The sequence below is a fragment of the Megascapheus bottae genome, chromosome 12 (assembly GCF_031878675.1).
Source record: "Megascapheus bottae isolate mThoBot1 chromosome 12, mThoBot2.hap1, whole genome shotgun sequence".
NCBI lineage: Eukaryota > Metazoa > Chordata > Mammalia > Rodentia > Geomyidae > Megascapheus > Megascapheus bottae.
The window spans coordinates 51,857,381-53,010,813 of record NC_143520.1 but is presented as its reverse complement, the minus strand read 5'-3'; the positions used below and the strand labels follow the sequence as shown (position 1 = coordinate 53,010,813).

Sequence of the window (1,153,433 nt, the reverse complement as noted above, 5' to 3'; positions counted from 1 at the left end):
GTTAACACTTTTCAACTACTCCATTTCTCTTCTTCCATTTAAGTACAGTTTTCAACTAAACAATGTGCACAACTATTCTTTCCAGTTCTACCTCTTTCATGAACCCATTTTAGTCTAAATTTAGTCTTCAGACTGCATTCAAATCATTTCCATTGAAGGGATCATGGCTTCCAAATGGCTAAGTGTCCCACAAACTTCTATCAGCTCTATTTAACAATATCCATCATTGTCTGTACCCATCAAACATTTGCTTTTTCCTGAATTTCCACGATGTCATGATGAGCTACCAATTACCACAAAGCTTTGGTAAGAATTTGATTTCTAAGAGACAGTAATGTACTGATTCCACTGCCTCATTCTCTGGAATGGACTACATTTCTGCGACATCTTCATCACATCTAATTATTAATTCAATGTTCATTCTTATATCAATTTTAATTTAATTTTATTGTCTTGGTGATGTACAGAAGAGATAGAGTTACATATGCAAGGTAGTATGTACAATTTCTTTTTGGCAGTCCTGTGCCTTCAACTCAGGGCCTGGGCACTGTCCTTGGGATTTCTCAAGGCTAGAACTCTACCACTGGAGCCATAGCACGATTTGTGGCTTTTTTCTATGTATGTGGTACCAAGGAATGGAACTCTGGTGTTCATGCACTAGGCTACCACTAGGCTAAACTTCTGGCCCATTAAGTAATTTTTTTTTGTCAAACATTCTTACCCCTGCCTTTTTTCTCCCAATTTTCCTACCCTCAGCTCCCATCCCCAGGTTGTAAAGTCCATTTTCAACAAACTGTCTTTTGAGTATTGCTGTTTCATTGGTTCACTCTTTGTTCTTTGTCTCACCATTTTGTTTCCCCCTTCCTTCCCCAATTCAGATAAATGTATATACAATACACAGGGTAACAAAATCAAATGCAGTGACAATAGGTAATGAAACATAAAGAACAATAACAAAATATACATAGGAAAGAAATAACTTCACATAGTATATTTAAAACTATCTCAAAGTAAAACGTCTTGCTTCCATATCTTGGAATTCATTTCATAAAATATCATCATATATGTACATATGTACATAACTATTGAGTTATTTGATGCTATTCTAGGAAATTTCTGATGAAAGCATAGAATTTCACCATATATATATATATATATATATATATATATATAACATTTTTCTGGTCTTTCTTCTCATCTATTCATTTACATAGTATGGCTATGCTTCTGTGTGTAGATTATCTCCATTTCAGAATTTTCCTTAATTTCTATGCATAATATCCCAATGTTTACTATCATATAAACTTAGCATACTTAAAATGGTAATTTCAAAATGCTCACCTCCAAGTCTGTTCCTCCTGAAATCTTTAAAAAAAATTTATTGTAATATATAGAGGTGTTACAATTATATTTGCCAGATAGGGGGTACATTACTTCTCACACATTGATACCTCTTCTCATGTTTTTGTCCCCATTTTCCCCCTACCCACTCCCATCATCTTGTTTTCCTCTCTTCTCTTTCCTATTTTAAATAAACAAATAAATATATATATAATATGTCAGGTAACAAAGTCACATACAGTAACAATATGAGATTAACCAAAGGGAATTATGAGATTAACAAAAGAGAAGAGAAGTAACAGTATGTTAAGAACAAGAATCACATAACATAAGCTCTTATTTCTGTATTCTAGAGATTCTTTCATTTAACCTCATTCTGTATGGACTTATGTATCTATGTTTTGAGCTATTGTAATCCTCTGCTATTGCAAAGCAGTTCTCACCATCTAAACCTGTCTCAATTCCATTTACTCTCACATTCCACCTCCAACCTGTCAATGAATTCTATCTGGATATCTCTAAAATACTTTTGCTCTGTAATGACTTCTCATCCTTTCCACTGCTAATTATGGATTTAAATTTCTGCTACCCCTCTTAATAAGCATGCATTTCCTGATCTCTAATCTTCGATTTATACCCTTCTCTGTTTATTTCTTAGGGTCCTCTAGATATGGTTCATTAAAATACAAAGCAGGCATTTTGCTTTTTCCCTTTTGTTAAGTTCTTTTTTTCCTCTTTTTTATATGTATTTTATTTTAATTAATAGAAGGGTTACATTATATTCACCAGATAGATGGTTCATTACTTCACAATCATTGATACCATTTCGCATGTTTTGGACCCATTTCCTGACTCTTGGAATCAAAGTACACACCCCAGTGAAAACAGCTCTGCATTTGTTATGTGTTCTGTCCATTTCAGTACATTGCTTCAGTTAATCTATGTAGTCTCTTTCCTCATTCCATATATCATTGCTCTTCATGAGATTACTGCTACTTTACCTTGAGGCACAGATCCTCTTTGAATTTTTATTGGTTAAATTGAAGATCAAGGTCTCACAAACTTTTCTGTGTTGGCCAGGTTCCAGCCATTATCCTCAAATTTCAGCCCATGAATATCTCAAATTATAGGAGTTAGCCATCTGTGCCTGTCAATCTTTAATTTTTATATGAGGGAAAACTCATCCCTTCTTTTCTTTTCTTTTTTATTGTTGGGCTAATGTATAGAGGGATTAGAGTTACATTCACCAGGTGCATTACTTCTCATACACTGATGCCAATTCTCATGATTTTGTTCTCATTTCACTCCCCCCCCAATCAACTTGTTTCACCTCTTCCCTTTCCTATTTCAAATAAACAAATAAATATATATACAATATACCAGGTAACAAAGTCAATACAGTAACAGTATGAGATTGACCAAAGGGCAACAAAAGAGAAAAGAAATAAGATAATGCATTAAGAACAACAATCACACAAGATAAAGCTCTTGTTTCCATATCCTAGAGATCCTTTCATTTAGTCTCATCCTATATGACCTTATATACCTAAGTTTTGAGCTATTGTAAACCTCTGCTAGGAGAGTCCTAGATGTGTACTAATGATTACAAATGAGGGAAACCATTGAACCTATGTTCCTTTGGGTTTGGCTTCCTTCACTTAATATGATTTTTTCCAAGTCTTTTCATTTCCTTACAAATGGGGCATTGTCGTTCTTTCTGATGCAGCATAGAATTCCATTGTGAATAAATACCACATCTTCGTGTTACACTCCTCTACTGAGGCACATTTGGATTGGTTCTATATATTTGCTATGATAAATAATTATGCAATGAACATTGTTGTGCTAGTGGCTTTAATATGTCCTTGTTTCTGGACATGTGGGTAAATGTCCAGGAGTGGGATTGCTGGGTCATAGGGGAGTTGTTCTACATGTATTCTTTTGAAGAATAGCCATACTATTTTCCAGAGTGGGTGAACAAGTTTACATTGCCACCAATAGTTTAGTAGTGATCCCTCCTGGCCACATCCCCACCAGCATCTGTTGTTATTAGATTTCTTGATCCTGGCCATTCTAACTGGAGTGAGATGGAATCTCAAAGTTGTTTTGATTTGCATTCCTTTTAGTATGGCCAGAGATGTCAAGCATTTCTTCATGTGTCTATTGGCCATTCTATTTTCTCTCAGAGAGGCCTCTCTTTAAGTCTCTAGCCCATCTCCTAATGGGATGGCTGTTTCTTTAGGTTTTGTTTTGGAGAGAGTCAATTTCATTAGCTGTAGATATATATTTAGATATGAGACCTTTGTCTCTTATATGGTTAGTGAAGATCTTCTCCCACTCTGTGTGCTTTCTATTTAACTTGCTAGCTACATCCTTTGCCATACAGAAGCTTTGCAGTTTAATGCAGTCCTTTTTATTTAAACTTTCTTTAATTCATTAGGTTTCTGGGTCTTTTAAAGCAATTTTTGACCTGTGCCAGGGAGACCAAGTGTATCTCCTATTCCTTCTTGTAAAGTTTTCAGAGTATTTGCTTTTACTTCCAGGTCTTTGATCCATCTGGAATTAATTCTGGTGCAGGGTTACATAGAATGATCCAACTTTGGTTTTCTGCAGGTGTTTAACCAGTTCTGTCCGCACCACTTGTTGAAGAGGCTGTCTTTCTTCCATTCTATATTTTTTTGCTCCCTTATCAAAGATTGGGTGGTCATTTGTCTGTTGGTTGTTTTCTGCATCTTCAGTTCTATTCCATTGGTCCTCAGGCCTGTTCTTGTGCCAGTACCAAGCTGCTTTGGTTACTATAACTTTGTTGTAGAGTCTAAATTTTGGTAATGATATTCCTCCAGCGCTGTTCTTTCTTCTAAGAATAGTTTTTGCTATTTGAAAATCCACCTCTTTTTGAGTATGAAACCTACATGGGAAAATTTTACCATACATAATTGCAGAGTAATAATTTTGTGTGTATGTCTGTGTTTCAATCATAGGGCTTGATTTCAAGACTTGAGTTCTCTCCATGAGCTTTTTTCTTCAATGCCAGCTTTCTATATTATGGTATTTTTGTTTTTCTTTTCTTCTCTTCTCTTCTTTTTTCTTTTCTTTTTGTAGTTAATTGGAGAGAAGAGTCTCATATACTTTCCTTCCCAGGCTGGCATCTCAGCCTGTGGAATAGGCAGGATTACAGATCTGACCCACCAATATCCAGCATGAATTTTATTTCTATATTGTCAATATAAATTTGTTTGCTATTCACGGAAGGTAGAATGAATTATCTAAGAAAACATCACTAATATAGTTGTACAACTAGAACTTGACCATTTTAGGCCATATAATCTGTGACACTTTTTTGTGTGTGTGCCAGTTGTGGGGCTTGAATTCAGGGCCTGAGCACTGTCCTTGGACTTTCTTTTTCCTCAAGGCTAGGGCTCTACCCTTGAGCCACAGCACCACTTCTAGCTTTTTTCTATGTATGTGGTGCCAAGGAATCGAACCCAGATTTTTGTGCATGCTAGGCAAGAACTTTACCACTAAGCCAAACTCCTGGCCCATAGGCCTTATAATCTGAAGGTGAATAATATCTAACAATTTAATGTATAAACATTTTAAGGAAATCCTTCTGTTTAATCATTTAGCAAAAGGTTTACTGTAAATTTGTGAAACTATACTTAACATAGTTTAAAGTTTATATTAATGATATGTGTGATAAAAGAAATATAGGTAGATAGGTAGATAGAAGATGGGTAGGTAGATTGATAGAGTGATTGATATATACTGATGAAAGTGTATTAAGTTTTGCTTTTCAGTTAATTTGTTTGCTCAAGGCTCCCAAATGTTCCTCTAGATATAGAAATCATCCCCTTGAGAGACATCAATGAATATTAAGAATTGATCATAATTCTTTCATGTACCCCCTTTTGGAATCATGAGCCATGCAGACAACACCAATAAAATGTATGTAATTTAAATTTATATTACACAAAATCAATAGTTCAGTTAAAATCAGAATTTGAATTTTTATGCATTACATCTTTAAGGATTGATTTGATTTTCCACCTATATATTGGAATACATTGAAAATACATAACATAAAGATATGGTTGAATAAATTCTTGTTGGGAAATCCCTATTGGAGTTAGATGAAACATGATTGTATACTAAAGAAAATGAATGTGCATGTTTAGACACTTTGGGCAGAAAAAGTAGGATTGATTATCCTTTGATGCCAAAATTTAAAGAAATCCATGCTGAGTGGTTGATGGCAGTCCTTATTTTGGAATTGAGTTTCATTTTGGTAACTACATTCAGCAATAATGCCAGCAATGAAGATTATTTGAAAGTGTTGTGATTTGCCTATTATCTATCTTTTCTAGTATATTTACTAATTTATCTTCAAGTTGTATTCTTATATTTGTAAGTCCAAGCTATATTATCATTAATATTATTATTTTGTTGGTGGTGGTGTTTGTAATGCTTGAATTCTGGGCCTGGATTCAAGGCTAGTGCTCTGCCACCAAGCTACTTCTAGTTTTCTGGTGCCTAATTGGACATAAGAATTTCACAGACGTTTGTGCCAAGGCTGGCATTGAACTGTCATCCACATATCTCAGCCTCCTAACTAGCTAGGTGTAAAAGCGTAAGCCCCGGTGCCCTGATAAGGTATATATACCCTTTGGTATATCTCTGAACATATTACAAATTATATACATATATATATACATATATATATGTATGTCTCTGTATATATGAACTTTCTTGTTTTGCCAGACCTAGGTCTTGGACTCAGGGACTGGGCACTGTCCTTGAGCTTTGTCAATGCTAGTATTCTTACCACTTGAGCCACAGCACCACCTTTGGCTTTTGTGTGTGTGTGTAGTATATATATATATATATATATATATATATATATATATATATATATATATATATCTCGAACCCAGAGCTTTAGGCCAGAACTCTACCATTAAGCTACACTCTTGGTCTGTCTGTATGAATTTTGTATGTATTTCTGTATGAATTTATTATAAACTTCATGTGTAAACTGAATTACCTTGAGCAAATTGGAAGTTACATTTCCTATACTGACATTTTGGAAATCTTCATTTTTCAATTTAAACACAATTTCATCCTCTCACTCCAGGTAGGGATCTAACATTGCATTTAATCTGTCATTTCTTTTATTTGCTTATTTGTTTGACTATTCTGTTTTGAGAAACCCCTAGGAGGAGTCAAGGATACAGCCACAATTACTGTCTCCCTTAGGAACATCAGGGTGCCAATACTACTTCATAATATTAATATATATATTTGCTCTCTACATTTTTCTTTGATTGCAGAGAATAAATTTATTTCTGTCTCATTGCTTTCAGACCTGATCTGGTACCTGTCAATAATTTTGGAATCATATTTTTGGTGTGAAAATTTTTTTGATTAGCCATATTTTAAGAAAAATGTTGCATTTATAGAAATCAAAGAAAAAATAGCCACTCAATAAGTAATTATTATCATTACATTTGAAGTACCCTTTATAATTTTCTAGTTCTTGTTATTTCATATTAAAAGCCCATCAATTATTTAGCCAGTGATCATTAAATAAGCTTAAGCAATTGCAAGACTTTGATTAACACAGAGAAGCATGGTGTGGGGAAACAAAAAACAACAATAACAAAAAAAACAATTCTAGATTTATTGACTATAGCTAGTTTCCCAAATGTTCTGCTGTGAATGAGCCAATTTCTGTTTAAATTGATAATGTTTTCTCTCATCCAGCAAGAGAATTCATTTGGCCATGATAGAAACAAGATGAGTAAAGATGCGTTGGCTCTCCTGCCTCAGGACATTTGCACTGGGAGTAGATAATGAGAAGAAATATGGACAGTACTCTCCTGTTTTTCCTCCATGGGCTACAATCAATATCATTACCAACTAACAGGATTTACATGTGAATGGTCTCCTCTTTGATTATGCTCTAAACTAAGCCCGAGGACAGCATCAGCTGCTCATCTTTGGATGTGGAATCATAAGGCTGACATTTGGGGTTTTCATCAACACTTTTGGCATTAAATATGAAAACACCACAGACCTTTTCTGAGCTTTGCAAATGAATGTTTTCTCACAATGTCTTTTCATAGTGTACTGATTGGGATTTTGAGGGGTTTTTTTGTCTTCAACTTTCAATTGGTATCCTTACATTCTTACCGTATATTGTCTGACTTCACATTTTCCTTAATTGTGCTTTGGGTGTAGTGGCAGGAAGATTCTTGGTATTTTTCTTTTTGTTAGTGTTTTCTTCCTCCACTAATTTAACCTAGTCCTAGGTCCAAGTGAAAGCAATTTCTCATCTTTTAATGCTGAGCAACATTAAATGATGAGCAAATTTTAAATACTTTCAAATAGTTAATGACCAACACTTTCACTTTTATTATCTAAGAAAGGACAAGCATAATGGCATAAATAAAATTGAAACTACCCTCCCGGGTGATTGAGTCATATAAATTACAAGCCATAATGATAATAAATATAATAAATATGGAATCCAATATGATTGGCACAGTCATTATTTTAAATTGGTGATAATGGATATATTTATGAGTATAATGTGGTATTTCAATTTGTTTGTACACCATTCTCTTCTCTTTTCTTTTCTTCTTGTTTCTTTTCTTTTCTTTTGATGGGTCATGGAGCTTGAACTCTTGACATGGGCACTCTCCATGAGCTCTTCAGCTCAAACCTGCTGCCCTACCATTGGGCCTGGGCATTGTACCTGAGCTCTTCAGCTCAAGGTGACAACCCTACTAGTGGAGCCACAGTGCCACTTCCTCTGTTCTAGTGATTTATTGGAGATAAGGGTCTGTGGTGTCCCAGCTAGCTTTGAACTGAGATCCTCAGATGTCAACCTCCTAAGTAGCTAGGATTACAGGCCTGAGCAACCATGCTTCACCACCATTCATTTTCTAATTAGGGAAATGAGCATAATCATCATCACCTGAAAGGTTTTTTTTTTTATTTCTTTTTGGTGAAAGTATCTGAAATCCTCTCTTCTCCCCATTTTGAAGTACATAATACATTATTGATCAGTGGTAACTATTAAACTTCCTTTTATGACATGGGATATCATGACTTCTAGCTCCTTTCTAGATGGTAGATTGTACTCTAGTGACCACCTTTTCCTTCTTTTCTTATTTCCTTCTTTTCATATTTGAGTGAACTCCTATGGAACTTGGTTTTCTTTGGTTTATTTCACTTAGCATAGTAACCTACAGGTATATTCATGCTCCTTCAAATGATAAGATTTCATCCATTTTAAATAGATGTTAATCCCTTAGCCAAGAAAAAAAATCAATGTTTAATATGTGCAATATAATATTTAAAGATGGACAGCATTGTAAATATCTCTAGATATAAAGGATACAAAATTTTACTTTTGTAAACTAACAAAATACTCCATGATTATAAATCAAATTGAGACTATATCCTGGAATCATTGAGATCACTAATTGAAAACCAAAATGATTACAAGTATGATAAAAAAATAAGTTGTTTGTATTCACATAAACTGTTTACAATAGCCAAGATATAGAATTGAAGTAAATATCAACCAACAGACAAATTGATTTAGAAATCTGGCACAAATATTTAGCCACATATTTTAGACCCCATTTTATAAACAATAAAATTTGATCCTAGTAATCACTAATATATTTAATATTCTTTTCTGTTTTATACCTCTCAATGCCCACATATCCTCACCCTATGTAACTTTCACAATCACCTGCCTTCTGCTTTGTGGAGGGGAAGTGGAAGCACAGAAATAATGGGTCAAAGGGTGAAATAATTCAGCAGTTATATTAATTATTCACTACGTTGAAAGGGGTCAGGAAGAGAAAAACTGGGAGAAAAAGAAGAGGTGACACTGTTCAAAAGGAAATATACTCATGACCTGACTTAGGTAATTGTAACCCTTCTGCATGTCACCTTTAAATAAAAAATATTAAAAGAAAAAAATCACTGGCCAATATACCTTTGATAAATTTTGCAGATTTATATCCCTGTGTCAAGATGTTGTTTTGTAAATTTGTTGCTTGCCTCTGCTCACCTTAGCCCCCTTAAATCAATCGCTACATAGGTTCAGGTCTCAGTCTGTTTTGTATTTTCTTCAGTTACTGTTTGTTCAGCACATTGTTCAACACATCCTTAAAGGATGTTCATATTATAGTAACCACTGATTGCCTTGTGTGATATAACAAAGTTTAAATAATTATTCATATCTAATAAGGCAAAAATCATAATGGTTAATGGGCTAAAACAAAATGTTTATCACCCCCTGAATACACTCACATTCTTTTATTTAAATTCAAAAGGAAATGGTTTAGAAGTGTGAGAAAGTGATTTTACCCCAGGTGAGCTATTATCACTTTAGGTCACTAGGGACAGGATGATGCTTATTCTGATTAGCTCATGCACTTCTTTTTTCTCATCATTTTTCTGCCAATGAATATTTAATTAAAAAGCAACCAATTTAGATTATTGATCTGTGGTATCTGTCTTCACGAGGGTCTCCTGGATTCTCCCAGATCTCAAGCTTCTCAACAAAATGGGTAAATCATTTCTCTAGTCTTCCACACAGTACCAATAGCAGGTGTAGTGCCCAGAATTACTGTAGTCATTTTACTTTCCTGAAGCTATCTTATTAGCACATATGAGCAGAGCAAAAAGGAAGTTCCTTATCATGTTATGCATACAACATACACCCAGAGCTACAACCCTGTAACTCTCTTTATTTGCTCTAATCACTTAGAATACATTTCGTAAGATGTCATTATTGCATTTCCTATATGTTTTAGAAGTACTTTGGTCATATTGAGTTTCACATTGGCTCTCTCATTGATATTTTGTCACCAATAAAGCATATTCTACTTTCCTGCCATATAATTTTTTTCATACTTTTAGTGTATATTAATCACACAAATACATTTCACCATGGTATTTTGTTGCTCTCCAGCAACACTGGTATGAAAGGGACACCCAGGGCCAGCCTGAAGTCCCACAGAGCCGAGTAAGATAGCAAGTATCGATAACCCAGCTCTCCCCCAATTACCAGAGAAAAAACACTGAGCTAGGAGCTGTGTCAGCCATGAAAGCGCAGCAGATCTCCCTTTTATTGCATTGGGCACTTAGTTATATCTGTAGGGAAAAGAGGAGGTAGGAAAGGGAAAGGAACCAATAGAAAATGACCAAGGTGCTATCACCAAAGGTCAGGACAAACTTTCAGGTTTTGAAATACTGGGAGGGACCTGTGCAGGAAAGCACGCTCAGGCTGAGGATCTGCACTAGGAGTTTCAGTTGAGTAATGTACACAGAAATACCTCAAGAGAGGTATGCGAGGAATGACTAGCCAAAGCCCTTTAATGGCCTTTGGGCTGGAATGGTGAGTAGACCCCAGAGACAGCGACCAGGCCCCAACAACTCCCCCTTTCTGTTTGTTAAACCAGAGAGGACAAGCATGCAAAGCCCCTGTCTTAGGTTGTCCCCTTCAGGGGATCTTACCTGCCATTGAATACTCTGTGGCCTTCTGTCCCACAGTACTAATCATCCCAGGGGCTGTCTTAGATTGTCTCTGCTCCAGAGATCTTACCTGTCATTGGCCCTTGGGGAGACATTTAAGGGGATTCGAGGGATCCTTCTCGTCATAGGGTTCTCATTGGTCATAGGGGTCATTGGCATCGGCAGCAAGTCTCTAATAATTTACCTGTACTTTCATCAACTGAATGGATTCTATCCTGCTTTGAATGAATTGTATGGCCTACTGATAACACAGGGCCCAAAAGTTAAAAGTAAGAGCAAGAGGAGTATAGGACCAAGAAAAAGAAGGACATATGGTAGCCATCTGTACAGTCCGGTCAAGAGGAAGTTGGGTTGTAGCTCTTTCCTGTGTCTTTCAAGATCTTCTTGGAGCTGTTTAACCTTGTCTTGGACTATTTCTGATCGATTAGCATTCCTCCTGTAAGAAAAAGCATAACCCTGCCTTTTCAGTGGTTAAGAGGTCGAGTCCTCCATGATTTTGTAGAACTACTGCAGCCAGGGAGTCCAGTTGTTTCTGGAGATCTAAAAGAGTACTAGCAACAGTTTGTAAATCATTAATCATCTGTTGAGATAAAGCTTTATAAAAATGTAAGGAGGTTCCCAGCCCTGCTGCCCCAGTAGCAGCCCCAGTGGCCACTCTGAGGCCTATAGTGATAAGAATAATTTGAATTGCTCTTTTAGCTCTCCCTCCAATATGCTCAAATGTGGGAATAGGAAGACTTTGATTATTTGGGACCACATCAACATCAGGGAGCACAATAGTAGGAGCACAGAGCCCAGTCCGGTCAGTTAGAAACTGAGTGCATCCCCTCCACAAATAAAGACCGTTCTGTTAGGAGGTCAGAGGAAGGTGCCATTAATGATAATATTGTTTTGAGAAAATGAATGATGACTATGCCCGACATCTATATTACTAGAATTGTCGGGGAATGGGTCAGATTTGAAACATGAGCTCTTGGGAGAAAAGGTATGCAAGGAAACTTCAGATCTTGGTGGCAAAAGGAAGCACTGGGTATTATGCTGAGAGGAGTTAATAAGAATAGCATTGACCTGTAATGGCCCAAGCTTCATACAGAGCTAGCAGTCCCCTGCTAAGTTTGGATTTGTAATGTTAAGCAAAATAAAGGCAGCTTGCAGGATAGATTGTGTCTCCAGGTCGAGAAACAGCTTGCCTGTTATTTCAGGCAAGTGGATGATAGACCGGTGGCGTCTGGTTCTCAGTAATTTTTTAAAATATTTTTTTCATATATTTTTATTGTAATTAATAGAAGGGTTACATGATATTTGCCAGATAGATGGTGCATTAATTCCCATACATTGATACCCTTTCTCCTGACTTGGTCCCCATTTCCCTCCCCCCGACCCCTACCCCTCATCTTGTTTTCCCCCATTACCAATCCAATTTCAAATAACCAAATACAAATATATCTGATATATCAGGCAACAAAGTGAGATACTGTAACAATATGAGATAGCCAAGGGACAGCAAAAGAGATGAGAGATAACATAGTACATTAAGGACAACAATCATTCATTATATGGCTTATGTTTCTATATCCTAGAGATCCTTTCATTCAGCATCCTACTATATGGCTTTTTGTATCAAGGTTTTGTTCTATTGCAAATCTCTGCTAGGAGAGCCAAAGTTTCTACTGATTATGACAAATGAGGGAAACCAATGAGCCCAAGTTCCTTTAGGTCTGGCTTACTTCACTTGATATGATCTTTTCTAAGTCTTTCCATTTCCTAACAAATGGGGCAATGTCATTCTTTCTGACTGCAGCATAGAATTCCATTGTGTACAAATACCACATCTTGTTGATCCACTCATCAACTGAGGGACATCTAGGTTGGTTCCATATCTTTGCTATGGTAAATAGTGCTGCAATGAACATTGTTGTGCTGGTGGATTTAGTATGTCCTTGTTTCTGGATGATTGAGTAAATGCCAAGAAGTGGAATTGCTGGGTCATAGGGGAGCTCTATGTTTAGTCTTTTGAGGAACTGCCATACTGCTTTCCATAGTGGTTGAACGAGTTTGCACTCCCACCAACAGTGTAGTAGTGATCCCTCCTGGCCACATCCCCTCCAGCATCTGTTGTTACTAGTTTTCTTGATCCTGGCCATTCTAACTGGAGTGAGGTGGAATCTTAGAGTTGTTTTGATTTGCATTTCTTTTATGACCAGAGATGTTGAGCATTTCTTCATGTGTCTATAGGCCATTTTTGTTTCTTCTTCAGAGAAGACTCTCTTTAAGTCTTTGGCCCATCTTTTAATGGGATGGTTGTTACTTTGGAGATTAGTTTTAGATTGATTCAATTTTTTGGGTGGTTGGTATATTTTAGATATGAGGACTTTGTCCATTGTATGGTTGATGAAGATCTTCTCCCACTCTGTAGGCTTCCTAATTAATTTACTAGCTATGTCCTTTGCTATACAAAAGCTCTGCAGTTTAATGCAGTCCCACTTATCCAGCCTTTCTCTGATTTGTTGTGATTCTTGGTCCTTATTAAGAAAGTTTTGACCTGTGTCAAGGATGCCTACTGTATCTCCTATTCCTTCTTGTAAAGTTTTCACAGTGTCAGCTTTTACCTCGAGGTCTTTGATCCATTTGGAGTTAATTCTAGTGCAGGGTGACAACGAAGGATCCAACTTTAGTTTTCTGCATGTGCTTTACCAGTTCTGCCAGCACCACTTGTTGAAGAGGCTGTCTTTCTTCCATTCTATTGTTTTGGCTCCTCATCAAAGATTAGGTAGCCATAGGTCTGTGGTTTAATATCTGGGTCTTCAGTTCTATTCCACTGGTCTTCAGGCCTGTTCTTGTACCAGTACCAAGCTGTTCTGATAATTATAGCTCTGTAATAGAATGTAAAGTTTGGTATTGAAATTCCTCCTGCACTGTTCTTTCTGCTAAGAAGTGTTTTTGCTATATGGTGGTCTTTTATTATTCCATATGAAATTTTGGATTGCCTCTTCTATTTATTTAAAGAATGACATTGGGATATTTATGGGTATTGCGTTGAAATTTTAGATAGCCCTTGGCAAGATTGTCATTTTCACGATATTGATTCTTCCAATCCAGGAGCATGGGAGGTTTTTCCATTTCCTCAATTCTGCTTTAATTTCCTTTTTCAGGGTTTTAAAGTTTTCATCAAAAAGGTCCTTTACATTCTTAGTTAAGGTAATTCCTACGTACTTTTTTTCTTTGAGGCTATTGCAAAAGGAGTTGCTTTCTTGCTTCCTCTCACTGTTGGAGTAGAGGAAGGCAGTTGATTTTTGAGGGTTAATTTTATAACCTTCTACACTTCCAAAGTTTTTTTTTTGCCAGTCCTGGGCTTGGGCTCAGGGACTGAGCACTGTCCTTGGACTTTCTCAAGGCTAGCACTCTACCACTTGAGCCTCAGCACCACTTCTGGCGTTTTCCTATGTATGTGGTACCAAGGAATCGAACCAGGGTCTTCGTGCATGCTAGGCAAGCACTGTACCACTAGGCCAAACTCCCAGCCCCACCAAAGTTTTGAATCAGCTCAAGGAGCTTGGGAGTAGAGTCTATAGGATTCTATAAATACAGAATCATGCCTTCTGCAAAGAGGGAAAGTTTTACTTCCTCTTTCCCTATTTGGATCCCCTTTATGCTTGCTTCTTGCCTTATTGCACTGACTAGGAATTCTAGAACTATGTTAAAGAGGAGTGGAGAGAGTGGGCATCCTTGTCTGGTTCCTGATTTAAGAGGGAATGGCTTTAGCCATTCGCCATTAAGTATAATACTAGCTGTGGGTTTGTCATACACAGACTTCATTATATTGAGGAATGTTCCATGGATTCCTAGTTTCTCCAGAGCTTTTAACATAAAGGGGTTTTGGATCTTGTAAAATACCTTTTCTACATCTATTGAGACAATCTTGTGATTTTTGTCCCTGCTCCTGTTGATGTGTTGAATTATATTAATTGATTTGTGTATGTTGAACCAGCTTTCCCTCCCTGTGATGAAACCTGTTTGATCATAGTGTATAATTTTTTTGATGAGTTGCTGTAGATGGTTGGCCAGTATTTTGTTGAGAAGTTTTGCATCGATGTTCATCAAAGAAATAGGTCTGTAGTTCTCTTTCTTTGATGAATGTCTGTCTAGTTTGGGGATGAGGGTTATACTGGCTTCATAGAATGAGTTTGGTAAGAACCTTCATTTTCAATTTTGTTGAAAAGCTTGAGGAGTATTGGTGTGAGCTCTATGCTTTGAAGACCTTATAGAATTCAGCTGTGAATCCAACTGGCCCTGGGCTTTTCTTAGGTGGGATGTCTCTTATTGCCATTTCTACTTCAGTGCTTGAAATAGGCCTGTTTAGTTGAGTTAGTTCTTCTTGGTTAAGTGTGGGTATGTTAATATTGGCTAGGAATTCATTCATTTCTTCTAGATTCTCAAATTTGTTGGCGTAAAGGTTTGAGAAGTATTCCCTCATGATACTCTGGATCTTAGTAATTTCTGTCGTGATTTTGTTTATTTCGGTATGCTCTCTTCTTTTTTTGGTAAGGTTTGCTAAGGGTTTGTCAATTTTGTTAATTGTTTCGAAGAACCAACTCCTTGTTTTCTTGATACTTTCTATAGTTTTTTTGGATTCCAATTAATTTAATTCTGCTTTGATCTTAATAACTTGCTTCCGTCTAGTGGGATTAGGACTGGTTTGTTGCTCTTTTGTCAGGAGCTTAAAGTGACACATTAAATTGTTGGTTTGTGATTTTTCCAATTTGTTATTATAAGCACTCAGGAGCTATAAATTTTCCTCTGAGTACTGCCTTTGCCATGTCCCAAAGGAGGTGGTATTTTTTGTGCTCCTTTTTGTTAAATTTCATAAACTGTTGGATTTCTGTTCTGATCTCTTTGATGACCCATTGGTGATTCAACAATGTGTTGTTCAATCTCCATGAGTTACAGGGTTTTCGTTGGTGGAGTTGTGTGTTCAGTTCCAATTTGATTCCCTTGTGGTCTGAGAGAGTGCAGGGAATAATTTCAGTTTTTCTGAATCTGTCCAGGTTTGTTTTATGGCCTAAAATGTGGTCTATTTTGGAAAATGTGCTGCTGAGAAAAACGTATATTGTGTTGTTGCTGGGTGGAATAATCTGCACATGTCTGATAGACCTAGTTGGTCTATATACTTGTTCAATTCCAAGTTTTCTCCGTTGAGGTTTTGTCTTGTTGATCTGTCCAAAGGTGAGAGTGGTGTGTTAAAGTCACCAACACTCACTGTGTTTCTATTGATGCATGTTTTCAATGAAAGTAAATTTTGCTTGATGAAGTTTGGAACTCCCAGATTCGGTGTGAAGATATTTAGGATGGTTATGTCCTCCTGGAGGAAAGATCCATTTAGTAGTATGTAGTAACCTTCTTTGTCTTTTCTTACTAATTTTAGTTTGAAGTCTATTTTACCTGATATGAGGATGGCAACTCCAGCCTGTTTATGGGGGCTGTTAGCTTGATAGAGTTTATTCCTACCTCTCATTTTCAAAAGGTGTTTGTGTTTTTGGGTAAGATGTGTCTCTTGAAGACAGCAGAATGATGGATCTTGTTTTTTGATCCAACTAGATAATGTCTGCCATTTAATTGGAGAGTTAAGTCCATTGAAATTGAGAGTCAGGATTGAGAAATATTTATTAGTTCCTGACATTTTCAAAAGCTTTCATTAGGGCCTGAGTCTTGATAGTTTGTGATACTTATATCTTGTGAGTTTTAGGTGCCATGTCTTTCTCTGTATTACATTTGTGTTGGTTTTCTATGTGTAGAAGATCTTTGAGAATTTTCTGTAGTGTGGGTTTTGTTGCTACATAATGTTGAAGGTTTTCCTTGGAATGGAATATTTTTTATTGTTCCCTCAGTTATGAATGTGAGCTTAGCTGGGTACAGTATTCTTGGTTGGTAGTTATTTGACTTCAGGGCATGGTATATATCATTCCAATCTCTTCTTGCTTGCATGGTCTCTACTGAGAAATCGGGTTATTCTTATTGGTTTGCCTTTATAGGTGATTGCTCCCTTCTCCATGACTGCTTTTAGAATCCTGTGTTTTGCCTCTGTTGATCCAGTTCGGATTATAATGTGGCAGTGGGATGTCCTTTTCTGGTCAGATCTGTTTGGGGTTCTAAAAGCTTCTTGTATCTGGATAGGCCTGCCCTTCTGGATATTTGGGAAGTTCTCTGAGATGATTCCCTGAAGTATATTCCCAATACCATTGATCTCTTTCTCTAGACCCTCCTCAATAACAATGAGCCTTAAATTAGGCTTCCTGATTGTATCTTGGACCTCCTGTAGTGTTATCTCATATTTCCTAGATTTGAATTGACTCATTTTCTGTTCTTTTTCTATAACAACTAAATTATCTTCAACCCCGGAAATTCTCTCTTATGCATTGTCTAATGTGTTATCAAAGCTATCTTCTTTATTCTTTATCTCCCTTGCTTCTAATTTGCCCGGGCCAGCCGGCAGCAAACCAGGGTTCGCGGATTGGGATTCCTGAAATAGGGGCAAGGACTAGGAAAAAATAGAAGAGGGACAAACAGATGGAGTTCGGGAAGACTACAGCCCAAGTCAGCAGTCCAAGAAGACTGTGAGCTCCAGACTGCCGCCTAATACTGACCTGTTTATTTTAAGTTCTGACCTTAAATACTCTTCTTAAAACTAGGGAACTGCCAGAGGCTACATTCATACAAAATAGTAAACAAATCACATATAGGATAAATGAGAAAGGATTAACATTGCTTAAAGTCATCATGATAAGAACTGATTGACATTGCTTAAAGTCATCCTGATAAGAACTGATTGACATTGCTTAAAGTCATCCTGATAAGAGTTACTTCCTTGTGTATACAGTTGTGTAGGTCCAAGGTCAGGTCCAAGGTCATTGACCCCACAGTCGGTCCCCAACACTAATTGCTCATTTTTGATGCCTTGCAGCTTTTCTTTTAGATCATGTCTGGATTTCTTTAGCTCCTTGATTTCCATTTGAGTGGTTAGCTCAGCAGTTTTATTCTCTTTGGACGTTTGTTGTAGTTCAGTCACCTTTTTGTTTGTGGTTTCTATAGGATTTTTCTTTGAAAAACCTTTATTTTGGCCTCCTTTATGGCTTCCCCTTTATCACATATCACCTTGTTTATTGTTCCCTCTTGTTTAGCTGTGGCTTCCTCCCTTATCTCTTTCTTTATGTTTTCACATTTTTCATTAATGATGTTTATCAATTGCATTTATATAGCACTTGCAAGGCTCTCCTCTAGATTTGCCACTGACTGCTCCATTGCCTGTTTATGTTGGGTGGGAGATGCTACTCCTTGATTTGCCATTTTTCTTGAGTTTCTTGTTCTGCCCATTTGAGGATGGGAGCAAGATTAATACTAAACAAGATTATAATTTTTTAGATATAACCAAACTCGACCTTTTTAGTTGGCTGACAATAGATATTAGCTCTTTTAGATTGGTAATAACACTCTCTCTTTCTTTTTGTACACTTACATACAAATCTAATACAATCACAGATGACCAATTTATGACCAAAACAATAAGCCCCTCAATCTATTCTCTATTGTATTTAAGTCCTTCCGGACCTAGAGTATAATTGAACACCTAGATACCCAGCATTGCTCAACAATCATCAAATGTAGATCCATGCATTATGAGATGTGAAGGATGAACAGAGGAACAGAGATAGAAAAATAATATGAAAGATGACAAGGGAGGTAGGAAAAGAATAATACAGGAGTGTAAGAATGTTATAGTAATGAAGAAAGGGTATCGTGTAAGGATAACTGACCTAAGGGGATAGACAGGTAGAGTATTTGTGTAGAAAGTTTAGATGAACTTAGATAAAACTTATCAAAATAAGAAGAGTAATATGAAGAATATCTAGAGAAAAGAGGTTGATATAGGAGATTTCAATGATACCAATTTAAGAAAGAAAAAAAAGAAAAAAGAAACAAAATAGCACCAAAAAAAGAAAACAGAACACAAACACACATACACACACAAAATAAAAACAAAAAACAAAAACAAACAAACAAACAAAGGTGGGGGGAGATTCCTCACTGTTCTGAGTTCTTACCCAAGAGATACTAGGATTGAGAACCCCGAGTTTAAAAAGCAGGTGACTGTATCAATATGGATATCATTTTTATTCAAACTGTACCCAGAGCTGTCATTGTGTTTCGAGGCACGACCCCAGTGACAGCAGGATTGTGGGAAAAGAGAGGAGAAAAAAAGAAAAAAAGAAAAAAAATGAATGAATCATAACATTAGAAAAAAAGGTATAGGTTAAATGGCAAAGAGAAAAATAAGAACATTCATTTAAAAATGCAAATGAAATGGGGTAAAAAATTAAAAAAAGGGTATTCTTCAATTTTTTTGTTTTGTTTTGTTTTTTGGTGGGGGGAGAGGTTAGGAAACTTGTGTCTCCACTAAATTCGGGATCTAAACACTTCACAAAGTCTTTTCTCTTGTCATTTGGCTTTGTGGTTTTTTGGATGAGATTGCTTGTTTGGTAAAACAAAGCTGAAAGATCTGGGGTGGCTTTGTTTGCCAGATCTGCGGGCTGTGCAAGGGGACATACTTCAGCAGCGCTGGGGCTGGATTTTTGGCTGAGGGGTCTCTGGGAAATCCTGTGCCCTATAGGTTGGTGTTGCTGTCAACAACACCTCTCAGTCTGCAATTGCTTTGGCCTGGGTCATTGCCAGCAGTCAAGATGGCGCTGCTCTCAGCTGGAGGGGGAGGGGCTCCCTCCCAATGCCGTTCCGGAGCAGAAGTGGAAACTTCTCCTCAGAGCTACTCACAAATTGCTGTATTGACTGGTTCCGTGAAGCTGGCAGGTCCATGCATGGCCGGGTGTCAGGCTCTGTCTGCAGCCAGCGGGACTGTGCTGCTGTGAAGCGCTTTCTCTGCTCTGATTCTGAAGAGCCTTTGTCTCCCTGGCCACTCCGCGGTGGAGCTCCATGCTCTCTTTTTGCGCTGGTATTCTTCCTTTTTTTCCTTTTTTTTCTCTCTGCCTGAGTTCTCTGTGGTCCTAAAGCTTACTTAGGATCAATTTCTGTTAGAGGACTGTCTCCTGCACTGCCAGTACATGAATTTTGGCAGGAGCTCAGTATGTCTCACCCTGAACCGCAGCCATCTTCTGCCGATTCCTTGGTTCTCAATAATTTTATCTACTACCTTTTTAATGAAATGTTTTTGAGGTTGATCTTGTATCCTGCCCCCATCGGATATACCGACCAGGGTAAGGGGAGGCCAGCACACATGAGTGCCCCTGCTTTGTTTACAATCAGCATACTCTAGCTTACCCTTAGTGAGTTGGGCATACTAGTAGGTTTTGTTACCAGACATACATGAAATGGCTTCCTGGTAATAGAGTGAACGGTGGACTGAAACTCAGTGCAAGGGCAAAGGAGTCGGGGCTGGCCAGATGTCTGAGGTTTGATCTTGGGGCCAGACTAGCATATATGAGAAAGGACGGGCCCAGGGCAGCTGGCTTCTCTTCCCTGTATTAGAGTGGATGCCTTATTACCATTAGATCAGGATTTGGTGGTGTGATAGCAAATCTCAGGAAAGGGGGGAGGTACCATGTGCACAAGCACTGCATGGCTCCCCAATGGTCTTTTGTAGTAAAACGCTGGCCTGGCTGGGGTCACCAAACCCCTTACTGATGATGGGTATCTTGACTCTAAGAAAAAAAAGGATCAGCATTGTGGTCTATTATTTATTCTGAATAAAAAGAGGGAGAGAGAAAAAGAGAGAGAGAGAGAGAGAGAGAGAGAGAGAGAGAGAGCTCTTCAGGAGGAAAAGAGCCTTCTGGGGACAATATTTAAGATCCCTTGCAGGGATCCAAATTAGCTTTGTTTCATCAGTGGGGAAAACACAACCAAATCCTCTTCCAGCTCTAATGAGGGGATTGAGGCCCCTCCATTCCCCATTATGGGGGCCCTTCCACCAGACATAGACAGTTCAATATGGAATAAAGGTTGTCCAGTGTTTCTGGAAGGGTGACAGATGCTCCCCTTTGGAAAGTTTAAAATAATGAGAGTAAACAATGCCATTTTAGCTCATCATGGCCGGGGAAATGTTCCCCCTTTTTGTTGTATTGAGATTTAAGGACATGGTTATATCTCTCTATTATTGTTTTATTAATTGAGATTTAAGTACATGGTTATATCTTTCTATTATTGCCTGTCCTTTGGGATTATGAAGGATACCAGTAGGATGGGTAATTTGCCATTGTTTAAAGAAGTCATCAAAAGACTTGCTTACAAAACACAGACTGTTAAGGTTTTTATTTGGTCTGGCAATCTGAGAGTAGCAAAACATTGAAGAAAATGACTGATAGCATGTTTAGCTCTCTCCCTGGAATGGGCTGTAGCCCAATAGACATGGGAAAAGGTGTCTATTGTTAAAAATACATATTTAAGTTTTCCAAAAACAGGGAAATGTGTAACATCCATTTGCCTAACACCTCAAGGGTTAACACCGCCTGTTTGGAGTGGTGGAACCTGCAAAAAAGGGTGGCATGACTTACAGGTCCTAATCATCTTTTTTAGATCTTTAATGGCAACTTGGGGAAATCAGTGGTGTAGTTCTCTCTAGGTGGCATGTGTGAGCTGATGGAAAGAGGTAGCCTCCTGTAAATAGTAACATTCAGGTGCAGAGGCTAACCGGTCAGCGAGGGCATTGCCTTTGGTCAAAATACCTGGAAGGCTTTGATGTCCCCTCAGATGTTAAATAAACATAGGGCCAATCCTTTGTTTGAGCAAATTTCTTCCTTAATCATCAAGGGTGTGATGGGGTTATTTGTCCAGTTTAATATGAGCTTCTATGAGGTTAAATAACAAATTGACTACATAAAGGCTATCTCAGAATAGGTTAAGAGGACCTCAGATAGCACTAAGTCCACAGCATAAAGTGCCTTAAATTGGGCTAAGCCCTGTATTTCATGAGACAGGGTCACTGGAGGAGAAGAATTGCCTTTACCTGGGGAGAAAATAACAATGGAAGCCCCTTTCTTGCCTCCATCCGTGAATACAGTGGGGAAGGAGGGATTGGCTTCACTTAGAAAAAGTTTTGGGGGTCACCACTCCAGCTGATTAAAAGAGCTCATCCATTTATGGGGACCATAATGACCATCTACTTTACCTGGAAAGCCCTCCATGGCTATTGCTAGTCTAAAATTATTTCTTTATAGCCACTGTCCACTCAAAGCGTAGGTCAGGGCCCTTTATGATTTAATGAAGGGAGAAGGCAAACTTCTCAGTATCTTCTGGGTGGAGAGGAATAGAGAAAAAGCAGTCTTTGATGTCTATGACTATGAGATATTGGTCATTAGGGATGGCAGGTACCCAAGGCATCCCTCTTTGGGGGGTCCCAAAAGGTTCCATTCTTTCATTTATTTTTCTCAAATCTTGGAGTAGTCTCCACTTGCCATTAGGCTTTTTAATCACAAATATTGGGAAGTTCCAAGGGCTCAGGCAGCGTTAGAGGTGTTCCAAGTCGATTTGTTGGTCAACCAAATGATGAAATTGCTCTAATGTTTGGCAAAGTAATGGCCACTGCTCTACTCAGACAGGGGCACGTGGGGTCCAACGTATTTTTAGTGTCCCCGGAGGAGCAGTGGCCATTAGGATTGCGGGTAAGGCTGAGAGTAGGAGAGTGGCTGGTCCTTTCCGAACGTCTCAAGCGTAGGGTCATCCCTATAATTTGGATGGCATCTTTGACCCTCATGATAATATTGATAGTTCTCATCTTCATCCAGGGGATCATCAGAAAAGGCTTTATGGTCAGTGGTAATAAATGCCTCAGCCTCTCCAAATGTACCTTGGCCCAGCAAATTGGAATTAAGAGCGAGGCCACTAGGGGGCAATCTTCTCCAGTGTTGCCATCAGGATCCTCCCAAGTTACCCAACCAGCCTTCTGTTGCAATCCTGTCTGTCCACCAACCCCCAACAGAGGGGGCCCAGCAACCAGCTTCCACTGAGGGAGAATTTCCTCTTTTCTAAGCACTGTCCGATCCGCTCCCATATCAATAAGACACTTGAAGGACTTTCCCCCTATAGTGAACACCATTGTAGGTCTAATGCCAGACACAATAGGCACCGTCCAATGTGCACACCCTGGAGTTTTCCCTTTATTTAACGGGGCTGGGGTACACCACTTTTGGAGTTTAAAGGCCTGCCCTGAATATCAGTCTTGGATTGGCAGTCTTTAGCTCAGTGAAACCCCTTTTGGCACTTAGGACAGGGAGTACAAGGCATGCTGGAGTCCTGTGATTTACCAGGTGGAAGTGGGTGTTGTGTCTTATTGGGGCAGTCTTTTTAAAGTGTCCCTCCTGACCCACACCGAAACAAGTAAGCCCTCTCTTAGGGAGTGCTTGCTGGGGGGCACAAGCAAGGCTGTCGTATCATCTCTATGGGATGCCTGCAACATGGCTGCCATGGTCTGTGTTGTCTGATGGGATTGAGTACTTATGTCCTCGGTGGCCACAATCCATTTCTGAGCAAGCCATTTTGTGCTCATTGTTCATACCCTCCCAAACCATCATCTTAACAAATTGGTCCCTAAGTTCTCCAGGGGGGAACTTTTTTTATGCTCCCCTAAACTCTATCAATAATATTAGACAGATCCTCTCCTGGTCTTTGGTTAATCCCTGCTATATGGGATATAGGACTCATAGGGACCCTCCTCAAGTTTCCTTCAGGCTGCCAGGCCCAGAGCCCTAATCCGCTCCTGATAGGAGGGGGCATGGCTGCCTGATGGACCCCATTGAGTATTGATCAGAGGTCCCTGCAAGCATTCCCATAGTAATGGGAATCACAGGTTGGGCATGATGGTTTCTTTCAGGTTGTTGATGACATTCTTCCTTATACAGGGCGCACCACTTAATAAAAAGGAGTCCCAGAATAACTGCTCAGACCAGAGCTCTCCAGTACACAGTTGATGAACAAGGCCCTGGAGGGTTGTTTCTGTCCAAGGAGCATTAGGGTCATCTTCTAAGACAGCCTTTTTGAATTCCTTAAGGTCACCAGGCTCCCATGGATACCAGGCCACAGGACTGTTACAACCCAGGTTAATGTTAACAGGAAATAGCTGGCAGGACTCCAAACCAGGTTGTGGGTGGAGCCTTGGCCCCATGTGGGTTGGGAAGCCAGCAGGGCAGCCCAGGCCCTTATGTGATAAGACTGCTGAGGCCCCAGGGTCTGGGTATGATGGGGGAGGAGCAGAGGGTGATATAAAATGATTGGAAGAAGATCTGATCTCTAACAAAGAAGGATAAATGTTAGATTTGGATCCCAGAGGCCAAGGAGCAGCATCGAAAGGATCCCAAGGCTCCTTATCTGAATTCTTATGTGGCCCTTTCACATCTCCCTGGGTGGACTCTGGCATTTCTGTTGATAGTGAAGGGTTAGAGTCTCCAAGGGGAGTAAGGGAGGTGTCAGGCGTCTCTTTGTTGCCTGAGCTCTTGGAGGATTCAGCCCTTGGTTTGGAGGGCTGAGGAGGAAAACAGCTCTTCAGAGCAGCTAAGACAGGATAAACTTCTAGGGGAAGAATCTCACCTTGATTAATCTGGGCTTTTCTGATCAGTTGTTCTACTCTATCCCAGGTGTCCCAATCAAACAAGTTGCTACTGGCAGCCATGGGGCAACCTTAACAAAAGTCTCCCAAGTTTTAACTGCCTGTGCTTCAGAAATCTCAAATCCTCAACTCTTAGGAAGAATCTTAAGAGAATCAAGGGAAGGGTCATTCTTAGCAAAATCCTGTCCCATATTTTATGGGAGTATACTTACCCAAAGTCTGATTGGCTCGTCAGTGGCACGAGTTGTTGGTCTCCAGCAACACCGGCATGAGAGGGACACCCAGGGCCAGCCTGAAGTCCCATGGAGCTGAACTAGATGGCAAGTATTGATAACCCAGCCCTCTCCCAATTACCGGGGAGAAAACAACACTGAGCCAGGAGCTGTGTCAGCCATGAAAGGGCAGCAGATCTCCCTTTTATTGCATTTATTACTGACCTGCACTAGGAGGTTCAGTTGAGTCACATACACAGAAATACCTCAAGAGAGGTATGCGAGGAATGCCTAGCCAAAGCCCTTTAATGGCCACTGAGCTGGAATGGTGAACAGGCCCCAGAGATGTTGACCAGGCCCCAACAGTACTTTACAAATGCACATCCTTTGGTCAATGATAAGCCATTTCTTTCCCAGCAAGTGTGATTTTGTCCAGTGCAAGTTTTTTTTTTTTTTAAGTCCTCAATTCTTACTGCTTCTAGATGGTTGTGTTTGTTTTTCAATTGGCCTGATATTGATTCTTACAAGTTATAATAATCCTAATCTTTTGAATTTGGAGTCATGTAGAAATGAGGGTGGCATATTTCTATTCCTTATTCTTGTAAGGTTGCATCATTAAATCTCTCACCCAGTTTTTGAGAACAAGGACTAATAAGCTTTCAGATTTCTAGGTTTCTAAGAAAATATTACACAGAATTAAAAAATAACTTGTAAGATTGTCTAAAAAAACCAAAACAACTTTTTAAAAAGGCATTCTAATACATTTAATGGGCGAAAGCTAAGATGGCAACCTGTATCCTAAAGCAGTTCATTAACAAGTACTCTGCTATGTAAAATAATTGTACCTTTGTACAACACATTTATAGTAGCAATGAAAAATACAAATATTGTAGAATTGTATCCCTATTTTAAATATATCATTAGTAGCTAGCAATTACATTGTAGAGATTATGCACCATATCTCATATGTTATAGTGTGGGCATCCTTCTCAGACGTCTACGAGGGGTAAAATGGTAGAGGAGCCCACGAGTAATCCCAGGAACACAGACTCCAGAGACCAGATTCTTGGTGCAGATCTACCTTTATTTTACAAAAACGTGCTTGCTAGATAACAATCAAGCTGTCGCAGTCATGTCATCAAATAGGGACGACCATCAGACAATGGTGTCCTGAGACATGCCCCACTTGCTCCAAGTGGGTGGGGCCAGGCGCCCTCTGGCTCCAGACTGCTTGTGTCACTGTGTGTGTAAGTGCTGAAGCATAGATAGCAAGCAGCAGGCAACCCCCCATTTCCCCCTTTTTCTTTATTTATGGACACTCATAACAGAATGCAGGATGGGGCCTAAACAGTGCACAAAGCCTGCTGCTGTGGAAATGAGCTTGGTGGGCCAAAGAGGACTAGGGCTAGGTGGGTTTCAGAAATGGGATTGGGATAAACTGGAATCACAGCTCCCATGTCCTCTCCAGCATGCTTTGAGAGAAGATAATTGTTCATAATCATATCACGGTCCCCTGCTTGGAGTCAAGTTTATTACTCCAGGATTCCATAGTTCCTGTTTCTTCTGCTTCCCATGCGGGGGTAGGCATAGAATGAGGTAGCTTTGAGGAGAGTCCGTGGCATCCATATCTGGCAGAGCAGTCATCCAGGGCAGTTTTTCTGGATAGTTTGGTGTCCCAAGCCGTACTGGCAAGGTCACGAAGGTGGAGATAGGACTCAGGTCAGCTGGCTGTAGCTGGCGGTGGTGTCACTGAGAGGCCATTTCGTGGTGGCGGGAATTTGTAGATTGCCTATTCCTGAAACTTGAGCATTAACAGTTATGCAAAGAAAGTGGGTCACGTGCTGTCCAAGAGGGCAGAAGGTTCAGGGCATATCCCAGAAGTGGCCTTCTTTTATGTCACAAACCATAGCCACTACCTCCGATCGAGCAGCAGGCACCATCTCAACCAGGTGCAGTCCCAAGACCAGGAAGTGCATGGGTTTCCATGTCCCTAATGTGACTTGCTCCACATCTCCCCTTATTTATTTCATTAGCAGGTGCTTGCCTTACCCGAGAGAGTGCCTGGCTTAGGTTGTCCCCCTCTGAGGATCTTATACATCACTGACTACCACCCTAGCTCTTCAGGCAATTCTCCTGCAGGGTTGGCAGATCCAAATGGAGATTTTAAGTAGGGGAGATGGCCAACATCCACAAAGGAAATCCTTCTATTCTCTAGTCTGCACCTATACATCCTGGCAAGGGCCGGGGCCAGCCTCATAGGGTTTCCAATCTGCACCTCATAGCACAGCATATTATTGTCAGCTTTAACTGACAGCTTTAACCTGATATCTAAGAAACTGTTCTCTAAGAACACAGGGAACAGAGAAACACAGGGTCCGAATGTGAATAGTAGGACCAGTATTTTGTTTTGGGCTTATAGAACCAGGGCTTTAAAATCCCGCCCCCCACCCCAAGTAATCTAATGGGCTTCTGATCCAGGGCTGTCCTCAAGGTGGGCTTCAGGGATCATCTCCATCAGGCTCATCTTCTGCAGTGCTTGTTCACTGATTACATTTCCCTGGGATGTGTAGGGACGTATATATTGGCCAGGAATCCAGATAGGCTTCTCTGCTCTGTCTGGCAAAACACAATCAAACTCTCGCCCCATTGTTAACAGAGGGGCTGGCTCCTGCCAGGTGTTAGTGATCAGGTCCTTCCATCAGACAAAGGGAAGGGGGGTTGGGCGAGGTAGCATGGTGCCCCAATGCTTATAAGCAGGGGAAAATCCTTTAGAATCGATATTTTAAAAGTTCAAGGTAAATAAAGCATCAATAAGCTTATCTTGAGGCCTTATGCCTTGGATACCTGTATTCCCCTTCTTTGTTTTTTGAGCGTCAGGTGAGCTCGTTCCCCTGTAGGTTAAAGGGGATGCCAGTGACATGCTTAATATGCCATTCTGTGCAAAAGGCAGCAAAGGCAGAACTGGAATAGGCTGGTCCATTGTCAGTCTTTAAAGAAAAGGGGACACCCATTACTAACATGGCCTGTTTTAAGGAGGCTATGGCCATGTTTTCTTTCAGCTGGGCTACTGCAAACATAAAGGAGGAAAAGGTATCCACACAGACATGTACATATTTAAGTTCGCCAAATTCATTAACATGGGTAACATCCACCTGCCATAGAGCAATTAGGTTTCAGCCCTCAGGGATTTATTCCTTGTGGCTGAAGGGAGCCTAGGGGCAAAAGTGGGCTACAAGAGGAACAGGCACGAACCAAGTGTTTGCAAGTGTGTTTAGTTAAGTCAGGAAACGGTGTGGAGGAAAGAGGCAGAGTTGTGGAAACCAGAATGTAAAGATTGTGCCTTTTCCAAAGGGGCTGCAAGGAAGGAGGGCACCAGTCGATCCACTTCCTCATTGCCCTCAGCTAAAGCCCCAGGAAGGTTGGAGTGGGACCTGATATGCTGCAAATATAAAGGTTCCCCTCTAAGCTCCAGCAGCAGCTTTAATTGTTGCCTGGCCAGGTGCAGTGGGCCTTCCACTGGCTTAAAGAAGAAAAGGGGAGAGCTCAAGCAACATTAGTTGAGTATTAGCTATCACTAAAAAGATTTAATGGCCCAGAGTAGTCACGGAGTAGGGCAAGCATAGCTAATAATTCTCGAAGTTGGACTGAGCCGCAAAAAGTCTGTCTAAATAGGCAAGGCTTTTGTGAATCAGCCGGGTGTAAAACGTACCCCAAGGCATTTCGAGAAGAGTCAGTAAAGCCAACTGCAGCTTTAATTAGCGGCTATGTTTTTAAAGGCCTAGAGGGTAAAACAGGCATTAGGGGTAAGATGGAAAACAATTTATTTTTGGGAAAATGATTATCAATGGGCCCCTGATAAATCAATGCAAAAGTCTGAGCAATAGAATGTGCACTAAAGCACCAGGATAATGGATCTTGGGACAAGGGTAAAACTACCCTCTCAATCAAAGAGGGTAAGGCTATTCCTGACCATCTTAAGGGCAAGACAAAACACTCCATTCAAAAAAGGCAAAATCTTTGGGGCATTAGAGTAGGCAAGATGTATCCAGTAAAGAATATGAGGCGGGGGGCTGAAAAAGAGCAGCTGTCAGCAGTCCCTTAGTAGGGAAAACAAGTTCCCATAGTTCTAATGTGGGATTATACCAGAGGAGAAAGGCCCGATGGAGGCTAGAATTGACAAGATGTGGTGACTTCTGTGCCTCCTTAGTAATTTTTAATGTCTCCTCAGGTCTCTTAGACTCCTTCAACAAGTTGAATAAGGGGCTAAGTTGTCCTGATGTTACAGGAAGACTAAGCCTAAACCATGCAATGTTACCAAGGAAGGTTTGCATGGATGCAAGGGTTGGAGGATCAGGGAAGGTAAATTGTAACTTTTGGGGACGAACTGTCTTGTCATCAATTGCATGACCCAGAAACAAGTATGGCTTTTATCTCTGGATCTTCTCAGCTGCAATCTGAAGACCAGCTGCTTTAAAGGCCTTGGAGATATCTTTTAGCTTGTCAGACAAAACAAGGGGATTATGATGGCCAATTAGAATGTCATCCATATAGTGAATGACATACATATCGGTGGAGACTTGCTTAATAGACTCCCATACAAATATTTGGCAGATAGTAAGGCGGGTTTTCATTTCCTGGGGGAGAACCGTCCATTGATACCTCTGACTGGGTTTTTGGTAGTTAATAGAAGGCTCTTTATCCAGTGGATGAAGGGGAACAGAAAAAAAGCAATCCTTTATATCAATAGTAAAAATATACAAGTTATTAGGGATTGATGAAAGATTTGGAAGCCCTGGCTGAGTGGCCCCCATTGGCTGCATAATACTATTTATCACACAGAGATCATGAAGAAACCTGTATCTGCCCGATCGCTTTTTAATAACAAAAATGGGGGAATTCCAAGGACTTGTTGAGGGCTCTATGTGCCCTTGCACTAGTTGTTCCTGTATAAACTTCAATAGTTCCAATTGCTTTTCCCCGCCAATAGGCCACTGCTCCACCCATATGGGCTCATCTGATTTCCAAGTTAATTGTAGGGGGAAGTTGAAACCGTGGGAGACAGTGGCCTCTAGAACTGGGGGGTCGACTTCATGCTGATTTTCTCACTGGAAAGTTGCTGCCATCATAGGATGCCTTGCCATCTGTAGTAACCACAACATCCATGCCTTGTAAAATGTCTCTCCCCCAGAGGTTATTGAGCAGGTCCTCTAAGACCAGCGGCTGAACAGTTCCTTGATTACCATCATTATCTTGTCAGGGCAGAGGACATGCCGTTTGCCAAGAAGCAACGAGGCCACCTACACTCTGGACCTGGGGCCCAGGGCAGAGCTTCCAGGAGCTTCCTGCCTTCTAAGGCAAATTCTTTCAGCTCCAGTATCTATTACTCCTCCAAACACAGTCCTGGCCTGATTCTGTCCTATTGGTATGGTCCACATTATGGGAGAGGTCTCAAATGGACCTTGCAATCTTCCTCCCACTTGAGGGGCTGAGGAGTGCCCACTTCTGGAGTTTAAAGGTTGATCCTCTATGTCCATCTTGTATCAGCAGTCCTTGGCCCAATGAAGGCCCTTTCGGCATTTGGGGCAGTCCGATGGGGGTCTTTTGCCTGTCTCTCTCTTCCTGTTAGGGCACTGCCTGGCTAAGAGACCGAGGCCACCACACTCCCATCATCCTTTCTCTTGTGGCTCCTCTCTGGTCTGAAGGTGAACTGCCAGGACTGTCGCAAGGCCCTGAGCACTGCTGGTGGCTATCCCTATATCCTGGGTGGCCTGTATCCAATCGTCTATCTCCCTACTATGAACAGACACAATGGCTTGACGACCCTCACTGGTAGCACCTTCCCATATTAGTTCTTTGGTCAAGGCCTCTGCAGCCGTGCTATGACTGACCCTGAGACTAACTGCCTGCTGGACACAATGGACAAAGTCCACAAAAGTTTCTGTGGACTTTTGGCGAAGGCCACTGAGGGGAATGGTGGCTCCATCCATTACTTTTCTAACAGCCCTCATGGCGCAGAGGCACACTTGATCAAAATAGTTAGGGGGGTGATGCATCTGCTCAGTGGGAGAGGCAAAGCTTCCCTCACCTTGTAAGGCCTGGGAAGAAATCTGAACTCCATGCGTGGCGTTGGCATTGCCCTTGACCTCAACTTCATCATAATAAGCTGCTTTCCACTGCAAAAACTGTACTCCTGAAAGTACTGGCCACATGATCATTTTCAAATCCTGAGGAGTATTTGAGGTGGTAGACATTTTTTTAAACTTTTGTTCTAAAAGGGGAGAGTGTAGACCATTTTCAGAAACTACCTTCAGATATCTTTGAAGTGTTTCTAGGCTGTGTGGCTACCAGATCTGCAGAGGCAGACTGCTGTCAGCCTGAGGAGTTACAATTACCAGGAATGCTTCAGAAAGGCCAGGTTGAGGGTTCAACCTGGCTTCAAGTAAAGATAGCATAGGAGAGGATAATAGAGGGAGGGCTCCCCATCCCAGGCTGGGGCACCGAAGGGCATGAGGGAACCTCCATGGAGGACCCACCAAGACAAATTTGCTGGCCCGCGCCTTTATCTACAGGACCGGGTTGGCAGGGGTTGGTGGTCGGTCCCTTATCTATGGGCACCACAGCCATCGTGGGTAAGGCTGCGTCTTTAATTACAGGGGCAGCTGGAGCATTTTTCCAATGGGGTCCCACTCTCACCAACCAGCGCCAGAGCTGAGGTGGTTGAACCCTGAAGGCAACTCAGAATGGTGGCCAGGATGGGGAGAAAATAAGCAGGCAAATCACCAATGTGTTGACCCTGCTGAGCTATACTTCTCCACGTGTACTCCTCCCATATCCTGCCTGCAATCCGCCGTGGGCAGAGATAGAGCAGTATCATAAAATTCTTCAAGCATATTATCAGAAATGTAAAGTTGTCTGCTCTTCAAGATCCCCTTAAGAACACGAACCTCCTCTCGCTGAGAGTTTGTGTTCCCCATGGTTGCTTGAAGAGGTCCACTTACACACTAATCATGCCCTGTCTGGGCTCCAGTTGTGGGCGTCCGTCTCAGACATCTATGAGGGGGGTAAAATAGCAGTGGAGCCCATGAGTAATCTCAGGAACACAGACTCCAGAGAACAGACTCTCGTGCAGATCTACCTTTATTTTACAAAAACGTGCTCGCTAAATACAGATCAAGTGGTTGCAGCCAGGTCATCGTCAGCCAATTGTGTCCTGAGACACGCCCCACTTCCTCCAAGTGGGTGGGGACAGGTGCCCTCTGGTTCCTGACTGCTTGTGTCACTAAGTGTGTAAGTGCTGAAGCACAGACAGAAAGCAACAGGCTACCCCCACAATATAGTACTTTTTGAATACCATTTAATAAAAAACTAGTTCTAAAATGCAAGGAAGGTTTATAATAACCGTCAAGCTTAGCCACAAATTCTGTTTTTGTTTGGTTGGATGTTTGTCTGTTTTGCCAGCCCTGGCTTGAACTCGGGGCCTGACCACTGTCTTTGGGCTTTCTCAAGGCTAGAACTCTACCAGTTGAGCCACAGTATCACTTCTGGCTTTTTTTTTCTATGTACACAGAGGAATCGAACCTAGGTCTTCATGCCTGGTAGCAAGCACTCTTACCATTAGGCCTAACTCTCAGCCCCTCAACTTCTGTTTTTGTTTTTGTAAAAATACTTAATATGCTGGACCACCTGTATGTAGTGTTTACCTTTAAAACTTAGTCCCAATGAAGCTCAGGGCTGCTGCGCAGCTATTAAAATGACTGCTAGCTCGGACCACTGAATGCTGGTGAGTGTATTGTGGCAAGTTTGAATCCCACATAACTGACTGGGTTATAGAAGACATTGATTCTAAATATAGTGATACAACAGTTAGCCAAAGTTTGTGATTTGTAAATCTGTTGCTATCATATTCACCTCCCTACCCAAAGAAGGATCTGGGAGAAGAAAGCAACAGAAAAACCATATTGTAGATATACAAAGAATGTCATACTGTATCTTAAAGAAAAACAAAATCAGAAAGCTCACATATTCATAGAGTACAACAAATCACAATCTAGGAAGAAACATCAAGATGTAAAAACACATGCTTTTCATGGTTACATTTTTATAATTAATTATTCTCACTTATTTTAAAATACACAAATTGGGAAATAATGTTGACAGTCTATAAATTCCCCCAATCCTCCATAGACATAAATATAAGTAGGTATATAAATCAATATTCATGAAAAATATTTATAGCAAAGTTAAGTAAAATGGTACTTACAACAGACACACATATTCATGCACACACTCTCTCTCTCACAGACACACAAGATAATTAAGTAGTAAGAAAACATCAATTGCTGCAATGGCTCCTTGATCACTAGGATTATATTGCACTTTGCAGACAGAATCAGTGGGAGTAGTTGGGTAAACCTTGCAACAGGAAAGTACAGATGTACTCAATGAGTTTTCCTCAGAAAGTTTCTCCAGAGCTGTCAGCTGAAGCAGGAAGGTTGAGGCTGCTTCCTGTTGAGTGGGGTCAAGGACTGGCAATGTGATAACAGAGGGCTATAGCGTTTAGTTCATAGAATAGCCCACAGTTGCTATCCAATATATCTCTGATACTTATCATTGCCTTGGAATTGCTTGGAGTCATATCATACACAAATAGGAGAGAGTTAGAAATGATGAAGTGCAGAAGATATTTAGATAAAAGGAAAGAAGGAACAAGAGCCAGGAAATATCTGAAAACAAAACATCAAAGTGCTCAACACTAAATAAAACTTATAGAAACATTAAAAAAAAAAAAAGCTCTGTGAAGTTCAAAAGGCATCTGGAATAAAGTCTCATTCTAGAAGTGCAGTGAAAGCGTTTCTTATAAAACATAAATGGAAAGAATTAAGGCAAACTATTCTACAAATTGTTACATAAAGGACAGGGATAATCAAAGTCATGTTGCTGTGATGAGCTGGGAGCCAATGATTGAAAGATCTGACCTCCACAGAGATAAATTATAATGCACAGTTCAAAGCATGAAGAAGATAGCAGGAAAACAGTTTGATGCAAAAGTCACAAAATTTAGCTAGAATTCTCAGAAATAAAATTTCAAAATTCAAGGAAACAATATATATAAAAGCTTTCTTTAAGAAAACAAAATTCAATGATTATTTGAATGGTCCTTTAAACAGAGCAAATGATGTTTTAAATCAGCAGCACATTAAACTAATAAAAATATAAAATTAAGCCGGGGAATGTTGGCTCGTGCCTATAATCTTAGCTACTCAGGAGGCCGAGATCTGAGGATTGCGGTTCAAAGCCAGCCTGGGTACAAAAGTCCATACAACTCTTTTTTTAATATTTTTTATTGTAATTAATAAAAGGGTTACATGATATTTGCCAGATAGAAGGTGCATTAATTCACATACATTGATACCCTTTCACATGTCTTGCTCCCCATTACCCTCTCCCCACCCCCACCTCTCATCTTGTTTTCCCCCCTTCCCTATCCAATTTCAAATAACCAAATACAAATATATCCAATATATCAGATAACAAAATGAGATACTGTAACAATATGAGATAAGCAAGGGACAGCAAAAGAGATGAGAGATAACATAGTACATTAAGGACAACCATACAACTATTATCTCCAATTGGCCATCAGAAAAAAAAAATACAAAAGTGGTGCTGTGAGGCTCAAGTAGTAGAGTTCTAGCATTGAGCTGAAGTACTCATTCCATGTCCAGAGTTCAAGTCTCATGACCGAGAATATAAAATAAAATGAAAATAACAAAATATATGCATTGGATTTTGGACAAAGTGGCAAATTATGGAAAACATACATTTAAGATCCAAAACATGAATTAAATGCTTTGTGTGAAGTGCAACCTTTAACAATATGAGAAAAATGAATAGTGAATAAATAAAATATTCTTATGCATGCTATTGCTTTTGTTCATGCTATTGCCTTTGTTTAGAATATTCTTTTCCTTCTGAGCCTGCAAATATTTTGTAAGGTTTGGTTAAGAGTTTACCTTTTCTATGGACTGTCTCTATGTTTGGTGAAAAACGAAGAGAATTCTGAGGTAATTTTAAAAGAATGAAAAAAATGCCTTCAATGTATATTAAGATAGAAGATTTTATTTAGTATAGTTTATAATGAAATATGAACATGGGATCACATTGATCAAAATGTTGCTTTGTTGAATGTCATCCCTTTGTAGAAGTATTAAGGATAATAAAAAGGACAAAATGATGTGAATGTATGAATGTGTATCACAGAAAATATGTATTCTTCCTCTTGCTCAGAAATGTTCATACCAAAAGAAAGCTTGGCTTGGAGGAATGTAATCTAAGTGAAAATTTAGAAAAAAAATCCAACACAAAACTGGAACATCTTAACAAACTGAGAGAAAGTGGGGACTGTGTTACAGTCTAAAAATGCAAATTTTACTAGTTTATATCTATTAAAATTGGACAAAAGGACCCAAGCTTCAAAAAATGTAATATTTGCTATGAGACTAAACTTTCAATTATGTTTTAACTCATGAAAGCAGAACTATTTTAATAATAATTATTTCATAGGTTGAAATGGAGCCTTACATACCAGAGAAGCTTACGGTTCTGACTTCCTTTAAATTGACTATGTCACAGGGTAACCAAACAGTATTAAATCATACTCTATACAAATATTTCTGCTAAATGATGGAAAACAATGGTTAGGTAAACATATACCTAGTTCATTATCTGTGATGAATAATACATCCAGCCATGGAGAATGACCAGCTGCAACTTCACAAAGTGAAACAATCAATCAGGCATTGTGTCCTGATAATGAGACACATAACCTATATTCATGCCAATAAAATGAAACCTAAAAGAGCAGATTCTAAAGTCAGGAGAGTAGCTAAATTACACCAGGGCTGTGTAATCATGAAAGCTTGGACTATGCAAACCTACCTTTCAAATGATCTGGGTTTAACAGATGAGATAAGGAAAACTCTGACACTCACAAAATAGAATAAGCAACATTAAATCACTAAGTATATTAGCCCTGAAATTAAAATTGCAAGAAAGGATTTACTCTAGAAATTATGTATGTTTGTTACATGGAATGTAGTAGAGGATCAATATAGGACACTTAGAAGAACTTTGAAGTTATCTATCAATATTTTGTGCCTAAATCTGGAAAGGGAGCTGGAAGAATTATAAGGCCACTTGTCTTGTATCTGTTCATTAAAATATACAATATTTGTATGTATTTCCTTATTTGTCATTTATTTTATAATAAAATTGAAATATAAGAACAGTTTATGAATATTACTTAATTATTTCACTACGTGGAACCAAAATGTCATGTAACATACATCTACATTGAGAATTTTAGCCTTCAGCTATTTTTCCCAAATTTCTATGCTTAGAATGATATTTTGCAACAGTTGCTATGGTTGTTATCATTGTGTTATCATATTTACAAGAAACTGAAAATAACTAATCACTTTTATAACACTTTTTGTTCTTCATGTTCCAGCACAGGGCTAGCTGGTGGATGTACAAATATAAAAATGGTATACATCTTCCTAAAGGTGATCATTATCTGAGGAAGATCAATGAAAATTATAAATCTATATGGAAAATGTATGCCAGAAACAAGCTAGCTCCTCAAACACATTTGCGCACACAAGCTCAATCTTCCCCTACTCCTTCTGTTAGCCTGGTACAATGAATGAGTACTGTGAAATTCAATATGAGCTTAATAGATGGTTCTAGTTCCTCAACTAAACCAAAGGAAGTTCCTCATGCTTTAAGGCCTTTTCCCCTTTACTACATCAATGTGCATTTAATTTTTATCTCTAAAATTAGTGCCACAAATAGACAACTGTATTGTCATTTTCTGTGTTTTTCTTTTGTGGATGCTTTTTTGTTGATCTCATAGGTGATTATTTCCTGGTATCTAAAACAATTTCTCCTGAAGTTGATGAGTCCTAGAGCTCGATCAGACTCAGGGATTGTGCACTGTCTTTGGGCACTTTTTCCTTAAGGCTAGCAATCTGCCACTTGAACTATGGTGCCACTTCTGGCTTTTTCTGTGTATGTGATACCAAGGAATCGAACACAGAACTTTGCGCATACTAGACGAGCACTCTACCACTAGGCTATGCTTCCCAGCCTCAATAAATCATACCTTTTAATAGTTAAATTAATCAACATTTTTAGTGGCTGGAATTTTGTGTATTTTGCTTAAGAAACAGCATTCAACTTAAGAGACAGAAAGTCATTTACACAACTTTTTTAAATTGTTAATGTGGTTTACAGTGAGGCTATGGTTACATATATAAGGTAATGATTATATTACTTATTTTTTATGTTAGTATTTTTAATGCATTACTCTGATTTTTGTATGTGTCCTCATTGGTAATATTTAGTCTACAATATCCCAGTTATTGAAATAATATATCCTTAGGAAATTAACAAACAAATCTACATGGAAAGTAGACTCATTATGGGCAAGTAGAATAAAGAATAAAATAAGTCTACATTATGGAACAGGGAAAAGTTTACTTCCTTCTGCTGACCATGGGACAGCACAGAAAAACAATGTGGACAGAAACTTCAATGGAACAGATGTGGAATGAGGAATGAGGTGTTGACAAACTATTGTGCCTGGAACAGTGCTTAACAGCATAGTTAATCAGTTCTCTGATTTTTTTTTTAATCATCTTAGCTTTCCATTGACCTGCAGTTGCTCTCAAATTTGGCTTTATTTTTTCCTGCCTTTAGAATTAAGCTCATTTCCCCCAGAAGAGATGAGTTAATAATGAATGTTTCATGAAATCATTGAATTATGGAATCAAAATCTTTAATTCTTATTCATACATATCCGTGTGATTGTCAGAATCACATTGGGATATTTTAAATTCAAGGCTACATCCTTTAGAATTTCTGATTAATCAGCTCTGTCACTGGGCCTAAAATATTGTACAGACAATTTTAATAATTTAACAATTTGGGCAACTATCAATCAAATGAAATCATTATTTTACAAGTGAGAACAGTGAAGACCAGAAAAAGATATTCATTTTCACAAGATTACCCTATGTTTTCCAGATACTGTGTCAAAGTACAAGACCATGTGCAAAACTGTGTAGTAGAAATGAGATTCTTTTATATAGAGAGATGCCATAGCAATATATATATACATTGAAGGAAAGGTTTGAACAGGTATTAAGCAAATATGCATCATGTCTTTGAATCTACTTAAAAATAGAGAGAGGCAAAATAAAAGAAATCACTTCAAAAATGAGTATGATGTTACAGTGAAGCAAAAGCAAACACATATTGCTCCAACCAGAACTTGCCACTTGGACTTATCCTGTTTTTGTTGATATTGTATTCCTAGAATCTCCAGCAACTAGATTACTGGATTTACTTTTCTTCAGTATCTATAATAGGCTTGGCCAATTAAATCAGACAATACTAAATGTTTTTAATGAATGAATAAATAAGAAATAAATGATTAAAGAACTAACCACTTAGTTTCCTACCTGAGGAATTTGGGGAGATAAGAAGATAGTTCTGTACTATGTCATATGTTCATGACTGCAAACAGTTCACTTTGCTGGATTTAATGGTTTACTTTACTCATGATCACCTTGGGTTAAGGAATACAAAAACAGGCTACATGTCTTGCCTTTAAAACACCCTTCTCATTCTCAGTACAAATAATTTTGTGTAAACCAAAGTTTACCTTGTAAACCAAGTTTTATAAGTTTAGTGGGTGGATGTAAATTTCAGTTAAGAGGAAAGAAAGGAAGTGAGGGGGAAAAAAGCTCATTCAGCATCATTATTCCTTTTGAACTAGAATGCTAGAATGTGCTCTTTTGCTTAGGTTTGTTCTTGACTGGATGTCAACAGCAAGCACTGGGGTAAGATAACTCCATTTTATTTCTTTTTATTTTTTTAACAAGGCCTGCCATACTCAGGAGTGGTCAAAAGACTTACAGGCTCATTATTATTAGACTAACCGAATGTGTGAAATGTCAGCAATGTGGAGTGCAAAAGGCAGTTGTGCATTTATACTACAAAACCACACACACGCGTACACACAAACACTCTCAAATGCTCACCACACCCTGCTGTTTGACCAGGGCATCAAGCCATAGGAGTGCTGAAAGACATAACATGTTGATGTATCTCACACATAAAAACTGTGCTTAAGTTGCAAAAATAAAGTTTCTTTTCTTAAACATTTTCATCTGAGCTCAAGCAAAGCAAATACTGAACATCAATGATTTTCATAGGATTTTACACACTTTAAAACAATCAACAAGTCAACAGAAAAAGAAAAGAAAAGAAAGTCCTGAAAATATGTAAGTTCTACAAATAATTAACATGTTTCATCGAAAATAAATCTACAGCAGATTTGTTTCACCTGGCTCTCAGGAGTTTCAGAATCATAATTTACATTACGGCAACTGCAAGCCAGAACAAACAGAATTATAAGGTAGAAAATCATGGCTGCAGAGAAGGCTCCTGGGCGCCTCAGATTCTTTAGACAATTTCACTAGTGCAAGAGCATCATTTACCTGAAACAGTAGAGTCACAATTGAAGAGTACTCATACAAAACTAGTGCCTTTTCTCTTTAAAAAGTGCTGCATTCTGTACTTCTCATTTTTAAAAAATACGATGCATGAACTAATGAAAGACTGTCTGTCGCCATCTCTTGTCGATGAGAAAAGGCCAGAGTGACTCTTTGATTCTGATCAGGAAGGGTGTTCGCTGGCCAATGCCCAGGGCCTCCAATTTGGAGCAGGCAAGCCAAGTATTTCTTGGATGCTGTGCACCTATGACAGGGCTGTCAGTGATAGGTGGCCGTGGGGAGGTGGAAGGCATCCGCAATCGCACACGCCATCTCGTACTTCGCATCTGCTCGTTGCCAGACCAGTGGAAAGAGCCCTTTGATGGACGGATCCAGCATCCTCTTCTCCACCAGCTGCCGGCACACGCTGGCCACGTCCTTCACGTGCGTGGGGAACCTCTGCTGCCAGTGGTGTATGTTGGCTGACTTGCTGCTGAACTGCACCTTGTCGAACACCACCGTCACCGCGCTCTCATCCAGCCTCCCCACCACGCCATACAGGACAAGGATTCTCAGCACTGCAGCTCCTAAATTATTTTCCAGTACTGCCTTTTCTCCTTCTAATTTGGTTTTATCATACAAACTTAGGGGCGCTGGCATGTCTTCCTCTGAATAAGGCGGATATGTTCCATTGAACACATAGTCCGAGCTAATGTAGAGAAGAAAAACTCCAATTGTAGCTGCTTCTTTCGCCAGATTCCCAGAGGTATCCACGTTCAGATGGATACAAGTAAAATGAAAGATATTTATTCACTAAGATTGATAAATTGCAGCAGTGGTCATGATGAAGTTGAGGTTTTATGATAGTTGAGCAAAATGCTACTGTTAATGGAAAGATGACAACTTTATCTACATAAGCAACTCAATTCACTTTTTAAACTAAAATTATCAAACATATTACCAAGTTTCGTTTTCACTTAGTAGGACTTCCAACCCCTACAGAATTATCCCAAATCAGAAATCAGTACATAATTTTTATTTGTTTGTTTTTATCAGACCCAGGGCTTGAACTCAGGGACTGGGCACTACACTAGGGCTTTCTCAAGTCTACCACTCTACCACTTGAGACCAGCACTACTTCTGGCTTTTTCTGTGCATGTGGTACAAAGGAAAGGAACCTAGGGCTTTGGTTCATTCTAGCAAACAAGTACCACTAGGCCATGTTCCCAGCCCTATTACTGCTTTGTGTGACTGTCCGAATTTTTACTAGTGAAAATTGGCTTAAAATTAATTATCAAAATAAGTTTAATTGGTTCTAGATTTGTTATACTGTCAGTCTAAAATCTGAAGCATGTCAGCTGCCTATGGCACATGACTGTAATCCTAGCTACCCAGGAGGTTGAAATCTGAGAATCAGGGTTCGAAACTAGCCAGAGCAGAAAAATACATATGCCTCTTATCTCCAAGAAATTACTCAGAGAAAGCCAGCAGTGGTGTTCTGTTTCACACAAAGAGGCTCAGTGACAGTACCCAGGCCCTGGATTCAAGGATTACAGTGGTTGAGCCACCTGTGTCCTGCTAAAATTTAACAGTTTTCAGTTTGAATCAGGTTCCCATGCACATTTTTACAAGTGCTATTAGACCCATGTTTCAAAAAGCATATCTCTTTTCTTGAAGTAAAAAGTATCGGATGGGGGCCAGGAGTTTGGCCTAGTGGTTAAAGTGCTTGCCTAGCATGCATGAAGACCCGGGTTCAATTCCTCGGTACCACATACATAGAAAAAAAGAGGGAAGTGGTGCTGAGGCTCAAGTGGTAGAGCTCTAGCCTTGAGAAAGTCCAAGGACAGTGCTCAGGCCCTGAGCTCAAGCCCAGGACTGGCAAAAAAAAAAAAGTATCGGATGATATCTCCTAGCTAATTGCTATAATCTGAATATCATTAGGTAAGTACCTTTAATTCAAATATCAAAACATTCTATAATTTATAAAGAATACGTCCTCTTTCAAAGGAGATTTAACTCCTGTCTTATAAATAGCCTTTCCTTTAGCTTTATAGTCTTCCCTCAGTGGAAATGAATCCCTTTAGCTTTGTGCAAATAAAATTGTCTTCCAACTTTCTTTCTTGTATCTATTAGGTGTAGAATTATATGGGTGCAGTTGTTTACCTGTTGAGATTCTTTTCATTTTCAAATTCCATGTCTTAACTTCAACTTTTAACTCAATTTCGTCCCATTTCATCTAAGTCCTGTTCAATATGTTTTTATTGCAAATCTTCCCATAATTTTTGCTTGCGACATATTAAGAATTCTCTTTATAACTAATCAGAGCAATTTGATTGTTTTGTTTCTAGCACTAGTTTTCCTTACTTGTGCTTTAATTTTATTGAATTTCATATATATGTGGGCTTATTGTTCTACTTTATTTTATTTATCTAGGGCATGAACTCTACAGCTGGGCCGAACATTGAGCTTCTTTTATTCAATGATAGCACTCTACCACTTGAACCACAGCTCTACTCCTGGATTTTGCTGGTTTAATCTGGAAAAGAGTCTCACAGACATTCCTGCTCAAGCTGGATTTGATCAGCAGTCCTCAGATATCAGCTACGTAAACAGGATTACAGCTGTGAGCCACTGGCATCCAGCCATTTATATATATATATATATATATATATATATATAAACAATTAGGTTATATTTATATATATATATAAACACTTAGGTTATATTCACATTTATTCACTTTCTCTATAAGCCTCTCAATATACACTGCTACCTACTCCCACCTGAAACTGTTCCACTATCCTATCATTTATTTTGTTTTCACTCACATTTGAAAATATTTGGCATTATGAATGTCTTTTGACTTTAGCGTGTAGCTTAATTTACAGTCTAGGCTCCATGTGTGTTTTTGCATGCTATCTCCCTGCTTTTGTTACCAAGTACAATGCTTGGCATATGTTAGGAAAAATTACCTGTGTAAAAATGAATTGACTGCTTGAGGCCTCTCAAAGCAAGCCTATCATAATAATGCCCTTCAGGAATGCGCAGTAGATAAAAATTACAAGTGAAATCACAGTGTGCATTCCAAAGTTAAAGAGTATTCAGTTAATTATGTGTTAGTTTTCTGACTATCTCATTAGTTGAGGTAATTAAGAGGTGTAAATTTAGCAGATTAGATTCTTAAATTGAAGGGAATAGGCTTTCAGGGAGCCTGTCTTTGTAGAAATGAAAAATAAGCTAAACTGCAATGGGTTGACTAGCTCTATGTTACAGCAAATAAATAATTACATTGAGAAAACCTATCAGCAGAATACATGATGACATAAGCTTTTTCAAAAGAATAGGACACAATAGTAGTCACTTCATAATGACCTTTTACACTAAAACGAAGCAAATTTGGTCAAGTTACTTAATCTCCCGAAGTTTATTTCATTTGAAATGCAAATAAATGCATAGCTGTATTACCATGAGGAGTTGTAATAAGGATTAAATGAGAATAGATGGATAAGAACAATTGACAATATAAACCAGGTTTATGTTTCCTGTATATGCATAAAATTGCATCTGGGAAAAGTGTTCTTTTTTATTGTAATTAATAGAAGGGTTACATTATTTTTGCTAGATAGAAGGTGCATTACTTCACAAATATTGTTACCCTTTCTGATGTTTCTGTCCCCATTTTCCTCCTCCTACATCCCCCTCATCTTGTTTCTTACCTTCCCTATTCTATTTCAAATAACCAAATAAACATATATAAATATATCAGATTACAAGGTAAGATAATATAACAATATGAGATAACCAAGGACAGCAAAAGAGATGAGAAATAACATAGTACATTAAGGAAAACAATCACACATCATGTGGCTTTTGTTCCTATATCCTGTAGGTCCTTTCGTTTAGCATCATATTATATGACCTTATGTATCTAGGTTTGCTCTATTGTAAACCTCTGCTAGGAGAGCCCAAGGTTTCTACTGATTATGACAAATGAGGGAAACTATGGAGCCTATGTTCCTTTGAGTCTGGTTTACTTCACTTAATATGATTTTTTCCCAAGACTTTCTATTTCCTTACAAATGGGGTGATGTCGTTCTTTCTGATGGCAGCATAGAATTCCATTGTGTATAAATACCACATCTTGTTGATCCAATTATCAACTGAGGGGCATTTGGGTTGGTTCCATATCTTCACTATTGTAAATAGTGCTGCAATGAACATCACTGTGCTAGTGGATTTAGTATGCCTTTGTTTCTGGACAATTGGGTAAAAGCCAAGTAGTGAGTGGAAATGCTGAGTCAGAGGGAGCTCTATGTTTAGTATTTTGAGGAACTGAAAAGCTTTCTTATCAACTATTACATACAAGCCTCTAAAATGAAAATAAGTAAACAGAACAAGGTCTTACCAATATAATGCAGATAGAAATAATAGAGAGTAATGTACCAGGCCCAGAATCTCTCAGTTTTCTAATCTTCATCTGACAGGCAATTGATCGTGGAAAAGAGCATCTCTGTTGAAACTTTTGTGAGCGACATTTTGAGTGTTGAATCTCTGTGTTTGGTAGATTATATTAAGGTGAGCATTACACTCCACTGAAAGATAAGAAGACATTTCTAATATAGCACCTATCATCTAGTTCAATGCATGATAGAGACATGATAATTATGCTCTAACTAAATGAAGTACTATAGCTTTATACAGGTAATTTACTGTTTTCTATATATAATATATTATTTATATATATAATTTCTATCAATCCAAGAGCTCTATCAGTCTGATGTTATATTTTGTTTTTATCTAAGATATTTTTATTTATTGTGACTTATGATTGACAGTAACTTCATGTACAAAATATGGTGCATCCTTTTCTACTATAAACACAGAAAAGTAGACAAATATGGATATTAAATATGATCAGAAATGACAATTTGCCATAGCTCACATTGTATGTGAATTGTGAACAAAATGTAGAAAGATTGCTGGGAAATATTGCTTGCCTTCTTGTGCTAAATATGAGGTGTTGAATAGTTTCATAGTTTACATAAAATATTTCAGGTGCCTATAAGAAGATCAGAAGTGAGATTTTTAGAACTGACTCAGCTTCATATATTTTAAGGCAAGTGATGAGAATCTAAGATTGAAGATGCTCTTCAGATTATTGTAAGAAAGTGATTAAAAGCTGGGAGTGTGGCCTGGTAGTAGAGTGCTTGCCTAACATGCATGAAACTTTGGGTTTGATTCCTCAGTACCACATAAACAAAAAAGCCAGAAGTGGTGCTGTGGGTGAATTGGTAGAGTGGTAGCTTTTAATGAGCACAAGGACAGTGTCCAGGCCCTGAGTTCAAGCCCCAGGACTGGCAAAACTAAATAAAATAAAATAAATGACGTGGTTAAGATATTGAATCAGTCATGAGGCAGAGACTGGTTACAAAGGAGTATTTATGGACTGATTATCTATACTGAAATATAATTGAAATTCACTAAGATCAACAGTTCTATGAAACATGCGCTGTTAATGAGGCCTAAGGGAATGGAGTTAGTGCTACAACTCCTCAGGTGATACATATTCGAGCTCTAGGCTAAGTGAACAGGATAATATAGAATTTTAAGAGCATGAAGGCTAGGAGAACATTGATGTAGATTGTACTGACCACAAAACTACTGGTATAGCTATTGGCAGCCAATATAGTAAAGAAAAACAAATAAGTTCAATCCTCCAGATCGCCTTGAAAAAGAAAGTGAAATAGTAAACTAGATGTAGATTAAGGATAAGAGAAGAATTGAAGACCTGTAGAATCCTGTTGTTCCATCTCAAAACATAAAAGGATTTAGAAGAAAAGAAACAAAATATTAAAGCTGAACTGGGGTTATTGAGTGCCAAAGTCCTACTCTATGTCAGGCATGTAAATCAAAAGATAAAGCATTTCCGTAAAGGCCAGGCATAGGAGAGAGTCTTTGTGTATAAGCTCCTGTGGTAGGTACATATGAGGCATGGAATTTTGTATTTGTGACTACCTATGGCTATATGGTTCCAACATAGGACCTCACATTATTCTTTACTTAGATGAAGACTTTAGATTTAATAGGTACCAGAAATTCCTTACCTCTTGTCATTGTTCATTTTTAATTCTCAAAGATAAATCAGCGACTGATGTCTGTTTCAGAATGATACTTGGACTACTCATGAACTGTAGATTCTTTAGGTGATGATTTATCAGGAAACAGGATACAAATGAAGTACTTAAAAGATGATCAACCAGAAAAATAATATACTCTGCTTTATCAATAATCCATCAATAAGAAGATCCAGTAGATTATGGATGTGTAAGTGAGTTCTTTATTTTTTTTCTTTTGAGACATGGTTTTATTTATATTTCTGGATGCCCCTCAGCATAATCTTCCCAACTTAACCTTCCAGAGTAGTTGGAATCACAGGTATGAGCTATTACCATGCCTAGCCTTGGATGTTTTGTCTTTTTTTTTCAGTTTTTTTTTATTGTAATTAGTAAAGGGGTTACATGATATTTGCCAGATAGAAGGTGCATTAATTCACATACATTGATACCCTTTCACATGTCTTGGTACCCATTACCCTCCCCCCCACACCCCCCACCCGTCTTGGTTTTCCCCCCGTCTCTATCAAATTTCAAATAACCAAATACAAATAAATTCAATATATCAGATAACAAAGTGAGATACTATAACAATATGAGATAACCAAGGAACAGCAAAGGAGATGAGAGACAACATAGTACATTAAGGACAACAATCCTTCATTATATGGCTTTTGTTTCAATATCCTGGAGGTCCTTTCAATTAGCTTCATACTATACAGCCTTATGTATCAAGATTTTGCTCTATTGCAAATCTCTGCTAGTAGAGCCCAAGGTTTCTACTGATTATGACAAATGAGGGAAACCATTGAGCCTAAGTTCCTTTCAGTCTGGCTTACTTCACTTAATATGATTTTTTCTAAGTCTTTTCATTTCCTAACAAATGGGGCGATGTCATTCTTTCTGACAGCAGCATAGAATTCCATTGTGTACAAATACCACAACTTGTTGATCCACTCATCAACTGAGGGGCATCTAGGTTGGTTCCATATCTTTGCTATGGTGAATAGTGCTGCAATGAACATTGTTGTGCTAGTGGATTTAGTATGCCCTTGTTTCTGGATGGTTGGGTAAATGCCAAGTAGTGGAATTGCTGGGTCATAGGGGAATTCCATGTTTAGCCTTTTGAGGCACTGCCACACTGCTTTCCATAGTGGTTGAACGAGTTTGCACTCCCACCAACAGTGTAGCAGTGATCCCTCCTGGCCACATCCCCTCCAGCATCTGTTATTATTCGTTTTCCTGATCCTGGCCATTCTAACTGGAGTGAGGTGGAATCTTAGAGTTGTTTTGATTTGCATTTCTTTTATGACCAGAGATGTTGAGCATTTCTTCCTGTGTCTATAGGCCATTTTTGTTTCTTCTTCAGAGAAGACTCTCTTTAAGTCTTTGGCCCATCATTTAATGGGATGCTTGTTACTTTGGAGATTAGTTTTGGGGTGATTCAATTTTTTGAGCTGTTGATATATTTTAGATATGAGGCCTTTGTCTGTTGTATGGTTGGTGAAGATCTTCTCCCACTCTGTAGGCTTCCTAATTAATTTACTAGCTATGTCCTTTGCCATAGAAAAGCTCCGCAGTTTAATGCAGTCCCACTTATCCAGTCTTTCTCTGATTTATTGTGATTCTTGGTCCTTATTAAGAAAGTTTTGACCTGTGCCAAGGAGGCCTAGTGTATCTCCTATTCCTTCCTGTAAAGTTTTCAGTGTGTCAGCTTTTAGCTCCAGGTCTTTGATCCATTTGGAGTTAATTCTAGTGCAAGGTGACAAAGAAGCATCCAACTTTAGTTTTCTGCAGGTGCTTAACCAGTTCTGCCAGCACAACTTGTTGAAGAGGCTGTCTTTCTTCCATTCTATTTTTTTCCCTTTCCTTTGTTTTTTTTTGCATTTTTTATTGTAATTAGTAAAAGGGTTACATGATATTTGCCAGATAGAAGGTGCATTAATTCACATACATTGATACCCTTTCACATGTCTTGGTACCCATTTCCCTCCCTCCCCACACCCCCCACCCATCTTGGTTTTCCTCCCTTCCCTATCAAATTTCAAATATCCAAATACAAATAAATTCAATATATCAGATAACAAAGTGAGATACTATAACAATATGAGATAACCAAGGGACAGCAAAGGAGATGAGAGACAATATAGTACATTAAGGACAACAATCATTCATTATCTTCCATTCTAGTTTTTTGGCTCCCTTGTCAAAGATTAGGTGGCCATAGGTCTGTGGTTTAGTATCTGGGTCCTCAGTTCTATTCCATTGGTCTTCAGGCCTGTTCTTGTGCAGTACCAAGCTGTTTTGATAATTATAGCTCTGTAATAGAGTCTAAAGTTTTGTATTGAAATTCCTCCTGCGCTGTTCTTTCTGCTAAGAAGTGTTTTTGCTATACGGGGTCTTTTATTATTCCATATGAAATTTTGAATTGCCTCTTCTGTTTCTTTAAAGAATGCCATTGGGATATTGATGTGTATTGCGTTGAATTTGTAGATAGCCCTTGGCAAGATTGTCATTTTCACAATGTTGATTCTTCCAATCCAGGAGCATGGGAGGTTTTTCCATTTCCTCAGTTCTGCTTTAATTTCCTTTTTTAGGGTTTTAAAGTTCTCATCAAAAAGGTCCTTTACATTCTTAGTTAAGCTAATTCCTAGGTACTTTATTTTCTCCAGTCAGAGGGCTGGGGGTTGAGCCCCTTGGGTGGGTGGGAGTTGGTACAGCCCCGCCTCCCTTGGTGGGGTGCTGGGTCTTAGGTAGCCCTCCTGTCAATCTCCAGTCAATGGCCTGAGGGAGGGGGCTGTTGAGGGAAGGGACAGGATTCTAAATTCCTTGCCCCCCTGCTCCCGCCAGTCTTTCTGGGGCGTGGTGGAGGGGTCTGAGTTAAGTTCTATTGCTTGGCACCTGCTCTGCTTTTTACGATGTGTTTGGGGACGCGCTGTATTACTCACGCCTCTGCGTCCCTCTGTGGGTGTTCCACGGTGGTGGGGAGTCTTTCACTCCCCTCGGGTCTCCGCCGCCACCTGTGTTCTGAGTCTGGGTTCCACTGCTTGCTGTTCTGGTTCTGCGTCTGGGTTCTGCTGCTTCCGCCTTTCACTGGCCCGGTTCTGTGCTGGTTTCTGCAGCAGTTGGGCTCCCGGCCTGGCGCCCTCCACTGCCGCTGCTTTTCATCGAGTTCTTTAGTTTAAATGCAAAATATTCTGTTCCCCCAAGAATTTTTAGCTCATATAATCTGATCATCTTATGATTTTCATTACTTGTGAATGTTTTCTTGTCCTGATGAATTCTTGGGAACATGAGCTCTCACTAAAGCCATATTATATTGAATCTTCAGTGAGAGTGAGATAGAAACTTCTGAGATTTCTATAGACAGGTTGGAAGTTGGAGCACTGGGTAAGCTAGTTCATGATATTGAAAATTCATCAGAATTGGAAGCTTGAAAGTAATAAAATATCCTATGTGTCCTTGACCCAAAGTGTCAATCAAATCAAATGTGTTGAGCGTTGAGTACACACAGCTTTGATAGCTAAGGACTCTGCTCCAAGTTTAGAATCTCATTGTAGAAGGAATTCTTATATAAATCAGTTTGTGAAGAAACAGTCACACTATAGAATTAAATGTTACAGACTAGTCCTGGGAGGAAGTTCTATATTCATGTCATTACTTCGTAATGGATAATTCACAAGTACATTTTATTTGGAAATAATTATTTTTTTCTCCAAATGAAAGAAGTAAGATTGAATTTAAAATGTGAAGTGATGATAGATTTTTTCATTTAAAATTTAATTTAAATATTTGCTATAAAGATGTATATCATATTAATCAGTTACCTGTAAAGAAGACAGCAGGATTTTGAAGCATCATTTATTTGAAGGATGAATTTAAGCAATTGTTGATTTTCCTTGAGCCATTAACTTAGTAACCTAGGAAACTTAATTTTTTTCCCTCATGAAAATGTCTTCAGCTGGACATACATACCTCCACCTTACTACTTGCAAATCATCCACTGGCTGTGTTCTTTTCCTTCCTTCCTAATGCTGCTTTACTAGTAGCCTTTTCCTGCTGCCCTTCTAGGAAGCTGTATTTGCAAAGTCTGAGGAGGAGGATATGCTAGTTTCCTGTGGTTTTGATTTTTATCTCTCTCCTGGTGTGGTTTTGTGACTTTTGAAAGATTTCTGTATCTTCAGCCCAGTGGTATTTGTTGAAATACATGAAGATTCTAGCCTGGTGCAGTGGCTCATACCTATAATCAGGAGGTTGAGATCTGAGGATCCTAATTCAAAGCCAGCCTGAACACTAAAGACCATGAGACACTTTTTGTGAAGGTTTTTTTATTGTAATTAATAGAAAGGTTACAGTTAATTTCATCAGATAGAAGGTGCATTATTTCACATTCATTGATACCCATTCTCCAATTAATCACTAGAAAAGGGGGAGTGGGATTGAGGTTGAAGTGGCAGAATGGCAGCCTTGAGCTGAAGAGTTCAGGGACAACACCCATGCCCAGGTGTAGGTCTTGAACTGAAAAGCTCAGGTACAGTGCCCAGTCCCATAGTTCAAGTCCCATAATTCAAAAAGAAAAAAAATAGTAGACAATTCTAGTTCTGCGGCTCTCACCCAGCTCCTTTACTAATGCTGACGATAAAGAGTGATTTTCTAAACTCTAGATTTCTCTGGGAAAGAGTTAAAATCAGGCCTTAGTGTTGCAAAGTGCAGATAAGCATGTTGATCTCTGAGGGGCCATATATACTGATATCTCTAGGTCTGAATCTGTAAAGTGGATTCATGTGGTAGAGTGCTAGCCTTGAGGAAAAAGCCCAAGAATAGTGTTCAGGCCCTGAGTTCAAGCCCCAGGACTCGCAAAAAAAACAATGAAAAAAAAAAAAACAACAGAAAAACTCAGGGGGCTCTATCTTAAATTGGCAGAACAATTCACATATATAATCGCAACAAGAATCATAAAATAGGCAAATTATGGCAAATCACTTCTTAATCAGAAAGTGAGACTCTGAATTCAGACTGTCCATAGATCAAAGAGATATGAAGTGATTAGTATTTGTAAATATGTAGAAAGATGTTTTGCCAGTCTTATTCTAATCAATATATTATTTCCAATTCTCAAAGTTTTAAAGAAATGATGTTATCACTCATTTACTTGCTTTAAGTTTTTACATTAGATCTAAATTATACTCATATAGGAAAAATGATCATATACACATAGAAAAGATAAAATATCCAAACTATGATAAAGGCCAGGAAAAATTCCACTGACACAATTCCTTTAAATAACTGATTAATAAAAAGCAGGATTATGGAATATGTGTGGTCAGTGGAGGAATTGAAGTAAAGATATTAGATAAATGAAGAAAGGAAGATGAGCAAAGGCTTTCATAATATTCCAGGTACTTATATGAAAATGGAACCAGATAGTGGATGGGAAATGTAGGATTAGGATAAGAAACAGATGAAAGGGTGAAGTTAATTGAAGTGCATTTTAGTCACAAAAAATACTGAATGAAAATGCTTCTATACAAGTACCAAATGTTAATAAAAATGTTCATAGTGACACCTGTTTCATAGCATTCTACACTGAAAATCTATACTTCATTGTTTCATTAATGAAAAAAATTATTTTTACATTTTATTAATGATACCCAAATTTTCCTATGTATTTGCAATACCTTTTCTCAGAATTTGCCAAGTCCCTCTCTCAGGGTTCTGTTGACTATACTATGCTCTTCCAGGGGATTGTCATTTAACTTTTTTTTTTGTCAGTCCTGGGCTTGAGCTCAGGGCCTAAGCATTGTGCTTGGGCTTTCTCAAGGCCAGAGCTCTACCACTTGAATCTCAGACCACTTCTGGCTTTTATCTATGTATGTGGTGCCCAGGAACCAAACCCGGGTCTTCGTGTATGCTAGGGAAGCAATCTACCACTAGGCCAAACTCCCAGCCCCATTTAACTTTTTTAAAATGAACTCTGGGGGCCGGGAGTTTGGCCTAGTGGTTAAAGTGCTTGCCTAGCATGCATGATGACCCGGGTTCGATTCCTCGGTACCACATACATAGATAAAAGCCAGAAGTGGTGCTGAGGCTCAAGTGGTAGAGCTCTAGCCTTGAGAAAGTCCAAGGACAGTGCTCAGGCCCTGAGCTCAAGCCCAGGACTGGCAAAAAAAAAATGAACTCTGGGACTTGGAGCTGTCCCTGAGGTTTCAGCTCAAGGCTAACTTAACACCCTATCCCCTGAGTCACAGCACCACTTCCACTTTTTTGGTGATTAATTGGAAATAATACTTTTACAGTCTTTAGTGTCCAGGCTGGCTTTGATCCTTGATCCTCAGATCTCAGCCTCCAGAGTAGCTAGGATTACAGGTGTGAGCCACAGTGCCTAGCTTTATGACTTTTGATTAAAAAAAATAAAATTTCATGAAGTCTAGTGTATAAATATCATTTTTATAATAGTAGCAATGTTTTCCTATACTTAACCATAGACTTATTTCCTAATCTTTTTTTAAATTTAGAGTATTAATTTCTTTGGATTTTTACTAATGTAGAATTAGTATGTGTTTGTATGTTTATGTTCTAGTTGTAGATGATGTTTGAGTGCATGGAGACATGAATATTCAGTGTTAAAAATGCCTTTCCTCTTAACTCCAAATGGATCAAAGACTTCGAGGTAAAAGTTGACACACTGAAAACTTTACAAGAAGGAATAGGAGATACACTAGGCCTCCTTGGTACAGGTCAAAACTTTCTTAATAAGGACTAAGAATCACAACAAATCAGAGAAAGACTGGATAAGTAGGACTGCATTAAACTACAGAGCTTCTGTATGGCAAAGGACATAGCTAGCAAATTAACTAGAAAGCTACAGAGTGGGAGAAGATCTTCACTAACCAAACAACAGACAAAGGCCTCATATCTAAAATATATCAACAGCTCAAAAAAATGAATCACTCAAAACTAATCTCCAAAAAAACAACAACCTCATTAAAAAATGGGTCAAAGACTTAAAGAGAGTCTTCTCTGAAGAAGAAACAAAAATGGCCTATAGATATATGAAGAAATGCTCAACATCTCTGGCCATAAGAGAAATGCAAATCCAAACAACTCTAAGATTCCACCTCACTCCAGTTAGAATGGCCAGGATCAAGAAAACTAATAACAACAGATGCTGGAGGGAAGTGGCCAGGAGTGATCACTACTACACGCTTGGTGGGAGTGCAAATTCATTCAACTACTATGGAAAGCAGTATGGCAGTTCCTCAAAAGACTAAACATAGAGCTCCCCTATGACCCAGCAATTCCACTACTTGGCATTTACCCAATCATCCAGAAACAAGGACATACTAAATCCACTAGCACAACAATGTTCATTGCAGTACTATTTACCATAGGAAAGATATGGATCCAACCCAGATGCCCCTCAGTTGATGAGTGGATCAACAAGATGTGGTATTTATACACAACGGAATTCTATGCTGTTGTCAGAAGGAATGACATTGCCCCATTCCTGAGGAAATGGAAAGACTTATTAAGTGAAATAAGCCAGACTCAAAGGAACATAGGCTCAATGGTTTCCCTCATTTGTCATAATCAGTAGAAACCTTGGGCTCTCCTAGCAGAGATTTACAATAGAACAAAAGCTAGTTGCATAAGACCATATAGTATGATGTTAAATGAAAGGACTTCCAGGATATAGAAACATCTCTTTTTCTGTCTCTTGGCTATCTCATATTGTTATAGTATTTCACCTGGTTATCTGATATATTGTATATATGCCTATTTGGTTATTTGAAATCAGATAGGGAAGGGGGGGAAAACAAGATGTGGGTATGGGGGGAAGGAAATGGGGACCAAGACATGAGAAAGTGTCTCAATGTATGTGAAGTAATGCACCTTCTATCTGGTGAATATAATGTAACGCTTCTATTACTTAAAATAAAAATATATGAAAAATGCCTTTCCTCTGTGTATAATATTTCTTTCTACACCATAAGACACTGAGTTAAATTTTCCCTGGATAGGAATATGGTATCACTCATGGACTTGAGGATTGCACATAGAGTTATTTTGCTGGCTTATTCTATTCTACTAGACTAATAATCTTTCCTGATTCTAATATCATGTTTAAATTCATGTATATTTATAAAAAAAACTTTTTATGTTACTACAGTGGTAATCTCTGATGTCATTTAAATTCTCTTACTCATTATTCATTTTATTGGTAGCTTCAACTTTGGATTAATATGTGAACTATTTAAATAAAATATTCACTGGGAGCTGGTGGTTCATACCTGTAATCCTAGCTACTCATGATGCTGACATCTGAGGATCATAGTTAAAAACCAGGCAGGAAGTTTCATGAAATTCTTCTCTCCAATTACTCACTAGAAAACCAGAAATGGTGCTGCGGTTCAAGCTAGTAGAGTGTTAGTCATGCGTGAAAAACTCCAGGAAGAGTGCCTAGGCTCTTTGTTCAAGCCCCATAAGTGACAAAATTAAATAGACATATTAATTCAGGATTTTTAAGAAATAGTCAAAATTTTTTGACTGATTTGTTTATAATGGACTTTTTATGGTATTGAAAACACATAATTGCATTCTGTTTATAAATGGACTGACAAAATACTAATATTCTATTATCCTTATATATATTCACATTATTTGGTTGTGCAAGCTATTAACAAGGGTTATTCTTATCGTATGAACCTGAAATGTGAAGTCTCATAATATTTTAAGGAAAACTATGACTGGAAATACAGACTCATGCCTTCTATTGACCTAACTGGCAGATGGTGATGGGGAGAATCATAATTCAAGGAAATCCACAGCCAAAATACAAATAAAAGATAATAATATTTAAAAAAGCAAAGACAGGGCCAGGAGTTTGGCCTAGTGGTAGAGTGCTTGCCTAGCATGCACGAATACCCGGGTTCAATTCCTTGGTACCACATACATAGAAAAAAAAAGCCAGAAGTGGTGCTGAGGCTCAAGTGGTAGAGCTCTAGCCTTGAGAAAGTCCAAAGACAGTGCTCAGGCCCTGAGCCCAAGCCCAAGACTGGCAAAAAAATAAAAGGCAAAAACAGTGAGGAATCATCTTAATGGATACCTGGACATGGTAGAGCATTCTTGTTATGCAAGATATGCAGGAAATATAAATAAGAGGATCATAACCCATTGCAGATCAGATACAAATGTCAGGCTCAATCTTAAATAAATAAAGTAAATCTGGGAATATTACTCAAAGAGCAGACTGCGTTCATAGCAAAGTGAGGCCCTAAATTAAATCCCTACTACTATAAAAATAACAATAATAGTGTTATAGTAAGTAAATAAAGAGAAAGGAAAGAAAGAAATTAAAGAGTAGAAAGAACCCTTCTTGCTGAGATATGAGTAGTTGTAGTGCCTTGATTTTCAGGCATGATATAGTAGTTCACAGCAGGGATTCATCTAGTTATATGAACACATCACTTATTTCCCATTATGAGTGCAACATAAGTGCTATTAAGTGATATCTATATTGCCTATTTGTCAAAAGAACTGGTTGCTTTCATTCTAGTAGTAAAATACTCATACAAAGTATAACATATTATTGTGTATTCAACCTCAGGTTTTCATTAATGTGGTAAGAACGTTTTGGATTATTTAAATTTGTTTCAAAGTCTTTTTTTCTACAAGCATTTTCTAATACAAGAGCATAAATTTATGTTTTGTAAAGAAAAAAGAAGAATAAAATGAGTCATGGATGAGATAAAAAATAATAATTGAAAAGTCGGGAGTGTGGCCCAGTGGCAGAGTGCTTGCTGAGCATGCAGGAAGATCTGGTTCAATTCCTCAGTACCACATACATAGAAAAAGCCAGAAGTGGTGCTGTGGCTCAAATCATAGAGCACTAGCTTGAGAAAGCCTAGACCCTGAGTCCAACCCAGAATTGGCCAAAAAAAAAAATGAATGAATTGCAGCATCATTTATGTATTTGTACATTTTTTTTCAAACAGCAACTTCTTTATTATCCAAACAAATTTGAAATTTTTACAGGGCTTACCAGAGTGGCTTTTTCCTATGGGAAACCAGCTGGGGCTATTTAATCTGGGAATTATGAGAGTCCATATGCAAATAAGTACAGGGAATGTAGTAATAGTTTCATGCAGATCTCAATAAGGTATGGCTCTCTATTTCTCTCTCTCTCTACTTCTCTCTCTCTCTCTCTCTCTCTCTCTCTCTCTCTCTCTCTCTCTCTCTCTCTCTGTCTTTCTTTCTATGTCTCTTTTTCCCTCCTTCTCTCTCTCCCTCCCTCTAATTGTATATATAATATATGTATATTTCTAAGCTTATTCATATGTTTTATTTTGCTATCAGAGTGATATACAGGCATGTTATAGTTACATTTGAAAAACAGTGAGTACATTACTTTATTAGGAGAAATACCTGGGAAGGAGTAACAATGTTCAAGAAGTAATTTACTTAAATGATCTGGCTCTTTTTAATATTTGCTTTTCATGCTCTGCCTGGATTATCTTATTGCATGTTGATTTGTTCTAGAGCAAACAGATTTTTCCTTCATCCATCCAGTACCTCCTTCCTTCCTTTCTCTTTAGCCTTTCTTTCTTTTATCTTACTTCCTTTTTCATTTGCATTTCCTTTATGACCATGGATAATGAACATTTTCACATATGCTTTTCTGCCATTTTAATCTTTTTTTTTTGATAAGTCTCTCTTTCATTCCCTTGCCCATTTGGTGAATGGTTTGTTGGGTTTGAGGGGGATTAATTTCTTCAGTTCCCTGTAGATATTGTATATTAAGCATTTGTCAGATGTATTATTTGTAAATATCTTTTGCCAGTTGTTTGGCTGTCTCTCTACTTTTGTGGCTATACTTTTATCTGTGCAGAAACTTTTTATTTTTAGGTAGTCCCATTTTTCAAGTCTCTCTCCAATATGTTGTGACCCTGGGATTCTGTTCAGGAATCTTTTGCCTGTGCCTATGAGTTCCAGTGTCTTCCCTACTCTATCATGTAGCAGTTTCATGGTTTCCAGTCTGACATTGAGGTCTTTGATCAACTTTGAGTTAATGCTTGTGCATGGTGAAGGGCTAGGGTCAATTTTTACTTTTCTGCATGTGGCTTCCCAGTTTTGCCAGCACCAATAATTAAATAGACTGTGTTTGTTCCACTATATATCTTTAGCTCCTTTGTCAAATACAAGTTGACTATAGGTATGTGGTTCTGTTTCTGAACCTTCTAGTCTGTTCTGTTGATCTTCTCTTCTATTTTTTTTTGCCTAAACCATGCTATTTTTGTTATTATAGCTCTATAGTAGAGTTTGAAGTCTGGTATTGTAATACCCCAGCATTGCTCTTTTTGCCTAGAATTGTTTTGGCTATTGTAGGTCTTTTCTTGTTCCATATGAACCTTTGGATTGCATATTCTATTTCAGTAAAGAATGTCTTTGGGATTTTGATGGGGATTGTATTGAATCTGTTTATCAGTTTTGGCAGTATAGCCATTTTTCACTATGTTGGTTCTCCCTAACCATGAGCATGGGATGTCTTTCAATTTCCTAGTGTCCTCTTTAATTTCTTTTGTTAGGCTTTTATATTTTTCATTAAATAATTCCTTTACATCTTTGGTTAAGTTAATTATTAAGTATTTTATTCTTTTGGGGGCTATTGTGAATGGGATCATTTCAAGTACTTTCAAAATGAATGGCTGTGGTATTTTGTCAAATGCCTTCTCCACATCCAGAGAAATTATCATATGATTTTTATGATTAGCTCTATTGATGTGATAGATTACATTGATTGATTTGAGAATGTTAAATCAGCCTTGCATCTGCGGGATGAAGCCTACTTGATGGTAGTGTATATTTTTTTAAATTTGTTTCTAGATTCTGTTGGCTAGTATTTTATTGAGGAGTTTTGTGTCTCAGTAGAGATATAGGTCTGTAATTTTCTTTTATTGTTGGGTCTTTCCCTGGTTTGGGGATGAGAGTAATATTAGCTTCATAAAATGAGTTTGGTATTCCTCCTTCTGCTTCTATTTCTCAGAAGAGTTTCAAGAATATAGGTGTTACTTCATCTTTTAACGTCTTGTAGAATTCAGCAGTGAAACCATCTGGTCCTAGACTCTTTTTGGTTGGCATTTCCCTGATTGTTTCAGCAATTTCCTTGTATCAGATTGGTTTGTTCAAGTGGATAGCCTATATATATATATATATATATATATATATATATATATATATATGAAATCATCCATTTCTACTTGTTTCTTTGAATATAGGCCCTGGTAGTACTTATTCATAATGGACTGAATTTCTTAGATATAGGTTGTGATTGTTCTTGTGGGGTCTCTAATCTTGTTTATTTGAGTCTCCCTTTCCTTTTTTTGATTAATATTGCCAGTGATCTGTCAATTTTGTTGACTCTACCAAAACCAACTTTTTGATCTATTAATTTTTTGTATAGTAAATCTTATTTCAATCTCTGATATTTCTGATTTTATTTTTGTTATTTCTGTCCTTCTAGTTGTTTTAGAATTAACTTTTTCTTGCTCCTCTAGGTGTTTCAATTTGTTTTTTAGGCTATTTACATGCTCTTCTTCTGTCTTTTTAATATGCTCTCCTAGTGTGATTAACTTGCCCCATAGAACTGCCTTTGCTGTGTCCCATAAGTTCCTTTGTGATGTCTTTTCATTGTTATTACATTCAAGGAAGTTTTGAATTTCTTCTCTGATTTGATCTGTAACTCAAGAGTTATTCAGAAGTGTGTTGTTCAGCTTCCAAGTACAAGTTTTTTACTTTTGCTGCATTGTTCAGAACTAGTCTGACTCCACTGTGATCAGATAGAATGCTTGGGATTATATCGTCCTCTTGTATCTAAGTTTTCTGTATGAATTATTAATATGCTCTATTTTGGAGTGTGTTCCATGTGCTGCTGAGAAAAATGTAAAAAGTTTCGCCGTTGGGTGGAAGACTCTGTGTATATCTGTTAAGCCCAGCTGGGCTATGGTGACGTTTAAGTCGATGGTGTCTTTGTTTAACTTTTGTTGAGTTTACCTGTCATTTGGTGAGAGTGGCGTATTGAAGTCTCCCTCTATGATTGTGTTTGAGTCTATCTTGCTCTGTAATTCTAAGAGAGTTTGTTTGAGGTATTTGAATGCTCCCGTGTTGGTGGAGTAAATGATTATAAATGTAATAATGAGGGTATAGATTGTACCCTTCACTAATCTGTAGTGGCTGTATTTATCTTTATGTACTGATTTTAGTGAGAAGTTAATTTTGTAGAAGATTAAGATTACTACTCCTGTTTTTTGCATGGTGTATTGGACTAGAAAATTCATTTCCATCCTTTCACTTGGAATTTGTTTCTGTCTTTGGCAGTGAGGTGGGTCTTTTGGAGGCAACATATGGATGGGTAATGTTTCTTAATCCAGTCTGCTTCTCTGTCTTTTGATTGGATTGTTCAGCCTGTTCACATTTAGGGAAATTATGGAGAAGTGGTCAGTGCCTATTGTCATTATTTATTTTTACTTCTGAGTTTCTTTTTCTCTTTTTCCCTCTTTTGATTTTAGTGACTTATAGGCAATTGCTTCTTGATGGGGGTTCTTGCTGTTCTGCAATTTGTTCTTGATTATTTAATAATTTTGTAATGCTGGTTTAGTGTGCATGTATACATATAGCTTCTTCTTGGAGTGAAATATTCTTGTTTCACCCTCAAATGTAAATGCTAGTTTTGTTGAATAAATCAGTCTGGTTTGGCAGTTGTTGTTCTTCAGGACATGAATGATGTTTTTCCACGATTTTGTTGCATTTAGGGTTTTCATGGAGAAATCTGCAGTTATTCTAATTTTTTCCCATTGTAGTATAGCTTTTTCTTTGTTTTTGCAGCATTTAAGATCAGCTCCTTGGTATTCAGGTGTAGTGTTTTTGCTATGATGTCTATAGACGAGTTTCTTCTAGGATCTTGCCTGTTTGGAGTCCTGAAACCTTCAATAATGTGAGTATTTTCCCTTTTAAGGTTGGGGAAGTTCTCTGCTATGATTTTGGTGATTAAGTGTTGTAGTCCTTAGTCTTGGTACTCTGCCCCCTCATCAATCCCTGTCATACGAAAATTAGATTTCTTGGCTGTGTCTGCCAGGTCCTGGAGTTCTCTCTGGTGAATTCTGACTGCTTTCTCCAGACTGATGATTCTCTCTTTCAGCTCTTGCATTCTATCTTCCATTCCTGATGTCCTATTCTCCATCTCAGTCAATCTATTGCTTAATGCATCTATTTTTGCTTGAATTGTGGACACTGAGATGCTGATGTCAGCTCAGAGGGTATTAATCTTTTCTTCCATTTCTCTTTTTAATTAGAGGAGCTCCTTGGTAATTTCCTACTTATATTCCTGGAATTGTTTTTCTAACTCTGCTTTAATCTCTTTAGTCATGTCCACAATCATTTCCTTGAATAGAGTCATATTTCATGTCTCTTCAGTTGTCATTTCTTGGGATGGTGACATCTCTCTTATCCCATCACTCTTGTTTCATTTTGGGCTTTGGGTGGGACTTTGATTATTTATATATAAGGTAATTCGTTGTTGTACTTTCCGAGGCATCGAGGACTGTTTTTGTAGGTCTCTCTGTGGTCATTGGTGGTGGTCTTTACTTGGTTTAGACTGGTGGTTTTGGGAATCTGTGTATACATGTGGTTCTCAGCCAAATTAGTTCTGCCTCTGACTAGGTCAGAGTTTGCAGCTTTTACAGGTGTTCAGCCTGTTCTCAGAAGCTGTCTGCCCCTGCATGACTAGCTCTCATCCCAACCATGGGCCCCACAATGGGCTGTAGGATGGAGTTGCGCACTTCAGTATTATATAGCCCAGTAGATGGCTAGTTTTCCTTCCCTGTTCCCAGGGGCTGGGCCCAACTGAGGGCCAGGGGCTTGGGATTTTCTGGTAGGTCTCAGCTAAACCCCTCTGGTTTCTGCCCTGTTCCCAGGGGTGGGCCCACCTGAGGACATGGGCTCAGAGGGAGGAGCAAAGCCTTTCTGGTTCTCAGAGTGTGAGCTCATCCCCTGCTGGTCTGTCCTTTAGTTCCCTGCTGTGTTTCAGCAGCTTTGGTTGAGAGTCTTTCTGTGACTCTGTGGGGGGGCCTCTTGGTGCTGTCTTGCTAGAGTCTCCCAGCAGGCGGATGCCCCACTTAGGTTTGGGTCAGTCAGATGCTGTCTCGCAAATTCATACATTCCCCCACCCACTGTTGGAAGACAGGGTCTCAGTGCCCCTCAGTCTCCAGTTTCAGTGGCATGGGAGAGGAGGCTGTTGGGCAGGTGGGAGCAGGGACACCTCCGCCCCCTTTCATGGGGTGCTGGGTCTTGGCGCCCTCTTGCCTGTCAGTCTCCAGTCAATGGCCTTGGGGAGAGGGCTGTTTGGGGAAGAGACAGAATTCTAAATTCCTTGCCCCCTGCACTTGCCAGTCTTTCTTAGGCAGGGTAGGAGGGGTCTTCGTTAAGTCCTGTAGCTTGCCACCATCTCTGCTTTCCCAATGGGTTTGGGGGAACCTGCTAGACTACTTACTGATGTGATTTGACTGTGATCTGTTCCACAGTGTTGGAGGGTCATTCGCTTCCTCTCTGGTCTTTGCCGCTGTCTGTGATGCCTGTACCAGGTCTGTGTAGGTTCCAGCGTCAGGATCCTGCCGCTTTCTGGCTTTGCTGGAGGTCAGGGCTTCCTGGTCCCAGTGCTCGCTGCCATGGTCTCGGTGCCATCTTCTGACCTAATGGGTCTTAATTTCTTTTTTAAGAGTACCATTTCACCAAGAAAATTTCTGAATTTGTTGCTTCAGGTTTATGGTATTATTTTAAACAAAACAAAAATGGAAACAGCAAACAGCATTTTAGATTTTGTTTATGAAAAGAAAGGTGCTTTGAACCAGAAGAACATTTATTAAGGGTAAATAATTATAATGTATAAGATATTGGTGAAAATATATTAAGGGTTTGTGTACATTTCCTATAAAGTTTTAACTACTTATTCTTCCTGTGTTATGAGTTTATTTGCTTATTCAGTGTTGCTTACAGATTTGTAGGCGAACACTAGCAAGGAAGTCTATAAGGTTTTGATTTCCCTTTGATGTATTTTAAAGGCTGTGTGTTTCTGTAAACTCCTTACCTTCTTAGGTGAAAGTGCTTCTACTGCTCCTCTTTAAAAGTCAGTATTCTCTGTCTGCTAATGGGATTTTAAAAGAATAAAAGAATCAGATCCTTCTTGTAATTTAAGTTGAAAAACCACTTACCTTTTATGCTTAATATGGATATCCTGAGTTTCTGAGAATTTCCCTCAGAATAGCCATTCTGTTTTCATTTTAAATCCAACACAGTATACCATAGCTACTGAAATTGCAACTAGTCAGGTGTTGAATTTCTCACAATGACTAGATTTTAGAAGGAATGGTGTTATGTTTATACCAGTTTCTCCTTATGAAACTGACACCCTGAAAACTTGGAGCCTTACTCTTTGTTTTTGAGTGATATTTAGAAAATTTGCCTTAATTTTCTAACTTTAGGTACAGAAACAATTTCACTCTATAACAGTATGGCTAGCATTACTATTATCATGAGTTTTGTGTGTGTGTTTCTGGTAGGTATACCATAGCATGGATTAGAAATCTTGGGGAGGATGTTTAAAGTCAGTCTAAAAATCAACTACAGCTATCAGATATCAAAATTTGGTGGTATATCTATCAATTTATGCTACAGCAACCTTCATAGACTTAACTTTATGTTTTCTATAAAGATTATAATAAGCAAATCCCCAGCTAACAGAAAATATGGTCTTTATTTACAAAACAAGTTTCAATTATTCTTTAAGATAAGCGTGTATTTGCTCCTGCTTTCTGTTTAAGATCTCTGAAATAAAGCATTATGATTAAACTGATCACCATGAAGAATGAAAAATTATTATTTTGATTTAATATTTAATTTCCTTTTGAAAGTAACAACAGTGCAATTTTGTTGGTGATAAGCGTAGTAGTCATGGGGCTTGAACTCAGAGCCTGAGCTCTGTCATTGAACTGTTTTGCTCAAGGTTAGTTACTGTTCCAATTCCAGTTTTCCTGCCCCGGCTAGCTTTGTACCACAATACTCAGATTTCTGCGTTTTGTATATTTAGAATTACAGGTGTAAACCACCAATGGGTGGCAAAAATTCAATTTTAAAATAGAATTGACTAAAAGAACTGTATTAATAACTCTGGGAAAATAAGAAGGTTTAATGATTGCATAGCATGTTGGCTTTTACTTTTGAAGTAATAAACCTGTTATAGTTTAATTGACTGATTCAATACTTTCAAATTAAAGATAATTTTTTTACTTTGAGTTTTGATAGGAGTGTTAATTATTAACTAGAATCAAATATTTTGTTTCTAAAAATTACATTTAAGAATGATAACTTGGGGATATTATCAGGGTTGGTACACTGATTAACTATGAAAGTAAGGAACGTAATGTAAGGAACTTTATAGGGGATTATTTGGTAATAATAATCAAAATCTAAGAGCTTTAAAGTCAAAATAAAAGCCTAAATAGTAAATATCTTGCAATACATATACAATAGCTATTTTAGAAATTGCTTGCAAATTTCAGGTCTTTTGTAGTTTCTACATATGATTTAACTTTAAAAGATGTTAAGGAAGTGGCACCGTAGCTCAAAGTGGTAGGACACTAGCCTTGAGCAGAAGAGTTCACAGACAGTGCCCAATCTCTGAATTCAATCCCGACGACTGAAAAAAAATCCTTAAAGATGTAAATTTGCATTTTCCCAGCCTCATTTAAAGAGTGATCATCTTTCATGAGATTTGTAAGTTCTTAAAAATTAGTAAATGTTAATTCTATTAGGTATTTTATTTTTTAATTGAAATATTAATGACTAGAAATGGAAAAACAATATTATTCTTTATTTGAAATACTCTTTCCTACAAAAATATATTCATTGATTACACAATTACTCAACTATGTTATTGTACTAGAATACTATTCATCTATGAGAATAGTAGGAGATATCTAACTCTAAAAGGAAAAATTTCACTTTCATTTGAATTGATGAGTAGTTGCTCTATAAATGCACCAATGTGATAGCATTTTCAGGGAAGAAAGCCAATGAGAAATAGCATTGGTTTCGAACACATGGAATAGAATGGGGAGTCCTCAGTAAAATAGGGTCATGGTGAAATTTTTCAAGATTCTTTATACTTATAAATAGACATGATATGATAAAACCCCTATGTACATCTTTTATTTTCAGTATTAAAGTAATTGGTTCTATAATATGCGGATTAAGTAAACCTGAGATCTGCTTACCATTAACAGGTTTACATAAGACTCCACTTCAAATTCTAAAAAAGAACATAAAGTAGATTTATAGTGCTATAATGTAAATTTTGTTCAATCACTCAGGAAAGTGGTATGGTCCTCAAGAAACTAAACATAGAAGTGGCTCTGTGGCTCATGTGGTAGAGCATTAGCTTTGAGCACAGAGGTTCAAGAACAATACCCAGGCCCTGACTTCAAGCCCCAGGACCAGCAATGAAGAAAAAGATAAAGAAACGAAACTTAGAAATGTGACCCAGCAATTACATTCCTGGGTATTTATCCACCAGAGCACCAACAAGGATATACTAAGGCCACCACCACAATCATGCTTATTGAAGCATTATTTATTGTATTCAAGTTATGAAACTAGACCAGATACTAGACCAGATCAATGGATGACTGGATGAAGAAAATGTGGTATATCTACAAAATAAAAATCTAATCAAACTGAAAAAAATCTTAAGAGATTTATGATAGAGGAAGTAAGCCAGACCCAGAGAAACAAAGGTTGCATGATTTCCCTCGTTTGTGGAAACTAGAATGTGCCTATAAATTAAAGTTAGCACACTGAGTATCACTCAATCAAACTAAAGTATAATAAAATCTATGAGGAACATAAATAGAATACTCTTTAGAAAGTATAAGTCAAAGCCTAACAGGAAATAGATACATGCTCTGGGTTGGAGTTGGGATTAAGAGGAAAGATTAGGAGAACGAATGGGTGTATGAGAAGAATGAAGGCAAGAATGCAGTACATATGCCATGGAACTGAGAAAAATATCGAAAGGGGTGGATAGTAGGAGGGTGATGTTGACGGGTTAGTTGAATTGTATAAATGAATGGCCTTGTTAAATAGCAAAACTTCCTTATACAATCTAAAATTATGAGGGAGGGCATACAGTGGGAGTGGTGGACTGAGAATGCTAAAAGGGGTGAAAATGATCAAAAGGCAGTATGCCTGTACACTGCTTTATTAAATGGGAACCCTTGTACTATTCTTTTCATTTTACCAGTACTGGAGCTTGAACTCAGAGCCTAAGCACTGTCCTTGTGCTTTCTCAAGGCTAGAGCTGTACCACCTCAGCCAAAGCACCACTTCTGGATTTTTTCTATGTATGTGGTACCGAGAAATGGAATCGGGGTCTTCGTGCAGGCTAGGCACTCTACCACTAGGGCAAACTCCCATACCTTTGCACTATTCTTAGGGAAATTAAAATATATTAAAATACAAAAATAAAAACAGTAAAAATGTCAGCATTTGGGGGTTAAAAAACTAAGTACTTAATTTTTTTTCATATATTTTGATTGTAATTAATAGAAGGGTTACATGATATTTGCCAGTTAGAAAGTGCATTAATTCACATACATTGATACCCTTTCACATGTCTTGGTCCCCATTTCCCTCCCCCCCATCCCCAACCCTCATCTTGTTTTCCCACCTTCCCTATCCAACTTGAAATAACCAAATACAAATATATCCAATATATCAGATAACAAAGTGAGATACAGTAACAATATGAGATAACCAAGGGACAGCAAAAGAGATGAGAGATAACATACTACCTTAAGGAAAATAATCATTCATTATATGGCTTTTATTTCTATATCCTAGAGGTCCTTTCATTTAGCATCATACTATATGGCCTTATGTATCAAGGTTTTGCTCTATTGCAAATCTCTGCTAGGAGAGCCCAAGGTATCTACTGATTATGGCAAATGAGGGAAACCATTGAGCCTAAGTTCCTTTGAGTCTGGCTTACTTCACTTAATATGATTTTTTTCTAAGTCTTTCCATTTCCTTACAAATGGGGCAATGTCATTCTTTCTGACAGCAACATAGAATTCCATTGTGTACAAATACCACATCTTGTTGATCCATTCATCAACTGAGGGACATCTAGGTTGGTTCCATATTTTGCTATGGTAAAAAGTGCTGCAATGAACATTATTGTGCTAGTGGATTTAGTATGCCCTTGTTTCTGGATGGTTGGGTAAATGCCAAGTAGTGGAATTGCTGGGTCATAGGGGAGCTATATGTTTAGTCTTTTGAGGCACTGCCATACTGCTTTCCATAGTGGTTGAACGAGTTTGCACTCCCACCAACAGTGTAGTAGTGATCCCTCCTGGCCACATCCCCTCCAGCACCTGTTGTTATTAGTTTTCTTGATCCTGGCCATTCTAACTGGAGTGAGGTGGAATCTTAGAGTTGTTTTGATTTGCATTTCTTTTATGACCAGAGATGTTGAGCATTTCTTCATGTGTCTATAGGCCATTTTTGTTTCTTCTTCAGAGAAGACTCTCTTTAAGTCTTTGGCCCATTTTTTAATGGGATGGTTGTTACTTTGGAGATTAGTTTTGGAGTGATTCAATTTTTTGAGCTGTTGATATATTTTAGATATGAGGCCTTTGTCTGTTGTATGGTTGGTGAAGATCTTCTCCCACTCTGTAGGCTTCCTAATTAATTTACTGGTTATGTCCTTTGCCATACAAAAGCTCTGCAGTTTAATGCAGTCCCGCTTATCCAGCCTTTGTCTGATTTGTTGTGATTCTTGGTCCTTATTAAGAAAGTTTCGACCTGTGTCAAAGAGGCCTAGTGTATCTCCTATTTCTTCTAGTAAAGTTTTCAGTGTGTCAGCTTTTACCTCCAGGTCTTTGATCCATTTGGAGTTAATTCTAGTGCAGGGTGACAAAGAAGGATCCAACTTTAGTTTTCTGCAGGTGCTTAACCAGTTCTGTCAGTACCACTTGTTGAAGAGGCTATCTTTCTTCCATTCTATTTTTTTGGCTCCCTTGTCAAAGATTAGGTGGCCATAGGTCTGTGGTTTAATATCTGGGTCTTCATTTCTATTCCATTGGTCTTCAGGCCTGTTCTTGTGCCAGTACCAAGCTGTTTTGATAACCATAGCCCTGTAATAGAGTCTAAAGTTTGGTACTGAAATTCCTCCTGCGCTGTTCTCATAAAGAGGATCCAAATAGGGAAGGAGAAAGTAAAACTTTCCCTCTTTGCAGATGACATGATTCTGTATTTAAAGAATCCTATAGACTCTACTCCCAAGCTCCTTTACCTGATTCAAAACTTTGGAAGGGTAGCAGGGTTTAAAATTAACCCTCAAAAATCAACTGCCTTCCTCTATGCCAACAGTGAGAGGAATGAGGCAATAATCAGGAAAGCAACTCCTTTTGCAATAGCCTCAAAGAAAATAAAGTACCTTTGAATTACCTTAAGAATGTAAAGGACCTTTTTGATGAAAACTTTAAAACCCTGAAAAAGGAAATTAAAGCAGAGCTGAGGAAATGGACAAACTTCCCATGCTCCTGGATTGGAAGAATCAACATCATGAAAATGATAATCTTGCCAAGGATATCTACAAATTCAGCCCAATACCCATCAATATCCCTATGTCATTCTTTGAAGAAATAGAAGAGGCAATCCAAAATTTCATATGGAATAATAAAAGACCCCCATATAGCAAAAACACTTCTTAGCACTAAGTAATTTATTTTGAGATTTGACACTAAAAGTAATGAAACCACATATTGTTTTTCTCCAATCATATTTAACTCCTCTCTATTTAAGAAGTTTGTCATTTTCATTCTGATCAGGTGATCACAGTCATGCTTATGACATTCGAACTTGACCATATTCCTCAGAGACTACTACACATACTGATTAGACTAAACATCCTCTTGAAAAATATTAAATGTGAACATTTTCCCAGTACTCCTTTAAGTCACGTCTTTTTTATCTTCCTGTTTAAGAACAGCACATGCTCATTTAAAGCACTTTTGACACCTATAATAAACTATAGATGCTCTTTGAATAAAGAGGTAATTTAGTAAAAGGAAATTTAGTAATTTGTAAATTTTCTATTACAAAACTTAAAGATACCAAATGTAATATAGGAGTACCTGTACTAAGATTATTTGCTGGAAACTATTAGATTGTATATTAAATAATTATAAGTTAAATGATTATAATTTATTGGCTCAATAACATGAAAGTAAAGGAACAGCATCTAGAAATTTATCTCCTTCAATGATCAGAGATAATAAATTCAACATTCTTTTTCTTTCTGTTCAGATGGATGGATGCCAAGGATTTGGTATAAGCACCTAGACAGATAAACAATAAATGTACTCTGAGAACTGAAAATAGAGACTTAATTTGCTCTGAAATTTTCTACAGAATGGTCAGTATTACATAATGCAAGGGTTCAAGTTTTGATAACAGGAGAAGCATAGTGAGACCAAGAATACTCCAGTCATATCACCCCTTCATGCTCCAGGACCCAATACTGTACAACTGTTCAACTTTTAGAAATAATAATTAAACCAGGGGTAGGCCCATTCCTAGATGAACTGTTTACTTGGACTGTCACCTCATAGTCACCAGCTACCAGTTGCCCTCATGAACTTGGTGAAGTGCTGCTTCTGGAGGGAAATCCACATGCATTTGTAACAAGATGTGCAATCATCATTCGTATCTCCTCAGAGATGGCTCAGCCCCTTCCTGAGGAGGGGGTCATCTTTGCCACATCAATCATACTTCTTGATAAACAAGGGGATAATAATCAAACCTTTCTTTGTTTAATCTGGGAAATCAGACACAATTTTATAGAAGGTAGCAGTTTATTTTAACATTTGGTTTAGGGAATTCCTGATTACAGTTTTAATAAAATATTGTGAAATTCAGTTTTTCTTTGATCTTGATTTGATTGATTTTTATCTCAGTCACCACTATCCATGAACTACATAGAGTTCCTTTAAATTTAAACTAATTAAATTAAGATTAACATGAGATGCGGAGAAGGAATAGTTGGAGAAGAAATGATTCAGGAACAATCTTCAGCATACATTGTTCATGTAAATAGACATTAAATTCATTCCCCCTACAAATATTTAAGATAATAATTAATAATGATAATCTAATAGACTATGCCTGAGCAAGCACAAGATGGGAATAATCTCAAATCTTGGCAGAACTATAGATGTCAAATATGACTTCCCTTTTTGTGAGGGGATCAATGGTTGCTATTTGCTCATCATGTTTAATATGCAGAGAGAATAATCTAGTTAAGTCTTTGTGACTAGGACATCTCTGTACTTGTAAAGTATAAGGAAATGACCCAGGGATTTGCTGTTTTGCTGTATATATTATTGTTTGTCCTTTAAAATGTAATGTTTTATTTAGTTCTATGTGTCAGACATGCTATCATTTATATGTGTAACCATTGTAAATAAGCAAACTTGCTTAGACGTATAGTTTTAATGTGCATATTTTAATAATCTAGAGTCACATATGGTAAGTAGCTATAGTATTAGACAGTGACATTAGACATGCTGTAATTTTACCAGAATAGCTACAGATATTGGTCAAGAAAATTTATCTGGAGTATATATTCTTCACAATGTGTGTGCAGTCATTTGCCTGCTTCTATGGGTTAAAATACTTTATGTGCTAATGAAGAGGTACTACTGCTTCACAATGAAATGTGCCAATAAGCAGCTCACTCTGGTGCTATACTCATGGACTGACAGTGAAACAGAACTGCATAATACAAGGAGAAGGGATATCAATGTGCAAGAAATAATGCACCCACTATCACTCTATACATTACACCCAAGATAAAATTTCAAAAAGAAAGCATGAATAGCAATGCAGCTCCCTGAAATTTACTACAGAAAGAAAAGTATTTTAGTTCAATTGAAACATTTGTCATAAGTCTGAGAAGAGAAAAAAAAACCTACTCTGTCACTGTAATTTACACAGATACTGTGAAACACCGCGATGAATGAGATTTTTTTCTGTCTCATATTCTACTTCACTTTCTGTTCACATTCCCAATGCCTTTGTTACATGCAAAATGCAAAGACATTTCATGCACGTTTTATTTCTGCCTAAAGAATATGATCTCTCCCTTTCATTCTCTTCTCTCTTTCATTCACACACTCACACAAATAAGTTTTATTTTCAATTAAGTTTAGAATTTTAGTAATTTTAATGCATAAATCATAACATTTCTATTGATAAAACTGAGCATGAAATTTTCTCTAATCATGTTTTCGTATTAGTGTTTTCTTTCTCTATAGAGTACTTAAGATTTTTTTTTTAACATGAAAGTTTGCATGACCTTTTAAGAGTCAAGTGACATGAAATAAGGAACATGACATTGGTTAAAATTTGAAACATTCAAATGTGTATGTGTACAAGGTCAATATTCAGATTTTTTTCATTAACATTTAAATGTCCATCAGGGCACATTTCAGTGGTAGGGAGTCATCTCTTGGAATCAGATGACCCACTGAGTACAACCAAGATGGAGAAACACAGCAGTGAATATTCTCCTTTCTGCACTGTAGTTCTCTTACATAAAGCACATGACAACAAAACACTCATTGCCTGAAATTTCATAACAATGTGTGTTTACCCTTTTCATTTTGAAAGGAAACTTTCTATTGTATATAACATTGTAATATCACCTTATTTTGTCTATCTCTCTGCTGGTTTATTATCAGGTGACTTCATATACCTTTGTATCATAATTCAAGAAGACAAAGCTGTTATGCTATTCAACATTTGTTTTGGTGACAAAACTATGTCTTAGTATCTATTCTCTACATTTTACATGATTAAATTTCTAAATATTTTTCTACTTACATGAAGTATGTGATCTTGTTGTGACACATAGGTGTGACATAATTTTTTCTTGTTTTACTTCTAGTAGAAGTCTAAACACTGGAATACATATTTTTTGCTTTGTGTGTGTGTGTGTGTGTGTGTGTGTGTGTGTGTGTGTGTGTGTGCCACGTACCAGCCCTAAGCTTGAACTCAGAGCATGAGCATTGTTCTTTAGGTGTTTTGTTCAAGGATAACACTCTATCACTTGAGCCAAACTCAACTTTCAGCTTTTGGATGGTAAAATGTAAAATACAGTCTAAGGGACTTTTCTGCCCAGGATTTGCTTTAAATTGTGATTTCTCAAATCTCCAGTCTTTTCAGTAGCAATGATTATAAGCATGAAAAACCAGCACCTGACTTTCAATATCCTTTCTGCCATCTTTTCTGCTTAACCCAGAATCTGATCTTACAGGACGTACAGGTAAAAGAAAAATTGCCTCAACACTTCAACATGAGGAAACCACAAATAGTTTACTTCGTAAAACACTGGTGTGCTTTCCGCATCCAAACTCCTAAACTTTCCTCTCCTCATTCTTATCTTTCGAGGCTTCAAGTACATCAATTACTCCATTTAAATAAAATTGCTACAAATCCCAGTATATAAACTACATGAATTAAATGTACTATCATTCAATAGTAATATCATTGCCAACAAAATTTTTGATTCACCATAGAGATTGCGGTTAGTAGTTTTAGGAAAAATATATATATAAATATATTAATACATAAGTATACATTAATGAATACTTTAAGAAGAAAAATATAGATTCAACAGTAAAATATATTCAAATATATAATGATGTCACTTTCTTCAAATAAGTGATAACCTACACAAGAGAAGAGAAGAGGACTCACAGAGTCCCACCCAGGAGGTAAAACACTGAAGTGCAAGAAAAACATATTAGGCGGAAGGGGCCAGAACAACTAATTTAATGATAAAATACATTTTAAAAACCTGGAATCATTGGATCATTCTGTAATTCTAGGTCCTCAGGTAGATGAGATCTGAAGCCTCCCCAGCAAAGACAAATTTAGGAAATCCCTTACTTTGACTAGCTAGGAAGTAGAGATGTGATTTAAATGGCAGTTAACTAGCATTCAATTAGCAAATATTTTTACTCAAGGCAAAAAGGGTATGAAGTTCTTAGTTGAAGCCTCAATGTAAGCACACACATACACACACACACACACACACACACACACACACACACACACACTCCAAAGATTATAAAGAAAACTGGACCTAATTAAATTAAAGTATATGAATGTATATAGAAATTCCCTTCTTGAATATTTGTTAAATATTTGAAATATGTTGTGAAAATCAATGTTAATAAATTCTTTAATAAAAAATAAAAATGTAAAGATGGCTGAACCTGTGACTTAAATAGATTACCAGCCTTGAAAGTAAGGCCAGCCAAAAACCTTGAAGACAAAGTCCAATATGACAAACAAAGAGAGAGGGGGAAGAGAGAGGGGGAGAGAACATAATATATTAATAAATATAACATAAAAGTAAGATGATAGAATGATACTCATCAAAGTATTATAAGTAAACAGTATACCAATTGAAAGTACTGGGTGGGCAGTAATGATAAATATAAGTGAATTTGGATGAAAATGTTGTTTGTAAAGTTAATTTGAATCCATGCACTGAGACATTAATACATAAGGGAATTGTACAGGTGGAAACAGAGCAGGAAAAGCTACCTAGGCAGGAGGAGCTATAAAAATTGAAGAGTATTTACATTCTTTCACTTTCACTTTCAGGAATGAGAAAATCTACCTTAAAAATCATGTACCAGCAATAAATTTCATATTCAAATTAAGGCTAACTTATACTTCATATTTCTTTGCTTCAAAGAAATGTCCACTTCATTTTTTGCGTATTTTCTTATCATGAAATTATTATAGTAAGGTGGAATTTCTGTCCCTGATGCATTGAGTAATAAAGCCCACATATAATTGACAGCTTGAGGAGGTTATGAGACACTTGAAAAATCAGATCCTTCATATCCTGAAGGGAAGAAATAGAGTGATGCACAAGATTGATCCAGGGAATATATTTAAAATACGTTTATTCTTTAATCAAGGATTTTTTGTAAAGAATGAAAGAAACTTATAATTCTAGACTCTTAGCATGATAGCTGGTCTATCAATTTCCATTGTTGCTTAGGGACATTTTTGTCAGAAAGAAAACCTGCCAATCCTCTACTGGTACAGAAACTTCATCTCTGGTGAAATCTTCTGTGTTTATTCATTTATTTGGTACAGGCTACCTGTATTGAAACTGAAAGGAAGATGAAAATCTAGTTCTGACAGGTGTGAAAAAGTTTATCAAAAAATTTAAGACAATTGACATTTCATCTACCTACAAAATCAATTATAATATTCTTATGTGAAAAGAAGAACACTCAAAATTATGCATGCTCAATAAAGTTCAACATAAATTTTTTGAGGAGTTTAAACAAAAGTTCAGTGCTTGAAATAGAAGAAAAATTATAGGGAAAATTAATCTTTCTAATAATATTTTAATGATTGATTTCAAATTCTTTTCTTAGAACAAGTTATTACTGCAGGATTAATTATTTAAAATTTTCAAAGTAATTATACTGGCATTAAAATTTTAAAAGAATTTTATATGACAATTAGAACAGAGAGTTTCTAACAGAATATGCTAAGGAAAGTAATATATTTGACTATGTAAAAACATATGAATTCCAAAAAAGTTTTACAATTAATATTGAAAAAAATTTATGAACTAAAGGAAACATGTAATAGATGTGAAAAGAAATAACTAATTTAAGATTATAAGATGTTAAATTAAGAAAATAAATCAGTAACTCAAAACTCAATTTAGTAAAATCATAGAAACTTATGATGGATATGAAAACATAATAAACAATTAGTATACACTTAGGATTCTCCTAACAGAAGATCATAATAGTTCAAAAGGTATATGTTCATATAGGATATGGCTAAGGGAAATTTACTCCAGGTTACGCGAACCAAAATGTTTATCTTTGTGATCATTGTGCTTATTGTATCATGTGAAGCAATTTATTTTATCTTCTTTTCCTCCTATGTTTTTTTCTCATATTGTTACTGTATCTGACTTTGATACCTGGTATATTGTATACCGGTTCATCTGTTCATTTGAAGAAAGGAAAGGAAGGGTAAAACAAAATGTGTGGGAGGGGTAAGGGGAGGGAAAGTGGGAGAAAACCATGGGAAAGCATAACAATGTTCAAGAAGTAATATACCCGATACCTGATGAATGTAATTGCAACCACTCTCTACATCACCCCAACAATAAAAAAGATTAAAACATTAAAATTGAGGTGAAAATATTTTATCTATGAAATTATTTAAACTATGTATTTAAGATAGATAATTTTGGTGTCTTAGGAAAAAAAGTACCTCCTAGACTACAGAATCGTTGCTACATATTTGAAGTAAAGATTATAAAATTTACTTGCCAAGAGTTTGGGCGCTAATAAACCATTTCCTGAAACTTCTTAGAAATATTTTTATTTGTTCATAAATACTTTATAATGGATTTTTTTTGCCAGTCCTGGGCTTGAGCACAGGCCTTGAGGACAGGGCCTGAGCCTGTCCTTGTACTTTCTCAAGGCTAGAGCCCTACCACTTGAGCCTCAGCACCACTTCTGACTTTCTTCTATGTCTGTGGTACCCAGGAATCAATCCCGAGTCTTCATGCATGCTAGGCAAGCACTCTACCACAAGGCCAAACTCCCTGCCCCTGTAACGGAATTTTTAACAATGACCATTGAAAATCAAAAGAATGTAATTATCTATTTAGAATGTAGCTATGCACAGGAAGTACAGAATTCAAACACAAGGGCATGAAAGTGAGCAATCTGAATATAAAAATAAGAGAAAATATCAGTACCCATTTAGAGTAATTATGATCTTCACATATTGAAAAAGACATTAAATGTGCACGTACGTGCATGTGTTTGTATTTCTTCATGTGTTTACATGTGTGTTTATGTATAAAATGATTTATAGAAAAGTACTCAAAATTGGGGGAGGGGAGTTTGGCGTAGTGGTAGAGTGATTGGCTTCCATTGTCTCTTGTTGGAAAAACTATGAAAAAAATGCTTCCTGTTTTCTCTCTGAAGTTCTATTTTTCTTTTCCTTTTGTCCTTACCTACAGGGAAAGCAAATAATAGATGTGGTTTACTTATTCTATTGACATTTTAGTTTGCAAAGCAGAAAAATGAGTGCTGCACACATGATTAATATTAATAATGATAATATAAGCTCTTAAAAAGGTTCCCCGCTAATCTTGTATTATTTAGGCTCTCTCACATAATGAACCTCTTGAATATTTCATAACTAAGGGAAAGAAAACTCAATTGTAAGAACAACTTGAACTGTCATATATGTCATATGGATGCATGAAAATGTCCTTATTCCATGACAAGAGTGAACAGGATGGATTTGTCAGTGGCAAAATACAACATTTTTACACCTTTAGTCAAATGTCACTCCTTATTGTAAGTGACATCGTAGAACAAAGAACTTTCTATATCATATGAAAACTATAAATCCTTCTTTTCTTGACAAGAATTTACAATGAAAGGACATTATAGTGTGTATGAAATCCTACTAAAGCTGCTTAATATGCTTTCTCTTTTCATTCTATGTCTAACAGGTAGTGGTATAATTAAGAACAGGTTGTCGTTATCATAGGCAGAAATAGAAAATCAAGAGACTGGGGCCTTTATGAGGAGAAATGGCTGAGTGGCTGAAAAAAATAACAGGGAAACAACGAAGTCAATATGCTTAAGGCCTTTATACTTTGTTTGTTGGAACAAAAGTTGTTTCCCTTCTTATTTTTCTTCCTTTATTTCTTCTTTTGTTCGCCAATAAGGCCCCAACACATCCATGGGGCCAAATCATGTTTTGCTCAAGTACATTTATGCGAAATGTACAAGTTTTCTTAACAAAATGAGCATATTCCAATGCAGCTCATCAAAGAAAGATTAGGTTGGTGTATTATATGAATTTTGGTATATTATGAGAATTTCTGTATTTGCATATTCAGCATATTGAAAGTAACACCTGAAAATTAAGAGAATATTTAAAGGGAAGGGAATAGGCCCCCAAGTCTTTGATCTTTATTTGGAGAACAAAGGCACTGCCAATGGAAGTGGGGCCCTTAACCTGTCATATTATAGGGTGAACGATTATAATGCATTTTTTCTTTCATTCATAATCACCTCTTCAAATGAAATTTTATTGTTACATTTTTGCTATTTTTCTTATATGCTTATTCCTACTTCAGAAAACTAGGAGATGGTGAACAACATCTTTTGTCATTGTTCATTCCTATCAATGTCAATGGGGCCTAAGAAGGTAATCTAAAGATGGACACATCCTGAAACTCAATGTTTTTAGAATTTTTCATAAACTAGAATCTGCCACATGTGCCTCTGATCACATACTCACTGGGCCAGCCTTGAGTGTAAATTCTGCTTGGCAGAGGGTTGGGACAAACACAACAACCCCAGAAGTAAGAGAACCTGAGTAATGACAGAAAAATTATGATTTGATTAGTCCATTCTCCTCAGGTCAAGCAAGGATAAAGCCATATTAGTAGCAAGAAGTGGAAATTCATTGTACCAAAAATGTTAAAAACACAAAATAAATGAAAAGCATATTGACTCACAGAAGTTTAAAACTGAATAATACATTTTTGCCATGCCTACAAACTTCATTTTGTAAATGACATGCCTTCAAAAAAATGATAAATGGGGGCCAAAATTTGGCCTAGTGGTAGAATGCTTGAGTAGCATGTATGAAGACCTGGGATCTATTCCTCCATACCACATACATAGAAAAAGCTGAAAGTCGTTCTGTGGCTCAAGTGGTAGAGTACTAGCCTTGAGAAAGCCCAAGGACAGTGCTCAGGCCCTGAGTTGATGATCAGGACTGGCAAAAAGAAAAGAAAAAGCTACATGGAGGGCATAGAAACTGAAGTCTACTTAAATATTAGGATTATAACCCTAGAAACAAAATGGACATAAAAGAAGAATATGGAAGTATTGTAAATATTAGCAAGGAATTGATCTAGGTGTTGGAATGTAAATGGTTTTCCATGCTTTTAAGAAATATATTGGCTAGGGCGGGGAGGGAAACGGGTACCAAGGCATGTGAAAGGGTATTAATGTATGTGAATTAATGCACCTTCTATCTGGCAAATATCATGTAACCCTTTTACTAATTACAATAAAAAAGAAAATAATAAAATAAAAAAATAAAATAAAAATAAAAATAAATGCAACGTAACTTAAAAAAAAAGAAATATATTGGCTAAAATTTCTGAAAATCACATGGATAGATCTTATTATAATTGAAAGCCTAATATAAGGGCAGTACACTACAAAATATTTTTCTTCCATATATGTTTTTACAGTTATTATAAAAGTGATGTATACAGGAAGCTACTGTTATATAGGACATATAAAAAGTATATTTTGCTTTGAATGATGTCACATCATCCCTTTCTAGTTCCCAGTTTTTTCCTCCTAATCCAACCAACAAAGTGAAGGATTCATTTTAAATATAGTGTTGCATACTGCTGCATTTGTTCACTACTTGCCCCTCTGTTTCTTTGCCCCTTTATCCTCCCAAATAAAAATAAAGGAGCAAAGAAGGCAGAAAGAAAGAAAACAAAATAGGCATCAAAGAAATATAAAAACTGCTTATTTCCATTTCCTGTAGATAATTTCAATAAATATTATTTTACATGATCCGATGCATAAATGTTGTGTGATTTCTCTCATTTCTAGTAGCTAGATTGTGCCTGCAAATCCACATGGAAACACAATGGATGATAAAACAAAAGCACTGGTACATGAAAAATGATTAAGTCTCTAGGCACTCACATATAGTCAGAACAAAGGAGGATATTCTTTTTTTCATATATTTTATATTGTAATTAATAGAAAGGTTATATTATATTCACCATATAGAAGGTGCATTACTTCACCAACATTGATACCCTTTCTCATGTCTTGGTCCCCATTTCCCTCCCTCCTCCTCCACCCCTCATCTTGTGTTCCCACCTTCCCTATCTTATTTCAAATAACCAAATAAGCATATTATATATTCTTAGGAGAACAAAAAGATATACTTATAAAATATATTTTTGATAAATTTCCTAGTCCTTAAAGTATTTCATTATCAGGACAAAAATTGTACAAAATCAAGAACTTAAAAGTTCATGGGGGGGCTGGGAGTTTGGCCTAGTGGTTAAAGTGCTTGCCTAGCATGCACAAAGACCCGGGTTCGATTCCTTGGTACCACATACATACAAAAAAAAAAGCCAGAAGTGGTGCTGAGGCTCAAGTGGTAGAGCTCTAGCCTTGAGAAAGTCCAAGGACAGTGCTCAGGCCCTGAGCTCAAGCCCAGGACTGGCAAAAAAAAAAAGTTCATGGGGTATTTATTCTAATTTTTCTTTTCACTTCACTGATTATTAATAAATACAAGCATCCTTTCATATATTTGTGGGATACTCATATTTCCTTCTTGGTAAAATACTTATTCATACTTGCTCTATTTTCAGTAGATTTTTGATATTTGTGATTTGAAATATTTACTTAAATTTAGAAACAAAAATACTTTATTGGATAAACCTAATTCTAATTCAGACATGGCATTGTAAAATTTTTTCTTGTGCTTTTTCTGAATCAGTCCCCTAAGTTTTAATTTTTTCCCTTATGATTTGCATTTCTGTATGATGCCTATGATACAACTCTCTAGAAAAATAGTTTACCATATTCACTTCTAAAAGGGTTGAAGTTGGTCTTTCAAGTTAAGATTTTAATCCACTAGAATTAATTTTGTGTGTAATGTAAGATTATGACCCAATTAACTTTTTATGTGAATAACTAGACATTTAATTGAAGGGCACTTTTTTTCTGTGATTGAACTCTAAAATGTACCAATGCCTGAGTCTCACTTCTTTTTCTTTCTTTTTTAATTAGTGCATCAAAAATCTTCCCATATATATGTAATATAGTAACTGTCATTCCTCTTTTGGATTTTTAATAACCACAGAAATTTTAGAACCAGTTTATCATTTTACCTACAAAAGTAAGACTTCTGATATTGATTAAATGTACAAAATACTATGCACAAATTTTTGGATTTTTAACATATTTTCTATATTGACTTGTTTAAGAATTTAGTAAGTATCTCATTTAATTAGTTTATTTTGAATTGTCTGATACACTTTTGTAATTATCTCTGTATTTTGGCAAGCTTTTTATTTGATCTATTCCTTGACATTTCAAAAAGTTATTCCAATTTCAAGTAATGTCTTATAAATAATCTTTATCTAATTGTACTTAATAGAGTATAAATGCAGTGATCATTAATTGGATTTTCATTTACATTAACCTTGTTGATTCTAATCTTTCTGAAAACTGATATTTTTACATGTAACCAAATGCATCTGCTATAAAAATAAAAAGTTTTGTGTATTTTACTGAAAAAAATTCTAATTGCCAGTTAGCAGATCTAATTTTTGTTTTTGTTTTTCATTTAAAAAGTCATGTTTTGTCAGTTTCTACTTAAAATTGCCATTGCTATTTGCAGGATATATTAAATACTAATTAATGTGTTCATTTACACACAGCAGTTTCAAATAAAAATTTGCTGATATTTCTAATATCAGAGCCAAGGCTCTAAGACCCTGATTATTTTTTATTTAAAATTTTATCTATAATTGGTTTGTCCTTTATATTTGACAATATATTCCTTTTTATTTCCTATTTGTTGTCATTAGGTAGTTATACAAAAGACTTGTTATTCAGCCAAGCAATGTATGAATGTAATGCATCTTTGTCCAATGTCACCTCTTTCATCTGCTCTCACATTTGCTTAATTCTAATCTTCAGGATCTTCAGTAGTGAAATTCATGATTCTGGACACTACAGCAGATCTGAAAATTGGTCAGGACTTCTGATTTGAAAACATATTGGCCTCTTGTGCAGGCCCCCAATATCTAACATAGTCACCAGGCCAGGGTGGTCACTGGCCTGAGGCTCCCTTAGGGTAACTCATTGCTCATCTGAGCACCTATATTTCTACAGAAATTCAAGTCACTATTCTCCGTAACTGTGCACTATTATATCAGGTATTTAGGATACATTTGGTCAAAAGGCCAACAAGGATTTTCCTTCTTTTGAATGCTTGAAAAACAACTTTTTAAATTTGTTTTAGATTTATTAACATTGACTTTTACATCATATTTCAAATGTCATGCTTAATAAACAAGTATTCAGGAAAGGAATCTATATACAATCATTTTCATTTAGATTTTAGAACATAATTAAAATTAAGCCGAGAGTTTATATGCCATAGATACATATTAATCTATGTAATAAAGAATGTCTGTAGAATATATTCCCCTTAATAGAATTTTATGTCTATCTAGTTATGTTTATATCTCCAAGACCATGTCCATAACTTTGGGTACCCAAATATTGAGTCATTGCTCTTGCCATGCACAAGAATGGATCAAAGATCTCAATATCAGGCCTTGTCGGGAGCAAGAGTGGAAACAAACTGTACTTTGATTTGCATCAGATAATTGCTTGATTGTCTTATTGTTTTTTGGCCTTCTCCTGTTCAATTGATCTGAGATTTACCATATGAATGTAACCCTCAACAGCTCCCTGATTAACGATCTGGATGTAACACCTGGGAGGGCCCTGGTCTCGGGAGGGGATAGAAACTTTGTGTTAAGAATAAACGAGGCGGCAGTTTTTGCTTGGGCTGCAGACCTCCTGGACCCGATGTGTTTGTCTCTCTTCTAATTTTTCCAGTCCCTGCCCCTTATTTCAGGAACCCCAATTTGCTGCCGGGAGGCCCCGGCATCTGGCGCCCGAACAGGGACCCTGAAAATCTGGGACGAAGGTGAAGGACCCCTCCCTGTGGTGAGTAACACATCGTAGGACTATTAAGAGAGTATAGTCAGGAGTAATAATTATGGGTCAAGCTAATAGCCATGAGTTATTTCTACCGATCTTAACAGGCCTATTTGAAGCCCACGGAACGTGGGTGGAAGAGGGGGTGCTTCAGAGCTTCCTACAATTTCTCGAGGAGGCATGCCCGAGGTCTGTAGAGGAGGCATTCCAAAAAGCCTGGCAGCGGATAGGAAAAAGAATTCAAGATTATTATGAGGTATATGGCCCCGAAAAGACCCCAATAGAGGCTACTACTGTATGGAATTTAGTAAGTGAATACATAGATCCTCTACATGAAGATGCTGAATTAAATCTTGAATTAAGGGAACTTTATGAGTTAAAGGACCCTTCTGAAGAACCTGAGGCTGAGCCATATGCCGCAGCCCAAGAGAGTCTAAGTGAGATCTTGCAAACGGAACAACAACCAGTAGATATTGAGTATCAGAATTCAGGTTTGAATACCAAGGAGGAAAGTTATGATGAGTCAATGGAGGGCCGAATGGCTATGATGGAGAAGAAGTTAGAAGAAATCCTACATTTTCTATCGAAAATGGGGACAGAGCAGAGAGCCCCCTCAGAAGTAGGAAAGAAATATGACCCTCAGGCCACTATGGTGTCTGATTCTAAACCTTACCCCTCACACCCACCGCCTCCGGCTGCAGCCTTACGGCCTCAATCCCTTTCTCAACCTTTAGGCAAGCCTAAAGGCCCTAGCAACAAGTCCCTTTTAACAGGCACTACAACCAGGCACAGTGCATCGCAATTAAACCTGACTCAGGCTGCTAGAGAGAGGGAAGGTATTTCAGGGCCTCGATGCTTCCCTAGTTTAGTTGATCATGATGAACAAGTATACCATCAACCTGTTCCTGTTAAACTATTACAGGATTTAAAAAATGCCTGCTCCCAATATGGGCCAACTGCCCCTTTTACTCAAGCAATATTGGAGGCCGCGTGTGCTGGTATTGCATGCCCAAATGACTGGAAGCGGCTTGCCAGAGCATGCCTTAGTGCGGGAGAGTACTTATTATGGGAGACAGAGTTCACTGCACAGTGTCGGGCTAAAATTGAAACAAATAGGTCTAAGAACCTGCCTTACACTGTTGATCAGTTGTTAGGAGAGGGAACCTATAAAAACACCAAAGATCAATTGGGTTATGCAAAGGAGGCCTATTTACAAATAAATGCTGCGGCGAGAGAGGCTTGGAAAAAGTTACGCAATTCCAATCGTACAAAAAATCTAGTAGAAGTTAAACAAGGACCAAATGAGCCTTATTTAGAATTTTTGTCTCGATTAATGGAGACTGCAGACCGCCTAGTACAAGATGAGAATGCAAGGGAGATTATAGTTAGACACATAGCCTATGAAAATGCCAACGCCGCCTGTCAGGCAGCTATCAGACCCCATAGGAATAAGGGAGGAATCACGGACTTTATTTCACTGTGTGCTGATATTGGACCCTCCCATGTACAAGGCCTTACTTTAGCCACCGCTCCTCAAGGAAAGACTGTTACTGAGTCTCTAAAATATAGAGGTCAGCGGCATTCTCGGGCTGCTAGACCCCCAGGGCGTTGCTTCTCTTGTGGACAAATAGGACATTGGATGACGCAATGCCCATGCCAGGCCAGGCAAAAGAGAGAAAAATCACCTGGCACATGTCCACGCTGTGGTAAAGGGAAGCACTGGGCTAAAGATTGCAGGTCAAGAACAGATCGCAATGGCCGCCCGCTTTCGGGAAACTGGAGGAGGGGCCAGCCCCTGGCCCCGCAAAACCATGGGGCAGTCCCTCCCTCTTCTCGGCCACAAGTGCATCTTCTAACAACCCCCCAAGATCAGTCTCCGGCCTCCTCCGTGCCACCCCAGGAAGTGCAGGATTGGACCTCTGTTCCTCCACCTGCTCAGTATTGACCCCAGAGATGGGGACACAAGCTCTCCCCACGGGGGTCTTCGGCCCCCTTCCCCCGGGAGTGGCTGGATTGCTGTTAGGGCGAAGTAGCTCAGCCCTTAAAGGGATACAGATTACACCTGGCAAAATTGACCAGGATTTTACTGGAGAAATCAAAGTTATGGCCTCTGCCCCGAAACACGTGGTATCGATCCCAGCCGGTCAAAAATTAGCACAATTAATACTTGTGCCTTTACCTCCCGGGGAGACTGCTAATTCCCCATGTGGACAGAGAGGATTTAGATCTTCTGATATCTATTGGGTACAAAGCATAAAACAAGAGAGGCCTGAGATGACTATATTTATACAAGAAAAGCCCTTTAAAGGAATATTAGACACTGGAGCAGATGTGTCTGTGATATCTAAAAAACATTGGCCAGCCCAATGGCCCCTGACAACCTCTATGACTTCCCTACAGGGGGTTGGGCAAGCAACTGACCCACAGCAGAGCAGTGCGATCCTTGTTTGGAGAGATGAGGAAGGGCACTCTGGTCATTTTCAGCCATTTGTCTTGGATCATCTGCCAATTAATTTATGGGGTCGTGATATCATGGAAAAAATGGGAGTGTATATGTTTAGTCCTAGTGCTGCGGTCACTAAGCAGTTACTTGATCAAGGCCTCCTCCCCTTTAGGGGACTAGGCCGAGCAGCACAGGGGGAGCTAGAGCCACTCCAACCCCAGTCTCACCCTACGAGACCAGGATTGGGGTATCCCTTGACGGGAGCTGTCGTTTGCCCTCCCCCTCATGCTGATCCCATAAATTGGCTCTCTGAACGACCGGTATGGGTTGAACAGTGGCCTCTTTCACTAGAAAAGATCATTGCAGTACAGCAGCTGGTACAGGAGCAGCTGGATTTGGGGCATGTGGCCCCTTCTAACTCTCCATGGAATTCTCCAATTTTTGTTATAAAGAAAAAGTCAGGTAAATGGAGGCTGTTACAGGATTTGAGAAAAATAAATGCCACAATGGAACTGATGGGGGCCCTACAGCCTGGCTTGCCTTCACCCATGGCAATCCCAAAGGATACTTATAAGATTATTATAGATTTGAAGGATTGTTTCTATACTATACCCCTGGCGCCTCAAGACTGTAAGCGCTTTGCCTTCAGTGTCCCCTCTGTTAATTTTAAAGAACCCATGAAGCGATATCACTGGCTTGTGCTCCCACAGGGCATGGCAAATAGCCCAACTTTATGTCAAAGTTTTGTGGCTAGAGCCATTTCTTCCACTCGTGAAAAATTTTCTTCTGTTTATATTGTTCATTATATGGATGACATCTTGTTGGCTTGTTCTGACCCTATCGTCGTACGACAAGCCTTTGGACAACTAAAGCAGGATCTGAGCCTCTTTGGCCTTGTAATAGCAGCTGAAAAGGTTCAGGAACACCCGCCTTTTACATATCTAGGCCATATATTAGGCCCACACTATTTTAAAAGCCAAAAAATACAATTAAAAACTTCACACTTAAGAACTCTTCATGATTTTCAGCAATTCTTAGGAGATATAAATTGGCTTCGGCCTTATCTAAAGCTCTCCACAGGAGAGTTAAAACCCCTCTTTGATCTCTTAAAAGGAGATACCAACCCTACATCCTTGCGCGAATTAAATCCTGACGCCAGGAGGGCCATCCAAATTGTAGAAAAGGCAATTTCCCAGCAACAAATGACCTATTGTGACTATTCTAAACCCTGGGGAGTTTACATTTTAGCTACTTCTCACTCCCCAACTGCTGTATTGTGGCAGGATGGCCCACTTTTATGGCTTTATCTACCATCAACACCCGGCAAAGTGCTGACCCCCTACTACGAATTGGTAGCTAATCTGATACACATGTGCCGAGTGGACTCCCGTAAATATTTAGGTCAGGAACCTCATTTTATCTGTGTCCCATATAATTTACAACAACAAGATTGGCTATTCGCCCATTGCGATTCTTGGGCCATTGCTTGGGCCAATTATACGGGAAAAATTTTGCATCACTACCCGTCTAACAAACTTCTCCAATTTGCTGCGTGTCATACGTTTCTATTTCCTTCCATAGTACAGGCCTCGCCTTTATCTTCTGCCGCTTTGGTATTTACAGATGGATCCTCAAATGGAACGGCTGCTTTGACCATTAATGGGAAAACTCAATCTTGGGTTACAGGTTTTTCCTCCGCCCAAGAGGTGGAGTTAGAGGCTGTTTTACAGGCACTCGTCCTGTTACAAGACGAGCCCTTTAACTTATACTCAGACAGTCAATATGTAATTCGTGCTCTTCAAGTCATAGAAACTGTTCCCTTTATTGGAACTACTAACTCCAATATTCAGACCCAATTTCGCCAAATACAAACTTTGCTTTGTTCTCGCAACCACCCCTGTTTTTTTGGCTTTGTTCGAGCTCACACTAATCTTCCTGGCCCTTTAAGTGAAGGCAATGCGGTCACTGACTCTGCCACCAGAGTTTACTTAACTCAGGTTGAACTTGCTAAGCAGTCACATGCCATCCACCATCAAAACAGTCGAGCCTTGCGCCGACAGTTCAAATTATCCAGGGAAGCAGCGAGGCAAATAGTTAAGACTTGTTCCAACTGTGTCCCTTTTTCACCAGCCCCCCATTTAGGTATAAATCCACGAGGACTGCTTTCTAATCACATTTGGCAGATGGATGTCACGCATGTTCCATCATTTGGCCGATTAAAATATGTTCATGTTACTGTAGATACTTATTCTAATTTTATCTTGGCCACCCCCCTTGCTGGGGAAGCCACTAAACATTGTATTTCTCACTGCATTCGATGCTTTGCTGTGATGGGGATTCCCTCGCAAATAAAAACAGATAATGGCCCTGGCTATGCAAGCCGAGCATTTCAATCCTTCTGCCGTTCCTATAATATCACTCATATTACAGGCATTCCTTACAATCCTCAAGGTCAAGGCATCGTGGAGAGAGCTAATGGATTATTAAAACATCAAATTGCTAAAATACAGAAAGGGGAGTCGTATCCCGCTACCCCTGTGAATATACTTAATCATGCTTTATTTGTTTTAAATTTTTTGAATTTGGATTCAAATAATTTATCTGCTGCTCAGCGATTCTGGGAAAAAAGAGAGCAGCGTGCTTTTGCCTTAGTAAAGTGGAAGGATCCCCTAACTGGTGCTTGGCATGGACCCGATCCTGTTCTAACCTGGGGTCGAGGGCATGTATGTGTTTTTTCACAAGGAGAAAATGACGCCCGCTGGCTGCCTGAACGCTGCGTTCGGATCGTGGAGAGTGACAGTGGCCATCCAAGCAGCGACTCACTGGGCCTACACCCCCAACCCTCCAGTGGTGCATCCTGCGACGTGGAAAGGACCTGAGTTATTTGTGCATGTCTATTGGGACTGCTACTGATCCACTTGTTCCACACATTCATATGAGCTGTGTTTCTCCTCCTTTTACTATTATGTAGGGACCTTTTAACATATTCATTGACTCTACACAATTTAATATGTGACATTATTTTGTCTTTACCATCCCTCTTCTTAATAACCTTTTTTGTAAGAGATGCCCAGGTGAAAAGCAAAGGCCTCCAGAGGTAAGTAGAAGTCGGCCGACCCCCTGTATGTCTGTGTTTTGTTTTATTTTTTTATTCTATTTTATTTTATTTTATTTTTAAAAAAAAAAAAAAGGGGTGCACTGTGGGCCTAAAATAGAGGCCTGGGTGGTCAAGGGACGCCTTGACCCCCCTTCCCCTTCTGAGTTTCTTGTCAATATCAAGGCATACCTGAGAGTCCCACCAGCAAGACATGTCTAAATCTAAAAATAGCTGTTAAGTGTATCTGATTGAGTCCAATTTTCTTGTTATATGTCAATGTCTGATTATTTAAAAGTCTCCGCTTCTCTGTCTTGTTCATGTTACATATTTTTCTTTGTCCAGTTTTTGTCTTTAAAATTGGTACCATTTCTAAGTGTGGGTCCTTATGGTTTTTCTGTGCGTACTCATGCACACATCCTTGTTATTTATTTGAACATTTCTGGGCCTAGCATGGCCGCTCCCCCATGTCTGCAGTTGTAACAAGCCCTGGAAAAATAAATTCCAGCTAAGTTGCCTTGCAAAAAGTTTTGTTTCGAACCTGGTTCTCACCTGTAAGAGTAAAATTGGCAAAACTCTCTTGACACAAACTTCCGGAAATTGAACGGCCGATATTAATTTTGCGCGCTTTATGATCTTTGAGTATGAATGTGTGTGAATGAGTGAGTGAACATGTTCAAGGTTAAATTGTCAGCATGCTGAAAAAAAAAAAAAAAAAAAAAAACAACTGGTAAATATTTTTCTAGATCCTGAAATCTGCATTTTATTGCAGGGCATACAGCTGTTTACATTGTAAACATTGTATCCTGTTCAGCTCAGAGGTATTAGGGAATTTGGGATTTATTACTTTAAGTTAAAGTTTGGAAACATGTATTAGAGATTTAAATGTAAAATTGTTCATTAACGTCAGAAACTTTGCCTGTCCTTTCTTGCAAACTGACACTAGAAATCTGATGGTAAAATGTGGATAATGTGATTAGTATTTTAAAGGAATGTTTAAAAGTTTATCTCTGCAATTGGGTGTATTTTAAAAAAAGGAAGGAAACTAATTCCAGACTTAGACTTTTGGTGCACTGATGTCTATAGTTCTTGCATTAGGGAAAAACTGTTATTTGAGTTTAAACTGTTGTTGGAGTTTTAGACAGTAATCTAAACTGAAAAAAAAAAAAAAAAAAAAAGCCCTTTTCTAAAAGGCAAGAGGAGTGCCTTGAGCCCTAGGGGGCATGAAGGCAGAAGGAGTTCTTTGTGCCCTTAAAGGTTTTTCAATTGCAAATAAAGGCTAAGGTGTTGATTGTTTAAGCCAGTATCAGCAAAAGTTTTTAAGAACATTGGAATTGGGTTTCTAAACAATATTTGAAAGTGAAGTTGTCTTTAATGTTTCTAGAAAGAGAGAAAAGGAAAATCAGGACTACCAAAGTAATTGCTTAATTGCTATTTCAGCTTGCTCTTGTAACTTCCAGCTAGCCCATTGGAGAAGAACAGCAATCCTTATTCAGATGTAACTTTGGCCTTTTCCAGGTTCTAGGTAAGCTCATGCTTAGAGACTATTTCTGTGTCTACCACCTTGTTGCTCTAATTGGAGATACTCGGCCGCTTGTAGGACTCACTGATCTGAAAACTGCAGTTTTGAGCCAACCCCGGGCAAAGCAAAGTCCCTGTGAGATTGTGGTGTCTAATCTGGCAGCAGAGTGCTATTAAGGCAGAGTTGCTTTGGAGCTTGAAGCCGCAGAGTGCTAGCTCTGAGCTGAACAGCTGGGGGACAGCACTCAAGCACCAAGCTCAGGACTCACAGTGGCAGGGTGCTAGCCTTGAGCTGGAGAGCTGAGGGACAGTGCCCAGGCCCTGAGTTCAAGTCCAGCAACCAAGCAAGTGAATTGCCAATGGGACATTTATCCCTGTGTGGGGAAACTCTACTGGGACACGACGCAGAAAGCCTCTGCTTGGATGGCAGAGATGGTGTCAGATCTTAGTCACTTGTGCTTGGCCGATCAAATTAATCAGAGCCGGGAGGTCATAGAATAGTTTGTAAGCATGCCTTACTAATGCCCGTGCCTTTCATAACTGGGCAGGAACTTGTCAATCTTCTGTGATAGTGGATAGTTTAAAGCCCTAATTGAGCAAAATTTTTATTTATTTATTTATTTATTTATTTTTGACACCAGCCACAAATTCAGGAAAAGTTTGTGGATCTGAGACTTGTGTCTCTATTAATCTGTTTAGATCTGACAACTGAAGCATTGTTAAGGTCGCAGAAATTTAGTTCCCCAGACAATCAAGAAAAGGCTTTTGCAAATGGGTGCTATGTAACTACACTATTGTAGCCAAAGATGGTTTGTGCAGTTGTTAAATGTCAAATATGATCTCTAGTTTGGAGTAAATTATTATTCCTGATATCTAATCCTTGCAATCCCTAATAAATAGGCTAGGCTTTTTAAGGTCCCTGGTCAAGCACAGAGACAACGCCCCTGAGTCAGCTTGAAGAAGTCACAGAAGCCGAATCTCCGCCCATTTATCCCCTTTAGATGAAGGGACCAGTCATTTTTGGAAAGTGAGACAGGATAATGAGATATTAGAGATAGTGAAAAGAATAGAAATTGCACTTGTGTTTCTTTTAAAAATAAAGACGGGGGATATGTCGGGAGCAAGAGTGGAAACAAACTGTACTTTGATTTGCATCAGATAATTGCTTGATTGTCTTATTGTTTTTTGGCCTTCTCCTGTTCAATTGATCTGAGATTTACCATATGAATGTAACCCTCAACAGCTCCCTGATTAACGATCTGGATGTAACACCTGGGAGGGCCCTGGTCTCGGGAGGGGATAGAAACTTTGTGTTAAGAATAAACGAGGCGGCAGTTTTTGCTTGGGCTGCAGACCTCCTGGACCCGATGTGTTTGTCTCTCTTCTAATTTTTCCAGTCCCTGCCCCTTATTTCAGGAACCCCAATTTGCTGCCGGGAGGCCCCGGCAGGCCTGAAACCTCAAAACTGTTAAGCAATAGAGTAGGAGAGACAATGGAACTCATAGGCACAATCTTCCTGAACAGAATCCCAGGGTGACAACAGATGGGAGAGAGACTTGACAAATGGGACTATAAAAAAATTTAAAAAAAATTTTTCGGCATAGATAAAAACATAACTACTGGGGCTGGGAGTTTGGCCTAATGGTAGAATGCTTGCGTAGCATCCTTGAAGACCGGGGTTTGATTCCTCAGTACCACACATACATAGAAAAAGCCAGAAATGGTGCTGTGATGCAAGTGGTAGAGCTCTATACTTGAGAAAGTCCAAGGACAGTGCTCATGCCCTGAGTTCAAGGCCTGTTACTGGAAAAAAACAAAACAAAACAAAAAAAAGCATAGCTACTAAAGTAGAAAGACAGCCAACTAACAGGTAAAAGATATTCACCAAAAATACATCAGACAAATGCTTGATATCCAGTAAGACGCTATTCTCTCATTTTTTTTTCCAATTAGGCTCTTCATGCTCTAAGAGATCTTCACCCTGGCCTGGTGACTGACATTGCCAGGTGTCTCATCCAGCTCATCAACACACATCCTAGAAAGTGCCCCACTGCCATGAGAATGCAGATACTCTCTCAGCACCTGAACTGGAGGAGATTCTCTATTATGGTTTCAGATTTTGACATTTTATGAAGACTAAGAAGGATCCTTACTGGAACATTCATCTCAAAGCCTCCAAGTGCCTATCTCCATGGACTCTAGTGCCTCAGTCACAGCCTCCCTGTCATTCAGCATCCAGTCTATCTCCTCAAAATTTCCCAGGTGTTGCTACTAATTGTTGTTTCAATACTGTAGCTAACATGGCTCCTCTTGTTTGCCTGTTGGATTCTTTCTGCCTCTGTGGTCTGCAGTGGGAAGTAAAGACTAAGAGGGGAAAGTGCTATGCACTTATAACTCAACATACCCCTCTCTCTCTCCACTCATCTATTAGTAGGCAGTGGTAATTACCATGTTACCATGACTTTGGGAATATTCCCCTTAAGAGAATAGCAAATCACTTGGAGCTCTTCAGGTATTATTATTCATAATAATGTACATTTTGCACACGTGTTCACTCCTGCATCTAAACTAAATGAGCTGTCTGTTATTATGTCTTCCGCTCTATCTACCCTCCACATCTTTCCATTCCCCTTTCCTTCTTCCCTTTTTCTCCTCCCAATGGCAAGAATGGTTTGTTCTGTACTAGACACCTCTCTTTAGCTACCTTTCCCAACATTGGTTTCATTCTTCCAATGTATTACTTCAATCATGGATTGTACATTTTACAATGGATCTTTATACTCATCACACTATCAATACAAATTACATGCTCTGCCTGATTTAGAACCTTATTATTAATTGCCTATTTTCCATACTGCTCTAGAGTCATTGTGTTACTGAGAAGCTAGTACCAGATTTCATTCTTGTCTGGTTTTGCATTCAATGAATTAATCTGACAGACAAGTATTATTTTGCAAGGTCGCAGAGTTTATTCAAAAGCCAAAGTACACTCTCAGAGGAGATAGCAGGATTAGGATTCAAACCTGAATTTTAGATCAGCCCCCTCTTTTATTCTCCAGAATGTTCTTAGGACATCCCTTATTGGAGCTAGTTAAGCTAATTGGGGTTTGACTGACCAGTTAGGGTTGCTTAACTCATGGTCATACTCCATATGGTGTGAATCCTCATTCCCAGACTTTTTGCCAGATGCCTTAGTTGAAAATAATATTCATCAACTCGCTGTTGAGAAAAAAAAAAACGCATAGAAGGGCACTTGAAGTCAGTGTTAGGCAACACTAGTATCTGTTAAACAGATCTATCAAAGATCTTTAACAGATCGTTAAGATCTGTTAAAAAGTAATCTTATAACATGAAATCACCCAATCATTTGTCCTAGAATTATGAAACTTCTGTGGTGTTTGTAAGTTGTTACTGTTTCCATGTTTTTGTTTGCTCATTTCCAATTACAGATCAATTTGCACTGAATTTTCCTGTATATAAAATGGTACTTCCCTAGGCTTTCACTTATCTGCCTTTAAAAAAATATTGCAAAGGTGATGTACATAGGGGTTACAATTACATAAGAGAAGTAATGATTCCTTTTTATACAGCGTGAGCCCCTCCCTCATTTTCTCTCACTTTTTCTGATCCTAACTCCCTTCCCCATCAAAGTACAAAGTTGATTTCCAACATAGGGCCTAATGAGTATTCCTCTTTATCCCACTGTTTCTGAGATTCTCCTTTCTTTCCCAAATAGATAAACTTGTATATAGGACAAAGTATATGAAAATTAATTTAAAAAACAGTAACAGGGAATAGAGCAAAGAAAAGAGAAATAACTAAAAAAGTACAATATAAAACCTCCTGTTTCCTTTTCTTGGAATTAATTTCAATAGCTTCATCATTTTCTATGGTCATATGCACATAGCTATTGAGCCATTGTGGCCCTCTGCTAAGAATATCCTTAACGGAGTCCATTTATTACAAATGAGGAAAACCATTCAGCCTGTATTTCTTTGGGTCTGGCTTCATTCGCTTAATGTAATTTTTTCCCTGTCTTTCCATTTCCTAATGAATTGGGCATAGAATTGAGAGCACAGAATTCAGTATCTCTGACTATCAAAGAAATGTGAATCCAAACTGCACTGATATTCAGATTCCACCTCAGCCCACTTAGAATGGCCATTATCTATAAATATAGTAACAACAGATGCTGCCATGGATGTGCTCTAATACCTGGAATTCAGAGCCATAGAAAGTCATGGTAACTTTTTATTTAAACTTAGCCTGTGTCTCCATGTACCTTCACAATTTGAGTCAAGCAAAAAAATGATTACTTATTTAGCTGTCTATGTCAGGTTTGGAGATAGTCAGTCTATTCTACTTTCTTTTTAAGCCTTCTCTATGTTGTTACGTTTTCAAAATGAACTTTGCTTTGTACCTCGAAACTGATGTTCTGTGTTTGATGACAGTCCCTTTTCTATGTAAGTCCAATATAATTTATTAATGCCATGAGCCAGCATTACACTGGCTCTAGGAAGCAAGTAAGAGAATCTCTTAGGAATAAGATATAAAAAAATGACTAAAGCTAAAGACTAAAAGTGCTAACGCTGCCTTCTTGGTCCACAGAAGTATTTCTTGCTTATTCATATCGTCTGAGTTCTGTCTTACGTGGTTTGTTGATATTTGAAATGTGCTTTGGTAGATGCTTAAATTATTGACAATCAGACACACACGAACCTCTCGATGCTATTGGGAGTTATATAAAAATATCAAGAGAGTTTTCTCTTTGAAATTCTTAGTATTAAATTATATATAATGATATTGTAGCATAGAAATGTGAATGTATAGACAAATTGCAGTGCAATAAATGTTATGAGGTCTGGATACAGACTGAGTTAAAATGAAACTGCTAATCCAATGTCTTCAAGTTGCTTTTAGACTAAAATAAAAACCAAAATATTATAGAAATTCTACATATGGAGATGGTTAAACACCTCCAATCACTTTGCCTTTCTTAATACCATAAATTTACAATGTTCACCATGGATGCTCATGATGGGGCAAGTTCAGTACTGGAATAAGCATGACTGAATCATTTTGCCCATAATTCCACCTGATTTCTGCTAACAACAAACAGACTTTCACTTTATCCCTTCATTAAACATAAGAAGTTTCATTTCCTTTTTGGATACTATTTGCATTTTTGTAAAGGCACATTTTCACAAAACTTAAGGAAAAACTAAGTAAATTGTGCCATGATATAGACACAATTGATGTTGGTATGGGGCTGACTGAAGGTTTCACAGCTTCATCTGCCTGTGTAATCCACAAATGGGAATTAAGAAAAAAGTATACATTTCTTCTGATTATTAAATACTACACTTGAATATCATTAGCCAAAGCTGGACATAATAAACCCACAAATAATGCAGGCTTACTACAAAGTGGAGACTAGTATATTTGTATTTTAATTCTCTGATGATTCTACTGGTTTTCCAGTTCACTGGGGATGAAACATAGCTTTTGTGCTTTCATACATTAGTTAGATAATGACAATTACAAATGCCTTCACTGGGTGCTTCATATGACTCAAGTTTCAGAAAATGATTACAAAGTGGAAATGAAAATCAAAGCCATGATTTTTATGCTTCTCAGAAGACTAATAACAGTAAAAACCAATAATAACATAGTAAACTGTGGGGAAAAATTGATAATAAAGCATCAGAAATAAAATAACAGTAGATAAAATACATAATTTTAGTTTTATTAAATATCAAAAAATGTTAAAAATTTTTAAGCATAAAATATGTAAATATATTTTTATTAACCAAACTCTTACAAGTAAATATGAATAGTTCTCTAATTTTAAAAATAATCAGAAATATGCCCTAAGACAAATTTAATGTTAAGCTTCATTTATCAGAAAATGCCAATATCACAATGTCCTATTGTTTCAAGATAATCAAAGAAGAAGTAATTTTTCCTAAATATTTTATTGTCTGTATATTATAGTAAACTGACTCAGTGCTATAGTTGCTTGCCAAAATAGAAAGTATAATGATTTCTAAACTTCTACCCGACAAAATCTAGTAATATGTAAAACAATCACATAAAAAGTGTCTAGGGATACAATACTTCTACCACAGTAAGTATTCTGTGTTCTTCAGCACATTAAGAATTAAATGGGGATCATAAAGCTTTCTGAATAAAATGTATAAAATATTTTATCTATTCCAATGTGCATTTATTATAAAGCTCTCAGTGAACCATAAATAGTAGTCATGTCTTTTATATAATAAAAAGAAGTAAAAATGGCCAGTAGACACTTGAAGAAATGTTCAACATCACTGTCCATAAAAGAAATGCAAATCAAAACAACATGTAGATTTCACCTAACCCTGGTTAAATAGACCAATAAAAAAAAAAGTATGGTATGGATGTGGTCAAAGGGGAATTCTATTACATTGGTGGGAATGTAAATGTTTACATCTACTCTGGATTCTCTCTCTAAGTAGTTTTGTCAACAAACCCTATGACCCAGCAATTCCACTCCTGCATATTCCAAATGAGTATCAGGTTCACTTTAAGATTTAACCCATTTCCTAACACTAATACTGCCTGTATATCTAATAGGAAAACTAACTCTAATTATAACCCTAATTCACACAGAATAGAATCAGAATTGTTTTTATACAATTTCACATTTATCTCCTAAATTTTAGTTGAAAACTCAGTTTTACCTTAAGTTTACCCATTCATAAGCCTAACCCCATAATGAACTATATTTTTTTATTAAAGGATTTATTAACATTGATTTTTATATCATATTTCAAATATAATCTTATTTTATTTTTTATTATCCAGGTAATGTATAGAGGGGTTACAGTTATATTTGCCAGGTACTAGGTGCATTACTTCTCACACAGATACCGCTTCTCATGTTTTTGTCCCCATTTCCCTCTGCCCACCTATATACAATATACCAAGTAACAAAGTCAGATACAGTAACAATATGATATTAACCAAAGGGCAACAAAGGAGAAGAGAAATAACATAGTACATTAAAAACAATAATCACTCAAGATAAAGCTCTTGTTCTATATCCTAGAGATTCTTTCATTTAGTCTCAGTATCTATGTATCTAGGTTTTGAGCTATTGTGATCCTCTGCTAGGGGAGTCCCAGATGTGAACTAATTATTAAACATGAGGGAAACCATTGAACCTATGTTCCTTTGAGTCTGGCTTACTTCACTTAATATAACTTTTCCCAAGTCTTACCATCTCTTACAGTGGGGCAATGTCATTCTTTCTGATGGCAGCATAGAATTCCATTGTGCATAAATACCACATCTTGATCTAATATCAACTGAGGGACATTTAGATTGAGTCCATATCTTTGCTATGGTAGATAGTGTTGCAATGAACAATGTTGTTGCTAGTGGCTTGTTTCTGGACATTTGGTTAAATGCCAAGTAGTGGGATTGCTGGGTAATAGGGAAGATCTATGTTTAGTCTTTTGAGGAATCACCATACTATTTTCCATAGTGCTTGAAGAGATTTACACTCCCACCAACACTGTAGTAGTGATCCCTCCTGGCCACATTCCCGCCAGCATCTGTTATTAGATGTTGAGCATTTCGTCATGGGTCTATTGGCCATTCTTATTTCCTCTTCAGGGAAATGTCTCTAAGTCTTTGGCCCATCTTTTAGTGGTATGGTTGTTTCCTTGAAGATTTGTCTTGGAGAGATTCAATTTTTTTAGCTGTATATATATTTTAGAGATGAGTCCTTTGTTGTATGGTTAGTGAAGATCTCTCATTCTGTGAGTTTTCTATTTAACTTGCTAGCTATGTCCTTTGCCATACAGAAGCTCTGAAGTTTAATGCAGTCCCATTTGTCCACCCTTTCTTTAATTTGTTGTGTTTTCTGGGTCTTAAGAGAATTTTGACTTGTGCCTAGGAGACCTAGTGTATCTCATATTTCTTCTTGTAAAGTTTTCAGGGTATCTACTTTTACCTCCATGCCTTTGATCCATTTGGAGTTAATCTGGTGCAGGGTGATATAGAAGAATTCAACTTTAATGAACTATAAATTTAGCCCTAATTATAACACTAATTATTATTAAGACTAAAAGTAACACAAATATTCTTATTTTCTTTTAGTATAATTTGACCCAAATTATAATTGTTTAAAAAATGTGTAGTTTTACCCAATACTTACATTTTTTCTAGTTCTAACCCTGACCCCAACTAGAACACTGAAACTAACCCTAACCCTAATTAGACCCAAACACTAATATTTACAACAATACTGATTTCGACTTTATGGTGACTTTCACTTCGCTTATATTTGTATTTTTTTTCTGTCTGGCCCTCAGTTTTCTATTTTCTTAAGCCTAACTCTAACCACAATTAGAACCTTAATGTTAAATATATTTATAATAATCGCCCAATCACCAAAAATGTTCTTGAGTTTCAATTAATTGTATCTAATGCTCTACTTATGTGGGGATTCAGGGGATAGACGATATTTTGTTTAAATGTATACTGCAGATATATTCTCAAAATACTTTTACAAGTCTAGTGACACTACTAAATATGACAAGGTTCAAATGAGAAAGAGGATAGCCTAGACCTATCTAGAATCTATTAAAAAATTCTAAGCTTATCTGCAACGTTGTACATACCTGTTGCGCAAGCTCCTGTGAAGATGAGGCAATAGAATTGTGATTTTAAGCTCATCTTATGCTACAAAATGAGAACTTGTCTCTATTTACTATGGAAAGTAGTAGCAAAGAAAACATATAGATATGTGAAATATGCTAAAACATTTTTATCAAGTCGACATATGTAAAAAAATCAAGGAGTGGATTTAGCTCAGTGTTTGAAGGCTTACTTAAGATGTATAATTCTTTGCCTGTAATCAATCTCCAACAAGGTGGAGAAAAATTCAATAATAATTAACATACAATTGTTTAAGTGTTCTACATTTAAAGTTGAAAAACAAAATTATTCTTTGGAAACTAAGAACAATAGGGATATTTATCATTATGAAAATAGTACAGATAAGTATATGTAAAAATATTCAGTAGCCATTCTTGTTTGCCTAAATAAAAATAAATGTAATGAAATTCATCTATCATGAATCAACTTACAGATTAAAATAAATCCTAGTAAAATATAAAGTTGGTTGATAGACCACATCCTGTCTTCTCAACATGATGGATGTGGTTTCTGGCTGATACATAAGGTAGCTGTTTTTTATTATAGGACATTTGATATATTCTGGTAATTCCACAATGTATGCTTTTTTTTTCCTTTACAATATGGTGATGAAACCAAAGGCCTTGAGCATGCTATAAGAATACTTTAAGGTTAAAAAGCAGAGACCCATAAATCTGATCCATTTGTTTTGGGTTTTTTAAAATAGGCATTATACATCTTGTGCTAATCACTATCCTTGAAGGTTGAATATTGGCCTCAGCAATTGTTATGGGTGTGATTTAATGAAAAGTATTTTCTTGCATTATCTATCATCATTGTAAATTTTATTTTGTGTATGAAGTATATTTTGATTAAAGGTAAATTTATTACAGTAACACACTAGTGAGAGAGCAAATATTGGGAGGACACATGCTGGTAGAATGGTTGTAATGAGTGCTCCTGGTGAAGATTTTTGTAACATAAACTTGAGAAAGTAGATATTGACATCCAAGTGGTGATCAAGAAAATCTATTGGCTGCAATGCCGAAAACTATGATTCATCTCATTGGATATCCTCTCTTTTACAAAGCAAATGGAAGAAACATTCAAAGATGGTCTATTCAAAATTGTAATAGAGGTCTTCATAAATGAGATTAAAACTAATGAAAATAGTTTTGTGAGCAAATCAGAGGGAAACCAAGAGCTGAGTGGGCAGGGTTAGTCATGTACCTATTGAGTTTTGAAGGATGCCTTATTAAATCAGAGCTGACTGGAAGTCAAAGATGGTTTCCAAGATTATCCATGGCTCAGTTGGGGAAACAGAATGCATGAACAGTGGATATATTCAAACAACCTAGCTCTCCTCCAACAAATGATTGAGTAAAGAAAATGTGATGCAAATATACAATGAAATAGTATTCAGCCACAAAAATGAATGAAATTTTATTATTTGCCACAACACAGTTAACATTAGACAGCATCATAATATGTGAAATAGTGCAGGCACAAATAGACAATAATCTCATGAGATTTTATCTATAGAATATAATATGCTTCATAAAATATGAGATTGAAATGATTGTTATCAGACACTGGAAGGGACTGGAGAACCGAAAAAAAATTGACCAAACGGTTATAAAGTTACAGTTACCAGCCAGAATTTCTTGTACTGTATTGCATCCTAAGATGCAAACTATGTATTTCAAAAGGCTACATGAAAATGTTTTGAATTATTTCATCCATAGAATGTGGTGCACATATGGGGATGGAGATATATTTAACATGATCTAGACAATATGCAATGTATATCTACACCTAAAATATCACAACATATATACTTTATGAATATGACATGTATATTTATCTTTTATTCATTATTTAAAATGAATTTGAATAAAAATTGTACGTTGAAGTGCTCATATTTTGTATTTGAGAAATCCAAACAAGAAAGATTGTCAAATATTCAAAATCACAAACTTTAGTAACTAACATAAAGGTGGGATATCAAATTAGGTCACTCTGACTGTAAAATCTGTTGATTTTTCCCCAGTGTAGCACTTAGAATAGATAAAAAGGACCTTGCTTGGGATAAGAAGCATTCCTATCTTACCATGACTACTCTAGAAAGACAACAGGATTTTCATCTGCTTTTCTGTTTTTAAATGAACCACTAGCGCAAGTCCTGTTAGAGAAAGCAATTAGTCAACATCCAAGAAACTCCATTAGCTCCTTGGAGAAGATTGTATATAAATCTCAGACATTATTATCCAAATAGAATTACAATTTATGAAAAAGAGTAAAGGAACTTTGAAGAAAGACATAGTCCACTATTTGTCATCTAAAAGAACAAAAACAAAAGCAGGATGCTTACTTTTCTTTCTTATCTTATTTATCTTATTATTTCTCCCTTCCCTCTCTGAATTAGTTAATACTCTAGGAAAGGCAAACATATGTTCACTGAAACAGTATTGTTCTTAGTATTGTAATTCAGTGTAATTTGGAGTTAAGGTTAGTCTGAGTGCTCCAGGTGGGATTAGATTTATATTTAAGAAAAAGGTAAATGTTCGGTAAAGTTACAACCAATTTTAACACATACCAATAAATGAAAACTGGTCGACTTGTGTAACTTTTTTTTTTTTGCTAGTCATGGAACTTGAAATCAGAACCTGAGCACTGTCCTTGGGCTTTCTCAAGGCGAGAGCTCTACCACTAGAGCCACAGCACCACTTCCGGCTTTTTCTATGTATGTGGTACCGAGGAATCAAACCCAGGTCTTCATGCATGCTAGGCGAGCACTCTATCACTAGGTCAAACTCCCAGCTATTGTGCAACTTTTTATATTCTCCGATAATTTTGGTTATGTTTAGGCTTAGTTTTCTAATTCTATATGGTTATAGAAGGGTAAAATTTATGATAAAACTGAGTTTTCTAATTACTATAGATAAAATAACTGTTAAATTTCATAGAAACTTTAGAATAGAGTTACATTTAGAATCAGATTTACTGTCAGGTTTAGGCATAGCAATAGAGTGATGAAAAGAGTTAGATTCCACAGGTATCTGAAATTTGCTTTGAGTCTACAAATTCAGGAAAAGTTAGTATCAACGGACAGTAACAATTCATTTTTTTTATGATATCAGAAGATTGGATGGAAGTATTCATGTTAGAGAATTTGTTAGTTTAGGGCTAGGATCTGGAAATCTTTTATGATTTATGGCAAATTTCATCTTATTTCAAGAAGCATCCCAATTTGTATCAGTTAGGATGAATGAAAACTCAGGTATTCTTTGTTATTTATTTTATCTTATTGCTAGATAAGTGATTAAATATTTAAGACAGATTTTTGATTTTTGTGTTTATATATTACTCTGTATTTTAATTCACTTTTACCTTTTTGATATAAAGTTTTACTCTATTGAATATTGCTAGAAAATATGATATTTTCCCCACTGTGTTTTTGACAGGCCTAGCACTCCTGTAATATTTGACAAATTTTATTTTATATTTTATATTTGAGAGTTTAATTAGCTATATGTTATATAGATAATACTGATTAAATAAAATTATCTCTCTGTGTAATATAATGGGTTATTTAAGTTGTTAACATTAATAACATTTTTCTTGTTGTTTTTGTTTTTGTTGTTGTTGTTCTTGCTGTTCTTGGATCTGTACTCAGGGCCTCACTCACTCTGGCTCAGCTGAACTTGAACACTTGAGCTATTCTGTCAGCCTTACTTTTTCTTAGCTATTCTGAAGATGGATTGTAGGAAATTTTCGGCCCAGGCAGGTCTTGAACTGTGAGTCTCAAGATCTTAGCATCCTGATCAGCTAACAGAAGTACAACCAGCCTGGTTCATTTTCCTCATAATGTCTTCTTTGTCTAATATTCTATATCTTACTTTTTAGCATATGCTAATCATAGTATGGACTGCTTTTTCATTTAGTCTTCCTACTTCATTTGATGCATTAAATTGGTCATTTTGTTAAATATTTACAGTTTAAGTACTTGTGGTTGTTGTCATCCTGTTTGTTCTTTGGAAGTCTCTCATTTCGTGTTTTTGGATTTATCTCATCATTAATTTTCTTTATCATTAATTTCTCTATTACTACGAGTCTAATTCACACTTCAGTTAGTTTACCAGCTTCATTAGAAATGTGTAAGTGAGATCTTCAGTTAGAAAAGTTTAATGTTAATGAACCTATCTACTTTACTGATCAAAAATATGGCATCTTAGATTACTCTAATTGCATTGACACCTGTGTGATGATATACTGTTGTATTATAATTCTATTTCAATTGATTTTTAAAGTCAACATTTTATTATCATTGCCTTATATGGTCAGAGTTCACTTAGGCCTCACCACATACATATTTGATTATGTTCATTCTTTCTTGAAACTTTGCCCTTCCTGACATATTCATTTTTTTCTGAACAACAAACATTACAATTTCCCGTCAGGACTATTCTTTAGGCAGCAAAATTTCTGAATTTCAATTGCTTGTTGAATTTTGCTTCTAGTTTCAGTGTTACACAATCTTTTTATTCTGTTTTTGTGATGTTTTTCTCATATTGTAAGGCTTTATTCCTTTTTTATTAATAGTACCATTTATATGACATATGGTTTCCATTATTGATGTTGAGAAGATGGCTGTTCATCTGACCTTCCTTTAGCCTCTTGATCATATAAATACTGAGAGTAGTTGGTTTTCTTTGTTTTTTGCTGATTTAAAAATTATACCTTTAAATGGCTTCACAAATATTTCTGGGATTCTCAGAAATGCATGTGTAATCCCCTATTTTACATCATTCTCATTAGTTTTGCTGACCTTTTCTCGTAGTCACAGTTTTCAATGAGTGTAACTAGGGTGATATATTCAATACATGTGGTAAGAGTATTTAAATCAGTGTCAGGTTTTTTGTATTTTATTCATTGCATCCCCAGTTTCAAGCTTGATTTTATCATCTCAAATACATTAAGCATTTTGTTCACATTTCTAATACCTGGAACACTGATGGGCCTGCCTCTGATGTCCACTGTCCTTGCTGTCACCTGATTATAAAATCTAATGTGTAATTTTTATTTCTGTCTGTATGCACCATATTTAGTGTTCTATTTTAAAATATTAAGAATCTCCTGAAACTATGATAAGCTTCTGTGAGCTACACAGAATATAAGAATTCTAACAAGATTCTACAGGCCAACAGATATTGCTCAAAGGTGATATTCATGTATTTGATATACATTATTGATATACTTAATGTATAGATAATTCAGAATATTCAAATAAGAGGTTTTAAATGCTTAATATAAAATGGATATGCATGTAGCTGAATATATCTGTATATATTCTATATATCATTCATTATATTACATATTTATTACATATCAAAATACATGTAAAGACTCTAGGAAGCACTTACTAAAATGAAATGGTCTATTTTTCATAGGTAGTTGTGGAAGTAAAAGAAAAAGAAAAATAGATTTTTGAGACTTTTATGCATAGAAAAAGAGACCATACAATAGAATTTGGAATGAGAGTAGTTAAAAGTTCTAGGTTTGTAGATCATAGAAGCCTAGCAGTGAAGTTTGGATGAATTCTTCCAACCACACTCTCATTCTGTCCTTGTTTAAATATAAAAATGACCAAGCTTCAGAGCTCAAGAAATAATTTCAACTATACTGAATGTTTTCTACATGTTTGGGGCTGTCAGATAAAATGAAACTCTCCTTTGGAATTAAAACCAAGGATGGTAGGTTAACATAAACTCTTTTATATCGGATATATCTACACTAAAATTATATTACATGATATTGAAATTTAGTTAGCTGTCCTATAGTTTATATTTAATAAATTTTAAACATTATATATACACATTAAATTTAATTAGAATGTCCCCTATTTCTATTACTTTTCATAAATTTAGACAATTTGAAACATATTTACTATGGATTAGACTATGTACACAGTTCATAGAATTGCCGACAAAAGGCAAGGCAGTTTGACAGCTCTGCCTGGCTAGATGGGCTTATGAAATTTCTGTGTTGTAACACCTACTTTGTTTATTATGACATAGATATAGTTCTGGGTAATTGATCAAAACCAACTACTAGGAAATCTAAATGATTTATAAGACATTAGTTCACTAGTTTTATTAGCGTTCATAATTCTTTGGGTCAGTAGTCTCAGAAGGGCTGCATGAAAGTTTCTGCGGTGAAGGCAACTGAAAAAATGTAATGCTTTTCTGCAGAAGTCCAGATCATCTAAAAATAAGCCTTTCTGGGGCCCAGGAGTTTGGCCTAGTGGTAGAGTGTTTGCCTAGCATGCATGAAGACCTGGGATTGATTTCTTGGTACCATACACAAAGCAAATCAAGAAGTAGTGCTGTGGTTCAAGCGGTAGAGCTCTAGCCTTGTGGAAAGCCCATGGACAGTGCACAGTCCCTGAGTTCAGTCCCCAGGACAGGCCAAAAAAAAAAAAAAAAAGCTTTTCTTTCACAAGTGTTGCTTTGATAGTGACAGGCCTCTCTTCCTGTCCACAGGGCTTTTCAGGAAGAAATTTGGCCCTCTCATTAAGTGTTCAGGGTTTGAGACTACAACTGTTATTTGATGACTCATTTGCAAATGTCCAAAGAGACTATTATGTCAGACTATACACATACTGACTTATACACATACGGACTGGCACCAATGGACAGAGTCTGCAATCCTAGCAATTTAGGAGTGTGAGACTTGTGAATAAAACTCAAAGCCAGACTGGAGGAAGAATGTTTATGAGAATTTTATCATCAATTAAATAATTTTTTAAAAGCTAGAAGTTGAGCCATTGGTCAAGTGGTAGAATAGGGCTAGACTTTAGGTACAAAACAAACAAAATATCCTTAAGACAGCATGCAGATCCTGAGTTCACTCCCCAAGATTGGCACATATAGAGACACAGATACAGACAGTCAAACAGACAGAAAGGCAGTCAGACAGGCAGACAGACACACACAAACACACAGACACAGACACACAGACACAGACACAGACAGATACAGACAGACAGACAGACAGACAGACAGACACATACACACACACACACACACGCACACACACACAATATCCTTTAGTAGCTTCCAATGAAAGCTGGGATGTAGTCTTAAAATAGCAAAATGGTATTGCTAAGAGAAAGTAGAGAAGGCTAAAGCCAGATTTTGAGCTAGGCTTTAGTTCATAAAATGAGGGTACTGATGCAGAGGTGCCATGCAAATAAATAACTTTTCAGATAATTTTCTAATACAAATTTAACATGGCTGTCCACAGCTTTCTACAACTCTTTCCTGATAGATTTCTTCTTTCCTAAGTCATCTTTGAGGAAAAGAAAGATGCCATAAGAGTCATGAGGAAATGAGGTATGCATAGAAAACTTGTCCATGTGGTTGGAAGCGTGGCTCAGTTGGGAGAGCACCAGCTAATGATCAAAACTGAGTACCGATCTCACAACAAAAAAGGAAGGAAGAGTTTGTCATCTAAAGATGCTTGAAAAACTTTCTAGTTTTTACTTCTGGTGAGTTCAAATGTTAAAAAGCTAGACAAAATAAAATGTTATATTTCTGGCAAAAATAAAAAAGAAATATTAGGGTGATTTGGTCTTAGAGTTCCTTGGTCTAGAAATAGAGGAATATTGTGTAGAATTATTATAAGAATTGCCTCTATTGTGAAAATGTATTTGTTTTTCCAAAAACATTTTAGTAATGGAAAAGGAGAGAATAGCAAAATCTAAATGCGAAATACGAAAAACAAACTTCTTAGAGATTATGAAATTTGAGTCAAATCAACGTCAAGCAGAGAGAATGATGTTATCAATTAGTCTAGAGTGTGCAGGGTTCTAGGCAGGGTGTCCTGGTTGCTAAGGTACTGTATGCATTGCACTGGACAAACTCTGTAAGCCAGGCAGAGCAAAAACAAACACAATGGGTGTTGGAAAGCATTTGATAATGATTGTTCGTGCTACAGAGATACATGTCTTTGATTATCTTTATTTAAAATAGCCATATACACCTGTTACATAAAATAAATTCTGCAGTTACATAATTATTATTGTGTCATAGAAAATAACTCAAATGGCTGTGTGAGAAATACAATGAAAAAAAGACTTCTCTCAGTAAGCAATGTATTAAGAGGACTTATATGCAGTAAACAACTAAAAAACTAACAAAGCATAAATGAAGACTAAAGAAAAGGTAGGATGGTAAGCCATACAGCTTTGCTACAAATAAAAATGAAGCATAAATTTTCACTGATTAACATAAAGTACTCTTATAACATGGGCAATAAATCATGTGGTATACATGAATCTAATCCTTGACCAGAGATGAGAATGAGAGAGATATTTAGAAATTAAATTGCAGAGAAGACTGACAAAGATATCAGATGGCAAAGAAAAGCCCAAAAGATACAAAAACCAAGTCATTTTTAAAAATCCCTAAAATCCTGACAATTAATTCATTCTAGCAGGAATTTATAAATATTATAAGAAGTGTAAAAAATAAGAAGGGAAAATATTGCAAAGGATTTTGCTCTGATGAGAAGAAATGAATCAATTTAGTAAAATACTTAATACACTGATGAAGATGTAAGGAAATTTTGTATGCTAATAATTGCTAACTCTGTTACCATGATTGAAGACAAGGGTTAAGAAGTGATGGATATAAGGTTTAAGATGAAGTTAGGTTGTTCATATACAGGTGTCAAGATTCCTCAATAAGCTTCCACCATTTGAATGGAAAGAATAATGAAAAGAGTGAACTGAAAATCTGGAGAAAAGCTAGCTTATGATTCTAGGCAGTACAAAGATTTCATGAAAGAGAACTCTTATTTTGTAACTGGAGAATAGGTTAACCTTAGGGTAGGTGGAAATGAAATTAATGATGTGTTTATAACATGTAAAGGGGAATTTGTAAATTATGAGTAGAGATAAAAATCTTACATATGTTTTAAAGGGCTTCCACCTAAATAATGCTACTCAGTATGAATAAGTACACCCAACAAAAATTTGGGGCATCAGTCAAAACATATCTTTCAGACATGGAAATTTGCTTTTTAGCTTAAAAATCAGTCTCTTTCTTTCCTATGTTTACCTAGAGTACAGATGCAGGAGTGACTAATTTAGTCACTAAAATTAGAATTTGTTTGGTGATATGAGTTGGCTTGCGTATGTCACCAAGATATCAAACTGGATTAAAGAGTAAGTCTATCAGAGTGACTAACCATCAAAACAAGAACTGCAAAACCCACTTCAACTCAAGAACAGATAGAATGCAGAAAACATGATAACTATCTTCAAGATATGCTCCCTCATGCTTGCTATCACATTCTTTCTTAATTTCCTACCCTTCTGAATGTTATATGTAGGTGACTATCTGATGATGTGGTAGATAAGTAGAGGATTGTTCTTCCCTTTTTATAAAAATTGTTAACTATCAGGCAGACATGTCAAAGGAAAACTCCCTGGGTAAAAGCAAATCATTCAAGAACAATTGAACCTCATTTGCATGAATAGATTTTAAAATTATATATCAGGAGATTACATTCAAATTTATCTTTTTTCAATTTTGATTCCTCTCATTCACCACAGTGTATGAGTTTCTCACTTTTTGTGGCTTGGAAAGTTTACACAGAAATCTTGATTTTAGACTTGAATCTTTGAATCTATTGGATCTCATGTAGGTCATGTGTGGATAGGACAGATGTGTGTGTGTGTGTGTGTGTGTGTATGTGTGTGTGTTTGTGTGTGTGTCTTATGGCTTTAATACTTAGAAGAAGCAGATTTGAAAAATCAAAAAATAAAGTACTAAATCATTAAGTGCAATTTGTAATTAATTCCCAATTGCAACTTTCATAGTGAAGCTACATAAAGCTAAACTTCATATTAGCATTAATCTATCTACTTAACTCAGCTTATTGTTTGATACAAAGTTAAGTTTGCTTCTATTTTTCTCTTTAAAATAAATAAATAATGACTTTATTAAAAGTTCTGAAAATATTAAAAGTTCTGGAGTCAAATAGCAAGTAGTTTTGTTTTTGTTTTGCTTTATACTTTTCTCCTATTCCAGTTGCTCGCTTCTAAAGATGTACAACAAAATTTGTTAGAGAGCATCTGTAAATGAAGAATTTGCTCAGATTTTCTATACGTTTAAAGAAAGAAAAAAAATTCTGTTGGCCAGACCTCAGCAGTGAATGATACCTTGTAATCTCTCTGGTTTTTATTACTGACACCTATATCTTGAATAAGAATCCTAAAATTTTAATCTACTGGTCAAAGAACATAATATCTTTAAACTGTATACACTGGCATATTGTCTTCAAGACCTGTTGTTTTTTTCCAAAGTAAGGCATTGTTGTATCATCATTTTTCAGTAATATTATATTGTTACACACACGCATGCACAGACACATACACATTCACATACGCATATATTTCAAATTTGTTTCTGAAAAAGTAAGCAAGAAATAAGTTATATCAAAAGCACAATTTAAAGCCAGATGCTAGTGGCTGACATGTGATATCACCTATTGCCACTTAGGATCTAGGATCACAGTTCAAAGCCATACCAGTCAGGAAAGTTTGTGAGATGCCTATATCCAAATAGCATCCAGAAAAACAGAAGTAGTACTGTGGTTCAAAGTTGTTGAGCAGTAAGGAGTCTTGAGCAAAGGAGTTCAAGGACAATGGCCCAGGCCCAGAATTCAATCTGCACAACTGACTATATATGTGTCACACACACACACACACACACACACACACACACACAGACAATTCAATGTATTATTATTACTTTTGTTATATTTTTGTAAATAAAATAAAATCTAACAAATAGAAAATTTTCAACATATAACCAACCTCAAAAGTATGTAATAAAGGATTATAGGACCATACTGTGGTAGTAGTTGAACAAGTGTAATAAAACTAAACCCACATTCCAAGTTAGATCAGACAGAATGCCAGAAATACCTATGGGATCTGGGACTAGTTGGTGTAATTTATATTACGAGCAGCTCACATGTTTAAAAACCTATGTGCTATGTCTGCTTTCCAATGGGGAGAAATACTAATCCAGTCATGGAGCAAATGTCATTACAAGAGAGCTTGATTTCCCCCAAGATGGGGGAATAGGAAATATCCAAACTGCCCAGAGTGAAGCAGAATTGGATATCACAGGCAACAGATATCAATGCATGAATATTTTCAAGTCATCCCTAAATTTTACCAAAATCAAGTTTTATTTTTATAGACTAATGGCATCTTTTTAAATAAAATAAATCGATAATATTTATCCCAGTACCACAAAGTAATATAAAATACCTTTTAAAGTAAATGATTAAGGATGTATGTAGTAACTTTCTTTAAGATTTTAAGAGATGTAGAGATAATTTAAGGTAGCTGTATATAGGCTATATCACATGCTGATAATAATTTTTACTCTGATAATAATTTTAAGAATAATTAAAAACTCAAAAGCATAAATGTGAAGAAAATGAAATGTGAATTTTAAAGAGAACCTTGAGTGGACTCTTTCAAAGCAAGAATAGAAGACACCTAGAAGAGCCTATATTTACACAGCTTTTTACTTGATGCACTCCAAATTCTGTAGAGACAAGTGACTGGTGCTCAAACAGAAAGGAGCTTTGCCTGATCCCAGTAGTTGGCAAAAGATTTTCCCTGAATAATAAAAACTATGTGTCTTGATTGAATCTCTGAGATAAAATGGGAGATTCTGCAAGAAAATCCAGCAGCTGTTTCAGCAGGATGACTGACAAACACAAATATAGAATTCAGCTGATGGCCATGACAAAGGACATAAAATTTGAAGACTGGATTCAGCCAATATCATTTCCACTTCATACCAAAGTGAACAAACTTCAAAAAACGCAAAATATTCCGAGAAATGAAATCTATTCTTCATAAATTTTGTTTGTATGAAACAAAGTATTTTATATTAATATGTATGTTTACATTTACTTACATTGTGTTATATTCATTTGTGTTTATGCATTTATACATTTATATATTTATAGCTGTTGTCATATTAGACCATAAAGTTTTCCTGTATAAAAACATGTGATACTTCTCTATTTTGATTATTTTTCTGTAATTACTTCCAGCAGTTCTTCAAATTTCAGCACAAAGGGTTTTACTCTTTTGGCTAAATATGGCCCTAAATATTTTATTTTCTGTGTTAGCACTGTAATTATATTTTTCTTTAATTTTTAGACTGTTCATCATTTTTTATGGGTCATGCAGGTTGAGCTTGGCCTGGGCACTGTCCCTGAGCTCTTCAGCTCAACGCTACCCTTGAGCCAAGCCCCACTTCCCATTTTCTGGAGGTTAACTGGAGATTAGAATCTCAGGTCCTTTTGTGCCTGGGCTGGCTTTGAAACTTGATCTTCAGACCTCAGCCTCCTGAGTACCTAGGATTACAGGCATGAGCCACCGTGGCTGGCTTACACTGATTATTTTTAATGAAAGGATACTGATGTTTGTTTCATTTTAAAATCTGATTGGTTTTCTACATATAAACAAGACCACCTGTGAAGGAAGTAATCTTAATATGCTTTTATGGTTCTTGGCTAATTGTTCAGAATGGAATCTCAAAAATGCTTTAGGTAGAAATAATAAGGTGATCACTTGTCATTTCACTTCTATTACTGAGCATGAAGCTAGCCACACACACACACACACACACACACACACACACACACACACACACACGATTCATTAAGCCATTTTCTTATGTTTCTAATTCTTTGAGTTTTCATATCATAGCGATAAAAGAATAAGTTACAAAGTGCTACTTTCCCTATAATTTTCTCCATTAAAGAACAATTTGTATTAAACCTTAGTAGATTTCACCTGTCATCTGATCCTCGCTTTTTCCTCCCTTGTAGGCTGATAATAAATGTCTTCCATCTGTTTCCTAGTAAAGGTTTGCTTAAGGTTTATTTTCTACTTGAATCAATATTTGTCTTTTAATTTCTCCATTTAAAAGAATGTGCCCCTGTAATCTAAAATATCGTTTCTGCTCACAGTCCATCTATACATGTATATATACATATACATATATATTACTATTTTGTTAATTTGCAAAAACATGTTATACTGTTTTATATTATTCTTGATACTTTGGTTTCATTGATGCCTTGTATTTTTTATTTAATTTTATTATCAAGTGTACAAGCATAAGATACTGAGTACATTTCTTGTTTATCAATGTTACCCTCTCTGTCATTTTTCTCCCATTTTCTCTCCACAACTCCCTCTGCCTCCAAGTTCTCAAGTTCACTGATAACTCATTCTCATGAGAGTATTACTGTGGCATTGGTTTGCACTTTAACCTTGGCCCCATCATTTTTTTGTTCCTCTCCACTTCTCTAATTCAGATAAATATATATACAATATACAATGTACCAAAATCAAATACATTGACAACAGGGGATAAACCATAGAGTAGGGAAGAACAAAAGAAAGAGGAAATAATATCAATAAAAACATTAAAAACAATAGTTACAAAGGAAAACCTCTTGTTTCCATATCTTAGTTGATTTCACTTAGTATTGTCCTATATAGTTATATATACGTAGCTGTTGAACTATTGTGATCCTCTGCTAGGATTATCCTAGACATACGATAATTATTATGAATGAGGAAAACCATAGAGTTTCTTTGAGTCTGGCTTATTTCCTCATAATTTTAGAATTGTCTTTTTCTTTTTAAAAATTTTGTTGATCCTTGAAATGACCTGGAGGTCCTTTCATTTAGCATTATTTTATTTTTAGCCTTATGTATCTAGGTTTTGTTCTATTGTAAATCTCTGCTAGGAGAGCAAAAGTTTTCTAATGATTACGACAAATGAGGGAAACCATTGAACCTATGTTCTTTTGAGTCTGTCTTACTTCACTTAATATGATTTTTTTCTAACTCTTTTCATTTCCTTACAAATGGGGCGATGTCATTTTTTCTGACAACAGCATAGAATTCCATTGTGTATAAATACCATATCTTGTTGATCCACTCATTAACTGAGGGGCATCTGGGTTGGTTCCATATCTTTGCTATAGTAAATAGTGCTGCAGTGAACATCATTGTGCTAGTGGATTTAGTATGTTCTTGTTTCTGGACGACTGGGTAAATGCCAAGTAGGTCCACTGGTTATTTGCATGTACTAAGTCACATATATTTAAGAACTTAATACAGTTACTCTATTAACATATATTTTAATTGCAATCACAAAAGATAGTATGTTTAATCTCATTGTTTTATTGATAAAGGAGTGTTTGGTGTTCTAGTATTTTGTCTATCCTATGATATTATCTTTGGATAGTGCAAAAAACTTTGTGTTCTAGTGCTGTTGATTGACTGGACTACATATATATATATATATATATATATATATATATATAGACACAGTATAGTTCGTTAACTCTCCCACTACCTTATGAAAGTAACAGGAACCCATCTATACATCATACTGATAATAAAATTAATCAATAAATTAACTCAGTAATAATAAAAAGTGGAAAACTGACTTATTCAGCTATTGTACAAATACATATACAATTGTATTACACTCTTCCCATGTTTTCTATTTATATTTGTGTTTATTCATTATCTATGTATCTATAATCTAATCTAAAACCTATCTGCTAACTTTTGTCATCTATCCATTATTTGTATTTTATCTGACTTTATGTCTGTATCCATCTCCTTGCTAAATTATTTTTCTATGGAAATATAATTCACTTTGTTTCTTCTGCTTTTCTTCTAAAAGTCTAGTTTGTATGAGGCTCTCATAGATTTTCTACTCTATGTTTTTATTTTAATTCTTTCAAACATGTGTCTTTAAAATTAAAGAAGCTGAGAATTGTTGAGTAATTTTTTTTTGCTTTCCTTTTTCCCCAGTCTATGGGCTTGAACACCGGGCCTGAGAACTGTCCTTGGCTTTTCTCAAAGCTAGACCTCTTCCACTTGAGCCACAGCACTATTTCTGGCTTTTCCTATGTACATGGTACCAAGGAATCGAACTTGGATCTTCCTGAATGCTATGCAAGCACTTTACCGATAGGCCAGCCAATGTAATATTTTCTTTAAATCCACCCTGTGAATACAGAATTTTTAATTTAAATCTTAGATAAATTCACTTATATTTAAAGCAATTTTGATTAGGAAAGGTTAAATTTGACTACTTTGTTATCTGTTTTGTGCATAGTAGTTCTTTTGATCTTTCATGTCTCTATCCATGTTTTCCTTTCTCTGACATTTGTAAGGTGATATTTTTAATAATATATTTTAATTCATTACTTCAGTTAGTTGTATTTTGTGCATTTTATATTTTGTGTTTGGCATGAGGGTAGTGTGTGATAGATAAAATAGCCACATGAGGATTTATATGACTAAATTCAAATGTGTTTTTAAACTACATAAAACTTTTTTTTTTGCCAGTCCTGGACCTTAAGCTCAGGGCCTGAGCACTGTCCTTGGGCTTTCTCAAGGCTAGAACTCTACCACTTGAGCCTCAGGACTACTTCTGGCTTTTTTTTTCTATGTATGTAGTACTGAGGAATCAAACCCAGGCCCTCATGAAGACTATGCAAACACTACCACTTGGGCAAACTCCCGGCATCAACTTTCTCTTTTTATGCCACTCATGACACCATATTCCTTTATATCAAGAGTGTGTGGTGTGTGTGTGTGTGTGTGTGTGTGTGTGTGTATGTATGTGTGTGTGTGTGTGTAGTAAAACAGATCTATAGCTATTTGCATTCGTGTTTTTTTAAAGATAACTTTTTTATTGTAATTAATAAAAGGGTTACATAATATTTGCCAGATAGAAGGTGTATTAATTCACATATATTGATACCCTTTCACATGTCTTGGTCCCCATTAACCTCCCCTCCACCCCACCCCACCCGTCTTGGTTTTCCCCCCTTTCCTTCCAATTTCAAATAACCAAATACAAATAAATCCAATATATCAGATAACAAAGTGAGATACTGTAACAATATGAGAAAACCAAGGGACAGCAAAAGAGATGAGAGATAACATAGTACATTAAGGACAACAATCATTCATTGTATGGCTTTTGTGTTTTAAATTTTGCATAAAGTAAAGATGTAGGATTGTAACAGAAATTTGGTAGATTTTGAATTATATTTGCTAAAATTTAGTAACTGAGTAATATATTCCAATATATATTTGGCTTTACTGGAGGTCTTCCTGTTTTTCCAGTTCAAGTTAATATGTAATGCTCTAGTGTCAACCTGAGGTATTGTCAACATAAGTTCTATAAATTCAAAGAGTACTTCTGCTCGATTATTTTCTCTTCTCTTTTTATGATTTCAGTAATTTGGGAACATGGTATCTTTTTATTCTGTGTTCATCTTATTTCACTGTTCCTTTTTATCTCATAATTAGTAACTTATTTTCTTATCTTCTAATTCTCTGAATTGTTATTGTCTTTTCAGAACTGATCCTAAAAAATGTAGTGCATTTTTTCATCTCAGAATTTGTTCTTTCATCAAATTCTTTTTATTTTTAGTAATTATGTACCTTTATTAACATATTTATTTTTTATATATTTCCTGGTGTTTTTCCCGCTGTGAATATAAGATACAATTAAGGTTTACATTTTAAATTTTTTCTCATATGTTTGATATCTAAGGTTCTCAGTGAGTTTCTCTATTTTTATGCCTCTCTGGTAATTTTCACTTTCTTTTCACACATTTTGATTATCTGGCAGAAAATTCAGAATCTGTTTTTTTATAAGGTGAATCAGGTTATTTTTCCCTTCCTCAGAGTTTGTTGTCTTATTATAGAAAAAGAGGATAATAGTTGTTGTATCACCTTTTTTTGAGAGTTTTACAAAAGAAAAGTATATGCTCATTTGACTACTTTGACTACTTTTTATTGAGCATGCTCAAAGAAGCACCAGTTCCTCAGCCTACATAAATTTTACATTTTTATATGGGAAATACATAGACAATTTGAAACATTAAGTAAAAGAAAGAAAATGACAGTGAACAAGTTGAAAGATGGAGGGAAAGTGACACAGAGAGAAAGCAAGAGAAAGCAAGGGGAAAGAAGTGGGAGAGGAAGGGAGAGGAGAAAGTGGAGTGGAGGAAGGAGGAGGAGAGGAAAGAAAGAGAAGAAAATGGAAAAGGAAAGGAAGAGGAAAAGGGAGAAAAATCAGTCATTTCTGATCTTGCCTACTTTCTTCTCCATTGTTCATTTCAATCTACAATCTGTTTCCCCTGTGGGTTTGAAACTCTTTTCTAGAGTTTCTGTGTTGGGCATGCCAATTTTCTTGCCTGAATTTTGAGTTTCCATAAACAGACCGAATCCCCTTCCTGCTCTTTGAAGTTATTATCTACACAGATTAATTATCTCACAGTAAAATTCTTTTTTTTTTTTTTTTGCCAGTCCTGGGCTTGAGCTCAGGGCCTGAGCACTGTCCTTGGTTTTTTTCTCAAGGCTAGAGCTCTACCACTTGAGCCTCAGTACCACTTCCAGCTTTTTTCTATGTATGTGGTACCAAGGAATAGAACCCGGGTCTTCATGCATGCTAGGCAAGCACTTTAACCACTAGGCCAAACTCCCGGCCCCTCACAGTAAAATTCTACAAAGATTCATTGTGCACAATCCAGATGGAGGATATGGATGGACAGAAGACAGAAAGGAGTCTAGAACTTCAGTTGCTTTAAACCAGTTTACTGGGTGAACAGAAATTCGACACAATGCCCTACCCCTTTGGTAATACCATCTTTTTGATCAAGTATCTCTTTTAATACTCTATTCATTGTAGAATCCTTGAGATCATTTAGGGTAATCAGAAATATTGGGTAAGAGAGAAATTGGAACTCCTCACTATATCATTTTACTAATATCTAATTTGAATTCTGATTTAAAAAAAAATCAGCCAGGTGCTGGTGGCTCAGGCCTATAATCTTAGCTACTCAGGAAGCTGAGATCTGAAGATTATGGTTCAAAGTCAGGCACAAAAGTCTGTGAGACTCCTATCTACAACTAACCACCAGAAAACCGGAAGTGGTGCTATGGCTCGAGTGGTAGAGGAATAGTCAGAAAAGGTTTAGGTACCTTGGACATAAGGTTACATTTAAAGCTATTGAAGCAAAATGCAATACAAGCTTGGAAGATCTTGTTGCTCTAGAAAGCTGGGACAAAAAAAAAAACCTTTTGGCAAAGTTAACTGACTGTATTTTATAAAGTAGACTATAAAAATTGATTTGCGTATTATATGTTAGATTGTGAAACAAGTAAAACAAGACCTTTTTTAAATTCAAGATATATCTTAGTTTAAAATTATCAAAATATCATTACCTGGCACTGTTGCCTCATGCCTGTAATCCGAGCTCCTCAGGAGGCTGAGATCTGAGAGAATCACAGTTCTAAGTCATCCCAGACAACATTTGTGAGATTTATATCTTCAATTAACCACCTAAAAATGGGAAGTGGAACTGTGACTCAAATTGGTGGAGCACTATCCTTGAAAAAGGAAGCTCAAGATCAGTACTCAGGCCCTGAATTAAAGCCCTATCGCCTACAGAAAAGAAAAGAAGAGAAAAGAAATGAAAGAAAAGAACACATGATGAAGAAAATGTAGGTAAAGGAACAAAACAATAGATTTCATAGATTTAATATCACAAAACATGGGAAAATCTGTAAATATTTTACACATATATATATGTCTGTGTGTTTATATGCATATATATTTATATATACTTTTATATTTGGTAGTCTAAATATTTCTGTGTCCATGTAATTCAGTTAAAACTAAGTAGCCTGCCAAGTCAACATAATTTCCATCAGTGCTCAGAAAATTTAAAAATGTCTTCAGATGAATAAGTTTTAATAAAGATAACTCATAAACCTTGTTTATGAGATGCAAATGTCCAATTAGTTGGTCATCAATAACTAAAAAAATTAAAAAAACTGATTCTAGAGTACTAAGCATGCACTTTTTAATTAAGATACATTCTTAGCACAAACTTTTATTAAATAGTAGACATGGCATTGTTGATTTCTTTACTGAATTATTATAAACCAGTGAGTAAAATAAAACAGTGGTCTAAATTATCTTCAAGTCACAGCTTCATTATAGAACATACAAGGCCTTAGGCAAATGTCTTCACATCTCAATGCATCTGGCTCTTCACCTGCAGAGGACAGACAAGATAGACATCTGCTTTGTAAGGATCTTGAAAGAAAGGAATTCCAATTAACTTCTGTTACCCATAAGTTACTTAGTGCCAGTCAAGTGCAGTGCACAGCATTCCTCATCAAACTCATCAAATCATTTATATAAAAGCATCTTCAGCTTAGTAAGACATCTTAAATCCACAGGGATCCCTAATACATCAAGAAGCTATGAAGCCACAGCAAAGTAAAATGCATGTCATGGAATATATTCCTATCTAAATATAGACATTAGGCATATATACACATAGTGTGTATGTATTATCAGTATATGTATAGCTATATATAAATATAGTGATAAAAATTAGCAAAATAAATATATACAACTGACATAATAAAAGAACAGTCTTCATCAGGGCTTCTCTTTTTGTCAACTAAAAAATAAAGTGACTTCATTGAAAAAAGTATAAACAATGAAACGGTCTAACTGAAACCAATTCTGGAATATGAAAAGTGACTGAAGCTTTCCACTTCTTTTCTCCCCCTCTGTGCTCATATACCAAAAGATCTGTAGGAAAACTAAAAATGTTTCCAGGCCCCATCAATAGCGATGTTTTCTCAGTTTAATCGCTCTGGCTGGAGAGGAGTAATGGAGAAGGGAAAGAGAGAGTTGAGTTGCAGCTCAACTACTGGCGATATGGCTATTGGTTAATAGAAGGGAAAATTATTTTCTTAATTTTTGCCAGTCTTCAACCTTGAACATCGAGCATGAGCACTGTCCTTGAGCTTTCTCAAGTCTAGCTCTCTATCACTTGAGCCACAGAACCATTTCTGGCTTTTCCTATATATGGGGTATCGAGGAATAAAACCCCAGGCTTCGAGCATGCTAGGCAAGCACTCTACCACTGGGCACACTCCAAGGCCCAGGAAACACTACTTTTAAATAATCAGTGTGCAGACTGCATAATCCTCGGGTAAACTGAACTTTACCCTGATGAATTAGGAAAGACCATATCCATCTTTCAAGAAAATTATCTTGAAGTAGTTATTCAAAAGGGGGTTCAGTGGATGTGATAAGGACATCTGCTCAGCCATGATTATCTGCACTATTCACAATAGCCAAGCAATGGAAACAACCCAGATGCTCTACTGCAGATGAATGGATACAAAAAATGTGAGATATATATATATATATTGGAATTCTACATAGCAAACAGTCAAGATAAAATAATGGCATTCACTTGGAAGTGGATGAAACTAGAGTGAATCATGTTAAGCAAGATAAGTCAAGACCAAAGGAAGAAAATGTGCATGGTATCCTTAATATGTGGATATTAAATCAAAACAGTACAAGAGCGATGACTCAGTATTTGGGTACCCAAAGTTATGGACATGGTCTCGAAAACATAAACATAACTACATAGACATAAAAATCTATGATGGGATATGTACTCTATAGACATAATGTTTATTATATAGATTAATATGCATTTATGACATACAAACCCTCAACTTAATTTTAATTATGTACTAAGATCTATGTGCCAGTGATTTCATACAGAGATTCCCTTCTTGAATGCTTGTTTGTTCAGCATGATATTTGAACTATGATGTAAAAATCAGTGTTAATAAAATCATTTAAAAGGAGTTTGACTTAACACGCTTGTGAATACACTAGATTACCAGTATAATTCATCTTGTTAAGTGTCACTCCTTGTTTCTTTCTCCTCCTTCTCTCTCAATCCCACTCATCCCCTCAATTTCCCCTTTAGAGATGAATTTAGGACAAAAGCTGATTTATTGTTCTCAAAATGTACATATAGACATTGATAATATTTATATTCAAGCTTTCTACAATCCAGTATTTTTTCTGTTTTTTTATTTCTTATATTTAAAATATGTAATTTATCTGGGTGCTGGTGGTTCATGTCTATAATCCTAGCTATTTAGGAGGCTGAGATCTAATGATCTCAGCTCAAAACCAGCCCGGGCAGGAAAGTCTATGAGACATTTATCTATAGTTAATCAGCAAAGCCAGAAGTGGAGATATGGCTCAAGTGGAAAGCTCCAGCCTTTAACACAAAAGATCAGAGACAGCACCCAGGCTCTAAATAAAAGCCCCAGGACCAGCATGATAAAAACATTACCTGAAAAAAACCAAAATCAAATATATATACATACATACACAATATATAAATGTATATATACATGCATATATATATAAATGGTTATATATAATTATATGTTGTATAATTATATATATTAATTATATATTATATATAATTGTAAACATAGTTTAAACATGAGAAACAAATTCATATATTGCTTGTATATATAGAACATATGATATTAAGTTAATGTTGAATTATGACTTATAGGCACATTATCTTATGTCACTTGATATTGCATGTAAGCAATAATTTTATGTTATTTCATTTGAATTGCTTCACAGTATTTTTTCAATGGACTGTTTTTCATGGAAATGATCGCATGTCCTGGATCTTATTTTCTCGACCCTTAATACTTGTTAGTAATTGCTAAAAGTGTCCTTTATTTTCTCAATTCTATGTTGAAACTTTAATATAGTAATTTAGCAATTTGTAACTGACTCTGCTTCCAATTTTTATCACCTCATTCCCATGTATACAAATATATTCTTCTAAATTGTCTTCAAATTCTTGTTTATAGTTTCTTAGGATTATTGACTGAGGTGAAGATTTTACTTTTAAACCTTTCTATAAATAGCTTGATTATTCTGGGGAAGAGTAATTGCATGTTCTTACCAATTATATGTAATCTATGCTGTGAATGTAATTAAAAAACATTCTTTTTTTCCAGTCTATTTGAAATAGAGTGTTTGTTTCATAAATTTAAATTTATTGGCTATGCCAGTACTGCACTGCGTGAATTTTTGTTCAGGTATTCTGGGACTTCCTTTGGCGGTAAGAATTCTCCCACATCAATCCACATGTAAAACTGTTGTAACTGCTGTGTGTGTGTGTGTGTGTGTGTGTGTGTGTGTGTGTGCGTGTGTGTGTGTGTAATTATACTGTGGCTTCCATTCAGGGATTCACTTTTTCACTGTCTTGCTTGCTGACAGATAGCGTGGTACTTCTTAAATCTTACTTAGATTGAGGTACTTTTGGTGGTTATTTGTACATGAAAGTTGTTTTTGTTTTTTGTCTCGGCAGACTTTGTCCTGTAACTGTCTATTCACAGTCTTCAGAACAGTAGGATTACAATTGTGAGCCTTTACTGCCTGACTAATCATGATTATTCTTGTGTATTTAATTTTCATATGAAATACAGGAAAAACATAAAAGTGAATAAAAATTACATTGCAGTATTTAAAAATGTTATATTGGATAATTGTATTTAAGAATTTCTTATTAATGATCACAAAATACAGATTTATTGGGAAGAGAATTACTTTTTAAAGTGCAAATTCTTTTCCAAAATAAATATATAACAAAAATTGTTCATTACTAGAGTGTTAAAAAAAATGCAGCGGCCAGGCAGTATGGCTCATGCCTGTAATGCCTGCCTAGAGTAATCGATATTTGGGAAAAAAAATCAGAAAGTTCATGGTTCAGGTATGAAAAGTTGGGCTTGGTAACCAGTTTAAAAAACACCATTCTAACCAACAAATACAGTAAGAGTTTTTATGATACATGGTTGTTATCCCAACTGTAATGTAAATGCAAATAACATTATCATCATCTAGGTCATTTCAGGCATAAAGGAGATCCCCTGCACATGAAAGAACTAAAGCAAGAGAAGCTGAGGAGATGGCTAAAAAACAATAAAGTCCTGTCTGACACTTACAACAAATAAATAATGAAGTGAGAAAAGAATGAAGTAATGAAACAAGTAATTAAATAGTAAAGTCTCTAACACTCAAGGAAATACTATAAGACTTACCAGGTACTTAGGAAGAAACTAGGATATGGAAGGTTGTGAGTAAGTTCTAAGAATATTATTTCTATTACTTATTGAAAATTCGTGGTCATCAGTAGAGGTTGTTTTCCACAATTTTATTGTGATTTAGGATATTTTTTCTCTACTATATTTCTACTGTTTATGAGCAATGAAGAAAATAACTAATGTTTCTATGCTGACCCATGTATATATTAAATAATTCATTTGTTTATAAAGATAATTTTGTCAACACACTGGCTTATCTCTGTTTTTACTTTTTAATGATAGCACAATTTTATCTCCTTTCCTGCCATTTATACAATTTTTTTTCCAGTCCTGGGCCTTGAACTCAGGGCCTGAGCACTATCCTTGGACTTTCTCAAGGCTAGAGCTATACCACTTGAGCCAGAGCAATACTTCTGGATTTGCTCTGTATGGTCTTCGTGCTTGCTAGGCAAGCACTCTACCACTAGGCCAAGCTCTCGGCCCCTACAAATTGTTTTTTGCTTAATTTCATTGACTAGAACCTTAAATTCAGTATTGAATGTTTAGTAGATGAATCTTCTGAAAAATTTAAGGAATACTGATGGGATTTTAAGAATTTTAAGAATTTTACTGAATAAGCTTGTGTGCATTAGATTAGCAGGTTTGGGTTAATGTGACATGTCTATCTTCATGGAATAAAGATAACACAGTTTTAATTGATTTGGATGTTAAATTTCACAGCAATTAGGAAATTTCTAATATGTTGGAGAGTAGTTAAAACATGGAAATTATTTCATTCTTGAAATTCTAATAGTTAAGTCCTTGTAAAGCTAACAGAAGAGGATTCAATTGTATTAATTGTACTAAACTTTATATTTTTTATAGGTATTCTAATAGCCAAGTTTCTATCTTTTCTTATATATAAGAAAAGTGTACAAATATATTGACTTATGCAAACCATCCATTTATGTAGATTTTTCAAACTTACCTAAAATGATGATACCCCTGTGTATCATCATTAAATGTTTTTATACCTACCTATTTAATTATACCTCTGTTTTTTCTTGCCAGTATGGGAGCTTGAAATCTGGGTCTCACATTTCCTTGTCTATTTGTTAATGTCTGGAAGTCTACCATTTAAGTTGTGCTTTCAGTTTGCATTTTGTTTTTAGTCTTTTTATAGCTATGGAAACAGAGAATTGTGGATTTTGCTATCTGCCTTATCTTCAAACCATCAATCCTCCAGATCTTAGTTTCCTAAATAGTAGGATTATAAGTGTGAGCCAGCAGCTCCCAGTTTAAATTTTATATCTCTAGTTTTTGTAATCATATTTGCTAATTTTTAACCTATGTTTTTAAAATGCATGTTTATATTCTCAATAACTTTTAAAATATTATTTTGTTATTTTAAGTAGTAGTACATTTGACAAAACAGCTTATGACTACCATGCAGTTGATTAGTATCTCCTATTCAACATTCTCACCTCCTTTTCACCCACCCCTTCCCTTACTTTTCTTAATTTTGTGGTTTATGAAATGAATACTTGACTACCTTCTCTCTCCATTCTTTCCTTCATGACTTGTAAAATCAGCATTACTGAGGACATTCATTTATTCTGCCAGAATAAATGACATAATGACATGACACACATTTATCCAAAGTTTACATTCTGAAAAGTTAAAAAAAAAATTGGCACACTTCTTTTTGGTGGGTGGAATCCATAAGAAAATTGCAGTATCTGATCGGCGGAAGATGGTGGCAGTTCAGTGTGAGATTTACTGAGCTCCTGCCAAGATTCACATACTGGCAGTGCAGGAGAAAGTCCTCTAACAGAAATTGATATTAAGTAAACTTTAGGACCACAGAGAACTCAAGCAGAGAGGAAAAAAAGGAAGAATACCAGCGCAAAAAGAGAGCGTGGAGCTTGGCCGCAGAGTGGCCAGGGAGACAAAGGCTCTTAGAAATCAGAGCAGAGAAAGCCCTCCACAGCAGCACAGACCCGATGGCTGCAGACAGAGCCACACAGAGCCTGAGTGAGCCCAGAGCCAACACCCGGCCATGCAGGAACCTGCCAGCTTCACGGAACCGGTCAATCCAGCAATTTGTGAGTAGCTCCAGAGGAGAAGTTTCCACTTCTGCCTTGGGAAAGAGCCCCTCCCCCTCCACCTGAGAGCAGCGCCATCTTGACTGCTGGCAAAGACCCAGCCAAAACAACTGGAGCCTGAGAGGTGTTGCTGACAGCGCCATCTTTCTAACTGGCAAAGGACTTCCCAGAGATCCCTTAGATAGAAATCTGGCCCCAGTGCTGCTGAAGTCTGTCCCCTGCTAAAGAAATCCATACATGATCTAAAAGAAAAGATGCAAGGCATCAAAAATGAGCAATTAGAAGCAAGGGAGATGAAGAATAAAGAAGATAGCTTTGATAGCAGGTTAGACAATGCAGAAGAGAGAATTTCTGGGGTTGAAGATAATTTAGCTGTTATAGAAAAAGAACAGAAAATGAGTCAATTCAAATCTAGGAAATATGAGAAAACGCTACAGGAGGTCCAAGATTCAATTACAAAGTCTAATTTAAGGCTAATTAGTATTGAGGAGGGTCTAGAGAAAGAGGTCAATGGTATTGGAAATGTACTTCAGGAAATCATCTCAGAGAACTTCCCAAATATCCAGAAGGGCAGGCCCATCCAGATACAAGAAGCTTTTAGAACAACAAACAGACCTGACCAGAAAAGGACATCCCACCGCCACCGTATAATAGGAACTGGATCAATAGAGGCCAAAGATAGGATCCTAAAAGCAGTCAGGGAGAAGAGAACAAACACCTATAAAGGCAAACCAATCAGAATAACAACATTTCTCAGCAGAGACCATGCAAGCAAGAAGAGAATGGAATGATATATACCATACCCTGAAGTCAAATAACTACCAACCAAGAATACTGTACCCAGCTAAGCTCTCATTCATAACTGAGGGAACAATAAAAGCATTCCATTCCAAAGAAAAGCTTCAACATTATGTAGCAACAAAACCAACACTACAGAAAATTCTCAAAGATCTTCTACACATGGAAACCAATACAAATGTAATACAGAGAAAGACATGGCACCTAAAACTCACAAGATATAAGTACCACAAAAACTATCAAGACACAGACCCTAATGAAAGCTTGTAAAAATGTCAGGAACTAATAAATATTTCTCAATTCTGACTCTCAATATCAATGGACTTAACTCTCCAATTAAACGTCATAGAGTATCTCGTTAGATCAAAAAGCAATATCCATCGTTCTACTGTCTTCACGAGACACATGTTACCCAAAAAAAACAAACATTTTTTGAAAGTGAGAGGTTGGAATAAACTCCACCAAGCTAACAGCCCCCATAAACAGGCTGGAGTTGCCATCTTCATATCAGATAAAATAGACTTCAAACTAAAATTAGTGAGAAAAGACAAAGAAGGTTACTACATACTACTAAAGGGATCTTTCCTCGAGGAGGACATAACCATCCTAAATATCCAGACACCTGATCTTGGAGCCCCGAAATTCATCAAGCAAATATTACTTTCACTGAAACCATACATAAATCGAAACATAGTGATTGTTGGTGACTTTAACACACCAATCACACCTATGGACAGATCAACAAGGCAAAAACTCAACAGAGAAACCTTAGAATTGAACAACTATATAGACCAACTAGATCTAACAAACATCTGCAGATTATTCCACCCAGCAACAATGAAATATAGTTTTTTTCAGCAGCACATGGAACATTTTCCAAAACAGACCACATTTTAAGCAATAAAACAAACCTGGACAGATTCAGAAACACTGAAATTACTCCCTGCACACTCTCAGACAACAAGGGCATCAAATGAAAACTGAACACACATCTCCACCAACGAAAACCTTGTAATTCATGGAGATGACATGATTCTGTATTTAAAGAATCCTATAGACTCTATTCCCAAGCTCCTTGAGCTGATTCAAAATTTTGGAAGTGTAGCAGGGTATAAAATTAACCCTCAAAAATCAACTGCCTTCCTCTAGGCCAACAGTGAGAGGAATGAGGCAACAGTCAGGAAAGCAACTCCTTTTGCAATAGCCTCAAAGAAAATAAAGTACCTAGCAATTACCTTAACTATGAATGTAAAGGACCTTTTTGATGAAAACATTAAAAGTCTGAAAAAGGAAATTAAAGCATAACTGAGGAAATGGAAAAACCTCCCATGCTCCTGGATTGGAAGAATCAACATCGTGAAAATGACAATCTTGCCAAGGGCTATCTACAAATTCAACGCAATACCCATCAATATCCCAATGTCATTCTTTAAAGAAATAGAAGAGGCAATCCAAAATTTCATATAGAATAATAAAATACCCCGTATAGCAAAAACACTTTTTAGCAGAAAGCACAGGAGGAATTTCAATACCAAACTTTAGACTCTATTACAGAGCTATAATTATCAAAACAGATTGGTTATATCACAAGAACAGGCCTGGAGACCAGTGGAATAGAACTGAAGACCCAGATATTAAATCACAGACCTAATTTTTGACAAGGGATCCAAATAAATAGAATGGAAGAAACATAGCCTCTACAACAAGTGGTGCTGCCAGAAATGGTTAAGCACATGCAGAAAACTAAAGTTGGATCCTTTTTGTCACCCTGCACTAGAATTAACTCCAAATGGATCAAAGACCTGGAGGTAAAAGCTGACACCCTCAAAACTTTACAGGAAGGAATAGGAGATACACTAGACCTCCTTGGCAAAGGTCTAAACTTTCTTAATAAGGACCGAGAATCACGACAAATCAGAGAACGGCTGGATAAGTGGGACTGCATTAAACTGTAGAGCTTTTGTATGGCAAAGGACATAGCTAGTAAATTAATTAGGAAGCGTACAGAGTGGGAGAAGATATTCACCAACCATACAGCAGATAAAGGCCTCCTATCTAACATATATCAACAGCTCAAAAAATTGAATCAATCCAAAGCTAATCTCCAAAGTCACAACCATCCTATTAAAAGATGGGCCAAAAACTTAACGAGAGTCTTCTCTGAAGAAGAAATAAAAATGGCCTATAGACACATGAAGAAATGGTCAACATCTGTGATCATAGAAGAAATGCAACTCAAAACAACTCCGAGATTCCACCTCACTCCAGTTAGAATGGCCAGGATCAAGAAATCTAATAACAACAGATGCTGGAGGGGATGTGGCCAGGAGGGATCACTACTACACTGTTGGTGGGAGTGCAAACTCATTCAACCACTATGGAAAGCAGTATGGCAGTTCCTCAAAAGATTAAACATAGAACTCCCCTATGACTCAGCAATTCCACTACTTGGCATTTACCCAGTCATCCAGAGACAAGGACATACTAAATCCACTAGCACAACAATGTTCATTGCAGCACTATTTACCATAGCAAAGATATGGAACCAACCTAGATATGCCTGAGTTGATTTATTGATCAACAAGATGTGGTATTTGTACATAATGGAATTCTATGCTGCTGTCAGAAAGAATGACATCACCCAATTATTTAGGAAATGGAAAACTTAGAAAAGTTCATATTAAGTGAAGTAAGCCAGACACAAAGGAACTTAGGCTCAATGGTTTCCCTCCTTTGTCATAATCACTAGAAACCTTGGGCTCTCCTAGCAGAGATTTGCAATAGAGCAAAACCTTGATGCATAAGGCCATATAGTATGATGCTAAATGAAAGGATCTCTAGGATATAGAATCATAAGCCATATAATGAATGATTGTTGTCCTTAAGGTACTATATTATCTCTCATCTCTTTAGCTGTTTCTTGGTTATCTCATATTGTTACAGTATCTCACTTTGTTACCTGATACTTTGGTTATATTTGTATTTGGTTATTTGAAATTGGATAGGGAAGGGGGGAAACCAAGATGAGGGTCAGGATGGGGGGAGGGTAATGGGGACAAGGTATGTGGAAGGGTATCAATGTATGTGAATTAATGCACCTTCTATCTGGCAAATATCATGTAACCCCTCTATTAATTACCATGAAAATATTTGAAAAAAAAGATAATTGCAGTATCTAAAAATCATGTGGCTTTTTTTTTTTTGCAGATTGTGGGTTTGAACTCTTGTCCTGTGCGTTGTGCCTGAACTCTTGAGATCAGCTCAAGTCTACCACACTACCACTGTAGCCACAGCCCCACTTCTGGTTTTCTAGTGGTTAATTGGAAATAAGAGTCTCACAGACTTTAGTGCCAGGCCTGTCTTTGATCAGCAGTTCTCAGATCTCATCCTCCTGAGTAGCTAGTATTACAGGCATGACCCTGCCCATGGGTACTGTGCTAGTTTTTATGACATGCTGGAGCAGCAGTGCAGAGTAAGTAACTTGAGAATAAGAATCTCCTGGGGCTTCACCATCGCCTAAGGTGAAAAACTGAAGGACAAGAAATAAAGGTAAAATATTTTCTACTATTACCAGGTCATCTTTAAGTTAATTTGTCTAGTAGAAGCATACAAATAGTCCAGATTATTACAGGGTATTGATGTCTGCAACAATGAGAGAATTTGACTATTACAAAAATTTTGACTACCACAAAACATTATCACATTTTAAAAGGTGGGGATAGTACCAAAACTCATTTCTCAAAATTTTGACACCAAGAAAAATCTAAAACAAAGGGAGCTCTTGATCTTTTCAACTATACTAACTCATCACGGTTGGTAGACAGCTGTAGTCTCTTTGAAAGAAAGAGAGCATGGGCCATTGTAACTGGAGTGAGGTGGAATCTTAGAGTTGTTTTGATTTGCATTTCTTTTATGACCAGAGATGTTGAGAATTTCTTCATGTGTCTATAGGCCATTTTTGTTTCTTCTTCAGAGAAGATTCTCTTTAAGTCTTTGGCCCATTTTTTAATGGGATGGTTGTTACTTTGGAGATTAGTTTGGGAGTGATTCAATTTTTTGAGTTGTTGATATATTTTAGATATGAGGCCTTTGTCCTTTGTTTGGTTGGTGAAGATCTTCTCCCACTCTGTAGGCTTCCTAATTAATTTACTAGCTATGTCCTTTGCCATACAAAAGCTCCGCAGTTTAATGCAGTTCCACATATCCAGCCTTTCTCTGATTTGTTGTGATTCTTGGTCCTTATTAAGAAAGTTTCGACCTGTGCCAAGGAGGCCTAGTGTATCTCCTATTCCTTCCTGTAAAGTTTTCAGTGTGTCAGCTTTTACCTCCAGGTCTTTGATCTACTTGGATCAGGAAAACGAATAATAACAGATGCTGGAGGGGATGTGGCCAGGAGGGATCACTACTACACTGTTGGTGGGAGTGCAAACTCCTTCAACCACTATGGAAAGCAGTGTGTCAGTGCCTCAAAAGGCTAAACATAGAACTCCCCTATGACCCAGCAATTCCACTACTTGGCATTTACCCAACCATCCAGAAACATGGACATACTAAATCCACTAGCACAACAATGTTCATTGCAGCACTATTCACCATAGCAAAGATATGGAACCAACCTAGATGTCCCTCAGTTGATGAGTGGATCAACAAGTTGTGGTATTTGTACACAATGGAATTCTATGCTGCTGTCAGAAAGAATGACATCGCCCAATTTGTTAGGAAATGGAAAGACTTAGAAAAAATCATATTAAGTGAAGTAAGCCAGACTGAAAGGAACTTAGGCTCAATGGTTTCCCTCATTTGTCATAATCAGTAGAAACCTTGGGCTCTACTAGCAGAGATCTGCAATAGAGCAAAATCTTGATACATAAGGCCATATAGTATGAAGCTAATTGAAAGGACCTCCAGGATATCGAAACAAAAGCAATATAATGAATGATTGTTGTCCTTAATGTACCATGTTGTCTCTCATCTCCTTTGCTGTCCCTTGGTTATCTCATATTGTTATAGTATCTCACTTTCTTATCTGATATATTGAATTTATTTGAATTTGGTTATTTGAAATTTGATAGGGAAGAGGGGAAAACCAAGACAGGTGGGGGGTGTGGGGGGGGAGGGAAATGGGTACCAAGACATGTGAAAGGGTATCAATGTACGTGAATTAATGCACCTTCTATCTGGCAAATATCATGTAACCCTTTTACTAATTACAATAAAAAATGCAAAAAAAAAAGAGAGCATGGGAACTAGTAACTGATGTCTGTGTTTGCAATGTCATAAAGGATGGTAAGGAGCATTTTTGGAGTTGCCTGTTACTAGGTTGTGCACAACCAGTGAGATTGTGTGATATTCTGCGTTAAACCTGAAAAATTATATAAAAATATGCTACCTTCTCAAGAACTTTCAATATTCTATTTCCAGTAATTGACATCAGGTAGGAAAGGAACCAATTAGGACACAAATGAGCTGATTTGCCTTTCAAGTATAATATATACCCACAATGTTCACCAAGACACAGTAAATTCTAGGCAATGAGACGCATAACTATTTTTGCAGAATCAAGTTATACAAAATACCATGACAAATTACAATGCAGTTAATTTGTGATGATATAAAAACATAACTTGAAATTCACATTTTCTGGAAATAGGATTTGGAAGGTGATGCACATTTTTATTAATGCTCAATAAATGGTTAAAAGATTTCAAAAATTAAATATATTTTCTGATCTTCATAAAAATAAAAATGCCTATCAGGTCTGGTGATTTACAACTGAAATCGAATTCACTGAGTATGTGGAGAAGACGAGGATCAAAATATGAGCCCAGCACATATGGTGATGTGTATCTGAGACTTGTACTCCTAGACTAGAATTAATAAGATCCTATCTGAAAAATAACTAAAGGAAAACAGCAAAAGAGGTAGACTGATGGGATAAAGCCTTTGCCTAACAAGAAGGAGGTTCTGAATCCAACATCTTATCCACTAAATAATAAAAGTTTAAATTAAATAAATTAAGCCGCATTAAATACACTCTATTAAAATTTGTGTGATTCAGGTTAAAAAAAAACATGTTTGAAAGAGCTTCTGAAAACTAAAATCTAAGCATTCACATTATAGAGAAAAAAATGAACAATTTAAGGCAAAAATAATAATTGGAAGAGAATGAAATAAAAGTCAATGAAACTGAAGCTGCAAAAAATTACGGAAAATCAATAATTTCAGAATCAAATTTTGAAAATATTAATAAAATTCATATTTTTATTTAAAACATTTATTGTCTTAGTAGTTATACAAAAAAGTTATACTTAACAAAGCAGTTTATTATTACCTTTTTTAATCAATGGTCCCTCTTTTAACATTCTGACCCCTCATTATCCCAACCCTTTTCCTCATCTTAATTTTGTAGGATATCCATTAAATTATTGACTGTATTTGGCTCCTCTTCTTCTTGTCCTTTCTCTACTCCTTGAGTCTATTGTATTTTCCAGTTAATATTTCTATACACTTGCATGCCACTCAATGTACAAGTTTCTACACTAAATCACGCTTCCCCATATAAGGGAAAAATATACATCTTTTGTCTCTCTAGGCCTGCATTAACTTCACTTAACATAATATGTTAAAAGTCTATTTCTGTGTGTGTGTGTGTGTGTGTGTGTGTGTATCACATTTTCTTCATCATTCATCCACTGAGGGACATCTGGGGTGATTCCATATATTGTCTATGGAAAATAGTGCTTCAATAAACATGGTTTGCTAGTGGCTTTGCGATATCCTGATTTGTAATCTTTTGATTGGATACCTAGGATTATAATTGCTGGATAATAAGGTAGTTCTATATTTAGTTTCTTGAGCACCTTTACACTGTTTTCCAGACTGGTTGAAGGAGTTTATATTTCTACCAACAATGTGTGTTATTATTTATTTATTCAATTATTTATTTTGAAAGTGGCCATTCTAACTAAGATGAGATGGAATCCCAAGGTTGTTTTGAATTGCCTGAGATGTTTGACATTCCTTCGTGTGTATATTGGCCATTATTAATTGATTGATTGTTGTGGTTTTGTTCAGTAAACCTTTAGTAACCTTTGACTAAAGTGACTACAAGGTAATTTATCACAGAGAAACACTGACAAGTCGAAATCAAGGAAGGCTGACTAGAAGAGATGATAGCTCAGGTGAATCCTGAGGCATGAGCATGAATTAGTTCAGTAATGAAGAGTGAAGAGAAGGTAGGAGCTTAGAAGGGACACTTATAGAACAGAACAAATTACCTTTGCAGCCTATCTCCTCTACAAGTAAATATATGTAAATATACATATATGTGTATACATATACATATATTTATGCATACATATACACATATATAAATAGCACATATACTTAGGTGTACATGTATATATGTATACTGTGGTTTTATAATCACAATGATTCTCTGGCCTTATATTTCTATCTCAAGATGACTATGCCTATTGTGGATCTTTTGCCATTGTATGTGAATTTTAGAATTACCTTTTCTCTATTTTTTCCATGTAAAGGGAGTAATTTCGCATTGAGTATATATACAGAATAACTGAAATCAGAATGTTGACAATATATCTGCAATTCCATACTTGTGGCAGGATTGTTCGTTTTAATAATTTATTTTTAAATTTTTATTTTACTGTCACTATAATGTATAGAGGGGTTATAGTTACATTCATCAGGTAATGGTACATTAATTCTTGAACCTTGATTCCACTTCTCATGTTTTTGTCCCCCTTTTCCTTCCCCTTATTTTTAAAAACTTTCTTTGAATATTCTGAGTATTAGGCCATTGTCTGATGTGTTGCTTGCAAATTTCTTCTCACATTCTGTAGGCTGTGTTTTTAGCTTGTTGGCTATGTCTTTTTGCCATGCAGAAGCTTTTAAGTTGGCTGCACACCCAATTATCAAGTCTTTCTTTGATTTTCAGTGCTTCTAGATATTTATTGAGAAAGGTTCTATCTGTGCTCAAAAGTCCTAATGTTTCCTCTAATCCTTCCTGAAATAGTTTCATAATTTCAAATCTTGCATTGAGTTTGGTCTTAGATCTGTTTTGAGTTGATGTGATACGGTGCTATAAAAGGATCTAATTTCAGTTTTCTGCATGTGAACATCCAGTTTTGCCAGCACCTTTCATTAAAGAGGATGTTTTTCTTCCAACCCATGTTTTTAGCTCCCTTATCAATTATTAAATGGATGTTGGTGTGTGAATTTCCTTCAGGGTCTTAATCCATTGGACTTCAGGCCTCTTTTTGTGCCAAAGCCAAACATTTTTCTTGCTATGGCTCTGTAATAGAGTTTGAAGTTTGGTATTGTTATTTTTCCAATACTATTTTTTCCACTAAATATTGCCTTTGCTATTCATAGGCTTTTGCTGCCTCACATGAATATTGAGAGTGCTTTCTCTATTTCCTTGATGAATGATGTTGAGATTCACATAGGTATAGCACTAAATTTGTAGATTGTTTTGGGTAATAATGCCATTTTCACAATGTAAATCCCTCCAATCTAGGAGTATGGAAGATCTTTACATTTTCTTAATTCTTCCTCAATTTCCTTCCTTAAAAATTTAAAGTTTTCACTATAGAGATCCTTTACATTCTTGGTTAACTTTTAAGTATTTTATATTTGTAAGGTTATTCAAAATGAAATTGCATTCCTGACTTCACACTCGATCTTCTCATAGTTGGCATACAGAAAAACTACTGATTTTAATGGGTTATTTTTTAATATTTTTTATTATAATTAATAAAAGGGTTACATGACATTTGCCAGATAGAAGGTGCATTAATTCACATACATTGATACCCTTTCACATGTCTTGGTACCGCTTACCCACCCCCCATCTTGGTTTTCCCCCCTTCCCTATCAAATTTCAAATAACCAAATACAAATAAATTCAATATATAAGATAACAAAATGAGATACTGTAACAATATGAGATACTCAAGAGACAGCAAAGGAGATGAGAAATAACATACCCTGCTACTTTACCAAAGTTTTGAATCAGATCTAATAGCCTGAATGAGAAGTCTATAGGATTCAGTGTCATCTGCCAAAAGGTATAACATCAATATACTTTGGAAAGGACAAGGAAGTGTTACAAGGTTATTTAGAACAATTAATTTAAATGGATTAAACCTCTCACAGCTTATGATTCCACTTCTCATATGACCCAATTATTATTCTCTAATCCAGGTAGAAAGATACTGTTTACATTGGTAAATGCATACACCTGTTAATAATTTTCTCTGTGCTAATTTCTCCCTTGATTAGAACCAAACATAGTCTTATTCATTCCATGTTTTCAGTGCCAGGACTTGTGTTAAGCACAAGGTAGGTAGTTAACCAATGAACACAGAATGTACTCAGCATTGTAAAACAAACTAGCATAAAGGATTCTATACTCAGTGCTATCTCCTCATTAAGAAATTTTAATTCTTCATTTTCCTTCTGTGAAATTTGAGTGTGAGAAGTTGTGTAATTTTAAAAAGCATGACACAAACCTACTGATAAAGAATACAAAGTAGCAAAGAGATTTATGTCTAGAAAAAAGTGATAAAACGTTAAAGTCTGAGGATTATAGCTCACTAGAACTTCTTATTGAGTTTTGAACTGCAGTGTATTTTTGAGGATCCCAAGAAACGGAGAGCTATGTCGGATTTACTATTATATTACTTGCAAATCCCCACGGCATTTTTTTCACCTCAGATAACCCAAAATACGCTTCAACACTTTTGTGACTACTGTACAATTCACATTCTCCACTTTACACTAAAAGTATACCATTTAATTTGATGAAAGGGTAAATATATTGTATGTCTGTTTAACATTTTAAAAGGTAATATATAATAAAAATGAGCTCTTATCAATTATATTTTATTACTATTTTGAATAAAAATAAATACATATGTCAACTTATAAATTTTCAAGTACTTCAAAATCATGATTTTAAAATGTCACTCAAGTTAGGAAATTCAACTAACTTCCACTTTAACATTGTGTTGCATATATAAGAAGAGAAAGACATTCAAATTATACGAGAAATCAATTAGGGAGATAATGATTATATTATTTTGAGCTCAGTGGACACTGTAGTTAACTAACATGAATGTCACTTTGAAAGTGGCAGTAAGGTCATTTAGGAACATGAATTAAGAAGGTTGCTTGGGAATCTATAGTTGCATTGGACTAAATGTAATACTGTCAATGATTAGTTCAGAAGGAATAATATGACCAAATTGTGGCCAATGAAACATGAAGCAATGTTGTAACAAATTTTGTAGTGATGGAGTAATGGTATTTTTGATTCATTAATGTAAGATTTAATACAAGTTTAGGATATTAAATGAAAACTATTAATCCCTCTTAAAATTAGTATTTTTTAGATTTTTATTCTTAATGTATTGTGTGAAGTTAATTTTTTTTTCTATTCTTCCCCTTACAGTTTATTTAATGTTGTTACTATGTCTGACTTTGTTACCTGTCATATTGTATAACATTTATTTGTTTATTTGAAATAGAGAAGAAAAGGGGAAAAACAAGATGATTGGGAGGGGGGAGAGAAAGGGAGACAAAAACATGAGAAGGGATATCAATGTTCAAGAAGTAATGGACTCATTAACTGACATATGTAACTGTAACACCTCTATGCATTATCCTGACAATCAATAAATATTTATTATTATTATTGGTCCCAGCACTTGGACACAGGGCTGGGATTCTGTCCCTGAGCCTCTCTGTGCTCATGGCTAACACTTTACCACCTGAGCCTCAGTGCCAGTTCTGGCTTTTTCTGTGTAGTTTATTGATGATAAGTCTCATGGACTTTCCAACCCAGACCGGCTTTGAACTAAGATCTTCAGATCTCAGTCTACAGAGTAGCTAGCATAGCAACTGTGACTTACTGTGTCCAGCTAAAATAAGTACTTTATATGAGCAACAAAAACACAACAGCAAAAAAATGATCTCGAAAACAAATTTTAGGTACAGACAACAATTACACTGAATTTCATGTATAAAGAAGATTAAATTGGTTTTCAAATCTATATTAAGTAACTCTATCTCTCTTAAATGCATTAGTAAATTTCTTTTTATGTGTAGAAAGACAGGATCTCTATTTGGTAAGGTGAAACATTTTGGCTATTGAGATAGTTCTGAAAATTAGCACTATTAAAGCTGTTTGATGACATCCACTCATAAGCGATCAGGAGCTTTCTTTATTGACAAGTTCTCATAATTGTAAGTTATCTGGGATCTAGTGGCTAGTTCCTGTAAGACTAGTTAGTTACTCAGGAGTCTCAGACCCGAGAATAGCAGTTCAAAGCCAGCCTAGAAAGGAAAGTCTAAGAAACACTTATCTCCAATTAACCACCAAAAACCTTGAACTAGATCTGTAGTTCTAGTGACAGAGCATTAACCTTGAAGAAAGAAGCTAAGTGACAGGCCTCAGTTCCTGAGTTCAAGCCCCAAAATTCACACACACACACACACACACACACACACACACAAACACACACACACAACATGCACACACACACACACACACACACACACAGCAAGTAATAAAAACTGACTTCCTGCTTACATAGTATTAGTGTGTTTTCTCCCCTCAAAAGACATCTCAGATTTCCTATTCACTACCAAAAAGTGAGAGGATGGAGAAACTGGAAGTCTGATTATACTCTTCCTGCAATTGTTTAGGTAAAAGAGAAGATTAACAGTAGGGCAATATAGGAAGAGCAGTTAAGTGTTAATGTGGGAGACTGCAAGAACATGTAATGAAACAGCTGCTGTCAGGTCCTGTTTCTCCTGTGTGTATGAGACTCAGAATTCAGAATGTCATTCTAGAATATACTCTTAACAAATAATGCATTTATTCAAGGTGCCTTTTTAAGTAAGTGTCCTATATTAGATTGATTCAGTAATGGAAAACAAAACCTCTAACAGAGATCTCTGTCTTTGGATGCCATTCAAATTGACCTAGAGGATTAGTTAATTTATACCCAAGGCATATATACTTTGTACATAACTATTGTGAGCTGAATTTACATGATGACGTCTCTCTAGTTATTTTTACAAAGAAATGTAGAACAAGCCTCTCCCGATTCTCTAGATTTTGTAACTAAGAGGGAGTTTTAGTGCAGTTTCTAACATTGGCATATTTAATGAAGATTGATACTTGAAGTTACTATTAGAAAAATTAATGGTTTTTAAGAAACATAAGTATAAATAAAAATTGTAGTTGAATCAGAAATAGAGTTAAATGTATATTTTTAATGTTTTATTATGCTAGAAAGGCTCTAGTAATAAAATATTCACATAGTGCTCTGGAAAATAATAGTATCATGGGCAAACTAAATGATAATACATTTCTGAAATATTAAAATATACTAGGAGTGAATGTTAAACTAATGAGACTACTACTTATAGGTGGCAAATGCCATATTCTCAATTGAGTTTTCCATGTAATAGACAGTAGATTTGAAAGCAGTATACATTTCAGACCAGTGTTGAGAAGAGTGGCATGAGGCATGTAGATGGAATGTATAATCTGCACAGTGTCAGAGTCATGTCTCCATATAAATCATAAACAATCAGATCTATAGAGACCATTCCTAGAGATAACAAAGCACTAGTACACCCTGATTTTTAGTAAAGTTTTTTCTGCCCTTCTACTTACTAGCAGCAAAGGTTTCATGTGTATTCACAGGGCATACCTGCACTAAACACAGACAGGGCTCCCAGGATACAAGAAAATAACCAGCATGTATGCCCACACAGAGATCAATTAGTAGGCAACAAAATATACCTGCAAAAAATGATTCAGTATTACATAAACAGCCAGAATCAGTGCCTCAGCTAAGAGCCTTGAGCTCTGCTTTCTTGCTCATGGCTGATGCTCAACCATTTTAACCACATCTCAAATCTAGTATTTTGTTATTAATTTGTAGTTGGGGTTTTTTTTTGCCTGAGGTAGCTTTGATCTACAGTCCTCCACATCCCAGCCTACTGAGTAGTTAGAAATAAAATCATGAGCTACTAGCATCTAGCTTCTGAAATTTCAGTAATATTGCTTTCCAATTCTGATACATCATAGAATTATCAATGGAAGCTAACTCACTCAGACATTCACACATACACATACTCAGTCATTTGCAGATTGATTGAACTGATCTAATATGAAAGCTAAGCAATTCTTTGTTAATAATACAAAGGCTTAACAAGGTTCAATTTTAAATTAATTACTTTCTTAATTATGAGAAGTAAATTCAGCTTTAGCTCTATATGTTATTATTCACTCACCATTTTTGTCAGGAATAGTAATATATACTCACCTGGCTACCTCAGTTCATGACCAGATCATAAGAGGGTTCCTTCAGCAAATTGCTGACAGGGCCACACCATGTCGTCATGTGGCCTGGTCAAACGTTATTGTTAGACTTTAATATTCAAATCTCATACATTCTGTACTGTTACAGCTCTGATTTACAAGAATCTTTTTTATCTTTTCTTTCTAATTCTTTTCTTTCAAGTCAAAATATGACCTTCTCGATCAGTTGACACTCTCTATAAAAAATTTACCTTTCATCATTTGGTGACCTATAACTGGAAATCCTCACATTGTTTAGAGCTTGTTGCGTAAGTTCTTATTTTTTAATCTTTATTGTAAAGGTAATGAACAGAGAGCTTACAGTTATAAAAGGAAGATAATGAGTACATTTCTTTTTAAATACTTTTGCCCCCTCTCATTTTCCTGTGCTTACCCCTCTCTGCTTCCTTGCCCCAAGTTCATTTCTAATGTATTGTCTAGTGAGTATCATTGTTGTATTAGTTCATCCTTTCACCTGCTCTTTCTGTGACTCCCTTTCCCTTACCTGGATTGGATATACTTATATACAAGACAAAGGGTACCAAAAACTAAAACAGATAAAAAATAACTGCATACAGGACATATTAAGAACCTCTTATTGCCAATTCTTAGAGTTCATGTTGGTATGCTTCATTATATATGATCCTATGCACTTACCAATTGAACTACTGAAAGCCCCTGTTAAGAGAGACTTATCAGAGGAGGATTAAGAATAGCCAATAGATACATGAATAAATGCTCAGCATCTTTGGTCATAAAGGAAATGCAAATCAAAATAACATTGAGATTCCACATTACCCCAGTTAGAATGGGCATTTCAAGAAATCTAGTAACAATAGATTCTGGTTGGGGATTGACCACTGGGGAACATTATTACATTGCACACTCTAAAGCAGTATTAAGGTTCTTCAAAAGACTAAACATAGAGCTCTCCTATGACCCAGCAATCCCACTCCTTGGCAGTTATCCAATTGACCACAAACAAGGCCATACTAAAGCTATTAGCGCAACAATGTACATTCTGCATTATTTAGCATAGCTAAGATATGGAATCAACCCAGATGTTCCTCAGTAGATGAATGGATCAAGAAAGATGTGAGATATATATATATATATATATATATATATATATATATATGTGCACACACAATGGATGCTTCCATCAGAAAGAATGGCAGTACCCTATTTTTTAAGGAAATGGAAAGACCCTGGGAAAAATTATATTAAGTGAAATAAGCCTGGTCCAGAGAAATCATCTTTACAGGACCAAGATAAGAAATGATCTTTTCCCATGACTTAGGAGATGTACTGAATATTGTTACTCTCTTCATTGTAGAACCAGATTTTATTGCAATTTCTTCCCTTCCATCTTCCTACCATAAGGATAAGTTGGAAGTCTATCTAAAATATGATTTCAGAATAGAAATACGCACCTAGATGAAATGACTTGGAAATAGGAGCAGATGAAACACAAGTGTCAGCTCAGAATACTCAGAAGCTTTGTCTCTTCAGAGACAACTGCTGACATGGCAATCTATGGAGAGAACATAAGACAGACAGAAAAATTATAGAGTGCACCAGATTCTCCATGGAAGATTTCTTATAGACAGGAGAGAGGAAGAAGAAAAGAAAAACAAAAAACCCCCCAGAAAACACAATAAAAGGAAAACATAAATTCCAGAAGGCCAATACCAATTTGAATAATACAGAGATCAAAAAGAATCATGTAAATAAAAGACATAAATCACTCACTGAATAAGACAAGAAACACAAATTGAATGATGTAAATTATAGAAAGGTTTAAAAGTTTGAGATGAGTACTTGTCACTTCCAGAAGAAGAAAAATACAAAAAGAGAATACTGTCCTGAGAGGTAAGAAAACTAAACATTTTCCTTATGAAAATATCATTGATGTCTATAAGAGAAATATGTAAAAGAAAAAATATGGGAAATCAATGTTCAATATTAGAGTTCATGTTTGGGTATACACAGGTCCTTATGGTTAGGAAGACATACAGAAATAAAATCTTTCTACATCAATGAGTTTGAACTGTGCTGACTGATGGCCGCGAGTTTGGCCTAGTGGTAGAGTGCTTGCCTAGCATGCATGAAGACTCTGGTTCGATTCCTTGGTACCAAATACATAGAAAAAAAACAGAAGTGGTGCTGAGGCTCAAGTGGTAGAATACTAACCTTGAGAAAGTCCAAGGACAGTGCTCAGGCCCTGAGACCAAGCCCAGGACTGGCAAAAACAAATGAAGATTGATACAATTGAATATTGACTCTATTTATGTCAGCAATGAAGTCCAAGTTTATACAATTTGCCATGGAACAAAATAATTCTAAATATATCTATAAAATGATAAAAAAAAATGAAGCTTTTTTTGTAAATGTCAAAACCATTAACAAGCCTATTCAAAAGAATCAATAACTCTGTGGTTTATACTAATTATAACCATTTTACCCAGTGTGGAGAAACAGGTGGGCAGGATTAATGAATGATATTCCTTATATGCTTCTTTTTCAGAGTTTTACCACATTTGGGAAGGAGGCCCAAAACTTGTCAGTCAAAAGAGTGAACTGCAAAGACCCCTAAACCAGGTCTAAAAATGTAAAATAGCTAGAAAAGCCTGTTACTGGTTCTGGAACACTACAGTTATTTTAGCTATAGGTCTAAAATATAGCTATTAATATACTGCTCACATTACAAGTATGGCTCCTTGCTCCTGCCTGTCTGTAGCTTTCTGGACTCTATCCTGCTTGTATAGACAGTTAAGTACAGACATTCTCATAGCCATTGGCCTTCACTCATGAGGGGATTGGAGAATTGTCAACCCCTTAAATGATGCTTATTTAACATTCTGTTTTATATCAGGGTTTAAAGGATATTTGTGATAATGTAAGAGAACATAATTCTGTGCTTTTATGTATATCCACCGTCCTTTTTATTATTATATAAACATAGGATTGGATATGTTGTCATGCAATAGGTATTTATAAGTCAGCTTTTTAAATACTGGGCTACAAGGCACAAGAATTTCTCCTTATTCCTGTTGATGGGTTTCATTTCTGCTTCCAGCTCTGATAATTTTAAAACTCTTTTTTTTTGAGTGGGTGTAGTTCTTTTTTCATATATTTTATTGTAATTAATAGAAGGGTAACATATTTATCAGATAGAAGGTGCATTATTTCACAAATATTGATACTCTTTCTCACCTCTTGGTCCCCAATTCCCTCCCCCACTCCTATCCCTCATCTTGTTTTCCCCCCTTCCCTATCTAATTTCAAATAACCAAATAAGCATATATACAATATATCAGATAACAAGTTAAAATACTGTAACAATATGATATAACCAAGAGACAGCAAAAGAGATGAGGATATAGAAACAAAACTCTTAAATGAATGCAGAAGTTGCTAACTTGTTGGAGACTCACTTTCTATTTACACTATTTTCTTCCCAGACAGAAAATTTCACTATCACTTTTCGAAGAAAGTCTGAACTGCCTACTAGAAAGTTTTATCTCATTTCCTTCTATCCTCACATGGCTGACCACAAAATAGTGACTATAGATAGATATATTAGGGCTAACGTGGCAGGAAATCTATGCATGATACTTTGCAATATGGTAGTTCATCAGGTAGGTAAAGAAAATGCAACACGCAGGCTTACACCACAGTAAAGACTCTTTTAAAACGTACTGGACAGGGCTGGGAGTTTAGCCTAGTGGGAGAGTGCTTGCCTAGCATACACAAAGATCCAGGTTCGATTCTTTAGTACCACATACATAGAAAAAAGCTGGAAGTGGTGGTGAGGCTAAGCAATAGAGCTCTAGCCTTCAGAAAAATCCAAGGACAGTGCTCAGGCCCTGATCTCAAGCCTAAGACTGGTGAAAAAAAAAAACTTACTGGACAAATCATCAAGATTAAAGAAGGAAAAAAACCCTTAGAGTAATCAGAGCAACAATCGGGAACCACACCTAACTAAGGTATGGTTAATAATTGGTAAAAATGGCTTTGGATTCTGAAGGAGAATGTGAGGCAAAAGCCTAAGGCACTAACATCCAAAGCGGGCATTTAGAGCTGCATATGAGGACAGATATTTTGACATAAGGAAACAGATGTCATGGAACAGATCCTGATCATTTTAACCATGGACTGTCTTGTTGCAACAGGATTCAAGGAACAGTTCTCAGCCAGGAGAGTCCACTGACTTTGTGATCTAGAAGTCAGTGGAAATCCATTTCTAGGTAGACTTATATGAGCTAGTCTGGATTCCTTTCCCAGAATTGAAAGACACAAAGTCATGACTTAAACAAAAATCTATGACCCTTTCAGATTCCTGGTAACAAGCTGGCATTCAATTTGTCTGTCATTGATCATGTTTTAATTACTTCTGCATACAGGCAGCACTATAAAATGAAGTCAGCCAGATCCGCTTAAGATTATACTTCAACCTAATCATTAAACCACATGACATAAATTTTGTCATTTTCAACCCTTACTCCCCACTCCCTTATTTTATTCATATTTGAAATGTTCATTTTCTTGCATGTATTTTTAACATTTTAGTTTACTTTTATTGGTTACACATATGTATAGATGGATTCTATCCACAGAAATTGCAATAAAAACATTAGAACTCTACTTTCCTCAACAAATTCATTTTTCCCCAATCAAGACATTATTTCATTAATTTTTTGCCAATTCTTTAGCATTTTTAGAGCCATGTACTTATACCCAATGTTGTTAATTTTCATTTATATGAGTTTCTAGGAAAATGCTTTATAAATGTGACCATTTGCATTTCTGTATTTTATCTCTATGAACTTATGTCATCCTCACCTGCCCATTTTCCATCCCACCCATTCTACTGGCACAATTAAATCATAACTCAGTGAAACTTTGGTATTTACATTTCCTCATATGATATACCACAGTAATTTCTATTACTTTGTACAATTTCCTTGGCTTTACTGGAGTTGAGGTTTGTTATATTCTAATTTTCAGGCATCTAGTTTTCTGAAAGCTTAATTAATTAATCACAACCATTTATTATCTCTTAGGCCATTCTTCTATCAATACATTCAGTTATTGTTTGTTATGAATTGCTTTTAACTTTTCAATTGTAGCAAAACTCTATCCTGTTCTACTTTTCTTTTTTTTCATATATTTTTTATTGTAATTAATAGAAGGGTTACATGATATTTGCAAGATAGATGGTGCATTTATTCCCATACATTGACACCCTTTCACATGTCTTTGTCCCCATTTCCTGCCCCCCACCCCCACCCCTCATCTTGTTTTCCCCCTTTCCCTATCCAATTTCAAATGACCAAATACAAATATATCCGATATATCAGGTAACAAAATGAGATACTGGAACTATATGAGATAACCAAGGGATAGCAAAAGAGATGAGAGAGAACATAGTACCTTAAGAACAACAATCATTCATTATATGGCTTATGTTTCTATATCCTAGAGATCCTTTCATTTAGCATCATACTATATGGCCTTTTGTATCAAGGTTTGTTCTACTTTTCGATGGGTATCCTTGAGAGACAAAGTGTAGCAGATATCCTCTGTAGTGTGCTCCAAAAGAATTGAATAGGAAAATAACTATATAAGCTAAAAGTTCTATTAGCTACATTAAAAAAAGCATACATACGGGATGCAATTCCTTATGCCTATAATCCTAGATACTCAGTAGGCTCATATATGAGGATCAAGGTTCAAAGCCAGCACAGACACGTAAAAGGATCAGAGATTTTATCTCCAACTAACCTCTAGAAAATGGGAAGTAGGGCTTGGATCAAGGGTAGGGCAGTAGCCGTGAACTGAAGAGCTCATGCACAATATCCATTTCCATGAGTAGGGCAATAATCTTCAGCTGAAGAGCTCAGGGACAGCACCCAGTTGAAGTTCAAGCACCATGACCACCATTTTTTAACGTACACTATGCCCTGTGAAACCAGTGAATCACAATGTCATTTGAATATAGAATAAAGAAAATTGGTTGAGATTTTGAAATTGTATATGCAGAAGTGGCACTGTAGCTCAAGGGGTAGGTCAGTAGCCTTGAGATGAAGAGCTCAAGGACAATGTACAGTGCCAGAATTCAAGCCCCACAAAACAAAGAAAAAAAACAAACATACTTTGAAATTGTATATGCATATATTATATCATATACTATATAATACATATATTTGACTATTTTCACTACCCACACAATGGACAAAGGCCTCATATCTAAAATATATCAACAGCTCCAAAAATTGAATCACTCCAAAACTAATCTCCAAACAAACAACCATCCCATTAAAAGATGGGCCAAAGACTTAAAGAGAGTCTTCTCTGAAGAAGAAATAAGAATGGCCTATAGACACATGAGGAAATGCTCCACATCTCTGGACATAAAAGAAATGCAAATCAAAACAACTCTAAGATTCCACCTCAGTCCAGTTAGAATGGCCAAGATCAAGAAATTTAATAACAACAGATGCTGGATGGGATGTGGTCAAGAAGGATCACTACTACACTGTTGGTGGGAGTGCAAACTTGTTCAACCACTATGGAAAGCAGTATGGTAGTTGCTCAAAAGACTAAACATAGAACTCCCCTATGACCCAGCAATTCCTCTAGTTGGCATTTACCCAATTGTCCAGAAACAAGGACACTAGCAAAAAGATGTTCATTGCAGCACTATTTACCATAGCAAAGATATGGAACCAAACCAGATGTCCCTCAGTTGATGAGTGGATCAACAAGATGTGGTATTTTTCCAAAATGGAATTCTATGCTGCTGTCAGAAAGACTGACTATCTTTTGGAATGCACAGAGTATTTTTGACTGAGATGAGTGACCAGCAAACCTTCCGGTAAATCCCTCCTGATGCCTGACTTCATAACTATTACAAAATCATGCTCACTTGACACTAGCCCTCCATGCTTCCTATTGCTTCTATGGCAGATAGTTTGGGCTATGAACTGTAAACTCTGTCTTATTTTTCTAGAAAAAAGTTTGCTAAACTTGACTTAGAATATCATTCGTCTATATTGAGACTTGCTGTAAGAGCTCAATACCTTTAAATGACTCAAGGCTGCAGACTGAAAGTCCCGTCTCCATGAATTTGCAGATTTCACTTTTCTCCTTTAATGTATAGCCCATTTTTATTCATTTTCTTTCACTTTTCTTCTTCTCTCCTGTTTTAATAGAGATCATTCTGTAATCTTTTTGATGAAATTTTCATGGAAAATAAGATTTTACAGTATTTCGTGTTTAGTGTGTCCACATAATAATTGATAAGTGTGATATCTATGACTAGTAGACATGTATTACAAGCTTACAATTAGTATAATTTATTTTTCATTCTTCAGAATTAGGAAATCTAAGAATCCTTTCTGCTTTCTATTACTTGGTGTGACATTTTTTTGTTATTGTAATGTATAGAGGGGTCACAGTTAACATTTACCAGACAAGGATACATCACTTCTCAAACATTGACACCTGCTCTTTTGTTTTTGTCCTCATTTCCCTTCTCCACCCCTTCCCAATCATCGTGTTTCCTCCCCTTTCCTTTCCTATTTCAAATAAACAAATATATGTATATACAATATACCAAGTAACAAAGTCAGATATGGTAACAATATGAGATTAACCAAAGGGCAACAAAAGAGAAAAGAAGTAACATAGTACATTAAGAACAATAATCACACATTATGTGGCACTTGTTTCCATATCCTGGAGGGCCTTTCATTTAGCCTCATACTATATAGTCTTATGTATCCAGGTTTTGAGCTATTGTAGTCCTCTGCTAAGAGAGTCCTAGGTTTGTACTAATTATTACAAATGAGGAAGGCAGTTGAGTTTTGAGGGTTAATATTATACCCTGCTACCTTGCCAAACTTTTGAATCAGTTTAAGGAGCTTGGGGGTGGAGTCTATAGGGTTCTTTAAATACAGAATCATGTCATCTGCAAAGAGGGAAAGTTTCACTTCCTCTTTCCCTATTTGGATCTGCTTTATGCTTGCTTCTTGCCTTATTGCTCTGGCTAGGAATTCAAATACTATGTTAAAGAGGAGTGGAGAGAGTGGGTATCCTTGTCTCATTCATGACTTTAGAGGGAATGGCTTTAGCTTTTCGCCATTAAGTATAATACTAGCTGTGGGTTTGTCATACACAGCCTTCATTATATTGAGGAATGTTCCATGGATTCCTAGTTTCTCCAGAGCTTTTAACATAAAGGGATGATGGATCCTGTCAAATGCCTTTTCTTCATCTATTGAGACAATCATGTGATTTTTGTCCTTGCTCCTGTTGATGTGTTGAATTATATTAATTGATTTGCGTATGTTGAACCAGCTTTGCCTCCCTGTGATGAATCTTCTTTGATCATAGCATATGATTTTTTGCTGAGTTGTTGTAGACTGTTGGCCAATATTTTGTTGAGAAGTTTTGCATCAATGTTCATCAAAGAAATAGGTCTATAGTTCTCTTTCTTTGATGAATGTCTGTCTGGGCTTCATAGAATGAGTTTGGTAAAGAGCCTTCATTTTCAATTTCGTTGAAGAGCTTGAGGAGTATTGGTGTGAGCTCTGCTTTGAAGACCTTATAGAATTCAGCTGTGAATCCATCTGGCCCTGGACTTTTCTTAGGTGGAAAGTCTCTTATTGCCATTTCTGTTTCAGATTTTAATTGACTCATTTTCTGTTCTTTCTCTATAACAACTAAATTATCTTCAACCCTGGAAATTCTCTGTTCTGCATTGTCTAACATGCTATCAAACTTTCTACTTTATTCTTCATCTCCCTTGCTTTTAATTGCTCATTTTTGATGCCTTGCATCTCTTGTTTTAGATCACGTATGGATTTCTTTTGCTCCTTGATTTCCATTTGAGTGGTTAGCTCAGCAGCTTTATTCTCTTTGGACATTTGTTGGAGTTCAGTCACCTTTTTGTTTGTGGAGTCTATGAATTCATCCATTTTTCTTTGAAAAACTTTTATTATGGCCTCCTTTAGGGCTTCCCCTTTTTCACATATCACCTTGTTTATGGTTTCCTCTTAACTCATCTCAATTGATGTTATTAACTAATTATATTTGCATGGTCATAAAAGCACAAGATTGTGCTTGATTCATGACAAATGCTTCTGAATTCCTTTAAAATGAGGAATGAAAGCTAATGATTATGTGAGGTAGCAATCCCATTTGCAATTAATATTTGGTGTATACCTGGATTAGAAGTTAATTTTTAATAGTTTTCTCTAGCTTTGGCTTTAGAGCCTTTGTTTTAGCATAATTATGTTCAAGATTATTAAATTCTCAAATCATATTACTTGGGGTTGAAGTGTTTTAAAATTATTTCAGAATTCTAGAATACTCTTCCAAATTTGATTAAAGTTTTGGTCTCCTCATCAGTACTGAAGTAAGTAAACACTGGTATATAAAAATTAAGTGAGCTGCGGGTTAACTCAATGGAGAAGTACTTGCCAAGCAGGTACAACTCTCCAGGATCGATGCGCAGCAGCATTAATAAAAAATAGATATCTGAGATTTTTACTAACTGAATTAATGGAGGTATAAAATTTGAATTAATGTCTATAAGTCTTTTAAAATGGTAAGATTGATCAACAAGACAGACATAATCTCAGCTACTTGGGGGCTTTAAGCAGGAAGCTCATAATCCAAGGTTACTCCAAAGTAAAAAATGATTCATGCACCATTAATTAGCCAAAACAGCAAGAAACGTTTGAACCATATGGCTAGAGCCCCTCACTAAAACATAGCCCTGAGATCAAGTGCCAATAGCACAAATAAAGAAATTAAACATTATTTAAAGATGATTAATGTTATATATGTAACAACAACATGTAGAAATGTACTAGTAGAGTAAAAACAAACGGTCCATTAAAGACAGTAAAGGCATGGCAGAAGAGAAACATTTATCAGATGAAAATATTGTAGCCAACCAAATGTAGAATCTAAAAGTGATTTTAAGGAAAATAAAGCTAAGGAAAGTAGAGCTGAGGAAATTTGCTCACTGTTATAGAGCTTGTGTTCTATGTGTAAGAACTTGGGTTTGATCCTGTTAGTACATTCCCACATCCACAAAATAAACTTAAATTCATTAAGGCTAAGAGATGAAATCAGAAGCACACAAAATTTGAGCACTAATTCATTTATTTAACCAAATTATAACGAGTTGAATTAGGAATTGAAAATATCAGTAAAAAATGAAAAGAACGATAAAGAATCACAGAAATTAATGCTAATAAAATAGCAAACATTACTGAAAGAAGATAAATGATAAATAATATGTAGAGTCAGAGTAAAGAGAATTAATGAGAAATAAACAAGACTTTAAATTATAGAAATGAATGTCCATTCAGAAAAGCAAAGCATTCATAAGTATGAGTACTTCTTTGTATAGTTACATAAGGTATACATACAAAGCATGCACTCATTATATAAATTTTCATTGTATTAAAATTTGTACTTATGGTATAAAATTTCAAATTTGTAAAACTTTGAAGTATAATATCCCATATGAATTGAAAGGGAATACAGTTTATCTAAAGAGGAAAAATAAAAATAATTAACCTAAATTATTTTTGGAAATTAAGGGATAGTTAAAAAGCAACCTGACAGAGAGCCAGGTATCAGTGTCACATGCAGATAATCCTAGTATTAATCCTAGCTATTCAGAAGACTAGGCTATGAGGAATGTGGTTCAAAGATACTCCTATAAGAAAAGTCTATGAGATTCTTTTTTTTTTTTTTTTTGCTAGTCATGGGCTTGAGCTCAGGGCCTGAGCACTGTCCTTGGACTTTCTCAAGGCTAGAGCTCTACCACTTGAGCTTCAGCACCACTTCCGGCTTTTTTCTATGCATGTGGTACCGAGGAATCGAACCCAGGTCTTCATGCATGCTAGGCAAGCACTTTAACCACTAGGCCAAACTCCCGGCGTCTATGAGATTCTTATTTCCAATTATTGACTAAAGTGTCAAAAGTAGAGCTGCAGCTCAGGTAGGAGAGTGCTCTTCTTGAGCAGAGAAGCTCAGAAGGAAGACTCTGCCATGAAGATCAGGCCTCATGATGGGGAAAAAAATGTGTTGGCAAGTATTAAAGTAATAATTCCCAACTCCTTTAAACACATACATGGGAATATATTGGCACAGAGAAAAGCAGAGAGTGCATGACCACTGGAGAGTGAAAGAAAGAGCCCTTAATAGAAGTATATTTTTCCAGATCTATACTCTGTGATATCCAACTTTCAGAACAATGAGATAATAAAATTTCTCTGCCTATATGCTCTCGACTTTGGTATTTTATTATCATGGTCCTTGAAAATTAATACAGGGAGGTTTGAGGCAACATAAACTATAAAGCTATCTATGAAATGAAAAAGAAATCTAAGGCATGTCTTAAATTTCAGTGATTTAAATTTTGAGAAATATCTATTCAATGAATTCCTGCTAAATCCCAAGAGACAGAACAAGTTCAATAATTTTACACAAAGTCAAATTGCTAAAACTCAAATTTTATAGATACATATTTCTGAAGATGTAAGCATTCAAACAAAATATTTTACTAACGTCAAGAAATCCCTATACAATATAATTTTACAGGAACACAGGGTGTCTAATTAGCAATATAATGTCTCACTGTGAGTTTTGAGTTGATTTTTTTACTAAGTCTAAAAACGTGTTAGTGTGATTGATATATATAGACTAGAGTATATATGTTATAGTCTACATTAGCATTGAAATGATATGATCAATAATAAATAGGAAGCATAGAACCCAGGCAGAAGGGGAGTGTTATAAATTTTCCCCAAGTATAAAAACTGTACTGTCAAAATATAATTTAAAAATAGCCAAGACCTGGGCTGGGAGTTTGGAATAGTGATAAAGTGCCTGACTAGCATGCACGAAGACCTGGGTTCAATTCCTCAGTATCACATATACAGAAAAAAGCCAGAAGTGGTGCTGTTGCTCAAGTGGTAGAGTTCTAGCCTTAAGAAAGCACAAGGATAGTGCTCAGGCCCTGTGTTCAAGCCCAAGGCTGGCAAAAAAATAGCCAAGGACTACTAAACAGGGAAAAATAAAATAATTTGAGATATAGTCAGGAAGAAGACAAGCATATCCATAATTCCCATTCTTAAAGAACATCTCAGAGCTATGAGATATGAGAATGATATACAAAAGATTCAAGTCGTACAAAAGAAGTTCTATTATTTCTATTTTCAGATCTGATTATGGAATGAGATTCCACAAAAACACCAACTATGTTTAATAAATGCCTTCAACAATATAATAAGTTATAAAATGAACACATAAAAATCAGTAGCATTTCTTTTTTATTTATTTTATTCTAATGTATAGAATTACATACATCAGATAGTAGGAGCATTACTTCTTACATATTGATACTCATTCTCATGTTTTTATCCCCATTTTTCTCCCCCCATGCCTCCCAATCATCTTCTTGTCCCTCCTTACCTTTCCTATTTCAAATAATCAAATAAATGTATATAAAATAGACCAGGTAACAAACTCAGAAAGCATTTTCTATATACCGACAATGACAAAATTAAGAAAAAAATCAAGACAGCAATTAAGAAAGCAATTTCAGTCATCTCAAAAAAAACACCAATGTATAACTAAACAAGGAATTCATTTCTGTACTGGAAACTATAAAATCTTGAAAAAATTAATTGAAGAGTCAAGAAAAAGGAAAGACCTCCCATGTTCATGGATTGGCAGAACTCATATTATAAGACTATCAATACTATTGCAAATAATCTATATGTTCAATGCAATACACATCAGAAACCTAATATCATTCTTTCCAAAACAGAAAAATAAATCCTAAGATGCACATGAAAGGTAAAGAACTGTAAATAACAAAATAAATCCTAAGCACAAAGAATGCTGAAGGTAACATAGTACTAGAATTCTAATAAAACTACAAAGTAATCATGACTTGGGAAGGAGTGAATTGGAGGGGGTGAGAAAAAACAGCAGGGTGACATAGGAAGAAGGTGTAGATGTATAAGCACAGATGATTAATACAACTTTATGCTACTTTCTTGAACATCCTTGGGAAGGAGTGAATTGGAGGGGGTGAGAAAAAACAGCAGGGTGACATAGGAAGAAGATGTAGATGTATAAGCACAGATGATTAACACAACTTTCTTGAACATCCTGAGGTGTCTTAATTATTCACACCCTTAGCTACTTCCTCGATTTGCTGGCATAGTCTTCACAGAATAATCAACAAAAGCCAAACCGCCAGGCCATGAAAACAACTTTTAAGCAACCAATCCACTTTAATAGAGAAGATGGTGGCTTTTTTTCACAGCAGCTTAATAACTAAAAATCAAATAACATAATACATAAGGCTAATATACTAAATTTTACAAAAAACTCCTCATCTCAATAGAGGAAGAGTAATTGACAAAAGTTCATACCAACTTACAATATAAAAACTCTGAAAGATTCAACCATCTGGAATAAAGATAGTTTAGTTTTCTAAACCACATAATCGATTTTGACTTAAATTTTTGTGTAAGTTTGATATAGTGGCACATGATTATAGTCCCAGCTACTTAGTGAGGCAGAAATGGAAACAATTCTTGAGCTCAGGAGTCATGGGTCAGCCTAGGAAATACAGCAAGAATTCTCCAAAACAAAGATAAAATCAAACAGAAAGACAAAAGTCTACATTTATGCAATGACTAATAGCAGGCCTTTTGATGACAAGAGACCTATACAGACAGCACTGGTCCCTTAAATTATAATGGCATTGAATTATAGTGGTTTTCTGGTGCTATAATAGTCATCACTAGCTGTTTTGGTTAATAACCTGGTATGGTATTTTTGTTACCTCATATTGTTGATAACAATGGAAATTCATTGCGTTATTTCTGTACATGCTGTAATCAACCACTTTAGTGTTGCAGATTTCACCACTATAAAACTGAGAAAAAAAAAGACAGGTAACAATGTTCAACTAGAAATTTACTACTCATTGCCTTCCTTATGTAACTGCACTCCTCTGTACAATGCCTGTACAATACAATTTAAATGAAAAGAAAACCAACAGTATTGGTGACTTTACTGTATTTTGGTTTGTAATCTTTTGGATAAGTGCACCAAAATAAGTCAGGCCCAGAAAGACAAAGGATGCATACTTTTTTCTTTTAAGTGGAAGCTAAGTTTAGATTAGACAAAGTTGTAAGTAAATATGTTGGGTGATATATAGATGAATGTAAATGTATTAACTGAAATCTGCTAGATGCAATTATTCATAACGATAATTATTTTTCCTAAATTATTACTATACAGAAATCCATAGAAACAATTACTCAGATTCAGTCCTTAAATATTGATGGCTGAACTGACTTCATAGTTATCTTTCCTACATGATGACAAACACCTGTATAACTATTTACCATAGCAAAGATACGGAACCAACCCAGATGTCCCTCAGTTGATGAGTGGATCAACAAGATGTGGTATTTATACACAAAGGAATTCTATGCTGCTGTCATTAAAAAAGGGCATGGCCCCATATGTAAGGAAATGGAAAGACCTAGAAAAAAATAATATTAAGAGAAATAAGCCTGACTCAAAGGAACATAGGCCCAATAGTCTCCTTCATTTTACATAATCCGTAGAAACCTTGGGCTCTCCTAGCAGAGATTTACAATAGAACAAAATCCAGAGACATTAGGGCAAATAGTATGACACTAAATGTAAGGACCTCCAGGAGAAGGAAACAAAAGCCATATAATGAGTGGTTGTTCTCCTTAATGTACTGTTATCTCTCATCTCTTTTACTGTGCCTTGGTTATCTCATATTGTTACAATATTTCACCTTGTTATCTGATATGTTTTATATGTGCTTAATTGGTTATTTGAAATTGGATAGGGAAGGGGGGAAATCAAGATAAGCAGGGGGAGGGTGGGAGAGAAATGGGGACCATGTCATGAGAAAGGGTATCAATGTTTGTGAAGTTACGTACCTTCTATTTGGTGAATATTATGTAACCCTTATATTAATCACAATAAAAATAATAAAATAAACACATTTGTGCCAGAAGTATGGCCTAGTGGTACAGTGCTTGGCCTAGCATGCACGAAAACCTGGGTTCAATTTCTGCGGTACCACATACAAAGAAAAAAGCCAGATGTGATGCTGTGGCTCAAGTGGTAGAGCACTAGCCTTGAGAAAGCTTAAGAACAGTGACCAGGTTCTGAGTTCTACCTCAGGATAGGGCTGAGGGAGACATTTAAATAAACACATTTGACTGACATGAATCCCACAAGAACTGGAAATCTAGTTTGTGACTATCTATCTATCTATCTATCTATCTATCTATCTATCTATCTATCTGTCTGTCTATATTTCAGGACATCCTATGGCTAGAATTCAGGGCATGGGCATTGTCATTGGACTTCTCAAAAGTTAGCACTATGTAACTTGAGCCATAGCACCACTTTTGGCTTTACCATGGAACTGAACCCAGGCTTACATGCATGCTAGCCAAGCCCCCTATCACTAGGCCATGCCTCTGGTGTATTATCTATATATTTTAAGGATTATTTTGAATATATACTCACTTTGGGCATATTCATTCTCAATATAACAAATTTTAGTAAATTAAATCATTGAGTGATATTAATTCTTCTTTTTCTTTGTTGTCATTTGTAGGGCTTGAACTCAGGGCTTGGGCACTGTCCCTGAGCCCCTCTGTGCTCAAGGCTAGTGAATCACAGAAATACTTACGGGGTTTGAGTGATTCATTGGATATAAAACTCCCATGGGGACTTTTCTTCCCTGGCTGGATTCAAACTATGATCCTCAGATCTCAAACTCTTGAGTGAATAGAATTACAGGTGTGAGCCACCAGCACCCAGCTCAATTATATTTTTTAAAGAAAAGGAAATTGATTCACAAGCTGTATTTCATATTTTTCCTTGCTACTTCTCGGCTTAAGAATTTGCTTTTTCTGCTAAGGCTGTGTCACTAGCAGTCTTTGCAATACCCTTTTTACGTTTTCTCATTCTGTGCATGTGGTAGGCTTCAAAGAGTGACATGAATTATGAATGGGCCTATACTGGCAGAGCTCCACCCCCTTTAGTCTTCATATCAAGCTGACAAGTTCACAACCAAATATTTTTTCTACTGTACTTGGTTTCCTGTTACTATGCCAATGAGATTGTTTGGAAACTAAACCTTTGACATATCTGCTTTACAAGGAAGCCTTGCAAGGTTGATTGTCTCAATTAATGGCTTTCAGGTATTCTAATAAACACCTGTCATTTTTAGATCAATATAATTTAAAGCACTGTTTATTTTATTTTCTTCCTCTTGATAAATAAAGGTTATAGCACCCCATACTTCCCAATCTGCCCCCTCCTTTCCCCCGCACACACAACTACATATTCTCCTATAAGTGAAGGTATATCCAGCCAGGCTGTTTCATGTCTAATTTGTGTGTCATGATGAGAAATGAGAGAATCTTTGGCAGAGATCATTAATTTTATAGCTTGTGTTTCAAAAAGTAGTTTCTGGGCTATTTACATCTCTTCTTATTAACACCTGAGAAATGAGTCTGCTGAAGATGTAAAATTCAAAAGCAAAGTGGGTTTTCCATACCTGACTTAATATAATTCATGGTTCATAACAGGTCTTTATGAGTTATGATTAAATATTTTCCTGAGGGGTGGATTTGATGTTTGTTGTGATGATTCTGAATACCTTCGGATCTTTAGATTCAGAGGCATTTAGCTTCTAGTAGCATTTTGTTATCCAATGTGAAATTATCGCAAACAATGTTGGCAGGGACAATCATTCGTTGAATTAACTAGTTCAGATTATTATGTGTTGTAAGAAAGATTTCAGGCTAGAAAACATATTACCGATTTGGTGGGAAAAAATCAAAAGTCTATTCTAGGTCTACCTCCAACACCATGCCTAGTATAAAAGTTACTTTTCAAGTATTTATTCTATAATGAAAGAGTTTCTAATTCTTCCTCTTCTCCTATTTTCTCTTTTCCTAATGCATGTTGATTGGCCTACTAGTGAGTCAATGACAATATTTGTGAACAGAAGCTAGATTCCTATTCTAATATGCTAGTAAAGGAGCAGAACTTGAGCAAGTTTAGCAAAGACCTTTCTCCCGAAAGATCATCATCCTATATTTTGGTCCAAAGACCTGTGGGAATGCTTGCTGTCACAAAAATTTTCATAAGATTTTACCTACATATATTACTGTCTGTTCTATATTTGCATGTTCAGAATGAATTATGACAGCTGGACACCAGTGGCTCATGCTTGTAATCCTGGATACTCAGGAGACTGAGATCTGAGAATCATGGTTCAAAGCCAGGCCAGGCATAAAAGTCTGTGAGATGATTATCTCCAGTTAACCACCAGAAACCCAGAAGTAGCACTGTTGCTCAAGTGGTGGAGTATTAGTCTTGAGCTAAATAGCTCAAGTGCAGTGTCCAGGCCCAGTGTTCCAGCCCCACAACCAATCAGAAAAAAATAATTTTGACATCTACAGATGTCATTATATTTTTCTATCATTTTAATCACTCTTGTTCAAGATGCAAATTTATTTGCCATGTGAACATGCCACCTTTTCAAAGTTGTAATTAAATAATAATGACAAATTATAAGGCTTATCAAATGAGAGAGGAGGCATAGGACATTGAAGATTTTGATAACATTGTTGAAGATAAAACCCACATAGAGCCATTCAGCACTTTGTCCCAGAGAAGCTGAAGAGAGGTGAGTTATGAGCCAATTCTCACCGGGGAGAGGTTCTTCATGATATCAGTGGACAGAGATATCATCATGGGCATAGAGCAAAGTTGAGAAGGTATAATTAATCAGAGCTATCAGATTACCTCTCTCCTATTGAACCCCATGCAGAATTACAAGCACAAGACATTTTACCATCTATAGAGAGAATCCCCAATGAGAGGAACCTTGCTGTGAATGGGAGACAGCCAACTCTCCTAGCTTGTACTTAATATAAAGACACAGGGTTTGAATTGCAGAGCGGAAGCATGATAGAGCTGTTGTCATGACTATCTCACTTAAATAAGTGAAATTATTCATGCAATTATATCATCTACATTTACAGGCTCATAGTCAGTTATGCATCCACTTCAAATATGAACTCTGGGGTCAGGTTTGCTTTAGAACAGAGGAAACCTGTAATCTCTTCTTATAGTACTTGATATTACTTATGTCTACAACAATTAATTAATGTCTCTATGAGACCAGCAAGCATTTGAAAAACCAAATGTAACAAACACACCCCCTAAAAAGAAAATTTCCCAAAACAAGGATCATTCACCTAAAACAGTATTTGAGGGAGCAAACAAATAACTTAAGGGTAAAAGTTCTTCTATAAAATTAAATGTATTGGTTGAGTGGTGGTGGCTCATGATTGTAATCCTAGCTACTCAGAAAGCTAAGATCTGAGGAATACTATTCAAAATCAGCCACACCAGGACAGGCCATCAGAATCTTTTCTCCAACTGAACACCAGAAAAGAAGGGACACTGTGGCTCAGGTGGTAAAGTGTTTACCTTGAGTAAAAGATGCTCAGAGACATATCCTAGGCCCAACGTTCAAGCCTTAGGACCAGAAAAAGAAAATAAATTTATTAACTAATAAATATAAGCAAGGTATCTCCCTGAAAGAAAATTTAGCAGTAGAATATTTCCTTGAAAGCAAGACAGATGAGTCCTATAATTTACCCTTATGGTACTTCCATACTGTGTGGGATAATTGACATTAAAGCAATTAGGAAATATATTGATCATAACTGCTCACACCTGCAATTCTAGCTCCGCAGGATGCAGATATAAGATGTTTCAGGTTGATTAGGGCAAAGTTAATTCTAAATCCTCTCTAAGAAATAAACTAAAGGGTATGGCTTACCTTACAATCACAAAGTCTGAGGTCTAATCCTTACAACCACAGAGAATAAAATAAAAAAGAAATTAATTTATATACATAAGCATTACATTAACATATTGTGAACCTTGTATAAATAATTATAAATTATAATAATTAATATATTGTATATCTTGTATAAATAATATATTATGTATCTTGTATGTGTGTGTCTCTCTCTATCTCCCTCTCTCTCTCTCTCTATATATATATATATGTATATATATATTTATATATACATTTGCAGTAAATTCAAAACTAATAAAGCAGGTTATGGTTTAGAGATCTGAGAATTGCAAGGCAATGAGGTTGACTTCCTTTTTTATTAATTTGGCAGAAAATCAATGCATTCATGAACTTTCTAGAAATTCTGAAGACTTGGGCTTTATAAAAAGAATAGAATCAAATCACATGATCTAGGCTAGTGGGTGCTTATTCTGTGACTATTTTGTGTTGTGTATGTTAGGATATGCTTCAGGAAGTCTGTAACAGGTAGTAGGGATCATGTTTACTTACAAATCTCTAAATAAAAATATATGAAGTGGATTCTGTCTCTTCAGTAGAGAGCTCCTCTGATTTAGGAAGTAAGGGCTTGAAGATGCTAATTCACAAAAAATAAAGGACAAAGTAGTAGCACAAAAGAGAAATAGATCAGCCTGTAATTCAAGGTAATGTTTATATTGTCTTCTGTCTGTTTTTCATATATTTTTATTGTAATTAATAGAAGGGTTACATAATATTTGCCAGATAGATAGTGCACTAATTCCCATACATTGATACTCTTTCACCTGTCTTGCCCAATTTCCCTCCCCCACCCCCACACCTCATCTTGTTTTCCCCCCTTCCCTATCCAATTTCAAATGACCAAATACAAATATATCCGATATATCAGGTAACGAAGTGAGATACTATAACAATATGAGATAACCAGGGACAGCAAAAGAGATGAGAGATAACATAGTACCTTAAGAACAGCAATCATTCATTATATGGCTTATGTTTTTATGTCCTAGAGATACTTTCATTTAGTGTCCTACTATATGGCCTTTTGTATCAAGGTTTTGCTCTATTGCAAATCTCTCCTAGGAGAGCCCAGGTTTCTACTGATTACGACAAAGGAGGGAAACCATTGAGCCTAACTTCCTTTGTGTCTGGCTTACTTCACTTAATATGATCTTTCCTCTAAGTCTATCCATTTCCTTACAAATGGGGCAATGTCATTCTTTCTGACATAGAATTCCATTGTATACAAATACCACATCTTGTTGATCCATTCATCAACTGAGGGACATCTAGGTTGGTTCCATATCTTTGCTATGGTAAATAGTGCTGCAATGAACATTGCTGTGCTGGTGGATTTAGTATGTTTTTGTTTCTGGACAATTTGGGTAAATCCCAAGTAGTGGAATTGCTGGGTCATAGGGGAGCTCTATGTTTAGTCTTTTGAGGAACTGCCATAGTTCTTTCCATAGTGGTTGAACGAGTTTGCACTCCCACCAACAGTGTAGTAGTGATCCCTCCTGGCCACATCCCCTCCAGCAGCTGTTGTTATTAGTTTTTTTGATCCTGGCCATTCTAACTGGAGTGAGGTGGAATCTTAGAGTTGTTTTGATTTGCATTTCTTTTATGACCAGAGATGTTGAAAATTTCTTCATGTGTCTATAGGACATTTTTGTTTCTTCTTCAGAGAAGACTCTTTTTAAGTCTTTGGCCCATCTTTTAATAGGATGGTTGTTACTTTGGAGATTAGTTTTGGATTGATTCAATTTTTTGAGCTGTTGATATATGTTAGATAGGAGGCCTTTGTCCATTGTATGGTTGGTGAAGATCTTCTCCCATTCTGTAGGCTTCCTAATTAGTTTACTAGCTATGTCCTTTGCCATACAGAAGCTCTGCAGTTTAATGCAGTCCGACTTATGCAGCCTTTCTCTGATTTGTTGTGATTCTTGGTTCTTTTTAAGAAAGTTTTGACCTGTGCCAAGGAGGTCTAGTGTATCTCCTATTCCTTCTTGTAAAGTTTTCAGAGTGTCAGCTTTAACCTCCAGGTCTTTGATGCATTTGGAGTTAATTCTAGTGCAGGGTGACAAAGAAGGATCCAACTTTAGTTTTCTGCATGTGCTTAACCAGTTCTGCCAGCACCACTTGTTGAAGAGGCTATCTTTCTTCCAGTCTATTGATTTTTCTCCCTTTTCAAAGATTTTTGTGGCCATAGGTCTGTGGTTTAATATCTGGGTGTTCAGTTCTATTCCATTGGTCTTCAGGACTGTTCTTGTGCCAGTACCAAGCTGTTTTGATAATTACAGCTCGGTAATAGAGTCTAAAGTTTGGTATTGAAATTCCTCCTGAGCTGTTCTTTCTGCTAAGAAGTGTTTTTGCTATATGGGGTCTTTTATTATTCCATATGAAATTTTGGATTGCCTCTTCTATTTCTTTAAATAATGACATTGGGATATTGATGGGTATTGCTTTGAATTTGTAGATAGCTCTTCACAAGATTGTCATTTTCACGATATTGATTCTTCCAATCCAGAAGCATGGGGGTTTTTCCATTTCCTCAGTTATGCTTTAATTTCCTTTTTCAGTGTTTTAAAGTTTTCATCAAAAAGTTCCTTTACATTCTCATTTAAGGTAATTTCTAGGTATTTTTTTTTCTTTGAAGCTATTGCAAAAGAAGTTGCTTTACTGACTGTTGCCGCATTCCTCTCACTGTTGGCCTATAGGAAGGCAATGGATTTTTGTGGGTTAATTTTACAGCCTGCTACCCTTCCAAAGTTTGAATCAGCTCAAGGAGCTTGGAAGTAGAGTCTATAGGATTCTTTAAATACAGAATCATGTCATCTGCAAAGAGAGAAAGTTTTACTTCCTCTTTCCATATTTGGATCCCCTTTATGCTTGCTTGTTGCCTTATTGCTCTGGCTAGAAATTCTAATACCATGTTAAAGAGGAGTGGAGAGAGTGGGCATCCCTGTCTCGTGCCTTATTTTAGAGGGAATGGCTTTAGCTTTTTGCCGTTAAGTATAATACTAGCTGTGGGTTTGTCATACACAGCCTTCATTATATTGAGGAATGTTCCTTGGATTCCTAGTTTCTCCAGAGCTTTTAACATAAAGGGGTGTTGGATCTTGTCAAATGCCTTTTCTGCATCTTTTGAGACAATCATGTGATTTTTGTCCCTGGTCCTGTTGATGTGTTGAATTATATTAATTGATTTGCGTATGTTGAACCAGCTTTGCCTCCCTGTAATGAACCTGTTTGATCATAGTGTATAATTTTTTTGCTGAGTTGTTGTAGATGGTTCACCAGTATTTTGTTGAGAAGTTTTGCATTGATGTTCATCAAAGAAATAGGTCTATAGTTCTCTTTCTTTGATGAATCTCTGTCTGGTTTGGGGATGAGGGTTATACTGGCTTCATAGAATGAGTTTGGTAAAGAACCTTCATTTTCAATTTCATTGAAGAGCTTGGGAAGTATTGGTGTGAGCTCTGCTATCTGGCAAATATCATGTAACCCTTCTATTAAATACAATAAAATTATATGAAAACATCCTCTGAAGGAAAAAAGTACTGAGTTTCTTATGTAGCTGGGAAAATCTAGAAAAATAGGAAAGATAACACAATTTGCTCATTTATTTTACGGGCATTTTATTTCACTTCTTGTATTCATTAAAAATGAAACTTGTAGTCTCAGCTACTAATACTACTAAGTAATGATCTAATCAGTGTGGCAAGTCATAATATTTATACATGTAACTGTTATGGCTTTAGAAAAGAAAGGGTGCCACACAGCCACATAAGATAATATATACATATGAACTCAATTTATACATTCTATAGTTCAAGAATGTTTCAAAACCATGTATTGTATGTGATACATACACACATATATATGTATATATATAAACTAAAAAAATAAATTAAGAAAAAATATATGTGGTATAAAAATTAAGAGGACTCGGGAAAGCATGGTGTTTAAATCTTACCATCTCTTTTAATCTAAATCTCCTTTTAATCTAACAAGCAGGACAGGAAATATTTGAGTATTTACTTATTTATAAGTTGTCACAGATGAGTATGTTCATATATTTAAATATTAAAAAAATAAACCAATAATGTAGCATATTGTCACTGACTCCTTATAAAGCTAATGTACTAAAATCATTAATTTGGAGCAGTTGGAACCTAAATTCAACAATCCAAACAGAAAGAGTGAATTAAAGTAGCAAGATTATGCTGTTTGAAGACAGGGAAGCATACAGTGATAAGTCATTTATAGAGACTATAATTAATTATAAATTGGGCATGTTCTGACTGATAATATGTGTGGAGAGAGAGAGAGAGAGAGAGAGAGAGAGAGAGAGAGAGAGAGAGAGAGAGAGAGAGAGAGAGAGAGAGAGAGAGAGGTTCTTATTCTGTTTCTTTTGTTTTCCCACCTCACTCCAGTTATATTGGCCAGGATCAAGAAATTTACTAACAACAGATGCTGGACGGGATGTGGCCAGGAGGGATCACTACTACACTGTTGATGGGAGTGCAAACTCGTTCAACCACTATGGAAAGCACTATGGCAGTTCCTCAAAAGACTAAACATTGAGCTCCCCTATAACCCAGCAATTCCACTACTAGGCATTTACCCAATTGTCTAGAAACAAGGACATACTAAATCCACTAGCACAATGATGTTCATTGCAGCACTATTTACCATAGCAAAGATATGGAACCAACCCAGATGTCCCTCAGATGATGAGTGGATCAATAAGATGTGGTATTTATATACAATGGAATTCTATGCTACTGTCAGAAAGAACAACATTGCCCCATTTGTTAGGAAATGGAAAGACTTAGGAAAAATCATATTATGTGAAGTAAGCCAGACTCAAAGGAACATAGACCCAATAGTCTCTTCATTTGTCATAATTAGTAGAAACCTTTTTCTTCATTACAGAACCTGAACCATACAGAATATAGTGGAGAGTAAAGGTATGGATTCAGATAACGGCAAAGCCAAATTTAGTTTTTTACTTTGGACATCATAAAATTGATGCATGGAATTAATTGGATAATGTGTTACAAATAGGTCTGGAATAAATTTGTTAATTTTGTGAAATCTGCCTTTTGAGAGAAGAACAGGAGGAAATTAGAAAGAGATAAAATTGCCTCATTCCAACTTATCATTCCAGTGTCAAAATGCATTTTGGAACATATATGATGACTCAGTGGATGTAAGTAAAACCTAAGTTTCCTCATCTGTACTATTTCTATCCATCTCAACATGCTGGCCATAGGGGAATTCTGAATATAAGCATTAGGAGACTATTTTTCAGAGGGTTGTGAACTGAGGCCCTGAGCTATAATAGACTTTAGTTGTTGATAATACTGTAATAGATTTCTTAACCAGGCTGTCATGTACATAAACTTCCTATAACTGCTATGACGTGAAACCAGATAAGAATATTCACATAGTCCTGTATCTTCAGACTTCTTCATGAATCAGGACATGTTCTATTGCCCAGCTTTTTCATTTAAGCAAGCTCCTGTTTCAATTACAAGTGAGTTCTAAGTAAATCTATATATTCAACTACCATTTTCTAAGGGGAATATATATCATATACACCTTTTGAAATGCTCAAAAGAAAAGTATATTTTCCTAACTCGAGATGCTGTGCCAATTAAGAATGTAGCTTAACAACCTGTGTTCAAACCTTAATGAAGCAAGGCTACTGTTTCCTTTCTTATCATATTGCTTCTAGGATCCATACTTGTCAACTACAGGGTTTGCTTTTTTTTCATATATTTTTATTGTAATTAATAGGAGGGTTACATGATATTTGCCAGGTAGATGGTGCATTAATTCCCATACATTGATACCCTTTCACATGTCTTGGTCCCCATTTCCCTCCCCCCCACCCCAAAACTACAGAGTTTTCTTATCTTTCCTTTTCATTCTTGTTGCATGTACCTACAATTCAATTTGATCATTGGTTTTAGTTTAAAAAGTAAAAGAGATTTCATAGGAGAATATCATACAAGGTTTACACAAAATTTTCTTTTTTCAGTTAGGCCAATCTGCTCCCTAAATTAACTTTACTTCATTAGCTGTCAACCACTGAACGTGTTATTGTTTAAGAGCAATACAATTCTAGAAGCTGAGATTTAATTGTGAAGCATTTTTCTTAGCTTCACTTAGGACTCTTGTTTCTCCCCTACCTGTCATTTATTCTTTCTCATTTCTTGGACCCACTTCTAGTCTTACTTGGAAGATTTGCTAATTAAAATACTGCTCAAATTTTTCCTAAAAATTTGGTGCTTAAATGAAAAGAATAAATACGTATGAAGTATTTGTGTAACATTGAAACACATCATTAGGTGCTACTTTTATCACAGTAATGAGCCAATGATTTTAGTCTACAAGTTAGATTATAATGCTTCCATGATCCTGAAACAAGAAACAAATCTACCAGAGACAAAACAGGATGCCCCTAGCAAAAACTAGCATTATGTCCTAGCTAACATAAGCAAGAGCTTTAGGGTAATGGGTTGCTTTCTTATTTGCCCCACTGCCAAGCAGAGGGAAGCTTCCCATGAAGTGAGTTCAGTTATAGCTGAGGAGCCTTAGCTTAGGAAATCTAACCTTGAATACTATGTTAAGCAGAGCTAATAGTCTCTTATCATAGGATAAAACAAATTCCTTCCACTGGAGATCCATCTATCCTTTCCTGTACAGTAGGACACCTTCGGACTCTACCATTCAAACATCCTTTACAAGATCATTCAGTGTTTTTGCATCTTCAGTGCCTTGATTGATTGGAAATGTAGAAATATGAGACTTTGGACAGTTGTCTTCCATACCTCTAACCATATATGTGTAATAGGACAAATAAGATGGCAATACAGAGATGAATAAAAAAATGAATTTTTTTAAATGTTCATTTTCATTAATGAAATCCCACCCCTACGTTTGTCAATGAGAGCATCATTCAAAAACCTCTAGAATTTGAGAATCATTATTTTAATTTGGGGTCAGCAAAGCTAGTTGAATCATTCTGGACAATTGACTTTACCTGTCTAAGCCTCAGGTACCAGGTACCTAAGGAAGAGAAAAGGACACTTTGAATCTCTCAGCCTAATGTCACCAATATAGTAGGCACTGCTAAACATGAAATATGGCTATTTCAACAAGTCATATAAAGAACTCCAGGCCTATTTGTTACTCTCTCTTCATTCCTGGCTAAATAATCATAATAAAGAGAAAAAGAATGATATATTCTTTGGGAAAGTAGTTCTAGGGTGAGTAAAAGCAGACATGTTGGGCTGAAAATGTTTTCACAAAATAGTTTAAAGGGCTATTCTATCAGAATCAATCTCAGGCACCAAGTCTAGCCTTTTCATAGGAATACAAGCTATAAGTTCATGTATGCTTTGCATCCAATTCTGGTCCCTAGTTTATAATCTCAGGAAATTCTCAGGATTGATTAGTTTCACCTTTTGATTTTTTTAACAGCCTTTGTATTTACTGGATGGCCAAGTTGTACATATTAAGTAAAAGAACCAAGGTGAAACACTCATCATAAGTGCACTAATGATTTTGCTTCCCTCCCTTTCTTTGTCCCTTTTGTGAGAAAAGTGTCTTTTGTGTCATAGTAGGTTTTCTTTCTGTTATGGGAAGAATTGTTTTCCTGAAGAGTTCTTTCTTTGGCCAGATGGCTTGGCTCTTGTGAATCACATCTTAGTTGCATATATCCTTTTCATGAGCACTTTAATTAAGGTATCATGTTAGAAGCTTCTTGAATTTTAATTCCATCCTATTAATTAAGCCATATTTCTTTGTAAATTTTGAACCTGAGCTCAACCAATGTAAACAGAGGGGCATGGTCTTCTGGGTCATAGTCTGACTGCTCTGTGAGCTGGCTTATCAGATTTTTGCCTCATGGCACACCTTCCTCAAAAATAAAGTTTGCCTTGCTAAGTTTCTTCTGAGTTAAGGTCTTTATTCCTACATGACACCTCAACAACCCGAGCTATTTCTAACATTCTGTTCACTATTTTTAGCACCAAATTATTGTCTCAGTACACAAGGAATTCTTGATAATCTTTAAGAAACCTCTCACTTGATTTCTTTCTTTACAGCTATTATCCTGATGATTTTCTTTTATTGTTTGAATTCTGAGGTGAACAATCCAAGGCCAAATCTCTTTACCATGTTAAGCTTGACCATCCTACTCACCTTGATCCCAAAATAAACGTATCCTAATCCAGTGATAATTACCACCCTGGCCATTTGACTGTTATTTTGAGCAGGTTCCGTAAAATACTGCATGGCAGATTTTATCTTCCAAAAGAGGCCAATCTTTATCCTTCTGTATAAGCTTATCACTCACTGTTAAAGGTAGAATCCATGAACTCCTCTTTGTGAGAACATTGTGATGGCGCTAACTCTTGGAGCAGTCCAAGACAAGCTCTTACAAGTAATATGGTTTTTCCTGGTTCTTTTACTCCTAAAATATTTGTTTTCAGGGGAAATCACCACGATTTATGTGGTAAAAAGTCCAAACCATAAAGCAAGACTCCAGTTCTACTATTCCAAATAATATGAAGTTACTGTGACTTTCAAAAGGAATGGATTTTCTCTCATTTAGAATAATATGAATTTTGTTTCATGATGTGGGCTGATAAAGGTGTATTTTGATACTCTATGAGAATAAGAAAGTCAAACACAAATTGGCTTGACTAAGCCACATACTCAGAGCATTATTGAAAAATTTGCATAAATCATGTACATATTTGCTCACTAGATTTGTTCTAAAATAATATAATATTAATAAAATTAATTGCAATTACAGCTTGGCACTGGTGACCCACAAATAAAATTCTAGTTTTTCATGAGGTTAAGAGCTGAGGATCATGCTTCAAAACCAGATTTTGAAGAAGAGTTGGTGAGACTCTAGTTTCTGGTTAACCATCCAAAAGCCAAAACTAGATGGTGGCTCAAGTGGTTAAGAAAATGCTAATCTTGAGCAAAAATTTCGTGACAATCTCCAGGCCTTGAGTTTGAGGTTCAAGTCCCAGTACCAGAATACACACACACACACACACACACACACACACACACACACACTATAAAAATCTATATATGATGTATGCTTATCTATATAATTATTACAGCCATGTTTTCCTTAATCTTAAAAATATACCTCAATACTCCATGGCTAAAACAATTCTTTTAACAACCAATTTAGAGGCTTGAGCTACGGACAAACCATGTTGAATTTACTAAATATTTTTTGTGCGTTTTTAAAGTACCATGAAGCTTTAAAGCATCATAAAGTGTTAAAGCATCCTGTAATAGAGGCTATGGCTCATACAAACTGTGCCTGTTATCATTAGGCTCTTTAAAGATATATTCAAAAATTTGATGGTACCTTCATGACTTTTAAATCCTCTTATTTTGGTATTATAGTCAAAGCCTCAACTAGGCATCCCTCATCTAAATTAAAGTCTATCTAACTGATTTATGGAAAACTTTACATTGAAAAGAGAGTTTCATTGAGAAAAATCAGTGAAATTATAGAAAACAGTTTTCAAGGAAACTTCAAAACTGAACAATACCTGTCAGAAAAGGCTATTATTTTGATGTATCAAGGAAGAGTAGGTAAATAATTATTTTTCAAAAAGACATTTGAATAACCATTCTTGGTAAGAAATTTTGTTCTTCTTCTTGATATTGGGTATTGGATAAATAATGAGATGATTTCCAAATAAAAATCACAGATAATCCATGGAAACAGATTTAAAATCCATATAATTTTCATGTGTTCAAAATATGAGTGTCCGTTTGATTTTTCCCCCAACTATTTTAACTGTAAAATAAAATAATTCTTTGCCCATAAGCATATAAAACAGAGAGAATATAAGCTGGACAATTCCTGTTTCAGATGCTAGAAATATCCAAAGTCTCAGAAGCAGCCACACTCACCACACTCCATGAGGTTCAGGTAAATGTTCTAGACATGAATGCAACCAGAGTGATTCTCAACTGAGAAGCAGAAACTATCAAAAATAACAAAATGAAAATTTTAAGGCAGAAGAATTCATGTGAAAAAAATCAAGAATTTTATTAATGAAAAAAGAAAGACAGAAAAATAATAATCTTCAAATACTAAGAAAACTCTTTTCTATCAAGTTTATACAATAGGACCAAGAGGTATCCAACAATTCTAAGAGTGATAAATATTAATGATAATACAATTAATAAATGATAAATTATTAATTTACTTTACAATTATGGAGGTGATGTGCAGAGAGATTATAATGTGTAGTATAATCTGAAGGATATTTTGAAGAAACAGGATTTCAAACCTAACCTTCTGATTATTATGTTTATTATTTGTATTTGTGAACTGGGGAAGGAACATGAGAAATGATTGAAAGATAAGTAAATTTGTCATTTCCTTTAGTTACTTTTTATATTTGTGCTATTTTTATTGTCAGTAATATACATTCTAGTCTTGAGTTTGTTGTTGTTGTTGTTGTTGTTATTATTATTATTATTATTATTATTATTATTATTGTCATTGCAATTTGAATTCTGGGATTAAACTAAGCAGGTGCCCTCCTAGAGTTTAAAAAAACATAGATAAGAACGTTCTTTTTTAATTTTTTTAATTGTGATTAATAGAAGGGCTACATTATATTCACCAGATAAAAGGTGCATAACTTCATAAACATAGATACTCTTTCTCATGACAGGGTCCCCATTTCCCTCCCACCCTTCCCCTGCTTATCTTGATTTCCCTCCTTCCATATCCAATTTCAAATAACCAATTGAGCACATATAAAGTACATCAGATAACAAAGTGAAATATTGTAACAATATGAGATAACCAAGGGATGGCAAAAGAGATGAGAAATAACATTACATTAAGAACAACATTCGTTCATTATATGGAATTTGTTTCCTTCTCCTGGAGGTCCTAACATTTAGTGTCATACTATTTGGCCGAATGTCTCTAGATTTTGTTCTATTGCTAGGAGAGGCCAAGGTTTCTACTGATTATGACAAATGAGGGAGACTATTGGGCCTATGTTCCTTTGAGTCTGGCTGACTTCACTTAATATGATTTTTTTCTAAGCCTTTCCATATCCTTACAAATGGGGCGATGTCATTCTTTCTGACAGCAGCATGGAATTCCATTGTGTATAAATACCACATCTTGTTGATCCACTCATCAATTGAGGGACATCTGGATTGGTTCCATATCTTTGCTATGGTAAACAGTGCTGCAATGAACATCATTGTGCTAGTGGATTTAGTATGCCCTTGTTTCTAGACGGTTGGGTAAATGCCAAGTAGTGGAATTTCTGGGTTATAGGGGAGTTCTATATTTAGTCTTTTGAGGAATTGCCATAGTGCTTTCCATAGTGGTTTAATGAGTTTGCACTCCCACCAACAGTGTAGTAGTGATCCCTCCTGGCCACATCCCCTCCAGCAGCTATTGTTATTAATTTTCTTGATCCTAGCCATTCTAACTGGAGTGAGGTGGAATCTTAGAGTTGTTTTGATTTGCATTTCTTTTATGACCAGAGATGTTGAGCATTTCTTCATGTGTCTATAGGCCATTTTTATTTCTTCTTCAGAGAATACTCTCTTTAAGTCTTTGGCCCATGTTTTAATGGAATGGTTGTTACTTTGGAGATCAAAAAACACAACAAATCAGAGAAAGTTTTTTTTTTTTTACGTGGGACTGCTTTATACTGCAGAGCTTCTGTAAGGCAAAGGACATAGCTAGTAAATTAATTAAGAAGCCCACAGAATGAGAAAAGATCTTCACTAAACATACAAAGGACAAAGGCCTCATATCTAAAATATATCAGCAGCTCGAAAATTGAATCACTCCAAAACTAATCTCCCAAGATAAGAGCTTTCTAAGCAGTATGTCAACTCAGAGACAGCAAAGCCTGCAGTGAGGATTTAACCACTGCACTTCTCAATCCACTGCATTTGTGTCTGGAATTTTTTAGTACTGAAGGTTAAAAAAAGATAAAAAAAGAAGTCTATTAAAAATCAGGCACTGTGAATTATTCCTATAATCCTAGTTACCCAACAGGTTGATAACTGGTTTGAGTACATACCAAGCAGAAAGATTCTGCCAGACTCCATCTCAAAACAAATCATAATTCCTTAGAAAAGCTGAGTCCTACTTCAATAAGATCAATAACAGGAATGTGCTCCTCAAATGTCTGAGATGAGAATAAGGAAAAATGAGTATGTACACAAAGACAAGAGAAGGGTAGAATGCAAATTCAATGTGATCCTAAAAATTAAGAAAATTGAGGAAAGGAGAGATCTGGGAGTGGGGAAAATGATGAAAAGGGTGGCATCAATCAAGATACATTGAATTCATGCCTTTTTTAGTGGTATCTCCTTTGAACAACTACTTGACAAAGCAGTTATAATTAAAGAGAAAAGAAAGACTAGGCATGGTGGCTCAGGCCTGTAATTCTAGCTATGCAAGAGGCTGAGATCTGAGGATTTCAGTTCAAAATCAGCCAGGGAATGAAGACTTTGAGACTCTTACCTCCACTTAACCACCAGAAAGTCAGAAGGGCCTCTGTGGCTTAAAGGATAGGTGGTAGTCTTGAGCTGAAGAGCTCAGGGACAGAGCATAGGCCCAGAGTTCGAGTGTTTCTACCAACAACAGCAAAAAAAAAAAAAAGAAAAAGTAAAGAAAAATCATGGCTGAACATGTGGCTCTGCTCCTGTAGCAGAGTGAAGCCAAATAAGTGATGAATGTAATACCCTAAGTATAAACCACCAAAGTAACAAACTGAATTGGAGTTTTTCCCTTCAAGATGTAGATGTAATACCTAACCCATGATATTGTTTTCTAACATATAAGAGCAAATGGATCTGTTAAAAGAATTTTGTGTATTTATAATAGAGAAAATTACTAGATATACTTACTTAGATTTAATCAATTCATTTACTTATATATATTTTATATAATCAATTTGCATACTTATTACATATTATAATTTGTTGTTTCTCACACACAAATTTATTTCAAACGTATTTAAGAACTGTACGTCTACATATAAAACATAACTAGTACTAACAGTATTGAAGCTTATAGTATCGTTAAAACAATTTATGAAGCAGATAAATGAGCAAAGAGTTTGTTGATTTGTTCTATGGATTGAACATAGTACCTTGTTCATATTAGGCATGAGCTTTGCCACTGAACACCATCTCAGTTCTGCCATGATTTCTTATGATTAATATTAAAAGTGGACAAGTCATTGAAAAATCCAAATTATATTACAGTCTCTAAATCTTTTCTGGCTTGGAAAAATATTCATGGATTGAATGACCAAAATGCCTGATCTGAAGTCAGAGGATTAATAGAAGCTTGTTCAGGCCATTCTGGTGAGATGCTCTGAGTGAGTTGGATTGCATTTAATTTGTTTTTGTTATTAATGAGATGGAGAAAGAATAAACAGGAGATAAACAAAGAGAGCAGACAGTAGCATACTGGAGAGAGTTGCATGCCAATGTAATTCAATGAGATCCTGGATGCAGCTAGAAATACATAATATATTCAAGAGATGACAAAGTACAGGTTCACCATAAAACAAGATGCACCTAAAAACAAATACAATATCATTTTTTCAGAGGCTATTGGAGGAAAATAAAAATCATTAGATCAATATACTTAGGAATCCACTGGCTATATTCATGTTATATATGTGATTTTATGTTGTCAAGGAATATTGCTGAATGTTATTCTCCTTTGTTGTACTTAATCAAACATTACATGGGGGTTAATGTTAGCGTTTATTCTTAGCATTTACTTATATGACTGTATATATAGTCAATATATACCAATTTGTGTGTGTGTATCTGTGTGTGAATATAAATAGTGTATATATAGTGCATATATAGAGAGGGAGAGTGCAATTATCTTCAGAAGAAAATGTAAGTCAACAATAAAAAGGCAGAGACTTAGCAAAATGGCATCTTAAGTTGGTTTAAATGGTACTATTAGTTTAAATATTTTTAGTGATAGTTCTATCTTTATGTAATCATGAGTCAATTGTACATTCATATTGTTAAACAAATTTGTAATCTGTGTGTGTGTGTGTGTGTGTGTGTGTGTGGTCATTTCTCACAAACCCACAAGTCTGTGGTGATACAACCCATTTCAGAATTGCCTCCTATGTCATCCTCATTCTTTTTCCACTCTCTGGTTGATAAAATGTTCATGATGTCACACTTAATTTTTTTCTTTGTTTTCCTATATTTTTATTGTAATTAATAGAAGGGTCACATTGTATTTGCCAGATAGAAGGTGCATTAATTCACATACATTGATACCACTTTCTCCTGTCTTGGTCCCCATTTGCCTCCCCACCACCTCCACCCCTCATCTTGTTTTCCCCCGTTCCCCATCCAATTTCAAATAACCAAATACAAATATATCCGATATATCAGGAAACAAAGTGAGATACTATAACAATATGAGATAACCAAGGGATAGCAAAAGAGATGAGAGATAACATAGTACATTAAGGACAACAATCACTCATCATATGGCCTTTGTTTCTATATCCTAGAGGTCCTTTCATTTAGCATCATACTATATGGCCTTATGGATCTAGGTTTTGCTCTATTGCAAATCTCTGCTATGAGAGCCCAAGGTTTCTACTGATTATGACAAATGAGGGAAACCATTGAGGCAAGTTATTTTGAGTCTGTCTCACTTCACTTAAAATGATTTTTCTAAGTCTTTCCATTTCCTTACAAATGGGGCAATGTCATTCTTTCTGACAGCAGCAAAGAATTCCATTGTGTACAAATACAACAGCTTGTTGATCCACTCATCAACTGAGGGACATTTGGGTTGTTTCCATATCTTTGCTATGGTAAATAGTGCTGCAATGAACATTGTTGTGCTAGTGGATTTAGTATGTCCTTGTTTCTGGATGATTGGGTAAATGCCAAGTAGTGGAATTGCTGGGTCATAGGGGAGCTCAATGTTTAGTCTTTTGAGGAACTGCCATACTGCTTTCCATACTGGTTGGTTGCGTTTGCACTCCCACCAACAGTGTAGTAGTGATCCCTTCTGGCCACATCCCCTCCAGCAGCTGTTGTTATTCATTTCCTTGATCCTGGCTATTCTAACTGAAGTGAGGTGGAATCTTAGAGTTGTTTTGATTTGCATTTCTTTTATGACCAGAGATGTTGAGCATTTCTTCATGTGTCTACAGGACATTTTTTTCTTCTTCAGAGAAGACTCTTTTTAAGTCTTTGGCCCATCTTTTAATGGGATGGTTTTTACTGTGGAGATTAGTTTTAGAGTGTCAGTTTTTGGAGCTGTTGATATATTTTAGATAGGTGGCCTTTATCCGTTGTGTGGTTGGTGAAGAGCTTCTCCCATTCTGTAGGCTTCCTAATTAATTTACTAGCTATGTCCTTTGCCATACAAAAGCTCTTCAGTTTAATGCAGTCCCGCTTATCCAGCCTTTCTCTGATTTGTTTTGATTCTTGGTCCTTATTAAGAAAGCTTTGACCTGTGCCAAGGAGGCCTAGTGTGTCTCCTTTTCCTTCTTGTAAAGTTTTCAGTGTGTCACTATGAATTTTAAATGAACAAATAGAATACAAAAACAGAGAGTATATAGAAAAAGAGTGATTTCAGAATGGTGCTTGAACCTCACTGTGGATCAGAGCTGCTTGCTGTCCCTTGGGAACTAGGCTCAGTCTGGAGCCACTAATCCACATAACAGAGCCAGTTTATTGACTCCTACTCTAATATACTTCAGAAAGGTATATCACAAATAACAAAATACTAAAAGTATCAGGAGGCTGCCAAGTTGGTCATAGATTCACCAAATTGTGTTGACTTCAGCTCCGGTAATTGCATTAAAACACTCTTGGAACACATATAGCCAAGTATCAAATCACAGACTGTCAGAATGGAAAGGGAGATTAGGTCACGTATACTATCCCTCACACTAAATGCATAAATTTCAAATAAATAGCCATGTAACCTCTTACTGCACACTTTCAGAGATGGGGAATTCACTGACTCACCAGGTACTTCATTCTATTTCAAGACAGCTTTAATTATTGGAAATTCGTTCTTCCATTAAATCCACATCTAGCATGTAATAATTTTCACTTCGTTCTTGTTTCAAGGGCTACAGAACAATGCAAGAATGAAAGTAAGAGGTAAAATTTCTCTTTAATATAGGCTACTAAATATTTGAAAAGAACAACTTTTCCAACCTATGTCTTGGTCACAGGCTAAGTAATATGCTTTCTTTGTTGTTTTCCAACTCTTCTTTCGGTATGCCCTTAACTTACCCTTTTATCTTGAGATCTCTATCTCCCACTCTGCATTGCCCTTGGGTCTTTCAAGAGTCTTAGTAATCTCTCGCTTCTCAAAATGGAATACAATTATCCCAAAGTAGAGTTGCACTGTCACTCTTGCCAAATACAGGACTAACTTATCAGGAACCGGCTGATGATGTATGCTTAATCAATCGTTGATCACCTACATGGGATATTTTGGGGCTACTTGCCCTTTCAAGCCTCTTGTTTTCTTTTTGAGTTCTTCAATGTCTTAATAATGCTTAGGCTATATCTGTAATTTCTCACGTCACAGTCCCAAGGTGGGAGATACACAGTGATTTAAAATTGATTATGTGAAGGCATGAATCCTTTTATGTCATTTATTGAGTAAGCATAGAGACTAGCAAAGTGACTTATACTATTGGATAGTAAATGGAAGACAAGTAGGGAAATGTAAGCCCAAAGAAATCCACACTGTGTTAACTCATCTATTTTCCTATAATTGTTCCTTAGAAATATGTGATGAGATAACAATGTCACTTTGGAGGCAAACACTCTGGGCTTTGGGACCTTTCTTATCTACCCTCTCAACTTGCAGCAATGGCAAGATTCTAGTTCTCAATTTCTTCCTTCGTAAATGCTAGGAAATTCTAGTATCTCCTTCAATAATTAGCAATGAGTGTTATATGAGTTAATGACTTCACTGATGAGCATAATCATCCAGTAAAGATCTCTATACAGTATTTTCTTTCCTGTCTATCTCTCTCTGTCTTTCTCTCTGTCTCTCTCTGTCTCCCACTCCACCTATATAAAATGATTTAATAACTTGATTATGTTTCATTCAAAACTGTAAAGAGGCATAGTGAAAGGTCTATGAGCAGTGAATTAAAGTTAAATAGTAACTTTTACCTGCTCACATACTTCAACCTACCTACTGCTTCATCATTTCTGTCTTCAGAAATGTCTTCTGTTATCACTGTCTTCATCATTTCTGACATTGTTTTCTAGAAAAAAGCTGTATGAGCAGAAAGTGCTGAGGAAAGGAATAGGAGACAGGCAATAAGGAGATGGTCAGTCAGGCATCATGCAGAGGTCATCTTCTCAAGAATACCTTTGTGTGCTTAGGAAATTGTAGGGCCACTAAGTAAGTGAAACTAGTTGGAAGCAATTATCTTGTCATTTAGGAGGAGTATCCAGACAGATGTGACTATTAATGCACTAGTGTGAACCAGACTCAAGCAAAATCTATGTGACAGGAAGGAAATCTTCAATTCAGCACCAGAGGATTGACATAAAGGCCAGCAGAGATTAATTTTTGAGAAAGAAATAAATAATAATTTCCTGAAAATCAATAATAACTGGCAGGCCACAAGACACCTGCAGGGAATTGGGCAGTTGCTAGAATATGGCAATCAGCTAAGAACCATGAACAGTGAAGTGTGATCAAAGATGAAGATTTGAGAATGAGCAGAAAGGCTTGGACCACTTTTGAAAGACAGTTTACAGTATGAAAGGTCAGGAATTATTGGAAAAACAATAAAGCTATCTACATCAGACCTAGATTCTTAAAATAGGCTAATGCAGGCAATATGTGAGATGTAGTGAGAGTTATGGGCAAGTTTATTAGGAAAGGAATACACTTCCAGAAGACTGGAAGGAGCTTATCTCTAGTGTGAGCATGATAATGATTATTACTCTCATACAAGTTTTTGTGAAAGTGTAGTCATCACAGAGCCTTAAGTCTCCTTCTAGGATTAGATTTTAAGATATTATTCTAAAGCTGGTGAAAGTTTATTGAACTATCGCTAATCTCTTGTGCAAGGCTTACTGGATTGGGTGATGAATTAACAATTAATTTTTTTTTTGCCAGTCTTGGGCTTGGGCTCAGGACCTGAGCACTGTCCTTGAACTTTCTCAAGGATAGAGCTCTACCACTTGAGCCTCAGCACCACTTCCAGCTTTTTTATGTATGTGGTGCCAAGGATTCGAACCCGGGTATTTGTGTACGCTAGGCAAGCACTCTACTACTAGGCCAAACTCCCAGCCCCTATAATTAATTCTTTCAACAACTATTTGTTGACTCACTTCAGGGTGAAATCCATAGTTTGATTAGATGATGTTTTACTCAAAAATATATTTTGAGCTCCATGATTTTGATGGGCTTCCTATGCTGATCACCTTTATGCTGGAAAGCTTATTTATACTTTTTCCTCCAAGACCTTGTGCTCTTTCCTGTTTTAATACTTTTAATTTCTCCATAGCTCAGAGCTATCTGCTACCTATAATGTTCATATAACTCCACTGATTTGTTTTGGGATGTAAGATTTTCCATGAGTGTTAACAAATAGACAACAACAAAAACAAAACTTTTAAATTTCTTCTCATGTTAGTAATGTCCTTAGTGATATACTAAATCAATTTTGTGTCTACTTCTCATGATCAAGAAATGCTGGGCTTGTACCTTTAAGCATAAGTGGGCTAGAAAGCACTACCATAATTATCACAGTCACATTATATACAAATAATTGAGTTACTGGTTAGGTCTGAATATGTAAATCCAGAGAAGGGTGATCTTTCCATTAGTGACTAAAGGAGCCTCAATAGTATGACATACTTTTTTTCTTTTTATATGTTCAGTTCTTTATATTATTGTGAGTCCTCTTTACAAAACTTATTTTATGGAGACTCAGCTTGCTTTTGTGTTTCATTTTGATGTATATATCTTCAAATAGTATTATTGCTTTATTTCCAGGTGTTATTACTATTTGCCTCAAATAAATAAGTTATTTTGGGCTAGGAGTCTGGCCTAATGGTACAGTACTTACCTAGTATGTATGAAGACCCAGATTCAATACCTCGGTATCACATACATGGAAAAAAACAGAAATGATGCTTTGGCTCACTTGATAGAGGTCTAGCCTTGAGAAAGCCCAAGGCCAGTGCTCAGACCCTGAGATCAAACCCCAGGACTGGCAAAAAATATTTATATACTGTTTCATGAATGAGGAGGATTAATAAAAATATTCTTTTAAATATTGACTGTAAAATATCATGTTAATCATAGTTGAATGAATGAATGAGATCCTGTTTTGAAAATGGATTCTTCTGGCACTACATTATGTCATTTAGTACTTTCAAGGTCAGCTGTGAGTTTATGAATTCCTTTCAAGAGCCTTTCCCTTAAATATCTCAGTTGAGATAGCATAATACAATATTTATTTGAGTGAACATATATATATATATACACACACACAGAGAGTTGTATTTGTGTTTGTGTGAGCATATATATATACACAGTTACAGTATACATATATATGTATATATGCACACATATATACACACATCTTTTGCAACAAGCTGAAATAGGATCTTAGCACATCAGTCAGTTTCCTCATAATTCTATTCAAAGCCTCAGAGCTGATTAAGTGTATCATTTGGACAGTTCATGTAACATTTCTGAACCTCAAGTTTCCTGGATTATAAGCCTCCTTGGGTTTATTGTGCCAGTTTAAATAATGCAAGCATTACTACTGGAGTTAATAATCTGATAGTTGGGTGAATTTACCCAACACTTGCCTTTAAAGCATCTTCATAAATAATTTATCATAAAACTGAATAGAAATGTTATTAAAGGGTCAGGAATTTGAACTAGTGATAGAGTGGTTGCCTAGCATGCCCGAAGACCTGGGTTCAATGCCTCCATATCACATCCAAAGACAAAGCTAGAAGTAGTGTTGTGGCTCAAGTGGTAGAACTCTAGTCTTGATAAAACCCAAGGACAGTTCTCAGGACCTGAGTTGAAGCTCCAGTATTGGCAAAAAAAAAAGTGTAATCAAAAAGTGGAGCCTGGGTCCAGGAGCATGGCCTACTGATAGAGTGCTCTCCTAGCATACAAGCATCCCTGGGTTCATTTTCCCCAAAACAAATACACAGAAAATGCAGACGTGACTCTGTGGATCAAGTGGTGGAGTGATAGCCTTGAACAAATATTGTACAAGGACAATGGCCAGGCCTGAGTTCAAGCCCCAGGACTGGCAAAAATTGGATCCTGGTTTTATAGTATTGCTATTTGATTATATAATATAACAGTGAAAATTACATATAATGATCCAAATATAATGGCTACATGAGTTACATGAGGTTAACTACAGGGTTATCACACAAGGAGAGTAGCTTCTGTGTCTCTAGATCAGAACAATGTTTGTAGGACACCTTTGATAACTGGCTGGTGGTTATAGGAATAAAGTTCCCTCTGCAGAATTAAACCCATAGTGTTGCTTAGTTAACCAGAAGCTGCCATGATGTCCTCCAAAACCTACCAGAACCCTAACATCTTATTCTGTAAACTATGCATTCATTCCCAGTTCGATGATACAAATTTGTGCTTATTAATTGAATTAACTTTATGCTAGATAGTTAACTTTAATTTTCAGTAAACTCTTGGCAATTTGCTTTGTTTTCTTTGCCTGACTCTCTTTTTTTTTATTGGTGCAGATTTTATCTAGAACAAACAATGACTTCTGTAAGAGGAAAGAGATGTCTGTGTCACACACCTAGTAAACACAGGTTGATGGGATGCTTGCTGTAGATGCTGCTGTACTGATGGAGAGAGTCTATACATCATGCTGTCAGTGAAGGTCTCAGAGCTGAAAACTACTAAACAAGCTCTTTGCAAAAGCAGACCCTGGAGATTAAAGGAAGGAGATAATGCTATTAAAGAATTTTCACCTGTGCCAAATTCTAAGAATTTGGACTACAATCAAACCTGAATAGATAGTTCTGCCTTAGTTATGGTTCAAGACCATCCTTCCATGAAAAAGTCTTTGGGAGAAACAAACAAAAAATAGAGCTGATAATTTGGGAGATCTTGCGATTTTTTTCAGTATGGTTTGGTAACTGATAAATGTTAGTGTCTACTTTAGACTCTTACTGGGTCAAACACCTGATAGATGAACAAATTCACCCAAGATTTATCTTTAAAGCATACATTATACCCTCTAAGTAGAGGAACAAACAGAAATGTTCCAGAACTATTTGACACAGCTTAAGAAAATCTTATTTTGTGTGCCTTAGATTTAGATAGCCTCAAGCTGTGTACCTGTTGGAATTCAAGCCTAAGTCCTCATCTAAATGAAACATATCACAGATTTTCCTTTGTGTGTGATTTTGTTGTCTCCAGTTCATCACTTTTTTGCCAGACAGCTCTCATACTCTCATATGCTTGATATTTTTAGATAACCTGATATTTGTAAAGAAGAAAAAGCCATGGTTAAAATTAAGTTTTCAAGCTTCTGGTCCTCATGATGGGACTTTGTTTGTATTAATTCTACTGTTATGAAGGAACCTTATATAGATAAGACTCTCATCCCCAATTAATCACCAAAATTCTGGAAGTGGAACTGTGGCTCAAGAGGAAGAGCATTAGCCTTGAGCTAACGAGGCGAAAGATAATGCCCAAGACCTAAGTTCAAAGTTTCTTGAGCTAGCAAAATATAGGAGAAAATATAGGACTGAAACAGAGAGCCTCAAAGTGAGGGAGAATTTTACAGGAAAATTTCATTGTAGTATAACAAAAAAAATGCTTCATACTTGATGTTAGCCATGAACATGTATGTGTACTACACACTAAAAAGGTGTAGACATGAGTATTGCAAATTTGCATATGCATAGCTCTTTCTGAGCTATTTGGTGAAAGAAAATTACTTCTACCTGATTTTACTTTCCTAAAATGGTGGTTAATATTTTACCAAAAATCTTCTAGCACCCAGAGTTTTAAAAAGCAACAGAACATAAAAATAGGTCATCACTTGAAGTATGTAGGTTTTACTGAAGCATTGTTTTATGTGCTTAATTTTCTCTTAGGGTTCTGTGGTGAGCTTGGTACCTCCCTTTACCTTTGGAGGAACTAGAAGACTGATTGCCAAAGAGACCAAACTACTTCTTCTCCCACCAGTGAAGTAGGTTTGCTTTCGGCCATTTTGCTAAATATTTGTCACTGCATGAGTGATCAGAGCTATTCTAGATCCAAAGAGTTGCTCTTAAATTTGATTTGCATTTCCCTAGTGCTTAACAATAACAGTCATTGTTTCATGTACTTATTGTGCATTGAACAGTGTCTTCACAGAAGTTTCCATTCAGATTCTTTGCACTTACAAATTGTGGTTCATTATGTATTTCTTATTGCATTGGAGATTCTTGTAGTATATCAGATATATGGTTTACAGATGTGTTTTGTTCTGTACCTTGTCTTTTTGTATTTGGGGGGAAATTATTTGCAAGGAAAATAGTCTTGCACGTAGGCCTGGGACCTTCTAATGAGTTTTCTTGTAAGATAAGAATCAATGGTCCAATTTTTTAAATGACGAAATATTTCAATTCTATTTGTTGATATTACTATTCTTTCAGACTTGTGAAGTTGTTGATCACTTGATTATAGGTGTGTGATTTTCATTTCTGAACTTCAATTATATTAAATTGAAATATAATTATATATCATATGTCTCTAGATATAATACACTGTGCAGTGTACTATATACATATATAGTACACGTACACACACAAACATAAAATATGTTTGCAGTCTGCCCTTATTCCACAGTCTTTTAGCCAGGCTTTAGTTTGCTTTTAAATGGAAAAGAGTTAGGAATGATTGTTAATAGTAAAGATCTGGTGGATCAGGTAAACACTCCTAAACCCATGAATATTTTAAAATCACTAAATATTGCCTTTGAGACATGTGGATTTTATGGTTTGCAACTTATATGCCAATACAGATGTTTACAAAGAAAAAAAAACATTTCTTAGTAGTGTTAGGTCATATTTAGTTTGATATAAGCATTTGCAGGTAGAGAGATAGAGGCAAAGCACAGAGATTTCAGGCAGAGAAATAGGAATATAAATGTAGAATGTCTTGAGAACACATGAAGAGTTTAGAACTCCAAGAAGTTCATATTATTAAATACTACATAGAGCATTGTGACTGGTCCTTAGGCCAATGAAGAAAACTGTCCACCAAGAATAACGTTCTAAGCAAGGAGTTCAGATTTTGTTGGCTGAAAGAAAAGGATAACAGTGACACCTTTTTGTGTACTTACATAATTTCAAATTTAAAAATACATGGAGTATCAATGTGTGAGAAACAGTGTACCCTCTACCTGGCAAATGTAACTATAACCCTTCTATACATTATCCTGATAAAGAAAAATTTTAAAAAATACATGCATATGCTTATAAAATGTTTGCTAATCATTGACTTTTAAATCTTACAGTGTTCTATAGTAATATAAAATGACATTTATTAGTTACATATATTTACTTATATGCAATGTTATAGTAATTTTAAAAATAATGCTTTATTTTTAAGCATGTATAGGTTATAATATTTTAAGCTATTTGGAAGCAAAATATTATAAAAGCCAGTACAAAATATATGCAATAATTCTCATGTTATATCCAATCCCAAATCACTCAAATTATGTTTTTGCTTGGCAAGTTGCAAAATGAGAAAGAAGGAAAATAGCGAATTTCTATTTTAGTTTGTGTTTGTTTGATTCTTTGCTTCTTTTTCTTTTTTCTATTTTTTTGCGGGGCAGGGGGGAGTCATGGGGCTTGAACAGGGCCTGGGCACTGTCCCTGATCTCTTCAGCCCAATGCTACCACCTTAGCCTCCAGCCACAGCCCCACTTCCCGTTTTCTAGGGGTTAATTGGGGATAAGAGTCTCCAGTCACTTTGTGCCAGGGATGGCTTTGAACCTTGATCCTCAGACTTCAGCCTCCAGAGTAGCTAGCATTACAGGCAAGAGCAGCCACGCCCGGCTGATTCTTTGTTTCTTTGTTCATTCATTTTGTTTGAGAAAGTTTGTCTAATGAAAGATCCTGGGAAAAATTTGGAGAGTAACAAGAAAATCACTCTGGGGGAAGCATGATAAGTCTGAAATATCTCTTAACCATACCACTGTGGAGTAGGGTAAACAAGTAAAAAAAGCCGCATTTTATAAATTCCAGTTCCTATCCCAATCTATCATGTTATTGCAATAGAGACCTTCTAAATACAGAGGCTTTCTTCAGTTGTAGATGAGTAATTGGCCATGTAATAGGGCTTCCTCTATCTGATCATGGGAATACTTAGTTATATTGCTTTAGTTACTTCCTACTTAATTCCTGTGCATTTATTAATTATTTTCTTCTTTCAAAATATTTAGGAGTCTACCACATGTAAGGAGAATTTGAAGCCAGAAGTCTGGAGGAAATTCCCTAAGGTATCCACATAGATCCCAGCCTGTGGCATACCAACATTTAGAAGTTGTATGCGCTGGTGAACTCAGCAAAGAGAAAACCAGCAAATCTCAATTCATTTAGAAAAACAGAAGAAAATAGTGCTCTAGAAGTTAGAGAAAGTGTTTTATTTTAGAAGGAAGAAATGATAAACTTGGTTAGATTTTGCTGAGAATTAAAACAATAAGAAAATCTGTACTGATCATTGTAACTGTGTAAGTCATTAGTAACCTTGATCAAAGCAGGAATATCTCAGTGGCAGAGGCAAAGACAACATGAAGTGGGAAAATTCAGCCCAAGCAAGAGGTGAGGAAGTAAACTCACAATGTGACTCATAATTTTTAGAGAAAGACATGATAAAATTCATACTGATGAGTGATGGGTAGGGAGACAAAGATGTTGTTTTAATAGATGTCACATTCTTTTTTATAAATTTATCATAAACTCATAAAGAGAAAAATGTGAGAGATGAAAGAAAAAACATACTAAAGAAATGTGTGGTTGTAGCGACAAAATTGTTTGTTGGAGATAAATTTAAAAAAGAATGTTTGAACACAGGCTGTCTGTCTTGGGGCAAAAAGAATGATACTGTCTTTTTTGTTTGTTTTTTGCTTTACTCCTTGACAAAGCCTTCTTCACCTGCACATGGAAAGGTCAGTAACCTATGCTGAAATAGGGAGAGTAATCTAAAGGACAGCAACTTTATTTTACCCTTAGAATATCACACGCTTCCAACTCCCTCCAAGATCAAATGCACATCATACAGCTCAGATAGTACAGGGACTGATAGAATGCTAGATGCCAGGGTAGTGGGAGCAGTTCCTGCTCAACCAGAGTCAGACGTCATGCTTATTTTCCATTGGACTCTAAGAATCATTTTTTTCCTGTGCCTATGTTATGAAATGCCTTACTGGAGGAGAAACCATGTGCCTCATAGGACATGAGTTTTTCCATGCCAATAGTTCATATTTTGTGAGGCCATCTAGGAATATGGATTCATTTTTCTCTACCCATTTAAGAGTTACAGGGCAGGAATTGTTAAAGGTAAACAGAATACATGTGTAAGGAAAGCCATTAGACTAAAAAAGCCTTCCACCTAGACTTGAGAATCCTATTGAGAAATCCAATGGAGGTTTCTTAGAGGGTGGATTTCATAGTATAAGATGGTGCGTATTTCTTCTCTTGGGATTTACACTGATTCCTGGATAAGCCTGGCCTGCCCCAGCTCTTTCCATTGGTTGAGCAGGCACCTAATGTGTTATGGAAAGAAGAATTAATTGTGCAAAAGCCCTAGGCATTATATGGGAGCAAGAAGTGCCATGATGGTGCTTAGGTTATCACCTACATGATATGTTTGCCATTTTTTATCCTTATGTTACTAATAGTTCCTCCTCTTTCTCTCACAAGATACGTTGGAATGGAATGACATACTGGATGTTCTAGTGCAATTTCCCAAGGTGCTATGGCTGTCCTCCTCTCACCTGGTTCCTCAAAGGCCAGAAATTGTTGTACTGTGGGGATTCCTAGCTAGTGGCGTAGGAACCCAGGCTGCTTGCTACCTGTGCTTTCATTACTCCATGCTGGAAAGCACGTATGCTCCTGAACACACTCAGTGATGCAAGCAGTCAAGAGCCAGAGGGCACCTGGCCTGCTAACCAGTCAGCATGGGCATTGCTTTTGGTCAAAACACTTGGAAGGCTTTGATGTCCCCTCAGATGTTGAACAAACATAGGGGCAATCCTTTGTTTGAGCAAATTTCTAGCTTGAATCATCAAAGGTGTGATGGGGTTGTTGTCAAGGAGGTCATTATAAAGGCCTTATGGTCAGTGGTGATAAATGCCTCAGCCTCTCCTAGTATATCCTGGCCCAATAGGTTGGCGGTTAATCCCAGAGCCACCAGAGGTTGAACCTCTCCAGTGTTGTCATCTGGATCTTCCCAAGTAATCCAATCTGCTGTCTGTTGGGATCCTGTCTGTCCTCCCACCCCCAACAAGAGGAGGTCAGCAACCAGCTACCACTGGGGGGAGATCTCCTCCTTTCTAAGAACTGTCCAATCAGCCCCTGTATCAATGAGACACCTGAAGGACTTTCCCCCTATAATGAATACCATCTTTGGCCTACCCTAACCACAGGAGGAACTGTCCAATGAGTACGTACTGGGGATTTCCCCTTAATTAACAGGGCTGGGGAATGGCCCTCTTGGAATTTAAAAGTCTGCCCTGAACTGGATCTGCAGTCTTTAGCCTAGTGAAACCCTTTCTGGCACTTAGGACAGGGGATATGAGGCATGTTAGAGGCTTGTGGTTTTTTGGGCTGAAGGGAGTCCAGTGACTTATTGAGGCAGTCCTTTTTAAAATGCCCATCCTGGCCACACCCAAAGCAGGTGTGTTCTTTTCCAGGAAATGCTTGTTGGAGAGCACTCACAAGGGTAGCTATATCATCCTTACGGGAGGCCTGTAACATGGCCGCCATAGCTTATATCTGGTGGGATTGAGTACCTATATCTTTGGAGGCTATGACTCATCTCTCTATAGATCTATCTTTTAATCCTGAGCAAGCCATCTTATGTTCTTTGTTCATACCCTCCCAGACCATCATTTTAACAAAATGGTCTCTAAGCTCCCCTGGTGGGAACTTGCTCTTAATATTCCCTTCTACTCTATTAATAAAACTAGACAGATCTTCCCCAGGTCTTTGGCTAATCCCCACTATTAGAGACTCAGCGGGACCCTCCTCAAGCCTCCTCCAGGCCGCTAGACCTAGAGCTCGAATCTGGTCCTGATAGGGGTTGGGGAATGGCTGCCTGCTGGATCCCCTATGAATATTGCTCAGAAGTTCCTATGAACATCCCCATAGTAATGGAAATCTCAGGTTGTGCATGCTGGTTTCTTTCAGCTTATTGTTGGCATTCCTCCTTATACAGGGTGCAAAATAAAGAAGGCCCAGAAGAATTGCTCAGGCCAAAGCCCTCTAATTGGCCGTAGTATATGGTTGATGAGCAAGGCCCTGGAGGGTTGTTTCCATCTAAGGAGCATTAGGGCCATCTTCTAAGACAGCCTTTTTGAGTTTCTTAAGGTCACTAGGCTGCCACGGATACCAGTTCTGGATATGGTGGGGGAGGAGCAGAGGGTGATACAAAGAAGGGTAAAGGTTATATTTGGATCCCCGGGGCCAAGGAGCAGCATCGAAAGGATCGAGAAGCTCCTTATCTGAATTCTTATGGGGCCCTTTCATATCTCCCTGGGCAGGGTCTGGTGTTTCTGTTGATAGTGAGAGGTTAGAATCCTCATGGGGAATAAGGGAGGCTTCAGGCATCTCCTTGTTGCCTGAGTTTCTGGAAGACTCAGCCTTTGGCTTGGAGGGCTGGAGAGGAAAACAGCTCTTAAGAGCTCCTAAGACAGGGTAAACTCCTAGCAGAAGAATCTCACCCCGATTGATCTGGGCTCTTCTGATGAGTTGTTCTACTCTATCCCAGGTGTCCCAATCAAACCGGTTGCTAGCTGGCAGCCCTGGGGTAACCCTGACTAAGGTTTCCCAAGTTTTAACTGCCTGTGCTTCAGAAATCTCTAATCCCTGATTCTTAAGGATGACCTGAAGAGGCTCGAGGGAAGGGCTGTTTTTATAGGAGGTCTGTCCCATATTTTCGTGAGTACACTTACCCATGGTCCAATTAGCTCCTTGGCAGCAGATAGGATCCTTTCACTGGGCACCAATTGTTGCTCTCCAGCAACACTGGTATGAGAGGGAAACACAGCGCCAGCCTGCAGTCCCAAGGAGCCAAGTGAGAGGGTAAGAGTTGACAGCTCAGACCACCACCCAACGACCGGAAAAAAAAACCACACACTGACCTGGGAGTGTGTCAGCCATGAAAGCACAGCAGATCTCCAGTATATTGCGTCAGACACATAGTATAATACTTTGGGGAAAAGTGGAAGTAGGAAAGAGGAAGAAGAGAGGGCCAATAGAAAATAACCATGACATTGCTACCAAGGACCAAGGCAGGTCAGGTTAAGTCACTGGGTGGGGCCAAGCTGGAAAGCCCACAGGCAGGCTAAAAGTGCGTGCTCAGAAGAACCGAGCTATGCCACGTGAAACAGGACATGAGGCGATCCCAACTAACACCCAATAATGGCCACAAGCCCAAAACAGGTGAAAGGTCCCAACATTAACTAGCTCACTCTTGCCCCTAAGCCCCCTGAAAAAACAAATATAAATGAGGTTCCTAAGGCATGAGGTCTCAAGATTAGCTCATTGATGCTTTATTTACATTGAACTTTTAAAATTTTGATTCTAAAGGATTTTCCCCTGCTTATAAGCATTGGGGCACCATGCTACCTCACCCAACCCCCCCCCCCCCCCCCCCGTCCCCTTGTCTGAACACCTGGTAGGAGCTGGCTCCTATGTTAACTATGGGGCAAGGGTTTGACTCATGTGAGCCATTATAACGATACGTGGACTGGGAACCCTATGAGGCTGGCCCTGACTCTTACCAGGATGTACAGGTGTAGACCAGAGGGTAGAAGGGTTTCCTTTGAGAAGTCTGCTGTCTCCCCTACTTAAAATCTCCATTTAGGTCTGCCAACCCTACAGGTGAATTGCCTGAAGAGCTAGAGTGTTAATCAATGATGGGTAAGATCCCCAGAGGGGGACAACCTAAGACAGGCACACTCTTGAGTAAGGCAAGCACCTGCTAATGAAACAAAAAAGGGGGAGATGTGGAAGACGTCACATCAGGGAAATGGAAACCTATGCTGTAGAAAAGGAGGCCTAAATTGTGGCCCAGTGCTCACCTCCTGGTGTTGGGACCGCACCTGGCTGAGATGGCGCCTGCTGCCTGATCGGAAGGTGTGGCTATGATTTGTGATGTAAAGTAAGGCCACCTCTGGGATAGGCCCCGAACCCTTCCTCCCTCTCGGACAGCACATGATTTCCCTTCTTTCCATAACTGCTAACTTTCAAGTTTCAGGACCAGGCAATCTACAAGTTCCTGCCACCAAAATATGGCCTCTTAGTGATACCGCTGCCAGCCACAGCCAGCTGAGTTCTGCCTTCACCTTTGCGACCTCACCAGTACGTCCTAGGCCCTGAATATCTTCTCTGCTGAATATAGATGCTACAGACACTGCGTCCACCCTCTCCTCAAAGCTACCTCATCCTATGTCTACCCTGGCATGGGAACCAGAAGAAACAGGAACTGTGGGGGCCCACAGTAATAAATTTGACCCCCAAGCATGGGACCGTGATATGATTATGAACAATGCAATCAGGGGAATTGCAACCCTATTATCTTCCCTCGAAGCACCTGGGGAGGACACGGGGGCTGTGCCTTTAACAGGGTGTCATGATTCCCATTTACCTCAATCCTATCTGAAACCTACCAAACCCTAGTCCTCTTTGGCCCACCACACTCATTTCCACATCAGGACCCATGTTTGCTTTAGCTAAGTTGGTTGAGTTTATCCAGGCTTGCTTGGATGCCATCCAGCTAATGTCTTTGCACACCATTTGGGCCCCATCCTACATTCCGTTATGAGTATGTGTATCCAGAAATAAAGAAAAAGGGGGAACTGTGGGGACTCCTAGCTAGTGGTGAAGGAGCCCAGGCTTCTTGCCACCTGTGCTTTCGTTACTCCATGCTGGAAAGCACATATGATCCTGAGCACACTCAGTGATGCAAGCAGTCAAGAGCTAGAGGGCACCTTGCTCCTCCTGAGCAGGAGTTCCTGGACACTCCTAGCAAGTAGGGCGTGTCTCAGGACACGATTGGCTGATGGTCGCATTCAGGGAGGTCCCTATTTCCTGACATGGTGGCCACCCCTGGATCTGTATTTAGTGAGCATGTTTTCTAAAATAAAGTTAGATCTGCACCAAGAATCTGGTCTCTGGAGTCTGTGTTCTCGGGATTATTCGTGGGCTCTGTTGCCATTTTACCCCCCTTGTAGATGTCTGAGAAGGACCCCAACACTATACCATGAAGGAAGACATGAAGGACAGGGAGTCATGCAGAGATAACAATAATGCATGTCTTCAGAAATTATGCAGGGATATTAGGGAGTTGATTTTGAAAGCATTTTCAGATATTTGGGGTGTTTTTCCTGCTTTTGTACAACTCAATTATGTGATGCACAATTATATGATGAACATTTCTCCCTACCATTTTGTTTTCTTTTTGGTAAGTTGTGGGGTTTGAACTCTGGGCCTAGGTATTGGTCCTGAGCTTTTCATTCAAGGCTAACACTCTATCACTTTGAGTCACAGTGCCACTTCCAGTTTTCTTGTGGTTATTGGAGATAAGTATCTCATGGACTTTGCTTCCTGAACTGGCTTTGAACTGTGATCCTCAGATCTCAGTCTTCTGAGTAGTGAGGATTGCAGGTATGCACCTCTAGCACCTGGCCTGTGATGCGTATTTCTATTCAGAGATTCACATCCAGCTCTCTAGATAACTGCAGATGTCATAACTTTATACCTATCATTGCCCTTCAGAGACTTAAAGTCTACTGACAACAATAATACACAGATAATTGTCAGTGAAGAAATAAATTTGGAAAAAAGCTAGTGGGGGATAAAGATTTGCCCCATCAGCCAGGAAGTCTGGTACCCTGCCTTCTCTACTTATTTTTAAGGAGGTAGAAAGTATATGTTCCAGAAATTCTACAAAGATAACAATTCAAAGACTTATAAGATAAAGACTACAAATTTGATTCAATATACACAAGACCATTAATGTAATTTAGCAATATCAGCAGAAGCAAGAACAAAAATCACATGATCAAAAATCATATGATAGAAAAGATTCAATGCCCCTTTATGAAAAAAGCTCTGGAGAAGTAGGAAACCTTGGGGATCTAACTAGGGACAGAAGAAATGAAACTATTCCTCTTTGCAGATGACACCATCCTGTATACAAAGAACTCCATAGATTCATTTCCCAAGTTACCTAAGCTGATCTAAAATTTTGGCAAAGTGGTAGAGTATAAATAAATTAACTAACAAAAAGTTGTAGCTTTTTTGCATGCCAACAATAAGAAAAGGGAGACTGAAATTAGGCAAGCAACTTCATTTTTAATAGACTCAAATGAAATAAAATACCTAGAAATTAACTAAACATATGAAGGACCTCTATGATGAAAACTTTAAAATTCTGATAAAAGAAGTTAAAGCTGATTTAAGGAAACAGGAAAACCTCTTATGTTCCTGGATTTAAAGGATGAATATTATGAAAATGGCAATACTGCCCCAAATTACCAGTTCTATAGTCATCAAAAACACAACAACATTCTTCAATGATAGAGATACCAATCCAAAACTGCAGATGGAATAATAGAAGTCCCTGAATAGCAAAAACAATGCTTAGTTGGAAAAAAAGTGCTAGAGGAATATCAACACCAAACTTCCAAGTCTACTACAATGCTATAACAATAAAAACACCTTGGTACCAACACAGCTTAAAAATGTTACAGGAAGAGTTAGGGGAAGCAATAGGGCTCCTAGCATAGGGTAAAAACTTCCTAAGTAAAAATCTAGAATCACAATATATCAAAGAAAAACTGGATTAATGGGGTTTTAGCCAACTGAATAGTTTCTGCATGGCAAAGTGCATAGGTAGCAAGATAAATAGAAAACTCACAGAATGGGAGATCTTCACTAGCTATGCATTAGACAACAGTCTCAGATCTAAAATATGCTTAGAATGCAAAAATTTAACCTCCCCCCAAAAATCCATCAAAGAAACAACAATCCAATTAATAAGTGGGCTGAAGAGTTAACGAGAGACTTAGAAGAAGAGGTAAATGAAGAAATAATAATCTTCAGTAGACACATGAGCTGTTCAACATCTCTGGTCAATAAAGAAATGCAAATAAAAACAATATTGAGATTCTACCTCATCCCAATTAGAATGGCCATTATCAAGAAAACTAACAATAGCAAATGCTGGTGGGGATGTACCCAAAAGAAAACATTATCACATTGTTGGTGGGAATGAAATCTTGTTCAACCACTCTGGAAAGCAGTATAAAGGTTCCTCAAAAGACAAAACATAGACCTGCCCTATGATCCAGCAATTCCACTCCTAGGCATGTATCCAAATTATCACAAACCATGCCACATTACAGCTTCAGCACAACTATGTTTATTGCAATATTGTTTACCATAGCCAAGGATATGGAATCAACCCAAAAGCCTCTCAGTGAACAAATAGATGAAGAAAACATTCTATACTAAAAATGCAATTGTATACTTCCATTAGAAATAATGATATTTCCCTATTCATAAGGAAATAGAAACTTGTAAAATGATAATAAGAAATTTAAGCCAGACCCAATGAATCCCAGGTTACATGATTTCCTTCATTTTTAGTAAGTAGAATGTGTTTATGCATCTACAAGAAGACACAATGAATGCTAACACCCCCTCCCCCTCACACACACACAAAACTCACTAGGGCATGATAAATTAAACAGGACTGTTAAGGAGGATATTCTTAGAAGATAATAAAAACAAAGTAGCTATGTGCCTATGACCACATAAAATGATCTTTATCAAAATGCAATTCAAGAAATCAAAACGAGAGTTTACTTTTTGTTATTTTTTTGTTTTTCCCCCTTTGTCACAGTTTTTTATTTCTGTACTTTTTTACCTAGTATGTAAGTTTATCTCTTTGCCGGAGGGTAAGGAGAAGCACAAAAATAGTGGGACAAAGGCTGTACTAATTCAGCAGTGATACTAGAAACTATGATGATGAAATACATGATTTGTTGGGGAGGGGATCAGAGGGCAAAAATCTGAAAGAAAAGGAGGAAAGAAGTGACACTGCTCAAAAAGAAATGTACTTGTTACCTAATTTTGTAACTGTAACACCTCTGTATATTAGTTTTGTATTGTAATAAAACTAAATTAAAAGAAACACAACAATACAAAGTAAGGACATATATGTGAAATGGCTACATTTAGGAGAAGAATAAACATTTAAATGTGTATTTCTTTGAAAATGCATTGCACCATAAATTACTCCAGGAGAATTTTTCATTTTTCTATTGTTTAAAGAAGGAAATTTTTGGTGTGAGGTATCTATATCTATCTCTATATCTATCTCAATATCTATATATATCAAGATAGATATATATCGAGATATCTATGTAGATATCGAGATAGATATTGATATGGCAGGAACTGTCTGTGTGAAGGAATCAGGCATCCAGGTAGCTGTGAGGTAGAATGGCCTCCATCAGAGGTTTACCGAACTCCTAAGTCAGCCACTCTGATACATCAGCCCCTCTTCCATCTAAGTGAAGCACTGATATTTTCTTGAAGCATAGGGACAATTTCTTCCAGGGTGGGGTTAGTAGAAACTCCCTCTGGCCCCACCATGACACTCATTTAAAATCAAAAAACGTTCCAAACCAATATGGACATTTGCCATTATGGATATATGAGTGCTTACCACTTCTCTCCTAGCCAATCATAAAGACAAGTTGTTCAAGTCCATTTATGGCAGGGAGGAGTGGGTCCATCTCTTCAATTCTCTGGTGAATATGTCCTTGAGCTCTCGGATGCTTTGTATGTCTCCATCCACAGTGATAACTGAGTACTTCAAGGAAGAAAACTGTGCAGGTCTTTAGGAGCAGCCAGAGGTGAAAGGAATGATTTTTTTTTTTGAATGGCACCTCCTTTGTACAACTATTTAAAGAAAATAAAAAAATATATTTTTTCATAAGGAAGAATTATCCATCTCTGAATTCAACCACATGATAAAAGACATTGACTAGGGTTGTAACTCATTCTGATACATGTAACTTCTGCCAGGGCCAGCCATCAGAGGTTCCATTAGTTTTCTACCTTCTGAGGGAAACTTTAAATGTTTTGGGGTAATTGTTGAGGAAGAGTCTAGTTTCTAAATCTGTATTTTATTTCATTTTCTGTGACTGTAGGGAGATCAGAAAAGAGATAATGTGTCCCTGCCCCTCCCTGCCATCTGTCTGATGTGGGTCTCATATTCATCACCTTTCTATTTTACCCTGTCTACCAATATGGCTATTCTTTTGATTCTAGTACAGTGTCTGAACTATGAACTTCTATTATTGAGCCTCTCTTATCTTATGCCTTTATATTCTTCTTTCTATAGAGTTTGTAGCTAATAGTACTATTAGTTCGAGATATTATATATGTGCCATATGTGTGTTTGCATATGTATTATGTATGCATTTGTGCATGCATTGAGTTTCAATTGGGGATGTTTTTTTATTTATAATATATTAGGTGTGCTTGTGTGTGCACTTCCAGGCATATTCCTCTGTATTTATTTATGTTCATATACGTGTTCATGCATCGGTGTGTATGTGTGTTTATGAGGTCAACATGGAGATCACAACTCTAATGCTTAGTCCACGTTCAAGGATGGTGTCTGGCCATCAACTGTACATCCACATGTGGCAGCCTCACCTCCAGCCCTTAGGCTCTTTAGATTTTGCTTCCACTGTACCTCCTTCCTTGAGATCTTCTTTACTCATGGCTCTCCTACTATTTGGTAGCTGATAGTGAGAAAAATGAGAACACTGAAGTAGAGTCTCCTGCTGTCCAAGATGACACAAATCTATGAACACATTTTGCATTTCCGAGATCACACTAGTCTGGGAATGGTGTGGTGGGAGTGGGGAGGGCATGCATTATGATTCCCTTTGTCCTTCCTAGATCTGGTACCAAGGAATAAATGCAATCCCATGCACATACATAATTTTTATTCCCTGGGAATGCTCAATGTGTGATGAGGAAAAATTGCATGATATCCATATGTTAATTATGTATCTCCAGAGGAAGTTAAGTATTACTATGCAATCTTATTTTCTCTCTCTTATATTTGATTTTGTATATATGAGTAAAACTTATTTTACAATGATGTAAACTCTTGCACCTTTTCTTCCAGGGTATATTGGAATTTCTGTGTGAGTTTTAGGTGACATTATGGACTTAAGGAAATTAGGAACTGAAAAGTGTAGTAGAAAAATGGAGGATAAGATGAAAAATCTGATCCTTCCTTAGGAGCGTGAGCACAAGTCAGGAAAGATCACATGAAGAACAGAGGCTGCCTGTTGCAGGGGAGAAAGAGACTAAAGTCATATTAATCCAGTAGCTTATCCTTGGTAAAAATTCAGCAATTGGTAGCTACTTATTGTTTTCTAATTCTTTCATGATGAGAATTAGATGTGTGAAAGTACTCAGAGAAGACCAGCTTCACCTGCTCTTTATCTGTACCCCGGCCAGATCTCTTTGGCATTCCAACTGCTTAGTCTCAGTAGTTAAACAAGAATAAGTGGATCAATTGCTTATAATTTTCTGCAAGGTTTTTACACAAATGCAAGTCTGAGGAAATTAGGAATGATAATAACAATAATGAGATAATGAGCATAGGAGAATTAGTGATGGTTCATCCCTATAATTGCTGCACAGATCAGAATTGATTCAGGCCATTTCTGAGGAGGCATATGAAGAAACAGAGAAGATGGGTGTGAATATCAAACTGATTTCAGTGGCATTAAGATAAACTCAGAGAAGAGGCTGGGGAAAATATTGAATTTTAAAATAAATAGGCAAGGAATGAAATTCATGAAAAAACCTTGCTGTTTTTATAGATAACTGGGTCTGCCCAAAAATAATGTTCTTGTATTAGTTTACGCGATCTCTCTTCCTTGAAAACACAAAGCAACTTTTTTATTATAGAGTGACTTCTGTAGGTATTGTCAGGAAAGTATCTTCCAGTATCTATTTCTTAGTCATAAGCAGTAGGAGTAGACATTTCTTGGACAACATTTGTCCAAAGCTTTTATTTTAGAAGTGATGACAGAGTTCAAGGGAGATAAATTGACTTCAGGTGACGCAGATAGCAGAACTAGAATAAGCTCAGGTCTGAATTCCAGGCCTCATGCTTTATTATAACCCAAACTGCAGAATATCATTTGATTGCAACCAAGACATGCTTCCACTCATCTGTTACAGATAACATCATTGTCTTAGTTGCAAATAGAGGCATAAAATAATTTAGTTGTATAATGATAAACTGGCCCAGACAGAGTAAGAACAAATCCCAGATTTGTAGCTATGTTGTTACCTATGATACAATTTTCAAAAAAGTGTTCATTATATACATTTGTTATGTTGCAAAATGACATCACTGGACATTCTCAGCATGGATTTCCAGAGTATTAATCTCAGCTTATGATAGTCTTTCACACCTTTTGTCTTCTTGTATTCTTAGCAAGAACCAAGAAAACATTTTTGAAGGCTGTAGCTACTTGAAATTTAAAAAAAAAAAACTGCTGAAAAGAATCTGTGGTAATAACCCTGCAACATGAATCATTTTTTTCTGACATTCTCAATAAACAAATAAAAGGATTGAAAACATTCTACATCTGTAGCTACTAGGGTATAAGTTGGCATGTTAGAAACCCAGTCTCTATTTGAATCTTATGACCTGAGATATGAGAATGTTGTATATTAGTAAAAGCTGAAGACAAATTTCATCATGCAATGAATGAAGAGTTCCTAGTTTTCCCTTTAGTGGATGAGAGAGCCAGAAGTCTGTGTACACAGCTTAGTAGTAACATATGAATAAGAATTCTGTCTACTGGAGGGATCACTACTACACTGTTGGTGGGAGTGCAAACTCATTCAACCACTATGGAAAGCAGTGTGGCAGTGCCTCAAAATGCTAAACATAGAACTCCCCTATGACCCAGCAATTCCACTACTTGGCATTTACCCAACCACCCAGAAACAAGGACATACTAAACCCACTAGCACAACAATGTTCATTGCAGCACTATTCACCATAGCAAAGATATGGAACCAACCTAGATGTCCCTCAGTTGATGAGTGGATCAACAAGTTGTGGTATTTGTACACAATGGAATTCTATGCTGCTGTCAGAAAGAATGACATCGCCCCATTTGTTAGGAAATGGAAAGACTTAGAAAAAATCATATTAAGTGAAGTAAGCCAGACTCAAAGGAACTTAGGCTCAATGGTTTACCTCATTCGTCATAATCAGTAGAAACCTTGGGCTCTACTAGCAGAGATTTGCAATAGAGCAAAATCTTGATACATAAGGACATATAATGTGAAGCTAATTGAAAGGACCTCCAGGATAGTGAAACAAAAGCCATATAATGAATGATTGTTGTCCTTAATGTACTATGTTGTCTCTCATCTCCTTTGCTGTTCCTTGGTTATCTCACATTGTTATAGTATCTCACTTTGTTATCTGATATATTGAATTTATTTGTATTTGGATATTTGAAATTTGATAGGGAAGGAGGGAAAACCAAGACGGGTGGGGGGTGTGGGGGGGGAGGGAAACTTGTACCAAGACATATGAAAGGGTATCAATGTATGTGAACCAATGCACCTTCTATCTGGCAAATATCATGTAACCCTTTTACTAATTACAATAAAAAATAAAATAAAAAAAGAATTCTGTCTACTGATTTCAAGTACTGTGACATATGCTGATCTAAATAGATTTTATTTCCCTAATTAGCACTAGATTTATCTTCAACCCTTTTTCTCTGCCAGAAATCCAAAAACCTAGATTATACTTATTTCTCTATAAGGATCTTATTATGAACTCTGCCTACTGTTACAGATCAAATCTGCCTCCAGCATTCTCTGTTGAGTTCTACTATCAAAATGTTGCATTCCTTCCTTCAAATCTGCATCCTCAGATTTACTCATAAAATATTTATTAAATAGTAACAGAACCTAGAACTCCCAGTGTTCATGGTCCAATGTGAAAGTCAAGATAAAAACAAGGAAAACAAAGAATATAATTATGTATGCAAGCATACAGAGAGGGGGATATGCAGAAGTAACCCTTTGTGATTGACAATAAAATATTTATGCAATAGAGACTGATCGGGATCATGTAGGATATTAAGGAGTTTGCCAGTAAGTTGAAGGAGAGGCATGCAGAAGAATTGATAGTGTCTGCATATAAGCCATATTCTTTCTACTCAGTAATCGGTAAGCTGTCTCCTGTTGATTATGCTCTTTTCCTCCTAAACCAGGGTAGTAGAATCAAGGAATACCTTCATAATACATAAGGAATATTAACTTCTGAATCCTGATTTTTTATTTATAAAATTAAAGTTCCAAGTTCAACCTTTGAATGATTATGAAAAAAAGGTGCAGATTGAATGTCTATACACTAGAAAAAACATGAAATTTCTAAGTCAATAGATTAAAGGAAGAGCTAAAGAGAAGGTCAAACAGGGACCTATGTGATTTATGAGAACCAGCCTGCATCTTCTCTTTCCTATCATACAAAAGCTCTAGGGAGTAAGTTGTCAAAAAGAAATCCTTTAGTGAGTTTGCAGATCTTAGAGGAATGGTAGAGTAATGGTCACATAATAAATTAAGCTGTTAGACAATTAGAGTAAAAGTAAACAACTCTTATTTTTCCTTATTGAAAACAAAGGGGAGCTTTTATGCAGTTCTGTCAAACATGAAAATTTGCATCAGGTAAGTTAGGTAAGACATAAAGAAAGCCATTTGGCCATGTGGAGGTTTGTGTGTGATATATTTGCCCAGATTATAAAATATAAAAATGCAGTTTGTGTTGTATATTTGCTAATAATAACAAAAGGGATTTTGTTTTGAGCAGAAGAATATGCTAAAAAATGATCATGGATGGTAAAGTAATAATTATAAGGAAAGTCATGAGACAGATTTTTCTGATCAGCAGAGTGCTACCAAAGAAAAACAAAACAAAACACCCTGAAAACAACAACAACAACAAAAACCCCAACACATAACAAAGTTAAGACTGGCGATTAACAAACATAAGACTGACAAGCACAGTCTACACAAATGCTGCAAGCAGATATGTCAAAGGGAAAAGAAAGCTTACCAGGTAAATTATATTGAAATTTGTGGTAGGGTTATTGGAGCTGTTTTGAGTATAACTAGGAAATTACAAGGTCCTTTGGCTTGAGATATATTGGGAAAGAGAAAGGCTGAAATGAATTTCCCACTTGATTTTCTTCCAATGGATTAAGGTAGAAGTCACAAATTAGGTCCAGTCAGTGTATTTTTAAAAATGTATGTAGAATATGATTTCATATACATTTGGGTGTAATGCCCCAAGTGCAAAAAAGAAAGTACTGCATCATGAATCAGTGAAAAATTTGTCCAGAAGCATTATGTAAAAGAATGTTAAGATGAGTGACACACTAAATTGCACCAAGAATGAAAGGAGCAAATGAGTTTCTTGCTAAGCTCATTTGTGATTGAATGGATCAGTATCCTTAAGAGAGGTCTTGAATGAATCACTGTATCAGCAGTCTTCAGAAGGAACTGAGAGGTGATTTGAGTCAAGCAAGTTATTCGTGGCTTTAAGGCTGATTTTGTTGTTTATCAAATGATACAATGGGGGTAAGTTAGGTAAGACATAAAGAAAGCCATTTGGTCATGATCTTTGACTGTGGAGGTTTGTGTGTGATACATTTGCCCAGATTATAAAATATAAAAATGCAGTTTGTGTCATGTATTTGCTAAACACGAAGTACTGCAGATGGTTATATTGACTGAGAAAAGTGGTAATTGTAATAATTACTGAAATAAACTTTTTCAATTATGTTTTTATTTGCCAGTCCTGGGGCTTGAATTTATGGCCTAGGAACTGGCCTTGGGACTTCTCAATGCTAGCACTCCATCACTTGACCCACAGCACCAATTCTGTTTTACTGTGTTTATGTGGTACCTAGGAATTGAACACAGGGAATGCTAGGCAAGCACTCTACCACTAGGCTATACTCCTGGCCCTGAAACAAGTTTTTAAGGACAAACACTGCAGGAAATGGAAAGGCTTGTAAAAATTATATTAAACGAAGTAAGTCAGACCCAAAGAAATAGGCTGCATGATCTCCTCATATGTAATGATTAGAATACATCCAGGATATTCTTAGCAGAGGATCACAATAGTTCAATAGCTACGTGCCTCATATGATAATGGTTGGGTTTCCCATCTGGGCCCAGTCCTGATTTTCCTGGTTGATCTGTGCTTATGAAGGGAAACTCCTATCTCCTAAAACTTTGCTGCTTTCATCTCAGACAGCAGCCAGAAGGCTAAAAGTTAATGAGGAGAAAGAGGAGGATCTGAAAGGTTAAGTGATCCAAGAAATTTAAGTCGTTAGTTCAACGATCCCAGGATCTGACAGCTCAAGTGATGCAAAGAATTTCAGTGATCAGTTAAGCAACTACAAGGACTTTGTCAGAAATCCACAGTAAGGGTGTCAGGTCTCCTGGTTCCAAGATACTAGTCAATTCCTGTCATTGCATCTTTAAATAAAAGCTCTGATTTCTTTCTTTGCCTTTCTGTTTTCTTTCTCTTCTTTCTTTTTTTCTTTCTTTCTTTGTTCTCTCTCTCTCTCTCTCTCTCTCTCTCTCTCTCTCTCTCTCTCTCTCTCTCTCTCTCTCTCTCTCTCTCTCTCTCTCTTGTGATTTTATGCCTACAAGGCAACACTGAAGTATCTCTGAATCATATTGTATAAATTTATGAACAAGCAAATGAATGGCTTTTCAAAGTAGCTGTAGGGAGAGTGTTCCACAGTGGGTTGGTTAGCAATAGCAGGAACCCCGAGTGCTTAGCTGTTCCTAATTGCTTCCAACCTTGAAATGCAAGTTCTCATTAGCTCGCAATTTTCAAACTTTCTGAAAGTTCACTCCCATGCTAATGGTGTAGCTAAGTTAAATGGCATTTGCCTGACTTGAAGCATAAGACTCTGAGCTCAGCCCTCCAGCACCAAAAAGATAGTCCATTTCCGTGTTATTACAAACAACAGGTATGAAGGATGGAGGAGTGAGTAAGAAAAGAGGAAAAAAACAAATAATAATTTATTTCTGGGTTATTCATTACTTGTGACAAGTGACAAGTAACAACATGCCTAAGAGACTAAAAGAAATACATTTATTCCCTGGCACCTCCCTCAATAGCCTATGTGAATACAGCATTGATGTACAGGGCAAGTGACAAACTGGTTCCTGTGGACATACACACCTGAGAATCCCCAAATGGGGAGTGAGATGTCATAGAACAGGTCTACTCTAAAGTGTGAGCAGCTAACACCTGAGAGAATCAGTGTAAGACCTGTGTAGAACTAAAGAGGTTGAGCTCAGAGGATATGAAATGATCCCTAAAGGGAAGAAGGCAGCTACTCTTAGCACTACCCAGCCTCATCTTACATTAAGTCTACTTTGTTTCAGAATCTCTATGTTGCTAGCCAACCACACCTCAAGGAAGCCTTCACAGAAATGACAAACAGAAAAAATTTAGAATCCCTACTGTTGCATATCGACCAGAAGATAAATTTTTTGTCATCTTTCTTTTCCATTCCAAATTCTAAAATCCCTGATTTCAGCTTACACTACTTTGCTTTACTGAGAAAATGAACAAGATGTTTGTTTTCTAGAATTTCTAACCCTCTTAGTTGAGACTGAGAAGAGGACTTCTACTCACTAACTTCCTGACCACAGAAAATACCTTGGTGAGCAAGACTGAGAAACATACCATTATATCCACAATATGAAGCCACAATGTTGCACAATTGTCATTGGGTTCAATTGCATTTACAAATCAAGTAATTTACCATTTGCCTTTTGTTCCACTGGCATGAGGAGCCCAAAGATATTCCCAGATTACACACAGCTTCAAATTTTATAGAACAAAAGTATAATGTCTTTTCTACCATGTCACAGGAACCAAATCTGTAGCTACAGAGCTTAGGTTGATTGAGCAAAGGACATTTTTTGCCAGTCCTGGGTCTTAGACTCAGGATCTGGGCACTGTCCTTGGGCTTTCTCAAGGCTAGTACTCTAGCATTTGAGCCACAGTACCACTTCTGGCTTTTTTCTGTGCATGTGGCACCAAGAAATTGAACCTGTGTCTTCATGCATGCTAGGAATGCATTCTACTACTAGGCCACTTACCTGGCCCTGCAAAAGACAACTTTGATAAACACTTTATCATGAATAGTGATGAGAAGGGCATGCTACCCTTTCATCTTGTTTAAATCAAGGCTAACCTTTGGAAACACAATAGCCTACAGTTGCTATTTCTTCAGCTCATCCATTTTGAAGCTACATCCTCTGTACTACTGAAGTGAGAATGCTGAATCTAAGTAACTTTTTATAGCCATATCAATGTCTTTTACTGGGTAGAGTCCACAGATCCAGTCATGGGGCTCAAACTCAGGGCCTGAGCACTGTCCCTGATCTTCTTTTGCTCAAGACTAGCATTCTGCTACTTTAGCCACAGTGCCACTTCTGGTTTAATTTTTTCTGTTTATGTGTTACTGATGAATCAGATCCAGGACTTGATGATTGCTAGGCAAGCACTGTACCACTAAGCCACATTTCCAGCCTCTGTTCCCCCAATCTTGAAAAGCCCAGAGGTGAGAGATGCCAGCGCAAGGAAAGCCCTGCTTCAGAGAAATGCAGATGTCATAAGGTTAGAAAATCTTTACATAGAGAATGCCCTGATTTCCACATGATTGCCTCCATAAATAGCTTGAATCATCTACTCCTATTAAGCCTTTAAGTACACCCTATGGAAAAGCTAAGTCATATCCTCTATGTGGAATTTTGTGGGATACCTTCTCCAGATGGAAAAGTTCTGCTGGTACCTGAGCATGTACTTGAGTATGTCCATGTAAGGTCTACTTTTGTTATGAGCTTGTCTGCCTCCACCGTAAGCACATGGGTTTTGTCTTTAAAAGCTTTGTGTAAGGTCTGTTCTAGGCTGCAGATCTTTGAGACAGGAGTGCATCTGCAGACTACCAGTTCTTTAATAAAGACTCTTAATCCAACCTCCCAAAACATAGCTCCTCTGTTGTCTCACCATATGACACTACAGCCCTCTAGACTGGATCCTTATATTTTATTTGTTTGTTTGCCAGTCCTGGGTTTGAGCTCAGTGCCTGAGTGTTGTCCTTGGACTTTCTCAAGGCTATAACTCTACCACTTGAGCCTCAGCACCACTTCCAGTTTTTTAAAAAATTTTTCTATGCAAGTGGTACCGAGGAATCGAACCTGGGTCTCTGTGCATGCTAGGCAAGCACTCTACAACTAGGCCACACTCCCGGCCCTGGATCCTTATATTTTAATATGCCTTTATTTGTCAGAGAAATAGATCCAACTGTACAGCCACTGACCATCCTCAGGACCTGTATCTAGTATGACCTACATCATGAGAACTTCCTTCCTTCTCTCCTTCCTCCCTCCCTTCCTCATTCTACCTTTCTTCCTCATTCTCTCTTTTTTGTATCTTTGATAAGAAATATCTTCTGTCTTAGATACTATGGTCAAACATGGAACAGCTCAGTCAGCTCCTAAGAAAACCTTTGACAAGACCTCAAGTTGTTGTGGAGTCACCACTCTCTTTCTGGCACATATGCGTCTTTATAAAGTTTTGTTGTTGTTGTTCTTTGGTTGTTTTGTTTGTTTGTTTGCTTTGGATTTTTGCCAGTTATTGTGATTAAACACAGCCTGGGCACTGTCCTTGGGCTTTCTCAAGGCAAGCACGCTACGACTTGAGCCACAGATCCACTTCTGGCTTTTTCTGTGTATGTGGTATGGAGGAATTGAACCCGAGGCTTTAGGCAGGCTAGATGAGCACTCTACTACTAGGCCTCATTCCAGGCCCCTTGCTAAGGTTTTTTTTTTTTCTTGAAATACTTGTTACATTCCTTGAATAACCTCATTAACTTTATATTATCTGTATACCTGATGTGTAGAATAGCCTAGAGATTTTGTAAAGGTGAGTCCCTTAGTATTTTCAAGCTGCTAGAGCAAAATTTTTGCTGATTTATGTCTCATTTGAAACAGCATTTTTGGCCAGTGGTTTAGTCTAGTGGTACAATGCTTGCCTAGCATGCATGAAGACCCAGGTTCAATTCCTCAGTACCACATATATAGAAAAAGGCCAGAAAGATTTGGTAAGGGTCTGTCAATTTTCTTAATTTTTTCAAAGAACCAACCCCTTGTTCTGTTGATTTTTTTCTATAGTTCACAATATAATGTACTCAAAAACTTGACATGCTGAATTTAAAACTCTTTATACTCTTTATAAGTAGTTAAAGGTAATAAAATAAAAAAATAATATCAGTTTTAAAAAAAGGCCAGAAATGGTGCTGTGCCTCAAGTAGTAGAGCTCTAGCCTTGAGCAAGCCCAAGGACAGTGCCCAAGCCCTGAGTTCAAGGCCCAGGACTAGCAAAAAAATGCATTTATTTGAGTTTTAGAAGTTTGAAGTCCAAGATTAAGATACTGGCACACAAAGAGTCTGCTACAGAAATATTTCCGGGCAACATTTGTGAGAGCAGAATCCAAAGACCCCCAATCTCACAATGTGCACATATTGAAAACTAGGTTTCAACATTTAAAGTAAGTGTGGACACACTCACTAAGCATGATCAAGGTCAAGACTGCATAATGACAGAAATGGGATAAGTTACCAGTGCACAGAAACAGTTAATGTGGCTGTCTCCTCCACCTAAATTAAATTATCTTTGTTCATCTTTACTGATAGTTTAATAGTGTACTCATCAGATAAATAACCACAAACCTAAGACCAGAGACTGAGCCAATTTGTTCCAGTGGTAAGTACATACATCAACTATATAACTGTAACTCTCTTGACAGTAGGTCACTGTTATTTTAAAGAGCTATCTTTGTTAGTAGAGGCAATGGTTACTAGTTCTATGCAATTATAATGGTGGGAACAATGTGGCATATTTACTGCTTTTACTGGTTAATGGTGGATTCATCTCTATAGTCTCCACATGTTTCACCATTACTATAATCGCATTACCTCTGTTTCAATTCATAGCAACAGAAACTTAGGGCAATTTTAAGTCATTTGAATGAGGACAGCACATACCACACAGTATTCTAACCAAAGAAGCCAAGTTGACACATTTTGCAATTCATCTTCCATACTCTCGATTACAGTTTTTACCCCAGCTCATTGCTGCATAGAAAGGTGTCAAATGGATTTACAGAGGTGAGATCTGACAGTAATTTATCCCTTCATTTCCTTCCACAGTGCTGCCCTCCTCATCTTTAACATTCCATCTTTCCATCTCTCTTCCTTCCCCTCCTCTCTGCCTTCTTTGGATGTGTTTCACAGCATAGCAATTATATAGTTTATTATTATACACTAACTTGCATGCGTAATGTTTCTTCAGCCAGCCATTAGCTCCAGGAAAACATCCTACTTGGCATACAGCTCTATTGCTAGGGCCAAGAAGGATGCCAGGTGCACAGTAGGCATGTCATACCAATCTAACAACCTATTAAGTCAATTTATGATAAATATATCTTGAAGACATTTAAAAATAGTACTTGACATATGTTAAGAGATCAGGAAATGATAGTGTTACTGTTACTTGCAGTGTGGCCTTGTTAATTTCTTGATCTCTCTATCTGTCTTGATTTGGAAATAGTGAAAAATGTATCCAGAACATGGGGCTGTGGATAAAATGATAGAGTGCTGGCCTTAAGCTGAAGAGCTCGGGGCAGTGCCCAGGCCCAGAGTTCAAGCCCCATGACTGACAGAAAGAAAGAAAAAAAGAAAGAAATGATAGATATATCCAGCTCATATATATAAGATAATATATGGAAGTTAGCCTGCTCATATTGAGAGACCAAGCCATTGCTGGTTTTTGTTTATTATTACTTTGTCAATTTAATAAGAATTAAATTGTGTGTGATAAGTTTATTTAAATTGAGGGAAACATGCTCCATTTAGTTTAATCAGGGATGTGTGAATCTGTCGTTGTATTTTCCTCTCATCATTTTTCTCCTGCATTTGTTAGTTATTATTCATTAAATGAAACCATCATGGGTTAGCAACAAGGTTTTGTTTACAAATGGCATCACACAAAAGCAACCGAATTTCCTAACACATGCACACAGGCATTCCAGAGCCAATAGGGATCATAATGCATGAACAAGGAATCTCAACATTCTTTTTAAAGGTGAAAGCTTCTTGAAACACACTCTTCCTTCTTGTGATTAAAGAATGAGAGAGCTCAGTGCTCCTTTCAGCTCCAAGGCCCCACTTATACACGCCGAACATCTTGGGGCATGGTTTGTGCTATTACTTGTCACAGTGTTCTTTAGCTGAATTGTGTTCAAGTGAAAGAAGTACTTAAACTTGTTTACCTTAAGGAAAACTATTCCAAGAAATAAGCATGACTTCCATTCTTCTCATTACTCAAATTAGAATGTTCTGAAATAACTCCAATTGTGTTCAAATCAAAGCAACAGCTAAATTTTACATAAATTTAGTCAATCCTAATTAAATTCTGCCTCTCATTGTATGTACAGGTGAATTCTCCTCAGCTAGATCCTCAGTTTTCACAACTGTAAGAATGATTACATTTTATAACATCAACATGAAACTAAAAAGAAAAGCATATGGTCTATACTGTAATTCAAGAGATATAATGTCATGCTCCAACATATGCACTGTATTCAAAATAATATTCAATGGCCTCTATGATATGATGTAGTAGGAACCATGCTGAGTCTGTTCCCATTAACTCTTGCCAGTGTCAACACAATTTCAAATATGAGGTGTTCATATAGTTATATTCTATCTGTGGGCCTGCAGAGACAGCACGAAGAAATTATTCAGCCCACGGAGAAACATAATTGGGGTCCTTTTTGAATTCCACATAAGAGAAACTGTAATATCTATCATTTATAGAGAAGCCAAGGAGCACATTTGGAGAGATTCTAGGTTGAAAGGTGCTTGACTTGAAAGTTAGGGAACTTGAGGCCAGTTCAGACTCTGCTAATCTACTGTGCTGTTTGGTTAAGGAGGTTAGAAAACTAAAGGAAGTAAAGTCATACAACTCCTTCTTACAGAGAATTTTTTGGTAACACAATAGTATTTCATGCATAATATGACAAACTATGGCCCACTGACTAGTACTACCTATAACACCGTGAATACAGTGGCCGGATGTTCTCTGCCTCTTGTAGCTATCATACCCTGCTTTTGACAGCATAAGGTCCACATGCAAAACAGAAATAAATAGGGTACTAACTGGTTTATACGTGCTGCTATCACATTAAAAGTAAAGCATGCTGGATTACATCAGTGGCTCATTGATGTAATCATAGCTACTCTGAAGGCAGAGATCAGGATGACTGACGTTTGAGGACAGCATGGGCACAATGTTGAGAGACCACCTCAGTTTGTGGGGCACATCACATCAGGGAAATGGGCTCATTTCCTGGTTTTGGGACCCAACCTGCCCATCACCTGGTTGGAAGGCTTGTCTGTGGTTTGTGATGTAAAGTAAGGCTGCCTCTGGGATTGGCCCCGAACTCTTCTGCCCTCTTGGAAAGCACCTACCTTCCCCTGCCCTGCCCACCTTTATGCTGATAGGCTCCTGCATCCTATACTAGCCCATTGTACTTTCCCAATAAAGGAGTTCTTGCCTTGACAGTCTCCCTGGTGCTTCTGATTGTCCTCCCTATGGCGAGGGAGGGCTAGGTGCAGGCAGCCAGCCGACCCTTTCCTTCCTCTACCTCATCTTAGTCAGGGCGTGTTCTCTCTATTCCTCCTGGTAGTCAGGAGGAATGAAGGACTAAAAACCCCGACATCAGTTAATAAAACCTGCCAAAAACGGTTTGCATCTGTCATCCCAGATGTGTGCAAATCTTAAGTAGGAGGATTTTGGAACAGACCAGACAATACACAAATAGGAGGCGTTATTAAAAAAATAGCTTCAATAGAAAGGATAGGGGTGTGGCTTAGTGGGAGAGTACCTGCCTCACAAAAACAAAGCCTTAAATTCAACCCAAGTACAGCACCCTCAAGGGAGTAATTTGATTTGAAATATACTTCCTTGAAAATGTTTTGAATAATGTATTCTTATTCTTTATGGCAAAAACAGGAGAAAAAATATCGCTGACTAAACACTTTGGAAAAGTCATATTCACAGATTATTTTCTCAAATGTACAGCAATAGGCTTCTGAGAAGTTGATAGGAATGAGAGCATGGTGTTTATACACAGACAAAGGGAGGCGACCTTTGAACATAAGTAATCTTTACTGAACTGTGTTTGTTGTTTTAACTACCTGATAACTCCTTAAAAAATTTATTCATTTTCAGTGTTCATGTTTAAAGTACATAGATCAGGTATTTCTGTGTGTTCTCATATTAGTCTATGTCATTTCAATTTGTTCTCTTGACTATCTTCTCCACCTACCTTGACATTTAAGGCTTGGAATTAATTATTTTTGACTGCCCAAAATTTTACTTACCCCTGAGAATGAGGCAAAGGGTGGCTTAAATTTAATAACTTACAACCATTGAAGGTCAATCAATTCATGTGATAAGAGTGTTAGGAGCCACCCAGTAAAGGGAAAAGGAGACAGATAATGGGAACTATGTTTTTTGGTCTTCAAAACATAATGATTGATTTTAATATTTATTCCTAGTTCTTTCTCCAGCTTCTATAACCAAAAATATTTTGATCCCAGCGTCAGTGGCCTACATCTATAATGTAAATTACATAGGAGGCTGAGATCTAAGAATCTCACTGTAAAGTTTGCACAAGGAAGAAAAGTCCATGTATTCTTTTATCCTCCAAGCAAGCAAAAAGCAGAAGTGGAGGTGTGGTTCCAGTAGTAGAACGCCAAACTTGAATACTTGAATATAAACATAAAGGAGAGTACCTGGCTCCCTGAGTTCAAGTCCAATATGAACACAAGCGCACATACACAAATACACACACACACACACACACGCTCACAAACACAGATTTTTAGAATGGTACTAGGAAAGCTAAGTAAGAATCTTTGCCTAGCATGCATGAGGCTGTAAGTTCATTCATTAGCACCACATAAAAAAGAAATAAAAAGAGATTTTGGGGCATTTTAACATATAATTTGTATTATGAAAGCAATACATGTTTCTTTTCTACATATAAAATCATGGTGAAATGCTAAATATTATATTAAATTTAAGTTCACTCTATGAACTTGTTACTACCATACCACCACATAAACTTTGTCTCTTTTAAAGAATGTTGTTTGAATTCAACTAACTGAGAACAGTTTGGATGTGGTGAATAAAGTCACAAATCCTTATAACCACCCAGACTTAGTAAACACTTATGTAAAAGTCATTTACTGGGTTGGCGTGGGTTAGCTCAGTAGTAGAACACTTTCCTATCATGTAAAAGAACCTATGTTTTATCTTTTATAGGGTTTACACTAAAAAGGATATTAGTTCAATAATATTTTATTGTTCAGTGTGTACTGTAGATTGAAATGCCTGTTTTGGCTGCTGAGATTTTAGATGCATTTCAAGGGAGATACACATGAAGGTGAGAACGCTGAATGTGCTGATTTACTATACTTCATTGTTAGATGTTGCCACTGCTAATACTTTGTCTACAAGAACATTCAGCCAGTGACAATATCTTTAGCTTACTCCACCTTCACTTTGGTTTCAGAGAATAGAAACAGAAGTATCACACTTTTCAGCCCTGAACACACTCATAACATTTCTTCCTCAGGACTAAGAACCTTTCCTGTTCTGAAATTACTTGTTTTATTTTTTTTTGTCCTATAAGCCTATTGATTCATCACCACATAAAACAGTTCTTGACTACTGAAAATGAAAGAATAAAGTGAAGTTTTCTTTTCTATTACAGACACAATTTATTCTTGCTTCACCAATATAAAATATTCCTATCTAATGGTTGATTCACAAAATTTTGATTAGATTTTACTGACTGGATGGTTCTCAGTTATGTTATTTCAAAGGAAGTTGTAGAAGTTAGACAGTGACATTCACATTATTGGAGAGAAAAAAATAAATTCATCTGGTTAAAAAAAGTAACTGGTAGACAAGAACATTTATCCATTCTTCAGTCATGTAACCAACCACTGAGACCTACTCTGTGCCTGAGGAGGCCAAATCCAATGTTGCATTTTGCTTTGTAGATGATTATGACAAATTGAACACAAGTTTCTGCTATTCACTGTTTGGTGAGTGATTCACAATTTAGGCATTAAATGTTTCAGACACTTTTAACTGGGAAAGAATGAAATGTGTAATGTAAAACTAGATATTTTGTAGCTTTTATTATCAAAAAACTTACATTCTTAGGAAAAATGTTAAGAGAAACTACGTACCTTTTGTCTGGCTTTCATTTATGTCTGTCATCCATACAGCAATCGCTGATCACCTGTGGGAGTAGAGATCCATTCCTTTTTGTCATAATGTATCAGAATTATCCCAGCTTTATGTTAATTCTGCCCTTGAAAATTTCCTCCACACAAAAAAGGATCTTATATAACATCTACAGAGTTGAAGATAAATTTCCAGGAATTAGTAACTCTGCCATAAGGGCTAGAAATTGTTCCATAATAACCAAACTTTGTAAGCAAGGAATCCTCTCTGAACTTCCCCAAAAGACCACAGGTGAATAGAAGTCCATTGTGTATATATACCATATTTTCTTGACATTGCCTCATTTTCAAGAAATACAAAGGACTGAAAAAAATGTTATGCTATATTGAGGAAGTCAGGTCCAGATACAAGTGCTGCATGTTTTCTCTCATATATGGAAGCTACAATTAGCTTATGAACACATAAATAAATAAGCTGGGTTGTATGCAAGTACACTAACTAAAAACAGTAAATTCAGGGGAGAGCACAAACAGTAAAATTCTTCAGAAAGGCAGAATCAAAGTTCAACAAAATAAACACCAAGAAATGAGGACTTGAAAAAGAGGAGAAGAGTTGTCAAATGAAGAAAAGAAGTGGGGAAAATGCAGTAAAAAATTCAATGTATAGCCTACAAAATTAAGAAAACTGGGAAAGAACTGGCTTGTCAGGGATGGATGGGAATGTTAAAAGAGATGACATTGATCAAGATGCACTGTATTCATGAACTACTTTGTTGAATAGCAACTCCTTTACACAGCTATTTAAGATACTATTATGTATAGGGTTGGCTTTATATGTCTTAATCTCTGTTATCGCTCCTTAAAGTCTAGATTAGTGTACTTGCAACATTTCCCCCTTTCACTACAGGTAGCTACCTAATCAGAAAGGGTTTTGGGAGAGCTAGAAATTCAAAGTCGACAAAACACATGATGGTTGTTTCTGTCTTTCCCTCTTACCTTTTTTGTTATTCCTGGTTGTAGGCCTTTGGTGAGTGTTAACTCTTTGATATATTTTTATCATCATGGCTTTTCATGGAATGTAATAGACAGTGGTGCTGGTCTTTACATCTACAACTTGGCAGATACTTTATAAGTATTTCTTAAAATGAGTTGTTTCATGAGATTAAAAAATACTTGCCCAATATGATCCTCTTAAGAAGACAGTATTGGGCTCTAGTAGGATTAATTCCATGTTTAGAATTTCTTCAGAGTTTATGGTAGAATATATTTGAACTGTTGATTCAGGTTGAGCACCAGTGGCTCACATCTATAAACCTAACTTCTCAGGAGGTTGAAATCTGGAGCATCTTGTTTGGAGGCCAGTCTGTGGGGACATTTCACTATACTATGTCTGCAAAAGAACCAGCAAAATAAGAGTTAGAGACCTGACTTACATATTACTGTTCCAGCTAATAAGCTTGACACCCTGAGTTCACATCTCAATATCAATAACAACAATAATTCCTATTTGTTTGGAAGACAGAACACTGGAATTTTCTATCTCTTACTTGAGAATATGAAACCTGTTCATATAAGCCCTATCTAAGGACCAAGTCATGATTTCAATCTTTGCTAAATGCGAAGAAGAAAATATTTGTAAAGTAAGCCAGCACAATAATCTAGTGAATGGAGAGGGATGGAGGAGATCAAATTCAAAAGATCCAATAACCAGAAGGACTTAAGTACCATTAGTGGGAACAAAGGAGTAGAATAACAATAACAACAAAATACTTGCAGCTGATGTTTTCTGACTGTGCAGATGACCTGACAGCTGGATCTGTTCCACTGTTCTCATTTATGGTTGGGCAGTTCAAGATCAAATAACCTAAACCACCTTACACAAGGGATCATCAGTCACTAGAAATATCTGAATTCCCAGGAAGTCATACTGGCCTACATGCATGTTGTGATTTGTCTGTGAGTCATCAATATTGTCTACAGCCTCTATTCTCACTACTGTGAGGATTTTCTCCAGGCCTCTAACCTTCTGAATCTTTTATAATCATGGTACAATTCTCTGCACTGCTAACAAAGTGGTTGTTCATTAGTAAAATTAAAATTTTCACTCACAGAGAATAGCTCTTCATAAATCTGCACTAGATCACTTCTTCCAACTCTCCTCCTCCCATCACTTTATCATGCCATTTTTTTTCCACAGCAAGCCCCAACCTTGCTCAACAGAAAGACCCCAGTACCTTATTTCCTTCACTTTTGGAGTTTATGTAGCACCCCAATTTGTGGCACCATTATCTTAGGTACCAGTCATCTATGCCCAGCTTTGTTCATCACTTTTCTCTACCATGCTCAGCACTCTGATTCTCAGGAGGTGCATGGAATTTCCCATTCCTAATCACCCCCACTGGAGCAGCCCACTCTATCCTGATCACAGCAATAGAACCTGCTCCTCCCAGCTCTTCACCTGTATCATCTCTCCATGCCAGTCATCGTCTTTACAATCACGCTAACATCCTTTAAAACCAGTCAGCTAGTCACATTCTGTAAGGAATAAAATTTATATTACAATGAAAATAAAAATTTTAAAGTCGATTACCTTAATGAGTTGCAAGTAGAAAATTGAAAAGCACTTGAAAGGGCATGCCAAGGTGCTGTGTGATGGAAAGTAGACATGAGGTATTTAAATCTGAGAGCAGGGAGGGCAAACGTGACTGAACAACAAGAGCAGAAGAGAGACACCGCTATGTACTGAGTGCATTGTTAGTGAAGTAAGGGGCATATTTATGGGGGAAAAGTAAATGCAGGATGGATACTCAATCATAGCTGGGAGTTTGGAAGCACTGAACCAAAAGATGTAGAAATATGTAGGTGGTTGATATGATTCTCTGATCAGGGCATACTTCTGAACTGCTGATGGGAGGCTCTTGTTGTGGATCCTGAGAAAAGGGGGTCAGAGGGCACAGGGATCAAAGGGCACAGTCTGCTTACAGAGAATGGGAAGAGAATTTCCACTCTTGGCTCCATTTGCTAAGTTTCTTTCTGGAAACAGGCCTAAGTCATAAACAGAACTTCACATGAGGTATTTTCCTTGTTTTTTTTTTGTTTGTTTGCTTGTTTAAAATTGTTATTAGCATATATGAGTTGCACAAAAGAAATTTCATCATGACATTTCCACAGAAGCATACAACTGCACCTTGATCAATCTCCCAGCCTTCATCACTCTCCCTCATTTCCTCCCCCCTTTGATAACAGCTTCAGAAGTTTTCAATATTCTGTTAGGCATTCAAAGTACATCAATATTATTCACCCTTATTTCCCCCTCTCCATTCACCCTCCTCACACCCATGGGTAACCTCCCCACAGAGTCTGTTTTACTTTCCTTTCATGCAATATGTTCTGATGTGTATTAATTTTGCCAATGATTTCCACCTTTATCTCATTTATAAGTGTATTCATTTTGTTGAGGATAGCCTCTCCTATTTCTCTTTCTTTTTTTTTCCCAGTCCTGGGCTTGAGCTCAGAGCCTGAGCACTGTTCTTGGACTTTCTCAAGGCTAGAGCTCTACCACTTGAGCCTCAGCACCACTTCTGGCTTTTTTCTATGTATATGGTACTGAGGAATCGAACCTGGGTCTTCGTGCGTACTAGGCAAGCACTCAACCAAGGCCAAACTCCCAGCACCTCCTATTTCTCTTTCTTTACTCATCTTCTTCCCCTTAATTCCCAAAGATTTTTCTTCGAGATTCTTATGCAGTCAGTGTACTTAGATATTATTTACTTTTTTTCTCTCACAGTTCCTCTTCATTCTCTAAATATTCCCATAGTTATAATGATGTTCTATGCACGTTTGCATATATGCATGTATGAATAAGTATCTGTGTGTGTTTTTAAATTATTTTAGTAAGGTATCTTAGTTTAATTGTGACATTTTTCAAAGACATACAATACACCCAACCAATCTAAGCCCCCTCATCCTTCTAAATTATACAATGTATCATATATATGTATATGTGTTTATATAGTCATACATATATACATATAAGAATATATGTCATGGTTAATATTTTTTGTCACTTGTGGGGCTTAAACTCCCTAAGCTCCTCAGCTCAAGGCATGCACTCTACCACTTTGACCCACAGCACCACTTCTGATTTTCTGATGCTGAATTGGAGATCAGTCTTGAACCAAGATCCACAGGTTTCAGCCTCCTGAATATCTAGGTTTACAGGTATGAGCTATTGGTGCTAGGCCCTGTTAATATTATTTTTGGTGTGCTTTGTTTATTTGGTTTATTTTTGCAGCTTTTGTTGGCTTAGTTTTAAATCAGCAAGATGCCAAATCATTCTATGAACATAGTCAGGGTGATAATAAACGACCCAAAACAATCTTTATTTAATTTACCTTCTATTCTTTCCTAATCAGTGTTACTATTTTAGAGCTTAATCTTTATTTAACCTGAAGCCTAAACTTTAACTTCAGTTTCTTCTAGTACAAGAATTTGGTTAAGATCTATGAGTAGCAAGTCCTACCCATGTATCTAAAGGAAGCACAAAAACATAAAACATATACATATTAATGGGGAATAATTTTGCTTCATAAACACATGACATAATGTGTAAATAAGGCTAAATCTATCTGTATCTGTTCTAAATGTATCTGTTCTTTATGGAGAAAACATTCAAGTTTTTCCTTCTAGTACATTCTGTCTCTTTCCAGGTTTCTTATTCTTGCTTTTTTCATCTCCGTCAATCATTTATTAATTACCATATGTCTAGAGCAACATTCGAAGTTAGGTAATCAAAGGTGAAGAAGAGATCATCTTTGCCGTCATAAAATGAAATTTCAACTATGCCTACAAAGACAAAAGTAACTGGCAACTAAGCTGTTAGAGGGATGAGAGAAACTGAATAGAAAATGAAATAAAGAAGGTGTAATGAATTGTCAGAACTAGAAAAGGGTAAGATAAGAGAGGAAAATTCTAAGAAAACAGATTTAATGCCTATACACACATACACATATAATCATAAAAGAATTTAGGCTTAAAATAATCACAGATAAAATTACTAACATTTGCTGAGTATATTATTACCTGTCAGGTCCTGTCACACGTATATCAGAATTGATAGCATAATTTTTGCAAGCCATCAATCACAAATAAACATTTCTCCTTTTCTATATTTAACCTGTTTTTATTTTATTCAATATCTCATATAATAAGACCAATTTCTATCACTTGCAACTTTATACACAAATTGATAACATCCAAGTCAGTCGCTGAGCTCTACAACAGGAAACATCTATTGATGACATACATGATGATGTCAAATTACAGTAAGATATGTAAATACTCCTTTCAATGTCTGTAATGTTTTGAACCTGCAAACTAGACATGCTCCACAAACAAAACTGCCTAATAGAAATGTGACCTCTGAGTTTTTGCAAGATTCCCTTTCCTGAGGGCCTGGCGCTTTGTGTTGTCAGCTGTATCATATGTGTGACACTCTAATAGCTGATACACAGGGATCTTTTTTTTTCACTTTTCACTTTTCCCTGGACCGTGGCAACAATGCTGCATCTGGCCAAAGATCTTATTCTGAAAAGCCAGAATTAGAATATTTATGTCTCACAAACACTATGAGACACAAGCCCCCTATGCCTCAACTGGAGAGGACCAAGAAGCAAGTGGTTAAGGTTAATATCACTGAAGCGGAAACAGATCTGAAGCTCAAACTCTCAACCACATGCAAAGAAAGGTAAACTTTGAGAACTCGCTAAGTATTCAATACTGCTAAAAAATAAAAAGGATGAGTGAAAGAAAACTGCTTCATTAAAAAAAAAAGGTCCTTTAGTTCTGCTTTAATTTCCTTTTTCAGGGTTTTAAAGTTTTCATCAAAAAGGTCCTTTACATTCTTAGTTAAGGTAATTCCTAGGAACTTTATTTTCTTTGAGGCTATTGCAAAAGGAGTTGCTTTCCTGATTATTGCCTCATTCCTCTCACTGTAGGCATAGAGGAAGGCAGTTGATTTTTGAGGGTTAATTTTATACCCTGCTACACTTCCAAAGTTTTGAATCAGCTCAAGGAGCTTGGGAGTAGAGTCTATAGGATTCTTTAAATACAGAATCATGTCATCTGCAAAAAGGGAAAGTTTTACTTCCTCTCTCCCTATTTGGATTCCCTTTATGCTTGCTTCTTGCCTTATTGTACTGGCTAGGAATTCTAATACTATGTTAAAGAGTAGTGGAGAGAGTGGGCATCCTTGTCTCGTTCCTGATTTTAGAGGGATGGCTTTAGCCATTCTCCATTAAGTATAATACTATCTGTGGGTTTGTCATACACACCCTTTATTATATTGAGGAATGTTCCATGGATTCCTAGTATCTCCAGAGCTTTTAACATAAAGGGGTGTTGGATCTTGTCAAATGCCTTTTCTGCATCCATTGTGACAATCATGTGATTTCTGTCCCTGCTCCTGTTGATGTGTTGAACTACATTAATTGATTTGCATATGTTGAACCAGCTTTGCCTCCCTGTGATGAATCTTCTTTGATCATAGTGTATGATTTTTTGATGAGTTGTTGTAGACTGTTGGCCAATATTTTGCTGAGAAGTTTTGCATTGATGTTCATCAAAGAAATAGGTCTATAGTTCTCTTTCTTTGATGAATCTTTGTCTGGTTTGGGGATGAGGGTTATACTGGCTTCATAGAAGGTTTAAAGAAATAGAAGAGGCAATCCAAAATTTCATATGGAATAATAAAAGACCCTGTATAGCAAAAACACTTCTTAGCAGAAAGAACAGCACAGGAGGAATTTCAATACCAAACTTTAGACTCTATTGCAGAGCTATAATTATCAAAACAGCTTTGTAGTGGCACAAGAACAGGCCTGAAGACCAATGGAATAGAACTGAAGACACAGATATTAAACCAGAGACCTATGGCCACGTAATCTTTGACAAGGGAGCCCAAAAAATAGACTGGAAGAAAGATAGCCTCTTCAACAAGTGGTGCTGGCAGAACTGCTTAAGCACATGCAGAAAACTAAAGTTGGATCCTTCTTTGTCACCCTGCACTAGAATTAACTCCAAATGCATCAAAGACCTGGAGGTAAAAGCTGACACTCTGCAAACTTTACGAGAAGGAATAGGAGATACACTAGGCCTCCTTGGCACAGGTCGAAACTTTCTTAATAAGGACCAAGAATCACAACAAATCAGAGAAAGTCTGGATAAGTGGGACTGCATTAAACTGCAGAGCTTTTGTATGGCAAAGGACAAAGCTAGTAAATTAATTAGGAATCCTAATTAGTAAACTAATTAGGAAGATTGGGAGAATATCTTCATCAACCATACAATGGACAAAGGCCTCCTATCTAACATATATCAACAGCTCAAAAAATTGAATCACTCCAAAACTAATCTCCAAAGTAACAACCATCCCATTAAAAGATGGGCCAAAGACTTAAAGAGAGTCTTCTCTGAAGAAGAAACAAATATGGCCTATAGACACATGAAGAAATGCTCAACATCTCTGGTCATAAAAGAAATGCAAATCAAAATAACTCTAAGATTCCACTTCACTCCAGTTAGAATGGCCAGGATCAAGAAAACTAAAAACAACAGCTGCTGGAGGGGAGGTGGCCAGGAGGGAGCACTACTACACTGTTGGTGGGAGTGCAAACTCCTTCAACCACTATGGAAAGCACTATGGCAGTTCCTCAAAAGACTAAACATAGAGCTCCCCTATGACCCAGCAATTCCACTCATTGGCATCTACCCAATCATCCAGAAACAAGGATATACTAAATCCACCAGCACAACAATGTTCATTGCAGCACTATTTACCATAGCAAAGATATGGAACCAACGTAGATGTCCCTCAGATGATGAATGGATCAATAAGATGTGGTATTTGTACACAATGGAATTCCATGCTGCTGTCAGAAAGAATAACATCGCCCCATTTGTTAGGAAATGGAAAGACTTAGAAAAGATCACATTAAGTGAAGTAAACCAGACTCAAAGGAACTTAGGCTCAATGGTTTCCCTCATTTGTCATAATCATTAGAAACCTTGGGCTCTCATAGCAGAGATTTGCAATAGAGCAAAACCTTGATACATAAAGCCATATAGTATGACGCTAAATGAAAGGACCTCTAGGATATAGAAATATAAGCCATATAATGAATGATTGTTGTCCTTAAGATACTATGTTATCTCTCATCTCTTTTGCTGTCCCTTGGTTATCTCATATTGTTACAGTATCTCACTTTGTTACCTGATATATAGGATATATTTGTATTTGGTTATTTGAAATTGGATAGGAAAGGGGGGAAAACAAGATTAGGGGTGGGGGTGTGGGGGAGACAAATGGGGACCAAGACATGTGAAAGGGCATCAATTTATGTGAATTAATGCACCTTCTATCTGGCAAATATCATGTAACCCTTCTATTAATTACAATAAAAAAATTAATTGCAATGAAATAAAACCAAACGGTCCTTTATCCTTCTGAAGCCATTGTGTGTACATTGCACAATTAAGTGAATTACTGTGAATCCCAGACCCTGCTGAAGATGACATCAAAAGGAATTGTCTTGATAAATTTGATTTCTCATTTGTGACGGCCCAATGGATGGACTTCCCGAGTATTTGTAATCGATCTTGCTAGAGATGTGGGCAGCTTTGACTTTTTTGTTTGTTTTTTTTTGTTTGCTTTTTTTTTTGCCAGTCCTGGGCTTGAGCTCAGGGCCTGAGCACTGTCCTTGGACTTTCTCAAGGCTCGAGCTCTACCACTTGAGCCTCAGCACCACTTACGGCTTTTTTTCCATGTATGTGGTACTGAGGAATCGAACCCGTGTCTTCGTGCACGCTAGGCAAGCACTCTACCATTAGGCCAAACTCCCAGCCCTCGATCTTACTAGAGATGTAAGTGATGATGAAATACTTTTCACAACCCCATTGGCCACAGTCCTGGCCAAAATGATGCAAGCTCATTGAAATGGCTGTGCAGGCTGCTGCCTCAGAACAGGGGCTGGTAAAGTGGGAGCAGTGATATTGGAGGATAGGATCTGGGGTGGCTGATGGTGTAACAGTACTCCTCAGCTGCAAGGTAAGCAAGATCCTTGCATAGCTACAGTGGTAGCATCTGTGGTGGCCTAAATTTGATGGTGTAAGCAACAGTCTCCTGTTCCCACACTACTGGAACATGGGTAGGAGGATGAACTCTAAATATGCTTTTCATTCCTAGATGTTTACAATCCAGGCTGTCCATGCTTCACAGCTGTTCCTTCCCTGGCTGATGGCCTCCCAGTAAATTCCATGCCTGCTCATAGTGGCCCTGGTCAGAATCTGTGACTTGCTTTCATCATCCCATACTGAGACAGAGAGTGAATGCAAAAAAATGACAAAATAAAAACTTGATATTTTTAAGCATCATACAGCTCCCAAAGAGTGAGGTGCTGTGGGTTGGACATGAGAGAAACTATGACTTCCAGAAATATCATAAAAAGTAGAATAAGAATAGGGTTAATTATTCATTTTAAATTAAATGTTAATTACAGAGATTAATAACAATCTTACATTTATGAAAGGCATTTCCTACCTAAAGAACCATCAAGAGCCTATTTGAATTTATAAGCTGAGGTAATATATAAAACATAAAATCATTTATTAAGCCATAAAATTTGTGAAATATATACATCCTTAGCCAGCAAAAAAAAAAAAGGTTTGCAGAATCTTCGTTAGCATCCATCATGAAGAGAATTTCAGAAAGACACTAATGATTTGGGCTGTTCTCTGCTCTGCGTATATGCTTTGGAGATGCACAGTCCTCTCTATCTTTGACTCACTCGCCCCTAAACCTCTGCCTCATTGCTTGTCCACTTTTTATCATTTGTTTATGGTTTATTATGAATCCAAGGTGGCAGGGCTAAAAATGGAAACAAAGAGACACGTTTTCTTTATGACCTTGCCCACCTGTGACTGATTCCCTTCAGACCTTTTTTTTTATTTTCTTTCTTAAAATCAGAAGCACTCTGAGGCAAGCCAAGAGTGACGATAAGACAAGGGTGAGGTCTTCAATGACCTCTTTAAAAATGAAGTTTATTCCAAAGTATCATTTAATTATGTCCAATGGTAATAAAATTCTGGGTATCTATTTGTATATATATATATATATATATATATATATATATATATGAGTAGGGGATTGTGCCTGTGAGGCTTTAATTGTAATAGAAATACCATGGTTAATATCACATTAAATTTAGTCCATATGAAAGCATGGCATGTTTACTGGTAGCTTTGCCCCTTTAAAACTAGTGGGCACAAAGCCCAGAAATTGTAGTTTGGGGAAGTGTATCTTCCCATATCTGCAATAAATACATATTTAAGGGACAGAGATGACAGCCACAGAGACACTGCATTGAAGTGCCACTCAGGAGCTTGCACACACACCTGGTATATTTATTCAAGAATGATTTCTACTTCAAAAATGTTTCTGTGTAGTTGGTGATTTGTTCTTCAGAGTAAGTTAGAAGCAGTGGAAGTGGCTCACTTAAAAAACAACAGAGACCTAAGCCAAAAGCTCCCCACGTGAGCAATGGTAAGCTTGGTGGCCCCTCACCACGTAAAACAAGGGATGTGGAGATGGCCCACTTCCTGTACCAGGGCTTTGCATGTGCCTCTATTTGTTCTAGTCCCCTTGGAGGTAATGTCCTCCAAGACAGCTTGGACAAAGACATCAGTCTTTGTCTGGAGTATCCTGAGTTGTCTTGAGGGACCTCCAAATTGGACACGGTCTACTTTTCTCAACTATTAACATGTAACTATTGCATTTAATTAGTATTGTATAAACTTTCTTCTTCGGGTTTCATTAGCAATGCTTTCTTAACCTTTTTTTCTCATTGTATAAAGAACACACTAGATTGAAAAGTAGTTTAGACAGTCATAAAGTTTGAAATTGGAGGAATTTGGCTTATAAACACAATCTTATACTATTCCTACTTGTCAATTATAGATTTCATTTTCATTTATTCTTTATCTTTACCTCCTTGCCTCCCTCTATCCTTCCCTTCTTCTCTCCCTTCCTTGCCTTCCTCCTTCCATGCTTTCCTCTTTCCTTCTTTTCCTTCCTTCTTTCCCTCCCTTCCTTTCCTTCCTTTCTTCCTTTTCTCTCTTGCTTCTTCTTCCTTCCTTCCTTCTTTCCTTTTCCTTTTAATCATAGGTGGAGGCTAATCCAAGCAGACATGTCTATAAAAATATCCTTTCAAAATTTAACAAAAGCCAGGAATGGGGGTGTTCAAGTATTAGAGAGCCAGCCAAGTTAGCTCAAACCCTGAGTTCAAACCTTAGTATTGCAAAAACTAACCAAACAAAAAACAATATATCATATTTATTTATTTGCCATTATCAAATGTTGATTGTGTTCTAAGTTTTTATAAACAAGGTAATCAAGGAAGTACTCGTCGTCAGATAAAAAGAAGAAACAAGGGATTTCTAAGTTAGAATAGGTAGAAACATTTTGTGAAAGAAAACAAATCTGGTAATGTAACTGAGGCTAGAGAGCTGAAAGGAAGAAAGAATGCAAAGTGAAAGCCAGTGACTATGAATCACCTCATCTACAGGACCTCTGCTCTGGCTCTTCACTGGAATCACAGGAGAAGGTTAAAGATACATCCCTACCATAGCCTCCCTGACCCCAGAGAGTCTGAGTGAACTGATCTGGGTGATGGCTGAGCCCTGGGGTGTTATTTCAGTTCCTATTGGTCCTACTGTGAAGTAACGTCTTCTTAGTGATCACTAAGCATGTCCCATGGTTCTGAAATCTCACTGAGTATACCCTCTTCATTCCCTCACTCCCATTCCCATTCCCTGACTCTCCACACACTTCTTTCCTTTTTTCTTTCTCTTTCATCTTCTTTTGTGTGCTGAGAATCATCCTAAAGATTTCATGTGTTCTCAGACAAGTGTTCTGCCACAAAGCCACTCCTCAGCTTTCTTCACTCTGCTCACTCTTGTGGTCCTCTGATGATTTTCAGAAAGTGTGACTCAGACACCCATGGGGATCAGCATTTCCTTCACTCTTGCTTTATCTTCTTCAGGGGCCACACAGAATCAGATCATGAGTTTGTCTTTCTATGTGAGCCTGTTCTGTTGTTTAGTTAAGACTGCATGACCCTAATGACAGAACCAGCACATGGGCCTTGCAGCAGTTTGAGTGATGAAAGAGCAGAAGTCAAATGTGAATGCAAGAGAATTTAGGGAATGAAACAAGAAATTTTATGTTTATGTAAAATGGCAAAGGCATGCATTCCATGCAAACCAAAGCACTGAGTTGTGTTTGTCATTCTTTCTGCCCTAATCTCTGGCCTTCATTAGATTCAACTCTGTCTTGAAGGAGGTGTTTTCTTTATAAATCAAGTAATATGTTAACTGTCTTTTCTTGTATCCAAACCTTCTCTTAGTACCTAAGAAATAAAATATTGGGTTACTCCTTCAAGGAAAATAGGATTTTTCAATACAGTGAATGCTCAATTAAACTGAGAGACTGTATCGCCTTCTGAGGGTGAAATGTAGTCTGAAGGGACTGGATGGGGGAGCATTCTAATATCCTGTAAGCTAAGTATCATATGCAAACCTACTGAGTAAGGAAAGCATACGCAAACTAAAAGCAAAACTTTAGTGTCAATGGCAGCAGCCTCAGCCGTACCTTAGGACGAACTCAGTTCTTTTTAATACTTAATGAAACATAGTTTCCCATCCCCCTGATGGGAAGCTCTTATTCTATGGCTTGCTAACCTAGAGATCACTGGCTATAGCTACAATATCATCTCCTGTAAAAGTAGAATCACAGAGAGCCAGGAAGAGAGACTGGGGAAGATGGTTCCACTGGAATTACAGCCCCATCCTCTATGCTACTCATTGAATGTCACTTAGTAGATTCTGACTTTACTTGGGGGCAAGGACAAGGGTTCTCTGGTTCTATCACCTACTTCTGCGATGCAATTGGAATGATGGCAGAAAAGATGAACACTTTCTTGTAATAAACACACAGACCATATAAACTTAACAAATGCAAAGGCAGTTTTGAATGTCTCCTTTATGGAAATTAAAAAATCTAACAATCAATTCAAATCCTGGTGATTTTCTTTCAGCCTTTCTATTGACCTCTTCTGTTTGGAATTTTTTACAGGTTGCAGAGCGCGCGCGCGCGCGCGCGCACACACGCGCACACACACACACACACACACACACACACACACACACACACACACACACACATAGAGTTACCTATTTATTAAAAACATTCTTGTATAACTTAAAATCTAAACCAAAGTCTTTAGTGGTTGTTTTGTCCCTCTGGAAAAATAAAATGGTCTATGAGAGAAAGCTGATCTTGACCAGTAGAGAGCATTGATGGAGAATATTGTGGCTTTTAGACAGAATGTGTATCCTTCTGCTGGCCCAGGGCACTAGGTTTCCTTTGGACTAAGCTACTGCAGAGAGATCATAGATAGACACTGATAAACAGTTAAGTGGTAGCTATTAATTTTGTGCTTGTGAGAATGAGTTAGAAGATAGAGGGAATTTAAGAGGAAAGGTTATAAAGGCATGCTATACCTGGGAGCCTATTTTGTTACAGAAGATAATAATAATTAAAGTAGACTCTGTCCACTGCATGTTTTCACCAGGCATGTAGGAAAAAAAAACACCTTCCTTTGCTCTATCTTTCCATCCAGTATATATTATTGGTGTCATGAATGAAAGAGTTTTATGGGATGGATCATTGAGCCCCATTTCTGTAAGAAATTTTCAAACCAATGGAGAATAAAAGAGCCATGAACTATATTGTAACACCCCTTAATTTTCCCTGCCTTCCTTTTGACAAGTGCCTCAACTTAAATCCAAGCCTTATTATTAAATCCAAGATAAGATTGAATTTAATAATATAAATATTACTAATATTCATATATTAATAATCTGTACCTGAAGTGTTACTATAAACATTCAATGAACCATTTTAGACAAATATGCTAGTATTAGGTCTTCCTAAAATAAGTGTACAATATGACTTTCTTAGTAAATACATTGCTATATTTTATCATGTTTATGTTCTACTGCAGTGTATATTACAAAAAAAAAGCAGTCGAATCAAGACTATAATTGACTTGCGAATTGTCACATGTATTTCAGCAAAAAGAAGCCTGAGATCCACATCTGCTCTTCATTTCCTATTGTTTTCACCATCTCACAGAGCCAGGATTTGTGGCTACTTTATGACTTGATTAAAGTCTCATACTTAGTGACCTAGGTCTTTCTCTTTCTATCTGTCAATAAATAGATTACTGAAAGCTTAATGATTCCTAAGGGTTTGACAAAGGGCTGAAAGTCTTCGAAAAGACAATAATTTAATTGGACATAAACAAACATACTATTGTTAAGCAATATATCATCATGGAGCAGTACAATATAATGCTGCATGTATCATACTGAAGAATGTCCTACTTGCAACAAGAAAACCTTAGTTTTTTTTTTTGTCAGTTGTGGGGCTTGAACTCAGGGCGAGGCATTGTGCTTGAGCACTTCAGCTCAAGTCTAGTGCTCTGCCTATGAAATACAGTATCACATCCAGTTTTCTGGAGGTTAATTGAAAATAAGAGTCTCATAGACATTTTGTGTGAGGGCTGTCTTTGAACCATCATCCTCAGATATCAGCTTCTGAGTAGCTATGATTACAGTCTTGATCCACCAGCAGTGACTTCTGCTTAGATATTTTAACACATGCTGATTTTCCAAATTTGGACGGATTTAAACAAGGTAAGAGATCTATCAAGAAATACCTGGGAACCACCTGAAATGAGACATAGAATCATCTTTCTGACAACAAATATTCCCTGCCTAAAATCTGAAAGTAGAAAATTACCCTCCAATTCTCCATTGACAAGACAGTCTATAAGAGAAGCTCATGCTACATATTGAATGTTGAAGAAAAGTAGACAGCAAGGTGAAGCAGTTCTACTTAGAACATCAGCATTCTGTTTTGCTCGAGTAAATATGATGGAGTTTTCTTTATCTTTTTTGTTGTTATTGATTCTTTGTGGTTTACTTTCAGTCCTGGAGGTTGAAGTCTGGGCTGGACAATGTCCTTGGGCTTTTCTCAAGGCTAGCATTCTACCACTTGTGCCACAGCACCAATACTGGCTTTTTCTATGTGTGTAGAACCGAGGAATCCAAGCCAAGGCTTTGCACATGATAGGCAAGCACTAGGACATGCTCTTCACCCTTTATTTTTTCGGTTGTGGGGCTTGAACTCTGGATCTGGGCATGTTCTGAGCACTTCAGCTCAAGGCTACAACCCTACCACTGGGACTGGCACTGTCCCTGAGCTCTTCAGCTCAAGGCTAGTACCCTATCCCTAGATCCACAGCATCACTTCTGGTTTTCAAGTGGTTAATTGGAGATAAGTGTCTCACAGTCCTTAGTGCCTGGGCTGGCTTTGAACCACAATCCTCAGATTTCAGCCTCCCGAGTAGCCAAGATTACAGGTGTGAGCCACGGCGCTCAGCTCCGTTATTTATTTTTTAAACCACAGTTTTTTGCCTTTTCATAACATCAAGAAGATTCTGGTGAGGTCATCTTATATTTTTATAATAAAAACCCAGGATTAATAGTTCTTTATTATATTCTTCTCCAAAAAGGATAACTATGCAGTATTTTTACGTCATTCTGAATGCTTCTCTCCCTCTCTTAGTAGACTAAGGTGAATTAATTTATTTTGAATTCACTGAATTATTCAATGTGAGCATATGGAATGAAAGTATTGGAAATAGAATATTGCCTAGAATAGTCAATATATCAAGAGAAAACTACTTCATAGATATCATTACAAGTGCTCTTAAACTTTATGTCCCCCCACAAATATTGATTTTACTGTAAATAAAAGACCTTTACTGAAATATTGTGCGTTCAACTCCTTAGAAAATTTTTTCTTGCTATAGACACATCAATCTCATATTCCTGGATTCAAAATTCCTTGAGTTTCTTTTGGACTGAACTCAAGTAAATTAGAAATCCTGATAACTGGATTTCACCCTTAGCCCTCTTACATAATTGAGAATAGTTTTTAAACCAGTGATTTAAGTAGTGAATGGAGAAAGGATAAACCTGTAGCAGTTTTAGCACTTGTAACTAATGCATTACATATGAGGAACTTTATCAAAAATAGCACATCCATGAATGAAGAAATGCTACCTAAATTTAAATGCACTTATTGCACAGAAAAATATTTGTGTGAGAACTTGCTTACTCTATGACTCAAGTTTATAACCAGTGAAAATCTATACTGTTTCAAACTGAAGCTCTGATTGCATATGTGCAATCTTTCCCCTCCACACTGTTTCCAAGTCTCCCAGCCAGTATGGATGTAGATTCTTTCTGTTACTGTCCGAAAGAATCTGAAATGGATTAAGGAGCTGCAAACACATGACTCCTGTAAAAGGAGTCTCTACTGGGAGGAAGAAAGAGCGACAGTACCTTAATCCATGCAGTGGCTGTGTGTAACTGGTAGGCTGAGAATAGATTAGTGGAGATAGTCCCACATGGCGGTTTATGGATGGGAAGGGAAAGCCAGCTGTTGGGTTTGCCTTCTGGGTCTCTGGAATTCGACAGACAATATAAAGCTTACCTTATCTTATCACACACCTCAGGACAGTTGTTAATGCTGTATTCATCATCCTTAAAACAATAAGACATAATTTCCCAAAGACTACACACTAAAAAGAAATGAAGCATTTTAGCTTCAGCCAGGGCTGAATGTAGATAAGAGTGCAGGAGTGAGCATGGGGCAGGCATACAGGATGGAATACTCCTCTCGGGAAGCTTATTATTTGAGATTTCCCTCTGTAGAATGCTAACATTTTGGTAATTCAGTTCTGGGGAGTACTGACATTTCCAAAGATTACTAAGGAGTAAAATGGGAATTTCTTAAGATAAAAAAGGGAAAAACAGGGCAGGGAGTTTTGCCTAGTGGTAGAGCCCTTGCCTAGTATGCACAAAGACTCAGGTTTGTTTCCTTGGTATCACATATATCAAAAAAAGAAACAAACTGAAATGGTGCTATGGCTTCAGTGGTATATCTCTAGCCTTGAGAAAGCCCATGGACAGTGCTCTTGCCTTTAGTTCATGGCCTAAGACTGGCAAAAAAAAAAGATAAAAAGGGAAAAACAAAGCACTGCAATATTTTCTGTTTGTCTTTTCCTCATGTGAAGTCTTTATCTGTATAACCTCTTTGTTTCTTCCATTATGAATGGAAGTGTGTTGTTCCCCAAGATTGAAGACTGAAGATACCTTTAGATATCTAACTGACATGGTGAACATAGGTCTGTGGGAAGGTGAGGAGAAAGAGGAAATATCTGAGGGGGTTAGACAGTTGTATTGGTTACATAAGAAATATTCAAGATATGGTATTTTTATTTTTACAAGGAAGGCAAGAAAAAAAAATGCAAAGAGAGGAGCGAGCTGATGAAAGCAAGGAGGACAAAAATGTTTGCAGAGGGATTGACCTGTTCCCCTGGGAAGTAGAACATCTGACTAAGAATTCACCACCAAGTCATCGAGTTAGAACTCATCCTCAGTTTAGGGCTGCCTGTAAGTCACTGGATAAACAATGTCTGCTCTCCATCAAGCTCTCTGCACACTTACTTCTAATCCACCAACATGTTTAGTCTTGGAACAAGTTGCAGCTGACCAGTAAGGAGCCTGACAGGAGAGAGAAGATGGTGCTCAGATGTCACAGGACGTTTTTGATCAGGTCAGGGATGCATGGACTTCCAAAGAGAAAAATGAACATTATATGCCAATATTCTTCCCCTTTCCTGACATTCTTTCTTCTGACTGCATGGACAGCTAATTGTTTTAAAGTTAAATAAAAGAGAAACAAATGATGAGGATTTAGGTATTGATGTACAGAAATACATGTAGGTATAGACATAGAGTATTCCAAATTAGAGCAATGTATTTAATTCAAAATGTATTATGTCCACAAATAATTTAAAGAACTGAAATACTACCTTATAACAGCTCATAAAAAGCCCACATTTTGGGTTATAAAGTCATGGGTCCCTGTAAACAATAAAATACTGTGTTTTTCTACATGCCGGTAATGTATCTAATTGCATGTGCTTAAGGTATTATATGTGTATTTGGTTAGCATAGGCATATGGTTTTAAATTCTGAAATATGTGAGATGTGAGATGTTTTGCTCTGTTTTGTCAGAAGATAAAGTGTGAGCTTAGAAAACCTTATTGGAAACAAAAGATTAAAGTTGAGAGGCCAGATGTTTTAAATGGTGAGTACCTATTACTTGCTTCCTTTCACGTAATTATAAATGAAAATAAGCAATGTAGGCAAATAATTACCTCTAATGGAATTTGGGAAAGAAAAAGGGGGAAGTATTTTCAGCTCCCTAGAGAAATTCTGTATCTATAAATGGGCTCATGGGAAATAAACATATTCTAAGAAACACTTCTCTTTTATGCAAAAATCAGCTTCATATATTTTCCATAAATAAAATGTAAACTACAATATTTAAATTGCAATATATTACAGTCTGCATGTAAAAAGGCAATAGCTTAAATCACTCCATGGTAATAAATGATGACTGTTTTTAGTTAATTTCTCCTCAATTCCAAAACAAGAGTTTGATTCAATCAGTTTCAAATAAAAAGAGGGAAAGTTAAATTAGACCCATATATGTTATTGTCAGTAAAATCTTGGCATCAGACGGAAAGTATAATTCCATCACAGGACTTTACTCAATGACTAAGTCATTATTATTTGCAGGAGAGTGATTAAATAAGGAAAGATCACATTGGGCAACACCGCAAAATTCCCTACAAGGTCACACAAAACATCATCCTGGCATGATGGCATATACCTCCAATCCCCAGCTAGGCAGTGCCAAGGATCACAGATCTGGGGACCCCTGCATGAACTTGGCAAGAACCTACCCCAAAGTAGACCAGGAGGCATGGCTCCAGTAATATGAGTTACATAGTAATATATGAGCTTGATTCATAATCTGGTGATGTGAAACTCATCGATGGGCATTTTAGACATGGAGTCTGCTGTGTGATGATGGCTTGCACCTATAATCCTAGTTACTCAGGAAGCTGAGATATGAGGATCACAGTACAAAGCCAGCCCAGGCAGAAAAGTCCATGACAATCATTTCTCCAATGAACTACTTAGAAATACACCACATGTACTGTTTGTTACTCAAGTGGTAGAGCATTATATAGCACTGAGCACAAAGAAGTTCAGGGATAGTTCATAGGCCCTGAGATCTAGTCCCAGAACTGGCAAAAAAAAAAAAAAAAGACTTGAGGTCCACCGGAAGGTAGCTAATGTGTTTTGGAACTCTGTCCTCAAAATGGTTTTTACATAGGTTCTATGACACTCTGTTTAGTTTACGAAAGAATGCTAATATACAAAATCCAAGCTTTCCCTCCCTGGCTTTTCTGGCTTCCAGGCTTCCTGTGCGACCTCCTCTTCCTGCATATTATAGGCATCCTCGTCCTGCATCTGACACTCGTGGGGTTTATACTCTGATAGCCTGGTTGTCATTCGAGCTGGCACCAAATTCTGGAGGTTTTAGAATTGCAAGCTAAATTGATATCCTTTCTTCATGAGGTTCCCAGCTCCTAGTAATTTGTTATAGCAAAAGAAACAGGCTAATTACCTAACCCTTGTAAAATGAAACTGAAGAAGTTATTAACATGTGAAATAACCTGTAAAAGATCACAACACAAATGTTTACGTGAAATTGCTGGTTACTATCGGTTCTTTCAGGAAGGGGCACTAGAAATTTGTAACTTTATAAGGTGCAGGTAATATTGGTGGATTATTTAATCTGAAATACATGTTCAAGAATTTCCAATAAAAGAACATATTGTGGCCTGGTGTGGTGGTCATGCCTGTAATCCTGGCTACTTAGGAGGCAGTGGTCTGAGGATTGTAGTTCAAAGCCAGCCAGGGAACTAAAGCCCATGAAATTCTTATTTCCAGTTAACCACCAGAAAATCAGAAGTGATGCTGTGGCTCAAGGGGTAGGGTGGTAGTCTTGACCTGAAGAGCTCAGGGATAGCACTCAGGCCCAGAGTTCAAACCACAAGACTTACCAAACAACAACAACAGTAAAAACAACAAAAATGATTCCTTCCTAGGCTACACACACCACTCTGAATTTATGAGGATTTTCCAAGAAACCCTTGGATATTTAAATCCCCGAATGTTTTGTTATGAAATATCATTAGATTTACCTATATTCCAAACCATCTCTACATGATTTGTTACACTTGTTATAGTCAAAATACTGTGGAATCACCAGCTATGTTGCACATAGCTCTGCAACATGTCTGCACCTATTCAGTGCAGGTAAAATTGTTTTTGCAAATATTTTTATCTGAAGTTGACTGAATCTATGAATGTAGCAATTGCTGTTACAGTAGGCTGGCTTCACTAAGGCTTTTGATAGTATTTGATAGCATTAGACATGGATGGCTGAATTTAGTAGATCACCTTTAACTACTGCTGTTAATCATCTTCTCCCCAGGGTGCTGAAATCCAGGCATCAGCCTTGTTCACACAATTGAGTTTAAACGATTGCACTTATCAGGATACATGCTATGTCTCCAGGCTTTTCTGGAATAGGTTTTCTAAGCCCTATTGTAATGATGGTCTGTATAAAGTAAACATTAAATGCCCTTTGATAGAGATTGATAATTGACCAAATGCTTTTGAATTTAGTGCTAGACTTATATCCATGTCTTCCTTTGCAGGCTTGAGTATATTGTTTAGCTTGAAAGCCTCTATTTCTCCTGAGCTATTAATCTTAAAATGCTAAAATGTATAATATTTATTTCTAAATGAATGGTAATGGATTCCTGGTCAAAACATAGGACAGAATATCATTTTTAATGCATGAGAAAAACAAATGGTAATCAAGTGAAGAGATCGTCAGTTTTTTTAATTATTTGAAATGAAGCCGAATGAAATTGAGTCCTAATTGAAACACAATAGAAAATTACAAGGAATGGTTGGTGCAACTATGAGGCTTTTGGCTACATATATGCATATGTATTTTTCTTAAATGTTAAGCAACGAATTTGAGTTTTCAAAATGCCTAGGCATAGGCTTGTGGATCATAATAAAACATCTTACAAGTTGTAGACATTAATGATGAGGAACACACAGGCTGACAAGTGAGTGCATACTGCCTAGTATTCTCATGTTTGTTCAAGTAGTGTGCTTGACAGGAGTCAGAGCTGTACTTAGATGTGGTACAGCTTTCTCATACATTTTTTTTTGCTACTGTGGCACCCAGTTCTGGTTCCAAAGAAATGGTCAGGTTCTAGGACTTTACTGTCACCAAGGGGCAAGATGCAAGAATTTGGGACTTCATATAGTTGGAAGGAAGTACTTTGAATAGAAAACCTTGAGATAGCTGTCTTCTTTGCTGACAGAGTGACTAAAAACACTTCCTGTAAAGCCCCGTGAAAATAAACTTCAAGTAAAAAAATAATACTTTTAATGTGACAGTGAAACCCAAACCCATGGCAACTGAAATTCTACACACCTTTCAGACACCATGTCGTAGTTAAGAATGTCCAAACCAAAACTTTAACATGAGAACCTGCTCTGTGAGCAATGAAAACTTGGGACACAACTGACACACTAAAGAACCCTCTTTAGTTTCAAGAACATTAATGTGTACAGATAATTAAATCTTAAATTTAATGAGCCCACAAGGAAAACTTCAAAACACTCAGGTGATAAAAGAAAATCAAATGAAGAATGTTAACACCCATCAATTAGTACTCCAAAAACATAAGCCTCAAAGTCAAATTGAAAGATATAGATTATAGATAGATAGATCTATGCATATACATGTTTTAAATTTATATAATGAGTAAAAGTGTAAAAATTAAAAGAAAAGAAAAGAATACAGTTAGATGTATAGGTTAGAGCTCTTGTGAATGGAAAAGTGACATTATCCCCAGTAAGGATTTCACAGAAGAATTCAGCCCCAGAGTAAATATGGAAGAATTTAAGGGACACGTGAGAAACCTCTTCAAATATAATACCGAGAGACATGAAAGCAGAAGGATAATATTATAAAGATACATGGAATTCCAAGAAGGACATGGAATAGATCAGGATAAAAAGAGAATGAAGGAATAACACAAAGAAAATGATGGATGAGAATTGCCTACATTCAATGAAAGGCTTAAATTTATGTGTAATAGGAGAATGCCAAGACTTGAATAAACTGAATAAGATTAAATCCATGGCAAGGCATTTATTCTGAAACAATAGTACATTAAACATTGAGCTGAGATGGACAAAGAAAAGAGAGAAAAATACCTTCTTTGTACTAAGCTAAGGGGAACTAACCATAGACATATATATATATATAAATTAATATGTTCTTTAAAAATTAAGGGTCTAGGAGCACAGCCTAGTGGTAGAGTATTTGCCTAGCATGCACAGTAGAGTGTTAGCTTTGAGAAAGCCTAAGGACAGTGTCCAGGCTCTGAGTCCAAGCCCCAGGACTGGCAAAATAAAAATTAAGATAAAATATCACTGCAGTATGTTCCAGTAGTCTTCTAGGAACAAACCCAAAGAACATGATCTTACCACCTCAGAAGTGCTGCTTATTGCAGCACTATTAACAGTAGCCAAAATATGAAAACCATCTAAGCCTCCTGTGGTAAGTCAATGAAGAAATTCTAGTACAAGAGAACAACAGAATATTCTATTATTCAATCCTGAAGAAAGCCAACTCTTGACATTTTCTTCATCATGAAGGAGCCTGAGGGTTACGTTATATGAAATAAAACAAGCATGAGCAGAAAGAGATTGCATAATTTCACTTACTTGTAGACAATGTTTAGTCAAAAGCAATCCTATGATACAGTAAAAAAAATGTGGCCACAAGGGTGCCATTGTCTGAATATGAAATGATTCTCATAGGTTTATTGTTGAAGGCTTGTTCCCCAGTAGAATGTGCTATCCTGGGAACTCAGTTGGAAGAAGTTGAGTGGTCGCTATCTTGTCTTTCCTCTCCTCTGCTTCCTATCCACCATGTCATGATCATCTCCTTCCATCATGGTATTTTACTAATTCACAGGCCCATAGTCAACAGAACCCAAGACTGTGAACAGAAACTTCAGAAATTATGAATGTTGCAGAAAAGGACAAATTCAAAAGTTCAGAAGAATGAAAAGAGAAAAAGATACCAACTCAACAGCTCAGATCAACTTCAATGAGAGTTGAAGAGGGACATTATGCTGAACTGAGGAGGCTCAGGAGATAAGAGGTGTAATGAGGGAGGGGTGGGCGGAATTTAAATAAGGTCATGAGTGGAGAGGCGGCTAGAGGGGCCAAAGAGTTTCATGAGTTTATTTCAGTGAAGACCATTTTCTGCGATCATATGCACATAACTATTAAGACTTTGTGATCCTCTCATAAAAATAACTTCCTTTCGTCTTACTGTGTAAATGTCATAATATCATCTTTTCTGATAAAGTGTAAATTCCTTCATATATATATATATATATCACATTTTCTTGATTCATTCTTCCATAGAGGGGCATCTGCATTAATTCTATATTATGGCAATAGTAAATAATGCTGTAATTGAGCACTGTAAATGAGAAAATTATAGTATATATTAGAGATTTTATTGGTGCTAATTGATTAGAATTTCAATGATTTCTCCAAAAACAAAAGGTGTGTGGGAGATGACAGAAAGTATGGAGAGTATTTATCCCTTTGTGATAAATGTTTTTTTTAAATGTGTCTACTAGAAGTGTAAGGGTGAATTCAGGGTTGCTTTCTTTGTTCCTTGTCGTTTTCTCAATGAAAAGGTGCTTCAAGTTCAAAACTTCTGGAAATGAGTTGAGGAGAATGGATGTGGAAGAAAGAAGAGATGAACACAAGCTATAGTTTTAAGCTGAGACAATGTAAGCATAAATGAGTGATTAGCATTCACCAAAAAACAGAAAGGTAACAAGTTTCAGATGGAAAAATAATGCAGAGCAGAAATAGGAGAAAACAATATACAAATGAAGCTTCATTGAATTTCTAGGTTGTTCTAGAGGGAAGCAGGAAATTTACCTCTAAGGTTACTGTTGATGATTATTATATTTCAGGGTAACGTTAAAATTATTTCAAAAAGAAAACTTCCAATATGAAGAAAGAGGATTAGCTACAATTATAAAAAGTAAGTTGTTTTAAAAATAATATCTCAAGAATAAATCTGCAATAGTAATGTAAACAATACACTATAAAAATATTAATTGGCTCTTTTCAAAGAAATCTTGGATTTGAACTCCAAGACTGGTTCTTCCTACATAAATGCTCTATCACTTATGACAATCTTGGCCCTGTATTTGCCGTTCTAATGATAGAAAATGACAATCTGAATAACATATTAACATCCTTAAATTTTGCTATTAGCTACCTGACAGGTAGGCATCTAAAACATAATGACAGTCACATAAAATAAGAAGAGAATAATTTAACTATTATCACTTCATCTTCCATTACAATTACAAATATTTCTTTTTTCTGGTCTTGGGTCTTGAACTCAGCGCCTACACACTGTCCTTGAGCCTCCTAATGCTCAAAGATAGATAGCCCTTTTCTACTTGAGCCCAAGTACCACTCCCAGCATTTTCTGAGTAGTTTATTGGAGATAAGAGTCTCAGGGAATTTACTGCCAGGCTGGGTTTGAATCATTCAGACCTCAGACTTCTGACTAGCTTGGATTACAGGTGTGAGCCATTGGCGAGCTGCTACAACTATAATTTTGAAGGTCTTAATATCTTGTTAAAGTGGTTTCTTTTGTTATTTTTAAAACTGTATTAGTGGTCTTATTCTCTGCCTTCAGGTAATTGTACCTTCCTCTATTTTTCTTACTCACTTCAGCTAAAAATGTTTGAGTTCTGTACTTTACAAAGCACATGTTTTTAGTAATTATGATTATTATTTTAGTATTCTCTAATTTATTTCAGTTTTAACTTATTATTTCAATTTCTAATAGATTAGGAAAGTTTGCTTTTCCTTTCCTAGTTACTGAATTTGAAAAGTTAGATTAATAACATGTTTTAGTGCAAACACTTACAGCTGTAAATTTCCCATTGCGCCTGTTTTTATTGAATCTTACATACTTTGGAATATTGACTTCTGTCTGTTATTTATAAATTCATTATATCATAGAGCATATAGCATAGAGCATACTTGAAAAGAATATAAGAGTTGCCATCATAGTATGAAGCATTATTTATATATCTGTTAAGACAAAAGAGAATATTTGTGTGTGTGTACATATACGTTTGTGTATATATGTGTGTGTGTTTACAAGAAGTCATACCAGTGTGCTGCACACACATATGTGTATACACATATGTACACTTATGCACACATGAGTATATATGCATCTATATGTGTATATGTTTATACCTATGTACCTACTTCTACACATATATGTTCATATTCATATACTCTATATATACATATGCACATATATTTACAAATATATGTATGACACAAATGCATACATGTATGCAAGTTTTATACATATATGTATATATGTATATTTATATATAAATAATTTTTGGACACACATAGTGTACTTTATGGTGTTGAAATATTTTAACTATCCTATTCAAATTCTAGATGCTGAAGGTATATAAGTATTGTCCTTTGGATTTTTTAAGATCATAATTGAAGTGTTTATTATCATATAGTCTAATTCTTTTTTTTAATCATAGTTCAGTTCTCTTTTTTTATATAGATGTCCTTGTGATTTTCACATTTTTTCCTCCTGTTTACTGCAGTCAGCGTTGTTGTGACTATTTATAATGAAGATGCAAGGGCAGTTCTTCTAAACTCATTTTCCTTTCATGTTAGATTCATCTGTTTTCTATTCAAATGACACTATTTGTCACTTTATGTTTGAGAGACTATATTGTAATTAAAAAGGAAAGGAAAAGTTCAGATAGAATTGTGTTTAGAGATGTTATTCAACTGCGCTCCAGTCTCCACTAGGGTCATTACTGGAGAGTGGTATAACTATTGAAAAGATACCCAGGGAATTCCCATTTTTCCCTGGCCAGTTTAGAGCTCCAGCTCTAAACCAGTTCTCTTTGCAATTCCTTTGTTTTTCCTAATATATGAAGCTTTTGGTTTATCTTTTTATTTCTCTTTTAATCTTTAACTCATGCATGCACCCAAAAAAAAAGCCTGTAAATCTTTCCTGTCTTGCAAAGACATGTAAAGACCCTTAAACTTGAGAAGAAGAAGAAGAAGAAGAAGAAGAAGAAGAAGAAGAAGAAGAAGAAGAAGAAGAAGAAGAAGCAGCAGCAGCAGCAGCAGCAGCAGCAGCAGCAGCTTATTTTTATTTTCTTATTTTTTTTCTTTTTTTTCAATCATGGGGCTTGAACTCTGGGCCTGGTTGTTGTTACTGAGCTCTTCACCTCAAGGCTACCACTCTACCACTTGAGCCACAGCATCATTTCCAGATTTCTGGTGGTTAATTGGAGATAAATGTCTCATGGACTTTCATGTCCAGGCTGGCATTGAATCATGACCTTTGGCATCCTGAGTAGCTAGGATTACAGGCTTGAGCCACCAGAGCCTGACCAGAACTACATTTCAGGAAATTGGATAAATAAATTGGGGAGGGGATTATTACTGCGCAAAAAAAAAAAATGATGGCGATGGCTCCCTTTATTCCAGCCGCAGGAGAAGACACTGAATTTCACAAAAATGTGACAAAGGCTGACTATCCAGATTAAGCCATCTGCATGGACCTTCCACGGAAAGCTCATCACAGAAGCCAGTTGCAGTGGCTCATGCCTGAAATCAATCCTAGCTACTCAGGAGGCTGAGATCTGAGGATCAATGTTCAAAACCAGCCAGACCATAAAAGGACCTGAGATTCTTTTCTCCAATTAACCTCTAGAAAATGGGAAGTGGGGCTTGGCTGAAGGATAGGGTGGTATCCTTGAGCTGAAGAGTTCAAAGACAGCTTCCAGGATGAGTCCAAGTTCCATGACCCCCACACAAAAATAATCATCATCATCACACTAAGGTTTCTATCAGAACCTGTGGCCAGAATAATAAACAACACCCCTGTCACTTCCTAAGTGAATGATAAAGTTGATGATCCCCACCTTCTTATAACAGTTAGTGGGGCACTGCTAGATCATGCCTATATCCCTAACTACTTAGGAATGCCAGCATCTGAAGACTGAAGTTTGATGCCAGGCTCTCTAAACAAATCCATAGGACCCTTTTTACCAAATTGCCCAGAAAAATCAATAGTAGAAAAGGGAAGGAGAAAGTAAGGAATCATAACATTTAATACATACCCAATCAAACTTAGAAAACTGAGGGAAAGTTTAGGTTTGGAGGGATGGGGAAGAATGTTTTAAAAGAGGTGACATAGATCAACTTGGATTGTACTTATTATAAGCAAATTTGCTGAATGATAGCCCATTTGCATAACTACTTCAAGGCAAGAAAACAATGCATATTTTTAAAGCCAGAAGTTGATCTGTGGCTTATGTGGTTTAGCATCAATCTTCATTGAAACAAACAAAAAGAAGAAGGAGAAGAAGAAGAAGAAGAAGAAGAAGAAGAAGAAGAAGAAGGAGGAGGAGGAGGAGGAGGAGGAGGAGGAGGAGGAGGAGGAGGAGGAGGAGGAGAAGGAGAAGAAGAAGAAGAAGAAGAAGAAGAAGAAGAAGAAGAAGAAGAAGAAGAAGAAGAAGAAGAAGAAGAAGAGGAGAAAAGAAAGAAAAAGAAAAGACAAAAGGCCAAGCCAGAGGTTGAGACCTTAAAGTTCAAGTCCTATGATCTGCACAGAGAGAGAGAGACAAGGAGAGACAGACAGAGACAGAGACAGAGAGAGACAGAGAGACAGAGAGACCGAGAGAGTCAGATAGACAGTGAAGACAAAGAGACAGAAACAAGAGAGGCAGAGAGAGAGAGAGACAAAGAAAAGAGAGACAGAGAGAAACAATGTCTTGTTCCACTCTGACTCCTGATCTTTTTTCACTGTATGATGATTCTGGGGTTTAAAATCAGGGCTTAGATAGTATCCTTGAGCTTTTGTGCTCAAAGCAAATGCTCTACCACTTGAGCCACAGCTCCATTTCTGGATTTTTTTTGTTCTTAATTGCTGTGAAATTCTTAAGGACTTTCTTGTCCAGGCTGGCTTCCATCTGAAAACCTCAGATCTCAGCCTTCTGAGTAACTAGGATTATAGGTGTGAGCCTCTTGTACTCAGCTAATTTCTGATTTTTTAACTGCAATTTATAGAAAGATTACAGTTATATTCACCAGATAGTAGGTTCATTACTTCCCACATATTGATACCCTTTCTCATGTTTTTGTCCCCATTTCCCAACCCCCTCCCAATCATCGTGTTTTCCCTCCTCTTTTCTATTTCAAATAAACAAATAAACATATTCCTGATTTTTTAAATATATTTGTATTTGTTATCTTGTTTTGTTTGTTGCTATTCCAGGCTTCTGTTCTTTGGTTTTTACCAATCAGATAATTTTAAATGATAAGCCTTGTCAAAGACTCATTTCACCCCCCCCAAAAAAAACCCCTTGTTTTTAGCCAAAAATTTGGTCTGCTGACAGCCCTTAGCAGAGATGCTCAGCATACAAGGTTCTTCTTTTGAATCATTCTGTGACTAATTCTTTTTTCAGTCATTGTGCAATATATCCTATAACTTCTAAATTTCTCAGCTAATTTTACAATCTGTTTCAATTACCCATCTCATTTTTTGTTTTATTCTCTGAAAGATTTCTGCATTCTCTCATAAGCATTCAATTAGTTCTTTCAATCTTGTATTGAATCCTTTATTTATCCTTATCTCTTCAAAGTTCTTTTGTCCTATGAATATTCATTTTCTTTCCCAGTTCCTTTTCTTGCGTCATAATTGTAAAACCTTTTTATATTTTTCTAAAAGTACTTATTGATAACTATTTATTTGAAGGTTTTATTCTTGACAAACTTGTTCTAATTTGCCAGTTTCTCATCTCAATCTGGTTGGAGGATTTTTAAATAATGGTCTTAGGCTATCTACTTGTAAGTAGCTATAGAAAAATGATCCTTCCTTTTTCTTTTTTTCTTGACTGTCCTGGGGCTTGAACTCAAGGCCTGGACACTGTCCTGGGACACTTTTTGCTCAAGGGTAATGGTCTGCTACTTGAGCCAAAGCCCTAGAATAAAACAGGATATTTTATTCTGAGTATGTAGTATTGAGGAATTGAACCCATTTTCTCGTGCATGCTAGGCTAGCACTCTACTACTAGGCCCCACTCTCAGCCCTACTAATCCTTCTTTGTAGTTACTGAGAATGTGTTGCATGTACTCATCTGATTGGGATCAGAGTGATTTCTCTGTATGGTTGGGCTGCTCAAACTTTCCCCACAATCCAGATGGAAGGCCATGAATGACCAGGAGTGGTCAGTTAATTTGCACTGCATTTTTGCCTCCCAGACTTGACATGCGGGACGTGGCTTTGCACATGCTCTTGGACTGTCATTTCAAAGCCATGTCTCTCTTTCATCTGGTATCCCTTCCTCTGTTTAAATGCATTTTATTTTTTTATTCTTTAAAATACCTAAAATCTGGGAAGTCACTGGATTTATTAGATGGAAACTATAGGAAAGACCTGGATTGTTTACTTGCTTAATTGCTACTTGTTTACTCACACACACATCTACTCCATCATTCTTATTTCAAAGACAGTTTACACCAAGTTCCAAAATTATAAAAGACACAGCAATATACATCATGTTGCTTTAGTTCATGTTATTGTCCCATACACTACAGTGCTTCTCTGAAGTATCTCCTGATAGCTTCCAAAATACTGCCCACATCTTCTCATTATATTTCCCTTCTTTGTATGTATATTATCCAACAGTGAGAAGAAATAAATAATTCTGTAGTACTGCTTAAAGGGATAAAGTCACAAATGTATAGTTTATCATTGATATTTTCCCCAAAACTACCAGGTATGAGCTTCCATTTAATCATTTAATTTAAATTCTTCTCAGTTCACATGATAGTTAACAACGCTAACCGCATGCACAGATAACATAGGCAGATGCAATGTATACATTTTTAGAGAAGGTTTTAAGAACATCAGCTCCTATATGGATGCTGATGGGTTGGAGAATAAGGGAAGGGCCAAAGTTCAGATTAATGCCCAAAGTCAACCTCTGAATGAATTTTTCTTGCTACAAGGATGTCAGTCTCTGCATTATTATATATTTCCACTGATAGAAATGATGAAGATCACTTAAATTATAGTGGCCTGTGACCACCAGTTTAAATGCTGATCTCAACCAACAGAAACATTCATAATAAAGTTTCACCAAACCCCTGGACACCATGATTCAGACATGTTGACCACCATATGTTCACATAGAGGGATGTACCCATGCATGCAAATGTGTATATCTTCACATGTGTGCACATAGTTTTACTGAGAATACTTTTTTATGCAATAGTAGATGAGAACTCAGGTCTTAGGCTCTGAAAGATTAAGATTCAATTTGATATTTGAAGCTTATTTTCTTACTATTCTCTTTATCATCATATTCATACTTCTTCACTTCCTCATCCAGATTTTCCTCACTTCTATTTTCTTCATTGTCTTGCAATGAAAATGATTACAATATTTCATGTTTCTAAGCAGATTTTAACAAATTACCCTTCCTTGGAACTCATTAACTCCTTTCCCTGCTATATCCTTCCTATTACCCTGAGAGAGGTTACCTGTGTATTTGTGGAAATGTATGGCACAATATTAAAAACAATGAGTGAAGAATAAGCAAATTATTGCAATATTATACAGAGCAATTATTACTTCAACGGCTGTGCAGCATTTGAAGCATGCAAAATAGAAGAAAAAGGAAATGGATTTTGAAAAATCTAAATATTTTTCACTTTATTCTATTGTTAAGGAAATGCATTACAAGCCATAGGCAACATAAATATAAATAAAAGAACACATATATATTTGTCAAAGGTGTAATGTTTAGGGTTGACAAAGATTTTTTCATTTCAATAATAAAGATACATAAACAGCCAATAAGCACATGAGAAAAAAGTTACTGTTAAACAACAGAGAAATACCCATGAACTACAGGAAAATACAAATACTTCATCCATAGTTAAAATTAAACAATAATTCCAAATTTAAGAAATAGCAAAAGCCAGGCTTGGTGGCTCATGACTATAATCCTAGCTACTCAGGAGGCTGAGATCTGAGGACTGCTGTTCAAAGCCAGCCTGGGAAGTAAATAACATGAGACTTACCACTAAGTAATCACTAGAAAATGGGAAGTGGCGCTATGACTCAGGGTAGGGTAATAGCCTTGAGCTGAAGAACTCAGGGACAGAGCTCAGGCATAGAGGTCAAGTCCCATGATCCACCATATATACATACATCTATATACAATATTGTATATTATTATATATACATAATATATAAGTATATTATATATGTATTTAGAGAAGGTTTACAACATAAACCCAAAGATGGTGTTAAGGAACAGGGAGTGCAAGGATAGACTGCACATCGAAGAATATGAAGTATTATTCAGCAATAGGTAGAAAAGAACTATAGACAACAGCACAGGTGATCTCTAAAACTATTTTGATAAGTATAGGAATAACACCATGTTGTTATGACTCTATTCATATGAATTCCCATAGTGCACAAACTAATCGCCAAGAGAAAGTTGAGATTACCGATTTTGTAGGTAGTAAATATGGGAAATAACTAGGAAAAGTCAGTCATGTCCAAGCTACCTAAAGTAAACTCAGCTCTTCCTAAGGCTTTGGTTATTCCCATATATGCATTTGTGAACACCACAAGCAAATATGATTCATTTAGTCATCTATTGTAAATATAGTCCTAATGAAGGGAAAACACTTATAAATACTGAAATCTGATCAATTGTACTCAGAGTGGATTTTCTTTTATCATACACATTTAATTTATCATGAACAAATAACAAAGATAAAGTGAATCACTAGAAGATATAGAAGATATAGGATTGACTGATGAAGCAAGTAGAATATAATGTCAATAGTGGAATCTTAAAAGAATTCCCTGTAAAAAAATTCTCCTGATTTTACTGTATGTTTGAGAATTTTTTTTCTAGAGAAAATAAGATTTTTCTGAAGTCAAAGAATATTTAAGTATAAATCATAAGATCTTATAGATTGACAGGAACCTAAATTGTGGTGGTTGTTCTAATTGAAATATTTTGTTTATCTTTGGTTTTCCAAGAAGCTGAGGCAAAAACACTAATGGAATAGATTGTTGTGCCCTTATTGCCTGCCACTGGCTGATTCCTGGCACAGAATACTCAGGGTACAACTCTAAATTCACCTTGCTCTCAGAACTTCACTTTAGCTCAGAATTAATCCATTGAAAACAAGACCATTACCCTTTCCCTGCTTTTAAGAGGTGCAAAAATGTGAATGTTTTTAAAGAATATTTCCTTTAAATGTCAGAAGTGAGAGCTGCATTTTGAGACCACAGATGACATGCTGGGAATCTCCAGTTTCCCACGTAGACTGCCAGAGTCCTTCCTCATGAAATTGTTCTGGAACTATCATGCCCCATGTGGTAAAATCAACACCTAGCATTTGGGTGTTCTATTAGCACCAAATATTTCCATATCTGCTGTTTTCTTGAAGTTGCTTCAAATGCTATTGTACTATAGAGTATGACAAAAGAAAATATTCATTTAAATAAATCTCCTCAAAAATATTGGTGAATCAAATAAGGCAGAGTAGAAAGAATTTAATCATGGCTATGCTTTAAATCTCATCTGTAACACTATTTCTAACCTGAAGTCTTTCTCTGTCAGTGAAGTAATAAATCCAGATGCTCCAGGCTCAGGTAACATTTGCTCTTAATATTTGTTTGCATTATAGTGTATCATTTATCACACTTGGTTGCAATTATTTACAAGAAACTCCCCATTAGTCCCAAAGACCTAGAAGCAAGCCAAAATACTTTAATTTGCTAACAGTTTCAGTCACAAATTAACTGCTTGATAAATGAATGATAAATGAAGAGTGAATATTGTTGGTTAATTTAATTGGAGGGCTTAGAATATTATCATTTGACTATTACCTGTTGCTATGTCACTTAGGACATTCCCATAGCAAATTATCACCAAAACATCCACCCAAACTGGTTAAATAAAGAAAATAAATGGTGAAACAAAGGACAAAGGACAAGTAAATACAACAGCAATACCCAAAAGACAATATGTTAGATATGAACTTTACAACTTGGAGGGTGGGAGGAGGTTGGGAGGGAGGCAAAGTGAGAGAAAAAGAGGGAGAGGGTAAAAACATTCAACAAGAATATTTGGTTATTTGAAATTGGATAGGGAAGAGGGGAAAACAAGATGAGGGGTGGGGGTGGGGGGAGGGAAATGGAGACCAAGACAGGTGAAAGGGTATCAATGTATGGGAATTAATGCACCTTCTGTCTGGAAAATATCATGTAACCCTTCTATTAATTACAATAAAAATATGAAAAAAGAAATGTATTCATTACCTTACATATGTAACTGTAACCCCTGTGTACATCACCTTGAAAATAAAAGTAATTTTTAAAAAACTTAGCTGTATATTTCCTTCCTTAGGTTTTATTGGGGTAAAATTTTATAACTCAGGCCCAGAGAGAAAAAGGATGCATATTCTCCCTTATATGTAAAAGTTGGACTTAGCTTACAAACTCATAAGTAAATTCATTGATTGTAGGCAAATATATAGAAATTTATTAACTGAAATGTGATTGATTCAAAGGAGATCTCAAATAGTATACTTCCACAGAAAGCAAAATTAAAGTTGAGCAAAACAAAGAACCAGGACACAAGAGTGGTGGGTTCAGGTCAAGGGAAAAGAAGTTAATGAATAAAGAAGAGAAGAAAAAGAAAATATAGATCAGTATCAAATGTATATCCTACAAAATTAAGAAGAGTCAGAGAAGGGATGGGGAGAAGAGGGATGGATGAGAATGCCAATAAGAGTGACATTTGATCAAGATGCCTTGTAATTATAAACTGCTTTATTAAAGGGCAACTCCTTTGTGCAACTCCTTTAAATAATAATAAAAAATCAATTAAAATGGCAAAAAGAAATCCAATAGGAAAATTATCTAGTATCAGAAAACATAGTCCAGTTATTATTTGAAGGTGAATTGATTCTCGTTGTTAATAATTCTTTGTCAGGTCCTGGTAATAAAATTATTTGTCATTTTTAATAATTGTTGGGTGAAAGTTGTGAGCCTAAAAGTAAATACTAAAAAGAGGTTATGTTCAAAATGAATGGCTTGAGTCATAGTTTGGTGTGATCTGACATGTGATTATGGTTTACTATTATCCTGATTCTGCAACACGGTTTCAAATATCTTGCCATTCTTGCTCTTCCAAGATAGATACTACATCTGCTCCCTCATAGGTGGTCATTTTCTTTTTGCCAAATGGTGAAAAAACTATGTAGAATAGACATAATGTTCTTTGTATCTTATTTGAAGTTTTAGAGCACAACCAAATATATGAAGTAATATCTTTACCAATTTATCTGAGTGTCTCTTGTAGAGGCTATTAGGAAGATAAAATCATTTCTCAATTTTTCTTGGAAGAAAAAAATAAATAGTAAATTTGATAAAGTATTTTCTCCCTAATTTTATTAACATGTGTCATACTGAGAGTGAAATGGATGTATCCTATATACCTGAGGACTTATTTACTTATCATTTTACTTATGCATTGGAACTATGCTTAACTGCCAAGTCCCAGCTGATTTCAGTAACATGGGATTAGGAATCTTCCTCTCTGAGATATTCTTTGATATACCCCAGAAGTCAAAGACAATGTAAACAGAACACATGTTCAGAGCAATAAAAATAATCATAAACAATCTCCCCACCCAGTGGACTAGATATAGCAATCAGGGACTGAAGCTTGATACATGAACTTTAGTCATGCATTGATCCCTTTTGTTTTGTTCCATTTTTCTCAGCGAGGGCCTCATGCTTTTCCCTGGGATATCATCAGATCATAATCATCCTACTTTTACCTTCTCAAAAACTGAGATTGACAGGTGGGCCACCAATGCCTGCTTACCTTTGAGACAGAGACTTGCTAATATTTACCCAGGTAATCCTTGAACTGTGAACCTTTTGTGTTTGTATGCTAAGTAGCTGAAATTATAGGCAACTACTTTTAACAATGCAAACTGAAACACAGTGATTAAATTTCAAATCTATATAAGTTTTGATTTCAAAGTCTGAAAACTGTTAAGAGTTGACAAAGATATAAGTAAGGAGGCCCTTGCAGACATTGCAGATGTGAAGATAATTTGCTATCATGGTTTTGCTGATTTCTATTAAACAGATTATGCATGTCAATTATAATGTAATGATTACACAGTAGATTATATTAGCATATCTTATCCAAATATGAAAAATCTGCCCTAACAACATCATGCAGAGATCAACACATAGTATGTTAGAAACATTATAATAATCATTGATTTTAATTCAACTTTTACCATATCAGATTGTAAATTAAATATTCAAATGTTAAAATAAGGAGCTTAAGATGTATATCATTACTATCTACTCATCTAATTTGCACATGGAGCATGTGTATGTGTAAGAATAGTTTTATGGCTATACATACTGCTAGAAAATATACAGACCAATGCTCAGAAGAATAGACATTGACCTCAGAACACCAGCTGCCTCTACTGATAGAAATGGGAAGGAAATAGTTGTTAACAACCTAGGTTATAATCTTTTGTGCTTACTCTATTATTATCACTAAAACATTACTACTAATCAAAAAAATCTAAACTAAAAATGAAAAAAAAATCATTACCAACCACTAAATCTAGTTCATGCGTGCTTAAGAACTTGCCATTGTGTTTTGTGCTGAAAACACATTTGAACTATTTTATAAAAAGATTACACTCTTTAGTCTTAGGATCTCTTTCTAATGACCAAGAAAAGGAGCCACTGGCCTAAGTTTCTTTCTGTGGAGCTGTGCTTGGGAAGTGTTGAAGGATGTTGATAGAGCTGACCACTGTTCTTAGAGTTGTAACAAGAAAGTTTTCATAAAGAACTCAAAATGACCATATTGGTTTTCAGGCATGCATCAAGGTAGCAGGAGGGAAGAAAAATCCAATAGAGAGAAATTTCAGGAAAAGTAGCAGGCAGATATAAAGTACCATGCCTAGGACATGGTGCAGGTTGGTAGGCAAGACTGCTCTTTAAAGGTGGCAGAGACTAGATATCTGTCTGAAGCCCTCAGAGCCTAATCCTAAGTTGGGAACCAAGCTGTGCTTTTTGATAACATTATTAAGCTTATTTTATAACCACAAAAGTAATAAGCTATTATTTTAAAAGCGCAACAAAGATTGTTTTAAAGCAACCTTCCCATTGTAAGAAAAAATATTTGCAATTATTAATGAAACTCATACTACTAGTGGCAAAGAAAAGAAACATACCCAGTGAAGTGCTCTTTTAGTGACGATTGTCTATGTAATCATGCCAAAAGCCATAAAAGTGTAAATGAAAGGTGAATACGTGAATATTAGAATATCGCAAAAGCAAAACAATAACCATAAGTTTCTGTTGTAAAAATGTCTATGAATGAGTGAAATTTTATGTATGAGATGAACTTTGTACTTATAAAACAAAAAATGCTAAGCCTCATATTTCTGAAATTTAGTGTTTAATCAAGTGAAAATTCCTGTGAATCACACAAAAAGGAGACTTTCCTCACAGAAATAATATTTGGAAATATAGTTAATGGCTACTATTTATAGTTGACAATAATTTTCTGTATACATGGATTATTGCACTGCCCTTGATGAATATGTACAAGTACAACAATGTTGTAAAGATTATCCAAACAGAAATAAAACCAAAATTAATAGCTGTCTGAACAATACATACATGTGCAGTTTTCAAAATTATTTATCTAAAGTAGAAAATTAAGAAGAAACAGTTATGTCTATTCTTCTACATATTTTAAAAAAATAATTTCAAGTAACTAGTAATAATTTAAAGAAACTAAAGTTCTCTTCAATTTTCCTCACTGAGTGACCACTTCTGTTTCTGCAGGAGTCTGCAGTACTGAAGAGATAACAATGAACAAAAGCTTGAATAATGTGTGCCATCTCAGTTCTTCCTTTCTAAATCAGTGTTTGGGTAAGGCTCAAACTTCATCTTAGAAAAAGTGGCTGTGGGGCGTGGAGTTTGGCCTAGTGGTAGAGTGCTTGCCTAGCATGCACGAAGACCTAGGTTCGATTCCTTGGTACCACATCCATAGAAAAAAGCCGGAAGTGGTGCTGAGGCTCAAGTGGTCAAGTGGTAGAGCTCTAGCCTTGAGAAAGTCCAAGGACAGGGCTCATGCCCTGAGCTCAAGCCCAGGACTGGCAAAAAAAAAAATAAGAAAAAGTGGCTGTGACTGGCAGAAGCAATTCCTTTGAATTGTTCCAGGATACATGGAGACCAACAGCTGGTTGAGGATGGGCTGGTGAAGGGGTCAAGGAAGACTGATTCAGCACTACACTAGATTGGCAAGAAACTACTAAAGAACCTACAGAAACCAAATAACATTGTGTAAGGACATAATGGGTGAAAAGGAGAAACACTACAGTAAATATGAAGGTCCTGATACCATGTATGCTAAATTAATATCTTCTGATGGTCACCATTTTCTTGTAAAAAGAGAGCATGCCCTGGCACCAGGAACAATGCTATGTTGAGTGGCCTAAGTCAGTTTGCTGATAATGAAACCAGCAGGGTCAATTTTAGAGATACTTTCATGTGTGCTATCAAATGTACACATGTATTTTACCTACAAGGTTTGTGACAATAACCACTCCAAGGGAATTCTCCAATTCCCAATTGCACCTCAAATTGCACTGTAACTACAGATGGCTGTGAGCTTCCTTGATTGCTAACTAAAAGAAACTATAACAACCTGCTATTTTTCTCGGTATTTAGTACCTGTAGTTCAGTGAATAATATTTTCACGTTTAAGCATGTTTCCTTGTATACCCTTGAACTATAAAAACATTATTGGAGAAGCAGTATATCTTCTGTTTTTTTGCATAGCAATCAGAGTTGAAATTTATTTGCTGAGGCACAAGTTAAGGATGTTTACACAAATTAAGATATAAACAAATAATGGCAATTCATAGGCAGTTTTGCTTTCCCTTTAGACGTAATTCTTAAAATAGAACAATCATGATATGCAAAATACTGAAAATGTAGGCAGAAATGAACATGTTCTACAGGTGAATAATGTGGCTATGTGTTTTATGCTTTCAGTGTTTTTTTAACCTCTTGATCTTCTAGCATCATTAGAATTATACAAATAATTGCATGAACAACTTGTTTATAAGTTATGCTAAACATGGATTTGTATAACTTATAGAATTAACAGTTGAAATTACGTATATATTTTTTGATAATTTTCAGCACTGTGTTTTGTTTATTGCTACAATTTGAGGGTTTTATTTCACAGCCAATTTGGAAGTCATTGGGAGCAAATTTAGTAATTGACTGAAGCCGCATAGTTACCAAGTGAACTACATTACAAGAGTGGCTGGGTACTGTGTGTATAGACAATCCATAGTACTGTACTGATATTGATCCTAAAGTTCCTTTATTGAGATTACACTTGTTTAAATGTATTCTACAATACTCTATGAGTTTATCTAGACCTTCAGAGTGAGAATTTTCTGAAGCATTCTAGTATTCCTACATTTAATTAGATTATCATAAGGAAAATGTTGAGGGATAGCACAAGTCTTATAGTGAACTCACAATATAGGAATTATCTATGAAAACATGTTTCAATGAATTTATTATAATAAAACAATCATTAATTTTAGTTTCTCCTGTGAAGGACGAGACACTTACCCTCTCTTAATGATATTGGAATCAACCCCTGTTTGAATTTGGGGAGGAGGAATATCAGTTCATGGGGAACAGCCATGCCAACCACTTACCATGGCCTTCACCATGGCCAGCCCTCCAGCAAACAGCAGTCCAGACACTGCTTGAGAAGGGAGATGAGGGGGAACGTGAGCTTAAATCGAGTAATGATATGATAGATAACTAGCCCTGAATTTATTAAATTTTCAAAATGAGATTCTGAATCACATCTAAAGTTGCTTTAGTATTTCTGTTAAGAACCACCAGACAAAAATATTGAGCCAGTCTTTCATTAAGAACAGAAAATGGGCTATCTTCCTTTTCTTCTAAACTGATTATTCTTAAGAAATTGGTGGTTAGAATCACCATACAGGAAGAAGTCTAGCATAGTCTTAAGAAGTTTGTAAATGGTTGATTTGATTATCAGACAACTGAATTAGTCTGCTAGCCCAGGAGAGTCATAACAAAGCCCCAAATTAGATGATCTAAAGACACAATTTCACATAATTTTGCACCATAGAAAGCATACTAGGGTTAGACTAGCCAGGAGAGTTTCTAATGAGGCTTCTCTTCCTGACCTGCGAAAAATTCCTTCCTTCCTTCCTTCCTTCCTTCCTTCCTTCCTTCCTTCCTTCCTTCCTCTTTCTTTCTTTCTTTCTCTTTCTTTCTTTCTTTCTTTCTTTCTTTCTTTCTTTCTTTCTTTCTTTCTTTCTTTCTCTCTTCCTTTCTTTTTTCCTTTGCCAATCCTAAGGCTCAAGTTCAGTGCCTGGGCACTGTCTCTAAATATTCTTGCTCAAGGCTAGCTCCACTTCTAATTTTTGGTGACTGTCTGGGGATAAGTGTTTCATGGACTTCCCTACCCAGATTGAGTTAGGGATCACTTCTTTTTTATATCTATATGAAGACCTTAACTCCAAATTATGTCTTATTGGGAGATATGGCTTCAATTTCTAATTTGGTAGTATTCAATTGATTTCATAAAATAAGCCAAATAGAGAAACGACCAACTGGCAAATATTTTTGAATGTTTGCATTGATTTTAGCAGTGCATGCCAGGAAAGGAAAAGCTGGAAAGATGGGTTGAAGTACAGCTCATCAGCTCCTTGAGAGAACAAAGTGCTTAAACAGGCTCCTGGCAGGGAAGGGAGATGATGATGCCACATTCCCCTCTTTCAGGTCTCATCTACTACAAGCAAGAGTACTGACCTTGCATCACCAATGTATGATCAAACCATATATTTAGGAAGAGTAGCTCTTATGAAATCAATTTTGCATGATTTTTTTAAATCAAAGCTATACATATTTGAGCACCATTATTAAGTTTGCTCAAAGTCTTAATGCTTGGGTCAAGTCATACTTGTCATGTACTTAATTGTATTCAACATGAAGTAAAAAGAAAGAAGGGGAAAAAGCGAGGTGTTATAAGAAAATGTGAAGCTTTTGTGAGAAAGCATTTTTAAATTTTTATGTTAAAAACTGGATACAAAACAAGGAAAATACTCGAAAGTAAAATGTAACAGAAACTATGAGTTCTATTTACAGGCTGAAAATCAGTTTGTTCTGCTAAGACAAAGAAATCTCGAAGAAGAATTTATGGAAGGAGTGGTGGAAGTTTTTCCTGAGTGCATTATTTATCCTGGTGCTTGCAGAGTGCAAAGGGTGGAAAAAACACTCACATCATTTTAGAATTCAGAAGAACAACAAAGATCCTGAAAGACTGATCAGCCATCAATCAGCAGTATTTTCATAAAGAATGCAAAACTGATTTAGTACAAATGTTCTGTCTCTGTAGAGGAGCAATGTCTTCAAAATCTAAGTAGAAATATTTTCAACCTAAAATATAAGGAGCTGCCTCACTCAGCTCCTAAGCACTTAGGAAAATGAAGTAACACTTGTCAGATAAGTGTGATCTAATTTTCCTTTTAGTTTACTGTTACTTGTGTTTTCAGGATGCTTTCCACAAGTAAGGAGAGGAACCAAAGGTCAGAAATTGTTGGGGACTGACTGTGGGGTCAGTGACCAGGACTGTGTGGTCAGTGACCTTGGACCCGCACAATTGAGTACACAAGGAAGTAAGCTCTTATCATGATTTTGGGCTGTGTCAATAGCTTCTCATTTAACCTGTTTGGGACTTGATAGCTTCTCATTCAACCTATTTCAGACTTGATACTGTTTGTCCGAATGTAGCCCCTGGCAGTTCCCTAGTTTAAAGAAGTGTATTTAAGATTGAGAACTGGAAATAAACTGGGCTACGGTCTTGGGCTACAGGCTTCTTAAGCTGTGGCTCCTGATTTGGGCTGTAGCCCTCCTGAACCCCATCTGTTTGTCTCTCTTCTATTTTTTCCTAGTCCTTGCCCCCTATTTCAGGAATCCCAATCTGCGAACCCTGGTTTGCTGCCGGTTGGCCCCGGCAAGAAATCCTTGCTGTCCAGACAAAAAGAAAATGATGCATAATAAAGGAATGTGTATATTCTGGCTGTAAGTGAAGGGAAAACCCAGGAGAATAAGCAACAAGCCTGGAGAGAGGAAGTCTTGACTGGAATTGCAAGATCAAAGGCTCTAGGAGGCAAAGGAGAAATGAAACCGCATACCTGATCTGTTTTAGCATACTGAGAAAAAAAATCACGCTCCAGGAATTTCAATGACATATTTGCAATAGAAATAGAGCCCATCAAACTCAGGAAAATACAAGACAGACTTATCAGAGATCACGTAAAATTATATTTCACTTACTAACTTGTTTATTGACAGTTATCAGAAATATTGATGAATTATGAATTTACAGACATAAACACTATTTGTGTAGGAAGATTTTTGTTTATTGACTTCCAGATGGACAGGAAGGCTATGTAAGAAAGTTCAATCATTATTTTTAACCATAAGAAATCCATATGGATGTTTCAAATTGAAAATCAAAAGTTAACAGCACACACATTATGTTTTTTAAATAGAGATGTCTCAGTTGTCAAAGTGAAAAAGAATAAATAGGATCCTGGAGTACTACTTACCTCTTCGTCTTCTTTTTGTTTGTTTGTTTTTTTGCCAGTCCTGGGACTTGAACTTAGTCTGGGCACTGTTCTTGAGGTTTTTCAAGGCTAGTGCTCTACCACTTGAGCCACAGCACCACTTCCAACTTTTACTGTGTAGGTGGTATGGAGGAATCCAACCCAGTGCTTCATGTATGCTAGGCAAGCACTTTACCACTAGGCCACGCTCCAGGCCCATGCCTCTTCCTTTTGACACAGGGAGCAAAGAGTTTGCCTAGATAGACCATCCTTGCACCACCACCACCACCACCACATAGCCTCCACCCTCACCACAGTCTCTTAGGAAGAGAACTGTATCTTGGGGGGACTAGACTTGATGGAACAACATTCTTTATCTGTTTTTGTCTGATATTTAAAAACCTATTCTTTGATAGGCCCTTCAGCATTAAAGATGATCCAAAGCCAACACTGCTAATTACTTCACACCTCTATTGGCTTCCTTGCTTCTTTTGACTCCCAAATGTTAGCATAGCATCTGACATATCTTTCCATCCCATCCCAATCTTTCCTGTTACCATCTCCAACCTAATAAAACAAGGATAGCGATGGTATTTTGTCCCCATTTCCAGATAGGAAAGTGTTTTTGTTTTTTTTTTTGTTTGTTTTGTTTTGCCAGTCCTGGGCTTGAGCTCAGGGCCTGAGCACTGTCCTTGGACTTTCTCAAGACTAGAGCTCTATCACTTGAGCCTCAGCACCACTTCCAGCTTTTTTCTACATATGTGGTACCGAGGAATCGAACCCGGGTCCTCATGCATGCTAGGCAAGCACTTTAACCACTAGGCCAAACTCCGGCCCCAGGAAAGTGTTTCTTTAAATCAACTTCTCTTCAGCTTGACACAGATTCAGATTTCTGAAACTGACCCTTTGCTATTTTTATCTGAGAAGCATCCATTCTCCCCATTCCTTCTCCTGGGTCCACTTTGCCAGACGATTATCCACCAGTCTTCTTGCTCTTCTCATTCTCTTGTGAGGGTCATTTTCATTTGAATGGCCTCATTCGCATTGAGGAAGTATTTCCTGACTACAGGACAGGAGGAGGCTAGACTAAGCCAGTTAGGTGTCTTTTGAGATATATTTGTGAAGACAGGAGAGACAAAAAAAAAAAATTCAGACAGGAGAAACTGCTTAATGTCACAACTTTGCTCTCAGACTTCCTGACATTTGCAGCTGAGATCTTTTCTTGGGTAAAGGTGGGAGCTAGGGGAGCTGGGTGATGGGGCTGACCCCCACATTGACCTCTAGATGGCGCGCTTCTGTTTCTCTGCTCACTCCAGTTTTACCTGGACTGTCTCAGAGCCCTCCCCACCCATTAGCAGTGTGACCTTGCTTACACCTAAGTTTTGCTTATCTTCAGTTTTGCGGTGTGCAAAGTGGGAGTTAAGCATCTTTAAAATTCATTCTGTGGCAATCTGGAGAAACAGTATTGAATTCCCTGGATAGAGATGCTCAGCACGTGTTCAGGGGAAAATCTGCAGCTGTTGACAGGAAATAAGGAAAACATTCTTCCCAAAAAGATTGGGGTAATAGCCTTCCGAAGGTTGAGTTTAGTAAAATAATTTTAAAAAATTCTTTTCAGGAGAACTCAAAGATAAGTAATAAACCAATTAAATGAATGTTAGCAACTTAACAAACCAATATACTTCAAGATGGTAGAATGGGAATGGGCACCTAAGATATTGTCAACCTTGATATTGGGTCTGTAAGAGATGGATTTTATTTTATACATGCAGATTTTTTTCTGATTAAAATTTTCTCAAAAGTATCTGTTGGAGTCTTCTGTCAAAGATGATCTTGAGCTTGAAAAAGTATACATTGATCAAATGCATGACATAATTGTAGATTTTTAAAGCACTTTTATTTTTTTGCCAGTCCTGGGCTTGAATTCAGGGCCTGAGCACTGTCCTTGGACTTTATCAAGACTGGAGCTCTACCACTTGAAACTCAGCACCACTTCCTGCTATTTTTTTTTTTCATGTATGTGGTATTGAGGAATGGAACCCAGGTCTTTGTGCATGCTAGGCAAGCACTCTACCACTAGGCCAAACTCCCAGCCCAATTTTTAAAGCATTTTTAATGACTTTTCCCCCTATATTTACTAAATATATTAGACTCAATATCATTCACCATTGGCTTGACCTAGATTTACTGTGAAAAATCAGTATGGAAGAAGCTGTGTTCTATTGTGTAGACCTTTATTAGGATTCCATCAACCCTGAGAGCTGGAGAGTCTCTGAGACTCATGAATACTCGTTCTGGTCTCTCCTGAATACTCTTTCTGGTCTTCCATCACAGAAAACTTTTTCTGAGAGTTGAATGTGTGAGGCCAATGCATCATTTGGATAGTACTAAGGCTTTTGAATGCCAGGCCAGTAGAAGGCCTACTTTAGCAGACTGAAAGTTATTAAATGGGTTTTAGAAGAACATAGCACAAACTGAAAAATACTGTATTTGGGATAAGACAAGGTCACCATTATTACAATACCTCTTCTTATTCATTGAACTGCCAGATTTGGAAAATACATTTTATACCTCAACTGTAATCTGTTTATGTGATCCTTCCTTGCTTGTATGGTTACTTACAGTCCATGGAACACCCACAGTTTGTAGAACTCTTGCAGAAAGCAAATGACAGGGCTTACATCTTCAGCACCAGCACCTGCCATTCCTGTATATAAGAACAGAGTAAACTGGCCCAGAAGAGGAGAGAGAGAGAGAGAGAGAGAGAGAGAGAGAGAGAGAGAGAGAGAGAGAGAGAGAGAGAGAGAGAGAGAGAGAGAGAGAGATCCATAAGGGTGAGAGCCCCGACCCTGAATTCCAGCCCAAGTATTAGTTAAGAAAAAATGAAAATAAAGACAAATAAATGAAAATATTGCAAGTTATGTATACAAATAGACCAGTAATAAGTCTTAGTAATCCTAATATGTGTTGCTATAAGAGGAGTTCAAAGGGCAATACCACCACCATAGTATGTAAAATACTAGGCTATAGAGAAAGAAGAGTTTGTTCTTTAATTTTATTCAAATTTAAGTATGGTTGACTCCTGTTCTTTCTGCCCTCGACTAACTCTTTTTTTCTGAATTCATGTGTATTTTTATTAATGGATCTATTATTACATATATTTATTTTTATATTAGTAGATCTGCCAGGTGATGTGTGTTTGGGTAGATGATAGGCATATAATTATTTTAAACTGCAGTTATATTCTGAAATAATTATTGTAAGAATATTTATGGCCCCAGATGAGACTGAAGTACAGATAATCTGTTATTCCCATTCTAAAATATTACACTCAAGTCTGCAGGGTCTTTTCTTATGGAGAAGAATGACTTTTGTGATGGAATTAACCAAAGCTTTCATGATAAGAGGATGGATGGATATTATTGTTTTTGTCATATTCCTGCATTCTGGAACCTTTTCACTGGGAGAAAATAAATCTTTGTATAAAGGCTTTATTTTACCACAGGCTTGTGACTTGCTGCCTTGATGCTTCTTACCCTTTAGGGATACCACAGAGGAGACTTGTAACTTAACCGAGGCTTCTGATTTTGTTGTTGTTTTGTTTTCCTTTCATATAACTTTTCCAAACCTGACTCCTTTTTTCTTTTATTTAAATGTAATTATCAGGGGACTATATAGAGTAGTCGGACTCCTCTTAAGAATAAGCATCTAGGCCTACAACTGGATAGAAAGTTGGACATTTATTTTTATTTTTTCCCACTGTTTTTCCATATATTTTCATTGTAATTAATAGAAGGGTTACATTATATTCACCAGATAGAAGATACATTACTTCACATACATTGATAGATTTTCTCGTGTTTTGGTCCCCATTTCTCTCCCCCTACCCCCACCCCTCATCTTGTTTTCCCCCTTCCCTATTTGATTTCAAATAACTAAATACGCATATATACAATTTATCAGATAACAAGGTGAGATACTGTAACAATATGAGATAACCAAGAGACAGCAAAAGAGATGAGAGATAACATAGTACATTAAGAACAACAATCACTCATTATATGGCTGTTATTTCTATATCCTGGAGGTCCTTTGATTTAGCGTCACACTATATGGCCTGGGACATTTCTTTCTTTTAAACTAAATAGGACCTAATTCTCTTCCTCCCTTCCTTCTTTCCTTCCTTCCTTCCTTCCTTCCTTCCTTCCTTCCTTCCTTCCTCCCTCCCTCCCTCCCTCCCCCTCTCTCTCTCTCCCTTTCTTTCTTTCTTTCTTTCTTTCTTTCTTTCTTTCTTTCTTTCTTTCTTTCTTTCTTTCTTTCTTTCTTTCTTTCTTTCTTTCTTTCCTTCTTTCTTCTTTTCCCAGTCCTGGGCCTTGCAGTCAGGGCCTGAGCACTGTCCTTAGGCTTTCTCAAGTCTAGAGCTCTACACTTGAGCCACAGAACCACTTCCAGTTTTTTTTTTCTATGTATGTGGTATGAGGAATTGAACCTAGATCTTTATTCATGCTAGGCAAGCATTACACTGCTAGGCCAAACTCCTGGCCCTGGTTCTTTCTTATATGTCAATATTTACAAGAAAACTTCAACAAAATTGGTATTTCTTCAACTCAAAATGCCAGGTCAAGGTTTAAAGTAAAAAATAAAAAGTCACATAAACACTGAATTTTTATGGTCCTGTGTTAAGACTTCTCCCCCGCCCCCTCCATCATTCCTATGGCTTGAACTCAGGACCTGGACATCGCCCCTGCACTTTTTATGTCTTGCTCATGGCTAACATTCTAACACTGGAGCCACAGCTCCACTTCCAACATTTGGGTGATTAACTGGAGATGAATTTCATGAACTTTCCTGCCTGGAATGGCTCCAAATCCTGATCTTCAGATCTAGGATTACAGACATTAACCACTCACACCTAGGTAGTAGAGCACAAAACTTTCAGACCAATGGCTTATATGTACTTCGTCTTATTTTCTACTTATTTTTAGCCAGTTGTCATTTTCCTCAGTTCAGCCTTAAAAAACAAACAAACAAACAAACAAACCTTTTTGGTTATTTAGGTTTCTTCTTAGTAGCTTGATTTGTAATTTTTATCACAACTCTGAAATAGTTTTATTAGATTAGAAAATTTGATCTGCCAACCCCAAAATAACACATCAAATCAGACCTGGAGACCTGGGTTCAAGACTACTAGATGAAGTGTTTCCAAACCCTAAGTCTTGCCATTTCTTACTAAGAGTTTTGGGGATCAATTGCTTTCTACATGGAGATTAGTCATGTAAAACAAACATTTATGAATGGTTGTTGTTTTTTTTCTAATTGATGTTTGTATACATTAACATCTAGGCTGAGTAAAACTTTCTCCACATATTATTTTCTAGAAAGTGCTTCCCTTTACATAGTTCTTTGATCATACAATTAAATGCATATTCCACTGAAATCCCTGCAGTTTTTGCATATGTTTGCAAATCCTGGTGTGGATCTCACAAACAACAAAAGCAAGATTTCAACAATGAAGGAGACTTTACTTCTCTCATAACTCAAACATATATGTTCTTTATTCTGTGCCAGTGTTTTCATTTCCATAGCAACCATTTGAGGTAAGCAAGACACTGAGGTGTTGCAGATCATACCTGTCTGTCAGAGTTGTGACTCAAGGGACCCTCCTGCTATAATTTCTTTCCTGCTCAAGAGAAGTCTTGATGTCTTTCATTTCTAAATCTCTCAGAGAGTTAGCTCTCAGGGTTTCTGGCCTCATACTCTAAGGTTGTGTATTTTAATGGTGCTTACTTTTTTATACTAAAACAAAAAAGACAGAGTGACTTTATATATTTACTTCCTGTGTCAAGAAAGACTAGACTTCAAATTCAGTGAATATATTTTTTGTAATCCAGGTGTCAGTAAATTTCAACTTGAAAGTCAAATCAGCAGTTAACTACTTGTTTGTGTAACACCCAGGCTAAGATGTCTGGGTCACATTGTGAAATCACTGAAAAAAAAATAGAAGAGGAATATTTCATAGTACATGAATGCAAAGTGAAACTTAAACTTTAATTTTCATACAGAAAATCCTACTGCTTTATTCCACGTTCAATCGTGTTGTGTCTCTGGCTATTTCCAAACATCAGTGGGATAATTGAGAAGTTTCAACAGGAACAGAATCCTGAAGCCTCATAGACTTACTGGATCCTCATTTACTGAATAGGATTTTCCAATGTCTACTGTAATCAATGACTATTTTCTTTTCCTCCTGGTTTGACGATGTCTATTTTAACTAATATTTGTATTGCCCTGCAGTGTTTTAAAATACCTTGTATTTTTATCTTATGAATTGTACATAACAGCTAGACAGATAAAAATGATTTTATTCTGCTCTTAGCAGTTAGATACCAAAAGTTTAGCACAGGATTTCGTTAATCTGTGATATACAGCATTAAGAAGGAGATGACTATGTCCCCTATATGTTTGCATATGCATTTGTAACTTAGATCTAACTTCCAAGTACATGGAAAATATATGTATTTTTCTAAATGCAAATGTATACAGTGTCATGCATATATGCACAAAGATATTAAATCAAATATGATATATGGAGAAAAGGATTCCAATGGTGTAATTCCTTTGAACAACTAACTTACTCTTTAAAAAAAAATCAGTATTTTGAGGCCGGAACATTTAGTATCGGGTGCAGTATAAGGTCAAGGGGAAGGATGACAGATGAATAGAGAGAGGAGGAGTAGACAAATGCAGTTATAATATTCCATGTAAATATACAAAACTGGGGTAAACTGAGAAGATGGATGATGTTGGGAGATATGGAGAATGATGATGAAAAGGGTGATATTGATCAAGATGCATTGTTTTCACAAACTGACTAGCTAAATTAAAACTGCATTGTAGAACTATTTTCTAATTATGTATGTATGTATGTATGTATGTATGTATGTATGTATGTATGTATGTATCTATCTATCTATCTATCTATCTATCTATCTATCTATCTATCTATCTAATTTGTTTGCCAGACCAAAAACTTGAACGTGGATCTTTGCACTACCCTCAAGCATTTTTGCTCAAGGCTAGCACTCTACCACTTGGGCCTAATGTCCATTTTTGACTTTTGGGTGGTGACTTGGAGATAAATTTTGGTGGACTTAACCCTCCAGGCTGGGTTCGAAGCACAATTGTCAGAACTCAGACTGAGGAGTATAAGGATTACAGTTGTGAGCCACTGGTGGGGAGAACAAAAATAAATAAATACAAAGGAAATGGCTGAGGTAGATAGATTTCCAGTACTAAATCCCAACTGTAGTGGCTAACTGTATGTTTCTGCTTTGCTAGATAGAGGATGAACTAAAAACTGGTGAATAGTAATTTGGGGTAAGCGTTTAAAGCTCTGGTTCCAGAGTAATTGGCTTGTGATTCTGAAAAAAATCTATGTGGAAATAGTTACATCACATGTTAAGTGTCATCATCCATTCATTCAGCTGGATCCCAGACCAAATACCAAAGGCAGAGTGGTTTCTTCTCACAATGCTGGGGTAGATTGTACCTCTCTGCAGTGTGAACTGCTGGAGCCCTTTTGGATTTGCAGTCTATAGACCCTAAGATATCTAGACCAGGAGTCCCTCATCTTCTCTGATCTTCCACTTCAAACTAAAAATGATGCTCTGAGCTTCCCAAAGTCTGAGAACTTTGAACTTGAATTATACCACAACTTGCAGATTGAAGCATTGCCAACCTACAATACCCTGCATTAAAAAAATCTTAGATCCCATAATTGTGTAAGTGGATTCCTCCAGCAAGTGTTTCCTCCTTGATTTGTGTACATTTCTTACTGCTTCTCTCTTTGGAAAACCCTAATATGTCATCTCTTGCTTGCATGGACATGATGTGACCTAAATTGAATGCCATTTCACTTTTACCTGTCGCCTTAGCTTTTCTTATCCCAATGAAGAAACTTTGACGTGAAAGGTCATTCTCACACCTAAGTTGCACGGCTTGTCAATTCTGAATTATAGTTTTCTTATCTTTCTCTAAATTCCACTGAGCTATTTAAAATATCCCCAAATTGTCTCACTGTCTGTCGCCTTCCTTCAAATGTAGTTTCCTCTTTTTTAAGTGTGATTTTGCTACCTAATTGAGAATCGTCCTTTAGGTTTGAGAGCAGATTTGGTTCACATGATAGCTCAAAAATGCTGATTAGAACTCCCCACTGTTTTTTATCACACCTGCTACCTAAGCTTCTTTCTACCTACTGGAATCTTCAGCCAAATAGGAATAGAGTCCTCTTTTTTTCATAGCTTACTATTTTTATGTTTTTTTATTTTTTTCATATATTTTTTTATTGTAATTGATACAAGGGTTACATGATATTGCCAGATAGATGGTGCATTAATTCCCATACATTGATACCCTTTCACATGTCTTGCTCCCCATTTCCCTCCACCCCACCCCCACCCCTCATCTTGTTTTCCCCTGTTCCCTATCCAATTTCAAATAATCAAATACAAATATATCCAATATATCAGGTAACGAAGTGAGATACTGTAACATTATGAGATAACCAAGGGACAGCAAAAGAGATGAGAAGATCTTCACCAACCATACAGCAGACAAAGGCCTCATATCTAAAATATATCAACAGGTCAAAAAATTGATCACTCCAAAACTAATTTCCAAAGTAACAACCATCCCATTAAAAGATGGGCCAAAGACTTAAAGAGAGTCTTCTCTGAAGAAAAACAAAAATGGCCTATAGACACATGAAGAAATGCTCAACATCTCTTGTCATAAAAGAAATGCAAATCCAAACAATGCTAAGATTCCACCTCATTCCAGTTAGAATGGCCAGGATCAAGAAAACTAATAACAACAGTTGGCCTCTTATAAATGAGTGGCATATTGTTTTATGTGATTGTTCCCATTAGTCCATTATCTAATGAAAAGGGATTAGCCAATATTTCTTGAATGGCAAATGAATTACATAGTAAATTAATGATTCTTTTAGGTTATACTAAAGACAGGTGATATTATGTACTACAATACAGCTTAAATGCCTTTATTTGGAGTGATTGGTACAAGTAGTATTACAATTAGTCTTCACATTTAATGTACATGTGCTTAAACAAAATGACATATATTGGAAGGTAGGACCCAAGTGTAAAGATAAAATTCACTCATATTATATATACACTGTATACATATAGTCAGGAGGAAATTTACTTACCACATGTTTTTAATGTTTTTAGCTCAGGTACAATTTGAACATGATCTGTCTCACTAGGTCACTATTTGTGATGTCACTATAGCTCCTCAATTGGTTTTGGTTTTGAAATATGGCAAGTTTTATTTTTTTTGCATTGGAAATGTTCAATGTATATATTTTTTCAAATACTTTTATTGTAATTAATAGAAGGTGCATTAATTCACATACATTGATGCCCTTTCACATGTCTTGGTCCTCATTTCCCTCCCCCCTATCCCCACCCCTAACCTTGTTTTCCCCCCTTTCCTATCCAATTTCAAATCACCAAATACAAATATATCCTATATATCAGGTAAGAAAGTGAGATACTGTAACAATATGAGATAACCAAGGGACAGCAAAAGAGATGAGAGATAACATAGTACCTTAACAACAACAATCATTCGTTATATGGCTTATATTTTTATATCCTAGAGGTCCATTCATTTAGCATCATACTATATGGCTTTATGTATCAAGGTTTTGCTCTACTGCATATCTCTGCTAGGAGAGCCCAAGGTTTCTACTGATTATGACAAAGGAGGGAAACCATTGAGCCTAAGTTCCTTTGAGTCTGGTTTACTTCACTTAATATGATCTTTTCTAAGTCTTTCCATTTCCTAACAAATGGGGAGATGTTGTTCTTTCTGACAGCAGCATAGAATTCCATTGTGTACAAACACCACATTTTATTGATCCATTCATCAACTGAGGGACATCTAGGTTGGTTCCATATCTTTGCTATGGTAAATAGTGCTGCAATGAACATTGTTGTGCTGGTGGATTTAGTATGTCCTTGTTTCTGGATGATTGGGTAAATGCCAAGGAGTGGAATTGCTGGGTCATAGGAGAGCTCTGTGTTTAATCTTTTGAGGAACTGCTATAGTTCTTTCCATAGAGGTTGAACGAGTTTGCACTCCCACCAACAGTGTAGTAGTGATCCCTCCTGGCCACATCCTCTCCAGCAGCTGTTGTTATTAGTTTTCTTGAACCTGGCCATTCTAACTGGAGTGAGGTGGAAGTCTTTGGCCCATCTTTTAATGGGATGGTTGTTACTTTGGAGATTAGTTTTGGAGGGATTCAATTTTTTGAGCTGTTAATATATTTTAGATATGAGGCCTTTATCCATTGTATGGATGGTGAAGATCTTCTCCCATTCTGTGGGCTTCCTAATTAATTTACTAGCTTTGTCCTTTGCCATACAAAAGCTCTGCAGTTTAATGCAGTCCCACTTTTCCAGCTTTTCTCTGATTTGTTGTGATTCTTGGTCCTTATTAAGGAAGTTTCTACCTGTGCCAAGAAGGCCTAGTGTATCTCCTATTCCTTCTTGTAAAGTTTTCAGGGTGTCAGCTTTTACCTCGAGGTCTTTGATCCATTTGGAGTTAATTCTAGTGCAGGGTGACAAGAAGGATCCAACGTCAGTTTTCTGCAGGTGCTTAACCAGTTCTGCCAACACGACTTGTTGAAGAGGCTCTCTTCCATTCTATTTTTATGGCTCCCTTGTAAAAGATTAGGTGGCCATAGGTCTGTGGATGAACATCTGGGTCTTCATTCTATTCCATTGGTCTTCAGGCCTGTTCTTGCGCCAGTACCAAGCTGTTTTGATAATTAGAGCTCTGTAATAGATTCTCAAGTTTGGTATTGAAATTCCTCCTGTACTGTTTCTTCTGCTAAGAAGTGTTTTTGCTATACAGGGTCTTTTATTATTCCATATGAAATTTTGGATTGCCTCTTCTATTTCTTTAAAGAGTGACATTGGGATATTGATGGGTATTGCGTTGAATTTGTAGATAGCCCTTGGCAAGATTGTCATTTTCACGATATTGATTCTTCCAATCCAGGAGCATGGGAGGTTTTTCCATTTCCTCAGTTCTGCTTTAATTTACTTTTTCAGCGTTTTAAAATTTCACGAAAAAGGTCCTTCACATTCTTAGTTAAGCTAATTCCTAGGTACTTTATTGTCTTTGAGGCTATTGTAAATGGAGTTGCTTTCCTGAATGTCGCCTCATTCCTCTAACTGTTGGCATTGAGGAAGGCAGTTGATTTTTGAGGGTTAATTTTTTACCCTGGTACCCTTCCAAAGTTTTGAATCAGGTCAAAGAGCTTGGGAGTAGAGTCTATAGGATTCTTTAAATACAGAATCATGTCATCTGCAAAGAGGGAAATTTTTACTTCCTCTTTCCATATTTGTACCCCCTTTATGCTTGCTTCTTGCCTTATTGCACTGGCTAGGAATTCTAATCCTATGTTAAAGAGGAGTGTTTCTGAATCTGTCCAGGTTTGTTTTATGGCCTAAAATGTGGTCTATTTTGGAAAATGTTCCATGTACTGCTGAATAAAAACACATATTGTGTTGTTGCTGGGTGGAATAATCTGTAGATATCTTTTACATCTAGTTGGTCTATGCAGTTGTTCAATTCTAAGGTTTCTCTGTTGAGTTTATGCCTTGTTGATCTGTCCATAGGTGAGAGCGGTGTCTTAAGTTCATCAACAATCACTGTGTTTTGATCTATGTATTTTTTCAGTGAAAGTACAGTTTGCTTGATGAAGTTCGGAGCTCCGGGGATCGGTGTGTAGTTATTTAGGATGGTCATGTCCTCCTCGAGGAAAGATCCCTTTAGTAGTATGTGGTAACCTTCTTTATCTTTTCTCACTAATTTTAGTTTGAAGTCTATTTTATCTGATATGAGGATGGCAACTCCAGCCTGTTCATGGGGGCAGTTAGCTTGACAGAGTTTATTCCAGCCTCTCACTTTCAAAAAATGTTTGTTTTTTGGGGTAAGATGTGTCTCTTGAAGACAGCAGAATGATGGATCTTGCTTTTTGATCCAACTAGATAATCTATGTCATTTAATAGGAGAGTTAAGTCCATTGATATTGAGAGTCAGGATAGAGAAATATTTATTAGTTCCTGCCCTTTTTACAAGCTTTCATTAGGGCCTGTGTCTTGATAATTTTTGTGGTACTTAGATGTTATGGGTTTTAGGTGCCATGTCTTTCTCTGTATTACATTTGTGTTGGTTTTCTATGTGTAGAACATCTTTGAGAATTTTCTGTAATGTTGGTTTTGTTGCTACATAATGTTGTGACTTTTCCCTGGAATGGAATTTTTTTTATTGTTCCCTCAGTTATGAATGAGAGCTTAGCTGGGTACAGTATTCTTGGTTGGTAGTTATTTGACTTCAAGGCATGCATGCTTGCATGGTCTCTGCTGAGAAATCTGGGGTTATTCTGATTTGTTTGCCATTATAGGTGATTGTTCTCTTCTCCCTGGCTGCTTATAGCATCCTATCTTCAGTCTCTATTGATCCAGTTCAGATTATGATGTGGTGGTGGGATGTCCTTTTCTGGTCAGGTCTGTTTGCGGTTCTAAAAGCTTCTTGTATCTGGATGGGTCTGCCCTTCTGGATATTTGGGAAGTTCTCTGAGATGACTCCCTGAAGTATATTTCCAATACCATTGACCTCTTTCTCCAGACCCTCCTCAATACCAATTAGCCTTAAATTAGACTTTGTAATTGAATCTTGGACCTCCTGTACTGTTTTCTCATATTTCCTAGATTTGAATTGACTCATTTTCTGTTTTTTCTCTATAACAATTCAACCCCAGAAATTCTCTCTTCTGCATTGTCTAACCTGCTATCAAAGCTATCTACTTAAATCTTCATCTCCCTTGCTTCTAATTGCTCACTTTTCATGCCTTGCATTTCTTGTTTTAGATCATGTATGGATTACTTTCACTCCTTGATTTCCATTTGAGTGGTTAGCTCAGCAACTTTATTCTCTTTGGACATTTGTTGGAGTTCAGTCACCTTTTTGTTTGTGGATTCTATGAATCCGTCCCTTTTTCTTTGAAAAACCTTTATTATGGCCTCCTTTATGGCTTCCCCTTTTTCACATATCACAATGTTTTAGGTTTCCTCTTGTTTAGCTTTGGCTTCCACCCTAATCTCTTTCTTTATGTTTTCACATTTTTCATTAATGATGTTTATCAATTGCATTTGTATAGCACTTGGAAGGCTCTCCTCTATATTTGCCACTGACTGCTCCATTGCCTGTTTATGTTGGGTGGGAGATGCTATTCCTTGATTTGACATTTTTCTTGAGTTTCTTGTTCTGCCCGTTTGAAAATGGGAGCAAGATTAATACTAAACAAGAGTGTAATTTTTCAGATATAACCAACCTAGACCTTTTTAGTTGGCTGACAATAGCTGTTTGCTCTTTTAGATTGATAATTTCACTGGCTCTTTCTTTTTGTGCACTTATAAACAAATCTAATACAATCACAGATGACCAATTTATGACCCAAACAATAAGCCCCTCAATCTAATCTCTATTGCATTTAAGTCTCTCTGGACCTAGAGTATAATTGAACATCTAGATACATAGCATTGCTCAACAATCATCAAATATAGATCCATGCATTATAAGAGTTGAAGGATGAACAGAGGACCAGAGATGGAAAAATTATATGAAAGACGACAAGGTAGGTAGGAAACAAATAATACAGGAGTGTAAGAATATTATACTAATGAAGAAAAGATATCGTGTAAGGCTAACTGACCTAAGGTGATAGACAGGTAGAGCATTTGAGTAGAAAGCTTAGATGAACTTAGATAAAACTTATGAAAATAAGAAGAGTAATAAGAAGAATATATAGAGAAAAGAGGGAGGTAGATATAGGAGATTTCAATTGTACAAATTTTAAAAAGAAAAACAAAACAACAACAAAATAAAAGAAAACAGAACACACACACACACACACACACAAACAAAAACAAAAACAACAACAAAAAAGAAAAGGTGGGGGGGAGATTCCTCACTGTTCTGAGTTCTTACCCAAGGGATACTAGGGCTGAGAACCAGGAAATTAAAAAGCAGGTGACTGTATCAATATGGATATTGTTTTAATTCAGACTGTAACCAGAGCTGTCACTGTGTTTCTAGGAACGACCACAGTGACAGAAGGATTGCGGGAAAAGAGAGGAGAAAAAAAAAAGAATGAATCATAACGTTAGAAAAAAAGGTGTAGGTTAAATGGCAAAGAGAAAAATAAGAATATCTAAAATGCAAATGAAATGGGGTAGAAGAAAAAGAAGAAGGTATTCTTCAGGTTTTTTTGTGGGCGGGCAGGATAGGAAACTTGTGTCTCCACTAAATTTGGGATCTAAACACTTCAGAAAGTCTTTTTCTCTTATGATTTGACTTTATGGTTTTTCGGATCAGATTGGTTGATTGGTTAAACAAAGCTGAAAGATCCATGGGTGTCTTTGTTTACCAGGTCTGCTGTGGGAGCAGGGATGAACTTCAGCAGTGCTGGGTCAGATTTCCCGCTACGGGATCTCTGGAAAATCCTTTGCCAGTTAGAAAGATGGCACTGTCAGCAACACCTCTCAGGCTCCAATTGCTTTGGCTGAGTCTTTGCTAGCAGTCAAGATGGCGCTGCTCTCGGCTGGAGGGGGAGGGGCTCACTCTCAATGCTGTTTAGCTAGCAGAAGTGGAAACTTCTTGGAGGTACTCACAAATTGCTGGTAGGTCAGTGCACAGCCAGGTGTCGGCTCTGAGCTAGTGCAGGCTCTATGTGGCTCTGTCTGCAGCTGGCGGGTCTGCACTGCCGAGATGCCCTGTCTCTGCTCTGATTCAGAAGAGCCTTTGTCTCCTAAACATATAGTAACACTACAAAGTCACATCACAAATGTTGAAGAATAAAAAGGTGTATTTTCATGTGACATAAAATTGTGAAAGAACCTGCATACACGTACGCCTTAAGTTTGGTGTGTCTCTTTCTCTTCAGGTTTTTGATGGGATGGAAATCTGCTTGTTAGAATTTTAAGAGAAGAGTCAATGGGAAGCTCGACCTCTAACAGCTAAAATTTCCAAGTTGCAGCCTAATGTCTGGCTGGTAGAATGACCAGATTCTTCCTAGAAGCCCACAGGGCAGGTCCAGATTATTGGGAAATTTTATAATAATGTGTCTTAGGTGAGGTAACCAGCTGTCTCATTATTGTGACTTGATAGCAGACAGACACAGTGATGAGGAAAGATACATTATGGTTCATGGATCATAATTCTGCACTCTGTTGGCTCTGAACTAATAATAAGACAGAACATAAAGGTGAAAAAAGTGTACAACAGAAGCAAGTCACTACATGCCAGACAGAAAGCAGAGAAGGGGCTAAAGCACAAGACAATGCTGAGGGACACTTCAAAATTATCTAATTCCATCAGGTAAGCTTCACCTCCTAGGGTTTCCAGTACCTCTCAAAATAGTGCCACTTATTAAGGACCAAAAATTGTACATGCGGGGAATATTTTGGATTAAAACCAAAAGAATTGAAATTCCTCCAGTGCTGTTCTTTCTGCTAAGAAGTGTTTTTTGCTATACGGGGTCTTTTATTATTCCATATGAAATTTTGAATTGCCTCTTCTATTTCTTTAAAGAATGCCATTGGGATATTGATGGGTATTGCATTGAATTTGTAGATAGCCCTTGGCAAGACTGTCATTTTCACAATGTTGATTCTTCCAATCCAGGAGCATGGGAGGTTTTTCCATTTCCTTAGTTCTGCTTTAATTTCCTTTTTTAGGGTTTTAAAGTTTTCATCAAAAAGGTCCTTTACATTCTTAGTTAAGCTAATTCCTAGGTACTTTATTTTCTTTGAGGCTATTGTGAAAGGAGTTGCGTTCCTGATTATTGCCTCGTTCCTCTCACTGTTGGCGTAAAGGAAGGCAGTTGATTTTTGAGGGTTAATTTTATAGCCTGCTACTCTTCCAAAGTTTTGAATCAGCTCAAGGAGCTTGGGAGTAGAGTCTATAGGATTCTTTAAATACAGAATCATGTCATTTGCAAAGAGGGATAGTTTTATTTCCTCTTTCCCTACTTGGATCCCCTTTATGCTTGTTTCTTGCCTTATTGCACTGGCTAGGAATTCTAGTACTATGTTAAAGAGTAGTGGAGAGAGTGGGCATCCTTGTCTCTTTCCTGATTTTAGAGGGAATGGCTTTAGATTTTCACCATTAAGTGTAATACTAGCAGTGGGTTTCTCATACACAGCCTTTGCACAAGAATAGGCCTGAAGACCAATGGAATAGAACTGAGGACCCAGATATTAAACCACAGACCTATGGCCACCTAATCTTTGGCAAGGGAGCCAAAAAAATAGAATGGAAGAAAGACAGCCTGTTCAACAAGTTGTGCTGGCAGAACTGGTTAAGCACCTGCAGAAAAGTAAAGTTGGATCCTTCTTTGTCACCCTGCACTAGAATTAACTCCAAATTGATCAAAGACCTGGAGGTAAAAGCTGACACACTGAAAACTTTTCAGGAAGGAATAGGAGATACAGTAGGCCTCCTTGGCACAGGTCAAAACTTTCTTAATAAGGACCAAGAATCACAACAAATCACAGAAAGGCTGGATAAGTGGGACTGCATTAAACTGCAGAGCTTTTATATGGCAAAGAACATAGCTAGTAAACTAATCAGGAAGCCTACAGAGTGGGAGAAGATCTTCACCAACCAAACAACGGACAAAGGCCTCATATCTAAAATATATCAACAACTCAAAAAATTGAATCACTCCAAAACTAATCTCCAAATAACAACCATCCCATTAAAAAATGGGCCAAAGACTTAAAGAGAGTCTTCTCTGAAGAAGAAACAAAAAATGTCCTATATACACATGAAGAAATGCTCAGCATCTCTGGTCATAAAAAAAATGCAAATCAAAACAACTCTAAGATTCCACCTCACTCCAGTTAGAATGGCCAGGTTCAGGAAAACGAATTAACAACAGATGCTGGAGGGGATGTGGCCAGGAGGGATCACTACTACACTGTTGGTGGGAGTGCAAACTCCTTCAACCACTATGGAAAGCAGTGTGGCAGTGCCTCAAAAGGCTAAACATAGAACTCCCCTATGACCCAGCAATTCCACTACTTGGCATTTACCCAACCATCCAGAAACAAGGGCATACTAAATTCACTAGCACAACAATGTTCATTGCATCACTATTCACCATAGCAAAGATATGGAACCAACCTAGATGTCCCTCAGTTGATGAATGGATCAACAAGTTGTGGTATTTGTACACAATGGAATTCTATGCTGCTGTTAGAAAGAACGACATCGCCCCATTTGTTAGGAAATGGAAAGACTTAGAAAAGATCATAATAATTGAAGTAATCCAGACTCAAAGGAACTTAGGCTCAATGGTTTCCCTTATTTGTCATAATCACTAGAAACCTTGGGCTCTACTATCAGAGATCTGCAATAGAGCAAAATCTTGATACATAAGGCCATATAGTATGAAGCTAATTGAAAGGACCTCCAGGATATTCAAACAAAAGCCATATAATGAATGATTGTTGTCCTTTATGTACTATGTTATCTCTCATCTCCTTTGCTGTCCCTTGGGTATCTCATATTGTTACAGTATCTCACTTTGTTATCTGATATATTGAATTTATTTGTATTTGGTTATTTGAAATTTGATAGGGAATGGGGGAAAACCAAGACTGGTGGGGGGGGTGGAGGGGAGGGTAATGGGTACCAAGACATGTGAAAGGTTATCAATGTATGTGAATTAATGCACTTTCTATCTGGCAAATATCATATAACCCTTTTATTCATTACAATAAAAATATTTTTAAAAAACTAAAAGAAGTGGTTAATGAACTCTGTGTGTTCATTAGAAGGAGTTTTACTTCTTACCTTACTTCTGAACATTCTATTCTTTTTGCTGCCAGATTTGATTGAACATTATTCCTAAAGAGGAAAATCCATTCTTTAGATATCCACCAAAATACCAGTTACATTTCCTTTCTTGCCAAGAAGGCAGGTCCATCACAGCCATTTTCCAGGGGGTTTCCAGCAATTCCTGAAGGACCCTTCTTTACCCTACAACTGTTTTTATTTCATTGCTGGATTTATGTGACTGGCCTGGGATACTCTATTCATGTTGAAGTCATTCACCTTCATCAACTCTCCTCAATGTATGCTTATCTCCTTACAAGATTTCCTGCCATTTTCACACAGCAGAAAATGTCCAGACCAGAGCAATTGTACCAGAACCCAAATGCCGTATTTCATTTTGTTCTAGCATCATGTTCTGTTCAGCTGCATGTGGGTGAAGGTTGAAGTAGATTAGACTTAGATTCTTCACTGATCAGCCCTGGGATTCTGAAAAATAGGTGTTTGCATTCCTATCTCCAGGTAATAAAGTGAATCACTGATAGAGGGAAAAACTTTGCCCATACCCACATAGATAATAATTTCAAAATTAGATAATAAATCTAAGTGTTTGTGACATCAAAAAATTTCCTAAGGCTACATATCTTTATCTGCTAATTAGAAACAACATTAATTCTCTTATAGTTTTAGTATGAAAATAAGAGATAATAGGTATTGAACACCCACCCAACAGATCTGTGACAGATAGTTCAATTATTATCTTTATTATTATTGCACATCAATGAGAATATTTAACTGCAGTTTCATCATAAGGCCAGAACCTCTTTTTCACAAAATCTTCTTTTATATGTTCACTTTAGAATTAATTATGTAATGCATTTACGTTGTTGTACAATGATCACAATTTATCTCCAGAAGTCTCTGTCTCTTCAAACTATAGCTCTGTAGCCATTAACGACATAGGAACTCTGTGTTGTCTTTCCTCCTAGTCCCAAGACACACCATTCTACTTTATGTCCATATGAGTTTGACAGCTCTAAATATTTCCTATAAGTAGAACCAGTGTTCCTTAAATGATGGCCTCACTATTAGTGATCTGGGAGACAAAGACAGAGTGTCAAAATCTCTAAACCCAGAGTTCAGGAAGAAGGCTGCTTCACTTGCCCTTCCCCAGAGAGTTCTTTAAGCACTGTCTGCTAATGCCATTTCTCTCCACACCCCAGGATTGTGAAAGATATTCTCTAGTAGAGTTTTGAATTTTGCTAGACTCTTTTGAGAAATTGTAGCTCCTTGAAGGATGTTGAAGAACTGGCTTTACCTTTCCAACTAGCCTGCATTGTCATTAGCACTCATGTTTCCTCCCACAGATGAGCTTTGCGAATTCACAGGCTTGGCCCTTTGCAGTCCTGTCTCACTAGTGTCAGACTGAGCTGGGCCCCAGCTCTTTCACATACAAAATACCATACAGCCTGGACTCAAACTCAGATAGGTAAATTACATAACCCAATTTTGATTCAAGGAAATTTCCTTTTGGAGAAATATTGTGGGGGAAAGACTATATTCATATTCATTTTGTGGTGAAGTGAAAGTCCCGGTCCCCTATAAACTCTTATGATGGAATTGTACCTACCAAAATGGCAGTACTAAAGGGTGAGTGATTAGTTTATGAGAATAGAGACGTCAGGAATGATATTGGTGAAGGAAGGCCTTCCCAAATTCTACCCTGCTCTTTCCACTGTGTGAGGGTTCAATGAGAAACCAGTTCCGTATATCTTTATTTTTTGTCTACAAAAAAAAAAAACATGCAAGCACTTTGTTCTTGACTTCCCAGCCTCCCAAACTGTAAAAATAGTTCATTTATAAGCCATTCAGTCAATAGTCATTTGTTATAAACATTTAGAAGTGGTAATATTTTTACATACTAATATGTTTGTTCTAAAATATTTTTTCTCTTTGTTTTTTAACTTAACCAAATAAAAGCCTAAGAAAGTGTATTTGTAACTTGATTTTGTCCTTCACTACCTTTATTTTCTATTATTTTATCTGACTAAAATTGAGACCAATAAAAGAAAGCAAGGACAGAATTTTACTGAGTGTGAGTATTGTTTTCAAATCTTTTGACTGATGAGGAATTATGCCTTAGGAAATGAGATGAGATTTACTTACTGTCTCCCAGCTACTAATTAGAAGAGTTAGAATTTAGCTGTCTGGTCAAAAGCCTGATGGGTCAATTTCTTTAATGTTTCAAATGTTTCCAAATATTTCTTTTAAGATAATTGATTTGTTTCACTGCTTAGAAACATGTCTTCTTTTGAGGAGGATATCTCAAAGACTCTCCATAGATTGTCTGAAGATAATTTATTTAAGTTTACAAAGTCAATTTATGACAGAAAATACTCATGATTCAAAGACAATTTAAAATTTATTCCTCGCAGACTTCACTTACATATAACTATGGAATCCAACTATGGTTTCTTTACATTGCTACTGAATTTAATCTGTGTGATGTGTCATTTGTTCCCTAAAAATTGGAAAGTATTAAGGATGCAAATAATGACAGGTAACCCCACTGAGAACCCTACTGACCAGGTGTTCTGTTAAGTGGTTGGCATGAATTATTCAACTTAAGCCTAGAGATCTGTGAAAGCTCGGTCATTTTTCCCAATTTTCAATTGAAAAACCAAGGATTATTGTGGTTAATTTATTTCAAGTCAGAAAAAAAATTGGAGAATGTGAATGCATAGGATTTGTGCCCTGGTTTATTTGGCTTTAGTGTCCATGCTTCTCTCTCTTCTATGGATCTGAGCCTCATTACATGAAGCCTGTTAGCTTTTCTATCCCTTAAGCAGACTCCAAATCATATTTCCTCTGCTTTCTTTATTAAGGCTTCTTAATTAAAGGTCATCATTGGGTTAAGCTTGACAAAGCTAATGCTATCATCCTCTCCTTGTCTGTTGGTTTTTTTTTTTTCTCCCAATGTTCAATGACTCTCAGCTGTCCCCCGATGAAGCATTTTGTTGGGTCTTCAGGCGATTTCTTTTCCTTAATCCTCAATGACACATTTAAATTCCTTTATCTGACATCTCCTCTGGCAGACATAGTTTATAGCTCTTATGTTCTAGTTACATACATATCCTGAATGATCAGCAAGTCTCTTTTACACACACAAAACCTCTTTCAATCAAACCTAAATTTTCATGCATGCACATAAATAGTCAAATGTATGCATGTCCTTGGATTTTCTCCATCACAACCCATTCCTGATGAGTAAACATGTTTTGCTCCCTGATAGATATCAGATATGTAGCTGGACTCTCAAAATTAAAACCTGAAAACCTCTCTCAATTTATAATTACTTCTCTTCTTCTCCAGATTTAAACAAAACTCTATCCATTACTCAGACAAACCAAACTTCATCCTCTCTGATTCACCCTCTCCTGCCACTCTTCAAGGAAACCACATCAGCTCTAGCAGAACCCAGATGCTTCTATCATCTCTAGCTGTAGTGTCATGTGAGGGCCAAGTACTATTCTCTTTACATTTCTCAAGCTTCTGAATTGACACTAAACTGTTTTTTCTTCCTCTCTTCCAGTTTCCGTCTAGTACATTGATCACTGAGCACTTAAATGACATATGCATCAGGATCACTTCCAATTTAGAGCCCTTGCAAGTTCTTAATTTTTGAATGTGCAATACCTGCCACATACATAGAACAAAACACCATGGAAGGTAGTTTCTATTTCTCAGGAATCTACACCTGGCCTTGGGAACACAATGTCAGCTAAGGTTAAAGATTTGTAGAAGAGGATGTAGAAAAGGTGAGGTGAGAAGAGCAGCTCCTGTTTGGGGGTGGTGATGACCAAGTGAAAGTTTTTCAGTTTCCTGCAGGGACTGAAAACATGATGGCCCCAAAACCCTGAACCTCAAATTGTTACCAAATCAGTGAATTTACCATTGCATACTTTTGTGCCTGACAGACAGTCAACAATTGCTTGACTGAGTCACGAGAGAGCTCAAGACAGCACTTTTAGCTATGTTGAGATCAATAACCCCAAAGAAAAGAAGTTTCATATTTCTCCAGCAACCCAGTAGATCATGTTGACTGGATATTAATGTCCTACGGAACAAGAATGGGAGCTCAAGGAATAATTGTTTGATTTTTCATTAACCCCAAGAACAACAAAGCAAGACACATTTGTATTCCACACAAAATGATACAAAATTCTCTCTTTATTAAATATACATTATTTACAGTTTATTTTTCTTCTGTACAACAATAACCATAGAAAACAAAGAAATCTAAGGCTAACTATTATTTTCCCCATACAGTGTATTAAGACATGTATGTGATCTACAAAACTGACTTAGAATGAGGCAATATCACCTGGGATTTTGTTATCATAATGAAACTCAGAAGGTCCAAAGGAACAGAGAAACTGCAGCTGATCCACAAAGGAGATGACTTGTTTTGCCCCTTTGGTGCTTTTCCCATAATAAAGTTTGTCATACATATACACACATACAAGAATATTATATGATTTTACATTCATTGTTTATTTGTGACAAACAATCTATCACTTCTCTTACTCCTATAAAAGTAGGGTTTTGAAACTCCGTGAGTGAAATATAAATTGTTGCCCATTTTTATAAATAATATTGTTTTGTTGGAAGATGTCCATGTGAATCTATTTATATATGGCCACCATCCTGACACAGGCCAAATGGCCTTGGAAAATGTCTGTTCAAGACAACAAATATTATCAGTAGGCTTTTTGGCTTCTAGATTCAGGGGAAAAATTATTGATTTTGATTCTCACCAAATACAAAGTCCCTCTCACAATGTAACTATGCTACTGTAAGCAACATTTTGTTTTTGTTTATTAGGTTTGATTTTTTTTGCAGGAGTATTTAAGGCAGGACAAGTTTACACTGGTTGATACAGCCATTTAAAGAGAAGAGACTATTTTAATTCTTGTAAAATCTTTGGGATAAGGACTGACTATAATGTAAAAGTATGAGCACTCAGAAGACTTGATACTGATCTGCATATGTGCACTGAAAGTATTGTAATACTTCTCTTGCATACATATTGCCTTCTAATTTTCCTCTAAGATTTATAGCTGGGGTTGGAAACATGAGACAATATGATATGAGTTCTAATACAAATAAATACCAAGCTGTAATCACTAACATAGCTAACATCACCCTTGGACCTGACCCAGAACTAGCCTCCTAATTTAATCCTGCTATCTTGTGAAAGGGTTCTCTGGACTGTGTACTGTCATGAATTATAATTATGACATGTGGAAAGTTGGTAGGAGCAAAGAAAAATGAAGAAATGTCAGTAGACCCACATTCTCAGGACATCCAACCAAGGGAATTTGAGAAAAGACAATGTAGGGAGTTTTCTACTAGTACATTTTTCTTAAAGCTATATCTGCGTGCTCATTCTGGGCAGAGTTAGTAATGGGTGTTTTTAAAGCACTTCGGAAAAATCATGGTAGAATCAAATCTTAAAAAAAATGTCATTGAAGTAGGTCTAAAGAAGGTAAAAAATATCATGCAAAGGTGAGTAGAGAATTTTTCATGCAAATCCTGTGATATTGCCTCTTCCCTAATGTGTAAGACAGTGGTCCAAATGCACTAAAGACACTTTGAGTTTGGAGTCAGGAAAGTGGGAAGAGGAGCCATCGCTGGTACATTGTATAACCTCATCATCTCCAGCAGCAACTGAGGCTGCTGTGAACCCTTCTCTTCCTTCTCAACAGGCTCCCAGCTGTTCTCATGGATAACGCCACAACTTATTTTTGCCTTAAACCTTGCTCATGTTGTCTGCTCAGCCACATTGTAGACAATACACATTACAACAACAACAAAGAAATGGACGCCTAGATTACAAAGTATATATTTCACAATAAAATGTGCTTTTCTGATCTTCCTCAGAGTTCCTTAGTGCAAAATAATAGGGGGAAAATCACTCAAAAATAGCTAGACAGTAAAATATTAAGACCATATATGAAGGATTCAAATAATTCCCAACACAAAGAGATAATGGTTCTCTACCAAACAGATATGTAGGTAGAATTTCTGGAGAATATTTGAGTAGCAGCCCTATGTGTGTGTGTGTGTGTGTGTGTGTGTGTGTGTGTGTGTGTGTGTGTGTTGCACTTTGTCCCCTGTAGATGGTTCAACTATTAGAATTTTGTAAGTACAGAGCCAAGAAGGATGACTAAATTCACCAAACTAGATACCTTAAATAAGATTGTGCTGAAATGATATGAGTTAAGAAAGATTCAAGAAGTATGGAAGTAATTCAATTACCTGGCATGTCTCAAAGAAAATGTTTTCAAACTACACAAGAGACATGAAATAGCACTCAAGTTTTCCTTCAAGTAGTTCTGATGTTGAAACTTGGTTTGCAGCCCATTGCATTGACCTCTTTTCGGATTTACAGAAATAGGAAAACCTGATTACTTATTTATTTGACACAACCTATAGGACAAGTGAGGATTAAGCATCTCCAAAATTTCAACTGAAGGGAGAGCAAATTGTAGAACTATAGTTGTTTCAAAAGTCTCTCCAATGGTTGGGGTGGAAATATAGGATTGATGGATGGTAGCCATGGGGAAATTCAATGGTAGCCAGGTTGGTTAGTAGGCAAGATGCCCAGGCTTTTTCAGACAAGCAATTTGGAGAAGATGCATGCATTGCAACCTTCCTATCTAAGGTAGCTTCTTTAACTGAATCAATGTAGTACAAAAAGAGGGTATGCATGACCTGTTAAAGTTGAGAAAACTTCACCCACACCATAGAATCAGGACCTCATATAGATGCACAACACCATTCAATTATTTGCCTAAGGAAAGATTTCATGTAGTTCTCAGAGATTTTTTCCCTAAGTACAATCCAGTAGTTTCACTGGCAGGAAGAATAGTTGCAATGTGTGCTTGTTCAACACAATGCCACCTTCACGAACATACTGAAGATCAATGTTGTGTAATAACATATATGATGGCAATAAAAGAACTGAGCAAAGAAAGGAGTGGAAGTAAAATACTGTTGCTTTCTACTCTAAGAGAGGTCTTGACTCTTCACTTAGGTCTGCCGACTACCAAGGAACACTTTTGAAATCACCCAAGCCAAAGTCATATAAGAATGCACAGAATTTAGCTTCCTCCAGAGTATGTCAGATTCAGAGTCCATTTATTCTTGTTATCTTGAGAGAGTCAATAAACTTCCTCTACAAAAGTCTATATGCATTGGTGATGCATGCTTTGAAGAGGAGAATCAAAGCAATCCGTTGAAGGTTAAATTAATAAATGAGAAACAAAATTCTATGCTTTGTTCACAAGATTGTTGATTTCTTAAAATCTGTAGCAAGTACTTTACAGAATGACCATGTATTCTTTTCAGTGATCCTTAGTACTTCCCACCTTCACACATACATACCCCAGTTGCAACAACGTGTATTGTCCCAGTTGAGGCTTCAACAAACCCATCCAATGCTAAAAATCAGATATAATTTACACTGTACACAAAATTACTAGCTCAGCTTTTGGAGTAGTGGGATATATATATATGTATATATATACATATATATATACATATATATATATATGATGAGTACAAAAGAAAAGGGAACAATCTATTTTGTTCTGCCATGGTTTCCTGTATGGTATATTGTAGAAGTCAGGTTGTTAGTATCTCTTCTGTTACTATCGAAAACAAAAATTAATACTATCACCACCAGCATGCTGAACATAAATTTCTAAGCAAAATTGTTCATGAAAAATATATCTGTGGAAGTAACAATTTTCTACTTCTCTAGAGGTATTCTGAGAGAAACCACAGCAAATTTGTCTACACACAGTGCAGTTGACGTTAAAAAAAAAGGTCAGCAAGTGTACTGTTGCTTGAATACATATATCCACGTTGACAAAACAATTTCTTCTGAGTGTGAAATCACACAGGTATTTCTAGTTTAGCTGTATCATGATGTTCCTTAAGGTCTTTCTGTAAACCACACTTCCTGAAGTCTCGGTGATGAACTGGAAGAGATTATGGAGGTAGTGGCATCCAAAATACATAGTCAGGAAATTTGAATATTATTACTAATAAAGATAGTTAATAGAAGATTAGAATGCTCTCAAAGTCTAGTTCTAGATTATAAAAAGGGTTCAAAGTTAGAAAAGTGTACAATGGAATAACTATAGAGAATTAAATGGATCTTTGTAGTACTGAGGAAACAGACAGAGTCAGAACTTTCTGCTTGTGTAATGTGTTTTCCTATGTCGGATACAACATGCTTGCTTTTCAGATCTGTCTGTTGAGAGTCATAATGTTTTCTGGCATTATGAATAGTTCAACCCTGTGATAATAATCCTGATTCAGCCCCAAGACTACTTACAGCAGTAATAGGCAGATTGCAATGCCTTGGCATGCAGCCGGTTTGCAGTACCTAGCACAATTACCCACACTCACAGAGAAGATGGCAGCAGAGTCTGGAATGCAAACATGGTAAGAATGGAGCATCACACATTCTGCACTCAACATGGTCAGCTATACCCAGAGATGTGGATGAGAAAGGAAACCCTTTGAGCTGGCTTTTTACTGTCTTCCATTTCTTCATTGGCCCCATGTCAGCCAAATATGGCTCTCATTTCTCATGGACTTGAGGGTTTTGCTTTTGTGTGTGTGTGTGTGTGTGTGTGTGTGTGTGTGTGTGTGTGTGTGTGTATTTCAGGACCTTGACTTGAATTCAGAGTCTACCATTTCACTCACAAACTGATATTTCACCACCAAAGCACACCTTCAGACCCAAGGATTTGAATAAGGAAACACTTCTGCATTGTTATTCACACTTTCTTTCCAATGTCATTACTGGACTTAACATGGGTTCAACCCACTATAATTCACAGTGACCTTTATTTTGTGTAAGAAAGGGTAAGAAAGGGCTCTGTAGTCAAGCAAACCATTGGTTTATACAGTCATTTATAGTAATAGAAAAGTTCAAAAGTGAAAATTAGAGAAAGAGGAAGAAAAGCCAGGGGATAATAATGCTTAAAGATCTTTCATTTTATTAAATGATTATCCATTTTATTAAAGCTAGAAAAATTTAAAAAGTATCCTCATTAGAATCATTTTAAAATAAATTTACTAGCAAAAGGATAATTATATCGTAAATGCTGAAGTTGCTAACTAAGACTCCACAGATAATTTGAAGAAGAGAAAGTGGGTTTAGAATATCTTCAAGTGGAAGAACACAATGATAACATTTTTCCCTTACCTTATGGGCTCTTAAATGGAAAGGAAATCCATAGACTTGAAATGGGTTGACACTAATTCTCATCTGGAGCTTTCTCTTGCAGGAGAAGCAGTTTTAAAAAAATCAGAGGGCAAAGACTTACTGAGAACAAGATGGCTAGTCTGTGGATTGTCAAGGCTGCTCAAGAGAGATGTAATTGTTTTTCAAATCAAATCTGCCTGGTAAAAAGACTCAGCAAGTACCTTCCATCTGTGTGGATCATTTTATTGGCATTTCCTGTAATCTGGAATTGTTTTTCTCTTGTGTTTTTGTTTGTTTGTTTTACCCCAAGGTGGCCCAGGGGTCAAAAATGAAGGCATGTTTCTGAAAGCTTAATCAATAGGATTTTACTATGACCCATGAATATGTTCCAGATGTCTGGTTTAAAGGATGGATATTGTATTTTATTAGCCAAAGTGGCAAAGAGCCTGAGAGTTGTCAGCACTTCAAGTAGCAATATAACTTGACAAAAAGACGCGTGCATAGGTGAGCTTTTGTATTTGTCCTATAGCAGACAATGTGTAGTGAACTAGGGAACCTAAGTGTCTCCCTGAAATCAAGCAGTAGGTCAGATCGAGAGGACCACAATCCCCTCTAAGTCACTTCCTCTCATATCTATTAGAAAACAGATCACTGGACAGAAGAAAGATTATTATATCTGTTTGAAAGTATAAAATCTGCATTTCTTTTCTCCAGCAAATCTTTCAAGAGTGGATATTTCAGTTTGATATTCCTCTTCTTTTATGCAGTTCTTATTTCATAAGTTTCTTGTTCAATTATTGAAAGCTGACTTAAGATGGCTTAAGTTCCGCCCCCTCATGAAGCCAGATACTAATTTAGACTTGTATTTAAATTTCTTTTTGCTGAAGCAAGGTACATATATGTGTTTATATTTCTTTTCTTCAGTATTATAATTCCAGGAATAACCTATCTAAATTGTCTTACAAAATTGGAGGAGTCTGTGTTTGAAGTTATATAATATCTACTTTTTAATCAGTGTCGTCTTTCCCTCCCAGTTTCAAGCTATGCTTTCCCTGCTTCCTCTAGGTTTACACTATTGTGAGTTCTTCTACATTACAGGCCCCAAGAAATTGTAGTAAGACAGGAGCTAAGTAATTTCTCACTACTATCAGCAAGCCTGCTTGGGACGATATTTAAGGGATGAATGTCTCAGCAAAAGGCATTAGGAATCAGAGCAAGGGGTTGTAGGCATTAAGGAAATTAAATGAATATCAGCAGATTCTCTTGCTCCTTATAAAATGCCACCAACATATCCCAGGTCTGTGCTTAGGTTCCCTGGCAGAAATGGGTTTGAGATCAAATAGGATGTCAGGGAAATGCCTGCACTCAACCAAAGGTCATGTTCAAGGTAAGCCTGCAAGACTGGCTACCAAAATGAAGAGTACATTTGAGAAACCAGAACAGAAATGTGAATATGCACAAATGCACATGTGTCTCTTCCTTGTCTAGAATAGTGAAGTTCATGTCTCAAGTGGTCATTTTCACCACAATGCATGTTATCAGAGAGAAAAGCAGTGTCATAGTTGCCTGGTCTCCTGTGATGAGTCAGGGGATTGGTGCTGTGGGGAATTCAGGCATGTTCCAGAAAAGAAATGGCAAACAATTACAATAAAGTGAATGACAGAAATGAAAAGACAGGAGATAGAAGAGAAGGAGAATAAAAAGTTAACAATCAACCACACCTAAACAAAACAAAGCAAAATATAAAAGGAAGCTTGGGGTGACCCTGTGGAGTTTCATATGAAATATTCCCGTTTACACTCGCTCACTGTGTTTTGCAAGTCAATATCATTTCGGAAGGAACTGTCCAAATTATCTGGGTATTCCTTCTCCTTCATCTGATTGGTGCGGTGTGTCTGCTTCTGTTGGTAAAGGAAGCGGGTCATGGTGCCTATGACACAGAAGGTGACAAAAATCACCACAGCAATGACACCTGCGGGCGAGGAAAGAAAGGGAAAACAGAGGAAAGTGTCACAGATCATCACTCCAAAGAGACCATTCAAGTCTAGACAGGAACAATTTGGGGGAAAACACAACAAAACCACAATACATACATGCAGAGTAAAATCTTGCCAGCTACCCATAAAGACCTGTCACAAAACCTGTTGCCTTCTATTGCCACAAAAAACATTTCTTTTTCTTTTGAGGGCCAGCTAAACCATACAAGATTTTGTTGGATTACCTACGAATCTTATTAATTTTGATTTAGAGGAGCAAAGGATATTCTAGAAAATACTTCGGAATATCTACTTTAACACAAGTGTCAGAATCTCCCAGTACAAGCTCTCCTGATGTGAATTTGTTTGGTATTGTTTGTATATTTTTCTGTAAACAAAAGAATCATTGCCAACAAAAGGCTGACCCATAATTCAGGAAATTTCTACAGTGGTATACTGTATTTTGCTACACACAAGCTAACGCAAACCTGAGATGTCTATTTAAAGAATTCAGAGTTGACAGAGATGGCACACTTCTGCTGGTCCTCATATTTTCTCCCTTACTTTGATTGTGAGTGGCTTTACTGAATCTATTTTTCAGGCTGACCTTGTTAATCCTTGAGACTCATCCTGACCATTGTCAGGGAAGCTTTTAGCATGAAAGCCACTAGCAACAAAATTTCAGTGTGAGAAAAATATGGTAGTGAGAGAATGTATCTATAGTTAAATACAACATTTTGGGCATTAAAGCACTTGAATGTATTTTCTTATTTAAAGTTAATGTGATTCCTAGCCGGGCACGGTGGCTCGCACCTGTAATCATAGTTAATCAGGACGCTGAGATCTGAGGATCAAGCTTCAAAGCCAGCCTCGGTGCAAAAAGACCTGAGAATCTTATCTCCAATTAACCTCTAGAAAATGGTAAGTGAGGTTTGGCTCAAGGGTAGAATAGAAGCCTTGAGCTGAACTGCTCAGGGACAGCACCCAGGCCCAGGGGTAAGCTGGTAGCCTTGAGCTAGTTCAAGCCCCATGACCAAAAAAAAAAACCATAATGTTATTCCTGATAAATTATACACTTTGGTATTGTGTTTCTCTACTATAGTTAAACATGTCTCTTTTATATATTTCTAGTTGGATATTTGCTTTTGCATTTTGGTTTACATAAGCATGAACCCAGGACAGAGTTAAATGTACTGATGACATGTCTTCAGTATATTTTTGCAGAACTACAACTGTAATTAAAATCACATGTATTTTGCATGTTCTTGTAAGCCATTATATAACATATTTTCCAACTACTTTTGAACAAGGCAGAATAACACCAAGACAGAGTGGCAGAGTGGTAGTGACGCCCACCATAAACTGCAGCTTGAAACTCCTGAAGAAGAGCCTGCATCCTCCTCCTGCTGCACATAGATTAGCCAGGGTGGGAGGCCATACAAACCTCCAGGAATTTTCCTATGGGGCTCAAAAAACTGTTCAAGTCTCAGAGAGAAATAAGAGCTTGTAAATGAGTGATGAAAAGTCACAAAAGTCTTTTCTCCACTTGTCAAATGAAAAATAACAGGCAGGAAGAGAAGCAGACACAAAATCCTTTCTGACATTTCCTTTCACCAACTAAAGTCAACTTCAACCCTCTTCACTGGAGCAGAAATCCAGCTAAGATATTTTAAGTATGTCCTCTTTAAGTGTGTCCCAAAGGAAAGGTGTTGGCTGTCTTGCCCTGCCATCACACTTCAAGGATGCACCTATTCTCCCATTGTTCTTCCTATCACCTCCCTGGGAAATGTCCTCTCTGATTCCATGACTATTTGTTCATCTCCTTACCAGCCAGGCTGTGAGTTCTAAGAGGGTAGTAGCTATATCTCTCATCCTGTATCTTTACACTTAGCACTGGTCCTGACCTGTAGTTGAGTCTCATTACATGAAAGTTAAGTGAATGGACACAATGACTTTTAAAAAGAGGAAGAATGACTTCCTTCAGACTCTTCAGAAAGCAGAGATGGGGCACCTGCAGATTTACGGTAGAAAGAAATTTCTTCCCCTTAGCATCTTCTATTTGGGAGCCATTTTGTGTTACCAGATCCAAGTGAAAAAAAAAAATCAAGCTATTGCAGGCAGCAGCCTAGCTGATGCGGGATTAAAAATGTAGTGAGGCCACCAGGCAGTGAGAAAGAAAAACACAAGGGAGGGAGGCAGGAGCTGAGCTCACTGGAGAATACACACAATCTGCATCTGTAACCATATGGAAAGCTGCCTTGGAAATTACATTCCTGTGGGCTTCACCCTGTTCATTATATCTAACTCAAATCACTCAGTAGAGAAAACCCCGCCAGGACTGTAGCTTTACCCATCTGTCTATCCCAATGTGGCTTCTTCCCCATATGTAGTTTTATTGAGCTGCTTTGTTCAAGCTCTGGAAAAAGTGACAACTGGATGAGATGAACAGGATGCAGGCTGCCTGTCTGTAAGTAAATGCTCCAGCTGTTGACTCAGTGCTCAGCTGCCTGATGAATGGGAGGCAGGATAGATTTACAGAACTATTGGTGCTTGGGGGAGAGGATGACTTTGATCATGGAACAGGAATAATAATTCATGAGAAGGTTCACCGACTGCCACAAAATGTGTGGTTCTGAGCACTAGATGGCCATATATAAGGGAGGTTTAGGATAATAATTTCCAGAGTAGAAGATCTTGTATCTCTTTTCTGGTTTCAACAACAAAGAATGATTTACCTCCAATGACTGCTGAGTCACTTCGAACTGCGTTGGTGAGTGGTTCCCGCTCATCTGTCTTCCCAAAGGGATCTGAAGAGAGTAAAAGACATGCAAAGTCACTCTGCCCCCAAACACTGAGAGAGACAGTGGAATGCATACCTGGATTTCTCCACCATTTACTCTCAGATGATCAGTTGTTTCTTAACTGGGATTTGAGAAGGAATCATACAAAAACAAAGCACTAAAATGGCCAATTTATACACATGCAGTTAGGAGGAAAGTTAGCTTATAAGTAAAATTGTGCAGTAAAGCTTTGAGCCTGGTACATGAGCCAGGCCTACACGACTATGTCTTTCCTCAAAGTCTGCCTCTGCTTTGCTGGACAGCTCTGATGCACAGCAAAGGCTTTTTACCCTGAGCATATACATGCCTCTCAGCTGGTGGGGTTCCTTCAGCTATGAAAGAATTTGCAGTCTTTCTTTTTCTTTTTCTTTTTGGCAGTCCTGGAGCTGGAACTCAGAACCTGAGCACTGTCCTCGGGCTTTCTCAAGGCTAGAATTCTACCACTTGATCATAGGCACTGTCCTTGAGTTTTCTCAAGGCTGGCATCTGCCACTTGAGCCACAGTACCACTTCCGACTTTTTACAATGTATGTGGTAAAGAGGAATCGAACCCCAGGTTTTGTGCATGCTAGGCAAGCGCTCTAACAATAGGCCAAGCTAACGGCCCTGAATTTGGTGTCTTTTAAGTGGAAGGCATGAGAGTTAAGGAGAAATAACACACCCTGGATCACACATGTTAGACTCATTAGGGAAATTTCAAGCTTCTAAAGAAAAACCTCCATTCTTATACTTCAAGTACACTTCATACACTACAGCACTTGCTACTTGGCTCTATAAAGACAAAGAGGAAAGACGTGTGGGAATTAATTCTTATACAAATGCGAGAGCTGAGTATTAGTATTTAGTTCTTCTCCTAAGATGTATGAAATTGGATCTGAGAACAAGTGAACTGAGGCAATAAAGAGGAAAGATAAAGATAAATGGAAAGGATATGGAAAGGTAAAGAAGACACTGAAATGAAGCAGGAGTCCTGGGTTGATTGCATTGATGGGGTAGATCTGACTTTTTTAATTAAAAAAAACACTTAGGCTATGGAGGTTTGCAATGCTGATAATAGTCTTTGTATACCTAATATTACATGTCCATACATACATGGGTACAATTGAAAACAAAGGAGTGATGGTGGTGGTGTATGAGAGAGAAGGAAGAGAGCAACAGTAACTAATCCATTTAGTTATGCTTGTTACGTTTTCCATATCTTCATGCTTTACACATCACTACCCCAATTGTACTTCTTAGAAATTCTGCATCTTCCTCATCCATATTCAAATGTTAATTTCCACCAGGCTTCAGAATATGGTATTTTTCTTACTTCAATTTCCTATGCTCTTTCCTATATTGAGTTCTTGCACTAGTTTTTTTTATTTTTTTATTTTTTATTGTTGGGTAATGTATAGAGGGGTTACAGTTACATTTGCCAGGTAGTAGGTGCAATACTTCTCACACATTGATACCCTTTCTCATGTGTTTTATAAACCAATGCAGCCTTATTTTAACCTAGATTTCTCCATATCTAGCATATTTTAATGTGGATAGATTAATACCTATTAATTCAGTTTACTAATTTGAACCCCCTGATGCTTCCTTAAGATACAAATAAAACACTTCAGGTCTGATAAGCTGACAGCGTTAGTAACATGATTATCAAAATTAAAAATAAAACATATCCACTGCACTAATATTCATGCTTGATGAACACCTTCAACAATAAAAAACCCTCAGGATAGAGATGCATTTATTTTAAGAGGATGTTTTCTCCTTTCAGTCTACATAAATTGTCTTATGAATTTAGAGACTTATTTCAATCTTAACTCTTCATCTTCCCCAAATGAATGATTTTGCTTAATTATATCTATCAGTCTTCATCTCTATCACCTATCTATCCATTTATCTACTGACTGCATGTCATTTGTCATCTCTTATATCTACATATCATTTATTACTCATCATCATCTATACATCCACTGATCATTGATCATCTATTTTATTGACTTATATATCCTTTTATCTGTTACATGTTTATCCACCTACCTATAATATTACATTGCACATAAAGACAGACAAAGAGACACACATATCTAATCAATTCCAACTATATTCCAGCCATCTGTGTGACTCACTCCTGCCTGGACATTGTTTTCTCAATCCTGAAACATCATACAATTAAATGTGGGAAACGAGACTCCTCATATAGCTCAGACATGGCCAAAATTCTCAGATTATCTAATTCTCAAGTTGCTGAAGATTCCACCTCTTTCCCTACTGATTCACTTCAAATGAATGGCTCACACCTGTAACCCTAGCTACTCAGGAGGCTAGGATCTGAGGATCAAGGTTCAAAGCCAGCCCAGGCACTAAAGAACATGAGACTCTTATCTCCAATTAATCACTAGAAAACTGGAAGTGGGACTATGATTCCAGGGGCGGTAGACTTGAGCTGAACAGCTCAGGGACAATGCCCAGGCCTAGAGTTCAAGCTCCATGATCCCCCACCCCCCAAAAAAGAACCACTGTAAATTTCTAAGTCACACGTAGCCTTAACTCCTGTCTCCTGAGATCATCATTTGAATATTTAATATCTCCCTCTCTCTCTGAAAACTGTAAGTAACTGAGAATCATTCAAATATCATCTCCTCATGTATAATTAAACTATCTCCAGATATATTTCAAGATACCCAGTACAGTAATGACTGAAAGCAGAACTAAAAGGTACTTTAAGGCATATGGATGGTGATGTGGTGTGATTTTTCTGTAGTTAATAACCTTCATTTTTCTAGAGATATGAATAATCATAAGTAGGAATAAAATTTTCATTTGTTACTGGAGCTTGAACGCAAGGCTAAATGCTCTTTTAACTTTTTCACTCTAAGGTAGTGAGTCATGCCCCCACTTCTGGCTTTTCTTCTGACTGGAGATCAGTCTCTCTCATATTTGTATACGCAGGTTGGCTTACAACTGCAATCCTACACTCTTGGTCTCCTAAGTATCTAGATATGTAGGTGTGACCCACCACCTCTTATATTTTTCCCTAACACTTATTTTTTTTTCTTTTGCTGGTTTGGAGGCTTGAACAACAGGCTCTTGTCTCTTAACTTTTTCATCAATTATACCACAGTTTCACTTGCAGGTTTTAGGCATAATTGAAGGTAAGAGACTCATGGAATTTCCTTCCTTGGTTTGCTTCAAACCATGGTTTCAGTTTGCTGCGTAGCTTGGATTACACTCATAAAGCCACTAAGAATCAGCTTATAATACTTTTTATTTTTTTAACTTTTTAGTAATAGCTATCCTAATAAGGAAATTTTTGTTCGACAATTTATATTCATTTCTCTTAAGAAGAATGATGATTTATAACGAATAGACACTTTCGTAAACCTGTTGGAAACATGTCTGTGTTCTTTAGACAAAAATGACTGTTCCGACATTTTGCCAAATTTTATTCAGGTAATATTATTTTTTGTTCTTCAGATGAATGTTCCTTATCTATTGAATATTAATCAATAGAAAAAATGTTTTAAAATATATTAAAAAGGCTGTGTACGACAAACCCACAGCTAGTATTATACTTAATGGCGAAAAGCTAAATCCATTCCCTCTAAAATCAGAAAGAAGACAAGGATGCCCACTCTCTCCATTTCTCTTTAACAGAGTATTAGAATTCCTAGCCAGTGCAATAAGGCAAGAAGCAAGAATAAATCTGATACAAATAGGGAAAGAGGAAGTAAAACTTTCCCTCTTTGCAGATGACATGATTCTGTATTTAAAGAATCCTATAGACTCCACTTCCAAGCTCCCTGAGCTGATTCAAAGCTTTGGAAGGGTAGCAGGGTATAAAATTAACCCTCAAAAATCAACTGCCTTCCTCTATGCCAACAGTGAGAGGAACGAGGCAACAATCAGGAAAGCAAATCCATTTGCAACAGCCTCAAAGAAAATAAAGTACCTAGGAATTAATTTAACTAAGAATGTAAAGGGTCTTTTTGATGAAAAGTTTAAAACCCTGATACAGGAAATTAAAGCAGAATGAAGGAAATGGAAAAACCTCCCATGCTCCAGGATTGGAAGAATCAACATTGTGAAAATGACAATCTTGCCAAGGGCTATCTACAAATTCAATGCAATACCCATCAACATCCCAATGTCATTCTTTAAAGAAATAGAAGAGGCAATTCAAAATTTCATATGGAATAATAAAAGACCCCGTATAGCAAAAACACTTCTTAGCAGAAAGAACAGCGCTGGAGGAATTTCAATTCCAAACTTTAGACTTTATTACAGAGTTATAATTATCAAAACAATTTGGCACTGGCACAAGAATAGGCCTGAAGACCAATGGAATAGAACTGAAGACCCAGATATTAAACCACAGACCTATGGCCACCTAAACTTTGACAAGGAGCCAAAAAATAGAATGGAAGAAAGATAGCCTCTTCAACAAGTGGTGCTGGCAGAACTGGTTAAGCACATGCAGAATAACTAAAGTTGGATCCTTCCTTGTCACCCTGCACTAGAATTAACTCCAAATGGATCAAAGAGCTGGAGATAAAAGCCAACACACTGAAAACTTTACAAGGAGGAATAGGAGATACACTAGGCCTCCTTGGCACAGGTAGAAACTTTCTTAATAAGGACCAAGAATCACAACAAATCAGAGAAAGGCTGGGTAAGTGGGACTGCATTAAACTGCGGAGCTTTTGTATGGCAAAGGACATAGCTAGTAAATTAATTAGGAAGCCTACAGAATGGGAGAAGATCTTCACCAACCAAACAACGGACAAAGGCCTCATATCTAAAATATATTAACAGCTCAAAAAATTGAATCACTCCAAAACTAATCTTCAAAGTAACAACCATCCCATTAAAAAATGGGCCAAAGACTTAAAGAGAGTCTTCTCTGAAAAAGAAACAAAAATGGCCAGTAGACACATGAAGAAATGCTCAACATCTCTGGTCATAAAAGAAATGCAAATCAAAACAACTCTAAGATTCCACCTCATTCCAGTTAGAATGGCCACATTCAAGAAAACTAAAAACAACAGATGCTGGAGGAGATGTGGCCAGGAGGGATCACTACTACACTGTTGGTGGGAGTGCAAACTTGTTCAACCACTATGGAAAGCACTTTGGCAGTTCCTCAAAAGACTAAATATAGAGCTCCCCTCTGACCCTGCAATTCCACTACTTGGCATTTATCCAACCTTCCAGAAACAAGGGCATACTAAATCCACTAGCACAATGATGTTCATTGCAACATTATTTACCATAGCAAAGATATGGAACCAACCTAGATGTCCCTCAGTTGATGAGTGGATTAACAAGATGTGGTATTTATACACAATGGAATTCTATGCTGCTGTTAGAAAGAACGGCATGGCCCCATTTGTAAGGAAATGGAAAGACTTAGAAAAAAATAATATTAAGTGAAGTAAGCCTGACTCAAAGGAACATATGCCCAATAGTCTCCTTCATTTTACATAATCAGTAGAAACCTTGGGCTCTCCTAGCAGAGATTTACAATAGAACAAAATCTAGAGACACTGGGCCAAATAGAAGGACAGTTAATGTAAGGACCTCCAGGATAAGGAAACAAAAGCCAAATAATGAGTGACTGTTGTCCTTAATGCACTGTTATCACTCATCTCTTTTGCCATCCCGTGGTTATCTCATATTGTTACAATATTTCATCTTGTTACCTGATATATTTTCTATGTGCTTAATTGGTCATTTGAAATTGGATAGGGAAGAGGGGAAATCAAGATAATCGGGGGGAAGGTGGAAGAGAAATTGGGACAATGTCATGAGAAATGTTATCAATGTTTGTGAAGTTACACACCTTCTATCTGGTGAATATAATATAACCCTTCTATTAATCACAATAAAAAATAATTAAAAAAAGAATTACCCACAGAATAGCTTATCATGAATTGTAACTCCAATGAACTCATGTTAGGCAAGTAATTGAGTAATAGTATGCCAACTCTTTAGTTGGAAGGTTCTTAGAGTATCTACAAGAAGTAGGTCTCATGCAGGACGCTCCATTGGGAACTATCTGGAGATACCTGATGAGGAGTGCACAGTTGTCACTGCATTCACGTCCGAGTCCACAATGGTGCCACAGCTGGATTCTGTTAAGGTCCCTTGGACAGTCACAGGGGCAATGGCGGCATGGCGTAGGGCTGCCTTCAGTGGTGCTACATGGTTGTATAGAACTGATGAAAGGCATCCAACAAAGCCCTGGGTATATGCTCTAGCAATTTCAGAATCCAATCCAAGGTTTTCTGCAATATAAAAAAAGTAGATTTTCCATCAAAGAAATGCCTTGCATTAGGAGAGACCAAGGTTTCTACTGATTCTGACAAATGAGGGAAACCTTTGAGCCTGTGTTCCTTTGAGTTTGGCTTACTTCACTTAATATGTTTTTTCTAAGTCTATTCATTTCCTTACAAATGAGGCAATGTCGTTCTTTCTGACTGCAGCATGTATAAATATCACATCTTGTTGATGCACTCATCAACTGAGGGTCATCTGGGTTGGTTCCATAATTTTTCTATGGTAAATAGTACTGCAATGAACATCATTGTGCTAGTGGATCTAGTATGTCCTTGTTTCTGGATGATTGGGTAAATGGCAAGTAGTGAATTTGCTGGGTCATAGGGGAGCTCTATGTTTAGATTTTGAGGAACTGCCATACTGCTTTCCATAGTGGTTGAACGAGTTTGCACTCCCACCAACAGTGTAGTAGTGATCACTCCTGGACACATCCCCTCCAGCATCTGTTGTTATGAGATACATAAGGCCATATAGTATGAAACTAAATGGCAGGACATCCAGGATATAGAAACAAAAGCCATATAATGAGTGATTGTTGTCCTTAATGTAGTATGTTATTTCTCATGTCTTTTGCTGTTCCATGGTTATCTCATATTTTTACAGTATTTCACCTTGTTATTTCATATATTGCATGTGTGCATATTTAGTTATTTGAAATCAGAAGGGAAAGGAGGGAAACAAGATGAGGTGTGGGGGTAGGACAAGGGAAATGGGGACCAAAACATTACAAAGCATATCAATGTATATGAAGTAATGCACCTTCTATCTGGTGAATATAATGTAACCCTTCTATTAATTACAATAAAAATATATGGAAAAAAGAAATGCTATGTATTCTCTTAGAGGACTGTGTGAAATAACAGAAATTACATGTTATTTTTAAAATAAGGAAAACTCTTTTTATATAACATTCCTCAATTCTCATCTCATCTTTGCCATTACAACAAGAATCAATGTACCTATCGCATTTCATAGGAAACTGCTAGAAACATCTCTATGTAATGTTTCAAACCTTGAAGTTTTATGAACTGTATAAAAGGCAATAAATATGCTTCATTCTCATGTTAGCTGAGAGAATTTGTCTCATTCTCCATTTAAAAAGTGAATGCAGCAGACTTGATTAATTTCACAGGGCTCATTACAACTTCTCATTCAAAAATGAACAAGCCAAGCTTGGTGCCATTGACTCACATCTTAATCCTATCTACTCAGGAATCAGCGATCTGAGGTTTGTAGTTTGAAGTCAGCCTAGGCAGGAAAGTCTGTGATAATATTAGCTACAATAAACTCAGAAAATGTCAGAAGTTGCTCTGTTGCTCTAGTGGTAGAGCACAAAGAATCTCAGGGACAGTGCTGAGGACCTGAGTTCAGGCCCTAGGGAATACACACACACACACACACACACACACACACACACACACACACACACACACGCACATGCGCACACACACACACACATACACACACACACACACACACACACACACACACACAGGTATCAAGACAACATGATTAGAGGTAGGCAACAGGATCAAAACCAGCTTTAAAATAGCAGTGAAGACTAGATGAAGAGGCAGAAGAAGAAGGAGGAGGAGGAGGAGGAGGAGGAGGAGGAAGAGGAGGAGGAGGAGGAGGAAGAAGGAGGAGGAGGAGGAGGAGGAGGAGGAGGAGGAGGAGGAGGAGAAGGAGAAGGAGAAGGAGAAGGAGAAGGAGAAGAAAAGGAAGGAGAAGGAGAAGAAGAGGAAGAAGAAGAGGAGGGAGGATCTGTTTATTTCTGTCCTGTCTTGATTGGGATGAATGACATTTTAGTATGATGGTATTCAAAATTCCCTTGGTAAGTAATTCTGAATCTTTTGTAGAGGATAAAGAGGCAATCATTTGTGATTTAGAACAAGATTAAATGTCTCATTTTCTATGAGATTGTGGTAATATGCCTCACTATTCTACTTCTTTCTCTTAAAAAAGGGTCATCTGAACAAATTGCTGTAATGAAAACACATAAGACTCCAATGAGTAAGGGACCATTTCTTTCCTATGTTTTAATACCTTGTAACATAACTAGGTGATATAAAAGATTATTTTATATTATGATCACCTTTTTATTTTCTGGAAGGGTAGCAGGGACTTTTCTATCTACCAACACACATCATAATTTTATTTGATTCACACATGATAAAAAAAGCACCAGCATTGATCTCTAAGCCTAGATCATGTTTTCAGAGTGAAGGAAAAGCTAATAGGAGAGTGTGGTAAAATATGAGAAACAGCTATGTATTGATTGTTCTAATTTTTGTCTTCACTTTGTTCTTCCCCTTTGACACCATGCATAATGAACTTCAATAATTTATCCTCTGTATTTGAGGATGTGAAAGAGCAGTAATTACATATATATGAAAGATGAGTAATTACATACATTTTAATTATATGGCTACTGTAATAAAATAGCACAAACATAACATATTAAAAATATTAAAACACAGATATTTAGGCTAGCCACAGTGGCTCATGCTTGTAAGCCCAGCTACTCAAGTGGCAGAAATCAGGAGAATCCTGGATTGAAGCTAGCCTGAGCCAAAGAGTCATTCTGGCAATATATCTGTCTATGAGTCTGTGCTTAAGATTGTTTAACAGATTAGCTCTCTATGCCTGAGAAACTTCCCAGGTTATAATAGTAAAAATCGAGTGAGATGTGCCTCAAATGGGAAAGAACACAGGAAATTTACAACTTCAAAACAGTCAAATAGGTGTCCTGACATCATGATATATATTTCTTATTCAGAAAATAATTACATGCTTATTATGATTAGAAACTTGTAATTATAAACACCGCTTTCCTTATTATAGTCTGCACATTTTTATGCAATAATGTTACAGGTAGTTTGCCAGTGTCTCAAACCTGTAATCCTTGTTATTGGAGAAGCCAGGGTTCAGAAAATGTCAATTTGAACTCAGACCAGGCAGAAAAGTCAGTGAAATACCATCTCCAAACAAAACAAAACAAAATAAAACCAAATAACCAAAACCAAAGCAAAGGTAGAGATCCTTCCACTGAAAGAGTGCTGGCTGAGTGAACACAACAACCTGAGATAAAACACCAGTACCAGAAGAAAAAAAGAGAAGTTTTTCAAATCCAAAAGCCGGAGATTGTACGATTCTGCTAACAAGACAAAACATAGCTCTAATCCAGAAGACACTTTAGTCACAGACTAGTTGCTTAAAAAAAAAAAAGAAAAAGAAAGGAACAATTAGAGATCAAAAGTGTTCAGAACCACAGAAGCACTAGGAGACAAGAGAAGGGCACTACAAACTGGCACAGAGAATTTCCAAAGCAATTAAAAGTACCATGGCACCCCAGCAGAGCCTAAAGGGCTCAATCAGAAGTAGGAGACCTGATTGCTAGAGATCCCTGGCACTGGCACTGGAGGTCTTTGTGGGACATCATTACAGGGGCTATGGTGAAAGTGAGCTCTGTATAGAGAACAGGCATATAGAACAATTGTTCAAGATGCCACAGAATGATATTCTCTCTATAAAGATAGAAATATGTTGAATAAAATCTCTGTGTAGAGAAGTATCTTTATTTAAGATGTATAATAAGAATTGGGCCCTTGATATATTTCTGGAAAGAAACGGGAGACTATAAGGATCTCTGATTTGAAAAAAAATAATACTTTCAGTAGGAGAACTCTGTAAACTCAGTGCTATATTAGAGTCTTACATAAGTGAAAAGGAAAAAAAAGATTGTTTCCAATGAGCTCTTATAATAGCATAAACTAATATAAGGTGAAGAGTAATTACTTGCTAAAAATGAATAAAAAACTGTAAAAGTATTAAGATTTACCACTCGTTGAGTAGCTATTGTACTACTCTATAATAATTTATTTAAAAATATTCTTTCTCAAAAATCTTCCCATCTTTCTGATTTTACTACAAAATTTTATAGCAGAAAAAGAAGCTGAGAATATGAAAGATATACTGGAGATTATGAGACAGAGTTAAGGATTAAATCTATTTTTATAACCTGGAACAATATTTCCCTTATCTAAGTAATCCTGCCTCTCAAAAAATTCAGGAAAATAATCATCAATGTAAAATGAAATAATTTGACATAAATTATGTAAAAAAAATAGATTGCAAAAACTAAGGGAAATGTAAGTTATTTTGGTTGAATGTCTCACAGAATTCATTGAACTCTGAATTATATTAAAGACATAATGTATTTGCCAACCCATTTAATTCAGTTTTTAGGTTATAATTGCATTAGATTCTTAAGGAGTTAGGCATTGGACATATTTTATGTGTTGAAATAGAGCATGAATCTTGGAGAAAAAGTTAACAGTAAATGTGCCTTCCCAGAAGTGTACAGAATGAGAATGCCAATCTCTTGTTGAGGCACAGACCAGTGTTCTCTACCAGGCTTCTATTGAAATTTTCTGCTAAAATTTCATCTCATAGTCTATTCAGCCTTGGAGAGCTGCAAGATTGTTCCCCTTCATCTACTTTGAGAACTCAAAGCCATCTTAACTCAAAGGAAAAAGAAAAGGAAAAGCTAAAATGCTTCCAAATTTTTTGCTTGAAATAGACTTTCTATGCCTATTAGCATACTTTAAACACTATTGCAAAATATATTCTGATATTCCTCATATTCTGTATGTGTGTTCATGCATATGTACATGCATGTGCATGCATAAGTATGTGAGTGTGTGTGTGTGTGTGTGAGAAAGAGAGAGAGAGAGAGAGAGAGAGAGAGAGAGAGAGAGAGAGAGAGAGAGAGAAACAAAGAGACAGAGAGACAGAGACAGAAAGAAACAAAAAGAGACAGAGAGAGACAGAGAGAGAGTCAGACCTGGGGCTTGAACTCAAGGTCTGGATGCTGTCCCTGAGCTTATCAAAATAAAAAAAAAACTGAGGCAAATACTCTACCATTAGATTCAATTAGATTCACAGTATCACTTCTGGCTTTTTTTGGTAGTTAATCGGAGATGAGTCTCATGGACTTTATTACTGAGGCTTTGAGCCACAATCCTCAGATCTCAGCCTCCTAAGTAGCCAGGATTACAAATGTAAGCCTGCAAAATTGATGTAGGAGCTACATACTATATTGAGATGGTGCAAGTAGACAATTATACAGGCTTGAGTTCAGGAATCACTGTCTTGTTTTTACCATTTTTTTCTCTCCATTTTGTTTCCTGTTGGTCTTACTCATTTTCTTCCTTGGACAGGTATGGGGCTTGAATTCAGAACACTGTTGTTTCCCTTAACTTTTGCACACAAAGCATCCTACCATTTGAGCTGCAACATCACTTTTAGCCTTTTCTTGCTACTTATAAGAGTCTTTCAAATTTGTCTAAGTTGTGTTAGAATTTTGATCCTCAGATCTTACTTAGTCTCCTGATGAGCTAGGATTACAGGTAGAAACTACTGGCATCTACCTTTCTTTCCTCTTTCTGAGATTTATCACCTATAAAATAGTGACCATATTACGTGGCACTTAAATAATGATAGAGAAATACTAATGCAGTTCAATTCTTCACTAGGTGCCTATACATGTACTTTGATGTTCCTTTTTGTTGTCTTTTATGTGAATATTTTATGGGAATGACCAATTGAAGCTACTTCACACATGTAATAGCTCACATATTTACCAATTATTTTTGTGGGGAGAACATTGTCTTCGTTCACATTCCGAATGTAGAATCCATTATTTTGAGACACAGACTTGTTATGTTGCGCAGGCTGACCTCAAATTCATAATCTTCCTGCTTATTTGAATTTGGGGATTATAAACTGATGCCATCTGCCCACTAGTCACCATTTTGTACAGAAGATCTATCTTGTATATCACTGAATTTGTGTGTGTTTGTGTTTGTGTGTGTGTGTGTGTGTGTGCGCGCGCGTGTGTGTGCGTGGTGCGTGTTTGACATTCCTGGGGCTTGAACTCAGGAACCGGGCACTGTCCTTGGGCTTTCTGAAGGCTGGCGCCTTACCACTAGAGCCACAACACCACTTCTGGCTTTTTCTGAGTATATGGTACCAAGCAATCAAAACCAGGACTTCGTGCATGCATGCTAGACAAGCAGACAGGCACTCTACCACTAGGCCAAACTCCTGGCCCCTTTTTGTGTGTTTTGACCAACATTTTTCCACAACAGCAACAACAACAACTATTACTGCTAATTGACAAGTACATACTGCTACTACTACTAAATTAGTAATATGTTTATGTTTCTTTTGGTCTTTTATTATTCACCATTACTTTGACTGAATTCAAGGTTGTCCACATCCCAAGACACTAAACTTAAAATAAAGCTCTCCCTAATTTTTCACTCCATATTAACTCAAAATTAACAACACTAATCAAACATTGGATGATGGATTGATTTATATCTTGTATACTAACTTCTTAAGACATTTAAAAATTCCCACATGTTTTCCAGTTAAGCCTGAACTCCTCTATTAAAGCTCAAAGATTAATAGTGCCCAGAAAAAAAAAACACAGAAAGAAATTTTAGCTCCTGAGTATACAATCCTTCCCACCATTGCATATGTTTGACATGAAGGAAAGGTTAGAATAAACTCATGCTAATTTTACATAAGCAGATTTTAGGGGTGGGTTGCATTTTCGAGATAACAAGAAGACAAGAATAATTTGTTTCAAAATCTCTGATATATTTTGAGGATTTAACAAGACATTTTCTACATGTCAAATTTCATTTATAATATTTGAAACTGAAGTGTCATGGAGGAAGTCATGTAAATACATATGACATGGTCTTATAAGAGTAAAATGTTATACCAAGATAAAATATAAATAAGAACTCACGTTAATGAAAAATATGAATCATGTATGTAAGAAAAAAGTTTTTCTCTCCAGAATTCACTGTGGATTTCAAAGAAGTGTCAGGCAGACTGAAACTTAAGTATTAGAAGTTTCCAGGTTCTAAAGAACTAGCTCTGATCTACATCTTTGTTGCTGGTAGAAGAAAATCACAGTGGATAAAGTCTCCACCAAAATGTTATGATGTTATGCTATGTCCATTTATCCAGTGTCCTATGTGGAATAAGAGAATGTGAAATATTTATAGCCAAAATGTGGTTAGAAAGAAAAAGAAACAGTTGGTAAAGAAATCAGCTAAATCAAACCAATCAGTGCATAGCTAGTGTAAACCTGGAATCTAGGTCTCTTGACTCCTGTGCAGTTTTTACTTCTCTACCTCATATTTTAACATGTTTCTATTTTCAAGCCAGAAAGAATAGCTTCTTAGCCTGATTTAAGGTCTAAATAAATAGCTGTTCTCCACACTGTCTGAACTCCTTCCTCTTACACAATATGAGGTTCCTTCTCCCTATCTGTCATTACACAACTGGAACACTTCTGTTCCTCTCCTTTTCTGCAAGTATTCCTCTATTTATTGATTGCCTATGGAAAATGCAGCTCTGTAGCTGAAGATAGACTTCTAATGACTGATAGAATTGTTCCAAACTCTGTGAACATTCAGTCATATTAGAGGATGGAGTTAACACAGAAGCAAAGATTTCAGGTGATAAATCTTTCAATAGCAGGTCATCAGGATGGCTGTGTGAAGACAGATGGGAAGGCTGACAAAATATGGAGCAGCTGATAACATTGATGATGGAAAAGTATTTCTATGGAAATGTATTGAATTGAATACATTGAATTGAATATTCCTCAGTTGGTAATTCTGAAAGGAAAATACACACACATCTGTATTTATTTAAATGTATTATTCTTATGGTATAGAAAGGTTAAACTGAATTAAAAAAGATAGCATTTGAATAAATATATTTCAATAAATATATAATATGATGAATTGAATGAGGTAACTATGTTCCAGGCACAAAGAAAAACCTATACAAGACACCAACGTAGAAAATATATCACAGACACAAAGAGGTTCTATGGTTTTCCTGACGAATGTAACTCTAACCCCCTCTATACAATATCCTGATAATAAAATACAATTTAAAAAAGTATACACTGTATATACACTCATTTGTTTATTTGAAATAGGGAAGGGATGGAAAATGACTGTGATGGATAGAAAAGGAGAGAGAAGGGTACAAAAACACAAGAAGAGGTATCAATTTCAAGAAGTAATGTACCCATTTTCTGACGAATGTAACTGTAACCCCTCTAAATATTATCCTGACAATAAAATGTAATTAAGCAAATGAAAATATATCACATATAAGACAAGTAAAAATCAAACTAACTCTTTCAAAGGAGGCAAGAGATGATAGTGTAGAGATAGGTAGGTGTCACATAGACTTAATGATTTCATTTTCCCTTGACACTTTACCCATGGTATTACACTGATTTCACTGTACGATATCGTGTGTCTTCCTCTTCTTGTCTCAGGATAGCTCTTCATTCTCAGAACTCCCTCCCATGACACTAGAACACTGTACCCAATGCAACATATATTTGTAGTTAATATTAGTAAAGGAAATTAATGAATGACAGTATGAATATTTCTATTATCAACAGTAATGCAGCTTATTTGAGGATATATTCATAGCTATATCTCAGGGTTTGCATTCCTGCAATTAAAAACATAAAAAACATAAAAAAGTAATTTCTTTACCTTGTGCGCATACAAATGCATGGGTACTCGCTTTGTACTCACACTAATGATAAGTTATCCAGAACTTCTCTGTTAAGACAGGCCAAATTCTTTCTCTATGACTTAACTAATCTATTAGCTCTGTCAGGAGTGCACAATAGTTCTATCTATTATCACAACACTTTGAGAACAAAGATAAACGGCAGTTTATATGGAAGCAAAGTGACCAAGAAATGTTTGTTGCTACATGTCACAGTATCTACTTCACACATTTTACAAGTCAGAACTTCTGCATTGATTCATGTGTCTCCAAATGCTCTAATCATGCTCTTCCTTCAGTTTACGGCTGAAAGTTTCTTCTATAGAGATATCTTCTCTTCACCTTTCTAAGGAATTGATACTCCTTTCTACCTCTCTCTAATTTTCTACACTGAATCCACTTGATTTTCCTTCTGTCTTCCTCATACTATAATTACATGTTTACGTATTTCTGCATATTTGTGTGTGATTATTGGTTCATTTATTCTGCCTTACTCTAGACCATAATTTTCATGGAGAAAATAGACAATTTTCCTTACAGGAAACTACTTGTTGACATATATGTACCTCAGGAATAGAAGTTTGCCAAACAAATGTCTGAGACATAGTAAGTCTTTTACAACTCTTCTTTAAGTAAAATTGTAGACCTACAGTTGAGTGCACAGATACAGAGAAAAATACATAGATATTATGCAAGAAACCAAAAGGAGAGAATAAAACAAAACTCAAAGAAAAACTAACCAAGTCAATTCAGTGAATACAATATCTGCTATTTGCGATTCTATCCTTTTTTACTTAACAGTACACTGGCAGGACAAGTTTTCATATGATAATTGCCTACTTGGCAACTTGCATTATTTAAAATCACCTCTGTATGTAAAATACTGACTAATGGATTGTAGAAACCTCAACAGCCTATATAATCTTTCAAAAATTCTAAATATCATACTCTCCAGGGCCACATTACTATTTTCCATGTAAAATTCATCTTCTTTCTTTAAGAAGATTCCTTTGGGACTGAAGGAAACAGAAAGAATTCCTTCAAGGTTGTTCATTATTTATTTGCGGTGAAATCAGAACCAATGTACAGATTGATTCCATTACTGTTTCCTTTGCTAACAGAAGCAAGTAGGTCTAGACTTCCCCTTCTTCCAAGGGAGACTCTTTCTTTTTCATATATATTTTATTGTAATTAATAGAAGGGTTACATTATATTCACCAGATAGAAGGCGCATTAGTTCACATAGATGGATACCCTTTCTCATGTCTTGGTCCCCATTTCCCTACCCCCACTCCCAGCCCCATCTTATTTTCCCCCCTTCCATCTCTGATTTCAAATAACAAAATACTCAAATATGCAATATATCCGTTAACAAGGTGAAATACAGTAACAATATGAGCTAACCAAGGGAGAGCAAATGAGATGAGAGATAACATAGTACATTAAGGACAACAATCACTCATTATATGGCTTTTGTTTCTACATCCTGGAGGTCCTTTCATTTAGTGTCATACTGTATGGCCTTATGTATCTAGGTTTTGTTCTATTGTAATTCTCTGATAGGAGAGCCCAAGGTTTCTACTGATTATAAGAAATGAGGGAAACCATTTTGCCGAGGTTCCTTTGAGTCTGGCTTACTTCACTTAATATAATTTTTTCTAAGTCTTTCCATTTCCTTAAAAAAGAAATGCAAATCAAAACAACTCTAAGATTCCACCTCACTCCAGTTAGAATGGCTATGACTAAGAAATCTAATAACAACAGATGCTGGAGGGGATGCGGCCAGGAGGGATCACTACTACATTGTTTGTTGGAGTGTAAACTCGTTCAACCACTATGGAAAGCAGTATGGTAGTTCTTCAAAAGACTAAATATAGAACTCCTCTATGACCCAGCAATTCCACTACTTGGCATTTACCCAATAGTCCAGAAACAAGGGCGTACTAAATCCACTAGCACAGTGATGTTCATTGCAGCACTATTTATCATAGCAAAGATGTGGAACCAACCCAGATGCCCCTCAGTTGATGAGTGGATCAAAAAGATGTGGTATTTATACAAAATGGAATTCCATGCTGCTGTCAGAAAGATCGACATTGCCCCAAAGGAGAATCTTACAGCCACATTCAAAATAATCTACAGAAATGCCCTACTCTAGTAGCTCAATTGTTGAGTTAAAAACATCCCCAAACAGTGGAAGTTGTACTGGGCACCTTCAGTGATTGAGTGAAACCTTTTGTATCATACTTTTGTCAAATACTTTCTTCAGCAGGTAATGGGATGTTTCACTTAAATAGTTCTAAACAAACAGATTATTTTTCTCATCTTGGGTTTGTCTAGTGGTAAAGAGAACTCTGAATATAGAACATCATGGATCTCTTCTTGAGTGCCACATGTACAAGTGGAAGCAGGGGGATCAGGCAGTCCCAGTCAGTGTATCCACAGGTCACTCTTCAGAAGAAGAATGAAGAATCTGCTGTGTCCTGAGATACTTCCAAAATGCAGAAACCTGCCTCGGATACTTATGTGTTTGGCCACCTTGAAGACTTTCTCTAGCTCTTTAGGTTATATGCCATTTCTATGCCTGATCCAATCATGTACATAAGGCATGGACTGTGAATATTTACTCAGGACACTAGTTTTCAAACTTTTGTTGTCAAGAGAGATTTTTAAACTTTTGAAAATCCTAAAGAGATTTTTATAGGGCTGACTAAATTTTTAATCTCTTGATGCTTATTTTATGTCCATATTTAAACTGAGCCAGCTTTAAAACATCAATGCATGGTCTATATTCTTTTAACTAGCCCAGTGATGAAATAAAAAAAAATAGTAGGCTGGCACTGGTGGTTCATGCCTGTAAGCCTAGCTACTCAGAATTTGAGATCTGAGGGTTACGGGTCAAACCAGCCTGGGTAGGAAAGTCTGTGAGACTCTTACCTCCAACAAACCACCAGAAAAATGAAGGTGGCACTGTCTGTCTGAATGATATAGTGCTAACCTTGAATGAAAAAACTCAGGAACAAAATTGAGACCCTAAGTTCAAGTCCCAGTAAGGAAAAAAATAAGGAAGGAGAGAGAGGGAGAGGGAGAGAGAGAGAGAGAAAGAGAGAGAGAGAGAGAGGGAGAGAGAGAGAGAGAGAGAGAGAGAGAGAGAGAGAGAGAGAGAGAGAGAGAGAGAGAGAGAGAGAGAGAGATCTTGCGCTCTCTCTCTCTATCTATCTATCTATCTATCTATATATATATATATATATATATATATATATATATGAAAATCTGAGAGAAAAAGTCAAACCATGGCTGCTTAGAAAAAAGGGAGATTTGTCCAAATAGATTCCCTGGCAAAACCTTAAGAATCTTCTCTATGATACCACATCAAGTAAGGCAGAAGGCATCCTCAGTGAGTGCAAGTGGAGGCTCTGGAGCAAACTGTGATTTTATGAAAAGCAAGAACATTTGCACAAAAGTGAAATTCTGTTGGGAAAGAAGATAGGAGCTCAGAAAGATACACAGGTAGCTGCATGTGTATACTGAGGTCAGTTCTCACTAATTTTGTCCTGTTATTAGCCTCAAACTCATAATCTCCCTTCCTCTGCCTTCTGAGTAGCTGGCATTACTAATTGCGCTAACACGCCTGGCTTGTATGTTAGATATCTGGCTTCAAAATGGCAGAGGAGTGTTTAGCATTTTACTCACTATGCAAGTGAGGGGATGAAGGTCATAAAGATTTAACAGGAAAGCCAACTTTACCCCAAGACTACCTATTACTATTTTCTTTCATGTGAATTAGACTAGCCCTTTGAATCCATAGACCAGAAATGAACAACTCTGCACCTAAGAGAGCTTATCCAGCATTACAAAACAGCTTGTCTTTTAATCTCAAACAATCAATCAACTTGTTCAATACAGATAAATTGAGGAAGGAAAAAGGGCCATATAAACACACACGTAAAAAAATGTACCCTATCTCCTTAAAGGTGAGCACTTTTCAAATGTTTTAGGACAAAGACCTGCAATGGGTACTAGGAAAAACAGAGATTCTGATACTGATAGCAGAAGCCTAGGCGAAATGAACACTGGGTGCTAATAGCCAAATGTTCTGAGTCAGATTCCCAGAACAGTCTGATGGTCTGGAAACTGATTTTTCTACAGTATTAACTTCCCTGTTTGTAAAGCTCCTCAAGTGGGAAAGAGACATTTTTGTCTTCATATCTTCAAATTCCTATTCCAATAGGTTATTGATGTTTATATGTTCAATACAAAAGCAGACTAAAAAATGTCTCTAATATAGAGCCCATGGCTGAACTTTCTAAGTCTTACTGTTTTGTATGTTAAGGGTAAGCTGATTTTACTAGATGACCCAAATAGTGTTTGAATAGTGCAGACCTGCATTTTAGCATTGAGGTTGGCTTACCTTTTGTTTGTGTTTGAGGGGGATCTAGTTTAAAAGTAACAGACTAATTGATCTCAGAGATGAAATTTCCTGGTACTCCTGAACTCACACTGTGGTAGGGCTTCTTCTTTTAGGATACTTAGAAGGGAAAGACAGAGGGCCGGGAGTTTGGCCTAGTGGTAGAGTGCTTGCCTAGCATGCACGAAGACTCGGGTTTGATTCTTTGGTACCACATACATAGAAAAAAAGCCAGAAATGGTGCTGAGGCTCAAGTGGTAGAGCTCTAGCCTTGAGAAAGTCCAAGGACAGTGCTCAAGTCTTGAGCTCAAGCCCAGGACTGGCAAAAAAAAAGAGAGAAAGACAGAAATAGAGTCTGAAGATTTGGAAAACTTGCAGTCTGACTCAAAAAAGAGGAGGAGGAGGAGGAGGGGCAACAAAAAGAAGCAGCATTTGAACATTAGGGCAAAGAAATAATTCTGAATATAGCCATTATAAGGAATCCAAATACCTTGCCCTGGAACAATAGGAAATCTTGGTAGAAGAAGTGCCAGGAATTAGCAATTTCCGCAGGCAGAGGTGGGTAAGGAAGAGCATTCCTCTAGTACACTCTGCTGGCACTGGTTACCTAGGAAGTTCCCCCACCCTTCTCCACTTCTTTCATCTGGCTTAGGTGGCTCCTACTGCAGCTATGGTCCAAGCTAATGTTCAAGGTGACAGTAGACCTTGTCACCTATGTGACCCTTGTTTTGTTAAGCATAAAACAGTTTCACAATAATGAAGGCCTGCAATAGATTCCAGGGGAGAGTACTGGAAGACAGGCAATGTTAAGGATTAAGTTTCTTGAAGGAAGCCCTGGGAAGGCCTTACAGAAAGCTCTAAGGCTAACCCTGAAGGTATAATGCAGATGCCAGCAAGTTATAAGTCAACTATGCTGGCGCTGAGTAGAGCCAACCCAGAGTAGAGTTCTTGAGATTGGGAATGGCAAAGCCATGGGAGCCAAGACTCTTGTGTCCCTCAGAGAATTGTATTGAAGCACATAAAGGTCTTCTCTTTCTAGATGGTGGTACTGTCCACAAGGCAGGTGCTAGTGGCCTTCACCCAGCTGCTGGCAAGTGTTGTGGTGGAGGTGTCCTTGAAACATGGATTAGGCAGACGAAACCTACAGTGCCCACAAGGCATTTTTAAAATAAAAATATAGTAGGGGTAGTAATAGGATGCCATGATTCTTGAACAACTAGAAACTCTTAGTTTCTACACCACTTGGTTAGAAGTTGATGTCAGCCCACCTTACCTTTGCTATATCTGCTCAATACATATTAATTCGTGTGTAGCCAGCTTATATGAAACCCAGGTCTTCACTCCCTTAGGGATCCACACTTCTTCCTGGCACTAACCTGGTTCAGATCTACAGAATTAATTCCTTTATCCTCTCTAAAATCTGGACTTGGATTGTTGGTGCTGCCATTACATTATCACACCATGTGTGCCAGATAACTGACTGAGTTTTGGTCTTTATGTTGCTTCATCCCAGATTTCTTTGCTCCAATTCCTTCCCTTAGTAATAGGAGTGTTATCTTTTTGTCATTCATTGCATATTGTCATTCATTTTTTAGCTTTATTATTTTTATAAATTTATTTTATATGAGCCAATTTGTAAAACCTTGTCTTGGTTCTTAGGGAAGATATTGAACTTTTGGGCTTTTGGACAATATTAGAATTGCTAAGACTAAAGATTCTTGGAGGTGGAATGTACATATTTTTTAAAATTTTATTGTTTGCATTATGAAATGGAAACATTCCTGCTGAGTGTCAAGGGTATAATACTATTCTGGTATGTGTGTGTGTGTGTGTGTGTGTATGTGTGTGTGTGTGTGTGTGTGTGTGTGTGTGTGTGTGTGTGTGTGTGTGAGAGAGAGAAGTGGAGAGAGTTTGTGCTAGTACTAGGGTTTTAGATATAGACCTAGGTCCTATTCCTTGTCTTTTTAATTAAAGACTGAGCTCTACTTCAGCAATAGCAATAGCTCCACTTTCAGAGTTTTTAGTAGTTGACTGGAGAGAAGAGTTTCATAGACTTTCCTGTCCAGGATGATTTCACACTTTAATTATCAGATTTCAGCCTTCTGAGTAGCTAGGTTTGCAGTTGTGCACTACCCATTCCTGGCTCATTGTTATCATTTTAAGGAGGGGTGTTTGACAAAGAGTGGTCTTTAGATGGTTAATATTAAGGCAGACACCAGTGGCTCAAGCCTGTAACCCTAGTTACTCAGAAGACTGGGATCTGAAGATCCTAGTTCAAAGCCAACCTGGGCACTGAAGTCAGTGAGACACCAGACAACTGGAAATGTCACTGTAGCTCAAGTGGTAGAGTGCTGGCCTTGAGCTGAAGAGCTCATGAGCAATGCCCAGGCCCACAGTTCAAGCCAGAAAACCAACCAAAAATATTTAATATTAATTACTAATTTAACAACTAAGAAATACTTAGAATGTAAGTGTGGCTTTGATGGCTTTTCTTTATAGAATTAGCTAATAAAGGAAGACCTATATTTTCTGTAGCAGCACTATGTGTGTGGGGTATCTGATTAGTCATTCTACCAATTCAAATTCTAATCTTACCCAGAAACACCTCCAAGACAACCCCAAAATAATACTTCACAAAATATCAAATCATCCATGATTCAGTCCAGTTGACACATAAAATTAACTAACACATCTACTTTGTACATAGACAAAAATAATACTTAAAGCAGTTTGTAAAGTCTCCTTTGCTTCCAATTTTCTTTTCTCCACCTTGAGCAAGGGAAATTTTAATGGGATAAATGAGGAAGAGGCAATCACAATGATTTAGACACGTCTAATGGTGCATATGAAACATTTTTGGTCATAGATCTTCTGAATTTGAATTGCTGAGATATTTTAAGAACAAATTTTACCAACAAGCACCATTGTGAATGAATGACAAGTCTTGAAGTCTGGAGTGAGCTCTTTGCATATCTTTCTTCTCCCTTTTGAAGCCCTTGCCAAGGACAACACCTTGAATACCAAATTCCTTCCCATGCCACCTTGAAAGTGAAACTAAGAAGTTGATAAATCACCTCCACAAAGTACAATGAGCTAGTAATTCTTATCCAGAAATATAAATGATTCACAATTATGCTACAAAATGTGTTATAATAGGCAGCATACAATTTGAAGCATATTCTTTGTACTTCATCAAGAAAAAGGTGAAAGCTGTGGAGTGACTCCGAAGACTGCACATAGAAGTAATAACACATGGCAAGTGAAAGCGGGAGCTCATTCACAGTCAACTGACTAGACACATGTTTGCAATAGGGGAAGCCAAGAATATAAATGCTACAGGATCACAGAAAACTTAGGATGGGTAGGCAGAGCCCAGCAATGACAGTAGCCAGTGAGAAAAGAAAGAGAAGCTCAGAATTTCACAGAATACATTTTAAAATAGAACAAAAATATCCATGCTTCGTTTCTTGAGATTATTAAATGTGTGCCAGAGTCTTTATTAGGACTGTCACCAACTTTAATTTCTTTTTCACTAGAAATTGAACAGTAAGTTGTCTTGTAGCTGAGAAATTCATCAATTATGAACAGCAAAGAAGATGTGCAGATTTTTACTTTTTTGTAAAAAAAGGAGTATCAGATAAGAATTTTGATCTGCTGTGTCATTATGATTTGCAAAGTCAAAGTTTATAAAATTTCCATATTTCACAGTATCACAAAATTTTCCAAACTAGAATAAACTTCAAAGACCACCTGGCAGTCTCTGATATTTCAAAGACGATGAATATATTCACAGACAAGCACAGACAAGACTTTTTTTTTAACTTCCCAATGTCACACAGCTCTGAGAGCACAGAGACTTTCCTGCCTCCAATTTTACCACTTATCCCTTATGTGGTAAGCAAACATACCCCTGAGGTCAAGGATGTTTGTGAAAGAAAATAGCAAATAACTTGAGAGGAAACAGCTTAGAAGAAGCACTTATGTGGAGATAAGCCCAACAAACACATATATACCCACATGTTTATAGTCATACAAATACACATCAGACTGTGAACCAACATAGATAGGGACCCATGACCAGAGGGATCATATGAACATATATTACACATAAATATATAATCATGCATATATATATAAACACACATATACATCAAAATGTACATGTATAGTCATAGACAGCTTTCTACACACACACACACACACACACACACGCACGCATGCACACACACACACACACACACACAGCTATGGTTGAAACGTCAACTGTCTCCTCTTAGTGTTTATATGTTAAAGGCTTAGAAGTAAGGATAGTGCTGAAGGAAGATGATGTGGCTCTTTGTGAAGTAGGACCCAGTGCGAAATCTTGCGCTGAAACATTGCTCTTAGAAGGCTATGGAGAGGACTCATGGGAGCTCTTAGCATTCTCAGAAAGTGGTCACAATCTGTTTCTATTGCTTAATTGTAGGAGATGTGGCCCTTCCTCTTTCAGGCACACTGCTATTGCCTATGGAGCCACATTGGAGTGGTCAGAGCAAGCGCCATGCCCTTTGAACTCCTACGCTCCCAAATCATTTGCTGAATAGATCTTTTTTTTCCTACAAAGTTATTCTACTCCATGGAGTTCATTATAATAGCAAATAACTGGTGAAACCCCCATGGACGTACATCTACACTCATATACAGAAAATTAGGCCATTAATAGACTTGCAGTAGCTTAAAAAAAGTTAGTGCCAATTTGAAACCTCATATGAAACCCAAGAATTTAACTTCATGTCCCTGTGAACAAAATCTGCATTCATCTCTTGGGAGAAGCATTCCCAATGCCCCGGTGAGCTGCCTCAGGTCCTGAGAAAACGTAAACTCCCACTGGAATAGATGATCCACACAGGGATTCTAGTTCGGAGACCCTCAGCAGCTAATGTGGCATACACTGGACACCTGGGAGCTGGCGTGGCTCATCTTGAGTAGAAAGGTACCCCACTGTGCCCAAGCTAGGGACACTGTGTCACCTTCACACAGGTGAGCCTGGCCCCCTGTCCAGGATCAGTAAATGATCAGAATTCTGAGGACAGATGGATGTACTTTTTATTTATCCTTCTTCTATGCTCTTATTATATAAATGTTGTGTTTTAAAGATTACATGCTTTAGAGTTAACATTTTGCATAGACAACTATGGTTCTCCACTCACACTAGACTTTCAAGACCAGAAAGCAACAACAACAACAACCAAAAAACCCTCCTTCCTTATGCAATCATCTCAGCATACCCGGGTGCTGTGGCCTATTCGGGCAAAACTTCAGTGTTGTCTAGGCAGTAGACTGGTTGTTTCTCTCTTTTTTACTAGCCTCACAGGAGTTAGTATGCCATGGATTTTCTTGGACAGTAGCAGCTTAATTCCACTATACTGAAAAGCACATTGAATGCTTCTGAGCACTAGTGGTTCATTCCTACAATCATAGCTAATCAAAAGGAGGAAAGTTGAGGATCAAAAGTTAAACTCAGCCCAGGAAGTTAAGACTCTTATCTCCAAATAACCAACAGAAAGTTGGAAGTTGAGGCATCATAGCTCAACTGGTAGAGTACAAGCAGTACCTAGGCCTTTCTTTGTGCCCAGGATATTCTCTCTCTCTCTCTCTCTCTCTCTCTCTCTCTCTCTCTCTCTCTCTCTCTCTCTCTCTCTCTCTCTCTCTCTCTCTCTCACACACACACACACACACTGCTTACCTGGCATTCAAAACAGGCATGCTGGCCTGCCTGACAACATGTAGGCTTCTCAGAGGCTACTTATAACTGTTTGACTATATTGAAAATATTCTATGGCTCACAAATGATGTTATAAGTACCCAACTGCCCATTGAAAGAGAATAAAATATATTCTACTTACTGGAATCCTAGTTACTCTGTGTGGAAGGTGGGTATAAGACCCATAGTACCAACTGGGTGTCACCACTTTAAGAATCCATCTTTCATCATTATAATTCTGAAGAGCAAGCAGTCAATGCAAGGCTACTCACCATGACCAAATGGGTTGCTTCATGAATGGATTAAGAATGTTATCACCAAAGTGGGTTACTTATCAGGGGAATTGGGCATCCTGATGAAAGAGATAGGTTTAGGCCCAATTTTCCCATTTGTGTTTCACTTGTGCTTGGTTTAACTGGTGTCACATTATGCTGGATGCCCTCAGCAGAAATGAGTGGACCAAGATCAGTCACAAATTATAAATTATCAGTCTTTAGCCTTCTGTCATAATCGCAAAGGAGAAAATGAATTATGTGCTCTCTCCTTCTTATGAACAAAGTGTACTCAATTTTCATAGCACTTTTCAAAACTACAGATTATAATTATTAGCAAATGTCATATCTCCAGATATGCATCTGGATTATATAAACTAGAGAGTGATTTCCTTAATAACTAGTACTTATATGATGTTTATATTTGCAAGGGATATTCTTGAGGAACATTTTCAAATAATGAGAAAATAAGTGGAATAGGAGGCACCTATTCAAGCTTTAGGGTGATTAGCAGAGGCAGCAGTTCATTTTAAGGAAATGAACTCATGATAGGAATTTCCTAAGTGGAATGATTTACTTATTTATTCTCTAACTAACAAACTAAATCAATGAGAGACTTTATTGGGAAAAGATAAAAGAATTTTGAGTATTAACCATAAGATCCTAGTTCTGACTCTGACCACTAGAGATCATGATTTATTATATAAAAATAAAATAAAGGGATTCAGAAGTGTCTTCTAGAAGTGTATGAATGAAATACAAGAGCTTCTAAGTGGCAATGAGCTTCATGCCACAATTACTTACCTAACACACAATTATGATCATGAGTGGCATCTTGGAAAGATAACATTTCAATCAAGTAAATGAATGAGAACTGACCACACAACCATCCTTCTGCCTCTGATTCTTATTCTTATCTTTGAAAACATGGAGACTATCCTAACCTGCATTCTCCATCCTTGCTCCTACAGCCTTTGACCAAGGAGGAGCTTCCTTTCTCACCTCACTTGCACAAAGACCTACAAGAATGCCCAGGGAGTTAATTATCTAGATCCTCTCACTTCATTACCCTGGCAGTACTGACATTTATAACACAGGCCCAGACTCTATAGGCAAAGGGCAAACAAGTCAATAGCAGAGCCATTGCAAGGATGAGAATTATCAGCAAAGAAAATCAATACACAGCATGATTGTATGATCCTATTACAACAGCTGTTGTCTTTAAGTACTGGGAGATGCCAAACACTTCATATGCTTTTCTACTAATTTTGTAACAAGTCAATAAGAGCAAGTATTACTATTCTTACACTACAGATAAGGAAACTGAGGTTGAGAGGTCAAGAAAATAGCAACATAAACTAGCAAGAGCCCTTCCTAGATTCGAGCTAAGAGCTATCATGTAGCAAACTCACTCATGTTTTACCTTGTTGCCAAGTACTATCATAAGGAAATATCTTATAGGAATCCAGGAGAGCACATTCAATGGCAGCTATTTGTATGGCATTGGGTCTGTTAATGCATTGTGACCTTGGGTCCTGTTACTGTAATGATGAATTTTCAGTTTCCTTCTCTCTATGTTTATGCATGTGTACACAGGCACACAGAAAGCCATGCACATGCTGTTTTTCTTCCAAGAAGCATAATAAGCATTTTTATAATAATATGTGTCTGTCAAAATTGCAGCTATAGCCAGGAGGCTTAATCTGTAAGTGGAACTCAGGTCTTTTCCTGGGATCTTCTTGAGAGGTAGTGTCTGAAATCCTCAAGTATACTATCAGAGTCCCTGATTTTAAGATCAGCTGACACACAAATACTACAGGATTATAACCTATTTTCACTCTTGAAAAATGTAAATTTAGATAACATCAGGATGGTTTTCCTGTTTTTATGATGACTTTTTTTTGGAAGCGACATTGTTCCTACTCTGCCTCCAATTGTTACTGACTACCAATTAGAATCAGTCCTATAAATTTCCTGATGTATGCATCCTCAGAATATGAGGAAAAGTAGAATTCAAGCTTAATTATGCCAGGAATCAGGCATCACCATCACATCTTATTACTCCTGTAGATAGCATTGAACTCTGAATAGCAACTGAAACCCAGGATTGTTCTCAAAGGATGGGACTGGATAGAGTCTTCATGTGTTATCCTAATCATCATTATTACTGCCACTGCAAACCATTTATTAAATGTTGATTATACATCAGGAATACCATCTGTATTATCACCTAATTTTGCAGATAATAACAGGACTATAATAGTGTATATTTTTATTTAATTGAAAAAACTGAAATTGTGAGATCTAGGAAATTTGTCAATATCACACTAATCAGTGGTGGAATTCTATTAGGAGCCCAAAGCTGATTCTAAGGACTAATTCAGGAGAAATGTGTTGAAGTCTTGCTATGGTTAGTGGCTTCCTCTGTCTTCTTTCAACATACCTGAAGAGATAAGGTTTTGATGCAGAATGACTTGGTAGGAAAATAAAGTATAGATCTCTCCCCCCCCCCCCCTCTCTCTCTCTCTCCCCCCCCCCCACCGCTTGGTCCTAGACCTTAAACTATGGGTCTGGGCACTGTCCCTGAGCTCTTCAGCTTCAGGTTAGCACTCAACCACTTGAGCCACAGCAACACTTCTGGTTTTTCTGTGGGTTTACTGGAAATAAAAGTCTCATGGACTTTAGGGACTAGGCTGGATTGAAACCGCAACCCTCATATTTCAGCCTCTTGAGTAGCTAGAATTACAGTTGTGAGCCACTGTCATCCAACTTTCATGTCATTACTCCAAAAACAACATATGGGCCAAGCACATGCATGTAATCTGAGCTACTCAGGAGGCTGAGATCTGAGGATTAAGGTTCAAAACCAGCCAGGCACTAAAGAATGTGAGACTTATCTCAAATTAATCACTAGAAAATGGGAAGTAGGGCTGTGGCTCAAGGTGTAGGGTGGGAGCCTTGATCTGAAGAGCTTGGGAATAAGGCCCAGGCCTAGGCTAGGGTTTAATCCCCAAGAGAGACCATATATATATATATATATATATATATATATATATATATATATATATATGTGTGTGTGTGTGTGTGTGCGTGTGTGTGTATGTGTGTGTGTGTGTGTGTGTTTGTGTGTACATGGCATAGCTCGCTGGAAGTATAATCAGGCCCATGTTTGTCTGCTTTCAGCTGCCAGCTCCAACATTTCTATGTTTGGACATGGCATAAACTCTGTGACTCAATTTTCCCATTTAGAAATACTGTATTGTTGTATAATAAATGAATTAACATAGGAGACAAACATTTACATGGCAATATATTATTGAACAATAATAGTAGCAATAGCTACCCATTATTTATTTTATTTATTTACTTGTTTATTTATTTTTGAGATCCTCAAATCTCAGCCTCCTGAGTAGCTAGGATTACAGGTGTGAGCCACCTCTCCTGGTACTATGCATTATTTTTATAATATCCTACAAGAATTAAGCTGCTATTTGTTTTATTATCTTATTACCGCAGGGAGATCTATTACTTAGTATAGTCTACAAGAAAGATTTAAATGCCACTTTTATGCTTCAGGGTAGTGTCTCCCACTTGAATCACAGCTGTACTTTTTGGTTTTAGTGGTTAATTGGAGATAAGAACCTTATGGACTTTCCTGCTTCAGTTGGCTTCAAAATGAAATTCTCTGATCTCAGCCACCTAAGCAAATAGGATTTTAGACACCTACTTCTAGGCCTATCATAAACAGAATTCTTAAAGCAGAGATTTCTTTCTTGTTTGCTTTTATCACGTTGATAAAGATATGCTTTTCCCCTAGATTTTGTTTTATTTAATCTTTTATCAGTCACAGTAATTAGCCAAGATTTTAAGTAAGTCACAATGGGTACTAATGCATTCAGGCTACTTTTTGTAAGCCTGGTCTTAGGAGAACTTGCCTCTTAGAAAGAGATTCATAAAGGCTCTGCTCCTACTGTCCTTGGACTTCCTCAAGGTAGAGCTCTACCACTTGAGCCTCAGCACCACTTCCAGCTTTTTTCTATGTACTTGGTACTGAGGAATCAAACCCAGGTCTTTGTGCATGCTAGCCAAGCACTCTACCACTAGGCCAAACTCCCAGGCTATCACAGGAACTTTTACCAAGACCACAGATTACTTAATTTACCTATACTTCTCCTTATACGTGCCATGTTTTAACACTTTCAAGTTAATGAAATATTAAAATAAATATTTTACAACTCAGAACCAATTATATTGAGGCCTGTGTTAAATTTGAACTTAATTTTTATAAAAAACAGTGTTGGCCTGGGTACCACATATATAGAAAAAACTTGGAAGTGGTGCTGAGGCTCAAGTGGTAGAGCACTAGCTTTGAGAAAGTCCAAGGACAGTGCTCAGGCCCTGAGTTCAAGCCCAGTATTGGAAAAAAAAGTTAATTTTTTTTTTAAAAAACAGTATTTTAAAATCAAAAGTTCCCATTACTTTAAAAAATATATATATAATATCTCATGAAATGAAATATATAGGAACTTAGGCATGCTCTAATTTTGGTATGCTTATCTATTTTTGGTATGCTCATTCTGAGTAAAGAAGTTATAAGACATGATTTGGCACACTTATCTAATTGTTGATTTGTAATCAGATTGATGTAATATTAAAAATCTTTTGTCAAGGCTGAACACCTAGTTGACTCACTGAGTAATTTCTGTTTGTGCTTTCCTTCTCTATTTAATTACATCAGCAGGCCAAGCATGTTAATTGATAGGTAAAAATAAATTAATTACTAGATTTGCTTTAAAAGTCAAAGAGTATATAGAACTATTTGAATATGGAATGTTATTGAGCAGAGATGAGTCTGTGTTTTAAATCTCAATATGTTTCAGAAGTAGTCAATGATACACATTTCACTCTCTTCAATTATTTAGGTAAGTTCTATAAATTTGTGGTCATCTTTTAAATTAATATTCAAAATAAGCAGTCCCTATTTTTCCCTCCTGAGAAATAAATGCATATAATTTAATATTTTCCTCTAAGAAAAAAAAGGCTCTGCTCCTTGCTGATAGCAGGCCATATTTGCAAACAATATAACGACACATATGATTAATATCTTTGTTGCTCTCAGGTTTTGCCTACTAGTATGCAGAGCAATGTTAAGTGACCATAGCAGCATATAATGCAATGATGTGCAGTTCCAAGAGAGATTTTTTTGTTTGTTTTAACAAATTTTTACGTTAGTATTCTGGCCTGAATTTAAATCCTCTACACTTAGTTAGCTTTTTTATGCACTGCTGGTACACTACTACTCTTGCTTTTTGCTGGGTACTGATGTTTTGATAACTGAAAAGTCTCACTTTCTGGTTAGGTTCAACTGGTGATTCTCAGATCTCAGATTCTTAAGTATCTAGGATTACAGGTGTGAACTACAAGTACCAGGCCCAAAGATTGGTTTTGCTTTAAAAAAGATATTCACAAGACAATATGCTGGAAATGAACTTTGCAATGAGGGAGGGAATGGGGAGAGGGAAAGTGGGAGAAAAATATGGGAAGGGATATGTTCAAGAAGTAATGTATTCACTAGTGTATGAACATAACTGTAAACTCTCTATAAATAAAACATAAAAAAAGAAAACAAATGATCATAGTAGAGTCAAGAAGAACTCAAATAGTGTAATTTTTAGCAAGGCAAAGACAAATTTCAGTAAAATAAACATCAGAAAATGTGTACATGAAAGGATGTGAGATGGGCTCAAAGGGAATGGAGTAGATGAATGAAGAAAAGACCAGGAGGAGGAAATGTAAATTTCAGTGTATAGTCTACAAAATTAAGAAGAGTAAATGTGTTTAAAGGAGCGATAGTTGAAATGTTGAAAGGGATAACATTATATTCATGAATTGTTTTGTCACCTTGTTAATGTTAATGAAAGAAATACAAAAAACAGTGAGCAAGATGCATCGTACTCATAACCTGACATATGCAATTATATCCTTTTTGTTCAACTAGTTAATGATAAAAAAAACAAATGGACATACTCATCTAAAAAGTTGGCAATGTCACAGAGCAGTGGCATACAGAAGAGGACTGGACTCTCATTATGAAGTAATTCATATGACACAGAAATAAATTGCATCTCAAATCAGAAGATATCACACATTTTTGTAGCTTGAAGAGAAACTAAATCACCTGTTGAGCTTCTCTGTGGGGAAAATGCATTTTATTATTTTTCAAAGAAATAGCAAAGGGGAAAAAAGGCCCTTATAACCGAGGTGTAATTCACAGTTGGTTATCTATGAAGTAGAAAATATAAGGTGATTATTTGGGAAGTTGGGTGATAATAGACATCTCATATTTCAGGATGTTTAAGACATACCATACACTTCTTGGAGCTGGTGGAGGAGACAAAGACACAAAGACTGACAAAATCTGACTGTTGATACTACTTGAGATTCTGCATGCAGCAGAATTGTATACTGCTTTCCAGAGTGGTTGAATATGTTTTCATTCCCTCCAACAGTATAGTAACATTCACTTTTGGCCACATTCCTACCAGCATCTCTTATTATTAGTTTTCTTGATAATGGCCATTCTGTCTATAGTGTGGTGGAATCACAATTCCCTATTCATAAGGAGATGGGAAGACTTGGAAAAAACTGATATTTAGTGAGCCTATTCAAGTAAGAAACCTATTCATTTCAGAAACTATTGTATTTTCTTTTGCCATCATTGTTCATACTGCAGTGAGGTTAGCCTACTCTAGGCTGATAGCTAATTGGTAATAATTTACTTCCAGGTCTTGGTTCTTGATACAGAAATGCTCATTCAGGGGCCAGGAATTTGGCCTAGTGGCACAGTGCTTGCTTAGCATGCACAAAAACCTGGATTCCATTCTTCAGTACCACATATATAGAAAAAATTAAAAAGAAAGAAAGAAATGCTCATTCAGAACATTCATGGCAGGTCCCCTTTTTTCAGGCCTCTATTAACTCATCTTCACAGTCATTTTTCCATACACCTTAAAATGTAGTTCAGTACCCATGCACATGCCTGTAATCCTACCTACTCAGGAGGGCTGAGTTCTACGGATTGCAGTTTGAAACCAGGTTGGTCAGACTTTATATTGGAGGCTCTTATCTTCAATTAACCACCAAAAAGCTGAAAGTTGAGTCATGGCTCAAGGGATAGAGTGCTAGCCTTAAGTAGGACCTTAATGTGCGGGGAGAAAGCCCAGAGTTGAGGAAAACAAATAACAAACAAACCAGAAATTAGCTATTAGACTAAGTGTGGTGGCATAAGCCTGTATAATTCCAGCTACTAAAGAGGTAGATATAGGAGACCATGAGGCCAGTGCAGGTAGGGAGATCCTGCTTTTTCAACAAAATTTAAAAGGTGAGGGTGGTCCTTGAGGCTCAAATGTTAAGGTGCCAGCCTCGCACTTATGGTACCTTAAACTCCATATGCAGTAACATGTACACAGAAGTCATTTCCCATTTAAATTCAACTCCAATCTTTACAAGTCAAAAATAATTTAAAATAACATTTAATGAGCACATAAAAATACTAAATACTTGGGCTGGGAGTTTGGTCTAATGGTTAAAGTGCTTGCCTAGCATGCATGGAGACCCGGGTTCGATTCCTTGGTACGACATATATAGAAAAAAGCCGAAAGTGGTGCTGAGGCTCAAGTGGTAGAGCTCTAGCCTTGAGAAAGTCCAAGGACAGTGCTCAGGCCCTGAGCTCAAGCCCAGGACTGGCCAAAAAAAAATACTAAATACTTTCCTCTAATGACTTATAGAAGCTTTATATAGTTCTGTGAATAATGAAGTGATAGCATTTATATTTTACCAATGAGGAACTACAAGCAAGTTAGATAAATTCTACAAGGTTTCCATAACAGTTATTATTAGGAAAAAGATTCAAGGACAGATCAATTTGCTTATGAAAAGCTAAGCATATTACACTCTATAATTTTTTCTCAGTTGTTATTGACACCACATTTGAATCATAAGAAGAGCCCAACTGTGCACAAAATTTAAAGGAAATAGTATAGAGTTTCTTTAAAAGGAGCACTTCAGGATACATACCTTTAATTTGCAAGCATAAATTTTGCTGTATGCTAAAATGTCAGTAATAACTTCCCTCTACCTCATGAGATGCTTGGAGAATGTTTAACAGGAGAACATTGGGGTGTTTGTTGAGCAATAGTGTGATGCTGGAAGATGTAATTTATTTTAGAAGCATCGTTTTTGGAATTCCAACATCTGTTTTAAAATCCACTTTTGTAACAACACCAAGTTAGACACAGGTTTGACATACGCAGAAGTTACAATCTCTTTTAAATCTAAAGATTTTTCATTTAAATCTTGTGAATTAAGTAAATTTTTTAGCAATACATGATGTTCAATCTCTGACGTCAAAGGCTAGAAGCAAGTAATAAATTCTGCATATCAATAAATGTCAGTAAGCAAAAAAAAAAAACCATTAACCTTGGCAACCTTTACCGTGGCCTTGCTTGTGGTCATTTGATTAAACCCCCAGGAGTACTATTGCTAGTCATAGAGGAACTCTGTTTGGTCTTTGGAGGAACCTCCACACTGCTTTCCAGAGTGGTCAAACAAGTTTACAAGAGCATAGTAGCATTCCCTTTAGGCCGCATCCCTGCCAGAATGGGTAATTAATTTTCTTGATAATGGCTATCTAACTTAGGTGAGGTAGAATCTCAATGCCCCATTTGTAAGGAAATAGAAAGATTCGGAAAGATTTTTCTTTCCAAAGAAACAGGATGTCTGTTTTCTCTTATTTGTATTAAATAGTATATGTCTAAGACAGTTCTAGCAGAGGGTCATAATAACTTAATAGCTATGTGCATATGACCTTATATGAACTAATGTTACTCAAAATGAACTATAAGATATGGAAATAAGAAGTCTTTTTTTCTTACTGTACTTTATGCAATTGTTTCATTTTTCTTTCACATTTGTATTTTTCCTTTGGTTTATCCCCTCTTGTCACTATTTTTGATATCAGTATCTTTTGTATACTAGTTTATCTGATCTGGGAAAATCAGAAATGATGAGATAAAGGACAAAGGCTGGACCAATGCAACAGTAATACTTACGACACATTAAGTTGGAAATGAACTTTATAATATGGTAGAAGGAGTGGGAAGAAGGGATAAGGGGAGGAAATGAGGGAGGGGTAATCATACTTGACATGAATTGTACTCATTTCCTTACTTATGTAACTGTAATCCCTCTGTACATCACCTGTACACACATAAAAGCTTAGCAATCTGTCATGGCTTGTGACTTGAAATAGATAAGACCAAAACATAAAGAAAGCATAGATGGCTGCATGAATTGTGTTGGTGAGTGGTCTGCATCAGGAAAACCTTCAGGAAAGGAGCTGTTTTATTTGAAAGGATTCTAAAGTACCAAGTATTAAATCACTCTCCTCTAAAATAGAGAATTTTTTTCCTCTTGCAAGAAGGAAATGAATAAGCTTGGTTTTGCTTTGCAGTGGACTGCTATTCATAGTCCTGAAGAAATGGAGACAAATTTTTTTACACTTCTTTCCTTCAAATATACTATGAAAAATCTGTAGGAGAACCTACAAAGTAATCTTCTCTAAAATTGTGGAGTAGACTGGCATTTGCCATTAATCTCACTTATCAACTTTTCACTGTTCCTCCCTGTTTCCACCAAATCTGTTGTAAACCCTCATATATCTGACTTTGTTCCTTTGATTTCTAATGGCCCCAGGCCTAATGTATCACATTAACAATGGGACTGATGTTTGTAATACTTCTTTCATATCCAGTTAGAGACCTTTCCTCTTAAATGAATTTTTAAGATATTGTTATTTCTAATTCTCAATCCCCAGTATAAATCTGGATGGATGGAGAGTCCATTTGTTTTTAGGTTCACTGAGATCTTCTACCTTAGAGCAATAAAGACAGTTTACTGAGTTCTTCTTGCTCAATTATTATCCTCTTCATTTTTACAGGAAAATCACAGAATATCAGAAACAAAATGATAGGACTAGCGGTTGCAATCCATACTTATAATCCCAGCTACTTGATAAACAGAGATTGAGATGATTTAGATTAAAGGCACACCTTAAAAATGATGTACCAGTGTGCCAGGAGTTTGGCCTAATGGCAACGTGCTTGCCTAGCAGCATGGAAAGTCGGGTTCCATACAGGTACTGCATAGCAGTACCGGAAGTTGTGCTGTGGCTCAAGTGGTAGAGCTCTAACCTTGAGAAAGCCCAAGGCCAGTGCTCAGGTTCTAAGTTCAAGCCGCAAGATGGAAGAAGTGATATACCATCTCTAGCAAAAAGCTACATGGATATACTGACCATTTCTTTAATCCCAATTTTGCAAGAAACATAGGTAAAATGGCTATGTTGTAATCTGGCCCTGGGAAAAAGAAGTATAAAGTGTGATTTGACCAATAAATAAATAAGCAAATAAATGAAACCTAAAGACAAGAAGAGCAGGGAATGTGCATAACCCAGAAAGTAGAGTTCCTGCCTAGCAATTGTGAGACCCTAGGTTTGAACTTTAGTACCATTAGGAAGAAAAAGACAAAAGAGAAAAAGGAAGCCAGAAAAAAGAGAAAAAAGAAAGGAAAGAAAGAAGAAAATTACAGTGTCAATCCAACACATACTTCCTTGATTTGATTTACATCCTATTTGTCTTATTGTTAGTTTAAACCAAAAGGTTCAAAGGTGCTTTAAGCACAGAGGCAAGATTCCTGAGGGAATAGCAAAGAAGATGACAGTGTTACTAAGTTTCCATTATACAAAGAAAGGTCTCTGCTTCAAATGAAAATGCTTTCATACAATGTCTCCTTCCAAGCTTCAGAATTCAATGACCAAATGGGTGTGTGTGTGTGTGTGTGTGTGTGTGTGTGTGTGTGTGTGTGTGTGTCTGTGTCTGTGTCTGTGTCTGTGTCTCTGTGTATAAATACATGTTTGCAGGAAGGGAGCTTGATACTGGAGTTTGCAAATCAGGGATTCATGCTTGTAAGGGAAGCACTCTATCATTTAGCCATGGCTCCAGCTTTGACCCAAAGTATATTAAAATAGCAAATAAGACAATATTTTTGTAGAATCTAAAATGAAATTCTACTTCATTAAACCTAACAAAAGTCTCCAATGCCTGGATAACATCTTTCCTAAGCAAGGAGATGCCAAATGTTGTGGCTCAGATATGCAGTCCAGGGAGAACATGGGTGGGCCTTAGGAGGATTACCATTCAAGGCCATTGGTTGTGATTCAACCGATGAAAATCTGGGCAAGTGTGATGAGGTACACCTGCAATCTCATCAATGAAGAAAATGGGAATAGGAAAATGAAAGTCCAGACATGGGCAAAAAATATAGCAAATAGAGCGACAAGTATGTGTTACTTGGTAGAATAACTGCCTATCAAGTAAAAAGTCCTGACTCAAAATTCAGTAGCAGTGGAAAAGGAGGTATAATAACAAAGAAGAATCTTAAGCATTTTCAGAAGCTGTTTTTGTTGAAAAAGGGAGGTTTACTTTCTTCACCTATTCAGTAATCCATAAAGCATTATTAGAGTTGCACTGCTGAAAACTAACTGAGCTAATTGGAAGAAGATTGGGAATTTTAAGCTTGAGTTTTCCCACAAGGATGATGTGATGTAGTACCTGAAATTCTCACAGTAAGCTTGAAGGAAATCTGGCTGAAAAAGAAAACTCATCTAATGCAATGGTTAATAAATAGCAACAACAACAACAATAACAACAAAAACAAACCTATCCATATGAGACAAACAGATGATTAACAACCAAAAGAAATCAAAAGAAAAAAATCATAGTCATATATCATCACATTAATATTAATAACATTTCTGTTGTGAGTTCAACAGAGGCTTGATCTCACTGAAGTATGAAGCTTATTTATATTCTTTCTATTTTAAGGGGAAAAAAAGAGTAAAAAGTAAAATTGTCCTTAATTGCACATACCTTCTAGCAATTGGCAGAATGAATGCAAATATTACCTGAGGAGAGTTACTCAAATTTTGATCCTCAAGGATCCAACAGATAAATTGCAACTCAATGTGCATAAGGTATGTGTATATTACTATATTGTATTGTATGTGTTTCTTTTTGGATATAAATCCAAGTTTATTAGCAAGTTACATTTTATTATTCTGTTCAGTTTTATTCACTGAAGTAAATCCATGAGTCTTTCCCATACATAGAAGAAGGAATTACACAAGGGGCACTACTATTTGTCACAAAGATTATTGGTGGCTAACCCAGCAGCTGTCTAACAGTATCTGACAGATCTGGGATGTACGTTCAGGCCTCCAAGATTTCCTCCAGAAATCTACCCAGGGAGGAATCCTGAGTGTGAGTTTGTCATGATTTCAATTTGATGATGAAGCCATTTTTTTCTCCTTCAGCTTTGTTTTGAGGAGAGCACAGTTTAATTTCGACCACATGGAACTTCCTTTACATTTACTTGTCCTTGATATCCTCTTTCCTTTATGTGCCATTTCAATCTTCTCAAAACTTTAGGTCTCAACTATCTCTCCCTCAGCAAATGTCTTTGTTTCCAAGGGCATAAAGAAAATAGATAGTGTCAGTTGTGAACACACATATCTTACATTCTTCTCTCCAACTCTTTGATTTGAAAAGATGGAAAGCGGTTTCTTATTTTCTTCTTCTCTACTACATATTCCTCTTTCTCTCATATCTCTATTACTAAATTATCACTGATACAGAGGGTTTTGAGGAGACTTCAGTATGTAGCCCTCTGTTTTTTCCTTTCAAATGTTGAAAAAATTTAAAACCAAATCAGAATGAAGAAAGAAGCCATACATTGTCAGGGGCTGTGTCTTCTAGGCTGGGTTGACTTAGAATTGGAAAGTCTCAGGCAGTGCTTCCAAGGAGAACAATTACAGTGTGGCAGAGCAGAGGAAAAGACATTCTGGTGGCTCCCCCGGCAAGGATGAATGGCAGCATTAGTGACCTAGGTTGCCATTCCCGTCCAAATCTTACTGATCAAATAAGTCCTTTCATTACTTCATCTCTAAGATATATATGAGTTTCTACAAATGTTTTTATGTGTATGTGTATGTGCATAGAGAACATAGACACAGCATAAAGTTATAGCTAACTTGGGAGTTAAAAAATAGACAGTAATTGATTTGAATCCCACAAGTATCAGATATGGAATTACCAATGACAATAGATTCAATAACTACTAGTAAATTATTTAGAGATATAAAACCACAGAAACAAGAAATGAACAAGAGAATCCCTTAACAGTCATGTGAACAAAATGAATACAATTCCACTTTTAGAAACTGCAGAGCTTCTGTATGGCAAAGGACATAGCTAGTAAATTAATTAGGAAGCCTACAGAATGGGAGAAGATCTTCACTAACAATACAACGGACAAAGGCCTCATATCTAAAATAATCAACAGCTCAAAAAACTGAATCACTCCAAAACTAATTTCCAAAGTAACAACCATCCCATTAAAAGATAAGCCAAAGGGAGTCTTCTCTGAAGAAAAACAAAAATGGCCTATAGACACATGAAGAAATGCTCAACATCTCTGGTCATAAAAGAAACGCAAATCAAAACAACTCTAAGATTCCACCTCATTCCAGTTAGAATGGCCACGTTCAAGAAAACTAATAACAACAGATGCTGGAGGGGATGTGGCCAGGAGGGATCACTACTACACTGTTGGTGGGAGTGCAAACTCGTTCAACCACTATGGAAAGCTGTATGGTAGTTCCTTAGAAGACTAAACATAGATCTCCCTTATGACCCAGCAATTCCACTACTTGGCATTTACCCAACCTTCCAGAAATAAGGGCATACTAAATCCACTAGCACAATGATGTTCATTGCAGCACTATTTATCATAGCAAAGATATGGAACCAACCCAGCTGTCCCTCAGTTGATGAGTGGATCAACAAGATGTGGTATTTGTACACAATGGAATTCTATGCTGCTGTCGGAAAGAATGACATCGCCCCATTTGTAAGGAAATGGAAAGACTTAGAAAAAATCATATTAAGTGAAGTAAGCCAGACTCAAAGGAACATAGGCCCAATAGTCTCCCTCATTTGTCATAATCAGTAGAAACCTTGGGCTCTCCTAGCAGAGATTTACAATAGAACAAAATCTAGAGACATTAGGCCAAATAGAAGGACAGTAAATGTAAGGACCTCCAGGATAAGGAAACAAAAGCCATATAATGAGTGACTGTTGTCCTTAATGTACTATGTTATCGCTCATCTCTTTTGCCATCCCTTGGTTATCTCATATTGTTATAAATTTTCACCTTGTTATCTGGTATATTGTATATGTGCTTAATTGGTTATTTGAAATTGGATAGGGAAGGGGGAAATCAAGATAAGAGGGGGGGTAAAGGGGGAGGGAAATGGGCACCATGTCATGAGAAAGGTTATCATTGTTTGTGAAGTTATGCACCTTCTATCTGGTGAATATAATGTAACCCTTGTATTAATCACAATAAAAATTATTTAAAAATATTATGAGACCAATTAAAAAATGCAAGGATTATAATAACCAAAGGGTAAGTCAATGAAGAATAATATTCAACATCTCTGACCATAAAGCAAACCCAAGTCAAAACACTAGGATTCCAACTCAATGCAGTTAGAATGGCCATTAATCAAGAAAACTAACAGTAACAAATGCTGAAAAGGATAGAACTAAAAGGAAACTTAGTTGCATTGTCAGTAGATTTAAACTTGTTCAAGACTCAGGAAATCAGTATAGAGGTTTCTCAAAAAATTAAACATAGAACCACCCTGTGGCTCTGCAATTCCACTCCTGTATACAATGAAGCTAAATGAAAGGATCTCTCCGTAGTAGCAAGAGTTTTATATCGTGTGAATGTTGTTCTTAATGTACTATGTTATTTCTCTTCTCTTTTGTAGCCCTTCGGTTAATCTCATATTGTCACTGTTTCTGACTTTGTTACCTGGTATATTGTATACACATTAATTTGTTTATTTGAAATAGGAAGGGGAATGGAGGAAAACAAAATGATTGGGAGGGGGTGAGGGGAGGGAAATGGAGACAGAAACCATGAGAAGGGGTATCTATGTGTGAAAAGTAATTGCACCTACTACCTGGCGAATATAACTGTAAACCCTTTATACATTACAATAAAAACTAAATGGCAGGCGTGGGGGAGAGAAGTGGGGACCAAGACATGAGAAAAATATCAATGTATGTGAAGTGATGCACCATCTGTTTGGTGAATATAATGTAACACTTCTATTAATTACAATAAAATATATGGAGAAAATAAATGATCACTTACTTGATTTAAAAAAAAATCCACTCCTGGGTTTTTATCCGATTGAGCATAAAGAAGACTGCAATAGTGCTATCAGAACAACCATGTTCATTGCAGTATTATTTACTAGATTTGGAATCAGCTTTTTTTTTTTAAAAAAAAAGTAAATATAAATCCTAAAAAGGTAAGAAAAATTAGGGAAGAGCTGCATTGGAAGAGATGGGTGAGAATGTCGGAAAGGTAACACTGCTCAAGAAAAGCTGTATTTGTAAACTGCTTTGATTTTATCTTGAAGACAAGATCAAATCAATTGCTCAGATACAAATTAATGTCTTATAAATTGTGGAAAGAAATACATGTATTTTAGAAGTTGAAGAATTATCTAATTCAAATCTGAATGAAGATAATGTATAGAAAGTCATATCTGATATGATGAGAATGTTTGAGAACTAATGAATACAGATGAATAATGCCTATAAACAATATATTTGCATAGAAATCTTAATACTTTACAATCTTAATGCTAAAAGATACTTTACAAAGTCTACAATAAGACAGGGTAATAACTGAAACAGCTCACAGAAAATGAGAAGACTGTCAATATAGTTGTGGATGTTGTGGAAAGGACTTGCCACAGAACTAACTCTTAATTGGAAACATTGTAAGGGACCATCATAACACTCCTGACTGCAGAGTTGTTCTTAGCAACCAGTGCTAATGGGCCCTTCATAGCCCTGAATACTTTGGTCACACTTGAGGGAAAATGCCATTTGATATTGAACCAAAAGACCCTCAGGCAGAAAAAAACATAGTATCAAAAGGATTTGGTTCAGTGAGAGGAAATCAACCCCAGAAGAAAGTAAAAACATTTAAGGTACAGGAAGCAATGGAAAACAAAAACGTTGGCTATGTTATTAGTCAATAAAGTATATATATATATACAGAGATAAATAAGTACTGGTTATGAGTAAGAGATGGGATTAGAAATAAGGAGAAATTACCCTTTAACCTACTCCTTCCCTTAATTTCCTCATTTCTGTGGTGCATATAATGAAATCTTCCTTGTATTCTTGCTTCATTCTTTCACTTCATTTAGAGAGGGGATGAAAAAAATGTTGAATGGATATATAGGCCAAGAAGTATTGTATTACATATGTACACATATACATATATTTAAGAATATATGTAAATAAATTGCTTAATTAAATGACAAATTAGGCAGGAAAAAAATAAGAAAAAGTGAAGGGAATGGTGGGTAGGGTGTGCGTGTGTGTGAATGTTGGAAAAGGGGCATTGACACTGTACTCATAAACTGCTTTGTTGAATGGCAACTCCTTTGTGTAACTACTTAAAGATTTAAAAATAAAAACAGAAGAAAATAAAAGAATTACCTAACACATAGAAAGGATTTGGATAAATACATTTGTACCCTCAAAAAAAAATCAACCCAGAAATTGTTACTATCAACTGGTTCATTTAACTGTCATTTGGGAGACTGAAGTTGATATTTTATACTGAGTATAGTTATTTTACTGAACTCACGTTCTGTTCAGTCTTGGCAGCATGAAACAATCTCAGCAGCCATTTTTTAGTGGCCTCGTCTCACCTCTTATAATTTGGCATTCTGTCTATACTGGGACCATGGTGGCTTGGTCTCTTGTTTGCCATCAGTAGTTAATCAATATTTCCCATGGATTTGGCCAGAATTTCTGGTGAGTTAGCCATGAAACTCTTAACAGGAGTCCTCACTTGGTACTACAACAATTCCGTAAGGAACTAGTGTCAATTCTTGCTTGGAATCCCCTATGTTGCCACTTTTTTTTTCTTTTTTTTTTTTTTTTTGCCACTCAGCACTGTCAGCACTGGGGCTGATAGAGTAACAGGATCTTGTTTGGTTTAGAGGAAAATCAGATCTATAAGAAACCAGACAGAAATAAGGGACTCATACCTGACAAATTGAAAAACAGAGATGAACAGATTAGATATGAAAACATCATTCAGCTGTGCTTCATCAAATTATATAGAAGGCTTAAAAAATGGAATTGAAATGATGAGGAAAGAATAGACCAGCCAAATTCTAACCAAAGCAAAATTTTCATCTCTGTTATTAATAAGAGCTCAAAAATACAATATTATATAATAATACAAGCTCAGATATTAAAAGAGGTAATATAATTGTGATAAAATGTTCAGAATATCAAGAGGATATGCAAACTTCAGTCTTGCATCAACCTAGTAAATATCATCTTATAGAAATTGAAAATTCAAAACAATTTTCAGTAGAAAAAGAAAACTGTTATAAAATACTACACTTTTTTTCATTCCTGGGGCTTGAACTTGGGGCCTGGGTACTGTTTCTGAGCTTATTTTGCTCAAGGCTAGTGTTCTACCCCTAGTGCCACAGCACCACTTTCAGTGGTTTTGGCAATTTATTAGGATAGAGTATCTCAGATTGTCCTGCCTGAGTTGATTTTGAACTATAATCAGCCTCCTGAGTAGCTAAGATTATAGGGTGAGCCACTGGCGGCTCTTTCAATTATTCAGTTTCTCTACTTGAATTTAATAAAAGTTAAGTAAATTAAGTAAAATGTAAGTTATCTAAAAACAGTTCACGTAAATTTTAAATTACAATATTTTAGATAATTACTCCAGTATTTTATCTTTCTTAAATTAATAATAAAAGCCAGTTTATAGAGTTGCTATACAGATTTTAACATATCCTGCTAACACATCTTAGTTCTAAATTGAGGATCTCATGAGAGCATGATCTGAATCATTAAAGATCCCAAAGAAAATGATTTACTTATTAATTTTAAAGAAGTGCACCAGAAAGGTATAGGATAGAATGAACCGACCTGTGATTTTGCCCAGGGTGAGTGATCGTACTGTCCTGAATTCCACTTCAGAGGAGAAATTGTAACTGAGCCGAAGTTGCTGATCCATCTATGAGAAGACAGAAAACAAAGGCACATCAGTAAGGAAAGCTTCTGCTGGGAAACAGCCTGAAAATGCCCATGGAGTAAGCTCTCTCCTAGATTATCTCTTAAGAGAGGTCAAAAATTACCCTGCCTCCCACTTCTTTGTTCATTGCGAAATGTATACTTTTACAGGTATCTTTCCCTAGGAAAAAAAAATCATCTGTAGCTTTTGACAGGTACTTTACACCCCACTCAGATTTTTCTCACCAATCTTTACTGAATAAACAAAAAAAATTACTCAGAATTTGCTGAGCAGGATTTATATTAAAGAGGAACTCATTCCCTGTTCTTCCTTGTTTCTCTCTGCTTTCTTGGATCCTTCCTGCTTCTCACCTTGTAATTTTTAGGGCCACCACTGTTCTCCCCTTAACATTGACACCTGGATTTACTCTTTTGTAGACTGAGGGTCCCTAGTGACTCACACTCAGGAGACTGAGATCTGAGGATCATGGTTCAGAGACAAGTTAACAGGAAGAATGTCTGTAAGATTTTTATCTCTAATTATCTTATCTCAAAAGAAGAGGAGAAGGAGGAAGAGAAAGAGGAGGAAGAGGAAGAGGAGGAGGAAGAGGAGGAAGGTATTATTAAAAGTGGAGCTATATTAGGTGATAGAGCACTAGCCTTGAGTACAAAAGCTCCCAGACAGTGTCCATACCATCCAGGACCACCATAAAAAAAGAATAATAAAATTTCATCTTGGTAGATTTGGTTGTAGAGTGGAGAGGTTATGTGAGAAATTTCCACTGACAGCCCTTTGGTCAGCAGACCTTGGAGGGTGAGTGAAACCACTGCTAGAATATGTCAGGATTTCTAGGGCTGACCCTTCTTGATCCTTCTTTTCCTCCTCCACTGCCAATTCCAGCTCCAAATATTTGTTGGAGCAAGATTCCCCATCCCTCTCATCTTGATTTTACCAATTGGTCTCCCTCAAGCACTCCTCTAAATATTCATGTCATTGTCACCCTTTGAAAGGTTCCTAGATCTCTTGCATTGCTTAAGCAGCAGAAAACCTACTTCTCCCATCCCTTTTCCCCACAACATTTTCTCCACCTGCCACTTCATTGTGAATGTCCTAGCCTTTTGGTAGTTTCTGCAACAACAGAAGTCACACATTGTAACCTATGAAACTTGATTAAAGGCCATATTACTCTTTTTGACTTATATTACATTGTAATATTGACAATCCCATGTGTGGGACATGACCCTAATGCATATTTCTAAGTCTATTTTTCTCTAGAATACTATGAAATAGGTAAGATATTCCAAAGATACAGATGGACTGTTTGATAATAGATGTCATGGAGATAATAATATAAAATAATCCCCAGCCAAAAACAATCACAAGAACAGTGTCCCATTGTCAACAGGCTCATTTGTCACAGGACATCTTCTCTGTTGGTTATACCTCTTTATAACAAGTGAATATTTTGTTGAAAAACATGGTATCATTTTCTTTCTACATTTTTGAAGAGTACACCTTAAATAACTGAGCTTCCAATGTGTGCCACTCTTTCCAGGATTCCCTGACTCCACCTCTGCAATTGATAGCTTTGTCAGGTGTGCTTGCCTTCTCCATTCTAGTTAGAACTCAGTTATCTTTAAGCTTACATTTTAAATACTACATTATAATATTGATAATTATATATAATTATATATATAATTATGTAATATTGGTCATTATAATATTGTCTGACTCTCTCTCCTCTCTTCCCTACCCCCTTTCCCTCTTCCATTACTTTACTAAATATTGGTTACTTGAAGGTCTAGATCACATAAAGCCACATATTTGCAATAAGCCCCATGAGAAAAACAGCCAATTTTGCTGCATAAATAAATATCTTAAACTTGTTCTCCTCTTATTTAGAGGACTGTGAAGACAGTCTACCACCAGGATGCCATCTGGGTCTTTGGCACCCTGGGTCCAGTCATCATCTCCTCATAGATCCAAGCTCCATCCTTGTCTGTAAGGTTCTTTTTCTGTCCCTAACTTGGCTCCTATTTCTTTGAAAGTGACCTTTCCAGTAGGGTCAGGATACCTCCCATGATGCTTTGTTGCCCAGGCTCCTGGAAGCAGAACTAACACTAACAGGGATTTCTTCCAAAGTAAAGACCAGCTGCAGGATTTTTAGTAGTAGAGATTGAGTGGAGCCTGCTTTAGTTTCTGGCCCTCACCTCCTCCCAGACTGCAGAGGATGAGAAATTCACTGGACTCTGACACACATCTGTTCACAAGCCACACACAGGATTGATAATTGCTCCTGTATGTGACACATTTCTCTTTGTGGAAACTTACTAGTGTTTACAACATAAACCAGATGATTAATGAAGGAGACCAAGCATTAAATGAACTCAGTCAAAGAGGCTTTTAGCAGAATTCCTCGTTCCCAGTATTACAAGAGGGAGGTAGAATGACTCAAAGGATTCTCGAAGCAACTGATGAATGGTTCAGGAGATGGTTTCCAGCTAGTGAAAAATGCAGAGTTTTGTCACACTTCTTTATCCCTATTTTCTTACCACTTCTAAGCTGTAATAGGTGAGGCAGTAAGGACTAAAACACTGTAGATATTTATACTCTTTGGATGACTGAAGCTTGCTCACTGGCCTAGACAAGCTTCACTGGCCTCAGAACCTAAATAATTTTTGCAATCTCAGTGACATTGACAGGGGCAAAGGAATAAGATACACATACATAGAGAGAAATACTCGTCTTTGGGTTTGATCTTTAGTTATGGTCATTTATAATATCTTTATAAGAACTGATTTATACTAGTATAATCATCCTTGGGTATATATGTATACATGTATATATACATATGTAAATGTCTATGCATCATTATATATGTATGCTTATCTGTATGCACACATAAATATGTCACACATATGTATGAATAAACACATGTGTAAATAGGGATTCAGATACTGAATTTCCCCCCAGCACACCAGGGCTTTGAGGAAGACAACTTGTAAGCCTTAAAATTCCCCAGCTAAATTCTGAAGTTTTTTGCTCTCAGAGGGAGGTTTGGATTCCATACTCTCCAGACTTCCATGGCTATATACGTGGAGGTGAAAGGAGAAATAACATGGGGTTGAGTTATCAGAGAATATATTGTTAACAAAGATATTGACTGGCTGAATAGATAAGCACTGGCCCTCTATCTAACAGGTGTGGGTAGTCCCCAAGGTATTCTGAAGCTCTAGGGTAGAGCTGCTTTTTTGCCTTTCTTTCTTTCTGGTTGTGCTGAGCAGCTTTGTCCTTGGGTGGAGAAAGGAGCAATCCAGATTGGGTCAAAGGCTGGCAGTGGCAGGGAGACAAATGTGCTATATTTCCCTGCCAATAAATGTGATCAAAGCTAAAATACAAAAGGTTTCTACCTTTACTTCTTTCTGCTCTCTCAGCACTTTCCAAATAGGATGCTCTCACCTCATAGGTCTGCATATCACAGACTGTAAATTGATTGAGTGAAAATATTTAGATGGAAAAGGGAAAGAAATCCATCTTAGTGCACTCTCAGTGTGCTGTTGGTAGTTTTTACTTGTGGAAAAGAAGACAGGAAATATATAAAAAAAGAGGAAATAGGAGTCATTTGTACAAAAACTCACTAGATTTTCCCCATGTTTCCTACCTGAAACTCAATCATAACATATGGATAAGACAGTAACTTTTCTTGCAGTTTTCCCCAAGCAAGACTTCTTCAAAAGGCTTCCCTCTACCCAATGGTTCAGTGATTATTTGTGTCATATATGTGATAACGATTCCCTCACTTCCATCCTGTTGGAATATTCTTTCCCACATCCAAGGATCACCCCATGTTATCAATGCTAAGTCTATGGCTTCTCTCAATGGCTTCACCCCATTGCCTTTTCTGGGCTACTCTGTCTTGTGACACTTCACTTCCAAATATAGCTTTTGATTAAGTGATCACAGGGATCCTTGAAGAAAGTAACAATCTAATCTTGCTACTTGCATGTCTGAAAATCCAGTGGTATTTCTTCCTGTTTCTTCTCAAGGTCACTTCACTTTTCTTCACATAATATTTTGAAACCTGTGAAACTCTCCATTTCCTTGGCAAATGTTCACTGAATATCTATTGTATGTTAGAGGCTAGGCCCCAACAATTTCTTGGTAAAATGTAAGTTTTTTTAAACAATGAAAGCAGACAAGGTCCTCAATGATACATAACTTATATTCTTAAGAGACTGAACTGAAAGTGAATAAAACAGAAGACAACCTGTCAGAATTGAACTGCACTTAGTTAAATACTAGGATTGATTCGTCACTTAAAATATAAGATTAAATGAGATGGAGTGAGTATAACTACAAAACAGAAGGAACCCATTGGAGTCCTTGTGTGCTGCCATGGGTAGACCTTGGTGAGATCAAAGACAAGCCATGTAGATACAAATGAACAACTAACAGAGGCTGATGTAGTCGGAATCCCGCAAACAACCAAGATTAGCATCAAATCCCAAGTGCAGAGCAATTGCTGTACCAATTGACACTGAGCCAAGTAAGGATAAAGCTAAGATAACACCATGGAGTTCTGCAAAAGGCCATCTGCAGCAACAAAAGTAGTATTTTGGTACAACACAAGGGAAAATGTTATTAGTGGAGGTTTAAAGATAAAGGGAGTAATTTGGATACCTAGCATATGAGCAATATTTCTAACAATTAGGACAATGTAATGAGAATGGGAATCAGAGGCTGATGTCTAAAGAGAGATTTCTTCCCTTGATCCTGAAAGACATTCATGTTTTATTTTCCTTATCATAATGTATTTAATAATAATTTGTGTTGTGCTGAGGAGCATCTAGTAAATTTGTACAAATAATAAAAAGTGGCAAGGCAGGAGCTGGAGTGATACTTGTGATGACATGAGTTCTGATACATTGCTCATGGGGGGGAGGGGAGAGAAAGAGAGAGAGAGAGAGAGAGAGAGAGAGAGAGAGAGAGAGAGAGAGAGAGAGAGAGAGAGAGAGAGAGAGAGAGAGAGAGAAAGAGAGAGAGGGCTCACAGTTATGTGGAGACCTTGGACAATTTTCACCAAAAGGAAAAAAAAAGGAATCTGTGAGGAATACTGATGTGATTACAATTTTGGCTGACATGGAGACAGGGGTGGAGTTTCAACGTGGTGATGCGAGGAGAACAGAGAATGAATGAAACAATACTCTGCTAGGCAGATGGGAATCTTCAGGTCTAAACAAGATAGTGAGAGTCCATCTCAACTCCTGTCTTTATCAGCTGTCTTCTCTTTATGCAAGATCCATGATACTCGTGCTTTCTGACCCAGTCCACCTCTATTCACATTGACCCTTTTCCTGAGCTCCTCCCCCCCACTCTCTCTTTCTGTCTAGTGGATTTTTACTCACCTTCAAGACCTACAATATTCCTCCCTGAAGAAAACACTGATATTCAATATGACCAGCATCCTCCTTCTCACATAACCTACTTCCTTTTCATGCCTTGCTACATTATATTGTGTATTTGATTTCCTTTTTACCTAGCTCCCCTTCTCACCAAAAATCATGAGGTTTTCACACTTCAGCAGCTATTAAAATATCTGGCTACTTCCTTCTGTCTGTTTCTGGTTAAACAGATCATATATGTGGCACAAGAATTTATATTCTTAGCTGGACATGGGTGGCTCATATCTATAAGCATAGCTATTTAGGAGGCAAAGGTCTAAGAATTAGATTGGCCAGGGAGGGTAGACAAATCTGCACGACTATTACCTCCAATGGAAAAGCAAAAAAGCCCAAACTGTAGGCAAAGCTCTGGTGATAGGGTAGTAGTACTCAATAGGAAAAAGAATTTCTATCTCTAACAAGGTACCAGTTGATGATGATGCTAGTGGGAGAGCACATTCTATTAAATCCACCATTTTTGTTGGCTCAATGATTGGGTACTACAAGTGGCAAGGGCCAAAATCTCAGAGCTGAGTCTCATGGAGGAACTACATTTGCTGTGAAAAGATTGGATTGCATAGCCAGGCATGGTGGCTCACACCTGTCATCCTAGCTACACAGGAGGTTGAGGATCAAGGTTCAAAGCCAGCCCAGGCACAAAAGGACCTGAGACTCTTATTTCCAATTAACCTCTAGAAAATGGGAAGTGGGGCTTGGCTCAAGGGTAGGCCACTAACCTTGAGCTAAAGAGCTCAGAGATATTGCTCAAGCCCAAGGGTAAGGTGGTAACCTTCAGCTGAAGAGCTCAGGGACAGTGCCCAAGCCGAGTTCATGCCCCATCGCGCGTACACACAAACACACACACACACACACACACACACACACACACACACACACAATTGGATTGCATACCTGAATCTTCAGTTCTCTGGCCTCTCGACTGATCTTCACATGGTGCATCCTTCGATTGGCAAAATTCTCGGTGTCAATGGTGAAGACATGGGATGCTTCCTTGCGTAGCTGATAGCGAACCTGTAAACTTCCTTGAAGAAAAAAGTTAAAAATTAGAATTAAGAATAGTGGTTATAATATGCAAACTTAGGTGTAGATTGTCCTTCAATTAGACACTTCAGTTTTCTAGGGACTCATGTCTCTACTCATTAATTATTGAATATTTTTAAGTGTTCATTTGGATCTAAATAGAAAATCTTGAATGTAGGAGAAAAATTAAAGCAGGAAGAAAAGAGTGAGAGACACAATGAGGTCAAAGGAAGATAATCTTTGCAGAGGAACTCATACACCTATGTACCTCTCCTCATGTAAAATAATACTTATCAAAATGACCTGCAGAAAATATAAACAAGAGGTTTATACTTTATTGTTGTTTTCTCTTATTTTTGTCTTGTTTATCAGTCTTTGCGAGGGCAAGAGGGGCTATAGAAATGGAGGGACAAAAAGACAAAGGCAGTTGTGGTATTTAAGGGACACTATCAAAAAATGAACTCTACAACTTGTAAGAGGGGAGAAGAGGCCAAAAGTTGGAGAGTGTGAGGGAAAGGGTGACATTATCCAAAAAGAAATGTACTTTCTACATGTCACCTCTCTGTATATTTTCTTTATATAACAATTTAAATAAAGAGAAAAAAAGAGGGTGAGAGAGAAAGAAAGGAGAATGATATGTAAAGTGTGGAATTCCTGTTGAAAACGGAAACAAACATAACTTATTTTGTATTTGGATTGTGAGAGATTGAATAAGACAAAGGCCATTTCTCTCCTATCAATTCCTATGGTGTCTTTCCCAACACCATGGTTTTCTTCTTTTTAGACAAAGAAGAGCAGGAGACATTTCTAGCCTAATATAGAAAGGCAAAGCCTCTGGTTTGAGTCTGGGGTAGTGAAGGCACAATGATCCACTTAACATTTAACTCTTCGTGGCCCACTGGGACATTCATATTTCACTGAGAGAGTATTTCTCAAATAGCTTTTCACTCTCCATTGAGGGTCAATTTACAAATCAATTTACTGGGTCTCAATCAGCAATTTTTACAAAATGAAACAGGATTGAAAGGGAAATAAGAGAGTCCATAGAGACATATTAAGGACAAGGAGTAGATCTGTGTTTAGACTGTAGAGAGAGATGGAAGAAGGGCAGAAGTGAGGGAGAGAAAGAAAATATTACATCACAATTTAGAGTGATTGCTATGGACTGACTTTTTAATTGAAAGTCATTTTATATGAGAAAATAGGTACAAAGAACCACCAAATACTGAGTGACTTTTTTATCTTGGGCATGCCTTCACAGTTAACCCTTTCCCTTATACAGCTGGCTGGCATATTGAGCTAAATAGACCAAAGGTTTACTGCATGTCACAGATGACTCTGTGAGGTCATTTGATCTGAAATCACTAGGGTCCCTGCACAGAGATTCCAAAAGTTCCTTCCATGGACACACACACACACACACACACACACACACACACAAATCCCTCTCTCTCTCTCTCTCTCTCTCTCTCTCTCTCTCTCTCTCTCTCTCTCTCTCTCTCTCTCCTCTGTCTCCCTCTCTCTCTCTCTGTGTCTCTCTGTCTCTCTCACTCCATCTCTCTCTCTCTCTATATATATAGAGAGAAAGAGACATATAGATATAGTATCTATATATCTATAGATATAGATGGATAGATAGATGATAGATAGATAGATAGATAGATAGATAGATAAATAGATAGAACATTGTAGACAATGAATAATGTGGTATACTAATGGACATTTGTATAAAAATGCATTTACTCAATTTTTGGAAAAAGTGCATCTACTCAATTTGTGGCCAAGAAGCATGAGGGTGATTCTGTCTTATCTCCTCAAAATTTATTATGCTTCAGAAATGCCTCCCTAACTTTTCTCACCCCAGAGTTTCCTAAGCTGAAAATAACAGAAAGACCTCAGTCTATGGGAAAACTACGTGCCCATGGCACGCATTCCTTATACACACTCAAGACCTTGATTTTTCTTTCTTTTCTTTTTGTTTTGTTTGCTTGTATGAAACTTAAAAGAAAAAAGAATGGCTTTTCATGGAATCTCAGAATATATACATGAGAAATAAGATTTCCAAGAAGGAGGGTAGAGGAGAAAAGACAGTCAAAACTTTAATATATACTTTAGAAAATTAGAGTGAAAGAAGGGGTGGGTAGGGGGAGAATGAATGAGAATGTTGAAAGGGATAACATCAAGATACTTTGCATTTACAAATTCCTTTGTTAAATGGTGACCCCTTTATTACAACAACTTAACGATTATCACTTTTAAAAATATTGCAAAGCAAGGGCTGAAATGTAGCCTAGTGGTAGCATGCTTCCCTAGAATGCACAAAGCCCTGGGTTGGATTCCCCAATTCCACATATACAGAAAAAGCCAGAAGTAGTGCTGTGGCTCAAGTGGCAGATCATTGACTTAAGCAAACACTGTTCATGGACAGTGACCAGGCCCTGAGTTCAAACCTCAGGACTGACAATATATATATATACATATATATACATATATATACACATATATATGTATATATATATATATCAAAACAATCTCAGAATAAGCAGAAAAGAAGTTTTGACCTATAGAACAAACTTTGTACAACTAATCCTAATTTTCCTGACTACTCAATTATTTAAATTGGGTGTTTTAATGTTTAATTTACCTCAATAAAGGAAATCAGCACATGATCATTATGTGCTAAGCATGATGTATGGGTGCCATCCCTAAAAGTTTGGACTCTTGTACTCTCCTACTGCTTGGATGATTCATACTCATTTATATATTATTTGCATGATTTTCCATATTAGATCTTGTTCCCATTTTATCCACTCTTGCTAATATAGAAAACCTATCTCTTAGATACTAATAAACTGTATGGAATTTATTGTCAAAGTGTTCTGATGCTTCCTCTTTCTTGGTAGAAATAATTCAACTAGTTCTTCAGAAGTCATACTGCTATTTTTTACTATTTTAGTGAGGCAGGTTAACTATAAGTAAAAGAATGCTGAAGGCAACCCTTTCTCCTTCTCATGCCCTAGGAGGTGACCTTGAGTTCTATCTTCCCTTCAGTACCTCCTATGGCCAGCCTCCTTAGGGGTAATGAGTGGTTAGTTTATGATTAGCCCTTCTCCTCAGGGGTAGAGAAACTCCAGACCAGATCTATCCAAGTGACACACAAGTGCAGTGAAGTCTCTTGTGTCCTTAGCTTGACATTTGTGCAGTTAACTCCTACTTAATGTTCATGCCTATAGATTGCATCTCACACATATACACAGAAAACTTGTGCATGCATCAATCCCTTTGATCTCTAAGGTCAGCCATAACTGGGAGCATCTCCCCTTTCTCTGAGCCTTGGAAATCTTTTTTTTATTGTAATTAGTAAAAGGGTTACATGATATTTGCCAGATAGAAGGTGCATTAATTCACATACATTGATACCCTTTCACATCTCTTCTAGACCACATGTTTACTTTTGAGCTACCTAGCAGAGACCTCCATTTATTATTTACTTTATTTTATTCATTTTTCATCCTCATGGACTTGAACTCTGGGCCTAGTCATTGTCCCTGAGGTCTTCAGCTGAAAGCTATTGCTCTACCACTTGAGCCACGGGACCACTTCTAGTTCTTTTCCTTTTTTTTTAATTGCATTTTATTGGCTGGTTCATGTATAGAGGAGATACACTTACATTTGTCAGGTACTGGGTACATTACTTCTTGAACACTGATACAACTTCTTACATTTTTCTCCCATTTTCACTCCCTCCAGTACCATTTCTGTAGCCTTTGTGATGCATTTCCTTTTCGCCATCAATTGTTTTTTTGTTAGTATAGGTTGACATCAAAGTATTATGGAAGGTATATATCGCCTTGTGTGCATGTAGGTAGAGACAAAATGGAAGTTGGAACTAAAACTGATTAGAGCCCAAGTTGTGCTTCTGGAATCAACACACTTAGAATTAAAGGTCCTTTCATCACCAGCAAATACCCTATAAAATTTTTAAAGAGTCCTCCCGTGTCAGTACACTCAATACTCAAGTTATATTTAGAACATTTTTCTTTTTCAAAAACAAACATTTCTAGGCAAAAATCCACAGCATTTCTCTTTGTTATAAATAAATGCTAGGGAAGCAGCATGCTTTTTAAAAAGGACTCAAACATCATAATAAAGAATTTTCTCCTACATCAAATTAGGCACATCTCAATATTCTCTTTGGTCACTTTAGTGACAGTACACTGCTTGAGTTTAATACAAAATTTATAGTGTGATTGAGCTTATGCTGAACATTCTACTTTCATCTGGAAGATTTTGTTTTTATTTCCTTTATATTTCAGGTTGCAAGACACTAAAAGCATTGAGAAGCAAATGATTGGTCCATATGCTTAGTTACTGATGGTTTCAGACTTAGAAACTGAACTGATTTCAAAGACCAGAGTTTTCTTCTAAAAATCAACAGTCAATCTCAAGCAATCCACCCAGAATGGCATCCATGATAACCTTTCTTTCTACCTAAATTTATTCTGGCCTGCCCCTCAGAATTAAGCATAACAATATATGTCCCAGGGAGCTTTCTGTGTCTTTACTTGACTAAACTGTTTTCATGAGCTTTGCAGTGGCCTTTATCCCAACACGGAATCTGTTGAGCTGTTTACTTACTGATCTATTATTCCTCACATAAATCTGTAAACTCTTGAGAGGGAGGAGATAACTTGGCCATCCTTGAATGACTTATGTTAGTCAATAATTAAGGAAGAAAGGAAAAAAGTGGGGGAGGAGGATAAGATAGGAAGAGAAGGAAAGAGGAACAGAATAAGCTCAGTGGAATATAGAAATATTTCACATCTACATCATTATGTTCTGTAGAATAGCACACAACTCTAGGTGGTACTCATTTTAATTAAGTATATATACAAGTTGTTCTTGGGTACTGTTGTCCTAGTATTTATTGGTCTGGATTTTCTTGCTTCTATTTCCTGGTTACCTTTCCTGAAGATAAGCACCTCCTACATTGATGTACCCTCCTTCTCACTCCTGCATGAGATTGTGATAATACAGGGAGTATGTTTAGACATGAGTCCTGACCAAATCAACTGAGCCTCTTGCTGCTTTGTAGCTGTTTATAGTTTCATTTCTTCAACAACCATTGGATTTGATCAGTGTTTGGAGATAGGACATGGCTAAATATTCTTGTCCTTTAGTTTTTTAAAACTGTAATTTTTGTCTTCTCTCATTTTTCACCACCTAGTGTTCTACATGAGCCTGACTTCTACTTTGTGATTAATATGAGAATTATTACATAGATTTGGCCATGTGGTTCTATTGCCTCATATATTATATATATTATTGTTACTGTAAAAGTGATATAAAGAGGAGTTACATTTACATAGGTCAGATAATGAGTACATTTCTTTTTGAATTGTGTCACTTCTTCCCCATTTTCTCCCAGTTTTACCCCTCTTGACCTTCCTTTCTCAGAAGCTGTATAGTTTATTTTCAACAGCTTTCAGATTTTCTAAGGTTTTCCAATTCTCCATGTTAAAGAATAACTACTTACTCCAATATTCCTGGTCCTGTCTGTCATTTCAACTTCATCATATATACTATTCATGTCATAATTAAACCTGAACTATCAATATTCTCCTAATTGGGGGAGGAGGTTGGGGGAAGGAAATGGGGACAAAAAGGGGAAAGGGGATACCAATGTGTGAGAAGTAATGCACCTACTAACTGATGAATGTAACTGTAACTCCTCTATACATTATTCCAACAATAAAAAATAAAGTGCAAAGTATAAAGGAAATAAAAAAAGAAACAAGCTATATAGTGACAAAACTATGGAGTGGGCTTGGAGAAATTGAGTCAAATGTGATTAAAATGAAAAAAAAAACAAGTAAAAAAATGTTCTCCTAATTGGGAGATTCCCAAAGAGGATGCTCCTCTTTGTCTCTGTACATTAGCATAAGATATTTCCCCCTTTATTGCTCAAGAACTGCCTTTTTACATGTCTGGTAAATTCCTCTTCATTATTTAAGAAGCAGCTCATGTAGTCCATGTCACTGCTTGCCTTTAAGCCCAAAGGAGACTTTCATATCAATGTGCTGTCACTATGTCATCCTTAATATCAATTTCAACTTATCAGGACTTTGTCTCCTTTTTCTTCTGGGATTGACACTTTCCTCAAAGACATGGTTGCTTTCTCACCTGTGTGCCTACATGGAATATCATATGATTTATTGTCTTAGCATCTAGAAGATAAAATAGCCACTATGGAGAATGTGATCCTCATTTTTGCTCTGTAAAAAATACTGGAAAAACAAATACCACAATGATTTAGTTATTTCATTAGCATAAAACATATAATCTACTAAGTAGAGAACAAAGCAACAGTTCTAGTTGATACTGTGATGTGTTTACCATATATAAACCAAAAAAAAACTTGGGGACAGTTAAGTCATGTAGCTCTGCTTTACCCACACAGGCTGTTCTAACCCTTCAGCACATATCACCATACCCTTCTAACACATTTGCACTAGTCTCACAGATATCAGTCTTACATCCTAATTCCTCCATATATTCTTTCAATTTATTTCTATTTAGCACCTAAAGTGAGACCTAGACTCTGTATCAGGTATCATTGCTGAAAATGGATGTTTCAATGGCTCTCCAATGTACTTAGAATAAAACCCACTCTTATACATGGTTAGATGATTCTATAGGTGCTATTATGAATTTATTTCATTATGCATTTCACCTTATCCATCAATCTCCAACTACTCTTCATCTGTTTTCCGTTCTTCCTGAATGTGTTCATACCACAAATGTCTTATAGTTTATACCTGCTCTACTACACTCCAGCTAGAATTTTCACATTTTGAGGGAAAGCTCCTCCTCCAGCCTACTTTGGTCCAAAGTGACATAAACAGGGATGTTTTCCATAAGCATACATTCTCTATAACTCTTCTTCAGACTATGACTGATTACCATGAAATCACTATTAGATTTTGGTACTTTTACGACTAGTTATAGCTTCTAAATTACCTCAGTTACAAGTATACTCTCTTTCTTTCTGTGCTACCATTCTGCCCTAACTATTCATGTAAAGTAAAGCTTGACACCTAGCAATTTTCAACCCTTTCCCAGGCTTTTCTCATTTCTTCTACCAGGCTCAGAATTCCTGGTTTATTACCATAAGCATCCATTACACACAGTTTCACATCCCTTGATTCATTATAGATTTATTGAATGTGGATATTCCTTTGGCAAAACCATAAACACTTACTCTATTCCTGTGTGGTTTAGCTCTTAGAAGAAAACACAAATCAGGCAGACCATTTAGTAGACACTTAAAATTCATAACCACCAACTTCCAGTGAGGCTTGCCAAATCCCTTTCAATCTCAGGGTATTTAATATGCCATCTCGCCTATTGATTCAGATTACATTCAATAATGTCTCCTTTCTGAGGCTTCCAGGTTTGTCTTATCCTCCTCTTTTTTGACTAGTATGTATGTCTCCTACTTCTCTAAGAAAACTGAATCAACAGAAAAGAACTTCTATAAACGCATGACATCATATGCCATAATGACCAAATTGTACTGTCACTTTCTGAACACAAAAACTCTTTTTTCTTTCTATTAGTTCAGTCACACCATTTGTGCTCAAGCTAAGCTACTTTGTGTGATACTTCTCTTCTCTTCTACTCAAAGATATCATTCAAACATAAATCACCAGACAATTTCCTTTACAATTTATGCTTATTTAACAAAGTTTCACTTGTAATGCTTTTCTAAAGAAGATAGCAAATGACTAATGAGATAACAATGGTACTGAACATCAGAGAAATAAAAATCAAAACCATTGTAACATATTGTTGTCTTCCATCTTTTAAAATGGCTACAACCACAGACAACAATTAGCAAAAATGTAAAGGAAAAGGAGCTCTTGTCCACTACCCAGAAAAATGTAGTTGTTATGGAACACAGGGTACATGCTTATAAAATATTAAAATGGAACTAGTAGAAGATTAGCAATCCTACTCTGGAAATATACTCCAAAGTGACAGTATGTGAGTAAAAATCATGGACATAGAAGAAGACAAGAAAACTTATAAACCCTCACTTGTACATGTATTCTAAGCTATAAAGTTAACGGAATCAGGATTATTAGGGAATGAGGAGTGACTGGTCAACTCCATAAATTCAAATTATCAGGTCAACAGGTTTTGACAGTATAATGCATTACACAGCTAGTAATAGAACTGTTCATGTACTTGTGGCTGTAATATTACATCTTGCATACTCATATGTTGTCATTATACACAGTTAACATATCCAAACATTATCAAAACGTCTAATAAAATACAAAGTACAAAAATAGACAATAAAAAGTTAGATAAAAAATTAAATGTATGAAACGAGTCCAAAATGTTGGTCAATATCTAAATATTAAAGCTAAGCAACCCTCCCTCCACATTTTATGCTTAAAAATGGCAAACTCGATGAACACTGTAGTTATTTTATGTAGCAAAAATAAGCAGTTAGATTATTCTTATCCAAACCTCCTATCTTCAGCAAGATAGGGCAGAAAATAATCAGCTATCCTAGGGAGCACATTGTTGGCTATTTGAGAATTTTTCATGAATCAGTAATGGCAATGCATTGTGCATTCCCAGATCCACTCAGCTGTGCTGGCTTTCTAGAACTCAATTCATTCTTTCTTCAAAAACAACCTTGATAACTCTCAGAGGAAGTAATAAACAGGTACCCAATCTTCCAGCTTATCTGGCTGTTGATGGGTTATGGTTTACCTTCTTCAGTCTGTTCTAAACATTAATAGGAACAATTATCTATTTCTATTTTAATACTTCTATTTATGTTAGCACAAAATATCCCGCAAACTGCCTTACCTGTAACTTCAGAGGCATTTGCAAAATAAAAGAGCCCCACTCCTATGAGTGAACAGAAAACAATTACCGGTCTCCCATGGTATCTTCCTTTGACACAATTCCCTTGTGCGATTTGTGAAATTGCAGTCTTTTTCAATGAAAGAAAAGTACAAGAACTTATAGAATGCAATTAATTAATTCTATTGAAAATTCTTTAATTTTTATTTTTCAATTTGTGTGTTGAAATGAATTCAAACCATCTGCCCTGCTCAGGACTATGTCCATGCTTGCGGCTCAGGAATTGCTTTAGGATGCAGACTGTGCGAGAGTGGCTGATAGTTTTTGTGCTAAGAGATTTCACTGAGCTACTAAAGATCTCTTTTTCTTTCTTCAGAGACCCAATTAGACTTCACTTACATTTTAAAAATACCTTGCTTGCATTTGTATATGATTTATTGAGTATTAAGGCATTACTCATTAGGACTCAATGTAGTAATTAATCTTCAAAATATTCAGGATAAAGCAGTTTGAAAATTTCATGTTCATTTTTGATGATCCAGTTGTTGATAAATATAGGCATTTTTAAAATCACAATACTTCAGACTAAAATTTTTGGTACTAATGCACGTGCATGTGTGTGTGTGTGTGTGTGTGTGTGTGTGTGTGTGTGTGTGTGTTTGAACATTTTTTTTATTACCATAGATACTGACACTGTAATGTACTACAAATTTATGGAAGTATTGGGTGGCAAATTATGGTTATCTAGGTGCCTGTAATGCGACTGGGAGGCCCTATTTCAATCTCCCAACAACTTTATGTGCATTCTTTTTTCATATATTTTATTGTAATTAATAGAAGGGTTACATTATATTTGCCAGATAGAAGGTGCATTAATTCACATACATTGATACCCTTTCTCCTGTCTTGGTCCCCATGTGCATTCTTTTTCTATTGTTCACTGTTTAGGGCTCATTCAAAGCAGGTCCTCTGTCAACATTTAGAAGATAGGTCAATCAATACCTTTCTCACTCCAGCAACGATGTTCTGAGCACTGACCAAGAAAGTAAGACACATGCTTTTTCTCCAAAAAAAAAAGCCCAAGGTCTAGCAAGCAACTCAAAGCAATAAATAGACTATATTACAAGACAGAAAAATAGACAAAAAATGCTGGGAGAAAAAATGTATTTATTCAGGTAGAAGAACTTGAAGTTAGTGAAGATTTGCCAAAGGAGATAAACCCTGAGTTTGGGTCTGAAAGGGCACATAAAAATTAGCCTTGAGGACAAGATGAAAACAGAGCATTTTTACCACAGAAAGAGCCTTGTCAAGGCACAGAGATAAAGTAGAGAATGGAGTGATGGTGTTTCTCGTTGGTGCAGGATTTGGGTTTTAGAAGGTAGAAAACAGTCCCTGATGAAAGGTTTGGAATCACAAACAATGCTCAATACTTAAGGAAGCTATTAGTGATACCCAGTTGTGATTTTTCATTTTATTAGCTTTGAATATGACTTATGAAGATGATGTTAAAAAAGCACTATTTTGAATGGCAGACCTAGAACATTTTCCAAAAACCCACCATTGCAGTGGCGATGGGAGTGGGGAATGTGATTGGCAGCAGAAGTAAATTGACATAAAAATAAGCAGAGCTCTACAGAATGCCAAAACACTCTCTAAGTCTTGTCCTCAACACTAAATATTGTATGATACACTTACTAAGCATTCAAAAATTAGCCTTTTCATCAGAGTGATGATTTATTCAGTCACGTGATGTGCAAAGGATATTTAGATCAGAATGAAATCTATACTATTGTGCTGTGTGTTTTCCCAGTGGTTGTCAGCCCAAGCAGTCTGTCAGGTGTGAAGATAGCAGCTCAGAAACTACTCTAAGTGAAAAACACACCTGATACCCAGAGATAGTTTGCAAAACCACTGTCTAAATGCATTAGCAAACATAATCACTACCTCTTGGAACTGAGGTTTCAAACTCTGGGCCTAGCACCAACAGTGCTAGAATCATGCAGATATGCCACTTTTTCCACCTAGATTTTCAGGACTGATCTTTCTAGGACAGGGACTTCATCCTGCCGATCATACACCTGAGCCACAATACATGTACTTTGGGTTTCCTCTCTTATGAGAGATAAACTCAGGCCACCAAGTCATAGCTGATTCTTCTGTATTTTCAGACCATCCTGTGCTCCCAGAAGAGATTCATATCCTCACAGCTCTCTCATTTTTCCTGAATTATTCCTTGTACAGTTAGTGTCACCTAGACAACTAGCAAATAAATGAATGCATTTCAGAAAGGCTGTACAAATTACTGTCACTTTCTTACTACATCAAATATATTTGTTCCTGTATGGTAACATTGAAAAAGAGAAAATATGCTTTTCTTGAAGGGAAAAAATAAAATGATTCTATTTGTATTTTCCTAGTATATTTAGCAAAGATGTTGAGATCACTCCAAGCAGAATTGCATAAATGACAAGGCTTTGTAATTCAGAGAAAAGTTGATAATACCAGAAACGTTTTACAACAAGTTAATTTGTCATACATATCTACATCTATATCTATCTATCTATCTATCTATCTATCTATCTATCTATCTATCTATCTGTGTGTGTATTGGTTCAGACACAGGAACGCTTTTCATACTGGTAGGGAACTTGGATCTAAATACAGGAGTTTGACTGGTTAGCAAAGGTTCAAATGGAGATGGTAGTCTAACATGTATTTTAAGTAGAACCTCAGGGCTCTGTGAAAGACATATGAATAGGTATGAGAACCATCAAAGTAGCTACAGGATTATCGGTAGACTTCAAGCCAGATCACCTCGAAGAGAACAGCTCATTTTGATGAATTTGATGGCAGCTGGTATGCATGACGACAAAGAACAGAACAATAACCTCAGGGAGTCAGGTTTAGAGTTTCTGGCTAGACACTGCCTGCATCACTTCCTCTCATTTACCCTGGCCAATTAGACCTTCCTCTAGTCTCATCAGCCTCTCTGACTGGACCACTGTCCTGCTGTTCTCTGTATGGAAGCCAGCTGTTACTGCCTCCCTCTACCAGCTCATCCTCAATTCTGAGCTTATATGTCTGTCCCCCAGGGAAGTACTTCTTTTACCTGTCTCTTACTTTGATATGAGTGCACACGCTATTCTGAAAGTAATAAAGTGTCCTGTGTTCTCTCAAATGAAACTTGTCACTGTTGCTAATTCTATTCCTACTAGTTTGGATGTTTTATTAATATGCAACCCCATGCTCTACGAGGACCAAGATTCTGTTTCCTTCAACGCTACATCTTAAGTACTTATCATAGGTATTTGTCACATAGTAGTTAATAACTGAACCTAATGAGGGAAGGAAGGAATCAGTGAATAGCTTTGACTAAGACAATGTAGAAAAAATAAACAGGTTTTGCAACAGGATAGAAAGAAAGCTTAAGCTATTAATTTGGACTTGAATCTTGTTAGTTAAGGATGGCTAACAAGGAAGAATCACAGTGGGCCTAGAATTTTGAAATGGTAGAAACCAAAAAAAATGTTGGTCTAAGTCAGATCCATGTATAGAGGTAGTGTACACATCTGTTTAATTTATTCTAACCCATAGGCAATACCACATTGTCTTATGAAAAATTGGCAATGCTACTTTCAGGTTCTTCCCAGATCTTCAATCAAAAGGTTAATTATAATATGTCTTCTTTCATAACATTCTGCAAACCCTTTTCACTGACAGACTCACTGTAGAGTTCCTAACATGGAAGTTTACTTCAAATCCTGTTTGTAATGAGGTTTGAACTCCAGCCCTGGATTCTATCTCCTATCTTTCACTCAAGGCCATACCTCCACTTAAGCCCATCTGGTTTTTGACTGGATTGTTTGAGGTAAGAGTCTGTTCCAGGTGTCTGTGATACATGCTCAGCTCTCAGCCTCTTGAGTAGGAAGTAGTACAATTACAAGCATGAGCCACCAACTCCCAACAACTTCAAATCTGAAACTTATGAGCTCACTATTATGTTTCTCCCCAAAGGTAAGAAAGAGTAGCATCCTCAAAAGAATCTGGCTCTGCTTCAATGTATTTCTATCCTGGGAGAGACCTTGTGTGATACAAACAAGCTCTCAATGTGCTATCTTCTTTGTACAAAATGGATGCATTCAATATCTACTTCATAGTAGATGAAACTGCATTAAGTACTTCAAGTGTATCTGGAATATGACACTGATAGATGTTAAGTATTGTATTGAATATGATCATTATTCATTGTCTCAGAAGCTACCTTTGCAGGAATTCCATTCAGAAATGGGATAAATCAAATAGCAGCAGCAGCTCGAACAACTAGTTGTCTTGAGCTTTTTGTGTGTCATCATTTCTGACACTGTTAAAATGATTCTGAAAAGAGCTCTGTTAATGTTGTATCATATTTAAGAGCTTCATTTGCCCAACAGGGAATTGGAAACCACTGCCTGGAGAGCAAGTTTCATTACCAATTGGTATCAATTGAGTATGTGCAATTTGCTGGGTAGGAAGTCTCCTAGAAAAAGTCTCTTCAAAGAACAATTCCTCATCTCAACTTCAAATTTCTGTGCAGAAAAAGAAGAATTTGGAAAGAGATTAATTCCTGGGAACAGCAGGTTTGTGCAGTAAAGAACCAATATTTTGTACTCACTGTAATTGTAAGCAATATTATGCCTAAAATGTATTTTTAAAATATCATCTCAGTCATAATTGAACTCTGGAGAAAAGCATTTGGTCCAGGTGACTTCCTGCTCCTTACCCTAGTTGAAGATGTTACGGAGAGCACAGCATATACTTCAATTAGATAAAACTCTATACTGTGAAATTCAGGAATTGTTAAACAAGTACTTCAAAGAATTAACTCTGAACTAATTTTAAATATGTTGCCCTCTTTTTGTCTTCATTATTGATCAATGAAACTTATGAATGGTTCAATGTTAGTACAAACCTATGGTTTTACTTTTAAAAGTGACTTATGTATCTGGCTATAAAAACCCCAAGTATACATTCATTTCCTCACTATTTCAGATTCTACTTTGGTAAAAAAAAAATCTAGCCCGATAAATAGTTCAGAATCCCTTTGAGGTGAAAGTTGCTTACTCTTGCCCTTGTGTGATTGGAACTTTTCCTTTATTAGAATGCTGAGAGAGGCATAAACTTAAGTCCTTGGAGATAAGCACCTTAGAAATCAAAGGTGCTATTTATTGCTTGCAATTTGTATTTGCAAAGTGCTTTGAGCTCCCTGGGGAAAGCTGTAATTCAAATACAATGTATGTATATAATTAATAACACTTCAGTGGGGATTATGGTCTTTGCAAGTAAGAGTATATTCATATGCTGACACTAAGATAGTTAAATGATTTCCAAAAAACCCATGCACATTTCCCCTAGATTCAGGGAGAATTCATTTGTAGAACATGATTGTGTATGGATGGAAGCAATAAGAGACATTGCATATTGCAATCCACCCTTATCCCTGGAGACCCCATGTTCATATTGAGCTGGAGGTAATTCTACTGTGCTTATCTGAGGACAAGAAGGAAGGTTCATGGTAGTTATTACAGCTAAGTGTGCCAAGAAGGCTTTCCTATAGATTCACAAAGCACAGTAGCCCAGATCTCCATCTCCAATTCTTCCCTCTAAACAAGTCCATAATTTGATTCAATTACTTGGACAGATAGATACAATGAGAATCTATGGAAAGGTGAATTTTATTTTAGATGACATTATGATTTTAATATCTGTCCCCCGATATTAGCTTTTGTTGAATTCTAAAACATTAGAAACTTTTCCATGTAGCTAGAGATTTACTTACATCCATTGAATCTAGAATCTTTCATGAGACTTCTAAGATGAATAACTTTCCATTTTTTGTCATTTTGCATTCCTATAGTAATCTCTATCTATCTATTTATATACTCATGTAGACATACAGAGTTATGGAAAATGGTATCTTTTCACCACTGTCTCATCTTTCTCCCTCTTAATTTGCATATAATAAATCCTGTTCTGGTTCCTCACAAAACACAAAACAAAGGTGAAATTTCTTGACACCAGTAAAATTGTCATAAATTTCTGATTTTTCCTCTGCCTTCAATAATCTACTAGAATCAGTAACATATTTGCTACGGCATTGTGTCTGTCCCTCTATTGATGTGTGCTTTCAGGTACTGGGATTAACAGCACAGGGCCTTGCACTAATTAAACTCACACTCTACCATTTGAGCCATGCTTCCAGACCTTCTTTTTGTTGGTTGTTTTAGAGATGGTGTCGAGCAAATTTTTCTGCCAAAGCTGGCCCTGAAGGTCAGCTGTCATTGAATATTAGTTATTCACATCTCAGTTCCCAAGTATCTATGATTATAAGTTGAGCCATGAGAGACTATCTTCAGGATATTTCTTTTTGCTGTGTTAATTCATCCAAGCCATCTAACTCAGTTTCCTAGCACAAATAGGGCTATTAGTCTGCAGCACAGGTAGGTATTTTGTTAGATTCTACAAAAAAATTCTCTAATTCCCCAGATTTGTCCAGTACATATTATATGTTCAGCCAAATAAGCCTAATAATAGAGTAATTCTAAATACAATGTCATGTTGGACAGTATGTTCCAGACACTATAATCTCTGGCATGGGTCTAGCCATAGCTACACAACAGGCCATTTACCTCTAAGGAACTTTTTTACATTCCAGGGGCTCAGCAAACGGATGTTACCGATGACCCTTACCAAGGTCTATGTCTGAGGCCACAAAAGGTGTGCAGAAGCTTATATCCAGCAATGCCACATCAGGATCTGATCTAAAGTTATATCAGAAGGCTGAAAACTTCTGTAGTAATAAATTAGGACATTTAAATAAAATCAACATCATGTCCAACATGAATATAAATAAAGTCTAAATCCAGTAAAAATTAACTTTTAAAATATCAAATTCCTGGTCTTCAGACATAGTTCAAGTAGTAGAGTGCTTACCAAATAAGTTCAAGGCTATACTGGAAAGTAACATTGTGTCCAAAACATTGTTTTGTTTACCCCTCTTTCAGGCTTGAATTAAGGGCCTTGAGCACTCCCTTGATCTTTTTTTCCTCTCATGACTAGTACTCAACTTTCTTGCAGATTTGACCATATAAGCTGGCTCTGAGCCATGATTCTCAGATCACGAGTGGCTAGCATTCTAATCCTACTATACACAATAATGTAATCCTATACATACATAAGCTACCCAAAACTGATCACAATATAATATTAACTGAAGTCAATGCACGTAATGTGATCACATTTACATTTAGAAGCCATGGGTACCTAGATGAATGTGTCCACCTATCATGATCCTTGGGTTAGGCACTTGTTTGTCTTATTTAATTCCAATAACAACTTGAGAGTAGGTTTTATTATTTCTGTTTATCAGTAAAACAAGAACAACAAACACACACGCATACACAAAGCAAAGGTCAAGAAGATTTACAAGTGGAGGAAACACTGATCACAGCTCAATATTCTGCCCTCAACTCTGATAACAACTAACTCTTAGTGATGTCATGAGAATGATTTGTCCTTTCTTCTTTCTGTACACACACACACACACACACACACACACACCACTCTTATATTCTGTTGTCACTGTATTTGATTTTGATACTCTTGTATATACATTTATCTGATTTGGGGATGGAAAGGGGAAAAAATGATGAGACAAAGGACAAAGGGTAACCCATGCAATGATGATACTCCCAAGACATTATGTTGGAAATGAACTTTACAACTTGCAAGGGGTGAGGAAAGGAAGGAAAGTGGTAGACAAACTAGGGAGAGTAACAAGGCTCAACATGAAATGTACTTAATGCTTTTATATGTAAATGTAAACCCTCTGTACATCACCTTCACAATAAAATAAAATGATTTTTTTACTTTTTCTCATTGAGTGTGTATTAATACACACATAAGCTGTGTGTATTGCTTCTACATTAGCAAGACATATGAAGACACATACCCTAGACAGGTAAGTAGTGCCATTTGGGCTGAAGTATGCTGGAGTCTATGGCTAAGACTTTAACCCAGTTCCCATGAGATGATTTAGGGCAGCACATCATCCTGTTGCTTACCAATAAGGACACACCAGCTCCAGCTTCCATCACTATTCAAGAAGATGCGGCTCAGTTGGGCTGGTCCTGCAGAACCTCCTTTATAGCCTGGATATTTAAACATGAACTACCTTTCTGTGTATGAAACAGCCAGCTAGGAAGACTATGCCTTAATCAGTCATTTCTCCTTGGGGATTTGTGCTCAATAAATTCACTATTCTGAGAAATTAAAGCTGGTAGGATGGAAAAGCAGGGTCAATTTTCCAAAAATACATTTGGAAGGGAAACATCATTTGTAAATGTGTAGAGGCATGTGTATGTATATACCTGCATGCATACAGGAGAGGTGATCGTTGATATTAAAAACAGTATGGAGTGGAACAAAGTGACACATACCTATAATCGAGCTTCTACTTGTAGGATCATGAGTTCAAGACTGGCCCAGGTAAAGTTATCATGGCCCTATCTCAGGAACAAAACACAAGCAAGGGAACTATGGGTGTGCCTTAAGATGAAGCTCCTACCTAAAATATGTGAACCTAGTACTGAAAACAAAACCAGAAACACCAAAGAAACAAAAAATAAAATGAACTCGACTAGAGTCAGGCTCTACCCTGATGCTTTTAAATTTGACGATTCATGTAAATCCACTTCAACTCACTTTCATGACTAGTGATTTCAGATGATCCTAGTAGAATCCACCTTGTAACATTTATACCTATTGCCTGACATATAGAGATCATCTAATTGTTTCTTTATATTTATCTATGGGATTGATGTTCACAGCAAGTCCTCTGTAAACAATTTTTAACAAATACACATACTTTACAGAGGCCAATTCTCTGTCAAATTCAAATACTCAAACATAGCTAAGAGAGAGCTAGGGACCTTGCCTTTTTAGGTTGATTTTTAACTGTTATATAAACAGGGGAAAAAAAGTATATGCATAGTTTGCCATGTGATGTTTAAATACATTTATCATGGTGTGTTGTTTAAATGAGGGTAAACAATTTCCTTCTCAAATATTTTTCCTTTCGTGTGGTGAAAAGGTTTATTTTTCTGCTAGATAGTTGGCATCTATAGCCAATTATTCTTATCTGTAGTCACCACGGTTTGCGACAGCAGAAATGACCATCTTGCATTCATCTAATTTAGTCCCTATTGACTACTCTAACCTTTATGAGATCAATCTTTTTTTCTGTTTGCATTTTTTTCTTTTTATGGTCAGTTCTACAGTTTGAACTCAGGGCTTGGTATCTGTCCTTGAGCCTCTTTGTAGTCAAAGAGAACACTCTACCACTTGACCCATATGACCACTCCCAGCTTTTGCTGGATAATTTACTGGAGATCAGAGTCTCATGGACTTTCCTAACATGGTTTTCTTTAAACTATAATCTTCATATCTCAGCTTCCAGAGTAGCTTGGATTACAGATATGGGCCACTGGACTCAGCAGAATAATATTTTTTTAAATTTTGCATATAGCAGAGATCATAAGTACTTGTCTATCTATGCTTATTTGTCTATCTGTGGCTTATTTAACTGAGAATACAAATAGAAGATAGAGCTTCAGATATTCCATATGATTTTCCTATGCATACCAGATAGCAGATTTAAGTATGTATAGACATTACTAGCAATTTTATGGTCATGGTCTGCAAAATAGTAGTAGCTGTTAAGGTTATGACCATGGTGGGCTTAGACATTAAAATGAAGACAGTGTTCATCACTGACATCCCAACCCATGTTTACTCTATATCACAGGAAAAGCAAGTTGGAGCTGACTTGGAGAGTATTTGCTCCAGCAAGTCACACAGGAAAGCCACACTCCCAGTCAACAAGTAAAACAGCTCTCTGCTCATGAACAGCCATTAATTAAGGAGAAGAAACCTGACAGTAAGAATAGCTGGAGAAAAATACAGAACAGACCTGAGAACCGAACTGCCCTCAGAATGACTCTACAAACTAAAATAGATAGTTTCAGTTTGAGCACAATGTCAGGCCACTCATCCATAAAAGGGATCATCACACAGCACAAATACTTACATAGTGGTATTTTACATAAAATCAACTAAGAAGTGAAGGAAGTTTAGTTCTTAACTCACTCATTCTCAAACATTGCTCTATCCATAAGATGTCCAGGGGCAATGCTTCAATATCTGGTCCATTAACAGATATGTGGTTTATGTCTCAACAACAATAACAAACCAGGATTAGGTAAAGCCTGAGGGGAGGAGAGCTCAAGTCTTGAAGGTGTCATGAGTTTTTATAAATAACTTTTTCTGCGAAGTCACTGGGGGGAGGGTACATTGGCTAATCAAAAATGACCAATCCAGACAACATAACTGTCTGAATGCCATCTGTAAGAGTTATGGGAGGGGGTGCTGAAAAACCCCATGGTTCTCAGTACCATTCTGAGACACAGAGACTAAGTTAGTGGGTCCAAAGTATATAAGTAATAAAATTCCTCAGGATATATATATATACATATATATATACATATATTTAACAATTGAGAGTCTTGAAACCTAGTCATAGTCATACTGAATCAGAATCTTCAGGAAGAGAGGTTTGAGAAGGCATGTTTGTAGCGACTGATTAGATGAGGTCTCTCTCAATAAGTTTCTGGAATATGGTCTTGTTACCTTCATGAATTGAAGCAGTGTCACAGATCCTCAACTGCTTGTATATTCTCCACCCCTGGATTTCCAATTCAGCAGTCTGAAATGGAGTGGGGAATGTGTGCTGGACTCCAGTTCCTACGTGAAGCTGGTATTGTTGATCTGGAGACAGGATTTTCAGAGTCTGTATAGTAACAGAAGTTGTCTAGCCCTAGAGCTAGACAGGTAACAAAGAAGAAAGAAAAAGAAGAGAAGAGGAAAAGATTCCTTCATTCAGAATGAAGGGGTCAGTGTCACCCAGCAGGGAAAGGACGTGGATCTGGATATGGCTTGCACTGTTTAAGCCTGCTATCTCCTCTCCCTGGATCCTGTTGTCCAGGTCCTAGGGATTCCAGTTCCAAGCCGAATCTATCCACCATTTGTGGAGCAAAAAGTGACTGTGAGGGGAAGCTGTGCAACTAATCTTACTTTCACAGAAACACAAAATATGAGAATTAAAACCACAAGATAAACACTTTAGAAAGGTGGCAAGTAGAATAAAAATACAGTCATCAAATTCCTTATATTAAGATACCTCTTTCAGTTACCTCTTTAAGGTATTTAATATTTAGGCAATCATTTTCTGGGTTATATTTTAAAATCCAAATAAATTCAAAAATTAAATATAATATTGCTTGTACTTAATGTATGAATTACAATAATTTAATCTATGTTTAATCTGGGTAGGTTACAAAGGAGGAGAATGGGGCCAGGAGTTTGGAGTGGTAGAGTGCTTGCCTAGCCTGCACGAAGTCCTGTGTTCAATTCCTCAGTACCATACATACATAGGAAAAAGCCAGAAACGGTGCTGTGGCTAAGTGGTAGAGCACTAGTCTTGAGAAAGCCCAAGGCATTCCGTGCTCAGGCCAAGGAATTCAAGGCCCAGGACTGGCAAAAAAAGAAAAAGAAGAAAGAAGAAAGGAGGAGAATGCCAAAATAAAGACTGAAAACAGATATTGACATTCCTAAATTTATTTTTACTAAGAAAGAATTCAGAGCTTGCCTACATTTCTAATAAAATGTATAGATTCTAAGAGGTTGGTGAAGTGGCATGCATGATAGAGTACCTGCCTTGAAAGCAGGTTCACACTCAAGTATTGACAAAAAGAAGAAAGAAGAAAAAGGAGGAAGAAGGGGAAGAAAGACAGGAAGGTTATAGATCTCATCCACAGAAAATTCTCACAGATGCCAAATGTGGGGCAAAGAAAGAGGAAGAGAAGGAGAAAGAGAATAGAGAGAAAGGAGTTATAGATCTTGTCCACAGAACATTCCCACCGATGCCAAGTGTGTGGCTTTTTTTCCAGGGTTCCTACATGCTGTGTTCTGGTTCAGGATTCTCTCCTTCTGGAGATATAATCATTTCCTTACATTTGCACATCCTCTGCAAGAAGGACATTTCCTCTGCTCCTCCCTTAGCTCAGGATAAAAGGAGATCTAGGAACAGGAACTTTAGCCATGACAGGGTCTGAAAAAACTAATTTCCCCCAAAGGCTTCCCACCTTAAGAGCTTTTCTGATTAGCAAGGGGTTCAGAACAGAGCAAGAATGAGCTTGAAAGCATGACAGCAGGCTTGTTTTTTGCCACTTCTCTGAGGCCTATCCAATAAAGGTCAGATTTCTAAGGTAGTTTTTGTAGCTTTTGGCCTGTTACCTATAGCACCTTTCTAGGACAGAGGCTGTCCAATGAACTTAGATGTTAAACAATTCCTAAAGAAAACAAGATGATTAGATAAAGGACAAAGGCTAAACCAGTGTACCAGTGATATTCAAAATAGAATATGTTGGAAATGAACTCTACAATTTGGGAGGAGATGGAGGGAGAGAAAGTGGGAGAAAAACATGGGAAGGGGTAACAATGTTCAAGAAATAATGTATGTACTACCTTAGGAACTGTAATACCTCTATACATCACTCTGATCCAAAATAAAACTAAAAATATTCTCAGTGCTAACATTCCTATCTCTTGAAACAAGCATGCTTTATAAATAAGAAAAATACATTTCAGCTTTTCTTTTTGTTGTTTGTTTGTGTTGCTGTTGGTTTTAATCTGTATGTACTTCAGTTTGAGCTCCAGAGTCTAACATTTGCTTGATTCGATTCTTGCTCTGCCAGTGCCCCCTGCACCATGCCTCCAGGCTAGCCTTTTGCTATTTATTGAACTCTTCTGCCCCAACTGGCTTCAAACTACTGATAATCCAGATCATCTTACTGAGCAGTATTGTAGGCATGAGCTACTAGTGACAACTATTTTTAGGAAATTACATTTACCCAAGCCAGGCATGGTAACACATGCCTGATGTCCCAGCCATTTAGGAAACAGCATTCAAGCAGTGTTAATGCCCAGACTTTATCTGAGAAACAAGCTATACACCAGAAGGCTGTAGTGTGGCTTAAATGGAGTTCCTTATCATGCATGAGTCCCAAACTTCAATCCCTAATACTACAGTGAATAAATAAATTAATACATTTTCTATATACATTAATTATTGGATTAATTACATTGGGTGAAACAAACAATGAAGATAATAAGTACTTCTTAGCAAAACATGTAGTTGTCTACCAAGAACTCTCAATAAATATGGGGTAATAATTACTATTTATTTCATAATCCTCCAATTCTGCCATTGTCTCCTGCATTGGTTATTTTGCCATTTGTTTATATACTTAAATATATGAATGGCTCAAATATTTGTAAACTGACCAGAAGCATAGGCAAGAAGGCAAGCATCACACAAATTTAAATTCAGTTTTTTATTTGTTTATGAATCTGAATAACTATATGAAATCTAGTGGTAACGACAACTATAGGAAAATTAATAAGTTGATAGAAAAACGGAGAGATCTTTTGCCTTGTGTACATGCAGTCAAGTTAGGTTTGCGCTAGTGGTTGGGTAAATGAGGCCTGTCCTTTCACCCTTACCATCCTAGACAGGTGTGCTAAGCATGCCCTTTTCCTATCCATAGCCAGTGTGGTCTCAGAATGGGAGCTGTCATGCCTGGATAAGTTTTCTCAACTGAAGCATTCACAGGCCATTAGCCTATGAGTACTCTGTCATTATTCTGCCTTGGGCCCCTTCAGAGTAGGATTCTAACTAATGTCAGATACACCATTCCAGCAAACTGTGTCATCACAGAGTTTTGTTTATTTCTCTCAGTCAAACAGCCTGCACCTGCCAGCAAACTCGATACTTCCTGTTTGTAAATGCAGCAGGGGAATGAGCAACAAACTGTTTCTGGCATTTTCGCAAGAAAATTGAAAATAACACAAAGTTGGCAAAAAGGAATGATGGCTCCCAGATGGCTCTGGGAAAGGGCATGGTCATTTGTCTAAAAGAACATTAGAACTGTCACTCACATCTGGCCCACATGAGAATTATTTCTGTACGTAAGTAACAAGAATAACACTAAATTCTTATCAGGTACAGAGTATTACTCTGCAGTAAGAACTCAATACCCCACATGCACATTTGTCAATCTTCAGGGCAATTGTAACTGCCCTCCTTGGTTTTGTTGCTTCTACACATGAGGATCTTGTGGTTGGGAAGTGTTCAAGGTCTTGCTAAGGTTATTCAGCTAGTGTCAGACTGAGTCAGTGCTAGGTTCTCCTATACCACTCTCTCGACTGATGGGGGCGCCAAAAAACAATGTGATCATGAACACTGCTGATTTCTCCTTTCAGGGGTTTGAAGAAAGTCATAGCTTTGCAGAAAGTTGCATAACTAGATTATAATAAGTCAGGAGTAAAGTGAATTCTTCTAAAGCTTCCTCTGTAACTTTTTGTTGTAAATATTTGGTCTGTGAAACCTGGGATTGGTGTAGTAACGCAGAATGTTTGAGTGGTGAATCAAGCCGCCTAAACATTTGATCATCAGTCAGCCTGAGAAAGAAATCCCAACACCCAAGACAACAGTTCATAAATATATAATGAGTGGCCTCTGAAGATCAATAGGACAAGGAAGCATATTAGTCCTTTAGAACTAGATCTGTTGTCTTTTGTAGCTTTCCCAGAATCATCCCCCAAAGAGACATTGGTTCTAAGCCTCTCCTCACCTGCACTATAATTCTTAGCTAGTGTGCCTAGACAATCAATGTGCCAGGAAAAGCCTTAAATTATAAGTGTTGTAGGATAAGAGTATAATAATCACTTCCTGGAAACTCAGATGATTTCCTGCTTTGATATTAAATTATTGGTCGACCTGATCATGACCTTTATGACCAAATGTATTTTATTTGTGTTCTTTTTATTCAGTAAGAGGATATTCTTTTGGAAAAGCTTTTGTGTATTACCATTTCTCTAAATTTCCTCACAATTATTGATAACACCGAGATGCAGTTGGAGACTGATAAATATTGTCTTCTTCTGAAATGTCATCTTACTGATATTTGCTCTGAGATGCTTCTACTTCTCTTTCTGAGATGTAATTTCCTTATTTAAAATTTTTGTCAGCTGGCAAAACATACACAGCCAAACAAAATATCCCACAACAGTTTCTTTCTGTAAGCCAAGGTTTTTAGCAAATGCTTGTAGTGAGTCAGCAAATAACTGCATTGCTTCATAACCATCACAGATTTGCAGTGAAATGATTCCAAGTTGGCCTGGAACTTATTTCAGATGTTGATCTATTTCTTCCACTTTATTGGCAGCAGACTTGTATTTTGTTGTTGTTATTATTATTGGTTTTTTCAATTTTTTACTTTTGTGGGTCACGTGACTTGAAGTCTGCCTGGGCACTATCCCTGAGCTCTTCAGCTCAAGGCTACTGCCCTACCCCTGTGCCTGGGCGTTGTCCCAGACCTCTACAGCTCAAGGCTACCGCCCTACCCTTGAACTAAACCTGACTTCCAGTTTTCTAGAGGTTAATTGGAGTCTCAGGTCCTTTTGTGCCCGGGCTGGTTTTGAATTTCGAACCTCAGATCTCAGCCTCCTGAATAGCTAGGATTACAGGTGTGAGCCACCATGCCAGGCCCTCGTTTTTGACTGTACTTTGAGAAAAGATAAAATGTTAAAGGCAATCACTATAGCATCCCAGAAAACAAAAAAGGTTCTGGAAGCTATAACTGGACTAGAGTTATGAGATCCCTTTTTAATGGTGTTTGACAGCAAAACCTCAAGGCTACAAAAGGTCATCCAGGGATGAAGCCTTAAATGAAACCAAGTCTAGAGTTGGTTCTACCAGTTGGAATAAATGAATGAGTCATGACAGGCACTAAGTATGAAAAAGGGTCAAGAAGTCACTCCTACAGTTACTGCCATTGATACATTGACTCTCTTCATTGAGCAAGTAAGTTGCCAGTCCTGGGAAGATACTCAGATCTAGATGCAAAAATGTATGAAAATTGATCTTTGGTTGTGAAATATTAAAGCACTGAGTTAAGAAGTAGAGTCCTTTGTGAAATACCTTCCTTGAGTCTAACTAATGCCTTGATTTTAGCCATTGACCCTCTCATCCAGGACCCAGTTAAATTCTGTTTAGAAACATATTGTGTAACATTGCTCTGTTCCTGAAAAAAGGATTTGTCAGTGCAGAAATAGGATCCGGGAATTCATTTCTCTGGTTTGATGGCATTGTTTGTATTCATTTATGTTACTAAAGGTAAAGCAAGTACTCTATACAGAATTCTATATTTGTTCTCAGTAATCTATTCCTGACAATCACCAACTTGGTAAATATAGATGATGTCAATCATGAGTTCTAGTTTTATCATTTTACATTCCACAGTGGATCCTTAACTTTTCAAGGTCATTTATACCCATATAGAAGCCATAGAAGCCAGAGCATGAAGTTGAGGTTGAGCATCTTGGAACAATTTCCTGGGAAGAACGAAAGAAAATGAGAACATCAGAAAAGGCAGTAGGGAAGGGAGAGGGGGTGGAAGGATGTTGGTGGTGGTACATTTTCATGATGCTATTTCCAGCATGTATTTCCCATCGACACATCTTAAGCACTTTGGATCAGTGCCAACGAGGGTGCAATGTGGTTGTAAGTCAATATCCTTACAGCATGGGCACTTAACAAGAGGACATGCCTGATGCACTGCACCTGCTGGCACAAGAAGAAAGCTTGCTCACTCTGGGGAAATAAGTTTCCAATAGCCCGTTTCTATTCCTTTTCACTTTGTCCTTGATTTATTGCCTTTGCCTGACTTCAGTATAACAAAAGCTTCAGCTTTCAGCACAAAATGATATTCCAGACTCACTAAATATATTTGTAAGACAAGGGCAGCCAACAAAATTAAACTGCCGGCACAAAGACTGGCTGTTATTTAAAGCTGGAGAGAGATTACAGAGGATTATTACTTTATCAAAAACATTTCAGCTACGAAACCAGTGCTTATTTCTCCACTACCTTTGGCTATGTGCTAATTTATCTTCCGCATTGCGCAGATTTAGTCTTTCATTGCCAATTTATTGAAAAGCCTCACAAATGTTGGTGGCCTGTGTTATAGGACACCCAAGCTTACTTGCTTATTGCTACAGAGAGCTGGGATGCCAGCCCTCAAAGGGGAGTTATGTATACTGCTTCTATGCTTTTCATTGCTGTGCTTTCATTTGAGAGAACTCTCAGCCACTTTCTCTTTAATCTCATTTGCCTTTTTAGAGGTCACACTTAAGGCAACGTAGGCATCCCCAAGCCAACAAAATTATCGTTAGGGAACTAGTTATCTGCTTCCAGTATCTATCTTCTTTTTGTATCTCTTTTCAAAGGCAATATTTTTATCTCATTTAAATTACCCCTTTTGTGAGGTAGGCACTAGGATTGAACTCAGGGCATGACACTGTTTCTTAGCTTTTTCACTCACATCTGGCACTGTACAACTTAAGATATAACTCCATTTCTGACTTTTTGTTGTTAAATTGCGGATAAGATTCTCACAGTTTTTCCTTCCACTTTGAACCACAGTCCTCAGATCTCAACCTTATGGGTAGCTACGATTACAGATGTGAGCCATGATCACCCAAATAAACTTCTTATGACATTGTTTTCCTCAGATCTTTAAGATACACTGAAAGGACAAATGACTATCAAAATTATCAATAACAAAGTGACAGAAATACTGCAATTGTAGCCTTTACACTGTAAATACAACACACGATCTTGAGTGAGGCTGAGACCTGAAGCCCACTTTTAACAAACAGCAAAGAGCTGTCTCTTAGCTTTTAAGCTCAAATAAAACAATTGCTAGGGGTTTTTCTCATATTTTTTAAGCTTTATCGGCTGGGTGATATACAGAGGGGTTACAGTTACATATGAAATCTACATATGAAATCAGAATTATTTCTCCTTTCCATGTTTTATTCCATTCTCTCCCCTCCTTCCAAGCTGTAAAGTTCATATGGAGCACATTGTCTTGTGAATATTTTTGTTACACTGGTTCACTCATACATTCATAAGGTAGCTTACCTACATAATGCACTTTAAGATGCCACAAAGACATGGTAGTGAATACTTCTAAAGGATGAAATACTAGAATATGCTAATAAGAAGGTTCATTCGCTTGAAAATATTATATCTTGCTAATAAAGCTCAAGAAATTGCAAGAGGAAAAGTTGCTACAATTGTGAGCAGGTATCATGTGAAAAACTATAACCCACTTGATGCTCAGGTCCTAGTCCTACAATTAGTGTCATGTAAGTGAGTCTCAGTTAGCGGTGATCATAACCACTTTTTTTTTTTGCCAGTCCTGGACTTGAGCTCAGAGGCTGAGCACTGTCCTTGGATTTTCTCAAGGCTAAAACTCTACCACTTGAGCCTCAGCACCACTTCCAGCTTTTTTCTATGTATGTGGCATCAAGGAATCAAACCAAGGTCTTCATGCGTGCTAGGCAAGCACTCTACCACTAGGTCAAACTCCCGGCCCCTCATTACCACCTTCTAATGTCTCCTTCTGAAGGTAGTAATGCAATACTTTGGATATCTCAAGAATGTTCTTCATCTGTTTCAACCAAAACTTGGAGAAAAAAGGGTTTATAACAAGGAAGTAAGTAAGATACACTAGAGCATTTCAGACAAAAGGGAGTAAGTGTGAAAAGATCCAGAAGAAGAACAGAACTGATACATTTAAATATAGCAATACAGCTCAGTTAGGTAGATGGTACAGGTAAGTGTGAGAATAGTAAGTTAAACTTCATAGGAAAGCAAGGATCTGGGGAGTGAGAAGAGTTTGAAAATGAGCCTGAGGGTAGTGGAGAGCTATGCAAAACAGTGACATGAATGAATTCAAAATTTAAAAAGATCACCTTGGTCAGAACAGAGAATGAATCACAAAGTTTCATGAATAAAGGTTGGGGAAATGTATGGACAGGATGGCAATAACTCAGTTCTACAAGTGAGGTGAGTTGAATAAATATGAGAGGAAGATGGTTGGACTGAATAAATATAAAAGAGGAATCTCTCTCAATATCTCTCTCTCTCTCTCTCTCTCTCTCTCTCTCTCTCTCTCTCTCTCTCTCTCTCTCTCTCTCTCTCTCTCTCTCTCCTCTCTCTCTCCCTCTCCCCCTTTGCGTTTGAACTTAGGACCTGAGCACTGTCTTAGTTCTTTTGCTCAAAGCTGATGCTCTTGAGCCCCAGTTTCACTTATATTGTTTGGCTTGTAGGAGATATGGGTCTCATGGACTTTCTTACTTGGGCTAGCCTTGCTCTCTATCCTCAGATCTCAGGCTCCCTAGTAGCAAGGATTATTGATGTGTGCCACCAGTCCCTGTTGAGAAAGTATTTCTCAACATAGTATAATATAGATTCAATACAATTAGGAGACGGATGGATTTGGACATTTGGCTGAATGTAGAACATTTTTTGTTGTTGTTGTTCTTTTTTTCTTTTTTCTTATTGTAATTAATAAAAGGGTTACATGATATTTGCCAGATAGAAGGTGCATTAATTCACATATATTGATACAGTTTCACATGTCTTGGTCCCCATTACCCTCCCCTCCACCCCCTCCCCACCTCTGTCTTGGTTTTCCCTCCTTCCCTATCCAATTTCAAATAACCAAATACAAATATATCCAATATATCAAATAACAAAATGAGATACTGTAACAATATGAGATAACCAAGGGACAGCAAAAGAGATAAGAGATAACATAGTACATTAAGGACAACAATCACTCATTATATGGCTTTTGTTTCTATATCCTACAGGTCCTTTCATTTAGTGTCATACTATATGGCCTTATGTATTTAGGTTTTGCTCTATTGCAAATCTCTGCTAGGAGAGCCCAAGGTTTCTACTGATTATGACAAATGAGGGGACCCATTGAGCCTAATTTCCTTTGAGTCTGGCTTACTTCACTTAATATGATTTTTTCTAAGTCTTTCCATGTCCTAACAAATGGGGCGATGTAGTTTTTTCTGACAGCAGCATAGAATTCCATTGTGTACAAATATCACAACTTGTTGATCCACTCTTCAACTGAGGGACATCTAGGTTGGTTCCATATTTTTGCTATGGTGAAAAATGCTGCAATGAACATTGTTGTGCTAGTGGATTTAGTATGCCCTAGTTTCTGGATGGTGGGTAAATTCCAAGTAGTGGAATTGCTGGGTCATAGGGGAGTTCTATGTTTAGCCTTTTGAGGCACTGCCATACCGCTTTCCATAGTGGTTGAATGAGTTTGCACTCCCACCAACAGTGTAGTAGGGATGTAGAACATTCTTAAAAAGGCAAAACTAACACAGAGCACATCTCACTAGGGTGGGGCCTGTTTCAGAATCTCAGATCATCTGGGGATATGCTGGGTTCGGGGACTCTGTTACAGACTAGGAAGGCTGGGACACATTTCCTAAGTTCAGATGAGTCCACTCACTTAAGTATGTGGATCCACAAATAATCAGCTGCTGAAGACATGGCAGTCTGTGACTTGTCATGACCCAATATAGAGATATCTCACATCCAAAAAAGCCAGAACTGTCGAAGTAAGTTCCAGGGTTAGAAGCTCAGCATATGAAACTGAGGAGTAGCTATGTGCTTGTGGGGAAAGGAGCTTGGTTACTCACTTTAGGAAGTACATAAAAATTAAGAACTGAAGGAGATCTAGTTAACAGACCCTCTTGGTTGTCTCCACTTGGCTTACTTAATGGAAAGATGTTTAACTGTTAAGGATGAGTTTTTCCTATTGTTTTCCACTGATTTATTCTTGTATTCACTAGCACAACAATGTTCATTGCAGCATTATTAACCATAGCAAAGATATGGAACCAACCTTGATGTCCCTCAGTTGTTGAATGGATCAACAAGATGTGGTATTTGTACACAATGGAATTCTATGCTGCTGTCAGAAAGAATGACATCGCCCCATTTGATAGGAAATGGAAAGACTTAAAAAAAATCATATTAAGTGAAGTAAACCAGACTCAAAGGAACTTAGGCTCAATGGTTTCCCTCATTTGTCATAATCAGTAGAAACCTTCGGCTCTTCTAGCAGAGATTTGCAATAGAGCAAAACCTTGATACATAAGGCCATATAGTATGAAGCTAATTGAAAGGACCTCTAGGATATTGAAACAAAAGTCATATAATGAATGATTGTCATCATTAATGTACTATGTTATCTCTCATCTCTTTTGCTGTCCCTTGGTTATCTCATATTGTTACAGTATCTCATTTTGTTATTTGATATATTGGATATATTTGTATTTGGTTATTTGAAATTGGATAGGGAAGGAGGGAAAACCAAGGTGGGGGAAGGTAATGGGGACCAAGACATGTGTAAGTGTATCAATGTATGTGAATTAATGCACCTTTTATCTGGCAAATATCATGTAACCCTTTTATTAATTACAATAAAAATGTTTTTTAAAAAAGAAAAATAAATATTTTAAATGAAAGCAATGCATTTTGAGTGTTAATAGATTAGAAAGACTTAATGGCAAAGAAACCTTGCCTCATCCATAGGCTCCCCCCTCACAGACCCAATCTAAAAGTTGTATTTGATTCATTTTATTATTTCTTTCTTTCTTTTAATTTCTACTTCAGTTTACAAAATACACCGCTGTTTATTGAATTAGCAATTTGATTTTATTTTTTACCCGACCACAATATTAAGATTACCTATCCTGCTGTAATGGTAAAATTCATATCTTGGATTTGGTCACACATGGGCCTCTCTTGGTGCCTCAACTACATGTATACTAATATTTTTGATACATTGTTTTTCTTTTTTTTTTTTTGCCAGTCCTGGGCCTGAACACAGTCCTTTGGCTTTCTCAAGGCTAGAGTTCTACCACTTGAGCCTCAGCACCACCTCCAGCTTTTTTCTATGTATGTGGTACCGAGGAATTGAACCTGGGTCTTTGTGCATGCTAGCCAAGCACTCTACCACTAGGCCAAACTCCCAGCCCCAATACATTGGTTTTTAAAGTTCTTTATGCTTGTCTGATGTAAATACAATGCTGAGATCGACCTCAGTTTAAAGACTAGATCTGATTTTCCAACTTGAAAATCACCAACATTATAAGGCAGATATTGTTTTGTAATGAAGGGTGTCTTTGAATTTTAAGAGGTCTCACAGCATGACTTGGTTTTAGCCACCTCAGGCTCTTAGCATTCACCAAATTGACAATTAAAAGAATCTCAAGAGGGTCTCAAATAGACTGTACAGGAAAGCTAGTAGGGCTTGAAAAACTGTCTGGTTGACAAACCATACAATCAATGTGAAAATGGTACTAGATAGATTGAGGAGAGGAGTGGTAGGGAGAAGTGAGGAAGAAGTATGAAAGAGGTGATATTAATTAAAATACAATATTGTGCTCCCAAACTGACATATTGAATTTAAGTACCTTTACACAATGAAATAGGGATAACAAAAATGTATATAAATAAGTAAAACCCCCGAAAAAGTGAAACAAGAAAAGTAAATCATAGTTTTCTCACATTGTACTATTATTTCTACAGGACTTGAACACAGTCACTTTCCTGAAATAATCTAGTTTTTTTATGCGATTATGTCCTGTATTTTTCTTTTCTGTATATTTCTTTAGATAATAAGGCACCCCGTGACAGGAAATCTCTATAGTGTACTGCCAAAATCTCTTCCCGTTGGTATTTAGACCCTGGTATGGAGTGATTTCTTCCATCCTACATGGAACCAGGTGTCTCCTCTGTGTTTAGACTTTTAAAAGTCTTCCATTTCTGTCTTCATGCTCTCCTTTCTCTTTATGCCCTTCTCTTCTTTCTTGCCCTTCTCCTCCTATTTCTCTGGGGGTGAAGCCAGCTGACAAGTTGTCTGTGCAGTCTTATCAAAAAGCCAAGGACCTGAAAGCTCCTGCCAGCAGCCACAGGAGGGAGCTTGGAGGCAGATCATGGAGCCCTTCAGCTTGCTGCAGCTCAGGACAAGAGTCTAACCTCCTGGGAAATCTTAGTTAGAAGCATCCAGCATAGGTAATCTCAGATGCTTGACCTCTTCTACAACTGTGTGCATTCTAAATATTTACTGTTTTAAGGAAGTGAATCTGAAGGTATTTTTAAGCTCAGCATTTGATAACAAACACATGAATATCAAACACCATCCTAATACAGGCTGTCCAAATGTATTAAACCATGATACTGACATGTAAGTGAATGATCCTTTACCACAATGGAATTCTGGTCTGAAAGCTATGCTTCCTTGGAACTCTGAAGTATCTACTCTGTGGAAATTTCCAGTGTTTGTATTAAGTTGTAGAATAATCAGAATAATCCTCTGTCTTTAAGTGATTTAAAATCTGGGCTTGCCCTGCTTACTGTGCTGGGTGAAGACACAAACTTTATATCCATTTTATTTTATTTCTTATAGGGTATGTTCTATATTTGAAAATAATAAAATCTACATTTAGTCTCACTCATGCTTTTTCTACAAATCTGTTTAAATATTAGACATCATATTGTATGCTTTTATTTCATGAATTTATGTTTTCTCCTCTCTCTCTGAAGATGAGTTTTCGTGGATTTCTGCATCCTACACTATCCTTGTTTTCCTCAAGCATCTGGGCTTATTTGTTTACTTTGATTTCAAAGTTTATCCTGCAGGCTTTGTGGAATTCCAAGGAGCTCTCCATTCTTTATTCTCCCTGGCAGTTTATGCTCTGTAAATTAAATTAAAGCCTAACAATGAAGAATCTGGGCTTGGCAATGGGTGGGCTTCATTGTCAAGTGTTTTTTTTGTGTGTGTGTTTTGTTTTTTTTTTAATAAGATGTTCTGCGGGGCCTCTCTAGAATTCTAAACATCCTATATTTTCTTCACAGCTCTGTCCAGTTTTCTCATGGAAGAACGTTCTCATGTTTTCAATGGAGGGAAAGGGAGTCTCACAGAGCTCTAGAAAAGTCAGAAACATAAGAGTGGAAGGCTACAGCTCATTGTCTGGAGGAAGCATCTGTGTTCATATAGTACCGTATCTATACATTGTCAGCAGCTTTGGAGGCTCTCCAGTTCCATCACTATATGTTGAAGAATGAGCCTGAAGTGTAGGTGAAAAGGAGCATGTATCTGCCACAGAAAATTGAGACTGGAATTAGACATCTCCCTCCACAGACATCATCTAATTTATTCCTGTGTGAATTCCCAGCCAGTCCTGTAAGATGTGCAGAACAGCCCAAGCTGAGCCAGTTGCAGAAGGTCAGAAGGCAGCTCACCTTCAGCAGACCTTGGGAGCAAGCAGTTCACCTTTTACTCACCGGTGTCCCACAATGATCCTTATTTCTTACCCACCTTAAAGTCTTACTTTTCCTCTCTATCTTTTTGAGTTCCAACATTTTCAAAACTTTAAGTTGCTTCCTATCATTTTGCAAGAATATGAAATAGAGGCATGTTAAATTTATAGATTCATCAACTGTGTTTAAATAAGAACATGTATTTTTAAATGTATTTGTTTGAACCATAAAGGAAATGAAAGTTTCTGCTGAGAGCTAGTGGCTCATTCCTGTGACATTAGTTACTCGGAACCTCAGATGTGAGCAAGGCAGCTCCAAGACATCCTGCACCGAATCCAAGAGACTCTTACCTCAAATTAACCAATAAAAAGCCAGAAGTCAGGGAATAGCACAAATGCTACAACACCACCATTTAACAAAAGAGCCAGGCAACAATGTAAAGACTTGTGAGTAACTAAAATATACTTACAAGTAAAAAAATCCCTCTCAAAATAACAACAACCCAATTTTAATAAACAGGGTAAGGACTTAACGAGAGACTTCTCAGAATTAAAAATGGCCATTAGACACACAAAGAAGTATTCAAAAATCTCAAGCCATTAAGAAAATGCAAATCAAAACAGCACTGAGAGTCCACCTCACCACTTTTAGATCGGCCACTGTCAAGAAAATAAATAATAACAAATGCCTGTGAGGATCCCACAAAAGGTAATTCTAATCCACTGATACTAGGAAGATAAGCTCATTCAACTACTCTGGAAAGCATTGTGGAGATTATTCAAAAAACTAAACATAGTTCCAACAATTCCATTCCTGGGCTTCTATCTAATAGTACACACAAACAAGGCCACAGTAAAACCACCAGCACAATCATGTTAATAACAACAGTATTCACCATAGTTAAAATATAGAATCAGCCCAGATGCCCCTTGAGGAACAAATAGGTAAAGAAAATGTAGTATGTATGCACACATGAAATTTTACTCACCCACTAGAAAGCATGATATTGTAGCATTTGAAAGGAAATATAAAGATTTGGAAAGAATTATATTGAGTGAAGTAAGCCAAGTCAGAGAAAGAAAGGTTGCTTTCTTTCTCTCATTATTGGTAGACAGAATGTACCTGTCTATATAAAACATGCTGGGTGAAATGCAAATAGTTCCAAACAAATTAACTGAATTATGAAAGATACTATGCAGAGCTTAAACAGTACAATATTCTAGGAAGCATATGTCACAGCCCCACAAAACAAAGGTACTTGTAGGGGATGGGGCTAAGGGAGATAAGTAGACAGTAAAGGGGGAAGGGAGGAGAAGGCATTCAAGATTCATTGCATATGGCAAAAAGTCGAGAAATGTAAGGGAAAGGGTGTCAAATGGACTTGCAAGTGTTGAAGGGATTGACACAGATCAAAATGCATTATACTTATGTATCGCTTGGTCAAAGGACACCTTTATACAACTCCTTAAAGATTAAAACAAATAAAGAGTATAAGATCCTAAGTTCAAGCCCCGATATCAGCATACACATAATAAAGAAAGCAAAACAAAAGCCAAACTAAAGCGCAAAATGTTAAAGAAAAAAAGATTCCCTCCACTAAACTTTATTAATGTTGAAAGATATTCTCTACTTGTTTTTCAGTTAGCAATAACTGTCAGATAAAGTACAGTTATATGTGCCTTTGTGGTAGGCATACATTCTAAGAAGGACAATTCTCAAGGGAGAACTCAAATAGTATAATTTCTTACAAAGGCAAAGTCAAATTTCAGCAAAATGAAACACTAGATGTGGGTATTTGAGAAAGGTGGGGTAGGGTAAAAGGGAAATGAGTGAACAAATGAAAAGAAGAAGAGAGGTAGAATACAATCAACAATATACTATATACTCTGCGAAATTAAGAAGCATTAGATGAGGTGTAGGGAGAATAAGGATGGGTAAGAATGTTAAAAGTGGTGACATTGATCAAGATACATTGTATTCATTATCTGCTTTGTAAATGACAACTGCTTTGTATGTCTACTTAAAGATATAAAGCAAATAAAAAATAATTCATGGTTAGACAATTTTTTTCATAGATTATAGAGCCTAGCGTGCATCTAGTTTTACAGTCTAATCTCTGGCACCTAGGATGTATATGTAGATAGCATGTTACTGAACTGAATACTGTAGGCAAAACTGAGCCAGTGACAAGGTTTTTTGACTCCATTGAACATAGAAACATGGAAGAAATCCAACAAAATCCTGTGTGATAAGGATTTGTCAGCTCCATTGTAATCTTAACTACGGTTATTGCTTATTAGAACTATCATAAACCAAAGGCTTGCTGTGGTTGGCTATAAAACTGTTTTAGCACCAATGATGCATTCAGTTGCTGAGACACCAAATGGCTGAAGAGGAGAAGGGGCAGGAATGGAAACCTGATAATTAAGGTTGAAGAGGGCTCACAATCTATCTCAGCACCATAGCCTTAGAGAAAAAGTGACCTGGCTTTCAGAACTCTCATTTCTAAGCATCAAGGAGTCAAACTACTTATTAAAGAGGAAGGACATCTATAGTAATTTTGAATTAAGAAAAATAATGTTCCTCTAAGACCTTCTTGTTGCACAAAAGGAATTTAACATCAGAGCATTGACTAAGTCAGGGACTTGAGACTGTTAAATTTGCTTCCCATCTGGAAATGTAAGTATTTACAAGTCAAGTGCTCTAAGGAGAACACAAACAGGTCTTTTCTCTGAGAAAAGGTTTCCTCACACAGACTCCAACCTTTTCCTTAATCCTTAAACCTTTAATTACATTTGCCGTTGAAAAACTAAATAGTCAATCCCCCAATCTCACTTACCTAGCTTTAAACTAAATAAATACAGGTGGCTCACTAACCAGACAGGTCTTCCATGCTAGGTAATAACCCTGCTTTGTATTTATTCCACAACTTCCATCTGATTTCTCCAGACAAGATCTCATTATGCCCCCAGATTCCTTCTGTGAAACCTTTGACCAACACAATTATCTCAAATTTACAGATGAAGAAACCAAAGTATCTGAAGTATGCTTTAATTAAAAAAAAATAAACAGTAAATCATCACAGGGGCAGAGACTAAAGACTCTGATTCATCCTTTTGTGTGTGTGTGTCAGTCATGGGGCTTGAACTTTGGGCCTGGCCATTGTCTCTGAGTTCTTCAACTCAATGTTACCGCCCTACCCCTTGAGCCACAGCACCACTTTTGGCTTTCTTGTGGTTAATTATAGATGAGTCTCATGGACTTTAGTGCCTGGGATGGCTTTGAACCTCAGACTCCTGAGTAGATAGGATTACAGGCGTGAGTCACCATGCTTGGCCTCATTCATTCTTTTACTCCAGTTATTAGCAGGCAGCTTTGTTGCAAAGTCAATCCAGTTCTTGGACATTTGCTTGAGAGCTGTTTAAACCAGGAAATTACAAGTGAAAAGACCCAGGAGGCTTTCAAAAATAAAATTGCAGCTTCACAGACAACTTCTCCAAAAACACTGTTTTTCACAAATATGTCACAAGTGGCCAGGAAGATGTGTGAAAAACCTTGCAGTCATATAACTGAGGCACCTACCCAAGTTTATTGAGAAGTCCTTGGTGACCAGGATATTACTGGCTTCCTAATATAACTATGCCACACCCTGTGAAACTGGTAACTCTGCAACAGGCAGATACTTCTGAGGACCAGCACCTGCTTTTGTAGAGAAGAAAAAAACATGCTGATCCTTTCAATGGTTGTTCTTGTATCTTCAAAGGGGTGTGTGTGTGTGTGTGTGTGTGTGTGTGTGTGTGTGTGTGTGTGTTTGATGATGCTGTTTCCTACAAGGAAACTTACAAAGGAACCAGCCACAATCCTTCTGTCATTCTCATTCATACTTTTTAGGTGAACTCTGATAAACCTTACTCATTATAATACACTGTCCATTGGTTTAGATTCTGCCATTTTTGAGGGGGTGGTACCAGCGCTTAAACTTATGGCTTCATGTTCTTGCCTGCCTTTCTTGCTCTCTGTTGGTGTTATACTTCTTGAACCAGTACTGCCCTCGGTGGATTATTTCAGAGATGTACATTTTTTTTTCTGCCTGGGCTGGCCTTAAATCTTGATCCTCTGATCTCAGCATCCAGAATAGGTAGGAGTAGAGATGTAAGCTACTGGCAGCAAACATCAGGATCAAAACTGCTAATTCTTTGAACATGTGACTTGGGCATCTTACCTAAGCATGCTGTGTGTGTGAGGATGAGCTGTTCCTGTACCAAAATAAAAGGCGTTTACTCTCTGTGTCCAGGAAGAACACTGGCTTGAACATTGTCTTAATTCTGCACATGGTAAACTTTTCTTTACTCTTTTATATTCTGGTTATGTTTATTGGCTCTGAGATCACTCAGAGGCAATTCCATTCCATTTCTCTACAGAACCTGGTCCTGGACTCTGTAGGAGTATTCCCACAGGTGCTAGATATATGCCTTCTTCTGCTACTAGATTCAAAATACATCGTTCAACTCAACAGTTCTCTGTGTGGTAAGGTATTCTGAGAGATACTGACTTTGTAGAAATGAATCACATATTCCTAACCTCAAGATTGTCCATGAAAACAATGAAGCCATATTCAGGCTCCTGTTTTACTACATGGAACAGCTTGTAAAACATGGTGAATGCTTTCAACTGAATCTACCTCTTTCTCCCAAATTCACATATGGATCACTAGTCCCCAGTATTCTGCATATTTTGTATGTGAATATGGGTCCTCTAAGAAAGTAATTCTGTTTAATGAAGTCACAAGTGTGAGATCCTGACCTATAAGATACCTATAGGTGTCTTCATAAAGAAAGACACTGGAGAGCCATGAGTTTGACCTAGTGGTAGAATGTTTGCCTAGCTTGCATGTAGACCCTGGGTTTGATTCCTCGGGTACCACATATATAGAAAAAAAAAGCTGGAAGTGGTGCTCAAGTGGTAGAGCTCTAGCCTTGAGACAGCCCAAGGACAGTGGTTAGGCCCTGAGCTAAAGACCCAGGACTGGCAAAAAAAAAAATGAGACACTGGAAAATACTTTCCCCTCTCCCCTTCCTTACCTCTGTCCCTCTGTGCTTCCCTCCTTCCCTCTCTCTATGTTTCTCTTTTCCTGTGTCTCCCTATTTCCTTTCCTCCTACCTCTCTTTTCATCTTTTCATCCTTCTGTCCATCTCTCTCTTTCTCTTTATCTGTCTCTCTCTTTATCTTCCTATCTTCCTCTCACTGTCCCCCCACCCCTCCCTGCTTGCTATGTGAACATTCAGAGAAAATGTGGCCACCCCAAACACAGAGCCCTCTGAAGACATTAAATCCACCAGCATTTTGAGTCTGATCATCCTGGCCCCTAAAATGTGAGAAAATGAGCTTTATTTATGCCACCCAACCTGTGATATTTTCTTACAGAAGTCCAAACAGATTACAATAGCTAAAACAAAGGCCTGCACCTCCGAATAGATAGTTGCATTCTGATATTTTTGTTAGGTTATTTCCATATGAACCCTTGACTAATGTTATTTGCCTGGTAGATCTAGGACTGATTTAGTGGCTACCGCCTCCATGACCTTCAATAGCCTTAGTTCTGGTACACACTACCAGTTAGCTCGACATACAGGCAGCTGGCATTAAGGTGAGGAACAAGTCTTCTCAGAGATTTCCTGCTAACATGGCCTTGCAGTGGGCAGCATTTTTCATTTGTCTGCAGATATACTGTTTCCCAGCTTTTAAAACTTTTGGTCTCTTTCCCTCTCTTAGAAACACCAAACCAGTTCCCTGAAGATCTTCATTAGAAGGCATTTGAGAAATTCATTTCTATTTTATTGTATTTGTCCTTACTATTTATTTTATGATTTTGTATCATTTTATTTTTTATTTTATTACTGTTTATTGTATAAATGGACATTTATAGATGGACATATTGTATACACGGACATTTGCTTGAGAGTTGTTGAAATCAGGAAACTATAAACAGCCTATATGTGGTGAGAGCCAGATACTGGGCAGAGAGAGCTTCCACTGCCGAACATTTCTTTCCTCTGAGAATGTCCCACTATGAGATATTTGGCTTCTAGATACTGGGAAATTTCCATTTCTTCTTAAAGTCTTGGCTTTTGTATCCTATCATCATCATTATTGAAAAGAAAATGAACTGCTTTGTAGATTGAAGTGTACAATACACACTGATTTTCACCATTTTACTTGGTCTTTACCTTTGTTCACTCAGTTGGTTAAACATTCAGACAATATGAACTTATTTTTTCACAATTCTGAAATACACCAACTGAATTAGTTTCTCCTTTCAGAATGAGCTCTTTTCCTACTTTTCAAGTGCTACCTTCTCACGCCATTTTTCTCATTCTAGAATTATATGACTTGAGAAAAATAGTTAGAGGTAGAAATGGGTAGATGTAGAGGGCAGACTTAGAGAGAGGGAGAGAGAGAAAGAGAGAGAGAGGGGGGCAGAGATGAGAGAGAGAGAGAGAGAGAGAGAGAGAGAGAGAGAGAGGGGCATAGAGAGAGAAGGTGAGAGAGAGAGAGAGAGAGAGAGAGAGGCATAGAGAGAGAAGGTGAGAGAGAGTGAGAGACTTCTATTGTCTCTTGCTATAAAGACATTATCCCTTTTGAATCAGGCTTTGATCTTATGATGGCATATGACTGAATTATTCCCTTATACTAAATATAGCTAATATAGATAAACTGGGAAATTATGATTTCAGCATATGAATTGAGAAATGAGGACCAAAATACAAAGTAATTTTCAAGCTGACAAAACTACATTCTTTGGAAAAAAAAAAGTGGAATAAGGTTCCTCAGAACCAATTCTATTTTCTGTCTCCATTCTGACACAGTGCTATATATTAGTGCTAATTAACTGATATCGATATGCTCATTGTTCCTGTCCCTGCCATTTGTCCTTCTTCTAAGATGCAGGGGTGGGTAGGAATACTTCTGACAGTCCCAGGGAAGTCTGAGTATCAGAGCTATATTATTGTGAAACAAACAATGAAAAGATAACAGATAATTGAACAACATACATCTATAGACAATGAAACAACCACATTGAATCTGGAAGGTATGGATTAAGGGACAGTTCAACATCAAAGATAGCCTAGGGTTGTATGATGCACATCCTGAAACTGAAGAGATCAAGGCATAATAAGATCACAAAAAGAGACTTCTGGAACAAGCCTTTCCAAATCTATTAGAATTCTGCTGCTTCAAGGAATTCAAATGCATGTTAGAACAAACTGACAGGGCACGATGTTAATCTCTAAAAGACTTCCTGAGGAAGCAGAAAGGACCAGTGTATCCTAAGGTCATCTCAGCTTTGCTTGCAGGGGTTGAGTTTTGTATATTGAAGATACCCCCTCTCTTCTTCATGCCTGGATCTGTTGCATTTATCTGTTCAAAATAGAAAAGTGTTTGGGTTTATCATTAGTCTCTTCTAGGTGTGTGCAATCAGAATGCGGACAAGTGCATCTTCAGAAGGTATATCCTTAAAAAAGTTAGGAAGCCGGAAATGATAAAGAAAAAGGTAGAAGCCACTGGTGCTAGGGGTAGCTGGCCGTCCAGGCACCATGGAAAATGCTCATCCTGGTGTAGTACACCAAAGATTTCACCAAAGACTAGTGATCTTAGGAGCAGGAAATTACAAAGGGTAAGAAAATCAATTCACTATAATCCATGTATTTTATGTAAAAATTAACTATGTAACATGAAAGTAGTGTAGGAGGGAGAACAATAGAGGAGAAGAATGGAACAGGTGACATTGATCAAGATGTGCTCTATTTATAAGCTGATGTAAGAAATTGTAACCTTTTAGTCCAACTACTTAATAATAAAATTTTTATAAAGGAGTTGGTAATGTGTGTGTGTGCGTGTGTACACGTGTATGCACACATGCACGTATGTACTGCAATGAACTGAGAATGCAATGATGAAATGAGGAACACAAAAGCATTTTCATTAAAAATTATATCTGCCTAAAGAATATTGCAGTGTCTTTCATAACATCTCTTATACTAGAAGGAATTGATAGTCTTTGTTTCTGTCCACTTGGATGAAGCAATCCACTTGTACCTAGTTAGTATGTACTTATTTAATCTAACACGTAGCTGCCCCTATTGAAGGCCGGACAGAATCTTTTCTGTCTGTCTCTCCAGTGTATTTTATAGTACCTGGAACTTGTGAGGTGTTGTTAGAGTGTTTAAGTGACAGGTTTTGCAGTAGAACTTCTTCGTACTATGGAACAGGCAGAACCATCACTCTGTAGGTCAAATGTGCCTTTATAAACCTCTAATCAGATTCCCTAGATTCTCCCTTGCATTAAAAGCCCCTCCTTTTCCAATTGTGGAGACTGTGAGATGCTCTAGTGTAAATTCCCAGCTGTGGAAACATGCCAACCCTGTCTCCCAAGGACTCCCTGACCTCCAAATGCCTCTCATCCACCTCTGTATCTCATCCCAAGTAATATGCCTTTCTGCATTTAGGAAGAATTTCTCAATTGAAAATGAAGCCAAAGATAAATCCTTTGGAGTCTACAGTTGGAGAACTTTTCAAGAATAAAACTAAGCAGCAAACAAGATTCCAAATGGGTCTGAAGCTCCCGACAAGAAAAGACTTGTACACATGACCTTGAATTACAATTTTCTGTATTCTTTTTTGTATATTTTTGTGTATTCTCTTCCTTGGGCTAGAATTCAGGGCCTGGGAACTAGTCCAGTGTTTTTTTGCTCAAGACTAGTGCTTTGAATTTTGAATCACATTTGATTTTCTCTTCTCTAGTCTGGTTAGCTTTGCCAGCTGAAAATTGTATTCTTTGTTTACTTGACGGATAATGTAACTCTCCATTCTGCTTCTTTCTCCAGAATGTTAGAATTAGGGCCATTTGGTAAGGCCGGTTGTGAGCATTTTTTTCCTCTCAGGAGACCAAGTAGGGCTCCTTTTAAGAGTGACCCTCTCATAATGCTCTGGCTATTTTCTCAAAGGTGTTTTAAATCACCCAAAGGTCAAGAAGCCTATACTCACACCAGACTCTTAATTCCGCTGCAGAAAGTTGTGAGTCAGTGTTATTATAAAAACACTCTCAGATAAAGATCTTTCCCAGTTAACCTTTGATTGTCTTCACCCTCATTATATTCTTTCTACTTGTAAGACTTCCTGACTTCAAAAGGTAGACTCAGAAGGTATTTCTTGCTGTGGTGTACTGAAATCATGTTACATATATTCCTTTATTTTTTTTTGCCAGCCTTGGGGCTTGAACTCAGGACCTGGGCACTGTCCTTGGAAACATTTTGCTCAAGACTCTCACCCTACCACTTGAGCCATAGCATGACTTCCAGCTTTCCCTGAGAATGTGGTACCGAGGAATTGAACCCAGGGCTTAGTGTATGCTACGTGAGCACTCTACCACTAGGCCTATATTTCTTGTTCATGATAAATCAATGTCTCATTCAAAATATAATCACATAGTGATTTAATAAGCCATTAAAAAGTCAGATGTTATGAATCAAGTGATCAAGCATCAGTCTGGAACAAGCAAATCAAGTAGATGTGAAGCTCTGAGTTCAAACCTCAGTACAACAAACAGTTTAAAAAAATCACAAAATCTGTGTAAATTTTGATTGGGTTTCTTTCTCACCAATTCCTAGAATTATTATGATTTCTTCAACAAATAATCATTAGTTATTATCTCAACATCACTAACGAGAAGGATCTTATGATTACATGATTTTTTTTTTTTGCCAGTCCTGGGGCTTGAACTCAGGGCCTGATCACTGTCCTTGGGCTTTTTACTGAAGGCTAACATTCTACCTCTTAAGCCACAGCACCACATCCAGGTTTTCTATGTATGTGGACCAAGGAATTGAACACGGGTCTTTGTACATGCTAGGCAAGCACACTACTAAAGCCAAACTCCTCACCCCTTTACTCCCATTTTTATAAAAATCCCAGGAGTCTTAGATTTATCCTTAAAGTGGGTCAAAATTTTCCTTTGTGTTAGATTGCCTTAAAAATCTGGGTTCTCAAAAATTTGAAGGCACTGTCTGAGTGTGTCCTTTTCCTTTTCCTCTGTAGACAGCCCACTGTGTCTTGCTTATCTTACTCATGTCTTTCAGTCTTTCACACTACGCAGCTGGACTAGAGATTGCCCAGATTCAATGACACAAAGTAATGAGCAGAACTCAGTTGTCTCTCTAAGGTATAAGGAAATGATAGAAGGTGCACAGGATTCCATACCTCTAAGTCCTTCTCCAAAGTCCAGGGCAGAAGGAGTCACTGGGCTGCTAAAGTGTGGAGGGGTACATTGTCACTGCCTGCTTGGGTGAATGAGTCTGAGATGCAAGGAGCCAAATTTGTGCTTCTATGACTTCCTTAAGAAGTTTTTTAAATATCAGTATCTTCTTAATTCCTGTATATGATTAGGGAGGGTCAGACATAACTTCTGTTTAAAAGACTTCTGTTATATAACAAGATAGAAATTGAGCATAATTCCAGAATATCTTTCCAGTCAGGCTCCAGTAGCTCATGCCTATGATCCTAGCTACTCAGGACGCTGAGCTCTGAGGATTGTGGTTCAAAGGAAGCCTAGGCATGAAAGTATGTGAGACTCTCATCTCCAAATACCCACTAGACAACCACCTGGTTTTGTGGCTTAACATGATAGAATACTAGCTCCCAGCACAAGAGCTCAGGGGCAATGGCCAGGTCCTGTGTTCCCGCCCCATGACTGACCAAAACTGATCTTTCCTATTAAATTAATTTCAGTTATTGAAAACTATTTTTTTAAAAAAAGAATTTCAGTTTAGCCCTTACAGTTAGAACCTATAGCTAGACTTGGTGGAACACACATGTAATCTCAGCATAGGATAGAGGATTTAGTTTGAAACCAGGTTTGGCTGTATACTAAGCCTCTGTCTTTAAAAAAGAAAAGAATGAATACAGAATATATCACCAGATTGCAAAAGGAGGTTCAGTACTGTGAGAGTTTAAACTAGTTATTTAATGTCAGTGTGCCTCAGTTTTTAATAGTAGAGTATATGACATGACCAAAGGCTCAGTGTTGGTATGGAATCAGCTGTAGTGTAAATTTATTAAAATAATTTGGTCTCTCTATTACTGCATATGGTATCTGTATTCATGCCAGTTGAATTTCTATAAGCATGGCATAACTACTGTAGGTATGTTCATAAAAGCATACCCAGCACATACCTTACAGGGATCCTGTATCTTAACTTCTATACCTTAATTTTTTTATGAGCCATCATACTATAATCCAACCATATCATGAAAGAATAATCTGCTTCAGCAGGAATATACTTTTAGCTCTGCTCATCAAGAGATAGTGGTTATGATTACAGTAGTGTCAAAAATTAGCTGCTGGTTGAGTATTTCAACCTACTCCACCTCTCCATGCCTCCAGGTGCTCAGCCAGCCTGCCAATCTCAAGAGACAAAGCTTAACATCTGATATGTTAATAATATTTTTGTGGTTATTTTTCAACTAAACAGGAGATTTAACAACACAAAGAATTTCATTTCTTTTTTGTGCAGTAATCAAAGCCAAATGGGCTCAGAATGACAAGTCAGCTCCTCATCCTGGTTTTCTTTATCTCTGATTTTTCCCCTTCTGTCTCTCTTTCTCTTCCTGTCTTCTTATTGCTCTCAGAATGAGACCCATTGTATCTTGTGAGTCATTATTATGTTTGAACTTCAGTCACTGACTTGACACACAGATTGATCGGACTTTTAATATAAAATATATTGCTCCTTATTTTCCACATTATACATGCTCACAAAACAAGGCAAAGCAAAGAAAAACAGAGTGAAAGAAAACGGAGAAAAAGAAGTACAACAACAAAATAATGTGGAGCTTCATCCTAAGATTTAAAAAGAACTCTGAATGTGCATTGCATTTCTTGTCTTTCATCTGCTGGCACTTTGCCATGTAGATGGAGCAAAACTGATTAAAAAAAAAAACTCAGACTCCATGTTGTGATGTAAGCAGATTCTGGAGAAGGGGACAGCCCAGTGTTTTGTGGGTTGACAAGACAGAGACATCCATGATGCCATGGTATGGAAAGAAAGCTTTATCTTACCTGAAAGCTATCATATTGGTGACCTGTCATATTTCCTGTGTGATAAAGCCTTGCCCTTCTATTGCTCTAAAATGAGTACCTTCCATTTTGTTTCCACTCTTTTTGACATCATGCCTTGTTTTTACCTCTTAAGGTAATAATGGACAATTTCATCATCAGAGCCTAAGGTCTGTAAATTGTGACATATCTTCAAAAACTGTTTCATGGAGGATATCATTTCACAGAAGCATAAAGAATAATTTACTAGAGCTTTCAAAAGTAATTGAGTCTATGCATGTATTTTAGGGGAAATTTCCTATAAAATTTTTTCAAGTTTTATCTAGTTGTAATAATTATAAAAAGGAAATGAATTTTAATTAATGAAGCAATAATATTCTTTGTCAAAAATACCCAGATTGATACCAGTCTGTACTATCCATCATTAGGTAAAAAAAGGAAAGTTAAAGCTTTCCCAAAGACATTCTCTTCTCAGAAGCAAGGTCCTTGTTCCATCAAACGATAACTCATGTAGACTATTGTGTGAGTCCTTGACAGTCAACTGCTACTAATACAGCCTGCAGTTTTGCTTGGTGTTTCACAACCCTCAGTAAAGACGTCTGAGCAGGGATGAGAGAATATATGCGGCAAGTATCCTTCTGAAATTCAGACAGAATTATGATATTCTCCTTTACCCTTAATAGACTCCAGCCTGGAATAAATAATCTAGAATTACTGTGACACAGTTGACAAATTAAAGCCGATACATTTGAGACATTAGCTGGTGAATTGTTACTGGCCCTGAATATTAATTGCAACCCAGAAAGGTAAAGTATAATCAACAGTTTGGCTGGAAGTTTGGAAATAAGCTGCCCAGCTAGGACTTGCTTAAGGTTGAAAGTATGCAGAAAGTCTTCAGGGCATCCACTGTCCCTCTAGGCCAGGCTGACATTGCACCTGGCTGCCTGCCATGAGCACTTACCATTCTTGCAGATATAAACAGCCAGGAATTCCTGAGAAGAGGAATTGACAAAGAGCAAAAGGCTGGGTGCCTGGGCAGTCACAAAGCTGAGTGCAATGGTCTCCTTGGATGGAGTTGCCTCTGTGTAAATAGGTGAAGATGGAAGGCTCACGTTCTTGGTCACAGGGTAGGGTTCCTGAAACATGTAAGTAATGGACGTGCTGGCCTCAAACATGGCAGAAACCTCTGCAAAAGAGTAAAAGAAGAAAGCACACAATGAAGTGTTTCATCAAGATAACCATAGTTTTTCAGGGTTCTATCTCCTCTGTGGGTTTGTGTGTGGTGGGGGTTACACATCTCATAATATGAGTTCCTCAGAATAGTTTTCAGGTGGTGATAATCCACTACTCTTGGTTACAAATGAGAAACTTGAGGCTCATAAAAGTTCAGCACTTGGAACAGGTTTACATTGCCAGGAGGAAATGCCAAAGATCACCTCCTGATGTTTATGTCGACTACAAAATGCATTTGTTTGCATAGGGGCTACTGCACACTGAGTGAATTTTGGGAACAGTAAAATCAAATCCCCCTGCCTGCAGCATAACTCATACAGAAATTTTACTGGGGCCATTTTACTGTCCAAACTGAGATCTTGAGCCAGATTTGGTGGTGCATGCCTATGATCCCACACTGTCAGGGCAGAGGCAGGAGGAGAATGGGTTTGGGGCCAGCTTGGATTACACAGGGAAGTCTTATCTCAGAAAATCACACAAAAAAACAAAAATGAGATTCCAGCAGTTCTGGCTGGTGCTTACCAGGCATTTTAGGAGGTGATTGGGCTTTGAATTACTGAGTTGCAACTTGGGATGTACAGGATAGATCCAAAGTGTGAGGACCAGGGGATGAGTACAGAGCATTTCTTAAAAAATAGAGAAGCTGGAGTCCAACTCTGGGACAATAGCATCTTGGAGAGAGGCCTGCCATAACTGTGATTAATGTGCCCTTTGGCAAGTAAAGAAATTCAATTAACTGAATCCTATATAGTTATCCTATTCAGAAATATAATACCATGAATAGAAAGCAACCAGCCATTCTGGTGGAATGGTCTTTCGGTTTCCTTTTAGTTCAAGGGAATTACAGCTAAACTAAACATGAGCAGGGTCTTCCTTATTTCCATGTAGGCTGAGTGGACCCAGAAAACACAGTGAACCCTACAGGGGCTGTGAATGGGATTTAGCACCTTATCACTGGTCCCAAGTTATTAGAGGAGATGGGATTTGGGAGCACAAAACAGCATTGTCTAAAGGTTTCACAAGGATCCTCTTCTTAGGCAAAATTTAACTTTAACTCATCCCTGGAACCATCATGCAACAAAACGCTTTTATTGCCTGATCATCCATGGAAATACTATCATAGGTTTGTTCTGTCTGGGTCAATGTTTTACTAGAGTTGCTTAACATTTCATACCTTTACTATCTCAGGTTGAGAATGAAAGTTTCCTTTGTATATCAAATCATCTTGGACTGGGTACCATACCTCCTCCATATAAAATGGCAGCCTACACTGACATGGTGAATACATGTTCATTCCAAGTGTCATGTAGAATTTTCAGGAATTCCTCGTGCAATTCTCTAAGTTTATAGCTTCTAGATCATAATCAATTCTGTTTTTTTCTTTCTCATTCTATTACAAATTTGTTCTACCTTGTGAAAAGTTTATATTTTCCTGCCCCCATCAAAAAATAATGTTGCCTATTCATGCATGTAGCCAAATGGACCCGGAATACTAAAGGTTTAGAGAAGTGTTTTGCATTTCTCATGCAAGTTTTGATACTGGTACTCCTGATTATAAAACATGCAGTAGACACTTTAGACTGTGAAGATTTTGGTTAATCATCTGCTAGATGCAATCATTTTCCTAGAGTGATTTCCCTCCCCACCCCAGAGAAATGCGGATTGAATTTTAAGCTGTATGCCCCAGTATCAAAATAGAAAGCATGTATTTGATATGTGTTTATATATTCATACATATGTCTAACTCAAAGTATTCTTTTAGAAATATCATATTAGGTATGACATACCTATTGCTCCTTCCTTTTATATTGAGAACAAGATACTAAAAAATGAATATTTTTATAATTTTATATGTCAAAGCAAATTGATCTCATTATTTTTCCCCCAGTTCTTGATAAATTAATTTTAATTTTGAAGTGCTGTCTACTTGAGGATAAAGCCAGATCCGACAATGTACCTAGACTATAGTAGTTACTATACTATACTTTCTTATTACTGTATGTGTACATATATGTGTGATGTTGTGTGAACAGGTGTATATTAAGGGGGGTTGCTGGTACTGGTGTTGGAACCTAGGTCTTTATACTCTTACTTGGCTCTTTAGCCAAGTAAGGCAGCCTAGCTGCACTTATGCTTCCAGACTTTAGGTGAGTGTTTTTTTTTTTTTTGCCAGACCTGGGCTAGAACTCAGGGGTTGACATTGTCCATGGGTTGTCTCAAGTTTAGCACTCTACCACTTGAGCCACAGCACCACTTCCAGATTTTTACTGTGTATGTGGAACCAAGGAATCGAACCCAGGGCTTTGTGAATGCTAGGCAAGCACTCAACCACTAGGACACGCTCCTGGCCCTTAGGTGACTATTTTAAGAGAAGCTTCTCATGGACTTTTCTGCCAAGGCTGGCCTTCAAGCAGAATATTTAGATCTCAGCCTTCCGAGTAACTATAATAACAGCCACCACCACATGGCTAGTTTCATATTTTATAAGATAAGATTAAGCTAACTGAGTTTTCTGCTGTTAAAATGGAAGAACTGTTGAAAGTAGAAATGACTAGCATGCATTTTCATAGTACTCTAGACCAAAATGTCAATATTAATTACATTCCCTGGGCACCAGTGGCCTCATGCCAGTAATCTTAGCTATTCAGGTGACTAAGATCTAAGGATGGTAGTTTGAAGCCTACCAGGGTAAGAAAGTCCATGAAACTCTTATCTCCAATTAAGCACAAAAACATCCATAAGTGGCTTTTTGGCTGAAGTGGTAGAGTACTAACGTTGAGCAAAAGGAGTTCAGGGATAGCACCTAGGCCTAGAGTTCAAGCCCTGGGATTGACAATATAAACAAACACTCATTAACTACATTCCTGAACTCCCACCTGTGCATGGAATATGTTACTTAGGTTCTCAGACATTAGGATATACATTTGAATGGATAAATGCCCCTATGAATTAAAAAATCAGTTTGTGTCAAAATTCGCCTGTTATACATACACTTCCATGGTCTAAAGACAATTAAAACACAGGGAACTCCGTTCCTTCTCCTCCTTTAAAAACAGATCATACATTTACAAAGACAAAATGCTTTCTACTCTCATCCCTGCTTGTGTGAAGTAAAAAGATGTAAACCTCACTTGCTTACAAGCTCAGAAGCCAGGGAGACCTGTGAGCTCTCAAGTCATACATTTATTTGCCTTTCCATAACTGTCTCACCTCTGAGGCCCCGGGGCTGCTTTTCCTGTCATTTTCCTGTCTAAAATATACTGCTGAATGCTGAATTGCTATTTAAGGTAGAGCCTTAAGCAATTGCTGTGAGTAACTGTTTCCTGTATGAGGTCCACCTCACACATTAGTGACCCTGGTTTTCTCTTGTTAATGAGTTCTTACATGAGTTTTGCCCCAACTTACAAAAGTTAAGGAAAAAATAATAATTTCTTCCCTTTTAAAAATTAGTCTAGAGGTTTATATATGAGAGGTTTATACATGAGAGGTTTATATATGAGAGTCTTAAACATCCCTAAAGAAAATGACACCATAGGTAGACTCCAATATGAACCCAATATGGACCTTTGAGGACGTGAACTACCTGAAGGAACTAGGAGAGAGGATAACATAGCAAGGAAGTTGAAAAATCTGGGGCTGGAACTATACCTGTCTATCCCAGGTTTCTCAAATGGTTTGAATGGAAGTATCAGAAAGACCAATACATAAATATAAGCTAACAAACAGCAGCTGGTGTTAAACATAGTAATGAAATTAGGTTTAAATTATTACATGAAGACAAGTCCTGGGTAATGAGTAGTCTAGCAGATACTGAGGAATGATATAGGCTGCAATTAATTTAGGATTATGTATCAAGTGCCAGACACAGATGCCTCAAGCCTATAATAGTAACTAGTCAGAAAACAGACCTGGAGAATTGTGGTTAGAAGATAGCCTAGGAAATGTTTGTGAAACTCTGTCTCCAAAATAATCAGCAACATGCTAGACTTGGAGGCATGGCTCAAGTGGGGTCTTCCTATGGTGCAATTTTCTTTTTTTCTTTTTTTATTGTGATTAATAGAAGAGTTACATTATATTCACCAGATAAAAGGTGCATAACTTCACAAACATTGATACTCTTTCTCATGACATGGTCCATTTCTTTAGGGATGTGTACATTTAAGAACCATCATCTCTGAATCTTGTACATAAAACTCTAGCCTGAGGTGGCCAAAGCTGTAATATGTAATTGTTATATTTTATAATATAAGATTAAGCTAACTGAGTTTAGCTAACTGGGAGAATGTGAACATGGGGAGTGCTTACGAGTGACTCCACTATTACTCTGAGCCCCAGTGCTATGGGAATGGAGTGGATGAAGAAGGGAGGTTGCACCACACAGAAAATAGTACAGTGGGAAAATTGATGTGCAAATTATGAATGATATATATGAAATGAAATAAAGAAAAATAAGGAATACGTGTAATAGAGCATAAATTTGGCACCATAATTTGTTACAGTAAATTCAAGGGAAGGACTAGAAAGAATATATATATACATATATATATATATATATATTTGTAAGTACTGGGGTTGACCTCTAGTCTCCTGATTAATAGACAAGTGCTATACCACTGAAGCCACTATGCAGTCCTCTTTGTTTTAGTTTATTTTTCAGATAGGATTTTTTTTTTTGGCCTGGGACTGGCTTTGAATGTCAGTCCTTCTGCCTTTCTCTTACAGCTGGTATTAAAGGCAGAAGCTACCATGTACAACTTATTGAAACAATGTGTGTGTGTGTGTTTGTGTGTGTGTGTGTGTGTTGTGTGTGTGTGTGTGTGTGTAGATTAGGGCTTCAACTCAGTACCTGGTATCTGTTTCACAGCTGTGTTAAGGCTGACATTGTACAATTTGAGCCGTACTATACTTCTAGCTTTTTGGTGGTGAATTGGATAGAAGAGTCTCATGGACTCTCTTGTCAAGTATGTCTTTCATCCACAACCCTCATATACCATGAGTAGCTTGGATTTTAGGTATGACTCAATGGTTCCATTTTAGGAAATACATCTTAGTGAGTATCATGATTATCTCTGAGTAAGTAGACTGGCTTTGATTTTCAAAACAATTTCCAAATTTGTTATTTAACATTCGAGTTTAATTTGTATGTGTGTGTGTGTGTGTGTGTGTGTGTGTGTGTGTGTGTGTGTGTTCATGTTTGTGTGAATGTGTGCACCAGTATTTGGGCTTGAATTCAAGGCCTGAGTTCTGTCTCTTAGTTCTTTTGCTCAAGGCTTGTAGACTACCACTTAAGCAATAGCTCCATTTCTGGCTTTTTATTGATTAGCTAGAGATTGGAATCTCATGGACCTTCCAGTCTGACTTAAAACCATAATCTTCAGCTGCTAGCTTCCTAAGGAGCTAGGATCACAGGCACAAGCCACTGTTGCCCACCACCTAACAATTTTATTTAGGAAAAAATATTAAATATTAGTGCCATTATAGGTACACAAGATTATTCAATTAGTGGTGATGAAATGAGTTACGAACAAAGGCATCAATAAATACTGTTGGATTAAGTGGATGTAATATACAAAACCATCCAGAAACTAGGGCATACTAAATTCACTAGCACAACAATGTTGATGGCAGCACTATTCACCATAGCAAAGATATGGAACCAACCTAGATGTCCCTCAGTTGATGAGTGGATCAACAAGATGTGGTATTTGTACACAATGGAATTCTATGCTGCTGTCAAAAAAAACTACATCGCCCCATTTGTTAGGAAATGGAAAGACTTAGAAAAATCATATTAAGTGAAGTAAGCCAGACTCAAAGGAACTTAGGCTCAATGGTTTCCCTCATAATCAGTAGAAGTCTTGGGCTCTACTAGCAGAGATCTGCAGTAGAGCAAAACCTTGATACATAAGGCCATATAGTATGAAGCTAATTGAAAGGACCTCTAGGATATTGAAACAAAAGCCATATAATGAATGATTGTCATCCTTAATGTACTATGTTATCTCTCATCTCTTTTGCTGTCCCTTGGTTATCTCATATTGTTACAGTATCTCATTTTGTTATCTGATATATTGGATATATTTGTATTTGGTTATTTGAAATTGGATAGGGAAGGGGGGAAAACAAGATGGGGCCTTGGGGGGAGGGCAATGGGGACCAAGACATGTGAAAGGGTATCAATGTTTGTGAATTAATGCACCTTCTCTCTGGCAAATATCATGTAACCCTTTTATTAATTACAATAAAATTATAAAAAAAAGTATCATGTTGGCTCCCTAATGTAAAACAAATGGGAAATGTTAACTCTAAATGAGCCAATATCTTAAACTCAAGAGCTAAAACATAGAATATAACAAAGTGGTGAAACAATTGACAAAGAGTGAGCCAATGTAACAGCTATCCTCACAATATATTGGTTGGAAATGAACTTTACAACTTAGGGGAAAGGTGTGGTTGGGGAAGAAAAGTGCGAGAAGATGAAGTAGGGGTAACAATCTTTGTCAAGAAATGTACTCATTATCTTATTGTATAACTGTGACCCCTCTGTACATCACCTTTAAAATAAAATAAAATAAACCTTAAAAAATAGGCATAAATTTCCATTTTTATATTACATTTTTATTTCTAAGTATGAAGGCAAATATGTAAGCAAAAAAATTAGTTAAAAATATTTGTATTTCAGAAGATACAGTAGGCCAGGTATGACGGTATATCATCCTAGCTACTCAGAATGCAGAGACCAAGAAGATCTTAGTCCTAAATCTTCTTGGGCAGAAAGTTAATGGAACTACCATTTGAACAAATAATCAAGACATAGTAGTTCATACCAGTAGTACCTGTTTCATGGAAGCCATAAGTTGAAAGATGTTATTCTGAGAGAGTCTTTAGTCATGAAGATCAAGGCCATAACTGTAAAGTAATAAAGCCAAAACTGGCTGGAGCCATTGCTGAAGTGGTAGTGCACTGAAGCCCTGATTTTAAAGGCAGCAATAGAAAAATAAAAAGTATACTATATAGAACTGAAGAAGAAATCCTACAAAACCAGTAAATACTTTTAAATTGCATGTTTAATAAGGGGAATATATAAAAATAAGTATTATTATAATTCAATAGTAAAACAATAAAAATCTGCAAAAGAGGAGAGGTATAGAAAATAAAAACACAGAATGATATTTAAAAGTCATTAGTAAATGCATGTCAGAATCACGGTATCATTTCCCATCCAGCAGGATATCTATGAGGAAAAATCATACAATAACAAGTGCAGGCAAGAATGCAAAAAAATGGAACTCTCATACCACACATTGCTGGTGAGAATGTAAATTTCCAGGAACCATGTTAAAAAAATTCAGCATTTCCCCCAAAGTTCAAACTATATGACCCAGCAATTTTTTTTCTAGATATGTACTCCAGACACTAGAAAACAAACTCCATGTGAAAATGTGCCCATGAATATTAACAGTATTATTCATAATAAAGAAATAGAGGCCTTCCAAGGTCCATCTACTGCGAATCACATAAACACAACATTCTGTTTACACACTTGGGAAAATTCTGTAATTTAAAAAAAAAGTAAAAGTAAAAAGAAAAAGAAAATGCTAAAAAATTCTCTTGCAAAAGAAAACCTTGACAATATTATGAGAAGAGGGAGAAAAGAAGACACAAAGAAACCACAGACTGAATGCTTTTGTATATGGTTCTGAATCTGCAGCCAAATCCATCGAGACAAAAGCAGCTGCAGGTCATTTGGGAGAGGAGAACACAAAAATAATCAGAAATTAGGTAGTGATGGTATCATCCTTTCCCACTGCAAAAGTACTGAAAACAATCATACTCCAGAGCTTTATAATATGGAGTTCTAGATAAATAACTGATATAAATGAGAGACTAACAAAGAAAAGCCATGTTTCTGGAGAGATAGAAATCTATTACGATATTTCCAATGAAGAATGGAATTGGGATCATAAATGAGAAAAGGAAATGGCCCTTCAGGTCTGACAGTTATTAACATGTCACTAAACCTCCTCTGATAGTCTGGATCTTAAATGTGCCCCACAGATTCATACACCAAAGGTCATCGGCCATTCTCACTACTGAAAGGTATTGGAGCTAGTGGGAAGCAGAGGTTAATGAAAGGAAATTTGGTCATTGAGATGTCGGTCCCTTCTTCTCTCTCCTTTCCTCTAGAAGAGCCCTAAGATGGACAGTTTTTCTCCAGTACAAATTCTCATCAGGTTCAAAGATGTTAGGACCAAGAAACCATGACCCCAAAACATGAGCCAAAATAAGACATTGCTCCTTTCAAGTTCATTTAGTTAGCAATGTTATCACAGTGATGGAGAGAAGATAAAGGGAATGATCATTTGAATGCAGAAGGGAAAGTTTGAGAATGATGAAAGGTGAAGTACCCTAAAGATGTTCATCACAAATTTCTTTATTTGCCAGTGGGTCAAGATAAAATAATGGGTTGGTAAACAGAGACTCTGTCAACATATGCAAGCAAGAGCTAGAGTGGAACAGACAGAAGAATTAATAGAAATGGTTTTTAGCAAAAGAAACCTACATAAATAGGTTAAATTTATACAAAATGATTTATGAGATGTTTGAATAATCTCCCTAAACAAAGAAAGTCTACTGCTTAGTTACATTTTTTCAAATTGTGGAATTGAATATAATATGCTGTGAACTACTTTTGTATACATTAGTGAGAAGTCAGTGGTATTTAGTGGCTTCTTTTAATGAATGGGACCATTTTTAAGTTGGCTTCAAACTTTTGGGGTCTGTGGTTCAGAGCCTCCCACTTCCTATGTGAAATCCCAGGATATTTTGTATATTTCTGCTTATATTAGAGCCTTCTGGGATAGAAGTTGTTTTAGTGCAAGCTGCTAGGTAGAAACACCACTAAATTGTTGGCCTCAAAACAAGTAACCATTCATCTTATTCTCAGGCAGAATAAAATGCTTGTCAGCAATAATCAAGTAATTACAACTAACTGAAGAAGGACAGAATGAATGTGTGAAGAAGTTGCCTGATGGGATTCTGTGAGGAAAGCACTGAGTGTTTTTGTTATTGTTGTTCCTTTTGTCTTTAAGTTCCAAATCAAATTGGGCTCAACGAAACATTGTTTCGTAGAGCAAAGCTGGCTGAAAAATGTGATTTAGTAATTTATTAGAATTGTTTATAGTTTCTACCATTGTGATCGAAATATTTTATTTTATTATTGATGGACTGATTATCAGTATTGGATCTGATGGTTACTATTTACTTTATTTTTATTTATTTTTGTTATTGTTCAGAGACTTAGGCTTGCTAGGCAGGTGCTGAAGCTTTAGAGCCACATCTCTAGTATTTTTTGTTTCTTCATTTCTGCATTTGTTAATTTTGATGTAGTAACCTCACTTTTTGCTGAACCGTGAGCCTCCTATTTGTGATATTCCAAGGCAATGAAGACTGTAAACACCCGCCACCGCATCCAGCCATATCCTCCTCATAGCTAGGATAATAGACAGATACAAAGTTGTAGGACTTTCAATGTTTGGGCTTATTATTAATGAAAATATCCCAGACTCTGCCCCCCAAGTAGCTAGGATTACAAATGAGCCACTGTACCTAATGAAAATATTTTATATTAATGGCTGAAAGATTAAAGTATTTCATATTGATCAGAAAACTTTTTGTCACCAACAATACAAACCTTAAAAAACTTCCAAAAATGATCCTTCCTGTGTTTAAAATAGTAATATTCTGAAAAATGACATTCTACAGTTTCTAGAATTATGTAGAATTTATGTAGCATAGACATAATATAAACATTGTTGTTTAAAAAAAAAGAAAATGGCAGAAGGGCTGTAAGGCTCCTCTAGGGCAAGATTCTAGGATCCTCTGATTCCCCCTGTGAACTGGGGAATTATACTGGGAATGCTGGTGTGTGGCTATCAACCTGGTTAACACAACTGGTATCAACATCTACCTCCTTAGTCTTCAGTGGGGTCCTTAGATATGTAGAAGAGGAGCAGTGCCTGGGATTACACTGGAGTGCCAGATCAAGTCTCCCAACAGAAGGAAAGAGTGTAAGAGCAGGTGGTGAGGGCATGGTTGCCCTGCTATCTGACCCTGATGGCAAAGAGTATTAGCCTTGCACCAGGCATCAGTGTGGATGCTCGGCATACCTTTCTGACAGAAGGGCCCTTCATATGGGGAGTTGGTGCAGTCACAGGAGTAGCCACTGTGTTTCTCTACACACTTGCCCCCATTGTGGCAGTTGCTGCCATAGCTGCTGCAGTGACCTGGGCAGCCTGGCCTGACTCCAGATGTGACTTTCGCTCTCTCCTCCAAGTCCAGTTTCTGCCCATTCAAATGCAAGGAGCGGATGCACCCAACAAAGCCTTTCTGTCTCGATGAAGTACCCCCTGGAGAAGAAAAAAGAAGACACAATAGATATAAGACATCATTGAACTCTGTTTTTTGTTTTTTTGTTTTGTTTTGTTTTTTTTTAGTTTTACTATCTTTGCTGATAATGGCTGGTTTAATTATTGTTATGTTGTCAGTTGACATTTGCAGTGAGAGTTAGGAATTTAAAGAGCCTGGAAATAATGGCTTGTCATTGGGAGGGAACAATGAGAGAGACAGAAAGAGAAAGAGAGAGACAGAGATAGAGAGGAAGAGTCAGAGAGACAAAGACAGAGACAGTTAGACAAAGAGAAGAGAGGGAGGAGCGATATTCTGGGAGATTCCAGTGTAAGCAGATATTCAACTTGCCTTGAAATAACTAAGTTTTATTTCAATCTCTTGGGTTAGGAGACATAAACAAGTGAATAGGAAACACACAGGTCTGTGCAATCTAGTAATTGTTCTAACAGAAGATGGAAAAACACTACAGGCAGGGGTTCTTATCATTTATTTTCTACATCCAGATCCTATCCTGCAGTGGTCTCATTCACTTCTAGCCCTTCATGCTATAATTTTAATAAATTGTGGTCTATATGGTGGCTAGATGGGAATATGGCCCCATAAAAGTGGATCAGATGGGGATTTCAAATGTGTTATTTCAGATAGGAATTATAAATATTAACAAAAAAAGGGGCATCTGTCTATTGCTTATAACATACCAGGTCAGCAGATCAGTAAATACATTTATAAAATTTACTGCTTGTATCCAAAGATGAGGCAAAACATTCCAAAGGGATACATCTATTTTCTTACTCCAAGATAATGATAAAACTCCACGATCTTTCTAATTCGGATAAGTGATACCCAGGCAGGCCAGGAGGACAAACCCAAATAGCATTTTCTTGTCTGTCTCAATTTAGGTGAGTAAATGTCCTTTTAGCCACAAGATAAATAAATTATATACGCAAGCAGATCATAGCAGAAGGTTCATTATTTCTTTCTGGGAGATTGTGTGGAATAAGGAAGGAGGATTTATGCAGTCAAATATTTTGTTCTGTTTCCCTTATTTTATAGTCACTCCCTGCAGTGGATTTGAATAACTCCTCATATATTTGTTAGTGTCATTTTCCTCCCAGCAGAGGTGGAGCATGCAAGATCTATTGCATAGCCTCTTGAAGAAAGGGGTCCTGTCACTTCTGGATGCCGACAGGACACAATTGTGCGTGAGACGCTGTGTAATTCTCAGAAGAAATAAACTTTTACATGGTTCTTTTATTCTTTTCAAAGAAGACAAATATGATTAATTTTTATTGAATAATTTTTAAGACAATTCTGTTCGCCATGAAAATCCACACGCACTCACCCACAGAACCAGAATATTTGTTGTTCCTCTGAGTTCTTTGAGGATGTTGTCTATTACTGTAGGTAATGTGATGAAATGGAATCATGATTTTCCTTCTTGCTCTTCACTCACAGCATAGATTTATTTCCTTTACGGACACCTCTAAATCCCTGTTGTTCTTTCTGTGAAAAACACCTATATTCTTGATACAATCATCCTGACTCTGATCTTCATCTCCCACTGAATCTTGCCATCCATTCTCCAGGTGGCAGTTAGACTTGATGCAAATCTGAAATGTTGATTCTGCCATTCTAGTTGTCACCTTACTAGTCACTGTTCCAAAGACCAAAGTAAAATTGCTTAGCCTAACTCCTCATGGCTATTTGTGAATCACAGTCAATATAAATGGCACTTATTTTCATATGTTTTACTTTCGTGGTAATCATCTTCTTGTCTTACTGGCTTAGCATATTTTACCTGTGCAATCACAAACATACATTCCTGCACTTATATGATCTTTCCATAGTTACTTATAGTTAGCTCAGTCAACATTTGATTACTTGCTATTACTTTCCTATTCTTATTTGCTGGTGTTGAGACTTGAATTTGACTACTGCTCCTTTGTACTTTTAACTTAAGGCTACAATTGTACCAGTTGAGTCACAATTCCACCTTGGACATTTTAGTTAACTGGAGAGAGAAATATCACCTTCTTTTATTCTAGGCTGACGCCTAGGCTCACGCCTGTAATCCTAGCTACACAGGAGGCTGAGATCTGAAGATCAATGTTCAAAGCCTGCCCCGGAAAAAAGAACCTGAGAGCCTTATCTCCAATTAACCTCTAGAAAATGGGAAGTGTAGCTTGGCTTAGGGTAGGGAAGAATCCCTGTGCTGAAGATCTCAAGGACAGCACCCAGGCCAAGTTCAAGCAATGTAAATCTTCCCCTAATAATTCAGGGGCAGTGCCTCTGCTTTACAGCAATGCACCATGTTATGTCAATACTCGTATTTTATGCATTGCACCTCCTTTCCTCATGGTAAACCTCAGCTGCAGCTGCTCTGGGATCAGCTCCCTGGGGATGGTCGCACATTTTCCTCTTGGCCCTGAGCCCCACTCTGCCTCTTCATTTATTCATGTTGCCTCATGGCAGTTGCATGTATTTAAATTTTCACACCCTATTCTAACCAATTTTTCTCTTTCCTTGTTTGCATCAGTTCATCATATATTTAGAAGAACAAGATGCATCTTTATTATCCATAGAACAGCATATAATCTTTCCATCATAGACACAGCCTTTAACTGCAAGAAGTTTGAGAATAACACCAGTGCCATTAATTCAAAAATGCATGTAATTCCAACCTACAAGTTAGATGCCAAAGACTTTACACTAAATTCATCAATTTCTGAATCAAAATGAATATGTTATTCACAGTGCACAGTTGGGAAAACTAAGCCTCAGGGGGTATTGCATTGCCCAGAGACAAGAGTGGGTTTTATTTTTTTCCTTTTGTGGCAGAGCCAAAAGTAAAACAAAATCTGGAGACAGCTGATGCTCTCACATAGAGCCCCATAACTGGAAATCATGAAATGAATAGTATATGTGATAATTGTGTCAATATTTCAACTGAGTTTCCCTTCTCTCTGATCTCTTACCTTGTTTTTCCAAGTAAAATACACAAATGCATTTATCCTCTTGTCTTCTGCATCATTCTTCTTGACAACCTAGACCATTAGTTGGCTGGCTTAGCTAGAAGCAATTTTGGATGAAACCCTTCTGCTGGCTCTTGGTATCAGGTGGGTTCATTAGGATGGTATTTCCTTGGACAGGGTATGAATCAATTTCCCAAACCTTTGCTGTCATCATTCTAAGCTTGTCTTAGAAAACTTCCTGTTGTCAGCTCAACAAATGTTCATTGTTTTCAGAGAAGCAACTCAATGGCTTTCTTCTACTTGAGCACTGAAAATCTGTTTTATTACATGATCCTAATCTTTCCTGCACATGACCAATTAAACTTTCATGAAGAATTTGTTTCTTGAAAAAGACTGAATGGGCCAGATCAGGCTCCAATTTCATTAAAAAATAGTTCAGCATTGCTTTATGTTTTCTTTTCTTGTTCTTTCTTCTGTTCTTCCTCCTTCCTTCTTCACATTTTTCTTTCTATCTTTCATTCTTTCTGTTATATTTTCTCTATCATTCTCTTCTTTTCTTAATTATAACTCTTTTTATTCCATTTCATTCTCTTTCCCTCTTGCCCCCTTTCCTTTTCCATTTCTTTTTTTCTCCATTGCAAACATGGAGCCAATTGCTTTTATTTGAACTACCTTGCCTAGAATCAAGAAATGAATTATGGGAGTTTATAGAGGGCATCAGCATTGATCATTAGAAAGGATTAAATCAAGTATATAAAAAAGGAGCCTTTCTCTGAAGATATCTAATCAGATAAACATGTCATTTTCAGGTTGTGCTACTTTTTTCATTCCACTGAGGCAGAGGTAGAGATCTCTTTCCATTTGAAATGGCCTGTGCTTGCACTCTTCTTTATGACCCCTCATGGCAGATCCCAAGCAAAAGAGAGAAATGTCTATTTCTACATTCAATGTTTGAAACTGACTGATCGCAGAGAGCAGATGAAATAACTGAGACTCAGAAACCTGATGCCTGGCCTGCCTGGTCAGATACCACAGCCCTAGTAGTAGAATGGCCAACATATGAACATTGAGTTCTATAACCTTTATGAAATCTTATATAGTGAATCCATGCTAAATGTGTCAGTGAACATGAACTATCCACAGAGGATGTAGAGATAAATTAGCTGGACCATTACAGGGGATAGAGTCAATAATCAGGTCATTATTAGGACGTGTGATGAATGAGTTCATGAGCTCTGTGTGTGTGTGTGTGTGTGTGTGTGTGTGTGTGTGTGTGTGTGTATGAGAATAGGCTCATTTGAAAGAAAGAGCTCAACTGAATCATGAAAAATTATTTAATTTGAGGAATGGGACCTTCAGAAGGTAATAAGATAAAGTATTGTAAACTTACCATAAAAATCCTTCATATTTAAAAATATTTTGCCAAAACAGGTGGAGAAATTATTTTATAGAAAGTTGTTGAATATGAAAAATAAATTTCACTTAAAAACGAATGCTATTGCTAGGCATGTTGGGTCACGCCTGTAATTCCAGCTACTCAGGAGGCTGAGATCTGAGGATCGAGGTTCAAAGACAGCCCAGACACTAAAGACCTTGAGACTCTTATCTTCAGTTAATCACTAGAAAACAAGAAGTGGTGTTGTGGCTCGAGGGGTATGAAAATAGCCTTGAGCTGAAGAGCTCAGGGATAATGCCCAGGTTGAGAGTTCAAGCTCCATGACCAACAAAATAACAAAGAAAAAAGCAAAATGAATATTATTGGGCTGGAAATGTGGCTTAGTGCTTGCCTAACCTGCATGAAGCCCTGGGTTTTAATCCTTATACCACATAAATTGGAATGGCCACAAGTTGTGCTGTGGTTTAAGTGGTAGAACTTAACCTTGAGGAAAAGAAGCTCAGGGACTGTTCCCAGGCACTGAGTTTAAATACCAACACTGGCAAAAAAAATCAGTATTGCTAAACCAGACATCAATAGCACACACTGGTAATTCTAGTTATTCTCTAGAATTAGATTTTAGGATTGGGATTGTAGGCTAGCATGGCAAGTAAATCCATGAAACATTTATCTCCAAGTAACCACCAAAAAGCCATAAGTGAATCTGTAACTCAAGTGGCAGAACACCAGCTTTGAGCAAAAAAGCTCAGGGCCAGTGCAAAAGCCCTGAGTTAAAATCCTATCACATGTGCATGAGTGTGCATGTGCATGTGTGCACGTGAGCACACACACACACACACACACACGCACACACACACACGCACACGCACACACACACACAAATAGAATGATCATTTTAGAGTTTGTGTGTTTACACTGCACCCAAATCTGACTCTTTCTTAAGATGATTTTCTATTGAATAATCTCTGACATGAAGTTAAGGAACTAAGATTTCTTGTCTGGCATAACTGGGGTTCAAAGGCCGGTTCTTGTGCTTTATGCTCTACAGCTTGAGCCATCCTTCCAGGCTTTCTGCTTTAGCTTACTTTTCTAAAGGAGGTCTCAGGACATAATCTTCCTACCTCTTAATTCCTACCTCACTGGGATTACACATCCATATAACCAGAGTTAGCTTAAATGTAAAAATTTTATTTTATTTTTTTATAGAGGTGATATAGACAGGGGTTAGGTACATACATAGGGTAAGTTTTGGAGGTAGAATCTTACTAACTTTAGCCTTAGGCTGGCCTTGAACAATGCATTTTATTGCCATTTCCTATGTAGGTAATGGTACAGGAATGCACCAGCTCACATGATCCAAGAAGCAGAAATAATGCTTAACTAGTATCCTGTGATCAATACCTGTGAGAGGCAGAGGATGTCATTGTTGGGCAGAGAGAGAGAAGTGATTACTGCTGCACAGGTTTGACAGCAGCCTAACCTATCCTATTGGGAGCACTGGAGTGAGGATAACCCCTGAGGGATCCATTGATTTTTGGACCATCATGGAGGGCTTATCTATCCTGGCTTCAGCTGGTGCCCAGATGTGGAGAAGCTCAGAAGGACCTGGCTTTGATTAAGAGTGCCTCTGCAGCTTAGTCACTCCTGAAATGGAAGACAAAGGGAAATTATCCATGCACAATTCTTCCAGCACTGGTTCCACAGGCTGTTCCTTGATACATCACTGAGTACAATGTCTTCGGATCTATCTCATGTAGCTGAGCTTCTACCCATAATGATCAAGACCTGAATTGTGGTTATTTATTATTTATTTATTTATTTATTTATTTTCTTTTTAGTAATGAGTCCTGCACAATGAACCCAGAAGCTAGATTAAAACATGGATCTTCTTCCACTCCTGCCAAAGCATATTTCCTGCTGTGGCAGCTTTGAGTCCCAGTTCTCCTTCTGCCAGGATCAAAAATGAAATTTGCCAACAATACTGCATCTTTGGAAACAGGCTCAGCAAGCTCCAGGCAATTGTGTGGCAACATTGTGCCCAGCTAGGTTTACTCTCTGTCAGCCTGGAGTTGTGAGGCATGACCTACCATGTTACCTCAATGGCCTTTGGCTTTACAAAGGGAAAAATCTCTTTTCACTTCTTTATTGGACTTCATACTGGGTCCCTGATTATATAATGGAGGGGTATTTTTATTTTTCCAGAAATAAATCTGATTTCAGCTTCGTTTTTTACAGTTAGAACGTATCTTACCTCACCACAAATGGTGGCATTCTAATGTTTTCTTTTTTTTGAGTTATAAATGTGGACAATTGTATATGCTAGAAGAGCAGTATTATTCTTTCTAACTTTGAGTTTCAGTCATATAACTCACAGATTCTTCCTCGTCTATATGAAAAAAAAATAAAGTCATACCATACTTTTTCTTTACAAAAGTAGCTAGGATTTCTAATGCTCTTTTTGGTCAAAAATAAAATTCCAACTGAGGAAGAAAAAAGATCTCTATTCTATTGGGAAAGAGACAGGTATATGACAAAGTGACTTTCAATGAGAGGAGATTTTGTAAAAAAAACATTTTAGAAAAGGCATCTTGAATAAAAGGGACAGAAAATATGGAAATATGCTATTAGATTGGATTAAACATATCTATCCCCCACCTTCTTTGGAAAGAAATAAATTTATAAACATTCGCATCTCTGAATGTAAAAACAGGATCAATCACAAAATTTTTAAGCTATAGAAATCTATTGGGGCTCAATTGTACCTGGTGAGAAAAATTAATAAAGAACCAGTCAATTCAGTATCATTTTAACACAACAATTACTTTTAAATGTTTTAATTAATGCACAAGAATCTATTGTTTTTTCTCACACATACACCCATGTAAGGGAACAATGTCATTTCATGTGTGCATACATGTATAGTGATCAGTGTCATTAGTGTTAAGCTAAAAATGGAAATATTATTTCTTTATGTTGAAACAAGTAAATTTATCTTTTCTAGCTACTTTGCAAACATGTAATACACTATTGTAAAAATGGTCATCTTATTATGCTATAGAACAGTAGAACTCACAGTCCTATTCACTATAATCTTTGTCCCTGTTACCCATCCTCTCTGCATCCTGCTCACTACTCATCTTTCCAGACTGCCACCACTACACTATCATTAGCATACATGACACCAACATTGTAGCTGCCTGGTTAAGAGGGAGAAGCATTTATTGAGTGACTGCTGTGTGGCTTTACAGTGAGCAACCAGCCAAGGCTCTCAAGTGTCCTGCTTGTTAACACTTGGAGGTCTCTTCCTATCTTCTTAAAATCCACTTAGCAATTTCCCTTATGCATTAAGTCATATAGTAGTATTTATTTTCAGGAGAAATGAGTCAACACATACTTCAGTTTGAATTGATAAGTTTTGGGCAAATCAGCTGATACATAAAGATTAGGAACAACAAATATTTCTCTCCAGGGCCGGGAGTTTGGCCTAGTGGTCAAAGTGCTTGCCTAGCATGCATGAAGACCCGGGTTCGATTCCTTGGTACCACATACATAGAAAAAAGCCGGAAGTGGTGCTGAGGCTCAAGTGGTAGAGGTCTAGCCTTGAGAAAGTCCAAGGACATTGCTCAGCCCTGAGCTCAAGTCCAGGACTGGCAAAAAAATATTTCTTTACTTTTGATTTACAGTTGCCATAAATAATAGTATCGTATTCCATAGCTATGGATTAACCATTATGATGAAAGATGATCTTCCAATTGTGTGTGTGCGAGTATATGCACATGTGTGTGCCACTCAGTGTTGGTACAGGGGCTTGGAGTAACACAGGTTCAATACTTGGGCACTATTCTTTAGCTTTTTGCTTGAAGCTGATAATCTACCACTAGAGCTACATCTCCTCTTCTATCTTTTGCTGGTCATAGTCATTCCTGTCGGAGTAAGCTTCAATCTGTGATTCTCAGAACTCCGACTTGTGGGTACCTGCGATTACAGCATGAGCCACAAGTGCCAAGCAATATTTATTTATTTATTTATTTATTTATACCAGTCCTGGGCTTAAATTCAGAATTGAGTTTCTTTTCCTTAGCTTTTCACACACGTATCTGACACTTGACGTCTTTATTTCTGCCTTTTTTTGGTAGTTAATTGGAGATAAAAGTCTCATTGACTTTTTCTGAGCTTCTTGAATAGCTAGGATTACAGGTATGAGCCAGCAGCACCCAGTCTTTTAATAATATTATGATAATGATGATGATGATGAAGATGATGATGATGATGTAATGAAAATAGTATGTATCTCCTTCTGTGCACTGAGACACAGTGATTCTTCTTAAATGAAAATCCCTTGTGGTCTGTGTCAGGACAGCCTTCTTTAGGAGATGTTCACAAATGTCAAAAAAAATTAAAAGAAACCAAAACGATAAAGTCCTCAGGAGACAATGACATCTCTCATTTTGTGTCTAACTCACACTCCAGATCATGAATTTATGAAAAGCCTCAGTGCAAAATCAATATGTATACAAAGCTCAGCTGGCCTCACCATTGACATCTCTAAGTTTCACAGGTCTCCCCCTAAAATAGAAATAATAATTTTTCATTAACCCAAGAACTAAACCAGCATGTTGAGTACATCTTCAAATTTTATAATTTACCAAGTTGATACATAATTCTCCTTGGAATTTTAAGTTCAGAATATCTTAGTTTCATTGTGACACAAAGTATAATTCAGCTAGAGGGGAAAATGGGTTTATAGATAGAAGAGAATAGGTCATAAAATGAAATAGACATTTTTCATAAATGTCTACTGTATAATTATATCATATTTGGAAAAAAATGCATGTCCAATTTGGAAAGATGGAGAAATGTTCCTTGTTGTTAGGTACATGGGCTTGAGGTGAATTAGAGTTGTCATTCCAAATATTAACCCACAGGTGCCAGATCTTCAAGCCTTGGAAAATCAGTTTCCACACTTCTTTTTCATTCTGGAACTCTGGCTTATTGTCTACTAGAGTCTCATCTTCAAGGCAGATTTAGGTCCCTCCTTTGAAGTTCCAGTAATGGCTAGCAGACTTTTCGATTTGTTCTGCCTAACCTCTATATTGATGAACACATGGATAGTAGATAGCACGTCAGAAATTATGACACTCACAACAAGGCCAGTGATGGAAATACCATACACACTGAGCACACATTTGAAAAGATGTATTTTGTCCAGTCTCCCTTGCTCTGTTAAATAAAATACAAGGAGCAAAATGATATGGTTACAAACATCCCTAACTCTACTGGTGATAAAGCAGTCTGGAGATTCAATATTGATTCTGGGAATGCAGCATGTAATGACTCAGATATGAGCATTTCAATCTGTGGCATTGCAATGACAAGGGCGGTGCCAACATGTACATTTGGGTTTGTAAAATTCAGCCTGTGTTTGATACTCAGAATGCTCTCATAACCACAGCAGTGGGCTAGTGATTGTAAGAGTGAAGCATATGCTACCTTGATTGAGAGGTTCTTCAGTGTCCAAAGATAGACAGACATATCCAAATTGATTTTAAGCAATGCCACACTCAATCTATTCCAGTCAAAAAATGATACTTTCTCCTTTCTACCAAACACGAATATCTACTGTCTCTAAATCCCTAAATAATACAGAATGCAATTCTTCATTTCAGATGTTGTAACAAAGCAGAATTGCTTTTATTTATTGCATTATGCAAAATGGAAATGTTGCGACTTTGGTGTTTTGGCTAGCTGACATTTCTGAATTGCATATATCTGAAAACTCACCAGGAAAACTGAAACAGGCAAACAAAAATGACATGTAACAACAATGTGTTTTCTTCTTCAGGGGAATTAAGAGTGATTTTTTAAAAAAGCCTAGCTAACCCCTGATATTGGAAATAAGTATTTTTAGCTCAGCTCAAGTAATATATCACCTCCAGATCTATTGGTCTACTCTTGTAGCTTACTGAATTTGTAACCAACTTAACTGAAATGTCTGAAGATAAAAAATGTCAAAACACATCCACCTCTTAGACTTCATCAAATATTTGATCCATATGATAATTAGATAGCTAAGTGAAATTTGGAGGGGAGGGTAAAAAATTCCATCACTATACATTCATTTCCTCCAGAAATATTCATAAATTCTGTCTGAGGATAAATTAGATGTTGGCATGAAATATAATTTATGAAAATTGCACAATAATTGAATTGATTTTGCCAGAACAAGATATTAAATCATCATGACCAGCAAACTTCCTCAGAGAAAGAAAATGCAATGTTTAAATAAAATTAAAAGAGTAACATAAAATTTAAAATGTATTTCAGTAGTAGATCATGGGCGTGTGTGGATTGTTCATTTAGAAAATATCTGTAATAATGAAAATGTTTTAATAACATAACTTAGCTTCTGCTGATGCTGTAAACATACCAGAGGATGACAGGCTATGTCCATGAGGAGATGGAAGGATATATCTTTGCATTCTCTGACTTCTTTTTTTTTTCAGCTGATATAGTTTTAAAGACTTCTCAAATTTGAAAGTTGCAAAGGCCAAAATTTAAAGGAAGCCAATAAAAAATGGCCATTGAGACATTACGTCATTCATAAGGAAATAGAAAGACATAGAAAAAAATGATATTAAACGAAGTAAGCCAGACCCAAATAAACAGGCTACATGGCTTTCATCACTGGTAATAACTAAAATATATTAGTATATTCTTAGGACAGGACCACAATGGCTCAATAGCTGTGTCCACACAATCATAAAAATGATACTTAAGGAAATGAATTCTATGAAATGGAAATAAGAGGTTATTTTTTAATTGTATTGTTTGTAGTTATTTTTTTTTCTTTTGGTTTATTCACTGATATCATTGGTTTTGATTTCCGCACTCTTTATCTTTTATATGTTTGTCTGATTTGGGGAAGGGGAGGGGAAACTCAGAAATGATGGACAAAGTGTGGAGCAATTTAACAGAGATACTACTATGTTGGAAATGAATTTTACAACTTCTGGGGGACTAGCAGTGGCTCAGGAGGGGAAAAAGTGAGAGAAAATGAGGGAGGGGTAAAACTGGCTGTACTGGAAAAATACCATCACTTATGTATATCCCTATTCTAAGCATTTGAACTTAAGTTTCACGTTGGAGAATAAGAGAAATATAATAATCTTTTATGGCTAAGGCCAATGAAGCTAGGAAGGAGCAAGTTATAGAACAAAATGCGTTATGATAACTAATGGCAGATTTTAATTATTTTCCGTTTCTAAAACAATGTGTAAATAATGTAAAGATTCTGTCACAAAATGATGTTGTATGATGCTTAGCCGAAGGGTGCTTAATGGTGTCCCCTACCTACGAACAACTGGCTGTTCAGCTGCAGTCGAAAGTGGCCTTCCTCTGCCATCTGCCTGGTGCTCCTCGGAAGGCTGTCAACCTGCAGTGAGGTTTCCTTGAGATTCCTTTCAGCACGAACATAGTGCCATTGGTTGTCATTAAGGAGAGAAGGAGACTGGACGATAAGTTCTACAGGACCATTCCCAACATCTATGGCAAACATGATCTCAGAAGGAGCTGAAATCAAACAGAAAACGAGAAGATGTTTCAAAGATGTGTGACAGGTACAAGAAAGTCTTAAGTGAATCCAGGAGAAAGGATTGTAACTACAATCTACAAAATACTGAACCCCATTTCTACTGACATTCTGAAGTACTGAAATCATCATTAACAGGGATGACCATCAAGACAGGCATGTAGTAAATGTTAGAAGTAGAAAGATTCTGAGTTTTAAGCCAGTCTAAAAGTCAAGATTTTGTATCAAAATAACAAGCAGTAATAACTAACACATGAAATCCAAGTATATTCTCTCCTGTCTTCTAACTCCATTCTAGATATGTTCCATGTATTTCGGCCTGCTTAAAAGGTGTGTTGCATGAAAGTCTAGGAAGAGCCACAGCAGTGATGAAGAAGAAAAACTGAAATGGTAATGAATGATGATAAAATAATTGAATGACAGTTGTGACGATGGTGATGATGGTGGTGATGATTGTTGTAGGGAGGATGATGAGAGCTGTAGAGGTGGTTGTCTTGATGATGGTGTTAATGGTGGTAGTGATGGTGAGGGTAGCAAGGACGATGGTAGTGGTAGTAACCATGGCACTGATAGTTATTGTAATAGTTATGTGATGTCGTAGTGACGGTGATGGTGATGGTAGCGGTAGTAACTGGGATGGTGATAATGGTGGTGATGATGGTGGTGTTGTAGGTAGTGGTGATGGAAGTGAGGGGGTAATTATACAGTGCTTAGAGGATAATCTCTGGTGAATAAATGAAATTAACAGATGTCAGACTTGCCCTGCCTATTCAGCACCTTGTGATTATCCTGTATTTTCGGTGCCTTGAAGAGGAAATGGGCATTTGCTTTGACCATGTAATCACCTATGATAGACACCTTGATCCCAAAGGAAAAACCTACCCTTAACCATTGTACCCTCCAGCACTTAAGGCTGGCTCAAACACTACCCTTAGCATAAGTAACTCACAATGCAGAAGTTCAAGTAATTTAAGATCTTGAATCACTTCACTGTCTAGCATGTGCTGACCTCAGAGAAGCAGTAAGTTGGAAGCTGAATTTAGATTTGAGTGTATAGACTCTTCAATCTGCCTTTCCTAAACCAAGCTTAATACCTCAGCATGAATCAACGTTTCCAGCTGCAAACTGGGATATTGATCAGTACCTAATCATCTGGTTGGTTGTTTTGTTTTGTTTTCTTTTGCTTTTGCTTTTTGGTCTCTTTTAGCTGGTCCTTGGGCTTAAACTCTGGACCTATCTCTCCGCTTCTTTGTGCTCAGGGTTGGTTCTGTTTCTCTTGAGCCACAGCACCACTTTTGGCTTTTTCTTGAGCTTTGTATTGGAGATAAGGGCCTCACAGACATCCCAGCGTGGGCTATCTTCAAATCCTGATCCTCAGATCTCTGGCTCCTGAGTAGTTAAGATTACAGGTGTGAACCAATGGCAACTGGTTGTTTGTGTGTGAATTAGGAGAAGTTTGTAGAATTGTGCCTGGTACATAGTAGGGCTGGTAAGTGCTGACTGTTGTCTTTATTTCTGAATCACAATTTGCCATTCTGGATATCTTGGTTTTAGCTTACAAAGCCATGCACTGAAACAAATAGAATTGAAAGGAATAGACTGGGCTTTGACTTAGTCCACGTATAACCAATTATACTATTTGAGTTCTCCATAGAGTATATTACACTTCAATTATTTCATTTGTAACCCATTGCTTACCACCCAGTGTGCTTACCTGTAGATTTATAGGCACATTTTGGCTTATGCAAATAAAGGAAAACACATAGCCTATGTTTGTCCGGGTCTGGCTTGCTTTGCTTAATATAATTTTTTCCAAGTCTTTGCATTTCCTTAGGAATGGTACAATAGCATTCTTTCTGATGGATGAATAAAATTCCATTGTGTATGTATACTACATTTTCTCAATGCATTTATTCATTGAGGAGCATTTGGGCTGATTACATATCTGAACTATGGTAATTAATGCTGCAATGAACATGGTTGTGCTAATAGATTTAGCATGCCCTTTGTTTGTGCTCTGTTGAATAATTGCCCAGGAAGAGAATTGCTGGATTGTAGCTCAAGTCAAAGCCCAAGAAAATAAAAGTAGGAAATGAATACTTGAAAGAGGGTAGGGTGAGATCAAGAGTAGAAAGGTAAAACAAAGAAGGGAGTAAGCGGGAGAGAATGCAGGAAAGAAAGAGTGGGCTGAATAGGGGGTGAAGACATTGGTCTAGGTGCATTGTACACATAAACTGCTTTTATAAATGGCAAAAATTCAATGCATTATGCAAAACTAAGATACTTAAGGGAAGGAGTAGGGAGGCATGGGTCAAGTTGTCAAAGGGATAATGCTGATCAAGAGGTATTAAATTCATAAAACTGCTTTGGTGAATGGCAACTCCTTTGAACAACTACTTAAAGATAATAAAATCATTTTAAAATAAATATTTTAAAAATAAAGGAACAGATTGTATGATAATTAAAGACAGACTAAAATGAAGGTTGACCTCAAGGAGATAGTACTACCTGCTAGCCCTATCCATTTTCAAATTCATTAATCACTGAGCAATGACTGAGCTCTGTATTTATTGCTCTCTACAGAGCACAGAGTATTTGGGAACAGGATGTTAAAGTTTTGCCAAAGCTTTCCTGAAAAGCTAATCTTCCACATATTAAATTCAACCCAGACAGCACTTTTTCCCCTGGAAGTCTGCTTCTCTGCTAGGTCAGTCTACTCCACCTCCAATATTGGCTTCCTATTTATGGCTAGCTCTACTACATTATGTATCTCCCTGTTCAGTAACAATTTGCTTACTAGCTGTCTCCCCAAGAAGTATGCAAACAGTAGATCTGTAATCATTTATTATAGACCCAGCACCCAGCCCAATGCTTAAATACAGAAAGCTCTTACCAAACTAAAATGTTCTTAATGAAAACATTGTTATTCTGTATAGATGAGATATAATTTTTAAATTTTCCTTTGTTGTTTTATAATTTAATTCAAAGGTATGAGTTTCATTTGAAAATATTTAAAAAATTTATTATTATTAATATTGGGATGTAGCTTAGTGGCAAAATGTAATATCCTATATTCGATCATCAGTATCACAAAAGAGAAGACAAATGTAAATAGTAAAAATAATATTTTCTTCATTCAAATAATTAACAACCTACCCTTCCTCTTAGAAATGAAGGAGAACCAGTAAAACACAATATTCTCTTTTAGCATTTATCATGAGCTAAAGAGTTGACCAAGTATGTTTCCTGATTTTATTGATTGAGTCTCATCACATCAAGTGATAAGGATTATTTTAAAGTAACTGAGGTGTATGTTACTAAGTAACTTATGCTTGTGAGGAAGGAAGATAGAATTTGAATTTGGAAAATGTGTCTCCAGAACTAATTTTTAGCCTAGTCTTCTAAAGACAACGCATCTGATTTTGAAGCCTGATGAATATCCCAAGCTGGCAAAATTATAATATGTTATATAGATGCTTTTAATATCTGAATGAAAAATGCATTAATGAATAAATTATGTACCCATTGTGTGGGGTTTGGTCTTGAGGCAAATATACTCCAAATCTCAGTGGGGGGATAAACAAGTCCATGCGATGCAGAGATGCTGTTCAGATAGCATGAAGTTTGCCTTTTATCTAGGACTGGCACCTTTTCTCATGATCTACATTTTACGGTTCCAGAAAAATCAAGACATACCTTAACATTGTATAGGTTTTTGTTTTGTTTAGTTTGTTTGTTTATTTGTTTTGCCTGGCCCCATGTTAAACATTGAGGATTCAGACAACTCACTTTTGAGATGACTCATGATGGGCTGTATAATGTCCTAATCAGACATTTATAGATGCCAGAAGGAGAGAGATAACATTTCCTGTATGATGTTCTTCCTGACTGGCATGGTTTTGACAGATTCCACTTAGCACCTACACAACACTGCTCCTCCAGGTTCTCATTCTTCAGCATCAAAAAGCTGGAGCCATACTTCATTGCTATATCCTCAACTCATACCCAAATCAGGCATAAGAGCATTCTCTTGTAGTCAATTAACCTCTCTAACCTCCCACATTTTTGTCTGTGAAATGAGAATTATGAACTGGATAAAATGCTAAATTATTTTCGATTCCCAGAATCTGATGGTGACTGATTCTTTTTTCATTAAAGAGCTTTACACAAAAGGATAGTGACTTTCTTAATGTGCTAAACTTCTGGCATGGGGAGAAATAAATCTGTTTTCTCATCTACTATTCTTGATACCTGAGGCAGCTTTCATTGTAGTGTAAAAAGCTGCTCAAAGAACAGAGATGTAAGGTAGAATCCTGTATTCAGACTATTTATGGGCCCAAGGGCTTAGTATAAAACCTTTCTAGGCAGCAAGTTAAGAAATGAGGATCACAGCACAAATGAGTGATAGTTATAGATAGGATTGTTTGAAAACAGAACAGGTGAGCATAAAAAATTTTCTTTGTATCTAGTGAAAATAATCACTCAACAATTTCGTGAAAATTAATGGTAGTATTAATTTTTTACTAGGTTTTGAGATTTTGACACTTTTATCTTCATAGTAACAACACATTTAGTACTATTCTTATCATAATCTGAAATACATAATGTAAGTATATCTAAATATATGTTCACATTTGCATATTATTTTTCCCACTGAGAAACTAAGCAAAATTTTAATAAATTCTAGGATGGATTTCAGAGCCCATTTGAAATACTATGATTAGAGGGAAGCCAGGGTTATGAATAAAAATGAGAAAAAATTAAAACCTAATTATTTCTAGAAAATGATTTAAATTTAGTCTACATTGGGTCAAAAATCACTGGTATTACTGGGACATGATTAAAGAACTATATATGCATCTTATGTGTTACCAAGCACTTTGTATAGGCTACATATTTCAATACTGACAGGTGCTTCAGAAGATTCACAATTGATAATATGCTATTGCCATTTTTCCAATGATACCCTTGAGAAATAACTTGTTCTGTATTCTTCCATTCCACTGAGGCAGAGCCAGACCCCTTCTCAGGTTTATGGACAGCCCTAGTATAAACCGTCTGCATTTTTTTTCCTTTCCTGGCCACAAAAGAATTACTACTGAGGAAGCTGGGAAAGAAGGGTTTACATTCTGTTGAGGTATATGTACATTTAGAAAGAACAGAGAATATTCAAAAGTCAGGAGAGAGAGAGAGAGAGAGAGAGAGAGAGAGAGAGAGAGAGAGAGAGAGAGAGAGAGACAGAGACAGAGAGAGACAGAGAGAGAGGGAGGGAGACAGACAGACAGACAGACAGACAGACAGACAGACAGACAGAGACAGAGAGCTCACAGATTATTCTTTAACCAGAAGTGAAGGCAAACCTCACTCTCCTGCACAAACTCATGACCCTCACTACCAGAGAAATTCCCTATTTCTCTCTGACAGCTCAGGTTGCTGACTTTTTAAAAACTGAAGCTAATTACATAAGCATGTTTCTGTGTATCACTAACCCTGTGATGGATATATGGATTGTACATTTATAATGTAGATCATTAATGTATTTGGAGGAGCAGAAATTGGAATACCCCATATTTTATACTACACAATCTAGGTTCATTTTCTAATGTCAGACATCATCTCCACCTCTCGTACTCCTTGTCATCTGTTTCTACCTGAAATTATTGTCACAAAAGGTAATCATTTTCAAAAGTATTTTTTGGCATTACATTCACTAAAACTTGAGAACAGAATGAAATGTCTTCCTTTTCACCCTGAATCCCAAAGTGACAAGATTCAAATGCTGTGATTGAAAGTGTGCCTAAAAAATGGAGGTTTTCTCTGTCCAGCAATATAAGTGCATCAATCTCAGAGCCTCTGTTTGAATAGTCATAGAGAAACACCCTCTCTTCTTTGGGGATGAGCAGCAAATCTATTCTGAGGCACTTTATCTGTTACAAGGCCCTTTCCTTTCCAAGCTAGCTTCTCTGTAGGGGTTTCTTGCTCTGATCTCTTCAGAGTAAAAATCCCACCTGTCTTTAATACATAGTGTGACATTTGCTGTAAATGTCCATTTGGGCATTTCCCCTTATAAATAAGGATAATAATTAGTGGAATAACTAATACAGTTAGACTGTTAGACTGTTAGACTGACTACCTACTTTTTTACACATTTGTTTACATATTTTGGAGTTGCTGTGATTAAATCTAGGACTTTGGCCATGGATGTATGGTTTTTCTTCTACTGAGCTATATTCTCACACTATCCTCTTGAACATTTTAATATTTTTATGTAAAATCTTGTTTAGAAAAGCAATATTGACAACTCTAATATATGCCAAACGGTTACATCTACAGTTTTTTATGTAGTGTTAAATCAATCTTCATATTTAAACACATTTTTTCATGAGCCAAAGGGTAAACTACAGTAACACAGAGTATAAACAAATTGGACATTGATATGTAATTAACATTAAATTATCATTCATTATCTTGTGATAATATGCCTTGGCATTTGCCACTGCTTTAATGAGTTAAAAGGACGCAGGGCCTGCTCTTTAGTCAATTTGCATTGAGGTTATTCTACCTGTATTCTGAAAGGTTTGGCACTCAAATCTTCATTGTTATATCCTGATCAAGTTAGCTATAATAATTTTATTTCATACGCTAGGAAATGAGCTTATTGCCATCAGTTTAAATAATTAGAGTTAATGGAGGTTAGAACACCAAGTGGAGAAATTCTTCTCTTTCCCTCTCTGTGTTCTATCATGGCTGCAAAATAATCTCTAAACTTTTTGTTGTTCTGGAGACTTATAAAAATATCTTCTTCAGCCAATACACTTGATTCTTTTCTGTGGCTCTCAAATTCACAACTCTGGGCAGGGTCCAGACTTTTATGTCTGTAATCCTAGCTATCCAGGAGTCTGAGATTTGAGAATCTTAGTTAAAAATCAATCAGGCCAGTAGTTTGTCCCATTGATAAAGTGCTTGCCTAGCATACATGAAGATCTGGGTTTGATTCCTCGGTACCACATACATAGAAAAGGCCAGAGTGATGCTGTGGCTCAAGTGGTGGAGTTCTAGCCTTGAGAAATCCCAAGGACAGTACTCAGCCCTGAGTTCAAGCCCAGTGACTGGCAAAAATAAATAAATTAAAAAAAATCAGCCTGGGCAGTAAACTGGTATGACTTTTATCTCCAATTAGGTATCTAATCACTAGAAGTAAAGCTGTGGCTCAAGTGGTAGAACACTAGCCTTAGGCATAAAAGCCTCTACATTGAGTTCAAGCCACAGGACTAACACAAACACACACACACACACACACACACACACACACACACACACACACCCACTCCCAACTGTGTTATGGATATATTGCCTGAGCCTTCTGGTATATTTAACAAAAGCACACCAGTGTTGTAAAGCGGTCCGTTTCCTCATTCAAACTGTAGAATAATATCCATCTATACAAAGACAGGTGTACCACAGAATAGGAGTCCTCACAGTCAAGTACACAAACACAGCAGGGTGGGGGTAGAATCCAACCTTCTTATAAGCAATAGGGGGTTCTCTAAGTGCAGAGAACCAAAAAAAAAAAAAAAAAAAAAAAGCAAAAGTCTCAAAATGTGTGTGTGTGTGGTGTGTGTAAGAAGACTCATGCTCTACCACTGGAACCACCTCTCTACTTCCAGCTTTTTTGGTTAATTGGACGTAAGAGTCTCTTGGACTTTCCTCCCCAGCTGACTTCAAATCGCAGTCCATTAAATCTCATCTTCCTGAGTAGTTAGGGTTACAGACATAAGCCACTAACATGCCTGTATTTTTGTGATCATCACTAATAAGTAATTGTAAGCATTGTGAAAGACAAAACATTTGTCAATCAAGAAAACTTGTTGGTCTATATCTAAACAGATGCTAAAATTGCTGTTAACTTTCAATAATGTATACATTGACTCCAAATTACTATATTGTATGACTTGACACTTAATAAATATAATTTTTATGTACCGAGTTTAATTCAGATAACTCCAGGCAACCAAAGGACTGCTGAATATGTATGATGTAATACACATTTGCTTTCAAGAGTAAGAATTCAGCTCTGACTTTCCATCCATGTAATTTCTTTATTATCATGGTTCAAACTTAAAACTATCACTGAACACGTGACTATAGGACAAGGGATTGAAGACACAAATTGAACCCTAAGAGAGCTTATGCAAGTCCAAATTTTGGAAACTTTCTTTGGCTTTAAACTAATAGAAGAGAAATCTATGATGAATTTTGTGGTAAAAGATATTCTGCTGGCCAGGCACCGGTGGCTCATGCCTGTAATCCTAACTACTCAGGAAGTTATGATCTGAGTATCAGGGTTCAAAGCCAGCCTGGGCATGAATATCCATGAGACTCTCACCTCCAATTAACCTCAAGGAAATCAGATGTGATGCTGTGGCTCAAGTGGTGGGGTGATAGCCTTAAGCTGAACAGTTCAGAGACAGCGCCCAGGCCCAGAGTTCAAGCCCCACAACCAGAAAAAAATAAATATTCTGTTGGAATTATTTTCATTACAAAGATAGTCAAAGCTACTAGAATTGACCCTGAAAAAATCAGAATATTAGTATAAAATACAATTCTAGGAAAATAAATTCTTGAATTTATTTTATTTTATTTGTGGGTCATGAGGCTTGAATTTGGCCTGGGCACTGTCCCTGAGCTCTTCAACTCAAGGCTATTGCCCTACCCTTGAGCCAAGCCGCACTTCCCATTTTGTAGAGGTTAATTATAGATAAGAGTCTCAGGAGCCGGGAGTTTGGCCTAGTGGTAGAGTGCTTGCCTAGCATGCACGGAGGCCGGGGTTCGATTCCTCAGTACCATATACATAGAAAAAAGCTGGAAGTGGTGCTAAAGCTCAAGTGGTAGAGCTCTAGCCTTGAGAAAGTCCAAGGACAGTGCTCAGGCCCTGAGCTCAAGCCCAGGACTGGCACCAAAAAAAAAAAAGAAAAAAAAAAAAAAAAGAGTCTCAGATCCTTTTGTGCTCAGGATTGGCTATGAGCTTTGATCCTCAGATCTCAGCCTCCAGAGATTACAGGTGTGAACCACCGCCTTTATACTAAATTCTTGAATTTATTATAAAATAGATTCTTATGTATGTGTACCAAAGATATTCTTATGTTTAGAATATTTCTTAAATATTTGCATATCAATGACTTTATATGTAGAAACAAATTTAATTTAAAGTGAATAAAATGTATTGTCTGTTCAATATTCAAAAGGATAGATCAGCAAACATGAGTTAGAGTCTCTTTTGAACATAAAAGTGTATAGGAAATCAATTTTGATGACTTCACTGACATATTTGCAGAAATAGAAATTGAAGAGCAGAAATTTTAATGTCATTATTGCAGAATTACAGCAATATGTTTGTGTCCTTTCTCATAAATAAATTAATTAAGTACTGTATTTTGTTTTCTTTTCTGGTGCTTTTAAAATATATTTCTATTAGCATAATTATTTTCAAAATGTTCAATTGCAGAACATTTCCCCACTTATGTTTCTATTACTTTCATTTCAAATCCTGTGTACTGCTGGATATAAGTCATACACAGGAATGAGGTTTATCCTAAAAGGTAGGTATTCTGGTATTTAATTATGTAGCTAATATTCTGCTGGTTGTGGGGAAGAAGTAGTAGATACAGTGGAATTGTTATTGCAAGCATACTATTTTGGTAGTGGGAGATAAGTCAGGAAATTACTTTGGAAATACAGCTACAACAAAATGTGGTACAAAATATGAATGGAATCATAATAGTCATTTTTGCTCTCCATATGATATATTATTCTAGAGTATGGAAGCTTCAAGTAATAAGTATAATAGTGTTAGTGTTCCAAACAAGGATCCTTACAAGTTTCCATGGATGTTTTTGCAATGCATATTTTGGGGTTTTGACAATGTTGGAGTGCCAACTGAAGACTTTACACTAGATAAGTATGCTTGCTCAGCAAGTACTCCTCTACTACTTCTTCATCTTCTGTGCTGCATTAATTTTGGAGATGGAAGCATTCCATGAACTTTTCTTCTAGTTCAGACTTCCTTGTGATTAGATAGGATTACAGACATGAGCTAACTGTGCTATGCATGTGTTCTGATGAGAGAATGCAAAGAAATTGATAGGATAGAATAAATTATAAAAAATAAGAAAATGGAAAGTATTACTATTTTACTAGTGTTCAGTGAAATGGACTTAATTGTACATATATTTATTACTGCTTCACAGTCAAGTTAAAGCAAACATTTGTTCTCTTGACCAGAAACATCTACTTCATAAGTGGGACACTTACAGCTCATTTCAAGTCGGATAAAATCTTTCATGCCAAGGTTTTCTAGAAAAACTCCCGATAAAGCAGTGGTTTTAAAAAAGAAGGAAATATCAGCACTGAACTCTCCATGGAAGGTAGGAAAGTGGAGATAAGAGGCTTCGGTGTAAAATGAGACAGCATTCCAGAAGTGTCCTGCAAATGAGAAAAATCCTTCAGCATGTTTAGCTGTTTTTAGTGGGATATGGAAAACACTGGGTAGGTGGATAATTGTTAGGACATATTGCAGGGAAAGGGATGAGAGAATGAATGCATCTTATGTTGGTGGAATGCAGAGAAAAAGCTTCTTTCAGTTTCATACTCACGGTCACCATAGCAACGTAAGGGACCAATTCTCCAAGCAGCTTCTGAGTTTGATCTGTTTGTATCAGTGATGACAATCTGAGTGACAGGCAAGTGGTCTTTGAATGATAGAAATCCAGTATCACTTGTCCTGCAAAAACATAATTTTTTTAAAGTACAAAGCATGGATAATCTATACACTCAATGCAGAGACTTCTCTTCTTTAAAGTGATTTGGGTTGGTTGCCTCCAGGCAGGTGTGGACAGGAACATTTTTCATTTCATGAGTGTAGATAAGAGGCTGGTATGCCAATTACAAAACCCATGCATGTCTTCCAAACACCATTAGATTTTACATCTTCCCCAACTGTGCTTACAGACGACTAGATGGTTCACAGATATTTTCTCTGCTTATCAGGCCTAGGAGAATCCCACCTGCCCAGTGTAGTGCTAGTGGAATTTTAAACATCATCTCATGTTCCCTTGAAAAATGGCTATCTCAGTAACTAACATGAAAGAGATATCACAAGTCCCTCTTACCAACAACTCAGGGGCTGTTTCAGCAACCTGCCAACAAGTTTTAATCCGTTCTGTGTGTTTCTTATCAGTTTTTACCTCATGCAATTACAAGTCTTTGTAGTGTGTCTAGTTGCTTTTGTAATTTGGTCTTTGTAAAATTCTTGGTTGTTAATGATTCTGACTTTATACTTGTTAATTATGCAAATAAGAAATTGAATGATTACCTTTTGATAAAGAAGTTTAAAAAGAATATAGCTAAACAATGATTTTTTCTATCTTTTAAAGTTCTTTTTTTCTGCATTTTTGTTTTCATAGTAAAGCTAAATCTTTGTTAAAGCAAAATTCAGAAAAAAGAAACTAGTATTGAATATTCAAGAATTTTGAGTCATAAACAAGGTAGAGATATATTTTTCTGTAAAATACTCCTGTTCACTAGGTACCACCAATAGACTTGGTGATAAAATGTAGTTTGACTATTTAAAATCCAAAGGTGAAAGAATTAAGTTGTAGTTTTAGTACTCATCTACATCTTTTCTCAGATACCAACAATTACATGAGTTTGTGCAGATAATTTCATTTCTGAGATTTTTCAGTGTGCTTATTTTTTTATGTTGTTGCTATTGTTTTGTCTTGTTTTGTATTTTGGGACAGAGTTTCACTATATAACCTAAGCTGGCCAAGAACTCACTATAATAGCCGTCATGAGGGCTTGGAGCAATAGCATGCACTATCATTCCCAGCCAGTGAGTTCAATTTTTAAATGTAGCCACATATGCATAACAGTACCTCTAGGATTAAATGAGGTCAGCGTGTCTTGGATCATATTACTTAGTCTAAATTAAATATACAGAAATGATGAAGGTGACACAGAATACCTCGAGTTTGTTCCTGAACTACTCTGGGCCCTAAGGCAAAGTAACTTACATTTTTATGCATCAATGATTCTATATTGGTGAGCTCTTGGTACACAGCACATGAGGAAAATTAAATTTTAAGATTCAGTATTGAACTCGTGAGATTTGGAGAAAAACACTTATTAATTTATCTTTGTTATAAATAAATCAAATATTCACCTACACACTCTCTTCTGCAGGTCTATTAGCCAAATAATATGGAGAAATGCATTATACAATATCTGTCATTTGAGCATCATAATTGGAATCTATTCAAGCGGTCTAGAATAATGAAAGTATATCTATAAATGTGGCATAAACACAGAAGAAATTTCCCTTTAAATTCAAGTTGCTTTTCAAGAAGAGATTTTAAAGCAGATTTCAAATACTGAAAGTGGAATGACGGATAAATCTCAATGTTTTGCTGAAGAAACTCTTCAGTGCTGGAAGATGCTACTTCTTTCTATTTTTATTCTCAGGATGAAAATGGTGGATTCTGAAATTATCTGACCATGGTGATATTTGTCTCTTTTACACACTAAGACATATTTGTCTACACCAATTTACTCCCCTTGGGTCAAGTTGTGGACATCTATCAGTAGCACTCCAAGAATAAAATTCTCTTCCAAATGACAGAAGAAAAAAATAGCATTTAGTCTGAAATGCAGCACACATCACCAAGAACACTTTTTACAGGAAAATTTAAAAACAAAACTCAAGTTGCTCTTCAAATTTGTTTCATATATCAGACATAGACCAGGTGAGGTGGCTCACACCTATAATCCTAGCTACTCAAGAGGCTGAAATCTGAAAATCGTTGTTTAAAGTCAGTCAAGGCACTAAAGACCCCGCGATTCTTATCTCCAATTAACCACTAGAAAACCAGAAGTGGCTCTGTGGGTCAAGGGTTAAGGTAGCCTTGAGCTGAAGAGCTCAGGGACAATGCCCAGGCCCAGAGTCTGAGCCCCAGGACTGAAAAACACCCAAACAAAACAAAAAAAAATGAACATCAGAAATAGTACAACCACTGTAGAGGACAGGGAAGTAGAAAAAAAAAGAACAAACCTAGGCTTATATTAGATATAATATGTATAGATAGAAACATCACAAAGTAATCCTGTTCTTTGTACAAATTATATAGTCTAATAAAATTTCCATAATAAAAAATAATCAAAGCAACAACTAAATAGAAGCTGTCGTCCATTGTCAACGTCAGGGTCGGATTGTAAAATACGAACTGGTAAAAAATGTTTTTGTGTTTTTTTTCCTTTTAGGTAGGACTGTGATATCTACTTGTAACAGATAATCAGGCAAAGTATTAACATAAGTCCAATGGATCAGATTGGGAACCTCTTGAAGGACCAATTGAACCAGAAGGAACTGCATATCCTTTCTTGGTTGGTGAGTGCCTCAGTCTTGAAGCAGGGGACCCTTCTGCCTGGACAAACTTGGAAGCAGTTGATCCCATCTCCATCCTCTGTAGAACAGGATGCACGGACTTTCTCTATGTCTTGCAATGCAGCCCACCAGGAGCAGGGTACACACAAGGTGGTCCTTTACAATACAAAGAAATTAAAGAGGGCTAGAGCCCTCCTGGCCATTAGCACCATCAAGGCAACACCTCACAAAGCTAGCTAGAACTCAGGCAGCCAATCAACCAGAGAAGTTAAAGCCTATGGCCTACTGATCCTTTTGCTCATATAGTTGGGGAAATACACTGGTTTAATCGAGGTCTCTAAGCGGACAAACAAAGGTTCTGCAAACTCATTTTTATAAAAACTAGGCAACAGAAAAAATGTATTTTTCTTTTCCTCACTAGAATATGAGGTGAGATCTTATAAAAATATTTAAAAATCTTCACAAAAGATTTTTAATTGTTTTTTTAAATACTACATACTAATTTCATGTAGGTTAAAACTCATGATAGCTCAGTGTTTAAGTTTTAGGCAGTTGAGCTGCCAGAGGAAAATGGTATAATTCTTTTTTTACATGATGTTAACGAAACACCGAGTATATAGTTAGATTTCATTCTAATTATGCATAATTAACATACATACAAAACAATAAGTAGGTGAACGACAAGTGGCTCACATCTCTAATTTTTACTACTCAGGAGACTGAGATCTAAGGATCTCAGTTCAAAGCCAGGCTAGCAAAAAACAAAAACCAACACAACTCATCTCAACCACCAAAAGTCTGGAAGTGGAGATGTGGCTCTGGTAAAGCACTAGCCTTAAGCAAAGAAAGAAAGGAAGGACGGAGGGAAGGAAGGAAGGAAGGAAGGAAGGAAGGAAGGAAGAAAAAAAGAAAAGTTCAGTGAATGCAAGGCTAGACTTCAAGCCCCATACTGACACAAAGAGAAAAGAAGAAGAAGAAGACAACAAAGAAGAAGAAGAGGAGGAGGAGGAGGAAGAAGAAGAAGAAAGAGAAAAAGAAAGGCAGACAGACAGACAGACAGACAGACAGACAGACAGAAAGAAAGAAAGAAAGAAAAGAAAAGAAGAAGAAGAAGAAGAAGAAGAAGAAGAAGAAGAAGAAGAAGAAGAAGAAGAAGAAGAAGATAATGACTACTCCTCCTCACTGGGTAAGACCCTGAACCATGCATGGCCTAATGAAGGATCATAGTTCCAACCAATAATGTACACAGTATTTCTAATAACAGCACAGTTTTACTCAACAGGTACTCCTCATGGTTTAGGTATCTAAATTTTGTGGTTTTCATGAAGTTCTGTGGGACACAACTGAAATGGAACCTATTGATTTCCTAGAAGTAACTTGGACCAAATTATTGTGAAATGCCACATGTTGCTGATAATTTTAATCTTCTGATATTTTTGCCCTGTAAATTCTCTTACTATATTTCATAATGCAATGGCCATACTGTAAGATGATCACCTTTAACAATACTAAACTCATACAGAGGGATAAGGTGTCTTTCCTTGAACAAATAAAATGTTGCACATATTCCAGACAGTTTGAGAAAGTTACAAGAGGAATTCAAGACCTCAGCCTCATTCATTGTGTGCATCTGAGTGAATTTATCTCCAGAGACCCCTTATGACATTTCTTTGAGCTGGAACCATGATGCTCTCCACTTCCCGTATTAGAGAAAGAGAAATAGCTAGTGGGACATCTATAAACCACATTGCAAATCAGAAATGTTGTACTGCTGCTTGCCAGTTTTTTTTCTTGGCTTTTAGTTCAGCTGACAAGTATAGCTTTCATTTTCTTCTTTGTTCTTCTTTCTCAGGATTTGGAGGGGAAAATGACCCACAGGCTTAGTTGACAAGAAGCTCAGAGTGAGCTAGTAGGTCACTTGGCTGCCAAGAAAAGCAACTGCAAAAGTAGGCTGTAGTCACCCACACTAGAAACAAGCCTCACTCCTACTCACTCTGCTCACTACCTAGAAATCCATATCTAGAATCTGTGTTCAGTTCCATCATAAGAAAACATGGAGAAAAAAAAGATGATTTTGTATGAAGCATTTTTCTCTATATATATTAGAAATTTGAAACCATAGATACCGTATATATCAACATGAATAAACAAAATCATGTCTTCATAATGAATACAACGAATAGTTACCTAATAGTATTTTTATTATTAGCAAATTTTAAAAGTCTGTTAGATTTATAGGCATAAAATTGATTAAAATACAATCACCAGTGAAAAAATTTGGACATTATTATCTGACCATGCTTATGATATGAAGATAGAAACCATCATTAATGCCTTTCTAAACTTTGATCACTCCTTATCAGGAAGCAAAAAGATTAAGTCAGAATTTTCAGATTCTAGACCATACACTTGTGAATTCAACATTTCTTAGATACCTAGGGTCCACAATACATCTTTTGTATTCTGTGGGATCAATAATTGTTTCCTATTTCTCTTTAAAAAAAGATCATTATCAAAATATTTCTCCTTATCAAAAATATCCTCAGATATTCCTTTCTTCTTCATCTTAATCTTGGGTTTTGTATAAAATGAATTAAGATTTTCATTAATAAATTGGTTTATCTATGTATTTCGTTTACATCCTCTAAAAAATGGGTGAACATTATATAGGAAAGTGAATTCCATCTTATTTTTAGGTTATCTGAAAGTTAGACTCACATTTGTGATTATAGCTACTGAGGAGGCTCATAGTTCAGGGTTTCAACTTGAAGCCAGGTCTTGCAGAAGAGTCCATGAGAATTTTATTTCCCATTAACCACCAAAAAGCCACAATTGGAGTTGTGGTTCACTCCATAGAACATCATCCTTGAACAAAACAAGTTTGAGACAGTTCCCAGGCCATGAATTCAAGCCCCAGGTCCAGAAAAGAAAAAGGCAAACTAGTACGAGATTCTGATTTTGCATTATTTGCAAAAGGAGAGATGAGGATGTGAACTTTGAACATTAAAGCATTTTCTTAAGCAAGGTGCTTAGCTGTGATCAGCCTACAGAACTGCTCTCTCTCCCCAGCGCAGGTGTCTATGTACAGTGCCTGCAGACTCCAAGTCCTTCAGCTGCCCTCAATTTGCCCTGGCCTGGCCATTCCTATTCTTTCCACACAGCCTTTCTCCACACTAGATACAATTCAATTGATTAGGTTTCAGTTTACTAATTTGCAATCATGTTCCAGGCCTGCACTCTCTGAGATTATACCTGTGTCACCTTGACAGGAGTTCTCAGTATCCACAAACTCATTCTAGAGAAATCTCTTGCTTTATTTCTACTCAACCAGTCCATCCACCACAAGGTGATAACCACCTGTAACCTTTCTTTTACTTTTTTGGACAGGGTGAGAGTCTGGATTGGAGTTTGTTAATCAGTGCTAGTGCTTCTAAGAAGAGTGCTCTACCACTTGAGCTCTGTGTGCTCTGTCCACTTTTAGAATGGTACTGAAATATTTTTCTCATAATTTCCCAGGTCCGGGACCTTGATATTTCTGTCTTTTGCCTTCCATGTAGCTTGGACCAAAAGATGTGCACTGCAATGTCAGGATGAATTGTAAACTTCACTACAGAGCATTGTTTGTGAAAGAGTGTTCCTTGATGATTTTCTTCCCTTCCTACAATCAGACTCTGAGAGCTGAAGAGAGCTGCCTGTGTTGGAAGAACATTACATCTTTTATGTTATTCTTTTTATTGCATATCTACATACGTTTGGTTCTTAGGCATTAGTTTAATGTCAAAAATATTGTTTCTGTATACAATGTAAAAAATAGAAGAAATCATTATAAAAATATGACATGGATTTTTAACATCTACATGCCAGGTGTATAGTGTAACCAGATTAGTGCTAACAGCCATTTCTTCGTAGAGATAGGTACCCTTCCTATTTTTCTTTTTAATTATAAAATAGATTATGAATCTCCAAGGAGCTAAGTGACTAAGGTTCTATAGTTAATAACTGACAAATCTGGTATTTAGTGGTTCCATTAAATAACGAACTATTATTTAGAGGTTTATTAGTTTTTACATCCAGAAAATGCCAATGCTACCAACAGCAGCAACAACAGCACTTTCAACTGTGTTTTACTTCAATTAGATGTTGAAGGTATATTATATCATCTACCCACCATAGTTTTATAAGGTACATAAAAGAACAATGTGCAAGACAAAAAAAAAGAACAATGTGCAAAGGACAGAGTCATTTCTTCTTGTACATGGGGAAGCTTCAGAAATATGCAGACTGTGATATAATAGTAGTCAGTTAAGTATATTCATATTTAGACAAATATGCCTCACATCTTTGAATATTTTACTCCAAGAATACATTACATTCTTTTGTAATGACAAACTCCTAACATTTAAAAAGAAATCAAGAAACAAATATTATAAAGATGACTAATGAGAACTGAGAATGGTCATCAAACTTGTAGAGGAAATAGATTTAACAAAAGCAGATCTAAGGTGAGGAAACTCATTTAACTGCTTTGGATCTTAGCAAGTGCTTCTATTAGTGAGCAAAGACATAAAAATGGGATAAATAGGTGAATGAAATAGAGACTAAAATGTCAATGGGTTTTTATATAAAATTATAATAATTTTGTTATCAGTAACAAAATCAGAGTGTTATATAAAGTAGTTTATACAAACAAAAGTTTGAATATTGATGTAGGATTAGGGTTCTAGTTGTAATAAAAATTTAAACTGTTCAAATATAAGACTTCATAATTTTATGTATTTCTACAGCTTGACAAATAAAAGACGTCATAGAAATCTTAGTCCACATCTTTGTCTGTTGTCAGCTTAAAGAGGAGAATTTCATAGCTAGGCTTCATTTTTCATAATACATGGGTCCAAAATGATGGTGAGATTGTGCATTATTCACTAAAAATTTTCAAAGTCTCCTTAACATTATCCTTGGAAAAATATTAGATATTTTCTTCTTTCTTAAATTTTCAAGAAAACATGGTATAATATTTTAGTTTTAATTTTTAAAACTCAAAGCCTTGTCACAGGGGCATTAGTACAAGCAAGCCAGTGACAAGTTAACTTCAGAATATATGCTCAAAGGAACAATTCAATCACTGTAACCGGCAGGGAAAGCTGAGAGTATAGTTCAATTGTAGAAACCCTAGGTTTATCCTCAGTAAAACAAAAGAGCAAAGCAGCAGACAAATATCTAGATGGTAAAGAGAAGACTTGCCTAGAAAAGATAAGAAAAAGAGCTAACTCACCACCCACTCCCCCCTCTCGGCCCATCCATTCATTTCTATTCACTTACTCAATGAGTAGTCAATGCATGGAGAAACTATTATGTGCTAATCCTACACTAACTTCTGGCCCTGATTATATTGCTAGATGTATGCAGAAATTTAGAGATGGATGTATAAATAAGCCAATTAGCCTGAACAAAATTCCTGTCTCACTGGAGCTGGGGAAATATTTTCAAAACTAAGGAAGGAGGAGGCCTTGCAAACAGACTTTCAAGTGATCAAATTGGAGGAGTAAAGAGTATACAATGTTAGTTTTTACATAAAGGGCAGAACCTTTGAGTGCCCTGGGGTGATGCTGGTTGTCTGTCTTTCCAAGATTAGGGATCCTAGTGAAGCCTAGAAGATGACCTGGTAGCAGGATAATCCTAGAGATTCTGAGAAAATTATAGGATTGAGAAAATTGAAAGAATTGTCTAGGCAAAAAAATAAATACATACATAAAAAGATAGAGACCAAGAGATTTAGACATAACTAGTCAAGTCATAGGAATGAAGAGCCAGACCATATGAAGGGCAAAGCCTTGGGATTCAGTTAGACCTAGGAGACAAATATATAAAAAGTTTAAGATTGGAGCAAGGTGACCATTAATTACTTCTATATGCCTTTTTCAAAAAATTGATCACTTATAAACACTTTTTTTTGCCAGTCCTTGGGCTTGTACTCCAGGCCTGAGTACTGTCCTTGGACTTTCTCAAAGCTAGAGCTCTACCACTTTAGCCCCAGCACCACTTCCAGCTTTTCCTGTGTATGTGGTACCAAGGACTTGAATCCAAGTTTCTGTGCATGCTAGGCAAGCACTACAACAGTAGGACAAATTCCCAGGGACCAAACAATTTTTTGAGTATAGACATTCTTATTTTCCTGTCCACAAAATAGAGAAAGCAATCTATTATTAATCTGAAATGACCAACTTGTATGTTTACAGTATACACTTTTTTTTTGCTCTAACAATAGAGCCACAGATCCACTTCCATCATTTTCTGTGTATGTGGTAGTGAGGAATTGAATCCAGGCTTTGTGAACCCAGGCACTAGCCCACGCTCTCAGCCCACTTCCAAACACTTCTAAAAAATAGCTGATTTTTCACGTTGGCAGAACTTGTGATTTGAACTAGTAATTGACTGTTTTGAGGTAGGTTCTTGCTTTCTTCCTTCTTTACCCTGGTCTGTAATCATCCTAGGTGTATTTATCTATGTCCCTGGGACTGACAGGCAAGTGTCACTGTACCCGTCTACTTTGTTTCTCCACAGATGGAATAACAGGTGAGTGTTACCAAGCCCAGTCATTTGTTGAGCTGGAGTCTCATGAATTTTTATGGCAGACTGACCAGGAATAAGATCCTCCAATCCCTGGCTCCCAATGGATGGCACCGCTGGGTCATGTGCCCTGCTGTGATTCATTTTTTAGTTGACAATAAAAATGTATATATTCATACTATCCAAGATATTTTTCTTAATATATGTAAAGAATTGGTGAAAGGACACCATTGCAACTGCAATAGTCACAAGACAATATGGTGGAAATGAACTTTACAATTTGCAGGGAGGGGATGGGGAGGAAGGAAAGTAGGAGAAAAACAAGGGAGGGGGTAACAATGTTCCATAAGAAATGTACTCACTACCATATGCATGTAATGGTAACACTTCTGTACATCACCTTGACAATAAGATTAAGCTAAAAAAAGACTATGACTAACAGAAATTAAGTAACATATTTAGTAAATCCCAGGAAAACAACCTGCCACATATCAACAGGCAAATTGATAAAGGAAATTTGCTGTATATTAATAATGGACATTATTCAGCCTTAAAAGATAAGTAAATTCTTTCATGTGTGATCTAGATAGCACAAAGTTAAGTAAAATAATCCAGGTTCTGAAAGACAAATAAGTACTTCTGAAAGAGGCAAATTAGCTTGTGTTAAAAAATCAACAAAAACAAAAATTATTTTTATCTTGGTAAATATTAATTTTTATGATTATTTTAGGAGTAAAGCTAACAAAGATGTCAATATCTGTCCATCCAAAACTGGTGGTGCCCTGACCTGCTAAGAGACACAGGTAAAAATAAAGCTTTACTCATCGCTCATTCATGTCTTCAGCAACATGCCCTAAATAGACTGTATGTATCAGAGAAATAGCTACAAGGGCTACAAAATGCCTTGAAGCTCTGAGAATCAAAATTCTAAAAGCTACACTCTAAAAATACTGTCTTCTTTAAGAAAAAGGAATAATAGCTTTCCTTTTTTTTTCAATGAACAGAGGACTAGAATTTAAACCTAACACCGTTTTCTCTTCCTATTTCTATCATCACTTTCCAATGAGGGCAAACAGCAAAGAGTAGGGAACAAAAAGAAAAAAAATGGAAAGAAAAGGAAAGAAAAAGAGAAGAAAAAGAATAGAAAAAATTCCAAGTAAAGATTCTTTTTTTTAAATAAAAAAGAATACTTCTAGAGCCTGGAGCATGGCCTAGGGATAGGATGCTTGCCTACCATGTGCAAAAACCGGGGTTGGATTTCTAAATGCCACATACACAGCAAAAGCCAGAAGTGGTGCTGTGGCACAAGTGGTTGGGCACTAGCCTTGAGAAAGCTGAAGAACAGTGCCCAGGCCTTGAGTTCAACACCCAGGACTGTAAAAGAAAAATACTTTATTAAAAATGAGAGCTGTATCCATTCATGAAAGTACTAGAGAAAATAGAAACAGGAGATACATTCTTTAAAATAATTAAAGCCATATATGACAAGTCTATAGCCAGTGTTCTACTAAATGGTGAAAGACTGGAACCATTTACCTTAAAACCAAGAACTAGACAGGGATGCCCACTCTCTACACCCCTTTTCAATATAGTGCTGGAACTCTTGGCCAGAGCAATAAGGCAAGAGAAGACATCAATGCGATCCACACAGGGAAAGAGGAAATTAAACGTTTCCTATTGGCAGATTATATGATCCTATACCTGAATGAGCCAATAAACTCCGCTCCCAAACTCTTAGAACTAATAAACCACTTTAGCAAAGTGGCAGGATACAAAATCAACCTTCAAAAGTCAGTAGCTAACAATACACAAACAGAAGGAGAAACCAAGAAAATTATCCCGTTTGCAATAGCCTCCAAAAGAATAAAATATTTAGGAATTAACCTAACCAAGGATGTGAGGGAATTATTTAATGAAAACTATATATAAAAAAAACCTAGAGAAAGGATTCAAATAGGATACCAGGAAATGGAAAGACAACCCATGCTCATGGACAGGCAGAATTCACAAACTGAAAATGGCCAGAGTGTCAAAATTCATACACAATTTCAATGCAATCCCCATCAAAACCCCAAGGACATTCTTCAGTGGAAAAGAGGGTGAAATCCAAAGGTTCTTATGGAACAACAAAAATCCTAGAATAGTCAAAGAAATTCTAGGCAAAAATAACAATACAGGTGGTATTACTACACCAGATTTCAAACTCTATTATAGAGTCATAAAAACAAAAGCAGCTTGGAACTGCCACAAAAATAGACCAGAAGGTCAATGGAACAGAATAGAAGACCCATAAATAAAACCACATACCTATAGTCAACTTGTATTCAACAAAGGAGTCAGAGATATACAGTGGAATAAACAAAGCCTCCTCAACTATTGATGCTGGGAAAATTGGACAGCCACATGTAGAAAACTGAAAATTGATCCCAGCCTGTCACCATGTGCAAACATTAACTCAAAATGGATCAAAGACCTAAATATCAGAACTGTAACTCTGAAACTGCTATATGACAGAGTAGGAGAGACATTGGAACTCATAGGCATAGGCAAAAACTTTTGAACATTGTCCCAGGGTCGCAACAGATTGGAGAGAGACTTGACAAATGGAACTACCTAAAAATATAAAGTTTCATCACAGACAAAGACATAGCTACTAAAGTAGCAAGACAGCCAACCAATTGGGAAAATATATTTACCAATAATACATCAGACAAATGCTTAATGCCCAATATCTACAGGGAACTCAAGAAACTATCCCCCCAGGCCCCTGAAACCTAACAAATCCTATTGCACTGCTGATGGGAATGTAAACAAGTGCAGCCAATCTGGAAAGCATTTTGGAGATTCCTCAACACGCTAAACATAGACCTTCCCTACAACCCAGCCATTCCACTCCTGAGCATCTACCCTGAGCATCATAACCCAGGATATAATAAGGACACCTGCACAGCCATGTTCATCACTGCACTATTCACAATAGCCAAGGGAAAGAACCCAGATGACCCACTACAGATGAATGGATACAAGAATTGGTACATAGATGTAATGGAAATCTGCATAGTCACTAGACAAGATAAAAAAATAGTATCCACTGGGAAGTGGATGGAACTAGAGCAAATCGTGTTGAGTGAGATAACTCAAGACCAAAGGAACAAAAGGCACATGATCTCCTTGGCATGTGGATATTAGATCCAAACAATACAATAGAGATGACTCAATATTCAGGTACTCAAGGTCACTGACATGATCTTGGAGACAAATAAATTATATAGACAAAAATGTTTGATGGAATATATACTCTATAGGCAAAATGATCCATGTGTTTGATGACACACACTCTCAGCTTAATTTTAATTTTCTTCTTAAATTTATGTGCCAGTGATTGCATATTGAGATTCCATTTTTGAATACTTGTTTCTTAAACTTGACATTTGAAATATGATGTAAACAAATCAATGTTAATATAATCATTTGTTTTTGTTTTTCCTTTTCTAGTCCTGGGCCTTGAACTCAGGGTCTGAGCATCGTCCTTGGGCTTTCTCAGCACTAGTGCTCAACCTCTTGAGCCACAGGACCAATTCCGGCTTTTTTTATGTATGTGGTATGGAGGAATCAAACCTGGGTCTTTGTGCATGCTGGACAAGCACTCTACTACTAGGCCATGCTCCTGGCCCCATAAAATGTTTAATTAAAACGAAATGAGAGCTGTGCCTCATGTTTAGCAGAGACACTAATGATTCTGTCTGTGGGCCTTCACATTTTACAGGACCACTTTCTTTTCTCCAACATGATTCACAGCCATCTTTCTTGAACAGCATCTCATATGAATTCTGTCTCCCAACCCAGCACATGTATTAGCTCAATACTTTCTTTTGCTAGATTCAGGGCACAAATTGTGACCCCAGAGATCTTTTCCTTCCTCTCCATATTCCATTAGCTAGGGTAGCTGCTACAGGAAAACTCATAGCTGAGTTAAATCCTAAATCTTGGTTGACTAATTGGAAAGAAATTCTTTGCAGTCATTATTTGTGACTTATGATTGTACTTCTTACTTGCTATTTATAGTATTCTCTATTTTGTTCTTTCTTGGCTTTATTTTGTTTCAGCACGGTATTTGGAAATAAAATATTTTAGTAAAAAAATTCTTTCATTTTTTGTTTCCCCATTTCCATGGCCTTCAACTGATCAAGAGCATTTGTTGAGATTTCTTATGTCATTTCCACAATTGCAACATATCTCAGAATTATTTGCCTTCTTTCCTTTCCCTCTCCCATTCTTTATTTGCAGAAATATACACATGTATATACACATAGGTATATAGCTATGTATGTATATGCATATATATGTATATATGCATATGCACACATGTATTTATATACCTATGTGTATGCACAGAAATATATACATAGGCAAATATACATATCCATGAATATGCACATATTTTAGGTTTTTGTCCACATATGAGCAAAGGTATATAGTATTTGTCCTAATGTAATTGGCATTTATCTTTTGAGAAAGTCTTGTTAAAATATTTTAAGAAAATGTGTTGATGCTGAACAAGTATACAATCATCTTCAACGTTGACTTTTTGCTAATATTCAAATAGTACAGTAAAATAGCTGCGATATAGTAATTTAGTGAAGATTTAAAGTGAATTGGGAAGGTAGCCGGGCACTGGTGCCTCACACATGTAATTCTAGTTACTTAGTTGGCTAAGATCTAAAGTTCAAGTTTTGAAGCTAACCAGCAGAGGAAAGTCCCTGAGACATTTATCCCTAATTAACCACCAAAAATTTCTAGAATTAGAGCTGTTGTTAGAGCTCTGGCTTTGAGCAAAATTGCTCAAGGACAGCCCCCAGGTCCTGAGTTCAAGACCCAGAACAGGCACACAAGTAATAAATAAATAAATAAATAAAATAGATGAGTATAGGTTCTATGAAAATACTGTACAGTTTATTCAAGAAATTTGAACATCTGTAAATGTGGTGTGAGTATTAGATACCAGAGCCAGACTTCAAAGAAATGAATATCCATCTGACCTAACAATGTCCTTCAGAATTTGTTTTGCTCTAAAACAAAAATTCTCATCTTCATAAAGGAAATATACTTATATAATGGTTCATTAAATGCCCCTAGCCCCACTTCCATTTATTGAACTCCCTTTCCTATATTTATCCTTAGGAGGCACGCTCATTTTCCTTATTTTCTTATGTCTTATTGTAAGCAAACTATCAGAAATAGGTTTCTTTTTTTTTTTCAATTGTGGCACTTTAACTCTGGGACTAGACATTGTCTCTGAGCTTTTCAGCTCAAGGCTACCTCCCTACCCCTTGGGCCACAGTGTCATTTCCACAAATAGGTTTCTTAAAAACGAAAGGAAGATTAATGGGGGCTGGGAGTTTGGCTTAGTGGTAGAGTACTTGCCTAGCATTCAAGAAAATCCAGGTTCAATTGCTTGGCACCACATATGTAGAAAAAAATGCCAGAAATGGTGCCGTGGCCCAAGTGGTAGAGATCAAGCCTTGAGAAAGCCCAAGGGTTCTCAGGCCCTGAGTTCAAGCCGCAGTTCTCATAAAAAAAAATTTAAAGAAACTAAGGAAAGAAAGAATAATGAGTCATCATAGCCTTAGTTGTTGCTCAAGACTCCCTGTGCAGCTGATTCCACATAAAGAAAGGTGCACATTGTGGAAATGTGATTTGAGAGATCCTGGGAGAATTCTCTCCAGCATCCCCACCAGATGGGTGGCTATGATTGAACAATTACAGCATTAGCATCTTCTTTGATGAGGTCAATAAGAGAATCCTCTGATTCAGCTCAAATAACAACTTTGCTCTCTTAGTTAAGTAACATTAATCAAGCCACTAATCATTTCTGAGCCTTAATTTCTCCTACTAGAAAAAGGAAATAATAAACTAACATCTAGGTATATGATAGTGTGAATAACACAGCAACACATACAACACTAAGAATGATGTACTTTCAAATAATGTTTTAAAGATTTCTAATGTATTAAACAGCTACCCATTGAGTGCTACATCAACCACAGTCTGTTTTCGAATTGACTTTACCTAAGAGCAGTAAGTTGAGTAACTTTTCCAGCATAAACTTCTTTGAACTTTACCATGTTCACATAGAACATTTAGGATGAAAATTAATTGTGTGCTACCAGATACTAATGGCTCCCACTAGTAATCCTTGCTGCAGAGGAGGCTGAGCTCTAAAGATTGTGGTTCAAAGGGATCTCAGGGAAGAAATTCCATGAGTCTCTTGTCTCTGGTTAGCCATCAAAAAGTCAGAAATGGAAATGTGTCTCAAGTGACAGAGTGATAGCCTTGAGCACAAAAGCTCATAGGCAGTACCCAGGCCCTGGATTGAAGCCTCTCTCTCTCACCCTCCCTCTCCTCCTCCTCCTCCTCCTCCTCCTCCTCCTCCTCCTCCTCCTCCTCCTCCTCCTCCTCCTCCTCCTCCTTCTTCTTCTTCTTCTTCTTCTTCTTCTTCTTCTTCTCTCTCTCTCTCTCTCTCTCTCTCTCTCTCTCTGTCTCTCTGTCTCTCTCCCTCTCTCTCTCTCCCTCCCTCCCTCTCCCTCCCTCCCTCCCTCCCTCTCTCTCTCTCTCTCTCTCTCTCTCTCTCTCTCTCTCTCTCTCTCTCTCTCTCTCTCTCTCTCTCTCTCTCTCTCTCGCTCTCACTCTCTTGTCCTCATTTATCACTTCCCCTTTCTCTCATGTGGTATAATCTAAAACAAAACTTTGAAGTATGTGGAAAGTCAGTGTGACCAAAATTTGGCAAACAATGAAATTACAAGGATGTTGAGTCTGATGATTAACTATGTCACCACCATGGTAGCTTTTATATTTTTCCTTTTTCCAGTAAATATTATACTTGAATCAATAATGAATGCACTCTTACAAGGTTTCCTCAGGTCTTGTGAATAAATATGTATTGCATGTCTATGATGTGCACAAAGACAGATGTGCCAGAAATATGTCATTTGGATTTAACCATATTTTTCATTCATTTTCATCTCTCACATATTTCCTACCTGAAAACTATGTAACAATTATCTCAGTGCAATTATGCTTTAGGAAAATAATGATACTTTCATTGCATTAATTTCTTGTTGATGTCCCCTATCACACTGATCCATTTATTACAAACTAAAAAGTATTATCTTTTTTTCCCATAACCTGTGAGTTTCTCAAGGACTGGGGCTAGAATGTCCTTCAATTTTTCTGCCCAAAGAATACTGGCTGGCTGGCACATAGTAGCATTCAGTAAATATGCTATAAATGAGCAAAGCTACTTTACAGAAAACATACATTTAGTTTTGCAACAAATTTGGTTTCAGATTCATTTCACTCAGAATGAAATCAATTTTGAGGATGATGGGATGAATTTCTTGATCTCTGCTCAACTAGACTTTACCCTGAAGGGTTTAATAAGGATATTCTTGGGTAAAGCAGGCCTGCTGACAAAGAAAAGTACAATATCTTTCTCTTGACTCTGGAAGATTAGTTGTTGAACAAGGCCAGAGTTTAATAATACGTTCTGATATCATAATATCAGAGAGAAAGTCCAAGTACTGTTCTCAGGCCCTGAGTTTAAGCCCAGGACTGGCCAAAAAAGAAAAAGAAAATAGAAAGTGCTATGAAATGTGTAATAACCCCTGTGGTTATAGATGTGTTGGCCCAAGAGGTGGAAAAGGGGATGGTGTGATGAGTCCCTTTAAGTGAATCCAATAGGATAAAAGTTGAATCTCTGTTTGAAGGAGCTCATAGTGAGTGTGTTCATGATGGTTAATGTGTTAATGTGTTCATGAGTAGGTGCACGGGAGAGGCTCCCATTTGAATGAAAGAAATGATCAATTGAAGGTCTGGAGAAAAATATGCAGAAGCACAGAAATACAATTAAGTGACATTGAGTTAAGCCTTACCTACTTGTTCCCTAAAAAGGAAAATATCATTAAAAATAGGAAATACTTTTCTTTGAAAAAGCTTTCACTTTGTATATTACCTATATCAACGTCTGAAATTATGCATCATGAAGTCGATGTGTTTCCTCTTGAACCTACAAATGTGCAAACAGTTCTGGATACCATGCAATGTGAAGGTGAACTTATGAAGCAAGGAACACAACTTTTTATATGTGTTCTAAGAAATCTCACACATGGCTCGCAAGCTTGATCATGGCACTTTTTGGTGCTCTAGTCTCTCCAAGAATATCCATACTTATCTGTTCAACTCATTGCTAGCAAATGTTTATTAAATAAGGAACAGACTTCATTGGGTAATTTCTTAACAGATGTTTGGGCTCTACCCAGAACACAAATTATACTGGGTTTGCAGGCTGCCCAGGAGCTCACACTGCAATTTGCTACAGGATCAAGTGAGAGTCTAAAGAAGTCAGAGATTTATTCATCCAGTTTACCAATATGAAAAATCCGGAGTGAGAATAAGGTACGAGTTAAGCTACCTTGGTTCACACAATCCTGTGCTATTGTGAAGCTTTGATCCACAAATTATAGAACGTTGTAGATATAGATGCTTGGGCCTTCTGTGGCTAAACAGAAGTTTGTCCAAGGCATTACATTTTATTAAACACATGCGCTTCTGGCAATAATTAGAAAAATAACCAAAAACACTGTACTAAAAAGAATGAATTGGGCTGAGAGCAGTTTGACATAGGTATCTTTAATTATAATTGAGCATAATTTGAGGTTGTAGTAAAATTGCATGAGTCAGAACCTAAGACTGACAAAGAATGTGTGGATATGTTTGGTGCAGATTTTCATCATAAATACAGTGAACAGACAATTTAACCAGGAGAAAAAATACTCTCTCTCTCTCTGTAAATATATGTATATATATATATATGTGTGTGTGTGTGTGTGTGTGTGTGTATAATATATATATATATATATATATATATATATATATATATATATATATACCTTTATACAGTGAGCATGGCAAAACTAAACTTCACATACCAGGCCACTTAAAACTGGGTTAAAATAGTGTTAAGAGACTTACTGCACATAATTTGAAATTCTAATTATAGATTTGATCATAGATCTGTCATTTGATAGATATGTGTATCTCCTGGAAATTTTTTGACTCATCTGTAATTGACATTTCTCAACCACAAGATAAAATGTGAGAAAAGTCATATGAAATGTTCAGATTGATATGAGGACTAATTAGACAGTCAATAAATATAAATTTCCTTGATGGTCTTTATTGCAGCTGAAGGAGACAAAACATGCCTGGAAGAGAGGAGAAATGATCTCTACAATTACATACCCTTATCACCCTCACTCCGTTCTCTAAAACCTCTATGCCAAATGTAAGGTTGTAAGAAAAATCAACAAAAATCACCGAGCTCAATATTGAATTGGCTTTCTTGTTTGAAATAGAGGGTTCACAATACAAGAAATGGTGGTGTAATCATGTGCTTTTATGGTTCAAACTTCAATAACATCCCCAAAATATGAAAGCCAGACTTTTCTCATTGAAGCCGTCATTCAGATTGAATTTCTCATCTCCCTTTAGGGAAATTTCACGCATCAATTAATTTCTTTCCTCCCAAACTGATGAAGGATCACAGTTCTCATTACCATTCATCCTTGTCTGCATCACAATTGCAAAAGTGTTGAATGTCCAGGCAGCTCTCCTCCAGGCCGCATTCACACTGCTGGACCCCAGGAAGAGAACCTCCCCAGTAAGGGTGTCTTTCATTGGACCTTCCAATCCACCAGGTAAATGGAGTTCCATCTGAAAGATAAGAGGTTGTACGAGTCAGGATGTAAGCCCAAAAGAGTACAAAGGACATTACAGAAAGACAGGTGTACTTGTCTCCAAAAAATATACGCCCATTTTTAGAGGTCCTTGGCTAATGTCAATTATCGTAGCTACTACATAGACTGAGATGTGAGGATCACAGTTCAAAGCTAGCCCAGGAAGAAAATTCTGTAAGAATCTTCTCTCCAGTGAACCACCAAAAAATAAAACAAAACAAATCAACAATGCCAAAAGTGAAAGTGGAGCTGGGACTCAGGTGTTAAAGAGCAAGCTAACATGATGAAAAATGCTAGGCACAAAGTTCAAGCCTCAAGACCATTAATAAATAGTCTATATAATATATAGTATATTATATTGTATATAGTTACATTTTTTATTTTTGCCATATAGTTATATATATAATCTGCCTTTATTTCTTCACTATTTTTCTTCCTTCCTTTATCCTTTCCCTTTCCTTTTCTTTCTTTTTTCCTCCCTTTATTCCCTCCCTTTCGTTTCATCCCGTTCTCCTTCCATATACCTGCTCTTTATTTTCTCTTTCTTCCTTTTACCTCTCACCGTTTTTCTTCTTTCTTTGCCCTTCCATCCATCACTATTTCTTTTTTTGTTTCCTTTCGCATTTTTTCTCTTTGCTCTTTTAAGTTTATGGAAATAGATATACAGAAAACAAACATTCTGTGTATATCTCAATATATGCATATATATGCAAATGTAAACAATAGTTGACAAAAGCATTTATGAGATGTTTAATGGTAAGCTACAAACTCAGATTCTTATCAGATTGGGCAGGTATCAAAATTGAGTAAATTGGTACAGTTTTGAAAAAACAAAAATATGGATAAATTACAATTTATTTTAATAACTTTTGAAGACAAAAGCAATATGCTATACCCATAATCAGTTTTTGTGCTCAGTTTCTAGAAACATTGTTTTCCCACATGATCAGACTAATCCTAAGATAGACTAATGTTCTGAACTTTTTTATACATCTTTTATGAAATTTCAGATTTGGGGATTGAGAGAAAAATTAAAACATTGTGTTATCCATTCAGATATAGTGCAAATACAGTCTTCTGAAAGCTATATTTAGCCCATCTAGAGCTGGAATGTCATCTATAATTTACTTTATAGGGTCAGCAAAAGATTGATTTTAGTTTTGTCATTTTTATATTTCTTTAAAAATTAACATAATAAGATATGTTTTATTTTCTTTAGTGACTGAGAATATCAGATTTCTGATTATTCAGAAAATAATACAATATCCAAAATAACAGGCATAGAGGATACACAAACGAGGGCATTAATAACCTACTAGCCTGGGTTCCACTAAGAACTGCTGTGTTCTTTTCATTTGGCTTATACAAAGTTCTTAAAATGTGCTTATTTTTAAGCTTTGCAATATCTGTATCTGTTAGAAAAGTATATGAGATTTCATCTCAATCTAGTCAGAATAGAAATTATAAAAAAATCAGAAACAACTAATATTGACAAGGATGCCCATTGATAAAATCTAAGTTAGTGCATCCACTATGGAAATCAGAATAAAATCAATTAGCTATCATATGATTCAGTCATATGACTCCCAGTTATATATACCAACAATCAAAATCAGATTACTATAGAGAGAGACAGCACAGCTGCATACCACTTTTTATCACTTCACCACCCAAGTAACTAAGCTATTGAATCAGCCTAGGTCCACACAAGTAGATGATCTAATAAATAAAATTTGGTACATACATATATATGTGTGTATATACATATATATACATATAACAATATATTATTCAGCCATAAGGAGTTAAATTATCTCATTAGTGAGAAAGTGGATGGATCATTCATTATGTTAAACAAAATAAACGAAGATACATCACTAGAAAACAAGTTATAACATGATTTTGTGTAGAATTTGAAGAAACTTCCCTAAAAAAAAAAAAAAAAAAAAAACTGGTGTATTAGTCAAGAAAACCGAATGAAGGGTGGAGGGATGGGAGAAATATTGGGTGGATTGAATAGCATAAGCCTACATTACATGCAGCCATAAAAATGTAACGAAACTACAACTGTGCACAAATAATATACACATTTTTAAAGAGTTTAAACTGTGAGGTGTTACCTAGACTGCTTTAATCGTTATGCACTGAATGTATGCACTGAATTGTGGCATTGTATCCATAAATTGATACAGTTAAAATGAACAAATAGCAATTTAAATTGGAAGAACTAGTGATTAGAGTTTGGTTTCCAATGACCATTTTAGAGTAGATGAAGAGTATTTATCTGAGGAATGTATTAGCCTGTAATTCTGCCTAACTATGCTTTACTATACATGTGTATCTTTTATTAAAAATAATCCCTACAAATTACATAAAATTTCTCAGAATTTCCCCTTGCTCGTTCCTTGGAGAAGTGACTCAGGCAAGCAGGAATTGTGGAGAACTGGGGACTCAGTGATCTGGAGATCATGAGAAAAACACAAGGGTAATCCACAGAAAGCATGATTCTTTTAGAGGAACTGTTTCACAGAGCAGATAATCCTTGAAGTCTCTGCTTAATGGGCCCTGTTTTCTTCCTACAATAGAGAGTACCCTTTTTTTATAGTATAAAACATCATTTCCCACAGTTTTAAATGGTTGTAAATGATCACTGCTTGCCTAAATATATTGCTTTGCTCCTAAATCCACTCTCAGATCAACATCACTCAGTGTTTCAAAGGTTACATGGAACATGCAAATGATCAATACACGAAGTAATAAACCCAGTGTGTGACATCAAATGATAGAAAGGGAAAACACCTTGTATCCATAGACAATACAATCAGTTTTGACCTTGGTCCACAGAATGAGAACAAAATCCATGAATCTCTCTCTTCTGAGTACTGTCCACTTTTCCCCTTTACAGATTGAGAGCCATGATTACAAAATTAAATTCAAAGTCATCACATATTCTTTGCATTTTTTATAATCTACTCCAGAACTGGGAGCATGTTAGTAGCACCATTATTAATATATAAGTTTTCTAAAGCTAAATCAGAAACAAACTTCAGTGGACATGATGTTTCTGAAGTTAGTTCATATTTGGTTTCATAGCTCCATAAAAGTTCTATTAAAAGCCTAAGACTCTTGCGTTTTTTTTCATATATTTTTATTGTAATTAATAGAAGGGTTACATTATATTCACCAGATAGAATGTGCATTACTTCACATACATTGATACCCTTTCTCATGTCTTGGTCCCCAGGTCAAATTTCATTCCCCGACCTCAACCCCTCATCTTGTTTTCCCCCGTTCCCTACCCAATTTCAAATAACCAAATACAAACATATCCAATATATCAGATAACAAAGTGAGATACTGTAACAATATGATACAACCAAGGGACAGCAAAAGAGATGAGAGATAACATAGTACCTTAAGAACAACAATCATTCATTATATGGCTTATATTTCTATATCATAGAGGACCTTTCAATTAGTTTCATACTATATGGCCTTATGTATCAAGGTTTTGCTCTATTGCAAATCTCTGCTAGGAGAGCCCAAGGTTTCTACTGATTATGACAAATTAGGAAAACCATTGAGCCTATGTTCCTTTGAGTCTGGCTTACTTCACTTAATATGATTTTTTCTAAGTCTTTCCATTTCCTAACAAATGGGGTGATGTCATTCTTCTGACAGCAGCATAGAATTCCATTGTGTATAAATACCACATCTTGTTGAACCACTCATCATCTGAGGGACATCTGGGTTGGTTCCATATCTTTGCTATGGTGAATAATGCTGCAATGAACATCATGGTGGTAGTAGATTCAGTATGTCCTTGTTTCTGGACAATTGGGTAAATGCCTAGTAGTAGAATTTCTGGGTCATAGGGGAGCTCTGTATTTAGTCTTTTGAGGAACTGCCATACTGCTTTCCATAGTGGTTGAATGAGTTTGCACTCCCAACAACACCATCTGTTGTTATTCGTTTTCTTGATCCTGGCCATTCTAACTGGAGTGAGGTGGAATCTTAGAGTTGTTTTGATTTGCATTTCTTTTATGACCAGAGATGTTGAGCATTTCTTCATGTGTCTATAGGCCATTTTTATTTCTTCTTCAGGAGAAGACTCTCTTTAAGTCTTTGGCCCATCTTTTAATGGGATGGTTTTTTCTTTGAAGATTACTTTTGGAGTGATTCAATTTTGTGAGCTGTTGATATATTTTAGATATGAGGATTTTGTCCGTTGTATGGTTGGGGAAGTTCTCCCATTCTGTAGGTTTCCTAATTAATTTACTAGCTATGTCCTTTGCCATACAAAAGCTCTGCAGTTTAATGCAGTCCCACTTATCCAGCCTTTCTCTGATTTGTTGTGTTTCTTGGTCCTTATTTAGAAAGTTTCAAACTGTGCCAAGGAGGCCTACTGTATCTCCTATTCCTTCTTGTAAAGTTTTCAGTGTGTCAACTTTTACCTCCAGGTCTTTGATCCATTTGGATTTAATTCTAGTGCAGGGTGACAAAGAAGGATCCAACTTTAGTTTTCTGCAGGTGCTTAACCAGTTCTGCCAGCACCACTTGTTGAAGAGGCCGTCTTACTTCCATTCAATTTTTTTGGCTCCCCTGTCACAGATTACTGGCCACAGGTCTGTGGTTTAATATCTGGGTTCTCAGTTCTATGCCATTGATCTTCAGGCCTATTCTTGTGCCAGTAACAAGCTGTCTTGATTATTATAGCTCTGTAATAGAGTCTAAAGTTTGGCATTGAAATTCCTCCTGCTCTGTTCTTTCTGCTAAGAAGTGTTTTTGCTATACGGGGTCTTTTATTATTACATATGAAGTTTTGGATTGCCTCTTCTATTTCATTAAAGAATGACATTGGGATATTAATGGGTATTGCATTGAATTTGTAGATAGGCCTTGGCAAGATTGTCATTTTCACAATGTTGATTCTTTCAATCCAGGAATATGGGAGGTTTTTCCATTCCTCAGTTCTGCTTTGATTTCCTTTTTCAGGGTTTTAAAATTTTCATCCAAAAGGTCCTTTACATTCTTAGTTAAGGTAATTCTTAGGTACTTTATTTTCTTTGAGGCTATTGCAAATGGATTGCTTTCCTGATTGTTGCCTCATTCCTCTCACTGTTGGCATAGAGGAAGGCAGTTGATTTTTGAGGGTTAATTTGATTCCCTGTTACCTTTCCAAAGTTTTGAATCAGCTCAAGGAACTTGGGAGTGGAGCCTATAGGATTCTTTAAATACAGAATCATGTCATCTGCAAAGAGGGAAAGTTTTACTTTCTCTTTCCCTACCTGGATCCCCTTTATGCTTGCTTCTTGCCTTACTGCTCTGGCTAGGAATTCTAATACTGTGTTAAAGAGGAGTGGAGAGACTGGGCCTCCTTGTCTCATTTCTGATTTTAGAGGGAATGGCTTTAGCTTTTCCCCGTTAAGTATAATACTAGCTGTGGATTTGTCACACACAGCCTTTATTATACTGAGGAATGTTCCATGGATTCCTAGTTTCTCCAGAGCTTTTAACACAAAGGAGTATTTGATCTTGTCCAATGCCTTTTCTTCATCTATTGAGACAATCATGTGATTTTTGTCCTTGGTCCTGTTGATGTGGTGAATTATATTAATTGATTTGCATATGTTGAACCAGCTTTGCCTCCCTGTGATTAATCCTGTTTGATCATACTGTATAATTTTTTTTTCATGAGTTGTTGTAGATGGTTGGCCAGTATTTTGTTGAAATGTTTTGCAACGATTTTCATCAAGGAAATGGGGCTATAGTTCTCTTTCTTTGATGAATCTCTGTCTGGTTTGGGGATGAGGTTTATACTGGTTTCATAGAATGAGTTTGGTAAAGAACCTTCATTTTCAATTTCGTTGAAGAGCTTGAGGAGTATTGGTATGAGCTTTGCTTTGAAGACCTTATAGAATTCAGCTGTGAATCCATCTGGCCCTGGACTTTTCTTAGGTGGAAGGTCTCTTATTGCCATTTCTATTTCAGTGCTTGAAATAGGCCTGTTTAGTTGCGTTAGTTCTTCTTGGTTAAAGTGGGTATATTAATATTGGCTAGAAATTCATCCATTTCTTCTAGATTCTCAAATTTGTTGGCGTAATGGTTTGAGAAGTATTCCCTCATGAGGCTCTGGATATTGGTAATCTCTGTCGGGATATTACCATTTTTGTCTGTGGTTTTGTGTATTTCGGTATGTTCCTTCTTTTTTGGGTAAGAATTGCTAAGGGTCTGTCAATTTTGTTAATTCTGTCAAAGAACCAACCCATTGTTTTGTTGATTCTTTCTATAGTTTTTTTGGACTCCAATTCATTTAATTCTACTTTGATTTTAATAACTGGCTTCCTTCTATTGGGATTAGGGTTGGTTTGTTGCTCTTTTTCCAGGAGCTTAAGGTGACACACCAAATTGTTGGTTTGTGATTTTTTTCAATTTGTAATTGTAGGCACTCAGAGCTATATATTTTCTTCTGAGTACTGCCTTTGCTGTGTCCCAAAGTAGCTGGTATTTTGTGTGCTCCTTTTTCTTAAATTTCATAAACTGTTGGATTTCTGTTCTGATCTCTTCGATGACCTATTGGTGATGTGTTGTTCAATCTCAATGAGTTACAGTGTTTTCGTTGTTGGAGATGGGTGTTCAGTTCCAATTTGATGCCCTTGTGGTTTGAGAGAGTGCAGGGAATAATTTCAGTGTTTCTGAATCTGCCCAGGTTTGTTTTATGACCAAAACGTGGTCTATTTTTTTTATTTTTTATTGTAATTAGTAAAAGGGTTACATGATATTTGCCAGATACAAGGTGCATTAATTCACATACATTGTTACCCTTTCACATGTCTTGGTCCCCATTTCCCTCCCCCCCACCCCCACTCCTCATCTTGTTTTCCCCCCTTCCCTATCAAATTTCAAATATCCAAATACAAATAAATTCAGTATATCAGATAACAAAGTGAGATACTATAACAATATGAGATAACCAAGGGACAGCAAAGGAAATGAGATACAACATAGTACATTAAGGACAACAATCATTCATTATATGGCTTTTGTTTCAATATCCTGGAGGTCCTTTCAATTAGCTTCACATTATACGGCCTTATGTATCAAGATTTTGCTCTATTGCAGATCTCTGCTAGTAGAGCCCAAGGTTTCTACTGATTATGACGAATGAGAGATACCATTGAGCCTAAGTTCCCTTGAATCTGGCTTACTTCACTTAATATGATTTTTTCTAACTCTTTCCATTTTCTAAGAAATGGGGCGATGTCATTCTTTCTGACAGCAGCATAGAATTCTCTTGTGTACAAATACCACAACTTGATGATCCACTAATCAACTGAGGGACATCTAGGTTGGTTCCATGTCTTTGCTATGGTGAATAGTGCTGCAATGAACATTGTTGTGCTAGTGGGTTTAGTATGTCCTTGTTTCTGGATGGTTGGGTAAATGTCAAGTAGTGGAATTGCTGGGTCATAGGGGAGTTCTATGTTTAGCCTTTTGAGGCACTGCCACACTGCTTTCCATAGTGGTTGAACGAGTTTGCACTCCCACCAACAGTGTAGTAGTGACCCCTCCTGGCCACATCGCCTCCAGCATCTGTTGTTATTCGTTTTCCTGATCCTGGCCATTCTAACTGGAGTGAGGTGGAATCTTAGAGTTGTTTTGATTTGCATTTTTTTTATGACCAGAGATGTTGAGCATTTCTTCATGTGTCTATAGGCCATTTCTGTTTCTTCTTCAGAGAAGACTCTCTTTAAATCTTTGGCCCATTTTTTAATGGGATGGTTGTTACTTTGGAGGTTAGTTTTGGAGTGATTCAATTTTTTGAGTTGTTGATATATTTTAGATATGAGGCCTTTGTCCGTTGTTTGGTTGGTGAAGATTTTCTCCCACTCTGTAGGCTTCCTAATTTCTAGCTATGTCCTTTGCCATACAAAAGCTCTGCAGTTTAATGCAGCCCCACTTATCCAGCCTTTCTCTGATTTGTTGTGATTCTTGGTCCTTATTAAGAAAGTTTCGACCTGTGCCAAGGAGGCCTAGTGTACCTCCTATTCCTTCCTGTAAAGTTTTCAGTGTGTCAGCTTTTACCTCCAGGTCTTTGATCCATTTGGAGTTAATTCTAGTGCAAGGTGACAAAGAAGGATCCAACTTTAGTTTTCTGCAGGTGCTTAACCAGTTCTGCCAGCACAACTTGTTAAAGAGGTCGTCTTTCTTCCATTCTATTTTTTTGGCACCCTTGTCAAAGATTAGGTGGCCATAGGTCTGTGGTTTAATATCTGGGTCCTCAGTTCTAATCCATTGGTCTTCAGGCCTGTTCCTGTGCCAGTACCAAGCTGTTTTGAGAATTATAGCTCTGTAATAGAGTCTAAAGTTTGGAATTGAAATTCCTCCAGCGCTGTTCTTTCTGCTAAGAAGTGTTTTTGCTATACGGGGTCTTTTATTATTCCATATGAAGTTTTGGATTGCCTCTTCTATTTCCTTAAAGAATGACATTGGGATGTTGATGGGTATTGCATTGAATTTGTAGATAGCTCTTGGCAAGATTGTCATTTTCACAATGTTGATTCTTCCAATCCAGGAGCATGGGAGGTTTTTCCATTTCCTTAGTTCTGCTTTAATTTCCTTTTTTAGGGTTTTAAAGTTTTCGTCAAAAAGGTCCTTTACATTCTTAGTTAAGCTAATTCCTAGGTACTTTATTTTCTTTGAGGCTATTGTGAAAGGAGTTGCTTTCCTGATTATTGCCTCGTTCCTCTCACTGTTGGCGTAAAGGAAGGCAGTTGAGGGTTTATTTTATAGCCTGCTACACTTCCAAAGTTTTGAATCAGCTCAAGGAGCTTGGGAGTAGAGTCTATAGGATTCTTTAAATACAGAATCATGTCATCTGCAAAGAGGGATAGTTTTATTTCCTCTTTCCCTACTTGGATCCCCTTTATGCTTGCTTCTTGCCTTATTGCACTGGCTAGGAATTCTAGTACTATGTTAAAGCGGAGTGGAGAGAGTGGGCATCCTTGTCTCGTTCCTGATTTTAGAGGGAATGGCTTTAGATTTTCACCATTAAGTGTAATAGTAGCTGTGGGTTTCTCATATACAGCCTTTATTATATTGAGGAATGTTCCATGGATTCCTAGTTTCTCCAGAGCTTTTAACATAAAGGGGTGTTGGATCTTGTCAAATGCCTTTTCCGCGTCTATTGAGACAATCATGTGATTTTTGTCCTTGCTCCTGTTGATGTGTTGAATTATATTAATTGATTTGCGTATGTTGAACCAGCTTTGCCTCCCTGTGATGAATCCAGTTTGATCATAGTGTATAATTTTTTTTGATGAGTTGCTGTAGATGATTGGCCAGTAATTTGTTGAGAAGTTTTGCATCGATGTTCATCAAAGATATAGGTCTATAGTTCTCTTTCTTTGATGAATCTCTGTCTGGTTTGGGGATGAGGGTTATACCGGCTTCATAGAATGAGTTTGGTAAGGAACCTTCATTTTCAATTTCGTTGAAGTGCTTGAGGAGTATTGGTGTGAGCTCTGCTTTGAAGACCTTATAGAATTCAGCTGTGAATCCATCTGGCCCTGGGCTTTTTGAAAATGTGGTCCATTTTTGAAAATGTTCCATGTGCTGCTGAAAAAAATGTGTATTGTGTTGTTGCTGGGTGGAATAATCTGCAGATGTCTGTTAGATCTAGTTGGTCTATACAGTTATTCAAATCTCAGTTTTCTCTGTTGAGTTTTTGCCTGATTGATCTGTCCATAGGTGAGAGTGGTGTGTTAAAGTCACGAACAATCACTTTGTTTCGATCTATGTATGGTTTCAGTGAAAGTAAAATTTGCTTGATAAAGTTTGGAGCTCCGCGATTACGTGTGTAGATATTTAGGATGGTTATGTCCTCCTGGAGGAAAGATCCCTTTAGTAGTATGTAGTAACCTCCTTTGTCTTTTCTCATTAATTTTAGTTTGAAGTCTATTTTATGTGATATGAGGATGGCAACTCCAGCCTGTTTATGGGGCCATTAGCTTGATAAACTTTCTTCCAACCTCTCACTTTCCCTTAGCAGGATTTCCCGCTAAGAGATCTCTCTGAAATCCTTTGCCAGTTAGAATGATGCTCTTGCCAGCACCACCTCTCTATCCCCAATTGCTTTGGCGGGATCTTTGTCAGCAGTCAATATGGCGCTGCTCTCAGCTTGTGGGGGAGGGGTTTCCTTCCCAGTGCCGTTCAGCAAGAAGAAGTGGAAACTTCTCCTCAGAGGTAATCACAAATTGCTTGATTCTCCGGTTCGGTGGAGCTGGCAGGTCCATGCACAGTGTCGGCCCTGGGCTCGTGCAGGCTCTGTGTGGCTCCGTCTGCAGCTTGCACGTCTGAGTCGCCAAGAAGCGCTGTCTGCTCCGCGGCTGGTGGGGCTTTATGCTGTCTTCTCGCGCTGGTATTCTGGCTTTTTCCTCTCTGACTGAGAACTCTGTAGCACTAATGCTTACTTAGGATCAATTTTTGGTAAAGAACTGTCCCCTACGTTGCCAGAACTTGTATCTTGGCAGGAGCTCAGAACAACTCACAATGAACCGCCACCATCTTCTGCTGATTCTCTAAACTCTTGTATTAAATGTTTTCTACGCTCTCACCTAACACTTCACAATTAATGTTAAACTTGAAAATTACTTTTGAAAGATTCAGTGAAGAAGAATAAAGAAGTGGAATTAAAAGCCATATATATGTATATATGTGTAGTTATATCAAACACACATACATTTATGAAAGGAGAATTATTGATACTGTTGCTGTGCTTTCTTGCTCATTATCCATCTTTATTTCTTCTAATGGATTTGAGAAAATACAAAAATGAGCAAACTGAGGGTAATGTAGGATTTGCTCTCATAGCCCTAATAACTAAATTAGTCAAATAATGTACACTTTCTCTGAAATTTTTGGCCATTGAATAAATTGATATTTCACATAATAGAAATTTTTTCACAAATGAAAGAATAAAGCATATTTGTAAGAATTCCTTTTTCAGTTAAATGCTCATTTATTTGACAAGTTATTTCTGGGGGCTTTTCTCATGTTAATTCTATACTCCTCAGCTAAATCACAAAACAAAGGAATGAGAAACATAAATATGTCCTCAGAGTCTACATTATAATAAAAAGGGGGTATGGAAGATTAATAAATGTAGGAAAATATAGCAAGGTAAATTGCAGAGTGAAGGGAAGCATTTTTGCAACATTTAATCAAACTGATCAGGCAAAACTAACAACAGTAAGATATATTTTGCAAAACCTTGAGGACAGGGAACAAGTCATGTGTGGCTCACTGAAGAGCAGCAGAAAGACCAACGAAATGAGCCAGGGGAACGATTTAGAGGAAATCAGTGCATTTTCTGAGATGTATGGCCAAATTTTTAATTACAATTTTCAAAATGTAGAGGAAGCTTTATCAAGATCGAAAAAATAAAAGGAATGGGAGAAAACACAGAACTTGCAGTCACCAAATTCTTGAATAGAACAAGAAAAAAAAAATCTCTCCGAAGGCTTGTAAGCAAAAGGTGTTTATTAGGAAGATACTTGGCTTTCACAGACTAAGAAAGATGGAAGAAATAGGTTTCAGATTCAGCTATGCCATCATAGAATTTATTCAGTGCAAGGACCCTACCTGGCTGTCTGGCCAGGAATATCAAACGCAAAGAGACAGACTTAGCTGAACCTGCTGTGCTGTTGGCACTAAGGCCACTTTCCTCTGAAGACCTCAGAATAGGAAGGTGTGTCTGTGGACAGCCTCAACACATCATAAGCTCCCCAGTGAGGTGCTCCAGGTGCTGTCTGGCAGTTTCAGATCTACATTGGTATGAGGCATAGGAAAGTGTGCCCTAGAATCAGAGGGGAGATTGGAAATGTGCATTTGACTTCACTGTGGAACCAGAACTTGCAACATCAAGTTTCTCCATCACACAACAGCATTGAAATAAATATATTGCATCCACACATTAATCGGAGGAGCATCCATTATAGAAGCAAGTCAAAAAGTGGTATGGATGAATGTGTCAGGGCATTTCACCTCTGAATTATCAGGTTCCCCTGTAAAACTGGGATTGTTGTTCAAATATTTACTGCTTTAGATATTTCTCATTAAACAAAACCATATGAGGTATGGGGAGGGAACATGGGCAGCACTTTTGCTTTAACCATCAGGAAGCCATGAAGCCATTGTGTTTCGATAGGAAAGGAGAATCAAGAAAAACGTATTCACCCTGAGCTGTCTACTTAGGAAGAATGATGCTTCTTGCTCATGGCCTCTGAGGGCTGGATCCAGGACTAGGAAGCTGTGTTTACATACAAAGTTCTGTTAGCATGCATCACAAGAGTTCCATCAGACAGATCAGAAAAGAGCAGGCTCAGCCCCAAAATCTGGGACCTCCCAGCAGCTGCCTTGAAGTCTTGGGTGGATGGTAAGGTACTCAGTGCATAGAATAAGAAAGACATTTCAGCTATTGTATTCATTTACATTGCTTTTATACATTTGGAATTATTGGTATTACAACTTATTTTCTAAAAACTAAGTCTGGGAAAACTCAAATTACATAGAAAATCTTAAAAATTAGTGTGAGCTCTGCTTTGAAGACTTTATAGAATTCAAATGTGAATCCATCTGGCCGTGGGCTTTTCTTAGGTGGAAGGTCTCTTATTGCCATTTCTATTTCAGTGCTTAAAATAGGCCTGTTTAGTTGGGTTAGTTCTTCTTGGTTCAGTGTAGGTGTGTTAATATTGGCTAGGAATTCATCCATTTCTTCTAGATTCTCAAATTTGTTGGCGTAAAGTTTTCAGAAGTATTCCCTCATGATATTCTGGATCTTGGTAATTTCTGTAGTGATATTACCATTTTCTTCTTCGATTTTGTTTATTTCGGTATGCTCTCTTCTTTTTGTGGTAAGATTTGCTAAGGGTTTGTCAATTTTGTTAATTCTTTCAAAGAACCAACTGCTTGTTTTGTTGATTTTTTCTATAGTTTTTATAGAATGAAAGAAAGACAGCCTCTTCAACAAGTTGTGCTGGCAGAACTGGTTAAGCACCTGCAGAAAACTAAAGTTGGATCCTACTTTGTCACCCTGCACTAGAATTAATTCCAAATGGATCAAAGACCTGGAGGTAAAAGCCAACACACTGAAAACTTTACAAGAAGGAATAGGAGGTACACTAGGCCTCCTTAGCACAGGTCGAAACTTTCTTAATAAGGACCAAGAAACACATCAAATCAGAGAAAGGCTGGATAAGTGGGACTGCATTAAACTGCAGAGCTTTTGTATGGCAAAGGACATAGCTAGTAAATTAATTAGGAAGCCTACAGAGTAGGAGAAGATCTTCACCAACCATACAGCGGACAAAGGCCTTATCTCTAAAATATATCAACAGCTCAAAAAATTGAATCAATCCAAAACTAATCTCCAAAGTAACAACCATCCCATTAAAAAAATGGGCCAAAGACTTAAAGAGAGTCTTCTCCTGAAGAAGAAACAAAAATGGCCTACAGACACATGAAAAAATGCTCAACATCTCTGGTCATAAAAAAAATGCAAATCAAAACAACTCTAAGATTCCACCTCACTCCAGTTAGAATGGCCAGGATCAAGAAAATGAATAACAATAGATGCTGGAAGGGATGTGGCCAGGAGGGATCCCTACTACACTGTTGGTGGGAGTGCAAACTCATTCAACCATTATGGAAAGCAGTATGGCAGTGCCTCAAAAGGCTAAACATAGAGCTCCCCTATGACCCAGCAATTCCACTACTTGGCATTTACCCAACCAGAAACTAGGGCATACTAAATCCACTATCACAACAATGTTCATTGCAGCACTATTTACCATAGCAAAGATATGGAACCAACCTAGATGTCCCTCAGTTGATGAATGGATCAACAAGATGTGGTATTTGTACACAATGGAATTCTATGCTGCTGTCAGAGAAAAGGACATTGCCCCATTTGTTAGGAAATGGAAAGACTTAGAAAAATTCATATTAAGTGAAGTAAGCCAGACTCAAAGGAAAATAGGCTCAATGGTTTCTCTCATTTGTCATAATCAGTAGAAACCTTGGGCTCTCATAGCAGAGATTTGCAAGAGAGCAAAACCTTGATACATAAGGCCATATAGTAAGAAGCTAATTGAAAGGACCTCTAGGATATTGAAACAAAAGCTATATAATGAACGATTGTCCTTAATGTACTTTGTTATCTCTCATCTCTTTTGCTGTCCCTTGGTTATCTCATATTGTTACATTATCTCACTTTGTTATCTGATATATTGGATATATTTGTATTTGGTTATTTGAAATTGTATAGAGAGAGGGGAAAACCAAGATGTGGGGGTGGGGGGGAAGGGTAATGGGGACCAAGACATGTGAAAGGGTATCAATATATGTGAATTAATGCACCTTCTATCTGGCAAATATCATGTAACCCTTTTATTAATTACAATAAAAATATTAAAAAAGAGAAAAATCTTAAAAATTAAAAAAAATTCTACTGAGAATATTCCTTAGCACATTTATAATTAGCTACCATAGAAAGTGATCATTTCCCTTTATATATACCAAATAAAATATCATTGAAATAAAGATCAATCCTACTAGCCTTGTGCCTCATAAAAGTAAAAATAGAAAATATTGTTTAAAAATTTGGGGACCTGAGTACAATCTTCTATTATTGCACCCCACCACCCAATGTAATATTAGCAAGTATGTTCTAGGTCTCTGGCTTGCAGGCAGTGTTCTGAAATGATTCACAAATGTATACACACACACACACACACACACAATTGCCAGAGAACCATAAGGAAGTATATAATTACCCCTCATTTCATATCATAGTCAGATAGCTTCCTAGAGGCTGTAGATCTTGGAAGGTCAGAAAGGATTTTGTTGTAAGCATTTTTGTTCAGGAGTTTACCAAATACCTTCTTTTCAACAACAAACTTTGATTAAAGGATAAAATAAGGTATTGAAATGTTATACAAGATATATGACAGCATATTAAAAGTTATAAGGAATAATTGAAGTAATTATAATGTATTCACTAGAATAAAAATAGCATAACAAATAAATATCCCCAATCTATTGCACCATATTTATCTAAGAAAGAGTGTTGCCTCTGTCGCTTCCTTCTTTTCAAATACTCCCTAGTTCCAGACATTTTGCTGAAAAAAATGAAAGTTCATTCTTTTTTGCAGCTTAATAATATTTCATTGTGTACCTATGCAACATTTTCTTTCTTCACAGGCCTTTATGCTAACCTAACAGCTTACTTATTGTGTATAGTGCTGCAACCAACACAGGGATGGTAGTATGCTAATTTCATTTTTTTGGATACACTTTCCAAAGTGGAGCACACAGATAATGTGATAGGTCAACACATTTTTTAAAAGCAAAATAATCCTGAAATTGAGAGAAAATTACTCTCTAGTTCTCTCTTAAATGGGAAAATAAAAACAAAACAAATTAAGTAAACATGGAATAACATTTGCTCAAGATTTAGAAGGATAAGAGTGCAGGAGTTTATAAAGGAGGTTTCATTTGATCAGAATTCACTGGATCCATGTACGAATATATCTCACTGTATTCCAATAACATGAACAATTAATATATGCTAACCAAAAAGTTATTTTTTGCCCATCCTGAGCTTGAGATCAGGACGTTAGCACTGTCCTTGGGCTTTCTCAAGCCGAGTGCCCTACCACTTGAACCACAGTACCACTTTTGGATTTTTCTATGTATATGGTACTGAGGAATCAAAACCATGTCTTCATGTATGGTAGACAACCCATAGCCCAAACTCCTGGCCCTAAATCAAAACATTAAAAAAAATCTGGATGTGTAGTAATACACACCTGTATGCATAATACTCAGTGGCCTGTGTCTGGAGGACCATAAGATCTAGGTCAGCAAGGTTGCAGAGTAATATCTTGTCTCAAAAACAAAAAATCAAGCGTTACTACTTCTGAAAATATGATATGTATAACTTCTAGTTCAAAAAAAGTAACACACTTCTCACCAACCCAGATGCCCCTCAGTGGATGAATGGATTGAGAAAATATGGTACTTATACACATTGGAATTCTATCCTGCCATCAGAAAGAATAACATCACTCCATTCATAAGAAAATGGTAAGACTTGGAAAAAATCATGTTTTCCCTCATTCGTAATAATTAGTACACATCTAGGACTCTCCTAGGAGAGGATCACAGTGGCTCAAAGGCTATGTACATATGGTTATACAGGGTGAGAGCAAATGAACTCTAGGTTATGGAAACCAGAGGTTTACCTCCGTGACTATTGTTCTTAATGTACTATGTTATTTCTTTTCTCTTTTTTCCCCTTTTGGTTAATCTCATGTTGTTACTGTATCTATCTGACTTTGTTACCTGGCATATTGTATATATGTTTATTTGTTTATTTGAAATAGGCAAGAGAAGAGGGGAAAAAAACATGATTGGGAAGAATTGGGGGGTGGGAAACTGGGACAAAAATATGAGAAGAGGTATCAATGTGCAAGAAGTAATGCACCCAGTAACTGACGAATGTAATTGTAGCCCTCTGTACATTATCCTGACAATAAAAAGGTAACACAGAAAAACAAAAATCAAATAAATAGGTATATTAATGAATGGTTAATAGGTAAACATATGGGTTTGAGACCAGCCTAGACAAGACAAGACTATACCATACCATTAAATACTCTCAAAATGTTTTCTGAGAGTTTACTCAAAATTTGTTTTTATGTCATTTGTTTGAACCTGAATTTTCACCTCAGTCTTAAATTGGCTAAGAAATCTGACAAGTACATTTAAATAGAAAGATTCAACATACATGGCAAAGCTACTGCATGCGGGAAAAGACTCAAGATTGTCAATAATATCTTGTTTCCAGAGAGTTATCTTTTCCACACCTGGAGTCTTATTCCCTCCTAATCAGCACAAGGTTGAACTTGAGGCGGTTGTCTTCTGTCCATCTCTGTTTGTACTTAGAACCCTGGGCTAACTGTTGCCCTTGACCTCAGTAAAACTATGAAATGTAGAGTCAGAAAACAACTTCCAAAAATGGGCAAGAAGAAATGAGACACAAAAAGATTATATTGAATATTGAAAATATTATATAAATGGAATTTGAGTTTGGGGAAGTTGTGTATGGGTGTGAGAGAAAAAAGAAAGAGGAGGAGGATAGGAAGGAATAAGATCAGGAGAAGAAGTAGAAGTAGAAGGAGGAAGAGAAACAGGAGGAGGAGGAAAAAAAAGAAGGAGCAGGAGAATATGACAAGGATGAGAAAGAAGAGGTACGTTTTATCCTTGCTTCCTAATCCATACATTTAAGCCCATATCTATTTCCTCATGAACTATTCCACAAAAATGCTCTGTCTTATTTTAAGATACATAAGGTCAGTTCACAACGTTCTGGAAATGAGTACATTAGCTTACCACCTGCCCCGGAAGGTTGCTCAAGTGAAAAAATTATAAACTATTTATAGAGAAATGGCTTAAGAAGAGAAAAAAATAAAATATAATACCCTTTATAGAAGATATAAGTACAAGCCCAGTTTGTACATGTTTAGTTCAAATTACCATTTTCCCCATAAGAAATGCAGAAGAATTTGTGAGGCAGATTAATTTGTATAATTGTATTGCATAATCACTAGGGGCTGTTGAACAGAATTCAAATCGGAGATCCCTCTTGAATATTGTGATTGTTAAATTAAAGTCTTGACAACCTGGTAAACAATAAACACAACAGCCTCTCCATGCGCACTACAACCACAGCCAAGAGAAGTTGGCTCTCAGTACTGCTAGAAAGAGTTCAAGCAGAGTTCCAGACACTGGCAACCTCTGTAAATGCACAGCCTGTATCATTCTGTAGAGATGTGGCTGTCATTGCTGCTGTTTGCTTAGTTTAGTTATAGCTTTAAAAGAAAGTTTATTCTTTGTATGTCCATAGGAAGAAATGTAATACTCTTACAACCTCAAGTATGTCTACATTAATCATCTCATGCAGAGTGGATAGTCTTGCCACATCCACTTGATTTTGTTGCATGCTTCATCCTGCATTAAATGTTTGCACACCAAACAGCAGGTCAAGTGCACTTTAGATTTGTCTGTCAGGAAGCTGCTCTGATAAAACCATGGCAAAGGGCTGGGAGTTTGGCCTAGTCGTAGAGTGCTTGCCTAGCGTACCACATACGTAGAAAAAGCCACAAGTGATGCTGTGGCTCAAGTAGTAGAACTCTAGCCTTGAGAAAGCCCAAGGATAGTGCTCCGGCCCTGAGTTTAAGCCCTAGGACTGGTAAAACAACAACAACAGCAAAAACATGACAATATGTTTAGCTAGTTTGACTTCCCCAGATTGAGCCTTAAAAGTTGCTACAGGAAGAAAACATCTGTAAGTTTCGGAAAGAAATACAATGATATAAGGCTAAATTAAAGGACCTCCAAGATATAGAAACAAGAGCCATATAAGGTGTGACTGTTGTTCTTGACGTACTATGTTATTTCTCATCTCTTTTGTAGTCCCTTGGTTATCTCATATTGTTACATCTTATCTTGTTATCTGATATATTATATATATATGTTTATTTGTTTATTTGAAATAGGATAGCGAAGGGGAAAACAAGATGAGGGGAGGGGATGGGGAGGAAATGGGGACAAAAACATGAGAAGGGGTAGCAATGATTGTTAAGGAATGCATCTTCTATCTGGCGAATATATTGTAACCCTTCTATTAATTACAATAAAAATTTAAAAAAAGAAATACAATGACAAATACCATATCTCTACATTCAAGGGGTTTGACATTTGGTTAGGATATAAATACAAAAGCCCATATGAGAATGAAGGAAACTGAAGAGTCTTAACTGATTGTTATTCCCACCCAGAACTCTGACTACCTGAGAAACTAAGCAATTCTCTTTATGCTCTAGCAATCCCTATGTCACCCCTGGCTCCTTCTTTAACTGTCCCTTATCCCTCACAGCCCTCCCACATGAGCTCGAGCTGATGTCCTATTCAGTCCTCCATCTCTGCTAGTGTGAACCTCACAAGTATGCTCAGCTGTCCTTCCACAAAAGCTCTGTGATTTTCTGTAATATACATAGTCATTTGACAATGCTCTCACCTTTGGCTCTAAATCTCAATGGTTCCCAGATTTACCTCAAAACATTATAGGACTTTTGGAAGGATTTTTGTTGCTAGTCATTTAACTGTCACCTTGTCAAGCTAGAGCTTGTACCCTTGTAACTGCTTCCCACATGTTGAAGGAAAAATGGATATGTAGATTAGATAGATAGATAGATAGATAGATAGATAGATAGATAGATAGATACATACATACATACATACATACATACATACACACATATATACAAGAATAAATGTCTTATAGAATAATAGATTGATCTAAAGCGTACATACATATAATTCCCATATTTAATTGATTTTTTAGTTCTAGACTATATAAAACTCATGATGTGATAGATGCTTGTTACATTTTAATAGACTATTTTTTCCTGGAGAAACCATAATATATAGGATAGGAAGGTCATGTGCACAACAAGGAGTTAGATTCTATGAGTGAGATAATTATTCATGCATAGCCATCCATCAAATGTGAACAGGGCTCAGTGGAAGAATTTGACCTTATTTCAGGAGACCTGGGGAAGTTCTCAGGGCAGTGTTGGCATGTGAATGGAGGGTACATGGTAAGGACAACAGCAAACTGTGCTGTGGAAGAAGCACTGGTATGAATAAGTATTACAAGAGAGAAGATGGGGCATTCACCATAGCATCTTTACGGAGCAGCTCTTTGGAATAATGATATTTCTTCACCTACTAAGTATTTTGTATTTATTGACTCTTCTCAGAGCTGAGGATGAAAAAAATAATAATGGAGGATTAGGCAACCAAAAATCAAAGGGTAAATAATCGCAGGTGATTACAATAGAATGTTTTGGTGTATTAACAAAATGCAAATCATCAGAAAACAGGCTCATAAAACAGATTCTGTCAAGCAAAAGAAATTTCATATACTCTTTTCCTCTAAGTAGAATATCATTTCTGAGAAACACTTAGTTTGAAAGAAAACAATCTCATCCATATCTGAAAATAATGGCTGACATTCATCAAAGTCAGACTTGGTATTACTGCTTTTCTGGTCAGGATCATTAAATCAGAGCATATGTTTAATATTGTGATTAAGAGCTACTCAGTATCATTAGGAATTAACATTTTTATAATGTTGTTCTTGTTCCCCTCTCCTGCCTATTTAATCAAAGCAAGCCCAGTGGTGGGGGAGGGGCAGGAAAGATAAATGATATTGCATCTCAAAACAAATGATGAGAATATCTTTGAAGAACTCATTCAGAGCTGCACTAGACAAAGCTCTCTAGGACTCACTGCAGAAATATTTTATGATTAGAGAAAAAGGTGGTCAAAGTTTAACTTCAACTATTCTATTTGCATTACTTATTCCTGTGTGAGCATATAATGCTTTGTACTTTTATATTATTTTTTCCTAATAAATGGTAAGGGTTTAAGGATGTAGTAGCTCAGAGTTTCTCACCTACTTCATTCCAGTCAGGAAGGAGAGAAACAAGTAGCAAGAATATTAAGGAGAGGATATGGTCATCAAAAGTGCAACTCCATTGATGCTCTTCCTCTAACTGGGCCTCATATTCTAATTTCAATAACCTCTCAATTATGTTGACAAAATTATGAATGTATCAATGGATTGGAGCATGGATTAGGTCAAGATTTATTCACCTGTTAAAAACATGATCCACTAGCTGGGGAACAAGATTTTAACCTGTGACACTTTGGGGCTATACATTCTTCATAGCTTTCCATGGTTTAATTCATGACATGCAGGCAGACATATGATTAAGATGTCTCCAGTTGTGTTTCAGGGGCAGTTCCATGGTGCATAATGACTTTTGATTGTTACCTGGTATGTTGTATTTATGTTTGTTTACTTGAAATAGGGAAGGAAATGAGGAAAACAAGATGACTGGGAGGGGTTGGGGGAGGGAAAGGGGCCAAAAACATGAGAAGGGGTATCAAAGTTTGAGAAATAATATACCCATTACTTGATGAATGTATATCCTCTATACATTATCCCAACAATAAAATACAATTAAAAGTAGACTGTATATGCTTCAATGATTCTAATAGATTATGTTACCTAGTGACTTTTTAACAACTATACTTTGTACAAATATACCCTTATCAATTTCATTTAATAACAAAACTACCCGATGACACTAAAATATCTAAAGTGGACAAGCCCAATGTTTTGTTATAAGTAGAATAAAAGCAAATAAGAGCCCTACATTAAGATATGACAAATGGATTATGAGAAGAATATTGAACATTAGTTCTAATGTAAGTCAGAAGGCCATAAATTGGAGGTAGAATTCAAGTACTGTGTGGAAAATCAAAGGAGAAAAATGACTAGTGCTTAAAGGAAAGTATAGTACTAGGGTACAAATCGGATGGAATTCCTATTAGTAATGCACCAACCATTTCTGTTTTCCAACCCTTGAAATAAATTAGAGTTCCATACTCTTAAGTATTCCAGGAAAGCTCCCTTATCTTATCTGTCAAGATCTCTATGGAGATTTTCATTTACATTTTACAGATAAAGAAGTAGGAGCCAACAAAAGATTAGCCAATTCCCTAAGATCAGGTAGAAAGGAAGAATTTTTATGACTTTCAAACTTATAAAACTTTTTACTGTGTCATATGAAAGCAGACCTATTATAAATATCAATAAAAGAATATAATAAATCTTTAGATACATTGTTTCTGAGTCATTAACAATGTACATCAAGTAATCATTTATTATAATAACCAGAATATTATTGACTTTGTATCCCCAAACTTTGAGTATTGTAAGGTTAATCACTCAAGAAGGAACTTACTGAGATTTTCTGTGTACAATGTTTTTTCAAAGTGCAGCTTCTAACCATTTGATTTAAAATGATCTAAAGACTTATAGAATACTGGCCATGAAGCCTTATCAAATAATTAGAGAGTGAAAAAAATCAATTTTTATACAAAATAATCAACATTTTTAAAGTAATTAGATTCTAAGTTTAAATTTTATTTTTAAAATTAGCTTCTTTACCTCCAGAGACTTATTATCTATTTTGGTTGTCTTTTATGATATCAGTACAAGTTGCTGAGAGCTAAGGAGTTACTAGCTTTAGATTTAATTCAGTTAAGAAAACGTGGTTTCAGCTAAAGAGAAGGGATATAATGAAGAGAAGTTTAAATACAATGATAAAGTTTAATTTGTAGCTAAAATTAATAATAACTTTTCTTTTATAGCCATACAGTCACTCTTATTCTCACTTGGTCCAGAATGAATCCGTTAGTGTAAAGATGTTGCTTCTTTATTCTCCTTTGAAGATATAGACAATTCTGTTCCACAGTTATTCATTCTTTAGTATCCGCAGTTTCTTGTTGTCCATTATTTTCTTCAGGAAACTGTGTTTTATACTTTGAAGAATTTATAAGAATTCAATTCAAGTTCTCCTTCTCTCCTACTCCTCCTCATGGTCCTTCACCTCCTCCAATTTCTTCTCTTCTTTCTCATTCTTCTTTCTCTCTTCCTTCTCCATTCCAACTCCTTCTCCCTCTCTTCTGACTCCTCCACTCCCTTCACTACTTTGCCTTGGTCCTATCTTGAAGTCTTGTCCAAGCTAGCTCTTCACTTATTTCAACAGGAAGTTGTAAATGTGCTTCCCACATCCATTCCACCCTGCTTAGTTATCAGCCCATCCATTCATGCATTCCCTCAGCAGCAGGTACCAGTCTTTATCCCATCTCACAACTCACTAGCTATCCTGTTCCGTAGAGATGTGGAATTCATTTTTGGTCAATTTTCCCATGAGTTCCATTTCTTTCTTTTACATAAATCCTTTAAAGATTGGGTCCACTAGCCCTGCATTCTTTCTGAGCTATTTGATATTCCTCTCCACTTAACTATTCCATTATTACTTCAAAAACAACTTTGTGTGTCCGTCTACCTCCTATATCTTTCTTTTCTGTCTATGCTCACAAACTGAGTACAATAATCCATAAAGCTTTCTTGACCAACGAAGGATAACAATATTCCAGTATTTTTTGAGAAATCTCCATGTCACTCAATCTTTTCTCCTGGACTCTCTGGCACAATGGCATCACATCCTGGTGCAGATCAGTGCAGACTGCCCTGCACAGATGCACTCACTAGTCTTCCACTGCTAATGATTCATTAGGGTGATTTCTGGCAACAAAATACTGTAATAGCATCTCAGTTCCAAATGAATTTGTAAAACCAAATGTTTGCCATGTGAAGTACAAAGTCTCCTCCCTGGCCTCCAAGCTAATTTTTCCAATATGTCTTTTCTCCTACACATATGTTAGTCTTCCTTCAAACAGACAGATTCCTTATTTTGAAGAAAAAAAATCTTGCTTTCTTTTATTTGGTTCCTTGATGACAGAATTCTTCCTTCTAGCCACAGTCGATGTTCACCCTTCCACATTTTGATATATGCAAATTATCTCTGTTTCAAAGTCTTTCTTACCATTTGTTTTCCTCTAAAAAAAAACATGCCTGGCAATTTTATTTGAAGGCATTCCCCCTTCATGGAATTGATATAGGAATTAATTGAATGCATCCTGTTTTATGCTGGCCTGTTTCTCTTATTTTAAGGAAAAAAAAGAAAGGTCTCTCTTTCCTATTGAGTTGTAAGTTTTCTTTCTGAAAGCAATATGTTAAACTGTACATAGTGAAGCGTTTCTTTATGACATTTCCATACACACATACAATATATTGATCATATTCACTTTTCTTATCCCTACTTTTTCTATCTCTCTCTCTTTTCTCTCTCATTTCCTCTCTCTTCTACCTACCCACTAGCCAGCCACTTATTTTTATGACTTTGGTGGTATTGTGTTGTTTGTTTTTATTTGCACTAGTGTCCACAAACAACAAGAGACATATTTGTCTTAACAGCTTATTTCACAGTTCCATCCTTTTTCCAGCAAAACTGCATAGTACTGTTCTTAATGGCACAGTAAAACTCTATTATGTATATCTGCCACAATTTGTATCCATTTATCTTTTGATAGGCCACTAAGTTGATGGATCAATGCAGTTATACAGAGATCTAGTGTAGTCTCATATCATTACCCAAAGGTGGTAGGGTTGGGAATTCCCTTCCTTTAATTTTTTGAGGAATATTCTGATCTCTATAGTGAATGGAGTCACTTATATTCCCACCAATAGAGACTATTAATTACTTTTCATACATATCGTTCCCATCATTCATCATGATTAATTTTCTTAATAATGGCTTATATGACTAGTAAGGTAAAATCTCATTCTGATTTCTTTTCTCTTCTGGCTAAGGACATTAAAGATGTTTTGAGATATTTATTGACCACACGTAAGTTTTTTTTCCCCCAAAAGTATTGGTTCAAGTCATTTGTCAGCTTAGTGCATTATCTGCAATTTTGATGATTAAGGTTTGATTTTTTTGTATTCTAGATATTAATTCCTTATCAGATGAATACCTGGGAAAGATTTTCTTTCATTCTGCAGGCTGCCTCTTCTTTCATTTTTTAATTAGAAGAATCTGTTTAACACAATCTCACTAATCAATTTATGTTCCTATTTCCTGAGGCACAAAATCTTAGCTTATACCCATATTTTGAAGATTTTTCCTTAAGATTTTCTCTAGTGGTTTCAATATTTCAGATCATACATTAAGATTTTTCATCCATTTGAGATGAATTTTATCTAGTGTGAGTGCTAGAAGTCTGGTTCCAGTCTTCTTTGTGTGAATACTTGTTTCTCCAAAAGCAGTTGATAATGTGGCTGTCTTCTTTCCAATGTATTTTTTTTTTTGCTTCTTATAAGTCAAATGACTGAGGCTATGTACCTTTGTTTGTGGGTCTTCTATTCCACTGATCTATGTGTCTGTTTCTGTGTCAGTAGCTTGGTGTTCTTATTAGGCTCTGTAGTAGTTTTGTTGTTGTTGTTGCTGTTGTTGAACCCAAGGCTTCATTTATGCTAGGCAAGAATTCTGTCACTAAGCCTCATTCCCACCCGCTGTAGTCTAGATTTTTTTCCTTGTTGCTTTTTGTTTGTTTTTTTTTGCCAGTCCTGGGGCTTGAACTCAGGGACTGAACACTGTCCTTGGGCTTTCTCAAGGTTAGCGCTCTGCCACTTGAGCCACTGTACCACTTCTGGATTTTTTCTATATGTGTACCAAGGAATTGAACCTGGATCTTCATGCAAGTTAGGCAAACCACTAGGTCAAACTCTTGGACTGTGTAGTATAGTTTTAACTCAGGAATTATAATATGTGCAGCATTGCTAATTTGGCTCAAGACACCTCTGACTATTCAGGAACTTTTGTATTTCCCTACAATTTTTGATATTATTTTGGTTTCTGCAAAGGATGTCATTAAAATTTTGATGGAAATGGTAGTTTGGTAGTGTGTTCGTTTTTATATTGTTCTGCCATTCGTTCCACAAACAAGGAAGTTCTTATTTTTAGTGTCTTCTACAGTTTCTTTATTTAGTGCATTTGATTATAGATATATTTAATATCTCTGGTTAGGTTCATGTGTAGGTATTTCAGTAGCTATTGTTTTTTATTGTAATGTATAAAGGTGTTACAGTTATATTTACTAGATAGTAGGTGCATTTTTTTCTCACATATTGATACCCCTTCTCATGTTTTTGTTCCTATTTCCCTTCTTCCACCCCTCCCATTCATCTTGTTTTCCCATTTCCCTTTCCTATTTCAAAAAAACATGTAAACATATATACAATAACCTAAGTTGATTTTATATACTGGTATTTTGCTGAGCGTATAAAAATCTATAAATTATTAAATAATATCAAATTAATTATTATTAATTTTTCTCACAAAGTCTAAAGAATATTGCCTACATATACATATATATTTACAACACAAACACTCACACAAACACATACACACTAATACACACAGGTATGTACATACAAAGCTATGATTACATGTGTGAATCTCAACAGGGTGAAGGTTTATTTTTAAACAAAATTCTCAACAAAGCAATAATTGTGTGCTAAATAAATGAAAAGGGATTCATTGCCTCCTTGCTAATTAAAATGTCATTGCTATCTTTCTATTATTAGTAGGCCTACCTAAAATAATTTTAACTATTTACCAAGAGAGACTGCAATTTAAGATGATTTGGATTATGGCTTTTTCAAAGTCAGTATATTATATGACATTTAGGGTTTGACTAAAATGTAAAAAATATGAGAATGCATATGTATGGCAATTAATATTTCCTAATTTGATCTCCTAATATGTATTTTAAAAAACTGAAAAAAATTTAAAATAAATATTTGAGAGATGAAAATAATAAATTTAGCTCACTTTCATTAGAAAAAAATGGACGTCTAGGCCAAGAGTATACTTTAATAGTAGAGTGCTTGCCAAGTATGCATAAAGCCCTCAGTACCACATACACAGAAAAACCCAGAAGTTGTGCTGTGACTCAAATGAGTGCTAGCCTTGAGAAAGCTCAAATGCAGTGCTCAGTCTCTGATTTCAAGTCCTAGGACAGGCAAAAAAGAAAGAAAAATTCAGGTGTGTCTTAATCCATTCAGGCTCCTAATATCACAAAAGTTGAAAGCTTATAAGCAACAGAAAATTGTTTTGCATAGTTCTGGAGGCTGGGAAGTAATTCAGGTAGAGTCAGTGTTTGCTGAGTGTCTGCAATCAGCTCTATCAGCTGAGTTGTGTTGAGATCAGTCTTTTGGCCCTTTCTCATGGGAATTCCTGTGGATTTGATATTATATGTCCTCAAACATCTATGTCTTTTAAGATGTGGTTCCTAGCATAATGCTATGAGGACCTACAGAAGATAGAACCTAGTGGAAAGTTATTTGGAGTGTGACCATGAAAATTGCTTTAGGATTCCTCTTTTTCTTCTTATGATGTTCAGAGCTTGCTTTGTCTCATTCAATCTACCATTGCCACCCACCCCCCCAAAGACCAAAGTGACAGATTCATCTAATATTGGACTGGAATCTCCAAAACCATGAACCAATATACAACTTTTCTTTGACTAATTTAACTGTCTGTGTTATTTTATAACACTATCAAAAACTGGATTCACATGTTCCCAGAGATCTGTCTCCATTTTAGGAGATGGGGCTCTGAAAGCTCCATCTCCTAATGGCTTCACACTGGCAATTCGGGTTAGAATATGAATCCAATAGTGTAAAAATTCAGACCAAAACAATATGATATAATTTTTTAAAGCTGTGAATGTTTTCTAAGTGAATCATTGAAGTTGCTGAAGAGAGATGAAAAGTGTGACTATAAGTAAGTTCAACAACCAACATTTAATTACTTATGGTGCTTTCAAATCTCTCTATAACCTTTATTGACATTTTATCTTGTGTTAACCCATAATAACAAAAAAGAATCACATTTCCACCAAGCACCCAAGAATATTACAATACTGATTGCCGACAGGCTGCTATTTGCTTTATAATACACTTTATTTATCTGTCTGTTTTAAGTAAAATATGCTAAGATGAACAACTAAATGTTTTCAGAGTAAAGAATGTATTTTCACCCTGACAATGCACAATGAAACCTATGGGAGTGAGTGTATGTTATATTTACACACACACACTTAAGAATTGCTTTCACCTCAACATATATACAGTATCTCAACACACACACACACACACACACACACACACACACACACACACACCTATGCCATGCATTGTCCCTGAATTTGTCTAGTTGCCTTTTTCCTGTTTTTATTTCTTCTGTCCCCTCTCTGTAATTCTCCTTTTCTGAATGTTGCTCTGTCCTTCCCTCATCCCTTCCTTTATGTCCCTCTTTCTGTCTCTCACTCAGGTTCTCCCTTCTTCTTTTTCTTGGTGTGTGTGTGTGTGTGTGTGTGTGTGTGTGTGTGTGTGTGTGCCAACACTGAACTCAGAGGCTAGGCACTGTCCCTGGTGTGTGTGTGTGTGTGTGTGTGTGTGTGTGTGTGTGTGTGTGTGTGTGTGTGTGTGTGTGCCAACACTGAACTCAGAGGCTAGGCACTGTCCCTGAAATGTTTTTGTTCAAGGCTAACTTCCAACCTCTTAAACTGGAGCTCTATTTACACTTTTGGTGGTTAATTGGAGATAAGAATTTCATGGACTCTCCTTCCTAGACTGTTTTGAAATGTGATCCTCAGATCTCAGCCTCCTGAGTAGCTTCGATTAGAGGCATGAGCCATTGCCACCCAGCTCAAATTGCTTTTGTCTCTCTTTCCCCTTCATTCATTTCTTTGACCCACTTAGAACAGTAATTCATTTTTTTTCTGTTTTTCTTTTTACTATTATCTTTATGTGGGTGTACTAAGGAGTGGCCATTTAACAAAGCAGTTTGTGAATACAATATATCTTGATCACTGTCACCCCTTCCAACGTTCTCATCATTAATTATCTTCTATAGTTAACACATAAAAACAATCATGAACACAAGAAAAATCCTAATTCTAATCTACAGTATTCTGCTCTTGAGAGATAACAGGTAATTTCTGGTTACAGTAAAGAAAGAAATAAGAAAACCTGTTAGGAAGAACCCTTGATGTGAATAACTACGTGAACCAAACCTCCCTTCAAATTACTTCTAATGGGTAGGTCAATACATGAAAGAGAAGGAGAGGGAGATGAAGTGTGTTTGTTCTTTACAGTGCTAATAGGCAAACAAAACCCTCTATTCATTTATGTCTGTGCTTGAAGCATGATTGATGGCAGCAGGTGCCTCATCTTCAGTTGAAGCCTGAAATAAGCACAGGGAGAAAACTGACAGAGCTACCGATCATGCCCATTAAACAATAAGTGTTGAATACAGCCCAGGCAGCAATGTAAGAATTGGCCAGGATGAGCTCTTCTAATGAATAAAATATGAACACACTGCAATCACACAGACCAGAGAGAAGTGGCCAGAGGACCATCAGCATAATGACAGTAATAAAAATAGGATTTCATGCCTGTGTCTTTGGCTTCACAGTCCCAAATCTGAATAATATTTGTTAACCACTCTCCTATTTATAAGTAGTTTCAGGGTACATAATAAGAACAATAAAGCTAGTCTATGGATTTACTTGTTTGGAGGATTTTCTGTTGCATTTGATTATTGTGAAATTTGTTCTAAAATCACAAAATACATGAGAGCAGTTATTTTCATGTGTAGACAGAAGTGCTGCATTTAAGACTAGTATACGCTGAAAGTTTTTTACATTAAATATTCAATAGAGGTAAGTAATCATTTTGCATATTTATACAAAATAATCAGAATTAAACATCTGAAACACTGGCTTGTGTTTACATGGACTGGTAATGCTCTAATTGCTCTATATCCAAACTAGTGAAGGTAGAGCCAAAGAAGGAGTCATTTCTAGGTACTGGAGGTCCATACCTGCATTCCCAGTCACTCAGGAGGATTACATCTGAGAGTCTTGGTGCATAGCCAGCCTAGACAGAAAAGTACGTGAGACTCTCCTCTCAACCTCCACAAAGCCAGAAGTGAAGATGTGGCTCAAAGTAGAGGACTAGACTTGAGCATAAAGGCTAAGGACAGCTGTCAGGTCCTGCACACATATAAAGGAAATGAGAAAGGGGGAAATAAATGCAATTTTTGGAGGATGGTTTAAGGAAAAGGTTGATTAGTAATCATTATGCATCCAGCATAATTATAGAAAAATATAAATACATATGGAAATATATCTTCACACAAACACACACACACACACACACACACACACACACACACACACCTAGAACAAAACACAGAACTTTGCTCTTTTGAAAAGATACAGTGACACAACATTCTAATGATAACTCCAATGCAGTTCCCTGAAAGATGAATGATTGTAACTCAGATTTAAGACAGGATTATTACCAAAATACTTTCAGCTATATTGCTCACAGCCAGGCACATATTTCCTCAGATAACATGGGGCAGGACTTCATTCTTCAACAAGCCACTTTGCAGCTATCCTTGGTATGGGCTAAGTGATTGGAAGAGAACATGATCTATTGCATTAGCACTCAATGCTGAGGCTGGCCCACCCTTTCCTAGTCTGCTGTCAAGATGCACCATTAATAGACACTGCATTCTAGGGTCCCAGTCAACAGGAATCAATCAATTAGAGACTTCTAGTTAATAGAAGCAACTAGTGCAGTTCTGGATGCGCTGTCTGTGAACTCTAGAATCAAGTTAGAGAAATAGGCACATTACAAGAAAATTTGAAACAAAGAAAAGCTGTCAGTGTTGGTAGGTTATATATATATATATATATATATATATATATATATATATATATATACTCTTAGGCTATACACACCAAGATATAAGAACTATTGTTTCATTAATTTAGGAAACAGATATTTTGAATCTAACACATAATTTTTTTTTTGCCAGTCCTGGGCTTGAGCTCAGGGCCTGGGCACTGTCCTTGGACTTTCTCAAGGCTAGAGCTCTACCACTTGAGCCTCAGCACCACTTCTGGCTTTTTTCTAGGTATGTGGTACCGAGGAATCGAACCCGGGTCTTCATGCATGCTAGGCAAGCACTTTAACCACTAGGCCAAACTCCTGGCCCCTCTAACACATAATTTTAAAAAGCATTCTTTGTACACCTTATGGATAGTAAGGAATTAAGCTTTCTTAAACATGTCCTTTCTGGATAGTTATAGGAGATGACTTTGTCATTTTAAGTATTCTATTTTTTATTTCAATAACATATACAGAGAGCTTCATGATAACAATTTTACTATTGGAAACAACTAAATTTCAAGGAAATTGAGCAGTAAACTCAATGCACAGATTGAGTGTCTCTCACCCAAGATGTTTGGGACTGTTTTAGATTTCTGACTTTTTACAATGTGGGTTATCTTAAGGTTGGCTTCCACAAAATTTATTTCTGTGCCCCATGTACTTTACACATAGAAATTGAAGGTAACTTCATACCCTATTCTCACTGTGACTGCATTTTAATGACAACTGTGTCACCTGAGATCAGATGTGGAATTATCCTTTTCTGGTTTTATTATGGCACCTAAAATGTTTTACATAATGGAGGGTTTGGGATGTCCAATTTTTAGACTATAGATGTCTAACTTTGTACGGAAAAGAAATTCATCTTCACCCTGGCCTTGTCAGCTTTGCCTGCCATTGCAGGACCTACCTGATTGGTTTTCTTGAAGTGTATCATTGACCTGTCTTTTGAAAGTCCCTGGTTTGACCATTCTTGGATTTATGTCATTCCCTTTAAACACCAGGTTCATGCCACACTCTTTCTACAGCAATGTCTAGCAAATTCACTGATGCTGCCTCTAGGGAAATATTGCATGGAACCCAACATACACTATAGGAATACCAAGTAGAGCATACATAACATATGGAAGGCTTAAATATTGAGTATAATTGTTGGTTTTTCAATAAATGGCCATTTATTGCACTCCTAGCTTCCCTGTCCCACTTGGACTTCTTATCCTATGGTACACCATGGCACAGTTAGACAAAACAGAAATAGGAATGCTGAAGCCAGTGTTACTCATTGACAGTGATCGTTATGGGGGATTTTCTGGACTGACTTTCATCATTTTCTAGGTGGGAAAAAGGATATGTGAAGTGATTTTTTTATTACAAAATCTGCAGGATAGCTTCCTAGACACAGAGGTGCTGATAAGAGAGAATCATACCTCATCTTTATTTTCTTATGTTGCCATGTGTGATATTTAACTTTGTAAGAATGTTGCAGGGTTGGGACATAATGAAGCAATGGTCCTATTTGCATTTGTCAATCTTCCAGTTTACTTTGTATGAGGACAGGAAACAGCTGGAATATGGTGTGATACCATCTTCTCATTAGTGCTATGACACCCTCACGGCTAAATACTCAAACTTCAATATGGTTTTAAGCATTCATTGAGCAGTTGAAATTTTATACATTCTAAGACATGAATTGAATGCATCATTTATTATGACTCTGTTTGACTTTACTGACTTTTTTTACAATTTCATTTCCAAAGAAATATAGCCTTCTTGGTTTCCCTCATTTGTAATAATTAGTATACATCCAGGATTCTCCTAGTAGAGGATCACAGTACCTCAAAATCTATGTAAATATGGCCATATAGGATATGGCTAAGCGAAATGAACTCCTGGATATGGAAACAAGAGGTGATTGTTGTTCTTAATATAGTATGTGAAGTGTTTTTTTTTTCTCTTGTTTCTCTTTATGGTTTATCTCATATTGTTACTGTATCTGAGTTTGGTGCTTGGTATATTGCATATATGTTAATTTGTTTATTTGAATAAGGAAGGGAAGTGGAAAAACATGATGATTGGGAGGGGATGGGGAAAGGGAAAGGGGGATAAAAAATGGAAAGGGGTATCAATGTTCAAGAAGTAATGTATCCACTACCTGATAAATGTCACTATAACACCTCTACATATCACCCTGACAATAAAATACAATGAAAAAAAGAACTTTATTAAATTCTTTAAAATGTGTGAGTATATCTACATTAGTGTGTGTTTAAAATTGTGGTTAAAATATGCATTGGTGTTTTTTTAAAAAATGAATTAAAAGAGAATAGAATAAAACATCCCCACTGAAGGCAATCTGTTAAAATCCCAACTTCACAACCCTTTAAGTTTCATAATTCATTCATATATTGTTGTTGTCAGATCTTCTCATATTTAGTAAACCTGGCACCCAGGTTCAAGTTGTAGCAGACTCCTGCAAGAGGCATCTTTCCATCCTTTATGCTGCACAGCCCAGTCCCTTAAATCTCATGGACTACAGCAGAGATTCTATTGCTGACTCTTAGGAGATCACTTCTTCACTAGGTCCTTGATGATCATAGACACAAGTGAGGTTTGAGATTGTAGCTTTTACATGCATTTCAGTCTGTTTAATCCAATGCCTATCGACTGCCTCTGGGCAAGTGCTACTGTTTCAAATACTATAGTGCAAACACTCCACAAGCATTCCCTGAATATTAGGCTAACACAAATTCCAGAGTTTCATTCTGAAATGAAAACATTTCACAGGGCAGAAGTTCCTCCACTTGGACAGCAAGCCTGATCTTCATTACGGCACCACCCCGAGTACCTACCCACTTGGACTCCATCCCCATGGAAATACCATCAAAAAGCAAAGCAAATTGGATTTTAATCATTTTCATTTTCTGCCCTCCTCTGGAAATGGCATCATTTGCTATTGTGGCTAAAGGAGATGGTGTATCTGATTAAAATAATTATATTTTAGGAATGCTTCCAAATGAAAATAAAATGTGAGGGATGCTCACCACAAGAAGAAAGACTGTGTTCAAGGAATGGTGTCCACAGGATATTAAGGCAAAGGGGATGAATATGAGGAACAGGAAAGAATTAGGTGAAGGAAGACTGGCACTGAATACTACAGTTTTTCCAGCCCTGCTCTATTTTGAAGCAAGACAACAGACAAAAATTTATCTACAGTTTGTTGGACCCAATAAAAGAAGTCCAATTTTATTTTCTCTCATCCTGAGTATGTACTAGGATGTAAAAACCTATCACCTAATCACTATTTGTTTATATTTAATCTCGTTTGCCTATTCTTTAAAAAAGATATATCTTTGGATTTTATCCATGAATTCTGAAAGGTTCTTCACACATAGTGGGTGTTTGGGTATTATACAAATATTAAAGGATTACAAAGAAATCTAAGGTTTACAATGCTAAGTTGTTTATAGTTTGGTTTAATTAAAAATATGCTGATAATATTATGTTCATGATATTTAATTATCAGACAGAAGTGGCAACTTAGCTAATATATATGTACAACCCAACATTTTCAGAAATTCAGAGGCTTGCATTCTATAAATGAGTCTCTCAAGCAAAAAGTGTGGATTTTTTATCACATATTTTTAAGAAAAAAATACTCCATTGGAAATTTCAACTATTCAGAAACATTACTAGAAACAAAAAGTGTCTGTACCAATAAACAGTTTAGAAATTATTATACACTCCAATTTTGCTTTGTTTTCCTTTTTTATATTTTTTTCATATATTTTTATTGGGTTACATGATATTTGCCAGATAGATGGTGCATTAATTCCCATACATTGATACCCTTTCACATGTCTTGGTCCCCATTTCCCTCCGAGTTGTTTTCATTTAGGTAGTGGTTATGTATTACTTCTGTGAACAGAAGTTAATAATAGAGAGTGGTCAAATGGGACAAAAAATGAGGGGAGAATAAATACAAAAGTATAAGTGGTTTCTTTTCAGTATAACCTTTAAAAATAAATAAATAAATGAGAACAAAATCAAAAGACAAATAAGCTTGGAGCTGCAACTGCACATTGATTTATCCATGAACATCTAGGTAGCATTTTTTAGAGGTTTTTTTAAATTAAAAAATATATTAACATTGATTTTTAGAATTCATGAGATTTTCTGAAGAAAAAAACATTCATTTGAAAATATATCTTGATGAATGGACCTCTAGGATATTGAAACAAAAGCCATATAACGAATGATTGCTGTCCTTAAAGTGCTATGTTATCTCTCATCTCTTTTGCTGTTTCTTTGTTATCTCATATTGTCACAATAGCTCACTTCGTTATCTGATATAATGGATACATTTGTATTTGGTTACTTGAAATTGGACAGGGAAGGGGGGAAAACCAAGAGACAGGGTGGGGGGGAGGGTAATGGGGACCAAGACATGTGGAAGGGTATCAATGTATGTGAATTAATGCACCTTCTATCTGGCAAATATCATGTAACCCTTTTATTAAATACAATAAAAATATTTTAAAAAAAGAATCTATCCTCTTAACAGGCTGAAACACAAGTTCAGATGAGACTTGGGTAGAATTTGGGCAGTTTAGGGGAACCTCAGAATTCTGCCCATCACCAATACCTAAAACTGAATCTAAAATTTCACAATTGAAACTACTACTTTTCTTTTTATTTAATAGAATAAAATGCTATTTAGCCATAAAAAAAAGAAAATATATCTCCATAGATAAGGGATTTAATCACACTGCATCTGGATTCTGGATTTTTGTTGAGAGATATAGTGTCTTTATATGTACTATTACCAAAGCATAGATTTCATGATAAACATATAGTTGGGCAATATATTTGTGTATATATACATAAACATATAAAATGTATCATATCTAAAATTATTACATTATGTTTAATAGAGGGTTTATTATACAAATCTCATATCAAACATGATTCTATTGATACACTGATACATAATATATCATATATTGCTATGATTTTCATAAATTCTGTTGGCTTTCTACCTGTTCTCATGAACTAATGTAATAAGAAAACCTTTATCACATACCAGTGCCTTGATCTTAGACTTCACAGACTCTCGAATTTCAATGATATAAAGTTATTCTTTATCAGTTGACTGGTTTCAAGTATTCTGTTTTGGCAGCACAATGCAGACTGAAACATATTTCATAAGTACAGTGAATTCCAGTTCTCTAAACAGATGACAACTGTGAACTCACTTCTGAGAGATTAGAATTTTTGTTACATATTAATAAAGATACTTACATAACCACTGAAATAATACTATGAATAACATAGAGCTCTTTGGAAGCCTACTGCAATACCCAAAACTTCTTTATTGTGGCTAACAGATAGGTACACACATGACACTCAGGTTTAAAGGAAGTACATTTTTTTCACATGAAGTGAGGATGATAGTGATCTACTATGTACAGTTGTTCTGTAGGTACACTGCCCAAGTGTACCTGTTAGTACCATTTGCTAGTCATACTACTCCATTACCATTACCATTTGGATAATGTACCTACATATATGTGCCCTGTTAATCCCAGAAGATAAGCAAAGGGTAACTGGTTTAAACTCATCAGTGTGCTTAAATATCATTTATAGAGAGGGTTTTAGACAGAGGCCTATTATATAATTCTAGCTATGAAGTAGTATCAAGTCAGACATTTAAGATAAACTCCATTCAGAGGATGTCTTTCTGCTAATGGATAGTAAAAAAGGAAGACTCAGATAATGGAAATTTACATATATCTGGCCATTATAAGGATGGACATTGAGGAAAATATAGCAAAACTACATAGAAATATGTAGTCATATAATATATAAAAATAAAGAAAATACAGAGAAATATATGAAAAATTAGAAACAGCCCATTTGTGATGGGATACTGAATTCCATAGTCCTGAACCATCCTAATACAAAACATTTTGTTAATTAAATAATAAATGTTCCCATTTTTAAGTCATTTACCGCTCCTCCCTTTTCCTTGTGGCAAAAAGCTTCTCGATTATTCCAAATAATACAAAATAAAAGAGCCTGACTTAAAGCAGAGGCATATATGCAAAAGGAGGGAGATTTGAGAATGGTAAAGTTATGCACTTCAACAGACACATGGGACCATTGGGTATTAGAGAAAGGAGACTCTCTCTGAAGAGTTTTAAAGAAGGAAGCATGTGACCTATGAGATGATAAACTCAAAGGGTTTGGCAAAAGAATAAAAAGAATGGCAAGGGGAAACACAGAAAGGATTATTTTTCTAGATGCCAAAAGAAAGACTAAAATGAAAAACAAAATCAGCACTAACATTAAAGACACAGAAATATCACACTGGGTAATAACTGAGAAATGTCTCCTGCAGTTAACAGTGAGATGGTTCCCAGATTGTTTATTAAAGAGCAGTTCAGAAATCATCCAATGTGGGGAGTTACTCTACAGTTTACTCAGGAAGGATCCAGCTAGAGTAGAGAGTTGGAGTTAGGAAGTCCTGATAGCAAAAGGTCTGTTAGTGAGAACCATGCCATTTACATTCATCTGTGTTCAGTGAGTAGTATTTGCTGACTAGATGGATGACATAAATGCACAGATGATGAATGCTGAGTCTTCTTTTGGGGCTAAGAATAATTAGTTTAGATTCAAGGACCCAAACTTATATAAGGCAAAGTCACTTATTTTCTGTCAAAGGTTATCTGATAAAGAACCCAATAACTCAGACATCTTCACCCAAAACTCACATAAGTTGCATTTAATTTAAGGAAGTAGTTGTAAGATGAAAATACTCTGACAAGGGAAATCATGAAATTCTATTTCTAGGGTATTTTTTAACTCTTTGAATTAAGCGCCCAACAGTCAAAACAATCAAAATATTCAGCACAAAATCTAGATTTCTGGTCCCTGTTGGGAAATCAGTAGACTAGAAATATAAAACCCTTTGTGACTCAACCTTACTCAATGCTTCCTGGAATGTAGATTTGGGCTCCACCATACCTGTGCACTCACACATCCCACATCATCTCAGAGTCTGAGCTCAGCGTCTGCTACCATCTATGCATTTACCATGAGCTTCTTATTTATTTTCTGTATGACTGAAAAGGGAAGTAATTATTTTATATTTAAATTTATCAAAGTTCAGAAACCTAAGAAAAAGGATCGATCCTAAGAAAATTAGAAGACAACATCTGTCGTACTTAAGGAAAGTTATGTGAACCTGGTACATGAAAAACACTTTTTCAATGTGATATTGAAACTGTTTAATAAGCCCATTCAGTATTTAATTTAATTATCAAACAGATCACTTGATTATCCTGGGAATTAATTATTTCATTAGGGGATTTATCTTTGTTTGATGTTCTCTTCACTGTTGATTGAGACCACAACACCTGTTAACTTGTGGATTTTGTGGTGGAAATAAAAATAATTTGTAACTCTATACATGATAGTTTATTGTCTAGGAGATTAATCATTTTTTCTGTTGGGTTGGTGGAATTGAACAAATAAATTGCCATGTGATTTTGAAGTATAAATATCTGTTGTTCAAGTGTCCCTTGAACTGACTTGACTATCCTGCTGGCTATCTCATTAGTGAGTTAAAAAATTTTGAACCTGAGTTTATTTTACATTTAATGGAGCCACAGTTTTAACTACATGAAAATTGTAATCTGGTGTCTCCAAGAAAGGCAAAATTTTCCTAGGTATCTGTTCCTTCAAAAATATGTCTTTATAGAAAAAGTCTATACTTATGCTATCTAGACACTAAGCACAAACGGTGATAATGCATCCCCTCTACCAGAAGCTGGAAGTGTGTCCTGAAGCTATCCCTTCAACTTATTTCCCCAGGTAAGAGTTTTGATTGTAGGAGGCATTTCCCAAATTATCAATATTCTTAGAAGGGAATGAGGAAGAAAACAATTAAATGAGTGTCAAAATATAAAAATACAAAGAAAATGATGACTGCTCACTCTCCAGTTTTGCCCCAGAGAGGTTCTGCTACAAACTTTGTTGATCTGGGCAAAAAGTCCATGGCTCTGGTTCAGCCACTGAATTCTTCCAGCTGGCCTTTCTACTCAGGATGAAAAGGAGAAAGACCCTTTTCTGAGGCTAGTCTGTAATCAGGTAAGACCATATTAAAGAGAAACTGTACATAACTAATTGCTGATTCAACATAGTCATTAATTGCTTGGCAATTGTGGCTTACAGAACTGTATAATTAATGTCAATAGTTAATGATCACTAAGTGATAGTCTGGGATTCCTCTGCCACCATAAATAGTTACTCTAGCTGCAAGCTTAGGTTATGCTTCCTGTTTATGCAGGTTTCTTCACTTTGCCTGTTGGTATTTCCAAATTAGCCACACATTCGTAGCAGTTACTTCCTTAAAGCCTCTTCATTTTGATAGAATCTAGTTTACCCACTAATAAATGTAAAAGAAAACTCTATTTGAGCTTTACATTTATCAATGATAAAAGAAAAGAACTCTAAATTCAATGGAAAATATTTAGAAAACAATAAAATCAAGACACCATCTATCTTCAAGTACATATTTGACTTTTTAATTCCCATTTACCCATTAAACACTATATTATTGCCTTAGCAATTTCTTTTGAATTTTACTATTTCACACAAAGTAGTCCATCCTCATTCACTCTAAGATATTTATATTGGAAATTCAGTTTTCTATAAATTTGATTGCATGCAATAGGCTCATGAAACTGAGTTTTTTTGGTTAATCAGCTGTTTGTCAAATAGCTAATAACTTACAAAGAAATAAAATTATTGCTCCAAAATTTTAAGAGTTTCAGCCATAATCTTGTTATTCTGGGCCTGTGATAAGGCAGTACATTCAAAAACAGGTGTGTTGCAAATCAGTCATTCACCTCATAGCCAGAGGGATAAGGAGAGTGAGGGAAAAAGAAAGATAGATCCTCTAAGGATATAACCCCATTGGCAATACGATCTCCCTCTACCACTGGTGGCATTACTGCCTAGCAGAGGATATAAATATGTGTCATACTTTGAGGGCCAAAGAAATCTATATGACAAACATGCACAGAACTAAGAAACATAGGTTTGGGAGAAAGTTTTCACACTGTCAATTTTTCACAACAATGTAAGTTTTCAAAAATAAAATTGTCCTAATATTAATCATTGACATCGTGTTAGAGCTCTGGCTAAAATGAACAAAAGACTAGACACCATTTTTTCCTTTTATTTTTTTTTAAACAAATGAGCATTGACTCCAACCCATATAAAACAAGTAATTTTCATAAATTTGCCAAGAAAACGTTTGTCTTTTTTGGTAATTCTTGTTGCCACGAATAATGAGTCTCACAACATAGAGCAGCAAACTAGAATCTGATAATTCTTTGTTTCAAGGACAAACCCACAAATACTCATTATTGTCTGCTGGTCCAACATCTGGGATTAGATTTTCCATTTGCCAGAGAAGATCAATGGCCTGGAGGAAAAGAGCCACATTAAAATTCCTTGGGATTATTAGACAATAGCTGATAAATGTGGCTGAAAAAAACATGCCTCATTAATTACTCTATCAGACCATTACTGAGTATTTGGAATTCTCAAGACTTTATTCATATTTTTTGTTACTTATATCCACACTACTTTTTAAGGATTATTTATTTTATTTTTCTGAGTTATAACACTCACTTCTTACTATGAATTATCTGTCATGTCAACCTGATTCAATCAGTACCAATTTAGAGAATTCCTGAATCTGCTGTTCTAAACAGGATATGGACTGCTAGATTAAATAGAACTATTTAACTCCCTCTCATATTCCACAACTCATATGCCAGAATAAAGTTTCTCTTTCTCTGTTTTACTCTCATATATACATAATAACTAGACAATCTATTATTTATGTGTGTGTTTATAAATAGCATAATTATATTGAAATAACAATGTTTTTGTTATTAGAGGACCCACAATTAAGGATTCACAATTCACAGTTGTCTTATAAGATCTCATAGTTTATTGATATCCCTGTTTTAATCCATATACATATATATGCACATGAATAATAAACAGAGTATATGCAAATAGTCACACCTTTGCATCTGCTGAGAAATGTGATCTAAAACACACCAGAATATCAAAATCCATGATGCCCAAATTCCTTATAGAAAATGGCATATAACCTATATATATAGAATTTTTATCATATATTTTTAGATGACTTACAAAATATGTGGGGCATTATTGCTAATATAGGTTACTCCTCATCTTATTAATACAATGTAAACTCTAGGGAAGTAGTTATAATTCTGCAGTTTTAAAGGAATAATGACAAGAGAAAAAGACTGCCTCTGTTAAGTACAAACAAAGTTTTATTTTTGAATATTTTTTGACTCAGGTTTGGTTGACTTTTTAAATATGAAGCCAGATATAAAAGGCTAACTATGCATAAAACTAAGCTTGTGTACATAATCCAAATATAACATATACAGCTAAAGGGAAAGTACTTAGAACAGGAAACATAATGGTCCAGGGCATCAAAGAAATGACGTTTTTCTATGAAGGTTATCTAAGGTAGTACTAGAGGTGGGCTACAAGCAATCCAGTAAAATACGATGCATGTATGCAGGAGATGTTTTCAAAAGTAGTACCAGCTAATACAAAGATACTTAGTGGGTAGATGGAGAAATAGGAAGAGGAAATCACTGAGAGATGGAGGAATCATAGACATTGACAAAGGAGAGAGGAGAAAACCACCAGATTGTGGAGTGATTAGTAGGCCATTATGAAGAGCACAGTAATGAGGAAATGACTACAAACATTATGGTATTTTTTTCTGAGCTCTTTTTATCTGTTTAGACACAAACCAAGGTTTAAAATGAGTTGACACAGAATTAAGCATTTTGGAAAGTATCCTGTCTTACCAATTAATGATATTCTACAATCACTTCCACATAGTGCAACACATTGCGCATACACGTATTTAATGACTGCATAATATTCTATTTTTTTCTTCCAACAGATGAGAATAGATAAGAAAATGGATGTAGTTCCTGGCACATTCCTTAAATAATACTGTAATGAGTTTCACACTTTATGCTCAGATACTCTGTAATTATATTTGTTTAATCTTTCTGAGGAAAGCAAGAAAAAACATCTTCTCTTCCTCATTAGTGATCTTTTCAAGTCTGATCTCACTCTGAAGGTAGAGGAATCCTTTAGACAGTCACTGAGAAAGCCCCAAATTGTAATACAAAAGGAAAGTGTGAGGCCACCAGCCCTGACTCTAAAGGTCTAGACATACCAAGATCAAGCCCAGCAATGGAGTAAAGAATTCTGTCCTATAGGATGTTATTTCAATAAGGAATAGGGAAGTAAAGCCACCTTATACAAGAAATCCTTGTTCTACTTCCTGTACCACTGCAGGGAGTAGAAGAACATCTTGACAGGGAGTAATGTGCAAATGTTGACAGCTTTCAGGATTCAGGGACATTTGCCTACAGGGTGGCAACCAAGAGGAGACTTTAAAACTTAATCTGAATCTGTGATGAAATCTCTAAACTCCATTTTATCCTGGATAGAAAGATGTGTGCCATGCATTAGGTAACAGAGAATTTTGCTCCAAGAAATCCCCTTTTTAATAAAGGGAAGGAAGAAAGGAGGGAGAGAGGGAAGAAAAGGGAAGGAAGTAAACAAGCAAAATGGAAGAAACAAAGGAAAACGAGCAAAGGAAAGGAATGCTGTGGAAAGGGAAGGAGTGGAGGGTGTGAGGGTGTGCTGGCTTTTGCCTGTTTGATCTCTAGGGTTGATTGAGCTGATCTGGCTCACTGGACAGGTGTCACTTTCCTCCCACACCAGTCCATGTAAGACCCTCCCGAAGCTGCCCTTGCTCACTCTGAAAGGATGACTATCTCCACGGAGGAGGACTGTCCTTTGGTCAAAGGTGTAAAAGTAACTGCACTCCTCTGCTAGAAGCTCCAAACAAGCCCTCAATAAAGAGGAGGAGAGAGAGGAGGAAGGGGAAAAGGAAAGAAGGGAGGAAGGATGAAGGGAAGAAGACAGGCCAATTGTATTCATATGCATGCATGTGAACAAAGAATTTTAAAAGCTTTTTTTACTTTTAAATAAAATGCATAGATGCTTATTCTAACATGAAAACAGCTGGCACATTTAACATTATAATGTAAACATCTGTTCACATTCGTGTTGAAATAAGCACTTCAGATGTTAATGTTCCAAAAATTCAGATTGGTTTAAAGATAGGGCTTTGTGATAGCCTGCACAATAAATGGTAAATTCTGGTGGAGAGAATGGGGTAAAGGGCAAATAAAGTCTTTTACTATACCCACAACTCTCTTTAAAGCTGTATTTCATTCCTATGCCAATCATCTTAAATTCAGTTGCATCTTCTTAAAAGCTGCTTTTACATAATGGGAAATTTTGTTTCAATTCTCTTTTCCCAGGGCTGTGCAAAATTGATATAGGGCAAGCGTTGCTTGACATGCAATTCTCCAGCCCCTTCTGAAATTTTGCTGAACTTTCTCTTTAGAGAAAATAAAGCAGGTAAACTCAACAGCCATGGAATTGGCACTATTAAACCCAGGGATATAAAATAAGCAGTAAAGGAGGTAACTTCTCACTCACGAAGTCTTTTCTTAAAAAAGTTCCCATCCCTAGGCAATTATTAAAGTTGTTGGAGTGCATGCAAATTCCAGGATGGCATTCAACACCCTTGTGAATTGAAAAGTCTATCATCAGCTAAAGGAAGGACAGAGGCTAGGGATGTAATTTTGAGATGGAAAACACAGGTAATATGCCCATGTTTTGATCCTAAGGGTTTGGTTTTCAGTAACCCTGTCTTCTCAGGGGTACTGAAAAAGGAGGAATTGTTATTGATGCCAGAAAATATTATTATTTCCATATAATTTGCAGATTACAAAAGCATTCCAGCTAAATGTAATTCTTAGAACAAATGAAGGTCCATGTTCAAATACTCAACACAAACATCTTCACTTTAATATTTTGATTGCGTTGTTCTTTTCCAACTAGTTCTGCATTAGTCAATTTCTCGGTGGTGTTGAGCAAAAGTATTAACGTTTATGAAAGTAGATGGACACCAGTAACTCACATCTGTAATCCTTGCTACTCTAGAAGCTGAGATCTGATGATCATGGTTCAAAGCCAGTCTAGGCAGAAGAGTCCATGAAATGTTTATCTCCAGTTATCCACCACAAAGCCAGAGTGAAGGTGAGTCTCATTTGGTAGAGTGCCACCTTGAATGGAAAAAGCCAAGGGAAAGTGCCCAGACCATGAGTTCATGTCCCAGTACTAGTGTACACGTGCATGAGTGTGCACGTACACGTGTACACTCACGTATACACACACACACACACACACACACACACAAAGAGGTAGATAAGGGTTGCTCTAGAAATCCAGAAACACTGAAAAAGTGAAAATAACATCCACAGAGATGTAGATAGTTGATCACAGAAAGAACAAATTATTATTGTAGTATTTGAGGTACAGATTACACTGTGACTTTTAAATTTTTATTTTTTCTATGAGTGCATATATTGAAATGTTCACACTGTTGGTTAAAAGAAGGATCAGGAATTGTTGTGATTGAATCACAGAGAAGAATGAGAGTATTACAAAATACTAAAATGATTTCAGTAAATATTTATGCAGACAACGTAGAAATAGTCATTAGGCACATGGAAAGATGCACAACACCATTAACTGTAAGAAAAATGAACATCAAAACTATTCTGAGATCCCTCTTCATGTTTGCTCGATGACGTCATCAAAAAGTTTAAAGACAACAAGTACTGACCAAGCAAAAAATGCATTACAATATTTAGGAATGTAGAATTATGAAAAAATTATAGACAAGAGCACAAACTTTTATGAGGAAATTAAAAATAGAAATAGTTATGATCCAGCAACCCCTCTTCTCAGCACATACACAAAGAAAATAAAATAATTCTCAAAAAGATATGCTTACTCTCATGTTTACTGCAACATTATAAGCAATAAGAACCAAGTAAATTGAAACCCAAATGTTCATAATGGATGAATGAATAAAGAAACTTTGGAACACTTATACAATAGAATATTATTCAACTTTAAATATAAGATCTACCCATTCTCCATAAAATAGGTGAGTTGGAAATCATAATCCTAAATTAAATAAGCTAGACACTAAAGAAAACCCATATTGTATAAGTTCCTTCCTGTATGGAATGTAAGAATCATGAAATATGCATATGATATAGATTATAAATCTCAATTACCAGGGACAGAAGAAGTTGGTGTGGAGATACAGATAAAAAAATACAAAGAAAATAATTAACATTAGTAAGTTTACTGATCTAATGTACAATGTAAGAAGGTAATATAGTTGACAATATTCTCCTGCCAATGGATTCATTCTAAATGAGCAGATTCCAGGCACTCATTCTTGCCACAAAACAATAACCCCAAATTAATTAATTGTGTGATTATGAATATATTCATTCTCTTTGTTGAAATCACTCTTTACAAGTATCTGACAATTTCATGCTCTATTTCTTAAATATACAGAATAAGATGTTTTTAAATAACGGAAATTAAAACCACAAAAGTAGAGGTCATAGTTTGCTTAAATATTACTTCAGCTATATACCAGACAAGGATCTAGTATGCAGAATATATGAATAACACTTCCAACTGAAAAATGCCCAGTTTTGTGAAATGATAAATCTTTTACCATGTAAAATGAGTTAAACAACATCAGTCATTGGAAAAATGAAAGGCATACTACTTCATACTCACTAGGATGACTAGAATCATGGTAAGCTGGCCAATGGACACACACCTGTAATCCCAACTGTTTGGAAAGCTAGTGAAGAACAATTGTTAATTGGAAGTGAGTATGAGCAGCAAAGTATGATACTGTCTCAACAATAAACCAACAAAAAAGACAAAAACAAGTGCGGGCAAGGAAATAGAGAAATTTAAATCTTTAAATATTAATAATGCAAATGCAAAACATGGCCGGGAGTTTGGCCTAATGATAGAGTGCTTGCCTAGCTTGCATGAAGACCCAAGTTTGATTTCTTAGTACCACAAACATAGAAAAAGCTAGAAGTGGTGCTGTGGCTCAAGTAGTAGAACTCTCAAGTAGTAGAAAATGCAGGCAGTGTTCAGGCCTTGAGTTCAAGCCCAGTCCTGCGTGGAAAATTCCTTAGATATTTAAACATAGAAGTAAGCATCAAGCTGGGCATGGTCGTTTATACCTGGAATCATAGCTTTACTTATACAAAAAATATTTGTAGGGACACAAAGTTGATTAATGTTTATATAGGTCCTAAGATGACAAGAACAGGGCAAATCTGCTAACAAGCATGCAGTTCCATTTGGGGTCCATAAAAATGTTTTACTATCATGTAGTGATGATAATTTTGTAAACCTTTTGAATAAAATAACAACCAATGAAATGAATACTTGAAAATGATGAGTTTATAATATGTTAAAGATGTCTCAAAAGGAGAGAGAGACAGACAGACAGACAGAGAAAGACAGAGACAGAGACAGAGACAGAGACAGAGACAGAGACAAAGGAGTACTGGTAGGCCTGTTTCACCAGGCCCTTGCAGGAGTTATCAAAGGACCATGAGAATGCTGTCCGTTCCATAATAAATACCAGTTTCGCAGCCCTTCCTCGGTAATGGGGTGGATGATGTCTGAACTTTGCTCATATCTTACTCCTGGGAAGGATTAGCAAATTGTCACTAAGATGTCTTTTTCTCATAGGCAAGATGATTTTCATTGGATATCTTGTTTAATAACATTTATGAAAAATAACACTGAACACTATGAAACAACTAGCCAATGCTAATTTATGATGACTGCAATGACACATGATCATATACCCCAATACTTGTCTGTCAAAAGGTATGTAGAAATATATGTACTAATATATGAAAGTAAAATGTACTTAATGTGTAATATTTGATATTATATATATACACACATTTGATATATACATACATGTGTGTGTGTCTCCCTTAGCATATGAAAATGTGTATGTCTTCCTGTGGTGACTCCCAGACTCTATAAAGGCAAAAGTACCTAACACCTTCTGAGGGATAGAAATGTCCTGTCTCTGCTGCACTTCAAGCCATCTCTCCTAGATAACTTTTTTCCTTGCCCCACCCTGGCCCAACCCCTGGAAACACAGCTGGGAAACCGAACAAGCCACTCCTTTACATAACCTCTCGTAATTGTCTTTCTTCCCTCAGAAACAAATCTGCAGCCTTCACATGGCCTAAATATTCTCCAGGGTATTTGCCATTCCCTCCTCTTTAAGATATGAGGGGTTATTTTTATTTTTTAATGTCTGTACAAGTTTATCTGGACTCTCATCTAGGCCTGAGGGTATATTGCATCCTAATAACTGCCCTTTTTCCTTTAGTTTCATAAGTGTATCATAAAATTCACTAATACAAGTACATAGAAGGGTGTCTAGTACTTAATAGCAGATTGAAAACAAAACAAAAGAAATCAAAAACTAAGAATAATGTACAGGTTTTCAGGCCTGGGCAGTTAGCAGATCATGTGTGGTCCCTGGTCAAAGAGCCCGAGAGGGCATTTCGAGAGGAAAGACTGCTTTGTAGAATGTACAGGCCCAATGCCAGGCTTCAAGAGGAGAATATTTTTGTATTTAATTAAGAGTGGAAGGCAGTTTGGTCTATCCATCAAATTACTCACTAGCATTGCTCACTTAGATAGACTTTATTGGTGGGGGGAAAAGGGCAGCACTGAACAGAAGGAGATAACATTGGATTAAAAATAAAGAATTCATTATATCAAACACCTGCCACTACTTCTCAAAATTATCAAGGTTATCAGAAACAAGGAAAGTCTGAAAGTTTGTCATAGCTAAGAGTAATGGAAGGGTCCGAGACACAAGACAAATAAATGTAATATGGTATCTGAAGATCTAGAAGGGCCAAAGCCATTAAAGGAAAAAAATAACTAAGAAAATCTACATCAATCTGCAGCAAATTTACCCCAATAAACATAATTTCTTAATGTAAGAAATGAGTATTATCTCTATGCTTTCTGTAGTCCATGACCATTCTAAAAAAGTGCAGGATTGAAGGCAGGGCATGTGAGAAATAGAAATAAACTGACTTTTGAGCACTACCAAGCATGGTTCCATAGTTTAGCTCACCTTCTTTAACCTTTCTGAGTTCAAAATTAATTTTAAAATGAAATGGAGAGAAAAATGTACGTGTGTGTGTGTGTGTGTGTTGTGTGTGTGTGTGTGTGTGTGTGTGTGTGTGTGTGTGTGTGTGTGTGTGTGAAAACTGAGGCTGGAACCATGGATGGCTTATGTGTTATTCTTGACTTTTTCCTGCTAAAGGGTGCCACTCTACCAATTGAGCCACAGCTCTACTTCCTGCTCTTTGGTGGCTAATTGGAGATAAGACTTACAGTCTTTCCTACCCATTCTGATTTTGAACCTTGTTCCTTAAGATCTCATAATTTCATGTTTTTTTCAATGTCTTAGGCATTTGTTTCAACAGGTTTTGATCCTTATTAAACTGTTCTGAGTAAATGGTGCTACTCTTGGTATTTTTAAATTTCAAATATTGAACAAAATTATCTCTAAGCAGATGTCTTTAATATTGAACAAGATTATATCTAAGCATGGAAAGATTACCTTTTCATTATGAAAAGCACAAGAGAACATTCACCTGCAAGCTGTTCCCCTGCTTTCCATATTTTATAGAAAAGTGATAGGTAAATAACCTACTGAATCTAGTCTTTTTTTTCTAATCAGCAGTGAATTATGAAACAAAGATTTGAACCTGTATCTCTGTGGCAGAAGATATCCTCATTGTCGTTAGTATTTTAAGCCATCTATAAAGTTTGTCTGTAGTGAATTTCAGGATTCACACGAGAAGATTTATGGAGCATGAGAAAAATATATCTAATTTCAAAAGAACAGATGGATGTCTCCTTTGGGGGATCATGAGAAAGGGCTGAAAGTGAGTAAAAGAAGCTAAACACAGAGAGGACCTATTCATCAGGCAGGACATTCCCTGAAGACCAGCACAGCTGCCCTCCCCAACTCTACACAGTTATTCTTGGATTTTATTTGACAATAGCAGTAAAGAAAGCCTAAATCAACTCTGATCCCATCACCTGCATGTTGGTAGAGATTATTTATTACTTTCCTTACTCTAAAAAAATGAGAAGGGATAAATAATACCAGAAAAGTATGAATAAATTTTTGTTTACAACAACCAATACATATCAGCTTCTCAATAACCTTTTTATAGTTTACCCTAAAGTTAGGACCTTTTGAGTTAGGATTTTTGGATTTGATGATTATATAAAGGCAATTCTCACTCAGTAATTTATTACGTAACTTGCCCTAAGATAATAGTATATGCAAAAGGTTCTAGAAATTCATGATCTTATTGAAGAAGAGTGGGACAACTGATTACCAATATTTATTGAATTATTTTTTTCTCTCCAGGCTAGTGATTTGCTTCTTTATCACTTTTATAGTAAAGTGTTCCCAGACAGGCATGGTTTTGAGGGTAAGTAACAATTTGCATTGAGCTGTGTTACTAAGGTAGGCCGTGTTGATAGGTTAGGAAGAGGCAATAGGTTTGCAACTTATGTTTTCAAATTATGAAAAGTTTATCATGAGGAAGCCCCCACACAACCGAGGAAAGTCAGCATCTGGCATCATATTCTCATCGTTTGTAACACCTTTCTCTCCTTTGGTCCACCTCATCAGCTCAGATTTGCTGGCAGGTGTTTCAGTGTGCTTTTGAGAATGAATTGACTACTTTATACTTAGTACCTTAAAATAGGACCAATAAACTTGGGACCCATAGAATTTATCTTACACTGAAAAAAGCCATAGTGTCTCAGGCACTAGTTCTCAATTTCCCCTGTTTACAGAAAAGCAGCAATATGTACGTAGGCATTATTGTGTTCCTAGAACTACATTGAAAGGACACTTTGAGTCACATGAAGCATCATTCTTCTGAACACCAGGTTGGATGTGACTCTTCATCTTTCTCGACACCTACTGGGCTGTTTTTCTCTCTCTATGACATTGGCTGTGACCATATTCCTCTGGGAGGGGGGTTGACACGAAAACTCCCAAATGCTTTCATGTACATGTCGGCAACTTTGACAAGAACAACTGACCTCTTCCTTGTTCTTTCTTTCTCCATATGATCTCTTATCCACCAGTCCCCTATCGTATGCTTTGTCGTATGACTGAGTTCCCAAGGGAAGAGAAGTTATAGCTGTTCTCCTAAGACTTCCACAGAGAACGAGCAGAGGGCTATATGGCCAAAGTCAGATTGAAAAGGGGCCTAGATTCATGAGATAGAGAAGTAAACACTATTTCTCTATGACAGAGCTGCATGAATGTCTTAGAGTGGAAATGACTTTCGGTGGTCAAGGTTTTAAGGCAACCTACCATGGCATGGTATCAGTAGATCATGCAAATTTATGGTCTAATTGCAAACCACAATAAAAACAACCAAAACAGGTAGGACTATCGAGTATCAGAAAAGAATAATTTATTCATTATGCATTCCTTAAGCTTTATGAAAGCTTGCCAAAATGGCAAGGTAGGCACATATATGTCTATGACAAATACTCTGGAAATATGATGAAGGCTAGAAGAGCTTGGCTGGGACAAGAAATGATAGATACTAGCAGGAAATAGGCTGGAGCATTAGCAGGTAACTAGTCGAGCTTTGGGTGGTAGTTGAGGATATATGGCATATTTATCTGGTAGCCTAAAGTGATCTGACCAAGGATTTCAAAAGTTAACAATAACAGAGAGCAAAAATGGGTGGAAGCATGGGAGAATAAATTATAGACAAATATTTGATAGGCTTTTACAGTATTTTAGACAAAAATGGATGACAATTTGGAAGAACAGACAAAATTTAACATTTTCCTTTTATTCATGCTGTTTTGTGAAGGGAAAACCTGGCTCTGAGAATTTGTTGTTTTTCTTTTTTTTGATGAACGGATAAAACTGAGAATGTGCAAAGAAATAACTAATGCTAGCATCCCAAGGTGCAATAGCTCTGTTGAAATAAACTGTGTTCTGAATGGCTCTAAAGGATTAACTTGACCTTCAAGAATTAAATGGCTTTAAGTTTCTGTAATAGATCTCATATTGAAACTTTCTACATTCTTGAGGGATTCCAATGATTTCTATTTATTTTTCATGTTATTCTTTCACTTTTTCACTTCAAACAGGAGTCTATAGATGCTGAAAGGAAGGTTTTTAAACCCACAAGATTTCTGGTTTGTTCTTAAGTTATGGAAGTAACAGATGTACATCAGAGAAAAAAATGTTCCAGTGAGTGAAGATGAAGGCTGAGAGAGAACAGCTTCCTCTTTCAGCCTGACTTACACTGCTCTCCTTTACCTTCCTTCTACAAAATACAATAGTTCACTTTCCAGTGGTATACAAGTAATCAAGACAAATAAATAATGCTTTCTGTACAAATGTCTCTAGTTTATCTAAGTGCTTGAGGCTCACACCTGTAATCCTATCTACTCAAGGTGGAAACCTGGGAAATGGGTAGGACAATCAGTGAGAATATTACCACTGATTAATCACCAGAAACCTGTAAGTGGGAGCTGTAGCTGAAGTAGTAGGGTGTTAGCATTCAGGGCAAAGCTCAAGTACAGTACTCAGACCCTAATTTCAAACCCCAGGACCAGTAAAAGCAACAACAACAAAAAGTCCCTAAAGACTCAGAATAAAACTCAATGAACTAAGACTAAATTGAGATTGTAGTGTTATCAGTTGCACTCCAGAAAGTTTGTCACCTTGCCTCTCCTTACTCACTCACATATATCACATTCCACATATATATACCTGTGTGCATGTACATTTACACAGAAACAGACATACATACATGTAATTGTATTATCTCAGCCTCATGTGTCACATTTTTGGACTCATTTACATACATATTAGCACATGTGTGCACACATTTAGACGCAGGTTTATATATATTCCTGAAAAGACATGTATGCATGTACATGTAAGCACACTCATTCCTATATGCATAATGCTTTCACTTGTTGTAGCGTCTTTGCTGTGGCCTGAATTTGAGCCCATTTTCCTACTACTTTTTGTTTCCTTTCTTTGGGATTTATTTGTTTTGTTTTGTTTTGTTTTGTTTTGTTGGCGGAGGGGTTTGTTTGAGAAAGGGTACCCTCAATCTTGAAATCTTACAATCCAGATTCCCAATGTAAGGATTACAGTGTAGGGTTCAATGTTCACATGCAACATCATTTTAGTTTAATTTCAGATTATCCTCCAACCCTTGGCCAGAACTGATCTCATTCAAAAGCCAATTATATCTGCACTATTTCCTCTAAATAAGCTGATCTCAATAAGGTTATTTCCTTCAAAATTATTTATTTATTATTTATCTTTATTGTTGAATTGTGAGTTCTTGATGAATGTTGCTTGGGTTTAACTCACCAGTATATCACTAATAATTATAAAATCAGGTAATTAGTATATGCTTGATAAATGGCCACTGAGCTGGGAAAAAGCATGGCGGGATGGCCATGCTCACTTAGGAACATCAACATAATGAGAAATTCTTCTATGCATGACATTACCCTCTTAATGAGATTCCTGCTGCCATCTAAGTGCATTTCCACTGGAGTCCATGTTTTCCTTACCTTTTGCCTTTAACATGCTTTCTAGCTAATGTTTACCAGTGAAGCAGTCATAATATATTTTGAATGAGCATAAGATAATTGACCTTGTTTGCAGGGGACCTCATAACCTCACCTTGTAGTCATTAACTCACAGACATGAGCCATTAACAGGAATTACTTTGCATCCATTTGACAACACAGAATGGTTTCACATGTCTATGTAATTCTTCCATTTTTTATGTGCCAGTCTTAGGGCTTGTTTTGCTGAAGGCTAGTGCATTACTACTTTTCACTGCAGCTTCCTTCCAGATTTTTACTGATTAATCAAAGAGTCTCCTGAATTTTCCTATACGGACTAGCTTCAAACCCGCAATCCTCAGATCTCAGCCTCTTGAGTAACTAGCATTACAGGCAATCAATACAACTTCCTCTTGTAATTTTCCCATTAAGATCTAACACTTGAAGGCTAACTGCAAGTCCTGGACTGAAATAAGGGTCTTTCTATATAGGGTATAAATTTCTTCCTCTCTGAACAAATTGCCTCAACATTTGGTTCTTTTATGTATATGTATATATATGTACATATATACGTATATATACATACCTACATATTCATATTATTTTAAGTAGTTGTACAAAAGGATTACAATTCATTGTGTCAGTTTATAAGTACAACGTATCTTTACCAATACTACCCAAATTTATTATTTTCTCTAATATCTACTTCTCCCTTAAACTCAACATTACACAGTCCATCTTAGAATTTCAGCTCATTCTGCCTGCTTTGTGATTTTCACTTCCTCTTTCTTAGACACCAAATTTTCCTGACTTTTGTTCTGAAATTTCTCTTCTTCTTGTTTATTACTGTCATTGATGGTGTCAGATTCAGTGTCTCTGACTTAGAAGTAGGCGCTGGGCTCCTCACCCATTATCTATCTTCAGCTTCTTTCAGACAATCCTTGTGCTCACTCTGGCTGTCAAAGCTGGATTTTCAGAATGGGAGTGAAATGGTGTCCCTTCACTACTCACCAAAAACAAGATCTTAAAAATACACACAGAATTCCACTAGTTAACAGAAAGTACTTACAATATAATCCAAAATGTGTTACTGTCAAAAAGCTCTGTTAGAGGGGATGGGAGTTTGGCCTCATGGTACAGTGCTTGCCTACCACACACAAAGACCCAGGTTGGACTCCTTGATACCACATACATAGAGAAAAAGCTGGAAGTGGTGCTGTGGCTCAAGTGTTAGAGCTCCAGCCTTGAGAAAGCCCAAGGACAGTGCCCAGGCCTGGATTCAGTCCTAGGGACTGGCAAAAAAAAAAAGGCTCTGTTAGAGTACCATTTCAAAAAAGAACAACTTCCAAAATGAGGAGTGGCAGCAATTGTATGCAATCCCAGCAACTCTCAGACTCAGTCAAGATGAGTGTTTGTACCTACAAATTCAAGACTGGACCACACAACAGAATACAATCCCATCTCAAAATAAACAAAAAATGTAAATTCCAGTTAAAGACTCTTGTAGTTGGTGATGATAACAACTGATTTAAAACTTACTCATGGTAAGAGATTGGGATAGAAATCAATAAAAAAAATCTTCCCAAAAGGTCTTATATAGAAAGATTATTACTAAAGAAAAGATCATAAAGGGTCTTAGGGATAGTAATGTTTCTTCCAATACATGCAAAACCTAGAACTAAATCTAGAGACGAAGTGTAACAGCTTCACAAATTTGGACCATATCTGTTCAGAATTATTGACACAAAATATATTTCAATTATTTTAAATGATTTTTTTCTAAATAAGTGTCTGCCTCATTAGCAAACAGGACAAATGGGAACGTTTTATCGACTAAGGAGATATAGTTGTGTCCCAACGTTTGCCTATTGTAATTAATTGTATGTACAGTTATGAAAGTAGCTACTAGTAACTACAAATTATTGTCCTACAAATATTATAGCTAGGGGAGCTTCAGAATAGAATGCCTGCATCAAATAAAAGTTAGCCATTTTTCACTACAGAGTGTATCTCAATCGGATCTTCCTGCCTCCTACTTATAGGTTTTCTCTGTAGTTTCTTTATATAGGAAATGCAAACATTTCTGAATATAGAAATTGCTTCCTGCAATTACCAACCACCTTTTACATCAATATTCTCGGAGCACTCAAGAGAGGAACTTAAGGAAAATGTAATTCTGGGTGAAAAGGAAACCCATGCACCGTAATGAAACTTCCAGAGCTGTGCCTTTTCAGCTTTTAAAATAAAAAATAGAATATTCAAAGGGTCCTGGTTAATGTTAAAGAACATTGAAGGTAAGTAACGAAATGTTTAATAACTGTGAGGAAACCTGTTGACATAGTCTGCAGTCCTACGAATTAACTGAGTGATCATGAAATGAAGAACCTTAGGTTGGCACAGTATCTTTGGACCACATAGGTCAGGATCCTTTGTATGGGATAGGATCCCAGCCCATTAGTAATAGAGTTGTGGTGGGACATACTTAACAAGCCCCTCATGATACATACTGGTATGTGAAGAAAAGAGGGACAGGCAGTGTTAGTCATAATTCTCCCATTATTCCTGATTTCTACCTTAGCACATCCCATCCATCTAAGGACGTGCTTGCTTGGAAGGAATATGGTTTCCACTCATCCAGTCCCCAGACCAATAACTACAATTTCGGACTGAAAAATAATGTTTTGTTCACTACTCAACTGACCTGCTCTGAGTTTTAGAAGGGTTATCTAACATTATCCATACATGGGTAATTACTTTTAAATTTGAATTAATTATAATGGAATAGAATTGGGACCAGGAGTGTGGCCTAGTGATAGAGTGCTTGCCTATCATGTATGAAGACTGGGGTTCGATTCCTTGGTACCACATACACAAAAAAAGGCAGAAGTGGTTATGGATCAAGTGGTAGAGTGCTAGCCTTGAGAAAGCTCAAGGACAGTGCTCAGGTCCTGGGTTCAAGTCTCTGGACTGGCAAAAAGAAGGAAGGAAGGAAGGAAGGAAGGAAGGAAGGAAGGAAGGAAGGAAGGAAGGAAGGGAAAAAGAAAAGAGAACTATCTGGCACTGGTTGCTCATACCTATAATCCTACCTACTCAGAAGACTGATATCTGAGTAACATGGTTCATAGTCATCCCAGGCCAGAAAGTTCATAAGATTCTTATGTTCAATTAACCGCTGAAGATAAATAAATAAAAAAACTGGAAATGGAGCTGTGCCTCAAAGTGATGGAGCACTAATCTGGAGGATGACAGGTCAGGGAGAAGACTCAAATCCTGTGTTTAATCCCATAACCAACACACACACACAGTGAAAATTCAATTCCTCATTTACAGTAACTACATTTCAATTCCCCTAAAAACATAGAGCTGCCACATTGAAACACAGAATCTTGTACCTATTGAATATTTCCACCATTGCAATTTTACTGTTGTAGAGGACTTATCTGTGACTTCAAATAGCCCACTTAAATCAATAATTGTCATTTGATTTCTCATAATTGCAGATGTTTATAATGTCTATGTATTTATACAGAATTCAGGAAAGCTTCCAAGCTCCATTGTATACTGCTGTGAATGGGATTTATCAATCAAAACAGCGTAGCTTTAAAGAACTACTTTATGGCTTCTCAACATGCTGCAGGTTGACTGGGTGCCAACTGAGTTGCTTTTTTCTATTCACATTTAGAGCTTGTCAGATTTATGTATCATCTGACAGGTGGGCTTAAAAAGCTTAAGATGACTGCATTTCCATTTCTGACAGGTTGTAATGAACTGTTACAGGCTTGGGTCAGATTCTAGAGCACAGGAGCCACTCTCAATCTCTTTTTCTCTGTTTCTTATTCTTGCTCTTTCTGCCTTCCTTTGTGATTTGGTTCTCTGTCCTCTTTCTCTCTTCAGGATACCCATCTTTTGTGAATATTTTACCACCTCCATTAAATCAAACTCTTCTACAAACTGTTCATTCACCTCAATTCACAGTTTTGTAAATTTCCTCAGTATTAATTTTCTTCTAGTGTTCCAATGTTAATGTGTTAGATTGTCTTTAACACTCCTTTTTCACCCCATACCTTCAAAATATAATGTTTCTCACTGAAGGGAACTATTCCCTGAATACAGATGATTCTCAATTTAAGATTGATTCTAATAAACCAGTGGTGACTTGAAACCCTCTGAAATAGAAAATGTGTTTAATCTTTTCTTTTTTTTTTTTGTGGGTCATGGGGCTTGAACTCGGCCTGGGTGCTGTCCTTGAACTCTTCAGCTCAAGACTACCACCCTACCCCTGGGTCTGGGCATTATCCCTGAGCTCTTCAGCCCAAGGTTACCACCCTACCCTTGAGCCAAGCCCCACTTCCTGTTTTCTAGAGGTTAATTGGAGATAAGAGTCTCAAGTTGTTTTGTGCCCAGACTGGTTTTGAACCTTGATCCTCAGATCTCAGCCTCCTAAGTAGCTAGGATTACAAGCTTGAGCCACCACACCTGGCTGCATTTAATCTTTCTAATATACCAGATACCCTAACTCACAGCAATGTAGCTGGCTAAAGAGTGTTAACTGTTAGCTCACCATTGTGGCTGCCTGCTTGACTGGAAGCTAAATCTATGCCACTGCCCAGCATCCAAAGAGAGTATCTGACTGCATATTGGTCACTGTTGAGTAGATCTGAATTCAAAATTATAGATACAGATTCAACTGAATATTTACTCCTATTACATAATCACAAAGTGAAACTACCATTTTGGGTGCATTGTATCTAACATCTGTGTGCTTCTCCCAGTTTGTAACATTTAGCTGAGTATCATATACAAATTAAGTAACTAATAATAAAAGATTGAAAGAAATTCATCCCACATTATAAAGTGGAAAAATATCTTCTAATTTTTATGGAAGGTATTAAATAGTAACCAAAGTACTTTTGCTATTGTTGTTGTCATTATTATTATTACTTTTAATAGTGGTTTCACTCAACATGCCATTTTATGGGTCAATGCATCTTGATCAAAGTGATCCCATTCTTCCATCTCCCCAATCCATCAGTAGAGTGAACTTTGTCATTCACTGGAAAAAGTCCCTTATCCAAGGCTCTATTGTGTCATATTACTTCAAAAAACACTCATGAAAGTTTCATCATGAAATTATGGAGTTGGTTGTAATTTGTGATAAGTTAACTAAAGTATAATTTAAGAAATTATTAGGCAGATGAGCAAACTGTGAAGTCCTTCAGAATTATAGCATGAAGCCTCTGAAGCTTGTCTTACTTAGAAAAACAGAATTTTAATTTCTATGCTGCTTCCTCTTATCCAAAGGAACACTCCACAACACATGCGTACAGACCCATTCCACATATCTACACGCACAATCATATAAACAGAGATACATGCACACACACACACACACACACACACACACACACACACACCCCTCTTAAATGCTGTCTGTCTCTAGGTTCTTTAAAAGCATTAACTATATAGACAAAGTTGCCAGGGATGACTGCCTAGATAATAAATTGCACTAGTTTTGAAAAACCTCAGTTGTAACCAGTACAATTTGCTCCACTGAAATCCAGATTTTAGTGATTCAGGATTGAACACCATAAAAATTCTTTTGTTGGCAGTAAAAATATTTTCACTACCTGAAGTCATCACAAACACCAAGTGCAACTATTTTTCTTTCAGTGCAGAGATGCTAGGATAGTCAGACTCATAACCTACAAGGAAAAAATTTTATCAGCTGCCTTAGCCTTTGACACAAATATTTCTATAGGTGATTGAGATGATCTATGTGGATACTAAGAAATAAAGTGTAAGCAGAAATGAACCATTTTACAGTATTTATTCTGCACAGCTTCCAAAATAGTGGAGAAGGTAAGATCTGAGAGAAGAAAATGGAAATAATGTGTCCTCTTTAATTTATAGGAGAGGCAAAAGGGAAATAAACCCCCTGTACTTTGGCAGTTGGAATTAACAGAAATATCTAAGGGGAATTTCATCCAGGAGCATCTGGGCTTGCAAGTCATTTACATTTTGAAGATCAAGAGGCTTTATTAACCAATTTGAAAAGTGCGTACCTCTGAGGTTAGCCAGAAAAGTTCTCAAAGATCCATATAGCACATATGAGAGTTGGAAATGGGAATAAGAGCCAAGAAAGAGCTAGTGACGTTAGCCCTCACCTCGAATCCTTATTACTCTGGAATCTGAGACTCAGGGGATTGTGTCTCAATGCCAGCCTAGCAGAAAAGTTTTTGAGAGTCCATCTCCAAATAATCAGAACAAAACTGGGCTGGAGGCAGGCATGGATCATGTGGTATGAGTGCTAGTTATGAGCAACCAAGATCAGCCAAGAACACTAGGCCCTAACTCGGAGGCCTGGTAGCATACCAGCAATAATAATAGTAGTAGTAGTAATAATAATGATAATAATAGAGCCCTAATAATTGTAGTAATAATTATGATAATAATAGAGCCAAAGAGGGAGGCAGATTTCTGCTGAGGGGTTCTACAAATGATGTAATGCCTAGTAATTAACAGTCAGGACTATAGGCTATGTGTCAAGGATCTGAGTGCCACCATCACCCACCATCTCAGTGACAGTGAGCAAAAACAACCTCTCCAAAGTCACCTTTCCCAAACGTAAGACAAGGATGATACTAGTTCCCGCCTTTCAGGTTGTGACAGTTAAATGATGCAATGTATTTTAATCTTGGCTCAACTCCTAGCATATATTAAGCATTCATTAAGAGTGATCTGTGATTCCCCTATTTCTCATCTATCTTCACCATGAGAATCTCCCCACAATGTGGTATTGCTTTACTTTGCATTTAAAGAAATGAAGCCTTGCAAACGTCCCAAGATCACACACTATGGCATATTTTATTTCCAAGTACATGTTTTCTGCTTGTGTGCCCAATAGTCGGTCTTTTAGCTACAAAAGGCAGGTGCTATTCGTTTACACCAGGGAACTCTTCAAATGGAGACCTCCAGCCACAGAAAATCGGTGTAGAGTAAAAGCTCTTAATACTTCAATACCACAAGTGTCCAATAGAAAGGTCGGGATAGAGGAAGTGTTGGTTAGTAGAAAGGAGTGCTGCCATTCTGCTGCAACAGAGTATGTGTGGACTTAGTAGCTAAGATGGCTGGCTTGGTCATAAAGTCCATGAGTATACCCACAGCAACTGTGGGTTCAGACACTACATGCTAACAGCACTTTGCTGGCTCTGTTTGAGCGGCCACAACTCTGCACCACAGACTGATACTTCCTGTCATTTCAGGACTTCTGTTTACACGTTCAGCGGTGGCTTCCTTCCCGAAACCAGATTCTAAATGATGACGGTGGGTCTAATGGGCTGTTGCACTTTGCTAATTTACCTATTAATTTTGTAAATGGTCTGTTTCACGGAAGATAAAGCTTATCCTTTGGAAACATGACATTTTGCAGTGCAACCTGTCTCAAAGGATACCCAGGCCTTTTGCAGAGAAAGAAAATGAATTGTTTAAGGTGGCATTTCATAACCTCCTCCCTGCCTGGTGGGATTATGTGGACAGAAAGATGAGTTAGTCACCAGAGCTAGGTGACCAGGCAGTCCATGAGCACAGCTTCCATATCTTGCAAGACAGATTAGGAAACACTTTCTTTTCCTGTCATGAAAATAAAATATTAAAAATAAAACCTACTAGATACAGACATCAGTGGGAGGCAGAATTGAATATGCTCAAGACCACAAATAGCCCCTTGCTTCTGGTGTTGAATCAAACACAAAAAATAAACATCAATGAAATCACTGGGAAGTGCCTCTCAGGTTTCATTGTTTAAAAAGCCAGCAGTGGACCACGTCAGTAGCCAGAATACAAAATATAGACAATGTATGGGAAAGAGGGTACAAATTGGCCTCCTCAGTAGTTAACATTCACTATAGGAAATATCCATGCTATTCCTACTACTTTCTGAAAATAGTGTACTTTACTCAATAAAGTGTTATCAGATTAAAGCAAAGATTCCAGCTGATCATCAGTGGCTCATGTGGGAAATCCTACGTACTCAGGAGGTTGAATTTTAGCTCTAGGATCGCATTTCTAAGCCTGTGCAGGCAGGAAAATCCATGAGACTTAGCTCCAGTCAACCACCAAAAGACCAGAAATGACGCTGTGGCTCAAGACATAGAGTGCTAGCCTTGAGTAAAACAGCTTAGCCACTGAGTTTAAGTCTAGACCTGATATGAGGTTTGAAAAAAAAAAGAAAGAAAAGAAAATCAATCAAGCAAGCAAATAACTGTCCCAAACATTCCCCACACATCACCTCAATCACTTGCAACAACAAAAGACTTTCAAATCCTTCTAGAGGGATGTCACAGTTGATGGTAATCACTGTAGTCATTTGCAAGTAAGTAAACATTTGGAGTGATTAAGATACACTATTTTGTTAAGCCCATAGATGTTTGTACCCTATTTTACATAACAATTTAATTATCCTTTTCTATAGCTTGTAAGAAAGTACAATTTATCCCCATATCCTCTGTATTCCTACACATAAAGACATAAACTACAGAATTAGGGGCTAAGAGTATAATTCTGGAGGAGAGATCTCCAGCATCACAAAATAAAACACAAATAAGTAAATGTGTGTATAAAGAAAAGTCAGGCCATCCTGGTGGCAAATGCCTCTATTACCAGCTAGTCTAGCACCAGCTAAGGAAGGAGGATTGCTTGAAGCCAGAGATACAAGGCCAGATTGGGTAATATAGGGTAGCCCTTTCTCTAAAAAGAAAGGAAGTATAAAAGGAAAGAAGAGAGGAGCTCAAACTACAATATTAAGTAAATTATTTTAAAAAAAGCAGCACCTCTTCTGAGAGGTCTATTTGACCTACTTGTAAAACTACAAAAATACAGGCAAAGAACTGTAATCATTTTATCATGTTAAAATTCTGGGAAGTTACCTGTGATGGATATTCAAGTCAGGTAAACCTAATGAGAAACTCAGAAAGACAGTGGGTGTGTGATTTCTCATTTGTTCCCTCCACCCACACCAGTTCTGTGGTCCTAGCCAAAATTCCGTAGTATTGCAGACAATGAGAGTGTGTGTAGACTATTGACTCCATTAACTACATCATCTTGAAAGCACAGTCAACATTTTGTCCAAACTCACATTTCCCTGGGCAAATCTCTAGACTCACAGTGTGATGACTATTTAATGTTTCTCAGTGCTTGGTGGGGCTGGGAAGCAGGAGGGACTGACTCCAGGGTATTACGAAAATGATAGCCAAATATTAGCAACATCTCACCTGCTGCAAAGCTGTGATTTCAATTGGATAAAAAAAGTGTTTGGCTGGTAAATCAATATGAAATCCTGAAAGGTTGGCTATGGACACTTTGAAAGTTCTGACACATTCCCAGTGATCTCCAAGCTATAGTCAATCATTTGAAAGAGTATGTGTCTTGGAAATAAGAATGACAGAAGTAGTCACTCAATTCTGGTTGATCTTAAAGCCTGGAACATGAGAGCAAAAGCTAATGGTATTTTTAATAAGATACCTGATATGCAAAGGTATATCTTTCCCCATAGGTCCCCCAGCAAAGGCTGGTCTTCTACCTATTGGTAGAAGATCAAATTATTATTGAGCTAGATCTAACCCCCTAGAAATGCAGGTTTAGTATGAAGATAAACTTATGAAACAAAATGAAAGCTGGCAGAAGACTCCGAATGGCAGGGGATTCAGAAAATGCACAATTCAGCAAAGTTATTAAATGAACAAACAGCAACAAGAAAGTCAACAAATTGGCAACAACAATAAGCTTTGGAATGTGGAGACAACTGATGAATTATAACAATATAGTAACCAAAATGTTTTCTAGTTTTCAGTAAAAAATATGACAGAAGAAACTCTCCAACTTTGTTCTCATACAAGGGACAAATAAGTAACCACTAGCAAATACCCACAAAGGGATCCAGATTTTTAACTTAGCAACCTTGAGTTTGTAGGCCTTCAGGAGTCCTAGCTAAAGCAGCTTTTGTACAGGTTATGTCTGGTGACTACAATAATTATTCTATCATCAGGCAAATGCTCCTTAGTTTTTATGACAAGCTAGATATTGCAAGGCCCAAATATATTGTTGGCTATAATATAATATAATATAATGTTCCTAAATTTCCTAGAGAGTAGACTCCTATAGGTAATTAAGAACTAAATGGAGTCAGTAAAAACATTGTTACAAGGAGTGGCTACAGAGGGAGATATTAATAATTTTGAAAAACAACAAGGATGTGCAAGCTGAGAAAGGAAGTCCCTACCTTATTATGGGAGGGGTATGTTCAAAGAAGATGTCCTAAGGTTATGATCATCTACCCTAAATCTAAGAAACCAAGGATTCTGGATGGCTTTCATCTAAAGGAGACATTTCAACAAGAATCTTTGAAGAAATCTGATAAGCTGATTAAGACACAAACAAACAAAAACAAACATGGTGGGCCACAAGTTTGGCCTTGTCATAGAATGCTTGCCTGGCATGCAGGAAGACCTGGGTTTCATACCTTGGTAACACATACATAGAAAAAGCTGAACGCGGTACTGGGGCTCAAAAGGCAGGGTTCTAGACTTGGGAAATCCCAAGGACAGTGCGCAGGCCCTGAGTTCAAGCCCCATGACTGAAAAAAATTGTGGCTTCTTTTGCTGGATATTCACTTGACAATCACTCTACCAAAGTGTCAGAATTAGATATTATTAAAACCAGTAACTCTTGGGTAAAAAGTAGGTAGGGAGAGAGAAAGTCAAATTCAGAGATTGATTGACACTGAATCACCCAAGAACATCAATAGGCATGTAGCCAAAGGAATTAGCAAAAACATGCATTTTGCTTTGGTGATAAATAGCAGTAAGAAATGGCACCTTAATCCACAAATCGGAGTTTCACATCAACTCTGTCTTTTATGATTCATGATGTAGGGAAATCTTAAACTTCTGTTTTCTGAAATGAGATTGAAGAATGAGTGCCCAGAGATTCTCCCAGGACTGCTTTGAGTATTACCATATGTGTTTGCTTGAGGAATTTGAGGGGCTTTAGAATAATAATAATAATAATAATAATAATAATAATAATAATAATAGATGAGATGATGATGGCCTTAGTATTTATTTTCAATAACAATTGAAACTGAGGAGGAGGTCTGGGAAGCTATTCTCACTAAGAAAGAATAGGAGCCCTGGGTTTCAAGCATCATTTTCCCAAGATGAGCCTCAGAAGGCTTTACTAATGCTTAGAGTATCTCTGCTCCTTGTGGACATCACTAGAGTTTTGCTTATCTCCCTTGCCAAGAGCTGCCTCCCAACACAGAAAGTGTGGCTCACTCTGGGTCTAGGTATAGGTTACTGGCTTTGCCTCTGGCTATTCATACTTCCAGTAAAGAAGTTGTGGTTAAGACTCTTCCTTTAGGAATAGGCTTGTGGTAGAGATTTTAGCATGCCTGCCCATAATGTTTTCGATATTACATTGAATGATAATACATTTAACAGAGTACAATAGTACACCAAGTAGTATACTAAAATACAAAAATAAAAGTCATTTTATAATTTCCTTCTCTCTCTTCCTCTCTTTCTGTCTCTCTCTCTGTCTCTCTCTGTCTCTCTCTGTTTCTCTCTGTGTCTCTCTCTTTCTCTTTTTCTCTCTGTCTCTCTCTCTGTCTCTGTCTCTCTCTCTTTCTCTCTCTCTCTCTGTCTCTCTCTCTCTTTCTCTCTCTCTCTCTCTCTCTCTCTCTCTCTCTCTCTCTCTCTCTCTCTCTCTCTCTCTCTCTCTCTGTCTCTCTCTCTCTCTCTCTCTCTCTCCCTCTCATTCTATCTCTCTCAAATTGAAGCCAGATCAAGTAGGCTGTATGCTAGGCATAAACTCCAGGATTTCTAAATGCTATTTATACCTATTCACCAAGTCAAAAGACATGGTAAAGAGAAAGGAGATTTATTCTTTTAGCCACAGAACATTGTTATTCCATCTATTGTTAACCAATCTGGAGTATATTCATGAACTTTAGGCTTTATAGATAAAAGAACTGAATGAAAGGAGAGGGAAAGAGAGAGATCCAGATTAGTCTCAAGCTCAGTTGAGGCCAAGTTGACCACGGTGTTTGTCTTCAAAAGAATTTTGGAGAAGTTGTTACCATTTCACGCTAGAAAGGAATTAAGTAACAAGTCAAAATCCCTAGATGGGCAAATGGTCTACCTAGCAGGTGGTCTGCCTTGAAATAGTAGCTGTTGTTGAAAATGTTGGGACATTTTCATCTTTTAGCACAAGAGGAGAAGAAGGCATCATTTATTTAAAGGACCCTGTGACTTGTATGATAAAATACATATTGTTCAAGGTGATTGCAACATGACTACAAGAGAGAATAGCTCAAATCAATGGTCACAGATACAAAATAGGGGCTGGCTGCCCAGATTTTATCCTTCTCCTAGGTAAGAACCAAGAAAGGAGTCAGCATTTCTTAAGAACAACTGAAGAAAGTAATTTGGAAGCACGTCTTAGGGAGATGTTTATATTCTGGTGAAGATGTTAGGGAAGCAACAGTTTAAAATGTGCTGAACGTTCTAGTGGGGTAAAGGCCAGCATGGACATAAAAGAAACCTAGAAATGTAAATCCACAATTTGAGAACAAAAACAAAGGCTAGGATCGAAATAAGTATATTCACTTTCCAGCCTATTCTTTATCTAGCAAAAGGTACAAAAATAAATGATCACTTCTCCCTTTGCCTTCTAAGATCAGAAGAACTTGATAAGAAACTCACCTCCCAATCTAGAAATTGACATTGAGCACAGAGTTCCACAATAAATCCAAAGCAACCCCTCCTATTCTGAATGGGAGAAGGATCTCCAAAACCCTGCAGAGGCGTAAGGAATGTGTAAATTATCCAAAAGACAAAAACCTTCTCTCCCAAAATTCGGGAAAATAATCAACAGCTTGTAGCTTTCCACAAGCATTTGTTTAAGAAAAAGATCTGAGGTTTTGTTGTTATTGTTTGTCTGTTTTTGGTACTACTATGCTTGCTCTTACACATAGCCCCTCCCGCTCAACTCCAAGTAAGCATTGAAAAGTGGTATCAGTATAGTATCCTAAGAGCCATTCAAGGGAACAAATGAGTTTGCTGTTCATTCTGAAATAATCCACTGGAGAATTTTTAATGTCTGATTTTTTTCAAAGCCCCTTGGAAAAGTTGAGTCTCAGAATCTGTGTCCATGTGTCTGGACTTGGAGCTCCCTGCTAGGGAACACTCCTATTCTCAGAGCTTTGTAAGTAATGTAGCTGCAGGAATCAGCGATGCCAAGGGGGACTAATGAGACAATGACTTAAATGTGGAAAAATTGGGAAAAAATATGAACGTATTCAGGGCTGTAAACATGCTCAGAAAAAAAAAGTGAACACACATCTACATGCCTTAAAGCTTTGCAGTTAAACGATATGAAGTTTAAGACACAAGTATAAATTTGTTACTCCAAGCAACACCTACCATACTCTCAGAGCCCTACAGAAGAGCCTAGATTACTTCTTGGCATGCATACTCACTGATTTGGGACACATAACAAAACTTATCCAATGCTTATTCTTATATTAGCCAATTTAAGTAGAAATATGAGAAAAGAGGTTCAGATGTTCTAAAGATAAGTAAAATTCCCTCTGGGGGGAAAAAAAAACAATTATTAGCAAGAACAATAAATGATAATAGCAAAGTTAGGTACCTGTGGCTCCCTCCTGTTATCTCAACTAATCAGGAGGCTGAGAACTATAAGAATATAATTCAAGGCCAACTTGAAATATAGTAGAAAAGTCTATGACATGGCGTGTTCAAACTAACCAGCGCAAACCTGGAACGGAGGTATAGGCAAAGTGGTAGAGCAACAAACAAGGAAGTATGAAGTAATGAATTCAATCCCCAGTACCTAAGATTTTTTTTTCAGGTCATGGGACTTTAACTCAGCCTGGGAGCTGTCCCTGAGCTCCTCAGCTCATAACTAGAGCCCTACTTGTGGGCCTGGGCATTGTCCCTGAGCCCTTCAGCTCAAGGCTATCACACTACACTTGAGCCAAGCCCCACTTCCCATTTTCTAGAGGTTAATTGGAGATAAGAGTCTCAGGTCATTTGGAGCCCTGGCTGGCATTGAACACTAATCCTCAGATCTCAGCTTCCTGAGTAGCTCAGATTAGAGGCGTGAGCCACTGTGCACTGCCCTAAGATAAATTTTTAAGGAGTAAGAATTTCAGAGCTAATTTATAATAGTATCTAACATTTCTAATAAAATTTATAAATTTTGGCCCATAGAGACGAAATCTCAATAAGAAATTCCTGCCAATGACAAAGATTAAAGAAAGCCTTTACATTGCCTTAGTAAATGTGTGCAAAGAGATAGAGAAAAATGTCTGCAGAATTAAAGAAAAGCATAACAATAGTATGACAACATGTAAACAAATAGAAAACAACTGTTTAAAGCACTGAATATAAAACTGTTTTGTTGATATAAACAAGAAGGTTTAATCTACGTTTTACTGAAACTATCAAGGAGAAGAGAGGAAAGCAAAGTCTGTTGTAAAAAAAAAATGATACAGTATTGAAATTAGGATAGTAACAGTCCAGACGAGATGGTTTTATGTGGGATTTTATTTCCTTTCAAAATAGGCTAAATCTTTATAACCCACACTGTTTTTGAATTTGTTATATAACCCAGTCTGGCCTTAAACTTCAGATCTTCTGCTTCAGACACCTATGTGCTGAAATTAAAGTCTTACATCAATACACCTGGCTATATCTAGTCAGATTAAATTGCGAGTTGTATTTTCACTATAAGTACTAATAAAATAAAATATAGTCATGTAGTAACATAAGTAAACTATTTTAAAAGCTATACTACAAAATAGCAGTTCAGCAGAAACAATAAAAAGACAAGAATCAGTAGTGGTGTGTGGAAGATATAAAATATACAGAAACAAATAGGATCCAGGACTAGTGATCCTTTGAGCTACTTACAAGGCAGAGAGGAGGAGGTTTGCAAGCTCTAGGCAAGCCTGGGAAAAGTTAGTAAGATCATAGTATAAAACCAAAATACAAACATAAAACTGGAATTGCTCAAGTAGTAAAGTCTTCATCAGCATTTGAGAGGTTCTGGGCATTATTCCCAAAACTGAGAAAGTAAGAGAAGGAAGCAGAGAGAGAAAGAGATAGAAGAAGAGATAGAAAGAAAGACAGACACAGACAGACAATCAGACAGAAAAAGAAAAAAGAGACACAGAAAGACAAAAAAAAACAGAAATATGACATTTGAAAATACTACAAATACTTACACTAACCCAATCCATAAACTAAACCAATACATTAAAAAAGAAGAGAATAAATTTAAACATAAAATATGTATAGATATATTCTGTCTGTAATACATATCATAGTTTTTAAAATATGTATTAAACACTTAATGGTAGAATCTTTTTTTTTGGGTGGGGGGGTCATAGGGCTTGAACTCTGGTCTGGGCTCTGTCTCTGAGCTCTTCAGCTGAAGGCTATCTCCCTTGAGCCATAGCCCACTTCCAGTTTTCTAGTGATTAATTGGAGATAAGTGTCTCACAGCTTTGTATTGCCCAGGCTGGCTTTGAACCATGATCCTCAGATCTCAGCCTCCTGAGTAGTTAGGATTACAGGCATGAGCCAGCATAACCAGCAAATGGTAGAAACTTTATCAAAGCTTTGTTTGGTAAAGAAAATCTGAAAGAGCTACACTAATATCAGAATAAAACAAACTTTAAGAAATTATTACCAAAGATAAAAATTATTTTATAATGATGGATGAATCATACAGGAGATATAAAATGATAAATATGTATGCAGATATTTATGTATGTATATAAAAATACATGTGTAGCCCACACATATATGTAATAATAAAACCATAAAATCATGAGGCAAAAGTAGACAATACTGAAGAGAAAGTCAAATTAACAGTAGTAGTTGGAGAATCATATATCTTAGTATGAATAACAACTTGAACTAGGAAAGAAAACATAGCATAGAGGACTTAAACAACGCTATTCATCAACTAGATTTACACACATCTATAAGACACTGAAAATAACAGGTGCATAATATTCTTCTATATGTAGAATGTTCACAAGGGAAAAGAAAACTGACTATAAGATTTAATCAAATGGCAAACTGGCAAACATTTAGCTAGACTAAGCAAGAAAGAAGAAGACAACTTACTAAATCAGGACTTAAAGAAGCTAAAATAATACTGGGATAGGGAGTCTTGTGGGAGATGGAGCATAATGGCAACAAGAATGAGTAATGAATTGGTAATATGTATGAGGTACTGTTTTGGGGTGCTGAAAGATTTTTAAAGCCAGATTCTGATGTTTTCAACACTGTAAAATGCAAAACAAAACAAAACCAGAATGATGCATTTTCCTTTACCTAGATTATGAAAATAATTTCTAACAGTAGCTTGAAATCTTATATTTTCTCATATTTTCTGTACCTTGAATATGTCTTTATAAAATCAGAAAAATAGTACAATGATAAGTTCTTTAATTCCTACAATAACCAGCCTGATATTCTAGCACAGGGTAGAATTGAACAGATAAATATTGTTTTGGTTATTCTAGAAGGTACTTGAAAACAGGTCCCAAGAAATAAACATGTCTCTATTTGAGAAATAAATAGGTACTTTTACATTTGAGGTCTTCCAACAAACCCATAAATTAAGTGAAATATTTAGGAAATTAGGCTGAGAATAAGGAAAAATATAATTAATTATACCCTGATTTTGGTTGTAACCTTACAGTCCTATTGCCTTGTCAAGGATTGAGGGCTATTCAGTATTTTCTCATTGAATAATCACATTTCATTATCTCTGCTATACTTGTCAAATTAAATCCATTAAGGGAGTATATTCTAACATCATATTATTTTTTTTCAAAAAATGCACTAATGTTTTCAAATTTACTTTTCTTGTCAAAGTGATGTACAGAGGGATTACAAGTAATGAGTATACTTCTGCCTCATGTTTCTCCAAGATACAGAAATGAGAGGTTTTTTTAGTTGTGAAGTTATTCTTTTTTAGTTCATATTTTTCCTTGGTTTATCCCCTGCTGCCACTGTACTCGCATTTGGTATCCTGGGTCTTGTATATACAAGAGAAAAATATACTAATTTTAATAAGATAATAGTGTATTTACAACAGTATTCTGACAGTGAGACATTGTTTTCTCTACTGACCTTAATGTTGCAAACCTCAGTGACCATTCATGGGACTCTATGTTGGCCTTAAAAGTAAATTTAATTAAGCTCAGATTTCAGTATACTCTAAGAGTGGTTTCCTCTATTCCTCACAATTTTGTTCCGTGATGAGGAAACTTTGGTTGAGAGTATCCTTGATATTGAGACAAGGTCACTCAGTTCCCTAAGTAATGAAGCAGCTTCTTATGTCCATGTTACTTAAGACAACAATTTGATTACATTGTTTTATAAACTCATCTTTAAATCAAGAATGTTCTGGAAACTCCCAGAGAATGATTCTAGAGCTATACTTAGATCCACAAGTTGACAGAAGCTTTCTGAATATTACTCATAGTGATGAACTGTGCTGATAATTACATCAATAATGAACATGAAAGTGAAGTCAAGGATGGTTTAGGAAAAGCACATAGAGTTACTAATTCACAGGAAGAAGCACGCTCCTGCTCAGGTGCTTTTCACAATTCCTTTGCCTCCACACTGATGCAGAAAGGGTGAATAAACTCAATACCTTAATAGGCTCAAGAATTTCCAAGTCTAGGGACAAGTAACAAGTAATGATATTATACAAAAATAAGCGCTGATGAATAAATGGAACAGAGAGGGTATCGGTGGCTCATGCATGCAATTCTTGCTACTCAGGAAGCTGAGATTTGGTCACTGATATTCAATGCCAGCCCAAGCAGATAAATCTCTGAGACTCATCTCCAATCAATCAGCAACAAATCAGTATGAGTCAAGGGTGGAAAAAATTGAAGGAGAACGTGAGACATTAAGTACAACCCCAGTTCTGAAACAAGAAGAATAAAGAGAGACAACAAAAGGAAGAAAGGCAGAGAGAAAAGGGCAGAAGGAGGAAAGAAAGAAGGAAGGAAGGAAGGAAGGAAGGAAGGAAGGAAGGAAGGAAGGAAGGATTGCAATTTTAGATAGGAATAATGTTGAATGATAGATTTTTAATGAAAGTTATGGTAAACTAAAGCTGAGAGTTTTCAGGCAGGGGAAAATGTACAAAAGTTCTAAGGAGGATTTTTGATTTGACATTAAAAACGCAAAGAACAAAATATTAGGTAGGTTGGAGTTCATCCGAATTAAATACCGCATATCAAATTTTAATAATAGTACAGTTAAAAGATAACATTTAGAACAGGAGAGAATATTTTAATCATGTATGGGAAAATCTAAAATCAATAATATTTAAAGAATTCCTACAGCAAAAAGACAAACTACTCAATTTTTGCAAAGACCAAAGGACTTTAGCAAAACCTTATCAAAAACTTCCTAACAAGAATTCATTGGAAGATGGCGGCGGTTCAGGGTGAAACATACTGAGCTCCTGCCAAGATTCATGTACTGGCAGTGCAGGAGACAGTCCTCTAGCAGAAATTGATCCTAAGTAAGCTTTAGGACCACAGAGAACTCAGGCAGAGAGGAAAAAAAGGAAAAAAAGGAAGAATACCAGCGCGAAAAGAGAGCATGGAGCTCCACCACGGAGCAGCCGGGAAGACAAAGACTTCTGAATCAGAGCAGACACAGCGCTGTCTCCACAGCAGCACAGACCCTCCGGATGCAGACAGAGCCACACAGAACCTGCATGAGCCCATAGTGGACACCCGGGCATGCTTGGACTGGCCAGCTTCACAGAACCGGAGAATCCAGCAATTTGTGAGTAGCTCTGAGAAGTTTCCACTTCTGCTCCAGGAACAGCATTGGGAAGGAGCCCCTCCCCCTCCAGCTGAGAGCAGTGCCATCTTGACTGCTGGCAACAACCCAGGCCAAAGCAATTGGAGCCAGAGAGGTGTTGCTGACAGCGCCACCTAATTGGCAAAGGATTTCCCAGAGATCCCTTACCCAGAAATCCGGCCCCAGCATGCTGAAGTTCATTCCCCTGGAAGGCCCACAGACCTGTAAACAAAGTCGCTTGCTGATCTTTCAGCTTTGTTTTACCAATCTCATCTGAAAAACCGCAAAGCCAAATCACAAGAGAAAAAGACTTTGTGAAGTGTTTAGATCCTGAATTTAGTGGAGACACAAGTTTCCTAACCTCTCCCTCAACCAAAAAAAACAAAACAAAACAAAACTAAAGAATACCCTTTGTTTAATCTTTTTTATTTACCCCATTTCATTTGCATTTTTAAATGTTCTTATTTATCTCTTTGCCATTTAACCTACACCTTTTTTTTTCTAATGTTATGATTCATTCCTTCTTTTTTTTTTCTTTTTTTCTCCTGTCTTTTCCCGCAATCCTGCTGTCACTGTGGTGGTTCCTAGAAAAACAGTGACAGCTCTGGGTACAATCTGAACAAAAACGATATCCATATGGATACAGTCACCTGCTTTTTAAACTCCGGGTTCTCAACCCTAGTATCTCTTGGGTAAGAACTCAGAACAGTGAGGAATCTTTCCCCACCTTTTTCCTTTCTTTCTTTTTTTTTGCTTTTGTTTTCGTTTTGTGTGTGTGTGTGTGTGTGTGTGTGTTTTGTTTTATTTTGTTGCTGTTTTGTTTCTTTTTTTCTTTTCTTTCTTAAATTGGTATCATTGAAATCTCCTATATCAACCTCTCTCTTTTCTCTATATATTCTTCTCATTACTCTTCTTATTTTGATAAGTTTTATCTAAGTTCATCTAAACTTTCTACACAAATACTCTACATGTCTATCACCTTAGGTCAGTTATTCTTACACGATACCCTTTCTTCATTACTATAATATTCTTACACTCCTGTATTATTCTTATCCTACCTCCCTTGACATCTTTCATATTATTTTTCTATCTCTGGTCCTCTGTTCATCCTTCAACTCTTATAATTCATGGATCTACATTTGATGGTTGTTGAGCAATGCTGTGTATCTAGGCGTTCAATTATACTCTAGGTGCAGAGGGACTTAAATACAATAGACACTGGATTGAGAGGCTTATTGTTTTGGTCATAAATTGGTCAGCTGTGGTTGTATTAGATTTGCATGTAAGTGTACAAAAAGAAAGAGAGAGTGTTATTACCAATCTAAAAGAGCAAAGATCTATTGTCAGCCAACTAAAAAGGTCTAGGTTGGTTATATCTGAAAAATTATATTCTTGTTTAGTATTAATTTTACTCCCATCCTCAAATGGGCAGAACAAGAAACTCAAGAAAAATGTGAAATCAAGGAATAGCATCTCCTACCCAACATAAACAGGTAATGGAGCAGTCAATAGCCAATCTAGAGGAGAGAATGCCAAGTGCTATACAAATGCAATTGATTAACAACATTAATGAAAAATGTGAAAACATAAAGAGATAAAGGAGGAAGCCACAGCTAAACAAGAGGAAACCATAAACAAAGTGATATGTGAAAAAAGGGGAAGCCATAAAGGAGGCCATAATAAAGGTTTTTCAAAGAAAAATGGTTGAATTCAAAGAATCCACAAACAAAAAGGTGACTGAACTCCAACAAATGTCCAAAGAGAATAAAGCTGCTGAGCTAAACACTCAAATGGAAATCAAGGAGCTAAAGAAATCCATACATGATCTAAAACAAGAGATGCAAGGCATCAAAAATGAACAATTAGAAGCAAAGGAGATGAAGAATAAAGTAGATAGCTTTGATAGCACGTTACACAATGCAGAAGACAGAATTTCCGGGGGTGAAGATAATTTAGTTGTTATAGAAAAAGAACAGAAAACGAGTCAATCCAAATCAAGGAAATATGAGAGAGAGCTTCAGGAGCTGCAAGATACAATTAGGAAGCCTAATTTAAGGCAAATTGGTATTGAGGAGGGTCTAGAGAAAGAGGTCAATGGTATTGGAAATATACATCAGGGAATCATCTCAGAGAACATCCCAAATATCCAGAAGGGCAGACCCATCCAGATACAAGAAGCTTTTAGATCCCCAAACAGACCTGACCAGAAAAGGACATCCCACCGCCACATTATAATAGGAACTGGATCAATAGAGGCCAAAGACAGGATCCTGAAAGCAGTCAGGAAGAAGAGAACAATCACCTATAAAGGCAAACCAATCAGAATAACCCCAGATTTCTCAGCAGAGACTATGCAAGCAAGAAGAGATTGGAATTATCTATACCATGCCCTGAAGTCAAATAACTACCAACCAAGAATACTCTACCCATCTAAGCTCTCATTCATAACTGAGGGAACAATAAAAACATTCCATTCCAAGGAAAAGCTTCAACATTATGTAGCAACAAAACCAACACTACAGAAAATTCTCAAAGATGTTCTACACATGGAAAACCAACACAAAGACATGGCACCTAAAACTCATAACATCTAAGTACCACAAAAACTACCAAGACACGGGCCCTAATGAAAGCTTGTAAAAATGGCAGGAACTAATGAATATTTCTCAATTCTGACTCTCAATATCAATGGACTTAACTCTCCAATTAAATGGCATAGATAATCTAGTTGGATCAAAAAACAGGATCCATCATTCTGCTGATTTCAAGAGACACATCTTACCCCCAAAACAAACACCTTTTGAAAATGAGAGGTTGGAATGAACTCTATCAAGCTAACGGCCCCCATAAACAGGCTGGAGTTGCCATCCTCATATCAGATAAAATAGATTTCAAACTAAAATTAGTGAGAAAAGAAAAAGAAGGTTACTACATACTACTAAAGGGATCTTTCCTCCAGGAAGACATAACCATCCTAAATATCTACACACCGAATCTCGGAGCTCCGAACTTCATCCAGCAAATTTTACTTTCACTGAAACCATACATAGATCGAAACACAATGATTGTTGGTTACTTTAACACACCACTCTCACCTTTGGACAGATCAACAAGGCAAAAATTCAACAGAGAAACCCTAGAATTGAACAACTATACAGACCAACTAGATCTAACAGACATCTGCAGATTATTCCACCCAGCAACAACACAACACACGTTTTTCTCAGCAGCACATGGAACATTTTCCAAAATAGACCACATTTCATACCATAAAACAAACCTGGACAGATTCAGAAACACTGAAATTATTCCCTGCACTCTCTCAGACCACAAGGGCATTACATTGGAATTGAAAACACAACTCCACCAATGAAAACCCTGTAACTCACGGAGATTGAACAACACATTGTTGAATCACCAATGGGTCATCAAAGAGATCAGAACAGAAATCCTACAGTTTATGAAATTTAACAAAAAGGAGCACACAAAATACCAGCTCCTTTGGGACACGACAAAGGCAGTACTCAGAGGAAAATTTATAGCTCTGAGAGCCTACAATAACAAATTAGAAAAATCAGAAAACAAACAAGTTAATGTCTCACCTTAAGCTCCTGGAAAAGAGCAACAAACCAACCCTAATCCCACTAGAAGTAAGCAAATTATTAAAATCAAAACAGAATTAAATGATTTGGAATCCATAAAACTATAGAAAGAATCAACAAAACAAAGAGTTGCTTCTTTGAAAGAATTAACTAAATTGACAAACCCTGAGCAAATCTTACCAAAAAAAGAGAGCATATTGAAATAAACAAAATCACAGATGAAAATGGTAATACCACAACAGAAATTACCAGGTCCAGAGTATCATGAGGGAATACTTCTCAAACCTTTATGCCAACAAATTTGAGAATCAACAAGAAATGGACAAATTCCTAGCCAATATAAACATACACACACTGAACCAAGAAGAACTAACCCAACTAAACAGGCCTATTTCAAGCACTGAAAGAGAAATGGCAATAAGAGAACTTCCACATAAGAAAAACCCAGGCCAGATGATTTCACAGCTGAATTCTATAATGTCTTCAAAGTAGAGCTCACACCAATACTCCTCAAGCTATTCAAAAAATTGAAAATGAAGGTTTTTTACCAAACTCATTCTATGAAGCCAGTATAACCCTCATCCCCAAACCAGACAGAGATTCATCAAAGAAAGAGAACTATAGACCTATTTCTTTGATGAACATCGATGCAAAACTTCTCAACAAAATACTGGCCAACCATCTACAACTCATCAAAAAAATTATACACTATTATCAAACAGGATTCATCTTAGGGAGGCAAAGCTGGCTCAACATACGCAAATAATTAATATAATTTAACACATCAACAGGAGCAGGGACAAAAATCACATAATTGTCTCAATAGATGCAGAAAGGCATTTGACAAGATCCAACACCCCTTTATGTTAAAAGCTCTGGAGAAACTAGGAATCCATGGAACATTCCTCAGTATAATAAAGGCTGTGTATGAAAAACCCACAGCTAGTATTATATTTAACGGAGAAAAACTAAAGCCATTCCCTCTAAAATCAGGAATGAGACAAGGTTGCCCACTCTCTCCACCCCTCTTTAACATAGTATTAGAATTCCTAAGGTTTCTCTGTTGAGTTTTTGCCTTGTTGATCTGTCCATAGGTGAGAGTGGTGTGTTAAAGTCACCGACAATCACTGTATTTCGATCTATGTATGGTTTCAGTGTAAGTAAAGTTTGCTTGATGAAGTTCGGAGCTCCGGGATTGGGTGTGTAAACATTTAGGATCGTTATGTCTTCCTGGAGGAAAGATCCCTTTAGTAGTATGTAGTAACCTTCTTTGTCTTTTCTTACTAATTTTGGTTTGAAGTCTACTTTATCTGATATGAGGATGGCCGTTTTTGGGGGCCGTTAGCTTGATAGAGTTTATTCCAACCTCTCATTTTCAAAAGATGATTGTTTTTTTTTGGGTAAGATGTGTCTCTTGAAGACAGCAGAACGATGGCTCTTGCTTTTTGATCCAACTAGACAGCCTATGCCATTTAATTGGAGAATTTTAAGTCCATTGATATTGCGAGTTAGGATTGAGAGATATTTATTAGTTCCTACCATTTTTAAAAGCTTTTATTAGGGCCTGTGTCTTGACAGTTCTTGTGGTCCTTAGATGGTATGCTGTTTAGGTGCCATTTCTTTCCCTATATTGCATTTATTTTGGTTTTCTATGTATAGAACGTCTTTGAGAATTCTCTGTAGTGTTGCTTTTGTTGCGACATATTGTTGCAGCTTTTCCCTGGAATGGAATGTTTTTATTGTTCCCTCAGTTATGAATGAGAGCTTAGCTGGGTTCAGTATTCTTGGTTGGTAGTTATTTGACTTAAGGGCATGACATATATGCTTCCAGTCACTTCTTGCTTGCATGGTCTCTGCTGAGAAATCTGGGGTGATTCTGATTGGTTTTCCTTTAGAGGTTACTGAACCCTTTTCCCTGGCTGCCTTTAGGATCCTTTTTTTGGTTTCTATTGATCCAGTTCGGATTACGATGTGACGGTGGGATGTCCTTTTCTGGTCAGGTCTGTTTGGGGTTCTAAAAGCTTCTTGTATCTGGATGGGCCTGTCCTTCTGGATATTTGGGAAATTCTCTGAGATGATTCCCTGAAGTATATTTCCAATACCATTGACCTCTTTCTCTAGACCCTCCTCAATACCAATTAGCCTTAAATTAGGCTTCCTAATTGTATCTTGGACCTCCTGAAGTGCTCTCTCATTTTTCCTAGATTTGGATTGACTCATTTTCTGTTCTTTCTCTATAATAACTAAATTATCTTCAGCCCCAGAAATTCTCTCCTCTGCATTGTCTAACCTGCTATCAAAGCTATCTACTTTATTTTTCATCTCCCTTGCTTGTAATTGCTCATTTTTGATGACTTGCATTTCATATTAAGTGAAGTAAGCCAGACTCAAAGGAACTTAGGCTCAATGGTTTCCCTCATTCGTCAGAATCAGTAGAAACCTTGGGCTCTACTAGCAGAGATCTGCAATAGAGCAAAATCTTGATACATAAGGCCATATAGTATGAAGCTACTTGAAAGGACCTCCAGGATTTTGAAACAAAAGCCATATAATGAATGATTGTTGTCCTTAATGTCCTATGTTGTCTCTCATCTCCTTTGCTTTCCCTTGGTTATCTCATATTGTTATAGTATCTTACTTTGTTATCTGATATATTGAATTTATTAGTATTTGGTTATTTGAAATTTGATGGGGAATGGGGGAAAACCAAGACGGGTAGGGGGTGTGGGGGGGGAGGGAAACGGGTAAAAGACAAGTGAAAGGGTATCAATGTACGTGAATTAATGCACCTTCTATCTGGCAAATATCATGTAACCCTTTTACTAATTACAATAAAAAAAGAATTCCTAACCAGTGCAATAAGGCAAGAAGCAAGCATAAAGGGGATCCAAATAGGGAAGGAGGAAGTAAAACTTTCCCTCTTTGCAGATGACATGATTTTGTATTTAAAGAATCCTATAGACTCTACTCCCAAGCTCCTTGAGCTGATTCAAAACTTTGGAAGGGTAGTAGGGTATAAAATTAACCCTCAAAAATCAACTGCCTTCCTCTACACCAATAGTGAGAGGAATGAGGCAACAATCAGGAAAGCAACTCCTTTTGCGATAGCCTCAAAGAAAATAAAGTACCTAGGAATTACCTTAACTAAGAATGTAAAGGACCTTTTTGATGAAAACTTTAAAACCCTGATACAGGAAATTAAAGCAGAACTGAGGAAATGGAAAAACCTCCAATGCTCCTAGATTGGAAGAATCAATATCGTGAAAATGATGATCTTTCCAAGGGCTATATACAAATTCAACACAATGCTCATCAATATCCCAATGTCATTCTTTAAAGAAATAGAAGAGGCAATTCAAAATTTCATATGGAATAATAAAAGACCCCAGATAGCAAAAACACTTCTTACCAGAAAGATCAGCCCAGAAGGAATTTCAATACCAAACTTTAGACTGTATTACAGAGCTATAATGTTCAGAGCAGCTTGGTACTGCCAAAAGAACAGGCCTGAAGACCAATGGAATATAACTGAAGATCCAGAAATTAAACCACAGACCTATGGCCACCTAATCTTTGACAAGGGAGCCAAAATACAATGGAAGAAAGATAGCCTCTTCAACAAGTGGTGCTGGGAGAACTGGTTAAGCACCTGCAGAAAACTAAAGTTGGATCCTTCTTTGTCACCCTGCACTTGAATTAACTCCAAATAGATCAAAGACCTCGAGGTAAAAGCTGACACTCTGAAAACTTTACAAGAAGGAATAGGAGATACACTAGGCCTCCTTGGCACAAGTCGAATCTTTCTTAATAAGGACCAAGAATCACATGAAATCATAGAATGGCTGGATAACTGGGACTGCATTAAACTGCAGAGCTTTGCTATGATAAAGGACATAGCTAGTAAACTAATTAAGAAGCCTACAGAGTGGAAGAAGATCTTCACCAACCATACAACAGACAAAGGCCTCATATCTAAAATATATCAACAGCTCAAAAAATTGAATCACTCCCAAATTAATCTCCAAAGTAACAACCATCCCATTAAAAGATGGGCCAAAGACGTAAAGAGAGTCTTCTCTGAAGAAGAAACAAAAATGTCCTATAGACACATGAAGAAATGCTCAACATCTCTGGTCATAAAAGAAATGCAAGATTCCACCTCACTCCAGTTAGAATGGCCAGGATCAAGAAAACTAATAACAACAAATGCTGGAGGGGATATGGCCAGGCGGGATCACTACTACACTGTTGGTGGGAGTGCAAACTCATTCAACCACTGTGGAAAGCAGTATGGCAGTGCCTCAAAAGACTAAACATAGAGCTCCCTTATGACCGAGGAATTCCACTACTTGGCATTTACCCAATCATCCAGAAACTAGGGCATACTAAATCCACTAGCACAACAAGGTTCATTGCAGCATTGTTCACCAGAGCAAAGATATGGAACCAACCTAGATGTCCCTCAGTTGATGAGTGGATCAACAAGATGTGGCATTTGTACACAATGGAATTCTATGCTGCTGTCAGAATGAATGACATTGCCCCATTTGTTAGGAAATGGAAAGACTTAGAAAAAATTATATTAAGTAAAGTAAGCCAGACTCAAAGGAACTTAGGCTCAGTGGTTTCCCTCATTTGTCATAATCAGTAGAAACCTTGGCCTTTCCTAGTAGAGATTTGCAATAGAGCAAAACCTTGATACAAAAGGCCATATAGTAGGATATGAAATGATCTCTAGGATATAGAAACATACACCATATAATGAATGATTGTTGTTCTTAAGGTACTATGTTATCTCTCATCTGTTTTGCTATCCCTTGGTTATCTCATATTGTTACAGTATCTCACTTTGTTATCTGATATATTGGATATATTTGTATTTGGTTATTTGAAATTGGATAGGGAACGGGGGAAAACAAGATGAGGGGTGGAGTTGGGGGGGAGAGAAATGGGGACCAAGACATGTGAAAGGGTATCAATGTATCGGAATCAATGCACCATCTATCTGGCAAATATCATGTAACCTTTCTATTAATTACATAAAAATATATGAAAAAAAACAACTTTCTAATAATTTTGTTTGAAGTTTGAGAGAACAGAGAATTATGGGCAGAGAGGAAGAAAATAAGCATGTGTACTTTTGATTATATAACTTTTCTAGTATTTGTCAACCACTTTGGTAGAGATAGCCTACATCAGAGTTACATTCTTCTCTGTGTTTCTCCTCCTTGATTATATTGGTATGATGTGCATGAATTCACAAATGGAATAGAAACTGTTGAATTTGCTGTTTGAGGATTTTCATTGTATTGGTAGGAGAAAAACATATGTAAAAATATAAATGGCCTAGTTCTTGATTCTCATGTGCGTTACATGCTCTCGTAGGCATTAAATATTGCTATCATTACAAAAATAAAACACATATCTGGCTCACATCAGAAGAAAATTTTACTTATTATTACTAGAAATTGTTACGTAATAGAAAATGCAAAGTAAATCAGCAAGAAGTGAATTAAAAGAGGTTTTGCTGGACTCATCAAATTAACTGAATGTCCCCCAACTTTGTATCTGTGCTCTTTGATCTGAGGTATTCTCTGCTAGGTCACTTTATTACCTTGGGCTCAGTAAATACAAAATTCTCTGATAAGCATTTTAAGTGAAAGGCAAACTGCTCCTTTAACAGGCAGTAGCTTATTATCATCTTAAGGAAAATGCCAAAACCTCAGGATATCAGCTACATGGCAATATGTCCCAATGGAAAAGTAATAAATTCTCTAGAACCCTGCCAAAAGACGAAGTAAAAAACCAAGCTAAGAATCAGTCAAGCTGTATTCGTGATTTGGCATTGTTCTATCCTCATGCTAACCTTTAACGCCCTCTTCTCACCAATACTCCTCATTCAACCCAAAGCCAATGTGTGTATTTGGGAAGATGCCTGACAATGTATTGAAGTGCTTCTCCCTTGCTGACATGTAATAAATCACCCTTCTCTTCTCTTGATCATGTCTCTTTATTTGGTTCATGGGGGCCGCTAGCCAGACCTAACTGAGGACTCCTGGAATTTGAGCCTGGGGTCTAAAATCCATGTTTTAAAACCATATTGAGGTATCATTTCACACCCCCTCAGGTGACTCTATCAAGGATTTATTTTATTTTGTTGTTGGAGTGATGTACAGAGGGATTACATTTAACATTCATCAGGTACTTTCCTTCTTGAACATTGTTACCCATTCCCATGTTTCTCTCCCACTCTCTGTCCCTCCACTTGTGTTTCCCTTACCTTCTCTTTTTCAAATAAACAAATACACATATATACCATACACCAGATACCAAAGTCAGATACAGTAACAGCATGAGTCTAACAACAATTTTAAAAAGAAGAGAGCAAGCATGACTAGGATACAGAAATTCATACAGGCTGGCAACCTAAGAGGTCACTGGGCTTACCTGGAGTGAAAGAGAAGCCCGCATGCTGACTTAGGTGTTGAGAACAAGTGAAAGGGTTTCAGAGGGAGAAGAAAGGCAGTATCTTTTAGGATAATCTTAAAATGATAATAGATGTAACATGTTTGGTCTGGGGAAGGGCCAAGGCCATGGTGAAACAAAATGCTTTCTGGAAAAGAATGGATGTGGGAGTAAGAATGCAACCAAGGATAATTCCAAGTTCTTTTTTGAAAACCAGAAGAGGAACAGCTTCAGGAGAAGAGGATCAGAAAACTACTCTGCTCTCTTAAAGTTAGCATAAATTAAATTACACAAAGAGGTTTCATTGTGACACCTACATACATACATAACCCATGTAATACCTTTTTATAATATCTTACCTCGTCTTTCTCCTATCAACATTTTTAGTAGGTTTCATTATGCTATTTTCAAATATGTACATATAAGGTACTTGTATATTACTCAACCCTCCCTCTGCCCTCCCCTATTTTTTGATGCACCAATGCTAAATAGTCCTCTTTTCATAATCATGACATACTATTACTATTGTTAGTTCTATTTTTATATGGGCAGTATTTGAATGACATTCCCATAAGAGAAGGCATAATTGAAGGAAGAGGCCATGGCCTGACTGAAGTCTGCTCCTGGTTTTAAGCTGAGGAAGGAAGGAAGGAAGGAAGGAAGGAAGGAAGGAAGGAAGGAAGGAAGGAAGGAAGGAAGGAAGGGAGGGAAGGAGGAAAGGACAGAGGGAGGGAAGGAGGGAGGGGGAGAGGGAAGAAAGGAAAAAAAAAGAAAGGGAGAGAGAGAGAGAGAGAGAGAGAGAGAGAGAGAGAGAGAGAGAGAGAGAGAGAGAGAGAGATCTCAGTAGTATTTAGGGAAGCACTAGTTGGGAAGTACGGGTGTTGCTGCTCAAAACAGCAAGTGATGAACAAACATTACTGGTCAAATATTGCTACATCATGAGATGATCTCCCAGACTCATAAAAGTATTTGGCAACTTTGGAGTTCATTGGTTACTTTGAAAGGCAAATTCCTAGAAGAAGATAATGTGTAAAGCTATGTCAGTATCTTGTCAATATAACTGTGAATAAGGATTATTTAGTAAGTAATACAGCTTACATGCCCGAGCTAGGCCTGCAATTGATTACAACTGGGGGAATAATGCACTGAGAATCTGACCTGGGGAAAAGGAGGGCAGGGAACAGAGACACAGAATGGGTTTGTGTGGGTGAGAGGGGCCTTTTCAGGAAAAGCTGAGATGAGAGTAAGTAGCACTGTTGAAGCGCCATTAAAAGAGGCTATGGCAGGTAAGGGGTACAGCATCCAGAGGAGGCATTGTCCATCTACTGCCATCACCACCATTTCTCTGTCTGTCTGTCTGTCTGTATCTATCTCTGTTTAATTAACCTTAAATTTACTAACCTCTTGTTAACTTTCACTACTCTTTTAGAAACAGAAGATTTAATCCATGGATAGATTGTGCTATTTACGTATTTATTTGCTAAATAAAATAAAAAGAGAAATGACATTATTTTTCTATGATTGGACTAAGCCCAGGGCCTTGTGCCTGGTACTTAAGCATTCTATCATTAAGCTACACCCCAGTACAAGATGATTTTTAAAAATTCCATCTACACAGCACATAAACGCTTCCTTGGGATGTATATCTTGGTAGTGTCTGAGCTAAACTGCAGACTATGAAGAATTGCCAAGGAAAGTAAGACTGAAAAAAAGTAAGCTATAACCTGCAAAGTGTTAGTAAATAATGAATTTATAAAAGCCTTATTCTCTACCACTCAGGATAACTTCTACTTTTCTAGTCATGATTCAATGTAAACACAATTTGCTCTGTGTTCTTCAATACTGTATTTCTGAATCACATGTCTTGCAAAAGAGCTGTTTCCTAAAACTCTCAATTAGTTAAATTCTCAGCTACTAAAGAACTTGCCACACCTCCAAGTCAAGAGGAAAATGTGTAATTAATGCAGTGGAACTTCTGGTGTGATGCCCTGTGGAAACCCTTGAAGCCACAGAATTTCCGAGGTAAATGCAGGACAAAGATGCACTTTAACTGTTATGTGAGAGGCTTCTAGCAATGCTGAATACATTGAGAAGTCCAAGAGAACCTGATGCCAGATAGTGTTGCAAGAGCAAGGATTTTCCCAATCCATCACCAGCAGTCACTTACATTTAACCTTTATAAAATTCACTCTACTGTAATGACCTTTCAATTTCAGGATGAAAGGAAAGTTCACATGTTATCTTTTGATGAACAAGTTCCATCTTATTTGGTCATAACAGAAATTTCTTGACACGTCCCCATCCTTTAAGCCTTCTCTCTCAAGGACAGACTTTGATGAGCAAGGCAGTCCTGTCCCAATGACACTGTCCCAATGACACTGCTTTACACATCCCTTAGTGTAGAAAATACAAAGAGATGGGTAGAAACAATGACCACATTTTTTTTCTCTTTCATGAGCACAGGTGGATTGGCTGCCATTCGATTTTCATTAAGTGATCCTAGAAGAAAAAATGGCAAAGGAAGAATAGACATGAAAATGGCTACTGCTTAAACAAATGAAACCATGGGGAGTGCTTTCCATGCACTATTAATGTTAATGTAGTGGAATTCCTCCATCCTCTTAATTAGTCTCATAATTCTTAACCTTTAGGTAAACTGTGTATTCAGGCATAGCTGAGGAATGAGAAATGAAATTAGCATTGGCCCAAAGCAAGAAAATATATGTACCCACCACGGTCCAGTATGTACTGAGGAAGAGGCACTGTGATTATTTTGACCAAAATAAAACAACTCGGGGCAGATGCTACCCAGCATGCTTACATACACGAACACTGCAGGTCAGCCACAAAGATGCTCTTGCATTCCCACTGTTAAGTGCATGCTCTCTCTAAGATACCAGGGGCCCGAGCAGTTGAGTAAAGGATACAGAAATCTGTGGCATAAACAGCACATAGGGATAGATTAGTGAATTCTCCAAGACAGCACAGAACAGCCATCCTCTGTTCAGCAGGAGAGAGGGTATTTTCCCGGTGCCAAGCCCTCAGCCCTAGAGTGTTCTCAGCAAACACTATGGAATTGCATTCAAATTGCCTGCCTCCCCAGGCCAGCTCTTTTAATTTCTTCCTTGGTTAATGTTGCCCAGTTGCCAAGATACTGAAACCTTTTCATACTGTCAAAAGACTTCTTACCTTACTTTCAGTTATTTTAAAGATTTTTCCCATCTATTTATTTTAAGCAACCAAACTCGAGTTGATGTGAAATTCAGTAATCACCCCTTACCCTCATTTTCTGATGTTTCAGTTGACCTCCAACCAAGTTTCCAAATATGTTCAATAGATTATTCCAGAAACAAACAATTTATGAATTGTAACGTGTTCTCTTCTGGGTGACCTGATGAAATCTCCCTTCTTCAGGGTTGGCATATGAACTTTTCCTACATGGCTTTTTCCTACATGGCTACTAACCTTTAATGAATCTGCAGGTAGTCATTGCTATGGTCAACTCAGCTGTGGAAGCAACAATATTTCATAAAGCTGTTCTGTTATTAGTTGTTATTAATCTCTTACTGCATCTATTTTATCATCAGTATATACATATATATATATGAATATATGCATCTATATCTATATTCACAGGGACAGACTTGCATATATATGATTGGATTCTATTTAAGTTTCCATTACTGTTTGTGGAATGGGACTTGAAAATGATCCTTGTGGATAAGGTGGAACTTCTTGTACTATAATATCCAGAGTAATCATTGCTCTTCCTCTTGTTTCTGTGGTTCAGCTACCATCTTGAGCACCTTGGAAAGTCTTGAGGCATCACTAACTACTCTGTAGCAGCATCTCACCATGTACAGGCAGAGGCATTGTGAAGCAGCAGAAGGGAAGCTGTGGGAGGGTTGTACAGACTGCAGCTATGTAATGTGGGAAATTCAGAGCTGTGTTCATGGCCATGGGCTTTTGCAATATGGTGGGACAAGCTTGGCTGGCCAAGGCTATTCAGCACTGTCTGCTTTGTTAAGCTTCCTGTGCCAAAGGATAGGGCAGCTTTGAAAGCAGAAGGAAAAATGTATGAACAGTGCTCACTGGCGGACAGTTTCATAGGGATAAACAAATATGCACACATATGGACAATATTCACAGATGACGAGTTTATAAGAGCAGCACTGAATGGAATTATGTGTGAATTAAAGTGGAATGTAATTTTTTGCTACATATCAATGCATGCACATAAAGTAGTTAAGTAACTATATGTTTGAGCCTTGCAACTAATTATAAAAACAATTTTGAAAGTTTGCTTTGCTTTTCTAAATAAAGGAAATAAAATAATACTGTCCAAATATTAACTTTCTATCTATAGTTGACTGGTAGCATGAATTATTACAAAACTTTTATTATCTACACAAAAGAAGCTAACATTGAAACAAATATTTGATCTTTAGCTAAACTAAAATCTAGGCTATACATAGTAATGCTGACATGAGGCTCTACAAATAGTCTCATGGGTTGAAAAATACATCATAGTATTCTGTAGATCTGATGCATTTTTTGTTGGCATGGATTACACTGAAAATGATATAATCAGGAGCTGGTGGCTCACTTGTGCTACACTAGCTATTTAGAAATTTGACAGTGGAAGAACTAGGGTTTGAGGTCAGCTGAGTAGAAAAGCTCATGGAATCCTATCTAAAAAGATAATAATTATTAGAAAACAGGGCTAGAGATGTAGCTCAGTAGTAAAGCATGAGCATAGTGGGCATGAGGCTCTCAGATTAAGCAGATTAAAGCTGAGTACTGCTAAATTAATTAATCAATCAAATAAAGTATAACTTTATTGGAGATGTAGTGTTTACCTGGCACTCTCAAGTTCAAATGCTCACACACATACCACACACACATGTATATACACAAACACACACAAGCATGCACATACACATGTGGACATGCATGCATGTATGCACATGCACATATGCATATGAATACACATAACATACACAGCATGCACATATATACACATGCACATACACATGCACGTACACATACATGACTATACAATATGCAAAGAGAAACATAATATTGTAAACAACTATTTTTATATTAGAAAGAAGAGATTTTCCTCTATTTTGGTGTTTGTTCATTTATTTTTGCCATATGAGAATGGGCTTTGGGATTATGTACCAATTATTTCCATCTTTGAACTTTCTGAGCATGTGGTACAATTATTTTTCCTGGTCCTCTGGGGGTTGCATGTCTTCCATTATGTGAACTGGGATATGTACAGAAATGACAGTTGTCACCTCCACGCAGTGGCATGTTTCAGAAATTCTGGAGTCCACTTTTTCTTTGTCTAAGTGACTAGTAATGCTCAAAAGAGAACTTCAGTGTATCCCTCTAGTTCTTATAGGGACCTAATTAAGGGACCTACTGCTTGTCATTATAAGCCATTGAGATGTTCTATAATTTTATTTTCTTGTTGACATGCCAGCATGTCATAATATGTCTGCTATAAGTGAGTTCTAATACTGTTTTCCAAACTGGTTTTCACCAGAGTCTTCAAAGGTATGGCTTTAAACCCAAAGAAACATAGGCTTCTATCATTTGTAGTCATTAGAATTATATCTATAAACCTATAAGCAAGCACAATGGGTGGTAAAAGACAAAAAATTACCCCTGATAAGTCAAAGGGGACTGTCAATATTCATACAGTGAGACGAAAGGGAGGATATTCTTAGGAGAGTATCACAAGCTGTTTGCATATAATCATATAAGGATGCCTATCAAAATGGACTCCAAGAAACGAAACAAGAGAGTTTTTTTATTTTACTCTTTGTGATTCTTTTGTTCTGTTTGTTTCCCCCATTTTCTCACTGCTTCTGATTTCTGTACTTTTTGTCCTATGTGTCAGTTTATCTATTTTGGGGAGGAAAAGGAGAAGCACAGAAATATCCTGAACTCATTCAGCAGTGATACTCATTAGACACTATGTTCAAAATGAATTATACAATGTGGGGATGATGTGGGCTCATAGGGGATAAAAAACAAGGGAATAGGTGACACTGTTTAATAAGTAATGCATTCATTACCTGATGTTGTAACTGCAACCACTCTATAATCACCTTTACAATAAAAACAAGAGTATGGCTTGTCGATGTAATTACTATTATTACATTCTATTTCTTTAATAGTTATACAAAGGGATTACAATTCATCATGTCAGTTTATGAGTGAAATGCAATATCACTCCTATCATTATTTTACCCCAGCCCTCCCAACCACATCATCCCCTCAATTTTCCTAGTCTCATAGGATATACATTGAATATTATAATTTTATTTTCCCATATTTCTCTTTTTATTTTTCCACCCACCTTCATTTATAGCCTTCTCTCCACCTTAAGCACCTGCTTCTGAGATTCAGCTTTTTAGATTGTAAGTTATTTGGAATTATACTATTTGAACACTCCTCCGACTACACCATACTTCAGTTAATACATTTGTGTGCAGGTGCACAAAACCTTTTATATGATTATATACATATTTAAAAATTAGATATAATCATTTTGTTACTTCTTTTTCTTTTTTTTAAATTTTACTCTCGGGATAATGTACATTTACATTAGTCAGGTAATGGGTACCTTATATCTCAAATCTTGATCCCCCTTCTCATGTTTTTGTTCCCCTTTCCTTTCTCCCACCCTCTCTCAATCATCTTGTTTTTCCTCTTCCCTTCAATACTTCAGATAAACAAGTAAGTGTATATGCAATATACCAGCTATGAAATTCACACACAGTAACCACATGATATTAACCATAAGTGGAAAAAAGAGAAAAGAAATAACTTCACATAGTATATTAATAACAGAAATAACAAACACAAACCTCTTATTTCCATATCCTAGAGTTCATTTCATTTAGTCTCATCCTGTATGACTACATGGACATAGCTTTTGAACTATTGTGATCCTCTGTTAGGAGAGTCCTAGATGTGTACTTATTTTTACAAGTGAGGGAAACCATTGAGCCTATGTACTTTTAGGTCTGGCTTACTTCACTTAATATGATTTTTTTCCCAAATCTTTCCATGTCCTTATGAATGGGGCAATGTCATTCTTTCTGATGGCAGCATAGAATTTCATTGTGTATAAGTACCACATATTCTTGATCCATTCATCTACTGAGGGGCATCTGGGTTGGTTCCATATCTTAGCTATGGTAAATTATGCTGCAATGAACATTGTTGTGCAATGGCTGTTTTTGAAGGACTGAGAAACTTATAAAAGTCAGACTTGAAAAAAGAATTTGCATTTCAGTTTTACTTTCAACAAAATCATTGCCACTTGTGGCTCTTAGCTGGTGCCTAGAGATCGGCAACTCTTGAATTCCTAATGCCCATGCCCCTCATTCATTATGGGTCACTGTCACCTGGGGTACATCTGCCCGCTGCCAGGGACCCTTGACAATCAGTGTTGTAACTCTAGAACCATCAGATAATGACGCAAAATAATCAATCTAAGAGCATGCCTCCACACCAAGAATCTGCATGGTTATGCTCAAGATGAACAATGAGGTAAAATATAGAGCCCTAACTCAGAGACAATTTTTCAACAGGGTTTTTCTCTTTGTTTCTGTCCCTTTATCCCCTGCTTCTTTGTTTCCTTCCTTTTGCCCTTCCTCCACTCTTCCCTCTCTCGCATATATCTGCTTTGTCTCTCCTTTTGCTTCTTCTCTGTCTCTGCCACTTTGCCCCCTCCCCCTCTCTTTTCATCATCAAAAGAGAATATTTTGCCACTGCCTCCCTATTCTGATATTTTATCTTTTCTAAATCTCAATCCGAATATTCTGCCAAGTAAACAGATGGATTGTAATAGCGTCAGGAACTTCATTTCTGTCATTCTCCTTATCAACTTTCTTTTCCCTGTGAGAGATATAGTCCCGTATTATATTTTCTATTCCTGATTGATTTTGAGTCAAATTTAACTGTCCAAGCTTACCCAGTTCAGAAAATTGTACTGCTGGAGCCTATGGGGCTAGTCTCCTAGGCACTCAAGCAAGGAATGCTCCTGCTGGCTGTGAAAGTGGATTTAATCACACAGTGATAGACAAGGTCAGATGGCCCTGGGTTTACTTAACCTCTTTGCAGCTCAGTTTGCTCTTTGATAATAACCAATACCTCCTGGGACTGTGGGGAGTAATTGAGATGGTTGTATAATTTATCTGTATAAAGTACTGAAAATGTTTGTCATAAAATCCAGCACACATTGCTGTTATGAGTTAGAATGCTAGGCTAATATGATCGAGTTTCTTCTCCATTTCCTTATATAAGGTGCCTTTTTTGGTAAGAATTGCTTAGGAACCAATTCAAATCTATATTTTTATAAATACATATATATGTATGTATATATATCATGGAGACATATGTTACTAAGAGCTTGTTTTACATATGTATGTAAACAAAACATATATGCCACATATAATAATACATGTTCTTCTTAGAAAACATCTCATTTCTTTTGGTAGAAAACCAAAATTATAATAAGGTATTTGGATTCAGGAAGCTGATCATAATCTTGATATTCTTCCTTCTCTGCTTTTGAAGTCAGATCTACCTGTAATGTTATCCTTCCAATCAGACCTAAGCAAGTTAATTTACCTCTAAGTCTCTACGTATACCTTCATAGAACTGGACTGTCAAGACTGAACTCAATAATTGAAAAAATATAACATGTGTAACTAATATGCATATACTCATATACAATAGATGAATACTCAATTCTTTCTTTAGCTAGTTACATTGACATTCTCTTGATACCTGGTCCTCTGTCTTCTGTTTTTGGAAGCTCTAGCTTATGCTGTGTGGTTACACCCACCTTTCCTAATTTTAACCTCTTCCTGAGCCTCCTGCCTCATCCTTCTCAGAATGTTTGCTCATTTCACCCACTGAAGCCACGTGTGCCCAGACACTGAATCCCAGGGCTCTATCTTAGCCTCATCTCTTTTAGAGTGATTCCCTCCTTGAGAGTAAATGCTGTGATTCTGACAAGACTTTTTCTACTACCTTTCTTAATCCAGAACAATTTCTACCCACTCTGTTAGAAAATAAGCAATATTTTTTCATGGAAAATTCTGGGAATTCACTAACCAAAGTTCTTTAAGCTTTCCATACATCTCCAAAATACAAGCAATATATGTGTTATATTTTTTAATTGTACACATAATATGCACACAGGTATATCTGATCATCTGTACAGGAAACATTTATTTATATGTATGCACTCATTTACATACACATACACATATACGCATATTATATGTACATGTTTATAGATATATGTAAAATATAGGTGCATATATAAAGCTTATTTATATGTGTATAATTTTTTGAAGCAAGTTATTGTTATAGAATCCATATGTATCTCACACTCACATTCTTTATACTTCATTTACCACCATGCCTGGCCTGTAATAGGTACATACACATGGCCCATACTTATTTACATATAGATGTATAGTTTATATTCCTTAGGATGTCAGGCTCCTGAAGTAAGAGTGAACCCTATAGCCTGCCTCTGTGTGCATCGGTAATCCCTGACAAAGCCTGGCAGTTTGATTTCCATGTTCTTTGCTTTGCAGAGAGAAAATGATGCAGTCTTGGCTTATATGCTGACAATGGCTACTCAGCAGATAAGTGGCAGCGTGGGAAAATTCAGTTATTTTTATGCTTCAGAGACTCAATCATTTCCACTTTACTGTACTGAAATTATGTTTTAACAATCTCCAGAAGTTGAATAGGTGAATATTTCTTTGCAAAATTAGTATCACTCTATGGAAAGTACACAGTTTGATATGTCTCTTCAGATAGATATAAGCACATGCCATTGTTAAACACACACACACACACACACACACACACACACCAATACACTGGAATGCACAATCACATACCCAAATATATACATGCATTAATCCATAACACATGTACTAGTACAATTAACCATTGCATATTTGATGTAATTTAAATTCCCATATCTATCCCATAACACACCAGATAGATTAATAATGTAAATGTCATAACAGACCAAAACATTGGATAAGAAATTAATTTTTCTGCTAGTTGTGTGTGTATATTTGTGTTGTATGTGTATCTGTAAGTGTGTGAGTGTTACTAAAGGTCAAATTGGGCCCTCATCTGTACTAGGCAAATACTGTACCTGTAAACCTCATCTCAGGCCTGTTTTCCTTGCTCACCTTGGTTTATAATCACAGTGAATTTTTTTATATTAATAAAGTGCTTTAATAATTTAAATGTTTTTAAAAAGTGAATAGAAATGCTTTATCATATGATCATTTACCTACATTACAACATAGCTGGGCACCAGGGCTCAAGCCTGTAATCTTGGCTACTCAGGATGCTGAGATCTTAGGATCACTGTTCAACATCAGCTTGAGCAGGAAAGTTATATGATTAACCTCCAAAAGGCCAGCAGTAAAGCTGCAGCTCAAGTTGTAGAACACTATTGTTGAGCACAGAAAACTCCAGGATAGCACCCAGGCCAAGGTTAAAACCCCAGGACTTTCACAGCAAAACAAAAACAAAAACAAAAAACCTTAAAACATAGTAAAATACTAAGTTAGTCAAGTTTCTAGTCTCATTGTCAGACTCATTGATATTTTGGTTGAATTCATGAGAAGAATTTTCAATTGGTGCAATTTTGTGTGATTTTAACCTCAGTATACTTTCAATATACTTTCTGTTCTGACATCAAAGCAGCCAGAGTAAGGAAAAGAACTCAGGGTTGTTTTTTTCCTTAGAAGGTAAAACTCTTTTCTGGTATTGCTGAAATTGCTTTCTTGAAGCTTATACTAAGTTTCTAGATGCCTGGGATACAGGGAATTTACAGGAAAGACTACAAACACAGATATAAAGCCTCAGGTATAGATTTATTGGAACGGTCATGCCAGGTTCATGTTTATGAAAATGTATGTCCTTAGCTAGCAAGTTAAATAGAAAGCCCACAGAGTGGGAGAAGATCTTCACTAGCTATACAACAGACAAGGACCTCGTATCTAAAATACACCTACAGCTCAAAATCAAATCCTCAAAGAAACAACCATCCCATTTAAAGGTGGGCTAAAGACTTAAAGAGAGACTGCTCTGAAGAGGAAATAAGAATGGCCAGTAGACACATGAAGAAATTTCGCCATCTCTGGCCATAAAAGAAATGCAAATCTAAACAATTTTGAGATTCCATCTCACTCCAGTTAGAATGGCCATTATCAAGAAATCTAAGAACAGGAAGTGATGCTCTGGCTTCAAGGGGTAGATCGGTAGTCCTGGGCTGACTAGCTTAGGGCCAATGCCCTAAGAGTTCAAGTCCCACAAGTGACAAAAAAAAAAAAAGAAGTCTAAGAACAGCAGATGTTGGCAGTGATGAGGCCAGAGGGAATGCTATTACACTGTTTCTGGGAATGCAAACTTGTTCAAACATTTTTGAAGGCAGCATGGCCATTCCTCAAAAGCCTAACACAGAGCTTTTCTTCCACTTCCCCCCAACCCCCTCCCAAATATTTTGGTTTTCCCCTTCCCTTCCCTATTTCAAATAAACAAATAATTGTATATGCAAAATACCAGGTAACAAAGTCAGATACAATGACTACATGAGATTAACCATAAGTGGAAAAAAAGAGAAAAGAAATAGCTTCACATAGTATATTATGAACAACAATAGCAAGGATAAATCTCTTGTTTCCATATCCTAGAGTTCATTTTGCTTAGCCTCATCCTATATGACCATATATGCATAGGTTTTCAGCTATTGTGATCCTTGGCTAGGAGAGTCCTAGATGTGTACCAATTATTACAAGTGAGGGAAACTATGGAGCCTATATGTCTTTGGGTCTGGCTTACTTCACTAAATATGATTTTTTTCCAAGTCTTTCCATTTCCTTACAAATGGGGCAATGTCATTACTTCTGATGGCAGCATATAATTCTATTGTGTACAAATATCACGTCTTCTTGATCCATTCATCTACTGAGGGTCATGTTGGTTCCATATCTTTGCTATGGTAAATAATGCTGCAGTGAACATGGTTGTGCTAGTAGATTTAGTATGTCCTTGTTTCTGGACATATGGTAGAAGTGGGATTGATGGATCACAGTGAATTTTTTTTAATTTGCTAATCCATCAGTAGTACCACACAGAATATTCTGAGGAGAGGAGGTATAAGAGGATGTCAAAGCATCACCTACCTGCTACAGCAAGCATTGGCATGGAATTGGCTGGACAATCTCACAAAGCTATTTGTTTCTTTGCTTTGTGTGTTTCACCAAACTTTCTAGTTCCTTACTGTGACAAGGAATAATAAACTGTGACATGTGTTTTCACTCACTTTAGTTGGCTAGTCCAGAGCCATGCCATGCTAGGGTGGAGAGAGGACACTTGGGGAACATTAAATGGAACCTCTAGTACTAAGCAGGAGAAACATGAGGCCCATAAAATGTAAGTAACTTGCTCAAGGTCACAGAGAGTCAATGGCAGAGCCAGGAGTGAGACAGCAGCTCCCAGCTCCCAGGCCAGCAGATTCCAGTCTGGGAAGCTGTTCTCTGCCTACAAGTAACAGGTTCAGCCAAATACACTTACTTTAATCACTGGTGTTTTCATAGAATATGTGGATAAAGTAAGTGATACTTACTATTACTTGAAAAGGAAACATATCAATCAACAACTACTTAGTAAACCTTTCCAATATACTAGTATCTATTGAGACATTTGGGGGGGCTAGAGAGTAAGACAAATGAGGCCCTTCATTTCTAAGGTTTACATTCCATTGATTTGAATATATAGCAAACCAGGAAGGAACTGACAGGTGGCAATGATCCCTACACAAAATATGAAAATAGAGCAGAGTGTAAAGAGAAAAGGAATGAGTAATCTAATTGCCTGCAATATTGGTAAGGAATGGAAAAGGGAAGGTGGCCATGTTTGGCAGGATCCTGGGAAAACTGATCTGCCTAGAGCTCCATCTAGCTGACTTCTGCAGGCCACAGGAGTGAAGCTGGGCTCTAGTTCCAGGATGATAGAAAGAGTAGAAGCTAGTTTATGTAATAGTGCTTTGAAAGGTACATGTAGGATATAGATTGATATAAGAGACAAAGCAAGGATTACCACACTGTTTCAGCATGGGGAAAAGGGTGGTATGTGTTGAAATTAGGGAGAAGTAATGCTATTTGAGAAGATCCTAGAAACTCTGAACATTGTTCATATATTGAATGGGATGGAAATGGAGAGGTGAAATTAGTTCCTAAATTTTGGCTTCAGGAATCTCAGCATATAAAGTTACTACGTACTCTAATCAGACGGGAAAGTGGATAATGACTGTGGTTAGATGGTAGAAGTTGGTGAAAGCCAACTTCATGTTCATTCCACACTTACAAATCAGTAAACTGAAGATGAGAAAGCAAGTGTACCCATAAGCCTGCCTAGGCAATCTTCAAACTGAACTGACCTGGTGGCTCACATCTGTAATCCTAGCTACCCAGGAGACAGAGGTATAAATGATTTCAGTTCAAATCTAACCTGGGCAGGGAAGTCAGAGAGACTCTTAATCTGCAATTTAACCAGCAAAAAGCCAGAAGTGGAGGTGCAGTTTAAGGGATAGGCACCAGCCTAGAGCTACAAAACTGAGGGACAGTACCCAAGCCCTGAATTCATGTAAGAACACACACAAAAATATTGGCAAAAGACAGTAGTATCTCAAACAAAGACAGTAGTATCTCTACTCTTTATGAGGTACAAGATACCACATCTGCATAATTAACTATAACAGACAAAAATATCAATGCTCAGAAATAATTTGCAATTGTTCATGATCCTAAATTCTTTTACCTGTCACTAACCAAGTGGTACATGTAAGGCTTTGAAAATAGGGTGTCTCCCCAGAAACATATCATTGAGACACAGTAAGTGGACATAATCTTCCATGACTGTGTGAAAACACAAACTTTCACCTGTGTACAATTTGCATGTTGATTCTTGGGAAATCTTTCTTTTCTTTTCTTTCTTTTTTTTTTTTTGTTGGGGGTTCCGTCATGGGGCTTGAACTCTGGCTGGAGGTTATCCCTGAGTTCTTTAGTTCAAAGCTACTATTCTAACCCTTGAACCACAGTGAGACTTCTAGTTTTCGGGTAGTTAGTTGGAGATAAGTGACTCATGGACTTCATACCCAGGCTGGCTTTGAAACATGATCTCAGCCTACTGAGTAGATAAGATCACAGGCGTAAGACTGCCCACCTGAGACCTATATCCCACAGCCAGGGGACACTGATGGCCTTATAAGTAAAGGAAGGCTTGGATAAGCTAGCCACAGTCTCACAGACTTCCCAGATGAAAATAAAGTGGATTTGCCAAACTGTACCCCTGCTATTGCTGTTTGAAACCAGAGTTGTTACATAAAGTAGACATCAGGAAAGAAGAACCTTTCCTTTGGATACAGAGCCTCTTTGTATCTATTTCCTTCTGTGTGTGACACTTGTGTTCTTTTACTGTTTATTACTTTGGGAATGCAGATCAAATTTAATATCAGAACATCTATACAAACCTGGATCTGAGCATATAGTAGGGCAATCCACTTACTTCTCAGATTATCCTCTTCCATCAGTAGGATACAAATAATGATTATTTTATAAGACCATTAACAAGATTAAGTAAAATAATGTATGAAATGCTAGATTAGGGAACAGGTTCTCAGTCCCTGAGAGACACGAACCTTATTGGCATTTGTAACATTATATGTAGAAAAATGTTATAAGGGCCGGTAGTTTGGCCTAGTGCTAGAGTGCTTGCCTAGCATGCATGAACACCCGGGTTAGATTCCTCGGTACGACATACATAGAAAAAAGCTGGAAGTGGTGCTGAGGCTCAAGTGGTAGAGTTCTAGCCTTGAGAAAGTCGAAGGACAGTGCTCAGGCTCTGAGCTCAAGGCCAGGACTGGCAAAAAAGAAAAATGTTATGATAATTGTTAATTTCTATATATTTTCTTGTTGCACATGAGAAATAATACCTTGGTAATAGATGTCTTCCCCTGAAATTGTATCTTGCTTAGTCTAGTCTGATAGATAGATAGATAGATAGATAGATAGATAGATAGATAGACAGATAATGGTGACAGTGATGATTTGCAGACAGATAGCTGAGACTGACATATTATGGGTGATACATACATTTGTGCATGTTTAGGAAGAAAGGATTATAAGAGGAAATGAATTATGAGTTACTTGAAGTGGCCAGGGTTTCCTCTGGCTTGGACTTCTAAGATTTGGGTGCTTTGCATTGGTGAAGTATATAAGGAACCATCAGTTCATTTTAATTGTGTATAAAAATTGTCAGCTGCACTTCCCATAGTCAAAGATGGCCTTAGTGGGCTCTAAACCTTCACAAAGAGCCTGGAGCTAGACTTTCAGGATGCAAAATGGCCTAAGTCACATTTCTGCCTTCTGAAAGCTCAAAGCTATTTTGAGTTCATCAGGCAGGGCCAGTAACCTAAAAATAAATAAATAAACATATCCATGTGCTTAGCATACTATGTATGCACACTTAGTATAGCCTAATTTATATCAATCAGCATCTACTTTTAGATTTGAAATGTGAATATTCATAATCTCATGTTTAAAATTATCTGGTAACTTCCCCATACAATCAGAAAAAAACTGTCACCCTAGGCCTTTCATGGTCTCTGGATATCATGTCACTTCCTATCCCTACAAGCCTTGCCCTTCCTTGTCTTTTGCAGCCACACTGGCTCACAGCCACACTCTGTTCCCTGTTCTCTGCTGCAGAGTCCCAGTCCCAGCTCCAGCTCCAGATTTCCCTTCCCTAGTACCCATCTCAAGTGCAGATCCATACCTGCACACTCTCCAATAACCTTAGTCTTCGAGGGCTTTCTGCCTCACTGTTTATACAAACAGAGAAAAGTGTGTGTGTGTGTGTGTGTGTGTGTGTGTGTGTGTTTCTATTTGTGATTCTTCAACAATGTTCAATTTCTGTTGCCCAGAATAGTGTCTGACATTCAATAATGAATACTCAATAAATACTTAGTGCATGAATGAAAGTATAAATTCCATTAATTAGTTTTGTTTGGTGCACATACTGAGGACCAAGCATCTTGTTTAGTAAACTCTTCAGGGCCTGATGTGCTGTTGCCATTTCTATAACATAATTAGGCTTTTTTGCCTCACAATTCCTTACTTCCAGTTGTAAACTTGATCATTAGTTTTGCAAATGTGGAGGCTAAATGGTACAAATAGATATGGTGGTTTATACACAACTTTAAGATTTAATTGGATGCACAAAGGGTAAATTATGAGTATATCAAGACATTGCTTTAGATAGATAAATGGTAAGATAGATAGATAGATAGATAGATAGATAGACAGACAGACAGACAGATAGAAGGATGTGTATGACATAGAACACATTAAATAGTGCAAAACTTACATAAAGTCACCCTTACAATCCCTTGCAGATTGCTTTGAGCATCATGAGAACTTATGATGCTCTAATCCCTTATAGCAAATGGCACCTAGTTTTGTGTAGCCTACTCACTTCCTCCCATGAATCACTACTAAATTACTTACAATACAGGACACAATGTGAACACTATATGTAAATAGCGGTTATATTACATTGCTTAAGAGGTAATAATAAAAATTTCTATACAAATGTAATTCATATTTTTTAAGTCTGTAAGTGGAAAAGATTTTATTTTGATAAATACTTTCAAAAATAGTTTCAAGGAAGGGAAAAAATAAGGTTGGGAGTGGGTTGGGGAGGGAAAGTGGGACAAAAACATGAGAAGAAATATCAATATTCAAGAAGTAATGTACCCACTATCTGATGAATATAACTGTAACCCCTCTATATGATACGCCGACAATAAAATACAATTAAAAACACTTCAAAAAAAGGGCCGGGAGTTTGGCCTAGTGGTAGAGTGTTTGCCCAGCAGGCACAAAGACTGGGGTTCAATTCCTCGGTACCACAAACATAGAAAAAAGCCAGAAGTGGTGCTGAGGTTCAAGTGGTAGAGCTCTAGCCTTGAGAAAGTCCAAGGACAGTGCTCAGGCCCTGAACTCAAGCCCAGGACTGGCAAAAAAAATTCAAGCTAAAATCTACATATCTAGGCACAAAGATTAAAGGTCATAATTTAAGGCCAGCGCAGGAATAAAAACAAGTGAAACTCTATCTCAACCAATGTCCGGGCACGAATAGAAAGACTACAGTTCATACCAGCCAGGAAATGATACAAGATTCTAACTCAAAAACCAGTTATCATCCAAAAAAAGGCTGGCCAAGTAGCCTCAGTGGTAGACTGTCTGCTTCATAAGCAGAAGGGACTGAATTAATACCATATTGCTGCAAAAAATAAAATAACATAAACATATTTTGAGAATAAGATATAATTTGGGTGGGAATTTAAGGAAAAAGCTAAGGAATAAAAAATATATTTGTAATATTTTAAATCAGATTTTACACATGTTGGCAAAGAATGTCCTTAGCTCTCTCCTGAGTTACTCACAATTATTTCTCACATAGACTGACCAGCACAGATGGAAAGAATGCCTCAGATTGTGAAGTACAGAAGCAGTTATCAGTTTGTTAAGTCTCCACTCAGGTAAGCAACTGAAAGATAAAGAGGCATTGTTGTATGGAGAACAGTATGTTTTTAATTTTCATAGATGGGAAATTACCAACCAAAAGAATGTCATAGTCCATTGGTGGTCTTCCCATCTTTCTCAGACATTGTTAACCTTCAGGTGGTTGAATCTGAGGATATAGATTAGCATACAATACAACACATACTATACTTGTACACATATACTTTATAATTTTAGAGTTTAAATTATTTATTATATGTCGCATACATATCCAGTTAGCCGATGCTCACAAATATATCAAATAATTAATACATAAAATTACAACCAACATGTTAGAATACTTGCAAAATAATTGGGCTTTGTCCCCTTTAAATTACACTGGAAGCACTGTCCTCCTGCACAATTGAATGGATGTGGTTGTAGGGGTCACCTCTTAACCAATAAGTAAATAGAGGTACTTAACTGCTGGAAGATACTTAGCCCTATGGAAAAATTCAAACAATTGTCATTGTAATTATGTTTGCTTGACTGATTTGCTCTGCAAATGCTTTCTGTTCAGAAAAACCAAAGTAAACTCCAGCTCAGGCTGTTTTCCCCGCTATTAGATTTCCAAGTAATGGAGTCTGAATCTGCGAGGTCTTCTTCATATTGTTGTGTTAGCCAGCTTTCCTTCACTACAACAAGTACCTGAGATAGTCAACTCACAAAGAGGTGAGGAAAAAGCCAGCCATCATGCAACCTGTCCATAATCCCAACACATGAAAGTCTGAGTCTGGAGTACTATGAGGTTCAAGCTGGGATACTTTGAATTCCCTGACAAGAAGGAAAGAAAGGAAAGGAGGAAAGAAGGAAGGAAGGAAGGAAGGAAGGAAAGAAGGATGGAAGGAAGGAAGGAAGGAAGGAAGGAAGGAAGGAAGGAAGGAAGGAAGGAAGGAATACTGGGAGTGAGGGAGGGAGGGAGGGAGGAAGTGAGAAAGAGAGGAAGGGAGGAAGAGAAGAAGGGAGGAAGGAAAAAAGGAGGGAAGGAAGAAAGGAGGGAGGGAGGGAAGGTAGAAGGGAGGAAAGAAGGAAAGGAATAAAGGAAGGAAGGAAAGAAGGAGGGAAGGAAGGAAAAAAGGAATCTGGTTCTATTTTGCCTGGTGTAGCAAGAATGCATGGGGGAACAAAATCTCTCATCTCATGGGCATAAAGGTTCTGAAGGACTCAAGGACACTATATCTCAGCACTATATCTTGTTTACGTACCTGCCTTCTACTCTACAAATTCTTTATGGTGAGAAAAACAAAATGGTGTGCGCTCTCTCTCTCTCTCTCTCTCTCTCTCTCTCTCTCTCTCTCTCTCTCTCTCTCTCTCTCTCTTTTCTTCGAACAAGAGAATTTTAAATCAAGGTCCAAACACCCCCTTGAAGTCAACTACTAAATGACCTTAACGCTCCTTACAAAGCTTCACCTCTTACAGATTCTGCCAATTCCCTATAGAGTTAGTCTGAAGAGAAGATGAAAACCATAGCACCCAGACTTCAGTACAAATTTCTTACCTCTGCCTTACAGTGCCCTTAGCTTTATTGAAGAAGGTATCTTCACACAGACCTCCATGTAAGAATGGGAAATAAGGCAGCATGGGTAAATCACGTGTGTACACCCTTGATGCAATTCAACATACGAAGCAAATCTACAGATATACAAAATGGCCACGGCGAGGTGTCTCCTGGGCTGTGGAACAAGGCTTCCTTGTGGATGTTTCTCAACTCCTGCTCAACATCTCTTGATGGAAAAATGGATATTTTAAAGCTGGCTAACCATAAGCCAAGTGTGGAGACTGTGGCCTGTGTATTTATTTTTCTGTCTTTTGTGAAGATGTTTCTTGAGCTGGGACCTGTTGCATTCCAGGAGCTTATCTCCCGCCTTAAGCAGAATTGTGGCCTCAGGCAAAAGTTTTGAATGAGAAAAGTGAAAAAGGCTAGAACTTAGCCAGGACAACCCCTCTCTGGGGAGAAGTAGCTGCTCAAGGAAATTTCAAGGAAATTTGAGTACAGTCAGGTTGGCAATTGTTTTGCCTTATGTAAGAGCTTCTGTATAGTGCCAATCTTCACCCGTGCATGAATCTTAGGGAAGGAAAAGGGAATAGTAATGTATTCCCACAGATGTATGGGAATAAGAGATACATTTCCAATGAACTCTAATATCTTGGTATTCCATTTCTTCCAAGAGTTTCTAATATAAAAATTCAGTGAAAGAAATGGATGACACAGTCCACTGGGAGGGTAGGGGATGGGAATCTGTCAGAAAATAACAATGTCATAGTTCAATACCAGATGGAATGGAAAAGACATTGCCAAGAGCCCTATATGAACTTATTTTGCCTATCTCCTTTCTGTTTCTGTTTTGTCTGTGTTGAGAGAGAAGTGTGCTCTAAAGAAGTCTGCATTAAAGGGTATTCAATCTCTGGAACTGCTGCATTTAGGCAAGTTCAGTGTAAACTTTTAATGTTGCCCAGAAATTTGGTCAAAGGAGGACAGACTGTCTACTAGATAGCCTTAGCTGAGACAGCTCTAATTGTTTTCTCTTTTGGTTCTACTTTCCTACACGATAGGACAATTTATATAAAAGCATGTTTCCTCTGGATATCTGGTTCCTATCATATTTTTGTCTCCTTGGGGCTTCGAGTGTTATGAAAAATGCAAAATTACGGTATGCCTTGAGCAAAAATGAGATCTGGCCTTCCCCATGCCAGTCACACTAACTGAGCATCTTCTCTTTCCTTAACTTTTTCATTCCAAAATATCAGATAGGAATAAAAGCCCTACTTGTGCAGACCCATTGTTTGCATTTGAGAGAATCTTGTGCCACCCCTCCCCCCCACAGACCCAAGAAAGAAACTTCTGCCACTGGAAGCTATCTGTATGTTGCATTATTTGTTTCTTCTCTTGACTTCCTGATTTCCTTCCTTGGTTGTGTTTTATGCATAGTATAAAGGAGGCTCTACAGAAAGGTGTCTTCCACATCCTCTTTGTATTGATTTAAATCTACTTGTAGCCATACTTCACAGTATTTCATAGCTTCTAACCCAGCTATTACTGAGTAGTAACTGATAAGTTATGAGATAGAGCCTATGCTCTTTTTAAAGCAATAGTAATAATTATTTATAATTGTGTTTACTGGCATTTTAAATTCATCAGATTATCAAAGCAGACTAAAATGATAGTATCCATGCCTGGGAAGTAGCCATTCTGCCTATTGTGTTGTTGAGATTGGTTCTGTCCTGATGCACTGCAGAAAAAAAAATCCATGTGGCAAAAACCATGAAAAAAATGAAGACTTTCTGCCCTTCAATAGTACCTCAAGGGATTTATCCTGTGTATATAATCAGTTATATTCACAAAGATTTACATGAGAAAATGTTTTTTGTCATATTATTTATATTAGGAGGGTAATGACAATGATCCTCTTGTCAAAAGAAGAGATTTGTTCATTCAAGTTCATCTATGCAAGGGAATGACTGGCTGTGGATTTAAAAAAAGTGATGTTCTAAAGTCATAGTTATTGATATAGGAAGATCTTTGTTCATTATTGTGGATGTGTGTATACACAACAAATACAAGTAGTGAAAAATCTCATCTCTGGGGCTGGAATATCTTTCCTGAATCTGTTCTGGGTTTAGATGAGAAAACTACAAAGTTACCAAATGCTTCAAGACTCGCAAGCAGGTGAGAGAATGATGTCTCTATTCTTTACAACTCCTTTCTTGATCTTTCCCACGGAGATACTAGTGGAGAGTTGAGTAGTGAAGGAGACAAGACATACCCTACTGGTACACACCTTTGGTGCTGGCTTTCAGATCTAAGTGCTCTATGTTGAACATGGTTCTCTCCATTCCTATGAACACAGCCTAAGTAGCTTCTCTCTGTGCACTGAGGGTAGGAGAGTATGGCCACACTCTGCATTAGTATCTGAGGGCCAGGGGGATTCAGGCTGTATTTCCAGGATATCTCCATGGGAGAAAATAAATACTGAATGTTTATGTTCTTCATTTATCTGGCTTTTTTATTATCCATGAGGGAAAGGATAATGGTTGAGAATCTTCAAGTTCAAATATATAGCAAATGTATTCTTATAATAATTTGGTGAATATCCACTTTTAAAATTACCTAGAAAGGTTCACAAGGGAATGTCCCATTGGTCATAGACAGATGCCAAGTAATCGTACATATATGAGCTTTCTAATCAATTATTTTGTAGCATAATTACCATAAACATTCACAGAGTGAAAGTGGAAATGAGCAAGCTCTACCTTCGGCTATTTTCTTTTGTGGAAAGTCCTTCCTCTGCTGTGGTGACAGCTTGGGTCAAAACACAGAGTTTACTGTTTACAGAATATCTAGGATGTGTCATACCAGTGCTAAGATTTCTGATTTTTTTTCTTAACTTGGTCCTATCCCTTCCTCCATGGGTCTTATGAGTTTAGGAGTTTCATGTGAATTTATCAGGTCATAGATTTGCCTTCTTAAAATGGAATAACCTGTCATCCCTCTGTATATTAGCTCAACAATAATTAATAGTAATAATAATAATGACTAGGAGCATGGACTAGTGGTAGAATACTTGCCTAGCAACCATGAATACTGGGGTTTGATTCCACAGTACCACATATGTAGTAAAAAGCCAGAAGTGGTGCTGTGGCTCAAGTAGTAGAGCTCTAGCCTTCAGAGAACTCAAGGACAGTGCTCCCGCCCTGAGCTCCAGTCCAAGACTAGCAACAACAAAAAAAAAAAAAAAAGAAAAAGAAAAGAAAAAAAAACAAGAAAGAAAAAAAAACTGAGCAACTTGTATAAGGGTATTGTTGAGACAGCCAAACTGTCATTCCCAAATCCTAATGTAGCCTTTCCCAAACGATACCTCTCCTGTTCGAAAGTACAAAGAGAATATAGGATAGTTGAGTTAGGAAAGGTGCTCTTAATACAAAGATAATTGTGTAGCAAAACTGACACCATAGAATGCATGTTCTAAAAGATGCATATGAATATCCTATGATTCTAAATCCCCAAAACTCCCTACAACGCAAAGGAAAGTAGGTAGAGTCATTTCTGGAGACAGGAACTGCTGCCAGTGACTCCTGTAGCCTTGACAGCCATGGAAGATCAACATGAGGAAATACATCCATTGCCTCTTGCAGGAAACTCTGTCTAAGGATGCTGTGAAACAGGATATGACTGAGGCCTGTGATCTAATCAGCCCTGCAAGTAGAGCTGAATCCATGGAGAATACCATAATTGATTTTCACAATGGTAATCCTGAGTCATCAGGAAAAGGTTACATTCGATGTTCAGAATTCTGTTTAAGGAGGCAAAGAAGCATGTAATCCATTTGAGAAAGATTTTCATTTCAAATAGTTAAAAAATTATTTGTAAAGATCCGTGATGCTTAAAAAGATAAGTGACAGTTATCTGGAAAATTCATTGAAATGGAACGATGCCTTCCCTGAAGATTCTAGATCAGCCCGGCAGTTTGTTCTATTTAGTTAGTCTTCTCTCATTTCACATTTGTTGACATTTCTGTATCTATTTTTCCCCAGCCTTTTGAAATTCCTTGCCTCTATGCCGTAGATTTTAAGATCCTAGAAAATAAGACTCCCTTTTATGGATGCTTAAGACCCTGGAAGGCTTTTATTATCATTAAAGACTTGATGCGTTGGTTTTCAGGACTGATTGGGATTGAATGCCAGAGGTTGCATCCATAAACTTTGACTAGTCTTTCCTGATACGTTGCAAGTCTTTCAGCATTTGTTTAGTTAGTAATCCTAGAAAATTTCTTTTTCTTTCCTTTATTTTTCTTTTTTTCATATATTTTTATTGTAGTTAATAGAAGGGTTACATTATATTCACCAGACAGAAGGTGCATTACTTCACATACATTGATACCCTTTCTCATGTCTTGATCCCCATTTCCCTCCCCCTACCCCAGCCACTTATCTTGTTTTCCTCCCTTCCCTATCTGATTTCAAATAACCTAATAAACATATATACAATATATCAGATAACCAAATGAAATACTTTTAACAATATGAAATAACCAAGGGACAGTAAAAAAGATGAGAGGTAACATAGTACATTAATGACAACAATCACTCATTATATGGCTTTTGTTTCTTTATCCTGGAGGTCCTTTCATTTAGAGTCATTCAATATGGTCTTATGAATCTTGGTTTTGTTCTATTGTAAGTCTCTACTAGGAGAGCCCAAGGTGTCTACAGATAATGACAAATGTTCCCTTTATTTTTCTTACTATCTTTTGCACACACATTAACAACTAAATCAATTATTACAGCCATTTATGCTAAAAATAATAAAAAGGAAAGCTAATCAGAAGGTGTAGCTTACTGTTTTTTATTTGTACAATGAAACCTTAGTTTTAATAGCAGTCATTTCCATTAAAAACTTCCATTTGTAGTGGACTTGACCTGACTGACTCCATACGTGAGCCTAAAAATGAACTAAAAGCAGGACAAAACATAAGCAATACAACCTCTGTTCTCCATTATATTAAATTTGTTTTCTGTCCCAAAGTCACTTTGCATCCATCTTGGAATCCAGAAAATAGAGGAAACCAAAACACACTGTCAACAACGCCACTTGTGGTAACAAGGCCCATCTGACCAACCTGAGGCAACCAGCAACCAGACCACCTAAGACCACCACCTGAGACCACAACAACACTGAGAACACACTCCTTCTAGTTATACCTAAAGCAAAATGTTCCAGAAGACGGCTGAGATAATATTTTTCTTCCTTCATTCCTGGCCTCCCATGTGTGGGTGCTATAGTAATTCAATGTCCTTTCTCTGCCCTCCACTACCTGTCTCTATTCAATATGTAAGGATCAGGTTAGTCTGGGCTAAGTTAAACTCAGGTGTTTATCCTGGAGCATAAAACTCTTATATACTTCAGGTAACATGCATGCATGTCAGAGTGGTCCCATATATGTGACTGGCTTCTTTACTCCCTGCCCAACTCAAATGCTCTCTTGCTCTTTAAGTGTTGCATTGTTTAGGAAGCTCTCCTTGCACAAAATGTTGAAGATGGCATGCAAGAATTCTTGAAGATGATGGGAGAAACTTGAGAAACTGTAGAATTAATGCACCTCATATCAAGGCCAAGATTCATACAACTGTAACCTCAGCCTCCTTATAACAAGACACCCCTAGCCTGATATCCTCTGGAGGGGAACTCATTTGTTCCATTGTTGCTCCCCTCTGGGATGCAGCATATTAGGCACCAAATGAGCCTTACCTGGTGTGTTGAGTAAGCGGGATCTTCTGCAATGGTAGGCAACCTCCTGTTCACAGTGCTCAGAGCCATCAATCAGGGCTTCAAGCTGCTCCATGCTGCCACCATAGTCCAAGGCCATGGCATAGGGCTTCTCAGGGTTGGAGCCTTGCACACGAGTCAACTCTGTGTTATTGTGTTGCACTGACATCCATATCTTGTCCTCTGCCCAAACAACCCAAAGGAAAAGAAATTAGAAGGGAGGTCAGAAGAAGAGCACTTGGTCATTACCTCAGTGCTATACTTTTGTAGAGAGTATGACAAGTGTTGTTTGCTCCATAGAGAAGGACTAAACCATTTGATCCTTATGTAGCTCCACCCATAGTTAGTATATGGGTTAAGTAAATACTCTCGGGAGCTATATTCATAAAGGCCCTATCTTATAGGCTTTATATTAGCAGTTAATTCTCATGATTTCATTTAGAATGAACAACAATACAAGGGAGACTGGTTCCATGTCCCACTAAGGTTACAAAAGTTACAAAAAGGTTACAAAAAGATGCTTTAATTTCTTATATAACATGGCATATAGTTTGCATATGAATATTTTCAGATATTCTTTCATATCTTCACCTATATTCTGTATGCTTGAAACCATGTCTTACAATAGCTAGCAAATGTAAATGCTATGTAAATAATTTTGTTTAGGGAATTACAGTAATAATTTGTTTAGGGAATTATCTTGCTATCTATCTGTCTATCTATCTATCTATCTATCTGTCTATCTATTCAATACAGATATTTTCCACTATTGTACAAACTTTCTCCTAAAAGAAATACTATCATAGATAATTTTTATAGAGCCATAGATATTGAAAATAAGACCTAAACTTAATGTCAACTATAAGTTGAAATGATGTGATCTATACTAAAATGAATTTAATTGACATTTTTAGTTACCTTTTCCATACTTTCTAACTGCACAACAAAAGAATTTTGAATGAGGAAATGTTTGTGGTATAAGGAAACACAGGGATAAGAACTTATAAACTATAACAAAAAGACAAGAGAGCCAAGAAAGGAAGAGGAATTTGGAATTTAGAGGTTGAGAAATCTGCATTTGAACCTATTTATGTTAAGTCCAAACTTGGATGAGTCACTTTGCTTTTCTACAGCTCAGTGTTAGAATTATGTAAAAGAAAATTGGCAAGAAAATGCAGAAGAGCTATGCCAGTAATGCTGCAAGACAGACAGCAGGGCTAAGCAGAAGAGCAACCAAAATATAAAGTTGCAAAGCACTACTGGGAGTGCATCAGACACTCTGTTACAATAACCTGAGCCAAAACATTTACTGCAATTGGACATGCAATTTAATTCTGAACATCCTCACAAATAAAGCAGAGGAGGAAATAGGAAGACTTGAAATGCTTTTGTCATCTGAGCATCTTGCCCACATAATTGCATCATTACTCATCATAGATTCTCGGAGCTGAAGAAGAACCTGGCACAGACATTGTGTGGTTTCATTCCTCTTTCAACCTCTTCCTTTTACAAATGGGGAAACTAAGGTCCATAAAGTGAAGAAATAACTCAAGGCTTTTTTATTTGACAGTAATGATCATCAGATCTTCCTGGAGTAGCTGCTGTTAGATAGCACTACTAAGGAATAGGGCTGGGGCAGTTGGCATGATTTAGCTGATAAAGATCTGACTATGTAGAAGCTCTGTGTCAGTTCTTCCAGTACTACAGATTCTGTGTATGACTTGGACACAGTCACTTCATCTCCTATAGCTCCATTTCAACAGATTAGAAGAAGAAAGAAGCAACATGTGTTTTCCAATTTGGAAAAACAAAAAATACTTCTTGCATCACATAGTGATTATGGTCAAGCATTCTGACTCATGTTAAACTGATCACCCCAAACAGTTCCACTGATAACCTGCCTGAACCCCCAAAATACTGTTCCTGGTTCTTTAAGAAAGGCTTACATTTTTGTAAAAGATTTTTATTCAAAATCAACATGACTGGATTTTTGCTTGAAAATAAAAGTAAGACTTGACTCATAGTGCCGAAGAGGATAATAATACAAAAAGTATGATTCTTTAGAATCATACTAACATTGTGATTGCAATTGATACCAGAATAGACAAATCTTGAAAATATAATCAGCAGAGGTATCACTCAATAATAAATTACCACAGAGAGATAAAATGGAAAGCTTTCAAATGGCCAGTATTTTTAACCTGCTATATTGTATATATGTTACTCTAAATTTGAAATAGGGAAGGAAAGGGGAAAAAACAAGATGATTGGGAAGGGGGAGGGGGAGGGAAAGTGTGAGAAATAACATGAGAAGGAATACCAATGTTTGTGAAGTAATGTACCCAGTACCTGACTGTAACCTTTCTATACATTACCCCCAAAATAAAATACAATAATAAATATAATTATAAAGAAACATAAGGAAAATACTATCAAAGCTACAAAAATAGAAACTATGTTAATACTCTACAAAAATAGACCACTACTGCCTATATTGCCTATTCATTTAACAGACAACACAAAGCTCAGCTTCTTCAAACATGTTATGAAGAACAAGAGAAGTGATTTTTGAGACATAGAGCCTGTGGTCTCACTTTTACATGTTTTTAAATTAAAAGATGACGAAAAAGGGGTTATAGTTTGGATTTTACTTTAAAGGTAGACAAGATAAAAACCAAGAGTTTTATCTATCATCTAGCTATTGTTCTATCTACCGATTATGTACTAATTAGTATCTAGCAAGGTAGCTAAATAAACATATCTCCATTTATCTTTACCCTGATACTAAAAGTAGTCTAGAGAAAATCACATTAAACATTTTGCCACATACTGTCTTCTAAGTGTTTGTAGATTTTTGTAGCCAACTATTCATTTATGTGATTTTTCATAATTTATTTTCCTATTCATACTCATTGATCAATGTTATAAGTCACATTGTTTGTCATAAAATGACAAAGGAGAGAAACTAAAATAAAGAAGCATCAGAATCATGTTTATTTTGTGTTTTTTTTCTTATTTTCTATCTCCTCCCACCCTCTACAGTTAAAGATACAAAACTTTGCTAAATATTAGAAAGTCAACAGTGTAAATTTTTGGTTCTGGTCCTGATGTCTGGTCATGAATGGGGAAAGGTGATTGAAACTGGAGAAAGTCAACATAATGTTCAGCTACGAGGGAATTTTTAAGCAAGCAAGATGCACATTAAAGAGTTCCTTTCACAGACAAGAGTGGTGAGCTTCACCTGTTAGTAGGCTCATTTGTAGACTACAGGGAACTTTAACCGAGACTGGAACTTTCAGTAAATATTCAAGATGGTAAGGGAAGTCAGATTCAACTTGAGCTCTTCAGCCAGACAATCTTGGTTTGTATGCCAACCAAATACTTACTGGCTAAGCTACGCTGGTCTCATTATTATATCTCTAAAACCAACTTCCTTTATTAGCACTTTTAAAAACCTTCCTGGAGAAGAAGTTTTGCCTTTAGTAAAAAGCTATTTAGGATATCAGATGTGACCCAAGTGGTATAAAACCTGCCTATCAAGCAGAGTGCCTGAGCTCAAACCCCAGTAAAAAGAAAGAAAAGTCTATCTGATCTGAAGTTTATGCTTTGTTATTTCTTTTTCATCTTTTGCTGTACCTTGTTTACCTCATATTGTTACAGTATTTCACCTTGTTATCTGATATCTCATATACATGCTTATTTGGTTATTTGAAATAGGATAGGGAAGGAGGGAAAACAAGATGAGGGGTAGGGGTGTGGGAGGGAAATGGGGACCAAGACATGAGAAAGGGTATCAATGTTTGTAAAGTAATGCACCTTCTCTCTGGTGAATATAATGTAACCCTTCAATTAATTGCAATAAAAATATATGAAAAACAGTTTGGAAAAGTTCTATAATGCCATTGAAAAACTTTTTTCACAAAATTATTTTATAATAATTCATAATAGTGTAATAATGATTTTTGTGTCATATCTTACAGGGATAAATAACAGGACGGCACTCCAGAGATTTTGTGAATCTATACAATAGAGCTTTTCTATTTAAGATACTGGAGAAAAGACCTGAACATCATTTCTTAGAGTTGGGAACAGGCAGCTCTTCCGCAAATGAGGTTAACTTGCAGATGGACTACAATTTCCTGTGGCATCGCTGCTACTGAACATAAATTATCACCACCTTGCTTAGCTCTCACTTCACAGTGGAATTTCCCTGTGTACCTCCCTGTTTATTACTGTTACTGCATTTCCTGAATTTTCTTCTTCTTTTTCATTTTTTTTGTCAGTTGTGGTACTGACCTCTGGTCCTGGGCATTGTCCCTGAGCTCTTAGGCTACCACCCTACCGCTTGAGCCACAGCAGCACTTCCGATTTTCTGGTAGTTTATTGGAGATAAGAGTCACAGGGACGATAGTGCCCAGGCTGGATTTGAATGGCAATCCTCGGATCTCAGCCTCCTGTGTAGCTAGGATTACAGGTGTGAGCCACTGTGTCCAACTATTTCCTGAAATTTCTTCAGCAGCATTTGCTTTTAAATAGACATACCTCTAGAGACATTTAAAACATCTTGACCTCTCTTGAGGGCAATATGCCCTTTGTGGCTCAGTTCAGTTTGTCCCATTCCTTCTACTGCCTGCTATGGCACATTCCTATGTTTGGACTCATGGCATCACCCCTCTAAGTGCTTCTGAGACTGGCTAAGAAGGAGATGCCTATCCACCTTTATTTTAGTAGGGAATTAAGGACACTTCACTACAGTTCCTACATATATCTGAAAGCCATTATTATATATCTGAAAAATAGCATTCAGACCAATGAATTGGTATGAATGTGAATAATCTCAGGGCTTATACCCACAATGCCATTTTTATACATAAAAGCCACCAAAAAAGCAAACGTGAATTTCAAAAGCATTATTTTTTAGACCTAAACACATTGTGCTATGTAAATCACAGAAGTATTCCTCAAATTGAATCATGCTCTCTCCATAGCGCTTTGAGGTCTTTCAGCATAGATGATGTGCCACACTCATTCTTGCAATCAGTGTATGCCTAGTTACTGCATAGGCAGAGGACACCAAGGATGAAAATGTACTGCCTAACACTTTCCAGAGGTTGCCATCATTTGGAGAGAGAAAAAAATATGTGCATAATAATGATAAATGTCTGTTGCAAGCCCCTTGAAAATTACAAGAAAGAGGGGCTGCCTGGAGTCCAAGGAAGACAGGTCTGGGACAGTGGAATACTAGCAAAGCCTTTGTCAGAGGACACTGCTCCATTTTCCTCAAGTGCAAATTTATGAAGTAGTGACTCTCACCTACAATGTATCAGAAGCCGGCCTTGCACTGAGTGCCTTCATATTTGGAACACATCTCTGTGACATGAAGAGATCAGGTCATCAAGGTCATTTGTATATCCATCTCCAAAGCAGCTTTTATGTATGCATTTGGGGAGTGTCTCATTTTGTGTAACTGTCTTGAGTTATAAGACCAAACTGCACACATAAAAATAGCAAAAGCAACATAAAAGAAATTGCCCAAAGAGATGCTAGAGTAGTAATGATGTGACATTCAGAAATATTCAATATTATCATCTCTGAGATGGAATCTTTCCAGGTCATTCTTCTGGAAATGCCCCCTCCTGTGCCTCTCCCCTTCTGGGTCTCTGTGTGACCTACCTTGTTCCTCTGGCTCTCATTTAAGGAACTATACACAGTTTCATTATAAAACCACCACTTGATTCTCTTTCATACTTTGTTTCTCCACATTCTATTTGATTGGTATCATTATTGTGATCATTATTATTAATAATAGTAATTACAGATGCAGTACACTGTTCCTATCTGTTGCCAGGGGGATCACCACTCAGAACAGAGAACCAACAAAAGGAGCATTATCAAAAGGAGGGAGAGAAAAGATATAATTCTGATTAATGAAACTGGATTCTGCACACATATCTGTCTCTTTGCAGAGCTAGAAGGGAAAAAAAACTGCAATTTTTGTATCACAATGCTTGGAAGGAGGGAAGTCTACAGATTGTCAATACCCAGCTTAATTGAACTGAAATCACTGTGGGGAGTTGCTTATATTCCTTTTAACTGTGTGCCAATTCACTTATACTCCTATTGTAATAAAACAAGTCTATATTAAGGTCCCGGGGGTCACTTCTAGTGCAGTTATCAATGTTGACAAAGTGAACTTCCTGTGCCAAGAGTAAAGACAGTTTAAATAATACTCAAAGTGCTTTGTGTATCAGTCACCTGCCATCTACCCTTATAAAGTCTTGTGATTTCTCTTGTTCTGTATTGATAGTTGTTTAATTTTTCATATGTTTATACCTTGTCTCTCCATTTCGATCATAGGCAATGACTGCTTAAGTCAATAGACGCTTGGAATGGGCCTCCAGGGTTTGCAGGGGCAGATGTGATGAAGCACAGAGTTTGCCATCTAGTCTCCCTCCCCCCTCCAGAATCCTGGAGATATTACATCTCCTTATGCCTCAGTCTTCTCATCTGTGAACTAGACACTCGGCTGGGCAGTGTTGCTGAGAGCAGTGAATGACAACACATGGATTTTTAGCAGAGTGTGGTTCTGGCTCAGGTAGGTAAATGCTTTCCTTCCTAGTGCTATCATAAGCCTTGGTGGGGAAGCAGCTCTCCAGGGAGTATCTGGAGAGGTCATTTTGTTACTAGAAACATGGAGGAGTCAGGGTGAGGCAAAGGGAAAAGCAGACTCATGGTGAGAAGCCATTTGTAACCCATTTATAAGCCTCACAATTCCCAGAAGAGCTTTTAAGGTTAATCCTCTTGGAGGAGCTGCCCAGCCTCCCAGGCAAGAATCTATCCCAGTCTAGCTAACAAGCACAGCAGACACAGCTGTTTCTGGTGTCTGTTGACTGAAGCATGTGTATCTCAGGTTCAAGGCTGCGTGTGGTGCACAGTGACTTAGCAGCAATGTGGACCCCAGAGCAGGTCGAGGCTTTCCATCCATTAGTGTGCTTCCACTGCCTGAGCCGCCACACTTTACAACTTCCAGAAAACATACTTTACTGTGATTTATCCTCCAGCTTCCTGCAAGCCTTTACTTCTTAGGTACCTTTGGGATGAGGGGGTTATTTTTCTTTCTTTCTTTTATTCCCCCTGTTTTAAACTAGGCATCATGATCAAAGAGCTCTGGGAAATCTGTCTTACAGTATCTATTTTATGGTATCTCTATCTAACAGTAGAGGTTTGCTACTTTATTCCAGGTCAAAAATGATAGCCATTTGGTATGTGCAGAGTGCTATATAAGAAACCAGGTCAGAATGGCAGAAGTGGAAGAGGACAGCATAACACTGTGGATCTTAAGACTAATGAGTTTATGACCAATGGAAGAAAGCCAGCACTAAATATGTGATGGAAGCAAATTGGATGCAGGATGGGATAGGCATGTGAGGAGGTGAGCTAGCTTGCCTCTTCAGCTGGGGTAGGTGCCTTGGGGGCATGGAACAGGACAGAAAAAGTTCTAGACTGAAGCTGGGGGTAGAAGAACAGCAACTGCAATTACATTTTTTTTGGTTTTTCTTGTATGTGCTGGCACTCAGACTTGAACTCAGGGTTTGAGCATTATCCCTTAGCCTTTTCATTCAAAGCTGCTGCTGTGCCACTTGAACTACATCTCTGGATTTTTGGCGTTGAATTGGAGAGCCTTACAGACTTACCTGCTCTGGTTGCATTTGAAATGTGATCCTCAGATCTCAGCCTCCTGATTAGCTAGGGTTATGGGGATGAGTCACTCACAACTAGCCATTAAAAGTTTTCACAGTGTTTTTAAGAAAATCTTTGTGGCAGATTTTATTTTAGTGCCTTTCAGGTGAAATGTGCACAAACAGAAATCTAACTACAATTTCCAGATGTGTCACTCTTACTAGCTGAGTGATTGTAGCCATGTGCCTCAACTTTCTACCACTTCTGATTTCTCCAGATGCAGACAAGAAATGATTCCTTTATACTTAGGAATTAACTAAGAATGTAAAAGAATTTTATAATGAAAACTTAAAAAATCTGAAAAAGAAAATTAAATCAAAATTGAGGAAGGAGAAAAAAATCTCCCATGCTCCTGGATTGGAAGAATTAATATCATGAAAATGTCAATCTTGCCAAGGGCTATCTACAAATTCATGCAATACCCATCAATATCCCAATGTCATTCTTTAATGAAATAGAAGAAGTAATCCAAAATTTCATATGGAATAATAAAACACTTGTATAGCTAAAACAATCCTTAGCAGAATGAACAGCATTGGAGGAATATCAATACCAATCTTTAGACTCTATTACAGAGCTATAGTAATCAAAACAGCTTGGTAATGGCAGGCACAAGAATTGGCCCTGAGTACCAAGGGAATTGAACTGAAAATCCAGAAATCAACCCGCAAACCTATGGTCCTGTGGTCACCTAATCTTTGATAGTATGAAACAAAAAAAGCCTCTTCAATGAATGGTGCTGGCAGAATTAGTTAAGCACTTGCAGAAAACTAAAGTTGGATCCTGCTATGTCTCCCTGCACCAGGATTAATTCCTAGTGGATCAATGACCTTGAGGTAAAAGCAGATACATTGAAAACTTTACAAGAAGAAATAGGAGATACATTACGTCTTCTTGGCACAGGTAGAAACTTTCTTAATAAAGACCCAGAAACACAACAAATTAAAGGAAGTTTGGACAAATGGAACTGCATTAAACTGCAGATATTTTGCATGGCAAAGGACATAGCTAGCAAGTTAAATAGGATGCGCACACAGTGGGAGAAGAATGCTAGCCAAACAACATACAAGGGCCTCATATCGAAATATGCCTATAGCTAAAAATATTGAAGCTCTCCAAAATAAATCTTGAAAGAAACAATCATCTCGTTAACAGGTGGGCTAAAGACTTAAAGAGAGGATTCTCTGGAGAGGAATAAGAATGGCCTATGGACACATGAAGAAATGCTCGACATCACTGGCCATAAAAGAAATGCAAATCAGGGGCCGGGAGTTTGGCCTAGCAGTTAAAGTGCTTGCCTAGCATGCATGAAGACCCGGGTTCGATTCCTCGGTACCACATAGATAGAAAAAAACCGTAAGTGGTGCTGAGGCTAAAGTGGTAGAGCTCTAGCCTTGAGAAAGTCCAAGGACAGTGCTCAGGCCCTGAGCTCAAGCCCAGGACTGGCAAAAAAAAAAAAAAAAGAAATGCAAATCAAAACAACTTTAAGATTCTACTTCACTCCAGTTAGAATGGCTATGATCAAGATTTCTAGCAACAGATGCTGGTGGGGATGTGGCCAGGAGGGATCACTACTACTCTGCTGGGAATGCAAACTCGTTCAACCACTATGGAAAGCAGTATGGCAATTCCTCCAAAGACTAAACATAGAGGTCCCCTATGACTTAGCATTTCCACACCATGCCATTTACCCAATCATCCAGAAACAAGGACATACCAAAGCCACTAGCACAACTATGTTCACAGCAATGTTATTTACTATAGCAAAGATATGGAACCAACCCAGATACTTCTCAGTAGATGAATGGATCAAGAAGATGTGGTACTTATACACAATGGAATTCTATATTGTAATCATAAAGAATGACATCATCCCATTTGTAAAAAAAATGGAAAGACTTGGAAAAAATATATTAAGTGAAGTAAACCAGACCCAAAGGAACATAGGCTCAATTGTGTCCCTCATTTGTAATAATTAGCAAACGTCTAGGATTCTCCTAGCAAAGGATTACAATAGCTCAAAACCTAGGTACATAAGGTCATATAGGACGAGACTAAATGAAATGAACTGTAGGATATGGAAACAAGAGTTTTATTTTGTGTGATTGTTGTTCTTAATGTACTATGTTATTTCTCTTCTTTTTTTTCCCCTTTGATTAATTTCATATTGTTACTGTATCTGACTTTCTTATCTGGTATATTGTTAATTATTTATTTGAAATGAGAGAGGGAAAAGGGAAAGCAAGATGATTGTTAGGGGGTTGGGGGAGGCATATGGGGACAAAAACCATGAGAAGGGGTATCAATGTGTGAGAAGTAATGCACCTACTATCTGGGGTATATAACTGTTGGCAGTCTATACATTATCCCAACAATAAAACAGTAAAATAAATTTAAAAAGAAATGATCCCTTTATTAATCTTCATCATGTGGATTAAAGTTTATTAACTGTAGGAATTATATGGAGGGAAGTAGACACAGAACATAATAAATAGTAATAGCTGTTATTTCTTTGTTTAGAAGACCTAAAGTAGTCGGTAGTGAACCCAGAGGCTCTCTTGAGATTGGGCATAATGCAAAATGCCTGTCTTAATCCAGAACTAGGTGTGCCATATTTTTCTAGGCCAAGTAAGAAGGCAGGCCATTTCTAAGTGTGAGGCTACCTATTTACTATGTTCTCCTAGATCTTATATTTTTGTCCTGGGGAAAACTGACCAAAAGAAAGCTCAAAGTGTTGATGAAAATTAATCACTTTGCTGCTGACCTTTCTCCTCCTGCACCATCACAATGTAAATGACATTGCCACGGGCAGGTTCTAGATGGGTAGGCTTTCTTAATGCTATCAGCTACTTTGCTGTTCTCATTCACAATCTGTGACAACAATCCCTTTACTCGGTCTTCTCTATTCAAACACAATTGCTGTAAATACCAATGCCTGGACCACAATAGGTATTCATTAGAGCCAACTGAATTTTCAACAGATTATTAGAATTTTAGCTCACTTTCATAGCAGTTCATAAAACTATCAGAAATATGTTACTTGGTGAGAAAAGATGTTTAAATAGATCCTTGAAATTCTGCCAAGCAGCCAACATTATTTATTGCAAACAACAACATATAGAAAAAAATTAAATGCCAATCAATAGGTGTCTGATGGAATACAGTGTAGTTAGCTGACCAAGGGAAATAGCTTGTAGTCATCCAAATATATTTACACATATCATCTCTAAGTTGATCGACAGGGATTTTCATTGTAGATTGTCAAGTGGCAAAAGGAACGTATCATAGCTCAAACATGTATGCTACCTGTTTTGTTAGAATAATAAAGACAAAAATGAAAAGAGATAGTCAAGACTGGGGTGAAGACAACAGGAAAGCAAACTGTCACTTAGTTAATCACTGTGTGTGCATGCATGTGCATGTGTACATGTGTTTCTATTTTTATTAGTTTACACTAACAATGCCGAGAGGAATTTCACTGTTACATTTCCACACACACCATGTTCACAATATATACCAATCAATAATATATACCTTGCATCATTCCTCCTTGCAAGATTTAAAAACAATTTCAACATCTTTCCTTGTATGACATTCAGCCTCTTTCACAATGTATCCCAAAATTATTAAAACTCTCTCTTCCTTATTGATCTCCCCTATTCATGTGTGTGCATTTGAAATTTAAAACATGAAAATACTGAAAATATTAAATATTCAAAATGTAAAATCAAATTAAAAGGATGAAAAACTGAATAGTACACAGGAAGAAAAAAAGCCCATGCCTTATAAAATTGATAAAATGTCCAGAAAAAAGAGGGGGAAATTAATTCAAGGAACTTTTGAAGACAGTCTTCTCATTGTAAAATCAAGAACAAAAACTGAAGTTCATATTAATCTTAGACCTTAGGAGTAGCAAAACGAGGAGGTACTTTGAGGTCACTGGACAAGTTCTAGAACAAAGACAGACATATGCAAAAGAAACCATAATGAAATAATCTGGAAATAATCTTTTAAATTCTAAGCACATATAAACATACACACACACATATATACAAACACACACATATGCACACACACACATATATACAAATACTTATCCACTGAAAGGATCTAGAAATAATTAGTAACTCTAACTCCTGAATTTGAATTTCAAAACACCACTCCCTCTAACAGAAAAATAACTGAGTCTGTGTCTAGGGCAGTAAAAGTTCAAGAAGACAACATAGAATATCTTGTGTTTATAAGAAAAAAGATATCGTAAGAGGGTTATTTTAAAAAGACATAGAAGCTGAATTAAATGAATATAATTAAAAAGTTATGGAAACATATTAGCAACAAAAGCCCAATATGGTGATGCACTAATGTATCCCAGCACTCAGAAGGCTGAGGATGAATAATCCACAGTTCAAGACCACCCTGGGCTACATTATGAGAATACTGCAAAGTCATCATTTTTACCAACTTCAGGGCAATAACTTGTACGTGCCAAGATAATTCACACACAGATACTTGGTATATTATATATACATTTATTTGTTCATTTGAAATAGGAGGAAGGGGAAAATAAGATGACTAGGAGAGGATAGGGGGAGAGAATTGGCGACAAAAACATGATAAGGGGTATCAATGTGTGAGAAGTAATGCACCTACTATCTGGCAAATGTAACTGTAACCCCTCTATACATTACCCCAACAGTAAAAATGAAATAAAAGGAAAGAAAAAGAAAATTCTGTAAAATAGGAACTACCCCAGATAACTGTCTGGTGAAAAAATTCCCTTCCTTAATACCAAGACCTGACAGATCCTTCAGCAAAATGATGGACCTGGGAATCCCCAGTGATGACAGAGACAGGAGGCATTGATAGCCCAGACTAGGATTTCTCCTATCAGACTGTCCTCACTCAGGGTAAATAACCAGAAAATAAAATCCACAATAGGTACCTTCCAAAATGACTCATGGTCTTCAATAAGTTCCAGTCCATGGAAACCAATTACAATAGTTCATACTGTCAAATTACTTGAATAGAGAAGCATCTAGATTAGTAAAACACACCTCTCATGTGAGAACTGTTAGATTTTCCCTGGAGAACAGCCTTCTTCCACTGCTCTTCCTCTTTCTGAAGGATAGCACAAAGCCTTACCAGAAAGCTCCTGCCCTAAATTGGTCATCACCGGTACCTGTTAATCTACACCTGCCTGGGAATCTGCAAAGCACCCCAGGCGCTGAGGTCACTTCGGCATCCTCTGTGGCCACACAACCTCTTCCCACTTCCCTATATAATCTCTCTCCTAACATCAGTTAGGCTGTTGCAGGATTCTTGCTATATATACTACACCCTGTTCTCCAGCCCAGCTCATCACCCCTCGCTGCACACCTATATCTGGTGTAGGCCAGCAGTTTGGTTTTCCCAGTGAACTCTCTCTTCCTGGACCGTGGTAATCTCTTTTTGGAAATCTTTCCCAAAGACTGTGGGCGCAGATCCCACAGTTTGTGGGACAAACCTCTCTATCATCTTTCTGGTTTCAATTGTGTGAATTACTCTGCTCTGAAAAGCCTTTCCCATTCTAGGGTAAAAACTCTCATATTGGAAATTAAAATGAAATATTCTTTTCTTTAAGTTTTTCCTCTCTTCTGTTTTTGATTCAACAACAACTTTCATACCAAATATTCCCAAAATAAAATAAAAAAAGCCAAAGAACAAAAGAAGGAGTTAGGGAAAGAGATTACTAGAGTAATAGCAAGTAATGGGCCATGACAATCAATTCCAAAGAATGGATATTGTATGACTCTTGTATAAAACTTTCAAAGGTTGAATTTGATGGTGGATGCTTATAATCCCAGAACTCTGGAAGTAGAAGCAGAAAGTTGTCAGGGTTAAGGTCAACCTGAATTATATAGTAGGGTTCTGTCTCAAAAAATATGCATTAGCCGGAAGTTTGGTCGAGTGGTAGAGTGCTTGCCTAGCATGCACAAAAACCTGGGTTTGATTCCTTGGTACCACATACATAGAAAAAAGCTGGAAGTGGTGCTGAGGCTCAAGTGGTTGAATTCTAGTCTTTAGAAAATCCAAGGACAATGCTCAGGCCTTGAGCTCAAGCCCAGGACTGGCAAAAAAAAAATGCATCTATCTATCTATCTATCTATCTATCTATCTATCTATCTATCTATGTATCTATCTATCTATCTATCATCTGTCTATCTATTGAAACACTATAAATGGAATGTTTTACATGTATGTAAATAAGTATTAAATTAATTTTTACTTATCTATACATGATTAATAATGCAGTTATATAGAAGAATGCATTCTTAGGAATTTGGAGGCTTACATTTTTAGATTGTCTATCATTTGTATTTGAATGATTTGAAAAAAGTCATCTCATGAAGGAAGAGATAATTTGGGAGGAGTGGATGAGAATGTCAAAATGCCTGATATTGATCAAGATGCACTGTATTCGTAAACTGCTTTGGCAAATGGCAACTCCTTGCAAAACTACTTAAAGGTAATAAAAATTAATAATCCAAAAATCATTTCATAGAAAATTTAGGGAAAAAAGAGAAAGATGGACATACTAAAATATGCAAATTTGGCTATTTTTAATATTTGGAGAATTTATAGGAAGGCTTTATGATGATTAATCTTGATTGTCCATTAGATAGTATCAAGAAACACCTAGAGATCAGTAAAGAAAGCCTCTGGGTATGATTGCATTTATAAGAAGGGAAAAGCTTCCTTGAATGTAAGTATCACCATACTATAGACAAGGGACCCACATAGAAAAAAAATAATAGGAGAAAAAGGAAACAGCCATTGAGCAAAGATATCCTTCTCCTCTGCTTTGGTAATGAGGAGAGCAGCCTCTGCCACCAGGTGCCACCCTGAAGTTCTGCCTTATTGGGGACCCAGAATCACTGACGCCTGGATCTTGGATGGACATCCCTTCACACCTTGAAATCAAATAAAGCAGCTGCTCTTAAACTTTTTTTGGTCGCTCCTGGGACTTGAACTCAGGGGCTGAGCTCTGTCTTTGAGCTTTCTCAAGGCTAGTGCCCTACCACTTGAGCCACAGCACCAGTTCTGGCTTTGTCTGTGTATGTGATACCCAGGAATCAAACCCTGGGCATTGTGTAAACACTCTATCACTACACCAGGATCCCAGCCCCTGCCATGTATTTTGTCATGGCAAAATCTGCACCCTGAGACTCAAATCACCAAGATCAGAAAGCCAGAGGTTGCCACAGTGTTTTAACATACATAAAGTGAATGCTCAAACTTTCCAGCTGTGCTCTAACAAATTCACATGCATTTGCTATCATACCAACACCAACACACACATGCATGCAAATGCACATGGTCAAGTATTTATTAAATAGCAATAATGATTTTATCCAACAGTTTACTTCACAGCTAGCTCATTTAGTTTCAATGTGAAATGTATTGAAAGTATTTTTGTAATGGTACTTACACCGTTTCTTCTGACACAAAGTTAAGTAACATCAGGGAGAAAGCCACTTTTTTCTCATCAGTTCCTTTACTATCACTTCAGATTTCAAGAAAGACAGTCGGTTGATAAAACTCTTTATTAAAGGGACCAGGACTAAGGAACTAAGGGACAACCTAGTCTTAAAGGACAGATAATTTCCAAATGGGAATAGCTGTCAATAATGATTAGATTGTACCTTGATGCAGGGGAACCATGTCTCAGCAAAGAACTTGGTCCTTCCAAGTGATTAGGATAATAACAATTGCTCATGAACCCCTGAAAACCAGAACTAAGATAATTACCAGAGAGACAACTTATAACTGAGATATGTAAACTCTGTATAACTTTGCCAGTAATTATTCCTCTATTTAAACATAGAATTCATCTATACCCCACACATTGCTGAGGTATAGAGAAATGTCATATTCTGTGACATCTGCTGCATTTATTTTGTAATAATACTGCCTTTCACCTTCACACTGTTTTATGTTTTGCTTGAGTTTTTCCATGACTAGACACAAGAATGGACTTAATTCATTGCATTGACTTTCAAGTAACAAAAGGAATATTCAATGAATTTTTTTGACATTGGTGGTGGTGATTGTGGGGCTTGAACCCTGGATCTGGGCACTGTCCCTGAGCTCTTTAGCTCAAGGCTATTGTTCCATTATTTGAGCCACAGTGCCACTTCTGATTTTCTGGTGGTTAATTAGAAATAAGATTCTCATGACCTTTCATGCCTGGGCTGGTATTGAACCATCATCCTCAGATCTCAGCCTCCTAAGTAGCTAGGATTACAGGTGTGAGTCACCAGTGCCAGACTCAATGAATATTTGTTGTAGCAAAGGAAGTAAGAAATATTTTCTGAGTAGAAGTGGAGGCAAGGTCTGAGGGCTGGGAGGGTTCTGTGGCATGATCACAGAACATAGAAAACACTTACGGGATTGATGCTAAAACCATCTACCAGCTGATGCTTCCTATCAGCTTTCCTTTGACCATGGACACAAATATATCGTGATTGTATTGCTTGTGCACCAGGAATACAGAGCTAGTTGGTAATCCTGTATCACGGTTATATGCCAAAGGTTCCCCAGTGCAACTGCACTGAGAGGCACTGGAACCTTCAAGAGAGTGAATTTGGTAAATACAACTAGACTTTTAAGAGGTGCTAATGCTTTTCTCCTAAAAAAAAAATATGTTCTCTCTCTGGCTGGAGAGGATTGGCTATCAGGAGGGATTTTGTTTCCACAATATATTCTCATACCTTATCCTATTTCTTATGATATCATACCTTTTATAATACCTTACAATACTCTCATCTGGAAACACCAAGTGTCATGAAGAGGCCAGAAGGCCATCAATATAATTCAACCAAATGGGACCAGCACATTTAGATGTTCAACATTCCAAAGTGCATTATATAAACCTCTTTTCCTTGCAAAATAGCAAAGCTCAGGTATCTTATTCCACCAACAGAAAACAGGATCAATATAAAAAAAAAGTTCTTGGTGAAGGGTGCCCTTGCTTCTCTATGGCACAGAATGTGAGGTCCTAGGATGCCGGTACAATAGGCATTTAATTGTGGTGGAATATCTAAATTGACTTTGATTCATCATCTCTCCATGGAATCCAACATTCAGAGAAAAAGTTAGTAAGAACAAGCAAGTTTTCTGTGAAGCCTCTGTGATTTCCAAATGTTAATTCTCTTTTCTAAACAGAAACAAAAGACCTTCCAGCCATACTGAATCATTGTATTAGATCAGCTTGAGTGTTCAACCTGAGTCCTCAAACAGTCCAGAGGGCTCTTGAATATCTGCTGATTGTATCTCTGCCCTCATAATCCTGCTGATGCCAACAGGCTGATTTCCTCTCTTTGCCTGATCCAGGGACACATGTCCTTCAAAATAAAATTCAAACCCAACACCTCCCATAAAGTCTTTCATAACCAATTCTCTCTCTCACGTTCTTTCCCACCTAGATGTTTTTAAGGTAATAGTAATGAGGGTTGATCATTTCTACTTTGGAAACTCTTAGAGAATGCTAGACATTGAACTGAGTATGTCTGATTCATTTGCTCATTTAATGTTATTAAAGCTGCACTCAAATCATTGAGGTAAGAATAACTGATCACTTCTATTATCCAAATGAGGAAATTGAGCCTTATAGAAGTTAAGTTACTTGGCCAGGATTCCAGAGCTATCAAGTATCTATAAGATAATTGTATGAGTTAAATAGAATGTCCTGCATGAAATTGGCTTAAGAGCTGAATTACTTTATTATATATATGAGACAAGTGTATGAGATCTTTGTGCATTAGGGCCTACAGTTTACAGGGTAGATTTCAGCACCTCAATTAATCTTCGTTGGTTAACCTGCTTTCTGGTCTCTGGAACAAGAAGCCTCTCAAGTAACTTCCATAAAAGGGGCTATGTAGATGCAGCAGAAAGCAATGAGGATATGGGAGTTTAAGTAGAGAGGAAATGGATAGGCAAGGGATTTATTAAGTGTTAGCCCTTTGAAGACAGACGTATTGATAGGTCACAGGGCCTGATATGGTGAAGTGTTTGTTAAATGTTGTCTTTCTAATCATTTATCCATACCAACTGAATAAGAACTTTATGAAATAAACTTGAAAAGGGGCTTTTAAACATTCAGCCCAGTTCACCCTTCAGATGAGTAAATGTGGAGAATCTCTTCTTTATGTATCTTTCCTTTACCACTCAGAAAATTTTGGAGGCTGGGCATGATTATGTCCATTTTCTACATGAGGAATAGTGATTGTGGGGAGCAAGGAGGGCTTACATTATCTTTTCTCCAGGATCGTTTCCCAACAGGACTTTGCCCCATGGCAACAGAGGTGACTGATGAACTGGGACAGTTCAGGGCCGAGGGAGATTCAGCGTAGGGCATTCACCTGCCATAGAAGCCCTCTGTCTCCAGGCTTGAGAGTCACAGCCTCACAACTTCAGTCTTAGCCTCTATTCTTCATAAGTTTCTTGGGATTTCTGTGATTTATTCTGCTAAATAGTTAAATGTAGTATTTTTTCCTCACTAAGTGGCCAGAGAAATAGAGTGCTAACATCAGAGTGAAGTAACTAATATAGTACCCTAAGCCAATGGCTATGCAATAAATGTCAGCTAATAAAAACATTCATCTCAGGGGAAAGCATTTGAAAATATATCTTGTCTAAATATGCATAAGTAACTGAACGCATAAATAATAAGTAAACCAATAAGAGAATCAACAAGCAGATAAATAAATGAGATATAAATAATTGAAGGAATGAGTTAGGGAGTTAGTAAAGGGGAGATGCATGAAAGAATCCAGAGGTAAAGGAATGAAAATCACATTATCAGAGCCTCCAAATCTCACCCATCCTCATCCCCATAGTTTGAAGCCAACCAGATCTCTTAAGTGCTTGCTAAAATTCTTGGGAATTTAAAGATGACAGTGATTTCAATTTTAAGGTAATCCTCAGCTGTATATCTTAGAAGTTTTATTTAATGATCCTATTTAGAGGGAGCTTCTCCCATCTGTTGTTACTCCAGAGAGACCACTTTAAATCTCGGGCCTTCCATACATTCAGGTCCTCTCCAGAGGTTCACCTATCTAAGAGACTGTCTTGTGTGGTCAGGGTGTTTTCACTGAGAGCATACTATATTAAATGGAGGGAGAGGGAACTTTTGGACAGCTTCCTTCTCAACTGCTGACTTACTAGTCTTCAGCCTAACAGATTCCTTTGGAAAACACTTCATTTGCAGAAAGCAAAGTGTCCCTCTAAAAATAAAATGGTATCGTTAGTGAGCCACAGCACATGTCACCCATGAGGGACTCTCCAACAGAAAATGACATGTGATTAGAGGATCACAACATTTGAGATGCCCTCTAATACGAGCTGATCCTTCTGCCCATAAAGACACTGAATATGTGTCTAAAGGCAAGGGGAAGACCACGAGGAAGAAGGCCTAGACTTTCTGTGCACTCTGTTTTCTTGGAAGAAGGCCTAGGCTTTCTGTACACTCTGTTTTCTAACAGTATCTATACCTTGTTGCTATGTTAACTCATCTAACTGACTCCCTGACAAACGCCATTGTTCTCTATTTACCTGGAGAATGTAGGGGAGTCACAGCCAGGGTCTTGCTCATATTCCTTCAGAGAATGATTATATAATGGACAGATTATCCTAATTCATGAGATGTCATAAGTACACACTGTTCTAAGTGTTTTAATTAGTGCTTTAATGAACTCTATGTTTCACAATAATTCCCTTTAAAAATGACTATCAATGGATAGTAGCTACAAATTTATGCAGGTAGAGAAGGGAGAGGGTAAGGAGACGTGACCAGACCTGCATTTTGAAAAGATCATTTTGACTTTGTGTGAATTATGAGAAAGCATAGGAAAATTTGAAGGCCTGGATGACTTCTTCTTATTACATGAGATAATAAAGTCTTGGAACTCTGGAGACTGTATCTTAGTATCTCTCAATTTAGGGGTCATTAGTGCCTGGCCAGAGCAGTCAACCAACCAATGAAGATTGTCCTAACAGGTCTTACTACTCCGGCAAGAAGTATTAGCTATAAAATAAATGCTTCAAGTGAAGATAATTATAATTGGTATCTTGCTTCTCCAACTCACTAGCTTCATTAATGTATTTGTTAGAGGCAAGATTATTTCAGCTAGAATTTTGAAGTAGCTTGAGTTCCAGTAGATACTTAGCATTATTTTGCTCAGTGCCTTGCTGTCCACACCTCTGCAGAGCTAAGAACTACCATCCAAACAAACAAAAAAAACAAACAAGCCTGAGAACCTGAGTCTAGCATGTTCTTGTCCTTGTGTAAGCCTTTGGTAAGATCAATAAAGCTCCTGAAGTAAAGGGGCAAAGAATAAACAAATGCAGCAAGGATATTCAATAGACACAATATAAGAAAATGTTCAATATATTTGTGCATGGGATGGGAGGAAGAAACGAGAGAGCAAGGGAAGGAGTGATAGAATCGAGAAAAGGAAATGTGTCTTTGCCCAACTTATATAAGTTAAAAATAAATGAGTAAGTAAATAGATAGCATTTTGGTTTTTCCCTTATGTGTGTTTTAGAAGTAAAATACGTGCAATAGAAATTCAGCAAGATAGAATCACACATTTTATTACAAAGGCACAAGGCACACACACTATATAATAATTGTCAATGTTTAATCTTTTTAGGAACCTCCATACTATTTTCCAGAGTAGTTGAAGAAGTTTACACTGCCACCAACAGTGTAGTAGTGATCTCTTCTGACCACATTCCAACATCATTTGTTGTTATTTGATTTCTTGATAATGGTCATTCTAACTGATGTGAGGTAGAATTTAAAAGTTGTTTTGATTAGTATATGTCTAGGATTTTCCTAGCAGAGGACCATAATTGCTCAATAGCTATATACATATGACCATGAAAGATGAAGCTAAGTGAAGTGAACTCCAAGATATAGACACAAGAGGTTTTCCTTTGTGGTTGTTGTTTTCAGTGTACTATGCGAAGTTATTTCTTTTGTCTTTTCCCTTATGGTTTATTCCTGTTGTCATTGTATCTGATTTGAATATAGGGTCTATTGTATATACTTTTATTTAAATTAGTTAAGGAAAGGGGAACAAAATAGTGAGACAAAGGACAAAGGATGAACTAATGTAACAGCCATACACACAAGAAAACATGTTGGAAATGATCTCTATAACTTGGGATGTGGGGGAAGGAAAGTGAGAGGAAAACATGGGAGGGGTAACAATGTCTAACAAGGAGCGTACTCACCACCTTACATGTGTGACTGTAAACCCTCTCTACATCACTTTGACAATAAAATAAAATTTACAAAAGAAAATAAATACTTGTCAAAAGTTGGCAGCATTCAGAAAAATGTAGTGAGAAATAAATTCCCCTTAAGTGATGCATCCTATGGCGTAGGCACTTTCTAGGAACTTCCTTCCTTCCTGACCTTTCTTTCCACAGCACTGACAGACTTATATGTAATGCAGAGGTGAGTCACCAACACTGTTCTAACTGTAGGAAATCAGGCTAACAATTTAGGCCTAAACATGTGGACACATTTTTTTTTTTATTTTTCCCTGTCAGTGGCTCAGATGATAATCTATTACCTGCAATCACACTGCACAATTATATGTGGGAATATTGGAGAGACCTCAATAGCTACTTCTCTACCTACTCCATTATGCATGCTTTGATGAGTTTTAATGAAAAGAGAGGCTGCTGCCAAAGCAGTGGAAATGGAACACCATCATAAGTGCCAGGGTGATAAGATAGCAGGCTGGCAAGAGGGGTTGAAAATGGATTAGGAGCTGCTAAAGAATGGAAAATGAATTTTATGAGAGAGATTTGCCTAAATGTTCTATACAAATGTCTTAGAATGCCTGATATGATTCCCCTCTGGGTTCATCGACATGAAATTTTCATTGTATCTATCAATATAAGGAATTGATGTGTTTTGCTAGTGGACCTTGACAGATATTTTGTGTATAAATATGAGAAGAGGGGAAAAAAACGTATAGCCAGGAAATCAATATGTGTGAGCATGTTGATATGGTGTCCTGCTAGCATTGAAAAGGGCACAATGGGAACTGATTGGAGTGAGATTAAATGCCAAGCTCCAAGGAAAATCTCATCAGAGGTCCTTACCCTTCTAATTCTGTTGTATTCATATTTGAGAATTTCCTTTCAAACTGTCCCCTCCCAGGTCCTAAAACCTGGAGAATATCATGACACTTGTAGAAGGGGTAAAGATTTTATTTATGGAGAAAGGGTGTTACTGCCTTGCCTTTACGATTAGGATAGATGAGTTATTATCTATTTTAGGATGTAATGAATGAGATACTGAAGTAATAATCATAATCACTATTTTAAACTGTTAACACCATGCTAAAATATGTTAACTGTTTCATGCCTGCCTACTGGTGTGTGTGTGTGTGTGTGTGTGTGTGTGTGTGTGTGTGATTACTGGGGATTGCAGTCAGGGTCTTCTCCTTCCTTTTGGTTCATGAGGTTGCACTTGCATTTCCAACGTTTTCCTGATTAACTGGAGATTACGGTTTCCCAGATTTATCTGAAATGGCTGGTTTCTAGCCACAATCCTCAGATTTCAGTCTTCTAAGTAGCTAGGAATATAGGCATGAGCTCTTTGCATATGTCCTGTTGGTAAAAATTCAGTATATATATACTCTGATCCTTTTTTTTTGCCAGTCATAGGACTTGAACTCAGGACCTGAGTCCTTGGACTTTTTCTCAAGGCTAGAGCTGTAACACTTGAGACATAGCACCGATTTCAGCTTTTTTTTCCCCTATATATGTGAAGAATTGAATCTGGGTCTTTGTGCATGCTAGAATAGCACTCTACCACTAGGCCAAACTCTCGGCCCTATATTCTGATTCTTTTTTTTATGTGATGTCAATATTTCTTTTTTTCCCATATAATTTTTATTGTAATTAATAGAAGGGTTACATTACATTCGCCAGATGGAAGGTACATTACTTCACATACATTGATCTTCTGATTCTTATACACCTCAAAAGGCAGCCTCTTCATTTTACTGATAGGGAAACATTACCTGACTTGTGTGAGAACACATGACTAGAAGGTGGCACCACTCAAATTTGAACCAGGATAATTGCAAATATGTCTCTCTCAACTTGAAGGAGAGAAGACATTTGGAGGGGCCTGGCAGCATGAAAGACAGAAAGAAATGGGAGCTCAGGGGCAGGTTGCCAATAGAAAGAATGACTTGAACCCAGTTAATATTGAAAGCTGACAAGAGATACATAATGTGTGATTGTTGTTCTGAATGTACTGTTATTTCTCATCTCTTTTGTTGTCCCTTGATTATTCTCATTGATTATTCTCATATTGTCACAGTATCTTACTTTGTTATCTGGTATGGCATATATATATATATATATATATATATATACATATGTTTATTTGTTTATTTGAAATAGGAAAGGGGAGTGGGGGAAGGGAAATGGATTAAAAAAAACAGAAAAAGAGGTATCAATGTATGTGAGGTAATACACCTTCGATCTGGGGAATATAATTATAACCTATTAATTATAATAAAAATATATGGGAAAGAAAAGATTCAATGCTGACGTGCTCTCCACAGTGCCAACTTTATTGACTTAATGGGGAAGGGCCTGAGTCTAGGATAAATTGGGGAAAGTAGAACGGGAAAAATGACTCTTTAATTTGGTAGCAATTTCACTGAGTTCAACTTACTGTGGACTCATTAGATTATGTGTAAAAGCACATCCAAGAATTCATCACACCTTGTATTAGTCTATTTTCCATTGTTACAACACAATACCCCAGGCTGGGCAGTGATTAAGAGAAGAGATTTATTTAACTCAGAAAATTTAACAGCATGGTAATGCTCTGCAAAGGCCTCTGGCTGATGGCAACAGATGGCCTTGCAAGGGTTAGAAAGCATGTACTGATACAGAAGACTAGAACGACTGGGGAAGGTTGCTCTTGCTTTTTAATAAGCTTTCAACTGTGAGAAGTTACCAAGGCTACAGGATTACTGCCTTTATCCCTTTCAAGGGCTCAACATGGCTTCAAATTCTGTCACTTCTCCTATTGCCATATTGGGGCCCAAAACCTCCAATTCAACCACAAGCAGTATCCAAACCATAGAAACACCCTATGCTTCATTTTAAAATAAGAAACTCACAACTCTTAGCACTGAAAAGTCACTGACAGGCTGCAATTGCAATGCAATATGATCTCACACTGAAAATCTACAGTGGAGGAGAGAGCACTCATCCTACTACAGGTCACCAGGAGAGGAGGCAGAGGAGAGGATGAAGTGAGGGCTTAGAGAATTTATTTAGGAATTATATTATGGAGGATTAATGAGGCCAAATCTGCAGATTAGGGTGACAGAACGGAGGATTAGGAAAGGGTAGCAGTTAAATCCAATCGTATTTTTTGTCAGAATTACTTATTGTTCAGAAGAGGTCAGGGCTTAGGCCTATTGCTGTAACCTTCAGCTGATTGCACAAGGGCTATCTAAATTATGAAGAGTGGAATGTATTTTTCAGAGTTCTTTGATTTCAATTATCTTCAATAAAATAAACCGTCAGAGAAAATATCCAGGATAATGTTTGACTAAATATTTTTGTACTGGGTCACACCTGTGTGAACAATCCCTAATTTGAGGTGATTGTTACACAAAACAAAGCCGTCAAGACAGGACAATCAGTGATAAAGTCTGTGTGTATTTATGTATGCATATATGGGTTATATATACATGCATATATAAAGTACATATGTAATATATACAAAGATTATGTATGTGTGTATATGTGGGTACATACATGTGTATGCACACATACACACACACACATACACACACACACACACATATGTCAAGAGCCACCTATAATAAGAACATTTCTCTTTTTATAGCCTCCTGAATTGAGATAGCAGACTTCAAGATTAGGATATACTAGTACAAATTATGGAACTTTTACTGCTTTGTCTTATTTCTGCTTATGTTGCTTTGACTCTTTCATCTTTTTTGTTGCCTTTCTACTGTTTCATACTATGAGTAATGTAATGCTCTAACTTACTGGGCTTGGTAACTCAGGGACATGTGTAGCCAATATTCATGACATTTCTTGTAGCAGACTTTAAATATGTCTGTGTCATCTACAGGATGTGTATGTGTGTGTGTGTGTGTGTGTGTGTGTGTGTGTGTGTGTGTGTGTGTAGGAGACAGAAAAGATTTTGCTACAGGTTGAAATTTGTTCATCAGTGTGGTATGTTGAATTTCTAATCTTGAGTGCCTAGGAATGTAATTTATTTGGAAAAAGGTTTGTGAATGAAGTCAACTTACTCTGAGGTCACACTCCACTAAGGTGGACTCAGCCCAATGCAAAGAGGTTTCTTTAGGGGAATATAAAAACTGCAAACTCAATAGGAGAGAAAGTCTATGTCAGTGCCACTTGGAGGCAGTGTAATCATCTCAGAAGCTGAAGTGGTGGTGTTGAACCTGTTTTTCAGTAACAGAGCACATCTCTTCATTCCAGGAGTGGTAAAGACATAAGAGGAGATTCACATCTTCAGTGTCCACAATAACTTGGCTTCTTTAAGCCACTCTTTTTGTGGTTCTATGTTACAGTTTCCTAGGGAAACTAATGCAGACATACTCCACCCTTAGCAACTTTGCCAGTACTATTAGTGTGCAAATTCATATTGAATGATGTTATATGTATCTCAACTGATTATATATCTTTTATAATGCCATCAAAAGTAAGTTATGGGTAGACTATAGTGAAAACTCTTTATTTTCCTCATCTAGCACTTCATACCATCCTCCATTCCACAAATAGGCTCTCATCCTCCTACCCACTAACTGTTTGGTGAAACAACATTTAGAACATGTTTAGAACCTGTCAAAAGCATGTAGAGGTCTAGCATTCCTCTATTTTGCCAATACACTGAATTGTCCTCCTAAACTGCTGTAATACTTTGGCCTGTTTTCCACCAAGGGTCAGGTTACTTTGTATCAAGTAGGTGTTGCTGAGCCCTTGAGCTCTCACCTGCCCATTAGGTGAGCCTGGGAATAGATGTGAGGCAACAAGTCGAGTCTCCAAGTACAGGAGGCACCTTCCTGCCTACGGCTATGTGGAGGAGGGGTGACATTCTACCCCGGTGTAGCAGGAAAAACATTATATACATTTGCTGCCTTCCACAACTAAAACCTGTCCAGTTTTAGCTTCATGGTTTCTATTTGCAAATATGTACTGCTTTCTTAGGAGAACTCCCTGCCCCCCCCCCAAAAAAATACAAGTCAAGTACAGAATTTTAAATGAAGCTGGATGGCAAGACGATCTGGCCCCAGACTTGTATTTTTTTATTTTTTAGTGTTTAACTGGAGCTGTGCACCACTTCATACCTGTAATCTTAGCTATTTAGAAGGCTGAGATCTGAGGACTGTGCTTTGAAGAGAATCTACTCCCTGAGAATATACCTCCAATTAATCATCAACAAGGTGAATGTGAAACTGTTGCTTCACTAGTAGATTACCAGTCTTGAGCAAAAAGGCGAAGGGACAGTGCCCTGGCCCTGAGTTCAAGCCCTAGTACCAGCAAATTTTTATTTATAAAAAAGTGATACAGAACTGGGTCTCAAAAACACAGCTGCCTGGTATAAAAGGCATAGAATAAACACCCAAGCAGGAGGAGGGGGGAGGGGAATGGGAACCATCACATGAGAAAGGGTATCAATATTTGTGAAGAAATGCACCTTCTATCTGGTGAATATAAGGTAACCCTTATATTAATTACAAAAAATTATAAATGAAAAAAAGAAGAACCCCCCAGATTGTCTACTACTCTGTATTACTTCCCATCTTTACATTGTTGAAACCACCTCAGGAAAGGTGGAATAAACCTCCTAAAGACCCATTCTTGATTTCAATGGGCATCAAGCATCCTCAAAATTAGTAGCTACAGAATATATTTTGGGGGCTCCTGTGAACTTTGTCACATATAAGACTTCGGATGTGTTCCTCTGGATCGTAAAAATTGTCAGATTTTTTTTTTTTTTTTTTTTTTTTAGGAGCTTGCAGGCCTTTCTGTCCAACCTCCAACTTGGTTGAAAAGAAACACGGGACCACATGAAAGTGTCAGCTGGGTGGCCAGAATACTACCCTTTGAGCTTCCTTGGGATACCCCAAGCTGAAGACACCAGTTTCTGACATGGTGCTGTCAGGTTTGATTAAGTCATAACATGAATGCATATAGCATTTGGTTACATCACTTTTCCTTGTTGCCCTATCTTTGTCTTTCTTTAGTGTGCCCTCCTAAATTATTCTTTGAAAATCACTCAGGCCTATGCTGGGGAAGGCAAACTTGAGTTTCTTTTGTATTTAATTACACTTTTCAAAGTACCAAAAGTCATTTATATTTAAGTACATGGAAGATTTAAGATTTCCAATCACTATTACTTTTATGTGTTAGAAAACTGCTTATTGTTGCTAATTCAACTTACAGACAGCTTTGTTTTTTATTTCTGTAGATAATTTAAGAAATGTCCTGAAACAGACAACAACAACAACAACAACAACAACAAAATAAATCTATCCATTTTGCAATTGCATATGGCCAAAACAGTCTTATTAAAAAGAAATTTCCAGAGAGGGAAGATGGCGCCTAAACAATAGGGATGCCGCCTAGCTCTCTCTCACAAAAAGAGAGAAACAGAGAGTCCCAGGAGCCAATTACCTTAAGAAATGCACAACAACAAACTCAAAAAGCAACGGAGAAGAACTCAAATAGGAAAAGAAATCCAGATAAAGCTGACATCCCACTTTCTCAAAGAATTCAGAACGAGAGGACCCCTCCCCCACCGCTTGCCACAGGCTCTGAGCCAGGAAAAGCCACAGAGGAGAGCGCCAGGCCGGGCAGCCCTGACCGCTGCAGAAACCAGCATAGGACTGGGCCAGCAAGCCGCAGAAGCAACGGAACCCAGACACGGAACCAGAACAGCAAGCAGCAGAACCCAGACGTGGAACACAGGCGGCAGAGATCCTAGGGGAGCAAAAGACTCCCCAACACCATGGAGCAACCACAGCCAAATGCAGAGGCATGAGTAGCGCAGCAGGTTCCCAAACCCGTCGGGAAAGCAGAGCTGGTGCCAAGCAATAGAACTTAACTCAGACCCCTCCACCCCGACCAAGAAAGACTGGCAGGAGTAGGGGGACAAGGAATTTAGAATCCTGTCCCTTCCCTCAACAGCCCCCTCCCTCAGGCCATTGACTGGTGACTGACAGGCGGGTGAAGCTAAGACCCAGCACCCCACCAAGGGAGGCGGGGGTGTCCCAGGCCCCACCCGCACAACAGCTCCTCTCCCAGGCCTCTGACTGGAGACTGACAGGTGGGCAGATGCTAACACTCAGCAACCCACCAGGGGAGGCTGAGGTGTCCCAGCTCCCACCCGCCCAACAGGTTCCTCTCCCAGGCCACTGGGTCTGGAGAGTGGGGGGCGCTGAGACCTTGCCTTACAACAGTTGGTGGGGTGTGTCGGAAAATAGGAGCCAGCATCTGTCCCCCTCAAATATTGAGACGAGCATCCCCCAGCTGGGAATCCTGAGCAAGACAGCACCGAATTCACAGAATCCTGGCCAAAGCGGCAGAAACACAGCAGGGAACTGAAGGGCCGACCAGGAGCCAGGCTAGCCTTCTGAGAATCAGAAAGGTGTGGCTCCTTGGAGCCCACATCCTCTGCTGGGCCCTGCCCCTGGGAACATAGCAGACACCTGCTGGTCCTGCTGAGAGCCCCTGGAAACTCCCAAACCCAGACCATTGGCCGGGGGCCTGCCTGTGGAAGCAGCACAGGAAAACCAATGGTCTGCCCAGCATGCTCAGACTAAAGCTAGCAGATGCATCCCACAGCCCACTGCAGGAACACATAAGTTTTATCTAATACTTTCCAAACTTTGTACTCAAATACGCTACCTTCTTACCAACTTAGGTCAGTTATCCTTACGCTATATCTTTTTTTCATTACTATAATAATCTTACACTCCTTCGTTATTCCTCTGGTACCTCTCTATCTCTGGTCCTCTGTTCATCTTTCAAACCTTATAATGCATGGATCTACACTTGATGGCTGTTGAGCAATACTGTATATCTAGGTGTTCAATTATACTCTAGGTCTAGAGGGACATAAATACAATAGAGATTGGATTGAGAGGCTTATTGTTTTGGTCATAAATCGCTTATCAGTGGTTGTATTACACTGGTCTGTAAGTGCACAAAAAGAAAGAGTGATAATACCAATCAAAAATTGTGAACATCTAGTTTCTGCCAGCTAAAGAGGTCTATCTAGGTTGGTTATACCTGAAAAACTATAATCGTGTTTAGTATTAATCTTGCTCCCATTTTCAAATGGGCAGAACAAGAAACTCAAGAAAAATGTCAAATCAAGGAATAACATCCCCCACAATGGAACAGTCACTGGCAAACCTAGAGAAGAGTCTTCCAAGTGCTATACCAATGCAATTGATAAACATCATTAATGAAAAATGTGAAAATATAAAGAAAGAGATAAGGGAGGAAGCCATAGCTAAACAAGAGGAAGCCATAAACAAAGTGATAAGTGAAAAGGTGGAAGCCATAAAGGAGGCCATAATAAAGGTTTTTCAAAGAAAAATGGACGAATTCATAGAATCCACAAACAAAAAGGTGACTGAACTCCAGCAAGTGTCCAAAGAAAATAAAGCTACTGAGTTAACCACTCAAATGAAAATAAAGGAGATAAAGTAATCCATACATGATCTAAAAGAAGAGATGCAAGGCATCAAAAATGAGCAACTAGAAGCAAGGTAGGTGAAGAATTAAGTAGATAGCTTTGATAGCACGTTAGACAATGCAGAAGAGAGAATTTCCGGGACTGAAGATAATTTAGTTGGTATAGAGAAAGAACAGAAAATGAGTCAATCCAAATCTAGGAAATATGAGAGAGAGCTTCAGGAGGTCAAAGATACAATTAAGAAGCCTAATTTAAGGCTAATTGGTATTGAGGAGGGTCTGGAGAAAGAAGTCAATGGAAATATACTTCAGGGAATCATCTCAGAGAATTTCCCATATATCCAGAAGGGCAGGCCCATCCAGATACAAGAAGCTTTTAGAACCCCAAACAGACCTGACCAGAAAAGGACATCCCACCGCCACATTATAATAGGAACTGGATGAATAGAGACCAAAGAAAGGATCCTAAAGGCAGCCAGGGAGAAGGGATCAATCACCTATAAAGGCAAACCAATCAGAAAAACCCCAGACTTCTCAGCAGAGACCATGCAAGCAAGAAGTGACTGGAAGCATATATGTCATGCCCTTAAGTCAAATAACTACCAACCAAGAATACTGTACCCAGCTAAGCTCTCATTCATAACTGAGGGAACAATAAAAACATTCCATTCCAGGGAAAAGATGCAACATTATGTAGCAACAAAACCAACATTACAGTGAATTCTCAAAGATGTTCTATACATAGAAAACCAAAATAAATGCAATATAGGGAAAGAAATGGCACCTAAACATCATACCATCTAAGTACCACAAGAACTGTCAAGACACAGGCCCTAATAAAAGCTTTTAAAATGGTAGGAACTAATAAATACCTCTCAATCCTGACTCAATATCAATGGACTTTATTTCCCAATTAAACAGCATAGTCTGTCTAGTTGGATCATAAAGCAGGATCCATCGTTCTGCTGTCTTCAAGAGACACATCTTACCCAAAAAAACAAAATTTTTTTGAAAGTGAGAGGTTGGAATAAACTCTATCAAGCTAACAGCCCCCATAAATAGGCTGGAGTTGCCATCCTCATATCAGAAAATAGACTTCAAACTAAAATTAGTGAGAAAACATAAGGAAGGTTACTATATACTACTAAAGGGATCTTTACTCCACGATAACATAATGATCCTAAATATCTACACACCCAACCCTGGAGCTCCAAACTTCATCAAGCAAACTTTACTTTCACTGAAACCATACATAGATTAAAACACAGTGATTGTTGGTGACTTTAACACACCACTCTCACCAATGGACAGATCAACAAGGCAAAAACTCAACAGAGAAACCTTAGAACTGAACAACTATATAGACCAACTATATCTAACAGACATCTGAAACCCAGACACCCAGACACCCAGAAACAACACAATATATATTTTTTTTTTCAGCAGCACATGAAACATTTTCCAAAATAGACCACATCTTAGGCCATAAAACAAATCTGGACAGATTCAGAAAAACTGAAATTATTCCCTGCACGTTCCCAGACCACAAAGGCATCAAATTGGAACTGAACACACATCACGACCAATGAAAACCCTGTAACTCATGAAGATTGAAGAACACATTGTTGAATCACCAATGGGTCATCGAAGAGATCAGAACAGAAATCCAACACTTTATGAAATTTAACAAAAAGGAGCACACAAAATACCAGCTCCTTTGGGACACGGCAAAGGCAGTACTCAGAGGAAAATTTATAGCTCTGAGTGCCTATAAAAACAAGATGGAAAAATCACAAACCAACAAGTTAATGTGCCACCTTAAGCTCCTAGAAAAAAAGCAACAAACCAACCCTAATCCCAGTAGAAGGAAGCAAATTATTAAAATCAAAGCAGAATTAAATGATTTGGAATCCAAAAAAACTATAGAAAGAATCAACAAAAGAAGGAGTTGGTTCTTTGAAAGAATTAACAAAATTGACAAGCCCTTAGCAAATCTTACCAAAAAAAAGAATTGAGCATATCGAAATAAACAAAATTGCAGATGAAAATGGTAATATCACGACAGAAATTACCAAGATCCAGAATATCATGAGGGAATAATTCTCAAACCTTTATGCCAACAAATTTGAAATCTAGAGAAACAGATGAATTCCTAGCCAATATTAACATACCCACACTGAACCAAGAAGAACTAACCCACCTAAACAGGCTTATTTCAAGCACTGAAATAGAAATAGCAATAAGAGAATTTCCACCTAAGAAAAGCCCAGGGCCAGATTGATTCACAGCTGAATTCTATAAGGTCTTCAAAGCAGAGCTCACACCAATATTCCTCAAGCTCTTCAACAAAATTGAAAATGAAGGTTCTTCACCAAACTCATTCTATGAAGCCAGTATAACCCTCATCCCCAAACCAGACAGAGATTCATCAAAGAAAGAGAACTATAGACCTATTTCTTTGATGAACATCAATGCAAAACTTCTCAACAAAATACTGGCCAACCATCTACAACAACTTATCAAAAAATTATACACTGTCATCAAATAGGATTCATCACAGAGAGGCAAAGCTGGTTCAACATATGCAAATCAATTAATATAATTCAACACATCAACAGGAGCAGGGACAAAAATCACATGATTGTCTCAATAGATACAGAAAAGGCATTTGACAAGATCCAATACCCTTTTATGTTAAAAGCTCTGGAGAAACTAGGAATCCATGGAACATTCCTCAATATAATAAAGGCTGTGTATGACAAACCCACAGATAGTATTATACTTAATGGCGAAAGGTAAAGCCATTCCCTGTAAAATCAGTAATGAGACAAGGATGCCCACTCTCTCCACTCCTCTTTAACATAGTATTAGAATTCCTAGCCAGTGCCATAAGGCAAGAAGCAAGCATAAAGGGGATCCAAGTAGGGAAAGAGGAAGTAAAACTGTCCCTCTTTGCAGATGACATGATCCTGTATTTAAAGAATCCTAGAGACTCTACTCCCAAGTTGCTTTAGCTGATTCAAACTTTGGATGTGTAGCAGGCTATAAAATCAACCCTCAAAAATCAACTGCCTTCCTCTACAACAACAGTGAGAGGAACAAGGCAATAATCAGTAAAGCAACTCCTTTTGCAATAGCCTTAAAGAAAATAAAGTACCCAGGAATTACCTTAACTAAGAATGTAAAGGACCTTTTTGATGAAAACTTTAAAACCCTGATACAGGAAATTAAAGCAGAACTGAGGAAATGGAAAAACCTCCAATGCTCTTGGATTGGAAGAATGAATATCATGAAAATGACGACCTTTCCAAGGGCTATCTACAAATTCAACGCAATACCCATCAATTTCCCAATGTCATTCTTTAAAGAAATAGAAGAGGCAATCCAAAACTTCATATGGAATAATAAAAGACCCCATATAGCAAAAACACTTCTTACCAGAAAGAACAGCGAACGAGGAATTTCAATACCAAACTTTAGACACTATTACAGAGCTATAATGATCAAAACAGCTTGGTACTGTCACAAGAACAGGCTTTAAGACCAATGGAATAGAACTGAGGACCCAGATATTAAACCACAGACCTATGGCCACCTAATCTTCGACAAGCGATCAAAAAAAAATAGAATGGAAGAAAGACAGCCTCTTCAACAAGTTGTGCTGGCAGAACTGGTTAAGCACCTGCAGAAAACTAAAGTTGGATCCTTTTTTGTCACCCTGTACTAGAATTAACTGCAAATGGATCAAAGACCTGGAGGTAAAAGCTGACACACTGAAAACTTTACAAGAAGGAATAGGAGATACACTAGGCCTCCTTGGCACAGGTCGAAACTTTCTTAATAAGGACCAAGAATTACAGCAAATAAGAAAAAGGCTGGATAAGTGAGACTGCATTAAACTGCAGAGCTTTTGTGTGGCAAAGGACATAGCTAGTAAATTAATTAGGAAGCCTACAGAGTGGGAGAAGATCTTTACCAAACATACAGTGGACAAAGGCCTCATATCTAATATATATCAAGAGCTCAAAAATTGAATCACTCCAAAACTAATCTCCAAAGTAACAACCATCCCATTAAAAAATGGGCCAAAGACTTAAAGAGAGTCTTCTCTGAAGAAGAAACAAAAATGGCCTATAGACACATGAAGAAATGCTCAACATCTCTGGTCATAAAAGAAATGCAAATCAAAACAACTCTAAGATTCCACCTCACTCCAGTTAGAAAGGCCAGAATCAGGAAAACTAATAACAGATGCTGGAGGGGATGTGGCCAGGAGGGATCACTACTACACTGTTGGTGGGAGTGCAAACTCATTCAACCACTATGGAAAGCAGTATGGCAGTGGCTCAAAAGGCTAAACATAGAGCTCCCGTATGACCCAGCAGTTCCACTACTTAGCATTTACCCAACCATCCAGAAACTAGGGCATACTAAATCCACTACCACAACAACGTTCATTGCAGCATTATTCACCATAGCAAAGATATGGAACCAACCTAGATGTCCCTCAGTTGATGAGTGGATCAACGAGATGTGGTATTTGTACACAATGGAATTCTTTGCTGCTGTCAGAAAGAATGGTATCGACTCATTTGTTAGGAAATGGAAAGACTTAGAAAAAATCATATTAAGTGAAGTAAGCCAGAATCAAAGGAACTTAGGCTCAATGGTTTCCCTCATTTGTTATAATCAGTAGAGACCTTGGGCTTTCATAGCAGACATTTGCAATATAGCAAAACCTTGATATATAAAGCCATATAGTATGAAGCTAACTGGAAGGACCTCTAGGATTTTGAAACAAAAACCATATAATGAATGATTGCTGTTCTTAATGTATTATGTTATCTCTCATCTCTTTTGCTGTCCCTTGGGTATCTCATATTGTTACAGTATCTCACTTTCTTATCTGATATATTGGATATATTTGTATTTGGTTATTTGAAATTGGATAGGGAAGGGGGGAAAACCAACATGAGTGGTGGGGAGGAGGGTAATGGGGACCAAGACATATGAAAGGGTATCAATGTATGTGAATTAATGCACCTTCTATCTGGCAAATATCATGTAAGCCTTTTATTAATTACAATAAAAATATTAAAAAAAAGAAATTCCCAGCTATACAATTCAATACACAATTAGAAACTACTATCCATGCACAATATAACCAAAACAGCAAACTTTGAATATCTCATCACATTCTCTTTTACCCAAACTTGAGCAAAATAATCAGGCATAAACTTTCGGTGAAATTTAATTGTATAAATTTTCTCATGACATATTTTATTCTTCTCATATGTAGTTTTGGAAAATGAAATGCTTTTAATGTAATAAAGAAAAGTCTACATTTGCTCATTAATATTTGATTTGAATCATTGATAGGTATGTGATCAAAATTCTATGAATGTTCATACCTATAAGCTGATATGTAAAGTATAACTCCTTTGCTCAATATCTTTTAAACAATAAAAATACAACTTAAAAATTCTAAGAATGTAAGAACAATGTCAGTCTTTGGGTGGTAGTTTATACCTGCTATATTTTCCCTTATTGTCAAATTTTTTCACAACCAAACATAATTTCTTTTATTATAAAAGCATCTCAAAACATTTATAGCAAAACATATGCAATCCGAAGTATCTATCTAATATTTCAATAACGTGGATTATGCCATCTCAAAGGTCTCTACTTTCCTGAGCAGTCATGGAATTATCATATACTGTTGCTTTCCATGTAAGAGGAAGATTTAAAAAAAATGTCTATTGGACCCAGAGTGTGGCCTCGTGGTAGAGTGCTTGCATAGCATGCACCAAGATCTGGGTTTGATTCTCCCATACCACATACAGCAAAAAAGCTGGAAATGCTAGCCTTGATAAAGCCCAATGACAGTGCTCAGGACCTGAGTTCTAGCTCCAGGACTGGCAAAAAAGAAAAAAAAAAGCCCATTGCAACCAAGTCCTGGTGACTCATGCCTGTAATCCTAGTTACTCAGGAGACTGAGATCTGAGGATCATGGTTCAAAGCCAGCCCAGGCAGTAAAGACCTTGAGACTCTTATCTCCAATTAACCCCCAGAAAACTGAAGGGGCACTGTGACTCAAGAGGTAGAGCTCTCGCCTTGAACTGAAGAGCTCAGGGACACTGCCAAGGCTCAGAGTTCAAGCCCTAACATAGACCAAAAAACAAAAATCTGTTGCTTTATTTGAGCTTTAATATCTGTAATATCTGTAAATTTCCAGTTTTATTTCTCAAGTTATTTAGTGCTCAATAACTGGCAGCCATGGACACCACTTTTATTATTGCAACTCATACTGATCACTTTATTATAAACGTTCATGTCCTTTGCGTCATTCTGCAGCCAAATTATTACATTTTTAGATGGTAAACCCTGGACCAGCGACAACTGGAATTTTAACTTCTTGGAAAATTTAGGAAAAATAAATTAAAATTTCTAATATTTATATATATACATTTACACATATACATGTATATATGTACATATTATATACACATATATACAAAGATATCTATCTTACTTAGTTTTTGTTTCCCAATCCTGGGGCTTGAACTCAGGGCCTGAGCACTGTTCTTGGGCTTTCTCAAGGCTAGCACTCTACCACTTGGGCCAGAGAACCACTTTCAGGTTTTTCCATGTATGTGGTACCAAGGAATGGAACCCAGGTCTTCATGAATGCTAGGCAAACACTCTTACCTCTTCATAAAAATCACAGCCCTATTTTACTTAGTTTTGCAAATAATCAAGTTCCAGCCAGACTCAGTGGCTCTCACCTGTAATCCTAGCTACTCAGGAGGCTGAGATCTGAGGATCGAAGTTCAAAGCCAGCCCAGGAACTAAAGACTGTGAGACTCTTGTATCCAATTAACCACTAGAAAACTAGCAGTGGTGCTGTGGCTCAAGCAGTGGGGTCATAGCCTTGAACTGAAGAGCTCAAGGACAATGCCCAGGACCAGAGTCCAAGCCCCAAGACCAACAACAACAACAACAATAAAAAGTAAAAGTAAAAAAAAGAAAAGAACCAAGTTACATTGAGAATCCCAAGCTTTGATCAGGTTGTTCAACATGTTAATGTTGAACGTAAAAAGAAACAAACGTACTATTTCTGATTATCAAGAGGGAGTACCACAGAAAGAAGTGGAAGCTACATCCACATCCACTTACAGTTCACTAGCATTTTCTGCAGAGAAAAAAAACTCTCTTTTTTATATGTAGTTGAGTGAATTGCTAAATTACATTAATCAGAATTTCTTATGATGATTGCTTGTGTTTCTGCCAGCGGCATTGCATGGCAGAGTTCTCAATGCTATTGCCTCATGAAAAATAGCCACAGTGTCTTATTTCTCTGGATATACTCAGCATCTAAGCCAGTGTCTGGTTCACAAAAAATCCCTATAATTGCATCAACTTGTAACAGAGAAGCCTGGGGCAGGAGTACTCAATAAGTCTTTGCAAGGCATTACCTTGCTTACATGCTGCAGCTGGCATCTCTGAAGATTAGTGCATGAAACATATTGATGAAAATATGAATGTGCCAAGTAATGACACTCGAAATGGTAGGAGAGGTGGCATAGCTGAATGCTTAAATACCTATTACATCAATGCTCAGCACCATGGAATTGCATTTTAGAGTAAATTATTGATCTGATACCATTTCTAAACTCATGAGATAATTGCCTCATTCTGTGTCCCACACCTTAGGAAGAAGTAACCAGTTATAATGAGATTTCCAGGATAAACAAAAAACAGCTCATTTTTCTTTTCTAGACATCTACTGGATAACCAGGATGATAACTGCCTCAGTACACACAATTGCTTTTAATCCTCCCCATTTTAAGATGTGGGATCTGTCACTCCCCTTTCACCACTGAACAACTGAAGCTCAGAGAGAATGGAAGGCTCACATGAATGCAGTATCTTCAGAATCAGACACCAAGGAAGCCCTCCTTTCTGCATTAGGACTTCCCACTGGTTCCTCTGCTTTGAATTTTTGTTTGTTTCTTCTGCCTTCCAATTTTGGAGTTTTCATTGAAAAAAAAAATATGTCCTTCACAGGCCCTCCAGAAGATGGTTGGTAATTTGTTCATGGTCCAAGTAAAATATTGTCCGGATAATTAATAAATTTCTTCATTTTCTCTCCAGAAAATAACCTAGTAGAAAAATGTTACGCCATGCTCACTCTAGCATTAGATCCACTGGATTTTGATTCCCTTCCAGGGACTTTCCTTTATAATAACATACCATGAAGCAGTCAAGGTAAACACAAGTGAAGAGAGTGAACCTTACCAGTGCTATTGCAGTATACTTGGAGAGGTCCCAGGGGCCCACTGCCATCAGAGTCTATGTAGAAGAAGCCAGCTGTGTGCCCTCGGTGCCTGTACACCTCACAGGATTGCTCATAGATGGCTGGGAAGACACAAAGGCAGCAAAGGGGAATCTTCATTTGATTCTACATATACCTCTGTACAAGTTGTTTTTTCTATTTAGGTTTATTTCTCTTGATTTCTTCTTTCTCTTCTTTTATAGACACAGCTTTACCCCTAGCCATTACAAATGAGGTCTCCAGTGCTTGAAAGTGTTACATATTTCATTGATTAATTCATTAAATCTTCTACACTCAGATCAGGGGATATACTTGCCCAAGGGTCACTACCTCTTATATGTCTATCCTCTTCGCTGATTTACATGTATTTTCTCTAAGCCCCACAGACTACCAAGCTAATTTCCTGGGTTCATTAGTGCATCCAAGAATATAACAGACTTTCACATTTGCATTATGGGTCCAACAAATATTTGATTAGAGATTTTTAAAAGGCACACATGCAGTTACTTCTTTTTACTAGTAATGTACAAATTCATTCTCTTCCTCCTGTGTATCCAAGCTCAGAAGAATAAACAACATACAACTGATATACATTCAAATTCAGTCCATTTTCACATAAGCATTTATTATTTTTTAATACTTTCCTTAACATATATACCTTTCCCCAAGTGGAACCAACCGTGGGTTCTGAAAGGTCAAGGCCACCTGGCAGCCAGAGCAACCAATCTGGCTCTGAAAATACAGGCAAAAGTGCCCTTAAACTGGGAATTTCGTCCAAGCTGAGGGTTTGAGAAATAGACAGATTTCATTAAATGAACATGAGTGAATTTGTAGAAAGAGGCATCTGCTACTTCATGCATAGAAGAAATAAAATGTCTGATATTTCCGACAAAATACTGTAGCTCTGGGTATCAGGTATTCATCCAATCATGTCACCTAGCCATGCTTAAAACACTTCAGTGGTTCCCAACAGCCTTCAAGATATAGTACAAGCTCCTCACCTTAGCTGGCTCCTGCCCCTGTGACTAATGCCCCATCCCAGGAATATGAAGCTGCAGTTTGTCATGATCAAGTGTAGGGGGTACATCAAATAATTCATTACCAGTAAAGTGCTAAAGCCTGAAAGAGCATGACTTTTTATAAATTAGAGTGAATTCAAGGTTATACTTGTACTCATGGAATTTTCTCTTGCATATTTTCTGAAGCAAAAGCTAAACGAGAATGTCTCAGTTTGCTTCATTTATTTGGAGCACAGCATACAGAATATAAATGCAAAACATATGTATATATACATACATGTATGTATATATACACCTACACTTCGCTGTGGATACTACCTGTGAAGTTCAACTCAAATTATACATATGGATCTTTCAAAAATACTCCTACAATGAAATTCTTCCTCATTGTAGCTGTTCTGTGAAAAGTAAACACCACCTACTAGGTGGTCAGAGATGGAGAACATGGACCCCAAAATCAAACTGAGTACTTCCTCAGGGTAGAGCTATAACTTATTACCTACCTACAGTAACTTGGACATCTGTTCACCTGTGCTGGAAATTCTCAACTAGTTGATATGTGTGAGTCACTTTCTGCTGTTCTGCTGTTCATAAATGTATCTTTTCTTCCCAAGTAACAAGGATTTATGGACAAATACAAGGTAGAACTGAGTTTAATTAGATTACTTAAAAACAGAGCCCTTTTTGGTAGCTCCGACATTTCTTTACATGGTAGAATTTACAAGTGAGCCATGTTGGAAGTGCTCCTCATGGAGAGGCACAGCTGGGTGAGCCTGAGAACTTCCACAGAGTCAATCTTCAATCAGATTCCCACAGCCAAACTTCAAATTATCACAGTCCTGTTATCAGCTTCATTGCTGATTTGGGACCAGGGACTGCCCCAAAATTTTCAAACACCCAGATAAATCTAGGAGATAATAAGGGTACTATTCTTATATGTTAAATTTTGCAGTGACACAATGCAATAAGCAGCTAATCAGCTCTCAAATCATATGTTTATTTTATTATTTTTAAAAATATCTTTTCCGGCTACATATCTAGAATGAACCTGCCTGGTACAGTCTGAGTAAGGATTGAAAGTGACAATGTGCGTGAAGCAACTAGAAATTACTTTTTACAAATGTGAACAATTATTACTATCACATCATTTTGCCACATGCTCCTTCTTTTGATCAGTTCTTTTCCTATTTCTCACAATTTTCCTCATGATTCATAAACCTTGTTATTAAAAAGTACGTACTTCCACATAGAGCTGGTAATTTTGAATTCTTAGTTCTGAAATTTTTAATCTTCTTGGTAGTGACAATATATCTTTAAATGACATATGAATATTTCTATGTCTTGGTCTTTTATTCTTATGCATTTCCACTTCCTTACAAATAAGAAGAAATGAGATCTTAGCTTTCTTATACATTATCCCTCAAATATTAGCAATTTTCCATTCTCAATTCATTCCAATAGAATTATAATATAACTGATAACTATCATTTGTTCTCATATAGAAACTATTGTGTCTATAACTGTCTAAAATTCATCCTAAAATGTTCAAATAAAGGTAATAGAAATGGCACTCTTTCAAGAGAAAATGAAAGAAATCAGATAATGGTTGCTAATGTGTATAATCTTAGCTACTCAGGAGGCTGAGATAAAAGGATCTAAGGTTCAAAGCTAGCTCCAGGCAGAAGAGTCCAAGAGACTCTTATCTCCAACTAATTAGCAAAAACACTGGAATATAGGCAGGAATTAAGTGAAGAGCTCTGAGTTAAAACTCCAATAATCCACCCCTCCAACTCCATATACATAAAAGGAAGAAAGGAAAGATGGAAGGGAAGGAGGGAAGAAGGGAGGGAGATGTGATACTACTAAAAGCTACACATTTCTAGATGTGTTAATATATTTTAACTTTGAAATCATGTAAAATTTAACATAATTAAAAGCAAGGTTTTATATAAGAAAATGAGCGATCTAAAATTGAAAGGGAATAAAAGTAAATTAACTAGAAATTCAAGCAATTTGCGATTCATAATTTTTGTATTTTATTATAGAACATTTCAAATGTGTGTAAAGTTCACCATGCAGAATAAAGTGAAACTGACTTCCTTATTATCAGCTTCAATCTTTCTCAGTATTTGATTTGCCTTTTACTGTCTGTAATCACAGTGTTTCAATTATTCATCATTTCTTAAAAGCAAATCACAAATTAATCAATCCAAATGAAACTTAAAACAGTCATTTTACTAGCTTTACTATTGCCTTGTTTCTGGACATTTGGGTAAATGCCAAGGAGTGGGATTGCTGGGTCATAGGGGAGCTCTATGCTTAGTCTTTTGAGGAATCACCATACTGCCTTCCAGATTGGTTGAATGAGGCCAAAACCGCTAGCACAATGATGTCCAATGCAGCATTATTTACCATAGCTAAGAAATGGAACCAAGCCAGACGGCCCCTCAGTAGACGAATGGATCAAGAAGATGTGGTACTTATACATAACTGAATTCTATACTACCATCAGAAAGAATGACATCACCCTATTTGTAGGAAATGGAAAGACTTGGAAAAAATCATATTAAGTGAAGTAAGCCAGACCCAAAGGAGCATAGGCTCCATGGCATCCCTCATATGTAATAATTAGTACACATTTAGGATTTTCCTAGTAGAGGATCACAATAGCTCAAAACCTATGTACATATGGTCATACAGGATGAGACTAAATGAAATGAAGATTATGAAAGCAAGAATTTTATCTTTGTAATTGCTGTTCTTAATGTACTATGTGAAGTTATTTCTTTCGTCCTTTTTACCACTTATGGTTAATCTCATATGGTTACTGTTTCTGACTTTGTTACCTGGTATATTGCATATAAATTTATTTGTTTATTTGAAATAAAGAAGGGAAGGGAGAAAACAAGATGATTGAGAAGGGGTGGGAGAAGGAAAAAGGGGACAAAGACATGAGGAGAATCAAAGTTTTAGAACTAATATACCTATTACTTGACAAATGTAACTATAATGCCTCTAAACATTATAATGACAATAAAATAAAATTTTGAAAAAGATATTAAAATAAAAATTAAATTAAAAAAACAGCCATTCTATGATTATACCAGTCAAAAATTTAGACTGAGTTCAGCTGGGCAGTTCTTGGCCAGGCTCAGTGACTTGAGAGGACTACCCAAGAGTCTGCAGTCATCTTTAGGTCAGTGGTACACCCCATTAGCCAACTATCTTTATCTGAGTGGTCTCTCACCACATTGTCTGTTTGCATGGTACACGCTTCTAGAACAACAGGAGAGCAACTGTATTGCCAGTGTTTGATAATGCTCCATCACAAAATGTAAGCCATAAGCCACACCAAATCCAAACAGCAGATCCCAATGACCTAAGAGGAAATTAACCCACACAACAGAGCTGGACTTCATATTTCACTTCATTGAACAGGACCAAACTACCCTTCATTGTAATTATATTTATATTACCATATAGGGATTTGGGTATCAGTTATCGCTTTAGTTTACTATTTACAATAAACATATTCTCTAAACTTTGTCTCAGTTACTAAAAATATTCAAGTAATAGTCACTTCTACATGTGGACATTAAGTTAGCTCACAAATTTTGTAGAAGGACAAAGCAAAAGATAAGTCATAACTTGATTACCCCCAAAGATCCATAGTTAAAAGGCTCAGTACCCAAAATGGTAATATTGGGAGATGATGGACTCTGCGGACAGTAAAAACTACTGGGAAGCCGTCAGGTTATTGGCAGTAGTCCCTAAAAGGGGCCTGGCATCTTCCTTTCTTACTTGCTCTCTGGCTGGGATGAGTGGTTTTCAGAGTAACTTGTTTACTGCCCTTGCCATGATAGACTGTCTTGCCCCAGGCCAAAACAAAGAAGCCAGCTTGTCCTGGACTGAAACCTCCAGAACTATAATCCAGAATAATGTTCCTCTAAGGTATTTTGTTTTAGTGACAGAAAGCTTCTTTTATGATCTTGTCCTGAGAATACTTGCCAACCCTGAAGCATCTCTCAACTATTTGATTTCTCTAAATTGTATGATTACACAGAAAAAGCAAGATAAATATCTGACCCTGTTTTATGAATTAATTAGTTTCTTCTTTTGGTTTTCTTCTCTTGTTTTTTTTTCTCCCTTGGCAGTCCTGTGGCTTAAACTCTGTCCTTGAGCTTCTTTTGCTTAAGGCTAGTATTCCACCACTACCACTTCAGCCACATCATTTCTGACATTTTCTGAGTAATTTATTGGAGATAAAAAATACCATGGAATTTCCTGCTCAGGCTGGCTTCAAACCTTCGATCTCAGCCTCCTGAGTAACTAGGATTAGATATGAGCCATCAGTTCCTAGCTAAAGAGGTAGCGCAAGCTGGCTTGGAAGTCTTGATCCTTCTGCTTCCTCTTCCTTATTGATTAGCATTGTGACACATGGCCAGCTCAAAATAGTAACTGTTTCTCTTCCTATTACTACTGTCATCACAATGGCTTTAGTATTTTTGTGATCTAAGAGATTTAGCAAAAATAATAGGGTTGGGAGTGTGGCCTAGTGGTATGGTGCTTGCCTAGCATGCATGAAGCCCTGGGTTCAATTCCTAGTTATCACATACACAGACAAAGCTGGAAGTATTGCCTTGACTGAAGTGTCAGAGTACAAGAGTTGATCAAATAAAGTCCAAAGAGCTGGGCTCAGTGGCTCACACTTGTAATCTTACTTACTCAGAAACTTGAGATCTGAGGATCAAAGTTCAAAGCCAGCCTGAGTACTAAAGTCCTTGAGAGACATATCTCCAATTAACCACACACACAAAAAAAAAAAAAAACCTGAAATTGTCCCTGTGGCTCCAGGGGTAGAGCAATAGCTTTGAACTGAAGAACTCAGAGACAATGCCCAGGCCCAGAGTATAAGCCCCATGACTGACCAAAAAAAAAAAAAAAAAAAACAGAAAGCAAGCTCAGAGACTGCCAGGCCCTGACTTCAAGCCCCAACATTGGCAAATAAATAGGTATAGGATCTCAGAACATTAAAATAATACTAATACTTAAAAATGGTAATTTGGCAAGTAGAGTGAAGTAGGATGTGTTTCTCAGGAAAACAAAATAAGTCACAAATAAGCATTTAGAAATTTTAGGTTTTGTTTGCCAGTTCTGGGGCCTGACCTTAGGGCCTGCACACTGTTCTTGAGCTAGCTTTCTCAAGGCTAGCACTCTGCCACTTGAGGCACAGTACCATTTCTGGCTTTTTCTGTGTATGTGGTTCTGAGGAACTGAACCCAGGGCTTTGTGTATGCTAGGCAGGCACTCTACCACTAGGCCAAACTCTTGTCCCCTAGAAGTATCATACATGAATTGAATAGCTGTTTTTAATATTGCTATTTTATTATGAAATTATTATACAGAGCAAAGAAGTTAATATACAATAAGTTTATTCCTAAGTTTTTACCATAAAGAACAAAATTGAAGGTACATAATTATATAAAATACTTCAATCTCATATTACTTTGTGATATCAGTGTAAACCACCCTTATGATCTTCTACTATTTCATTGTTTGATCACTGAAAGTGTTAGATGGAGTCTAACAATGGTCTCTAAATTCAATTTCTCATAGGAAGGAAACAAAGTTATACAGAGTCCCTGTTTTGAGCTGGAAAAATACATGTTGAAATTAGAGCACATCTGGTTTTATATCAGACACAATATAATATAAAAAATGGAATCAGGTCAAAATGGCACAGGAACAATCTCATTATAATTGGGCCAACAAAAGTTAGATACTGAAGCTACTAAAGTATGGATCTACTAAGATGTATCTGAATATCTCCCTATTTCATGTGCATATCAAAATCCACTGGCCACCTTTAGAAGTTGCCAGTGATTAACTCATGTCATTAAAAATTGCAAAGAACATAGTTCTTATGTTAATTTTCATATATTATTCATGGGTAAGAGAAAGCAAACAGTTCAAGGAAAAGAAATCAATCTTTGGAAAATATCAAAAGCTGTACAGTACAAAAGGAATACAGTGCTATTCACACCACTTTATCTGCAGAGCATGCTGAGATTCTCAATAAATGCCTTAGATGATGGATTATTCTCTGAGGCCCAGATGCATTGTCTTATAATACGTTTGCCTCTCAATGAAAAGTTTAACTTACAAATTAGGCAGCACATGATATTTATAAAGATAACAAAATGTAAAGAGATAATCATATATTTTCATAAAAGTCAAGTGAATATGACTGACCCATTATCCCTTATCTCATTCTTTCAAATTATCTCCTTTTGACTGTCCTGTACTTTTGGATACCTGTGGCAAACACCAGTAACTGCCACTATAGAAGTTTTAATCACTGATAAAGTAGGAATTAGTTGAATAGAATTCCCAAAGCATCTTTTGTTAACACCTGAAATGGGATAAAAGGATAGAAATCATTGAAGCATGATACATTAACTGCATGAATTTCTAGTGGATATTTTATTGGTGGATTTAGCTAGAAACATATGGATCCATCTTGACATTCCTCAGGGTCATACAGGGGAAGCTCCAACTTGTTTCAAGACAACGCACATAGCCACATCTACAACATGCTCTTCCAAGAATCGAATCACTATTTACTTGATGCCTTGTGAAGACAATGCAGGCAATGAGAACAGACTGCAGGTCACACATCTTATTGCCTATTTCATGACCTTTGTGGTTAGTTTTGGACAGTCTAGTTGCTGCCATGCAAGCCACTGGCCAGATGTGTCCTAAAATCTGTCAAGAACTGTCTCTAATTAATTTGATGATGATATGTGGTAAGATATTTCTCTGATCAGCCATAAGCAGACACATTAAAAATCATTTACTATCATTTATGCTTGAGTTCAGAGGGAGTTGAAGGCATGAAGCAAAGAATAACCTTTTGTGTGTGGAATTCTTCTCACATAGGTTATCTAGAACATTACTCAGGTTGATAGGAAGATTTAATAGACAAAAAAGTAACAACCCAAACAGGCAAGAAAAAATATGACTGCTTAGTAAATGATATTAAGAATAGGGTAAGCCATTAGAAAAAGATACCACTCATTGTACTTTAGACTATGCTCAAACTACAACTTACTTGAAGATGTAGAAAACCTCAATTAAACTTTCCCAATCACAAGTGGCTAATAGTGCAGTGACTTCATAACTAATACAAGAAAACCCAGATAAATGTGTTTCTGATTAAAAAGAATGAAGAAAACTTAAAATTAAATTAAATTTTGAATTACAAATGAAAAAAAACTTACATCTCAAGATACTAACATTGCTAATATAGTTATGGTGTCTATTTGAACTCAAGACATGAGAACTGTGTATGCATATATATGTGTGTATAAGTACATATATTATATATTACACATTATGTATACACCATATGTATATATATCTATAAAGAGAGAGAGAGAGAGAGAGAGAAGAGAGAGAGAGAGAGAGAGAGAGAGAGAGAGAGAGAGAGAGAGAGACCTGACCACTGCCAAATCATAAGTTCCTTTAAACGTGTAATTCAGGAATATCTATTAAAAGCACTTATGTATTTATAATTTAACCCAGAAATTCTGTGTCTTTTGATCTAGTTCAAGAATGCAATAAAATCAAAGTCAAATTGTAACATACTCATAAGGTTTCTCTTAAAATTATCATTTCTACTGGCAAAAAAAGGCAGGGTTGGGGAGGAAATCATTGCAATATCCACTAAATGAAAATGAATGGAATCGTCCTGTGATCAATGCAATTCAATGGAGTCCAGCTTTTTGAAGATCACTGGGCCATGACTGCACTAAGGAACACAAGGTAAACCCTTGAATATACAATATGGGCAAGGGGAATGTGGGAAATCCAGTGGAGGCAAGTAGCCAAACAAGATGGTTGGGAGGGTGTGGGAGGTCAGAAAAGGGGACAGAAACATGAGAAAGGATATCAAGGTTGAAGTAGTAATGCCCCCTTACCTGAAAAATGTAACTGTAACCTCCCTATGCATTATCCCAACAATAAGATACAATGAAAAGAAAACTATAGCTGGGTAAAAAAAATATATAAGTTAATGTCCATTAAAGAAAGGATTTCCTTTTTTTCTGTAGTTAAGTATTGCCTTGAAAACATAAGATTAACTTCTTTTTTAATCAAATGAAGATTACAAAAAAAAGACAGAAAGGGTAGGAAGGACAATACTATAAGCAAAATTTATTTGAATAGGCCTCATTTTACTAGCTTTACCTAGGAACTATGTAAATATTTCACCTGATTACAAGGTTATAGTGTTAAAAGATTCCATACATCTCATCGACTTGAAGTTCAGCTTTGAACTACAATGATTACATTGTAGCTGTAGGGTGGGCCTTGCATATCATAGCATGGCATAAGCATAAAGTTTCCCCATGGTAACATGGTAGGATGCTTTGTAATATGTATGGTCTTCAGCTAAATTCTAGGTTTCTACTTCTATATCCTGAAGTGAACTTCCTCTCTGTGTCCATTTCTCTCTGGAAAATAATCTTTGAATTCATCCTTTTTTTTTTGGTTGTTGTTGTTAGACTTTCAATTCCTAGAAGCACAGATACTTTTTCCCTCAATCTAAAAAGGTTTGCATTTAATGAATGCTTGTTGAATGTTCTCATTATTATTAAAAGCAGAATTGATTGATGGCAAGTGATCCAATGTCCATTTCTTTGTTCCTGGCAATGTTTTGCAGAATTTAGGAGTAAAGCTAGTCCCAGTGACGTGACCTGAAATATCTTCTACAATTTCTTGATTGGCCTTGGAGGTTATGTACAAGAGCAACAACCCATATTCTACTGCGAAGAGGATATGAGGATGAATGGAAACGAGAAAATATCTGTTGAATCTACTGACAGGGGCAGGGTCATGTTGCTCATACCTGTAAACCTAACTATTCATGCTCACATCTGAGGACCTAGGTTCAGTGGATGCTCAGGAAAGTCTGTGATATTCTTACCTTCACTGAACCAAATACACAACAGAAATGGAAATGTATCTCCATCATTGAGGAAAAAGGACTAAGCGATAGTGCCCAGGATTTGAGTTAAAGCCCAAGTCATTAAAGGCACAAAACTAAGCTAAACCAAACAAACCACCAAGCTGCAAATCCATCGTTGCATGATAAGGTCTAATAACCTAATACTTGAAGTGCATGTAAAGCTATGTGCTATTCAAGGAAGGACAAAAAGATGGACATAGTAACATACTTTCTAATAGATTTTATATTAACAGGAACAGATGCATAATATAGTTAGACAGAGCAAATGTATCAGTGTTTTCATATTTGAGGAAAATAGTTGGAGTGTAGATCTGGCAGCTAATTTATTGCCTAAGAGACAATTTGAAATGTCCTTGTGATGCTCAAATGCTCATTAAAGATAATGATAGTATTCAGACAGCAAAATAGTTTTATTTAGACTTCACCTTTTCAAGTACCAAGGTCAGAACTGTAGTTTTTCTACTTCACCATTTATATTTCTAGTGTTAGACTATAAAAAAAAAGATAAGAAACTTACCCTGTATATATTTTAAGGCCTTAAAAATGTTTCAGTCCTAGTTCTTTTTCTTGCTCCCTATGTCCTCAGCAATATAATATCTACCCCATGGTTGCAATTAGTTACAGATCTACATACACAGCCTTCAGAAATAAATAAGATCAAATTAATTCTTATAATGAAGTAAATGCGTGAGAAACATTCTGCATTTAGCAGCCACTTATTTAATTAAGTTTATCAAACCCCTTGTGCAGGAAGTTTGTGGGTCTTTGCTTTGGCCTTGTTTCAAGGAAGAAAAGAAAAAAGGAATATTTTAAGATTAATGGAACTTCTGAAATTAGTTCAGAAAATGTGTCAGGGGATTAAATTAGGAAAAAATAGATCTTTGATGTCCCAGCCTGCACAGAGTTGGCACAATCTGAAAATTATTCTGTACAGATTACAGGTTTTGTAACATTTTTATTCTTTACAAGAAAGTAAAAGGAAAGAGAACTAGAATTAGTGGCTGTTAGAAGATTGGAAGGAAGATAGTTGGCCATGGCTATACAAGTAGCATGAGGAATTCTTATGAGACTACTGAAGGCCTTGGCTGTGATGTGGAAGACACAAATCCATGCATGGGGTAGATTATATAGAGTGTGCACACACACACACACACACACACACACACACACACACACACACACTCCAATCTGATTCAGATCATATCACTATCAACTTTTATTTTGCTATTGTACTACATACATGCAAACTGATACCATTGAAAAACTGGGTAAGAGGTTTACAGGGATTCCCACTGATTAATTTTATTTGCAACTATGAAGTATTTCTAAGTAAATTATTAAAAAGAAATGTGTTCTGGCAGTATTACTGGTATATATATACCAAAAAGAAATAAAATGTGCTCTCATATAAAACCTATATATGAGTATGCATTTACAGCATTATTCATAATGTGCAAAAAGTGGAAAACATCCATTTTATTGACTGATTACCATATTTGGAATATCCATATAGGGGAATATTATTAACAATGAAAAAGTGTGGACTACTTAAACATACAATAACATGAATGAAATCTGATATCATTTTGATAAATAAAATAAATTAGTCACAAATTCCTATTTGACTGAAATGTCCAAATTAAGCAAGTCCTAACACCTCCAATTGATTAGTGACTTGTAGGGTATGGAGATGAGTTTAATAAGTAGTGGTAGCTAATGTGAGGTTAGGGTTGGAGATGGCATCCTGAAATGTTATAAAAGTAAAAAGCAGACCTCTTTATCTGACTGTGCAAACATACTAAAGCCATTAAATTGCATGATTTAAGTAGGTAATCTGTGTATTCTATAATTTATACTTCAATAAACCTCGGAAACTGTCGATGGGTGGTTATGTCAGAGCATAGGGTAGGGTTCAGAGGTGCTTTTACTTCCCCAAATGACCTGAACCCTAATCTCTACTACGTTTTTCTCTCCCTTATCTGGCTAGGGAAACATGGCAACCAGATGGTCCCTGGCATTGAGAAAGATAAAGAATTGTGCCATCCTGCAGCTTCACACCCACCCAAACCTGTCTCTCCACTAAATTTCCTAGTTAGGAATTATAATACATTTCACTAACAGAAGTCTGCAGTAATAGTTGCTAAATGCAAATGGAAGGACTCAGCTCTAATATTCCAGGTTCACATCATAATATCATGGCTTTCTGTGATACAACTTGCACTGAGTATACCTAAAATTTACACATTCTTAAAAATATGTTTAGAGGCCGGGAACATTGCCTAGTAGTAAATGCTTCCCTAGTATGCATGAAGACTTGGGTTTAATTCCTTGGTACCACATACACAGAAAAACCTGGAAGTGGTGCTGTGGCTCAAGTGCTAGAGTTCTAGCCTTGAGAAAGCCCAAGGACAGTGCTCAGACCCTGAGTTCAAGACCCAGAATTGGAAAACAAAACACCTGTTTATCATGATGCATTTAAAATATGGATATGTAAGTATAAAATAGAAAACTTTCAACAATTCATACATCAATTCAAGCTAGCCATGAGGTATATGGAAGCAAAATCATTTGGAATGATGAGGTAGGGGCTGAAATGAACAGAAATGGCCACAGATCTATCATATTTGGCATCTCCCTGAGCTACTCTTAGATCTTAAAGTTGTGGCTCTCCCATCCTGACCTAACAGATCATAGTCTCTAAGGATCATGCTCTGGAACATCTGATTTACAATAACTGCAGTTGGAGACTAGTACCTTGTGGCATAGAATTTGAGATTTTTTTTTATTTTGTTTTATGTGCATTTAGCCTGTCCTAGGCAGAATAATGTCAAATTTTCTGAGTGTACATTTCTCCATTTACATTCTCTTCACCTGGATTTTAAACTTCTTCCTAGATGTGATACCCATCTCATAAGGGTGTAGAAAATACTTTCTATTAAATGGCACTGCTTCTGGTGACACTTTAACACACGATATAGTTGTAGAAATGATCATTGGAGAATGATAATTCTGAGCTATGACCTTCTAAGAGATGTTTTTAGAAGTCAGAGGAGAATGACACAGGACGGTGAAGGGAATCAGAATATGCTTCTTTGATATAAATGTTCCTGAATGAAGGTTATTATGAAGAATCATATGAAGAATATGGACCTGGAGTTTGGCCTAATGATAGAGTGCTTGCCAGCATGCATGAAGACCCAGGTTTGATTTCTCAGTACCACATACATAGAAACCATCAGAAGTGGTGCTCAGGCTCAAGTGGTAGAGCTCTAGCCTTGAGAAAGACCAAAGACAGTACTCAGGCCCTGAGTTCAAGCACCAAGACTGACAAAAAAAAAAGAATCATGGGAAGAATAGCTATCTTCTACATACGAATTGAACTAAAATTAGGATTCACATTGGTAAAGGAGCCATATTCCACTCTCTACAAAATGCATACTGTCTAGTATCACCTGTAGCTAGCTTTGCAAATACCAATTTTCTTCACCTTGGTAATTCTCCAGGTCTTTGCCAAGAATCAATGTGAAGGATCAATTCATCACATGGACTAGGTTATACAGAAAGTGCCTACATTATTTTAACAGTTATCTCCTTCTGTTTAATTTCATTTTAGTTGACAGATGCACATATATGGAGTACAGTGTAAGCTTTCAATATTGTGATCATTGTAATATATTAACTTTATTCTGTATAGTATCTACATATTAGATAAATTATTTTTGCATATGCTTGGCACATTAATTTGAACATATCATTTTACCTATTCCTAGGACATATCAGAAAAAAGGAAAGATTCTAAACTACTATATATATATAACATTATATATAGAATCTATATTCTATAGAATCTATATATATTATATATAGAATATTATATATACTATATATATATTCTTTTCCTAGGTGGCATATGGCTCATGTGTATAGTCCTAGCTACTGAGGAGGCCAAAATCTAATGAATTCCAGTTGGAAGCCAGTTCAGCAGAAAAGTCCAAGAAACTGCAATCTCTGAAATAACTGCAAATGTCCAGGCCTGACACATGACTCGAGTGCTAGAATGTTAGTTAAGAGTCAACTTGTGACTCCTGTGTTCAATCTAATTAGCAGCAAAGAACAAAAAAATGAAATAGTGGAAAAGAAAAAATAGCATAGTTTTATTTTTGCCCCACCTTGTACATACAAAAGGAAATGGTTAAAAACAAGTAAACTTATAGCTCTGAGTGATAGACTCATTTCACTCAGGCCAGTATATGCCATCGACTGGGCTGGGGCTTTTCTCTGCATAAGCTCCTCAGGACTCAGTGACCACAGTTCATATTATTCTTTACTACTGGAGATGTTTATTCGATGGAAGATGGCACATCTGATAATAAGGACATATTGTTCATTGATTCATATAGCTTAAAAATAACCTCTAGCAATAAAACAATGATTTCTTAGTGATCCATGTCCATCATATTAAAATCAACATGACTGAGGATGTCCAACTCCAACTCCTTTTGCCAGACGTGAGAATCACTGATAACTTCTCCTACTCAGGCCTGCATAGCATTTTTCAGACTGCCTGCTAGTCCTCAAATGTGTATAGTCCTTGGTCAGAAACTAACACCACCTGACTTTGCTTTCATAGATCTCATCTTTGATTCATAGATCAACCTTCACTTCACAGTTAAATATTGATGGTCTTGACAGCAGAATCTATGGGTATAGTACAAAACATAAAGCTATTTAAGCTGAGGAAAGTATAATAGTATAGAGGCCGGGAACATTGCCTAGTGGTAAATGCTTCCCTAGCATGCATGAAGACTTGGGTTCAATTCCTTGGCACCACATACATAGAAAAAGCTGGAAGTGGTGCTGTGGATTTTGTTGTGGTGTCTGAATTTGTTGTCTTTTAGAGAAGGGTATTTTTACATATACCAGGCTAGCCTCAAACTCACAATCCTCTTGCTTTAGCATCCCTCTTTCTAGTAATATAGATTCAGGCCAGCAGTCCTAACTAAGATGAGGAACTTTGAGTTTGAATCCTGGAATTGCTAGTTAGGAGATTTAGGATCTGGTTTTATTGTTGATCTACATTTGACTTGGCTTATAAAAGGATGCCAGGGAAATTAATTCTGAAGGTCGTAGTGCATTCCAAGTTTGACGTGTTTTCAAAAAAATGCCAGTTGTCATCCAATTTTGGTCCTTGTTTATGGACACATTTACTCATATATGACAGTGAAGACTATCTCAGCTTAGAACATAGGCGTTCAGTATCTTTGTGATTCAGATACTCATACCCATTAATGTTGTGATCATCTGGACATCCCTTTGAATTAAAAAATGTTCTCTAATGCTATAAAACTATGTGCTGCATATCACTCCTGTTCTGTAATTACAAGTAGTACTAGTAACTACATCATTTTCTAGGGATGTTATAATGAACAACAACAATTTCTGATCTAAACTAGAACAGAAGAGATGGGTACATAAGCACTTACAATTAAATATGGAGTGGTGTATAATAAGGACATGGACAAAGTCTAGAGACCTTTGATACAAAATGATCAAATGAAGCTGGGTATATAAAAGAGTTTCACTTGATAGATATCCTTGGGCTGAGATAGTAAGGTGGAATGGGAGTATTCACAGCATATAAGCAAGCTTGTCACTTGACAGAGGTGACATCACAACAGAAGGATCGAAGCTAGAATACAGTATGTGAGAGTTGCTAAAAGGTGTTGCATGCTGACCAGCAGAAATGGGCCACAAACATGAACCACTTCCAGTCCTTAGAAAGTTCACATATGGGATTCTCTGTCTTCCTTGTCTAAATGCTCAATGGAGTCTCCAGGGACCTGGAAGGAAATGATGTGTTAAGATTTGTAGTTACTGTTCACCTTCCAGGATCAACTACAGGCAAATAGAACAAAGCCCAATATATTATCTCACTCCCCTAACACTGGCTTTTTCATGTTAGTTCAATTTCTGATAATTTCAGATGGAAAGGCCAATCATTCCTATTAATAGATTATGAAAATACTCTGGTACAATATAAGAACTTTGCTTTAGAATGCCCAGATGTTGGTGATTACACCGATGAATCTGATGTTGACTCTCTTACTCTAGATTCCTGGTTCTCTCCTCTAAATGTTGAAAACAAACAAAAACTCATAAAATAGCTAATATTGTAGTCATAACTTTCCAAAACTGGTCTGAGCTAGACAGAGTTATGAAGGCAATTCTAGTGAAAGTTCTTTGAAGACATTCTTGGAACTAATCACATGATAAATATCTCTCTATATTTTACCATCCTGTTACTGAGTCCAGATTCCTCTCTGTAGAGGAAGTGTTCAATAAATATTTTTGCATTTGCATACCTTAAAGAATTTATCTTCCAACATGAATTAGTGAATGCCCCTTTAAAGGTATGAGAAAAATTATTTTACAATAAAAAACACAAGTCTTTTTACTATGTACAATTCTTACATTATTTTCCACAGGATTTTAAAATGAGGTGCTCTGAACAAACTTAGAGAATATCTTTTTTTTTTTTTTTACCAATCCTGGGGTTTGAGCTCAGGGCCTGAGCAATGTCCTTGGACTTTCTCAAGGCTAGAGCTCTACCACTTGAGCCTCAGCACCACTAGCTTTTTTTTCTATGTATGTGGTACCGAGAAATCGAACCCGGGTCTTCGTGCATGCTAGGCAAACACTTTAACCACTAGGCCAAACTCCTGGCCCCAACATCCAATTTTTTAATAGTATTACTGTCTTGCAATAACATAACCAACAAGTGGTTAAGCCAGGTCTGTACTGCTGGTCTAGGAGTGATTTGTTTTCAAGATAATGAAGCTGCAATTTCAGGATTCTCTTGCTAAATTGTATCCTAGAAGTATATGAGGCTATATCCTTTTGTGAACTCTGTTTATTGGTGGACATGCCTTCAGAGATGCAGTCAGTAAGGGGCTTTGGTTTGATGTGACTGTGGCATTGGTGAAGTGCTCTCTGTAAGGCTATCTTTGCATCACATGTTGGGAACTGAAAAGCACAGTGGAGAAGAGAACAGTGGACATGAGTTAAAGAGAAGGCAGGACAGGCAAGAGGCGGCAGCACACATTGCAATCCTTGATCTTCACTATTGTGACCTCAGTGGGGTGAATATCCTTCAAAAGCTGAGGGCCTTTGTCACATAGCCAAACATGTAGACCTGGCCTTGGAAGAAGAACAGGTGAAATGGGAAAGGGAGATAAGTGGAATAATTTCAGATCCATCCTATGCCTTGCACCAGTGAGATAAAACACCCAATTTATAATAGTAAGTGCACACTGCAGAAAGCTTGCTGTATTCTCTCTCCTTTTTCAAGTGCCTGCCAGTTACTCTGTTTTAGTTCTCCTAAACCAGAAATGTACAAGAAAGAAAATTCTGGGGAATATATTTTAGCCAGACCCTGTCAGCATATCATATCCAATACCACACTTGAAAAAGAAAGTAAGTTGTTGTAATTGCAATTGATTGAAATAAGATGCTAACTATGCCTGCATAATATGCCTGTCTTTTGACTCTGATCTCCTGGTCACTTCTATGACCGATAGTACTGAAGAAAGCCACTGAAGCTTTTGAGACCAATTTAGAAAAATTATGTTATGAGTTACAGACTTAGTGCTGTGTAACTGACTCCATAGGCTGTAATAGGCAAAGTTACCATTGGCTATCAGATTTTGCATGGCTCCTCCCATTAGGCTTACTTCTTCTCATGCATCTTAACATCATCTTAACATACAGTCTGTTGTAGCAAAGTGCACCAGAGTATGTAGGATGTGAGGGAGAAAAGCAAGGTGTGAAATGTACAGAGCCAAAAGGATCTGTGGAATTTCTGCACTTGTATCTACTTCATGAAATTTGATAGGGTTACTTCCAGTTTTACCACAGCTGTAAATTCATATGGAATATTACCAGTGGTAAGATCAGGGGCTCAAAATCTTTGCAAAGACATGTAAGAAAAAATGGTCAGATAAAAAACATAACTGAATTACATATTTATTTTGAAATATTTATCTTATAAAATTGTTTTATAAACTATTATAAATTCTATTTTATAAGAATTATAAGAAATTACCAGAGTAGACAGACTATGTAAGAAATAATTTCCCTAAAATATATCAGAAAATTAACAAAAATGTCATCATTTTTTTAAATTTGGAAACTGATGGTTCTTATCGATTTTTAAAGAAATTAGTAACTTTTAGTGATTTGCTTTATCCTTCTAAAAACAATTTCAGAGGAAAGATGAATAAGAACATTGAAAAGGTGACACTGCCGAAGATATATTTATTCAAAAATTTGCTTTGTGAAATGGTAACTCCTTTATGCAGCTACTTAAAGATAATTTAAAAAATAAAAATGTATGAAAAATAAAACACACACACAATTTCATAATGTCATGTTCTAAAATTTTAGCTCGTATGCATGCTGGAGCTGAAAGTTTCCCAGGCTATCATGGAGAACATAGGAAGTTTCCATTTCATTAAATAAAGGAACAAATAGAAATGAAGGTACCCAGTGCGGTGGCTCATGCCTGTAATCCTAGTTACTCAGGAGGCTGAGAGCTGAGGATCAAGGTTCAGAGTCAGCCACTCATTAAAGGACCTGAGACTCTTATCTCCAGTTAACATCTAGAAATCAGGAAGTGGCGCTCGGCTCAAGAGTAGGGCACTAGCCTTGAGCTGAAGAGCTCAGGGACAATGCCCAGGCCCAGGCCAAGTAGGGTGGAAGCCTTCACTTATGCACTTATGGATCACTTGGTGCCCACTGCTAAGTATTTTGCCTTTTGGCTTCCAGATTACTCACCATTTTTTTTTTCTTTTCCCTTTTGTAACAGAAACCTTTAGGTAATGCTTTCCTTTTTTTTTTTTAATCTGCTCATGGAACATTTATATTTTTGCAAGTCCTGGAGCTTGAACTCAGGGCCTATACACTGTTCTTGGGCTTTCTCAAGGGTAGCACTCTACCACTTGAGCCACAGCACCACTTCCAGCTTTCTCTGTTTATGTGGTAGCAGAGGAATTGAACCCAGGGCATTGTGCATGCTAGTCAAGCACTCTATTACGAGGCCATGCTAGTATGGAACATTTTTAATGTAAATTGTTTTCAGTTATTTTATACATACAGTATTGTATGGCACAGGTTCATATATATTATAAACAGAGGAGTTAGTTATGTATGTAAGGTAATGGTTACATTTCATTTTGAACAGTTACCCCTTCCCTCATTTTTTTTAGGAATTTTGCCTTCCCATTCACCTCCTCTACCAAGTTGAAAGTTCATTTGCAACATAGTGTCTATTGAGTATCATTGTTGCATTGTTTATCCTTTGTCCTGCTCTTTCTGTGATTCCTTTACTTGTTTCTGTGATTTCTTTACCCTTCCCTAGATCAGATAAATATATATGACAGAACTATACATGACAGAAAGGTAAAGAAAACTAAAACAAACAAACAAAAGAAATAACTGGAAAAGAACATAAGAATCTCTAGTTTCTGAATCTTGGAGTTCACTTCCCTATATCTGGTTCTATGCACTTAGCAATTGGTCTGTTGTGGATCCCCTGCTAAGAATGTCATAGACCTAGACTAGTTATCATAAAATGGGCTAAAGATTTAAAGAGAAGATTCTCTAAAGAGGAAATAAGAATGTCCAATAGACACACAAAGAAATGCTCAGCATCTCTGTCCATAAAATAAATACAAGTGAAAACATTGAGATTCCACGTCACACAAGCTAGAATAGCCATTATCAAGAAATGTAATAACAACACATGTTGTGGGGATGTGTCTAAAAGAGAATGCTCCTACACCATTGGTGGGAGTGTAAATCTGTTCACCGATACTGAAAAGAAGTATGGAGGTTCCTCAAAAGACAAAATACAGAGCTCCCTCATGACTCAGGAACCTTACTCTTGGGCATTTACCAAATAAGCACAAACAAGGCCACAGTAAAGCGATCCATACAACCATGTTCATTTTAGCATTATTTACCATAGCTAAGATATGGAACCAACCTAGATGCCTTTCAGTAGATGAATAGTTAAGAAAATGTGATATTTAAATACAGTGGAGTCCTGTGCCTCCTTCAGAAGGAGAGACATTGCCCCATTGGTAAGGAATGAAAAGCTTTACTTATGAAGTGAGTATTTAGTCTTTTAGTGTCAGATGCAAGTACATAGAACAGAGCATGAAAATCAGTGATACTTTCCCTGGAGACTCTTCTGACAGCCTATTTTATGCATAATCATATCCTAGCAAACTCACAGTCAAGACTTCTAACTCAAAGAAACAAGCTCATGCTAGATGGGAAGGAGTTCTTTGACCCTGAAAAGGTCACAATAATTATAAAGAAAGTTCAGTTTCATACCTTTTCTGATGGCTCAAATCTCAGTTTTTCCAGATTCATTTAACATAGGTGTAAAACACCTGTTTAAATCCATCTGTTTTGAAAAGTAATTTTAAATCCTTCTCTACCTCTACTTTCTTGTGGGGGGGGGAGCTCTGAATGAAAACTTTTCTTTCTCATACTAGAGAATTGGTTTCCTCTAGTACTATGAATTCTACAATGTACAATTGTACCCTTTGGGGATGTTGGTTTCTGGTGCAAAGGATGGAAGATGTTTTTCTCTTCCTGAGTATCCATTGTGTGCATATGTAACAAGTGATTCCTTTCCTGGCCCATTTCTGACCTCACTGGCTGGTCTCTTCTTCACATTCCTTCCCATTAAGCTTGCTTTTCTGAGCATTGCTTTTCTTTCTGCACCTGTACTCTCCAGGTTGGAGGGAATCTCTTGACTGATCATCACCTGCTTGCTTTCTCTTCCTAGCCCCTTTCAGCTTCTCAAAGTTACCAGACACTCTCAAGCATTCTTTCTCAGTCACTGCTGCCTGAACTCTGCCTAACCTTTGCCAATATTCGAAAGAGTCCTTAATGAGATTGTTTTATGTTGTCATGCTAGAAAATTGAAAATTAAAGAGCTTTGATTTCTTAGTAGAAGAATCACATAAGGGAATCTGTGCACTCACTTTTATTCTTTATCTTCTAATTAGAGGATTGGACTTTTTAAGCAGGAAAAATGAGGAGACTGGAGACTATTATCACAAAGATATTTCACTATTCATTTTTTCCCTCTTCTTCTAAATTCCTACCTTACCCTGATTTTAATTTATAATTAAGAAACTTGAAATGGTTTTTACTAGTAGAAAAAAAATCAGAAGATTGATGTTGTCCAGGGAGTTTGAAAATTGAGAAAGGCATAAGAGGAAATTTCTGTTTCCATTTGCTAGTGGCTATCAGCAAGGTTGCCCACTGTCTCGCAAGAAGATAATTCACTACAGTCCATGCAGCTTAGGGGTTGACCTGATCTCCTCATGGTCACTGCTATCTCTTCACAGTCCTCCTGTCATCACATCAATATCATTATCCTCTTACTGAGAGTTTGTGTGGGCTAGGCATTTTCTCTCCTTCCAGTGTCCTGTTCACAGTGTCCTCTCCACACTAGTAGATGCCCACATCATGTAAGGTATTGCTTCTCACTTATTTTATGAAGATGCCTAAGTGTAGGATTCCCACACTATTTTGAACATTCAATCAAGACTACTGTACCCCCACACATACAATCACACATGCATTGTATAGTGTATTATGTTTTGGTGAATTCTGTTATATGATGCTAGTCACATATGATTATAATGGAGTTAAAAATTCCTTTTGTCTAGTATTTTATACAGAACCTGACTAGATTTAGAAATATCAATGCTATGGTGGCAGAATTGCCTACATAATTCTGCATAGTAATATGGTCTATACATTGCTTGGAAAAATAGGCTTTATCATATAGCCCAGCACAGTAGTAAGCCTAACGTATTAGGGTTAAGTGAATATGCAATATAGTGTTCACACAAGAATAAAATAAGGGGCAGCCAAGCAGAATTCTAGAAGGTGGAAAAAGGAAGAGAGTGTTTTGGGACTTTGGGACCAGAAGAGAGAACACAGAAACCTTTACTTTCTAATGGATCTAAGAAAGTGACATAAGATCAGCATTTCTTGTCCTTAGCCACTGAAGTGGGATCTTCTGTCCAGGCTCCTGTCTTTGTTACCACCCATGAATGACATACTATCAACGAGGGGCCTCTGGGGGTCCCACTAACAGGAGTGACCGGGTTAAATAACCCACAACCTGGATTGCTTAAGGACCTGGAAATGCTGACACTTCCAGGATACTCCAGTGAAACGCACAGAAATTGAAGAATAGATGCTGCTAGAGAGGCAAGCAGCCTGACAGAGGAGTCTGAGGATGCATTGTTCTGATATGTTCCTTGATACATACCAGAGAATGACATTTAGACACAGAAGACAACCACTTGGATTAACTCTCAGGAAATTATGCTGAGTGGAAAAAAGTCAAGTCTACACATTCACTCTATCCCTGTTCACAGAGTGTTACCTTCTTTATTTTGAAGAGAATCCTTAAGAGAAATCTCATATTTGACTAACAATTAGGTAGAATATTGATGTTGTATTAGTCAACTTTCTGTCACAACAACAAAACGCCTGGGGTAGTTGACTTAGAAGATGAACAGGTATATACAGGCTTATATAGACTTCAGAGGTTCTAGTCCATGATCTGGAAAACTTATTGTTTTTAGTCCTGTAGTAAGGAGAAAAATGGCTTAACTTTTCTAATGTAGAGAGAAAAAAAGGAGAAGGGCCAGAAGTATCCCACTCCATTCCATGACATGGCCTGCAAAATTGAAGTACTGTGCCTTATTTTGTTTCTAATACCTCGTGATGATGCCAGGTGAAACCCAACCTTTAATGTGTAGGCATTTGCTGTAACAGATGCATGTACTAAGTCAGGTCTTTTCAATTCTTGCATTTAACTTATTTTGCAATACAGAGAAATCATAAGATCCTCAATTGAAGGTTACATGATGACCAGTGTTATTATTACATGATTTCACATAATTAAATGATGTCAGCTATAAACAGAAGCATCACATCATGTTAACTCAATGAATGCCATGCTGGCCAAAGGCATATTTAAATATAATTAAAGGAGATAAAATAGACATTAACCTGACAAATGGGTAGAATTTGAAGGTAAGTTTCATACATCAACTTAACTAATCCACAGAACCCAATTATCTACTCCAGCATTAAAATATGTTTTTTTTCCTGTAAGGGTCTCATGTAGATGTAATAAAGACCAAAATAAGTTGAATAAAATGAGATTAACCACAAAACACTGGTGGCCTTGTTTTGTCATTGGGAAAACTTTAAGAACAGAGTGGTTTCTATCAGAAACAACAAAATATTACACCTACAAACAATAGTTCATGCCTCATAATATTCAGACTCTCCTTCCAGACTACTTATCCTTTGGAATTCGGACTTGATTAAATATTTCCCAAAACTGTGTAATGCAACTTACTCTAATAAACTCCTTTACCTATTTTTCTACTGGCTTTTTTCCTCTGCTTGAAATCTCAATGAAAATACATTTGCTAATCACCATTATTCCTTACTACTTTAAAGAACACTTAGTGTGTTAAGTCAGTTTCCTTAATTATCACAACTCCATCAATGTTAATGTCCTCTGAACTCTTATTCCTCTCTCACATTCTTGGCTTTTCAATTTAGCTCTAGTGCAGAATTACCCTGAATGCCCTCACTTATATCTTATATCTTCCTCCTTGTCAGAGGCCCATATTTGACCATTCCTTTTATGCAATTTGGATATTGATCATGTACTATTTTGTATTAGGTTTTTGCCAGTCCTGGGGCTTGAACTCAGGGCCTGAGTGCTGTCCTTAGGCTTTCTCAAGGCAAGGGCTCTACTTCTTAAGCCACAGCACCATTTCTGACTTTTTCTATGTTTGTGGTACTAGGGAAATGAACCCAGCTGTTAGGGCATGGTAGGCAAGCACTTTACCACTCGGTTATACTCCTGGGACCTTGTATTATTTTTAGTGTATTTTATAATGCCTCTCTCCACGGGCCTGTTTTATAAAGATGCTGACCTAATAAATCAGCTCTTCAAAATTTAAATGTCACCTATCACGGCAGGACTATTATTAGATGCAGGGGAAATATTTTTGTAGATGTATGAAATAACTGTACATCTTATGGGTAGTTTACCTGAAAATGAAAAACATTTACAGAGATTGGTACTGAGTGAAAATGATTATCAGTGAAAGACTAACATAATTGCAGATGAAGTAAATTATGAATAAACTATGTTCACTAATTTGGGGATCCATTTTAGTTGTTCTTATGGGATTGCAATAAGCATAATCTGTGGTCATTAATATACATAAAATAAATTTAGTGTGTGTGTGTGTGTGTGTGTGTGTGTGTGTGTGTGTGTGTGTGTGTGAATATTAGAACTTATAACTTAGGGGATCTAACTCCTACTCAACCTTTTAGCTCACAGTTCTCACTCTACCACTTCAGCCAAAATTTACTTTTATCTTTTTTCCTGGCTAATTGACAATAAGAATGCCAATGTTTTGCCTGCTTAGGTTGTTTTTAAATCTTGCCCCTCTGATCTCTGCAACCTAAGTAGCTAAGATGATAGGTGTGAGCCACCAGCTCCATCCATCAGCTATTCCTCGTTCTGATGAATACTTCTGAAGGCCTTTCTGAATTCACTAATGTCAAGAACTATGGTCTCTACCAATGTAACACTTCATATCAGACACAGAATTATGTTAGTGATAGATAAAACTGTTGGCAAGTCCTCTTTTAAAAGAGGCTTAAATGACAGTTTCTCAATAGTAGAATGATTGAAGACCCAAATATAATTACCTAGAGAAAGCTAGAAGCTAAATTTTTGCTTCCTACAAGAAACAAATCTTCAGGCTGCCAAAGAAACAGTGATAGCAGGAGATATTGACTAACCTAGTTCCAAAATATCAGCTTGGGGAAGGAATAGACAGTTCTCAAAAGAATAAATACAAATGGCTAATAAATGCACGAAGACATTCTCAACTTCCTTATCCATAACAGAAATGCAAATGAAATTGAAATTGAGATTTCATTTCATACTTATCAAAATGACCATCATATAGGAAAAAAAATAACAATGTTTGGTCAGGATATGGGAGAAAAGGAACCCTCTGATCCCATTAGTGGGAATTTAAATGAGTACAGACACTAAAATCAGTATGGAGATTCCTCAAATAATTAAGAATAGATCTATTTTATGACCCTGACATACCACCTCTTAGCTATATATAAAGGAAAATTACATTAAAATACTAGAGATATGCTCATACCCTCATGTTTACTGCAGCACTACTCACAATAGCTATGTGAGAGAAAAAGCTCTTATGTCTTATGGCTGATAAATGAATTAAGAAAGCATGCTACCTACTTACAATGGTATGGTATTCATCCATAAAGGAGAAAGAAATTATGCTGTTTGCAGATAAAAAATGAATGGAATTAGAACTCACCATATTAAGTATGACAGATTGATAGACAAAAATGAAATGTTTCCTTTTGTATATATAATATATAAATATATCATCTAAGTGACTATATATACAAATATATATGTACAAAATGTTTTTAATAAAGGACTATTGAGGAGATTGGAGAGAGTGAAGAAAAAGAAAATGATAGAGGTTGAATATTATCATAACACACTGCATCTATGTCTGGGCAAACATTTTCATGACACACATCTAAGACACTCACTACAAGCTATCAAGTAAGGTAGGTAGATGTGGAATGGAGAAAGGGAGTAAGTAATAGAGAAGGCAAATTTCATTAAAGAATAAAACACATATATGTAATACACCATGGCAAAACACTTCTGAACCATTAGTGCACCCTATAAAGATGAATGACAAGAATGTGAACAGGTTCAGCCTGAGGATGGGTGCTGGTGGGAGTGGAGATGGCAAATAAAGTGTGTAATTGTGATAATAGTATACATTCACATAGGAAAATGGAACAATGAAGCTCATTGTTTTAACAAGTAATGGAAGGGGAGATAAGGGAGAGTGATTGAAGATGTGAACCTAATTGAGATATATTGTGAATATATATGAAAATATTACAACCAATACATCCAATATATGCCAATAAAACTGCTTAAATTAAAAGGGTCTCAAAACATATCACATAAAAGGAAAGAAAACACACATTTAAAGGTCTTTTCCAAACACAGACAGCAATATTTCTTACTTATCCATGGAAGATCATGGGTAGTATAGGTAATTAATGAAACAGAGAGAGTTGACTTCATTGAGTGTCTACAGAGTAGGCATTATGTTCAGTGCTATAAGTTTTTAGTTACCAAGGAATCCTGAGACATAGCCAGTACTGTTCCTATGTAGATAAGATAGCCAAGGTTCAATGTTGGATAACTTTTCATGCTACTCAGGAATTTCCTAGAACCTGAAACCAATTCCAAGACAACTGAATTTTTCAAAACAATTCACTTTTCATGCCACACATTCATACAAACTGAAACAGAACTGTTTTATTTTCAGTGTCCTTGGAATACTTCCTAATGATGTCAGTAAACAATAAGTTTCTGTGAAGCAGAAACCAAGAAGTGTGAGTCCTGCCTCTGCTGGTCTCAGAGCTTGGGGCTTCCCTTCCCTGAATGTGTCACACCACAGTGATGGCACTAAATATCCATTTGGGCAACACAGGGTAACGAAACCCATCATTAGCAGAGGGAACACTCATTTCCTATTCCAGCATAATGGCCATGCCATTAGGGAGGCAGGAGCCAGGAAATGATTGAGAAGGTCTCCATCATCACACTAGCTGCTGGCAGGAAATCAGTGCCTCTAATAAGTGACATTGACAACTCCTCTGCTGACATACTAATGAACTCAGTTGCTCTTCCTGCTAAGGCAATGGGCACTTCAATTTCTCTTTTATACATATATTTCTGTTATGTTAATGTCTTAATTTTTTTAAATTAAATAAATTTATTTTTTATGGAAACAAAAGCAAGTAACTGTCAAACAGAGGCTGAATATATTAGCTAATTAAATAATTCGTTTTATATATTTAAGGATATGTAAACCATTTTTTCACACTATGTATTCATGAGATAAATTTCACAGTGATAATCTTAATTATAATAATGTTTAGAAGATGCATACTAGCACTGTGATTTCTAATTTAGGATGTTTATTTCAAAATTGTGCAGTATATCCACGGAAACAAACTGCAGGATGATTGACAAGTGGGTTCGAGAACTATAATGGAACTGAGCTGAGGGTCTTCAAGAAATATGCTTCAAATAAAATTCTAAAGTCTCAGATCTTTCATCCAGACAAAATTGGGGAATTTCTCTGCATGATGGCTAAGAAAAAGCATACTAGGTACTGCTTGCTTTCATGGAGTGTTGCCTTTATCTTTTCGCAACAGAAATGACCATTCAGGAAATTCGAACAAGTAAAAATTAGAAATCTACTATTAACTCGACATTCATTTGGCTTGACCAGTATTCTAAACCTCTTGTTACCAGAAAAGACAAAGTATCTGGCCTCTCCAAGTGAGAAAAAACATCAAAGTTAATTAGTGTAAGCAATTGTGTATGCACAGGTCGTATGAGAGCAGGGTTGTTTAGAATAGACTGAACTGGAAGACAATCAGAAAGTATATTCCAGGTAAAGTAACTGTAAGGTCAACAGACAGATGTGTTTGAAAGGATCTAGCACAGCAGATAACAAACTGTAGAACAGAACTGCTATCATAGGTATATGCCAGGGTCCAAGTTATGAAAGGCAGCATCACTTCTCAGGTAAAACAGAGGATTTTGTTTATTAAGATAATGGAGGAAACTAGTCGAGGACTTAAAACAGGGCAATGATGATAGCAAAGTTACTTTTCAAAAGCAAATAGGAAGTACTACATATAAACTGTGATCCTGTCACTTTAGCGACAGTAATGGTTCTTGCCTAGAGCATGATATGGGTCAAGAATTGTGTGGGTGTTGTTGCTGAATGTCCTTGAGCTCTCCATTCTAAATCACTCTGAGTCTGATGACTATCTTCTGAATATTTGGGGGAAAAATATTGGCTTTGTCTCTCATCAAGGTTGTTTTGGGAACACAGTAATATAAAAATGCAAGAACCATAAGAAAGGATTGTGATCACTTTTGTCAGTCAGATTTTACACTCACTGATTCATCTCAGTTGCCAAAGGGGGAGGATTGTATTATTTTCCCCTTCACTACAGCACAAGTAAAGTTCAAATTGGTGGAATAACTTGCTGCAGGTCACAGTGCTATTGCATTATGGAACTTTAATGTACAGAATGATAATATCTGAATTTTGTTTCTAAACCACATGGTCAAATTATGTTTGTCTTGTTGAACCTGAATACACTGGGAAATTATTTTATGATGATGTTTGTCAATAAAACCAGTCATTTTAAAAGAAATTGGCAAATTATACTGAGAGAAATCATAGTCTCTCATTGTTTATTACCCTTATTACTCTTTTAATTATTACAGTCCAAAATGAAAATCCCAGGGATTTATCACTATCCACCAAACACTTCAAGGGAGATATGAAATAACTTTGAGTAGCTATACCCTTAAAAACACCCTTCTGATTTGACCAATTTTATACTTAAAATGTTATTGATGTAATAGAATGAGTGAATTCTTGATATTGTCTTTTCCACAGGGAACAGAGAGGCTGTGTAATATTTGTATATATTTTCAGGGGCTGAAACTTTAGAAAATGGTCAGCAGATAGGAAGTATATCATGTTATTACAGTACACTGTATACATTCTCACTCATATTATAAGAGGTAGTCAAAGATCTTTGGTAAAAAATCATTCTTGTGTACATTGGCTTCTTAAGAATCACAGCTAGAAATAGATGAAGTGACTAGCCTTAGATCATTTGAGGAAGAGAAAATCTGAATTGTGCTTCCTGCCCCACAGTGGGATTTTTTTTTAATGACAGTGTAAAATGTCTAGCAGGTTTTCTCCAATGATGACACGGTACCAAACTCTCCCCTCTGCTTGGTAATTTGCAGTGCAAAAGTATCTCTGAGAGCTAGGAGTGTAGTATAGGATTTGAGGGAGTAGGAATGCAAGTCATCATGTTATCTCTTCCATGAAGAGTATTCATAAACTTTCTTGAAACTAATCTTAACATGTAAGAGATAATTAAACACTAAAGTGTTAAATTCTAATGTGTGAGTGTTTTTTTTCTGCTGCACATTCAAGCCTCACAATTGTATAAATGTGTTGCTATTATTTTAAAACTAAGCAATTGAGACCCAAACGTAAGTTCTTTGTACAATAACATTGATCTGTCAGTATCCAAAGTGTAGTACAGATAGAAAATATCTTTTTATACTGAGTTAAATTTGTATGCACAGTCAGAATTGTCTCTCACTAGTGGGACAAAGTAGAGCTTTGTGTTTCTCTAGCAATTAGTCTTCTGTTGATTGAAACACATTGGAAGCAAGTACTCACTGTTCTTGCTTAATGTTCAAAGTAAATATCAATGGTTCTCTAAAGAGAGGCAACATCAACAATTAAATTATCTTCAATTAATGATCTTCTCTTATATTTTTGGCATTTTTGCTGCTTCCAAACGTTTAAATTAATCCAAATTTGTGGTTGCATTTCATATATGTTGTCATTTCAATGTAATTATTTGAAGATCACTTTACTGTAGCTTCAATTAGCTAGGGGCTATGGTCGGAGAGATACAGAGAAAGAGGAAGGAAAGAACAAAGTAGAACAAATTAGAGATGATTGTGGGGAACTCTTAAGTGACTGAGATGTCTTCAAAGGGAAGCAAATCGATCCAAGGTAAATACATATCATTTACCTTCCCCCTCTCAGAAAAGAAGTTTGTATGAGTTTGGTTTCTAAACCCTGCTGTGTTCAATCAAATATTTAATAGTGTTTTTCCTTCCACTTAGAGATATAGAATGTAAAAAGGAAGTGCATTCAGGCCATCTAGAGCTGAGTTCAAGTCCCAGTTCCACCAGTCCTGCGGCTTGAGGCATTTAGGCCATAAAAGAATGTTTGCATTTATTGATTGTCTAGTGTGGTGGAGGAAGTTCTAGGTGAGAGGCCTTTGAAGGAGCAGAGAGAACATCTCCGAAAATAAAGTCTGAGCAGACCTCTTGTAGAGATTGGCAGTGGTTTCTAAACAAAGGAACAATGAAGACATTTGAATGCATGGAACCAAACTATTGGAAAAATGGACATAATCTAATCTTTTCAGGTATTACAAAAGGGGGATCAGTTCAGAATATGAGAGGATAGGTAGCTGTCCTTCCTTGCCTGTAGTTTTGGTTTGTAAGGCTTCAGCTACTCATAGTTAATAGCATTCCAAAAATATTCAATGGAAATAACCAGTTAAAAATATTGTTAATTACATTAGAATAAATGACTATAATTGTGTCACTTTATTATTACTGTGGCCAATTTCTTGCTATATTGATATATAAACTAATATTTATTATAGGTATAGATGTACAGATACAAGCCTGCTACGTAAGCTTTCTATTGACATTATCTGTGATTATAACAACCACAGGAAGGCTTGGAACACAGACTGCTGATGAGGAAAAATAGCTATGCTGCTCATAAAGCATGAAAGAGCACCAGAGCACTAATATTCATCCCTTCATCCACAGACTTACAACTCAAATTACACCACACATATTCTGTGCACAGTTATCTCACATACTTCTTTTGATGTTTACTCTTAGAAATGGCTACCAAAGAAATTTCTGCCTACTCAAGTCTAGCCTTGTGAGCCAGTCAGCTCAGTGACTCCCTTAAGTCTTTCATGTCTATTTCACTTATCTGGTCTCTTTCACTGTGTATAGAATAGCCAGATCCTTACCATCTAGTCTTGGGGAGATGTCTACTACAAAGAATTTGAAAAAAACTTCTTGTGAGGGGCTGAGTGTTAGACTTAGTGTAGAGTGCTTGCCTAGCAGGCATGAACACCTGAGTTTGATTCCTAGGTACCATAAAGCAGGAAGTGGTGCTGTGACTCAAGTGGCAAGGCTCCAACCTTGAGAAAACCCATGGACAGTGCTCGAGCCCTGAGTTTAAACTCTAGGACTGGCAAAACAAACAAACACCTCTTGTAGGTTAATCTTTGTGATTGCTGTTCTTATTGTACTATGTAAAGTTATTACTTTTCTCTCTCTTTCCTCTTCCCATTTGTGGTTAATCTCATGAGATTACTGTATCTGAATTTGTATACAGGTATACTTTGTACACATTTATTGGTTTATTTGAAATAGGAAAGGGAAGAGGGAAAACAAGATGACTGGGACGGGGAGAAGGGAGGAAAATGGGGACAAAAATATGAGAAGGGGTATCACCTTTTGAGAAATAATGTACTCACCATTTGACCAATGTAACTGTAAGCCCTCAATACATTATCCCTACAATAAGATACAATTAAAAAAAAAACTCTTGTGAGGTCTGAGAAGGAAGATCAGGAAATGTATGGCATTTTTCAAGGTGTATAATAAAATACTGTTTCTTCCTTTAGGCCTTTAAAATCTCAGTGGTGGACTTTTATAGGGCAGAAGTAAAACTAATACAAAAGACTATAGTTAATATCATTGATTAAAAAAATAGGAAACAATAGGAAGCCAGGTGATCATTTCTGTAATCGTAGATACTGAGAAGGAGGATGGAATATTGTTCAAATCCATCCTGAGAAAAAATGTCCAAGAGTCTACAACTCCAAAATAACTACCAAATAGCCAGGTTAGAAGTATGATTTATATGGTAGAGCACAGCCACAAGCAAGCAAACCAAGTAAGCATGAGGTCCTGAGTTTAAAACTCATATACCCACAGAAAAAAAAAACCTTTGCTTATATAAAAAAAACTCTTTCATTTTCTTCTGTTCCTCCTTCCCCTCCATTTTCTCCATCTTTTCCTCCTCCTTCTTAATCTTCCTCTATTCCTTCTGCCTAGATGAAGGTTGAGAACAATTTGTTGATGATAGTCCTAAGAATAAACTTTAAATTTTTCTATATTTTGATAGGAGCTTCATGGAAATATTAAGATAATTATTGGCTCAAGCTAAAAAGTATACAATCACAAGCTCCTACCCTCTCTATCATTTTATCCCAATTCTCCAAATGCCATCCACATAGTCAGAGGATGATTTAGCAATAGCAAAACTAAGGAAGGGTGATTGTTCTGTGATGGCTACTGTAGACTGTGTAGCAAGACAACTTGAGATGCCTTTAATCAATACCTGCCTATCGGCTGCCCAAAGTGAAAAGCACTCTATCCAACAGGGGAGAGGAAGAAAGCTGACATTCTCTTGTAAAGATGAAAAATGAGCTGAGAGGTATTGTTAGGATGTCAGAAGCTATATACACTGTGAAAAAGGATTAACAATGCCTGAGACATGAGGAGACCCTAGACATGGCTTCTGTGATTGTCATCAGACATAGATATAAAAAAAAAATCAAGGGCAGTTTCACTCAATAAGGCTACGCAGAGCTGATAAGCAAGTGCTCCTATCAGTTAGCGAGTGAATCAATGAATAAAATGGGTGACAACACTGTAGTCTGTGTAATGTCAGAAAATGAAGCAGGAGGTGAATCAACAGTCTCTTTCTTGCCTTTCTTATGTTCTCCTTCCTCCTCCTTTTTTTTTCTTATGTCAATAGGATGGCATCAGGCCTGTGTACTCTCCCTTATCTTCTTCATTCAAGGCTGGCAGTCTACCATTTGAGCCATTGCTCTACATCTGGGTTATTGCTGGTAAGTTGAAGATAAGAGTCTCAAGAACTTTCCTACCAAGGCTCACTTAGAACATCTTCAGATCTCAGTCTCCTGTATAGCTAGCATTGTATGCATGAGCTGTCAGTGACAAGATAATATCCCCCTCCTCCTCCTCCCCCACCTCCTCCTCCTCCTCCATAATTATTGAAAGTACACATTATTGCCTTATACTTCAATCTTCTAACACACAAAAGTCAAAAAGACAGAAGTCAACTCTATTTGTCCTATTAACAATTAACTCACCCTTCCTAGAAAGTATTAACAACAAAAACATCAAAACAAGTCCTGAAGACCCATAAACTCCAAAAGAAAATCAGGATATTATCTTCTTAATATTAAAAATATCACGAACATTTCATTTTCCATTTTGGACAACTCCTTCAACAAAGTGTGCCTCAGCATAACAAAGATATTGTCATTTCCATAGGAATAAATCTTTTAAGACTGTTCCATTTTGATTTTTAATTATAATTATTTTTTAATTATAATTAATTTTTTCTTTGTAAGTTTTAATTACAAAAAAGTTGTCATTTTATGGGGGCCAGGATTTTGGCCTGGTGGTGGAGTGCTTGCCTAGCAAGCACAAAGTCCTGGCTTCAATTCCGAGTGCCACATACACAGAAAAAAAATGGAAGTGGTGCTGTGGCTCAAGTGGCTAGAGGTCTAGCCTTGAGAAAGCCCAAGGAGAGTGCCAAGGCCCTGACTGGTGCCAGGATGAGCACAAAAGTAAAATTTATGAATAGAATATATCTGATCATTACCCTTTTATAAATTACACATTACATTCTATGACTGAATTTAATTATGGGAGATCTTCTAGCAGTATAAAAATATTCCATAGTGGGTCCAAAGGAACCTATATAAGCCATTGTTTTTTTAGAAAAAGGAGATTCAAACACCAGAGGAACTTTTTAATAAATTTTTGTTAAAATTACTAAACTTTACTTTAATCCATTCAATGTCATGTGAATGAATTGGTGTGACTGTATGCTACTAAACGTTTCTATGTAGCCAAGTATTGTGGCATATGACTTTAACCTTAGTACTGGAGGATCAGGCAGAGAAGAGTTTCTTGAATTCCAAGTAATTCTGGGCTATATAACTTCGGTTTCCTTGCCGGTCTACTCTTTGAAACTGTCTCAAAATCAGATCAACAATTAAAAAAAAAAAGAAAAAAAAACAAACCATGCTCACCAAATGTGGTGAATCAGAAGGTAAAGTCTAGCATTGAAAATGTTTTCTATCAGTGCTATCAGCTTGACAATTATTACTCAGCACATTTGCTTTGTAACATGTTAGGAAATATATGTAGTAAAAATAAGTCATGGCAAGAAGAGTTCAAGAAAATGAAGCATTATCTTCTCGAATTGTACAGGATGTGGTAACATCTTATGATCAGGCAATTGGGATCAGATGTACATCATCTCAATGTCCCCACCCTGGCTGTGCTGAAAGAAGAGATCCAACAGTCAGGTGACCCCTACCCATCATCTTTCTACCTGATTCTGAAATTAAATATCTGTCAGGATTAACTTTGTGACCAGCATACAGCTCAACTAACCAGCCCTAGCAAGTGACATCGTCACTCTTAGGACATCTCTGGCTTCTGAAGGCTCATTTCATGGGAGCACAATTCCTAAATCCTGAAGGATACACAAACCACTCCCTTTAGAAAATGACTCTGAAGAAGTGGTCTTCACTCAAAATGGCCAAGGGAATGATTAGAGAGTGGACATATTCCTTAATTGAATAGGCAATACAGCTCTGGAACACAATAATTTTACACAAAGAACAAAACAGAAAGAAAGAAGGAAAGAAAGAAAGAAAGAAACAAAGAAAGAAAGAAAGAAAGAAAGAAAGAAAGAAAGAAAGAAAGAAAGAAAGAAATGGGAGAGTGTTCAAAATAAGAAGGTATAATAATAATTATTTCATCTAGGCTCTGTCTGTTGAGTCTCAAGGCCATATAGTATGATGCTAGATGAAAGGTCCTTCTTATCAGCTTTGACAATGTTTCTTTAAAAATCAGCACTTCATTGCATCGATTTTCAAGTTCACACTGTTTTAGACCTAAAAATATGTTATTTTTAGCTTGATGGATGAAGTAAATTAAAGGAGAACAGCATCTGTGAAGATGAACTCCTCAAAACAAATTGTTAAATTACTTTTGGAGAGGGTGAGAAGAAAAAGCTTTAAAAGTCAAAGGAATGCTGTAATGTGATTTGGCTTATCCTTGGGTTTTGTTGACTTAAATCTTCAAGATACTTTCTATTAGCTACATGATCATTTTTGTTTCTCCTGAGCATCTTATAATAGCACTTGCACACAATCTAGGCAGTCCTGTGTATTTTCTGCTCTATTTTGTACAAGTACATTTTAGTCTTGGTTACTCAAACATAATATCCTTGGAGACAGTTTTGAAAATTTAGATTGATATTTAATGTGTATTTTATTTAGATGTGCCAACAAATCCAAGAGTTTTTCCTCATAGGATCTTTAAACATTGTCCTCAATAGATAAAATTATGTACTTACTATCTAATAACCATGCACATTTGAAATCCAGTTTTCACTAATTCCACTGTTCTCTTTTCTATGTCATGCTTTTAAACTGAGAATTTTAAATAGAGTATTTTATTAGACAAACAACAGTTCCCCCACACCTCGCTCTCTCCAGGCAACTAACAGCATGCATCCCTATCACATGATAACAGTGGACTATTTCTGATTTTATCAGTTATGCCTATGGGCATCATTGATGAATGCCACACTCTGAGGCAGAGGAGAGACAGTAAGTAACATAGTGGAGAGTCCTCACACTGAGAACATCATTATGTCTCATGTTACATCAGAGTCAGTGTAAAGGACCCAGCCAAACCTTGAGTCCTGGAAAGGGTTAAGGAATTGATGATAATTATAACTTCAAAAATCGACTGATGTCCAAGTCTCTGCATATACCTGTAGTCACTGTCCCTGTACTGAACTAAATATATAAGCTTGTTAAGAGGAGCTTTGGTTTCAGAAGCCTAGGAGCTCTGGACCCCTTAGTGCCCTCTTTCTTACCCCAGTTTCTGGTCCCAGTCAGCCACAAGTCAGATTTCAGGTCAGCCCAGTCCCTTCTGTATCCTGAGTACCAGCCAACAAACAGTAGCAGAAACTAATAAAAAATATGTTAATAGTCCATTATCTTCAAAACAGTAATGAGCCTTTGTTTGCTTGGCTTCTCTGTCTTCCTAGAAGAGACTTCCTATTCCTCATCCTTATTTCATATTTTCCATGACAGATGCTACAATTACAGCCAGCACTTTCAGGTATATCCTACTCAATCATTCTTATACTCCATCTCTCAAGTTCACATGCAGTTCATTAGATAGCAACCTCTTTCTGCTTTGTTGTGTATTTTTGCTTGATGGTCTCAAAGAGAATATTACAGGAATTGAGGTTTATGTTATCTTGTTATGCTTTTATTCCTTACTTCCTATTTTATATACTCTATCCTATGTATCCTCTGCTTCCTCTCTCACTGCTGCCTTATTATGAGTACCTCATAGCCATGTGGAGCTACTTGGCATTCAGATATTCCACAGAAGTCTCTATGCTTTAATACATATCCACAAGTCCCTTTTCCCAGAGTGTTCCCTTCTTTCTGTGTTTCTACCCCATCATAGCAATTGCAACATCAGGCCAGCCTTCCACATTGAAGGCACCATAACACCCAGGATCCACAGGCAGTTATCAGTCTTTATCACTAATGCTCAGGTTCTTCTGTGTCATATCTCTTGGTAAGAAAGTACTTCATATTCTATTCAGTATATCACTGAGAAGTTAATCTGGCCAATGAGATGCAAGCAGAAATCGTATTTAAAACTGTCATGGAGAAGTTAGGAATCTCCCCTTTTCTTCTTCAAGCTCCCAACACTGGTAATGTTAGAGATAATTAAATTTCTACTACCATAAAGAAGATAATTGGTAAGACTGGCTTCTACCAATGTGTAATGGACATGTAACATTATCATGACATCATCAGTTGTTACCTGGGCTAGTGATATATCAATTGTTTGTTCACTATACCTGTTTTTTCCTCTGTGTTTGAGTATATTTCCACCTGGTTTACATTATGTCACTTCCTGTCTGTTTTGTGGGTAGTTCACCAAACCTATGAGGATATGTTTACTGTTTAGGTGTTCTCCTATCCACTACAGGGTTAGGCATATAAAATTCCCTCAAATAGCACAAGCTGTATGAAAAATATTTTGATAGTAACATTGGTATTCCTGGGGTCCACCCAAGCCCCTGAGGACAGACTAGGGATCTACTCACAGTCATGGCAAGTGCCTCCAGTGTAACCCGTGTCAGTGCAGTTGCAGTAGAAGGTAGTCCAGGACTGGGAGCAGCGCCCTCCATGTTCACAGTAGTTGGGTAAGCACCTAACAGGAAATAATGTGAAAATAAACACAAGAAACCAAGTCAGTTGATATCAAGGGGGAAAAAAAACACCACCTCATTTCCAATTGCATGAATTGATATTGGAAACTAATCCTCTGTATTGCTATATAAGCAGACTTATATGGCATGAGACAAATACAAGTGTTTTGACACAAGCACGACTTGGTAATGGGAGACTCAGGAGATGAATTAGGCTTGTGATTTGATAATCCTAGCTTTGGGATAAATATTTGTTTCATATAGAGTTAAAATGAAGAGGTTAGAATCTACAGAGTGTTTTAGCATCGAAGAAATTAATAGTTTATAATTTTTAAATGAAAGAGAAAGTGTATATATTTGAGATTATGTACAGTATGTATGTCTCTGTTTGGGTAATGGTCAGGAATCTACATTAAGCTGCACCAACACAGATGTTATATTTAACATCTGAACAGATGAAGCCTACTCACTCTACATGCAAAGGTATATTTTCAGTTTTAAAGTAACAGTGTCATCCTTTAAACAAGACCATTTGTTTAATCTGGTTGAAACCAAATTGGTATCCAGAAAAAATACTTTTACCACACAGTAAAAATCCTGCAAATTTCATACAATTTGACATCTACATTGTTTGATTTTAGAATGTTGTTTAAAATACACAAAGAAATAACAGTTACTACTATTTCCATTACTGTTATTTATGGCGGGAATTTGAGGCATGTTGTGGAATGCTGTTGTGGAATGGATACATGCTGTGTAGAAATTGAATATAGATAATGTGAAGGAAAAACATCAGAACAGGAGGAGACTAGGTTAACTGATAATTTGAAGAACTAAGCATATTTCAAATATACTGAGTAAATATAGATCAGAAATTACTTGGGCTCACAGTTGTGAAGTCATTTCTTCTAGGTAGAAGTTGTGGAATTTATAATGCAGTCATAAAAGTCAATGCATATCCTATAAAATCAATAACATTGAGGAAAGAGGCTGTTTTGAGAGAGATGGAGGAGAATGATGATGACATTGATCAAGATGTAATCATAAACTGCTTTCTTGAATGGCAGCTTCTCTGTGCAACTACTTAAAGGTAGGAACAATAATAATAAAAACGGGTACCAAGACATGTGAAAGGGTATCAATGTATGTGAATTAATGCACCTTCTATCTGGCAAATATCATGTAACCCTTTTACTAATTACAATAAAAAAAGAAAAAAAAAGAATAACAATAATAATAAATTTTAGACTTTAGCCACATCTACATCTGGCTTAAATCCCAGCTGAGACAACATAGATAGTAAGATACTATAAATAGCAATATAGTATGCACCTACTATATTCATTGTTCAAAATTAATAGCAAGCCATCAATAAATGCATATAAAAATAAATAAGTTAAATGAATGATAAATACTGGAATTGCTGAAAAGAAATCTTTACAATGAATCTGAAGTAGCAAAAAGAAAGTACTTTCACTAATTTATAAAGGGAAAGGTGCAAGTAATGAAGTTACCAGAGTGGTATATCACAATAAATGGGTTCATTGTGGAGCCACAAAGAGTCTGAGGCCAGCAAAAACTAAGATGATTTACTCTAAATGTCCTCAGTAGGTAGGAAGCCCTCCAGCAATGATTGGTTCACAGCCCAGAAAAGTAATATTTCTGCATATGTTCACAAGTATTATTAGAAATTTTCTGCTCAGCACAGCAAACATATAATTGTGCTGACAGAGCTTATGTTTGGGAAAAGCTTGTTGATAAGTTCATGATACCTAACCATGGCTTAAAGTGCAAGGAAAAGGAAAAGAGAAACTGGGATGTTTATTATGTAAATGGTTCACCGAAATCAACTAAGGAATAAATTCAATAAATAATAGCAGATTCTTTTTTTGTTGTTGATGATGTTACAAATTCTACCTTTCTCTTGAGTCCCGTCCACCCCCTGGATCTCAGTGAAGAAAAAAGTAAGCAGGTTTGTCACTGTATGACCTGGAGTCTTTGCCCCAAACAAACTGTTCTGTGAGTAAAGTTATATAAACTTGGAAACCATCCTCAGTTCCTTTGCATCTGGGCACTGAATGCTTCTGAATATCATGTGTACTGCATACTTTCCCCTATTTTCTCTTTCTAACATGGCCAAAACCTTTTCAATCCTATCTAGCTTCCTTTTTATTCCAAACATCTCTTTTTCTATCATTCTGTCACAACAATGATGCTCCATAAGCCAATTATGGAATTGGTATTCCTGGGTTCCCACAAAATATTCATTTCAGAATAGAGAGCTAGAGAAGCACTGGTGGCTGACACTTGCAAGCCTAGGTACCCCGAAAGCTGAGAATAGAGAACTAAAATTTGAAGCAGCCTGGGCAAGAAAGTCTTAAATATCTCATCTCTAATCAGTAATCAGAAAGAATAACATCACCCCATTTGTAAGGATATGGAAAGACTTGAAAAAATCATATTAGGTGAAGTAAGCCAGACCCAAAGAATATAGGCTCCATGGTTTCCCTCATTTGTAATAATTAGTACACATCTAGGACTCTCCTTAGCAGAGGATTACAATAGCTTAAAATCTAGATACATAAGGTCATATTGGATGAGACTAAATGAAAGGGCCTCTCAGATATGGAAACAAGAGATTTACCTTGTGTGATTGTCATTCTTAATGTACTTCGTTATTTCTCTTCTTTTTTGTAGCCCTTGGTTAATACCATATTATTACTGTATCTGACTTTTTTAACCTGGTATATTATATATACATTTATTTGTTTATTTGAAATAGGAAAGGGAAGGGGGAAAGCAAGAGGATTGGGAGAGGGTGGGGGGAGAGAAATTGGGACAAAACCATGAGAAGGAATATCAATGTGTGACAAGTAATGTACCTACTACCTGGTGAATGTAACTGTAACCCCTCTGTACATTACCCGACAATAATAAAAAAAAGCCAGGATGGGGGCTTGGCTCATATGGTAGAGTACCAGCTGTGAGCAAGTAAACCAAGAGAGTGTAAGATTGTGAGTTCCAGCTCTGCTAGCATCACCCAAAAAAGAATAAAAAGCTATGTAAGATAGATGCTTATTGTACAATCATGTATGTGTATATACACACATTTTTAAAGTTAGCTTTGTTTTAGTGACTGACATTGTTACAAACAAACAAAAAAGAACATTACAACATGCCACTATCATCACCATCTCATTTCTAGGCATGGGAAAGGCATTTGTTTACAATTTAAACAAAAAAAAAATAAAGGACAGAAACCAACTTCTGTCTTTCAACATGGGGAAGAAGTGACAGGTAAAAACAGTCCTGTTGCTGGTTGCATGTTTAGTTCGTGCTGTTCTCAGATCTCATTGCACTCCTAACACTTCCAAAAGCTGGTTGCTCCGGTCTGCCTTGGATTCTGTGAAATAGGCCAGGCCATTTTCAAGATTGTCCTCATTTCACTCAGGTTGGCTGAGCTGGGATTTTGGTAACATTTCACTAACACAACTTTGAACTTTTGTAAGACAGCATCCTAACATTACACAATGCAATGAAGTCACATTTTTTCCTTAGACTACACACATGAAAATCTTTAAAACTCAAGATTATTCAATCTAGTTGGGCACATAGGGAGAGGGGCTTGGGAAGAACTGAACATATCTCTAACAAGCCCCACACAAACTTTGTGTTACAATGCTAACAAATTCAATTTACCACTGAAAATATAAATAAAAATGTATTTGTCTTTGGTCACTGAAAGAACCAATGATGCATTTCTGGAAGAGAAATTACATGGGTAAGGGAAAAATAATATTCCTAGACTAAGGAAATGAGTGAGAAACTTTGTAGGCCTGCCTTGGAGCTGGGTTCAGCACACACTTTAATGAGCAAAACTAGTCTGTAAAGTAGGCATTGGAATTAAAAGATTCATAAATCAGGTGCACTTATTTTAACAGGGAAATTTTATGGGTGCAATTTGCAGATTCTTTTACCAGTTTGTTTTAATTGATGTTTGTTTATTTCTTCTCTCTACATGGCATAATCTGCACTCTTAAAACACAAACTCAAGGGAAGAATGGCAGAGTGCTAAAGAGAGCAAAATATGAAGTATGTCACAATCTTAGACATTGGCTCCTTAATTCAAATTTCAAGGCGATCACTCTGAATTCTTTCTAGTAATGTCTGGGTAGTTTGCCATCCTCTAGAATGCAATATTTTAACATGAATATTGTTAGTAGTTTTACATTGTTCAAGAACTTTGGGTTCAAGAACTTTAAGGGAACACAGTGATAGATCACAATATGAACTGCGAAAACATGACAGACAGATCACCAGCTGTTTGGCCTCTCTATAAACACAAAGTATGGGAAAATTTAAGACAGATGACAAGAAGAGTTGAAGGAAAGCCATAGAGGATGGAAAAAAGTGATTTTTTAAAATAATTATATGAGGACTTATAATTTTCCTCCAAGTGAAAAAAATTAATTCTTCCAAAGAAAAAAAATCATTGGTAAATGGAATTGTGGAAAGTTTCATGCACTTACAGCATAAGTTCAACATAATTCAGCATAAGATGCTATGGTTTTAATAGTGTGGTTGTTTTATTGGTATAGTTGGTGGTTCATAAAATATTAAAAAGAAAAGAATTTTGTTTAATGGCTGATGCACAGCAAAGAAGACCTACCAAAGGCTTCGTTAAACACAGTAAAGGTTTTTGTAGGATCTGGGCAGACTAGAAGCAGAAACTTCTGAGAATGGAAGTCAGAATCCCATTTTAAGCATATCGACAAGCAGACTTAAAGCACAATACACAGTGTCTTCTGTGTCATCAGGAAGAACAAATAGATCCCCACAATTAGGTTTTAATTTGGGAAGATTCACAGCAGAAGCATGAATTTTTGGCTCCTCTGAAAATCCAGGTAACAAGTAACCAAGATTCATACTTATAAGGTACACATTTATATGATGAATAGAGTCCCTTCTTCTGAATTTCAGACTTTTTACAGCTGCATACCGGACAGCAATACATATGGGTATAGTAAATAACACAACTTTGTGTATCTAATGCTCCTACTGATCTCTATGTCAAAGTACTCTCCATAATCTTCACTATCAAAGCTGATACCACCTTTACCAATGTTCAAGCCTCCAAAAATGAGGGTGCTTCTCTTCTTTCACAGCCTAGATTGGAGGTGAAAACAAGCATTGACAACTCTGCTTTTACAATCTGCCCACATCCAGATTACTTTTCATCTTCGCTGATATGGTGCTGGTTATGAATCACCAGCAACTTGCAGATGAAGAACTGAAATTATCAGCTCACTTATCCCTTAGCCTCGAACTTTGACCTCTCCTGTCAGCTCTCACTCAAGAACAGGAAGGGTGCTACATAAACTAAAAGAAAAAGAAGCGTTCTTCACTGTCCTCTCCAATGGCTTCGTGTTTTTTCTCAGGACAAGAGCAAAAAACTTAGAAAATTTACCATTTTCTACTGATACATACTCTGTCCTTTTAACTTGCTAACCTCATCTCTGTCTTTTGCCCTATCTCTTCCAGCCATATTGACTTCTCTACTATCCCCAAAGTCTAGTTTGAATGTTTGTCAGTACTCAGAAAGCTTTTCCCCAGAGTGGCATTACTAAGTATATGATGGAATCTATTAGGTAAGTCTGGGGCAGAAGGGCCTTAGGTCACTGGGATGTGCTCCCAGAGTGTATTTCTCATGGATACCCCTGAGTTCTCACCACTGTGTTGTTACAACTGAAGGAACTTTACAAATATGGGTTTAATTAATCCCTTTACTGCATTTGGTGTGTGTGTGTGTGTGTGTGTGTGTGTGTGTGTGTGTGTGTGTGTGTGTGTTATTTCATTGTGCTCATAAAAAGCTGATTAATTCATTCATGGACATACTCAAATGAGCAAACAGGGCAGTCACTCAATAAATGGTTGTCAATGGAAAGATTAAATGAACTTCCTGGGGAATGACAGTCAGCTGTGCTCCTTTTAGCTAAGCCTTGTCCATTATCCACAGTCCAGCCAGCTTCCACTTGGCTACTGCCATCTTAGCAGCCCCTGAGAACACTAAGTGCCTGTTGAGACGGAGGAAAGTCTGGTCTTTTTCTGAGGAGATGGTGATGCAACGAAAGAGATGGTTTAAGTGCTGTTTGTATAGCTGTGACCAGAATACACAGGAGAAGAACTGAGTGGAAGGAGGGTTTATTTTGGCTCATGGTTTCAGAGGATTCAGTCCATGGTTGTTGGTCCTATACATTTTTTTATCAGAATTTCATGGGAGTGATGAGGGGGAGGAGTCTGTGTTCTCTCAGTAAAAGAAGGGACAAGAGATCAGATTTAATATTCAATGGTACAACCCCTAGTAACTTGTTTGTAGCTGCCAAAGAGTTCACACAACCCCATGTTGTACCACCAACTGAAGACTACTCAATTTATTAGTTTGTTGGAGACAGAATTTTATATTTATAGCAGACCCTTGTGTGCAGCCATAAGCATTGAGTTATTTAAAATAGATAAGGGAAATCTGAGTGGATAAATCAATGGGTACCATGAACTGTTTCATTTTTTGTGACTGGGTGGAGATAAGAATGAAGGCTGAAGAAGTGGCACTGTGGCTCAAGTGGTAGAGTGCTAGCCTTGAGATGGAGAGCTCAGAGATAGCACACAGGTCCAGAGTTCAAGTCCCATGACCACAAAAACAAAAACAAAGCAAAAATAAAGAATGAAGGCTATAATTCTTTATGATTAGTCTGGCTGTGGGGCAGGACTGATGAGCTCTAGCAACTGGATTACCTAAGGGATTAGAAAGATAATTGTCCCCAAAGTAATTCAGAAGCAGAACACTCTCACACACTTCAATTTAGAATCTGTTGTATATACATAATATAAATGTCATTCTTGGGGAAATATTTCCATAATTTTGATAGATTTCTTTTGTATGTGTTCTAGTCCTGGGGCTTGAACTCAGGGCCTGGGTGTTGTACCTGAGCTTCTTTGGCTTCAAGCATAGTACTCTACCTCTTGAGCAACAGCACCACTTCCAGCTTTTACTCAGTAGTTTATCACGGATAGGAGTCTGACATACATTTCTATACAGGCAAACTTTGAAATGTGAGCCTCAGATCTCAGACTCCGAATAGCTAGGATTATAAGCATGAGTCCCTGGGGCCTGCCTTTGAGAGGTATTTGAATACCTAAAAAGCCCAGTGGGGAATTAATTAACCTTATCCGTGTTAATTGTTTTGGTATTTTCTATCTTTACCTAGGTGTTCAGAGATTAGATAAGGATGTCATCATTCTAGCCATTTTAAGCAACTATTCATTTTCTATCTTGCCTCCCACATAGATGTGAATCAAGACACTGTTTGATCTTGGCTTTCTTGGAGGACTGCTTTGTCAATAAATTTGATAAGGAAACTTTTAAGATGGTGAAAATCATATCTGAGTAGTGTGACTATAACAGCGAATGAAATTTTATGAGGATTAATAACATGCCCAAATAGGAAACCAAGAAAGGGAGTTATGCTACACATGTGTAACAGCTGTACTCTCAAACTCTTCAAGCTATCTCCTCTGCCAATGCCAGAATTCTTAATCATATTTCTGGTAGATCTCAGTAGTATAGTAAAGCTCAATGGCTTAGAAGGAATCTTATTTTATGCCATTTTCAGTCTTGAGCAATCAAATTAAGGAGCCTAATCATCATTAATATACAGTTCACAAAGAATATTGCATTGTTTGTTTCTGGAAAAAAAAGTCCACTATAAGGAATCAATTTTTGTATTGTGTTGCCATGAATTTTCTTCACTAAAGAAGAAATATAAGAGACTTTAAACATACATTTAAAGGTAAAGGATAGCACCCAAGCCCCAAGTTAAGGTCCCCGATACTGACATTTTTTAAAAGAAGAGTGAAAGAGAAAAATTTAGAAAATAAAATGGACATGACTTGATAGTTAGAGAGATAAAGAAGGACATATCAAAGATAATCCCATGTCAGGAACCCCAGTTCCAGCTCAGATAAATAGCCAGATGTGGGGTTTCCTAGCTACTTAACCATTGGATGGTTTACCATGAAGGCAAGGAAATTAAAAAAAAAACAATTTTGATACTTACTTTGTGCTTATAATATTTAGACAATTTGCACAAGTCATTATTACTAATGAAAAAAATGGTGCAACTGTTCTCAACTTTAAAAACCATCCAAAACTATAATTAATTTCACTGAAGTTTAATGCTCTTTTCAGACATATGAATTTTGTAAGTGCTTGCAACATTTTGTTAATTAATGCAGAAGGCTGATGTGTTTGGAAGGTAAATACATGACATGTGGTTTTATTTGCACATCTCTATCTCCTTTTATTAGTAGACAGCCACAGAGAGAAACTCAACCTGTATAGAAAGTGATTCTAAAAAGCCGGTCTTGGCTGTGCAGTGGATGGATCAGGAGGTCAAAGGAAGAAGTCCAGTTAAATGGGGAAGGAAAGGTTACCTAGTGAAGTACACTCTGGGATTGAATGACAGTAGACCTGGAATGCTCCAGCCTATCAGGACATTGGCAGGACCCAGTTCCCATAGTAACAGTGGAGCACAAAGTGAAAGTTCTCTTTATACATAAAGCTCCCCAGACTCAGTGAGTTTCCAGAGCTCCAGCAAGAACACAGTATGGATTGAAATCAACTCCCTCACCAAACTCTAGAAATTACATTACATAGATGAAGCCTCTGCTTCTTTAGAACAAATCCCATCTGAAAATTCACTCCTAATGATCACCCTTCATTAGAATCCTCTATTGATCTGTGTAAAGTTTAAAATCCCTTGAAAAAAAAGAAAACTAAAAGGAAAGGGCTTTCCATCTAAGGAAACAGAGGCATGATCAGTGTGCATGAATATTATCCTTCTATTCTAGTTTAGATTTTAAAATTCTTATAACATAAATACCCCCCAAAAAACTTCAACTTAAACATATTTAGAGGGAGTAGTTTGTTAAAATATATATGAACATAAAATACAGTCAAAGCCGGTGGCTCATGCTTGTAATTCTAGCTACTCAGGAGGCTGAGATCTGAGGATCCTGGTTCAAAGCCAGCCTGGGCACTAAAGACCATGAGACTCTTATCTGCAATTAATCACTAGAAAATGGGAAGTGGGGGTGTAGTTCAAGGGGTAGGGCAGTAGCCCTGAGCTAAAGCACTCAAGGACAGTGCCCAGGCCCAGAGTTAAAGCGCTAAGACCCCCTGCCAAAAAAAAAAGTCAATATAGCATGGTGTTGTTGGCACACACTGATAATTTAGCTTTTTGGGTTTGAAACCAGCCAGGGTAAAAGACTTCCTAAGACTCTTGTTTTTGCCTGTCCTGGGGTTTGAACTCAGAGCTTGGGCACTGCCCTTAGGTTTCCTCAAGATTAACACTCTACCCTTGAGCTAGAGCACTGCTTCCAGCATTTTCTGAGGATTTGGTACCAAGGTAGTGAACCAGGGCTTCATTCATGTGAGTCGAGCACTCTACCACTAGGCCACACTCCTGGCCCCTAAGACTCTTATCTCCAACTAACCACTCAGAAGCTGGGGTATGGCTCAAGTGGAAGATGATCAACTTTGAATAAAATAGCTAATCAAAATGGGAAGGTCTTAACTTCAAGCCCCAGTGTAGGCCTACACACACACACACACACACACACACACACACACACACACACACACACAAACACTTGGTGTTCTTACACGAAGATATAAGAAAATAGTTTTTCCTTGATGTTAAATTTCCCTCTTGTCCACTTCTCCCATTTCCCATAACAGACTAATGTGAAAGAGAACTCCTGTGGGTATGCCTCTGAATTTCCCAAATGTTCAGAAAAAATGACTCTCTGTAAATGGACCTGAATGCAGTTTTGTTCTATGCTTCTTTTTTAGAATTCCCATCCCTTCTTCATGCATCTGAAGGTCAGTTTCAATTTCTGTACACTTCCCTTGGAGACAAAAGAATAAAACATTTCAACAGTCCTCAAAATGCAAGCTGACTAATGTAAGCTGTTTAATAATGCTCATACATTAAAAATCAGCTAGGTTGCCTTTCTTTGTCTGTTTGCTTTAATTAGCAGCTGACCACATTGATCTTGTTTTGGTCAGATAGTTTTTCTGAAAGCTTTAGAAACCTATTTCTATGCCTCTCCAGCCTAACAATTACCATAATCCCATTTTACCCCCATGGTTGGATCTTCATTGTAATTGAAATTTGTTGTAATTACAGCAGATGCAGACATTAAGGAATTAAGTGAATAAAAAGAAAAGTGTCAAAAGTCCTATTACTAAAATTTTCATGGTCTAGTTCACTGCAGGGAGCCAATTGTGGGATTGGTGATGAGAAGATCCTCAGATAATGCACAAGCAGTGGTGGGCAATAAACTTGCAGCTCACATCAGTGATCTCATACACAGTGCTAGGTCTCAGGAAGATGTGCACAGCAGCATGCATGCCTGGCCTTTTGCTGGCTATTGATACTCACTGAATAACAAATGGCAAATATCTTCCCTTCACTCCACTGTACATGGTTAAAGTTTTTTCCATATATTTTTATTGTAATTAATAGAAGGGTTACATTATATTCACCAGATAGAAGATGCATTACTTCACAAACATTGATACCCTTTCTCATGTTTTGGTCTCCATTACCCTCCACCCGCTCCCACCCCTCATCTTGTTTACCCCCTTCCCTATCCAATTTCAAATAACCAATATGCATATATCTAATATATCAGATAACAAGGGGAAATAATGTAACAATATGAGATAACCAAGGGACAGCCAAAGAGATGAGAGAAAACATAGTACATTGAGGACAGCAATCACTCATTATATGGCTTTTGTTTCTATGTCTCATACTATATGGCCTTATGTATCTAGGATTTGTTCTATTGTAAATCTTTGTTAGGAGAGCACAAGGTTTCTACTGATTATGACAAATGAGGGAAACCATTGAGCTTATGTTCCTTTCAGTCTGGCTCACTTCACTTAATATGATTTTTCCTAAGTCTTTCCATTTCCTTACAAATGGGGCCATGTCATTCTTTCTGACAGCAGCATAGAATTCCACTGTGTATATATACCACATCTTGTTGATCCACTCATCAACTGAGGGTCATCTGGGTTGGTTCCATATCTTTGCTATGGTAAATAGTGCTGCAATGAACATTGTTGTGCTAGTGGTTTTAGTTTGCTCTTGTTTCTGGATGATTGGGTAAATACCAAGTAGTGGAATTGCTGGGTCATAGGGGAGTTCTATGTTTAGTCTTTTGAGGAACCGACATACTGCTTTCCCTAGTGGTTAAACAAGTTTGCACTCCCACCAACAGTGTAGTAGTGATCCCTCCTGGCCACATCCCCACCAGCACCTCTTATTATTAGATTTCTTGACTATGTCTATTCTAACTGGAGTGAGGTGGAATCTTAGAGTTGTTTTGATTTGCATTTCTTGTATGGCCAGAGATGCCAAGAATTTCTTCATGTGCCTATAGGCTACACAAGTCAATTTATATAATTCAACACATCAAAAGGAGCAAGGACAAAAATCACATGATTGTTTAAATACATGCAGAAAAGGCATTTCACAAGATTCAACACCCCTTTGTGCTAAGAGCTCTGGAAAAATTAGGAATCCCTGGAACTTTCCTCAGTATTATAACAACTGTATATGACAAACTCACAGCTGACATTATACTTAATGGCAAAAAGCTAAAGCCATTTCCTCTAAAATCAGGGATGAGAGAAGGATACCCCCTCTCCCACTCCTCTTTAACACAGTATTGTAATTCCTAGCCAGAGCAATAAGGTAAGAAGCAAGCATAAAGGGAATGCAAATAGGGAAACAGGAAGTGAAACTTTCCCTCTTTGCAGATGACATGATTCTGTATTTAAAGAACCCTATATTCAGTGGAATACCCATCAATATCCCAACATCATTCTTAAAAAAATAGAAGAGTCAACCCAAAATTTCATATGGAATAATAAAAGACACCTTATAGCAAAAATTCTTAGCAGAAAAAAACAGCGCAGGAGGAATTTCAATACCAAACTTTAGACTCTATTACAGAGCTATAGTGACCAAAACAGCTTGGTACTGGCACAAGAACAGGCCTGAAGACCAATGGAATAGTACTGAGGACCCAGATATTAACCCACAGACCTATGGCCACCTAATCTTTGATAAGGGAGCCAAAAACATAGAATAGAAGAAAGACAGCCTCTTCAACAAGTGGTGCTGGCAGAATTGGTTAAGCACCTGCAGAAAACTAAAATTGGATCCTTCTTTTTCACCTTGCACCAGGATTAACTCCAAATGCATCAAAGATCTTGAGGTAAAAGGAGATACACTGAAAACTTTACAAGAAGGAATCAGAGATACACTAGGCCTCCTTGGCACAGGTTGAAACTTTCTTAATAAGGACGAAGAAACACAACAAATCAGAGAAAATCCAAATAAGTGGGACTGCATTAAACTGCAGAGCTTCTTTATGGCAAAGGACATAGCTAGCAAACTAACTAGAAAGCCTACAGAGTGAGTAGGAGAAGATCTTCACTAACCATACAACAGACAAAAGCCTGGTATCTAAAATATACCAGCAGCTCAAAAAATTGAATCACTCCAAAACTAATCTCCAAAGAAGCAACCATCCCATTAAAAGACAGGTCAAAAACGTAGAGATTCTTCTCTCATGGTTAAGTTTATAACCAGTACAGTGCTTTGGGCTTTTTACAGGTCAATTCTTTAACACCACAAACACTCAGAATGAAGAGTTGATCGGTTTCATCCATTCTAATATTCCCACATCATTCTTAAAAGAAGCAACCTTACAAGCAAGGGAAAAGGCACTTTAACTTCAAATAATAAAATTATACTTACCAAAAAATTCACAAAGAAGCTAAACTATATTAGTCCATTGTCGAGCATGCTGACTGAAGAGGACTGAACTAATCTAATCTGTCAATTTATCTAAGTGACCTAGAAATGTTCCATCAGAATAGAAATACACCACATGTTTTGCAGAGGGCCCTGGATTTTATGAGAAATTTAATCCAGTGGCTTCATTTCACATCTCACAGAATAAGGGTATATATTTCATGGAAGAGGATTATTTCACTTAACAAATTAAGATGGCACCTCAGTTTGGATACTGCGGCTAAACAGGAAATGAAAAAATACTAGAGATTGCCAGATTACGAGGATAATTTTGTCATTGATTTTATTTTCTTTTGCTTTGTTGGTATAATTGGGATTAGAATTCATATTATGCTGGCTCGTTTTACTTTCTCTAACAACTTGAGTTATGTCTCTATCCCAGCCTTTTCTGGTTATTGTGGTGCTGGGTTTTCTTGGACTTTTCAGCCATGGCTGACTTTGAATTTTGATTCTTTGGATCTCAATGTCTTGAATAGCTAGAGTTACAGACAGGAATCACAAGTGTTTGGCTACTAGGCTGATTTTATTTACAAATTTTAAAAAATTATTTGGGTCGCATTATGAATGGGAATATTTTTTCTTTTTAGTGCTTTCCACATTATTGTTAAAATGATTATTCTGGCAAAGTAAATCTGAGCTACAAGGTAAGCTGAGGCTCTGGGTTTATATGCTCCCAGGTGAAGTTTCTAGAAAGAACCAATTTAGTTGTCCCTTGAATAAATGAAATATCAAAGATCCAGATTCCAGGGAGAATCAGCCCATGGAGCTGGTTCAGAGTTTTCAATCATTTTCTCCTTTTCTTGTTTTTGGTCCTTTTATGCAATCATTCTCTAAATTTTAAATTTAAATGATACCCTTTCAAATGTGTTTGTATCAGATTTTCAAACCACATGTTGAATGTGAACTCTGAAGACCTGGATGGCAATTTAAATTCCCAGGAACTTCTGATAGTTATTGATGGAAAAGGAGGTTATAAGATAGGCCTCAGCAGGTCTGATAGGTCCCCATGCAGTTGGAATGGCTGAAGAAGAGATCTACTCCACAACTTCAGCCACTTATACCCAGACAAGCTGGCGAACATTTCTGAAGGCCAGTTGTCATAGCCAGTGCACAATAACAAAGCAAGAAGATGCAAAAAAGTGAGCACGAAATCAGCATAATACCAAATGGTGGGAAATGTGTGTTAATACACTAATCTAAATTTCACATCTGTGAAGTCTGCACACAGTCCTCCAATCTAAAGGAAAGAAAAGCTATTAAATCTTCTTTTGAAGGCTTCATGGCAAGACTCGCTAAATCTATCTGCTATTGTAAGGAGTGATGTCCAGAGGGTTGTCTTTTTTTTTTTTAAATAATGAGCAGCTACTTATATGTGAACCACTATATAGCAATGAAAACAGAGTACACAGATAAAATTCTGGGGCTAATTTTTAACAATAGTATGGGAAAATCTCAAAATCTCAGACATCCTGACATAAAAACCCTCCATTGCTTTCTCAGACCAAGGTTACAAATAATTTCACATAGACCTCAAATTTTATTTAGAAAAAACAAAAGGGTTTCAGTTCATTAAAAAAAGAAAAGAAAAAATTAGCCATTCACATACTTGAAGCTCAGAGGATATGGTTTACACTGCAGTATCGAAGTCTTTCTTTGAGTTTTCCTTTCCAAATTTGTTTAGATTTTATTCCCTAGGGGAAACTAGGACTCTCAATCTGGGCCATATGGTGGTGACCACTGTCACAGCCTCTGGAATCCCCAGACAGGGTGAGCTGATGCCCCTAGAAAGTTGGAAGTACCCAGGATGCCAATCTGTCCAGTGAATTAAAAAAAATCTTAGTTCTTTAAATTTCACATCAAAGATTATGTGATAGTACTAAAATTGTTTGAATGTAAGATTGTCAAGGAGAAGATGTGGTGATGCAGTTCAAGGTGAGCTGAGATTGTCCTGTGTTTCAACTGGGGGGTAAACTGAGCTCTGATATAGGGATGAGATGGAACAGTCACACATTCCAGACATCAGATGAAGAAATCAAGTTCAAATCCAAATTTTGCTAGTTTCTAGTAGTATAAAATTTGCAATTATCCAAATGTATTCAAACTTCAGTCTCTTTTTTTAAAATTTGTGCCATGACCAGAAGCAATATCCGGATTACTGTGAGCCTTGAAGAGGATCTTGCAGAATGTGACAACCTAGGAACTCATTACTACCATTTATACTTGGACATGTTTGATGTTGTAAGATTTGGAATATAAGATTTTCTTTTTCTAACTGGCATCTTTGTGGAGATGGGGAAAGAGGGATGGAAGGAAGGAGGGGGAAAAAGAAGAGAGTAAAGAAGATTGCTATGCTCAGTTACTTATCATAATTCTATTTCATGTTGCTAACCACATGAGCTTCTAAGAAAAGTCCAAACTCATCCTTGCTCACCCAAGTTTCACCTATGTCCTCTCCAGATACAGTAACTCAAGTTTCCTGGGATGGACTGAGCAGTCACTTCTGTTTGGTTCAGAAGGATCCAGGAATACAAAAATAAGAACAGAGACTTGAGCTGCACACGGTGGTTGCTCATGGTCCTAACATCTTAATCAATTTCTTACTTTGTGTCTCTTCTCAGAATTTTGATTCTGTTAGCTAAAATTGGTGTCTTATGTGCACTTAAATGACAAATAATGTAAGGAAACTATCATTGGGTTCTTTTTCATTTTATTATATTTCTTTTTCTCATTCTAGGAAGTGGTGTTCTCTCAGTAGGTTACTCGTAACAAAAAGAATAAAGCCATTTTTTTTGCTTTGGTTTTCACAACATTTTTAAGTAGTTTATACCCTCAGCTTTGAAAAGTAAAAACAAAAAGGTATGGTCACATAAATCAGAAGTGCCCACCCTTGATTTTAAAGCATTTGGGGAAAAAGATGACATTTCGGAATTCAAACAAAGGCTGAATTATCTCAACACCAGGAGAACAAGATGCAGTTGAGCCTCTGAAAATGCTGAGCCTGGAGAATTGAACCTGGAGTCTTGGCTTTTCACAGTATTCCCCAGCTAGTCAATATGGCTGTCCACTGCTGAGTTTGACCACCTGACACATCCAATTGCAAAAAGTTGTTTTATTTTGTGGTCATGGTGACAGGAAACCTATAGGAGATCTGCCATCTACACTATATACATGGGCAAAAAACATGAAGCCATATTTAGAAAAAGAAGCAAAACTTTAAAAAGGGAGTTTGGGGACATGGCACAAGTAGTAGAGAACTTGCCTAACAGTACCTTTAAAAAAAAAAAAAGAAAAGAAAAGAGGGGGAAAAACAAAAAAGAAAAATGGAGAAGAAAACACAAGCTTTATAAATTTCAATTATGGGACTCCTTGGAAGAAGCTCTTTTGATCTCGTTTAGATAGACTGATCTATTTTAGCCAACGTGAGAAATTATGTAAAAGACAAAATTCCCAATAGAAGAGCTAGCATCATATCTTTTTTTTCCCCCTCCTATCCCCCCGCACACACACCTTGTGTAATTCAGTTATATAGTAAAACATACTTTTGGAAAGCTTTACTCTATTCTGATTAGGTTCTGATAAGAAAAGTTATTCAGGGCTGAATTTGGTCCTAGCTTGCAGGAGGACCTGGGTTTGATTCTTCAGTACCACATGCAGAGAAAAAAAACAGAAGTAGTGCTGTGGTTTAAGTGGTAGAGCTCTAGCCTTGAGAAAGCTCAAGGCCAATGTTCAGGCCCTCAGTTCAAGCCCCAAGTCTGGCAAAAAAAAAAACAGAAAAGTTATTCATTGTAGCAATTGTTTCCAAGGGCCTATTGTTAAGAAGTATAAGTTTGTTTTTTAGTAGGCTTTCAAACAATTAGAGCTGGTGGAAGAAAGGCATGGGGCTAAAATATCCATGTTTTGTTTTCTTATTATTTGGATACTCATTAGCTTTTTGCTTAGGCTGGCCTCAGACTTTGACCCCCCTGAACTTTGCTCCCAAGTAGTAGAGATTACAGGCATTTACTATAACACTCAGGCCTAGGAATACAATGATGCAACCCTTTTACATCCTTATCTTTCTCTGAGAACATTATATGTCAAATATTTATTACTATCATCTTTGAGATCTTTTCACTGTGGTTGCAAATGTCCATTTGAGTTTAAAAGACAGGCCAATTTTTTTCGATTTCTACTCAAGATATTGTGTGTGTGTGTGTGTGTGTGTGTGTGTGTGTGTGTGTGTGTAAACTTTAGAAAAATAAAGCTGAGCTTAAATTTCAAATCATTCTCTGCTCATCTATTTCTGTTAAGAGCATCTGTAATGGTCCCATCATTTAGTGCTAACATTTTTAATACTATAGAGGCTAGTGTTGTTTAGAAACATGATTCACAATATTCCCAATCATGTTGTCATTCAAGTGTAATATTTACAATGCTCCTGAGACCACTGCTGTGTGCTTGTGTTTTTGCAATCCTACTGATACTATTTACTTGACTTCCAGGCTTCCCACAACCATTGGTTGCAGCGCCCTTTTGCTGACAGAATTAATAATGACTTGATGGTACCATTATTTTCTCACCTAGCATCATATCTTAAACACATATTCCTAGCTGTTTGGGGACTGTGGTTTGAATCCAGTCTGAGATTACATTTGAACCAAGAGCTCAATGCAGAGGTGGGTGCTTATTATTCCAGCCACAGAAAAAGCACAATATCTGGGTGCAATAGCATGTACTTATCATCCTCTGTGACCAGGAAATCACAGAGAGGAAGATCACAGTCCAGGCTTGTCCATTCATAAAGTAACACCCTATCTCAAAAATAATGCCAAATGTCTATAGGTATAGCTCAAATGGTAGAGCACCTGTCTAGAAAGCACAGGCCTTGAATATATTCCTTAATACTTCCAAAAGGTAAAAGCAAAGGAATAATCAAAACACTGCCACCACCACCAGCAAAACTCCTACTTGTGAATTATATGATCATGGTGGTAGTTAGAAATCAACCCAGAGATATGAGACAGACAAATGTCTTCTAAATGGTTCTGTAGACATTTCCATTATAACACATGCATGTTCGAACTACCTGACATCTTTTCTCGCCTTTGCATAAAAATCCTCTATGCTATTTTTGGTATAACAGAATATAAATTCTCAAAAGCAACAATCTCATTCTTTGCCTGCACTTATATTGTGTTATATCACACATCATATTGTTTATATTTATATTGAACATGCAGGTGATAACTAGTTCTTAAATAGTGGAGCGTATCTCTCGGTTTGCTTTTAATTTTTCCTGGTAGGGGCTAAGGAAAAATGGTGGAACTCATCCTTCTTGTTACCTGAGTGATAGATGCCTCAATCATGTATGTCAGTTTTTGGAAGTCTCTCTCTACCGAGGCCAAAATCTTTCTGGAATCGGTGTCTTGTGTGATACCACTATTGGTAGAATCACCCCAGAAGCCTCCTAACATATTTTCTATGTCCAGGGTCTTTAGAAGATGAGGGAGAATAGACTTTTTTCTCTCCTTTTTTGCATCATTCTTCCTAAATGCATATGTAAAATGCATTCACTGTTTCTAACAAATCTTTAATATTAGAATTAGGGTAGTATCCTCAAGGTAAGGCCATGATAATAATTATTTAAACAGATCAATAAAGCAACCTGTTAAGACAGTTTTGAAAGGAAAAAGAAGTTGATATCTAGGCATCCTCCTTTTGGTGTTTAAGAGTTTTAGCAGTTAAAAAAATTGGCTATAAGTAGAGTATGAACAAATGAAAAAGTAAGTCCCACATAGCAGATGTAAAAACAGGCACAAAAAAGATGATGAAAGACCAGTTTTTATTGTTTAGAGCCAAGAAAGTCAAGAGTAATGCTGCTTAATTCTCTTCATTTGTCTTTGGTGCTATTTCTACAAGCCACTTTCTCCATACTACCAATAATCCTTTAAGTTGGCCATGTGGCCATCAGTGAACCACACAGAAGTTCCTGGTGTTCTATATGATTATTAATTCTAGATTTGAGTGTTCAAAAGCATGTTATATTCATGAATTGTCCTGAATAGAGAAGAGTTTTATAGCCTCATGCTGATGGCTTGCATCTATAATTCTAACTACTTAGGAGCTGAGACCTGAGGACAGTAGTTTAAGGTCAGCCCTGGAACTGTAGCCCAACTGGTATAGTCAGCTTTGAATGAAAAGCTAAGGGACCTGTTTCAGGCCCTGAGTGCAAGTCCCAGTACTGACATTATAAAACATAACTTAAAAATAAAATAAAATAAAATAAACAGTTATGTGAGCACATGCAATTGTAAAATTTCAAAGTGCTCACAACCAATTGATACATGCATGTGTGCACACAAATGTGTGTATACAGCCACTGTGCAATTCTGCAGAAAAGACACATTTAGCTTTCTTACTCTAGCATTTCTCATCTTACTTGCACAATACCATTAACATTAGTTTAGCTCCCTGCAGTGAAGGAAAAATTTGGATGACACTATAATGTGATGAACTCATAAAGAAATATCTATTGAATCTGCTGAGTCAATATTTCCAAAAGACTGATCCATAGATAGCCTAGTGTGTTTGATATAATGTAGATTCTAAGTTACCAGTCCACATGGAGTTAATTAGAATCTGTAAGCTTATAGAGTATAAAAATATGCATGTAAAAGAGATTTCCAAATGATTTCCTTTTTCACAGTCCAAAATATGAACTTGCTAGCCAATAGTATGGAGGCTACATTTTAATATTCCTGTAACCCACGGGGCTCTCAGGTGGTGCCTCTCACCTGTAATCCTACCTACTCAGAAGGCTGAGATCTGAGGAACAAGGTTAAAGCCAGCCCAGGCACAAAAGAACCTGAGACTCTCATCTCCAATTAACCTCTAGAAAATGGGAAGTGGGGCTTGGCTCAAGGGTATGGCACTAGCCTTGAGCTGAACAGCCCAGGGACAGTGCCCAGGCCCAGAGTTCAAGCCCCATGACCCACAAAAAATAATTTAAAAATGGTTAACATTATAGATTCTTTCATTTCCTGCATTTGTGTTAGTAAAAAGACACAAATGACTTCACCTAGGTAGTGATAGAATCTTTATAAGGCAGTCTTTTACATTAAAATCATCTCATCCCAATATGTCAGTTCTCTCATATTCACGGGGCCATTAGTCAATAGGATTATGAGCTATGTGAACAAATATTGCAAAAGACTGATATATGGAATTTGATTCACCATTCACATATTTACATGGACAGCTTTCCAACAGCCCAGTATTTTCAAAAGTGATGAATTAAAAAATTACCTCATGTATTTCTTAACCACTTTATTTTAAATAAGGGAATTTTAGACTCACTTGGCAAAAAATGGAAGTACCTCTCAAAGTTAGAAGATGCTAGAGAGTCTGACAATGACAAATGAATAATAACATTGCTGTATAAAAATCTTTTAGGTATTTGAGGAAAACTATAGTGGCACAGAATAGATGGTATGTGATTCTAATGTTGCTTTGAGTGCTAATGTGAAACCTGTGGTCTTCAGTAACTTCACGTTTAAATAAGTAGCTGACATGGATGCAGACACATTGACACTATTCAATGACATTTTTCATTTTGTCCTACTTATACGAAACAAAAAAACTTTACAGACTTTCTCACATCAGCCTCCAGGAGCTTCTCTGAGGCACTCTGAATCCAAGGGTACTCTCTGCTTATCTTATCACCAGGAGACTGCTCACAGCCTTTAATGATTGCCAAAGGTATTTTGTCTTGTTCTCCAGAGCTGCATTCTCTTCAGACTTGGCTTGCTTTTCAGAACTGTCCCATTTTTTTTTCTTAAAGCACAAGATTGTAATAAGGATAATGTGCTTCTTTGCCTCCTTGTACTGTATTATTTATAGACTAAACTGCTCAAATACATTGCTACGGTTTGCTTGTCTAATTTTATGATGGCCTTGCTAAACAAAAATACTCTTGCTAGCTAGTGCTTACAGAAGGAGCACTTAACACCACGTGAAGGATGACAGCTGGCATCAGTGTTGCTTTTATGAGACACTCTTGCTGTTCAAATAGAGAAACATTTGGCCCAAACTACACTGAAAAGTTTACAAGATCAGAAAGAGGCAAATGGATTTAATTCTAAATCTTGGACAGAGTCTTTTGTATTTGGTTTTAAAACTATTAAAGACTTGCTCCAAATTTCAAGGAAGTATTATATGAAACAACAAGAGACGTTGTTGGATTGCATAAGCCTCCCAGACAGTTTACCCCCTACTTTAAGCAAATATTGATAAAGTTTGAAATGTTCAATGTGTTTAGCATGCCATCACAAAGCACCTGTTCTCACCTGAATGCACCACTAAAATCAAGAACCTTCTTATGGGAGTGAAAATACAAGTACTGATTATGATTGTGTGTTAAATGACATTTACAAGGAAACTACAAGAGACATTTCAATAAGGAAAATAAGGATAGATTTGAACAGGAATTGGAAAATTGGCTGGATATGGTTAAAGGAACTGGTAAAGGATATCCAGAGAAATGAAATGACAGCAAGCACTTGAGGGCTGCTGTGACTTCCATCTGTGTTTGCATCCATGTGAAATGCACACATGAGCCTGATGCTCATCTAGAATGGTAGAATTGAAAGTTCTTGGGGAAATCGGAGAATAGGACAACGCAAATTGTGTGGAAGAAAATCAGTGGTTCTGCATGTAGGATAATTTCATCAGGACATGATGTGTTGTAAATTCCATATAGAAGTTATAGAGAAGTAGTTGCCTATGAGAATTTTAGTGTAGGAGCTTATCTTTGGGGTTTCTTCCTATGAATCTCCACATTGTTAGGTCAAATGAAGATTAGAAAAAAAGAAAATATCCTTCCTGGAGCCTGGCTTAGTGTTACGGCACCTGCCTGCCTAGCAAGTGGAATTTCTTTCTTTTCTTTCTTTTATTTTTCTTTTGGTGGGCCATGGGGCTAGAACTCAGCCTGGGTGCTGTCCCTGAGCTCTTCAGCTCAATGCTACTGCCCTACCCTTGAGACAAGCCCCATTTCACATTTTTCTAGAGGTTTAACTGGACATAAGAGTCTCAGGTCTTTTGTGAGTGGGTTGGGTTTGAACCATGAGCCTCAGATCTCAGCCTCCTGAGTACCTAGGATTACAGGACCTGAGCCACCAGACGCAGGTACAATTTCTTAAGTTCAAATCCCTATATTGACATAAAGAAGAAAAAGATGCAGGAGAAGGAAGAAAATAGGGAGGAGGAAGAGGAGGAGAAGGAAAAGAAGGAAGAGTTGGAGGAGGAGGAGGAGGAGGAGAAGGAAAAAGAGAAGGAGTTGGAGGAGGAGGAGGAAAAATAAGAGGAAGGGGGTCAAGTCAATAAGGATTTAGATGTGCAAATTCTTCTTAGATGTAGAAGAATTATTTAATAACAATGCCAATGACAGCATTTGTAATTTTCTCTTTATTTGTCCAAGTACCTGACAAAAACAATTTCTCCTCATCCCTCCCACAGTGCGTGGGTCTTCTCACATCAATTCCTGAATTGCAACTGAACTTGACTAAGCATGGTAATTGGGATGACCTTTAAAATGTGTATTCCTCCTGTCACTTTCAGATTCTTGGGATTTACCAAATTGTCAGTTGAAATATCACCACCACCACTACCACCACCACCACGATCACCACCACCACCACCCCACTTCACATTAGTGTTTAGCTGTATAGACAAGTAGGGTTTTTTTTCTCCTGCGTGTTTGCTAAATGTAGATGTAGCCTATGTGATATTAGGGATAAATTACTGTAAAGTAAAGTCTTTGCCAGGGAAGGGGTGAGGATGAGGCAGAAGGGTAAAGTAAGGGTCTACTTGACAAAGGAAATCCCAGCATACCTGTGTAAGAGGAAACAAGGGGAATTTGCTTTAAGCTAAAAGCTCAATTAGAATGTCTCTTCTCACTTACAAAAGCAGAATGTTGTGTTTATGAATTCCAGTTTCCCACAGCATAGATTACAACACTGGAGACAGAAGCAACATGCTGAGCACAAAACCGTCAGCCAGGAGTAGTTAGAAAGCACTGGCGAAGTTTTCTCTGAATAAGAAATAAAAATGTCCTATAGACACATGAAGAAATGCTCAACATCTCTGGTCATAAAAGAAATGCAAGATTCCACCTCACTCCAGTTAGAATGGCCAGGATCAAGAAAACTAATTAACAACAGATGGTGGAGGGAATGGGGCCAGGAGGGATCACTACTACACTGTTGGTGGGAGTGCAAACTCATTCAACCACTATGGAAAGCAGTATGGCAGTTCCTCAAAAGACTAAACATAGAATTCCCCTATGACACAGCAATTCCACTACTTGGCATTTACCCAATTGTCCAGAAAAAAGAACATATTAAATCCACTAGCACAATGATGTTCATTCATTGCAGCACTATTTACCATAACAAAGATATGGAACCAACCCAGATGTCCCCCAGTTGATGAGTGGATCAACAAGATGTGGTATTTATACACAATGGAATTCTATGCCGCTGTCAGAAAGAATGACATCACCCCATTTGTTAGGAAATGGAAAGACTTAGAAAAAATCATATAAAGTGAAGTAAGCCAGACTCAAAGGAACATAGGCCCAAGAATCTCCATTATTTGTCAAAATCAGTAGAAACCTTGGGCTCTCCTAGCAGAGATTTACAATAGAACAAAATCTAGAGACATAAGGCCAAATAGTATGACACTAAATGAATGTAAGGACCTCCAGGATAAAGAAACAAAAGCCATATAATGAATGATTGCTGTCCTTAATGTATATGTTATCTCTTATTGCTTTTGCTATCCCGTGGTTATATCATATTGTTACAATATTTCACCTTGTTTTCTGATATATTTTATGTGTGCTTAATTGGTTATTTGAAATTGGATAGGGAAGGGGGGAAATCAAAATGAGCTGGGGCAGGGGTGGGAAATGGGGACCATGTCATGTGAAAGGGTATCGATGTTTGTGAAGTAATGCACCTTCTATCTGGTGAATATAATGTAACCCTTCTATTAATTACAATTAAAAAAAAAGAAAGCACTGGCAAGTGCAAACCCCTAAGAAACACACAGATATAGATTTGGTGTTTTCTCAGCAGTTGTTTCCAGTGTTTAAGAGAACTATGTCCTATTTTCTGGGCAAGTTCCCTGCAACAAACCAGCTTTCCTCTTAGCTCCTCTTCTACCTTTATATCTTGCCACTCATTATTCTCAGCCACAAACACCATACTCCTATGATTACAGGGTTACAACTAGAGCTTTCTGAAGTCAATGACCAACTATTGTCTTCCACAAACATCTATGTCCTCAAATTTTACCAACCACCTGGCCCAGATGAAATATGACAAACACAAGCAATAAATGAAAGACAAATTCTGACTCCCTATCTAGGGGAAAAAGAAAGACCAGAGTTTGGGGAAAACATATACATATTTTCTGTTTATATTGTTACCTAATTTATCCCAGGATTTCTAAAACTTTTGCTTGGAGTATAAATAGGCATTAAGGCATGATTTATCAAGCAAATGACTGGATTATGGAGGAATATTAAATGAGAAAGAATAATCTTCTCACCAAAGGGAACTGGGAATATATGTCACACCAGGTATTGTCACTGTGAGTGAGTCATAGTCATTTTGCTACACGCACATGGAATATGTAAAGGTGATACATATAATACTCTTTTATAAGGTTATTTGGTCAAATCCTTGGACCTATATCTTCAACATCTTTGTCAATCTTTGATAAACAAATTAGAGACAGCTTCTTTCTTAAGTATGTTAGTCAAAACTCTATTTTTAGGACACAGGAAAACAGTTGGCAAGATTGCATCATAATCAAACTAATGGTGTTTTGTTTGTTTTAGAAATCACAATAGTTTGGTGGAAAAAAATCATACAGCAGTGTGTATTCTCTCCAGTAACTATCTGCTATAGGTTTGGGTATTTTCCTCTGAATTTTTCAGGTGTTGAGATGTCTTCTTGGTTTACAGAATATTCCAATGTTAAGAGAGAAGGCTTTGCAGTGAGCCTCATATATCATATCAGAACAATTTTATGATGACACTACATCTCTAGGAAAGATTTCAAACCTGTGACTTGATTCAAGTGAAAACAGTAATCACCTGTCCACAAAATAAAATAGGTTATGTATGTAGGTAAATTATTCAAAGAAGTGTCACCCTTTTCTACTTGTGTATGGGCTTTTTTTTAATCTAGCTTGCTGACATACACAGAGACCCATCCATTTCTCTCTGTCTTGCTTTGTACCGAAAGAACTTTGCTCCATATATTCCAGTCAAAACTCATCAACTCTCCAAGAAAGATGAGGGAATAAAGTTACCTGGTTTTTGTCCAACACCTAACAATTATAAATCATACACAATATCCCATTGACAGCTGAGAGTGCTTATACAGAAAGAGGTCAATTGCTAGTTGCACCCAAAGTTGTAGAATCAAAATTTAGAGCTTGATTCGCTTTGAGGCAGGTTACTCAATTTGGGACAATCTGTTTCCTTATCTGCCAACCATGTTGAAGAATACTTGCTTTAGTTATTCTGAGAGTAAATCCAGCCTGGTGTTCAGAGAGTTCATGTCACAGTAAAACCCATGTGCAATGCTTAATTTGTATTTGAGTTTGTATTTGGTAGCAACAGGTAAGGACCTTTTATTGTAGCTCAGATCTCATGTTCTACCAATTCAAAATGTTAAGCTTCTGCTGGGTACCAGTGACTCACATCTGTAATCCTAGCTACTCAGGAGCTGAGATTTGAGGATCATAGGTTAATGTCAGATCAGGTAGGAAAGTTCATGAGACACGTATCTCCAAGAAGTTATAGGAGTAGCTCTGACTCAAGTGATAGAACACTTAGCCTTGAGCATACATGCTGAGGGACAGTGCACAGGCCCTGAGTTCAAGCACCAGGACCACCATTAAAACAAACAATAAGCTCCTTTCTTCACCCAATTATGTTTACACATGTTATTCAGAACAAGCCACCAATGCTTCTTTCTGACTGTGGTAAAATAGTCAAAGGACACATTCTTTGCCTCAAAGGCCCACTGAGTATACATCAACTATAGATAAGGGAAAATGACTATGACATTATCATTGCAGAAGAGAGCCTCTTTAGAAAATTTGAAAAGCAGAAGGAAGGCATTTATCTTGGTGTTAGATGAAGACTTATTGGACTATTGATCCCATCTTGTGAAGTGATCAATAATAAGGAGAATCTCTTCCTTCTAATTATTAATTTGGAAATGTTCTCTGCTTCACAGATGTGACATGAGAATTTAACGTAGTATTTTACTCTTGTTTCCATAAAGGATTAAGAGTTCTCTGGCTTCCGTGTAGTGTGAAATCTTACTTCCTGAGTAGCATTTCTCAGGACAGATGATCCTGGGAGATGTACATTTTCACAGACATATCCTCTTGATTTCCTGTGTATGCATATCGCCCTGTTTCCAAACAATAGCTCTTGAAACAAATCTTCATGATAATTTACTAGCTCCTTATTGTGCCTTTGTTTCCAATATCATGATTTCAGAATCCTAGCTGTTTGGGGAAGATTCTCCCCACTGTCTGAAGGGCCAGAATGAGGAATCATCTCCAATATATCTGGCATTCTGACTTTTATGACTCAAAAGCTCTTTTGCCCAGGTAGAGAAGTATCATTTCATGGTTCACTTATTGGCCCATTTTCCTCATGAAAGCATGATTGAATAACTGAAACTGATCACTAAATTCTTACATTCACTTAAGGTACTGAGTCCAATCAAATATACATGTTTTTATTTTTTTCTCCAATTCAGCATCCCTTCCTTCCGACAAGGAAAAAGGAATGAGGAGTGGGAAGAATCCCATTTTCAGAGGCAGATGGATGAATGAGTACATTTTCTAGGGAGTTCCAGATGGAATGCCTATGCCAAAGTTGCTTAAAATCTTCCTCCACAAAACAGCCAGTCATTTCAGGCCAATTCTAAACCTCATCTCTTTCTAGTGAAACCTCAGAATTAGATAAAGTTGAATCCCCTGGTGGTATCTTTAGTTCTGAAACTTTCTAGATATATTCTTCTCAATGCTGCCACCATGACCTTTAATTGTGGTGACCCCTGCTTTAACTCAGCCCCTTGGTGATTTCCACGCAGGATGAAAACATACTTTGACTTCACAATCCTGTTAGAGTATCGGATTCCAGGGCATTGTTGATTTTTTATCGGACAAGACAGGCCAAATCTCTCCAGACAGAGTTTTCGAATTTGGGGTACATCTTGCCACATACTGGGTGGGTGATTTCGGGCCAGTTACTTACTGCTCCTGTGTCTCAAATGTATTATGTGAAAATGGAGGTAATGGAATTGCCTACTTGAGAATATTGTTATCAGGAGAAAGGCATACACATGCAGTGTTCATAGTAAGTATAATGCAAGGATGAGCTATTAATATAGCCTCTCACTCAGATTTCAGACTGCTTTGTGTGCTGGCAGCTCTTGCTGACTTGCATTCTCTGTTATTCATGGGTTCTCTCTACCCCAGTCAAACATGTATCCAGCAACTAACCCACCCTCAGACTAAACTTATGCTGCCATTCCCAGCAGAGCTTCTGGAATGAATACCCAATCAGATTTTCTGAAATCCCTTTCCAGTTTATGCCTGAAACCTGACTTCTACAGCAGTACTTCCTTTTGCCTGCCCTAGCCACTTTTCTCCTAGCCATGGAATTTTGGCAGTAGACCTTCCCCATTTATACAGATCCAGGTATCAGGAAACTGGATCACAAGCCTTTTGGTTTTTTTATTCGGGAAAGCTTATCCCTCATAAGAGGCTATTATTGCTGGGAAAATAAAAGCCTTTGCATCTCTAGTTCCAAATGGAGGAAAATAAGACCGATAGATATACATCATCTTTTCTAGGTCACATAGGTATGCACTTGTAATTGAGTTCAACATTGCTAGTGTTTTTTCTTCTGTACAATATGCCAAACATGTAGAGACCTGGAAATGTCAGTCACTGTGAGTCTTTGACTTTATCCTTTTCTCAACCAGGTAAGTTTTTCAAGAGTTTGCACTGTATCAAATTCTTTGCAAATCTATATGCCCAGTATGGCTCCATTGAAAAGATAAAGAAGGAATCAAAACGATTTACATGTGTCAATCAGAGTCTGAGTAGAGCAAGACAGTCAGGTCCAGAGGTATCATTTAAGACTCAGTATCCATATGAAAGACTTCCTTGATTCCAGAAAGCTTGTCTGTCTCATAGTTTAAGTGCAGAGAGAGACAGATACCAAATTTTGTCCAAGAATTTAAATAGAAGATCAGATCCAAGGTGTGAAATCACCATAGAGGGAGGAAAACTACAATTTATCTGTGGTAGGATGAAGTTAATGTAATATCTAGAGAAAAATATAAGTTCCAATATAGGTGACCACAGGCAAAACTAGAGTACCCACACATCTTCTCCTACTTAGCATCTTGTCTCAAGACAAATGTTCTTCTATTTTTTGCCAAATGTTTTCCATTTTCACGGCACTCTACTTGAGTTATGAAGCATGTAAGAGGAAAGGGTCACATGGGAAGGTGCAGAGCTGATGCACAGGAGATTCTCAGAAACTGTTCCCAGTTCATATCCCTAAGTCACAAAGTTGACAACCACTCCAACTTCTCTGTGGAGAGAACAGATTTGGGCATCCCTCTGACACCCCTAAGATCCAAAGAATTTCCAGTAATTTTTGGAATGGTCCCTATAAAAGTTCCTTCCATGTGCCTCCAAAAAGTCCCCCAGACTTATTTTCTCTAGTTCAGAGGACCTGCGATTCCAAGTCCTGCCCATTAAGAAATCATCCATGAATTTGAATATCGAGATTGTGGTCTTCAGATCTCCTCAAGAACTCTTGGGTAGGCCGGGAGTTTGGCCTAGTGATTAAAGTGCTTGCCTAGCATGCACGAAGACCCGGGTTCGATTCCTTGGTACCACATACGTACAAAAAAGCCAGAATTGGTGCTGAGGCTCAAGTAGTAGAGCTCTAGCCTTGAGAAAGTCCAAGGACAGCGCTCAGGCCCTGAGCTCAAGCCCAGGACTGGCAAAAAAAAAAAAAAAAAAAAAAAAGAACTCATGGGTAGGACAAAGATGAGCCCAGAAAGTTAAATTTAAGGAGGATCTTACTTCTCAGTTCATGCATGTCCTCACCTCTGTATTTCTTTCCTTTTTTGCCTTTTCTTCTTTCACCCTCTCCCTCCTTCCCACCTTCCCTCATTCCCTTCTTACCTCCCTCGCATCCTCCCTCCCTTCCCCTTTTTTTCTCTCTCCTCCTTTTCTTTCTAGGTAATAGATGCAAGATACAAGGTTTCATGCTCACTCAGATTGTTTCTTGCTTGGTGCTCCACACTTTCAGCTAAGCCTCCATTCCTACTTTTTACTTATTATTTTGGAGATGGCCTCTTATAGAGTTTTGCCCAGGCTGGCATGAAATTATTATCCTTCATATCTTGACCCCCTTAGTAGCTAGATTATGTGTAAGCCCTTGGGTTCTTGATAATTATTTGCATTCTTATTGGATTTTTTATTGATGTTTTATTCTTATTTGTGGATTTCAATGACTATACTTCGAGAAACACTATTCAAATCTCTAATCCTGGAGAAGACAGGATTGCTTGCATTCAACCAAAGTAAAGTAGAAGTCTCAGATGAGTGGCTTCCATCCCAACTAATCTGTGATTAGGTTTGCTCCTGGCTAATCTCATGGGGGTCTTCAAAAATATTCAAGAAAGTTTCCCCAGTGTACTTCCCACAGGACTTTGAGTTTACTCCAAGAGAATCTGTTTCGACTTAAGGCCTCCTTGCCTCCCAACACAAACAAAACTTTCATGGCTATAAATGAAACAAGCAGATTTACATATGCTAGCATAATGGAGAAGTTTGGTGGGAGGAAAACATGGTCTTAGAACTGGCAACATCATATATATATACATATATATGTATATGTATATATATAAAATATCAATAGATTTCTGGTGTCACTGAACACAATTCGATTGTTTTTCTTTTGGAAAACCGTAACAGCTTATAGGTTATAGAGGTACGATTATAGTGAGAATGCCATATCACACACAAATTACAGTTGACAGACGCTGGAAGATTGACAGGCACTGATTATCTGGCTTTCAATATGGTCCCTACCTAATATCTGAAAGATAATAGACAAATGTCCTATTCCCAGTGAATTTCTATTCCCAGTGAAATTCTCCCATCTAGAGATGCTATTGAGGAAATCCATGAAGATTATTACTGCACAAGCAGAAATGAAAATCACAGAGAGGGTAGCATAGCCAGGCAGAATCATGGTTATCTACCCCATTTTCTTTTTTCCTCTAAGGAATCCTTTTCAGACTAATCCTTTGGAAAGGTTAACAACCGACTTTTTTTCCAGACGATGGATCACACATGGAATAGTGCATTCACTTTCCTACAGCCAAACAAGTTATGAAATGTAATTTCTCCCTCCAGAGTCACTTTTTCCCTCACCCCAACCTTCCCTTCCAGTTTTCTTGAAAGCATCAGCTAGCTCTCTGGTCAGGAGTAACATTCTTGTCTCAGTGTTCGGCGAGCTTTGAAAGCATTGCACTGGATAACTTCCTATAAACAGACTCTTGCTAAAATCCCACCATACCCATGGGAATGTGTTAAAAACAGTGGTTAATATAAAAAAAGTTTAATTGCAGGGTAACACATATGTTTTAGTTCTTCTCTAAAATTGAAAGCCTTGGTTTTGGTGCCAGAATGCTATCACCAGGCCGACGCCCACACAATTTAAGCTCCACATTCTAAAGTGCGAAATGTTGCAATATGGTGTTCCCCTTTCATGCACAGGAACTGGCCAGAATCAAAATAAGATCACTTTTTCTTTTCTATTTATCCTTTTTATACTGGAAAAGGAAATGATATACTTGATGCAATTGTTATTGGGCAAACATTTAACTATCTTCAATTTTGTAAAACCTACGAACTGGTTGTCCACATGTAACCCACAGACCGATAGCCCACCATCATCTGAACCACAAATCCACATTACCACACAGGTAAATTCCTGGAAACTAGATCATGGATTTGGGAAGAGACATGACTGCAGCTTTTTATTTCTAATATTCTATCCTTAAGTAACTGTACAAAGGAGTACATTGATCCTAGCTACTCAGAAGGCTGAAATCTGAGGATCACAGTTCCAGGCCAGCCCAGGCACAAAAGTCTGTGATACTTTTACCACAATTAACCACCAGAAAAGTGGAAGTGGGGACCTGGAGTTTGGCCTCCCATGCACAAAGAACTGGGTTCGATTCCTCAGTACCACATACATAGAAAAAGCCTGAAATGGTGCTGTTGACTCATGTAGTAGAGAGCTAGCCTCGAGCTGAAGAGTTCAAGAACAGCACCCGGGCCCAGAGTTCTAGCCCCACAACTGCCCCCCCCCACAATAAATAAATAAATAACCAGGAAAACAACAACAGCAACAAAAATCAGCCAGCTTCCCTCCATGGAATGTGTGGACTGGAGCAAAGGTAAACAAGACACATCTGGCTGCTCTCTCCCCTTCCTCAAGGACACAAGCTCTACACTTGCTGTAAAATTAAGTTCCCATTGGTGGACACACTAAAAGTAAAAACAAGAAATTTTTTTTAAAAAAAACCCTGTCTTTCTAACCTTTGCCCCTCTTCAATATCCACTGAAGTGTAAATTCAGTGGATAACAAGCTGAACAGATTTCTATCCTGTTAAAGCGTGTGCCTGGAAAATCAAGAAAAAGTATTTACCCACTGAACACAATCCCTTATTATACAATTAACGGAAACATGATTGTATGTAATATAATTACATAAGACTACAATTATACAAAAGTAATGATGCAGTATAGATAGCAAGTGACTTTCATATAATCAAAAATAATGAGAACTTCCTTGATTAGAAATTAAGGTATCAAAAACCCCTATTGATAAATGTTCCTGTATTGATCTACACTAATCAAAAACTGTGCTGGCTGATGAAATGAGAAGTTTCCTCCTCACTCTCACTGAAGACTATAGGAGTCATAGCCATCCCCTATTATATCTTTTATTCTGAGGTCTTGAAACTGGTACATTCTAATGATGTACATATTTTATTACTCATCTTTCCACATGATAAAGCAGAAGAAAATAAGGAAAAAGAGCTAGGAAGTCTAGGTGGTTTGTTGGTGGTTCCAGCTACAATGGTCTTAGCATCTTTCTTAATCAATATTAAACATTTCTAGGTAAATCTGATCAATTTCCTTTCCTTTCATTCAATAGATAATGAAACTACATTGTACTAACGTAGTTTCTCATGCTAAATCCTGGCTCAGATCTCTAGCTATATAAAATCCATATGAGCCACTGACACCAACCTACTTTTCCTACTGAGCTATGTTCATTATATCTAAGGCCCCATAAATTATGTCATACAATTAATTTTATACTACTGAAAAAAATTGCCAAATAAATCATTAGAAAGTATGAGTTATAAAATGCAGAAACAAAAACATTTTGAAAAATAAAGTACTTTTTCTGACTTTGTTACCTGGAATATTGTGTATACATTTATTTATTTATTTGAAATAGGAAAGGGAAGAGGGGGAAACAAGGTGATTGGGGAGAGGGTTGGAGAGAGAAATGGGGACAAAAACATGAGAAGGGATATCAGTGTATGAGAAGTAATGCACGTAATACCTGGTGAATGTAACTGTGACCCCTCTATATAATACCCCAACAATAAAAGTAAAACAAAATTAAAAAATAAAGTGCTTGTAAGTCATGTTCTCTTTGGTTTCCACAACTTTTCATGAAACAATGCTGTTTATGATCTCTGCTTGCACCTTGACCAAATCTGGCTCTCTCTATTTTTAAGATTTGACTAATAACATTATGTAGTTTATAGGAAAACAGATGATCATCATGTTGAAAATGAAGATCATGATGTTGAATCAGGTGATTAAACTTCAAAAAGTTCTTGCTACAACCAAGAAGGGGTCTTCTTGGGGACAGGCAGGAAAAGGAAGAGGAAAGAAAAGAATACTGAAGGGTGAAGAGAACTGAAGTATGTTTTATACACAAACATATACCTGTTTGGAATAGGAGGAAAAATAATGGGAATATAATGGATAATAACATAATGTGTCAACTTGTTCAAAGTACCATATATTCATAGATGAAATGATTAGAATGAAATTCGCATATTATTAATGAATGCCAGTTCAAAGGTAATATTAAATTTTGAAAAGTTGGAAAATTCAAGTCAACGTTACAACCTCCTTGACCTTATGCTATAGTGAATGGCAATGGTAATTTATTGCAAGTAAGGATGCTCTTGGACATTTATCACACTTTGTGGTAATGGCTACCTAACTTCCTGATGAAACATGAGTAGAAATCCTTTATCACCAACACACAGGCCAGCACTGAATGGATGGAATCCACACCTTGGACCACTGACCCACACACCAATATAAGCAGAATTAGAATCACAACAGAAGTAAGTGCTTTAGAAGGAACATTGTAAAATCTAGAAACTACTGTCTTTGTTTTTCTACAAAGTATCTTTCTATCTAGAAAATTCCAATAAAAACATTCCCAGAACCCAGGGAAATGAGGAGAGATAATAGAGATTTTGCTAGATCTCTGTGTGTGAGGGGGGGAGATTACAGTTTGAAAAGTGCTGATTCTCACTAGTCAGATTTTCATCTCCTCTAGGGCAAAGAAACTATGCAGGGGATTAGTGACCGCAAAGGTTTGCACTCCTCCTGTGCAGTATCCTGCCCATAAGGCCAAAAATTTTACATTGGGAGTCCTAGGAAACTAGTGCTTTGTGCTTTGTATAAAGGACCCCACTGCAATGAAGAAAGAAATGGTTTAGGAGAGAAGCAATTCCTCCTTCCTTTTGATTTTACCCTTAACTTCAGCATAATCAGATGTTGTTTATGCATAAAATTTTAATCTTTTTCACAAATTTGTATTTTGATTTAATTTGCATATCCCATTTACTCCGAGTCAACATGAAGAGAGACTCAACTAATTTAAACCATTTTTCTCTGGGCCTGAAATCCTTTCAGAAATATTTTCCATTAGGCAACTCAATTATGTCTAATGTGGCTAATGTTGGCAGATTAGAATTTTGCTTAAAGAAACTCATGTTTAGAACAGTGAGACTAGCAAGAGAGGAAGGGTGTGGGGAGAACAAAAGAGAAGAGACAATAATTACCTGTCTTTGATGCTACACAGATCAATGTGTAAATCACTAAAATTCCCCAGGGAACCTTGCTGAACCGAAATGAGGTCCTTGGGCTGGTTATCAATAAAGATGAGCCTCATGCAGCCTTGGAAAGCCTTAATGGGATTTAAACATGGGGAATCAGTGAGATTGTCCGGGCACCCTGTGGGACAGAGAAAAAAAGATGAAGAATACTGAAATGATCAGTCATTGCTTTGGTGATCTATTGACAGAAGATACTGAGGTCTAATTATTTTGATGCTTTTACACTTACAGCAGTGAATCTAATTTTTTTGTGAATACTAAAATTCTCAGGAAAGGGAAATAAATGGTTCCACATAGGGACACTAGATCATGTTTTAGGAAGAGGTTACCAACATTATAACACTCATCTTGTTCGCATTAACTTTTTCCTATTGGGAAAGTTTTTATAGTTCATTTGTAAGAGATGCTTCACTCATCCAAGGAAAACAGCACATTGTAACTGTCTGGAAATCTTGCTTGTGTCTTGAATTGCAGATATTAATATACACTTCAATTCAAAATTGCTCTTTCCAGGGATATTATACTTTAGGTTTGAAGGGCAGTAGAGTGATTGTCTAATTGTTTGCATTAACAGCTTAGTTTCTGAAAAAGATACATAGAGAAATGTAACAGGAATTTTGACCTATTGTGCAAAGCAAATCCAGACATTAAAGGAACCAAGGGTTTAATTGCTCATAGTTATGGGGCTTAATAGTGCATGTGAAAGCTTAACACTATATCATTCAAAAGAGTTTTGTAAAAATGTGTTGCACTGATTTAGAATAGCTTGCAACAGATCACATCTACTTCTGATTAAGATAGGTGTAGAGCAAGGCAGGTAAAAGAGTGCTTGAGCTCTCTGCAAACTCTAAACTTAAAGGTTTTAATAGGTTCAGAGCCTATGGGAATGCAAGCTTGAAAACACAAGCAAAAACCCATAAATAACTGGGAATTATTTCCACCATCTCTAATAGGCCATCACTGACTGGGCAGAAGCCAGCAGCTGCCTAACCGCTCACAGGCACATCATAAAATGAAGAGACATGCTACAACTTCTAATTGAAGCTGTAGAGAGAATTTATGAAAGTTGACTATTATTACCGAAAGTCATTTTTCACCTTCCTTAGGTTTACAGTCTACATGTGGGGTGTTTATTTAAACAACTGTTCAAATCATCCATAAATCTTTCCCTCCTTCATCCACCCAACTCTCATTTAACATCTCTTCAACTAGGAGGGAGCAGTCATTCTGCCTCTGTGCCATGTCACATGCTGATTATACCAAAATGATTCAAAAGCACTTTAAATTCTAGATCCTCTCTCTTTTTCTGTTGTGGAGATAACAGATTTATGTTATGCAGAGTTCGTCTGTGAGGGATTTTTTGGGGGATGGGAGACACTTGCTTTGCCTGTCTTCTCATGCCTGTTTTAACTAGAAGTTTATGGAGGGTACAGATCTGTTTTTTAATCTTCTGATGACTCGACAGCTCAATAACCTGTAGACTGCTTCATCTCAACCACCCTCACATCAGTCCTATTATTTATTAATTATCACACAACCTACAAAGTTGTGTGATACCATCAAACATTTACAGAGAATGGAAGCACGTTTTCTTCCTATAGGAAGGTGTCCACCTCGCATATATAGAGAAATCTGTGAGGAAGTACAGCAACCCTTTTTATCATAGAGATAATCTTTCCAGGAAGCCCTTTCCAAACTCTCTCTCTCTCTCTCTCTCTCTCTCTCTCTCTCTCTCTCTCTCTCTCTCTCTCCCCACTTGTGCAATAGCCTTTTAATATTTAGAAATTTTTGCTTCCTAGCCTGGGAAAGATGTGATTTGTAAATTTTAGAATTTGGTGCTAAGAGATTACAGGGCCTATGATATAGCATAGTGGTAGCATATGAACTTATCTTGTATGAATTTAAGAGTTTTTCCTACTACAGAGAGAAAGAGAAGAAGAAGAAGAAGAAGAAGAAGAAGAAGAAGAAGAAGAAGAAGAAGAAGAAGAAGAAGAAGAAGAAGAAGGGAGATGGAGGAGGGAGAAGAAGGGAGATGGAGGAGGGAGAAGGAATAAGAGGGGAAGAGGAGAAGGAGAATAGGAGGAGGGGAGGGGGAGGAAGAAAGAGAAAGAGAGAGAGAGAGAGACAGAGAGAGAGACGCACACACACAGAGAGAGAGAGAGAGAGAGAGAGAGAGAGAGAGAGAGAGAGAGAGAGAGAGAGAGAGAGAGAGAGAGAGATTTTAACTATGTGCATACTTCTGTACAATACTCATAAATATCCAAAAGGAAATTGGTAACTCTAGTACACACTTTAACTTATGCCCAGTTCTGTAAGTTCTGAAGCCTGTTCCCTGTGAAGAGGGTAAGGGAGTAACATTTTCTACTTGTCTATATGTGTATGTGTCTCTTTATTTGTGTATGTGTATCTGTTTATTTGTGTGTCTGTTTGTGTGTGTTTGCCTGTGTGTGGTATGTGTGTGTGTATGTGTGTGGTGTGTATGTGTATCTTAAGGATAGACCTTTACACCTTTCACATGCCATGAGCAGGTGCTATGTCACTGAAATGTAGCTCAGCCCCTATTCATAAATAAGCCATACCCTCATTTAAATCACCACTGATTCTAAGATTGGGCCTCTCTCCTCCTATTATACAAAGGGGCCCCTAAGGGTCTTGTTCAAAGTCAGAAAGACCTTAAGATTAAAACCCTTTCAGAAATGGTTTCCCTAATACAAACAACTGATGGAGAAAGTCCATGTTATCATATTAAATAAAAGAAATATCTTCAAGAGGCTAAATAAAATGTGTGTGCATTCATAAAAGTGTAGGAAATGCCTAACTGGGTGGGTTTCATCCTCAGCAGATATCCCTGCCACTTTACCCTTGGAAATCTTCTCAAGTTTCATCAAACATTGTAGTCATTGAGGGCAGAATCTGAACTCTTCTCATAGAGTGTTTCTTCTCATCTGTAGGCACTCCATACCTAGGCATGAATGGCCTCCAGGTAGATTATGAAGGGAAGAGAGGTACAAGGTCTAGAAAGTTGCCTAGATAGCTGAGCAGGCTGCTGGGTCTTCTCACTTGAGATTTTTCCATGGCAGGTAATGATTACTGTTAGGGCACCTTCTCCAAATTTTCAGCTGAGCTTCTGCTTTTCAGTATGATCACAGAGTTTGGTATATATACAAAAATCTCCTTTGGATGTGTTATGTAACACAAGTTCTGGTAGCCCAAGTTCTTTCCTTTGTCAGTAATGGCCTAGATATTTTTTATTAGTACAGCTGTGTAATATTTTGCTATTTGCCATTTGGGGCTTGTATGGCCGTGTGTGTGTGTGTGTGTGTGTGTGTGTGTGTGTGTGTACATTTTATGTGTGTGTTCATGTACATATATATGTTATTTCATATGTAAGCATGAAAATGTATATGTGTATGTGTTCATGCAGGGTGGAGGAACTATCTAATCAACAAAGTAAGACTCATTCTGGTGGAATAATTACCTACATTGTTTACTTTTTGACTCCCTTTATTTACAGTCTCAGAGGTTGGGGAATTTACCTCCAAAGTAGTAGCTATTTCCAGAATAGATCTGCACCCGGGCAGTGTCCTGAGCCGGGGATGCTGAATCATTATCCAGAGTGAGAGTAATGCGGCTCCTCCTGGCGTTGATGCTAACTGAATGCCACAAGCCATCATTCAAGCTGCTGCCTGCAAAAGACACAGGAAGGGCAAGTGGAGAGGGGATTGATTTGGGGTGGTGTGAGATAGGGCTCACTTCCCAGCCTCCTGTGGTCTCTGTGTATCCTCAAAGAATATTCCCCAATTGCTTTCAAAGGGGGATTTTTATTCTCTGCTTTACTACTGGAGTCTATTTTCCCCTCCCTCCTTCTCTCCTTCCCTTCCTTCCTTCATTCTTTCCTTTTTTCCTTCCTTCTGTCCTTTTGTATCTCCCATCCACTTTTCTTCACTCCCTACTTCCCTTCTTTCTATTAATTTTTAAGTGGCTAAATTGCTTCTTTTAAACCAAAGGGAAAAACCCAAAATTGTATATCAAAGACACATCAAGAATTACTTGATCTGTTGATATATTATTGCCGAGGAATATACAGATTATTGAAAAAAAAATCCTTAAGACTGGGAGTTTGGCCTAGTGGTAGACTGCTCGTTTAGCAGGCACATAGTCCTGGGCTTGATTCCTCACTACCAAAAACAGGAAAAGCTGGAAGTGATTCTGTAGCTCAAGTGGTAGAGCTCCAGCCTTGAGAAAGCCCAAGGACAATGTTCAGGCCCTGAGTTCAAGCCCTAGGACTGGAAAAAGCAAAACAAAACAAAAAACCTCAGAATAAAACTAATCAATTTGTCTTTATGTGGATAAGTTAATAACATTAATTTTTCTCACAATTTATTTTATTTTTTTATTTTTTTATTGTAATTAGTAAAAGGGTTACATGATATTTGCCAGATAGAAGGTGCATTAATTCACATACATTGATACCCTTTCACATGTCTTGGTACCTGTTTCCCTCCCCCCCACACCCCCCACCCGTCTTGGTTTTCCCCCCTTCCCTATCAAATTTCAAATATCCAAATACAAATAAATTCAATATATCAGATAACAAAGTGTTTCTCACACTTTTTAACAAATAACTTTTGCTTTTAATAAAACGGTTTCTACTATTGTTGTTTATTTTTTTTTCTTTCCAGTGGTAGTGATAGAAACCAGGGCTTAGCATGTCCTCCTCTTCTGATCTGTGTCCTAGCCTGGTAAACTGCCTTTAATGCATTCAGAAAGCTTAGCTAACAAACCAAAGACTGCTTGACAAACAAATGCTGGCCTCGGGATTTAAAACAATATGGAATGTACATAACTTATCTATGGAATAGGGTTTATGCAAGGGAGAATTCCAGTGTGTAACTCTTTTGAACAACTAATGATCTAACAAAATGAGTATTCTTAAGTTAGTATGGAGGTAGGGTAAGAAGGAGAGGAAGGCGAAAAATGAGAAAATGCTGAAGAATGCATTCATAATATTGAATGCATGTATGTGCAAGGAGAATTAGGAAAATTGAAAAGATGGATGGGGTAATGAGAAATGTGGGAGAAAGACCGAAGGGTTGACATTGATCAAAAGTATTGTACTCAGAAACTGGCATGTTGAATTGTAACCCTTGTACAACTACTTAACAACAAAATCATTTTTTAAAGTATTTTAATTTTAAAAGGATGAGGCACTGGACTGACAGGTTTAGTAACCTATCAGCCACATGACTGATCCTGCCTGCAGGGATTCAGTCATGCCCATCACTTGCCTCTACCATGAGGCAAGATAACAGACTCTAACATTCACCATGTTGCCAAGATGGCACAAGCCAAACAGATTGCTCTACTTCAAAGGGAAATAGAAGATGCAATCCAAAATTTAATATGGAATAATAAAAGACCCCATATAGAATAAACAATTCTTAGCAGAAAGAATAGAATTTCATTACCAAACTTTAGTCTATTACAGAGCTATAGTAAATAAAACAGCTTGGTACTGGCACAAGAACAGGCCTCCAGACCAATGGAATATAACTGAAGACCCAGAAATCAACCCACAGACCTATGGCCATCTAATCTTTGTAAGGGAGCCAAAAAAAAATTGAATGGAAGAAAGCCTCTTCAACAAGTGGTGCTGGCAGAACTGGTTAAGCACCTGCAGAAAGCTAAAGTGGGATCCTTCTTTGTCACCCTACACCATGATAAATTCCAAAGGGATCAAAGACCTCCAGGTAAAACCAGAAACCCTAAAATCTTTACAAGAAGGAATAAGAGATACACTAGGCCTCCTTGGCACAGGTCGAAACTTTCTTAATAAAGACCCAGAAACACAACAAATTAAAGACAGCTTGGACAAATGTGATTGCCTTAAATTGCAGAGCTTCTGTATGGCAAAGGACACAGCTAGTAAGTTAAATGGAAAGCCTACAGAATGGGAGAAGGTATTCACTAACCATACAACAAAGACCTCATATCTAAAATATATCAACAGCTCAAAATATTGAATCTCTCCAAAACAAATCTCCAAATAAACAACCATTAAAAGACAGACCAAAGGCTTAAAGAGAGACTTTTCAGAAGAAAAAATAAGAATGGCCAAAAAACACATGAGGTTTGATTTTGACTTAATATTTTCCCCAGGTCCTGCCAGGGGAATCTGAGTATGAACACCCCAGTTTTTCAGAGGTGAACTATTAGGACCAGAGTTCCTGATGGAATCATCACTTGGGGAGCTTTTGAAAATAAAATCTCTAGCCTCATATTTGTCAGTTAATTCAGATTACTATGGTGGCCACAGGTTATAGAAAGTTCAAAGATACCTGGAGATTTATTTGTGCAGCCCAATTGAGAATGTCTTCATTAGAGATTTCAGCAGATGAAAGGAAGCAGCTCGGAAAAAAACCCAAACAGAACAGTGGAATGAGATCCAATTCTAAAGGAAGTCATGTGGCCTTTTCCTCTCTAAGAATCTTTCCTTGCTACCTGGCCATTCATTCCCTTTCATTCTGTAAATGGACCTAAATAACAACCTAGAAATTCTCTAAGCTTTGCCTTTTAAGAAACCTATGTAAAAATAGAGTGGAAGGGCTATTATTTACAAATCAGTGAGAATCGATTCTATCAAGTTGGACTCCCCCTAACAACTTAAACTAGCTTTAGGAAACAGAACTTTTCAAGCAGGAGGAGAAGAAAACAGTACTATTGATCACCTACATGTGATAAGGCCTCCCTGGGGGAAAGATAGATAAATTAGGGTCACAATAAGGTATTAAGCACCCATTGGTGGGTTCAGGCAGATAAAGGGTTGAAGACAAAGTTTTGACATTGTGAAGGATATTGGTAATTATTTTTCAACAAAGGTAAACAAAACCAAGAAAGGGATGACAATGGGTTAAGATGCAGATCACTGTATAATAAAGCTTGGAAGTGCTGAGTACTTTGAACAAAAAGATTGTGGACGGTCTAGACGCAAGCTCTATTTGAACCATTTGTGCCTTCCTGTCATCCTTTCCCCCATGAACACAGTTACAAAAACCAGATTTCATCTTCCCAAGAAGTGTCTAAGAAACTAGAATCTTCTCCCCAAAGCAAGCCATAAAACCCACTGTTTCCTTTTTCCTTTGTAATTCTCCATTCCAAAGGAACTCTTATCTAAACCTGGAGGAAGTATTTGCCACATAGAATGGCCAGGAAAAATTTGAACAGACAGGCTCTGTTGAGACCCTCTCTCTATCACATTGAGGAAAATTCTTGGCCCAATCACACTTTCTGCATGGCTATTCATCCTTTATCAAATATGAGTATATAAATAATTTTCCATGACTCTTTATTTCTGAAGGGTTTCATGTTATATCAAACTTTGATGAACATTGAAAAGCTTTCAAGGCATAAACTTAATCATTTCCCATGATAGCAAGCTAGTTGCGTCAAATACAGTGCGTTCATAATATGGACCAGAATATATTTATTAACAAACACAATGACCAAAGATGTTGCTAATATCCTAACCAGTAAAAAAATACTGACTGAACAGTGGATGTTGAAGGTGTCTCAGGAAGAAAACACTAGAATGATGTAGAATGATAGAACCTCAGGTTACTTTGCTTTCTTCTAAAGACTTTTCAAAGCTTCTACAAATGTGAAATTTTAAATGATCCTTTACAAAAGATGTCAAGAAATTAGGTACCCTAAAATAAAGAAAAGAAAGAACATGCTTTCTTCTTCCACATTCATTCTCTTTAGTTTCTCCTGAGTCCCAAATTTTATCCTGGAACTGTCCTATAAAGAAGTTTCTTAAAGTGGCTGCTTTGGTTCTTCAGAAACAAAGTCAAGACTTGAAGAATTTTCACCATAAAGCAACAAAAGGAAGAGGAAAATTTTAATTCTTGTCAAGAAATTTTTGACACCCAGTCTACTTGTAATAATATATAGTAATACTGCTGGTGCCCTAAGATATATATATATATATATATACATATATATATGTATATATATATATATGACACTTTATATCTATAATTCCCTAATCTCTCTTGGAGGAAAAAATATATTGTATTCACATTTTTTATGCTAACACAGAAAGAGAGCCTGCACAGGGTCTTATGGCTGTCAAGAATACAGGGAGTCAACAGAAAAGGGGCTATGGTGGGGCTATCCTAATGCCAAAGTCAGCTCTGCCTTTTTCCCTGACTCTTTGGCAGACAAGAGCCATTTCAAGCTTCTACTTTGTGATGACGAATGTGACTTGACTTTAATTTATTTCTTTAGGAAGGTAATAGTTTTATTGAGATAGAAGTCACAGACCACATATTTTGTCTACTTAGAATATACGAGTCAATGTGTTTTTGTTTTGTTTGATTTACATAACCATTTTAATCAATTTAAAAGTACATGGTCATCCCACACTTGTAAATCTATCTGCTTTTCTCCAATCCCTTAATTTCCCCATTTCCACTCCTTCTCAACCACTAATGTACTCACTTCCTCATTGAATTTGTCTATGATTGATTTTTCATAAATAAAAATACAGAATATTCCATTCTGTGAAATATCTTTAAGGCATAATCATGTAGCATGAAGCAGCATAATTTTGTGGCCCAAATAATATTTCATAGTATGGCTTTAGTATGCTTTGCTTACTCATTCATTTTCCTAAATATTTAGGTAGCTTACACTCTGGAAAATTATACATATAGCTGGCAGTATGCATGTTGCATATGCATATTAATGTAGATTATATTTCCAGTTTCCTGAATGTAGGATGGAATGGCTTGATCATATGGTAACTCTATATTTCAGGAGCCACTATTTCCAAAGTGGACTGTGCTGGCTTGCAATCCCATTACATGAATTTGCTCTTACGAATATTGACTTCCAAATCTGGTGTTGTCTTTGTCAATTATCTAGCACCTAAGAAGAAACAGAATAATATTACAGTTCATTTTTGTCAAGATGACCCTTTATATCTGACTTTTTTTAAAAAGTTTTTCTCTTTTATTTTTTTTATTGTAATTAGTAAAAGGGTTACATGATATTTGCCAGATAGAAGGTGCATTAATTCACATACATTGATACCCTTTTACATGTCTTGGTACCCGTTTCCGTCCCCCCCACACCCCCCACCCGTCTTGGTTTCCCCCCCCTTCCCTATCAAATTTCAAATATCCAAATACAAATAAATTCAATATATCAGATAACAAAGTGAGATACTATACCAATATGAGATAACCAAGAGACAGCAAAGGAGATGAGAGACAACATAGTACATTAAGGACAACAATCATTCATTATATGGCTTTTGTTTCACTATCCTGGAGGTCCTTTCAATTAGCTTCACATTATATGTCCTTATGTATCAAGATTTTGCTCTATTGCAAATCTCTGCTAGTAGAGCCGAAGGTTTCTACTGATTATGACGAATGAGGGAAACCATTGAGCCTAAGTTCCTTTGGGTCTGGCTTACTTCACTTAATATGATTTTTTCTAAGTCTTTCCATTTCCTAACAAATGGGGCGATGTCGTTTTTTCTGACAGCAGCATAGAATTCCATTGTGTACAAATACCACAACTTGTTGATCCACTCATCAACTGAGGGACATCTAGGTTGGTTCCATATCTTTGCTATGGTGAATAGTGCTGCAATGAACATTGTTGTGCTAGTGGGTTTAGTATGTCCTTGTTTCTGGGTGGTTGGGTAAATGCCAAGTAGTGGAATTGCTGGGTCATAGGGGAGTTCTATGTTTAGCCTTTTGAGGCAATGCCACACTGCTTTCCATAGTGGTTGAATGAGTTTGCACTCCCACCAACAGTGTAGTAGTGATCCCTCCTGGCCAGCATCTGTTGTCATTCGTTTTCCTGATCCTGGCCATTCTAGCTGGAGTGAGGTGGAATCTTAGAGTTGTTTTGATTTGCATTTCTTTTATGACCAGAGATGTTGAGCATTTCTTCATGTGTCTATAGGCCATTTTTGTTTCTTCTTCAGAGAAGACTCTCTTTAAGTCTTTGGCCCATTTTTTAATGGGATGGTTGTTACTTTGGAGGTTAGTTTTGGAGTGATTCAATTTTTTGAGTTGTTGATATATTTTAGATATGAGGCCTTTGTCCGTTGTTTGGTTGGTGAAGATCTTCTCCCACTCTGTAGGCTTCCTGATTAGTTTACTAGCTATGTCCTTTGCCATACAAAAGCTCTGCAGTTTAATGCAGTCCCACTTATCCAGCCTTTCTCTGATTTGTTGTGATTCTTGGTCCTGACTTTTTAATTTAATTTTAGCTACTCACTGTTATTAATTGACTTTGGTTGTTTTTTTCCTGAAGATAAAACATGAATATAATAGGAGAATAGCAGAAATAACTTGCAAAATTAATTCTCCCAAGGAAAAGTTTATGCTGATTTTATAAAAGATATTGATAAATCTAAAACTCAAAAACAAATATATAAAGAAAAAGAGTTTGAAGGGAGGAAAAGAAGATGAGGGGTGAGGTATGGGGAGGGAAATGGGGACCAAGACATGAAAAACAGTATCAATGTTTGTGAAGTAATGCACCATCTATCTGATGAATATAATGTAACCCTTCTATTAATTACAGTAAAAATATATGGAAAAAAAGAAAAAGAGTTTGGGCTAAAACAGGATTTTTCAAGATAGGCTCTAGGCTAATATTTGTTTGGAATTAGGTGTGTTACAATCCATCTCCTCTTTAGAGATGAAGCAACATCCCTCATTCATTACATAGTATTAACACTACCCATCATCAGACTTATTTCCAGATAATAACAAAAGTCCCTTTGGTAAAAATGGGATGGATAGGACCAGGGGAGCCTGGGAGTAGGACAAATCCCTACTTCGACAGCCATTAGCTTAAAGGAACGATTTTGAGGATGGGGTGCCTTGACATACTCTTGTACCCCCTATCTCTGTCTCACTGTCATTGTCTCTCTCTTACTTGCTCACTCATACATTCTCTCTCTGTCTCTCTGTCCCTGTTTCTTTCTTTCTCTGTCTTTCTTCAAATTCCTAACATGTTCTCGTTCTTCTACATTCACCTTCTTTAGTGTCTTGCCTAGTGCTTTGAGGAGGGGTGTGTGGGAGAGGGAGAGGGAACCAAGGCCACATCTTGTGTTTTCAAGTATTAAATGAAATATTGAAGCCAGTATGTAAGTATCAGCCATGGCTAGAGGAGTTTCTTACAGCCTCACACAAAAATGCAGCCCCACAGAACAGCCCACATGAGAGTAAATCTCTTATAGATTCTATTTTCAACCTGAAATAACCTGTTACTGATTTCCTTGATACCTTTATTCACTTGTTACTCCTTGCTCAAGGCCCTGCCACTTATAATTCCTAAGACTTTAGACAGTTTTCTTAATCTCTTTCAACCTGCTTTTGCATCTGTAACACAGAATAGAATTGACTGGCTTGATTTGGAAATTTAGGCTTTATTGTCCCCAGAAAACCCAATTTAGCTATTTTCTGACATCATGCCATACTACCCTTACTTAACAGTTCAAAGGCACTTTCAATTTTTGTGAGAAGAATGTTGGGAATATATAAATAATTGAATAGGGCAATTTTAAAATGTCAATCACCTTGTTAAAAAGCCTATTGCAATTACTAGGACTACTTTGGCTACAATTTAATATCTGTATTATGCTTTCCTCAAACATCACTTGTCCATCAATTATCAAATTCTATGAACCCTTTTTTATACAATGTAGGTAGAATTAGCATATTTTTCCAAATTCTTTCTTTTACTTTTATTCTCTTTATTACTACAGCTGAGATTTTTTTCATTATGGCTTGACTGCTTTATTATGCTTCTTTCTGGTACCTGGCACACTGATCAATCAAACAATTCAATGAAGAATATTAATAATGAGCACATAGTAAATATCACAGAATGGCTTGTGAAGCTATGAGCATAAAACACATTCTGCTCATCATTTTGTATGTTCCCTTTGTAACCAAAATATTGTCTTCTTCATGGTATTTCTCAATATCCATACACAGATGTATTATTATTGGTAGAATTCTGCATTCATTGTGCTTGCTTTAAGTAAATATACTCAAATAACTGGTGTTTCTAGTCCTGGCCTCTGCTCTATCTATAGCTTGCCTTATCAATAAGTTCACTATACAAATCAATCTCCCATTCTCCTAAGCCTCTTGTCTTCTTACTCTTTCACGCCAGTGCTATATGTATATGTTTTTAAGCCTCCTATCATAGCCACTCAGTATGGGATGAATGATTGATTGATTCAATGAGTGAGTGAATAAGTAAGTTAATAAATACAGAAATGAACAAAATAGGCCTTGAAGAAAAAAAAAACTGGGTTGTTGTATAGAAGTTTTTCCTTCAAAGATCTTATAATATCCACTGTTTGATCTATTCATTTAGGTCATGTTATTTGCCCTTTTGTGTAATTAATTAGCAATTTGTCTATGTAAGTCTCCTCTCCCTAATGGGATTACAAATTCTTGAGGGTCAACTCCTGAGTCATGTTTTGTTATCTCCCTAGGCATCAACAGGGCAACATTCTGCCCTCTCCAAATGCTCAGTGATTGATTGAGAATCAAACCCACTGAAAACTTCTCTGCTAAGTGTCAGCAGCAAGACCTTCTGCACATTGTCCATAAATCACAGGTTAAGTCTTTCCTAGCTGCAAAAGCCTGGATCATATTTCAAGATAACCTGGATCTTGGAAAATTTTGGTCAGTATATAAAAGCACCTGGGTCTGCCATCCCTAATAGGCACATTTTAGTAAATCCTGACAGTATCTATTTTATAGAAGAACCTAGAATGTTAAGTTCAAAAAATACATGATCAAAATTAAGGTAATTCCTTGTCCCCTTAGATATACAACTGAAATACTGATATTCTTGGCCAAAGCGTTGCCTACTTTTCTGTCTTTCCTCTAAATGCTGGATTCCTGGCATTCTAAGTAAGCCATTCTCATTCAACCCTCGGGTCTCTCCTTTTCAACTGAAGTGTTCTTTTTCTAATTCTTTGCTTGATCACATTCTTTTCATTCTACAGTCAAACTGTACTGTCTCCAAATTACCTATCTTGCCTCCTTTGAGTGTTTCCTAGAATTCTGAGCATGCATTTTACCTTATAATAAAATGTCTCTATACATTCCTGGGAGTTGCTGGAGGGTAGAGCTACCAGGATATCTTCTATCACAGTACCAGTACAGAGTATTCACTACAAAAGCTTCCAAAATTATAAAAGACGCACTATGAATTATATGACAAAATATGGAAGCAAATAGTAGACTAGTCCGGTATAATTTTTTAATGTAGCTCTCTTACATTTTCTTTGTAGTAAAAGAAATAGAAAAAAAGAAGGAACTAAGAAATAAGGTTTCTCTTGTCATTGCCCAGATGTGGAAAAGCTGCAGATATTCAAGAAATGACTACTGTGGCAAACATTTTCTGAGCCTGGTCTCATCAAGCTTGAGCAATAGTGCTCTCAGTTTCTCATCATAGTTCTGTCTTCTGAATCTTTAACCCTGTACTTAACCAGACAGTTTGTTGTGACAGTCACACCAATGGCCATCTTGTTATTTGGCCTCTTTAATGGGATTTTCTCATCCACAACTTCATCAACTTAAACTCACAGGCATTAATGACACATTAATTGTAGCACCAGATGAAGTTCAAATACTCATCATGCTTACTTGATATGCTGGAGTGGTTCATCACAAATGACATCTTTGAAAAAGGGCAGTTCTTAATTGAGGGCTATAGTCTATGATAAATTGTCACCAATATTAATCAGGGTGAACTCTTCCACCCTGCCTCCTGTAGTTTCCTAGACCATCTCTGAACCTCCTGGAGCTCTGCTGACCTATATTTAATTAATACTTGCCCTGAGTATATTTCATATTGAGGTTTGGCATATTCTACAACATGTAATTGTTTCAACATGAGCTTTTTTTTGTAAACCTATTAAACTATTACCATTGTCAAAATTAGGTCCTTCTGAAATTTTTGAGAAGATAACTGCACTGGTTTATTAATTTAGACAGCAGCTTGTATATGTGGTGATGAGGTACTGAGGACTTGTGATGAACAAACTCTGTGTTAAGTATGGGACCAATAATACTGGACAAGGGAAATAAGAGTCTTGTTCCTATAAATCCTTGAATCTAGTGAGGATATGGACATTGAACACCTAACCATATAAATATCATTTAATGTACATTGTTATGAACTGAATTGTGTCCCTGTCAAATTCATATGCCAGACATCTAACACTCATTCCTAGAAGTATGGCTGTATATAGATATAGAATATTTTTTAAAACTCATGGTGATAAAATAAAATTTAATATATCTAGTATATTTGTGAGAAGATAATATTGAGATGGAGACAAGCATATAAAAATAACAATAAAAGTACAAGGAAGATGATCATCTATCTACATGCAAAGAGAAATGATTCAAAAGAAAGGCACTACCAATAGCTTGACCTAGAGAACAGGGAGTACATAAATGTCTGGGGTTGGGGCTGTGGCTCTATAATAGAATGCTTGCTGAGCATATTTGAGGCCCTGTTATTAATCCCTAGCACTACACAAAACAATGCAAATAAATTAAAAATAAGTTTCTTAATTACTTAGCCTGTGGGGCTATGTTTTATGTTGTTGTTGTTGTTGTTTTGGTTCATTTTGTTTTGTTTTCTCCAGTCCTGGGTTTTGCTCAGGACCTAAGCATTGGGTTTTCTCAAGGCTACAGCTCTACTACTTTAGCCACAGCACCACTTCTGGATTTTTTTAATGTATTTTGTAATGAGAAATCAAACATGGGTCTTTGTGCATGTTTGACAAGCACTCTATCACTAGGCCGAACTCCTGGCCTCTTTTTTTTCTTTGTAATATTTGGTATTCCTAGCAATCCTATACACACACACACACACACACACACACACACACACACACACAAACACACACACACACACACAAACACACACACACACACACACACACACACTTAGGATAAATCTACTCTGAACAGCTAAAAAAAAAAACCTGGCAAGATGGGGCCAGGAGATTGGCCTAGTGGTATAGTGCTTGCCTAGCATGCACTAAGACCATGGTTCGATTCCTTGGTACCACATACATAGAAAAAAGCCAGAAACGGTGCTGAGGCTCAAGTGGTAGAACTCTAGCCCTGAGAAAGTCCAAGGACAGTGCTCAGGCCCTGAGCTTAAGCCCAGGACTGGCAGAAAACAAACAAACAAAAAAATCCCTGGAAAGAAATGAAGTTAGGTCATTGAGGGTTTGCCCTTTTAGGGAATATTGAGACCTTGATTCTTCCTCTCTCCTGTTGCTTCCTGGTCTCATGGGGAGTGGCTTTCACCACTATACTGTATGTCCTCACTAGGTTATTCACAAACTCAAAAGCAATAAGGTCAAGAGACCATCATGCACTTCAAGCTCTGACACCATGAGTCAAAATGATGTTTTTTTCTTTTTATATTGTTTATGTAAGGTATTTTGTCATGGTTACAGAAATCTAGGTAACATAAAAAAGTTACCCAAGAAACATTGCTAATTGGGATATTTATCTATTAATTCTGTCTATATTATTAGAGAGCCTAAGTGTGACTTTTCTATGATACCAAAGCACTCTAGTTACATAAACCATGGGATCAAAGTGGCCAAATGCACTCCTCTTAATCTGTATAATGCACCAGAATGCTGGGATTCTGTGTACAGGACTTTTGGGAAGAGCCTTGGCACTGAACACTCAAGCAAGGGCATTACTTCATTAAGGAAATGATAAATAAGAGAGGGTTTTTTTTTTAATGTTTGATGATTTCCTCAAATGTATTAAAAGAACTTAAGGCTTGCCTCTACCCATCAGATGTTGGATTTTTTTTATAGGACATGTGGACATGTCAGATAATTTTCACAGTTCTAATTTTCATTTTAGATTATTTAATATTTTTTGCCAGTCCCGGGGCTTAAACTCAAAGCCTGGGCACTGTACTTGTGCTTTCTCAACTCTAGAGCTCTACCACGTGAGCCACAGCACCACTTCCAGTTTTTTCTATATATGCAGTACCAAGGCTTTGTGCATTGTAGGCAAGCACTCTACCACTAGGCCACCCTCTGGGGCCTGGAGTTATTTAATATTTTTATGACATCCAAAATATTTCCCCTAGTTTTCCAAGAAAATGAATCAGGTGTGTTCTATATTGCTTTTATTATATGTTCTGTTTTCCCAGAAATTAAGGTTGGTTTGACGGTACTAATCTTAATTCTCTATCTCTTTAAAAGACTTAATAATAGCCAAAAGTGATACCGTGGCTCATTTGATAGAGTGCAAGCCTTGAGAAAGCCCAAGGACAGTGCCTAGGCCCAGAGTTCAAGCCCTATGACTGGGGAAAACAAACAAATAAACAAACAAACAAAAATGCAAGATGGGCCTGGAGTGTGACCTGGTGGTAGAATACTTGCCTAGTGTGCAGGAAGACCCTGGTTTGATTTCTCAGTACCACATACATAGAAAAGCCGGGAGTGGTACTGTGGATCAAGTGGTAGAGTGCTATCCTTGAGAAAGCCCAAGGACAGTGCCAAAGCACTGAGTCGAAACTCCAGGACTGGCAATAAAAGGAAAGAAACAAAAGGGGATATTGAGAGACCTCATGGTCCCTGACTACTGTGAAGATGATGTCAACATAAGTGGCATTGTACAGGAATTTGAAATACATGGATATGGGAGTTTGAATGCTTTTCCTCTCATTTCCCATTTGCTGAAACAGATTTCCTGATTCCTAACAGGGCAAATGGAAGACTCACTCTTGAGCAAGTTTCTTTGATGGTACTCTGTTTCTGCATGAGCTCTTTGATTTTCACAATAGGCAATAATACAGGAGATAAGTACAATAGGAATGACTGAATAATACAAGGGAAAATCCCTGGAAACAGGCAGATCCTACTCAGGCAGATCTCATGCCCTCTAGTAGGCCTTCGTCCTTTCCTTATGTGATAATCCTACAGTATAATCAGTACTAAGAGTAAAATAAATATCAAAAATAAGGTCCTATACATACTGAATGTCTCTATTGATATAAATCTGTATGCTTTACATAATATTATACAAATTAGCTAATCTAGATATGTATAACAATAGAGCATATTTCATTTTGTATGAATCCCATAAGCTCAAAATAAATTTACCAAGAAAAAGGATGAAGTTACCAAGCTTGGGAAAGATGCAATGGTAGCTATCTTCTTTAATAACTTGCTGTATACTTGTCTCCAGATCTTTCATCTAATGTGGGTTTTTTTTCCTTTTTTCCACTATGAATAATTTTCTTATTTTTAAAAATTATTATTAAGTAGATATAAACAAGAGTTTTGTTTTCACCTGTCAGTTTATAAGTACAAGATATCATTATTTAGCTGGGTTCAGTGGCTCATGCCTATACTCCTAGCTACTCAGGAGGCTGAGGTCTGAGGATAGCAGGTCAAAGCCAGCCCAGGCACTAAAGAAAAAGAGACTCTTTATCTTCAATTAATCATTAGAAACCAGGAAGTAGGGCTGTGGCTCAAGGGGTTGGGCAGTAGCCTTGAGCTGAAGAGCTCAGGGACAATGCCCAGGCCCAGAGTTCAAACCCCATTACCAACAACAACAAAAAAGATATTTTTACATTTTTATTTGTGTGTGTGTGTGTACACATGTGTGTGTGTGTGTGTGTGTGTGTGTGTGTGTGTGTGTGTGTGTGAGAGAGAGAGAGAGAGAGAGAGAGAGAGAGAGAGAGAGAGAGAGAGAGAGAGAGAGAGAGAGAGAGGTGCTGTTCTTGACTTTTTTCCACTTGAGCCACAGCTCCACTTGCTCTCCTTCCACCTTATTTATATATTTTTGCTGGTTAAGCAGAGCTTAGAACTTCACAGACTTTCCTGCCTGGGCTGACTTTGAACCACAATCTTCAAATCTCAGCCTCATGCCTGAGTAGGATTATAGACATGAGCCACCAGTGCCTGGCAGAAAGCATTTAGATCAATGTTACTCTGTTCCTAATAGAACATATATACAGTGCATCAAATATATGACAAACATGAAGTGAGATTGCAAAAGAAAGACCTGGACCAAATGCCATCTTAACCTTCCTAACTTTTCTGCTAATTGGAAATTCATTTATATGTGTGCTAGTATAATTGTCATCATAGTAAATTCTGCATGATTTTACTCCATCGTAAGCTTCTGGCCCAGAGCCTGATGAATATCAAGTCTATCCTGGATATTAGGTCTAGCCTCATATCACTCATAGTGAAATGCTATCCTCTACCTTTTCTTCTATCGCAGATATAAAATTTTCAAGAAATGAGACAGATAACATAAAAAACAAAGAAAAATACAACAGACAGAATTAACACTATTGCCTTCTTCCTGAAACCTCATCACCAAAACAACTAGATTCAGATGCTTTGGGTTTGGGGCATGTATTTATTTTACAAGTCTCTCACCTTCATTCCCAGTGTGACAATACCAAGCAGATCACAATTCTAAGCCAAGTATACTACAGGAAGTTCCAATAACAAAGCAGAGCTGTTGAGCAGGCATTCATTAATTTCCAGAGGAATTCACTTCTCCTTAAAACACATGAGCCAGACACAGCTAAATCCTTGAATATATGAATTCCTTGTCCTATTAATTAAATGTTGTGTTGTATTCTGTTTTAGATGACTATATATGGTAAGGTTAGACTTATTGGCCCTCACAGATGAAAGAATAGTCATTAATTCTTCATTGATTTATACATGATTTTTCATGCCAGTGTGATATCCAGTATGATCAAAGGAAAGGAGGAAATGGACTTTTCTGTTTGTTTTCCACTTCCCAAGCAGGAAAATGACAGAAATACAAGATGTTAATTAATCCATTTGCAAATCAAGTTTAGAAATCCAAATCATACAATGGCAAAATGGAGAAAATTCTTCTCAGGGAAAGAATTATGCAAGAATTTTCTGAGACAGACTTTAGGAAGTAGACTGAACATTTTTCACTTGTTTCACTATTTGAGAGACAGGTCTGAAATCGCTGATGATTTTGTTTCCACTTTTCATAGATGGGTAATATGGCAGTCCTTGCTCACCTATTTCTCAGTCATAAATGGGTTTTAATGGACTGACATTTGCTTAATAATACAGGCAGCACTTGGATTCTTTCAGCAAAATGCTTCCAGGACCTGTACTATATTAAAACTGTATTTTTGACCTAAGGCCAACAAATCTCTGTACTCAAACATCTTACTGATAAAGAGAGAACAAGCTCATAGTCAGTTCACATTTTTTTCTTTTCTAAATAAAGAGGATTGAGATTTAACTTTTATAACTCTGAACCTGAAAAAATATTACTAAAGTGATTAACTCACCTCTAATACCAGAAATCAAATAAATTTTATAAAATTCATCTGACTGCAAAAAGTCATTCCTAGCTTTTATAACTCTATGGAATGAGGCCCGTTTTAGCTCTAGGTCCTGACTCATTATGAAAGGAAGAGGGATTTGTTAAATGGCTTCTCAACATTTTACTAAGTATTTGAGATTCATGATCTCACTTAATGGACATCAGACTCTAAGATGACCTCCAGGGATCAAGGTCTCCTAATAGTCATACTTTTGTAGCTCACTCCCCTTAGTATGGATTGGGTTGATTTCTATTCATTCTAATGAATGGAATAAGGCAGAAGATATGATATGTTCTTTTCATCAGTTTACAGATACTTGGGGACTGTTTCTCCCACTTTTGCCTGGAAGCCTCTGGATAGGCCCATGAGATTATATAAGCTTAGAAATAGATATCAACATCCATTGACATAATCTTGGCAGAGATTTACTATAGCTTTTTCCTAATCAAAATCACCCAGCTTCCCTGATCCTAGGATCCTGACCTATAAAAACTGAGTTATAATACTTATACTTGCTAAGTTTTCATGTAACTTAGTATGCAATCAGAGCTGACTAGTATATTGCCATTTAAATATGAAACAAAGTATCACAGGAGGCATATGAAGCACTTTACAACTGCTTTTTGACTCCCAGAGCAAGATCTTTGCCAAGTTCAAGGGCTCTGAGAACTTTTTGATTCCCTTAAAGTATTTGAGGATCTCCTTGGCCTAACTAGAGCTTTCCTTTTCAATCACTCTTTAGTATTTTACTCAGTGTTGTCTAAGTCATTTGACTTATAAAACTGACAATCCAAAGAGGTGAATAAACTAAATGAAAGAAAATGCATTATTGTAGAACGCTGGCAGGCATGGGCCCAGTGTACCCAGGGAAGGGAATTCTGGACTATTTGCCTGATGAGATTTATCACAGGATGTATACCTCACACCTCAGCCCAATGACTGGGAGGCAGTCTGACCTCATTCAGTCTTTGCTAACTAAGGAAGCAAGATGATCCTAAAGAGACTCTTACAGGTCCTCATGACAATGCAGTTAAAAAAATAAATGTAGAATTGAAAATTAGAAAATGTCCAAATAAAATCCCAAATCCTTCACTTCAGAAGATATTTTTGGAAACCATTTTCCACATTTATAAAGTCGAAAATAAATATGACATTTCTGAAGAAAACCTAGTAGAATCTTCAAAAGCTAAATGTTTCAGAATAAGAATTCCAATCGATAATGAGATTGTTGAGAAAACAGAGGAATTAGGAGAAGGGATGGGAGAAGGGAAATGGGGACAAAAACGTGAGTAGGGGTAGCAATGTCTGTTAAGTAATGCACCTTCTATCTGGCGAATATAATGTAACCCTTCTATTAATTGCAATAAAAATATATTAAAAAAGAAAACAGAGGAATTGAACCAAAACAGAGGAATTGAAACATTGAACAAAGTGTACTTCATTAATTCTGAACCCACTGTTTTATCTTATCTTTTTCTAATTGTATGTAGGTGTACACAAATGTCTTAACTGAGATTCCATAGATTCAAACAGAAAATTCAGTCAGATCAATTCTTTAGGCAAACATTATATATGAAGAAAATAAACACCAGGAAACAGGCACTTGAGTGGGATGTGATGGGGTCAAGGAATTGAAGAAATTAAGAGGAGAAGGGAAAAAATGAAATAAAAATCCAGTGTATATGCTAACAAATTAAGCAAATTTAGGAAAAGGGTAGTTGTAGAGATGAGTCGGAATGTTGAAAGGGATGGCATTGATCATGATACCTTGTACTCACAGGTGTTATTTTATCAAAGGGTAACTGCTATGGACACCTACTTGAAGATAATAAAATAAGTAAATAATAAACATAATAAAATAGTAATAATAAAGGATACTAAATAATAATAAATAAGAAAAAGATAAAATTTAAAGTTCCAGATTTTTCTGAGTAAACTCAGACCCTGAGGGTTGGATTGCGGTTTTTATCTGAACATCAACCCAAGTTTAGTTGATCAAATAAGAAAACCTTCTATAAAAGAGGAGGGAAAAGAAGGAAGGAAGGAAGGTTATGGGGAAAGAGAAGGGGAAATGGAAGGGGAAGGAAAATGGAAGATAGAAAAAGAAGGGTATCCATAGAGAGTACCTTTGAGAATTTCAGCTACATGCTCTGTCATTTTCTTAATCAGTAGTCTCAGGATTCCACCCTCCAGGCTCAACAGCAGGGTTCCCGAGCCTTCAGACAGCTCTGTGGACAGAAGCAGACCATCCTTGTTCCATGTTCGAAACTGGAAACTCACTGAGAGCCCATCAATTTGGGGGGTTCCGGGCAGCAGCAAATAACTGCTGCTGGAGTTGACAAATGTGATGGGAACAATTTGTGGTTCAGAGCAGGAAAAAGTGACATTGCCCTGGAAAACAATAAAAATCAAACATATAAAAGCCATTTTTTATCACGCATGCTGACAGCTGATATAAACAACTACCTGGAGCTGACCTTAATTTCAGGATCATTCCACATTCAGCTGAAAGATATTAAAGGGAAAAAATATGTCAGCTTTACTGTGATGCATGCAGAAGATTTCTTTCTTTGCCTGTTTTAAGGATCACAATGGTATCTTGAAAGATGGCCATCTGAGACTCCAGGAAGGGAAGATACACATCAACATCTTCTAAGGAAACAAAGATATAAAAAAATTCATCTACTCAATGAATAAATCCATAGAGGGAGTCAACTCAATGCCGAGCCATTGGAGACCCTTTAAAGAGATACAAAGGGCAAATGTTATAATGTGTAATACGCTAGAGGAAAAGAAGATGCTAGCTCCCAAGCACTACTGGCAGAAGAAAGAGCTAGGCAAGAAGTTTCACCAGCTAATGGAAAGAGGAGAGGAAGTAGAGGAATGAATCTTCCCTGGCTAAAAGTTTCAGGAAAAATGTATGTCTTATGCAAAGACTTGGGGATGAATAAACTAGAAAGAACTGGACCATGTAGCAAATCTAGAAACATGACTTGAAGCAGAGTGAGAAAGCCCTTTGGTACTCTTTAAATAGTTTTCCATCAAATGATAGCTTGCTAAAGTGATATTTGCCTTACTTTTAATTCAGTAAGAGGATTTGCATTGACATAGGTAGGACATAGGTAGCAGGGATGAACTTGGAAAATATAAAGTGTGTTTTGACAGAGTCAGGAAAAGAGTAAGATTATTATTTTTTACCTAAATTAGGAGGCATGTATTCATATTTATTTGCAAATAGTAGATTAAGATTTTTGTTCTTTCTTTATTTTGGTGGGAGTAGGGTGTTGAACTCAGGGCCTCAACACTGTCCTTGGGCTCTCCTCAAGGCTAGTGCTCTACAATTTGAGCCACAGCATCACATCTGGCTTTTCTATGTATGTGGTTCTGAGGAATCGAATGCAGGTCTTCATGCATGCGAGGCAAGCACTCTATCCCTAGGCCAAAATCCCAGCCCCAGATTAAGATATATACATATATATATATATATATATATATATATATATATATATATATGTAGAGAGAGAAGTTAATTAAGAAATGGATATATGTGTCTTAGAAAAAATGCTGAGTTTTATTCCAATAGCTGAGGAAGAAGGAAGACTGGAATACTATGCAAAATGTGAGTAGATCTTATATTATGGAACCTATTTGTAGCTTATATTTTGCAAGCCACATCCAACAACTTCCTACCCTGTGTGTCTTTTAAAAGTTAACCACCAATAACTATAATAATACAATAAGGGGCCGAGAGTTCGCTTGCATGAAGATCAGGGTTCAATCCACATACATAAAAAAAAAGCCAGAAGTGGTTCTGAGGCTCAAGTGGTAAAGCTCTAACCTTGAGACAGTCCAAGGACAGTGCTCAGGCCCTGAGCTCAAGCCCAGTACTGGCAAAAAATAATAATACAATGAGTTCTCTCATGTAAACTCATCCAGATACATATAGGCTCATTCACCACTTGAGCCACAACTTGAACTCTTTTTTCCAATGTATTCTTATTTCATTATAGATTTCAAAAACTTATGCAGAGTTTTCAAGCATTGTAAAACCATGTAAAACACTAAGGTTGTTAAGTCATATGCATGTGTGCAATCATAACCATTTGCATTCCATAGTCATTAAATAAGCAGTATGGCAAAAGATTTATATTATGACTCTAATCTAATTGGAACAAGATGGGCAATGGTAAAAGAAGGTACCCTATGAATCTTCAAGATAAAAAAGGGCACTGGGCTCCTTTGTGCAACTGAAAGGAAGTAGAGGAGGTTTTTTTCATGTTATGTGTGATTTATACAGTTTTTCACTGCAAAAAAGAAATGTTTCACACTAGTAGTGTCTGCTATGGCTTTCTTGGTTTCACCAAGCAGCCTTGACTTAATGGTAGCCCCCATCATCTGACAAGGCTTCTGCTCAAGATTACAGAGAAGCCTCACTATGACAGCAACTACCACACTTCCCTGGAGGGGCCCTCAGTCAATTCTTAATCCCTTATACTTTCATTCTCATACATGCCTGACTTAATCTGGTCTATTTTGGAGGTTGAAAATCTAAGCCTGGGTTGTCCTACCTATCTAGAATCTGGTGATACTCTCTGGCTTACTCCTATATTTGGAGAGATACAGAAAGTGAAATGGACACGTCAAGAGTGTCAATCATACATGGTAGACTCTGTTCATAGCAATTCGCTCTTGAGGGACCTGGCACAATTTATGAGACCCTCATTAACTACTTCTGATTTTGAAAGCCTGGATGTCTTACTCACCTCTGTGATAAATTCTACAACTCCACTATGGGAAGGCTGAGCCCAAGCCTTGTGCCTAGAAGCTATTTCAAACTATAGCCAAGCCATACCAATACCCATCCCTCTCATTGATGCCTGAATGTACTATGGTAAAGATGAAATTGTTCTTTTCCTTTGGGGACTCCCAAACAGGGTCTACTTTCCTTCTAGCAAAGACAATTTTAATCCATGCTAATTGGCCTTATCTGAGTTTTCTTTCTGGCTAGACTCCACAATGGTTTCTGTTCTTGGCATACTTGTTCCAGTTTTGACAAAAAATAGCAACACATTGTTCCAACCACCTTTGTGACCATTGTTTCCAACCACCACAATGCTGATGGGCTAGATTAGCAGAGTAAATGTTACTCTAATAATCTTTACCCACAGATTCTCCTCTAGTTTCTTACCTGTAAGTCCCCACTTTTCTTTGTCCTATGCAGAGCTTATGTCCCTTGTCCCCTGCTATTATAAAACTCTATAGTAGTAGCCCCTCCTTACTTTCTTTCAGAAATGTTATGAATATATTTCTCAACACTTCTCTGACAATATATCAAGGCCTTTTCTTTGAAATCTCCAAAATACAGAAGTCCCCATCCAACCTCTTTTCTCAGAAAACAGTGTTTGAATTTGACTACTGGAACACAGGACTTTGAATCCCTTAATGATTTCTACACAGACCATCTTTCATGGAACCCCAGTGGCATAAATTTGCTTGATTGAGTACCATGAGCAAGGAGATAGACACTTCCCTTCACCTGACCCAGGAAAACTTGATTGACGACCTGCCAAGGATGCTCAGACCCTTGAAACACAATGGCAAAGTTGGTGTCAGTAGAGAAAGCGAATACATTGCCTTATTCATCTTCCTCAAGGACACTCTTCCATCTGAAGGCAGAGAAAACTCCAATTCAATTTCTGTAGTAAAGGAGAAGTGTAGGGTCCTAGTCAAGAGGAAGCCAATTCTACTCTGAAAGGCTATAAAAGGCTTACTTTAGAAAGTAACAATGAAACATTGGATTTTACAGAAAAGCAATAGTAACTAATTCAAGAGTAAGCATAAAGTTTGGTGCTAGAGGCTTAGGCTTTATTCCTAGCTACTAAGGATACTATGAAATCTGAGAACAGTAGGTCAAAGCCTAATCAGGCAGAAAAATGATGAGACTCTACTAGAAATAGAGCTAGGCTCAAGTGGTAGAGTTCCAGCCTTGAATAGGAAAGAAAAGGTGCAACACTCAGCCCCTGAATTCAAGCCTCAGTAGTACTCATATCATTCATACACACTTACACACACACACACACACACACACACACACACACACACACACAAGTATAAATACAGAAATCGTTTGTAAAGGGCAGAAGCAGGAACCTGCAAAGGTAGCTACAGCAGGCAATCAAAAATGAAACTTAATAGTCTCCATAGTATCATTTTTTGGATGGTGTTAAGCATCTGAAAGTTTGCCTTATAGAAATATGGAAACAGGCAGAAGTGAAGAGGAAATGGATGTAGCAATTGGGATGCTTATTTATACTTATTCTTTTTCATATATTTTATTATAATTAATAGAAGGGTTACATTACATTTGCCAGATAGAAGGCGCATTAATTCACATACATTGATACCCTTTCTCATGTCTTGACCCTCATTTCCCTCCTCCCCACCCTCACCCCTCATCTTGTTTTCCCCCTTCCCTATCCAATTTCAAATAACCAAATACAAATATATCAAAAATATATCAGATAACAAAGTGAGATACAGTAACAATATAAGATAACCAAGGGACAGCAAAAGTGATGAGAGATAACATAGTACATTAAGGACAACAATCACTCATTATATGGCTTTTGTTTCTATATCCTAGAGGTCCTTTCATTTAGCATCATACTATATGGCCTTATGTATCTAGGTTTTGCTCTATTGCTAATCTCTGCTAGGAAAGCCCAAGGTATCTACTGATTATGACAAATGAGGGAAACCATTGAGCCTATGTCCGAAATAAACAAAGTCACAGACGAAAATGGTAATATCACGACAGAAATTACCAAGATCCAGAGTATCATGAGGGAATACTCAAATCTTTACACCAACAAATTTGAGAATCTAGAAGAAACAGATGAATTCTTAGCCAATATTAACATACCCACACTGAACCAAGAAGAACTAACCCAACTATACTTATTCTTTAGAATATCATTACTGGACTATATTTAATAGGAGAGTGAATGTTATGTAGAGTGGTTAGGTGATCCTTAAAATATCACTCAAGAGCTAAACCCCCAAAGTGTGGAGGGATCAATTATGTGTACCAGCCAGATTTGTCATAAAGCACATCAATTAAATATTACTTTTTATTACTTTTGTGTGTCTGTGTGTGGTTCTTGGTAAGATTGGCATTTGAGTCAATAGACTGAGACAAGAAGGCAGTGGGCATCATTCAATCTATTGGTGATCTGAGGTGAGCCAAAGTAAAGAAAGGAGGAACTCACATCTCTTTTTTTTCATTTCTACTGTCATTATGGACCTATAATACTTCATTTTCTCTAGTCAAGAGACTAGGACATACACCACCAGCATTCCTAGTTTTCGGCCTTCAAAATTATTCTGAATCTTACCACTATTTCATTTTTTACATATATGGGATATGGTAGTCCCCATCTTTCTCTAGAGAAAGCTGACCAGTACTGTTTGCAAAAGGGGAAAGGAGCATATTAAAGAGAAATTCATAGGTATATTTGACTGGAGGCTCTGATTAGGCAAAAAGAACAAGAGGATGCAGTATGATTCTCACTTTCTACTTTCAACTACGAACAAGACAGCACAGATGGCTCCTCATCATTATCTACTCAGTTGGTATATTCTGGTCACCAAATCCATCCTACTGAAGTGTGGGGACCCACTAATACAAATAAAAGCATTTAAGCTAACTTTGTCATCTTTGTATTGTTGCTATGGCAACCTGTCTTGTTGCTTTCCCCCCTCTGCCAGCAGTGACCTCTCCTACATCTGTAAATATCCTTATACTCCTTCTTGATCCAATGGACCTCCCTGCCCCTTCCATCTTGCTGGAGACTGTAGCCTTTCCCATCACACCTAGCCCCAACATAACTTCCTTCTCCCTTGACTTTCAATGGTACATATTCGTTGTGAATTTTTTTCCACATTTTTATAGTGTTTTGTTTTAATGAGCTGACATTTGACAACCACATAAGACCTACAGAATAGGATATGTATTATGTGGGCATACACATATATTGAGTGACTGTTGTCCTCAGTGTACTAGGTTATCTCTAATCTCTTTTGCTGGCCCTTGGTTATCTCATATTTTTACAGTATTTCACCTTGTTATCTGATATATATATATATATATATATACTACATATGTGTGTGTGTGTGTGTGTGTGTGTATTTGGTTATTTGAAATCAGATAGGGAAGGGGGGAAAACAAGGTGAGGGGCAGGGGTTGGGGGAGGGAAATGGGGACCAAGACATGAGAAAGTGTATCACTGTATGTGAAGTAATGCACCTTCTATCTGGTGAATATAATGTAACCCTTCTATTAATTACAATAAAATATATGATAAAATGTGGGCATACAATATACTTCTTTGAACTCTTGAGAAAAAAATGAGTGCTGTTAAATTTAGGCAAAAATGGGATCTTTGTCATGGATATTTATTGGAAAAAACAAACCATTTCTCTGATTCTCATTGTTTCCTACTATTATTGTGAGTATAATGACCGATATTGATTGAGGGTGAAATGGGAACACATCTAAAATTCCTAACATTGTCAATGACTTGCTTTCCCATGTCTTAGACTTTTGTGGACGACTAGAGGCAAATCACTTGTACAACCTTAGTTTCTTTACATGTTAGACTGAATAGTTCTGGGGTTCCACTGATGGCTCCTTTTTTCATAATTCACACTGAATATATTATTATCATCTATCTTTTATTTGGATCTGGCATGACTTCAAACATTTTACTATTGCATGAGAAGTATATGCAAGTATTCATGTTTTAAAAGAGTTTGCCTTTGATGGGTAACAAGACATGTGAAAGGGTATCAATGTATGTGAATTAATGCACCTTCTATCTGGCAAATATCATGTAACCCTTTCATTAATTACAATAAAAAATTATTAAAAAAATAAAAAAAATAAAAGAGTTTGCCTTTGATGATTTCCAGGCACAAAGACTGGGAAAATCAAGCCTCTTCCTTAACAATTTAGGCCTTGTTGAAGGATATATAGAAAAAGTATTGAAATATCAGAAGATAATAATGAACAAAAGAAGCCCTTGTAGCCCAGAGTTTGGCCTAGTGGTGGAGTGCTTACCTAGCATGCATGAAGACACAGGTTTGACTCCTTGGTACCACACATATAGAAAAAGCCAGAAATGGTGCGTTGGCTCAACTGGTTGAGCGCTAGCCTTGGGAAAGCCCAAGGACAGTGCTCAGGCCTTGGGTTCAAGCCCCAGGATTGGCAAAAATAAAAGATAATAAAAATAAATTCTAAAAAAGAAACCCCAAATTTTGAACTCTTACCAGGTTATCACAAACCATTGGCTGAGTATTATTCTCTTCTTTTTGAGAAGCATGCTAGGCTAAGGCACAACTATGTAAGGAATTACGGTGGTTGAAATTTTACTGAATATGATGAAATAGGAGAAAATATATACCTGCTTATCTGGAGGCTGTCTCAAGATCTGTGCAGTAAAAACCTAATGAAAATGGTAAAGCAGTCTGCTACCAGGTCTGAAGTATGTCAAATGCTGATTGAAAGTGATACAAACCATCCAACTAAAAGCTTTCATCTGTGTCAGAGATAATCATCAAAAAGAAGATCTTGCTGTAATAACCTAATTATAGTGATCTCCTTATGACTGATTGGTGGGGCTATCATTACAGGGGCTTGACTTGCTGACAACAAGAACTCACTTCCATTTGTCTTTAACATGTGACTACCAAACCAATCAAATTGACTCTTATCTTTTATACAAGAGGAATTGATTTCAGAAGATGTTATTCTGCTGTCAGACACAATGATGAAAGATCTTTATGATCTCAATGTAAATTTATAATGTATGTATGGTGACTGAATTGTATTGGACCATAAGCTAAGGTTTATGTAGGTTTGAAGAACATTCCTAAACTCATAATCGGGCAAGGGATCAGTAGTTTCAAAGAACTCAGAACATAAGTGTCATAAGTTAAAAGACAGAGAGACAGAAACAGATGTTCTTAAAGAACAGATTCTTGAGTATAACTCTTTGATTATTTTTGTTGAATTCGTGTAACTTTAGAACTTAGCAGGAAACAGTAACATTGTCTGAACTGCCAAATTGGGTGTTTCACTTTGCTATCACAGTATCAAGATTTTATTTTCAAGATTTTTACATGGCAGGTTCTTAGGTGGCAGAGGTGGGGAAAACTGTATTTCAAGGCCAGTACCGGTTAAAATCTAGGAAGAAGGGCCACTTCATCCAATAACCTGAACATATTAGTGTCATACCTCTCATCTCAGCTCTATAGGAAGTATACATAGAAAGACTGCAGCTTGAGGCTTGGCCTGGACCAAAACACAAACAAACCACAAAAAAACATGTGACCTTATTTGAAAAGTAGCCAAAGTCAGAAACATGCTGAGTTCAAGGTCCAGTTTGAGAAAAACAAGGTAAAATGGTTTTTACTTAATTTCTAACCTAGTATTGAGTTCATTAACCATGGGTTATGGGAAAGTGAGCCATTTATAATAAGCTGCTCATTGATATTTCTTACTATGGGCATTTTTCCTTCTGTCAAACTTTAGCAACTTATTTTCTATTTGTTTTTTGGACATTCTGAAGGCTAGAACAATACCATGAGAGCCTCAGACCACTTCTGGCTTTTTTTTTCCTATGTATGTGGTACCAAGAAATTGAACCCAGGTTTTTATACATGCTAGGCAAGCACTCTACCATTAGGCCAAACTCCTGGTCCCTTATTTTCTATTTTAAGAGCATTATTATTTGATTCATTTACTACTAACTGATGTTACTGACTCAATTCACTTAGATATAATGCAGTATGCTATTGAACATTCTTATGCTTTTTTTCTTTAAATGACAAGCTGAACATAAATAATCTATAAATAAAAGGCCTTGAAAACCACAATTTTGTTATTCTTTCTTTTTCTGCCAGGCCTAGGTCTTAAACTCAAGGCCTGGCCACTGTCCTTGGGCTTTCTCAAGGCTAGCACTCTACCACTTGAGCCACAGCACCACTTTTGGCTTTTTCTGTGTATGTGATACTGAGGAATCGAACTTGGGGCTTCCTGCATGCTAGACAAGTACTCTACCACTAGGCAAACTCCTGTCCCTTTATTGTTATTCTTAATTAGACTACCTGTTCCTATTTATATATTTATTTATTTATTTATTCTTTGTTCAGTCCTGAGGCTTGAACTTGGCCTGAGCACTGTCTCTGAACTCTTCAGCTCCAGGCTGCTTCTCCTTCTGCCACTTCTGTTTTTCTGGAAGTTATTTGGAAATAAGAGTCTCACGATCTTTGGTGCCCTAGCTTATTTTGTACCATAATCCTCAGATATTAGCCTCTTGAGTATCTAGGATTACAGGCCATGGGCACCTTGCTTCCTATTTTTGTCTTATGACTTCATTTCACCCCATTATCAGCTTGAATATAAACAGCAAGCTAATCTCAAGTCACTTAGGAAGAATGAAAAGGGGCCATGGACCCTTTTTTTGTCTGTCTACAAATATCTGAGGTCATAGGTCTCGGTAGGCTGGGAACAGATCAGAAGTATGGTGAATCTGAATCAAGTCTGGTGGTGAATCTGAATCAAGTCTGGTAACTGAATTGGAAAGATGAAGGGAAAGTGGAAGTCCACCCCAACCGTCACTCTTCACACATAGAGTAGAGTGATGTTACATTTCTCTGTCATACCCTGACCAGGGATTTTAAGTCAGATGTGGCTAACCTCAACTGTTTAAAACCTCAGAAGAAAACAGCAGGTCCAGATTGAAATTCAGTGTACCTTGACTCATTTCAGAGTTTCTTAAATGTGCTGCATTCAAGGGTTATAGCACTGTGCCCAGGGTTATTTACAAAGCATTTTCATTGTGGGTGTTTGTTTTGTGTTTAATCATCATTCAGATATCACAACCCCTTGGTGAGCAAAAAATAGACTTAACAGTGCAAGGCTGAGATTCGAACATGAGGTGTCAAATAAAGCCAATCAATCATTTATAAGCCCAGGGAAAAAAGATGATCTTAATTTGATCTAATTTGTGGGGAAAGATTTAAATACCTGTTCTTGATTTTCCAAATAAGTGCAACCACTTCTAATTTGACTTTTCTGAAAACTCACGGACTAGTCGATGGGCATACACTATCAGAAAATGGTGGGGGAAGCCTGCCCTGGAAATTTACTGATGTACAAACTTAGGAAAAGTAGAAGATCAAATTAAGGTTCTGCTTCATGTTTAGGGGAAGATAAGCACTTTCATATTTGAGTAATTTGAGATTACTGGAGACTCAGCTCCATCTTTGTTGCCAAAGACAGACCTCAGGAGAGAGGAAGTCTCTGATCTACCCTACCCGAGGGTGTCTGGCATCGAAGTAGGCTCAGGATCACAGAACATGTCATGCCAACTATGATTGCCACAAGAGCAACATGTATCCCATTCAAAGAGAATACATATGACTTAAGATTGATAAGAAAAAAAATGGTGAGGGGAGTTGGTAGCTGGTTTGGGGTAGGTGAGAAGAAATGGAAAAATTAAGCACTGGAGGAGATATTTGCAATACCTTTAAGACACTTGACATTAAACCACATAAAAATCATTTTTTTTCTGCTAAAAGAAATTTTATTTTCCAGTCCTGGGCTTGAGTGCAGGACCTGAGTACTGTCCTTGGGCTTTCTAAGGGCTAGAGCTCTACCACTTGAGCCTCAGCACCACTTCCTGCCTTTTTTTTTTTTTTCTAAGTATGTGGTACCAAGGAATTGAGCCCTGGTCTTCATGCATGCTAGGCAAGCATTCTACCACTAGGCCAAATTCCTACTCCCAGCTGAAGGAAGTTTTAAATAATGAGATCATCATTCTTGAGGTTTAACTGGCCAGAGAGTAAAGTCTTGAATATTAAAGGGAAGGCCTCACAAAAGATTGAAAGTACACATAGGACTAGGAGATGGTTTCTGTGTTGTTTGATCCTATGGCCTTCCAGCAGCTGCCTGCCCACAGATCTCAGTAAACAAAGGACCATTGAAAGCCATACATAGCCTTTGGCTTCAAAGGGTCTCCTTAAGTTTTGCTCTCTCAATGTACTCTTTCAATTTTAAAAGCTCAGGGTTTAAGCTACTTGCCTGCAGATTCAGCTTGACATCTGATCTACTGATGTCTCGGTTCCTGACTTGTTTTTATTTATATTGACTGTACTAAAGATAGTCACCCACTCCAAGGTTTTAGATTTGGGAATAGTATGACTTTCACTTTGAGACAAAATACAGAGCAGCATAATGGATTTTGTACATGGTGTGGTAGAAGAAAAGGAAAACTAGACTAATGACTATGTTAAACATTTTGGCTGTAAATGGGCAGATAGAACTCTACCCTTATTCTAACCTTTCCTTAACTTCTGTTACCAAATATGCCATAATGTCATTTGGAAATATAAATCAAGACAGTTAAATATATGAATAATCCTTTTGACAGATTCCTTTCTCTTCTAGAAATCTGTTCTGAGAAAATAAACTGAAATTGGTCTTAGATTTATACCCTGAACACTATAATTTATAATAACACAAAATTGGTTATAAAATATGGGAATCATTAAGAAAATTATGGTATACCATGAGACATGCTATTTTTCCACCTCTAGCAGTAGTGTTTGTCGCAAGTATTAAAGTAAGCTTATAAAATAATATCAAATTAAATGAACAGAATACAAATCTGCACATAGGAATCACTTAAAATGTGCTCACAAATAAACAAGCATAGACACAGACAAATTTGCTTAATAGTAGCTCTTTCTGGGTGATAAAATGGTGGGAATTCACAAATTTGCATTTGCATAGCTCAAATTAACTGTATTCCTAATATATTAAAATCAAGAGGAATAAATTTTATGATTTTTGGCTAAATTGTTTTTCAAAGATGAATTCATTTGAAAGCTTTTATCACAAATGTATTCAGGGTTAGTGCTTTCTATTAAAAATTAGTGTAGATTATTTAAGAAAAGGAAAAAAGATAATAGCTTATTCAAAATGTGATAGAAGAAACTGGATTTGAAATCCAATGATCACTGCTTTTTAAGTAGTTTCTCTCCCTGAAAAAATTCAAAATTGTTTATTTTCTTTATTAAAATTTTTATTCATTTCTCTATTTAACTTAAATAGGATAATAAAAGAAGTCATTACTGTAGTAAGAACTGGAAATGATAGAGTATTTATGTTTCCTTTTCCTCCTTAATCTACATTTCTTCTCCTGCAAATACATGAATTTGATACTGAACACATACATCAATAGTGCCTTTGTTTATTTTTTATTTATTTTTTATTTTTATTTTTTGCCAGTGCTGGGCTTGAGCTCAGGGCATGAGCCCTGTTCTTGGACTTTCTGAAGGCTAGAACTCTACCACTTGAGCCTCAGCACCACTTCCGGCTTTTTTCTATGTATGTGGTACCGAGGAATTGAACCCGGGTCTGTGTGCATGCTAGGCAAGCACTCTACTACTAGGCCAAACTCCCGGCCCCTAGTGCCTTTGTTTTTAGAGTAATTTTAGTTTAATAAATTAATAGCTTTTTTGTTGTTGTTCTTTCATTCCTGGAACATGAACTCAAGCCCTGGGCACTGTCTTGGGCTTTTTCAAGGCTATATAGCTTTACCACTTGAGCTTCCAGCTTTTTCTGTGTATGTGGTACAAAGAATCAATCCCAGGGCTTCATACATGCTAGGCAAGCAGTTTAACACTAGATCACAACCCTGACCCAAGTCAATAGTTCTAATATATGAAATATAGTTGCTAAAAATAACTAGAAAAGTTGTAAGCATATGTAAAGGGCAACAAGAACTGATTGGCCTAGAAAACAAACATTTTTGACTTAATAATTGTCTACTTAATAGTAATCATGTAATAAATCAGCCGTTCAATTTTACCCATAGTATTTACACAATGGAAAACTCATCTAATTCTTTAAGCATTATAAAAATGATGAAAGGAAACAGACAAATGCAACAAAGCCTATTAAAAGACTAAGGATAAAATTCATATAATTACCTCAATTGATGGCAGAAAATACACTTAACAACATTTAACATACTTTCATGATAAGACTTCTCAACAAAATAGTTGTGCAAGGAAAATTTCTCAGCACAGTTAAGCCAACACATGAGAAGTTTATGGCTAACAATAAAACAAGCTACAATAAGTAGAAAAACAGCAAAAATAAATAAAAAACATTTCCTGGAAGACCAGGAACATGACAAAGAAGTTGCTTTTTACCTTTTCATTGTAACAGATTGCTAGCAGTGCTAGCACAAGCAGTTGGGGGGTGGTGGGGGAAGGATGGAAAAGAAATAAGGACTCTAAGTTGGGGGGAAAAAAGAAAACAAAGAAATAAATTAAATCTCTTGCATGTCATTTACAACTGAACAGTGCTGTTTTTTCATTTAATAAATGACTTGAGTAAATTTACCTGATAAACCCAACACAGAAAAGCCAATTTTTCAAGCTAAATTCAGTGGCTCAAATCTGTATAATGAAATGTAGAGATCTCGGGTCATTATTTTGATCCATTGTTATTGAAAATAAGTTTGTGTGAATGTATCATGACTACAAATACATTAAAAAGGCTTCTGCTCAGAAAGTAATAGAGGAAATAAAAAGAGAGCTTAAAGAATGAGATATTTTCAATTTCTATATCAGTTGAGATTAATAACCAAAATAACCATTCAACTCAGTACCCAATTCTAAATAAATCTAATTTAAAAGTAGACAGAAGACATATGGAGAGATTTATTATCTTAGAAAAGATATATAAATAGAAACACTTATATGAAATATATGCATTAAAATACATATTCAAATATATACATATATACTTATATATGCATAAGAACTACTACTTAGACACAAGAAAGACATACTACACTAAATGAAATAAGCCAGGTCAGGAAATCAATACATGAAGTTGCAAAATGTTGACCTCAACATAGCAGAGAGCGGAGAGTATTTATGGGTTTGGAGTAGGGAAATAGGAGTTGATCAAATAGTTTGAATTTTCAGCTATATGATAAATATGTTCTTCAAATTATGTTGCTGGATGAATAGTGGCCTCTGTTTCAACTAATTCAGCTTCAATGTTTGTGTTTAATAACTCACAATTATACATGATGAATATACAGTCCTTGATTATTTATTTATTTACTTTTCTGCCAACACAGGTAGGTGCTTAATCTTAGGGCCTGGGCACTGTCCTTTAGCATTACTGTTCAAGACCAGCACTCTACCCTGAGACATACCTCCACTTCTGGCATTTTGGTGCTTCATTTTAGATAAGCATTACACAGACTTTCTTTCCCTGGCTGGCTTTGAATAGCAGTTCTGAATTCTCAGATTCCTGAATAGTCAGGAATTAGGATTACAGACATGAGCAACCTGTACTGGGAAAATCTTTATTGCTTAGTTAAGTATTTTAAAGTAAAATCAATAAAAAAAATATGTGTTACCAGATCTCTTTGATCAGGAGTGACAGCCTAAATCAACCCTACTTACTAAAGGCAAAATATTAGTATGATGTTACTTAAATAAAAATACAAATGTTATTTAAACATGCATTCAAAATAATTTTTTTCATTTAAGTCCTCTCAAAGATATATGAAATCACAATTCAGCTTACATGAGATATACTTAGTTCAACAACTCTGCAGTCACAATGACTGCGATTATAGAATTTTGCTTTTCCAGTTTGGTAGGACAGAATGTGCACTACTCTTTATATGAAAAACTTCTATACACTGGCCCTTATTGGTCAAAGACAATGATGCAGTCAATTTTCTTCAACTTTCTTGGAAATGATACTTTTAATTATTTGAGGCATCCATCCATGTACCACAATAGGTCATTGCATTCTCTCACTTTCCATGTATGTAGGTATGTATGGACAGAGAACTAACCTGGCTTATGAAGCATGTTCTGAAAATAGTCCTCAGACTATCTCTGAAATGCTCCTTAAAGGAAGCTGCCTCAGCTGCAAGGCATACCCTCTTTGTTTTCACCTATGTTTACCCTCTGCCCCGAGCAAGTGGACCGAACACCTCTACCTCTCTTAGTCTGTTGAGATTCTCAGGAAGAAAGAAAAAAGATATCCCAAGGGTCAAAGGGTGTGGGTACATGACTACCTTGTGAGGATGGCAGTCCAGTGGTTTTCTTTTGTTTAGGATGAGACTTCTTCCAAGAAGGAGAAACGCTTTTTTCTTCTAAGGTTCATTTGAATATTTACATTAGTCAAGAGCCACATAAGACGATCCATACCGGCCAGTAAGAAGTATTGAAGAATACCTGTCTGTTCTGTTCTGTTCTATATCAATGATCCTGCATGCCTTACGTGAAATCTTAGAAAAGTTTTCTAAGGGTTGTAACAACAACAAAAATTCCTCTTCTACAAGGGCAAACTAAGTGCTTTTCATACAAGTATTATCTACAACTTTTTGAGAATAAGAAACTCTTTTTCATAAATAAATTATGTGGAAGCATAAACAACAGTTGTCATAGTTTCACTATTTTTGTAGATATAGAGGTAATATGATAAATATCAAATAAATCTACCTATTACTGATCATAAGAGTTTATAGCTGTGTCTGAGATTTTCTCCAAGGTAGTGTTTCAGGGAATGCATGAATTCATAATTACAGGTATGCTTCACATTGTTTTCCTCAATTCTCTCTTCTAGATATTTGGTGATACTGGTTGCTTTCATTTTGTTTTATTTTCAGTGGAAGAGAGTGAAGTCATGAGGCAGGTGCTGCACCCTTGAAACCCAGGGCAGGTCCTGTGTACTGGTTACTTTTATGTAGATCTGGATTTACCTGGACCCACCAGGGCTATGATACACCTGCCTGTGCTTTTCACATGTTGCTGGGGGTGATATAAAAGTACCACCGTACCCAGCTAATGAATAAGATGGGGGGGTTGCAAACATTCTTTCCTTAATTGGTCTTGAACGCTAATTATCAACTTCTGCCTCTCAAATAGCTAGGATTACAGGGTTGAGCCATACTCAGCAGGTCTGCTAAATACATCTACAAACATATATATATATATATACACACATGTATGTATGTATATATATATACATGTATGTATGTATATATATATACATGTATGTATGTATATATATTGTAAGTTGTGGTGCTCAATCTCAAGGCCTGAGTGCTGTCCTTGAGTCTCTTTGTGCTCAAGGCTAGGACTTTGACCCACAGTGTTATGTCCGGTTTTTGAGTGATTAGGTGAAGACATGTGTTCCACAGGGACTCATGTGCCCCGGCTGGCTTTGAAATGAGATCTTCAGATCTCAGACTCCTGAGTAGCTAGGATTGCAGGTGAGAATAACTGGGACCCAATATTTTTAATTAAGATGATGAGATTAGAGTCAGCATAACACTATAACCCAGATCATGATGACAACGATGTTATGTGGGTATATAAAATGTATAAAAAATTAGAATGACAGGAATAACTGTTGGAATAAATAGACTGCAATAAAGCATAATCTGTTCTTATTTTCTCACCTTGAGATCTGAACAAGGCAGGTAGATATGCAGCACGTACAAATTACAAAAATCCTTAAGCACATACTCGTTTTCAAAAGCCTCGCTGGGGCTGGGAGTGTGGTCTAGTGGTAGAGTGCTTACTTAGCATGCATGAAGGAAAACCTGGGTTCTTCAATTCCTGGGTACCACATGCACAGAAAAAGCCAGAAATGGAGCTGTGCTTCAGCTGGTAGAGTGCTAGCCTGGAGTAAGCTCAGAGACAGTGCCAAGGCTCTGAGTTCAAGCCCCAGGACTGGCAAAGAAAAAGAACTCTTCCACTTGCACATTATTAGACATTTATTTTATAGCCGAGTCTCTAAATCTCTGAGTGACTTCTTGGAATCTGGAATCCCAACCTCTCTTGGACATGCCACAGTACAGCAACTTGATCAGGAAAGTCCCAACCCTTTTAGTCCTGAATTTCTGATACCAGAAGTTGAGAACCACAGTGGTTCAGGATGCGAAACCTACTGTTGAGTTAGGGTAAGGCAATCTTGCTTTGATGCTTTTATATGACAAGATATCCCCAGGAGAAGTTTCCTGTCAATTAACCAATGACACAAACTCTATTTCTAAAATACCTCACTGCCCTTCAATAACCAGATCAGTAGTACTCTCTGGGAGTCTGCCCAGCCGTGTATGTGTGCCTTTGGATTTCTTATTTTGCCCTTCACTTTGATGTAAAAGTCATTCAGGTCCCTAGGGAAAAAATAGATGTATAATAAAAATGAATAAAAGCTGATGGCACAGTGCTTTCCAGGAGAGAAGGAAGAAGACTATGAATGGCACGGTTCTGCGCTATTCATCATGGGCTTTCCCTTGTTCTGACTATAAAGCATCTGGTAGTGAAGAGTGTGGCTAGGCATGGCTTCCTCCTGCCTGTATCATAGAGTTACTGTCAGGGATAGAGTAACTCATCTGCCCCTGCTCCATCCGTTACCCTTTCTTTCAGTGCCCCTGGGTGCTTGCCTCCTGATCTGTAAGGCAACTCTGAAATAACACATTTCCAAAAGAAGGAGCTATTATTGCTGCTCTTATTTCAGAAAAAAGAGTGAAGGGGTAAAAAATACAGGCTCATTCCTATTACTTAAAGTCTTGCATGGAAGAAAGCACCTAAGGTGATTTCAACTGTTAGGTAATTGCCATTCATTTAAAATCATTTGGATATTTAAATACATGCACACTAAAAGTATAGAATGCACTCAGTTCAAGTCATTCAAATATTTGAATAGTTGTACACTGTGAGAATGTAATATTACACACCCAGACTGAAGTGAGAAGTGTGTAATCTGATTGAGCCATAGTGGTCCATGCCTACTATCACAGTAGTTGAAAAGTTGAGGTTGCAGAATTATGTAAGAACAGCTTACACTACAAAACAAGGCACTGGCTCAAACAAAACAATACAAAACCAATTGTGAGCCAATAATCTTTTGTAAGTCATCCATTATAAATTTCAAAAAATTCATCAAGATAGTAATCTCTGTTATGGAGCACTAAAATCCTTAAGAACTCAAAGTCTAATACAGTACTCTTAGGTGATTAAAAGTGAATTCATTTAATATTTAAAAGTAGATTTTATAACCTTAAATTAAAACATTGAAACACTTTTTTTAATTTAAGATATAAAATAGTCAATAAAAATTATCTTTGCTCTGTAAGACATCTGTTATAAAGTGTAAAAGTTAAAATTCATATAGATGAGAGTGGTAGATTCCCCCTGATTGCTTGCAGTTCTATTCTGTATATTTCATATATAGGAAAAATGTTTTTAAAAAGTTCTGGAAAAGTTATCTTTCATGATTTCAATGAATAATTTCTGGAGATAGGTAAATAAAGCTGCTTACCTTAAAAACAATAAAAGTCTTAATGGTAACATAAGATAATCTTTCAAGAAAGTACTGTTATCACCTGAACACCTTTGACTCTTCACATCATGTCTTTCAAGAAATCACTTCTGTGCTGATATTAGGACATGAGGCCTCCCAGGAGATTATTAGAGCCTGTCATCAGGGGTTTAATGAATTTATAAAACAAGTCCAGGATAGTTTGTCTGCTTCTCATCTTGGAAAGAGCTAGGGAGAAATTCCAGTCTATAGTCTAGAAGAGGAACAGGGCATTCCGATACCCCTACAACACCAGCACTTATAACTCTAATCCCCAGACTGCTGATCTGTGAGAAAAATTTATTGTTTGTAAGTCACCTGGCTTATCATATCTTGAATCAGAATGAATTTAAGGTAATGACACACCATTATTTTTAATGGAAAGACATCCCATGCTCATGAATAGGGAGAACCACCATAGTGAAAATGGCTATAATGCCAAAATTGGTATACAAATTCAATGCAATGTTGCCCATCAAAATCCTAAAGACATTCTTTACAGAAATAGAAGATATAATCCAAAGATTCATATGGAACAAGAAAAGACCTAGGATAGCCAAAACAATTCTAGGCAAAAAGAGCAATGCTGGTGGTATTACAATACCAGACTTCAAACTCTACTATAGAGCCATAATAACAAAAACTGCTTGGTAGTGGCACAAAAACAGACCAGAAGATCAGTGGAGCAGAATAGAAGACCCAGAAATGGAACCACATAGCTATAGGCATCTTGTATTTGACAAAGGAGTCAAAGATGTACAGTGGAACAAACACAGGCTATTCAATTATTGGTGCTGGCAAAACTGGGCAGCCACGTGCAGAAAACTAAAAATTGACCCTAGCCTTTTGCCATGAACAAGCATTAACTCAAAGTGGATCAAAGACCTCAATGTCAGACCGGAAACCGTGAAACTGCTACATGATAAAGTAGGAGAGACACTGGAACTCATAGGCACAGGCAAAAGATTCCTGAACAGAATCCCAGGGTCACAAAAGATTGGAGAGAGACTCGATAAATGGAACTACCTAAAAATAAAAAAGTTTCTGTACAGTTACCTATTTATTTTTAAACCACATATTCCTACATGACTTTGAACTCTTTTACATTAATTTTGCCCAAGAAAGGAAAAGAAACAACTGTTCAGAAAGGTAGCAATATGGAAATCAGTTTTCCAAACAATGAGATTATATGAATATCAGACAGGTCAAATGGCAGTGGAAGACAGCAGGAACTTGGACAAAGAAGACATGATAAGCTAGCTGCTTTTTCAAATGATTCCTTCCATCAGAGCAAAGAATCATTTATCACAGAGCTCACTCACAGAGATGAAACATGATCCTGGGGCCAAGCTGAAGAGATTATAGGCTTCACTGGACAGGAAGAGCTTTTCCAGAGCAATTTTCATGAGCTCCTGGGTCACAGGAAGGTAAGACAAAGTCTACTTGACAGTAAAGTGTGTGTGTGTGTGTGTGTGTGTGTGTGTGTGTGTGTGTGTATGTGTGTAAATGTGACTGTGCATGATTGCATATTCAGAGTGTAACCAAGTAATCCATCTATCTATCTATCTATCTATCTATCTATCTATCTATCTATCTATCATCTTTCTCTCACTGTCTCTAAGGATTTTTTTTCTTTGCTGCAGCTTTTTGAGAAATAAATATTCTTCAGTTTATTTCAGGATAGCAGCAATGCAATGCAAAATGGTTAAAGCTCTGTGCTCTTACTCATCTTCATGCCTTTTTTACCCAAGTCCCAGGGGCAACACTTTTGGAAAAGCATCATTTTAGAGGAATCCATTATTTGATCAAGTTTAGATTATAGCTCCCATTAAATCTCCTCAAAAAATGAAATGGATAAAACTGTAATGCATTAATCCCAAATCTATTTTAAAATTTATAGTTTGTTTAAAAATACTAACATTCATATTCAGGAAAAATAATATTAAGAACCTCCAAAACTACCTTCATTATTTAGAAAATACATGTGGGTTCATCACTTGTCTATGTGAAACAATATATCAATTTGGCTTATGTGCAAACTTCAGCTGAGTAGTTCGTAGGGCTTTCATTTTCTCTGCAGAGGTGAGGGTGCTTACTACGGATGCCCAATTGTGACAACAATGCTACAGGTGCATTTGAATGTCAGTACTTCAGAGCATAGTGACCCCATTAGTCACTCTCCCAGAGTAATTTGGCTAAGTTAATCCTGGGTGGAGTAACACAGGTAAGCACATTCTGCTCCCAGCTTAGTCTTAGAAATGATACTGAAAGGAACTGTGGAACTTTAGCCACCGTGTTGGGGTTATAATTTTGTGTTCTAAGGGTTGGTCATGGCCTATCCAATTCCACAATGTCATTTATTTGGAGACAGAGTAAATTGATGTGGTCCATGGCTCCAAAGCAAATTCCAACACTGTTGTTTTGCTATTAGCCATTTGCTTTTTCCCACTCCCCTTCTGTAAGTTTACAACAGAAATAACATGAATATTCCCACTGTACTGTGTGTGTGTATATGTATGAGTGAGTGTGTGTGTTTGTGTGTGTGTGTGTGTGTGAGTGAATGTGTGTGTGTGTGTGTGTGTGTGTGTGTGTGTTGGTCCTATGGTTTGAACTCAGTGCTTGGATACTAGTCCTGAGCTTTTTCACTCAAAGATAATTGTCTACCACTTCAACTACAGCTTTATTTTGTTTTTTTTTTACTAGTTAATTGGATATAAGAGTTGCATAGACTTTCATGCCTTAGCTGATTTTGAGTCATGATCCTCAAATCTCAGCAGCTTTGAGTAGCTAGGATTACAAGCATGAGCACAGGTACCCAGCTTTACTCTACTTTTAATTGAAAAAAATCATTTTAGACCTATAATGAAGTAAATGATAATTCAGCTACCAGTTGCTTCTATTACTCCACTTTCTTATTAATGAGGAGATGTAACAGAGGAAGAACCTCTCTATAGAACACACGATTGGTGATGAAATGAAAGATATACAACTAGCAATGTTTAGGAAATGATCAGGTCAATGCATAGCTTATACTATGTGTATATTAATCCACATTATAGAAACTAAATGCACAGGCTAATGGACTATTTTCTTTTTTTTGCCGGTCCTGGGCTTGGGCTCAGGGCTTGAGCACTGTCCTTGGACTTTCTCAAGGCTAGCACTCCACCACGTGAGCTTCAGCACCACTTCCGCTTTTTGCTATGTATGTGGTACCGAGGAATCGAACCCGGGTCTCCGTGCATGCTAGGCAAGCACTCTACCACTAGGCCAAACTCCCGGCCCCCTAATGGACTATTTTCTTTCTGATTATTTATTGAATAGTGCTGTACAATTACATAGGATGTGCTTAAGGTGTTAATGAGTTTTTTTTAATGTTTCCTTTTAAAGCGTTAATGTTACTGCATTTTCTGAATGGGGCGGGGGATTGTCCTATAGTCAGATTGAGCTATAAAGATTAAATTGAATTATCTACATGGAACAGGTTTTAAATCTCCAGGAATGGACAGATCTCACAAAAAAAAGGGCCAATAGGTTGTAATGGGAATGCTTTCTGAATACAGCCTAATAGAGAGATCAAAGATACATGAGGCACAGACAGGTCCTTCCTTGAACTTCGACTTACCACTTTGTAATCAGTGAGGATTAGCATACCCTAGATATCTTATGCATTGATTGCTCAAGTCTCCTGATAAATTCTGAATTTCCTGAGGCTCCATAACCACATCGGAATCTCTAAATCCTGGCTAAGGACAAAAATCACCATCATTTCCAAAATCTCTGGCTTTGCTCCATAATGACTTAGAGACTTGGAACAAAGCTGATGTTGTAGTAGATATGGTGCCTTTGGGAAAATTCTTAAACCTGAATATAGGAATGAAATAATTTATACTTCAGTATTTAAAAGAGCAAACCATTTCTATCCCTTAAGAGATTTCAAAGAAACAGGCCAATAATGTGCCTGGAGGTGGGGAGGTAATGATGGGAAATCTCATCGTGACAAGGTGATGGGAACAATTTAGGAGAAAAAAATGAATTATTTTTCCTTTATATTATGAAGGAAAACTAAGGCTGTCTACCTGAACAGTAAAATTGTTTTCTTTGGATTTTTTCCCAAGTACATTAGTGATAAATGTACTCTCCATGCCTCGTATCAATGAAACTGCTAATTAAACCTTGAGGAATAAAGTTTTCTAGGAAAGTTTTAGACAAGTTGAAAAATACCATAGCACCATATAAAAGTATTTTAAATGTTGAAGTTTTGATTATCTCAGATAAAGAGATGATAGAGGGTGTCAACCTTTAAACAATTGTGTTTTCTCTCCTTAGCATCTTTTATTTTAACTGTTTTTCTCTACCCAGTCAATGACTATATTGATATATCTGTCCTTTTAAGCTAAAAGCCACATGCTATGTCTCATGCTTATATTCCTAGCTACTCAAGAGGCTGAGCTCTGAGATCATGCTTTTAACTCAGTCCTGACAGGAAAGTCCATGAGGTTCTTTTCTCAAATTAATCATCTAAAAGCTTGAAATGAAGATGTAGCTCAAGAAACAGAGTGGCTAGCCTACAGCGTAAAAGATCAGGGACAGTTTTCAGTCCCTGAGTTCAAGCCCCAGGACCAGTAATACCCCCAAAAGCAAGAGACAGAGAGAGAGACCCAAGAGAGAGAGAGAGAGAGAGAGAGAGAGAGAGAGAGAGAGAGAGAGAGAGAGAGAGAGAGAGAGAGAGAGAGATACAGAGAGAGATACAGAGAGAGATACAGAGAGAGATACAGAGAGAGATACAGAGAGAGATACAGAGAGACAGAGAGACAGAGAGAGAAATTTTTAGTTAGATATTCCATCTATAGAGGCTGTAGTGGCTTCCTTTATGTGCATTGTCATACGGATTTTAGTTAATTCTATATAAGTTTCAGGCTGTGCTGTTTTAAACAACCATGTGAGACCAAGAAAATGTTTTCAGTACCTTCTTGGGTTTGAATTTGTTCAATAGACTTAGCAGGATAGCAAACCATGGTACTCTTCAATGTTCATGACATTTATCTAAATTCCAGTATTAATATTATTATTATTCCTTTGTTAGCAGATTGTGTTCAGAGGAACTGATATATGCTGTAATACTTTTTGGAAATAACATTGCAGTAGAGATATAAGAAGGCCATAAATGGTGAAAGATATAGAAAATGTATAAGGACTTTAGGTCCCAAAAGATAGAATAGTGCTGAGTCCCTGAATTTTCTTTTTAACCTCATGTAGTGATATCATATTTCCAAAGTACCAATGACCTAGAGAGATCAACTGACCTTCTAGAAAGGAAAAACAATACTGTTAGAAGCTTGGCAGAGAAACCATCAGGAGGGCTTAAGCACAAAGTTAAGATGCTCAGAACAGTGCACTGAAATAAGGGCAATTCTTTACCCTTGACACCCATGCACACATGAACATGCACATATACTCACACACGCACATGCACACACACACACACACACTACACTGACCACAAAGGGCATATGGACGATATTAATGTAGTTTTACCACCCATGCAAGTTCTCCAACAAGAAAGGTGAAACCTTTCTCTGGGAGTTATGTAGCTCACAGGAGGGCAATTAAAATGGAAGGTTTTAATGAGATTCCTTATATGATCTCAAAGTGTCAGACTTCCTTGAAATAAAACAAATAAATAACTTTTTGCATCAAGGAATTAAAGGACTCCAATGGAAAAATATAAATAAGTAAATACCCTCTAAAATGAGAGCAAAATTAGAGTTATATGGCAGATACTTAAAAGTAAGCCTCATAATAAATATACCTCAATAATGAATTAGAAATTGGAGATGAAATAAGAATGAAATGAGAAGTCTCATTAATGTATAAAACATCATAATAAGGAGATACAAAGGATGAAGATTACTCCAATATGAAAACAGAATTGAAGCAAGGTATAGTGGCTCACTCCTGTAATCCTAGCTACTCAGGAGGTTGAAATATAAGGATCATGGTTCAAAGCCAGCCCAAGGCACTAAAGTCTGTGATTCTCTTACATCCAACTAACCACTAGAAAACCGGAAATGGCGTGTGGGTCCAGGGGTAGGGAGGCACCTTGAGCTGAAGAGCTCAGGACAGCACCCAGGCCCAGAGTCCAAACTCCATGGTTGACAAAAAAAAAAAGAATTGAAAACTATAATATCTCAATTTAAATACTATAAATACTAATATAAGGAGGGCTAATGAAAAGGGTGAATAAAGGTTCATATGGTACAAGTAGTTTATATGCATGTGCAAAAGTAGCTACTCATATTGCTGAGATCTGCAGATCCTGGTTCAAAACCTGTCCAGGCAAGAAAGTCTCCGAGACTCTTATCTCCAAATAATCACAATAAAAACCAGAAGTGGCATTGTGGCTGAAGCAGTAGAGTGCTAAGCTTGAGCAAATGGAGCTTAGGGACAATGCCCAGGTCCACAGTTCATGTTCCAGGACTGGTAGAAGAAGAATAAATATAGAACATTAAAAATTTTTGGAATTGTTTTGGAATGACATAGAGTGACAGATAAGATAAAGTCAGAATACATTGTTTTTATTTGTAGAAAGATTACAAAGAAACTTTGTCTCATAACAAATACATGCCAAATATACACATACAAAAATATATGGATAAAGTAGATGAGGAATAGAAGTAAAGCTAAATAATAGTTTGAACATATTAAAATAGAAATCACTTAGTGCAGAAAATAGACTGAGGGGTTGGGGATTTATCCCAGTGGAAGAGCCCTTGCCTGGCAAATGCAAGGCCCTGAGTTTCAGTGCTCAGCTCTGGAAAAAAAATAGATTGAAACTGACTGAAAAGATTATTATAAAGCTTTACGACTTGTGTTTGTGGAGGACAAGAAGAAAATGAGAAAAAGCTATAAAATATTTTAAATGCGGCACTCTCAAACTTGGTGAAAGTCATAGTTCAACAATTTGCTAATAAAACATTTAGGTTAAGCTCAAAGAAATCTGTACCATGGAACATCACAGATTTCCATAATCAAAGGCAAAGAAAAACATTAGATACATTAGCTATAGGAATAAAGCAACTGGATTGACAGGATTTGTAACTGAGACCAGAAGAAAGTGAACCAACACTTTGAAGTACTCAAAGAACTGTTAATCCACAATCTTACATATAAGAAAATAGCTTTCACGGAATATATGACATCAAAACAATATCAGATAAATGAAAATAATTAGTCATTTTCATGAACACTGTAATATGATAGCTAATAAAAATTATTCATAGGGGAATGAAATAATTAAGAAATATAGGGTATTAAAAAGGAAAAATAGAAGGCTGAAAAAGTGTTAGGGGCTAAAAATTCTCCTTTTCCTGACTTTTGCCAATTATATTTGATAGTTATAACAATTATAATATATGATATAATGGTAAGTATATAATAAGAAAATAATTAAAAATATATAAAACTAAGGGAAATTAAGTGCATTTAAAGGAAATAAAGTTCTATACTTCTCTGTCCGTGCACCACAAGTATTTACGAATGATTTCTAAGGAGTCACTAAATGCTGTTCATAGAGATATACAAAATGAATCAAAATTAAATTCTAAAAATCAATCAGGAAACATAATAAAATAAAGAGATGGATGAAGAGAACAGGAAACAAAAGAAGGCATAAAATGACTATATATTTAGCATCTATATCCTGACATACATTAAATATTAATGGTTTAATATCCTAATAAAAATTTTGAACTGAATTTTATTCCCATGACCCAAGTATTTTGTTTTAACAAGTTTTCACTTAAAATATAATAATAGGAATTGGTTAAAAGCAAAAGGATGAGAAAAATGATATTATTAAAAAATTGAAAAAAGAGTTCATGGCTACATTATCATCAAATAAAGTGTTCTTTACAGTCAAGAAAATCACCAGAGAAATAAATCAACATTATACAATGTTTAAAAGACCAATCATTGAAGAAAACGCAGCAGTACTGAATTATTGATTATTGATGGAAATATCTGCACCTTATCAATCATCTATCATATATACACACTTTTCTAGACTTTGAGGATGCAGTAGAAAAAGCTACCTTATGAAAGCAATAGTTTATTGAAGGAGACAAATATTATATAGAAAATGATTTTGCTTTTGAAGATTATAAGGATATAAGTGCAGCATTGTTTAAATTGTCTTATTTTAATTTGTATAATGTGGAAAGAAATATGCAACTGTCAATTTATAGAATTTAACAGAATTTTTTTTCTCTAATGCTATTTCCCAAACATAATAACATTTATGTGAGCTTGGGTAGATTACACATCTACCCACGGCTAGAAAGTAACCTACAGCTAGGAAAATGGAATTCTCTGTGTGTCTCCAAATATTTGTTGTTGTTTTTTTTTCCAAAGACACAATTTACACTCATTCTATTTCTTGTGGACCTTTTGCTTACTGGTGTCAGCTGGTAGGCTGATTGGAACTCGAAGAGCATAAAATTAATGCATTATGAAGAGGGAAATGGAAGAAATGATGAAAGCAAGACTTACACAAAGTGGCAGAAACCGTGGGGATAAAAAGATAACATGACTTACCACAGTATAGATTTGATGCTTTCGTCTTTTAGCCAGGTCAATTATGTTTACTCCATTGTAATAAAGGTTTTCAATACATCCATGGAAGTTTTTCTTTAGAAAGGTCCCAGGTTTTCCTGGTACTGGAATTCCTCCAAAACTAAGCTTTATGGGAAAAATAAAAATCACCTTTTAGTTATAAGCTCATAGAGTGAGTAGAACAAGATGGAAACAAGTTCACTTCAGCAGATTCAATTGTATGTATCATCCAAGTGGCTCAAATAATTATAAATATCACTTGATTACATATTTAAAAGGATACTGATTACCCTGTGTAAAAATAACTATAATTGCTTGCTTGTTGAAGACTGATTCTACAAAGCCATTCTTACTTCTCTTCTAAACCATCTTAATTTTAAATAAAACAATAATTTACAGACAAAGGAAAAAGGAAAGGAAATTAGCATATTTATATTTATCTCTTACACAAATATCTCAGCAAGCAGGGTCATATCAAAGCCTAGGCCGAGCCAAAACATATCCTTATTTGGCTGAGGCAAACTTTAGTTTGTAAGCCTTCATTGTATCCCAAAGTCCTGACACCAAGGATTTTATTTTTGCCAGTCCTGGGTCTTGAACTCAAAGTCTAGGCACTTTCCTTGGGCTTTCTCAAGACTAGCACTATACCACTTGAACCAAAACACCACTTCTGGCTTTTTCTGTCTGTGGTACCAAGGAATCTGAGCTGGGTCTTCATACATGCTAAGCAATCACTCTACCACTAGACCAAAATCCGGCCCACAAGGATATTTTTTAAATTTTTATTGCAAAAAGTTAACCATAGGAAATAATACAAATATCCCTTAGTTTTATAAACCAAGCAAGATTCATTGAAGATGAGTCATATTTACTTCTGAATTTGTGATAAAAAGGAACAAGTGTATAATATCTGAAAACTGTAAGGGTTAAAATTGGTTGCCAAGAATGATGTTGGTAATAAAATACTGCACATAGAATGTATTCTGGGAATTAACACAAAAACTATGGGAAGGATATGGTATCTTAGTTTCCTTAATTTGTTTTTAAATTTCCAATAGGAATCTATGCAAGTTGGCTATAAAATTTTTTCTACTGGGCAAGAAAAGCAAAATCATTTCTTTTACTACAATATTTGAATATGTCTTCATCTGTCTTTGTATTTCTCTTTCTGTTCTTTTTTCTCTCTCAAACATGCACACACATACACAGAAACACACACACACACACACACACACACACCCCACATACCACAACCACCATTCAATCTTACAATCACATCTATTCTCCCAATGAAGTTGTCCTCTTAGATGAAGAGCTATGGCTATACTAAGAATATCTAGATTTTCAAATTGTTCATAAATTCCACATATTTAAAACATAGTTCCAAATTCAGTAGATGGTAATGAACATTGAACCTGTTATTCATTTTTGCTTACTATGGCTTCAGTTTTGTTTTTTTTATATATTTTTATTGTAATTAATAGAAAGGTTACATGATATTTGTCAGATAGATGGTGCATTAATTCCAATACATTGATACCCTTTCGCTGCTTCAGTTTTTAAAGAGATTTTCACAATTTTTTTGTTAATTTAAGTTTTCTTTTCTTTTTTTTTTTAAATTGGGAACTATGCCCGTTTTTTTTTCAAGAATTTTATTCATTTTTTTGCATAGGTTTAAATTATATTCACCAGATAGAAGGTGCATTTCTTAACAGTCATTGCTTCCCCTTCTCATGTTTTTTTCCCAATTTCTGTCCCCCTACCCCCCATCTGGTTTCCCCTCTTCCTTATTATATTTCAAATAAACAAATAAACACACAATTTATTTTATTTTGTAGGGATTTTGATTGATTTCAATGGAGCATTTGCTGGAAGATTGGATGTTTTAAAATTTATTTCATCTTCCTAAGAACACAGATTCCTTTTCTTTTTTTATATACAAATGATAAGACGTTTTAACAAAAAACGCTTATTATTTTCAGGCTTAGTTCATATATTAAACTTTAATTTAATACATGGAATATTTAAAGATGTAAATTGCATTTAAATTGTTTCCATAGGTAAAGCATTTTATCATATAAGTAATATACCTATCTTACTAGTGCTTATTTACTTTCTGTAACCAGATATTTATGCATGCTATTAAGGCAATTTCTTTGAATTTGTGAAGCTTAAAATCATACAACATACATAAAATAGTTCATTTAATTTTTTTTCTATTCAATTTTCCCTTTACTTTTTCCTTATTTTATTGCCCTGGTCAAAATTCCCTAAGAGTGGTCAAATGTTTAAGAAATATTAAACTATAGAAATAATGGTACAAAAATTTATAAAACAAAAGATAATCTTCTATTTTCCAAGTTCATGGACCAACTCTACATCTTGTGCCGGGAGTTTGGCCTAGTGGTAGAGTGCTTGCCTAGCATGCATGGAGACCCAGTTTGATTCCTCAGTATCCCATGCATAGAAAAAGCTGGAAGTGATGCTGTGGCTCTAATAGTAGAGCTCTAGCCTTGAGAAAGCCCAAGGACAGTGTTCAAGCCCTGCGTTCAGGCCCACGACTGGCAAAAAAAAGTTAAAAAATCCTCTACTATTCACAAAATATTTTATTGCTAATTTATTTAAAATATTAATATAAACTTCATCCTAGTTTTTACTTAATTATTTTTGTGGGGATTCAGGACCTCATACATACTAAATATTCTTTCTCTCCCTTGAGTTTGATTCCAGCTCAATCTACTTTATTTTTTTTTTCTTTTGCCAGTCTGGGGGCTTGAACTGGGGGAACTGAGCACTGTCCTTGGGCTTTCTCAAGGCTAGAGCCCTACCACTGGAGCCACAGCAACACTTTCAGCTTTTCCTACGTATGTGGTACCAAGAAATCTAACCTGGGTCTTTGTGCATGCTAGGCAAGCACTGTACAACTAGGCCAAACTCTCAGTCTAGTCTGCTCTAATTTTTACTGAGGAAGTCTTAAAGTTTTGTTTAGCATCATTCTCCAAACATGACCCACTTATGTATATCTATAGTGTAGCTGAGATTAGAGGTACTAGTTACTATGCCTGGGCCAGAAACTTGTTATCTCCTGATTTGTTCCCCTCAAAATTAATATGATAACATATATAATAATTTACATTTATTTATTCATGAGTTGAATTCTAACATTAACTCATAGGCTAATAGATTCTTCAAGAATCTACATTAAATAGATTTACCCAAACATTAAGTAGGAAATAAGTTTTAACTTTAGAGATTTTTAAAGTAGTTTTTCAAGCACTTAGCACAATTGTACATTTTGTCCCTGTGCAAATATTTTTTGTCCTTTCGTATAAGAATATGGATATGTCTTGAAAATATTTTTGCAAATATACAAAAAGTATGAACATTGAACTTCTTGAATAATTTACAAAAAATATCTGTTAATTAATTATATTATCCAAATATTTTCATGTGATTCATTATATTTTAAATTGTCAATTTTAAATTTGCATTTGGAATATATTAATTTGGTAATAAAAAACACACATATTTATTTTCCTCAGATTTTATAGTGCTAAATAGTTAACAGTAGGGTGGTAATTTACAAAAAGTACTTGTCAATTTATTACAATATTCAAATATTCTCATGTGACTCATATTTTAGAATATAAATTTTAAATTTGTATTTGGCATATATTAATTTGGTAATGTAAAATAGACACATGTATTTTCCTGTTTTTACAGTGATAAATAATAATATGGTTATTTTAATTTTTTCTATTGACCACCTTCTTAAATATCTAAAAGTCAAATAATGATCTACTTTACCCAGCTGTCATTTAGAAAAATATTGTTTTTCAAAATAATTAAAATAAGAAAATGATATATTTAGTAGCAATAAAAATGGAGTTCCAAAGATTCAGGGCATAGGGGATTTTTTTTCCTTATTTGCTTGTTTTCCAGAAGCTAAGCACTATGCAGCATATTCCATATTACAAAGTAATGATTTTTATTACACTGAAAAATAGGATAGATATCTCTCCTTGATATTTGGATAGAGGTTTAATATGGAATTTGGTGAGAACAGAAATAGTGTAGACAACAGTGGGGGGCCCGGACCTGCTCTCTAGTTCTGTCTGGGATTGAAACTCAGAATGCTTTAGGAAAAAGTGAACAGAAGACACAAGACAGATCCTCTAAAGCACAAGAAGGAAATTGCACCTGTTAGAGTTGCCTCACATGTGTATGCTTCCAAAACAAAGCTTCTGGAGGAAAGGGATTAAAAATAGGCAAGAGCAGGGACAATGCAGAAGGTACAAGAGTGTGGTTCCTGCAATGACCAAGTCACTTTTTTTATATTTTTTATTGCAATTAATAAAAGGGTTACATGATATTTGCCAGATAGAAGGTGCATTAATTCACATACATTGATAGATACCCTTTCACATGTTTTGGGCCCCATTACCCCCCCTACCCCAACCACTCATCTTGTTTTCCCCCTTTCCCTATCCTATTTCAAATAACCAAATTCAAATATATCCAATATACCAGATAACAAAGTGAGATACTGTAACAATATGATATAACCAAGGGACAGCAAAAGAGAAGAGAGATAACATAGTACATTAAGGACAACAATCATTCATTATATGGCTTTTGTTTCAATATCCTGGAGGTCCTTTCAGTTAGCTTCATACTATATGGCCTTATGTATCAAGGTTTTGCTCTATTGCAAATCTCTGCTAGGAGAGCCCAAGGTTTCTACTGATTATGACAAATGAGGGAAACCATTGAGCCTAAGTTCCTTTGAGTCTGGCTTACTTCACTTAATATGATTTTCTCTAAGTCTTTCTATTTCCTAACAAATGGGTCGATGTCGTTTTTCCTGACAGTAGCATAGAATTCCATTGTGTACAAATACCACATCTTGTTGATCCACTCATCAACTGAGGGGCATATAGATGAACATTTTCCAAAATAGACCATATCTTAGGCCATAAAACAAACCTGGGCAGATTCAGAAACACTGAAATTATTCCCTGCATGCTCTCAGACCACAAAGGCATCAAATTGGAACTGAACACCCATCTCCACCAACGAAAACCCTGTAACTCATGGAGATTGAACAACACATTGTTGAATCACCAATGCGTCATCGAAGAGATCAGAACAGAAATCCAACAGTTTATGAAATTTAACAAAAAGGAGCACACAAAATACCAGCTCCTCTGGGACACGGCAAAGGCAGTACTCAGAGGAAAATTTATAGCTCTGAGTGCCTATAAAAACAACTTGGAAAAATCGCAAACCAACAAGTTAATGTGTCACCTTAAGCTCCTGGAAAAAGAGCAACAAACCAACCCTAATCCCAGTAGAAGAAAGCAAATTATTAAAATCAAAGCAGAATTAAATGAATTGGAATCCAAAAAAACTATAGAAAGAATCAACAAAACAAGGAGTTGGTTCTTTGAAAGAAGTAACCAAATTGACAAACCCTTAGCAAATCTTACCAAAAAAAGAAGACAGCATACCGAAATAAACAAAATCGCAGATGAAAATGGGAATATCACGACAGGAATTACCAAGATCCAGAGTATCATGAGGGAATACTTCTCAAACCTTTACGCCAACAAATTTGAGAATCTAGAAGAAATAGATGAATTCCTAGCCAATATTAACATACCCACACTGAACCAAGAAAAACTATCGCAAATAAACAGGCCTATTTCAAGCACTGAAATAGAAATGGAAATAAGAGAACATCCACCTAAGAAAAGCCCAGGGCCAGATGGATTCATAGCTGAATTCTATAAGGTCTTCAAAGCAGAGCTCACACCAATACCCCTCAAGCTCTTCAACGAAATTGAAAATGAAGGTTCTTTACCAAGTCACTCTTGAATTAGTTGGTAGACTACTGTAGGTGTTCAGTTTTATGAGAACAAGAAGTAGGTTTGAATGTGTTGGGGCTCATAGTAATTTCATTGGGATATCTGAGGGAGTCCAAGGGACTACACCCATATTTTCAGAAGAGTCAGGCACCCCACATACCAGCAGATGCATGATCTTTAGGAACCAAAAGCTGGTTGAAGTAGAAGTGACATGTTTTAAGTCAGAAAATGATTGCCATGCTTCTCCTGATATAGAATAGTATAAAAGCTATCCAGCTTGTGATATGCTGGATAAAAAGAAAAGATAGAGAAAGGATGCCTTTAAAATCCAGTATTTATACAACAACATACAGTTTTAAATAGGTATTGATTATTCACCATCAGGATTAGATTTTTCTGCCACCAGGATATATAGAGGCTAAAGAGCATATGAGGTAAAGAGGATGAAGCAAGTTTTTCATCAGGTAGAACTGAGCATGAGCATAAATTTCTTACCAGGTTCATTCTTTTAATCTTTGAAATAGAGAATTTGAAGTCATAATTGTACTATTAAATTAAAATTTCATTCCAGTATCAGGTAAAAGTTATACTGGAAATTTGCTACAGAGATTCATGTTTGTCTTTCTTCAGTGATTTCCTCAATATTTTGTGAGTACTGATAAGATGTCCTTTCATCTACAGCTATTACTTGTACATTGCTAATTACAGTATTAAATTATCATCTTCATTTCACCTATGTTTAGTAATAAAAATGGAAATCTTTCTTGAAATTGTGTTTTTGCCCATAATGTCATCCATAGAAGAGACACTACAGTATAGCCTGGACTGTTTAAATTACAGTAGCTATTATTCACACAAATTGATTATTGTTCATTCTCTAGCTGTTCTCCTGCTTAGACCAAGATTCCGATGTCCTCTGAGCCATGTCCTGAGCCTTGCCTTTTCTCCTTGGCTCTGTTTTCTCCTTGACTGCATTACTATAATCAGCATCTCTTTCTCTGAGCCTGGCTCCCAGCATCTCTGCAGCCCACTGCCACCAACATGGGGGCAGTGCTAATGTCTGTAAAGAATGGACAGGCTTCTGAAGATATTACAGGAATGGAGGAAACATTAGGGCCCCTTGGCACAGGTTAATACTTCCTAAGTAAACAAATTAAAACACTAGATAAATGGAATCATATCAGTTGATGAGTTTCTGCATGGTAAAGGACATAACTAGCAAGGTATATAGAAAGCCCTCAGAATGGGAGATCCTCACTAGCTATGTATCAGATAAGATTTTCATATCTGTAATATACTTAGAGCTCAAAAAGTATCTCTCATCTCTTGCTGTCCCTTGGTTATCTCATATTGTTACAGTATCTTACCTTGTTATCTGATATAGTGTATATATGTGTATTTGGTTATTTGAAATAGGATACGGAAGGGGGGAAAACAAGATGAGGGGCAGGGTGGGGGGATGGAAATGGGGACCAAGATATGAGAAAGGCTATCAATATTTGTGAAGTAATGCACCTTCTATTAATTACAATTAAAATATATGAAAAAAGAAAAAATCCTCAAAGAAATAACAACCCCATTCTTGGCTCAATGGTACAACGGTAGCCTTAAGCTGAAGAGGTCAGGGACAGCCCCCAGGCCAAGTTCATGTCCTATGACCCACAAAAAAAAAAAAAGAAACAACAACCCCAGTAGTAAGTGTGTTAACGACTTAAAAGAGAGATATCTCTAAAGAAAAAATAAGAATGACCAATAGACAGCCACATGAAGCAATGTTCGATATCTCTTTCCCGTTTGGCCAAGGTGGATGCTACTACACTTTTGTTGACAGTATGGTTATCAGTGTGCATGATTATTTCCCAGGGTACAACATCTTCAAGAAGTGGCTCAAAGGCTTTCCATATGTGGAAGGCAATCCTGGAAATCCGGCTTGCCTTAGACAACCTTTTCATTTATTGACTGTAAGTTTCATTTATTGATTTTAAGTTTCTAGTTCCTATGGGCACTCTGAACAGAATCTTTTCTAAGGGAATATTTTTATTAATGATAATGGAAAAATATTTTCTTCTAGCCATTCAATTAGCAACTTTCTTTAACTTATCAAAGTTAACTTCAGATAGGATAATTTATACAAATCCCAATTCATTAAGTAGTTGTCAAAGCTCTATTATCCACAAGGCTCTCATGAAACCCTGTGGTGGCATGAAAGATTAATCTTCAGCCATCTTTGTCCTGTAGAGCCATCCCTTAAGGCAATCTGTCTTCTAATAAACTGATCAGATGAAAAATATAGGAAAAGAAGGTAAAAATGTCCAATCTTTTCCATAAGCAAAGAAAGGGGAAAATTTCTAAACTTAGATTAAGGAACCATTGCTGTGGGCTTGAAGCATAACAGAATTCTGAATCTTACATGTTTAAGTTATAGATGTTACAGAAAAAGATATAAAGAAGAATATAAAGAAAAGTAAAGATGTCAATAAAAAGATATTTCCTATTCCTATACCCCAGTAAACAAAGAGTAATTTATTTTATTTGATGATACAAGCACTATTAACTCAAAGGATAAGAAAACCTAATGTTTCACATTATAAATAAAATTGTCAAGATACCTTAGAACCATGGGAGATCTTTGAAATCTCAAGTGAGAAGAACAAGGAGTTACTGAATGATTTTAAGGATTGTGATCATCTATATTCAATTTATCAGTACTTAAATTCACAAGGAAAAGTTAGTTTCAGGAACTTGATCTATTTTATCTTCTTTCCATAGTATCTGCCAACTTATTTACAGTATAAATTTGTATAATATAAATCTATTATTCATTGAGAATAGTCTGTCTTTCTAGAATTAAACACCAGTAGGGTGGAATCCTAATTGTTATATTTTATATAGTTCAAGCCCTTAAAGCACTAATTAACTATTTCTTGAAATTCACCAAGGAGCCATATACAATGATTGACCCTTGTGATAAGACTCCCAGGAGATTGTAAGAATATGAAAAAAATTTAAGTCATCAGTGAGAGTACTGGGGATGACATGGGATCTGTTTCTTTTTCTTCTTTATTCTTCAGTCACAGATGCGTGATTCTATACTACTACCCATATCTGCAAAATATCCATCCATATGCACAAGACAAAGGGACCCAGTTAAATGTAAAATAAAACCAACCAAACTTTTACCAAAATCACTATTTTCTCTATATAAATGGATTATTTCAGGGTTTTGTTATATAACTGAAAACCAACAAAGCCATATATTTGGACATGTCTCCTTATGTGTCTCTCAAAGCCAAATAGTATCCTAAACATTTTTATTATGTTGTTCAGTTCAAGGAGGTATCATTCAAAAATGATAGATCCAACAAATATTTGTTGAAATGGGTAAAAAATAAGCATCAGCAAATTTCTTCTAAATCTTCTTTTGCCAGATTGTCATTTTTGAAAATTCAATCTCTTTTCTTTCTTGATCTTGGAAAATTGTATAACATGCCTTCTATTGATCTTAGTGGCCAAGAAATCCAAGTACCAGATTGTAGAATTTCACTCCATTTAGCTTGGGCCACATAGTCTCTCTAGTAACACAACGAAATTGCTGGTGTCAAAGGTGGGATCCATCTAGATGAATCCCAGGAGAAAGCCTGCTTTGATGTTAAATATATGAGGTCCCTGAATCTGCCATTCTCTTTCCCTTTCATCTCTTTCCTCTTCTTTTGTCTTGTGTCTTGTCTCCTTTTTGATCTTTGCTGTTATTTTTGATGACAATGATTTCCTTCCTGTTATTGGCTTTTTTCTCTAGCTCCATTTGTGTGCAGAGCCTTTCTGTTCTGAAGGTCTACTTTCTTTCTTTCTGACCTAAATTTTTGATATTGTGAAGTTTCTCAAGGCAATTATACTATTTGTGGATGTTCCACAGACAGTCCACTTTGCAATGAAAGGAGCATGTCAAAAGATTCAAACCGCTGTCTGCCTGCATTGAGTATTACTGAGTTCACTTCAGGACTGTACAATCCAACAAAAGAATGATAAAATTCTGCCATTAAAAATGAATTCAGAAATCCCAATTAGCTTGGAAAAGTAATCCTCTGAATTTTAAATATTAATGTTATTAAAACGATAGGGGGAAAAAGGCCAGCCAGAATATGGGCCAAATGAGATAGTGACAGGCCAAACCTTATTTTAGGTCATTATTTAACACCTTTTATTTTACTGTTTGGGTTGGTTAATGACTTATTCAGTAACACCTTTTGAAAATTTTATGCCTATTACTTTTATTTGGTGGTAACCAACTTGATGTCTTGTTTTCACAATTACCTTTGAATTATATACAGGAGGGAATGTAATTGGCTGTTTTCATCCAAAAGTTTTGCTTTGCCCTTTCTATAATCCCTCCTTTCAAAATTGCCAGAGTTTCTATATTTATGCTTAAGAATTGTTCCAGTCTGTTGGCAACAGAGATTGTGTGACATCTTTCTAAGACACAGCCCTGTCTGCAGTAAGAGGAAGGTTTTTCTCCATAACACTCCTTGGGGCATGTCCCCAGGATTCTCTGGCCTCATCCACTGTCCCCACTTTCAGTACAATTTTCCAGGCTTGTACACTTTCTACTTTCTCTAGATTTAGCTCCTGATAGACCCCATGTATGCCTCACTGGGCTTTGGCTTTTCTAATTCAACCCTTGACTGAGGAAGATTTTTGCTTTAGTGATAACAATAGCAGCGATAGTTAGTCATCTCCCTTTGCATACCTTGCTTCCTGTCACTGTTTTCTTTTTCCTTGAAACTTTGTGTTGCACATTACTTTCTGTATCATTTTACAATGAAAAATACCAATGACATTCTTTGGACTGGCTGCTAGATCGATATGGACTCCTACATCCTTCAATCCAGAGTCCTAGTTCTCAGGCATTGCTCTCCTTAGCCTTTTCTATTTCTGATTTCATTGAGGGAACAGTTTCAGCAGAACAGACCAAGGTTAAAGTACTTAACTTGCCTTGGGTTACCTAGTGATGATCTCATTATAGCTAACTGAAAAGTTGGCTGTTCCAGAATTTATTAGCCCTGGACACAATGACAGAATTTGCCCCATGGTTTTAGACAGAGTGAGCACACCACTCCCAGTAGTTTAGAGAGGCTGTTTGAAAGGAAGGAAATGAGGTTGTGCACAGGGTAGCTGAAACCTCCAGTGTGTCACAATCAGTCTGTCCTTCAGGTGTCTCTGACAGTCGGTCAATTCCAAGTCCTTCATCTGCCATGAGGTTTTGTGCCTCAGGCCGTATTCAGATCATCTTTGGTGTCAATGGTGTTTTTGTGGCTAGTCATGATTTAGAGCACAACTGGAAGCTCCATGTTTCCTTTTTCTGAATGACTGTGTTTTCACAGACTCACTGGAACAGCCCATTTGGTCCAATACATACAACAGGATTTTGTCTGAGTGAATTTATACTGATTTAATGGTTACTCAGATGAATACTCAAGCAAGGAGCTCTATGGTAACCTTAACCTCCATATCCCCATGTACAGGGAAGAGACTTCGTAGCTTTGGGGATAGCATTCACATCTGCCATGCTCAGGTCACAGAGCAGACCAGCAGAAATGGGATACAAAGCTGCCAATTCCTTTGTCACTCATGAGATTTCCTTAATACCCAACACCTTGGGGGGCTGTAACTGTATCCTTATCTAGGCTCCAAAGGTGGTCACAGGCTACTGGACTTGAAGATTTTGCCATGAAGGTACATTTTTCAACTGAGAGGAATACAACATATTTTATTTAATAGTTAGCTTGACTTGGAACTTATGAATATTTAACGTTATATTGTGTGGTTTTCCATGTGTACATTTGTTTCAGTCTCTAATCTATCTTAGAGGGTCCTGGCTAAATGTGTATTATTGTATTGATGATGACAGTAATTTAGCCAGGACAGAGCTAGTTTCCAAATGTCTTACTGGCCTCTTCCTCTAGAAGTAGAAATAGGCTATATAACCAGTTTTTAAAATAGAAACTTATATAAAGCAAGATAAAAACAATTTTAAAATGACACTGGCATTGACAGGTGCTCTCCATCATATTCAATATGATTAGATTTGTTGTTGTTGTTGTCATGTTTTGTTTTTTTGCCAGTCCTGGGATTGGGCTCAGGGACTGAGCACTGTCTTAGGTTTTTCTCAAGGCTAGAGGTCTACCACTTGAGCCACAACACCACTTCTGGCTTTTTTTTCTGTGTACGTGGTACTGAGGAGCCGAACCCAGGTCTTCCTACATGCTAGGCAAGCACTCTATTACTAGACCAAACTCATGGCCCTCAATATGGTTAGTTTTTAAAATATATCTTCATTTAACAGATGAAATATTAAACTGTAAAATTAGCAAGTCCACAAATCTCAACAGACTTAAGTTGAGAACTGGAAAGGAAATGGGCATCCATCTGAAGTAAACTCTTGCTTATTGCATGCAGACCCAGGGTCTACATCACAACCCTTGCTCCTGTGTCCATGCACTGGTGATCCCTCCTCAGGAGAGAAAGCTGGCACCAGATAGATCTTTGATCAAGAGATCACGGACACCAGCACACAACTTGTTTCTGTCACTTGATGCCTACTAGAACATAGGAACAAGGGATTCCCCAATCTTCCCATATTCTCTTTCTGAGACATGATAACCTTCCTTCCAGGGGTGATTAAATAAAGGAGGGGATCTAACATAGAACAGGAATATGTTCTTATGTTTAATGATTACTTCTCTTCTACATCTAATTTTCCCTTTCTCATTACTTTAGTGTCTTCAGATTTTTCTTTTTCTGTTGTCCATCTATGCTAACCCCTCAATGGAGTCTCCCAAGAAACAAGAATCAATAAACAATTACACTATCACATGGTTTGAAACAGTTACCTAATGCTCTGTAGTTATTTTGATCCTCAGGTAAATAGTTATATGATGTCCAGCCAGTCCTTTAATCCTGTCTGAAGCTGTAAGAGAAACATCCACAGACAAAAGGAACGACTGGGGTAAGAATGGCACCTGGGTGTGTAAAGTATATTAGGAACTCCTTTGGGGGGAAGAGCAAGGTTTTAAATTCTTTTTTATTTTCACTTTAATTCACATGAAAAATGTTCATTCATTATTTTAATACACATTTACTGTATTCTCTCAGCCACACGCAATTCCACATAAATTAATAAAAATGAAATGGAAATCTCAACCCTGATCATGGGGTGAACCTGATGAGATAGACAATTCAAACAAATGAATAAATTTAATTGTATACTATGAAGAAATAATTATCTCCATAATGAAGTAAATAAATACCAATCAGAGCATGCAATTTTAGAAGTTAATATAAGAACTATTTGGGAAAAATATGGTTTCTTCTCAAAATATATTTTTGCATTTAGTAGAAAATTCAAAACATTTAAAAGAGAATATATGGTAAATAGCAAAGTTTCCTTTCTATTTTGTTTCATTCACTGATACTTCTCCTTATCAGTCCCATTAGTATTCTTTCAGAATTCTCTGCATATATGTACTTTCAAGTATATATATATATATGTTTATATATATATATATATATATATATAGTCTGCTTTCAAAACACATGCACTCTGTTGCACTGTGATTTTTCTGTTTACTCAACAGTTTATATTGGAGGTGGTTCTATATCAGAAGTACTAATACAGAAGTACTGTATTGTTTTTAATGTGTGTACTATACATTTTTGTGGGTTTGTCTGCCATATCCACACAAGGTAAGCTTAGAATCAATCAACTGATAAAGATAAAAATATTCATTTTTATATATTCAGTTTTTGCTTTGTGCAGATAGCAAAGAAGATAAGAACCAAACACTGTAGCAAAGAAGATAAGAACCAAACACTGCAGCTGCCCATATTATATTTCCCATATCCCCAAAAGTAAGACATCTAGAATTATCATATGGCCACCCAGGAGCTGTGGATTTCCCATTGTTGAGTTCCTAAGTATAGATTGTATTAAAAGGGTTTACATAGACAGTTCTTCTCAGGGAGCAGAGAGTGAATACTCCATGCTTCCTTGGCATCCAGGAACCTATGAAAACTACCCATGACAGAATCTCAGAGATAGGGAGTGAGAAGCACAGTGTCTGAAGCCAGCTACTCACAGGCCTACAGACCACCTCTAAGTCCTAGAAATCTAAGAAAGACCACCTTAGATTCCAATTAGCCATTATGTGAAGTTTCTATTGCTTGGCCTTTGGGAACACATTCAAGGTCATTAGGCACTTTGGTGGAGTTGCTGTTATATGGGGCTAATCATAATACACAATCAATTTAATCTGATGGTCTTTTGGGCTATTTTCTATCTCATTATTCCTAGTTTGTGTCCAACTCAATATAATTGCTATTAATTATGGAATAAATTTCTAGAAAGCAACTGTGGAGATTAATGAACATTTGTTTCCAATTTTGAATCATATTCTTTCTTCATAAATATTGTATTGATTACAGTGTTAGCAAAAATCAACCAATGCAGTTCTGACTTCTTCATATCCATAGCAGAATTGCAACTTGTGAAGTATTGATCTTTCACAACAGCTAAAAATAACTTTGGCAGGGCCGGGAGTTTGGCTTAGTGCTAGAGTGCTTGCCTGGCATGCACAAAGACCTGGGTACAATTCCTCGGTACCACATACATAGAAAAACGCTGGAAGTCGTGCTATGGCTCATGTGGTAGAGTTCTAGCCTTGAGAAAAATCCAAGGACAGTGCTCCAGCCTGGAGTTCAAGAACCTCAACTGGCAAAAAGATATCTTTGGTACGGAATTGGCTTTTTTAAATAGTGAATAAGGATGAACAGCTTATATATATGAAAGTCATATTTCTTTCTTGCATCTACTAAGTATTTTCCTACTTTATATTGTAAGTTACCAGAACTAAAGTATTTTTAAAAGCATATTTTTATCTGTTAAGTCATGAAACTCTTGAAATATTTTTTCAATTCCTTTGATGGAGGAGGATGCAACTAAACATGTGTTGTTTTTTTTTTAATAGAAGATCATGTAATATTTATTTTCAAATTCACACAAACATAATTGTTCATTTTCTCTTGCCTTCTAGAGTTCTTCGTTTTCAGAAAAATCTTCACTATATTAGTCTTTTTAATGATTACCTCATTTTGTTTTAAATCTCTATATACCTATATTTAAAGATTATATAAATACTTGCATAAGTTTTCAGGATTTTAATTTAAGCCAATTTGAGTATTTTGTGTATCTAAAACTAAGTAAGAATTGGTAGTAAATGTATTGTGCAAGGCGTTTCTGACATTTATACTGTGGTAGATAACATGCAAGTCATATCTTTTAATAATATGTCTTTAGGAGTATGGATACTCAGCTGGGGTGCTGGTGACTCTTACCTGTGATTCGGTGTATTCAGGGGGCTGAGATTTGAGGATCATAGATTGAAGAAAGCCTGGACAGGAAAGTGTGAGATTCTTATCTCCAAGTAACCACTAAAAAACCATAAGCAGAGCTTTGGTTCAAGTAGTAGCACACTAGCCTTGAACAAAAGTGCTCAGGGTTATTGCCCAGACCCTGAGTTCAAGCCTGAGATCTGACACATTAAGGGAAGACATCAAGGTTGGGGAGAGTTTGCATACATTTAAGATGGAGATGTAAAACAAGAATACTAAGATCTTGTGAAAAGACAGGCCTTCCTGAATTACAAGGACACCACAGCTCTGAAGTTCTACAAGGATATGATTTCTGAATCTTTCTTATCCCAGGGCGACAGAAATGTGAGCTACAACATCTGCTGTGGTCTTTTTCCAAGTGCTTGCAGAGTCATATGAGTCAAGTAATGTGCCCTGGGAGACACTGGGATAAAAGAAAGCCACTGCAGCCTATTGCTTCTTTTCTTTTTGACAGGATTTTATAAGCTCTGTCTGCATTTGCCTTCTGGGATGGAAGAGAGTGGCAGACACCCGCCAACTTCTTTCTATGCCAAATGCTACATTGGTCGCCTCATGGAGTGTTATCACGTCATTTGATGGACATCCGTATGGTAATCTAAGATGGGAATTAGAGTTACCATATTTTCTTGAAAAATAGTACCATAGTATAGCCAGCCATCGTTGAAAAGGAATGTAGGGCTACATCATAGAACCAGCCTTAGACTACAAGGTCAATAGAATGTGAGCTTTTTAAAGTAGCAGCATGTTCTCTGACAATGGCTCATCGGAGATGATGACATTGGAGATCAAAGTCATTGGAGATCAGTGAACCCAGTCATCTCTCCATCCAGTTATAACCGGTCTCACACACAGACAGACAGACAGATACAGATAGACTCATGGTAGAAGCTCAACTTTAACTTTGGTTCTGACCAATAGCATTACAATGAAACAAATCTTAGATTTAGACACCTTTCTTAGCTCTGTTCCTCTTCATAAAGCTGCTGATTTTTTCTTCTGTAACTGAAGTTGAAAGTCTCCATTTTCCAAGTTTATACAACCACTTATTGAGAGATTGTGAAATAGAACACAGGGTCCTGACCCCAGCGCTCTTTCTTCTCAACACCATTTTTGACTTGGCTCTTCAAGGCTAGAGACTTTTCCTGACACATAACTCTTGTCTTTCAGTATAATCAGTATCTCCTGCCGCTGTTCTGACAATCTGTCTTCTTTTATGATCATCGGACAGATCTGGCTACACAAGTTAGAAAAGGCTCAATTCCCTGAAGCAGAGGTTGCCTGAGAGAAATATTTCAAAGTGTTTTTTTCTGAGTGAGCATTTTTTAAATCGGATCTCAAGCCATACAGATAGACTGATTTCTGAAGTTGTAACTTCATACATTGAGGAACATTGAGGATTTCATTTCCCCAAATTTTGACATTTATTTCATTGTCACTCAGATGTGATTTTCTACAGATTCTGCGCAGAAGAGAATACAGAGAGTCAAATAAAAGCAGGCAAATCTGAGGTTAATTATTACTCAGGGTGAATTTTAGTGTCATCTCCTTGGCATTTGAAGCAAAATATTGATGGAAGCTAGTGAGATGAAACTGGATAATTATTTCATGAGTCTTTAATTTGTTGTTTTCTTTGAGTTCATAGAAGTCATCTCTGGGCTTTGAGGTAATTCTTGGATAGTACATTCTCTTTGTATCTTCAATCAATTAAGCAGCTTGACAACAGAGAATGACAGGCACTCACAAACTTCCAACAGTCAGCAATTCAAAAACACATTTTGAATTTTGTGTAAAATGATGACAAGTTATTTTCAAAGCTAATGAATGGCATATCCTATTTACAACACACTAAAATCTGGATCAAAAGAAGTGATCTTTATTTAAGCTTCTTATGGTGGTTGAAAAAATAAAGTGGGTCAGCTCTTAATTTTTCATTTATTCCTCTCTATTTTTGCTGTTTGGTTGCATAAACCACTAATGACCAAATTCTTTCCTCACAAGTCTTTCTAGGCTTTGTCCAGCAGTAGATTCTTCCATCATGCACAAGCCAACTTGCACATAACCTTTACAGCAACTGCTTTAAGACAGTACTGCTTAGATATCAAGAGACTTCAGAATAACCTTGAAGTCTCCTATACAAATTTAGGAATTTTCTCCTAGATGTTCTCCTGCAGTAGGTCGGGGTGGGTCTGAATAGTTGTTGTATTAACATGTTTCCAAAGGATGCTAAACAGAATAGCCCCTGAACCCAGCATTTAGGGTTGCTTAAAATGTAGTACTGGTTATGTGACTATCTTACAAATAATTCTTTATTTTTCTGTATTCCATGCAAGTTAGGTTCTTTATGAAGTCTCATATGATCTTCCATCATCTGGCACTTGAGCAATACTTACATTGTCTTTTACTCTCCCCTGCTTCAATTGATCTGTGAAATACTCTCATGTCCAGGGTAAATGAGATACAGATAGACACACACACACACACACACACACACACACAAATATGTATTTATGTGTGTTTGTATAGAGCTATAAATATAAATTGTTCTTCCTAAATGATATGCAGAGCACATATTTTATAAAGAATGAACAATGCAATAATGTTTAAGATAAACAATCATAATTGTTTCCAAATGTTCTTGATGTTTTTGGATTTTCTTACTGAATCCTTTTACCTGTAGTGACATATGCTTTCCATTGCATGTCACTTTTATTGTTTTATTTCTTTCACCAATCTTTTAGGAGTTGAAAATTACTTCCATTTTTTTCAGTGGCTAGGGATTTGAACTCATGCCTTTGTACTTGCTAGGCACATCTTCTACCATTTGAACCAGTCCATTAGTCCTTGTTTGTAGGGGCCATTTTCAAGATATGGTCTTCCTTAGTGCCTGGCCTTACTTGGAATGAGAGATTCTCTTGTGTGTGTTTCTCTTTGTTACCAGGATAAGAGACTTTCACAGTTGTTCTCAGTTTCTGGTTAAGATGGCGTCTCTTGGACTTTCATGGGGGCTGAGAGCCTTTCATAATAGCCTTAAACTTATTTTGCAGTCCCTACTTTCCAGATCTCTAAGAATACAGACTTGAGTTACTGTGGCAAAAAAAATAATCTTAAACACAAAGCTTCTAGCCAGATAGTTTGGTGACCTCTGGTCTAGAAAATCCACAATGATCCAATCTTGACGTGTAGTGTTTATCAACATCTTTGCTGTAAATTCTCCACCCTTGTAGATCTCATGCTATTAAGAGGCCTGTGATTTGCCATGGAGTTGTTAGAGATCTGCTGTAGCAGCCCAAGAGTGTTGAGTATATATACTAAACAGACACAATCGTTTTTTGGTTTTGGTTTTGGTTTTGGTTTTGCTCATGTTTTGTTTTGTTTTTAAACCTTTAAATACCTTTGGGTAGATGACATGAAGTTAGATGGTAAAATCATTAGAAATCAAAATTATTTACATTTTAAAATATGTTGTCTAATTGCAAGTTTAAGTAACTTAATATTTAGTACAGCTTGTGCTTTGTGCTAGCCATGATATTCATGAAAATCTGAATTTGGCCTTAAAGAACTGAATAGACTCTGCATTGTTATTATATTTAATATTTTTATAATTTTATTTCATTGTCAGGGAGATGTACAGAGTGGTTACAGTTACATTTGTCTGGTAGCGGGTGCATTACTTCTTGAACATTGATACCCCTTTAAATTCCAAAATATTCTGGACTATTTTACATCTCATGCTCTGGATACTGGACTGCCTTTCAGAACCTCCACCTGAGGAAAACTTCTTTTAAGATTTAGGAATATCATCAGCCACAGGTCTACCATTTCTCCATTACACAAAAATCCCTCCCTTCACTTGTCCAATGCCAGGGCACTCTGTCCTCTGTAGCGCTCACCTTCTTGTTCTGCAGTGGCTTATGATGGGCATTAAATGGTACATCTTCCAATTCAAGGAGTTAAACTCATGCATTTCTGAGCCAGGTACAGACCCTAGTATATCACAGCAGCACAATATATGCTTCCTGAGTTGGGGAAGACAGCTAACTCTCAGGTGCCAGTTTGCAGAACTCTAAGCAACGTTCTCAGTATTGTAGAGTTGGCACATTTAACAGTGCTTATTCTATGACATGACAGGGAGACTTGAACAAGTAAGAATATGATGCCCTTTACTCATAATTTGGCTTGTGGAATTATAACCTCTTCATACAACTATTACTTGTATATTTACCATTTCTAGTCCTTTACCTCAGTGTCTGAGTACTGTCCCCCAACTTTTTGATCAAGACTAGCACTCTAACACTCTAGCCACAGCTTTACTTCAACTTTTTTTTGCTGGTTAATTGGGGATAAAACTCTCAAAAACTTTCTTGCCCTGGCTGGCTTCAATCTATAATCTTCCGATTCTAGCCATCTGAGTAGCTAGGATTATATGCATAAACTACCACACCTAGTTTGTATAATAAGAAATATAAGAGTAAGAAAGAATAATAAGAAAATTTAGATCCATATTAGAATGGAGGAGGATGGGATCATGAAGAGAGGTGTAGACAAATGAAGAGAGAAAGGGTGGGCAAAAGATATATTATGTGTTACATATATTATATATAACATATGTGTGTATGCAAATAAATCTAGGAAACCTGAGAGGATAGGTGGATTTGAAGAGATGGGAGAGAAAGGAGAAAGCACTGACATTGTTAGAGTTGCACTGTACTCATAGACTGATTTGCAGAACTTAAACCCATTTTACAATGTCTTAAATATATATATATATATATATATATATATATATATTAGTGGAAAGAGAAGAAAACCTAGTGTTGATAGGGTAGGTGTCATATTCCTGGGGATTTTGCTTGTACTTTTATCTTTTTTCAAATAATTGAAGTGGTTTTTCAAGAATGTCTATGTGTATTCATGATACTCGCCACAGACACAGGGAGGCTAGGAAGCATGAGAATACATCCACCCACGCTCATGCACATATATGCATATTCATGTACTCTTGCACGCATGCACACACACATACACACACACACACACACACACACACACACACACACAAACTCATGCTCACTCCAAGCTGAAGGGAGACTTGCTGAATTCCATGCACATAGCTGTTTCCTCCTGGGTAACCCCATGTGGCCATTTCATTCGCTCACATTCTTCCTTTTTAGTATCTGAAGTAGATAGAGAGGAGAGAATTCCCCCCTACCAAGGTGAGATTCTCAGAGCTCCACATTTTCTCTCAAAGGGTATGTACTGATTACTTTACTGCTCTGAGCAGCAGCTTGGGTGCAGGCAGAATACACTCACCTCATAGTCAATGTCCAGTGCATCAGCTTCACCCTTGGTCCGGAAGTGCTCTGTGTGTTTATCCACCGTGAAGTTCACCTGTTTGCCCACTCGCTCAATGAGGACCGAGTGCCAGTGCTGGTCATCCAGCAGGCTGCCCAAAGTGGCTGAGGGTGGGCTGCTGCTGAGCCGAGCTTTGCTGTCATCTGTGAAGGGGGAAAGAAGTAGAAGTATCTTTGTAAAGGGTAACTTTGAGCGTTAGAAGGTGCTGTCATCTGTGAAGGGGAGAAAAGTAAGAGTATCTTTGTAAAGGGTAACGTTGAGTGTTAAAAGGTCCTCTGAGTAAGGCCAACTCACCAGCCAGAGGTGAGCAATGATCATCTCTTTGTAGCTGGAAACTTAGTGAGACATGTAAGGGAATGACCATCTGGCCTTGAGCCTGCTTCTCGACACTAAATGGAATATTTCCAGGACTCAAACTACTAAACCATAAACAGACCTATGATCCTGGTAGTTACTTGCATAACATTGAAAACAAAGGCTGTATCCTTTAGAATCAATACACACACACACACACACACACACACACACACACACACACATACACACACACACACACACACACCACTCATTGAGTTTGTGCTCTCTTGAATGGAGGAGGGAAATCTTGGAGCTGTATTTGGGAGGAAGGACAAATTTAGGATAAACCAAGGGCACACAGTGGGCACAGAGAGCTGGTGAAGTCTGCTTACAAATATCATCATACTCTGATCCTTCCCCATTGTATAACCTGCCTACTGCATGATCAACATGTAAGCAGGACGTTCCCAGCTTCCATCTTTAATCCTGGGATGGACAACTAGCATCTATACTCTACTATGAGGAAGCTGATGTGCAGCCAGGTTCTGCCTATGTGGTCTGTGGTGCATCCAGAATTTGGACCAGTTCTGCATGACCTGTTTTGCTGCAATTGATGATCATATGTGATCTTTAATCATATTCTGGTCTCAGGCAACATAGAACTTGGAACACTTTCTTTGGGAGGATATGAGAAATTCAGGTGAGGTTGACTTTCCATTCATGCATCAATTTCCCCTCATCTTCCTTCAGTTTTATAGAAAGATTACAGCTTCTCCCTATTTGCAGTCCAGGATTTGACTCAGCCTCAGCAAAATAAACAATTAGATGCAATTAGTCCTTACATACATAATATTTCAGCTTTAGGAACATTTAGACATTCAACTCTCTTAGAAACAGAATGCTAAATGTCAATACTCTCTGCCATGATGTGTGTGCCTACTCTCTGACTACAAGCATGTCTGTGTGTGTGCACACACTCTCCCTCTCTAACTCACACACACACACTCACACACAGAGCTGCAGCAACCTGCTTTGCAATGTGACATTCAGTGGCAGAAGCTGCCATTTCCCTGGAACGCTGCTGACTCCCACCTCCAGTATGTCCCCAAAGTCCTTGTTCTGATCACTGACTGACACGTGTTTTCTACAGGAGTAGGAGTGGAGGCAGCAAACTTATCATTGGAAGACAAGAACTGGTGAATTCATACTTGATACAATATTGGTGAGTTATTGTTTGCTGGTTCCATAAGCTTTGATTCTTCAACATTTGTCAGATTATGCTTACAAGTTTATAGTTTCTTTCTCCATTTGATTTCTGTTTTGAGGTAGGAAGGAGAAGGAAATCCTTTTTTATCTACCTCTCAAAGGTACAGTGTGGGTCAGAGTGACAGGGCCCATGGTGTTCTGATCACTGGGCCTTCCCAGAGACTCAGCGTTAGTCTGTAGAGAGTGTCTTGTAGGATGAAGAGGGCCCTGAGTGCAGGGAGTAGCAAGGTGGCTGATCAGGACTTGGGGAGGACAGAGCCCAAAGCACCAACTGGATGAGTTAGAATGGAAGCAGGAGCATCGTTACCAAGCTATGAGAACAGGTGACTTGCTGACTCAGGTGCTGGGAATGATAGCGGGCTGCCAGCTCCAAGTATGGGAGCTGGTGGGCAGGGCTAGCTACATCTTTGGGACTTCTACCTAGGCCACAGGGCCTATATTTCGTCTTTAAGAAAAAGATTCCAGGATGAACAGATAAGACATTACCAGTTCAGATTTACACCATTGTTTTGGTATGTACAAAAAAAATTTTGATTTCTATTTCAAGTCATCCTCTCTGAAGGCCGAATCTATTTAGAGTTCTGCTAGGAACTTTACCCCAAGAATTACCCCAAGAATTTATCTCAAGTATTACCCCAAGAATCTATTTAAAGTTCTGCTAGAAACTTTACCACAAGAATTACCTCGAGTTACCCCAAGAATATTACAGCAGTTACCCCAAGAATATGCAGCCTAGACTTTACATTTGGCCTATCTGAGAAAGAAAAACTTGTATTTCTGGGTAATTCTAGTATGCATTTCTTCCAGAAGATGAAATTGGAAAATATCTTCAGTTTTATTTTACTTCTGTGAACTCTAATCTTGGCCTATATTTTTTGTTTCAATCTGTTTTTGAATCTAATATCTATAACTTTGACAATACTTCATTTAGTCTATTGATGTTTAGTTTCTGTTTTAATTTGTTTCTTTAATTTACTGCTTGAGTCTAAGGGGGTTGAGAGGCCATTGTTTCTATGGCTTCTGTATTTGTGTTATGGTATGTTTTTGAATCACACCCATATCATAGAAGTACTTTCCCAAAATTTCTCATTTTCAATTGATGAGGAATTCATTATGGCTATAAAATAAGATGCAGCTTTATTATTAAATTATATTTTTATATATTTACCAAGATGACCCAGATCCATAACTCAAAAGCCCTGTGGTTTTAGAAAAGAGCTTTGCATTTACAGGATTTATACCTGATGCTGTTGGTTTTGAACAATATATCCTGCTTTGCCATGTTTCTGGTGATTTTGAAGACAAAGTCCCTCAAACTTTTCTTCTCTGGCTGTCTTTGAGCTATATCTATATACCCACTGAGAAGTTAAGGTTATAAGTAGAAGCCACTGATGACCCACACTGAGTGATTATTTTAAGGAATCAGGGTGAGTAAGATTTAGATGTGAAGAGCAACATTAATGTGGATCACTTATGCTACTACATCAACGTTTACCCAGCTCACAGAATGACAGTCTTTCATTTGACCCTTCGGTTAATATTTAAGTTGTTCTTGCTAGGATACTGTCCTTGTGTCCACTGCTGCCACTGCCATTTGATGTGGGCTCCAGATCTGCCCCAGGAGACCCAGGAGAGCAGTGGAAGTCCTACCTGCCTCTCTTCAAGTCGACATCCAGCCTTGTTCTTTTTCTCTGTCTTTCTGCTTGATTCAGAAAATAGGCTATTTTTTTCCCTGAACAATTCTGTTTTCATCCAACAATTCTGCTCCTTGTAATTCTAAGACTTTAAAGAAATAAAAACATGCATCCTCTTCACTAGTGATTCTATTTGCTCCATGTGTTTAATAAATAAATAAGTAAACCTTAATTAAGACACTTATTTCGCTCAACATAGCTCATGAAATAATTATGAATGCATAAAACAATTTGTTGACCTTTCTTCAAAATGGGTTAATCATTATTTGTTGCCTATCTTGTTCATTTACTGAGCTAATATTTTATTGCTTGAAGATAATGTAAAATTGAATCCCATCAATCTTTGGGAAGTCACATTTTTCAGTAAGTACTGAGGAACTTAAAAATGTTTATAAACTTTTTACCTACTGAATCATTTTTCTGAAACTCTATTTTAAGAAAACAAATGGAAATCTGGCAAACAAGTTGAATGACTAGAGTGATTTGAAAATTGGAGATAATGTTCAATCATTTTAGAGTGATAAAATGAAATATTATGTTGGCATGAACATAATGGTTGTTAAAATACTTATCATTTAAAATGTATATAATAGTGAATGTCATTTTGAGAAAATGAGAAGTAATATCATGAAGAAAATATTTAATAATTTATACTTTATTGGCTTAAATACATAAAACAGTAGGAAAGTATAAATATAGGCTTAGCAGTTAATAGAAAAGTCAAAGGTAAGCACTGTCAGCTGCTAAAATTCCAAAGCACGTTCATCATATGTTTTTCTTTCTTTTCTATAGTTTAGAATAAGCATAAATATTTTGATATTGGGAAAACAAACATCATTAAGACTATAGTTCTTGCCCTGAAAAGCTGACTTATTAAAATAATAACAGTGGTGTGTACATTACAAAATGTTTCCTGAATTATGCATCATTACTTTTATTTATTTGTTATTTCAAATTTGAAATCTAGAGCCTTGCATTTGCTAGACAAGTGCTATACCTGTAGCCTGCAAATTTACATTTGAATAAACCCTAAGGGAGGGACATTAATGAATTTCTTTCCTCTCTCCATTACCATTCTATGTTAATACTTTGATATCTTGTATTAAAACATGGTAAATGAATGTTGGCCTGGTTAAACAACTGGGAAAACAGAAGTCATGCTTTTCCTAGAGAAGATCATTTATAATTCTATCTATGAATTAAAAATAAAAAGAGCAATCCTAGGAAACATCTCATCTTACCTAGAAATCTTCATTATTAAAAATTATAATAAAAACCTAATCCTCAGGACATTATCAAATGCTCTATCTTGCAGAATCTATTTCAGGTTTTATCGTAGTTGTACTTGTGGTTCAATTACATAGTTTTAAGAAGGTTCCAATTTAATAAATCAAGATAAAAATCCTCATGGACGATTGAGAAGGGCAAACACAATAAAACTAGAAGGAAGCTAACATTGTACCAGAAATTCAAGAAAAACTATTTCTAATTAAGTGAAAAAAATGTTTTTCTTTGGCTTGACATATACTTAAAATGATGTATCATCTAAGGAGCTGGAAATGCTTGCGTTTTGCACTGCTATTCTATCTACTACTCCCCACTCACCCTCTGCATACTGTGTATGAATGAACCAGGCTCCTCACCCTCATTCACATCTCACATGTTCTGGTTAACGAATGAACGAAAGTTTAACTATAACTTCTTCCTTAGGCTTAACAGTTGAGAAATGGATGCCCACTTTATCTGGAAATGTGCGATTTCCAGATAGCCTGAGAAAAATATGCTAAGCACTATGTTAAGATTATTTTTTAGTTACAAAAATCCTTTCGTTGGGGGAAGGGCTTGAATTACTGCTGAGAAAATAGGTAGAGACTCAGGTGAAATTCCCTGTAACTACCTCCATCTGAACTTATCAACACTTCCCCTTTAAGCTGCCAGTTGTCTGTTGGTATTCACCTGTGTTTGGAAGATAATTACATAAGGTAATGCATGTAGTAGTTGAAATTTTTCTAAATACAGCTTAGCCAGATCACCTCAGCTGGGCACAAGTGGTCACACCTGTAACAATAGCTCTTCAAGTATCTTAGATCTAAGGATCATGATTCAAAATCAACCAGGGCAGGAAAGTCCACGGGACACATCTCCAGTGAACTACCAGAAAACCAGAAATGGAGATGAAGTCCAAGTGGTAAAGTGCTACCGTTGAGCATAAAAGTTCAGGGACCATGCCCAGGACCTTCTTGTGTTCAAACCTCAGGACACTCACACAGCCACCAATACCTCCCATCCCCACCCACAAATCATCTCAAAAAGGCCATGTGATTTGCCAAACGACATAAATAATTAGGGCCACTTCCCATCTCCACCTCATTGCAATGTTAATATGTTTTCCACTATACTCCATCCATGACATATATGCAATGACAAAAGGAATGGAAGGTATCTGAAAGGAAAACAACTATAGGAAAAAAACACATAGAGCAGGACCACAGGGAACATTCCAATGTGGCGAAAGTAAATGTCTTTTACATTAGTTTACTCAGGGTCACAAAGATAACACCTAGATGGATGTTTGCATGTAGTATTCATGAATGGTATTGCAAGTTCAACAATTCTAGTTCACCTAGAATCAGTCACATTCCTGTGGGTTTGCCCCTCAGAGTAGGGCTGTGTATCAATGAAACAATAACATGCATGTCCTATGGAAAGTAGTATGGCAGTTGCTCGAAACACTTAAGTATAGATTTCCCCTATAAAGCAACAATTCCACTCCTGGGCTTTTACGAAAATGATCATAAACAAAGACATACTAAACTTACCAACACAACCATGTTCATTGCAGCATTATTTTCCATAGCTAAAATATGGAACCAATCCATATGGCCCTCAATAGATAAATGGATCAAGAAAATATGGTGTTTATGAACAATGGGATGTTATGCTTCTATCAGAAAAAATGACATCACTACATTTCTAAGGAAATGGAAAGACGTGGAAAAAAAGCATATTAAATGAAGTAAGCCAGACCCAAACAAATATAGGCTCCATGGTTTCCCTCATTTTTAATACTTAGTATACAGCTAGGATTTTCCTAGCAGAATAGTTCAATAGCTATGTGCATCTGACCATATAGGATGATGCTAAGTGAAATCAATGTCAGGATATGAAAAAAGGTGTATGAAAAGATGTTATTTTTAAGGTACTCTGTGAAGTTATTTCTTTTCTCTTTTTTCCAGTTATGGTTAATTCCCTCTTGTTACTCCATCTGACTTTGATACCTATAGACAGGGAAGGGAAGGGGGAAAATGAGATGATGAGACAAAGGGTGAGCCAATATAACAGCAACATTCACAAGACAATGTGTTGGAAATGAACTTTACAACTTGGGAGGGTGGTTTGGGGAGAGAAAGTGGAGACATGAGATGGGATAACAAAGTTCAAGATGCAATTTACTCACTACCTTAAAATGTAACTTTAACCCTTCTATATATCACCCTGACAATTTATTTTTTAAGTACATGTCCTTGCATAGTACGGGGGGCTCACATTTGTGATCCAAGCTACTCAGGAGATTCAAATTTGAGGAATGAGTTTGAAAGCAAGCTTGGGTAGGAAAGCCTCTGAGAGTCTTATCTCCAAAACAGTGACAAAACCAGAAACTGAGCCCTGGCTCAAGTGTAGAGCTCTATTCTTGAGCATAAAAGCTGAGTGATGGCACCCAATCCCTGAGTTGAAGCCTCAGACCACAGAAACCAAAACAAGACATAAACCAAAACAACAACCAAGAAAAATCTCATGTCTTTGGATCTTAAGAGACTTCTACATTTTAAGGAGTAGAAACTTTTTAGAATTTAGGGGTTTTTCTAATCTTGCATCTGGTTTGTATTTCTCTCCTTTTACTCTTCTATCTGTATTAGCACAGATTTTTTTTTTGGGGGGGCACTTCTGAAGTTTAAGTTCAGGAGGTTGTGCTCGCTTATGGCTGACACTTTACCACACCAACCATGCTTCTTTCCCAACTCTTGGCTGATTATTTTAGAGATGGAATCTTAAAACACTTTTCCCTCGAGGCTGGCTTTGATCTACAATTGTCGAGATCTCAGCCTCCACAGGCATGATCCTTGGCAACAGGCTCTTAAAATATCTATGTTATTTAGTTTAGATGATGAATACTTACTATGCATTGACTATTATCAAAGAAAAACTAGAATGTAAGTAGAAATAATTCTTTTGCTAGACCTGGAAATTCCTTAGCAAATTCAGCTTTTAGCTCAGCAGTGCAGAGCTCAATGCTTGACTAAATCACTGGTTCAGATTATCATTGCAGAAATGGCAGAATCTATGAAGTGTCTCATCATGTTCACTCTCTGAAATGTCAGTCTTCCTCTTTCTTCATTTCTAAAGTGTTCAAATAATTCAAGGCTGATCTTGGACTCCTCTGTTTCATCCTCATCTCTCTATTCTTCCAACTTAACACATAGATATTGACTACTTAATATTAAATACATAACTATCTTTTTAAGGTATTTAGCCTGTTAGTGATGACTGTCAGACCACTGGAATAATATTCTAAGATGGCCTTAGGGCCTTGTCTGCAACAGTGGTGGCATACAATTTTGCTCACATGATAGAGAATCACTGGATAGGTTTATTAGAATATTTTTTCCATGTTTTGTTTTGAGATTTGTAGATTGTCATGTGATTTAATATATATGCATACGTACTACTTGCAGTGTTTTTAATATAGAGTAGCTGAATGTGAACTCACAAAAAAGTAACCTAAAGTTTGAGTGCTTGTGACTCATGCCTATAATCCTATCTACTTAAGAGGCTGAGATCTGAGGATCATGGCTGGAAGCCAGCAGGAACAGGAAGACCTTGTGATTCTTATCCCTTAACAACCAGACAAAAACAAGTAAATGGAGCTGTGGCTAAATTGGTAGAATGTTAGCCTTGAGTAAAATGCTCAGGGACAGTGCCTAGGTACTGATTTCAAGCCCCAGGAATGCCTTCCCCCCCACATACACACACACTAGCAACTTCAAAAGTCTTTCAAAAGATATGATTAATGCTTAATAATTATTTGTTAATTGGTTTCTTAGGATACCTGAATTTGAAAGAGCTAAAGCAAATGTTCACTGGACCTTTTGAGTGAATTGACCAGAAGTTCAGAGTATTTCCCTCTGAATACATCTCTTGGGCCTTGAAGGACATCTGCTCTGGTGGATTCCTAGATTCCTGGATGCTCTTTTCACTACAGATGTACATACTGGAGAAAGACTGAACACTGTGCAGTTCAAAGACGCTGATCTCTTGTAGGGATGAGTGACCTGCATGCACTATTGATGTCTTGTTTAGATCATATAACAGTCTTTCAGTCGCATAATTCTTCCACTCTTTGATTCTCTACCTGCCTGTGGGACTCAAGTTGTTGTCATTCTGCCGAGGGCAGACAGCCATGGGCGATATGAATGGCATGTGCAGGTAGGGGAGAGGGAATGTTGCAACCCCTTTATGGATTCACAAAGGAAATCTCTTTTCCATTTAGTAGTTCTGAAAAAAAAATAAATTTTCATGTGGCCTAAGAAAGTAGGCCAAGGAGAACTATGTAGTTAAATAATGCCATAGAATTGATTCTGTCCAAACTATACACAGTAAAGTAACTATATAATGCAAATGAGAAAGTCTCCAAATGGCTTATATTACATATACTGTTTATTTGATGAGACACTTTGGAATTCTGTCCATTTTTCCTGCTTTCTTTGCTCATATTTGTATGGAGTCCAAAAAGATTCTCAGAAATACCTCAAAATAAAACCCCACATTGTCTGCCATTAGGGGTGAGTCTGTAGCAATGTTAAGTATCATCTCTCCAGCTTATAGCTAAAATACATATTTTACTGATTTTTTAAATCCTCCATCCAATTTGAGCTTACAAATAGATTCCTGTTCTTCATTTCCATTTGTTGTAAATACTAAAAAAAAGTTAGTATTCCATTTGCTTAGTATTAATAAACATTAAATGACATGTAAGAAGCCATTCTCATAAAAAATGGTCACTTTTCTTAAAATCTGGTGCTCTTTTTTTCTGGATTGTTTTCTTGTGGAAAATCTTGTTTCATTTCCCTTTGCTTCTTTAGGAATTTAATTCTTTGCCTCTTTTACATTACTTACCTTAACTTTTTTTTCCACACGAAGGAGAAAAGACCCTTTAGCCTTTTCCCTACAATAAATAGTTATAGACGTACTCTTGGTGGGACAAAACCACTTGGCATCTCCCCAGGGGCTACCATGGGAAGCAACATCTTAACCAGGCAGAGAAAGAACAATATGAACAAATTTGGCATTTAAAGCTCACCCAAGTACAGCCAGAAAACAGGAAGAAAACATGCTTTTCCTTAACAAAAATGAGGGATATGAAGTTTAGTTTTCTCATTCAAAAGTGTGACTTTGATTTAAAAGTGCATTTCCCTACCCGCTAGCTGGGACAAAGAACAAAACAACTAGGTATTTTGTTCTCCATCTTCATCCTGAAGCATGACTTCTCCAAGTAGACCTAAGAGATTCTAGCTTAGTTAGAATGTGTGTTCAAACTGGAGTTACTGAGAGATACAGATGGAGAAACAGGTAGATAGACAAATGCCAAAAAAGTTTGTCATTTCCTTACATAGCATTACCTTATAGACATAAGGTAATGATGTTATGCCGAAAAATACTATCTATGGCACAAACATTTTGAAATACTTAAGGGAAATATGTCTTCCAGGTGGTCCATCAGGCATCCTACCTGAAACACTGTTAGGATGAATATCCATCACTGGGACCTTGCACAGCAAGCAATCCTCTGTCTTCTAAGAGCCATGGATTAAAACAGGAGTATCCCAAACTTACCCAAGTTGAGGTACAAGGAGAGCCTCCCTTTCTGGAGTTCCAGAGTTATGTGGTCTCCGCGTTGCCCTTCCCCATGGAACAGGACTCCATCACCTTGCATGCTTTTGAATTTCAGGGATATTACGTCTTTGAGGGTGCTCATGAGCTTCTGGTTGAACCTGTAGAGGAGGGAGCTGCGACCATCAAAGTCAGCCACATCTGATTCTGCACACAGGGAAGGAAGAGGTAAAAAAAAGTCAATGCTCAGCCTCATGAATGCTGACCCTGCTTCCCTCATAGTCACTAGCTGTGCAATTCACAGGAATGTTCCTGAGCTCCGGCAAGTCCTTTCTCAATAGGAAGCATCAGAACAGCTTCAATTTAATTAGACTCAGAGGAATTATTCATTTACAAGCAGCCACCACACACTGAGTCAAAGGGAGCTGATTATCTGAGTAGAAGGAAAACGCTCATTAGGGATGTTTCACTCTGTGCTGGGAGTGGGGAGAGTGTGAGGATGCACAGGTACTGATGTCAGGCTTTTCTCTGTCAGATGCTTGGATTGTAATAACCACTTAGGATTTGTCTTTCTTGCTAATTTGCTTCTGACAGGTGGCATCATTTGATCTCCAATCACAAGTCTGGAGATAAGTAAGAAATATAGTTTATTGTGCCAACTCTGGCTGAATAGTTAGGACATCCCAGAATCCTATGATGACAAAAATAAAGATTCTGAGACTTCTTATGTGTTTAATAAAAGAATAGAGAGTTAAGGAATATAGATATGCTGGATAATTTCCAATTTTTTGGTCTCAAAGTAATAATATACTATGAATATTATCTACCTTCCTATATATCATCTATTTTTGTATCATCTATTCATTTAGCTATTATCTCTTATTTATCTCTAACATCGAATATTTATATATTATCTATTATATGTAACATATATTATATAAATTATTGTCTATATGTAAACATTAATTTTCCATTCTTCGATATTCTTGAGATCTTTTATGTATAACTTATTCAAAAAGGTTTTATTCACTCATGGAGTACCATGTCATATTGAAAATCTACATATGTCATATAATATGAAATCACAGTTAGTATCCAAATTCTTGCCCAGTTTTCATTTTTTTATTTTTTGTAGTTACAAAAAGGAATTGGCATTCAAGGTATCAGTTTATGAGTACAGCATATCTTGACTCATGCAACATTGAGGTGAATTCCAAAACCTTTTCCTTCTAACTTTCTGAAAACAATATAGTAAATTACCATTAAATCAGATACCCTATGATGCAATAGAGCACCCGACCTTACTTTTCCTATCTAACACTTACTTCACACTCATTGGTCAGCCCATCCCCATTCATCCATCTTTACTATGTGCCCCGGCTTCTGATAACCTGTTGTATTTTCAATTTCTATGAAATAAGTGATTTTAGAATCCACATAAATGAGATCATGCAGTATTTGTCTTTCTGTACATGTTTTATTTCACTTAACATAATGCTCTCTGATTCTATTATTACTAAAGTCAAAACAGGAGGCCAAGTAATAATGATTTAAATGTATGCAGTTATATGTATAGCTAACAAATATATGCCAAAAATTCAAGAAGGACTGAATTTGGAAGGTGAGATTGTAGGTTATTTTAGCATTCCTTTTATGATTGTTTATTATGAACACTCAGCAGTTCTGATTATTTTTATAATAGGAAAAATGTAAAATTATTTAATTATGACATGAAAAAGACTCATACCATTATATATGGAGGCAAATGGGTGTGCTGATGGAATGGGATTATTCTTATTTGAAATTCAATACCCATGAAAAAAGTCATTTTTTAAACTGCTTCAGCATACAAAATAATAAACTAAGTATGTTATTCCTGACCCAGGAGCTAGAAATGACCTTTGTAGCTCTGAAATTCTGAAATAAAAAGAAACAGGAAATCATACTTTCCTGTCATAGATAAAGAAGACAGTTTCACAATTTTCCCGGATGATCAAAACTGATTGTAACCATAATGGTTGCTGATGACTACAGAATTTTAAAAGGAACCTCCTAGATACTGCGGAGTTTCTTGCAACCTCTTGCTTTAGCCATGTGTCCATACCTGTCCTTCAAACTGGACTTCTACCCAATCAATACCTGGCAGCTAAGTACATCCCAATGCACAGTGCAGACCATGCAAACTTTATGTTATCATAGTCACTGGGGGAAACTTTATCTATCCGAGACTGCATTTCTTGCTCTGTAAAATGGAGATGATTATGTCCAATAATGATGCTCCAATGATCAATTATGCTAATACATGTAAAGTGACAACACAGTCAAAATGATGCCATCTTCTTGGGTAACTTATTAGTTTTAGCAAATAAACTTTTTACCCCAACGGATTCTGGTTTATTTTTTCTTTTTTATTCAATGATTTGTTACCCAGGAGATGCCAACTTACCTCTGCATCTCCTAGTCTTCCGTGTTTTTGTTTCTTACATTTTGGTTGAATTCTTTATGAGTGTGTGTCTGTGTGTCCTCTGATAGCATCCAGGCTGCCACTACTCAAGACTCAGTAGGAACAATTGAATCCTTAGGAACTTTATTGCTCAGCAATGAGTGGAACAGCCTCTAGATACCCATCAGAGCTTGTAAAGGTGAATGCAGGACATCAAGCATATGTAGCAGAGGCTGACCTAGCTCAACCAGGGGAAGATTCAGGCAGAGTTTTACTGGGGGAAATAAGCAGTACATTACTCTTGAATGACACAAGTGGGACAAGGTAGACCAAGAATCTGCAGAAGGGAGCCAGAGGACAAGAAAATGGGATATCACTCAGGAATGCAGGAAGCTCAAAGGGTTGAAGCAGGGGATGGCCAGAAAGATCTATTTTCCAGCAGGCTGAGAACCTCAAATGTTGAATTTAAGCAGTAACTGAAATTCCACAAGTATTCATGGAGCTGTCTGTCCTTGGCCTACAAGCAGATATAGTGACTGAACTTTGCATCCTCAGACTCAGAAAAACACTATCCCATTATTCTAAATGTGGCCTCTTAGCATCACTGCCCACAGTACAAGCACCCCTATTACACTATGCCTATCTGGCAAATCTCCTGAGAATCACAGTCATTAGTGGAATTTGACGTGGAAAAGGGACAGATATTATTTTTTGCACCATATGCATGAAACAGCAGGTAAGGATTGCACCATTTATTTCCTGGGAACAATAGTCAGCCATGTTCTGTAGAACAATTATTTTACCCAACAAACTCTGGAATAAGTCAAGTTTATATCAAACTATAGGCTTCACTTTCTTTTTCTATCTGGGCAAAAACATATACTTGTTCAGACAATATGAATACAAATATTATTGCACTGTCATTTCCTATAACACACTGAATTTTATTATTTCATATTGTGATATTATTGTCTTCTCAAATCCTACCTGAAGCCACCAGTTCTCTAGTCAATTTTTGGGTCTCAGAACATTTCTTCTCTGGGAGCAGTTACCATAATTCTTCTCCATAAATACCTATCAGGACTCTAATCACTGGCATTCCCTTTCCACAAGTGACTGAGGCATAGAAACATGGGTTACATCTGAGGAATCCTGGGTCTGTAGATAATATTTATACCTACTAATATGTATATGTATATGTTTTATATATGTACATGTATATATATGCAAATGTATGTGCTATATATACATATATAAAAGAACACATGACAAATGTAGTTTTGTTTTGGTGCTGATTAACCAGAAATTTGAGCAAATTTCTTGATTTTCATAAACTTCCGTTCTATCTACACAAAGGGCTATACAGAAAGTTACAAAATCATTGAGAGAGTTATATAAGCTCATACCTGAAAAGGCATTGAGTAACATTTAGGCCCCCTGTTCTGCTATTAACCCAAAGGAATATTTCAGTGGGAAAGGTTTGAACCTGGTGTGACTTATAAGGACTGTGAAAGGAATTGCTTGGGCTTTGGAGTCCAGTAGCTTTCAAGTTATGTTGAGCAGTATCTTTCACACACTCATCACCATTTTCTAACAAGTAAACATAATTCATGACTTTTCTCTTGCATTCAACTATTTCCACTGCCACCTCACAAAGACTCTTAAACCTGACCTCTGTGGCAACCCTTAAATAAGCTATTTTTTAATTGAGAATTTAATTTAGCATTCAAAATTCAATAGGATCTGACTTAACTGATCTCTCCTATCTCATTCTTGTTTCTAAACCACACATGGCATGGCCTTGACTTTAGTGTGTGATGTGTGTTTAGAAAGTATGAGAGGTGTGTGTGTGTGTGTGTGTGTGTGTGTGTGTGTGTGTGTGTGTGTGTAGTGTGTGGTTCATGCATGAGTGTGTGGTATGTATGTATGTATATGATGTGTGTTAACAATTTGTCATTTTTTATGCTTTGAGTATGAAGTCTTGTATAATCACATCAACTACCATTTGAGAAAGATATTATTTCTACTTTTCATGTGAGAAAAATCATTCACAAAGAGATGATATATGTAGTTAGCAATTGGTGGACCCCATGTGACTTAACCAGACTGTAGTTCTGAGTGTGCTAAGCTCCTTTCCAAGCATGAACTCTCTGCCTGCGATTCCCTGGTGGTTAGCTTTGCAGTCATATTCTCTGCCTTTTCTCTCTTAGAGGTCTCTCTGGATTTTCCTTCAAAGTATATTGCCATTCCCTTTATAACCTTCCATTGGAATGATACCCTTGTGCTTCTTGTTTGTCTAGATCTCCAGCAAGATAGTGTATTTTATGAAGACAAGAGTTGTTGGATATTGCTGCCTTTATTTAGACCCCAGCACTAGACCCAGGTTATACAAGCACTCAGCACATATGAAACACTGTGGTATACAAGTACCAGTAGATCATTTTTGACTTCTGTCTACCAAGTTATTTGGCCTACCTGAGGGGTTCTGGCTTCCCACTCACATTCAGAGGGTTATGTCATTTCAAAGCCTTGCTTTGTTATTTGAGATATGGGACCTGTATCATTGTTCATATAAAAAACATTCTCTACAACAAAGATACATGCCTGCCAATCAGCATAATTTAGCCAGGCCAGAGAGGACAAGCTTGCTCTTCCAACACTTACGGAGAAACTATTTATATATGCAAGAGAGCCCAGCCACAAAACCCCTGGACATTTGCAATATTAATTAAATCACACATGAAAGGTATCAGTTATTTCACAGTTGGAGACGCAGAACTCAAAAAGAAGTTTTTAAGAAATATTAAAGATTTCCCCAAATAAATACTTAATAACTCATCTAGACATCAGGAAGATATTTAGGATTCCATTGACAAAATAAGTGTAAGATGGAAACATTTTAATTATAAAAATCATACCTTCAATATCCCTTGTTAACAAAAATTAACATTAGTTCAAAAATTAATTCTTAGTTTTCCAAATTATACATTTTGTAGCCATTGTATCCTGATAATTTTATTTGGTCTTTAATTTGCAGAGGAGCCTATCTATGGACATCACAAGCTTTATTTACCTTGTATAGCATTATGATGGGTACTTAAAGTACACACACACACACACACACACACACACACACACACAGATAAAGGAAAAGAAAAGTTTGCTGGACCTGGGGGCTATGACTCTTGCCAATAATCCAAATGTGAGGATCACATTTGATATCGGTGTAGACAAAAGAAAAAAGTTTCAGATATATTTCAATCACAGAAAAAAACAAGCACATTGTGCCTAGCAACAATGAAAGCAAATAGGGGCTCAAGGTCCTGTCTACTTTTGGGGGGAAAAGTTATTAGGAAAACAAAATTGGCAGATGACATAGCCAAGTGATAGAAAAGTTGCCTCTAAAGCTAAAGGTTCTGAGTTTAGAACTACAGTAACATCAAACTTAAAAAGAAATTGTATTAGAATGTATATCTGCGGTAAAGACAAGGGTCTTACTGGACTATAGAGAAGTAAGCAATCATTGCAAAAGATAGTGTATATATCACCAGGGAGGGGAACAAAGAAAAATAATGCATCTTCCATATTCTCTCTGATAGTTCCTCTAAGCTGTGTATAGAGATTTCTTTCTTTGGATTAAATAAACCATCCTAGGTTTTAAAGACACTAATTAGCACATATTACTGCATTTACTTCATTTAAGGTTCTGAGCAATCCAGATTTTTCTCCTTTGAAGAAGAGGAAGCCCAGAAAGATTGTAGCTTGCTCAGAGGCATCCACAGCTAATGAGCTGCTTGACATTGAAGCCACAATTTTCCTCACTAAAGAAAGAGGATTGTTTTAAGGACTGCAGGAAACAAAAAGGCCTTTGTGAATTGTGTACAAAGCTTATGTTTCAATATCTGTGTGTGGGAGGGTGTGTGTTCCATGTGCATGTTAGGAAAATATGTATCAACACCAGAAAAAGATGACATTAAAAGATAGGTTGGCCTGGGTCGCTACTCTTTTGTATTTGCTCCTGTTCACATACAACACCTTATTCAGAGCAGTGGCTCTTTCTGTGAGACCTGGATAAAGCACACAATTTTCTGAGAATGGTCTGGAAACCCTTGTGATGTCCTCTCAGCCCTGCCAGGTCCCAATCCTAGTTGGGTATTGTGGTCTTACTTGACTCACACATTCTTGGTCTACATGTTTGTTGAGCCTCCTTCAGGCCCCTACGTGAAGCATAGAGGAAGGCACATGGACATCCTTCACAGAGGTGACCACTGTGGCATGAGGTGGTCCAGAAGAGGTCCCTGCTGAGGCAGTGCTTCTCCTGAGTCCTGAGTGATGATAGAGGTAGGCAGATAGGGAGAAAAGTAAAATGGCTGATAGCTGTCAGAACTCACATATTCAAAACAAGGAGAGGAGAAAGACCTCATCAGATCCTGAGTGCATCAAGGATCAGTCTGGCTAGAGCAGTGGCTTCAGCAGCAAATCTCAGGACCAGCCATGTGGATGTAGACAAGGAGGCTGCCAGAATAAAGAGATCTAGGTCCTCATTAGAGTGTGGACTCTGCAAGTCAGGGGCATGGAATCTGCCATCTGTGTACTGAGGAGCCTCTTAGATGATTCTGGTCAGCAGAGAGCAAAGCTGTGCTGTACTGAAGGCTAGCATGCCAGAGGCTATGGTTCCCCTGTGGAAACCAGAGTCAGGATCTTTTGACAGAAAGTACAATTCAACATGAAACTGTACAGTTTCAATTTGATCTTGAGGTTCAATACTTAGTCCTTCCTGTATTCAAGAGCTGTGAAATTGCAGTATCAGTCCTATAGTTTTAGAATCTTCATTTGTGGTTATTGTAATATTTTAGGGTAATTATTCTGATTCTTTGCACAGTCAGCTCATGTTTTAATTCTGCATACCTATCCTACCTTCCTCAGTGGTGTGATACAATTTTATTGTCTTTTAGCGAGATAATCAGGACATTCATGTGTGGTTTTGCAGGGCCTGATGACAGCTCCTCAGAGTTTTCAGAGCTCATTGTTCTGGCCACATTGCCAGGGACCCAGAATACAGCCCATGATTATTTACTTCCTGGAGTAGATAACCAATCCCACTTTCTCAAAATTGATTTTTAGTATCTCATCATTGCAAACTCAATTCAATTCAATTTGTGGTTTGTTATAATGATGATACATTGGCAGGCTCCTATAGACTATGAAGGATAGGCCATTCATGGACTCCCAGATACCCCTGTTAAGGGCAGGCTCCTCAGCTCAGTATCCTCCTCTTTTAGGACAGGACAAATATGGCACTTGTTTCTCCCTCTCCCTGAGGAACTGAGAAATGCCAGTGCTGGACGATTTCCTATTGGGTCCATAATTGCTGACCCAGCTGTCATGGCTTGTTTTCTGAGAAAGATGGAGTTCTGAAGGCTGATTCTGACATGTTTGATGGATGCTGGTAACCTGTCAACAAGCCTTCTAAAAAAGAACTTTACTGAATAAAAGATCCCAAGTGGAAATCCCCAAGTGAGCTGAACAGGGCTCCAGTGTGGGCCTGAAAAGGAGTGCAGATTCTTCCAGCCCTGAAGTCAAAGCTCCATTTTGAGATGAGAAAATAGTCATCTATCCAGAGACAATTAGTGCCCCTCAGACTCTCCTGGCTCACAGCAATTAAGATTTACTTTACAATTTTATTTGTACACTTTTTTTCAAGGTATATTTTATAAGAAAAGCGTGATTATTATTCAGATCAGATGCTTGCATTGAAGACTCATGGGCCTTTGCTAGCAATCCACAAAACACCAGGGTCTGTGGTCAGCTCAAATTTGCATAAATTCTCTAAGATATTCTATGGCTTTTCCAGGCCTTATCAGAAACTCGGATAACATCAGATGAACCATCACCATGGTAGATGTTTCCAATGTGAACTGTGGAAAATTCTAAGTTCAGCTGTTCTCACAAAATTTCTGGCATTTTAATGCCTGATGGGCAGATCTAAAAACAGTATGGGTCTCAAGACATCATAAAAAAATACAAAAATGAAAAAAAAATCATATCTGAATTTCAGCTCTAACCTTGCCAGACATGCCTTTTAGCTCTGGCAGAATTCTATTCTTCTGGCATCTAGCTTTTTGGATATGTTACTGCATTAATATCTGTGGGCACACCTAATATTTGTAGTTCAAATGTACCATTCAGAAGATATAAAGATTACACAGACACCATGCATTTATTTTAGGAAGCATTCATAGTAGATATCCTTCCATAAATTAACATGTAAGTACATTGACCGGTGTTAGGTCGTGCATGTTCATTTTGACCCCTGTGCTCTCAGAAGCATAGATGGTGAGGACATGGACCATGTTAAACAGAGAGTCAGACATGGCAATGCCTGCATGACTGAGTTTTCTGCAGAGTAGGGTGCAATAACAGGAAATGTGGTTATGACTCATAGAACTTATTAGATAGACAAAAGCCTGTGAGAGTGAAAACAGGAGATATAAATTACTAAGTGGGGTCAGGGAACATGGAATAGAACATCAATGAGCAAGCTGGAAGACACATGGGCATACCAAATGAAATATGCCATTGGCAGCAAATGAGAAGGCAGTGGTCACTCCATGAAAGGGAATACAAGTTATCAAAAGTTCTCATTCTTGAACAGTATTTCAAAACTCTCACAACCCATTTCTCAGAAGAACAGGAATTACCAAGGCAAAGGCTGTTAGTGAGCAGCCAGCCAACCTTAGTGAAATAGTATAATACAATTATCACTACAGTGACCACTTGAAAGGGAGAAAAGGTAAAAACAAATTGTCACAGACAAAGCCTTGACATTTGCTTGGAAACCCACTGCTGCCTATAGGGTTTGACCTAATGATAACGTTAAGTCCCACACAGGGTAACAGAGCATTAACTAATCAGGAAGAACAGGTAGATAAAATGTTCCTTATCTTGACCAGCTTTACCTACCAAAGACTTAATTCCCTCAATCTCCATATTTACAAGCATGCATGTGCCTGCTTCTTATGGCTTCTGAAAGTATGTTCATTCCTTATTTTGGTATTTCCAAAGCTAGCAAAGAGGGGCAACGAGTCATGTGTGTTTGTGTTTGGAGGAGCTTTCAGATCTTCAGTGATTCAGAAATATCATAAAGTTATTGATTTATAATACAAGATCATCTTGTTTTCTCATTTCTACAGTCAGTCAGACACACAAATTTATATTTTTGTAGAAAAGACTTTGAATCATTTCTGCAGGAGCTAAGAGCAAGAAGAGAGGCATATTCCATCACTGAACTGGTTTGAAGACATTTCTGTGCTTTTCTTTTCTCATTTTTGGAGTGAAAGACTTCAATTACAGTGAATGATCTTGAAGGATTTCCTAGCTCTAAATTGCCAAGATTTCTTTTGTGTGTGTCTTTTTTTGCTGGTCTTGGGGTTTGAACTTAGGGCCAGGGTATTGGTCTCCTGCTCAAGGCTAGCATGCTCTACTTTAAGCCAGAGCTCCACCTCCAGTTTTCTGGTGGTGGTTAACTGTAGATAAGAGCATCATGAAGATACTGGGAATAGCTTTAAATCTCCAACCTCAGATCTCAGCCTCCTGAGTAACTAGATAACTAAGTGCCATTGACACTTAACTAAGCCCCAGGATTTCTAAAGTAGGGTTCAGAGATCCCATGGGACTTCCAAGGCCCACATGGCTGCTGTGATTTTGTCTGTCCATACTTCTAACTGTCAGCAAAGTTGTAAAAGAACCATCTTACATTCCCCTTAGCCCCACATAAACCTCAGAACAACCCAGGTGAAATTTCCAATTTGGCAGTCTTTCTCTCTTCCACACATGCCCCAGGGTATGACAACAACAACAACAAAAACAACAACAACAAAAGAGGACAGTTGAAGCAAAATGACAAGGAAAGTTGTTGGGAGTAGGAGAATATAACCTGAACTCTGAAGGTAATGAATTCTGGATGATACCACTTGGAAGTGATTAACATAACAGATGCAAACCCAATGTAGAAGGGAGGCAACTTGAGTTACCAAGTGATGACTCCAAGTCTTAATGAGCCTGGAAAGTCTGATAGACCATAATACTTGATTAGAATTAATAAGTATTTGTTTCCATTTCCTAGAGTTAGTTTCAATAAATATTATTTTATCTCACCAGATGTAGCTAGGCATTGCAAGTTTGTGTTTAGAATCAAATAATTCTTTTACAAATCATCTTTCCACATATAAATAAATTTAAATAGACTCCTCCAATAAAATTCAATGTAGCCTAAACTCTTCAGATGGATTGATGGTGTCAAAACTCTTTAAGATTTAGTTTGTTAAAAACTCACTTCCTGGACCGGGAGTTTGGACTAGTGGTAGAGTGCTTGCCTAGCATGCACGAAGACCCGAGTTCAACTCCTCGGCATCACATACATAGGAAAAAAAAATCCAAAAGTGGTGCTGAGGCTCAAGTGGGAGAGCTCTAGCCCTGAGAAAATCCAAGGACAATGCTCAGGCTCTGAGCTCAAGCTCAGGACTGGCAAAAACACAAAACAAAACAAAACAAAAAAACCCTCACTTCCTAAGCTGAGTGCCAGGGGCTCATGCACATAATCCTTGCTACTGTAGGGGTTGAGCTATGAGGATGATAGGTCAAGGCTGCTTAGGTTAAAGAGTTTCTATGAGACTGTTATCTCCAGCTAATTACCAGAAAACTAGAAGTTTTACTGTGGCTCAAAATACTAGAATGCTAGTCTTGAGTATGAGCTGAGGAACAGCTCATAGGCCATGAGTTCAGGTCCTACAACTGATAACCAACAAACATATCTCCTTGGAGATATGACAGAGGTATGGGTTTGAATGGAAAGAAGGGGAAATGGAAGAAATGTAGCCAAAATGTTGAATGATGCAATATTGTAGAGTCCTTTTTTATGCCAAACACTATCTCAAGCAATTGCATACATAAAGCAAACACTATTTCATCTCCTTTATTACAGAGGATTCAAGATTGCTCAAGATGACAGACCTGGCTGGTGATAAAGACAGCTTGCCATCTCTAGTGGCTTGAATCCAGAGCTGATATGTTTAACATTTCTCTAAGCCTTTAAAAGTTCTCAGATTTCATTGAAAATCCTTATGATTTATCATTACTGTCATGAAAATGACAGTGCGGAATAAAAAGCAACTGACTACAACAGTCACAAAAAGCAAAGGAGGTAAATAGCTAGAAAACAACTATACCTACAATGGGTGAGTGAAGCTACCTAGATATTGTGATTTAGTGGGACTGCACAGAAGATACTCTAAAAATTTTATCCACAGGTGAATCTTATGCAATGTTCCCAATTGCAGACTGAGGAGATACAGGAGTCTTTAGTATTGGTGATATTTTAAAACTTCCCCTAAAATTTCAGAATTGTAAATATCTCCAAATTAGAGGTTTCTAGTTGTGTTTGTGGATCAAAGATGAATCTATGCATCAGATGATGGAATATGATGTTTTTCCTTCTATAGAAAAGAGATTTTCATGTGATGTGATGAAATATCTTCAGATGTCCTCTCGATTTTGTAGGTCATACAAGATGTCCTGGGAATAGCACAGAATTGATTGTATTCTGCCTCAGAGGTTGTCTGACACTGGAAATGGTTTTTCCTTCACTACTGACTGAGATGGGCTCTACTCCCTCCTGAATTTTGGGTATCTAAGTATATATTGGCCTTTGATACAATGGAGTTTATAATCTGGTAGATGTAATGCTGCTTCTGAGTATGCATCAGGTTGATGACAGGTTCATAAAGAACTACATGATAGGTAGACAAATATAGAAAGGATACCTATCTGTACTTGGTGAACAAGCCTGTGGATAAATGAATACTATTTCGAGGCAAAAAAAACCTTAAAAAATCAAGAATAATCTGATGTAAATTGGAAAGTAAAGGGCACCACTCTAAGAAATAGCATGAAAGTTGAGGCAGATTAAATATTGAGGCAAAAAAATTGCACAACAGGTAGAGATGACAGGATCATGATCTGAAGTCTGATCTTGATAAACTCATGGAAGCCTACCTTAAAATAAACACATGGGATCCTACTTTAACATTAAACAAACAAAAAAAATCAGAGGATGTGGCTAAAGTGTAGAGGACAACCCTAGCAAGCACAAGGTCCTGAATTCAAGCTCCAATATCTCATCCACCTAAAGAAAAACAATATAGAATAAATGAAGCCCAAGAAGGAAGGAACCATATTATAGACCTATAGAGACCCATAGGAGGGCAAGAGATGGAAGAACACTTGATGGACTTGACACACAGAGGGCCAATGGAAACTGAGTACAGACAGAGGACATTGCTAAGTAGAAGGCAATGAAGTACTTAACATAGTAGAATCCATATTTCATGCATAGTCCTTTGGATTTTTCCAAAGTGTAATCAAAAGTTACTGAAAGATCCAGGCGCAGTGGCTCACCCCTGCCATCCTAGCTACTCAGGAGGCTGAGGATCAAGGTTCAAAGCCAGCTGGGGAACTAAAGAACTTGAGAGTCTTATCTCCAATCAATCACTAGAAAATGGGAAGTAGAGTTGTAGCTCCAGGGATAGGGTGGTAGCCTTGAGCTGAAGAGGTAAGAGACAATGCCCAGTCCCAGAGTTCAAGCCCCATGACAAAAACAAAAACAAAGCCATTGAAAGGTTTTCAGTGGGCAGGAGATCAACTCTGAATTTTATGATGGTCCTGCTCACTGTGACTGTGATAATGGACTGAAAGAGGAAAAAAAAAAACACAATTGCTGAGTTTAAATCTATGCAGCAGAATATGTAACCACTCTGGGTGAGGGATTAAGAGATGAAAATTTACGCATATGGTAGCAATGATTTAAGGAATAATAATAGTGACAAGATGGAATTGCTGTGGGAAGAAGGCAAGAATTCATCTTACTTCAGTTTAGGTATATGGTGGTCTTTACTGAGATGTTGAGTATGTATGCGAGTTGCTGAAAGATTTGTAAGGACCCCTGTGCCAAGCTGAAGCTGTGAGAAACTGACTGGCAGTCCAATCTCTAAGCTCCCCGAACACTGGGGGATGGGTTCATGGAAATATGGAATTGTCTAGGAAATAGCAAAACAGAGGCTCAAATTTCTACTGTAAATGAGTATAAGATGTAGTGAGTTAACAGTGGAACTTCATTACTTCCCTTCAGCTTCCTAAGATAAAGAAGTTAATTATCACTTGTATGCAAACTATGCCTCATCTTGTAAACCTAGCCTCTGCATATACCTTAAGTCCTTTTCCCTGTATTAACTGAGCCCTATGGTCCTCCCCCAGTTCTCAGTTTTTCAGTAGGTCTCCTGTAATTTTTCTGTCCTTGAACATAGCAGATTGTAACAAGTTTGTTTTAAATTGCAGCCAATTGAGACATAATCCGACTGAGATATCAATCATTGTGTATTCTGTGTGTGTGTGTGTGTGTGTGTGTGTGTGTGTGTGTGAGAGTGTGTGTGTGTAATTGAACTCAGGGCCTAGGCACTATCTCTTAAGTTTTCTTTATTTTCCATTCCTGTAGCTTTAGCTTAGGGCCTCTCTGAACTTTTGTGCTTAAGACTAATATTCTAATAATTTAACTACAGCCCTGTTTCTGGCTTTTAGAGATTAACTGGAGAAAAATGTCTTAAGAACTTTCCCACCTGGACTGGCTACAAACCAGGATACTTAGATATCAAGTTTCCTGAGTACTTAGTATGACTGAATACGCCATTAGCATTCATAAAATATAGACCTTCAGGATTCAGTAAACTTATTTTGTTTGGCATGCCACTTACTTAACTTTTCTTTACAAACTTCATCTTTTTTGTAAATTCTATTTTCTTTTTAATCCATGCTAGGGACAGAAGGAGGGAGGGCTGTAAACACACAGTGCGCAGGCTGTGCCACTGAGCTGCATCCCCAGCCCAAGTTTATAATTATCTTTTTCTTTTGGCCCATACTGGGACTTGAAATTAGGGCCTTGAGCTCAAGGCTGGTGAGCTACTTCACCAGTGAGCCACAGCTCCACTTACTAAACTTCATCTTTATGAATTTATTTTCTTTACTATAATATATACAATTAGAGAAATAGAAGCATGATGGAAATGATTGAACATGCACCTTGAGCAAAAACAAAACAAACCACAACAAAGCCTCAAATAAGAGCTTGAGGCCCTAAGTTCAAGCCCCAGAACAAACATATGCATAATGACAGCCAGGAATTCCTGCCTTGAATAGTTGTCTTGAGATATAGGGTATGTGTAAACCAATATTGTGCCTATTAGTGAAAAAGATGCTTCAAAAATGTTGGTCATGATGATGATGGCAGCCCTTTTAGTGACTGACTAGTTCAATGAAGGAAAAGAAGGCACAAAAGAACTACTAGCTTTCAGATAACAAGGTAAGATGAGAAATAACATACCTTAAGAGCAACAGTCATACTTTATATGGCTCTTGTTTCTATATCTAGGAGGTCCTTTCATTTAGCCTCATCATATATGGTCTTATGTATCTAGGTTTTGGCCTATTGTAAACCTCTGCTAGGAGAGTCCAAGGTTTATACTAATTACGACAAATGAGGGAAATCATTGAGCCTATTTTCCTTTGAGTCTGGCTTACTTTACTTAATAGGATTTGTATATATGTTTATTTGTTTATTTGAAATAGGATAGGGAAGAGGGGAAAACAAGGTGAGGAGAGGGAGTGGGTGAAGGAAATGGGGACAAAAACATGAGAAGGGGACATGGGGGACAAAAACATGATTGTTAAGGACTCCTTTGCAATCCTATAAGAAGAAACAGAAAAGCATCTTTCTGGACAGTTTCTTGAAGCTACTAGCTCTCTTCTTGAACAATCTTTGTCACACGTCACCAAAGGCACCCAAGAGCCTGCTCAACAGAGTTCTGAAAAGAATTCACTTCTTGGAGATTCTGAGGAACAAGTAAGCAAGAAGAGCCGTGGAGGATGACAACCCAGTGTTGAATCCTCAACCAGTCATCAAGAATACTGGAAAGAAGCCAAAAAATACTAATGAGTGTGGTCCTCTTAAGTTTTTAATTTGTCCTGAGAGGGGTTGCACAAAAAGGGTGAGAGATAAATCGGCTCTGAAGAAGCATTCTCTAGTTCATCAACCTCAACAGTTTGTGTGTTCTGAGTGCGTGCGGGCATTTGCGGAGAAGGCCAAGCTCAAGAGGTGTAATCTGGTGCATAGTGGAGAGAAGCCATTCCAGTGCATATTTGAAGGGTGTGGAAAACGCTTTTCCCTGGACTTCAATTTACGCACACAGGTACGCATCCACACTGGGGAGAAACGTTTTGAGTGTCCTATTGATAGCTGCAGGAAAGAGTTTATTCAGAGCAGTAACATGAGATCTCACATGTTAACTCATAATAAGTAGACAAAGAAGCACTGAAGAAACAGAAGATGAAAGTAGCCCTTATTAATAGAAGAGCAATTGGAGAAGAATTCACTTCCCAGATAATTGCTTCTAGAAAGGGAATTTTTTAAAATTCCCTTGAACAAAAAATGAGTTTTCTAACATTTTCCTACATATGTGTGTGTGTGTGTGTGTGTGTATGTGTGTGTGTGTGTGTATGCAGTATTTCTGTATCCTCATTTTCCTATTCTCTTTACTCCCCAAGTTCTCTAGAAAACAATTTTTAAGTTTAATACTTGAAATCTTCAAGGGATATTTTTGGTTTGATTAAGATGTTCCTATACTTTAGTACTTTTTTTTTTTGGACCTGTGCTAGTGTTTAAATTCAGAGCCTAGATGCTGTACCTTAGTTATTTTTGCTCAAAGCTAATGCTCTATCATTTGAGCCAGAGCCCCACTTCTAGCTTTCTTGGTGTTTTTTGTTTTGTTTTGTTTTGTTCGTTGTATGGTTTGAACTCTGGACCTTTCAATAGAAAGACCAATGATTAGTGAACTTTAAAAACATAATCCTTGATAGATTATGTGTTAGATTGTTGGATATATTTTCACATACCACAAAGGAAAATAACTGATTTTTTACCTTTCTACTTTCCAGTTATGAGCTTTTTGTAATGTAGGTCACAGAAGTAATCAATGAATATTTTGTAGTGGATAATAAAAAATGAATATTTATTCAAATATATATATATATATGTATATATAGTATTTGTCATGGTGCTTGGACTCTGGGCCTGGGCATTGTCCCTGAGCTCTTCAGCTTAAGGCTACCACCCTACCCCATGAGCCATAGTGCCACTACTGATTTTCTGGTGGTTATTTGTACTTTCATGCCCAGGCTGGCTTTGGACCATGATCTTCAGATCTCAGTTTCCCGAGTAGCTAGGATTACAGTCATGAGCCACTGGCACCTGGCACTACATACAAATTCTTTAAAACAAATACATCTTATGATTTTTATCACTATCAAATGATATTATAATCATACAATTAGATATGAATGCTGATGTTAATTCATATTTCAAAATTAAAAATGCACAAAACCTTAAAAAAGGAAATGTACCTTCTATCTGGTGAATATAATGTAACACTTCTATTAATTCCAATAAATTTTTTTTTAAAGCTACTAGTTTTCTCCTCCTGCAAGTGACTCCAGTAATGACAGCTTCAGCTTGTTCCCCTTCTTTTATTCCCTTGTAACCTCTTTAAGATATACATTGGTTTATTCAGTTGTATATTAACACCTACATTTGAGGTTTACATCTTCATCATTTTCATTCAACAGTGTGAAGGAAGCATATCCTTTATTTACATGAATGTGTTTGACCAAAGGCAATAGAGCTTAGCAAGAGACATGATATAAGAGGAAAAACATAATGAAGGAAGGTTTGATGATTCCTTTGAAAAAGAAAATCATGTTTTAAGCATGGCTGAGAGATATTCACACATAGTTGATGTTTAATAGCCGATATCAACTAGCCAAAGGGAGGGTCATAAATTGTTCAAGAGAAGTTATCTATAAAGATAAGAATGTTTTGTTGTTGCTTACTGTAGCATTATTATGCCATGTAGTTACTTACCCGTAGTAACTTTCTTAGAAGGAAAAACTTGTTTGTTTGGTTTTTTAAATAAATTATCTTTAAAAAGTTGTACAAAGTACTTTGGCTTTTGTTGATTTTGTCTTTGTGCCAGTACTGAGGCTTGTACTCATAGCCATATGCTTTTGCTTGCTTTTCCACTCTAATTGGCCCTCTACTGCATCATATACATCTCCATTTTTAAAATTATTTTTAGCACCAATATTTTTCATGTTTTCCTTTTTTTTGCCAGTACTAGGGTGTGAACTCAAATGTACATTTCTTTAATCATTGCTAAATACATTGAAAGATATGCTTCTATTCCATTTTTGGACTTAGGAGAGGACCTGCAAGTAGATTGAAGCTCAGATTTCCTTTTTCAGTGACAATCATAGATATAGGTGTCTGAGAGAGAACTAGACAGGTAGAGAGTAAGCAGAACCAGGTATTGCTTAAATCCCAAGATGAGTCCTATGTTGAAGCCTATCCTTGGATAGAGGTCCATAAAATGATTCAGGAGTCAGACATTTTTTTAATGCAGGTAATTTTTTGAAAGATTTTATTAACACTGATTTTTACATCATATTTCAAATGTCATGTTTAACAGACAAGTATTCAAGAAGGGAATCACTATATGCAATCACAGGCACATAGATTTTAGAACATAATTAAATTGAAGCTGAGGGTTTGTATATCATAGATATATATCAATCTATATAATATTATAACTATAGAGTATATATCCCATCATAGATTTTTATGTGTATGTCCATAGCCTTGGGTACTCAAGGCTATGTACTGTTTGCATCTAATATCCACATATCAAGGAGATCATGTGCCTTTATCTCACTCAACTTGATTTGCTCTAGTTTCATTCATTTCCCAATGAATGCCATTATGTTATCTTGTCTGCTGGCTATGTAAATTCCATTATGTATGTATGATATATATCATAATGTAGATAATTTTAAGCTGAGTAGTAAGTATCATCTGGAAATCCTCCTAGAACAGGAGTGGAACAATATTTCTGGAAAAGGCAGTAGCATATATGATAATGTGCAATGTTAGAGAATCTCACAGGTTGGAAAGTACTGATATTCATGAGCACGGAGTAGAAAGTGAATGTGGAAGACTTAGTAAACTCAAGTGGTTGTAAAACACGGTCTTTTCTAAAAGCCTTCTAGGACTCTTGAAGGGATGAGACATTTGTGCTCTTTTTAGAAAGGTCTAGAAAGCAGAGACCCTGTCAAAGCATGTTACTGGGGTAAAGGGTGAGGAAAGACAAAGACAAAGACAAACATAGCTGGAGGATGAGACATGGAGAGAAGGTCCAGTTCCTGAGACTCCCAAAAAGAAATAAAAAAATGACTCTTCAAATTATGAGGTTTGGCTAAGAAGGATAATGTCATCTGATTTACTCTAGTATCAGGATAATTGCTTTCTCCTCTTGCCTATTTCCCCCGTATTTTTAGGTACATACCATTTCTTATTGCATGGCTTTATTATATCCTTGTTACCCCATTATAGACTCAGCAGTTTCAACTATTTACCAAATACTTATTGCAAATACTTTTTTTAAAATCATATTTAGTTGAGGATACCTGGCAGACACAGTTACTGCCTCTGTGAAGCTAAGAAACAAAACAGAGGAGGCTAACATCAGAAGGGCAATCATACAATTAACAGCTGACATTTAATCATGAAAATTACTTTGAACTACAAATTCAGGACTTGTAAAAGTCCAGCAAAATATTTTGCTTTTCTTTACATCCTTAATGCTTTGCAAGAGGCTTAATATATTAAGTGCCACATAAATGTCTCCATCTGTAATAACTGAATAAAATAGTATGCTGATTTATTTCCAAAATGATGATTTGTACCTTAAAAATTATAGAGCTCTGAATTCTTACCAAATTAAACCATGTATTGAAAGGTAAGTCTACAGAAAAGATTGATAAAATGGAAGTAATTTTATGTAAAGAAAAAAATTAACAAATGGGTGTCGGTGGCTCACACCTATAATCCTAGCTATTCAGGAGGCTGAGATATCTGAGGATCATGTTTGAAGCCAGACTGGGAAGTAAAGTCTATGGCTCTAGTTGTAGAACACTAGCCTTGAACACAAAAGGTCAGGGATAGCACCCAGGTCCTGAATTCAAGTCCCAGGACATGAAAGCAACTGCAACAAAAAAACTAACAAGGAATGATTGCACAAGAACTTGGCGGTATATGCTGAGACTAGGTGGCTGGGATGGAATATCCATTCCTCATTTAAAAATCTATATTGAGAAGCTGCACTTCAGAGATAAGGTGTGTTATTTCACAGTGCATGTGTTCATTACTTGGGAATCCATAGATCAAATCATTAGAGAAAAAGCAAACAAGTCAGGCTGCAATTTGTGGTACTTTTAAATAAATAAAGTCAAACCATATGACCATATGATGAGAGTAGATGTATAGGGCCTAGACGTGTTGACATTAGAGAGAATTTCAGGACTACTTTGAAAAGGTGATATCATAATTGACACTCATTGACAGAAGGTATTGACAGTATTAGTCTAGAAAAGACTATTCTGTGCTTAGGGAACAGACAATTACAAAATCCTGAGGTAGCAAATGTGTGGCATGTTTTAGAGACAGGTAAATGGCCTGAAGAGCTAGAGAGGAGCAAAAGGAATTTGAATAAATAGGTAAGGAAACTTCCATGGGAAATTTGCTCTGAGAAGTCTCAGTTTTGAATGAATCAAGCAGGCAATGCATGATTTCCCTATGTAGAGCTCATTTTGTTGGTCATTTTGTGTGCGCAGCATGAACTTGGAACCTTGAGTGACATTGACTGAGACAGATCTTAGGCTATGATCAATTCATAGATTTACTTTTTCTGTATTAAATTTGAGACATTATTCTTTTGCATGAAGATATTAAGGAGACACTTGTTCTAGAGGTCAGGCTGATAGATAGACAGGTAAAAGTTGATAAGCATGCAGAAGATGTATACATTTAGGGAATCCCATTAATTCAGGAAGCCAGAAAATATGAGAAGAACCTGTACCTGATGTCTCAGAAGATAAGATAGGTGGGACAGATGGGCTGTTTTGGAAAAAGAAAGTAGAAAAGTCATGTGAACTAATTCCCAGGAGGGGCATTTGGCTATGTAAAGGTCCCTTGTATATGTTGAGTGAAACGACTTGTGCATTTATATAAAGGAACCATATTATACGTTTCTAGAATTTAGAACATTCATTGCAAGGAAATGGTTATGCAGCTCTGTGGCCATTAAAACAAGTGTAAAAGCACAAGTGACCACTAAGAAGAGCAGACTTGAGTCTATGATAGAGGCTAACACTCCTGTCTGTGGTGGAGTTGCTTATCCCTCAGGGAAATATCACTTCTGTAGAAAAATCTGAGCTTGAATATTTCTTTGCTTTCAAATGGCAAATGGGCTGAAAATCAAGGTTCTCTCTACTTTGAACCTTCATAAAGTCACTGCTTCTAGGTTCATTCAGCTCTTAAATAGAAGGCTTGTCTAGTTCTTGTTAGAAGTGGCTGTATTCCAATAGGCATCTGTCAGTTCTTTCACAGCTGGAACAGACTCTGTAATGTGATGATTATCATTCTCAATGTAAACAAACTGATATGTGGAGAGTCTCAATCGCAAACACACAACAGCGTTGCTCCTAATCATATAAACACTTACTGTAAGAGCATCCATAGACCTCTGCCCTCATGCCAATCTTCCCACTGGGATTCCACTCTAAGGGCACAAAGCGGACGAAGCGAGCTCTCACAGAGTGAAGTAGCTTATGATGCACCACACTGTCAGCATTCATGTTTCCTGCAAAGGTCTAGAAGAGAAAGGAAGACCCAGTGAGCTCTGAGATAACAAGGAATATTCATGATATTCAAGTCTCTTGGGAAAATATCTTCAATTTCTCTGACATTGATCAGACATAAGTGAATAATCCTATGACCTCAAATACACTCGGAGAAAATACCAGTTTTTTTTTCCTTTTCAAAAAAGCCTTTAAGTACTTATAAAAAGAAATTTCAATTCAATATTCCAATTTGTGAGGATAATGCATCTTGATCACTGTGACCTCTTTTACCATTCTCTCCTATCTCTCCCCATGCCATCCATCTCTTCAAGTTGCCTAGATCCATATTCACATAAGTACCTTGAATATTCTGACTACATTCACCCACCCCTCCTCTTTCCATCTGTCTACTTCTTAGCTTTATTCCCCGGCAACACATCTTCCAGCTTCCTTGTATTCATACTGTTAAACTGTAAATTAGATCTTCAGAGGCGTTACACTGTTGGAATCCTCCCTGACTCAAATCTGTATTCTTTGAAAAGCTCCTCTCCTCTCTTATGTGCAACTAAGCTTCATGACTAAAGCAATCCTAGCAAGGAGGAAGGTGTAACATATAAAAGCTTTACCAAGTTAATAATGTGGATGAAGTTCAAACATGCCTAATGTTCATAATAACCATGTGCTGGGAGATAACTGACAACCTCCTCTCAGAAGGAAGGGCTTTACTGAAGTAATTGTTATCATTATTTGAAGCTTAGTCACTCTGCTAAGCACTTTCCATTACCATTATCACCATTTACAGATAAAACAAAAATTGAAATCTAGAGATAGAAAAGAGGAAGGAACAAATATCTGTACTCAGTAGGTAATTGGTCTAAAATTCAATGTCAAAGTTATTCTATTCCTAATCTCTTTCTCTCATTTTCAGTCCCACTCATCTGTCCTATTGCTAATGTTTACAGGAAGAAAAGATTTGAAATAAATATGTAGTTCATTTCATGTGTTTTTGATGTTTAAGTGAAAGATATAAAACAGAACTACTTATTCCTTTTTTTTTCAAATGCAATATTTTTTATTGTAATTAGTAAAAGGGTTACATGATATTTGCCAGATAGAAGGTGCATTAATTCACATACATTGATACCCTTTCACATGTCTTGGTACCCATTTCCCTCCTCCCCCTACTTATTCCTTATTTGTCCTCATTTGTATGATCAACGAGTATAAGTTTTTTCCTGAAATTAGAATATGAACATTTTTCATCTTTTCTTTTTCAGTCATCAGGCTTGAACTCTGGGCCTGGGCTCTGTCCCTGTGCTTTTTCTGTTCAGGGCTAATTCTCCACCATGTTGAACCACAACACCACTCTTGATGTTCTTTTAGCGAACTGGAGATAAGAGCCTCATGGACTTTTATGCACAGGCTAGCTATGAATTGCGATCCACAGATCTCAACCTCCTGACTAGCTAGGATTACAGGTATGAGCCATCAGTGTTTGGCGGAAATCAATAATTTATTTGGTGTATTTTGTCTTAAATCTTATATTTAGTTATATTTATATTAGATGGAATAAAATGTAAAAATTATGAAATTTACCATTCTCACCATTTTGTTTGTTAGTTGGTTTGATTTTGTGCCCAAAGCAGGCTTCAGACTCCTGGCTTATTAACATTTGTCCTCAAAGCTGACACTCTACATCCTGAGCTAAATTCTACTTTCAGCTTTCTGCTGGTCAATTGAACATAATATTCTTCTGGGTTTGTCTGTCTTCAAACCTCAATTCTCAGCTCTTATCCTTCTGATTAACTGGGACTATCAGCGTATGCTACACAGGCTCAATGCCATTTTGACAGTTTTAAAGCATAAAACTCCTGAGCACTAGGCATAGTCACATTGTTGGTAATCCATCACTGCTGTCCTTCCTTAGAACTTTTCCTAGCCATCCAATTTTATCACACCCTTTTCTAGATAGACAGATAAACAGATAAATGGATGATCGATAAAGAGATGATACATAGATAGATAGATAGATAGATAGATAGATAGATAGATAGATAGATAGATAGGCACGCAGTATTGTGTGTTGAAATCTAGGCTCACTCTCAAGAAGGGGTTACTCTCAAGGAGGGCATTGTTTAAACAATTACTTTAGGGAGAACCTCATGAATTTTTTCCTCTAGCTGTCCTAGATCCTCATATTTCTACTTTGCCTTCTTTGAGGCTAGAATTTCAGGCCTGAGACTCAGTTCAAGCCTTTTCTCTTAAATGAAGAATATCAGCCTTCTCCCAAAAGTGCTTGCATCAGTATGCCTCATAATATATCTTCCTTTTAGAATATATAGATAAATCCCACCTGCCATTTACAGTTAACACCAACTAATAAAAAGAAATAACCTTCATTTGCTACTGATTATATTTGCTAAGTTCCATCTTCTCAAATATCTAGAGGTCTGGAGTAAATGGGGCCTTGCCAGGGTTCTGTATACCATGGAGATAGATAATACTTATCTTATGACTGTATTACTATAAAAAGGTAAATTTATAACCTATGGATATTTTACTAGACTTTATTGTTTAACTCATGAATGCTGTGCTCTGGGTATCATTCAAATAACCCATCTTCTGGGCTGAACTGGACATAGGGCCAGCAAATTACTTGACTGTGGCTTTTGGTCTCAGTCATCAAGCCTTCCAGTCCCAGAGCTATGTTAAGGTCAACTGCATAGTTTCAAGGGCTCGGGTCAAAGAAGATTCATACTATACAGTTTTCAGAACTAACGTTTACGATGCATGGTCCCAGGGACTTTTAAAATCACTTAGCAGTAAACAAAGCAAAACTAGCCCCTTAGCAAGTTTATCATAATGAGACTGGATCCTAGAAATTAGGATGAAAGGCTTGGGAGGCCTTTCACATTACTCCGCTTGGAGATACGTGAAGTTTTGGCAATTGAATGACTGCTATGGCTATCATCATAGCTGTAGAAAAACCCTTTTCCACACTGGCCACTTGCTACATGTCTACTTACATTAGGATATACATGCCTTTATATTAGGCTGTTACTACCCTTGTGCAGAAAGCTTTTAGACCCTTGATTACTGGAGAACCATTAGGGTACAACCTCTCTCTTTCCCTCTCTCTTTTCCTCTCTCTATTTTCTCTCTCCCTTCCTTTCTCCCCCACACTCTCTTACCTACATACATATCACACTCTTTCAGAATAGTCATGCACCTTACAATTGCTTAGTCAGATAATAAGGTGTACACTGTCCACAGTGGAGATGGGTGATTCACAGCCCTAGCAACCATGACATTTTGAACACAGTGGGAACTCGGCAGATACTTTCAAATTCCAGTTCTGATCAATAGTATTATATACTCTATTTCTCAGAAGGCTTTTGCTTTGTTCCACATTCCACACATCCATCTAAGTAGTATTATAATAAATTCATGAATAAATCTTATACACTTTCTTTTTATCTTATTATCATTTATTTTATTTATTTATTTTAATTTTATCTTTTTATTATAAATGTGATATTCAGGGGGTTACAGTAAAATAAGTAAGGAAATGAGTACAATTCTTATCAAACATTTTCCCCCCTCCCTCAATTTCTTCCACTATCCTTCCTTGACAATCCCCTACTTTGAAATTGTAAAGATCTTTTCCAACAGAGTGTCTTGTGGGTATCACACATTGGTTTACCCTTGATCCTTTGTCTCATCATTTCTGTGGTTCTCCTTCCCATTCTCAAATCAGACAATATATGTATAATATAAAGGGTATGAAAATCAAAACAGTAATCACAGGGAGTAAACCAAGGGAGTAAATAAGCAAAGAAAAAAATAAGGAGTAAATCAACGGAGAAAACATTGAAAGAAGAAACTGCATATGGGGGCCAGGAGTTTGGCCTAGTGGTAGAGTGCTTGCCTAGCATGCATAAAGACCCGGGTTCGATTTCTTGGTACGACATACTTAGAAAAAGCCAGAAGTGGTGCTGAGGCTCTAGTGGTAGAGTTTTAGCCTTGAGAAAAATCCAAGGACAGTCCTCAGGCTCTGAGCTCAAGCCCAGGACTGGCAAAAAGAAAAATGAAAGAAACTGCATATGGTACACTAAGAACAATAAAACCCTTTGTTTTCATACCTTGTAGATAATTTTAATAAGCATTAGTTTATATGATAATATGTATATACCTATTGAGCTACTGTGATCGTCTGCTAGAACTATCCAAGGCATATACTAATTATTACAAATACCAGCTCCTTTGGGACACGGCAAAGGCAGTACTCAGAGGAAAATTTATAGCTCTGAGTGCCTACAATAACAAATTAGAAAAATCTCAAACCAACAATTTAATGTGTCACCTTAAGCTCCAGGAAAAAGAGCAAGAAACCAACCCTAATCCCAGTAGAACGAAGCAAATTTTTAAAATAAAAGCAGAATTAAATGAATTGGAGTCCAAACAAACTATAGAAAATAATCAACAAAACAAAGACTTGGTTCTTTGAAAAAATTAACAAAATTGAAAGACCCTTAGCAAATCTTACCAAAAAAAGAAGGGAGCATACCGAAATAAACAAAATCACAGACGAAAATGCTAATATCATGAGTGAAATTACAAAGATCCAGAGTAAAATGAGTGAATAGTTCTCAAAACTCTACGCCAACAGGGCTGGGAGTTTGGCCTAGTGGTAGAGTGCTTGCCTAGCATGTACAAAGACCTGGGTTCGATTCCTTGGTATCATACACTTAGAAAAAGCCAGAAGTGGTGCTGAGGCTCAAGTGGTAGAGATCTAGTCTTGAGAAAGTCCAAGGACAGTCTTCAGGCCCTGAGCTTAAGCCCAGGACTAGCAAAAAAAAAACAAAACAAAACAAAAAACAACTTTACTCCAACAAATTTGAGAATCTAGAAGAAATCAATGAATTCCTAGCCAACATTAACATAACCACACTGAACCAAGAAGAACTAATCCAACTACACTGGCCTATTTCAAGCTCTGAAATAGAAATGGCAATAAGAGACCTTCCACCTAAGAAAAGCCCAATGCCAGATGGATTCACAGCTGAATACTATAAGGTCTTCAAAGCAGAGCTCACACCAATACTCATCAAGCTCTTCAACAAAATTGAAAATGAAGCCTCTTTACCAAACTCATTCTATGAAGCCAGTATAACCCTAATCCCCAAACCCAATGGAGATTCATCAAAGAAAGAGAACTATAGACCTATTTCTTTGAAGAAAATCGATGCAAAACTTCTCAACAAAAATACTGGCCAACTGTCTACAACAACTCATCAAAAAAAATTATAAACTATGATCAAACAGGATTCATCACAGAGACGCAAAGCTGGTTCAACATACGCAAATCAATTAATATAATTCAACACATCAACAGGAGCAAGGACAAAAATCACATGATTGCCTCAATAGATGCAGAAAAGTCATTTGACAATATCCAACACCCCTTTATGTTAAAAGCTCTGGAGAAACTAGGAATCAATGGAACATTCCTCAATATAATAAAGGATGTGTATGACAAACCACAGCTAGTCTTATACTTAGTGGGAAAAAGCTAAAGCCATTCTCTCTAAAATCAGGAACGAGACAAGGATGCCCACTCTCTCCACTCCTCTTTAACATAGTATTAGAATTCCTAGCAAGTGCAATAAGGCAAGAAGCAAGCATAAAGGGGATCCAAATAGGGAAAGAGGAAGTGAAACTTTCCCTCTTTGCAGATGACATGATCCTGTATTTAAAGAATCCTATAGATTCTACTCCCAAGCTCCTTGATCTGATTCAAAATTTTGGAAGGGTAGCAGGGTATAAAATTGACCCTCAAAAATCAACTGCCTTCCTCTACGCCAACAGTGAGAGGAAAGAGGCAAAATCAGGAAATCAACTCCTTTTGCAATAGCCTCAAAAAAATAAAGTACCTAGGAATTACCTTAACTTAAAACCCTGATACAGGAAATTAAAGCAGAACTGATGAAATGGAAAAACCTCCCATGCTCCTGGATTGGAAGAATCAACATTGTGAAAATGACAATCTTGCCAAGGGCTATCTACAAATTCAACGCAATACCCATCAATATCCCAATGTCATTCTTTAAAAAAAATAGAATAGGCAATCCAAAATTCATATGTAATAATAAAAGACCCTGTATAGCAAAAACACTTCTTAGCAGAAGAACAGTGCAGGGGGAATTTCAATACCAAACTTTAGACTGTACTACAGAGCTATAATTATAAAACAGCTTGGTACTGGTATAAGATCAGGCCTGAAGACCAATGGAATAGAACTGAGGAGTCAGATATTAAACCACAGACCTATGGCCACCTAATCTTTGATAAGGGAGCCAAAAAAATAGAATGGAAGAAAGATAGCCTCTACAACAAGTGGTGCTGGCAGAACTGGTTAAGCACCTGCAGAAAACTAAAGTTGGATCCTTCTTTGTATCCCTGCAGTAGAATTAACTCCAAATGGATCAAAGACCTGGAGGTAAAAGCTGACACATTGATAACTTTACAAGAAGGAATAGGAGATACACTAGGCCTCCTTGGCACAGGTCGAAACTTTCTTAATAAGGACCAAGAAACACAACAAATCAGAGAAAGTCTGGATAAGTGGGACTGCATTAAACTGCAGAGCTTTTGTATGGCAAAGGACATACCAGTAAATTAATTAGGAAGCCTACAGAGTGGGAGAAGATCATCACCAACCACACAGCAGACAAAGACCTCATATGTAAAATATATCAACAGCTCAAAAAGTAACAACCATCCCATTAAAAGATGAGCTAAAAACTTAAAGAGAGTCTTCTCTGAAGAAGAAACAAAAATGGCCTATAAACATATGAAGAAATGCTCAACATCTCTGGTCATAAAAGAAATGCAAATCAAAACAACTCTAAGATTCCACCTCACTCCACTTAGAATGTCCAGGATCAAGAAAACTAATAAAACCAGATGCAGGAGGGGATGTGGCTAGGAGGGATCACTACTGCACTGTTGGTGGGAGTGCAAACTCATTCAACCACTATGGAAAACACTATGGCAGTTCCTCAAAAGACTAAATATAGAGTCCCATATGACACAGCAATTCCAGTACTTGGCATTTACCCAATTGTCCAGAAACAAGGACATACTAAATCCACTAGCACAACAATGTTCAGTGCAGCACTATTTACCATAGCAAAGATATGGAACCAACCCAGATGTCCCTCAGTTGATGAGTGGATCAACAAGATGTGGTATTTGTACACAATGGAATTCTATGCTGCTGTGAGAAAGAATGACATCGCCCCATTTTTTAGGAAATGGAAAGACTTAGGAAAACAAATCATATTAAGTGAAGTAAGCCAAACTCAAACTAACATAGGCTCAATGGTTTCCCTCATTTGTCATAATCAGTAGAAACCTTAGGCTCTCCTAGCAGAGATTTGCAATAGAGCAAAATGTAGATAAATAAGGCCATATGGTATGATGCTAAATGAAAGGACCTCTAGGATATAGAAACAAAAGCCATTTAATGAGTGATTGTTGTCCTTAATGTTATCTCTCATCTCTTTTACTGTCCTTTGGTAATCTCATATTGTTACATTATCTCACTTTGTTATCTGATATATTGGATATATTTTATTTGGTTATTTGAAATTGGATAGGGAAGAGGGAAAAACAAGATGAGGGTTGGGTGTGGGGGTGAGTGAAATGGGGACCAAGACATGATAAAAAGTAACAATGTATGTGAATTAATGCACCTCCTACCTGGCAAATATAATGTAACCCTTCTATTAATTACAATAAAAATATATGAAAAAAAGAAACTGCATTTGGTATACTAAGAACAATATAACCCTTTGTTTCCATACCTTGTAGATCATTTTAATTAGCATCAGTTTATATGATCATATATATATGCCTATTGAGCTATTGTGATCCTTTGCTAGAACTATCCAAGGCATATATTAATTATTACAAATAAGGCAGCCTATGTTTCTTTGGATGTAATTGATTTCACTTAATATGTATTTTGCCCCAAGTTTTTCTATTTTCTTACATAGCCAAGACATGGAATCATCTCAAATGTCCCTCAATAGATGAAAGGATCAATAAAATTTGGTATATATACACAATGGCATTATTTGCTTCTAGAAGAAAGAATGACAATTCTTACACACTTTCAATAAGATAAATATCATTTCTTAACAATGAAGATCATCACCTTTTCTCTTTTCTTTTTCTTTTTCCTTTGTCCTTTCCTCCCTCCCATCCTTTCTCCTTCCCTCCCTCCCTTCTTCCCTCTCTCCCTCTCTCCTTCCTTCCTCCCCCTCCCCACATGTTCATTCTCTTGTGCTAGGAATGGAACTTAAGGCCTAACACATACTTCGCACATTTCCTTTCATACCATACACTCAGTGATACATTGGTTTACAAGCCTATATAGGAACACAAAGCAATTTATCTTTCTTTTCAGAAAGTTAAAGAATGTCAGGATGTGAAGAGCCACATTCTTTGGAATTGTCACAGACATACCAGAACCCTGCTTTTTTTTGAGGGGGAGAGAGCCTCATTCTTGAATATTCCCCTCAGAGGCTGTTCCATCCCATATGATAAAGGTATTGAAACAGTGGGGAAACACACAGAAGTACCACAGAAGGATTTATCCATAACTGAGCAGGTAGAATGATGCACAAAAAGTAAATGAAATATGTGCAGCAGAGTTCAGGCCCTATCTTCCTTCCTTGGCAACACTAAGCCCTGTACATTCTGCATCATGCTGGCTCATGAATGGAAGATCTATGGTAGTCATAAAGGCAGTGATGCTCTTCCTCCTTATTAGGCAGCTGATGGACTGGACATGATCATGATTCTGAAATGGGGACCAGTCCTGGGATTAGCAATGCAGAGTGGGTACTGTGTGCCAGTGACTCACTTGGGTTCAGTGACTGGGATGTGTGGTGTGAGTGTGGGTGCCAACAGGAAGATGCTAACTTGCCTAATGAAAACCTGAACTAGCAGGTACAGTAACCAAATTTTCTATTGATGACCTTGATAGGAAGTACTGAGAATCCTCAGGGGCAATTTATTTCAAATCTGGGGCTATGCCAACCAGTCCAAGGCCTAAGGGTCTGTTTTAAGAGAAGCAGGAGAATGAAAACAATCAATTTTGGTCAAATCTTGGTGTCCCAGTGGGTTTTTTTTTTATACTTAATCCTCAGTGCACCAGGATTCGAATTCCTCAGTGACATTGTAGTGTGTGTGTGTGTGTGTGTGTGTGTGAGAGAGAGAGAGAGAGAGAGAGAGAGAGAGAGAGAGAGAGAGAGAGAGAGAGAGAGAGAGAGAGAGAGAGAGAGAGAGAGAGAGAGCGCTGATTGTGGGACTTGAGTTCAGGGCCTGAGTGCTATGCTGTTTTTTATTTTATTTTATGTTATTATTATTATTATTATTTGCAAGATTAGCACTCTAGTATTGCTGTTTTTGGTGGTTAATTAGAGGTAAGAATCTCCAGGATCTTTCTAACCAGCCAAATTTCAACTGAGGTTCTCAGATCTCAGCTTCCAAAGAGGTAGCATTATAAGGATATGCCACCACCACTACCCAGCTGGAGTATATTTTTTAAACCACAATGGCTTAAAGCAACAATTTCCTAAAGGAACATTGACAAGAATTTCATTTATCTAATCCAAATCTATGGAGTAATTTCAAAATCAGTGAATGTATAGAGCATCCTAATATTGATTTTAGTATTATTAGAGGCTTGCAAATGAATGAAAAAAATTACTGAATTTCTTGGTAGATTTTTTCCAATGCAATCAGGAGAGAGACAAGAGAGCATGAGAGAGTTGCTAAGAAAGGTTTGTTCTTGTGAAAATACCTTTGTGGAAGAGTGTATTCTGAAACAGTGACCTATTAATACTCAAGGCCCAGGAAAAACATTTGCCAATTATATTTAACTTTTCAAAATGACATTCAAAAAACTGTCCCCCTTGAAAAAATACAGTACAAATGGAAGCTAAGCTAAGAGACTAGAAGCCCAGAGCTGATTATAAATGCATATTCTTCTTCAATTTGATAAGATATATTTAATAAGGCAATGCATGATTACCGTGCAAACCATGGTGTTAAAACTAAAATTGATAAGACCACTCAGGTTTCAGTGTTCCAAATTGTTCTTCCAGTGAAATGTGTAGAGATGCATGCCAGACAATGGATGATAGAAAAAGAAATTTAGAATGTAAATTTAAGACACTAACCACAACTGGTGGCAGAGATTTATAAACGTATTTTAGGAGATTAACGGGAAAAATCAAGCATTGGATTCTCTATTTTCCAGCTTTCTCATTATATATGTTGTACCCCACATACACACTATATTTGGCACATAACAAGGACAATTATGCATTTAGGATCAAAGGCCACTCAGAGCTTGGCAGCTAGGTAAGGATCCCATGTATTTTAATAATTAGCAAATAGGGACTACCTAACAACTCCCTATACTTCCAGCGCTTTTCATCCACAATAAAAGAGTTGGCAAGATTAGAGACTATCTTAATTCAAAGTGGTTCATCATGTGGTGTTTCAACGTAGGACATTTTTAGATTGATGGTGGTGTGAAAGCAACACAGGCTTAGGAGAAAAACCTAATAGTAACATGATGGTGAACAACACAGTCCTGTACCCTTTGGCTGCTGCTCTTGTAGCAAAAGGATTAATGAGAGTCAACACTTTCCTCCTGAGACAGGTTAGATGAGGTCACTACACTTTCAAATTATGGTGTTTTTTTTTTAACTTACAACAGCTTTGTCAGGATCCAAATCAAGGAAAATCTACAGACAAAACTATGCTGACTTGATTATTAACATATCTATGATCTGGGAGTGTGAACCCTGGAATGGTGAGCTGTGTTAAACAATCACACACAGCTTTCTGCCATTCCCTTCTTTAGAACTAATTGACAACTCGACCTTGACTCTACCTTGAACTGTACCACCAAAGACATATAAACTTAATCCAGTACAAATCTTTCTACTTGGGAGAGTCCTTGGTGCCATCCAGCCATCTATATTTATGACACTGGGCATTTGTGCACTGAGTGGACAATGGGTAATTGGCTCCTTGGTGCCCTCTTCTGACCTTAGCTGTCATTCATCCTCCTGGCCATTTCAGAATGAGCAATCCCAGTAGTGGTCTAATACTGGCCACTAGGTGATCATGATATCTCTTGTGTAAGTTCAGGTCCACAAGACCCACTGCTTGAATCCTATATTAACACAACTGTGTCATTTTTGATTCCCAGGACTGGGATGCTGTGGGACTTCTGGAAAGAGGCTACATTGTAGCCTACAAAGATGATCAATATTGGCTTTCGCAAATCTCTTACCCACTGTAAGTACCAGTACCATTACAGTGACCAACACCTGAACCCAGGCAAGAACCCAGGCTTCCTGTATGGAGCACTGAAATTCTCACTTCTCCCCCCTTGTCAAAGTCAACCAGATATATCTTCCATTTCCTCCTCATTCTCCTAACTTGATGAACCGATATGCATCTCTGTAAAATATCTGAATTAGAACTCTTTCAACAGTTACTCCAGTCAAAACAGTTCTTTGAGTGATCTTCCAATGTTTAGAATTATTAGTGCCAAGTAGAGACACTGATAAACCTGTCAAACAGAACTTGAAGATTTCACACTTCGGTTAGTATCTATTTCTATCTTTAACTGCCAATTGTCATTGACATTTGGAATGAAGGTTGTCAATGAGGTTGCTCAAAATTCTTTTTTACAATATTATTTTATCATCTTCAAGTAGTTGTTCAAATGCATCGCCATTCACCAAAGCAGTTTATAATCACAGTGCGTCTTGATCCATGTCAACCCACTCAACAAGCTTCCAATCCATCTCATTCCTCACTTATTTTAATTTTAGCTTATGTACTGAATTATTTTGCCATTTAACAAAGACACTTGTACATACAATGCATCTGAGTCTGTGTTATCACTTCAACATCTTCATCTCTCTTTGACCTGCATCTTCCCTCATATTTCTCAATTCTGTGGTATATGCAATGAATTCTTTAGTGAATATTTCGTCCAAGACCAGTAAGAATCTTGTGTATACAAGTAGACGGTTTCCTTGCTGCAATTATTAGATGACTGTTTCAGATTGAGCTAGACTGTGGAATAGTGTCATGTGTTGCTATTTTTATTGACCTACTTTTGATCCTGCTTCAATTATTGGTGTCGTTCTGTATAAAGTAGGTATGTCTACTTCAGAGATGGGGTAAGAAGACTGAATTGGGCTGTGGTCTCATGCATATTTTTAAATTATCATGTGCTATTGGATTTCTGGTTAATTTTAAAATAGAGCTAAATAAATGGCTTTTAAATCTGTTGTGGGCCACAAACACCTGGGAGCTTATGCTGCTAAACAATTTTGATTTTGAAAAATTAAGGAATCTATTTTATAAATCTGTTTTATGAAAGCTCCCAAGCTGATTATGATGAATCTGGTGATTATCAGTAGGTGGTAAAATAAACAATTTTGAGCCTCTGCCTGGTTTTTCTCTAACTTTTTTCAATTTCTGCTTCCTTCTGCAATATTCAGAGGTAAAAGAGAAGTATATATATTCACCCATATAAGACCTTTCAAGAAAATCACTATTGTTTTTTCAAAGAGAAAACCCTAACATTATCCTTTTTTGTAGGAAAGTATTTGATTTTCATTTTCAAATTTAAATATGTAGAGAGAAACAATGAAAAAAATGTAATCTATCAGATGCTTTGAATTCTTACTAATCTATGTAGGCATTTCACAGATAAACTTTTAAAAAAATAGTGTTTTAGAATCAAGTTAATATATATTAATTCTAAATGAATGCTCTTCACAGAACTTAGAGTAAAAAGTCAGAGACTACAATAACTTGTGTTTTCATATTTAAATAATATAGTAATATTTGTTACAAGGAAGAAACTTCTTTTCACAATTTATTTAGTAAGTTATAACTGATAAGAGATCAGAATCACTTCCATTCATATTTTACTGGAATCACTGAACCTTCTCAAGCCATAAAATACTTCTGCTTTGTGAACAGATTATCAGAAACTTTGACTTCCTTGTGAAAAGGAACAATGTCTCCAAACTTAAACACAGCTTTCATTGCACATAATTCCTTTTCTTTTCTTTTCTTTTCTTTTTTTTTTTTGGCAGTCATAGGGGTTGAACTCTGGTCCCTAGGTACTGTTCCTGAGTTCTTCAGCTCAAGCATAGTGCTTTACCACTTGATCCACAGGGCCAGTTCTGGTTTTCTGGTGTTTAATTGGAAATGAGTCTTATTGGAAATAAGACTTTCGTGTCCAGGCTGGCTTTGAACAAAGATCCTCAGATCTTATAGCCTCTCAAGTAGCTAGAATTAGAGGCATGAGCCACCAGCTCACTGCTACACATAGTTTCTTATCCCATGTTGGAAAGAAATAACCCCCATTTATTTATGTGATATAAGGCTTTTATTCTTATTTTTAGCTTAAGCAAGAATTCCTTGTTTTGCATTTGTAGAGGCTATAATCAGGAGAGTTTACAACTCCCATTCAGCTTCTGGGAATGTGCTGGCAATTGTTGGTGCTCCTTATCATCACCATCATCATCATCATCATCATCATCATCATCATCATCATCATCATCATCATCAGTAGTATTACTATTGTCTTTAAGTAAATGTACAAAGGAGTATATTGTCTTTAAGTAATTGTACAAGGGGTTATCATTCAGCATTATCCGTTTATGAGTACCACATATCTTAATCCTTCATCACTCTCTTTCATTTATCCTCACTTTTAATTTCAGTTATCCAACTCCAAAGGAATGACCCAGACTAGATCTGTAACAATATAAGACAATAGAGCAGTAATAATGAGTGCAGAGGTTATCTTATCTCCTCATAAGATCTATCACTACCTGTTTACTATGAAGACTTAGAAAATAATGACATTTTCTTTTTCTTCTCATGTTTCTCAAAGAGTATAATGTAACTGGGAACTTCAACTACAAATGATAGATTCCTAGAACACAAGTCCTTTCATTCTGATCATGGGGCTCTAATTCCTACAGAGAATTGCTTAAAATTTGTGAGCCTCACCTAATATTCCTAGGGGGATGAGAATTAAGTTTTTAACTTAATCTAATTTCAGTTGTGTCTCTGTCATTTCAGCCTCAGAATCCAAACTAATACAGTTGTCAAAAACAAGATATCAGTTAAATAAATACATTTGTTAAGCTATCAATTTCAAGAATATTTCTGGCTCTAAATTATTTTATAATTATAGGTATCTTAGCTTCCTTCTTCCAATCTCGTTTTTCTTAAACTGCCACAGAAAGTATTTCATTCACTTATAATTGGAAGATACATAAATCAACTTAGGCCAAATTGAAATGTGACTTTATTGACTCCTAGCTTAGATGTTCCAGAAAACTATTTTTGAATGCTTTATGCTCATGAGAACAAACATGCAATAAATAAAAGAGGGCATTTATCATAAGCTAAGTTTTCTATTGCCGTTTCCATGTTTGTTCTGAATTCTGGGGCCTGTGTGGCTTCTGCTGTGTTAAGTATAGAGGTAATGATCTGACTGTAGACAAATCTGTTTCATGTTTTACTTTTCCATCTTTGCTCTGCAGCCACCTCAGCAGCATGTATGGAAGTGCCACCATATGGTGCTCGCCTCAGAACCCTGAAATACCCACTTAGCAAACTCAGACTTATCACACTCCACGACAACAGAGAAACAATGTCTTTGCCTTTCTGGAAAAAAAAAAAAACTAAATAGAAAAATTTCCTGCACAGGAAGTAAGAAGCTAATTTATGAAAGTTGACAGGAGGGCCCCAGAACATTCTATTACAGATCGAGGGTGAGCACCGAGCTTGCAGCAAAGGTGAGGCCTAGAGCTACAAGGAGACTAAGGTGTGTGGGGCAAAAGGCAGAGGGCAGAAGGGAAGATTGAACACCTAGATGGAGGGAGTGGTAGGCTCCTCTTCCCAATCACACACCTGTGTAATTGGAGCGCTTTCGCTTCTGAGGGGGCCAACTCCTTCTGTGGAACCAACTGCAGCAGGCACCCTTGTCCTTTCACCTTTTCTTCCTAAACTCATCATCACCTTTTTTTTCTTTTTCTGATTTTCTGCCTTCACACTGTAAGGGTCATGAAAACAGGAGATTTGAGAATCACAAATGAGAGGAAACCCAATTCCTTGAAAGAATGAACATAGCTGGGCACCAGTAGCTCACCACTGTAATCCTAACTACTTTGGAGGCTGAGATCTGAGGATCACTGTACTAAGCCAGCCAGGGCAGGAAAGACCCTGAGACACTTATCTTCAATTGACCACCTGAACACTGGAAGTGGCACTGTGGCTCGAGTAGTAGAGCGCTAGCCTTGAGCTGAAGAGCTCAGGGAAAATACCTAGGCCCACAGATCAAGTCCCACAATAGACAATATATTATAAATATATATATAGAGAGAGAGAGAGAGAAAGGGAGAGAATATAATCAATATTGTTTCTTCACATATGTGAAGAAACCTCTACCTCAGTTCATAAACTTTTTCATAGCCAATCTTGTGTGAGTAGTGCTCCCTAAAAATGTGAATATAATATCCTAATGGGAGAATTTATTTCTCTCGTAACTTTTCATGGGAAAAAGAAATGATAGAAATTCTGGGTAAGCTTCTCAATGCCATAACACTATTGATAGAGGACTGGAATGACTTTACAGTTTAAGTTCCTTCTATTCCTGGAGCTGAATTCACGAAACACTATCAGGAACACTCTGAGAAGGTAGCACCAAAATGGGGTGGTGGGGAGCTCCTATCATTTTTTTTTCCTGATTGCCTCTGTGCTTTGACTCTGAACTTAATGATTCCACAAGACCCCCATAGACAACTGAATGCATCCTGCTGTCACCTACATGTAATCGGTCACAGTTTAGGCTTAAGTTCTATGCTGGCTTCCTAAGAACCAAGTGATGGCCAAGAAGTTTCATTCACAGATGTTTTCTCCTCAGAGCTTTTCAGACATTCTTTGATGTCACTGGTGTCTAAACCAACCAAGCTTGCTCATGATCTAAACTTCATGCCAAAATCTCACTGTGACCAACCTTACAGACAGAATGCTATTCAAATTTCTTTCCACCAAAAAAATATTCCTACGCATTTTCATCATTGAAATCCAACGCGTTCCTTAGGACAGGAGCTTCCTCTTCCTAGTCAACCAGATCTGATGATGCCCAGAGTTTAGCCCTTGAGGAGAGACCCACCACACATGCTTACCAGCATTTGTACAGAATTATGAGTTCAAGACTAAAAAGCCAAGAGCAATATGTCAAAGGACATGGATCTCAGGTGTTGCATCCTAGCATTAATATTGCAGCATTGTTTTTCAGTTTTTAGTGGCATCTATTGTCCCTGTTTATTTTACTAGTAAATTTACTCAGTTAAGAAATGTAGAACATCTTTGTTTACATTCATGGATTTTCGATCATCTGTAGCCAGCTATTCATTAGGAAAAGCATAAAGTTGAGCATAAGACTCTGACATTGTATTAAAAACAGCAAGTCATCTTTAAATTGACAAATGATTTTAAAGAAAAATGCTTGTTGTATCCTGAAATTTACTCGTTATTTCAAACAAATTTACTGAAACATTCCTTAGTTTAAAAAAGAAACACTCATACTCCAAACTAAAATATAAAACAGATCCTCTGGGCATAAGAATTGACTGGCTATCTAAAATAACTTGCAACAATGCCTCCACTGCCAGCATTAATCAAGTTCCCTCCTGCTCCCTGGCTGGGACAAAGGAGGGCCAGCACACTCCATAGGGAAGGTACAGGACTGATGTTGGATAGATGTGTTTGCATTTTGCTTTGGTAAGGAGCACTCCCACCCTCATCATACTTCTTTCCCAAGTTCACGTTGAGCCTTTAAGACTGCAGCCTGATGATGCTATACAGTGTCTGATTTATCAAAAGCTGAAGATGTTTGCAAGCTAACAGTCATAAAGAGACCCTCCTCTGCATGCAGCTGGCCTCAATCCATGGGGTATATCTTATTTCTTATAATCCTACTTGCACTGTAAACTCTCAAACCTGAAACTATTCCCTTATTGTCACTGATTGTACATATTACCTGAAATTTCATTTAAATCTTTATGCAGTATGCCTTTCTAGCATTTTTGTGTGAAGCAAAACACAAACTCTCATGCTGTCACAGTTCAGTGCCTTGCTCAATCTTTTGTTGTAGGTGAGAACTTTGCAATTATTTGGCTCTTGTGTTCTAATACTGTCCTCATATTCATGGGAATGCAGAAACATTTTTCATGGGGTTCTAAAAGCAATGTGTACAAGCATCTTTGTGTGTGTGTGTTTGTATGTGTGCAGATAAATGCATGCACATTAGTTAACATCATTACTAATATGCTTTCCTAGAATTGCCATAAATTCTAGGCTATGTTCATTGACCACAGAGTGCTCATGTCTTGCTTAGATGTTAAATTTGGAGTTCTGATATAATGTATGACCTGCATAAAGATTCACTACTCTGAATGGTAGTTCCACAGGTGTAGTTAAAATGTAATAATTCTTGAGGTACAGGTCAACTATTGATTCTTTTACAGCAAGTCCTCACATTTCAGACAAGTGAATATTTCCTGGATGCAGAGAATGACCAGGTTACATGATGTTAGATTGGTCTTTATCACATCCAATGTCATTCCTGGACAATTTAGAAATGAAATGTAGAAGCCCAATAGGTTATACATAAGAAAGCTGTAGTGTGACAAATATTCATCTTCTTCTTCTGTGAGAAGGTGCACTCTACTCAGTGCTGGTTCTTCTCCAGAGGCCAAGCCTCTCTTTTCCCTGAGTTGTCATCACAGTGATTTCTGACTCTCATGATACTTAATTTACTATTTTGTAGTACAATTATGTATATATCAGTCTGACCTTCTGCTTTGTCAGAGCAGTTTACATTTAATAATGTTTAACTGTGTACATACATATTATGTAAGGTTTTTTTTTTACCCTAAACCTTTGAAACACCTAGTATTCTGGGATAAAACATTTGCTTCATGTTTGAACTCCGGTAGCCCAGCCCCTGTTCTCTCTGCCTCCTTCATTGTTCATTCCTGTTTATTAATGGTCATTTATACTTCTTTTGTAAACTCTGCTTCTGGAATGTGTTTCTTCTTTGGTTAAAAGATCTTCTTTCCCAGAATTTATCAGAGAGTGAGAACTAGATTATTTGTTAACCATTTTTTTGGAGTCAAAAATAGGTTGTAAAAGAAAGGTTGCTAGGACCTGAGATCTTGACATGCTGATGGATAATTGATCCTGCTGTGCAGGCAGAGTGCTTGCATATATTACAGAAGGCTGAGCTACTTAAAATAAAAAGAGGAAAGTCTATCCGTTATGCTGTTTTCTCGGCTCCCCCACATGCAGACATGGACCAGGTACTCGACCTCTCTGTGATGAATTGGTTTCTTTCTATCAGATGGAGACATCATGGCAGGGGGATAATGGAGTCCATCAAAAGCAAGGTGGTGTAATTACTTTGTAGTTCTTGCATATAGCAACACTACTCCCACTGCTATCATTGATATCCCAAGTATCAGCACAGGATCAAGATGTTGGCTAAGCTACTCTCTGCTAGAAGTTGTGCTTATAGGGCCACTTCTAATTTGGACTTTTATTTTCTTTGCATCAACTGCCAGAGAAAGCTTATAATGTCTCTGATGATTAAGTATTGAAAATATGTAAAATATCACTGCAACACCAGTATACATAGTATATTGGTTACATCCAGTTACATAATATAACTGGACGCTCTGTATTACCCTGAACATTTGAAAAATCTTAAAGCTGCAAGCCTTAAGGATGCAGTGCTACCTTCTAGCTGAGAGTCATCTTTATATAATGGGTTTGTTGGTCCAGCCAAAAGAAAGCCATATTCTCTTCCCAAGTAAATGAAACCTGCAAATAGGATCTATGGCTGCCTACCACGAAAATTGTGAACCTGAGGCAGCTGGAGTCTGAGGAGTAGATGGGGAGAAGGCAGATGTCTCTGCTCCCACATCACCTGATTCCAGAACCAAGGGGAAATGTATCTAAAGGATCTGGAAATGCAGAGCTCCTCAAAGCACCCTGAACAGTAGTCATGGTAGTCTGCTGTAGGTAAAGTTAGAAAGATGCACAGTAAAGCGTCCTGGAAGGAGGAGCTGAATTCTGCACGAGTCTAAGCTGGGTACTGTGGGATAATCGGTATAAATGGTTTCCTTATTCCTGAACGTTCTCCAGATCTCTACACCCATCATACACCCATCAGTTAAATCCTTTACCTTGCCTAATCTTTAAATCCTTGTGAAGAGATTATCATTCTTGAGGAAGCCAAGGATACCAATTCTCCTGTAACATGAAGGCTAAGTATCCTAACTGAGAGAAATGTCAATGAAAATTAAAAGGAAATGTGATAATTACAGACTACCTGCCATATTACATGGAAATTCCATAAGATACTGTACAATAGACAATAATGAGACACAGATTTCCATTTAACACAAACCACATTTGCTTAATGAATTTCTCTATTCTTCTTACTAGATTAAATGACTAGGTCATTTCACAAACAATAACATTCTTTCTAGTAACAAAGACCACAATATGCTAATATTAGGAAGTAGTGTCACAAGCTAAAATCTAATTACTCTTAGGAGGATTCTGAGGTCTCTTCCTATTATATTGTGCGCACATGCCTAGAAACATTTGAGTTTGATAAAGATTATACAAATTATACCAAAACTGCTTCTTGTTTCTTTCTTACCTTACTTAAGGACCACACTGCCATTACCAACTGACCAAAGCTGTTTACGGTTTCTTTTCCTTTCTCTCCATTTATATCCACATTTTACCCTCTTTTGCTTTATTGTTTTTTTTCCTTTTGGCAAAGTACTACAAAATGCAAATCACAAGTCTGATTTATTCAAATACCATACTTAGGAAACATCTCTGAACAAATTATTCAGAGCAGGAGCTAGGGATTCTAAGAGGGATGACAGGGTTATATAAATAAATTTTAATATGGCTTTATTTCTTTATGTTATAATCTCAGTCTTAATTTCCAATGAGGCTGTCAAAATGCATTAAAGCTCTGTTGCCATTAAAGAGATTTTGTTTTTTTGTGAACTTACTTACTGAGTTATTTAGAGATTTCATTGAACTAACCTATTTCTGGAGATTCATAAAGGCAACTGGTTTAAAGGATTAGCAATCTTGTAACAGTTTTCCATTTAAAGGCAATCACTGCCATTTCTTTCAATCACCAGGGGTAATTGTTGAGTATATACCATTTTATCCTGTTTAGATTATTTGACCTTTTTCTTGTCATCTTTTATAGTTCTTCATTCCTGCTAACATTTCTTCACAGTAAGCAATCTTGGTGTGTAGTAAATGCTAATTGGCCCTTTAAAAGGTTCCCATGATGAATACCTTTATGCCTCAATTTAAATTTTCTGGGCACAGAGCAGAGATGAGAGAATTCACTTTGTGCTGTCCTTCAAGAGATTCCTGTTCTTCTTTAACCTCTCTTGCTCTCAGCAACATTTGATTCCTTCCTATCTGTGGCTTCCAGTGCTGAGTTTCAGGGTTTCCTGTTTGGGGAGAATGGCAAGTGCTCTGCATTAATTACACAGATACAATCCTGTTTGAATTTCAGGGAAAGGTTTTCATTTGTTTTTGTTTTTAATGAGAGACTGCAGAGTAAAGCATATATGTGAACTGAAGACTCTCCACCTTCTTGGTGTAAATGGCAAATCACTGAAGGCAAAGAGTGGAAGAAGCTGGTTTCCTCAGGTTTTATTGCCTGAATTCCTTCAGGTATAAAGTACAGATCAATAAATTGGAAATTTTACTAACTCATGGTTGATCAAATTTTATTCCATTATGCATTTTCTATATTTCTGTCTACATTAATTGTTAAGTATGATTTATCTTACACTCTAGTACTATCTCAAATATCTTCTTCTGTCCACTTTTGTTAAAATATTATATATTATGTAATGGATTCTTTTTGTGTGTGAATATGTGCATGTATGCATGTGTGTATGCAAGGTTTGTGCATGGTGGTAAGCCTGTAACCCATGTGCACACAACCACTAAATTATATCTCAAGTTCAAGGGTTTTTTAATATACAAATTTATTGTTATATTTAATCCCTTATATAATTTGTGTGAGGCCAAATTTGCTATATATCTACCTCTTAAATGATGGCAGAAATCTTTAAAGTCCAGACAGGTTTTCTGAAGTCAATCCTTAGTGAATACATTCCGTCAGAATTTTTTGAACTCAGGGCTTGTGTTCTGTCCCTGATCCTCTATGTGCTCAAGGACAACACCCTATCACTTGAGCTACAGCACCACTTTAGGGATTTTTTTTCCCCCGGCCTAGCTTTGAACCACAATCCTCAGATCTCAGCCTCCTGAGTAGTGAGGATTACTGCCACCTGGCATAACACCAAAATTTAAAAAAGCTGATAGTTTTGCTTCAAATTTTAACTTCTCTCCTATTTTCTTTTTTCTCTTGTCCTTTCCTCCCCTCTTCTCTTCTTTTATGTCTTCCCCTCCTCTCTTACTTTTCTTTTTTCTAGCTAACTTTTCCTAGGTTGGATTCAAACAGAGATCCATGTATTATTACCTCCTCAAGTAACTAGGATGATAATTGCTCATTACTATGCCACAAATTTAAATATTTTCCTAGATAATTGAACCCACGTACACTGAAACAATGTCCGGTACACATATTTTAAAATTCTATTTCACATACTTTTATAATAAAATGTAATTATAGTTCTCTGTCTTTGTAGAGGGTTGTTATGACTTTCAGACTACTACACAAAATTATCCCTGAACTTTATCACTGAACTGTATCACACTATTTATGCATCACATGGAAAGCTGATACTAGATTGTCCCTTAGGGAGCTTTTCTGTCTTTAAATAATTTGAGGCAGTAATTCCTTCTTTTTTTGCCAGTTCTGGGACTTAAACTCAGGGTTTAAGCATTTTCCATGGGCTTTCTTGAGGCTAGAGCTCTATCACTTGAGCTAGAGTACCCCTTCTGACTCTTTTTATTTAATGCATGTGGTACTGAGGAATCGATCCTGGGTCTTGATCATGCTAGGCAAGCATTCTACCACTAGGTCAAACTCTCAGCCCAGTAATTCCTTCTTAAATTTAACCATAGAAATAATCAGCATGGTTACAAAGGTATATGTATAATTATATATAGTGTATATACATATATATATATTTATATACATACCTTTCTGTCCATGTCAGAGAATGATATGCTCATAATCAGGTATTTCTGTGTATATTCTATTATCATATTCTCCATTGTACAACTATTTTCTTTTGTATACCGTATCATTATTTCCAACAGGCTAATTGAGGCTAGTATCTAGTAGACCAATTAATTGAAACAGGAACTGGTGAGTGATTATGGCATTTTTAGTGAAGAATCTGGTACAGTATGGTCAACATTTCTGCACTGTAGAAAGGAGTCTGATAAAAGTTAGATTCAAAACCCACATGAGGCTGATCAGCCAGTTTATTTGGTAGACAGCTGACCAAATAGAAAGAAGCCAATGAGAAGGGTAAATGAAAAATCAAAAGAAACAAAGGACAGACTGGAAAGAAAAGGAAGATGAACAGGACTTTGGGGGAGACTCTCATCATAGTCAGGAAAGGGAAGAGTACAAGGTTTATGACCAGAACAGTATCAAGTCCACCCTCGGTATGCTTGTTCTTGCCTGTACATGTACCTATGATAATATAGATGAAAAAGACTGTAGGTTGATCTCATTTGTGAACAACTAAGAGCTATTTGTTGTTCTTGCTACTTCTGTTTCCACCCATTTAACAGAAATAAAAATATGTAAATCTTTCTTCATAGCTATTCATATCTTGTAAAAGACAGGATTGCTTTATTACTTGTCCCGATGCAACTGAACCTGTATTTCCAACATGTGAAAAATTAATCACTTGTTAAATATATATATATATGTCTTTCTCCTGAAAAACAATAAATTAATCCTCCTATGAAAAATATAAAAGCAAAAACATACCTTGAAAGCAAGAGACATAATGTATGCACTAATTCATCATATTGAAAAAGAGGTAAAAATTGTCAAATGAGCTAAAAAATTTGATAGTCTGTTCTTATAGCTGTCATAAAAAGAAAAATAAAATCAATACAAAAGCTAGCATAATATTTTGAAGGAAATTTGGAAGGGAGAAAAGAGAATTATATTAATATTATCAGCATATTTTCTCAAATTGTAACAACAGGTTTTTAAAGCAAGGTGTTTTGTTAAGTTTTCAACCATCTCCCCATGTTTCTTCAGTGTACTTCAACATTATAGAATAGAAAAGGTTGGTATTTTTGGATTTAGTTTTTGTTTCATCTCTTCCCATTTATGTTTATTTTTTAATTTGCCTACATGAAGATTAACGTCACCCAAATGAGAATCTGGGAAAATAATTGTGCCAAAGCTATAAAGAGTTCCTCTAGCTTTCACATTCATTTTTGGGGCCAGAAATGAATGGAACATAATTCTTTCTCTATACAAGACCCTAGGAGACGTTTAAATAATGGTAAATAAACATAAATCGGTATTTATGTTCAAAGCCTGAAGTCAATCGAGGGGTATATGGCAACAATTAAATATTTATACATAAATATGGTTGTGAAGAAAGAGCAACATGCACCTACCTGTGCTTTGAGGACCTAAAACCCAAATACCAGAATGGAGGCCCAGGGAATATCCTAAGATTAGATTGCTACAAGCAAGGATTATTAGGACACAACCCCATTAGTAGTGCAATGTGCTTTTTAGGTCAATACTTGGCAGTATAGTGGCTATTATGTTGCTCCCAGTTGTGTCTGTCACTGCATACATAGATCTTGCTGCATCAAGTCTGCCCCGGCCCTCATGCCACACAGCACAATCTAAATGTAACCTTGGTTGACTCATGTAGGATACTGTGTCCTGATCCTATTCCTGAGGCATCATTATCCTGGTATGATCTGTACCCACAAAGGTCAAATGCATGGGTGTGGACATAGCCCAATGAACACATTTTCTCTAACTCTTCACCTTCTGACTCTGAAAAAGTTGTTAGAAAGTACGTAGCTATATGAGGCTAATCTGAAGACTTGCATGAGAGGTGTATAGTTTCAAGCCTACTCTTCTATAGTAGCTCTCTTTTTTCCCTTCTTTCCCTTTGTTTGTTTGCTTCCCTGAGACCTCATTCTTTGCAAAAGCTGAAGTTATCAACTAAATTTTCTAGAATGCTTTGAAGAAAATACAGATGGGGACAGAATTCCTTATTGGTCCTTAGTCTACATGTTTCGCACTCAAAGTACAAACACATAATTTAAAAAAATACCTTTTTAAAAGTAACCATTTCTTTCCATTGCTTGGCTATTGTGGATAGTGCAGAGATGAACAGAGCTGAGCAGGTGTCCTTAACATATCATGAGTTATGATGTTCAGGATAGATGCCCAGGAGTGGTATGGTAGGATCATAGGGAAGATATTTTCAGTTCTTTAAGAAATCTCCACACTGCTTTCCAGAGTGGCTGAACTAGTTTACATCCCACCAGTAGTGCAGTAGGGTTCCTTTTTCTCCACAACCCTGCCAGCATGTGTCATTGTCTGAGTTCAAATCTTGGCCATTCTAATTGGCATAAGGTGATATCTTAGGGTTGATTTTATCTGTATTTCCTTTATGACCATGGATGATGAGCATTTTCTCATATGCTTTTCTGCCATTTTAACCTCTTCTTTTGATAAGTCTCTGTTTAGTTCCCTTGCACATTTAGTGATTGGTTTGTTGGGTTTGGGGGTATTAGTTTCTTGAGTTCCATGTAGATACTAGATATTAAGCATTTGTCTGATGTATTATTGGTAAATAAATTTTCCCATTTGGTTGGCTGTCTTTCTACTGTAGTAGCTACGCTTTTATCTGTGCAGAAATTTTTATTTTTAGGTAGCCCCATTTATTGAGTCTTTCTCCAATATGTTGTGACCCTGGGATTCTGTTCAGGAAGTTTTTGCTTGTGCCTATGAGTTCCAGTGTCTCTCCAACTCTATCGTGTAGCAGTTTCAAGGTTTCTGGTCTGATATTAAGGTCTTTGTTCCATTTTGAGTTAATGCTTGTACATGGTGAAATAATCCAGATGCCCTATGCAGATGAATGGGTATAAAAATAGATATAGATATATAGATATATATAGATATATATATAGAGAGAGAGAGAATGGAAATCTACATAGCTAACAGACAAGATAAAATAATGTCATTCGCAGGGAAGTGGATGAATCTAGACTGCATCATGTTGAGTGAGACAAGTCAAGATCAAAGGAACAAAAGGTGCATCTTATCCTTAATATGTGGCTATTAGGTACAAACAGTAGCTACAAACAGAGCAAGGACTCAATATTTGTGTACCCAGTGCTATGTACATAGTATTGGAAATATAAATACAACTACATAAACATAAAAATGTATGACTCTATAGATATGTTTTATTACATAGATTAATATGTATCTATGACATACAAACCCTCAGCCTAATTTTAATTATGTTCTAAAATCTAAGCACCAGTGATTGTATGTAGAAATCCCCTTCTTCAATACTTGTTTGTTAAACACAAGTATTCACTTTACATCATTTGAAATTTGAGGTAAAAATCAATGTTAATAAATTCTTTAATAAAAAATTTGAAAAAAGTAACCATTTCTAAGAAAATTAACAACAGGGCATAAATATCCTAAACATGCTCCTCAAGGCCACACTGTCTTCAACAGAAGAGAAGACATGCTAGTTAACTATGCATAACTATAAACCTGAGCTGTGAAACTTAGCAAAGATGTGAGAGGTTGGAATGCAGCCATGACAGCCTCAGAACTCTGAGGGCTGGCCATGGAAGGGGCAAAACAGACAGCTCTGGAAAGGATGAAGAAACTGGGGTGCTTCCGCCAGCTTTTGCATAGGCTAGCAGCTGTGCTAGGGACCTTGTAGGCTAGACAAAAGACTTTCACAGCTTAACTCTGAACTATATAGGTAGACATGATGTCTGGGCTTTCCCTGGAAAGCAGTCTACTGTCTCAGAAAGGAACCAGTGTCTTTCACAAACTCTGACACTTCATTTTTTGCATAAATCCATGCTAACTTTCCCTGTGTGAACTCAAATAAATATGCTTGCTTTGTAGGGATTTGAAGCCCAAGTGACTATAAGCTCACATCTTCCTCACTCTTTTTTCTCTTACCTATCTATATTTGCATCTTCTAAATTTTCTTGGACTCCAGTATCTTCTCGTACTGCCTAGGTTGAACTTAGCAGCAGCTATGCCATTTTTTATTGGTCCTATCTAGAATGTGTATAGCCAGGAGTTTAACTCCAGTATTTCTTATCACCGAGTACTGGAGCTGGATACTTTCAATCTAACACTGGTTTTCCATCATTTGAAGAATGAGCATCCATGGTAAATATCTATGAATGTATTCAGAGCCAGGCCTTAGTAAACCTTCTTGATACAGACTCCCAGGGTAAAAAGCGCAAAGTAGATCTCTGCCTCCTCATTCAAAGGGTAGTGCTTTTGGTTGACTGTGTCCTTCAAAGTAAAGCTGCCCATTTCTCTGAGTGGCAGTGTTGGAAGACGAGGCCTAGGTGAAGCTATTTGGGGTGTGGAATCAGAAGTCTCATGAATAACTTGGTGTTATCTAGTAAGGGATACTGAGTAGGAACTCTTTCAGAGTTGGCTCAATGAACATAGAATACAATCACTGTCAGCAATCTTGTCACTTGTGTTTTTTCCCCCTTTGTAGTCAGTTATTTGTCCTTGTAGTTGTTGATGTGAATTAAAAGCAGCATGAGGCCCTCTGCATGCAGCTGCTTGCCTTTGACCTTCAGTCTCCAGAACCACTGACCAAGATAAATCTTTCCTTCATTTTAACTTGCTCAGTCTTGTAACAAAAAATGGTGTAAAGTGAACACTAATAATGGGATGAAAAATATGATTTCCCAGGGCTGGGAGTTTGGCCTAGTGGTAGAGTGCTTGCCTAGCATGCATGAAGACCTGGGTTCTTTTCCTTGGTACCATATATGTAGCAAAAAGCCAGAAGTGGTGCTGTGGCTCAAGTGATAGAGCCCTAGCCTTGAGAAAAAATCCAGGGACAGTGCTCAGGCCCTGTGCCCAAACCCAGGGCTGGCAAAAAAAAAAGAAAAAGAAAAAGAAAAAAGCCGGAAGTAGTGCTAAGTCTCAATTGGTAGAGCTCTAGCCTTGAGAAAGCCCAAGGACAGTGCTCAGGCCCTGAGCTCAAGCCTAGGACTGGCAAAAAAAAAATATGATTTCCAAATCCTACACCTTTTGATACCATCCCATTTCATTTAGGTTTTTAACTGAAATATTTGCTGAGTGGGGTGACAAATACTCAGTTCTTTGAAGAAAATAGTGACAACATTAAAGCAATACTTTCAGAAACTGATCAGAAGATGGTATTATATTAAGAAGACATTGAAACTAAGCATGACAGGTGGCAAACTCAGGATCAGGTGTGGGTAGGAAGGATGAAGAGAGGGAAGAAAATATCATCAGATAAAGGTACAGTCTCGATCCACAATCTCCTCAAAATGGTATATGTGCTACATACTTGATTCTCAGCTTGGCACAATGGAGAAACTGTGGGATTTTTGTGAGGAAACATAGGAAGAAAATTAGGTGACTAGGGTATGCCTTTAAAATCAATAATGGGACTCTAGATCCTTCCTGCTCTCTTTTATCTCCAAGTTGGCTGAGGTGACCTGCTTTTCTCAGGGACTACTGTATCAGGATGCCTAAAATCATGAAGTGAATAAATCATAAACCAAAACCTTTGAATCTGGAAAATAAAAGTAAAAACTTTCTTAACTTTATTATATCAGGTGTTTTGTTACAGTAATGGAAAACATGCTAATGCTGCTAAGTCCTGAAGAAAATAGCACAACTTTTTAAATTATGACTTTAAGCTATAATATAGAACGATTGGACATTTTAGCTCAGAGAAATTAAATTACTAAGAAAAACAGTGTTCTATAATAGAAGAGACTTGATGAGGTAGCAACATTACCAACCCCATATGTTTTCAAGACTTTCTGAAGATGTTAAACAAGAGGGGATTCCCATGGAAAGAGAAAATGGGGTTGTGTAAAAGGCAAGGTTATGTATACTTTGAATTCTGTGATCCTGAGTTTGACCCAAGTTTAGCACCTCTTTTTAGAGGGAATCTATAATGCAAATCTTTTCCAGATATAAATTTCTTATCCAAACATAATAGAAGAGAAATCTGAACATTGTCCCCCAGCCTTAGTAATTCTGAATAGCTACCAAAAAATACAAAGTTTGCTTCCAGTACTGACTGTGAGACAGAAGGACAGTGTAGGACAATCCATCACCCCATAGGAAATAAAATCCAATGTTCAAGGTCGACAGGCTGCACATCTCCTAGTGTATTTACCCCAGGCAGTTCACTTACTCACTCGCTCACTCAATCATTCAATAAACATCAGTGCTGTCTAGGTACTAGACACTATAAAGACACAGGTAACTGATGTATTTCATAGGAATCCATGGCCCGAAGGTAAGTGAATGGAAAGTATACACTATCATATAAAGTATGACAAAGAAGCACTCAGAATTAGGGCATGCCCTATGCCTCACTGAGCCAGTATCCTCAAGGAACATCTGATGGCAGAACCTTTCACTTGTATTGAGGAATTTGTGTGGTTCTTCTTATTCAAAAAGGAAGCACAGATTTGTTTATTGTAGCACTTAAGATCTTCAGGCAGGCATGGTATTATATATGGATTCTTCAACTTCCTTCCTATTTAAACATCTGTAAACAGAGATTCATTTATTCCAAAAATATTTTGAGTGCTTATTCAGGTAGTAAGCATTGTTGCAAAACACAGATGATAGACTTATTTAAGGAAACGTACATATCTTTTCCAAAGTATAAAGTCTTATGTGGAATGAAGTCATTAACTGCAGATTAATTTAGTTGAATGCTTATATTACACTGCTGTGAAATGAGAGAAGAGAAAAGAATGACCTAGTTTGGCACTGGTTGCCAGGGATAATAAGCATGTCCATTGCAGAAGTTTGAGTTATTATAGAAGAACTGATGTGTGCAAAGTACTTGTTATAGTAACCGGCACAACAAACAATGTTGAAACACATTCCCTCTTTATTTACTATTGACAGTGATGATACTTTTTCTCTCCCATTATTACCTCTATTTGAGAACGACTATCACCACCATCTTTACTACCAATAGGCAATTTTTCTCCCTAATTCTTAGGCTGACATTTCCTTGTGCATGCACAAAGCTCAATGCTATTTTCAATTCCGTTTAAAATATCTTGTATGACAAATACTAAGGCGTGGTAAGAAATCTCTTGCTCAATACCTCAATACCTGTCATTTGCAATGTGACCTCTAATCATTTGCCAAGGACCAGCTGCTTATGAAAAATTCAACCAGTGAGGAATATATCCCATCTTTGAGTCCATATGGCAGCCCTGTCCTTTTCTGGATTCTTCAGCCAGTCCAGAGCTCACCTGTCAGGAGAGGAGCTGTATATAGGCAGGGCAAACAGAGAAGGGCATGCTTGCACCTGCCACTGGGATCTTCCTGCCTCTTTTCTTTGTTGAGTTATAAGACTGAGGAAATTAAACTGCAAAGAAACAATTGAGGCTCAAGAAGCTCACAATGTATTTAACATGTACCTAATTATACACATCTATGTAGATATAGACATATATAACCTTATATATTCAGATAAAGGATATATCTTAGACAAAGCCAAATTTGGGTTCAAATTCCAGCATCTCAATCGAATATGGCTTCTGAAAATTTTCATTTTGCTAGCTATTCTAAACTTCTTCAGGTTTTAAATGAAGATAATGATTTTTTACAGCAGATTAAGACACAATATGTGGGCTGGGAGTTTGGCCTAGTGGTTAAAGTGCTTGCCTTGCATGCACGAAGACCCAGGTTCCATTCCTTGGTACCACATACATACAAAAAAGCTGGAAGTGGTGCTGAGGCTCAAGTGGTAGAGCTCTAGCCTTGAGAAAGTCCAAGGACAGTACTCAGGCCCTGAGCTCAAGCCCAGGACTGGCAAAAAAAAAGAAAAGACACAATATGTATGAAGGAATGAGATATCTGGTATTTATTTAGTAAATGGCTTCTCCCCTGACTATTGCTCCAAATTCACCACATTTCTCTATGTCTCACCTGCAGTGCACATTGAAAAGCATCTCCAAAAGTTAATCATTCTTTTATTTTTTTAACTCAAGGCTTGGGTCCTTTCCATGAGTTTCTTCATTCAAATCTAATGTTCTATGACTTTCATCCACAGTCTACCTTCCAGTTTGGTGGCTAATTGGTGATAAGAGTCTCATGGTCTTTCTTGCCCTGGATGGCTTGGGAACTCAACCCTCAGCTCTCAGCCTCCTGTTTAGCTAGGAGTACAAATGTGAACCACCAGTGCCCAGCCAAAAGGTACTCTATTTAATCTCCAAATTTCCCACCAAAACAGTGCATAGACATATAGTTCCATTTCAGGAAAAGAAGAAAGATGAAATTCTTAATTCAATGAACACAACTATGTAAATTAACTATGGCTGAGAACACCATTTCTTCATTTCTCTCCGCTTTGGCACACTTAGAATATATATAAATGTCTACTGTGAAAACTGTCTCAAAAAAAGTCTTAAATCATTTTCAATGTATGTGTGTGTATACATATATATGTGTGTGTATGTATGTGTATACATATACATATGTACCCATGTATATACTTCCATACGTAGGTAATGTGTTTATAAAGTTATGTGTGAAAGCACAGCAACTCATTATCAATAATTCATGTAGAGCTGAACAACATATACATACATTGAACAGAGACATAAACATAATCAGTTTGTTACATACACATATTAAAAATAATACCCCAATAAAATCTTTACAACCCCCCAAGACTATAGCGGTGTTAGGAGAAAATTTTTTGAGGCTCAGTTACATTAATGCTTAATAAGCATAAAAGCCTGAATGTTGATAAGTTGAACTGATGAGTTCAGTATCTACAGTGTGATGTCATTCATATCACGTAAGACTTTAGTATTAAGAAGGAAAAATATTCATGTAAAACAGTTCAACAAGAAAATATGTGCTGATTTTAAGGAATAAGTAATAATACATTGAGTGCCAATAATTGTTGAAACTGTGATGTGTGGTATGTTGCATAAACTAGCTTTAACCTTCAAAAAAACTGCAGAAAGATTTGCAAATAAGTAAATATAAGTGTGAAGATTCCAAACCCCTGGTGTGCAATAGTGAGGCATCCTCATGTGGCTCCAGTTTGAGTCTGCTTTATACTGGGCAATAGTATCAGCATGTATGTGGCTACCACTAAGGCTGTAAGTAAAAACTGCAATCAGTCATGATTTTGGCTATTAGGGAAGTGCCATAGTGCAAACGAAATGGTAGGTCTCAATGGACTGCTAGATGCTGCAGAGCTAGAAAGAAGGGCATTAAATCAAATGACAGAGCTGGACATGTAGACTTCTTAGTCTTACATTCTTCTGTTCACAAGTTTAATAATGACACTGCTTCAGGTCAGTGGTATGTGAAATAAATCAAGTAGAGTGAAGGCAGATGGTAACTGCCCTAGAATGCTGAAGCTATACAGATCTTAACGACTCTTACTATTACTTCAACAATTATGAAGAAAGGTGAAAAGGAAATGATTCTTGGCATTGAAATTTAGGCTAGAACTTGGATGAATGGAGTTTCAGTCTATATATATATATATATATATATATATATATATATGAGATCAAAGCAAAAGAATTGACTTTGCAGCTTGTCCAAAAGAGTGTACTGAAAACTTGACATTTCAAAATACATACCTAATTTTACTTTGAGAAAATGCCAGAATCTAAGAAATGTAAGGAATATTTTTAAATGGGGGAAATGGCAGTCTTGCTATCTTAAATATCTTGTTTTTCTTTAAATGAAATACATGCTCAATTTGCAAACTACAGATAAAGGAATTAAAAATGCATAGATCCCATGAATAACTCAAGTCTAAATAGTGAGCTCGTATTTGTAAGAAAGAATGATAGCAATAAAGTATTTTGGGAATTTAGTTTTTACAGATTGTAAGGCATTTATCTCTCTCATACTTTCTCTAATACACACACACACACACACACACACACACACACTTCTTCCAGTTTACACATTCACTTGGAAAGTATACCTATAGTATTTGACATCTAATCACCCTTCAATAAATGGGCTCGGTCATTATGATTTTTTTACTTCAGTGATGGGGGAACTATCATTAAGGATTGTAATATTTTAAGTAACACTATGAATCTGTGGTAAAGAATGAACTGATGCTCAAATCTATTAGGAATTTACAACAACCACGATGCTTCCCCAGACAACTCACTTTCTACCTCAAGTAGATGACTTCATACAGACTTCTCTCTATATCCAATCACCAGCAGTCCTTAATCATTGCACACTCAACAACAGAATCCCATATTTCAGGAGCCAGAGAGAGCTACCTTATTTTCCTTGATAAAACTACCTGACCTGCATCCCAGCATGCAGACTGCCATTGCTCCAGTACAGGGAGCAAAGCCAACTGGTTGCTTTATTATTAAGGGATGGTCTAGCCTCTTGCTTGACTATCTTAGCCCTCATGCCATTTTCTCCCTTCTGTAGTGATCCTGTTCCTTGATCTCCAGGGTTATTCATTTTCTCGTACAAATATGCAATTATAATCTTCAGTCTTCAAAACAAATAACAAGGAACAAGAAAACAGCACACCTGACCTAGATTCGGCTTCCCCCTTGTTGCTCCCATCTCATTCCTCTGCTTTTGTGATTCCATGCCCTGCTGGATTTCTGCTCCTTCAAAGGCTCCCTTAGCTTTTCCTGTCTGATTTCCATTCCCCATGGTTAGAAGCCACAAATGTTTTGTCATGTGTTCCTTTTCTTTATTGATGAGGGAAAAATGTTTCCCTAGCCAACCTTGTTAGAATCATGGTTGTAATTACTACTGATGTAACCAGTGATGCCCACATCTAGATCTTCAACTTTCTAGCTAATCTGCTTCCACAGCAGGCTCAACATTTACCTGTCTGTCTCATAGTTGAATTGAAGTTTGTAAAATTATGACAAACTTTGTCCCAGTTTGCCCCTGCCTATATTAAGTCAACAGTTGTTCAACATGTAACATCTTAATAAATGATACAACTATTTTGAGCTCTTCTCTTAGTGTATAATCTTGAGAATCATCTGTTAATAATCTTCACCATCCGTTAGAGATACCCTACTCATTTTCCCTTTAGCTTTATTTCAATAGTTTATAGTAACTTCATTGTTCTTGTCCAACCTATATAACTGCATGGAACCATGGTAATAACTGACTATTAATACTTCTTTTACTCTTATTCGGTCATTTTGCTTGTTGTAAGTGGAGATGAGTGGCAGTAATTCACATATCTCCCTTCGTAGAACATTGTACGTGCTACTAGTACATATCCAAATGAAATTATACTGCTAAATGTATTTCAAGCCACACAAGATGCCCAGGAGATACCTGGTTTTCTACCATTGTTTCTGCCATTCTCTCATTACCAAGTACTCATGGACATCAAACTTTTTTTATCTGTTTCTAACACACAAGGAGAGATCTATTCACTATTAAACTGCCAAACATGGAGACTTGGGGTTTAGCCTAGTGGTAGTGGTATAGTGGTTGCCTGGCATGCATGAAGATGCAGGATTGATTCCTTGGTACCACATACATAGAAAAAGATGGAAGTGCTGCTGTGGCTCAAGGGGTAGAACACTAAGCCATGAAAAAGCCCAAGGACAATGCTCAGGCCCCAAATTCAAGACCCAGGGCTGGCAAAAAAAATCTGCAAAACTTTTGAGGTTGGGTTAGGAAACGGTGGAGTAAAAATAGTGAGTACAGAGAGGGTCTAAGTCTGATCAAGGTATATCACGAGACTATACAAGGCACTATGCTTATGTCAATATAACACACCCTTGAAAAACTAACCTGTGTGAATAAAAGCAATCAAATGGCAAATGAATATATAAACAATCATATAACATTCCTAGCCATAGAGGAAAGGCAACTAAGAGTGACACTGCAATTCCAAATTTCCCCAGTCTGAATGACCGACATGAAGAAAACAAATAAATACTGGCAAGGAAGAAGAGGAAAAGCATATACTCATGCCCTATTGCTGAGAAGGTAAATTAGTGCAGCCACTATGAAAATGAGTTAGATTGTTTCTCTAAAAATCTAAAAGAATTATTATTTGGTCCCAAAATATCATTTTAGGGCATGCATAAGAAATGTAAGTCAACAAACAATAGAGACACTTGCATTGCTGGTTAAGTTGCAGCTCTCTCTACAACAGCCAAGATATAGAATCAATCTGAGTATACAACTATTGAATGATGAATAAGCAAAATGTGGTACTATAAGCATAGGGTACTATTTAACCATAAAAGGAATACATTTACATAATTTACAGGATGGAAAACAGATTAAATTATAGGTAGAACTGAAAAGAATCATGCTGAGAAGATAAGCAAAATATCAGAAAGAGCTAGGTGTTGGAAGCTCGCTTCTATAATCCTAAGTAATGAGTCTGTGATATGAAGATTATGGTTTGAAATCACTCTGGGCAGGAAAGTCCATGAGACTCTTGTCTCTAATTGAATTGCCAAAAATGCAGAGCTGTGGCTAAGGTGGTAGAACCTTGACCAAAAAAGATCAGGGACATTGACAAAGCTTTGAATATGAGCCTCATAACAGGTACTCTGAAATACTTTAACTTCTCTCCTGATGTTGTGGAAAATACTCCAGGAAGAAGAAAACAGCACTTGGAGAATTGGAGAATGCAGGCTTATTATGCTTTTGTGTCCAGAGGAGATCGCACTTGAAGGTCTGAGCCTCAATTGGCAGGTGTACAATTCTTTCATACGTGGGGGGGGTGTCATGGCTAGAGCACAGATGTTTTTAGTTTAGATTTATCTCAATGACTACCAGTTCTTTAAAAATACTTGCAAGTTGGTTCTGGCAGTATCAGTTTTGATAATGACAAGTTTGAGCCAGTATTGATAATGATAGGTTTTCCTTAACATCAGTAATAATTTACATAATATTAGCAATATTGAAGTAATTCTAGCAATATTCTCAGTCTAGGATAAGTTCACAAAGATCACATTTCAATTTGTTTTCAAATTTGCATCAACTGGTCTGCCAAATTTAAAGAGTTGTTAAAATAATATTAAGATTATATGAAGGGATTTGAAAGTATCAGTACAGAAAATTCAAAAATAGTACACTTGGTACCTAAGAAATCAGTTTTCTGATATATCATCCTTTTGCATCTGTGGCAATATATCACTCAATGACAGAAGCACATTCTAATAAAAATTGTGTAAATTATACAGAGTCCATTCTATGAAGTGGATATAGCATTTCACAGACTTTCTGTCGTATTTAGTATCCCTTTAAGCAAGAAGCTATGGGAGGCCTGGGAAACAATTTAGAATGTGGTAGAGTAGACACATTTGCATCTTCTTGGCTGCCTTCCTGTCACCTGTGTGGCTGCATAGATAATGTTTATAACCCTCAAAGGATGTTATAAATATGCAAATAATCTATGGTAGAAATAATGTTCATCAATCCTGATTTAAAAGATTAGAACTTTTGCAGCATATTTATAGGTGTGTGTGTGTGTGTGTGTGTGTGTGTGTGTGTGTGTGTGTGAACTTTGGCCAGTTTGATGCCCTAAAATCAGTGTTCCTAAATAAGCATTAATCCTCATTAACAAAATTCTGGCAGGATAGGATTAGTGGCACTGATAGAATGAGTATAAAATGAATTGCAACTATGAAACAGCATTCCCATGAATTAGCATCAGCTCCTAGAAACATAGCAAGGATGAAATTCAAATATGAATCTATTTTGATGAAGTCAGAGGCCTGTTTGAATGAAGAATGTCCATAATATTTTCACATAATGTGGGTATGAACATTTTCCTTTCATCATTCCTATATATAGCACACTGCTCCTGCATTTTCTGGAATTAAAATTGTATGTGGTATGCTTTGTGATAACCATAAAATTTCCCTAACTCAATTCCCTTTTCCCCAGTGACTTTGAGACTTCTTAAGACACTTTATCCCTATTTGGGAATATTTGAAGAAAATAATGCTGAATCCTCAAGCAATTCTTTATAATTCTTCAGTTTTTGAAAATACTACACTACTCATTCTTTAAGTAAAATGCAACCCCAACACTACTGAATAAATACATAGGAATCCGCCTTTTTATTGTGATGTATAATGGGGCTACATTTGCATTCCCCGATTCTCATACATTGACACCCCTTCTCCTGTTTTTGTCCCCATTTCCCTCCCCACACCCCTTCCCAATCATCTTGTTTCCCCCCTTCTCTTTCCTATTTCAAATAATCAAATAAATTTATATACAATATGCCAGGTAACAAAGTCAGATACAGTAATATAAGATTAACCAAAGGACAACAAAAGAGAAGAGAAATAACATAGTACATTGAGAATAACAATCACATAAGATAAAGCTCTTGTTTCCATGTTTCCATATCCTGGAGATACTTTCATTTATCCTTTTTGAAGGATAAGCTAATACAGTATAGCATGCCTTACTTAAGTGCCAGAAGGTTTCCCTGTGTGAACAGATACCTTTTTTTTTTTTTAGCTATTTGCTTGGTGAGCTAGGTTTTTCCTTTCAAATTATCATCCAAATCTTGGCTATCATTGCTCCAAAGCAGCTTTGAAGCTATAAGCACACACACACACACACACACACACACACACACACACACACACACACACACAAATTCAGCTTCATCCTTCTGAAGGACTTTAATTTTAATCCTCACATTTTTTTACTTTAATGCTGTGAAATCTAAAACTTACTTTGACTCAGAAACAAGACACAGACTCAAATCCCCAAAATCTCAGGAGAAACTCGTTTGCAGGTGTCAATATTTCCATTTAAATACAGGAAATGAGTTGAAAGAAATAAATCAATAGGACCTTGCCCAACACTTCTCTGGAGGCATGAAGCCTGACTCATGGAAGTAGTCTAATTCATTTCTCATTACATTCCTAAGCTTAAGAGAAAAAGGGCTGGACCATCTGGGCCTTTTGTGGATGCTCATATCGGAGTAAATTCCTTGTTAAAAAAACAGGCAAAATTGGTTATCAACATAGCATGGTACATTCAGAAAGAAGGCCTTTGTTCAACTATAAATAGCCATCAGCAAATGCTGAAATGTGTAGAAATAGTAACATTGCTTCCTCATCCAACTTTCTATCAAACACACACACACACACACACACACACACACACACACACACACACACACACCTGTGTGTGCATACTTCAAGGTCACAGTACCCTGCTGTTTTACCTTAGATGGCCTTGTAAAGGTTGTAATTAATTCTTACCTACCACAGCACATCTTTATCAGGGATCTTTTTTTTTCTTACCTTATTCTGACCTAACATTTGCTTCCCAGTAATTTCTATTCTCGTTCTTATTTCTGCCTTTGGGAATAATATGAGAAGCTCCATTTTCCTCATTGTAGATTTCCAATAAAGAAAGCTTAATTATGTTAAATGAATGGCAGCTGTCACTCACACATTTATTTTACCTAATTTCATGTTAGGTATCAATCTTTCTATTTCTGTACTAGAATAGATAATGGTTTAGAAATAGGCAACTGTAATTTCCTCTGATTTTCCTTAATATGAATATGTGAAAAAATTCTTCAATTAATTTTGGAAACCCAGCTCTATTATCTCACTACAGTATTCTCATTCCCATTTTAATTTATTATGTAATATTTACATATCTAATTCCAACAGAGAGCAGCAGAACAAGGTCTGGGATGACCTTGGGATTCCTTCCAGAGGACGTTATTTTTTTCCAGAGTGAAGCTCTCACTAAAGCATTTGTAGTGTGTTTAGGCTATAGTGTTGAGTTCACTGGTGTCACTATTCAATATCTTTTTTGCTTTGTTTCCCAGGAGACCAGAGAGCATGTTAATCTGGAATGTGCTACTTTTTTTAACTTTTTAGGTTGAAATAATTGTAGATGTTGAAAAATTTGCACAAATGGAACAGGAACAGTGTCTATACCATTGACCCAACCTTCTTTGGTGTTAGAATCCTGCGTAATTTTAGCACCAAGATGACTCACACGATAGCACTTAAATGTATTTCCATTAGCCTTTTACTCAGTATTTGTACTTTAGCAGTTTCTGAATCATCGTGTCTTCTCTGTTCCACAGTCCTATACAGGATCCACTGGTCATTACCTTGTGCCTGTGTCTGCAATCTGTGACTCTAAGACAGCTTTTGTTGCTCTTCGTGATTTTCAGGTATACAGAACACTTACTGAATTGATGTTTTGTATAATGGCCCCAAGTCTTGATCCATCTGAGAGTTTTTAATGATGACATTGAGCTTGGCTATCTATTTAAAAATACCAGAGTGACACTGTGTCCTCAGAGTGTCATGTTAGCAGTGTATGTCGGGATGCTGGTGTGCTTTGTTACTACCATATGAGGGCTTCTGGTTCTTTTACTTGTGAGATGGCTACTTTCTCTTTGTATAGAATTAAAGAATCACTTCATAGTGATCAAGTGATTGTTGCAAAGAGCTCCTTTCCCACTTTATAACCCCTTGTCAGTCCTATTATTTACACTCATTCATTTTATTCTATAGAGTAAGTCTTCTCTACAAAACTTATGACACTGGGGAGATCGCAATACAATTTCCAGTTTTTCTTATCTGGAAATAGTGGTACAAAGGAGATGCCATTTCACCAAGAAGTTTATGAACACAATATTTCTTGATCACTATCACTCCAAAAACATTCTTTCTGGTTCCTCCACCACTCGCCCCTTCCTTCACACTTTTAAATTCTGTAGAATATACATTGAATTCTTAACTGGACCCCCCATTCTCTTCATTTTTCTATTCCCTTTGCCTGATCCCACCCTACCCATTTCAGTAATTTCCTATTTTTTCACTAATTCTTGTTTTACTGATTACATTTTTCTGCAAGAACAACTCTTCCTTATGATAATTTTTTTATCAGTTGTGTGTGTTCCATTATTTAACACCACTAGGGTTATACTAATGTTTACGTTTATCAATGGCCTATGGTCTATAAAATAAATCTGGGGGCTGGTAGTTGCACCTAGAGGTAGAGTACTTTCCTAGCATGCATGAAGACTGGGTTCAATTCCTCAGTACCACATATATTAAAAAAAGCTAGAAGTGGTACTGTAGCTCAAGTTGTACATCTCTAGCCTTGTGAAAGCTCAAGGACAGTGAGTGCTCAGGCCTGAGTTCAAGGCTCAGGATTGGCAAAATAAAATAAAATGTGTCTGAGTTGGATTTATTTATTCAAACTTTTTGCACTTTTTTGGTTGAATCTTGTGTCGTTTTAATATGTTCTTTTCATTTTTTAAGTCTCTTATTTTTTCTCCAATATTTTTATTGTAATTAATAGACGGGTTACATTATATTCACCAGATAGATGGTGTATTATTCACATTCAATGACACCCTTTCTGTGTCTTGGTCGCATTCCCTCTCCCCAGCCAACATTTTGTTTTCTTCTCTTCCCTATCGGACTTCAAATAACCAAATACGAATATACACAATATATCAGATAAGCAGGAGAAATACTGTAACAATATGAGTTAACCAAGGGACAGCAAAAGAGATCAGAGATAACATAGTACATTAAGGACAAAAGTCACTCATTATATGGCCTTTGTTTCTATAACCTGGATGTCCTTTCATTTAGTGTCATACTATAAGGCCTTATGAATCTACATTTTGTTCTATTGTAAATTTCTGCTAGGAGAGCCCAAGGTTTCTACTGATTATGACAAATGAGGGAAACCATTGAGCCTATGTTTATTTGAGTCTGGCTAACTTCACTTAATTGATTTTGTCTAAGTCTTTCCATCTCCTTACAAATGGGGTCATGGCGTTCTTTCTGACAGCAGCATAGAACTCCATGTGTATAAATACCACATCTTGTTTATCCACTCATCAACTGAAGGGCATCTGAGTTGGTTCCATATCTTTGCTATGGTAAATAGTGCTGCAATGAACATTGTTGTGCTGGTGGATTTAGTATGTCTTTGTTTCTGGATGATTGGGTAAATGAGAAGTAGTGGAATTGCTGGGTCATAGGGGAGTTCTATGTTTAGCCTTTTGAGGAACTACCATACTGCTTTCCATAGTGGTTGAACGAGTTTGCACTCCCACCAACAATGTAGTAGAGATCCCTCCTGGCCACTTACCTCCAGCATCAGATGTTATTTGATTTCTTGATCCTGGCTATTCTAACTGGAGTGAGGTGGAATCTTAGAGTTGTGTAGATTTGCATTTCTTTTATGGGCAGAGATATCAAGCATTTCTTCTGTAGGCCATTCATATTTCTTCTTCAGAGAAGACTCTCTTTAAGTCTTTGGCCTACCTTTTTTTCATATATTTTTATTGTAATTAATAGAAGGGTTACATTATATTTGCCAGATAGAAAGTGCATTAATTCACATACATTGATACCCTTTCTCATGTCTTGGTCCCCATTTCCCTCCCCCCCATCCCCACCTCTCATCTTGTTTTCCCCCATTCCCTATCCAATTTTAAATAACCAAATACAAATATATCCAATATATCAGATAACAAGTGAGATACTGTAACAATGTGAGATAACCAAGGGACAGCAAAAGAGATGAGAGTACATTACGCACAACAATCACATTATATGGCTTTTGTTTCTCCTAGAGGTCCTTTCATTTAGCATCTTAGATATGGCCTTATGGATCTAGGTTTTGCTCTATTGCAAATTAATGGGATGGTTGTTTCTTTGGAGATTAGTTTTGGAGTGATTCAATTTTTTGAGCTGTTGATATTTTTTTAGCTATGAGGCCTTTGTCCATTGTATGGATACTGAAGATCTTCTCCCACTCTGTAGGCTTTTTAGTTAATTTTCTAGGTATGTTCTTTGCCATACAGAAGGTTTGCAGTTTAATGTAGTTCCACTTATCCAGACTTTCTCTGATTTGTTGTGTTTCTTGGTCCTTATTAAGAAAGTTTCGACCTGTGCCAAGGAGACCTAGTGTATCTCCTATTCCTTCTTGTAAAGTTTTCTGTGTACCTGCTCTTACCTCGAGGTCTTTGATCCATTTGAAGTTAATCCTGGTGCAGGGTGACAAAGAAGGATCCAACTTTAGGTTTTTTTTTGCAGGTGCTTAACCAGTTCTGCCAGCACCACTTGTTGAAGAGGCTGTCTTTCTTCCATTCTATGTTTTTGGCTCCCTTATCAAAGATTAGGTGGCCATAGGTCTGTGGGTTAATATCTGGGTCCTCAGTTCTATTCCATTGGTCTTCAGGCCTGTTCTTACGCCAGAACCAAGCTGTTTTGGTCACTGTAACTCTGTAATAGAGTCTATAGAATCTAAAGTTTGGTATTGAAATTCCTCCTGCGCTGTTCTTTCTGGTAAGAATTGTTTTTGCTATTCCATATGATATTTTGGATTGCCTATCCTATTGCTTTGAAGAATGACATTGCTATATGGATGGGTATTGCGTTGAATTTGTAGATAGCCCATGGCAAGATTGCCATTTTCATGATGTTAATTCTTCCAACCCAGGAGCATGGGAGGTTTTTCTATTTCCTCAGTTTTGCTTTAATTTCCTTTTTTCAGGGTTTTAAAGTTTTCATTAAAAATTTCCTTTACATTCTTAGTTAATTGCTAGGTACTTTATTTTCTTTGAGGCTATTGCAAAAGGAGTTGCTTTCCTGATTGTTGCCTCAGTCCTCTCATTGTCAGTATATAGTAAGGCAGCTGATTTTTGAGGGTTAATGTTATACCCTGCTATCTTGCCAAAGTTTTGAATCAGCTCAAGAAGCTTGGGAGTGGAGTCTATAGGGTTCTTTAAATACAGAATCATGTTATCTATAAAGAGGGAAAGTTTCATATCCTCTTTCCCTATCTGGATCCCCTTTATGCTTGCTTCTTGTCATATTGCTCTGGTTAGGAATTCTAATCCTGTGTTAAAGAGGAGTGGAGAGAGTGGGTATCCTTGTCTCATTCCTGATTTTAGAGGGAATGGCTTTAGCTTTTTGCCATTAAGTATAATGTTAGCTGTGGGTTTGTCATACACAGCCTTTATTATACTGAGGAAAGTTCCATGGATTCCTAGTTTCTCTACAGCTTTTAGCATAAAGGGTGTTGGATCTTGTCAAACGCATAATTTTTTGATGAGTTACTGTAGAAGGTTGGCTAGTATTTTGTTGAGAAGTTTTGCATCAATAGTCTCTCTTATTTTTATTTTGAGTGTATCTGTCAAAGGAAGTTGCAAGGTCATCAAAGGTAATCTTAAGCTCTCCTTATCTCAGATTGGATGTCAGCCACATCTTCCTAGTTTTTTCCAGGAAGAATGAGTGCAGAAACTAAGATCTGGCTGCTAGCTGTTTCTATTTCTCTTTGAGGTCTAATGTATTTTATCTGTCAACTTATTAGTTCATACAAAGCAATATGTCCTACTAGGCCTAAATAAATCATTTAATAAATTATTCTATAATTTTGTCTGGGATACTTTCTATAGCTCAATATCTGTAATTTATGGGAAATTAGAACTTCTGTGTATTTTCTGTGTTCTAGCATTTCTGCATCAATCCCTGGAGATAATATTATTGAGTCTCCTTTGGTTGGTGTCCTCCACATTCAGAGTTGTAAAATGCCTGTAGACATGCATGAGGAGCAATATGCTCATTTAGAGCAACCAGAATTCTCTGAGGATGTTCCTACAATTTGAAATGAAACTCTTTATTAACCATTGTATTGAAACCTGGCCAAAGGTAAAATAATATTATAGTTGAGATATTATGTTTGTAGAAAATGTTACCACAGCTACTTTGTGGGTACTTATTATAAGAATATGATCTTTCTTCTTAAATCATTTTATTTTATTTTCATCTTTTTATTTATAAAATATAATGAATTAACCTCTGTGTCTTTCCAAGGCAGAGGTGGAGAAGTTGAGTACCTGGGCAGTCTACCTCAATATAGTGAAAGTAGTTCTTTGATTAAGGCATCTGTTCTCATCATGGATAGAGCCAATGTCTAATGGTATTATGGAGGGCTTTGTCTTGAGGCACTTCTCGTTGAAAGGAACAGAACCTGTCTTTGGTTCAACTGGCTCTCCCTGTCAAGCTGGCATTTCAAAAACTGCAACTCTCTTCAATTTGACCTCCATAGATGCCCTCAGGATTCAATGAGGAGTTTCTTATGAAATTAAGGCCAGAAAAAATGAAAACCACTGGTCAGGTGGCATAGGAAAATTGCATGGTTCCTGATGTTGTTCTATCAGGGAAAAGGTATGTATGTGTCCTAACTTGGACACGGTGGTATGGTGAGTTGTCCTTTCATTTTCAATAAGGCAACCTGGATGAGATCATTAGTGGAAATTTCAGAGATGGATGGTTGAATTTAACTTTGCCTCTAATGTCCCTTGTTGTCATTAGCACAATGTCATAATGGGGTGTCGTGGGGTAATTTACATGGAGACTAATTTAAAAGGGATCGATGGGAAGAATAGAAAATAAAAGAGAGCGAAATTGAGAGAAAACTATCTTTCCTAAGGAAGGATACAGCTTAAATCTTCCTGCTTACATCTGGTAGATTGGCTCTTATTAAGGGAGAGAGGACCTGCTTTGGGATAAGAAAGGATTTGTAAAATATAAGGTTTTGTCTCCAACCTTTTTATTTTCAAGATAGAATTACCAAACCTCAGAATTTTCAGGGAATTGCAGAGGGTACAGATATATTTTGTGATTACTTGTGAACTGTTAAACTTTCTTCAAAATCACCTTATGTAAATACATTTCACTCTGTTTAGATTAGCCAGTCACAAGCAGACTGTGAACCTGAGCTCAACCAATCTGAGTAGAAGGGCAGGGCCTGCTGCCTTAGGTGTAAATACATGATCAGACTGCCTGCTCTGTTTGATCTCTTGCTAGATTCTTGGCTGATAGCACATTTTTCTGTGCAGAAGTAAATTTTGCCTTTCTAAGAAAAAATCATTTTAAAAAATGTGTAATGAGCTAGTTAATAGTTAAACAAAATGTAATTATTCAATGTAGTACTAATATACTATTTTTATTTAGATTTTATTGTTAAATAAAGGGTGTTATCTAGAGGGGTTAAATTAAATGAGTTAGTAAGTACGTTCCTTTTGACCGTTTTCACCCACTCCCTCATTCTCTCCCAGGTTTTCTCCTCTCAACATCCCTCCTCCAAAGCTATATAGTTCATTTACAATAGTGTCCAGTGGATCTCACTGCTGTTGGTAACCCCTTTGTCCCATCATTTCTGTGCTGCCCCTTCCCATGCCCAAGTCAGTTAAATTTATATACAAAGGGTAGAGAAAAAAAAGGTCAAAAGAAGGGAATAAGCCAAAAAGGATAGAAGGGAAGAAAAGAAGAAGAAGAAGAAGAAGAAGAAGAAGAAGAAGAAGAAGAAGAAGAAGAAGAAGAAGAAGAAGAAGGTGGAGGAGGAGGAGGAGGAGGAGGAGGAGGAGGAGGAGGAGGAGGAGGAGGAGAAGAAGAAGAAGAAGAAGAAGAAGAAGAAGAAGAAGAAGAAGAAGAAGAAGAAGAAGAAGAAGAGGAAGAGGAAGAGGAAGAAGAAGAAGAAGAAGAAGAAGGAGAAGAAGGAGAAGAAGGAGAAGAAGGAGAAGAAGGAGAAGAAGGAGAAGAGGGAGTCGAAGAGGGAGTCGAAGAGAGAGGAGGAGGCAGAGGAGGAGGGAGAGGAGGAGGGAGAGGAGGAGGAGGAGGAAGAGAACCACAAATAATATAATAAGCAATAAACCTCTTCTATTACTTGGTTTCATTTCGATAAGCATTATTTTTAAATGATCTTATGTACAAATCAATTTAGCCTATGTAATCCTCTCCTAAGAACATCTTCCTTTGTTATCACTGTGTGAATGTTTAAACCGAAGTTTAATCAAGTCCAGGTGTAATCATTTGAATAGAATTGTTTGCTATAATATGTAATTTAAATTTTATTTATATTCACAATTTAGCATTTTTCTTTTACCTAAGACTAGTATTGTCTATTGAAACTTAATATGTAAAAAACATCATCTCATAATCTTACCACTAGAAATAAATGCCAGCCTTAATTCACATGAACACTAAATTGCGATTACTTTCCAAGCATACTAATGTGTCTTATGATATTCACCTACATAATATCTGGAGAATGACATCACTTTCACAATTATTTATAAATACAGCTTTTATATGAGAATAGTGGATAGCTCCATGTTCATTAAATCTTTTAAAACTGAATTTTTATTATCTCTTCTCTTTGATTATAATATACTATAATCATGCCCAAAATAGCCACATTTTAACACTTTGTACAAAAATTTTGGTCCAACTATTTATAATCATCTCTTAAAATAAATCACTACAAGTGAGATTTCATTATTACTAATATAATTAAAAATATATTTACTATAAATGAGAGTGTTAGTTTTTTCTTACTTTTTAGTACTTCTAGAAAACCTCAATTGTTTCTGGGATTCAGCTTCTAGTTAATGTTTTTACATCTTTTAAACCTAAGTTTGTAGATGTCTTGCTAAAATCTGGATTTATGTGTCAACATATCAGGCTGCTAGTAATTTAATTTCTTCCTATCAAGTTATTTGTCATAATAATTGCTGATCATTTTAAAATCATATTTCATTTTACATAGTCTCTTTACTTTCTCAACATGTCTTTTATATTTTTCCATTGTGGGAAAGAGAACTGTGTTCACTTTGAGTATTCTAGCATCCGGTGCTTTCCTGAATTCCCCTTTGTTTCTTATTTATAAAGCAGTATTTTGTTGTGGACAAGGACTGACAGTTTTCTTCATCCTAGTCTCTGTGTTCCGAGGTCATCTGGGAGGCAAATCAAACATTTGTCAAGTGTTCCACTCTCAGCTGGGATTCTGCACTAATGTTACAAACACTGTTACTCCCTTATCACAGAGGTAACTTTTATCTCCACCAGCTCAGTCCACATCATGACATCCTTGTCTTCATTGTGGATAATAATCGGTCCCCTCAAAGATACTATTTCTGGTCTCCTCAAAGATACTATTTCTGCTATCTTTTTATTTTACATATATGCCAAGTTTTCCAAATGAATTTGAATCGTTAGATGTATAAAACTCCAGACAGTAGCATATCTACTCCTTGTAATGCTTTATTCAGGCTTCATTAGTTTTCTTAAGAAAATAATTCATTTGGACATAGTTTTTTTTTTCATTCTGTTTCTGAATATCATTATTTATTCTTAGGGAATGCACCAGTTAGTAATTTTATCTACAGCAACAGAAACCAGCAACTGGAACTAATTAAAACAAAAGAAAATATAATACTTTACATATTACTAAGTTCATAGCAGGAAAAGCTAAACGCTATTTAATTGAATTGTTTTATGATACTATCGGGATTATAACTTTTTTGCTACTATTCCTGCTACTTTCCATCAGTCTAGATTCACACTAAGTACAATTCCTTTATAGCAGAAAGGGACTGCCCATGGGTAACACGAAATTTGTGTTTTAGGATGGTTTCTAAAGCAGAAAAACTTGGCTCCAAAAATAAAACAGCAATTCTTTTTACAGTATGATTTGAAAATATGACATTCCTGCTTATGACTGATCTCTGCCCCACTGAACCTCACTGATAGTGGGATAGTGTATAGACCCTGCTTCTTCTGTCCTCACTACAGGCTGAGAACTGCAATGTGTCATAAGATCCCTTTATATCTGCCTCTACTTATAGTGTTACTTAACGTTGATACTAGTTACTGAAAATTTATCACTATTTTGTTACAAGAGTCTACAATGATGGGAAACACAATTTATCTCTCAGTTCTGACCTGATTCCAAGCACTTGCCAATATGTGAAATCCACAAGAATTTCTGTGCTTAAAAAAATTGGGGCCGGGAGTTTAGCCTAGTGGTAGAGTGCTTGCCCTGAGTTCAAGGCCCAGGACTGGCAAAAAAATAAAATAAGCTACTTTTAAGGCAGGGAGTTTTGCCTAGTGGTAAAGTATTTGCCTAGGATGCACAAAGGCCCAAGTTTGATTCTTTAGTACCACATATATTATAAATAAATAAATAAATAAATAAATAAATAAATAAATAAATAAAGCCAGAATTGGTGCTGTGGCTCAAGTGTTAGAGCGCTAGCCTTGAGAAAACCCAAGGACATTGCTCAGGCTCAGAGTTCAAGCCCAGGACTTGCAAAAAAAAATGTTGCTTTTAGAAAAATGGCCCCAAACTGACTTGATAATGAAACATTTATTGACTACAGTTGAACCTGTGGTAATATAATTTTCAAAGGGAATCTATTAGGTAAATTATATTACCTAAAATTTATGATATATAACATGGCATTAAATGTTATATATAGCATATATTACATAATAAAATGATACTAATGATTACTAATAAGTAATAATAATATATAATAAACTCTAGCTACTACAACTAGCGATTGTATTTATTATTTCATTTTTTGGTAGACAGGCATTTCTAAAAGTATTGCAGATGTCAGAGCAAATGAGTAGTTCCTACATCTGATGGGGTTCAGGATTTGCTACCATAGAACTTAAAAGAATTTGAGAAAACAGTGGAATCAGGAAAGTTATTTTCATCCTCCCTTCATATGTGAGTCATGTGACTGTCATTTGTCCATACCCAGAAAACAGGAGGATTGTTATTTCTTAGGACACGGAGATATATGGAAATATCTGAACAAGCAGATCTTGCTAAGTCTTACTCAGTTTATCATTATCATAACTCACTCATTTTACCGCTCTATTGCTTAACCATCCAGTCTTAATCTTACTTACACAAAGCAAAACTCGTGTTTGTCTGCATATCCAGGTCATTCAGAATGTTCCAATGGGTTCGAGATGGATAGAGGAAAAGATGCTTCCCTCCCTGAATCCCCATGGAGGGATTAAAACATTGAGTCCTGCTGCAGCCAGAGCAGCAATGGACTCATCATGATCCCAGATAACCATACCGTGATGCAAATGCACACTGTAGCCATGAGGAGGCACTGTATAGTTGATCTTTGTGAACCCCTCCCTGATCCTGCAGTGGCAGGCAGGAGATGCAAACAACCTGTGTGTCTCTTCTAAGTCTCAACCAGAATGGAAAAGTTGCAAGCAATCACTGCAGCTGATAAATCCTAGAAGTAAGTTTTCTTGAGTGTCTCTGCCTTTGCCAGCTTTTTCCTCCAGACAGCAGGCTACAAACCATCCTAGCTTTAATTTCATCCAGTCACAAACATTTCTCATTCATTTTGCTTGACTCTCATGTTCTAGAGACCAGTACTGTTTTGTTGATTTTGTGTGTTCATTTGTTTTTTTGTTGATGCTTTACAGAGGGTCTCTGGTTGACTTCCAATACCAGAGTGTGTGCCTTGTGTCTCCAGTCTTACTACTCCTCTATGGAATATTTTTCATCTTATGGTGTTTGAATCCAATTTATTCTCAACCCTACTGTATTATTTTCTCCTCAGAATATTAATTGCAGACTCTCTGTGATTACTTACATGATTTATTCTGAATAGTCACTAATTACAGTGAAAACTGAGTAACTGAATTCTCTCTATTTTCCCCTAGTAATCTTGCCAGGTGCAAGTATTATAATGGCCACCTTGTACCAGAAGAAACTGAAGCCAGACAGAAAGCTGCAATTGGCCACCAGCACAGAACTAATAAAACTTATCTCAGACCATGCAGGTTGTAACCAAGTTGATATCTTTCTATCAAACCTATGTTCTCTCCCTTAGGTCATTTTCTTTCCTTGTTAGATGGAGGTTATGATCAAGATAGGAAATTAGGGCCTCTGTACATTTGTTCAATAGAGATTCTAAGAATACACACTGGTGGTATATGCTTATCCACCATTTTATGACCACTTTCCAATGTGCTGACAGTTGAAGAATCTCTAGAAAAAATCTTATCTATTTGTGGAATGTATTTGTGAAATTAACACAGGTCATTTTCCATTGGTTATATCATGTCATGCTTGCAAGTCATAATTGGAAAAGTTTACAAACCTGAAATTATATAGGTATATAGATATATAATTATATGCATGACAGATACAACTATCTATATCTTTTATACATATATATATAATTATATATACTTATAAACTATAGAAGTATTTAAAGTATATACATATGTATAGATACATACATATATAATAGAAAAAGAAGATTTTAGATGTATCTTTTTGTTGTATTATAGCATCTGAGAAGCTAAAATAAAGAATATTTTTCTCTTTTTTATTGTTTGTAAATTGTTTTTTGAAAAACCTAAGATAGGCTTCCCTTTCCTCATCCATCTCCCAAGATGGATTTTTAAAGGTTTCCATGTTCAATCCAATGTATAGCCGAGTTAACAACCATGAGATTAGATGGTCCAACTAAAAGTACATAGTAGACTGCAATTAGATATGGAAACTCTCAATTGCTACCCAAGTTATCTTTTCATTAGGCACAGAGACTTCCAAGCTTTTTTTTCTCATGAAAATACAAGAAAGTATTTAAAGAGTATTCAATTAGAAGTCTCCTTCTACTTTGACACAAATAAATTGGCAAGGGATAGCTTCCTTGTCTTTCATTTCAAGAAACATTCCCCTGCCACTCCACAGGTCTCTGGAGAGAACTCTGAATCCTGACCAAACCTTTCAGGTTCATTCTGACAAGTTACTTTCAAGTTCTTCACAAAAACTGTCTTTTCACCTTTTTTTTGATTACAATACTTCTTTAAACTTCCAACTGTAGATGTATTTTTGTTTTTATGCCAGTCTTGGGGCTTGTACTCAGGGCCTGAGCACTGTCCTTGGGCTTTCTCAAGTCTAGCGCTCTGCCACTTGAGCCACACCACTTCTGACTTTTTTTTTCTATGTATGTGTTACCGAGGAATTGAACCCAGGTCTTCATGCATGTTAGACAAGCACTCTACCACTAGGCCAAACTCCCGCCCCGAGGTATTTTTAAAGATATATTATTTATACTAAAGTAATTTGTTTCTAAATATATTTTATTATATTTAAGTCATTATACAAATGAATTACCATTTAATAAACAGATCCCCCTACTATACATCTTGTTCATTTTCATCCCTTTGTAATATATTCTCCCATTCTTCATAATTTTATTCCTCCCTTCCCTCAATTTTCTTAATTTTTGTCAGATAGATACACATTAAATTTTTATTGTATTTTACTATCAGGATAATGTACAGAGGGGATACAGTTACATTCATCAGGTAGTAGACACCTTACTCCTCGAAACTTGATACCCCTTCTCATATTTTTATTCCCTTTTCCCTCCCTCCTCCCCATCCCAATCATCTTATTCCCCCCTTCTCTTCTCTATTTAAAATAAATAAGTGTATATAGAGCATGTCAGGTATGAGATTAACCATAAGTGGAAAAAAAGAGAGAAAAGTAGTAACTTTACATATTACATTAAGAACAGCAATCACAAAGATAGACCTCTTGTTTCCATAACCTAGAGTTTAATTCGTTAATCTCATTCTTTATGACCACATGTACATAAGTTTTGAGGTAATGTGATCCTCTGCTAGGGGAGTCCTAGATGTGTACTAATTAATACAAATGAGAAAAACCCTGAAGCCTATGCTCCTTTGAGTCTGGCTCACTTCAGTTACTATGATTTTTTTCCAGGTCTTTCCATTTCCTTATAAATGGGGCAATACCATTTTTTCTGATGGCAGCATAGAATTCCATTGTATATAAGTACCACATCCTGATCCATTCATCTACAGAGGAGCATCTGAGTTGATTCCATATCTTAGCTATGGTAAATAAAACTGCAATGACATTATTGTGCTAGTAGCTTTAGTATGGCCTTGCTTTTGGACATTTGGGTAAATGCCAAGAACTAGAATTAGTCATAGGGGAGCTCTGTGTTTAGTATTTTTTTTTTGCTTTGGGTTTTAGTTTTTATTAAAGAATTTATTAACATTGCTGTTTATATCATATTTCAAATGACATGGTTAACAAACAAGTATTCAAGAAGGGAATCTAGTCTTTTGAGGAAATGCCATACTGTTTTCCAGAGTGGGCAAAAGAAATTTGCACTCCCATCAACAGTATAGTAGTGATCCCTCCTGGCCACCTCCCCTCCAGTATCTGTTGTTATTAGATTTCTTGTTTATGGCCATTCCATCTGGAGTGAGGTACAATCCCAAGGTTGTTTTGATTTGCATTTCTTGTATGGCCAGAAATATAGAGCATTTCTTCAGAAGTCTATAGGCCATTCTTATTTCCTCTCCAGAGAAGTCTTCCTTTAAGTCGTTAGTCCACCTTTTAATGGGATGGCTGTTGCTTTGTGAATTTGTTTTACGGTGATTTATTATCTTGAGCTGTGGTTATATTTTAGATATGAGGCCTTTGTCTGTCAGTGAAGATCTTCTCCCACTCTGTGGACTTTCTATTTAGCTTGCTAGCTATGCCCTTTGCCATACAGAAGCTCTGCAGTTTAATGTAATCCCATTTGTGAAAACTTTCTTTAATTTGTTGTGCATCTGGACCTTTATTAAGGAAGTTTTTTGTCCTGTCCCAATGTGTCCTAGGATACACATTATTTATTTATTTTTTTGCCAGTCCTGGCCTTGAGCTCAGGGCCTGAGCACTGTCCTTGGACTTTCTCAAGGCTAGAGCTCTTCCACTTGAGCCTTAGCACCACTTCTGGCTTTTTTCTATATATGTGGTACCAAGGAATCGAACCGGGTCCTCGTGCATGCTAGGCAAGCACTTTAACCACTAGGCCAAACTCCCGGCCCCTACACATTAATTTTTATGACTGCATTCTCTCCCTTCCTTGTTTTATTTGTCTACCCACGCCTTCTATCTTTCCTACTTTTGAGTTCACATTTCCTGGTGGTTATTTTGTTAGACTGTGAGTTAGCTTTACTAAGAAAACATACCCTTTGAATTTTCCTCTGAATATATAGTATATTGATAAATACATTTGTATATATGTAGACTCTTTAAATACCTTCTTATATTCATGCCACCTCATTGTGCCTGTTTCTAAATTAATTCTAGCTTAATTCTAGCTGGCTTCTACAAATGAGAGTTCACATCTATCTTGTATCTCTATGAGCCTATCATACTTCTCAGAAGAAATAAAAATGGCCATCAGACACATGAAGAAATGCTCAACAACTATGGTCATGGAGGAAATGAAAATCCAAACAACACAGATTCCATCTCATTTCAATTAGAGTGGCCATCAAAATGAATGCAAATAGTAACAACTGCTGCCATAGTCGTGGGTGATACAGGAACCTTCATGCACCATTGCTGTAATTTCAATATGTTCAAACATTCAGAACCAGCATTCCACAGTGGACGTAGAGTCCAATCATGCTCCCTAATCAGCTACAAAGACACCTGGGCAGGCCTCTAGTGAATAAAGGGCTAGAGGGGTGGGGGAAGCTTTGATGGGTGGAGGGTAAGTGTGGGGGTCCTGGCTCTCAGAAGCTCCTGAAAAGGAGGCTCAATTGTTTCTGGTGGGAGTAGGGGCCAAAGTCAGGCTGAGAGGATATGGGTGGGGCAATGTAAAGCCAGGATGGCTGGTGGAAGCCGGAAGTCTCCCTAGAGGAGGTAGTTGGAGTACATCCTTCAACAGAAATATGAACATGGCAAGGCTAATAAGAAGTATGATGCAACCTATTATATATGCCTGAAGTGATGGCTGACAATGCATAATGTGTACAAGGAGAGAAGTATAAAATGCCTAATGAATCTACATTTCCTCAGGCAGACACTGAGAGACACACAAGAACCTTCCATCCATCTTTTCCCTCAGCATGTATGTATTGAGCACCTTCTGTATGCCCCCTGAGATATAGGTGGGAATCTGCAAACTGGGGGTGGGAGGGGTTAGACCCGTACCTGCAGCAGGTCCACCGTATACAAAATGCCCATGGAGCCAGACCATACAGCTCACACCTGTAATCCTAGCTACTCAGGGAGGGCTGAGATCTGACGAACATAGTTTGGAGAGGCTAGGAAAGTTTGAAAAACTCTTATCTTCAATTAACCACACACAGACACACACACACACACAGACACACACACACACACACACCCCACAAAGCAGAATGGAAAACAGTATGAATGTTCTTCAAAAAACTAAATATCTAAAACTAAACTATCCGACGATCCCACAATTGTACTTCTGGGCATTTATCCAAAGATTACAAACTAGAATACCATACAGCCACCTGCATAGCCATAATCACTTCATTCACCATAACCACAGTATGAAAACAGCTCAGATACTGCTCAGTGGATGAATAAATCAAGAAAATATGGTAATCATTCATTACAAAACATGATACTGAAAAGAAAAAGAAAAATCTGGAAAGCAGTTTTAGAAGACTAAAACATCGAAAAGAATAGATTGTGTGTTCAAAAAAATTTTACCCTGGGTCGGGAGTGTGACTAGTGATAGAGTGCTTGCCTAGCATACATAAAGCCCTGGGTTTGAGTATAGGTACCACATACACAGAAAAGCTGGAAGTGGCACTGTGGCTTGAAGTGGTAGAGCAGTGGCCTTGAGCTGAAGAGCTCAGGGAAACTATTTAGCCCGCAGTACTGTGCTTCTAGCCATATAGCTTTTCTCCCTACAAATGACAAGGCATGGTTTCTTCTGTAGCTTTCCAAAAGTATCAATCTACATAATAAAACATATATTCTCATTTTCTTATTTATACTATCAATAGGCTATATAATGTTTTGTTTTCACTCTTTAGTGTTTTAGATACATTTCTTTTGGGTATCTTTGTTTATATTTTCCTCTTTCACTGAAAGACGTTTGTTTAAAAATCTTTTGTTCTTTCAGAAAACTTGGCTTATGTGAATTTTACATTTAAGACAATTTTCTAGAAGTGGAATTTATGGGTCAGTATATAAGTATGCAACTTTGATAGATATTCTCAAATTGTTCTTTGGAAAACATCTATGAGTATGAAGCTCTTTATGTATTTTATCCACACTATCTGTTACAAAGAAATTTGTAACTGTGTAAAGACAAATTTAACTGATTTTCAGGTATAGTTTTATTTTGTATGTCATTTTGGGTGTCCTTTATTGCAATCAATTTTTGAAGCTAATTTAAAGGTTATCCCTTCCTGTTTTTCTTTTGTATTGTCAGTATTGTAAAAATTGAAGTATTTGTTTTGACTTTCTATAAAAGTTGAAAAGTTTTATGCATAGGTTAGCCTGGAAGTCTAGGAAGTATTTGTAATACTATTTGCTTGTTTATTTTACCAGTAATGAAGCTGGAGCTCAGGGCCTAGGTGCTATTCACTCAAAGCTGCAACTCAACCATTGGTGCCAAAGCTTCCCTTCAGGCATTATGCTGGTTAAATAGAGGTAGGAATCTCATAAACTTTCCTGAATAGGATGAAGTTGAGCCATGATACTCAGATATCAGCTTCCTGATTAGCTAGGATTCCAGTTGTTAGCTGTCAATGCCTGGCTTAGAACTATGCTCATGGTGGGTGGGTGGGGGGTAGTTGTTCACCTATCATTCCATATTAATAAATTCTAAGTACATGTGTGCAATGCAAGCAGCATAGGGTGTGAATGATCCTTATGTTTCTCTTCATAAATGTGCTATTCATTTGATGATAAACAAATATCTGTTCAGATGCACAACACAGAACAGCAAGTGTATTTTGGAATTATCTGCTAGTTTCCTTCCAAGAATCAATTCCTTTCCCCTAAGTAATTGCACTTTGAATAAAGGTCATTAAACAGCCACAATAAAAGAGTTAGGATTTTAGAAGGTTTTGTGAATTTAATAATTTTCCAACACATCAGGGAGCCAAATCTTTTCAATGGTTCAGACGGAGTACATTTTAAACCCCAAGGCTTTCAGAAATCAATTTATGCCAACATACAGCTCTCAGATGGGAAATACAAGCTAGAGGGCTAGTAACTCACATCATATCACACAGTGGGAAAATGGATACAAACAGAAGCCAAGCCTCCTTCCCCAACATATAGGTTACTTCACTCCAGGATCATCAGTTCAAATGCTCTCCTCTCTGCTAATAAAGCTAAGTCCCAATCTGAAACACATCTTTATCTCTGGGAGTTAGGCCTCCACTAAAGTGTCACTCTAGACTCACAATTTGCATTTCTTTTCTGAGACATTGCATCTCAGTTTCCCCAGACTTAGACATCAACACAATGAAACCTCAGTGAAGATATATACCGAGGCCTACATCCCAATTCTAGGACTGAAGCACTCATTTCCTCTGCTGATGCTGTTTAGGAAGCTATCAAACCATATCTGAGATCCTCTTCTAGCATTTCTTTCAGCATAAGAGAACCTCTAAAGGACAATATGGTTCTTTCTTTCTAGGGGCTATAACCTAAGACTAGCCTATGTGGGCACGAGGCCAAAATAGATTTGATTCACAGTCTGAAAACATGTAGGGGTTCCTCCAGCTTGAGAACGTACCACAAGGATGGCAAAAGCCATGGTAATACCTCAAGTAGTAAGTGAATCAGGAGCAGAAATGGTAGTACATTATGCAGGAACAAGTTTCCCAATGTGAGCAGCGAGAATGAAAGAGAAGTAAGATATGAGCTAGTATCTCTGCAAATGACGTGGATTGAAGAGTTTCGTAGGATGTAAGGTCTTTGTTGCTACTTCAAGATTTCTGTGGAGTTATTCACTATACAGCACTGATTAACCACAATCTGATTTAAACTTTAAATATATGGATCAAGTTTTGGATTGAGAATAGAACCCATGAAATTATAGGATAAAAGCAGGAATATACAGTAATGTTGATCAGGATGAGCAGTGATGAGGGTGGTGAAAATTTGGGGGAATCATAGATAACTAGATAGATAGATAAATAGATAGAAAGATAGATCATCATGATAAATGAAACATGAATAAGTAAATGATAAGTGAAAGACAGGTGACAGATATGCAGGTTTATAGAATATGTATTAGTAGGGATTTTACATAATCAAAATAAATACATTTAACAAACACGTTTGGGTAAGTTGGACAGATGTGCACATACATGAAATTATCTCAATGTAAGTAATATTTACCAAACTCCAAAATGACCACATATCCAGGTTTTCAATTGGTTTTTGCTTTGTTATTGTTCTTTACCTTTTTGTTGTTACTATGTTGTTTGGTAGTAATAATAGCAACATAATTATACTTTTTTGTGGGGGGAGGCTTGGGGTTTGATCTCTGGGCCCGGGCACTATCCCTGAGCTCTTCACCTCAAGGCTAGTGCCCTGCTACTTGAGCCACAGCACCACTTAATTGGAGATGAAAGTCTTATGGAGTTTCCTGCCTAGGCTGGATTTGAATTGCAATCCTCATATCTCAGCCTCCTGATTGGCTAGGATTACAGGCCTGAGCGACTAGCACTCAGCTTACTTATACTTCTTAATAGTTTTAAATGCCCAGTATGGTATTGCCAGCTTTGAGTGTTACAGCATATACTGGACTTCCAGAACATAAAGTTTTTGATTTGTTTGTAAATATTTTTGAAGTTACAGCTGGTGGACTGTTATAAAATATGAAAATAAGATCAGAAACAAGTAAAAGGTTTGGAAATAGAGAGAAGAGTAGTAAATTGTGGTCATACTATCGTGTGTGTGTGTGTGTGTGTGTGTGTGTGTGTGTGTGTGTGTACACATGAAAATGGATCCAAGTAAAATAAAGAAGTTGGTGGATTGGGAGAGATAGAGCAGAATGATGAAAGGCATGACATTGAACAGACATACAGAAACTCCTTTGTGGGCCTGGAGTGTGGCCTAGTCTTAGAGTGCTTGACTAGCATGAACAAAGCCCTAGGTCAATCCTTGTTACCATACTCAGAAAAGCTACAGCTGATGCTGTGGCTTTAGTGGTAGAGTGTTAGTTTTGAGGAAAGTTCAAAGACAGTGTAAGCTCTGAGTTCAAGCCTCAGAACTAGCAAAAAATAAAAATAAAATAAAGGAAAGGAAAGAGAAAAAGAAAAGGAATTCCTCCTTTGTATAACTAAAGATAATAATAAAAATGTGTTTGAAATATAAAAACATACATTGTATATACAAACTACCAGGATGAATCTAAATATCTTCATGCAACTACTTAAAAATTGAGAAGGTAAAATAAAACAATTTTTATTTTTATTTTTTATTGTAATTAATAAAAGGGTTACATGATATTTGCCATATAGAAGGTGCATTAATTCACATACATTGATACCCTTTCACATGTCTTGGTACCCTTTACCCTCCCCCCATCCCCCCATCTTGGTTTTCCCCCCTTCCCTATCAAATTTCAAATAATCAAATACAAATAAATTCAATATATCAGATAACAAAGTGAGGTACTGTAACAATATGAGATACCCAAGGGACAGCAAAGGAGATGAGAGATAACATAGTACATTAAGGACAACAATCATTCATTATATGGCTTTTGTTTCAATATCCTGGAGGTCCTTTCAATTAGCTTCATACTATATGGCCTTATGTATCAAGGTTTTGCTCTATTGCAGATCTCTGCTAGGAGAGCCCAAGGTTTCTACTGGTTATGACAAATGAGGGAAACCATTGAGCCTAAGTTCCTTTGAGTCTGGCTTACTTCACTTAATACGATTTTTTCTAAGTCTTTCCATTTCCTAACAAATGGGACGATGTCATTCTTTCTGACAGCAGCATAGAATTCCATTGTGTACAAACACCACAACTTGTTGATCCACTCATCAACTGAGGGACATCTAGGTTGGTTTCATGTCTTTGCTATGGTGAATAATGCTGCAATGAACATTGTTGTGCTAGTGGATTCAGTATGCCCTAGATGGTTGGGTAAATGCCAAGTAGTGGAATTGCTGGGTCATAGGGGAGTTCTATGTTTAGCCTTTTGAGGCACTGCCATACTGCTTTCAATAGTGGTTGAATGAGTTTACACTCCCACCAACAATGTAGTAGTGATCCCTCCTGGCCACATCCCCTACAGCATCTGTTGTTATTAGTTTTCCTGATCCTGGCCATTCTAACTGGAGTGAGGTGGAACCTTAGAGTTGTTTTGATTTGCATTTCTTTTATGACCAGAGATGTTGAGCATTTCTTCATGTGTCTATAGGCCATTTTTGTTTCTTCTTCAGAGAAGAGTCTCTTTAAGTCTTTGGCCCATTTTTTAATGGGATGGTTGTTACTTTGGAGATTAGTTTTGGAGTGATTCAATTTTTTGAATTGTTGGTATATTTTAGATATGAAGCCTTTGTCTGTTGTTTGGTTGGTGAAGATCTCCCACTCTGTAGGCTTCCTAATTAATTTACTGGTATGTCCTTTGCCATACAAAAGCTCTGCAGTATAATACAGTCCCACTTATCCAGTCTTTTTCTGATTTGTGGTGATTTTTGGTCCTTATTAAGAAAGTTTCAACCTGTGCCGAGGAGGCCTAGTGTGTCTCCTATTCCTTCTTGTAAAGTTTTCAGTGTGTCAGCTTTTACCTCCAGGTCTTTGATCCATTTGGAGTTAATTCTAGTGCATGGTGACAAAGAAGGATCTAACACAATTTTTAAAAAGAATATTTGGGATTACTGTATGGATTGATGTATCTTACACTGGGATTTCTAAGGTTGAGAGAAAAGGAAATTTGGAGAGAAAGCGATTTGATTCAGATGTACTAAACATAGAACTGCTGTCATAGTCTCAAAACAGATGTTGAGGAAGCAGGTGAATCTGTCAGTGTACAGTATGGAAGAGTATGTTTAGAAATGTGCTATGGGAAACATGAGCCTAGATAATTCGTCAAGCCAATGAATATCATTTGTGAACAAGCTGACAGGGGCTTACCATGCAGATAGGACAAAACTCAAAAGGTAAGATATCTAGGAAGTCATTAAAGAATTACAAGACCAACTCAGAAAAGATTTATGGCTTCTCTAGTCCGGTCAGTTGACACAAAGTTTTGCAACATTACCTGCCATCACTTGTCACAAGAACATGAGTTAGTTTTAACTTGTGTAGTGGTTTATTACATGTCTACTCCTACCAACAGTTAAAAAAAAATATCACTGCTTCCTGATTTATCTTGTTCTCCTAGAAGAGACTCAAAGCAGATAATAATCACAAATATTGGGCAATAATTGACTATGTACAAAATGTGGAATAAATCACACTCCAAGAGAATGATGTGTCATCATCAGAAAATCTCTGCTGAACAATGAGATTATCAGCAAAGGTCATGATCTTGGACAGAGGCCATAATGCAAGCATTATCAAGGTCTCATGTGATCCTCTGGGTAATTGATGGATCACAGCAGAGTTCTATGTTTCTTTGAGGATCCTCCATACTACTTTCTAAAGTAGTTGAACCAGTTTATATCCCCACTAATACTGCAATAGCATTCCTTTTTGGCCACATCCCAGCCAGTATCTCTTAGTGCTTGTTTTCTTGATAATGGCCATTCTAACTCTGGTGAAATGGTATCTCAATGTTGTTCTGAATTGTATTTCTTTTATCACTAGATACATTAAACATTTCTTCATGTGTCTATTGGTGTTCTTAATTATTCTCCAGAGAAGTCTCTTTTTAAGTCTTTAGCCCAATTACTAATGGGGTAGCTGTTTCTTTGAGGGTTTTTTGTGGTGGGGATTAAATTTTTGAGCTCCAGAAAAACTTTTTCTTTGAGGTCTTTGACTATTGTATAGCTAGTGAAGATCTTCTCCCAATCTTCAAGTTTTATATTTATTTTGCTAGCTATGTCCTTTGTGATGCAGAAGCTCTGCAGTTTAATGCAACCTCATTCATCCAGTGCTTCTTTGATTTGCTGTATTTCTGGAATTTAATTTAGGAACTTTCATCTTATGCCAAGGAACCCTAGTGTATCCCTCATCCCTTTCTGTAATATTTTCAGGGTATCAGCTCTCATTGGTAGATATTTTATCCATTTGGAGTTGATTCTGTGGCAGGGTGACATATAAGGATTTAACTTCAATTTTCTACACATGTTTAGCTAATTCTGCCAGCACCATTTACTGATGAGGTTGTCTTTCTTTCATCTGATAAAAGCTTAGATGACCATAGGTCTGTGGGATCATTTCTAGGTCTTCAGTTCTTTTTCATAGGTCCTCAGGTCTGTTTATGTGCATTACCAAGCTGTTTTTATAACTATGTCTTTTAATAGTTTTTGAAGTTTGGCTTTGAATTCCTCTAGTACTGTTCTTTCTACTTAGAATTGCTTTTACTATTCAAGGTCTTCTATTATTCCATATGAATTTTTGGATTGCTTCCTCTATTTCAGTAAGAATGTTGTTGGGATATGAATGGTATGGCACTGAATTTGTAGATAGCTTTGGGCAGATTGCCATTTTCATGACATTAATCTTCCTGATCCAGGAGCATGAAAAGTTTTCTCACTTCCTTAACTCTAATTTCTTTTTGAAGTTTTTTAAAATTTTCATCCTAGAAGTCCTTCATCGCTTTAGTTAAGTAAATTCCTAGATATTTTATTTTGGTTTTGAGGGGGCTATTATAAAAGGAGTTGATTTTCTGATTTTAGCCTCATTCTTCTCATTATTGGCATATAGAAAAGCTACTCATTTTTTGTGAGTTAATTTGATATCTTTCTACTTTGCCAAAGTTTTGGATCAGCTCCAGTAACTTGAGAAAAGAATCTATAGGGTTCTTTACATATAGGTTCTTTATACCTGCAAAGAGGGAGAATTTTACTTTCTTCCCTTATTTGGGTACCCTTTACGTTTATCTCTTGAATTATTTTATACTCTTTCTCCACCAAATTTCTAATCTCTGAAGATAACTTCAGGCTTGGTTCATTATATTAAAAACTTACACACTTCTGTTTTGATCAGTCCTAGGGCTTGAACTCAGGGCCTGGGCACTGCCTTTGGACACATTTTGCTCAAGGCTAGCACTCTGCCACTTGAGCTACAGTGCCACTTTCGACTTTTTCTGAGTGTGTGGTACCAAGAAATCAAACCTAGGACTTTGTGCATACTAGGCATGCACTCTTCCACTAAAGCTTAACTCCTGGCCCTAAAAATCACACTTCTTACAGTGCTGTAGTGACCTTAAACTTTTGTGATTGTTTTGAAAACTTGGAAAGGAGAGAATCAAAGATTGAATTTGATTTATATCACCAAGTGAAATATCTGGACAATCGGTGATTCTTATTCAACCTCACTGGTTGATTTATACGAACATAAGCTCACATTGGTTATGTACCCTTTCTCTTTTATCTTCTATTTTGATCTTTGGCATACTTTGAGAGCTTTCTGCTGGGATCCTGTTTGCTTAGACATACAACCCACTATAGCTACGTATGTGATGTTGACCCTGTGCAGAGTCCAATGTTCATATCTTTCTCTCGGTTAAAGATCTGAGTCTTTTCATCTTTTTCTAGTTCTATCTCATCTTGACTGAAGCCTGAAATGGCAGCACTGTATTGGTTCTTCCTTCCTGTTTATATTTTTCTGACATGTATATTATGATTTTAATAACATTATCAAAGACATCTAGAACTGTAAGGACAGGTTGTTCCTTGGACTTTCATTTCAATTTTTTTCTATTACCTTTCCTTACCCTTTAAACCAATACTAAGTAGTTCTCCTTGTCCTATGAGCTGAGCAATTTTACCTATATTCAAGCCCTAAAGCCTGAATTTCTACCCTAAAAGATGTGTATCACATCAGAGTTTTCACTACAGATGACAAAACCAGAAAGTAGAAGTTCTTCCAACACTTCCACATCTACAGAGCCTATGGGCTGATATCTTTGCTTTACAGAGCTGACAAAAGAAACCTAGAGAATCCATGTGAACTCCTTAAATTCAACACCTGTCACTGGCAGACATATTTTGAAAGCTTAGCTATTTATTCAGGCTTGCATTTCTGTTTCTACATTGTCTTTCATGAATAGGTCCAGCTCTACATGCTCCCTGAGAAGGCTACTTTAGGTCATACTAACTGGTGAATTCTGGGTACAAAAAATTGGGAAGTTCATCTTAGGAATAGGCATGTAATTCAGACTCACTGAAGGGCCCATCTTCCTTCATAATCTTTTCTTCAGTTAGTGATTACTACAATTCTTTATGTGATAGAGGAAGACTGCTTCAGATGCAGTCAATGAAACAGGAAAATTTTGTTTTTCAGAAACTTACCTTGTGTGACTCTCCTGTTTGTATTCAGAAATGCAAAAGTGTCCTAGAAGTCTATAGAGCTCAGTTCTCACCTATTTTCAGAATCCTTTTCTTGCCCACAAAGTTAGGTTCAATGTATTTACTCTGAGTTTCATTTCAAATACTTTCAAGTTACAATGTTAAATAGATTAACTTTTAATCCCTCTATACAGATATCAACTCTTGATGGTGTATATTTGTCACTTACACCTCAGTAACACAATTATAGAAATCTAATAATAAGTTACATACAAGACATTTGATGAGTGACTGCACATGTGATTTCCAAGCTTCTTTCTTTTTACAATATCATATTCTTCAGCACTGCCAATTGTAAGACAATATTCAGCTCTTCAACTACAGGTGATCAGGTTATTTGATAGATGTAGGGATACTTCTTATTCTACAACATTGCCTTTTTGCTTTTTAATTTTTTTCTTTCTCATTCTTTTTGAGTTATTATCTACCTCCCATTCCTAGGCTTCCATATTCAAGATTTGCTGAGAAAAAAATGAAATAAGATCAGTCCATAGACAAATAAACAAAGTAGGACCAGTTATTCCTATCCATTAGTTTTCCCTGTTCCTGGCACAGGTCAGGGACAAGCTAAAAGCAATCCTACTGTATCAACAAGAATGCTACCACACTAGCTATATTGTGTCTTCTGCATCTACCAACCTTAAAGGAATCAATTTCTTGACTTGATATTCAACATTGATTATTTCTCTGAGGAATTATAATTATCCAAGTCATCATCTGCCATTTATAGATGGTGTGGGGAGGCATACAAAAGTATGGGCACTATAGGCTGAAGGTTTTGGAAAAGTGGAAAGTTTAAAGGAAATAGAATTCGTGGTGTAGAGGACAGTGGCTGCTTTTGTAAAACCAAAAAGTCTGGCTAGTCTATCTTTAAAAAGTACTCAATAAAATGCGGTAAGAGAAATTTTTGAATGAAAGGCCATCAAGTAACAAATCTGAGCCACCCTCAGAAAGTATAAAGACTTTAGGATATATATATTCCAGGTACAAAAATTTTATGATTAATACCCTGAATGTGGGTGGGGAAATACACATATCCTTAAAATATGCATTAATTTATTACAGAAAATATAAATAACAATGCATGTATCCTATTACTTTTCTACCAAACCAATCGCTCAGGAGGCAGAGGCATTTCAGGTAGAACTTGAACGCCAAACCAGCCAGGTTACAAACCAAGATCTTAGTTCAATATCCCTCCCTCGTCTCAAAATAGTATCTTCAAAATGTCCTTGCTAATTTGTAGTAGAAATGCAGCAATTTAATGTCATTACCAATCTTCTAAAAGTATATGACTAAAAGAGAAAAAACAGAAATCAAAACTCATAATCTCTCTGAAGAGCTGGAATGAATATCAATAGCTTCTTCAGTAGCTATGGGTAGTACCAATCTGTATAACTAAGTTCTCACACACTGTGACTGTAACTTGTACAGTTTGAGATAAGACAGCAAACCTATTACGATTTTTTTTCACAATACATGAGTAGTGCAAAAGCACCAAGAAAGGTTTCATAACCAAGAAGTGTATTGTCTAGAAAGTGATTAAGATACTTAATATGGATATACTGAACCAAAGGATGAATTTGTTTTGAATGTTCTGGACCCAGTGCAACAGATTTCCTCATACTATTCTGAATGGGCAAACTTTTGAATTATTTGTTTCCCTTTGCATCTTCAGAAACCAGTTGATTGCAGGGAACTAAAACCTATGCTCAGTGAGTTTCCTACCCAGTACTGAGGCTTCGCCCAATTATCTAGTGTGCTTAATTTCATGCCTTATTCTCTCCCCACACATGAAAACACCCATTCAGGTTAAGCAAATGAGGGATAGCTGTTAACAACTTGAATCACCATAATCTATTTTTTTTGCCAGTCCTGGGCTTGAGCTCAGGGCCTGAGCACTGTCCGTGGACTTTTCTCAAGGCTAGAACTCTACCACTTGAGCCTCAGCACCACTTCCGGCTTTTTTCTATGTATGTGGTACCGAGGAATCGAACCCGGGTCTTCATGCATGCTAGTCAAGCACTTTAACCACTAGGCCAAACTCCCGGCCCACCATAATCTATTTTTAAAAGCATATAAGACAACACGCAATCATTCTATAGCACACTTGAGAGCTAATGCAAAAATTTGGCATTATCTTATGTTACTTCAACTCTTTTCTTCATTCCATCTGCTGAAGGAATGAAAGAGCACCCAGTAGAAAACACTCAGAAAAATTTGATTACCATATGAACATAAACATACATATTTAAAGAGAGTTGACATGTCTCTTATTGACACATGTGCTGTGTGGTTTTGTTTATAAATGCTGACAACTTCACAAGTTCCTTTTCCCATTTTGGTTAAGTATAAGCATCTGCTCCACCAACTTCTTCGGAGAAAGTAAGAATTTTAGCATTTGCCTTCCCTCATACTAATACAGTGGTTTGTACCTCCACAATACTGATAATGAGTTTGCAAAGATGTTGTACTGGTTTCCACTGATTAATTTTTGGGTCACGCTAATACAGTAAAACATAAATGAGAGCAAACTGTGCCTTCCAAGTTCATGAAAATAAACTAATCTAGCTATCACCATGATGATAGAAATGAATATTCTCTTCTGACACAGTTAAGCTATTAAAATATTATATGCCTTCTAAGAAAACATCAAAGACTAACCAAAACTCTTGCAAAAGACACAAAAACATTTCCTGGGTGGGTTGGGAGCTACAGTTTTACTTAATTTTAGCTAAGCAGTATCAGGTAAGATTTTCTATACTCTAGGGAAATCCCTCCTTTTAACAGGGTATAAAATTTGCCTCTCAAAGATATGACATGATTGGACAAAACTGAATAAAAGATAGTCTTTGTCATCTACATCTGTCCCCTAGATCACCAAATTCCAGACACACACAAGTTGATGATTTTTCTGTGGCTATAACCTCTATGACCCTTACTCTTTTTGTGACCTTCCTGAGAAGGAAGCTCCTGCCATCTAGACATCTAGATAACCTATTCATGTCAACCCCAGTCCGCAATTGTGCAATTAACTACCTTTCCCCTTGAGGATTTTCTATTTTTTTTACCTAATCCACAAGAAAAGTCTTCTCCTTCTTCATTCCTAACATCTCTATTACACGTGTGCTATAGAAATGCTTGGTTCACGCAGAGAGACAAAAGGCACGTTTTCTGTTATATGTAGAAACTAGACCTAAACTACACCTATGCAGGATAATGATGCTCAGTGCATTTACCCATAAACAAACTGACTAAAGGATGGTATACTTAAAGAAGGAATTCAAAGGTTTAGCTATTCTGAATGACTAAAATATTATTCATGAAAATTAATATGAGGAAGTAAAAACATGTTTTTTTGTGGGGGAGTGGGCGAAGACGGAGGCACAGAAATGGATAGAGGATTGGTGAGTAAATGAGACATTCTTTTAAAGAGGTCCCATAAAGAGATTTCTTTTTTTTTTGCCAGTTCTGGAACTTGAAATCAGGGTTGAGCATTGTCCTTGGACTTTCCTCAAGGCTAGCATTCTACCACTTGAGCCACAGTGCCACTTCTAGCTTTTTTCTGTGTATTTGGTACCAAGGAATTGAACGTCTGGCTTCAAGCACTCTACCACTAGGCCACACTCCCGGGCCCCCTATAAAGAGATTTCTATGTATGTAGACAATTCATCCTTCCATCACTTTGAAATCTCACCCACTTTCCAGAGGAAAAAAAAAAAAGAAAACACCTATTTCAAGAAGTTTCACACATATATACTCACTCCCACTCCCACTTAGTTTGCTCATCTCCTGCCTACCATGCTTATTCCCTTAAATGATCATAGTTTGAAATCTTGTCATTCCTTTTTGTATGGTATAATGCACAAAAGAGTGTTGCTGTAGTATTTCACATACATATATATCCTTTAATCTAATCAGCCCCCTTGAGAAAATTCTTTCTGTTCCCCGAACTCTTCTATTATTTACTAGTTTTTGTCAAGTTTCCTTATTGTATTTCCTTAATGAGTTCCAATATTAATCATCCTCCATCATTCTGAAAAAAAAAAAGAATTACATAACTTAAGGGTAGAAGGGAGGGGGAAGGAAGAAGAATGAAGGAAAAGGTGACCAAGAAGTGCACTTAAGAATTGACTTAAGAAATTCTAATCCTTTAGTACAACTACTTAAAAATGAAAAAGAAAAAAGGATTTGATCACTGAATTATATTAGTTTACTTCAGCAACAACATTATTATCCCAGAAGGAACACACTTCATACTTCCTGCTTCTGTCTATCATGTGAATAAAGAGCATAACTGTCTTATCTTGTCATTTGTTTGAGAAGATATTAAGAAAACAAGGAAACTTGATGTGTGTGTGTGTGTGTGTGTGTGTGTGTGTGTGTGTGTGTGTGTGTGTGTGTGTGTATTAGTCCTGGAGCTTGAACTCAGGGCGTGGATGCAACCCCTGAGCTTCTTTTGCTGCAGCCTACCTTTTACCACTTGCGCCATGGTTTTCCCTGAGTAGTTAAATGAAGATATGAGTCTTGTGGACTTTACTGTTGAGCTGGCTTCAAACCAGAATCCTCAGAACTCACACTCCTGAGAAGGATCAACTTCCAACAAGAAGTAAACGTTAATCACCCTCTTGATTTGTTAGAAAAGGAAAGGAGCTAAATTAGATAATAAAGCAGACTACTTTAGAAGAAGACTATGAATAAAACGAACAAGAGGTCTCAAAGAATTCTGAGTAAGTGGCAAGAGCTTGTGAAAATAAGTTGAGAGAATAGGTCACTGTCTCCCAGGGAAGGTATGAAAACAAACTACTGGCATGAAGAAAAGAAAAGAGAACAATACCACATCAGCAATGTAGAAACCATCTTTCCCCCATGGAAATTCTGTTGTAAACACACAGCACTCAGAAACCTGTTTACTTTATTTATATCAAATGAAAAATCAATTGTAGCATTCTATTGTTTAGAAGATATATGCTGCTACTGGATGTTTTGGCTTAAGTCTATGAAGGAGGAGGAAGTAGAAGAATTATGGTCTTCTTATAGCCCAAGCAAAAAGGAGAAACCCTATGTGATATACAAAAGGACAGGATTCATGATGCAAATAGTAATACTTGTTTTACAAGGAACAGGGCATAGTTTATTCCCCATTGTTGAAAAATTATAGATATATATTATAGATAGATAGATAGATAGATAGATAGATAGATAGATAGATAGATAGATAGATGCTATTTGATCTGAAGTATGCTTCACTTAGAAAGTATCACTTTCTTTGAGCTTATAACTCTTTTATGTTTCAGGAACACTTCTTCCTTCTTAGAATCTTTCATTATGGAGTCCCATATATATTGTGGGCTCTGCTACATTTCATTTCTCTTTGAAACTCATTTAATTTTCATAACAATATTACAAGATAAAAATGTGTATGTGATCTTTTGAAGACAGAAAATTTGAGGCAGGATCAGCTTTGCACAGCTAGTAGTAATTTTGAAAGCAAGGATTTCTGCTCTGAAGTAATCTGCCTCAAGAACTTGAGTTTTTAATTGCTTTAATAAACTTCCTTTTATATACAGAATTATTCTCAATGCTTCAGACTGTTCTCTGTCAAGTATAAGCTTTATTCTCATAGGTAGACAAAATTTCAATAACTTTGAGCTGTTCCTTAGAAGTTTCTATGGAGTGTGTAGCATATATCTGTGCTCACATGCATGCAGGTACATGTGTGTATGTGTGTGTGAGTGAACGCACGCTCATACATACACACACACACACACACACACACACACACACACACGTACACACACGATAGGTTGTAGTTTGCCATAATCAATGAGAAGTGTAAAAGGAACTTGAAATGAAGGTAAGATCACAGGGTATTTGAGAGAAAATATTGTATTTAAGTGTTCCAACTTACTGGCTTATGACCAGCCTATGTTGTCAGCAGCAGCATCTAACACAAAAAAATGGTGGATTTGTTTCAATTTTTTCCCCTCTCATTCTGGGGCTTGATGTCAAGGCCTGAGTGGGTACTGTCCCTGAGTTTCTTCTGGCTCTTTAGTAATTTATTGGAAATAAATGTTGCTGGACTTTCCTTCTCAGGATGGCTTTGAATCCCAGTCTACAGATATCAGCCCTCTAGGATTACAGGTGTGAGTAAATCATTGTCCAGTGTTTTATTATTGTTGTGGTTGGAGTATTTCTGTTCATTTGTGATCATTCTACCCACCTACAGATTAATGGTAAGCTTCATTTCAGTCTAAGGTAATTCAATAGTTGTAAAACAGTAGATCTTGGTTTCCCCACTCTCACCCCAGACCAGTGAAACCAGGCCTTTCCTATTGACTATACAATAGAACACCTTTAGATCAGTGATTCTGCCCCATAGTTGGTCCTGTGGAGAGACTTAACTCTCTTCCTCCAGTCTCTCCTGCGTTCACTTTGCAGCCATCTTTGATTCCAGGATGGGAAACAACTTGCCTAATGTCAATAACTCTAAACACCCTACATGACCAATTCTGATAGCCTTGAACTATGGGCTCCCACCACCTCTAATTCTATATGTGATTTGAGGCTGTTTTAACCATTCCTTCCTTCTCACCTCTTGTTCCTAATTCTCCCTACTTAAGGTCAATGTCTATACCCCTGGAGACAGCAGACAAAGTCTGAATATGAAATAAAGGGTCATTTTCCCATGGCTCTCTGCTATGTAATTACTTTCTTTTTCGTATTTCTTCCCTAATACATTTCCCTATTAACAATTTCCACATTTTTGTCTTCCTTGAATGTGGGACATAAGAGCCAAGGCTGATTGTGAGAACTAAAATTCTGATGACACAAACACACATCACTAGCTCTTATATAAAAATTAAGTTCAGTGTTTTTTTAACTATTCTGAGCCAGGGCTCATGTCTAAAATCCTAGCTTCTCAGGAGACTTCTCTGAATAACTGTTCATAGCTAGCCAGCCTGAGCCAGAAAGTCCGTGAAACTATTATCTCCACTTAACAACCAAAAAGGCAGAAGTGGAGCTGTGACTCAAATGATACAGCACTAAACTTGAGCAAAATAGCTCAAGCCAAAAACTGGCACAAAAATATTATCTCAAAATTCCATGATTGCATCACAACTTTAGAGAGGAAGCATCTTTGGTAGTGGTCATGCACACACCTTATCAGAACAGGTAACATATGATCAAGTTGCCTGGGGATGAATTCATCATATACAACATTCAATAATGAAATATCATCCTCCTGTACCCTACAATGTCCAAAGTCAATGTTTACTGAACTCTTTTCCAACACCATTCTCTACTCCAGAATACCCTGAAAACCATAAATCCTATGAATTATTTATTTATTATGTATTTATTCTTCTAGATATTGTGTGTTTTGTTTCAGCCAGCACACCTGTGCTTAAAGTTTAAGCCCCTGGCCTATGAGTTCATTCTCAAGCTCCATTTACAAAGCTCCTGTTCCACCAAAACCAGTGGCAACAAGTAGGGCTCAACCTCTAGGGGAAATTTATAGGCACAATTTCTTTCATTTCTCTAAATACGTGCATTTGAGGTAAGGCAGTTAAATTTCCAGTTAGAATCTCTTTTCCTTATTTATGAGACAAGAATAATTGGAATATAGTAATACAATATAAATACATTACAGATATTGTAATAATATAATATAGTTGGCATATAATTCAATTAAGACAGAATCATAGCAATTGCTTCATCTCCTTTCTTCATGTGAGAGATGGAGAAACTGAGATGCTGAAAGTGTATGTGACTCATTCAGTGTCTCTAAGGTTGCTACTGAGCACTGAGTAGAAGCTCACACAATGAGAGAAATGAGAGATTTCTTTTAATCAATTGCATCTTTGCCAAAACATGCCAAATAAAAATAAGAAGCCAAGTGCTGGTGGCTTACTCCTGTATTCCAAGCTACTCACGAGGCTGAGATCTGAAGGAAGTTATAAGATAGCCTGTGCAAGAAAGTCCATGAGATTCTTATCCCCAATAAACTACTCAAAAAAAAGAAAAAGAAAAGAAAGAAAGAAAGAAAAAAAGAAAAAGAAAGAAAAGGAAAAACAAAAACAGAAGTGACACTATTGCTCAAGTGGCAGAATGCTAGCCTTGAACAAAAGAAACTCAGGGACAGTGTCGAGCCTCAGAGTTCAAGCCCTAGGACTGGAAAAATGATAATATTAATAATAATAATAATAATAATAATAGCAACAATAATAAAATATGTTATGAGGATACACCATATCACAGAGGCTTGAGTATTTTACAGAATTCCGTAAGTGACATGACACCTTATTTTATGACTCCTTATTTTCTCTATGGGCAGTTACTCTGTGGATTCTATTTCTGACCAAAAGCCAAAGTCCATTCAGACTAACAGAACTGAATTTTGTATGTTGAGTGGCTTCAGATGGTGATGATATCATTCTCACTCAACTTGTTTCAATCACGACCTCTTTACTTGCCTACAAATTCAATCAACAACTAAACCTTTGAGGGTAATAGAACTTTATTTTACAAAAGAACTTCTTTTTCTGCTTTCTTTTTTTGCTCTTGAATTTTCCTACAGGATGCCTCTGACCTGTACTCACAGGCTGGTCAGGGACCCTGCTTGCAGTATCTTGCTTCCACTGAACTAACTATACTGCTGTGTGGCTTCTACTTACACAGCTGTCAAGCTTCTAAAGAAAGAACCTCACTCAGGAAAGACCCTCCCATAGCTAACAGCACGTATTGGAGTGGCTTGTCATGTTTCAATCATACCCTCAAGAGTCAGGGGTCCGATTATTTGTGGATAAGGCTCAAGCATGGCAGTCATAGCTTCTGTGTTCTGTCTTCCATTTCCTGCAAATCTAGTCATTCCCTTTTGCTGTACTTCCATTCCCACCTCCTTTGACCCTGTGTTTACTTCTCTAATTGAGGTGTAGAGACACAAATACACACACACACACACACACACACACACACACACACACACACACACACACACACGTACACATACATTCAATTGCAAAGGCTGGGTCACCAACAATGCCAATCTATCCTATCCTTTCTCTATTCTGGCTCTGTATTTCATTCCTTTACTTTCCTGACAGCTTGTCTTTCAGTCAAGTGCCATCTCTGTGACGGTGTCCACAAGCCACCAGGGAATATGTTAACTCCCTGCCATTTGTTTGCACATCAATTTCTATGTGAACAGGAACTTCCCAGATTTTGATTTTTTCCACAGATAATGCAGTCTCATCCATTTTTATATTTACATGTTTCTGGCACCAGATTCAGTATGAATGATATGTCAGAAGATCAGTAAATATGTATTCAAAAAGTACCTTTGTGTTCTTGGAGTTTTTTAGTGGTGGGAGGGGAAGAGTAGTAAGAATGCCTCCTGGTTTAAGGTATGCATGACAGAGAAATGGAAATAGACTGTTACTTTCTGCTACAATTGTAATCTAGTAGACAAGGTGGCATTCATATTCTAGGAGCTGCTTCATGGACACAATTCCAAAGGAAGTTTCACCTGTTCAGGCAGGTCATAGCATAGCTAACATGACTATGGTCAATTTTTCAGCCAAGACTTCCCACACAATTCAGATCAACTCTACTACATAGCTATTCTACAGATAGATGTGTAGTGTTGATTTTTTTATTATTAGTTTTGCCTTCATGCAGTTTGTCCAAAGCTATGTTTTACCTTTATACCTTTTCACCCTTTTAAATTATTTGCCTGAGATGTCTAGTATTTGGCTGTCATGAAATTTCTTAGATTAACCTATGGTGCCTTCAGGTGACAGACTTTCAATCTTTTAATAGACTAATAATTATTAATGAAAGATTTTTCTGACTTCTGGCATCGCTGCAGATAAATGTAGCCACTAACCATGCCATATGTGTCAGGCCTGATAAATTCTGTTCTACCACCTATCGAATGAGAGTAATTTGTTGTCTTTATAGATTTGTGATTAAAAATAAATCAACAAAAAATAGCTTGTAAAATCTATATGAGCGTTTTAGATATAAATTTAAATCCTGGGAATCATGAGCCTATAACAGAACCACAACTTCCTGTTGGCTTGTTGTCATTTCTAGGATATTTGGCAATCTGTGATAATTGCAACCAGAAGAAATGAGGCAAGAATACTGTAAGTTTGAGGTTAGCCTGGATTGCATAGTGAGACACTGTCAGAAACACAGCATGACACAAAACAAAAGTAAATAAGATTTATGATATATGAAAATTATCCTCATAAATTGGACAATTAATACAACACCAGAATGTGGGAAGCATTTAACCTAGATTGTAGTTAATGTATTTGAAAAATACAATCTATAGATTACCATTATATTAAATTTTGTCTTCAAATTTTCTCTAAAACATGTGTTCTTTTATGGAGGAAAAAATCTTTTCAAAAGTTTCAAGAGAATATCCATTTTTATCACCTTTTGGGGGGTCATAAAAGTACAGAGTAAAAGGATTTCTCATTCATCCCTGTTTTCAGATCCAACACTGAATCTCTTATGCATCCATGCAGCATGGCAAACACTTTTCCTGCAGCCTGACCCCAGTGGAGCTGAATGGCAGTGGCAACTTTAAAGATCTCAAGAGCTCTACCAAGAGAGCACATCTGAGTTCCTGAACTCAGTGCCTCCACTCTGCATCATAGGCAGTCTATTTCTACTTAAACTAAAGCTACCAGTCATTTATTTCATGAACGGACTCATTGCCCACTGTGGCACATTCCTAAAAATTCAGATTTATTGTGGCTTCCAACATCAAACATGTGTAGTCCACCAATAAGTGTGCATAATCAGCATTCAAAAACCAGGTTAATTATGAGCTGTTTATCTTTCTGACAGACACAAAACAATCTTATTTTTCCATTTAGTGGTACCTGGAAGGAGTGTTTGATGAACGAACTGAAACTTTATAGGCTAGATGGCGTAAACTGGATTCACCTACCCTTCCACTGAGGTGTCCAGATGAATGGCTTTAAAGTACAGTGGAGTAATGATGTGTTCATCTTGTCTGTTGAAACATGGTCCCAGTACATGCTCTAGGACATCAATGTTTTTGAATTAAGTTACTCATGGAAGGACAAATTGCAATGTTAATGGGACATCACTCTTACTAAGAGGTAGAGCTTGGGAAATGACTGCTGTGGAGCAAGCAGGAAGAAGGGTGAATGCTCTTCAACATTGCTGGGGGAAACATAGATTGTTCCTATTGTTTAGGAAACATCTATCAAAACCCATTCCTATTAAATACGCACAGTCTACAATACAGAATAAAGGCAGAGTTCTATTGCTACAGGATGAAGTGGAGGAATTTTAGTTCAGGCAAGGCAGGCATAGGAAATAGGGGTGGCATAGTGTATAATTAGAACTTCAGAGGTGCGCCCTGAAGCACTGCATGTTTGCAATCAAAGGGAATCACAAGTGTGGAGACAGCTCAGAGGTTATTAGTAGTGTATTGGCACTAAGGAAGACTGTGTGACCATCCAAGAAAGCATGTTGACACCATATGGACTAATCTGGAGGAAGCAGAGGAGTAACAATACTAGAATTTGATTGTTGAAACAAGGAATGACTATTGACCTTATGGACACCTTTTCCTATGCTGCAGTAAGTCTGTGAAGTGAGTTATCAGACGTTCCAGGAAAACCTTAACCTTGTCCTTCCATAGCCATGGGCTTCATTTCAGGAAAATATTGACCTTTGAGTTAGTACTTGACAGTGTTTGAAGACATTGTTGGGAAGATTAACAATATCTGATGGGAGAAATTAGATATTGAATAGTACTTACAATATAGAGGACAATCTCATAAAAGTTACCAGAACTATGGTAGGAATTTTGAATAGTGCTAAAATTGAATTATCCTTGATCTACAGAATGAAAGTAGAAAAGGTGAGCAAAATATCAAAGAGAAATGAATAATAAAAATGTGAGGATGTAAATATTTCGGGGATAGTAGGGTTTGAACTTAGAGCCTGAACTTGCTAGACAAATGTTTTGTCATCTGAGCCACAAGTATGTAATTTTGAAAAGAACTCTTGGGACAGGAGCATAGCCTATTGGTAGAATGCTTGCCTAGCATGCATGAAGCCCTGGGTTCAATTCCTCGGTAGCATAAATTCAGAAAAAGATGGAAGTGATGCTGTGGCTTATGTGGCAGAGCACTAGCCTTGAACAAAAAGTGTTCAAGGACAGTGCCCAGGGCCTGAGTTCAAGCACCATGAGTGGCAAATAAAAGAACTTATACTGTCACACATTAAAAAAACAAATACAACATTTAAAAAGGCATAGTATTTATCTGGTTATTTATATAAGACAAACTAAACTGAAATATGAGAGCATGATGGAATTCTGAAGATTTCTAGCTGAGACATATCTATATTTTTGTATAACAGAGTAAGAATCCTGGTAGGAATGAGTCTTTGCTATATTTTATTGAGAATTAGAAACTTCATATTCTTGAAAATATAGGTAATTGTTTAAAATGTATACATTTTATATGAGAAAATACCTCTGGTATTTTTTTTCTATTTACCATATAATACATTAAAAATCACCAAAGTAAACAATTCTCATTTGCTGATACTTACTAACCAATAATGTTTACTAGTATAAAAATGCAATTGCTATGGTGAATAGTTCTGCAATGAACATTGTTGTGCTAGTGGGTTTAGTATGTCCTTGTTTCTGGATGGTTGGGTAAATGCCAAGTAGTGGAATTGCTGGGTCATAGGGGAGTTCTATGTTTAGCCTTTTGAGGCACTGCCACACTGCTTTCCATAGTGGTTGAACGAGTTTGCACTCCCACCAACAGTGTAGTAGTGATCCCTCCTGGCCACATCCCCTCCAGCATCTGTTGTTATTAGTTTTCCTGATCCTGGCCATTCTAACTGGAGTGAGGTGGAAACTTAGAGTAGTTTTGATTTGCATTTCTTTTATGACCAAAGATGTTGAGCATTTCTTCATGTGTCTATAGGCCATTTTTGTTTCTTCTTCAGAGAAGACTCTCTTTAAGTCTTTGGCCCATTTTTTAATGGGATGGTTGTTACTTTGGAGGTTAGTTTTGGAGTGATTCAATTTTTTGAGTTGTTGATATATTTTAATATGAGGCCTTTGTCTGTTGTTTGGTTGGTGAAGATCTTCTCCCACTCTGTAGGCTTCCTGATTAGTTTAGTAGCTATGTCCTTTGCCATACAAAAGCTCTGCAGTTTAATGCAGTCCCACTTATCCAGCCTTTCTCTGATTTGTTGTGATTCTTGGTCCTTATTAAGAAAGTTTCGACCTGTGCCAAGGAGGCCTAGTGTATCTCCTATTCCTTCCTGTAAAGTTTTCAGTGTGTCAGCTTAAAAAAAATTGCAATTGTTTAAAAATTAACGGCTCTAATAACTGGCCAAGGAAACATTAGAGGTAAATTCAAGTACTGGCTCATGAAGTAGTGTTAAGCAGTGCCCAGGATAGAGTGAGAAAGAGAAGGTAACACCATCTCTCCTCTCAAACAGTTAAGTCACAGTCAATCCAGGAGAGAAGACAGACACGTATGAAACTATGCTGAAAATTCTCTAGGAGTTTGGGTGTGGGTCCAAAAAACTCAATTCCCCCACGGTTTACAGAAATATGAGGAGCTTTTGGGGACAATGGGTCTTGATGGTCAATAAGGGTCACAGTAAATTGTAAGCTTGCAATAGTGTGAGTGGGATTAATGAATAATGATTGGAGATGTATGTAGGATATGAAAATGGTAGAGTCATCTGAAGTGAAAGGTAGGAAATAAGAGCAGAGGATACTGTTAGGGTTCTTGTTTAGAGAACAAATGGGCTGTGCAGCTAATGATTAGCATTGGAGTAAGTAAAAATACTGTGAAGTGCTCCGCCTCAGGACTTTTCTTTTCTTTTTTTTTTTTTTCTGTCAGCAGTGAGGCTTGGACTCTGAGCCTCAGCTCACAGCTACCACCCTACAACGTGAGCCACAGCACCCCTTCGGGTTTTCTAGTGGTTAATTGGTGATGAATCTCCTAATCTTTAGTACCCAAGCTGGCTTTGAACTGTGATCTCAGATCTTAGCCTCCTGAGTAGCTAGGATTACAGGCTTGAGCCACCATGCCTGGTTGCCTAAGGATTTTATAAAGATCTTTTTTTTCTCCTGACAGACATGATCTAAATCTCTAAAATAAAACTCTAAGGCTGTTTTACAAACTCTTCCTATGGTTTATTAATAGATTTGGCAATTAAAGTTAATAGAATTTTAGACATTCTTTAAAAATGAGAAAGCCTGACTGTGGTGCATAAACTGATACAATTATCTCCTTATTTCCTGATCACAAATGTATACATTCTACCTGGAATGTAAGGCAGACTCAGACATATTTTTAGGGATTAATAGATTTTACAAGACATCCTTTTGGCACAGTCTTAAATAAGGAAGACAAATAGATAAATATAGTCTGTTTGAATTGGAGGCATATTTTATGAGTAGCTTCTAGCTTACCATTACCTATGGATTATATATTAAGGCTCTGTAGAGAGCCAAATGGATCACAGTATACTGTGTTGTCTGAAGCTCTCTGAATTGAGAATGTAAATATTAAAATCTCTAAAACCAAGGTTTCTCTGGCCTTCTCTAGGCTTTCCTCTAACCTGCTCTCACTCCCTTGAAGCAAGTCAAAGAAGATCCCAGTATCTCTCCCTCAGGTTGAGACATAGGGAAAGGAAATCAATTCCATAAGAGTAAACAGTCCAAAACTTCAGAAAATCAGTCTGTCCTCTTTCTACTAAAGACACACACCCCAGAGTGGTTATTCCCCATCCATGGACAAAGTCAAGTAGCATACATATTCCAAGAATGTCCTAAACAGACATTACTCCCTTTCATTCTGTTACTTGAAATTAAAACCATGCACATTTCTGTGAAGATCTCAATTCATTAAACTTTATGCAAAAAAACCTATTTTCTCTCTATCTGTCTCACTCTCTCATACACAACATATGTTTTACAAATACAAGGATATATACAAACACGTGAGTGTATGTATGTGTGTATATTTTAACTCGGAAATGTCAGTCATCTCTACATTGGAATTTGAGTAGAGCTAATACTTGATTTGAAAGGATTGTCTCTTTCAACTCTCAAAAAGAAAGTAAAATAACTTCAATAAATGTCCACATCTTACTTAGGCCAAGTAACATGTTGCATAGAAATTATGGAAATAGAAAAGTAGAAAAGCATATTAGTTTTTATTTTACCCCAAAGACTACTTGATGAAAGTAACATGGTTTGATGTTGCAAATAGTCTCTTAAAAAGAAAAGTGAAGATAATTCCTAGGTACTTTATTTTCTTTGAGGCTATTGCAAAAGGAGTTGCTTTCCTGATTGCTGACTCATTCCTCTCACTGTTGGCATAGAGGAAGGCAGTTGATTTTTGAGGGTTAATTTTATACCCTGCTACCCTTAAAAAGTTTTGAATCAGCTCAAGAAGCTTGGGAGTGGAGTTTATAGGATTCTTTAAATACAAAATCATGTCATCTGCAAAGAGGGAAAGTTTTACTTCCTGTTTCCCTATTTGGATCCTCTTTATGCTTGCTTCTTGCCTATTGCACTGGCTAAGAATTCTAATACTATGTTAAAGAGGAGTGAAGAGAGTGGGCATCCTTGTCTCATTCCTGATTTTAGAGGGAATAGCTTTAGCTTTTTGCCATTAAGTATAATACTAGCTGTGGGTTTGTCATACACAGCCTTTATTATATTGAGGAATGTTCCATGGATTCCTAGTTTCTCCAGAGCTATTAACATAAAGGAGTGTTGGATCTTGTCAAATGCCTTTTCTGCATCTATTGAGACAATCATGTGATTTTTTTCCTTGCTCCTTTTGATGTGTTGAATTATATTAATTGATTTGCGTATGTTGAACCAGCTTTGCCTCCCTGTGATGAATCCTGTTTGATCATAGTGTATAATTTTTTTGATGAGTTGTTATAGACGGTTAGAAAAAATGACACCTCCCCATTTGTTAAGAAATGGAAAGACTTAGAAAAAATCATATTAAATGAAGTAAGCCAGACTCAAAGGAACATAGGCTCAATGGTTTCCCTCATTTGTCATAATCAATAGAAACTTTAGGCTCTCCTAGCAGAGATTTGCAATAGAGCAAAACCTAGATACATAAGGCCATATAGTATGACGCTAAATGAAAGGACCTCTAGGATATAGAAACAAAAGCCATATAATGTGATTGTTGTCCTTAATGTACTATGTTATCTCTCATCTCTTTTGCTGTCCCTTGGTTATATCATATTGTTACAGTGTCTCATTTTGTTATCTGATATATTGGATATATTTGTATTTGGTTATTTGAAATTGGATAGGGAATGGGGGAAAACAAAATGAGGGGTAGGGGTGGGGGGAGGGTAATGGGGGAGACATGACAAAGTGTATCAATGTATGTGAATTAATGCACCTTCTATCTGGCAAATATAATGTAACCCTTCTATTAATTACAATAAAAATATTTGGAAAAAACAAAAATTAAAAATAAAAAAAGAAATAACAAATAGCAAAAAAAAAAAATAGAAGTGAGCTCCCTATATAACTACCAGGTTGAAAACTGAAGAATGTTTACAAACAATTTTGAGTGGAGTGAGGAAGAGCTATGCCTTAGAATAGCCTTAGAATATGCCTGAATAACCTTAGTTTTTTCTACAAAAGTTATCTTCAAACAATTTGGCTTCTTTGTGAAATATGATTAAAAAACAGCTTATAATTCTGACTTCCAAAGCTATTTGAAAAATGTTATTACTGTCATTTTTATCATTGAGTCACTTGATGACCAAATACACACCAAATCTAACTGAAAAGTAAAATCTTACCAGAAATGATGTGAGAGACACTTGTGGTCTTAGTTGAAGCCATCTCCTATGAACAGTCACAAGTACTTTGCCAGAAATATTACCAAGTGAATACTGTTTATACCAAAGGGTAATATTGCATGTAAATTCTGATGTACAGTAAAGACTCCCTACACATGTGATATTATGAGACACTGTGGATACAGTAAGTATTTGCCATAGTACATTTCCTTCTTTGACATGAACCTTTGTCAGTCCAGTGATATAGATATTATAGTTGTTCATTGTTGACTGGCTGAAGGGATCATTCAGATAGAGATTAAACAAGTTTTACAGAGGAGACATTAATGGACTCCACAGAGAATCACATTCAAGTATTTCTAACCTTAGACCATATCCTTCTGTAACATTGAGTACTGAGAATGAATATCAATAGCTAAAGATCGGATCTTGAAAATTCTACAAAGATGGTGTGTCAAAGTTTTGATACCCAGCTTGGCACTGTGGACAAAAGTGGAATTCTGTGGTGTGTGGAAACAGCGTTAGGTGTGTGTTTGAAGGGATAATGGGACTGAGGTTGTTTCTCTTTCCCTGCTTTTGTGCATTCTGGCTGTGAAGTAAATGGCTTTGCCATTTGTTCTCAACAGCATGTTCTATCTTGCCATTGTCCTAAGAGAAAAAGAAACAACTAATATCCCAATGTATTAAGATTTCACAAATTATGAATCAGAGGGACACTTTTCTTAGGTAAGTGACTGTCTCAGGTATGTGTCACAGAAAACATTTTAATACTCTAACTTATGCTAACACTGTGCTTTCTGCCAGTATCGAAGACTGCATAATATATAATAGAAGCAAGTATGGAGATAAGCCCTGGCTTCCTAGCCCAGGTATGGTGATAGATCAATACAACTGAAAGAAAAGTTTCACTTGGAAAGAAATAAGAGAAGTTGTATTTTGAGTGGGATTCGTTCCACAGGTCTTTTAACTCTACCTTCTTCTATACATGGCCCATTCCTAGTTTGAAATCAGGAGAGTATTTGTTTCACGACTCACACCAAAAGGAAATTTTTCTGTTGTTGTTTTACAGTATGTACTTAGAAACAACATTTGTTGGAAAGCAGTTACTCCTTCCTTTCACCTTCAAATGTCCAATGCAAAGCTAAAGCAGAAAAAAATGCTTAATATCTCTGCCTCCTTTTTATATTTGTCCTTCACTCTGATTCTCACTTCCCTGCCATAACTTTGGAATGAAGGACTGAGTGATCATTTTTGACTAAGAGAGACTGATAAATTGCTGAAGCAGATCACCTGCCAGGCAACAATCATTTTCTTACTTTGACCAGATAGCTCCTGTTAAGTGATAACTGCAAAAACAACCTCTCTGATCTCCCTACATGATCATGCATACTTCCCCCCAGCCTGCCTCTGTTGATTTCCTATTAAAACCTAAAGTTTATGTCTATTTCCAGATGATGAATAGAAGGGCTTGCTTTGACTCTTCCCCCAGTGTGACTGTACCGAGCTAATAAATTTTCTATCTTTACCCTTCACCATTATTTTTCTTTTGCTGTCATAAAGGAGCAAGTAGCTGAACCTGACACCCAGAGCCAGGCAGAATTGGACTTCTGGCCTATCAATCCTGTTATAGTTTCTGCAGTGGAAGAAGCTTTCCCTGAACCACCCAAAAACCTTTTTGTTCCTCATCCTGCATGTGACTTTGACTCTGGGGAATATATTCAAACATTCATACAGTGGTCATTCCTGGCACAAGGCCTGGGCTTTTCTTGACTTATTCGGTATCCCCTCCTTGCTAAGAGGTCTTGTGCTCATGATGCTGAGCAAGCATTGGGGAGGACAGGCAGTATCCATGTGTCAGACCAGCTGTAGGATGGGAACTTACATTGAGGAAGATGGGAACTTACATTGAGTAGATGAGATCAGCACTTTTCAAAGATTTATTTTAATTCCGGGAAACTTTTATCCCCAAATAAATAAGTAAAAGAGAATAATGAAGTACCATTTTGTGAGACCTGGCACTATTTATAAAATAGAGAAGTAGAACAGCTCCACAGAGGTGCTCATTCTGCTGGCTTCCACATTGGCCCAAAGCAGCCCCTGAGGCCCCACTTTGGAATCCTTGAAAATTTTAAACTACAGGGCCAGATATTCTCTGAGTTTATTTCTAACATGTCATTTATACATATTATATAATCAAGCATTCCTCGAGTGGAGGAAGGATATTATAGTCCAGCCAGAATCCAGAAATAACTGGCAGAAAGGAAAGGCTTTGTTTGCCTGTGGCATGCATCAAGTATGTGTTTTACATACAGATAATAAAGAATACACTTTTCTGTAAAATATTACCCCAAACACTAAAAACCATGCATATAAATGTGTATTATATTATATTATATTATTATTGTAGAAAGTAATCTGTCATAAGTTTATTCCCTAGGATCTGACAATCAACAGGACTGACTGAATGATGGAAGAATAAAGTAATGGTTGGATCAATGCATTTATTGGTGTTTTTGTATTTTGTTTGTGCAAATTACTAGACATGAATTCAGAGCTTTGCACTCCATTCAAGCCAAACTTCTACTTCAGGCTTATTGCTAGTTGATTGCATATAGGAGTCTCTTAGATTTATCTGTCTGGTCAGACTTTGAAACACAATCCTCAAATCTCAGCCTCTCAAAAAGCTAGCATTACAGATGTGAGATACAGGTGTTTGGAACTACACAGAGTGAACACACAACATATGGGCTCTTCGTGTGGTAATAATTCAGTCCCATTGAGAGTTGTGTTATTGGAAAGGGTAGTATGTATTTAAAATTCAGTATTGTTGGCTCCTATCTCCATGCTTCCTTATCAACACAAAAAAGAACCTCATAAATATTAATCTAAAAAAATTAAATTGGAATCCATGTTTCAGATCCTGTTAAGTTAAATATGACCTGTGTAAGTTAAACTCGATATTACTCATGTAAAAATAATTCAGTGTGTTTCTGCTGTAAAAATCATGAGTCAACTCAGTTTCGCCCCTGCTCCTAAAGATAAAATATAAGCCTCTCAGGGCCTCTACAGAGATTCACCCAAGTCTCTGCAAGTGGAAGAGAAATGACTTTTCCTATTGTCTTTGGCAGGGCCCTTTTTAATGTGAGCAATACTTCCTTTACTTTGGGAAAATAAATTTGTTGAAGAACAAAAAGTTAGGGAACTAGAATGCAGATAGAAATTTCACTTTCTAGTAATTCAGATGAAATTGCAGAAAATTACATGCCAGGATGGCATGTCTAAAAGCTTGAGAGAATAAGGCATCATTATCCAATTAAACCTTGAGTATCTAGTACTTGGAAAATATGCAGCTCCTAATTCTTCCCCACATTCTCATTCATCACAGTTTGGAAAGCTCAATGGAAGCAACACATCCAAAACTACTCCTAAGGATAAGCAATAAAATTCAATATATTTGTACTCATTAAGAAAAGCTACTACCTGGATGGGGTGGCTCATCCTTGTAATCCTAGCTACTCAGGAGGCTGAGACCATCTAAGGTGGTTCAAAGTCAGCTCAGACACAAAATTCCGTGAAACTCATCTCCATCTAACTCCTAGAAAAGCAAAAGTGCTGCTGTGGCTCAACATGGTAGAGCACTAGCCTTGAGCTGAAGTGCTCTGGGATAGCAGCCAAGCCTAGAGTTCAAGCCCCATGATCAGAAAGGAAGAAAGGAAGATAGAGAGAGAGAGAGAGAGAAAGAAAGAAAGAAAGAAAGAAAGAAAGAAAGGAAGGAAGGAAGGAAGGAAGGAAGGAAGAAAGAAAGAAAGAAAGAAAGAAAGAAAGAGAAGGAAGGAAGGAAGGAAGGAAGAAAGAAAGAAAGAAAGAAAGAAAGAAAGAAAAAGAAAGAAAGAAAGAAAGAAAGAAAGAAAGAAAGAAAGAAAGAAAGAAAGAAAGAAAGAAAGAGAAGGAAGGAAGGAAGGAAGGAAGGAAGGAAGGAAGGAAGGAAGAAAGAAAGAGAAGGAAGGAAGGAAGGAAAAGAAAAAAGGAGGAGGAAAGACAGAGCAGAAGGAGGGTAGGAGGAAGGAATATTCCTGAAGCTTACATTATTGAGACTGCTGTTCACATTGCTTTTGGCTGGAGTCCAATCTAGGTACCAGCCCAGCTTCAGAGGTTTTAAAAGAAATTAAGCCTTGAACAATTGCCTGTCCTAATAAAGGAAACTCAAGCAGTTTTGACTTTTTCTGTAACAAACAGAGTGAATGGTCTTACGTAGTTTGGAGGAATTTTTTTAAATCCATTTTTTGCAATGCCTGACTTGGTGATTAATAGTATAATAATTGAGGGTAGTCACCTCCTAGACTATTTTTGGTATGAATTCAATGGACAAGCCTAACTGACTCTTACATATCTATAATGGCATGAGGTTAATTGAGAAACAATGACAAATATTTTTGATGCATTTTTTCTAAACATTCACTGTAATTTCCTGCCCTTCAGGGCCTGAATCTTTTTTATCAAACAATCTCCAAACAAAAGGACTTATCCTGAAAAATTACTGTCTTATCATACCAATTCTACTTTTCCCCAATCTCATATATCTCCCACCCAATTCTTATTCCTGGTTGTCTACTTTCTGGTTAAAATATACTTGATGCTTTGAAGGACAAACAGGATGTTCTTAAGCAGCATGTCCCAAAATACTTGCTTTATAGTTACTTTTGATCCAGATTTCTTAGGATATTTCAAATCACCTGCTGGTTGTCTACAACCTTGCCTCTACCAGGATGTTCCTTGCCTTTCTTTCTTCTCCATATCTCATTATGTTAGCTACAATTATTTCAAGACTTCAAGAATCTTCTTCATTTCCTCTCATTAGGACCATAACTATTTCTGTGGTTAGACCTGGAATAGTTTAGAGCTCTTATATTTTTTAAAATATTTTTTCATATATTTTTATTGTAATTAATAGAAGGGTTATATTATATTCACTAGATAGAAGGTGCATTACTTCACAAACATTGATACCCTTTCTCATGTCTTGTTCCCCATTTCTCTCCCCCTACCCCTGCCTCTCATCTTCCTTTCCCCCCCTTCCCTATCCTATTTCAAATAACCAGATATATATATATATATACACAATATATCAGATAAGGCAAAATGCTATAACAATATGAGATAGCCATTGGACAGCAAAAGAAATGAGAGATAACAGAGTATATTAATGTCAATAATCGCTCATTATATGGTTTTTTTCTCTATATCCTGGAGGTCCTTCATTTAGTGTCATCCTGTATGGCCTTATGTATCTAGGTTTTTCTCTATTATAAATCTCTGCTAGGAGAGCCCAAGGTTTCTACTGATTATGCAAATGAGGGAAACCATTGAGCCTATGTTCCTTTGAGTCTGGCTTACTTCACTTCATATGATTTTTTTCTCAGTCTTTCCATTTCCTCACAAATGGGGCGATGTCGCTCTTTCTTACAGCAGCCTAGAATTCTATTTTGTATAAATACCGTATCTTGTTGATTCGCTCATCAACTGAGGGGCATCTGGGTTGATTCCATATCTTTGCTATGGTAAATAGTGCTGAAGTGAACATCATTGTGCTAGTGGATTTAGTATGTCCTTATTTCTGGATGTAGAGCTCTTATCTTTTTAAGTCTTTGTTCTCCTGAAACACTGGAGACTAAGATGGGCACTTGTGGCTTATGCCTTTAACTTAACTACTCAGTAGGCTGAAACTTGGAGTACTGAGGCAGAAACTTCTGAAAGATCCATTTCTAATTAACCAGCAAAATCCCACACTAGAGTCATGGTTCAAGTGATACATTACTAGCCATGAGCTAGCACGCCAAGCAAGCATTCAAGCCTTGATATTGAAAAATGACTGGAAACCAAGTCTACTTGTTTGACTAATCCCAGTTCATAATAGGTTATTTTAAAAAATATGGAACAAATAGAAGTGTAACTTGGATAAATGATTTGCCTTTTTTCTCCATGAACACTAGAAAAGTAGAAACGAAGACCTGAGGACGGAGGCTTCATAACCATTTGGGCTAGGAATTGAATTTCACATTACTCACATTCAGATGTTGAGCTGCATATGGCAGAGCATGCTTATCACCCCAGTATGAAAGAGTCAGAAGCAGGAGGATTGTGATTTTGAAGACAGCTTCACAAGATTACAATGCAGAAAAACTCATTTGTTGAAGATAACCAGTTTTAAAATGCCTTTGTAACTTGGAGACACACAGTTTTTTTTTAACAAATTCTGTTTTATTTTAGTACCTTTTAAAGGAAATTATAAAACTGCCAAAGATTAGTATTGTCCTCAGAACACACAGACACACACACTAGGGTATCAGTCTGAAGAGTATTTGGATTGAAATACTTGGTTGGGTCAGTTTTCTCCTCTACCACTTTCCATTTTGGGCTGAGAATGTGGCTAACTGTGAAAAGAAACATAGTCTACTTTTCTATGGCTCTAAAATGCAATCTTTTTTTGAAAAAATGACATCTGACATTGACCTTGCAATCATTCCCTATTTTGTTTTTAATGAAAGTTTCCATAAATCCCATGGTGCCTTTGACAACCTTCTAATAGGAATATTATTATGAAAAGATCTGGAAAAAAACCACAAAGTTTAAAATAAAAAGCTTTTTCAAAGAGTCATTAGGGAAATTGATGTGGCCTGTTTTCTTTCTTTGCTCTCTCTGACAGCTCATTAAGGGAGGAACTACTACAGCAAAAGGAGCAGAGGATGAGAGAGAATTAATCTACAGTGACAATTTAGGATTCTAGCCAATCTTGACCTGTCTTTAAGTAGCAATGGTCAAGTAAAGATTGTTATAAATAATAAAGGAGAAAATGAGTTTAGCAGGAAAGTAGAGAGGAAGGTCCACACATTTATACTTTCTCTTTCTCACTCAACCAGCACATACTTTTATCATTTCTTCCCAACTCTCTAAAATCACAAAGACACAAACACAGATGCACATTCGTGCACACACACAGCGCCCACATACAACCCACACCTCCACTCAGCATCAACTATGGAACACCTTGTTCAACCTTCAGATTTATGTATTAATCAAAGCACAGGGTCTTGGGAACAACTTTGACAGACAGACTTAATGATGATTATGGGAAATAGCAATCTACGCTTTCAATAAGCCTCTTGGGAAAATTCCTGTTACAAACTAATATTTAAGAACATTATCTCTAATACTCAAAAAACCTACACTATGCAAATCCCTCATAGACAAAGACTTCATAGTGTTGGCAGATTATATAAGCCAGCCATCTTCTCCTTGTAATAGAAAAGCTGCATGATTATTGATTTACTCAAAAAAAAAATCTACCCATGTTTACTGTCTGCAATCATTGTTCCAGGTACAAGTGATAAAGCTGACATTCTAAAGACCTCCAGCCTTGTGAGACTGGTGATCTGTTGATCTTATCTGGACCCTTTTTGCTTCATATGTTAATTATGGTGAGAAAGTTAGTTGAACTTCAGCTAAAGAGTGTCTGCCCTTTGTGGAAGATACAACTAGGAGCGAAGGCCCGGGGTTGTCTTTGTATGGAAGCTGGATTCAGCTCCAGCTCTGCTGTGGACTGCTGGGGAACTTAAAGCTACTTTGCCCCTGGTAATTTCTCTACACCTATTTATTTGGAAAAAGTATTTAACTTTTGTACTACAAATGGGACCTTTGAAGTTTGAATTTAAGAAGAGAAACGCTTTTAATTTTAAATTTCAACTAAAACATATTTGATAAATGACTGTTCAAAGTATCCCTCACTCTAGGGTATTCCTACCAGTATTCCTCTCTCAACAGTTCCTTAAATTAACTGGCTCCCTCTCACTGTCCACCACAGTGAGTGGATGTCCTTTAATCTGAACCTTTATAGGTTCTATGGACATTTGCATTTTGTAAATAAGGAAGTTGACTTGAAAGCCAAAGCAGCTCTTCTACCACAACTAGCAGGTGATTTATAGGAGATCTAATCCAGGCACCTGCTGTTCCCTATGTCACAATCTTTGCAAATTCTACAAATCTATGTGAGAATGTTTACTGTATAATATACTAGCAGTGAGCCAGTTTTATAATTATATGTGTATGAGTCCTTTTCCTAATTCCAAGAGCAGTAATATAGCCGATACTTCATTTAGGAGATAAATCTGTAGGTTAAGAGGCAGATTTTCTCTCCTTGATTTAGCTTAACTTCCTATTTTATAATTCAAACAAACTGATCCTGTTCTTTTCATTTGGTAACCTTTTAAGCCTATTTAAATAGTCTGTGGCTTAAATCTCCTATGCTTTAATTTTCGATTAATTTGTTTTGAGCCTTTTGGTAATTCAGCTTGTTACATAAAATAGTCAATAAAATTCTTAGCACATCTGGTTTGATTTTAGTTTGTCACATTGGGATTTGCATTCATTTGTCTGTGCCAGAGACATGGAAAATGAATAACTTGAAACTGCAAGTTAACAGGTACAAAAGGGATCATGTTGAAAATCAGCATGGGGGTTGAATAGTTGAAAGCAGAGCTGAAAGATAGTAGGTGCCCACACTGGCACCTCAGATGTGAGAGAATACTGTTTATATAGAGCAAAGTATGGCTTAAACTGGGTTTTCAGCTAAGTACCAGTGGCTAATATCTTATTCCTAGCTAGTTAGGAGGCTGAAATCTAAGGATCATGGTTTGAAGTAACATCCGGCAGGAAGTCTGTGAAACTCTTTTTTAAATTTTATTTTGTTGCTGTGGTGATATACAGAGGGGTTACACTTACATTCATCAGGTAGTAGGTACATTACCTCTTGAACATTGTTATCCCTTTCCATGTTTTTCTCCCAACCCCTCTCACTCATCTTGTTTTTCCCTTACCTTCCTATTTTCAAAGACACAAATAAACGTACATGCAATATACCAGGTACCAAAGTCAGGTACAGTAACAACATATGATAAACCTTAAGGGGAAAAGAAGAAAAAGAAATAGCTTCACATAGTACATTAAGAACAACAATCACAAAGATAAATCACTTGTAAGCTACAAAATTCAGGAGGTATAACTGTTGTTCAAGAAGTAGAGCACTGACTTTGAACAAAAAGTGTAGTAGGCACAACTCCCAGGCTTCATGTTCAAGTCTCTCTCTCTCTCTCTCTCTCTCTCTCTCTCTCTCTCTCTCTCTCTCTCTCTCTCTCTCACACACACACACACACACATGCATGCACACACAAAGTTGTCATTCTTCAACAATGAAGGGGGCCATTTTCTGGAGGAAACGGATATACACGTAGGCCCATCTTTCTCCTTTGAAATATATTTTGCTTGTGGGAATTTCTTCTTAATAGTTATGCCCCATTAACATTATAGATTTTTTAAAATCAGAATTGAAATTTCACAAGTGTTTTTCTCTAAATGCAAATTTATAGATTGGCTCATAGCTTTGAGTTAGGTTGTAGCCTCTCATCCAGCAGGCCTGGGTAGAACTGGAAATTCTGTTTTTCTGACCAGTGGAAGCCTGGTTTCAAAGAATGCTAATAAAGGGCCTACGTGGGACAAAGCCCATCAAGAACATATACCTGGTGACTGAAGTACTATTCACTTCCTCACCAGGAACCCTTCTTCTTTCCTGAATGCCTAGGACACAAGCTGACCACTCCCTATCCCTTGGCTAGCATTGAGTCACATTTTGTTTTGGGGAATACAAACATTTTCCTTAATTTAAATATGAATCACTAGGGGGGGTGAGAAAGATTTACACATGGAAGGGCCATGTGAAAACACAACCAGAAAGAGAGCAATCACAAACAACCCAGCCACATTAGCACCTTGGTCTCAGATCTTTTGAGGAGCAAATGGCAAAGGTTCATTATTTAGGGTATTCAGTATGTAGCTGAGATTTTTAAATGTAAATCCAGACTAATGTAGACAAATTCCTCATTGCGCACCACCACTAGAGGAAGAAAATTTGCTGATAAATCAAGTCTAATAAAATAAGACATGTGGGAACAGGGATGGAGCCCTTGGGAAGACAGCAGACATGACTTTGCCTTATTTCCAACCTCATGAAGACAACTTAGCACTCCAAGGAAGATTTTTGACACACCTCCTCTGACCCCATGCCACCTCTGAGAAGCAGCAGCCATACTTGCTTTGTTTATGACTAGCCAACACAGACTGTGCTAATTAGTACTGCACACTTGGAGCTCAGTTCTCAATAGCTCCACCATCCCCCACCCCCAGAACTAGTAGGAAAGGAAAGACTGCTTGCTTCTCTTTGGGACATCCTAATCCACGTCATATTGGCTGTCCACCTCAATTAGTTTATGGCTAGACTGTTTCCATATGGAAAGACTGACTTGGGAGTGGAGTAGAAGGGGAAAACCAGAAAGAGAGACTAAAATAGAAAGCAATAGAGACTGAGAGTTATTTAGAAGGGGACTCAGTGCCTAGCTATCAATATTACATGATATCTCTATCCAAAGTTTACAGGAATGAGTGTAGCCCTAACCATTCAGCTAGGAAACTATTCGTGTTCCTTGTTCTATAAAGTCATACAATTGTTCTATCTAATACAATCTCAGAATTTCTGACTAGTTAAAGGTGGTAAGAAGATGGATCCATAGACAAGAAAGAGGAGACCAACAAAGGAATGGAGATGAGTCTGGGATAGGGAAGGGGGAAAACAAAACGAGGGGTTGGGGTGGGGGAGGGAAATAGGGACCAAGACATGAGAAAGGGTATCAATGTTTGTGAAGTAATGCACCTTCAATCTGGTGAATATAATGTAACCTTTCTATTAATTACAATAAAAATGTATGGAAAAAGATAATAAAAATATTGTAAAAATATGTCTGACTGACACAGTATTTTAAAACTGAGTAGATGTATATAACTCCCTTCCTTGGATCCATTAGAATTGGTTGTAAAAAATAATTTGCTGTACTGGGACTGTGGCCTAGTGGTAGAGTGCTTGCCCAGCATAAGCAAGGCCCTGGGTTCAATTCTTCAGTACCACATACACAGAAACTGCAGGAAATTGTGCTGTGATTCAAGTGGAAGAGCACTATTCTTGAGAAAACGTGTTCAATACAGGGCCCAGGCCCTTAGTGTGAGCCCTGCAACTGGAACAAAAAGAAGAGAGAAAGAAAGAAGTGGGGGAAGAAGGAAGGAAGGAAGGAAGGAAGGAAGGAAGGAAGGAAGGAAGGAAGGAAGGAAGGAACAAGGAAGAGAGATTACTTACTGATCTCTAAATCCAGATATTCAAGTCCTCTACATAGACTGTGTTTATATTTGCAGATCATGTTTGCACATCCTTGTATATACTTTGTCATCTCTAGATTACTTTAAATATGCAATCAGTTATAAATGCTGTGTAACTAATCAGCATTCTTTATTGTTTAGACAATTTTCTAAAAGTGACAAAAGAAAGAAAACATATATGTGTATTTCTGGAGTGTGGAATTCCATCTTGGAGTGTGGGGCACGTCACATCAAAGGTAAAAAGGCCTACCTCATGGCCCAGTGCTCACTTCCTGGTTTTGGAGATCCAGCCTGCCATCTCCTGGTTGGGAGGTTTGGCTATGGTTTGTGATGTAAAATAAGGCTACCTGGAACCCATGGATTGGCCCCACCACCCTCTCTGACCGCACCTACCTCCCCCTGTCCTGCCTACTTTTATGTTAATAGATTTCTGCTTCTTACTTTAGCCCCTGGTATCTTCCCATTAAAGGAGTTTGCTGTGACATTCTCCCTGGCGCGTCTGTGTCTTCCCTCTGGAGAGGGAGGGCTGGGTGAAGGCGGCCAGCCGGCCCTATCCTTTCTCGGTCTTGTCTTAGTCGGGGCGTGTTCTCTTTGCCCTTCCTGCTCGTCAGGAGGCAAAGAGTGCTAAAAACCCCGACATTGGAGGACAAACTGTGTAGGTATTTAATAGAGCTCAGTAAGGCACAATGTATAGTGATAAGTTCTGTTCTCCTAGATATGCTATCATTAATACAAAATAGTATCTGAAGTTTTGCCCCATAGTTTTTTAAGTCTCAAATTGATAGTTCATCAGAAGCATTTAACATTTACCACAGTTTTAGTTAATCTTCATTTTCCCATCATTTCTATGAATGTAAAGCGTTGCCTCTGGGGAGCACATGCTTAGGTGTCCTTGGCAATGTGACTGAGTACCCTGAGTACACTACCCATCATGAGGTAGTTCCATTTTATATACCTCAGAATACTTCTTGGCGACTGGGATTAAACATTCTTTCCCACAATTCCAAGGCCTCATACACCATCAGTTTATAATAAGTGAGGATTGAATGAGTGAATTTACTGTGTGAGCAAACCACTAAAGTCAGCTTCAAAGAAAAACCTATGAACCACAAACATATTTGGAAGTATAGATATCAAGTAAGGAAATCTCTCACCATTCTCAGAATGAGGCATCACATTAGACCATTTTGTGCTTGCATAGCAGAACACCAGACACTGAGTAATTTATAGAGCCTAGATTTATTTCTTATAGTTCTGGAAACTGGAAAGTACAAGGTCTAAGAGACCACATTTATTCAGAGTTATTCCATAACAGAAATCAGTGGGGCTTCAGAATATATCAGAATATGGGGGGAGTGTATTTATCCTTTTAATCCTTTCATCAAGGTCCTATTTCCATAACCCATTCATAAGTTAATAAACCTCAAAAGTCTCACCTCTCAAGACTTGCATAAGGACTCATAAACTTTGGGGTACATATTCATACCTAGTAGAAATGGACTGAGATGACCTTTTCAACCTGGTACTAGTTCTGTGATTTACTCATAATGACAAATCTCCAGTTAATTATCAAGAATGCAGCCAGCACTTTTTAGCAAAATACTTCCCACATAATGTCTTTGTAGAGCTTTCCAATGTTCTCAGATTCCTCAGTGACTTATGATTCCTGTCATTTAATTGTCACTGTCTTTAGTAACTATGAGGGCTCCATTCCTTACCAACCTCTCTAACTTTCTAAAACACCAGTGGACTTCTCATGACTCAGAATTTTGCTTTCACCTGATTCCTCCTTAGGAAAACTCTTCCATTTTTTTTTCTCTTTGGAGACTTTGTGCTGAAGAAATTTTTCTTGATTCTCCTTTTCTAGGTCAAGTGCTGAAATTCTTGAATTCTTCAATCTCATACTATTCCTCCTTAACCCAGTAATTATGATTACTTATAACTTCAATTATTTCCTTAATTATTTCCTAATTATTGTCATTGCTTCACCACACAATTTATGAAATCAAAGTCTTTGTCTACCTCATTCACCATCTATCCCCGCACCAAACACAGTTACTCTATTTGTGCAAATAGAATGCCTTATGATGATGATAACAATGATCCAGCAATCTGAGCTAGGTCCTCTAATTCTAAACAAGCTGCCCTTTCATCCATTTTCCATTTATTTCAGTCATCCATGTTTTTAGTGTTGTAAATAGCTGGAAACTGAAATCTTACTTTGTGTGCTAATGTTTTATGGAAACAGACAGAAGTAACAATTTGGGCAATTGTTTGTTTCTAAATTGAACACCTGTCTTGATGGTTGTGAACTATGCCAACAGCTGCTTCTAGCCTCAGAGGCAGGGTCAGGCTTCTCTGGCTGTTGCCATGGGGAAATGGCTGCTTCATCTGCAGGAAACATCTGCACAGGAGTCTGCAAGGTGGAATCATCTACATTTGAAAATTACCATTTAGGAAATGTGCCATGCAGGAATGCATGTATTTATATGTCTCTCTTCCAAAATATTCCTGCTATGTGTCCACATAGACCTGTGCCTGGTTGGAGCCAATTCCAGAAAGGGATTCTTGATTTCTGTCAAAATGAAACAAAAATCCTTTCTAATTTCATAGCAAAGCCTTGTGGAAACTGCATAGTGAGGCACAGTCATGTACAACATGGATTAACTATGAAGAACAAAAGGGTGCCTTTGCAGAAGCAAAGATCGAATCTATTTTTTTCAGGGAAAAAAATTAAAGAAGGATATGATGCATAGGAAGATTCTCTAAATTATGTAAAGACAACAATCCTCTGGTGACCAGTCATTTTAACAAAGGGCCCCAAAGCACCAGCATTGGGTCACCTGATTCTTAATTTAATGGATCCTACAAAATATCATATGATTCAGGCTCTGAACCATTTTGGAGAGGAAAGAATCCAAACGTAAACATGAAGAAAATATGAACTCCAAGGTAAAGGGACCAGAAGCATAAAAAATGTCTCATCATTCATATGTTCTTAGCAGCAAATTGTGCTCACTCTGCTTCTGTTAATGTCTCTCCCTTTGGCCCTATAGTTGTGTCCTCTCAGGGCCTTTGATTGAAATCTCTGTGTGCTCCCTCTCTTTTATTTCCCTACTTCCTATTGGATTAGATACTCACTTGAGGATATCATTAAACTCAACTATATTCCTATAGCAGGCAGCATCTCAAATACAGTCCACATTAAGAGTTAGAGTTTCCATTTATACATTTAGAAGGTATGCCCCTAGTTTATTCCATAATAAAGCTCCACAGGAAAATTTCCCTGGTGTCATCAGCCTCTCCCAAGTAACCTGAAGCAGAGTGTTTAAGGTGGACCCTCAAATCAGTCCTGAGAATTGTGGAGACAAAATGTGGCAAGAGAAGAGTCTGAAGTATCCTCAGAGGCTAACTTTGGTACATAGATGAGGATTGGTGGGATGGAAACCGAGAAAAGAAGGTCCTGATGTGTTGACCACAGCAAAGGGGATGTCAGCAAGTGATCTGTTAGCTTCTATGCAGTAATGTGTGGGTTAGAGCTAAGGGTTAGTAAGCCATGCTTACCATATAAAGCATGACTACTAATACCACATTAGGTATAAATCATTCACGACTTTTTTCATCTCTTTTATTTTGTTACTGGCTCCATGGCTTGACCTCAGGGCTTGACCTTTGCTTAGCAGTTTTGCTCACAGCTGGCATAGTATCATTAGCTACATCCCTATTCCAACAATTTTCTGCCTTGTTTGTCTTTGAATGACATTCCTAAAGATCTCAGCTTCCTAAATAGCCAGGATTTATATTGGCATTGTTTTCCTTTCTAAGTTGTGGGGTGGGTATAGAAACAAAGGTTTTATGGAAAGGAACAAAATAAATGGTATAATGATAGTCCATGAATTACAAAATGAACAAGTGTATAAAGAGTTGGATACTACACTTAATTTAGCAAGTATCTCTGTCTCATTTTGAGATATTACATTATGCATAAAATGAAGAATCACAGACAATCAATTTGCAAGTGTGATATAGACCATCATCAAAACAAAAGACCTGAGGTTTGTAGTAATTACAGACCAAGGTTCCTGTAAAATATGCAATGCCTGGTGTCCTAATTGCTAAACCATAACCTGGGAAAGAAATAAGGTCTCCTTGAATACTAGAATTTTTAAGAGAGCTCATTTTCTTGAAAAGACACAACTTTTTCCCTTGTCTTTCTTATTTTTTATAGTCTTATTGATAAATACTTCATGCACCACAAAAAATACTTTTAAACCGTGCAATTTATCAGGTTTTGCTATATTCACGGGGTTAAGCCATTATCATCAACATTTAATTTTTGAGTAGTTTCTTCTCTCTTTAGAGGAACCTAATTATAGCTGTCATTCTTCACCAACTCCGTCCTGGAGCTCTGTCCACTCTAGGATGGGTTGTCCCTCAGATAGCTCAAGCTTTCCTCCTGTTCCGTGTTCACTCTCCTTGTCCCTGAGTTCCGTGACACAGCTCTATGCTCTGCTGCTTTGAAATCTGCCCTACGCATGCTTGTTCCAAATGCTAGTCTCCAAAGCTGAGGTCACCCTCTGTGCTTGTTATCCTCAATTGCTCTGGGAGCACAACTGTGGGTGTTTATGGCATAATTATCTGAGTATGCATCTCAGCCCCCTCCATCTGAGCTGTGTAAAAATAAAGATAAGGTCTGTACTCTCTTTAACATATGCTAGCTAAACCATTATGTTCAATGCCTCCAACATGGCAAAGACCCAAGATTTGCCTTGCATTTAAAGATATAATTGACTGAGCAAAATAGAATAATTCTAAAATAATTTTTACAAAAACTGTTCACATAATTTGCCTAACATTATCTTCCCACAAAGTACTGCTGCTATTCTTTCAGTCATTTAAAAACCTATTAACTTTTTTTCTCTATTATGCATTGGAATTTTATTATTAATGTTTCCTAGTATTCAGACAGCAAGTACCTTTCAAGAAACTTCAATGCCATTTAGTTTATTTTTTTTCCCCTGAGACTCAGAAATTCCACTACTTGGAATCTGTCTTAACAAAATGAACTGTATTGTAGACAGAGAGGAATGCATTTAGTATTGAGTAGAGTAGAGAAAACAGGTACCTTTCTAAATACCCTGCTCAGGGGAAAGGTTAAATGCCTTATAATACACTGTGAGAGAGACTGTTTTCAACCAGGGGGACTTTTTTTTTAATGAGACGGTCTGGCTATAAACTCTGGCTTCAAACTCACCATCCTTCTTTCTCAGCTCCCAGTGTGTCTGACTATCATAACTGGTTAAAATATGTTAATAGGTTTTTATTGTACATATTTACTAAATAAGTTGATTTTATTTTTCGGGCCAAAGAAAACAAAACCGCTTCAAACATAAAATTAGTTTTGGAAAACAAAAGCAAAGTGTGTGTTGGTCAGCTTCCAGTAGCTGTGGCCAACATGACTGCCGGAACAATGAGGGGGAGCATTGTCTATTCAGGCTTGTGGATATAGAGGTGTCCGCTCTAGGTCAGCTAGCTGTAGTACCTTGGACTACATGTGAGGCTGAATATCATGGTGACAGAACGTGTAGCAAAGGAAGCCACTTACCTCAAAACATGCGGGAGGCAGTGAAAGAGGCAAAACTGAGGGACTTGAATAACTTTTAGATGTGTCTCCCCAGAAATCTTAGTGGTTTTAGTCACTGGCAACCTTCTGTTTGTCTACCACCTTATAAGTGCTCCATCCTCTAGAGACCAAGACTTCAACTCAGGAGTCCCAGGTAGACGTTTTCATGTTCATAGTCAGTACATAGAAATATTTTATGTCATTTATTTCAATATTGAAAATAAGGTAAAGAATTCTTTATGATTAATCTATGCCAGAGCCCTATCTTTAACATCTTAGTACTATTTTTTTTCCTGAAAACTCCGTGTTTTTGGTTTGGCTACATAATATGAAAATAAAATAATAGGACAAGCTAACTCACAGTCCCACAACATAAATGCCTGTAATTGAGAATTCAAAAGTAGAGAATGGGATCAAGGCATGACACATTGATAAATGAAGAGGAAGAATGCAGTTATAAATTTCCATGGATAATCTACAAAATTAAGAAAATTGAGGGAAGGGATGGGGTCGAGAGGAATGGTTGAGAATGATGAAAAGTGTGACATTGATCAAACTTCGTTGTATTCACATACTGATTTGCTAAATGGCAAAGTACAACTTCTTAAAGATGAAAATAACATTAAAAAATAGAAAACCAAGATGGGGGGTGGGGGGAAGGGTAATGGGGACCAAGACATGTTAAAGGGTATCAATGTATGTGAATTAATGCACCTTCTATCTGGCAAATATCATGTAAACCTTTTATTAATTACAATAAAAATATTTTAAAAATAGCAGTTTTCTTCAAAATTACAATTTTTAATTTTTATGCTGGAAACTGTTGAACTTATTTTCACCTCAGTTTCTCCTCTGTTGAGTATAATTGTTAAAAATTTGAAAGCACTTTTCCAAAGGGCTAAGGTTTCTGGAAAAGTCCGAGAAAACTTACCAAATTGAGGCTATTCTTAATCTAATTGTATAAAATGTATAAAATATGTAAGTTCCAGTAGGACTGGAAATGTAGCTCAAGTGGTAGAGGACCAGGTCCCTAGCAACCAAGAGAATGTAAGGCTTAAGCTCCTGTACTGGCAATACAGTTACTACTAATGATAATTAGCTCAAATATTTTAGATATGTAATATCTCCAACTATTCTTCATATTTCTTTCTGATAAGTTTTGTTTTGTTACATTCAGATTGATATGAAATAATAAGATTTCATGTACCTACTTTATCAAAAATATGAACCAAGCAGGAAGCTGGTGGCTCACACCAGTAATCCTAGCTACTCAAGAGGTTAAGATCTGAAAATTGCAGTTCAAAGCCAGTCAGGGCACGAAAATCCCATGAGACTCTTATCTCCAATTAACCCCCAGAAAATCAGAAGTAGAATTGTGGCTCAAGTAGTAGAGCCATAGCCTTGAGCCGAAGAGCTCAGGGAGAGCTCTCACAACCAAAGTTCTAGCCCTTGACCAACAATCAAAACAAAAAAAAATATGAACCAATGAAACCATCATACTCACAAGACACTATGTTGGAAATGAACTTTATAACTCAGGGGGGAAGCCAGGGGGATAATTGGGAAGGAAATGAGGGAGGAGGAACAGTTTTTGACAAGAAATGTATTCATTACCTTACTTATGTAACTGTAACCCCTCTGATATCACTCACACAATTAAATAAAATTAAATTAAAATATGTGCTTCATTAAATGATCTTGCCAAAATTTAAGAGATCCAAGTTGCAATTATACATTTTTAAAATTCAATTTGTACACATTTTTAACTGTTCATCATTTAATTTGTTCAGTCACTCCCTTGCTTTTGTTGAAATAATTTTCAATATGCTCCTTTTTGAAGCTACGCTTTTGATAATTATAATTTTCTTATAGCTTCAAAATTCAGGTTTTGACTCAAGATTTACTGAATACTTTGAAAGAAATAATTTTAGATAGTTTTTAAGATACTGGGAAATAGTCCAAATTTAATATTGGATAAGAAAAAAAAGAAATTGAGAACAGAATTCTAACTAAAAGCTTATTTAAAATATTTTCTTTGTAGTAGTAGTTTAGTGTGTATTTTTATGTCATAGCAGACCTGAAAGCTGGTGCCACTTCGAATTGATTAACTTCCTTTGGCCATCACATCCAAAATTTTGTGTGGCTATGTGCGAGTCAGGTAGACTAAGGCAGAGCTGCCCTGTCTTTGTAGTGTTTCAACCAGTGTGGAGTTGATTTGGTATTTGAAATGGCCTTAAAATATTACAGTATGGTTCAAAAAAATCAGCAGTCCAGGATGAAGCAGTGGTGAGCACAAATTATTCCAAGGGGATTCTAGGGCTTGTGTGAAGACAAGTTCAGGAAATAACTTCTATTCTTCTTTGATAATGGAACTGGAACTCAGGGCTTTACACTGGTGCTCTACTACTTGAGCCATGGCTCCAACTTACACATTTTAGCTCATTATTTAGAGTAAGAGTCTCTCGTTTTGTCTGCCTAGTTTGCTTTAAACCATGATTCTCAGCATTCTGAGTAGCTAGGATTATCAGTGTAGTCCCCAGCACTTGGCTGAGTTTCAATAATATTTATCCAACTTTTTCTCACATTTATTGTATCTTAGAGATGATATTGTGATAATAAAGTTCAAACAAATGCAGCCATGGCACTAACAGATACCATGTTGAAAATGAACTATACAACTAGTGGGAGTGAGATGAGAGGGAGAAGCTGGGAGAGAGTGTGAGAATGAGTAACATTTTTTCCAGAAAGAAATGTATTCTTTACATGATATATGTAACTGAAACCCTTTTCTTTTAGAATTTTCCAATCCAACAAAATAATAATAATGCACATTAGCTCCTATCTGTAATTGCAGAACTCAAGTAGCTAACGCAGGAATATTATGAGTTCAAGTCTGAATACATAGTAAGATTTGAATACATAGTGTGACCTGTCTAATATAATAATCAACAACAGAAAAAAACCTCAAAAATTTATGAGTCATCTCAAGGCATAAATACAAAAGGGTGCTAGATGAAGAATGAGTAATTATGTCACTGTTCTTTGACAGTTCATACATTTCTTTCTTAGGAACTGAGAGTAGTAAATCTTAATATCAATAGCATTAACCAGACTACAGGGCAGTTCTATCATTAAAAGAAAATGATGAGAAGAAAATAACCTAAAGTGGTAATAGTGACTGTCCTTGACCTACAAAACGATAAATGCTTATAACGTTTAAAATTTCCATACTATATTTTTCAAATGGAAAATAGTGCACAAATGATTCTACGGATATAAATATCAATGTATAATTACTTGCTATTAAAAGATTAATAATTGATTTCTAAAATTTTAATAGATTAAGTAGTTATATTTTGCTAGTCATAAAAATAAAAGCATTATATATGATTAAATGGATGAACATATATATATATATATATATATACAATCAGACTGAAGGCAGAAAACCAACAAATGTGCATTGTACTTAAAATAGTAACAGATAATTATGAAAGAATTATAAATGACTACATCCATTTTATTTTATCAATGTTTAATAGTGAATATAAACATATGTTCATTATTAAATTATATAAATTAAAATATTAACAACATGAATGAGTTAACATGATTAGCAACATAACGTTCATGATAATGTCCGTAGAGGAATTTTCATGCTTGCATCATCTCTCATTATAAGGCCTACAAGTATTTAGGCTTGTTTTGGAATAGTTGCACATGCATAATGATATACACTGTGGATGATACTCAAATCAGAACATGAAATTATTAATGTTTATATATACTGTATGTAGATATATGTACCATGTATACTTCATATATGTTTATATATCACACACACATATGAATAGCCTGGATGTAAATTTGCACAACATTTTGATGTACATGAATTCTAACTGTGACATGTCATATAAGGTAAGGTATGGGATTTTCCATACAAAATTCTTGGGTTTAGAAACACGTCAGATTTTCAGATAACTGATATTCAAACTGAAGAGTTTTATTTCCTATCCACAACATTCTGAGGAATATATGTAGATAGGGAAGCTATCCTCAAAAACTCCTACCAGTTCTGAAGCTAAAGAACTGTCACGTGTAGTTCTAATTTTCAGGAAAAGGGTCAAGTATCTAGTAAGTGCTAAAATTATGTCTAAAACTTCTCTAAACAAAGTTTAAGATGTTTTGATTATGGAATTTGAAAGGGAAATCTCACTGTCATGTTCCAAGTAGTTCTGGGTCCATTAGGGAAGGGATTCTCATCGATGTTTGACAAGAGCCTTTAGTCAAGAGGTAGATTAAATGAGTTTCCCTGGGTTTGGCAGTTGCAGGTGCAATGCAATTGTAATAAGGACTTGTACAGTGATTTCAAACTCAAAGTACCCAGAAAAACGCATTCAAAGCTCAATGCCACATTGCAGTGGCTGCTGAATTTTAAGGACTGCTTTTTGGGAGTATAGGTCCTTTGGACTGGATTTGATGATGTGCCAGACCACCGGTACTTCTAACCTACGATTCTGCTTCTCACACCTATGGAGACCTGAAACGGAGAGATGTAGACTCAGCTTCATTTGGAATCTGTCACTAAAGATTTGTAAACAGTCCTCAAAAAATTGGATAGGGATATCCTTTTATATTTCTAAACATTATGAGGAAAAGTAACTTACATGTCCTGTAGATATATTTCACCAATAAATTTATAGAAAAATGTTGACCAAAAGATTAATAGAAAATAAACACTCATAACTCCACCATCACAGAAAAATACATATACATGTATACATATATGTATATGTATACGTATATGTATAGAATTGAGCTTCTTAAAACACACGATTTTCAGTGCCTCTTTCGCAGTGTGAAATGTCAACCTCTGCAACAGGAGGCAGTGTTTCCGCATGCAAAGATCATGACATAAAAATTATAACTTGTTCAAATTCCGGTCATACTCCTATCAAACCTCTCTGAATCTCTATTTCTTCATCTGGAAAATAATGGTTACATATCTCTGGGGTTTTAGTAACATTTAAAATGAACATCACATGCTGAAATCCCTGGTCTACTTTTTGGCTAAACAGTGCAATTCTAATCAATGACAAGTGATTAGAAAGGTATGGATTTTCTTTTCTTTTCTTTCTTCTCAAAGCAAGTCAAACTTCGGGGACTTCAAGAAACAGGGCTTTTAAAAATATTAAAGAGGTTGATGAGAAGTTTGTAGTCATACCACTTGGACCTATTTCTTTAATTTTAATACCTGTAAGTCATACAAAACCAATTTTTATATCTATTCACATTCACTGCTTAGAAGCTGCACAATCTCCACACATCACTATTTTGGTCCTCTATTTCATTAAAAGCAATCGTTATTAAAGTGATTTAGTTGACTTTGGGTGCTTGGAAGAACTCGAAATTATCTGAAGTGAGGGAAATGATTTTCAGAAGATGAGGAAGGCAAAGAAAAGGGAAAAAAAGACATTTGTTTTGCCAGTTCTAGGGCTTGAACTCCGGGTCTGAACACTGTCCTTGGGCTTTTTGCATGGCAAACACTCTATCACTTGACCCACAGCATCACTTCCAGCTTTTTCTATGTATGTGTTACCAAGGAATCAAATCTGGCTCTTTCTGCATGCTAGGCAAGCATTCTACCTGTAGACCAAACTCCTGACACCAAAACACCAAAGTTTTTTTTTTTAAGACTATAACAAAACTAGCCAAAGTAACAATATTGAATGCTAATATGATATGATGCCAATATCAATGGATCAATGACCAAATGAGCACTTTGCTACCCTATTTTGACTGCTCATATAATAAATATGATTGTGAATCAGAAAGCTGAATTGCTGAGTTCTCAAGGCACTATGGTTTCTTTAAATGCCCTAAAAGATCACACAGTACAGAATTATCTTTTCTTTCACTACTGGCCAACATGTGTCCATTTATTCATTCGAGAAGTGTTTGTTGAGGGTCTTCTATTTCCCAAAGCATTTTATCTTTACTTTATCTTTTCTGATAGACCATCAGTCTTCTAATTCACAGTACTAACAACTGGTATCGGAAAGATATGAAACGCATCCAAAGTTGTAAGTAAGTGATTTCAGTAGGTGATCAAATATCTGCAAGAAAACAAGGCTAGAGAAGACGACGGAAGCTCACTTAAGAGAAAGCTCAGAACAGAGTTTTATTTAAAATGCCAAATAAATGCAAGTTCCATTTTTGCTGTGTGTGTGTGTGTGTGTGTGTGTGTGTGTGTGTGTGTGTGTGTGTGTCTGTCTGTCTGTCTGTCTGTCTGTCTGTCTGTCCTAGGGCTTGGACTCAGGAAATGGGCACTACTCTTAAGCTTCTTTTAGCCAATGCTAGTACTCCAACCCCTTGATCCACAACTTTATTTCCAGATTTTTCTGACAGTATATGGAAGATAACAGTATATAAACTTTCCTGCCCAGACTGGTTTTGAACCACAATCCTCATATGCCAGGCTCCTGAGCAGTTAGCATTAAAGGCATAAACCACTGGCAACTTGAGAGTGCCATTTTTAATTATTATCTAAGTATTCTGTTAGGATTTCCACTAATATAAAAGACTTTCTAGGAGAAACAAGCAAATATTGAATTGAAATTAAAATTTTAAAATAAAAATATTCTTCAATAAAAGGTCAAGATAGTATTATTCAGGCTTTAGTTATGATTCTTTGCATATCAAGAGCTTAAAAACCATGCCTTCTGTATGCAGCTTTCATACATCCTATACATGTTGGTGAATTTATTGGTCTAATCTAGGTATTAACTGATGACTGAAAAAGAAAGCTAACAAGAAATCTTAGATGGGTATTGTTGGCTCATACCTGAAATCATAGCTACTGAAGAAGCCGAGGCCTGGAGAATGAGGGTTTATAGACAATACAGGAAGAAAAAGTCTGTGAAACTGCATCTCCAACTAATCAGCAAAAGCTGGGAGGTATGGCTCAAATAGGAGGAGTGCCAAGAAAGTAATCAAGCTAACTAAGCAAGTTAAGAGAACTCGAAAATATATATAAAAGTTGTGTTTTCTGAGTCGTAAGTTCTAGCCATATATCATTAGTACTAAGTTATACAATCTTTAAAGTTGACTGGAATCGTGATGGTTTTCTCCTTTGCTTGATTTCAATACCCACATTAAACTTCAGAAATGCATTTTTTTTCACACAAAAGCAAAGCAAATGTACCTTTTTTTGGAATTATTTTCCTTCGAATTAAATCATCTTTGTCCAAATTAGTGTTTGAATCAATGAGGCTGTCATCACCATTAATTGGGGACAAGGTAAGGAAATAAGAACCAAGATCCAGGATATAAAGAAAAAACTTTTTTTGTAATTTTCAATCCTGAAAGGGTGAAAATCTTTACTCATCCTGTATTTATACTTATTGGTATGAGCATACTTGCCTACAGCCTTGCATTTTGCACAACATACAAGGTATGCAACTCCCTTCTCCATTCAATGTGAACAACTAAATCAAGTTACTCAAAAAACAATGTGAGCCAAACGCAGGTGGCTCATGTTTGTAATCCTTGCTACTCAGGAAGTTGAAATCTAAGGATAGTGGTTCAAAGCCAGCCTCGGCACTAAAGTTCTTGAGACTCTTATCTCCAATTAACCACCAAAACCCCCAATATGTCATTGTGGCTTTGGTGGTAGAGTGCTAGTCTTGAGCTGAAGAGCTTAGCGACAGCACCCAGGCAGAGTTCAAGCCCCATGATTGACCAAAGAAACAAAACAAACAATGAAAGAATATGATTCTATGTTTTTTTCTGTTTTTTTTAAATAATATCCAAGAAGTTTCCATGAAGTTTGCACTAGTTTATATAGCAAACAACAGCGTATTTTGGGTTCTTTTTTCCTCCATATTGTTGCTAGTATCTGTTGTTGCTTGTATTCTTGATGCTACCCATTCTTATAGAGGTTAAATAAAACCTCAATATTTTTGTTTACTTTTCCTTTGTATCCATAAATGATGAGCATTTATTCATGTATTTACTAGCCCTTTGTATTTCTTCTGTATTTCTTCTGAGAAGTCTCAATTGAGCTACTTTTTCCATTTGTAATTTGGTTATTGATTGTTTAGGGTTTTAGATTCATTAACTCCTTGTATTTTCTAGCTATTAGGTCCTGGAGAGACATACAGCTGGCCAGATTCTCATTCTGAATGCTGTCTTTTTAGAGTAGTGACTATGTCCTTGGCTGTGCAGAAACATTTTAGCTTGACATAAAGGCAGGTAAAAGCAGTCATAATGTTAATGTACATATGCAAAAATGGAACTATGCCTCCTGAGAGAGAGGTGATATTGAAAGAGATAGAGGAGAATAATTGAAAGGGCAACTCATATACTGACACACTGAAATGAAGCGTTACTTAAAATAATTTTTTAAATATAAAAATATGAAAAAATGGCTAGTGTGATGACTGGCACAACAATATTGGTGCTGATGTGGTTGAACATTTATATCATTAATAAAAGGATAATGCTTTTTACTGCCTTGTGCACTGCAGTCAGAACTGACAATTTTTTGATGAATTTCTCCATGAGGTGAGTGATGAATCTGTCTGTGTAGTCTTTGGCCTAAAGACTGTGGTTCTGAGCACAGAAAAGTTGGTTAGCCCATGTGGGCATTGAACTTAGGCTCTGAACTTGTGGCCTGGACTTATTACATGCCACAAGGCACATTGCCCATATAGGTATGTTTTGTTGAAATCCAAGCTTACTTGGCCTGCTACATGTACACAATATAATTTTCTTCATCTGTTAGAAAGAGAAGACATGAAAAGAAACTTTATGTTAATTGTACTGTAAAGCTCAAAAAGATGAAGAATGTTTTCCCTGCTATATGTAAGCTTGATTTACCTTATAAACATAAATAAATACATTGGGTGCTTTGCAAATATATGCAGATGTAGTAACTGAAGTATGGTAGATTCAAGGGAGAACTCAAGTAATGTAACTCCTCAGAAAGACAAAGGCAAAATTCAACAGAATAAACACCTGCAAGGTGGTAGTTGAAAGTGGTGGGAAGAGGTTAAGGAGAAAGAGAGACATGAATGAAAAGGAGAAGTGAAGGAAAATAACTAAATGCACTTAAGAGTGGAGAGAGCAGTGTGTTGGGGAACATAGTGAGAATGTTAAGAGGTGTGCTATTGATCAAGATACATACACACACACACACACACACACACACACACACACACACACACACACCTATATGAACTGCTTTTTATGGAATGGCAGAAATTTAAACTCAAACCCAGTTTTGTCAGATTAAGAATTCTCTGTAACGAGCCTCAAACAGGTCTGTTTGCATGTGAAATGTAATAGAAAGTGTCGTGAGGCATTGTTATATCTTCTGATGCCCATTCAAGTTGCTAAAAAATGTGTTATTTGAAAAGACCAGTTTTCTAGGCCTTTACCAAGCCAAGGATCTAAAAGTGAAACCTGAGCAGCTGTAATTTTCACACTTTGCTAAGGTGCTACAGAATTGAACACCCACTGCTCTGGAATGTAGTTGTGAAGATGGCAGGCTTGCCTTCCAGCCTGAGTAGAAGCAGGGCAGAAGGAACAGGCTGTCTGTCCCAAGGAAGACTTCAGTCAGCAGGGAGAGACAGGGAGACGCTGGGGGAAGGCCTTTGCAAACAAGAACCAGGCAGGCCCTTGAGTAATCCCAGCACCATCAATTAGCAACATGATGTCCTCAGGGAAATTACTGAAGCTTTCTGCCTTTGGTTTCCTTCCAGGCAAAAATCAAATTTAAAAAAAAAAAGAAACCTTAGTCTGGAGATCTGTGATCAATAAATATGCAAAAGGAGAGAACACATTTATTTTATGCATCTGTGGTAGGGTGCTGTGTGGTAGATTAACAATAAATAGTTACTGAGCATGAACATTGCTAGTTACAATAGTTTTATTTTCCTGGGTAGGAAGTTAGCCAAATTTAGACTTATTAGTGAAAAAAATGTCTGTATTCCATTGCGTTTTGGGAATGTACAAATGTTTATAGACAGGTTCAACCAACTGTGCACACTCTCACTAATTAGTACACGAAAGACTCAAGAACCAGAACTTCAGCTGTGATGAAACCAACACATAAAAACCTAGCTAGTCATTTAAAATGGCTTCCTTCAATCAAACCGCTTATGGTGTAATGTATGTATTACTTAGCACGAAGGAACTTGTACTTCAACATAATGGTATGGAAAAAGAGCTCATCTAATGTCCTAAAAATTCCCAGGAGATCTCTGGAAGGGAAAAGCTGCAAAAGTGACCTTAGCTCATGAAAGTAATTATCCCCAGAACTGTTGTGAAACTACAGTGAATTGTATGTTACAAAAAGTATCTGAAAAACACCAATCAACAAAGAGAAAGCTGCCTGGGACTTACAAGCTAAAATTAGTGATTGTCCCTTGTGGAAAAGAAAACACTTCCATACAATGGCACATACATTCTGAAACCACTAATTAACTTATTTTAAAATAGTTGACTGTACTGAAGAGAACTCTGAATCTTCTTTCTTGGGAACATTTGATAACCCAAAAATCTCTGCTAAGTTTATGGCTGAAAAAAGTGAGTCAAACACCAGTATTCCCCTCATGAAGTTAGAACCACAAGTTATAGTTTCAAGATGAATAGGAAAGTGTATGCCTGTAATCCGAGGTACTTAATAGACAAAGGTGAGTTAAGGGTTAGCCCTGATAACAGTAAGTAAGATCAAATCTGAGATAGATAGACAGATAGATAGATAGATAGATAGATAGATAGATAGATAGATAGATGATAAAAAGAGTTGTGATCATGGTTCAAAAGGAGGGGAGCTTTCCATTCAATCCACTGTACAGGAAAAATGAAAGAGACTGATTGTTACATAGGGGAAAGGTAATATTTAAAATATTTTCCATCATGGTATTAGGGACAAAAGGGGAGATTTTAAAGTTCAATAGGGAATGTGAAATGACCTCAAAATTAGAAGATTGGGTAGAACATCTATTGGGCAAGGAATGCTTTGGTATACAGCTTTCTTGTGGGTTCTTTTTCTATTCCTCCTCTCCTCTTCTTCTTCCTCCTCCTCTTCTTCTTCTTCCTCCTCCTCCTCCTCCTTCTCCTCTTCCTCCTCCTTTTCCTTCTCCTTCTCCTCTTCCCCTTCTCCTTTTCCTTCTCCTTCTCCTTCTCCTTCTTCTTCCTACACTCCATTGTGATACACCCAGAAGTACATTTCCACATAATATAAAGAACGGGCTGCCTGTTGGAAAGATTGAGGGGAAAAGGCATTCTAGAAAAAAATCTAGAACAAGCCAGAAGTTTGGAGCTTCAATCAGCCTACCTCCTAAACCAAGATCAAATCTAGACTCTAGAAGGACCTATTTCTCCAATTTGTCCAGATCACAAAGAGGAATTTTTCCTTCTTTTGGCAAAGGAAATCATAATAAGCTAGCAAAAAGAAGAGCCAAGGCTCCATCAAACCCAAAGATGATGTCCATAGGTTCCAGAAGGCAGGGGATGGGGAAGAGGAGCAAGAGCTCTATTGAGACACCTGGGTCTAAATTCAACCATATTTCCTAGCTGGGATATGTATTGAGATACCATTTATTTCTGGGTTACTTTAAGAAGCTATTCATTTCAGAGCCTCAGATTTCTCCATTGTGAAATGGAGAAAAAAACAGTTTTGAAAGGCTTAGTTTTTTTAGGTTTAAATTGAACAGTGTTTATTGTGTATCAGTGACATATTATGCATTTGTAAATGATCTTAAAATGCCCATGGAAAAAGCAAACACATAAACAGACAAACAGACAAATGACAAAAAAAGAAGTGCTTCTGCCCTGAAAGCGTTTGTATTCTTCTAGGGTTCATGTTTCTTTTTTTTAAATTTTATTATTTTATTTCATTTTAAAAAAAAATGGACTTCAAAATTCTACACAGGGGAGTTATAATTTAACATGCCCATCTAAGGAAACCAATTTCTTTCTAATTTTACTCATACTCTTTCATTTTTAAATTGCGTGTACAATTACATGTACAAAGGTGTTCATTTTGATATATCTATACTTGCATCTAATCTACTTTGATCAAATTAATCCATGGCATTATGCACCTTTCAATGTTTTTTAAGCTATTTTTCATGAGTTTCATTTTTCTCCTTAATTCCCACTCCAGTTCAGTTGTTTTATACTCCTGCTTCTCTGGTCTAACCTTTTCTATTTCTTTATCCTTTTCAGTTTTTCCTTTTCTTTCTTTCTCTTTCCTTCCACCCTTCCTTCCTTCTCCCTTTCTCTTTTTTCCTCTGTTTCCTTCATTCTTCCTTACTCACCCACTTCTATCAAATCCAAAATACGTTATCGAGTGACATTTATTAAAAAAAAACTAACAGTAAAGTACTGGCATAAAATGCAGTCACAATTGGTCAACACAATAGAAGATCCATAAGTAAGCTCCCACAGTGTCATGGTCATTTGATCTTCAACAAAACAGATCTTGGAGAAAAGAAAACTTCTTTACCAAATGATGCTTGGAAAGTAAATATTAATATCAAATGTAGGAAATAGTCCCTTATTTCTCTTCTATACAAAAATCAATACAGAATTTATCAAGGTCTAAATGGAAGACATGAAACTTTGAAGTTGCTAGAGGAAGACTTAGAGAAAAACCTTTGAAGATATAGGCATCATCATCCCCTTAATCATCAGTTGAGTAAGACTCCATCTACCCAGGAATAAGAGCAAAAAATGACAAATGGGATTCCATCAAATAGGCAGTTTGTGTACAGCAAAGAAAACAAGAAAATCTAGACTGGGAGATATCTGTGCCAGTAACTTGTCAGTGGAAGAATTAGCATCCAGAATATATAAAGAACCCCAGAAAATGAAGCACCAAAAGAATTTATAATCCAGTTAATAAATGAACAGATGAATTTCACAGACAGTTGTCAAAAGAACTCCACATTACTAATAAATAATAAAGAAATATCCAGCATCCCTGGTCATAAACGTAATGTAAATCTATACTACACTAAGACTCCATGGCACCTGGTGATAATCGATAACACAAAATAATAAAAAATATTTACTCTGTGTTATTTTAAATGAATATCACTTGATAATATAATTTGAAATAATAATCACCCTATCTTGCCCCTATGCCCCTGTATAGAAGGAATCATGCAGAGTTTTGTGTGGAAATGTATGGAGAAATGAAGGAAGTGCTTGAGTCATCAGAAGACCTGACCTTTGGCATTGCTCTTTTTGCTTAGGGATTAGCTTGGATATGGGGGCAGGGCGAGGGGGGGTTCTCTTATACTTCCAAATTAATTTTAGGATTAATTTTTCTGTATCTATAAAAAACTGTGATTGGAATTTTGACTAGGATTTACTGTATTTGTGAATTGTTTTATATATTATAAACATTTTTGCAATCCTAATTCTGATGATCCATCAGAACAACTTCTTCTAGCGTTTTCTGCTGTTTTTTTTTATTGGAAATTTTATTATTTTCATTGTAGAAGTTCTTTGCAACCTCTCTCGATAGGTTTATTTCTTGTAATTTAGTTGCTTGGGTTTTCTTTTACCATTTTGGGGGGGTTATTGTGAATGAATTGTTTTTCTGCTTTTTTTCTCAGCCTGTACATTTTTGCATATATAAAAGTAATCTTTATTGCATATATATATATATATATATTACTGGATTGTTGAAAATATTTGGCAGACCTAGGCATTTTATAGTAGAGTTTCAGAGGTTTCCTAAGTATGTGATCATATCATCTACAAATAGGCATCATTTGATGTTTCATAAAACATTTTTACTACATAGATCAATTGAAATTTTTAGTTGTGACAATTTGTAAAGAGATGCTTCGTGCTGTGAATAAATCTTCTGGGGAAAATTTGCATCTGTGAAAGAAGTTGTCTGTCAACACTTCAGCATGCGAGGTATAAATTACCCATGACTACAATTTCAAGATGCCTAAAGAGTAACCACAGGTCAATCTATCACTTATATCTCAAAACATGGTGTCATTGCTCATCAGACATGTACTTCTTCATACACATGAGTTCTAATCTTTAGTACTTTATTGCTATTGTAGAAGTACTAAATACAAAGCAGTTAAGCACTAAATACAAAGTACATCACTGACTACCAAAAATCTATATCACAAACAAGTACATCTGATTCCAACATGTTTTCTTTTGCCATAAGTAATACATTTTGCCCTTATTACGAGCTTATGCGTGTTGAATCATTCACCCATATGATTCGTTTAAGCTTTAATAAGGCTTCTCTATGTTGAAGCCTGAAAAGAAAACTTACACCATCTAGCCTGTAGGTGAAGAGGACAGAAGAGGGAAGATAGTTTCTAAAGGAGAAGAAAAGTATAGGCTGCTGTAGACAAAAGCAACAGAAGATTTGGAATGCCATGGCAAGAAGAGAAGGAAATGCTTGGGTCAGATACAGAAAAGTTTGCTGCTGTTCAGCTGGGCCTGGAGAAGCTGGGCTTTGAGAGATGGCTTTGATTTTCTTTCATAAAAGGCCACTTCCCTATGTGGTCAGCAAGAACCCTGAAGCTACACTGTAAAATCACCATGAAAGACAGAAAGCAACAGCTCAATTTATATTGGTCCTAGTATAACCCTCATTTGGCAAGTTTCCTCAGTTATCTGTCTTTTCCTTGGAGTTGACTGACACAGTGTCACTATCCTTGTAGAAATGGGGATATTTTAAGCCTCTTCATGTGCAGAACAAAACAGTTATTCATTTTTATATCTGTGCCAGTCCTGGGGCTTGACCTCAGTGCCTGAACACTCTCCCTGAGCTTTTTCCTTCAAGGCTAGCTCTCTATCACTTGAGCTGCAGCACCACATTTTTGGTGGTTAATTTGAGCTAAGAGCCTCATGGATTTGGTTTTGAACCACGATCCTCAATCTTAGAGTGAATATCTAGGATTAGAACCACCAGTCTCCATCTGAAGCAATATATTTTAAAGGAAAAATTTCCTTTAAGTTTTTATAGCAACCTGTCCCTAACTATTCTATGTAATTTAGTTGGGATACACTTAGTGATTTATGTCACATAATGACAATTAAGAAAACTTTTTTGGCAGGTTTTCTGCATGGCACTGCTTGCTCCAGGGATAGAGGTTAGGGAAAAAGATAAGAATCACATTAGTTTCAGTTAATTACTTAACATTTAAGTAGCCTATTTCATCCCATAGAGTCCTTTTGATCTTCAAACCAATTGCCTCTAAGAGAGTAGGAAAGGGGGATTTAAGAGAAAAATGTGGCCTTTTTCACCCATTTCCTGATTTATCTATTTTCTTAAAATGTGATCTTTTCAATGGACTTGAAAGCCCCTTTGGGATTCACAAATTGTGTTGCTTGATAACCCTTAATCTTCCCCCTTCTGCCTGAATTATTGCAGGCGTGTTCCATAAATACACTTTTGCTGCAGGCCCCAGCTCCTGGGTGTAGCTGGCCTAGCACTCTTTGCCTCCTGACCAGCAGGAAGGGCAAAGATAACACGCCCCAACTAAGACGAGACAGAGAAAGGTTAGGGCCGCCTGGCCGCCTTCACCCAGCCCTCCCTCTCCAGAGGGAAGACACAGATGCGCCAGGGAGACTGTCAAGACAGTAACTCATTATAATAGGGAAAAACAAGGGGCTAAGAAGCAGGAGTCTATCAACATCAAAGTAGGCAGGACAGGGGGAGGTAGGTGCGGTCAGAGAGGGCGGCTGGGCCAATCCATGGGTTCAAGGTAGCCTTATTTTACATCACAAACCTTAGCCAAACCTCCCAACCAGGAGACAGCATGGTTGGACTTCCAAAACCATGAAGTGAGCACTGGGCCACAAGGTAGGCCTTTTACCCTTGATGTGACGTGCCCCACACACTTTTAGTGATTAATCCAACATATTTCAGTCCTAGTTTTAGAGTAAAATTTTTCAATTAAAAGCTGAATTCAGTATTTCCTACTTCTAGAGTGGTAGCAGAAAGAGTGTGATCTACTTAAGAATTAATTCCAGAGCTGCAAGCTGGTCATGGGACGCTGTATGAAGAGAGTTAATGCTAGGGTCAGTCAGAGAAGAGGATGCCAAGTTTCTTCAGAGGAAGCAGTTATTCTGCATCAGGAGGGGTGTCAGGGGGCCTTTCATTTATCATGTTTAGAACTGTTTGAAAGGTAGATGAATTTATATTTTTGTTTATTTGTATTTTTGGAACTGGGTTTATGTATAAAGATGAGATCTGAGAAGGGACTTGATCTAAAGGTCATGCAACATTCACAGGGACCTATACCCTCTGAAGGGAGAAGCCCATTTGCTGTTCACACCTCGCAAAGTCAGTAACTATGGGGCACTGACACCAGGCCTGATTCTTTTCTTTTTTCTTCTGATTTTGGTGCTAGGACTATTCTCCACTGTCACCAGAACTTCAGGAAAAAAAAGAAAAAACAGCTCAATAAATCCCACAGACTATACAAGTGCTGTCATGAGGAATGCTAAGAAAATGATTTCAAGACCATAAGGAAGTGACCAATTGGCAATAAAATTCAGACATAAAATTGTTACTTAAAAACTAGCTGAACCGTTGGCTCATTCCTATAATCCTAGCTACTCAGGGGGCTGAGATCTGAGGATCACTGTTCAAAGCCAGGCTGGACACAAAAGTCTGTGAGACTCTTATTTCCGATTAATTGCCAAAAACCTCAAAGTGGCACTGTGGCTCAAGTAATAGAGCATTAGCATTTGATGAGCACAGGGACAGCCCCCAGACCCAGAGTTCAAGCCCCATGACTGACGCCCCCCCCCCAAAAAAAAGGACAGAGGAAGTAATGATAAGTAGGATCTTCAAAACATGAAACAGGAATTGTCTGAAGCTTACAAGAGAATACGAAATTTTTAGGAAGCAAATGTTAATTTAATAGTGAAGCTATTTTTAAATTTAGGTATTACATGAAGACTATGCTAAAAAGCTAAAAAGCAGGGGAAGGGTGCTAAATGTATACCTATACTTAATGACAAATTACCCCAGTGTATACAGAGATGAAAGAGAGTGAAGGAAAAGAGGTGGGTGAGGTAGGAGGAGAGAATGCTAGGATGGCAGGTAAGCCCTTGAACCAAGAATGTCCCTCCATAAGACAGGGAAACACGCAAACATACTCAGGCTCCTCAAGTCAATGGTGGTGATTCTTCCTTTTCCTTCTGTCCCTGTTCTTGCTTCCTACCCTATCCACTTCAACTTGGGAAGAGGATTTGGGGAAGTAGTGCTTCATAAATTCAGGGAGCCCATTTATATCATCACCTGGGCTCAATTTCAGTGGGTCTCTGTTTGGGTCAACTTGCATTCATGAACTGCTACAGTGAGTGACAACAATTTATACACTCCAACATAATAAAATGTTAAAAAAAATGGACAGTCAGCATAAGAAGTTTTGCATAAACTATGTGAAGACATACAATGAGAGTATTCTGGTGGAATACCCAGGGTATACTGCATCCAAAAAGGTTGTTTCCAGCATCTGTTTTATTTTTGTTGTTGTTTTTCAGTCTCTGGGAGAGTAATTCAAACCTAATGACAATAAACAATGGACAAACTGATGGGGAACATAAATGAAGTATTGAATAAAAACAAATTTTTACATTGAGTCATAAATCAATACAAAGTAAGGTTAGAATATTTGAACTTTTAATTAGTAAATTAACATTTGTTATCTTTTAGTTGTTCAAAGGGGTTTCAATCAGCATGCCAGTTTGTGAGTGCAATGCATCTTGATGAGTGAGTGCCATCCTGAAGCATGTCTAGGTATGTTTGTGTTTCCTCATTTGACACTTAAGGCATTATTAAGAAGAAAAAGTGGAGAGAGAGAGAGCAATGGAACTGGAAAAAGGAGGAAAGGAGAGACTATCTAAAAACATGGGGGAAAAACAAGAAATATAAACCAACTGTGATTATATATGGCTTTATATCTCTTCAACATAGTTTGGCAGAGCTGTTAAAGCTACTCCTTCCTCGTGCAAAACTTATCACTTAGAATGAAATATTAAATCTAATGAAACTATTCTAGATCATGTTAGATTTCTGATCACTGAAGACAAGTACGATAACATTTACATGAGGCCAGTACATTCAAAATTTCTATTAATTCACAGAAAATATAAGATTGATGGCCTATCTAGGACTTTATTTTGATCATGGACAGGTACATGAATATATGATCAGCTACCTGGAATATACAGATTCTGTCAATTTCATACCAAGCTGGCTCTAATGAATAATTAGGCAAAGGTAAATGATTTGAAAAACCTGTGTGGTTACATTTCTATAAGAGTAAATATCTATCCTTTTCACTGAATTGTCACTTTTTTAAAACAATATTTTTCCTTTTGAAAGTAATTTGTGATTCCTTTGGTAAGAATCAATTGAATGAGCAGCATCTGTTTATAGCTTATTATAAACTTGTTATCTTCAATGGGTCTACCTAAATGTAGAGTTGGGTCTGTTAGGCCTGATGATTGCAGATATTCTGAGCAACTGTAATGATCTTTTTATTCCATCCAAGTTAAAAAGATTGACTTCATAGGTGTTTGTGAAATTAGCCATTCTAAATTTTCCTTCAACTTTCCTCAATATAATCACAACTAGTGAAGAGGCTGTACAAATTCATTAGTGGGCAGAACTTACACAGCAAGCTTAATATGAGAGAAACATTGCTCTTCCCATTTCTGAGACACTTAGCAGGGAGATGAACAGTTGGTGTGCAATGACCTTACACTGGTTTCTCTTACAAAGCCATGTGAGAACATTGTAATTACAAAGATGCTGCAATAGACACTGAATTCCAATCCTAGCTGTTACACTTATGACTTACTTGACATCAAAAGTCATTCACATCTTTCCAGGTACGAATTGGATACATTTCTGATAACAAAAGTTAATACTCCTTTCCCATTATAGCCATTCTTGTTAAAAGTTAAACCTATTTCTAGCTGATGTTCTAAGGTTGTTGATGAGAATAGAAATGATAATAATAATGAAAGAGGGGCTCTATATTTATTTGAATTTAAGGGCACATATGAAATCTTTCTGGACCTGAAAATTAACATGGATTTGTTTTATCTGGTTATTTTCATAAGAAATCAATGTCAAGGTTTCATGGAAACAGTAACAAGCATATAGACTGGGTTCCTGAATAGTTCTTACATGTTGTACTCATTCTGAAATTATGGCCAATATAGTAGCAGAATTTGCAATTTTTCAGGTTTGCCTACAGATTATTTACAGCAAATGCAATAAAAAACTAAAAAGAGCTTCAATTATTCATCCTTTTTCATGAGCAAAACCCACCTTTCAGTGTAATGTCCATTTTTGGTTATGTACGGAAAAACATACCTCAGGTCAAAGTACAAACACCTTCTTGTAGGCAATGCCTTTTCTGACATGTTTAGAAGAAGCCCAGGAGTCTTTAATTCTAATTTCCTTTACAGAGAGCAGGAAATGTTTCTCTCTCTCTCTCTTTTCCATTTCTACCTATTTTAATCATATTATTCTAAAATAAATTATATTAAAAAAGCTGTTTTCTTGGTTTGAGTACAGGAAGGAATGGAGTAACAATTATATTTTACCTGTGGTTATCGGAAAGGGATGGTTTGTCACTGACTCTGAAGTGGAAGGGTCCTAAAGGTCATTAAGTACAACCTTCTTAATGACCATTATTATCCCCACCATGTTCTGTAGAAGAGTAAAGTCCATTCCTGAGGGCTTACTTCTTTACCTTTGTGTTCTTATCATGGGACCCACATTTTGTCCTTCTCATCCTGGGCAAAATAGCCTTCAGAAGGAAAGCTGTGATGTTGTCTGTTTTGATATGACTTATGCTTAACAAACATCCTATTACAATGCCTTTCCTATGGGTACACGCTCTAATTTATCTGCACTACTACTTAATTCTATGATAACTTCCCAAATTCAGGGTTTTCCCTACTAGTCCAGAGAAGCTTAGTACAAATTCCTCCGTTTCCATGGAGGAATTTTAAGGAAATGTACATGTCACCTGTATAACTAATACCAATGTTAAACTTGATTAAACCATTCTCCACATGCCAAAATAGTTTTTACACAAACTTATGAACTTTAGATGTTGAGAATTTAAGGAAAAAGTCCTCTCCTTAGATTGAGCCCAATATTTGATTGCAAAGAATTACTACAGAAGGGAACCAAACCAAGCCCCCACCCCCCTAAAAAAAGAAAAAAATATTTCAATAAAATAATTTTAAAAACCCACTTACTTCCATTTTTGGAATTCATAATTTTCTTTCTTTACACTCTGCCTTGTACAAAGGTTTATCTGATTTGGAGAGAGGAAAGGTCAAACAGAGAATAGTAAGACAAAGGGTGAATCAATTCTGCAGTGAAACTGTCTCCTAGACACTATATTTATAAAATGAAATATACAACTTGTAGGACAGTATAGAGGGGGAAAACTGGAAGAGAATGAGGGAGGGGATGACACTGTTCTAAAAGGAAACATATTACCTGGTATATTGTATATATCTGTTTATTTGTAATAGGAAAGGGAAGGGGGAAACAAGATGATTGGGAGGGAGTGGTAAGAGGAAAAAGGGGACTAAAACATGAGAAAGGATATCAATGTGTGACATGTAATGCACCTACTACCTTGCAAATGTAACTGTAACCCCTCTATAGATTACTGGAACAATAAAAAAATAAATACATGTGGGTTTTTTTTTGGGGGGGTGATCATGGGGCTTGAATTGGGCTTGGGCCCTGTCCCTAAGCTCTTCAGCTCAAAGCTACCACTCAACCCTTAAGTCAAGCTCCACTTCCCATTTTCTGAAGGTTAGTTGGAGATAGGAGACTCAGGTCCTTTTGTGCCCTGACTGGCTTTGAACCTTGATCCTCAGATCTCAATCTCCTAAGTAGCTAGGATTACAGGCATGAGCCACCGCAACCAGATTACAATGTTTTTTAAATAAAATAAGGAGAAAGAAAGAAAGAAAGAAAGAAAGAAAGAAAGAAAGAAAGAAAGAAAGAAAGAAAGAAAGGAAACAATGAAGGAAAAAAAGAAAGAATTACATCAGGAATACCAGGCAGTAAGAACATGTTTCAAGGAGTGGGAAAAGAGGGGACACCAGAATAGAAGGAGGAAGGTTGAAGGTAATGAAAGAAGGGAAATGGGGAAAAACAAAAGAAGGGGTGACATTGATCAAGAAGCATAGTCTCCCTTGTGAATTGTAACCTCTTTGTGCAGCTACTTAATAATAATAGCTAATAATGATAACTATTTTGAATAAAAGTGAAAAGAAAATTGTTTTTATTAAATCTTAATTGATCTGAGTACTTCTTGTAAGTTTAAAATCAGAGATAAAATATTCTATTTGTGTTATTAATATTAGTTGTCATGTAACAAAGCAGTTTATCAACATTTTATCCCTCTTTGACTCATTCTCCCATTGTCTTATTTGTATCATATGCAATGAATTCTTGACTTCATTCTCTCCCCATCTTCCCTACATTTGTCTACCACTCTCATCTTGCAGGTAGGTATTCTTTTTCCTAATTCGTATTTGTTGGGCATTGATTTTGTCTTTAAGAGACAAAATCTTGCTTCTCGTGGGTAAAATGCTAATGAATCACAACTATAATCCTAGCTACTCAAGAGGCTGGGATCTGAGGACCAAGGCTTAACTCCAGTCAGGTCAGAAAAGTCCTTGACATTCTTATCTCCTTAATCAGCTAAAAGCTGAAAGTTTAGGTATAGAGAACCTGACCCAAAAAAAGTCAAGGAAGAGCTGGGAATGTAGCTTAGTAATGGAATGCTTGCCTAGCATGCATGAAGCCCTGGGTTTGAATCCTCAGTACTACATACAAAGAAAAAGCTGGAAGTGGTTCAGTGGCTCAGATGGTAGAGAGCTAGCCTTGAGCAAAAGGAGCTAGGCTCTGAGTTCAAGCCAGTGGGCTGGCAAATAAATAAATAATCAAGCAAGCAAGTCAAATAAGAGTCTGAGACCCTATGTGTAAGGCCCAGTACCAGTGCAAAACCAATTTTGCTTCTTATGGTCTTTTATTTTAAATAACTTCACACCAGATTCATAGTATAGGGACTCAGACATGTACTAATAGTTTCCTTTCTTCATTTTCTAGGTCCTCTGTATTTGTTAATTTCAGACCTGCATCCTATCACACATCTTGCAATCATCTTGAAAATTTTATTTATGGTAGTCCATACACCTTGGGCCTTTTGTAGTTGTTTAAGCATTTTCTAGATTATTTTGATGTGAAATTCACTAAATAAGGAGAGAATATTGGAGAACTCTTACAGCATATGAAATTAAGAAAACTACAATGACACAACAAAGACAATAGGGAAAAATTCTTCACCCTTGTCAGACCCTGGAAAATCCTATAGACTAGACAACTAAGAAAAGTAACCATGCTACTCATGTAGAACTCAAATAAGAAGCTTGAAGACTAACTGCCAGGAATACTTTAACTCATTTCTAAGACAAAGACTCATACACGACTTAAGAGACTTATTTTGTGATGTCTTCTTTTTAAGAATATCAAAGGTAAAAGTTTTTTTTTTCCCAAGACTCTAAAGGAGGCAGTAAGCTGAGATGCAAGGGTGTAAAAGTAGGAGGGGACAAGGGTACAAAGTACAAGACAGTAAAACCAATGGATCAGAAATTGAAATAAACAAAATTGTAGGAGATGGTGAAGCATTTAGAGGTTTAGAGACAGTACGTCACTATGTGTGTGTGTGTGTGTGTGTGTGTATGTGTACTGTCTTTGAAAATAGAAATTAGTAAAAATATAATGATCAGTGGTTCAAAAGAGATTATAACTCTAAATGAAAGGACCATGTTATTCACAAATTTTAGGAAGTAAAATCCATATTCTGATAATAAGGGTAAAACACTCCATATTGTAAGAAAATATAGAGGATAGATTTTTTTATTCTTCCATTTTTGATCCATCCGAAGTTTCTAAAAGTGCTAGAAAATTAAAGTTGGATGTTTAATTTTATTTGTTCTACATGAAAGGTAAAAAAAAGCAGAGATGCTTAAATGGTCATTGTTCATATAGATGCTATGGATCACCTAACACAGGGCTCTTTTGAGTTAAGATGTTCCACTTTCAATAGTATAGACATCAAATTTTAAACACTTAATGAAAATAAACTATGGATTAATAATTTTGTACTGTATTTGAAATAGTATTTTGAGCATGCTGTCATAAGTATCGTTGATTGTCAGTTTGATTGTGTTGCTTGGGCTAAGAAATACAAACTTAGAAAAGACCACCACTGATATGTTTATGGTGGTGTTTCCAGGGTGGTAAGTATGAGGAAAAGACCCACCATGGATATAGGAAGCAATATTCATGAGGTCCAGGGACCAGATTGAATAAGAGTAGGAAACAGAATGAAATAAGTATAGGCATCTCTCCTCTTACTTCTTAATTGATGTGATGCAAAAGACTATGATTCCATCACACTCTCTCCTCTAGGATGGTCTGAAACCTCTGACATTATGAGATGAATTAAATCCTCCTCCCTTATCCTTTATGTCAGAGATGAATGTCTAGCCAATATATAAAGTAGAATGTAGATTAAATTTATTCTAACCTTCCTTCCTTCCTTCCTTCCTTCCTTCCTTCCTTCCTTCCTTCCTTCTTTCTTTCCTTCCTTCTTTCCTTCCTTCCTTCCTTCCTTCCTTCCTTCCTTCCTTCCTTCCTTCCTTTTTTTCTCTCTTTTTCTCTTTCTTTCATAGTAGTTCTGGGGCTTGAAATCAGAGCCAGGATGAAGTCTTTGAGCTTTGGTGCTCAAGGATAGTGCTCTGCTACTTTATCCACAGCTCCTCTCATGGATTTTTGATGGTGAATTTGAGATAAGAGTATCACCAATTTGCTTGCCTGGGCTTGCTTTGAACGGTGATGTTCATATCTCAGCCTCCTGAGTAGCTAGGATTACAGGAGTGAGAACCTCAAACCTGGAAGCAGATTTCTGATCAACTAAAAGTTTTTGAGCGTCACTGTTGACCTTTAATGCCCTTATGTAAATAAATCACTTCCAAGAGAGAGAAGCTCTTTAAAATATAGGTTTAAGAGACAGAAGATGGTGCGGAAACAATAGGGATGCTGCCTAGCTCTTACTCACAAAAAGAGAGAACCAGAGAGTCCCAAGAGCCAATTACCTTAAGAAATCCACAACAACAAACTCAAAAAGCAATGGAGAAGGGCTCAAACCAGAAAAGACATACAGATAAAGTCTACATCCAACTTTCTCAAAGAATTCAGAATGCGAGGACCACTCCCCCACCCCTCACCGGCTCCAAGCCAAGAAAAGTGGCACCTGAGGGCGCTGGGCCAGGCAGCCCCGACCACTGCAGAAACCAGCACAGGACGAGGCCAGCAAGCCGCAGAAGCAGCGGAACCCAGACACGGAACACAGGCAGAATTAAATGATTTGGAATCCAAAAAAGCTATAGAAAGAATCAACAAAACAAGGAGTTGGTTCTTTGAAAGAACTAACAAGATTGACAAACCCTTAGCAAATCTTACCAAAAAAAGAAGAGAGCATATCGAAATAAACAAAATCGCAGATGAAAATGGTAATATCATGACAGAAATTACCAAGATCCAGAATATCATGAGGGAATACTTCTCAAACCTTTATGCCAACAAATTTGAGAATCTAGATGAAATGGATGAATTCCTAGCCAATATTAACATACCCACACTGAACCAAGAAGAACTAAGCCAACTCAACAGGCCTATTTCAAGCTCTGAAATAGAAAGGACAATTAGAGAACTTCCACCTAAGAAAAGCCTAGGGCCAGATGGATTCACAGCTGAATTCTATAAGGTCTTCAAAGCAGAGCTCACACCAATACTCCTCAAGCACTTCAATGAAATTGAAAATGAAGGTTCTTTACCAAACTCATTCTATGAAGCCAGTATAACCCTCATCCCCAAACCAGACAGAGATTCATCAAAGAAAGAGAATTATAGACCTATATCTTGGATGAACATCGATGCAAAACTTCTCAACAAAATACTGGCCAACCGTCTACAACAACTCATCAAAAAAATTATACACTATGATCAAACAGGATTCATCACAGACACACAAAGCTGGTTCAACATAAACAAATCAATTAATATAATTCAACACATCAACAGGAGCAGGGACAAAAATCACATGATTGTCTCAATAGATGCAGAAAAGGCATTTGACAAGATCCAACACCCCTTTATGTTAGAAGCTCTGGAGAAACTAGGAATCCATGGAACATTCCCCAATATAATAAAGGATGTGTATGAAAACCACACCTGGTATTATACTTAACGGTGAAAAGCTAAAGCCATTCCCTCTAAAATCAGGAACAAGACAAGGATGCCCACTTTCTCTACTCCTCTTTAACATAGTATTAGAATTCCTAGCCTGTGCAATAAGGCAAGAAGCAAGCATAAAGCGGATCCAAATAGGGAAAGAGGAAGTAAAACTTTCCCTCTTTGCAGATGACATGATCCTGTATTTAAAGAATCCTATAGATTCTACTCCCAAGCTCCTTGAGCTGATTCAAAACTTTGGAAGGGTAGCAGAGTATAAAATTGACCCTCAAAAATCAACTGCCTTCCTTTACGCCAAGAGTGAGAGGAATGAGGAAACAATCAGGAAAGCAACTCCTTTTGCGATAGCCTCAAAGAAAATAAAGTACCTAGGAATTACTTTAACTAAGAATGTAAAGGACCTTTTTGACGAAAACTTTAAAACCCTCATACAGGAAATTAAAGCAGAACTGAGGAAATGGAAAAACCTCCCATGTTCCTGGATTGGAAGAATCAACATCATGAAAATGACAATCTTGCCAAGGGATATCTACAAATTCAACACAATACCCATCAATATCCCAATGTCATTCTTTAAAGAAATAGAAGAGGCAATCCAAAATTTCATATGGAATAATAAAAGACCCTTATAGCAAGAACACTTCTTAGCAGAAAGAACAGCGCAGGAGGCATTTCAACACCAAACTTTAAACTCTATTACAGAGCTATAATGATCAAAACAGCTTGGTACTGGCACAAGAACAGGCCTGAAGACCAATGGAATAGAACTGAGGACCCAGATATTAAACCACAGACCTATGGCCACCTAATCTTTAACAAGGGAGCCAAAAAAATAGTATGGAAGAAAGATAGCCTCTATAACAAGTGGTGCTGGCAGAACTGGTTAAGCACCTGCAGAAAACTAAAGTTGGATCCTTCTTTGTCACCCTGCACTCGAATTAACTCCAAATGGATCAAAGACCTGGAGGTAAAAGCTGACACCCTGAAAACTTTACAAGAAGGAATAGGAGATACACTAGGCCTCCTTGGCACAGGTTCAAACTTTCTTAATAAGGACCAAGAATCACAACAAATCATAGAAAGGCTGGATAACTGCGACTGCATTAAACTGCAGAGCTTTTGTATGGCAAAGGACATAGGTAGTAAACTAATTAGAAAGCCTACAGAGTGGGAGAAGTTCTTCACCAACCATACAGCGGACAAAGGCCTCATATTTAAAATATATCAACAGCTCAAAAAATTGAATCACTCCAAAACTAATCTCCAAAGTAACAACCATCCCATTAAAAAATGGGCCAAAGTCTTAAAGAGAGCCTTCTCTGAAGAAGAAACAAAAATGGCCTATAAACACATGAAGAAATGATCAACATCTCTGGTCATAAAAGAAATGCAAATCAAAACAACTCTAAGATTCCACCTCACTCCAGTTAGAATGGCCAGGATCAGGAAAACTAAGAACAACAGATGCTGGAGGGGATGTGGCCAGGAGGAATCACTACTACACTGTTGGTGGGAGTGCAAACTCGTTCAACCACTATGGAATGCAGTATGGCAGTTCCTCAAAAGGCTAAACATAGAACGCCCCTATGACCCAGCAATTCCACTACTTGGCATTTACCCAATCATCCAGGAACAATGACATTCTGAGTCCACTAGCACAACAATGTTCATTGCCGCACTGTTTACTATAGCAAAGATATGGAACCAACCTGGATGTCCCTCTGTTGATGAGTTGATCAACAAGATGTAGTATTTTTACACAATGGAATTCTATGCTGCTGTCAGAAAGAATGACATTGCCCCATTTGTTAGGAAATGGAAAGACTTAGAAAAAATCATATTAAGTGAAGTAAGCCAGATTCAAAGGAACTTAGGCTCAATGGTTTCCCTCATTTGTCATAATCAGTAGAAACCTTGGGCTCTCCTAGCAGAGATTTGCAATACGCAAAAACTTGATACATAAGGCCATATCGTATGAAGCTAATTGAAAGGATCTCTAGGATATAGAAACATAAGCCATATAATGAATGATTGTTGTTCTTAAGGTACTATGTTATCTCTCATCTCTTTTGCTGTCCTTTGTTTATATCATACTGTTACAGTATCTCACTTTGTTATCTGATATATTGGATATATTTGTATTTGGTTATTTGAAATTATATAGGGAAGGAAGGAAAACAAGATGAGGGGTGGGGGTAGGTGGAGGGTAATGGGTACCAAGACATGGGAATGGGTATCAATGTATGTGAATTAATGCACCTTCTGTCTGGCAAATATCATGTAACCCTTTTATCAATTACAATAAAAATATAAAAAAATAAAAAAAATAAAATGCGAACAATAAAAATAAAAAAATAAATAAAACATAGGTTTAAAAATCTAAGAGGGCACAGGAGAAACAGATCATATTCCCATTAGAAGGGGAATCGGAATCCATCTATTTCCTCAAGAACTATGAGAGTCTCCACTGCCCACCCACTTTCTGTGTTCTGCATCAAGACAGTAATCTGAGGCAATTGCTGTATTTTTTGCTTACATATTTATAGTTGCCTTTTATTTTGTTTCCATATCATCCAATCTATCATTTGAACCTAAAATAACCCTGGAAAGTAGGTATGTCTGGAAGAATTCTAAATTTAGAGGTCAGATACTAAGAAAAAAAGAATCAATGCTTATTGAGTGAGTACTGGTATGTAACAAGCATTCCACTGAGTATTTTGTCTATATCTTACTTAATATATAAAGATCTTAGCACAAGTGTTTAAATGACTCTCTTTAGCCCACAGAGCCAATAATTATGGGGCCCAACACCATCACTACTCTTACCCTGTTTTATCACTTTGGAGAACTTTAAGAACTGAGATTCATGAAGAAATGATCTATAGGGTCATGCATTTGCTCATCTAATGCGTAGAGACAAGACTTAACATTTTAGCAGACTTCTACATTTAATTCTTTCCTTTCTAAAACAGATTCCAATAATCTTTTCTATTATGTTCTTTTTTTTTGCCAGTCCTGGGCTTGAGCTCAGGGCCTGAGCACTGTCCTTGGACTTTCTCAAGGCTAGAGCTCTACCACTTGAGCCTCAGCACCACTTCCGGCTTTTTTCTATGTATGTGGTACCGAGGAATCGAACCCGGGTCTTCATGCATGCTAGGCAAGCACTTTAACCACTAGGCCAAACTCCCAGCCTCTATTATGTTCTTATTTCACTTTTATCATAATAAAATAAAGCAATGGCATGTGGTTATGATTTATTGAATACTTACCTCATGACTGCAGTTTTACACAGTATATTATTTAATCATTCTAACACTCTGGGAAGGTAGATTTCACTGTCTAATTTTACAGATGATGAAACAGGCTCAGAGAGTCAAAGCAGTTCGACTGACACACAGCTAATGAACGATGAAGAATCTGTACTAAAATTTATTTAATTCTCCTACATCATTTTCCCCTTTTGTGTGTAATGATATATCTAAAGCTATGTTATTTTGACTCTCAAATTCTAGGCTGTAACATACTACTTCTCTTTCTTTTCTTCCCTCCTTTAAAGTAGTGGGGAAAAGGGAGCAGATGGTTTTGACAAAGATCTCAGGCTTCATATTCTGTTTCTATAAGTACATTCTATGTAAAATATTTGCCGTATAGATGTGCTCAAAGGAACATAGGCTCAATGGTCTCCCTGATTTGTTGTAATCAGTAGAAACCTTGGGCTCTCCTAGCAGAGATTTACAATAGAACAATACCTAGATACATAAGGCCATGTAGTATGATGCTAAATGAAAGGACTTCCAGGATATAGAAGCAAAAACCATTGGCTATCTCATATTGTTACAGTATTTCACCTTGTTATCTGATATATTGTATATATGCTTATTTGGTTATTTGAAATAGGATAGGAAAGGGGGAAAAACAAGATGAGGTGAAGGGGTGAGGACAGGGAAATGGGGACCAAGACATGAGAGAGGGTATCAGTGTTTGTGAAGTAATGCACCTTCTATCTGATGAATATAATGTAAAGATATGAGAAAGGGTATCAATGTTTGTGAAGTAATGCAGCTTCTATCTGGTGAATATAAGGTAACCCTTCTATTAATTACAATAAAAATATATGAAAAAAGAAAAAAAATATCAGGGTGAAATGTAGGGAACGATTGACCTGTATTTTTCTATACAAAAGTTTTTGATGAAATTTGAAACGGTACGTATCAGACACCTTAATCTGGGCAGGGGGGGGAACCTGAGACTCAGGGGTTTTATGTATGTTCAGTTATGTCCCTACTGGGTCATATATCACTGATTTAAAAATTATTTGGAAATGTTTAATTTAAAATTGCACAGTGTTTATAAATAGAAGAACTGCTCAGATTACATTTCTCTAGCACTGGCTTGTCCTCTCGCCTGTAGATATATCCTGAGAGAGCAGATGCAGCTACCTCAGCCAGCGCTGCTCCCATTTACAATAGACTCAATGTTTACCATATTTTCTCTCACTTTGATTCCATCTTTCAACTTACATAAGTAGCAGGGACCTTGAGATCGTTTCATCATGCATGGAATAGTAGAGAGATGGATATAGATACAGATATAGTTAGATAAGGTTGGGACTTGACTCACAGCCAGGTTCCAGTGGAGCTTCTGATGTATCTTCTTTTATTACTGGCCTGCTTTGCTTTGGGTTCAATGGGCAGAAGCCTGCTCTTCCTATCATTTCATGTGTTCAGATTCAAGACAAGAAAAATTCCTGTCCTTGGTGCTTTTCATTGCCTCCTGTTCCTGATGATTGTGCACAGGAAGTGTCCCAAAGCTCTTGTCACTCACTATAAGCACAACTGGGATACTGGCAGAGCCCTGTATGTCTTCTCTATGGCACTATTAGTAGACAAGTTGTCCTTAGAATTATCTTCCCTATACCCCAAAGCCCAATGCAAGGAGACCCCAAAGGAAAAGAAAAATGTTCATTCAGGGTAAGAGGATGATGATTTTGGATTGGTAGCCACTTCACAAGACAACCAAGTGACTCAATAACTGGCCCTGAGGCTGAACTCTTGAGATCTTTTATTGTTGAGAAAGCCAAGCAGCCAAAATATTTTGTCTTGCATTTTCATGTAACACATTAGGAAGTCAGTTAGTTAAAATGAATAAAATTCCATACCTTTCCATTTTTACTCTTAGGCTGTAGTATTCCCATAAGACCACAGAGCGGGAGCACTTCTCGTGGTTCCTTGGGTTTAAAGGGCATTTGTTTTGCCCTCTCTTTTCTTTCTTTTCCTGGAGATTCCTCTCTAATGAGAAATCTGTGAGGCCTGGCAGGTAATGAACCTGCATTGAGCTAATCCAGTCTCTACTAGAGAATATTTAATTGTCCAGATCATAGGAAACTCTTGGTCAAATGGTCCAAAGATAACTCTTGAATCTCTCCCAGGAACTAGTCCTCAGGAACTGCAGGGCACCAGTGGGGTACAGGCTTGAGCAGTAGGGGAATGTAGTAGCTTAAAATGGTGTGAGGAATGGTGCCAGCTGTTTGGCAGGGCAGGTTCTGATATATACACCATTCAGAGATTTCCACTTCATTAAAATATTTCAGTTAAAAAAGAAGTTCCATAAGTCATCTAACACTTTGAGTTTTTATGTTTAAATATGTAGGCATAGAGTATATGTATTTTCATTTCTACTTTTAGTATTCCGATTATTTTACTTGCATAATAATCATACTTATTTATGGGGTATACAATATGATGATTCTAATATATGTATGTTATAAAATGATTGAGGTTATTTAGCAAACTGATCAAGATATACATGCATTATGTCTTTGTTTTGAGATTATTCAAAAAACTCCTTCCAACTATTTTGGAATATACTATGTCGTTGCTAGTCACTGACTTACAACAGTACATCATCACATAATCTTCCTATCTACTTGGAACCTTGTATCCATTGACTCTTATACCAATGAGCCCCCACTGCCTTCTCTCTCAGCCTCTAGTAATCATGATGCAAATTTCTATGTCCACATGATCATTTTTTTAGAGACTATGAATAAGATCATAAAGCCTCTTAAATTGCTGGGATTATAGGAGTGAGCTACAGGCACCCAGCTTTGTTTTAGCACTATCTTCATCCACGTTGTCTTAATCCATTTATAATCAGGGTCACAAAATTCTAAGGACATTTATACTTACTGTAGGCTTTAGAAGATTGTGTGTGTGTGTGTGTGTGTGTGTGTGTGTGTGTGTGTGTGTGTGTGTGTGTGTGTGCACGCACACATGTACACATCCATGTGTGTACTGGGGCTTGAAGCCTCACAGGCTTTACTGCTTATACTGGCTTTAAACCAAGATCCCAAATTTCATTCTCTTGAGTACTAAGATTACAAGTGTGCCCCTTGAATGACTAAGATTACAAGTATAGGCCACCAGTGCTAGGCATGGAAGATTTATTTATCTTTAAGAATCACGCTCATTTCATCTATACAATACAGGTAATTAGACTGACCATTTGAATATACTTTGATAAGTCATAACAACACAGAACCACCTTGTCAGTAAATAAAATTTGCAAACTTTCTATCCCACACTGATGCTCCAAAAATGGAAAGAAAAGAAATTACAACACTTGGGTTTTTAAAATGTACAATTCCAATCATTCACACAAGACTTATTACTCATGTTAACATGGCAGTCATCTCCCTTGATAATTTAAAAGCAGAGATGATGCTGACAGCCAAAACACACTGAATCATTCCTGTCTTGCCAATACCTATCTGCCCAAAGTTTTTGAACTTGGGACCAATATGCGAGGGAGTGATGCCCCAGCTCACATATGAAAGTCCAGTCCAGAACACTTAGAAATGTGTCTGACTGCTACTGGTAAATCTTTGAAGTATTTATTTTGACCTTAACTTGACCAAGCTTTCTCATTCAGTCTTTACTCCTCTCCTGCTGTACCCCTAAACTTTTCCTGAAGGAGGTTTCACTTGGAGTGTGAGTCAGACTTAGAAGCTGCATATTTTAAAGTATGAGAAACTAGAAGTTGTGCTATTTTCCTTCTGCTGCTGGGCTTTTTACTTTTTCTTCTTGAAAACTGTTTGCTTGTCAGGAACATTTTCCCCAAATTCTCCCAAGCTGTGATCATAATCTTATATACAGAACATTTTATATTATCCAAAGCTGCATATTAGAAAAATATATTCCTCCCTACTTTTGCTGTATAAACAATGCAAGTTTTTTTCCTAGAAAACTGTATACATTTTTTGTATTTTTATATCAAAATTATCTCTTCTAATTTAATCAAGATTGATAAATGAGTACAGAAAAAGATGCTGAAACCATAAAGACTAATATATTTTGTTTTCTTGAAGTACTCTATGCATATTTACACTACACAATTAAATGACATACAGAGAGACATGCCATATCCAAGCTTTATTAATTCTGCCAACAGCTCATGGGATTGTCGATCACAAGGGAATATTTACTGGTTTTCTTGCTTATAAAAGAGTCACATTTGGAATGGAAATTAATCACCATGACCCCAAAGGTGAAGATTTCATGGCTTTTTTTTTGCTTCAAATGTTCACACTACATAAATTCAGCCACTATTCCATTACAAATGCCTGCCTAAGCAGTATTCATTTTGTATAGGGTCCCATTTTCATATTCTGTTAGAAAGCATTCTCTCAACTTTCCTAATGTGCTCTTGGGATGATAGTGAAGTATCATTCAGACCTCTTCTGTTCCCATGCAGCATGCACTTTCCATGCAGGCAATGCTTAAACACAAATCTTAAAATGGCATTTCCCCATTAAAAACAACTGGAGGGATAGATCAGATAACACCTGCTTCCTAATGATAATTAGGTCAGTAAATAATTTTAAAGCCTAGGCAGAATCTTATTAAAAATATCTTTCATCTATCTTCTCCCTGTAGTAAATCCATGTTACGTTTAAGGCAGCAAAAGTGTATGTGATTTCTACTCTATGGTGGTGTATTTTTGGAAATGCAAACAAGATACTGTCTTTCCACCAATGTCAGGTTGTGGCATAAAAGACAGTGTTGCTTGTCAGATGAATCCTAATTGGCTGACATGGCTAAGTTTTACATCTTCACTTCATAGGCACATGAAGATGAGGATAGTAAGATGTAAGGAAGTAAAACCAGATATAAAGTTCATAATGCAGGAGTTAAAGGAAAAAGATCAGTCTATAAGTCAAATTTTACCATCCTATGCCTTGTCAAAAGAAAATTCTAGTGAAAATTCTGTGGAAGGTAAAAGAGGTTGAAACAATTCCCAAATACAGAAGGCATACACCTGAAAACATTTTGACAAATGCATTCAAGAAAATGAGATTTTATGCATCAGCATCTCATTCATAAATCATTCCTAGGGTTGCCCAAACTTTTTCTTATTTTTTGTTCAGTGAAATTTAACTGTCTCCTAGGAATCAAGCCACATCATTTTCTAAAGCTCACAAAAACTGATATTGTGTATATAAATTCCTGATAGCTGAATTTGTATCTTCAGCTTAATCAAATGTAAATTTTTTTCCTTGAAATTGTCATTACTGTCATATAGACTGAAAATCCATCTAGTTGGTTGTTGGCCTCTCACAGTTCCAAGAGTTCTATGCAAATCTTCTTTATTATTTTTTTGAATGCCACGTTTATGCCTGGAACTCAGAGCCTCCCAAACTTGTTTGTTTATACTTGGAGCTCAACCAAACGAGCCAAGCTTCTGGTCCTGCTTTGTGATGGTTACTTTAGAGTTGGAGTTTTGAGCACTGGTTTGCCCAGACAGGCCGTGAATCAAGATTCTCTGATCTCATACTTTTGAATAGCTAGAATAATAGGCATGAGTCACTGGTGCCTAGATAAAAATAATAACAGTGGCTACTAGTTGAGCCTTCACCAGGTAAAATGTTCAGGCAATAAGGCTTAAATGGTTATTTTTATAATGTCAAATATCTATGTGTCTCTTTCTACAGATGAGATGACTATCTTTTAGGAGATTGTACAACCTGCCCCAAATAATACTACTAGCATGGGTTTTGAGGCTTGAGAGTTTTTGAGCTCACAGCAACTGTGTGATAGGACATGAGAGAGGGCTATTGACACAAGGCACATTTGGGACTTTATGCTTTGTCTCCATGTGGCTACTAGATCACCAGCTTGGATGTTTAACTTTGCATTGACCCCAAACCTCCCTGACTGATGCTGTTCTTTTTCTTTTTCTTTTTTTTTCCATTCTCACGCTGCACTATTAAACACAAAGCCCCATTAATTTTGTGTAGTCCAGCTTGGACTACTGGAGCAGAAGACAGATCCCTAGTTCTCAGACCAGCCCTCTGTCTCTAGATAAGCCAGAATGTACATACACACAGCACCTGTTCCAATTTCATGTCAGAATCCTTTGCTCATGAGTAAGTTTGCAGCATTGCAAAATCTTGCAATGGGCCTCTATCTTCCCAGACTCACTACAATCTCTCTAGGCATATGGCCTTTTATATCCTCATTCTTCCAAAGTATTTCCGTAAGGCAGAGCTGCAAAGCACCCTTTGCTAGGTGCCATTTCTTTATTTCTAAGTATATCTGATTTGAAGGGTTGTGAAGGGTTAGGACAGAAGTGATGATGTTCAAGTAGCGATCTGCACCCCATGAACATGAGAGAGGATAATTACCCCATTAGTAAAACCAGCAAGCCATTATCACCACAATCCCAATGGGTAGAGGGGCTCTGCCATTCACTTGGACTTTAATGGAAGCAGAAGGTGAAACTGACGCAAAAAAACAAGGCAAATGAGCTTTGATGAGCTGGGCTGGAAAGATACCATTCTCACTTAAGAGATTCCAGATGGCAAATCTTTACACAATGGACACTTTATTTATGTTCCTTTTTGTACTGAGGTGGGGAAATCAGCTGTGAGGCTTAATGACATTTATCACAATCCTTGCCTGAAAATTTACATTCCCTAACAGTGAATTTTGTACGTTGTCAACCAAAGTGCTGTAAGTGAGAAGGTCCCTGGGGTCTTTTAGTAATATCACTTAGGGTTGAATCATCTCATGCAAAATCTCTGCCTTTGACACTCCACATGACATTTTAGTACAAAGCAAACCAACTGAGAATGAGGAGTTGATGCATCTACATACACACATGCAATGACACAGATGTTAATTCACTCAGGCACACTTATCTGTGCACATACTGAAAATACAGATAACATGCACATAGTACCACAGATAAAAGAATACTAAATAAAGCTAACAAACTAAAATAAATGCCTATATCTGTGATTGTTCTGCCTTTGGCTTTTGGATAATCTCAAAAAAGTCATTGCAAATGACTAAATATGATGGTCATCTTTGATCTGGTTTGGTGTCCATCTAGTCTACTCCACAGGAGTCTTCAGTTTTCCAACAATCCCCTAGTCTTAGTCTGCCCCTTTGGTCTTACTCTACATTCAAAATCTCTCAGATAGCTGATTTCAGTTTCCCCAGGAAATTCTATCTTAACAGACCTCTGACTATCTAAACCTGTCTGCTTTCATAGAATCAGCATGCATTCTTGATAGTAGCTACGGTGAGAGTATGATTGCTTAGATTTGGTATCATGTAAAGCCTTCTCAGCTAGAGGATGCTTTCGGGGTGTGTGTGTGTGTGTGTGTGTGTGTGTGTGTGTGTGTGTGTGTGTGATGAAAAAGACAATTATTCTTTTTACTTTTAAGAGCAGGTTATACTGGGCATAACGGTGCATGCTTATAATACCAGCATTCAGAAAGCTGAGGCAGGAGGATTAAAAGCTTATCAGTCTGAGCTACATAATGATAATTGTCAAGACACAGAAGGAAAAAGGAAGTAAGAAAGGAAGGAAGGCAAAAAGGAAGAGAGGGTGGGTGGGAAGGAGGGAGGACGAGAAGAAGGAAGGAATCTGGTCTTACTAGAATTAAAAATGATAAGGCATTAGGACCCAAAACACAAATAACATAATGTCGTGAGGAATTTTGATATTCCAGTACAGTAGCAGTGTAAGCACAGACAATAATTGTCAAAGGAGATCCTGATGAGTAGTCAATCTAATCTGTTGCATTAGGCTCACACTGGATTGATTTTATTTGTGTACTTTTTCTTGTAACTATTCTCTTATTGACTTATTCATAAATTTTAGTATTTTCTCACATTCCCTTAGAATATGGGAGAATAAGGCAAGTTATTAGTAACGATTGACTGACTCAGTGTGACCATGCCTTCCTGCCTCTTTAAGTTAGGAAATACTGCTGGGCTTCACGTTGCAGCTCTCCAACTATATCAAGAGGACTTTTATTTTCATGGAAACTTGTACCTGCACCAAGAAAGAAGGAAATGTTTGTGACAGTCCTGAAGGGAGAAATGCATATTACTGTATGAATAACATTTTTGCCTGTAGCTCTTAAATACAGAGTGATCTGGTTGCAGGAAAAAATCCTTCAACTGGCATTTAGATCTTCTCCTGGGGATGAAGGCTGCCTATCCCTTGCACCTGTTGGCAGGAAGCACAGAATATAAGAAGTAGATTGGAGAAGAATGGGGGAAGTAATTTGCATGACATCAGATCTGCGGGGAAGTGGTTCCAGGTGTTTTGAGTTAGGCAATATTTTACTTTCAGTATATACATTGTACTATATGTATGATTAACTTTACATTTTATAGCTAAGAATTCACCCATATCTTTTGAAACATTTTATATTATAAAATATATTAAGCTATTTTTGGTAGTATTATTGAATACCAATATATTATAGTATTACTAGAGACCTATACCTTTTAGAATTATTCCAAAATTATTATAACTGTTAATATTGTAATTGTTAAAATTTTAAATATGTATCAGATGACTTCTGATACATATTTTCAATTATTGTAGGATATCATATGAGTCTTAGAAGAAAATTAATACAAAGATTTTTTTTGTTCAAATGATTCCTTCTGTTTTCTGGATTTTATATGGTATGGTGATGTTTACACAGTCACCAGCTCACATCCTTCTGGTCTTCTGACTATCAGCCAGAACACAAGGCACTACTGGCCCCAGCATAGGCTTGCGTCTTTAAACATGCAACATAAATCGGTTTATATTTTTCAAGCTTTGAACACTGAAAGGTATACAACAGTATGCTGCGACATCATGTTCCATTTGTCTAACCTATTTATCTTCAAATGACTTGATAACTTACTACGCAGCCTAGGTATCATCCTGATTTCCTCCACAGTATCACCAGTCCAGGAATTACTATTTTTAAATGCCCTTTGAACACTAACAAGTGAAATTTGTAGGAGCACATTATTTGACCTATCTTTGAAAATCAGTTTCTGGAAATGCATGACAAGCCAAGGCTGCCTTACCTACATGACCTCATGGACCTCATACCTCACATCTGTGATCACCATGCAGAATCATTACAGGATCTGCATCTCTGTAGGTGTGTTCTTCATTTCAGGCTATTTCCATAGGTCAGTTTGTTGTCCAAGGGACTAACATTTTGCTGTTTCAATGAATACTTATTCTGTGTATGTACAGCCTTAATGAGCTAGGAGCAAAAGATAATCCCAGAAAAGGCATCAATTGCATGGCTATCAAATCAAATTTATAATGATGGAAAAGTAATTTTGGAGAACGTTTCAGTTTTATCATCTGTGGAATGAGGCAGCCAGGAAAAACTGTCAGCAAATCAACTATTGGACATTTATATTGTACAAGGCAAAGTAAAAAGCTGGAGACCAAAAACAGGCTGGACTCTCTTTTCCAAAACTACCTGTTCAGTTCTACAGACGAGACTAGCTTATATGGAACAATACCTAGAGGGATGATATAACATCAAGAATTCCTTCAAGTGCTAAGAAATGTTCCCACAAGTTGGAAAGGAAGGACACATGGGCCAGAGATCAGCTGTGCTTGAAGTATTTGAATCAGAAGAGCAGGAGAGATGTTACTGTGGCTGGAAATCACATTTGAACTAGAGTTTGGAAAGTAAGAAATATGGAGATGAAAGCATGCTGGTGAGGGTAAGCATGGAATGACTGAGAATTGCAGGGAAACATGATATCATAGAAAAAAGCTTGAAGATTTAGAAGTGAGAAAATGCACAGCAGTTGTGTTTGTGCACTGAAGTAGCAACAAAATGAGGAAAGTACAAGATACAATTTTTCCCAGCATGTTATAATTATTTCCCACTGATTGATTGGTGCTCTAGACGTTAGAAATCCAAACTTATTAACATGACAATGTGCTCTCTGTAAAAGTTAATGAAGAACTCTCCTGTCCTTTTTATCTTGCTTCTGTTGGTTTTTAGAACACTTGAAGTTCTAGACTTGTAGATATATTACTCAAGTTAATTATTCTTTGATTATAGAATTTTTGCTTTGTGTTTCTTTGTCCTATCATCTTTTTAAAAACACACTTTGCTTTTCTAATTCTAATGTGAGTTCACTTGGTGATATAGGTCAAGAAACACTGAATTTCCAAATAAATTTACATTCTGAGGTTTGGGATACACATAAATTTGTAGAGCACTCAACTAGAGCAATTCAATTTTTTTTGCCAGTCCTGAGACTGAACTCAGGACCTGAGCACTCTACAAAAGTTTATTCATCAGTAACATTTCCCTTTGACTGAATTTTAATCATATAGTCGGGTACCTGTGGCTCATGCCTGTAATCCTAGCTACTCAGGAGACTGAAATCTGTAGATCTAGGTTCAAAGCAAGCCAGGGCACACAAAGCGTGTGAGATTCTTATCTCCAATTAACCACTAGAAAATCAGAAGCGACACTGTAGCTCAAGTGGTAGAACACAAGCCTTGGGCCAAAGAGCTCAGAGACAGCACCCAGGCCCAACAGAGTTCAAGCCCCAAGTCCAACAACAACAAAAAGTTAAATATAAAAAAAGGATTACTGTCTTGAATTAGCATTGAAATAAGGACGACTGAACATCAACTAATAACGTAACCCATCCTCTTATTACACATGCTCAAAAGGTAATGCCTTTCCTAAATTTCCTTTCAAACTGAGTTAATTATAATTTTCTCATGCTCAAATGATGGCTCCCTGGAATGACATTGATGATATAATTTATTTTCAAGATATTTTTGACAGTGAAAAAATGGTTTGCTTAGCACTTTCACAGCAACAAGTACAAGCAAGATAGTTTCCTTAGCAACTCACAAATCACATGAACCAATAAGTCAGTTTAGACTGATTTATATTTTCAATGAAATTTCTGTACTTTAACCAAACTGAGGAGATTTTTGGTCAGAGATTTTATATGTGTATTCTCCACTATTCATTCTTGTGAGATGCCATAAAGCCTACTTAACTACTCTGGGTAACAAAGACATTTATTTATTTATTTATTAAAAGTCAGTATTTATGGAGCAATTACTATATGCTTAGACTGTATATACACATTTGAACAAGATATAGCCTGAGAAGCTCATGGAGATGACGTGGCTTTGAAAAAATAATATCAATATGTTTGTTTATATTGGAATCTTGGTAAGATATTATCTTAATTTATTAAAAGAAAGTTAAGCCATCTAAATCACCAGTGAGAAAAATGAAAAATAAGCTTACGTCCTGGAAACTAGTAAAAAGCCATTACTTTCACTAATTTCCTAACTGGCAAGCCAGCCTGTCCTGAACTTAATGCACAATGGTTCTATTATTACCTTGTGTCCCAAGAAGAGATGCTGTTATACGATGCTGCAGGTTTCAGGCCTCCAGCAAGATGCTCAACACAACACCCTACCCTCAGCCCAATCCTCTGAAAACCAACTTAACCAAAATACTGATGGGTTCAGATCTGCTCAGTGTTTAAGTTCCTGACTTTTAAGATGATTTCCCTTGCTTCCAGATCTATTTAAGTTTGCGGTTGCTTTACTTAGCAACCTCTGTCCACCCACAAAGATGGTGGGCGCACCAGCCACTCCAGAGAAAGCTGGATTGGGGACATGCTTGACTATTCAGCAGCTACAATGCAGGAACTACAAACCTACCCATCCTCTAAGAGAGAAACCTGAATTCCATAGCATCGAGAATGCACCAATGCCATTGACTCAGAAAGTACACAAGCTGTCCCTTGGTTATCTCATATTTTTACAGTATTTCACCTTCTTATCTGATATGTTGTATATGTGCATTTTTTTGTTATTTGAAATCAGATAGGGAAGGAGGGAAAACAAGATTAGTGGTGGGGTGGAGGAGGGAAATGGGGACCAAGACATGAGAAAGGGTATCAATGTTTGTGAAGTAATACATCTTCTGTTTTTTGAACATAATGTAAACCTTCTATTAATTATAATTATAATAAAAATATATGGAAAATGAGCAAGAACAGGTTATATTAAAAGTAATTTTCACCTTACATCTGACCTCCAAAAAAGTGACTTGGAATTCTAACAAAATCATTTGTAGCATTTGAATTTTTTTCAAATAAATATTCAAGTATCATTAATTGAAGTATTTCAAATTTACCAAAGCATTGACCATCTATGAAGATCAGTTTAATGAATATACTACAATATCAATTTTTTCTGATGTAAATTTTATACATATTTTAGAGATATCCACAGATGTTCAGAGATATAAAGTGACATGATTACCAAATAATATGCTTTCAAATTCATGTTTGTCTAAATCCAAAGTTCATAACCAAAATTGTTCATAAAGGAGAGTTTTATAATGTATTGTTACATTATAAGAGACTCAAATGAAATAATGTAATCCTGCTCCAGTTGGAATCAAAATCCTTCTTCATTTTATCTTGTCTAAATCCACACAGTATAGCCACTGGTTACTGAATTATTACTTGTATTGTGGGATTAAATAAGGTATTCCAAACTGGAAAACAATTCAGAGTGCACTGCCCTTATTAATATCCAGTTCACCAAATATTCTGATAAGTAACTTTTATTTGTTTCTAAAATACATTAATTTATTTCCATTGTCTCCTTTTTATTGTTTAAATAAGGAAGCCATATGAGTCATTACACAAAATGATATTCAGCAAATCTTTGGTATATCACTTATTAAGGGTTATTCTGATTATAGACAGCCAATAATTGTGCTAGTCTCCAAGAACTGTGAATGGTATATTTGGAAGTAAGACAACTGGTTCTTTATTGATAAGCAGCAATGTCTAGTTTATTTACCAACATGCTCATGTGTTGCTGAAAATGAGAGTGTTAGATTCAGATACAGATATTATCCCATTATTCATCATGAGGCAGGGCTTGTGGTCAATTCAAGGAGGAATATTATTTCATTTTTCAGTGGATATAACTTGATAGATGTGATCTTCCAAAATATATGCAGTAAAATGTGACTCGTAGATACCGAGTATGCAGTGCTATCACTATTCCCTGTAAAGAGCTTGAAAAGGAAATTGTGGAAACCAACTAACAAAATCTTATATGCACTTTTATCATATAGTTCCCTGGACTCATAGGTAGACCAATCTTCACATGTCCTCCTAACATAAATTTTATGTAGGCAAGAATTAAATCATATTGTATGCCCTTTATTGTCATGACTAATATATCATGAAAATTGAAAATTTTACTTTGCAACCAGGACTTTACCTCCTTAAAACCAGGACTCATTAATAGTGGACTCATTAATAGTTTCCTTGTCTATAAGACACTGGTGCAAAGATAGAAAGTCTTTGTGGTGTCATCTTTTTACTTTTTTCATCAATAAGTTACACACTTTTATGAGTTTACTACTACTTTCAAGATCAAGATTTTAACCTGGAATCAATGGGATGAAAATTTTCTGGATTATCTAAAACTTATCCAAAAGGTAAAAAAATTGAAGTATCACAATTCAGAGTTAAGGAGAAATAGAAATGGAACATGATACTGTTTAACACGATATTTACAATATACACACATACAGAACACTATATTTAAATTCATTTAAGAATACACATGCAATCTCATATTGGTATAGTATCTCACTTTGTTATCTGATTAATTGAATTTATTTGTATTTGGATATTTGAAATTTGATAGGGAAGGGGGGAAAACCAAGACGGGTGGGGGGTGTGGGGGGGAGGGATACAGGTACCAAGACATGTGAAAGGGTATCAATGTATGTGAATTAATGCACCTTCTATCTGGCAAATATCATGTAACCCTTTTACTAATTACAATAAAAAAATAAAAAATAAATAAAAAATAAAACAACTAAAAAAAAAAGAATACACATGCAAATAAAATTAAATATATAAACATGAGTACATATAATTTATGTATGTATGTATATCTTTAAATACTAATATATATACATTTTAAATAATGTATCCATTGTATCTTAAATACAAAGATTACATTCTAAAAACAGTTTTCATTCACATTTTTACATTTAAATAAGGCCAGTCTAAAGTTTAAGTTTCCAGAAGAAAAGGGTTATGAGATATTCATTTTGCAAACAGATGATTTCAAAAAAATTTGAAATCATGCAGCTATTTTTAAAACCTGCCTTCAGTGTCACAGAAATAAGATTTTGTATTTTCTTACCTGATAATTTTGCTTTCCATTATGCAAAACTTGACAAAACCATGTATCGAGTTGTCATCTCATTGTCTCAGAAATTATTCATCAAGTGACAAATCCATCCCCAAAGGAGAATTCTAACAGGTTATTAGGAATGAGACAGGTTGTTTAAAAGAACATGACAATCCCCACCCAACGAGAAAGAGTCTTGAAGGTCTTCCTAATCTGTGCTGGGAAGATTCATCACAAGGGGAGGGCTTACTCTGCTCGTTCCCTTAGATCATCAATGAAGCTTAGCTTAAGTATTTCTGAGTGCAATTGGTTTGGGGTGGGGGCAGCCACCTTGAAGGGCCTGGTGACATAGGATGTCTTTCTAAGTCTGTGGTTCCAGTTTTCTTTATGAATCCAGTTCTAAAGTTCTCACCACTCAAGGTACAATGTCTAACATAATCTAATGCTTCAGAGAGTCAGACAAGAAGGGAGTCCGGGTATGTCAGAGTGATACAGAAAGTCTACAAATCTCTTCTTCATCTACGCAGCTTTTCCCTTTTGATCAACTATAGTCAGAATTATTGGTATTCCCAGAAGGTAGACATATTCAGCTAAATACTTCAAACATAGTACTAACTTTCTGTGCTTATATGCTTAGTGTTTATATCATCTTTCTATCCCCTTTCATAGCCCAGCAATGGAAGCTGGCCTGTTATTAGTGTAATATGTCATCAAAGAAGAGTCAAGACAACACTGGCTAAATCATTACAAAATCAAAAATCACACCCAGAAATAAAACACAAAACACAGCATTAACTCTATAAACAAGACAAAAGAGAACAACAACCATCCTGCTTTTATCACTATGCCCATTTTAGCTAATCTTTCACTGTTTATCTTTCCAGGGATATACCACAGCTCTTTGGGGAGAGCTCCATCCCATTTTTAAATGTGATTTAATTAATTATTCCAGACAAGAGTAGGAGATGTTCAATAAATTATAATCATCTAGGAGAGAATGCCTGAGATTATACATTCACTTATATATAAACACACATCATTTATGACTATGATGTCTAGGTCAAATTAGTTCAATTACCCAGTTTTTATGACTCCTTTGTTTTTGTGTTTATGCTTAGGATAAAAGACATCACTTATCTATAATTTTAATTACTTTTATCCACAGACTCATGAATTCATGCTGGTCTCAATTGTTCTGGATTCACCATGATTCTAAGTACATTAGTGGCATCATTCAAGTCTTGATTCACACTACTATGGCAACATTAGTACAGCTTGTTTATGGACATATATGAACAATTGAAATTACTCGAAGATGTGACATATTATCACCCCTACCTTTTTATTATGTGGCTTTTTTCTACTTTTATTCCCATCACATGATCATCAAGGGTACAGTAGTTGCAATTATTTGCAGCTAACATTAGTGAAAACAAAATTTGAAGCCCTATTTAATATGTCAGATTACTACATTGTGCTTTTCTCCTTAAGACCAACTGTTTTTTTTTATAATAGACTTGACAAACTTACTGAAGATCACTATTCTTTGAACCATCTTTTTTCTCTTTTTTATTTTCCTTGCTTCTTTTAATACTAGAGACTTTTTGGCTCCCTGAGGTCTATACCAGGCCTGGAACCTTTCCATCTGTATAGAGCCAAGAAAACTCCTGGGGCTTCTGACTTTGGCCTAGAGTCCTCTCCTCAGGCGTCAGCAACTCCCCAAGGCTCTTCTTCCAGCTCTTCTGTCTGCTACCTGGACTCTGAACTAATTGTCTTTAATGAGCCCACTTGAGTAACTATCTTTGCCTGTAACCACAAGGAGATCTTATCCTCTCCACTGAGCATTTAGATTATTAAAAAATGCTGACTTACTAAGAGTGCTTTCCCTTTTGTATATAGCTTTAAAGAAAAACTCTTGAGAACTGGAGTCCTTGGGGCTTATTCACATGATGCACTATGTGCACATTGGTTTAACAATAATTGTGGCCTTTATTTTCAGCTCAAAACAGACTTACTAGATCAGAACTTCTGCAAGTAGGACTAGCCAACTGTCCTTTGAGATATTTTGAGGTGTATCCAGTTAAAGTTCCCCCTTATACATCAGATCAGGTCATATCTTCATTATAGTTGTTTTTCACAGGAGGAAACTGAACCTCCTTGGCTTTAATTGTCTATCAGAGTTACAGATTCTCCAATAGCTTTCAAAGAAGAGTTCATATACGGTAGCAAATAATAGCAAAATATCAAACACAAATAACAAATGGTAGCTGAAGGTCAGTGCATTGTCCTTCCTATAATTCAATACATTGGCTTTGAAGGTTTCTATATGTTAAAGTTTTGTTATTAATGAAGCCCTTCTAATATAAGCATGTGTGTCTCCAATACCTAACAGGTTTGTGCATATTGAAATACAATTTCCTGTGATTTACTAAGTACCTTTACAATAAGATTAATTTAATATTCGTGGATTTGGATGAATTAATTTTAAGCAGATCATCCTTTTTTTGGTATCAGCTGCTTAATCATATCCCATTACAAATGCAACCCATTTTCAGGGGATTACAACATCTGCTCTTTCTTAGAAAGTGGCCCCATGAATATTAATCCTGAGAAATGTTTGCTGTTCATGCTCTGTTCATGGATATGTTTGAATGCCAAATGTGAACATGTGTGAAAAGGTATTTGCTCTTTTAAGAAGCTAGAAGTAGGTCTCTGAAACACATCAGCAATTTCTTGCTACAGTTTAAAAAATAATCATTTTTAGGCCTAAATATGAAACTATAGTGTTAGACACCAGATACAAGTGTCTGAAATGCCCTGTCAACTAATAAGCCTATTAAATTAGTGAATGTCCTGTGAAGAGACAGTGTAACTGGTGTGTGGCAACTGTACAGGCAGAGTAAAACAAAGGCACTTCAGCTGTGAACTCAGAAGTCGGTAGGAGCTATCAGACAACCACCAGACCCCTTCACTACGAAGTTGCACTCAATACACTGGTTTTGTATTTAAAAAACAAACAAACAGTAAGTCAGGTGATGAGTACTATGCTTGTAAATCGCTGTCATCTCTTGCATCATTTGTAAGTTAATTCTATCGCTTTGCTCGCTACATGATAAAGAATAAGTTTCCTGACCTAAACCTCAATATCTTCTTTATTTTTTTTCCCAGTCCTGGGCTTGAGCTCAGGGCCTGAGCACTGTCGTTGGGCTTTCTCAAGTCTAGAGCTCTCCCACTTAAGACTCAGCACCATTTCTGGCTTTTTTCTGTGTATGTGATACCAAGGAATCGAACCAAGTGCTAGGCAATCGCTCTACCACTAGGCCATACGCCAGGCCCAATATCTTCTTTAAAATACAAACAATGCAAACAAGGCATTAGGGTACCATGAAATAAAATAAAATAAATTAAATATTCCTGATTTTCTCTCTCCCATCCCCTACCTTTGCTATGTACATAGTTCAAACTTACCTAAATAAGCTGTGCACTGATAGTAAAGTCCATGAGACTTTCATCTCCAATTCACCAACAAAAAGCTTGAAATAGAGCTGTGTCTCAAATGGTAGAGTGTTAGCAATGTACATAAAATCTCAAGGAGAGTGCCTAGGTCCTGAGTCCAAGCCCAAAGATTGGCACAAAAAATAATAGGCATATGAAAAGTCATAGTTGTTGAGAAGCTAAAATAATTTGCACATGGTCTGTTCATGCTTGATTCATCCAAGTCCCTTCTTTACATTTACTCCCAGAAATACCTCTGACAGCTCTGTGCACTGAAGAGGCACCAAGGACTATTCATACAAATGCATGCTCTGGTGCAGTACCATTCATTTACCTTTCCAATAGTTCTGTGCATCCAGTGAAGGAAGAAACCACATCTTAAGTCTTTTCATATGCCCAGCATCTAGCCCAGTGTTTGGCGTATAATGAGAGCTTAAAAGATATATGTTGATGGTAATGAGATCCTCACACTCAAATTGTTTTCTGAGATTGGTAGGCTTAAAATACTATATCAAACAGTGATCAATACTCAGGATGTGCTAAGCCAAATTGGCAGAATAAATGTGTATAAATCACAGAGATAGGAGAGCATCTCCCAGAGTATTTGGAAGTCACTCAAGGATGAAATCGGGGAACTGATGACTAAAATGTATAATCCATTGTTTCAATTGACCTCTACGAGAAAAGTGCCAGTGACGGATGGGAGCCCTTCACGTTCAGGCAGACTCCAGAAGCTGCAGGAAATCATATGCTGTTAGAGTACACAGGCCAAAGGAGTTTATTTTAAAGGACTTGGTGGTGACTTCATGTGTTTGAAGAAAGGCAACACACTCCTCATAAGGGTAAACTGTAAATTGAATATTAATGAAATATGAAGCATGCAGAGGGAATTACAAGACTAATGAGGAGTTTTGAGATCAGCCATGAGAAGAGGGGTTGAGTATTTGGCGATTTTAAACTGTGCAGGAAAGCTCTGCCCACAAAGTACATAGAAATCATGACTGGAACCGACAGAAATTAACACTCACAATTTCAGCTAGGAGATCTGAAAGGCCACTCTATAGGAAAACATGAACTTCTTATTGGCAGTGCAAAAATTAGAATGAAGTACCATATGCCTGATATGCATGCACTTGAGCCATGCCTCTAGTGTATGTTTCTGTTCACAAAGAACAAGAAAATCATTGAAATTCCACATGCAAACATTGGTAAGAGCATGTAGTATTTACTGGATGGATATTAGCTTCTCTTAAATCTAATCCTAATAATCTGTTTTATAGAATCTTCACATGATATCTTAGACCAGCAAACTAATTGCAGCCCACTCTGAAACAAGTAATCATGGTTACACCACTAGATTCAGAACCAGCAACCAGAATGGTATGAAAGCAACTGACGGGTTATTCCATGTTGGAAAACAGTCTAGACATCTCCATTGCCCTACGAAGCAACTATATTAGATTAATCCATGGGCCACTTGATCTTTCATATTGATTTAGCTTAGCGGGGCTACTTCCCCACTGAGTCCTAGTTCAGGTTTAAGGTCCCCTTCATTGAGAATATCAGCTCTCAACTGGCATGCTTTCATCACCGTGTAAAGAATAATCTGATGAGTCATTTGTTTGGGATTTATTTATAAGCAGAGCTGGGTTTGTAAATTGATTCTATTGCTTTACTTACTTAATGATAAAGGTTGTGTTCCCTGATAATTTTAAAAACTCAATATCTTCTTTGAAAGAAGCAGTTCATGAGAAGGGGTACCAATACATGAGAAGTATTGTGCCTATTAACTGATGAATGTAACCCTTCTGTACATTACCCCACAATAAAATAAAATATAAACCAGATCATCACAATTCCATAAAAAATAAATCATATCTCTCATGCTTTTGTATTTAGTGTCAGAGCATGAATGGCTGGTATAGTATCCAGAGATTCCTGATCTATAGACACTCAAAGAATATTAGTAAACACAGTGGGAACTATGAGTTGTTATTCTCTGAGCTTTGGTCCTTGCCTTGATAGTGATAGAAAAGGTACTTGTTCTATCATAGCTGAAACTCCAATTGCTTTCCCCACACACTGCTCACATGGCATGGTCAAGGGCAATTTTCCATGATATCATAGAAGGGGTGATTAGGACTGTTTCATCTTAGAATATACGACCTGAGTCAAACAAAGGCTATTTTAAATGATGAGTGAAATGGAAACTATGAAGATCTGATAGATGAGGTTAGCAAAACCATGAGGAAGTAGCCTGTAACTCTATACAGAGTAACATGCCCATAGCAAACACCTCTCCTTAATCAGGAACTAAAATATCTCAGGACATTCTATTTGTGAAAGAAAAATAAAAAGAAATAGTGCATAAGAAGCAAATCACAGGGTTGAGATAAGGGAAAAAATTTAAAATCCAAGATCCTCACAAATATTTCTAGTTCTTGTTTTATCTTTGTGGCTGTAATTTTAAAGGTAATGGGGAAAAAATCAAAGTTTGTAGATGACATGGAAATCTTTAAGGGAAAGGGTTGTATGTGATTTATAGAAACTGAGTTAACTTTAACTGTGTTTAATAAGGAACTGAATGCTAAACTTGATAAACAGAAGAATCAACACATCAGTTATAAGTAGAGACTGGGAAAGGTTACTCTCTGGTGCCTCTGGTGACTTGAGGATATTAAGGGGAAAAGAACTAAGATAGATTATTGTTTATTTGTTTTATATTCAAGGGTGAAGGGGGTTGGTGTTGGGGGCTAAGAAAATCAGTTATGTTTGATATGAAAAAAGCACACAGTTAGTATCTGCTGGTAGTATGTACTTTATGAGTAGGAAATGCATGAATTCATAAAGCTCTTTTTGCCCCCAACTATAGTATGAACTTACTAAATTCAAATTAAGCTCATTGACTAAACCACTTTCCATTGTATCCAGAATGACAACAAAACGGTTAAATCTGTAACTGGAGAAATGTGAAATAAGATATAAACTTTTTGCATCTTAAATAGTGCTTTTGTGTCCTCACCTAAAATTCTTGCCATATAAACAATTTTCCTAGAAAGGTGTGTGTGGAAGGACAGTGTCACTTAAAACAATGACAATTGCCAGGAGCTAGTAGCTTATACTTGTTTTCCTAGCTACTCAGGAGGTGAAGGTCTGAAGGATGGCAGTTTGATGCCAGCCCAGGCAGGAAAGTCCATGATTCCAATCTCTGACTAACAACAACAAATCTGAAAGTAGAACTGTGGCTTAAGTACCAGAGACAACGAACTAGCTAAGGGGCAGTGCCAGGCACTGAATTTAAACCTTAGCAATTGTTAAAAGGAAAAAGAGTGATAACCTAAATTGCTTCTGATATTTTATAAAAGTCGATCAAATGTTGGAAATGGTTCAATCTGGTATGAGTAAGGGGAAAAATGTTTCTGATTGCCATAAACAAAATCATGAGAAATGTGACTCATTAGGAAGAAAAATATATAGAAAAGCACAAACATGATTCTTTTTAAAATATAAAGCTTCCAAATATTATAAAAATAAACAAAAGTACCCAGTGTATGTGAAGGAGATTGCATTTTGGAAATATAACATTTTATATGAAAAATGAGCAGAGAGATTCCTGGCTTCAATATTCAGTTACAAAGTATATAGAATAGGTTATCCACCAGCACAACAATGTTCATTGCAGCACTATTTACCATAGCAAAGATATGGAACCAACCTAGATGTCCCTCAGTTGATGAGTGGATCAAGAAGATGTGGTATTTGTACACAATGGAATTCTATGCTGCTGTCAGAAAGAAAGACATTGCCCCATTTGTTAGGAAATGGAAAGACTTAGAAAAGATCATATTAAGTGAAGTAAGCCAGACTCAAAGGAACTTAGGCTCAATGGTTTCCCTCATTTGTCATAATTAGTAGAAACCTTGGGCTCTCCTAGCAGATTTGCAATAGAGCAAGACGTTGATACAAAAGGCCATATAGTAGGACGCTGAATGAAAGGATCTCTAGGATCTAGAAACATAAGCCATATAATAAATGATTGTTGTTCTTAAGGTACTATGTTATCTCTCATCTCTTTTGCTGTCCCTTGGTTATCTCATATAGCTACAGTATCTCACTTTGTTACCTGATATATAGGATATATTTGTATTTGGTTATTTGAAATTGGATGGGGAATCGGGGAAAACAAGATGAGAGGTGGGGGGGATGGGGACCAAGACATGTGAAAGGATATCAATGTATGGGAATTAATGCACCATCTGTCTGGCAAATATCATGTAACCCTTCTATTAATTACAATAAAAATATATGAAAAAAAGAAAGGTTATTTGTTGGGGACTGACTGTGGGGTCAATGACCTTGGACCTGACCTTGGACCTACACAACTGTATACACAAGGAAGTAACTCTTATCATGATGACTTTAAGCAATGTCAATCAGTTCTTATCATGATGACTTTAAGCAATGTCAATCAGTTCTTATTATGATGACTTTAAGCAATGTCAATCAGTTCTTATCATGATGACTTTAAGCAATGTTAATCCTTTCTCATTTATCCTATATGTGATTTGTTTACTATTTTGTATGAATGTAGCCTCTGGCAACTCCCTAGTTTTAAGAAGAGTATTTAAGGTCGGAACTTAAAATAAACGAGGGAGTCTCTTAGGCGGCAGTCTGGAGCTCACAGTCTTCTTGGACTGCTGACTTGGGCTGTAGTCCTCCCGAACTCCATCTGTTTGTCTCTCTTCTATTTTTTCCTAGTCCTTGCCCCTATTTCAGGAATCCCAATCCGCGAACCCTGGTTTGCTGCTGGCTGGCCCCGGCAGTTATTCACAAACACCAAGTACCAGGAATTATTTGTTGTGTCATAGCTTTTAAAGGAGAAAGGAAACAGGACCTGCTTGCTGTGAATATAATTAAAAAGATGCTTTGTTGCTTTGAAGTTTATATATTTCAGCAAATGTTGGTTCATGTTACTGTTCAGTGAGAATTTTAATATTTATATTGCCCCAAATGTCTACACACTAAAAACAGGAAGAATTTCAGATCTGCTACAATTCTAAAAAATATTGCTAACTTTGTCCCTGAGACACCTTCACACCTGATTATTTAGTGGAGCAAGGAGTTCTGTGTTGTTCATAAATCATGATGCATCAGTAAGCAACTGCTTGGTGGCCTCATTTATGAGCATTCCATTCAGTGCGAGATAAGAAACTTTCCGAATTGGATTTTTAGGGCATGAAGTTTTGCTCTTACACATCCTAAAGGTATTTTTTAATTCTTTTTACTACACTGAACTTTGTAAAATGAAATAATTCTTTTGACTACTGGGAATTTAATGTCACATCTAAAAATGTGCTTTGTCTAAAAATTCAATTTATTTAATGAGCATTATAAAAATTACTACTGTTTTCTCCGTGTGTGTTTGTTTGTGTGTGTGTGTGTGTGTGTGTGTGTGTGTGTATGTGTGTGTGTGTGTACTGGTGATTGAACTGAGGCCCCCAAGATCTCCCTTAGCCTTTCTTGAGCTGTAGTTCCACTTCCAGATTTCTGTTGGTTCATTGGAGAAAACAGTCTCACTGATTTATCTGCTTAAACTGACTTTAAACTGCAGTTCTCTCCAATCTCAACCTTCTCAGTAGCTAGCATTTATAGACATGAGCAATGGGGGCCTAGCATACTTCTAAAAATTAAATCTTTGCTAAAACTCAAGTTATGTATATGCTCATAAGATTCTCTATGTCCTTAATGAACCATCCTTAATTAAGTCTTTGATAGACAAGGATATTTCTGCATATTTCTGAAGCACTAAATGGAATCAAAACTATTTTTTTTTGTGGGCAGGAAGTATGACCTAGTGGTAGAGTGCTTGCCTAGCATGCACAAAGCTCTGGGCTCAATTCCTTGGTACTGCATTCACAGAAAATGCCAGAAGTGGAGCTGTGGTTCAAGTTGCAGAATGCTAACCTTGAGCAAAAACTATCCAAGGACAGTGTCCAGGCCTTGAGTTCAAGTCCCACTCAACTGGCAAAAAAACAAAAAATAACAAATGACAACCTTTTTTGTCTATTTCTTTTGTTTTACTCTGCAACTTAACACTGATGAATCCACAAACTTACTACTAACTTGAAACTGATAACAAAAACACAGAATTTAAAAAAAATGAATGTATTTTATTCATCAGTATAACCTGTAGCAAGTACCAATGAATATTAGCTATGAAGTACATTTAACGTATTTTATGAGGTATTTGTAGACTCTTCTTGAGTCCTTTGTACATCACCTTGATAATAAAAATAAAATATTTTAAAAGAATAAAAGTATAAAATTAGCCATAAACAAATCTCCTTGAATGAAAGCCTGGTATAATTTTCTATAGTCCTGGAGAGTAGGGACCATGTATACAATATAGTTATTGCTATTTTCTCACTTTTATATTTAGCAATGTGTGCTTAAACAGGAGGGTTTATATATTCTTATACAGTAAGTCACAAAATATTAACTTTTCAGGTAGAAAAAAGAAAAGGAAAATTCACAATTTTGTTAAAAAAACAAATTTATCAAAGGAGACACAGCAGTATTACTATCAAATTTCTCTAGAAACATTATATTGCCATCAGTTTCTGGACCAGCAACTTGTGTATGAAGTCTTTTCTTTCGTCTTCCTCCTCCTTCTCCTCACACTCCTCACACTCCTCACCCTCCTCCTTCTTCTCCTCCTCACATTCCTCACACTCCTTTTCTTCCTCCTCTTCCTTTTCCTCCTCCTTCTCTTCTTCCTCCACCTCCTGCTCCTTTGTATTGACATTGGGGCTTGAACTCAACACCTGGATGCCCTCCTATAGTTTTTCTTTCCTCTTAAAGCTGGTGCTGTAAGACTTGAGCCACTGCTCCATTTCTTGCTTTGGGGTGCTTAATCAAGATAAGCATCTCAAGATTTGAGGGGGACAGATGTTGGCTCCTATTTTCCCACACACCCGACCCGCTGTTGTAAGGCAGGGTCTCATCGCCCCCCACTTTCCAGACCCAGTGGCCTGGGAGAGGAACCTGTTGGGCAGGTGGGAGCTGGGACAACTCCGCCTCCCCTGGTGGGGTGCTGGGTCCTAGCATCCCCCCACCTGTCAGTCTCAAGTCAGAGGCCTGGGAGAGGAGCCTGTTGGGCTGGTGGGGGCTGGGACAACTCCGCCTCCCTTGGTGGGGTGCTTGGTCTTAGCGCTGCCCACCAGTCAGTCTCCAGTCAATGGCCTGGGGGAGGGGGCTGTTGAGGGAAGGGACAGGATTCTAAATTTTTGCCCCACTGCTCCTGCCAGTCTTTCTCAGGCGGGGTGGAGGGATCTGAGTTAAGTTCTATTGCTTGGCGCCAGCTCTGCTTTCCTGATGGGTTTGGGGAACCACTGTGCTACTCACGCCTCTGCATTTGGCTGTGGGCAGCTCCACGGTGTTGGGGAGTCTTTCACTCCCCTTGGATCTCCACCACCACCTGTGCTCCGCATCTGGGTTCCGAAATGACAATCTTGCCAAGGGCTATCGACAAATTCAATGCAATACCCATCTTTAAAGAAATAGAAGAAGCAATCCAAAATTTCATATGGAATAATAAAAGACCCCGTATAGCCAAAAAACTTCTTACCAGAAAGAACAGCGCAGGAGGAATTTCAATACCAAACTTTAGACTCTATTACAGAGGTATAATTATCAAAACAGCTTGGTACTGGCACAAGAACAGGCCTGAAGACCAATGGAGTAGAACTGAGGACCCAGATATTAAAAAACAGACCTATGGCCACCTAATCTTTGACAAGGGAGCCAAAAAGATAGAATGGAACGAAGACAGCCTCTTCAACAAGTGGCGCAGAATTGGTTAAGCACCTGCAGAAAACTAAAGTTGGATCCTTCTTTGTCACCCTGCACTAGAATTAACTCCAAATGGATCAAAGACCTGGAGGTAAAAGCTGACACACTGAAAACTTTACAAGAAGGAATAGGAGATACACTAGGCCTCCTTGGCACAGGTCGAAACTTTCTTAATAAGGACCAAGAATCACAAAAAATCAGAGAAAGGCTGGATAAGTGGGATTATATTAAACTGCACAGCTTTTGTATGGCAAAGGACATAGCTAGTAAATTAATTAAGAAGCCTACAGAGTGGGAGAAGATCTTCATCAACCATACAGCAGAAAAAGGCCTCATATCTAAAATATATCAACAGCTCAAAAAATTGAATCAGGGCTGGGAGTTTGGCCTAGTGATTAAAGTGTTTGCCTAGCATGCATGAAGACCCGGGTTTGATTCCTCGGTACCACATATAGAAAAAAAAGCCGGAAGTGGTGCTGAGGCTCAAGTGGTAGAGCTCTAGTCTTGAGAAAGTCCAAGGACAGTGCTCAGGCCCTGAGCTCAAGCCTAGGACTTGCAAAAAAAAAAATTGAATCACTCCAAAACTAATCTCCAAAGTAACAACCATCCCATTTAAAAATGGGCTAAAGACTTAAAGAGAGTCTTCTCTGAAGAAGAAACAAAAATGGCCTATAGACACATGAAGAAATGCTCAACATCTCTGGTCATAAAAGAAATGCAAATCAAAACAACGCTAAGATTCCACCTCACTCCAGTTAGAATGGCCAGAATCAGGAAAACTAATAACAACAGATGCTGGAGGGGATGTGGCCAGGAGGGATGACTACTACTCTGTTGGTGGGAGTGCAAACTTGTTCAACCACTGTGGAAAGCAGTATGGCAGTGCCTCAAAAGGCTAAACATAGAGCTCCCCTATGACCCAGCAATTCCACTACTTGGCATTTACCCAACCATCCAGAAACTAGGGCATACTATATCCACTAGCATAACAATGTTCATTGCAGCATTATTCACCATAGCAAAGATATGGAACCAACCTAGATATCCCTCTGTTGATGAGTGGATCAACAAGATGTGGTATTTGTACACAATGGAATTCTATGCTGCTGTTAGAAAAAAATGACATTGACCCATTTGTTAGGAAACGGAAAGACTTAGAAAAAAATCATATTAAGTGAAGTAAGCCAGACTCAAAGGAACTTAGGCTCAATGGTTTCCCTCATTTGTCATAATCAGTAGAAACCTTGGGCTCTCCTAGCAGAGATTTGCAATAGAGCAAAACCTTGATACATAAGGCCATATAGTATGAAGCTAATTGAAAGGACCTCCAGGATATTGAAACAAATGCCATATAATGAATGATTGTTGTCCTTAATGTACTATGTTATCTCTCATCTCTTTTGCTGTCCCTTGGTTATATCATATTGTTACAGTATCTCACTTTGTTATCTGATATATTGGATATATTTTTATTTGGTTATTTGAAATTGGATAGGGAAAGGGGGAAAACAAGATGGGGGGTGGGGGGGAGGGAAATGGGCACCAAGACATGTGAAAGGGTATCAATGTATGTGAATTAATGCACCTCCTATCTGGCAAATATCATGTAACCCTTTTATTAATTACAATAGAAGTATTTAAAAAAGATAAGAATCTCAAGGGTGTTCTTGCCCAGGCTGTATTCAGATTGTGATCCTCAGATCTCAGCCTCATTCGCAACTAGAATGAGTGATGATTTCCTGCCTTTGAGGCTCTCTTGTGGGTATTGAAAAAGTAAATTAGCTAAGGAAGCCAGACCCCTGAATAGCATCTAGACCTAGCAAGCCTAAAATAGGTGTAAAAGAGTAATCTTTCTTTTGACAATTTCTATCCCCTTTTAGTTCTAGTAGCTTTCCATGATTCAATGAGATAGAGGTTGCAGAAGGGATCTGATTAGGAATTAATAACAAGTCAGAAAGTTGGGGCACCAGAACAATAAAGTGTTACATTTATAAGCACCCAGTTTAACAGAGGCAGACAAATGGAATGCAACCTATGCTACTAAAATATATTAGATGGTCACATGGGCACACAGGAATAGAAGAGCTCACAACGTGGTCCTGGCTTCATTCACTGAGTTCCTGAGATAAGCACTCAAAGAAGCTCCAGAGGCAATATGGGCAGGCATTGCCTGCTCATGAAATGCAACACTACCCCACTGGAAGCACTGTGAGGGCTCTTCCCATTATGGGCAACAGCAGAAAATTTCCCTATAAATAGCAGTATTAAATTGTCTAAGTTTACAGTATCTCTGTTTTACTCTCTCTCTCTCTCTCTCTCTCTCTCTCTCTCTCTCTCTCTCTCTCTCTCTCACACACACACACACACACACACACACACCTATGATATTTGCTTACAGATATTGTCAGTAATGTGAATTCAACAGTTGCTCACTTCCTCAATACTATTATTAAGTAGACCCCACTTTCTCATTTAGCCCTAATGGAAGTCTTAATGCATACCACTGTATTTTACTCTTTAAAATAAAATTATGATCATCCATTCTTGAATCATTTCTTCTCCTGGCATATATAACTGATGAGCCAGTCCTAAAGCTGCCAGTCCACTAACACCCCTGCAGGCACGGCACCAAGAATATCCTAGGGAAGCTATTGCTAGAAATTAGTGCCTCTTTTCACAGAGATCATTATCTTTTCTGTTCTTTCTGCACAACATATTTTTACTTGCCTGTCCTGAAATGCCATGGCTACTTAGAGTATAAAGTGAGGCTTGAGCACAGGTCTCTTCCTCTAGCCAGGTTCTAAGATCTCTGTTAATTACTATAGTGCTTTCAATCACCAAATACAATTTAGGCCCATGCATCAAGTAAAATTAGTATCAAAGGATGCCTGGACATATCACTAAAAGACTCCTGTCTTGAAGAAACTTGGAATGATTTAGAAACAGATGTAAACAAACAGAGGCTTTGAAGTAAAAGGGACCTTCTGCCAGTTGTTCTCAAGCCCAGAAACAATGTCATCCCCTTAAATATATCCTGATCCAGAGGGTAGGCAGAAAGCAGGTCATTTGTTTCTGAAGAAAATGAAACTTATTTTTTTTTAAATTGAGACAAAATAACTCAAAACTGCAACTCCATCCATAGAAACAACCAGTTTTGATTGAAAATGCCAGAGAAAATAAATAACCTCACATCTATCTGTCCCTCCACAGTCAACATAAAAATCTTAAAATTGTTCCTCAAAGTGGAAGGTGTGACTATTTCTCACTTGAATCTAAAAGCAAAACCAAACAAAAATCTTCAGGGACTTCAGCATTGAGAAATAAAAATAGTCCTCATACTCAAGGAAGAAATGTCGTGCCCTAGAAGACTCTTAAAATTCTAATACAAGGAAGGCATTGGTGACTCACACACGTAATCCTAGTTATGCAGGAAGCTGAGATTTGAAGTTCAGAATTTAAAGTCAGACCAGGCAGAAAAGTCCTTTGTCCCAATTAGCCAGAATATTTTCTTATGTCAGAAGACAAGAAGGAGCTCAAACTGGAGTTAAATTCTTATATATCATCCTACATCAGAATCAATTCTAAAGGAACAAAATCTCTCAGATACTATGAAAATATCACAGGAAGGAAAAGGAGAAACACTAAGGCTCATGGGCACAGGATAAAACGTCATAATCGAAGATCCCATATGTTTATTTGTTTATTTCAATTAGGGAAGGGGAAGGGGATAAAAAAGATGATGAGACAAAGGACACAGGGCGAACCAATGCAACAATGATAGTCACAAGACAATATGTTGGAAATTAACTTTACAACTTGGGAGTAGGTGAGGGAGGGAAAGTAGAAGAAAAACATGGAAAGTGCGCACAATGTTCATGATGTAATATATTCATTAACTTATGAATGTAAGTGTAACCCCTCTATACATCACCTTGACAATAAAATAAAAATTTAAAAGATCTTTTTTTTTACAAGATCCTGAATCACAATAAATCAAAGAAAGTCTGGATAAATGTAATTGCATGAAACTGAAGCGTTTCTGCATGACAGGAGACATAGCTAGTAAGAGAAGTAAAATGTTCATAAAATGGGAGAAAAATTTTACTGGCATGCACCAGAAAAGGGACCCACATCTAAAATATACTTAGAGCTCAAAACTGTTAAAGTCTCTTGTATAAGCCTTTAAAAAAAACAACAGGTGAATCAATAAATGGGCTAAAGACTTAAAGAGAGACTTCTCAGAAGCAGTAAAATAACCAGTAGACACATGCAGAGATGTTCAGCATCTCTGTCCACACAAGAAATGAGAATCAAACTACATTGAGATTCTACCTCACTCTAGTAGAATGGCCAATATCAAGAAAATTAACAATAACAGATGCTGTTGGAGATTTGAAAAGAAGGAAAGCTACTACAGTATTAGTGTAAATGTAAATGTGCTCAACTTCTCTGGAAATCAGTATGGATATTCTGCAAAAGATTCCTCAAAAGACTAAACATAGAGCTTCCCTATGACCCAACAATTGCACTCATATGCATTTATCAAAATGTCCAGAAATAAGGCCATATTAAAGCTATTAGCATCACAACATTCACTGCATCATTATTTACCATAGCTAAGATATGGAACCACCCAAGATGCCCCTCAGTAGATGAAAGGATTAAAAAGATGTGTTATTGTACACAATGGGATTCTATGCTGCCATCAGAAAAGATGACACCACCCCATTCATAAGGAAATGAAAATCATATTAGGTAAAGTAAGCCAGACCCAAAGGAAAATAGGCTCTATGATTTCTCTCATTTGTAAGAATTAGTGCACATCTAGGAGTGTCCTAGAAGACAACCACAATAGCTCAAAAGCTAAGTGCATATAGCCATATAGGATGGGACTAAGTAAAATGAAATCTAAGATATGGAAGCAAGAGTTTTATCTTGTGATTGTTGTTCTGAGTTTGCTATGTGAATTTATTTTTTCTCTCTTTTTTCCCCATATGATTTACCACATGTTGTTACTGTATCTGACTTTGTTACCGGGTATATTATATATACATTTATTTATTTATTTACTTGACATAATGAAGGCAAGGGGAAAACAAGATGAGTGGGATGGGGTGGGGGTAGGGAAAATGGGAAAAAAACATGAGAAGGGGTATCAATGTTCAAGAATTAACGTACTCACTACCTGTAACTGTAACTCCTATTATATCACCCTGACAAAAAATACAATATTTTTTTAATGATTAAGCATAGAATTTCCCTATGATCCAGAAAATTCTACTCATGGTCATTTATCCAATAGATCACAAACAAGGTCACACTAAAGCTACCAGTACAATCATAATCATTACAGCATTATTTATCATAACCAAGATACAGAATCAACTCAGATGTCCCTGAGTAGACAAATGGATCAAAAAAAGATGGTATATATGCTCAATGGACTTCTGTGCTTCTGTCAGAAAGAATAATATTATGCCACTGATAAGGTAAAAATATGGAAGGACTTGGAAAATTATATTAAGTGAAGTAAGCTGGACCCAAAGAAAGGTAGTTTGTTCACTTCATTTGTTGTAATTTGAAAGTACCTATAAATCTATGACTAAACACACTGGATAGTAAAAGACAAAAAAAATACACTTGTACATGATAAATTATACAGGACTATAGACATTTCCAAAGGAGGTTATTCTTAAGAGAGAATCACAAAGCTTCAATAACTATGGGCATATGATCATATAAAATGATATGTATCAAAATGAACTTCAAGAAATGGAAACAATAGTGTTACTTTGTTATTTTGTTGTTTCGTGTTTGTTGCTGTTTTAGTTTTCTCTGCATTTTGTTTTCTATGTAAGTTTTTTTGTGTGGGGATGAACAAATGCAGCAATGATATTAAGTTGAAACTGAACATGGGGGGGATTGGAGGGGAAAACAGGGAGTAACTAAAGGAAGTGGTGACACTGTTCAAAAATAAACGTCCTCTTTACCTAATTTATGAAAACCTTCTCTACATCACCTTTAAAATAACAACAACTACACACACACACACACACACACACACACACACACACACACACACACACAAAAGAAATAGAAAGCTGATGGACAATACACTGACCCTGAGTTGAACACACACATACACACACACACACACACACAAAACCTTAAAACAACAAAATAAAGAGTAAAAGTAGACAATTAACTATTAAAATATGTTATTTAGTTTTCAGTAATCATTTTATTCGGTATCACAATTCTAAGAGTATTTTTTCAACAAAACAGGGCTCACACAGAAATTGCGAATGCAAACAATCGTCATTGATTTAAAGGGGGTAACAGCTATGAGGATGTTGAGAAGAACTCATTCTCATAATCTCATGTGGTTACTGTATCTGACTTTGTTTCCTGGTATGTTGTGTATACATTTATTTGTTTATTTGAAATAGGGAAGGGAAGGGGGAAAACAAAATGACTGGGAGAGAGTGGGAGAGGGAAATGGGGACAAAAACATGAGAAGGGATATCAACGTGTGAGAAGTAATGCACCCACTACCTGATGAATATAACTGTAAACAAATGTTACCCCGACAAAAAAATAAAATAAAAATAATAAAAAAGAACTCATTCCCAATATCTCAATCTTTATATTTTAAGTACCATTACATAAAATATGATAATTTTCCTTCTAAAAGTAACAGCTTAACACTTTATTTCACTCAAATCAGGAGTATTTGACAACAGTTCAGGTAACTGTTATTTTTTTTTCAATTTGTTATCTGCTGATAAACTTTTCATACATCGAGGTCAAAGTACAGGAACAGAATTAGGAAAGAACATCTGTTTTACACCTGGTTAAAAAAAGAAACTCTTTATTGCTACAAGGCAAACATTAGTTACAATGATAGAATAATCCTAAACTTGATAATTGAATTTGCATTTTTCGCATTTTCACATGGTTTTCAAATCTTGGACACAAGGCTGATCAGCATCATGCCTTTGAAGTGATACCAATCTATAGAGTCACCAAAATAACAAAATTGGACTACTCCAGCCAACTGTAAAAAAATTCAATAGGCAAAATGGCTGGCATATGGTCAGCAAATAATAGATACAAACTTAGTAGAGTTAAATGAGTGTATGAACAACAGGACAGATTATATGTTTGCTCTTGTTTTAAAGAGAAGTGCAATCAGCCATTTCCTCAGGTTTCTAGCAATGGTGGGAACCCACTAAGCTCTTGACAGCAGACTCCTGATTTCCCTAGAAAGCAAAGCCATACTGGAGATAGGGCTTATGTGTGCTCTATTTCTGGATGAGCTCTCAATGATTCGTAAACTACCAACAATCTGGATATGGGAAAATGACAGAAATCCACTCATCCCCATTAGCACCACCATTTTTTTTTTCTTGGGAAGAGAGAAAGATGTCCTACCCATATGCTGTCTTCTTGCTTGTACTGTTTCCAGTTGCGCCCTGTGTCGCTGAACATCAGGCTATAACTTGTCACCCAGTCAGAGCTTCCATATCTTCCCTGCGTGGCCACTCCAGTTATCTCTACTCTGTTTCCCAAGTCCATCTGGAGCCACTGTTGAGTATTGGAATCTGCAGGGGACCAACCACCAGTTCCTGGAGTGAAATGAGAAAGAGAGAGAGAGAGCGAGAGAGAGCGAGAGAGAGAGAGAGAGAGAGAGAGAGAGAGAGAGAGAGAGAGAGAGAGAGAGAGAGAGAGAGAGAGAGAGAGAGAGAGAGAGAGACAGAGAGAGAGAGACAGAGAGAGAGAGACAGAGAGAGAGAGACAGAGAGACAGAGAGAGAGAGACAGAGAGACAGAGACAGAGAGAGACAGAGAGACAGAGAGACAGAGAGAGAGAGAGACAGAGAGAGAGAGAGACAGAGAGAGAGAGAGTTAGGAAAGTTGTAGTAAAATCTCACATAGCCACAACTTTCATCATCTGCCAAAGATCAATGGAAATAGTGTTTGATACAGGTGTTCTTGCTTCCCAAAATATGCTCCACTCATTCCTGCCTTGAACTTAACTCTACGTGACTATCCATCATATTTTTCTTTCAACTGTTGTTAACTTCAGCATGTGGTTTCCTAGGGAGTTTTAGTCTGTTTCATATGTTTTCTCAAAATCAAGTCTTTAATTTTAGATACAGATCAACTACCTGTCTGTTCTCTCTGTTACTCCTCCTTTTGTTCTTTTACTTCTTTAATTTATTCTTTATCTTTATTTATTTTTTTCTCTGTTCACTATCTATCTGTAAATATCTACTATGACAAATCTATGTGAGGAGAGGCCTGAGTGCACACCAGGTAAGCCTCTGAGGGGCAGGATTCTTTCATTCAACCTGCATACATAGAGCACCAGGACTATGTATCCTAAGAAATGAGAGAGAGAATGAAGGAGAGATTGACAAACAAAAACACGCAATGTTGATAGGAAATAAGATTTATAAGGGGTAGATGCAGAGATAAGAGTTCAGAGAAAGACTGCTTCGAAAGGGATCAAAAAGGCAACTATAGATAGTGACAGAAGAGCTGAAACTTGAAGCAAAGATAGATCTATTCCCAGGAAAAATGGAGGGGCAAGGGAGCAGGAAGGGACTGAGCAGTGATCAGCCAGAGTAGAGAGCACCATACATACTTTATGGGATGCACATGAGGTTTAGTGTCTTTAATGTAGGGTAGCATTCTAACTGAAGAAAAGAGCCAGATTTTGTAATTTATCACACTTGAACATTGGAGATCAATAATAGCTCGCATTTAATAGAAAGATTTGTAGCTTGTGTTTTCTGTTTCCATTTCACAAAAGAAAAAGCTTAATCAATATTTACTTCTACTGACTACAGAGTCCACAAATCTGGAGAGAGGCAGCTATTACAGTTGCTTTATGAAATAGGGAGAGATAGCATAAACAAACCCATTTTGTTGACCATTTTGCCCAAGGTGTATGATTCGAGAGTTAATTAAAAATGTAACTTATGGTCAGGAGTGTGGCCTAATTGTTAGAGTGCTTGACTAGCATGCATGAAGCCCTGGGTTCTGTTACTTGGTGCCACATATACAGAAAATGCTGGAAGTGGCGCTGTGGTTCAAGTGGCAGAGTGCTACCACTTTTCTTTCTATCAGTTTATGAAGAGACTATTTAGATCCTCTGTGTGTGTGTATGTGTGTACACATGCATGTGTGTGTGACTTTAAACTCAGGGATTTATTCATTCCAGTAAGTCTCTCTACTGCTTGAGTCAAATCTGCAGCTTTATATCTCTTTCCTCAAGATCAGTGCTTTTCTAAGCTCTCTTTATCTGTACAGTCCCTCATGATATAAGATTTTAATACATGCACGTAGTCACTAATACTACTAGTATTCTAATACTCTCTTCTATTTCTTCCATAATAATAAATTCATAGTTTAAATGTTCAGGTTTGTATAGTTGTTATTTTAGTTCCAGTCATGTGATCAAGTTATTATAGAACAATAATGCAACTGAGAATAAGAGCATGGCACTTTTAGCCCATATAGCTAATTTTCTTTTATTCATCTGTTCCGTTAATAGAGGCAGTTGACAAGGTATTAAATAATGGCAGAACCATAAAATAGATCCTGGATCTCTTCATTATAATATGGAGTTAAGACCAAGGTACTCATATGAAGGTTCATGTGTATACATTAATATACACAATAAATAAGAACTACCTCATTGTCTACATACATTCATTTCTAATGCAGTAAAATTTCTTTAATAACTACATGTCCTATAAAATTGAGTTGTTATTGTAATTATGCAGTTGAAGAAGGATATCTAGCAAGTTCTAGTATGTTTAGAACACTAGCAACGGGGATGCAGACACATATCAGGGATATCCTGCTATTCATAATTATTCTGGAACAGAAAATAAAATGAATCCTAAACCTGCAGAAAATCAATAAAGGAGAAAAGTCCTCAGGAAAAGGCATTTGAGTAGGCTTGTGAGATATCAGCTGTACAAGAATCTATTTATTATCTACTCTATCCACCTGTAGATATATCTGAAATATATCTGCAATTCTTGACTGGCTTTACCTTCCCCTAAATTCTTAAATCTCATAGAGATGGAGAGAATTTACATTTCTAGGAGATACAAAATCTTTTTTCCATTTTTTCGTCATTCCTCTCTTGTTCCTCCTACTATTATTTCAGAAGCTTCTGTATTGTGAGAGAGTAGTGACTGAGTAGAAAAGCAAATTTGTTTGACAGTTTTTTAAATGCATAATAATAATTATTAAAGAAATTACCAGATGACTTCTGATTAAAGTATGAATCATTCTTTAGTTGCAAGGTTTTTGCCTATAAAAATTTCTCCCTGAATGACCTTATACATACATGAAAAAGATTAATGTTTATGTTTGATTTATTTTTTAAAGGCCATAAACAGTAAGTGTGGTAAAAGAATAGGAATTTGTGTGCTAGAAGTACAAAGTAGAACTTTTTGTGTTTGCTGGATCATCTTCAGGCCTGGGCATTCCTCTTATTTCCAACACTCGACAAGCAGATTTCCTAAATACGATTTAGAATCTTTTTTGTGTATGTGTGTTAGTGTTGTTCTTTTTATTAAAATTGATTTTACATCATATTTCAAATGACGTGTTTAAGAAATAAGTACTCAAGAAGGGAATCTTTATATACAATCACTGGCACTTAGATTTTAGAACATAATTAAAAATAGGCAGAGGGTTTGTATGTTATACATAATTGCAATCCGAATATAATGACAATTTATACTAATGATGAGTAAAAGAAAACAATGAAATAAGAACTCTTTTTGAAAACACTATCACTAGTCAAACTAAACAAATTTTAAAAATATAAGAGGTTTAGCACTAAAAACATTTTGTAAAATCTATCTAAAGGAAATCGCATCTCCCCTCTGCCCAGAATAAAAACCTTAGTTTATTAATCCTCCTGAAATTAACCAAAATGGAATAGTCACTCTTAGCATTCATTAACACATCAAGTTAAAAATGTACTAAACCCAAGAGTCTCAGCTAAAGCTCTTAGAATGGAGAGCCACTCTCTGAGTGATAATTGCCAAGGACGCTTCTCCTGCTGTTGAAGATGCTCCCTGAATTAAAGCTAATAGGCTAGACACCCAGGGTTTCCATGGTTTCTATGGCAACATTTTGTTCCTACAACCAAACAATAAATGTGTTTTCACAAATGATGAGAGTAGCCCGAAGCTACTATTTGTAGTATCTCTAAAGACAACCAATTGCTTCCTGTTTCTGAATTTCCTTTAAAATGAATATCTAACAAACACACATATATATATATATATATATGAACTAAGTATCATCTGTAATTGTGACTGAAGTATCAATAACTAGTATTTGCAAGCACTTTTGTGAACCTTGCAGTTTGAGTTTAAAATCATTTGGTTGAAATTTGAATTTGAAGGAAAAAAAATTAAGTTTGAAGGAACACTCATCTTACTTTAGATCTTTACAGTATCCAGGAGGTACCATATACCCTCTAAATCATTCCCAAATCCTGTGATTTTGGATCTGGGAATAATATGGAGGATGTGTGTTAGTTAATTTCTAAAATGACTTTATTTGACTGTCACAGGAGCTTATTCAAGACCCAGGATTGCTCCTGAGGCCAGATTGGGTAAGTCATTTGCAAAAGTTTTCAATCACACAGGCAGAATATTTGAGCAGTTTTTCCCAGATCATACAACTATACGAAGAAGGGTTTGCTTAAAAGCTCACAACCTGGACACATAATAGAAGCCCTTTATTTTGGTATGGGAAAGTTCTCACAAGCACCTACAACTCACTGTTTTGCTCACTTTTCCCCTAATAACAATTCCCACTAGAGACATAATTTCTATTTACTCATGAAAATCAACAACATTATTTTCTCTTTCTTAGAAAAACAGAACAGTCTCATAGGGCCAGATAAACAACCCAGGCTATATGGTGCCATGTTTAATTATTACCTAAAATGTTAAAAAGAATTAACATATTATAGGCTTTAGATAAAGACACTTATGGAGAATTATCCCAAAACTAATTTTAAGTACAAAGAAGCCTATGCAATTAGACATCCGGTCACCTTGTCTTCTATATTCTTCTAGATCAAGATAGTAATTACCAACCATGAATTCCAAACTTCACATGCTGTCACATGTTGCAAGCAAAAGAGAAAACAGCAGGAACAAAACCTAGAAATTCTGCAGGTTCTATACCCATTTCCATTCTTCACTCCAAAAGGAAAATGAGAACTGACTGATGTCACACCTTGAAAATGGGGATAAAATGGATTACACACCGATCTCTGCCAAGAGATACTTAACAACTGTCATTTAAAGAACAAAAACATCCATTTATGTCCCTACCAAATTGAGCTAAAATAGTAATAAACAACACATAGCATTTTTCACAATAAATGTCTTTTACACATAGTGTGCAAATACCTTAAAATTTCACACCTACTCACTCAAAAAAATTTCGAGAATGTGCAAGTTTTAAGGACATATGATCCTATGCCACTGAATACAAGATCCTATAAACAATAACACACACTCACAAATGGCTGCCATGATGGCTAGAATGAGAAGCTTCATCATTAATTTTCAAATACTGAGTCTTCTGGTTTCCAAGCTTCAAAATTTTTTGTATCAAAAGTGGTGCTGTGAGGGGCCAGGAATTTGGCCTAGTGGTAGAGTGCTTTCCTAGTTTGCACGAAGACTCGGGTTGGATTCGTTGGTACCACATACATAGAAAAAAGCTTGAAGTGGTGCTGAGGCTCACGTGGTAGAGTTCTAGCCTTGAGAAAGTCCAAGGACAATGCTCAGGCCTTGATCTCAAGCACAGGGCTGGCCAAAAGAAAAGGGGGGGGAGGGTGCTGTGACTCCAACTGGTAGAGCACTAGCCTTGAGCGAATGAGCTCAGAGATAACATCCAGTCCTTAGGGCCAACAAAAACAAATAAATTCACCTCTCTAGTTATGGTATCTAGTTTACTGCTACTTAGTAGTAAGACAAGTGGAAAAGATGATTTGTCATAAATAAACCAACTATGAGGCTAACCCCATTCATACACATGCTTGCAGGTCCTAAAGGGATTTTCTGCTCCTCCTTTCCTTATGGTGCTGTCATTCCCCTTGACAAGGAGCTCTACATTTGGGAAGCTATGAAGTGGGATATGGGACACTTCTGTTACTCGGCACATGATGCAGACCAGGCTGGATATGTCTGGGTACTGGCCAGCCTTCCACAATTTCTTTTGCATAATAAGTATGAGGGAGTCTTCAATAGGAAAATGACACATTCTGGGATTCAAAACAGACCAAAATCCTGTAGAAAAACCTGGGGATGACCATGTTTTAGACCAATTTGCTAGAGAAAACAAAAGGTTTCCTAAAGATGTGATTCCAATAAGGAAGGAAACAACCAGGATCCCAATCGAACCCAGTTATTATAGCTTAGGTCTGCCTTGAGAGCAATAAGTGGGAAGCTCTGCTGGGTACAACTTAGTTTAGGTTACCTGGTAGTCTGTTATGCGACAAACACTTGCATGTAAGTAATTCATTTGGCAAGCCTTCTCAGGAGGCCTGTTTAAAAGTCAAAAGAAGTCAGGCACAGAGGTGAGAGAAAGCATTCCAGGGAATCTCAGGTGGCCCCAAGACTGGGTGGGAGTGACTCGATCCTCAAGGGACATTTCACTCAAGCAGGAGAGGGATGGAATTTCCAAACACCAGCTCTGTCAGGTAATCAACCATAGCTGCTAGAAAGAGGAGTCTAGACATTTGTGTGGCAAGTGGCAATTCTGGGGACATTCTTGGTTCTCCCTCCTTCCTAGCAGATAGGCTCATCCCCTAGCTATGAACTGTCAGCTCAAAATCTTCTCAATGAGGTATGAGTGGATTATGCCCTATGAGGCTGAGATCTAAGGATTGTGGTTCAAAGCCAGCCCAAGCAAGAAAGCCCATGGACTTTTCTTCAATTAGCCAACAACACATCAGAAGTAGAGCTGTTGTTCAAAGCTGTAGAGTATTAATCGTGAGCAAAAATTCCCAGGGATAGTTCCCAGGCCCTGACTCAGGACTGGCATGTGCATGCTCAAGTTCACAAACACAAGCACACACACATTCAGAAATTCGTTGTTGGCCATAAAGAAGTCTTTTTAGTTATATCTGTCTCAACCTTCCTCAGATAGATATGTTTCAAATGATAGTGGCTGTTGTCTCATGGTATAAACAAATTTATGGTACATTCTGTGGTCATAACCTCCCCCTGAGCAACCAAAAAATGACAAATATCAGCAGAGGCCACATGCTTGCCAACTTTCTCCACTTTGGCTTCATCCTACTTCCTTTACACTCTGCCTCTAGAGAGACTCCCTCACACAGCACTTCACTGAGGAGCTTCATTCCAGTTTAGCTTTCAAAAAGCCCTCAGCTTAGTTCTGGCTTTTAATGAAGAGTGGAATCTGAGACATATTGGCACCAACACCTTTACTGGCAGTGTATGGATGGGATCATTCACTGGGTTCCTGTCATTTCTATAATGAGAATGTCATGCTGTTATTTCAAGCGCACTCTTGACTAAGGGAAGTTTGCTATAATGTTCTCCATTAAGTATCTTCTCTTTTAGAAAGAGGATTCATCAAGACCTTATGGATCAGTAGAGAATATTTACTTGTCCATTTCATAGTCAGAAGTTGCACAAAGTTAAGACAGATAAGAATAGAAGTGGGGTCCAAAGGTTTCCAGTTCAGTCCAATGAGAGGATATCTCATATTTGAACCCCAGGAACAATTTCCATAAAAGTCCTGACATTTTTAGAAAAATTAGATGTGAGACTCTAGTATCTAAAACTTTACTAATAGTTTCCTATGCTAGTGGATATTAAATAGTCTTAAACTATTTCACTTAAATGAAATACCCATAGATATATGTGGCTGCTGGTTGCCTCATTGAATACTATAACTGAACAATTTTTGTCTTGTAAAAAGGTCCTGCTGGGCAGTGTTGTTCTAGAATTCCTCTCAAGTAGACAGCTTAATTTTCACTTGGCAAATCATTAACTCTACCATATGAAAGCCATAAGAGGTTTTCATTGGATTCTCTCTCTCTCTCTCTCTCTCTCTCTCTCTCTCTCTCTCTCTCTCTCTCTCTCTCTCTCTCTCTCTCTCTCTCTCTCTCTCTCTCTCTCTCTCCCCTCCTGCTCCTCCTGCTCCTCCTCCTCCTCCTCCTCCTCCTCCTCCTCCTCCTCCTCCTCCTCTTCCTCCTCCTCCTCTTCCCCCTCCTCCCCCTCCCTGCTGTGAGTGTAAGTTCCCTCTCTCTCTATCTTTCTCTGTGTATATATGTCTGTAGGTACTGAGGCCTAAACTTGGGCTTAGCTTCTTTCCTTCAGCTTTTTCACTGTATCACATGAGCTACATCTCCACTTCTTTCACTTTGCTAATTAAATGAAGATAAGCATCTCACAGGCTAGGAGTTTTTCCTAGTGGTAGAGTACTTGCCCAGCATGCACAAAGACCCGGGTACGATTCCTTGGTACCACAAACATAGAAAAAGCTAAAAGTGATGCTGAGGCTCAAGTGGTAGAGCTTTAGCCTTGAGAAAGTCCAAGGACAGTGTTCAGGCCCTGAGTTCAAGTTCCAGGACTAGCAAAAAAATGTCTCACAGACTTGCCTGCCCAGGCTCAAAGATTTCAGTCTCCTAACTAGCTAGCATTATAGTCAAGAGACCCTAGTGGTAGACTTTTTTGTGTGTTTAATGCATTTATTTATACCTTATTTAGTGGGCTTAGAATGGATGATCAAGTTGCATTTATAGTAAAACAATATGAAAGATTTAATAATACTTAAGATAATGTTTGCTAGTTCCTAGTATATTGAGAAAAAATACTGTTTAAGTAACTGAAAGGAAAGCAGAAGCAGAACTGGAAATTATTTGTAACTGTAGGTCTGTATTTTGAGCCTTGCTACATATAACTGTTTCTTTCATGAGCAAAATACTTTTCAAACATTGTAATATATTACATTTATTATGTGTTAGTAGTTGCTGGTTTTTTGCAGTAATTTTTTGAAAGGTAAGGTGCAGTCTATATCTAGTGTTCAGGTTACAGGAAACACTTCCTATTTTTAGTACATTGCATAAGTTGTTTTACTACTTTTATAATATACTAAGTGTCTATCATATTAAGGAGCAAGAAAAATGGTTTATGCATATCAATAACGTCCTAGCTATAGATAAAGTGATTAAACATGCATTTATAATCATATTATTCCAAAAGGTTCATTGTGGTGCTCTTTTTCTCAAAAGATAACTCTACAATCAGTGAACACTGCCCTCAAGAAGTTTCTAATTTGGTTGGAAAATGTTCAATATAGTTAAAAAAAAAGCTCAGTAATGTTATTAGAAATGCTAGAGGGAAGGTGGGGAGAGAGAAGTGGAGATAGACGTAAAAAGAAGAGTATGTAATAGTCCTGCTATATAACTCTCTTCATATCTGATGAAAAGTCAGCTATGATTATTTCATAATTCTACAATACTCCTTATTGGGGGGATTGCCTTCAAGAGAAGATTCATAATCAAATACAATAATACCTATATGAAAGAAAACTGCTGGCTCAGTGGCAGATGGCTGTCTTCACCCTTATGTCTTGGGGGAATTTCAGTGCTTTAAACATGCAAATCACTTAGGGACATGAGCAAAAAAAAAAAAATTCCAGTCCTACTGCTGAGAGTCTGAGTTACATACATTTCTGGCAAGTTCCTAAAGGGTAGTCACTTTTTTGCTCTTCTGAGATTACTCCTTGATTACTGAGATTACTCAAAAAGCAGTTTGGATACCTAAGCCCAGAGTTCAAGCCCCATGACCAGCAAAAAAGAAAGAAAGAAAGAAAAGAAAAAAAGCAGTTTTGGGATCCTTGCCCTGTTCCCCGTGTTTCTCCAAACACTACTGTGTCTGAGAGGTCCTATACTTTTATCATCCCTAGGATGTTATGCTGAAATTTCCTACCCACCATATTAAGCAGGCCTGACCATCCAGAAAACTTTCTTTTACATATGGTAATATACTTCAATTTTACATTTTTATTAGACAAATGATATCAATATGTGTACCTACAACATGCATAAAACAACCTCAGAAAGGATGAGTCAGTTTGGAGCTATGAGTAGATGCCTTGCCTGCCATTCTAAGGTCATAGGTTTGAACCCCATCCCTGTAAAACATCAAATTACAACAACAAAACTTCGTAAAACAAATATTTAACTTAATGAACTACAGAGTGAACATATTCTTAACCAACAGTCCCCAAAATAGAAGTAGGGATGCCTATCCAGCCCCCAATGTCTTTAATCTCCATTGTTTAATATTTCTCACATAGCATAAGCTAAATTTTCTATTATTTATATGAAGAATTATGCTAAAAAAGATGCCCTGGAATACTAATTACTTTGGATATTTTTGTAGAGGAGGTGCATTAGGAACAAGTCCTTAGTAAAACAAATGATAAGTATTCTTTCATTAATTCTGGACTTTTAGACAAATATGACAGTGCACTGATTAGAAAACTAAGGTCCAGACATAGCTTATAATTGCATGGATGTTAAGAATTAAGAAAAGGTAGTGAGTGGAACATACCACATAAAAGGTGGAAAGGAATCAGCCTATGACACCAATATCCTGGAGAAAAGGAACTGTAAGATTTTAACTGTAATTATCTATCTCTTTAGTGATTATTATTTGCTAAATTTTTAAACTTCTGCCCAGTAGAATCAGTAATCTTTAACTCATTTTCCAAATGAATATTTTTGTTCGGTTATGGGGTTTGGACTCTGGGCCTGGGTGCTGTCCCTGAGTTCTTCAGCTCAAGGCTACCACCCTACTCCTGGAGCCACATCACCACTTCCAGTTTTCTAGTGGTTAATTGAAGATAAGTGCTTCATGGTCTTTAGTGCCTGGGCTGGCTTTGAACTGCGATCCTCAGATCTCAGCCTCCTAATTACCTAGGATTACAGGTTTGAATCAAGTCACTGTGTTCCAAATGAAATTTTTTATAGGGTATAAAGGTATATCAGTAGATATTTACCTAACAATCCCAGGATAGTCAACATAAGACTTATTGTACTGCAAATACATATTATTCAACTATTCAGATACCAGCCTCATGAATACATTTCAGGGAACCATAAACTATATATATATATATATATACATATATATTACTGATTTCATTAAGGTTTTAATGGATCTGAATAAAATCCCTCCAGTCTACTGGTATTATAGTCCTTGTACTGTTAGAGCAGACCATGTTACCCACAGGTATGTACAGTTATATAAACATATAGCATAAATAACTGTGCACAGAAAATTGATAAGTGATAGTAATATTCTTTTCATTACTTTGGAGTGTACCACTAGTTATTACAAAATTTAGGAGTATGTCATGTTTTGCAGGTAGAAGTCTCATGCATCTATTTACTGCGTCTCTTAATTGCATAAAGATGTCTTTGGAATAAATGACATACATCTAAGCTTGGGTAAGTTGTCCTGCTATACTTACGTAGACAAAATCAGCAAATAACACTTTTCAGAATATGCCCTACTTGTTAAGTACCATAGGACTGTATCTTTTTTCCTCTTGATTGGAATACATATTGCAAAACACAGTAATGAACTGCCAATCACTAGATTAATATGTCATTAATAATTCTGCATTTTTCTGTCATTATCTTTAAGTGTAATGTTTTAAATTAAACACAAATATCTGCAGAGTTAAAGAAACATTCGCCCTTTGCACATATTAGAGGCCTCGGACTTTTGGTTCATTGAATTAGTATTTTGTGTTAGCATTTATAGAGTGCTCCATGGGAGAAAAAAAAAGCCAAAATAACACAGCCATCAGGAAAAAAATGTGCAGGGCATTGATTTCTGTAGCATTTTTATTGTGTCAAATGGAGATGCTTAGTCTCGGAAGTATAACATTATCAGTGAGCAGTGCATGCACTACATCCCAGCACTGATATGTTTTGTAAATAGTTTAACTGAACAGGGGCCAACACAGTGATCTGTCTCTATCTGAGACATTGTCCCAAGGTTCCTTGTCAATAGCTGCTTTCTACTCTGTACTTCTTGGTATTTAGTTTTCCTAATGAGAGAAGAGACTTAGGGTATTATTGAAATATCTAGGTGAAGTTTGGTGGCTCCAAGGAGGAAATAAGAATGACCAATAGACACCTGAAGAAATGCTCAACATCTCTGGCCATAAAAGAAAGGGAAATCTATAGGGAACGGGGGAAAACAAGATGAGGGGTGGGGGTGGGGGGAGGGAAATGGGGACCAAGACATGTGAAAGGGTATCAATGTATGGGAATTAATGCACCATCTATCTGGCAAATATCATGTAACCCTTCTATTAATTACAATAAAAATATATAAAAAAGAAAGAAAGGGAAATCAAAACTACATAAAGATTCATCTTATCCAAGTTAGAATGGTCATTATCATAAAAGCTAGTAACAACAAATGCTTGTGGGGATGTAGCCAAATGGAAACTCTAGTATACTGTTGGTAGGAATGGAAACTGGTTCAATGGTTCAACCATTCAGGAAAGCAGTATGGAGGTCTCTCAAATGTCTAAACATAGAGCTCTCCTATGTTCCAGCAATCCCACTCTTGGGTATTTACCCAAACCATCACAAATAAGGCCACACTAAAGCTATCAGCACAACTACGTTCATTATAGTATTATTTACCATAGCTAAGATATAGAACAAACCCAATTTTCCCTCAGTAGATGAATGGATCAAAAATGTGGCATATATACACAATGGAATTCTATATTGATATCGGAAAAAATTGCATTGCCGCATTTGTAACAAAATGGAAAGACTTAGGAAAAACCATATAAGTGAAGTAAGCCAGAACCAAGGAAACATAGACTCCAGGGTTTCTCTCATTTGTAATAATTAGTATATGTCTAGGATTTTCCTAGCAGAGGATCACGGTAGCTCAGTAGCTGTGTACATCTGACCATAAGGTGATGCTAAGCAAAATGAACTCCAGGATATGAAAACATGCTTTTTTGTGGTTTTTGTTTTTAATGTACTATGTGAACTTACTTCTTTTTCTTTCATTTTACCCCCATAGGGTTTATCCCTTCTTGTCCCTGTATCTGATTTGTGTACCTGGTGTATTGTATATATATACATATTTGAATTAGAGAAGGACTGTTACAAAATGCTGTAACAATGATACTCATAAGACAATTTGCATATGTTGGAAATTAATTTTACATCTTGTGGGGGGTGATATTGGGAGTGAGACCCCGTGGGTAAAAAATGTGGGATAGGGTAACATGTTCAACAAGAAATGTACTCACTAACTTACATAGTGAGTTCTTCAGTTGTAACCCCTCTGTACATCACTTTAATGATAAATTTAAATTATAAAAGACTGAACACAGAGCTCCCCAATGACCCAGTAAATCCCACTTCTGGGAAGTTATTCAAACGACCACAAGAGAGCTATACTAAAGTTACCAGCAAAACCACTTTCATTGTACAATTATTTACCATAGGTAAGATATGCAACCAACCCAATACCCATCAATAGATGAATAGGTCAAGGAAATGTGATATATATATATATATATACATATATATATATATATATCATGGAATTCTTGCTTCCATCAGAAAGAATGACATCACGCCATTCAAAAGGAAAGGGACTTGGAAACAATCATATTAATCATAGGCTCCATGTTTTCCCTCATTTGTAATAATTAGTGTATGTCTAGTATAGTCCTAACAGAGGCTCACAAAGCCTCAGCAGCTATGTACATATGACCACATAAGGATAAACAAATGCAACAGTAATATCCACAAGCTTATGTTAGAAATGAACTTTACAACTTTGTGGTGGGAAGAGAGAGAAAAATGAGGGAAGGGGTAACAATGTTTGACAAGCAATGTACTCATTACCTTAGTTATGCAACTGTAGCCTCTCTGTGTATCACATTCACAAATAAGATAAATGAAAAAGAATAATAAAAGAAGGAAAAACATAGTGAAGGGAGAGGAGGAAGGAATCTAGGGAATGTTCTGAACCTTCCACTGTTGTACTAAACAAATTGCATTCTATTCATATCATGGCTGCTTTATAATAATCCATAGGGCAGCCTAGAGCTGTCTTTGGTGAACATTGTAGTGTTGCCCATGGTAGGATACTCAGTGCCTTCATCTGCTATTTAGTATGCTGTCTGATGCAAGACTGTAGAGAAGGCAAAGCTTGCTATTTTGCTGATAGGTTCTGATTCCACTGCTGTCCTCAAGCCTTATCTCCTCATATGGAATGAAATGATACTAAACTGAAAGCCAACTTCCAAAGACTTTTATGGATCCTTGGTGTTTTGACAAGAGAAGAGGGAGGAATGTGTATGTATTTTGTGCTGAACAGAGATGAGAGCTTTAAACCTTAGTTTTTTTTAAATCTGTTCACCATCTCAGGAAGCTAAAACTGCTCTGACATAAGACATCAAATTCTCCATGGCAACAAAATTGTCATGCTAGAAACATACAATCTCAACTTACACAGGCAAGCATCTCAAAAATATATTGAAAAGAGGAAGAAGCATAATTTCAAGGGACAAATGGTAAATGGAAGAGTTTGCAAACTGTATTTGAAAAAAAAAGGACAGGATGAGAAAGATAAACACAAGCTTTTCCTCTCAAGGGACTAAACACATCTGTTTCTGCTTGTGATTTAATCATATAACATAACATACATCCTTTCCTTCATTTTCAGCTTCTTGCTCCCCCATTCCCTGGCTTCATGCTGGCCCAGCAGTTCCCACACTTCATTCCGACAGGGTTCCTGGCAGCAGATTTAATGTCCAGATCAAAAGCTTTCTTGCCACAAAACAAATTATGTTTGACAAGAACAGATCCTTCCTAAGCCACCATTATATAGATTGACTTGGCAACCTATGCTAATGATGATCTGATCCCCAGCTTAAAATATTTTTGTCCCATTTTTTCCAAAAAGTAATTAGTTCTCTTTCTTGCCTTTCATTTTCTCCATGTGAGATAGCATGGGGACTGAGGGAAAGGGAAAGCGAGAGAACAAAAAATCCATTTGGCAAATCCTCTGTCTAGATGAGATAGCAGAGTGGGGACTATTACAGACAGACTTTAAGCACCTAATCCCTCCTTCTGGGCTTCAGTGCCCAGATCTTGACTGGTACAGCAATGGCTCGGGTCAACAGCTGTTTCCAGGGATGGTTATTTTTTCCTTCCCCTTAAGAGAACAGTTTATTGTTAAATTTGCTTTTCTGAGAGTCAGAGGCCCTCATTGAGACACGATTGCCTAACACAGCCTCATGAATTCTCCTTTTCACTTTGAAATGATCATTGTTTCTTCCAGGGCACATTTACCAGCTGTGCACATTCTCCCCAAGTGTCCTCAGATATGTGTATATTAGATTTCTTGTAGTCACTGGAAAAATGGGATGTTTTTACCATCCGTAATCAATGTATGGCAGTGGTCTATGTGATCACTAGGGGATGCAATGGCTGTGAAGGTTCCCAAGAGTTTGCGATGAAGTTAGTTCATTCAGGAGTGATGAGCAGCCAATGTGGATTCTTTTCTTTACAGGAAAGTAAAACACAGTAAATATCCATGGTTTTACAGTTTGGATTTCATCGTTAGAGGAATGAAGAAATTCCTTGACGGGTATATTGAAAGTTTGAAGTTGCGTGACAAGTACATAAATGAATGGAAAGAGTATGTTAAAGGAAAATTGCACTCAAGCTAGGATATTATAAAAAAAGTAAAATATAATATAATAATCCTAGAAAATTTCACTAAAAATCGACCTGGTGATCATTTAATTTTCTAGGAGACTGCATCTGTCATTTGGAATTATTCTTTGCTGATTGATTAGATTTCAAATACTATGAAGTTTCATGTTAACTTTTTAATTTGGGCCCCATACAGGAGATTATAAAAAAAAGTATGAAACTCCTTACAAGGTGTATAATCATGTAAGACAGTTTACTGGAAAATGCCAACTCGCCTAGGTAACAGACATCCAGAGAGCTGATAAAGTGTTATCTGCCTAAATTCTATGAGGTTATTCGTAGAATAGATTAGCTTTTGGGTCAGTGGACCCAAAGCTTTTTGTTCCTGACTTGCATACCAGAATGTCTAATTTACAAGCCTTTGGAATTTGGGATTACATGGCATTTCCAGATTCTCAGGCCTCAGACTGGAAGTTTTCCATCAGTTTTCTCAGTGGTTTTTATTTCCTTACAGAAAGGATCTTATGGGCCTTCCCAAATCTGGAAAGCCAACATCCTCTTGTCCTCTTGTATATCTCTGCATGCTCCCTGAAGAACCTTGGTTGATACAGGTTTTGTATTTACCTAACATTTTTATTCTAAAATTTGTTTCTTTCCTCTCAGTGTTTCAAATGATTTCTAGAACAAAATTTATCATTTTACTTTAAATCTTCAATGAGTTGGATAATTTTGGAGTATTTATTCTATATTTATATGATAGCTATGATTTAACTTACTGAAAATCATACTTTGGAAAATGTTTATTGCTTATCTATTTTAAGCTATTCCCAAGGTCAATAAAGTTCAGCTAGATTCTCTCTCTCTCCCTCCCTCCCTCTCTCTCTCTCCTCTGCTCTTTAAGAGTTTTAAATGAATAAATGGTTGCGAGTGTATGTAAAACTGGTATACATCTGTTTAGAATGTTCAGAGGCTGTGGGTTAGGTAGTAAAAGTATAAGATCAGTTTCATAATACCTTCATTTTAGGACAGAAAGGACTGAGATAAATGCAGGAATCTGTTGCAAGTGTTTTTGCATAATGCGGCCTTAAGCCATACAGCACCCACAAAATAATTTGGAATGGATGGAACAAACATGGATGATTCTTGTAAATCTCAAATGTGTGTTTGTATTGATAATTTTGTAAGGGCTATAATCACACAAATATTAAAATAGCCCTTGGCAGAGAAAAGATCCCCCAAAAATTCTATAGAATTTATTAGGAAAAATCATATTAAGCATTGAAGTATTGAGATAGAGTATAATGAATTAGATCCCTAGGTGTTGACTAAAGCAGAGTAGAGAGATACCAGACACATAGAGGCATGATTGAGAGTAATCTCTCATTGCTGTCCAAAATAGAGAATAATATTTTGGTGGATACTATATTAAAATAAATCAAAAAATGGGGGAAGGAAGGATTGAAAAGAAATAAAGACTGAAAGGAAGAAAGGAAAGGAAAGGGAAAGGAAGGAAGGGAAGGCAGGAGGGAGGGAAGGAGGGCTGGAGAGAGGGAAGAAGGGAGAAGAAAGCCTGCATAGGTTGGTTATTATCAGTCTAAAAAGCTTTGTACAGCAGAAGAAACAATCAAAATAAAAGTGGAGACTAAGAAATGAGAAAGGATGTTTATAAGATAAATACCTAAAATGAAAAGGATCACATGAAATTAAATGAAACAATTCCAAATAACTCAATTTAAAAATAGAAGAAACATTAAGCAAAAAACAGGTATTTATTGCATGTCAAAAGGTATTTTGTCATCAGGGAAATAAAAATATAAAAAAATAATGGAAGTATTGGAAAAGATGTGGAGAAAAGGGAATCCTCACTTATTATTTTCTTGGTGATATTTTATTTGTCTTATTTGTTTTTATCAGTCATGGAGGTTGAACACTGGGCCTGGGTTCTGTCCCTGAGCTCTTCAACTCAAGGATAGCACTCTACCATGTTGAGCCACAGTGCCAGTTCCTGGTAATATTTAATTTATTTAATTTTGTTTTTACTAGATTATACTAGTTGTACAGAACAATCTCATTGTTACATTTCCTCTCTTGTTTATCATGAATTAAAATCAGCTTCACTGCTTGTTACAGTCTCTCTCCCTCTATCTCTCCCTGCAGAATAATCATCCCCAACAGGTTTTCTTGTTACATTTTCAATGATCTGTTTTGACAGCATTCAATGTCCTTCATCCTCCTCCCTTTTTGGAATATTGAGGATATGGTAAAATGGTACAATTATGGAAAACATTAGTGTGGCTCCTCAGAAAAATTAAAACTAGTTTTTCCATGTAATTGAGCAATATCACTACTGTGTATGTGAATGACAAAAATCAATCTCTCCATTAAGTACTTGCACAACCAAGCTGTTGGCAGTATTCACAGTGACCAATATGTGCAAACCACCCAAGAATCTGTTGATGGCTAAGCACATAAAGAAATTGAGGGGCTGTGAGTTTGGCCTAGTGGTCGAGTGCTTGCATAGCATTCAAGAAAACCCAGATTTGACTCCTTGGTACCACATACATAGGGGGAAAAAAGGCAGAAATGGTGTTGTGGCTCAAGTGGTAGAGCTTTAGGGTTGAAAAAGCCCAAGGATAGTGCTCAAGACCTGAGTTCAAGCCTCAGGACTGGCAAAAGGAAAACAAAAAAAAAATTGAGGTGTGTGTGTGTGTGTGTGTGTGTGTGTGTGTGTGTGTGTGTGTGTATGTGTGTATGAATAGTATTCATCCATAAACTAGAAAAAGCCCTGCATTAATTACAGCATACATGCATCTTGTGGGCATTATTCTAAATGGGATTACAAAATACAGAAATAACACAGTAATCTCACTTATATAGAATCTAAAAAAGAGAATAGTGCTTTAGTGGTTTCCAGGGATCAGGAAAATGGAGAGCTGTTATGGAATGCTATCTTTCATTTAGAAGAATAAATTGTGACACCATAAGAGTTAGCATGGCTACTTAGTTGATAATATCACACTATACAATTGAAGTGTGCTAGGCCAGTAAATGTAATTTTCTCAATACACCTAACACATACACAATAAGTCTGAGGAGTTATAGATTTTAAAGATTGGTAAATAACTGGATTGTGCTAGTCACTTTATAATGTATACCCCTGTCATTCATCATACCATATATGGGAAATATGTGAAATTTTACTTGCTAGTTATATTTTATTAACATCATGAGGAAAAAAGAAACTAACAAAAATATCACACAATTTCCATTGTTAATAAAAAATATCTGTGATGATTTTAGCTGCAGTCTGGTACCATTTATTTGTAGTAGGAGAGTGAATTCCTAGACATAGCATCCTCATATTCAAGGTCTTTAATATTTCTATAGATATCATAAATAACATGCTGGATACGATGTGTGCACTCATAAAATAGAGAAAATTTAAATTTTATCCATATGCGATAGAGTAGTTGGGATTTTAATTGCTTTTAGTCCCTGATTGAGGATAGAGAGGACACAATTCTGGTTTGAAAAGAAAAACAACGATTCATTATCTTAACAAAATTTCCAACATCAAATAATGCTACAGGCATTCTCTTCAACTAAATTTTATATTTGTCTATCCACCTATTGACAATTTTATAATAACATCACCCCATTGCTTTTATAGTTTATACTAACACATATAATATAGCATACATTCTATGCATTTATATGAAAATATATCTTTATACACACACATATATAGATAGATATCTATTTCATTTAAACATATTAACATATATAATAGACCATTTTTTCCCTTGGGCTCTCTCTCTCTCTATATATATATACATATATATGCTTGTAGATCTAAGAAAAGAGATAATAAATATTATTTTAAAATGTCATTTTCTGACCTCAAAATTTATAAATCTTTTTCCTTTGTTGTTGTCCAAACAATATAGTTTAATTATTCATATATCACCACATTGTATTAGGCATTATAATTAGTCTACATATGAATTAATGTGTAGAGAATGATGTTCATTAGGAAATCTGCAGCTCCTACATCATTTTCTAAAAGGGACTATATAATATTTGGATTTTGATATTGTAGGAGTCATGGAATTTATCTCATATGGATTCGGATCATTAACTACATACATACATTCTTGTACTTACAGTTATATTCACTATAGGCCTTATACTTGCATACATACGCCTTTGCATGAATTTTGCATGTGTATATTCTCAACTACTTGCCTATAACCATATTTTCTCTATAAAATTTGGTAAATACATACTGCAGAAGTACAGTTAATTTTTACACACACATGCAGTTAATTTTTACATACACTCATAGTATGCAAATGAAACAAATAATGCCACTATTCTCAAAATACTAAATATTAGCTACTAATTATGTTTGTGATTACATGGAAGTTTACATTCTCATAAGATCTCTTTTTTGCTTGTTTTTTATTATTATTATTATTATTGTTGATGTCAGTTGTGGGGCTTGAACTCTGGGTATGGGCCCTATCCCTGAGCTTTTCTATTCAAGGCTAGTGATGTACCACTTTGAGCCCCAGTGCCACATCTAGTTTTCTGCTGGTTAATTGAAGACAAGAATCACATGGATTTTCCTGCCCATGATGGCTTTGAACCGCAATCCTCTGACCTTCACTGCCTTGAATAGTTAGGATTATAGCTTACAGCCACCATGCCCAGCTCTCATATGAACTCATTCTTTTTGCCAGTCCCAGGGCTTGAACTCAGTCTCTACCACTGTCCTGGGACTTTCTCAAGGCTAGAGCTCTGCCACTTAAGCCACAGTATCACTTCCGGCTTTTTACGTATATGTGGTACTGGAGAATTGAACCCTGGTCTTCCTGCCTGCTATGCAAGCACTCCAGCCCTAGGCCAAACTCCAAGCCTCATATGAACTCTTTACCAATAAGGTCTGTGCCTATTTTGCCTACTAGATCTTAAGGTTCTAGCAGGCTTCTAGCATAGCAAATGCTGACAAAATTCATGGAAGTACATATTATTCATGAATTTACCCAATGTCCAATTTAATTGCATTCCGAATCCCCTGGTTGATGAATATCTTTGAGCCTCATTCTAGACATCTAATTCAGTGTGTCTGGGAGATAACTCAGGTAATTCACCTGTAAAATTGTTCAGATGATTCAAGAATGCAGCTGTAGATAAGAGCTGGTGATCTTAACACTTCCTTGAGTGCAATTCTATTCTCCACTGAAAGCAGGGGCTTTGTCAGCACCTTGAATGCTGAGCTACAAAGTGAGATCTCAACTAAGGAACCCCCTTCAATGACCATAGCTTCAGTCCAGGCTTCCCAGTTTAGATTAATGTCTAGTTAAGAGAAAAGAGAAAAGTCAATCTCCCTTTGTTCACAGCTGGATCACAGCAATTACAATCAGTTGGAACAGATTCATCTGTGCCCAGTCAATATCTATCCACTAGGAAGAGGACTAGCCTGTGATCAGACACACAGCTTGTCTGTGGCAAGGAGCCATGAGGCAGTAACAATTTCCTGCTGCAGTTGTTTGGATGGGATTGAGATAAGCTCTGTCCCTTGAATGCCTGCTGGAGACTGTGCTAACATTTCCCAATTTGTGTTTCATTCTCAAATTAAAAAAAAAAGAAAAAGAAAAATGTGTCTCCAGGCTCCATTTCACTTTTTTATCCTTCAGTGGGATAGCTCTTTGAGATATGCCAATCTGACCTCATGTGGCACATATGCTGTTAGGCAGACATCACTGGAGATAGTCCACAGATTAAAAACTCTGAGTTTGGCAACAACTAAATGATTTGTAGAAACTCACAGAGCATGTAAATATAATAGCCCAGCATTTGAACACTGTTCAATTTGTTTCTGAGTTACTCTTCTTTCCATTCCACCCCATGCAACCTGTCCTATTGTGTCAACTTTATATCATGATTCCTGCAAACTTCATCTCTAGATTCAAAGGAATAAGGATTGATTAGAGCATTTTCTGTTCATTCCTGTGTAATCTCAGGAAAATTTTATGATTTGAACCTCACAAACAGAGCAAGCAGCAATAATTGAGGGGTGAACGTCAATTGTTCTTACTTTACAACATGTCTGTTAAGATTCAGCTAAAATGCTTGAATAATGTTTGGGGCACAGAATATTTAGCAAATTAAATTGCAGTCTACAATATTGTTATCACTATATACTGTTGTGACTGGCCAGCACTTCTTTTTCTTTTAGGATAATATGTTCTCTTTACAGCAGCAGAGATATGGATTTAGGAACTTTCTTAGTTACCAAAATTCATCCCTGCTCAAATCCTTTGTGTAAAATGATATAATGTTTGTATTTAATAGACATACATTCATTTCTGCAGTTTAGAATATAACTAGGTAATTTATGACATGTATGTTGTAAGTGATAAATGTATGATGTACATGACTAATGTACCATATTATGTAAGGAATGAAGACAAAAAAGTCTGTATATGATAAGTCTGAAAGCAATATCTTTCAAATTATGATGCTATGAAGTGATTTAAGTGATCTAAATCATATTCCAGAATGCAAAGATAAGCAAACATTGACAAATTAATATATTTGGCCAAATATATCAATGGATATATAGTTAATAGTTTAAAGAATGAGCAGATCTTTTAACATTGCAACTAATTTTCATTAATAACATCAGTAGGTAATTAATAAATACTAATCATTAATTCAGATATCAGATATTTTAAGCTTTTTCTTTTGTTTATTATCTTTCTTCACCCTTTTTATTAAAGAATTTATCAACATTGATTTTCACATCACACTTCAAATGACATGTTCAACAAACATGTATTCAAGAAGGGAATCTCTATACAAAATCACTGGCACCCAGACTCCAGAACACAATCAAAATTAGGCTGAGGGTTTGAATGTCATAGACACACACCAATCTATGCAACAATCATTATGTCCATAGTAGCTATATAAAGGGATTTTAGTTCAACATCTTAATTTATGGGTACAATGCATCCTGGATTTTATGACTGCATTCTTGGCCCAACCCCACATTTTCTCTTCATTTGTCTCCTCCGCTTCATCCCTCCTCTTGTATGATGCTCTAAAAGGTGATGACAGGATGAGCTCTAGTTCTGTGGTAGAATGTGTAAGGTCCTAGGGTCCACCTCAGGGTAGGAAAACAAAACTTTCTTTGGGTTGGAGGTAGATGATTTAGCATAATTTGACTGTATATGGCATCACTGGAGTATAATTAAGTTAGATTTACACCTTTCTTTTTACAGGTCATCTTCTACTCACTGTTGTTGGCCACTATCTCCTATGCACTCACAATGCTCTGCGTTAGCCTATAGTTTTACAATTTTAGTCATTCAACTTACCAACCCTCCAGTTGAGTTGAGCTGAACTGGGAGTGCCAGTGATATCTGAGGAGCTGGAGAAAGCCATGGGAGAGAGGAGCGATGCCAAAGGGTCATCACAGTTGTCTGAAATGGAGAGAGAGAAAAAAAGAGAGAGAAGAGAGAGAGAGAGAGAGAGAGAGAGAGAGAGAGAGAGAGAGAGAGAGAGAGAGAGAGAATTCTGTTAGTCAAAAAATATCATGTCATTCACAATGATCATTTATTAAATTGACCACCTGCTCTGCCTATGGCCATTGGTTTCCAGGTGTCATTATAACTACACTTCACAACAACCTATATGCAATGGAAAAACTTCATTTTTTAGATAGAGAAAACGAGGAGGTCAAGTAACAGGTGGGTTGTTTGACGTCAGAATGTAAAGAAGTAGTGCCAACACAATTCTCGCTAGGTTTTTTTGACTTAAAATAAGGTTACCCATCCATTCCTTGAACTGAATATTTTCATAGAACATCACATGGTTGTTATTGCATTCATTCTATAAGAAGACAGAATACAAGGAAGGGACATCATTTAACTATTCCCCTATCATCAGTCCCCAAGGACCCCTGTAATGACAGTATAATACTTAAGATAGTTTATTCTCAGTTTGTGAAGCTCATTAGAAAACACATTTTTTAACATAGCTAGCATATTCCAGGAAGCAATTGAGAGTAGTTCCAGACTTTATATAATTGGCGTGTGTGTGTGTGCATGTGTGTGTGTTGGGAACATATCTTGCTATGTAGTCTAGGGTGGCTTTCTACTTACAATCACTTAGCATCCACTTTCCCAAGGGCTTAGATTACAAAACTCTACCAAAGGTGCTAGGTTGAACAATTATGAAGTTGATGTTCACTTCTATAACTGAGCTTCCAGTCTTTTCCTAAATGTTGTACATGTACTTTTGAAAATGTCTTTAATAATGCCTAAATATGAAATAGAGATATGGTCATGGCACTATAGTTCTGTTCATTCAAATTGAAACTGGTGTACCTTATCCATTTCACATACAGAGCTATATTCTTCACTCTTAGTACATTGATGCCTTTGAGTTTCTATGCCCTCTGAAGGTCATGTCAGAATATATAATTGCTATTGCAACAGTACTAAGTCATGGAAACATTAAGAGATGATTAAAGCATGATAATTAAACATTCCCAGCTATAGGAATGTTCAATGTCTTAATGAAAGTGCTTTCAGGAGGAAGTCTCTTACTTTCCCGTCTTCTGTCATGTAATGACGCAGCATTGATAGATGCTGCCAACTTGACACCATCTCCTGAGCTTCTAAGTATGTGAGCCAGGAAACCTTTATACATTAGAAATTTCCTGTCTTTGGTATTCTATGACTAGAACAATTGTGTTACTCAGTATTATCTTGCTTGTATATTTTCCTGTAGTTTACATTTTTGTGAGCCCCTAGCAAAAAAATGGTGTATATTAGGTCTTAAAGGTATGATGAATTAATGACTGGTAAGTGCTGAAATTAAAACAAGAATTCATTTTGATTAGCCAAATTGTATATGGTCATATGTATGTAGCTATTGAGCTGTTGTGATCCTCTTGCTGGACTGTCCTACCCGTATCCTAATTATGATAAATGAGTGAAATTCTGAAGCCTTTTTGTGTGGATCTGGCTTACTTCACTTGTGAGTGCTTCCAGATCTTTCCATTTGCCTGGAGATGCTATTCTTTCTGAGGAAGCATAGAATTCCATTGTGTATATATAACACATTTTCTGGATTCATTCATCTACTGAGGGACATTCTGGTTCTATATCTTAGCTATGGTAAATAATGGTGCAATAAATGTAGTTGTGCTGGTAGCTTTAGTGTGGCTATATTTGTGATCATTTGGGTAAATGCCCAGGAGTGGGATTGATAGAGCATAGGGGAACTTTACGTTTACTCTTTTAAGGAAACTTCAGCCTGCTTTCCACAGTGGTTGATCCAGTTTTCATTCTCACCAACAAATAGTGTACTAGCATTCCCTTTTGTCTATATCCCCACAAAGAACAACAAAATGGTGAGACAAAGGACAAAAGGGAAACCAATGCAACAGTGATACTCACATGACAATGTGTTGGAAATGTGTTGTGTTGGTGGGGGGAGAGAAAGTGATAGAAAAGTGAGAGAGGGGGCAACAATGTCCCACAAGATATGTACTTATTATCTTATGTATGTAATTGTAACACCTTTGTACATCACCTTGCCAAAGAAAGTAAATTTAAAAAAAGAAAAGAAAACAGGCAACAATCCATCAATCAACTAAGGAGTCAACCTCACAATGTCAACATTCTTTTTCTGATTTTTCTATGTTTTACACAACTGATCCTTTAGTATGCTGACAAATGACTTCAAGAAAGGTGAAAATACCTCATTCAAAATAAATTTAAAACCTGACATTCTGATGGAAAGTAAACTTCATGAACAAAAGGCTCTTAGGAAGAATTTATTTGACATCTTTTTAGAGAGTATTTGCATAGGATCATACTTGTTTACCCAGCACATTCATGCAGAGTTTCAATTCAGCTAATTGCAGAAAAATTAATTAGACAGAAGGAGTAAATTTTTGTTTGTTAAATGTATTTAAAAAAATAAACTGGCAAAATATATTTTGAGTATCTCCAAACCACAAATGTTTGGAAACACAATACTGAGCTGCATCCTGACTAAAATACATAAAAGAGGAAGAACATAATAATTACATTGGTGACTAGGGTACTTCAGGAAGAGAAAGCAAACAATGGATTCTATGTCCCTGATAAAAGGAGCATGCATGGTTTCCACTTGTTACTCCATTTATATTAACAAATTATTTGAAAGAAAGAACAACTTACTTTTGCCTATGACTTCTTTTGCAACAAGACACATTAGATATATGTGGAGAAATTAGCTCGACAGAAACAATCAGACATACACAGACACACTCAAATATACACAGAGGTACACAAAGATACACAGACCCACAATAGAGACACACAAGGAAACACACGCATACATATATACATACATAGATACATGCATGCATGCATACATACAGAGAGACATAAGCAGACACATGCATACAGTCATCCAACGTTAGTATGGTATTGAAATTTTCAGCTCTATTGTGCCCTCATCACCCATATTAGTGTTTATAATAATCCTCCAATTTCAAATAATATCTTCACAATAACTTACACTCCTGTAAATACCTAGATTCACAGGACAAGCAAACTATAGATCTTTTCAATGCAAAATGCTACATCTTTCATAATTTTAATATACTTCCTAAATACCTCTTATGTATAAAACTGTGCTATTAGTTTTTATGGTCTTATAGTTTTCTATGAATCATTGATGTTTTATTATTTCAGTGTTAGCAACTTACTTGTAAGATTTTTATTACACAATTATCCAGTTGTTTTGACAAGTATATATGTTATAGAAGACAACTCTATTGAAATTTCAAACCAACATATCACACATCATTCAGAAAATAACCTTGAAATTCAATTCTTTCACCTTATTATAATAGTATTTGACTATAAATTACTAAACTATTTGTTAAATAGGAGAAATAAAAGTGACTTATCCGTTTAAATTTAATTTAGTCAAATAGTTGTACATTAACAATTGAACTTTTCGCCAGAGAAGCATTAGGGATAGATCTTAGTGCATTAGAATCCCAAGCTTCAAAAATTACACAAATCATTTCACAATATAATAATGTAAACAAGTTAACTGATAGAAAAGTTTAGAAATATAAGACTACAATAACACAACTAACACCGTACTATCTAGGGTTTAGGCAAGTGATTTTTGCACTTTCCTGCCATTCCATTCTCTTTTCATTTGAGTCTTCATACATTTCAAGGGGAGTCAACCTACCAGGTCTACTCACATTCCTACTTAAAACGATTCCATGGTTGGATATAGAAAATAATTCTTTATGTTGTACACAAACTAAAGGCTTTAGCCAAAACTATACAGAAGTCAGGTCAACAGTTACTGTGCTTCCTACTTTACATTTCATGTTTTACAAGCTATCTGACTTACTCCTTGACTTCCGGGATCAATGGATCCACTTTTAAAACAAGAAAATCAATAAAAAAAATAATCAATTTTAAGGAAAAGGGCCTAGAGGAGATTTTTTAGGACACCTGTTCAATTAGACCCTGTCCGTTGGAACAATGACATTTGGAGTACTTACCTGAACTTTTGATCCCTTATGAGGGAATGGGTCAATGAATAGAAAGACACTGGATGGATGATACAATCATAATGCAATATATGTCCTTGAAAATGGAACTAGGTCACTTGAGGAGAGAAGGGGGGATGAGAGAGGATGGTGTCTTTGACAGGGGGGTGGGGATATTCATCAAGGTGTACCATGTTCATAAATTAGTTTATTGAGTTAAAACCTCTAATTATTGAAGATAAAAATCAAAAATATTGTACCCATTACCTGATAAATGTAACTGTAACCCCTCTATACATTATCTGGCAATAAAATACAATAAAAAATTGAAAATATAAAAAGAAGAGAAAATGGAAAAATTTGAAATCAGATTATACAAAAGATGATCTTCCTCTCCATCCAGAGCAGAATAATAGATTCCATTGTCATCTCTAGTCAAGTGTCCAACTTTATGATCTTAACTAAACAGATCAGAAGAGCTTTTTTGCAAATTATATGTGCTCATTGGGAGTACAAGATTTGCCAGAAGAATACAAAAGAGATCATACTTTAAACATATTTTCTCTTTCTAAAACAGAGAAATGACCCAGTACGCATGAGAAAACTCATTAATTTTCATTTTGTTTGGTTGTTAAAAGGATGCCCTGGTAGTGTCAAAAGGATACTAGAGTCCAGACTTAGATCCAGTTCCTAGATTTATTTCTTCTCTTGAACCAGTGCCTCAATATTGTACATTCAAATGAAGTCCACTTTATTATATACAAAAAAAGAATCATGTTTACCATATCCAGCCATTAAATCATTCAAGGGAATGAGAATAGATTGGGGAAAATGATTCTCCCTGTAAAGTTTGAAGCCCCACAATACATGAGTTGTGGATGACAAATGGTTCAATCAAGAACAACGATTTTAAACATTGACCCAGGAATTAACGTCACAGATACACTTTTAAACTAAATATTCACAATGGGGCAGGTGATCAGTGAAAGACAGAGCTGAGTGGAATGAAAAAAATGAAGACAAAATTGTGAGGATGAAATCTCAGTGCTGAGATCTGCTGATGGGTGGGCAGACTGAGGGTAGCAGTCTCCACATCACACCTACAAGGCTGGAAAGGAAGAAAAGGAGACACCATCTTCTATACTGCAATTACAGACTTCCAGTATGTTTTCCCACCACACTGTGGTTTGCCAGCAGCAGTTCAGCCTTCTGACTGTCCACACTGGGCAAAATCTACCACCAGCTCCCTTCAGAAGTTGTGTGTGTGTGTGTGTGTGTGTGTGTGTGTGTGTGTGTGTGTGTGTGTGTGGTGTGTGGTGTGGTGTGTGTGTGTGTGTGTGTGTGTGTGTTGAGTGAATCTATCTTTCAAAAAAAAAGAAAGATGGAAGAACAAAGTACAGGGTTTTGTTGTTCGCTTGGTTCGTTTTCTTTTTCCTTTCAATTTGAGATATTATCTCCCTAAATATCAAAGATAACTCCAAGTCTCTATCTTCTTGTCTCAGCCACTCAGGTGCTGGGGAATAGGTGCAGAAGAAAGTGTTTCAGTTCAAAGGACTACCTGTGATGAGAAACTGGACATCAGACTTTTCTCTTACTTCTTGTGAAACATCTTGAAATAAGCCACATGAATTTTCCAAGTCTTGCTTTATAAAATCAAACCAAAGCTCATGGATGTGACTAGCACAAGAGGATGTTTTCAAAGCAATCACTTAAAATTAAATTGACCTTTTTTCCCCAAACCCAGAAGTGTTTAAAAGGCTATTAATAAAATGGAAATGCTTATTAAAATGTGATTTATGATTCTTCATCAAATAATGATAGATCAATCTTCACTATTTTCTTTTATAACATAAAGACCACATTTTGTGGCTCTCTGTCTTCATGTAGATAAATAACCACATTTCTGTGCACAAACACTTCTGATCAATCAGTTTTTAATGTTTATAGAATTCCATTCCTATATGCAAATAAGCAGCTTTGTATTCATAAATTAAAAGAATTTCAAAACCCTTGGAACAACTGAAATTGTGAGGTCTAACCTTTCACTTTACGAATGAAGATAACAGAAATTGGGCAGAGGACAGAACTATCCAGGGATATCCAGGCAATTAGTAGACTGGCAAGGACACAAACTTAGGTTTATATATTATCTGTGGTGACCCCTGGGCATCTCAGCCTCTACTTCTGTAGCAGGCAGGTAATCATCTCTTACATTATTCTTCATATCAATTTATTTTAATGAATAATTTAACTCATGATATAGCTTCGTGTCTTGCAACAGAAAGTACTGACAGAGTATACATAACTTCCAAAATTATGTGAATCCTGTTGTGTGATGTTGGCTTACATCTGTAATCCTAGCTAATCAAGAGGCTGAGATCTGAGGACTCAAAACCAGTCTGAGAAGAAAAGTTCATGACACTCTTATCTCCAATTCACCACATGTGAATACCACTATGTAGTATTGTGGCTCACAGTGCTATCCTTGATCATAAAGGTTAGGGTAGCACCCAAGCCCTGAGTTCAGGTCCCAAGACTGGCAAACACACACACACACACACACACACACACACACACACACACACACACACACACACACACTGGAATTTTTTATTCTCTTTATCTTTCCCTTCAACCTAGTCTCCTAATGCAGTAATTTAGAAGGACAAATAAATATAAATCAAGAGCCAAACAAACAAATGGAAAGAAATGAAAGAAGAAACTAATGGGCTTGTTGATGAACATCTGTTTGGCTCCAAGTACTTTGATATTTTCAATCTCTAGAAATGGGGATTATTTTTTCTCTCTTATATGTGTTCAGTTAAATGTTAAAGGTCTTCTTTTACATTAACTTAATAGCAAAGGTACAAAAATTTCTCACTAACACTGGTATTTATATACCTTCATAGAAATTATCATTAACATCTTAAGATTATTTGACTAAGTAACATTTTTGTTAGCAACATATACTTTAATTCATTATTATTAAAATACCAATAGAGTTACAAATGGTCCTGGTGTGAAATTATATGCAACATCTTGATCATCACTGTAAATTGTCTTTATATGGGGATTAGGAGCTTAAAAGGTTCACTTGTATTTATAGGTGAGATAAAATTCCTCTTAGAATTGCTCACTTAATGGCCTACTTTGTTTAAAAGACATAAAGCACACATTTTGTAGACTGCCTACAACAGTTCTTACAAGTGATAACTCACACTCTCAGCTCCATTTATTTTTCCCCTTGTTACCAACAATTTTACTCAGCAAATAATCAAAATAAATACTACCATATTCCTCCTGAGAATGATCTCCCCCCTTCTCCAATATGAAATTTCAAGATAAGTTACTTCCTAATGAACAGACCAAAATTAGCATTTAAAATTGAAATACTATGAACATTCCAACCTTCTTTATCCTTACATCCTTAGTAAAGTGTTAAAATGTATGCACTCCGACCATCTGTTACTCATAATTAGGCTCTGCACTATGGGAAAACAGAATAAAGGCAAAGTCAACCATCACCTCTGGATGCAAAAGGCTACTGTTGAGGTTTCTTTGTTTTCAAAAGAAAAGTGTAGGCTTGAAGGTGTAGCTCAGTGGCAGAACATATTACCATGCACGAGACCCCCTGTCAGTCCTTTGCAACCCAGCCTTCACACAAAATAAACACAAAAACACAATCGAACAGACAGGAAAAGACAATCAGTCTGAGATCCAGGGGTTCTGGGCCCTGTTCTACCTGTATCACTATCATTTCATTTCTTTCTTTTTTTTTTTGCATTGCAGGGTCCTCAATTGTGTAATAACAGTGTTCTTGTTCATTTATTCTGTTGGCAAACTTTCACTGAGTGAGACTTCAGAGTCAGAATTTCTATCTGGCTGCAGAAGGCAGTGGAAATAATTGTGGAAAGCCACTGAAATAAGGGGATAAGTACAGTTCCCCTCACCACAGTGAGGTAGTGAGTGGTAATGATTGCCACTAGAACCTTCTCAGGAACACTCAATCCTGTGAAGGAATTAACAACTGAGTTCAAAAGGACTCTCCTTGCTTTCAAAGATATTCCATTTCACATTTGTTGTTTCTAACCTTCCCATCCTAAGTGGTTTTGAAAGAGTTGCATCACAAATAGCCCCTTGAACGATAACAATGAAACCATAGGATATCTTTCATTCCTCTTTGCTTCTAGGAGTGTTATTACATGGACATCTCACAGTTAGCTTAAATTCAGTGGCTCTGGAACACCCTTCGCTGTAATGTGTTCCTCATCCCTCTTCATAGGGCCTCTGATTTTTGTTTTATTCTGGTTCCTGGATCAACATCAGTAATTTTTTTTTCAATCAAAACATTTTGCTTTATTGTTTTCCAGATATACTTTATCACTGATGTAAGCTAATTCAATAAATGTTTCTTAGGTTTCTGATATGTGGGGGAGGGAATATGCTAATGATGTGGGAAACAAAAAGGGTCACGGTGAACATGTATGTTCCCTCACTCTCATATTTTATATCTGAGACAACAAATTATTCAACAAATCTGCTAAATCGAAGATGAGTGACACAATCCACATATTGTTTATTTGTTTCTTTCTCTTTTTAAATAGATTTCAGGTAAATATTCACTGTCATTTATTCTTTCTCACAACTTGATTCTGATTTGGGAGTTTCAAATATATCATGCTATATAAATATATCGTCCTATCAGTTTGTTTATCTCACAGTTGTGCTCTCATTCAACCATCCTTTTTAAAAACTTGCTTTCCCTCCAGGGGTTTCTTTTGAAATGAATGTTAACTTTAACATGGCTTTCAGAGGTATCTTCAAGAAAACAAAGAGCTGTGGGAGTTATGTGAACATGTCTGGCTCCCATTGAGCATAGCTCAGGGTGTGAGTGACAGTACTAGAGTTCTGTCCGCAAGCTAAAGAATAATTTGAATAGGCAGATGTCAAGACAGAGGTTGCTTCCACTTTTAGTTGAAGGCTTGAGGTTCATGCTCAAAAGTATCCCACTGGATGATATCTAAACTCAAGTAGGACAAAGTTCTTGAACATATAGGACTATGAACGGTGCCTCATAAAATCACTGAAATACATAGAGAACATGAAAGCTTTACCAGAGAGTGTAGACAATGAGAGATTCACAGAGGAAAAAAAATAGAAATTTCTCAGATTATAAGGAGCTGAAAGTAATAGTAGATAAATTCAGAATGTATTAGAAAAGACTAAGAAATGCTAATCATTTAAAAACTAAAAGTTTACTTACTGAAAACAAAATTCTAAATTCAAGTCTGATTCCCCATGTCCTTTTCTTCATTTAACATCTGTCATCACCGTACAATGCACACACACATTTGTGTGTGTGCACACACATGGATGGATGGATGGACACACACATACTGCACACATTAATTAGGTTCATAATTTATCAGTTTTACAGAGACAGAGACAGAGGCAGAGACAGAGACAGAAGCACAGACAGAGCCTAAATATATTCTTAAAATTTATATAACAACATAATGTTTTATTACATACATTGATATGTATCTATGAGATACAAACCCTTAGTTTTTAGAACATAATCAAAATTAGGCCAAGTGCCAGTGATTGTATATAGAGATTTCCTTCCTGAATACTTGTTTGTTAAACATGTCATTTGAAATATGATGTAAATTCTTTAATAAAAAATTAAAAAATAATGTATCAGTTTTTAAATAAAATAATTAAATGAGATAAGGTTGGGGGCATAAGAAAAACATGAAAGACAAAATTTTAAGAGTGATAAAATGATGTCATTTTCTTTAAAAGGCGTATTGTTCAAATTATTATGTAGATCATATTGAAATGAACAGAACATTTTAAGAAAAGTTTTTCCTCAATTTAGTTCTCATCATAGTTGGAGTTTTGTCTTCTAGAACTATGCCTGTCTCAGTAGATATCTATTCTTCTTTTGAATACAATGGAACTAAACTTCCAATAGCTAATCATAATCCTGTTTCGAGTAGTTGTAAATTGCAGTGAAAACCTTAGTTTCTTTGGAAACCATGATCTTAAGGTACATCTCAATCAATCACACACGTTCATAAATCTTTCTCATCTCACATGTGTCTAAAAGAAACACTAAAATCTCTAAGTGTCATCCATCTGCTCATTTGAAATTTAGGAAAAAAATCTGGTTAAATATTGGCCACTGGCCTGCTGGCTGATAAAACAGCCAATGAGTTGAGAACAAGCTATTTATAAATGATTGAGATAAACATATCTTTATAACTTGAGCAAACGTTGACCTTTTTTTATATGTCTTTGCAGATGAGAAAATAATGACAGCCCTGACACAGGAGTAATGGTTCTTCCAGTTTTTATTCTATTTTCTGTGTGTGTGTGTGTGTGTGTGTGTGTGTGTATGCATGTATATTCATGCACATGTAGGTCTGTTGGTAATTGTAGCATATTTGGAAAATGCCAGGACAATGAAACATATCCCAATCTGAATTCCGATCCTTACTGTCCTGACTCTCCAATTTATGTCTTAACATTGGAAGTCACTTAAGCTCAATTTTCAGTTTTCTCTGCATATAATGGAAATAAAATTAAAATTCTGTATAGTTTTGTTATAAGAAAAGAGATAATTTGCATAAAACATTTAGTCCAATGATTGCCACAAAATCAGATGAATATTTATTCCCTTAATATTTTCTTATATTAAAATTCAATAATTCTATTACTAAATACTGCTTTTGATAAATTTTATCCTTGTATTCTGTAATGCATTGTTTAAATTTGTTATCCATATATTATTTTGTAGTGGGGGGGTTGATAGTCCTGAGACCTGAACTCAAGGTCTGGGTACTATCCCTGCTCCTAGTTACTCAACGATATTTGCTCTATCATTTGAGCCACATCTCCACTTTCTTCTTTTTGGTGATTAGGCTTCCATGCCTAGCGTGTATTCAAACCTCATGCCTCAGATCTCAGCCTCCTAAGCAGCTAGAAATAACATGTGGGTCAACATAACCCAGTGCTAGCCAAATGTTTTTTAACACTTTATATTCTGGTCAGAATTTATAGGCTAATTCTTTATCAACAGCTATTCTGTTTATGCGTTATTCATACTTCAAGACTAACAGCAAGCCCTTCCAATGTCATAATATTGTTTCCTTATATTCACTACACAGTGCTAAAGCCTCACATTTTAAACATCATGCTCACTCCCACATTGCCTGGTGATTCTTGAGAAGAGAAAGACTTGTTCTTGTGTAACATTACAAAAGGCAAAGCAAAAAAGAGAGTAGAGCAGCAAGCCATAGAAAATGTTGTCATGTCTTTCTCGTCCGTATGTGTGATTTATTTTAAATGTAGACACTAAAATGAGATATGCTATGTTAGTATTCTAAGTCATGAATTTTAAAAGCAGGGGAACATTGCTCTATTCAGCAGAGATACTAAATGTTAGTGTAGAAACTTTGCTCTGATTTTAGTGTGAAGAGTGGTGTGTGTGTGTGTGTGTGTGTGTGTGTGTGTGTGTGTGTGTGTGTATGTATGTGTGTATAGGCACTCATACAACTACAGAGGAGATGGGCTATAGGATTGTGAAAATCCAACTGGTTGATATCAAATTAATTTGGCTGAAGTAATAAAGGCCTGAAATAAAACATTGGCAGTGGGAATGAAAAGAAGTTAAGGGAGTTGAGCTCTAATGTATAAAGACCATTAAGACTTAATGAAATGGGAGATTAAAAAATTAAGCATTCCTTCAACATTCCTGATTTTCCTGACTGTCAATTTTGTTATAAATCACTTCTACAATTAGCAAATCTTTAAAGCAAGAACAACCAGGTATGATAAATCTCCTCAGATTTCAATGAGTTCCAAATGAGAGTTAAAGTGCCTTTCATCTTTCTTTTAGGTAAATAAAAATGTAGTGTCACAAAACTAAAACATATCTCAATATATTGTATTTTAAGGTATTACAAAATCATTCTATTCATGTCTCAGAAATAGGTGAGCATGTGGCCTGTATTCAGGAAAGAAAAAATCACAATCACCAGACTCTGGTACTTTCTTATGCTGTGGGGATAAAACTTTAGTTATCTCTCTTTGTGTTGTCATCATAATTAAAGTCTTGTTCATTTTATCTCTGGTATTTGTTTTTTTTTTTTTTTTTGGTCAGTCTTGGGGCTTGAAGTCTGGGCCTGAGTTCTTCAGCTCCAGCTATCACCATATCCCTGGAGCCACAGTGCTACTTCCTATCTCTGGTATTTCTTATTTCTTGGGTTTTGCATTTTACTGGCCAATTCCCGGACATGCTGTGCCATTGTGCTGAGTTCCTTCATGAATGACTATTATCTTGAAGTACTCTATTCCTTTGCCCACCCACTCACTTTCACCCATTGCTCAGGATGTAAATGCTACTAGGGATATCCTGTTTAGAATAAGAGAGCCCCTTTCTCCTTTTGAGGTCTTTTAGAGGGGAAAAAAAACCTCACTGGATATTTGTTTGAAAAATTGTTTTCAGATATGGCTTATGCCTATAAACCTAGCTACTTAGTAGTCTGAGAGCTGAGGGTTTAATACCAGCCCCATGTGAAAGTCCTTGAGACTTATCTCCAATTAACTACCAAAAAGTTGAAAGTGGGTTTTGACTCAAGTGCTGGAATATTAGCCTTGAGAAAAAATGCTGAGAGATAGTGCCCAGGCCCTGAGTTAAAGCTCTAGCAAGATCCTTCCACCCCTCTCCCACCTCAAAAAAGGAAATGACCTAATGACTTGAAAGCAGGACTCTGTTTCATCTCTTCATGTTTTGTGTGCTTTTCATAGTGATAATCAACCTGCAGATATCAGTTTAAACCCAGACAAATATGTGAGACTCTTACCTCTAATTAACCTCCAAAAATCCAGATTTAGAGATGTGGCTCAACTTGTATAGACAAAATCTTGAGTGAAAGCAAAGAAGAGCTCGAAGCACTTAGTTCAAAGCCCAGTACTGTTATACACACACACACACACACACACACACACACACACACACACACACACACATCTGCCAGATGAAGAAATACAGGTGTCAAGGTACAGGTTACCAGGGAATACAATGATAACTTTGTTTCTAAACCAAAGGCTTCTTTATTCCCAAGTAAAGAAAACAATATTCAGAGAGAGTGGAGGCATTCTAAAAAATACATGGCTGGATGGTATCATTCCTTGAAGTTTTCTGAACGCATAAGACATGCAAAGTGAAATATAGGAGTCAGAGCTTTGGATACCAATGCCTTGACTTCAATGGTTTACAATTGGCTGATACATCCCATTCTTCATAGGGTTGTGTCTCTTCCTGATAAAAGACAGTAATATGCTTATTTTTATGATGATCATAAAAACAGAATAATTATGAACTATCAGAATAAAGAATTGTGTTTGCCACATAGATAATATTTAGTTGATGTTAACTGGATATTATACTTATAGTCTGTAGACCTCTGTAAAGTTTTAAGTAAGGAGATGATATTTAAAGTGTGTATATTTGAATCCTAAATTCGTATAGCAAGGTATTATCAGTTTTAAACCTTAATCTTTACCACTTTTGATCACTGGGTATCTCTTTCATGAAAATTTTCTTCAGCCTGTAGTATTTAAATAACTTGCAAAACAAACATTTTCTGGTTCAGTAATACTGGAATTCTGTGTTTTAGGAGACAGGAAAGAACTATATATTGGCCTGAAGTGAACAATTAACTGGTGATTGATTATCTTCATTCAACCTCTGGCTCCATTCTCTTCTAAAACAATCTTTTTTTGTTAGAAAAATGTGGACTGGGCAGAGTTCAGTACTGAAATTCACATCTATTGTCTTTGTTTCTGCAATTCTTTAAGATATTAATGTTCTTAAATGATACGTCAAAGTTATAGGGAAATAAAAGTCTAATTTTTTGTGATGGTAAAATGCAGGTATTCAGAGATAGACTATCATTTCTATTTAAATACCCATTTTTTATAACAAATCAATAATAATCTCAGTCATAATCTACTGAAATGTCGTCTGCCACTGGCTTAAGCTCTGTGCAAAGATTTCATGGCCAATGATAGAGGGAGGCCAGATGACAGCAAGTAACCCATTCCACCAGTTCTCTCTAGTCTGGAGAGCCTATGTATCTGATATCTAATAGAATCCTCAGGACTCTATGAAATGACTTACCAAGCACTCAAATATAATGATTTTTGAGACATTTCAGGCCTCTAGATAATCATTTTTTGGGGACAGGCTAAAAATAAAAACTTGTTCTAGGCAAAATGCTTCAGCATGTTCTACTTTTCCTTTTAAAATGCTCTCCGTGCTCATCCTGAATTACAATTGTGATTCTTAAGCAAACGCTGGCCGTGACAGTGAAGACATAAAGTGCTATAAATGCTATATGGACATGTCTAGGTATTCAGTTCTGTAATTTAAAAGCATCAATAAAGTTTAGCTTGTATTCAGACTTTGCAAATCTGCCACGGTCAGATGAGTTCAATTTTCATTTTTTCCCTTATCCAACCCTTCAAATTATGCATGAACAGATTAAAATAGCAGGAAAACACATTGCATTGTGTTCACTAAATATCTTCCATTTTGGAGAAAATCTTTAACAATCAAAGAACATGAGAAAAGACACACTGGAAAGCAATTATAACCCTAGGAAAATTTCATTTCATTGCTAACGAGAGAAAGTGGTGTATTCCAAAACTGTGAGCAAAGATTAATGGAGAAGAAGGGAGTAGTAAGTGTCCATGAGACAAGACATTTAACTTTAATGTCATTGCAAAACATGAGAAGTCATCATTTCAATTCTCAATAACTTTAAACTGAAATGCATTCATTGCTATATTTTTTTTTCTTCCTTTGCTCCTCCTGTCCCCAGCCAACATTGTGCTTTGCAAGCTGAATGGTCCTGACAATGAGGTGATTTGAAAGTTGTGGGTTTTTTTCTTCCCCCTAAACAAGGTTAAGTTCAGCTTTGATGACAATATAGCTTGGAAATCTCCTGCCAAGCATTTCCTCCAGGCAAGAAAGCAGAGGATTTTCACTTTCTCTGTCAGCTTTAGCTCTATCTCAAGTGGATAGAAGTCAAGACTTGGAAGAGAAAAGACAGAATGAAGGAAATAAAGCCTCTAATGCATTGTGTTGGTCTGAGTTCCAAAAAGACTTTTTCAAGTGCACTTGGATGAACTGGGTCACATAGTCTCTAGCTCTTTAGAGGCTGTATATATGCTAAGACGGGATTCTGTTCTCTTTAAAGGAAATTTTAATTTAGGGGTAAATATAGTGTACTAGAAAGACAAGTGTATACTACTTGTCATAAAATGTTACATTTCTATAAAGACACATTGAATCCATTCCAATCTGGAGAATTGGGAAAGTTTAGTTTTGTACCAGCTCACAGTTGCTAATTATTTGTACTTAGATGAATAATTGTTGTTTATGACACGGTCTCATGATGTAGCTTACTCTGACTTCAAACTCTCAAACTTTCTTCTTCAGCTTCCTGAGTCCCGATGTGCCAGGCTAAAAGGTGTGCATGTATATGTGCATATGTGTGTACATATGTGTGTATGTAATGGTGTGTGTTCACAGGTGTCTGTGTCTGTGTTTATGTCTGTGTCTCTAGCTTGCATCATAAAATTCCTGCTATGGTCATCTCCCACTCTGGTTTTATCATATCCTATTTGCATCTATATGGCTTCGGTTACTGATTACTGGCCAAGGTACTTGCTGTTAGCTTCTTAGGTAGTCTCCAGGCCTCACTTTCCAAACTTGCATGTGAACCCATATAACCAAGAATGCATGCAGATTCTAACTTACTGTTTCGGCTATGTCTGGTCAATGAGTCACAGTAGCGTGAACAGACCTCAGGGTACTGCTGACCTCTCTCTGACTTCCTTTTTCTTGATATTCAATGATCCCACTGGTCAACCCAGACCTCTGAACTCTAATAATGTTTATGATTTCAAACACAGAGCTTGGTTAGTGTGGTGTAGTGGAAGGAAAAGAGATACTAAATGGGAAAAAGGAACCAAAAAAAAAATCCCACAAGAGTTATTCACATAAGTGCTCTATGGACATAGTTTCCAATTCCATTGAAAATAACTAGAAATGTTACCTACAGAGACCAGATTTCAGTTGTGACCATCATCACCTTTACAATATTATATGCCATTTAACTGAATACACAACAATTTGTACAAATTAACCTACAGAATTAGACATTGTTGCATTGCTTTTATGAGGAAACTGAGCTTTTAAGCTTAAGCTCCTTGCCCCAAATCACAAAGATGAATGCTGAGTAATGTAGGTTGCAGCCAGCATAAGCAGAAAAATTCAAGATTCTTAACATCAATTAAGAAGCAAAAGGCTGGTTCAACATATGAAAATCAATTAATATAATTCAACACATCAACAGGAGCAAGGACAAAAATCATGTGATTGTCTCAATAGATGCAGAAAAGGCATTTGACAAGATCCAACACCCCTTTATGTTAAAAGCTCTGGAAAAACTAGGAATCCATGGAACATTCCTCAATATAATAAAGGCTGGGTATGACTAACCCACAGCTAGTATTACACTTAATGGCGAAAAGCTAAAGCCATTCCCTCCAAAATCAGGAATAAGAGGATTCCCACTCTCTCCACTCCTCTTTAACATAGTATTAGAATTCCTAGCCAGTGCAATAAGGCAAGAAGCAATCATAAAGGAGATCCAAATAGGGAAAGAGGAAGTAAAACATTCCCTCTTTGCAGATGACATGATCCTGTATTTAAAGAACTCCATAGACTCTACTTCCAAGCTCCTTAAAATAATTCAAAACTTTGGAAGGGTAGCAGGCTATAAAATTAACCCTAAAAAATCAACTGCTTTCCTCTATGCCAACAGTGAGAGGAACGAGGCAACAATCAGGAAAGCAACTTCTTTTGCAATAGCCTAAAAAAAATAAAGTACCTAGGAATTAGCTTAACTAAGAATGTAAAGGAACTTTTTGATAAAAACTTTAAAACCCTGAAAAAGGAAATTAAAGCAGAACTGAGGAAATGGAAAAACCTCCCATTTTCTTGGATTGGAAGAATCAACATCGTGAAAATGACAATCTTGCCAAGGGCTATCTACAAATTCAACACAATACCCATCAATATCCCAATGTCACTCTTCAAAGAAATAGAAGAGGGAATCCAAAATTTCATATGGAATAATAAAAGACCCTGTATAGCAAAAACACTTCTTAGCAGAAAGAACAGCAAAAGGAGGAATTTCAATACCAAACTTTAGACACTATTACAGAGCTATATTTATCAAAACAGCTTAGTACTGACACAAGAACAGGCCTGAAGACAAATGGAATAAAACTGATGACCTAGATATTAAACCACAGACCTATGGCCACCTAATCTTTGACAAGGGAGCCAAAAAAATAGAATGGAAGAAAGACAGCCTCTTCTACAAGTTGTGCTGGCAGAACTGGTTAAGCACCTGCAGAAAACTAAAGTTGGATCCATCTTTGTCACCCTGCAGTAGAATTAACTCCACATGGATCAAAGACCTCGAAGTAAAAGGCAAAACACTGAAAACTTTACAAGAAAGAATAGGAGATACACTAGGCCTCCTTGGCACAGATCCAAACTTTCTTAATAAGGACCAAGAATCACAACAAATCAGAGAAAGGCTGGATGACTGGGACTGCATTAAACTGCAGAGCTTCCCTATGGCAAAGGACATAGCTAGTAAATTAATTAGGAAGCCTACAGAGTGGGAGAAGATCTTTACCAACCATATAACGGACAAAGGCCTCCTATCTAAAATATATCAACAGCTCAAAAAAGTGAATCACTCCAAAACTAATCTCCAAAGTAACAATCATCCCATTAAAAGATGGGCCAAAGACTTAAAGAGAGTCTTCTCTGAAGAAGAAACAAAAATGGCCTCTAGACACATGAAGAATTGCTCAACATCTCTGGTCATAAAAGAAATGCAAACCAAAAAAACTCTAAGATTCCACCTCACTCCAGTTAGAATGGCCAGGATCAAGAAAACTAATAATAACCGATGCTGGAGGGGATGTGGCCAGGAGGGATCACTACTACACTGTTGGTGGGAGTGCAAACTCATTCAACCACTATGGAAAGCAGTATGGCAGTTCCTCAAAGACTAAATATAGAGTTCTCCTATTACCCAGCAATTCCACTACTTGGCATTTACCCAATCATCCAGGAACAAGGACATTCTGAGTCCACTAGCACAACAATGTTCATTGCCGCACTGTTTACTATAACAAAGATATGAAACCAACCTAGATATCCCTCAGTTGATGAATGGATGAACAAAATGTGGTATTTGTACACAATGGAATTCTATGCTGCTGTCAGAAAGAACAACATCGCCCTATTTGTTAGGAAGTGGAAAGACTTGGAAAAAAAATCATATTAAGTGAAGTAAGCCAGACTCAAAGGAACTTAGGCTCAATGGTTTCCCTCATTTGTCATAATCAGTAGAAACCTTGGGCTCTCCTAGCAGAGATTTGCAATAGAGCAAAACCTTGATATAAAAGGCCATGTAGTAGGACACTAAATGAAAGGACCTCTAGGATATAGAAACAAAAGACATATAATGAATGATTGTCGTCATTAAGGTACTGTTATCTCTCATCTCTTTTGCTGTCCCTTGGTTATCTCATATTGTTACAGTATCTTACTTTGTTACCTGATTTATCGAATATATTTGTATTTGATTATTTGAAATTGGTTAGGGAATGGGGAAAAGAAGATGAGGGGTGGGGGTGGGGTGAGGGAAATGGGGACCAAGACATGTGAGAGTGTCTCAATGTATGTGAATTAATGCACCTTCTATCTGGAAAATATCATTTAACTCTTCTAATAATTACAATAAAAATATATAAAAAAAGAAGCAAAAGGCTAGAAGGATCAGTGTGGTTTAAGGTGTAGAACACTAGCACTGAGTAAATGAGTCGAGTAGTCAAGTAAGAGCAAAAGACTCCCGTCCAAGCCCCAGGAAGAGTGTGCCTGCCTGCTTTCTCACATGTTCGCATACACACACACACACACACACACACACACACACACACACACCGTTATATGACTAACACGATCCCAGATTATTGGGCTATCCAGCTATCCAGGCTACTACCTGGTTACTGTCTTGAATCATGGCTCTATACAAGATCAGTTTTTTCAACACTTGGACTTTCAATCTTAGAGTGTTTAGGGAAAATACAAATGATTTCCATTTATTATCTCTTGGCATAACTGCAATATCAGAGTATACCTTAACCAAATATTAAATTATTAAATAAAGACTAAAGGCATACTGTTAAAACTTTAAGCCAAAAGATTTTGATTAGAGGATGGGAAATATACATATGGTATTTCAAACACTACTAGTACCAGAAAAAGACTCAAGAGAGAGATACCTTCGCATATGAAAGTTAGAATTAGATCCACTCTACTGCTTCTACTTCCAGAACTAAAGAAGTTGCTTTCACTATTTTGAAAAAAGGAATCATGTGCTCGGACACTAGAAATATGAGTAGTGTTATAAGGTATACTGAATTTCATAAACTGGACATTTTACCTTGGCTTTCAAAGATTATCCTAGAAAATATGACCATGGGTGTTAAGCTTTACCTGTCTACTGTCATGGCTTGCATGCCTCAAGCTGGCCTTGTCCTGCTTCTTCAGAATCTCCCCTCAGATGACAATGACGTTTGCTGTCTGTTTCTCTTCCTTTACATTACTGAAATGGCACTAACACAATCAACCTTGACGTATTTAAGGTGTTCTTCTCAAGCTTTCAGAATGGCCATTGAATCACTTTTTGATCAGTCATGGGGCTTGGACTCTGGGCCTGAGCACTGTCCCTGAGCATTTCAGCTCAAGGCATCATGTCCAATTTTCCAGTGGTTAACTGGAGATAAGTCTCTCAGTCTTTAGTGCCCGGGCTGGATTTGAACTGCAGTCTTCAGATCTCAGCCACCTGAGTAGCTAGGATTACAGACACCAGGCTTGGCCCATTGAATCACTTATGAGGTGGTTTTGCTACTCAGTCAATTTGTTCTCATTATAGCTCCTCTGGCAATTAGAACGGATCACTAAAACAGCCAGTTTATGTGAATGGAAACCTGGGCGTTGCCTCAGTCCAGAGTAAGAGAGGTCAGAATACAATGATTTCAGAGATACTTTTTAATTGTCATACCCAAATTTTTCATCTACATGCTCCAGGACTATAGAATACAACTATAAATACATGTATAAACAATGAATAACATATTTAAATCAACATCAAACTAATTTACTTTAAAACATATAATTAAAACACATTTCAAGTTCTTTTTAATGCTGGTCATTTGTGGATTATACTGAGACCTGGTGATCCAGGATTGAAGCCAGCCTGAGCAGGAATGTCTGTAAGACTCTTATCTCCAGTTTATCACGAGAAAACCACAAGTGGAACTGTGGCTCAAAGTGATAGAGCACTAACCTTGAGCAAAAAACTCAGAGACAGTGCTCAAACCCTCATTTCAAGCCTCATGAATGAAACAAACAAATAAACAAAGGGTTTTGTATGTCTTTATAAGTGGTTCAAACCTCAACTATGTAAATATTGTTGAAAAGAAAAATATAATAGCAAGCAAAATAAATGATGAAACTAAAAGTATGGTTTTATGCCAATTTTGACATGCATATTGACAGTAATATAGAAAGTGAATTGTGTCTTGAAATACTAGCTCTAAATATTTGAAGACAAAAACAAATCACTTCACATATTGCTTTTCTTTCACCCATTCCTGATGTATATTCTCTTTAGACACTTAGGTTCTGTGTGGCTCCTTTGTCTTACTGCTTTTCATGATCAAAACTGTCAGCCTCTCCAACTAGACTGAATAATATTTTCAAAAATAGAATATAGGAGAGAAATGATATAATTAAATAAAATTCAATAGCCAGTAAAAATATCTCAACGTCTCCTTGTGAAAAACACCTAAAAATTAGAAATAATATGGTAATGATATGAATTCCAAACCTAGAGCAAAACTTTTCTTAAATGGTGAAATGCTGAAGTGATCCCTAGAAACAAATAGAATATAAGTATGCCCACACGGGCTTGCAAATCAAACCATCACAATAAGAAAGAATGAGAAATGAAATTTCTGATAATTGATGTTGACTCTTGGACTATGAGACCCCTAAGTAGGATCTCTATAGAGTTGAGTATTTTGAGACACAAAAAATGGAAGACCTCAGAATCCAACTCTCTCTGACTGTTCCCTGCTCTCATGTGTCTTGTCCTCTTTCAATAGAAAAGCAAATTTTTTCCTGTTAAAAGAAAATCTCACAAAGCAATCACTATATAACCAAGACAGTTTACATCCTCAATCCTCTCTAGTAGAGAATTCAGATTAGTTCAGGGTAGTTCAGATTCTAACCTAAATGGCAGAAATGCAAGTTAGAATGCAAGTTAGAGTCAAGATGAGGCTGAAATGAGACACCTTTCATGCCCTCTCACAGTATCATACTACATCACACCTTCACGGTGATCCTATTTCTACATGACTGTCCATCCCACATCATACCTAAGCATATATACAAATGGTATTGTAGTTCTCTTCTGAAAGTCCCATTTCACATAAAACTCCGGAGCTATAAATGTTTCGTGGTTTTCTCTTACTTATCTGACTTGGTTAAGTGATTGGGAATTAGTTACAAATTTATAAAAGCAGAGGAGAAATCATACTTTCACCCAAACACTGGAAAATTAAAAGCATAAGCCTCATTATTTACAGGTAAAACCTCCATATATTTAGAAATCTTAACTGGTCAATATAGAGGTTACAAAAATTAATAAAGTGTTAATCAATTTGGCAAAATCAAAATCAATAAACCAAAATCAATTTTGATTAAAAATATCAAGTGTAATTTTTAAAATACCATTTTGAAAAACAGTAGATAAGCCAAATACTGGTGGCTCATACCAGTGGTACTAGCTACTCTGGAGGTTGAGATCTGAAGGTCATGGCTAGAATCTAGCAGGGGCAGGAAAAATCATAAGACTCTGGATTAACCACCAGAAAATTAGAAGTGGTGCTATGGCTCAAGTGGTAGAGCTGAAGAGCTCAGGGATAGTGCCCAGGCCCAGAGTTCAAGCCATGTGACCAAAAAAAAAAAAACTTAGAAATTCCTTTGAAAAGACCTAAAAAAAAGTAGACAGAGATTGTTTATTCTGGTAGAGAAAAACTGGGTATAATGAATTTGCAATTGTAATTATAAACAAATGCCTTGCTAAAGAAAAAGGATATACATTTTCCATAGCTATTTAAGGCAGTGAGTTTGGACCTAGGATAGAATATACCAACTTAAGAACAGAAGAAAACAACCAGATTGAAGCTTAAAAATGAATGGAAGCTTAATATATTATAGAATTGGTTCTGTGGACAGTAAGAGATAGACATTGCAGTTCTCAGTACTGAAAAGATCTACGTAGAAGTGCACATGATTTGACCCACTGCGACTCACAGACATGGAAAGTATTAACCAGATACATTAAATATTTACATTTAATAGAAAAGAAAAAATACAAAAATTTCAGAAAGTTCAAAATTGTTCCATATGACTTTAATCTAGAAAACTATTACTTCAACAAATTGCTAAGAATTGAAATGATCAAACAAATAATCAGTTCCCTGAAATAATTATTAAGGACTTCTGTTTATTAGGAAGTAAACATCTAAGTTACAGATTGGCAAATAATTTTGGCAAGCATATAACTGCCAAAATATGATAATTCCGAATATGCAGGAAATTTCTTGAAATCAATTTTCTTCAAAAGGCAGATGGCTCTTTCAAGAAATATTCAAAATATCTGCAGATAGACTTACAAAAAAACAAAATACAAGAACCTAAAGTATAACTAACCTCATGAGTATTTATAGACATAAAACAAAAAATGGGAATGCTGCACTATTTCTTGGCTTCCGTATAGAAACAAAATAAGATATTTGATACTACCAAGTCTTCAGAAATTTGTGAAAATTTTACCTGATACATTCTATTTAATATTATCAATAAAGAACATACACAGCTTATGACCAAGAAAACCCAATTGGAGGTATATATCTAAACAAATGGTTTCTTCTGGTACACCAAAATACATGTAAAATTATTCATGATGACCTTGCTTGCCATAGCAGGGAAGTAGAAGCAACATAATACCCTCTAATAATAGAATGAATGAGCAGCATTTTGTATATGGTCACAAAGGCAAATCCCTTAGCACTGAAAAGAAACCACAACTACATATAACAGTGCCAGTGGCATTTAGGAAATTCATACTGAGTGGAAGCATAAAGTTCCAGAAGACACTGTGAATGAATTCTATGTATATGAATTCAAAAATTTCATACCAGATGTAGGTGTATAATTTTCTGAAAGGAAATCATAAGGGCAAATTTAATTGGGGACATGGACATATACAAAAGGAGAAAGAAAAAGAATAGGACTGGGAAGGGCCCACAGGCAAATTTCCACATTAATGATTGAATTTTGCTTCAATTGATGTTGTCAACATGTAGAAATGTATGCATTGTTATTATTCATAATGTTTCTCTCTCTATATATATAGATAGATAGATATGCATGTATATATATATGTATATATACTTCATTATGTATGTAATCAAATAATTTTAGATGGAAAGGACAAAGTACTTAATGTATCAATAATCTTTGTAAGTGCCTTGTAACTTTTTTGTAACCTGAGATATTTGTCACATGTCACTAATTCCAACTACCTCCCCTTTGACCCACAGTAGCCATTGTGGCCTTTCGGGGCACATTTCGGGACACAAATCACAGGCTCAAAAACAAACTGAAAAAGAAACTTAATACCTCTCCAACATGGTTTCTAGGGCTTGGGACCTGGGTAGACCTATAGCAGATAAGAATCTGTAGACAGTTAGAAAGGAACTGATGGAATCAAATGTGACCCTGTGTAATTGACCTTGACTCATCATGGACTTTTATCTTTATTTAATTAAGCCCATTCTTTCATTTACCATTTTAGTAACACTGGCATCTTCTCTTCAAGTCATGGGTTTTTAAAGTATTTTTTGAGTGTTTACAGTGAGAATCAGTATACTACCAAGAACTTTGGGGTTTAAGACAATATGGAGTATGGCAGCAAGTTTCACTGGCAATTGTCAGAGAACATGTTGTCTTTTTATGGAAGTATGAGGAGCAATAGAAATTAGGAACTAAACTCAACAACTTGGTGGCAGAGAGAAAATGGGAGAAAACCATGGGAAGTGTAACAATGTCCAACAAGTAATGTATTCACTTGGGCTGGGAATTTGGCTTAGTGGTAGAGTGTTTGCCTAGAATGCATGAAGACCTGGGTTCAATTCCTAGGTACCACATACATAAATAAAAGCCAGAAGTAGTGCTGAGGTTCAAGTGGTAGAGCTCCAGCCTTGAGAAAACCCGAGGACAGTGCACAGGCCCTGAGCACAAGCCCAGGACTGGCAAAAAAAAAAGAGAAAGAAAATAAAATAAATGCATTCACTACCTTAAATATGTCCCTCCATACATCACTCTGACAATAAAATTAAATTTAAAAAAGGAAACAGCAAGACTATTAACTCTATGTAGTCAACCTGTTTTCTAAATTGGCCCTTGCCACTCAAAACAATCCTTGAAAGCTAATATTACTATTATCCAAATGTTTACCCATAGAAATTGATCATTTTAAGCTGAAGAGCAAAAATGTGAGTTTAAAGTTATCTACATTCTCTTACTTTTATTTATTCATTTTGCCTATCCTGGGTTTGAACTCAGGGACGGGCACTGTCCTTGGGCCTTCTCAAGACCAGAGCTTTATCACTCGAGCCAAAGCACCACTTCCAGCTTTTTTTCTTTTTTGTATGTGTTACTGAGGAATTGAACCCAGAGTTTCGTGCATGCTAGGCAAGCACTCCACCATGAGGCCAAACACCCAGCCTTCACTTAACTTTTAATAATCACAACATATCTATCCCTTACTTCTTTTCACATACAGACAATATTTTCTTTTATGAAAGAGCTCTATTTCTCCTTTATCCTAAGAAATATCTTAAACAATATAACTTATTGTACCTGTAGCTTGACAATTTTCTTCTTCTCTTGGGCATTTTTCAAATCATTATTTCCTAATCAGGAAAAATACTATATTTCTCCTTAGTGCTATTTATTCTTATTTTTTTAAGAAAAAATACTAAGATAGGGCACATATCACTATGCTTCCCAATCACTTCATCATCAAACCAACAACCCATTTCGGGCTCACACACTCACAATGATACCTCTCAAATTGAAGCATGGTTGTTAAAGTCTGTTGAAAAACATTAAGTTTCTTATCTAAGATCCTTATTTAGAAAAAAACACCAAACAAACTATATGAAATGTGACCTAGGATTGGAGAAGTTCTATGCCACTGTTTCATGTTTCTCAATTTCCTTTTCATCATCTTTAATTATATATCTAGAGTCCTTCCCATTCTCCATAGATAGGCAGTCACATGTAATAAATATTTATTTCATATTTTGTAGTGCTGATTTCTTCAAGGCATGCACAATTTGTAAATTCAGAGGATTATTCAGGACTGACAGTCCAGGCAATGCAGCCCCCTCAGCCTATTTTTGGAAAATGTTTGTTTTACTAGGTTGTAGCCACATTCATCCTTTAGCATTATGAATATGGGCTGCTTTCACTACTATGGAACAGTGTGGATAGCTGAATGGGAAACTTATTAACTCTGGGGTCTTTATAGATCAGTCAAGTTGTAGGGAACACTTTAAGGTTTTCTTGGATATCACTAATGCTGTCTACACATTAGCTCATCAAAACAAAAAATCATCACTTTAATCTCAGGAGTTCTCCCCCAGGAAAGCATGAGAATGCCTTAGTCCATACTATGGCTCCTCAAAGTTGGTATATTCCCGGCACCCAGGTCTTCCCCAGTCTTCAGCATGAACACATTCAAGGCAACCACCCCACAACCTTGCTGGGCTTTCTGCGTCTTCCCACAATAACTGATGTTCATCGAATTTTTAAATATGCCCTACTGTTTTTGAGTATGTTTCTGATTCTCTTTAGATGCTTTTTCTACTTTGAGATTTGTTTTCCCAAAAGTCCCATTAAGCTATCGATCCTTAGATATGGTTATTCTTTCATGATAGTTTTTGGTTATGTATTTTAAACAATAGCCCTTTTCTGATGGGCTGGATTTTAAACCTTGGGCCTGATGTTTGCAAGATCTGTGCTGTACCACTTGAACACATACCCAACCATTTTTGCTTTAGTTTATGTTGTTATTTGGTTTGGGTTTTATTTGTTTGTTTTTGCCAATCCTAGGGCCGGAACTCAGGGCCTACACTCTGTCCCTGAGCCTATCTGTGTTCAAGGTTAGCACTCTTCCATTTGAGCTACAGCACCACTTCTGAATTTCACAGAGTAGTTTTATTACAGATAAGAGTCACATAGACTCTCCTTCCCAGGCTGTCTTCCACCCAAGATCCTTAGATCTGAGATTCCTGAGGAGCCAGGATTAAAAGCATGATCCACCAATCTGAGCATGCTTTTGTTTAGTTTTTAAAATAAGCCGCCATGTTTTTCCCCAGATTACCCACAATCCACTATCTCACACACCCAAGTAGCTGGGATGACAGATTTAAACCATCATGGGCAGGCTTATTAGTTGAGATGAAGTCTCACAAATTTTTTTCTTTTTTTTTTTTTTGCCAAGAATACTTTCGAACTATAATCCTCCTAATTTCTGCCACTTGAGAACCTGGAAGTTTAGGCTTCAGTCACTGATTCTGGCCATAACAATCTTTTTTTTAAAAAATTAGAATACTGAAAATAACCTCTGATATTCTGCCATTCACTCTATCTGTGCACTGTGTTAATATGGGAAGTTCCTGGGGATTATTTTGGTTTTAATGCTAACTTAGAATAGCTATCACTATCACTGATATATTATTTCATATTTGAGTCAAACCCCACTTTGTGTTTTCTAGAGGTTAATTGGAGACAAAAGTCTCAGGTCTTTTTGTGCCTGGCTTTGAACCTTGATCCTCACATCTCAGCCTCCTGAGTAGCTAGGATTACAAGTGTGAGTCACCTTGCCAGAAGATAATATCATTTTTCAAATTACATGTTGTGGATTACTGAGAGCTTTGATTGGAAGTCTACTGCTTATAAATCCAGTATTTTTCATTGTTTGCCATACTTTAAAGATTCCAGAAGGCCAATGAATTATCCGAATAAAATGTTGACCCATCGTAAAGAAGAAAATCCATCCCCCCCCAAAATGTCTTAATACACAGCACATCTATGTCCATGGAACCTGCTTGGACCTATCTGCACCATGTACAAATGGAGTTTTGATCATGTATATGCATGCTCACACTTGTATCACACTATAGCAACCCTTGTTATTGGGAAATGATGGGGTTGGTATGAAGAGCTTGTTGACTATATGAATGTTGGCATGGTTTATAAACTTTGAGGAGAAAATACAAGAGAAAATGGCTGGAAGGTGATTGGAAATGAAGAGATGTTGTGTCATCTGTGGCCTAAAACCATAAAGAGATTCAGATGTGCTTCCAAGGCTTGGGGTGGGTGAGAAGGGCCCACAGGCATTGACCAGACATGAAGCTGTTCCCAGAGAGATGCTGGCGAAGGTTTATTAGGTCACTTATGACCCAGAGCTCATAGACAGTGGTAAAGTTGGCTTGACACCAGGTCCTGCTGCTTCTCACTTCTGTTTGTTTGCTGAAGTTTGCATTCAGCAGAGATCTATCAGCCCTATCAATATCATATACCACTCTACATCTCCTCCCTTTCTTGCCCTCCTCTCCAAAGCTCACATCAACCATCTGCTAAAGTCGGCCTTCAAAACTGACTTGTGAAAGAGCCTATAGAGATTAGTTGAAAATGAATCATTTTAATTTTGTAAGTAAGCTATAGAATGTGATAACAATTCATTAGAATAAAGTACTAAAAATACAGCTTCCTATGACCCAGCAGTCCAACTCCTGGGCATGAACTCAAATGACCATGAACCAGGATGTTCCCTAAACCCACCAAGTCCATTATAGCATTATTAACCAGGGACAAGATATGGAATAAACCCAGATGCCCCTCAGGGGATGCATGGATCAAGAAAATATGGCATATATACACAATGGGAGTCTATGGTTCCATTAGAAAAAAATGACATTGCATCATTGATAAAGAAATGCAAAGACTTTGAAAAGTTTATATTAAGTGAAGTAAGCCTGACCAAAGGAGATAGGGTACATGGCTTCCCACATTTGTAATCATTAGAATGCACCTACAAATCTACATGTTAATCCAGTAGATAGTAAGACAAATGATTGTACTTAGACATTATTAATTAAACAGCACTTTAAATATTCTTAGAAGAATACCTATGTGCATATGCTCATAAAATGATGGAAATGGAAACAAGAGATTTTGTATAGTACTGTTTGTACAACACTTTGCTGTGCTTTTTTCTTTGGTTTGTTTGCTTTTGTTCCTGTTTTTGATTTCTGTACTCATTTTCTTGTAGGTTTATGTGTTTGGAGGAGAGGAATAGGAAACACAGAAATGATGGGCAAAAGTGAACTAATGAAGCAGTGACACTCACTAGAAACTATGTTGGAAATGAAATATACAACTTGGTGCCAGTGGCTCATACATGTAATCCTAGCTACTCAGGAGGCTGAGATCTGAGGATCTAGGCTCAAAGACAGCCTTGGCATGAAAGCACATGAGTCTCTTATTTCCAGTAAACCACCAGAAAACTGGAAGTGGTGCTGTGGCTAAAAGTGGTAGAATGCTAGCCTTGAGATAAAGAGCTCAGGGACAGTACCCAGGACCAGAGTTCAAGCCCCATGAATATCAAAAGAAAAAGAAAAAAATGCAAATAGGCAAGGTGGGAAGTTGGGAAGAGAAAAACTGGGAGAAAATGAGGAAAGGGTTTACATTGTTCAAAAAATAATGTATTTATTGCATGACTCATGTAACTGTGACATTATCTTTACAATAAAATACCATAAAGTAAAAAAAAATTAAAAAGCCCTCAGATCTCCAAGTACCCATGGAGGTATTATTTAACAAGAGCAAGATTTGTGTATTTGTTTCTTTTGCAAGTTGTAACAAAATATTTGCTTCTCAAATCCAAGAATGTCAAAGTATAAATTCAGGGACATTTTTCTCGTGCTGAGGAAAATTTCATGCCAATGCTTAGAAACAGCCTGTTATTCAAACTTTTCTTCCATTCAACAAATACCTTTTGAGCAATCACTGTTTTCCACATAACTATACATGTTTAAGAAACATCAATGACCAGAGGGACAAAGATTTCTGCTCTCCACAGCCCCAACTCATGACCAAAGCAGACAGACTATAAACAATGAACATAAGTAAGTCAACCAAGTGTTGTAGGATGAACTGAGTCTACTCCAAAAATGTACATTGATATCCAAAATTCTAACTTGTCAGTAAGGGCCCTAGTTAGCATTTTTATACTTTTAATCAAGAGAAGATTATTAGAGAAGGGAGTGCCATAAGAGATCCTTATAGGAATATGGATATTTGGATATACATTTCTATGTGGACAATATCATGTGATGAGCCAAATAGACTCTACAAGTGAAGACAGTGGTAGAGATGGAAGTTACACATCTGTAAATCAGGACTTTCTGAGACCAAAAAAGTCTAGGGCAGATCCTTCTTCTATCCTGTCAACATCTTGATTTGAGGCTAAATTTAGGATGTTCAACAATCTACATCTGTTTTTGGATGCTTTCCAAACATCCAAAATTTCTTGCCTCAGCCTGAAGAAGCAAATGCACCAATCCTACTAGAAAATGATAATGTTAAGATTGAAACAAGAAGGCAAGGCATTGGGAGCTGCTGGAGACAGATAAGGCTTTCAGAAGTGCAGTCAGATTAGAGTATCTTGGGTGTATAACAAAGATAAAAGTGTGGGGCTGTTGCATAGAAGTCTAGCCTATTTTAGCTGAAGGAGTTGAAAACATAAAAGAAAGGAAGGAAGGGGATAGCACCTGAGGGCTGAGACTACATCACCAAGCCTCGAAGCCTCTACAGGAGCCTAGGATGTTGACGGATTAAATTTTTGAGGCATGAGTAATGACAGGCTGGAGCCTGAATGGGAAAGCCATATGGCAGGTAAGAAGAGACAAGGTTCTGGGTGCATGTCGTTCAGAAGCAAAAGAGGTTTTGAGTTTGAGAAGCTATTGATCAGTTGGTGGGATGAAACTGCCATAACTGAGAGGAATCAAAGTTTTGCAGATAGAGAGGGTTGTGAAGTTCAGTTTTGACATTAGTGTGTGAAATGTCTAACAGATATCAATATTAATCTGGGTGCTAGAAGACATCAGCTGCTGCCTTCCACACACAAAGAGGAGAGGAGAAAAAAGGGACTGCCATCAAGGTTTGGGGAAAGGGAAAGGAACCTCACACTAGGCAGTACTAAGTGTGCAAACTCCTGGGCAGGGACAGGCAAGGAGCCAGGCTGCTAGAGAAACAGAGGGACAAGAGCCAAGGCACTTAGCAGGAAGAAGCCAACTAGCAGGGGGCAGAAATGAAATGTAGAGGAAATATTCTGAGCTCATGTTCCTGCAAACTTTTATCTTCTTCTTGTTCCTACCAATGATGGAACAGAACAGAATGTGGTGATTAAAAAACAGAACAAGCCAGGAGCAGTGGTTTCCTAGCTACTCAGGAAGCTAAGATCTGAGGATCAAGGTTCAAAGCCAGGCCAGGCAGAAAAGGACTTGCGACTCCAATTAAACTCTAGAAAATGGAAAGTGGGCTGTGGCTCAAGGGTAGCTTTGAGCTGGAGAGCTCAGGGACAGTACTCAAGCCGGGAGCAAACCCTATGACCTAAAAAATAAAAAAATAAACTAAACTAAACAAAAATGGTAATGAAATCTAGACACCTAATGAAGAATATGGAGCTACAGGACTAAATAACATATGTTGCATTTTTTTATTTACCAGTCCTGGGCTTGAGCTCAGGACCTGAGCACTATCCTTGGGCTTTGTCAAGGGTAGAGCTCTACCACTTGAGCCTCAGCACCACTTCCAGCTTTTATCTATGTATGGGGTACCAAGGAATCGAACCCGGACCTTTGTTCATGCTAGGGAAGCACATTACCACTAGGCCAAACTCCCAGTCTCCCTTTTTTTTTTTAATTTTTATTAAAGAATTTAGTAATATTGATTTTTACATCATATTTCAAATAATGTGTTTAACAAACAAATATTCAAGAAGGGAATCTATATACAATCATTGGCACTTAGATTTTAGAACATAATTAAAATTAGGCTGACAGTTTGTATGTCATAGATACATATTAATCTATGGAATAAAACAGGTTTATAGTGTTTTTTTAATTTAATTTTTAATTTTTTGCCAGTTCTGAGCTTGAGCTCAGGGCCTGAGCACTGTCCTTGGACTTTTTCAGGGCTAGAGCTCTACCACTTGAGCCTCAGCACCACTCCTGGCATTTTTTCTTTTTTTTCTTCTTTTTTTTTTTTCTTAAACTTTGGTATGGGAATGAAAGACTCTGTAAGCCCAGGTTACCAGATTATCCTCCTAAACCCGAGATCCAAAACCAAAATTTCAAACAGGATTAAAGGCCTATGTTGGCCTTTTTTGTGGAACTCAAGTTAAAATGTATCAATGGCACTGCCTCTCTTTAATGTACTTTCTGCTGGGCATTGTTGTCTCCCTCCTGTAATCCTAGATACTCAAGAGGCTGAAGACAACCAGGTCAGGAAACTTGGTGAAATTCTTGTCTCTAACTCCAGAGGAGATTATATTGCTTAAAAGGTAAAATGCCAGTTTTGAGCAAACTACAGAACATCAGACAGATCCTGATTTTAAAGTCTGGCATAAAATATTTAGACAAACAACTATGGTCCTCTCTCATTCTTTGGCATTGGTCCTTTTTCCCCTCCCCTCATCTCCCCTCCTCTCCCTTCCGTCCCCTTTCTTTCCCTTCCCTTCCCTTCCCTATAGCATCAAATAATGTTCAAGGAACCCAAAGGGGCCAGTTTAATTATCTTCAATCTTCTTTAGCTCATTAGCCTTGGGAACCTGTTTTGGTATTCTTGGGAATCCCTACTGCATTTTCTACATGAGAAATGTTTTCTTGAAGAGTTTTTAAGTGTTTTGTTTTGTGTATGGTAGCAATATTGAGGACTGAATTTCAGGAATTTAGGGTCAAATTCTTAACTTTGTCACTCAAGAATGACCAATTACCATTTGAGACACATCTCCATTTTCAAGTTCTGTTTTATGTATTTTTAGTTTGTTGATTTGTGGATGCTAATTAAAAATAAGTGTTGTATGATTTCTCCTGCTAAGGATAACTTCAAATCTTGATGCACACATCTCAGCCTAGGATTACAAGCATGAGTGACTGGCACCCAGCTTGAATATTTCTTATTAGAATAAATGCCCTATTTTTTATTGTGACAATCCTGAGGCTTTGAACTCAAGGCCTGGGCACTGTCCTTGTGCTTTCTCAAGTCTAGTGCTCTACCGTTCATGCCAAAGCACCACTTTATGCTTTTTCTGTGTATGTGGTACCCAGGAATTGAACCCTGGGCTTTCTGCATGCCAGGCAAGCACTCCCTGCCACTAGGCCACAGTCCAGGCCCCGTTATTTTATTTATTTATTTTAAAGATAAGGCAGAAGCAAGGAGATGCTACAAATTGATGTAAGTAGAGACCAGAAAAATCGGCGGACTTTGCTTCCTGGTAAGCCAAAGCCAAACTCTGCATTTTCTGAATGTTTCTTCCTCAAATCAAAATGATTCTCTGTTTCACAAAATCAAAATTTCTATTAACTCTTTCAGGTATCCTTCCTTTGTTGTTCTCAAGTAACTTCAGCTCGTCTCTGTCATCTGACCTAATTCTGCTGCCTTATTTTGGAGATCATTTTTGTCTTCCATTGTCTTTGCTCATGGGCAGGACTCACGACTTTGCACCTTCTCCTACAGATATGGAGTGTCAAGGGCATCTAGGCATGTTTATGGAATATATCAAGATGTCCAGCCCATGTTGAATGGCTTACTCATTTGTTTCCTTCAAAAACTGGAATCACATTATCTTAAATATTCTCCCATGATGTACACAAAGAACCTTCAAATAACATTTTCTCAGATAATATGTCCTAGAAAACTTGTTGTCTCTATCTTTTTCTTTTATTTTCCTTCTGTTACTTATGTAATAATTATGATTTGACTCCAAATAAGAGCTTTCTCTGTTGATATATAAAAATGTCACACTTCTTCTGCCTATTTCAAAATAGCTCTTTTCAAATTTAAACCACCAGAGTTACTGCTGTTCTAATATAGAATCAAAAAAAGAAGAGAAAGAACGAAAGATGTGTGCATTTGCAACCATAAGTAAAGTTACTTTTTATAAATACCAAAAATAGTTCAAATGTAGGGAATAGGATGGATAACTTTATTAGTAAATGGTTATTCAAAACTAAATTCTTAAGAACCACTTTTACCAATTAAGAAATAGAAGTTCTGTAATTTTGATACATATTGACTTATTGATTTAACAAAGACTTTACCTTATGCATATGAATATATCAATGGTACTAATATAAATATATTTGTAAACTAATTCCTTTCTTTTACTAATTCTATTATTTTGTATTAGTTAATCATTTCTTTCCAACTTGTTTTAGAAAGAAAGGAAAATAATTATTGTAAAATAAATGTATAAATAACTTTGCTTTTATATATCTGTTGAAGCATCTTCCAATAAACCATGTAATTGATATTTGCTATCATTTTATTTTGGAAATAACTTAGACATAGCAATTGCTTCTCAGAATGTGTAACATTGCCACCATGATGTCAAGCTAGCTAGATCTAAGTAAGGCCACAAACTGTACTGTTGACAATGAGTGTCCTTCACTGCAGTATCATAAAGTATTTCATACCAAAAGGAGAATATTCCTGCTTCAGGATGAACCAATTATCACTTTACTAATTAAACTTGCCCATTACTGTCTTGTTAACCAGGCTTTTCCAAGATATCTATGTCAGTGAGCCTGAAAAAAAAATAGTTTAGTTTTGTTCTTAAACAAAAAGTAAACTGACTTCACTTTATTCTGGGAGCTGTTGACTTTTGTGAAGGAAAGATAAATAATGAATTATTAGTGTATTTAGTGGAAAATGTTGAAGACAAAAATAATCTAGTGGCAGACAATAAGCCCAGAAAGGGGAGCCTGAGTCACCATTCTTACCTTGCTACAAACCTTGTGACCTTTGCCAATTGATCTTTCTTTTTCTTCGTTGGTGTTATATTTCTCTAGAAGTAATATGAACTGGGTGGCTAAATATAGTAAGACTCTTCCCTATGAATCTATAGTCTTTATGTTTTTAAATTGGAGCAGAGATTGAATCTAAAGAATGACTTTTGGTGAGCTCAGTTATCCTGATTAAAAGAATAATCACAGTTTAATTTGACTGACTGACCATTGTGAGGTCATGAGGCATAGTAGAGTTGGCTAAAGCTGACATCGCAATAATTTTTAATGTGGGATGTGACCATGAAAATGACAGTAATTATAGGTAGGAAGAATCGTGGGTTGGGATTGCTTGCATGAGGTAATGATGTCTTAATCTTAATATTTCAGTTGATACAGATATAATAGTTCTGAAATTGACATAAATTAGAAGATTTTTAAAGAATTTCACTTCCTAGAAGCAGAAGTACATGAAACTATTCAGTAAAATTACCAAACAGTTAAATACTCTTGAAGAAATAGATGTAGTCTACAAGCTAGGCAGAAAAAAAATCAAAATAGACACGCAAAACACAAAATTTCAGCAACTGAAAAAATGCAGGAACATGTAAAATATACCACAGAGCATTTCAAAGAATATTCATACTTGAATATCTTACACAACAGCTCCTAGCTTATAATTAGGAGTATATAAAATACATTCAGATATGTTATTTTCACATATGTTAATATATGACAAAGATGTATTGTTAAATGATTCTGCTGATAATATTTATTAGTTACTATCTAATAACTATACAGTGATCAATCATAGTGCACTAGTATTTGCTTTTAAAAAGTGATAGGATCAGATAAGTGGATATGGAAGGAAATTTTCATTTTTATGTATTTTATCAGAGCCTAAGGGTCTAGATCAAGAATTTTTATTATCTTGCTAGATAAATTTTTTATTAGTAGGGCCAGGAGTTTAGTCTAATGGTAGAGTGCTTACCTGGCATGCACAAGACCCGAGTTCAATTCCTTGGTACCAGATACATAGAAAAAAGCCAGAAATGGTGTTGTGGCTCAAGTGGTTGAGCTCTAGCCTTGAGAAAGCCCAAGTACAGTGCCCAGGCCCTGAGTTCAAGGCCCGGGATTGGCAAAAAAAAATTAGTAAATAAACTGTGATTACTTACATGGTAGATGTGTTTGGTTTTAAGAAAGGACCGTTGATCCAGTAAGTCATGGCCAGTGTATTCAAATCTCTCAGTTGTGTCCTTTTGTTATACATGAGGAAGATAGCAATTATAAAGATCTGGTTCAAACCCAGCCTGGGCATGAAAGTCCATGAGACTCTTATCACCAGAAAAAACAGAAGTGGTGCTATGATTCAACATGTAAAGCAGTAGCTTTTGCTGAAAAGCTCAGGGATAGCACTCAAGGCCAGAGTTCAAGTCCCATGACCAACTAAAAATATCAAAACAAAACAACAAAAAAACCTGTACTGTACTTCTGGTGGTAATGTAAACTAATATAACCAATATACTCTGGAAAGCAGTTTGGAGGGTCTGAGAAAAAAAAAAAAAAGCTAAACATAGGCCTAGTGGCAGTGGCTCATGAATGTAATCGAGATCTGAGGGTCACAATTCAAAGCCAGCCTGGGCAGAAAAGTTTCTGTATGATACTTGCTTCCAATAAATCACTCAAAAATTGGAAGTGTTGGTGTGGCTCGAGTGGCAGAGGACTAGCATTGGCTAGGGTCAGAACATCAGTAAATTCTAGATCAGATAGACACATAGCAAGCAAAGCAATTTGAACTCCAGTATTCACAATCAATCATGGTTCCTGTCCTCACTCTACCTTGTGGTACCTAGGCCTTGGACTTCTGCAAGTTTTTCTTGTTTTTGTTGTTGTTGTTGCTGTTTTTGTAATCTTCCTCCATTACAATATAAACTCTGCAAGGATAAAGAACTTCTTTTGTGTTCTTTCTTGATCATCAACGCCTACATTAATAACTGGCAATGATGCTTGACAAATATTTTTTTCTTCAAATCTATGGATTAACATTTAAAGGAATAATTTCAAATAAACTAGAGGATATAAATGAAGAGCATTCATTTTCAAAATATTTTACTTAATTACAATTTGACAGCTTGCTGGAAGAAAACATTAAAGATTTTATGAAATGTTTAATCTGTAAAAATACAGTCCCAGACTATTGTTTTGGATTCATTCATTAAGTATCGACTTAATGAGTGTAGTATAGTCTGTCATGTAAAATGTCATAGACTATATTAAGATCCCAAAGTAACATTCTCTCTTTGTCTCTCTCTCTCATATACTCTCTTGTCTTCATTCTTGTCAACCATTTCTCTTAATAAATAAATCTACCAACTATTTTAATTTTAAAAAATCACTCAGGAATTTGTTAAATGACTTGTTCCCAAATTTCACCAAAGACATTAAAAATAAACACAGGGAGGAACATTCTTAGTTAGAAATCATAAATTTCTTTACCATTGTTTTCCTGCCTCCAGAATATCACACTTTCTAATATACTCCCTGCTCATCTCAAAAGAAAAACTCTCAGGAAAAGTCTAATATGCCTACAAAGAGAAACTGCTAAGAAGTTGTCTCTGCTAGTATTTTCATCTCTCAAATCTATTTTTCCTCGTTGAAAATCTAAACAACGAATGCCAGACAACTAGCAAAGTCAGCTACTTTGTCTGACTCCAATCAATTTTAGTATTCCAGTGCTCATCTTCACTTACTGATCAGATTTCCAGTGACCTTCACCTCTCTAATAAGCCATAATCCCAAAAGTTGATCTACCATTGATTATTTATACCTTCAGTGCTGAGAGTTAATATGTTCCTTTGCTTTGCTTTCTGCATTATTTGCTTTTAACTTTCTCTCTCATATTTTAAATAAAACCTTACCCCTGTTAGTAGAATTTCAGTGATCAGAGGATTGATTAGGGAGGAAAGGCAAACCTAAATGAGGCAAACTTCAATTGGGCACTTAATTCAATGAGGATTGGCAGTGAATTCATCTGATCTCAAAAACTGATAAAGGCCATGGAATAAGTGTCCATGACTTTAGTACAAAGAGGCCCCTGTTCAGGTAACTCAGATTATTGTATAATGTGTTTTTGTTAGCTCAGTACATAAATCTCTTCTTTATTCCTCATCACTCAATTTTATTTTTCTGCTACACAATTCTCTAATCCAGTAAATAATCCCCCACTAATTGTCTCCTTTCCATCAGGACACATGGGTTCTGATATATGTATGGGATTTTGGGTTATTACCTTTCCCTTTCTCCTAGTCATTTTAGGAGAACACAGATTTAAGTGTCTAGATCTAAGTTTTGGAATCAGTAAGGTCTCAGCTCAAATCCTGTCTCTTCCATTTGAAATGTAAATTTCTTGAGAATGTTACTAAATGTCTCTGACCCTCAGCTAGACAGCTGTCCCTTATGGTACTATTTATTCCAGTACAATTTCATGAGGTGTAAAGAGAACATGATCAGTTCTGTAAAACTCTTTTCTCTATTTCTTCCATTCTTCTTCCAGGTTACTCTTCACTCTCCCATTGTGCCTAAAGAACTTTTGAGTAGGGTCAGATGATGTTGGAAGGAAGAGAGCCAGCATCCCTTGAAATGTGCTTTCGTTTACTTTGATTCTACGTTTGCCTTTCTAAGTGTCAGACCTCAATCTTGGGGCTTAAAATTGCTCCTCCTTCAAAGACAAAGTGTACTTTGAAGAAAGAATATACTTCTAGGGAAGAAGGTGTTATAAATCCAGGAGAACACCACACAGTGAGTTTGGGCTGAATTCTCATGAATTGTTCCAATACAATGCTAAAGAATTACAAGGAATGAAAAGAAATACATCCCTGAAATTTTGACTTACCAAGAAGACCCTTGTAATTCTGAAAGAACATGGACTTTAATTAAACTCTTTTCTACATGAAATACAGCAAATGTATCACATTATCCTGGGAAATTCACAAGATCATTGTAGTAGTAAAATGTAGAATAACCAGCATTGAGACATTTCTGCCTTCCAGTTCGAACACTTTCATTATGACTCTCGACGATTAATTTAATAAAAAGTATGGAATTTCATGAGATACTTAAAATGTATTTTTCTTAAAAAGAAGAAACATATCTATGCACACATACAGCCATATATAAATATATTTAATCTATACTTATAACTATATGCCTATATAGACATGTATACATTTACATTTATAATTTTCATAAGCATGAATTTACATGTATATTCATATAGGACTAAATATCTACTTCATATTTCTTATATGTACAGACCTACATAGATATATATTTGCATTAAATTCTTCCCTATGTAGAATTCTAATCCATAGACCAGGTAGATTTGATAACTAGAAAGAACATAACATACACAATATATTTCTTCTATCACTGAGTTTTAAGCTGTGTTTTTGGATTAGCACAATCAGCACCACCTGGGAACTTGTTAAACCTGCAGATTCTGAGACTCATCTTGGACCATCTGGATTAAAACCTGGAGGCCCAGCAAGATGTGCTTTAACAAGTTCTCTTGGGGATTCTGATTTACCAGTTACCATGGTTTACAGAAGGACTATTCTAATACATAGAAAATGGACTTTACATATATTTTAGTAACAGGAGTATACACCCATACCTCATGCTATCAAGTAGAATTAATATTTAAATAAAAATACTCATAAATGTAAAGCACTGCCTATTAATCAGAGGCAGATTAAGAAACTGGGTGTTGCTTTGTAACAAGCAGAAAAGTACTGTGGATGCTGCTTGTACGCATTTTTCAGCATAAAACAGAACCTAGTTCAGAGGGACTTTGAACTCCCAAGGCAGTCAAAGGAGCTAAGAATGGAGCAAGGCATCTTGGGGAGGTAAGTGTGTATCAGGGGTCAGAACTCCCCATCATCTCTCCTGATAGTGATAGAGTGGCACTACTTCTTTTCTTTCCTCTTCTTTCTTTTTTGGTTGGTCATTCCTGGGCTTGAACTCAGAACCTGTGTGCTGTTCCTGAGCTTTTTTGCTCAAGGGTAGAGCTCTATCACTTTGAACCATAGCACTACTTCAAGTTTGCTGGTTAATTGGAGATAAGAGTATTACAAACTTTCCTGCCTAGGCTGGCTTTGAACCAGGGTCCTCTGATCTCAGCTTCTTGAGTAGTTAAAATTATAGGCATGAGCCACCAGCACCTGATTTTTAAAAAACTGTTAATATTCAGTTTTGTGGTACCTTCAGTGATAAAGTTATATCTACAGATTTTTGTGATTATTCTGCTTGTATAAACACACTTCCACAGTTCTCAACAAATAATATAATAAAAGGGGCAATGAGGATAACTGAAGGGCCAAAGGTGGAAGACCAGAATACTAGATCATATTAATTTCTGACTCTTGTCTCTACCAAGAGCCTGGTATAATCAAACATGGATTGGTAACTTTTTACATATGCATTACTCATTAAATTACTTAGGAAGCTTTTACAGAAATTCAAAAATTCACATATCCTTATGCAGACATCAGTTCAGTGAATTATAATATAAAGGACACAATGTAAAACTCAAGCAGGTCTTAAGAGCCACCTTACATCAGAATGAATCACACCAACATTTTAAGTTACAGAGAAAGTACACTGTGGGATATGAGAATTTTGGCTGGTAGAAAATGTGGAGTTTCTAATGGGATTTGAAGGACAAAACATATTTCTACCAGGAGAGCTGTGGCAGAGAACTTCTATATACACATACTCCCTTACCTGCCACTTTGGGTTAATGATAACTTTTCCCCTGACTGTAAAGTCACTACAATTCTGATAGGAGGTGATCAGTATGAGAGAATCTGGAACTGTTCAAATTGTGATAGAAACACGGCAATGGTGTACTTTGGAGAATGTTTCGTGAGACCCAAGAGACCCCATTGAGTCATTGAATACTATTGTATTAAGGGGTCTCTATTGCACCCTACAATCTTCAAAGCAGACATATATACTTGCTACATCCTATTCTCTTCAGTAATGTCTCCATCATAGGACCACTGCTCCAGCAAGCACAAGAACACTACTACCGCCTATTCATTCTAAAATATGCACTGACTTCTGAATAAGATCTAAAGATAGACTGCTGTCCTATCTCTGCCTGTTTGTGTCTCAACCATGACACAAATTGTTCCACATCCTGAGCTCCAGCACTTCCTACTGTGACACTAAGGGCAAATATACGCTTTAATAACTTGTCCTCAAAATTGTTCTTTTGACTTTGTTCTTTCTTCTAAAATTCAATTTCTATACCAGAATAGGGATGCCATACTTAGCACGCAAAAAATGCAAGATTCTCACGGAAAGATGTTTCAGTATAGCAATGAACTTTATTTTTTCAGGGCATGTGTGTCCTATACAAGATTTAAAATTTGCTTGTGCTTTTATTTTTTTATTTTTTGTTTTTTTTCATATATTTTTTATTGTAATTAATAGAAGGGTTACATGATATTTGCCAGATAGATGGTGCATTAATTCCCATACATTGATACCCTTTCTCATGTCTTGGTCCCCATTTTCCGCCCCCCCCACCCCTCATCTTGTTTTCCCCCTTCCCTATCCAATTTCAAGTAACCAAATACAAATATATCCAATATATCAGGTAACAAAGTGAGATACTATAACAATATGAGATAACCAAGGGACAGCAAAAGAGATGAGAGATAACATAGTACCTTAAGAACAACAATCATTCATTATATGGCTTATGTTTCTATATCCTAGAGATCCTTTCATTTAGCATCCTACTATATGGCCTTTTGTATCAAGGTTTTGCTCTATTGCAAACCTCTGCTAGGACAGCCCAAGGTTTCTACTGATTATGACAAATGAGGGAAACCATTGAGCCTAAGTTCCTTTGAGTCTGGCTTACTTCACTTAATATGATCTTTTCTAAGTCTTTCCATTTCCTAACAAATGGGGCAATGTCATTCTTTCTGACAGCAGCATAGAATTCCATTGTGTCACTAAGCCGCATTCACAGCCTCTTTGCTTGTGCTTTTAAAAAGCATGACTCAAGTGAAATTTGAACTGCATCTGCCAAGTCATTGCATGGGTTATTCTGTAATTAGGCCTAGCATTTTTAAGCAAGTTGTGGATCTATGACACCCTATTTTACACTTCTTTCTATAGTTGCAATGACAGTTACATATCACTAGCATTCATCTTTTTCCATTGAGATGGAGTTTCATGAACATTTTTGTTCACGATTGTCAGGAATCAAGTGTAGCCTCCCACACAAATGGTATGTTAGGCATATACTACTAGTCACAATTACTAGTTTATAAAAAGTTATCTCCCTAAATTTTTGCCAGGCCTATCTTCAAACTATGATTTTATTGATCTCAACCACCAAAGAAGCTAAGATTTCAGACTTGAGACTTCTCTACTGGCACATCTCTTAAAAGTTCTTCAAAGATTGAATATATATATATATATATATATGCATGTATATATGATGTGATAAATATATGTAAGGTATTTGTATTTCAAATACACAAATTGAGCATTTCTCTATTTCAGACTATCTTCAGTCATTCCTAATGATATAATACTGCCAATCTTGTATATTTAGTCTATATACTTGCCACTGTCAGTTTTTCTAATGCTTCTTTATTAATTTCCTCAGTACCTGATCCTTAACACCCTCTACAATATTTTGATCTGAACATTTTTTCTACTATTTTTATCACAAAATTTGGACATCTGTCTGAGGCCTAATAACATAATGCATTATGTTTATCCATTAAATTGCCTCTCTCTCTTGATCACAACATTTTCAAAGAGGGATGTTATCTTCTACCCTTTATCACAGCATTTTAGAGTGCCTTTCCATATTATACTGTAAAAAGGATTTTGAATAAATTAAGTCAACCTCATTAGATAAGGTTTCCTAAAGGAAACATTAGGAAAAGTACATGTGGGGGTTGCAAGGAAATGCATTAAGTGAATGTTGCCCATTCTTCAAATAAGACAAGATCAACTGTGTTTTGCTATACAAAAGGTTTGATTAATAACATGGATGATGGTTTTTGAAGGAAGCTATTCAACCCAGCAGAAGTACAATGACATATATTCAATATGAATTGATTCCACTAGATTACAACATATTGAATGCACATTTCATTTTTGGCTTTTCGTAAGACTTGAATATATTTCAAAGGAAAACAGACAGTTTTAGTACATTTTTGAAATAAGGAGTGAGAACATCTAAGGTTTGCATGGTTCCCCTAAAATAATTAGAAAAAATATGCCTCTGTGGAGCTGATACTATAACATGGATCAGAGAACCTGAATTTTGAAGCAAGTCACTTCTAGATATGCTTGTCATTTGTTCATTAAATTGCTGAACTATTTTTCTTCAGTAGAATGTTTACTAAAGGTCAAGCACCATGATAGGGATATAGAAATTAATGGCTATACAGAAGATGAATCTAAATCATCCCAGCAAATGGAGACACTCCTGAAACAACTAATGTCTTTCACTTAAGGACTAGGATAAATTATAGAAAGTAAAAAGCCAAATTTGGAAGGTTTTCCATGTTGAAAATTTACTTGCTACTTACTTTTCCTACTTTTTCTATTTAAGTGGCCAGTGGCCAGGTTCTATGATAAGGATGGGAAATTTTAAACAAAAGATTTGGAACTGTGAAAACAAAATGATTGCCTGGTACAGAACAAAATAGGAAAAGAAATGCTGATTGACTAGAGGAATGATAGGGTTCATTGCTGTGAGAACCAAGGTAAATTCTAAGAAAATGAAACTATACAGACAATGAATAAAGTGGAGATAGTACTGCAAACGTAATGCCACATCGATATTATTAACAAAAATATGGGAGAATAGATTGCTGAAGGCTCACACCTGTAATCCTAGGCATTTTGGAAGCTGAGATCTCTGAAGATCACAGTTAAAAGCCAGCCCATTCAGAAAAGTCTCATCTCCAGTTAACCATAAAACCTGGTAGAAAAGTTACTCTACTAGTAGAGTACTAGCCTTGAGGAAAATACTTAAGAACAATACCCATATCCTAAGTTCAAGTCCCAGGTACCAGCTCACAAACATGTGCACAGAGAAACAAATATGGGAGAATTTTGGCATAATCACTACTGAGTAACTGGTAAGTACTGCTATAAAAGCACATAGTCATGTAAGTTTAGAGACTAGTAGGAGAGTTTTGCATGTGTACTAATTATTACAGATAAGGGAAACCATTGAAGGTCTGGCTTACTTCACCATTTTGGATCTGGGTTACTTCACTTAGTAGGGTTTTTTCCAAGTCTTTCCATTTCCTTACAAATGGTACGATGTTGCTCTTTCTGATAGCAGCATAGAATTCCATGGTGTATAAATACCACATCTTGTTGATCCAATCATGAACTGAGGGGCATCTGGGTTGGTAAACAGGAAGGCTGTTGATTTTTGAGGGTTAATTTTATACCCTGCTACCTTGCCAAAGTTTCGAATCACTTCAAGGAACTTGGAGGTAGAGTCTATGGGGGGTTCTGTAAAGGTGTTTAATTTCTATAAAAGGATATACCCAGGAAAAACAAATAAGAAATATACACCTATCTACTCTTTTATCACAGTCAATGGATTAGATTAATGTACTGACTTAAACTTTACCTTGAAATCTTATTCTTTTAAGCAGGAATCATTGTCGTAAAGGCTTAACACTAGGCCTACATTCCCTACATTATAAATAAATAAACGCATTTGAGTTATTTCTTTCTAATATAGTTTCAAACATGACACAGACTTCTAGCCTATTGAAAAATTTGGAAATCAAAATATTCTTAAGCCAGGAATGGCTACTAATTAAAATAAGATGGTATACAAAAGAGAATTCTACTGCTGATTGAGAATCACTTGGCCACCTAACTACTGTATCTTCCCAATTGTGTAAACAGAATATCTTCTAAACATATAGAATTTGCTGTAGCATAAAATGTATTAATAAGCTCACCTAGTTCTCACAAGGAAGACATGATTGAAACAGAAACATAGTATCTACATTTGCATATGAAGGATTAATGAAGTGAGGCGTGAAAATAAAAAAGCTGCCTGAGTCCTATCACAATGGAAGGTCAGAGTCCCACTGGAGGAAAGATCTGGCTCAGTATGATTCAAAATTTTTATGATTCACTCAAAAATGTTGCTACTAGACTTATTTGCTACATTAAATAACATGCCAGAGTTCAAGCCTTGCAGCTGACAAAAAGTGTGACATCGATCAAGAACTATGTACTTATAAATTGATTTGTTGACTGATAACTAACTTGTACAAAATACAGTGATTTAATGCTAATAAAGTATAATTTCAAAAATAGGTAGAATTAAAATATTGGGAGATAGGATCACCTATAACACAATGTTAGAAAAGGCAATAAATAACCTATGGTTTCATTTTTTACATTTTATTTTATTGTAAAAGTGATATACAGAGGGGTTACAGTTGCATAAGGAAATGAGTACATTTCTCGTTGAACATTGTTGACCATTTCCATGTTTTTCTCCCACCTTACCTCCACCTCACCAAGTTGTAAAGTTCCAACATAGTGCCTTTGTGTACTGGTTTACTCTTTGTCCTTTGTCTCACCATTTTTTTATTCTTCCCTTCTCCAATTCAGAAAAACTTATTTACAAGACACTGGGTACCAAACTAAAAAAAATAATGAGAGAGGATAAACCAAAGATGGTGGGAAGAAAGAAAAAAACTACCACGTCACCCCAGTTAGAATGGCCATTATCGGGCTGGGAGTTTGGCCTAGTGGTTAAAGTGCTTGCCTAGCATGCGCCAAGACCCAGGTTCAATTCCTTGGTACCACATACATACAAAAGCGCTGGAAGTGGTTCTGTGGCTCAAGTGGTAGAGCTCTAGCCTTGAGAAAGTCCAAGGACAGTGCTCAGGCCCTGAGCTCAAGCCCAGGCCTGGCAAAAAAAAATGGCCATTATCAAGGAAATAATAGCAGGTTCTGATGTATATGTAAACTTTCTCAGTCTCTCTGGAAAGCAGTATGGAGGATCATCTGAAGATTAAACATAGAGTTCCCTATGATCCAGCAATCCCATTCCTGAGCAACACCCAAATGTCCATAAACAAGGGCACACTAAAGCTACCAAAACAACTGTGTTCATTGCAGTATTATTTACCTTAGCTAAGATATGGATCCAACCCCTCAGTAGATGAATGGATCAAGATGTGGTACTTATACACAATGGAAGTTTATGCTGCCATCAGAAAGAATGGCATAGCCCCATTTGTAACGAAATTGAAAGACTTTGAAAAAATCATATTAAGTGAAGTAAGCCAGACCCAAAGAAACATAAGCTCTGTGGTTTCCCTTATTTGTAATCATTAGAATATGTCTAAGATAGTTCTAACAGAGGATCACAATAGCTCAATAGCTATGCATAAAATGATGCTAATCTAAATGAACTACAAGATACAGAAGCAAGAGGATTGATTTGTTTTGTTTTTAATATACTTTATGAGTGCTTTTCTTATTGAATAGTGTCACCTCTTCTTTCATTTTCTCCCAGTCCCCCCCTTCTTTTCCATCTTTCATGCATCAACCTAAATGAGCAGAAGTGGCTAAGTGAAGAATTCTCTCATACAAGGAAAATTCACAGTGCCCCTGAGCATCCCTGACCTAGCTCTTTTCCTAAGGAAGCTTTTACCAGGACTTCATGCATAGAGAAGAGGGAAACATAAAAATGTAGCTGAAGGGCCCATTCATACTGAACAATAAGAGGAAATGAGCTGACTGAGAGGGTGTTTCTTGTCACTTACATAGCACAGCTCAAATTATCAGGGGGTGATTTTCATTTCCTGAAATCCAGCACTGAGGGAATAGAAACAACAAGTTCTTACTCAATATATTACCAAACAGTATCATAATTCTTCAAATGATTTCTATCACTTGTTGGGATTACTTATAATGAATCTTAATAAAGCTCAACTGAAATTTACATGTGATGTTAACCTTTTCTAAATATTTCAAAACTTGTCATTTTTTTTCAATTAATGTAGATTTAGGCTTTGGTTTCTGCCAGGCAGAGTGTTGCCTGAGAGAAATCAAGGAATCTATCTGTATCTTTTCTTCATTTCTCACTTGCATTTGTATTTTGATTCCAAACTGAGATCTCATAATAGTTTTTTAAATTTATTTGCTTATTTACTGTAATCCAGCACACTGCTGGAACAAAACTGAGATAAAAATAGACATGAAATATTAACTTTGATATCACCAATGATGAAGGCAAAAAACAAACAGGAAAAATTAAATGATGGGCAAAATATCTATTTCAAATTTCTACCAAGTGCTTCCAGAAAACAAGCAGAAAATAGACTCTTGAGAATCATATCTGATTTTGGCCTAAAATCTCTGCTTCTTCACCATTTCCAGGAAATTGATTTTCTCTGATGGAAATCATCACAGCACTGCAGGCTATTTGAAGTCCTGTCAAAGATCATTGTGCATTTTCATGCATTGTTCCTAAGCTACCAGAGCACCCATTTATGAAATTAAGTGTTGGTTAAGAAACCAGGAGGAAAACACTTTCTTTCACCTCTTTCATTCACTATAGAATCAGATGGTAGAAAAAGTAAAAAAGGAACCATATGTAATTTTTGTTGCCTTTGTAAAATTGTATTTAAGTAGTTTACAAAGGAGTTTCAATTCAGCATACCAACTTATGTGTACAATACAACTCAATCACTGTTACCCCATCCTCATTCTCACCCATCTTTTCTAATCCCACCCATCCCCTCAATTCTCCTAGTCCCATTTTCACATATGTACCTTGAATTTTGTAACTACCTTTTCCCATCCTCCTTTTTTCCTTTGTCTGCTTGCCTCATTTATTTTTATTGTAATTAATAGAGGGGTTACAGTTATATTTGGCAGATAGAAGGTGATTTATTTCTCACACATTGACACCCCTTCTCATGCTTTTGTCCCCATTTCTGTCCCCCCACCCCCTCATCTTGTTTTGCCCCCCTTCCCTTTCCTATTTTAAATAAAAAAATAAATGTATATGCAATATGCCAGGTAACAAAATCAGATACTATAACAATATGAGATTAACCAAAGGGCAACAATAGAGAAGAGAAAGAGCATAGTATATTAAGAACAACAATAGCATAATACAAAGCTCTTGTTTCCATATCCTGAAGATCCTTTAATTTAGCCTCATCATTTATGGTTCTATGTGTCTAGTTTTTGCACTATTGTAACCCTATGCTAGGAGAGTCCTAGGTGTGTACTAATTATTACCAGTCAGGGAAAGTATTATTCCTTTGGGTCTGGCTAACTTCACTTAATATGTTTTTCCCTAGTTTTTCCATTTCCTTACAAATGGGGCAATGTAATTCTTTCTGATGGCAACATAGAATTCCATTGTGTATAAATATCACCTCTTCTTGATCCAATCATCTACTGAGGGCATTTGAGTTGGTTCCATATCTTTGCTATGGTAAATACTGCTGCAATGAACCCAGCAATTCCATTCCTTGGCATTTACCCAATCATCCAGAAACAAGGACATACTAAAGACACTAACACAACAATGTTCAATGCAGCTTCATTTGTTTTTTTTTAGGGAAGTTTTTTCTAGTTTTGACCAAAAAAAAACCCTCAAAGGTACATTCTCAAATTGCCTTGTCTTTGGGGAGCAGAAAGATGTAGAACAGTATCCAGCACAGACAATAGTCCAACTATGAAAATCTGAAAGTCAGAGCTATTGGGAATGATTCTACCAATGCCACAGGGTTTGGATTTCAATAGTTGAAAGTAGAAAACTATCACTGGGTGAGTTAGAATTACTCTCCACCCCTTTGTAAGAACACTGAGCATAAGGACACATCATGTAGACTGACATTTCATGTAATTACAGGAAATATCTAAAAAATAATCATTCTTAGTTTTGTGGAATGCAGTATTGAAAAATAGTGTAAATCTAAGAAGTGCCTTAGGTTCATTCTTCTATGATATTAAATATTAAGAAAAGGAGAGAGTTTTCACACAATTTTAAAGTAACATGATCCCATTTATGGTCATAGGGTTTGTTTTACATTAGCAGCTACACGGAGGCCGTGTGAATCCAGACGCTTTGAAAAGTCAGGACCAGGGGCCGATAGGAAATGGTTGATGAGTGGGGTGAAAGAATAATTTTAAGTCTTTGTGGCAACAGATCTGACCTCCAGACATCTTGTTTTACAAGTATTTTCTTATTAAACTACTTCAGGTGGCATCTATTTACAGCAGATTCCAACTGATGACAATGAGAAAACTACCAATCATTCAGAAATGAGAAATGACAGTTCATGCCTGCAAACTAATTTCTGAAAAACTTGACATCTCAGATTGTGGTTCAAAATCAGGCTGATTTGAAAAGTTGGAAAAAATTTTATCATTAATTATTCCCATTACACACACACACACACACACACACACACACACACACACACACACACACGTGAAATATGAAAATCCGAATAATTGTAGTTCATTCATGGAGTTTTTTTTAAAACAAAGATAACAACTATTACCACACAAGTGAAACAAATATCTGGAATCCTAGATGGCAAATGAGTAGAAGAGAAAGGGACATCATAGTCTTTGTAATAAACAAGCAAAACAGTAGGTTCAAAGAGCATACTATTGCTCTAGCAACACATAAGATTTTGAAATTACTGTAGAGGATCTTGGCTGGGGGTGGGGGAATACTAGCTACTACCAAATTCTAGCCAGATTGGTTAGACTATAGTTAACTAGCTCAGTATAGTTTGCCTTTTATAACCTAAAAACATGCCTTGTTTTGTTTCTTTCCATCCCTTAGTGCTACACTCAATACTGCCTAGAAGTAATGAGATTTAAATTCAAGTTTAAACTTAGAGTTCAAATACTTTAAGAAGGCATTTGAGTAAGTCTCCTATTTGAGCCACTCCATTATTGACTATTCTGCTTTGGATATTCTCAGGTAGGATCTTGCTTTATATCCAAGCCTATTTGTGTTCCCTTTGTTACTGAGATAATGATGACTGTCCCGGTTCTTAGCCACTCTACTTTCTTTTTTTTTTAAGTTGGCTGGTGCATAATATGGTACTGAGTCACTAGTTGATAAGATGTGTTTTCAACCTATGCCTGGAATGGCCTTAACACTATCCCCTGATCTCTGTCTTCCGCAAGCTAAGATTATTGTAGCTTTAGCTACCATACCCAGATATTGACAAGAAGATAAATAAGTTGAGTGAGTGTTAGTTTTTACACATACAATATATGTAATTGAAAGGAAGGCTTCACTAAGGAATAATTCTACTTGGTATTTATAGTTGCTACTGATAAAAACTGAAGTTGAAGAAAAAATAAACAAATCTAGCCCAACACAAAAAGCTAATGCAAGAAGCAGGAAGAGTTCTTATCCAACATTAAAAAGATATATTAGTCCAAATATCTCCTTGCTATGAGGAAGAATGTGAAATGAGTATTTTGTGTATGGTAAGGTCATGTTGGCTGTGCTGGCTTCAATTTTTTAGTATATAAGCATTCTCCCTGCCTTATGTCAAGAGTAGCTGGGATTACTTGGACGTGTCATCACTTCCAGTTCTTATAATATTGAAGACCACTTAAAAATATGAGACAAACTTTAATAGTAGGTAAGTTGAAAAACAGCATAACAAATTAGAAATGTTTAAGCATATACACACATGCCCATACATATACGCTGCACACATATGTAGATTATACTTCAGTGATACATATCTATATAAATTAATGTGCACTTATATACATTCTGAATACATAGTTGTCTATAAATTATGTATATAGACAAAAATAAACAGAATACAAAAAAATAAGGATGATAAAGCATTAAAACTTATGTCGAATATACATTTCACATATTTTCTGTTATTTTTTGTAATATATAAACTTATAAACTAAGCCACAAGGCATGTGCAATTATTTGGTAAGCTACTTACTAACTTACTTTAAAAATAATAATTATACCTATCTTGCTGAACATATATTTTCCAGGTTAATTAACGATTCCTAACATTTTAATTGTTGTCTCAAAAAGGGAAAATCAAATATTCTTTTCATAATTTGTTTTCAACACACAACCAGGGCCATAGAAACCTTGAAAGCTTAAAATAAATAAAAATATATTTAATCAAATTCTGATAAAGTTAATAGAATTGTGAAAAATGAGGGGAAGAGGGGCGGAAGTCAGGGAAGAACTCAAGATATGTACCTCAAACTAAGGAAGGAAGCAGAAGAGAGAGAGTGAGGATGGTGAAGCAGATAGTGCTGATCAAAAAGCCTTGAATTCATAAACACCTTTGGTAAAGGGTACCTCCCTTATATAACTATTTTAAGATAACAAAATACTTTTCAAAGAATTTCTTAATCATTAAACATGGTGATGTCATTTATAGGTAGAGTCTGTGACCACGCTTTGAGGAATAAAAACAAATAAACATAACTCTGTTCTGAACGCCAGGCAAGTGAGACAGGACATCTCAGTGCCATTTATTGAGAAAAAAGATGCAAAGTATAACTAAGTTTGCCTGACAGTAAACCTTTCTGGACTTCTTTCCTCAGAGAGCCTTGTTTTAGTATTTACCACATATGCCAAAGAAAGCTTGACCTTTACTGCAATCCTAGTGAATGGAAGACACCCTGCCCTTTGCTCTAGCAGACAGGCCTTGACTCCAGGGACTCAGTAAATCTTCACCACACTGAGTGTAACACAGCCCCCAGGGAACTCTTCAGCTAGCTATATGATCCTAAGGACTGAAGCTTCCTTTGGAGGGTCAGTCAGCCCATTTCATCATCTCTCTGATCTCCCCTGACTCCTCCTGTCCAATAGAGAAACATACTTACAAATTATTCATTGTTTTCTCCCTTGCATTTTGTTTTCTAATCTATACAGCAGCTCAAATTAGCCATATGGGGAGTTGATGGTGATCTTGATATGTTATTCCAATCATCATGATCAGAAACACTGCAAGGACATTATGCAGCTGGTCAGTTGAGGTCCTATGATTTGTGTGTTCAGTCACTTACAGAAATTACACTTCAGCTCTTTATCTGACTTTGCTCAAGGACACAAGGTAGTTTCAGGCCAGTAGGCAGGGAAAGCACATTTGCAGAGGGCAGAAGAGCCAACAGGACATCTGAAATTACTCAATGGAAGCCAACATTTTATATCCCTGCTGTAACTCTATCCTGTTTTGCAAAAGCAATAACCTTCTTTCTATCTGACTGGCAGCCATATGGGGCTGTGACTATCATTCTCAGCAACTTAGAGATGAAAAAAAAAGCAGGCTACAAGGTGGGGTGTAGGAGGTAGGGAAGGAAGTTAAGGGGCTTATCAAATGGCTAATGCACCAGAGTGTGGCCACAAGAGCCTGATGGGATTCCTTTTTAAGAGCAATGAGCTTAATGTTTAGGGAAGTCAGGCAATGTGTTACAAGGTCACACAGCTGGGAGACACATACCAGGCAGTCTAAGAGCATTAGCTTTCCACTTTGTCTTTTTATTTGCTCTACTGGGACTGAATCATTGTGCTTAGTCTTTATATTGCCTTTATGTTGTCTCCTGTTTTCTTCTTACCTACTCTTTGTTGTCTTTGACTCAGTTTCCCCTCACCATGGAGGGGTCAGAGACCAGCTACATGCAATTGAACAGACTGTTTAAGTCACTGTGGTGACTTGCTGCTACCCTGAGTGATCATGTCTCACCTCTCCAAAATGGAAGCTCAGACCAGGAAAACTGGGCAAGGGTTTCCTAATTAATGTAGATAGGCATCCTCTGTGGCACCCATCCTCCCCTTTCCTTCAATGTGAGAGAACACCATGTGTGATTTAATATCCCCATCTCCACTGAGGTCCCTTGGCACCACTCGTTTGAGAAACGTCTGTACACAACGCTAATATTGGCAAGGCTTCTGAAAAGCTAACTCAGATACTAAATCATGCAAAATGCACAAGTCAAAACTGTATTGGGCTTCTCCCAAGATAACTGTCCTCAGAGAGAAAAGCAAAGGTTATGGCCGGTGAATAAAACAGAAGTCGATTCAATGTCCTTTCATGAAAAAAAGGAAAAGAAAGAAAGCAAATATGAGACAAGTTCTAAAACAAGATTTCTTCATAACTCTCTCCATATGCTGCCGATCTCTCTTTATTCTCCCCACTTCCATCCTCAGACTCAGGTCACCCTTGAGTGGCCCTGTGCTAGCGCAATGTCATGTTTCTCGGTCCTCCTGCTCTTCTGTCTCCAAGTATGAATATATAACCCACTCCCCTAACTCTCCATTTGCCCTTGGCTGTTGACACTTCCACACTCAAGCTCTCCTGATCATTATTATCTTACACAAGAAGAAAGGAAGGCAGATCTACATAGTAAGACAAATTCTAGACCTGAACCTAACAACCTAAGTGTGCCTAGTAACCAGACCCCAGCACCATTTCCTTTTCCCTGCTTCTTCTCACACGCACTGCAGACACAACATGGAACCCAAACCTCAATGAGAATTCTATGCTGTCACTCAAACCTGCTCTTTAAACTAATAAACAGAGCAAGAATTTATAACTGCAAATTGTAATTTTTATTGCCAAATTGCTATAAATCTAACATGCATGAAATTTAAAAGTGGACTTTGTTTTTGGTAAGCACTGGGGCTTGAACTGTCCTGGAGCTTCTTTTGCTGAAGGCTAGTACTCTACCTCTTGAGCCTCCACCTTTTTCTGTGTATGTTACTGAGGAATTGAATCCAGGGCTTTGTGCATGTTAGGCAAACACTCTACCACTAGGCCACATTTACGGCCCTAAAATTGGATTTTTATGGTCAGGTTTGCTGGTACTGTGTTATTCATTATCAGTTAGTGTGTGTGTGTGTGTGTGTGTGTGTGTGTGTGTGTGTGTGTGTGTGTGTAAATATACTGAGATTTCAACTCCCAGGCTTCACATTTGCTAGTCAAGGGCTCTATCTTTTGAGCCATACTTCCATCCATTTTTGCTTAAGTTATCTGGCAGGAAAGGTCTGAAGATTTTTTCCTAGGGCTAGTTCTCCTAAGGGCTCATGTATACCTAGGAAGTCATGCACATGGGCTACCAAAATTCTTTGCCCTAGCTGGCTTTAACTTTGATCCTCCTAATCTCTGCCTCCTGACTATCTAGAATTACAGGCATTTCTCATTGCACCAAGCTCTTATTTATTATTTCTGTGAAAAAATAAGTTATTGCGTGTTGTGTAATGTTTCTTGAAAGTTAGCAACAGATGTCAAATTTTCACAGTTTCTATTCATAACTCAAGAGCCTCTGTAGAAACTTCCCCCACATTGAACTTTTCTTTCCAAAAGGAGATTTTTCAATCTTTTTGTGTTTTTGTTTCCTCATCATAATTTACTTTTCCTTAGGGATGCTTCAAAGTCTTCTTTTTGGACAAATTCACTTGTTGTTCAAGTGTATGGATAGAGAGCAGCTCAGTACCTTTTCATACCTGCCATATTTTCCATTTCTGTGCCCACCCCAAACTTAGCAGGTTCCTATACCAACATAGTATCAGAGTTTGATTCAGAGTTTCTTCATTCTCTCATGCATTCGGAGGGTCTGAAGAAATGGTCAATGACCTTTACCCTCAAGGTTGTCACCAGTAGAAAAGAAGACATGACTATAAATCAGAGGCAGAACCAGGAAAAAAAATAACCTGCAGGAAAAAGTAGTGCTAAATTTGGGGGAAAGCAAGCCTATAGACAGATTCCAAAGCACACATCAAGATTTGGTGAGGAAGGACATAACTGACCCCAGATGAGATGTATTGTGGTGGTTAAATGTGCTCTGAGAGTGCTGTGTGGTTAGTTGCAGTGAATTTTCTTTTAATTCTACATCAATTCAAGTTGTAAGGTAGTTTACATCCCTAATGCACATTTAGCACAAACATAACAGCTATTTGTATGATTGCTTGGATATGTTTATTGGAAGCTTAAAGGATGGCAATCTCAAAAGGTACTATGCAATTAATGGGAGATCATTGAGCAATTAGGTATTTCTCCTGTGAGGCTTGACTTATTGAGAGAAGATTATTACCAATGGACAAGATTGTTCCCATACTGTTTCTCTACTTCCAGACCACTTTCATTCACGTGTGTGTGTGTGTGTGTGTGTGTGTGTGTGTGTGTGTGTGTGTGTGTGTGTGTGTGTGTGTATTCTGTTCCTAGGGCTTGAACTATGGTCCTTGGTGCTGTCCCTGAACGCTCACTCAAGGCTAGCACTCTACCACTTGAGCCACAGCACCACTTCTGGCTTTTTCTGAGTAGTTAATGGTAGATAAGATTCTCATAGTCTTTCCTGCCTGGGCTAGCTTTGAACCTTGATCCTCAGCTTCCAACCTTCAGAGTAGCTAGAATTATAGGCGTGAGCCATTGGTGCCTGGCTCCTGATCACTTGCATGCAAGAGTCCTGCCATTTATAAAGAGATCATTGCCAGACTCTTCACAAACTGTTCAGAAGTTCAGTACACTGTGCTGAGATAAATAAACCAATTCATTTTATAAAGAAAGATATTTCTCCTTGTTTTTTTGCTAAGAAATATGCTCCATTATTATAATAATTGATAATACCCTTAATTCTTTTTTATTATGCTCTGTTTTTTTAATCTATATTTCCTCTCCCTCATACGACCCACCAGTGCCCCCCCATCCTGGGGTTTGAATTCATGGTTTCAACCTTGCTAAGCAGATGCTCTTTGGCTCAAGCCACACATACATTCCCAACACTCTGTCTCTTTATACAGAGGTATTAAGACAGCTGATAGTAAAGGGAAATGTTCATGTCTGTAATACTGATTTTCCTTTCACTTTTTTTTCCTATTTGGGTCACTTCTAATCGCTTTAAAATACATTGTTCAACAAGAAATGCACTCAATTCCTTACTTAAGTAAGCTGTAACCCCTCTGTGCCTCACCATGACAGTTTTAAAAAGAGATACTTTTGCATATGTTGGAAACACATTAAGAGAATACCTTCTTCAAGTAGCTAATGTATAGTCTAATAAAAGGAATACCTGAAAACTGAAACATGTCATCAGGGGAGACAGAGGTCATGGAGAGGAAGGTAAATAAATGGAGAGAGGAAGGGTGGAAAAATTAAATCATAGTGTAGTATGCATAAAATGAAAACAAGTAACCTGAGGGTATTGGTTGGGTTGGAAGAGATCAGAAAGAACAATGGAAGAATGACTCTAAGCAAGATAGCCTTATCCTCATGCTGAATTAAAACTGTTGTAAAAGTACTTGAGGATAATTAAATAATAAGGAGGGAAGTAAATGAAAAGTATATTTCCTGCCTTACCCTTTCTTGCCTCCAACTCCAATAGGAAAGTTTTGCCCCCAAATTCTTTCTCAAAACTATCCCAGAGCTTTATGAGTGAACATTCACCTAATGCAGAGAGTCATTTAGGCAAAGAATATTGGCTTTATGTTTGTCATAATTGTTACCAAAAATGAGAAAAACCACACAGAGCCCTCTTAGGAACATGCAGGAAGATAGGCGATGTGTTTGAGCACTCCAGAGTTCCTTTCTCTTCTCTAGAGACTAAGACCTTCAAATAACTTGTTTTGCAAGCTTATAGCCCTATTGTATCCTTCAGGAAATGATCAGGCTTTACTAATCAAGACAGTGAAATAGACTTAGAGCCACAGATTTTTTTGTTCCCTAAATAAGATTAATAATTTATATCAGGAAAATTGTGTTAGGAAGAAGAAAAACATTTATCATGTTTGCTGATATAGATGTACCTGATAAATCAGACTTTTTAAAAACAATACTCAGGATAGTTTCATAAAACTTGCACTTTTCTTCCCATTTTACACATAGGAACTTTTTGTCTAAGATTCTACATTTACGAAATTTTAACAATTATGCTCCTCTTCCACCTGAGCCCTCTTCTCTTCTCATGCTCCTTATTGTTGTATTCATATTTTTAAATGATAAATGTGTTTTAATTCCATGTTCTGGCTTTCCACCACCCTGAAAGTTTGCCTTTCTTCATTGAATTCCAGGTAGAAAAGTTGAGCTCACAGAAGGGGAAGTTTGCCTTGTTTGTAGAAGTCTATTTTGAAGCTTCTGCAATCATATTTGGCTGGACCTCAGACATTGCAGAGTAACATGACCCACAAGAGAGAAGCTCAATTCTTGATTCCTACCTACCAGTATCCCTGTGAAAGGTCTATCCAGAAATCGAAAGAGCCAGTCATTTCACAATGCTAGGGAGAAGATGTGAAATTGCAATTGCTTTCTCTACATAAAGCCTACTGTCAATTTTCTTTTTCTTTGTGGGTCATGAGGCTTGAACTTGGCCTGAGTACTGTCCCTGAACTCTTCAGCTCAATGCTACCACCCTACCCTTGGGCCTGGGCATTGTCCTTAAGCTCTTCAGTTCAAGGCTACTGCCCTACCCTTGAACCAAGCCCCACTTCCAATTTTCTAGAGGTTAATTGGTGATAAGAGTCTCAGGTCCTTTTGTGCCCAGGCTGGCTTTGAACCTACTGAGTAACTAGGATTACAGGTGTGAGCCACCGTGCCCAGCTCTTTTATTATTTTTTTTAAGTGTACAAATTGTATTTTTTTGTTTCAGCAATTTTTGTAAACCACTGAGTAAAGGTATTGAGTTTGCATCTAAAAATTATTTCTTTTTTACTATCCATCTTTCCCTGATGAACTAAATTGAAATTATCAATTAAAAATGGTCTTTGGACAAAGAGTCTGACTTTGGAAGGAACACAATGGTAAAATGTTTGCCTAAGACGCCATGGGCCCTGGTTCAATCTCTGTCCCCAGGAAGAAAGCATAAAAAAAGAAGAAAAAAGAAGAGAGAGAGAAGAAGGGGGGAAGGAGGCAAAGAGAAGGCAGAAGAATTGGGAAGGTGAAGGAGGAGAGGAGGGGAAACAAAAAAAAGAGGAACGTTTCAAATCCCTTATAATTTGACATCTGTATATGGAGATGTAGAAGACAGGGACCACATATAGGTTGAGACTAAATGAAAGGATCTCTAGGATATGTGTGATTGTTGTTCTTAATGTACTATGTTATTTCTCTTCTCTTTTTTTTTTGCTTTTGGTTAATCTCATATTGTTACTCTCTATGACTTTGTTACCTGGTATATTGTACCTTATTTGTTTATTTGAAATAGTAAAGGGAAGGGGGTAAAACAAGATGATTGGGAGGGGGTGGTAAGGGAAATGGGAACAAAACATGAGAAGGGGTATCAATGTGTGAGAAGTAATGCACCTACTACCTGGTGAATATAACCCCTCTATATATTACCCTGACATTTAAAAAAAAAGAAAGAAAAGAAAACAGGCCACCACTACACCTTAATTGTCAGGAGAATGAGCAACATTTTTTAAAGTAAATTGTATAATACTTTTATAGAGACATTAAACCTTAACAATATGTTTATTTTTTAAATTTGAAATACAAAAGGGAAGGGAGGAAAATGAGATGTCTGGGAAGGGGTGGGGAGAGGGAAATGGGGACAAAAATTTGCGAGGGGGTGTCAATGTGTGAGAAGTAATGTACCCTCTGTCTGGCAATTGCAATTGTGACCCCCTCTATACATTACAATAAAGAAAAATAAACAAAAAAGCATTAGAATCTCTGAGAGACTGGGCAAATACAGCCTCTTGACTTGAAATATTTTATTTGTAAAGACATATAATCCATAGTTTGAAAAAATAAAATATACCAAGTTGGGTAATTTAAGGACAATGAGGGTAAAATGTGGGTAGAATATAATACCAAAAGGAAAAGACTAAGGACATTTTAATCACAAATACAAGAGATAGAATGAACACATGAATTCTATCTTCCATATAAACTTCCACCAAGGAACAGTTTCAAGCAGAATTGAAAAGACCTGTACTATGTGGCTTGCTGTCTTGTATAGACTACCTCTGTATGCAAATGACCCCATAATGAAGAATACATATAAAAGAACAGGAAACTAGAACCAGTAGAACTTTATCTACCACTTCATCTTACTGGGAGAATGGGAGAAAGATTTGAAGAAATATCACCAAAGGACTCAGAGGGCTGAGTTTAATCTGCAGCCTGGGAAATTTCAGACTCTGTTGACCTCCAAGCAACATTCATCTTTGTCAACATAAATATTCTAATTGTAAATTGCATTTGAATCATTTGTTCCTCCTGGTGGCCCTCACTTTAGGGAAAGGAAGCCCTAACATTGGAAATGAAAGTGCTTGTTTTTGGCAGCTTCAGTTAATTAGCTTGAGTTATTGGCACACGAATAGAACTGACACAGCCATTTAAAATGACAGAATTAGAAACCAATAAGAGAGCAAGGTAAAATGGGAAACTGGCAATTACTAGCTAACTAATTTACCAGATATGCCTTCAATATTTACTTGATCCCTGAGAGAAACCTCACTGAGTTCAGAGGACAGATATACCATTCCTTTATCCCAGGATTTCTGTCTTAAATGCTCATGAATCTATGTTTTAGATTATGAAATGTGATTAGTCTTCTTCCTGGCTGTAATGAGAACTGTGTGTAATTATTATTATAAAATCTCCCACATGATACTTTAATCAGGATTATGGCACATCCAATTTTAACAAAACAACAAGCCATGTAATTCAATCCATGTCCTGCTTACAAACTCACAGATGTTAAGCCATAGGAACTATGGATGAAGCAAACCAGGCAGATCATTAACCAAACAATGTGGGATATTTTGGCCTAGATCATTAACATTCATGTTTCAACCAGAAGAAACATGAAATGTATTTTGGATTCTGGAAATTTGGAGTCTCTGTGTATCATGTTTTCCCCGGTAGTCCATCAAAATTTCAGACATATCTAGGGTAGATGTCAGAATCCTTCCTAGGTTGTTCCCTTTGCTTTGGCTTGAGAATTTATTTTTCAGTGCCTATTGCAATGAAGCATAGGAAGCATAGCAGACCCTGGCCTGTGTGTGGAATGAATTAATACCAGTGATACCAGTGAATGAAATGGCACTGAGCTGGAATTTTTTTAAATAAGAATTTAGCTGTCATTTACTAAAACAAACATTAAGGCATTTACAAATGTATGACAACACCAAATTGCTTAGTGATAAAACTAGTTTCACAAAATACTTACATAAATAGGTATACTGGATTTTGTTTTGTTTTGTTGTTTTTGTTTTTGTCAGTAGTGGAGCTTGAACTCTGCGCCGGAGTGCTGTTCCTAAGTTCTTCAGCTGAAGGCTAGCACTCTACTACTCAAGCCACAGCATCACTTCCAGATTTTTCTGTGTATGTTCTACCAAGGAACCTAATTCAAGGTTTCATGCATACTAGGCAAGCACTCTACTACTAGGCCAAATTCCCACCACAGATATACTAGTATTCTTTTAAACGTTTCAATTTCTTTTTTAAGATTTTATTAACATTGATTTTTACATATTTCAAGTGTCAAATTTAACAAATAAGTACTCAAGAATGGGATCTCTATATGCAATCACTGGCACATAAATTTAAAAAAAATTAAAGTTATGCTGAGAGTTTGTATGTCATAGATACATATTGATCTATTTAAACAGCATGTCTATAGCTTATGTATCCCATCATACACTTTTATGTCTATGTAGTTATATTTATATCTCCAAGATTATGTCAATGACCTTGAGTACACAAATATTGAGTCATTGGATCTAATATCCACATACTGAGAATACTATCTTCCTTTGGTCTTGACTTACCTCATTCAACATGATTTGCTCTAGTTTCATCCACCTTCCAGTGAATACCATTATTTTATCTTGGCTGTTGGCTATGTAGAATTCAATTGTATATATATATATATATATATATATATATCATACTTTTTGTATTCATTCATCTGTATTTGAGCATCTGGGTTGTTTCCATTGCTTGTCAATTGTGAATAGTACATGAGCTGGTATTTTTTTTTTGCAGGGGGGCGATAAGACCTCATTCAGATAGAGATGGTCAAGTAGCTACATGCAGAGAATGATCACCTTGGTTCTTTTTTCTTTTTTTGCCAGTCAAGGGTCTTGTTATCAGAGCCTCAGCACTGTCCCTGGGCTTTCTCACGACTAGTGGTCTACTACTTGAGCCACAGAACCAGTTCCAGCTTTTTCTATATATGTGGGACCAAAGAATTTCACGTGGGTCTTCTTACATGCTAGATAAGCATTCTACCTCTAGGCCTCCTGGCCTGATTGCTTCAGTTTCTAACTGAAAGTTCTCCTTCATTTATAGATGACACAAGACAGAGAATATAATAAATATTTATTATATCAACAATTTCTATTGTAAAGTTGATGTACAGAGAGTCTATAGTTATATAAGTTAGGTAATATGTATATTTCTTTCCTAGTTTTTCCCCTCACAACTTTCCTTCCCCCCCCCCCCAGTTTTATAGTTCATTTCCAACATAGTTTCTAGTGGATTTCACTGCTGAATTGGTTCACTCTTTGTCTCACCATATCTGAGCTTCCCATTCCCCTCTCTATATCAGATACACATATAAACAAGACAAAGAGTAAAGAAATAGAAAACATCAACAGAAGGGAATAAACCAAAGAAAAAAAGAACCACAAACAGTGCCATAACAAATCTCTTGCTTCCATTTCTTGGAGCGTCACTTTATATGATAATAAGCACATAGCTATTGAGCCCTTGTAATCCTCTCCTAAGAATAACCACCTTTATTATCACTATGTGAATGTTTAGAGTACTGTTTAATAATCATATCCATTGTGTTTACTTGTAGAGTTATAGATGCATTCTAATTGTTACAAATGAAATAAAACAAGTAGCCTATGTTCCTTTAGTTTTGGCTTTGTTTAGTATAATTTTTCCAAGTCTTTCCATTTCCTTACAAATGGGGCAATGCCGTTCTCTCTGATGGAAGCATAGAATGCCATATATACATACATACATACATATATATATATATACACCACATTTTCTTGATTCATTCTTCCACTGATTAATAGAAAGCCCAAATATTGGGTGAAGATTTTTTAGTACGTATGTATCAGATAAGGGCTTTATGTGTAAAATATACTCAGATCTCAAAAAGTCAAACCTCTCACGAACAAATCCTCAAAGAAACAATAATTCAATTAATACATGAGATAAAGACTTAAAAATTTCTTTGATGATGAAATAAGAATGGCCAATAGACATATGAAGAAGTGTTTGACATAAAAGAAATGCAATTTAATGCAACACTGATATTCCTCCTCACCTGTGTTAGAAGGGCCATTATCAAGAAACTGACAATAACAGATGATGGAGGGGAATATAGCCCAAAGAGAATGCTAATACACCATTGGTGGAAATGTAAATGTGTTCCACCACTCTGGAAAGCAGTATGGAGGTTCTTTAAAAGACTAAATATAGATGGACCCTAAGACCCAGCAATCTCACTTTTTGGCACCTATCCACAAATCAGACTTCACTAAATCCACCATCATGTCCATGTCTCCTGCAGCATTGTTTACCATAGACAAGATACAAAGTCAGAGAGATTATTTAAGGCGAAAATTTGTCTCAGTTACCTAGGTTATGGGAAAGAGAGAAAAGTGTTATGTCAAGGTACTTTGCTTGTTGTTTCTGAATACATAGTGCATGCTAGAAATTATGCTAAATATCACAGATATACTTTCTTATTTGCTCTTCAATAACATACCACGCATTTCCATTTTGTAGAATACAAAACCAGAAGAAAGATTGAAGCAATGAGTCCATAGTATCCTCAGTGAATCCTCACAAAGTTTTAGTTTTCAAAACAATTATGTGAGATGGGCAACACCAGAGATGTATTTTTTCCAGGGAAGGAAAAAGGAGAAATGAACAAACACTTACACCAAGAAAGAAATTAGTTGAGATTTAAATCCTGGTATAACTCAAATCAAAAGATGGCTCACATCTGTAATCCTAGCTTCTCAGGAGGTTGAGATCTGAGGATCAAGAATTACAGTCAGCCTAGACAGACAAATCCAAAGATTTTCATCCCCAACTGAGCAGCAAAAGCTTTAAGTGGATGCATAGTTTATTGTAGATATCAAGGCCTTGAGTTCAAACCTCAGTACTGACACAAAAACAAATAAAAAAGAACGATAAAGAGACAGGTTTTTACCACAAAGACAATATTTGCTCTGCTGGACCCTGTTTATCCTTACTGTCTGGTGATGACTCCTGGCACTCAGGTAGGGTGGGCAACAGTGCCCACTCTTAACTATTAGTGACACTAACTAAATTGGCCTAAGGAAGGATTATATCCTAAGAATCAAATTCAATTGAGCTCTTTATAGTTCCATCTTCCCAATCAGCCCATAATATTTCAAAGGCTTTTTAAGATCCTGGCACTCATTCACCAGCCATGAACATATGTCCCTCTTATTCCAAAAGCAGCTTGCTAACCATTACCAGCTGAGGCCTGTATTCCCCAGGCTCACCTAGGTTAAGGTGAAATGGATTACCTTCCAATTAGTTTTTGTGAGACTTAGAACAATGTAATTGATTTATGCCTTTGTTATTATTCCTTATCTAAACTTCTCACCCCCCTCTGTCCTTTCTACCCTTTCAAACACTCTATCCACGAATAAGGGGTTGTGTTCATTGACTTTCTTTGCTACTTAGAATTGTCTTCTCATAAAAACAGGCTCTCTGGCTTTATTCAGGTATCTTGTACTATCACTTGTCCACAAACATATTTTGGGGCTGGGAATGTACTTCCATGATAGAACACTTCTCAGCATTTATAAGGTGCTAAATTCAAGCCCCAGCACTGCAAATATGTTTTGAAAAGGAAACATAATTATCTAATATAATTGATGGTCTTTTTACTATTTAGAGCCATCTGATTATAACATTTTCTTATTTCTTTTATTTCTTATGTCTACCACTGAAATGTGAGTTCCATAAAGGCAGGAGATTGCTATGTTCACAGCTGTGCCACTTAGAATGAAGTTTGAATAAGTCTGAGCTGAGCAAATCTCTGCATGTGTGACTCAGTGATTTCAGGGATGCTATATATCTTAACGTTTCAGAGCCAGAAATACACAAAGACCAGTCATGTGTTTGAAATCTACTAAAAACAAACACTAGGGATAAACACAGATGTGAGGAAATGGATGTTTTGGACACTTTCCAGCTAAGAGAATGAAGTTATAGACATTAGAAATATGGTTGAAAATGATTAAGTTGTGACTATTGTTAAGCAAGGCTTTAATTTAAAAAAATGCATACAGAGATGTTAAAGTGAAGTAAAAAAAGAAAAGATTTATTCTTCTTGAGAAAAGAGTAAATCTTATTTTCTCCCTCATTTTATCTTTTAACTTGGAAAAAATGAGATTAAAGTGGTGAGGAGATATCCAGGAGAAAATAGGGAAACATAATCTCTAGAGCTATCACAGGAGGTGGTGAATTTTCTACAGGACGGATGTAAAGAAGGAAAGCACCTTGCTTTCAGTGTGGGAGACTCAAACTAATTCAGCCTTGATTTTATTAACCTTTAAGAAAGTGGTTAGCATTTACTTGTCTAATTTCAGGTAGAATAAAATTGACTTGAAAGCTGGCCTTCTTGACCTGAAATGGCCCAATGTAGATCAGAGAAAGACTCTTTCCTATGCCCCTGTCTTCAAAGCTTGCTAATCCCATTTTGGCATTTGCATTAAATAAAAACTCTGACAGTATTTAGATAAGGTGCTTTCCTCTGACAGTCTCCAGTGGTGATAAATTGCTACAAACAGCATTAACTATTGCAGTAAGTCTGCCCTCTACGGCTGAGACAGTGGGTCATCTTCTTTGCTAAGCCAAGGAGGATGGCATGTTCTGGAAAAAATAGCAAATATCAAGAGCAAGGGAAATTAGTTCTGTTCCAGGGTTGCTATTGTAGTTTGGTGTTCCCAAGTCTAGGATTTTTTTTTATATTAAAGTACTGGTAGGATTAAGGAAGCCCAGTGGTCTGCCATACATTATTAGCCCATCATTCTGTACTGGTAACTGGCTTTTGGAGCAATGGTTCAAAGATGTTCATTCATGTAGGTACATTGCCAACCTTGAGTACCTTGAGCCTCCCTTTTATCCAACTTTGAGAGAAATGATTACTTCAGTAGCTACCGAGAGCTGCAAGAATAATGCTGCCATAACTAGAAAACTTGTCTTGACATACAGATTGTATCACGTTTGCTATTATTATGTTTGTTATAGTTATAGTAATTCACCAAGATATATAGTACCTAAGCAATTCCTGGCCTCCTTTTTCAAAGGGGAACAATTAGTGTGGTACTTTTGTTAATTGGAGATATAAGTCTAAAAATCATTATAACTTTATCTAATTTTTCTTTTCCATCCTGTAATGCCTGCTTCCAGTGTCCATTGCATACTATAGATAGGGCAGGATGGTAAGAAACAGGAAAGAGTCTAGTTTTTGTTTTATTTTGTTTATCACTTTAAAACCTAGGCTAACATTTCCAATTCAGTAGTATTTTATCAGTTTCCTATGGCAACTTTAAAAACTTTATCAATAATCAAATAAGCTACATCAATGTGAGTTCAAGTCTCAATTCTATGGCCTTTGTTTGGTTCACATTTGGAGTACACTGCATCATGATCTGGTCTCTTGTTTGATAATGTCCATAAAACAAAATTAAAAAGAGATAACTTTATTATCTGTAAAACAAAGATGAAAATAGATAATTTGGTTATCAGGATAAAATGAAGTAATATCAGTAAAATATTTGTTCTAGGGCTTGGCACAAATTATGTGTGCAAACTCCAATTACTGTGGGTTCAATCATATGTTTTGGTGTCACCAAAATTAACCCTTTTGCAAGAAGGAGGATTAAGACCAACAAATATCCTTAACAATTATTCTTTCAGTGAAGTATTTACATTGTCCTACTCTACTGTCCTACTATATGATTCTATACCTTATGTCATTGAATAGTTATAGTCAATATAGCTTTCAATAAATAAGTGATTGTTATGTGTCAGGTTGAGTACTTAAAAGTATTCTTAAATTTACACTTCATTATGCAATTTAATCATGACCCTATGATATGCGTGAAAAGAGATATTCCTAGAAGGATGAGTGAATGGTAGGTCCAGGTTTTTAGCTTATCAATTACAGAAGGCTCTAGTCCAGAAAACTTCGTCATTACATCGATTGTTGTCCCTTTATAATTTCTGTTTGTAAACTTTGTTTCCTTAACTCTTAAAATCTTAAATTATAATGAAGGATGTGTCATATTAAACACTTCACACATTTTTTCCAACAAATTGTAGTCATTTATTAAATCTATGGATGTATTTTGGGAAAAATGCTTTTCAAAATTTGATTGTCCATGTCTGTTTAGGGTTCGTTCTATTTTAATGTGAGGATAAGTCAAGGTAAATCATTAAACCATTTGGTTACTTTTCTCAAAGCACTTACTATTTCATTAATATTACTCTTTTTCTTTCTTTCAGTTTGGTTCAAAAATGAGCATGAATAAAGAGTCTACAACCAATTGGGTAAATAACAATGCTAGAACCTTGGGTTCTAGATGCTTGAAACCTTTTGAAACATTCACTGCTAAATCATGAATTGAATGCTAAGTTAATAAAAGTTGAATCATGCTAACAGCTGGTAGCTGTGGGCAGTGACTTTCATGTGTTTTTACCAAAAAGTACACACATGTGTGTGTATTTGCATGGATGATGACATCTATGAGATTCACCTGTCCTCTCTGACTCATTGATCTTAACGATAAGCATACTGTATGTAAATTTCAGTTCAGTTATTCTCCTCATCCTCAAGTCCCTACCTCGAATCCCATCCTTTTTAGTACAGTGATTTCTAAGATCAAATTGAGAGTTTGTCAACTACCTCGACACTAGCGGAGTGAAATCAGTCTTTTTCATCTCTCTGAACTTATCTGTAAAATGGACATGTTGTTGTAAATAATGGCCATGCTGCAAAATATTTAAAAATAAATTGATATATTGAATATTCATTTCACTAAGTAACATGAGCTAGCCATTGGTAAAAGAAGGATCATACTTTTTTTCTTTTTGCCAGTCCTGGGCCTTGAGCTCACGGCCTGAGCACTGTCCTTGAGCTTTCTCAAAGCTAGACCGCTACACTAAAGCCAAAGCACCGCTTCTGGCTTTTATCAATGTATGTGGTACCGAGGAATCAAACCCGGGCCTTCATGCATGCTAGGCAAGCACTCTACCACTGGCAAAACTCCCTGTCCCCCATGAAGCACCATTCTTTTATGTTCTTATTGATAATTTTTTGATTTTAATGTTTTATCATTTTATATGTCTCTTTTGACTTTGCATTTGGTAGAACCTTTTCAGATGATCCTTAATGCTTTTCCTTTTATGAAATTGGCAGGAAAGGGTACAAACACACAGTGTCAACAAGCAAATAAATAAAATACAGCCTTAGGTCATGAATGCCAAAGCCCTTGTTCTCTGGTTATACAATCTGTCAACAATGATGATTGTTTACAAATCTCAAAGAACCAACAAAGTAAGAAATGTAAAATTTAACAGAGGGCTTGCCTGTGCAGAAGCAATACTAATTGCAATCATTTACGTCAACAGCTTACCATTTATACATAATTACCATGCCTCAAATCTGCATTATGTATATCATTAGGTATATGTCAAATTAACTCTGTTGTAAGTTTTATTTGATTATGCCTCTATTCTCCACACCTGCATGCTCAGTTTTTATAGTTTGTTGCTTATATGTTATGGTCAATTGCTCTGAACCTTAAAAAAATAGAGCCAGCAAATTAAAGTATGCAACCTGTAAAATGAAAGGTTTCATTGTTGGGGAAATGAGAGACCCCCACCCATTATAATAGTAATCCTAAATTTATTTCTTTCCTTTCCAGCAGAATAAATTTGCATTTTTTGGTCTCACAATAGGAATATTACTCATCTTTTCCATTAGCCTAGAAGAGACTAAGATGATTAAAACAGAAAGACTTGGAATATTGGTAAATATAAAGCAATTTTGACGCTTTTCAAATAGGAGTACTGGTACCTACCCGTAATGGGTCATTTTATATTTCAATTTGACTAGGACATGGTATGCTTAGATATTTGTTGAATACTATTTTTGGTGCACCCATGATTTTGCAGGCAAAATTTGCATTGGTAAACTGAAAAAGTAGATAGTTCTAACTATTGTGGGTAGAACTCATTCTTTGAGGCTTTAATAGAATGAAAAATCTTGGTCTTCAAATTTGACCTATAGGTGTGACTTATACCATTGTCCTTCATATTTAAGAACTTTAGTTCTCCTGGTATAGTCTCCTCTCTATGTTTGTCATAATCTCTCCCTCTTCCATAAGGAATGTAACATCTATAAGGATCATCAAATTGAATTTTTTAGTAAATAGTAGTTGCACTTATCTTCTGCCTCCAAGTGTATTTATCCTTCAAGATTTTCAAAACTTTGGTTAACTTTTTCTCCCTTGAGAATTTCCAGGAATCTTTGATAATTTTATATAGGTGAACATAAAATTTGTTAGTACTATTATTTTAGAAACCAGTACTTATATGCAAAACAATTTCTTTTCAATTTTTTGCTTACATTTTAGTTATACAATTGAAGTGTCATGCCAGAATCATAAAATGTCATGTAACAGCTGTAAAAAAAAATCTGGATTAACTTTTTCCAGTGCTTTTGTTTTCTAATTTAGGAAAGCCAGGATCCAGAAAGGTTAAATAATATAACCATTAGCCATATGGTTGGTTAGGGAAAAGGTGTTCAGTTTGATCTTTTCAGTGATTAAGATCAGGGGTTGGCAAACTGTGACCCACCTGTAAAGCAGGCCTGCCACTTAAGTTTGTAAGTAGAATTTTACTGAAATGCATTCATATTCTCATGCATTTGCATACTACACAGCTTTGCTGAGCTAACACCATAGTTGAATAGCTATGACAAAGACCATATGGCATATAACGCCAAATATATTTACAATTTGACCTTTATAAGTAAGTTTGTAAGTCTCGGTTTAAGAAAAAAAAGATAATAGTTTCAAAACTCCAACTCATAAAATAAGAGGTTATCCTTCCAAACCTTGTTTATCTGAGTGAATTAAAGCAATCAGCAAGTTGTTTTAACACTATGTGTATATACTCCAAGAGATACACAGTATCGTATACAAAATGCCAATGGTAAAGTCAATGATTTCTATAAGGGGACATGATTATGAAGAGAAAGAATTGAAACAGAAATGTCTCATAAACAGGACATGGTGTTCTCATTTGAAGACAATGTGCTGGGATTTGAGCTATGAATGTTGTACAAATTAAGTTCAGTTTATTATTCAATAATCCACTCATTGATGTGCATGAAACCAACTAGTGCCAAGCCTCAAGCTCACCTGTGCTATACCAAAAAAGGAGTTTTCAGATTCATGTTCTCAACAGAAAGATAAATCAAATGTTCCTGACTTAATAAAATTAATTGTATCTGGAGGACCTAGATATTAACCCACACAGCTATGGACACCTAATCTTTGATAAGGGAGCCAAAAAAAAATAGAATGAAAGAAAGACAGCCTCTTCAACAAGTGGTGCTGGTAGAACTGGTTAAGCACCAGCAGACAACTAAAGTGGGATCCTTCTTTGTCACACTGAACCAGGATTAACTCCAAATGGATCAAAGACCTAGAAGTAAAAGCAGATACACTGAAAGCCTACAAAGTGGGAGAAGATATTCACTAACCATACATCAGTCAAAGGCCTCATATCTAAAATATATCAACAGGTCAAAAAATTGAATCACTCCAATACTTATCTCCAAAGAAACAACCACCCCATTAAAAGATGGACAAAAGTCTTAAAGAGAGTCTTCTCTGAAGAAGAAATAAGAATGGCCTATAGACACATGAAGAAATGCTCCACATATCTGGTCATAAAAGAAATGCAAATCAAAACAACTCTAAGATTCCACCTCACTTCAGTTAGAATGGCCAGGATAAAGAAATCTAATAACAGATCTTGGCAGGGATGTGGCCAGGAGGGATCACAACTACACTGTTGGTGGGAATGCAAACTTGTTCAACCACTATGGAAAGTAGTATGGTGGTTCCTCAAAAAGACTAAACATAGAATTTTCCTACGAGCCAGAAATTACACTACTTTTTACACAATCATCCAGAAGCAAGGATATACTAAAGTCACTAGCACAACAATGTTCATTGAAGTACTATTTACCATAGCAAATATATGGAACCAACCCAGATGCCCCTCAGTTGATGAGTGGATCAACAAGATGTAGTATTTATACACAATGGAATTTTATGCTGCTGTCAGAAAGAACAACATCATTCCATTTGTAAGGAAATGGAAAGACTTAGAAAAAATCATATTAAGTGAAGTAAGCCATACTCAAAGGAACATAGGCTCAATGGTTTCCCTCATTTTTCCTAATCAGTAGAAACCTTGGGCTCTCCTAGCAGAGATTTACAATAGAGCAAAACCTAGATACGTAAGGCCATATAGTATGACACCAAATTAAAGGACCTCCAGGACTTTGAAACAAAGACCGTATAAGGAGTGATTGTTGTCCTTAATATACTATGTTATCTCTCATCTCTTTTGCTGTTCCTTAGTTATCATATATTGTAACAGTATTTTACCTTGTGATCTGATCTATTATATATATGTTTATTTGGTTATTTGAAATAAGATAGGGAAAGGGGGAAAACAAGTGAGGGGTGGGGGTGAGGTGAGAGAAATGGGGACCAAGACATGAGAAAGGGTATCAATGGTTGTGAAGAATATAACTTTTCTGGTGAATATAATGTAACCCTTCTAATAATTACAATGAAATATATATGAAAATAAATAAGTAAATAAATTGTATCTGGCTGTTTGAAGATTAGAAAACTAGCAACTTATTTGTGTAACATACAAATAATTATCAAGTTAGTTTAAAGCAAACATGATATCTCTACATCAGAAAAAAGTATTTGGATATTGTAGCAGTATCATTTATTAAGCATGATTTTATGCTGGTCTATAGAATTAAGTACTAGGCCTTGTATATTATCTTCCTAGCTTTTTGAATTATGTCATAATATTTATAATACTCCTTGATTAAAGTTTCATGATGCTGTCAGTAACAGAAAGACCAAACACAATGGTACAAACAGAAAATGAAATTCATCTCATACTAGAATAGTGACAGTGAATATGATTGATTAATTTAATGTCTCAACATGATCAAAGGCCTGTGTTATGCTAACATTCCCTTGACCATTTTCAGAAAGCCAACATTCTCTAACATGCCAAAACTCATGTTGTGACTGATGGAATAAAATGATCTGTAGCAGACAGCTGTAGCAAAGAAGATAAACTCTTGTATATAACTGGAGTTTAGGTGGAGGAATAGAGAAGGGGATTTGGCATAAATTAAAATTTGCATATTTCGTGGATCTAATTTCCATTATAGTGAGATTCAGAGAAGGTACGCAGTTTATTCCAAACCATAAAATTAAAAATTTTCTTTCTCACTTTTGATACTGATGTCCTTCTTTTGTAGTCCAGATTCAGAATATTCCCAGAGGCCCATGGACTAAATGGATATTCTCCAGACAGGCAACAGCAGGAGGCAGTGAAAATTTAAACAGGAATTCCTAGTGACATTTCATGTCATTTCAGATCCTTGAAGCAGGATCAGTGGATCTTTTCTTTTTCCTATCATCCTGGTAATTAGTTTTACTCCACTCATTTCTCCCATGTAGTGTCACAGAATCAAAAGTTTCAAGAAGAATTAACCATGGATGGAAACCTCCCAAATTATGAGCCAAGATAAACTTTTTCCTCTTTATAAGTAGATCATCTCAGGTATTTATTACCATAATAGAAATCTGAAGGGGCTGGGAGTTTGGTGTAGTGGTAAACTGCTTGTCTTGTATGAACTGAAGCCCCAGGTTCAATTCCAAATACACAGAAAAAAGCTGAAAGTGGTAATGTGGCTCACATGTTTAAGCACTAACCTTGAGTTCAAGTCCTGAGTTGAAGCCCCAGGACTGGCGAAAAAAATAGAAAGCTGAATAAAATGGCTCTCCTAAAATGAATTGTAACTTTAGAATTGTACCTCTACTACTATAAGAAAAATGTAGATAAGGAGGCTTCAGTAAAGGTGCCATGAAAAATAAGAATTCTCCTTTTTTTCCCTGTCTTTAAAACTCTTAGCATCATTGCATCTTCATGGAACAACCTTATTCTATATTTTTCTATGTATCACATTACATATTAGCTTAAAAAGAGTTACAAATGCAATCTCACAGTTAAACACTGGAAAAACAAACATGGAGGCTCTGCTCATGGAAAAAGTGTGTCTGTACAAGTAGATTCACAATGCAGCTTAGTAATGAGATAACTACTGAGAAGTGGAGCCAGAACATTCATTGAGATTACTTCATTCCTCAGATGAGTAAATTGGGCTGTGTATATTTTACAACCAGTGGAAAGCAGTTTAAGAGAGATTCTTAATGCTTGCTTACTCTTTTTGCATACAGATGATGCACTAGGCAGTATCTCCTGTGCTGTCTATAATATAAAATGATTTGTGCCACATAATAATCTCATCATGTGGGTATCGTTCTGGTTCCCATTCAACGGAAGAGAAAATTGAATTGCATGGTGATACATGATCACTTTGCTCATGTGACTCGGAAAAATGAATTCCCAGCGAGTCAGTATCATGTTCACATGTGGTTGCCAATGTTAGTCCAGCACAGGGGTACGTTCATGCAAGTCTTTCATACAGTAGCCGTGTGGACATCACTGACCAGGTAGGGCTGGTTACTTTCGTTTCCTTGCTGCCGTAACTAAGGCTGTGAGAGGAAAGCCCTTGCTCTGAGAGTGAGTGAGTGTCGTTACTATGACTTCCATTTTCATCCTAGACTCTGAGAAAGAGTAGAATGGATTTACAATGACCTTGTTCTGATCCTAGTCATCTCTCTAAGGTTCCCTCCTGACAGCTCACCCTTGTCCTTATCCTGAGAACAAACTTTCTCTTTACATGTCTTTTAGATCTGACCATGAGAGCCTATAAAGCTTCAGCCTGTTTCCATATGAAAATGACTGATTACTAATTGCTACCTATCAGTTCTACTTTACTTCCTGCGATGTATCATTGCATTAATCTACTCAATCTACCCTCTTCTCTGCCTCCTGTTTTAGAAGCACTGTGCAGAGCCATGTGGGAGTCCTGTTTTTGCACAGGGTAGGCAGATAGGCCTTCTCTGTTTCGAGAGCAGCGTGAACACTCTGCCCTACTCATCTGGAACAGCAGCCCAGCTGTTCTGCTTCCAGATTGTCAGAAGAATTGGACACGGAGATAGAAATTGCTTTCTCCGTGGTCCCAAAGTTGTTTACTTTTTTTGCTCTCCAAAGTGAATGCACTGCTTTTCATTTTGTTTGGTTTTATAATTCTTGAATCCTGTGCCACAGCATTTGTGAAAAGTATGAGTGGCAAATGTCAAATGCCAGCCTTTCCCACTCCTCTTCTATGTCACATGTGTTAAAACACTTCTGCCTTGCTTCCTAAACAAAGTAATGATGTAGCTGCTCAAACAAATTAACCAACAGAGAAATATAAATGTACTTTTAAAAGACAGTCTTGGAGGAATGCAGATAGAAAATACTGGGTGATTCCTTATAATTTAATTAATTTAAGTGGGCTCATCAATGATATTGAACTGTACACACACACACACACACGCACACACACACACACACAAACATACATACTTTATCTAACACATTAGTCTGTAGATATTTCAATGTGCAGGCATAAATCACAGGTTAGCTGAAAATTTCAAAAGATTAAAAAAGGGTATTGGAAACATCAAACACAATTAGAAGTTGAATAGCAGTTGCTGGAGAAGCTGAAAGATTTAGAGTGCAAAAACAGTGATCAAGTTGGAGCTTTATTTTACCTTTTAAATATCTATAAAGGCCACTATGGAAAAAAAATGAAATGGACTTACCCTATGTGCTGCCCAAAACAGAGCTAGAATGACCTATGGAGGTAGAGAGGAAGCTGTGGCTTAGTAATAAGAAAAATAACAACAAAAGAAAACTGCTGGAACAATTAGCCCCAATTTGCTTCTGAGAACTGAGGAGTTCCTCCTCATGAAAAATTTCAAAAAGTCTTGCACAGCCATTTGTTAAGGACTAGATAGAGAGAATCCATGCATTGGTTGAACAATATCAGTGATTCTCAGGCTTAGTTACACTATATGAGCACTGGTAAGCTCTCAAAGCTCAGATAATTGAATGTCATGTAAGAAACTTATTTATGGCTTTGCAAGCTAATCAGACATCAAGCTCTGGTCAAGTGCAGAGGGCATGAAAACATAGAGCTAGAAAGCAGATACTCAGTAACCATAGAGTGAACCTGCTGCTCCTTGGGTGAGAGCTGAGGAAGTGCAGTAGACTCTTCTTGCGATCGTGCATGCCTCTCCATGCAGCCTCAACACACCACACTTCACACAATCTTCCTTCATCTAGAAGCCTCCATTCCTGGTGAAGGCTTCTTTTTATTATTCTTACAATAACAGAATGTAACGGAAAGAGAAATACTCCTCCTTGCAAATGTTCGCCAGTTCAGGACTGCTGGCCAATGCTCTTATCCTGTGGAGGTTTCATAGTTCTACATTTCTCTATTGGAATTAACCCTAATTCCTCTTCTCTCCATATTCTCTCCATAATTTACTGATAGCACCCATTCAGAGATAATAACTGTACCATCCTTATCTCTGGAACCAGATACCTTTTCCTTTTATTTCTAAAATGAATTCCTTACTTTTGAATACTTGCCTGAGAATATGCTCTAGCGAATTCCAAGGCAACCTGATAAAGAACAACCCGTTGGGTCCCAAGGATAATGCACTATTCCAAGGAGAGACAACTCATGACAAAACTGGTAACTCACAATGATGTAACATCTAACCATGTAAAGTACTGAAAATTATACAGTTTACCTATCTGTGTGCTACAAATGGAATTTTCTTGTCCTCCCCAAATCAATTGAAACCTAATCTTTGATGTAACAGTGTTGGGCAGTGGGAGAAAGGGGGCTTTGGAAGGCAGAGAAGGCAAGGGGGATGAATGGATCTTGCATCTCTAAAAGCAAAAAATAACTGACTTGTGGATATGGAAAGTCTTTGTATAAGTACCTAATAAAATCTATAAACAAAGAAAGCCAGAGCTGAAAAACAAAACCAAGATAGTTAAATTAAAAATAAAAATGCCCTGGGGCTGGGAATGTGGCTCAGTAGCATGTGTGCTAGCCTAGCATCCATGAAGTCCTGGGTTCAATTCCTCAGTACCACATAAACAGAAAAAGCCAGAAGTGGTGTTGTGGCTCAGGTGGTAGAACACCAGTCTTGAACACAAAGAGGGACCCTGAGTTCAAGCCCCAGAATTGGCAAAAAGACTATTTTTTATGTTTAGTAAGTAGCCTTATTATATGTGTGCTTCCCATCTGATCTATATTTTTTCAGTCTTCAAATTTCTTTTCCTATTTTTTTGTTGAATGCAATTTTAATTTCACCCTTCTTCAGAAAAATCAATGGCGATATGAATTATTTAGATCATGTCATTATTTTATGGAAGGTTAAGTTTCTTATAAATCTACTGTCAGTAATCCTGACCTCCTCTTAAAGGCTTCGCCTAAGGGCAATGGGAGGGTGGCTAATCACTCCTAGAATATTCTAAGCAACAGTAACCCTAGAGATGGTCTGAATGACCTTGACTCCAGTTTTCTGTATGGTGCTTTGATGGTAGTTTCCATGGCAACTGACATTGATGAATGAGGATGATTTTATCTACTTCACTCTCACTCTGAGTTACAACTTTCTTTTAATAAGAAACTAGAGGAGAATTATTATTGCCATAGCAGAATAATATTTGCCATAAGACATGCTTAGCAACTAGTTCCTTAAACACTGAAATTTAGATTTTGGTCTACGTGTTACCTTCATAACCTTCTAATCTGTTACATTCCTTTCCTGTATCCTCACTTGCAATGCTGCTTTGTTGGTATAGTCCTCCTTTCTTCCCTGTAATATTCTGGATTTTCTCCAGATTCCACTCCCTGGTCTCTTCCTTTTTCCTTCCACAAAACCTTTTCCAGTCCTCATGAACTGACTTCAAGACTGAATTTGAATTCTGTCCAAAATATATATGATTACATCATTGCATACAAGTAGAATGATTGCCAACAAAGCCACTGGCAAAAGGCAATCAGTGATCCTGGACCTGCTCCATATATACCCTGAGGACTGGGGCTATGTGCTCAGGTGCATGAATCTGTTTTCTCATTTACAAAATCTGGATCTCTGTAGAATTGATCATATAAATTTGCACAAGATAAATTGTATTGCTTTATTTATTTATCCATTTATTCATTTATTTATTTTGGGGCCAGTACTTAGCTATACTTATCTTCAACTCAGAGCCAGTGATTTCTCCTTTAGCTTTTGCTGTTCAAGGATGACACTCTGCCACTTGAGCCACACTTCCACATTCAACTTTCTTCTACTTAATTGGTAATAAGAAAATTTCTTCTCCAACTAACTCTGAGACTCAATTCTCATATGTTGGCCTCCTGAGTAGCTAAGATTACAGGCATGAGCTGCTGGCACCTGGCTGATATATTTAGAATAGCGTCTAGCACTTACCCATGCATTCAGTAAATAACAGCTAATTATCACCATTGCCTCTGTTGTGCATAGTATACTAAAAAATAAAGATAGACAGTCAGGGAAGCCCTGCACCATGATGCTCCTGTACACACATCAATGGGTAGGCACTAGATCATACCCAGCATTCGAATGATGTTTCTTAGGATCCACTTCCCAATCTATAAAATTTACTTGCCATTATGCAGGTATCATATTTTTACCAAGTTAATTGAGTTTCTGTATCGAAAATATTTATCAATGTACATTTTTCTGTTGTTTTTGTGTCTGTGCCTCTACTGAGGTTCAAACTCAAGGAAGGCTTGTGCTCTTGCTCAGCATTTTTAACTCATACCTGTTGTTCTAGCACTTGAATTTAGTCCCATGTCAATGTCTTTGTGTGTGTGTGTGTGTGTGTGTGTGTGAGAGAGAGAGAGAGAGAGAGAAAGAGAGAGAGAGAGAGAGAGAGAGAGAGAGAGAGAGAGAGAGCTAGAACTTACTTTCTTCATTCCATTTATTCTTTCCTCTCACTCAGCTTTTAAGTTGTTAATTTCCTTAGTAAAATTGCTGCCTTTGGTTCACCAGATAATTAATGCATTGTTAATACACCTGCACGAAGTCGTTTTGTACAAAGCCAGGAGGTGTGTAAACGGTGTAAAATATGGGAATCGTTTTTGGATCCAGGTTCTGGCATCATTGCTCATTTGGAAAGTAACATAACTAGGTCTTATCCAGGAAAAGAAGAGAGTGGACTGCCACCTCTGTGGGAAATTCTGTAGACCTGAGCCCTGTTATCACTCAGACACTGATATCTCAAAGTATGTATTTGTATGGTGTTAGAAATGAATTCATCTTGCAAATCCACTTCAGGGCCTAAGGCTAGTGAATTAAGGCATTTAATTGAAATTCATATGACTAGGAAAACAGAGGAGAACATTTCTAAAATGTTGAAACATAGATTTAATTAGTAGTCCATTAGGAGATCTAATTTGGAAGAATAATTCTGTAATGTCTAAAATTACAAACTAGTAAGTGGGTAAAGCCAATTGCTTAGCTAGCTCATCAAACTTTCTGAGTCCTGAACAAGCTAAGCTGCACTTGCCAACTCTAAAGACTGATCAGGAGGGTGTTCAAATAGGAGAGAGTCCCTGTGGAAGGTGGCACACAAGAGTATTTCTATTTTTCTAAAAGCACTGACTTTGCCTTGCTCATAGGATATAGCTTCTAATTTCTAAGGCCGATGATAAGTATTGCCTCAGTGAACTCAATTCACTCAATATCATGGATATCATTTTTACGTTATTTCTTGGCATTTTAATTTAGTATTGTAAAAGTAATGTACAAGTGGGGTTACAGTTATGCAAGTCTGATATTGTGTACGTTTCTTTTGAAACAATGTCATGTCTTCCCTTACTTTCTCCCAGTATTTTTCCCTCTCAACCAAGCCCCCCTCAATTTGTCTAGTTTGTTTTCAATACAGTGTCTTGTGAGTATCGCTGCTGCATTTATTCACTCTTTGTCCCACCACTTTCTGTGCTCCCCCTTACCCTTCCCAAAGCAGATAAACTTACATACAAGGGGAAAAGTACAGGCGAACAAAATAGCAAAAATAAAATATCTTGTTTTGATATCTTGGAGTTCACTTAAATAAGCATTTTAAATGATCACAGACATATAGCTATTGATAGTTTGTGATCCTCCCCTAAGAATATCCTCCCTTGGTCTCACTATATGAATGTCAAGAGTCCTGTATAATTTATCATGTCCAAGTAGTATGGAACTTTTAAATCATATGTTTCTATGTTCTTAACTTCACTGTTTACATAAAAATTTTCACCTTCCTGGGTAACAGATGTTAAATAAACATTTGTTATTTAAAAATGAGTATACTTGAAAATGTCAAAAGAAGGAAAGGTTGCCCTATACAAGAAAGGTTCTCTAATTAACAACTGTCCAAACTCCATACAATGGATTTAAGGATCCTCTCAAATCCTGTGAATATGTTAAAAATTCATTCCCAATGTAATTGAATATTGAAATGGAGACCATTGAGAGTAATTAACTCCAGACTGCAGGGTTTGAATGATCAGATTAGCAAACACCATAAACAAGTGTTCTTTCTGTCTTGCTTTTTTTTTTTGCTCCCCACATGTGAGGAAGCAAGAGAAGAAGCAATCTGCAAAGTAGGAAGTAATTTCTTTCAACAGATGCTGAATCTGAGAAAAACTTGATCCCAGACTTCCAGTTTCCAGAAGTGTGAGAAATAAATGACTGTCTCTGAAGCTGCTCAGGCTATGATATATTTATATCAGGACTTTAAATAAAATCCATTACATAATCATAATATCGCTATGATATTTTCTTTATTTATACTTATAATGAGTTAACAAGCTCTGGGGAGAGTAAATAATTTTTAATGAATAAATGAAAGCTGTAATATTCATGTGTGACCATGTTTAGAACTATTGCTTCTTACTGCACTTATAGTCTGAATAATTTTTAAAGTATCTAACTCTGGTATATATCAACAACACCTGTTTCTCTTTATATATTTTCATACACTATCTCTTATAAATGAGAGTGTGTGAAAGCTGGGCAAGGTAGCTCATGCCTGTAATCCTAACTACTCAGGAGGCTGAGATCTGAGGATCAAGGTTCAGAGTAAACCAGGGCACAAAAGGATCTGAGATTCTTATCTCCAATTAACCAGTAGAAAACTGGAAATGGGGCTTGGCTCAAGGGTAGGGTGGTATACTTGAGCTAAAGTCAGGGACAGTGCGCAGGCCAAGGGGTAGGTGGTAGCCTTGAGCTGAAGACCTTAGGGACAGTGCCCAGGTCAAGTTCAAGCCCCACAAACCACAGAATAATAATAATAATAATAAAGAAAGTGTGTGAGTGTGTGTGTATATGCCCACATGCACACACAAATGGGCCGGTGCACACAGACACTCGCAATTTATTTTTTTTCTGAGGATCAAACCTAGGGGTCATGCATGTTTGCAGACACTATGCTACACTCTTAGCCTGAATCATTTTGATATGACAGTAAACATATTTAAACATATGTTTAATATGTTTCAGTTTGCCATTTCTTTTGGAATTGTAATGCCTAGATTTGAGGTCCCCAGAGACCACCAAGGAGCCCAATCCGATGTATGCGCATGAGAATCTTTTATTGCAAGCTCGAGCCTGGACTTACAACCATCACCGATGCAGCCAGTCAGAGTTGAGAGCCTTGACTCCTTTGTTCCCAGGATTTTTATAACCCACTGACCATGGGACGCTAGTTGACCATATGCAGGGGCTAATAGGGTTGTTATATTCATACAGGTCCTCACAATCTTGTTACATCCCAAGTGAATGACCACTCAAATCCTAACCTGTTTCTAGGGAGTCATTTGAATTACCTTATCTTTTTCTATCTGGCACAGTCTTGGTGGGCAAGAGGAAGGGTCAGCAACTGTGGCAGGAAGGAGGGAGCTGCCCATATGTCTCTTCCTGATTGGGCTCGTCCACTTAGTCCCTTGCCTTTTGCTCCTGAGTTATTGGGAGTTTACAGTTCACGGCTTGTTTGGGAACTTCCTGAGTTAATTGAGTTTCTATGGGGTCTGGGTTAGTTTTAGGTAACATAAGATTAGTTTTTCAGAAGTTATGTACTCAGATGTCGTGGGAACGGGAGATGCCTATAGAAGATGGGAGAGGGGCCTTACAGCAGGTTAGGGAAGGGGTGGTCAACACACTTCCAGTCATTGCGTCTTTAGCAGGATGAGATCTTAGCCTGAAATGGCTATATTTTGTTCGGGCTTCACAGAGTCAGAAACAAATTTTTACCAGGTTTTGTGGATAAAAGATGAGTTATTCTGATAGAGAGTTAATTACTTCCTTTCCATAATACTCTTCTTTATAACCTATGAGTAATTTCCGAAAGGGTACTTCAATTCTGCATAGGAGTTTATGAGTACAATACATCTAGGTCAATGTCACCTCTTTTATCATTTATGAAAGAGTAAGTTAAAAGACTTCTTTCCTCACTCTACCAATGTTTCTGAGTTGCTTTTATTCTAGTAATGAAAAGATAACACAAGAGGCAAAAAACTGAACTCTCAACCCCCAGAACACAGGTTATCCACAAGCAGCAGTAGCCTCTCAAAGGTGAAAAAGCAGGACCCCTTCAGGTCTATTCAGAAGGATTTGGAAGGAAGGGGTGAAGATGCTGCATACAGGACGTTTTCAGATGCACAGGAGATTATTTTGGCAGCAAGGAAAGATACAGAAGTGGCCTAGCCAGAGGTGAGTCACCAGGCTTTCTGGGCTCCATAAAAGCACTAGGAATTTTCTTTTGTGTAGCCAGGACCACTGGCTAAAGGATCCTAGCAAGAATGCTATTTCTTTTCTTTGTTGTTTTTGGATTCTCACTTCTCAGTTCTTTCCCACTCTCAAAACTCAGGATAGCCCTTAATATGGGTAATTGGATTTTTTTTTCTATTTTCTGTTAGAAGAAAAAATATTAGCTATGGAAAATTAATGCACAAAATCATACTATTAGTCATAGCTGCACATCTTAAAGAGAATTCTGAGCCAGGTAATGCCACTGTAAAGCCAGCTGTGTTCACATATTAGCCTTCATTTTCATTGGGAATTACATTTTTTTCCTTTCCTGACTCGTTTGCTCTGTAATAGTCACTGCCTTGGATCACATGGCAGCAAATTCCTATTTCCTCTGCTTCCTTCCTCTAATTCTTCTCCTTAATGAATATTATTAAGAATTAATGTCTGACCAGACCACATTCTGTCTTGATTCATTTATTAAAATTAAATGTAAAATATGTACCTAAAATGACTTGGAAATGGTAGAGTGGACTAGAGTGAGAGTGTAAACAGACTGTCAAAAAAGTGTATGGATGTCTCAGGCAGATATTAGAAATAGTCCCAAATACCTGTAACGTTGGTGTTTTTCAAGGAAATATACAATATGCATTATTAATCTTGAATATATACAATTAAAAGGTACATTTGTCCTTAATTCAGTGTAACATTATAGACATTTAAGGAAAACTATTGAAAATATTCAGTCTTGCATACCTGTTCTGCTTTGCTTGCATAAATGCATAAAGCAAACACACACACAGCATGCATAATATAGTTATATAGGGCAGGGTGTTTGGCCTAGTGATAGAGTGCTTGCCTAGCATGCAGGAAGACCCAGATTTAATTCCTTGGTACCACATACATAGAGAAAAGCCATAAGTGGTGCTGTGGTTCAAGTGGTAGTGCTCTAGCCTCTCTCTCTCTCTCTCTCTCTCTCTCTCTCTCTCTCTCTCTCTCTCTCTCTCTCTCTCTCTCTATGTGATCTTAATTAAAATCATCCCTAGGTTAGTTATAAAATTTGACATCATGCAAGTGCTATGTAAATTGGTGTTGAACAGTGTGGTTAGATAGCAATGACAAGAAAAAAAGTGTGCATACATGTTTGTGTGTCAGTACAAGATTTTTGAGTATGTTTGATCGTGTTTTACTGAATGCACAGATGAAGTTTGAGTACAGTATATGCATGTATAGAACCATGTTTGTGCCTGATTTGTTAATGGCATGGAACAGAGACCTGCAGAGGTAGCAGGAAATAAAAGCAGATGTAGCCGCTGACCTAGGACAATCTGAAATTTTGTGGTAACATAGTTTGTGACTTAGTTTTTAGAATATGTAAATCAAAATGAGCAAGAATATTCAGATTCTTGTAATGTTCTAGCAATTTTGTAAATTGCATGTGCCAGACTGATTTGTGAAAAGCAAATAACATGAAATAAAGTATAGCCCTTGAAAACATAAGAACATTACAAGAAGACTTTTCAGTTTGCCGTATGTGTGTGTATATGTGGCAGCTCATGTAACCAGCCACCAGTATTCACTCAACCTTCATCCACTCACATTTATTGAATCACTTATATGTATCCCCATTGTATAGTCACAAACACAAATGATCAGATATGAATCCAAGTGGTCAGCTGAGTCTTTTGAGCTGGGCACTAGTGGCTTGTGTTTGTAACCCTAGCTGCTCTGGAGGCTGAAATCTAGAAGATTATGATTTTTGAAGCAATCCTAGGTAGAAAAGTCTTGGAGACTCAATTAAGTAGCAAAAATAGGGGTGAGAGGAGTGACTCAATTAGCAGAACCTCAGCCAAGGGAGTGTGAGATCCTAAGTAATTCAAATTCAGGTACCAAAAAAACAACGTGCACAAAAGTTTTACTTTTTGAATGACCATTGTATAATAATCGATGAGAGATTTCTGCTATGCACATGGGCATTTATACATTTGTATTAGTTCAGCATGAAGGAACATTAAAAGGTAATCCAGCCTTAATCCTCATGCAGTGTGAAAATTCCCTCTGGTGGGAACCTGAGCAGTTTATTGCCCCAGTGTCAGAAAGCAGCCTTGCACCTTGAGGGACAGCCCAGTCTACCAATAGTTATCTAAACAGTCACAGTTTCACCAGAGCTACAGGTCTGTCAGAAGGATCTGGAGCAAAATGTACAAAATTTATGACAATGAATATGCAGAGTTATTTCCAAGTGTCTCATTAGCTGTGGTATCTTCCCGTTTTGCAACGCCTTTTCTACATTTCTAAAATCCAGAGAAACTTGAAATATTTTGCTCTAATTCATTTGATGGAGAAGCTTAGCCTGAACTAATGTGAGCCACCATGGGCCTTGTTTCCCCTATGCAGTGTCAGTCGTCATGTTTCCCTTCAGACATGCTGCTGTGCTGGGTTATTGGTATTGGCTGTGTATTAACTCACCTGGAAGACATGTGGAATCATCACTCTCAATTTGGAAGGTAGGAAATAAGTTTGGCCATAAGCTTCCAAATAAAGAGTTGTGTCCCATCTGAGGATCCCATTTCCTCCTAGGCTTTGTTCACATGATACTCTGTGGGTGATCACATCCATTAAAATTGTAACACCCTCTTGACAAGGCTCTAGATTTTGTCCATTATACTTTTTTTCATTGCATAACACTTTCTAATTACTTAAAGTAATATCTGGTTCAGAGAAAAATCTTAGAAAGTGTTTGTTAAATAAGGAAATCATTCCTATCTAGTTGGTATGTTTATGGATTTCTCTCGGTGCTCTACAATCTAGTCCCAACCACTCTTCTTCACAGTCTAATGTGAGCCCTTGAGGCTTTGGGCCTGGTGTAGTCCAGGCCTTCCTTAAGAAGAATGTCTAGGGCCTGGAGTTTGGCCTAGTGGTTAAAGTGCTTGCCTAGCATGCACGAAGACCCGGGTTCGATTCCTCGGTACCACATACATACAAAAAAGCCGGAAGTGGTGCTGAGGCTCAAGTGGTAGAGCTCTAGCCTTGAGAAAGTCCAAGGACAGTGCTCAGGCCCTGAGCCCAAGCCCAGGACTGGCAAAAAAAAAAAAAAAAGAATGTCTACTGTTAGAATATCTCAAAAATCACATCACGCTATAGAATATTAATTTATATATTAAATGTTAATAAAGAATATACACATTCATTTCTATAAATGCAAATTAATATATCTTCTTTTCCCTGTACATTATTTTAAAACTGGGCATTCTAAAAGAAAACCCCAAAATTATTTTAGTGAGTCGCAGTTACCTATTATCCTTTCCAGATACAATTTTATTCTTATTCTATATTTGCTTAAGATTTAGTCATAAGCATTTCCCATCTTGTGAAATATTGTTTGTAAGTATTTTTCAACAGCTATGTAAGATTCCAGCATATGGATACAATGTAAATTATGTAAGAGAGTTACTATCTGGGAGAGTTATTTTATTTAAAACACTTGCTTTCATAATTCTGAGGTGGCATTTTTAGTTAAAAATAAATGTGTCTACATTTCTCTTTAGAATAGATTTCCAAATGGGAGACTCCTAGATGGAAGGGAGAGGGTATTAAACTTCTTAGAAGTGAAAAAGTTAAATGTGACCTGGAAAGTTTCTGGTATTTTTGTGTTTTACCTCTCACTCAGATACCATACACCGTGTGTGTGTGTGTGTGTGTGTGTGTGTGTGTGTGTGTGTGATTTTTTTGTTTTTCTTTTGGCTAAACAATTTAACAGTTAGTGATATGGAACATTTACGTGGGTATGCTTTTTGCTGCTTTGAGATTAAAGCAGTAGCTTCCTGTGGAACATTCACTGGCCACTGTAAAGATAGTCACCACCAGCTTCTCATTTTAAATATCTACCAGCTCCATTCTGTGCCTCCACTTCTTTTCTCTTTATGAGTAGACAGCATGATCTTTGCCTTACCTGTTTTAAATGAGCTACTCTAAGAGAAATCAAAGTATTTCTCATGAAAAACCATTTAAAATTTTTAGAAAATGGCTGTATCATTACAATCATTACAAATTGAACCCACCAATAAATGGGATCTTTATTATGGTCTTATTGACAATCATTATAAACGTGTCAAATTTAAATTCATCCTTTGCAATTGAAAGCTTTAAATCTTATTAAATACCCTTTCAAACCATCAAGTCTACCCTACAATTAATGAGCAATAATTGGGCACAGAATTCTCAAAAATAGACTTATCTCTATTCCACAACAGCATGTACTAATGAGAGATGAAAGGAAGTTGTTAATTATAGAGCAAAATCTCCTTTGCCACTCTCTGGAGGATTCTGAACAAGAGCACATAGAAACTGACCTCATATCACAACTTCCTTGTCTCTGATGGTTAATTGTGAGACAACCCACTCATTCCTCCAAGGATGTGATATATGAGGAAGTATGCTTTGCTGACTGCAGATCATAGTACAACCTAATTCCCAACTTTTACAAGGGCTAGACCCACGTCCATGAGCTCCGTTTGATAACTCTTGTCATAAACATGAACAAATCTTTGTTCAGTAACATGAGGGTGATCAGGCTTTCAACACATGCATCGATGTTTTGTTTATGTACCTGTTGCAATATATATGTATTGTAAACACAGCAGTACAGACAACAGTGTAAATAGAGGGCATTACTTGGTAAAGACTCTATTGCATGCTACTTATTTTGTTAAGATTATGGGTGAATTTCATAATTAAGGGCAAAGTATCCTAGCATTTGCTTTTGGGTGTCCTCTATTATATTAAAAGAAGAAAAGCAAACTTAATAAATGGATTTTTCTCATACTGGTTCTCTACTGGTTTGAAGTGAAGTTTGAACAACTATAGTTATGGAGTAAAAAAAAAACCAGTTTTAGGTAGTCCATAATAAAGACCATCAAAGTGGAGTTCTAAAATTTTCTAGCAGAAAATGTTCAGAAAAGGACAAAGGAGGGTGCTGGAGGGGTTGTAGAATTTTTCTAAAAATGTAAATAATTCTAGAGAGTCAACACACTGTAGAAGATGTGTGGATGCAGGTATAAGAAGATTGGAAAACAGACAGACAGAAACAGAAGGAACTATAAATATCCAAATTATATGGGTTTTTACTCGCCATACAGTATTAAAGGAAATTAAATAGAAGTAATAAGTTACATTCTTGTTAATAAGTGAACTAAATAGTTTTTATTTTCCTTCTCAGCTTCAAGGACTAGCTCTACCATGTGGCTTCAGGACACAGCACACCTCCCCAGCTCTTCCATTGCTATCATGGTGAATTCTACAAAACCCTCAGGAGGGTAAAATGAGGTTTGAGGTCTTCATGAAAAGGCTAACACACTGACCTCTGAAAGCTGATCTCTTACTATTTCTGAATGAAGTATCACGTCACACGGCTTTCATTAAGAAAAAAAAATTCTCCCTTACAGCAAGGTCAAAGTGCTTTTACATGCCACAAATAAAAATAAATGTGTGTTTTGTATTGTGTGAATGGACCGGGGGTAGTTAATAATTGCTTCCAAGTGAGCACAAATACTCTTTGGCCATGTGAATATTGGCTTAGCCTTGGTTTCCTCTCATATTTACTTGCTGTTGCTATAATTGAGGTGACTGGAAAGCAAAGGTAAAATAAGAACTCAAAAGCTCAAACACATTTATTTCCTGGTTTGGGTCTGGGTCCCACACAGGTATGATTTTAAATAAATAAATAAATAAAAACAAATAAATAAAAAAACTAAGTAAAAGTAATAATAAAAACCCTTGGGGGGCTGGGAGTTTGGCCTAGTGGTTAAAGTGCTTGCCTAGCATGCACAAAGACCCGGGTTCGATTCCTTGGTACCACATACATACAAAAAAAAGAAAAGCCGGAAGAGGTGCTGAAGCTCAAGTGGTAGAGCTCTAGCCTTGAGAAAGTCCAAGGACAGTGCTCAGGCCCTGAGCTCAAGCCCAGGACTGGCAAAAAAAAAAATCCCCTTGGGACTTGCAGACCCAGATAAAAGAGGGGCCATGACTTCAAACTTTCCAGCCTGTTATCATATTCCTTATCAGTAAATCATAATCTTTCTCCTTTGAAGTAACATTTTTTTTTACCAGTCTTGGGGCTTGAACTCAGGGCATGGGCACTGTCCTTGATCTTTCTCAAGGGTAGAACATGTGAACCACAGCACCATTTCTGGCTATTTCTGGGTATGTGGTAGGAACTGGCTTCATGCATGTCAGACAAGCACTCTACCACTAGGCCATACTCCTAAACTTCCATCTTTTAAATGACAAATTCAAAGTCACACATTTTGCTACAGCTTCTGATTCTGTACTTGGACATGTTTACAACATTTATGTATAGATGTGTCTCATGCTGCTTAAAAATTGAAATCTCTTTAAGGTTTTAGACTGCTTTAAATTCCATTTTCCATCTTTTATTCCCTTTAGGTATCCAGGTTTACAATATACTATCAATACAGCAATGCTTGAAAAATTTCTCTGGAATTGGAATTCCTTCTGTAATTTAATTGTAACCTATTGAATATAAGTAACTGAGTGCAAAACTTGATCTGTACATGAAGTCCTATATGATAGATTTCCTTCTTATATTTTAACTTATGTACAGATAGAAACATCAAAATTAACAGAGTAAACTGGATTTTTTTTCAAATGAAAGATACAACTAATACATTATACATGTTTAGTATGTACATTTGTTTATTCACTTAGGTATACATTAAGAGGAGACTTGCTAAAAAGGTTTGGTCAGTAGTGGGTAGAGATGAAGTTATACAGCCCTTAAAAACTCATGGTCACGAGAGGAAAGATGTTCACTGAAAGCAGCAGATGGGTCGTGCTTAAGAAAAGAGACAAGAGAAGTAAGGTGTTTGGGGGTTTGGATAAGGAATGCTGGTGTACCTGATTCAAAGTACTCTTTGATTATTCAAAGCCAGAAACTTCAGCCAATTTGAGGGCAGAACATCTCCAGTGGCAAAAGAGAGAAGAAAATTTCGGGCCAGGAGTTTGGCCTAGTGGTAGAGTGCTTGCCTAGCTTGCACAAAGACCCGGATTCGATTCCTCAGTACCCGACATACATAGCAAAAAGCTGGAAGTGGTGCTGAGGCTCAAGTGATAGAGTGCTATCCTTGAGAAAGTCCAACGACAGTGCTCAAGCCCTGAGCCCAAGCCCAGGACTGGCAAAAAAAAAAGAGAGAGAGAGAAGAAAATTTGGATGATTCAGTTTGTCTCACAAAGTTTATTTTTGGGGGGTATGGATCGTTAAGAGGGCCACTTCTTGAAGATGAGCTTTAAGCAGCATGGAGACTGTACCTTCCCGGATACATCACTGCCATTATCACCAGAGGACTGAAGTCTTTCCAAATTATACATTTGCTTCTCAATTTCTCTCTCACATTTTTGTGCCATGAGATGAAATAGCACAGTGGAACACTGTGCAGGTCCTTTGTTTCTGTATTTTCATCTCTACAGAACCAGAGCAAATATATTTGTCCTCATTGTAAATAGCCCAGTCTGTGGTGGTCTGCTTAAGAAGCATAGAACATAGAAATCTAGGCACATTTAAGAAAGAGCATCATGTTATTCCTAACATCAAGATTTCTCTTGATAAAGGAAGTGTTTGTAGATACCTCTAGTGTCCTAAATGGCAAAGCAATTTAAACAGTGCATAGAGAAATAAAGAATGGTGTTCAGCCAACTAGTTCTAGTGCAATGTTTATATTTTACAATTACACACACACATACACACACACACACACACACACACACACACACACACCTTAGTTTCTTGGGGACATTAGCTATGTCACCTTTTCCCTTTTATCACTTCCTCTTTCTATTTGTGTACTTTGTGGCTACAGTAATGAGCTTGTTCAACCTATGAAGACTCAGACTTTTAGTCAGTCTTGTTATGTTTCTGCTATAGCTCTAGGGGAAAAGATATGGTCAGATGACTACTAGAAAATTTTACACCCTGAGGGCATAATGGGAACTATATTTAATATAAAAATGGACACCGTAGCTTCTAAGGATAAAAACCTACACTATCTGCATGTCATGACTTCAACATTCATCATTTATTTTTATATATTTCATCTAGAATTACAGATCATTGTCACCACTGCATTCATTGTATGAGAGTTCAGAAATGACAAGGTGAATAAAGATCAAGGCCATGGATGGAATTTATGAAAGAGGTTATGCCTGTCTTAGCTTTAGGGGACAGCAAGAAATATATTTTTGTATGGCAAAACACAGCATGAATTAGGAGACATAAACAAGTGTTACAAACTGTATAAACATTCTAGAAATAAAAACAAAACCAGTGGTCAAACAACATGTAGGTCTCCATATCTAGATATGTGATATATATGTGAAGAAATGCATTGACCTTCACGTCAATGTGAGACTACCAATGGACCATGGCCAAGCTTAACAATTCTGTAAGGAAAAAAAAAACAGGATTGATTTTTCAGTTGGAAACAGACACTTCATTGATGGATTAAATTCTCACACTAGTGTTTGAGTCACCAGCCCATTCATTTTTTGCCTCTTTTCAAGTATGTTTTCCTTAATCTGGTATAGACATTTGTGGTAAAATACCAAAGAAATGATGCAATTGAGTAAAATTTTCCTCACAGAGACAAGAAAGAGTAAGATCAAAAGAGGTAGGAGATACCTGGCTCTGTATTGCAGTGTTAGAGCCTTGACCTATATGCAAACACCCAGGTTCAATCTCCAACATCATTTTGATAAAAGGATGTTTGTGACATCTCATAAGGATTCCCTGTATCCTGTGGCCAACTTTTGGTGGGAAGGTGATGGGAATGTAAATTTCTAGATTAGTGTGAGAATCCCATGTGAAGCTGATTGAGGATCAAGTGTTTCTCTGGCGGCTATAACTTTATAGAAATTCTTCAAATTATAGGACTACAAAGTGGTTAAAAACTTGGCCATATACTGCTTATTGAGAGGAATAAACTAGTATAAAAGCTTTGGTTTTCAAGCTTACTGCTTATTTCTTGGCCTTTCCATTAAGTTTCTCGCTAGTGGTGAAAGGGAAGAGAAATAATCCAGAGTTTACTAGTCATATTGACATCTCTGTCCTTTTCATTTTAATTCTATAAGAAATTCATATAGTTGGGCATTGTGGGTGGCTCATGCCTGTCATCCTAGCTAGTTAGGAGGCTGAGATCTGAAAATTACAATTAAAATTCAGCCTGAACTAGAAAGTCATGAGATTCTTCTCTCCAATTAATCATCAGGCAGCTGGGAGTGAATCTGTGGCTTCAGTGGCAGAGCAATGCTTTGAGGGGGGAAAAACTAAGGTCAGGAATAGCTCCCAGGCCCTGAATTCAAGCCCAAGAACCAGCATACAAAAGTAAATAAATCCTTATTTTTATTGCAATTATATAAATAGTGAAGGTATACAATTCCATTCTTGAAGCTCAGTTTATCTGACTGCATACTTCAGGGCTCATTCTGCAGTGTTACTGTGTCCTAGGGAAGCCCGCATTTGTGGGAGCAGGTGAGGTGTTGAGCGATGGTAACTGCTGCGCTAGGGAAGACTGCTCATTGGCACAGGTGTATAAGAAAAGCTAGTGGGGGTGGCAATTAGAACTATTGACTACATCCAATTATTTGCACTTCTGTGTCCTTCATTTCAATTATCCACATGAATTCCAGGCCCCAAGATCATGCACGACTGAGTTTTATTAGCTAGCATGTTATATTGACTAGAAGCAGACAATATAGATTTTATGAGATGGAAATAGCATGGGCCAGACCCCTTGCTGAGGATATTTTACTAATAGCACTCTATCGGAAGATGAGAATGCTGTATAATAGAACCTACCGCAATGTTGTTTTCAAACTAATTATTATTAGTAGACCTCACAGTGTCTGTCTGGAACCTGTGTTCATTAACATAAATAGCAAGAAGGAGCTTAGTCAATTTGTTTTCTTTTCTATGAGAAAATTAGTTTGGAGCATGTTTCTCAGTGTGTCACCTATATTTCTCTTTAATGCAGAATGTGTCATCATCATTGTAATTTGTCTCCTTTTTTCTTCTGGTAGAGAATGAGGGTGCAAATAGTCTCCTAATGGCCCTTTGAAATGAACCCTGAGAAGCTCACTGGTGCACAGGGGTGAGGTGCAGCATAGAAAGCCTCTGCTTTGGCCTACACAAATGAGTGACATCAGAATTAGGCCTCACATCAATTTACAATGTATGTTGGGTGACATATAGGAAGAATTAGCACATTATGCTGGTAATGTGGCGGGGACAAACAGCAATTAAGGACACAAGAAAAAGAGGCACATAGTGTAGCTACTGTAATATCCAACAGAGCGCAACTGCTTCATAGCAATAGCAGACACCTTGCCCTTTAACAGCTGTAATGTACTTTTTTCATTTGTTCCAAAATGAACTGAGGAGAGAGTAAGGGAAGGGAAGACTATATATATATATATATATATATATATATATATAAATATATATATATTCATTACTCAATTCTTCATAATCCATTTATCTTTCACATTTATAATAATAATAAAGTAAATAGTAATTCAACAAGGAACTGCATACTTCTTATTTGCTCTTGCCTATGCTAGGACATGAACATGCAGATACAACCAAGATGGGATCTGAGCTCTCAGAGATCTCACATTCTCTCTGTGGAGACAAAAATCATTGCTGGTGCTTCTTTTAAAGCAGGTGCTGGACTGAAGAAGAGACATCAAGGGAGAAATGTTCCTCAAAGATGGTGGGCAATAGTTTCAGAGGTCACAAGGCTGTGGATCTGAATATTCCTTGGCAGCAAAGGAAACCAAGAAAGGACTTTTTTCCATGGCGAGCAACAGGAGCAGGTGGTCCTTCACAGAGGACTGGAACTGGAGGTGATCATTTCATACAACTCCTTTAGTCTGCCCCAGAGCTCAGGACCCTGAAGACAGTCAGAGCAATGCATGGGGGCAAGATTCTTCACCAAAGTAAAGGATACCTAGGATTGCTTAAGTAAGGAAATGGTTTGGAAGTGAGCAGGACAGAAAACCAGAGCAGCTCCAGATGGTAAAGAAACAATCGATGTGTGATTTTCACTTCGACAACTAGGTAAGATGGAACTCTCAATGTATCTGAATCACAGCCTTTTTTTCTGAAAAAAAATGAGTATGAAAATTTCTTCTGTGGATGGGAATATTTTGCTGATCAAATGCTCGCTAGACAATGCAGGCTTTTACAATGAGAAACGCTCTGTTATTTTCATTGTCATTATTGTTGTTGTCACTGGTATTGCTATTAAGGAAATAGGAGAGAAATAAAGGTAGGGATTCATGCAAAAATTAGAAGAGTACAGTGCTGGGTGGTTAGAAAGAAGCCCAATTGTTTAGTTAAAAGGCTCATAAGGGAACACTTACAGGGCCTACCATGACAAAAAACACAAACACACAGTTTTACCTAATTCTTCCAAAACTCTATGAGGTGAACAGTACAGAATATATCATTATTTTTTGTGACAAAATTGAGATGATTCTTAGCTTGATTCTTAATGCATAAACAGTACTCACTGAACATTAGTCACGGGAATATTATATATAGTTATAAGACTTACAGTTCTGCGATTATTGAATGTTCATCAGGCTTGACTATTGGATAAACATAGGAGCAATGATGTAAATTGTCTCTCATTAACCAAGTTGCTTTTCTGTAAAATGAGGTTAATAAGGTGGATTCTTTTTGCCTCTCAGAATTATGCTACCAATAAATTTAGGTGGCCCACTTGGATGTATATTATATCATATGGATAAATAAAAATCACAATAAGGCCTCGCTGTATAGCAATCTGTTTATTCAAGCCACAAAAAACTTAACTCGAATAGTTTACCTCATTCAAATGGCTATCTGCAATAATACAGGCTATTTACTCTGCATTTTATGAAGACAACAGGATGAGTGCACTCACTCACTATCCTGACACTATCTTCAATTCTGCTACCAATATTGGAGAAAAGAGAGACTGTTATGATAATCCCTTTTAGATGAAGAAGAGCACATATAACAATTAACTACTCTGAAGTACAATCAGTAGCCTCTTCCAAATTGTGGTGCCTGCTTCTTCCCTTCCATCTTAATTGCTGGCCACCCATCATTCCCTGGTCCTCCCCAGCTCTCCTTGGGAAGGGCTATTGCTTTGTTTCTTGAATCTATCTAGGGTCTCCACGCTCTATGCTGGTGGAGGCATCAGCTCTGTGGCAATTCTTTCCTAGCTGTCACAGAGGTAGTGATCTATCTTCCCCTTTAGTGTGTGAACCTAGTTTTGCTGCTAAGGTGTGATCAGAAAGAAATTATAATAAAGGGAATGAACCTACCCTGTAAGAATCTATAAAAGTAACACCATGAAATCCTCTTGTACTATTAATGAATGTGAATATTAAAGAATAACTAAATAATTAAAAGCAGAACAAGAAAAGCAATAAAACTGGGGAGCTTTAAAATTCTTCTATTCCATTAGACCTCTTGTGTACATATAAGTGTGAACATACTTATTGTGACAAACATGGGTGAGGTGAGTTATACTGAATTAATAGATTAGTATTTTTTGCATAGGTAAAATTACTCAATACTTGATCTTGGAGTATGGTGTCAAGGTACAAAGCTTTTGAGTCACTAATTTATAGACAGTTCACAAGAAAAATGTCCTATTTCTTTCTCGAACTTGTGTAGTAAAAAGAAAGAAAATATATAAACAAAAGGATGCCTACAATATAATCTGGTGGGACTGTTTTCTTAGAAAATGTTTTCATTTAGTTCCTGCATAGAAAATCACTCATTTTCCTCAATGGAGAAAAAAATACCAATATCTTGCAGCTACCCTACAACACATGAATTGAACTTGCATGAAGTCACTAAAGCTAACTGAACCCTGAAATCAACCACCAATCTCTTACCTCCCAATCATTTACCCATCATGACATCCCTGTTCTTGCTTAACCAATAACACTATTGAATCTTGGAAGGCAGTGTCGGATAAACTTGAGTCTGAATGTCAGGTAAGTAGTTACTGTTCTGGTCCCTTTAAACCCTTGCCCATCTCCAATCTCCTATTGCAAATAAAGTTGGTAAACCATATAAAATTCTGGAAAGGACTCAGGTCTTGCTGGGCAACACCTCAGGGCATTCCTCCAACAGGATAAAAAGTAAGGTACTTTCCTTATGGACTGTGACTGTGATGAGTGGTGCCTCCAAAGTGGTCATCATAGTATGTAGGAAAAACCTGCTTTATGAATCCAATTCAGTGTCCAAAGGTGAGGCCCTATCAGCTGAAAAGAATGCATGTAAGAATACACAGCCCCTACATCATGGCTCGCACTCTAATAACCACCATTCAGAATTTGGACATCATAAAACATTGCAAGGCACTAAAGATACAGATGCTCTTTCATGAGGCTGGTTATCAAGTTAAAACTTGTATTCAAGGTTTATGAAATTAAAAAATAATATGGGTGTGGTGGCTTATGCCTGTAATGCTTGCTACACAGGAGGCTGAAGCCAGCCTGGGCATTAAGACCATGGGACTCTTTTCTCCAATTAACCACTAGAAAGCAGGAAGTGGTGTTGTGGCTCAGGGGTAGGGTGGTAGCCTTGAGCTGAAGAGCTCAGGGACAGCGCCCAGGACCAGAGTTCAGGCCCCCCATCCCCCCAAAAAGAAAAGAATACAATTCTGGCATTGGTGTTGCAAACCTGTCATCCTATGTATTCAGGAGACTGATATCTGATGACTGCAATTTGAAGAGTCCAGTTGACAAATCTCAGAGGCTCTTATTTCTATTTAACAAGCAAAAAGCCAGAGTGGAGGTGTTACTCAAGTAGTAGATCATCATTCTTAAGGGGAAGAAAAAAGTCCAAATAGAGCCTAACACCCTAAGCTGGAGCTCTGGTACTGGCACATACACACAAAATAACAAATATTAAATGTCTATATGAGGCTAGAGTTCTTAGGTAGCAATGGAGAGGCTTAGGGGATACTGGAGCTACTGACTCAAGCTTTCCTGGAAAACACCTTGGCTTCCCTCCAAAACAAAGCAGGTCTGTAAATGTGGAGTTAGCAGTTGTTTGTCCTGGTCCAGCCAAGGGTCATCTTTAGCATCCTTTTAGGCAGAATAATTGTGTTCCTTTTACTTTGCAAAGTTAGATACTTACACCATGGAAAGGCCAAAGGACAGCTATTTCCTGTGAGCAATTCAATTTGAATGAAGGAGACAGGTATGGCAGAGTGGAAGATTGGACAGCAGAGTTATAAGAGAGGAGTGAGGTGGGAGGGCAGAGACTCAGAAATGCAACACTGAAGCTCTATGATAAAGGACAAATGCATCTTTAATGACTTCATTTGCCAGAACTGTCTCTTCATTTCAGGGTGAGCATTTTAAAGTCACCCAAATTCAACATCATAAACAAGGCAAGTTCTCAGACCTTGGAAATAGAAGGAGAGATGACTTGATACAAACTCTGACAATATATTTGTGATTTTAATTTTAAGTGGCAAATCCCTTGTCAACAGAGAATATAAATCAGCGAAAGGATTTCCATGTCTAATTACAGCAATACCTGGCAGCCTTGAATTTGTCAAGGTGACTATTCATCACAAAATGAAGATGAAGTCTGAAACTGGGATTTAATACCAAAAGACCTTTCATTTCCTCTGTGCTTACAATTTACTGTCTGGGTAGCTGGTTAAGGATAACATAAGTTTATTGACTTCAGAGAGTGACAGGAAACATTTTGGAATACAAGGCAATCAGTCACACTTCTCTTAGCAATCAGACAGGCCTGAAGTTTAGCCTAGTGTTAGAATGCTTGCCTAGCATGCACCAAGACCCCGGTTCGATACCTCAGTACCACAGATAAAGCCAGAAATGGTACTCAAGTGGTAGAATGGTACCCTTGAGAAAACCAAGGACTGAGTTCAAGTCTCAGAACTGGCAAAAAAGATTCTGATAGAGAAATACAAACCAGGAGAGAAACTTTACAACAATCATCTAGGAATACAATATGAGCACTTCCTTAAAAAAAGTCGTTATTGTTATTAAATAATTTATTAACATTGATATTTCAAATGTCATGTTTAACAAACAAGTATTTATTTCTTTGTAGCTGCCAATGCAACAAAGAGGTTTCACTGTGATCATTCCTTAGATGCATATAGTGTACTTTGAACCAGTTCTTTCTCTCCATTTTAGGTCTACCTTCCCACTTTCCTGAGTATTTGCTGAGTTTCATTACATGATCTTCAATCAAGGCTTCCGTAATACATTTTAACATGACATTCAGGTTTGTCCTCCTAAATAGTTATTTCTTTATGCTCATTCAAATATTTTCAGTTTATATTTGTCAAAATTTATGCAATGTAATATGCCTAAGGACATTCATACTTAAACAGAGAAAAAGAAAATGTGAATGCAATTTGAAAAATTTTAGGGGGCCTTACTTCTTTCTCTTCTTTCCAAAGCTTCTTAAAATTATTTCCATCCCATTTCCAAATCAGCAGTCTAAGTCTGAGTATCCCATTATAGAGAAGAAAGGAAGACTTCCAGAGATGAGAAGTGATGACTTATAGCCATATGGTCCTTCGTACAATTTGATTATGCTACAAGATTGTCTCAAGGCCAGGTGCCAATGGCTTATGCATATAGCCCTAGCTATTCAGGAGGCTAGATCTGAGGATTGCAGTTCAAAACTAGGTCAGGCCGAGAAGTCTGTGCGAATCTAAACTCTATTTAACCACCGAAAAGCCAGAAATGGTGCTGGAAACAAAAACAAAAACAACACCAAAAATGATTGGCTTGATCTTAAATCCTAGGTTTTCACTTGTCTCTTGCTTTGGAGATTTATTAGTTAATTAACTCATGGAAATTGACCATCTGTGGGAAAAACAATGCTGAGTTGTGCCTTCATCTATCTCATTGTTTCCCTTGTTTCTTGACTGAGTAATTGCAAAAGTAGAGAAACATAGGAGAGAAACAGAAAGTGTCCCAGAGGAAGTAAAATCACCCTTGTAGAAAGGGAAGTAGTGTTGGAGTTCAAGGTATCTGAGTTGACAAGATGAGTGATGGGAAGCTTTTTTGGAGGCTCTTGGTTGCTTTAACATCTTTGTGATGGGTTTCCCTTCTGTGAGATTGGAGAGGCAAAGATAACAACCTAGAGTCATTAAGTTGGCACAAAATGGGTATGCATTACACCACGACTCTGCAGTTTCAACCTTTTGTTCCACTTTCCTGTCACATACTTATGCTCCCTGAGGTTGTAAAGTTTGGAAATTATCAATTCTAAAGTTGAATGAAGATCAAATTCATAAAAAAAAAAGCTAGAAAGGATGAGAGTGTGAGATGAAGGAATTTCTCCCTTGGGCCTGGATTTAGTTCACATTAACTGTTAAAACTTACAAATACCAAAGAGCTGAGCACTTATACTTGATCTGATAGGTAAGAACAATTTTAGCAGAATCATGCAATACACAAACACTTTAAAAATAAGCAAGAGTTGTTACGACTTTAAATATATCTTTGCTTGAGAGCCTGCCTAATGTTTCACAATTTAATTAGCAATGTCATTTCCCTTGACTTAAGGTTATCTCTCATATTAGTTATTTCACTTCTCCCAATGTGGTTGGGTAGAATTCTGACATTGTTTCCTTTGCAAGTGAGGAATTTTTTTGCCAGTCCTGGGACTTGAACTCAGGGACTGAGCACTGTCCTTGGGTTTTCCTCAAGTCCAGCACTCTACCACTTGAGCTACAGCACCATTTCTGGATTTTTTTTTCAGTATAAGTGGTACCAAGGAGTCAAACCCAGAGTACTGTGCATGCTAGGTAGGCACTCTACCACTAGGCCAAACTCCAGGCCCCTATAAATGAGGATTTTGAAGGAAAAATTGGTGGCAGGAAGAAATAAGAAATAACTTATGAGCTCAACAAGGAGTTTCATATTTAATAAATCTACAGGTATTTAGCATCTCCTCTCTTGACATGGAACCTCCAATAGATAGCTTACAAAAGAGCTGAGAAGAAAAAATGAACACACCAAAGTCAATTAATCTAATTAATGGCTGTAATAGTACCATGCATCTGCCTCATACAGTTCACAGCAGGCACTTGTGCAGAAGTGATTTTATTTAACCTCATTTAATTAGCATTAAGTGCTAAATTGTTTGGTACACACTATAAAACTGAGCTGATGTTCATATAAGAGGAAGATCAACATGTGTTTCAGTGGTAAGGGGGCTTTGGGTCATGATGGAGGAGTTAAGACTGTTCAATACATTGAGGTTGACTGAAGAAAGCATATCAATATAAATCCAGAAAACTCATAATTTTCTATCTACAAGCTCTACTTCAATTTATCTCTACATTTGACCACAAAGACATGTGCTTTTCATTTTTCAGGTCTTTTTTACTGATGATAAAAAAATTTCACATAAGCTAGGTACCAGTAGCTTACACCCTTAATCCTAGCTAATCTGGAGGATGAACTCTAAGAATGTTGACTTGTAGCCAAACTAGGCAGAAAAGTCTATGAGACTAATATTCATTTAACTGTTTATAATCAAGAAGTCAGAAGAAGAGTTGCTGCTCAAATGATAGAGTGCTAAACCTGAAAAAATAGTTCAGGGATAGGCCTAAGCCTTGAGTCCATGCCCCATAAAATGTCAGTATCAAGCAGCAGCTTCAAATCCAAAGTGATGAGTGGATGTAAAATGCTATTTAATTTGGCAAAGCAGGCAAATAATTAAGAATGTAGTTCTGATTACAACATGAAGTCCATGGAAACCTGTAGCTTTAAAGGTTATCACACACACACACACACCACACACACACACACACACACACACACACACACACACACACACACACACATACACATACACACACTCTATCAAAGATAAGCAGTGATTTTGTTAATTCTGCAGACAAGCCAAACATACATAGCATTTACTCCTGTAGCTCAATTTCAAGTACAGAAAACTTAGAAAGCCTCCAAGATATTTTAAGAAAGCAAGTATTGAAAACAAACAAGAAAATGTGTGCCTGTAGACTAAATTGGGAAGGAAGGGTTTTGCTTTTTGTGTTGTTGTTGTTTTGTTTTGGGTGTGTTTTATTTTGCGGGGGGGCAATGTTTTGATGCATTGATGAAGCCTTGTGTGAAGTGTCAGTTTTGTAGCTAATAAGACTGAGTTAAAACACTCAGATGAGACACATTAAGGGTTTTCTTTATTTAGTTCAAAGTAAAGGCTATTGAAATGATTGTGCCTATGTACACACGTGTATGTGTGTGTCTGTGTATCTGTGTGTGTGTGTGTGTGTGTGTTTTACATCAATATCAAAAGCTTCCATGATTCCAAAACATAGAACTGCTTGCAGAAAGAAAGACATAACTGAAATAAGTACCACCCACCACTTCAAAAGTGATCTAAGCTCTTTATCCAAATGAGCAACTACTACATCACTATAATTAACATACACAACTTTCTTACTTCAAAATTACCATCAAGGACATGAAAGACAGTGAGTCTAACCTCCCATGTACATTCATCTAATTCTTACAGATCATGTTTGGATATTAGAGTGATGTGCAGGCATAGAAAGCCCAGGGACTTCTGAGAATAGGTCATACAACAAGGCAGACGGAAACTAACTGTCCAATCAGTTAGTTTCTACTTTTCTCCTATGTCAGACATGTATTTAGAGTCTATCAGAGACACAAATGGTAAAGCACTATCTGTGAGATAAAAAGTAAAGCAAGATGGCAAGGCCATAAGTTCAAGCCAAGAAAACACCTTTCTTATGGCTCCCATTCAAATCAATTCCCCCAACCATGTTACAGTGGTTGGAAGCTACAATTTAGTCTAGGTTCTGATTTTGACATGATGTTGTTGTTTATTTGGGGAAGGCAGAGGAATGATTCTACAATTTCTTCCTTGTTAAAACTTGCTGAGTAGATCTGATAATTTCTAAACTTGTATAAAGCTATATATAAGGCTATCTTCCTTTCCCTTAAGTCTATTCCTTTTTTATCTATCATTCATAGCTTCATAGCTTGAGTCCTTCAAGAATACTTGTCCATGCATGGCTTCTTCCCTTTGAGCTCAGCCTCAGTTCTTTCATGAGTCAAAATGCAAAAAAACTAGTTCTCTCTCATTCTGTTTCTTTTCATTTGTTCATTTCATGGATTTTGGTTTCTATTGCAAAGATTTTTGTTCTTTGTTTCTCTACACTTTGAAGCTCCACTTATGCTCTGAGATGGAATGAACAACCTTGGTTAAGGAGTACCAACTATGTATTCCCGTGGTAACCAACCTCCAGGCATAGGTTTCTTTGCACATCATTTGTAATCACATTGAAAGATGGGTGCATCTATCACTTTCCTGACACTTGTATACTTTGTTCAAACTCTAACCTCAAAGCAGAGCTGTTCAAACTTGGCTCTTTAACAGGATGATTTGGGGCTCTTTAAGTACTCCGGTGCCCAGGCCACTGCACAGAACATTTAAATCCAATATTGGATGATGTCCATGAGTACTTTTTAAAATCTTCCAGATGATTCTAAGTTTGAGAATCACTGAATCTCAGTGTCCAACACTGAAATATTAAGTAGTTGTTTGCAAGCAAACAAATAAATTATTCCCTGCTGAAATGAGCTAACTTGGTTTCTTTCCTTCCTTTTGGCTAATTGCAAATTTGCCCATGTACTTTGATGTTCCAATTTAATTAAAGGAAATGCTGTGTGCTACAGTATATCTTAAATTACTGTTGCATAGAGCATGGTACAAAGTGTATAACAGTTGGCTGGAAAACTTGTTTGGAAGAAAAATTGTCATCAGTTGTTTAGTTTCCTAATGGTCTATGTGGCAAAAAATAAGTGTTTTATTGTTACTGTTATATGTAAGATTTATTTATTCCATGCCAATAATCAGGTGAAAAATGTAAAATAAGAAAGAAAGTGTTATGTTCTTAGACAAGGACTACTGGCAAACAAAAAATACTAAGTGACTGATCTAAGACATAACAATGCACAGTCACTTCAGTTCATAAGTCCCAGAACAAAAATCACCCAAGCCATTTAATGTAATGAGTAACAAAGTCTTTTTGTTTGGAATGGACAGGAGACACTTGGGTATATCACAATGTTAGCCAAAGAAAAGGAGCAGAAATAGTCAGCCTCACAAGGCTTGTGGGTGACTCAGGCAGAGAGAACAGGAAGTGCAAAGGCCATATAGACTTAAGATTTTTTTTCGTGAACAGAAAAAAAGTCATTTCCACTGCACATTTCACTAGCTAGAAAAGAAAGAAATTTCCTAATATGCGGCTTCTACCCAGGACCAAGCAGAATGTACAAGAAAAATAACTGGAACCAGATTGACCTCAACCAAACCTGTCTGATGACATACACTACATACAGGATAGCGGATACTCTACATGGATTCTCTGAAACTAAGTGGGCTTTTCTAAAATATGGTGCCATTTTTAGAATGTGGGCTATTATGAAGATAAATTTACAACTCATATAGGGAGCTTAGCAAATGTTGGATTTCTTTCTTATAGTATGTCTTCTGTCAAATAGCGAATCACCTCATCTCCTACAGCAGGGCCCTTGGATTAAAACGCATGAGCAGCTTGTCAATGCCCTATGTTCCCTTGCTCATCCACTCATCTAATTTCTCTTCAAAACACCCAGTCCAGGTTATCACTAAAGCTTAGGGCTCTCATGAACAGATTGGGTCTTGATGGTTTACAAAGTGAACCAGCCTAGTCATGTCACTTCTTTCCTAGAAAACAAGGGTCATTATTTCTGAGTCCACTTTGCTATCCTTTTAATCTGTCCACTGACAGAGATGTCCTCTGAAAGAGACAGGTCTGAGAATTCCTTGTCAATTCTTCAGAGATGAATACCAGACCTGTAACTTGTATAAATGACAATCTGAAGGATATATGGTGACTTATCAAAGCAATGACAGGTATACATGTGGTTTTTGAATGGTTTCTATTGAGAATCAAATTATATATACATATAGACTCACAAATTACATGTATATAAGCACATGCTGAGTGCACATATATAGTGAGATATAAAGACATGCTCTAAATTGCCACATGATTGTGAATCCTACTTTTTACTCTTCCCTCATAAATACAAAATTTAAATTTTAAAATTATTTAAAATATTTATTATTTTAACTAGTTATATAAAGAGCTTTCACATAAACATACCCATTGTTTATTACAATGCATATTTATAAATGCTACCCCTTAACAGGATAAAGTTTTATAAGGAGATATAGAAGATATAGATCGACTGACCACATAAAGGAATCCACAAGAAAGTTGGCCAAAATATGTTTCTGTGCCTCTATATTTCCTGACTTACTGGCTTGAATTTGGATTCATAGCTACAGTGCTGCGTGGTTGATACAATTATGTGTTTTAGTGCAATGCAGAACAGGTCATTAAGGTTGTGTGAAGGAGCGGGTATAATGAAAGGGAATTCATTCCTTCTAATGTTCTTTTCTATAGGGTATTGTTTAATTAAAAACTGGTTTATTAAATAAATAGGCATTAAATTGGTATCTTTCTTTCATTTTTTGCCAGTCCTAGAGTTTGAACTCAGGGCCTGAGCACTATCCTTGGGCTTTCTCAAGTCTAGAGCTATATCACTTGGGCCACAGCACCACTTCCAGCTTTTTCTATGTGTGTGCTATCAAGGAATTAAACCCAGGTCTTCATGCAAGGTAGGCAAGCACTCTTACCACTAGGGCAAACTCCTGTCCCCGAAACTGGCATCTTTTATAATATATTATTGAAATATTAGTTTCCTTCCTTCTTTAATGTAATTCCATATTCCAAAGTACCCTGAAGAGTTAAAATTAAGGATATGTCATTATAAATTGACATAATGTATTAGCTCAACAAAAAAATACTGTATGTCATGTAGTTTGAAAAACTAGGGGACACATGCAATTAGATTTTACCTCTATGAGAATCTAGCAAAAGAAACAAATTGATCAAGTAAAATGCAGAGTATATCAGACAGTGACAGAAAGAAAAATCTTGCTGGGTGCAGTGGCTCACACCTGTAATCCTAGCTATTCAGGAGGCTGAGATCTGAGGATTAAGGCTCCAAGCCAGCCCCAGCACAAAAGGACCTGTGACTCATATCCAATTAACTTCTAGAAAATGAGAAGTGGGGCTTGGCTTAGGGGTAGGGCAGTACCTTGAGCTGAAGAGCTCAGGGACAGTGCCCAGGCCCGAGTTCAAGCCCCATGACCCACAGGAAAAAAAGTAAAAGAAAAATCCCAAGGGAAAAGTTGGAATTAGGAAGTAAATAGAAATGAATTCAGTCTTGCATAATGTTACTAGTATAAAACTCAGATTTCTGCTTATACAAACATGTATGTTACTTTGGTTATATCATTTGAAAACTGAAGCATAGAAAAGGAAAATATAATCTATAGGCCATAGTACATAGTCTATATTACCAGAATTCACATCCGTTCACCAAGGTTCTCTTTACAACTCTTAAAAGAATTTGACTACTTGCTAGCACCTTACCATGGTATTCTCAATGGGGGAGAGAAGGGAGACCACAGCATGAGCTACTGCCTAAAACGAATTTTTATTCTTATTAGTTTTTTGTCTATGCCAAACAAAGCAAAATAAAAACAGGCCCTGTAAGCCATGTAATAAATTTTCTTCATTGTTGTATAAGTCTGAGTGAACTGAGGGCAGATGGACAGTGAAAAAAAATGAACAATGATGGGTCATCTCCTGCATGCCAAGCACTGGGCTTCACTAGCTATTAGCTTGTTCTTGTAATACTTAATTTAAGACGACAATGAGTTTTCAGCTTTCAAGATGAGGAATCTTGAATTTCAGGAAAGTTAAATGTTTAAGGGCACAGAGTAAGTAATATTTTTGTTATATTATACTCAAATTTAAAACTTCAGTTGTCCTTAATAGTTTTGTGCTTTTAGAACGGTCTCTAGATCCACCAGGATGGTGCTGTATCAATTTCAAACAAAAGCTAAGAGACTGGCTTATTCTTGGCTAGAACTTCAATAAATTTGAGGCCACGATATTTGTTACCATTCTTCCTGCTTTTAAAAGTTCTTAAAGATAGTGATTCTAAAACTCATTTGACACTCAGTGTGCCCTTGGCTTCTGAGAGTCTCGTGAACCTGATAAAATCTGAAGTGAAATTTAGTAATTTCAATTGCATGGAATGTCCAATCTCTTCATTGAGTTTTGTGTATTCCTATGTGTTAAGAAAAAGTCACGTATGATAGAGCAAAACGTAGATATATACGGCGATATAGTATGATGCTAAATGAAAGGACCTCCAGGATATGGAAACAAAAGCCATATAATGAGTAATTGTTGTCCTTAATGTAATAGGTTATCTCTCTTCTCTTTTGCTGTCCCTTGGTTTTATCTCATATTATTACAGTATTTTACCTTGTTATCTGATACACTGTATATATGCTTATGTGGTTGTTTGAAATAGGATAGGGAAGGGGGGAAACCAGATGAGGGGCGGGGTGGGGGAAGGGAAATGAGGACCAAAACATGAGAAAATGTATCAATGTTTGTGAAGTAATGCACCTTCTATCTGGTGAATATAATGTAACTCTTCTATTAATTACAATAAAAAGTATATGAAAAAAAAAGAAAAAGTCATGTATGCCACTTAATGAAATCTAATAATATACAAAGACAAGCCAGGCACTGGTGGTCCACATTGCAATCCAAGCTACTCAAGAGGCTGAGATCTGAGGATCATAGTTCAATGCCAGCCAGGAAAATTCATGAAACTCTTCTCTCCAATTGTTCAACAAAAGAGAAAAAAAAGTAGTAAAGTACAAAGCCAGAAGTAGAGCTATGTCTCAAGTGGTAGAGTGCTAGCCTTGAGCTGAAGAGCTCAAGGAGAGTAACCAAGCCTAGAGTTCAACCTCTAGCACTAGTGGAAAAGATTCTTCATTTTAATATATCATAGCATAGTTAAACTATGCTGACAACCTGCTATGATACTACTAGGTTGTCAATGTCTACATACATAAAGATGAAATCATAACTTTGTTTAATTTTAAAATGCAAATTTGACTTAAATTTCTGTTGGACATGTCATCAAAAGACTTATAATAGGGATTCCTACATTCTTATGTTTTCAGCAGCGCTAATTACAATAGCCAAGATATGGCTTCACTCTAGGTACTCAACAACTAGTGACTGAAGATAACTCAACCATACAATGAATGAAATTATGACATTTCCTAGAAAACGGGTAGAAGTAGAGATAAACATGATATGCAATATACGCCATGTTCAGAAAGACACAAGTCACAGTCTTCTGCTTCTATGCAGAATCTAGACTTTAAACAAATACTTAGACAAAAGAAATGTAAAAGTGAAACTGGACTCACAGGAAAATGGCAACAGCAGCTTGGAAGGGAAAAAGAAGAATGAATGACATAATGGTAAGTATTATAGAAGTATATTATGTATCTATATGTTAAATAGGGCAATGAAACAATCCCAAATCTATTTTTAAATGAGAAAGCAAGAAAGAGAACAATAGAAAACCCACTAAAAATTATTAAAAGGGAGAGGTGAATACTTAGAAGATTAATTGTAGGATGAATTACATCATGTAAAAATTAGCACGAGGCCATTTTGTACAATTAAGTTATGCTAATAGATTTTTAAAAAGAAAATTAATAAATTTAACTAATTTAATATTCATGAAATCAAATAATAGCATAAATATAGAAGAGGCATTTTACAACATTGTTTTTCAGTATTATAAATACATTTGTGCTTATGTATAGCATACTACATAAAGCAAAGTGAATTAACTCGATAAATAATAATAACATCTAAAGAGACAATATCTATTGATAAAATTTTGCAAGACCAGGAATAAAGAAAGTTTGGCTGGCTGGGCATGGTGGCTCATGCCTATAATCCTAGCTACTTGGAAAGCTGAGATCTGAAGATTAAGGTTCAAGGCCAGCCCAGGCACAAAAGGACCTGAGACTCTTATATCCAATTAACTTCTAGAAAATGGGAAGTGGGGCTTGGCTCAAAGATAGGGCAGTAGCCTTGAGCTGAAGAGCACAGAGACAACGCCCAGGGTGGTAGCTTTGAGCTGAAGAGTTCAGGAAGAGCACCCAGGCTGGAGTTCAAGCCCCATGACATACAAAAAAATATATATGTTTGGCTGGCATGCTGGGTCATGTCCATATTTAAGATACTCAGAATATAGAGATTCAAAGGATCATAGTTTCAATCTAACCTAACCAAAAAGTTAGTAAGAATCTGTTTCTACAAATAAGTTTGATGTAGTGGTAAGACTCTCATCCCAGCAACAGGAAAATCGTAAGCAGCATCATTACAACCAAACAAAAAGCTACCTAAAATAAACTAAGCCCATCAAGAGCAAGGCTATGAGTTCAATCCCTACTAATGCCAAAACAGACAAACACAATGGAATGCTGAATGCACTATGCATATAATTCTCCATTCTAATGCACATTACCTGAAGATGATATGCAATATATGAAAAGAAGAATGATTTAAACATTAGGATCAAAATGGAAAATATAAATTGAGCAACATTAATCATAGATGGTATATCTATAGACATAGAAATCTGATAAAGTCCATAAATAAATTATAAGGATTCATGAGGTTAGCAATTCTAGGAGTTTCAAGGTCAATTTACTAAAATAAATTTACTTCTGAGTATTGCCAACAAACAAAAGACAATCTTTGAAAATAGGGTATCATATTAAATGAAAAACATAAAACATCTAAGAACATTCTAAAATGGAATTGTACTCTTCAAAATATAATATATAATGTGTTGATTATATATCATATAATATTCTTTATATGTAATTTTAGTTATATATGCTTCTTTAATTTTTCTTTTGCCAAGCCTTGAGCTTGAATTCAGGGCCTGGCCTTGGGCTTTCTCAATGTTAGCATTCTACCACTTGAGTCACAGTACTACTCATGGCTTTTTCTGTGTATGTGGTACCTAGGAATCAAATCCACAGTTTTGTGCATGCTAGGCCACACTCCCAGCTCTATAATTGTATATTGTTTTATATTTTTTGTATTTTATTGACATATATAGATAGATATATTAATTTTTAAAAATGGGCATAAGATGGGTGAGGTGGTTCATGCTTGCAATCCTAAGATTGCAAGTCAAAGCCAGCTCCGGCAACAAAGTTTGCGATATTCTTTTTTATTTTTTTACAATTAATAACCAAAAGACCAAAAGTGGATCTGTAGTTTAAGAGGTAGACCACTAAGTATGAGCCTAAAAGTTTAAGTCCAGGGGCTGGGAGTTTGGCCTAGTGGTAGAGTGTTTGCTTAGCATGCACAAAGACCCGGGTTCGATTCCTCGGTAACACACACATAGAAAAAAGCTGGAAATGGTGCTGTGGCTCCAGTGGTGGAGCTCTTGAGAAAAGCCAAGTACAGTGCTGAGGCCCAGAGTTTAAGGCCCAGGACTAGCAAAAAAAAAAAAAGAGAAAAGTTTAAGTCCAGATCCCAGGCCCTGAATTCAAGTTCCAGGATGAGCATACACACACACACACACACACACACACACAGCACAAATACGGACTAGTATTTTATTTACCAGTATGGAGATACCAGGAAATGGAGTTACTATTCTTTTTTTTCTTGTTTTTGTTTTGTTTTACTTTTGGGGGAGGACAAAGGTGAGACATATAAGCCCAAGTTCAGAAAAGTACACAGACAGCTTTAAAGCACAGACTCACCATCCATTATAAAAAATGTAAAATAAGATTTCCTACAATTGTCAAAGTTCCTAATGATTAGAAACTCAGAAGAGCTCTTGGTCTCATGCTCAAGTTTTGGGGGGCTCTGGATCTTCCGGGGGAGCAGCTGAGTCACAGGGACTTGATGAACACTGTTTGAACATTAGGGGGGAAGGGGAAAGAGTTCCCAATGTGCCTGCATACATAAATGCTCATCTGGCACTGTATTGGTGCCGTGTGTGTGTGTGTGTGTGTGTGTGTGTGTGTGTGTGTGTGGTGTGCATGGAATCTTTCTTTCATTTAGTGTAGATTTCTCTTAGTATCTATTTAAATAATGAACCATTTCTATATATAAGCAATATGAAAGAATCTAGGGAGAAAACAACAAAGGGAAAAACAGCTAAACACAATGCACTGCATTTATCAAGTTAAAATATATGATATAAAGTGAGGCATGGTGCAGAGATAAAAATACAGAGAAAAACAAGAATATGGTTACTACGGGGATAAGGTTGAACATCTTTCTGGGGAGAAGAGAGGTGGCTATGTGCCATCTTTCTGGATGCTAGGACTATTTTCTTTCTCAAACTGAATAGCAAATACATAATCACCTGTAATAAACTAAATATTTTTATTTATAGTATATCCTTCAGAATATAAATATGCAATCAAAATTTAAGTTGGAAAATATCCACAGAGCAAATGAACTTATTTGACCCATGCAAAGAAGGTTATATCTGACTGTGACCTTGAGCTACTAGAGAAAAGAAGGATAGTGCAGGGCTGTCTGCCCTCTTTAGAGTAATGTGGCAAACTGACTCAGCTAACTTGATTCTTCCCAGTGAGGAAGGGATGATAATGAAAATATGAAGACTTTAGTCACAGTGAGAGTTTGAGACAGAGTCATCAAATTCCATCTCCTACCAGATAACTCCAAGAGAACCTGAGATAATTCTTAGGAACTAGATAGGAGAGATCCATGTGGAAAAGTCGGAAAAAGCTCTCAAATGAGAAGCCAAAAATATTTAGGATTCAGTTAACTACTAATTAGTAGTTAACAATCAAGCTAGGATAGGACATCATTTTATTCTCTTTCTTCACCGAGCAAGCCAGATTTACCTACGAGTCTGAATGGGACAGAGATATTCTATATGTTTGCCTTCAAGGAATTTAAAATTTGCATTAGGAACTGGGTACTGGTGGCTCACGCCTCTAAACCTAGTTACTTAGGAGGCTGAGATCTGAGGATTGTGGTTCAAAGCCAGTCTGGGCAGAAAAGCCCATGATATTCTTATCTCCGGCAAACCACTCAGAAAACCCAGAAGAGGCACCTGTAGCTCAAGTCATAGAGCACTAGCTTAGAACGCAAAGAGGCTCAGGGACAGTGGCAGGCTCTGAGTTCAAGCCCTAGGACCTGGGACATTAGGAGGCAAATGAAGCATCCTCTAAATATTTGGAGCAGTATAAAATTCTACCAAACTCCATGTGTGTCATATTCATGACTAGGTAGGGAAAAAAATTCGCTGCAAGTCCTCTTTTCCCACAGGGATGTCTCCTGGGATATAGGCAGGAAGTACTGGACCAGAACTATGGCAATGTGTGTGCCAAATTATGCAGTGATGAAAAGCTCTGCAAACAGACACAGTCTGGTGACTCAGAGCTTTGAGTCTGAAAAAAAAAACCTGTGAAGGCATGAACAAAAAATAGTCAGAACTGGTCTACAATTAATAGAAAGAAGGACCAGCAAGAAGGCTGGTTATTGTCGAAGAAATGTTTATGCTACGATCAGTGAATCATCAGCCTTGTATCATGGAGTTTTTCAGTGCTTGGTATTTCCCATAGATGCCCTTCTGGTTTTGTTTCATTCACATTTTGTCTTCTTCCTTATATGAGCTCTTCTCAGTTATTCACATACATTATAGGAAATGAAGGTGAGAGTACAATGAGTTGGGGTTTTATGACTAGTTGAATACAACAACCATTTTGTAAGTATCAATGTTCAAGGAATTTTCAGCTCATTAACAAGGCCAGAACCAGTCATGATGGTCCGAATATATACCTTCCATATCATAGCCAAAAAGGAGTTTGCCATGTATCTGCAATCTCAGTCACATACACTAAAGCTAATATACATATTAGCCACACATTAGCCTTTTCCTTCATAGGTGCCTCATAAACCAAATGTATTCTATGTTTTCTGGAATTCCCTGTTCTTCCTTCACTCTCGGTGGCCTTCCTAAGTGCATATGGAATTTGCCCAAATTTCATTTTATGTTTGGATTGTCTGCCAGACAGATAATAAGAGGAATCTGATCAAGGGTTTAGTTAAGTGTTCCAGCCAACACTATTTATGCTACATTAATTATGCATTCTACACCATCCTCAACAAATCATACTTTGATTATACAGTCATTTTATCAGTCCACTCATTTACTAGACAAGTAGAGATCATGGGAGATCAGAGGAGTCACACTGGTGAATTGGTAATGAATTTCAGCTCTTCACCAACTCTGTGTCCTCAGTTCCCCTTTCAGAAGGGGACAAGCAAGGGCTTTTCTGAGGAACAAATGAAGGAAGACATATAAGAGTTCTTTGCATGGCAGATAAACTGAATAAACATATAAGCTCAACCTTGGGAGGGGCTCGTACCCAGAGTGTTCTAGGGTCACATAACCCGGGCTTTGAACGCCAAACTAGTTGGGCAACTTTGAAGAACTGAGGCTGTCACATGCTTCATTTCACTATCTTTCAGATGAGGATAACAATCGTCCATTCTCAGGGCAAGGGGTACAAATTCTAGCATCATGCCCAACCTATGGAAGGAGTTCAATAGATATTCTCTTTCCTACGGCTATTTGTAAACATTGCTCATTTAGTAGTCATTATCATCATCACATTATTAATATTACTTACTTTAAATACAAAATATGAGTTTGCCTAATCATTTGATTTTAAGATACTTCAAGACCTGCTTTGTTGTTTTAATTTCAACAAAGAGTGAACTGTGATGTTAAATTCATGCATATGCATGTATTGACTTAGTATAAGACTAAAGATGGAATTTCCATTCAGGGTTTTAATTATCCTTGCATATGTTCCTCACTCGTGGGTGTGAATCCCTGTGCTCAGGAAGATACGGGCAGACCCATTCAGGCAGCTTACTGACAATTGGGCTGGGCCCAGTGGAAGGTCCTTCACCTCTCTGATGAACGGGCTCGCCCCAGTTAGTTTGCTGCACATGTCTGGGACAGGCTTGTCATGTGAATGGGGCATGGTATGGAACTTGTCCTCACTATTACCTACTTACTGGTCCTAGTGTTGATAGTCTTGGAAGAGACAGCTCTTCCATGTTGTTCCCTAAGCTGCCATGGCTTTCTCTCTCCCTGTCTGTATGCACAAGTGCACATTCTGTTTCCTCCTGGTGGTGTGAGGCTGAGGAGGTTGAGTGTAAACTGGGGTGTCAGTTATGGAGAGTTAGGACTTGAAACTCCTTCTGAGCCACTGCTCTCATCCTTCTGTGTGCCTTTCTGTCTTAGAAACACCATTGATAAAACACAAATTCCCAAGTAGAGACCTGTGTGACTGTACAGGTTGCCTCTCCAGAAAATGCCAACAATTATTGTGTAACATGTTGTTTGCTGGTATCCCCAAGCCGGCTTCCAGAGCTATAAGCTATGAGGTGCAAGTAGACACTTGTCTCTCAAGTACTAATGTGATGTAAAAATGGTATGGTGTCTCAGTAAACATGTGTTTCTCTAGAATGGGGGGCGGCATGGAAAAAGAGCACCAGCTTGACTGAGAGCCCAGAGATAACTCCTCTAAGAAACAGCCATGAGTTTTAGGAACACAATTTGGGGAGAATTTTGGATTGCTTCTTAGTTTGTGAAATGCTTTGAGGAAATTGCAACTCTGGTTATGCTGGAAAAGTGATTTTATATGTAGGATTTGCACGGACAGGGTGTGACAGAAAACAGCATGACACATAGCAACTGAACTGGCTTTATTGCCAACATTGTCTAATGTGCTGAAATTGAGTTCTTTATTTGAACACATTAAAACGTATTCGTATATTTCTATTGTGTATATAATGGAGTAAACTAAGCATTCTGCTCTCTTTTTCTGACAAATGACCTAAAGCATGAAGAACAATAATACTGCAATGTAGGTTATATATCATACAAATACTGAAGAAGAGGTTTGTAAGTGGGATTGTCCTCTGAGCTCCTCATCTTCTGCACATGGTCATTCAAAATTAATAATATATTTATATATATATATATTTATATATTCAAAATAATAAATATAATGCTGATAAGGTAATCACTGAGAGAGAAAATAATACAATATGATCAAAGTAAAAGATAAAAATATTTTGTGTATTTTTCATAAAAGAAGTATGTAGACAACATTTAAATAGAGTATTAAATATATGATGCTACTGTTACATAATTATCAAGAATAAGATATTAGCTTTCTTATTTGAGTTAAATATCACACATAACACCCATACTTTATACTGAAATATATCACTAAAACATAAGAAAGAATATAGCCCTTTTGAGGAACTATCTTCTATAAAATTAAAAGAAGAAAAAATAAAATAACCTATTTGACTATATAGAAGCAAATATTTTAAAAGCAAATATTTCAACCACACAATGATTGTACTAAGCCAAACTAGTTATATCTTAAGTATAACTATAAATATGCACATGCAAAGACAGACTACCTATAAATGAGATATAACAAATGATTCTGAAAATCTGGATCTATAAAATAAACAGAAAATGCTTGACGATTTCAGGTCAATTTCATTAAGCTTTCTTCATGTGCTTTCCTCATGAGCATTTTCTATAAGGTTCTGGGGATCAGAAGGGTCACACAATGGAATTCAGGAAATGACTGGATTCTCCAGAAGGTGTTAATCATCAGATATAATGACAAACAAGTATACTGGGTTTTAATACCTGAATTGTCAATTTTCTATTCTTTCTTTCTTCCTGCGCTGCTGGTCTTGTTCCCCATGAGTAGTTTCGAGCTCCTTGTTATAAGCAAGCTATAAAACCACTTAAGTGGTCACAACACAGCAGTGGTTTCACCTGTTTCCCTTTTCTGGTCAAGTGTTTGAGTGTGATGACTTGTCAAAAGTGTCTGACCAACTTTCCTGTCCACTAGGGATTCAGGTGAGCTAGTCTGAATTGATCATTTACAATTATTTGGCCCTAACTTTGTGGACTTTTTCCATATCCCCACCAACTTTCTAGAGACCAACTGGGTGCCCTAGAGTTCAGTTCAGTTCTGACACTGTCTTAGCACAGAGCCGGCAGGTGAAGAGCTCAATCACACAAAATTGTTTCCCCTTCCTGTGCCAGACCCAAACAAGTCTCAGGTTGCCACTAGAGTAGCTAGGATTACAGGTATAAGTCACCAGTGTCCTACATAAATGTCTCTTTTGAAAAAAAAAGACATTTATGGCCTGGAGCCAATGCCAAAGCCTGGGAAACAGCACCATTTCTAACCATACTCTATAGCAAGTGTCAGTGTCTATCAAGACTTGATTCTGCATATTTAAAATTGGAATGGCCAGGGAAAATATTATAGAGGAACATTGTACTTCATCATAGATTCAAATAGCTTTCAAATAGTAATATAATATTTTGTTTTCTATAATATCCTAAATCAATTAATATTAATTTTGTGTACATATATGTTCTCCTCCTCTAAGGATAATCGGATGATGGTGATGATGAAGACAGTGGTGATAATGATGATAATGATGAGGTCATAATAGTAATCATGTATTTACTCTGCTTTCAGATAATAGAGTGTAAAAGTATGCAATGGCACTATCTTGCTGAAGGTTTTAACTTAAATGTGGAATTAGTCCTACAGATTAGTTTTATACTTTCTAACTAAATACTTGGTTATGATCCTGTTTCTTCTTTGGACTGTGATGAAGGCATTACAGCAGATAATCTCCTCATTTCAGGAGCATAAATATATATAAGCCATCATGAGGCGAGCTAGGCTGCAAGGGAAACTCGGGAATCTGGTCTGCACTTTTATAGCACCTTATTTTTGCAGGAACTAACTATTGAAGTTTCCATTGGAACTATGGCTATTATCTTCAGAGAGCCCTGCATCAGGGCATCAAACTGCCTTCAGGTGAGGTAAATTGAAGCCCATATTTCAAACCTGAGAACAGTCAAAAGAAGAAAGGATGAGAAATACATGTTTTAAAAATGGCAAAAATCAGCCGGGAGTTTGGCCTAGTGGTAGAGTGCCTGCCTAGCATGCACGAAGACCCGGGTTCCATTCCTTGCTACCACATACATAGAAAAAGGTCAGAAGTGGTGCTGAGGCTTAAGTGGTAGAGCTCTAGCCTTGAGAAAGTCCAAGGACAGTGCTCAGGTCCTGGCCAAAAAAAAAAAAAGGCAAATATCTGAACATATAGGAAACTCAATAAATGAACCCACAGCCAGAAGACACACAAGAAAAAGCTTTATACATAAATATAGATAATATGAAATATGTCCTATGTGTAATATATATTTGTAATGTATAAATTCCTGATAACTATGCTATGTATCTATTGTTATTGTGGCTGTATTTTCATAATATATATTATGATTAAATTATATATTAATGCATTTATATATTTCTTAATATTTAATATAAATACATGTTTATATATATATGACTACATTGGTACATTTGAACATTTTGTGTATTTATAGAAATAAAGACCAACATAATAAACCATCACATTCATTGTGCATTTTAAAGGTACCAGACACAGGCCAGTTTTTTTTCATTTATTGTCATAACAGAAATGTGAGGTTGGTAATCATTTTAATCCTAAATTTTAAACCTCTAGAATGAAGATTAGAGAGGGTTAGTGACTTTTCTCCAAGAGAAGTAGTATATGGGATCCAGGGTTCAGATGGAGAGACAAGATGAGATTCTATTCTCAGAAGGAGCACCCAGGGCTTGATTATCCTTTGCATTTGTTTGCTTAAGCAAGAGAGAAAGAAGGAATTTAGTTTTTATTCTCTGATCGACCTCTCAGACTTTCAGTGATGTTACCAGTTCTCTGTAAGCAGAAAGGGTAAACCAAGCTCGTAGAAGATCGAGTGGCTTGCCCCAGTAAGGCCAGAAAGCCAATGAATACAGTTCAGATGAAGACCTTGCCATTTAACTTCTGGACCTGTGCTCTTTCCATCTGCAAAATCAGCCAGAGTCCAGGCCTTAATTATCCCCTGAGGATGATTCACATTTCCCTCTTGTATTATTCAGCTGTTTTAGCTGAAGTTTTTTCATTTAATTCATATAGTAGTTATATTTTTAAGATGGTTTTGAAAAATAGCTCGAGGAATTTGGATTAGCTCCTTTGTCCCTATATTGCTTAATATTTGCAAAAGGAAGCTCAGAGGTTTCTTCTTTTTATTTTTTCCTCCTTACAGATGCAACTGTTTCTTGTTTATTTTTTTCCTTTTTATTTTTTGCATCTTCTATATTTAATTCTGATGTTGTGTGGGGCCAGAGGAAACTAGAGAATCTATATGAGAGTTTAGTGAACAGGGAAGTCTTTAACACACTGGATGAGCTGGGGGCAAGAATCTGTGGAACTAGAGTGACCCATTCACTGCTTTAGACTACTGCTCAGGAGGAAGACAAGGTCAGCATGAGCCACAGTAGGTGGCTCATATAAAAAATAGTTCTTTCATAATCAATCTCTTTCTTTTGGAGAGAGATGTGAAATAGTTGATTTATGCATAACGATCAATTAGACACCCAAGTTTCACCTGTGTTCTCCTAGTTCAGATTGGGCTAGCATTATATCCAGCGTTTTGGTGCATGTAGTATTCATTTAGGTGCATGAAGCATCCCTGCAAACAAGGTTGAAAACAGAGTCACTGAATCATAATTCTTTCAAAGTAAACTTGAAAATATATTCTATAAACAAAAGAGAATCTTACCTAGATTATTTTAGACTTTACCCTTAAGACAAGTCATGTGGTAAACAAAGGCCATAAGAATGCTTATATTTCTTACTATATATCATTTTCCCTTGTCCTATGATTTTTGCTTTTTGCTTTTTGCTTCTTGAAATGCTGGAGATTGAACTCATAGCCTTAAAAGTGTTAGACAAAGTCTTAAAACACTTTCAAATACACCTTGTATTAGCTGTCTGATTTTACTTCATCTGCTATTGCTTGAATTCTTCCTTTCCAGCTCTGGTCCTCAAAGCTGACATCCCCAAGAACCTGTTTCCACTGGGTCACCACTAACCAGGTTGATTTGTAAGTGTCTAATCTGATGCCAACAACCTTGGTTTGAGTTTGAAGTGTGCTGTTTCTGCTTAGCACATTGTTCTGCCACATATGCACTGGATTCATTCCAAGATGCCCTGCTGATACCAAAATCTGTGGATGTCCAAGCCTCTTATATAAAATGATTCAATATTTCATAAAATCTACACAGATGTGTTTACATATGTTAAATCTCTACATGACTCATAATGCCTAATGGAGTACAAAGTATATGTAGATAGTTGTGACACATAATTGTTAAGGAATAATGACCATAGTCTAGAAATGTTCTGTATGGGTGTAATTTTTCCCAAATAGTTTCTTTTTTCAGTTTTGTTTTTTGTTTAATAGACAAAGTATTGCTATACAACCCAGGATATCCTTGAGCTTGGGAATCTCCTGTTTTACCTTTCCAAGGGAAGGGATTATTTTATGTGCTATTATTTCTAGCTGGTTTTCATGAATATTTTCAATCTCTCACTTGTTGAATCCATGGATATGAACTTCATAGATAAGGAAATGAATTACTGTCTAAACAATTGACTTACTTTCTCTTAATCTCATTCAATAAAATAAGGTTGAATATGCATACTTATATCACTGAGTAAAACAATTAAAACAATTGATGTCATGAAATAAAAGTCCAAAAATAGCAACGTTAATTTTTTTCACTATCAGCATTAGAATACAAAAACACATCCAAGAAATTTCTGTCTTCTTGCTATTGGTGCTGTAGGTTTTGCAACACTTTTCTGGGTTCTCCCTTGGTAATAACATCAAGTGTCTTACGGTATTTTTAGCCCAATTAGATAAAAAAAATGGGTCCTAGAACAAGAATTGTTTTTTTATATCCTCTCTCTCTCCTTCCTTTCTTTTTTCCTTCTCTCCTCCCTTCTTTCTCACCTCTTTCAGTCTCTGTCTCTCTCTGTCTCTCTGTCTCTCTCTGTCTCTGTCTCTCTGTCTCTCTCTGTCTCTCTCTGTCTCTCTCTGTCTCTCTGTCTCTCTCTGTCTCTGTCTCTCTGTCTCTCTGTCTCTGTGTCTCTCTGTCTCTCTGTCTCTGTCTCTGTATCTCTCTCTGTCTCGCTCTCTGTCTCTGTATCTCTCTCTGTCTCTCTCTCTGTCTGTCTCTGTCTGTCTGTCTCTCTCTCTCTCTGTCTCTCTCTGTCTCTCTGTCTCTCTCTCTGTCTCTCTCTCTGTCTCTGTCTCTCTCTCTCTCTCTCTCTCTCTCTCTCTCTCTCTCTCTCTCTCTCTCTCTCTCTCTCTCTCTGTCTGATTTTGGTGTTCAATATTGAATCCAGGGCCTCATGTTAAACCCAAGTACCATGATTCTTCATTCTTCAGCTCAGTTTCTCAATTTTCAATTGTCACTTTAGTACTGGGGAAGAAATGTGTATGAAGCAGCGGCTCAGACACAGAAACAAAAACTGAACTCTGAACAAAAGAAATTTTCAATATTGAATTGATCATTTACTTTTTGTAGCTGCTACTTATCATATACAATGTTATATACCTGTAATGTCGACTTGAAGTTATGTTGAAATTAAAATTGAATTTAGAGTTATCACAATCGGAGTCTGTTATACCATTCGATCCGTAACTGTTATTTGATAGCACAGTAGTTCGAATCAAGACTTCGTGCTCCCACTTGAACGAGGCTCCTAGCACTCAGTCTGCAATATTTTGACCTAGTATATGCTAGGTACTATGCTTGACTGAATTTTACAGAGGTAATTTTGGTACATTCTGTCTTAGAAGAGCTCACTACCTGGTGGATCAATGGAAGTGGGTGTGACAGTTATCACTGCACATCAGCCTGATGTCTGTTCCTAGTACTTTACTAACTTTGGGAGAGGTATGTCAATACAGCACTCTGAGTATCTGAGTTGGCAGATATGAGGAGGGAGTTACTAGAATTTCTTCTGAAGAGATTAGTGGATCCCAGTTATGAAGTCCTTGAGTGATGCTTAAAGCGAACTAGAGCTCTGTCCCTGGCAAAAGGAACATATGAAAAGCTATAGTCATCTGTTGATAAATGGCAGGTGTTCTTATGAGCTCTTCTGTTAATGGAGCCATTGGTTCAATGTCTTCAGGCTATTCACTGATGATTCTCAGTTAGGCCTTGTTCTCTGTCATGTGTGATAGAGCTGTAGAAGGTCCCCTGTCATTGTGATCTGAGGATTACAATCTGAAGCCAGATTTTTCTCACAAAAAGCCAGAAGTAGCACTGTGGCTGAAGTGGTCAAGTGTTGAACACAAACAGGCTTGGGGACAGTGCCCAGAACTTAAATTCAAGCCCCAGGATCAGGGGAAAAATAGTGTATACTCATTGGAAAGAAAAGAACAGTCATTGAAAGAAAAAAATAGTTAGAAAGCAAAAGATGGAATTGGAGTTGGAAAAGAAGCATGACAAAATTTTAAAAGTTGGACTTCAGGATGCAAATACCTGCAACATACTCATACTCAAAACTTTCTTATATGACATGTTCTTTCTGGGAAAATCACCTCTCTGCCATATGCCTCACCTGAAAATTAAAAATGAATACCTATTTTTCTCATAGATATTATAAAAATCTGATAAGATAATATACATGGACATGTATATTATAATGTTCAAATTAGAATAAATATTAGAAACTGGCCATATTTGGATTATAAAGTGAGTGGCAGTAAAGTCAGCTACATAATGCAGATCATTGAAAAGAGCTGGTTTATTTTGAGTACAGAGAGAAAAAAAGAATTAATTAGAAGAAAGCTGATTTTGGAGGCTCATCATGGAGTTGGGTCAGGGGGGGTTGTGAAAAAGAGCTGTGTCAGGTGATCAGTAAGAAAAATACTAGACAAGAGGTGTTTGGTTACAAACATGTCAGTGACTAGATTGACAATAGCTATAGGAAACCTTGTTATTTTCTTTTTCTTTGCCCTTTTTCAAGAAAACAATATAAATTGTATTCTCTCATGCACACCTCATGCAATAGTTCCCTTCAATACTTTCAGCCAAGCTCCTGAGTGGCCCTTTGAATGAGCTGTGATGGACAGATATATAATGGGAAAATTGGAGGCTAATTGGATACGTTATTGATCTAAGCACAGACATGAACCATAGACAGCCCATGAATGTTGAATGGCTCACACAGAGGAGATGCTAGATTTGGTTCCAAGTTATATGAAGGAATAAATAAATTGAAGAGGAAATTCTTCATGTATGTATATCTCATGGAAAACAGGAAAGCAACAGCTCTAAATTTTATTTTGTTTTAGATGTTAGGGATTGAACCCCAAGCCTCATGTATGCTAAGTGCAGCCTCGATGACCAAGCTCTCCTTCATCCACTTATCATGACCATGAAGGCTAAACAGGAGGCAGGAGACATGTTTCAGGCAGCATACTTTTTGTGTAATTTGAAGGCTGGAAGACTTCATTTTGACCGTTGCCTTTTATGTACTCATCTTTGAATGTTGGGTTGGTTATTATATTTATATTTAGTAATATTAAAACTATTCACCTGGAAGGCTAAAAGCATTTCTTAAGATTATTTCAAATATTAGGTTTTTTTAAAAATCTATAATTAAATGAGGGAAAGCATGCTGGTACACACTTGTCTTCCTAGCTCTTGAGGAGATAGAAATCAGTCCGATTATAGTTTGAGATGTCATGGGTAGGAAGATTACTGCCTCAGGGAAACATCATGCATCTGGCTGGGAGCAGGGCTCAAGTGAGAGTGATTCTGCTAGCAAACCTGAAGTTCTGAGTTCCAGTGCCAATACTGCCTGCCTCTTCAAAAAAAAAAAAAAGCAAAAATGTCCCTTACAAAAGATGTGTTCAACAAGTTCCAGCTAATATTAAATAATAATCATCACATAATAAAACAGAAGAGACTGCACATAATTCTTTACATGGAAATTCAAAGTACCAAAATATTATATTGACCTCAACAACAGGTTTTTCCCTGAAACTCATTTTATGACACATTTTTCACGGAAGTATCCTAAAAGCATCAGCTGTTTCAACACTTTCCTGTGAGACTCAGTCCCATGCTTCCAAGGAGCCCACACCCTGAGAAAATGCCAGGTAAGTATATCCATGACTGCAGACTTCATTGTACACTTCTGTGGGGACATGGAGTAGATCTCTAAAGGGTTCATTTGCTCTCTACTACCTCAGTCCAGTGTGACACCCGAGGCGGACATGGCATATTAACAAGTGACATCAACTTTAACCTTGAGGAATTACTTTCGGAGTTAGTGCCCACATCTCATTCCCAAACCTGCCCCCTGCACTGAGACCCACCCAGCAATGTGTGAGCTTTTTACCCAGTTAATCCACATGTCCCCGAGCTTCCTGTGGGGTAGTGGCAATTTAGGAAAAATAATTTCTTTATCAATATAATTGATTTCCATATATATATATATATATATATTTGTAGGGGGGTGGTCATGGGGCTCATGCCACTCTGGGCCAGGGTATTGTCTGTGCTCTTCAGCTCAAGGCTACTGCCGTACACCTTGAGCCTCAGCCCCACTTCCCATTTTCTAGAGGTTAATTGGAGATAAGAATCTCATGTTCTTTTTTGCCCTGACTGGCTTTAAACCTCAGTCCTCAGATCTCAGCCGCCTGAGCAGCTAGGATTACAGGCATGATCCATCACACCCAGCTTTATTTCCATAGGTTAAAAACAGCCTTAATATAGAAATTAAAATGAATAAAAATAACCTTTGACCCTACCTTATCATGTTAACATGTTAACACATTTCTGTAAATATATAAAATTTAGACACCTCAAGCAGGGGTCATCTCCTATCATATCATTTATCTTGGTTAAATATTATCATTCCTACTTTTACATGAGTAAAATAGTACTCAGATCCATCAGAATTGCCCTGAAATCAATTACCTTTGGGAAATGACAGAGCAGCAACTAAATGCAGACAATCCTGACCTTAGAGTCCCCAGCTCTTTGCTCTCAAAATTCTGATTATTGGATAGTGGAAGTAATTTGTGGTGAACACTCTGTTCCACACTGCAAAAAAGAAACAATTCAAGTTTGCACATTTCCATGAAGAGGACTTCTCTTAACTCATCCGCCTTCTTTGATGCATTATGCATTATGCCCACTTTCCAATTCATTTAGCATTTCTTCTCTTTCAAAGCTCATTATTCAGTATTTATCCACATTGATTGAATTTTCCCTCCTCTGGCTCTCTGCTAGCTCTGAGTGCCCAAGTGAGCATTTTCGTTCTCCATCAGAATATCATGTACCTCATTATTTGTTGTTCCTTGTAATTCAGTAATATCTGCCAATTTCCAAGCTCAGTTCAGATATCTGAGGTTGTGATATCAGTTATTCAAATTATGCAAGATTAGAAAGTGAAAATAAGTATCTTTATTTTTACCTGATACTTACATGTGATGGTATTATTGCTTTTGAACATTGTCATATTTCCCCTCTTTAATATCCCAGTATGGAAATAAAAGAGTATGGGAATCAGAAGTTCCACCTAGAGATTCTAAAGATGAGATAGTGCTATGGTTTTGTTATGCTTACCTTCACACAAAATTATACTCTACTTTTTCGTGAACGTGTATGCCAAATCTGGGGTTCGATTTCTGGGTCTGGGCACTGTCCTATTGTTTCTTCACTCAAGTATGGCACTCTACCACTTGAATCCCATCCAAACTTCTTACTTTGCCGTGGTAAATAGTAGATGAATGTCTCATAGAGTTTTTTTGCCCAGGATGACTTCAAATCATGATCCTCAGATATCAGTCTCCTGCGTAGCTCATTTTAAAGCTATGAGCCTGTGGTACTCCAACAAATACTCTACATTTTAATGTGACCACATATGTACATGTCCTTTACAAAAAAATATCCCATCAGCTCATATTCTTACTGGAATGGCTTAGCCATTCACATTCAGGCTTTTATTGAAAACCCTTTGCATTCACCTAATATCAACTCAACGCTGCATCTCAAATATCATCTCTCCTTCAAAATACAGGTCAACAATATACAGAGAGTAAACATGTTGGCGACTGTGTACTGAAAACAGATTACATTCTAGACTCTTCTAAAGTGTTCTCACATGTGGACTACTCCTCTCCACTAGGTTCTGCATAGCTACAATTATTTTTCATTTTATAAGACTACAAAGTATCAGAAATAATCAAGGCCCTTGTTGAAATTACATAGCAATTACAGAGTCAGATGTCAGTGTAGATGTCAGATGTCTGACTCCACAAAGCATGTCAATAAAAAATATGGACTCTTAGCTGATAATAGTTATGAAATCAAAACATGAGCAAAATGAAGAAGATCTTGTAAAATTCCAGATATTGTGTGTGTTGGATGTGAGTGGCTGAAAGCCTTCCTTTCTCAAATTCCATTTCCAATGGTTAGCCAGAATTGTGTTGGCAGATATTGTACCATTAATTCCATGATTGAAAACAAAATTATAAAGTAAATATTCTGAAGAAATGTAATGTAAACTCTTGTGGTATCACATGACTTAATATTTAATGGAGAGAGAGAAATACAAGTTATTGAAAAGGAGCACTGGTTGCTGAAATGGAAAGTAGAAGTCAAATCTCCATTCTTGCTGTTTGATAAGGTAAATCATTAAATGCCCAAGCTTAAAAATGTTTGAGCATACATTGCTGTCTTGCAAGAGGATCAGTACTTCTGGTTTGTTTAATATTTTATACCCAAGACCCTGAGTGTGTGCAATAAATCCCCACTGAAGGATTGACTGATCTCCATTTCATTTCCAGAAGCCGCATACTGCTTTACTCAGAATTTTACCCTAAGAGAAAGCCATAAGATACCTAATTGAAAAGAGAAAATAGCTTCATACAAGGACCTCCCTCCAGGATATTGAAACAAAAGCCATATAACGAATGATTGTTGTCCTTAATGTACTATGTTATCTGTCATCTCCTTTGCTGTCCCTTGGGTATCTCATATTGTTACAGTATCTCACTTTGTTATCTGATATATTGAATTTATTTGTATTTGGTTATTTGAAATTTGATAGGGAAGGGGGGAAAACCAAGACGGGTAGGGTAGGGGGGAGGGTAATAGGTATCAAGACATGTGAAAGGGTATCAATGTATGTGAATTAATGCACCTTGTATCCGGCAAATATCATGTAACCCTTTTATTAATTACAATAAAAATATTTTTTTAAAAAAGAGAGAGAAAATAAAGCCTGTGACCCTGAGAAGAGTACGTAGAGTGAAAAGACAATAAGGGCCTTGGGTGATTAGCAGTATGAGTTAGGGCAGGCAATCAACAGAGTCTTTAAAAACCTAAGTGTTAAAGCAGAGCAAAGAAGTCATGGGCAAATTCCCTTCCTTCAGGAGTCAGCAGGGAGGGAGGCTGTGTGTAAGGCACAGAAGAGTGAAACAGGTAATTTCTGTTGATCTTGAATATAGCTGCCCTAAACAGACCTGGGATCACACTAGTCTAGAGGACAAAGTGATGAAGAGTCAACAAACTGCTACAAGTCTTATATGCCCCCCAGGAAACTGCTCATGATGGGGCTTGGTGGAAGGTTAATACTCTGAAAGGAGATTGTGAGAGCCCTTCACACTCTTCTGTCTCTGCCTCTCTTCTCTGTCTCTGTTTAATTATCTCTGTCTCTATTTAAGTTTCTCTCTCTTTCTTGTCCCGGTAATGTGGTTAGTGGTTTTGCTCTGCCATACATGCTATCTTGATATGGCATCCCCAATTCCCTCCCCAAGCCTTCCATAGATCTGCCTGCAGTTGGGTAAACTCTTCATGGAGTGGAACCTCCATAACTGAAGAGCAAATATAGAAATGTTCTCTCTCTCTGTCTCTCTCTCCCTCCCTCCCTCCCTCCCTCCCTCCCTCCCTCCCTCCCTCCCTCCCTCCCTCCCTCCCTCCCTCCCTCCCTCCCTCCCTCCCTCCCTCCCTCTCTCTCTCTCTCTCTCTCTCTCTCTCTCTCTCTCTCTCTCTCTCTCTCTCTCTCTCTCTCTCTCTCTCTCTCTGTCCTGGGGCTTGATCTCAGGGCTACAGTACTATCCTTGGGTTTTCTCAAGGCTATCACTCTATTCCTTGAGCTACAGCACCACTTCCAGCTTTTTCTGTGTCTGTGGTATCCAGGAACCAAACCCAGGTCTACATACATGCTACACAAGCTCTCTACCACTAGGCCAACTTCCACCCCAGCACTTTCTCTTCTTAGGTCAATTTTTCAGGTACTTATTATAGTAATATATTCCTGATAAACTATTTGTCATGGGAATTTCAATATCTCTGTTCTGAAACTTTAGAAATTATCACCTACATGTGGATGTAGTACACATCAGGGTAGAATGTTGCTTTTAAAACCTAACGTATTTGCTATGTGCTACTTTATGAAATTTTCAAAACTTGGGCAAGAAGATGGGCTGCACAGTTGTGTAGCCCTGATGTGAATAGGCTGTCAACCCAGGAAAGATTGTGAAGCTTTCTGTGTTTTAATCTGTCCATTACATAATGAATATCATGTTACTCAATATTATATTAGGAAAGTTGAAAAGTCCATAAGGAGAATATAATTTCCTTCTATACATCACTCTATAATAAAGTAATAATAAAAAAAAAAGAACAACAAAATCTAGAGACATAAGGACAAATAGTATGAGACTAAATGTAAGGACCTCCAGGGTAAGGAAACAAAAGCCATATAATGAGTGACTGTTGTCCTTAATGTATTATGTTTACTCTCATCTCTTTTGCTATCCCTTGGTGATCTCATATTGTTACAATATTTCACCTTATTATCTGATATATTTTATATGTGCTTAATTGGTTATTTGAAATTGGATAGGGAAGGGAGGAAATCAAGATAAGCAGGGGGGATGGGAGAGAAATGGGGACCATGTCATGAGAAAAGGTATCAATGTTTGTGAAGTTATGCACCTTCTATCTGGTGAATATAATGTTACCCTTCTATTAATCACAATAAAAATATATAAAAAAGAACTTCCATATTATCCCAAATCCTGATGAGAAAGTTAAAATTCCTTAGATTTACTTTGCACTGAGGCATTACTTCAATATATATTTGCTGTCATTGTAAAAAACAAGTGAGGCCCCTGCACAACAGTGTTCATTGCCATACTATTCACAACAGCCAAGATATGGAAACAGCCCCATAATAGACAACGGGGTCCAAAAAATGTGGTACCTATATACAATGGAACTTTACACCATCAGTAGAATGAATAAAATATGCCTTTTACAGGGAAATGGAGAGAACTGAACAAGTCATCTTAGGCGCAATTAGCCATGGTCAGCACATAATCTCTCTGATATGTGGAAGTTAGATGGAATATGCCCTGGGATATGAAGAATCCCGCAGGATTCTAGATACTCACATACAGTGAGAACAAAAGAGGATAATCTGAGGAGAGCATCACAAAGGGGCAATACTCAAGAACCTCTTGATATGTGTATAAAATAATTTGTATATATTGAAACTAACTCCAAAGACATGGAAACAAAAGACATTATATTTTGCTTTTACTAATGACTGTATTCTTTACCTTGTATATGGTGTATTCATGTCTACACCTTCAGGAGGATGTGAGAGAGGGCACAAAAGTGGATGAAATCAGGTTAAAAAAGTGCAATAATGGATTGCACTGGCTGTACAGGACATTGATGAAAGTAATTATATAACTTATGGGTGAGAGGGAGCGATTGGGCGAGAATGAGGGAACAGATGATACTATTTGAAAAGAAATGTACTTACTCCTGACTAATATAACTGCAACCCCTCTGTACATTACCTTTATTATAACAATAAAACTAAGTTGCAAAAAAAAAAAAAAACAAGTGGCAGGTGATGGTGGCTCGTGTCTCTAGTCCATGCAACTCAGGAGGCTGAGATCTGAGGATCAGGGTTCAAAGCCAGCTCAGGCATGAAGAGTCCAATTAAGTGCCAGAAAACTGGAAGTGGTGCTCTGGCTCAAAGTGGTAGATTGCTAGCCTTGAGCTGAAGAGATCAAAGATAGCACCCAGGCCCAGAGTTCAAGCCCCATATCTGACAAAAAGAAAAGAAAACAAAAAGAAAGGAAGGGAGTAAGTACAATGTCATTAAAAAAAAAAAAGATGAGGGCTATCAGGTTTGATGTAGGGCACAGAATCTACCTAGGTTCAAAAGGGCATGATTCTAAACCAATACAAAGAAGGCATAGAAGCCAAGCATATGCAAAGCAGAAGGCCCCTCATTCCCCACAAATTCTAACTAGTGCATATTTGACCCACTTTAAGTTTTCAGTTCAGCCAGCTGGCTCAGCAGAAACCATCTGCATACTATAGTACAGAAGCATGAAGGTGTTTTTACTCTCTGTACATAGAGTTTGTTTGGCTTCATGGACTAAGGACTAATACATAAATATAGGATACCCTGTATTTTAGGGTATAGAACAAATGCTTCCCTTCAACTATATGTGGAACCCCCACATGAACATACTAGATCTTCCTAAGATACATCATTCTTCCACTCCTCTTTACTGTACTCTCCCTGTGACAGAAACTGCCCTCTCTAGGAATATAAACTCACAGCATTAGGACCTTATTATGGTCTAGCAGCTCTGCACATCTTACCTCATTTCCATGGCAACCTGGGGGGATGGGGCAGTACATTAAATTTTCCCATTTCAAGATGAGGAAATTGAGGTTCAAAATATTAAAATATTACTTACAGCCAGAAACCAAGATGTGGGAAGATCACAAGTGCAGATTTCTCCATAAAGCCACTTCTGCAGTCCTAACATCATTTGCTTTTGAGTGAATTAATTTGTTGTTTTCTTTATCATCTACTCTCCATATCTAGATCTGGAAAATAATCTTTCGGGGCATCTAGTCTTCTTTTTACTATAACTTTTCATTCCTGTCCTAAGAAAATTGCCCTGTCCTGGAGTAGTCCTTTCTCATGGAAGTATCTTTAGTCTTTTTTTATTCTCTTTGTCTCTAGCTGCTTCAATTTCAAATTTTTGCTTTTTGAGAACTCAGTTACTACCACTGTATCTATGTCCTCATCAGACTATTATGGCTTTCCTTTGTTTGAATGATATCTCTGTATCTCTTCATGTTCCACAGTTTCTCCTTCCCATACCCCAAAACCTTATACATCTTTATGTATCCTACTTCCCCCCATGCAGATGTCTTCTCTTCCCCATATAAATGCCTTTACTTCTCTCTCATTCTTATCCTCAGCTTTCTAAATATGTATGGAACACATACTTGTTAAACTCATCTCGGTTATTTAGCTCAGTGGGCTTGCTATATCTGTCAGACTGCAGATTTTGTGTTAAACTTCATTTGAACATTGAAACAAAAAACATTTTTCTTTGTTACTATTTTTTTGTTTTATTTTCTTTACATCTCCGTTGTTCATTTGTCTGTCTTTGGAAGTGTAAACAGAGGCACAGAAATGGTAGGACAAATTAAAAAAAAAAGAAATGGTAGGACAAAAGGTGAATAAACGCTGCAGTTGTCCTCACTAGACACTATGTGCAGAATGAACTATACAACTTGTGGGTGGGGATGTGAGGGAAAATCTGGTAGAGATTGAGGGAATGGGCATACACTTCCAAAAGACATAATTATTTATCTGACTTATATAAATCCCTCTGTCCATCACTGCATAGAAAAAGAAAAAATACTCAATAGAGCTTATTTTAATCTCAAAAAAGCAATTCAGCCTTATGTAGGTAAACAAAAGCTCCATTGATCTATTTAGAAAAGGTTTCTTGAAATATATAAAAATGTCTAGTGTAGTAAATAATATATAGCAAGCTATGCCTATCTCTTCGTCTTCTTTGTATGATACACCCTAGACAAGCAAGTGTTTAACCCCATAGACTGAGGGGGTCTATCTCATTATTTCTTCTCCAAAATTGTGTATTTCAAACACAGTGCCATGAAAAGGGGTCTCGCATCTGGCTATTTTAGTTACATTTAGCCTTTAGAACTTTTCTAAAACTCAAGACATCATCAAAATATTTAAAATATTTAATATTGATTGGTGTGAGCAGCATAAAAATGGGCCAAATATCAATGACTTACCAGTAAGTCCAGCTAAGATAATTGATATAATCTCAAGATAATTTAACTTCACAAGTTTTTGGCTCACATTTTTTAAAGGAAAATAAACATCTTCATGCAATGTAGTAGGTTCTATTTTCCCATTATTGTTTCAAAGAAATTAAATCATGCTGAGACTGCTAATTTGTGCAAATTTATAATGAGCTCAAATTCTTTTCCAACGTAGGCAATATTTTATTTTGCTAAATAAAGGATTAATCAAGAAACACTTTCTCACAAATGTGATACTTTTACTTTCTTATCCTCATGTTGTTTCTTGAAGACCACCTTATACATAATTGTTCCTAATCCTGCATGTGCAACTAATAATCGTTGACCCTGTAATTCAACAAGCATAAGAGCACAATGAGAACTGAAGAACAGAATGCAAGGAAACTGTTGACCAGAAGAGTATAGGAGCAACGGTGTTTTGTGATTTCTTTCTGCCTCATATATTACAAATGTAGGGCAGAGAAAGATGGAACTTGGACATACTAATGGTGGTATGTAAGCAAGCAAAAAGAAAAGAAAGGACGGAGAAGGGAAGGGAAGGGAAGGGAAAAGAAGGGAAGGGAAGGGAAGGGAAGGGAAGGGAAGGGAAGGGAAGGGAAGGGAAGGGAAGGGAAGGAAGGGAAGAAGGGACAGAGGGAGGCAGGCAGGCAGGCAGGCAAGCAGGCAGACAGGGAGGGAGGGAGGAAGGAGGAAAGGAAGGAAGGAAAAAAGGAAGGAAGGAAGGAAGGACAGAAGGACATTCTGCCAAGGCAAAAGGCCAGAAAGAGTTAAAAGACAAAACAAAATTGTTAACATGTTTGCTCTATAGCATGAGCGATTTAGAGTCCTATCTCTACTCATGGAAAGGTTAAATAAATTTGGAACCTGAACTTTCACTTCATTTCTATCAGTTATCAAGGTAGCATTTTGTCGCATGAGTAATAATGAAATTTGTACCTATAGGTACATTGGAAACAAAATCTGAGGAGCCAGGACTTTTTATCCAGGACAGAAGTAATGAGTCCCTTAGTCAAGATACCACCAAAAGTTAGGCAGAGACTTGGATTTCTACATCCATTTAGCAATTTCCTGTAAGTCTTCTGTAATTAGTACTAGAGTTATGTTCCCAAGTTTAAAACAATATATTTAAAGGAGGACCAGAATATAACAATATAACATGAAAATATTCAGGTTTGAATTTAATATCACTCATCATTCTAAGACTATTGTGAGTGGAACAAATAATAAAGGATGAAAAAATGATACTTATTAAAATAATTTGAAGATTTTAAAAGTAAAAGTAGTAAATAATCTTCAATCAATTACAGAAACAATTTAAAAAAAGGAAAATTTAGCGATAGTATCAGGAAATAGGGGTTCCTCTTCAGAAGTTGAAGAAGAATGTAGTTACTTTCTTTCACAGCCTTTCTTTCCATTCAAATAATTACTTTGTTCACTTCAAAAGAAAAACTTTTGGGAAACAAATAGAAGTTACAGTGAACTACATTAAAGTATTTTTTTGGCCAGTTCCAGGGCTTGAACTCACTCAAGGCCTGAGCACTGTCCTTGGACTTTCTCAAGGTTAGAGCTCTACCATTTAAGCCAAAGCACCATTTCTAGCTTTTCCTATGTATGTTGTACGAGGAATTGAATCCATATCTTTGTGCATGCTAGGCAAGCACTCTACCAGTAGGCCAAACTCCTGGCAACATATGAAAGTATTAAAACAAAAAATTATGATAACTAAAATAACATTGTTGGTGGAGAAGGCTGAGACTCAACTGTGAGGACAGAGGAAATATCCTGAAAATTTGTCAATAAAAGTGCATTTTGGGGCCAGGAGTTTGGCCTAGTGGTTAAAGTGCTTGCCTAGCATGCATGAAGACCCGGGTTCGATTCCTTGGTACTACATACATAGAAAAAAGCCAGAAGTGGTGCTGAGGCTCAAGTGGTAGAGCTCTAGCCTTGAGAAAGTCCAAGGACAGTGCTCAGGCACTGAGCTCAAGCCCAGGACTGGCAAAAAAAAAAAAAAAAAACAACAACAACAACAAAAAAAGTGCATTTTGCCCTTTGGATAAACAGAGAACAGATTGAATAAAAATGAATATTTCTCTTATCTAGGTTATAAAACTTGTGCTGAGTCCTCAAGAAAAAATGTGATGTGGAAGTAAATATCTATAGTCTTTGAAATCCATGCATATTTGAGAGAACACAAATCTATAATTTCATGATGAATAAATCCTAGAGAGGATAAAGCTAACTATATCAGTACAAATACATACCATAATTAAATTTCTTTTCTTACTTTTCTTTTTTTATTGTAATTAATAGAAGGGTTACATTATATTCACCAGATAGAAGGTGCATTAATTCACATACACTGATACCCTTTCTCATGTCATAATTAAATTTCTGAAAAATAAAAGATATATTTTTAAAAATATATTTAAAAATTTTTTACTCTAAAGAAGATGCACAGAAGGATTACAGGCATATAATTCAGTTAATGAGCACATTTCTTTGTGAACAGTGCCAGCCCCTCCCTCATTTTCTCCCAGATTTTCCCTCCTTTCTTTACCCCTCTCCAACTTTATAACTTATTTCCAACATAGTGTGTAGTATCACTGCTGAATTGCTTCCCCCTTTGTCCCCCATTTCTGTGCTTCCCCTCCTTAAATCAGATAAACTTACATAAAAGTCGGAGGGGACAATCAAAAACAATAGTGAAAGGGGGGAAAAACAGAAGGAAGAAGATGGAGGAGGAGGAGAAGGAGGAAGAGGGAGAGGAGGAGGAGGAGGAAGAGGAGGAGGAGGAGAGAGAAGGAGAATAACAACAAGAATAAGAAGAACAAGAACTGAAAACAGCGCAATAAAAAAAAAACCTCGTTTCCACTTCTTCGAGTAGAGTAAAGTTTAATAAGCATCATACTATATGGTCATAAGCACATAGCTATTGAAACATTTTGATCCTCTCCAGAGAATATTGTCCTTTGGTCTCACTGTGTGAATTTTTAGAGTCCTGTTCAATTTATCATGTCCAAGTATAAATTTTTAGTCTTTTACTATCCACTAGGTTAATTGCAGATTTATTTATACTTGCTAAAAATTACAAATGAGAATAATCATGCAACCTATATTTATTTTGGTCCGGTTATATTTTGCTTAATATGTATTTTCTTTTTCCATTTCTTTGCAAAAAAGATAATGTCATACTTTCTCGTGGCAGCATAAAATTCCATTGTGTATATACATTTTCTTGATCCATTCATCTACTAAGCAACATCTGGGTTGGTTTCATATCTTGACTATGGCAATGCTGTAATGAACATATTTGTGTTGGTGGCTTTACTGTGGCCTGGTTTGTGATCATTTGAATAAATGCCCAGCAGTGTAACTCCTGGGCCATAGGTGAGCTCCATGTTTAGTTTTTTGAGGATCCTGCATACTGCTTTCCAGAGTTCTTGAACAAGTTTGCATTCCCATCAACAATGTAGTAGCATTCCCTTTTGGCCACTGCCCTGCCAGCATCTCTTATTGTTAGTTGTCTTAATAGTGGACATTTTAGATGGAATCTCAGTGTTGTCTTGATTTGTATTTCTTTTTTCTCATATATTTTTATTATAATTAATAGAAGGGTTACATGATATTTGCCAGATAGATGGTGCATTAATTCCCATACATTGATACCCTTTCACATGTCTTGGTCCCCATTTCCCTCCCCCCCACCCCCACCACTCATCTTGTTTTCCCCCCTTCCCTATTCAATTTCAAATAACCAAATACAAATATATAAGGTAACGAAGTGAGATACTGTAACAATATGAGATAACCAAGGGACAGCAAAAGAGATGAGAGATAACATAGTACCTTAAGAACAACAATCATTCATTATATGGCTATGTTTCTATATCCTAGAGATCCTTTCATTTAGTGTCCTACTATACGGCCTTTTGTATCAAGGTTTTGCTCTATTGCAAATCTCTGCTAGGAGAGTCCAAGGTTTCTACTGATTTGTATTTCTTTTGTGGTCAGAGATGTTAAACAGCTCTCCATGTGTCTATTAGCTCTTCTTGCTTCATCTGAGAAATCATTAGCCCGTTTATTAATTGAGTTGTTATTTCTTTGAGGAGTTGTTTATAGGGGTTTAATACTTTGAACTCTAAGTATATTTTAGATATGAGGCCCTTGTCTGATGCATAGTTAGTAAACTTCTCCAGTTCTGTGGGCTTTCTATTTATCTTGCTAGCTATGTCCTTTGCAATGCAGAAAACATTCAGTTTGATGAAATTCCATGTAAAAAGTCCTTCTTTAATTTGTTGTGTTTCTGGATCTTTACGTAGGACGTTTCAACCTGTGCCAAGGAACCCTCATGTTTTCCCCATCACTTCCTGCAAAGTTTTTATGGTATCTGGTTTTACATTGAGGGCTTTGATCCATTTGGAGTTGATTCTGGTTCAGGGTGATATATAAGGATCTAACTTCATCTTTCTCCATCTATATAGCCAATTCTGCCAGAAGAGGCTATCTTTCTTCCATCCTGTATTTCTGGCTCCTTTATTAAATATTAGGTGGCTATTAGTCTGTTCATTTTGGGGTATTTAGTTCTATTCCATTGGTCCTCAGTCCCATTCTTGTGCCAGAACCAAGCTATTTTTATTATTATGGCTTTGCAATAGAGTTTGGAAGATAATATTTCTATTCCTACAGCAGGGTTCTTCTTGCTAAGAATTATTTTTTTGTATTTGGGATCTTCTGTTATTCCATATGAATTTTTGTATTGCTTCTTGTCTATTACTGGAGAATGTTGTTAGGAATTTGATGCATTGAATTTGTAGACTGTTTTGGAAGCATTGTTATTTTCACAGAATTAATCCTCACAAGCCAGGAGCTTGGGAAGTATAAGAAAAACATTTTTAAAACAGTAAAAAATTAATGATGCCTTATCCCATTAAAAAAAGTAACAAGCTTCTCATCAGAATTCATGGACACCAACAGAAGGGGCATAATAGTTTAATTGCCTACAATCTGTCAAACAAAGCTCTTCGCCCAGCAAAAATATCCTTCAAGACGTGAAGAGTAAATAAGGATACTCTGAGATGAAAGAAACAAAGAAAACATCACCAGCAGATCAATCCTAAAATAATGATGTGCTACCCTTTGTAGACAGGAAGAAACGAAACAGAAATCTTTGGATTATAACAAAGAGAGAAAGAACACATTCAGGAAAAATCTGAATAGATTCAAAAAACTTCCCTTTAACACTCATGTTTTATAAATTGTATTTGACGCCAGGCACAGTGACTCACACCTGTAATTCTAGCTATTCAGGAGGCTGAGATCTGAGAAACACAGTTCATAGCCAGCCTGGGCACTAAAAAGTCCATGAGACTCTTATCTCCAACTAACTACAAGAAAAATGGATTTGGAACTGTGGCTCAAGGGGTAGGATGGTAGCTTTGAGCTGAAGAGCACAGGGACAGCTCCCAGGCCCAGAGTTAAGTCCCACGACCAAGAGAACAAAAATTGTGTTTGATGATTCAAGTAAAATCCATAACATATACAGTGGTTCTAAAGTCATGCAAAGAAAATATTTTATGTATTCAAATAAAAAATGCAAAAAATAAGTAGGTATAAAAGAAAGGTTTCCATTCTTCATTCAAACTGGTAAAATGACAACAACCAGTAAAACACTGTCATGAAAATGTGTATAATTCAGTACTGAGGAACAGACACAAGAACAGTGAATTTAGGTTAATGCATCAACATTGAATAAAAAGTCTAAACATAAAAATTAGGAGATGAGAATTGTTATAGTATATTACACACCATGACCCAACTGTACAGGGTTTAAAATAATTTCTACAAATATAGCATAATAAATCAGTCAGAAGAAAAATATATCATGGAAGTATTAGCCAAAAAACTGAAAAAATGGCAAAAGATAAATTTATATCTGATATAGTAAAATTCAGAGCAAAGACATTATCAGTCCCAGACAAAGACAGAGCCTGATATAATGATAAAGGATCAATAGAACAAGAAGATGCAGCAATAATAAAAGTGTAAAGACCAGATAACATAGCAATAACATGTATGAGGTAAATAGAGATACAGTAGAAAGGAAAAACAGACAAATCCACTACTATGGTTGGCAATTTAAATATTCTTTTCTAAGTGATTGTCAGGACTGCATTCTACCAATCACAAACAAATACACATTTTTTCAAGATCTAATTGAATATGCACCACGGTATGCCATATACTGAGTCATAAAGAAAGCTTGAACATATTTTAGAGAACTGAATGAATGGACTCAAATAGTGTATAGTTTCTCATCACACCAAGAAACATTATTTTCAATGGCAGAAAGAAATAGAAACTCTGAACATCTGGAACCTCAACTATGTACTTGTAAATAATCATTGGCATAAGGAAGAACATATTCCAAGGCAACAGAAATGTATTGAAAAATGAAAAGACATATCAAAATATTTCATACCTATCTGAAATTATATTAAAATCAATATACTAGAAAGGAGTTAATCTACAACAGTTTTCAGTGTCAAGAACATAGAGAAAGGAAAACAAAGGAAGAAGAATGGAGAGGAAAAGATCAGTAATTAAAACATTTCAAAATTTAAAAAGTAATGTAAAGAACTGTTTTGATATAATCAATAATATTGACAAGATGCTAACAAAATTATCAATAGATGAAAAATATAAAAGTCTATCTCCATGAATTTATATATATACACATACATATACACATGTGTACATATATATATATACACATACATGCTATATAGAGAGGAGAGAGAGAATGAATATAGATGCAAAACGTTTAATAAAAATTTAGAAAGAATAATTTAGCAGTATATAAAATTTATACTATTACAAGAAGAAAAATTTTATTTTACTCTCTCATGGTTGTTATGATGGTTGAATATTTGAAAGTCATTCCAGAGAAAGCACCACTAAGAAGTCTAGAAAGAAAAATATCATAATAGCCATTAAATGCAACAAACATGCACATTTTTATTTAAACAATTTATTAACATTGATTTTTAATATCATATTTCAAATGATGTGTTTAACTAACAGGTATTCAAGAAGGGAATCTCTATATACAATCACTGGCACTTAGATTTTAGAACATAATCAAAATTAGACTGACGGTTTGTATGTCATAGATACATAATAATCTATGTAATAAAACATAGAGTCATAAGTTTTTATGAGTATATAGTTAGGTTTATATTTCCAATACCAATGGAAATATAGCATTGGGTATGCAACTTTTGTGTCCTCGCTCTTGTACTGTTTGGATCTAATAGCCACATATTAAGGATACCATGTGCCTTTTATTCCTTTGGTCTTGACATGATTCACTCTAAGTTCAACTACTTCCCTGCAAATACCATTATTTTATCTTGTCTGTTGGCTATGTAGAATTCCATTGTATATATCTCAAAAGAAGAGATTAAATTGGCAGAAAAGCAGGTGAGAAAATGTTCATCATCGATGGTCTTAAAGAAATGCAAATAAAAACAACCTTCAGGTACCACCTGACTCCAACAAGAATGGCCAAGATTTTGAACTCAGATAATGTCAGATGCTGGCAGGGTGGTAGAGAAAAAGTAACCCTACTACACTGCCGGTGGGATTGTAAACTAGTTCAGCCACTCTGGAAAGTAGTGTGGAGGTTTCTTAAAGAACTGAATATTGACCTTCCCTACGATCCTGCCATACTACTTCTGGGCATCTACCCTGAACATCATAACCCAAGATATGATAAGGACACCTGCACAGCTATGTTTATCTCTGCACTATTTACAATAGCCAGGCGATGGAAACAATCCAGATGCCCTACTGCAGATGAATGGATACAGAAAATGTGATATATATATATATATATATATATATATATGAATTCCACATAGCAAAAAAATTTAAAGGAAAATTCTCAAATTACAAGAATGAGAGTATGACTTCCCCAACTTAAGAAGAGATATTAAAAAATGATGTCTGAAAAAGATGTCTGATGCTAGCACTTTCTTTTGTGGGTCATGGGGCTTGAATTCTGGGCCTGGGTGCTGTTCCTGAGCTCTTCAGCTCAAGATTACTACCCTACCCTTGAGCAAAGCCCCACTTCCCATTTTCTAGAGGTTTATTGGAGATAAGAATCTCAGATCCTTTTGTGCCCAGGCTGCCTTTGAACCTTGAACCTCAGATCTCAGACTCATGAGTTGCTATGATTATAGACATGAGCCACTGTTCCCACATGACGGTAACACTTTCAAAATGAACATAATGCTTGAATTACTGCTATTAACATATGGGAGAATCTGCCAAAAGACTCCCAAAATTAATAAATTCAAAAAGTTGCAGAATTGAAGAAAAATAAAGTATTTGTGTTTTATGTACAAACAATGAACATATAGGAGAATAAAATACCATTTGCAATTACTTGGTACCTAAATGTAAGTCTAAGTCAAATACTGATAGGCCTTACATACTAAAAATTACTTAACATTAATGAAAAAATACAGTAACTATACAATCATGAGATACATCATTGGCACTGATTAGAAAATTCAGTGGAGTAGTTTCAATTCTTCTGATATTGATAACAAGTATAAAGCAATTCCTATCAAATTCTCATTAAGATGTTTTACTATATTCTAAAATTTACATAGAAAGATAAAAGAACCATAGTAAATAAAAGAATATTGAAAAGAAAGAAATAGGTCGAGTCAGGGAGGGAGTATGGAAAAGAAGGAAGGAGGACAGGAGAAAGGAATGGAAAGAGAAATCGACTCAATTTCCAGATACTATCCATTTATAGTAGTATAAAATAAATAATAATTTGTATAATATTGTTAGAGATCCACAAAGCAGAAAAAGAACTTAGAAATAGATCCACATAAAAATGTACAAATGATTTTTTACAAGAGCTTAAAACAATTCAGTGATGGAAAAATTACATTAAAGCTATTTTACTGAAAGAACATGACAGAAAATCTTTGACATCTAAGACAATGTGAAAAAAACTGATTTCTTTAAGGTGCATCAGACTTCATCCAAAATAGAAACTATTACTCCACCAAAGGTTCCATTTATGACACCATAAAGCAAATAAATGAAGCTATATTTAAACTACATACCTGGCAAAGGTCTAGTATGTTGTGTATGCAAATTACTCTTAAACCTTGATAGTAAGTAAATCTTTGATTACAACAGGGAAAACATACATAGAAAATTTTCAATAAAATGGACATTCAGAATGGCAAATAATCACAAGAAAGATGTTCTGTCTCATCTGCTAATAAGGAAAAGCAAATTAAATATGCGGTTGCAGTTAATGATCACACCATATCTACCAGTGTGCCTCCAAAAAGTGACAACACCAAATGCTCTCCAGAATGTGGTAAAATTGGATTCTTCACACATTGCTGGTGGAAATAGAAAATGGGACAGACATCTGGAATACAGTTTGGCAGATTCTCTCAAAAGTATTTATGTTATTACCATATGGCCTAACAATTACAATCCTTGACATTTATTTCAGAGGAAAAATATATTCATAAAAAACAAGAAATTGTATATGCCAACTTCATATATAATAACACTAGACTGAACATAGTTCAATTCTCCTTTGACAGGTAATTGCATAAACAGACTCTGGTAATCAAAACCATGGAAATGTACTTGGTAACCAGAAAGGATTGATGAAAATGGAAAGGAATGAGTGAAAAAAAGCTTAGATATGAAAATTCCTGAATCTATAGATAATCCCACAGGTTCATGCTGTATGATTGTATTTGCATACAGCTCATGATACTACAAAAATTATGGGATAAAGAAGAACATATGGTTGCTTAAAATTAACCAGTCATTGGGATTGGATGAACACTCACCATTAGAAAAGTGAAATGTGGGTGAAGGGATGATAGAAATATTCTGTTTTATTAAAACAAGCTTATGTGTGATGTTATTGCTCACAGAAATGTCTTGCAACACCCTGTGCTGTTGGTTCAAGCCTATAATTCTACCTGCTCAAGAGGTAGAGATCTGAAACACAGTTCAAATGCAACCGGAGCACGAAAGTCCATGAGACTATTAATTCCAATTAACTACCCAAAATCGGGGATTGTAGCTCTGGCTCAAAATGGCAGTGTGTTAACCTGCAGCACAAAAGTTCAGGGACAGCATCTTGGTCCTGAGTTCAAGTCACAAGATCAGTACACACACACACACACACACACACACACACACACACACACACACACACACACACACACACAACTTACCTTTAAAATATTGCTATTAATGAGACTTCAGTGAAACATATACAGAATATTTATCTCATATTTAACAGCTATGTGCAAATATGCAATTATCTCAATCAAAAGTATAATTATAATGAGGAATGGATGAGGGACGGTGTTATTCTGGTTCTCTTAACACAAAACTATTTGGTATTTTGCCCAATATCTTCAAATGAAGTCCATCCCTTGTATTAAAGAAACAGAATATTCAATCAGCGTGAAACATTTCCCTTCCTGTAAATGATACATTTACACATCTCAGAATAGAATGCCTTAGGCTAGAGGCTTAGAAAAGTCATGCTCATAGAATGATTACATTTTCTAGAAACAAGTAAGGAATTAACACACCTTAGAGAAAAACTAAAAGTTCTTAATGCTTTTTTACAAACCAGACATCATTTTAAACAAGGTAATCAGAGATAATAAATAAAGACAAAGAAAATTGGTGGGATGCAAAACAGTCACAAGTCAATTCACAAGAGGAAGTGATTTGAAAACTTAGGGAGCTCTTGCCTGGAGAAGCAAAGTGTTGGCAGGTGTGTATATTTGAAGCACCATTAGGTGAGACAAATAAGAGGCTTATTTTCTCTTACAAATAATGAGTGCTTCCCAAAGGGTTGTTTTAATAGATGATCTTTAAATTATGTAAAAACTAACATAATGCCATTTGAATTGAAATCTTGTTATTGAAACCTGTATTAGAAAATAATACTAATGCAATTACTAATACTGCTTTTATACTAATGTAATTTACATACATTAAAATATACTTTTAAAAGGCAGTTAATATAATATGTATATAAATGATGGTATAGATACTTCACTATTAGAATAATTTTATTTTTGTGTGTTTACTTATTTATTTTTTTTGCTAGTCTTGGGGTTTGAACTCAGGGTCTGAACACTGTCCTTGGGCTTTCTCAAGGCTGGCACTCTACCACTTAAGCCCCAGAACCACTTCTGGATTTTTCTATGTATGTGGTACGGTGGAATCGAACAGAGGTCTTCATGCATGTTAGGGTAAGCACCCTACGACTAGGCCAAACTCACTGTCCAGAGAGTAAAGTCATCTCCATTTTTTTTCTGGCAATCATGGGGCTTGAACTCTGGGTCTGGGCGCTGCCCTTGAGCTCTTCAACTCAAGACTACCACCCTAACACTTGAGCCATAATACTACTATGAATTTTCACTAGAGGCAAATGACTAAATTTCACTAGAACTCATCAAAGCATCTAATAAAATGTGTCCAATATGACAGAACAGGTTGAGACTCAGCAAAATGTGCTCAATTTTGGAGGATATACATTGAATTCTTTTTTTGTTGTTTGTTTGTTTGTTTTGTTTTGCCAGTCCTGGGCTTGATCTCAAGGTTAGAGCTCTACCACTTGAGCATTAGCACCACTTCCGGCTAGACAAGCTCTCTACCACTAGACCAAACTCCCAGCCCCCTACATTGAATTCTTGACTACATTCTCCCCCTTTCCTTTTCAGTTTTCTACAGCTTCTCTTTTGACCCCATCTCACCTGTTTTAAGTACTGATTTCCTGATGTTTATTTTGCTGAACTTTGACTTTGATTTTCCAAGGAATTATGCAATTTAAGGTCTCTCTTGAATCTATGTATGCTGTTTTTCAAGGAACAGTAAGCCATCTAATTGTATAATTGCTGTAAAGGTACTAAAAATAAACTATAACAAAATAATTATAATGATTTTATTTCTAGCCACGTAAAAGCTGTAAGCAGATTGTACTCTAAATATTCTCTCTTTAAAAAAAGTCTCTGGTCTACTGTCACTTTCTAGGAATATTTCTTACAGAATAAATTTGGGGCACTGACACTGTTTGTTATGTAAAGGGCCCAATGAGACTGAAAAAATGAGTTCAAAATTCTACCGAGATAAGCCAATTCAGAAATGACAACTCTAGCTCTAGACAACACGCACACATACACACATACACACACACACACACACACACACACAATTTCATGCTTCACATAGTACCTCCAAGTCACTGCTACCACCACAAAGCCTGAGGCTTCTTTCTGATACAGAATTTTGATAGTCATGTCTCAGTTTACAGAAATGTTAATGTTTTACACAGAGTATAGGGCTATTTGCAAAGCAAATTCACATTGAACACTTAATTTATACTGTAGAATTCTGAACACCATCCATATTTTGAATGGAATGAATTTACTAGGATGGAAATTTTACCTTACTTTTCTTAAAATATTAATTTTTTATCGGTCATAGGGCTTGAACTCTGTGACTGGGTACTATCACTGAGCTCATCAACTCTAAGCTAGTACTCTACCAATTAAGCCCCAGAGCCACTTCCGGTTTTCTGGTGGTTAATTGGAGATAAGAGTCTCAAAGATTTTTATGCCCAGGCTTTGAACTGTGACCCTCAGACCTCACCCTCATGAGTAGCTAGGCACCCAATGACATTAACATTTTATTTTAATTTACAGGGGATAATTGTAAGTCATCATTACATGAGTAAAGTATATTTCATTTTGAATAATGTCATTTTCTCCACATTTTCTCCCAGTTGATTCCCTTCCAGTCCATTTCCCCTATAAGTTGTATAGTTTATTTTCAATGGTGTATCCAGCAAGTATCAGTGCTGAATTAGTTCACCCTTTGTCTCGCCATTTCTATGTTCCCCTTTACTTTCCCCAACTCAAATAAACTGACATACAGGACAAAAATTTACAGAAATCAAAAACAGCCACAAAAGGGGGAAAGCCCAAAAAATTTAAAAAAAAATAAAAAGTAAAAATTGAAAAACATCTTGTTTTCATTTCTTGGAGTTCATTTCAATAGTATCATTTTATATGATTACATGCATGTAACTATTGAGCCTTTGTGATCCTCTCCTAAGGATATCTTCCTTTGTTCTCACTGTGTAAGTGTTAAAAGTCCCTTTAAATTATCATTCTGATGTATAAGTTTTTGTGTTTTACTACCCATTTTGTTTACTTGTAGTCTTTCATGGTTTAAACTGCTAAATATGGTACTTGTAGATCTGGAGTATTGGCTAGTAAGAATCAGCTGGATGAGGATACAAAGAAAATTTCAGGAACATTTGAATTGAATTTAATCTCCACAGATGTGTTTTCATGTTCTTGAAAATGGCAACTTTCTTCTCACTTGTTCCATTTTGAATGACTACTCCCAAGTTCTGTTTTACAAATTGATCATATAATTATTATTTTATTGGTTGATGATAGTGTTTGGAGAATATCCTTAGATTTCTGTAGGTAGTACTTTATTCTTCCCAACAACCTCTGAGGCTATTAATATTTGATGGATAGGAAAAAAAACCAGGTCTGGCTAGTTTGGGAAGAAGGGAGGTTTGGGACATACATATTATGATCATAATTGAGCCTATGCTATATGCAATGAATTGATGATTTTGAAAGTTTCTTCTCTATTACCTCCTTGCATACACATGCACATAGGTTCAGGCACACTCAAATACATATACTTAAAGGGAGAAAAACAATCTTTCATTTACATAACGTCACAAAAACAATATCTTTTGATATTTCTTTATTTTTATACATGTATTATAAGAATTAAAGTTAACTATAAGTATATTGCATTCGTTCACTTAAAAATTAATAGTTGTAGAAGCTGGCCATCAGTAGCTCACACCTGTAATCCAAGCTACACAGGAGGTTGAAAACTGAGGATCACTGTTCAAAGCCAACCTGAGCAGGAAAATCCATGAGACTCTTTTCTCCAATTAAATAACCAAAAACTGTAAATGGGGCTGTGGCTCAAGGTGCAGGGTGGTAACCTTGAGCTAAAGAGCTCAGGGACAATGCCCAGACCCAGATTTCAAGCCCCACAACTGAGAAAAATAAGTGGTATATGATTTTAAAAGACTTTTCTTTAAAAAATATAAGCCAACCAACCAAATAACTCATGAAAAGAAAAGAATACCCACAACTCTAACTCTAATGTAAGTTTGACAGCAAAGAATAACTCACTGAATAGTGCAAAACAATGTCAACCAGCCTGCTACATCTATGTGGTCGAGGAAAAGAGGAGAGAGTATCTAACTCTCCTGGAGATGGAAGTATATACAAGAAGAGAAGAGAAGATATGCCAATTTCTGACTGGTTATTCCCTGGCAAATTAATTAAACTTTTTGAGATAAAATTTCCTATTCTAGTAGAATACTACATCAGGTGTTCTTGCTGCCCCAAATTTTGCACCTTTTTCCTCTTTACAAAGTCAGCCACCCTTGAAATAGACAATTCCTTATAAACCAATATGCACACAGATGGAGTTCAGTTTCTAGATCCACACTGGGACTATTTTGTAGCTCTTGAAACTGCTACATCCACCTATATTCATTCAGAAAAATATCATGCATGTGGTCAGCCATCAACCAGAAAGTATGCATTCCAGTTTTCTATCCTTGGGGAAGACAAATATGGAAACTATTCTTTATCTTCCCCACAGCTTCCAAACTGTCAACTTCTTGTTGCTTTCTGAATCTCCTGGGTTATAACTGGGTATTATTGACTTTTCTTCCTTCCTTATATTACATTCCCTATAGCCTTTTTTCCCCCTAGGATTGTCTTTTACCAGGTAAGTGCCTGAGCACAAGTCTTGATCTTGTACTTTGCTACCAGAGTCATACAACTGAAAAGAAAACAAAGTGATATCACCTAGTATTTAGAATTGTTTGGAAGAAGTGGAGCTATGGCTCAAGTAGTGGAGCCATAGACTTGGACTGAAAAGGTCAGGGACAATGCTTAGGCCCAGAGTTCAAGTCCCATGACCAACTGAAAAATAATAATTGTAAGGGATTAAGTGACATAAATATAATTTATAGAAGAATGCTATATACTATATATACTATGTGGTACAAAATATACCAGGCATGTCCTAGAGAAGTTAGAATTCTACCAACTTGGTCTAAAAATGATAGCAGAGACATAAATCTCAGTTGTTCACGTTTAATCAGAAATAGAGAATGTCAGGAAGACGAAGACCAGTCTCAAAATGATTATGTGAAAATAAACTAAATTCAGACACGTGGCTTAAGGAATAAGGTGAAGGACTTCAATGACTTACACTGCATAAAATAAAGAGGGATGGAGGTGCAGACTTACCTATATTTTGTTTGTGTGTAGTTTATTAGACCCTACAATGAGAACTAGAATCTCTGCATTAGCATAAAATTGGGTCTTTGGTGAACTAGAGCTGCTACCCAAGGACCTGACCTTCCAAAAATCATGGTTGGGTGAGAAGAGAGTCAAGATTTAGGGCTCAGAATAAAACTGTGGGATGCCACATTTAACCTGATGCTTCAAGTGAATGTGCTTACACTTTAACTCAGCTTTTACTACTTAGGACTGTAGATAAAGAATTTACTCTAGCTCTACCTCAATTTCCTTTACTATAAAAGGAGCAAAACTAATTCTATATAGTAGAAGCAGTCTCACATTGTAAATATCTGAAATGCCCACATTATACTTCAGAGAGCTTAGTTAAGTAAGGAAGTCCTCTACAATAGTTAAAATACCATTATCATAAGTAATTGCAAACTTTGCTGCTAATTCTCCATTTCACAAATCATTAAATAAGTAACAAATGCATTTCATAACTTGCACTCAATCATGTAAATTCTTACAAATTCTTACATTTAGTATCAGTGGGATCAGCTAGTCATCTTCAGTACAGACAGGAAAAGATTATCTCTTGTCCCCTAGTAGAGGATCTGTATAAAATCTTAGTAGAAAACAGAGTGATTATAAAAAAAGGAAATCAGGATGAATGTGCTACAGAGAATGAAAAGTAGTGACAATTTTAAGTTTGCATCAAGTGGAATGGTTGAACAAACAGAGCTAGGGAATGTTGACAGTGTTCAAAACCAGGAGACCCAGGAGATGAACTCATTAACATAAATGCTGCAGGTGTTTGTGTTCAAAGGTTGAAGATATGACAGAATTGCCAAGGATGGCTAAATCTTCTACACAGAACAGAATGTTAGAATACAGTCACCACTTAGGAATATAACAAGAGACCAAAGTTTAAGAGAAATGCTGGGCCTGGAGTGTGTCCTAGTGTAGAGTGCATGCCTAGCATGCACAAAGACCCAGATTCAATTCCTCAGTATCACATAAACAGAAAAAGCCAGAAGTGGTGCTTTGGCTCAAGTGGTATATCTCTAGCTTTGAGGAAGCCCAAGGACAGTGTTCAGGCCCTGAATTCAAGCCCTAGAACTGGCCAAAAAAAAAAAAGCACATCGGGCCGGGAGTTTGGCCTAGTGGTAGAGTGCTTGCCTAGCATGCACGAAGACCCGGGTTCAATTCCTCAGTACCATATACGTAGCAAAAAGCCAGAAGTGGTGCTCTGGCTCAAGTAGTAGAGCCCTAGCCTTGAGAAAAATCCAGGGACAGTGCTCAGGCCCTGAGCCCAAGCCCAGGACTGGCAAAAACAAACAAACAAATATCAAAAGCAAAAACAAAAAACAAGAGAGAGATATGCTTACTTATACTGTTAATCATTATATTCTTCAAGGGTGTTTCAGATATGCTTAAAATATACTAAAAACATCTAGCTATTTTTTCCATTATCCTATCCATCATTAAACATCCATGTTAATTATTTTACATTTTTCCTCATTATTTTATTCTGTTTATTCATATTTTTTTGCCAGTTGTGGGGCTTGAACTCAGGGCCTGAGCACTGTCCTTGAACTTTTCTCAAGACTAGTGCTCTACCACTTGAGTCACAGCACCATTTCTGGCTTTTTTCTATGCATGTGGTACCAAGGAATTGAACCCCTGGCTTCGTGAATATTAGGCAAGCACTCTACCACTAGGCCAAACTCCTGGCCCTTTCCTCATTATTTTAAAGTAGACATACAAAGGGGTCTAAATTCAGCAGGTTGGTGTATAAGTACAATGTATCTCAATCAATATCACTCCTTTCATCCTTCCCCCATCTCTCTCCCAGCACCATCTTTCCCCTTAAATAAGCCACTCCCGATTGCACTTATGCACATTGTTTTTATTTTGTTTATTTATTTTCATTGTATTTTATTGTTGGGGTAATGTATAGAGGGGTCATGTACATTGGTATAACCAAATTTGCCCATAGTTTGTCCTTCCCTCAGTCTGCCTTCCATCCCCTCATTACTAAACACCTTCAAAAAGAAAAGAAAAAAAAGCATGTTTCTACTTCCTTGCATTTATTTTGTTAAACTGTTACTTCAAAGGAGTCATACCATTGTAATCCTCCCATGTATTTTTTTTTTTCTGGTTCTGAGGCTTGAACTCTGGGCCTGGGTACAGTCCTTGAGCTTCTTTGGCTCAAGGTTAGCACTATACTGCTTGATCCACAGTGCCATTTTCAGAGGTTTTGGGTACATTTTTTGGAGATAAGAGTCTTTCCTGGTTGGGCTGGCTTTGAATCTTTATCCTCAGGTCTCAGCCTCTTGAGTAGTTAGAATTACAGGTGTCATCCACAGATACCTGCGTATACCTTATTTTAGTAATTTGATTGTGTATATATGCTTGTGGCACAGTGCATGTGTTCATACATTTTTGTATTTCAAATCTATCCACCACACATAGAGAAACATGGTACTTTATCTCTCTGAACCTAACTTAATTCATTTAATGTGATTTTTTCCAGGTACAAATTTTTAAAAGTTATTGGGTAATTGTACTTTTTCCTCCTGGGTTCAGTTGGCTTTATGCAGCTTCAGTTTTCACTGAAAAAGGGATAAATGAATTGGTGTAAAAATTAGATGAGGTAAACTACTGAAACTGCATTTTTCTCACACTGAATGACAATCAATATCAAAAATTGTGTATGATAAGAATGTCAATGTGTGTCAAGCCATAAAGTGACAGACTTTTGATCCTTTCTTAGCCATTTCCATCATTCCTTATTCTCTGATCAGTCATGTCGATCACAGGGAAGTAAAAACATGCATACTCCAAGGCTTACATATCACCACGAGAGCTGCAAATATTGGCTCCATCTTGTTCTCTTGTGAAGTAGTCACAGAAAACCTTTCCCTCAGTTGCTTCTTGCTCCTTTCTCTTTCTGTTTTACTTATCATTTTTTTCCTTTCATTCTTTATGTCTCTCAAGTTCCTCAGTTATATAATTTAGTCCTGGTTGAGATTATCTTCAGTGCAAAAACTCAGTTCACAATACTCTTATAGATTTAATTCAGAAATCTTTTTTCATTCAAAAAGAAGAGCTGAAAGGCTCCAATCACAAATAAATAACAAGGACATCAAACTGTAAATAGTTTACCTTGTAATCAAAAATTTGTATTTTAAAAATGAAAATAAACTGGTTACTTCAAATAATGAAATTGAAAAACTAAATAATATTCAGTAACTATGGATTTTAAATCTATTTGATCATGAGAAATAGTAGATATCATTTCAACAAATGCCAACACCTAATCTAGAAAAAAATGAATAAATATCTACTTTACTTTCATTTCTTTCTAGATAGAACAATATAAGATTAGATAGTGTAACTGAAGTTATGTTCTTTTACTGATGGTTGAAAGCAAACAGAAAGATATCTAATTCCTATTAAACAAACCACCTCAATTTACCTAATGTGATAAATGTATCTTCACATGTGAAGAGTTTCAGCCAGTTGAGATGAAGAGATTGTCCTAGATTATCTGGATGTGAAATAAATGCAGTGTGTTTGTAGAAAGGAAACAGGAATATCTTAAATGCAGATGAAGGAAGGTGACAATGGAGGCAGAAAAAGGAGTGAGGCAAAAAAGGAGTAATGCAGACACGGGCCAAGGAATGCTGGCATCTTCTAAAAATTGGAAGAGCAAAGGATATATTTTCCCTAGAGCATTGTCTGAGAGTGACTTTCCAGTGCCTTGATTCCTATTGTCTGGTAATGATTTAAAATGTCTGGCCTCCAGAGCTATACTGTATAAACCACTGAGTTTGCTATAATTTGCTATAATTTGCCATAGAAGTCACAGGAAACTAATAAATCTTACTCCAAGGTTTTGCATATTATCCAAAGTGTCTTTTTATTTGTTGGACTAATCCAAAACCATAAACCGCTAGTGAGTAACATCTTAGTACAAGTTATGTCAGAAGGGATAGCTAGGCAGTTCTAAATTCAAAACAAAAACAAAAACAAAAAACAGCTTCTATCTTCTAGAGTAAACAACAGTTAAATATTAATGGGTAAAGAATGTAGCTACAACATAGTATATTTTAAATTCTGGGGCTTTGTAACACATAGCCCTGTATTTACATAATATATTGCAATGTAGCTTTTAAAAATAAGTTTATAAAAAATAGATTAACATAGAATTATATTTATATACCTAGGAAGATTAAGAAGATTATATTATGAAATAATTTTTATAGAGCATAAAAATGATCAGCACCATATGGCTCAAGGCATTATTCACACATTTCCCTAGATAGTGAAACTTAGGTATTTATTTTAGTCTCCATTTTCTCTTGTTTTCCAATGCTTTGTTTTTTTTTTAATAATAAAGCAACAATGAGTATTTTATTAAACATTATCTGGGCTCAGGGCCAGTTAGAAACATATTTGAGATGTAAAAGTAATACAGAGAAAGGATGTGAACTTTGATAAGCATACATTCTACAAGTGGAAGGCTAGGAAGTAGTACCAATGCTTGGATGCCATCATTCAAATGAGATATTATTAATTTAATGACTGAAGAAAACTCACCAGTAGATTTAGTATGCAAAACATTATCTCCAAATATTACCATGTAAAATAAATACTATCTTAGAATAGAGAGAATATGAGAATTTTTAGAAAGTAATCCAGGATTTTATTCTACCTGAGGTTGAAATGACACAATTTGGTCTAAACAGATGTTTGAGTGTGAAGTGCCAATGTTTAACCTTATGCAAGGGGTAGGAAGAACCGTACGGGGGGTTCTCTCCCGCTGTACTCCAGCCCCCACAGCACTGCAGAAACATCCAGTGCCCTGTGCCAATTGAGAGCTTTCCTGAAGAGAAGCCATGAGACAGACTGCAGCTGCAAGAAATCCTCTGATTGTTGTTCTGCCTTTGATATTCTATCTGGAGAGCATATCCACTTACTGTTAATAGCTGCAGTAAGTATTTCCCAATTTGAAACAAAAACCAGCCTGTGAATACAGCATCCTTTTGTTTTAGTTCAGAAAGCAGATAACTTTAAGCTGATAAACCTCCAGACAGAGATGAACATTAGTATCAATACTGAGAACTAAATTGGATTTTTTTTTTTTTACCGTGATCCTGAGCCATCTCATTTTGGGCCTATATCTCCACCATGATAAACGGAGTGCCCCAAGCATAGGAGAAGTGATAGCTCAGCACGTGTATCTCTGCTGCTTGTTGCAGGAAACTCCTTTCTGTCACTGTTCTAAATTGGGATCCGTTGTGTTACAATGACAAGTTTCGTCTTTGAAGCATTATAATTGCCATTCTGCATGTAGAATCTGAAATTTATATCTTTTTGAGGAATTTAATGCCTATTTAGCTTTAAGAATGTGGAAACATTCAGTAAGATTTAGAAACTGGACCAAGGTAATTGAGCCTGAACTCATGAAACCTGGTGTTTGACTCTCCTTCTTCATGAATCACTTCTTTCTCGGTTGACACACTGACTCAACTGTTATTCCTCATACCTATATCATTAAATGGAATTACTTTTGCATCGGCCAGGGGCAGGGCTGGAAGAACCAGAATTAGAATAAACCACACACTTTAAGTTCTGAGGGACTCAGTGCTATGTGTATAGATTTTGATGGCCAATCTTATCAGTTTTTCTTTAAGAATCTATAACAATCTTTGCTATTTATTTGCTCAACTATAAGGCAAGATTGTCAGTAATTACTGGCTGCTCATACTCAATTCTGCTGCCTTTTACTATATCAGCAATGTTTGTACATAACTAACCTGACTAATTGATTAGGGGTGATTCTTTTAGTTCTCCATAGCCACATAAGAATCAACTCTTCAGTAGATATAGTATAGCTCCTGTAGATTACTAATGAAGAATTACAATGGAGAGCAAGATAGACAACATTTTAAAGTGTGAAGGAAGGCCAGGTGCCAGTGGCTCCCCACTGTGACACTAAATATTCAGGAGGTTGAGGTTTGAGGATTACAATTGGAAGCCAGCCCAGGCAGGAATGTCCTTGAGACTCTCTCCAATTATCCACAATAAAGCCAGAATGGAGCTTTGTATCAAATGGTAGAGTGGCAGCCATGAGCAAAGAAGCTTCGGGACAAGACTGAAGCCCTGAGTTCAAGCCCCAAGTCCAGTGCATGTGCACCCGTGCACACACACACACACACACACACAATATGAAGGAATATTATTTAACAAATAAGCATATGAGTAAGGGATGAGCTGAGAACAGGATGCCTCTAGGGAAAGGGAACAACTCCACGGAGAGATTTATTGTGCCAGAAATGAAAGTGTTGGTGAAAACTGAAGGATGCCTGGGAGTCTAACAAGGGAGGATAGCACTAACATCAGTGAAAACCTCATGTGTGAATGTCCTACATCAGAAAAAAAAAAACATATGAATATTACTGTTAGGTAAGGGTATTCAGAATTGCTAAAGGCCAAAATCTCATTGCAGGAGTATAGAATGATGAATAACAATATGGCAAATTTGACCAAATCCTCATTACTAGCATCTTCATGAACTTTTTAATGGACATTTGACTTTATCAGTGTGCCTTCAGTTACCATTGAAAAGATTCTTTGAGTTAAAGAATGTTAATATAACATTTATAAAGTGTAAAGTGTTTGCTGGGTGTTAGTAGCTCACATCTGTGATCCTTACTACTCAAGTGTCTGAGAACTGAGGAAGTTTGAAGCCAGCATAGTCAGGCAAATCCCAAGAGACTTGTATCTTTAACTAGCAACAACCAGAAAAGGGTAGTATGGCTCAAGTTGCAGAGTGTCAGCCTTGAGCAAAGAAGCTAAAGTGATTATGAGAGGCCCTGAGTTCAAGATCTAGTATAGGCCCATGAAAGAGACAGAGACAGAGAGAGACAGAGAGAGACAGAGAGACAGAGACAGAGAGAGACAGAGAGAGAGACAGAGAGACAGAGACAGAGAGACAGAGACAGAAGGAAAGAGACACAGAGAGAGAGACAGACAGAGAGAGACAGAGAGACAGTTAGAGATGATAGAGAGAGGGAGGTTTGAAGGGAAAAGAAGAAAGGAAGGAAGGAAGGAAGAAAGGGAGGGAGGGAGAGAGGGAGGAAGGAAGGAAGGAAGGAAGGAAGGAAGGAAGGAAGGAAGGAAGGAAGGAAGGAAGGAAGGAAGGTAGGTGAGGAAGAGAGGGGGGAGTAAAGAAGAGAAAGAGAATGAGAGAATGGGGTAGACGGGAGGAAAAGGGGGAAAAGTAAAGGAATAGATCCAGAGATTGTTTAGAAATGTACAATACTTACCATGGTATGCAGTGATAGTTGCTCACACTAGTTTGCTATATGAAATCTATAGTGTATGGAGATCATAGACCTGACAAGACTTATGACTGCACAGAAATAGTAAACAAGAGAAAATATGGCTAAGGAAGCTGGCTTTAATAAGTGTTGATAGCTCCACAACTGAAGACTACCCACAGGTAATGGTTTTGATGCTCATCCATTTAAATAAATATTGGGCCTCATTCCCAGTCTCTGCCATGTTATTTGTATTCTCTGTGGAGGAGACCTTGTTTCTGTTGCATTTGAATGTACAGGAAGGATTTTATCTGGACATCAGTAAACCCAAATGAAGAATAAGCTTTAAAACATAGGCAATTTTGTTACCCCATCTTTTCATTAAGGAGTTGGTTTGTTTCTACTTCCAGTTTCATGCTAAGTATAGTTCTGTGTGAGTTCATAATGTTGTTGCCTGCAGCAGCAGGAAAAAGATGTTTTGTAGTCATTTGCAGACAGCAAAAGAACCTATTACTTTCATTTTTTTGAAAATATAGCAGATTTTGTTTTGTATCTCACTGGATCAAATGGATTTGAATGTGACAATCACTAAATAAAACAGGAGCACTAGATCTGGAAAACACAGGCTTTTAAAAAAATTAATCACTTAGGCTGGACTGTCACAAGTGTCTTCCATTGTCTTCATGACAGCATGTCTTTCCTGGTGTCTCAGCATTACCTCAAATCCATGTTTAATCCAGGCCTGGAAATAGATTTGTGTCTATTATAATCTGTTGGTAATAGATCCTAGAAGAGATTATCCATCATTGTTTCTTTATTTTACATTATGGTGTCTGGCATATAGAAGTAGTTTAAAAAAAAACTAAGACAATATAAAAAGTAAGCTCTGTCAAACACAACCTAAGTGCTTTCATAATTCTCATTTAATGTTCCTTCTACTTTAAACTTCTCTTTCCAAACCATAATTCAGTATGAATAAGGATTATCCTTTCTTATTGTGCAGCTGGCATTGCTAAAGATAAAAAAAATCAGTAAATACTTTTTGAGTCATTTAAAACAGAATGCAGAATTTGGAATCATACCATGGTCAAGTTGTAAGGAATGCAAGAAATTAACTAAATCACTCTTCCTGTTTTATCGAACAGGGCAGTAAGACACAGATCTGTGCACAAATTAACCTAAAATGACATATGTAGATATGAAAGAACTGGGAATTATGACTTGATTTTTTTAACTCTAAGATTATTGTTAATTTGTTTTTCCTATGTATTGTGATTTCTGCAAAATTCAGAAATTCATATTTGAGCTCATAGCTCAGATGAGAAGAACAAAGCAAAACTGGACATCAGTGACTTTTACCTGTAATACTAGTTGCTCAGGAGTCGTATCTGTTGTTCGAGGATCAAAGGCAGCCAAAATAAATTCAAAAAATTATTTTTCATAACTATCCAGCAAAAAGCCAGAAGTAGATGTGGGGATCAAATGGAAGAGGGTCATCTCTGAGCAAAAAAAACAAAAATGATACCATGAGGACTTATGTTCAAAGTCCCAATATTGTCACACATATGTACACATACACACACACAATAAAAACAGAAACAAGGTACTACTGCTCCATTAATCTTTTAGCTATGACAAGTCAGTCATCAAGAGAAAGTAATTTGAGACCAGAACAAATAAAGCAGCACAAAAAAATACAAAAAGACAAATAATACCTATCTTTAAGATTTTAGCATTTTACAAATATTTTAATAAATGTTCAGGTTAATAGATGTGACACTTGTCTAGTGATTCTGCCACCTACACAGAAATGTGTATATATATATATATGTATATATATATATAGTTGTCAGATTCATCAAGGAAAAATAAAAGAATCCTGTTACTCTTTCTTTAAACAAACAATAACACGGGTCTTCGTTCATGCTACGCAAGCAGTCTACCATTGGGCAAACTCATGGCCCAAACAATAATAACAAAAAGAAAAAACATTCCAAAACAGAAAGAGGCTTTGTTTTTTTATGTCCCAATTAATGGCCCAGACTAATCAATATGATTTCTGCACATGAATAATCTAGAACTTTCTCCACTTCTAGTTCTAAAACTGTGGTCACAACTCCATCCCTTATTACATCATCTTTCATGAGAAGTGTTTCCAGTACCATGGAAAGCATCTGTGTAGTAACTAATGGGTGAGAAAGCTGAAATAGTTACTTTAGTGGGGAAAAAATTTTTAAATGGACTTCTAACTTTCCTGTGATGCCAGATAAGTAGTCATATAGGTTGCATTCATGGAGAATGGGGAAAGAGATGAGTTTAAGTTTTTCTCTTTGTCTGAATTAGGAAGATAGAGTTCAGTTGAAATGGGAGCTAAGAAAAAAGATAAATAAAAAAGAACAGATCGAAACAAAGAGATAATGAGTTAAATTTGGACCTGTTAGAGAAATTGAATTCAAGAATTAAATTCTAAGCCTGGTGCAGTGGCTCACACCTGTAACCCTAGCTACTCAAGAGGCTAATATCTGAGGATCAAGTTCAAAGCCAGCCCAGGCACAAAAGGACTTGAGACTCTTATCTCCAATTAACCTCTAGAAAATTGGGATTGGGGCTTGGCTCAAGGGTAGGGTGGTAGCCTTGAGCTAAAGAGCTCAGGTACAGCTCCAAGGCTGCTCAAGTCCAATGACTACCCTCCCCCCCCCAATTAAATTAAATTCTAAAATCACATCTCATATTATGTAGTCCATTAGTTATTTAATTCTGCTATTCTCTCTTTGTCAAATGATGCATTTATATCTAAGTTAATTAAAAAGTCACGGTAGCTGGGTACTGATGCCTCATGCCTGTAATACTAAACTACTCAAGTGGCTGAGTTCTGAGGATCAGGGTTCAAAGCCAGCCCAGGCAGTAAAGACCCAAGGGACTTTTATATCTAATAAACTTTCAAGAAGCAGGATATAGAACTGTGGTTCAAGTGGTAAAGTCCTACCCTTGAGAAAAAGTTGCTGAGGGGGAGCACCCAGTGGTACACAAACCTTAAAATCTCTCTTTTTCCTCTCTCTTCCTCTTCTCTTTCTATTTGTTTGTCTTTCTCTCTGCATCCACCCTCAGTATCATCCTCAGCATCCTCCTTTTAAACAAGTTGTTTGAAGTCAGAATTCATAGATGATTTAATCAATGAAGATTTCCTAATATTGTGTTGGTGTTGGTGGCTGTGGGAATTGAACTCAGGGCCTGGACACTATCCCTTAGCTTTTTTGCTCAAGGCTAGTGTTCCACCACTTTGAGCCACAGAGCCCCTTCAGGTTTTTCTGCCGGTTAAATTGAGGTGACTCTCATGGACTTTTCATTTTTTTTTCTCTCTGTTAGATAGCTGTCTTTTTAAAATATATTTTATTGTAATTAATAGAAGGGTTACATTATATTCACCAGATAGAAGGTGCATTACTTCACAAACATTGATACCCTTTCTCATGTCTTGGTCCCCATTTCCCTCCCCCCACTCCACCCCTCATCTTGTTTTTCTCCCTTCCCTATCTGACTTCAAATAACCAAATACACATAATATACAATATATCAGATAACCAGGTGAAATATTGTAACAATATGAGATAACCAAGGGAAAGCAAAAGAGATGAGAGATAACATAGTACATTTAGGCTTTTGTTTCTATATCTTGGAGGTCCTTTCATTTAGCGTCGTTCTATTTGGCCATATATATCTAGGTTTTGTTCTATTGCAAATCTCTGCTAGGAGAGCCCAAGGTTTCTACTGATTATGACAAATGAGGGAAACCATTGAGCCTATGTTCCTTTGAGTCTGACTTACTTCACTTAATATCTCATGGACTTTTCTACCTGGCCTTCAAACTGAGATCCTCAGATCTAAGCCTCCTGAATAGCCAGTATTATAGGCATGAGCCAACAGCCCCTGGATCCTAATCTTATGTTTCATTTTTTTCCCATTTCCCATGCATGAATTTTAAGGTCAGATAAGCATCTACCAGGAAGAATGAAATAATACTAGTTAGTCACTGAATCAAATTGTGAACGATTTGTGTAGACCAAAGAAAGTTATGTTAAGGAGTACATGATTCTTTGCTTTAGGAGACATTTTCCACCATGAAAGGGGAAATGTAATCATGAGGAAAACATTATTAACTTTGTTCACTAAGGCATAGTCAGGAAGATCTTAGAAAATATGTTTAATTATGGTGTTTCCCTGGCCATTTATTATGATCTAATATGATATCTATCTATCTATCTATCTATCTATCTATATATATATCCAATATGATAACACACACACACACACACACACACACACACACACACACGTGTAAGGGAAATATGCACAGACCTTGGTGGACTCAAAGACAGAGTGATACTGGAGGGCCCAGACCATTTACAGGCTCCTCTTAGGCAAGGCCAACTGTGGCACAATACATCAACTGTTAGGCAATTAGATTTTCAACTAGATCTGTTTTTACTGGCATTCAAATCTTAGTCAAAAACACCCTGGAATGTGTTAGATATGTTGAGTTAAAGAGGAGTGAGTCAGGTTTAAAAGAGCTGAAGTTCCTGGAGGAACAGTTTGGACTTTTAAGTCTTTAGTTTGGAGAAACCTCTGTGACACTAATATCACTGCCAAATAGATTTAAATGAGTCATAGAATACAACAAATGAGTTTCCAGATGAAAGCCCATTGAATGATCTCTTAGGAATATTTTGTTCAGCTGTGATTTTTACTTTCCAGTGTAAACAAAGGACTTCAGATCTCAGTTGGAATCTTCCATACAATCTGTCTCCCATTGACCTAATTTAACCAATATTTATAGAGAACCTACTTGATTCAAGGCCATGTTTATATCCTGGCAATGCAGTTTATAGAAGAGCAAAAATTCCTTTCCTGAGGAGGTTGTAGTCTAGAGGCGGAGAGAGCTATCCAAGGTTATACCCTATTCAGACCCCAGGAAAGACTTCCACTGAAGTGAAGGATACTTATTTATACCCCCCACTGTACAAGTGATGTAAGACCCCAGACTTTCTGGCCTTGGCTACTGAGAAAGAACTAGAGAATCCTCTAAATAACGAGTATATCCTTATATCTCTTATCATTATTTTCTTGTCCCTCATGTCTAGTATTTAAGAACTCTCAAAAAACTGCCCATGTCCTCACTGTAAAAATATATAAAATATGAGCATGTACAGTGGCTGAAACCTATAATCCTAGATGCAGAGGAGCATAATGGCTCAAAGCTAGCATAGGCAATAAAATCTGTGAGGTGTTTATCTCCAGTTATCCCCCTAAGGCCAGAAAACCATCCTTGAGCAAAAAAGCTAAGAAATACTGAGTTCAAGCCCCAGTGTGGGCATAATAAAGAGAAAGAAAAGAAAGAAAGAAAACATTCTAGAACTGTTTATTTGATTTTGCTGTTCATGGTAATATATCATTTCACTTCTCACACTAGGGCCACATTTTTGGCAAGCAGTTCCCTTGCTGTTAGAATAGGAAAGAATAATGTATTAAAAGTCTTTGATACTTCCTAAGAAAACAAACTAGATATTTTGTAAATAATCTCAAATGTTTGTTTAACAACATTACTGGTTTTCTTCTCCTTAAAAAGGTTTTAAAGAAACCTCAGGTAATAGGGGTTTTCCGTATTTAATCAATATAACTCAGTAAAGTATGGTTCAGTGTTTTTATCTTACAGATATAAAAACTGAGACTAGTAAGGAGTAGATACAGGATCCAAACTGATGTGTCAGACATACCCAGTGTCAAACTTCATGTTCTTTGTGTACAGGCTGACAGCTCTGTACACCTGTGCTTGTTCATAAAGCAGTTGTATGCACAGGTATCCTCAAGAATATGCAGCTAGCAGTTCACATTTCCAGCAACCTGAGGTTACAGTTTCTGGAAGGCACTTTTTATAACTGCCTTTCAGATGTTAAGTGTGGGTTTTCCTGTGGATTGTAGACAGAGCCGCCCCTGAGCATCTGAATAACTTTATGGGCCCCCCAACCTATTTTTATCTGGTACATTGCCACGTCCAAATTAATGTGATGAGGGTAAGCCTTCTCTATGAAGCAAAATAACTCATGCTTCTCTTATGGCGAATAACTTAGCCTGATTCATAGAGGAGGGATTGATGGTACAGCAAGTGGATATGTGTATTTATTAGCTTTATTCCACTTTGTTCGGTATGAAGTCATCAATTCCAAAGTAGCAAGGCTGGAAATGGTATAGGGACCACCTGGATATTTGGGTCAAGATTTAAAGGCTATGGACAGCAGCCAACATAAAAAAAAAGAAAGTCCTGCAAATAAGCGCCTATTAGAATAAAAGAAGATTCAAACAATTTTCACAACTGATGTCATCATTTTAAGAGAATGCATTTATCTACTTAAAGATAATGAAAAAATTAAAGTAAAAATATAGAAAATGCATTTATGAGGAGAGAAACTAGGTTTCCAGGCATAATATTGTTTCCCTTACATAATGATGTGTCAGCATATTTGGTCAGATAATCTATACTTTTTTTTTCTTATGGAGCACCTGCTGTGTATTGGTATCCATGGGATCTTGTTCTTAAGGAACTTGCCCTATTGTGGAGAGGAATAAAGTCACATAGTTATTTAATATCTTCAAAGAGGTACCAGACAGATGATAATCAAGGCTAACAGATACATACCAAAGAGATACAACAGTGATTTCTCAATTTCTTAATGACTCTGTGAAGAATAATCTCCCCACTATGATAGAATATAAATAAAACAAGCCAGAAATTATATTTGTTGAATATCTTATGTATGCCAGATATTCCAGTAGTACAAGAGGTCATTTTGATTTTAACAAGTTAACCCTGCAATGTTCCCAATATTATCTACTTGAAAGGAAAAACTGGGTTTGAGCAAATATCTCATAGGATACACACCACAATCAAGTTTTATTAGATGTAATTTGAAAGCTTTAATCTTTCCAGTGCAGGACACTACTTCCATTGGGAAAGAATTTTTTTTAAGCCCAAGTTTCTACAGATACTTGTATGCTTAGAAATCAGTTATTCTACTTATTAAGCATAGGAAAGTAATACATACACCTCAATTCCTTAAACAAGAGTCTATATTATGTTTATGGCTTTAAAAGAAAAATTATCCTAATGAGACCATTCATTCTTGAATGACTCAATGACAATTTTTATTAAAACTTATATTTTTACATCCTATTTCAAATGTCAAGTTTCACAAAAAAGTACTCAAGAACAGAATCTCTGTATTCAATTACTGGCACATGAATTTAAGAACAAAATTAAAATTAAGCCGAGAGTTTGTATGTCATAGATACATATCAATCTATATATCAATATGTCTATAGAATATATTTACCATCATATATATACATATATCTATATACTTGTGCTGGCAGAACTGATTAAGCACCTGCAGAAAACTAAAGTTGGATCCTTCTGTCACCCTGCATTAGAATTAACTCCAAATGGATCAAAGACCTGGAGGTAAAAGCCAACACTCTGAAAACTTCACAAGAAGGAATAGGAGATATACTAGGCCTCCTTGGTACAGGTCGAAACTTTCTTAATAAGGACCAAGAATCACAACTAATCAGAGAAAGGCTGGATAAGTGGGACTGCATTAAACTGCAGAGCTTTTGTATGGCAAAGGACATAGCTAGTAAACTAATCAGGAAGCCTACAGAGTGGGAGAAAATCATAACCAACCAAACAACGACAAAGGCCTCATATCTAAAATATATCAACAATTCAAAAAATTGAATCACTCCCAAACTAATCTCCAAAGTAACAACCATCCCATTAAAAAATGGGCCAAAGACTTAAAGAGTCTTCTCTGAAGAAGAAACAAAAATGGCCTATAGACACATGAAGAAATGCTCAACATCTCTGGTCATAAAAGAAATGCAAATCAAAACAACACTAAGATTCCACCTCACTCCAGTTAGAATGGCCAGGATCAGGAAAACGAATGACAACAGATGCTGGAGGGTATGTGGCCAGGAGGGATCACTACTACACTGTTGGTGGGAGTGCAAACTCGTTCAACCACTATGGAAAGCAGTATGGCAGTTCCTCAAAAGACTAAACATAGAGCTCCCGTATGCCCCAGCAATTCCACTACTTGGCATTTACCCAACCATCCAGAAACTAGGGCATACTAAATCCACTGCCACAACAATGTTCATTGGAGCATTATTCACCATAGCAAAAATATGGAACCAACCTAGATGTCCCTCAGTTGATGAGTGGATCAACAAGTTGTGGCATTGTACACAATGGAATTCTATGCTGCTGTCAGAAAAAACGACATCGACCTATTTGTTAGGAAATGGAAAGTCTTAGAAAAAAATCATATTAAGTGAAGTAAACCAGACTCAAAGGAACTTAGGCTCAATGGTTTCCCTCATTTGTCATAATCAGTAGAAACCTTGAGCTCTCCTAGCACAGATTTGCAATAGAGCAAAACCTTGATACATAAGGCCATATAGTAGGAAGCTAATTGAAAAGACCTCCAGGATAATGAAACAAAAGCCATACAATGAATGATTGTTGTTCTTAAGGTACTATATTATCTCTCATCTCTTTTGCTGTCCCTTGTTTATCTCATATTGTTACAGTATCTCACTTTGTTATCTGATATATTGGATATATTTGTATTTGGTTATTTGAAATTGGATAGGGAAGGGGGGAGAACCAAGATGGGGAGTGTGGAGGGGAACTAATGGGGACCAAGACATGTGAAGGGTATCAATATATGTGAATTAATGCACCTTCTATCTGGCAAATATCATGTAACCCTTTTATTAATTACAATAAAAAAAAGAAAAAAATTATGCTGAGAGTTTATATGTCATAGATGCATATCAATCTATATATCAATATGTCTATAGAATATATATACCATCATATATATATATTACTATATAGATGACAATTTTCATTGTTTATATTAAAACTATGAAATAAATATAATAAACCGTGACAGCAATAATTCCATTTTAATTCTACATTTCCCTTACTTAAAATATTATTTTAAAAATACCAAAACATTACAAGCTAAAATTTCAATAGCATTTTAGCCAATTACATTGTTTATAATAATTTTACTTCTATAACTATAAAGAATCTTAGAAAATAACCAGTAATTTTATCACCAGAAGAGATGGAGTAATAGTTTACCTTATATAATATCATAAGAATAGGCACAAAGTGAAGTGAATATCGCTGTCAGACTGGTTATCCAGGAGTTTCAGGAAAAATCATTTGATAAGAAAAAGTAGGGCTGCATATTAGGATACAAACCTCTATCATTACCTGATGGAAAAGATATGGTCCATGGCATTGAATGGGGATAACTAACAGGCACATTTCATTAGATTATCACTATCCCTCTAATCGTAAATAATATTTTAGTACCTAGGATGTTGAGTAAGATTATTGAAGTTAAAGACAGTAAGATATATTCAATGATATTCTTGATTTTCAGACAGTTGGAGGAATGCAATTGTGACCTATTGACGCCCTTGAATTTTTTAAATGTGGGAAGATGAATATATGTTGAAGTGGTGAAGCAGAGATTGATGAAAGGCATCAGCTATTCTTACTTAGAAGATAACAGATGAACATAAAGTAGAAGGACTCTGATACTCTGTTGAAGGGTAGCCTAGTGGCCAGATATTATGACAGACATGGAAGACATATGGCAGGATGGTTAGCAATGAAGTTGGAAAGGGAAACTAAACCTGCCTTATGTAATATCCTAAAAGGAAATTGGTTTTTATTCTTCACATAGATGTTCCAAAACTTGAGTGTGCAACTTATCAGCAACCCAGGAGTACTTAGGACAAGTGAGTCCATGCCTAGCAGTCAACTTTTTAAACACACCTGAGAGCTTTTTACTTCTATAGTCTTATGCTCTCAATTCAAAATGTTTTTGTTAAATAAGATCTAGTAAAAGAAATATAAGTGGGCAATGCTTGCCCACTTAAGGGTTCATTCAGATAATGTAAATTTAAAGTGACCTGGACACTCCCAAATGGAAGCAGTAGCCCCTTACCAGGTTCTTAATACAAATGGTAAGAAGTGATAGGTGTGAACAAATGCACCAGTGATACTAAGTAGATACTATGTTGAAAATGAATTGTACAAATTGTGGGTGGGGACAGGAGGTAAAAAATGGGAGAGAGTGAGGAAGGGGGTGACATTGTTCAAAAACAAATGTACTCACCTGGTTTATGTCACTGCAACCCCATTTGTCCATCACCTGTACAGTATCAATAAATACATTTAAAGAATAAGAAAGCAAAAAAGGAAGTGATAAATGTAAGTAGAAAGATAAAGAACAGGCTGAATTAAAAGTGACTTCTCAAAGTTGATGCTGTTGTGTAGTAAGAACAGAAAGGACAAGCAGAAGGCTTGGGTGGGAAAAAATATGCGCTTATGGGGGCATGCTGTGCCTGCATTTCTTCTAAACCATAAGGCAGTTGGTAGCATATTGTACATGGGAATTTGGTAATTATCAATCGATATTATTTAATGCCAGAGCCTAGAGAGATAGGTGATAGATAGATAGATTGATAGATAGATAGACAGATAGATAGATGAGAGAAAAAGAGAGTGAGAGAAAGATGGCCAAGACAGCAGTGTTTTAGAGACCATGGCATTAAAGATAAAGACAGAAACTTGCAGGTATCCTTCATATGTGGACTCAATATTTGCATACCCAATGCTATGGACATGTTACTGGAAATATAAACATAACTACATAGACATAAAAACCTATGACTCTATAGACATAATGTTTTATTTCATAAATTAATATGTATCTGTGATAAACTTTTAGCCTATTTTGATTATGTTCTAAAAACTAAGTGCCAGTGATTGTATATAGAAATTCCCTTCTTGAATACTCATTTGTTAAACATGTCATTTGAAATACGATGTAAAAATCAATGTCAATAAATTATTTAATAAAAAATAAAAAACATATTTTAAGAGAAAAAGACAGGAGAGAAAACAAAGAAACTCATCACAAAAGGCAAAAGCAAGCTGAATTCAGAGAGAGACAGAGAGAGACAGAGAGAGAGAGAGAGAGAGAGAGAGAGAGAGAGAGAGAGAGAGAGAGAGAGAGAGAGAGAGAGAGAGAGATTCTGTCTGTGGTGTGAACATAACATCAGAATGTCATATTTAGGACTCCTATATGTTCTATACATCATATGTTACCACATTGTATTCTCATCATATTTTAGCACCATCTCCATTACATTCCTGTAACAATGAAACATTTTCCCACTGGTCATCTCTCTCTTTCCCCACACACGTAGAAAAACAATCAACAGAATCACCTGAACATTCTTCCATTGGATAGTAAGAATGAAATCCAAAATCTTCCCAGGAGATAGCAAAAGAAAAAAACTGTTTTGCGGTTCAGTTGAGGAATTCCTTTGCTTTGCTCCTTATGTTTCCTCTAAGATTAACTGACATATTTCAAGATCTGTAACTGTGATATATTGTTTTGTAGCCATAAAACAGACAAGTGCCTCCCTCCTATCTAAAATACTTTTATAGCTCAGCAAATTAAATCTCACAACAAACAAATCCTCTAAGAAATAACCATTCCATTAAAAAATGGGCTAAAGATTTAAAGATAGACTTTTCCAAAGAGGAAATAAGAATGACCAATAGATATTTTAAAAAATGATTTACAACTCTGGCCATAAAACAAATGCCAAGGAGCTGAGAGTTTGGCCTAGTGATACAGTGCTTGCCTAGCATGCACAAAGACCTGGGTTCAATTCCTCGGTACTACATGCATAGAAAAAAGCCAGAAATGGTGCTGAGGTTCAAGTGATAGAGCTCCAGCCTTAAGAAAAAAAGAACTCAAGGACAGTGTTCAGGCCCTGAGTCCAAGCCCAGGACTGGAGAAATAAATAAATAAATATCACTAAGCTGGATGCCAATTGCTCATGCCTTATGCCTGTCATTTTAGCCACTCAAGTGGCTGAGATCTTAGGGTTGTGGCTCAAAGCCAGCCTGGGCAGGAAAGTCTGTGAGACTCTTGTCCCCAATTAACCACCAGACAACCAGAAATGATACTATGGCTGAAAGTGATAAAGCACTAGTCTTGAGCTGAAGAACTCATGGACAGAGCAGGCCCAGAGTTCAAATCCCATGACCAACAACAAAGAAAGAAAGAAAGAAAGAAAGAAAGAAAGAAAGAAAGAAAGAAAGAAAGAAAGAAAGAAAGAAAGAAAGAAAGAAAGAAAGAAAGAAAGAAAGAAAAAAAAGAAAGAAAGAAAGAGGAAAGGAAAGAAATGCTAGTCAAAATAACATTGAAATTCCACTTCACCTCAGTTAGAATGGCCATTGTCAAGAAATAACAACAAATGTTGTCAGGGTAGCCAGAAAGGAATGCTACTACACTGCCAGTGGAAGTGCAAACTTGTTCAGCCATTCTGGAATGCAGTATGGAGATTCCTCAGAAGAATAAACAGAGAGCTCTCCTAGAGTAATCCCACTCCTGGGCATTTACCCAAATGACCACAAACAAGGCCATACTAAACCTACCAGCATTATTTAACATTTCAGCATTTATCCTTGCAGGATTATTTACCATAGCTAAGATCTGGAGCTAACCCAAATGCCCCTTAGTAGATCAATGGATCAAGAAGATGTGGCATATTTATTTACATATATGTATATGTAAATACATATACATATATGTATTATGTGTGTATACAATAGTGCTCTATTCCTCCACTAGAAAGAATAGCATTGCCTCATTAGTAAGAAAATGTAGACTTGGAAAAATTTGTATTAGATGAAGCAATCCAGCCTCCAAAAATATAGCTTATATGTTTTCCTTCATTTTTAATGACTAGAATACGTCTATGATATTCTTAGCAGATCACAATAGCCCAATTGCTAAGTACATATAAAGAAGGGTATCAAAATGAACTGCAATAATTGATTTTAAAAAACCAATAGTGCAGTAGCTATGTGCATATGGCCATAAAGGATGAGTCTAAGCGAAATGAACTTCATGACATGGAAACAAGATATATATACTTTTCTTCTCTCTCACACTCTCTCTTTTCTCCTTATAGTTTATCTCATGTTGTTACTTTATCTGACTTAGGTACTTGGAATATTGTATTTGTTTGCTTATTTGAAATGGGGTAGGGAAGGAAAAAACAAAATGAATGGGAGGGTTGGGGGGGAGGAAATTCAGAGAAAACATGTGGGTAGGAAATGTTCAAAACATGGGAATGTTCCAAAGTAATCTGCTCACTACCTGACAAATGTAACTGTAACCCTATCATCCTGACAATAAAATACTATTATTAAAATAAAAATAAAATAATAATAATTTTAAAAGTTCTTTTTATGTCTTGCATTTATTCATAGTGTTTTATAAAGTCACTGTGACAACATCCTAATTCCTTAGCAAGGTCTACTATGATTTGTGGAAAATGATAATTACTTTTCAAAGTCTACATCAGGATTATTATAACATCTCAGACTGATTATACATGAATAAAGACATGCTTTGATGGACCTTCTGTGTTTATTCCCCTTCAATTCTTGTTGATGCAATATTAGGCCAAAAATACCTGTACAAGTATTTAGTTTGATATAAGAAAAATCAAAAGCAAGAACTTAGAGTGAACAAAAAAATTGCCTTGATTATATTTTATTTGAATTTTTATTTGACTGATGGGTTAATATGATGAATTTCAGTTCTTTTCATCTCAGCCAAATTTATGTGGTAGATTTTGGTTTGCGTATTAGTATGCAAGTCTATTATTGAGTGACTCTCCACACAGTCATGGTTGCAAACCATGTTATTGTCACTTCTCAAACATTTATGGCGCATTTTCTGATGTATAAAAAACATATGGTTTCACGATAATATAGTTTGTTTAGTGATCAAAGAATTCAAAGCAAAATATGGGTCCACAGAGCAGGAACATCTAGATCAGCTAGGGGGAGAGAAGATCAGGAGATTTTTTTTGGAGGCCTTTTTAATACTAATTACTGAAAGATAACTAGAAGTCATCCAGGCAAAGAGTGGTTGGTACTGAGCTAAGCAGAGGAAAAGCAATGGAAAAAAGGAAAGCACAAAGTGAGTAAGGGCTTGGAGAAGCAAGCAAATTCAGGATTCAGTGAAGAATTAGAAAGGAAGGTAGAAGGGCCGGAGTTTGGCCTAGTGGTAGAGTTCTCACTTAGTATGCACAAAGACCCAGGTTTGATTCTTTGGTAGCATATGCATAGTAAAAGCCAGAAATGCTGCTGTGGCTCAAGAGGTAGAGTTTTAGCCTTGAGAAAGACCAAGGACAACACTCAGGCTCTGAGTTGAAGACTCAAGACTGGCAAAAAAAATGAATAAAATTTTAAAAAAATAAAAGAAAGGAAAGCTCAGTACAGAGAGGTTAGCTGACAAAACTTGTATTCTACATGAAGAGATGTGAAAGAAACGGTATACATTTTATATTGTCATTCTGAGTTGAGGTGACAGATGCAGTCAGAAGTGGGAAATAAAGCCTCAGACAATAAGCCAGGGTTCTCTACACCCTTAAGAAAATCAAAGAATTATTAATAATTACTGAGTGGAAAGTTTGGAATGAAAAAAATCTATAAAATGCTAAAAATTCTACACCGTGAAACACTTGTGTTCATCCCTATTTCCTGTGTCTTCTATGAATATCAGGACATTGGTTGAGAAGAAATAAGATCAATGTACAAAAAGTCTCAATTCCTTCCTCTCTGGTACCGTCTTGGGACCTCCTCTCAGAGTATTCCCCTTTGTGTCCTTGAAATATATGGATGGAGGATTTCTCCTCAGCTCTTATTTTACCATTTTCCAAATGGTTGTTGGTCTTTCTGTTTCCATTGGTTTTGAAGTAAAGATTTCCAAATAAACCAATACCTTTTCCTCTTACTTTGATTAAAGTGATATATCCTATCATTAGTTATCTGTTCCAACTAGGTTGTGCAGAGGATCTTTGTCACCGATAGAAGATATGAGAGATATAGAACTTGAGGATAAGCACAAAGAAACCTGAAGTAATCAAAATGCATAATTCTGTGGGCATTGATTTTAATCATAACATTTTCACATAAATTATTCTGTATTTTATGTTTTCTTCTAATAATTTGGATTTTTCTGTCATTGATCAAAATCGTAGTTGGTAATAGGTGGGACCAGATGGAAAGTTTTAAGTTAGTTTTAAGTGTCTCAATAGAGAATGTTTGAGACACTTTCTATTTCATGCCACAAAACTGCACAATAAAAGAAAAGAAAGCAAAATAGCATTTGCATTTTTAGTGACTACTCTGTTTAGCAACTAATTTGGTATTCTTACTAAACTTTTCCCAGAGTGCTGCAAAAGGTACAATACTATTGTTGCCAATTTGAAAATGAAAATACTGGGGCTAGGAGAGTGCAGGTGGATTACTAAGCTTTAAAACCCAATTCCAAATTGAGGTAATCCCCAAATCAATATTCTTTTTAATATCTCCTACTCCTCTGATACAAAGTATGAAATTTAATGTTAAAATTAGACTGCACTTCCTCAAGAGATAAAAAGTTCATTAAGATCACATGCCATTTTAAAATTCCATAATCCCTAGAATAGTGCCACAGGCAATGAGAATTTGTGAATTTTCCTCAGTGATTTGCACTACCTGCGAGTTGCCTTTCTATTGATTTGCTGACTTAGTGCTAAACAGCAGCATCTGGTACTCAGGGATAAGCATGTGCAAACTCTAATAATAGGTGGTGTCATTCAGCAAGGAAGAGTCCTTAAACCAGATTGTTGGCTAAAACCAGTGAAACCATACAATATATTTGGTAAGTTCAGAGACATTTCTATTTCAATTTATTTTAGATTTTTTTTTGCCAATCCTAGGCTTGAGCTCAGGGCCTGAGCACTGTCCTTGGAATTTCTCAAGGCCAGAGCTCTACAACTTGATACTCAGCACCACATCCAGCTATTTTCTATGTGTGTGGTACTGAAGAATCGAATCTGGGTCTTTGTGCATGCTAGGCAAGCACTCTACCACTAGGCCAAACTCCCGGCCCCTCTATTTCAATTTATAATATCTCCTTGTGCATGTGTTTTGAGGAGACGAGATGGAAACCAAATTGTGTTATTTGTAAGGCCTCAAGGTATTACAGATGGCCACATGGATCGCAAAATTTTTAGGATGCCCCGTGTCAAATGCCTTTTTCCTCTCATCCTATCCCAACTCAGGTACATATAATATTTGAAGTCTCTGAATTCTCTTTTGAATTTCACTTTTTAATTTGTATGTGGTTGGGGTTGAGTAGTACTGGGTCTTAAATTTAATATCAGGTCTTAATGATTTTATTTGGTTTTTTTCTTCTCAGGATCTGCACTCTCTTGCTTGAGTCATACCTTTACTTCCCACATTTTGATGTTTACTGGGAGCCATAAGACTCAGAAACTTTTCTATCCAGATTAGCATTGAATCTTAATTCTCAGATAATAGCTTCCCATGTACATGAGATTATAAGCATGAATAGAAAAGATTGATTTACTTCATAAAAAAACCTCTTTGAAGTTTGGTTTTGTTCACCACCACCACCACCACCACCATCATCATCATCATCATCATCATCATCATCATCATCATCATCATCAATGTATTTATACAAAGACATTGCCATTGATAGAGCAGTTTATGAGTACCTTGCATCCTGATCAAGGCTACCCCTTTCAACGTTCTCATCCATCCCTCCTCTATGTACTCCTACCTTAACTCTTCTTAAGTTTGTAGGATAGACATTGAATACTTTGCTGCATGTTCTTTCTCTTTTCCTCTTCCTTTGTCGACCCTTGACCCCACACCACCCCTTTCACACAACCCCTTCTGATATTTATTTTGTTGAACTTTTACTTTGCCTTTCTTAGGACTTACACTACTTGAAATCTTGTTTGAAACTACCATATAATAATTTGTATATACTTTAATCTCACCAATATATTTACTTATGATTCTATAAACTAAATCTCACCTCTCTATATAAGTGTCTTTCTGGGCTTGATTTACTTCACTAAACATGTTTTTTTCCATCAATCTTTCTAGTGGATGAGTAATATTTAACCACAAACATTTAACAAACTTTTCATGTTTTTGTCCCCATTTCCCTCCCCTCTTCTTTTCCCCCCTTTCCATTCTTATCTCAAATAAAAAAATAAACGTATGTACAATATACCAGATAACAAGGTAAGATACTGTAACAATATGAGAATAACCAAAGGGTAACAAAAGAGATGAGAAATAACAGTACATTAAGAACAACAATCACACATTATATAGCCCTTCTTTCCATATCCTGGAGATTCTTTCATTTAGCCTCATCCTATATGGCCTTTTGTATCTAGGTTTTGAGCTATTGGAATGTTCTGCTAGGATAAGGAAATTTTTTTTCACATCGAAGATTAAGAACTCTAGATGTTCTTACGGAGCTTGTTTCATTCACACTTAGAAGTAACTGTGTTTTCTGCCTTGACTCTTCCTATAAATTATGTTTCAGTCCTTGCCAGCACTTTTAGGAGAGTATGATAACTATAACCAAAACTTTATTTTGTGAGATGATATTGCAGAGAAATTGAAATTCAATCAGAACATTCTTCAACAAAGTGCAGAGTTATACCCTTGAATCCTAGGAGAATCAAATGTCCATCACAGCTCAAGTTAGGGAATTTGATACCAAGACGGCTCAAGAAAGCAAAATGGCATAGATACTCAACCTTTTCCCTTCGCCTCATTTCAATAGTCATCCTAACAAATCTAATTAGTTATATATTTTTAATAATAGCAATTATATGGAAGACATTTGTCAATTAAGTTCCTGTTACTTGTTAATCACTGTGTACATGGCATTCCTCGTGTCTGAATGTGTTACTTTAACATTCCTGAGTGAAATCCTGGTATTAAGTGGTGTAGACTTGGGAAAGGGATTAGATCTTAATGGTAGAAAAGTCCAGAATGAAGCTAGTATGCTCATGAAACAACCCAGAGAGTTCCGCTGGGTTTACCATTTGAAGTACAGAAAGAAGTTACTGCCTTTAGCAAGAAAATGGGCTCTCATGAGATACATGGGCAAGTGCTTTGATTTCAGACTTTCTAGGTTCCAAAAAGAGGAGAAATAAATTAGTGGCATTTTTAAGCATCCAGGCTCTGACATTTTATTGTAGTTTCTCAGACTATCCACAGGATAACATAAAAGATAGTACTGTTAGCATTTTCCTTAATCACGGGAGTAGTTATTGTAACCACTTTTCAGGTGACAAAATTGCAATTTTTGGAAGATCAAAAGGTTAGTGAATAATAGACATATTAAACTCAGATCTTGGAACAGGAATTTTGGGTTATTTTTTTATCTTCCACCAATAGGAAACACATTGAGAAGTCACAGTTACACATCCAACTTCAGAATGTCCAGAACAATGTAGGGGTTGCTGAATAGCAAGAAATGATCTGTGGTATTTCTCCCGAGTTGCTGCAGAAATCACAAAGGAAATGAAGAGATAGAAATGTAGATGTCTGGGCAAAGGGGGTAGTAGAAATCAAAACATTGAAAAATCAGAAAACACTCAAGCTGGTGTTTCTCAAACTCATTCCTATTGCACAGCCCTGTTGACTACTGTGTGTGTGACCAAATGCATGGGGAAAACACTGCTCTGGGGCCTGGGAGTTTGGCCTAGTGGTAGAGTGCTCATCCAGCAGGCACAAAGCCCTGGGTTTGAGTCCTTGTTACCATATATACTGAAAAAGCCTAAAGTAGCACTGTGGCTCAAGTGGTAGAACACTAGCCTTGACCATCCACATATTTCCACCATGCTGGAAAAAAAAAAACATGCTTAAGTATTTGCTTTATTCATGTTATTTAAGAACATTCTGTAGGTCATCAAAACAGTTTAGATTCCTAGGAACCTAAATATTAATGGCATTTGTTACTCAGCACCCGTTCCTTGTCTGAACTCACATATCTTTACCATATCTCTCAACAAATGAGGTTATTACAGAATAAAAGGCTGACCAAAATGAAAACAGATCTATAAACAAATATGCTAAACACTTACTAAAGATGTTATTTTAAAATTTGGACCCTTTTAAAAGTATGACAACGTAACAAGACAGTTACATGTGTCAGGTATTGGGTTCATTAATTATTGAACACTTACTCTCCTCAGGTTTTTGTCCCCCTTTCCCACTCCTCACACCCTCCCAATCACCTTGTTTTCTCCCCTTCCCTTTCCTATTTCAAATAAACAAACATATATACCATATACCAGGTAACAAAGTCAGATGCAATAACCACATAAGGTTAACCATAAGAGGAAAACAGAGAAAAGAAATAACTGCTCATGGTTCATTGAGAACAACAATCATAAAGATAAACTTCTTGTTTCCATATCCTAGAGTTCATTTTGTTTAGTTATATCCAGTATGTCCATATGTACATAGTTTTTGTGATCCTCTGCTAGGTGAATCCTAGATATGTACTAATTATTACAAATGAGGGAAACCATGGAACCTATCTTCCTTTGGGTATGACTTACCTCACTTAATATGATTTTTTCCAAGTCTTTACATCTCTTTATGAATAGGGAGATGACTTTCTAATGGCAGTATAGAATTCCATTCTGTATAAATACCACATCTTCTTGATCCATTCATCTATTGAGGGGAATCTGGATTGGTTCCATATCTTAGCTAAGGTAAATAATGCTGCAATAAATATGGTTGTGCTAGTAAGTATAGTATGCCCTTGTTTCTGGAAATTTTGGTAAATGCTAAGGATGAGGATTGCTGGGTCGTACAGGAGCTCTGTTTAGTCTTCTGAGGAATAGCCATACTGCTTTCCAGAAAGGCTGAGCAAGTTTACATTCCCACCAACAGTATGGTAGCATTCCAATCTGGCTGCATTCCTGCCAGCATCAATTTTTTTTTCATATATTTTTATTGTAATTAATAGAAGTTACATTATATTCACCAGGTAGAAGATGTGTTACTTCACAAATATTGATACCCTTTCTTATGTCTTGGTCCCCATTTCCCTCCCCCCACCCCTGCCCCTCATCTTGTTTCCCCCCTTCCCTATCCTATTTCAAATAAATATATATACAATGTGTCAGATAACAAAGTAAGATACTGTAACAATATGAGATAACCAAGAGACAGCAAAAGAGATGAGAGATAACTTAATACATAAGGACAACAATTACTCATTATATAGGTTTTGTTTCTATGTCCTGGAGGTCCTTTCATTTAGCGTGATCCTATATGGCATTATGTATCTAGGTTTTGTAAATCTCTGCTAGGAGAGCCCAAGGTTTCCATTGATTAAGACAAATGAGGGAAACCATGAGCCTATGCTCCTTTGAGTCTTTTGTTCTTGATAATGGCCATTCTAACTGGAGTGAGGTGAAATCTCAAAGTTGTTTTGATTTGCATTTCTTTTATGGTCAGAGATGTCTGCATTTCTTCATGAGTCTGTAGGCCATTCTAATTTCCTCTTCAGAGAAGACTATTAGTCTTTAGTCCACCTTTTAATGGGATGATTGTTTCTTTGAAGATTTGTTTTGGAGAAATTCAATTTTTTCAGTTGTAGGTATATTTTAGATATGAGGCCGTTGTTTGTTGTATGGCTAGTCAAGATCTTCTCCCACTCTGTGGGCTTTCTATTTAATTTGCTAGCTATGTCCTTTGCCATAGAAGCTCTGCTATTTAATGCAGAACTCCTTGTCCAAATTTTCTTTATTCTGTTTCTAGGCCCTTATAAAGAAAGTTTCAAACTTTGCCAAGGAGACTTAGTGTACTTCCTATTCCTTTTTCTAAATATTTCAGGGTATCTGCTTTTACTTCAAAGTCTTTAGTCCATTTGGAATTAATTCTGGTATAGGGTGATAAATAACAATCCAACTTCAGTTTTCTACGTGCTTAACTAATTCTGTTAGCATCACTAAGAGAAGAGGTTGTTTTACTTCCATTCTGCTTGTTGGTGCCCTTATCAAAGATTAGATGGCCATACGCCTGTATGTTGATTTCTGGGTCTTCAGTTCTATTCCATTGGTCCTAAGGCCTGTTCTTGTGCTAGTACCAAGCTGTTTTGATTTACTACAGCTCTGTAATAGACCCTTAAGTTTGGTATTTGATATGCCTACAGCACTGTTCTTTCTGCTAATGATTGTTTTTGGTATTCGGGGTCTTTTATTATTACATATGACTTTTGGATCACTTCCTCTATTTCATTAACAAATGACATTGGGATATTGATGGGAATGCATTGAATTTGTAGATATCCCTTGGCAGGATTTCCATTTTCCACATGTTAATTCTTCAAATCCAGGAGCATGTGAGGTTCAATGTTCATGAAATAAGCAATGAACTCTCAGGCCATGTTAGGCATGAAGGAAGAATTATTTGGAGAAGCTTATTGTTAAGGATTTCTTTTTTAGATTCTCAGTTTTACAGAAATCTAATGCGATTGGAGATATCAAAAGACAGTTTAGTAGTAATCTAACAAACATGTTTGTCCAAGATTCCATCAAAAGCTCCCAGTCCAGTTTCTTTCTTTACTCAGTACAAGATCAGGATTCCTCAAGGCATGTTGGAGCACCCTGTGGTTTCTTTCATATTATAAGATCAGCCATTCATCTTTAGCTTGGCCCCTGGCTGTTAACAACCCACTTGTCTTCTTTTCTTGCATAAATGTGCCTTATCCTGTAACTAGACTTGATAGTAACATGATTGGTTTAATTGCTGTGGGCACCTGATATTTGAAGGGAAAAATGGAAGGCTCAGCCATCTTTATTCTGATGCAAGGAAAAATGATCAAGGCTCAGTGGTTTCTCAGTAGGAGGCAGGTGTTTCACATAGGTATTCAGAGACTTGCAAATTCTAGGTATTAAGCCTTTCTTATCTGTCTTTTCCTTTTGTGGAAAGATGATAAGAGAAGGGGAAGAAAGGATAAAGGGACAAGCTCTGAATATGTTATTTTAATAGAAATCTCTACTTTTTTGTAATAGAATTGTTCATACCTATTAATTCCACATTGTTGGCAATGTGCATACTCAGCCACTGGCAAAATTGTAAAATCTTTCAAATTTCTTTGTCCTATCCTTCTCTTTCATTTGCTGTAAGACTGTACCATGTGGCACAGTCCTTTCTCACTCCCTCAGGAGCTCAAACCCACCCTGTCAGCAAGCTGAGGAACCTATCTGTCAGTTCTTCACCAGCACAGATAGGTAAAAGTGAGTATCTAGAATAGAACCTCTTATCGCTGAGGACCTTAAAGTTATTGAAGTGTTCCAGACTCTTATTTTTTAATCTGAATCACAGTGGTATTTTAGAAATCAGAAGAAATAGAACTTTTATACAAGAAAATTGCACAAATGTACTGTTAGGTCCACCCAATCATCCCCAATATTCTTCCTCTGAAAACCACCTGTAGGAGACAGGAGCTGTCCATTAGACAGCACTGAGACTTTCTGTAACCTCAAATCCTATGCTGCTATGGAATGTGTTTTCAGAGTCAGCCTCCAGCAGTATATATATATATATATATATATATATATATATATATATATATATATATATATATATATATGCACAATCTCAAGGGATTCTTAATATTCCAGCTTTCAGAATCCTACCATAGCATACTGGGACTGTAACTCATGTGTGAGGCCCTAAGTTCAGTTCCCAACATCTGTCAAATGAAACTAACAAAGAGGTACCTCAATGGGCCGCCTGCAGTGCCCTGTAGATGGAAGGCTTTCTGAGAAGCATGACATGGGAAGTAGTAGAGGAGGAATGTGCCCTGCACCAATATAATTTCATTCCACTTTCATTCTAAACACAAAAAGACCAGCAACAGAGATTGCCATTTGTCTTAAAATTAAAATGATTACTAACATATATTACATTTTTTATCAAATGTTAGGGAAATAAAACATATGACTAGGGCCTCATAGCATTATTCTAGAAAACTCTACCTTTAAAAAGAAAAGATTAGAACAAAATTTTCACCTAGAGGCCAAACTATGAGTTAGCCCAATCCCCTAGAAATTATTAGAAGCTATTCACTTAGGATTCCTATTCTTCAGAAAGTTCTTAACTTCCTTTTTAAAAAAAATTTACCCCAAAGAGTATATAAGTCAGGGAAGAGTGAATCAACTAAATTTTAACTTTAAGGGATGTATTTTGAAGCCATAACCATGTTTCAGATTTTTTTGTTTGACAATTCCATGAGATTGTAATATTCTACTCCAGAATCAATGTATACTTTCTTTACTGATAAAATAAGTTCCATAAACTATGAGTATAAGCTTCAGGAAGCCTTGCTTGTTGATGTGTGAGTTTGCACATTACCATTACTTTTTTCAGTGGTAAATGTGGTGTTCCAGCTATAACTAAAAAGCTTGAGTTCTGGGATTATGCTGGAGAACATGTTGGTCCAAACATTCTGTGATAATTTCAAAGCACAACTACCATCACAAATGAGAAGAGAAAACTGCGTATCTTGACAAAGCACTGAAGGACAGAGGAGAATGTTGACAAAGGCTGATAGAAACTATAAACTCTAGAAGGACATTTTGGACAAGATGGAATCTTGAACTTGTGGAAATCTGTTTTCTAGCATGAAAAACAATCACAGTTCTTATTTAGAATTTGAAAATGATACTTTGCCAAAGCAAAGACTTTCTGTTTTATAACGGGTGCTCAAAAATGTTGGTGAACTGAATGTAATTTCCTCTAAGCAACCAAAACAATATTCAGAATGTGTTAGGACTATAGCTCCCTGTTGGGTTACAACACTTTTTTTTTTAATTAAAGGATTTTATTTAACACTGATTTTTACAACCTATTTGAAATGTTAAGTGTAACAAACAAGTATTCAAGAATGGATTTTTTATATGCAATTACTGGCACATATATTTAAGAATAAAATTAAAATCAAGCTGAGAGTTTGTATGTCATAGATATATATTAATCTATACCACATATCAATATGTCTATAGAATATATATCCCATCATAGATTTATATGTCTATGTGATTATATTTATGTCTCCAAGTTCATGTCAATGAGACTGAGTACTAGAGTACTGAGTCATCACTCTTATACTGTTTGAATCTAATATCCACATAACAGACTATGTGTTTTTTGTTCTTTTGGTCTTAGCTTACATCACTCAACATGATTTGATCAAGTTTCATCCATTTCCCAGTGAATGCCATTATTTTATCTTGTCTGTTGGCTATGTCAAATTCCATTGTATATACATACCACATTATTTTGTATCCATTCATCTGTAGTGGGGTATCTGGGGTGTTTCCATCACTTGGCTATTGTGAATAGTACAATGATGAACATGGCTGAGCAGGTATCCTTATCATATCCTGCGTTAGGATGCTCAGGGTAGATGCCAAGGAATGGTATGGCTGACTTGTAGTGAAAGTCTGTTTTCAGATTTTTTCAGGAACCTACAAACTGCTTTCCAGAGTGGTTGTACTAGTCTACATTTCCACCAGCAGTGAGGTATGGTTCCCCTTTCTCCACATCCCCCTCAGAATTTGTTATTGTTTGAGTTCAGAATATTGGCAATTCTGATTGGGGTAAGGTGGTATCTTAGGGTTGTTTTTATTTGCATTTCCTTTATGTGCATGGATGATGAGCATTTTCTCATATGTCTCTTTGTCAGTTTTACCCCTTCCTCTGATGTCTCTCTTTAATTTCCTTGCCTCTTTAGTAATTGGTTTGGGGGTTACAACACTTTTTAATCAAAATACACAGAGTTTTGGAATCCAGGTTAGAGTTTAGACCAATCATTTAATAATTTTATGGACTCAGGCAAATCATTTAGATACCCTACATTAGTTTTGTCTTCTACAAATTAAAAAGAATGATATTAAAGATATCATTTTGGCACAGTTTATGAGTAATATTGGTTAATGACATGATGTGGTACAGGGAAAGCCATACCTTATAGTACAGCTGTTATTACTATAGACAAAGACTATACAGTGTCATACTTTGCAGTGAGTTGTCATAGAATAGAATGCTAGTAAGAAAATAGAAGAAGAGGAGCTCTCAGGAAGCTGGCATAGGATCAACAGGGAACCTATAGAGCTGCCTCTGAGAATCCAGAGGTATTCTGTTTCTTTTTTATATTATTGTTTTAGAAGGGATATACAGTGGGGTTATCATTACATGTGTCAGGTGATAAGTACATTTCGTTTTTTCACTTAGGATTAATGGTTTCCTCACTATCTTTTATTTCTTCCCTCCCTTCTCTACCCATGAGTTGCTTGATTCACTTTCTTCGATGTCCAGTTCAGCTGATGGGCCACTGCTGCACATTTTCTCCAATTTTCCGCTTACTTTGTGCCCTCCTTCCACCTTCCCTCAGATATGCACTTGTATAGTTTATGCAACAGGTAAAAAGTACAGAGTCATCTAAAAATCATAAGACAAATTAAAAAAAGGTCCTTTATTTCCTTATCATTGGAATTATTTTCAGTGTGTATATTATTTTATATGCATTTAAAGAGATGCTTGAATATTACTGCTTGATGCTTTCTCCTGACTACCCTCTTTCTGTCTCACTATGTATGGGTTTATTGAATTCTGTAAGCTTTGTCATATCTTGTTGCCTTTTAAATCTAACATGTGCATATCATGAAGAATGTGCACCATTTGTCTCTGATTGTGGATTACCTCATTTAACATGATTTGTTCTAGTTCCATCCATTTCCATGTGAATGCCATTATTTTATCCTTACCAATAGCCCTGTATCTAAGTACCATATTTTTGGTTCCATTCATCTATAGGGGATTTCTGGGTTGTTTCCTTATCTTGGCTATTTTAAATAGTACAGCAATGAACATAGATGTGCAAGTGTCCTTGTCATATCCTGGTTCATGTTGTTCGCGGTAGATGCCTAGGAGTGATAGGGAATGTCTTACGTTTAGTTTCATAAAGAAACTCCAGACTATTTCTGGGGAGGTTGTATTAGTTTACATTCCCACCAGCAGTGCAGTAGTGTTCATGTTTCTCTGCATGTCTGCCAGGATCTGTTGTTGCCTGAATTCTGAATATTGGCCATCTGACTGGGGTAAGATGGTATCTCAGGGTTGTTTTAAGAAAGTTAGACCAAGTGAGCTGTAATTGTACAGAGATTTTTTGCCAAAAAGGAAAATTACAGGCAACCTGCTTATGAAGCCAGACCTGAGCACAAGCCAGCAGCAACAGCTTTGGTGGTGGCCATAAACAGCCGGGACAAAGGCACCAGAGGCAGAGTACACACGACTTTCCACTCACATATAGCGAGAACTACATGACTCCGAATGGAAGACCACAGCCTGCTGGCCTCAGACAGACACCATGAAAATTTGTCATATCATGGACAGACCAAAACTCCAGGAGAAAATTTGAGTATGCAAAAAAGGTCATCCTGGGAAAAGCCACTGATTGCAGATATCCCACAAACCAATCCCGACTCAAACTCACTTGCAGTGAAGCCAGACTAATTAAACCAGCCACCCACTTTCTGCATTGCACCCAGAGCAGATCCCCTTCTCCCACTAAGTTAATCTGGGAAACCCCAAGTGTGTAAGCCAGAACATTTTCTGCACATTCAAAGTAATTCATTTGAGAAATTAACCAAGCGACACAGAAAAGGAATCACAACAAGGAAATCAAAAGCTCTGTCAAGAGACATAGGGGAGACACAAGATCCCCAAATAAAAGGAAGAATTTTTATATTCAAGATAGTAATAGAAGTGAGCACGCACACACACACACAAAAAAACAGCTTTTCTATTCATTTGTGTGAAATGAAATTTACAACTTGGGGTGAAGGAGTAGGGGGAATGAGAAGTAGAAGAAAATGTGGGAGGGAATAACACTATTGCACAAGAAATATACTCATCACTTACGTAACTGTAACCCTTCTGTACACTACCTTTCTGATTAAATTAAAATTAAATTAAGAATGAAACTGGAAGCAAAAAAATCAGTATTACATTAAAAGTTTAATGATACATGTTTTAAGTGAGGATTGCAAAGTTAATACTAGAGCTGAAAAAATGAGAACAGGATTTGTGTTGACAAAGGTTAAGACTGGAGTACACAGTTCCCTCAAGCTAGGAAAAACTACCAAAATATTTTTTTCTAGCTATCCTTGATCAAAGTGACCCATTTATGACCACAGAAACCCAATTAATTGAAAGAGTATGTTAGAGAAATGTCAGGCACAAAGACCTTTTGATTATACAGCTCTTTGGTGATTGCTGGTTTCCTTCATTTTAGACATAATTGTTTATGTTGTAAAGTATCACAGAATCTATTTTTCTATCCATATTTTCTAATGATCATCACACTGTATGTAGTTTCTGCAATTTGGTAAGTGCAAATCAGAATTGCTTTCTCCTTTATATCCCAAGTTACAAATATCACAAAAGCATAATAGAGAAAATATGGAAAATCTCCAAAAGAAAAAAGAAATGCAAAATTAAGAGTGTAGGATAGCCTAAGTAATCACAGAAGAATTGTGTTAAAGAAGTGAAATTGTTTCAGAGCATCTCAAACTACAGTTCAGGGGAATAACTTGTTGGTACTTAGAGGCAGTTTGGGTTACCATGGGAGAAAAGTTACTTTTATCTAGAAAATAAGCTGTCCCTGCATATTAAGCAGGTTAGTATCATAAAAGAGGGAAACACTTGAATTCCACGAAGAAACACACATACAAACCATGTAAGTTATACAAGTTAGGCTAAAGAAAGTCAAAATTCCTTTTCCAAGGCTGAAGCTTCTGATGTGATTATTTAAAGCCTGCCTTTACAAAAAAAAAATCAAAAAATGACAACAACTCAAACTAGTAGAGGCCAAGGTCAATCATCTCATTACCATTTAAAAGGTAAATTAAAGAATGTATTTAAGTTAATAATTTTAAAATTGAAGAAGAAAAGGGAATATTTAAGTGACCAAAGTTCAGATCCTTATCAAACTGTACTGAGCTAGTAAATGAGGTGAAAAATGTCATCTAAATAGATTGATCAGCACCTTTCCTGAATCATGTATCTATGTCACCTCAAAAATTCAGGCTTCAACCAGGCACTGGTGGCTCAATTTTGTAATCCTAATTACTCAAACAGACTGAGAATTGAAGAAGGCATGCAGTAAAGTCCATGAAATTCTTTAACCACCAAAACACTGGAAGTGCACTATAACTCAAAGTGGTAAATAATTATCCTAGACCATAAAAGCTCGGGAACACTGTCCAGGGGGCCTAAGTTTGTTCAAGTTCTATGATCATCGAGGAGACAGAGGGAGAAAAAGAGAGAGGTGGGGAGGGAGTAAAAAAAAATGAAAGGAAGAAAGAATGAAAGAAAGAAAGAAAGAAAGAAAGAAAGAAAGAAAGAAAGAAAGAAAGAAAGAAAGAAAGGAAAAGACAAGAAAAGAAAAGAGAAACTCGGGCCTCTTAAGCACTTTTTTCTTTTATCCCTAAAATTTTATATCTATATACTCTACCCTCATGTTCAAGAGACCTATAAGCAAAAAAATTAGAGACTGTAGCTCTCATTATACTTCACCATACCAAAGATGTTCTGATTTAGATGATTTGAGGAAGAAACAAAAATGCTGAACAATATGGAAACACTTAAAAGTGGTTCAAGCCAGATGAGGAATTGAATTTAGGTCTAGGCACTGTGTCTTATTTCTTTCCTCAAAGCTGGTGCTCTACCACTTGAGCCACAGCTCCACTTCCAGCCAGTTTGGTTAATTGGAGATTTAAGTTTCATAGACTCTCCTGCCCAGGCTTGATTTTAACTTCAGATCTCAGCAGCCTGAGTAGCTAGAATAAATTTAATGGTTTGAGCCATCATTGTGACCTGTTTGAAATAAATCTTAGAATTCTTTTTTTCCAATTCTGGGGATTGAACTCAGTCCCTGGGCCCTGTCCCTGAGCTTCTTTTGCTCAAAGCTAGCACTCTACCTCTTGAGCCACAGCAGCACTTCCAGCTTTTTCTATTTACATGGTACTGAGGAATTGAACCCAGGGCTTCATGCATGCTTAGTAATCACTCTACCACTAAGCCATATTTCCAGCCCTTAGTATTCATATTATATCAAAATATTTCTATTTTTTACTTAAAAAAGACAATTCATCTCATTTATTATTCAAAAAAGTAAGTAGGTCTGACCTCAGTAGCCCTGGGTAACAAAATATAATAATGACAATGAATTCATACAGAGAGCATGTACCAGAAGCAGGACAAAAAAAATAGTGTATCTTCAGATTGTTCTTCCAGGTCTAGCTTTGTAGGATTAATTGTTAGAACAAAGCCAAACAAGTAATGATGCTTAAATGATCTGTAGTTCTAGGTTCTCAAACCTTGGCTGTCTTAATATTTAGGGCTTCATAATTATTTTTGAGTGATATCCCATAATTTGGAAGAATTATTTACAAAATCCCTGGCATTTGTCACCAACTGTAGAAGCAAATCTCTGCTTCTAAGAGTCCAGATATTATCCTTCACTTTCTGGAGCAAAGACATTTCCAGTTGAGAGTAAGTATTCCAACCCTACCAGGGGACAGAATAAGCTAATTAGCAGTGAGTACTGTATGTGCACACGAATCTCCACATGAACTGCTTGGCCAGAAATCTCTCAATGATTTTTGCTTCTTCTAGGACCATAAGGCAATGGGCCATCTTGGCTGAGTTTCTAGTCTGGGGTGAGACCTGGATGGTATATAAAATGAGACATTCTTGGTCATCAACTGTGGGACTTTTATTTGTCCATGCACAGTATGACGTCATTTCCTAATGAAACCACAGAACACTTAGCTGTGAGAAGCCAATAAGTCAGATTGAATTTGTTAACAAAAATTGATATTTATGTAGAAAATATTGAAGTCTATACCCCACACAATGTATCAACAAGGATAAAAACATCGATAGAGTTATACATTCTCCCCTTTAATTGATTATGTTTCACTTACTCAGATGTTTTTTGGATTAACTCTATGAATGAATTTTCACAGTATTCACTTCTTTGGCTACTAAACTATAATTCTTTGCTTAATTATGATATTCATTCCCAAATGTAGCATTTTTCATATATTTTTATTGTAATTAATAGAAGGGTTATGTGATATTTGCCAGATAGATGGTACATTAATTCTCATACATTGATACCCTTTCACATGTCTTTTTTTATCAGGTCATTAATGCTGGAAAAATTGTTGAGATGTCAGCAAACTAATACACTTTATGAATAAAGGACAAAACCAAGAATACAGTGCATGCATATTTGTATAGAAAACCATATGAGCTTTCTGTAAGTGTACAATAATATGAAGTAATTGTCAACATTTTACTTTTTAATATCTTAGTAATTTGAAGCTGGAACATGATTTACAATATATTGTGACTTTGTTCCAAAAAATGATACAGTAATGATTTCAAGAATAAAAGAAAATTATTTTAGTGTAAACTCACAATTTTCAAATAATTTTAACCAGGTTTAATGGATTAAAAACTATGTAACAAGGAGGTCTACCAAACAGATTGGGTATTGCAGAAATTAATAAATATTGTCACACACATACATACTTACACAGCAAATTCTGGTCACAATTCTTAGACATGTGCTATTCTATAAGGTTGGATCAATACACTGAGTCAATGTCTTAGTTCAAAGGAATTATTTTCTAATTTTATTCTCTACCAGTATTCGTCAAGTAATTCTATTGCTGCTATAAGAGATTTCTCAGGTAACATCATCTTGGCCTAAATGCATTTTAAAATGAAAGTATTCATTAATCCAATGTATATTTATTACCCATATGCTCAGGCATCACAGTTGCCTGATTATGTTACTAAAATGTCAAGCTGAATATACTTGAAGTTCACATTCTGTCTGTTAGACAGCAGAAATGTGTGAAAGAACTGCATAAATAACCTTAGCAAATCAGAATGCAAAGCATGGTTTGTGAGCACCACTTTGAACCACAGCAGCCACAGCGGAGCCTGCCTCCACACTGCCCACGGCTTTTATCCAGCTTCTTGACAAGACACATTCGATCTCAGAAAATAAATAGATATTAATTTCTATCCAAATGCCCATTTCAATTCATTATCTAGAGAGGTAAATATTCACAAAGGTGACACCCAAGTCAATACTGAGTTTGCAGTCACCAGGACAAGTGGTTTATGTGGAGGATATACATGTGTGCAATTCTACTACGCATATCAACTATGGAATTAAAATATAATAAATCTGAAAACACATGACTATGCATCTAGATAAGTATGCATATAAACACATACAATTTCATATTACTAAAATACTTTTAAAATAATTTAATGGGTACAATGAAACTTGATCAGCATTACCCATTCCATTGTCTACCCACATCTCTAACAACCCCATCCATCCCTCCAACTACCAATTCCTTTTTCACATAAATACATTGAACATTATGATTGTACTCAAGAATCGATATGTGCAGTTGAAAACAAAATTTTTAAAATTCTTTCTCAAATTTCCTATTCACAATAAAAATAATGAAATGTTTTATGCTATATTAAACTATTACTTGACTATGTTAAATTCTATTTTAAAAAAGGCAGGCCTTGGGCATCTTGATATCACTGCTGGGAAGGGGGAAGGAATTAAGTATAGTCCTAAATGCAGAGATATTCTGATGACCCTAAGCAAGCAGTCAAGCACAGGTCAGACACCAGAACTGAAACAGATTTACTTATAACAATTAGGTTGTATACTGCCTCCAATTCCCTTCACATTGATGAATACCAGGGACTATGGAGAAGTGTTCATGGATGGGTGTCCATTTTTTATTTCTTTCCCAAAGAGGGAGGAGAGGAGTTGGGGACTGTGGAGCATCCACATTCAGACATTGGCACCATATGTCTCAGATTCAAGCTGGTGCCTCTGCTTGGATTTTACTCAACTTGTCTGTGCTTCAATTTATCAAGTAGTTATTTTGCCATTTACTGTGCTGTACACGGGCAATTTAATCACAGCTAACATGAGATCTCTTCCTCTGAGAAAGTCCCAAGGGAGTGTGGAGGATGGAGGTAGGTAATTCAAGAGCCTTTACAAGATAATTCTTTTAACATAAAAATAGCTGTTGACTGCTTGCTAAGGAGAGCTAGGTGAAGAGGCAATTTTTGACAAGCTACTGTCTTTTCAAATCACTAAATGCCAATAAGATTGTCTTGCCTTGACACTCACATAAAATAGCTCAAAAAAAAGATTTCCAATTGTTTAAAAATAGAAACCTCTCTTCTAGCTATTTGAATTGTACAATGCTTCACTATTAGCTTTACCCACCTTACTGTGCAATACAGAATATTAGAAATTATTTCTCTAACCTAATCAATAAAGGGGATGATAAATGTTTGAGATGATGGATACGATTTCATTGTCATTACATAATGTATATGCTTATCCTCAAATCACATTGTATCTCTAAATTACCCATACTTGTCATGCACCATTCACATTAAAAACAGCCACTTGTTTATTTGTTGTGGTTTAAGACAACAATAGCTGTTAAGAAGTATGTGGACAAACCCGATCGTATGCTCCCAGTGTGGCCTCACTGATACACAGCAATCATGTGTACCAGTCTTGCAGACTGATTAAAGGATAATATCAGCCCACTCTTTCCCAAACCCCTTCTGTACCTAATCCTGTTGGGATGCAATCATAAACTTAGACTACTGCAATTAAGAGCAAGGCCAAACTCTCCCAGTGTTACCTGCCTCAGAAGAATCAAAGAAAAAAGAAAATTCTGAGCTTCATTTTCCATGAAGCAGCTCTCCATGTCTTTTATTTTACATATTAAAATCCTATGTATGATTTCACTTAAGCAACCCAAAGTTTTTGCTCTGAAAGCTGTAAACAATTAAGCCTTTATTCGTTGGAATGCTAGTGCTTTTTGTGAGCTAGAATACAGAATTTATCAATCATCTCAGTATGAATAGCTTCAGGTTTCTCGGTGCCCTTTCTGGGTTGTAGTTATCCACAGGGAAATTAAGACAGGGCTGTAGAACACTGAGCATTTCATAAGTTACTTAGTCTCTCTAAATGTCAGCAAGATGATTGGCTACATCACTGCAGTAACTGAAATATAAGATACATGGATAAACCTCATAAGTAAGCCAAGCAGTAGACTCGAAAGAAAAATCATAAGAACTTGGGAATGAAACAAAATTTTCTGGCTCAATGTTGCTTGGAACCACGTTTCTGCAAAGGCTGATCCTAAGACTAAGGTTGGCACACAGATCCCCTTACTATAATCTAGTCAATGGTAAAGAATGATGGTATTGACCTTATGTATCAATGTTCTATTGTAATTCTCTGCTAGGAGAGCCCAGGGTTTCTACTGATTATGACAAATGAGGGAAACCATTGAGCCTAAGTTCCTTTGAGTGTGGCTTACTTCACTTAATATGATTTTTTCTAAGTCTTTCCATTTCCTAACAAATGGGGCAATGTCGTTCTTTCTGACAGCAGCATAGAATTCCATTGTGTACAAATACCACAACTTGTTAATCCATTCATCAACTGAAGGACATCTAGGTTGGTTCCATATCTTTGCTATGGTAAATAGTGCTGCAATGAACATCGTTGTGCTAGTGGATTTAGTATGCCTTTGTTTCTGGATGATTGGGTAAATGCCAAGTAGTGGAATTGCTGGGTCATAGGGGAGCTCTATAAGGCCATATAGTATGACACTAAATGAAAGGAACTCTAGGATATAGAAACATAAGCCATATAATGAATGATTGTTGTCCTTAAGATACTATGTTATCTCTCATCTCTTTTGCTGTCCTTTGGTTATCTCATATTGTTACAGTATCTCACTTCGTTACCTGATATATTGGATATATTTGTATTTGGTTATTTGAAATTGGATAGGGAAGGGGGGAAAACAAGATGAGGGGTGGGGGCTGGGGGGAGGGAAATGAGGACCAAGACATGTGAAAGGGTATCAATGTATGTGAATTAATGCACCTTCTATCTGGCAAATATCATGTAACTCTTCTATTAATTACAATAAAATATATGAAAAAAAAAGAATGATGGCATTGACTTTAGAATTCTCAAACCACCATCCTATCTATTTTTGCTTGGTGGAAAAAAATGGTTACGGGCTGGGTTTAGAGATGATTTTTGTAGCCTAAAGCGAGAAAAATCTGAATGACATCTACTTTTTGCCTAGTTTGGAACTGTGATAAAAGTATCATGAATAAGATTTTCCTCATTAGCATCAAACTTTGATTAATTGATTAACAGACAGAAATGATATTCCTTTATGGTATGCAGAATGATGATGATATATACGTAGTGAAATGATTAAAGCAAGGTAGTTCATATAGCTGCAACTTCCCATATTTAGTATCTTTTTATGATTTCTTTGATATTGTATTTTAAATTTTCAAGTACATAAAACAATGGTGTATATTATAGTTACTGAATAAATTATCTCTGACATTAATTTCTCTTGAACAACTAAAATATGTACTTTTGGACTAACTTTCCCCCCTTCCATATTCTGCTTGAGAGTTTGACAGAAGTTCTTTATACAACCGAAATTTTGCCAAAATTGTCTTTTGGTACCCAGTGTATTTTTTGCTTAGTGTCTAGGTTTATCTATTTTGAAACAAATAACAGTTTTTCTTTTTTTAAGGATAATTTGCAACCTAATGAATAATTATCCTACCCATGCTTTATTCATCTGCTAGTGGAGACTTAGTTTTCTTCCGTGAGGTGTCTATAACTCATGCTTCTTGAACATAAAAGCAGAGAATTTTAAAAAAGAAAAAAAAACTCAAAACCAGAATATGCATGCTAGACACCTGTGTCTCACACCTATAATCAGAGTTCCTCAGGAGATTGAGATCTGAAGGTAGTAGTTCGAAGTCAGACAGGGAAAGGAACTCTGTTTCCATGATTAAAATGAGAACCTGTGATAGGGAAGGGGGGAAAACCAAGACGGGTGGGGGGTGTGGGGGGGGAGGGAAACCGGTACCAAGACATGTGAAAGGATATCAATGTATGTGAATTAATGCACCTTCTATCTGGCAAATATCATGTAACCCTTTTACTAATTACAATTAAAAAATGAGAACCTGTTCAAGGGGAGCATAATTTGTGGTCTACACAAGCTTTCCCCTCCCTGGATCAGAGAGATCTGATTATGTGGTGATGAGCACACCCTTAAGTTTAAGAATTGCTCAATGTTAGTGCTAGTTTCAAAAACTGCAGAGTAAAAATACAAATGATCTTAGAGCCAGGGACTTATACCTCATACTTAGAATCCTCACAGGGGCTCAGAATTGAGGATCAAGGCTCAAAGCCATCCCATTCAGAAATTCCAGGAGACTCCTATTTCCAGTTAAACAGCAAACAGCTAAGAGTGGAGGCATGTCTCAAATGGTAGAATATCAGTATTTAATGAAAGAGCCAACTGAGAATATGAGGCCGGTGATCAAGTCACCCACGTAGCACACGAGTGAGTGCATACATGCATGAGCACACACACACACACACACACACACACACACACACACACACACACACACACACACTATGTATGTATACATGTATATATAGGTAGATAGATGGATAGTAGATAGATAGGAAGATAGATGATAGATAGATAGATAGATAGATAGATAGATAGATAGATAGATACGTAGATAGATAGATAGATAGATAGATAGATAGATAGATAGATAGATAGATAGATAGGCAGACAGTCTTTGGACAAGTGGATATATTAAAATCCCACTGTAACCACATATTGGCTGTTTGATCTTAGTCTTGGGTGATATTTCTAACTACTCAGGACAGTTCACCATTGCTCTAGAATGTGAAAAATAAAACTCTGTACAACTGTAGTAAGGAATAGAAGGTAATCTCATTAAGTACCACCTATGGAATTGATTGTTTCAATCTGCTGTTTTGTTTCTTTTGGTTAGGTCAGAAGACTCTTATTGTACAATGAGTTGTACCATTTTTTGCTTTAATAACTTAATGATTTCTTTCTGTATACAATCAGAAAGATTCCACTTTGGTTGACTGCAGACCTAGGCCTCATGCATCTCCTCATGTCACAATTATGAGACAAGCGAGTGTAACAGCAGGGTTGCTGGTGATTGCAGCAGTAAACTGGCTGGGCCTGGGTCATCCCAGAAATCTCCACTTTTGTTCACTAAACAGGCTTGAAGATTAACTTCTCTTCTGTAAATTAAATCCTTCTTCTCGTTATTGGTTCATCATAATCTACAGCTTACAGATTAGTAGCAGTGGAGAATGAGAACTGAAGCAATCTATTTTTCTGAGAAGAAATGGGGGTAGCAAGAGGAAGAAAACTTGTACCTATTCTTTTTGATATAGAAAATACAGAAAATATAAATCATAGAGAAAGTCTAATAGTCAAGCCTCTACCTCTGGTGTATATGGTCATTTGCTATGGGCTATTAATAAATTTGACACAACAATTTTAACTAGAGATTTGAGGAAGTATTTTTATCATAATATGTGCATAGATAGTATGGATAAAATAAGAGCTGATGCAAATTTGCCTAAGTGTTTAATTCTAGAAATTACATGCGTCAGGTGTCATGCTCTCTAAATTTCCTACGATCTTGTGTGTCCTTTTTAAAAAGCCAGAAGAAAATTAAGTGGGAAACATTTAAAAAGCATTAGCTTAGGCCATAAAGCATAAAAAATATATCACTTATTAAAAGTTCATTGAAACAGGCAAAGTGGAGGAAGGAAAATGGTGGGGATACATAGACTGGAGGAAGATACCAGAAAAGAGCTGAAGAGCCTAAGAGAGAAGAAGATGGAAAATGAAAAAGAAGGTGACTGGAGTGAAGAGATTGGGCACTGAAGATTGAAAAGCATAGAAAATGGGGAAAAACTGAAGAAAAGACAAGAGGCATTCCAAATATTTAAAAGGAAGAAAGGAGTGGGTTTGCTATCATTGCTGATCTCTAGGGGCTATATGGACAGTAATTCTAGCTCCTTCCATCAACACTTCTCCTGAACCCAAGGCTTCACATATGTATAGAAGTGATTAGTAATGGCATCTTCTGAATACTTCCAGACTCATCATTTGAATGAATTTGGCACTAGCAGTTGAATAAGTCTTTATACTCATTTTTCTTAAACCTCCTGCACATGATTTTAGCCCAAGATCAGCCAATACCTCTACTACTTATCCCCATGAAAGTCTTCCACATTACACTGTAGGTTAGTTGGAAACTGTCCTGAATCTTCCAGTTCTAACTTCATCTCCAATCTACTGAAAATGGTGTTGCTAGAGAGGTTAGGACATATCACACATAACCTTGTGCAGGCTTATAGATCTTCTTAAAATCTGTGCAAACATCATTCTCCCATGTTACTGCTTGCTTTTCTGTTTCTTTAATTTCTAGATGAATTTCTTTTCTGGATGAAATTCTCTCTCCTGGGATTCCCTTTGTGACTTTCTCAGCAAGAGAGTTCATTGGCCAAGACTCAGCATCCTGGACAAGTGCTTTGACAGAGCCCAGGGACCAAGTGAAGAATCCAGAATTGTCTCATTTCTCTGTCAGGCAGAGGCATACTCTGCACTCCGTCTATATGACAAAGGAGTTACAGTGAGAATAAGTTTCCAACTGCCTTGGCCTTCAGCACCTAATTCCCCAAATGAGGAGAAGCACGCTATTCCAGTGAGCATGTAAATGAAGGTATCCTTGTCCCTGCCCTATTTCTATCATAATTTATTATGATAGTACACTTAGGGAGAATTATTGATAACTATAACAATAGGTGTAATTACTGAATTCTCACATCATGTTTATAAAGTACTCATAAGTGATTGTGCAAAGTCTATGTTAGTTACAATGTATAGGATATATGAGGTGAGAAATATACTCAGAACTGCTTGACTTATGCTCTTTCTATCATTCTTTATCCACTTCCTTCTGACTATGCACTATACTATTAGCTTTGTAATATGGGGGCGAGGAATGATGAGGCTGGGACCTGACTAGGATACTGGAAGTACATCTCAGACATCTCAATCAGGCTTATCCTCTGCCTTTCCCAAACTCAAAACAAGTCTCTCTCTTCTTCCCAAGATCCAGTTTTGTTTTGTTTTTTTTTCCTTTGCTCAGGGCCTGAGCACTGTCCTTGGACTTTTCTCAAGGCTAGAGCTATACCATTTGAGCCTCAGCACCACTTCCAGCTTTTTCTGTATGTATATGGTACTGAGGAATCGAAACCCGGGTCTTCATACAGGCTAGGAAAGCACTCCACAACTAGGCCAGACTCCCTGCCCCAAAATCCAGTTTTGTGTCTTGGTAAACTTTTCCTTCTGGGCAGTTTGCTTCTCTTAGTAGTCAAGTGTTGTCAGGGCATATTTGCATTCCCATAATCTCCCTCCAATAGGGCTTTTTGTCTTAAAGCCTATTTCTATGAATTGGAAAAATCCTCCCCCCTTAATTAGATATTCAGGGGATTAGCAGATTTGGCAGAGGAGTTGGGTGGGGACATATGGAAGGAGACATTGGAACCAGGTGGGCTTCCTCATATGCCCTATAGGTGACAGATCACTGTCAGGCCTGTGCTGAAATCAGTCTTGAGATGTTTCACATTTGGTGACTGTATCCACAGAGTTTAGCAGAGCAGTACTGGAGTTAAAGTGACATTTTTCGCCTCTCTCCTACATGTGTAAACCAGGAATTCACTCAGGAAGAAGCCAATGTTAATACAGAAACTACAGGACCACTGGAGAGCAAATCAGGGAAAAGTGAGAGGGGAAGGAAAAGACAGAAGTATATACTTAGTGACCTAGCCTAATACCTACAATATATCTATCCATTGAGAAAATTTCTACACCCTTGGATATTCTTCAGAAGGATAGTTACACTAAAAATAACTTCCAAAGGGCCAGGAGTTTGGCCTAGAGGTAGCGTGCTTGCCGAGCATGCATGAAGACCCAGGTTCGATTCCTTGGTACCATATACACAGGGGCAAAAAAAAGCCAGAAGTGGTGCTGAGGCTCAAGTGGTAGAGCTCTAGCCTTGAGAAAGTCCAAGGACAGTGCTCAGGCCCTGAGCTCAAGCCCAGGACTAGCAAAACAAACAAACAAACAAACAAACAAACAAACAAACTTCCATCACAAGGGGTGTTTTGGCAATTTCCTTCACTTTCTTTCTATCTTCAACATTACTGCCGTCATCCTCTAAAGCTCAATCAGTTCAGCTGATCTAAGGAACAGATGGCATTAATCAACCCCCAAGAATATGCACAAAAGCAATTAGAAATGTGGAGATGTGGAATTTATGCTTGCAAATCAACTACTAATGTCAGCACATCAATAAGGCACACCCAGATTCTCCTGTTTTCTCTTTCTACTCAGAAGCCACTAATAGTGGTCATGATGTTTCACTTACATCCTCCTTCCCTCCACCTTTCCTCACCATAGGAGGAATGAGAACCAGGAGGTGGAAGTTTAATTACACATTCTTTAATGACTAGTTCCCACTTAGCTGACAAAAACCAGCATAATTTACAGAGTAGAAGATCCATCAGGATGATGGATACAGACAGCATGTGCTATACTATGTCATGCAAATATGAAATACACTGCAATGAGAATATGCTTGTTTGGTATTCCCAGAGATGAACTTCATTTCATAGAACAGAGCACCTTTCCTAGCATCTATTGCTCTCATTTGTCAAAAACAATGGAAGCAGCTACAGAATACATTTTAACCACAAATCTACGCTGCTGTGAGTTTACAAGCTCATACATCCCTATCTCATGAATTTACTTGGCCATTATTTTCACCCAGAATCTGTATAAACTGGAGTCAAAATCATTTTTTGTGGCTTTAAACTATCATTTGGGTTGCTATGATCTTCTCTTAGTTATTTTCCCCCCACCGATGTTGGGATATCTCAGTTTGTGATTCATTAAATGATTTTTTCTGATGCATTGCATTATAGTAGTTGCAAGTACAAAATCGTTCAATAAATGTATGTCTCAAAATAAATGTAAAAGTCTCTCATGCTTACCTATTGCTTCAGTTTCTAATTATACACATATGCCTCTAAGTAGCTCTTGCTCTTCCTCTTGCTGGTGAAGTCTAAGTCTGAACAATTTTTCTGAAATTTTGTTTTCTCCAAAGAGCATATGTTAATGCTTCAGGTGGTTTAGGTTGTACATTTTGTGCCTTACGTTGCACCTGTGCTTACTTTTATAATAGTATTTACCACTTTAACATAACCAAAAATGAATTTCCCTGGCTGTTGAGTGTGCATAAATTTTGTTCAGATTTATTTTCCCAACTTCATAGAAAAACTTAAGTTTGATAAATACAGCCAGACCTCAGTCAACAGAAAGTTTGCCTCACATGTACAGGTCCTGGGTGCAATCCTCAGTAATACAAATATATACATATACATATATATATATTTGATGCAATTTGGTCTACTCTATGCTATATATATATGTGTACTCTATATAGTATAGAGTATATATGCACTATATATACAGTATACTCTATAGTAGATATGCTATATATACTATGTATAGAGTATATGTAATTATATACTGTACTGTATACTATATACTATACTTTATACAGTATATACTATATATACTCTCTCTATATAAACTATATACTATATAGATTATAGAGTATATAGAGAGTATATACTGTATATACTGTGTATATATAATATATAATATATATACTGTGTATATAATATACATATATAATATATACAGTATATATGCAGTATATGACTCATTAGTCTACATATTGTAGCCCAAGTGGTCAAACACTTGCTTATCATATGTGAGAATGAGGATTTAGTACCCATTAAAAAAGAAAGAAAGGAAGGGAGAGATGAAAGAAGGGAAGGAGAGATGAAAGAAAGAAGAATGGAAGTTAAGAATGAGAAAGAAGAAAAAAGATTTAATAGTTGCGGTTAATACCCTCTAAATTTTTGATTGACAATGCATAAAGACTACTAACACTTACATTTTGATTATAGCTTAAGCAAATGGCATGAAAATCTCTTAATCATTTTATCTGCGTGATGTGATAGGTTTATAATAAAAACAATTTTTTTCAGTAATCCCCAACTAAAATTCCATTGAACATATCCAAAGTTTTACTTTTATTTCAAACTCTGGCCTAGGAAAAAAATCATTTTTATAATAATGCAAATGTGTATTTTTTCAGATTGTGTAGAAAACACTCATTAAAACTGCATAAAGAAAGTTAATACTATTAGCCTTAATTCAGTACTAAAGCCAGACAGATGGAGACTTTTTTTCGTGAACAAACAGCCATGTGATTTATAACCATTATCTATCTTCTCCAATGAAATCATGGATACACGAAGTTTAAAACCCATACAGGGTCCCATTCTCCACCTTCCATGCATTATAAAGTGACTTCAGTATTTGCTGTTTCATTTAACAGCTAAAATCTTGTCAGAATATTCAAAACAGTGTTAAGAAATAGTTACTAGTTATTTAAAAATAAACACAAAACACACATATTGTAAAAGATTCTAGAATCAAGGGTATAGAAGAATCATAGTTTAGGAATGAAAACTGATTCTGAGAAATCATTCACTTATTCTCACTTTAATTTACTTGTCCACTGTATTAAATGTTGGAGGTAGGAATTGAAAGAAAATACAATCATCCAGGAATTTTGCTTCATAGTTAAGGAGAGTGAGTCTAAGAAGTCCAATGGGAATGTCATATATAGGGGCAAATAATCCAGTGCAGAAATATTTGTATGCTCGTAAGCTTGGGCGCATATGTGTGTGCATTTCACACATGTGTGTTTATATGTGTGTAGTTGTGAGAAGATGAAGGAAGGTTACTAACAGGTTACAATGGTATATATAAACTAAAAAGCTTATGCAATGAAATTCAGAAGATGTGATTCAATCTAACTTGTTTGTAGAATGTGCAGATGTTACCTAAAGGCATAAAGGAAGGGTGATGGATTAGATATCAGGGAATTAGATAGGCCCAACACTATGCTGGAGTTCAGGTCCATTTAATTTGCTTTGATCTGTCATCTACTAACTTACAGGATGTGATTTTAATTGGAGTACTTTCCATGGCACTGCAATCTGTTTAACAAACATGGGAGTGGTATTCACAAGTAATCCTTGAGGTTTTTGTCCTTCTTAATCAAGGATTCAATCAAATAATATGCAAAATAAATAAACTGTCATGTGCTTACACAGGTGTGAATTCTCTTTTAACTTCAGAGATTGTGATAACTAACTTGTATGAAGTTTAGATCCCAATTTGGAATAGTTTTAATTTTTCTCTTTTTGTTTGTTGGGTTTTTTAAGTATGACTCAGCGGTTGTCTCCAATAAAAACTTGTATTTTATTTGTATATGCTATGTATAAATTTCCAGAACCTGGTTTTAAGAGAGGAGGCATCTTCCTGCAAATGCTTATATGCAGTGCCTAACTAAATGTGTCCTGATAAATTTCATAGCTTGCAAAGAGTTTAATGTTAAAAGACAGATATAATCTTAGATCCATTTTATGCTATTCAGCTCTATGATATTAGGGAAATTATTAGGATTGATTAATTTAAAAGTTATTCATCTATAAACTGGATCTATGGTATCTACGTATATGAGTAGTCTTGCAAAATTATGTGCATGAAATGAGAGATATGAGGAGTTGTTAACTGGATGTGGTGGCTCACACCTGTAATCCTAGTTAGTCAGGAATATAAGATCTGAGGATCAGGGTTCAAGGCCATCAGGGCACTAAAGGCCATGAGATTTTTATCTCCAATTAATCACTAGAAAATGTGAAGTGGTGTTGTGGCTCCAGGAGTAGGGCATAGCCTTCAGCTGAAGAGCTCAGGGACAGCACCCAGGCCCAGAGTTCAAGCCTGATGACAAGAAAGAAAAAAATAAGAGTAGTTTTTGGTAGGAATAATAATTACAGTATGCTGGGCGGGGAGTTTAGCCTAGTGGTAGAATGCTTGCCTAGCATGCATGAAGACCTGGGTTCAATTCCTTGGTAACAAGTACATAGAAAAAAGCTGGAAGTGGTGCTGAGGCTCAAGTGGTAGAGCTCTAGCCTTGAGAAAGTGCAAGGAGAGTGCTCAGGCCCTTAGCTCAAGCCCAGGACTGTCAAAAAAAAAAGTCTTAAAAATGACAGTATGCTATAATTCAGTTATAGCTGCTTTACAACATTAGAGTACAGTCCTCTCAGAAATATACAAATAAAATAAACACTATGCAATATCAGTTGTCAAATATAAAAATATATTCAAATTATATTGCATCTTAAATATAACTTGGTTTAATTCTTTAATTTACTAAGAAAATTATTAGGCTAAGCAGGTTATCTTTACAAGGTTACCAGGCACTAAGTAGCAGAGTTTGATGAAACTTTATTTATAAATAAAAATATGTTGATAATTGGCTTCAAATGAGTAAAACAGTAAAGTTTATTAAGTTACATGAAATAAATTGCTATTGTTTTCTGTTCTAGGCATCTAGACATCATTCTCCACTATCTTCTTTTCTGAGGACAATTATCATTGCATTTACAGACAATATTTTATTCATAAAAAAGTTTTCTCAGTTATATAAAAATAAACAGTTCTCAGTTGTGAAAAAAAAGACTTTGGATCACCAAATACAGGATTTAATGATATTTCAAATGATACCACACATTGAAAAGAAGCAATCAAACTGAACAAAAGAGCAGGAAAAATTCCCTGCAATTTAGAAGACACTCAGTTATTAGGACAAGAATAAGGAGGCATAGGTGAGGTGATTTAGGTGGCAGCTAATCTTCTTGTGAAGTTGAACAGTTGTTGGAAAATTACTAATCCCAGTTTTAATTTACATTTTGTAAAATTGCTGATTTGATGTGAGATGAGTTTATGTAAGATAATGGCAAGAGTTCATATTTAACCCTCAAAAGTCAAACATGAGCTAAGACAACAAGGAGAAAACCTTTAGGACTCTTCCAAATAAGCATTAAAGTGCTTCACTCACTTCTGCCAAGTATATGGGTCACCTAAAGTACATCACTATACAAAAAGGAGTATATTTTTGTTTATTAACAACAGCATTATTGATTGGGTTTATATATTGGCTTCTAACTGCTCAAGATATAGTGAACTCCTTTCTTTGAAGAAACTTGCAAGTGTAACTACACTTGCAAGTGTGATTCCTGCATGAGATGACAAAAGTAGAATGAGGAGTTCTGTGTTCCTCTCTTGAAGCTCTACCTTTTTGCACCTACCCTGCAGCAACAAACTTAGATAAGGAGATTGAAGATCCTTCCAATTCATTCAGGTTAAAATTAAAGCTATTGATAACTGCATAATATATTCATTCATAAAGATAAAGTAAGTAGTGGCCCCATGTGTGTGATATGTATTTCCCCTATCTTCTGAATGCAACTTTTCCCATTACAATTATCCTTCATTGCACCTAATATTGGAAGAATCTATTTGGTAAGACATTTAGCCTTTACTTTGGAATATTCATGTATTTCTATTGCTGGTTTTTCACCCAACTTCCAAAGACAGGAACGTTGGATAACTCAGTAGATAACTGATCTCTCAGCTGTGTCATAAGTAGGACAAAGGTTGCTTAATTTTTCTCCCTGTTTCATTTTAAGCATCTATCAAGTTCCACTGCTCCTTCCTGTGTCAAAGGATTTGATATTACATGCAAAATGGTTTTTCATTTAAAATCAGGCTGTTAATATCTATATTTGAAATTAACTAATCCCCTCAGGGTAAACCCAGTGGAAATACTGTAGCTATTTAATATCCGGAAAATCTGGAATGGGGGAATTTCCAGAGATTTTATTACTTGTAGGTAATTATATTCTCAGCTTAGATTCATAACATCTATATTTTAGCTGGCCCTCCTAACTTGACTTTATTTAAAATTGTTTAACTTTTAACACCTATAACTTGATAAGTGTTCATTTTTCCTTGGAGTTAAATACACAAGTTTTGATCAGATTATGAGATAATAAGCAAACACATATTCACACATGTATTCACGAGTATGCAAACATACATATGTATACACATATATACATGCATACAGACATACATACATTCATACACACACCACACAGTAATAACAACAAATCATGATCAAAAGAATAAAAACAAGTAAAAGTTATGGTTTCTTAAAGTGAATTAGCATAATTACATGCTATGGAACGACTTGATAAGTGTTCCATTTTCAAATCTACCATCACAAATAATGTGCTATTTCAAATAAAAGAGTAATCTTCAAAAACTAATTCCTTCAACTTTAAAAAGACTATTTCAAAGGCAATTTCTGTTTCTCAAAACATGCACATAATGGCAGCAGCTTATGGACAGGTAGCAAACACAAGCTCTACATATTATAGTGCATAAAGAGTATGAACAATAGAAGTATACAGGGGTTATACAACATTCAGGCTGCTTTTTGTTGGAGGTGTTACCTCAATGCATTAGTTTTGGATGTCATTTTCTGCTGTTATTCTATTGTTCACTGAATTAATACATTTCAAACAGTATAATCAACATCTATCGTTTGTCCTTAAGAACATCAACTGCAAAATATTAAGCAAGCACTGTGCATTCAATTGAAATGTTGATTGGAAATGGGGAAATTAAACTGTCACTGATGAAATATTAAAGCTCATTATCACAAAGTTTCATTTCAAATGTTCAGAATTAGCTTTGTAACTGCCTCAGCAGTGATAAGCATGAGTCTTAAATCCATGCCATTTAGGTTTTATGGGCATTATTAAAGCATATAAACCATAATTCAATTAATTTACAAAAAATGCCATTCTACAATTTCCCCTGATTCATAAGGTGCTGCTTTAGGAATCCTGAACCACAATCCTATGAAATATGTTTTATTTCCTCTCTTGCTCATCCCCACCTTTGTGGACCTTCAAAGTGTTCACTCCTTCCAGAAAGATAAGTGTGCTAAGGGGAAAATGTAGTTTATAGCCATACCTTTAATCATCAGGACAATACTGACCTCTAGTGTTGCCAGAGGTAGAAAAAAACTAGCTGTCATAACTTCCTCTTACCAAACCTCTTAGACCTTTTCCTAAAGCATTATAGAGGCGACTTCACAGGAAGGAAAAGAAAAGAAGAAATTGATGGAGGAAGAGCATAAAGAGACAATAGGAAGCAGACAGGAGAAAATAACAGCTTCTCAGCTGCTCCAGTATATTTCCTGAAGTAATTTCCTAACTCATTTACTTTAGAGAGCCTGGCTTCTTTAGGATACTTTAGGATGAAAAACTTTAAAAACATCTTTATTGAGCCATATTTAGAACTACAGACTCTGTAGCTCCAAAATTTCTGATCACAGATAGAGACAGTGATTCTACTTTGGACAATTTTCAGAACCTATGTTCTGTTATGTGCCTTTGTTGTATACTTACTTTCCTAGGAAGGGTTACCCTAAAGTCAGGGAAGGGGGACTCTATGTTCTCTTGGATCTAAGGTGTGAGGCAGAAGGGATCTCGAGGACTAAATTAGAAGTATCTAACCTTTATCTAACGAAGAAGAAGGAGAAGAAGAAGGAGGAGGAGGAGGAGGAGGAGGAGGAAGAAGAAGAAGAAGAAGAAGAAGAAGAAGAAGAAGAAGAAGAAGAAGAAGAAGAAGAAGAAGTGGAAGAGGAGGAGGAGGAGGGGGGGGGAGGAGGAGGAGGAGGGGGGAGGAGGAGGAGGAGGAATATCATCCAATGTGGATGATATTTGCGAGGCTCATGACAGGAATAGAGGATGGAGGAGCAAGCCCAGAAACTTGAGAAACCTTGATAAACCATCTTTGGAAACAACACAGATGGCTTAATTGCATTCTTTCTCATTTTGAGTTCCCAGAGCTGGAAAAAAAAATAACTTCCTTTCCTCTGCCTAGAGAGGCAGCTGAGCAATTGAGCATGAACCTGATAGTTCTAGCGATTTATTCAAGTTTGACGAAGTGGGTTCTGTAAATACACAGTGCAGGTGGCAGATCTCCGGGTGTCCAGCATTCCTGCCTATTAAATTAAGTGCTCTGCACTTGCTGGGGTTTAGAGGCTGGACACCCTAGGGTGCACTTAGTATATCCCATTCCAGCATTGGTTGGCACACAGATTTGGTGTATCAAAGCTCTTCCTCCTGTAATAGGGGCAGCAGTTTATCTTGTGATTAAAAACATTGGACCAACATTCTTAGGCCTAAACTCTCAATTCTATTGGCTGTGAAATATCCCAACCGTGCAGAAAGCCAGATGTCATAGGCAGCCACGGTCAGAAACCCGCCTCTAGCCAGAAGTGCCTCGGCTGGTAGCCCTTCTAGCTATGGAAGCTGGTGTACTCTATTTAAAGACAGAGGCCCTTCACAGGGAAAGCCCTGGTTGTGATGTAGCAGACCTAGAACCCCGGAGCCAGTAGAAAGCTAAGGGAAGTTTTCAATTCTCTAGAAGGGCAGGAGCCTTATCAGGGATGGTTTATGGGAGCTCTGGTAACTTTTGGGATGGAGTGATGGAACCGACCCGATCAGCATCTCTTTTCCTTTTTTTCCCCCTCTCTGCCCAGAGCTCACACAGTGAAGTACAACCTGGACAGCTGCTCCTCTTCCTCAATGTGGTTACCATCCCACCTCTCGTGCCCACCTCCAGCTTTGGGTACTCACAATTTGTCGCTGTGAATCCTAAATGCCACAAGCCAGAGAACAGTAAAGTCAAAACGCTGGTCAGCTGTGGTACAGAATCCATTTCCCCCGGGTGAAAGGTCCCTCTTAGTTGAATCCCAAATTCGCAGGCGCCAGTCGTGGCTTCGTCTCTGTCTGTCTGTCCGTCTGTCTGTCTCTCCCTCCTCACCGCTTGGCCCCCTCCCACCCCCCTTGGACAGACGCACTCTTTCTTTCACTCCATCCCGCACCCAGGTGCTCTCTGGAAACCGTGACCTGGCAGGGGTCTTCTCCGGAGCTGCGGCTGGGTCGACAGTCTCTGTGACTGCTGTTTGCGGTCCTCGTCTTCCCGTCCGCTTCTTCTCTTTGTCACACCCCCCCCCACCACCCTTTCCTTAAAGGTGCAAATCCAAACCCAATCGCAGGCAACAGCCACCTCGCTCAGTGGATATAGCCTGATCTACCTCGTCGGGCACCAGCACTGGAATCAGCACCCGGGTGGCGGACAGCTCCTTATAGGCGAGCGGGGTGGCGCGGCACCGCCCCCGGCCAGGCCCGCCCTGCGCTCTCCTATAAGAGCCGCCTGGGCGGGTCTTCATCCCGCACCGTGCCAGTCCTCCAGCTGGCTTCCTCTGAGTGCCCAGGGTACCTGGGAGGGAAAAGGGAAAGGAACTCTCTCTCTCTCTCTCCCTCTCTCTCTCTCTCTCTCTCTCTCTCTCTCTCTCTCTCTCTCTCTCTCTCTCTCTCTCTCTCTCTCTCTCTCTCTCTCTCTCTCTCTCTCTCTCTCTCTCTCTCTCACTCGCTCTCGCTCACTAGCTCTCTCCATCCTCCCCACGGTCTTCCACACACCCCCCACCCCATTGAAGGAAGGATTAGACAAGCATACAATAAGCCTGGTGGTGCACGAATGCTGCGAAGGGACACTGTAACGGAGTTGGAAGAAGGGCGCCTTCGCAGGAGGGAATATCCCCGTGGAAAGCTTTGCCACCTAAGGACATGCCTTTCTCCCCACCCCCACCCCTCACCCGGTCCTTTGGGAAAGGAGGATCAAGTAGTGCTTGGACTGTGAGAGCTCATTTCCCCAGCATTGGCTCCCTAGGAGGGTAAGCTGATGAAATGGATATGATTGGGATGTTTTGATTTGGAGTTTTAGCATTAAATCTACTTCTCCAGCCTCACGCCCCCCCCCCCCCCATGCCTCCGGCTCTCCCCTCTCCCTCCCCGTCTTCCTTCACATCTGCATCTCCCTCCTTGCTGTTGGCAAGTACTGCAGAGTGTCAGGTTCTGCTTTGGATCCAGGAGCCTCGGCGGTGGTTCACTGGGAGCGAGAGGTGGAGAGGTGGAGTGAGGGAGAGACAGATGGGTGTGGTAATCAGGAGAGTCCGAGTGGGAGCCTGGGCAGGGGCATGCACGTTAAAAAAAAAAGAGAGAGAGAGAGAGAGAGAGAGAGAGAGAGAGAGAGAGAGAGAGAGAGAGAGAGAGAGAGAGAGAGAGAGAGAGAGAGAGAGAGAGAGAGAGAGAGAGAGAAGAATACTTCTGATTTCTTTGTGGAGGCTCTGGATTAGAAATCCTAGTCTTCGCTTTCTAGTGTGTATCTGGGGACTGTCTTGCTTTACCATAAATCAACTTATTTTGTTTTTATTGGAAGCTGCCAGAAAGCTGTCAAATGTTCACAGAACGAGCCACCATAATCATTTCCCTTATATGAAGCATACAATCAAGTTAAGGCTGTTAAGGCTGACAGACTCTGCCCAATTCTGAGGAAGTTGATCTCTCTCTCTCTCTCTGTCTCTGTCTCTGTCTCTGTCTCTCTCTCTCTCTCTGTCTCTCTCTCTGTCTCTCTCTCTCTCTGTCTCTCTCTCTCTCCCTCTCTCTGTCTGTCTCTCTGACTCTCTCTCCTCTCTCTCTCTCTCTCTCTCTCTCTCTCTCTCTCTCTCTCTCTCTCTCTCTCTCTCTCTCTCTCTCTCTCTCTCTCTCTCCCTCCTTCTTCCTCCCTCTCTCTCTCCTCACCTCAAGCATCAACAATTATGCAAACTTATTTTCTAATCCAGATTCCTGACAAGCCTGGGTATGCAACTCCACGGCACAAGCACAGTCACATAGAGTGGACTGCAAGGCAGCTTTTGCATGAACCCAGAAGGTTAGCCTTGTGGTTTGGGTCAGAGCTTTCTCACATCATTGGAGTACTAAAAGACAGCTCCAAGATGACCTTACCGGGATCCCGGTTATATCACAAGAGAAGGAGGAATACTGCAGTCTCTATCAGTGGTAAATAATGGCCCTTTTCTCTGTAAGCTTCTGACCGAAAGTAGTTATGTAAGTCACTAATGCTTGGGCACCTGGAAAAGAAAGACTGCACCCAGAAAATGGTGAAATGCAAAATATTAAAGCTCAGGTATATCCAAGGAGCAGCTCTGTTGGAAGGAGGCTTCCAGAGGCAGGGGAATTATTGAAGTTGAGTGGCTTTCTCTTCTACACCTTTTTGCATGGAGCACATAAGTAACAGACATACCATGTTTGGCTTTCAAGAACTGAAGATTAAAAGATAGCTGGATGGATGCCTACCTAACATACTGGAAGTCCAGAAATACAATATAATAAACCTGTATTCAGCTTTGTATGTCTTTAGTGTATGTAGTACCTAGACATTTTTTAAAAGAAATAAAATATTATAGATTGAATTTAAGGCATTTTTGGATTCTGGTCTCACAGCCCACAAGCCTACAGTTGAACTTTGGATTCTGTATATGTTATCTCTGTACATTTATCAAACATATTTACATCCCTATACAAAAATTATACCACTTCAATTGCCTTTAATCAATACAGAAGCAGTATCATACTGCTTGTATTTTTCAAGTTAATGTAAAGTTAGTATCATTTATGTATATAGCTACATAAAGTATTATATTTCATTTCATAAATATGTCAACATGTATTCACTCATTCTCCTATTTATAATCTATACATTATTTACTATATTCTTCCCAATATAAACTTGGGAAACTCTCATAATTTTTATATCTTAGCTAGTTTCACATTAAAGAGTGCCATTCTGTGTTGATTTTTATTCTTGTTTTGGGGTTTTGGGGAGGAGAGCAGTAATATGGTTTGCACTCAGGACCTTTCAGCTGCAAGTAGTCTGATACTTGACCCATGCTTTTGACCCTTTTTGCTCTTGCTATTTTTTTAACCCTGTCTTACATTTTTGTCCAAGTGGACTTGGATACAGACCTAGAACCTCCTATTTATAGGAGGGCCTAGAGCTTCTTTAGCTTTTTATTTTTTATTTTTCTATAAACTATGAAGTGTTCTCCCACTTGAGCTACACCTCCACTCCCAGCTTTGCGCTGGTTAACTGGAGACAAGAAATTCCATGGACTTTTCTCCTCTGACTGTTTTTGAGCCTTCTGATTTCAGCCACCTGTGTAGCCAGCATTACAAGCATTCGCCACATGGTAACTAGAAAAGAGTTGCGGTGACAAGCATGCGTCACTACTGCAAGGATTTTATTTGTTGAGATAGTTTTTCAGGCATTTGGTCATGCTGCCTTCAACCTGTAATTCTCCCAGGTAGCTAAGATTTATGTGAGCCACTGCATCCTACTTCTTCAGCTTTATTGGCTATTGCCAGTTACTCCCTTACATTGGTATAACATACTTCAATGTGTGATATTCCCTTTTGGTCCATATCTGTATCATCTCTTCAAAATTTGTCTCTTTATGAGTTGGAAATTGATAGTAAAGGATACAAGTGTGTGTCACTGGGTTCAGAGCTTTGATACATCTCCAAGAAAGAAAAAAGAAACCAAAACCAAAGTTTGAGCAAAATATTTTTAATTGTATGTGCTGACTTCATTTACTAGCAGAATGACTTAAAATGATAGATTTGTGCCAAAAAATGTCCCTGCAAAGTACATTAAAGGGATCTCAAAGAAATCTGTTGCTACGAAACCCCAACTTATGATAGTCTACTTATTAGTAAATATTGGTGTTCTATATTTAGATGTCCATATGTAAGCCCAGCCTATAGTATATAAATTGTACCTGATTTAAAATCTGACTTGGAGTCTTCAATTTTTTTCTCTCTCAAACACACCTGTTCTCAGAGCAACTTTGAGCCTTAAACAGCAGACATTTGTCTAAGATTTGTTAACATTTCAGCAAGAACATTGCAATTCTGAATGGAGAAAGGGGGAAACAGCTGTTCCTCTCAGACAATACTGTAAACAATGCCATCTTCTGGGGGCATTTTGGCAACAAGAGTTTTTAAAAATCAACAGTAGAATATTAATTAGTATTAATAACTTGTTTCAGCTAGATGGGTATTTATTTACTGAGATACTTTCTCAGGCTTTTAGTCTTATGAATCCACTTTTCCTACAATGGAGTAGAAGTAGAACAATCTACCTTTTTTTTTCAACCAGTGTTGCTACATATAGGTAACTCATTTATCCAAACACCTTGCAATGAAGAGGTTCATTATTTCTGTACAGACAGCATAGGTTGGACAGTAATAGAGGAGGACAATGAATAATTGAAACCTGAAAGTGCCTATATTTAAAAATAATAAATCTGGGTATTTTTCCTGCAAAACTTTTGACCTGAATAAATATAAATAGATAGATGATAGAAATTTAACAGAATGGTTATTATATTTCAACTGTCACGTTGGTATCTCCCTTGAATACCTCTTCTTCTTGGTCCTCAGTGGCACAGAAGGAAAAGAATCACTCATCAAATGGAATTTCGCCCTTTGGATATTCAATAGATGGCTGGCTGCACTGATTTTCTGGCCCTTCTCTAACACATTAGGAAGAGATGTTTGGTCATCCTCATTTTATTGATAAAATACTAAGTGAAAAGAGATTGAAATCTTAAATATTACACTGAATTAATGGCTTCAACTTAAAAGGTAGTGAAAATAAAACTTACTCTATTTCCTTTACCTTTAGAAGTCTTAAGTCCCCCAGATACCTTAATATATAGAAACTGGAATGTACAGGGACGTCCACATACCATAGCATTTGGTTACCTCGTTTGGAATAGCAATATTTAGTATGTTTTTTTGTATATGATGGCTTGTTTGATTGATCAAAAAATAACTTTTGTTTTCATCTTTTTTTGGAGTTGACATTTTTTTGCCAGTCATGGGGCTTGATCTCAGAGCCTGGACTTTTCTCTAGGCTACTGCTCTACCACTTGAGCCACAGCACTACTTCCAGCTTTTTTTATATACGTAGTACTGAGGAATTGAACCTGGGCCTTCGTGCATGCTAGGCAAGCACTCTACCACTAGACCAAACTCCTTTCCCCTTAGAGCTTACTTTTTAAAATATATTGATAAGGTAAACAGGTAATTTTCCTTTCAACTTCTTTACTTCATATTTTCATTTCACATTCCTGCTTTGCTGTTGTATTGTATGTGGCAAACAATACAGAATACAATAAGAAAGAAAGAAGGAAAGAAAGAAAGAAAGAAAGAAAGAAAGAAAGAAAGAAAGAAAGAAAGAAAGCTTTTTTTATTACTTCACAGAGTTAAGAATGGTTTAAGAAATTAAAGATGTACATACACATTATGTTTGTGTGTGTGTGTGTGTGTGTGTGTGTGTGTGTGTGTGTGTGCATGGCATGCCTAGCACTTGAACACAGGGCCTGGACACTGTCCCTGGGCTTTTGTGTTCACAGCTAGCGCTCTACCACTTGAGACATAGATTTACATCAGACTTATTTAATGGTTAATTGGAGATAAGAGTCTTACCTACCTTCCTGCCTAGTCTGACTTTCAACTGCAATCCTCAGGTCTCAGCCTCCTCAGTAAGTAAGATTAAAGGTGTGAGCTACCATTGTGCAATCATACACAATTTACAAGATAAAATAGCAATAAAACTAGCAGATGATTCCTGCCAAGTATCTCCGATTATAAATTTTTTCTTTCTCTGGGAAAGAAAACTTTCAGGCAGCATAATGAATTAATTCTTTGTGGCTTGAGGTAAAGGGACTTGAGTCACAGAGTGTGCTATAAAACTTGTTATTCGGGTCAGGTCAAGTCAAGTGTATTTGCCTTAACAGGAAAGTCAAGTCTAAGGATAATGAAAGCAGAATTCTACCTTTGCAGAAGAATGGCCATTCATATTAATGCCAAGAACTGTGGGCACACGCTGAGAAAAAAAATCCTCTCTCAGTAGCTTCCTTCTAGTAGAGCTAAGTCCAGCACAGTCCAGTCACCATGGTATTTATCCCTGTCTCCTTAGCTGGATGCTGGAACTTCATTCTTGTAGTACTAGCTACCTAGGAGGCTGAGATCAGAGGACCTTGGTTTGAAGCCAATCTGGGCAGAAAATCCATGAGACACTAATTTCTAATTAACTGATAAAACATGTAATGGTAGTGCACCCAACATGAGAAAACAAAAATGTAATAGAACCCACATCCTGAGTGCATACACACACACACACACACACACACACACACACACACACACACATTTTGCCATCATTCTCCTGCATTTAACTATGTATGTCTGATCTGAGTACTTATTGCTAATACACCATGCTACTTACACATACTGTTCCCTCCTTTTCTCATAGACTTCATCCTATTAGTAAATATTTAAGTCATGAAAGCGCAGTATTAATCATGTGATGTATTCTTGATTATGAATTCTTGTAGATCTCTTCTTTTGAAGACCCTGTAGATTGTTGGGTAAAGTGTCTTTCATGTTACCCCACTTTATCTAGTTTCTAAAGAATGCTTTCTTAATGAACGTCTGAATTTGAATTTTCAACATACCTATTAGATTTCAAGAAATATTGGTGTCTCAGTAATTTCAGATAGGAAAACTCACAGCTATCTCTACGGGAATTTATATCAATCCTATGACCAGTTCTTGCACCAAAACTCAGAGAAATCTTTCTGGTCTTATACCTTTCTTTACTATATAAACCAAGATATCAATTGTATGAAAAAGAGCAATATAGGAAAAGTTTGGTTTAATATTTGAGTAGTTCATTCTCCTATGTATATGGATTCATTTGTTTGTTTTTGAGGGAGAATCTTTGCATTTTGTCCAGGATGGCCTTGAGCTTGCTGTCTTCCTGTTTCAGCCTTCAAATACCGAGATTATAGACTTACAACACTACATCTGGCATATTTTGCAATTATTTTGGTTGTGTGTGTATGTGTGTGTGTGTGTGTTTGTATGAGTTGAGTGTGTCTGTGTGTCTGTGTATGTGTGCTGTTACTGAACTTGATCTAAGTTCACACTCTCACTTTTTCTGCTCAAGGATAACTCTCTACCCTGTAAACCATATTCCCAGTACTGAGTAGCTAGGGTTACAGGCATGAGCCACTGATGCCTGGCTGGAGTTGGTTTTAAAGAAGAAAAAAATGTGAAAAATAACTTATTTATTTCTGTCCAGTTCTTTAACAACTGCTACGCCAAGTCACCAAAATTTCATGCATAATAGATTCCTTATTTTGAGAGAAACCTATATAGAGTAGTTTCATGAGAAGTACGCTGAGATTAAAAATTAGAAACCCTGAGTTAAAGTCATGGGTTTGAAGCTTTGTAGCAGGATATCTTGCATATGTAAGTGCATTTTTGTTTCAGTTTCTAGGCCTGAAAAAGGTGAATTATAACAATTATTGGTTTTAATATTTATTGTTAATAGAATTTTACAAGTAAAATTTGTGATACAAATGCAAGTTATAAATACTTTATTTTGCTTAGTACACAACTTATTCAAACAATGGATTTCTTTTTTTCATATTTTATTGTAATTAATAGAAGGGTTACATGATATTTGCTAGATAGGAGGTGCATTAATTCACTTACATTGATACCCTTTCACATGTCTTGATCCCCATTTCCCTCCCCCCCACCTCCACCCCTCATCTTGTTTTCCCCCCTTCCCTATCCAATTTCAAATAACCAAATACAAATATAACCAATATATCAGGTAACAAAGTGAGATACTGTAACAATATCAGATAACCAACGGACAGCAAAAGAGATGAGAGATAACATAGTACATTAAGGACAACAATCATTCATTATATGGCTTATGTTTCTATATCCTAGTGATCCTTTCATTTAGCATCCTACTATATGGCCTTTTGTATCAAGGATTTGCTCTATTGCAAATCTCTGCTAGGAGAGCCCAAGGTTTCTACTGATTATGACAAATGAGGGAAACCATTGAGCCTAAGTTCCTTTGAGTGTGGCTTACTTCACTTAATATGATTTTTTCTAAGTCTTTCCATTTCCTAACAAATGGGGCGATGTCGTTCTTTCTGACAGCAGCATAGAATTCCATTGTGTACAAATACCACATCTTGTTGATCCATTCATCAACTGAGGGACATCTAGGTTGGTTCCATGTCTTTGCTATGGTAAATAGTGCTGCAATGAACATTGTTGTGCTAGTGGATTTAACATGTCCATGTTTCTGGATGATTGGGTAAATGCCAAGTAGTGGAATTGCTGGGTCATAGGGGAGCTCTAGAGCTTTTGTATGGCAAAGGACATAGCTAGTAAATTAACTAGGAAGCCTACAGAGTGGGAGAAGATCTTCACCAACCATAAAACAGACAAAGGCATCATATCTAAAATATATCAACAACTCAAAAAATTAAATCACTCTAAAACTAATCTCCAAAGTAACAACCATCCCATTAAAAAATGAGCCAAAGACTTAAAGAGAGTCTTCTCTGAAAAAGAAACAAAAATGCCCTATAGACACATGAAGAAATGCTCAACATCTCTGGTCATAAAAGAAATGCAAGTCAAAACAACTCTAAGGTTCCACCTCACTCCAGTTAGAATGGCCAGGATCAAGAAAACTAATAACAACAGATGCTGGAGGGGATGTGGCCAGGAGGGATGACTACTACTCTGTTGGTGGGAGTGCAAACTCGGTCAACCACTATGGAAAGCAGTATGGTAGTTCCTCAAAAGACAATGGCTTTCTTATGAATTTTATTTCTTTGGGTGTATGTGTGTGTGTCTGTTTGTATGTTAACATGAGACTACATAGGTAGCTACACAAAGGAGATCCCATTTAACAAAGCAGTTTATTGATAGATTTCATCTTAGTCAATGTCACTGCTATGCATTTTGTTTTTTTCACTATTAGGGTATAAACAAATGCAAATGTTCAAAATGCTTACTCTGTTTAGGGAAAATAATCTGACTTTATTACTCAGTACAGTAATTCAATTAACCAATATTAACTAACTGACCAATACAAACATTGTTTCATTTGCATTTCAAAAATCTTATACTCTTCATAATGTATAGGCCGAAAAACAGTATATAAAATTAATGAATACCTATTAGGAAATTAATAACATTATCCTGTATTTTAAATATGTCAAAGTGTCATATTGCTTTTCTAATTAGCAGCCAATTCCTAGTTCATTGATTGTTCAACACACTGAGGGTAAAATCATGCCTATAGCAAGTCTACTATGGCTTTTGCTTTTCCCTTTAAGGGTGATTTACTGGTGCCTGCTCTGTTTCCCAGTTCTGACCAACAGGACTCCAGGGGAAGAAGACTGGGGAGAAAGTCACAAATCAAACTTGATTGTCCATGCTGCATGCGGGTGGCTCATGACTGTAATCCTAGCTAGTTAGGAGGTAGAGATCTGAAGATCACAGTTCAAGGCCAGCTGGGGCAGGGAAGTCTGTGCTACTCTTATCTCCAATTAACTCCAGAAAACCAGAAGTAGAACGGTGGCTTCAAGTGGTAGAGCACTAGCCTTGGGTAAAGACTGGTTATAAAAGAAAAAAGATCCCTGATTTTCCCATATGAAAGATAATATCTCCATATCAAAGATGACATCTCATGGGGACATATAGAAAAAGAGAAAGGCACCAAAACAAAGGAATGTATATTCTTGAGACTGAGGTTACTTCTCTAAAAGAGAAATACCTTATTTAAGTCACTGTTGTTTAAGTTAGAACAATCCGTAAATATTAACCTACATTAGGCATTTATATTTTGTTTCCTCTTTTAGAATTCATAATGAAGTACAAAATGAGTACTATTAGCCATACTTTATGCCTAAGGATATTGAAATCTTGAAATTTAGGCATACTGCCAAAGCACACAGTGATTAAATGTAAGTTCAAAGATTTCAAGTTGTACTTTCTGATTCTAGAACCTAGCCATATCAGGTCATGGATAAGTTCTTGGCTTAGACAGAATGAAATAAATTTACTGCTACATATGCATGTATTACATATGCGTGTGTATGATGCACATGTATGATTTCCTCATTTGAACTCAAGTAACAGTCTTTGTCAATTCATTCATGCTAGTACTGAGACTTGAATTCATAGCCCTGTGCTCTCATTTTGATTTTTCATCTCAGGGCTAAAGCTCTACCTCTGGAGCCACATCTCTGCTTCTAGCCTTTTCTAGTTAATTGGAGATAAGCATCTGAGAGAAAGACATGTTTTTGAGACATTGGGTTACTTCCCTAGACTAGAAAGAACTTTTTAAACCACTGTTGTTTAAGTTCATCATCCTGAGCAGACTTTGAACCAAAATTCTTAGCTCTCAGCCTTCTCAGTAGCTAAGATTACAGTCATGAACTGCCAGAACTTACAAAAGGAGGAAGAGGAGGAGGAGGAAAAAGAGGAGGAGGAAGAGGAGGAAGAGCAGGAGCAGGAGGAAGATGAGGACTAAACAACAACAGTGATGACAACAGAGGAAAGAAAGAAATGAACGAGGAAGGAAGGAAGGAAGGAAGGAAGGAAGGAAGGAAGGAAGGAAGGAAGGAAGGAAGGAAGGAAGGAAGGAGAGAAAGAGAGAAAGAGAAAGATCAAGAGAAAAGGTTTTCTAGCCTGCAATTCTAGCTTTTCAGCTCAGCTATGGTAATTTGAAACCAGTTGAAGCTTGGTCTTCAAAATAACCACCAGGAAGCAGGGATGGAAGTAAGGCCCAAGTGTGGTTCAGAAAAGCAAAGCTGAGCATGTAGGAGGCCCTGAGTTAAAAATCACAGTACCATGATAAAAGGAAAGAAAAGAAGAAATAGAAGGTCTTCTTTAGGTGTTCTGAAGCCTTTTTTTCTTTCAGGGAATAGTTATCTCAATAGCCAGTATGCTGTAAGTTTATTAAATTCATTACAATGATTGAAAGACAGCAAGTATCTATCTGAAACATATACTTGATTTGTTGTAAGTGACTCAGGTCACAATCTCAATAGACAGAAAGATTATACTATGAAAACTCCTTTCAATTTGCCATTTTTTAAAGGCATATTTTGGGGGAAATACATATTTGCAAGTAGAAAGAGCTGATTTACAAAGATTATTTCATTGTGTAACATAATCCTTAGCATTTATGTCCTTTTATCCACTTGCATAGAAAACATCTATTGATAACATACTTTTATTGACATTTTTAATAGGGTGGAATGAATGTTAGCCTAGAGCCAGCAGGGGGTGTGTTGACTAGTAAGAAGGAAAGGAACAATACAGAACACAGTTGAATCTGTCGAGTGGAAAACCCTGTAGATTGCTGAATTATTCTTCTTTCAAGGAAAGGATGAAGATAATCAAATCCATCAGTGTCTTCTTTAAAATAATGCCTGGCATCTCTGACTTTATTTATACTAAAAGTCATACAAGAGTAAATTTTGAAAAGTAAAATATTGTAAAACATTCACTATCTTATTCTTATTAAAAATACATGTACTACTAGCCTTGGAAAACTTAATTTTTAAACCATTCAGAGTCAAAGGATTTGAAAATATATTTTCAACATTAGTGGGACAGCACTAAACTCAAAAGTTTGGTTTATTTGCTGATTAATTATATTATTATTTTAAGTAGTTTTTACATAGGAATTATCATTAGTTTATAAGTATAATGCATCTTGGTTTATGACACCCTTTTTATCATCCTCTATGTAATTTCCTTAGTTTTATTAAATAATGTGAGTGTATTCCCCCTGCTCCTTATCTTCATTCATCTCCCCTTCTTGCTTTGACATCCACATATTTTTGAAATGTCAGTTTTCTGGTATTCACTTTCTTGGACTGTGAGTTAATCTTCCTAAGGAATTGAATTCTTCCATGCAAATACTATACTTCATTTATGTACACTTGCATAAAACCTCATATATGTTTAGCTGTACATTTGTAAAAGAGATCCTGGGCCTGACCTGGAATGTAGCTTAGTGGTACAGTGCTTGCCTGGCATGCATGAAGCCCTGGGTTTAATTCCTCAGTACCACATACACAGAAAAAGCCAAAAGTGGTGCTGTGGCTCCAGTGGCAGAGCACTAACCTTGAGAAAGCCCAAGGATAATGCTCAGGCTCTGAGTTCAAGCAAGCAAGCAAGAAAGGAATCAAGAAAGAAAGAAAAAAAAGGAGAGAAAGAAAGAAAGAAAGAAAGAAAGAAAGAAAGAAAGAAAAGAGAAAGAAAAAAAATCCAGATTTCACGTATGAGAGAAAACATGCATGCTATGTCTCTCTGGGCCTGAATTACTTCACTTAGCATAATATTTTCAGGTCCATTCATTTCTTTGCAAAATAAAGTGATGGATGAGTAAAATTCCACTGTGTAAATATGCCCCATTTTCTGAACCCATTTTTTCATTGAGGATAATCTGGGCTATTTTCATACCTTGGCTATGGTGAATAGTGCAGCAATGAACATGTCTGCATTCATGACTTTACTGTGTCCTGATTTGTCAAGTTTTGGATAAATGCCTAAAAGTAATATTATTGGATCATAGGGTTTTTTTGTATGTTTTCTTTGTTGCTTTTGTATTTTTGGTAGCTCATATGGATAACTGTTTTTTCTAAATTATTATTAGTTCAAGAAATGTTTGCCAAGACTCATTGTTGTGTACAGAATTGTGGAACAAAAGACAATAACAAAATAATCTCTAAAGTTTGGAAATTGTAGACTGAGTGAACTCATTTTTTTCCTGAGTAAATTGCATTTATAGCTGCCTGTTTTATTTATTTTAAAATAAAACCTAATAGAGCAGATCTCATTCATCTGCTCTCCAGAGGATATTGACTATTGATCTTTTCTCAATTTTCAAAATGCATTCAGCACTAGCGTGCATGATTGTGTATTTCAATGCAAACGTATACTTCATTATTCACAGTGCCTAAATTGTAACAATATATATATTACTATAATTCTTATAAAAATAAAAAATGAGGTGGTTGTCAGAGGTGTAATCCTAGCCTGTAATCCAAGTTATTCAAGAGGCTGAGATCTAAGGATCATGGTTCAAAGCTATCCAGGGCAGGAAAGTCTGTGAGATTCTTATTTCCAGTTAACTAGAAAATGCCAGAATTGGAGCTGTGATTTAAGTAGTAGGGAAAAAAATTTAAAAAAAACTTTAGAGGCCATGACTTCAAAAACTAGTACCTGCACCAAAGAAAGAATGAGATAAAACCTATTCATATGCCTATTTTCTGGATTTTGTTTCTGTTTGTCCTAAATTGTGATAGTTATGAACAAGGCAGAAGAGACTCAACTCTTCTCAATTTGGGTCAGAACTTCAAATTAATACCTGTTAACATTTCCTTATAGATTATGACTTCTTTCTTGTAATGCCGGTGGGTATTTTTATCCAGAGCCAGTCTTTATTGCTGGAGTTCCAATAACATACATGGTTCCAGCTATAATAAGATAACACATCACTCTTCTACTTAACATACATTTTCATGTTAGGTGTTTCTAACACTTCACACAATTATAAACATAGGATAATGGACTTCTGTGGACTGTAAGTTTTGTGTGTGTGTGTGTGTGTGTGTGTGTGTGTGTGAATGTGTGCATTCGTGCACATGTGTGAATAGACAAAGTTTGAGGTTTACTCTAGACTTCAACATCTTCATAAAGTCAATGATTTGGTCCATCAATAAAAAAACCACAAGTAACTTAAAAATTATGATAAAATTATTTGTAAAAACCCTCTGTTATTAGCATTTCAAATAAAAGTTATAAACATCAACAAGAGGGAAAACCATTATGATATATACTGTATTCAAAATGTGAGAAATCAGGGAACAACATGGCTCAGCAGGGCCTTTTCTTTCAAGTCACTTTCAGCATGAAGAAACCTTCTATTGAAAGCAAAGAACAGTGATCTCTTTGTATTTCTACCTGCCTTGGTCTCATCCTTTCAAAGTTGGCCATGTAGACTTAGGAATATGAGCCCACCACATGCTATTTCTCCCAATAATATAAACACAAAGGTATAGATTCCATTGAACTGGCTTTCTGTGTTATGTTGAAAAGCTCACAAATGAAAAACAATAAAGATAGATTACCAATAATGTACAATCTCAGAAATCTCAAAATTGAGTGTTCTACATCAAGACATTATGTTACATCTCATTAACATACACAGTCGTGTCTCAAATAAATTGATGAATATAACTAGGAATAGCAATCTAGTGAGAAAATAAAAGTAATATGCATATCAAAACTTACCACAATTATCATACCTTTAAAAAACTTGCCACAATTATTATAATTTAAAAAAACAATAATCTTATTGTTATTGTTAGGGTGTTATACAGAGAGGTTTATCACGTAATAAGTACAGTGCTTGTTGGATAATGCTATCCTTTTCTTAGCTTTTCCTCTCTTTCCTCCTTCTATGTCTACCCAGAACTAACATAGTTCATAATATTTTTGCTGGTGCTGGGCCTTGAACTCATGGCCTGGGCAATATCCTTGGGCTTTCTCAAAGCTAGTGTTCTACCACTTGAGCCATAGCACCACTTCTGGTATTTTCTGTGTATGTGGTACCAAGGATTTGAACCCAGGGCTTCACACATGGTAGGCAAGCACTCTACAACTAGGCCATGCTCCCAGCCCACATAGCTCAATTTTTATACCATATGTATTGAATACGTGACTGCATTTGTTCTCATTTCTGTTCTCCATTTCTGTGCCACATTTTTGCCTTTCCTAAATATACCTTTGAGTTTTATTTACATTTTGTCCAGTGCTTTATAAGGCTTCAACTCAGCTTTCAAGTAAATCATTGTAATGTAAATCTTTAGGTAAATTTTTGTGATGTCACTCTTGTAAAACAATTACACAGAAATTATTTAAAAGTTAGAGTTTGTCATTAAATTTTGTCAATACACAAAAGTAAATCCGTTCTTACAAAACAAAACAAAACAAAAAACCGCAAAAACTTGGCATCCTGATTGTCAACTTGATATGATTGAGGAAGGGGTTAAGGCAGGCAGTGTGTGTGAGCAGCATTCTTCCTGAACAAGTACATGAATTGCTGCTGCCATTGCCTATGGAAGTCAGACTCCAGCTTATTCAGCCTTTCAAGGCAGACTCACACCACTGACTGTGCAGGGAGCTTCTAGACTTTCAGCCTCAGGCTGGGATGCAGTGTTGGTTCTCCTTGTTGAGGCATCAGCTAACAGAGTGAATAGCCACCAGGTTCTCTGGCTCTTCAGCCTGTTAATGGCTATTGCCAGACTCTATAGACTCTTACAATAACTCCTTTATACAATTATATTCTACAATAAAACACACATTTTATTGGTTCTGTTTCTCCAGCAAACTTAAAAATTTTCAAATTATTAAAAAAAACACAACTTTTTTTTGGAAGAAATGGAAAGGTAGTACTGGGATTTGGACTCAAGGCATCAAGTTGCTTAGCTCTATCGATTGAGCTACATTACTATCTCTTTTTCCTTTTATTATTATTATTTTGAATAAAGTCTCAAATACAAAAAAGTACATAAGGAGGTTCACTGTAGATTTTTTTCAAGAGTGGAAAATAATTTTCTCCTCATATATGATTACAAAATATAATAAAAGTATATATGTATATACGTAAACACATATATACATTTATCTAGCTATCTTTCTATCTCTCTATATATGAGAACTCCTCAAATTGATGTGTTAGAGCAGAAACATTTTAGGACTTCACAGTTATAAAATCTTAAAAATTTTGCAACTATCTCTGAAAAATTAATAAGAATTTATCAAAAGAGTTTACAAAGAACAAGAAAGGAATTGATGGTTACTAAATGAGTTAAAATATTGACATCCTTATTATCTGTGTTTAATGATAGAAAAAGTCCACAAATTAAACATTCTCCTGTGAGAACTCAGAAGTAATAATAAGATTGCACTGAACATTTCCTGTGAAGAACCTCAGAACAATAATGTCTATTTCTTGTGTAAAATAGTATATCATAAATACTTTTAAAATTACAGTAATGCTAAACATGCAATAGGTGTCAAAAGTAAACTAATAATGATCTGACTACCACTGGTTCTTGTTTATCCTGGCATTTGTCGTAGTGAGGTCAGACATTCATTAGGGAAATTTTCAAGTTTTGCTTAATCTCACTACGAGTATTTAGAGTCTTGGAAATTATTAAATGAGTGGTAATCTAATTCTTTGAAATTTGAAACTTGATTTCATTTGAAATATATGCTAAAATACATGGAACCTATTTATAATTACAATAGAAGAACATTAAAGCAAGACAAATAACCAACTATGCCAGATAGATTAAATAAACTAGTGTTACATATTAAAATAGGATCATCATTAACAATATTATGGTTCTTTTTATTGTTGAGGAAAAGCAAGGAGAAAAATAAGAATATATGGGTAGGGCCGGGAGTTTGGCCTAGTGGTTAAAGTGCTTGCCTAGCATGTATGAAGACCCGGGTTCGATTCCTCGGTACCACATACGTAGAAAAAAAGCCGGAATTGGTGCTGAGACTCAAGTGGTAGAACTCAAGCCTTGAGAAAGTCCAAGGACAGTGTTCAGGCCCTGAGCTCAAGCCCAGGACTGGCAAAAAAAAAAAATATATATGTTAGATGCCAGACTCAAGTGGCTCCTACCTATAATCATAGCTTCTCAGGAAGCTGAGATCTGAAAATCACACTTGAAAATGAGCCTCTTTTCTCCAGCTAAGAACAAAAAAACAGAGGCTAGAAGTGCAGTTTTGATTCAAGTGATTGAGTGTTAGCTTTGAGCAAAAAAGCTCATGTACAGTGCCAAAGAACTGAGCTCAAGCCTCAGAACTGGCACCAAAAGGAGGAGGAAGGAAGGAAGAAAGGAAGGAAGGAAAAATGAAGGAAGGAAAGAAGGAAGGATGAAAGGAAGAAGGAAGGAAGGAAGGAAGGAAGGAAGGAAGGAAGGAAAGAGGAAAGGAAGAAAGGGAAGCAATACAGAAAGAAAATAATTGTCATTAAGTTATACAGGTTTTCTAGCTTATTGAATTTTCCATATTACTTCTAATTATTCAGGTTTATTTTTAATCTATAAAATGAGTTTTCATAGAAGATAAAATGACTATCACTAGCTATAACAAAATAGAGGCTGAATGTCCAATATAGTGCAAAGAAAAATCACAGTTTGTCTTATTTTATTAATTTTCTTTGCAAAATGTGCAACTATATTTAAGAGGTTATGCAAAAAGATTGACTGATTATCCTTTGTTTTTATTTGGACTATTTTTAAAGAGAGCTCATAGTGAGAGATTAAAATTTAGAAGACAAGCTGGAGTACATTAAGATCTAAGACATATAATGTCAGTTTAATCAGTGTTCTGCTAGAAGTGTGAAGGAAGTGGAAAAGAGTGAATGTTTCAAAATTAACGCTGCTTGCTTAATTTTTTTAAGTATCACAGTCTGAATTTAAGGAACAAGAAAGGAGACAAAAAAGTTTACACATAAAACGAAAGAAAACTGAACTGCCCTCATCCTGGCAAAGTGTATATTTTCCACATTAATCCCAATAATTTGATAACTATGTTGTAGTTTGCTATGTGATGTCCTAGTCATTATTGCATGTGAAGGAAGTTCCACTTGTCCTTTGCAGATTCTATTAAAGAGAAGATTAAAAAATTATCAGGAAAAAAGAAAGCCATCCATTTGACACTATGTATATATATATATATGTGTATATATATATATATATATAAACATGTGTACAGCTACAGTACATACAGTACAGCTGAAGTTTCCTGGGACTGGGACATTTTCAGTCTGACAAACTTCAGTTGAAAAATGTAATTAATAGAAGGGTTACATTATATTCACCAGATAGAAGGTGCATTACTTCACATTTCACATACATTGATACCCTTTTTCATGTCTTGGTCCCCATTTCTCTCCCTCCCCCCTGCCCCTCATCTTGTTTTCCTCTCTTCCCTATCTGACTTCAAATAATCAAATATGCATATATACAATATAACAGATAACCAGGGGACAGCAAAAGAGGACATTAAGGATAACAATTACCCGTTACATGGCTTTTTTTTCTATGTCCTGGAGGTCCTTTCATTTAGCGTCATTCTATGTGGCATTAAGTATCTAGGTTTGTTCTATTGTAAATCTCTGCTAGGAGAGCCCAAGGTTTTTACTGATTATCAAAATGAGGGAAACCACTGAACCCTATGTTCCTTTGAGTCTGGCTTACTTCACTTAATATGATTTTTTCTAAGGCTTTCCATTTCCTTACAAATGGGGCGATGTCCTATCTTTTAGAATCACATGTTTTCTTGATCTCAGTTCCTCCATTAAGACCTTCACCTCTTAGTCCTGTCCTATACATGAGAACAGAGAAAAGCAGAAGCCAAACAAAACAAAAGAGCCAACAGATTTCTCACCTGTTTGTATGTACATTGTAATCATGTGTTGACTCATGGTAAACCATTATAATTCCTGTAAATATGGTTCCCAGTGCTTCCTTGATGCTAAAAACATGGCACACTATAGCTCAGTATACTTGGCTCTCTTGATTCTCTTATATATTTGACAATTTCATATGTGCTCTCTCCATCTTTCCCTCCTTCTCCCCTCCTCCCTCTCCTTCTCTCCCTTTCTCCTTCTTCCTTCCCTCTATCCCTCTTTCTCCTTCCTTCTCACTCTCCCTCCCTCCCCCTCTTTCTCCTTCTCCTCCTTCTCCCCCTCCCTCCTTTTCCCCCTCCCTCCCTTATCTCTCATGTCTTAAATGAACCATTCATTTCCCCCCTGCTTTGCTGATAGCTTTTTTTGCACTTTATTCATTTATTGATTTATTGAATGGTAGTTCCTTTGCATAATTAGTTAATGATAATTAAAGTTAAAAGAATTACACTGCCATATTACAAAATGCATTAGAAAGTTACAGTACGCAAAAGAGAATGTTTCTAGCATAAAGACAGACCAGTCACCAATGATAGATAACCCGGTAAAAAATCAGGCTCAGTAAACTAATTTTCAACAAGTTATAAGGAGAGGCAATTCCCTTCAAAAATGGTTCAGAGAAAATATCTAACACAGTACTATTGAAGGGAATTTACAGAGAAATTAAAGTTAGTATCTATTGAACCTTTAAATATAATTGGAGGTATGTCTCAAGAATAGAGCATTTTGTCGAAAGCCTTGAGTTCAAATTTAAATTCTACAAAAATGTGCTGAAATATATAAGTAAAAAAGCAACAAGATTAGATACCTACTGTATGTCAAAAAATTATATTGCAACTATCTATGCATTTGTATGCTGATAGCTTTTTAATTGTGTTCATTTTCAACTATTGTATCTTTCCACTTTGGGTTTTCTCAGAGCTCATTTTAGGTTTTTTCTTTTTCTTTTTCACCATTTAGTTGTTCTCTGGGTAAAGTTTTATGTCCCCATGACTTCCGTGATAAAAATTCAATACTAATCCAAGATGAGTCTTCCAAACTATAGCAGCCCACCTGCTCAGCCACTTTTCTAATACCTGCACCTGGATGCTGTAGAGAGCATGCCCCAGTCATCCTACTTTCTTCAGTACTGCCTCCTTCAGCCAACATCAGTACCTTCCACTGAGATTTAAACCCCACAGCTTTCTTCACTCTTTTTCCTACTCACATCCCATCAGTTCTAATTTCTGTGTGATTCAGAAAATGATGACTTAAACTAGGTACAGTGGCTCACCTCTGCAATCTTAGCTCTCAGGAGGATATTGAGCTAGACAATAGCTTGAACTATCTGGTGACACCAGGTCTCAAAAAACCAATCAGTGAATCAGCAACCCTTCCATCAATCAAACAAAACAATTTATACTTATCTCTTCTCCTACTCTTTAGTCTGGCCCAACAAAATAATTTACATGTTCTTTTAAAGTGGCCTTCAAAAATAGAAGCCCTTGTCTGCTTGCCAAGTACTGTACTAAACTTCAGCCATTAAGAACACAAATCGAAACTCTTAATTACTCTAGTAAAAATGTTAAGGGATTTTTCATATTATTGTCATGAAAAATTTAAAGGTGTAACATAGTCTTTATAGGATACAAATGAGTTAAATCTCTTTCTCTTTTGGATATTTTTTATTCTATCCCTGATTTCTTTTTCATTCATAATTTTCATGGTTATACTCTCCTTCACACAGTCATCTCAAAATCCTCTCCCTTATTATTTTGGTTTACCTAATGACAATTTGTTTATCACATGTTTGGTGGAGATAGTCTTTGTAAACATATTCCCCATGTTTAGGAGCTCTTACACTCTTTACAATGATTTAATTCATTCTGGTGCTTTAAGTTTTATTTGAGAAATGTGCATTTTCTGTCTTTCTTTACAGGTATCACATGAGAATTTTGCTTTTTCCCTTTCATCAATAAATCTTCAGTCCCTAGGACAAGGTATCTTGTTCACTTTCAACAAATAATTATTGCCTTATGTATAAATAGCATAAAACTAGTAAATAAGTAAAAATGGAGACCTAGAATCACTAGTGAAAATGTCTAATCAGACTTTTAACAGGTAGAAATTTTGGTGCAGATGGAGAACTTTTCTTAACTTTTCCGATTTGGTTTCACCTCTTCAGAGGGACAGTGTAAAGAAGTCAGGTACAACCTTGTCAGTCTGGACTGAGGGTAGAGGAACTGAAGCCTGTAGCAGATGACTTAGAATTCCAGGTTTTGAAGTACAGAGAACCACTGAGACTCTCTTTGTGAACATTCCAAGGATCCTGATCTTGATCTGAACTAGCAAAATATAGTTAGGAATTAAGAGTTTTTATTTGCAAAAGATTGTAAAGTATCTTTTTGATGAAAACTTTAAAATCCTGAAAAAGGAAATTAAAGCACAACTGAGGAAATGGAAAAACCTCCCATGCTCCTGGACTGGAAGAATCAACATCGTGAAAATGACAGTCTTGCCAAGGGCTATCTACAAATTCAACGCAATACCCATCAACAGGCAATCCAAAATTTCATATGGAATAATAAAAGACCCCGTATAACAAAAACACTTCTTAGCAAAACGAACAGCACAAGAGGAATTTCAATACCAATCTTTAGACTCTATTACAGAGCTCTAATGATCAAAACAGCTTCGTACTGGCACAAGAACAGGCCCGAAGACCAATGGAATAGAACTGAAGACCCAGATATTAAACCACAGACCTATGGCCACCTAATCTTTGACAAGGGAGCCAAAAAAATAGAATGGAAGAAAGATAGCCTCTTCAACAAGTGGTGATGGCAGAACTGGTTAAGCACCTGCAGAAAACTAAAGTTGAATCCTTCTTTGTCACCCTGCACTAGAATTAACTCCAAATGGATCAAAGACCTGGAGGTAAAAGCTGACACACTGAAAACTTTACAAGAAGGAATAAGAGAAACACTAGGCCACCTTGGCACAGATCCAAACTTTCTTAATAAGGACCAAGAATCACAAAAATATCAAAGAAAGTCTGGATAAGTGGGACTTCATTAAACTGCAGAGCTTTTGTATGGCAAAGGACATAGCTAGTAAACTAATTAGGAAGCCTACAGAGTGGGAGAAGATCTTCACCAACCATACAACAGACAAAGGCCTCATATCTAAAATATATCAACAGCTCAAAACATTGAATCACTCCAAAACTAATCTCCAAAGTAACAACCATCCCATTAAAAGATGGGCCAAAGACTTAAAGAGAGTCTTCTCTGAAGAAGAAACAAAAATGGCCTACAGACACATGAAGAAATGCTCAACATCTCTGGTCATAAAAGAAATGCAAATGAAAACAACTCTAAGATTCCACCTCACTCCAGTTAGAATGTCCAGGATCAAGAAAACTAATAACAACAGATGCTGGAGGGGATATGGCCAGGAGGGATCACTACTACACTGTTGGTGGGAGTGCAAACTCGTTCAACCACTATGGAAAGCTGTATGGCAGTTCCTCAAAAGACTAAACATAGAACTCCCCTATGACCCAGTAATTCCACTACTTGGCATTTACCCAATCATCCAGAAACAAGGACATACTAAATCCACCAGCACAACAATGTTCATTGCAGCACTATTTACCATAGCAAAAATATGGAACCAACCTAGATGTCCCTCAGTTGATGAGTGGATCCACAAGATGTGGTATTTGTACACAATGGAATTTTATGCTGCTGTCAGAAAGAATGACATTGCCCCATTTGTTAGGAAATGGAAAGACTTAGAAAAAATCATATTAAATGAAGTAAGCCAGACTCAAGGGAACTTAGGCTCAATGGTTTCCCTCATTTGTCATAATCAGTAGAAACCTTGGGCTCTCCTAGCAGAGATTTGCAATAGAATAAAACCTTGATACAAAAGGCCACATAGTAGGATGCTAAATGAAGGATCACTAGGATATAGAAACAAAAGCCATATAATGAATGATTGTTGTTCTTAAGGTACTATGTTATCTCTCATCTCTTTTGCTGTCCCTTGGTTATCTCATATTGTTACAGTATCTCACTTTGTTACCTGATATATTGGATATATTTGTATTTGGTTATTTGAAATTGGATAGGGAAGGGGGAAAAGAAGATGAGGGGTGGGGGTGTGGGGGGGAGGGAAATGGGGACCAAGACATATGAAAGGGTATCAATGTATGGGAATTAATCCACCATCTATCTGGCAAATATTATGTAACCCTTCTATTAATTACAATAAAAATACATGAAAAAAACAATTAAATGAAAAAAAAGATTGTCTCCCATTAGAATTCACCTTGGAAAAGAAGAAAATTAAGTATTAATAAAAAATGCACTTTCTATTAAAGTGAAGACGAGGTACTAGACACTTAGCTACCCTGCTGGTTGAATGATCCCATTTGTTCTTCGCAAAAAATTTTATTCATTGGGTGGCTTTTGTACATTTGGTAACCTAGTAAATGAAAGGCTGAGAGAATTAACTGACTGATGTACAAACTGACAATCTGAAGATAGTGGAGCTTCCATTCCAATTCCAATCAGAAGTCTACGTGCAGAACTGGGATGGAGATACCAAACAATGTTAGATACTATAATCCGTGCTTGGTGTTAAGTTTCATGTGAATTTGGTAAGATGAATCTTGATGAAAATATTTTCCTTTAAAGTTTTCCTCCTTAGGAACATTATCCTTCAATTGTTCCCTACTGTCAGCACAGGAAATTCCTCAAGTCTTAGATTTTAGTGTTGCAAATATTGTTTAAAAAATCATATGTATCCATTCAGCATTCTATAACAATAAGTATACTACATTATTTTCATATCGAGTTACCTGTGGTTTTGATGCAATCATCTTTCTTTTCTAAACTTTGCAAAGATACATATATTTTTTGTCATAAGGTTGTAATTTTTTCTTAGATTTGCATTGGGAACAATCAGACTTCATTGTCAGTGAGAGTTAAGGTCTGGGGATCCTTCTAACTGAAGAATAAGAATAACTTGGTAGCTAACATCAGAAAGGGCTAAATGGATTTTTGATTAAATTTTCAAAATGCATGTTCATGTGGATAAAGCAGAGAGATTTTTGAGCCTGGAAGGTAAATCTTCCATACACATCAATTTTTTTAATGGTAAGACTATTAATACACTTCCTTCCACAATGATATGATCTGACTTAGTGTGTCAGAAGCAACCCATTATGCTAAATATCTCCACACAGCTTTTAGAATTCCAACATTTTCAACAAAATTGTTCCTTTAAATTTAAGCATTATCTCTAGTTAAAATGCCTGAAAAAACAACTTAATGCCCCAAGAAATCATTAACATATTGATGTATATTTGGTATCAGATACTGTCTGGTGAGTCACAGTTGAGAATTGTTTTGAGAGAAAAGATGAATAGGTAAATGTACTTTATACAGATTTGAAGGGCACTTTGGGTAAAATCCAGAACTGAGTCAAAGAATATCTTGGGAATGGAGTAGAGAGGACAGGGGCATGTGATGGACAGCTTGGGAAATATATACAATAAAGTTGTTTTGAGTTTTAATTTCGTCTAGTATAGCTAGTATTCTGTTTGACTGTTTTGCTATATTTTGATATCTGAAAAGAGTTTTGAAGAAAATCTTGTATGTACAATCAAGATGTACAAGAAAGATGATAGCACTGGACAAGTCCATACAACACACTTCCCAGAGAATCCCCAACTTGACTGGCACCAAGCAACTACCGAGAAAGAGAATCTTCTTTGAAAGATTAGACTTGATTACTCTAAGAGGGGTCCTGGTTATTTTTATTTTTGACAAATAGTCCATATTAATTTCACAAACAGTTAAATTTACAAAACACCAATTCTTTAACACATCAGAAAACAGTCTAGAGGGGTAAAGGGATTTGCACAAAATGACACTGTATTGAGATTCTTGCTGAGTTGAAAATTCTAAAAGTCTCAACTCCCAGTGCATGTTCCACTTACTACCCAAAGCCTGCTCCAGCTGTGCTTTGATTTATCTAGGAATAAAACTGACCGAGTACTGTTTTTCTCTTTCTTTTTCTAATGCAAGCTACCACCCAGGATAAATCAGATGAGAAGGGTGGGGAGTAAAGATTAGATTGCCCTGGTGTTAACCTTTTAATTAAATCAATTGCTTATGCCTCTAATAAAGGGAGTGCTTAAATGGAAAACATAAGAGAGCTGGGATGACATATTAAATGCCCTCATTTACTGGGGAACACAGAAGGCAGAAGTGCCAGAAGCTGAAATTCTTCCATTTGAATGGAGGAGTCATCTAAAGGTTAGAATTCTGCAGAGTCCTGGCTGTTAGAAACAATCCTTCTGGGCCTTAGGCTCTGTGCAGTGGCTCCTCTCAGCCTGAGGAGGAGGTAGGAGTATATCCCCACAGAGCACCTATTAGCAGGTTTGGAGCAAGTCCAGGAAAGATAGTTGCCTCATTATTAATGGCAAATGAACTCTAGATGATGCTGTCAGAATCTCTACGTCAGCGCAAGTTCTCCACTCCATACCCTTCTCCACATTGTGTTTTTGGAGTTCTACTCAGGCAGGGCTTGATGTCTATTCCCTTGGCTCTCAAATGGCAGGTAGCCAAAGTGCTTTTGTATTAAGAACTAATTGGGAGTGAGGAGGGGTGATGTGGTCAGCTCCTAGAGCTAGAGCAAAGGCAAATGTCTAGAGAACTTATTTTTAGTTGCATTGGCGCCTAAATTGGCCACTCAGAGAGGGAGTTGCTCACAGTGGTCAATAAGTAGATCCCTAATGGATCACACCTGAAATCAAATCAGAGCTTTTTATCATGCACTTTATTATAGAAAGGGCATGCATACTTCTCACCATAGTGCAGTCAGTTTTCTTTACCAGCTTTGCATTTCTTATTAGCAAATGCAACATGGCAGAGTAGAGAACATAAACAGCTTTAGGTGGGATAGACTTGTATATCATTTGAACTCTTTGGGTTGTAGAGGTTTCATCTATTATATGAGAAAAATATTTTCTTCTCTTAAATAATCATTATTCAATACTTTATTTGAATAAATGTCATGTAGCAGATAAAATTATTACATATGTAGTATTTAAGATGTAGTCACATCTTCCAAGATATTCTCTCATTCATTGCAGTAACTTTAGAATTCGATCTGAGATTTGGCATGGAAAAAAATCTTACAGTATGTATTTGAGTGGCTAGCTATAGTAATAATTTAAAATGGCATTGAGTAAATTTAAAGTCCTCATATTTTTACTAGCCTTTACCTTCTAGTACATACATATATATATGCATATGTGTGTATTGTAACTTCATACTGATTACATGATAATCTTGTTAAAATTTCATTAAGCTGGGCTGAGTGTTTGGCCTAGTGGTTAAAGTGCTTGCCTAGCATACACGATGACCCAGGTTCGATTCCTTGGTACCACACACATAGAAAAAATCCAGAAGTGGTGCTGAGGCTCAAGCGGTAGAGCTCTAGCCAAGAGAAAGTCCAAGGACAGTGCTCAGGCCCTGAGCTCAAGCCCAGGACTGGCAAAAAAAAAATTCATTAGGCCACTGATGGCCTTAACATTTATTCATTCAGTTCTGAGCTTACCTTTACTTTTGGAGCACAACCTATTTGTTAATCTGATGTGATTTGCTGAGCAGATATTCAGATGAATTAACCATTTCTCCTAGCCTCAAACCAGACTCTATACTGATTTATACAAACATATGACATGCCATATCACTTTATATTCAATAATGAATTATATCTCTAAAAGTGAATCCATAATACATGTCACCGTGTGACACTGAACCTACCTTTGTTTGTATAAATACACTTTATGATAAAATGACCTCACAGCACATTTCTCAGAACATATCCCCAATTATTAATTGATGCATGAGTATAAGACTTTAAATAGAATGTATTTTGACAGAGGGAGAAATCAGAGGACAAACATTACCACATGGATGATAATGCCTAGTGTCTAAAAGGAATCTAATCCCATCACAATATACTGCATACCAGATTTCCAAATCTGTGTGTAAAAAGAGTGAGTGTATATATGTCTCTATTGGAGTTTAGTAATGGATATTTTTATATTTTCATCTGACTTCAGAAAATTCTGGGAAACATATGGCATAGCCCCCACCAAAATTTTTTCTCTGCTGCCATGTCTATGTTTTTTTTTTGTTGTTGTTTGTTTTGTTTTGTTTTGTTTTTGCCAGTCCTGGACCTTGAGCTCAGGGCCTGAGCACTGTCCTTGGGCTTTCTCAAGGCTAGAATTCAACCACTTGAGCCCCAGAACTGCCTCCATATTTTTTTCTATGTTTGTGATACCAGGGAATTGAACCAGGTCTTCATGCATGCTAGGCAAGCACTCTACCATTAGGCCAAACTCCCGGCCCCCATGTCTATTTTTTGTCATTGCATTTTATTGTCAGGTAATGTAAAGAGGGGTTACAGTTACATTCCTCAGGTAGTGGGTGCATTACTTCTAGAACATGGATACTTTCTCATATTTTTAGCCCCTTCTAATCATCTTGTTTATCCTACTTCCCTACTCCATTGCAGATAAACAAATAAATGTATATACAATAAACCATGTCTATTTTTAAGGAATCCTTCTTATTCCACTTCACAGATGACCCACAAACTATGAAATTTTTTATTGTATGCTGCAAATGTAGTGATCTAAAGGTAATGGTGAGTAAAATCCTGTGGAAGTTAGGAAAGACTTTTAAAGTGTTTTGCTGAGAGTCTGTTGCTTAAATTAATATATTGATGATGAGAAATGATTTGTCTAAACAGACACACATGTGGGCTACTGGAACAAGATTTGCAGCTGGAGACTCCAAGGAAACAACTCAAATTGTGTTAAGGAAACACTGTCTGGAGAAGTCCTTTTGTTGTCATGTTAGTAGCCCAGAAGATAAACGATTTGATTTAGTTGAGTCTCCATCATGCCTCACTAGCAAATGCTAACAGCGCAGCCTCAAAATAAGTTTTGATTGACTTGTTCTTGAGTTTGAGGAGGATTGGGTAATTATTATTGCTACATGATTCAAGCAGAAAGGAGTTTATTGAGGGGAGATTACCGGCCTGCACAAGATGGAAGCATGCAGGGGGTGCAAGAGATTCAGGGAGAGGAAATGAGCAGGAGCAAATGGGAAAAGAGGATCGAATAATTATGAAGACTGATATAGGGGGGTGAGGTGTGGCCGCAGGGAATACCGCAGAGTCTGGGGTTCTGCCCACAGCCCCCAGGAACATGAGTTACCTGGGATATGAGTCCAGGGGTGACGACTTATAGGCAAGTGCTTGGAGGGAACAATGGCAGGAAAGAGGGAAAGAGCCATTTTCCTCCTGGGAAGATGTAACAATTGTAATTACAGGACTCAAGCTCTGGCCAAACCAAAAAGCAATGCTCCTAAAGGAATTCTCTCCTTCGTCTGACATCTGGGACTTGTTATTCACCTTCTAGGATCTTCCCTTCCTTTCAGCTCTTGCCAGATTTTGGACTGTGGTTTATCACTTTGGAGAAGATAGACAAATCTCTCCCCAGAAATTTGGAATCATGATTTATTTCATTCCATGTTTAAGTCATTTTGCCAGTGTAAGTTTTATCTAGTTCATCTACACATAACCATAGTTATAACTTAATAGTGAAAGAAATCTTGACCAAAAACACAGAAGATGCTCAGGTATGAAACATACTTCCTGCGCTTTTTTTTAAATTTTTTGTTAGGACAATAAGCATACAGATTCCAAAATCTAAATCATGCGGAAAAGTTCCCATTTCCCTACAGCTTCCCCTCTCCATACACAAACATTATATCTTTTCCAAACTCTACCCAGAGTATGTGTTATTAGGAGACTGGGAAGTGATTTTTCTCACTATCCATGACAGGAGAATATGAAAACTGATAGTGACCACCCACATGGAGCACACATAGGAAATAGAGAGCGGCATCTCTTCCTGGCAACAAGTAAGACAGAATGTTTGAAGCGAAACTGCTGCCAGAGCATGGACAACCCAGAGCATGGAGCAGAAAGAATTTATATTAGGTTGTTTATTGACTTCATGGCGCTATCATAATTTAAGGCATACATCATGCTTATATCACACCTTTAAATATTTTTGCAAGATGGATAGTTAAGAGTTACTTCTCTCTCTCTCTCTCTCTCTCTCTCTCTCTCTCTCTCTCTCTCTCTCTCTCTCTCTCTCTCTCTCTCCTTCACTCCATCTCTCTCTCTCCTTCTCTCTCTCTCTCCTTCTCTCTCTCTCTCCTTCTCTCTCTCTCCTTCTCTCACCCTCTCTTCCTCTCTCTCTCTCTCTCTCTCTCTCTCTCTCTCTCTCTCTCTCTCTCTCTCTCTCTCTCTCTCTCTCTCTCTCTCTCTCTCTCTCTCTCTCTCTCTCTCTCTCTCTTTTGCTGCCCCAGAGGATGAAGCTCAGAGAATGCAAATAACTTCCCCTCAGTCACCATGTTACCAAGTGATGATACTGAGATTTGAATTCCTATTTAACAGAATCAAGATGTACTTTAGTATTATTATTGTTATTATTACTTATTACTATTTTAACAAATACTCCTTTTAAGTCTTTGAGTAAAAGGGTAAAGGCAAAGTGCAGGTGTGTGTGTGTGTGTGTGTGTGTGTGTGTGTGTGTGTGTGTGTGTGTGTGTGCATGCATTGGTGTGCATTGAATGCAGGGAATGAAGGCACCCTCTGTCCTGTCTGACACACAGTAGTTAGAGAACAGAATGTGCACTCATTGATAGAATATATTTGGATGGGGCTGTGGAATGGGCTGTCTGGACCAGGAGCTGAAGTCACTATCTACTTCTTTGCCTTTCTTCAATCCAGGGCTGAAAATCAGACTCTGAGTGCTGTCACAGACCTTTTTTTTTGGTGGGTTTTTTTTTGCCCAAGGCTAATGCTCTACCACTTCAGCCTCAGCTCTACCGCTAGCTTTTTAGCAATTAGTT

The 1,153,433-nt window shown here is 36.8% G+C and overlaps 2 protein-coding genes, 1 long non-coding RNA gene and 2 pseudogenes across 3 annotated transcripts; 3 read left to right on the top strand and 2 right to left on the bottom strand.

Moving 5' to 3' along the window:
* Window positions 1-39,382: 39,382 nt before the first annotated feature.
* LOC150056541 (methionine adenosyltransferase 2 subunit beta pseudogene) lies at window positions 39,383-40,055 on the bottom strand (annotated as a pseudogene).
* Window positions 40,056-243,060: 203,005 nt separating this feature from the next.
* Window positions 243,061-243,393, top strand: LOC150056540 (elongin-C pseudogene; annotated as a pseudogene).
* Window positions 243,394-271,999: 28,606 nt separating this feature from the next.
* Cntnap5 (contactin associated protein family member 5) lies at window positions 272,000-1,124,240 on the bottom strand. Its single transcript, XM_090342979.1, has 24 exons — window positions 1,123,779-1,124,240; window positions 925,190-925,294; window positions 902,433-902,626; window positions 744,252-744,399; window positions 723,096-723,299; window positions 712,906-713,090; window positions 692,267-692,410; window positions 665,325-665,589; window positions 647,295-647,444; window positions 643,705-643,876; window positions 609,372-609,478; window positions 572,169-572,288; window positions 534,321-534,521; window positions 428,101-428,257; window positions 409,134-409,261; window positions 408,793-408,963; window positions 398,244-398,462; window positions 386,285-386,524; window positions 375,844-376,068; window positions 329,395-329,525; window positions 322,957-323,044; window positions 285,470-285,688; window positions 279,306-279,377; window positions 272,000-276,566 (listed from the first exon to the last, which is right to left on the bottom strand). Exons 1-24 carry the CDS (start codon window positions 1,123,858-1,123,860, stop codon window positions 276,370-276,372), a joined length of 3,924 nt encoding a protein of 1,307 aa, XP_090199105.1. The 5' UTR covers window positions 1,123,861-1,124,240; the 3' UTR covers window positions 272,000-276,369.
* LOC150056539 (zinc finger protein 42-like) lies at window positions 734,683-738,941 on the top strand. The gene is made up of 3 exons (XM_090343063.1): window positions 734,683-734,737; window positions 738,336-738,484; window positions 738,558-738,941. Exons 1-3 carry the CDS (start codon window positions 734,683-734,685, stop codon window positions 738,939-738,941), a joined length of 588 nt encoding a protein of 195 aa, XP_090199189.1.
* Window positions 755,671-796,848, top strand: LOC150056538 (uncharacterized). Its single transcript, XR_016537235.1, has 3 exons — window positions 755,671-755,754; window positions 793,333-793,452; window positions 796,810-796,848. It is a non-coding gene; the product is annotated as an uncharacterized LOC150056538 (long non-coding RNA).
* Window positions 1,124,241-1,153,433: the final 29,193 nt, after the last annotated feature.

Coding starts and splice junctions, on each gene's coding strand:
- Cntnap5 (XM_090342979.1), bottom strand. CDS start 1,123,860: ATGGATTCTGTACCACAGCTGACCAGCGTTTTGACTTTACTGTTCTCT. Junction 279,378..285,469: donor AACTGTGCACTCCTCATCAG/GTATCTCCAGAT, acceptor TACTCTCTTCAG/ATCCCTTTGGGAAGACAGAT. Junction 276,567..279,305: donor TGACTCAGCAGTCATTGGAG/GTAAATCATTCT, acceptor CCTCGCCCGCAG/GTGTCATTGCTGTGGTGATT.
- LOC150056539 (XM_090343063.1), top strand. CDS start 734,683: ATGACAGTGCGGAATAAAAAGCAACTGACTACAACAGTCACAAAAAGC. Junction 734,738..738,335: donor AGTCACAAAAAGCAAAGGAG/GTAAATAGCTAG, acceptor CAATCCTATAAG/AAGAAACAGAAAAGCATCTT. Junction 738,485..738,557: donor TTGGAGATTCTGAGGAACAA/GTAAGCAAGAAG, acceptor AATACTGGAAAG/AAGCCAAAAAATACTAATGA.